We start from the raw sequence: 1,153,433 nt of genomic DNA, 5'->3' as shown, positions 1-1,153,433 counted from the left end.
AAGCCTGTAATGTTAATTTTTTCAAGGCGTCAGATGTTAAGAGTTAACTTCACGTGTTGTTCAGTCAAATATTGAAGGAAATTTCGTGGAAATAATTATTGTGCGAGTATAATTTAACGGAAATAAGTCTGATAGAGACATGTTTAACTAATATTTCTTACAAATAAATTTTTAAGTACAGTTCAATGGATCTCATGTTTGATGAATGAGACGATGTAATGTAAGATTATCCACGAGTAGGACGACGTGATTAAATACTTTTTGAGAAGATTTTGTAAAATAATGACGCCATAATTTATTTAATTTACTTAAAGAATTTAAAGTTTTATTTTGAAGGAGTGGATGTTATCATGAATGAACCTGATAGGCCTAATTTAAAATAAGGATCATTTACGAGCCAAATAGCTCAGTGAGATTTAAGTTTTGCAACCTGTAAATAATTATAGTATTATTAGGAGGAGGTCCTCCCAACGTAAAAAATTTATTTTGTTCGTTAAGCCAGAAGTAGGCTAATGTTAGTTTGTTATATTTGCAGCATAATTCAACTTCGGAAGGTTGGAGAACAATAATGCTGTATCTAAGGAAACTGGCTGAGAAGATTTTTAATTTTCGAATTACCATCAAGATTTAATTATCATAGTTTGTTATATGTGTTATCAAGTGCTAGTTTGTAAATAAATGTCAAAACCTGTTTTTTAAATCCTTTTTTGTATCATTGTCGCTAGCCCTTGTATCTTTCCCTGCCTTTAAAAGTAAGCGAAGCCAGACAGCGAAATATACACCCCTGGGACTCTCGCTCTCCAGCTGAGCATGTCGGGAATAATGGGGACAGTATATTAGCGCCACAAAACTGTAACTTTATACATGGCCCACTGGATCCCTCGCTGCGCTCCTTATACCGGCCTTGACAATCGCTTGTGAAGCCCAGCATAAAGCTGTAATTGGAAAGTTTCACCGTGATGCCGCTGGAGCGCTGGCCTACTACCCACTGACAGGAAGCTGTATATCGCAAATTGCCGCATTTCCAATTTTGCTTATATGGTTGGCAATATGTTTGCATTGAGGTGCGTGTTGGCTTGATATCGAGATCTGATAGTTATGCGCTAGTGAGTTTATTTTTTATTGTGTAGTGTAATGATTATATTTTTTAAATTGTGTTTACAAATCTTGGAATTTGTGACATTCCTGTGCACCTTTTCGTATTTCGAGCAGAAAGTTTATGGAAACAAGAACAAAGTGATTTCTCGCTGTAACTTCGTCCTGAACAAGGATTTTAATTTACGCGTTAATTCGTTTTTTAATGATGTGGTGATTTGCTTGTCTTTAACTGTGTTAGGAAATATTCGAATATACATTGCTGTGTGCCTTTTTTGTATTCCGAACAGGAAAAAAGAGCAAAGGGACACAAACATTTCACGAATTCTCTGTAGACCAGGACAAAACTACGGAGTGGCTAAAAGCAGGTAGCACTCTCATCTTAGTTTTCCGTTTCTATTTCGGGAATTTACCTTCGTTCTATCTTTGTTTCTTGTTCTGTTTACCCCTCCAGGGTTGGCTTTTCTCTCGGACTCAGTAAGGGATTCTACCTCTACCACCTCAAGGGCAGTGTCCTGGAGCGTGAAACTGCGGGTCGGGGATACAACTGGGAAGAATGGCCAGTACCTCGCCCAGGCGGCCGCAACTTCTATGCTGAACGGGGGCCTTGTGTAGGGGATGGGAAGATTGGAAGGCATAGACAAGGAAAAGGGAAGGAAGCAGCCGTGGCCTTAAGTTAGTTACCATCCCGGCATTTGCTTCGAGGAGAAGTGGGAATCTATAGAAAACCACTTCGAGGATATCTGAGGTGGGAATCTATACCCTTCTCTACACAGTTGACCTCCCAAGGCTGAGTGGACCCCGTTCCAGCCGTCGTACCACTTTTGAAATTTCGTGGCAGGGCCAGGAATCGATCCCGGGCCCCCGGGAGTGACAACTAATCGCGCTAATCAGGTATTTTTACCCATGGATTTTCTTTCATAGAATAATCCTTTAGACAGTGTCGTATTTGCCATATGACGGCAACACAACACTTTTTTATCCAAGATGATCTGAACTTTAACATTTGAACATTGATAAGTAAGAATCACTACTGAGATCGAACCCACTATCTCCTGGATGCAAGTTCACAGCTCACAGCTGCACGCCGCGCGGCCAACTTGTTCCACCCTACTGCATTTCAAGTAAAAATTATTGTCTGAATTTAGCACGGCCAACTTGCCCGGTATGTAATATTCTAGTGAAAGGTATGACTGGAATGTAATCTGAAACTATATATATTGAAATTAAAATTTAAACATGTTTGAGTCAAAATATTTATGTTATGCATACAACGAATATGGAAAAAGTAAGACTTTTATGTTTTGTCCAGCCCCCTACCTGAGAGGAGCGCTTGAAGAATTTTAAAACTCTAATTGAACACTGACTCTTAATCTCAGTATTAACATCAGAAGACAAAAGTATTGTAGTAAGTTCTGCAATGTATCTAAATGCCATGATAATAAAAACGATTACTATTATTCCTCACAATTAAGGAACGTCAGTTGGACTACTCCATCCTCCGCAGTTTCATTTCACGACGTTATTTTGGCACATATCAATGAAAGTAGCCTTTAGGATTAATCATTTTAACAGTATTAGTCAATATGACATACTATTTTGTTCCCTAAATTAAGATACATCGGCAATGAGAGACAATATCAGAACGTTAGCTGGACTAAGTCATCTGCCCGCAGTTTCATTTCACGACATCATTTTGACAAATATCAACGAAAGTAACCTTTAGGATTAATCATTTTAACAGTATTAACCTATGTAACATTCTCCATAACTCTAAATTACGATAAATCGGCAATCAAAGTCAATATATTTTCCATAAAGGAGTATGCATTTCTACCGCAAATAGGTCGGCCGCCAGCGCCACGTGTCGACCTGTGTAACTACTCCGATTACAGTGCGTGGACCCGATTGTCAAGGCCGGTAAGGAGCTAGCTAGAGCGACGCATCAAGTCGGCCGTGCTTTATACTACTACATCTTTTGTATCCCAGACTTGCGAGGGAAAGTAATAGGACGAGGTAAACCCTACCTAGCATACTTTGTGACATATTTTTCTTTACCAACTAACAAAATATATATACCCATAAACCTTACATTCTGTATAGGTATATATGGTATGTGTGTGTGTGTTTCTTCGCCGCATTCTTTGTATTAAATGTTACTTCTTTATAGCTTGTCACATGACCGTTATTACAATAAAATTATCATATTTATTCTAGACCAGAATATTGCATCTTTACTCAGGCAATTTATTCTTGCATTCATTTCGCTTGTATTCGGACTATATGAAATGCTGCAGTTATGTTGGGAAGGGAATAATGGATGAAGATAATGGCGTATTCAGAAGTGGTGAGGGGGGTAGTGCCCAAAGAGGAGGTATTCCATACCACCTAAACTCGGAAGTTTGGACACCCACCAAAATAAAATTCTGGCTACGCTACTGCATTACTTGCAGATAAATGATTATCACTAACAGGATCTGTAAGCATGTCAGATTACAGTAGTACAGTCGCTTTGAGTGTTCTCTGAAAGCAGCTCGCTCACTGAACATTATTACTCAACGTATTAAAAGGCGGGAAATGTGGCGAGGAGAAATGTTTCAGTGTTGTTCTGAGGCGAAGTGCGAGGTGCATGCGAGATAAACAACTCTGACATGTTTTTGGTGAGGTAGGTACTGTATTATGTAAATAGACATGTGTGCACTTAGACTATTATTATTTGTTCATTTTAAGTTCCCAAAGTAAAATGGTATGCAAATATGCCTCTATGTACTCCAATGATTACTATTTCTTCATTTTTATGCTCTAAATTCAACATATAAAATGTGATATCTGAAGATATATCTTTTTAGTTTCGAAACTAACTTTGAATAAATGCACTTACTAACTATCTGAAAAAGGAAACACGTGGTAACAGAATTAATTAAGTTGTTCCTTTTTTCAGCTATAATTTTTTATCATATGTTTTCTTTTTGAGATACCGTAGTTTATAAGGTTATTTGTTCAGTAAATAAGTTCGGCAGACGAAGAGCGTAACATATAAAATGGCATTTTTTGATTTGGGTTATTATTATTATTATTATTATTATTATTATTATTATTATTATTATTATTATCATCATCATCATTTTAGGAAGGCTCGGCTTGTGCCGGTAACATAATGGGCTGACTCGGCCTAAGCAAGGAGTCACCCTCTTGATTATGAAACTACAGGTACATATATGTACAAATATTTACAACAGAAATAATTACAACATATACATTTATACAATAAATACAAACAACTTCAGACTTCTTATGTCCCCGTTTTGAGAATCTGTTCTTCAGTATTACTGGAACTGCGGCCTGGATCTTCATGCTGTTTGGCGTGAGTCAGAGGAAAAGTCGTTCCTAGGAACTTCCTCACAATGTGGCAAGTGCTTAGGAGGGTGGGTTTCTGTAGTTCTACGTATGTGTGATGATGCAGGTTTAATGCGGCCAGAGAGCTGTGCAAGCATTTTGGAATAACACCGGTATATGATATTACTATTGGAAATGTGGTGACTGATTCTAGTTTCCACAGACGTTGTATTTCTATTGCCAGTTCTGTGTATTTTGATATATTTGTGGCTATTGTTGTTTGCAGATTGGAGGTATTTGGACAAGCAGTTTCTATAAGGGATGCGGATCCTTTTGATTTATCGATTAGAATAATATCTGGCCTATTGTTGCTGAGCGTGACATCGGTTATGACTTCTCGGTCCCATAGTAGTTTATATGAAGAGTTTTCGAGAATGGGTGGAGGTGTATATTTCCAATATGCAGTTGATGACTGAAGAAATCCACATTTTACAGAAAGTTTCAGGTGAATGATTTTTGCTACCTGATCATGTCGATGCTTATAATCGGTGTTGGCCAAGTGTGGGCAACCAGAGATGATGTGCTGTATGCTCTCTGTAGTTCTGGAACAGCGGCGGCAGTTGTCTGAGACAACTGTTGGATCCTTCATGATAAATCTACGGTAGTTCCGTGTAGCAATTACTTGATCTTGGATGGCCAGAACAAATCCTTCTGTTTCTGGGAAAAGACCGGAGTAGGTCAGCCAAGCGTGCGACGCAGGTTTGTCGATAGGAGGCTGATCCAGTTCATGGGGGTATTTCCCGTGAAGAGGTTTTTGCTTCCACATGGCCATATTCCTCTCTTTTGTAGGTGGGGTAGAAACAGGCATTTCTGGCGACGACAGATTGAGAGGTGTATAGTTTATATCAGCTCTGCAAACAGCATGATGAAGACACGATGTATCAGCTCTCGAGTGGAAATATTCTCTTAGACTTGATATCAGATTGCTATGTAAATTGACAATGGATAAGAAGCCCCTACCACCTTCTGATCTCGGGAGTGTAAGACGTTCGGTTGCAGATTTAGGATGGTGCATATGGTACCGGGTGAGTGAAACTGCTGTTTTCGTTTGTAACTGCTGAAGTTCTGTTTGGGTCCATTTTATGATACCAAAGGAGTATGTGAGCAGTGGTACGGCATACGTATTGACTGCTTTGGTAAGATGTTTAGCTGTCAGTTTTGATGATAGTACCTTGTTGAGACGTGTTATATATTGTTGCGTGACATTTCTCTTGATGTCGGCATGTTTCATACGAGTGCTCTGATGAAAACCGAGGTATTTGTACATTTCTTCTTCCTCCAGCTGTAGTATGGATTCGTCGCTTAAACTCGAAGGTGTCCCTTGTGCTGAGTAGGATCCTCTGATGACAGTTTGGGTTCTGCATTTGTCCAATCCAAACCGCATGCCTATATCTGAAGAAAACGTCTTGGTAATTGAGAAGAGATGTTGGAGATGGGGTTTGGTAGAGGCATACAGCTTAATGTCATCCATATAGAGTAGGTGGCTGATTTTTAATAGCTCTTCTCGCTTATTCTTAATGCTAAATCCATACCCACTTGTGTTCAGTAGGTAGGATAGTGGATTTAATGCCATGCAGAACCATAATGGACTCAGTGAGTCCCCTTGGAAGATCCCTCGTCGTATTGGTATGGGTCTCGTTGCAATACTACAGTTTCTTAGAGAAACGTGAAGTGAGGTGTTCCAGTCTGCCATTACCGTCTTGAGGAAGTGAATGATTGAGGGGTCAACTTTATATAGTTCCAGAACATGCATGAGCCAAGTGTGTGGTACTGAATCAAAGGCCTTTTGGTAGTCAATGAAGCGCGTGTATAGATTCCTGGATTTATGGTGTGCTTGTTCCAGGACCACAGTGTCGATAATCAGTTGCTCCTTGCTCCCCTTGGTATTCTTCTTGCAACCCTTTTGCTCCTCGGCAATGATGTGGTTTTCCTCGCAGTGTTTCAGAATTCTGTTGGCTATTATAGATGTAAATATCTTATATAGAGTAGATAGACATGTTATAGGCCGATACTTCGCTGGATTTTGCAGATTTTCATCCTTTGGTTTCAGATATGTGATGCCAGTGCACAGGAAAGCTGGGAATGTTGCCGGGTTGTCTAAAAATTTCTGGAAATGTTGAGTCAGAAGGAAATGAGTACATGTAAATTTCTTGTAGTAATAATTGTGTATTCGATCAATGCCTGGGGCCTTCCAGTTACGCAGTTTCTTGATGCTCTGTTGTATTTCTCCAATCTCAACAGCCTTGGTTGCCATATGCTTCACTTCATTAGTTCTATCTTTCAGTTCACTGATCCAATGGGCTTCCGCATTGTGCTCTATTGGGTTCGACCATACTCCCGACCAATAGCTGTGAATTTTTCCTTCGCTGGGCGTATTTCCATCTTGTGCTGCATCTTGCGTTCTCTCGTTCAGATTGTTGTAGAACTGTTTCTCATTTCTTTCGAACATTGCGTTCTGTGATTTTCTCTCTGTGGTGTTTTGGTATCTTTTGAGGCGCTTGGATAATGCGGCCAACTTTTGCTTCATGATTTCGAGGGTTTCTTGTAGTACTGTGCTTCCAGGTTCCTCCAGACTCTGCCTTGAACTGATTTTCAGAATTCGAATAATTTTGTTATTTAGGCGTTTCCCTCTTACTCCATTCTTGTATTGCTGCAGGCGATTGACGTCCTGGCGGATTTGGATGATGCGTTCTTTCAGGCGTTTTGCCCAAGGTGGTTCTCTCAATTTTTTCTTGACAGACTTATTGTTAGGCAAAAATGGCTTTCCATTGTTCAGTCGTACTGCGGCTAGTGCTGCACAGTATATAGCAGTATGTACTTCAGGGAACGTCTGATGCTCTTTCAGATATTCTGGCAAGACTTTCGAATTAAGATCTTCAATGATTTTTCCAAACTTTTTGGATGATTGCTGCCTTGACAGTATGGGTCGTTGTGTAGGATCGGTACCAGAATATTCTAGAAGGGCCTTGTAGAATTCAACTTGTGTCTTGTCATGGAGGTCAGAGTTATCTGAAAGTATCACTTCGGGAGTACGTGTATGTACTGTTATATCAGTATCAGGTGGACTATTAACCGTTGAGTCAGACTCGGTACTTTCAAGATGTGGAAAGAGTTCTTGTGTTACTTCTTGTCTGATTCTACTAAGAACAGGACCCGGGATCAAATTGTTCTTGATGATTGATCTTCGTTGATCTGCAATGCGCTGTTCAGTAACTTTCATTGTTGGGTACTGATTTGTAAAGGCTGTGTGTAGTTGTTGTCTATATCCTGCAATTTCAGTTTCAAGACGAGTTATTCGAAGATATGCCCGCATGATAAATTCATTCATATCATTGTTCCATTTAATGCGTTTTTTGGGCTTACTGGTACGAGTGGTCGTACTTGACACAAAAGCACTCGCACCAGGTGCGGTATGATAATCAGGTTCTTGTATTCCGCCATGATCGTCTTGAGCTACTGTAGCTTGTTCGGGTGACCCGATGGGAGGCCAGCAGCTTACGCTCCCACCACCACCGGCTCGCATGCTGTCATCTCTAGCGGTGGCTCCAGAGATGCCCTGGCGTACCCCAGGCAGCGGCATTTTCCGAGGCACAGTTTTAGAACTCTTCATAGTTGATTTTTGCTTTTTTATAACCTACAGCCAGGTGATGTGATGTTCAGCCGCTCCATTGGAGACAGACGCTGACCACTTTGCCGCTTGCTGCAAGTCAGACGCAAAGTGGATTTGTGTCGGTTCTTCCGCCCTCTCTGTCATTGGGATATGTCCTCTTCTGCCGTTGAAGCCGTTGACCATTTTTCCTGACACCTCAGTTGATCCGCGGGTGCTTATTTGGCGAAGCCTTATTCGCACCTGTCCTGCATATTTACAGGAGCTTCCCCTATCAGCCATTGGGACGCGCCGTGTCGGGGTTGAGGGCCCCCACCCCAGTGTCTTACGCAGGGTTATGCCTAGCTCTTACTAAATTCAGATCTAAACCCCCACGTAAGCTGACCGGGCACGGTTATTATTATTATTATTATTATTGTTGTTGTTGTTGTCATAGTCACCATCTATACATTTTTAAGTTCCAAAGGTAAAACATGATGAATATTCGTAATTCAGTGGACTCAAGACAATATCCTTGTATATAACAGGAAAACAACGAATGTAAGGGAATAAATGTGATATGAAATTGTAATGAATGTGTGTAAGTTCACTTGTTTAAACATTTTTGATTTAAGAAAGAAGATCAGATTTTGGATATTTTGTAATTACGGGCGTTGCAATAAATCTCCTCGTGTGTTTCGCATGTTTTTCCCCTGCAGCACCAGACATGACTACTCGATTCGAGGCTTTACTTCTCTCGTTTTCAGTGGTCGTTCCGTGTAGTATTTGGTGTACGTCAATGAGAGTAACACACCTATCTTCACTTCTTGTTATTCACTCTATGGTTTACAGCGGAATGCGTTTGTTGCAGGAGACAGACGTCGGAATTGCGAAGGCCTGTGTTTAATAAGAGAAGTTCACGTAATTATCAGCAAGATTCAGGTAAATGATCACACGCTATTTGATATTCAGTATGGAAGCACTTAAAAGATGTAACGAGCGTGTTTGTGAAATTATCAAGAGCGATATCATGAATGTATTAATGGTAACCGGGATAGCAACTGGTTTTATTATAGGAGTTGTAATGGGGAATATAAGGAAAACACCTTATTCATCGCGAGAGATTATGTATGTCTCATTTCCAGGAGAGCTATTTTTGCGCATGTTGAAGGGTGTAGCTGTTATTCTTATGACAGCATGTTTAGTAACAGCCATTGGAACCCTTGAAATACGATTGTCAAAACGAATCGGATTACAGTTCATGTTGTATGTTATTTTGACAAAATTATTGTCTGCATTACTTGCAATAATTTTGGCTCTCATTCTTCGCCCAGGTGTCTACGGAAGGTCTACAGATGACGACGATGGATTTGATTTTGCCTTGGAAAAGAGGAAGCTTACAGCTGAAGATACATTTATGGATATTGTGAGAAATATGTTTCCCCCAAATGTGGTGTTAATGTTCCTTAGTTCATACCAAACAAAGCTAATAGAACCAGAAAATGGTCCCATTAATATGAAAGACTGGGAGATACATCCAAGAGGTGAAATGACGGATGTCGCTAACATGCTTGGTATTGTATGCTGTTCCATCTTCTTGGGTATTGCTCTATCAGTTATGGCTGCAGAAGGGAAAGCTCTACTTGACTTATTTCGCTGTATAACTCAGGTTTTCATGAAAATAACGATATGGATTTTGTGGATATCGCCCGTTTTAGTTATTTTTCTCATAGCGGGACAGCTACTAAGTTCGAAAGGTCTTATTGCTCTCATAGGTAAAGTTGGTATGTACATAGTTTGCATGTTTATTGGTTTTGGTTTAGAAGGTTTGCTCATAATGCCCCTATTGCACTTTGTGCTTATTTGGAAAAATCCATTCCTCTTAATGAAATCTGTGGTAGGATGTTTAGTGACAGCTTTCGCTACGCAGTCGAGCTTGGCCGCCATACCGCTGGCGATTCGAGATTTAGAAAAAGCCGGCTATGATAAAAGAATTGTAAATTTTGTAATTCCTGTTGGTATCAACATCAATAAGGACGGTTCAGCTATGTATCAAGGCATAGCTGCTGTGTTTTTTGCTCAAATGTATGAACGAAAGCTAACCTTTTCAGACTTAATGACTATTCTGTTAATGGGAGTAGCAGTCAGCATGGCAACTGCAGGAATACCATTTGGTGCTCTCGTTATGCAAATAATGATCCTAGACGGTTTAAATATACCATATAAGGATGTTGGCCTTATAATAGCAGTGGACTGGCTCGTTGATCGCGTCGGAACAGTATTAAGTGTTTGGGGAAACTGCGTTCTGACTGTGATTTTAGCAGAGCGTAATAAACAGTTTCTCAGTGGCCCTGATGAAGAACAGAAAAGTGAAATTGAATCACCTGATACAGAAGACTAGCTGCAACTACTCTCTAGAGTAGACGTACCTATTAAACTTAGGTAGTGCGTTTCAATGGCCAAGATTACTTTTTATATCTTAATTCCTTACATCCATTGGTCACTACAATATTTTAGCCTGTAGTAAGATCATCCTTGTAATATTTTAGCATACACTCAGATTTTTGTTGTATTCCTTGGAAGATAAATTGTTGACGTTAATTTATTTGTAATGGTCTCGTCTGAATATTTCTTGGAGGGAGGGAATATGTTATGGACTCTTACCAGATGGAGTTACGTAAACGAATCGTATCCATGAAATTTCATTGCTTTTTTTTTTTTGCCCTAAATGGAGGATAATAATTGCTTTCACACAAATCAACAGTAAAATTAGCGGTAAATTAATAAATACCATTATTTCTAGAGAAATATAGATACGTAACTGCGGCGACTATTTCGCTGTAGACACGACTCTCTTCTGTGGCATTCCGTTTCATTGTACCGCCTTATGTTTCCTTCCTGAGGTCCTGGGCTAGCACCGATGAGTGGAAGTACTATATCTGTGAATTCTCAATTTCGTCCATCATGACTATCGCGGGCGGTTCAGGCGGGAAAATGGAGGTGAAGAGAATATCGTAAATAACAGAAAAGTGATTATTGAAAGAAAAATAGCATGATCCCTGGATCAGTAATTATATATGAGTAATGAGCACAAGTCAACAACTCGCCCCAGCAAGTAACAATAAGCAAAACAAAGAAGTTCAAAGAATTAATAAGAATTTTATTGCAGACAATGGCCATATAAGAAGGAAATACAAAATCTTTTCACTTACTGTCACCAAGTTTGTTTGCACTTTTGAGTATTGTCATGTCCATTATTCATTGGCAAGCTGGGCGATCGTTTGTTGCCTACGCTTGCACTGTAAGGCATGATATTTCTCGCAGTGTTGGTCACAGAGTCTGCACACGCAATCCGGGCCTGGTTCATGGTAATTCAAGGTCTGGCATACTTTATGGTGAAACCCATGTATGGCAAACCTCGTAACTGTATGCCGTAAGTCGTATCCTGTGCGTATCCATTCACTGTTGACCACGGCGTCTATCCCGTAGAAATCCATCCCAATATCTGCTCTTTTTTCTTTCCGTTCTTGTAAGAGTTTCCGATAACTTCTTGTGGATGGTAGCAGCAGGTGAAGTCTTACATCCTCCACTGAAAACATTTCCCTCGCCGAGATGGAGTGTATTTCGTGAAGCTTAAAACTCGCTTGAGGAACCTCACTTTCCGACTTTCCAATTCTTGTAGTTCTTTCTTCGAGAGAAACTCCCATATTAACTCCAGACCATATGTGGCTGTAGGCACAACCTTTTTTACGAAAAGTCGCATGGCTGTCTCCAGGGACAGGCATGGTAGCTGCTTGATGTCCTTGATGTTCCCAATTGCTGAGGCTATTCTTTCCCTCAGGTGTATCGAGAAAGACGTTCCAGTTATCTGAACTGTGATTCCGAGGTATTTGTAGGCGTTGCTATTTAAATGAGCATAGACTTCACACAAGAACATGTTACATGAACAAGTGACATACTGAAGCGCTGGGACGTAGTAGAATTCATAGTCGTAATGTAGCAAAGTATATATGTATTGTATATTTCTCTAGTAATATTGGTATTTATTAATTTACCGTTAACTTTAATCTTAATTTGCATAAAAGCAATTATTATCTTCCAAATAGGACAAAATCATAATGAAATTTCATGGATACGATTCGTTCACGTACCCCAGATGGTAGTGATTATGAAGGAAGATTTGGAGATCTTAATGGACCGAGAGACACATATAGTATTCTTGACCATTAGTTATCAATAGTGTCTTATTTACAGTGAGTATGCTTCATAGTAAATACAAATTATCATATGCTGAAAGACTCACATATTCTCCATAACGCAAGCGAAGTGTCGTTTCCATACATGGATGCTGGCGATCTGATCAGTATGCGCAGCTAACAAGGAAAGTATCAGGTAAGACAGGTCGAAACCTACCTTGACATTTTTTCTGGCACAAGAGGATATCTTGCGGAGAATTGGCCTCCAGATTTAACTGCAAGACTCCGAAATCCTGCCTGGAATGCTGGTACGCAAGCATGACGGTGGCGCAGCTGGACATCCCCGAGCCAGCTCGGAGTGATGTTGTGATGGAACGTATATGCATGCAGTCTCTGAAGCTGCATTGTTTCACTCACTTGCCAGTCACTGACTGGCCTAAACTGCATGATGGTAACTCACGTTCTTGTACACCAAGCACAAAAAATTAAAAATTCATTTTATTTTATTTTATTTTATCATAGCCTGAAATCGTGGAGATGAAAAGTGAAAATGTACATAGGACTGCAGTTTAAGGATTGTGTCTCTGTTTCTACTGGCAGAAGAAGAATTTGTCTAACGGTTGAATTATGCCCGTCGTGCCTGGAGGAATCTGAAGCAGCTCAATTATTTTGCGTGGAAGCATGTCTTTATGACAAGCCGTATCTCTGTATGTGGTCCACAAATCGAAAAGCAGGGCACAGTTGTCTTCAGAGAACGGGAAAAAAGCTTCTCTAAACCATATTTTCAGTTCTGTTTTACCCAGTTTTCCTGATATTGTGTCAATGACAACGATGTTATTTTCTTTAAACATGCTTTCTGAATCCAGAGAACCGAAGCTTCCGGTCGGCTCCTGCAGTACAATAAATAATTTATGGAATGAAGAACCGTCCATACTGATTTTATTGCTATTACGGTGTGCGGATGTATGAGTGAACTAACCGACTGAGCTATTGTGTGTGTATTCTTCTTCTTTATCTGCTTACCCTCCAGGGTTGGTTTTTCCCTCGGACTCAGCGAGGGATCCCACCTCTACCGCCTCAAGGGCAGTATCCTGGAGCTTGAGACTCTGGGTCGGGGAATACAACTGGGGAGGATGACTAGTGCCTCGCCCAGGCGGCCTCACCTGCTATGCTGAACAGGGGCCTTGCGGGGGGTTGGGGTGGAAAGATTGGAAGGACTAGCCAAGGAAAAGGGAAGTAAGAGGGAAGGAGGCGGCCATGGCCTTAAGTTAGGTACCAACCCCGGCATTTGCCTGGAGGAGAAGTGGGAACCCACGGAAAACCACTTCCAGGATGGCTGAGGTGGGAATCGAACCCACCTCTACTCAGTTGACCTCCCGAGGCTGAGTGGACCCTGTTCCAGCCCTCGTACCACTTTTCAAATTTCGTGGCAGAGCCGGGAATCGAATCTGGGCCTCCGGGGATGGCAGCTAATCACACCAACCGCTACACCACAGAGATAGACCTATTTGTTACCTACAAAAGATACTCCTTTTCGATCGCATTTCACAGCCGAACATGCTTTCATCTGTGTTGTAAATAGAGGACGGGGTGTAATGGAGAATCGTTCTCGAGCCGTCTCCAGAAATTCTTCTGCAGCCTCATTTCTTTGTTTTTTGTTCTGAATATGTGAACGGGACAAACTGCACGTTTCGTAACTTACTTACTCCCAGTTCTGTGTTGTTTCTTGAAAAGGCTGATTCAGGCATGAGAGGTGGAGAAATTATTATTTCGATACATAGTTCACGTGCAATTTCCAAAGCCCATGGTAATAAATCGTCTCACATTTCGCCTTCCACTTCTTGCCTCCTGGAAACAGGAATGGTGTTTTTCATACTGTACATACTTTTTTAATGTTCAATCAGACTCGCCGACATAGCCGTATTTTCGAACTGCTTCTTCTACAAGTAAAGATATAGCTCCGACTTCACTAAACAAAAATATTTGTGGACGTTTCAAAGTGATAATCGCTTTTTTTTTTTTTTTTTGACAAACGGAATCACTTGAGTCGCTTTTACTGTCTTCAATGTGGAGAAGCCAACTCAATATGTTGCACTCCTCTACGATTATTTTCCATCAAATCAATCAGATATTGTCCCATTTCTTCTTCTTTGGGCTAATTTTTCCTGAAAACAAAAACTTTTTTCGCAGAAATAACTCATTACAAACTCCACTGCGTTAATAGGATTTAAAACGTCATCCTCCGAGGAATTCATTTTCACTGTCTTGTTTTTTTTAAAAACAACCGTCAAAACCGGTACGTTACTGCTGTGTACAGTGTAAACTTAGGGTTTCCAGATTTCCGGGTGGTAAATAAGGAACAGTCGCTCGATTCCAGATAGCAAATAAGGAACACCTCGATCTCCTTGCCATATAGCGCTAAATTAAGGCACCATAGCCATGATTAAGAGAAGAGTCAAGGGTTATATTAACAAATAAATACGGTAATAACATAACAGCGACAGCGTGAAGTATGTAGGTACTTAATTTATTATGAACTAACATGCATTAGTCTTTACATTGAAATTAACATTTCACAAGTACTTGTAATTTGAGGAAGCAATTTGTAACAGTTTCGTATTCAACAATACTTTCTTGAGAAATTCTTTACAATTCTCATCATAGCTGAAGTACACAAGAAGTTGATTTTTTATTAAATCTACTGAGTATGTGTTTCTGTCGTCTCTCCATTTTATTGACATTACTGAAAAATGCTCTTTTAGTATATGCATTCGATAGAAATATGTTTAAGACAAACTTAAGTACCATCAAAATGTTCTTCAGTTTTTCTGGGCCAATTAAACCGGTGATATATACCCACCTATCTGGCATTGTTTAATTTAGGAGGGTTAGTTTTAGCTTTTTACCAGCACCACTCTCTCCAGAAAACAAATCGACTATGTCTACAACTTCTGAACACATGTCATCAATATTCAGCTTTTCCTGTAAACCTTGTGTCTCCACTAACTTTCAAATCTTACTGAACTGAGGTTAGTTTTATAGAGTTATGCAACTCATCAGTGAAAAAACTTTAGAATCTTTAGAATCATCACTAAAATGAATTATGAACAACATGGTGCACAAAAATTAGACTTAACTGCCTTTATGTGTGCATATACATAATTTTTTCCCAAAATTAGAATCTGTGTTGTCAGCAGTATAGCTTGAAATCTGGGACAACATTAAACCATGCTCCGAAATTCTGTTATAAATTTGTTGAGACATTTTTCTAGAACTTTCTTCCGCATCTTCATAGAAGTCTATAATTCTGTTACAAATACCTAGTTTTTCGTCGACATACCTCACAGCTATTGGGAAAAATTTTTGGTTTCCTTTATTTGAAGCATCAAAACCCACACCGAAAAAGACGTGTTCTCTTAATTCTATTGTTGCATATTCCACACTATATGGACCGAATACAGCTTTCACTAGAGCCTCACACTTGGTCTTCTCACATGATATTTTATTTGCTAGGGAATAATCCAGAATCAATTCTGACAGAAGTTTGACATTGCAGTCTGTGCTGACGTAACTTATGTGGTGTTTTACAGCATGGTATACAAGCGTAAGTTCCGATGCACTCTTCTGGAAAAAATAGGCCTATATTAGAGTCTTGTCGTTTAAAAAATGTACGCTGGCCCATCGCTTACAATAAAAATGTTGACTTAACTTTTCTGACTCGGAAGAATTTTTCTGAAAGTAGCTTTTCAATACAGTTGCATGCCGTGCTGAATTCTGCTTCTCAGTATGCGAAGCACTGTTGAAATGTTGCCGTACCGTACATCCGTTATTCCGCCATGACTAATAGATAAGCCTTCTTCAGCTATTCCAGTACACACTGCTTTGTTTTCATTACCCACGACGTCCTGTAATTCTGGGAAAACTTTTTCCCAGAGGGAACAATACTGCTACAACCTCCTTTCCTTCTTTGTGTCTTTCTTTTCAACTTCATAGATCTCTTCCCGTTCTAGTTTATTTATAAATTTATCCATTACGGTAATCATTCAAAATATCTCATGTGGTTAATGTAGCTGTCGTTTACATAACACACTATGGGAAAGCAATTTCTTGTTTACCGCACACGCCCTGCGTCCGCTCACAATGCACCTCAAGAATAAAATGGAGGAGACTCGTGCTCTACATGCCCGCTGTAGTACTTCTAGCACACTGCCAGAGGAGCTGTTCTCAACTGTGATTGGTCAGAAATCAGAATATTTTGATCATAACCGCACACTTTTTCGATACTATACTATTGTCTAAACCGTGATATTTTAAAAAACGGAACATTGGGCGTACGGTATAAAGGGTGCACCATACACGGAACAAATTGAGAAAAAACCGTATTGTTCCGGGCAAAACCGTACATCTGGCAATCCTAGTGTAAACACCCCACAGCTGACTAGCACGTTCGGCTCTGCTTATCACTGGCCTCGGGTTCATCGGCCACCCGGACTGTCCACTCCAGCCAACATGTAGCCTACATTTACAATACTCGCGTGACATCCCATTGATTTATGTAAGAGATTCACCACATGATTTCGGAGACTTGCAGTTAAATCTAGAAGCTGATTTTTCTGCGCGTTGGCCTCTTATAATACAACGATTGAAAAAAAAAAAAAAAAAAAAAAAAAAAAATCAAGGCAGGTATCATTTTTTTTTTTTTTTGCTATTTGCTTCACGTCGCACCGACACAGATAGGTCTTATGGCGACGATGGGACAGGAAATGCCTAGGAATGGGAAGGAAGCGGCCGTGGCCTTAATTAAGGTAAAGCCCCAGCATTTGCCTGATGTAAAAATGGGAAACCACGGAAAACTATCTTCAGGACAGTGGGGTTCGAACCCACCATCTCCCGGAGGCGAGTTCACAGCTGCGCGCCCCTAACCGCACGGCCAACTCGCCCGGTGTCTTACCTGATACTTCCCTTGTAAGCCAGTGAAGTATGTAGTAGACACCCTGAGCTGGAACTTAATTCTGGGGAAGCATCCAGTCCTACTTCCTTCTCTTCTTCCTACCAATAGCATGCGATGTACCAATAGAAGTGTTAAAACACGTCCAATGTCGCTTCTCGTGACATCCTGATGTTTCAATTGGGCTACGTCATTTGCTTTGCTTTTTTTTGATAGTTGCTTTACGTCGCACCGACACAGATAGGTCTTTTGGCGACGATGGGACAGGAAAGGCTAGGAGTGGGAAGGAAGCGGCCGTGGCCTTAATTAAGGTACAGCCCCAGCATTTGCCTGGCGTGAAAATGGGAAACCACGGAAAACCATTTTCAGGGCTGCCGACAGTGGGGTTCGAACCTACTATCTCCCGAATACTGGATACTGGCCACACTTAAGCGACTGCAGCTATCGAGCTCGGTACGTCATTTGCCTGGCTCTCTAGATACGTGTAGTACAGTCAGGAAGCAATGTATCTGGGGTCACACAAAATGGTTGCTAGTGGAAAGCGCTGGATACTCCTTAAAAGCCGATTTCGGCATTTACAAGCCTGCATACAATGTTTATTCTCATGTGGACCTTAGGGCAACATTTAGCGATTTCATATTCTTATCCTTGTCACAAAACTTACAGTCCTATTTTTTATAACGCTGTGTAAATAATATTAAATCAGGTTTTAAACAATATTAATTAACTGCGAGCCGGAATAACGAGACGAAGAAACTGCGAGATACTTCATTATGATCTTACAGGTCACAGAAACGAACTGGACCCCACATACTTTTTTTTTTTTTTTTTTTGCTATTTGTTTTACGTCGCACCGACACAGATAGGTCTTACGGCGACGATAGGACAGGAAAGGGCTAGGAGTGGGAAGGAAGCGGTCGTGGCCTTAATTAAGGTACAGCATTTGCCTGGTGTGAAAATGGGAAACCATGGAAAACCATTTTCAGGGCTGCTGACAGTGGGGTTCGAACCTACTATCTCCCGAATACTGGATACTGGCCGCACTTAAGCGACTGCAGCTATCGAGCTCGGTCCACATACTTTTGGTAACATAACATTTGTATACAACATTGAAAGTTTTCAGACTTTTTGGCCACAGTGTATTTTGTTATATATTTAAACAAAAACGCAACTGTGAAATGATTAACGCACCTCCTTTTTAATGACGCGAAGATCCACCTTATTTTACCCTCCTCCTTCTCGTGCGGACTTGCAACGAATGTAACGTGAGTAGTTACTTTTGGGGATTCCGGCAGCAACCTATAGGATCAGAATCCAGGATCGCTTGGCTAAGTTAAGCTATTCTAACATCAACCTCACATTATTGATTGATTGATTGATTGATTGATTGATTGATTGATTGATTGATTGATTGATTGATTGATTGATTTATCATCTTATGACGTCCCTTACAAGGGCCATTCCAAAAATACGTAATTTAGAGTGCGGAGTTAACCTCACTGGTTGCCCTATCTAGCTCCGGTTTTTACGCCTGACTGACCTTCCTGACGTCACCTACGAGGGTAATTCAAGAAGTAATTAACCTAGTTTAACCTTAGCTAAGAGTTCGTACTTAACTTCAGTGGCTGCCCTTCCGAGCTGCTGTTTTGACGCTTGGCTGCCCTTCCTGACGTCATCTACGAGGATCATTTGAAAAGTACTCAAACTAATTTAACGTTAGCTAGGAGTGGGTAGTTAACCTAATGGGATGTCCTTTCTAGCCGATGCTCTTACACTCAGTTGCCATTCCTGACGTCATCTACGAGGATCATTCGAAAAGTACCCAATTTAATGTTAGCTAAGAGTGCGGCGTTAACGTCACTGCCTGCCCTGCTATTTTTTTCCGCCCGGCTGCACTTCCTATGCGTCACCTACGAGGGTCGTTGCAGCTTGAGGTGCAAGTTGAGGTGCAAAGCTGAATTGAGGTGCAGGTTGAGGTGCAAGTTGTGGTGCAAGTCTGAATCGAGGTGGAATTTGAAGTGCAAATTGAGGTGCAAGTCTGGATTGAGGTGCAGGTTGAGGTGCAATTTGAGGTGTAAAGCTGAATTGAGTTGCAATTTGAAGTGCAAATTGAGGTGCTAGCCTGGCCTGAGGTGCAGGTTGAGGTGCAAGGCTGAATTGAGGTGCAATTTGGTGCAAGACTGGATTGAGGTTCAGGTTGAGGTGCAAGTTGAGGTGCAAGGCTGAATTGAGGTGCAATTTGAAGTGCAAATTGGGGTGCAAATCTGATTGTGGTGCAGGTTGAGGTGCAAGGCTGAATTGAGGTGCAATTTGAAGTGCAAATTGAGGTGCAAGTCTGGATTGAGGTGCAGGTTGAGGTGCAAGTTGAGGTGCAAGGCCGAATTGAGGTGCAATTTGAAGTGCAAATTGAGGTGCAAGGCTGGATTGAGGTGTAGGTCGAGGTGCAAATTGATTGCAAGGCTGAACTGAGGTAAAAATTGAGGTGCAAGAGTGTGCGCGTAACCTCAAGCTAACCTAACCGGCTGCTGTTTTTACGCTTGGTTGCCCTTCCTAACGCGACTTACGAGGGTTTACAGGGTCTTTTTCACACCTGACTACCCTTCCTAATGTCACGAGGGTCATTTGAAAAGTACCTATTGAGTGATCGGGCTCTCACATCACAAATGAGGGTCATTTTGAAAAGTAATTACTTTTCCTGGCTGTCCTTCCCTACATAAGTAAGGGCGTAACCTCACTAAGGCTGCGGCGGGGGCTAAGGCTGAGGCTAACGCTGACCTAACTGGCTCCCCTTCCCTACGCCAGGCTGCCCGTCCTTACACCAAGGTTTCCCTTCTCTACACAGTTTTATAGTTTTGAGGCAGAAATTACGTTTAGAGCAAAACATAGAATGAGGGTGAACTCTTAAAAATGTAATAACTCTTAAACCGATAGTCCTAGAAAATTGACTTTAACCAGTGTTATAGGTCAGCTTACCTATGACTGTTTCTCTCAAAAATGTTTGGGGTGCAAATGAACTCTATTGAGGATTACCTGCATCGTTTGAGGATCACCTACTTCTCTGAAGATCACTTGCTCCTCATTAGATCCTCACTAGAACCTCACTTACTCCTCTCTAGTGTACCCGCTCAAAGCCTGAGTCCCAACCAGCATTTATCTCAGGGAGTGTTACGGTCCGAATCTATCGCAACTAATAAACATACATACATACATACATACATACATACATACATACATACATACATACATACATACATACATACATACATACATACATACATACATACATACATACATACATACATACATACATACATACATACATTATCATTATAGACTGTTATGCCTTTCAGCGTTCAGTCTGCAAGCCTCTGAGAATTTACTAAACGTCGCCACAATCCTCGATTTGCAACCAGTGTTGTGGCCTCATTTAGTTCTATACCTCTTATCTTTAAATCGTTAGAAACAGAGTCTAACCATCGTCGTCTTGGTCTCCCTCTACTTCTCTTACCCTCCATAACAGAGTCCATTATTCTCCTAGGTAACCTATCCTCCTCCATTCGCCTCACATGACCCCACCACCGAAGCCGGTTTATGCGTACAGCTTCATCCATCGAGTTCATTCCTAAATTAGCCTTTATCTCCTCATTCCGAGTACCCTCCTGCCATTCTTCCCACCTGTTTGTACAAGCAATCATTCTTGCTACTTTCATGCCTGTTACTTCTAACTTATGAATAAGATATCCTGAGTCCACCCAGCGTTCGCTCCCGTAAAGCAAAGTTGGTCTGAAAACAGACCGATGTAAAGATAGTTTCGTCTGGGAGCTGACTTCCTTCTTACAGAATACTGCTGATCGCAACTGCGAGCTCACTGCATTAGCTTTACTACACCTTGATTCAATCTCGCTTACTATATTACCACCCTGGGAAAGAACACAACCTAAATACTTGAAATTATCGACCTGTTCTAGCTTTGTATCACCAATCTGACATTCAATTCTGTTGAATTTCTTACCTACTGACATCAATTTAGTCTTCGAGAGGCTAATTTTCATACCATACTCATTGCACCTATTTTCAAGTTCTAAGATGTTAGACTGCAGGCTTTCGGCACAGTCTGCCATTAAGACCAAGTCGTCAGCATAGGCCAAACTATTTACTACATTTCCACCTAACTGAATCCCTCCCTGCCATTTTATACCTTTCAGCATATGATCCATGTAAACTACAAACAGCAAAGGTGAAAGATTACAGCCTTGCCTAACTCCTGTAAGTACCCTGAACCAAGAACTCATTCTACCATCAATTCTCACTGAAGCCTAATTGTCAACATAAATGCCTTTGATTGATTTTAATAATCTACCTTTAATTCCATAGTCCCCCAGTATAGCGAACATCTTTTCCCTCGGTACCCTGTCGTATGCTTTCTGTAGATCTACGAAACATAAACACAACTGCCTATTCCTCTCGTAGTATTTTTCAATTACCTGGCGCATACTGAAAATCTGATCCTGACAGCCTCTCTGTGGTCTGAAACCACACTGGTTTTCATCCAACTTCCTCTCAACGACTGATCACACCCTCCCTTCCAAGATGCCTGTGAATACCTTGCCTGGTATACTAATCAATGAGATACCTCGATAGTTGTTGCAATCCTTCCTGTTCCCTTGCTTATAGATAGGTGCAATTACTGCTTTTGTCCAATCTGAAGTTACCTTACCAACACTCCACGCTAATTTTACTACTCTATGAAGCCATTTCATCCCTGCCTTCCCACTATACTTCACCATTTCAGGTCTAATTTCATCTATTCCTGCTGCCTTATGACAATGGAGTTTATTTACTATCCTTTCCACTTCCTCAAGCATAATTTCACCAACATCATTTTCCTCCTCCCCATGAGCTTGACTATTTACTACATTTCCACCTAACTGAATCCCTCCCTGCCATTTTATACCTTTCAGCATATGATCCATGTAAACTACAAACAGCAAAGGTGAAAGATTACAGCCTTGCCTAACTCCTGTAAGTACCCTGAACCAAGAACTCATTCTACCATCAATTCTCACTGAAGCCTAATTGTCAACATAAATGCCTTTGATTGATTTTAATAATCTACCTTTAATTCCATAGTCCCCCAGTATAGCGAACATCTTTTCCCTCGGTACCCTGTCGTATGCTTTCTGTAGATCTACGAAACATAAACACAACTGCCTATTCCTCTCGTAGTATTTTTCAATTACCTGGCGCATACTGAAAATCTGATCCTGACAGCCTCTCTGTGGTCTGAAACCACACTGGTTTTCATCCAACTTCCTCTCAACGACTGATCACACCCTCCCTTCCAAGATGCCTGTGAATACCTTGCCTGGTATACTAATCAATGAGATACCTCGATAGTTGTTGCAATCCTTCCTGTTCCCTTGCTTATAGATAGGTGCAATTACTGCTTTTGTCCAATCTGAAGTTACCTTACCAACACTCCACGCTAATTTTACTACTCTATGAAGCCATTTCATCCCTGCCTTCCCACTATACTTCACCATTTCAGGTCTAATTTCATCTATTCCTGCTGCCTTATGACAATGGAGTTTATTTACTATCCTTTCCACTTCCTCAAGCATAATTTCACCAACATCATTTTCCTCCTCCCCATGAGCTTGACTGTTTGCAACACCACCATGATGATGTCCTTTTACATTGAGAAGATGTTCAAAATATTCCCTCCACCTCTCCAGTGATTCCCTGAGATCTGTTATGAGTTCACCTGAATTACTCAAAAGACTGTTCATTTCCTTTTTCCCTCCCTTCCTAAGATTCTTTATTACTGTCCAGAAAGGTTTCCCTGATGCTTGACCTAGCCTTTCCAGGTTATTACCAAAATCTTCCCATGACTTCTTTTTGGATTCAACAACTATTTGTTTCGCTCTGTTTCTTTCATCTACGTACAAATCCCTGTCTGCCTCGGCCCTTGTTTGGAGCCATTTCTGATAAGCCTTCTTTTTACGTTTACAGGCTGCTCTCACTTCATCATTTCACCAAGATATTCGCCTTTTCCCATCTTCACACACAGCTGTTCCTAGGCATTCCCTTGCTGTTTCTACTACAGCATTCCTGTATGCCACCCATTCACTTTCTATATCCTGAACCTGCTTACTGTCTACTGTTCGAAACTTCTCACTAATCATATCCATGTACTTCTGTCTAATTTCCTCGTCCTGGAGATTTTCTACCCTTATTCGTTTGCAGACAGATTTCACTTTCTCTACCCTAGGCCTAGAGATACTTAGTTCACTACAGATCAGATAATGGTCTGTATCATCGAAAAATCCCCGAAAAACTCGTACATTCCTAAAAGATTTCCTGAATTCAAAGTCTGTTAAGATATAGTCTATTATGGATCTGGTACCCCTAGCCTCCCACGTGTAGTGGTGAATAGCCTTATGCTTGAAGAATGTATTCGTAACAGCTAAACCCATACTAGCACAGAAGTCCAGCAAATGCTTCCCATTCCCATTAGCTTCCATATCTTCCCCACATTTACCAATCACTTTTTCGTATCCTTTAGTTCTATTCCCAACTCTCGCATTGAAATCGCCCATTAGCACTATTCTATCCTTGCTGTTGACCCTGACCACGATGTCACTCAATGCTGCATAAAACTTGTCAACTTCATCCTCATCTGCACCCTCACATGGTGAATACACGGACACAATTCTTGTCCTAATTCGTCCCACTGACAAATCTACCCACATCATTCGCTCACTTACGTGCCTAACAGAAACTATGTGGCGTGCAATGGTATTCCAGATAAAGAGCCCTACCCCAGACTCTGCCCTTCCCTTTCTAACACCCGTCAAGTACACTTTATAATCTCCTATCTCTTCCTCCTTATCTCCCCTTACCCGAATATCACTTACTCCTAGCACATCCAGATGCATCCTCTTTGCTGACTCAGCCATAAGCCCCATTAATATTGATAGCTCCCCATCGAATTCCATTTTGTTCGCCAAGTTGTTTCCAAGGAGTCCCTCGCCTGTCAAATGGGAGTGGGACTCCATTACTCCCATAGGTCCGAGGCTTGCTTAAAGTGTTCTGAGCTCGGTAAATTCATGAAGCAGGATGCTGCCCTACTTGCACATAGTCCAAGTGAGGATCTCTCCTCTGACGGGTTATGGACCACCGGTGAATTGTGTAGTCCTAGCCGCCTGAGCACAAGGAGGGCCACGACTCAGAATATGTCTGAGATGCCCACTCCCATTCCATAGCAACTGGTATCCCGACTCTCAGGACCACTTACTAGGCCACTCAGCCGTTGCCCATGGTTCACGAACTAGGACGTGACTACAGTAACCCAAAAACATGAACCATAACTAATAAACTAATAAGTAATAAACAATAAAAAATATTTTGAGATGTAAGATCTCAAACTAAATGTAAGGGCGCCATCCAATCAGTACTACAGGGTTGAACGGGACACTCTAATCTTTAACTTTAAGGCTCATCATAAAACACACAAGTTATATATATATTCAGATCAAAGGGAAATTATGAAGGCTCCTTCCTAGGAATGGGGACGGATATTTAAACGGTCACCAAGGATTTACTATTCTGGAACCTGGAACTGTTTCCTTGTAAATGCCAAAGGAGCATTTTATTTAAGTAAACAAAATAATTTTTACACACAACAAAATCTGTTGACCCTTGATTTGCCGGTAATTTGGCAAATTATTTCTGAAAATGATTACATAATATTTATCACTTCTGACCACCCTTCCATTGGGGTGCTAGAACCGTTAATATCTGAAGGTATCAGATTTACCTTCGTTAACACCATGACCATAGTTGGTCGTGGACCAATTACCTGTTGGCTAAGTGGGCGCGATCACATGGACCATGTTATCGCCTCCACTTTAATTGAGATGAGACCAACCCGGGAAACTACAAACTCTCCCCGGGCTCCTAACCAAGATATGCTAATCGTTAGTTGAAGGAAACGACAAAGAAACTCTAACCTAATGGTCCAGATGTAGAGATTTACTTTCATTTTACAAATATTAACTTATTATTTACAATAACTTGACATTATTACGTTAATTCGCCAGCTGACTTCCCTATTATCATTCATCATCAGCATCCGAAATAATAAATAAAATAAAAATAATAACAAATATTATTATTATTATTATTATTATTATTATTATTATTATTATTATTATTATTATTATTATTATTATTATTATTATTATTATTGTTACCGTGTTTTAGCGGTAGGTAGAGGTGAAAGAAGGTGCGGGTGTGAATGGATCTCAAGCTACGAAATTATAGTGCCTGTAAAGTAAATTTAAAATTGAATACGGTTATATTTTCTTTTCAAAATAAATAAGTAACAAGCATGGCAGGTACAGAATAGCAAGTCAAAATAAGGTAGTTACAATATTTACAGAATTTGGGCTTCGCGCCCCGAGTTCACAATGCTTGGGCAATCAGCCCCGTTTTACCCCAAACACAAGTTTTAACAGAGGGGCAAAAAACCCCATTCATACCTAGGAGCCCTTGCTCCAAATTACACTGAAAAGCCTCCTCGAGGCATACAACATACCATTTTCAAAAGAGCCACTCGCTCTCAAATTTAAGCCTCTCCCAGGCCACACCAAACTCCACCTTCAAGCTGTCCTCAACGGACATAAACACAGGGGTAAAATACCCAATCTACTGAGGTCTATTAAACGAAAAGAATGTTAATTAAATGACCTCTAAAATAACAATTTGAGAGGAGGCGAACTTGCACTCCTAATACACTAGATTAAGACCTACTTGGCGCTAGGCCGTTAATACAAGGGCTAATCCCATGCTAAAGAGGTGACTTAAGAAGAGAACAATTTGTTTTACATTAACGAAGAATAGGTTGAGAAAAATAAGTTCACCTCAAAACAATATGAGTGGGAGCTCGAGAGGGTTAGCACTCTCTATCCCAGAATGTAGCTTTCCAAGAGAATAGATGAAAAGAGTAGTTACATTTACATTTTAGGAAAAGGTTACATGGTGGAACGCTTCGCACCCGCCCCGAGAGTTAAACTGCTGAGCTAGCAAAGAAAGAATATATTAATCGGCCATTACCTTATAGTTGACCGCAGCCGGAGAAAGAGGCGCTTCCCGCCTCCTGCTATGTACTTAATACACTGAAAGATGGAACAGAAGTGGCCCGGAGACCCAAAAATCAGCAGTTTATATCCTCTCGCGGAAGGTTCTAGGTGTTAGGGGAAAGAAAACACCCTCCCACAAACTTTTTATTGGCTAGGGTATAGAAACATATTCAAGTTGGGGGAAGATACCAATGATTGGTCAGAAATTAATAACAGAAATTCGGGATTGGTCAAATGCAAAACAAGGGGAAAGAGAGGGGTATACAGCCAACTTAAACAATAACAGAAAGAAATTTAACAAAGAACAAACTTTTGAAATAAAATTTTCTCCAAAGAACAGTTATTTTTCTTCCCACTAGGGTGCACTATTGTAGTTTTTCAGTGGTGTCCTCTAGAAGAGAAAGTTCACACTTCTTACTTCAAGCAAAACAAAAGTACGTCGAAAATGACACAGTTCACAAACTCAAAAATTTCCAGGTGGTGACATCTTCTGAGAAACTAGAAAATTAATAGGGTAAATAAAGTTCAGACTTCCTCCAGCAGAGGAGTTTCCACAGGCGCACATTTTAAATTAGCGGAGTGGAGGTGTACCGCCCGGTACAGACCTCCCCCCCCAAAAGTTCTTCGAGGGATGACACATGAAGTCAGTTTGAAACAAGTTCCAAGTTATGATGTGAATATGAAGATAGATTGCAGAAGCATTTATGAGATTTTCTTACTTTGGTTTGTTTCAGTTTCAAAATTTTGTTGTTGCAAGTGAAGTAAAGTCTTTCTGTTTGTAGTAGTTGAATTCTGAGGATAAACTTTTAATACTTAAAAGTGAAGAAAAATTTTGCAATGTCCACCAAATATTGCTGTTGAATTCCCATGAAACGGTATTAAGGTTGAACAGGAATGTCTATGTAGTTGATGTAGGCTAAGTTGGATGGCCAGACCGGCCGTTACAGCTTGCGTCCAAAGGAAGCCGCTCGGACCCCTCAAGTACCCTGAGATACCGCTCGCTCACACTATGAGGGGAGCAGAGGTGTTGAAGCACGCCGCACCCGCGGTGAACATATACAGGTTGCGGGCAAGTAGCAGGTCGTGCGCCGCACATCAGCCTTGGCCGGGCGGAGAGCTCCGGCTCGCCGTGCACATGTCGTCCTCGCTGGGGCCGAGGGGGCCCGTCCTCGAACCCAGCCGCGGCACAGCGCCGCGCGGCTGCGGGGGCACTGAAACATTAAAGCTAGGCGGCAGAATTGTGTTGGACCATCATTTTTCTTTTGAGGGCACAGGCATGTAGAGAGATTGAGGGGCCAGCGGCGTGCAGATATCCATGGCATTTCATCTAAGCCAGCCACTGTGTGTAGTGGAGCAGGAGACGGGAGCGTGGTAATGGCCGTGACAAGGACAGGATGGCAGTTTAACAATCGGGGGAGGTTTACAAGAAATGCTTACATATAAAATAAAATAGAAGGAGCAGAATGCCTTAAGAGTGGAACTCAAAAAAAAATATAACCATCATATTCCTATCAAATTATATGAAGCAAGTTGAAACAAATTTACACCGGTTTCACCTGGGACAGGTGAACCCTAGATATCCTCTCGGTGGCTGGATTGCTTACTAACAATGTAACCGGAGTAAGAAAATCGAGAATGATGCATGGCCCATGAAATCTGGGGGCAAGCTTGCCCGCGGGAACAAAATTCTTGACCATAACCTGGTCACCTACATTCAAAGGGGTGGGTCTCCGTCCACGATCATACCTTTCCCTAACCTTTTCATGAGACACTTTAAGATTGGCTTTAGCCTTCTTCCAAAGATCTTTAATGTTGTCCGGATCTATTGTCTCGGGTAGAATGTCACTCAGAGACCAGAGGTTAGAGAGCGGCGTGTTGGGAACAAACTTGAACATCAAAGAAGCTGGAGTAAATTTGTGAGATTCATGAACCGCCGAATTCAAAGCAAAAGCTATCCAATGCAGGGACGTGTCCCACCTGGAAGGATCTTCATGATGATAGGCAATAAGTGCGGACCTGAGATTACGGTTAACCCGTTCAGCCAGAGATGGTTGAGGGTAATAAGCCGAAGTAGTTACATGAGAGATGGACAAGTCAAAACAGAATTTACGAAATAAATTAGATGTAAAAGCCTTAGCATTATCAGATACCATATATTGGCACGGACCAAAAGAAGCAAAAATAGAATTTAAGCAAGTAATGGTGGACTGAGCGGTAGCCAGCTTAGTCGGAAATAACCAAGAAAATCTGGTAAAACCATCTACACACACAAAGATGAACTTGTTGGCATTACCCTTTGACTGGGGGAAGGGTCCTACATAATCAATATACAGGCGTTCCATGGGCGCGACGCTTGCTGAGAAGACAAGAGGCATACCTTGATGGACATGGTCGGTTTACTAAGCAAACAGGATTTACAAGCCTTTACTAGTTCACGGATTTCACCGTCCATACCTTTCCAGATGAACATATCACGAATTTTTTCACGAGTTTTAAAGATACCAAGATGCCCTCCTAATGGGGTCTCATGATAATACTTGAAGATCATAGGTACAAGAACAGCTGGAACAACAACTTTCATCATCTTATCATGCCTCGAAGGGCAACATAGAACCCCATTCCTCAGAACATAAGGGACAACATGTTCCCCAGAAGAAAGGATTTCCATTATCGGAGCCAGCGTCGGATCTTCACGTTGGTATTTCTCGATATCCCTAAAAAGCATGGGAGCATCTGTTAGGATGGCATTAACCTCAGATAGTATGGACTCGGAAGGTGATGAACTGCCGACCGGTTCGTGGGTCTCGACGTCGTTAGAAAACATACGGGTGAGTCCATCAGCAACAACATTTTCGATACCTCTGATATGTCTAACATCAAATTGGAAGGCAGAAATACGGATGGCCCAACGGGCTATACGACCAGTACGACGCGGTCTACCTAAGACCCAGCTTAAGGCTTGATTATCTGTCTCCAGGTCGAATTTGACGTGTTCCAGATAGAGACGGAACTTTTCTAAGGCAAATAAGACTGCCAAACCTTCAAGCTCATATATGGAGTACTTTGCTTCTTGAGCCGAGAGAGTCCTAGATGCATAGGCGATGGGGCGCCTCCCTAGTTCAGTCTCTTGGAGAAGGACTGCAGCTACCGCCGACGACGATGCGTCGGTTTGGACAATGAATTTCTTCGAGAAATCGGGCATAGCAAGTACAGGGGCATTACAATGTGCTAATTTAAGGTCTTCAAAAGCGGCTTGTTGAGAAGGTCCCCACTCGAATTTGATGCCTTTCCTACGAAGAAGGTTTAAGGGCGCCGCTCTATTAGCGAAGTTAGGAATAAACTTCCTGAAGAAATTCACCATACCAATGAACCTGGCGATACCTTTAATGTCCTTGGGAGGTTTAAAATCACGGATGGCCTGTGTTCTAGAATGATCGACTGCTACGCCATCGGGTGACACAATATGCCCTAGGAATGACATAGAGGGTTTAGCAAAGGCAACCTTGGACAACTTAACAGTTAACCCAGCCTTACGAAGGCGATCGAGAACTTCTCGCAGATGATCTAGATGTTCTTCAAAAGTCTCTGAAAATACGACGACATCATCTAAGTAGTGATATAAGTACTCGAATTTGATGTCGGAGAAGACCCTATCTAGTAGCCTAGTGAGCACAGCTGCCCCCGTGGGGAGCCCGAAAGGTACGCGGTTGTATTCATATAAATTCCAGTCCGTGGCAAACGCTGTAAGGTGTTTAGACTCTTCGGCAAGGGGAATTTGATTATAGGCCTGATTCAAGTCCAAGATGGTGAAGAACTTGGCCTTACGAAACCATGAAAAACAAGAATGTAGGTCAGGAAGGGGCACAGATTGCAACACCACCTTCCGATTGAGAGCCCTGTAATCAATGACAGGCCTGAAGCCTCCTTGGGGTTTCGGGACTAGAAAAATAGGCGATGAATACGCCGACTTAGAGGGCCTAATAATACCATCCTTCAACATCTGATCGATAATTTCTTTCAGAGCCTTCATTTTAGGTGGAGATAGCCTATAAGGTGGAAAACGGACAGGAATCGAATCCGTGACCTCAATTTTGTATTCAATAAGGTCAGTAACACCAAGAGAATCAGAGAACACCTCGGGAAACGACAGACACAGTTTGCGAATACTATCAGCCTGCTCCTCAGGTAGATGTCTAAGGTCTAACAACATCTCATCCTGGGTAGGCGAAATAGAAGAACATGACACAGAATTACACTTTAATAGTGGGATTTTACAATTAGAAGCAAATTTGAATGTGCACGACCTAGACTGGAGATCGAGCACAAGACCAGTGTGAGAAATAAAGTCAGCTCCCAATATAATGGGGCAAGACAATTGCTTGGCCACAAACAATTTAACTTTCCATGTAAACTTAAAAATACGAATTTTGACCAGTAAGGAACCTAGAATTTCTAATGGAGATGAATTAGCCGATACGTATTGAACAGGAGAAGAGACATATTCAGGAAGTTTACAAACCGTTTTCAATTTAGAATACCATTCAGCCGAAATAATCGAACAAACACTGCCTGAATCTAAGAGAGCTGTTATAGGCTCGTTATTTAACTCAATCTTAAGAAAAGGAACAGGTGCGGGGGTATCCGCCGCAATCCTAAGACATTCTTTAGGGCATTCAAAAGATGAATTTGAAGGCTGATCGTTCTCTGCATTTACAACCTGTTTACTAGGGGCTGAGTCTCGGGAAGATGGATTAGTCGACTCAGCCGAAGCCACTAGTCACTTTTTAGTATTGGCATAGGTGGAATTTGCACCAGAAGTTGAGCAGGAGGGGGTGCTATTTGAGTTTGGGCAATTCTTGGCGATATGTGAGAAGGCCCCACACTTAAAACAGCCTTGTGATGACCCGGCTCCATTCCTTGTCCCACTTGACTTGATCAGTGGACACTTGTTGCGCAGATTACCAGGCGACTCGCAAGCATAACATTTACGGGGATTGACTGGTCGGCGAGGTGGAGGCCGAGTGTTACTAAAGGAAGGCGGGGGTTCTTTCGCGACACGCAAAGAATCGGCGTATCTAACTCCTTCCGCTGAGACGGCCAACGCTTCAAGTTCAGAGAAAGTCTGCGGGCACGCCGCGCGAAACACAAATATGACCTGTAGGGTGGTGAAATCCCTTCCACAATAGCTTGTACAATCTGATCCTCAGGGAAATGAAGAGCAAACACCCTAGTATAAAACTTAATGTCCTGTATGAAATCAGCCAAGTTTTCATCCAAGCGTTGTACACGGTAATAGTACTTCTGAATAAGGGAGGACCTGGCCCTAGCCGGGATGAAGTTAGCTAGCAAATGGGCATGGAAATCCTCAATAGATGATTGCTCGGCAGTGGCTCTTACGATTTTATCTGAGAGAATACCAATAGCATACGGATAGATAATTTGCAAAATTTGACATGGAGAAAGAGAAAACACAAGGGCATGATCCTGAAATTCAACTAGAAATCTTAAAAAAGAAATTACATCACTGGTGGTATTAACGGAAAACTTAGATATACCTCTGAGCAACATTGCCAATGGATGAGGCAAGCTGCTAAACCCGGGTGACATAGTAGGTAAAGGTTTCAATGGCAAGGAAGTTAATTCAGAACGGATGTTACTCAAAGATGCACGACGTTCAGATTCGTTGTCCAATGGGGCAGGGATAGTTTGAGCAGCAACGGTTATCCTATTAACTTCTCCCTTGGGAGGCGCTTCCTCACTACCTGCATTCACTATGGTGGGTTGATCAGATTTAGGAGGAACTTCCCCAGTTAACAATTGAGTGACCTTACTAGATAATTCGGAAATATTTTCCAGGAGCGTACTAGCTTCCTTCCTCTGAACGTCATTCAGTTTTAGAGACAACAGATCGTTAACCCTATTCGAAAAATGATATAGCCTGCCTTGCACACGCTTAATTTGATTAGGAGACGGATCATTTTCATCAAAAAAACTAACTACAGAAGCTAGCCCAGTAATATTCTCGACGATCGTGGAAAGAGAGTCATCAATTTCTTTCTCTCCCAAATTGGGGATGGAAATGGGCAAATCAAGGGACTCTCTAAGCTTGTTAGTGTCTACTGCAACCGTGCCTCCAGATTGCACATTTCTGATAGTTAATTCATAGATCAACTCCTCCTTGCGCAAATAGTTAAGATGGAGAACATCGCGAGGGCCGGGCATGGTGACAGAACAATTTTGAAAAACTCAAAAAATTCCAGCAACTGGGAAAATAGTTAGAGTTCGGAACAAACAATGTTTAGCCGTCAAAAGGGGCTAAATTGAGACCCATTCAACCACGCTCTGCTACCACTTGTTACCGTGTTTTAGCGGTAGGTAGAGGTGAAAGAAGGTGCGGGTGTGAATGGATCTCAAGCTACGAAATTATAGTGCCTGTAAAGTAAATTTAAAATTTAATACGGTTATATTTTCTTTTCAAAATAAATAAGTAACAAGCATGGCAGGTACAGAATAGCAAGTCAAAATAAGGTAGTTACAATATTTACAGAATTTGGGCTTCGCGCCCCGAGTTCACAATGCTTGGGCAATCAGCCCCGTTTTACCCCAAACACAAGTTTTAACAGAGGGGCAAAAAACCCCATTCATACCTAGGAGCCCTTGCTCCAAATTACACTGAAAAGCCTCCTCGAGGCATACAACATACCATTTTCAAAAGAGCCACTCGCTCTCAAATTTAAGCCTCTCCCAGGCCACACCAAACTCCACCTTCAAGCTGTCCTCAACGGACATAAACACAGGGGTAAAATACCCAATCTACTGAGGTCTATTAAACGAAAAGAATGTTAATTAAATGACCTCTAAAATAACAATTTGAGAGGAGGCGAACTTGCACTCCTAATACACTAGATTAAGACCTACTTGGCGCTAGGCCGTTAATACAAGGGCTAATCCCATGCTAAAGAGGTGACTTAAGAAGAGAACAATTTGTTTTACATTAACGAAGAATAGGTTGAGAAAAATAAGTTCACCTCAAAACAATATGAGTGGGAGCTCGAGAGGGTTAGCACTCTCTATCCCAGAATGTAGCTTTCCAAGAGAATAGATGAAAAGAGTAGTTACATTTACATTTTAGGAAAAGGTTACATGGTGGAACGCTTCGCACCCGCCCCGAGAGTTAAACTGCTGAGCTAGCAAAGAAAGAATATATTAATCGGCCATTACCTTATAGTTGACCGCAGCCGGAGAAAGAGGCGCTTCCCGCCTCCTGCTATGTACTTAATACACTGAAAGATGGAACAGAAGTGGCCCGGAGACCCAAAAATCAGCAGTTTATATCCTCTCGCGGAAGGTTCTAGGTGTTAGGGGAAAGAAAACACCCTCCCACAAACTTTTTATTGGCTAGGGTATAGAAACATATTCAAGTTGGGGGAAGATACCAATGATTGGTCAGAAATTAATAACAGAAATTCGGGATTGGTCAAATGCAAAACAAGGGGAAAGAGAGGGGTATACAGCCAACTTAAACAATAACAGAAAGAAATTTAACAAAGAACAAACTTTTGAAATAAAATTTTCTCCAAAGAACAGTTATTTTTCTTCCCACTAGGGTGCACTATTGTAGTTTTTCAGTGGTGTCCTCTAGAAGAGAAAGTTCACACTTCTTACTTCAAGCAAAACAAAAGTACGTCGAAAATGACACAGTTCACAAACTCAAAAATTTCCAGGTGGTGACATCTTCTGAGAAACTAGAAAATTAATAGGGTAAATAAAGTTCAGACTTCCTCCAGCAGAGGAGTTTCCACAGGCGCACATTTTAAATTAGCGGAGTGGAGGTGTACCGCCCGGTACAATTATTATTATTATTATCAATAGTGGAGATCGTGATTATCGTAACCCGTAATCATGCTCGCTATAATACTTCAACTTCTCGCTCTTATTATTCTCATCTGAAATAAAAAAGTAGCTTCCTTTTTTTAATACTTCAAATATTATTATTATTAAATTGGTTTGAAAATTTCAATATTTTCAATTAAATTCCCACCATCATCATTGTGTTCATAAATAAAAATTTTAAACAAAATTCTTCTTCTGATTCTTCAAATACTATTATTATTATTATTATTATTATTATTATTATTATTATTATTATTATTATGATTATTATTAAATTAATTTCGCTTGTTACACGGTAGTTCACTCTATATATGTTTAACGCATAACCCCTTTTACAATTCCGATTTATTTTGGCACTAATCAATCCAGACATGATTTACTTGGAATATTATTATTATTATTATTATTATTATTATTATTATTATTATTATTATTATTATTATTATTATTATTAATATTATTATTCTCTCGAGAATTTTTATTTTTATTCCCCATCTTTATAATTTAGTCACATACGTTCTCTCCCAAACAGAAATCACCAAGATCCGAATTCACATCGGTCGGGACATAATAGTGTTCGAACCCGCAACCTTATTTTCGTACTGTCGTTAATTCATGGAGACCATATGCTCCTAAGACAATTCTCAAATCCCATAACACCTCGCAGTTGGGCAAATACCTCCAATCTCTGCAAGTGTTAAATTATTCCTTCCTTTTCCATTTTGAAGTCCATTTATCCATCGGAACTCTTCAAAACATTTTCATTAATTAACCCTCGGTGTGTGGACTCTCTTATGCCACTCATATCACCGGTATAGAAATACAACCTCTATGTAGGCCTTAAGATCCATCTATTTCTTCATCAACATCAGTACAATTCACTTTCATTTCGGGCCGGATTTCTGTCCCACAAAACTCCAAATCTCAACTTTTGGCTCAAATCACTCTGGGCCTCAAACATAGTGTGACCATATTATCAAAGTGCCTATCTCGGTTTCTACCAAAATTATTTATGATTATTATGGAGTCCAAAAACGTTAAATCAACAATTAGTTTTAAAATCGGATTCGCTGCCAAAATAAAATATTCATGCCACATAATATCTCCACATTTAAATTACTTTAATTTGCGATCATTCTATCCAACTAGGCCCGTGCCTTTATTCTCAAAGATTATTATTAAACACGCCTTTACACATTACCTAATATTAATTTATTACTCCGACACTTCTACCGATTATTAGTATTTTGTCCACTGGCGAACTTCGCGATATTTACAAACAAATCAGTGGACTTCATTCCGTCCCACAACAATTTAAATCACTTGGCAACCCTACCTCTGGATTATCTTAACAACATTCCTTAATATCTATAAAAGTTCCGATAACGGAAAAACACTTTGGAAGCACTTCTAAATGAATATTAACATTACGTGACACGTCCTCCATATCATATCAAACAACTCAAGCACTTGAATGAACAAATAAACCCTACTCTACTCTATTTAATAATCAAAATTATGATGAGTGCTTGATCTAATTATGTACATATTAATTCGTCCCTTTGTCTATCTATCTTTGAATTTATACGAGCTGGAAACGGCTCGTTTCACAATTAAGTTACATGATAAATTAATATGATTTCCTCCCCTTAACGATAGCAATCTACAAATATCTCAAAAGGTTACTCATCTCTGCCTTGTAGTCTGCTAAAACCGGACAAGGAGCCTAGCCCCACCGGTTTTTAGCACTGCATTCCACTGGTATTCATGCCAGCTTGAAGAATTAATCGTTGACCCTTTTCAACTTTACACATTTTGAATAAAAACAAATAAAATAACTGTTGCACTCTGGAATAATTTCCACCCAAAATTCTACTCACTAATTTTCTTGTATCTAGCCCACTTAATGTAGATATACATTCTTCATTCCTTTCCCGGACACTAGGAACATGGGATACCTCGGGATCCCCTTTACAACGGCCCGTGCGCGCACTTGAATTTCCGTCACGCATTCACACAGCTGACCAGGTATAAGTTTATAATCGACTATTACTAAAATACATCAAACACTTGTGACCGTTCTCATGTAACGCACTTCCTAATCTGTTGGTAGAATCTCACACTCCGTAAGTTATGCTTTACTGAGTCCTGTAACTATTTGTAACACTTCATACTAATATACTGCTCAAGACTGTAATATGAGCTACATCACGTCATGAATCACTGTACTATGTAACAATATAATAATTCGAACCCTACTCCTCGAGTAAGTACACACATGCTCCCTGTCGTAGTAACGGCACGGAATATTCACAAGTAAGTTACGCACCCCTTGCGTGGTATCAGCTCCGACACTTTGTCAGAAGTAGTTGTCAGTCCTTGTCCACGACCTCATATTTATACTTGTATCCACTCTCTTCCGAGTTCACGGGAGGTCATCTTAGGACGCGCAGTCCCGACATTCTCATATGACTATTTGCGCCTTTGCTAGTGGCTTAAATATGGGATTCAATGATGTAATTATGTTCTCAAAGGCTCTATACCAATTCTCAACTAATATCGTTCGCTGGTCAGTGATATATTTGCAAATTTAGCTGCCGTATCCCGGCCTGGGATTTCGCGCTATATTGTGGCGTCCTTTGCCACCAGCCAATCAGCGGATAGCATTCATTAATTCTCAGAATTTCGCCAATCAATCTCCCTCAGTTAGTGATTTTTAATAACTTTTATTACTTGGTTAGGCTTATAAATTCCACCTTATTCCGAATGTATAACTCACGTTTATAAATTTAATCCGTGGAGTTCAGGTTTCACGTGCTTCTTACAATACGAAGTTGGCGTATCTGCGACTGGTCGATGAATTTTACTATTGGTCCACATAAACCACGGGACCGGGAAAGCTCATATTTTTTTCTTCAAGTGCCAACCTCGCGTTCAACTCCCGCTAGTACATGGAGATACCCTACCATCATTTCTGAGAAATCTGCACCCGGCTCTTTGCGCTGTTGCCACTACCTATTCTGCCCAGGGCTATGAAAACTTTGGCAACAAATTATCCTCTCTCTTTCCTCGTCGTCACAATTTCTGAGAATTCTAATTCTGTCACTCATTGTGTTTCTTAATCTTATTGGAGACAACAGTCTGTGGCATGTTTCACCATACCATCTCGGCCTGGCCTGCTCTTACTGTATGTACAGTAAGATATTCTTTATTCTGAAAATGAAATATATATTCCTCCATAAATAATTACAATTGCATGACGCTTATCACACCCCCACCAGGGCGCATTAGATCTTCACCTTCTCCTCTTTATATCCTCACTTGCTCCTCACCAGATCTTCTGAGGATCACTTGTTTTTGAGCCACTTCTTTGAGGATCACCTGCTCCTGATCGCTTATGTTGTGAAAGGCCACGGCTACGTGCGCAGCTTAACCTCACGTGAGGGGAGTAGATTACTGTAACCTAAAAGGGCAATCAGGCTTAACCTAACTAGGCAAGATTGCTGCTAACTGGCATACAGGCTAGTGGGTATGAGCTTAATTTAGCGGTTTCATCTACCTAATCGGTTGCACTTCCTAACTTTTAGGGTATTAAAACTTTGTTTTGCAGGCGCGAGAGTAGTAAAAACATTAGCGTTTAAAAAGGTAGTCAAGTTTACCCTTACTGGGTAAGAAGACTGGTATACACACTGGTTATAAGAGACTAACTGGCTTATAAGCTAGTGTGTTTGAGCTTAATTCAGCGGCTTTATCTTTCTAACCGGCTGTGATTTCTACCGTTTAAAGTAATGAATGGCATTTACTTTTACTGCAAGTGAGAGAGTAGTAGAATGCTGGCGACCAGTTCTCTTGTTACATGCTATATCTTGCAAGAGAGAGATTTGAAGGTTACTTTTAAATTTGTTAACACTCCTATTTAGTTAGCAATCAGATTTTCTTATAACAGAAAGTCAGTTATCGCAGCTACCCCAGTCAGCAGAAACCTAAGCAACTTTATTAACTTGTGTTACTTGTGTTTCAGAAGCAGGGTACATCAGCAAACGCAAGATCCCATTGAACGTAAGGGCAAGAACTATAAGCCTATGAATATGTAAATATTGTACACACAATAGAATTTTTAACTCTACAAATACAGCAAACAAAATCTTATAACAACTGTACACATCACCATAACAGCAAAATTGTAAAAATTGTAAATTCATACTATACATAATGTCATCAAAAAACTTCAAATTGTACATACTGTAAAAACTGCAATAATCCTTTGTACATAATGTATTCAGCTCATATAATACACAAGTTAGTAACACTCATTGTAAATAGCCACATACTGTAAAAACTGTAAAAAAATCTTTGTACATAATGTATTCAGCTCATGTAATTCACAAGTTAGGAACACACATTGTAAATATCCTTATAACACCCCAATAAAAATAAAATAAAAACGGGGTTAAGGATATCCATTCGAATACAAATCCATCTTGTAACCAGCAATAACAAAAGCATTCAACAACTCAGAAAAAGAAGATGAAGACAAGAGCATGAAACAACCACCAATGTAAAAATCAAATGTAAAAATCCCAATATTGTAAAATACTGTAAATTACTGTATATACTGGAAGATCAATAAATACTTAGCCGAGAGGTCGAGACCCCCTCCCAACTCCTTCACCAATACAAAGCTCCGTCCCTCTTTTCCAACTCCAGCAATCCTCCAAACCCGCCGAATCTCCTAGCCAGAGAGAAGGCGTTACCTTCTAGGTGGCCCGCCCGTTCCCTTCGGGAAGGGGAATGGAAAGTTCCCCCTTGGTCCTTGGTCGCAGCTACACATCAGAACACAGGGCTGGTCCTCACGGCTTGTCCCAACCGTCGGCTGTTCTGAGAATGGTTTTCCATTCTCCTGCACTAAGGCGAATGCTGGGACAGTTCCTATAGGCCACGGCCACCAACCCCCTCGCCTTCTCCACCGCAACAAATCTACCGGCCTGAGAGACGGCGTAACCGTCTAAGAGGCCCGCCTCCCCCTTCAGGGGAGGAATTAAAACGTTTTAGTAGTAGTTGCAGCTACACATCAGAACTACCTAAAGTAAACGCTTTAATATTAAAACATATACAAATTGGGATTACTTGTGCCAGGCTCCTGACTTTCATCTATCCTATCCGACCTCCCTTGGTCAACTCTTGTTTTTCCGACCCCGATGGCATTAGAGCATTCGAGGCCTAAGGAGTCTTTCATTTTCACGTCCTTCGTGGCCTTTGTTTTCCTTTACCCGATACCTTCATTTTCGAAGTGTAGGATCCCTTGCAATCTTTTCCTCTGATTAGTGTTATACAGAGGATGGTTGCCTAGTTGTGCTTTCTCTTAAAACAATATATATATATATATATATATATATATATATATATATATATTGCTATTGGCTTTACGTCGCACCGACACAGATATGTCTTATGGCGACGATGGGACAGGAAAGGGCTAGGACTGGGAAGGTAGCGGCCATGGCCTTAATTAAGGTACAGCCTCAGCATTTACCTGGTGTGAAAATGGGAAACCACGGAAAACCATCTTCAGAGCTGCCGTCAGTGGGGTTCGAACCTACTATCTCCCGAATACTGAATACTGGCCGCACTTAGGCGACTGCAGCTATCGAGCTCGGTCTTAAAACAATAATCACCACCACCACTCTACAAATTGGGATAGGATAGGTAAATAAAATAACAGTGGCTAGCACATTTTTTTCAAATCGATTGCATATTAATATTTACATTGTACATTTACACACAAAGATAGACTCTTGTAAATCAGCGTCAATATTTACACACCCAAATGTAAACTTTTACGCAGTAAAGTAATACATATCAACACCGCTGTGCTCCGAAGCAAGTGTATCAGTAGAATTTGGAATGACAAACCGTTTGCGGTCTTCATTCTTAAGAGCTACTTTATTAATTTATTAATTATGTATACAACTGATGCTTTTTACTTACCGTAAAAGCTGTCAGATCTTCTTTTTTAGATAAGATTGAGAGAATGCACCTGCTGCTTTCTTACAAAATATGATCTTCTGCCCATCTGCATGCTGATATGAGCAAAGCACGCCTGCTTACTCGAGTAACACCAGACAATCCAACATTTTATTTTACTTGTCCGCTTAGAAAGCTTGCTATAAATCCGCACGTGTGATGACACGTGTGTGACGAGATAGATTATGTAACTGGTAAGGTCTTTGCTTTGAAGAGCTATTATTCGATAGTTCCCATACGACGCAGTTTTTCTTTATTTCTAGAAAGTCCGCTTTATACTCTGTGAAATCATCCACAAGCTTTACATAAGCAAATAGACTTCACATCAAGGTACCTTTTAGTACCGGTACACTTAAAAGCTTATCAGCTTTCTCACGCGAGTACGAAGCATCTCCATGGCCTTCACAATGATCACTCAACATCTGATACTGTTCACGCCCCCTTATATACCCTACTAGGCCTGGTAACAACAGTAAACACCACCACCACCCTGGCGGAAGTTCTACCTGCCACAGCGCTACTGTACAATAAGTTCCACACCCGCCGATGGTGTGTACGTGTGCGAAGTTACATTGACATCCGACCGTTTTTCTGGGCACTTCAAGTTTTTTGTCAGGCAGTGTAGAATCCATCAGGTTAGCTGCCGATAAATACTGAATATTGGAACTTTTAAAGCTTCCAATGAAAATGAATTAAATGTTTTTTAATTTCTTATTGGCATCATCATCATCATCATCATCATCTGTTTATACTCCAGGTTCGGTTTTTCCCTCGGACTTAGCGAGGGATCCCACCTCTACCGCCTCAAGGGCAGTGTCCTGGAGCTTCAGACTCTTGGTCGGGGATACAACTGGGGAGTATGACCAGTACCTCGCCCAGGCGGCCTCACCTGCTATGCTGAACAGGGGCCTTGTGGAGGGATGGGAAGATTGGAAGGGATAGGCAAGGAAGAGGGAAGGAAGCGGCCGTGGCCTTAAGTTAGGTACCATTCCGGCATTCGCCTGGAGGAGAAGTGGGAAACCACGGAAAACCACTTCCAGGATGGCTGAGGTGGGAATCGAACCCACCTCTACTCACTTGACCTCCCGAGGCTGAGTGGACCCCGTTCCAGCCCTCGTACCACTTTTCAAATTTCGTGGCAGAGCCGGGAATCGAACCCGGGTCTCCGGGGGTGGCAGCTAATCACGCTAACCACTACACCACAGAGGCGGTTCTTATTGTCCTTATGGATTTATCAGTAGACCGAATCTTTGTGGTTTCCCTATGTTTACAAATGTATATACTTTATACCACTTTGACTAGAGCCTCCGTGGCTCAGACAGTAGCGCGTCGGCCTTTCACCGCTGGATACCGTGATTCAAATCCCGGTCACTCCATGTGAGATTTGTGCTGGAAAAAGCGGAGGTGGGACAGGCTTTTCTCCGGGTACTCCGGTTTTCTCTGTCATCTTTCATTCCAGCCACACTCTCCATTCTCATTTCATATCATCTGTCAGTCATTAATAAATCACTTTGCGACTGGCGACCACATAGTACTAATAACTGCTTCATTCATTACATCCCTGACCCGTCAATGACTGGAAAACAGGTTGTAGGTTTTCATTTTCACCACTTTGACTCTATCTCGTGTGTGAATTGTTAACTTTCATTTAGATAGGCAGATATTTTTTGTCATAATGATACAACACACTGGGCATTGAACATGTAATGCGCTCATTTTCACCGCATCTTTTGGTCCTCCGAACCCGGATAATGAGGAAATCTCAAATTCCGCCAAGATGGATGCAAAAGCATGTACAATCGTGTAAAATAAGTCTTTATCATTTTGAGAAATAAGAAAATAATATACCGGTACTGTAAATAAAGCATCGCACGCAGGGAGTAAAGAATACAGGGAGCTGCCCGCTACACTGCTCTCTGTGGCTATCGCTTGAAGCCAACGGCCACGCCCCCCGTGGTTACAAAAACATGGCAATTCCTACGTTGAGGATAGAGACAAACTGAGACATTTTCTCGGGGGTAGGGAAACTTCGAATCGCTAAGCGAAGTACAATCGTTTTCAAAATAACACGGCGATTAACTGTAACAAAATTTTCTGGCAAACAGACCTATTAATGCTTTTTATACTGACCTCAAAGGAAGCGTTTCTCATGGACCGCAGCCTTAAATCTACCCTCTCGCTAGTTGACTATCGGTGCTATTAACCGAGTATATTAAAAACAGTAGATGCAAATCTTCACCAGATATCAGTAAAGATGAGGAGTAGGCTATTAATAATGGCATACCGCATTCTGAATGCTTTAGGCGAATGCGCAATAAATCACCAAACTGGGCTTAGCAACATTGCTTACTACATATTTTGGAGTAGTGGTGGCGATTATTGTTTTAATAGGAAGTAAAACCATTAAGTGAACCATCCTCTGCTACAAGTGGAAACAATGCAGGACTCAGCTAAGGGCCCCTTGGACGCCAACCCTCACTCCGAAGTTAAGAGCCCCTTAGGCCCTTAACCGCCTTTTACGACACGTGGTGGTGATCATTGTTTTAAGAGGAAATACAACTAGGCAACCATCCACTTTTAACACCACAGAGAAATTAAGATATCGGCCAAAGGAAGACAAGGACCATGAAGGGCGAGAAAATGAAAGACTCCCTAGCCCTCGAATCCTCTTACGCCTCAGGGTCGGAAAAGAACAAGAGTTGACCTCAGCTAAGGGCCCCGTGGTTGCCAACCCATGCTCCCAAACTGAGAGCTCCTGGAGCCCTTTTAAGTCGCCTCTTACGAAAAGCAGTGGTACCGTGGGTGTTGTCCTACTACACCCATCTCCCCAGGGACTTTTACGACAGGCAGGGGATACCGTGGGCCCTTATTCTACCGTACAGGAGGTACACTAGGCAATCATCCTCTATTAACACTAATTAGGAAGAAAAATGGCAGGGATCAGACACTTCGAAAAATGAAGGTACCGGCCAAAGGAAGACAAGGGCCCTGAAGGGCGTGCAAATGAAAAACTCTCTAGGCCTCGAGTGCTCTAATTCTGCAGGTAAGAAGGGAATGCTTCAAAAATAGTAGGTACAGCATTCTACTTCAGAACAACTCTCTTCATGGACCGATCAAATAATTGCGGTTTGAACTGTGCTGAACATATTCTGGTGTAAGGAGAAGGTATCCAATTTTCCCTTCTAATGGCCTTAATCCACTCTGCTCTCCTTTTTTCACGAACAGGAAACCTCAGGAAAAATTGACGATAAACAACAAGTCTACCCTAAAAATTCTCACAAAAAGTGGACGGTGCTTCTGAGGCTCCGAAATACAATGGAGGTAATATAATGCACTGTACTACACATTCCAAGCCATACTTATAATCTTACCTGTGAAATGTTATTCCAGGAATATTTCTGGATTTCCGATTCTTGCAACCGTATGCATAACAAGACATTTTAAGAGCTACAACTAAATATTAGTATCTCTTTTACATTTTAGCGTGTCGTACAGTGTTTGCATCTGAAAATTCCCGCAATTACAATTTTCGTACACCGTATTCACCTCAGTGAGCTGTGATAGATATGACTGTCAAAAAAAGAGCATGCTTTCTCGCGCCTATTTACGACCACGCCCCCTATGTAGACCACTGCCACCGGGAATCACTCTCAGAGCTCCAAGGCATCTCCCTGTATTCTTTACTGACGAGTAGACTGGATACTGCCTTCTCGATATCGCTCACTTCGCGCGTTCAATCTTGGTTCAAACAAGACCGTAATATTAAAAAAACCATGGCGGCCGAAGTAGCCGGATTGCTGGTATTGGCTAACACGAAAATATCACGTACATATTATATAAACGGCGGTAATTTAATATGATAAATGTAACATCTTAGGGAAAATCACTTTTACACGTATGAAAACGCTTCGCCAACAAGTACGCACCACATATAATCAACTAGAATCGCATATTATATTCTACTAGAAAAGAGACCAACAAGCTGATTATTTAGACATTTCAATTCGTCAAATAACGTTTTCTCTTAGATTTCAAATCGCTGGATAGATGAAAATACGTGATAAAACTGTTAAAATGGTATTTCTAACATCATTTTGAATGTTTCAAAATAAATTAAGGTGCGAAATTACTCGATTTATTCGCTCTCATGAGAACTGTGAAACATAACTTGTTGCCTTAGGTTTGAGTTAGTGGATAATTTCTTAAATTCACCACCCAATGAATGGGAAGTACACCTGAAATAATAATGTTATTGGCTTTACATCTCACTAACTACATTTTTTACGGGTTTCGGAAACGTCGAAATGCCGAAATTTAGTCTGCAGTAGTTCCTTTACGTGCCAGTAAATCTACCAACACGAGGCTGACGTGTTTGAGCACCTTCAAATACCACCGGACTGAGCCAGGATCGAATCTACCAACTTGGGATCAGAAGGCCAGCGCCTTAACCGTCTGAGTCACTCAGATCATTGCTAAGTTTTTGCAAGTTGCTTTACGTCGCACCGACACAGATAGGTCTTACGGCGACGATTGGACAGGAAAGGTCTAGGAGTGCGAAGGAAGCGGCCCAGCATTTGCCTGGTGTGAAAATGGGAAACCACGGAAAACCATCTTCAGGGCTGCCAACAGTTGGGTTCAAACCTACTATCTCCCGAATACTGGACACTGGCCGCACTTAAGCGACTGCAGTTATCGAGCTCGGTGTCACTCAGATCAAGTACACCCGAAATGATTATGTTAACCCAATGAACGGCCCTGGTAATGTTAATATAATGTTGACATATGACATACGGTAAATGACATACGGTAACAGCATTTCACACAATGATAGTAACCTTAGTAATGAAACGTTCAGGCACTAAAGATATAATAGGTTTTTACCCATTAAAGAACATGACTGCAAAAACTATATTGACTAAACATTGATATTTAACCACATGCACGAGCTTCAGTTCGGCGCAGTCTGCTTGATAACAGATAGCCACAGCATGAATTGGAAGGCGTTGGTAGTGTAAAACCCTACGTTACAAACCCGACTAATCCCTCCAAGTCACTATTTCTTTTGTGTAACAGTATACAGATTGTTCCATCTGTCACACTTATAAGTTTTGTTATACTCCAAGATCCAGCCAAACATTTCCGTTGGCAAAGCACAAATTATTGTAAAATACACTTGCATCTAAATAAATAGACACTTTGAAGCATATAGACACTGACGGAATAACACAATATCAATTATATTCTATCTAAGTTAATATTTTTCGAGGAACACGAATAGTTTGGAAGTAGAGAACTGGCTTCCCTAAACTCAAATTGATGTATGCACGCTACGGGTTTGCCATGAACTTTAAAATAATCACGATGTATGTTCCTAATCGATTTCTCTTCTAATGTTCTATTCCGTAGGAAACTTAAGAATAGTTGTATGAGAGGCATTGCCATAGTTTATGTTCTTTAATGGGTAAAAACACGATCAAAACAAGCACATACTCACATTACTGCGTATAATTACAGATCCTATGTATACACTCGCACACTTATATTTTACAAAGAAACTAACGTTTATCGTCAAATTTCATAAAATTACACCGACTACGTACGATAACAACAAACCAAAATAAACCCACATTTCCAACAATTCCGGCTACTCGATTCGCCATCTTTGAACGATCGAAAGTAGCATTAAGGTCTGAGGACTGGAGTCGGTCTTGGTTCAAACAAGGTAAATAAATCGCATTTCAATTGACTTAAGATGGCGCGTAGCAGTATCATTGTACATCATATTAATTCTTATTCATTACAATCTTCAAACTATGCGATCATATTACTAGATCAAGCAATTCTAAACCGGGACTAATGTTAATTAATAAAGAAGGATGAAGTAAACAAAAGGCAAGCGATTAAAAAAGGGGAATATTTAAAGCCGGTCTCAGCCGCATAGAAACTTTCGTCAACACAGAGTTACATGACTCGCAACCTACTTTAACACAGGCAAAATTAAATAGATTGCGATCGTTAAATGAACAATTCCAATCAGTCCAGTCCACTCTGGAACTAAATGATGATGTGGAAGATGCTCAGCATGATACGTATTAAGATGACAATTTAATGAGACTTTTACCATCCTATGAACACGTGATTATACTAGGCGACTTTAATACAAATTTGTTAACTCGGATTAGCGAAACAATACGTTTTCGAAATATTTTTCTCTCCTGTGACATGACAATATTGCTCTCGGAACAAACTAACCGCGTTCATATCTCCACCGTCTCTTGTGATACACTCATTGATCACATAATAACCACTAATCCACATAAGGTTCTTAAACACGGCGAAATACCTGTTCCTGAAATATCAAGTCACGACCTTATATAGTTAGCGTATTCACTAAGAGTTTCTAAATATAGGTCGAAATACAATACTTTTAGAGACTTTTAAAATGTATATGCATGTAAATGTCCTTGGGGTGTCATAATCTGAATGAATGATATAGATGAAAAACTGGAACATATCAATTCTCATATTCATGGACTTTACAAAAAGCATGCCCCTAAACGCTGTGTGAAAGTGACACGCCCGCCCTATCCGTGGCTGACAACTGAAATCAAACCTCTGATGGCTCAGCATGATTCGTTATATAGACGTTACAAACGAAATGTATTAACTGACACATTTGAACAATACCGTGTACTGCGAAATCGAATTAAACAAATTATCCGCAATAAGAAATTCGATTACTTCTGGCGTCTATCCAATAATATATATGCTGGTAGTACTTGGCGACAAGTTCGTTCATTAGGTATTGGAAGGCCTCCTGTGAACCATGCTAAACCAGAAATAGCGCTTGACGAGATTAATAGACACTTTTCAACAGATGCTTTTACTCCTAAACACGATATAGTGCATGTCACCATCAAGTCGATAATACGACAACAATCATTAGATCGCCCATGTCTCGAATTTCGAACTGTTTCAGAGTCTGAAGTGAGACGAGAACTGATTTCATTTAAATCCCCTTGCAACGGGGACTAATGAAATCCCTATTTTCTTTATTACTAACATTATGGATATAATATTGCCGTTTATTACAGACTTATTTAATGCATGCCTCTCCCGTGGTTATTTTCCGACAAAGTGGAAAGATGCACAAGTTGTCCCAGTTCCAAAAAGGTCGCCAGCTAATGTAGCATCTGACTTTCGGCCTGTATGCATTCTTTCAGCACTATCTCAAGCTCTAGAAAAATTGATCTATAGCCAACTCGAACAATACATGAAAAAATATTTTCTGCATGACCCCTTCCAACCTGGTTTCAAGAAAGGATATAGCACAGGGACGGCACTACTAGGAATTACAGACGACGTTAGACGAGCTATAGATGAGCAGAAAGTGACTATACTTATTTTACTTGACTTCAGTAGTGCGTTTGACGCAGTAAATATTTACATACAGTATTATTAGCGAAAATACAAAGATTTAATCTGAGTCCTCTGCTATTCAGCTCTTTGCTTCATACCTCACCGATCGGCGACAATGTGTTGTCATAAACGGCAAGACCACGGACTGGAGGACGAAGCAAACAGGTCTTCCACAGGGATCTGTGCTTGGACCTCTTCTGTTTATTCTATATATCAACGATGTATCTTCTCAGTTCAGTAACTGTAAGTATCATTTATATGCAGATGATATACAAATATATTATCACTCTCAAGCTGTTGATAATGAGTTTGGAATTCACCAGATGAATTCTATTTTAGATCTGATTAGCTCATATTCTAATAAGAACTGTTTATTAATTAATCCTAAAAAGACACAAGCTATTATAATAGGGCAAAAAGGCAGTTAAATATCCTTAAGTAATTGCCTTCACTTTTGCTTTGTGGTGTAGCTATACCATTTCAGAAGTCGATAAAAATCTTGGGATTATCATAAGTGACACACTAGATTGGAGTGAGCACATAACATGCATCTGTAGGAAAATTCACTCGTCACTTCCACCCTCTCAATACTCGCCAATCACTTTTTCCACTAAGCATGAAAATTAAACTTATCCAGACCCTCATATTTCCCATACTTTAATTATTTTGATATTGTAATGATAGATGCCACCATGAAACAAACATTAAAGTTAAAGAGGGCAATGAACTCATGCATTAGGTTTATATTTTCAATTGCATGTTCAACTCATATCTCCTCCTAATATGAAATTCTCTCCTGGTTAAAAATCGATAAACTACGACATCTTCACATTGCAACTCTCGTATTTCGTCTGTTGAATGAATCTAAACCCCAGTATTTATCCTCAAAGTTTAATTTACTCTCCTCCTCTCATAAACATAACACAAGATCGACTACTACACTCTCAATTCCTGTGCATCGCTCATCTTCATTTAACTGCTCCTTTCATGTGTCTGGTGCAAGGCTATGGAATTTCCTTCCAGTCAGTATTAGGAATTGCACTTCTTTAGCTTCTTTCAAGCGGTCTTGCCGAGATTACCTACTAAATGTATAACCAGCTTGTATGAATGGAAGAAGAATGAGGTTAGGATTTATATTTTGTTATATTATTTCATTATTCTGTTTTATAAAGTTTATTATGGATAATATGTGGTTAAGTGTAAGAGAGGACCGTGAGCCTTAACTTCGCCATAAATGAAGGCATGGAAATAAATAAATAAATAAATAAATAAATAAATAAATAAATAAATAAATAAATAAATAAATAAATAAATAAATAAATAAATAAATAAGAGAGCGAGCGCGATGAGAAGAAAGCAATAGAGTGGAAACGTCACATGCTTTATCTCATTGAACAATATCTGAAGGATGAAGAATATTTGGAAACAGTAAAATGTCTTCAGTCTGAAGCACAATTAAAGCACAATATTATGAAGTCTGTGATAACATTGATTTGGAGAACATTGTACAAGAATATGAAGCATATTAGTATTTACGATTCCAAAAATATTTTAAAATATGTAAGAAGGCAGTACAATCACAAGAAGATGAAAGCATCAGATCTAATCCAATATGTATGAAAATATTATCAACCAAGACTCTTACAAAAGGCAGTCTTCAAAACGCTCTCAGTAGTGTTAAGCCTGTACCCCTTGTTCAAAAAAGTAAAACTAAATAATATTAAGAGAGAACAGTCATCATTATGCAAATATGAAGTAAAGTTTGAATTGTGTGTGAATTTTCATTTATATAGGCAGAGATTTTTGTCATAATAATACAACCTGTGACAACAAAGTTCGGTGAATGAAGTCAGAACGGTCGATCCGGCAACACTGGCGACACACAACGCTTCACCTGCGTAGCAGCAGGTTTTGGCCACCTGTTCCCAATGTCTTTGAATGAAACTGCAAAACCTGTCATAGACCAGAGCGAAGATTTCCTACTCCGAAAGTCTCTGAAGCTTTTGTGTGGCTTCACTGGATTTCACGGAAAAGGGAAGGATTTTGTAGAAGCTATCACTAAGGAAAAATGCATGACAAATCCAAACATTCAAATTCATGGATTCTGTGATGCATTAGAAAAGGCAGTAGTATAATTGGACAGTTCAGCGGCCGCCTCCGCCTCAGGGCTCCCAGAGGCCCCCTAAGCCTCCGCCTCACGGGTGGCCCTCCCAGAGGCCTCCTCCGCCCCACAGGTGGCCCTCCCTGAGGCTTCCTCCGCCTCCCGCGGGAAATTTGAATTGGTAAACAAAGCCACGTGCTTTTTGACAGCTGTCATCGACAACAACGCATCGCTAACCTCACTGCTGCCATCTTGACGGGCCTAAACCTCAGTGGTAACAACTTAACCTAACTAGCGCGAGATTTGAATAGGTAAACAAAGCCACGTGCTTCTTGACAGACAACAACACATCGCTAACCTAAGTACTGCCATCTTTACGGGCCTAAACCTCAGTAGTACCAACTTAACCTAACTAGCGCGAGATTTGAATCGGTAAACAAAGCCACGTGCTTTTTGACAGACAACAACACATCGCTAACCTCAGTACTGCCATCTTGACGGGCCTAAACCTCAGTAGTACCAACTTAACCTAACTAGCGCGAGATTTGAATCGGTAAACAAAGTCAGTGCTTTTTTGACAACCACGTGCTTTTTGACAGACAACAACGCATCGCTAACTTCAGCGTTACCATCTTGACGGACCTAAACCTTAGTGGTACCAACTTAACCTAACTAGCGCGAGATTTGAATCGGTAAACAAATCCACGTGCTTTTTGACAGCTGACATCCGCCATCTTTTATCAACAGAGCACAGTGCTGGCCTCTTTAGCTACTTGCCTTTGAAATGTGGTGGCGGATAATTTGAAAAATGCTTTTTGATAGCAGCCATCCTTAATCGACCGAGCACCGTGCTGCACTCTGGTGACAGTCAATTCCACGTGACAGCAGCCATCTTTAATCAACAGAGCACAGGGCTGCACTCTATGTGGTGGCGGCAACTTGAAAAATTTCACATGCTCTTGTTTGGAAACAAAGCCACGTGCTTTTTTTGACAGCTACCATCCGTCATCTTTAATCAAGAGAGCATCGTGCTGCACTCTCTAGTTAAAATGTGGTGGCGGCGGCAATTTGAAAAATTCCACGTGCTCTTGTTTGGAAACAATGCCACATGCTTATTTCACAGCTGCCATCCGCCATCTTTAATCTATAGAGCACAGTGCTGCCCTCTTTATCTGAAATGTTTTGGCGGATAATTTGAAAAATGCTTTTTGACAGCAGCCATCTTTGAGCACCGTGCTGCCCTCTTCAGCTAGATACCTGTGGTGGCAGGCAATTCCACGTGACAGCAGCCATCTTTAATCCAGAGAGCACCGTGCTGCCCTCTTTGTGGCGGTGGCAAATTCCACGTGCTTTACAAACTCTCGTGCTTTTTTCTGACAGCCGTCATCCACCATCTTGCATCACAAACCTCAGTGCTGCACTCTTTTGCTAGATACCTTTGAAATGTGGTGGCGGCAATTTGAAAAATTCTATGTGCTCTTGTTTGGAAACAAAGCCACGTGCTTTTCTGACAGCTGTCATCCACTATCTTTAATCAGTAGAGCACCGTGCTGCTATCATGCGGGCAATTTCGTCAGCTGTCATCCGCCATCTTTAATCCACAGAGCACCGTGCTGCTCTCTGTAGTAGCGGGCAATTTGAAAAGTTCTGTTAGCTGTCATCCGCCATCTTAAATCAAGAGAGCACCGTGCTGCCATCTTTAGCTAGATACCTTTGAAATGTGGTGGCGGCAAATTGAAAAATTCCACGTGCTCTTGTTTAGTAAACAAACTCACGCGCTTTTTGTCAGCTGTCATCCGCCATCTTACATCGCAAACCTCAGTGCTACACTCTTTAGGTACATACCTTTGAAATATGGTGGCGGATAATTTAAAAAGAAAAATTCTACATCAGCCATCTCTCGACGCTAATTGCACAAGATGGTGGGACTCCTTAAAGATGCTTATGCAAGATGGCCGCTATACATAGGTTCTTATGAGACGCCCTTGGGATGCTTGCGCAAGATGGCGGTTATACAAGGCTCCTTATGAGACTCCCTAGGGATGCTTGCGCAAGATCGCGGTTGCTCTTATGAGGCAGCTTAAGGGTCCTTTGCACAAGATGGCTAGAGACGCCCTAAGGATGCTTGCGCAAGATGGCGGACGCAAGATGGCGGCTATACACGACTCCTTATGAGACGCTTTAAGGGTGCTTGCGCAAGATGGCTGCTGCTCTTATGAAGAAAGCTAGCTTAGGGGCTAACGTGTCATGCTAGTTCTATTCATTAAACTTGGGGCTTAAATGCGAAATGTTAAATATCTCGAAAACGGTGCATCGTAGAGCAAAACGGATAAAATGTTTCCACCTGATACCTAGGTTTGCAGTATCAGGAACACGATAGCATAAGAAAAACATAGTCTAATGATGAGATCGACGGTTCGATCCCTACTTAGGCCCTTTGGCATTGGCAGCTATCTAATTCTACAAGATGGCGGCTATACATAGCTTCTTATGAGGCAGCTTAAGAGCGCTTGCACAAGATGGCTGCTGCTCATATGAGACGCCCTAGGGATGCTTGCACAAGGTAGCAGCGACAAGACGGTGAATATACACAGCTCCTTATGATACGGCCTAGAGGTGCTCACACAAGATGGTGGCTGCTCTGATGAAGAAAGCTAGCTTTGCATCGTGCATGTATCTTTACAGCACTAAACCTCATACCTTTGAAATGTGGTGGCGGGTAATTAGAAAAATTCGACGTGCTTTTTCTTAACAGCAGCTGTCTTTAAACAATAGCGGCTATACGTAAGCTGTTAAGGCCTCCTCTTATGTCAAGGCATAGCTCTATCGAACAAGTTTAAACCTGCATCGGGATAGCTAGAGTAAGCACGTGCTGCAGTGATGACGTCATTATGCATGTTTAGACTTGCAAATCACTAAAGAAACATAACAAGACTAGAATCGAACACTGTACTCTATGCCGTTAACTTTATCATGTGATAGGAACATTGATTGAAGTGTTTAGAACACTAAATAAGTGATCAAGACTAAAATAGAACACTGTACTCGATACAACATGTGTTTAGAACATGTCAGGGGATACCTTTGTTCTAAGAAGATTAGATTACCGCACATTCCTTGTAGGGCTAATAGGCTAAAGGGCTAATGGGCAAAAGGGCTAAAGGGCTAAAGGGCTAGGGTGCCTCTCCTCTCTTTATCCGGGCTTGAGACCGGCTCTACAACTAGAGGCGTTAACACCCTAAGGAGGGGAGAATGTTGGGAAATAATCTATACGAATATAGCTACTCGATCGACTATATACTACAGATGGATGACTTAGGTGAGGGTAAGCGCTTACTTAATAATACCTACACGACGTAATTCATGCTCTATTCAAAAATATCTTCTTTGTACTGTGTGTAACCAGCATCATGATAGGCTCTTAGCAGTTATAAACGTTTTACGAGTACGTTGGGGTCTTTACAGTAGCTTATATCTACATAGGGTAACAGAGGTTTGTTGTGAATTTTGAGTCTATATGCAGACAGTTGATGTGTAGGGACTTGTTTTGATGTAATACGTGCTTCAGCAGTAGCGTTTCTAGGTACAAACTTAACTTGTTTCGATAGCGATGAAGCGTTGAAATTTCCTTCTTCTTTACCTTGCATCTCTTCTTGAGATGTTTGCACTGCGACAGAACGTGTAGTAGGCTTAGGAAATGAAGTAAAATCATCAAGCTGTAATGGCAATGAAACATTAAGATTTTCTTCTTCTTCTACTTTCCCTTTACTACTGTTTTGATCAACATCATTATCCTTATTATCATAATCATGATCTTGCCTCTCTTTATCTTGAAGTTTGTGCTTAGTAACAGAACTTGCAGCAGGCCTAGACAACAAGGGAGAATTAAAAATCTCTCGCAGAGGTGTACTTTTTAAACATAAATCAGTGTTCGCTGGAATATGGTTGAGCTCTTCGTATTTTGTTCCCGATGAAGCTACATTACACGCGGCTTCATGACGTTGAGCGTTGTATGCGTTCTTGAACTCTCTTCTACAATGTTTGCATTGAAAAATTGTCCTACATGATATCTCATGACGTCTCCTGTGATAGCTTCGGGAAAATGCTTTTCCACACTCTTCGCAAATATACCTAGAAATAGGTTTTTCCATGACGGACTTTTATCTTCTGCTAACCGATTCTTCTTTAAATCTACTTGACATTTGTTACTCTCTACTTCGATGATGCGAACAGCTTAGCGATTAACAGTAAACTGACACAAAAGCGTATAACCAAGGTAGCAACAGTAAGGTTTAAGCCCATCAAGATGGCAAGAGTGAGGTTAGCGACGTTCTGTTGTTGGATTTTAAATTCCGCGCTATAACATGCATAAGGTGGCAGCCTTGAGGTTTACCCCGAAAAGACGGCAGCAGTGAGGTTAGCGACGCTGTATTGTCCTTCAATGTGAGGTTAGGATCCGTCAAGAAGACAGCTGTCAAAAAAAGCACGTGGCTTAGTTTACTAAGCAAGAGCACGTGGCAGTGACGTCACGGTCACGTGGTATGCTGCGTCAGCATGTAAAGTTCAATGTCTACACCTACGTAGTTAACACTCTGCTATGTTCACAAGATTTTTTACACATAACTATTCTTTATGCTTTAAGTTTGTGTACATAGCTTATGTTAAGATAGCAGCACAAGTACAGGCGATGGTCGCACGCTCTCGTAGAGGTTGTTTAGTACGATAGTTGATGTATGCATTATCAAAAGGTGATATGTACACGCTTTTAAACCTTGCTATTCTTACTGCTACTATGTTCGCAAGATTTTCAAAGATCGCTATTCTTTGTGCTTTAAGTTCGTTCGCATAGGTCATGCTAAAGTAGCAGCGCAAACACATGCGAACGTTGTACATTCCAGCGGGATGTGTTTAGTACGATGGTTGATGCATGCAAAATCGATAGGTGTTGTGTACACACTTTGAGACTTAACTATTCTTCGTGCTTTAAATCCGTGCACATAGGTTATGCTAAGATAGCAGCACACTCTAGCGGGGGAAGTTTTGTGCTGTAGTTGATGCATATATAATCGATAGGCAATGTGTACACGCTTTTAAAACATTGCTATTCTTACTGCTGCTGCTATGTTCACAAGAATTTTATACATCAGTATTCTTTATGCTTTAAGTTCATGTGTATAAGTTATACTAAGTTAGCAGCATACTTATAAGGTTGTCGCACACACTAGTGGAAGAAGTATAATACGAAAGTCGATGCATGCAAAATCGATAGGTGATGTGTACACGCTTTGAACTTAGGTATTCTTTGTGCTTTAACTTCGTGCACATAGGTTATGTTAAGATTGCAGCACACACAAGCGATGATCGCACGCTGTTGTGGAAGAAGTTTAGTACGATAGTCGATGCATACATCATCGATAGGTGATGTGTACACGCTTTGGAACATAGCTCTTCCTTGTGCTTTAAGTTCGTGCACATAGGTTAGGGATACACAAAAGCGATTGCTACATGCTCTAGCGGAAGAAGCCTAGTACGATAGTCGACGCATGCATCATCGATACGTGATGTGTACACGCTATTCTTTATGCTTTAAATTCACGCACATACGTAGCAGCACACAATTGCAATCGTTGTACACTCTAGCGGGAGAAGTTTAATACGATAGTCGATGTATGCAAAATCGATAGGTTACGTGTACGCGCTTTGGAATATAGCTATTCTTTGTGCTTTAGCTTTATACACATACGTTAGCAATACACATATGCAATCGTTATACACTCTGGCGGTAAAAAATAGTCGATGCATGCAAAATCAATAGGTGATGTGCACACGCTGTTAAACATCGTTATTTTTTGTGCTTTAAGTTCGCGCGTATAGGTTATGCTAAGATAGTAGTACAATCTAGCGGAAGAAGTTCAGGGGGATGTGTACACGCTTTGAAACATGGCTATTCTTTGCATTTTAAGTTCATGCACATAGGTTATGCTAAGATAGCAGCATAATCTAGCGGAAGAAGTTTTAGTACGAGAGTCGATGCATGCGAAATCGATAGGTGATGTGTACACGCTATAGCTATTCTTTGCACTTTAAATTTATGGGTATAGGTTATGCTAAGATAGCAGCACAATCTAGCGGAAGAAGTTTAATACGAGATTCGATGCATGCAAAATCAATAAGTAATGTGTACACGCTTTGAAACATGGCTATTCTTTGTACTTTAAGTTCAAGCGTATAAGTTATGCTAAGATAGCAGCAGAATCTAGCGGATGAAGTTTAGTGCTATATTTGATGCATGCAAAATCGATAGGTAATGTGTACACGCTTTGAAACATGGCTATTATTTGTACTTTAAGGTCATGCGTATAGGTTATGCTAAGATAGCAGCACGATCTAGCGGAAGAAGTTTAGTACGAGGGTCGAGGCATGCAAAATCGGTAGGTGATGTGTACACGCTCTGAAACATGGCTATTCTTTGTTCATACGTATAGGTTATGCTAAGATAGCAGCAAGATCTAGCGGAAGAAGTTTAGTACGAGGGTCGATGCATGTAAATTCGGTAGGTGATGTGTACACGCTTTGAAACATGGCTATTCATACTGCTGCTCTTTTCCCAAGATGTTTAAACATAGCTAATCCTTATGCTGCTATTAACGACGTAGAGCTAAGGATTGATTACGTGACCGTGACGTCACAGCCACGTGATCTTGTTTAGTAAACCAAGCCACGTGCTTTTTTTGACAGCTGTCTTCTTGACGGACCCTAACCTCACATTGAAGGACAATACAGCGTCGCTAACCACACTGCTGCCATCTTTACGGCGGTAAACCTCAAGGCTGCCACCTTATGCATGTTATAGCGCGGAATTTAAAATCCAACAACAGAACGTCGCTAACCTCACTCTTGCCATCTTGATGGGCTTAAACCTTACTGTTGCTACCTTGGTTATACGCTTTTGTGTCAGTTTACTGTTAATCGCTAAGCTATTTGCATCATCGAAGTAGAGAGTAACAAATGTCAAGTAGATTTAAAGAAGAATCGGTTAGCAGAAGATAAAAGTCCGTCATGGAAAAACCTATTTCTAGGTATATTTGCGAAGAGTGTGGAAAAGCATTTTCCCGAAGCTATCACAGGAGACGTCATGAGAAACCATGTAGGACAACTTTTCAATGCAAACATTGTAGAAGAGAGTTCAAGAACGCATACAACGCTCAACGTCATGAAGCCGCGTGTAATGTAGCTTCATCGGGAACAAAATACAAAGATCTCAACCATATTCCAGCGAACACTGATTTATGTTTAAAACGTACACCTCTGCGAGAGATTTTTAATTCTCCCTTGTTGTCTAGGCCTGCTGCAAGTTCTGTTACTAAGCACAAACTTCAAGATAAAGAGAGGCAAGATCATGATTATGATAATAAGGATAATGATGTTGATCAAAACAGTAGTAAAGGGAAAGTAGAAGAAGAAGAAAATCTTAATGTTTCATTGCCATTACAGCTTGATGATTTTACTTCATTTCCTAAGCCTACTACACGTTCTGCCGCAGTGCAAACATCTCAAGAAGAGATGCAAGGTAAAGAAGAAGGAAATTTCAACGCTTCATCGCTATCGAAACAAGTTAAGTTTGTACCTAGAAACGCTACTGCTGAAGCACGTATTACATCAAAACAAGTCCCTACACATCAACTGTCTGCATATAGACTCAAAGTTCACAACAAGCCTCTGTTACCCTATGTAGATATAAGCTACTGTAAAGACCCCAACGTACTCGTAAAACGTTTATAACTACTAAGAGCCTATCATGATGCTGGTTACACACAGTACAAAGAAGATATTTTTGAATAGAGCATGAATTACGTCGTGTAGGTATTATTAAGTAAGCGCTTACCCTCACCTAAGTCATCCATCTGTAGTATATAGTCGATCGAGTAGCTATATTCGTATAGATTATTTCCCAACATTCTCCCCTCCTTAGGGTGTTAACGCCTCTAGTTGTAGAGCCGGTCTCAAGCCCGGATAAAGAGAGGAGAGGCACCCTAGCCCTTTAGCCCTTTAGCCCTTTTGCCCATTAGCCCTTTAGCCTATTAGCCCTACAAGGAATGTGCGGTAATCTAATCTTCTTAGAACAAAGGTATCCCCTGACATGTTCTAAACACATATTGTATCGAGTACAGTGTTCTATTTTAGTCTTGATCACTTATTTAGTGTTCTAAACACTTCAATCAATGTTCCTATCACATGATAAAGTTAACGGCATAGAGTACAGTGTTCGATTCTAGTCTTGTTATGTTTCTTTAGTGATTTGCAAGTCTAAACATGCATAATGACGTCATCACTGCAGCACGTGCTTACTCTAGCTATCCCGATGCAGGTTTAAACTTGTTCGATAGAGCTATGCCTTGACATAAGAGGAGGCCTTAACAGCTTACGTATAGCCGCTATTGTTTAAAGACAGCTGCTGTTAAGAAAAAGCACGTCGAATTTTTCTAATTACCCGCCACCACATTTCAAAGGTATGAGGTTTAGTGCTGTAAAGATACATGCACGATGCAAAGCTAGCTTTCTTCATCAGAGCAGCCACCATCTTGTGTGAGCACCTCTAGGCCGTATCATAAGGAGCTGTGTATATTCACTGTCTTGTCGCTGCTACCTTGTGCAAGCATCCCTAGGGCGTCTCATATGAGCAGCAGCCATCTTGTGCAAGCGCTCTTAAGCTGCCTCATAAGAAGCTATGTATAGCCGCCATCTTGTAGAATTAGATAGCTGCCAATGCCAAAGGGCCTAAGTAGGGATCGAACCGTCGATCTCATCATTAGACTATGTTTTTCTTATGCTATCATGTTCCTGATACTGCAAACCTAGGTATCAGGTTGAAACATTTTATCCGTTTTGCTCTACGATGCACCGTTTTCGAGATATTTAACATTTCGCATTTAAGCCCCAAGTTTAATGAATAGAACTAGCATGACACGTTAGCCCCTAAGCTAGCTTTCTTCATAAGAGCAGCAGCCATCTTGCGCAAGCACCCTTAAGGCGTCTCATAAGGAGTCGTGTATAGCCGCCATCTTGCGTCCGCCATCTTGCGCAAGCATCCTTAGGGCGTCTCTAGCCATCTTGTGCAAAGGACCCTTAAGCTGCCTCATAAGAGCAACCGCGATCTTGCGCAAGCATCCCTAGGGAGTCTCATGAGGAGCCTTGTATAACCGCCATCTTGCGCAAGCATCCCAAGGGCGTCTCATAAGAACCTATGTATAGCGGCCATCTTGCATAAGCATCTTTAAGGAGTCCCACCATCTTGTGCAATTAGCGTCGAGAGATGGCTGATGTAGAATTTTTCTTTTTAAATTATCCGCCACCATATTTCAAAGGTATGTACCTAAAGAGTGTAGCACTGAGGTTTGCGATGTAAGATGGCGGATGACAGCTGACAAAAAGCGCGTGAGTTTGTTTACTAAACAAGAGCACGTGGAATTTTTCAATTTGCCGCCACCACATTTCAAAGGTATCTAGCTAAAGATGGCAGCACGGTGCTCTCTTGATTTAAGATGGCGGATGACAGCTAACAGAACTTTTCAAATTGCCCGCTACTACAGAGAGCAGCACGGTGCTCTGTGGATTAAAGATGGCGGATGACAGCTGACGAAATTGCCCGCATGATAGCAGCACGGTGCTCTACTGATTAAAGATAGTGGATGACAGCTGTCAGAAAAGCACGTGGCTTTGTTTCCAAACAAGAGCACATAGAATTTTTCAAATTGCCGCCACCACATTTCAAAGGTATCTAGCAAAAGAGTGCAGCACTGAGGTTTGTGATGCAAGATGGTGGATGACGGCTGTCAGAAAAAAGCACGAGAGTTTGTAAAGCACGTGGAATTTGCCACCGCCACAAAGAGGGCAGCACGGTGCTCTCTGGATTAAAGATGGCTGCTGTCACGTGGAATTGCCTGCCACCACAGGTATCTAGCTGAAGAGGGCAGCACGGTGCTCAAAGATGGCTGCTGTCAAAAAGCATTTTTCAAATTATCCGCCAAAACATTTCAGCTAAAGAGGGCAGCACTGTGCTCTATAGATTAAAGATGGCGGATGGCAGCTGTGAAATAAGCATGTGGCATTGTTTCCAAACAAGAGCACGTGCAATTTTTCAAATTGCCGCCACCACATTTCAACTAGAGGGTGCAGCACGGTGCTCTCTTGATTAAACATGGCGGATGGTAGCTGTCAAATAAGCATGTAGCATTGTTTCCAAACAAGAGCACGTGGAATTTTTCAAATTGCCGCCGCCACCACATTTTAACTAGAGAGTGCAGCACGATGCTCTCTTGATTAAAGATGACGGATGGTAGCTGTCAAAAAAAGCACGTGGCTTTGTTTCCAAACAAGAGCATGTGAAATTTTTCAAGCTGCCGCCACCACATAGAGTGCAGCCCTGTGCTCTGTTGATTAAAGATGGCTGCTGTCACGTGGAATTGACTGTCACCAGAGTGCAGCACGGTGCTCGGTCGATTAAAGATGGCTGCTATCAAAAAGCATTTTTCAAATTATCCGCCACCACATTTCAAAGGCAAGTAGCTAAAGAGGCCAGCACTGTGCTCTGTTGATAAAAGATGGCGGATGTCAGCTGTCAAAAAGCACGTGGATTTGTTTACCGATTCAAATCTCGCGCTAGTTAGGTTAAGTTGGTACCACTAAGGTCTAGGTCCGTCAAGATGGTAACGCTGAAGTTAGCGATGCGTTGTTGTCTGTCAAAAAGCACGTGGTTGTCAAAAAAGCACTGACTTTGTTTACCGATTCAAATCTCGCGCTAGTTAGGTTAAGTTGGTACTACTGAGGTTTAGGCCCGTCAAGGTGGCAGTACTGAGGTTAGCGATGTGTTGTTGTCTGTCAAAAAGCACGTGGCTTTGTTTACCGATTCAAATCTCGCGCTAGTTAGGTTAAGTTGGTACTACTGAGGTTTAGGCCCGTCAAGATGGCAGTACTGAGGTTAGCGATGTGTTGTTGTCTGTCAAAAAGCACGTGGCTTTGTTTACCTATTCAAATCTCGCGCTAGTTAGGTTAAGTTGGTACCACTGAGGTTTAGGCCCGTCAAGATGGCAGCAGTGAGGTTAGCGATGCGTTGTTGTCGATGACAGCTGTCAAAAAGCACGTGGCTTTGTTTACCAATTCAAATTTTCCGCGGGAGGCGGAGGAGGCCTCTGGGAGGGCCACCCGTGAGGCGGAGGCGGAGGGGGCCTCTGGAAGCCCTGAGGTGGAGGCGGCCGCTGAACTGTCCAATTATACTACTAAGGGCATATGGTGCTTGTGTCTACCTGTACACCAGATCCACCAAGCATGAAGGGAAGACTGCTGTTAAGCTTCTTTGTGCTAAATCAAGGTAGCTTCTCTAATGTAAATCGCATTGCCTCGTCTAGAACTCTGCGGCGCTGTGCTCTTAACTCAGCTCGTGAGGAAAACCCTCAGCAGCTTAGCTCTCGATATCACCAATATTCACATGTGTACAGATTCCATGCTGGTATTAGCGTGGCTTTCTGTTTACACAACTTGATGGATGACCTTTGTCGCGAACCGGACAGCAGAGATACAGGACACTATCCCTGCAGGGACGTTATATCGTGTACCCCCTCAATCAGATCCTGCAGATCTAGTTTCACGAGGACAAGAACCAACATCTCTCATTAGCAATAACCTTTGGTGGTATGGACCTCATTGGTTAAAACAAGAACCCACTGCATGGCCTCAGACAGGAAATTCCACAATGGACAAGAACTTACCTGAACAAAGAAGTTGCACAACACTCAGAGTCATTGTTCATGAAGAGCTTCCTTTTCCTTTTCCTTCCGCTTTTTCCACACCTGTGGGATCGCGGGTACGAACTGTGTCGAACATGTGAATTTGGCCCTTCCTGATGCGAACTCTACATGGAGGGATGTAATCACTATTGCGTGTTCCCCCTGTGAGTAGGGGCGGTTGAATAACACCCACGGTATCCCCTGCCTGGCATAAGAGGTGACTGAAAGGAGCCCCAAGGGCCACGGGGCCCTTAGCTGAGTCCTGGCATTGCTTCCACTTATACGTGCCAGGCTCTTCACTTTCATCTATCCTGTCCGATCTCCCTTGGTCAACTTTTGTTCTTTTTCGATCCCGACGGTATTAGAGCACTCGAGGCCTAGGGAGTCTTTCATTTTCACGCCCTTCGTGGCCCTTGTCTTTCTTTAGCCGATACCTTCATTTTTCGAAGTGTCGGATCCCTTCCATTTTTTCTCTCTGATTAGTGTTATCGTGAGGATGGTTGCCTAGTTGTACTTCATCTTAAAACAATAATCACCACCACCACCACCACTATTGCTTGTTTCTATGGTGGTTGGTAGTGTAGTGTGTTGTTTGATATAAAGAGGAAACTGTTGGGACAAACACAAACACCCCGTCCCCTGGCCAGAAGAATTAATCAGAGGCGATTAAAATTCCAGACCCGGCCGGGAATCGAAACCGAAACCCTCTGAACCAAAGGCCCCAACGCTGACCATTCAGCCAATGAGTCGGACATTGATCATGAAGATCATTTCATTATGAAATTCTCAAGATTACTCAAGCTACAACGTGTAATTGGATACTGTATGTGATTCATATTGAATAGCCGCAAGGAGCCATCAGATCGCAACTCTGATCAATAATCAGCCAAGGAACTTGTCACAGCCTTGAAAAAATGCATCAAAATAACTCAGGAAGAATAATAAAGTGAGTTCTACGAATAGCATACAGAACCTGATTCCGATACTTGATCATGACGACTGCATTCGTGTAGGAGGAAGACTTTACAATGCTCCATTATCCTACGAATCTAAACATCAAATTTTATTGCCAGCTCACCACCATCTGATAAAACTGATATTAATAGCTGAACAGAGACATCTTTTACACGCCGGTCCTCAACTTCTAATAACATCACTACGTCAAAGATTCTGGATCCCAACCATAAGACAATTTATTAGGAAGTGCATCCACTCATGCTTCATATGCAAGGAACTAGTTGCAACAGCTGCACAACAGCTTATGGGTAATTTACCCAAGGAGCGTGTTACGCCTTCTCGTCACTTTACGAATGTTGGTATGAATTATGCTGGTCTCATCCTACCACAAACTGGCAACAAGCGCAGCAAGAGCACATCCAAATCATACATTGCATTGTTCATTTGTTAAAAGCTCTCCATCTTGAACTAGCGTCAGATCTTGCCACCAGTGCGTTTTTAGCAGCCTTACGCTGTTTTATATCCCGTAGAGGACATCCTTAAACATTTATAGTGACAACGGCACAAATTTCGTTGAAGCTAATCGTGCATTTCAAATATTCATCAAGGATCGCAGGCTGAGGCAAGAATTAATGAGCACTACAACATCGATGGGACTAACATGGCATTTCATTCCCCCTTCCGCGCCCCACTTCGGAGGAGTGTGTGAAGCAGCTGTAAAATCCGTCAAATACCATCTCAGAACAGTAATGAGCTCTAATTCACTCACTTTTGAAGAACTGACTACCTTGCTAACGCGAATTGAAGCTTGCCTGAACTCACGGCCACTGATCAAAATTAACGATAATCTTTCAGACCCTCCTTATCTCACAAATTTTCATTTTCTAATTAGTAAGCCCATCACATTCTTACCTGAGTTTGATGTCACGTCAACTATTATTAGCAGACTCTCCTGATGGCAATACATCCAGAAATTGAATCAACACTTCTGGGAAAGATAGCCGAAAGAATATTTGAATACACTACAACAACGCAACAAATGGACTAAAGGGCATCCAAATCTCTGCCCAAGCGACGTTGTTCTCGTCAATAATGACAACTTCGCCCCAGTCTGTTTGAGATGTGGAGTTGTTGAAGCGCCTCATCTTGGTGCCGATTGCCGACGGTCGATCCAGCAACACTGGCGACACACAACGTTTCACCTGCTCTCAATGTTGTTCAGTTAGGCATCGTGTGTGTGTGCCGTGTAAGGCCCGTTTGACACGGTGCGTGTTTAGTGCGTTGGTTCTGAACTGCGAACAGGTACACGAACGACCAAAAGATCAATGTACACTTTTGTTTTAAGGTTGGCAAGACACCGAAAGAAATGCATGCGATGCTGGTATGTGTTTATGAAGATCAAGCACTGTCCTTGAAGTTTGTGTACAAGTGGTTCGCCCGTTTGCGAGGAGGCCGGGAAAGTGTTTCTGACAACCCCCGTAGCGGAAGACCGGCGGCCGCCGTCAGTGACGAAAACATTGAGAAGGTGAGTACATTAATCACGAACGATCGGCGATTAACTGTGCGCATGATAGCGGATGAACTGCAGATTAACCGTGAATCCGTGCGACAAATTGTTACCCAGAAGTTAGGGAAGAGGAAAACATGTTCTCGTCTTGTGCCACATCACTTGACTGACGATCAGAAGCAGACACGTTTAGAGGCTTCACAGGATTTTGCCGAAACGGCGGATGCGACACCAAATTTCTTGAAATGTATCGTCACTGATGATGAAACTTGGTGTCTCAGGTACGGCTCTGGAACGAAACGGCAAAGCATGGAATGGCGTTCTGCGTGATTCCCTCGTCGGAAAAAGGTCAGAGCCGAAAAGTCACGCATCAAAACGATACTCATCACCTTTTTCGATAGTCAAGGCATTATCCACAAGGAATTTCTACCTGAGGGAACGACGTTTTGAACACCACCCCAAAGGAAGCCTTCTTGCAAAGTACAGGACTATTCACCGAACTTTATTGTCACAGGTTGTACAATATACCAGAGTAAAACATGTAATGTGGTTACGCTCATTTTCACCGCACACCCTAGTTTTAGGGCAGCTTTCCTTAGTGGGTTCTCTCTCTCTACACTTCTGAAGGTCTACCCATTAGTCCTGTTTCCTGATACGGAGTCAGGCCGATGTGAGATGAAATTATATGGTACGTTTTTATGGTTGCATTCTGTTGCAATCCTCAATTGAGGAGCTAATGAAGTTGAAGTGAATGATGGTGAATGGAATTGGAAGGAATCGATTATGACCTATGAATAGGAACTATCCCAGCATTTGCTTGGAAGTAAAAACGGGGAAACCACAGAAAATCATTATCAGGACAATGGACTGTGGGGTTCGAACCCATTCGTCCAGTTCCCCTGTCGGTGGGGGCGGTAGAATAACGCACACGGTATCCCCCGTCTGTCGTAAGAGATGACTAAAAGGGGCCCTAGGGGTTCTTAACTTGGGAGCGTGGGACTGTGGCAAGCATGGATCCCTTAACAAGGTCCTTTCATTCCTTCCTCTTACTTAGCTGGGTCCTGGCATTGTTTCCACTTACTCGTGCCAGGCTCGTCACTTTTATCTATCCTATCCGACCTCCCGTGGTCAACTCTTGTTCTTTTCTGATTCCAACAGTACTACGTATGGAGGCCTAGGGGGCCTTCCATTTTCCCGTCTTTCTTAGGCCGATACCTTCAGTTTTCCATTTTTCAAATCAAATCAAATCAAATCAAATCAAATCAAATCAAATCAAATCAAATCAAATCAAATCAAATCAAATCAAATCAAATCAAATCAAATCAAATCAAATCAAATCAAATCAAATCAAATCAAATCAAATCAAATCAAATCAAATCAAATCAAATCAAATCAAATCAAAATCTCTTTATTTGCAAATGAGGTGTCTACCTCGGTGGCAAATGGTACACTAAAATACATTATTGTCAAGCACTAAATTTTAAATTAACAAGAGAAGAATTTTTTTTCTAGAATACAATAATATACAATTTATGCTAACAATTTTTTTCTATTAAACAAACAGATCATCCTTAATAAATTTATACTGTTTACAAAATTCTACTTATAATATCTCCTGTACTTACAAACATAGTCAACTCATATACAGTGTGTGGAATTACTTCAAATAATACTTCTCTATGATGAGTGTTATATAGAGAATGGTTGCCTATTTGTACTTTCCCTTAAAACAATAATTACCACCACCACCACCACCACCACCACCACCACCACCACCACCACCACCACTCTCATCATAGTCGATACGGTAAAACTAAATAAGACATAAATGTACGGAAATTGTATTCTCTATAAGCTTTGTTACGTAGTATTTTTCGATAAAACCAATAAAATACGTATTTAAAAATGATATTTTAGCCCTCTTTCCCTAAACTACCATCTCATCCAGGGTGAATAAAATTATTTATAGTTTAGACTGTAGTTCCTTATTCCCCGAATTTACATACCGATTTTCATTAAATTCTGTTTACCCATTATCTCGTGGATCGGCGTTGATATGGACTTTGCAACAAAAATCCAAAGTCATAAATATCTTTGTTATCATAGCCGGTACGGTAAAAATATATAAAACACAAATGATCGGACATTTAATTCTATATAACTTCGGTTATGTACCAATTGTGGTACAAAAAATTAATATTTTGATCGGTAAAATTTTATATTTTATTTATATTACAATTAGCGTCCAGCAGTAGGGAGGATCCCTCTGTGGGTGGGAGCGGTAAATAACACCCACGGTATCCCCTGCCTGTCCTAACAGGCGACTTAAAGAGGCCTCAGGGGCTCTGAACTTTGGAGCGTAGGTTGGCGACCACGGGGCCCTCAGCTGAGTCCTGGCATTGCTTCCACTTACTTATGCCAGGCTCTTAACTTTCATCTATCCTATCGGATCTCCCTTGGTCAACTCTTGTTCTTTTCAGACCCCAACGGTATTAGGTATGGAGTCTTTCGTTTTCATGCCCTTCGTGGCCCTTGTCTTCCTTTGGCCGATACCTTAATTTTTCGAAGTGTCGGACCCCTTCCATATTTTCGCTCTGATTAGTGTTGGGTAGAGGATGGTTGCCTAGTTGTACTTCCTCTTAAAACTATAATCACCATCACCACCACCAGTGGGACGGATATTTTAGTAGATTACAGTACCAACCTAGCTTCAGTATTAGCACGTGTTTAACTCAATAGCGACATTGCAAATAGTGTTTGATTCAATGAGTATTGTAGTAAATTGGTTTACTGCTGTGTTCCGCTTTGTACAGCTCGTGAGTGAAAGTGTAAATCCATTTTGTTTCATACGTTTCCTGTTAACCCAGAATTAATAAATAAGTGGATTCAGCTTTTCTCGACAAAGTGATAAACTACGTACTGTGTGGACACTTTCGGGAAGGTCGAGGGTATGTAGTAGGCAATTTTAGAGAGGACAATAATAGTGAGAGCACAACTAGAAGGCTTCTTCTGCCTAATTCTGTTCCTTCAGTAATCACAGACTTTTCTCAGCACAAACAAGTGACAGCTACAGCTAGGAAACCTCCGAATTGACTACAACCTCGAACACCTTCTTGATGTAATATAAGCTTAAGAAGGACATACACATCACATGTGGGCAGGGGAGCTGTATACTAACAATTTTTAACATCTATTTGGGTGAATAGGAAGTTGTTGTCGATTGGGTTGGAAAATGGGTGAATCCGTTTCCCTTCCCAGATTGCGCCCAGCTCAGCCCTCCCCACCTACAACCTGTGAAAATAAAGTTCGGTACTATCAACATAGATGAACAATGCACGACAGTGACCTTACTGTCCTTCGAAATAGTCCCCTCCCATAACTATGCACTGCTGAGATCGGCAATACATGTCCTGGAAACTTTGCAAGAAGGCTTACTTTGGGATGGTGTTCAAAAGCCTCGTCACGTTCCGTTGGATGTCAGGAATATCGTTAAATCTCTTTCCTTTCAAAGCGAGTTTGATGCGTGACTTTTCGGCTCTGACCTTTTTCTGACGAAGTGATCCCGGAGAACGCCATTCCATGCTTTGCCATTTCGTTTCAGGGTCGTGCCTGAGAGACCAGGTTTCATCCTCAGTGACAATACATTTCAAGACATTTGGTGTCGCATCCGCCGTTTCGACAAATTCCTGTGAAGCCTCTAAACGTGCCTGCTTCTGATCGTCAGTCAAGTGATGTGGCACAAGACGAGAACACGTTTCCTTCTTCCCTAACTTCTGGGTAACGATTTGTCGCACGGATGCATGGTTAATCTGCAGTTCATCCGCTGTCATGTGCACAGTTAATCGCCGAAAGTTCATGATTAATGTCCTCACTTTCTCAATGTTTTCTTCACTGAAGGCAATCGCCGGTCTTCCGTTACGAGGGTTGTCATCAGAAACACTTTCCCAGCCTCCTCGAAAACGGGCGAACCACTCGTACACACACTTCAAGGACAGTGCTTGATCTCCATAAACACGTACCAGCATCGCATGCGTTTCTTTCAGTGTCTTGCCAAGCTTAAAACAAAAGTGTACATTGATCTTCTGGTCGTTCGTGTACCTGTTCGCAGTTCAGAACCAGCGCACTAAACACACACTGTATTAAACAGGTAATACACGGCACACACACGATGCTCAACTGCACAACGTTGGGAGCTGGTGGTAAAAACCTGCTGCTACGCAGGTGCAGCGTTGTGTGTCGCCAGTGTTGCTGGATCGACCGTTCTGACTTCAATCACCAAAGTTTATTGTCACAGGTTGTATTTTAGTTGATTTTTGTCTTTTTGAATTAGTTTTGTTTTAGACATAACAAGGTGCTATTTTGGGGTAGTTTTTTGAGAGGAGGAGAATTCAGTGCGGTTTCACTTGGGCAATGTTATGTAGCTGAGGATTTTCCTGGGGAGTGAGGTATCTTCAAATAATTAGTTTGCTTGGAGCAGGTATGTGGTGTATTTTTTTTTTTTTTTTTGCAAGTTGCCTTTCGTCGCGCCGACACAGATAGGTCTTATGGCGACGATGGGATAGGAAAGGCTTAGGAGTTGGAAGGAAGCGGCCGTGGCCTTAATTAAGGTACAGCCCCAGCATTTGCCTGGTGTGAAAATGGGAAACCACGGAAAACCATCCTCAGGGCTGCCCACAGTGGGATTCGAACTCACTATCTCCCGGATGGTATGTGGTGTCGGACAGGTGGAAGTTTGCTTTTATTGATTTAAGGTATATGGTATGTTTCAAGCTGTCACTGGTTGAGTTGGAGTGGAATGACGTAAGTAAAAGACTAAGCTGGAGTGGAGCTTATAAAAGTAGGAAAGAAAGTTGGAATTCAAGAAGACAGATTGGGGTAAATATGCATTTATATGACGAGGAGCAAGGTTGGAATAAAGTATCAAGAGATGTGTTTGATACATTTCCAAGTTTGTTGAAAATATTTAAGTAAAAGCTAGGGAAAGAATTGTAAATAAATATACAAATGTGGTAAACCATTGACAGGGAATCTTCCACCTGGGTGACAGCCCTAAATGCAGATGATTGATTGATTGATTGATTGATCGATTGATTGATTGATTGATTGATTGATTGATTGATTGATTGATTGATTGATTGATTGATTGATTGATTGATTGATTGATTGATTGATTGATTGATTGATTGATTGATTGATTGATTGATTGATTGATTGATTGATTGATTGAGCCCCGTTGAAGGTAAATTATTATCTTACGCAATTTTTAATTCCAGTGTGTTTTTATCTAAACACGAGTATTTTTAGCAAGTTGCTTTCGTTTCAGAATCTCTAGCTACTACATCCAACAGAACGGTAGCAGTGATAGCAGGCTATCTGGTGCGCGAAGCAGAAGAAAATAGCCTACTAGCTGTGAAGGTTGTTTAAAACCTATTTCTCCTCCTGTGAGAGAAAGCCCGGTCCTCAGCCACAGGCGTTTTTAAGATCATGGAGGGTTGAGGTACCCGAAATCATCATTATTGGAGGAAGTATCTGCCTCGGAAGAACTTGCTCACAAACTGTACAACTGATTTCAAACAATGAAGTTTGACAAGTGTATCAATTCTGAACTTCTGCAAAAATTCATGGAACCGCTCCTGGATAAACTAGCCTTTAATCGCACGAGCAAGAATCATCCAGCACCATCCAGCACAAAAACAAGGCATTCTCACGACACTTGCCAAGAGGGCGAGACGAATTTGTGAGCCATCAAATATCCAAGTGGAGATGGACACGCTCAAAGTTACGTTCAAGGGTAATGGTTACAGCGATGTGCAGATTCATAGAGCCCTGCATCCCAGAGAAACGATGAAGTAAAGCACACAGAAGGAAGAAGTGAAGGGAACCGCCTACTTGTCTTACATTCACAACACCACAGATCGACTTGCCAAGGTCTTCCGTAAACAAGATAAAAACTGTGTTTGGCACCGCCACTAAAATTGCTCACAGTCTGAGTGAAACCAAGGACAAATTGTCCCCACTTTTACATCCTGGCGTATACGAAATTCCCTGTACTTGCGGTAAGGTATTCATCGGCCAAACATGCCGGTCCATTGGTACCCGTATCAAGGAACATTAACGTAATATTTGTGTCAACCAACCAGACAAATCGGCAATAACTGAGCACGCTCTGTCGTCGGGTCATGATGTAATGTTCCAAGATTATCGAGCTCTTACCCACACTAGACACTACAGGTCCAGGATTATACGGGAAGCTGTGGAAATATGTAGAAATCCTAAACAATTTCAACAGGGACACTGGCTATCAATTCACTAATATCTGGTTGCCAGTCATTAACGATTTACGTAGGCAGTTCCCTTCCCTGTCCCTTCGCTATTGTTATTTCGTCTCGGTGTTTTCCAAATTCGTACGTTCCTTATCGCCAGATGTTTCATTCCAGGTTTGTGTCAATGTCATACACCTGTCAATATCATATGTTACGAACACATGTTATGTGACCCTCTTAGACTGATTCTGATGGTTCAGTCAGCTTCCGCTTCGAGCGCTAGCGCTGTGCCACGTACGGAGAGCCACCCAATTCTATCAAAACATCTAAATTTCAAAATGTCATTGTTTCAGAAGCCTTTCTCGTGGACAGTCGAGATTTTCTTCTGATAATGCAGAGCGAAACGTAAAGAATTTCACCTTATTACCTTGACACGGCATAAGCTCAAAAATCCTACACAGTATCATGTCTATAAGTACGGGCCATGAAAGCAACAATGGGAACAAGAATGAAAGTGTTTACAAATTTATCAATGCACACAATTTGTGCAGAATACAGTAAAATTACAAGTACACATCTCTATTAAATAAATAAATAATGTGCGAAACAAAAGATGCACTTCAGTTCATGCAGTAGTCTATCATAGGTTTTCCTCGATGCCTACACTTAAGAACGTCGTAACGTTCACAAATTCTGTCACACAGCTCACAGATATAAGTCGAGTTTGGATCGTGGTATAATTTTGTCTTGAACATTTTATAATGGAATCTGTACACAGTCAAAGTGGTCACAACGCCTGATTCGCGTCCATCCATGCTCTGTACTTTATGGCTTCGGACGAGTAGAACTCTAACCAAATTTCTCTTCTTTTCAATGTCCTTTATTCCAGCACTCTCTGCCAGTTGGTTGTAGAAGGCAAAACAAATCTGAATCTTAAGTCCTCCATTAACACGCCAGAGGTCGCATCCGTTTTAGAACGCGAGAGGTCGCGCGAAGGCAAATTGCTCATGCTTTATATTTTAATGAGCTGCTATTTTCCTTTGGCGGCGAATGCTCTGATAAAAATATTAATATGTACCCTGTGCAACTGCCTTTCGACTAGTACTAACATAATTACCCAGTAACAATATTTTCTCAATGTAAAAAAATTAATGAATTTTGTCGCAAAATCTGGCAAAGTTACGGGAGTTTTTAAAGAGCGCGAGAGGTCGCGCGTGAGCAAATTGCCGCAACGTTTCTATTTGTACATTTCAATGAATGATTTGGTCACAATTCAAGATAAAACTACAGCACCACATTTCACTGCAAGCCACCATAAACCTCATGAACTTTACTTAAGAAACTTTCTTGGAAATGCAGTCATGTAAGAATGCACTACGTGAGGGGTCGCACGAAGGCAATTTGCCGCGGCAGATGCGAGAGTGAAAGAAAACTTTAACTACTCCGGAACGCAGCAGGTAATACACTGACGATAATCAACGTCAGGCGGGAGAGAGGGAGGGGAGGAATGAAACGAGCGCCCTAAGCCCTACAGCGGCTGGCAACGAAATTATTAACAAATATTTAAAAGTGCGGCAAATTGCCGCGGGTGCGACCTCTCGCAGGGCTCTCGTGCGAGCTCATATACCAGTTTTGAGCGAGTGTACCGGTATATTTAGATACTGTACACCAGGGAGTAAAGAATACAGGGAGCTGCTCGCTACACTTCTCTCTGTGGCTATCGCTTGAAGCCAAAGGCCACGCCCCCCATGGTTACCAAGACATGGCAGTTCTTCCGTTGTGGATACATACACACTAAGACATTTTCTCCGAAGTAGGGAAACTTCGAATCGCTCAATTAAGTAGAATCGTTTCAAAATAACACGGCGATTAACTGTAACAAAATTTTCTGGCAAACACACTTATTAATGTTGGTTTTTTTTTACTAAACTCTAAGAAAGCGTTTCTCATGACCCGCAGCCTTAAATCTACCCTCTTGCTAGTTGACTATCGGTACTATAAATCCAATATATTAAAAACAGTAGATGCAACTCTTCACCAGATATCAGTAAAGATAAGGAGGTTATTAATAATGGCATACCGCAATCTGAATGTTTTAGGGGAATGCGCAATAAATCACCAAACTGGGCTTAGCAACATTGTTTTGGAGTGGTGGTGGAGGTGATTATTGTTTTAATAGGAAGTAAAACCATCAAGTAAACCATCTTCTGACACAAGTGGAAACAATGCAGGACTCAGCTAAGGGCCCCTTGGACGCCAACACACACTCCGAAGTTGAGAGACCTTTAGGCCCTTAATCGCCTTTTACGACACGTGGTGGTGATTATTGTTTTAAGAGGGAATACAACTAGGCAACCATCCTCTATTAACACTAATCAGAGAAAAATGAACATATCGGCCAGAGAAAGGCAAGAGCCATGAAGGGCGAGAAAATGAAAGACTCCGTAGCCCTCGAGTCCTTTTATAGCCTTGGGGTCGGAAAAGAACGAGAGTTGACCATCGGAGGTCGGACATGATAGATTAAAATTAGCCTGGCAAAAGTAAGTGGAAGTAATGCCAGGACTCAGCTAAGGACCCCGTGGTTGCCAACCCATGCTCCCAAACTGAGAGCTCCTGGGGCCCCTTCCAGTCGCCTCTTACGAGAAGCAGGGGATATCGTGGGTGTTGTCCTTCTACCCCCACCTCCCCAGGGATTTTTACAACAGGCAGGGGATACGTGGGCCTTATTCTACCGTACAGGAAGTACAACTGGGCAACCACCCTCTATTAACACTAATTAGGAGGAAAAATGGAAGGGATCTGACACTTAGAAAAATGAAGGTATCGGCCAAAGGAAGACAAGGGCCACAAACGGTGTGAAAATGAAAAAATCCTTAGGCCTCGAGTGCTCTAATTCTTCAAAAATAGAAGGTTCTGCATTCACCTTCCAAACAACTTTCTCCATGGAACGATGAAATAATTCCGGTTTGAAATTTGCTGAACATATTCTGGTGTAAGAAGGTATCCAATTTTCCCTTCAAATGGTCTTAATCCACTCCGCTCTCCTTTCTTCATGAACAGGAAATCTCAGGAATAATTGACGATAAACAACAAGTCTAACCTAAAAATTATTACAAAAAGTGGACGGTGCTTCCGAGACTCTGAAATACAATGGAGGTAGTATAATGTACTGTACTACATATTTAAAAAAAGCTATACTTAGAATCTTACCTGTGAAATGTTATTCCAGGAATAGTTTTGGATTTCCGATTCTTGCAACCGTATGCACAACACGACATAGTAAGAGCTACATCAACTAAATATTAGTATCCCTTTTACATTTTAGTGTGTCGTACAGTATTTGCATCTGAAAATTCCCGCAATTACAATTTGCGTACACCGTATTCACTTCCATGAGCTATGATAGATTTGACTATTAAAAAAAAGGGGAAGCATGCGTTCTCGCGCCTATTTACGACCACGCCCCCTATGTAGACCACTGTCACCGGGCTTCACTCTCAGAGCTCCAAGGCATTTCTCTGTATTCTTTACACCGAGAACAGCCTTCAAGTATCTAGCTATTACCTGCTCCATTGTTCGAAGATCTTCAGTGTTTATTATCTCAAATTATTTATGTGACATACGTGAGTACTGAAACGATTTTGGCGTCGAACAGGGCCATGGCAGACCTTAGGGACAATCTTGTAATGGCTCTAATATCAAATGTAGCCTTTGTAGCTGCTATTACTCGCTTTTTATATGGATACGGAACGAGTTCATTGTTTTTGTAAGGTTACACCCACATATTTAAAGCTATTAACAGTTTTTAGAGGAAAAATATTCTGTGTTCTGGAGAGACACATCCACCCTTCCTGAAAATCATGTGTTCACTCTTCTCTGCATTGACTTGCAAGTCATCGTTATCTGCCCATTTCTCCAGAGCGTGGGTTGCATTTTGTATCTCTGTAATGTCATGCGACCCCAGACCATATCGTCTGCGTAGATATATACCTTTGTTTCCTTTGAGTCTTCTCTAATTCCGTTAACAACATCGTGCGTGACGACATAGAACATCAGGGGGCTGAGGGGCATCCCTGGTGTACACCGTTCGTCTGTATGATATGTCCTGAAATAGTCACGTTGTCGGAAATTTGTTTGTTATTTCTGCTTAATATGTTGTGGATCCATATTGTGAGTGCTTTATTGTATTTTACTGTCGAATATAGTTTCGTGGAGATAATGGTCCTCCTTAGATTGCCGAGGGCTTTTGAGAAATCTATGAATTCTGCATGGAATTTTCCTTGACATTCTCTATGTCATCTTCGAGATTTCTGATTGCTTGTAGCATGTTTCATCCTCTTCTAAAACCAAATTGCTCTTCTGGGATTTCTTCGGTGAGTTTTTTGTCACAAGCTTTGTAAGTATATTTAACAGACTGTTTTCTAGGCCGATCCCTCTGTAGGAATTAGGATCACACATTATCTCCTTTTCCACTGTGGACCACCTTTATTGTTGAAGTTCTCCATGACATTGATAAATACATAGACACGTGTTTTAAATATTTTAAGAGCTTCCATACTGAATATGAAATGAAGTTCGATCATTTAGCAGAATCTTACATGGAAGTGTTTTGCAGCTTTTGCAGCCTCTCACCAGAAAAATACTGAAGTTTTTAATGACTGACTTCTTATGTTTCGGCGAGTTGTAGATGTGAATGAGAAACCTGGAATTTGTAAATATCTCTAAAATAAGTCGGCACATATCAAGGAAAAAGGAATCATTCGAAATGAATTATTCGGTTTTAGGAATGGCCACTCCGCCCGGCAACTGCTTACCCGGGTCCTAGAACAAGCGACCATCGGACTAAACAAGCGGAGGGACAGACACGGTATTCCTTGATATCCAGAAGGCATTCGATAAAGTGTGGCACGAAGGCTTATTAGCGAAATTAATAGACCACGAATTCCACCCAGGGTACATAAGATTAATTAAATCATACCTGGAAGGCCGAGAGTTCCAAGTAGATGTTCACAACACACTGTCAAGCACGCGACCGATTAGGGTGGGCGTAGCCCAAGGGTCACTAATACGCCCCCAATCCTGTTCATCCTATTTACGAACGACATGCCGACAGCGACACTGCCTACCACGCACCTCTACGCGGATGACACTGCTATCACAGTACAACACCCTCAGCTGGCATACACCCGAAAGAGACTACAAGTAGCACTGCGAACTCTCGAACCCTGGCTAACCAAATGGCGCATCAAGGTCAATGTTGACAAATGCCAAGCTGTGTTGTTCACTGGGAAGAACAGACGCACACATAGGTCAGCAAAAATCAAGCCGCTCAAACTATTTAATCAAGATATAGCATGGCACGACAAGGTCAAATATCTTGGAGTAGTCCTAGATAGGAAACTAACCATGCTACATCACATTAAAGACATCCAGCGGAAAACACACGCACGACTGACACAGCTCTATCCTATACTGAATAAAAGATCCAGTATTAACAAGAGAGTAGCAATTAACATGTACAAGGCCTTAATTAGGCCAATAATAACGTACGCAGCCCCCGCCTGGGGCCACACTGCTATGACGAACCTGAATAAGCTGGAATTAATCCAAAATAAATGCATCCGAGCAGCGGCTAGACTCCCGTCAGACACACCAATACGCCACCTACGCGAAATTGCGGAAGTCAGCTCGATAAGGCAACACATACGAAAACAAACACTCCGAATGTACACGAAATCATGGGTTAATAAGATCAACTCACTAGTCAGTGGAATCTATACACCAAATACCCCACGTCGAAACACAGGGTTAAGAGGCCGGAGGTCCGAAATCGCCCCCTCCTAAGCTGACACCAACTCACTACACCGCACCACTTAACAATACGCAGGCACACCACACTGCAAACACCTGTACAAATGTACATGACTATTTATCTGTGTCTTTATCCTACATTATGTTATGTTATGTTATGTTATGTTATGTTATGTTATGTTATGTTATGTTATGTTATGTTATGTTATGTTATGTTATGTTATGTTATGTTATGTTATGTTATGTTATGTTATGTTATGTTATGTTATGTTATGTTATGTTATGTTATGTTATGTTATGTTATGTTATGTTATGTTATGTTATGTTATGTTATGTTATGTTATGTTATGTTATGTTATGTTATGTTATGTTATGTTATGTTATGTTATGTTATGTTATGTTATGTTATGTTATGTTATGTTATGTTATGTTATGTTATGTTATGTTATGTTATGTTATGTTATGTTATGTTATGTTATGTTATGTTATGTTATGTTATGTTATGTTATGTTATGTTATGTTATGTTATGTTATGTTATGTTATGTTATGTTATGTTATGTTATGTTATGTTATGTTATGTTATGTTATGTTATGTTATGTTATGTTATGTTATGTTATGTTATGTTATGTTACAGATCTAGCCACCACAGGGAACAAGCGAGGAAGGATTGAGAGAAGAAACACACACTGGCGAAGGCAACACAGCCATAATAAGAGACGACCCAGTCCACCCCCGCCAGTGACAAGGGAGTGGACATGAACCTCACCCCTGCAGCTATTGTTTAATTTTTGTACTTATATTACAGGACATGAGAGAGGATGAGCGGCCCGCACTCTACTGAGAAACGTATAAATGTATATATGATGTATGTATATAATTACAGATTGCAGAGACAAGTGTGTGCCACCAACACCGCAAAGAAGGGACGTCACCAGGCGAGAAAGAAGAAGCCCCTTACCCTTACTCTACTTCCCTTCTCCTTAAAGGAGACTTGGCACCAGGGACCGCTGGCTGCTGGACCAAGGGACTAACCTGTGGCTCAAAGCCGAGACGCTAGCGGACCCGAGCCGTACCAGGTAGTGACAAGAAGGACTGATTCCCGTAATAATTGACAAAAGCAAGGAAAATGGTCATGACTGCAGGACACATACTCCTAACTAACACAACCTCTGGACTTTCCAGCCCACATCCTTGCATGTGCTATCAAAAGATGTTAGGTTTTACATGTAGGCTCTTTTTCTGCCTATGTGGTTTTTCCCTGACCTTTTGGGGGGGGGGGGCATTCGGGTCAAAGCCCACTCAGCCAGTGAATTATGAATGGGAGGGATTTTTAGGAACTTATGTTTTTATTTATTTACGGTATTTTATTTATTGCTCGGAGACAGGGGAGATGGATTCGTCTTATCATCATAAGGCCTTTGTAGTTCTGATAGGGTAAGTTCGATGCTAGGTGAAGGTCTTAGATTCGTAGTCCAATGTCAGAAAGAAATGCATATAGCTCAAAGTAAGCAGATTGGTCACTTTTGTGGAGAATTGACGAAAGAATAGGGGGTAATTGGTAACCCAATGCCAATAAATTTTGTAGTAAGCAGGTAGTACGAACAAAGTGGTGTGGACATCCAAAGAATATATGATTAAGATCGGCAACTGTATCAGCTGAACATGAACAGAAGGGAGATCGTAGTACTTGAATTTTGTGCAGATGCTGAGGGAAACAACCATGATGAAACTTCATTCTTGCGATTGCTCTGACGAATTGACGCGAATAGGGACGCTGATGGTACCAAAGAACGTTCGGAATGTCTGGATGGATAGTGGCATAGTGTTTTCCGCGTTGTTGGGAGGTATCATGCCACTCGTTGTTCCACGTCGTCAATTGCCGTCGACGAAGCAAGGAGGTGTAATCCTCCCTGACCCTTAATACCACACCTTAACATCATCCTACCAACACAAATTTGCATGGTAACGTGTCTAACATGCAAACAGGCAGATGATCTATACATACCAAAGACATTAATATTACTTATACAGCGTACAGGCTACACAGGTCTGGTCACACTCCCAGAATTCTTTGCCACAGCGGCCATTCTGGGACCAAAGCTCTCTACTTGTCGTCATCTACGTGTTATCCAGTCCAATGAGATTCAAGTTATAATGGGTTATTATGTCGCTCCAGATTTTAAAAGTCACTCTTCTAATGGGACCTGATTATTTAGATTCCCAAAAGATAAGAATAGGAGGGATAAATGGGTGCAGAATTGCCGACGTCAGAACATTCACAGCTATGTGAGGTTAGCACTATAAATTTTGCTAGAGAGAAATGAAGTAATAACCACCAAGTTTATTCTATTTGCTTTTGTAAAATGTTTGTCTATCAAAGTATTTTTTTACTGGATTTTTTTTTACTGACCGTGTCTTTTCCTGCAGCTTCCTTTTGAAGCTATGCTGAGCAGGGGCCTTGTGGGGGATGGGAAGAATGGAATAGACAATGAAGAGGGAAGGAAGCGGCCGTGGCCTTGAATTAGGTACCATCCCGGCATTTGCCTGGAGAAAAGTGGGAAACCACTAGAAATCCACTTCGAGGATGGCTGAGGTGGGAATAGACACCCCCACCCCCTCTACTCAGTTGACCTCCGGAGGTTGAGTGGACCACGTCTAGCCCTCGTACCACTTTTCAAATTTCGTAGCAGAGCTGGAATCGAACCGGGCCTCCGGGGGTGGCAGCTAATCATACTAACCACTACACCACAGAGGCAGACTATTGTAATAATTTTGATAATTCTGTAAATTCATGTAAATCAATGACCTCTCAGATTCTTTAACATTTAGACACGGTTTTCTTGATAATAGAAATGTAAAATTTACACAACTTATTCAATTATTGTTATTATCAATATAAATCTAGCCGGGCTGAGTAGCTCAGGCGGTTGAGGCGCTGGCCTGCTGACCTCAACTTGGCAGGTTCGATCCTAGCTCAGACCGTCAGCCTCGTGTCGGTAGATTTATTGGCACGTAAAAAAGACTCCTGCGGGACTAAATTCCGGCACCTTGGCGTCTCCGAAAACCTAAAAGTAGTTAGTGGGACGTAAAACAAATAACATTACTATTATTAATATAAACTCACGTCCTCATCCCGAGGTTGTGCAGCTCCGTTTCCAAGCAATGGAGATAAGCTGCATTTCATCCACATGCCACCCTTCTGCCATTCTTAAATTTCTTGCAGTACCGAGAATCGGACTCGGGTCCCGAGGACGGCATCTAATAACATTAACCGTTGCGGTACGGAGGCGGACACACTGTTGTAATGCATCGCAGTTTTCTACTATTTGCATGTTGTCCTGTTACTATAAATATTTATTGTAATGATGTTGTTTTAAGCCACCAAACGGGATATCAAGTGAGGTAATTTCTTATCAGTGGTTTACGGCCAGATTCCATACCCTTTTATTTCGGTTCCTCCCGTTCACAATTTTTTAAAATCATTAAATTACTTTGTTCATGCTCAGGCACCCTGAATTAGGTCTACTAGCTATTTCTTTCTTTCTTTCTTTCTTTCTTTCTTTCTTTCTTTCTTAATCTGTTTACCCTCCAGGGTTGGTTTTTTCCTCGGAATCAGCGAGGGATCCCACCTCCACCACCTACCTTAACGGCAGTGTCCTGGAGCGTGAGACTGTGGGTAGGGGATACAACTGGGAGGAGGACCAGTACCTCGCCCAGGCTGCCTCACCTGCTATGCTGAACAGGGGCCTTATCCGGTAATGGGAAGATTGGAAGGGATACACAAAGAAGAGGGAAGGAAGCGGCAGTACCAGTTAGGTACCATCGCGGCATTTGCCTGGAGGAGAAGTGGAAAACCACTGAAAACCGCTTCGATGATGGATAAGGTGAGAATCGAACCCCCCTGTACTCAGTTGATCTCCCGAGGCTGAGTGAACCCCGTTCCAGCCCTCGTATCACTTTTCAAATTTCGTGGCAGAGCCGTGAATCGAACCCGGGCCTCTGGGAGTGGCAGCTAATCATGCTAACCACTACACCACAGAGGCGGACATCTACTAACTCAAAGAATGTTATGATAATTTTGCCGTATAGTCTGTAACTATTCACAATTTATGAAACCCGAATTCTTATAGATGGCGAAATAGATAGGCCCTATCTTATCATTACATCACAATTCGCAGGTTGTAGGAAAACTATTAATTGCATGTAGTTCGAGGCAAATAAAACTCATGTTAACGGCTTTTGTGTTCTTAAGAACTTTTTAAAATCAGAAACTCGCCTACATGCAACATGGAAATGCTGTAGGGATTGCCCACATTGAGTCCTAAAATGGCGGCTCCATAAGTAACATTCGTGTCCTGACCTGTGAATATAGACCTTGGGCAAAATTCAACACACATATCGCCCTCACCTGTTGTTCTTTACTCTATGGTTCACAGTGTGATATACAGTATTTGTTGCAGTAGACAGGCGCCTGAGGTCTGTGGATATTAGAGAAGTTCATGTAATTATCAGTAAGATTCTGTTAAATGCTCGAACTTTATTTCATATTTAGTATGGAAGGTTTTGTAAGATTTAAGACACGTTTCTATGAAATTATCAAGCGCGATATTTTGAATGTTTTAATGGTAAGCGGGGTAGTACTAGGTTTTATTTTAGGAATAGTAATGTTGAGCATAAGAGAAACTTATTCATCGCGCGAGATTATGTACATTACATTTCCAGGAGAACTATTTTTGCGCTCGTTGAAGGGCGTAGCTGTTATTCTCATGACAGCATGTTTGGTAACAGCGATTGGATCCCTTGAAATACGACTGTCAAAACGAATCGGATTTCAGTTCGTGGTGTACGTACTTTTGACAAAATTACTATCTTCAGCTCTTGGAATAATTCTGAGTCTTACTCTTCGCCCAGGGGACTACGGAAGGTCAACAGATGCCCACGTCGGAGTTGGTGTTTCCGTGGAAAAGAAGCCTATTACGACTGAAGATACATTTTTGGATATTGTGAGAAATATGTTTCCCCCAAATTTGGTGTTAATGTTCCTCAGTACATACGAAACAATGCTAATAAAACCAGAAAACGGTTCAAGTAATATGCATGACTGGGAGATAGATGGAAATGGTGGAAGGGAGGATATCGTTAACATGCTCGGTATTGTATGCTGTTCCATCTTCTTGGGTATTGCTCTATCAGTTATGGGTACAGAAGGGAAACCTCTACTTGATTTATTTCGTTGTATAACACAAACGTTCATGAAATTGACGATATGGGTTTTGAGTATATCTCCCGTTCTAATTATTTTCCTTATAGCGGGGCAGCTACTAACTTCGAAAGGTTTTATCGCTATCTTAGGCAGACTTGGTATGTTTGTAGTTTGCATGCTCATTGGTTTTGGTTTACTAAGTTTACTCATAATGCCCCTATTGTACTTTGTGTTTGTTCGCAAAAATCCTTTTCTATTAATGAAAACTGTGTTGGGATGTTTAGTGACAGCTTTCGCTACTCAGTCTAGTCTGGCATCCATGCCGCTGGCAATGAAAGATTTAGAAAACGCCGGCTATGACAAAAGAATTGTACATTTTGTAGTTCCTGTTGGTATCAACCTCAATAAGGATGGAGCAGCTGTTTATCAAGGCATAGCAACAGTATTTTTTGCTCAAATGTATGAACGAAACCTAACTTTTTCAAACTTAATGACTATTCTGCTAATGGGAACAGCAGCCAGTATGGCAACTGCAGGAATACCATTCGGCGCTGCCGTTATGTTAGTAATGACTCTAGAAGGTATAGATTTACCATTTAAAGATGTTGGTCTTATAATAGCAGTGGACTGGTTCACTGATCGCGTCGCAACATTAGTAAGTGTTTGGGGAAACTGTGTTTTGACGGCGATTTTGGCGTATCGTAATAGACATCTTCTCAGTAGCACCGATGAAGAAAATGAATCATCTAATGTCGAAGACAACGAGTAACCGTATACGCATAACCTACTCTGTTGCTTGAAAGTGCCTCTTGAGGTCAGGAAATACATGTCAATTTCCATTATATATTTCCTACCCTTTATTTCTAATAGTCATTAGTTACTGGAATTGTAGCCTGTAATAGGATCTTCCTTTAATATGTATGCTCACTTGTTGAAAGGTATAATATGGGCATTTATTTGTGGCAGCTAATTGATGTTCAGTAGAACCTTGGAAATACGAACCACCACCAATCTGAAACTTCGGATAATCCAAACAGAATCCGTGATATAAAAAAGTGTGAAAATTCCCACTTGCAACTTAAAGAAGATGTAATCACAGTAACTGCTGTAGAATGATTATTGAAGTATAATATATACTCCAAATACAGTACAGTACATTGTCAATAAAATTATAGTAGTATATTCTTGTTCCTCTATTAGAGGTCAATATATAAATAGAAATGACAAATACTGTAATTGTGTATTAGGCTTATACGCTGAAGAAAATGGAGATCGCAACACCCAGAAGGAGTAGTGCTACATTGCTGCAATTGAACATGCAGAACGAGTGTTCGGTTTTGATTCGATGATTACACTTTCAGGTACCTCTGACCGCAAGTTTGGACAATAGTCAATACAGGATGTGCCCACCACGAGCTGCAAAACATCGATGAATTCGTCAAGGCATGGAGTCAATAAGGCCCTGGATCGCTTCCTGGGGAATTGTGGCCCATGCTTGCTGCACTGCATAGGTCAGTTGTTCCAGAGTTGTGGGTGGCAGAGGACGGTTGGTCAGTTGTCGACCTATCATGTCCCACACATGCTCAATAGGACTGAGGTCCGGGGATCTGGCGGGCCATTCTAAGGTTGTGATGCCGTGGAGAGCTTCTCTGGAGATGCGTGCAGTGTGAACCTGGGCATTGCCCTGCTAAAACATCCCATTAGCAATGTTCGCCATCATAGGGACAACCACTGGATTGAGTACCCTATCAACGTACTGTCGAGCAGTCATAGTGCCCTCAACAAGCACTAATTGCGATTTCACATTAAAGCCAATAGCTCCCCAGACCATAATGATTGGTGTTGGCCCTGTGTGCCTCTCGACAATAAGATCTGGGCGGCCCCTCTCCCCGGTACGTCGGCGCACACGATTCCGGCGATCACTGCAGGCAAGACAGAAGCGCGATTCATCACTAAAGACGACCCTATGCTATTCGTCGACCCACGTCGATCTTTCGACACCAGGCCAGCCTTACACGTCGCTGTTGTGGGGTCAATGGAACACCTTCTGCAGGGACATGGGCTCGTAAGCCAGCTGCACGCAGGCGATTACCAACTGTTTGTTGTGTAACGTGGGGGTGCCACAGCTGCTCGAATTTGTACTGCTGTTGCATGGGGTTCCACCCGGGCCATCCGAATGATGCGGCGATCCTCTCTCACAGTTGTCTGTCGCGCTGGTCCTGTACCAGGTCTACCAGTGTGGGTACCTTCATTTGACCACTGCTACCATACACGTTGTACTGTAGATGCCTGTCGGCCAACACGTGCAGCGACAGTCCTTAACGATAATCCAGTCTCACACAGCTCAATTATCCGAGCCATCTCAGGTGGTGGTGGTGGTGATTATTGTTTTAAGAGGAAGTACAACTAGGCAACCATCCTCTATCAGAGGGAAAAATGGAAGGGATCCGATACTTCGAAAAATGAAGATATCGGCCAAAAGAAGACAAGGGCACGAAGGGCGTGAAAATGAAAAACTCCCTAGCCCTCACAAACCTAATAGCGTCGGGGTTGGAAAAGAACAAGAGTTGACCAAGAGAGATCGGAGAGGACAGATGAAAGTGAGGAGCCTGGCACAAGTAAGTGGAAGCAATGCCAGGACTCAGCTAAGGGCCCCGTGGTCGCCAACCCACGCTCCAAAGTTCAGAGCCCCTGGGACCTCATTTAGTCGCCTCTTACGACAGGCAGGGAATACCGTGGGTTAGATATGAGCACTATCGACTAGTCGGGCGATAGTCCCTTCAAACTATCGACTGAATAGTCGAATGTTTTCAGTCGAACAAAAGTATTCATTACTTCCTGTTGAGAAGATTGAACAGTCGAATGATTTCAGTCGAAAGAAAGTATTCATATAACGCAAATAGTCAGTCCATGAAAAACATTCGAATGTTTCCAGTCGAAATTCTCCGTATCAAAAGTGGAGAATCGTACTTTTACGAATTCGACTGATTTTAACGCAATTTACCAATAATTAGAAATCACTTGAATAGACACCCATTAGAACAATATTAATGTTAAATTGAGTGACTTACAAATTTATTCAAAGGGACCCACGTTCGCAGCCGAGGAGTCCACACCACTCCCCATTAGGAATAAGAAGCTGCACCACCTGGATATCCCAGGTCCGTATTCCATTCACTGACAGCGGATACCATATCCTTAATGCAGTTTTCCATGGGGTTTTCTACATTCATTCCTGGCAAATGCCACAATAGTACTGTACCTTGGGCGCATACCCCAATCCCAAGACTTTTATAATCAACTATCGAGGAATTCACAGTTGCGCAGATTAAAATCCGATTTACGCATTCGTCCGTACACGGCGCTAATAAATAGGGAGATGCCCTTAATACGAATAAGCATCATAGGAATGGTCTTTCCTGGTGCTAAATGGACAGTGAAACGTAGAGAGACGACAATGAGGCTCTATTCCCGAACAGTGCTAACAATAATAATATGTAAAATTTGTTGCTGTAGTACACAATCAAGATATATATGAGACTAGCCAAACACACTACCACTGTATTTTCTAGATTATTATTATAGTTATGCAGATTTTTATAGTTATGCCTTATTTATGAATAACGTCATTAATATAAACAAATATGCAACGAAATAAAGAGCACATAAAACGACAAGAGAAAATCGCCACATTATATATTACATATCCGAAATGACCATAAACCGATAGTTCCATTCGCTTCCGCGTCGCTGTGACGGGAGTACGACTGAATTCAGTCGACTTGTTTTATGCTGACTGGACAGTGAAACGTGGAGAGATCCGTGACGGGAATGCGACTGAATTCAGTCGACTTGTTTTGTGCTGACTGGACAGTGAAACGTGGTGGTATCCGTGACGGGAATGCGACTGAATTCAGTCGACTTGTTTTGTGCTGACTGGACAGTGAAACGTGGTGGTATCCGTGACGGGAATGCGACTGAATTCAGTCGACTTGTTTTGTGCTGACTGGAGAGCAAAGCGTGGAGAGATCCGTGACGGGGACTGCGACTGAATTCAGTCGACTTGTTTTTTAAAGTAGTCGACTGTTACGAAAGTTTCAACTATCGACTAGTTCGATAGTTATCAGTCGATAGTGCCCATCTCTACCGTGGGTGTTATTCTACCACCCCCACCCACAGGGGGACGAGCCCTCTCAAACGGCAACAGTTGTTGATAGCGTGCTCTTCTCTGTCGTCGAGGAACACTTCACTGCACAGACTGCAAGTCAACTACGCTACACCAGAGTCCGTATACTGGAGTTGATTCCTCCGCGACCAATCACGTGGGGAGACCTGTGGCAACAATCCAATGGGTCTGAAACTTTGATCGTTTACATACCTACCATCGTTCCATATCTTGAAAATCAACACAAACGACCAATGCCTTCATGGTGTTGCAATTTCCATTTTCTTAAGTGTATTCTGTAATGTTGTTAACGAAACACGTTTGATACATAAACGCTTCATTACCATTACTATATTGTATTTTACTGTATTTGATAATGACCTGTTTAACAATATACGATATACAATACACGAAACAATATAAAATTAGATCTATTAGGCAGTACCATATGGCTGATAAAACGGGCATGAGGGAGCTTATACAAAGTAACTATGATCGGTGGAAAACGGTAAATAAAAATGTAAATGGACTCTGGGATGTGTTTAAAGCAATTGTTGAGGAATGATATGTGATTCTGTACAGAGTAATAAATACCGTAAGTTACAAGATTGTGAGCAACTGCAAAATGACCTCGATAATGTTGTGAGATGGACAGCAGGCAATGGTATGTTGATAAACGGGGTTAAAAGCCAGGTTGTGAGTTTCACAAGTAGGATAATTCCTCTCAGTTTTAATTACTGCGATGATGGGGTGAAGGTCATTTCGGATATGTAAAAGGCTAGGAAAACAACAGATAGGGAATCTGCCACCTGGGCGACTGCCCTAAATGCAGATCAGTAGTGATTGAATAGTGTAACTTTCAAATTAGTATGAAAAGTCAATAATTTTCACTTCACTATAAAACCGGTAATTTTATTTTGGCGTAAGGAACTAAATCTGCTACGTTGCTTCATGGGTGGCCCAGCAACCCCGTATTATTTACTAGGGTTGAGGATAAGTCAAGGTAACTACTCCTTTTCCTTACCAATGCAGGGTCTATCAGACAAATGGGAGTGGGGAGTGTAAGATGCTGTGAAATGTATGAATTTGTCAGCCATGGAATCCTTGAGCTATATGATGTTTATTCTCAAAGAGTGAAGTAACCTTTATGGTAAACCCTGCCCACAACACGTTGCCAACCATGCGCGCATTTTGCTGCCTCATGTCCCGAACCGTCTCCCACACAATGGTTCTTTCTCTTTGGGGATGAGGTGAAAATTGCACGGAGACAAATCCTGTGAGTATGGCAGGTGTTCCAGTATTTTCCTCGTCACGTTCAGTCTGCAGGGAGCCCAACTCACTACTACAGTCCCATCGCCCTGTGAGTGGTACCTGTCCAACGCGCCGCCATCTCGTGCTGTGTACATGTACTACTTTCCATGCTTTCGAATAAATATGACCATTGTATGGTAGCACAGTGCGAATGCAGTAGTGGGGAATAGGGCAGCGAGCGAGCAGTCAACCCTCACTTTGTGGAGAAATAATTCAATGTTTATTCCATTTTAGCCAACTAAAACTAAGAAGTATTTAAAAAAGAACAATTTATACAAACTATCGTATTCACAAAGACGCACACACGAGATGCTGCCCGTCGTGTACACTGTCTTATTACACACACACATTAATGAACCACCATCTTGAACTCACTTCCGTTTTGCTTGGTTTAACTCTAAGTTGTTGCACAAGAGCATGTCAGATGCAAGTCGTGCTGAGGAGCGTTCGCCTAAGGCTGTAGTTGCTTCTGCATGCTTTAACTCGAATCCTGAACAGATCTGTAGGATAGGGACCGTCAACAAAGAAGATAGCGCCTAACAAATTGCCTGCGTAAAGTTGCAAGCATGTGGATTTAGCTAGCACTTTGTTGATGGTCGCTGTAGAATTGCCTGCTACTACGAGTGCTGTGAAAATATCAACTTAATAGAATTTCAAATTACCACCACATATCTAAGGTATGCAGATTTGTGCTGTAAAGATAGCAGCTTAATATAATTTCAAATCGCCGCCACCACATTGCAAAGGTATGTAGCTAAAGATAACACCACGATACTTTGTTGATTAAAGATGATCGCAGCTGCATGTGGAATTGCCTGTTACTACGATAAAGACAGCGGATGACAGCTGACGGAATTTTTCAAATTGCCCGCTACTAAGATAAAGATAGCAAGCAGCACGGTGCTCTGTTGATTAAAGATGGCGGATGACAGTTGTCAAAAAAGCACGTGGGTTTGTTTCCAAAACAAGAGCACGTGGAATTTTTCAAATTGCCGCCACCACATTTGAAAGGTAGTAGCTAAAGATGGCAGCACTGTGCTCTGTTGATTAAAGGTGGCTGCTGTCAGCTTGTCAGCTGTCAAAAAGCATGTGGGTTTGTTTCCTACCGGGCGAGTTAACCGTACGGTCAGGGGCGCTCGGCTGTGAGCTTGCATCCGGGAGATAGTGGGTTCGAATCCCACTGTCGGCAGACTTGAAAATGGTTTTCCATGGTTTCCCATTTTCACACCAGACAAATGCTGGGGTTGTACCTTAATTAAGGCCACGGCCACTTCCTTCCAACTCCTAGACCTTTCCTAACCCATCGTCGCCATAAGACGTACCTGTGTCGGTGCGACGTAAAGACACTAGCAAAAAAAGTGTGTTTCCAAACAAGAGCACGTAGAATTTCTCAAATTATCCGCCACCACATTTCAAAGGTAGTAGCCAAAGATAGCAGCACTGAGGTTGGCGATGCAAGATGGTGGATGACAGCTAACGGAATTTTTCAAATTGCCCGCAGTGCCGTAAAGACAGCAGCACGGTGCTCTCTTGATTAAAGATGGCTGCTGTCAGCTGTCAAAAAAGCACGTGAGTATGTTTCCAAACAAGAGCACGTGGAAATTTTCAAATTTCCCGCAGTGCTGTAAAGAGGGCAGCACTGAGGTTAGCGATGCAAGATGGCGGATGACAACTGTCAAAAAAGCACGTGGAAATTGCCCGCCACCACGTGCCTGCAAGGTTTAATACCGTTACGATAGCAGCACTGAGGTTAGCGATGCGTTGTTGTTGAGATTTTGTGCTGTAAAGATGGCAGCACTGAGGTTAGTAATGCAAGATGGTGGATGACAGCTGTCAAAAAAGCACGTGGCTTTGTTTAGAAATTCAAATCTCGCGCTAGTGAGGTTTAGTGCCGTAAAGATGGTAGCACTGAGGTTTAGGCCCGTCAAGATAGCAGCACTGAGGTTAGCGATGCATTGTTGTTTAAAGATGGCGGATGACAGCTGTCAAAAAGCACGTGGCTTTGTTTACAAACAAGAGCACGTGGGCATGACGTCATGGTCACGTGAGCGGGGTGCTGACTCAGCAGAAAAATGCTGACGAGGTGGATTGGGACGCCCACTGCTCCCCTACTCGCATCGGGCCAAAGTACAGTACAATTCGAGCCCTTGATAATATAGTAAAATATTTCCCTTGTTAACATTTAAGATTAAAATTCCCGAATTTAATGGAACCTTGTGGGGGGCGTGCGCCTTAGCGCCTCCCAAACGAGCCGCCACTGACTGATTATGAATAGTTAGTAATAATTCAGTTGTCTCTTCATTCAGTATAAATACATTATTATTTTTCTCTTTCGAAAATGGTTTACATTGCAAACTGTGCAGCCTATTCGTGGGATACAATTGCGTAATTTGAACATTCATTCTGTTAACAATTATATGATTATAGCAACAACAACAACAGCAGGATATTAAATTATTATTATTATTATTATTATTATTATTATTATTATTATTATTATTATTATTATTATTATTAATGTGGCCTTATAATGTTCTGGCATTTACGTGAAATGGAAAACTACAGAAATCATTTCAGGAAGTGGTGGTGGTGATTATTGTTTTAAGAGGAAGTACAACTGGGCAACCATCTATATATATAGAATAAGAGTTTTGTCTGTACATTGCTCAAAATTTAAAGCGGATGGTATTTCTGTATCAGTCATGTCCATAGGGAGCGTGCACGGCCGCTCTTAGCGCCTCTAGCGGAAGAAATCGGTAACATTTTGGTGATCTTGTCTTAGCAGTCAGTCCAGGCTGTGCAACTGTGGGTGTGAAATTGTGGTGGCAGTAGTAGTGTATCAAAATGCCTAAATCAAATAGAAACTGTTGTGCAGTGAACTGCCACAACACACAAAGAAACACGTATGGAAAAGGAATTGCATTTCACACATTTCCTGGTCGTCCATGGGAATCGGGCAGATGGAGAAAGTGGATTTCGGCTGTGGGAAGGATAAAGGAAGTGCAGTAGGCTGCCTTATTTCATTTATGACGTAAATCACACATTTCATATCACACATTTCAAACATACCAGGTATGCCAAGTCAAGAACATGTTCATTTAAATACACTTTGAAATATGACATTTCATTTCAATTGTGCATTGCAGCAGGTTCGTATGTTTACATTCATTTCATTCCATGTGCGCGTGTCTTGAATACGCCGAATAATAATAATAATAATAATAATAATAATAATAATAATAATAATAATAATAATAATAAATGTTTTCCTGCTTTTCACTGCGGATGCAACTCCATCGGGACCCACCAAATGCTCCGTTATTTGCAGTAAACATTTTGTTGGAGGAAAACCAAGCAATATTGAAAATCATCCATCATATATACCATCTGTGTTTCATGAGAGCTATAAGAAGAAACCGAAAAGAGAATGTGATGTATCCCGGTTTTAAGAGCGAGTAAACGAATGAAATGCTCAAATATGCATACATCTTCTAATCCGGAAACTCATGAATTTATTGTTAAAAATGAGTGTGTGAAGAACTACACAAGTCGGTGCAAGCAGCATTTGAGATTGAAGCAACGACTTTCGAATTCACTTGTGTTTTTAGTGGGAATGATGTAGGAACACAGTGCTACTCAAGCACAGTACCTTCAAGTATTTCGGGAAAGGTGGATAAAAGTTGTGGTCCCTACACCCCCTGGACATATGCAGAGGATTTCTTGGATACCAGAGCATAAAAAGTGAGGCACAGTTGAAGGATTTAACAAGTGTTTCATTTGTAACATTCAGTTTTATACTTTCCTTATTTGTTTCTAAAGTGTCTATAAATCTACTCTCGGAGTAGTCAAGAAACTCACTTCTAATTTTATTTTCTGGCCTAGCAAACTATTTGTGCAAAATACTTTGCCTCGCGCTTTTAAAACATTTTATCCTGACGCACGAGTTATAATAGATTGCACAGAAATGAAATCAGAAACGCCAGCAAGAATAGATGAGAGATGTTACATGTATTTTTCGTACAAGTCATGTTATACATTTAAATTTTTATTAGCTGTGGCCCCAAACGGAACTATTGTTTTTATTTCCCCTTGTTACGGTGGAAGAACTAGTGATAATTTTATTGCTAACAATTCAGGCTTCCTAAATCTTTTGAGTGAAGGGGACGTTATATTAGCCGACAAGGGATTCCCAGGTTTTAAAACACAGTCACCTCATTCTTTACTTGTTATGCCACCTTTTTCTTCACAATGAGAGATTTACAGAAGAACGAACTGTTACAAACTCAAGAGTGTAGCAATTGTGCGAATTCATGTTGAAAGATGCATACAGAGGGTGAAATTTTTCAAAATCTTGAAAAATATTCCGTATACCAGCGACATTGTTTACGTAGCTTGTGCGCTAGCAAATTTCTTGCCACCAATAATAAAGAACAAAACCCACTGGTATAAATATATCTTATCAGAACTTGCCGTGTTATCTACTTATTCCAACTGAATTCCTGTTTATTTGCTTACTGGATGCTGCCTGTCAATAGCTTGTCAAAAGCACAGTCAATTTCACCGGAAATCTCACTCGCGAAATTTGAGTTTTCACAGATTCATAGATATGAGGTAGTTACAATGTTGTTATTAATTTCGCCCTGTGACAACATCATCAGGTTTAAATGTATTTTTATATGTACAGCATTACAATTGCCATAGTATTACTTCATATTTATCCTGACGACAAGATGCAACGATATTTTTTGCCGTAACTGTGAAGCAAGTCTTCCAGCGGAACGCACCCACACCGTATTAACTCTCGGAACTCCGCCAGAGCGCTCTGTAGTACCGTCGCGCTCCCTATAGTAACAAGAAAATGCATTTTTTAATATTCCGTAATTTCTGTCTGTCTGTCTGTCTGTCTGTCTGTCTGTCTGTCTGTCTGTCTGTCTGTCTGTCTGTCTGTCTGTCTGTCTGTCTGTCTGTCTGTCTGTCTGTCTGTCTGTCTGTCTGTACACGCATCACGAGAAAACGGCTGAAGAGAATTTAATGAAAATCGGTATGTAAAGTCCGGGAATAAGTCGCTACAATCTAGGCCGTAATTAATCTTTTTCACGCTGAGAGAAATGGTAGTTTAGGGTAAGGCCTAAAATTTAATTCTCAAATATTTATGTTATTAGTGGTCCTATCTTAATGAAAACCGATATATAAAGTTCTAAAATAAGTCGCTACAATATAAACTATAAATAATCTTATTCACACTGAAGGAAATGGTAGTTTAGGGGAAGGCCCAAAATTTAATTCTCGAATATTTGTGTTGTTAGTGGTCTTATTGACAATTACTATATAAATAAAGTGACATAGTATTAAATTTCCGATCAGTTATGTCTTATACATTTTGACCGTACCGGCTATGATAACGGAGATATTCATGAATATGGATTTTTGTTGCTAAGATCATATCAGCGCCGTCACGAGAAAATGGGTAAAAAGAATTTAATGAAAATCGGTATGTAAAGTCGGGGAATAAGGAACTACAGTCTACGCTATAATTAATTTTATAAGATGGACTTATATTACAGAATCGAAAGAAAACTGAATGTGAAGGCCTACAATACAGAAAGCTCATAACATTGATCAACAATAACATTACATTGACCATTGTTTGTTGTGATTTGCTTTGTGTCTCTGTTGCCATTCATCTCCGATAGATGGGATTACTGCTGTATACCAAGTTTTTTTAAAAAATTTGCTCTACGTCGCGCCGAAACAGATAGGAATCTTGGCGACGATGGGATACGAAAGGGCTAGGAGTGGGAAGAAAGCCGCCCCTACGTTAATTACGTTACAGTCCCAGCATTTTTCTGGTGTGAAAATTGGAGACCACGGAAAACCATCTTCAGGGCTGTCGACAATGGAGTTCGAACCCAATACCTCCCGGATCCAAGCTCACAGCTATGCACCCCTAACCGCACAGCCAGCTCACCCGGTCGTACCGAGTATAACAGCCTGCCTGAAAATTGGCGGGAAGTAGCTGGGGAGTTAGATAAATTTCTGATACTATTGATACATAACAAACTGGTTTATCATAGCATTCGAGCTATTCAATTCCTACTCTGAGGCACTGATTGGAATGAGCAGTGTGCATATTTAATGGAATAATGGCAGAGAAGTGTTCACGGCTGTCTGCGGTCTGGTCATTGCAGCACTGGAACTTTGGACTGTTAGATCGGCACCGTAGTACTGTTCGTTAAAACTGAGGAAATGTGCGGTTTATTAATTTGATCGAGTATTTTATATAACATTGCTTTTAATCACTATATTCCTTCTGACGACTTCAGGTAGGAAAACCACAAAGACAGTCTTTCTGGGAATCCCGTAGCGAAGCACGGGTACATTAGCTAGTCCTCTATATAACACTAATCAGAGAAAATAAATGGAAGGATCTGACATTTCGAAAATGAAGGTATCGGCCAAAGGAAGGAAGACAAGGGCCACGAAGGGCGTGAAAATGAAATACTCCCTAGACCTGCATACGTAACACCGTCGGGGTCGAAAAAGAACAAGAATTGACCAAGAGAGGTCGTATAGGATAGATGAAAGTGAGGGACATGGCACAAGTAAGTGGAAGCAATGCCAGGACTCAGCTGAGGGCCCTGTGGTCATCAACCCACGCTCCCAAGTTCAGAGACCCTGAAGCCCCTTTTAGTCGCCTCTTACAACAGGCAGGGGATACCGTGGGTATTATTCTGCTTCGCCATCCACAGGGGTATCATTTCAAGGACAGCCGGTAGTAGATATAGTCAGGGATTCGGCGGCCTCCTCCTCCTACGACCCTCCTCAGAGCCTCCTCCTCCCGCGGGAAATTTGAATTTTGGCGGGAGATTTGAATTTTGGCGCGAGATTTGAATTTGTAAACAAAGCCACGTGCTTTTTTACAGCTGTCATCGACAACAACGCATCGCTAACCTCACTGCTGCCATCTTGACAGGCCTAAACCTCATTGCTTCCAACTAAACATCACTAGCGCGAGATTTGAATTGGTAAACAAAGCCACGTGCTTTTTGACAGCCACGTTCTTTTTGACAGCTATCTTAAAACAACAACGCATCGCTAACCTCAGTGCTGCTATCTTGATGGGCCTAAACCTCATTACTGCCAACTAAACCTTACTAGCGCAAGATATGAATTGGTAAACACAGCCACGTGCTTTTGTGACAGCTGTTATCCAACATCTTGCATCGCAAACCTCAGTGCTGCACTCTTTAGCTACTTATCCTTGAAATGTGGTGGCGGTAATTTCCACGTAATCTTGTTTGGAAACAAACCTACGTGTTTTTTTGACAGCTGACAGCAGCCATCTTTAATCAACAGAGCATCGTGCTGCCCTCTTTAGCTACTTACCTTTGAAATGTGGTGGCGGACAATTTGAAAAATTCTACATGCATATTTGACAAGCTGCCATCTTTAATCAACAGAGCACCGTGCTGCTATCTTTAGCTACATACCTTTGAAATGTGGTGACGGTAATTGTTATGCGCCATCTTGCATCGCTTACCTTAGTACTGCTATCTTTACGGTATTTTCTTTGAAATGTGATCACGGCAATTTCTACGTGCTTTTTGACAAGCAGCCTTCTTTAATCAACAGAGCATCGTGCTGCTATCTTTATGACATTAAACCTTATTCTTTGACATGTGGTGGTGGTGGTGGGTAATTTAAATTCTATGTGGTTTTTGACAGCTGTCATCTGCCATCTTTAATCAACAGAGCACCGTGCTGCTACCTTTACCGTAGTAGCGGGCAATTTAAAAATATACCGTCAACTGTCATCCGCCATCTTTAATCAACAGAGCACCATGCTGCTATCTTTATCGTAGTAGCGGGCAATTTAAAAATATTCCGTCAGCTGTCATCCGACAACTTTAATCAACAGAGCACCGTGCTGCTATCTTTATCGTAGTAGATGATCGATGTGTTCAGTACACATAAGAGATGGAGACTAGAATAGAACACGATACTTGATACAACATGTGTTTAGAACATGTCAAGGAATACCTTTGCTCAAAGAAGATCACATTGCAAAAGAAGTGATTAAGAATAGAATCGAACACGGTACTCGATACAACATATGATCATAATATTGATTGATGTGTTTAGAACACGATACACGATACAACATGTCTGGGGTATACCTTTGTTCTAAGAAAAAACAAAATAAGACTAGAATTCTGAACAGCTTGCGCAAGATAGCAACTGTTATAACCTCCTTTTCCTCTACCTGCTTTATCAAGGCATAGCCTTTATCGAACATTCAACGCGATTTTATCAATAAGACAGTGCACATATCGCGTACCTGCAGTGATACATATTTAAACTTGAACACACTCTGCTGTTGAAAACATATTACAACTAGAATCGCATACTATAGTTGGATGTTGTCGAACACTGCATTGCAAGACAAACACGTTTAGAAAAAAATTCCTTCTCAACATACTTACTAAGCTGCTCTTTCTTCTCCTCTGTCAAGGTACATCTCTATCGAACATGCATTGCAAAAGCAAGAGTGTGCAGTAATAACATTATTGTGCATGTTTAGACTTGAACACATACTACCGTTCAAAAACATATGCATACTATAGTTCGATGTTGTAGAACACTGCATTGCAAGACTAGAATCAAACACTGTTCAGAAAACAATTCTCTTCTCAACTGAGCTACACTTCTAAGACGATAACATACTTACGATTTTGCTGAACTCCTTCTTTCTTGACATACTTACTCTTCTTTATCTTCGAGAGGAAGAAGCGGGAGAAGGAGAAGGAGAAGGTAATACCTAATCTAAAATAAAAGAATATGCCAATTCTACATTATTTATTTACAACTTGTATGTACAAGTTTTACCTTGAATCATTTTACCGTAGTGATGTTTGCGTACTTCTCCCTTCTCAACACAATTCTTGTATGTACATGCGTTATCTTACAATTTTTGTATGTACAAGTTTAAACTTGAATCATTTGCTGTACTACGCTCTCAGCGTACCTCTCCCTTCTTACTATCTTTATACAATATGTACAGAAAATTGTGATGTAAGACAGCTTAGCATATATATTACAAAGTACACACCTCTAGCATAATGTTTACACACACACACACACACGCACACACACACACATCTGCTTTATGTGAAGTAGTACCTATCAATACTACTATGCCCCCAGGCTAAAGTGTTGGTAGAATTTGGAATGACAAACCGTTGGCAATCATCATTATTAAGGGCTACCTTACTAATTAAATGAGTGTACAACTGATGATTCTTGCTTCTAATAACAGCCATTTGCTTATGTAAAATAGATGGACTACATTTAATAAAAATTTTATAATTATCTAAACTTAGCTGATTCTGAACTACATTCTTTTTAATTCCTTTTAATCTCTTTATTTGTAGTTGATTTAAGAGCATTATGCAATATGATTTGGATTTAGTACCTACAAATGTATCGATAATATTTCCAGTACATCCGTCTTTCATTTTACCTAGAACCTTTTTGTTTACTAGCGGTAGATTATATTGATTATTTTCAGGATAGTTACTAGTATCAAACCTACCCAAGTCTGGCTTTATATTATTGTAATAATCATCAGTTTTGACTTGGTAAATAAACGAATCGGTACCTGTGTAGAGCAATTGCGCATTATGAGCTTACTTCATCATATAATCGTAATGGAATTCATACATTAGTGTTTTAGCTAATTCAAATACTGCAAAGCCAACGTAGGTAGGTTTGTCGTACTTAACCTTAACACGATTCATCTGTATAATAACTAAATTTTCATGTATGATAGTACAGGTATGGAAATTCGGTTTATTTATTAAATAGTTAGCACCATACTTTTGCTTAATATTTTTCCAGTTTGTAATCAATTTTACATTAACGCGTTTGTCAACACTGTTATTCATGAGCTTGTAGAAATCTTTCTCAAACTCGTTAACTGCATTGGTTCTTAAATTATTGTTGAGATCGATATATGGCTTTAGCCACGGTGACTGATTAAATTCTAGTACGGGATGAATTTTGGTTAACTTCAAACCATGCTGCAAACACTGTTTTAAATTCCGATAATGAATGACATACTTAGATTTGTCTCAAATATTATTACAATATTTATAAGTCCACCTGTTCAATACAATACATACTTGTAATATACTTAGATTTGTCATACAAATTAGCAGTTAGCATCTTTGTTGTTGATGTGATGTACGGGGACTTCGTATTTTCAGGACAGAACGGTAAGTTATTATGAGAAGTGTGTAACTCTTTAGGATACTGTAAGTCAACTTCAAGGAAATAGCTTTTATTAGCTTCATCGTCTAGGGTGTGCAGCTGTAAATCATCAATTTCGCACTGTGGTAGCCAGCGGAAACTACTTAATGGTAGATGCTGACTCATTGCCCACCCATACTGATTGTTAGCATCGAGATAAACAATATACTGAGATTCCCGACTAGAGTCAAAACTCGACATGTACTTATTATTCGCCTTAGAATACCGCCCACAACACTGACTTAAACCACCTCGAATAGACGATTTTATAAAGTGCACTATATCAATATCGGTTAGCAGTTCCAAATTCACTTGCGTGTATTTTAACATGGCATCACAACTTAACCCAGGTGCTGTAAAATACTGACATGGATCAAGGCTGTAGGTTTTCTTGCAAACACAGCGAAAATTTTCGAAAACATCAGCTAACAAAAGTACATCCGTCTTTAAATATAAGTCAGAGTATTTACCTAGCGTTTGAATGTGGAACTGCCTCCAGATATGTCACGCATGTAAATAGTCATCATCACTAATATCCGCTGAATTTAGTGAGCTGTAAGATGATTGTTTTGATGGTAAGGCGCGTTCTTCGAGGCGTTCTAAGCAGTCAAGGTATTCATAACAGAAGACACCCTTACGCCGAATTAAATTAAACTGCTCTTCTTCGGGAAAAATCCGTCGAATTTCTGTAAATTGTTCTGGCTGCAAATCACTAGAACGTTTATCAAGGCTACTCGCCATAAAGCGAAACGAGTCAAGAAATCTCAATTCTATAGTATGCTCATCATCTACTTCTACGCACTTTGTAAATGCAATGTACCGCTCTTTGTACTGAGGGCTTATATCTATTTTTCATGTGAAGCTCCAAATTGTGAAACGATAAAATGTGAGTCGTAACCAGATAAGTTATGAAAAATTACAGGAATAAATTTTGGAACTCTGTACTTATAATTACAGCTATTATGAGCAGCAAATCTGTACAAGCCGGTTAAATGATCATGATCGAAAACTTAGGGTCATTTTCAGAAAATTCACCATCACAAATACTACATTTTGTAGCACGTTCATGTTCTTGTAACTGAATTTCGGTGAGTGGTTTCATAGGAATGTTAGTATTTAGAATACTACTAAGACGTACTGCATCAATTTCAAGTCTTTATAAAAATACTTTAGCAGTATCAGGTCCTCGATACAGCTCTAACTTGTTAAGCGTACTATCATAACTACACTTGATATAATACGCGAAGCTACATGGGACATGCATGTGTGTAGTATTAGTGAAAGAGTTGTCTGGATTAGGCGCGCATGTGCTGAATGGTGTGAGAATGGCTTCAAAGTCTGCGTAAATGACGAAAGGCACCCACATCTGCTTGTTATAATTCGTAAATTTTAAAACATTATTGTCTGTAGTAGGTATCTCTGTACATAGATGATTGCAGTCATTCCTGGAATGGTTTGTTAACTGATCTCCAGTTCTAAAATACTGCAAGGATCCGTCGCATAACCACTTTTTACACATTTCTTTTGACAACTGGCTACCAACAAGTCTACTTAAATTTTTAATCCAACAAAAGTGACTATTCTCACTGTTTTCGATATAGAGTAAGTTAACATGAGTACTCTTCTTATTACATGTATAATACAGAGGACCTACTACAGACTTTTTGTCTACACCATACAATTAATGCTAATATTATTTAGTTGTTCAAAGCGCTTAATGTCCTTTAACTTCATAGGAAATTCTATACCATCTAAATTGAGTTGTGTTGAATAGTGAGGATACGATGATGTTCTTTTAGCTACGTCTGATTTCGCACGATTTAAAGCTGAAACAACAGCCCATGCAAAACACGCCTCGTCATTGTTTTGGATGTTTACAACAGCTTCGTTTCGCTTAATCCATGTCGGCAGCTCGATGTACGAAGATCCTCGCAAGAGATTGTACTAATTGATGTTAACTTCTAGATACAAAATTTCAACTAAAGCCCACCCTGATTCCCTTTCCTGAAATTCCTCGCTTTTAGTTGAAATAATGTTCGAGATATCCCTAAATACATCACTAATTTTTTTGCTAGTTGCTTTACGTCGCACCGACACAGATAGGTCTTATGGCGACGATGGGACAGGGAAGGGCTAGGGTTGGGAAGGAAGCGGCCGTGGCCTTAATTAAGGTACAGCCCCAGCATTTGCCTGGTGTGAAAATGGGAACACGGAAAACAATTTTCAGGGCTGTCGACAGTGGGGTTCGAACCTACTATCTCCCGAATACTGGATACTGGACGCACTTAAGCGCCTGCAGCTATCGAGCTCGGTCACTAAAATTAGTCGACTCACTTACTACAAAATTCTTCGTATTAAATGATTTAATTTCAGTTATTTCTGATTCATCTGTGCTCTTAATATACAACGCAAAAAGTTCGAAATTAACTTTAAATAAATTATGATCAGACAAAGTTTTGTGAAGAAGCTGTTGTACATCCGGTTGAACGCAATTTAAAAAGTTTTCGGTACTTTGAACCTTCTGACTAGTACGAATTCTGCACCTAAAAATCCTACTTTTAAATGCAGTATTGATGTCCTCGATGTTTGTATTACTAGCACTTCTACACGCATTATTTTATGCGCATTACTTCGTAAGTGACCCTGAAAATGTGAAGATGGTACATTAGTGTTACAGTGTTCGCAGTGTATAGTTCGAAGTTTTTCATTTTCCTTTGGCTTTTGTTACTGCAGCTTTCTACATCTACATCCGTATTTACACGCTTTTCTCGCGCTACCTTAGGGTTATAGTCGCAAGTAGGTACCTGATGTACTTCTACTAAGTGAACATGGTATTGCTTCACATTAGCGAAATACACCCCACAAACTTCACATGAACCGGATATTATGCTAGGGTGTTTTGTTTTTATATGTCGTGCGAGGTTATCCTGTCTTGCGAAGGTCACCTTACACTGCTCGCAGGGGAACATTGTAGGGTTATAGTCGCAAGCAGATACCAGATGATGTTTTGTTTTTATTGGCGTGCGAGGTTATCCCGTCTTGTGAAGGTTGCTTTACACAACTCGCAGTGGAACATAGTGTCTTCTCTAAGTAAACAGTGTATGCAACAAGTTCTGAAAAGAGAATAACCATTTATCAATAGAGATTAGAGAAAAGTTGCGATGTTCGGAAGAAACCAAGTTTCAACCTATGGAGGTCAGACATTTTCGCGAGTTCGGAAGAAACTAAGTTTTTACCTCTAGAGGTTAGATACTATCGTAAATTTAAAGTTAGAAAAAGCAAACAGAGTGACTAATGTTCCATACTTAACAAAGTAGAAGCACTCTTGCAGATAACGTTCGATGAGGGTGTGTCCTTCCCTCGAGTCGCAAGGTTAAAAACTGGAGAAAACGAAAATTCAATTAATAACGGTTATATAAAATAACCAGCATGAGGACTGAAGAGAACAACTATTTATTAATAGAGATTAGACAAAAGTTGCTATGTTCGGAAGAAACCAAGTTTCAACCTATAGAGGTCAGACATTGTCGCGAGTTTGAAGTTACAAGATTAACCTCTTCCTTGTCTATACTTTCTAATCCTCCCATCCAAGAACACTATTTTTAAAAACAATGTAAACATATAAGATCAATTAAAAAGATCGAAACATACCTTAAAACTGTACACGTTGCAGACTGCAAACTGTTACTCGGATAAATAGCGATAATTCTTAAAATGTGCACGTTCAAGCCTTTCAAACTGTAACTCGAATAAATGTCGACGATAATTCTTGATGTACCTAGAAAAGAACAAAAATATATGAATGTAGCGTTAGCACTTGCATCGCACATAGTTATAGGAAAGGGCAAGTCGGTTCGTCAACAGCTAGCCTGTTATGAATATCGTCTAACTGCCTGAAAGTAGCGTTAGCACATACTTATGTTTGCACACACAGCACTTACGTCGCACATAGTGATGACAGGATATGAAAGGGCAAGTCGGCTAGCCTAGCTATCTTTACTGAGTTAAAAACATGCAACACGAAGATTTTATTACCTAGCGTAGAAGCACTTGGATCGCACATAGTGATGATAAGATATGAAAGGGTAAGTCGGTTTGTTAACAGCTAGCCTAGCCTTTTTACTAAGTTAAAAATACATGCAACTCGAAGATCTTTCTTAGCTAGCGTAGAAGCACTAGTGATAATAGGATATTAAAGGGTAAGTTAGTTTGATAACAGCTAACCTGTTATAAAAATCGTCTAACCGTCTAAAAGTAGCGTTAGCACATTCTCATGTTTACGTACACAGCACTTGCATCGCACATAGTGATGATAGATTATGAAAGGGCAAGTCGGTTCGTCAACAGCTAGCCTAGCTATCTTTAAAACATGCAACTCGAAGTTGTTTATTGCCAAGCGTACAAGCACTTGTGATGATAGGATAGGAAAGGGCTACAAAAGTTACTTGGTTTGTCAACAGCTACCCTGTTATGAATATTGTCTAACTCTCTGAAAGTAGCGTTAGCACATACTTATGTTTGCACACACAGCACTTGCATCGCACATAGTGATGATAGGATATGAAAGGGTAAATTGGTTTATTAACAGGAAGCCTAGCTATCTTTACTAAGTTAAAAATACATTCAACTCGAAGATATTGCCTAGCGTAGGAGCACTTGTGATGATGGGATAGGAAAGGGTAAATTAGTTTGTTAACAGCTAGCCTAGCTATCTTTACTGAGTTAAAATACCTGCAACTCGAAGATTTTTATTACCTAGCGTAGAAGCACTTGCGTCGCACATTGTGATGATAGGATATGAAAGAGCTACAAAAGTTACTTGGTTTGTTAACAGCTAACTTGTTATAAATATCATCTAACTGTCTGAAAGTAGCGTTGGTACATTCTCATGTTTACATACACAGCACTTGCATCGCACATAGTGATGATAGGATATGAAAGGGTAAGTCGGTTCGTTAACAGGAAGTTTAGCTATCTTTACAAACACGCAGCTCGCAGATTTTATTAGCTAGCATAGAAGTTGCTTTCGAACAAAAATGCAAACACTAACCAACAGTTTAGGCTTACTTTAAGTTGAAGGCTACAAACTGAAGAATGGTTACTGGGAAAATGTTCACAGCAGACGGTGATTTTATAAAAACAAAGAAAAGAGAAATCGTAAATAATAATAATAATAATAATCAAAGAATTAATCTTACCTTTTGGTTTACACTAGACGGTAGACGATAAAGTAGAGGAATTGTATATGCACACACACTTAACACACACGGAGAACTGCGTGCTCTTCGCACAGACTACAACCAGGAAAAATGCGAACTGTTACTAGGCGGGCTATGCAATATGCAGGAGTGCGCACTGCAGTTGTAACATCTGCACTACAGTTGTAACAAAAAGTTTATGCACCAAGAGTTCTCTGTAAATATACCGAGTACCTTTAGACTGAGCCAGGATCGAACCTGCTGATTTCGGAGACGCCGAGGTGCCGGAATTTAGGAGTTCTGCTAGTAAACGAGGTTGGCGTATTTAAGCACTCTCGGACTAAACCAGGATCGAACTTGGAGACGCCGAGGTGCTGGAATTTTGGAGTACTGCCACCAACACGAAGCTAACGTATTTGAGCACCACCAAACTAAGCCAGGATCGAACCTGCTGTTTTCAGAGACGCCGAGGTGTCGAGATTTAGGAGTTCTGTTAGTAAATCAGGCTGACGTATTTCAGCACCTTTAAATACTAGCGGGTCGAACCTGGGGTTAGAAGGCCAGCGCGCGATCCTCGACCTCTGAACTTAGGAAGCGTAGACGGGGCGCTGAGCTGAGGAAAAAGAGAGAAAGCCAACATCTACGGTATCCCCTGCCTGTAGGTCGACGGGGCGCTGAGCTGAGTTTTATGTAGAAGCGATCCTCGGGCACTGAGCTAAGAGCTCAAATCTACAGTATCCCCTGCCTGTTAGCGACCTTTGAGCTAGGGTGAGAACAACAAGAGACGCCGAGGTGCCGGAATTTAGAAGTTCTGCTAGTAAAACGAGGCAGACGTATTTGTGCACCTTCAGACTGTGCCGCGATCGAACCTGTTATGTCAGAAGGCTAGCGCCTCTGAGCTACTCAGCTTGGCCTGGCAAGAGAGAGCAGGCTGGCGCTGTTACTTTGATGTAGGCTGTAGGTAAGTAGTGAACTTTGTACTGACCGAAACTCGCTGAAGCATCACATTCCATCAGTGTCCATGTGCTGGCCGACTTAATGTAGCTTGTGTGTGGGTTTGCTTTCATGCTCACTCTAATACAACGTTTTAGTAAAACACCCCCCCCCCGATATTTTTCTTGCTCGGGAACTCTAGGGTCTGCTTATTCGAAACCCGGTGCTGGTACATACCTACTCGCAAGGCATAACGCCCGAACTACACTAGGGAGCAGCTAGCTGCTCCCACACTCTTAGTCTTATTTTACAGCCGGATGCCCTTCCTGACGCTAGGACTGGAGATTTTAAGTCGCAAGAACCTGTTTTACAGCCTGATGCCCTTCTTGACGCTAGGATTGGGATCTTAAATTGCAAGAATCCGTTTTACAGCTAGATATCTTTCTTGACGCCAGAACTGGGATTTTAAATCGCAGTATCTAGTGTCATACATCACGAACAGTTGTTTTACAGCCTGTTGCCTTCCTGACGCCAAAGGACCGGGATTTTAAGTCGCAAGAATCTGTTTTACAGCCGGTTGCCCTTCCTGACGTAAAGGACCGGGATTTATTTTTGCTAAGTCACATCCGTTTTGCTTGCACAAGAGCATGTTAGATGCAAGTCGTGCTGAGCAGCATTCGCCTAAGGCTGTAGTTGCTTCTGCATGCTTTAACTCGAATCCTAAAACAGATCCGTTGGATAAGGACCGTCAACAAAGAAAACAGCACAAAAAGTAGCACAGCAAAAGGGTGAGATTTTGGGAAGACAAGAAGAAACGTTGTGCTAAAAAAGTTCACATGCACTCGTTAGTTGGTAACGAATCAATAATAATTATAATAATAAAACACAAACAGAAACTTTATTATAAACTAAATTGCCTGCGTAAAGTTGCAAACATGTGGATTTAGCTAGCACTTTATTGATAGTCGCTATAAAATTACCCACCACCACATTTCAAAGGTGTATAGCTAAAGATAACAGCTTAATAGAATTTCAAATCGCCGCCACCACATATCAAAGGTATGTAACTAAAGATGCTTTGTTGATTAAAGATGGTTACAGCTGCATGTGGAATTGCCCGCTACTACGATAAAGATAGCAGCACGGTGCTCTGTTGATTAAAGATGGCAGCTTGTCAAAAATGCATGTAGAATTTTTCAAATTGTCCCCCACCACATTTCAAAGGTAAGTAGCTAAAGAGGGCAGCACGATGCTCTGTTGATTAAAGATGGCTATTGTCAGCTGTCAAAAAGCACGTAGGTTTGTTTCCAAACAAGAGCACGTGGAAATTACCGCCACCACATTTCAAGGATAAGTAGTTAAGAGTGCAGCACTGAGGTTTGCGATGCAAGATGGCGTATAACAGCTGTCAAAGAAGCACGTGGCTTTGTTTACCAATTCATATCTCGCGCTAGTAAAGTTTAATTGGCAGCAATGAGGTTTAGGCCCATCAAGATAGCAGCACTGAGGTTAGCGATGCGTTGTTGTTTTAAGATAACTTTCCAAAAAGCACGTGGCTGTCAAAAAAGCACGTGGCTTTGTTTACCAATTCAAATCTCGCGCTAGTGAAGTTTAGTTGGAAGCAATGAGGTTTAGGCCCGTCAAGATGGCAGCAGTGAGGTTAGCGATGCGTTGTTGTCGATGACAGCTGTAAAAAAGCACGTGGCTTTGTTTACAAATTCAAATCTCGCGCCAAAATTCAAATCTCCCGCCAAAATTCAAATTTTCCGCGGGAGGAGGAGGCTCTGAGGAGGGTCGTAGGAGGAGGAGGCCGCCGAATCCCTGACTATATCTACTGCCGGTGGGATTTGAACCCACGGCACCTCCCGATTTCGGGTTACTAGCCCGTCACACTATCACTGACATAGTCCAGTTTTATGCGTCGTTTTGAGTTTGCGTTTTAGTATTCCGGGGTCTCTCTTCGTTACTTCATAACCTACTTTAGATCGCCATGATACAATATTAACATTTTTTTTCATGTCTAAATTTCTGAGCTACAATAAGAATAAGAATAAGAATAAGAATAAGAATAAGAATAAGAATAAGAATAAGAATAAGAATAAGAATAAGAATAAGAATAAGAATAAGAATAAGAATGCCGGGCTGAGTGGCTCAGACGGTTAAGGCGCTGGCCTTCTAACCCCAACTTGGCACGTTCGATCCTGGCTCAGTCCGGTGGTATTTGAAGGTGCTCAAATACGACAGCCCCGTGTCGGTAGATTTACTGGCACGTAAAAGAACTCCTGCGGGACTAAATTCCGGCACCTCGGCGTCTCCGAAGACCTTAAAAAGTAGTTAGTGGGACGTAAAACAAATAACATTATTATTATTATTAAGAATAAGAATAATTTAGTTTACATCGGAAAAAAAGTCCATAAAAATTCCTGCTCTGGCTCTGAGGTAGACGATTTGGGAACTCTGATTACGGCTGTACGGCAGACGTAGTAAATCCTATTAGCCCCTAATAGACACCGGGCTGCCGCTGGAGGGTAGTGGTGTGAGATGAGGTCGTCATGTTTTGTCCCCAACTATACTCATTTTTGGTGTAGGCTGAGTGAACCTCAGGGCCTTGTGCACCCCCAGAAGTGATAATCTCGTTTCTTAAATTTTACGACTTCCTGTCGTGGATTCGAACCCACGTCCTTCCGGGCGATCTACTATCACAATACGTGTGTGAATTTAGGTAACTAAATTTAGTATTAGTCTGCCTCTGTGGTGTAGTGGTTAGTGTGATTAGCTGTCACCCCCGGAGGCCCGGGTTCGATTCCCGCCTCTGCCATGAAATTTGAAAAGTGGTACGAGGGCTGAAACGGGGTCCACTCAGCCTTGGGAGGTCAACTGAGTAGAGGTGGGTTCGATTCCCATCTCACTCACCCTGGACGTGTTTTTCCGTGGTTTTCCACTTCTCCTCCAGGCAAATGCCGGGATGGTACCTAACTGAAGGCCACGGCCGCTTATTTCCCTCTTTTTTGTCTATCCCTTCCTATCTTCCCATCCCCAGCAAGGCCCCTGTTCAACATAGCAGGTGAGGCCGCCTGGGCGAGGTACTGGTCATCCTCTCCAGTTGTATCCCCAGACCCGATGTCTGAAGCTCCAAGACACTGCCCTTGGGGCGGTACAGGCGGGATCCCTCGCTGAGTCCGAGGAAAAAGCCAAACCTGGAGGGAAAGCAGATGAAGAAAGAAAGAAAGAAAGAAAGAAAGAAAGAAAGAAAGAAAGAAATTTAGTATTTATTTCAAGAGTTTAGTGAACTGATTTTCTTTTGAGTTCTACGAATTCATAATCCACCCCATGGTGGATACTGAAATGTAATGATTATTATATTTATTTTTGTGGTGTAAAATGGCTCGAGATTGTAGTGTGTTTGTATATCTTTTTTTTTTTAATATTTGTTTTACGTCGCACCGACAGAGATATGTCTTATGGCGACGATGGGATAGGAAAGGCCTAGGAAGTGGAAGGAAGCGGCCGTGGCCTTAATTAAAGTACAGCCCCGGCATTTGCCTGGTGTGAAAATGGGAAACCACGGAAAACCATATTCAGGGCTGCCGACAGTGGGGCTAGAACCCACTATCTCCCGATTACTGGATACTGTCCGCACTTAAGCGACTGCAGCTATCGAGCTCGGTGTGTTTGTTTGTTTGTATATCGATCAAATCATAATAGAGACTCACAAAAATCTTCAGCATTTTCTTTGCTGAAAGATGAAGGAACTCTAAGGCCTAGCCTAGATATATTCCAACAGATCTTTCAAAAATAATTAAATATCTCTTGAGATTTAAAATTATCCGTGACTTGTCCGTCATCGCCTCCTCCAAAATTTAATTTATGGTTATTTGTCCAGCTTTCAATTAATTTGACTTTAAATTGCGAATTTTTAATTTTTTACAGTTGTGTACTTTCGTGGCACAACTGTGTATGGTAACGATTTACTGCACATTATCAGTTGTGTTTAGTAATTTATACGACTGTAATGTCTTCTCAAATCGAAATGTAGTGAGAAACTTACTCGTAGATTTGTTGTTACCTACGCAATAATTTAATTTTTGTTTAACTGAATGGTCAGTGACATGATTCCCCCATGAATTCGTTATAAAATGTGAATATTAGCATTATAGTTGAGAATTAAGCTCGTCATGTGCTAAGTCTATGTGGGTGTTGCGTAGCCATAACATATAAGACGATTAAGTTAGTACCGTCGCCATAAGGCCGCACATAAGCGGCTGACGGTGGGCGGCAAGCTAATAGTTTGACAATCACTCACCAGGTTCGTAGTAAAGCTACCTACTTTCTCAAGTTTTAAATGTGCATAGTTCGTATTAATGGAGTATTTTTATCTTAAATTCCCTCATACCTGACACTGTTTACAAATCTTCATTCTTACACCATCTTCTCAAACTGAACATGGAACTTCAGTGGGCCAAGGTTTTGAAAGAAGAACAAATTAACAGATGCCAAATTAAGGCTGCATATCTTTCATAGATAGAAATTACACTGATTTCTTGGTTTTGCCGCTAAGGTTTCCCGTGGAAAGTTTTCTTATTGAGTTTTATAAATTGAATAAAATGCATCGATTCATTCAAGTGTCCGAGTGAATCGATTCACTGAAACTGCGAGCTCACGGCACACGATTCAGTTGACTCGCAGCAGACAGTGCTGAGTGGCTCACTCACGGATCAGTGTGACAGAGAGACACAACACACACACGGTTCATTAGCACACTAGACATTGGCGGGAAGCCGAACTTCCGCTGCGGGCGAGACATACAGAACCATTGCACACTGAAAGAATCGTACGCAATCACGGCTCAGTGAGACACACACACACACGGTTTATATCAGCACAGTGGACATTGGCGGGGAGCCGAGACATAGGGTACAGAGCCGTGGCACACTGAAAGAATCGTACGCCACGACGGGCTCTCGCTCTCAGCTCATTTGTAAATAATACACACTTGCATTCACTGTCCTCTTCTTACAGGGAGGCTATTAGGTTCTTCTACTTATTAGTTTAATGAATCAGTATTATAATTTAGTTGGCATTCGACAATTAATTCAACTCAACTCTGAAGCCTACCTTATGACTACCGTATGTCACATCATTGCACAAGACTTTCATAAACGAATCATGAGATCACCGGTGTACGTGGACAGTGAGTATGTGAGCCGACTGATGCAGTAACTTGAATAAAAATATGTTGAATCAGAAAATCACAGAGCTACTCTGCATCTCGGGTAGCATACACAAAATATGACGATTTAAAAAATGCTCTACTGATAGAAAGAGATATATTTTCAAAGATGACCGAGCGAGTTGGCCATGCGGTTAGGGGCGCAGCTATGAGCTTGCATTCGCGGGGTGGTGGGTTCGAATCCTACCGTCAGCAGCCGTTAAGATGGTTTTCCGTTGTTTCCTATTTTCACACCCGGCAAATGCTGGTGTTGTATTTTAATTAAGCCCACGGTCACTTCCTTTCCACTCCAAGCCCACCGTTGCCATAAGGCCTGTCTGTGTCGGTGCGAGGTAAAGCAACTTATTTGATTTATATTTAATATATAGGCTCCTTATTGCGAACACAGGTATTTTTACATCTAATTCCATATATGTAATAGAGTTGTGACTTCCAGAGAAATGAGGGGAATCCGTAAGTTAGTGTATAAAATTTGAGTTATGTCAGTTCTTCTTCTGATTATTAATAATAATAATTACGTAAGTTTTGTATTGTAATATAACGAGCATGTATAGTACCGCACAAGTGACCTTTTTTCCCCTGCATTTCATTTTTTTTTGCTAGGGGCTTTACGTCGCACCGACACAGATAGGTCTTATGGCGACGATGGGATAGGAAAGGCCTAGGAGTTGGAAGGAAGCGGCCGTGGCCTTAATTAAGGTACAGCCCCAGCATTTGCCTGGTGTGAAAATGGGAAACCACGGAAAACCATCTTCAGGGCTGCCGATAGTGGGATTCGAACCTACTATCTCCCGGATGCAAGCTCACAGCCGCGCGCCTCTACGCGCACGGCCAACTCGCCCGGTCATTTCATTTTTAACGTATTTGTTTTGTATTGTGTACTTACCGTGAATACAATGAAATGTTCATGTTCTTTGAAATCATTTAAGAATTGACGAGGCAAACAACTGATAGGGAATCTCCAACCTGGGCGACGGCTCTAAATATAGATCACTGATGATTGTGCGCACAGATATTTTTTCATCTAATTATATATACTTATTTAATGGAGTTGTCACTGTGGGGTAAAGTCTTTGTAACACCACAATTTGATGCGAAGAGGTGGCTGCCAGGAGAAATTTGAAAGCTAGATGACGCATAGGAAATAGTGATGGGACATTCGATTCATTTTATTGAATCGATTCATTTGATTCCGTTCACGTTACTGAATCGATACAGTGATCCGATTCACGGCTCATTGGTCACCGCTCCTACTGCATCTGTGTAGTATGTGCTGGTAAGACAGCAGCAACAGCATTCAGTGCTCGCAGCTGCCATCTGGTCTTCATACTATGAACTCCTTTCTTATAAAAAATGCTAGTTACTCTAATACATCGAAGGTTTCCGGTGACGCAGGGTGGGAAAGGTTAGGATTAGGAAGGTAGCAGCCATGATCTGAATTAAGGTACAGTCCCAGTATTTCCTGGTGTGAAAATGGGGAAACTACGGAAAAACCATCTTAACGGCTGCCGACGGTGGGATTCGAACCCACCATCCCCCGAATGCAAGCGCATAGCCACGCGATATTAACCGCACGACAACTTGCTCAGTCATTTAAAAAAAAGTAGTTTTCTATCAGCTGAGGATTTTTTTAATAGTCATATTTTGTATAGGCTACCCGAGATGTACAGTAGCCCGCTGGTTTTCTGATTCAACATACTGTCGTTGCGTCTGTCCACATATGATTGAAGTCTTGTGCAACGATGTGACATATGAAATATAAAACAGGTACTTTTGAGTGGTCATGAGCATGACTCATAGTCATAGGGCAGGCTAGAGTCGAGTTTAATTGTCAAATGTCAACTAAGTTATAATACTAAGATTCATTAAACTAACAAATAGTATAACCTAATAGCCTACCTACTTACTAGCTACTTCAGAATTATGTTGTGACTACCTTTTTAACACTGCAAATAAATCCATCTATTCTGTAAGAAGAGGGCAGTGAATGCAAATGGGTATTCTTTTCAAATGAGCTGAGCTCGAGAGTCCATTATAGCATACGATTCTTTCAGTGTAGCATGGCTCACTGTATGTCTCGCTGCAGTGAGCCGATAAGGAGCCGTGTGTATCTTGTGTCTCACTGAGCCGCGCTCGTTCACGATTCTTTCGATGTGCCATGGCTCACTGTATGTCTCGCTGCAGCGGAAGCTCGGCTCTCCGCGTGTCCAGTGAGCCGATAAGGAGCCGTGTGTATCATGTGTCTCACTGAGCCGCGCTCGTTCACGATTCTTTCGATGTGCCATGATTCACTGATTCACTGTCTCGCTGCAGCGGAAGCTCGGCTCCCCGTCAACGTCCAGTGAGTGCGCCACTCAGCACTGTCCGCTAGGAGTAAGCTGAATCATGTGCCGTGAGCTCGCCGTTCCTGTGAATCGATTCACTCGGACACTTGAATGAATCGATACACTGCTTCGAATCATACATTCAGTAGCCAACACTAATAGGAAAGCAGTTCATAGAATGAAGACCAGATGGCAGCAGCAAGCACTGAATGTTGTTGTTGTTCCTGTCTCATCAGTAGACACTACACAGATGTAATCTGGACGGTGACTCTAATGTGCCCTGAATCGGATCACTGTATCGATTCAGTAACGTGAACCAAGGCCAACTACAATACCTCAGATCTTAAACGACATATCGAAACTGACCATAATGGCAGTAGCTGGAGTGCTAGCATCCGTTTGTTTTGATTTATGTAAGTCGTGTTTTTACCAAATATTTACTGAAATTTGAATATTATTAATCGTACATTAGATTTATTTAGAGTCTTAAGAAGGTTATAGATCCTCTTTCAGTGCCATAAGAATCTGTTTGTTCTCAAAGAGCTTATTTATTCCAACAATATCGATGGTGATGGGTTAATGTTGATTCTCATGTTCTTCTCTGAGAATATTTTCTTTATTTTTAGTTACCTATGCAATATGTTTATAGTTTAATGTGGTGTGTGCCTGGATGTAAGTAAGAGGTAGGGCACAAGCTTCAGTGTTCCCATTTCCAAAAGGCAAAATTGGGTTGAGAGCATTCGTAAGGAAAACTTCGAACCGAATAATAATAATAATAAAGCGTTAATCATTTTATCATTTTTAAATCAAATGTATTGTTAGGGAAGATATTAAATACCCATACAAGGTGGTGATCTAATTCGAGTGCCGTGAAAACTTCGGAAGTTAAAACTAATTACGGTATGCCTATTCTCGCATTTGCCATATAAGCCAACGTACCTTACTACAAAGAAAATCAAATCAGTACCTGAAAGATACGAAAAATCATGGCCAAGATTTATGAATTATAGACCAAATTAATCTTAAACGGTGGTGCAAGAATGATGTAATTAATTTTCAACGTTTTACAATGAACGTGCGTAAACTAAACCTAACCCTAATTCTCATGAGTGAACATGAGGATTATGTTCTTTTTTTATATAAAATACAATTGTGCCATCAATTCTGGTGAGTTTTAAGGTGACGAGTGCTTTAGATGGTCAAATGTATCATAGAAATATCGCTTGTAACTACTCAACAATACAGGTGGATTTTGGAGGGTTGAAATTTTGTTGGAAGAAATTTGTTTGCGTGTTTTACATAATGGGCTATGGTTAATGGTGGTGTTGCATAGTATTTCATATAAGGTTAATAATGTTCTTTGTTGACATCTATATATCTCACATACTGACCGGAGTTTCATATGTGAAATATTTGTATACTCTGTGTCTGTTTCAACATGACGTTGATACAATAATTCTCCCTTCGTTATTTTCCCCTCTGAAATTACATTTAGATTTGCAATACGCGATAACGCTTCTTCTGGTGTTTAATTATTCAACTTTTGAGTCAGTGAGTTGCATTTCATGACGTTCGACTTGTGATCTTTTCTTTAGGTGATTCGGAATAAACATGCATAACCTTCCTCCCCAACCTCTCGTATTGCCCACCGATGTCCGCCAGGTTTTTCGCTGGATTGCGTGAACCAAGACCAACTACAATATATCAAACCTTAATGTAACTATCGATATTAGCTAAAATGGGGCCGTGATCGGTTTGTTCAAATGTAAACATGAGCATGTACGAAGCATCAGTTTAGTCCTTTCTGTTGGTTTGGTTTGATTAGAAAACGTTAGTGTAATGAGGTATTTATTGAAATTTGGTTTTAATACGATTTTGATATATTAGGACGTGTCGACCGTATTGTGTGCCTGGATTCACATTACAGCAGATGCACTCACATTCAGATTAAGTGTACTTAACGCATTGTGATGATTTCGTAGTTACAAGTAATTTATTAGGGTGCATTAAACATTTGAGGATAAATTTGTGAATAGAGAGGGTGTTTCCCGTGTACTTGATGAGCTATTTTTTTCCGGATAAGACCAAAACTCTGTGTTGGTGCCTATCCTAGTACATTTCTCAATGACTATATCTTTTGAGGTTTTTAAAGGTGGGGTTATAAAAAGTGATAAAGCTATTTATTTTATCTGTCAAAGAAGACTATATTCTCTTTATTAAATTGGAGGACAAGGTATCAACTGATTTACTGTCACTTACAGTACGTAATTGCGTTACCACCGATTTGGGTGTTAAAGTGATTTATACGAAAATGCATATGCCCCCAGAGAACTTCAAATCGATTCCCCTATTGATTGTCTAAAGTGAAAGCGAAGTAGGATAGCAGGTTTGGTGAATCATTATCAGAATTATTGATATGAGAGAATTGAAATTTGTGACAATTATAAATTTCTTGATCGAGGTATGCTTTTATATTTAGAAGCATATGGTAATATAAAGGTCATTCAAATAAATGTATTTTAAAAACAAGTATTGATTTATAGGAAGAAGAATTATGGTCTGGAATAATATATCAAGGGTGCCCCCTACTATATCTACACCAATTCGATAAATGTCCAACTTATTTGAAATCATATAAGAAAAGACTTGGACGATAGCACTAAATCAGATCATTGGTGATTGATTGATTAATTGATTGATTGATTGATTGATCGATTGATTGATTGATTGATTGATTGATTGATTGATTGATTGATTGATTGATTGATTGATTGATTGATTGATTGATTGATTGATTGATTGATTGATTGATTGATTGACTGAATTGAAACTGATACACTTTGAAACACGTCAGATATTCCCCCAGGAGTGTTATTTTAGAATGCAATCCTATATTACCTATTTCCTGGACCATACTAGTTCATAAAAAGACTTACATTCTGAATTTTTGATATCTTGCTTATCTAAACATCGGCTAGTTCTAGATAGTGTTGGTCTATTACACAAACTGAAGTATTCTGTTTGTTATTGTTGACAACTTAGCAATTCAATACGATAATCAGAAGGTTATGTATCACAGGCTTGTTTACATTCAACCGATGCGTCGGCCATGTTGATTCTGTATTAAAGTCTGGTAACTATTGTAGACGGTCTTGCGTGAACAGAATCGAATGAATCGATTTAGTAAAATGAATCGAATATCCCATCACTATTATAAATCACTCGTACGTTTGTAAATAATTTTTGGCAACTTTCCTTAACAGTGGCTTTGGATTTTTTTCTGAAAGAAGGTGTGGAAGACCATCATCACAAATGTCAAACTTTAAATTTGTCTTTCAGGAGATTGGAGCAGTTCTTCAGTAATTTTCTTTGCGAAACGCAAAGCACAGCTCCAATAAACAAATCAGAGACAATTGTCAGAATTGATACAAACAATTACTTTGGATATGTTAAACCTCCCCGGACTTGAAATCTTATTATGCATAGCGCTGAGTTTTGAATTGCACGACTCGATATTTTGTCTAAACAACCATCAGAATTTGTTCTTTCTGTTATGGGGACCAAGTATCCTGCTACCATAGCAACTGAAATGTTGGCCATATTCGATGCAGATTCTAAAACAAAATAATAAGCGTTTATTGTAATGAAATTAAAGTAACTCAGGAAGCTGCTGAGAAATTCTGCTGTTACCTTTGCAACCTATTTCATGGGTGCACATGACCTTATTAACACCACGACACTGGACACAGCGTCTCACCTGGGCGAGTGACGATGCTAATGGACTCTGCCATTGCTTGAAGATTACGCCAATGAATAGTATAATGGGAGAGTTCTGCGGCCACCGCCGCCGCAGTGCTCCCAGATGCCTCCTCCACCGCACTGGGGGCCTCCCACTGCTGCCAACTTAACCTAACTACTGGGGGCCTCCCAGGGGCCTCTTCCGGTGCTGCCAACTTAACCTTACTAGCTCGAAATTTGAATTGGTAAACAAAGCCACGTGCTTTTTTGGACAGCCACGCGCTTTTTGACAGACAACAAAGCATCGCTAACCTCAGTACTGCCATCTTGACGGGCCTAAACCTTAGTGGTACCAACTTAACCTAACTAGTGCCAGATTTGAATCTGTAAATAAATCCACGTGCTTTTTGACAGACACGTGCTTTTTTGACAGCTATCATCGACAACAACGCATCGCTAACCTCAGTACTGCCATCTTGACGGGCCTAAACCTTACTGGCACCAACTTAACCTAACTAGCGCGAGATTTGAATCGGTAAACAAATCCACATGCTTTTTTGACAGCTGTCATCCGCCATCTTTAATCAACAGAGCACCATGCTGCCCTCTTTACCTACATATCTTTGAAATGTGGTGACGGATAATTTGAAAAATGCTTTTTGATAGCAGCCATCTTTTATCGACAGAGCACCGTGCTGCACTCTGGTGGCAGGCAATTCAACGTGACAGCAGCCATCTTTAATCAAGAGAGCACAGTGCTGCACACTTTAGTTGAAATGTGGTGGCGGAAATTTGAAAACTTCTACGTGCTCCGTTTGGAAACAATGTCACGTGCTTTTTTTGACAACTACCATCCGCCATCCTTAATCAAGGGAGCACCGTGCTGCACTCTTTAGTTGAAATGTGGTAGCGGCAATTTGAAAAATTCGACATGCTCTTGTTTGGAAACAATGCCACGTGCTTTTTTGACAGCTACCATCCGCCATCTTTAATCAAGAGAGCACCGTGCTGCACTCTTTAGTTGAAATGTGGTGGCGGCAATTTCGAAGTGCTTTACAAACTCACGTGCTTTTTCGACAGCTGTCATCCGCCATCTTTAATCAAGAGAGCACAGTGCTACACTTTTTAGCTACATACCTTTGAAATGTGGTGGCGGCAATTTGAAAAATTCTACTCGCTCTTGTTTGGAAACAAACCCACGTGCTTTTTTGACAGCTGTCATCCGCCATCTTTAATCAAGAGAGCACAGTGCCGCACTCTTTGGTTGAAATGTGGTGGTGGCAAATTCTACATTCTCTTGTTTGGAAACAATCTCACGTGCTTTTTGTCATCCACCATCTTTATTCAAGAGAGCGCTGTGCTGCACTCTTTAGTTGAAATGTGGTGGCGGCAAATTCGAAGTGCTTTACAAACTCACGTGCTTTTTTGACATCTACCATCCGCCATCTTTAATCAAGAGAGGACCGTGTTGCCCTCTTTGGTTGAAATGTGGTGGCGGCAAATTCGAAGTGCTTTACAAAAACACGTGCTTTTTTGACAGCTGTCATCCGCCATCTTTAATCAAGAGAGCACCGTGCTGCTCTCTAGCTACATACCTTTAACATGCGGTGACGGCAAATTCGAAGTGCTTTACAAACTCACGTGCTTTTTCGACAGCTGCCATCCGCCATCTTTAAACAAGGGAGCACAGTGCAGTACTCTTTAGCTACTTACCTTTGAGGCGCACAATTTGAAAAAATTTTACAGCAGCCATCTTTAATCAAGAGAGCACCGTGCTGCACTCTTTAGTTGAAATGTGGTGGCGGACAATTTGAAAAGCAGCCATCTTTAATCGACAGAGCACCGTGCTGCACTCTTTATCGTAGTAGTGGCCAATTTCTACGTCACAGCTGTCATCCGCCATCTTGCATCGCAAACCTTAGTGCTGCCCTCTTTAGCTACTTACCTTTGAGGCGGACTATTTGAAAAATTCTATTTGACAAGCTGTCATCCGCCATCTTGCATCGCAAACATCAGTGCTGCACTCTTTAGTTGAAATGTGGTGGCGGCCAATTTGACAGCAGCCATCTTTAACCAATAGAGCATCGTGCTGCACACTTTAGCTGAAATATGGTGGCGGTCAGTTCCACGTGACAGCTGTCATCCGCCATCTTGCATCGCTAACCTTAGTGCTACCCTCTTTAAGACACTGCTGGTAATTTAAAACCCACGTGACTTTTTTAACAGCTGTCACCCTCCTTCTTGCATCTCAAACCTCAGTGCTACCCTCTTTAGTTGAAATATAGTGGCGGATAATTTGAAAAATTCTATTTGACAAGCTGCCATCTTTAATCAACACAGCTACCGCTATCTTACATCGCTTACCTCGGTGCTGCACTCTTTAGATGAAACGTGGTGGCGGACAATTCTATTCGACAGCAGCCATCTTTATTCAACAGAGTACCGTGCTGCTATCATTACGGCTACTACATCTCTAATTAGCACTTAGAGCCTAATACACAAGATGGCGGTGGCTGTTATAGCCTCTTCCTGTGTTAAGGCATAGCTTTATCGAACAAGTTTAAACATGCATCGGGAAAGCTAGAGTAAGCACGTGCTGCAGTGATGACGTCATTGTGCATGTTTAGACTTGATCGTTTTCTTAAGAGTAAGTAGGTGAAAGGAATGCAATAAGTATACATCATAAAATCAAGAGTGTGCATGTGCTGCAGCGATGACGTTACTGTACGTGTGCATGCTTGAACCTGTTCATTGAATAAAAGCTTTAGTCTTCGAGAAACAGTGATAGAGAGTGGAGTGCAAACATGACGAAAACATTAATAGTTGATGTGCAAGGCTTTAAATTAACGGCAACAAATTTGTTTTTAAAGAGGAGGCTGTGTTAGATTGCAGTGTGTTGTGGGCACCAAAACTTGTTAATTTAGTATTTTGCCCGCCGTTCCCTTACTGTTTGCAAACAGATGAAGATAAAAAGCTGACTCAATGGATTGAAAACAATTTAGGTTTGAAGTGAGAAGAAAAAGGAATACCTTATCGTTTTCTACATTTAATGATGAATGCATACTTGTCAAAGCAGATCTTGTTCTTTTAAAGGGTTGTGAAAAGAAGGAATGGTTGCGTGATTATCTACCATCATCTTGTGAAATTATCGACATGCATGAATTGGGGTGTCCATTATTTAAAACTCTTCCGAAAGAGCATAGTAGAGAAACAAGTAAACAGTCCTTAGTAGTATAATAAGCGGGTTCTGCCGCCACCTCCGCCGCCCGCGGCGCGGGAAATTTGAATTTTGGCGGGAGATTTGAATTTGTAAACAAAGCCACGTGCTTTTTGACAGCTGTCATCGACAACAACGCATCGCTATCCTCACTGCTGCCATCTTGACTGGCCTAAACCTCACTAGTACCAACTTAACCTAACTAGCATGAGGTAAACAAAGCCACGTGTTTTTTGACAGCCACGTGCTTTCTGACAGACAACAACGCATCGCTAACCTCAGTACTGCCATCTTGACGGGCCTAAACCTCAGTAGTGCCAACTTAACCTAACTAGCGCGAGGTAAACAAAGCCACGTGCTTTTTGACAGCCACGTGCTTTTTTGACAGCTGTCACTTAACCTAACTAGTGCGAGGTAAACAAAGCCACGTGTTTTTCGACAGCCACGTGCTTTTTGACAGACAACAACGCATCGCTAACCTCAGTACTGCTATCTTGACGGGCCTAAACCTTAGTGGTACCAACTTAACCTAACTAGCGCGAGGTAAACAAAGCCACGTGCGTTTTTGACAGCTGTCATCCGCCATCTTTAAACTACAGAGCACTGTGCTGCCCTCTTTAGATGTAAAATTCGTCACCTGTCATCGGCAGTGCTGCCATCTTGGCGGGCCTAAACCTTAGTGCTACCAACTTAACCTCACTAGCGTGAGATAAACAAATCCACGTGCAGCTGTCATCCGCCATCTTAGAGCACCGTGCTGCGGGCAATTTCGTCAGCTGTCATCCGCAGAACACCGTGCTGCCCTCTTTATGGCTACTACTTTAAGCACGTAGTAGCGGGCAATTTGAAAATTTCTGTTAGCTATCATCCGCCATCTTTGAGTACCGTGCCGCCCTCTATGTGGTGGCGGCAAATTCCACGCGCTCTTGTTTGGAAACAAACTCACGTACTTTTTTGACAGCTACCATCCGCCCTGCTCTCTGTAGTAGCGGGTAATTTGAAAAGTTCTGTTAGCTGTCATACGCCATCTTTGAGCACCGTGCTGCCCGGTGGCGGCAAATTCCACGTGCTTTACAAACTCACACGCAGCTGTCATCCGCCATCTTGCATCGCAAACCTCAGTGCTACACTCTATGTGGTGGTGGATAATTTAAAAAGAAAAATTCTACAGCAGCCATCTCTCGACGCTAATTGCACAAGGTGGTGGCTATACATGACTCCTTAAAGGTTCTTATGCAAGATGATCGCTATACATAGACGCCCTTGGGATGCTTGCGCAAGATGGCGGTTATACAAGGCTCCTTATGAGACACCCTAGGGATGCTTGCGCAAGATGGTGGTTGCTCTTATGAGGCGGCTTAAGGATCCTTGGCTAGAGACTCCCTAAGAATGCTTGCGCAAGATGGCGGACGCAAGATGGCGGCTATACATAACTCCTTATGAGACAGCCAGTACTCGATACAACATGTGATCAGAACATTGATTGATGTGTTCAGAACACAAAATAAGTAGAATTGAACACTGTACTCGATACAACATGTGATTAAAACATTGTCTGGTGTGTTCAGAACACTACATAAGTAGAATCGAACGCTGTACAACATGTTAGGGGATACCTTTGTTCTAAGAAAATCAGATTGAAACATAACAAGACTAGAATTGAACACTGCACTCGATGTCGTTACATGTGATCAGAACAATGATTGATGTGTTCAGATCACTAAACAAGTAGAACCGAACACTGTACAACATGTTAGGGGATACTTTGTTCTAAGAAGATCAGATTGAAACATAACAAGACTAGAATTGAACACAGCACTCGATACAACATGTAATCAGAACATTGATTGATGTGTTCAGATCACTAAACAAGTAGAACCGAACACTGTACAACATGTTAGGGGATACCTTTGTTCTAAGAAGATCAGATTGAAACATAACAAGACTAGAATTGAACACTGCACTCGATACAACATGTAATCAGAACATTGATTGGTGTGTTCAGATCACTAAACAAGTAGAACCGAACACTGTACAACATGTTAGGGGATACCTTTGTTCTAAGAAAATTAGATTGAAACTAACAAGACTAGAATCGAACACTACACTCGATGTCGTTAACCTTAACATGTGATCCGATACAACATGTTAGGGGATACCTTTGTCCTAAGAACCGAACACTGTACAACATGTTAGGGGATATCTTTGTTTAGATTGAAACATAACAAGACTAGAATTGAACACTGCACTCGATACAACATGTAATCAGAACATTGATTGATGTGTTCAGATCACTAAACAAGTAGAACCGAACACTGTACAACATGTTAGGGGATACCTTTGTTCTAAGAAAATTAGATTGAAACTAACAAGACTAGAATCGAACACTGCACTCGATGTCGTTAACCTTAACATGTGATCCGATACAACATGTTAGGGGATACCTTTATCCTAAGAACCGAACACTGTACAACATGTTAGGGGATACCTTTGTTTAGATTGAAACTAACAAGACTAGAATCGAACACTGCACTCGATGTCGTTAACCTTAACATGTGATCCGATACAACATGTTAGGGGATACCTTTATCCTAAGAACCGAACACTGTACAACATGTTAGGGGATACCTTTGTTTAGATTGAAACTAACAAGACTAGAATCGAACACTGCACTCGATGTCGTTAACCTTAACATGTGATCCGATACAACATGTTAGGGGATACCTTTGTTCTAAGAAAATTAGATTGAAACATAGCAAGCCTAGAATCGAACACTGTAAGAACATTGTTTGATGTGTTCAGTACAACTTCAATGATTAACACACACTGTGCACATATCGCATAGCTAACACTTCAAATGATTTGCTTAGTACGAAAATAAAAAATCTATACCGCGTAGCTAACTCGTTCATCGCACTGCTCAGACGCTTAGTAATTGCGAATACACTCATACGAAAATCAAGAAAGCTCACTGCGTAGCCAACTCGCTCGGCTCATTCGCTTAGTAATTGCAACACTGATACACACACGGATAAGAATGTTCCGAGATACTACATACTTACATGTTTTTTAAGGGGGGTTAAAGATCATAAATTATATGTACAAATGTTGTCTCCTCCAAGTTGTAAGATGAAATAGACGCAGTACTGCGAGTTTCCGCTCTAGCTGGCGAACGGAAGTAGCATGATATCTCAGCAAAAAAAAACGCGTGAGCTCGCAAGTCAGACACAATGATGGATACCGCGATTCAAATCCTGGCAACTTATGCCGTCGGGAAGGGCATCCGGCGAGCATCTAGCTGTAAATCCCCGATTCTCGTGTTAGAAGTTGTAAAACATTCTTAATCCCAGTTCTTTGACGTCAGGAAGGGCAACCGTTCGAAAACAATAGTGTATGATGTAAGAGGCTAGATACTGCCAGTTTTGCGTCAGGAAGGGCAACTCAACAAATTCTTGCGATTAAAAATCTTAGTTTTGCGTCACGAAGGGCATCCGGCTGTAAAACAATAGTTCGTGATACAGCGATTTACAATCTAAGAAGAGCATCTAGCTGTAAATCCCCGATTCTCGAGTTGAAAAACAGATTCTTAATCCGAGTTCTTTGACGTCAGGAAGGGCAACCGGTCGAAAACAATAGTGTATGATGTAAGAGGCTAGATACTACCAATTTTGCGTCAGGAAGGGCGACTCAACAAATTCTTCTGATTTAAAATCTTAGTTTTGCGTCAGGAAGGGCATCCGGCTGTAAAACAATAGTTCGTGATACAGCGATTTACAATCTAAGAAGAGCATCTAGCTGTAAATCCCCGATTCTCAAGTTGAAAAACAGATTCTTAATCGGAGTTCTTTGACGTCAGGAAGGGCAACCGGTCGAAAACAATAGTGTATGATGTAAGAGGCTAGATACTGCCAATTTTGCGTCAGGAAGGGCAACTAGTCTTAAAACAAATTCTTGCGATGTAAAATCTTAGTTTTGCGTCAGGAAGCGCATCCGGCTGTAGTGATACAGAGATTTAAAATCTAAGAAGAGCATCTAGCTGCAAATCCCCGATTCTCGTGTTGGAAGTTGTAAAACAGATTCTTAATCCGAGTTCTTTGACGTCAGGAAGGGCAACCGGTCGAAAACAATTATCGAACACGCATCGCGAAGGCAAGAGTGTGCAGCGATATGCATGTTTAGACTTGCGGATTACGAAAGAAACATAACAAGACCTGAGTCTTAAAACAAATTCTTGCGATTTAAAATCTTAGTCAGGAAGGGCATCCGGCTGTAAAACAATAGTTCGTGATACAGCTATTTTAAATCTAAGAAGAGCATCTAGCTGTAAATCCCCGATTCTCGTGTTAGATTCTTAATCCGAGTTCTTTGACGTCAGGAAGGGCAACCGGTCGAAAACAATAGCGTATGATGTAAGAGCTTAGATACTACTAGTTTTGCGTCAGGAAGGACAACTAGTCTTAAAACAAAACAGATTCTTAATCCGAGTTCTTTGACGTCAGGGAGGGCAACCGGTCGAAAACTATAGTGTATGATGTAAGAGGTTAGATACTGCTAGTTTTGCGTCAGGAAGGGCAACTGAACAAATTCTTGCGATTTAAACTCTGTAAAACATATTTTTAACCCCAAGATAATCGAACCCGAGACTACCGGGTGAGAGGCATGCATACTGTAGGCTATGGGTTTGTTCTACAGTCTTTGAAGTTGTATCGACGTAGTCATTCTGAGCGAGTTGTGGAATGCATGTGTTAGCTGAAATTGTACACGTATCTTCCGGCTCGACTAACCTTGAATGAAGACACGGTGTGCTGATAAGCGACTTGTAACTCACGAACGTCTTCTTAGCTGAGTAGCATTCAGCTCTTAACATATTATGATTGTACGGAGAGGTTAAAACACAGTACCAATTAAGGTTGTAAAATATTCTGTTCTGTAAAACTGAAATAGTCCTCCTCTGTGGTGTAGTAGTTTGTGTGATTAGCTGCTACCCCCGGAGGTCCGAGTTCGATTCTAGCCTACTCCTACCGAAGAAGGCTGCACAAGGCTTATTACCACCATCCGACAAATGAATCACACTCAACGTCTTGTACTCAAAAATAATTTTTTCGAAGGAGCCTGCACAAGGTTTAACGCCCCCCATCAACAGCCCTTACTTATTGCTGGCTTTTTGCACACCCCGCCTCTTAGATCATACACCATAGTTTTACGACCGGTTGCCCTTCCTGACTAGGAGTTTAAATCGATAATTAGATATCCCGACATAGCCTACTCCTACCAAAGAAGCCTGCACAAGGCTTATTGGCTCCATCCGACAGATGAATCACCCTCAACGTCTTGTACTCAAAATCATTTTCGAAGGAGTCAGCACAAGGTTTAACACCCCCTATCAACAGCCCTTACTTATTGCTAGCTTTTTTTGCACACCCCGCCTCTTAGATCATACACCATAGTTTTATACGACCGGTTACCCTTCCTGACTAGGATTTTAAATCGATAACTAGATGTCCCGACATAGCCTACTCCTACCGAAGAAGCCTGCACACAGCTTAACGCCTCCATCCGACAAATGAATCACCCTCAAACACTCTTCAATCATTCTCACTACTTCGGATGATAGCGGGTTCGAACTGGAAGCTGTAAAAAATAGCAAATGCTAGGCGAGGGACCTGCGCGATCGTCATTACATGATCTAGCCGGGTGCCCTTCCCGACGGCATAAGTTGCCAGGATTTGAATCGCGGTATCCATCATTGTGTCTGACTTGCGAGCTCACGCGTTTTTTTTGCTGAGATATCATGCTACTTCCGTTCGCCAGCTAGAGCGGAAACTCGCAGTACTGCGTCTATTTCATCTTACAACTTGGAGGAGACAACATGTGTACATATAATTTATGATCTTTCACCCCCCTTAAAAAACATGTAAGTATGTAGTATCTCGGAACATTCTTATCCGTGTGTGTATCAGTGTTGCAATTACTAAGCGAGTGAGCCGAGCGAGTTGGCCACGCAGTGTGCTATCTTGATTTTCGTATGAGTGTATTCGCAATTACTAAGCGTCTGAGCAGTTCGATGAACGAGTTAGCTACGCGGTATAGATTTTTTATTTTCGTACTAAGCAAAACATTTGAAGTGTTAGCTATGCGATATGTGCACAGTGTGTGTTAATCATTGAAGTTGTACTGAACACATCAAACAATGTTCTTACAGTGTTCGATTCTAGGCTTGCTATGTTTCAATCTAATTTTCTTAGAACAAAGGTATCCCCTAACATGTTGTATCGGATCACATGTTAAGGTTAACGACATCGAGTGGAGTGTTCGATTCTAGTCTTGTTAGTTTCAATCTAAACAAAGGTATCCCCTAACATGTTGTACAGTGTTCGGTTCTTAGGATAAAGGTATCCCCTAACATGTTGTATCGGATCACATGTTAAGGTTAACGACATCGAGTGCAGTGTTCGATTCTAGTCTTGTTAGTTTCAATCTAAACAAAGGTATCCCCTAACATGTTGTACAGTGTTCGGTTCTTAGGATAAAGGCATCCCCTAACATGTTGTATCGGATCACATGTTAAGGTTAACGACATCGAGTGCAGTGTTCGATTCTAGTCTTGTTAGTTTCAATCTAATTTTCTTAGAACAAAGGTATCCCCTAACATGTTGTACAGTGTTCGGTTCTACTTGTTTAGTGATCTGAACACATCAATCAATGTTCTGATTACATGTTGTATCGAGTGCAGTGTTCAATTCTAGTCTTGTTATGTTTCAATCTAAACAAAGATATCCCCTAACATGTTGTACAGTGTTCGGTTCTTAGGACAAAGGTATCCCCTAACATGTTGTATCGGATCACATGTTAAGGTTAACGACATCGAGTGTAGTGTTCGATTCTAGTCTTGTTAGTTTCAATCTAATTTTCTTAGAACAAAGGTATCCCCTAACATGTTGTACAGTGTTCGGTTCTACTTGTTTAGTGATCTGAACACACCAATCAATGTTCTGATTACATGTTGTATCGAGTGCAGTGTTCAATTCTAGTCTTGTTATGTTTCAATCTGATCTTCTTAGAACAAAGGTATCCCCTAACATGTTGTACAGTGTTCGGTTCTACTTGTTTAGTGATCTGAACACATCAATCAATGTTCTGATTACATGTTGTATCGAGTGCTGTGTTCAATTCTAGTCTTGTTATGTTTCAATCTGATCTTCTTAGAACAAAGTATCCCCTAACATGTTGTACAGTGTTCGGTTCTACTTGTTTAGTGATCTGAACACATCAATCATTGTTCTGATCACATGTAACGACATCGAGTGCAGTGTTCAATTCTAGTCTTGTTATGTTTCAATCTGATTTTCTTAGAACAAAGGTATCCCCTAACATGTTGTACAGCGTTCGATTCTACTTATGTAGTGTTCTGAACACACCAGACAATGTTTTAATCACATGTTGTATCGAGTACAGTGTTCAATTCTACTTATTTTGTGTTCTGAACACATCAATCAATGTTCTGATCACATGTTGTATCGAGTACTGGCTGTCTCATAAGGAGTTATGTATAGCCGCCATCTTGCGTCCGCCATCTTGTGCAAGCATCCTTAGGGCGTCTCTAGCCAAGGATCCTTAAGCCGCCTCATAAGAGCAACCACCATCTTGCGCAAGCATCCCTAGGGTGTCTCAGAAGGAGCCTTGTATAACCGCCAACTTGCGCAAGCATCCCAAGGGCGTCTATGTATAGCGATCATCTTGCATAAGAACCTTTAAGGAGTCATGTATAGCCACCACCTTGTGCAATTAGCGTCGAGAGATGGCTGCTGTAGAATTTTTCTTTTTAAATTATCCACCACCACATAGAGTGTAGCACTGAGGTTTGCGATGTAAGATGGCGGATGACAGCTGCGCGTGAGTTTGTAAAGCACGTGGAATTTGCCGCCACCGGGCAGCACGGTGCTCAAAGATGGCGTATGACAGCTAACAGAACTTTTCAAATTACCCGCTACTACAGAGAGCAGGGCGGATGGTAGCTGTCAAAAAAGTACGTGAGTTTGTTTCCAAACAAGAGCGCGTGGAATTTGCCGCCACCACATAGAGGGCGGCACGGTGCTCAAAGATGGCGGATGATAGCTAACAGAAATTTTCAAATTGCCCGCTACTACGTGCTTAAAGTAGTAGCCATAAAGAGGGCAGCACGGTGTTCTGCGGATGACAGCTGACGAAATTGCCCGCAGCACGGTGCTCTAAGATGGCGGATGACAGCTGCACGTGGCTTTGTTTACTAAACAAGAGCACGTGGAATTTGCCGCCACCACAGGTATCTAGCTAAAGATGGCAGCACGGTGCTCTCTTGATTAAAGATGGCGGATGATAGCTAACAGAACTTTTCAAATTGCCCGCTACTACAGAGAGCAGCACGGTGTTCTGTAGATTAAAGATGGCGGATGACAGCTGACGAAATTACCTGCAGCACAGTGCTCTATTGATTAAAGATGGCGGACGACAGCTGCACGTGGCTTTGTTTACTAAACAAGAGCACGTGGAATTTGCCGCCACCACAGGTATCTAGCTATAGATGGCAGCACGGTGCTCTCTTGCGAATGACAGCTGTCAAAAAGCACGTAGATTTCGCCACCGGCATAAAGAGGACAGCACGGTGCTCTCTGGCGGTTGACAGCTGTCAGAAAAGCACATGGGTTTGTAAAGCGTGTAGAATTTACCACCACCACATAGAGGGCAGCACGGTGCTCTCTGGATTAAAGATGGTGGATGATAGCTGACAAAAAAGCGCATAGGTTTGTAAAGCACGTGGAATTTGCCGTCACTACATAGAGTGCAGCACTGAGGTTTGCGATGCAAGATGGCGGATGACAGCTGTGACGTACCACATTTCAAAGGTAAGTAGCTAAAGAGGGCAGCACGGTGATTAAAGATGGCGGATGACAGCTGCACGTAGCTTTGTTTCCAAACAAGAGCACGTGGAATTTGCCGCCACTACATAGAGTGCAGCACTGAGGTTTGCGATGCAAGATGGCGGATGACAGCTGTGACGTACCACATTTCAGAGGTAAGTAGCTAAAGACTGCAGCACGTTGATTAAAGATGGCGGATGACAGCTGCACGTGGATTTGTTTATCTCACGCTAGTGAGGTTAAGTTGGTAGCACTAAGGTTTAGGCCCGCCAAGATGGCAGCACTGCCGATGACAGGTGACGAATTTTACATCTAAAGAGGGCATTACAGTGCTCTGTAGTTTAAAGATGGCGGATGACAGCTGTCAAAAAAGCACGTGGCTTTGTTTACCTCGCGCTAGTTAGGTTAAGTTGGTACCACTAAGGTTTAGGCCCGTCAAGATAGCAGTACTGAGGTTAGCGATGCGTTGTTGTCTGTCAAAAAGCACGTGGCTGTCGATAAACACGTGGCTTTGTTTACCTCGCACTAGTTAGGTTAAGTGACAGCTGTCAAAAAAGCACGTGGCTGTCAAAAATCACGTGGCTTTGTTTACCTCGCGCTAGTTAGGTTAAGTTGGCACTACTGAGGTTTAGGCCCGTCAAGATGGCAGTACTGAGGTTAGCGATGCGTTGTTGTCTGTCAGAAAGCACGTGGCTGTCAAAAAACACGTGGCTTTGTTTACCTCATGCTAGTTAGGTTAAGTTGGTACTAGTGAGGTTTAGGCCAGTCAAGATGGCAGCAGTGAGGTTAGCGATGCGTTGTTGTCGATGACAGCTGTCAAAAAGCACGTGGCTTTGTTTACAAATTCAAATCTCCCGCCAAAATTCAAATTTCCCGCCAGAATTCAAATTTCCCGCCAAAATTCAAATTTCCCGCCAAAATTCAAATTTCCCGCGATGCGGGCGGCGGAGGAGGCGGCAGAACCCGCTTATTATACTACTGTCTTTACAACATGTATGTATGCTCTTTGATTGGTTGTGTTGCAGAGCATGCCGAGAAGTGAACAACATATGTAAACTGCAGTGTCGAAATAACCTTAGTGTAAAAGAAACATTTGTAAAGACATCATGTCATTTCTAACAGATACTAAGTGTAACGCACTTGGAAAGGCGATCGTAAAGTTTAATACAAGTAGTATAATTTGATGGTTCGGGCGCCGCCTCCTCTTCCGGGCTCCCAGGGCCCTCTACGCCTCCCGCGGGAAATTTGAATTTCGGCGGGAAATTTGAATTTTGGAAATTTGAATTTGTAAACAAAGCCACGTGCTTTTTGACAGCTGTCATCGACAACAACGCATCACTAACCTCACTGCTGCCATCTTGACGGCCCTAAACCTCAGTGGTACCAACTTAACCTAACTAGCGCGAGGTAAACAAATCCACGTGTTTTTGACAGCCACGTGCTTTTTGACAGAAAACAACGCATCGCTAACCTCAGTACTGCCACCTTGATGGGCCTAAACCTCAGTGGTACCAACTTAACCTAACTAGCGCGAGGTAAACAAATACACGTGTTTTTTGAAAGCCACGTGCTTTTTCACAGACAAGGCATCGCTAACCTCAGTACTGCCATCTTGACGGGCCTAAACCTCAGTGGTACCAACTTAACATAACTAGCGCGAGATAACCAATCCACGTGTTTTTTGACAGTCACGTGCTTTTTGAAAGACAACAAGGTATCGCTAACATCAGTACTGCCATCTTGACGGGCCTAAACCTCAGTGGTACCAACTTAACCTAACTAGCGCGAGATAAACAAAGCCACGTGTTTTTTGACAGCCACGTGCTTTTTGACAGACAACAACCCATCGCTAACCTCAGTACTGCCATCTTGATGGGCCTAAAACTCAGTGGTACCAACTTAACCTTACTAGCGCGAGATTTGAATTTGAAAACAAATCCGCGTGCTTTTTGATAGCCACGTGCTTTTTGACAGACAACTACGTATCGCAAACATCAGTACTACAATCTTGACGGGGCTAAACCTTAATGCTACCAACTTAACCTCACTGGCGCGAGATTTGAATCGGTAAACAAATCCACGTGCTTTTTGACAGCTGTCATCCGCCATCTTTAAACTACAGAGCACCGTGCTGCCCTCTTTATCGCAGTAGCTGCAAATTCGTCACCTGTCATCCGCAGTGCTGCCATCTTAACGGGCCTAAACCTTAGTGCGACCAACTTAACCTCACTAGCGCGAGATTTGAATCGGTAAACAAATCCACGTGCTTTTTTGACAGCTGGCATCCGCCATCTTTAATCCATAGAGAACAGTGCTGCTCTCTTTAGCTACTTACCTTTGAAATGTGGTGGCGGATAATTTGAAAAATGCTTTTTGACAGCAGCCATCTTTAATCTAGAGAGCACCGTGCTGCCCTCTTTAGCTAGATACCTTTGAAATGTGGTGGCAGGCAATTCCGCGTGACAGCAGCCATCTTTAAACAAGAGATCACCGTGCTGCCCTCTCTGTGGCGGTGGCAAATACCACGTGCTTTTGTTTGGAAACAAACTCACGTGCTTTTTTTCTGACAGCTGTCATCCGCCATCTTGCATCACAAACCTCAGTGCTGCACTCTTTAGCTAGATACCTTTGAAATGTGGTGGCGGCAATTTGAAAAATTCTATGTGCTCTTGTTTGGAAACAAAGCCACGTGCTTTTTTGAAAGCTATCATCCGCCATCTTTAATCAATAGAGCACTGTGCTGCTATCATGCGGGCAATTTCGTCAGCTGTCATCCGCCATCTTTAATCCACAGAGCACCGTGCTGCCCTCTTTATGACATGTAGTAGCGGGCAATTTGAAAAGTTCTGTTAGCTGTCATCTGCCATCTTTAATGAAGAGAGCACCGTGCTGCCATCTTTAGCTAGATACCTTTGAAATGTGGTGGCGGCAAATTGAAAAATTCCACGTGCTCTTGTTTAGTAAACAAACTCACGCGCTTTTTGTCAGCTGTCATCCGCCATCTTACATCGCAGACCTCAGTGCTACACTCTTTAGGTACATACCTTTGAAATATGGTGGCGGATAATTTAAAAAGAAAAATTCTACAGCAGCCATCTCTCGACGCTAATTGCACAAGATGGTGGCTATACATGACTCCTTAAAGGTGCTTATGCAAGATGGCCGCTATACATAGGTTCTTATGAGACTCCCTTGAGATGCTTGCGCAAGATGGCGGTTATACACGACTCCTTATGAGACGCCTTAAGGGTGCTTGCGCAAGATGGCTGCTGCTCTTATGAAGAAAGCTAGCTTAGAGGCTAACGTGTCGTGCTAGTCCGATTCATTAAATTTGGGGCTTAAATGCAAAATGTTAAATATCTCGAAACCGGTGCATCGTAGAGCAAAACGGACACAATTTTTTCTGACCAATGCCTCGGTTCGCAGTACGAGGAACATGATAGCATAAGAAAAACATTGTCTAATGATGAGATCAACGGTTCGGTTCCTACTTAGGCCCTTCGGCATTTGCAGCTATCTAATTCTACAAGATGGTGGCTATACATAGCTTCTTATGAGGCAGCTTAAGAGCGCTTGCACAAGATGGCTGCTGCTCTTATGAGACACCCAAGGGGTGCTTGCGCAAGGTAGCAGCGACAAGACGGTGACTATACACAGCTCCTTATGAAACGGCCTAGAGGTGCTCACACAAGATGGTGGCTGCTCTGATGAAGAAAGCTAGCTTTGCATCGTGCAGGTATCTTTACAGCACTAAACCTCATACCTTTGAAATGTGGTGGCGGGTAATTTGAAAAATTCTACGTGCTTTTCTCTTAACAGCAGCTACCTTTAAACAATAGCGGCTATACATCAGCTGTTAAGGCCTCCTCTTATATCAAGGCATAGCTCTATCGAACAAGTTTAAACCCGCATCGGGATAGCTAGAGTAAGCACGTGCTGCAGTGATGACGTCATTATGAATGTTTAGACTTGCAAATCACTAAAGAAACATAACACGACTAGAATCGAACACTGCACTATATGCCGTTGACTTTATCATGTGATCGGAACATTGATTGAATTGTTTAGAACACTAAATAAGTGATCAAGACAAAAATAGAATACTGTACTCGATACAACATGTGTTTAGAACATGTCAGGGGATACCTTTGTTCTAAGAAGATTAGGTTACCGCACATTCCTTGTAGGGCTAATAGGCTAAAGGGCTAATGGGCTAAAGGGCAAAAGGGCTAAGGGCTAATGGGCTAAAGGGCTAGGGTGCCTCTCCTCTCTTTATCCGGGCTTGAGACCGGCTCTACAACTAGAAGCGGAGTTAACACCCTAAGGAAGGAAGAATGTTGGGAAATAATCTATACGAATATAGCTACTCGATCGACTATAGCTACTCGATCGACTATAGCTACTCGATCGACTATATACTACAGATGGATGACTTAGGTGAGGGTAAGCACTTACTTACTAATACCTAACGACGTAATTCATGCTCTGTTTCAAAAATATCTTCTTTGTACTGTGTGTAACCAGCATCATGATAGGCTCTTAGCAGTTGTAAACGTTTTACGAGTACGTTGGTGTCTTTACAGTATCTTATATCTACATAGAGTAACAGAGGATTGTTGTGAGCTTTGAGTCTATATGCAGACAGTTAATGTGTAGGGACTTGTTTTGATGTAATACTTGCTTCAGCAGTAGCGTTTCTAGGTACAAACTTAACTTGTTTCGATAGCGATGAAGCGTTGAAATTTCCTTCTTCTTTACCTTGCATCTCTTCTTGAGATGTTTGCACTGCGACAGAACGTGTAGTAGGCTTAGGAAATGAAGTAAAATCATCAAGCTGTAATGGCAATGAAACATTAAGATTTTGTTCTTCTTCTACATTCCCTTTACTACTGTTTTGATCAACATCATTATCCTTATTATCATTGTTACCGTGTTTTTGCGGTAGTTAGAGGTGAAAGAAGGTGCGGGTGTGAACGGGTCTCAAGCTACGAAATTAGAGTTCATGTAAAATTAACAAGGTTATATTTTCGTTTCAAAATAAAGAAATAACAAGCATGGCAGGTACAGAGTAGCAAGGCAACAAAATTGTAGTTACAATATTTACCGGGTTTGGGATTCGCTCCCCGACTTCACAATTCTTGGGCAATCAGCCCAACCTTACTCCAAAATAAGTTTTAACAGAGGGGCAGAAAACCCCATTCATGCTCAGGAGCACTTGCTCCAAATTACACAGAAAAGCCTCCCCGAGGCATACAACACTCAATTTTCGAGAAAGAGCCACTCGCTCTCAACATTAAGCCTATTAAAGGCCATACCAAACTCCACCTTCAAGTTGTCCTCTAAGGACATAGATACAGGGGTAAAATACCCAACCTACTGAGGTCTATTAAGTAAGAAAAAAAGGTTAATTACATGACCTCTAATATAACCACTTGAGAGGAGGCGACCTGCACTCCTAATACATTTGTTTAAAACCTACTTGGCACTAGGCCATTAATGCAGGGGCTAATCCCATGCTAAAGAGGTGACTTTAGAAAGGAACAATTTACCTTACGTTAAAGAAGAATAGGTTGAGAAAAAAATAAGTTCACCTCAAAAAAATATGAGTGGGAGCTTGAGAGGGTTAAGCACTCTCTATCCCGATATGCAGTTTAAAGATAGAATAGATACCAAGGGTCTTTACATTCTAAGGAAGGTTACATTATGGAAAATCTTCGGACCCGCCCCGAGAGTTAAACTGCTGAGCTAGCAAAGAAAGAAGTTATTAATCGGCCATTACCTTGTTGTTGACCGCTGCCGAAGAAAGAGGCGCTTCCCGCCCCCTGCTATGTACTTTACGCACTAAAAGATGGAACAGAAGTGGCGCAGAGACCCAAAATTCAGCAGTTTATATAATTTCGCGGAAAGTTCGAGGCGTTTTTGGAATGAGAACACCCTCCCACCAAAACTTTATTGGTTAGGGATAAGCAGCATATTCAAGTTGGGGGAAGATACATCAGATTGGTCAGAAATTAATTAAAGAAATTCGGGATTGGCTAAATACAAAACAAGGGGAAAGAGAGGGGTATACAGCCAACTTAAACAATAACAGAAAATTTTTTTAACAAGAAACAAACTTTTGAAATAAAAATGTCTCCCAAAAACAGTTCTTTCACATCGCACTAGGGTGCACCATTGTAGTTTTTCAGTAGTGTCCTCTAGAAGAGAAAGTTCACACTTCTTACTACCGGTAAAACAAAAATACATCAAAAGTGGCACAGTTCAAAAACTCCAAACTTTCCAAGTAGTGACATCTTCTGAGAAACTTGAAAATTAATACCGTCGATAAAGTTCAGACTTACTCCAGCAGAGGAGTTTCAACTGGCGCACATTTTAAATTAGCGGCGTGGAGGTGTACCGCCCGGTACAGACCTCCCCCCCAAAAGTTCCTCCAGGGGTGACACATGCAATTTGTTTGGAAACAAGGACCAAGTTTTGATGTTGATATGGAGATTAATTGCAGAAGTATTTATAAGATTTTCTTAATTTGGTTTGATTCAGTTTCAACATTTTTGTTGTAACTGGTGAAGTAAAGTCTTTATGTTTGTAGAAGTTGAATTCAGAAGGAAAACTTTAGTTTTTAAAGTTGAGGAAAATTTTCTAAGTCCACCAAATATTGCAGTAGAATACCCAAGAAAAGGTAGTAAAGTTGAACTGGAATGTCCATATAGCTGGATATGTACTTCAAACGTTGATGATTTTAACGGCCAGACCAGCCGCCACTGCTTGCGTTCAGAGGAGGCCGCCCGGGCCCCTCAAGTACCCTGAGATACCGCTCGCCCGCACTATGAGGGGAGCAGAGGTGTAGAAACACGCCGTGCCCGCGGTGAACATATACAGGCTGCGGGCCAGTAGCAGGTCGTGCGCCGCACATCAGCCTTGGCCGGGAGGAGAGCTCCGGCTCGCCGTGCACATGTCGTCCTCGCTGGGGTCGAGGGGGCCCTTCCTCTATCCCAGTCGCGGCACAGTGCCGCGCGGCTGCGGGGGCACTGAAACATTAAAGCTAGGCGGCAGAATTTGTTGGACCATCATCTTTTTTTTGAGGGCACAGGCTTGTGGAGAGGTTGAGGGGCCAGCGGCGTGCAGATATCCATGGCATTAAATAAGCCACTGTGTAGAGTGGAGCAGGACGCGGGAGCGTGGTAATGGCCGTGGCAAGGACAGGATGGCAGTTTAACGGTTCGGGGCAGGTTTTACAAAAATGCTTACATATAAAACAAAATATTATAGAAGGGGCAGAAAGCCTTAAAAGTGAAACTCAAAAAAAAATATAACCTTCATATTCCTTTCAAGATAATATGAGGCAAGTTAGCACAGAAATTATACAGGTTTCACCTGCTACAGGTGAACCCTAAATATCCTCTCGGTGGCTGGATTGCTTAATAAAAACGTAACCGGCGTAAGGAAATCGAGAATGACACACGGCCCATGAAATCTGGGGGCAAGCTTGCCCGCGGGAACAAAATTCTTGACCATTACCTGGTCACCTACCTTCAAATGGGTGGGTCTCCGTCCACGATCATACCTTTCCCTAACCTTTTCATGAGACACTTTAAGATTGGCTTTAGCCTTCTTCCAAAGATCTTTAATTTTGTCCGGATCTATTGTCTCAGGTAGAATGTCACTCAGAGACCAGAGGTTAGAGAGCGGCGTGTTGGGAACAAACTTGAACATCAAAGAGGCTGGAGTAAATTTATGTGATTCATGAACCGCCGAATTCAAAGCAAAAGCTAACCAATGCAGGGACGTGTCCCACCTGGAATGATCTTCATGATGATAGGCAATAAGCGCGGACCTGAGATTACGGTTAACCCGTTCAGCCAGAGATGTTTGAGGGTAATAAGCAGAAGTAGTCACATGAGAGATGGACAGGTCAAAGCAGAATTTACGAAAAATATTTGATGTAAACGCCTTAGCATTATCAGACACAATATATTGGCACGGACCAAAAGAGGCAAAAATAGAATTTAAGCAAGTAATGGTGGACTGAGCGGTAGCCAGCTTAGTCGGAAATAACCAGGAAAATCTTGTAAAATCATCTACGCATACAAAGATGAACTTGTTGGCATTTCCCTTTGACTGGGGGAAGGTTCTACATAATCAATATACAGGCGTTCCATGGGGCGCGACGCTTGATGCGAAGACAACAGGCCTACCTTGGTGGACATGGTGGGTTTACTGAGCAAACAAGATTTACAAGATTTTACTAGTTCACGGATTTCACCGTCTATACCCTTCCAGATGAACCTTTCACGAATCTTTTCACGAGTTTTAAAGATTCCAAGATGCCCCCCTAATGGGGTCTCACGATAGTACTTGAAGATCATAGGCACAAGAACAGCTGGAACGACAACCTTCATCATCTTATCATGCCTCGAAGGGCAACATAGAACACCATTCCTCAGAACATAAGGGACAACATGTTCCCCAGAAGAAAGGGTTTCCATTATCGGAGCCAGCGTCGGATCTTCACGTTGGTATTTCTCGATATCCCTAAAGAGCATGGGAGCATCTCTTAAGATGGCATTAACACCAGATAGTATGGACTCGTGAGGTGATGAACTGTCGACCGGTTCGTGGGTCTCGACGTCGTTGGAAAACATACGGCTGAGTCCATCAGCAACAACATTTTCGGTACCTCTGATATGCCTGACATCGAATTGGAAGGCAGAAATTCGGATGGCCCAACGGGCTATACGACCAGTACGACGCGGCCTACCTAAGACCCAGCTTAAGGCTTGATTATCTGTCTCCAGGTCGAATTTGACATGTTCCAGATAGAGACGGAACTTTTCTAAGGCGAATAAGACTGCCAAACCTTCGAGCTCATAGATGGAATACTGGGCTTCTTGAGCCGACAAGGTCCTAGATGCATAGGCGATGGGTCGCCTCCCTAGTTCAGTCTCTTGAAGAAGGACTGCAGCTACTGCTGACGACGACGCGTCGGTTTGGATGATGAATTTCTTCGCGAAATCAGGCATAGCAAGTACAGGGGCATTACAGAGAGCTAATTTAAGATCTTCAAAAGCGGCTTGTTGAGAAGGTCCCCACTCGAATTTGATGCCTTTCCTACGAAGAAGGTTCAAGGGCGCCGCTCTATTAGCGAAGTTAGGAATGAACTTCCTGAAGAAATTCACCATACCAATGAACCTGGCGATACCTTTGATGTCCTTGGGAGGTTTAAAATCACGGATGGCCTGTGTTCTAGAATGATCGACTGCAACACCATCAGGTGACACAATATGCCCTAGGAACGACATAGAGGGCTTAGCAAAGGCAACCTTGGACAACTTGACAGTTAACCCAGCCTTACGAAGGCGATTGAGAACTTCTCGCAGATGATCTAGATGTTCTTCAAAGGTCTCCGAAAATACGACGACATCATCCAAGTAGTGATACAAGTACTCAAATTTGATGTCGGAGAAGACCCTATCTAGCAGCCTAGTGAGTACAGCTGCTTCCGTGGGGAGCCCGAAAGGCACGCGGTTGTATTCGTATAAATTCCAGTCCGTGGCAAACGCTGTAAGATGTTTAGACTCTTCCGCAAGGGGAATTTGATTGTAGGCTTGATTCAAATCCAAGATGGTGAAGAACTTGGCCTTACGGAACCATGAAAAACAAGAATGAAGGTCGGGAAGGGGCACAGATTGTAACACCACCTTCCGATTGAGAGCCCTATAATCAATGACAGGCCTGAAGCCCCCTTGGGGTTTCGGGACGAGAAAAATAGGTGACGAATACGCCGACTTAGAGGGGCTAATAATACCATCCTTCAACATCTGATCGATGATTTCTTTCAGAGCCTTCATTTTAGGTGGAGATAGCCTATAAGGTGGAAAACGGACAGGAATTGAATCCGTGACCTCAATCTTGTATTCAATAAGGTCAGTAACACCAAGAGTATCAGAGAACACCTCTGGAAATGACTGACATAATTTACGAATACTATCAGCCTGCTCCTCAGGTAGATGTCTAAGGTCTAACAACATCTCATCCTGGGTAGGCGAAATAGATGCACATGATACAGAATTACACCTTAACAAGGGAATTTTACAATTGGACTCAAATTTGAATGTGCACGACTTACTCTGAAGATCGAGCACAAGACCAGTGTGAGAAATGAAGTCAGCTCCCAATATGATGGGGTAAGACAGGTGCTTAGCCACAAACAATTTGATTTTCCATGTAAATTTAAAAATACGAATTTTGACATTTACAGAACCTAGGATTTCCAATGGAGATGAATTAGCCGAAACATATTGAACAGGAGATGAGACATAGTCAGGTAGTTTACAAACAGATTTCAATTTAGAATGCTATTCAGCCGAAATAATCGAACAAACACTGCCAGAATCCAAAAGAGCTGTTACAGGTTCATTATTTAACTCAAGTTTGAGAAAAGGGACCGGTGCGGGGGTATCCGCCGCAATCCTAAGACACTCTTTGGGGCATTCAAAAGATAGATTTGCAGATTGAACATTCCCTGAATTTACGACCTGTTTGCCAGGGGCTGAGCCTCGGGAAGATGGATTAGTCGACTCAGCCGAAGCCACTAGTCACTTTTGATTGTTGTTGGAAGTTGCACCTGAAGTTGAGCAGGAGGGGTGCTATTCGAATTGGGACAATTCTTGGCGATATGTGAGAAAGCCCCACATTTAAAACAGCCTTGTGATGAACCAGTTCCATTCCTTGTCCCACTAGACTTGAGCAATGGGCACTTGTTCCGAAGATGGTCGGGCGACCCGCAAGCATAGCATTTACGAGGTGTGACTGGTCGGCGAGGAGGAGGAGGCCGAGGATGACCAAAAGAAGGAGGGGGTTCTTTCGCGACACGCAAAGAATCGGCGTATCTAACTCCTTCCGCTGAGACGGCCAATGCTTCAAGTTCAGAGAAGGTTTGCGGGCACGCTGCGAAACACAAATATGACCTATAGGATGGTGAAATTCCTTCTACAATAGCCTGTACAATCTGATCTTCAGGAAAATGAAGGGCAAACACCCTAGTATAGAATTTAATATCTTGGATGAAGTCTGCTAAGTTTTTATCCAAACGCTGTACACGATAATAGTACTTCTGAATAAGGGAGGACCTGGCCCTAGCCGGGATGAAGTTAGCTAGCAAGTGGGTGTGGAAATCCTCAATAGATGATTGCTCGGCAATGGCTCTTACTATTTTGTCTGAGAGAATACCAATTGCATAGGGATAGATGATTTGCAAAATCTGACATGGGGAAAGAGAAAACACAAGGGCATGATCCTGAAATTCAACTAAAAATCTTAAAAATGAAATTACGTCACTGGTGGTATTAACGGAAAACTTAGAGATACCTCTGAGCAACATTGCCAATGGATGAGGCAAGCTGCTAAACCCGGGTGACATAGTAGGTAAAGGTTTCAGTGGCAAGGAAGTTAATTCAGAACGTATATTATTCAACGATGCACGGCGTTCAGACTCGTTGTCCAATGGGGCAGAGATAGTTTGAGCAGCAACGGTTATCCTATTGGCTTCTCCCTTAGGAGGCTCTTCCTCGCTACCTACATTCATCGTGGTGGGTTGATCAATTTTGGGAGGAACTTCCCCAGTTAACAATTGAGTGACCTTGCTAGATAATTCAGAAATACTTTCAAGCAACGTACTAGCTTCCTTCCTCTGAACGTCATTCAACTTCAGAGACAACAGATCGTTAACTCTATTTGAAAAATGATATAGCCTGGCTTGCACACGCTTAATTTGATTAGGAGAAGGATCATTTTCGTCAAAAAACTAACTACCGATGCTAGCCCAGTAGTATTCTCGGTGATCGTGGAAAGAGAGTCGTCAATTTCTTTCTCTCCAAAATTGGGGATGGAAATGGGCAAATCAAGGGACTCTCTAAGCTTGTTGGTGTCTATCGCAACCGTGCCTCCAGATTGCACATTTCTGATAGTTAACTCATAGATCAACTCCTCCTTGCGCAAATAGTTAAGATGGAGAACATCGCGATGGCCGGGCATGATGACAGAACAATTTTGAAACGGAAAAAATCAAAAAATTCCAGCAACAGAGAAAATTGTTAGAGTTCGAATCAAAACAATGTTTAGTCGTCAAAAGGGGCTAAATTGAGACCCATTCAACCACGCTCTGCTACCACTTGTTACCGTGTTTTGCGGTAGTTAGAGGTGAAAGAAGGTGCGGGTGTGAAATTAGAGTTCATGTAAAATTAATAAGGTTATATTTTCTTTTCAAAATAAAGAAATAACAAGCATGGCAGGTACAGAGTAGCAAAGCAACAAAATTGTAGTTACAATATTTACCGGGTTTGGGATTCGCGCCCCGACTTCACAATTCTTGGGCAATCAGCCCAACCTTACTCCAAAATAAGTTTTAACAGAGGGGCAGAAAACCCCATTCATGCTCAGGAGCACTTGCTCCAAATTACACAGAAAAGCCTCCCCGAGGCATACAACACTCAATTTTCGAGAAAGAGCCACTCGCTCTCAACATTAAGCCTATTAAAGGCCATACCAAACTCCACCTTCAAGTTGTCCTCTAAGGACATAGATACAGGGGTAAAATACCCAACCTACTGAGGTCTATTAAGTAAGAAAAAAAGGTGAATTACATGACCTCTAAAATAACCACTTGAGAGGAGGCGACCTGCACTCCTAATACATTTGTTTAAAACCTACTTGGCACTAGGCCATTAATTCAGGGGCTAATCCCATACTAAAGAGGTGACTTTAGAAAGGAACAATTTACCTTACGTTAAAGAAGAATAGGTTGAGAAAAAAATAAGTTCACCTCAAAACAATATGAGTGGGAGCTCGAGAGGGTTAAGCACTCTCTATCCCGATATGCAGTTTAAAGATAGAATAGATACCAAGGGTCTTTACATTCTAAGGAAGGTTACATTATGGAAAATCTTCGGACCCGCCCCGAGAGTTAAACTGCTGAGCTAGCAAAGAAAGAAGTTATTAATCGGCCATTACCTTGTTGTTGACCGCTGCCGAAGAAAGAGGCGCTTCCCGCCCCCTGCTATGTACTTTACACACTAAAAGATGGAACAGAAGTGGCGCAGAGACCCAAAAATCAGCAGTTTATATACTCTCGCGGAAAGTTCGAGGCGTTTTTGGAATGAGAACACCCTCCCACCAAAACTTTATTAGTTAGGGATAAGCAGCATATTCAAGTTGGGGGAAGATACATCAGATTGGTCAGAAATTAATTAAAGAAATTCGGGATTGGCTAAATACAAAACAAGGGGAAAGAGAGGGGTATACAGCCAACTTAAATAATAACAGAAAAAAATTTAATAAGAAACAAACTTTTGAAATAAAAATTTCTCCCGAAAACAGTTCTTTCACATCGCACTAGGGTGCACCATTGTAGTTTTTCAGTAGTGTCCTCTAGAAGAGAAAGTTCACACTTCTTACTACCGGTAAAACAAAAATACATCAAAAGTGGCACAGTTCAAAAACTCCAAACTTTCCAAGTAGTGACATCTTCTGAGAAACTTGAAAATTAATACCGTCGATAAAGTTCAGACTTCCTCCAGCAGAGGAGTTTCAACTGGCGCACATTTTAAATTAGCGGCGTGGAGGTGTACCGCCCGGTACAATCATAATCATGATCTTGCCTTTCTTTATCTTGAAGTTTGTGCTTAGTAACAGAACTTGCAGCAGGCCTAGACAACAAGGGAGAATTAAAAATCTCTCGCAGAGGTGTACTTTTTAAACATAAATCAGTGTTCGCTGGAATATGGTTGAGCTCTTTGTATTTTGTTCCCGATGAAGCTACATTACACGCGGCTTCATGACGTTGAGCGTTGTATGCGTTCTTGAACTCTCTTCTACAATGTTTGCATATACTATTTGTGAGCAACCAGCAGTAGTTCTTTATCATCCTCTGTGTCTAAAACACATTAGCAACATTACTCTTAGACTTGTAAATAAACATAATCAGCTTATTCATTTAGATAGGCACGCGTACGTAGCTTACAAACTAAATCTCAAACCAGTATGAAAAACATCTATAAAACACCGTGTACATTCCGAAGACATACTACATGTTTGCAGAGACTCATCGAGTTAACAGATACCCATAAGCAGATACACCAAGATTTAGGATATACGCTACTACAACAGAATGGAAGGAATGCTAGACATTACGAATACAGTAGAAACTCGTGAAGGTGTAGTACGAAGTGAGCTTCTTTCCTATCAACCTTTTATGTTTGGATTAAACAACAATGATGAAATTCATTTTATTATTAATCAGCAAGATGTATACACCTTACCACACTAAAGCTACCTCTATATTGAAGGACGACTAGAAAAGTCGGATGGAAGTGGACCTAGCACTCCACAACTAAACAAGCATGCTCTAGCTTTTCTCTTTTCTGAAGCGCGATATGAAGTAAATAATGTTGAAATAGAAATTTTTGGATTCGCAGAAGACTTTACACGTATTATAATCAACGCAAAAGAAGAGCTTATTCTAATCCGTGATCTAAGTGATTACAATTCTCTTAAAGCAGTAGAAACACCAGTAGAATCGAAAATTACACGTCATCGTATACTGTGGAGCATTCCACATGTAACCTTATCTGATCGTGAAAAACTTCGATTGCTCAAGATTGTTGAAAATGATACACTATTACCTATACGTTTTCGAAGTTGGGAACTGCATGAATATCCTGTGTTACCACCTACAAACAAGCATAGCTGGGCTGTTAAAACATCACGTTTTACTGAGAAGCCCTTGTATATTATTTTTGGATTTCAAACTAATCGTAAATTCAATTACGAAAAAGATAGCTCACTGTTTGATCACTGTAAATTAAGACACGTTAGACTATATCGCAACGGAATTACGTATCCCTACGAAAACATACACATTAACTTTGAGAAAAATAAGTTTGGGATGCTCTATGACATTTTTTGTAAATTTCATTCATCGTATTATCAGAAAGAAGATCGTCCGCTATTTACACCTCAAGAATTTAAAAATAAAGCACCGATTGTAGTTATAGACTGCTCTTATCATGAAGAATCTATAAAAGAATCTCCAGTTGATATTCGTTTAGAATTTGAAACATCTGAAAACATTCCTGCTAACACAACAGCCTATGGTCTTCTTATTCATATGAGTGATGTTACTTACCATCCGCTAACGAATATTGTTACGAGACTATAAATAAGAATAGCTCTTTATCATTTACATTAGTGTGTGCTCCGACATCGTACGCTATGGAACAAAACTGTAAATGTGCGTGCTGTTTGCATGCTCATACGCAACATCTTATTTATCTTACACGAGTGAGTGAGGCTAGTAAGATGTTCTATAAACATAGAACGTCGATGCCGAAACATCTTATTCAATACTTACCGCCAGGATTTTTATCTACGTACGCTGCCTCTTACGTACATAATTTTTGGGACATCCTTCCTCTATACAGTAAGATGTCGATCGAAGTAGCTTTATGCAGAACTTGTCAACGACATTACAAGCATCGAGGAGAAAATGGTGATGATGATTGGGATGGACCAAATCCGAGGATTGAACACTGTACACAGTGTATGAATGAACTTTCTCTAGTACCTCATGATGATGATGCTGATGACGATGATGATGATTCAGAAAAGGAATAACAACAAGGTAAGAAGTGTATGATCTTCTCTGTAAAGCATAACATACTTGGTATAATATATTTCCAAATGTTTTTGTTTAATTTTAATGTTGCAGGAGGCATACTGCAAAACGTTCTTAAGAAGCATACCAACCTTGTCAGCATCAAAACGAACACTGTTGTAGTACATTGTAAATAAATATTTGATCGCATTCAAAATGTTGTACTTATTGCATTCCTTTCACCTACTTACTCTTAAGAAAACGATCAGGTCTAAACATGCACAATGACGTCATCACTGCAGCACGTGCTTACTCTAGCTTTCCCGATGCATGTTTAAACTTGTTCGATAAAGCTATGCCTTAACACAGGAAGAGGCTATAACAGCCACCGCCATCTTGTGTAGTATGCTCTAAGTGCTAATTAGCGATGTAGTAGCCGTAATGATAGCAGCACGGTACTCTGTTGAATAAAGATGGCTGCTGTCGAATAGAATTGTCCGCCACCACGTTTCATCTAAAGAGTGCAGCACCGAGGTAAGCGATGCAAGATAGCGGTAGCTGTGTTGATTAAAGATGGCAGCTTGTCAAATAGAACTTTCAAATTATCCACCACTACATTTCAACTAAGGAGGGTAGCACTGAGGTTTGCGATGCAAGAAGGAGGGTGACAGCTGTTAAAAAAGTCACGTGGGTTTTAAATTACCAGCAGTGTCTTAAAGAGGGTAGCACTAAGGTTAGCGATGCAAGATGGCGGATGACAGCTGTCACGTGGAATTGCCCGCCACCACATTTCAACTAAAGAGTGCAGCACTGAGGTTTGCGATGCAAGATGGCGGATGACAGCTTGTCAAATAGAATTTTTCAAATAGTCCGCCTCAAAGGTAAGTAGCTAAAGAGGGCAGCACTAAGTTTTGCGAAGCAAGATGGCGGATGACAGCTGTGACGTAGAAATTGTCCACTACTACGATAAAGAGTGCAGCACGGTGCTCTGTCGATTAAAGATGGCTGCTTTTCAAATTGTCCGCCACCACATTTCAACTAAAGAGTGCAGCAAGGTGCTCTCTTGATTAAAGATGGCTGCTGTAGAATTTTTTCAAATTGTGCGCCTCAAAGGTAAGTAGCTAAAGAGTACTGCACTGCCTTCTCTTGTTTAAAGATGGCGGATGGCAGCTGTCGAAATAGCACGTGAGTTTGTTAAGCACTGAGAATTTGCCGTCACCACATGTTAAAGGTATGTAGCTAAAGAGGGCAGCGCGGTCCTCTCTTCCTGTGGGTTTTGAAATGTCACAGAAGTGATTTGGATAAGGTATACAAGAAAGAAGGGACGTTACGCTTATATAAGAATTATAAGATCTGTTCAGATCATTTCCAAGCCAGCGACTTTAAAAATCCTCGACTCTACAGCCAAGGGTATGTTACATTTTTACTCTAATTGTACGTAAATATTCCTCAAAGCATCACTATCGTCAACATTTTCATACTTTTCTTTATTTTATCCCTCTTCTCAAATTAAAGCCGGGATTTTATAGATTTTCTTTCTGTTAGTAGGCTTCATGTTAAGAGGAAAATTGTCCAGCTATTAAATGTTAATTCATTGCATCATATGTGTAAGGAATGTGCCGATATTTTTTGACAAGTGTCTTAATGTGATGATACAATGTTTTTAAATGAGAAAAAAGACAAATCCAACCGTAAGAGTTCAGATAGAAATGCTAAAGCTAAAAAAGTAATGCATAAATGAAAGATCAAGCCATTTCACAGCAGTCCATTTCACACCTTGTTTATATGTCTAATTCAGCCTTTGAATAATAACCTTTTAAATAATTTTTCATTCATTTATCCAGAATTGCTTTAGCAACTTCGAAGTTAATATCTCAATAACACTTTCTTTCTAGACGTAATTTATTTATCCATTTCCGTATATACATTTCCATTGATATTTGAATTTAGCACGATTTTTTCAGGTCAAGTCACTAGGAGCGCCAGCGTCGAAATGTCTCCCATTTTAGCAAGGCTAAATCCGTAAGTGTCGCGTATTGTCTCTATTGTATTTGGGCAAATCTTCAGGCAGTGGCAGAGTCCATTCGTGCCACCGCCAGCCATGATTATATATGAAAACCAAAGAGAAATAACAACATGTTGGAATAGTTCAGACGTAGCGATGCAGGAATTACGATTCTGAACACTGGAAAGCATAGATTGCGCCACTTATGCTTTAATATGAATAGGAAATGGAGGCCTAAAGTCGCGCGACTTATGATTGAATATTAACAAGAAATAAAAGCCTAAAGCCGCTTCGCGGCTTCTAATGTTCGTTTGTTCACAGACCAAAGTTTTTGTCACTAGCCAGACCTAACGTACCCAGACCAATCGCTTTGTCACTAGGCAAGTAGTAATTACGGATCTGAGCAGCATAAAGCATATATTGCGCCACCTATGTTTTAATATTAATAAGAAATAGAGGCCTAAAGCCGCTTCACGGCTTCTAACGTTTGCTTGTTCACAGACCAACCGCTTTGTCAATGGAGGTTAGGTTTGCTTGTTCACAGACCAATGATTTTGTCACTAGTCGGACCTAACCTGCCCAGACCAATCGCTTTGTCACTAGCCATGCACCAATTACGGATCTGAACACTGTAAAGCATAGATTACGGCACTTATGATTCGCTTTGAATAATGGCATGTTTAAACGGTTCAGAGGTAGCGGTACACACTGGTCCAGGGAAAAGAAATACTGAAAAATTATTTCATACATACACATAAAGAAGGATATAGAAAAAAAAGAAACATTTATACGGACATTGAACGTACCTTAATGGAGATCAGCAGCTGCCAGAAAGAGATTGTGCACTAACAGTGACATCCATTTTGAACAGTAACATGTTGATTACCATAGCAACGAAAAGAGTAATTCAACATCGCGTGCAATCAGTGTCCTCCCCTTCATCGTCCAAGTTGGTACCTGGTGCTACGTAGTGTTAGGAACTGAATTTAGTTGTTGGTACGTCATACTAGACGCTAATTAAAGTTGGTACCACGAACTATTTGAACTGACTTACGTCCTGAATGACAAATGAACATTAAACAGCGGTTCTGTGCCGGTCAGCCTTTACGGGAGTTGTACCCAGAAAAAATCCGAGGATACATTCCACAGAACTTATGTTTCAGGAAATACGACGGATTATTGATGCTTACTAATAAAGAAAATTGCCAAGAACTTGTAAGGTACTTCTCAGAACTTCTTAAATGTCCCGAACCCACTGAAAGACTTCTTGAAGAAGCATCCAGTTTCACTCACCCAGAATCACCTCCACCAAACCAGCAAGAAATTCAGAGCCACATTAAACAACTAATGAACAACAGAACCTCAGGGAGAGAAGGGATTGTTGTAGAATTCTTTAAGAAACTTGGTCCAAATTCACTCAAAAAACTTACAGAAGTCATACAGAAAAATCTGGAGAAACGAAAACTCCCCCAAGACTGGAAATGTGCTTTGATTCACCCACCTCACAAAAATGGAGACAAAACTGATGTCAACAACTATAGGTGTTAGTTTTACGTTACCCACGTATCAGTAAATCAAGGTTATTAAATGATGAAGTCGCATTACACTTATAACCAATATTTATTCAAACTATGTGAACAACACATCACTATAACAACATAAACATATGAAGCCATTTTTACTCTCTCGCATCATTATGCGGCTTGGCCACTGCTGCCTACCCCGTGCATCCACACTTCTCCCACCATAGCATATTGTACAATGAAAACACAACATCCTCCCACCTTGATTTGGTTGTATATACATACAAGTCAGAATTCATACAAAAATGAGGGATATATACAATACAATGAAAACCTACTGAACAATAAGATCAACAATTACAAATCTAATCTTTCAGGCACCTTTATCTGCCTGCCACTCTGGGTAGTCCTTGGTATTCCTTCACTCTCAGAAGGATCCTGGGATGCATCAGCTTTGTCTGATGTCCTAACTTCCTCTACCAAGTCAGACGAAACTTCCAGAGGTTATACCCTCTGAATGGGCAGATGTAGCAGTCTGCACCGTACTAAACGGGTGACATTGTCTTTACACGGCAACATTTCAATAACTCGTCCCAAGGGCCAATCTATACGCTTGACATTATCGCTCCCTACACGGACTATGTCTCCTAGTTTAATTTTTTCTCTTCTTTCTGTACTCCTGGTCTCAGGATTAAGAGACCGAAATACTCTGATCTAAATATTTTATGTAGATCTGCCTGTATTTTCTGTCGATATTTCAGCCTTCTGTTGAGAGACGTTTCTTCAATAAAATGACAATCCAGCATTTGAGTTTCTTTAGCATCCTATAAAAGCAGTGAGAGTGATAAGGGAAGAAGTTCACCATCATTCTCAGAAATATATGTTAAGGGTCTGGAATTCACAAGCGCTTCTGTGTCGCAGAGAACCGTAGACATTTCTTCATAAGAAAGCAGGCCTCTGCTTAGGACTTTTCGGAGAATCTGTTTCATCACACCAATCAACCGTTCCCAAAATTCCCCCCCCCCCCCACCAGGGGGCTGCTGCACAATTATATTCCAATCAACTGCACTGAGCTCATTCGAAGTTCCAGTAAAGTTCCGACCGTTATCAGAGTACATTATTACGGGTTTCCTTCGGCGTGCAATGAATCATCTGAACCCGTGCATAAAGTTCTCTGTTGACAATGCAGACAATAATTCAAGGTGTACTGCCCTATAGACGACACATGTGAATAAACAAATCCAGGCTTTGGTAGCACCTTTCAGATAGAGTGGCCCTGCAAGATCTACTCCTACCACTTCAAATACAGCTGAATCCTTAATTCGGTCCATTGGTGGCGATGCTGTAGGGGCATTTACATTATGTCCCACCTGCCTTAAACATATCACACATTTTGAGAGTACATTTCGGATGGTTTTCCTGGCTTTCGAGATCCAAAACTGTTCCCTGGACTCCGACATGCGAGTTCTTCTTGTGTTCACTCATAATTAACCAGTGAACCACTCGATGAGATCATGGGAGTACAAAAATATTCCTTATCTTGCCTATTAACTAGTTTTGTTTTAAGTCTCAGAATCCCTTCATCATCCTTAAATACCTTTAAAGCAGTGAGCATTTGTCATCCTCTGAGATGAACGACTCTTTTTGTGTCAGACGTATTACTACTTTTCCGCCATACGGATCTCTTCACCTGATAATTCTCCCCTCCTCATTGATCCGGTATTCTGTGAGTTATGGATGAACCTCCTCATCCACGCAATCATTCGTACGTTTCTATCGTACCTTGAAAAATATCTATAACACCAGCTAAAACAATGATATTTGCATTGATTGTTGTGTGTCTCCTTGGGTGCATGACACCATTCACAGACAACCAATTTCTTCATAAGACAGCTCACCACCTGTGTCGACTCGTCTATTTCTTGACGAATCACGTGCTCGTTCATAACTATCTCTCCCGAAGGCCAATCTCGTAGAGGTTCTTTCAGCCAATCTGGTCCCTCCCAACATTTTAAACTTAACAGTTTGTCTGCCCGGTACCCTCTCGAGACAATATCTGCAGGATTCTGATGACCAGGCACGTGTTTCCATGATTCGAGAGGAGTCAGACTTCGTATTTCTTTAACTCGGTTGTTTACAAACACTGTCCAATTGTCTTGTTTTTGGATCCAGGTCAAAACCGTGGAAGAATCTGTCCAGAAATAAAAGTCAATATCCTTCAATGTATGCCGATCTTGCACAATTTACATAATCTGGCTCCTACCACCGCAGCAACCAACTCCAATCGAGGAATGGAGACAGCTTTAATAGGAGCTACTCGTGCTTTGGCAGCTAGAAGACATACCTTCACTTCATCATTTTTCTGTATTCTTATAAATACAACCGCTCCGTAGGCTAGCCCACTGGCATCACAGAAGGTGTGGATACTTACTTTACTGTCCCTTCTTACATAAAAGAACCAGCGTGGTATCTTTAAGTTCCTAAGAAGTGAAAGATGTTGGTACCACGTCAAAAATTAAATTCGAGTACCAGCATCGGTCTCCTCGTCCCATGACACCCCATTCTTCCAAACTTTCTGCAACCATAGCCTAGGAATTGGTAATACAGGACTGGCTATACCAATTGGGTCGAAGATCTTTTGAGCAACAGAAAGAATAGTACGTTTTGTCACCTCACCTACTACAAATATTTCCATCCAGTCTAAATTTAAAGTCAGAGTATCCGAAACAGTGTCCCAAAACTTTCCTAATACCCCAATTTTTACAGTGGAATCAAAACTATAGTGATTGGACTGCCATTCCCTTAGATTAAATTTCCCAAGTTTCATAGTATCACTGGCTTCGCTGATGAACTGCTTTAATTCAGACTCACATTCAACATTAGTGACTACATTGTCAACATACAAGCTCTGTTTCAGTTTCAACATGATTCCATTGTTATAGTGAGGGTTTCGCATCGTTTCGTTAATGTGATAATTGAGAACCGCTCCCAAGATGAATGGGCTGCATCTCAATCCAAACACCACCCGTTTGTGTCGAATAACTCTAACCTTTTCTCGGTCTTCTTTATCCCATCAGAAGAAGCGGACATTATCTCTGTCTTCGTTTATAATACTTATTTGCAGGAAAGCTTTTTCTATATCTGCTTTTACGCCAAACTTTCTTTCTCGAAATTTGAGCAAGACAGAGGGAATGAGTTCAATGAGATTAGGTACACTTTCTAAACACTGATTGAGGGAGGGCGAGGTTCCCTTCCTGGCGGAGGCATCAAATACAGGACGCACCCTAGTGGTGCTGTTTTCCTTCTACAGCTCGGTGTGGTAAGTAGTACCCATAAACCATAGATACCTGAGGAGGAACTTCTTCGATTATTCCAAGCTGTTCCCACTCATTCAGGACATCATCGTAGGAATTAAATAAATCCTGGTCATGCAGTTTTCGAGTCGTAGACTCAAGTCTTTTCAATGCCAAATCTCGGTTACCTTCCAAAGCAAAGGTACTTTACAGCGTCCATTGTCAGTTTTGTCAATGCACGTTTGAAAACTTGTTCGGATCTCAAATTCTCTCTCTCTTCTTTGGACTTCTGTATGGCCGAAACCGAGATACCGATTGTGTCCAACTTCCAGAGGTCACTGACGTCATTGATGAGCAGCGAAATAACCTCTACTGCTAAGTTGCTCGCCGATTGGCACGGTACTTTTACCCATCACCGTCCATCCTAATTTGGTTTCTATAGCCACTTGTCCCGAGTCTAACATTTTGAGCCTCCCTGTCATTAATTTACCTGCTACATCTGCTCCGATTAGTAAGTCGACAGGTCTATCCCTACCTTCTACATAAATAAATATTATCTTCTGAAATCTCTGTCAACCAAGGCCCTTCTTCGACTGAAGGAATACCATCACATATGACTTTGTAATTCTACTTTATAACATAAATGTCCTTTCGCGTTAGATTTTACACCCCCAAAGAGGCTGTGTTTAATAGTTTCATTCCTCAGTGGTGTGTAACCCAATTTTTCCACAATCTCTTTCCTGACACAGGATATCTGCGATCCTGAATCAATCAGAGCTCGTGCTGAGACAGAAAATCTAGGACCCGTAATAATTACAACTAAGGTCTGCAACAGAACTTGGCGGTTAGTGGTACTGCTTAGGAAGGTTGTTTTCGATTGATCTTAATGCTTGTTGTCTGAACTATGTGAGTCTGAACAATTTTTAGAATCTTTCTTTCCGTTGGTAGGTACATCAGGATACATTAAAACATTGTGATTCTTGCTACAAACCAAACATCTCACAGCAATTTTACATCTGTTAATGCAATGAGCCTTCTTAAAACAACGAAAACAACCACCCTTATCTTTCAATAACCTTTGTTTATCTGGTAGGCTGAGCTTCTGGGCCTTAAAACAACTTGAAGCCTCATGTCGACCATCACAAAAAATGCAACCCTGTCTTTTATCTTCTACCCTGCTGTTTATTAGCAACTCAGTAGCAGTGGAAGGTTTATTACATGACAGTACTGTCTGAGCATTACTGTAACCATAGGGTTAGTAAATAATACACTAGATGTAGCATTGGCGCCACCGTCTACGAGAGAATCACTGTAGCGAGCGGAGCATGTTGCAATCGCAGCTGTTTGGCAAAAAGCTCATTCCGCTGTACTCATCAATGTATATAGGGAACTTTTAAAACTGTGTGGATATAGATAAGGTTTACAATTCTTACACATAAACATTCTCAGATACTACAGTATACTTGCGATGCTTCTCTCCAGTAAAAAAAAAGAAAGCTCTAAAACCATAAATACAGGAGAAATGCGTGATAAAATAGGACGGTGTTCAGGTGCAGTTAAGTACAACAAAATCAATTTACTGTTCATATTAAGTCTTCTAACAACATACGTTTAGAAGGAGGGCACATATATTTCACTATCTTTTGTGTAAATGACCGGGACTTGGCTATAATTCTGTCCAACGACAGAAAATGTCCTCTCTCATACGAAGCGGATGAGCGAGTTTTTAGGCCTAAAAGTGTTGGCGAGATTTTGGAGTAAAGTAGACAATATTTTATCATCGCCCGTTTAGACGCTGGCTTTCCGAGCCCAAGCTGGCAGGTTCGAACCTGGCTCAGTCCGGTGATACTTGAAGGTGCTAAAATATGTCAGCTTCTTGTAGATAGATTTACCGACACATGAAAGAACTCCCATGGGTAAAAATTCCGACATCTAGGCGCCTCCCGAAACCGTGTGAGTAGTTAGTGGGACGTAAAGCCATTATTTTCATTATTATTATTATTATTATTATTATTATTATTATTATTATTGTCGATGTTTTCTAAACGCGATTACAAATGGAAATATGACACTCGGTTGTGGTTTCAACCTATTATGGAGATTTTATTTAGCTTTACCTGAAATGTATGATTTGCTTTTAAGATTTTAATTTGTAGAATGATTTCCGTTAATGGAAAGGGAGAGTAGTAAATTATATGATTGAAGAGACTGAAAAAATACTTACAGTAATTTTTACAATTTGCATTACATCGCATCGACACAGATAGGCCTTATGGCGACGATGAGATAGAAGAGGACTAGGGGTGGGAAGGAAGCGCCTGTGGGCTTAATTGAGGTACATCTCCAACATTTCCCTGGTGTGAAAATGGGAAATCACGGAAAACCGTCTTCGGGACTGCCGACAGTGGGGTTTGAACCCTAACCGCACGGCCAACTCGCTCGGTCAATAATTTAGTATGCTCGTATACAGTCCTATGTGACATTTAAGGGAATAATATTGACGAAAGTAAAGGACTCACATGTTCACACGGTGTTGCACATCTAGTCTTTAAATTTTAAAATATGGTAAGGTACGAATGCTACACGTATTGTACGAAGGGAAAGCAACAAATTGCATATACAGAAAATTTATTCAGTAGCTTTTAGTACTGTGAAAAACGCAGCACAATTTCAGACTATTATGAACATTCTTACTTATTTTCTTTGTTGAACCAATTTGCGTTACGTCGAACCGACATACATAGGTCTTACGGCGACTGTGGGACAGGAAAGGGCTTGGACTGCAAAGGTACCGACTGCGGCCTTAATGTACAACCCCAGCATTTTTCTGATGTAAACATTGGAAACCATCTTCAGGGCTGTCGACAGTGCGGTTCAAACCCACTATCTCCTGACAGCTACGTGACCTAAAGCCTGCAGCCATTCGCTCAATATCATGCACATGATTTTTCTGGATATTCGCTTTCAAAGACATGGTCATTCAGTGAAAGGAAAATGTCATCGCTTCTATTTCCTAAAACATTAATTTCAGTCTTCAAGGAAAGATCCAAAGAATCTCATTCACGCCGACAGAGGAATCAGTCGCGAAGTCAGCCCAAGTAGGCCTATTCACATGACAATAAGTGTCACTCAATGTATTACTTTATAGGCACGAAAATGAACTTCAAGGAAAATACCTGTGAAATGATACGCCACTGCCCTTTATGAACTTCTCTATGCAGCCATAAGCTGCACAGGAGACTGGCATTTTCTTTCAGAGAATTATATACTTCAATGTATCGGGAAGCTCCAGTAGTGACAGTGCCAAACAATCCAGCGTTTGCCAAACAGCGCACTCGTTCAATTTCGCACGCGACTGCAGCGCCAGAATTACGTCTAGTGTATCATTTACTAACTCTATGATTGTAACCATTATCGTGAATAACAAAGCCTGCTACTGCTAACCTGATTCTTTCTTCAGATTAAACTTCGAGTTTCAGAAATTTCATAATGTTTTCTAACCTATATTTACCATCACCAGTGGTTACAGAGGTACTGCTTCTTTGCCATACCCTCAGCAGTTCCTCAGGTAAGCATGATTCAGCCAGAGGATATAGCATAGCAGCACACTTATCCGAAGTAACACCCAAAGTTTCAAGTGACCTAATTTGTAATTCTACAGTAGACTGTCATAGAGACTACACAATGAAGTGGAATTATTTACAGAGGAAGCATTCTTCAAAACTTCAAAAGTCTCTAACATACACTTATACAAGTAGATCATCTCTACCGAATCTATTTCTCAAGCTTTCTACAGCTTTAATATAATAATTTTCACCGGTAGGTTGAAAACTTTCGACCACTTCCCTATCACGAGAACCTTCAACACTAGCTTGTACTAAATACTGGAATTTATCCTCTGGTACAATGTCTGGGTCCTTATCTTTCTTTTCAAATTGTCCCCAGAACTGTAACCATTGTTTCACATCACCATCAAATTTCCGGAACTCCAGCTTCGGGAGTTTGAATTTTCGCCTGCTTGCGATATCAGCACCACTGTTGATACTTGAATCATCAAGTGTGTTCGCCGGGTGAGTTAATATTTCATTCACACTTACCTCGGCGTCAAAGAACAGTCGCTGGTAGTCGTCGGCCACACGGCATTCATCATCCAAGCCTTCGTGACCCGCCTCTATCTTCAAACATAAGATCTTACCGTCCAGCTTCAGAAGATCTTCGTTCTTCTTTTGAAGCAAGGGAAAGGAGATTCTGACTTTCCTCCTTCTTTCTTCGTGATCCAATTCTTCGTCGTTCAGTTCGTCTTTGAGAATGTTCAATTGCCGTGTAAACCCTGAACGTTTCCCCTTCCTCATTGTAATAGAGGATTCAAGAGCCATGTTTCACAATGTCTTCCTTCCGTTCCGAACGCAATATTTAAATATCAGGACCAGTAAATCCTGTCGCGGTCGCCACAATGTTAGTTTTGCGTTACCCACGTATCAGTAAATCAAGGTTATTAAATGATAAAGTTGCATTACACTTACAACCAATATTTATTCAAACTATGTGAACAACACATCACTATAACAACATAAACATAGGAAGCCATTTTTACTCTTCTGAATAATGATGCGGCTTGGGCACTGCTTCCAACCCCGTGCATTCACACTTCTCCCACCATAGCATATTTTACGTTGAAAACACAACAATAGAGGAATCGCCCTCCTTGAAGTCGGCTACAAATTTTTCTCTGCATGCCTGTTGAAAATAATACAAGAACAACTCGAGCATAAGATTGGTGAATATCAAGCTGGGTTCCGCCCTCACAGATCGTGCACTGAACAGATCTACAACCTCAAAACCGCTCTAAAATTCAGGGCACTCAGAAACCTTCCAATCATCTGTACCTTCGTAGATTTCAAGAAAGCTTATGATTCAATTGATCGTCAGCCTCTGTTCAGTATCCTGAAAGAACAGGGGCTAGACTCCAAAACGCTAAACTTGACCTAACAGACCCTCACTGACATGAAGTCAAGAGTGAAATTCACGGGAGAAATCTCAGACGAATTCCTGATAAAAACTGGTGTCCGGCAAGGAGATGGATTGTCACCCCTCCTCTTCAACCTCGTCCTAGATAAGGTGATGAGGGAATGGGAAAAAGAACTGAAAGCACAAAATATTTGGAACCCAGTAAACATTGGGACACAGACAAACAAGCTTGAAGTTCCATGCTTACCCTTCGCGTATGACCTGGCCCTTTTGTCCAGCGATGAAGTCACAGCGATAAAGCAAGTTGAAATTCTCCAAGAATGTGCCCGAAAGGTCGAACTTCATATCTCCTTCCAGAAAACTGAATTTTTCTGTTCAAAACTAGACATCCATAGACTCAATACAAAATACGGACAAATCAACAGTGTCCCTCACTTCAAATACCTGGGCGGAATCCTCGAACCAACCGAACAAAAAATAGCCCAAAACAACCGTGTCCAAAAACTCAGAAGAGCATGTGGGATGTCAATCTTGGGTAAACAATTTAAAATTCCGTCCTTCCTGAGGCATGACGGCAGAATGTGAGGCCGCTACTGATTCTACCGGCTGGCGTTTCCCTCATATTTCCACTGGCACGTTGAGATGACTTCTCTGGCCTGAATGTGTTGCCAAATCTGAAGTGGTAGTAGCAATATTTACCATCTTTGTCAAATTTCGGCTTACCCATACTCTGACTGCGAGAGCTTGGCGGTAGTATCTGTTTCTACTTGCGGGATTGTCTTGTACGTTTCAGGTCTCGTTCTAATTTTTCAATCCTGGCCAGTAGTTCTTGCATCATTACAGCTGAGTATATAGGTACGATTGATGTGTTTGCTCTTGAACGTTAGGTGTCTGGACTTCTTCAACATATTTCATCTCACAAATTCGATCTGCCATCTGTGCTACCTTTTCCAAATCCTCATTTGATATTACCAAACTATTACGTACATTTATTGGAAGTTTATCTAACCACAATATTGTTAAAGGTTTTTCTGAGATATTGGTGCAAGCTGGTCCTTTCATATTTCTGAGAAGCTGACTCGACTTCATGTCACCTAACTGTATTTCACTTACAAGCTTCCTTATCTGCTTCTCTTCACTCTCCTTAAATATGGTTAGCAATGGTTCCTTGGCTACGGTGTATTTATTTGAGTCCCTCCTTGCTACTAAATCCCAGATGTTCTCAACGAATCTTGGTTCCACTTGAACGAGTAGATAATTAAATCTTGATGACTCAGTAGTTATTTCGGCGATCTTAAACTCAGCTTCGGCTTGACAAAACCAAATGTCTGGTTTATCAGTCCAGGGTGGCAGCTTTACGCTAACTTTTCAACTTCATTTTTCTGTTGCATTTCCGTTTCCCTGCCGTCCTGCATCACGTCGGGGTCACTAATTATGTAGGTACGATCAAGATCAATTATTTACTTTTAATAATAACTCATTTTTATTACACCATACATTTTAATGAATCAAATAAGTACAAAGATTCACTTTATAGTAGATTCCCGAATCCAAGAGCATAATAAATCTGATTTCACTTACTCTAAAAAACTACTTTGAGACTTTGTATCTTGGTTCCTAAATAGCACGCCAGTCATTGTAAGTCTTACAGGGTGTCTTGGATGGCAGCCATCTTACGTCCAACAGGATCCTACATGCGCAAAAAGAAGCAGGCCCCTGAGGGACTGCAGCAAAGACTTAAACTTATAGTTTTCTATTAAGGATCTTGTACTCTCTTTGCATAATTGGATGCTGTATATTATTAATTAATTAATACCCTGGGCCGGACTTCAGTTCCTGAATGTTTGTTCACGTTTTACACAATTTTTTAAAGCAGCCATATTGCTAGGCGTGTGCTACAGCTGACAGTGGCTGCAGTTTCGGTCGCGGAAGATATATCTAGTCCTCTCCCCAGTGGTATTATTTACCTCAGGATGTTGAATTTCTTTGACAATAGGCAAACAAGCGATCTAGTGAGAAGTTCCGTAAGCTCTATTGTAACTTCCGGTAACTTCGCTACTTCCTAGGTCAGATCTTTATGTAGAGTGGTGGCAATGATTAGATCTTTTGGCTTCAGTCTAAGTAATCTAACCTATATTGAGTGATTAAGCGAGAATGTTTACGAACTCTGTTTATGCTACCCTGTCCTTACCCGACTTATTTAAGCAAAAATACTGTCGTCATTCAGGCATATTTTATACAGCTACGACACAGACATTACAGTTAGCAGAATGCAAGTATCATTTTCGTTGTGAAGTTTCTTAAGTAAAGTGTTATATAAGCATCGAAGCTTTACTTATACGGTAATTCTAGTGGCATTCTATTTCTGTGAATGATTAAGAACATGGATGTCATGAAACGGTGTTGTTCTACAACGAATAGGCTTCTTAAAGCTAATATAATGAATGTATTAATGGTGTCTGGAGTAATTGCTGGTTTCGTATTAGGGGTAGTAATGTTGGAAATTAAACCAACAGGGTATTCATCACGTGAAATTATGTACGTTGGATTTTTAGGAGGAATTTTCTTACAAATGTTAAAATTTGTTTCTATTATTCTAATGGTAGCATGTATAGTAACTTCAATTGGATCTCTCGACAGACAGCTATCGAAGAGACTTGGAGTTCAGTTTTTTCTATATGTTTTCTTGACAAAATTGATGTCTACATTCGTTGGAGTTCTGTTTGGAGTCATTCTTCGACCAGGTCGGTTTGGTACAATTGGGGAAGATGAAAATAACTCTATGAACATCGGTTTTACTACCAAGAAGACTATTACAACAGCGGATACTTTTCTAGATATTGTTAGAAATATATTTCCTTCAAATGTGGTGTATATGTTTCTCGGTTCATACCAAACAGTACTGGTGAAACCAGAGAATGGTTCAGATGATATTCATGAGTGGTACGTGAAGGAAGAAGGGTCTATGAACAATATTGTTAATATGCTTGGTATCGTGTTTTGTTCTGCCCTCTTGGGTGTCACTCTGTCAACGTTGGGAATAGAAGGCAAGCCTCTACTGGACTTATTTATTTGCACTGCAAAAACCGCCATGAAAATAACAGTTTGGGTCATATGGACATCACCCTTACTTATTATTTTCCTTATAGGAGGACAGTTACTGATAGTGAAAGGACTTGTCTCTCTTTTAGAAAAGCTTGGCTTTTATATTATTGTAATTCTTTTTGCCTATGCTTTTCTAGGTTTGGTGGTACTGCCCCTTATATTTTTTATTATTGTTTGGAAAAACCCTTTTCGAATACTCGGTGCTGTCTTAGGAGCCTTAATTACTGCATTTGCTACGTCATCTAGTTTCGCTGCCATGCCAACTGTGATGGCAAATTTAGAAGACATTGGCTATGACAGAAGACTTATACATTTTATCATTCCTATAGGTATCAACATCAACAAAGACGGGGCAGCTATGTTTGAAGGTCTAGCTCCTATATTTTTTGCTCAATTGTACAATCGTACACTGTCGTTTTCAGATGTTATGACAATATTATTATTAGGATCATCAGCAAGCATGGCAGCCGCATCAGTACCTTACAGTGCTACAATTCTCCTCATAATGGTGCTGGAAGGCATAAATTTACCGTATAAGGACGTTGGGCTCATTTTAGCAATGGACTGGCTGGTAGATCGTACTTCGACAGTGGTAAATGTTGTCGGAAACTGTATAGCAGTGGGAATTTTGGGACATTTTAACAGGAAATTTCTCAGTGGGGAAGGCGAAGAAGAAAAAGAGGAAGAATGAAGTGAAGCAATCTAATTAGCAGAAAATCGATGAACTTACTAACTTACTTTTCCGTCAGCGCTTCAGACTGCTCACCTTAGAAGCTTCTTAGAATTAATTGTGATACGAATGTACATTCTACTCCTCGTTTGTGTGCTAAACTTGAAACTTCTCATTATAAAACGTAAAATTACGAATCTTTATAATAACTTGAGAATACTTGATCGATACAGTGACAATGACCCGCTTTGCTATATGAAGTTGTAATAGTGAAGACAAACTGTAATAATTCCTAGCTGTTTTAGCTTTCAAGACCGGAAACGGCAGACCGTAGTTTTGAAAGTACACGAAGTTATTACTGCCTTCGCGCGTGTTTCTGATACTCATCACTCATAAAAAACGTGGAATTAACTCTTGTGCTCTTGTGAACTAACGTGCAACTGTAACTCTGAGATCTTCCAGGAACCACAACTTCCGAGACGTGGTTGATGACTAAGGAGGCTTAGCTAAATCTTCTATTGTTTATGTTTACTTGTGTTGCTTCCCCGTCACTTTTTCTTCCAAAAGTTCCCTTACCGAAACTTCTCTAGTCTGTGCTGATCTCATGGCTATAGGCTAGGTACACATTGAGCACCAAAGTATCGGTTTCCTTTGAGAAACCAACTCTCTATTTTTCTCCTTTAGCCCTCATGGGTTCCTAACATGGGAGAGTGGGTTGGCGAACACAGGGCCCTTATCTGAGTCTTGGATTTTTCCGCTTGCTTGTGCCAGGCTCCTCACTTTCATCTATCCAATCTGACCTCCCTTGGTCAACTCTTGTTCTTTTCCATCCTCGACGGTATTAAAGCATTAGAGGCCTAGGGAGTCTCATTTTCATGCCCTTCGTGTTCCTTGCCTTTTTTGGCCGATACCTTCATTTTTCGAGGTGTCGGATCCCTTTCATTTTTCCCTCTGATTAGTGCTAATAGAGGATGGTTGCCTAGTTGTGCTTCCTCTTAAAGCAATAATCACCACCACTACTTTCCTCCTTTAGGTCCGTCAACTAACATTATCTCAACATTTTCAACAGTCAAACATCAGTTAGCTCAAAATTAGATCCTAGAAGTGGTACAGAAGTCTTATATTTTGTATGTCACTCCTTTAGTCATCTGTCGGTGCTGGACAACCCTTGTTCTTTAGCAAACCCACTCAGTATTATTAGGATTGCCTAAAACAGTAATCACCATCCCCACTAGGGAACTTTTCCTGTCATTCCTGATCCTTCAGTATTTTAGCCGATAGCTCCCTTCTTCGAATGGCAGAACTAAGGAATGTTAATCTCGCTGAATATCCTCTTAAAACGAAAATCACCACAACGAGTCGGAACTATTCCTCCTTCAGTTGTACGAGGGCCATCCAGAAATTAAGTTCCCTGTTACTTTTTAGAATAATGCGGCATAGTTACATGAAAAAACCTCATTGGCACCAGATACAGAAATATCGGAACATGTTTTCAACATAATCACTATCAGAACTGAGACACTTGTCATATCGTGGGATCGACTTTTATATGCGGGTTTCGTAGCACTATGCCACCTAGGAATGGAACCAACGTGTGACATTCGTTTTCAGCTCTTCAGGAATTTCTTGAGGTGCAAGAAAGGTGAAAATCCCTGGGAGCAAGTTCAGGGCTGTGCGGTGGATAATGAAACACCTCCCAAGCGAACTCTTGCAAACAGTTGCTGAGCGCCGAGTCGTATGTGGATGAGCATTACCAGGGATTAGCACAACAACTGCATTGAACATTCCACGCCTCTAGTTTTGAATGGCCCGTCGAAATTTCCGTCGTGTTTCACACTAATGGTCCGCGTTCACTGTTTCATTTCTGGGCAGGAAATCAATGAGCAGAATGTCCTTCCTGTCCCAGAACACCATCTACATCACTTGCCACGCCGACACGACCAGACCGGAGATCCACTGTGTAGCCAGTGCACTGAATACTGCTTGGTTTCCGAGGTAAAGTGAGCAACACACTCTCATTGCCCGTGACGATTCTGTCGAGGAACTCGTCGCCGTCATCATGCTACCACTGCTCCTAAGCGCTGTATTTTGTGGACGGGTGTCAGTTGTTTCGGTACCCCCCTGGCACACATTTTCTTGAACAGCAGGTGCTTACTGGCAATTTCATGCAATTAGGATCGCGATATCTGCGGAAAATGGGTGCTGAGTTCCATAATAGTGAAGCGATTGTTCACAGGGATCCCGGGTTAATTGGTTAATGCCTCTGGCACGGGGGCTGGGTGTAAGTGTCGTCTTCATCATCATTTCATCCTCAACACGACGCGCAGGTCGCTAATGGGTGTCAAATCAAAATACCTGCATCTGGTGAGCCGAACTTGTCCTCGGACACTCCCGGCAATAAAAGTCGGCATTTCATTTCATATGTTTGCTCATGACCTTCGGACCGTAGAAGCTGACGATGAATTTCGATCTACGCTATATTTTTTGTGTAAAGAAACTTTATCGCAGACCGAATCTCGCAAGCGATGGTAGAAAACATACGACCCGCCATTTCGAGCCACTGCACTGTACTACAGACACTAGGAGGGGCTTATCCGGCCGGTATATGTTTGCTCCGCAATTCATCTGTCGCACATGCTAAATACATTTACTTTACAAGAAAAGAAATAGGGAATCTTAATTTCTGGATGGCCTACGTACCACCGCCTTCAGTTAATAATATAAAGATGTGTCTTGTCAATTAAAGCAAGTCACCACCAATCACGTTAAAACACAGGGAAGCTCGTACTGTTTTCAGTAAAACTATATATATTTTCTTGCCGTTAAATTGCCCGATAGACTAACTGCCAGGTATGATTTTATAAGTGTATGTTTAAAGGTTTCGAATGTAACCGTACAGATGCCAAACTAACTTTGTAACCATTTGTGAGGTAGCAATATTGACTGTATCTCTCAGTAAAGATTGGATGTAGGTAATAATTAGAAGCTGTATGTTCTTATTGAGTTTCGAGTATACTTCTTCTTGTCCTTCTTGTTCGTCGTCGTTGTCTTCTCCTAGTTACCTGCGGTAGACATGTAGTCAGCGGCGGCTGGTGTGCTGTAACCCATCCCCCCTCCAGAAATAAATTAGAAACCTATGCGATTTGCAAGAGACTCGCCACTAAGTTTTCCATACTGAACAAATACGCAAATAACCCCAACGCATATACAGGGTGAAGCGAAATTCGCGCACTCGGGCGTCGCAGCGCGGCTCCTCACATGCCAGCAATAAAAAAATGTCTCTCACAAAAGTTGGTCCTGCGAGTATATCCGGGAGAAAAAGAACGTTGAAGAGTGGCAATTTGGCAACACTGTAACCACATGTAGGGTAACTACCTCTGTCAGCACATGTTATTCGTGCAGTGGATAGAGTTTTGGGTTAGCATGCAGGAGGTCGAGGGGTCGATCCTGGGTTGAAGGGTATATCGTCGTTGCCGGGACAAAACCTCCTATGTGAAAATATTTTTGGAGATATACTGAACCGCAGCACATACGTTATGAAGAGCGAGAATGCCTTGACAATAATCACACAATATTGCACCTTAGATGATAGAACCTTACCGGCCAAAGTTCTAAGCTAAAATATTTCACATAGGAGGTTTTGTCCCGGCAGCGACGATATTCTTTATTTCGTAAATGTAGTCCAGGTGGTATGGTGTCTGGCATCTTAATCGGCAACAGCGATTGCCGCGGGTCCTCTAGACACCATTTGCACTTACATACTAAGATCCTAGAAATGGACGAACAATCGTTTTCATTGGTCAGCTTTGAAAGACGCCCTTTCCACGTCGTGGGCGTGAATTCATTCGCACCACTTCATCTACTAGATGCGAAACCTCTTTTCTTTGTACCCTCCTCCAATGGTCTCATAGATTAGGTACCAAATATTATTCTTGCCTCGTTCAGGTCCATTACATTTCGTTAGGGTTACGTTACCAGTTGGCCTAGCAAAGTATTTGTTGTGTTCAGCGTTACAAAATGTTGTAAATGTAGGATACATGTGACCTAAGGTACGGTGTGTTACTGTATTACAGTATGTAATGTCCGATGGAAATTAGCAAATAAAAAATGCGCCTCAACCCAGGATCGAACCCTCGACCTCCTGCATGCTAACCCAAAACTCTATCCACTGCACCAACTGTACAGCACGGATAATAATTGCTGACAGAGATACTTACCGTACATTTGGTTACAGTGTTGCCAAATTGCCACTCTTCAACGTTCTTTTCTGCCTGATATACTCGCAGGACCAACTTTTGTGAGAGACATTTTTTTTATTGTTGGCGTGTGAGGAGTCGCACTGCGACGCACGAGTGCGCGAATTTCGCTTCACCCTGTATACATTCCTCATACAAAACTAATTGTTCACATAATAACGCCTGCAATGACAAAAAATCACGAACCCAGAAACACTTGGAGTGAACGCGCAAAAACAGAACTTCTCATGTTACCAAAATCATTGAAATAAAACCAGCAACGTCGTAATGCAAAATTACAAGTTACGTTGTTATAGTGAAATTTATAAACTAGACGTTTGTAATTATTATTATTATGATTATATTAGCGTATGGCAAGGAAATTATATACATAATATGCAATATATACACAATAACAAAAAACATTGATTCACTTCAGGCATTAGTGTTATCTGTTATGTCTGAATGTCCAACTTTGCAATCCACTGTAGTGCTTCCGCTGTTGGAAATAGTAAGTCTTCCAATCTATCTGGATAAGCCCGTAGTTGACACTCGCTTACAATATGGGGAATAGTCTGGCGAGGGGCTCCACAGTCACATTCTGGCGATGGTACAAAGTTCCACTTGTAGAGAGAATCCCTGCACCTTCCATGACCTGTCCTGATCCTGTTCAGTTAGGACCAAGTTGCACGTGGCAGTTGGGATCCATTTGCAATTTATTGCCCTCTGAAGATGTTATACAGGTGCAAGTCAGGAGAGTTATTCCAGCGGCCTTTCCACTCCTCCAAAGCATTGAAGTTGGTGGACGTCTTCAGAGCAACATCACAAAGGGGTGGATGTCGTGATTTCAGTCTTTGGAGACTAAGAGCTGGTATGTCATTTAGAACAGGTAGCAGAGGATTCTTGCAGATCTTGTTGTACTCTCGAACAAGAGCACTGGATCTTCGTAAATCAGGTGGCATTATTCCAGAAAATCACAATATCATTTCCTTATTTTGACAACTTAAAAGTAGGCCTACAATTTTTATAGTTCATCGATTTACAAATGTGGCTATGGAATAGGCAGATTGGGAATATTAAAAACCAGCCGGGATCAGCTGATGGCTTCCTCTACAGTATTTCGTTTTCCCGTTTGTTTTCAGCGATCCCCTCTAAAAATACTACAACTGAGTCAAGAGGACGCCACCTGCCACGTTCTCATTTCGGTCGAAATGCAAGTGTGACAAGTGCTGCCTCTTTGTGGTCGAACGAATCGCTGTGAAATGATGTATTGGCTGTTGTTTCCACAGCACATCGGAGAAGTTGGGCACGCATGCGCAGAAGGCCGAGTTTCTGCTTTCTGGCAAAATGCTTAGAAACTGACATTTGGTAAATTGAGATCTCCCGCTACAATAACATTCCTTTCCATGTCGTTTCCTGTATAGCTGATTATCTTATCAAATTATTGAGAATCAGTGTCAGCGGTACCCTTTCCCAGTCTGTACACTCCAATGACATTAATTTGCCTATTATCTTTAGAAATGAGCCTTACACCTAGAATTTCATGTTTGTTATCTTTAACTTTTTCGTAGATTACAAATTCTTCTTTCGCCAGAAGGAATACTCCCCTCCTACCATTCCTATCCTATCTCTACGATACACACTCCAGTACCGTAAGAAAATGTCTGCATCCATTATATCATTTCTCAGCCATGGTTCAACTCCTATTGCAATATCTGGTAAGTATCTATTAAATTGCTTAATTCTATTCCTTTCTTTACAATACTTTTACAGTTCAGCACTAACATTTTTATGTCACCCCTACTTGACTTCCAGATCCCTGTGCCCTTATCACAGCTCCCTAGACCACGCCGTTTCCATGAATGTACCTCTCTATAACCCTTCTAAACATTTACAGGATCCCACACATCCCCCAACTATGTTGGTACTTATTTCTGCTTGCTTTAAGTTGTTGGTACCAACTACTACCTTCTCCTTTCCCTTATCTTCTACTTTCTTCAACATCTGCCTCAACCTAATTCCTGGATAACATTCTACCCTGGTTCCCTATCCTCCACTCACTTTCCCCAAATGTCTAACAGTGGAATGACCCATGACCAGAGCCTCAAAACCTTACCCAACTCATTTGATCCCCTCCCCTCTTAGCCAGCGCTATCTTTCCTGACAGCTGCAGAAGCTACTTCCTCCTCCCTTTTCTCCCCCCTCCCCATGACCCTGTTCTACCTGTCTTTTTATATCCTCTACTCTACATTTCCCTTTCCTACCTTTTCCCTTCCTCTTACTTCCACACTTCTCAGCAGCAATTCCCTATTCCTCATCTTCCTTCTGTTGTTCTACCTGCAGTAACTCGTACCGATTTCTCACAGACACCTGTCCTGAATTCTGATCCTGAAGAGAGCCCTTAGTCTTCAGTCTCCTTCCCCTTAGAACATTCGACCAGCTGTCTTCTACAGTTAAGTCTTCAAACAACGTAACTTAAGATTGGGGGTATGTATATTTCTCTATCTTTTGTGTAAATGACCAGGACTTCAGCATAATTCTATCCAACGACCGAAAACATTCTCTCTCGTACGAAGCGAATGAGCGAGTTCTTAGGCCTACAAGTAATCATGAGTATGTTTCTCCATAATGGTAGTGATTTCTTCCGAGTTAGGTAGTCATGAAAATGAAAACATAAACGCTAGTACCACTAGGTGATGTTCCCCCTCCATTAAGAAAGCCGGCTCCCAAAGATGTATGCAGGTCTCGGAACCTTTGTAAATATGCATGTGTCGATAGGTCAACATTTTTTTCAATAAGCGGAAGAGGGGCTTTTTTGTAACTTTTTAATTGTTGTTTTTTGTACTAGTGAGTTATTTATATTGTCAACGTCCCTCGAAATCGGGGTCTTACAAATTGAGATGAACGTCTACCTGTATTATTTCGGTACATTTTCGAGAACTTCACACTGATAGGACATGGAATAAAGCGTTTCCGCAGAGTTGGTGGACGGATTCACATGAGCTCAGCTGATACTTCCAGTATGCAATACGAATTTAGATTTGTCTATTACACTTAGGCCCCTACTGCAATGGACTGGACATCACAGAGCAGAACCACCAACATTATTCAGCACGAGCCGCCACTGGGTAGACGTTGTCTAAGGCTTAAAACTAGTCATCGTTTCTGCAATCAGCCCAATGAGATTTAATTTCCACCGAAAGTGATACTCTTATCTGTGGGCAAGTCATGCTCATACTTAGCCATATTTGAGTAATGTGTAGGAAGACAAACAGCTGACTGGCGTTCGGCGCGCGCACCGACGAATTTCATTGGTTGCGACAAGCAAAGAGTTGCATGAAAGATACTTCTATCTCCATTTTTTAACCAATACCAGCAGTTTCCCGCTGGCTCCACTCGCAATGTACAAAGTATGATGTTGTTCGTTACTATCCTCACGGTTGTATTTGCAAACTTTCGAGTTAATGAAATAAAGCACATGATCTGCTGTGGCAATAGAATGTAATATTATGTCAACGAAACACTTGAAAATACATCACACAAAGAAATTGATTTAACGTTCCTTGGAACAACACTACGCGCCGAACTGTTAAAAAGTCCTTCAAAGAGCCGGGCTGAGTGGTTCAGACGGTTGAGGCACTGGCCTTCTGACCCCAACTTGGCAGGTTCGATCCTGGTTCAGTCCGGTGGTATTTGAAGGTGCTCAAATACGTCAGCCTCGTGTCGGTAGATTTACTGGCACGTAAAAGAACTCCTGCGGTACTAAATTCCGGCACCTCGGCGTCTCCAAAAACCGTACAAGTAGTTAGTGGGACGTGAAGCAAATAACATTATTATCATTGTCCTTCAAAGATCTTCGTCATGGAGACAAATGTACTCATAACTTTTCTCAGAATCTACCAATTTAAGTAGTTATTACCTCAAAAGAAAGCACTTGATCCACTGAGTGTTTTTAGACCAAAACGAACTGCGTATCTCACTTAGAACGAAAGATATGATTACTTCAATGAGAAAAAATGTTGAAGAAATCAGACGTCAACTTGAATGTGCACTCATAACTTTCCTCAGAATCAACCCATTTGAATAGTTAAGAGCTGAAATGAAAGAGCTTGATTCACTGAGTGTTCTTAGACCGAAACGAACTCCGTACCTCAATTAGAACCAAATAAATGATTGGTTCAAAGAGACAAAAAATTGAAAAATCAAATAATTTGAGGAAGGGGGAAGTTAAGTGATTTATAGTACCTGATGACAAATCTGTGCATGAATACCTTTCAGTTAAAAAAAAGAATGAAGGAAATCGACCGGATAGAATGGCCGGACTCACTAACTTTAGTTTTCATAATTTTTTAAATATAGGCTATAGATTGAAATTGAAACGGTGTCTAGTTAAACAACAGCTGAACCAGTGGCGTACGCTGGTATCAAGACGTGGGCTACCACTACACTTAGGCTACCCCTTTTCGATAGTTGGTTTAGGGAACATCAAGCCATAAGCATTTTGAGCTGCATCCAACAGCCAACGGAGCTGCCCGCTGTGTGGTCAAGGCTGCTTCACAAGCTACTGCCCTGGCCTCTGCCACCGCCAATACTCAGCACCTGACCAATCGAGTTGGTAGCCCAAGGTTTAGCAAACTGAAGTCCAGCTTCGAGGCTAAATGGATAGAATGCTTGCCTTTGGTCCGACGGCCCCGGTTCAATTTTCAGAATCAACCCCCTCATACTGTTAATTCCCCTGGCTTGGGAACTGGGTGTTAATGACGTCTTCGCCATTCATTTTATCCTTATTAGGTCACCACCAAGCCTATGTAGATGCCATGCACTATTATTATTATTATTATTATTATTATTATTATTATTATTATTATTATTAACATCATCATAATCGTTAAATAACAATGTTGAATTTTACAGCGGTCGTACCCATCGTTCAATGGTTAATTATCTTCCTCGGAAGATCATTGGTGGTATCCGACCCATGATCACGGGTTCGATTCCAACCAACAAATGAGAATACTAAACCTGAAAAATTGCGTTTCATTTTAGCAGATCTACCAATAAAAAGAAAACTATTCTACTCCTATAACAGCAGCCCTGCAGTGTCTTCCTACAAGGATGTAGAAGTAAACTGGAGTGAAATACCAGCACTCCGTTATCTATATATTTAAGACAGAAGGATGAGGTGAGGAAGTATATACGATGAGTAACGCATGGTGATAGTAGTGCCGATCTGACGGACCGAAGCCTAGCACAGCTATCCTCGGCCGGTCCCCGCACCTGTAGGCAGACAGCAGCAAGCCGCGTGAGGCGAGTCGTTGGGAAGGGACGAGAGTCTGGGCTGCAATATCAGTCTCCGAAGCCTTGTTCTCAGAAATACGTGAGACGTGTTTTCTCATTGCTTTCAAGGTTTGCAAATGGAACAATGTGTCAGATGCTTACAATATAATGTGCTTTAGATTTCCATCGCTCGCATTTGAGGTTTGGGCTTCACTGATAGCCTTGGTAGCCCTCAGTATACGCCACTGAGCTGAACATTGTTTATGAAATGGAAGATCATGATCGATTTAGACATTGTTTAGGCAGACGTTGTCTAATAAGGCGGGTACTCACTAGGAGACTGCAACATGCAACGCAACGGTTGCTGCAACAATATTTTCCTAATGAGTACGCCTTGAGCTTCGTTGCTGCAGCCGTTCGCAGTGAGGCGCGCTGTGATCCATCTGGTTGTCGGTATTCCGGCGCGCAGTGTGTTCGTTGACGTGTTCCAGGCACATTTCGTAGTCAGGACGCGCAGAGGTTATGGAGTGGACTGGGGAATCCTGTCTAAATTATATCGCAATTCTACATTATTATGGGACCATTCAGTTAAGTGCCAAATGATTTCAATATCAATGACGTCTTATACAAAAAAGATATGTTTAATGAAATTAAAAGAACCTTACCTCTACGCAATTTTTTTAATTCGCTGATGATTGCTTGAGACATTTGTGGTACAAATTTACTTATGACTACCGGGCGAGTTGGCCGTGCGGTTAGGGGCGAGCAGCTGTGTACTTGCATCCGGTAGATAGTGGGTTTGAACCCTGCTGTCGGCAGCACTGAAGATATTTTTCCGTGTTTTTTCCATTTTCACACCAGGCAAATGCTGGGGCTGTACCTCAATTAAGGCCATGGTCGCTTCCTTCCCAGTCCTAGCCCTCCCCTATACCATCGTCGCCATAAGAGCTATCTGTGTCGGTGCGACGTAAAGCAAATACAAAAAATACTAATGACTTGGTTGGATATTCTGAAGAGATACTGCAAGCTGGTGAAGCTGTCACCGGTGGCTGAAAATCCCAAAGTAAGTGCCAATTTAGCTTTTTTCTAAATTTCGTGTCCCTTGTTTATTTTTCGGTTCAACCAAATTTAATAAATACTCGAAATCGGTCGGTGATATACGAGTGAAATTCTTAAAATATCCACTTATTTCTTGTGATTTCAAATCCAGAAGCAAACTGGAATTAGGTTTACCTTTGTAAAACTCATCTTGCCGGGCTGAGTAGCTCAGACGGTTAAGGCGATGGTCTCCTAACCCCAACTTGGCAGGTTCGATCCTGGCTCAGTCCGGTGGTATTTGAAGGTGCTCAAATACGACAGCCCCGTGTCGGTAGATTTACTGGCACGTAAAAGAACTCCTGCGGGACTAAATTCCGGCACCTCGGCGTCTCCGAAGACCGTAAAAGTTGTTAGTGGGACGTAAATCAAATAACATTATTATTATTATTATTAAAACTCATCTTGCCACCAACGACGGGGATGTTTATAGTCCTTGATTAGGTAATGCAGCAGAATATTTTTTTTTTGCTAGGGGCTTTACGTCGCATCGACACAGATAGGTCTTATGGCGACGATGGGATCGGAAAGGCCTAGGAGTTGGAAGGAAGCGGCCGTGGCCTTAATTAAGGTACAGCCCCAGCATTTGCCTGGTGTGAAAATGGGAAACCACGGAAAACCATTTTCAGGGCTGCCGATAGTGGGATTCGAACCTACTATCTCCCGGATGCAAGCTCACAGCCGCGCGCCTCTACGCGCACGGCCAACTCGCCCGGTGCAGCAGAATATACACAGCACTTATGACGAGTATACTGGACGACATTGTTGCATGTGTCACAACGAACGCTGCGGAACTACTGGTGTTCGCATTGAGGTTTGACGAACGTACACATTATACAAGCTTGCAGCAACCGTTGCGTCGCATGTTGCAGCCTCCTATACTGAAATTCAAGTCAAGAGCTTAGGAAAAGTATCCTTCCGCACGTGAGCACGTCCCCTGTTCCCCCTTCCCGTCTCCGTTCTCCAACTCCGCCACAACCAGCTTATCATTAACGCCGTGAGTCTATCTGACAAGTACTTCATTCTGAAATAGTGAAGCATCAAACGAAATCACATCCTTTCACATAGCTGTACTTTGATTACGTACCATACCTATTTATTCCTTTATTGGCAATGAAAATCCTACAGATTACTGACGAATACGGAGGCAAGAGAAACAAGGTTTATTTTTATTTCATAATGCAATTTGTTTGAGGCACATGGAGACTTACAACATTAAGTATACGATTCCGCTCTCGTGCAACGACTGCCAGTGGCAGTTTCTCATAGTTCAAAAAGCTGAAAGCCCCACCCGTGAGTGGGCTTGCAAAATACAATGTTTCCAGGAATGTTGTAAATATTGTAGTCCCGTCATTCGGAAGGTAAAAACGAACTCATGATCCCCTCATGACAACATTTCTGCAGGTAGAGGGCGGTTACGAATATAAAGCAAAATACAAATTATTAGCCTATTATTATCATCGAATACGCCAAGTATCATATTCCCATACCGTGTTAAGGCCCTTCCTGTTTTATTTACGGCGAGCGCTGAGCTGACACATCGGCCTTTCGCTGGAGACATGGATTTTCCGTGGAGTTTAAATTCCACGCGAGCGGCGTAAACAATGTACACATAAACGCCGGTCAGCTGCGTCACCACGTCTTCCACAGTCCACAGCGGATTCTCATCTCCTAGGCTACTGTAAACGTTTAAAACAATTTGGTGTAGATTTCCTACCTAATTTTCTCCACTTTTGTTAGCTTTAAAGTATTTCACAAGGGACTCAAGCGTCACAGCATCACACACGTCTTGCTCACAGATGGCAGCCATTACGAATTCTGAACATGCTGTTGCAGCCAGTATTGCCAACAGTTTTCTTGGATCCATCTTCAACGTCGCACATACTGTGCGAACTTATCAGCAATGGAATGAACTCGAACAAAGCTTACTAAGTACACTGTGCAATAAGATATCAATATCATTAAGAAATAATTATTATTTTGCTACATACACCACTGAGAACAATAAGTGTGTGGAGGAAAGGGAACCAGGGTAGAATGTTATCCAGGAATTAGGTTGAGGCAGATGTTGAGGAAAGTAGAAGAGAGGGAGGAGGGGAAGGAGAAGGTGGTAGTGTTTCACCACGGGTGGCCCAGATTGGTTGCGCAGTAGATGTTAGTTTTCCCTCGTCCTGCTCGTGACGTCATCACAGGAGCACCGTGACTGTGTAGCATACAACCGCACGTGTATCTCATTTCGTTGTTTATATATGTCTGTCTTATAAAGAAAGGATTTCCACGTAATAATTATACGTAATTTCTTTCCGTATATTGCTGTTGGTTTATATAGTGGCCTACTGTATTTTGCGTAGTGTGTGTGTCGCAGTTCGTTTCTGTGAGATCTCTGTTAAGTTGTTGTGTTTCGTGCAGTGAGGTGCACTTATTTTCTTTTCGTTAGTTGCGTGAACAGTGTAATAGTAGCTGGAGTGAAATTTATGTGTTCATTGTACAGTACCATTGCGATAGAAAACTGTGCCATTAATGATTCACCGACCGAGCTCGATAGCTGCAGTCGCTTAAGTGCGGCCAGTATCCAGTAGATAGTGGGTTCGAACCCCACTGTCGGCAGCCCTGAAGATGGTTAGTAGTATAATTGGATGGTTCGGCCGCCACCTCCACCTCAGGCTCCCAGAGGCCACCTCCACCTCCACCTCAGCCAGAGGCCTCCCAGATGCCTCCTCCACCTCCACCTCAGCCAGAGGCCTCCCAGAGGTCTCCTCCACCTCCCGCGGGAAATTTGAATTTGTAAACAAAGCCACGTGCTTTTTGACAGCTGTCATCGACAACAACGCATCGCTAACCTCAGTACTGCCATCTTGACGGGCCTAAACCTCAGTAGTGCCAACTTAACCTAACTAGCGCGAGGTAAACAAAGCCACGTGCTTTTTGACAGCCACGTGCTTTTTGACAGTTTTGTAAACAAAGCCACGTGCTTTTTGACAGCTCTCATCAACAACAACGCATCGCAAACCTCAGTACTGCCATCTTGACGGGCCTAAACCTCAGTAGTGCCAACTTAACCTAACTAGCGCGAGGTAAACAAAGCCACGTGTTTTTTTTGACAGCCACGTGCTTTTTGACAGATTTGTAAACAAAGCCACGTGCTTTTTGACAGCTCTCATCAACAACAACGCATCGCAAACCTCAGTACTACCATCTTGACGGGCCTAAACCTTAGTGGTACCAACTTAACCTAACTAGCATGAGGTAAACAAAGCCACGTGTTTTTTTGACAGCCACGTGCTTTTCGACAGATTTGTAAACAAAGCCACGTGCTTTTTGACAGCTGTCATCGACAACAACGCATCGCTAACCCCAGTACTGCCATCTTGACGGGCCTAAACCTCAGTAGTACCAACTTAACCTAACTAGCGCGAGATAAACAAAGCCACGTGCTTTTTGACAGCCACGTGCTTTTTGACAGCTGTCATCCGCCATCTTTAAACTACAGAGCACCGTGCTGCCCTCTTTCGTCACCTGTCATCGGCAGTGCTGCCATCTTGACGGGCCTAAACCTTAGTGCTACCAACTTAACCTCACTAGCTCGAGATAAACAAATCCACGTGCTTTTTGACAGCTACGTGCTTTTTTGATAGCTGTCATCCGCCATCTTTAATCTATAGAGCACAGTGCTGCCCTCTTTAGCTACTTACCTTTGAAATGTGGTGGCGGATAATTTGAAAAATGCTTTTCGACAAGCAGCCATCTTTAATCCAGAGAGAACAGTGCTGCCCTCTATGTGGTGGCGGCAAATTGAAAAATTCCACATGCTCTTGTTTGAAAACAAACTCACGTGCTTTTTTGACGGCTGTCATCTGCCATCTTTAATCTATAGAGCACCGTGCTGCCCTCTTTAGTTTGAAATGTGGTGGTGGTAAATTCCACGTGCTCTTGTTTGGAAACAAAGCCACGTGCAGCTGTCATCCGCCATCTTTAATCAACAGAGCACTGTGCTACTATCATGCGGGCAATTTCATCACCTGTCATCCGCCATCTTTAATCCACAGAACACCGTGCTGCCCTCTTTATGGCTACTACCTTAAGCACGTAGTAGCGGACAATTTGAAAAGTTCTGTTAGCTATCATCCGCCATCTTTAATCAAGAGAGCACCGTGCTGCCATCTTTAGCTAGATACCTTTGAAATGTGGTGGCGGCAAATTGAAAAATTCCACGTGCTCTTGTTTGGAAACAAACTCACGTGCTTTTTCGACAGCTACCATCCGCCATCTTTAATCAACAGAGCATAGTGCTGCCCTCTTTAGTTTGAAATGTGATGGCGGCAAATTCCACGTGCTCTTGTTTGGTAAACATAGCCATGTGCTTTTTTGACAGCTGTCATCCGCCATCTTTAATACAGAGAGCACCGTGCTGCCCTCTTTATCGTAGTAGATGTAAATTCGTCACCTGTCATCCGCGGTGCTGCCATCTTTAGCTAGATACCTTTGAAAAGCGGTGGCGGATAATTTAAAAAGAAAAATTCTACAGCAGCCCTCTCTCGACGCTAATTGCATAAGATGGTGGCTATACATGACTCCTTAAGGGTGCTTACGCAAGATGGCTGCTATACACAGGTTCTTATGAGACGCCCTTGGGATGCTTGCGCAAGATGACAGTTATACATGGCTCCTTATGAGATACCCTAGGGATGCTTGCGCAAGATAGCGGCTGATCTTATGGGACGGCTTAAGGGTCCTTGGACAAGATGGCTTGAGACGCCCTAAGGATGCTTGCGCAAGATGGCGGACACAAGATGGCAGCTATACATAACTCCTTATGAGACGCTTTAAGGGTGCTTGCGCAAGATAGTTGCTACTCTTAGCTTAGAGGCTAACGTGTCGTGATAGTTCGATTCATTAAATTTAGGGCTTAAATGCAAAATGTTAAATATATCGAAAACGGTGCACCGTAGAGCAAAACGGACAAAATTTTTCTGCCTAATACCTAGGTTCGCAGTATGAGGAACAAGAAAATCATAGTCTAATGATGGGATCAACGGTTCGGTTCCTACTTAGGCCCTTTGGCATTTGCTCTGTTTTAGCTTGTATTGAAGCGAGTCTTCGTAACATGATCAGGTCTAGCTATGGTAGAGAGTATAACGTACCGTGCAGGTTCGATTCATTAAATTTGGAGGCTTAAATGCAAAATGTTAAATATCTCGAAAACGATGCATCGTAGAGCAAAACGGACAAAATTTTTCCGCCTAATACGTAGGTTCGTAGTATCAGGAACAAGAAAAAACATAGTCTAATGATGAGATCAACGGTTCGATTCCTACTTAAGCCCTTTGGCATTCGCAGCTATCTATTTCTACAAGATGGTGGCTGCTCTTATGAGAAACAAGATGCCTTGAGACGTCCTAGGGATGCTTACGCAAGATGGCAGACACACAATGGTGACTATACATAGCTCCTTATGAGACGGCCTAGGGGTGCTCGCACAAGATGGCGGCTACTCTTATGAAGAAAGCTAGCTTAGAGGCTACTGCGCAAGATAACAGCTGCTGTTATGCATGTGGTGGAGGGCAATTTGAAATTCTATGTGCTTAATCAACAGAGCACCCTGCTGCCCTCTTTAGCTGAAATGTGGTGGTGGATAATTTGAAAAATTCTTTTGACAGCTATCATCTTTAAAAACAATGGCGACTATACATAGGCTGTTAAGGTCTTATCATTCTCCTCCTCCTCCTCCTCCTCCTCCCCTCCTCCTTCTCTACCTCCTCCTCCGCCTCTTATGTCAAGGCATAGCTTTATATCGAACAAGTTTAAACCTGCATCGCGAAGGCAAGCGTGTGCAGCGATAACATTATTGTGCATGTTTAGACTTTCGAAACATAAGAAGAGTAGAATCAAACGCTGTACTCGATACGACATGTGATCAGAACATTGATTGATGCGTTCAGAAAAACAAAATAAGTGATCAAGACTAGAATCGAACAATGTACTCAATACATCATGTGTTTAGAATATGTCAGGGGATACGCTTGTTCTAAGAAGATCAGATTGAAACATAACAAGACTAGAATAGAACACTGTAATCGATGTTGTTAACTTCAACATGTGATCAGAACATTGATTGATGTGTTCAGAACACAAAATAAGTGATCATGACTAGAATCGAACACTGTACTCGATACAACATGTGATCAGAACATTGATCGATGTGTTCAGAACACGAAATAAGTGATCAAGACTAGAATCGAACACTGTACTCAATACAACATGTGTTTAGAACATGTTAGGGGGTACCCTTGTTCTAAGAAGATCAGAATGAAACATAACAAGACTAGAATCGAACACTGTAATCGATGTTGTTAACCTCAACATATGATCAGAACATTGTTTGATGTGTTCAGAGCAAAAGTACAATTTTGATGATTTGCTTAGTGTAAAATCAAAAACTATGGAAACACACTGTGCACATATCGCGTAGCTAACTCGCTCAGTAAGCAATATTGCAAAACTACAACTTCAATGATTTCCATAGTGTAAAAATCAAAAACACACTGTACCCATACTGCGCAGCTAACTCGCTCGGTAAACGATATAGCCAAAGTATAACTTCAAATTATTTACCTTCCATCATTCGTCTTGTGTGTAAAAATCAGTCGAACAAGTTATCGCATAAACATGGCTGAAAAAAAAATCGTGATAGGGTATGGAACCCAGGGGTTACATCTTATCAGAAGGGCAAAAAGGATGAAAGGACTCTTCCTCCTCCTTACCGCACATTCCTTGAAGGGGTAATTGGCTGAAGGGCTAATGGGCTAAAGGGCTAAAGGGCTAATGGGCTAAAGGGCTAATGGGCTAAAGGGCTAAAGGAGCAACAACCTCGTCGATCGCTATCAGCAAGAACGCTTGTACTTTGTTAAGTGTAGAAAATTAATCTTTATTTGTAAATGGTTTCATGTTCAGAACAAGGAATGGAAAATCCCCGAGGTGCGATGAGTTACGTTTTTCGAACTAGTGTTTGGAACACTGAACTTTTCAAGATGATAGCAGAGAGTTTAGCAATGTTCTGTTGTTGGATTTTAAATTCCGCGCTACAACATGCATAAGGTGGTAGCCTTGAGGTTTACCGCCGTAAAGATGGCAAGAGTGAGGTTAACAATGTTCTGTTGTTGGATTTTAAATTCCGCGCTACAACATGCATAAGGTGGCAACCTTGAGGTTTACCGCCGTAAAGATGGCAAGAGTGAGGTTAACAATGTTCTGCTGTTGGATTTTAAATTCCGCGCTATAACATGCATAAGGTGGCAGCCTTGAGGTTTACCGCCGTAAAGATGGCAGCAGTGAGGTTAGCGACGCTCTATTGTCCTTCAAAGTGAGGTTAGGGTTCGTCAAGAAGACAGCTGTCAAAAAAGCACGTGGCTATGTTTACCAAACAAGAGCACGTGGTCGTGACGTCACGGTCACGTAATCAATCCTTAGCTCGACGTCGTTAAGAGCAGTATTAGGGTTAGCTATGCTTAAAAGTCTTGGGAACAGAGCAGCAGTATGAATTGCTATGTTTCAAAGCGTGTACACATGACCTATCGATTTTACATGCATCGACCATCGAACTAAACTTCATCCGCTAGATCGTGCTGCTATCTTAGCATAACCTATACCCATAAAATTAAAGTACAATGAATAGCCATGTTTCAAAGCGTGTACACATCACCTATCGATTTTCACACATCGACTCTCGTACTAAACTTCTTCCGCTAGATTGTGCTGCTATCTTAGCATAACCTATACGCGTGACCTTAAGGTACAAAGAATAGCCATGTTTCAAAGCGTGTACACATTACCTATCGACTTTGCATGCAAGAAATATCGTACTAAACTTCTTCCGCTAGGTTGTGCTGAAATCTTAGCATAACTTATACACATGAACTTAAAGTACAAAGAATAGCCATGTTTCAAAGCGTGTACACATTACTTATTGATTTTGCATGCATCAAATATCGTACTAAATTTCTTCCGCTAGATTGTGCTGCTATCTTAGCATAACCTATACCCATGAACTTAAAGTACAATGAATAGTCATGTTTCAAAGCGTGTACACATCAACTATCGAATTTGCATGTATCGACTCTCATACTAAACTTCTGCAGGTAGATTGTGCTGCTATCTCAGCATAACTAAGACGCATGAACTTAAAGAACAAAGAATAGCTATGTCTCAAAACGTGTACGCATTACCTATCGATTTTGCAAGCATCGACTCTCGTACTAAACTTCTTCCGCTAGATTGTGCTGCTATCTTAGCGTAACCTATACGCATGACCTTAAGGTACAAAGAATAGCCATGTTTCAAAGCGTGTACACATTACCTATCGACTTTGCATGCAACAAATATCGTACTAAACTTCTTCCGCAAGGTTGTGCTGCTATCTTAGCATAACTTATACACATGAACTTAAAGTACGAAGAATAGCCATGTTTCAAACGTGTACACATTACTTATTGATTTTGCATTCATCGAATCTCGTACTAAATTTCTTCCGCTAGATTGTGCTGCTATCTTAGCATAAGCTATACCCATGAACTTAAAGTACAATGAATAGTCATGTTTTAAAGCGTGTACGCATCAACTATCGATTTTGCATGTATCGACTCTCGTGCAAAACTTCTTCAGGTAGATTGTGCTGCTATCTTAGCATAACTAAGACGCATGAACTTAAAGTACAAAGAATAGCCTTGTTTCAAAGCGTGTACACATTACCTAATGATTTTGCAAGCATCGACTCTCGTACTAAACTTCTTCCACTAGATTGTGCTAAAATCGTGTAAGTGTGCTGCTATCTTAGCATAACCTATCGATTTTACATGCATCGACTATCGCAAGCATAACTAAGACGCATGAACTTAAAGTACAAAGAATAGCCTTGTTTCAAAGCGTGTACAGATCACCCTGAACTTCTTCCGCCAGATTGTGCTGCTATCTTAGCATAACCTATACGTATGACTTTAAGGTACAAAGAATAGCCATGCTTCAAAGCGTGTACACATTACCTATCGACTTTGCATGTATCGACTCTCGTACAAAACTTCTTCCGATAGGTTGTGCTGCTATCTTAGCATAACTCATACACATGAACTTAAAGTACAAAGAATAGCCTTGTTTCAAAGCGTTTACACATTACCTAATGATTTTGCACGAAACGACTATCATACTAAACTTTTTCCACTAGATTGTGCTAAAATCATGTAAGTGTGCTGCTATCTTAGCATAACCTATCGATTTTACATGCATCGACTATCGTACTAGACTTCTTCCGCTAGAGCATGTAGCAATCGCTTTTGTGTATCCCAAACCCCTGTGCACGAACTTAAAGCATAAAGATGAGCTATGTTCTAAAGCGTGTACACATCACCTATCGATAATGTATGTATCGAATATCGTACTAAACTTCTCCTGCTAGAGCGTACGAGTATCGCTTGTGCGTGCACGAACTTAAAGCATAAAGAATAGCAATGTATAAAAATCTTGTAAACAAAACAGCAGCATTACGTATAGTCAAGATTAAATGCGTGCACACATCATGTATCCATGATGCACACAGTACTAAACTTATTCCATTAGAATGTACAAAGTTCGCATGTGTTTGTACTGCTATCTTAGCATAGCCTATGTGCATGAACTTAAAGCATAAAGAATAGTTATGTGTAAAAAATCTTGTGAACATAGCAGAGTGTTAACTACGTAGGTGTAGACATTGAACTTTACATGCTGAGGCAACATACTACGTGACCGTGACGTCACGACCACGTGCTCTTGTTTGGTAAACATAGCCACGTGCTTTTTTGACAGCTGTCTTCTTGACGAACTCTAACCTCACTTTGAAGGACAATAGAGCGTCGCTAACCTCACTGCTGCCATCTTTACGGCGGTAAACCTCAAGGCTGCCACCTTATGCATGTTATAGCGCGGAATTTAAAATCCAACAGCAGAACATTGTTAACCTCACTCTTGCCATCTTTACGGCGGTAAACATCAAGGCTGCCACCTTATGCATGTTGTAGCGCGGAATTTAAAATCCAACAACAGAACATTGTTAACCTCACTCTTGCCATCTTTACAGCGGTAAACCTCAAGGCTACCACCTTATGCATGTTGTAGCGCGGAATTTAAAATCCAACAACAGAACATTGCTAAACTCTCTGCTATCATCTTGAAAAGTTCAGTGTTCCAAACACTAGTTCGAAAAACGTAACTCATCGCACCTCGGGGATTTTCCATTCCTTGTTCTGAACATGAAACCATTTACAAATAAAGATTAATTTTCTACACTTAACAAAGTACAAGCGTTCTTGCTGATAGCGATCGACGAGGTTGTTGCTCCTTTAGCCCTTTAGCCCATTAGCCCTTTAGCCCATTAGCCCTTTAGCCCTTTAGCCCATTAGCCCTTCAGCCAATTAGCCCTTCAAGGAATGTGCGGTAAGGAGGAGGAAGAGTCCTTTCATCCTTTTTGCCCTTCTGATAAGATGTAACCCCTGGGTTCCATACCCTATCACGATTTTTTTTCAGCCATGTTTATGCGATAACTTGTTCGACTGATTTTTACACACAAGACGAATGATGGAAGGTAAATAATTTGAAGTTATACTTTGGCTATATCGTTTACCGAGCGAGTTAGCTGCGCAGTATGGGTACAGTGTGTTTTTGATTTTTACACTATGCAAATCATTGAAGTTGTAGTTTTGCAATATTGCTTACTGAGCGAGTTAGCTACGCGATGTGTACACAGTGTGTTTCCATAGTTTTTGATTTTACACTAAGCAAATCATCAAAATTGTACTTTTGCTCTGAACACATCAAACAATGTTCTGATCATATGTTGAGGTTAACAACATCGATTACAGTGTTCGATTCTAGTCTTGTTATGTTTCATTCTGATCTTCTTAGAACAAGGGTACCCCCTAACATGTTCTAAACACATGTTGTATTGAGTACAGTGTTCGATTCTAGTCTTGATCACTTATTTCGTGTTCTGAACACATCGATCAATGTTCTGATCACATGTTGTATCGAGTACAGTGTTCGATTCTAGTCATGATCACTTATTTTGTGTTCTGAACACATCAATCAATGTTCTGATCACATGTTGAAGTTAACAACATCGATTACAGTGTTCTATTCTAGTCTTGTTATGTTTCAATCTGATCTTCTTAGAACAAGCGTATCCCCTGACATATTCTAAACACATGATGTATTGAGTACATTGTTCGATTCTAGTCTTGATCACTTATTTTGTTTTTCTGAACGCATCAATCAATGTTCTGATCACATGTCGTATCGAGTACAGCGTTTGATTCTACTCTTCTTATGTTTCGAAAGTCTAAACATGCACAATAATGTTATCGCTGCACACGCTTGCCTTCGCGATGCAGGTTTAAACTTGTTCGATATAAAGCTATGCCTTGACATAAGAGGCGGAGGAGGAGGTAGAGAAGGAGGAGGGGAGGAGGAGGAGGAGGAGGAGGAGAATGATAAGACCTTAACAGCCTATGTATAGTCGCCATTGTTTTTAAAGATGATAGCTGTCAAAAGAATTTTTCAAATTATCCACCACCACATTTCAGCTAAAGAGGGCAGCAGGGTGCTCTGTTGATTAAGCACATAGAATTTCAAATTGCCCTCCACCACATGCATAACAGCAGCTGTTATCTTGCGCAGTAGCCTCTAAGCTAGCTTTCTTCATAAGAGTAGCCGCCATCTTGTGCGAGCACCCCTAGGCCGTCTCATAAGGAGCTATGTATAGTCACCATTGTGTGTCTGCCATCTTGCGTAAGCATCCCTAGGACGTCTCAAGGCATCTTGTTTCTCATAAGAGCAGCCACCATCTTGTAGAAATAGATAGCTGCGAATGCCAAAGGGCTTAAGTAGGAATCGAACCGTTGATCTCATCATTAGACTATGTTTTTTCTTGTTCCTGATACTACGAACCTACGTATTAGGCGGAAAAATTTTGTCCGTTTTGCTCTACGATGCATCGTTTTCGAGATATTTAACATTTTGCATTTAAGCCTCCAAATTTAATGAATCGAACCTGCACGGTACGTTATACTCTCTACCATAGCTAGACCTGATCATGTTACGAAGACTCGCTTCAATACAAGCTAAAACAGAGCAAATGCCAAAGGGCCTAAGTAGGAACCGAACCGTTGATCCCATCATTAGACTATGATTTTCTTGTTCCTCATACTGCGAACCTAGGTATTAGGCAGAAAAATTTTGTCCGTTTTGCTCTACGGTGCACCGTTTTCGATATATTTAACATTTTGCATTTAAGCCCTAAATTTAATGAATCGAACTATCACGACACGTTAGCCTCTAAGCTAAGAGTAGCAACTATCTTGCGCAAGCACCCTTAAAGCGTCTCATAAGGAGTTATGTATAGCTGCCATCTTGTGTCCGCCATCTTGCGCAAGCATCCTTAGGGCGTCTCAAGCCATCTTGTCCAAGGACCCTTAAGCCGTCCCATAAGATCAGCCGCTATCTTGCGCAAGCATCCCTAGGGTATCTCATAAGGAGCCATGTATAACTGTCATCTTGCGCAAGCATCCCAAGGGCGTCTCATAAGAACCTGTGTATAGCAGCCATCTTGCGTAAGCACCCTTAAGGAGTCATGTATAGCCACCATCTTATGCAATTAGCGTCGAGAGAGGGCTGCTGTAGAATTTTTCTTTTTAAATTATCCGCCACCGCTTTTCAAAGGTATCTAGCTAAAGATGGCAGCACCGCGGATGACAGGTGACGAATTTACATCTACTACGATAAAGAGGGCAGCACGGTGCTCTCTGTATTAAAGATGGCGGATGACAGCTGTCAAAAAAGCACATGGCTATGTTTACCAAACAAGAGCACGTGGAATTTGCCGCCATCACATTTCAAACTAAAGAGGGCAGCACTATGCTCTGTTGATTAAAGATGGCGGATGGTAGCTGTCGAAAAAGCACGTGAGTTTGTTTCCAAACAAGAGCACGTGGAATTTTTCAATTTGCCGCCACCACATTTCAAAGGTATCTAGCTAAAGATGGCAGCACGGTGCTCTCTTGATTAAAGATGGCGGATGATAGCTAACAGAACTTTTCAAATTGTCCGCTACTACGTGCTTAAGGTAGTAGCCATAAAGAGGGCAGCACGGTGTTCTGTGGATTAAAGATGGCGGATGACAGGTGATGAAATTGCCCGCATGATAGTAGCACAGTGCTCTGTTGATTAAAGATGGCGGATGACAGCTGCACGTGGCTTTGTTTCCAAACAAGAGCACGTGGAATTTACCACCACCACATTTCAAACTAAAGAGGGCAGCACTGTGCTCTATAGATTAAAGATGGCAGATGACAGCTGTCAAAAAAGCACGTGAGTTTGTTTTCAAACAAGAGCATGTGGAATTTTTCAATTTGCCGCCACCACATAGAGGGCAGCACTGTTCTCTCTGGATTAAAGATGGCTGCTTGTCGAAAAGCATTTTTCAAATTATCCGCCACCACATTTCAAAGGTAAGTAGCTAAAGAGGGCAGCACTGTGCTCTATAGATTAAAGATGGCGGATGACAGCTATCAAAAAAGCACGTAGCTGTCAAAAAGCACGTGGATTTGTTTATCTCGAGCTAGTGAGGTTAAGTTGGTAGCACTAAGGTTTAGGCCCGTCAAGATGGCAGCACTGCCGATGACAGGTGACGAAAGAGGGCAGCACGGTGCTCTGTAGTTTAAAGATGGCGGATGACAGCTGTCAAAAAAGCACGTGGCTGTCAAAAAGCACGTGGCTTTGTTTATCTCGCGCTAGTTAGGTTAAGTTGGTACTACTGAGGTTTAGGCCCGTCAAGATGGCAGTACTGGGGTTAGCGATGCGTTGTTGTCGATGACAGCTGTCAAAAAGCACGTGGCTTTGTTTACAAATCTGTCGAAAAGCACGTGGCTGTCAAAAAAACACGTGGCTTTGTTTACCTCATGCTAGTTAGGTTACGTTGGTACCACTAAGGTTTAGGCCCGTCAAGATGGTAGTACTGAGGTTTGCGATGCGTTGTTGTTGATGAGAGCTGTCAAAAAGCACGTGGCTTTGTTTACAAATCTGTCAAAAAGCACGTGGCTGTCAAAAAAAACACGTGGCTTTGTTTACCTCATGCTAGTTAGGTTAAGTTGGTACCACTAAGGTTTAGGCCCGTCAAGATGGTAGTACTGAGGTTTGCGATGCGTTGTTGTTGATGAGAGCTGTCAAAAAGCACGTGGCTTTGTTTACAAATCTGTCAAAAAGCACGTGGCTGTCAAAAAGCACGTGGCTTTGTTTACCTCGCGCTAGTTAGGTTAAGTTGGCACTACTGAGGTTTAGGCCCGTCAAGATGGCAGTACTGAGGTTAGCGATGCGTTGTTGTCGATGACAGCTGTCAAAAAGCACGTGGCTTTGTTTACAAATTCAAATTTCCCGCGGGAGGTGGAGGAGACCTCTGGGAGGCCTCTGGCTGAGGTGGAGGTGGAGGAGGCATCTGGGAGGCCTCTGGCTGAGGTGGAGGTGGAGGTGGCCTCTGGGAGCCTGAGGTGGAGGTGGCGGCCGAACCATCCAATTATACTACTATGGTTTTCCGTGGTTTCCCATTTTCACACCAGGCAAATGCTGGGGCTGTACCTTAATTAAGGCCACGGACTCTTCCTTCCCATTCCTTTCTTGTCCCATCGTCGCCATAAGACCTATCTGTGTCGGTGCGACGTAAAGCAAATAGAAAAAAAAAATTCACCGCAATCTACAGCGACACCTGATTGTTCAGCAGAAGGATTTCGGTACCTCGCCGGCTACATCGCCGACCGTGAAAGAAAATATGACAGGTCAATGCGAAGAACTGAAAAATCCATAGCAGCTCATCGGCGAAAGGCACGACAGTGGATTTCATCTTCAAAAAGCAACCACTTCATGGCATCTAATCTCACAGGTAGGACTGTGTTCTAATGACGTGTTTTTCCTGTTCTTTCGTATTGTTTAATTTAAAAAAAGTAGACTATCTAAGCGGAGCCTCCATGGCTCAGACGGCAGCGTATCGGCTTCTCACCACTGGATACCGTGGTTCAAATCCCGGTCACTCCATGTGAGATTTCTGCTGGTCAAAGCGGAGGCGGGACAGGCTTTTCTCCAGGTACTCCGGTTTTCCCTATCATCTTTCATTCCAGCAACACTCTCCATTATAATTTCATAGCATTTATCGGTCATTAATAAATCACTTTGGGAGTGGCGACCCCGTTGTAATAATAGCCTATATATGGTTCATTCGTTACATCCCTGACCCGGTCAAAGACTGGAAAACAGGTTGTAGGTTTTTCAGGACTATCTATGCATGGTTTCGAATATGAAATTACTTCTGCTGCTGTTATAATATATGTTAAGCTTTAAATCGATACCTGCGGAAGTGAGTCAGTATATCGTATGTTAACATACGGTAGTTCCATCACGGAATTTCTGCTGTAAAGATTTAATATGACAAAGATTTCATATCTCTAAATATTTATGTTTACAGATTTGAAATCGCGTAACCTTCCTCAAACTAAATAGAGGAATTTGGAAATGTTAATAAATTTCAAGCGTTGGTCAGTGTGCCGTCACGTTACATTTACGCCTTATTCGTAATGGAAATAATGAAAAGTTACTATGCTGTGCTCTTTTTCAATCTCATAACAGCAGTAATCTTTATGTCTGGTCTGCAATTAGTTCTGAGAAACTGTAATGTTTGCTGATATTATGAGATTCCTACTGATTTGCGCGCTCTGGGCTCGGCTGCTTTGCTCCTACTGTGACGTCATTTCGTTAACCAATAGCAGCTCGGCTCGCGTTGGGCCCAACCTTTAGTAGTGTTTAAAGAACCTTGGTGTTTCACGTTGGTACCAACAACGTAAGGCAAGCTGATATAAGTACCAACATAGTTGGAGATGTGTGGGATCTGGTAAATGCAGCACGGGTGAAGTTTAAGAAAGCGGAGATTGTTATTAGTGGAATACTGTGTAGGAGGGATACTGACTGGAGGGTGACTGGGGATTTAAATGAGACTATGGAGTGGGTATGTGGGAAACTGGGAGTGAAATTTCTAGATCCTAATGGGTGGGTAGGAGATAGGGATCTGCGCTCGGATGGCCTTCATTTAAACCGCAGTGGTACGTATAAGTTGGGAAATTTGTTTGGAAGGGTAATAGGGAGGTACATTCAGGGAAACGGGATGGCCTAGGGAGCGGTGATAAGGGAACAGGGAACTGGAAATCAAGTAGGGATGACATAAAATTGTTAGTGCTGAACTGTAGAAGTATTGTAAAGAAAGGAATAGAATTAAGTAATTTAATAGATATATATTTACCAGATATTGTAATAGGAGTTGAATCATGGCTGAGAAATGATATAATGGATGTAGAAATTGTCTCACAGCATTGGAGTGTGTATCGTAGAGATAGGATAGGAAAGGTGGGAGGGGGAGTTTTCATTCTGGTGAAAGAAGAATTTGTAAGCTACGAAAAAGTTAAAGATGAGACACATGAAATTCTAGGTGTAAGGCTCATTTCTAAAGATAATAGGCAACTTGATATATTTGGAGTGTACAGATCGGGAAAGGGTAGCACTGATGCGGATTCGGAATTATTTGATAGGATAGTCAGCTATGTGGGAAACGACATGGAAAGAAATGTGATTGTAGCGGGAGATCTGAATTTGCCAGATGTAAATTGGGAAGGAAATGCGAACGACAGGAAGCATGACCAACAAATGGCAAATAAGTTAATATGGGAAGGACAGCTGATTCAGAAAGTGATGGAACCAACCAGAGGGAAAAATATCCTGGATGTGGTGCTGATAAAACCAGATGAGCTCTATAGGGAAACTGAAGTAATAGATGGTATTAGTGATCATGAAGCTGTTTTTGTAGTAGTTAAAAATAAATGCGATAGAAAGGAAGGTCTTAAAAGTAGGACTGTTAGGCAGTACCATATGCCTGATAAAGCAGGTATGAGGCAGTTTCTAAAAAGTAACTATGATCGGTGGAAAACGGTAAATAAAAATGTAAACAGACTCTGGGATGGGTTTAAAGAAATTGTTGAGGAATGCGAAAACAGGTTTGTACCTTTAAGGGTGGTAAGGAATGGTAAAGACCCACCTTATTATAATAGAGAAATAAAGAGACTAAGAAGGAGGTGCAGACTGGAAAGAAATAGAGTTAGAAATGGCTGTGGAAGTAAGGAGAAATTTAAGGAACTTACTAGAAAATTGAATCTAGCAAAGAAGACAGCTAAGGATAACATGATGGCAAGCATAATTGGCAGTCATACACATTTTAGTGAAAAATGGAAGGGTATGTACAGGTATTTTAAGGCAGAAACAGGTTCCAAGAAGGACATTCCAGGAATAATTAATGAACAAGGGGAGTGTGTATGTGAGGATCTTTAAAAGGCAGAAGTATTCAGTCAGCAGTATGTAAAGATTGTTGGTTACAAGGATAATGTCGAGATAGAGGAAGAGACTAAGGCCAAAGAAGTAATAAAATTTACATATGATAACAATGACATTTACAATAAGATACAAAAGTTGAAAACTAGAAAAGCGGCTGGAATTGATCAGATTTCTGGGGATATACTAAAGACAATGGGTTGGAATGTAGTACCATATCTGAAGTACTTATTTGATTATTGTTTGGTCAAAGGAGCTATACCAGATGAATGGAGAGTTGCTATAGTAGCCCCTGTGTATAAAGGAAAGGGTGATAGACATAAAGCTGAAAATTACAGGCCAGTAAGTTTGACATGCATTGTATGTAAGCTTTGGGAAGGCATTCTTTCTGATTATATTAGACATGTTTGTGAAATTAATAACTGGTTCGATAGAAGGCAATTCGGTTTTAGGAAAGGTTATTCCACTGAAGCTCAACTTGTAGGATTCCAGCAAGATATAGCAGATATCTTGGATTCTGGAGGTCAAATGGACTGTATCGCGATTGACATGTCTAAAGCATTTGATAGGGTGGATCATGGGAGACTACTGGCAAAAATGAGTGCAATTGGACTAGACAAAAGAGTGACTGAATGGGTTGCTATATTTCTAGAAAATAGATCTCAGAGAGTTAGAGTAGGTGAAGCTTTGTCTGACCCTGTAATAGTTGAGAGGGGAGTTCCTCAGGGCAGTGTTATCGGACCTTTATGTTTTCTTATATATATAAATGATATGAGTAAAGGAGTGGAATCGGAGGTAAGGCTTTTTGCGGATGATGTTATTCTCTATAGAGTGATAAATAAGTTACAAGATTGTGAGCAACTGCAACGTGACCTCGAAAATGTTGTGAGATGGACAGCAGGCAATGGTATGTTGATAAACGGGGCTAAAAGTCAGGTTGTGAGTTTCACAAATAGGAAAAGTCCTCTCAGTTTTAATTACTGCGTTGATGGGGTGAAAGTTCCTTTTGGGGATCATTGTAAGTATCTAGGTGTTAATATAAGGAAAGATCTTCACTGGGGTAATCACATAAATGGGATTGTAAATAAAGGGTACCGATCTCTACACATGGTTATGAGGGTGTTTAGGGGTTGTAGTAAGGATGTAAAGGAGAGGGTATATAAGTCTCTGGTAAGACCCCAAGTAGAGTATAGTTCCAGTGTATGGGACCCTCACCAGGATTATCTGATTCAAGAACTGGAAAAAATCCAAAGAAAAGCAGCTCGATTTGTTCTGGGTGATTTCCGACAAAAGAGTAGCGTTACAAAAATGTTGCAATGTTTGGGTTGGGAAGAATTGAGAGAAAGAAGAAGAGCTGCTCGACTAAGTGGTATGTTCCGAGCTGTCAGCGGAGAGATGGCGTGGAATGACATTAGTAGACGAATAGGTTTGAATGGCGTTTATAAAAGTAGGAAAGATCACGATATGAAGATAAATTTGGAATTCAAGAGGACAAACTGGGGCAAATATTCATTTATAGGAAGGGGAGTTAGGGATTGGAATAACTTACCAAGGGAGATGTTCAATAAATTTCAAATAAATTTCCAATTACTTTGAAATCATTTCGGAAAAGGCTAGGAAAGCAACAGATAGGGAATCTGCCACCTGGGCGACTGCCCTAAATGCGGATCAGTATTGACTGATAAGTATCCATAGCCATCTACGTATGAAATATAAGCGTTGGTAACGAACCCGAATAACATACAACCTGTGATATATTTTTCATATTTATACAGGGCAAAATTTTTTAATTCGTCAAGTCAGTTCACCAGAATATTTAACCAAACTGAAGAAAGCTCCTGACTTCAGGAACAAGTTACAAACCTAGGGAACTAATTGGCGCTGCGGAAGCCTTTTCACCGACCAGAAGTCTGACTAACATCAAAAAGACCGCCAAGGTCTTGAGTTGACTCTCAGTGCGTACCCACCTTAAGGCTTAAAATTAGTCATCGTTTCTGTAATCGGCCACATGAGAATTCACCAACAAGCTCGTTGGAATTCACATACATAGCACTCCCATTTGTCGGTGCTAGTCCTGGACCTCAAGAAAAAACAAAACACGACACGAGCAGCGGAATGCAACATAAGGGAGTTCTGTCTACAGCCCGTAAGTACGTATACCGTAGATATTTATAGTAACGACGGTATTTCTTAATTTACCGCAGATTTTACACTTTATTTGAGTAAAAGCAACTATTACCTTCCATTTGGGACAAAACATACAGTGAAATTTCCTGGAAACGATCCGTTTACGTAACCCACCAGGGGCTCTCAACTTGGGAGCGTGGGTTGGCGACCACGGGGACCTTAGCTGAGTCCTGGAATTGCTCCCACTTACTTGTGGCTCCTCACTTTCATATATCTTATCTGACCTCCCTTGGACACACTTTTTCGACTTCGACTTCGACGCTATTAGGTTCCCGAGGTCTAGTTAGTCTCATGTTCACGCCCTTCGTGTCCCTTGCCTTCCTTTAGCCGATGTCTTCATTTCTCGCAGTGTCGGGTCCCTTCCATTTCTTTTTCCTCTGATTAGTGATTAGGTTGCCCAATTGTACTTCCTTTTTTTTTTTTTTTTGCTAATGGCTTTACGTGGCACCGACACAGATAGGTCTTATGGCGACGATGGGATAGGAAAAGCCTAGAAGTTGGAGGGAAGCGGCCGTGGCCTTAATTAAGGTACAGGCCCAGCATTTGCCTGGTGCGAAAATGGGATATCACGGAAAACCATCTTCAGGGATGCCGACAGTGGGATTCGAACCCACTATCTCCCGGATGCAAGCTCACAGCCGGGCGCCTCTAACCGCACGGCTAACTCGCCCGGTATTGTACTTCCTCTTAAAACAATTATCACCACCATCACCACAACTTACGGCGAATCATATGTTCAGATTACAGTCCAAAACCCAACTTTTGAGGCTTCATAGAAAATAGATTCAAGAGGTCTGTTGGTTTTACAATTATGTCTGTGAATGTTCAAAAGAGCCAACCCATTGAGTCGACTTTCACTTGTTTATTGTCAATTTCCGTTTATTTTCTTGTAAAACTGCCTAACCCCCAGTAACCCCCATTGGCTACGCCCCTGTCTTCTGCATACCTCGATTGCTTGCCGTTGAACTACTACTGGTGTGGGGAAGGAGAAACTGGAGCGACGGGAGGAGAGGAAGTAACTTGTTGACGCGGCTCTTCGTCTGCAGATGATTGCTAATATTTGTCACTTCTTCAACTAATACATTGTTTCTTTGTGTAATTTCATTAATATAATATATATATATACAGTTATGCTTTTGGTCAAGGTGTATGTACAGATTTTCAAGGATGCTCAGGTGTTATCATTTATTGGCTATTTGGATCATTTGTATGTCTTGATTTATGGTAGAGATCTTGTGATTGCTTTAATTCATATGTTAATTGTTGAAAATCTGGTATGTCTATCAGTATTTACGTGTTCCTCGTAGCGTACGGCGAAGTTCCTACTGGTTTGTGCTCTGTAAGTTGTCACATTCGGCACACTTTAATTTGTAAACACCGGGTTGCATGTATTTTATTATTATTATTACTATTATTATTATTATTATTATTATTATTATTGAAAATATGGGTGTTAAAGAATGTTTTTTGTTTGTGTTATTAGTTTTGAAAGCAATATTGAAACTATATTTCTTTAAAATGTTTGTACTACCCGCCCAAGGCGAGTGGACAGCGCCAGTTGTAACGAGCAAGACGATCGTCGCAGTACAGTCAGTCAAGGAGAACACATGTATAGGTTGTACGCGATCGCGGTTACGAGTTTAAAGTAAAAATGGCGAAATAATTATTTCGAGTCTGCTTCTGATCGTACTTCGTTATTTTCAATATTGATAGAAACGTATTTGAGGTATATGAGTCAGTAGTATAATTGGACAGTTCTGCCGCCTCCTCCTCCTCCTCCGGCTCCCAGGGGCTTCCTCCACCTCCGCCGCACGGGAGTCCTTCCCAGGGGCCCGCTCCTCCTCCTCCCGAGGGGCCTTCCCAGGGGAGCGCTCATCCGCCGCCACCCAGCAGGCTTCCCAGGGGCCCGTTCCTCCTCCCGCGGGAAATTTGAATTGGTAAACAAAGCCACGTGCTTTTTGACAGACAACAACGCATCGCTAACCCCAGTACTGCCATCCTGACGGGCCTAAATATCAATGCTGCCAACTTAACCTCACTAGCGCGAAATTTGAATCGGTAAACAAATCCACGTGATCTTTTGACAGCCACGTGCTTTTTGACAGACAACAACGCATCGCTAACGTCAGTACAGACATCTTAACGGGCCTAAACCTCAGTGCTGCCAACTTAACCTCACTAGCGCGATATTTGAATTGGTAAACAAAGCTACAAGCTCTTTTGACAGCTGTCATCCGCCATCTTTATACAACAGAGCACCGTGCTCCCCTCTTTATCTATATATCTTTGAAATGTGGCGACGGATAATTTGAAAAATGCTTTCTTGACAGCAGCCATCTGTAATCGACAGAGCACCGTGCTGCACTCTGGTGGCAGGCAATTCCACGTGACACAGCCATCTTTAATCAAGACAGCACCGTCTTGCCCTCCTTAGTTGGAATGTGGTGGCGGCAATTTGAAAAATTTCACGTGCTCTTGTTTGGAAACAAAGCCACGTGCTTTTTTGACATCTACCATCCGCCATCTTTAATCAAGAGAGCACAGTGCTGCACCCTTTAGCTACTTACCTTTGAAATGTGGTGGCGGCAAATTCGAAGTGCTTTACAAACTCACGTGCTTTTTTGACAGCTACCATCCGCCATCTTTAATCAAGAGAGCACTGTGCTGCACTCTTTAGCTACTAACCTTTGAAATGAGGTGGCGGCAAATTCGAAGTGCTTTACAAACTCACGTGCCCTTTCGACAGCTACCATCCTCCATCTTTAATCAAGAGAGCACTGTGCTACACTCCTTAGTTGAAATGTGGTGGCGGCAAATTCGAAGTGCTTTACAAACTCACGTGCTTTTTTGACAACTACCATCCACCATCTTTAATCAAGAGAGCACATTGCTGCACGCTTTAGCTACATACCTTTGAAATGTGGTGGCGCCAAATTCCACGTGCTCTTGTTTGGAAACAAACCCACGTGCTTTTCTGACAGATGTTATCCGCCATCTTTAATCAACAGAGCACCGTGCTGCACTCTTTAGTTGAAATGTGGTGGTGGACAATTTGACAAGCTGCCATCTTTAATCAAGAGAGTGGCGTGCTGCCCTCTTTAGCTACATACCTTTAACATGTGGTGGCGGAATATCTGAAAAATGCTATTTGACAAGCTGCCATCTTTAATCAAGAGAGCACCGTGCTGCACTCTTTCGTTGAAATGTAGTGGCGGCAAATTCCACGTTCTCTTGTTTGGAAACAAATCCACGTGATTTTTTGACAGCTGTCATCCGCCATCTTTAATCAACAGAGCACCGTGCTGTGAGGTTAGCGATGCTCTATTGTCCTTCAAAATGAGGTTAGGGTCCTACAAGATGACAGCTGTCAAAACAGCACGTGGCTTTGTTTACCTACAAGAGCACATGGCTGTGACGTCACGGTTACGCGGAATGCTACATCACCGTGCGAAGTTCTATGTCTACACCTACGTAGTTAACACTCTGCTATATTCGCAAGACTTTTACACATAGATTCTTTATGCTTTAAGTTCGTACACATAGGTTCTGTTAAGATAGCAGCAGATACAAACAATAGTCGCACGCTCTAGTAGAAGATGCATACGTCATCGATAGGTGATGTGTACATGCTGTTAAGCATCGTTATTCTTTGTGCTTTAAGTTCGTACGTATAGGTTATGCTAAGATAGCAGCACACTTATACGATTTTAGCACAATCTAGTGAAAAAAGTTTAGTATGATAGTCGATTCATGCAAAATCAATAGGTAATGTGTACACGCTTGGAAACATGGCTATTTTTGTACTTTAAGTTCATCCGAATAGGTTATGCTAAGATAGCAGTGCAATCTAGCGGAAGAAGTTTAGTACGATAGTTGATGCATGCAAAATCGATAGGTGATGTGTATATGCTTTGAAACATAACTATTCTTTGCGCTTTAAGTTCGTGCACATAGGTTATGCTAAGATAGCAGCACAATCTGGGGGAAGAAGTTTAGTACGATAGTTGATGCATGTAAAATCGATAGGTGATGTGTACATGCTATTCTGTGTGCTTTAATTTTATGCGCATAGGTTAGTAGCACACAATTGCGACCGTTGTACACTCTAGCGGAAAAAATAATCTATGCATGGAAAATCGATAGGTGATGCGTACACGCTGTTAAACATCGTTATTTTTCATGCTTTGAGTTCGTACGTATAGGTTATGCTAAGATAGCAGCACAATCTAGTGTAAAAACTTTAGTATGATAGTCGTGTAACTATTTGATGATTATAATAAATAAAATCATGAATAAAAATATATAAATAAAATTACTCAAAAACTTAATAAAATTAATAAGCATAATTAACCGAAATGTCCGTAGTATGGGCGCCAGAGTTCACCAGAATGGATCCCTCGAATTTAGATAAGAGCATGATAAACTTTATATCCCAGGGCGTGTACATAATGCTGCGTACTGGTACATCTGCTGCAGGCCTTACCTAACCTCCTGAAAACGACTAATTAGGTACGAACTGCACCTAGGTTCATCAATAACACTGATTCTAAAATAGCTAACTATATTCTTAACAAATTCCGTGCATGAGCACCTCATCAACATACAACATTATACATATAATACACACATAAAAAATTGCTGGAAGACTCCATATTTACAACAACAACAATAATAATGAAAATCGTGGGAAAACGAAAGCGAGAACTGAGCTACCATTTGTAGATAGTCCGATGAACAATGTACATGTATGAAGATAAATACCCTTCACTGTCTCTATATCAATTCGACTTACCGATTCTCATAATCGGCAGTTATCACATCACACAGATACTGTACCTTGTACTACTGTGTTCACATATTTTAACACTTGTTGTAAAGATATATACACACGTCGGTCGATCCTCAACATAAATTTATGGAAAGTCTGAGATAGCTTTCACCAACATATAATGCTAGGCCGCAACAAGTGCTACACTACTTAATGCGCAAGCACTCTCCACAATCAGCCACTTTCCACAAACATAACAAGACTATGCTCCACGAACGTTTGAAGTCCAGTCCATTGCAGCCGTGTCACTCCAGTACCGTGTATCAGCACCACTTCCTTCCCGTACAGTGCGTCAGTTGTAGTTGTAGTTGTAGTTATCTTCCTTCTCGTTCCTTTACAATCACCTCTACAATCACCCTTACAATGTTCCTTACAATGTCTCTGGTTGCCGCCGTATGATCAACCTTTATAGACATCAACATCCCCCTCCTCTCAGATGAGACGTCTGGATTGGTGCTTGCCAGCCAATCATGGGTGGTCCTCTTCTCAAGCCCAAGCCCTGAACTACTTCTTCCTCCCAAGACAATAACAAACTCTGGGGAGTTTTACATGAATCATCAAATTTCCCTGGTACAACAACAAGCTCATCTCATCAGGCTGGGATATATACATGACTCATGAATTTCCCGACACAAGTACATCACAACAGACACTGGGGTAGCCATATGACTCATTCAAATTACCAGAGTTATTAAAGCAATGTTTTCCCACTCGTGCAAAACAAATTACTCATACCTACATATGTGGATATCTTCCAGCTTACCAATATAAATGGCAAAATATATAAATGAAATACTAATAATAATAATAATAATAATAAAAATAATAATAATAATTGTTACTGTGTTTTTGCGGTAGGTAGAGGTGAAAGAAGGTGCGGGCTTGAACGAGTCTCAAACTACGGAATCAAAGTTAATGTAAAATTTAACAAGGTTATATTTTCTTTTCAAAATAAAGAAATAACAAGCATGGCAGGTACAGAGTAGCAAGTCAACAAAATGTAGTTACAATATTTACCGGATTTGGGCTTCGCGCCCCGGCTTCACAATTCCTGGGCAATCAGCCCAACCTTACTCCAAAATAAGTTTTAACAGAGGGGCAGAAAACCCCATTCATGCTCAGGAGCACTTGCTCCAAATTACACAGAAAATCCTCCTCGAGGCATACAACACTCAGTTTTCAAGAAAGAGCCACTCGCTCTCAAACTTTAAGCCTCTCAAAGGCCACACCAAACTCCACCTTCAAGTTGTCCTCCCAGGACATAGACACAGGGGTAAAATACCCAACCTACTGAGGTCTATTAAGTGAGAAAAAGATTAATTACATGACCTCTAAAATAACAATTTGAGAGGAGGCGAACTTGCGCTCCTAATACACTTTGTTTAAAACCTACTTGGCACTAGGCCGTTAATACAAGGGCTAATCCCATACTAAAGAGGTGACTTAAGAAAGAAACAATTTACATTACTTTAAAGAAGAATATGTTGAGAAAAAAAATAAGTTCACCTCAAAACAATATGAGTGGGAGCTCGAGAGGGTTAAGCACTCTCTATCCCGATATGCAGTTTAAAGATAGAATAGATACCAAGGGTTTTTACATTTTAAGGAAGGTTACATTATGAAAAAACTTCGGACCCGCCCCGAGAGTTAAACTGCTGAGCTAGCAAAGAAAGAAGTTATTAATCGGCCATTACCTTGTTGTTGACCGCTGCCGAAGAAAGAGGCGCTTCCCGCCCCCTGCTATGTACTTTACACACTAAAAGATGGAACAGAAGTGGCGCAGAGACCCAAAAATCAGCAGTTTATATACTCTCGCGGAAAGTTCGAGGCGTTTTAGGGAAGAAAACACCCGCCCACAATCACTTTATTGGTTAGGGATAAGCAGCATATTCAAGTTGGGGGAAGATACATCAGATTGGTCAGAAATTAATTTAAGAAATTCGGGATTGGCTAAATACAAAACAAGGGGAAAGAGAGGGGTATACAGCCAACTTAAACAATAACAGAAATAAATTTAACAAGAAACAAACTTTTGAAATAAAAATTTCTCCAAAAAACAGTTCTTTCACATCGCACTAGGGTGCACCATTGTAGTTTTTCAGTAGTGTCCTCTAGAAGAGAAAGTTCACACTTCTTACTACCGGTAAAACAAAAATACATCAAAAGTGGCACAGTTCAAAAACTCCAAACTTTCCAAGTAGTGACATCTTCTGAGAAACTTGAAAATTAATACCCTCGATAAAGTTCAGACTTCCTCCAGCAGAGGAGTTTCAACTGGCGCACATTTTAAATTAGCGGCGTGGAGGTGTACCGCCCGGTACAATAATAATAATAAATCGAATACTGACAATAATATCTCTAACTTCTACATATAATTCGGGGGTGTGATATATGTACTATCACAGTCGATTCATGCAGAATAAATAGGTAATGTGTACACGCTTTGAAACATGGCTCTACTTTGTACTTTAAATTCATGCGTATAGGTTATGCTAAAACAGCAGTACAATCTAGCGGAAGAAGTTTAGTGCGATAGTCGATGCTTGCAAAATCAATAGGTGATGTGTATATGCTCTTAAACATAGCTATTCTTACTGCTGTTCTGTTCCCAAGATTTTTAAACATAGCTAATCCTAATGCTGCTCTTAACGACGTAGAGTTAAGAATTGATTACGTGACCGTGACGTCACAACCACGTGCTCTTTTTGGTAAACAAAGCCACGTGCTGTTTTGACAGCTGTCATCTTGTCGGACCCTAACCTCATTTTGAAGGACAATAGAGCATCGCTAACCTCACTGTTGCCATCTTTACGGCACTAAACCTCAAGGATGCCACCTTATACATGTTGTAGCGCGGAATTTAAAATCCAACAACAGAACATCGCTAACCTCACTGCTGTCATCTTTACAGCGCTAAACCTCAAGGCTGTCACCTCATGCATGTCGTAGCGCGGAATTTAAAATCCAACAACAGAACATCGCTAACCTCACTGCTGCCATCTTGAAAACTTCAGTGTTCCGAACACTTAAAACAATCAAGCAGATACTGATTTCTGTTAGGAAAACGCAACTCATCGTACTTCGGGGATTTTATGTTAAAATGTACCAAATTCAGCTAACTCCTTCCTGGAGGAGGAGGATGTGGTGAGGTAGTAGAGGAGCCCTTTAGCCCATTAGCTCTTTAGCACGTTACCCTTCAGACCATTAGCCCTTTAGCACTAGGTGAAGGAGGAGGAGGAGGAGGTAGAAGAAGAGTCCTTTTGCTCTTATGATAAGACGTAACCCCTGGGTTCCATTCCCTATCACGATTATTTTTTTCGGTTCAGCATTTTGCATGGTAGTCCTCTCGTACACAGGCTACATGATTGTAACCCATGCTAACAGATTGAAACAATATGTTTCCGAACCCATATTCCATGGTACATGTTTATGTGATAACTTCTTCAATAGCTAGGGACTTAAATGTAAGCAGTGTATTTCTTATAGCACTAGCGTTCTGTTTAATTTTACTTTCCGCATCAACTACATACTTGTAACCCATGCTAACAGATTGACATATTTTATGTTTATGCGATAACTTGTTCGACTGATTTTCGCACAAGACGAATGATAGAAGGTAAATCATTTGAAGTTGTACATTGCTCTATCGTTTACCGAGCGAGTTTGCTACGCAGTATGTGCACAGTGTGTTTTTGATTTTTTACACTAGGCAAATCATTGAAGTTGTAGTTTTGCAATGTCGTTTACTGAGCGAGTTAGCTACGCGATATGTGCACAGTGTGTTTCCACAGTTTTTGATTTTAAACCAAGCAAATCATTGAAATTGCACTTTGGCTCTGAACATATCAAACAATGTTCTGATCATTTGTTGAAGTTAACAACATCGATTACAGTGTTCGATTCTAGTCTTGTTATGTTTCAATCTGATCTTCTTAGAACAAAGGTACCCCCTAACATGTACTAAACACATGTTGTATCGAGTACAGTGTTCGATTCTAGTCTTGATCACTTATTTTGTGTTCTGAACACATCAATCAATGTTCTGATCACATGTTGAAGTTAACGACATCGAGTACAGTGTTCGATTCCAGTCTTGTTATGTTTCAATCACTTCTTTTGTAATCTGATCTTCAGGTATCGCCTGGCATGTTCTAAACACATGTTGTATCGAGTACAGTGTTCTATTCTAGTCTTGATCACTTATTTAGTGTTCTGATCACATCAAGCAATGTTCTGAACACATGTTGTATCGAGTACAGCGTTTGATTCTAGTCTTGTTATGTTTCTTTTGTGATCTGCAAGTCTAAACATGCACAATAATGTTATCGCTGCACACTCTTGCCTTCGCGATGCAGTTTTCAACTTGTTCGATAGAGCAATGTCTTGACATAGGAAAAGGCCTTAACAGCTTATGTATAACCGCTATTGTTTAAAGATGGCCGCTGATAGCTGTCAAAAGAGCACGAAGAATTTTTTTAATTATCCGCCACCACATTTCAGTGTTGTAAAGATAGCAGCACGATGCTCTGTTGATTAAAGATGAGAGCTGTCAGAAATTGCGTGGTAGCACATTTCAAAGGTAGTAGCTAAAGGTAGCAGCATGATGCTGTATTGATTAAAGATGGCCGCTGTCAAAAAAAGCACGTATAATTTTTCAAATTACCCGCTACTACGTACCTAAGGTAGTAGCTAAAGATGGCAGCACGGTGCTCTGTTAATTAAAGAAAGCAGCTTTACGTAGCCATTGCCACCATCACATTTCAAAGGTAGTAGCTAAAGATAGCAGCACGGTGTTCTGTTGATTAAGGATGGCCGCAAGCACATGGAATTTCAAATTGCCCTCCACCGCATGCATAACAGCAGCCGCCATCTTGCGCAGTAGCCTCTAAGCTAGCTTTCTTCATAATAGCCACCATCTTGTCCTAGCTCCCCTAGGCTTTCATAAGGAGCTATGTATAGTCACCATCTTGTCGCTGCTATATTGCGCAAGCACCTCTAGGGCGTCTCATAAGAGCAGCATCCATCTTGTAAAGCGCTCTTAAACCGTCTCATAAGGAGCTATGTATAGCCGCCATCTTGTGTCCGTCATCTTGCGCAAGCATCCCTTGGGAGTCTCCAGCCATCTTGTGCAAGCACCCTTAAGCTGTCTCATAAGAAGTTATGTATAGCCGCCATCATGTAGAATTAGATAGCCGTTAATGCCAAAGGGCCTAAGTAGGAACCGAACCGTTGATCTCATCATTAAACTATGTTTTTCTTATGATATCATATTCCTGATACTGCGAACCTAGGTATTTGGCAGAAAATTTTTGTCCGTTTAGCTCTACGACGTACCGTTTTCAAGATATTTAACATTTTGCATTTAAGCCCCAAATTTAATGAATCGAACCAGCATGGTACGTTATACTCTCTACCATAGCTAGACCTTGTGATGTTACAAAAACTTGCTTCAATACAAGCTAAATCAGAGCAAATGTCAAAGGACCTAAGTAGGAACCGAATCGTTGATCTCATCATTATACTATGTTTTTCTTATGCTATCATGAGCCTCATACTGCGAACCTGGGCATTAGGCAGAAAAAGTTTGTCCGTTTTGCTCTACGACGCACCGTTTTCGGATATTTAACATTTTGCATTTAACCCCCAAATTTAATGAATCGAACTAGCACGACACGTTAGCCTCTAAGCTAGCTTTCTTGATAAGGGCAGCAGCCATCTCGCGCAAGCACCCTTAAGGAGTCTCATAAGGAGTCGTGTATAGCCGCCATCTTGTGTCCGCCATCTTGCGCAAGCTTCCTTAGGGAGTCTCCAGCTATCTTGTGCAAGGACCCTTAAGCCGTCTCATAAGAGCAGTCGCCATCTTGAGCAAGCATCCCTAGGGCGTCTCATAAGGATCCATGTGTAACTGCCATCTTGCACATCATCCCAAGGAAATCTCATAAGAACCATTGTATAGCAGCCATCTTGCATGAGCACCCTTAAGGGGTTATGTATAGCCACCATCTTGTGCAATTAGCGTCGAGAGATGGTTGCTGTAGAATTTTTTAAATTATCCACCACCATATTTCAAAGGTAGTAGCTAAAGAGTGCAGCACTGAGGTTTGCGATGCAAGATGGCGGATGACAGCTGTGACGTAGAAATTGCCCACCACTACGATGAAAATAGCAGCACGGTGCTCTGTTGATTAAAGATGGCTGCTGTCAAAAAAGAATTTTTCAAATTGTCCGCCACCATATGTTAAAGATATCTAGCTAAAGAGGACAGCACGTTGCTCTCTTGATTAAAGATGGCAGCTTGTCAAATAGCATTTTTCAAATTGTCCGCCACCACATGTTAAAGGTATGTAGCTAAAGAGGGCAGCACGATACTCTCTTGATTAAAGATGGCAGTTTGTCAAATTGTCCACCACCACATTTCAACTAAAGAGTGCAGCACGGTGCTCTGTTGATTGAAGATGGTGGATGACAGCTGTCAAGAAAGCACGTGGGTTTGTTTCCAAACAAGAACACGTTGCATTTGCCGCCACCACATTTCAAAGATATCTAGCTAAAGAGTGCAGCACTGCACTCTCTTGATTAAAGATGGCGGATGGTAGTTGTCAAAAAAGCACGTGAGTTTGTAAAGCACTTCGAATTTGCCGCCACCACATTTGAAATGTAAGTAGCTAAAGAGTGCAGCACAGTGCTCTCTTGATTACAGATGGCGGATGGTAGCTGTCAAAAAAGCACGTGGCTTTGTTTCCAAAAAAAAGAACGTTGAATTTGTCAAATTGCCGCCACCATATTTCAACCAAAGAGAGCAGCACGGTGCTCTGTTGATTAAAGATGGCTGCTGTAACGTGGAATTGCCTGTCATCAGATTGCAGCATGGTGCTCTGTCGATTAAAGATGGCTGCTGTCAAAAAAAGCATTTTTCAAATTATCCGCCACCACATTTCAAAGATATGTAGCTAAGGAGGGCAGCACGGTGCTCTGTTGATTAAAGATGGCGGATGACAGCTGTCAAAAAAGCATGTAGCTTTGTTTACCAATTCAAATCTCGAGCTAGTGAGGTTAAGTTGGCAGCACTGAAGTCTAGGTCCATTAGGGTGGCTGCAATGACGTTAGCGATGCGTTGTTGTCTGTCAAAAAGCACGTGGCTGTCAAAAAATCACGTGGATTTGTTTACCGATTCAAATCTCGCGCTAGTGAGGTTAAGTTGGCAGCATTGAGGTTTAGGACCGTCAAGATGGCAGTACTGATGTTGTGACGTACCCACTCGGCCCACAGATGTTGGCAAAATATAAAGTGGCGGGTCACATTAATATTAAAATAAATAAATGATATCTCATTGTTTCTCCATAAACAATATCCTATGGGCGCCAGCCTTCAATGTTTTGGCTTGAAAACGAAAGTTGACAAATAATAATAATAATAATAATAATAATAATAATAATAATAATAATAATAATAATAATAATAATAATAATAATAATAATAATAATAATAATAATAATAATAATAATAATAATAATACGTAATGAAACTCAAAAAACTCCCAGGGGTGAGGTTACGAAACACAAATCATTAAGTACACTAACTTGGCATTTAAGGATCATTAATAATAATAATTTCAGAACATATAAATTAAAACAGCTATTTATTAGGATGAAAAACGTGACGTAACGGCGTATTAACGAAATCTGAACTTACGGAAGCGAAAGAAAAATTGAATGAAATTAACTCTAAGAAAATGAACTGTTCGCGAATACTTGCAGTAACTTATGCCATAAGCTCACCATATGTAGACTCTGTTGTCTTGAAGCCCATGATCGATGGATCTCTCGTACCGGCTGCCTCATCTGTTGTTGGATTCCAGTCCTACTTATGCTTTTCCTGCCTTTAACACATCCTACTGTACTCCTTACATAAAGTCGTAATGAGTCCTAATTTTAAATACAAAACCACCATGGGTTATGTTCATGGAGTGAATACACATGTATTCTTCCGTATTACAGAACAGTAGCGTAACTAAATTCATTTCTCCTTCCCTGTACTAGTCAAAACCAGTCTCCCGTTGACTATACCTCTCGTCATTGAGATAAGAAGTCCCAATGAGAGTAACTTTTGAGTAGTATCCTACGGTACTATTCAGATGCGAAGTGAACTAAGTTAAAATCTTCTCCGATGTGCAGACGTAGAATCGTAGTAAGAGTGTCTGCCAAGAGTATCTCAGTGTCTAAGAGTGAGAATTAGAAAGTCCGAATACGAGTAACAATCTGCTTACGAGTAAGAATAAGAATGTCCTCTCCAGCTCTTGTCTTCGACGTATATAGGTTCAAAAGTCTTCTTCCATCATCCATATCACATGGTCCAGTAAGATTCGAGGTCTTATACCTTCTCCTATGTATTGCTGTGAATCCATCACGTTGCTTCATTACGTTCATTCACATAGGCTGAACTTTCCCGCTGAAATAAAGTGTCAGGTAGCGAAGTTCGAAAAGTGGGCGTTCATAATGTTTCAACTGTCTCTTCTCTCGTAACCTTGATGACGTACATTTCCTGGAAATGGGCAGAAATTAGCCTACTGACTCTAGTCACCTCACAACGGCTATTGGAGAATTTACTGCAAGCTATTAATATGAATGATGTTGAAATACTTTACCCAATTATTTGTTCGTTCAGAATACGTTAAATAATAATAATAATCGTATGGCCTCAGCTACCGTGTGCAGACATTTCAATTTGACGCCATCTGGCTGTCTGCTCATCAATTTCGACGTTCCGTTTTACTCTAGGCCCACTAGATGGCAGATAGAGTAAACCGAAACTCTCTTGGGCGTCTATGGCTGAGATTTAATGAATTTTGTCGGGTAAACGCCAAATGTGTCACCAGAGATCTTTTACATGCCGACATCGTACGACATGGAGTGTCGAATGGACTTTTTTCCGCCCTTCAAAAATCCGACTACCTCTGATCCGGAGGCCGACACTCTACCACTGATCCACAGAGGCAGCACAGAATACGTTAGAGCCGCGATACAAAGAAATGAAATGAAGATTGAAATGGATGATAAAAATCCTATGTATATGTATGTATGTTTAGTCCTCAGCCCGAAGGCTGGTTGGATCCTCAACAGTTCCGCCATCAGCTGTCATAGATGGCCTAGGCATCACTGAAGAGGCGTACTAGGGAAATGAGGAGTGAGGTAGTTTCCCGTTGCTTTCCTCACCAAGCCAGAAGTTGCTATTACACATCAGTCTGCCAAGCCCACTGAAATGCATGCACCAACTGACCCTATGAGCAATATTTTCACACCATTCATAGCAGGGACTGGCTGCAGAAGGAATGGCATTACTAGCATTACTCATACCTCAGTCACTTTCATTTTGTCAAAGCTAAGGATAAAGCTGAGACAGATCAATGAAAATAACAAAATTGCTCTAGCCCATACCAGAAGACATAGTGCACTGTAAACACTACATCCTGCCAGCAAAGGCACATCCTATGTATATATACATATTAATTTTAAAATGACCTATCAGTGATTAAATATATACAATTATACATCTTATCAATTGATTATATAATTCAATAATTGAAAACATGCAGTGATGTCCCAAACATCACAATGTTAGCGATGCGTTGTTGTCGATGATAGCTGTCAAAAAGCACGTGGCTTTGTTTACCAATTCAAATTTCCCGCGGGAGGAGGAGCGGGCCCCTGGTAAGGCCTCCCGGGTGGCGGCGGTGGAGCGGGCCTCTGGGAAGGCCCCCGGGAGGAGGAGGAGGAGGAGGAGCGGGCCCCTGGGAAGGCCTCCCGTGCTGCGGCGGAGGAGGAGGCCCTGGGAGCCGGAGGAGGAGGAGGCGGCAGAACTGTCCAATTATACTACATGAGTCACTCTCTAGGTGCTTTTACGTGGAGCCTCAAAATACCCGGAGTTTAATTTTTGTTTGTTTATCATTGTGTTTGAGTGGTGTTATTATAGAATGTAGTCAGCATGGATCGATCGCGTTGTGTACCTATTTGTAAATAAAAAATGGGTTGCGGATATTTCTGCCCTCATGGAAGGACGAAGCTTTCGAGAGAAATAGATTTGGTGCATTCATCGCAAGAATTTTACTGTAGATAATGAAAATGTCGTATCTTCGACTCATCGCTGCTGTTGTCGAATTCAGGCTTATTATGCACTCGATTTCTTCTTGCAGCAGTACATCCCGTTTCCAGTGCATTTGTTGTATTTCTTTCACCTTTAGAACTGGTTGTTTCCGGTCATCCACTGTTATAGATTCAATCATTTCTCTTCTCAATGCTTTCAGCGTACTCAGAGAAACGTGGTAGACATTTATATAAGCAATTTTACCTTTTATCCTGTTCCAGATTAGTTCGATGGGATTTAGGTCCGCATGATAAGCTGGTAATCTCAGGGGTGTGAAGCCAGATCCTTCAAATATCTTGTCAATACAGTCTGTTATTTTCGGTCTGAATTGCTTTGCATCAATTAGAAGTTCTGCTTTAGTCATTTCTTGGTCAAATGGTAGTAGCATAAGTGGGGGATTCGGGCGCCTCCACCTCCACCGGCCCTCCGCAGAGGCCTCCTCCTCCACCTCCTCTTCTCGCTCTCCGGAGAACCCCTCTCCACCACCGCCAACGCACACTCTCGGGAGAGGCCTCCTCTTCACGCTGGCTAAGAGCACGACTCTAACCTCACATTCGCCATCTTGGAGGGCCTTAACCTAACATTTTATGCGTAAGAGAGCTATCCTAACCTCATGGAAGGGCCTAACCTCAGTTTTACAGCCGGATGCCCTTCCTGACGCCTAAGAGCGCGACCCTAATCTCACATATGCTATCTTGGAGGGGCTTAACCTAACTTTTTATGCGGAAGAGAGCTAGCCTAACCTCACGGAAGGGCCTAACCTCAGTTTTACGGCCAGATGCCCTTCCTAACGCCTAAGAGAGTGAGCTGAACCTTACATCTGCAATCTTGGAGGGACTTAACCTAACTTTTGACGCACAAGACAGCAAGCCTAACATTATGAAAGGGCCTAACCTCAGTTTACGGCCTGATGCCCTTCCCGACGCCAATTGCACGAGATGGCGGCTTTCCATAGCTCCTTATGAAACACCGCCTAACCTCACATCCGCTATCGTAGAGAGGCTTAACCTAACTTTTAACGCACAAGACAGCAAGCCTAACCTCATGGAAGGGCCTAACTTCAGTTTTACGGCCAGATGCCCTTCCCGACGTCAATTGCACAAGATTGCGGCTATACATGACTCTTTATGAGACGCCTTAAGGGTGCTACGCAAGAACTTTTGACGCGCAAGACAGCAAGCCTAATCTTATAGAAGGACCTAACCTCAGTTTTACGACCGGATGCCCAATTGCATAAGATGACGGCTATAAATGACTCCTTATGAGACGCCTTAAGGGTGCTTACGCAAGATGGTGGCTGCGAGATGGCTGCTATACATAGGCTCTTATAAGACCCCCTTGGGATGCTTGCGCAAGATGGCAGCTATACACGGCTCCTTATGAGACGCCTTAAGGGTGCTTGGGCAAGATGGCTGCTGATCTTATCAAGAAAGCTAGCTTAGAGGGTAACGTGCCGTGCTGGTTCGATTCATTAAATTTGGGGCTTAAATGCAAAATGTTAAATATCTCGAAAACGGTGCGTCGTAGAGCAAAACGGACAAAATTTTTCTTCCCAATACTTAGGTTCGCAGTATCAGAAACACGATAGCATAAGAAAAAAGTAGTCTAATGATGAGATCAACGGTTCGATTCTTACTTAGGACCTTTGGCATTTCGTCTGTTTTAGCTTGTATTGAAGCAAGTCTTCGTAACTTGATTAGCTATCGCTATGGTAGAGAGTATAACGTACCGTGCTGGTTCGATTAATTAAGTTTAGGGCTCAAATGCAAAATGTTAAATATCTCGAAAACGGTGCGTCGTAGAGCAAAACGGACAAAATTTTTCTGCCCAATACGTAGGTTCGCAGTATCAGAAACATAATAGCATAAGAAAAAAGTAGTCTAAGGATGAGATCAACGGTTCGATTCTTACTTAGGCCCTTTGGCATTTCGTCTGTTTTAGCTTGTATTGAAGCAAGTCTTCGTAACTTGATTAGCTATCGCTATGGTAGAGAGTACAACGTACCGTGCTGGTTCGATTCATTAAATTTGGGGCTCAAATGCAAAATGTTAAATATCTCGAAAACAGTGCATCGTAGAGCAAAAGAGACAACATTTTTCTGCCTAGTACCTAGGTTCGCAGTATAAGGAACATGATAACATAAGAAAAAAGTAGTCTAATGATGAGATCAACGGTTCGGTTCCTACTTAGGCCCTTTGGAATTTAGTCCCTTTTAGCTTGTATCGAATCAAGTTTTCGTAACTTGATTAGGTCCTGCTATGGTAGAGATTATAATATGCCGTGCTGGTTCGATTCATTAAATTTGGGGCTTAAATGAAAAATGTTAAATATCTCGAAAACGGTGCGTCGTAGAGCAAAATGGACAAAATTTTTCTGTCTAATACCCAGGTTCGCAGTATAAGGAACATGATAGCATAAGAAGAAAGAAATCTAATGATCAGATCAACGGTTCGGTTCCTACTTAGCCCCTTTGGGATTTTGGTCACTTTTAGCTTGTATTGAAGCAAATTTTCGTAACTTGATTAAGTCCTGCTATGGTAGAGATTATAATATGCCGTGATGGTTCGATTCATTAAATTTGGGGCTTAAATGCAAAATATCTCGAAAACGGTGCGTCGTAGAGCAAAACGGACAAAATGAATCTGCCCAATACGTAGGTTCGCGGTATCAGAAACATGATAGCATAAGAAAAAAGTAGTCTAATGATGAGATCAACGGTTCGATTCTTACTTAGGACCTTTGGCATTTCGTCTGTTTTAGCTTGTATTGAAGCAAGTCTTCGTAACTTGATTAGCTATCGCTATGGTAGTGAATATAACGTAGCGTGCTGGTTCGATTCATTAAATTTGGGGCTCAAATGCAAAATGTTAAATATCTCGAAAACGGTGCGTCGTAGGGCAAAACGGACACCATTTTTCTGCCTACTAGATAGGTTCGCAGTATCAGGAACATCATAGCATGAGAAAAATGTAGTCTAATGATGAGATCAACGGTTCGGCTAGGCCCTTTGGCATTGGCAGGTATCTAATTCTACAAGATGGCGGCTATACATAGCTTATTATGAGACAGCTTTAGAGCGCTTATGGCTGCTGCCATTTTGAGACGCCCTATGGATGCTTGCGCAAGATGGCGGACACAAATTGTGGCTATACATAGCTCCTTATGAGACGGCTTAAGAGCGCTTGTACTAGATGGTTGCTATACATAGGATCTTATGAGACTCGCTAGGGATGCTTGAGCAAGATAGCAGCGGCAAGATGGTGACACGGCCTAGGGGTGCTCGTACAAGATGCTGGCTGCTCTTATGAAGAAAGCTAGCTTAGAGGCTACTGCGCAAGATGGTGGCTGCTGTTATGCATGCGGTGGAGGGCAATTTGAAATTCCACGTGCTCTTGTTTGTAAAATTCCACGTGCTTTTTTGACAGCTCTCATCTTTAATCAACAGAGCGCCGTGCTGGTATCTTTACAGCACTAAACCTTATGCCTTTGAAATGTGGTGGCGGGTAATTACAAAAATTCTACCTGTTTTTTTGACAGCAGCCATCTTTACACAATATCGGCTGTTAAGGCCTCATCCTTCTCCTCCTCCTCCACCTCCTCCACCTCCTAAGCCAAAGCATAGCTTTATATCTCTATCGAACAAGTTTAAACCTGCATCGCGAAGGCAAGAGTGTGCAGCGATAACATCATTATGCATGTTTAGACTTGCAGATGACAAAAGAAGCGATTGAAACATAATAAGACTAGAATCAAACGCTGTACTTGATACATGTGTTCAGAACATTGTTTGATGTGTTCAGATTACTAAATAAGTGGTCAAAACTAGAATCGAACACTGTACTCGATACAACATTTGTTCAGAACATGTCAGGGGGTACCTTTGTTCTAAGAAGATTATATCGCAAAAGAAGTGATTGAAACATAACAAGACTAGAATCGAGCACTGTACTCGATGTCGTTAACCTCAACATGTGATTAGAACATTGATTGATGTGTTCAGAACACTTAAATAAGTGATAAAGACTAGAGCAGAACCCGACACACGATACAACATGTGTTCAGAACATGTTAGGGGATACATTTGTTCTAAGAAGATAGATTCGAACAGAGAAAAGAAATAAGACTAGAATTCTGAACAGCTTGTGCAAGATGGCAGCTGTTATAACGTCCTCTTCCCGCTCGGTTAAGTCATATCTCTATCGAACATAAAACGCGATCTTATGAATAAGGCAGTGCACATACTGCGTAGCCAACTCGCTCGGTAAACGATAATATGAATACAACAAAAGTACAACTTCAAATTATTTGCCTTCTATCATTTGTCTTGTGCAAAAAGCAGTCAAGGCTGAAGCACTTCTCAGTGCTCATATTATCTTCCAGGACTTTCATTTCAGGAGGACCAGGATGACTACGGTGGACAACTGGATGGAGTGGGAACCCTACAGGGTCGGGTGTGACCCCCCTGATGCCTTCGAGTTCCGGGAGACCAAGGCGACTTCGAATAATTAGGCTCTCCTCGTGTACTATTGGGAGGGGCACCCTGAAAACATAGAAAGGAACATAGTCCTCCATATGATGCACAACCCCTCTACTGGGGTACCAAGGGTGTCCATTTCTGTGTACATCGAGAGCTTTCTCCCGGGGGCCTCATCGTCCGGCACCACAGCGGGAAGCACCTGGGAAGCTTGGCGAAGGAGCTTTCTACCCGGTATGAGGTCATCCGACTACCAGGGAGGACCGGCGCACCAGGGATGAACGCTGGCGCCCTCAGAATGGAGACCTGCTCAACTGCCACCCAGACGGTTAGGAAGGACCGATGGACGAGGAATAAGGCGGTTCATACCGGCTTAGTTATCCCGTCCACGTCGGGGACCAGCGACCCCACCACGGAGGTGGAGCATGCCGCCCCCTGGTACCGCGACTGTGCGATCCACGCCGAACGGCTCGGCACTGCGAAGTGGACGCAGACCACTCCTCCAAGGACCACCTCTGCGAGGTGGACGCAGACCAAGGCCCACCAGGGCGCAATCCAGAAAGGCCCTCCAGACGGCAGCACGGCAGTAGAGGATGGGGGTGGGTCATGACGCCAGAACTCCTTCCTCTCTGCCCACGCCATGGCCCCGTAAACAGGGCAACTGCGATGGGAGGCTGTCGTTCGGATGCTGCTACACAGGGGTGGCCTGCCAGCGTGTCTATCATGTTGCAGACATCGATGTGCGCCCCACAGGACAGGGAATGCAATCAGGTGTCGGCAACTACCGACGCCGTCTCAACCAGCCAGGAGGAGGGAGAAGCCGGCGCTGCAGAGTGGCCACCCGAAACCCCAGGGTCACCAGGTCGGGAGGAGGGCCACCAGGACGAGGCTTCTTCCCCAGCCGAGAAGAGACCGACCCAGCCATAAAGCAGGCTCCGCCCCCGCAACAGCAAGAAGAAGTCTCCGGCCCACCAGAAGAGGGCCACCCGGTCGCAGCCCAGGACTGCTCCCAGGACAGCAGTCGACTGAGGAGCCAATCGGGAGAGGACATCAGCGGGTAGCGGCAATCAGGTGTGACCGAAACGTCCCCTTCGGCAGCTCTTGCAGTGTTTCCGCTGCCTGAGGTGGGGCCACCGGTAGGAGAGGTGTGGGCTCTTAGTGAGGTGAAACCATTGTGGGGGTAATCACCACTACACGGCCTGCGCAGCACATAAAGAGGCATCGGTGTGCGCCAACTGCACGGGGGGCCACTCGGCCTCCCATCGCAGTTGTCCTGTTTACGGGGCCATGGCGTGGGCAGAGAGGAAGGAGTTCTGGCGTCATGACCCACCCCCATCCAGAAGGCCCCCACCCAGGCGGGCTTGACCTCATTCTCCGGAATCGGAGACTGGGTACGAGGGCCCCCAATGGGGCGGCGCTGTGCGGCGGGCACTAGTGGCTCTTGATGCATGGCTCCGCAACCGGCAAGGCCCGCGCTAGTCACGGCAGTGCCCAGACGGACTGATCTCTTGATAAATGGATTGGCGAGAATATGGATCATGGATGGTGCATGATACCTTTTCTCTACTATCACAAACACCTGGACCTATCCAGAAACCACAACCTTGCATGTGCTGTCAAAATTTGTCAGGTTTACATGTAGGCTATTTCTTTTTCTGCCTATGTAGTTTTTCCTGACACTTAATACCACGCCTCAACACCACATTCCTAACACGAACTCTGGCCTTGGTAGCATGTTTGACATGGAAACGGGCAGATACTCCTTGTATCGCTTCCCACGCTTCTCTGTTATCTCTTTTCTTCTTAGAAATAATAGCATGTCGGAGGCAATATAGATTGAGTCGATTGCCACGCAGGGGAGCAGGCCTCCCACCCCCACCCGAATAAAAATTAAGCTGTGACACATTGCCGTACGCCGACTTATCTACACCGTACTCCAGTCACGTAGGATTTCCCCTATTTGAAAAATGTCGTCTGGACAGGTGGACTGACACAGGTCGTGAGGTTTCACCTCTGCACGCGCAATCAGTCATTCCCTTTCTACCTCTCGCAGTAGTAGTGGTGGTGGTGATTATTGTTCCTCTCACAGTAGTCTTCTTTGCTTTCCGCATACTCGTGACATATTCTATGTCCCATTATACATTGCACAGAAGGGCTTCATTCTTTATTTCATGTGCTGGGCGAGTTGACCGTGCGGTGTCCGGCTCCATGGCTAGATGGTTAGGGTGCTGGCCTTTGGTCACAGGGGTCCCGGGTTCGATTCCCAGCAGGGTCGGGAACTTTAACCATCATTGATTAATTTCGCTGGCACGGGGGCTGGGTGTATGTGTTGTTTCATCATCATTTCATCCTCATCACGACGCGCAGTTCGCCTACGGGAGTCAAATCAAAAGACCTGCACCTGGCGAACCGAACCCGTCCTGGGATCTCCCGGCGCTAAAAGCCATACGCCATTTCATTACCGTGCGGTTAGGGGCGCGCAGCTGTGAGCTTGCATACAGGAGATAGTGGGTTCGAGCCCCACTATCGGCAGCCCTGAAGTTGTTTTTTCGTGGTTTCCCATTTTCACACTAGGCAAATACTAGGGCTGTACCATAGTTTAGGCCATGCCCGCTTCCTTCCCACTCCTAGGCCTTTCCTATCCCATCGTCGCCATAAGACCTATCTGTGTCGCTGTGGCGTTAAGCCAATTGTAAAAAGAAGACTATTATTGTGACTTAAAGAACACTCGGGAACTGACAACAGTCATTCCCACTAATCAGCATCATTTTGAAAAAAATTTACATAGTTAATTTTCATGATCGCTAGCGAGAACCACCTTTAGTTTCAGTGCAATTTAAAGTAAATGGATACTTGTAAACGGGTGAATCAATAAAAAAGTTCGTGTTTGTACAAGTGTTTGCTTTTGTACTCAACACACATGGAAACGTGTGTGCCGATAAATTTTGTCAAAAGCCTGGATAAGTACTGCATGTTCAACTAGTTCCTCTTAATGCCATTAATGAAAGTGAAAACAGAATGTCAGTATCTTAAACTGTTCATGACTTATTTCAGGTAGACATCTTAGCTGAATAACCCTGTATAATTTGTGAATAACTGTAGATAGGATGTACATCTCCCTGGATAGCAGAGGCGTCACTGATCTCTATACATGGATCGCTGATGGCAGGTCTCCGCTGCAGGAGAAAGTACGCCAAGTTGAACGCGCGGTTCGCCATGTTGGCGTACCCAACCTCGAGCTCTCCTTATGGGGAAGCAATGATAATATAGTCAATTTTAAGTCGCAATTAATGACGCATTGGAATAATTAAAAATATAGAGACGTGTTCACTCAAAGCATAAGGACATTGGGATCACTGACACGTCATTCCGAGGTCAGTAAATCTCCGGGATAGCAATAAACATGAGTGTATAATAACGGCCGGCAAATATTAACTTAGGTGCTGAATACATGCAATTAGCGATCGGTAACATAATACGAGTGAAAACCAGTTTCTGCAAACATTGCTGTAAATTGTATACATGTATGCCACGAAATTATGCATTCTTAAAATGATGTACCTATAAACGTAGCTCAATATACAGGCCTAGATTCGACATATCGTAATCGGTGCTTGATAATGAATTTCTGTTTCCTGTTTCCAAGAAATAACGCTAATATTATCAAATTAAAATATCATTGAAGCAAATGTACACATTTATAAAACCAGCAAATATTCAAAACTAGTCAATATATCACATTACCTGCAGCTTAATGTACTATTACAGACCTCTTTAATAAAATTCAGCTAGCAAAGCGATATTGATAGTCATCATCAGAAATATGTAACACCAGTTAAAAGAGTCCCAAATACCACGAATAGTATAATGGAATAGCCCCAAACACCCACCACACTTTTCCTTCTCCCACCATTCCAGTGTCTGAAACCCATAATTATTACTGATGTAAATAAGGTCTAGAATTCCTCCAGACTTCATTTTCTAAGATTGTTATAAGGTCACGTCAATTATTTCATCGAAACCGTCAGTTTAATTATGAGAAAAAAATATATAAGTAAATCTTTACTTGCAGTTAATGTTCAGTAAAATTGAAAACAGTTGGCTGTACATCACTTCTAAGTTTGTCCATTTCTATCAAAACAGTCTTCCTCTAAGTGATCCGAGCAGAGAACAGCTGTTTTAGAAGGCTCCCAATTCTCCCGCCTGATACTCCTAATCGATGATCTTAGATGTTCGGGTCTCGAGAAAGGAAACTTACAAAAATTAATTGCCATTTTGCTCCCGGAATATGCGAAATAAGATACAATAAACCTAAAACTCAAAACACTACCCTAGGAAGACAGTAAAAACAGTATAAAACTCCCCGAGCCGGGCTGAGTGGCTCAGACGGTTAAGGCGCTGGCCTTCTAACCCCAACTTGGTAGGTTCGATCCTGGCTCAGTCCGGTGGTATTTGAAGGTGCTCAAATACGACAGCCCCGTGTCGGTAGATTTACTGGCACGTAAAAGAACTCCTGCGGGACTAAATTCCGGCACCTCGGCGTCTCCGAAGACCTTAAAAAAGTAGTTAGTGGGACGTAAAGCAAATAACATTATTATTAAAACTCCCCGATGAAATGATTTCTCCTTCTGCTGATCGGTTCTGTTTGTACATCCATAAGCTGAATACTGCGGTATGTTAATACCCCGTAGAATGTTTCTTCATTCATATTTCAGATAAACACATACATATTTAAATTTAATCTTGTAATTCACAAGCATACTACAAGGCAACGAACCTAAATTCGTAAAATACACTACTATTTACTTTGCAATAACACAGCACAGAACACTCGTGAAACTACAATCAAGAGGCCTGGCGGCACTGAACTAAGCATAAACAAATCAAGCGCGCTCCTCGTGGTCTATTGCACCATGCGCTCGCTGCCATCTTACGACGCCAGTCATCTTCTATTCGGCTTACTGCTACCCAAGCTACCACCCATCCAGGTATAGAGATCAGTGGGAGGCGTGCATTATTCGAACTTGAGACGGGGCAAGATGCACTTTGCTGCATATGCAACCACCATTACGTATAAGTGGAACGTGTAATCTAAAATGTCGGAGTTTGCTCCAATTCTTTCGACAGGGTAGTGAAGGACAATACTCTCGAGATCTATTATTCTGTGCTGCGATCTGTGGAACTTCCCAGTCACTACGAACGTAAGCTTGATAGTATATCATCAGCAGTTCAGATATGGAAACGTGTGTGCTGATAATTTTTGCCAAGAGCCTAGAAAAGTACTGCATGTTCAACTGCGAGCCCCTCAATACCGTTAATGAAAATGAAAATAGAATGTCAGTAACTTCACGATTCACGAGTTATTTGAGTTGGACATCTTATATGAATAACCCTGTATAATTTGTGAATAACTGTAGACAGGACGTACACCTACCTTGATATCTCGCAATTGTTGTCGACAGAATAGCTCCTTGTTACGCAGGTGCTCTCTGTGACGATATTCGGCGATATTATGTGTTTTTAAGTCCCGGATCATCCCGGAAGTATTTCTGCTGGCGTATTCGTCTTCTTTTGAATAACCAAAACAGCGGGCTGTGCTATGTGGCATCTCTTCAAAATAACCCACATCCATGACTTACCTTGGTTTCGGACATATAGTACCGGTACGTTTACATGGGGACTGAGATCGATTTGAGTACACTTACCGTATTGAATACGATCCCCGTTTACATGTGGTAGGCTATTTGAGTATCGTATTGAATCCGCCAGGCAACATCGACGTACCGGTATACGAACGATGCAGAATTATAGTAAAATCGATATCACCTCTTAGAATTTAAAAACGCCAAATGTAGTAGAAGCCCAGGATATAACTTTCAGTTTTGAAAGTATGTGTTGTATTCCAAATGTAATTGATGCAATAGATGGAACGCACATTCCAATTTTACCCCCAACAGAAGGTTATCGTGATTTTGTTAATCGCAAGGCCTGGCCGTCTTATAATATGACTGCAGTTGCTGATCATTTATACAGGTAAATATATTTACTTGGCTTATTATATTTGTTATTTCGACAGAACTTTGATGATGATGATTTCGTGTGAACAAACATGGAGTGTGTGCGCAGTCGTTTTCAGTACGATCTCGGTACGATCCGCGTTTACATGGAACTCAATTCGAACAGACTAAGATACGATCCCAGATTTTACCGTATCGACCTTGAGACTCAATCCGAACTGAGTCCCCGTTTACATGGCGTTTTCAATACGGGAAGTGTACTCAAATCGATCTGAATCCTGCATGTAAACGTACTAAGTCTTAAAGTTGTCGCGTACAATTAGACACAGTTACACATTGCACCGTCATATACCGAAGTACCTAATTATGGCGCGAATACTCTATAAGATTGTAAGGAATTATTTTCTTCGACACCAAAATATCTGTAAATACAATCACTGGTCATGTGGATATGGAATGTGGGATCTGATAACGATGTACACCTACCTGTCAAAGGAAATGGAGCAAATTGGTCAAAGTGGTGATCCTTGAAAGAACTTGCTCTTTATGTTTACCAGTTTTGTTTCCTTGTGGTGAACTTCTACATTTGTTATGTTCCTGTAGATTCAGTGTTACAATTGCTAGTTTATCAGGCAGGGCTAGGCTCTCTAGTGTTTTATAAAGATCCAAGTGACCTATACCATCAAACGCCTTTCAAATATCAGGAAAGGCAATCGTAGCATAGATTCTTCAGCATTTTGCACTTGCTAACAAAGATCTGATAACTGAAATATTGATTATTGTGCCTGGTGAGTTGGAGAATCCTCTCTGGTGTTGACTAAAATTTAAAGTTCTTTCAAATGTCAACCTAGAACACATTCAATTATTCTTCCAATAATGGAACAAATGGTTACAGGCTACCAATTCTTATACCATTCTTCATTAGCTCTTAAAACTGAGTACAATTCTGGCCATCAAAAAGCAAAGTGGTACATGACCTGTGAGTAGCACTCGTATGGCAATAAGAGCAATTATTTCTATTGTAGGATCACTTTTTGCCCCATGCACGATAACATGATTAGGGCTTGGTGCAATATCAACATCCTGACAATGGCAGAACTAACTTCTTGTTTAATTACGGTAATCAGATAAATGCCATTCAGCCTTTCTACATACTCAGGTCTAATGTAGTCATGTGGCATGAAGAAAAAAGAAAAGGCCTTGTAGACATGTTCCTCACGTATCTTTCAAATTGTCCTTTTGCAATCAAGCACAGATTCGTACGGCTCTGGTTGTAAAAATTATACTGTGTTTGCTGGTAAACATATTTATTTGTTTGCTCTTCTCTGTCATGTTCTGTACCTCTTTCAGGATTATTTGACTTATGATATCTCTTTTGTGTATCAATATCTTTCTTTTTTGCTCCTCGCTTCATAGTACTTCCTATCAGGGGTGCAACACATTCAGGCAAAAGGTTTATCCTATCCAACAAGAACTATAGAAATGTTTCTGAAAACTCTGCAAACTCAGCTTCACTCGAATTGCCATTAAATTTTACTTTCCAGATGATTAATTATTGTTTCTAATTTGAAATTAAACTATTTATATCATTGGAATTACACTCTGTATCATCATGATTGGAAGCAGGAATAGGGATTGCATAATTCTGGATTCTTTGTGAACTTGGGAATTTGTTGTGCAACCAATGTTTCTCTATGGACAGTTGCTGGATGTGTTCTGCTGATAAGTATGGCATTGCATCCCTGGTGTACAAAAAATTTACCGCAATGTGGGCAGGCAGTTTCATGTTCGATATCTGACTGACCATTAACTGCAATATTATTATTGTTCGGATTATCATTTTGGTTACTGAACAGCACAGATGCATTAGGTAGTGCTACATCAATCGTGACAATCTCAGTTGTTGAGTCCTAGCCTATATTAAATCAGCTGTTATTTAAATATCCCCCTTATTTGCACACAGTATAAAACATGTTTATAGTATAACCCATAATAACTCCCATAGTAACCGATTCATATATAATAAAAATATCTACAAATGAAACTCAACCTAACGTAAATGCTGTAAGCACACATATAGTATATTATTAGAAAAATTCCTCCACATCACTAATTAAATCACAATATTATTCATTTGAAGCAAAATAAGTTTTTAAAAGTGGCAAAATATAAAGATCACCAAATCACTTCATTTACTCTTAGTCACTGCCTTCTAGTATCTATAAAACATTTCTGCTTCTGAAGGTGTAAAATTATTTCACATGAAGAAATGCCTGGCTGGAAACTTGGTTATTTCTTTAGGCTAAATTTTAGACTATGAATGCCAGAGGTACCTTTCCAAAGCATGTTGCAAACAACATCCTGAGTTACAGTTAAACTTCCTACTTTTACTGATATGACGGACTTCTGTGCAGCAGTTCTATTCTTTCACTTTAGATAGCCTAATATTCAACATAATTACCCAATGAATTGTCAGGCCCTTAAAAACCATCTGTTTGATGATATGAAAGCATCTGTGTTTGAGTATTATGACACTGTTTCTTATATAGCATACGAATATTATTACAGCATTCCTTATGCAGCTAACCCCCGTCATGAGTGGTATGGAAGTGTTACTCATAAGGTCATCTGATGTATTCATTTCAGTGGGCTTGGCAGACCGATATGTATCAGCGCCTTCTGGCTCAGTGAGGGACAGCAACAGGAAACCACTTTAGTCCTCATTCAGCTATATACCTCTTCAGTAACGCACAGGCCACCTATGACAGCTCATGATGGATGTGTTGAGGATCCAGCAGTCTTTGGGTGGAGGACATTACACACAAACAGTCAAAGAGAGGCTTTCACAGAGTTGATAATCCACTACTCCATTTCCATAATCCTTGTGAGATTTTGTCAGATCATACAGGTTAGAAAGTAGGGTAATTTTTATCCTGTGTGTGTGCAGAAAGTTCAACAGAAATGACTTATCATTGAATTGAAAAAGGTGACAAATTCTTAAGTCACAAGTGATGACATTTGGGTCTTCCATGTAACTTTTGAACCAAAGTAGTAACTGTTGACAACAAATTTCAACTATGAGGTTCTAACCACAAATGGTATAAATCTGTGGATACAACAACTAATAGTTTTCTTATTCTTCTTCCTCCCATTCATACAAGGTCGAGATTTCTGACAAGTCATTTCCATTTCCCTCGGTCCCAAATGTTAACTACTTCTCCCCGAGATGTTCACGCATGCATTCCATCCGTCTGTCTCCCTCCTGCCTTCCACATCCATGTCAAGCATTCTTCTCCCCACATAGATTTCATCCCCGCTCTTAATGTGGCCGTACCAGAGCAATTGTCTTTCTTCGACCTTTCTAGATGATGGCCAGGCAGGCTTCAATTTTTGGTAATGAGACTAAGTCTCTCATAGTGCATTGGCACTGCCGGTGGCTCCAAGTAGCCTACGCAGTGGCCTCCACAGTATGCACTAGCCATGCGTCTTGGTAGGTGTGCTATTTATCAACTGATGAGCCCAACTTAGCAGACTGGTGTGAAACGCTGGCAACCAGGAATGAGTTAGCTGGAAAATTTATAATGTCCAATAACGGACCATTTATATTGGTATTAAGTGGTATGTTCCGACTGTCAGTGGAGAGATGGTGTATGTCTTTAAAAGTAGGAAAGATCACAATATGAAGATAAAGTTGGAAATAAAGAGGACAAATTGGGGCAAATATTAATTTATAGGAAGGGAAGTTAGGGACTGGAATAACTTACCAAAGGAGATGTTCAATAAATTTCTGATTTCTTTGCAATCATTTAAGAAAAGCCTAAGAAAACAACGTATAGGGAATCTGCCACCTGGGTGACTATCCTAAATGCAGAGCAGTAATGACTGATTATGATTGAGAAAGTTATTTTCGAGGTTACTCTGATGAGATAACAGCATAAATTATGAATGTGGCAACAGGCTTAAATGGGTCTGAAGATGATGATGAGGAAAACTTGAATAAGTGGCTGAAGATGAGACACATGTGAACCCAGCTTCCAATGGCAGTGGTGGTGGTGGTGATAATTGTTTTAAGAGAAAGTACAACTGGGCAACTGGAAGTGATCCAGCACTTGGAAAAATGAAGGTATCAAGCCAAAGATAGATGAAGGGCGTGAAAATGAAAGAATCTTTAAGCCTTCAAGATCAGAAAAGAACAAGAGTTGACCAAGGGAGATCAGATAGGAAAGACGTAGGCGAGGAGCCTGACACGCGTAAGTCGAAGCAATGCCAGGCTCAGTTAAGGGAACCATAGATACCTGAGTGATGCCAAAATTGTGACTCTACTAGGCAGCAGAACAAAGAAGAGGACATGAATATGAAAGTGCGGATGAAGACGGCGACCTTATCAGCCATAGTACCACCTTGCAGTGCGTTTATACTCTTCTAGGCTGTATGGGCCAGAGGAGGTTAAAATACAATGACATTATTGCAGCAAGGAAAATTCATAGTGCCACGTAAAATCGTGTCAACTCCTCTCAGAAGCAGACCCGCATCACAGACTATTTTAAGAAACAAGTACAGCATGCTAATGTATAGTAACCTACCAGTACTGCATCATCATCATCATAGGTTGTTCTGTCATCCGGCAGGTCCAATTATGGCTGTGACCTCCATATCTCTCGATATTGTGCCCTTTTCTGCACTTCTGCATAATCTTTCTTTCTTTTTGTAATGCTGTCTAATAATATTGTCTCCTTTCCCTTCCTCATTTTCCTTTTATCATCCCTATGCCCTATCCAATTTTTCTTCCTTTTTTGGATTACGGTCAGCATGCTCTTCACTTCTCCCACTCTCTTCAGAACTCCCTCGTTTGATATTCTATCTTTCCAGCTTACTCCTTCAATTCTTCCCCAAATCCACATTTCAAACATCTCTATTCTTCTCTGTCCTCCCTTTCTTAATGTCTATGTTTCAGCGCCATACAGAGTCATACTCCATATGTAACAGATCTTTCTCTAGCAGATCACAAAATAGTATTTTCTTCTTGTTGAAGCTTTCCTTGGCTAAGGCAATTCGAGCTTTTATGCCTGTTATAGAGTGAAGGTCTTCAGTCACAATACTTCCAAGATACTTAAACTTATTCACCTGTTCAATAATTTCTCACCCTATCTTCATTGTCACTTTTTGACCTTTACCTCCAAGAATTACAAATTTAGTTTTCTTTTTGTTTATGCTCATTCCATACTCTTCACACTTTTTGTTTAATTTTCTCAACATTCTGCAGAGGTCCTTCACATTTTCAGCTACTACTGCCATATCATCAGCAAATCTTATGCATTCAATTCTCTTACCTCCAATGTTGACACCACTTTTACCATCCAAACATTCACAATAATTTTCTCCAAATAAAGGTTAAACAAAGTTGGTGATAAGCAGCAACCCTGTCTAACACCTCTCCCCAGTCTGATTCCTTCTGTTAATTTTCCTCTTATTCTCACTCTTGCTGTTTGGTTGTAATATAATTCCTTGATCAGTCTTCTCTCTCTCCATACCACTCCATGTCTTTTAAGTATCTCCAAGAGCTTATCCCACCTCACTTTGTCAAATACCAGCAGAGTAGGTACTTCAAAAAACTTTTGAACCAAATATACACGTTTGAAAGAAAGGAGTTTATATGTAATTTACTATTTATAGTCTTAAGTTATAAAATACAGTATTCCCGATTATTTGTGTTTCTCGATTATTCGTGCACCTTCTGTCCCCTATTACATTGGATACAAGAGTTTATTGTATTTCTTTTCAGCAATCCAAAATATGCCAATTATTCCCAACCTAGGTGGGAGAGGTTTAAAAGGCTGACAAAAGTATGTCATTAAGGCAGGAAGGAGGTGAGCCAGTCTAGGGAGTTTTGACCAGTTTGAAGGTCATTCATTACACTTTAACGGGATTAAAAGGAGGAAGAGATTACAGCTGAACTTGTGAGACTCCTAGGAGAAGACTTTGTCAATATCAGCACTAATCCATTCATATGTGTACAACATGGGCAGGGGCAATGATTGTAGGTTTAGGAAGGTGAAGCCCTTAAATTATTTTTAAAGTTTCTATAATACCTGGTAATTCTTTTAATATGTTTATTGTAAGGAAATGTTTTTGAATGGTTCTCAAAATACAACAGTTTATTTTCCATTTCTCATAATATTTCATAGAATTTACTTTTCTTTTTCTTTTTTTTTTTCACTATTATATATTTCTTAGCCACTGAATTATTTTTATTCTTTAAGATTTCTGTGGGTCCTCCTCATATATGAAATTTAGTAAAGAGCTTGTAATCAAAGCTGTATTAAGTTTGGAATTGTAAGGCTTCCATCACTATAGGAACTTGCTTTGCCCACCAAAACCTCATCATAAACTCAAAAAATTCTATTTCATTCTTGTACTGGACAAATGGAAGAAAGAAGTAAAATTAACTTAACTTAAAACCATAAATGAGAACTTCAGTGCAAGACAAAGTAACCTCTGAATTTTAAATCTAGTTTCTAACTTCCAACAGCTTTTACTTTCTAATCTTGTCTTCTTAACTTTAAAGATAAATTCATTGAAGTTGTTCTTCAGAGTTAACAATAATGATGATATTTAGGTATTTTACTACAGTTAATTTTATTCTTCCACATATGCCAAATTTTACAGTGCTTTACACTCGAGTTCTCAATTACTATTTTCCTGTATACTATCTTAAATTAACAAGCTTATGATGAAAATAATTTCTCAACTCCTAATTTCAACAAAACATTAGAGATATTCAGTTAACTGAGTGCTGATATAGTGGAAGGGATTGCCTTATTATCTTATATTAACTACATTATGCTCTAGCAATGGGCAGTACGTAATTGGTTCATCTGAAATATCTATGAGGTTGCCTTTAAAATGTGAAGAGTTATTGCACACCATTATTTCTTCTTAATTTATTATTGTACTGCAGTCTAGGACTTTAATTTTTATTAGAGTTGCTACTCGGTGTCTCCAAGTCTCAATTTGCACACAAATGAGATAAAACTATTCTATTGATCTTTTTTCTTCCCCAGTTTCTTCTTAATATGTATCGTTACTTGTAAGACAGGTATTTAATTATTGTGTACTATCAGAATGAATATAATGTCTTTAAATTTCTCTCCATGAGAGAATCTGAAGTCAGTACACAAAAAATGACACCTAATTTTGAAATAGATGTACACGTTTCTTTCAGAATGAGCAAACTGAATTTATGAAAGAAAAGAAATATAAGGCAATGGCAGTTGTTTAAACTGCCCATTTTATGTTCTTCGCTTTAAGTACGGACTGAAGATTTTACATAACCATATAATTTCACTCATTCTCATAGTAGGTACTTCAGCATGTTGGTAGTTGAAGATGGTGTCCAATTGTTTTGACGAGAAGAAAGTTTCAAAGGCTAAAAAATTGCTTTTTTGTGTGCATGTATTTTACATGAATCATATAAATTGGAAATGGATAATATCCCCCCCCCCTTTCGTAAAAATTCTGTAGTATTTCATTATGTATTTGCCTATCTATTTGTTATTTTTCTGTATTTTGTTTTCGATTAATCAGTTCAGAAGTGATGTAACCGAAGATTTAAAGTAGGCCTACTTATTTCTCAAACTTTTCAATAATACTTTTTTTCATTTACTGAAGAGCATGGTGAACTATTTCATTTCCATGAATGCATACGAACAGAAATAAAAAATTAAACAAAAGTAAAATACAATAAATTTTTTTAAAAAGAGTATAGAAAACATGAGTTGTCACTTTCTTAACAATGCATAGATATAAATCTTAAAAATTAACCTAAGTTTTAACTATTCAGGTATAGGTCCTATAAACAAAGAGGCAAAGAATATTATGTACACTTCCACAAACAAAATATGGCACATGTAAAGATCATTTATGTATGTCCATGGCTATAATCAGTGCTGTACAGTTGGCATTACTCCATCCTACCTTTTCTCTCATTCTCTCTGCATCTATCACTTCCCCTATCACAAAAATCAAAATGTGATCTTTTTATTCTGTGTTTAGAAGTATCACATCATAGAAACAGTCTGACAAAATTCACTTAAGCATTGACATTTTGATGAAAGAGGCTACATCAGAAAAAATGAAGTTAAATAAAATGTGCCAAGAGAAGTAAGTTTAAAAGTAGGAATATTTCAAGTGAACTCCCTATTGCTCTAGTTTAGCAAGAAACATTATAACAGAGATTAATAATGGCTTTGTTTCTGAATTCATATAGCCTATTTGTGTAATATGCCATCTATTTGACATTTTTCTATATTCTTCTGTACAAATGGACATGGAAAACTACAATGACAATCAAACTTCTAATAAAAAATTTCTTGCAAGAATTTGTAGTGTAGCACTATAGGGAAAGAAAAGATACAGAATATAAACAGAACATAGAACTTTTTCATATGCCATGTATGATTGCACAAGTGTACATTTTCTGCTGTAACACAATTACCACTATGAATATCAAAACTACACAGCAAAAGAGCAACTATTTCTACATTTCCACTGGGCCATTTTTTTTTTCAATCATAGCCATGATGAACTGGTAGTGAAAAATTACAATATGACCTTTATAAATTGCAATTTTGACCATAATTAACACAACCAAATTTATATCAATAGAATGACTACCCTCTGAGAAATGATTGGATGTAATCAATGTTATTTTCCACTATTAGTGTCACAAATGAGTTAAAACAACAATTTTAATGACTTCGTAGGTATAATGAATAGATTCGGGTCAGTCTAATGATATCCAACAGTCTTGTGCACCAATAATCCTTTAAGTTCAGTTGTTTTGTTTAACTCCATTCTATAAGTACAGTTAGTAAAGTCATTCCTCCACTTATTGCTGAAGTTTTCAATACAAATTAATACTAGGACACTAAAAACTTTTCCATGTGCTGTTTATGACTGCAGAAGTGTACATTGTCTGCTATATTTCTGAAGGAAATTAGGACTATATAGTTTTGATCTACATTAAAAAATTCTCCTACCAGGCGACTTGGCCGTGCGGTTGGGGACGCACAGTTGTGAGCTTGCATCCAGGAGATAGTGGGTTCGAAGCCCACTGTCGGCAACCCTGAAGATGGTTGCGTGGTTTCCCACTTTCACACCAGGCAAATGCTGGGGCTGTACCTTAATTAAGGCCACGGCTGCTTCCTTCCCATTCCTAGGCTTTCCTATCCCATCATCACCATAAGACCTATCTGTGCCTGTGTGATGTATAACAAATAGCAAAAAAAAAAAAACCTCCCACTTTGTTCCATGTTACACATTACGAGGAAAGCAAACTGTATTCCTTATTTCAGTTGTTTACCTCTACAATGAACAATTTTCGTCAGTGTTTTCTTAACAAAAAGCTTTACAGACATCATATCTGAATTATCTGAGATTCATTTGCATACAGTTAGCCTCTTTCCACTAATTACAAATATAAAAGCAATCAACAATACAGTCTGAAACAAATTTTGAAGAGAATATCATCAGAAAAGCCCATTCCTGCAACCTATTCTGAAATTCTGATTAAGGTCTACTCCAAAAAGAGAAATACTTTTCTGTCATGAAAATAATTTATACAGGTACTTAGAACATACATTTCATTTTGTACTTCCCAACTCCCCATTCAGCCCCTGTAGACCCTAAACATAACATTTTATTTGTATCAAAAATGGGTTAAAACAGTCATTTTTAACTCTCCGATAAAATGAACAACTTCCAGTCAACTCTAAAGACCTACAGACTCACTGCATATCTTCAAGAAATCTCAATGAAAGTAAAGCAGTTACTCTGAAGAAATTATAGCTGATTTTCTTAACAAACTGTTGTCAACTTTAAAACAAACAAAAAATTACACCGGGTGAGTTCGCTGTGCGGTTAGGGATGCACAGCTGTGAGCTTGCATTCAGGAGACAGTGGGTTCAAACCCCACTGTCAGCAGCCTTGAAGATGGCTTTCCGTAGTTTCCCTTTTTCACACCAGGCAAATGCTGGGGTACACCCTAATGAAGGTTACAATTGCTTCATTACCACTCCTAGCCCTTTCCTATCCCATCATTGCCGTAAGACCTATCTGTGTCGGTGCGAGGTAAAACAAATTGTAAAAAAAAATTACAACCTGCATTTCAAAAGAAATATATGGACTAAATATAAAATACTGGAACCTCGTTTATCTGGCCCTCATTAATCTGGAACTCCGGTTTATCCAGATCTTGGGTTTATCAGGATCGAAAATAATAAAAATTTATTTTTACTTGTACAGTATTTCTTTTACGGCGTCGACTCTTCTTTAATGTCTTTTCCACCAAGGATAGTTAAGGACAGGAATTGGAAGTAATAAGGCCATGGTCTATCAAAGGTATCGTCCCAGCGTTCGCCTGGAACTGAGAATGGGAAACGAGGAAAACCATTCACAGGACAGCCGATGTGGGATTCGAATCCACGCTCTTCTGAATGCAACACTATTAATTCGAAAACAAAATTTGAAAACGAAACCGGCGCTCCATCAGAAGAAACAATGACTTATGGAGAGACAACAATGCAGCTGGACAAACTGATGGCGTATTTAGAAACGTTGACTGAAATCACACCAGCAGAACTGTTGTTACTAAAATGTCTTCGTGATCATGCTGCGGGCAAACACTATACAAATGTAAAACAGAAAAAACTAACACAGTATTTTAGTGCATAAAACAGAGCCATAAATGTACGAAAAGTGTTCTGATATTTTTTTGTACAACTGGAAAAAGGTATTACTGTATAACTTATGTTAATAGATTATGAACCATGTACTGTATTTGTTTTCTTTTTGTTTTTTCCAGATTATCTGGCTTTTCAATAATCCAGATCAGTTCTGTTCCCACTTAATCCAGATAAACAAGGTCCTTGTGTATATTAATTAAGAATAAGACCAGTGGAGAATGATACTGATTCAGTTTTATAAAATGAAGTTGTTGTTATTAAAACTTCAATCGATAAAAAACTTATCTAAAGAAAGGAAGTTGCTGAAAATTGGGTACCAGGAAATTTATAACCACTCTGTATTTCAGCAAGTTGAATTTACAAGCTTTACAATCAAATAAAGAATGAAACAAGAAACAACACATTCAATATAAAAGCCACATTATTTCACCCCTCCAGTGTTGATTAAGGAAATATTGATGGTCCTCTTCTGTACTTGTAACATCCTCATCATCATCACTTTCATTTTTTTTCTTTTCTTTTTTTTCTCTCTCTCTCTTTTTTTTTTTGGCAAGTTGAAAGACACACTCGAGACTTCTTGATAATATTGATATAATGAAAATTTCTTTTTAATGTAATATTAACAATGCATTATGTAACTATATACAGTTAATTATATACAAATAATATCTTTCAGCCCTTCAGTCTTTTTATATTTATAAAGTAGCGTGGAGATGAATCTAATAGAACAATACGTAATAGAGAATCTTAGCTCTAATTTGTACAGGCCGGATTAAACTATCAGCACATAAAACAATACTGGAAGTATGGGTGGGTTAACATTTGTTCCATCTCTTACTTACAGTCGGCAATATAATGCAATCAACATTCTATAAAATATAAAGGAGAAGTATGCAAGATAAACCTTTTAAGTGTGATAAATGCAGAATATTGTAGTTTATAATAAATCTAGCATTCTATTATTAATTGAAAATTGCTCATTTAATACAATGTGGGTTGTTACTTTCAGTGCAACCTAAATGGGTCTTATTTATGTTGATGTTTATATATCCGACTGTAAAGGAGCGATGTTTTAACATCCTCTCTTACTCTCCTATCATTCTTCATTCTCTTAAACACATGCGCGCACGGACATACATTCTTGAGTGCATTCCTTGTATGCATATATATGGATGTATGTGTGTATGTATATATATATTTATATTCAATTATTCTTTCATGTTTCTATACAATGAACTTGATCCTGACATGTCCTGTTTCCTAACACACTTTTTTGTTGTTGCACTTTTTGTGATGTCAGCACTGCATGCAAGCATAGCAAGCCCGGCTTCATGATAGAATCGCTGTCTTATACAAGCCTTATTCTTCAATCTGGAATGTGACATTGATGCTCCTTGTACCAGTAGCTATTCACAATTAAACAGGAAGAATATGAACTTTAAAATAATTATAGATAGCTGCCTCTCTTCATTTCTTACAATAGGTTGTTGAGTGTCTGCACTGAAAATTCTGAGTGCTACTACCCATTGCTAAAAACTACTGTAACTTTGTAGTTTAATAAGAAATAATAAGTTTTCCGAGAACCACTTCCAATCATCATCGGCACTAAGAAAACACAATAATAACTTGATCACAGAACCACTAATTTGCAATGCATGGTCACATTTTTTTAAGCTAAATTTGGTCTTTGCTTTTCCACTGTTATAAAACCAAGACACTTTTACATCTTCTTCACTTTCTTCAACACGTTTCTCAGGAGAGTTTTTGTGACTCGTGTGATGTGGGTCTGCATCAATACAGATACCAAAGATTTCTGCTAAATATATGTCTTCTTCACCTTCTGGATTGGTTTGTTCTCAGCAGATGAATTTGCATTTTTCCCATTGGCATTCTTTGGTGGAACATTGAGCACTAAATTTATGGCAGCCTTATTATTCGCACAGGGAGGAAGATACGATGAGTCTGCATTCAAACCACCCTCAGTCAACCTGGAAACACACATACATTTCATTATAACAATTAATAAAGAAATAAACATGAACATTAATTAATTCTGAAGTGACTAATGCATATCTGCTGTACTAATTTATGAATGATAAATATTATTTTAAAATTTAATAATTTTTTAGATAGCTTAGTAACTAGATTTTCAAAAAAACAGTTCAGGAATCTGTATATTTTTGAAAATTAAAAATTTGGAAATTCATAGTATATTTTTTTAAACCAAAATTTGGAAATTCATAATAATATATTATATGACCTGAGGTACTAAAAATAAAAGATGAAATTCAGCAGATTCAGATCATAGCCAATGGTCTATTTATATAGTTACACAAGTTCACTTCAAGGAAATATATAGATTGCAACTGAGAGCTCAAAGCAGATATCTGTACTCCTTCACAAAAGAAAAGATTAATAAAATTACTAAATTGTGGTGATGACTAGGTCTAAGCCACTTAAACAACACAATCAAACCCATCAACACAATAGAGTAAACTGACTGTAATCTCCCTTATTTCTGTAATAGAATTATATAAAAGGTTATTTCCAACATGCAGTTCGTTACTGGTACATGGACACATTCATGTATCGCTCTATACTCATGCGCTGACTTCGTATTGGTTACGGGATTGATACACAACTGGGTTGTGCTGGAATGGATTCTGATCATGTTATGAACTGGCATGGAGTAATAACTTCTTTCTCCGTGGAACTGGAGTAGCACAGTCCAATGGAAGCTGAAATATAAACGAGAGGAGAAGGAAGTATACAAAATTTCCTTGATATTAGCCCCCAGTAATAATGCAATATTTTATTTAAATATTAAATAATGCAATATTTCTATAATTACACAATTATAGTTTTGTAATTTAGAACAGTTTTGTAATTTAGAACATATTAATGCAAAATTTAGATGCTGAGACCTATAAACAAGTTTTTATATATAGCGATTTAACCTATACTTTATCTTAGTATGTTTCAAAATTGTCCGAATTCTTCATATTGCATGCTTTCTTTCTTTAAGTCCTTTTCATCATAATGAGGAACAGTTTCTTCTGAAAAATGCACCGCATTTCAATTATATCGTGTTTATCAACCTGGTTGGGACCTTTATACAGGCCTAGTGTAACACAATACGTAAATAATTAAAGAAAGATAAGACATTAATTAACGGTACTTAAATAATTGTCATTTATTTTTATTTCTGTGAAAAATAGCAGCTCTTCTTCATATTCACTAGATGAAGATAAAGATTGTAAAAAATCGTTGTCACTCTCTATAATAACCTCTGTCGGCAGCCCTTCCGTGGTTTCCTATTTTCACACCAAGCAAATGCTCGGGCTGTACCTTAATTAAGGCCACGGCTGCTCCCTTTCCACTCCTAGCTCCGTCCTTTCCCATCGTCGCCAAATGAAAGGAAGAATATGAACTGTATATAGTTACATAATGCATTGTTAATATTACATTAAAAAGAAATTTTCATTATATCAATATTATCAAGAAGTCTCGAGTGTGTCTTTCAACTTGCCAAAAAAAAAAGAGAGAGAGAGAAAAATGACCTATCTGTGTCGGTGCAACGTAAAAAGAAAAATAATAGTAACCTCAATAAACGAACATCCAATTAAGGTATCGTAAGGAAGAAAGAAAGAAAGAAGTGTAGGGTACATCAGAAGCAATCATTCAGAGTTTCTGCGCATGTCACAGAAATACGGATCAGTACATGCTCTAGACCGCGGACTCCGACCGTTACGAACTGATGCGAAGAGTACACGGACTAATACATGAACGCAATTTTAACTGTGTTGGAAAGGATTTTTCATGCTGCGCACGAGCAAAGCGACCATGTACAGTACTGGTACAGGGACTGTGTTGGAAAGAACCTATTGTATGATAGGAGGCTCTAAAAACTAGAATTCAAATCCTGCTGGTTGAATTGAAAATGAAAAGATGTGCACTATTTGTAAAGAAGTAGTTCTAGTAATGCTCATCACTCTCATCTACAGACCATCAGGATTTAGCTCATAGTCCCACTAATTGAAAAGGAGGTTCAACCTATTCAATACTTAAAAGAAGGAGATGCAGTAATCACATTCCTATTTAAATGGGACCGGTTTCGACCTTAGTCCAGGTCATCATCAGCCGTAAAAAGATGTACAATGTTTATGAATATTGGAGGTCAGTTTCACACTTTGATAGGCACAAAGACACGACACCACATTCTGTATGCACAAAGTCACAACACTTTGTGGAAAGGATTTTTCATGCTGCGCACGAGCAAAGCGACCATGTACAGTACTGGTACAGGGACTGTGTTGGAAAGAACCTATTGTATGATAGGAGTCACAACACTTTGTGCATACAGAATGTGGTGTCGTGTCTTTGTGCCTATCAAAGTGTGAAACTGACCTCCAATATTCATAAACATTGTACATCTTTTTACGGCTGATGATGACCTGGACTAAGGTCGAAACCGGTCCCATTTAAATAGGAATGTGATTACTGCATCTCATAGTCCCACTGATGAAAATATCTGACTCAATTCTATTTCATTACAGGTTTTAGTATAAACTCATACAATGAAACATACAAGTGGAAACAGTGAGTACAATGTCTTCAATATTATCTGTCTGTACATATGAGGCGCGCTTTTTAGTAACAGCCGTTTGAAAATAACTACACAATGAAAAACGATTTTCATACACCACATTTATTTGCAGATTCTACATACTTTACTCCATTTTTCAACATAGCCGCCAAGTTTGTTTAAACACTTATCATACTTTACAACTAAGTTTTGAACACCCTCTTCATAGAAACCTGCCGCCTGCTCCGAAAACTATGATCTTGTGCTGGTACAGAGTCTGTTTGGCCTTCACCTTTACAGGCGAATGTGTGTGCCCCCATTCCATGCTCTGTTGCTTTGATTTGAAACCCATTTTTCATCTCCAATTATGATCTGACTCAACATGTCCTCACCTTCTTTGGCATAACGAGTCAACGTCATCGAACACTTAAATCTTTTGTTTTTAAGGTCCTCCGTTAGGAGTTTAGGGACCCAATGGGAGCACAGTTTCCTAAAATTTAGGTTTTAGAAACAACGGGGTGGGCGAGTCAATAATCTTGAACATTTGAGCAAGCACAGAACAGAACCGTACAGGTTAGCAACAGAGCTGCAAACGAGCACCGTTGTTCCTAAGGCATGCTGGCACGCGACGCACACGCTCGTTGCAATGTGCGCGCAAACTACTAGTGTCTACAACAAAACGGCCCTTACTTAAAAAACACGCCTCGTAAAATCCTTTAAGCTCTTCACAATGAGCAAATAATAATTATTTTGCTATCTTCTTTTAAGCCCTCAGCTGCATTCAAGCAAATTATTAACTTTCATATTTCTAAACTAGTTAACAAAGAAATTAAATAAAAAAACAAAGAAAAGCTTAGAAATTAAATACAATAATTGCTGTGACAACAACAATAGATTATCAAATAGGTATACACAATAAACTTTTGTTCATTCATGATGGCCAGTGCACTGGGGTGATTTATAAAAGGTGCAAATATGTAATTTGAATAGCAGGAGATATATTTTGTCAGAATATGTCAGTGGCATCAGTGAGATTTATATTAACTTTTCAACCAATGCAGCTTTTACCATCATTAGTTGAAAAAAGGAAAAAAAAATACATTTTTAATTTACTTTTGTCTAAATCTGCCCTGCCTGAATATATATTGAATCTTACCCTAATAGAATCTTACAAATACTGTCTGAAAAGGCTACATAGAAGCTTAATAAATTTACAGGGCAGAATGTAATTTGAGTTGTTAGTTAGCAAGCAATTGCAAAACTGTCTCTTGTTATAACCACCATAGCAGTGTCAAAGCGAGTGGATGATCTATGAAGTATGGTTTTACTCAACCTCCAACCTTGCATGCCCACCCTTTAAGTAACGCAGGCGAGCTTCCTCAAAATAAGCGTTACAACCAAATACTGTATCTCTCTTCCTCCACAATGATTTTAGAGTATCCTGATATCTAAAGCAGAACGCACGTGTTTATAGCTCTCTCTTTTACATAACTGCAAGTTTATTGTTGAAGGAGATTTCTTAAACTGTGCCTCTACCTTTCTGTGGAAGGGAGCAGTTAAGGGCCAGCTTGGCAACAACCTACTCTTAGAAACTCAGGCATGTGTTGTTAATATGAGGGCTATTTTTTTAAAAAGTAAGTACTGTTTTGTAATAAAATAAAATCCACCAAACAATGTCAGCAATTTATGTTTCATTTAATTCTACATACATTCAACTACTTTTCCACATAGTCTCCCATTTTTGTTCATTTTTGTAAACCCTTGCCATAGAAGCGTGCTGCCTGCGTTAAGAGCCAAGTCTGAACTGCTGTTTTACCGAGCTCGATAGCTGTAGTCGCTTAAGTGCGGCCAGTATCCAGTAATCGGGAGATAGTGGGTTCGAGCCCCACTGTCAGCAGCGCTGAAGATGGTTTTCCGTGGTTTCCCATTTTCACACCAGGCAAATTCCAGGGCTGTACCTTAATTAAGGCCACGACCGCTTCCTTCCAATTCCTAGGCCTTTCCTATCCCATCGTCGCCATAAGACATATCTGTGTCGGTGCGAGACATAAAGCAAAAAAATAATAATAACCTGCTGTTTTCACTTACTTATTGGTGTGGAAATGGTGACTGGCAAGGAATCTTTTCATATGAAGGAAGACTAGGTGCAGGGTATGGGGGAAGGGATCGAATTTCTGCCAGCCAAACGATTCAATGTGAGCCAGCATTCAAGCTGCAGAATGAGACAAAGCAACAATCCAGCAGACAGAAGGTCACAAAATTTATTCTGAATTGCACAATGAAGTTTCATTAAGGTTGCACGATACGTAGCTGCATTAACTGTTGTCCCTGGTGGCATGGAGTCCACTAGCAGAAAACCACATATGCCCCAAAATATGGTAACCATAATCTTGAGAGTTCAGAAAGTGAGCTTAAATTTCACTTTTGTCGGAGATGATGAGTGTGTCACCATTCGATTGATTGCTGCTTGGATTCAGTGGTTATGTGATGATGTGGTCCAATAACATGTCACCTTCTTCATGGTACTGGATCATAAATGTCAAAGCACTGGTACATTTCTTCATTTTGTGTTCCTCAGTCAGCATATCAGAACCTTCCGATTGACCAATTATTCTGACACAATTTTGTAGAGATCTGGCTTTGAAAGATGTGGAAAGTGATATGACAAGAGCTGCCTGCTTGCATGAAGAGTGGTGTCAACCTCACGCACAATATCATCGCTGATCAGAGATGGCTGACCAGAGCATGAACATTCTCCCAACCGTCCTCGAGTAACCTTACCCACTTACGGACTTTTCCATCACTAATAGCATAGGGGCCAGATCTGGTGATGTATCTCTGTTGATGGCACATTCCTTGCTGTCAAGAATCAGATAACTGACTGTGTCTTATACACGGTGAGCCACTTGATCGTCATAAGTTCCACTGCACACTACAAAACACAGTACCAAGTAGAACAGGGACAGATACAACGCAACCGTTCTATCGCAACCGTTCCCGCAACACAACTGTTGTTGAATGAAACCATCGCAAAAAAATACCAATTGCAGTGGCGCTCTGCTGTTGCATTCTTCGCCAGCACTGATAAAGTGGCGTTTCACATTTCACAACCGGTACATATACAAAAGTGCTGTTGGCAATTGTACATTTCTTGTCACTAGGGTTTTCCAATGTGACTCGCAGGTAAGGTAGGCCATTCCGGAGAGCTGCCCTGTTATTTACTGAAGTGCCTGACGTTACCGAGATCGAGAAAAGACAATGCTATGCCAGATTCAATGGCTTGATTGTTGTAAGGTACTGTTAGTTGAGTATTTTTTGAGTTAATTTTGTTAGTTATTCTAATTACCCTCCACTCAGTCATAAAATACAGAACTAATGGATCTTTAGATGCTGTAACATTTATCATTTAAAACAAATACGAAAACATATGACTACAAATCCGACACTCACAAAGGTGATCGTGAAGCTGAGAATCAGCCTTTTACGAACAACTAAGAACATAGGTATTAATCACCACTTAATAATGTCACAGTTTAAAGAAGGAAGAGAAATACAAGCATTACTCCACTTTTATATTTTTTGTGCCAGGTGGAACGCATGAAGTTTTTAAACGTGTTTCAACCATACATCAAGTTTAAGAAAATATTGATCAAAAACACATCATCTGATCTAATCCAGATTTTAACATGATATACAATGGAATGTTTTATACATTGTTTATAAATTTCAGAATTTGATGTTGCCAAGAAAAAAAGCTGTTATCAATTTTGTAAGACAACTTTTTCTCGGCTCAGGGTGGTTGGAAAATTGCATTTTTGGTCGCGTTGTATTCTTTATATATCCAACGGTTATGCTGTACGACTGTGAAATATGTAAACGAATTCAATTCCTTTATATCAGTTTGTATTTATATTGGATAGAATGATATGCATCACTGGCTGGCCGGTACAAGAAAAGACACGAGACATTGCCCAGGCGGCTGAAGCACTACCTCATTTGTATACACATTATTTTGCAACCATTTTATACAATGGCTGTCTGCACACAACAGTTTCGGCGACAACCATTGTCTAAAAGCGAATGTTTTGCCCAGCACTAGTACCGAGGTGGCAACGGGTATGTCTTTGTATGCAAAGGATGATGGGAGTCGGTGCTCATGCATGCAAAAACGAACATGTGGGATTTTAAGAGATATGGACAACCTGTGCCTAATTACAAAATAGTCTTTGTAGCTTTCAAGGGTGTTCAGAAACAAGTGTTCTGTTAGAACTCAAAGGCTGCCAGATCAGAAATTTTAATCACGTCTGGTTAATTCCTATGACTTCTCAGGGCCTAGGTATATGTGTTTATCCCAACACTCTCCTCTTCATACAACACACAACACTACTAATCACCACTCAATAGAGAATACTTTTCTCCACATGGGGCTGGAAGGGTATCAACTGTAAAACACGACCATGGTCACAGGTACGACACAGTTTACACCCGCAGCCACACCTATGTGTGGGAAAAGCAGAAGCAGAAGAAGAATGCGTTCCTTCCTTTTGGTTGTGCTTGTAGTTGGGGACTTTGAAATTCTCAGCTGATCACTTTTTGTGACACTCAGGAGCAACTGAAATAGAGATAGCTGCCGTAGTCTGGAAGTGGCGCTCTGTTCAGCCTGGTGAATGTAATAAGTGAGCAGGGCATGTAACAACAAGAATGTCAGACCTCGTACGGGCTGTAACAGTTGATTACAGGATGCGTAAGAAGACACTAGAGCTCGATTGCAGCCAGGTTGTTGGTGCTGGACAAATGGGCCACTCCATATCTGGTCCTGCAGATACTGGATTTTCCAAGGGCCACCATATCAAAACTATGCCACCAGCGTCAACTGTCATGGTGTACGACGCACTGATGACAGGGGTCGCCGTCGACTAGTGGCAATAAATGCCGGAAGAATTCAATTTTTAAAGAAAGCAAATCATGATGGATGCAGAAAATGACAGTTATTCACTTCCTTTTTTTTCTTTTTTTCCTTAAATGTATTTAATGCATTTACTCTCATGTTCCACATTCATTAGAATGGCTTCAGTCTTTCTATACCAATGATTATTATTATTATTATTATTATTATTATTATTATTATTATTATTTATACATTTTTACACTAGAGTAAGGTCTTATGAATGTAGGGACATTTTGAGTGGTCTGTAGGGACGTAATAAAATGTGAGATGGCAAAAAATAATAAATAATCTGATCTGAGGAATGAAAATGTCAGTTATTTTAGTTGCAATTGCCCAGCTGAGTGGCTCAGATGGTTGAGATTCTGGCCTTCTGACCCCAACTTGGCAAGTTCGATCCTGGCTCAGTCCGGTGATATTTGAAGGTGTTCAAATACGTCAGCCTCGTGTCGATAGATATACGGGCACGTTATAGAAATCCCGTCGGACTAAATACCAGCACTTCGGCATCTCCGAAAATTGTAAAAAGTAGTTAGTTGGACTTGAAGCCAATAATTTTTTTTGTCTTTTTTGTTTTTTAGTTGCTGGTTGTTTGACATAAGAAGACAAAATTCAATTGTAATTTTGGATCAAGCAAAGAAGCCTGCAGTCTCAATAACAAATATCTTCCACACACGAAGCACAGTACCAAGAAATGTCCATGAACGATTTAGATTTTAAAACTAACATGAAAACTTTACATGATTCCGGCTAAAAGAAATACAGTCCAGTAAAATGTTCACGCTCTTCAATTTCGTTCAATGATATAATTAATCTCTACTAATTATACCTTCTGTGGAAATAAATTATCCAATTATAATCATGCCACATTAACACAGACCAGTAATCAGACATCATTGCATGTATGTCCGCCTCCGTAGCGTAACGGTTAGTGTTATTAGCTGCCGTCCTCGGGGGCCCGGGTTCGATTCCCGGTACTGCCAGGAATTTAAGAATGGCAGGAGGGCTGGTATGTGGTTAAAATGGTACATGCAGCTCACCTCCAATGGGGGTGTGCCTAAAAAGAGCTGCACAACCTCAGGATGAGGACACGAGTTTGTTAGTGTGATTAGCTGCCGTCCTCGGGGGCCCGGGTTCGATTCCCGGTACTGCCAGAAATTTAAGAATGGCAGAAGGGCTGGTACGTGATTGAAATGGTACATGCAGCTCACCTCCAAAGGGGGTGTGCCTGAAAAGAGCTGCACCACCTCGAGATGAGGACACGAGTTTACTTACTATTGCATGTATGAAAGCTGGGTGGCTTATTGACACACCATCATAAATATTAAAACCAATGGTTGAGATAAACAGAGGTACTAAGCCAGGAAAAACACTCTACATATAAAAATTTAAAGAAGAAGAAGAAGAAGAAGAAGAAGAAGAAGAAGGGGGTTAAATGGAGTGAATTGTTGGACGAAGATAGAGGTTAAATTTATACAATCTCTGTGTGTTGACCATTATTTATTTACCTACACACCAATAGGTAGTATCTCTTTCTCTACAGGCTTCTCAACATGGACTCTTAGTGTATCACCTGATGGTGTCATGAGATAGTCCATCCATCCTCGCATGCAGTTACTGCTAAGTGTATGATGTTGAAATGAAATGACGTTTGGCTTTTAGTGCCGGGAGTGTCTGAGGACAAGTTTGGTTCGCCAGATGTAGGTCTTTTGATTTGACACCCGTGGGCGACCCGCGCGTCCTCATGAGGATGAAATGATGATGAAGACGGCATATACACCCAGCCCCCGTGCTGGCCGAAATTAACCAATTATGGTTTAAATTCCCGACCCTGCCGGGAATCGAACCCGGGACCCCTGTGACCAAAGGCCAACTTAGCCATGGAGCTGGACAAAATTCGTGTCCTTATCCTTAGTTGGTGCATCCCTTTTCAGGGACACCCCCAATGGAGGTGAGCTGCATGTACCATTTTAACCACATAACAGCCCTCCTGCCATTCTTAAGTTTCTGGGAGTACTAGGAATCGAACCCAGGCCACCGAGGATAGCAGCTAATAGTGCTGTTATGCTATGGAGGCAGACTGTATGATGTTGATAGCATATCTTATCGCATCCTACACATTTTCAAACAGGAAGAGATCGGGTGATGCAGCAGGCCAAGGAATGATGTCTAAGTCTCGAAGACAAACTCTGGACATTACAATAGTGTGTTGTTAAGCATTATCATGTTGAAAATTGCACACAACAGAGAGTTCAAGTAAGTAGGATAACAGTTTGAAGGACCGGCTGAATGTATCGTTGGGAGGTTCAATTGCCCGTGAAGAATACTCGAGGTCATTTGGCACTGTAAGCAATCAGGACTTCTAAGTTGTGACTCTCAAAACTAAACCACCAGTCTTGGTACTGGCGAGCGTGCCTGCACATATGGATTCACTGGTCATATCCACTAAGACCGAAGTGGGACTTGTTAATGAATACCACTCCTGCCTCCTTGGCACAACATCATTACAATCTTTGCTAATGATGATAAGATATTAAAGGAAATTACCAACGATCAGCATGAACGAGTCCTTCATCACGCAGTCATTGTCTGGCAACGGTGCAAGAAGACATAGGATTAACCACATTAGCCATAGAGGATGTCACGACCCTTCAGATGTCCAAAAGTGTGTATGTTCGCTCATTTCAAGTCTGGTGGAGGATCTTTCAATCCTCTCTTCTTACCATGCGTTTACTTTATCTTTCAGAACCTTCCTATCGACAGCAAGTGCCTCTTGGAACCACTAAGGTTGCAACATTTTGCAGTGGTAACATTAACACAATGATATGCTGAGCAATGAGCCAGCTTCATGGAGGCCTACAATGTCCACATGCTCACACTGTCTGTGAACTTTCCTCTGAGGTCTATCCAGTTCCAAAGAATCACTTGATAGATGAGTGACAGTGACAAGTCCACACCACGGACGCCCTTACACAACCGGAAAGCTGCCGAGATATGGGTATGCCCTGGTGGCAAATTATGCGTAGTGGGGTGTGAAATATGAATCATTGGCACGTCCAACGATGTAGGACTTACCCACCGAGTCTGAATCCGTTCAAAACATTAATTTGGGTGCGACTATTTTTTAATTTTTGGTCTCAGAGAGTCCGGTATACTCACTAATTCCTTTTTTGTCTGGCCCGGCGGTGTTGGGGGCAACGCGTCCGCCTGGCACCCGGCAGCCCCGGGTTCGATTCCCGGCCCGGTCAGGGGTTTTTAATTGTAAATGATTAATATCCCTGGCCTGGGGACTGGGTGTTTGTGTCGTCCTTAACGTTCCTTTCCTCACATTCTACACTTTACACCTCCACCATTTACATAACACACGCAGGTTCCTCACATATGGTGCAAGTAGGGGCAAAAGATCTTCATAGGTCGACACCCCGAACAAATAGCATTAAAAAAAATACTTTTTTCTCTCTGATCATTCACAACGTGAATACGACAGTTTTCTGTGATTGTTACATTTTCCAGAATTAATATTAATTTCCAGTTAGAACACCAATACACAGTACAAGATCAAAGAATGAGATTCCCCTGAACATTCATATTTTAAAAGATAAGAAATAAAAATAAAAGCTTGGAGTTATACGAGATTCTTAAATTAAGTTTCAAACCACAGAACCTAACTGGAATCTGAGCCACTGAAACATGAATTTCTATTTCAATATAATTTTGCCTGCTTTGGCCTGGCTACCTGGGCATGAAGCTAGTGATGAAGTCACTCAGTTACCACGCCCATCCAGTAATTAATCTCTCTATCTCGGAGGTTAGTGTGCCTATCTACAAATCTAACGTCTCAGGTTTCAGTACTACAGAACGGAATGTTTTCAGTTCAATCTGTTCTGAATATTTCAAGAGTATAACAAACTGCGGTACTCCCAAAATACAATCTCAAATTTATGAAATAATGCTCCATTCATTCAATGAAGCCAACGGCCGTAGCCGTGTTGAAACACCGGATCCCGTGAGATCCCTGAAGTTAAGCAACACTGGGCGTGGTCAAGATATGGATGGGTTGCCATGCGCTGTTGATTGGGGGTAAGGGAATGGAGGAGCGGAAAGGAACTGGCCACCCTACCGCACGGAAACTCCAGCTCAGGCACACCTCTGCGGAGGTTCAGACCTGCCTTCGGGCAGAATACACCCTTATCTTACCATTCAATGAACATATATACCATACAATGCAAAACTCTACACAAACATGCCAGGTACAGAAATACAAATACACAGTATTGAAATAAAATCATTCCATAAAAAATCATAACAGTAAAGTAACAACAATTGTATAAAAATCAAAATATTACAAAACTAGTTGCTGTGCATTATAGACAACCTCTTCAAAATATCAAGAAAGAACTGTAATTGTCCAAAATGTACAGTACATGCAACACTGATAGTGTCAAGCTGTTTAAAAGAATATTAACTGCATGCAGTGTTTTGTTGAAGTATCCACTACCAAATTCAATATTAATGATTTCTAAGAGCTTAAATTAGGCTCACACCTAATCTATATATATTTCAAAATGTCTGAGTTGCATGCTACTACACAGTAAGTTAATAGGATTTTACATCTTGTCATGATAGACTTTTATTTCTGCATAGTTAAAATACTACCATACTTATGTGGCTGATTGAGAATACTATTTCATCATAAAAATGAATACACTGTACATGTATTTGAATGATGTTTGTAATCATTTCATTTCTGAAGTACAACAAAATCTTCAACTACTATCCTACACACACTATTTTTTAAACATTCTGTTTTATCCAATATAGCCAGAAGTATCCTTTAGAAATGAGTGAAACTCAAGAACTGCAATAAATACTCGTATAAAGATTTACAATTCTAATAATGAACTGTAGTGAGAATAAGGCAACTAGTTCAGAACCTCAAGCCTAACTTTATGAAACTTTCAGTACAATGTATCAACAGTTAAAGGAAGTTACTAGTATGATTTTGTGTTGTTTCCTAAACTGTTAAGAAACCATAATCTTACACTGAAGAAACATTATGTCATTTCTGACTGGAATGAAAGGCATATCCCTAATTACTAACATCAGGAGAACAGGATGGCTTAAAAGCAGTAATGTCAATGCATCGGTTGCTTCCTCTGTTGGAGAGACTGCGCACATCTTCATAGACACTATAACCTTGACCTCTCAAAGCGTGAGCTATTACTGATCTTGCTATGGTATGGCATGAGGTGCGTAGTAAAACACCATGTGGACAGGCTCCCAGAACGTGTGAAAGAGTTTCAAACTCTCTGTGGCAATGCTGACAGAAGCTGTTGTCCTGGGATTTGCCAGGTACAGTACGCACAGCAGACACATTGGCATTCATTTTTATTGCCTCACACCATTCATTGCAGGACAGGCCTTCATGATTATGAATCCATGTATTTGCTGGGATATACTGTTAAATAGGACTAGACTTTTGCCCTTATGCTCTTTCTTGTTCCAGTTGTCGAAAGCTCTTCTTCTCAGTTTGAGTTGAACTTTCCTTGTATCTACAATACCAGGCCTTTTGTCTCAAACAGATAGAGTTTCTGCTATATACTCAATGCAGCGAGGCTCATGCTGATTTCTTAATGGAAGTTCTCGATTAGCATAAAAAAGACGTAATTGAAAATGGGTAAAATTATGCATGCATTAATATGTTGCATATAGTGTATATTTCCCATGATGCACAGTTCAAACCCAGATCATTAAATTTTATTTCAGAGTATATCATATCATTCAGGACATCCATGGGAAGTTTCAAAATTTCCTTTAATGCTCCCCTAACCATAATATCGGCATCATTTATAAATTTAATTGGAATCTTTTGTGGTGTCCACTGCCTGAAATTTGTGTACTAAACTGCGACAGATTGAAGTGTTCATGATTACAAATTTTGAATTGGACTGCAAAAGCGATGAAGAAATTAGAAGCTCTAAGGTGGATTTTTTTAGCTTATTTAGGACCTTGACAAACAGAAAGTAATTTAACTTGAGAAACTGACACCAAAATATTTTTCCCTTCAGCCATCTTTCATCTCCTGAACAGTTGTTCTTCTTGTAGGTGACCATGTTTGATACATGTTCCTTTACATTTTCCAATATTGAGGTTAGTCCAATTTCTTGTAAGTGATGTATGGCAGCATGAACAAGTAATAAAACTGACTCAGAATCTTTTCCAATAATAACTTCATCATCGGAAAAATTTAATACTGTTAGGGATTCATGATCTGGACTCAACTGAAAGCCATGTTGGGCAGATATCAATGTTTCACTCAGGTCATCTCCAGAATATGATTGATGGTGAGATTAAACAGGGTCGGCAACAAAGGAGAACCTTGCATAACTCCCCTAGTTATCAAGAGAGGTCTTGTTTTGCTTCCCTGTGTCTCAATTTGTATGATATTTCTTGTTTGCAGATTCATGATTAAATTTGCAAGTTTGGTTGATATTGGTATTGCCTTTAGTGTCTCTTTTAAATAAGCATGACCAATGTTGTGAAAGACTTTCTGTTTATCTAAGAATATAGTAGTCATATTGGTTTGTTAGTTTTTGGCTTCCAGTATAATAATTTTGTGTAGCTATTTCTAGCCGGGTTCAGCCCTAGTAAGGAAGACCCTCAAATGAGGGTGGGTGGCATCAGCCATGTGTTATTGTGGTGGAGGATAGTGTTCTGTGTGGTGTGTGAGTTGCAGGGATGTTGGGGACAGCACAAACATCCAGCCTCCGAGCCAAGGGAAGTAACCATTTAAGGTTAAAATCTCCAACCCAGCCGGGAATCAAACCCAGGACTCCTGTGATCAAATGCCAGCATGCTAACTACTTAGTCATGGAGCCGGACGGCTTCACAGTGAAGAGAGTGGAGTATGGCATGTTGATATGCATGCCAGAGGAGTTGGTAAATCCTCTTGGATTGGGGTCCTGGATTGGGGTACAATAGGGCTCTGGTAATTTGAGTTAATTGGGACTGGCACCACCTCAAATTACAAAAACTCTGATTACATAGAAATAGGACCAAATCAAAGGGTAATACATGAATATCACATTTGGGAGATAGTGGCTTCGAACTCACTATGGTGGGTTTTCCATGGTTTCCCATTTTAATTAAGGCCACGGTCGCTTCTTTCCCACTCCTAGCCTATTTCTATCCCCTCATCGCCATAAGACCTATCTGTGTTGGTACAACGTAAAACAAATTGTAAGAAAAGAAAGATTCATGAATAAATGTTTAATAATTACAAAATGGTTAAACAATTGCATACCTGCCAACCCTTCTGATTTACCTGGAAACTTTCTGTTTTTTAACTAGTCTTCCGGTTTTCTGATTTAATTTTACTTCTTCCTATTTTTGAACAATATAACCTCCAGTACAGTCAATACTCTTTGCCTAGGATAAATTCTTATATGCTTGTGCAATTTACACAACCTAATTTTCAAGCGTATTTATTTGATGCTTTATTTGGTGAGTGTATAGCCCGTCCGCCGGCGTGTATCGTGTTTCCCTCTCACTGCAGCAGCGCGTTTGCCCTACAGCTGGGAGTTCGGGACAGCAATCATTCTACAAGCAAGAGAGATGACCGACTCCGCTGTTTAACATCGTTCTGTGTGTAGTTTCGTTGGAGGTGTAGGCCAAACGTTTTTCCTTGCAGTTCTGTGTTTTTCCCCCTGTCGAAGTTGTAATAATGTACGAGACATATTGATGTGTTTTGTATGTGGTACTTTTGTGTATTTCAGTGCATTAATGTTCATTCTTACTTCATAATTTTATTGACTTGAATGTATTTCAGGGAGTTGTGTCAGTGACATTTTCTCTTCACGTTATGGCCATAAATCATAAACGTTATCTCCAACTGTTCAGAAATACCTATAAAATTGAATTTCCATTCATTTTACAGTCTAATAAAGGAAACTTATGTATTTTATTCCGTATGTCGGTGTGATACTGTATAAATATTATTCATAGATGTATGTCATAAATGAGAATGTTTAGGTAAAATTTCTTGTATATAAAATAAAATACAAAGTTTATTCCACCTACTCAATACTATACAGTAATTGCAATGTTTATAAATACATTACAATATATTAACAAGGTACTAGTTTCGACCCTATATGGGTCATCATCAGCCTAACTAAGATACTTATGGATATGCCGAAGTCCTAAGACAGAATTACAATGTGGAAATGGGATTTAAAAGAATGAACTGTGTATGTGATGCGATGATGTACATATAAGATGGTGGAATGATGAGCTGTTATAGGTGAAATAATGTTGTGCTTATCAGTGACAAATAAAAAAAAGCACAACATTATTTCATCTATAACAGCTCATCATTCCACCATCTTATATGTACATCATCGCATCACATACACAGTTCATTCTTTTAAATCTCATATTCACAATGTAATTGTGTCTTAGCACTTCGACATATCCATAAATATCTTAGTTAGGCTGATGATGACCCATATAGGGTCGAAACTAGTACCTTGTTAATATATTTTATTGTATTTATAAACATTGCAATTACTGTATAGTATTGAGTAGGTGGAATAAACTTTGTATTTTATTTTATTTTATATGTAATCTTAATTCAATACAGAACCAATAATGAAGTTTAAAACCTTGAAAAATTTCTTGTAACCATTTTTTATGTTTTCTTAGTTTAAGATTTTAAATTTAATGGTGAAGTCGCACTGTAACAGTAAATATGTAGGCCTTTTATCTTGTCCTTTTTTCATCGAGATTGTGGCGCAATGTACCCTATGTACATGATGAAATCCAAGAATTTTAAAAAATCTTCCTATTTTTGATTTTTAAAAGTTGGCAGGTACGAATATGGTACACACCTGTGTTAGATATGGGCTAACAGTATCAAATTTAAAAGAAATACAAATTTAAATTTTAAAGAAATTGTCCAGAATCTTTTGTTTTAAAATAGAACCTTGTTTTTGAGCGGCAGTGTCATGTCATCTTCTAAGAAGCATAAGAGCACAGTATCAGTTGCTGTGTCTAGTACTGCCAAACCCTTGGTTGGTGGAGTCTCTTCAGGCACTTCTTTGCCACCACTGTCTTCAGCAGAGTCACTCACCATTTCAACAATTGAAACATTGTTCAAGGTTCCTAGTAAAGTACAGGTACACACACTACTGATTGTAATAACAGTCAGCCGGCCTCAAATTTATTTTTAGCGACACCTGTCGCTCGGTGGAGGTTATTTTTCTGACAGGAAATCACACCCAAGTCATGGAGGGATGAACAAAGAAGCAAGCACATGGACTCCACAAAAATCAGCGTAAATATATCTGACAGTCTGTAGCAGTGGAGTGGGTGCAAGGTTCTATTGTAAATATAAAACCCACTTGTGAGAAAGGCACAGTCGGGGTTCTACTGTATTTTGTTGAAGTTTAATTTTCGTAAGACTGGCCTGAATTACATGGAACCTTGAACTACTGGGGCTCTACTGATACTACCACTGTTATTACCTTGTCGTTGCTTGAAAATGTCTTATCTTCTTCTGTTACATTTCTTGTATTTGATCTTACCCCAAAATTTCTCAACTACACTCACCAGTGACTGTGTATGAATGTAAATCCCTAGAACTTTCAAAGCCTGCAATGCCTGATAGGATAATGGCTGCACAATGGCAGTCTTCACCTTCTCGATCTTCACAATGCGTTACTACATTTAGGTTGTCATCATCTGAGGAGTGTTCAACAGCAATGCACATTACCCCTGTGGGTTGAGCAGTGGAAGAATATACACACGGTACCTCCTGCCAGGTCGTAAGAGGCAATTAAAAGAGGACCCAGGGGCACACAAGGGTTGGTGACCACAGGGTCCGATATTTCTTCCACTTACTTATGGCAAGCTCCTCACTTTTATCTTTCCTATCCGACCTCCCTTGGTCGACTCTTGTTTTCTTCTGACTTTATGGTATTACTTTAAGAAAGAAATACAATTCTTTAAAAGAATAAATTTTGATATGTCCACTTGTTCACAGCAACGTTGATACAAGCCACTTACAACTGAATGGAATTTACACTCACAGAAACTAGTAGGACTAGCACAGGTTTCAATACTTTATGGGTCATCTTCAGATAGTATACATGAAACAAAGACAGACTGTGAGACCCCATTCTATGGTTTCAGGCTAAATATCTTCCAAACACATTTTCAGAATATGGATCAGATTTAGAAGATTCATATTAATCACAAATTTACCCATTTCAATACCCATAATGATCCTGGTGAAAGCTTCTTTCCAATATTAATGTTTTAAATTTCTTATCACAGCTCGGTCCATGGGCTGTAGTTCTGATGTGATGTAGAAGGCAGGTAGACAAGTTTTACTGGTTTTAGATTGTAGACAAAGGTGAGCAGGTCAGTACTCAAGAAAAAAGAGAAAAGTTAGACTTTTGTATTTTCCTGGTTGACTGTGGTAGCAATTTTTGGAATACAGGATTAAAAAACAGAAATGGAAAACAGCTTTCTCTTTGGAGCCAGGGGTGGCATAACTGACTTTGTCCACAAGATACTAATGGAACTAGGTCTCCCATCAATGTCCTCAGCAACATGATCTTAGTTATGATAAAGGACTCTTTAAGCTTGTTTCTTCATCATCATGTCTATTACTAGCTCCCACCTAGCATTGGGACTTCCAGATTACCTTATCTGAAACACCAACCACTGTACATTGTATCAGCTATAACACATAGTCTGGTAATCTGGATCCTTGCAGTCACCTGCAGATTTATTTCTCTCTCCAAGATCTTTTGTTGTCTTCATATAAAATAAACAAGTATTCAACACCTAATAATTTGATTTAGCTTATTCAGCATGTATTTTACTACCAGCACCTGTCATGTTTGCTGCTACCATTACTGTAATTCTTTACCTTTTCTCCACCTCGGCACTTATTAACTTTAATAACCAGGGTTTTAACCAGCAACCATTTAAAAAAAGAGTCCATTTCGTCCATATTGAAGATGTCTTCTGGTGTAGCCTCCTAATAGATCAGGAAGAACATGTTTTCTATACTTCTTGCATGCAATTTCAGAAAATGTAATTCTTCCTCTCTAGCAAATTTTTTGGATTGCTTCTGAATATCTGTAGATACAGGAATATTTTTATTCTGGACATTCTGCTATCACTGTACCTTGATGAGCTCCAGCTGTGGATGGATAGCTTTATGATTAGTCTTTTTCACTGCAGCAGACACCAGATTCATTAACTGCCTTCAAAAGCTTGTTCTTGCCTTTTACACACATCAACAGAATGCTATTTTGAACATTGTATCTTCTTACTTTTAATTAATGTCTCTACTTCAAACATAAAATTCACTTTACCACACAGTCACAACATGATTAATTTTCCCTTTTGTTCATCCATCTTTGAAAGAACTGGTTCTGTAGATTTATCTCACACTACTTATCAATATGATGGACAACAGTTGTGAATGAAAGAAACTGTCACTCGAACAACTCTGTGTATGTGTGGTGGGGGGGCGGGAGACCAAGTCCTGTCAATGTGACTGACAAGGAAGAACTACCGTAAGCTACACTAACTGAATTTCACTGACATTATTAAGCCATACATAATATTGCTTTGTATAAAACTACGCACTGTATTTGAAGAACAAAATAAATGTAGTAACTGGGAACATAACTTAAGCTCCAAGATACTGAAAAATTTGAGTTAAAGAAATTTGTAAAGTACAATAACTGAAGTTCATTAATTAAAGTTCATTTAGGAAGTAAAACATTATTTTGATATAAAGTATCAAAAAATTGAGTACCAACTAGAAGTTCAGCTTATCAAGGTTCTACTGTACATTAACATTTCTAATACAACCATTAAGTTCAATCTGTTGAAAAAGAATTACAAAATTGATGAAATCATTATAACATACCTGTAAAAAAGAACTATTAATATTCTATTTCCAATATTTTCTTTTACAGGTATGTTACAGTGTTTTCATAAATTTTGGAATAATATTTTATTAATGCTTTCTTTTATTTTGATATAAAGTATCAAAAAATTGAGTACCAACTAGAAGTTCAGCTTATCAAGGTTCTACTGTACATTAACATTTCTAATACAACCATTAAGTTCAATCTGTTGAAAAAGAATTACAAAATTGATGAAATCATTATAACATACCTGTAAAAAAGAACTATTAATATTCTATTTCCAATATTTTCTTTTACAGGTATGTTACAGTGTTTTCATAAATTTTGGAATAATATTTTATTAATGCTTTCTTTTACAGGTATGTAACAATGTTACAGGTACATAATTCATGTTCCAACAAGCTGAAAAACTTAATGGTTATATTAACTAAGAATGGATTTAATCTTAACAGATTAAAACTGTGACATAACAGAAAATTACAAGAAGGGCAAATACAGAAGAAATTTTTCACTCTTACAGGCCATATTCCAATTCACTACTGAACTTTCAAGACAGCAGACCATTGAAAATGCCAAGAAGAGTTTCCAATAAAACCCAACTGGACCATGCCAGACAAGCCTGGATAATCTCTCCGATATATATTCATCATGATGCTGGTCATGTTACAAAAAGGGTGTTTAGTTTCTCCAAGTTCAATTCTTTCTCCTTTATTTTATCTTGAAAATCAGCTTATTATTAGAATGTGAAACAGTTACATTTTGAAGCTGTGGCAATAAAATGGATTCTCTGCTATCTCCCATTATACTATAATACATAGAAGTACTTAGTATTTATAAATAAAGCTACAGAAGAAGTTACTCTGCTTTGATCCCCACCCTCATTAATTGCCATGCAAGGGAGGCCTTAGATATCTTCAAAAGGCATCTAGTTTTTATCACTAGGATAACATGAAAGACTTTTCTGGGCAGCTGATATAGAAATCAAATCCACAATTTTCCCATTATTTGAGATAATAGCCAGAGGTACCGAGATTTTTACTACTGATTATATACAGTACTTTGATGTTATTGTAATAGTGAGAAGTGATTCTTCAGAATGCAGCACATTACCGGTAATTCAAATTGTAATTTAGTAATAATTAAGAAAACTTATAACTCTGTGCTTTGTCAAAACGTTGTTTATTCAAGTCATTAGGAACGAACCTTAATATATAGAAATAAAACCTAATTATTTTGCTTAACTAAACCTCTGTGAGTAAACAACTTGGATATAATCCACTTTGAATCATCATATATTGTTCTGATCCACACATGGTGATTTGAGGTAATTAATTCGTCGGATAGTGATGTAAAGCCTTGAGCAGACTCCTTGGGGCTATTCGACAGAAGTAGACTATGTACCAGCATCGGGTTTCACCCTCTCCCTTCCTATCATATATCACATCATTCACTTCATATCATGAACCACTCTGATGAGGTTGACGCCAGGAAGGGCATCTGGTTGTAAAAACTCGCTTTCGAAGATTCATCTAACATCATACTCAATCCCATAAAGAAATGGGACAAGGGTTGGACATACATACATACATACATACATACATACATACATACATACATACATACATACATACATGCATACATACATACATACATACATACGAAGGGGTACCCAAAAATAACCAGAATAACATTGCCGTGGATGAAGCTTGTGTAGTATGCATTTCTGCCACTAGGCGTGTATAGAGCAACTCATTGCCAGTTCAGTGCCACCTGTGTTGTCGACCTAGCTTGTTCTGTTGATGTGCAGTTATTGTTTTTGCTAGCACTGTTTTGTTCTTGTTTCGTTTTCTATGATGGCAAGTTTAAGTGAACAATGTGCAGCTGTGAAATTTGGAAGTTTTTAGAAGATTGTGCAACAGTGTTCGTAAAAAAAGACCCAATTTGGGGCAGACAGGAAACCGGTTCTTCCACCATGACAACACATCTGCACACACAGCCATCTCTGTTAGACAGTTTTTGGCTAAAAATGGCATGGTTCTGCTGCCCCACGCACCTTACTCATCTCACCTGGCTCCATGCGACTTTTTCTTATTTCCGTGCATGAAAAGGGGCATGAAAGGTCACCAATTTGACAACATTGAAGAGGTCAAGAAGAAAATGAGGAAGGGGCTGTCAGCCATTTCTAAAGATGACTACAAAAAATGTTACAGCTTTAATTTTTTTATTTTTTTTACCCCCTCGTACACTGCCCTGATCCATCAATACTGTCATAGCTTCTTGCCTTTGTCAGCCGCACTAATAAACTTTCTTTTGAATCCAATGGATCTTGCAAGGTGGCAAATGTTTAGGTCAATGAATACAAGTTTTACACTGCTTGCAGTCCTAACTTATATGTATCAATAAAGATAAGAATGATACTCAAGAGTGCTTATCTGTACTGTCATCTTCAGAAAGAGCAGGCATATTCATATTTCACTTTGAACCAAAATATTGTATTTCAACTTTCCAGGGTTTCAGTCATGCTGCATCTATAATATCTGGGCCTCTGCCAAAATAAATAAAAGGCCCCCATACACTTATTAAATAAAGGAAAAAATTATTGCTAGTGAAAAGGGTGCTGTTACCACTATCACTGAAAATCCACAGCCTGTTTCCAGTCATTCAACCGGGTCAGGAATGGAAAGAATGAAGCCCCATCTAGTGGCGACGATAGGAATTGTGCCAGCTGACGAAGCCTGTCACACTCATCTGGGGCAATGATTAATGACTGACAAATGAAAAGAAATTATATTGGGGAGTGTTGCTGGAATGAAAGATGACAGAGAAATCGGAGTACCCGGAGAAAACCCTGCACCGCCTCTACCTTGCCCAGCACAAATCTCACATGGAGTGACCAGGATTTAAACCATGGAATCCAGAGGCAAGAGGCCGGTACACTGCCGCCTGAGTCATGGAGGCTCCTGTTACCACTATCATTACCATCACAAACGAGGTTGTTTCCATAGAATTGAGTTAGATTTTGAGTGTTTTGATAATCTGGTGATTTCATTTTTGATGATTATTTATTTCCCTTGCGGTTTGATTTCAAGGATGTGAATCCACAATCATCTTCATTGGGTACATAAACATTGCTTTTAGAAGGCACTAAACAATTAGTTATTTTCTTGTTGGACCTGTTGATTTCTGAACCCTGCAATCACCTTTTACGTCTTTTAGCTGCCCTACTTGTTTCACTAATGTTGCCTTACTTATAACAAATACTACATGAAATGTCATTGAAAGAGGAACAAAAGAAACTACACAACAGAGAAGTTTACTTCAGAACCAGAATAGCCAACACATCCAGGAAGAAGGTCAAAACTACCGCAAAAACAACCCATATCAACTTCAGAAGGACAAGCCTACCACCTGACATCTGGAAGAAAAGGCACTAAAAACCAGAAAATAAAAAAACTGTAGCCAGCTCCCAAGTGTTTGGGTCCCTTAAGTATCCCCCCCCTCATACACAAGGGTTTTTTCCCCCCGGTGGCTTTACGTCACTCCGACACAGATAGGTCTTATGGCGATGATGGGATAAGAAAGGCCTAGGAGTTGGAAGGAAGCGGCCATGGCTTTCATTAAGGTACAGCCCCAGCATTTGCCTGGTGTGAAAATGGGAAACCACGGAAAACCAACTTCAGGGCTGCCGACAGTGGGATTCGAAGCCACTATCTCCCGCATGCAAGCTCACAGCCGTACGCCTCTAACTGCACAGCCAACTCGTTCGGTACACGAGGTTCCACAGTGCACACCGCCTTCAGCAAGTGCCTTATTACCCTTGGAATTTAAATCAATACGGTAATGTAAGAGGTATGTTGTGGAAGAGGAAACATTGAATGATCTGTATCTTCACTTCTGACTGAAATAGACTTGCTGCAGTTTGAATCACCACTTCACAATACTGCCTCCTATAAATAACAGAAATTATTAATTTATGCAATTTCTTTCTGATAATTTTTCAATAATCTACAAAGATTATTTCTATTATATATGGTAATTTTATTTTCAGTTTAAGTAAATGTCAATATCTAAAGTTAAGACCCTATTTTATGCAATTGATTACATGGGTTATCCAGGCCCCAACACAATACTTTAACTTAAGAAAAATCAAATGAAATAAATTAAATTAACAAATAAGCATACATTTACTTGATACCACTGAATAAACTGATTTCTAAGAAATGAATTCAATGTTTTTGGAAGATGTTGTTAAGCTTACATTGAAATATGATTAATTGGAAAAATCCAGATTATTTAACCAGCACCATGCCCAGCCATCTTTCATTCCCTATGGCTTTCAAAACTGTTTGCATCTTAGGGGAGGACTTGGATGGAATCTGATATTAATAAAGGGTTGTGATTTAGAAGTAATCATACCTTCAACCCTTAGCAATGTAGCCACTATCTTTATGACTAAGCTACTAGATCCACCCATCTCCAATGATAATAAGGAACAATGTACACAAGATAGCCCTGTGACTTTCTCTGCAGCCAGTGTGTATACATTATTTGTTCTGTGCCTACTGTTTGCATTAGCATCACCTTACATGTAGTATGCTGTACAGAGTCCGTGGCCTTCATTCTCATTCGCTTCATCCTCTTCCTGTGCCTCTTAGTCTCATCTGTAAGGTCTTCGTATTGGGGAAGGGCTGAAAGCAGCACATGACCTGAAGGTGGTAGCAAACATTTCACCCCAGTGCATGGTCCACCCACATCAACAAGTCACCAAAACCGAAGTAAAAGTTACAAAACATATCCTCAATTTAGTAGATTAGATTTTCCAAAAATACTCAATTCTCTAATGACTAAAAATTTATTTGATGTCACAACAAATAAACCAGAAATTGATAAAAATTTCTTATTCAATTTTCTAATTCAAGAAAGATGGATGTATATACAGAAAATAATCCAAAATAATCATATCACCACTGAGGTTCGGAAAGAATGAGAAGAAAGGCTATGTAGCAATTCACTCCATAAGTGCAGAATTTAAATAATGAAGTTTTTCCAGCATGAAACATTATAAATACACATACAAAATTGATTCTTTCTGTAAATCACATCATTCTTATGCTAGAAATTGATGGATTTGGTGACTTTTGCTGAGTAGGAATCAGATTAATTGGATGATAGCTGATGGCAAAACTGGACATTCACTGGGGCAAAGATATTTTCACATTATTGGTGGGTGATGATGGTTCATCATCTTTTATGTGGTATCAGCCTGTTCCTGGTAGTGTAGCCATTTCAGTGGTTATCATTTACATTTTTACTAACATCTACTTACACAGGGGACTTTCATACCCCACCAGAGACAAGCAGACAGCATACAAGAGATGATGTACTGATGTTACAGCATTATAATTGCCAAGAGCATACAGGTTATTACCATCATCATGCAATGAAGATGATAGCTGCTCAGCAAAATGTGTCATTCATTAAGTATAGAGAGTTTTTACACAGAAAGACATGGCAAACTAAAAGATTCAATGGTATATGTTAATTTTATCCAGCTTGACACTTTATGAGTAGCTAACTATTGAGATTCTTTTTGAACTGATGTGTGTATGATTCCTATTAGAACTAGTTATGTTATCATGCACTTAATGTGTAAGCTGTTACTTATTTTCTTTCTAATCCACCCTTAGTATAACAATAAGAAGCAAAAGCAACACACAATTGGCCACTTAACCATGCTAATAATGCAATGCTAAAATGCAACCAGCATCCAATAACAAAGAGACCATGGCTTTGGCCTCACAGGTTGGCAGTGTGGGTGGTTTTCCTTGTTCCTTGAGACAAACAACTAGATGAAATCAGGCTTTGAGATTCATGGTACCAATAGCTCCATCATTTTTATTATTATTATCATCTTATTTGCGAGCCAATGCCACAGTGTACATTTATAGAGTGACATATGACTAATTTGGGTCTAATCCTGTCTATTTTCATATCAGCTTACACAGTTGGGAAGCTTCTAGAAACTAATACATGAATACTTAGCACATAACTGATTGTGCATTTATTAGGGTGGGTTAACAAATATAGAACATGTGGAAGGATCGAAAGTTATTAGATGGTTTCAGAGCTACAAAAGATTCTTAATTTCACATATGAATTTTAGCGTTTCTGTGCTGATCTATGGAATGGGAGATTTGTATCCTAGCCCTTTAAAAAAAAAAAAAAAACCACAAAACACAAAACTTCCTGAGTGAAACAGTTGGTAAGAAATCATAAAAACAATAAGATGGAACAGGAGGAAGAGAGAGGGAGTAAGCACTAACTTACCTTGGAGAGATACAAGGAATTAGGAACAAGAGAGTTCAGAAATAGAATAAAATGAAATGTACTCAATTTGAACCCTAGTACAAGTATACCAGTAATGAGTTTTTCACAGAAATGGCCACCATGCAGAGGGAAATGAATCATCGATTCAAGATAGCATAGCTGTGAATGAAGTGCTCCTATGCAGTGTGAAGTATCAAGCTCTTTTCTGATTATACTATTGCAATGAACCTTCTGTCTTTACCTAAGAATTAGCATTAGAGAATAGCCTCTCCTTTGTTGATATAATAAAAATGACTTGTGCTGAAAATGGTGCATGCAGTCAGGACTTGAATCTGAATCCTTTCTGTTTCTAGGCACTAATGACAACAATTCTACTGCAGCAACCACTATGCTAATTATGCACCTCTTAGATGCAAGATGGTATAACAGAGATATCGAACGAGAGCACACTTAGTAACTCCAACGTTACTGTTCTCTGTCAGCCAATCAGAACTGTGGCTATGTATTTATAGCTCATTCCACATCGAAAAAACAGTATTGCTCTTATGGAGCTACAAGGAGTGAACACACCCCATCTGAGACACCCATAATTCCTCGTGATTAAGGGAAATTATACTGTACTTTGCAATGTATTATGAAAGATAGATAAAAAGGATGAGGCACTTTTGCCTGTGAATTATTCAAATAACTACATAACATTTTCTTTTTTCATAAATACAGTTGTAGGGAGGAAGCACAATGGCAGGAACAGCCATTACTTCGTGGCCTTCTTTCCTTTTCCTTTTTTGTGTTGCTCTGGTACAAGTCTTGTGTAGTCCCTCACTCTGTGAACCGCCGGCAGCTCACTTCTGTAGTAAAGTAATCTACAGTATTTATTTGCTGCGCGCGCGCGTGCGTGTGTGTGTGTGTTTTTAGGCTTTAAATGAGTGTGTGATTGTCTTGTTTAGAGTGAGAGTTATGCGATAAGCCTACGTGTGTGATTTATTTCTTTAACATTAATCTGTGATCTTTTGTAGAGTCATCTACAGTATTTATTTGTTGCGTCTATTTTCTAGCTTTCATTGCCTGGAAAAATGTTATTACATGCAATTAAATCCATCCCTCACCCCTTGAGCCCATAACAATTATTTGTCTATTTTCACCCCAATTTGCCTTACACTTCAATGTTGAAGTTTTTGATGTGTTGTAGTTTACCTCTGATTCTATACAAACCAACAATAGCCCCTGTAAACCCTTTAGTTCATAAAAATATTTTGTAGCTTAGTTTTTTCTGCTTTTTGTCTTGAACTTAATACTGAATTTCACAAATTTATATGCTGCCTTTTTCCCGTGATGACGTTGAATAGAGCCGTTTGATATGGCAACCTTCTTGTCATAAGAGCAATACTGTTTTCTTAACATGGAATGAGCTATAAAGTATATTAGAAATGGTTATAGGGAAGAGCTTCTGTTTAAGTGCAGGTATGGTGATAATAACTACATTAGCTTTAAGGAGTCAAACAGTCAAACATAAAAGATCATTGGTCCTCTGTGCATGTTTCTAATCAGAAGTAGGCTATGACGTTAACACTGATAACTCTGAAGAGCATATGCATTTAGTCTTGCTTAAAAATGCTTTATTGTACCAGTATTTTAGCTCTGTTTAGACTCAAGACTTTGACAGCCTTCATCAGATCCTCCTGTTTTAAGCCATGTGAGCACTAAGGATCTCTCTTTGGGAGACCAGCACTAGCAATTTTTCAAAGTTTCAAAACAAGTAAGTCTGAAACAACAAATATTCATAATTTAAACTAATTTTATATTCATCTGTACATATACACCAAGTTTCATTCCTAATACTGCATATGAAATTTGAATCTCAGTTAGACACAAATATTTCAAGCCAAACAAAATTTGGTTTAAGCCATAGGCCTACTGATTTTTTTAACATTAAAAAAAGATCACTGACCCTGTTTAATGTCACCTTAAGCCAAAGTTTCCTTAATATTCAACGGCTTGTTCCTTCTCTGTACCAAAATTATATGTGGCCATGTTTTTATTTATTGTCCAGCTTAAATAATCCAGATAATTCACAGGATACCGTGCTTCTGCATCAGCTGATATAACAGGATGCTGATGATGTTCAAATTTCTGGTACAACGATTTGTTAGAGAAAATCCCATATCAGTTCAAAGCTCATAGAGAAGGGAGTTATATCTAGTATCTACAAGTCATCTAACTATTATAAGAGATGGCACATTTAGAATTATTTATTTCATGTTGGGGTGAAGTAATAATAATAATAATAATAATAATAATAATAATAATAATAATAATAATAATAATAATAATAATAATAATAATGGTGTGTGGCCTCCAAAGAGGCCTAGTGCAGGTCTTCTGAGTTGATGCCGTGTAGGCGACCTGCGCGTCTATGAGAATGGGGCCCTACCTAGGATGATTCTATTGATGAAGACATAACATACACTCAGCCCCCGAGCCATTGGAATTAACCAATTAAGGATAAAATCCCCGAACCAACCGGGAATTGAACCCGGGACCCCTTTGGCCAAACGCCAGTACGCTAACCATTTAGCCATGGACCCAGACTTGGGGTGAAGTGAGAACATTCTATTTTATGCCTCTCATGAAAGTGAACCTTCAGTTTCACACTCAGTTGGAAAAGGAAGCTGTTTCATGAGCTGAATCTATGCCAATTCCTACATCTCTTTTGGATTAAATGTGAGCATATTGTTCTTTTTCTATCTGCCTATCTTCAAACCCTTTTATTTTACACAGTCTTCATTATTTCTCAGCGAGACAATTTAATTTCATTCCACTTCTTTTCTAGAGCTGACAAACAAACTGTTAATGATGTTCTATTTTTTTAAAAATCAATCCATTAAATCAAAGTCTACATAACTATATGCATTTTATGAAATTAAAAGTATTTTATAATTATATTAGTATTATTGAAGACTGCTACAACCATAAAATAAGAGATTTTAACAATTGTACCTTAAACTTTCTCTCTCTTTCTTACAAGCCAAGAAAATATGCTAGTAACTGAAAAAGACCACTACCAAGTGGAACTGTGTACTTTTAGATGATAAATATAATCTTATTTCTCCCACTTCATTTTGCTGTATTCTATCATACATGTACATAAATTTTTCACGTGAAATAATTATCCATCACCTAAGAGTAATTTAGATACCTGTCCCAGTCATAACAAAATGAAAAATCCATCAAATACTGACATGATGTTTGTCTTTCTTTTGTTTTTGTTTCAAATTAATATCTAAGCAAAAGCACTGCAAGGTAAGTGTAAGGAAGTACTAAGGAAGTAAGTAAGACATCAATGTGCAATTAGAGAAGAAAGCCCAAGGAAGTCCAACCTGGGAATCCAACATGTCATCTCTTCATTACTGGATACTCGGTGATGTAACGATGTTGCTTCACTGAAGCTTTACTGCAACTAAATTGGTTAAGGATGTATATTCTATAGTGAACAGCAATCTAGTTCAATAATGTGCTATTAACAAAGTGAGTATTCATTCATTAACCCAGTAACCTTTGCAAATAGTTCACATACACTAAAATATCAATTTATGATGGTTAAATAAAAAAAAATAAAAAAACAAGACCAAACATATTATCTACAGCTCATGTTTACTTCAGTGAAATAAAAATTCAGCTATCATGACACACTTGAAATAACCATCCTCAGTGTTGGAGAAAAAGTACATAATAATACCTGTTAAGTTGATGACGCTGGTCTGGAAATGGCATATCACTATAGTCTTCTCCCCGGCACCGCCGAGAAAAAAGAAATCCTGACACAAAGCCAACTGCCAGAGCAGCTAGACATGATGTAGCAACAGCAATACTTAAGGTTTCAGCTGTGTAGATGGGTAGCTTCTCCTGAGATGATGGCAGTTTAGAACCTATGAGGCAAAGAAGAAAGCAATGATTAGAAGATAAATAAATGAAAATAACAATAACCACAAAATGATGATAATGTGGTGATTATTTCATTACACATCATTTTTTTAAACTAGTTATCTCATTGAATCACTTTCTACCATGAAGATGGCTATCATATGATAGCTCAAGGAGGTACCATACATTTGAACAGTTCCGTGATACTACTAAGCAAAGGGCAATGTTCTTCAGTTCATAGCATTTTAGCCCCTGAATTTCTGATTTCTCAAAAGGCTAATGGGAACACCTCACCTGAACAAGAAAGTATACTGTATTTCACCGGGCGAGTTGAGCGTGCGGTTAGAGGCGCGCAGCTGTTAGCTTGCATCCGGGAGATAGTGGTTTGAATCCCACTGTTGGCAGCCCTGAAGATGGTTTTCCGTGGTTTCCCATTTTCACACCAGGCAAATGCTGGGGCTGTACCTTAATTAAGGCCACGGCCGGTTCCTTCCAACTCCTAGGCCTTTCCTATCCCATAGTCGCCATAAGACCTATCTGTGTCGGTGCGACGTAAAGCCACTAGCAAAAGTATACTTTATTTCAAAATAAGAGATTTCTCAGGTATTTTTCAGAGCATTAGCCATTCCCAAATTAACTTTTACGACATACTGTGGTGTATTATCATCCCTAGTGTTCAACTACTAAGAAAAGTGCCTTTCACAAAAATATTTTCAGAAATATTTTATCACTGATCTCAAAAGTATTGTGAGTTGACAAATACAAGCCTGAGTTGGGTGGTTTGATTCCAACTAAGGAATGTTTCAATACTGTGTGCTCACTTCTAGGATGTGCTGGAATAGTATCTTGTTTCAAGTTCTGAATGACTTTCTCAATACTAACCAAATAGCAACACAGGAACTGATATTCCAAAGTCATAGGTGGTGATGCACAAAATTAAAATTTTCCAATAGGCAAAATTCAACTAAACAGTTAAAACAGTTAAAAAATACCTCTGAATTATTTTTCAATACAAACTCTGTTTCATTATGGAAGCTATGTTTCCTGCCCTCATGCTGGTACATCCTACCAACTGTAAGAATGAGCATTGAAGGTATTTTCCTCTATAAAAGATTTCAGCAGTATAACAGTATAACACTCACTATTTCACTGTAAGAACAAACACTGAAGGGATTTTCCTCTATAGAAGGACTGAACTGACCAGTAAAACATTTTATTTTCTGCTTCTTCAAATATCACTTTTGCCTTAAAGTAAGATAAAATTGGTAAAATGCGAAGGATAATTTGATTGTGATATTAATACAACTTTTTATTTATTTATTTTTTGATCTTTTCAATTTTGCTCCACATTCTCCTGTCCTGTTTTTATATAATTTTGTTTAGTTCCATCTAGCAACACAGTATTCACTCGGGAATAGCATTTATTAACAGCTCATTACTAGTGCATGCATTTGTACTTATTTGGGACAGGATAAGAGACGTGGCAGTCTTAAAAATTAAGGAGGTGAATTTCTGAGAATGACCAAAGTTCAATCACTGTTAGTTGTAGACCTTTTTACGTTGACCGTTTCTAACCAAGTAGCTCCTGGTACATCCTACTGACTGTTAGAACAATACTGAAGGGATTTTCCTGTATAGAAGATTTCATCAAAAGTAAAGGCCAGTTAGGTACAGTATAACACTCACTATTTCTACCTCTTTTCCTGTACTAGAAATCAGAAAAGTACAGAGCTTTACTGTACTCTAAGCGAATGTTGAAAACCAGGAGTGGCTATGAGGAATTTCCACGGCCTGAATAAAATCACTCGAGTTTAGCTTCAAATTCTGAACATCTTACATCAATTTACACACATGAAGACTAATGAAATTTAAGCAACACTGGAAAATTCTCTGTTCTTTTTCTCCTTCTTCTGATGCCTTCTCTGTTCAACAAAGGTTGGCGGTCATCCTGGCTATTATAAATTTGTCTCAACTGCCTCATGAAAGAGGTATCAATCTCAAATTACACAACCAAAGCATCCTCCTTCTCCTAGTTTGCATCTATCATCAATTATCCCTTGCAGAATAGGTTACTAAAGTCTATACTTCTTGCCACGCATGATGTATCCAAAGTAGTCTTACTGCTGTTTCTTAATTGTCAGCAGAACTTCTGTCTGTGTATTCACATACTCACACACTTCAAACGGTATTTGTAATCCTATTTATCCATGAGATACAAAATAGGTCCACATTTCAAATGCCTCTAATTGTTTGCACCAAGTTTGAAGCGAGAATCCATCCTTCCATACCACAGAAGTATGAAAAATGCACATCAATGCAACGTGCAAAGCTAGAGCCCAATGCTGAGGTATTTATTGGTCAATAAGTTCTTCAGTTTGTTGAAGGTGTTCCTGGAACAGACTTCTTGTGAGAACTCCCACTGAGAATTTAGAAGACATCCAAGGTGTAGGTTTTAACATATTCATGGTTTTCATCAGACAGTTCTAGTTGTGTGTGAATATATTGATCTTTGCTGACTACCAGTAGTTCAGTCTTTTTAGTGTCTATTTTTAGACCATGCCTGGTATGGTCTTAAAAAAAAAACTACCAGCTACCTTCAATGTGATCCACAAACAGAATGGCACCACGAAGGTTAACACATTGCAGGCCGGGTGCTCATCACACTGCTTAATCCCTGTGCCCAGCCATTTTCTGTGTGACTGATTACTGCAGCGTATGCATATAAACAACCTTGTACTGATAATGGTGAAATTTACTGGAGACCTTTAGTATGAGTCCTAATAATGTTTTCTGGTGTGGCAGACTGTGTAGTCAATGCCAAGTGGGAGGACATAGAGAAACAGAAACCACACTTTGACAGGAAGAAGCGGTGAGCGCTTGTACACCAAACTCGGGAAACTAGAGGTGGAAAATGATGATGATGATGGTGATTCTGATGAATGTTGTTTCAGTCATAGCCAAATACAACTGGTATCTTAACATAATGCAACACATCTTGGGGTGCAACAGTTAGAGCTTGCTTGACAAAGATTTTGCAACCCCATGGAAAACTGTAACTTGAATGGTATTTAATTTTATTTATTTATTTATTTATTTATTTATTTATTTATTTATTTATTTATTTATTTATTTATTTATTTATTTATTTATTTATTTATTTATTTATTTATTTATTTATTTATTTATTTATTTATTTATTTATTTGCATGTCAGATTGCCTTTATTATAGTGAAATCTACATTAATTTTAAGATCTGCACTTTGCATAAGTCTTTTGGTATGACTGTCTCAGAACATGGAATAAAGTATATCCCAGTATTTACACAAACAAACAGAATAACTCCCAAATGTCACCATACCCAATCAACTTTGCTTCTTGTTTTATCATGGCAGACGGTCAGCATGTATAAATATAAATAATCATTGGTAGAAAATCTACAAAGAAATCAGGGACTTTATGATTGTGATGGAGTATCATACCTCCCCAGGCCCCTTCCTGAATAAAAATGAATAACAAGTTTCTGACTCAAAGACCACAGAAGATGATGGCTAATGGATAGCTTCTGTAAGACACGTCAGACGAAACAACAACAACAACAACAATGACAACAACAACAAATCTGTATTAAGTGACTAAAATTTAAGGGGAACTAGACATCAGCACAGCAGATATATCTCATAAGGCCAATGTTTGTAATATGACTATGGAAATGACAATGTAGTCAGAGTGTGAAGAAAGGCCTTTTTTATAATGGCTAACTTTAGAGAAGAATTTTATTGGCTACAACATTATCAAAATGTTGTTCTACTTATGGGACTTGAAGAGCAAGTTGCTGCACATCCTGCATTGCATTTTCCACAAGTATAAAATACTTCATAGCAGCAAAGTATGTTATATTAGAGAAAGGGTAATACTGAATATCTTTAAAGTGCTGTATACTTGGATAGACAGAAGTGTTTACATGAAAGTTTCTCTCTGTAAAAAAGATCTTCGATGATCAACTTTGATCTTTCCATGATCACCAACCTGCTTCTCATATATTCAGGAAGATAAACAGATTAATTCCTATCAACTTAGCTCAAAAATGAATTCCTAAAGAACTGCTAAACATTGTGTTAAACACATTGTAAATGGCATTTACTTTTTGTGTGTGAGTAATATATGGTACTTCAATTTATACATGAAAAAAAACAAAAAAACATTTTGTTCACATGAAAATTCATAATGATTAAACCGTTATTAAACTACTTCTCTTTCATAATACAAAAACAGCAGTCAATTACTTCAAACACCATAATCAACAGAGTATTGTAATTTTATGATTAACTTTCCTAGCATAAAATAAACTTATAATCAAATTGTAACAATTCCTATTTTACTCTTGAGGAAAAGTTTAATTTTCAGTATTTTGAAACTTTCTAAATAATTCAATATAACAAATTTTTTAAAAATTCACCCATTAGGGTCTAATATGATAAATTTATACCAATAATATGTCTGTAAGATACATAAGTTTTAAATTAAATCGTTTCTGAAAAAAAAGAAAAGGCACCTGCAGCTATCAATATTCATTACAAAAAGGCAACCAAAATATTCTGCTTGATAATACAGAAATAGTATTGATATATTATGAAAATGAAGTTATAATCATTAACAGAACTAAGATAAGATTAGCAAGAAAATCTTAGCCAGGATCTTGTACTGTATTGACATCCAGGTCCCCTTATAGGAAGGTGAAAGTTCATTCTCATGCACTTAGAAAATTTTTGTAGAAGAGTAGGATGAGGTGCATTCTGGAAGTGGATACATTGTAACAAAAAGTTTTATGTGATTTAAAAGCCATGCTCCCATTGTGTAATGTTCATATCATGAAATGAAACTCATGTATGCAACTTGTACAGGAAGAAAAAATGAGATAATGGCTATATGCATTTTAACATCCATAATTGATAGTTTGCTATGACATATAGGGGTTTCAAATGAAAACACTACCGGCCACTGAGACCTCTTAGTGAGCAAGCTGTTCCCCGTCAACACAGCAAGTGGCCTCAGGATACAGACTGTTCTAGAAATGTCATTAGTCAATAGACTGGGAGCTCACTACGAGGTCTCTGCAGACAGCAGGTATTTAATTTTAAAACCATGTATATTAAAACATTAAAATGATATAGAGGTAATATGATATTAACAAATGAAACAAATATTGCTAGTCAACAGTAATATTACAGGCTTAACCACACTACCTGTTTGATGCAGTGTTAACAACTGTGTTTTGAATATGCTCTACCATTACCTTACCTGCATGATTTATTTCAGCCAGCGTGTTATGGAACAAGTTGCTTTCGTCCACCTCAATCACAATCTCGTTGTTGACAATATCAGGTTCACTATCGCTGCCCGGGTGGTTTGAATGAACGGGATCGCCTGCCAGAGGTCAACACGCAGGTTAACAAACAAGCCGTTAAGACTGGGATACTGGTCTTCAAATTACAAGCGTCTTACTTATATAAATCTTATTTTCTACCCTTGAAAGAAACTCTTCTCTGCCATGAAATGCAATTCCACATAGGGTATTGAGAAAGTCAAGCAAAATCAGTAACCTATTCAACAACAATTGCATTTTTAAGAAGCTTTTGTGCAATAAAATTAATATTATTAATTTTATGATTACTTATGCTAATGAAAAAAAGAATAAAAAGGCTGTGTTCAATTAATCACAAACATTTTTAACATTTCTGAAAGAATGATGGACCAAGATTCTAAATTTTAAAGTATAAAGGAACAAAAATTGTAAATAAATATATTTGAACAAGAGTAATACTTCAATTGATAGATACCATGTATGACTGAAGTGTCAAATTTCCATAACAATCTATACTTGCATTATACATACTGCAATAATTTTAAAAACGGTAGTCAGTACCGTAATGGAAAAAATAAAATGAGACAAAACTATATAAAAAATGAAACAAAGAGAAATATTTATGACTAAGCTTTTAACATAAATTTCATGCCATATATTTTAACGTAAACTCATATAGATATATATGCTTTGGATGAAATATAGCTTTATGCTTTTCTCATTCTAATTTTTTTTTTTTTTTTAAATATGTATGTATTGGTGAGATCAAAACTGTGAGAATTTTCTTTCAAGGCAGGGCAGAGAATATTTATAATCAGCAAACATTAAGAAAACAACTGCTGTATTACTGCATATACTATATGTGACCAGTTATCCCACATCTTAAACTGAACTACAATGTTCAAGCCACTAAATTGACTGATACAGAAAGAGCATACTGTTAATGAGCTGAGCTAGAAAGCCTATAACCAAATGCCATTATAGCACAAGATAAGAAATAACTCCACCAAATGATAACAAAATGAAAATGATTGGGAATATATTAAAATTAAAACAGGTACCATATGCTAAAAAGTGGTCATTTCATTTAATTAAAAAAATAAAGCCAAAAATAATAATGGAACCACCACTTGCTTTACACTTTCAGTGCTAGTAAATTCCATCATTTTCATTATTATAGTACCATTCATGCATTAAAGTCAAAATCAGTAGATAGGGTTAGTATATGTACATGGTTGTGCAGCTATTCCAACATTTAAGATCCACACTGGATGTGCAGTTCAGTATAATTCATTACAAAGTTACTGTACGTAAATGTTGCTTGAATTATGTATGCTAATCATTGCTATTCAGTTAAATGTTCTGTATACTTAAAAGCCTTGGAAAATTAGATGTTCACATAGAGTGTTTTAAAAGATGGACAGAACAAATTTTCAACACACAATATATGGTCATGGCTACCTGAAGGATGAGTCATGGCTTGTCATCTACAAGTTAATCAGTTGAACTCAAGTTCATATTTACTTATGAACTGTGATTAGAAACTGGATCCTACACTTCATTTTTATAACTAGGAAATAATTTCATAAGCAAACCACAAACTGTCTGGTAATAGGATAATGCATTACATACCACTCACAAAATACAAATGGATCACAAAATACAAAGTATCTTGTATGTGGAAAACTAATACAGTATACTGAGGACTTCCTGTCACAGGAAAGTCCAGTTTAAATAGACATTTTTAACATGTAAACAAAAATATCAATGCAACTACATTACAAGCAATGATATTTTAGTACTCTAGTTAATGCAAACTACAGTATAGAATTTCTCCACATCTAGAGATTAAAGAGAACAAAAAATCTCTAATTAAAAATGAAGAAAATGTATCTTTGTTCTACTGTTACTGCACAACTGCACTAATGTGATCTGTAGTTACATAAATATATAAGAACAGAACTCATGCGCATACAATTTATCAAACCAGTATACACCAGCATTCAGCAAAGACAACTACCACATGCCCAGACTACCAGTACAGAAGAAATAATTGTTAGTGAGAAGAGACATATTGTTAATTGAGAGCATCAGTGAAGAGATACGGCTGGCAATCCCGTTCCAAGGGCAAGGTTGCAGGTAGGAAGAAGGAGATACTTCAATTGTGATGAGGACTTTACTCGGTATTATTAAAACTAAGATGTAAAAAAAAAAAAAAAAAAAAAAAAAAAAATTGTATCGTGCAGAACTGGAGTATACTACTGGCTGACTACTATCTCCTTCAGAAATCATAAATATCCAATGTAAAAATGTTCATGTATTTATCAGCTTCCAGATTTGTTGCAAAATTTGCATATAATAACCTAACTTGTAATTGATGCTATTCTAAATATAATTTGCACATATTAAATATTATATTGAATACCATTTTTACTAATTAAGACAACAAATTATGGATGATGTGCGTGTTCTAATAATTTATTTTCTTTGCATATCATATACGTATTTCTGAGAAGTAAACTCAAGGTAAAGCAAGGAATGTTCATAATAAGCCATGTTAACTGTCAGGAAAAAAAAAATTAGAGTAATTTTACATTTTTGACTTTAATGGTTCTATTGTTGCAAATAAATCTGATATAATTATATCAATTGCACAAACAATGGTGATTCATCATACTGAGTCAGCTTTTCATTTATGAAAATATTATTAATTATAAAATAGTAATGCTGGGAGACCTTAAAAGCATTTCAACTAGACTGGATTGTCTGGCTACAATCTTATGGATGACTGACCCTCCAGCTTATATTTTTATAAGTAGCTTACTGATCTGCTCTTTATCAGCTTGTTTTAATGTGAATCATCAGAATCAAAAGGATCTGAAAAAGGATATTCAGAGGATCGTTGGAGAAATATGACAATCAACATCACTATTCTTCACAACAGATGATGATGATAATGAAGTAACATCATTGCACACATCTAAGATCAAGAAATGATATTCATTATGAAAAGTTGAGTGGAGGCTTACAGGAAATCAGCAGAATTCTATAGATCCAAAACACCACAAGAGATCATTGGTGAAAGAAGGGAATTCTTAGTCCCATACTCATTTAATGATGAAGATCAATCACAGCAGAAAATCTGTACATCTGAAAAATGTCTACTCCCTTCAGCCTAGGATTTCTAAGAATTTTAACTAGGGATAATTGGTCCAATGTAAAATTGCTCTCAGGAAATTAGGTTTCCTAAAATGATGATAATACTCCATAATACCAACATATTTTGGATCAATCTAGTTCCTTTCCATTACTTATATTTTGAAACAATGCTGAAGGGCTAAATTTATACAAATAATTAATATTCCAATTTAAGTCATGATTATCATATGTGTCACTGAACTATAACACACCACAGTGACTCAAATTTCAAGAAATAATTTAGCTATTTAATTAAGAAAATGAATCAAATGATTTCAAAACATGACTATACAGAAAATAAAAGAAACTTGCTTCTGATGTTCAGTTTCTTAATTATGTAAAGGAAGGGAACTTTTAGTGTTACATGACACGTTATGATTATAGCCATGGGACAACCTGTTTTAGGTGAATACCTACTGGCAGAAGTATGACTTTTAATACAAAAATTCCATATGCAATGGCCAGTAGTTCAAACAATGGTCATTTAGGTGAGAAGCCAGTGAAAATATCACATCTCCTGTCAATAATAACTTTCTCATAAACAGAGAAAGGCTAAAATTAAAGAAGAATCTGAACAAGTCTAACAGGAGGAAAATTAAATACCAAATACCGTAGACTTTCTTTTCACCAGTGGCAATATACTATCATATTAAAAATGAATGAATACCTGAGTATTAAGGTTATTCTTTAAGGTTTTCTTAAATAACAATTCTGATAGCATTAGTTTCATGATATTTATGCAGAGGAATTCAATCATCAAGAATTAATAAAAATATCCCTTCCCAAATGTTGAAGGATAAAGACATGAATGTACTGACATAAAGGCTACTACAGAACCAACAATGAACTTCCTGAGCCGCACTGCACCAAGTACTGGGCAACCTGTAACCTTTCCTCATGACCACCAATCAGCCTGAACCTCTGTGGACCTCGTAATTGTCATGCACAACAAAGCTATTGCCATGACAGATGATTTGCTATCTCATAAACTTGAAGCAAGTGACAGTTCATTCACATAAAAGTAATAACTTAAATAATTCTTGCAACGTTGCTACTACTTAGTGATATAACATGTTTTTTTGCACAGAAAGTGTGGTATTTTCCTTCTAATGAATTGTGAAAATTTTATGGCAAATACACTGAGTAAATGGTTAGAGAATTAACTGTGTTTTGCTTGCTGAGGTTCAATTCATGTTGCTGTTGATTCAGATACGGGACTTGGAACATGTTGACCCACAATCCTGCATACTTCCCAATCTCCACTGATCTGCAATTAGGGCTGTCGCCCAGATGGCAGACTTCCTATCAGTGTATTTGAAGTAATTTTGATAATCTGTGTAACTTTGGCATCTACATTGGAGGTTCAGTAAATGGCAATAAATTGGATGAGATGGCCTATCAAGATTCAATCACTTAGCTACGTAAGCTTATAGTCGAACTTGGAATTCCCAATACAATTTCAAGGCTAAAAGAGGCGTGTTAAAAACCGTAACTTGTAAATCCAATGGAAAGAGGGCCACTGATATTGAAGATCAGTACAGAACTAATGTCTTTAGATATCTCAAGTACACTTGAAGTGACCAGCTGCCAATGTGTTAGATAATATAGGTATTTTGAAACATCCCAGAAACCTACAAATGAAAACATTATGACTTCTCATATTTTTTAATTATTCCATTTCAATATATCCTTTTTATATTTTAAGGAATATTTATAATATACTCTGAAGATGAATTTCTTTGATTCAGAGACCACAGAAAACTCTGAAAATGATAGCTTACAGAGAATCCCGATGTCAGTGCAAAGATAAAGCATGAAAATACTTACAAAATTGAATGAATTCTTGAACATTATTACAATTAACATGGCTGTAACGATAAACAGGCTTGTTTAAATGTGGTTGACAATACAATTTTTTATGTTATATGGTTAACAAGGTTGGTGCACAACCACTACACCATGGTGTTTATGAGCCGGTTATTCCCCCTGGGTAAACCCGGCCACCTGCTAAAAGCAAATGCAAGTTAGTTGGCAATGGAAACTGCAGACTGACTGACCCGTAGCTGCACTGTTGCTGCTGGGAGAGGGGCACACACACGCGCAGGGGGAACAAGTAGCCGTAACAACAGCCTCATCTACTGGACGGAGCAATCAAAAAATATTAGCTCTATGCTGCCACACAATAACACTATGGCTACACACTTATCTATTGTAATGCTTTAAAAATAAAAGGTGCTAATGCCATTCATTGACACTTTTATACAAACTAAAAATGTGTCAAAGGTATCCTGAGTGTCACATTCTACAAGAAAGTTCAAGAGACTCAAACAAATAAGGAATAGCTACTCTGATTAATGAACTGGAAACAATTTATACCAAATCTTTCATACTTGCTGAAAATATTGTCAAAATAATGTGTTCAAGACTTAGTAACTCACTATAAGCATTATATTACATGTAAACAATCGAGTCACTAAGAATTTCTTGAACATCATATAACAACATTAACAACAATGCCTTCAGCAAGCTTTGTTGTGAGGAAATTTGATGCAAGGAAGTTGAACAAAAGAGCAATTCTGATGTGGGGATGAGTAGAAGTTAAATTATATATGAGGACAAGACCAATTTCTGACATTTTGAAGCTTTATGCGCCATTATGTGCACAATGAAGAATTCTTTGGTTATATTTTATTACTCATAAGCAAAACCCACTATTTTATGTTATAAATGCATGTAGAAATTTGCAGTTTCAAGCAAGAACCGCCAAGTCCACAGGAGCCAATGAAACTGCTCATCCGTCTCACGTGACATAGTTCATAGGTTTCATTTCACAGATGTTTATCAGGTCGTAAGATCACATACATTTGTTTAAATTATCAAAAAATGTATTAATAATATGGAAGATTGTTCTGCTAAAATAATGTCTGTCAAAACAAGAGAATACTACTGAGAAAAACAAGCAGTGGAGTTACAGTTCAGGGTGAAGCACATTACCGCACTGATCTGTTTATCCCTAAAAGTATTCTCAAGAAGGGAGAGTGATTAGGAAACACTACTCTTAATATTCTTCCAAATGGTGCCCATTTGAAAAACAAAAGCTCACGGACATAGACAAACTACTGAAAAAGCAATGGAATGGAATAACAAGAAATGGAGAGCCTCAAATTCTACAAGGACCTCATCGATGCTTCTAATGAAAATCTACCAGAATCTCCCTATGAAGTGAATGGGAGTGAATGTGTGCCTGATCTGAGAGTTTAAAACAATGTGAATGTTTTTCGATTGTCATTTGGCGAACCATAACTAATTCAATTAAACTTTATACTTGAATTTACACTTGTAAAGAAGCTTTTAATTATTGAAATATTTCACTGTTAATGCAAAATACTTGATTGCAGAGACTTAGCTTCTCATTCATCTACATGACAGAATTTTGAATTAATGATTACTACTATGTTCCAAACAAAACCCTCCAAGTCCAAAATAAAATCCACATTTACAGCAAAAATAATAGGTATATGTTGATTTTTCTTTGCTCATATTATTCCCACACCCCTTACACATCTTTTGTCCAATACTCACATAATAAGAACAAATTGTAAAAGAGAGGCACGTTTTTCTCAATTTCTGAAAATTTTGTAAATGTGGACTTGGCAGCTTTTGCATCTTATGTCCTCATATGTTAGTTCAAAACAATATTTGAAATATGAAATGTTCATTCATTCTAGAGAATAATGAAACAATTTCTAACCAACACTGGCACAATCCATGTTAACAATTCTTCTCCATTCATGTTTTATGAATGAGATCAGTCAATGTATAACAGCAAAATCTATGGCAGTATTTTTCTATATTGCATGCTAAGTTATTATAATCATTTACTCTAAAGTTCACTGAACTGCACATCAAATAAACACTCAAAAAGAAAAAAGAAATTAATGAATGGAAGGGACTAGCAACATTTTTCATTCTTATAACTGATTTATTTTAAGGAACATTTCATCGCATTCCCATACAACAAAATAATACTACTTCTACAAAACAAACTACCATAACAGATTTAAAAGCATCCTTCTAGATATAGCTACACAAGTATAGTATGCTGTTTGTCTTTTATGAAGTTGTATGCAATAAAAGCAAGAAATCATAAAATTACAGATATTAGCATATTATGACGTTAATGAATCAACTGTTGTAAATTAAATATTCATATTTTTATGGGCTGAAGTGATTGAGAAGTAAAATTGGGAGCTGCAACCAAGCATCACTCCATTAATGGCTACACAATGTGACAAACTACTAATAACCTTTGTTGTGAGGTTTTTCTCTTCCATATTCGAACACCCAATAAATAATATTCCATGCTACTTAATGTATATGGCTTAACAGAACTATGTTTTCTAAAGTTAGCTCCATACATTTGGTTTGGACATTTCAATGATGGGTCTCTTTTTAAAGGAACTTAAATAATACCAGCACACAGCCATATACAAAGTGTGTTCAAAAAAAGACCGAACTTTGTAAATTGCGCGCAAACCGCAACAGTGAGCGAGTTGTGACTGTGGCAGCGCCTAGCGGCAACTTCTGACAACAGACCGCTGCTTTCCGCATTCCATTGCCTGCATTATCAGTTGAGTTACAGCCTCTGAAGTGATTGCGTGTGTCACATGTTCGTCGAATTCTATAATGAAACAGCTTGAGGAACAACGCGTGTGCGTGAAGTTCTGCTTCAAAGTTGGGAAAACGTTTGTGGAGATGAGACGTGGGTGTACGGTTACGATATCGAAACCAAAAGGCAATCATCACAGTGGGTGGGGAAAGGTTCTCCTCGACCAAAAAAAGCACGAATGAGTCGTTCAAACATCAAGGTGATGCTGATTGTGTTTTTTTATTGGAAAGGCATTGTCCATCACGAGTTTGTACCCCGAGGCCAGACAGTGAACAAAGAACTGTACCAGAATGTTTTAACGCATTTGAGAGATGCTGTGCGCAGGAAGAGGCCTGAACTGTGGGAAAACAAATCCTGGATGTTGCACCATGACAATGCGCAGCACATGCCTCTCTCTCGGTCCGCAGTTATCTGGCAAAACACCAAATTCCTGTTGTACCCCATCCGCCCTATTCTCCTGACTTGGCTCCAGCAGACTTTTTCTTAGTCCCCAAATTGAAAACCACCTTGAAAGGACATCATTTCCAAGACATTGAAGAGATCAAGGAGAATGCGACGAGGCAACTTCGCGCCATCAAAGAAAGTGCATTCCAGGAAGCATTCCAGGAAGCATTCCAAAAGTGGAAGAAACATTGGCAACACACTGTTGATAGTGCAGGGGACTATTTTGAAGGGGACAGTCTGTGAAATGATGTAAACTACATAATAAAGTTTTTCTAGCCACAGTTCGGTCTTCTTTGAACACCCCTCGTACTTTAAATGAGAAGACTAGAAGGTTTATTTTGCAAACCATCTGTGCATGTACAACAACATTACCGCAAGATATTTTGTGGCTAAGTTGCATAATGTTATTAACCCTACTATTCTACATGTTTAACACATTAAAAAGGATAACCTAATTAAGAGAGAAATGATTAAATAATTTCAATTAAAAGAAAATTATGAACTATTCAATAAGGCAGAAAAAGAAGCAACATATCTGTCTACATTTAAGAATCCACTTCTAAAACTAAACCAAACAACATCAATCAGACTCCTCACTTTCATCTATCCTATCTGACTTCCCTTGGTCAACTCTTATTCACTTCTGACCCTGGCGATATTAGGTAGGGAGTCTTTTCATTTTCCTGCCCTTCGTCCCCTAGTCTGCCTTTGGCCGCTACCTTCATTTCCCCTTCCATATTTTCCCATTGATTAATCTCAGTAGAGGATGGTTGCCCAGTTCTACTTCCTCATAAAACAATAATCACCACTATCACTATGTAAATAAATAAATAAATAAATAAATAAATAAATAAATAAATAAATAAATAAATAAATAAATAAATAAATAAATCATTTGCATATAGGACAGTCACCCAGGTGTCAGATTCCCTAGCAATTGTTTACCTAGTCTTTTCTTAAAGGTTTTCAAAGAATATGGAAATTTATTGAACATTTCTCTTGATAAATTATTCTATAAAAGAGTATTTGCCCAATTTCCCCTCTTTAATTCCAATGTTATCTTCATATTATTATTCCTACCTTTAAAAGCTCCACTACTTTGCCTACTAATGTCATTCCACATCATTTTTCCACTAACAGCTCAGAACATCCTGCTAAGTCAAGTCTTCTCAGCCCAAAGTTTGCAAAATTTTTGTAACACTATTCTTTTTGTGCAAATCACCCAGGACAAATTGTGCTGCTTTTTATTGAATCTTTTCTAGTTCTTGTAAGCTTACCAGACAAAACATTAGTCGCCCTAGTGCGCTCGCACAGATGGATCATTAAGTCTGTACAGATGGCGCAGCGAATGAGTCCTGCGTTCAACCGCATGCGCACATGAGCTTACAGCAGTAGCCATCAGTGAGACATTGATGTTTCAAGCGGACACTTCATCAGCTTCAATTCTGCCTGCTTATGCTTCCACCTGCTCCACTAAATGCCTATCAGAGTTTTACATCCATTCTACTTCAACTCTGGAATGGCCTCTTACCCCCCTGCAGATGTCAAATGGTCTATTTACCGGGCGAGTTGGCCGTGCGGTTATGGGCATGCAGATGCATCCGGGAGATAGTGGGTTCAAACCCCACTGTCAGCAGCCCTGAAGATGGATTTCCATGGTTTCCAGTTTTCACACCAGGCAAATGCAGGGGCTGTACCTTAATTAAGGCCAAGGCCACTTCCTTCCTACTCCTAGGCCTTTCTTATCCCATCATTGTCATAAGACCTAGCTATGTCAGTGCAACGTAAAGCCAACTAAAAAAATGGTCTATTAGAAAAGTTAAAAAATAACCTATATGCCGCCTTATTTCAAATGCATTCGTTTGTTTGCCTGTGTTGAGGTATACAAAGGGCACTAGGAAAGTTTTGTAATGTGAGTGAACGCTATAGACTTTTTCAAAATAATTTCCACTACACTCAATACACTTCTCCATATATCGAAACCAGTCACTGAACCAACTCTGCCACTTTTATTTGGTTACATTTTCACACTCTTGATCCCATGCTGCCAGAAGCTCCTCGTCAGATGAAAAACATCGCCCTTTCAGCTTCATCTTCACTTGTGGGAAGAGTGCGAAGTCACACGGGGCAAGATCAGGACTGTATGGAGGGTGATCAAGCACAGTCAACCCTGATCTGGCAAGAAAATCCATTGTTACATTAGCACGATGTGCTGGAGCATTGTCGTGACACAAAAGCCAAGTGTTGAGCTGTGACCTTGGACGGAGCTCCTTGAGAGCCTGGATGACCTGAGGCAGACAAGTTCCACTGTACCTCTTCGCAGTAACTGTCCTTTGTGTTTCTAGCATAACCCGAGTCAGGATGCCCCGTTTACTTAAGAATACTGCAATCATCCTTTTCTTCACTGACCTGTCACAGGAGTACTCTCATCTTCAAACAGCCACACCTTGTTCTGGGATTTTGTTGGGACATCGTAATAATAAAGCCAAGTTTCGTCACCTGTAACGATGCTATTGACATTACGTGAAATCCCATTTTCAAACTGTTCTAGCATTTTTCGGTACCATTTCACTCGATGTGCCCTTTGTTCCTCTGAATGGGGCACCCAAAGGGAACAAACCTTTCTAACATGGAGATGGTCGTGTAGAATTGAATGAATAGCTGGTGCAGGGATGTGGAGGGTCTCTTCTACCTTCCGATATGTCAACTGCCTCTCTTGCTGCAACATTTTCCTCACTGCTTCAATGTTTTCCTTAGTCACTGATTCAGACGGTCGCCCAGAACAAGGATCGTCCTCAACCCCAAAATTTCCCCTCTGAAACTCTTTGTACCAGCGAAAAATTGCTGTCCGATGTGGACAGTCTTTCCCCAGCACAGGAGTCATTTCCTCCAGGCACTGGTCAACAGTTAATCCACAAGCAAAATTGTAGCGGATAATTGCGCGATATTCACCTTTAGACCACACTGACATCTTAACTTGCTTTCAATCCCACTGCTTGGTAACAACTGGTGTGAAGGTCGCGCCCTGCTGTCTCCTAGACCGGTTTTCACCCCTCTTTTCATCCCTCACCATAACAGCGGTGTCCAGCCAACCGTTTTTGCGTATTGCAAAACTTTCCTAGTGCCCTTTGTATGCAATATCAATCTTTTTTTTTTTTTTTTTTTTTTTTTTTTTTTTTTTTTTTTTTTTTTTTTTTTTGCTATGGGCTTTACGTCGCACCGACACAGATAGGTCTTATGGCGACGATGGGATAGGAAAGGCCTAGGAGTTGGAAGGAAGCGGCCGTGGCCTTAATTAAGGTACAGCCCCAGCATTTGCCTGGTGTGAAAATGGGAAACCACGGAAAACCATTTTCAGGGCTGCCGATAGTGGGATTCGAACCTACTATCTCCCGGATGCAAGCTCACAGCCGCGCGCCTCTACGCGCACGGCCAACTCGCCCGGTAATATCAATCTTAATAAGCCATGTACAGTACTAGTATACAGTACAAACCTTCCAGCCCAGTGTGCCGATTTGGGCCCATAAGTTGGTAACTAGCACACCTACAAGTACCAAGACGTATGGCTAGTGCAATATCAGCCAACAGGGGTGAAATGGTGGCAGCCAAGAAAGAGTTAGCAAATTTATAACGTCCAATAACGGACCATGTATATTGGAATTATGAATTTATCTATTCAGGACAAATATTTCAGGTTCCTTATGAGAATCAATATTTATATGAGTGGCAAGTCAGTTTTTACCAACAACAACAAAAAAAAAGTTAAAGATTCACCAATCAATTTGTAACAGGTTCCCTCCTTGAAGTGCTTTGATACAGTCGAGAGTGAAGTATGCACACCAAGAGCCATGTTCTGGATTTTTTGTGCCTGACTCAAGGTAACACCCTTAAAAGCATTTTAAGGTAATGATGAAACTCTCCAGTTAGGTCATACTTTATTGATGGTGATAAAAATATGGATTTTTCTCTTTTTTTAAAAATTTTTATTAGAATGGCGTCAACTAAATAAGGGAAAATATCGTCAAAGGGACTTGGTGAGATTGGTGAGCCAAATACATTTTTTTATGGAGTCATGTGCATTGCAGTAAAAACATTATTTTGTGAATGAGGATTCAGCTTCGTTAACAGGATAAAAAGGAAGCAGGGACTTACTTCCCCCTTTCATTTTTTAAGTCAACATTATTCAATCTACAACAAAATATTTTTTTGACTCCCCCCACCATGCATGTTCTGGTGAGTGAGAAATACAAACAATTTTCGAGGGCTGCTTGTAAATGTTGTGATTATAACTATCGGACCTCCAGTTTTATAATGAATACATATCACAAGGATGTGACTTTCATCTAAAAAATTCCATATTTTTTGGCTGAGATCCAGTGCCTGTGCTACCTGGTTATCCCTTCCTGCAGAAACACCACACATTTTATAAAAGACGCATGTGTTAAATTTCCTTCTCTCAATTTTCTATTCAGTGATGCTAAGGTTATTACGAGGCGAGCTTTTTAAGTAAGGGTCATTTAGTTGTAGACACTAGTAGTTCCAGTGCGTTGCAAAGAGCGTGTGCGTCATGTGCCGGCATGTGTCAGGAACAACTGTGTTCGGTTGCAGCTCTGTTGCTAACCTGTACGGTTCTGTTCTGTGCTTGCTCAAATGTTCAAGATTAACGACTCGCCTGCCCCGTGTGAGGTTCAGTCAGTGATATTGTTTCTGTCGGCAAGGAACCTGTCTGCTACGGACATTCACCGACAGATTTTCAAAGTGTACGGTGTATGAGTGAAGGCAAAGTGCGTAAGTGGATACGAGACTTCAAAGATGGCTGTGACAATGTCTGTGATGAGGCCCGCTCCAGTCGCCCATCTCTGATCATAGTCGATTTAGTGGCTTCACTTGAAACGAAGATTCGCGAGGACAGATGCTTCACAATAACAGCTCTCTCAAACACCTTTCCTGACGTGTCTAGGTCAGTGCTTTACAAAACTGTTTCTGAAAACCTAAACTTTAGGAAACTGTGCTCCTGTTGGGCTCCTAAACTCTAACGGAGAACCACAGAAACAAAAGATTTGAGTGTTGGATGATGTTTTTGAATCGTTATGCCAAAGAAGGTGATGGCATGTTGAGTCAGATCATTACGGGAGATGAAACATAGGTTTTGCATATCACGCTCAAATCAAAGCAACAGAGCATGCATGGAATGGAGACACACACATTCGCCTGTAAAGGTGAAGGCCAAACAGACTCTGTCCCAGCACAAGATCGAGATCAAGAACTCTTGCTCTTATCAGAGCAGGCAGCAAGTTTCTTTGAAGAGGGTATTCAAAACTTAGTTGTAAGCTATGATAAGGTTTAAACTAACTTGGCGGCTATGTTGAAAAATGGAGTAAAGTATGTAGAATCTGCAAATAAATGTGGTGTTTGAAAATCGTCTTTCATTTTGCAGTTATTTTCAAACGGCCCTTACTTAAAAAATACATGCCTCATATTTGTAATTTCTGTCCTATGTCATAATAATCAGCATCATCTCCATTTTCCACAATTGTCTCCATTACAAATGTTTACTTTCTTGAAATCGGTCTCCTTTTGGTCATTTGTATTTTTGGTGAGATATCCCACTTACATAAACAATGAATTTGTTCTGTCCACCAACTTGCTGTCACAATAGTAGACTGCAACTCTTTCTATTAAATAACTTAGGTATCATTTCAATTTAGGTCCACTGTTAGGTAATTCTGTGCACTGTCAGCCTATTTTGTTCAAAACATAAGAGTAAGACCACTGTGTCATTGCAAGCAGCCCTTACCTTGTGTTGTTCCTCAAAAGAGCAGCAGAATGAAAAGTTTCAGGTCACTGTGATTTAAGTTTTTTTCTTTTAAATTAAGGATGCTAGACTAGATGAAGTTAAATAAAAATAACCAAATTATGAAGATAGAATATACCACATAACCTACATCTCCTTAAACTAGAATAGTTACTGGCCTTCCAAACACTATGGCATTATTCATTAACAATACCTAATAATTACACCGTACAAACTGCATGAGAATTCTTTTTCCAAAAACTAAAAGAGGCCTAGAAGTAGAATTGTTTTCTCAAATGAACAAATACCCAATATCCCTATGCCGGTAAAATTAATAAGCCTACGAGAAAATTTTCAATACATAGTTTAAAATATGTACAACTAAGCTTCTAACATTAAATGAGATCAAGAAGTTGATACAGTACTATACAATCATTTACTTCAAGATTTCTCACTCTGACCACTTCTCTATACCCTAAAATATGCATACTTACAAATAAATACCCTCTAAACTGCTTCTCAATAAATACTCAGTCTTAGGAACATGCAATCTGCCATGCTTTGATGTCCTATGTGATCTAACTTAATTGCACAATACAACTAGGAGAGGATAAGTTAAAGCGTGACTCAACTCACCGTTTTCTTTTGTAGCCTGCTGACTGGGAACTGCTGGAACTACCTCCTCTGTAAGGAAGAGTGGGTATGCAAGCTTCAAAAGTCAGCGCACAGAAAGCAATGCACTACTCGACAATTTATTTACATTATTCATGCAAGATAAATCTAATCAGATACCAGCAAAGGCAACCTTTCATTCTGATGAAGTGTTTTATTCAATAATTTTGTATTCATTCACTAATTTCTTAACTGCAAACAATAGCAATATGTACGCTACATGCGCAATCTGTTCCTCTTTATCACTCATTTTATTCTAACGCACTCTACCGAGGATTTTCTAGGCTGTGCTACAGTCTTATTCAACACTAAACAAACACTATATAGGCCTACCTATTCAGAAGATATGTCAAGCAATCAATAACTTAATCAGTAATTGTATTTTATCCTGTCACTGGAAGCCATTACAAAGCCAGTCAATCTATTTTCTAACAAGACAGATGCATACTGTGGGGGCAGTTTTCTTTCCTTTTTTATTCACTGAAATTTGGATATGCAGCATTAACCAACACTTACCATAACAATGATGAAATTTAATAACCCGCAATTAAAAATTTAAATTCTTGAATAGCATTCATATAAGCTCATGAAAGAATTGTCTCGTAGAAATCCACCTTTTAAAGCGGTAGGTGCTGCAGTGTGTTGATCTGGCTGTGGCCAAGGCAGCACCTAGGCTGTCAGCAGCAAAGTGTGGACGACAAGTGGACTATTCTCCCACCACAACCGGAATTTCTTTTGCACTGAACATAATATCGAGCCACAGGAAGAACTTTCTCTCGAAGTCCCCTCTTCTACTCTGTCTTAACTGATTAAAGGAAGCACGTCACTGTAAACAACTAAAACTACTAACAACTAACAACTAAAACAATTAAAGGAAGCACGTCACTGTAAACAACTTCCACTTTCACAACCCGCATCTCACCATCAACTCAATCTTAGCATAAATTAGAAGTTTTATGCATATACATCACGAAGTCTCACATCGAAAACTATTTTATATAATATTCATGTCACTTCAGACCATTACACCACCAATAAATGAACACGGTGATCACACAACATACAGTAGTGTATATACAATACGCCACAAGAACCAACTTGCACCAAAATGTTTTATCTATTTAGTTAAAAGTTTTAATGTAGAAAAATAGATACTTCAAACATATTGTACATCCAATAATACTACTAAGTTTTAAATTTTATACTGATTGGAAACATTTGTAAAATGATAATGTCTTCCCATATTATATGACATATCTATAATCCAAAAATGTACTTTTAACATATGTTAAGTTTTTTAAACTATATCAATCACTATAGACGGTTTGTCAAAACCAAAACAATGTAATGACTATGTAACATTCCTATGTGATGTTTTTAAACTGCATGTTGTGATCGTCAGCTGAGGATGACCCTCAGAGGGGCGAAACCGGTACTGTGAGTGATAGTGTGTAATAAATGTATTGATAAGGTGGAGACTTTCAGACTTTATATTGTGAATAAAATCAATACGGAGATGAAACTTATATATTATAAAGGTGGACTTCTACGAGACAATTCTTTCATGAACTTATACGTAGTTCAATCGGACCCCAATATGAAGTTTATAACTTGTAGTAGCATTCATATAGAACTCAAGCTGTAGATTCAAGTTTCTGAATATCTATTATAAAAACTTGAACATGGTTTTCTTCCAAAACATCCTTACTGTAAATAACTACCATCTTGAAATAAGCAGGTCCTCATAAATTGTTTTTAAAAAGAAAAAACAAATCACCAGAAATGTATAATGGAATATAAATTGCAACATCTTACACCAGTGTACAAAAAAATATTTTTCACATCAATTACTTTTTCCCCTTTCTGAACATACAGAACATAAAGGAATTAAATTGGTTAACTGTTGACAGTTAAAATGGTACACATATAAACTATTAACAACATAAATCAAGCATTTTCAGAAGAGTGACTTAACTACCCTTCACTGAATATTCTGGTTCTTAAAATCCAAGTTAAAATGACAAGTTAAAAATACCTCAAAAAGGAACAATGAATTACTTACTACCTTAATACCTTGTACATTGGCTGAAATTCTCAAGAAAAAGTCCCACTGCAGTCACTCACAATGCTGCAACTCATTTACTACTCTTTACAATATATCATCATCTTGTCCGAGGTTCTAGTTCTTTACTCTCATAGGTCCAATAATAATGCCCTGCGGACCACCCCTTAACTATATCAGGATCAGATAACGCTTTAACTACTCTAATTCTCTTTCCATTTTCTAGAAATGTAGCCACCCATTTAGCCACTGTTTTGTCTAGTCCAATAGCCCTCATTTTCATCAGTAATCTCTCATGTTCTGCCCTATCAAAAGCCTTGGATAGTTCAATAGCGATACAGTACACTTGACCTCTGAATCTAAAATATCTGCTATTTCTTGCTGGAATCCTACAAGTTGAGCTTCACTGGAACAACCTTTCCTTAAATCAAAAATGTCTTCTATCAAACCAGTTAGTAATTTTACAAACATGTTTAATATAATCAGAAAGAATGCTTTCCCAGGTCTTACAGACAACACATGTCAAGCTGATTGGTCAGTAATTATCCACTTTATGTTTGTCACCCTTTCCCTTGTACAATGAGGATAGTATTGCAACTCTCCATTCATTTAGTACTGCTCTTTCATGCAAACAGTAATCAACACGTACTACATGTACATAACACGACCTAATACGTTGAAAATCAAGTAAGTATTTTAGACATGGCACTATATCCCAAACTGTAGTATTTAATACATCCCCAGCAATCTTACCAATCCCAGCTGCCTTTCTAGCTATTCAACGTTTGTTTCTTTTTATAAAAGTCTTTATTATGATAGGTAAATTTCAGTATTTCGCCGGTATTAGTCACCTCTGCTATGTACTACTACGGTACCTATACAGTACATAGGGGTGACTGAATACTTCTGCTTTCTTTAAGTCCTTGCATACATACTCCTCTTGTCCAATAATGATCTCTGGAATTTCCTTCCTGGAACTTGTTTCTGCCTTAAAGTATCTGTACATATCCTTCCATTACTCCCTAAAATTTGTATACCTGCCAATTAGGTTTGCCATCATGTTACCCTTAGCTGAATTTTTTAGTGAATTAAATTTCCCAGTAAGCTCCTTCAATCTCTCCATACTCTTGCCACCATTCCTAACTCTACTTCTTTTTAATCTATTTTCCATATTTACCTGATCTTAAATTGGACCTGCAAGGGATGCAAGTGAAAATATAAATGGGACTTCAAAGGGTTAAGAGAAGAAGACCAAACAAAATGTATCCAGCACAGAAGTGATGAGAAGAAACAACTCTGCAGTTTTGTTAATGACCAAACCAGATTCTAAAACTTATGTATAATGAAGCTTTCAGAAGTTGAATATTGGGAGTTCAGCATATCAGATGTCTTTTTCTTCTGATAGGCAGAGTTTTTTGGATGATTTTTGGCTTCTTTCTCAGTTTCATTCCAGGACTGCTCCACAATTACTTGATCAGTCCACTTGATGGTAACAAATGTCACATCTGTTCCCCATCAGTGCAGGCAACCACTATCTCATATCTTAAAGAAGCACTCCCTTTATCTCATCCTTATCCTTTCCCGATTTCCTTGCCGCAGTATTTTGATGTCCTGGAACGTTGTTAAAGACTCCCTGCAGATTTAGAGTGGTTCTTCTCAGAATATACCTGGCATCAGACCCAACACCAAGCTGGATACAATGTGGAAAAATAGGTACAGAACTGAGAACATTAAATTTCAAACCCTCTCCTTCTTCTTCTTTTATGACCGCAGTCAGTCCATCGTTCAGGTTTCTTTGAAGGGATTGTTCAGGCTTTGCAGTCCTCCCAGTACTTCTTCAGATGCTCTGATCTTTGTGCCCTTTCCTCGATTGAAAATATGCGTGTTGTTGGTTCGTTTCATGTAAGAGTAAAGTGGAGGTTTGTATTCTTGAGATTTGTATTCAATTTTATCTTATTTGTGGTGTCTTCTGTTGTAAGGCTTATTTCCTTCAGATCGTCCCTTACTTCTCTGATCCAACATCCAGTTGTGGTATTTTTTGAGACGAAATTGTGTTGTACTAGTTTTTTCAGAAGTCTGGAATCCTGCATCCTCATGATATGTCCAAAGAATCCCAGTCTCCTCTTATGCATAATATCTGTAATGGGTTCTAGCTCTTTGTAAATGACTTTGTTAGGTATTGTCTGCCACTGTCCATCTTTCTGATATTTTTTGTTGATGCTGTTTCTTCCAATCCTCCTTCCAATTTTCTGAAGTCTGTCAGTCTTTGATTGTTCATTCAGGTGAAAAAGTGTTTCTGCTGTATATGTAGATTCTGGTTTTATAACTGTGTTGTAGTGTTTTATTTTTGCATTTATTGATAAACATTTCTTTTTGTAAATATCCCATGTTAATTTTTGTGCTTTAGCTAATCTATTTGTTCTTGTTTAGACTGAAACTTTTTCATTTAGGTTATGTGTTATTACTTCTCCAAGATATTTAAAATGAGTTACTATTTTGATTTTATTACCATTTATGGTAACTTCTTTTAAATGTGAAAGAACTGTGTAATGGTAGCATTAACTAATCAAGAGCATCATGAGAAGAAAATAATTCCCTCATTAAGGAAGCTGTATTCAAAGGGTTAAATGCACTGTATCTATTTAAAATTAGAAACTGTACCAACCAGGACCTTGTAACGTGCTACTGCCATAACCTCTCCATCGATGTTCTACGAATTTCTGCAAACTTCGTCGCATATATATCTCCACATACTCTACAATTTTATGTTTCTACAAGACTATAATGCTATTATTATTATCTGCTCTGGTTATCAATACTTCTTCCTATCATCGGAATTACCTTACCTTGCTCACCTGTCGTTACCCTCCGACATTTCTCGACACACTGACTGCTGTCTTTCTGTCTGCCTCGCACCTACTACGTCATCTGCCACGTCACATGATCTTTCTCGAATGAACTGGTCTTCGCTTCCGGGCGTGTATATATTGGACTGCTTGGCCCGTCTTGGGCAGACTGGCATCATCTTCTGTAAATAGTGTGTGTGAGTGTGTGTGTGGAGGGACTACGGACCTCGCACGGCTTCCCGTGTGCTGCGCCATTTTCTCCCCTACCAGCTGATGGAGTTATTCTGAAAGGACTTTGGTGAGCTAAACATATCATTTACTAAACTTGTTTTGGAAACTTAAAACTCGGCCTGTTTCGGCATTTTGAGTGATGGCATGCTATGAAAACTTTCAAGGCTTTGGTTTCGAGTCTAACTCCTTGCCACCTTCAAACTGATTAAGATTAATTGATTTTTAGTGCTGAACACTTAGTGATGTGGACTGAGCCTAAACATCGTCAAACGGAACTTTCACAACCTTAGACGATTCTGAAAAAAATCTATTCGCAGATCAAACATTCTCCAGCATTACGCAGTCGGAGTTTCCTTTCTTTTCATCCTCACTTATCCTTATTGTATTGATCCTCCTTTTTACCCTACCCTTTTCTCTTTTATTAGGTGTATATGCTTTTAATATTAGGGCGCCCTGGAGGCGTATTCGTTTTTTTTTTTTTTGTTTTTTTTTTGTTTTTGTTTTTTGTGTGTGTGGCCAAATATTTCTTGATCTTCATGGTAAAAGTGTACTTGTTCCCTCCAAATTTGATCAGATAATAATATTAATAATTATCACTTGAGGTGATTGTGTGTGTGACACCTCTCTTTCAAAATAATAATAATAATAATAATAATAATAATAATAATAATAATAATAATAATAATAATAATAATAATTGAGAAAACTGGTTTTGTGATCTAGTTCCATTATATGGTCGAGATTCACGCTGACACAGTGTTCTATGTACCGATTTTTGTAATTTTGTCCAAACTTATCTGTGGGTTAGTCCCCTTTCGAAAACGTTTCCTCTAAACGGGGACCCGAGCTATTTTGTCTTTGTAATCAATGCCTGGGATTTTTGCTCGGACTATATCTTCTTGGTTAACAAGGTGTATATTGTGATAAACTTTTTCACCAATTTTATTGAAAAAAAAAAAAAGAGTTATTCTTTCAAAGGTTTTAAAACTCTACATAACAAATATATCATCTGAGATGATTATCTGTATAACTTTGGAAAAACTGTTAAAGCACGGACCTTGCATGGCAGTTCCTTTTTAATCTCTTGTATATATATTGGTCAATTTAATTCTGTAGGTTTAGCATAATTATCCCTTTGATACTTTCCTAAAATGTCGAGGATATATTTGAGGATCTATTTTCTCCAAAAATGTTGGTGTGTACTGTATTCTCGTTAAAGCTGCTGTTTCCAATACACTTGGTCATCTAAAATTTTTTTGTAACGTGGTGTTCTTTTTTGATGTTTGGTACCTACCACGGTAAACCTCTCCTACTATCCCCCCCCCAGTACTGCTTCCGCTCACTCTGCTCCTTTCTTGTTTGATGTGATCGACTCCTCGGTGCAGTGTTGCCTATGCACAGACATCGTTTGGTAGTTTTTTCTTTCAACCGGGATGAAAATATTAGTTTTGGAGAAAGCTCTCAAGATATCTTAACTATGTTGCACAGAACGTCACAACCTACACAATGTAAAAGCACTGTTTACTCCAACAACTAAAAACCCAGCCCATATTGCCTATGAAATATATGTTTTATGGCAAATTTTCTATAATGAAACACTAGAATATAAAATTATAGATAGACTCATCTTATTCTGACAAGGAAATCACTGTAGAACTCACTGAGAAGTGACCAAGCAACGTATGAGAAAGTAAATTCAAGTACCATATGCAATTTAGAAAGGAGAAAAAATGTAGATACCACTTTTTTTTTATTGTTCTAATTTACTACCAAGAAAGTCTCTTGCATTATTCCTTACTTCACCTCAAATCACTCTTCCTTTCTATACTGTTTCTTATCCAGCTTGATTTATGAAGTCTAAACTCTTTTGCTGCATTGTATCTGGAAATATAAATTTCTCACCTATATCTTAAATGAGTCCTTCACAATAAATGAAAGTAATACCTTAAATAATAAAAATAATGAAATAAACAACTAACTGACATGAGAAGCCTATGACGACACTCTGTGCTAAACGAAGAGTGCCCCAGAGTGGTAGAAAGCATTTGTAGTAATAAGCAGCTCATAAAATATATCAACTATGCTGCAGCAAAAGAGTTTAAAATATAACATTCAGAGAACACTTTAGGAGATTACTTACCTGTCTGCACATGTCCACAGGCCTTGTGTTCACCACGAGCAATGTTCTGGATGAATCTCTTCTTGCCTGCACTCCAATCAGGTGATCCTACAGCAGTGCAGATCTGCTCAGTGTTATCCCAAGCACAATATGGATCTTGTAATGCTACACATTCACTGAAACACAATAAGAAAGGCATAGTGACACAGAACAGTTATTTCACAAGAATTAATTATACACTTTTTACTATTATATGTTTCATTTAATGGAAGGTCATCATCACAAGTTAACCTACTGAACACTCTGCTAATGGGTAATATTAATTAATACCCAATTAATACTTAGACAATTCATGGGTTACAACCACTTCTCGCCAGATAATTTTTTGTGGAAAAATCTTTTAACACTGAGCCTCTATGTACAGAAGAAATTTAAAGTGAAACAAACAAACAAACGTACCGACAGCTTGTTATCTTATCAGAGCTGCACCGATGAAGCTTAATAGCTTGGATCTCATCATCTGACACAACAACGAGTTTACTGTCATCTCCAGGCATTCGTACAACATACAAGTTCTTGATTGGAACCCCTGGCGGCAGCACTTGCAGTTCTTCAATGACGACACTATTCACATCGTCACTCGAGTCAAACGAAGCTGCATTCAAGGCCTTGATGACTTTACCATCATCTTAAAAATAAAAATAAAATTTTCAATTAGATAAAGAACTTGATAACATAAATATTCAACAAAACTTATTTCCTGTACTTCCAGTAAGCATCATGTTTAGGACTATGAAAACTATAGAAACAATCCTTCTATTTTTAAGTGCCCTATTTAGCTTGCTTTATCATTTTTCCTTGATTCAGGGAAAGAAATATGATCCTACCATTTTAGAAACCACAAAATTACATTTAAAAATACTGAAAATGAAAACCTACAACCTGTTTTCCAGTCATTGACCGGGTCAGGGATGTAATGAACGAAGCAGATATAGGCTGTTAGTACGATGGGGTCGCCACTCCCAAAGTGATTTATTAATGAATGATAGATGCTATGAAATGAGAATGGAGAGTGTTGCTGGAATGAAAGATGACAGGGAAAACTGGAGTACCCGGAGAAAAACCTGTCACGCCTCCGCTTTGTCCAGCACAAATCTCACATGGAGTGACTGGGATTTGAACCACAGTATCCAGTGGTGAGAGGTCGACGCGCTGCCGTCTGAGCCACGGAGGCTCCGTAAAAAATACTGATAATACAAAATTTAAAATTACTGAAATATGAAGGAAGGATATTCAGTAGCATAATTAGATAGAGGCTTTTAACAATAAAATTTACAGAATATATACCCCGATAACTAGATTTACCAACTGACCACCACGCTCACCATGCAAAAGGGAAGGTGCCTCTGCGCTCTAGATCAAATGGGTTGCGCTACTCACCTAGGTCCAAATACCTTCTACCAATGGACACAATAACAGAGAGACTGATGTTATCTCGACTAGTGTTTATGCAAGTTTGGCATCGGCAAATGGGGTTAAACATCATAGAGGGGCAACAAGAGCACCACAGATTACGCAGAATTTGACACCAAAATATCTAAGAAACAATGTTAGGTTTTGGTTCACCCAATCAATACACATCAATTTACAAGTGAACTATTTAATTAAAAACATATTTAAAACATTAGGGACATGTCAAGGACTGTTAGAGAAACGCAAAAGATATAAAGACTCTCAAATAGTCCTTAAAAAGGCATTTGGATTCTTCCTTATTTTTTTTCTTTTCAGTTTCTGAATTTTGAGTTTTGAAATCTACCACATGATTTATGGCTGATGAAGTCTCAAATAGATCAACAAATCAACAAATTAATCTAAAAAGCCACCTAATCGATACTTTATTTCTTTCGCCTTAGGCAAAATTAAAAATGCATTAGCACACACAGAACATGTTTCAACCACTTAGTGGTCATCTTCAGCTGTTTATAAATATCTTAGATGAAAACATTTGGAAAGTAAGCACATTAGATCTTGAAACTATGTCCCATGGGATCCTAAAAAAAAAAACCTATTGTTCTAGGTGCTTTAAATGAAAAGGGAGGGGGAGGGGAGGTTGGGGGTAAGGAAGTATGTGTGAATGATACTTAAATTACAATTCGCGTCCACAATTGTGTTTAAAAACTTACATACTAAAGTACATATTTAAAAGCGTCTATGGTGAAATACTTTTGTAATAACACTAGGTGGCATGAATAAAACGCCAGTATTTGTAATAATCTTCAGGCATTTGTGAGAAGAACACTTGATTAAAATTGGAGTCTGCAGTGATGTTAAAAACCTTGTTTTCTAATAAACATACTTTAAAATATCCTAAAGTGTCTATGGTGAGGCACTTATTTTTGTAAAACACACTTGTGCTTGAATAAAAGTCTATGTCATTGTATATCAGTCTTCAGGTATTTGTTGTTTATAATTTGTATTAAATATCTCCCTTAATTGTTGCTCTTATGGTTATGGTAAAAGGCCGTGTTGACTGTTTAACTTCTGAGAGTTGCTCTTTGGAATGTGGTAAAAGAATGTGTTGGTCGTTTGACCTGCTAAAATCCTATGGTAGCTTCTGTTATATAAAATGACTGTCTTCTGATTTGGTTAGCTTGCCACATGATCTGCAAACAGCAGGAGATCGTAATATGACATATAATAAATAAAAAGCACCGAATTCTAAATAGATCGCGGGAAGAAAAATGTCTCAAATAGAGACGAAACATGTCCCTAATAATTTTAATATGTTTTTAATTAAATTGTTCACTTGTTAAGTGATGTGTATTGATTGGGTGGACCAAAACCTAACATTGTTTCTTAGTTTTAACTGTATCAACATGGATCTATATGATGAAGTTCGTAAATTCTACAAAAATGTCTGTCGTTATAATGAGACATTTCAACACTGATCCTCACCACAATCAAAAACGGTTGAGTCTAATAAATAAAGAATTCAATTTAGGTCTCATCTCCACTCAGACACAGACTACACTGGGCATTCATAGACCTTACCTTCGCTCGCAACACGTCAACCGAAATTATGTTTTATGAGAGTTACTTTTCATCCCATCGGTCTGTCATCAACAACATTTCTCTTCATCCTATGCTCATTACTATCTACTCAATACTAGATTAATCCATAATCATTGTAATTTTAAAATTATACAGTATTCAATAAATATTTTAATTTCTAAAGTTTACTTTGAAAATGGTTTAATGTAGCTCAATTTCTTAAGTACTCATGCTGGAATTAACAAAGTAAATTTGAAGACAAAGGCTAGTGAACATGTAGGCTACATTGGTAGTGCTCAAACTGATAATCCTGCTGTTTTACCTCTTCAAACAGCAATCACCACCACCTGTTATTGTATGAGCATCATCATCTACCATACAATGAACCCCCTCTCCCGGATGCACTTATCAGATTGTTCCTCTACTAATGGGGCTTCTGAAAAAATTACCTGCATACACCCCAGCATCATTAGGTGGGCCTCACACATCCCAATCTGATTGGTTCAGTGTCAGGCCTAAGATGAAATGATGGTCTTATAGAGCAAATATCTGAAAAGCATTACCGGTACTTCTCATTTTTTTAATGCTCTACTCACATGAAAAATCTAATTCCCTCATTGAAAACTTAGATTTTCCATTATATATTGTGAAAATCAATGATTTGCTGATATTCAATAGGAGTTTCTAGAATTACTCAATAAAAAGTAGTAAAACTATATTCTTGTTTACCATAAGAAATATGATTCTTACCTGTTCCAATAAATAGAACATCATATGCTTTCCCATCAGGTGTCTTAACTTGTTGATCCACAGCAACCTTCGTGAATCTATACCTACAATATACACATAAACCACCATTAGGAGGACAAAATAAAACTTTTAGTATGGAGAATGATTGATGGTACAGGTGAAAACAATTGCAGAAGGTCAATAATGAACAGAGAGAAAGAGTGAGAAAGATCACATAAGGAATAGAACTTTGAATGAAGTTGTCTATATGCACAGTCTAGATGGTGAATCCATATGAAGAAACTGACTGCAGGTAGGTTAACAAAGAGACTTATGAACTCTGTCAGAAAGAGAATAAGAAGGGACTTATATGACTATAAGATCCATTATATAATGACTACATATGTGAGAAGCATGACGCAGAATTCTGGGAACACAGGTTGGTAAGGCAACTTATTTAATTCATAGAAGCTTTCATATTAGATATTAATTGGCCCTAGGGACTTGGATCCTCCCAGTTTCTAAATAGACGTCAAAGTCATTTTAATGGATTGATCATCAATCATACACTAGGCCAAATTTTGTATACCAATAATAGTAAAAGCAGCTGGAATATTCCTTCATGAAGCATGAGTAACACTACTACAATAGTAATATAACATGTGCTTTCTTATCAATTTTCTGAAGAACTTGTAGGAAGTATGACTTTTGTACCACTGGTAAGTGAAAAGTATTGCAGTATCAAATACTTCTTTAAAACTTCTATTACTGTAGTATAATATATTAAGTCTCATCTTACATTCCTCAGCTCTATGTGAACATTATTAACATAACTGAAATATTCTTGGGAAATTGAAACATTTCCCTGATCACGAAATAGTACACTGAAATCTTCTATGTCATACCAAGATGTCACTATTTTGTTTCATCTGACAGGATTGAATGTGCGTGTGTTACGTTGACCACATGGATATATCACACCAGTTTTTATCATTTTGGCAGTAGGTTCAAATGGAGTGATTCCGGAATGATTACAGCTATGTTAAATATACACTGATGAGTAATTGAATTAGAGATATCTAGCTAGTACCAGGTAGCCCTCTCTTTTGCCTGATAATGGCAGTGATGTGGCATCATATGGACTCCACAAGATGAAGAAGGCACTAGGGACCCATACTAAACCATGACTGCTGCACAACCTCCCATCACACATGGAGATTGGTCGGAGCAGGGTCCGTGAAGGTCCATCTCGATAACGCCTCCAATGTGCTCACTAGAATTAAGGTCAGGTGACCTTCAGGACTAGGCAAGCATCCTCATGTCTGGGGAGTGTTCACTGAAACTATTGGCCACAATTCAGCAGCATTGCTTTGGAGCTTTGTCTTATTACTGCAAGGTGCTGGAAGTGACAAATGGGTGGACATGATCAGACAGGATGTTCCAGTAACACTAGTCGGTGAGGGACTGTGTGCTGGGTGATGCACTCGTACCATGCCATCGTTGTGTACCAACTGGTACCTTGACTCGTCTGATGAGGCAACCTTTTTCCATGCTTGAAAAGGCAGTGTTCCCTTGCCCACAGACGTGCAGTGAGCAGAGGTGACTCCTGTACCCTATTGCGAGGAGATTGTTCCGGATGGCACAGCTGCTCATAATTTGTTTTATCCAGCATTGAATTCGCTATTGACCTTCTGCACTCTAGGCCCATTTATCACCTCTTACCACCCGAGCAAGCAGACTGTGAACTTTGTCATCAACACACTGTACTCCGTGGCAATTGACGCAGATGGTGGTGGTGTTCCTCGAATCCATGTACTCTTGAAACACTCTTGACACTGTAGCCTTTGGAACGCACAATACCTGCACAACTTCAGATAAGGAATGACCCATACACCTGGCACCGACAATCTGGCCACAGTCAAATGCGCATCCTGTGGTGAAATGTCTGACAACATTGCAGTCACGCTATGCCATACTGTTACATTTTGCAAAAATGACAGCTGTTTCTAATTCAATTGCTCATCAATGTAAAAATCATTGTTTTTTAATCATACCTATACACATTTGTAAGAATCTATAGTTCTAATTAGCACTAAAATTTACTTCTTGCAGTGTGGTGAGCAAAATCAGTAAATATTATAGAACTGAAAACTGATCAAGAACAATTTTGTGAAAGCATATCTTAGTACTCAGACAAGCTTTTTAAGCGTCAAGTACAATTTATTACATGACCAGGGTCAATGATCATGCTGTTAGGCCTCAAACAACAAATAGTATTACATGAGCTGGTGTTCCTCAGAGATTTGGATTATTTGTTTGCTATGAGCCAATTTTGAAAACAGCCGGGATAGAAATGTCTTTTAACGAATAAACCATTAACTTAGTTCATTTTACAGAGAATATAAAATAAAATACATAGGGAGCACTTACTGTAAACTTATCCTGATTATAATGGGTCGAGTGAAGAACGCAGGAACAGCCTCATCCATAAGAGTGTGAGATTTAACAAAATTGACCGATACATCAGGAAGCGTGCGGCTGTCATTGACACACTGACCAGGTCTTGGTTCAGGCACCTTCAGAATTGGCACTGAAAGCCAGTTGGCATTCATTGTCTCTTGTTCCTTGAATGGCCCCTCAAATGTTTCCAGAATTGACCGAAGACTGAACGCACAGACCGCTGAACCCCCAATAGAATTGACAGGAGTTGTAAACACTCCATAAATCAGCTTTTCCGCTCGTTGGTTATATGTGCCTTCAATTATTTCACTTGTTGACTCTGTAGAGATTTAAAAAGAAAATAATTAGTCATAAAGTGTAAAGTTTTGACAAACTCTTAAGCTGTTTAATCTCAGTGAGGACCATCTACCACTAGTTGTGGAATATTTAATTATTCATAACCTAATTTACTTGTAAAACTGAAATTACATATAAATGGACAAACAAAATTTATGAAAATCTACAATGGTAAGATCAGAGTCTAAAAAATATATGCATCTCTTATTACCTCATATATAAATTTCAGAATGTGACTGAATAGTATAAATTTCACAATATGACTAAATAGCAAATTCTACTGACCGGTAAACCTTAACAGAGGAAGATATTTCCATAAGATTTCCTCACTACACAAATATAACTAGGATGTTCTCACAATTAGAATGTTCTCATTCTACAAAATATATACTTATGCACTACCATAAACATTTGTCAAATGGTTCTTATTTCATAATATTTTTCACATTATAAACAATGCACAAACTTCATGAATTCTAATCTAACCAGACCATCCAAATTCTAGGAAATCTAAATGCTTCAGATCAAAGCAATGCAATTTCCTTGAATGAATCCAAATCATTTCAGCATAGTAACACAATTGCTGAAAGTGTGTAGTTCCTGAAAGGGACACCACATTACCTAAGTTTCCAATAAAATATTGAAGTTGAAAACTTCCACATTATGTCTTCTATCAATGTTTCATTGTCGAGAGAAAAACAGCATATTACGAGTCTATGTTATATAGAGAATATGTATATTATAAATTTATAAAGTTTAAGACATAAAAATCTAAACTATTACTAAGATTTTGTTCATGATACTGAAACAAATTTTTAATAGATGCTCATTAATATATTTCTAATTTTCTTCCCATACCGCATTATCTCATACGACAAGGAGAATATTAATATGTGCAAAGTGACTACAAAACATGTTTGAACTTATATGATAGCAAGGATTTTGAAGATACACCTGAGACCACTGACTGTATTGACAGTGGCATGGTTGAAGCAGTAGAAATTGAAAATAGTGGTTATGAGAGGAACCAACAAAAAATGGGGGAATTCCTGCGCACTCTATATTGATCCTACCTTCTATGCAATCTGCTGTTCATTCTGCCACTATGTTAGAACCGCATGCTTCATGGAATTTGATTTTCAGTATTTAAATGTTGGACAAAAAATAATTCCAACCCATACTGAAACAAACTCAGAGGCACTAATACAACAGGAATTAATTATTTTTTAGGTCTATTGGTATACTCCACAGTGCTGAAATGTTTCTCTTTGCTACCAATTGCACTGGCTGAGAAATTTTCTGAAATGTGATGTCTCATGATCTTCAAAAACTAGGAAAATTAAACTCTGAAGTATCTTCACTGAATGTATGTCTTTGCAAAATTATTTTAAATTTAATTTGAAGAGCCTTAAATCATTTTGTGATTATGTAATTAGAGAATTTGTTTAAAAAATCATATCAAATTAAATGTGCATATATACAGAATGCTTACTTTAAAAATTTAAATAACTACTTTGTAAAGTTATTTTTAAATGACCACAAGACAACATAAATCAAGTGATGACAGTCCAACTTTCTTTTTAAGAACTTGAAAATGTATACAGCTTGAAGTCTGTGCAGTCCTAGGGACCTCACAATGCCAGTTGTGTCCCAAACATGTTTTGATGCTCGTTAAGGGTTAAACAGCAGAGGGTTAATTTTAAATTACAAGGGCTCTAATGAACCACCACCATGATTCAGAATAACTATTAATAAACTTACGAATTTCATTGAAGTAGAAAGGATAATCCCCAGGGACGGAACAGTTGAGACGGGACTTAAGGAAAGATGTCCATCGATCTCCAAACTGGTGTGGACCTCCTTTATCGTGTTTGCACACTCTAGCAACTCGGGAGTACACAGCCTGTAAAAATAAAGACATCTTGCAGTGAAATAACATATACTTCTTTCCGTATCATTTGCTTAGATCATTTAAGGAGAGTTTAAAAATGATATGTAACAATCATTTCTCCAATTTTTAATCATCATGAGTGCGATGACAATATCGTAATGCTGTGTATGTGGAATACATTTTTTAAGTCTCCTGTAAGGTCCTCATTATGAAAATAAAGCAATTACAAATAAGTTAATCTTGAAGTAATCAATGAAACACATGAGATTTGTCCAAATCTGATTCAAGTACATTATTTATATTACCTTGCCACAGTTTATATATTCCACAGCAGTCTCTCGAAAAAAGAAGAAAATGAAGTCATCATAGGGCATCGAGCTAACAAAGTTAGGTGCTGCAAAACAAAGCAAGTAAGCAATATTTAAGTGTTAAGCCACCACAAAAGAGAAATGTACAAAAGTAATTCTGAAGATAAATATCTTACCATTCAGTTGTTTGAGATCTGATCGTTCAGTCCGCAATGGTTCTCTATATATAAGGGGATCAGTGCCAGAAAAGTCAGCAACTGTGGCAGAGTACAGCATAGATTCTAGAAGAAAGAAATTCATGAAATGATGTTTACAAAAGGATTTATCCAAGAATAGATTTCAGTGTTCAAAGTAAACTGACAACAATTAAAGTGCCTTACTAATTAAAAAAAAAAAGACAAAATTTGGTGACAGTAGCATTCAAAAAATGTAAGAAATGAACAAAGTAAGGATAAAAGCCAAAATCTGGTTCCATAAATCCTGGGATAAGGATATATGAATTTATAATGACATGTATTACCAGTACATTAAATCCTACATACAACACATTATTTTTCAATGGGATTTTAATTTATAATATAAATACAGATGGTATTCCTTTTACTGACAGTAAAGAGACAAAACAACCTTTATGCAAACAGTGTACACAAATTTTAATGTATGTGAAAAGGATTTCTGGACACTGCTGTTCTAAATAAAAATGTAAGCATTTCAAATCATCTTTCTAAAATTTCAAACTTAAATTATGTTAGAAGGAATATTTACTGTCTGTTTAATTGTTCCCATGCCTGTCACATATGAGTAACTTTGTAAAAGATACCTTAGGCTACTCTATTCATGGATATCATTCATGTGAATTACATAGGCACAGATATAAAATGCACACATCTGTCAGTATAAGTGATGACATAACATTTAATTTTTTGTATTCCTAATTTACTAAGGGTTTGTGTGCCTTTTGCATATGGAGGATGGTTGCCTAGTTCTACTTCTTCTTAAAAGAATAATCACCACCACTACCACCAGCCTTTTGCATCATTGTTGTTGTTTTCATATTATCCTCATCCATATTTATTAATTGTCTGTTATTATGAATTAGTTGGACAATAGTTATGAGTTTATACAACAATCAAACCCATATGAAACAAAATTTTAAAATATTGAATGTTTTCCACAAAATGTGAAAGGAATTCAATTAAAGAAAGAAAGAAAGAAAGAAAGAAAGAAAGAAAGAAAGAAAGAAAGAAAGAAAGAAAGAAAGAAAGGTTCAATAGGAAATATGAAGAGGAAGACACACTACTACACCACATTTAGTAAAATCCTAAACAAACACACTTATCCAAGCTTTATAATTTACCTTCAAAACAAAATTAATTTAACTGGTACTTACCACTATATACTGCTGTGCTATTATGATCTGGATCGAAGGGACAGCGACCTGGGCCTTCATACTCCTTTTCTACCAGGTAGTCCCCATCCTACAATTAAAACATCAAATCATGTAAGAATTCTATGTAGAAACATTGTTGTCATCCATTCTTACAAAAAAGATGAACAGGGTAACCATAAATGTTATTAAAAAGATATTGAGTTCAACTTCACTGCTCATACTTTTTGCTGTAGATATCTTCAGGAACGATCAGCAACTCATACCAATTGCCAATTCTTAAACTAGAGTAGCTATCCCCCCACCAGCCTTTAAAAAAATTACGACAAATCTTTCACCGGAAGTTACATTACAATAGTTCCTGATTAGGGAATTATATCTGGAAATCAAACCAGAAACATATATTAGCGAAAGAGACCAGATTCTGTGTCACCAGTAATGCTAATACTTCGTAGCTCAGCTTCTCAACAGAGGATCTTAATTTAAGTTGATGAGAACCAGTTTTATCGTTATAGTTTCACCGTAATTCCCAATAACGGTGATTGTTAACCCTTGGGTTGAATTCACTTCTAAAATAACCGACAAAAGAAGTCTCTGGATTTAAGTACTTCCCAACATAAATCGATTACGTCGGAATTCGATCTTGCAAACCTTGGGGATTAGGAAGAGCGCCCTAAAACACCTTCACTATGCGGCCAGGCAACAACATAAGACAGCGACAACAGAAATAAGGAATTTCGCAATTAATTGCAATAGTACTCCATCTGACACGCACCTAAGACGACATTCCAAAAACAGAAAGAATACTGAAAGTATAAGAGTTTAAAGGTGCACAGTCTGTTCCAAAAATTTCAATTATTGATCGATGGCTAAAATACTTAGGCTATATTGGTTAGCTGTGACAGTGCCTAAATAAAACACGACTTCAGGAATACAAGTGATACAAAATCGATGAATAATGAATATAAATGTCATCAGTATACAGTGAGATTACCGGGAAATCCGACTCTCTGTCGTCCATCTCCTATCCCGTTTATATTCAAGCTTTTTCACATATCGTGTGATCGAATATGAACTCGCCCGCCAAACATAAGCTCCCTCCCATTCGGTTATGTTTGTGTAACTGAACTCATTGGCAGGTACACTAAGGGTACACGAAAGGTAGTGATTTATAGTTATTTTCTTACTGTTGGGTTAGACTCAGTGTCGTTAACCATACAGTTTACGGACCCTACTTGCCGATACGACGTCTTACAGTTACCGGTACTGTTGATCTGGCACGTTGGCACGATACAGTCATTGTTTTCAAGGGCGCCCATACCCGGGGGCAAGGTTCGGCCGCCCCCCCCCCCCCAGCTCTCAGGGAAAGGCAAAAATCTAGTGTAGTCAGGTGCATGGGCGCCCGCAAGGGGGGGGGGGGGGCAAGGGGGGCACTTGCCCCCCCCCCCTGGAATTCTAGAAATGTTGATGTTCAATTGTTTAATATCATACCAGATTATTTCATAAACTGAACTTACTGACAGTCATCTAGCATCTGTTATAACTGGAAATTTCTGTAAACAATTTAATGTTGCTGACGTTATATTGGTTTTATATTCAAGAAAATTGTTAATGTGCCCCCCCCCCCTGGAAAGGATCTTGCGGGCGCCCATGGTCAGGTGTTTTCCTTTCAAGAAAATGATTTATCAGTATTATCTAGAAGCGGTAGTACCGTCCCCCACCAACAGGCAGGGGATACCGTGGGTTATTCTACCGCAGAATACAAGTCGCCATTTATCTTCCAAAATATAAAAAATATTACGTGCCCCCAGGTCTGCCCCCCCCCCCCTCCCCAACAAACTGTCAGATGGGCACCCATGTTTGTGTTACATTTGTGGGTATAATTAAAGCATTTTTTCTGTGGATTGTAAATCTATTTGGGGAATACCAGAAATGTACAGTTGAGGCATGTTGGAATAATGCATTTAATAACTTCCAATAGTTGGTGTGAAATTACGGTCTTATTTCGTCCAATACTTACGTACAGAATTCGATTAGGATGTCTAACAAAGCAAGAAAAATGTGCAAGAACTCCTCCGAGAAGCAAAGCAACGTTACTTCCACTATAAAAGATCAGTTCAGTTCAAATGGAACGAAATTTCGTTATCAACTTAGCCTAACCTGGTCTTGTCACGACTTTTGTACAATTTGCAGGGATTGTATGTAGGCGAAAGGTCAAAGACATCATGAAAGCAACTGAAAACTCTCCTGCCATCTGTTGAGATTGCTGTAAAACATTTTTCCAAATACATTACAATACCTGAGAAAATGCCGGGCGATCGCAAAATGAACACCGCAGCAGAACGAGAATTTCTCGGGCGGTCACTGAAGAGATTTATGAGTAATTCCGATTTGAACTTCAGAAATTACATAGCATGAAATAGTTGTGCTTTCTACTGATTTTTTGTGTATTGTGTTCAATAAATATTCTATTTTCAGGCATAATGATATTATTCGTTCCACTTTTTGAAAACTATCGATTACTATCGATAGTAGAGTTCATAATATCGGAAAATATCGATGGCGATTACTATCGATAGTTTGCCGCCTCTACTTTGTGTATTCTTATAGTAATATATTTGCGTGTGTATAATAGCCTGATTTCTATTTGGTCCGACAAGTAATAGCAAATTTGAAGAGGGGAGCTGAATTATTTACACAAGGCAAACACCTAAGGATACGGTTATAGTCATGCGTATATCAAAATAAAGCAGAAATATATAAGATTAAAATGAGTGAGGATGAGAGAGAGTACTTCCTTAATTTCTCACTAAGCTTGAAAACCGACTTATTCATGAACATCTTGATTGATCATTTGTTATCATTTCACTTAGGTAAGGGAACTTTCATTATTGATACTTACATTGAGGCTAGTTTGTTGATGGTTATGTCTCGTGATTTCAATATGTTGCTAGTCAAGTTGGCAGCAGTGATGAGCCAAAAAAAAAAAAAAAAGAGAGAATAGGGCGGCGATATTTGACCACTGAACTATAGGTATAGTTCAATGTATTTGACTTACGTATCGAGTACTATAACAAGAGATGCATTAACATTAATCATTCTTTCTCAGTGAGTCTACAGCGATACAATCAGCCTTCAAAGACAAAACGAGATGTTAAGCCCAAAACTGTAACAGTGAGTGTATGAAACTGCGCCGATCAGAAATTCGAGATTCGAATCCTCATATTGTTAACTGCTTTACCTAGAGATAAGATTTCCTTTGGTTTTCCCAGCTTTAAATACAAAAACTTACAGTAACAACAATAACATAGACTTCAAAAACACACGTTATGACACAAATTTCACGAACATAACATAATGTAAGTATTCCAGGATCATGTTGTTCTTACTCCGTCCAACGCTTAAACAGTAAAAAAAATTAAAAAAATAAAAAATCAAACCACATGTTCGTTCTTACACACCGCCGGGGCGTTTCGAATTACACATTATATCTATTGCTGTAAGTTCCATCAAAGGGCTTCACACACTCTTAGTCGTCAATTCCGCAGGTAGGTAGAATGGGTTCTATCAGCGAACTTCCCTAAAATAACAAAGGTTGCGGAATAGTGATTGGCTACGCCTAGATTCGAAGTCCAGATCTCCGAATTGTTCAACTAACCAATCCTACCATGGCGTGCAAGTAAATGTGCTCAACTAAGAAGATGGAGGATTGTAATAACCACTATACCATCACCACCACCATTATCATCTACAACAAAATGATCAAGATTCAGGAAAAATAATCTACATTGTGGTAATTTTTCAATCGAACTACCAGACGAGTTAGCCGCGCGGTTATGGACGCGCAGCTCTAAGCTTGCGTCCAGGAGATAATGGGTTCGAATCCCACTGTCGGCAGCCCTGAAGATGGTTTCCCGTGGTTTTCAATTTTCCCACCAGGCAAACGCTGGGGCTGTACCTTAATTAAGGCCACGGCCGCTTCCTCTCCACTTCTAAGCCTTTCCTATCCCATCGTCACCATCAGACCTATCTGTGTCGGTGTGACGTAAAACAAATTATTTTCTTTATAAAAAATCAATCGAACTAACACATTACCCCTAAGTTACTGGCCCAGATCGGGCAATTGCTGTATTACAAATAGGAGGACCATTTTCTGGTACTTTCTGAAGGACCCAAACATTCTTAAAGTTGATGACATCATGAGCATACTGAATTTTTCGACACTTAGCCCACTCATTCTACAATTTACATCGGTATCCTTAGGCCACCGAACACAGAAAAGAGCTGGAAGAGGAACTCCTGGTTTCGAGCCGATTCGATTTTCGACCAATTTTAGTCATGTTTCAGTCGTTGCCGACGTTGGCATTTAACATCTTACTATGCTATTGTATATGTAGTGACAATGGATTAATTCTCAAGTTGAAGTAAAAACAAGGACATGAACTAAGTGCAAGATAAAGTACAAAAAATATGTAGGTCAATGAGAAGAATTACAATACCCGATAGAAATCGGATAAATTATGATTCGTCGATAACCAACAGAGCGCGAGTGGAAACAACCAGAAACTACATTTTGCTCCTGAGCGCTTTCGAAGGTTGTATGACAACAATCCTCGTGTTGACAGGCACTGCCTTCCTAAAGAGACACGAAGCACGGTTTGAAAACCTCTGCTTTAGAGCATTAGTCTAGATGAGACAGTAGTCGTTGAGAACCTCTGTCAAGAAATGTCCCTCATTTGATGGGCGCTCCGTTTCCAGGCGCACTTTAGCCATTTCACCGACGTCAGGCCATCACATCACCTAGCCATGATCCATTTTATTTGCTGTGAGTGGATAGCTGCTGTCTTTCGCCATGGCCACGGGTACTAAAACGCTATGATTAAACGAAACTGCCCAAGTCATGTGGTATAGGCGTACCCGAAGGCGATCGTCCGTGGTGAGTGTCATGACAATACAAAAGGAGCCAGATTGCAAATTAATCACACTGCACGGTTTGGTTCGTGGCATCAAGCCAATTATGAATGCTCTTAGAATTTATAAACGCAGTGTTCTCTCTCTCTCTCTCTTTCTCTCGTCAAATTTGGTGGCATGCCAGCTAAAATGTGTGAAACGACAAAACAAATATAGAGCAATACTGTATAGTCTATTACTATTTGTCATCACAGCCGCACACTGAAAGACTGTTACCTGTTATGTTAACTGGTGCTCGCGCCACATTAATCAATGGGTGTACAGCATTCTATCACGCAGACCGTCAATTTAACAATAACCTGTGTTTCCGGCAGTCGTATCTATGCAATATATCTAGTCGTATACATTTCAGGTGTGCAATATAAATAAATGTTGAAGTTTGAAAGGAAAAGGATTTTTGTTTCTTCACCAAGCGAGTTGGTTGCGCGGTTCGCAGCGTGTGGCTGTTAGCTTGCATTCGGGAAATAGTGAGTTCGAACTGTACTGTTAGCAGCCCTAAAAGTGTTTTCCCAAGGTTTACCATTTTTACACGAGGAAAATTCTGGTGTTTAATTACAGTCGCTTCCTTCCTTGTCTTGTCCCATCGTCGCCATGAGAGCTGTCTGAATCGGTGCAACGTAAGACAAAATAGCAACAACAACAACAAGAGTTATTTTTCTGAAACAACTGATATAAGATGTATATATTTTCTAAAACGTATTTAGTAAAATATTAACGTTTCTCTGAATTGCACAGCTTTATTAAAATACTGTCTTACAGTGGCCTTCCTCTGTAAGTTAACGAATAGCCTAAGTTGCGTAGTTCAAATCCTAGACAAAAAACATTGGTCAGAAAAGCGAAATTATTCTGCGGTTGTTTTCCCGTACCCAAAAGAATATCTATCTTATGCGCACGAAGAAACAAATTACATATCACACAGACCTCTTCCAAGCCAGGACTGAAAACTGTTTCATGCAGCAGAATGTAACAATCTGGGATATAATAATAATAATAATAATAATAATAATAATAATAATAATAATAATAATAATAATAAATTATAACTGTATGATGATGAGAGAAATTTATTTCTCTATTCTCAAAGTTTTAGTATGAGTTTATCAGAAAAGAAAGGAAGATGACGAAGCAGTTTCTCCAAAAACTGAAGATACCCAAAAACTAAAGGAATGATAGACAGGAAAAATAACTTAATAGTAAATAAGAGGAGAACAATATACAAAGGAGGGCGGGACAGGAAGGTGAAGGACAGGAGCTCAAGTAAATGGAAAAAATATCACTTTCAGCTCGAGGGTCTCTTGTTATTTTACAGTTTCAAGACTTATGGATGCCTGGATATGTAAGTAAATACGCCCTGAATTTCTTCTCCACCAAGTTGAAATAAGTCTAACATGTTCGCTACACTCCGTCAGAAACATACTTTCTTAACTGCTGAACATTGGAACTTTGCAAGCAAACTCTCCTTTTAAACGAGTCGGACTTGCGTACTATAGAAAATTATTCACTCAAATACGAATGAGGATCGGATTTATTACGGAAGGAGTTTTAGGGTTCACGGAGTAACATACATTTCTAATACATTTTTGTACTCGCAACTGCTTCTCGAACTTCGTTCTTTTTTGTTGCAGTACCCATGGTTCCGCCAGTTATTTGTTGTGGCCCCAGTGTTTTCAACCTGTTTTTCACAGAAGAGTGTAGGAGTAGTGTGCCTGCACCTTCCCCGGAGGCCCTGAATTCGATTCCCAACCAGGTCAGAGATCTTTACCTGGACCTGAAGGCTGGTTAGAGGTCCACTCAGCCTACGTGATTACAACTGAGGAGCTATCTAACGACGAGATAGAGGCCCCGGTCTAGGAAGCCAAAAATAACGGCTGAGAGGATTCGTCGTGCTGACCACACGACACCTCACAATCTGCAGGCCTTCGGGCTGAGCAGCGGTCGCTTGGAAGGCCATGACCCTTCAAGACTGTTGCACCATGGGGTTTGTTTTTTGTTTTTGTTTTTTTTTTCTTCCATAGAAGGTTCTGAGGTAAGAGTGGCGCTGCATAATGACATTCGGAAACCGATGAGTGCGGTCTGGAATGGTATGACAGGTGCTTCTCGAAGAGCTAGCTGTACTGCAATGACACACTCTGGTAGGTGGTGGTTCTTGAATAGTACGGTAAACATTTCATTAACTCGAATAACTTTCAGAACTTGTAAACATCTTCGCTTCAATAACCCTCATTTCAGTAAATATCTTGTTCATTTTCTTCTTAAAAGAACACCAGATTGTGGCGTCGTGGCAATAAATCTCCTGACACGGAGAAAGCTTTTAAACGTCAACAGACTGAGCCAAAATTCGATCTCGCAACCTTCAGTATCTAACGCAGCCTCAGAATAAATAATTATAATAACACTACTCTGCGTATTTATTTTTACTCGATCGTTATTCTGGATGTCAAAATTACAACAAGCAGTCTTCAATCGACTGGCGAAAACTCACCACGTATCAACTTCGGAATGATACGCATTATCGGCCAGATGGAAATACACAGGCGACGTGCTGCGGATAAAAAGCGGACTACTCGACTGGATAAATGAAAACAGATGAAGGTTAGTGTCCTCTTACAGATGAAGAAGAGTACGACGGCCTCGCAAGGGAGATGGAGAGAGAGTGTGTGTGTGTGTGAGAGAGAGAGAGAGAGAAAGAAATACAACCAATAAAATGACAGGCTACGATAAATGCGACCAAACGGCCGGAAAGGAGGAGCGTGTGCCAAGTGTGCAGTGCCTGGGGCAATGCGGCCAACATGAACATAATTAAGATTCTTCTTGTAATTCACTCCACTTAGAGGTGCGGCGAAGTACGTTGGAATCTCGTTCTTTGCCTTTCACTGTCGGACTGCAATCTACTCTAGAGTATATAAAAGCGGGTGTAAAATTGCTTACCGAGACACAGCAAGAACCATCAAAGGTAATGATACAAGACTCGTAAATAGATGAAAATACTCAACAGTTAGGCTATTATGTAAGAAGCTTTATTTTACATTGCACTGACACAGATAGGTATTATGACGACGATGGGATAAGAAAGAGCTAGGTGTAGGAAGGAAGTGATTGTGGTCTTAATTAAGGTTCAGCCTGGTGTGAAAATGGGAAACCACGGAAAACCATCTTCAGGGCCACCGTCAGTGGGGTTCGAACCCATTATCTCCCGAATACAAGCGAATAGCTACGTGACCCAAACCGCGCAGCTAAGTGTTCGGTGAAGTTTAAAATTCATCAGCTTTTTTAACTTCACGGTTGTCGAGACATCAAAGTGAGATTTTAAGTGGAAATTCCCCAAAATGCTGTTGAAGTTCGACCCCGCCCCTCCCCCCGGAACTCTAGAAAACTTCCAAATTTTAGAGGACCGTTCCTCATCTGTTCAGCGAAACTAAGCCACGGTCTCAAACACTGCTCTATATCACACAGTTTTTCCGTCCTACTAAGTCTAGAAGTACTGCTGTTCATTATATCCCGTGTTTCGAAAGAAATCGTTAACTACAGCAGTACGATGTGTACAGCCTAGCGACCAGCGAGTCTCGTCAGTGTGTGATATTTCTTCTACTTAAAAGAGCAAGGCGCTTCGTACATTCGTTCATTTCGATCTCGATAGTAGGAAGGTATCCATTGCATTCGGAAGATTCAAAGCCAATCGTCGGCAGCCATGAAGACGGTTTTCCGCGGTATCCTACTTTTACATCAGACTAGCTGCACCCCTAAGAGAGAAAAAGTCTGGATTGTCAGCATTCATCTCAGTGACCCCGAAAACTGTGGATTTGACACTATTTTCGATTATTTTTATATCTCACTCCTCCTCACCCCCAACCCAACGTTGACTTCAAAAATTTCGGAGTGTCACTGTTCATCACGCGATCCCGAAAACTATGGATTCGACACTAATTTAAATTATTTTTATACCTTATCCCCCTCCTCTCTCTCTCTCTCTCTCTACAATAGTAGAATTACACGAACCACTACCAATCAGAATGTCAACCTTGCTCGCCACAGTGCACACCGCTACACAGATTTTTTTTAAAAGAATACTGGCCTCTCCATGAACGTTTCTCACATTACCTCGTCAACAGCAAGAACTTATTTATTGTGTACATTTGATGTGTTCTGTATTTGTTATGTTCATTTTCAGTATATTTTACTGCATTTTAGAAAATGTATCTGAGTTGCCTGTATGGCAATTCATAGACCGATGATCATAAATAAATTGTTATTCCTTTTATCAGATAATAATCCTATGCTAAGAAAAATGTCCGACAACAGCACTAACAGAGGTCTTTGACACTCAACAAGTACTTCATACATAAATAACCGTTAAGAACATGAACCGGACTGTACCTTCTTCTTGCACACCTGTTGGTCAAGTACTAACACAGGAAGAGGAGGGCGAGATGATTGTCGCTTGTCAAGCAGCCACGCCCTCCGGTTACGCAGGTTGACTAGCATGTCCACTTGGAATGACCCCGAACATGCTTTATCCTTGACCCGTTCAGTACCTTCAAACATGTCGGTGATTGGCAATAACACAAACACACAGCTTGCAACAGAAGAGACCACAGGCGTAGTTACATGGCACACAACACGGAGACGCACGTCTTCCCAGAGCAATGACACGAAGCAGCAGTTTGAATTCGACGCTTAACAGTTCCGCCAGACGGCAATGCGGCCGATCGTACCTGCGCTCTAACAGCGACCAGTTCAAAAGGAGATCAGTAAATTAATAATAATAATAATAATAATAATAATAATAATAATAATAATAATAATAATAATAATCACGGAGTCCACCTCCGTAGCATAACGGTTAGTAACGCCGTCGTCAGAGGTCCGTGTTCGATTCCCGGTACTGCCTGAAATTTAAGAATGACAAGAGGACTGGTATGTGGAGCTCACCTCCATTGGGGGTGTGCCTGAAAAAAGCTGCACCACCTCGGGACAAGGACACGGGTTTACTTTATCACCACGGAAATGCCTTTTGTTTTTCAATGTTGCACACACAATCATTTAGAGTTGGTGATTGTTCATAAAAGTGGTATTACGGCAAGTGATTATAAAGGCCTGTATTTTTGTACTTCCATTTCTTCGACTTTTTAATGTTTTTTTGAAAAAAAACTATTAAATTTTATTGTTATACGAAAATGCAATATAAATGCGAAAGATGATTTATTTTTCAAATAAAACTTTTCTTTTTATTCGTCTTCTGGAAACTTAAACTGATGAGCCTGTCCAAGCTTGGACTGCCCGCAAAGTTTGCTGGATGTTACTCTCAAATATTCAGAGTTTAAACTCTGGAATGTGTCTTACCAAAATTGTAGATACTGAAAGATGTTTCACTAAATGCAATATTTTATTATATGTGATACGAGAGTACAAATAACAGAACAAAATATTTAGGTATATTCTACGATTTACTTCAACAGTGTCTCTAATTCATGAACATAACTAAGTTAATTTTGTACTTCTTCTTGTTATTATATTTGCTTTTTTGTTATGCTTTAGCCTATAACAATTTAAAATAAATGTACAATTTAATTACACTTTATGCATTTTAATTTTGCTACTTAATTCTATTGCAAATGCTATTTACATTTCACATTAATATTAATAAAATATATTATCTATCAGAACTGAAATTCTATGTTTTTCAAAAAGCTATAAAACGCTAAATTATGAATGTATAAAAGCTACAATTTCTGATTTCAAAACGCTGAAATTACCACCCCTAACCATGTTTATCAGAGTGCTCACGGCGATGAATACTAGGGATATTTCTTTTCGTAGGCTGGCTAATTTGCTCGCAGCTTGAGTAGCTTCCCCACAACAGTTCAACTTATACAGTGGCAATCGCTTCGCGGTTCACCTCAAACCGTGTGGCAGGTAATTGGATGTATTTCAAGAGTGGAAATATTATACGTAATGTATTTATGTGAATTTTTCAGGCTGAATGCGTATTATGTTCAGATTAGCTGTGGCACATCTGAAGCAATGTTGGAGAAATATGTAATGTGAGAGAAATCCAAGGAAAAAGAAATTTTGGTAACCAGTGAGAGTGTAACATTCGTTATTATAAATTTATATGTTTTAGTCCACAATGCAACTGCTTCCATATGACTTGGTGATACTAACACTTATTCTCTCGTATTTAGTGTACCTTGTACAGGATGGAAACAAGTTCTGAATTCAGTTGTCGGAACGATTACACATGGAAGAAAAACTATAAACAGTTCTAAATTCCAATAATTTCTTACGCAGTTTAGAAATTTTGAGACTAAAAGCAGTATTTAATAATACATTAATCAAAGTTACGCACATAAAGGATCTGAATAAGTGATAAACACAAAAACTCGCTATAAAGTCATACCTTGAAGGTACGAAACGACCCAACGCGACTAGTAACGTTATCATTTCCCGAGAGAATAGTTAAAGGATTATCAATCAAAAATAAATGCTGCCACTTCTGAAGGCTTTGAAAAATGTAATTATTTACCTGTTAGTTGCCCTAATAAAGAAACTGTCAACAATTCTCTCTTACTAACAGTTATCTCCATCCGTTGTTTACACTCTAAAGTACAATTGTCTTATCCCTGTATTTTTTTCAATTATTACAGAGACTAACGATCATTTTTAAACAAGAAGTGTTTACCAGAACAAGTTCTAGAACATTGTACTTATCTAACTCAATACTGAATGTGAACTCATACCCATTACGACCGAACAACCGCTCTCGCATCACCAGGGGATCAATTTAACCGGTGCAAATGTTAGCTTAGAGAGTAAAAGAAAGTAGAACAGTCGAGTAATCTTATGGTCGAGTAACGGAGGCTTTCCAGCAGCACTTACCTTGTAATGGTAATGTCGGCAGAGAGGCTTGTAGGCGTTAGTACCGCAGATCAGAAGGCGGTTATCTGCTATCTTAGCCAGCACACGGATGTAGTTCTGGCAGTCATCCTGTGAACAAGAAAACAACACAATTAACTCGCTACCAAGGTCAACATGAATAACATAATTCCAACCAAAAGATGCATTGCAAAGTCATTTATTCACTGTATTGCTCGCAGAAGATAACATATTTCACAGCAGAGTAAGGGAACAGCCGGCAGAGTGAAGATAGAGCACTGGCTATCTGAGCCCCAGGGTTCGATTACGACTCAATCCAGTGATATTTCAAATATACCAGCCTTGTGTTGATAGATTTATTGGCATATGAAAGATTCCCTGAGGGACAAAATGTTCAGCACCTCTGGGACTGCTGAAACCGTAAGATTAGTCAGTGGGACATAAAACTAATATCGTTGTTATTATTATTAATAATAACGGAATATGAATGAATTAATTAACTAATTAATTAATAGAATAGTATACTGTTCTCTCCCAGTCACGGATGGCCACCAACAGGGGAGAGAGTATTAATTTATTTTAATCATAATAATTAGGCCTACAGTTAGATTTATAATAAAAAATACCGTACCAAAGATAATCATCTAAGAAAATTAAATATAATTTACCAAAATACTGTACATTGCATCAATACTTCTTAGACGTATAAACTTAGCCTCAGAGTTATTTCCTAGATTTTACGTACGTCATAGAGTCTAGCATACCTCCTCCTTACTACTAGCTACATGTCCGCCTCTGCAGCGTAACGGTTAGCACTATTAGCTGCCGTCTTCGGAGGTCCGCGTTCGGTTCCCGGTACTGCCAGAAATTTAAGAATGGCAGGCTGGCATGTGGTTAAAATGGTATATACAGCTCACCTCCATCGGGAGTGTGCCTAAAAAGAGCTGCACTACCTCGGGATGAGCTACTTGCTACGTGCATCTTCTCCATTTTCACCTTCTTAGATTGCTTTTCCACATTCCTCTTACACTATTACATATTTTCGCTGTTTTCCCTGGAGTCTTCCATTCTCTGTTTAATAAAAATGGGGTATGGCCGGGAGTGCCCGAGGACAAGTTCGGCTCGCCAGATGCAGGTCTTTTGATTTGACTCCCGTAAACGACCTGCGCGTTGTGATGGGGATGAAATGATAATGAAGACGACAGATACATACAGCCCCCGCGCCAGCGGAATTAACTAATTATGGTCAAAATTCCCGACCCTGCCGGGAATCGAACCCGAGACCCCTATGGCAAAAGGCCAGAGCGTTAATAACTTAACAAGAGTATAAATAATCTTCATTTCGATTGTATCAATCTCCTTCCCATCCACATATTTCTCTGTGAACTTTCTTCTTTCTTAATAGTCTCTTAGCAGGTGCGCCACTACCATATCTTTACTGCATAAAATATATCGATTTTCCCCGTCTTTTTTTCTTTTTTCTTCTTGTCTTGTGGCTTTATTCTTACATACTTCCATCAGCCACCGAAATTTCCTTCTCGTTTCTTTTTTCGTAACATTTCAATTCTTATTAAGGGCCTATATTCGTGTATTTAACCGCTGTAGAGCTCTCAGAATCTCATTAAGAGATTTTCACTCGAATGAATAAATGCATCAGTTATGTAGCCAGCTCATTTTAGGTAACGGCCGTGAAGTCGACTCAATATAGCTGGGCCTGACAAGGATTACCTAACACATGACCAATCTATCTCGTACATGAAGTAGAATTGCGAACAGGTATTGTGCAGGCCCTTCAGCGTCATGTTATGATTAGGAACCTAGGGGCAACTTGATCATCATCCTGTATAATAACTAACTTAATGGTAGTGACCGGAACAGCTTTAACAGTTATTTGCAATTATGTGGGGCAAGGAGTGCTATGGATTGAGTACATTTACTTTTATTCTGTATTTTTGTGTTGGTTTTTAGTGCCTGAAGTGTCCAAGGACAAGTTCAGCTCGCCAGACGCAGGTCTTTTCGTTTGACTCCCGTAGGCGACCTGCGCGTCGTGATGAGGATCAAACGATGATGAAAACGAAACATACACCCAGCCCCCAAGCCAGCGGAATTAACCAATTATGATTAAAATTAGCCACCCTGCCGGGGATAGAGTCAGGGGCCACTGTGACCAAAGGCCAGCACGCTAACCATTTAGCCATGGAGCCGGATATTTTGATCAACTTTTGAACTGTCCTGAACCAAGTCATAAATTAGAATTTCAAGATATTGATGAAAATTTGGAAGAAGACATACCACCAACTATAAAAGAAATTGAAGAAGTAATTAAAACCCTCAAAAACAACAAAGCTAGCGGAGAAGATTCTATTACAGCGGAACTTTTGAAGTGGTCCTTGCCAAATATAGCAAATGAGCTACAATTACTCTTTGAAGAAATCTGGAAAACTGAAAAAATTCCTGAGGAATGGAAAGTAGCCTTGATACATCCACTCCACAAAAAAGGTAATAAACAGGACGTTAATAACTACAGAGGAATATCTTTATTAGCAGTGGCATATAAAATATTTTCCAAAATTTTATTAAACAGAGTAGAAACAACACTAGACAATCATTTAGGTGAATATCAAGGTGGTTTCAGGAAAGGAAGATCATGCTCAGAACAAATATTTAATCTTAAGTCAGTAATTCGCCACAGGTTACTTAATTCAAAGGACATTGTAGTCATGTTTGTAGATTTCAAAAAGGCTTTTGATTCTGTTGACAGAGAAACTATATATAAAATAATTCGAGAATTTGGCATAAAGTCTAAACTGGCAAATCTAATCCGTGAAACACTTACAGACACAGTCTCTAAAGTGAAATTTCTGGGAGAGATATCACAGCCTTTCAAAATAAAAACTGGTGTACGACAAGGCGACGGACTATCCCCAATTCTTTTTAATTGTGTCCTAGAGAAAATAGTGAGAATTTGGAACGAAAAACTTATTGAACTCAACATTTCACCGATAAGGTTAGGAAGAGGAAACAAAAGGATTGAAATAAATTGTCTTGCATTTGCAGATGACTTTGCAATACTTTCTGAAAATGTGACATCTGCTGTAACCCAAGTAAATGTCTTGGAAAGAATCGCCAGCAGAACTGGCTTAAGAATTTCTGCAGAAAAAACAAAATTTTTAACAAATATTTGGGATGCACCAAAATTTCTGAAAACAGATATTGGCCAAATAGAGAGGGTAAAAAAATTCAAATATCTAGGGGAAATAATCCAAGAAAATGGTTTAGAAAAATCTGCAGTAGAGGAGAGGGTACATAAAATGGAGAGAGCTTATGGTGTCACCAAAGATATCTACAATAAAAGATGCCTATCCAAAAATGCAAAAATAAGGCATTACAACACAGTAGTGAAGCCAGAATGCCTATATGCAAGCGAGTGTCTGGCATTAAACTATAATTTAGATAAGCTAGAAATACTAGAAAGGCGAATCATGAGGAAAATATTAGGCCCACAAAACACAGCAGAAGGTTGGAAATTACGAAGTAATGCTGAAATATATAAAAAAATAGAAAATATATCAGATGTAATGAGGAAAAGGAGACTTATGTTTTTTGGACATTTATATCGAATGCAAGATAGTAGATTAACCAGTAAGATTTTCAGATATTTGTGGAGTAAGAAATCAACGACAAGCTGGGTCAACGAAGTAAGAAAGGATTTAGAAAAAAACAATATAACAACAGAAGAAATAAATAATAGAGAAGGCTTTCGGTTAAAAGTATTGAAAATAGAAGGATTCCAAGGTAGGAAAGTAAAAACGACTGGTTCAAAGTGGTCTGAAGACAGAAAGAAGAAACATAGTGAACAGATGAAAGCGTACTGGAAGAAAAGGAAAGAACAAAGAAGAAGGAATTGAAATTGGCACGTGGTCCTCCGGTGGCCCATTCGAAAGAATAATAATAATAATAATAATAATAATAATAATAATAATAATAATAATAATAATAATAATAATAATAACCCTTTACTGCAATCGGTCTGAAGAGTGTCCGAATTTTGTCCTGAAAAGGAGTCATTGGATTTAGCATTAAATCTACGCCCCAAATGGCAACCGACAACGCTGGAATTCGATCGCGTAAGCTATGATGATAGAATGTGAGTGCCTAACCAGTGCACTCAAATGATCGCAATTCAGGAAAATATTGAGTTGAATAGAATGAATATTTAATTTAATTTAACATCAACTACAACTTTGGGGTGTAAGCCGATGTTTGTACACAATATTTCCTTCTAGTAGAAATAAATTACCGGAAGTGCCTAGAAAGCCATCATTTTTGGAGATTCATTAGTACGGTTCATGTTTTTTGTATCTCGCCAGTAAGCATAACAATATTAGACTAAGTTAATACAGTTTTATTATCTTCTAACGTGCTGTGTAGAATTTAAGCGATAGTTTATTTCCATCGCCTACCATTCCATACATCGCGCCGAATCGGGCAAGTATATTGAAGTACATAAACGTATCATATTACGGTAGCAAACACTATTAACGATTAGTTTTATTTTAGCGAGTCCCCTACCAAGAAGAGTTTATTATGAATCAGTCACTAGGCCGAGAATAACAGGGGAAGATATATATAAGAAGGCAGAATAAAGGCAAACTTTGGTAATTCCAAGTTCTAAGAGTTATAAAAGCAAGTCCCAGACGAAAAAAACAATTTCGTTACAAAGAAAAGGGATGCTAGGAAACATTTCCAACGGCATAAAAAACTAATTTATTGAAAGCTTCAGAACACCACCCCATTTACCACATATAAGAACTGTTCTTCAGTTCTTAAAAAGGGATTTATACATTTTCCAAAGTTCAACTCTCACTAGTCCTCGAGTCAGGCCAGTTTATTTCTTACGGACGAGTCACAAATTGTTTTTATCAGCCCTTTTCATGGCGGTTATGGACTTTCGACGGTTGACTCGAACTTCTTAGGTACAATATAACAGAGCTCAAGGACATTGCCCAGTTGTCAAACTGTGATTTCCTGTCACGTTAACATGTGATGCAAAATATTGTTTCATAGCACCATTTTTTTTTAGTGGGAAGACTGTCGCAGAGATTAGTTAGAGTAAACCGTGAAGGACCGTAACCCGTTATTAGTAGAAAGATGTCCGCCTCCGTAGCGTAACGGTTAGTGTTTTTAGCTGCCGTCCTCGGGGGCCCGGGTTCGATTCCCGGTACTCCCAGAAATTTAAGAATGGCAGCAGGGCTGGTATGCGGTTGAAGTGGTACATTCAGCTCTCCTCCATTGGGGGTGTGCTTGAAAAGAGCTGCAACACCTCGCGTGAGGACACGAGTTTACTAGTAGAAAGATGCATGCAGCAGTAGCATACTGAGCTGAATCTGGCAGTTTGGCAGGTCCAACGTTACTCTGGGACCTCAGATTTTTTTCCGGGACTGTAGGCTGGAGAAGGAAACTTATTCAGAATTATCGTAGATGAGACTTTGGGTTATACTTTCACCTCTATTATCTTCGTCATTACAAAGTTAAAGCAATCCTTGGTGCAGTCGTTCGCTGCGTGGGGTATTAATGCTCCACTCCGAAACACAAGTGAACTAGGATGTCAGCTTCGCAAATCCTTTAAAGCTAAAGTCGGGCATTTCTTACAAAATTTATGAAACACATTCAGTGCAACTGCCTTCTCGCCACATTTCAAAGGTTTCCCTTTGCGATGCTTAACGAACTCAACTCGGTGATCTACATTGCACAAAAACAAGTAATGTCTCACTCACTTACTCACGCGCTGTACTGCTTGCTTCCCAAGCTCACAGCTTAACAAAATAGCGGGTCAAGCATGAGCGAATGCGTCCCTTGTGCTCTTCTATTTGAAATGCTTGTTTATATTAAATAACATTGAATACAAATAGTTTTTTGTATATTTCTCTGACTTAAATTATTTGAGGAATTATATTTCGGACATTTTGCATCTAGGATCGCATTAGCTATGATGTGGCTAACGAACTAGTTTCATGTCTCCGCGTAGGTGTCCCGCGGCAGCACTAACCAATAAACGTTAACCCAAGCACATGCTTATGTTTACATCACGACTGGTTCTCTGGGTGAAATCTGTATAACGGTAGTAAAGACTCCTTACTTTGGTATCTGTGAACCAAGACACGTCAATTAGTTCCACCTTTAACCCTCCTGGATCAGTCTAATAATCTTCGCCTTTCACGGCTCATAACAGTGTTTTAAACACATCATCATAATCCTCCGGGAAGCCAGGTATTACATATTTTCTTATGAATGTAGCCTAATCTATGGACTTGTGGTTAAATTCTTTAATGAGCTAGAATCGCAAATAAGGAAATAAATAAGAAAGCAGCGTTATAATTTTACAGAACTGTGTATTTTGTGGTCATAGACCGCGGGGCCCACAGTTCTAAGTAAGTGACAAGGTCTTTCATTTTGAAAACGTTGTATGAAATTCTCGGGATCTAAATTGCAGCCACCGTACGGAGGAGCTAGCAACTATGCTGAGTGCCACTGGGCTATTTATGGGCGCAAACATGCAATCAATCAATCAATCAATCAATACTGATCTGCATTTAGGGCAGTCGCCCAGGTGGCAGATTCCCTATCTGTTGCTTTCCTAGCCTTTTCCGAAATGATTTCAAAGAAATTGGAAATTTATTGAACATCTCCCTTGGTAAGTTATTCCAATCCCTAACTCCCCTTCCTATAAATGAATATTTGCCCCAGTTTGTCCTCTTGAATTCCAACTTTATCTTCATATTGTGATCTTTCCTACTTTTATAGACGCCATTCAAACCTATTCGTCTACTAATGTCATGCAGACTATGTCGTCATTAATACTATATGCATACATGGTTACATTAATAGCAGTATCAATTAAATGACAATTATACCATTAGTTCAGAAATCCGAAACACCAGATCCAGTGATATTTTCGAGAAAAAAGTCACTGTCACAACCTGAAAGTAACTGCACACAGTTCGCGAATAGGTAAAAGAGCTTACCTTACCGCTCTCGGGCTAAGGCAATGAAAACATGCCCGGAGATGAATAATGAATTTCAAACATTACACAGTTTACGAAACTTGAAAAACTCAGATCTGAGCGTGTTCTCAAAAAGTGGAGAGATTTGCAAATTGTATTAATTCGGTTTCTGGAACGTGAATGAAATTAACGCATTGTTCTATACATTAATATTACACAGAAGTTGTAGACTGTTCCATAACTGAGTTAGTGTGTGATAGCACGCCAGAGGCTAATGCTAGGAGACCGCTCCAAACAAGTATCTTTAATCTGTTATGCTTCCCGCTTAACCTGACTGTGATTACCAACTTCGTGTTCATATTAGAAGAGCTTTACAGCACCTCGTTGAAGTGTGAACTACCAGCGAGAAAGTGCCCAGAATTTCACAACACGCGACCCCCCAAGGTGTAGTGATAACATGCATGTCTCTTACCTACAGGCGTCGGTTTCGATTCCCGGACAGTCCATGTATTTTAATTTAGACAGGATTTGAACGTGAGATCAGCTGAGGAGCTGTTGATACAAGAGGCAACGGACCCGGTCACTACAGCCAAACAATATGGCTAAAGGTGTCATTGGGCAGATCACGTGGTATTCCAGTATTTACAGATCATATGGCTGGGAAGCAGTCGTCTTGGCAGCCCAAGTTCCTCAATGGCTGTTGTGCCACAAGTTTGTTCATTTGTTAGTTATTAGAACACAAGTGTCTCTGAAATACATTGGTAATCTGGGGTAAGTATTATTCAAACCCAAGCATACACTCGTACACATAAAGATGGAGGTTATCACTGCTCTGAGTTAAACTAATACTGTCAATGCTCCTCTAAAACCTGATTTTTTTAAAAAGGTATCTTAAAAAAGGAACAGTCCCCAGCATGCAGAAGTTATTCAAACGAGCGAGCTGGCTAAGCGGTTTCAGTCAAGTAGCTGTGAGCTCGGATTATAGGGAGAAAGGGTTCGAACCTCAGTGTCGGCAGCACTGAAAATGGTTTTCCATTTTCACGCGAGGCAAATGCTGAATGGGACTATACCTTAACTAAGGCCAGAGATGCTTCCTTCTCAGTCCTAGTCCTGTCCTATTCCATCATCCGCGTAAGAACTGCCTGGGTCGGTGGGGCGTGAAACAAATAGTAAAAAAGTTAAGATGTTATCAACATTAAATTTTGAACAAGCTAACACATTGGTAAGTACGTTCTGAAGTCAGTTTTACTGATATTTAAAAAAGACCTAACCCAAATATTTTTTTACAAATGAATATCAAATATTTCACATCCTTCACAACTTGTAGTTACAAATAATTTAAAGTTGAAAAACTAAGCCAACAAGATTGAGATTTTAAAAAATAATATTGATGATTGTTATTTTAAGGAACCTAAGAATGAGGTCATCAGCCCCCTGCGGCTCACAATCGAGTTGGGAATTTTTCATTATAATGTCAAGCCCACTTGCCTACTGCCAGTCACAATCATTTTGGGAAGTTTTCACTGCAATGTCAAGCCCATTTGCCTACTGCCGCTCACAGTACATTTGGGGAGTTTTCACTATAATGTCAGGCCCACCTGCCTACTGCCAGTCGGAATACAGTGGGGGAGTTTTCATTATAATGACAGACCCACTTGCCTACTGCCATTCACAATCAAGAAGGGTAGTATTAATCTTAATTTCACGCTCACTTGCCCACTGAGGGTCACAATCGAGTTGGCAGTTTTCATTCTAATGACAGGCCCAGTTGCCTACTGACGGTGACCATGGAGTTGGATAATTTTCATTAAAATGTAAGGCACACTTTCCCACTGCCGGTCACATCCAGTAGGGGAGTTCGATTTATGTCAGACAGTCTTGCCTCCTGCGTGTCGCAAACGAGTTTTCATCATAATGACAGGGTCTGCCTGGCCTACTGAAGGTCAAAATCGAGTTGGCGGTTTATCATTACAATGACAGGCCCTCTAGTCTACTGACAGGCAGACAAACTTGCCTACTGACCGTCACAATGAAAAGAGATGGCTAATCGTGTATTCTTTCCGAATTATTTGAGGTCAGCACTGCATGTGGATTAAGGCTAGGTTTATATGACCGGATGTCTTTTCCAGACAACAGCTCTATGTGGAAGACTATCGCGCGTTTCTGTGGTGGTTGTTAGTGTTCTGTGTTGTGTGTAAAGGAAGAAGACGAACACTCAATCCCCGTGACCGAGGAATTAATATGCGGCTGAAATCCCCCGTCGAGCAGGTGGAGCCGAACCCGGGGCCGGTCAGAACCGATGACCGCTGCATTCAGCCAAGGAGCTGAACACATCGTGATTCGTACAACCATCACTTGAAGTCATTCAGTCCGTGACATGCAAAATAGGGTTATTTAATACAAATTATTTATTTATGAATAGTGGCCGCGTGTTGACGCGCTACGGTTATGGAGCCAAGTTCTGCATACGGGAGACGAGTGGGTTCGAACCCCGCCGTCGGCTGTCCTGATAATGATTATCTGTGGTTTCATATTTTCACGTCCAGGCTAATGCCGGTACAGTTACTATTCATAGACTACATCCGATTCATTCCACCTCCTTACCCAATTTCACTCACCATTATTCATTTCATCTTCTTTAACTTCCCAACTGAGCTTGGCGTCGGGAAAAATTTCCCCGTCGATGACATTTTCTGTTTCTTTTAACTCTTGGCACAACGATCAATATGCCTCGACGATGGTTAAGTTCCCATTCTGAACCAGACTGACTCGATCTAGAGTAGACCGAAAATGGGAGGGGGGTGCGGAGAGAGAGTAGGGGAGAAAATCTCTTTTCAGTAAGAAGGATCGAACCTTGTTCTTTCTGCCAGAACAGAAACGCTTTAACTGCATCTCAAACGTGCAAAAAGGCGAGAGATGCATTACCCGCTAGTTAGCTGTATGTTCCGGGTTGCATACCCTTCGTTTGGCACGGCGAACTCTATATTTACAGTAGACATAACGAACAGCAGAACCGAACATGCGCTGCGCCTACTCACATTCTGTGCAGACGGAAGAACTGAATTTGTCAGTTACTTCCGTATATAATGTTCACCACCACAACCACCGTATTAAAAAAATGAATGATTTCCTCTGAAGGGAAAAGGATTTGTTTCGATGATGATGCTGATAAGTCTTGGGAGCATTATGGTTATCATCATCTTACCCTATCAAGTTAAAAAGTGTCTTATTTACCTACATATTTACGGTGTCATTTAGTTTATTGTGCGGGGTGGACATACGGGACTAGAAAGATGTTGTTCCAGTATTTCCCACGAGCGTAAAAGGAGAAAATACTCTCAGGATAGCCGAAGAAAACTGCCACGACCCAAGATGAAACTGCGGTGTCCCACCATTATTTTCTATCAAATGAGTCTTACAGCGCCCAGATAAAATGGCAGACGTTTTCTTCACATAACTAATGGGTAGTTGAATTTTAATTACTTCCTGAAACGAAACTCTTCCACATCGGCAAGTTTGATAAAATTGTTTTGTTTCTACAACACTCGGCTTCTTTTTTCTTGTTGGTTTAACAGACGACGACGTTTTTACGTTAAAACTTGTGCTTTAAATACCAACAGATAAACGTTTTTATTCATTTCTTTCGCTATAGAAGTCCATTTGGTTTCACACACACACACACAAAAAAGTCGTCAGATTCATAATAAAGTATTTCTTGACACTATTGCTTTAGAAAACACTAATCTGTGACCATGAGCCGCGAGACAGTTTTTGGTACAATCCAAACAACAGAGATATGGTGCGACTTTCTATTTCAAAAAATCTCCCTTGGTTTGACAGGGATTCGAATCGCTACCATCTTGGTAAAAAGAAAAGTTAGCAATGATATTTAGCCAATACACCCCCATTCCACAACATCAATATATTTAAGGGCTAAACGCTGAAATCTAAATCTAAATCAAAATAGATTTCTAGTTGTTGTAAACGGCAAGTGATTACCCAACTACAAGCGAGAACGATACGAGACCCTTCAGCGTAGGCCAATTATTCTGGCTGCAATAATCAAACCTACGGCCCCATTTATCACTTGCGTTGCTATCTATGCAACAACAACGAAATTAAAAACTTGGGATAATTAATCGATTGTTGTCACGGTATATCATGTTTCGGCCGGCTAACGCCAGCACTCTTCGCCGCTCGCTTGCGAATTGTAATTAGGAAATAATATCACAACAGTGCAGTCGTTGTAACATGTGGTTTTCATGCAAGTCCAAAGAAGACGCACCTCCCCCCCCCCCACACACACACATGCAGAGAGAGAGAGAGAGAGAGAGAGAGAGAGAGAGAACGAAATCATTCTTGCTTGCACGAATACTAACCACTAAACGCGTTATTAATTCCACTACCTTTGTCTCTTGTCTCTTTTTCTGGTGGTGACGGTATTTGGTTTACAAGGCGACATAACGATGAGTACATAAGCTACACAATTTGGACCGCTATGAAAGATTCGTGTATTAATAGTCCATCCTAATGAACAATATTCATTTGTTCGAACCTAATAGTTTCGCATGAGTGAGTTTTGATAAAGTTCAATGACTATGAATGCAACACTTTCATAGCTAAGCTTTGAAACTGGTGGTACTAAGTTAAAACTGAATAATAATTTACTGCTTATTTTCTCAAGTGTAGGATATCTTCATAGTTTAGCACTTTCCGTACACAGATACCGCCAGTTTAAAGAATTTATAATAGAGTTCGTTAGCCTCAAGTTAAGTCTCTTAGTGAAACAAGACAGTGCAAAATTCAACACACTGGTTACAGCTTATGTTTCCTTTAGCTCTAGCACTTCAATATTTCGAAATGTTAACGAATATTTTCTAAGGATCTTGGTCAAAATAAATGTATATTTAAATTAAATGCCACGCGTTCGTTGTGTTCAGAATATTTTAGAAGGCCATAATAAACAAGGTTTCTTTCGTACACTTCGTTCTTCCATTCTAGGTTAAGGAAAGTCAAGATACTGTACCTGCACAGTCCCGAGTACACACAATACCAACAAAATCATAGCAAACATGACATAGCCCATTAGGTTTACTTCTCAATGTAGAATCAGTTTCTTGGAGGACCTGCTTGGTCAAATGTGACACACGGACACCTGTACAGGGCATGCGTGTTCTCTGTCACGGTCATGTACTCTGTAAAAGTTTATGGTGATAAATAGTTTTAATTCACATTAATTTTATTAAATGGTAGTATTTTGTGCTGAAAATTTTGCTACAAAATTCTCATTAATTTCGCACTGGTTTTCATTGTTCATTGTTCTTCTGTCTGTTACAACTAAACTATACAGACAGAGAAATCTCTCGCTAACAGCATTAGATACAGGAAACCAGGGGCATTAAAGGAACATTTCACAGAAAACATGGTAAGACTCACCTTTTGCTTTCAGTGCTAACCGTACTGTTACGATATTAAATTTGCCATCTTTGTCATGGCTTAACTGTTCAGTTTCTAGCCAAAATACAATAACAAAGCTTTCTTATTCATCGCCAGGAAACATAATATTCTCTACAAAAAAAAGGTAGAATAGTGGAAAAAAATAATAACATACACCACTTCAGAACTGTGCCAACTGCACACAAAAATAAACATTTGAAAATGAATAAACAATCTTCTTATTTTTCGCTAATAACAACAACTCTTGTCTTTGGTTATTATGAACCATTGTTAAATATAACTTCAGAGTATGAAAAATAAGTGTATTTTCAACACTGTTAAGACAAGTAATGAATTTTCTATTAGAATAAAATAGTAATATCAGTAATAACTACAAACAAAGTGTTAACAGTCATGTCTAGGGATCTAGAGGGTGCGAACCTCACTGTTTGCATTCCTGAATAATGTTTTCCGTGGTTTTCCATTTCACACCAGGCGAATAGTGGGGGTGAACCTCAATCAAGGCCACACCTAGCCCTTTCCTATGCCATCGTCGCCATAAGAACTGTATATGTCGGTGCGACGTAAAACGAATTGTAAATATAAGTACTAACTCTCGTTTCGTGTCGGTTAGGAAGTAAGATGAATCTTCGTAGCGGTTTTTTACGATCGGATGCCCTTCCTGAAGTCAATCTGAGATAAAATGAATTATGTAACATGTGATAGAAGGAAGGGAGACGGTGAAACCAGGTGCCGGCACATAGCCTACTCCTGTCCAATAGCACCAAGGCGTCTGCTCAAGGCTTTACGTCCCCATCCGACGGACGAATCACTATCAAGAGCGCCATATGCCCTCACTCCGTATGAGCACTGCGGAGAGGTTTGGAATTTAATCCAGGCTTTTGGCACGCAATCTAGTGATTAGAAATTGTATACCACCACCAGCCGACATTCTGACGGTGAACATTTTTTAGACCAACGGGACTCGAACCGGATAACCGCGATGTCAGAGCATAGAGACTCGACGTAATAATAAAAGAATAACGTCCGAACTTAATCCTTGGCAGTTGATACTTGGGACTGGTGAAGGTTTATCTAAAAGGGAATAAGTAAAGTCGGATGATAAAATATTATCAATAAAAATGTAATTTACTTGTTTGATTGGTTTCATTGCTATAAAAAACGTTTTCTAGACATGATGTTTCATGAAATCTGTTTATTAACAAGTTTGACTTTAATCATCTCCTACTTACCGAAAATAAAAGGTATATAACAGATTAAAATAAACTTGAAAAATGAGTTTCATACACCTGTAGATGGTTCACTTGCCAACATTAACCAAAATATAAGTGTAACAATACAGTTAATGCTAAGATTCTTTAGGTCTGAAAGTATTGTGTGTTGTTGAAACATTACACTATCGGTTCCCTAACACTTAAGCATCAATCATTTAGCTGAACGAGTAGGCAAGGGAAGCCAGTCAACTATCACAGCGCTGTTCTCCGAGGAAGTGGGTCATTAGATGGAACATATGTCATTCGGACAGCCCACATCAAAGCAGAGCTAATGAGCATTTCTTGTTAGGAAGAGCCAGCCATGCTCTATCACTATTATTACTATTATTATTTCTTCACGCTTGACGTTCGTATGCCTGGGAATATTCGTCTGGGAGGTCATTCAGGCGACATTAGTGCCACACAATTCGTGCCCGTGTCTTGAAAATGAGCCATATCTAAGAAGCAAGTGTATCACAGGATTTATTTTAGATTAGTACAATGAATGCAACGTTGTTGGCACGGGTTTAAAAAATTCCCCTTCGCATCGAGCTATATCTACACATCTCATTCATATCAATTCAATTACCATTTGAGTTAATTTATCACCATAGCATCACATCATTGGGCAAGTTCAAATCGTGTGCCGAATGTATTCAATGCGAGAGAAATACATTTGGTCCTTTCAGGAGTTGGTGAGCCCTTCAGTCCCTACTTCGAACACCGTTCATCCGCAGATCCGTAGCAGGTTCTACCTGAAGCTATGGCGTATGGGCTAGCAATACAGCCTCTCTCTAAGTTGAGTCCTACTTCCATTCACCTCTCCGTCACAGAATACTTCAATCTTGATATTTTAAAAAAAAATATATGCGTATGCCAACGCACAATGTGGACAGGAAGAATCATTATCATCCTCCAGTGTATTCGTTAAGGGAAAATGTGCGCGCGCATTTTTTGTTTTGTTTTCTTGATTTTTGTACGATTTTTAAAGAAACCTGCACATTTTATATTGTATAGTTGACATCTGAAGTTATCGTCTGATAATATAATGTCCACTAATCGCGCAGATTTTCCCATGAGAACCGTAGACAACAGCCTCGAATAAATACCTCGTAGCTGGAAGTTGGATTGGTTTTGTTTTGAGAGCTAAACCTTTGAGGTCATTGGTTACGTTATGAAAATGTTACAAACTTGGGACTGGGAAGATTTGGGAGACGAACAGCTCGACTACAAGGTGTCAGTGGAGAGATGATTTGGAATGACATGAGCAGACAAATAAGCTTGAGTGGCATTTTCAGAAGTAGGAAAGATCACAATATGAAGATAAAGTTGGAATTTAAGAGGACAAATTGGGATACGTAAATACTTGTTTATATGAAGAGAAATTAGGGATTGGAATAATTTCCCTAGGAGGATGTTTGATGAATTTTCGAGTTCTTTTAAATCATTAAATAAAAGACTAGGTAAACAACAGATAGGGAATCTGTCACTTTGGCAGATCAGCGGTAACCGATCGACTGATGATGGACGTAGTTTAATTGATGACATGTTTTAAAGTGGAAACATAGCCTATGGCCATCTCATGTAGTGGAGCTTCTTTAAAACACAGGATTTTCTTTACGTTATTTGCGAAAACCCAATAAAAGATTCCTGGGCATGTCTACCCAGTGGATAGGAAGAATCATTGTACCATGTTTGATCTACCAGCTGGAAATGGGGATGGCATGAACACGCGACATTTTTTTTATTTCGAACGAAACACCTTAGAAACTGACATTATTTTTGTAATGGATCCCACATTGTCTATTACTGGGGGCTTACAATTAAGTCACCTTACGAGCGAGCTTCCTTGTCCATTATATTTTAATTAAGAAGAAAGATTCGTATCAACTGCATCATGTGTACCTTAATACTTGTAAATATTAACTTCGAATCACAATAACGTACGCATAACATCTCGACAAAATAGCAACCTTGCTACGTACACACTTTTCTATTTAAGAAGGAACACAGTAACTCCCACTAAATTTCAAGATGCATTTAAGTGTGTGTTAAAAAGATGTCGTAAAAATATGTTCTGTTAAGATCTATACTGTGTCCCGCTATAAACAGGTTTTATTATTGTGATTTGGGTTTTAAAATGAGGCGTTGCCCGTGTGTGTGTTTTTATGATGATTACTTAAGATTAATTAAAAGATGAAGCACGTTGTGTGGTTTACAAACTTTATAAAGTTAAAAACTAAGCGCTGGGCGTGGTTTATTATATTTTGTAATTATAAAGCTTCCCCTTTATGGCAGTCCACAGCAGTATTAGTGTTCAAATGATAATTAACATTAGCACCGGTAAAGTGAGATAGAAGACATCATATTATCATACAAAACAATGTTCTGAAATTAAACCGCGACAAGCTGCCCCTTTAATGAACGAAACAGCCGCCTCTGACTGTATTAAGTCCACGAAGAATGAATTGAACAGGCATTTTTTTTAATTGCTACAACATGCATCAACACAGTTAAGTATTTTTAAGATGATTTCGTGAAAAATTGTAATATGATTGAGAAAGACTTCTCTTATTTTTTAAGGACTTGACTGGGCACTTAATGGATGTTTTGTGCATGTAATATGAATTTTCTAGATGGACTGTATGCGTGATCTGTAAGCAGACTTTCTAGATGTTTTACTCTGACCATACTGACCCCATACTTCAGGCAAACGGTAGTTTAATATATGAAATTTTGCACTATTTTTCTCAGTTCTAGTTCTAAAGAAACTTTCCATAGAAAACAAATCTATCAGTAACATGACACAACTTTCAAATACATTGAAGTGCAGTTCCTGTACTATGGTCATAGTCTGTAACAAGAAAGACACAGCTTCGCAGCATAGTAAAGATACTGGGATGACGACTCATTTCTTTTGGAAGAAAAAGTAAAAATAATGTAATATTTTCTAAATAGTTCACGCAATATAAATCACACAATTTGCTTTCATACAAATTCTCTACGAAACTCAAATGAAAATAATAATTCTTGTGCAAAAATAGAGTAAGTTATCAATGTTTGTATTTTGGATGGTTTCATGCTATAACATTGCATTGATTCAGTTTTGCTTCTTTCTTACTTTATTTATGTATTCCATGTCACCTACAAATAGGATAATTATAAACACTATATACCAATTATGCTTGCATTTGCAATTTTAGGTAGGCCTATTCAATCAGCAACCAGCAGTTTGCAATCGGTAGCATACATCCCTGAAACCGTAAAAAATATAGAAAATTCACGCAGTTCTAGCCATTCATTCAAACAATAAAACACAAAAGTTGGTATGAATGCGTTCTACAATGACATTAAAAGCGTCAACAAAACTACACAATAAAACAGGGCTTCTAGACTAAAGCCACAATTTATCACTCCACTTTGATTTTGATTCTGTGTTTTGTAAGCGAATCTAGATGGACCATCAGTGTTTGATGTTTTAATTTAACCAATCAACTGATATTTCAAATTTAATATATTTAACCTGTTATCTCAGTAGAAACACAGCGTAGGAAGAAAAGGGGAAAGTTCAATTTTCCACATCAGTGTGTTTGAAACCATATGATTAAAATCGTGTCAATTATTTGTTTGTGGAATGCTATAAAGCAGATAAAAGAGTGTCCGTCAAAGCAATCCTCAGCTGCTGTATCAGCTCCTCGTTCATCCTTCGATATTTACAACCTACTCATGGAGGATGATACTAATTTTGACAATCACCTTAAGAAATTATGTTGTAAAAGAATGAAAATATACAACAATTCGGGAGTTTCAAACTAAAAAATCTAATGTATCTTTATATGCGTAGTTTGAGGAAAAAACTTGATGATATTCTGGAAATGAAATCTCAGTTGGATAATATCAATGTGCTATTTAATTTTTATCAGTAAATTTTGCTAGACGATGAATATACTAAAATGATGAATGAAATTTTAAAATTCGAACTTTTTCATGGAGGTAAAAATGGAAGAAATGGTGGTAAAATCGTCATTTATAATCATATATCTTGGTGTATTAAAATGAAATGTTGAATAGAAATTGAGCATGCAATCTTATGTTGAAGTTAGTAAACAAATTATGAAATATAATATTTTTGGATGTTTTTAAAGCTAAAGAAGGAAATGCAAAACCCTTTTCCATTTAACTTAGGTAAAGTTATCGCTGTAGAAACTAGACGTAACTTACCTCAGACTTTCCCTTGAGGTAGCAAAGCTCCCGATGAGCGCCTGAAGAATGCCATTCAATCCTCTGGAACAAAAGAAAACAAAATGTAGTAATATATGTATAAAGATACATCCTCAACATGTTATTAAATCTCAAACAAGTACAATCACTCACGTGTACAACAGGTACTATTGCAAACATTCAAATGCCGAAGACCTCCCGAGCGGTTTAAGATCAACGAGGTATAATCACTTACAGTATTCAAATAGGCCTACATGTAAATTTTAAAATCTCAATACTACCGATAAATTTTAAATTTCTTTAATATTCCTCCTCAACATTCCATCGCTATCTACGAGCGGCGTACTATATTGTTTTACACTTCATTTTTGTACGTCCGGGTATGGTTCACATTTCACTTCAGAAGGCGGTGACATGTAACTAGTGGCTTGTTCCACCGTTTGGTAGCAGCACACGCACAGGAGCCAACGAATGCACTCGTCACAGCCATTTCATAACAACCCTGTCAGCGTAGGAGCAGACAACATGGAAAACAACCGTCAGGTACAGCGCTATACGACTTGGTTCCTATGGAAAAAGGCGTGACCACTGCAGAAATTCACCGGCGCTCGGTGGCTGTCTGTGCAGAACGAGCACCATCACGGAAAACAGTTTAAAACTGGGTGGAAGGTTGGAAAACAGGGCGGACATCGGTGGACAAGGGAATCTATTCTACAAGGAATGTGACAGTGTCAACACCAGCCAACATTGCCCGGGTCGTACAGGCCACGCAAGAAAACAAATGCATCACATTTACGGAAATGGAGGCAGCCACGGGAATTAGCCGAAACACCCCGCAGCGGATCGTGTACGGCCACTTACAGTTCGGGAAGGTGTCATCCACGTGGGTGCCTAGACTCTTGTCTGCGAACGAAAAGCAGAGGAGTTTGGACGTGTGCAGAGAACTTTTGTAACGCCATGATCAGGATCCAGCCGACTTCATAGCTGGTGATGAGACGTGGCTCCATTACCATGAGCCACAAACGAAACCATAATCGATGCAATGGAAGCATAGGGGCCGTCCACCGCCAACGAAATGTCGAACAGTGCCATCAGTTGGATTTCTGCACTGGTCACGCTTTCTTTCCATAGGAACCTAGTCGTATAGCGCTGTCCCTACCGGTTGCTTTCCATGTTGTCTGCTCCTACGCTGACAGTGTTGTTATGAAATGACTAAGACGAGTGCATTTGTTGGCCCCTGTGCGTGTGCTGCTACCAAACGGTGGAACAAGGCACTAGTTACACGTCACCACCTTCAAAAGTGAAATGTAAACCATACCCGGCCGTACAAAAAAGAAAGTGTATAACAATATAGTACGCCCCTTCATAACAGTTACAGTAGTTCTAGTTTAGTCAAGATTTCTCGTGAGGACGTAAAGCAGAGCTCTTTTACAAAACGTCAAGCATCTGGAGAGACAAACAGATATGACTTCATCGACGAAGTTACTTCTCTCACACTAAACAACGCATGTCTAAATACAATAACAATGTTCTACGTTCAGAGTTTCTTCAATTGCCAAAAATTATATGAAATGCAGCAGTGTTGGAATTGTGTCCAGAAAAGGGTTTCTTTAACGTGTCAGTAAACCTACTCTGGTGTTACTTTCCAGTACAAGTACTTACCCCTAGAATGGAGAGTGTCGGTATACAGTTATCTAAATGAAATCATCCCTACAGGTGAAAAACTGAAAAGACATGAGCAGCTGGTGGATGACAGATGCTCTCTCAGTGATTCTACAGACACCTTGGTTCACCGGATTACTGCGTGCTTAATGCTACTGTCATATGGAAATGGACGTTGAAAGTTACCAAAATAATACAGGGTGCAGAGTCTGATAATTCTCTCCAACAAGCGATTCTGCAATTTGACGTACCGCAACGATCGAGCAAGAAAAGGAACGCAGTCCTATGGTTTCTAGCCGCTGCCATTCATTATAACCTTTCTGGCTATAAGCAACCAATGTTCCTCACACTCGCCGGCTTTCTGGATCATTTGAGGAAGGAACGATGCAGACTTTCCCGACATCAACAGCCTGATGCAGCCTTTGGTCGCCATCTATATCACTTTTAATCTTTGATCAACATAATGGATGCCCTTCGGTCTTGGTTCATTTGGTACACATGTTTCAGTTGGCTAACTAGGATGCTAGCGACTTATAAAGTCACATCAGTGAGGGAACGTTCCAGCTATCAGGTGACCAAATTCCTCAGACAAAGTCTCCTTTGCCACCGAACTGTATGGCAAACTTGTAATTATGAGTGTTTTAGATACGTCTGTAAGTTTTTGTTTCCAAACTATTTGGTTGAACTTATGTTTATACATATAAATCCAATTATATAACAAGGAAAAAAAAACCTAAAATTGTATGAACGTTTCAGAAAATTGGTATAATGGTAATTCTGTACTAAATGTAACCAATTGTAACATTAAAAATTCAAAATAAATTATTTAGTTAAAAAAGTACTTCTGTTAGAAAAATAAGACGAACGTTTGATTGGTTAATGTAGGTTTCCTTACCATAGGTATTTGAGGAAAACTGGCGACGAATTTCATGGCAGCCATTTCACTGTTTTAATTTATCATAAAAGTAAATCAGGCGACAAAGTCTTTGCGCAGTACAAGATTTAATTTCTGGCTTGCTAATTTTCAGGTCAGCATTTGTACCGAACTTCCACTTGTAGACAAGGGATTTGTACTTTAATGAAAAGGAAGTAACTCAGGGTGTGCTACTTTATAAACCATTTTATCTTAATCCTAAACGAGGTCGAATGAGAATGAAATTAGCATTAGTTTCTGTATATGACGGCTTCTGGGGTGATAGTAACGGAATATGTAAATTGGTTGTGTATGCAGGAGATAAGGCCAAAGGACATCTGAACTGAGAAGACGGCGTCCTTTGCTTCTTATATGTACCTTAAGCTTGGCACGAGGAGATCTGACAAAGCACGATATGCTAATCAAAGAGTGGGGGAAGGGGTGGAGGAGACGACTACGTAATCTCCCGACCTGTCAACGGCCGTAGGCTAAACAAACTAGAGGAAACTTGCCACCATTATCTGATAACCCACACACAGACGCTTTTAACAAGCAAAAATATCTGCATAGCATTTAAGCTAACGAAACATTTTAAAAGATATCTACATGATATCATTTATGCAAACGAAAATAATAGAATATCTTCTCCTGCGTCCGCTTATAATTTTCGAGACTATACCCCTCTTCCTCCATTCACCATTGTCACAAAGAGGAAGAAAAAACAACCAGCAACTTTCATTAAAATTTTATAATCTCATGTTGAAATTAAAACAAGGACGACGAACTTGTAGTGTATAAATGCCTCTTTTTTTAACATCGGCTACAAAATTTCAGCCAGCGTACCTTAATGACAATACTCTTCGCCTATATTATTTCTGTTAAGTTGTACTAAGTAGTCATATACACGAAAAAATAACCTGCCTATGCTGCAAATAGTTGTTTTTTAATACACTTAAGAAAATGGAAATTGCAATACCATGAAGGCAATGGTCGTTTGTGTTGATTTTTCAAGATATGGAACGATGCCATGTAGGTATGTAAACGATCAAAGTTTCAGACCCATTGGATTGTTGCTACAGGTCTCCCCACGTGACTGGTCTCGGAGGAATCAACTCCATTATACATACTCTGGTGTAGCGTAGTTGACTTGCACTCTGTGCAGTGAAGTGTTCCCCGTCAAACATGCCTCGACGACAGAGAAGAGCACGCTATCAACAACTGTCGCCGTTTGAGAGGGCTCGGATAATTGGCCTGTGTGAGACTGGATTATCGCTAAGGACTGTCGCTGCACGTGTTGGACGAAAGGCATCTACGGTACAACGTGTATGGCAGCAGTGGTCAAATGAAGGTACCCACACTCGTAGACCTGGCACAGGCCCAGCGTGACAGACAACTGAGAGAGAGGATCGCCGCATCATTCGGATGGCCCGGATGGAACCCCATGCAACAGCAGCGCAAATTCGAGCAGCTGTGGCACCCCCACGTTACACAACAAACAGTTGGTAATCGCCTGCGTGCAGCTGGCTTACGAGCCCGTGTCCCTGCAGAAGGTGTTCCATTGACCCCACAACAGCGACGTGTAAGGCTGGCCTGGTGTCGAGAAAGATCGACGTGGGTCGACGAATGGCATAGGGTCGTCTTTAGTGATGAATCGCACTTCTGTCTTACCCGCAGTGATCGCTGGAATCGTGTGCGCCGACGTACCGGGGAGAGGGGCCACCCAGATCTTATTGTCGAGAGGCACACAGGGCCAACACCCAGCATTATGGTCTGGGGAGCTATTGGCTTTAATGATTTCAATTAGTGCTTCTTGAGGGCACTATGACTGCTCGACAGTACGTTGATAGGGTACTCAATCCAGTGGTTGTCCCTATGATGGCGAACATTGCTAATGGGATGTTTCAGCAGGACAATGCCCGGGTTCACACTGCACGCATCTCCAGAGAAGCTCTCCACGACATCACAACCTTACAATGGCCCGCCAGATCCCCGGATCGCAGTCCTATTGAGCATGTGTGGGACAGGATGGGTCGACAACTGGCCAACCGTCCTCAGCCACCCACAACTTTGGATTAACTGACCCGTGCAGTGCAGCAAGAATGGGCCACAATTCCTCAGGAAGCGATCCAGGGCCTTATTGACCCCATGCCTCGACGAATTCATCAATGTATTGCAGCTCGTGGCGAGCACATCCTGTATTGATTGTTGTCCAAACTTGCGGTCAGAGGGACCTGAAAGTGTAATCATCGAATCACAACCGAACACTCGTCCTGCATGTTCAATTGCAGCAATGTAGCGCCACTCCTTCTGGGTGTTGCAATTTCCATTTTCTTCAGTGTATTTCGGGGAACATTAGTTTCGTAAGGTAAGTACTGAACTATTTCTTACTTGAAATTAATTAGTTCTACGGTGTCCTTATACTTATTCAATCATGTAACTAATTAACTCTTGAATGTAAATTAGTAGTAGTATTTGTTTTTATGTTATCAATAAATGAAACTGCGTATGGCTTTTACTGCCGGGAGTGTCCGAGGACAAGTTCGGCTCGCCAGATGCAGGTCTTTTTATCTGACGCTCGTTGGCGACTTGCGCGTCGTGACGAGGATGAAATGATGATGAAGACGACACATACACCCAGCCTCCGTGCCAGCGAAATAACCAATTATGGTTAAAATTCCCGACCCAGCCGGGAACCGAACCCGGGACCCCTGTGACCAAAGGCCAGCACGCTAACCATTTAGCCATGGAGCCGGATATTTTATCAGTACCATTGCTACATTCAATCTCGCATCAAACGTTAATAAGATAATGAGAAAATAGCACGTGAAAATCGAGTAATTTTAAAGTACGTATTGGTGATGGGACAGTGGTTAAAATTTTAGAATGTTATTTTTTTCACCCACTGACACGAATGAAATACAGGGTGGTCGTAAACAACGTGAACCGGGAATGTGAGCGTTAGAGAGTTGGTCATACTGATCAATAATTTGGATTTAAAAAACAACTAGATATTTCGCGCCGTTGTGATTTTATCAGCTCTTGAATTTAATCAATCAGAACGCTTCGCGCGCGAATTCAAATGGGCTTTGCGAGGCGGTATTGCTAAATCTACCCGTGGCTTAAGATAAAGCTGAGTTGTTCTTAACTGCTCTTATTATTCATAATATACCTTATGACAACCATGGGAGAGGACAGGGCTAGGATTGGGAAGGAAGCGGCCGTCGCCTTAATTAAGGTACAGCCCCAGCATTTGTCTAGTATGAAAATGCAAAACCACAGAAAACCATCTTCAGGGCTGCCGACAGTGGGATTCGATCCCAATGTACCTTAATTAAGGCCACGGCCACTTCCTTCCCACTCCTAGCCCTTTCTTATCCCATCGTCGCCGTAAGACCTATCTGTGTCGGTGCGACCAAAAGCAACTTGTAAACAAACAGAAACAAAAAAAACAATGCTTGTAGAAAAAGCACGAAGTAATCACGATCACAAAAATTTTGCTTAGGATGTTGAAAACGATTCTAATAATAATAAAAAATACAATTGTTGAACAGATTATTTTATACATTATGAATAATAAGAGCAGTTAAGAACAACTCAATCGGAAAGCTCTATCTTGAAAGTGGAAGTCTCTACATATAAATACATTTGCTAAACTGACTTATCAGGACGTGTGTGCGTAGTGTTTTGTCCCAGTCGTGTCATTTGGGTTCGTCAGTTGAACTGCCACGTCTATCCAGTACGCTACTGTACTTGGCACTACTACTAGTACGACGCAAGTTTCCATTCTGTACCCTGAAGGGGTACGGCGGGCCTCTTAGATGTTGCGCCGTCTCTCAGGCCAACGACATTTGGATGGTGAAGGTAAGGAGGTTGGCGGCCGTGGCCTATGCTAGGAACTGTCCTAGCATTCGCCTTAGTGCAGGAGAATGGAACACACGAAAAATCATTCTCGGTACAGTCGACGTTGAGGACCAGCTCCTCTTTGTCTCCCGAATGCAGCGCTGTAGACCCACGTAGTGAACATTTCGCATTTCAGTATATCTATTTGGTAGCCTCCTTTCGTAAGTTGTGAAAATTACGCCACTGTGTGCAGAAAGAAGTTAGGGAGTGCGATATGCTAATGTGTGGAGCGGTGTACGCAATGCTTGCTATCGCCCTATTTGCCCCGTGAATTATTAGGCGCGATTGTGCGCGCAGGTCGCGTGACGTCACTTAGTCACGTGATGTCAACAGAGCACGCGTGGCGTGGCGTGGCGTGGCTTATCTGACATTAATTGTGAGAAGTGACCGTAAGTTCGTAAGACGTTGTTAGCTTACATGAGTAAACCTAACTACTCAGCTAAGTTCGTTATCACACTCGGAATAAATGTTTACCACAAAACACGTCGCTCAACTAGATAATGTGATGAAAAGTCCCATTTGTAGGCACTGCAGTATTTCCTACGGTGGTGATGACAAACATGCCGTGTCTTCAACCATACGAGTACTACCTTCACGCTTGAATGAAAAGTTGTCTGTCAACAATCATACACATGTTTCAAGCTTGAGAACTCCGAATGCTGAAAGTACTGTACTACAGTAGAACCTCGATATCTCGAATCAGGTCGGGAGCTAATTTTTATTTCGAGTTATCGAATTTTCGAGATATAGAGAATACCATTTTTGAGCATGTATAGCACATAACTGAATAAAAGGGATGTACGGGCTTATACTGAAAACATTATTTATAACAGTATTTAAAAATATACAAACTCTATTTTACGGCATCACTTTCATTATAACCCTTATGACAGTAACTTTTTAGAAGACTGGATAGAGTAGTGAAACCAGAAACATACCTCCGTTAACACCTTTGGGGAAAATCCGTTAGTCTCTCATGTTTGTTAATGTTAACCCTTCCTTCCTTCAGGTTGAAACTTCTCGTCAATATCACGCAGCCAAGATGGAGCTTGTCATCCGCGACTTCGGGGGTTGCTTTCGTACGTTACCGGTCATTAATTCACACCCGAGAAACAGCGAGGCTTCGCCGATTTTCCCATCACTAGAAATTTTAGATTTTCCTTTCCCGTCCATCACTGCGACCCTGTCTTTACTTGTTAACTGTTCCTCACAGACCACAAATGCCGCATTACACAATTAATGTTGCACAAAATTCGAGTTATAGATAATTTTTTGCTTCAAGGGAGGAAATGTTTGTTTCGAGAAATCGAGAAATAAATACTCGTGAAGAATAGAACAAATGGCCGGGAAATTTATTTCCAGAGGCTGAAAATTCGAGTAATGGAGGTTCGAGATATCGAGGTTCGACTGTATATACTGTAAATTAGTACAATGCTAATTCCTCGGATTTAAGAGGCAGGAAAAAAATGTTCTCGTATTATTGTTATTATTATTACTACTAAAACTCATTCGAGAAAAATGGTTTCCTGCACATATTTAGTTTCAAGATTACAAAACACTGACATCACAGTTACTGCTATTACCGAGAGGTGAGATGCACTCGAATTTAAGGACGATGAACCACGTCAACATGCAAGATTTGTTTCTTCCTTTGCTGGGTTCCATGTTGCCCACAAGAAGGGTTCTACCGGCTATGGGCTCGGGAAACACAGAGAAACTAATTACGGTGGACAAGTAGCAGAGAGCGTATTGCTACGGCTGCTAAAGAAATTAAGTTCCTCGACATTAATCTCGTAGGCTCACGTTAATCAGTAATTATGTGGCCAACATTCCCTAGCGTTAGTTAACTTGCGTATTCCTCTTTGCCCTGTAGGTCGACAAAAGTAAGGCACTTGATTTAGGTCCAGAATCTCCATGAACCGGAGTACAGATGCGAAACGAAAGACATCACCAACTTAATATTGGTCCGAGATCTATTAAATGAACAGTATTCTCTCTCTTTCGCTAATTTCGTCTCTTCCTGTAAATATTGGGAAATGTGTTGCCAAGTTGAGGCAGTAAATACGCAATTGATTCACTGAGGGCTGAGTGAGGATGTTGAGAAATTAAAAAAACGACACTTCAATACCTAGAGATGGACGTATTCCCGGACATACACTGCCTGAAGAAAAAAATGAAGCACCCAGAAGAAATGGTCGGATGTCGATGTAATGTCATTCGCGTACATACCATCGGCGGGTATGTAAATCATTACAGTTACAATTCTCTGTAACAGATAGAATGGCCACCAGAGTGTAGTAGTGTTGTTTGTACTTAGTGTTGTTATAGTACGCGAAACTTTTAGTGATACTTCGGCTCTCTAGTGCTGAATCGGTAGACCTCGGTTATCTTCCAGATTCGTATTGGCAACCTCTGACACAAAAAATATGACACCATTATGCATCGCCGCGACACATCTGGCGGTATAATTGCAACACGTTAAATACTGTTTTAATTACACAGCAAAGTCAAAATATAGGTTAAGCTTGAACATGAGTCAGGAAAATCAAGGTACATCGCACGAACAATCTACAATTCCTACACGGAAACGACGGTTTAGAAAATTCATATCGATCGTTCATGCCATCGATTCAATTCAGTTTTCATTTCCATTCAGTTGGCAGTATTACCGGAACCGGGGTAGCCCACTCCTTACTCCTCGTCCCGTAAAACCAAGTGTCACTAAAAGTTTCGCGGACTATACCAAGCCTGGTAGGGTATAAAAGGGGCGTGAGCAGCGCCAACATCAGGTCATATTCTAACCAACCATGATTTTATTTCAACAGACCAGCTAATCAACAAAACAATCCAGCCGCTAACCTATAGTCCCATTCATGAATTAGCTCTCAACGCATCATATACGCCGAAAGGCAATCATTCTCACGGTTCAGGCCTGCCTGAGGCAATAAAAAAATGGCGTATGGCTTTTAGTGCCGGGGGTGTCCGAGGACAAGTTCGGCTCGCCAGAGGCAAGTCTTTTGATTTGACTCCCGCAGGCGACCTGCGCGTCATGATGAGGATGAAATGATGATGAAGACGACACATACACCCAGTCCCCGTACCAGCGAAATTAACCAATTAAGGTTAAAATTCCCGTCCCTGCCTGGGATCGAATCCAGGACCCCTGTGACCAAAGGCCAGCACGCTAACCATTTAGCCATGGAGCCGGACAATATGACGGTGCTAGAGAGATGTCGAGTCACCACAGCCCGGCTCCATGGCTAAATTGTCAGCGCTTGGCCTTTGGTCACCGAGGTTCCGGGTCCCAAGCAGAATGTCACATATTTCTTCTTACAAATTACATGTCTGTTAATTTACGTTATTATAACACAACAACTTTGCATTTTGAATCGAGCATTACCTACTCACCACAAATTCACAATAAGCAATCAACCCTATGGAGTAGTGTGTGCTGTATTCACGGTAGGAGGACTGGCTGATGACTGTCCCATCATTTTCACCCTGAGCATCTGGTTGCAGGCATGCTGTAAGGGCGGTATGTGATAAGCGTCCTCCCCAACAGCAACTAATTACAGATAGAGGAAGGATTATAATTTCTACCTAAATTCCACAAACAAATGATAATCGATATGACTCAATGGCAATTACCGTACGGATAAGACTGGTGGTGATGATTATTGTTTTAAGAGGTACTACAACTAGGCAACCATCCCCTATATAACACTAATCAGAAAGAAAATTCGAGGGGGTCCGACACTTCAAAAAATGAAGGTATCGGCCAAAGGAAGACAAGGGCCACGAAGGACATGAAAATGAAAGATTCCCTAGGCCTCCATACGCAATACCGTCGGGTTCGGAAAATAACAAGAGTTGACCAAGGGAGGTCGGATAGGATAGATGAAAGTGAGGAGCCTGGCACAAGTGGAAGCAATGCCACGACTCAGCTAAGGGCCCCGTGGCCGCCAACCCACGCTCCCCAGTTAAGAGCCCCTGGGGCCCCTTGTAGTCGACTCTTATGACAGGCAGGGGATACCGTGGGTGTTATTCTACCGCCCCCATCCACAGGGGAACGTACGGATAAGATCGTAATAATGTAAGGTCACTGAATATGAATGATATATAAATGCATTTATTTATTTATTTATTTATTTATTTATTTATTTATTTATTTATTTATTTATTTATTTATTTATTTATTTTGCCAATGTAAGAAGCACAATTATTTATTCTGCACTCTGTGCCTCGCTATTGCCTTGTTACTACTGTACTACTTTTAGACGCGCAATCCAGCGACGGTGGTTGAGCGACAGAACGCGAAACAAACGGTTGAAGGCTACCCCTGGCGTCCTTATACTCTGACTGTATAACGTGTGACACACCTAAGAGTCGTCAGACGCCTTTACTCTGATGTTTCGGAAGATATGTTCAATTTCTTTTTTGTAATGTGTAGGTAGAGTTAACTCAAACAATAACTGATCCATCAGGCAGGCCTACATCTTAACGGAAAACGTGTTCTGGCTCTCACTGCAAACAAAATGTAGTTTAAAGTGTAATTTTATGTGGCCAATCGATAGAGCAGCCTCAGATTAGTCTTATTTTCAAAAATATTTATTGACGGGGGCAAAACAAGAGTGGCGGTTGAGTGAGTTGCTGTATGGCAGTAGTATGGAGACAAGAACCAAGAAAGCTGGACTGTCATCGTCCATAAATATTCTTGAACGGAATACCGTACGAGACTAATTTGAGGCTGCCCTATCAATTGGGCACACAGAATTACACTTTTTTTTAAAAAAAAACGCTTTGCAGTGAGAACCTAAAGGACGTTTTCTAATGACACTGGACATCATATGACATATAGGATGAGTGAAAATGAAAATCGACAACCTGTTTCCAGTCATTCGACCGGGTCAAGAATGGAATGATTGAAGCCCCCATCTAGCGGCGAGGCTAGGAATTGTGTCGGCTATCGAAGCATGTCGCACTCCTCTAGAGCAATGATTAATTACTGACAGATGAAATGATATTGGAGAGTGTTGCTGGAATGAAAAATGACAGGGAAAACCGCAGTACCCGGCGAAAAACCTGTCCCGCCTCCGCTTTGTCCAGCACAAATCTCACATGGAGTAACCGGGATTTGAACCACGGAAACCAGCGGCGAGAGGCCGGCGCGCTGCCGCCTGAACCACGGAAGCTAAATAGGATAAGTATTTTTTTATTTTGTTTTTTCCTGACTACCTACATATTCCGAAAACGGAATTTAAAATATCTTCCGAAACACCAGAGAAAAGGGACCTGACGACACATGGTATAAGAGACCAGGAAAAAGAAAAACTTGGGAATCATTTTGCCAACAAGAAACCTAAGCCCCATAGCGCAACATCCCCGGAGGGTCATAGTCTACCAAGTGACAGCTGTTCAGCCCGAAGGCGAGGTGTCGTGTGGTCGGCAAGACGAATCCTTTCGGCCGTTATTCTTGGCTTTCTAGACCAGGGTCACTACTTCACCAACTCCTCACGTAGGCTGAGTGGACCAACCATCAGAACCAGGTAAAAATCCCTGACCTGGTCGGAAATCGAACCCGGGGTCTCGGGTGAGATGCAGGCACGCTACCCCTACACCACGGGGCCAGACTTTACCACCTCTATATACACTATAATTTTACTGAGTGTTAATTCTGAGTTATATGACGTGTTAACGATTTTGTTTCAAATCGCAATAAATTCTGCAAACCAGCACAAATACTGCATCACTCGTAAACTAGACAGCGAATTAAGGCCCTCGAACTTGCCAAAACGCCGCTCTCAATATAGTCGAGTGCACTGCCCCCTGCCGTATGAGATAGTTTGAATATTGCCCCACCAGGCTAAGTGGGCCTTGTTACAGTCCTCAAAGCCCATTAAAATGCTTACGGTTGAATTAGTCTGGAATTGAGCCCGGGTCTCCGGGCAAGGGACAGAGACACTATTCGTAAACCACCTCGGGGATGACTGTTGTACAATATGCTAAAGGTTGCACAAATTAATCATATGATTATGGGAAATCACAAAACCCCACTGCCATTATAAAGAGGCACAATAAACCAGGAGTCAAATGTCCGACTCCTTGGCCGCGGGTTCGACTCCCGGCCGGGTCGGGGATTTTAATCACCTCTGATTAATTTTTCTGGCTCGGGGACTGTCATATTCACACAACAAACTACACTACTAACCACCAAAGAAACACGTAATAGTGATTACATCATTCCACATAGGGTTGGCGTCAGGAAGGGCATTCGGCCGTAAAACGGGGCCGAATCCACATATGTGAGACACCGTTCGCACCCACGACCCCACAGGTGTGGGAAAAGTGGTAGCAAAAAAAAAAAAAAAAAGAAGAAGTATATACATACAGTAAAATATACTTGTAAGGACAGTGGTACGCTGATCGCGTGATTTCCTGTGACACACAATTCCGACAACGTCAGACTAAGTCAGGCCTCGGTTATAATATTAAGTTATACAATGTAAACCGCTTCATTTGTTTAAGTAAGGACTATTTAATATATATATCCCTGCAAGATCTCACAGTTAAGAACCAAGTTCTTTCGTGTTTTAAGCGGCCCAGCAATGTGTGGTCAACAGTTGCTATTAATTTCCCTCGTCAGTAAGCCCAAAGTAATTTACGAGATGACCACAGTATTAAGTGTACACTAGCTTAGGGAAGAAAGTAATGAATACAAGCGAGAAGGGGTCGCTGAACGAATTGCCTAGCAAGACGGGGCTGGCGTGGCCAACATTAGATAACAACGGCCCACTCGATGGGACTTGGGAGTACCGAGATAACGGGACAAAGCCAGCAGGAATGACTAACTCTTCGCGGGTGACTCAACATCCGTAGGTAAGCCAAGGTTCATTCACAGAGTAATCTAAAAATAAATAGTTGAAATCACCAGCCTGCACAGTTCGAAGATAATTAGTGTTATGATAATAATTTTTTTATATTATGGTCATATTTCCGCGGAAAATTTCGTGTTTTTGTCGTTTTTCTTATTCCATTTTCGCAAACCTGGTTACAGTCGTCGTTAAGGATTATTATTATTATTATTATTATTATTATTATTATTATTATTATTATTATATTATTCTTTCGAATGGGCCACCAGAGGACCACGTGCCAATTTCAATTCCTTCTTCTTTATTCTTTCCTTTTCTTCCAGTACGCTTTCATCTGTTCACTATGTTTCTTCTTTCTGTCTTCAGACCATTTTGAACCAGTCTTTTTTACTTTCCTACCTTGGAATCCTTCTATTTTCAATACTTTTTCCCGAAAGCCTTCTCTATTATTTATTTATTCTGTTGTTATATTGTTTTTTTCTAAATCCTTTCTTACTTCATTGGCCCAGCTTGTCGTTGATTTCTTACCCCACAAATATCTGAAAATCTTACTGGTTAATCTACTATCTTGCATTCGATATAAATGTCCAAAAAACATAAGTCTCCTTTTCCTCATTACATCTGATATATTTTCTATTTTTTGATATATTTCAGCATTACTTCGTAATTTCCAACCTTCTGCTGTGTTTTGTGGGCCTAATATTTTCCTCATGATTCGCCTTTCTAGTATTTCTAGTTTATCTAAATTATAGTTTAATGCCAGACATTCTCTTGCATATAGGCATTCTGGCTTCACTACTGTGTTGTAATGCCTTATTTTTGCATTTTTGGATAGGCATCTTTTATTGTAGATATCTTTGGTGACACCATAAGCTCTCTCCATTTTATGTACCCTCTCCTCTACTGCAGATTTTTCTAAACCATTTTCTTGGATTATTTCCCCTAGATATTTGAATTTTTTTACCCTCTCTATTTGGCCAATATCTGTTTTCAGAAATTTTGGTGCATCCCAAATATTTGTTAAAAATTTTGTATTTTCTGCAGAAATTCTTAAGGCAGTTCTGCTGGCGATTCTTTCCAAGACATTTACTTGGGTTATAGCAGATGTCACATTTTCAGAAAGTATTGCAAAGTCATCTGCAAATGCAAGACAATTTATTTCGATATTATAATTATTATTAGGTACCGGATGTTTTTGACATGTCATATTTTATTTGTTTATATTATTTCCATGGAAAATACAAGCTAAGCATGATTTTATCTACGGTGACAAATTATGCAATTTTCACGGATCAGATAAAGTCATATTTTGGCTCTTTTAACATTTTTTAAAGTCATTTTCCGGTAATTGTTTTATATTATGGTCATATTTCCGCGGGAGTTTTCGTGTTTTTGTCGTTTTTTAAATTCCATTTTCGCATACCTACTTACAGTCGTTAAGGATTTTTCACATCTTCTAATTGTTGTCTGTATGTTAATTTCTTACAATAATGTTTCTTAGAAATATTTATGTGAATTAGGAGGGTGAGCTGTACAGAAAGAGATAGGTGCGTATAAAGCGACAGAAAAGTGAGCCCCAAATGAACTCTATAATGATTTGACGTATTTCAAATATGCCCCAATAACATCCTGGGATTTTGAGCGGTCTTTATTCCCGTTAAAAGTCAATGTTGCGTTAAAATAGATGATCTCTATCTGATCTTCCGTCAAAATGTGACATTTATTTCATTCTGTGCAGAGTCGAGAGTTGCCTCTGCATTGAGTAATTAAATAAAATCAAAATAAAATAATACAATTAATATCATTACTTATTTATTATTAATGAATGTTCTAGATTTTCAAAGTATATTTTCAATATAATGTTAATTTAAACAGCGGCAATATTTTGAAAATTTCGAAAATGTAACCAAAAAACTTTTAAGTCACATTTATTGTCATATTTTAATACATTTTAGGTTATGAATGCTTGCATTTATAAAACATCCGGGCCCTAATTATTATTAACTTATAGAAATGTTTCTGTACTTATCTAAGGTGCTAATCAATCATTCGTTACCTTCAGCAATAGCGTCTGGACTGAAATGAACAAGATACAGAGGCACATCAAGAAGAGGAAAGTATTTATAAGTATTTATGAGTCCACGGTAAATCTCTTCAAAGATAAATTTCACGGAGTCAATCGAGGTCGATGGTCTTTTACTCCTGAGAGTTCGACGTGCTATACAAAGGTTTTTTGAAAAATTTAGAAAGGGATTCGGTTTACCATCATGTCTTGTAGATGAGATTGTAGTGACGATGCTGAAGAAATCCTGCCAAATCTTAAACAATCTTCTCAGTCCAAATATTTGAGTACGACTTGCTATAGCTGTTATGTGAAATTTCTGTTTGTGAGTATACCGACTCCTATGCGGGCTACCTTAGTTGGAAGACACTTTTATAAACAAATACAAATGAAATAAAATTACTATTGTAGGACAGTACTGCCTCATATACAATCACCGTATTTACATAATTATTCACAGGTTCTGTTGTGTATATTCAATAAATTCTACTTACATGTGGTCCCCATATATGTGCTTCTTCCTGGAATTTCCCCCAATTTTATTCAGGTCGGAACTGGGTGTGGATCTGGCCCAGTTTAGGCCGGATGCCCTTTATAATGTCAACCCTATGTGGATGGATGCATTCGCTACTGAGTGTTTCTGTGGTGGTTTTTTAGGGTGGTGTGTTGTATGTAGATGAAAAGAAGTGTACCAAGATGAATAAAGACACCCAGTCCCAGACCATAAGGAATTAACCACACGCAGTTAAACTCCCTGGCCCGGCCGGGAATCGAACTCAGAGTCCTCTGAACCACAGGGCAGTATGTTGACCATTCAACAAATGAACCGGACTTCACAGCTCGAAGACGTCTATTAAAACATACGAAGAAAAACTCGTGAAAAAAGTTAAGTTCTATGATAAGCCGTGACTTGCTTGACTTGGAGTGATGATTTGATCCTCCTTATCAACAGCACGGCAAATAAAACGATTTATGACACAAAAGAAACAATGAAATAGTCATGTCTAAGTTATGAAGTAGGTAATTTGACTTAGTTGTGGTGGTGGTGATGATTATTGTTTTAAGAGGAAGTACAACTAGGCAACCATCCTCTATATAACACTAATCAGAGAGAGAAATAAAATGGAAGGAGATCGACACTTAGAAAAATGAAAGTACCGGCCAAAGATAGACAAGGGTCACGACGGGCATCAAAATGAAAGACTCCCCAGACCTCAACTGCTCTAGTACAGTCTGAGTTCGGAAAAGACCATGAGTTGACCAAGGGAAGTAGGGTAGAATAGACGAAAGTGAGGAGCCTGGCACAATTATGTGGAAACAATACCGGAACTCAGCTCAGAGCCCCGTGGTCGACAACCCACGCACGCAAGGTGAGTCCCTTTTAGTCGCCTCTTACGAAAAGCAGTGGATCTCTGCCTCCACCCCCAGAGGGTCAACTGCCCTAGTAGTTAGTTCCGAGTCCTCACGGTCTCTGTAAGTGGTGGAGCTCTATGCAAGAACACTGAAAGGGAGGAGGACGGTACGTACTTCATCAATCAAACTGTACGTCTCTTATCAATCTTGTACCAGCAGGGCCGGGTATCAACTCCGAATCTCTGAGCCAATAGCGTTAACCGTTACAGTAAGGACGTGGATATACAGTATTATTGGCTTGTAATCAGTGAGTTCCAGAATCGCAGAATAAGATAATTAAGTGGAGGCCGACAGCCTACCTTTAAAGAATATCGTCATCCCTGAGAGATCCCATTTCTGTTAACATGTTTGCATTTCCTCACTTGTTGATAGGCGACTTTTTTTTTACAACTGGCTTTACATCGCATCGACACAGATAGGTCTTATGACGACGATGAGATAGGAAAGGGCTGGGAGTGGGATTGAAGCCGCCGTGGCCTTAAGGAACAGCCCCAGTATTTGCCTGATGTGAAAATAGGAAACCACGGAAAACCACCTTCAGGGCTGCCAACTCACTATCTCCCGAATGCGAGCTCACAGTTGCGGGCATCCGTGACCCTAATTAATAATCATCAATGACAGGATACAAACACCTCAAAGGACAGGGTATTAGAATTGCGAGGCCTCTTAGTAAACAGCAGTTTGTGATTCACACAACTGCTGCAATTGTGTCGTATTAAACAACAAGATATCTAGAATTAATAGTATATTCTGGTCAGATATCTCGCCAAGTATAGTATAAAAATTTCTCGCGTGAATAGGATATGAAAGAATAACTTGTCCGACGTCCTCGGTCCCGCCTCCGTAAGTCACCACTCAAAACTACTCCTCTCCCTGCGACCGCAATTTCGCTCTGGTACAGTAAAATAGCCATACTTCAGTTGCAAGATAAAACAACAAAACAAGAGATCCATTTCTTAAACCACAGGTTGTGCTCCAGTAAGATAATGTAATGCATTCCCTGGTTGATGGGTAGGGGAGGTAATCGTCAAGAAAGCTAGCGTGCATATATTTCGGTAGCAAGAAAGAGGGCCAACAACCCAAACGATACAAGCCTCACCACTCCATCTCTGTCCGATGTGAAGATCCCGGCCGTAAGTTGTCGTCATCACATTCTAACAGCTCCATCCAGCAGCCTGCAAGCTTCCTTTTAATGGCTTTGTTTTCCAAGACGGGAACTTTATAAAACATCACAACGAGTACGTTTTATGACCCACCGTGGTAATCACCGCTTCAAAATTGTTCACAAAGATAGAGCGGACTGACATCCAGTTTACAAGTATGGCTTTTTATATAGGACTACCACAAAATAAAATGCGTTACAGTGCAAACGTAATATTCCTAACATGGAAGAAACCCGTCCAGTATTTTCCAGCTACTTATAATACTTCTCTAGGGAAGTAAATGAACTGGTTTTTTTTAATCCCGCAATTAAAAGTCTCAGTTCAGCGCAAATTACAATAATACACTAGCGAAAGTAATTTGTAACCGGGTAGTTGGCTGGGCGGTTAGGGGCGCGCAACTGCAAACTTGCATCCGGGAGATAGTGGGTTCGAACCCCACTGTCGGCAGTCCTGAAGATGGTTTTCTCTTGGTTTCCAATTTCTATACCGGACAAATGCTGGGGCTGTACCTTAAGGCCACGACCGCTTCCTTCCCACTCCTAGCCCCTCCCTGTCCCATCGTCGCCATAAGACATATCTGTGTCGGTGCGACGTAAAGCAAATGGAACACAAATTATGAAGCAGTGATAACTGTTTTTAAGGGAAGGGCCATGAACGGCAGGAAAAGGACAGATCCCCTGGGCTTCGCAAAATTATATCGTGGGGATCGGAAAGGACAAACGTTGACTGGCAGAGGCCAGAGGTCGGAAAGTGTTCATCAAAATGATCATAAATAAAAGTGACGACTTTTTCGCTTCCGTCCAATAGAGCAATGGTCCGCTGTCGATATGAAACTGCCACAATTACCAGTAAACTGTGATGATGGGGAAACACGGACTGAATGGAAGAGAATATCAAGCACAGAAATTGACAATTTGATCGAAGCGATGAATGTTTTATATTTTAATTCTAATTTTGATGCAGAGTTTTGACATCTTGGTGAGTTTGTTTGATATATTACTATCATCCTATACAATTACAGAAAGTATACTGGTCTTGTAGCAAGGCATACTTCTTCACACTGTCATCAAGTGATGGTAACGTGTATGCCGTTTATCACTTATGTAGCTGTGCAACTCCAAACATGATAGAAAACGAGCTTTCACTACATGCTGTAACGTAGGGTTAAGCTGCAAAGTGAGATGTTCAATGAAACCAGTTAATATTGAATAGGAATTTCTAAACCAGTTAATGCCGAACTAGAACCCACCTATTACATTTGCGAGAACAAACTACTGAGAACAATTATTAACCTCATACACTAATCGATCACTGAGTAAACAATCTGAAACGCTAGGCACGCTGAGAGATTAAAACAGAGAGGGCCATGCGCTTAAGCCCGGCGCAATCAGCAAATTGTTCTGGCTCATGAGTGACCGCCAACTCAGCCGTAGTGGCACTGGCGAGAGTTGCAAAATCCCTTCACTTAATCAGCTACAACACTGGCGTTGTGGACAAACCTTTAATTGAAAAACTTTGTATTTTTGTGTGACAGATTTTCTTGTTTGTAATTTGCATTTAAAATGGGTCGAGCTTTAACAAAAACAAAACAAAATGAAACGGTAAATGCGATAGCAAGAGGGTTAAAACACCATTTAGCCCTTGGTATGAGGGCATGATCCTCATTCCCAGCTAAGTGGCGCTGGTTTAAAGTAAGTGGGATCAGCTGTGTAACACATCATCTCGTTGGGAATTAAAATGAAACAATCATAGATGAGAATGCGATTGTTGATGTAGAATCTAAAGATACGCATACCCAGAAGCAAGTCTCACTACTTCTGGTTTCTATCAAACATGTACATACATCGGGTTTCACAGACTTCTTGAATTTGAGACCCTCGTTGAACATAATAGATGGATCCCTTAACTACAGAACAAAGTACATGAGGTGTATTCTCGTTTGAATTTTGTTCAAGATAAATTGACTAATAGTTACAATTATCTGGATCCGGAAGCTTATTTAAGTAAATTAACTGATACAGAGACTGGACCAATGTGACAGACCAACGAAATCTTGAGACTGGGCACTTTAGGTCTGCGCGGTCATTCGAAGATCAGACTCTACAAGAGATCTTTATAACAGCGTGGATCGAAAAATATATCTCAGCCGGGGAGTTATGAAAGTCTTCGCAGAAGAGTAGCAAGATATTTCGGCTAGCTAATCCTCCTCGGTATAAGATGGTTTTTTAAGTTTCCAAGAAGTTAAAACACAATATTCAGAGTTGAGCCCGCGACACATTCGATACATCATCATCTTTTTTGTTGTTGCTAAGGGGTCTCTCTCTCTCTCTCTCTCTCTCTCTCTCGCCTACAATTATTCAAAAGTATTTAGTTTTAAACAACAGGTTGTATGCTTGTCAATAACCCCAGTCGCGGTGTAGGGTAATCCTTCAGCAGCCACATGTAAAGCAAAGCAAAGCCATTAGCTGTCGAGTACATCGACGCAGGTTCATACTGAAGTTCTTCTATGTAGCCTGTATGGGAAGAATCAAAGTGATCAAAGTTGTCAATACTCCAAGTAGCTTTAATATTAACATTGGTCTTGACTACATAACTCTCACTTTATGAATCCCTTATGACTATCCCATCTAGGAGATTTTTGCACGTTGCTTTACGCCGCATCGACACAGATAGGTCTTAAGGCGACGATGGGATAGGAAAGGACTAGGAGTGGGAAGGAATCGTCCGTGGCCTTAATTAAGGTACAGCCCCAGCATTTGCCTGGTGTGAAAATGGGAATCCACGGAAAACCATCTTCAGGGCTGCGGACAGTGGGGTTCGAACACACTCTCCCGAATACTGGATACTGGAAGCACTTAAGCGGCTGCAGCTATCGAGCTCGGTCCATCTAGGAGAAAATGGAATAATGGTATCTTTATAAAGGCTTAGGACTTGCGTGACTCACACGGCTCAATATATTACGTATACACCGCAGTTTTAGAAGAACACTTGGGTGTAACTAAAAAAATAATATCGAACAGTAGGGGAGTCAGTTTGAGCTTATGAAATAAAGAGGTAAATATTAACACTTAGCACAGTATCACAGTTCTTGTTTCTGTAAGTTTATACTCACATAAGAAGTTGGAGAGGTACTTTATAACAGGAGTCAACAAAGCGAAAAATGTTCGTGTTCACCTGTGTGAACCTAATATAGAAAGCGGTAATTCAGTATCTAAAATTTTCTTCTCACCGTCGAGGTAACTGTTCAATTCACATTAGTGGTCTGCACGCAAAATTATAGGTGTCGGCACCTTTATAAAAGTTACAAGTCATATCCTAGATGAAGGTCTTTCAGCAACGTGCCACAGCTGCTCTGGTTCACTTCGAAGTTCGGCCAATGTAAGTTACAGACGTTAAGTGCGATAGATGTAGACAGAGATGATAAGACCAAAGTTGGATTAGGCACACCATCGTATTATAATGGAAGGGAACTATAGCTCGAAGGATTTCTTTTAGTCAGATGATTTTCATTCACTTTCATAGCCTAGCGCACTAACATGTGTTAGATAAGAATATACCTGAAAATTCGAAGATAGGTGGGTTAATCGTATGCTACTGCATGGTAGTAGAGCAACAAGTTCGAAACATATTCTGTGTAGCCTATATAGAAACACGGAAATTCACAAAGACAATTAAAACAATATTAAGATGGAACAAAAGTGTCCCTTAAAATTCGACATCCACTGACAAAAAGTCAATCCAACGCAGAGGGTATTCAATCAATAATGTCTACAAGTATTAATGCTTTCCTAAAACAACGTCGTCTTGTTCTTCTATCGAAGGTTGACGATCATCATGGATATTTGAGTCTGCCACATGGAAAAGCGGCATCGTTCTCATCTCGAACCAGTCCCTCAGGTTCTTCAGCCAGGATATTCTTCTCTGGTCAGGTCTCCGTTGTCCTGAGATCTTCCCCTGCATCTTGGACATTATTTTTTACAGCTCGCTGGCACGTCCCTATACCCCGACCCAGAGAGTTGAAGGCTACAACGCTGGAGATTTTGTATTTGCACATCAGAGCATCAGGCCTACATTTAGCGTGACCTGTGCTGCTTCTGTCGAATCTTGTATTCATCCTGTAAGGCCAAATCTCGATGGAAGTTGAGTCTGGCACATCACGGTGTTTTAATGGAGTAATAATTGTCACAATTCGTCCACCTGATGCTGTTTCTGATGGATTTTTTTCACCTCTCTCTTGGCAGAGACCAGAGAAAAATGTACAGTAGCTTCCGCCGAATTCTCAGACCAATTTATGGCTGTGACTGTACGGAAACTGATAAGCTATGGAAGGTGCTGAGAAATGTCATTCGGAACACAACTAATGCATCCGAATGTTATGAAGAGTGCTATTCATGGAGTCAATTATGCTGAAATAGCATTTTCTGGACAGATGAGGAAAACAATGGCAATCGCACTCATCTTGCCTAGTACACCTCATTTTGGCGCCGTCATAGGTTTTTGTGGTTTCCCTATAACTGAATAACATTTGGTGGTGCTATTTGAGGGTCCAACCAGCCTTCGGGATGACTTACCAGTCACAATTATCCAAATATAATTTATTTCGTAGTTTCACTGTGTATTTTCGATTCGAGGCGGTTCGATGAATTAATTTCTTGTTGTTCTTTTAAAATTTATATGATAGCTTTAAATCAGAAATGGAAGCCCATTTACCTTAGAACTCTAGATTTTTTAAAATAATTAGTACATACTTTGCATCTAACCGTTATAGAATTCAGTATTTGAACTGTTTGAAGAAAGTCAAGATTTCCATTGGAAAGCCGAGGTATCATTCAATGCGAATGGCCATTTATCTTAACATTTTGCTTCAGTTCTCACAAATTATAGGGCGAAACGGAATATGTTGCGGTTTAAACCTCACTCGCTCTGTTATGTGATTCACATATGATGTCCCAATTCTCGCAGTGGAATTAGTTCTCATGACTATTGGGGGTCCAGCACGTGGAAATAGAGCAAACAGTAGATAAGGAAGCGAGAACTGGCTTACGTAATATCCCGTCCACTAATGGTTCGCTTCGCACCAATGACCCTACCCGCCCAACCGCCGAGGGATCAAATGAATGTAGTTTCATACGGAATAAACACAAACGGCCCTACTCAAGGCCACGACCTTGATGACGATAATAAACATGGTCATTCTGGCGTCCTCTGTTTACAATTATTCCAGTTGAGGATAATATGGTCCATTTTATGTATCATAACAAAACAGGGGAGTATTGAGAGATGGATTTCTAAGAATTTCAGAGTTTTTCGGTAAGTGTTTCTAAACACAATAGTTCAACCTTCAAGAATTTATAACTTGTTAGAAATGGCGACGATAGATTCTGAAGTTCGGCATCATTACTCGCCTCCTTTCCCCCGTCTTAAACATGTGTCAGGCCACTATATCTGAAGTTTTCTCTCAGACTTCGATTGGGTCTTTCTCGTTTGACTTAGACAGTATTACAATACAAGGCCCCTTATATGAAAAACACAGACAATACAAACACAAGATGAGAAAAATGTGGCTGCATTTTCAATATCGATCAATGCATGTGATATTTAAAACATTAAAATCTGTCGTTTGGAATCCACGTAAATGTGTAGCTACTGTGGCTATGATCACCCGATATCACTATGACCTTGCTTAATTATTTGTCTTTATTTTGTTTCAAAAGGTACTAACGTAAGTTTACCTTGTTTGTTTGTTTGATCAATGGATTCATTAAATCCGAATTCTAACTTTCGAAATAGGGTGAAGGAATAGTGTGTTGTCACACTATGAATAATGTATGTATTATTTAATTGAACCATTATTTATATTAACTTACAGACGAATACAAAAGTGTTATGGAGAGTGGTGGAATATATTCATGCGAAGTTCTGATTTTTAAAAATGGGGAGGAGGGGAAAGACTCGTCTCAAAGTAGCCAAGATTGTTTAATATTCGATGATTTACTCTCCGTGAATGTTTAATATTCGATGATTTACTCTCCGTGAACTGAACCCCTAACGTTGTCACAAGGAGCTAGATAAGGCCGGTTGTAAGGATGCGGTGACAATGATTGACTATGATGACAGTAATGGAATTTCCATTACGGAGATCGAAGCTGTTTTGATGAACATGGTTGGTATCTGGTGAAGACGCGATCCCCAGCTTGACACACAACTTATTGGCTCCTTGCCCTCCCCGCCCTGATTGATAGTGCTCCTACCACTATAAGGGCGATAGAGAAGAATTGATTCACTAAGTGTGGAGTTAACCAGAGCATGCAGATAAATGCGGCTCCTTTAGGGTTTGTACATGCCGCTAACACTCAATCACGGCGAGGAGAGCAAGTTTCCCCTCGTAAACAAAAACAAATTAAGTGTCTTGTCACTTCAAACTGAACAGCCACCATTGTATGTTGGAAATTAGAGATCATAAGAAGAAAGCGAGCAACCGTGTCAAGTTACCTTTCCCTATTCACGGGATACACTTTGAATTCAAGAGATGAATAAGTGTCTTAAGCGACAGATCTTTAAGGGCAAAATTATAATATGGAACTTGTATAAATAAAACTACGCCTTCGTTTAGAGAAGAGCCTGCAGCAAAAGTGCTACAGAACACAACGTGAAGAGCACAGTACCCATGCGACATGCAAACAATTATCTAAATACACTGTTCATAAGCTCGGCTACTTGTTGGATAAAGATGCATCGCTGCATAGCTCGACGAATTTCTTTTAGGCAGATGATTTTCATTCACTTTCATAGCCTAGCGCACTAGCATGTGTTAGATAAGAATATATCTGAAAACTCGAAGACAGGTGGGTCAATCGTACGCTACTGCATGGTAGTACAGTAACAAGTTCAAAAACATAATCTACGTGGCCTATATAGAAACACGGAAATTCACAAAGACAATTAAAATAATACGTAAAATGGAACGAAAATGTCCCTTACATTCACTGACAGACAGTCAATCCAACGCAGAGGGTATTTAATCAATAGTGTCGACAAATGGGTATTAATACTTTCTTAAAATAACTTCTTGTTCTTGGCGTGCCGTCTTCTATCGAAGGTTGACGATCATCGTGGACATTCTATCTTTGAGTCTGTCACATGGAAAAGCGGCATCGTGCTCATCTATAACCAATCCCTCAGGTTCTTCTGCCAGGAGATTCTTCTTCGGCCAGGTCTCCGTTGTCCTGAGATCTTCCCCTGTATCTTGGACATTAGTTTTTACAGCTCGCTGGCACGTCCCTGTAGCCCGATCCAGATAGTTAAAGGCTACACCATTTGTATTTGCACTACATTAGCATTACATCTAGCGTGCCGTGCCCTGAGCTTCTCATGTCGAATCTTGCAGAGATTCACCTCGATGGAAGTTGGGTCTGGCACACAACGGTGTTTTATTGGAACAATAATTGTCACAATTCTTCCGCCTGTTGCTATTTCTGATGGATTTTTTTTCATAACTCTTTTGGCACAGGCCAGAGAAAAATGTACACTAGATTCCAACGCTGTATCATATTACTGTAGTTTGCGCAAACCAGGAATAAAAACAGGTTGGAACACAAGCTCTCTGTCGCTGATAATTGAAGAGGAAGGCTACCTGACTAATAACAGATCTCAATCGACAGGTAGAGAATCTGCCCACAAAATTAATGTGTATGGAGACCACCTATCAGGGTAACTCAGTGCGAAAATGGAAGAATATTGGAAAACCACTTTATTATGTGAAACATCGCGATCACCTAACACCGTGCCTCCTATTTGGTTCACTCGAGGGTTGTAATCTTCTACCCCAGGGTTCTCGTGTGAAGTGAGGTTTACTTTCGCTAATTCTTCTTCTTCTTGTTCTTAATCTTTTGTCCAATATGTTGGCGTCGGCAATCCATCTGGATTTGGCCCAGTTGTCTTTTTTTCTACGGCCGGATGACCTTCCTGACGCCAACACTATGGTGAGGGATGTGTGTATTTACTATTACGTATTTTTATGGTGGTTGATAATGCGCTATGTTGTGCGCACATGAAGAGAAGTGTATAAAGACGAACACAAATACCCCGTCCCCGAACGAGAGGAATCAATCATACGCAATTAAAAATCGCCGGTCCGGTCGAAAATCGAACCCAAGCTCCTCTAAACTGAAGGCCAATACGCTGGATATTCAGCCAAGGAGCCAGACATGCAGGTTAAAAATACAGCAGTTTTCAAATAAATGCTTAGCATCCCCCCTCCCACATTTCGTTAATGATCATTACAAACCAGTAAGATCCTTAAAACCGGGCGAGTTGGCCGTGCTGTTAAAGGCGCGCAGCTGTGAGCTTGCATCCGGGAGATAGTGGATTCGAACCCCACTGTCGGCAGCCCTGAAGATGGCTTTCCGTGGTTTCCCCATTTCCACATCAGGCAAATGCTGGGACTGTTCCTTAATTAAGGCCACGGCCGCTTCCTTCCCATTCCTAGGCCTTACCTATCCCATCGTCGCCATAAGACCTATCTGTGTCGGTGCGACGTAAAGCAAATAGCAAAAATTAAAAAAAAGATCCTTAAAGAACAGGCTTGTAACTAGATTATACGAAGCCATGGAGTTTTCTAGGTTAGAAATGAAAGATGTTTGCGAAAATGAAATAAAATGCGATTTACATCCTACTAACTACTTTTACGGTTTTCGGAGATGCCGAGGTGCCGGAATGTTGTCCTGCAGGAGTTCTTTTACGTGCCAGTAAATCTGCCGACATGAGGCTGACGTATCTGAGCACCTTCAAATACCACCGGACTGAGCCAAGATTTAACCTGCCAAGTTGGGGTCAGAAGGCCAGCGCCTCAACCGTCTGAGCCACTCAGGCCGGATCGTTTGCGAAACAAAGGAACTCTAATATCTCTCTCTCTCTCTTCCGTCGCAGCCGAGAATATGCGGGTGTCTATTATGTTCTACCTTCTTTTAATTATGCGTGAGAACTTCATAACATCTATTTCAAAGGCTCTTTATCGTCTAACATGAACTACCCCAATAGGTAGTGGTGTTGTCTGGAGGTCAAAACGACAAAGCATTTTACGCCTTACATTCGAAAATTATAACATGGCAAAAGATCGGTCAAAAATGTGAAGATTTTTGAAAAATCGTCGATTTGACCGTCTAGATATCAATTACCACCAGTCATGTGGCGGTAGTTAGGGCATAGTCCAGACAGGTACTTGAAGTGAAAATGGGAAACCACGGAAAACCATATTTAAAGCTGCCAACGATGGGGTTCGAATTTTACGAATGTAAGCTTCCAGTTGCACGAACTGCCCTCATATAAAGAGTGATTTCAATGATACACCTCCCTCTTATTTATAAACAATTTCAGAGTCTGCTTCTTTACGGAACATGTACGGAGACACGGGACGGCAGCTGAGTCTGCCATTTACTAGCGCTGTTTTCGAGCTCCATGAAGATGGTACTGATGTAGCTGCTCGATTGACTTGTGATTGATTTTACGCCCTGTTAAGTTCTTTTATGGTTTTCAGAGACGACCAGGTGCCGGAATCTCGTCCCGTAGTTCTTTACGTGACAGGCTATTTGAACACTAAGCTAAGATCGAAAAAATCTGGGTTCAAAACATGACTTTATAACTGTTTCCAGGACTAGAATGAGATGCGTCTAACCTCAAGTAACATAATGATGTGTCGGACTGAGTGGCTCAGACGGTTAAGGCGCTGGCCTTCTAACCAAAACTTGGCAGGTTCGATCCTGGTTCAGTCCAGTGGTATTTGAAGGTGCTCAAATACGACAGCCTCGTGTCGGTAGATTTACTGGCACGTAAAGCAAATAACATCATTATTAATTTAATGATGTTTTTTCCCTTGGTTTCCTACCTCAACTCCGGTTTCTTTTTAACATACCTAAGGTCGTAATACTTAAAGAAGCATCCTGACATTTCTTAGGTGGCTGCCTCGGTGGGAATAATAGAGTAGGGGGGTTTGGTTGCCAGGAAACGGGGGCGGATCCACAGCGGTTGCCATGGAGATAAGCCTGCTGACCATCTCGTGTTGCTTGGAGTTGCCAAACTTCCCACTTCTGAGTTGTATACAACACAACACAGCGGTCTGAACGAACGCACAAGTGAGCCGAAAGCGAGGGGAAACACAAAGAAGTGTGGCAACACCGTGCAATGCACCACCCTCCAGGCCTATCTGTCAGAATGGTTCTTCCAATATTACGGTTATACTCCAGGGCAGTGTTCCATCTAATTCGTTCCAACTAACTATAAATACCAGTGTACACACCGGCACACCGGGCTATACAAACCGAGTTTAATAGGACTTCAAGAGAACTGAACAACTGGTGGTGTTGATCCTAATGCAACGAGCTAAATAATAAATAATAATAATAATAATAATAATAATAATAATAATAATAATAAAACATTTATTTGCAAAGATTAAATCATCCTAAAAGAAAATTAGACCTATTAGCGACAGAATTCAGGACCAGTAATTTCGTGTCGAGTTAAGCCATCCATTCTTGAAGGTAGATAAAGGAAACCGTTATCGGTAAAACAATCTCACAATACACAAGGGCATATACTTGGCATTCCAACCGCGTAGCGACCATAGCTCTGTCTGCTTTATGGTTTAATCCTCGTACAAGCCGCTGTAAGGCTTCTCCGATACTGAACGCTCGAGGTCGAACTCAATAATGTGGCTGGTAAATAATGCTGCAACTTAATCCTTGCACACACTAAGTGGCTACTAGACACTACTCTCCGAAAATAACAACCGCTAATTAAATTTTAAACAGGATACATTGCTACAGACGGAGTGGTCGCACGTGTTAACGCGCTATGGCTGTGAAGCAAAGCTCTGCATTTGGGAGGGCGAGTGGGTTCAGAATCGCTTTTCGTATTTTACCATTTTCACTTCCACGCAAACAGTTCTTATTCAGAGGTCACAGACGATTCCTTCCATCTCTGTCAACTTCGTCAGCTCCTCGCCTGAGGTTTGCGTCAGAAAGGGTATCCGGCCGTAAAACCGTGCCATATAATTTTATCTCACCTTATCGCTGAGCCCGTATCAGAAACCGGAATATCGTTATATGGAATTATTGACCTATTGACCTACTGTCTGGATCCATGGCTAAATGGTTAGCGTGCTGGCGTTTGGTCACAGGGGTCCCGGGTTCGATTCCCGGCAGGGTTGGGAATTTTTACCATAATTGGTTTATTCCCCTGGCACGGAGACTGGGTGTGTGTGTCTTCTACATCATTTCATCCGCACCACGACGCGCAGGTCACCTACGGGAGTCAAATAAAAAGACCTGCACCTGGCGAGCCGAAGTTCTCGGACACAATCCAGGCACTAAAAGCCATACGTCATTTCATTTCAATATTTTTATTTTCTAGATCCTAAAGTAATTGTAATAATGTTTTAGTTTTCAACTTCGTGAATAATGTATGTTCTAATCAAAGTTGGGTTGACAGCACAAGCACAATGTTAATATGAAAATGAAAATCCACAGCCTGTTTCCAGTCATTCGACCGGGTCAGGAATGCAATGAATGAAGTCCCCATCTAGCGGAGAGGATAGGAATTGTGCCGGCTGCCGAAGCCTGTCGCACTCCTCTGGGGCAATGATTAATGGCTGACACATAAAATGAAATGATATTGGAGTGTGTTGCTGGAATGAAAGATGACAGGGAAAACCGGAGTACCCGGAGAAAAACTTGTCCCACCTCTGCTTTGTCCAGCACAAATCTCACATAGAGTGACCGAGATTTGAACCACTGAACCCAGCGGTGAAAGGCCGGCGTGCTGTCGCCTGAGCCACGGAGGCTACAATGTTAATAAAAACATATCTTAAGTTTAAATTTAAATTTAGTTAGTATTACGTATATTAATTTAGTAAATAATGGACTTAGACCTGTATTTTACCGTATGTGGACTTTGCACGAACAGACTCTTCAGCCTTTGAGGCATGTACATTATCAATTCAATTAGACTGAATTCTTTCCTAGCTTTTATATCCCGGGATGGAGCAGAGTCTACTTGTCTGTTGAGGGCATCAGCCCAGTGGCTGGTTGGCATCACCAAAGGCTATGCAATTATAAGAAACCCACAAAAACCAATCACAGCACCAGCATGAGGCGTACTAGGCAAGACTCGGAGTGAGGTAGCTTGCCACTGCTTTCCTCAAGAGTCTACTTATGGATGTGAAATTTGGGTTTTAATTATAAGAATCACATCGAAGTATTATTATTATTATTATTATTATTATTATTATTATTATTATTATTATTATTATTATTATTATTATTATTATTATTATCCGATTCACCCACTTTGGGGTACGATAAATCAATCAATGGTTAGTGAGTCGTGCTTTCCTGTCCTCTCAATACTTTTTCGTCCTTTCAGATCTTGCCTTCCTCTCTTCTTCAGAAATTCTGTATAGTCGTTTGGGCTTCACCCTGTCCTGAAACCTCTTTATTTTATCTTTGGTTATTTTCTTTGCGAATCCATCTGCAAGCATCTCTTCTGCAATTTGGAAGTCTCGTATGTCCTTCTTAGTTTGCTTAAACCAGTTCGGCTTAGTTTTCCTATTGCGGAAATAGTCGAAGATTCTGTTAGTTAACCTTTTCGGGTCCATTCTTAGGATGTGGCCATAGAAGTCAATTGTCGTTTTCCTTATTGTGTCGGTGATCCTTTCTGTTTTCCTATACAGTGTTTCATTGCTGATGTGTGAAAGTTCGTTATTATGCAATTTGTGGCCTAGAATTTTTCGTAGTATTTTCCTTTCCTTGATCTCTAACTTTTCCATTGGACCATATGTAGTTATAGCCCAATTCCTGGGGGCTTTAAAATACTGGGACACCCTCTCTCCAGGACTCATAAATATGGAGGGCCCTTAGCCTGGATTATGGATGAAGTCCTCAACGGCGTCTACGGCGGAGAATATGACATTCGGTACGATGGAGATGGCAATAACCCTTGCCTAGGGTTACTAGGTGAAAACTGGCCAACGGTCTCAGTGGCGGATGAAGAGAAAAATCTCCCAACGGCAGAGAGGGCGGATGAGCTACCTCCAAGAATCAAATCTTGGTTGAAGAACATACAATTTCCCAGGAGTCGGTTCCTAGATTGGGCGGCCTTAGGTCAGCGTCTGCACTCCAGGTTAGGGGTGGCTGGAAGAAACCTCCGGGGCTCACAATCTTGGTTGTAAACTGGTGATTCAAGTAGTTATCCCAAACTCATGTTTATATCGTTCATGGGAAAGTGTAATGTGGAACTTATTATTATTATTATTATTATTATTATTATTATTATTATTATTATTATTATTATTATTGCGTGTGCACGCTGGTAACTGATACCTACAATGGTCTAAAACTACCAATACGCTGCTCTACAAGACCTTAACCAATACATTTAACTTCGATGCTATCCAGCATCGAAAACCCGGAAGATCAAAATTTCCAACCTAGACAATTATATTTTCGTATCTGTAGCAACACATGGATACGGTCGAATATCCCCAAAAATCAAATGTAAGTGTTTCCAGTCTAGGAAGCAGTTTAAAAATTAATTCAGTGTCAAAATTCCCCTTCCTTCCATGTACATTCTTCGCTAATCAATCGTAGCCTTGGAAACGTTTACTCTTTATTAAGCGCTACGAATTTGCTAATTTATACCCTTCACATTGTGATTCGTAACACAATCGACATGCAAATTAAGAAAGTAAGCCAATTAAAGGATTCTTTTATTAAATCACAAAATACAACTTCACCAGCCTCAAATATCGAACTATGTGTTTAAGATTTCTAATTAACGCTAGGAAAACGTGATTTATAGAAGGACATTTGATTATAACGCCTAATGAAGCCTTCTAAATGCTGGCAAACGTATTTCAGTCGTTTGCCACAAAACAAAAGAACTGTGCAAATATATATGGCATATATTTACAGACTGGCAGACCGAAAAGAACACCAACTCCAAAACAAACAGGGTAAGAATTTATAAACAGAGGAGAGAAAACTGCTTTACTAGGTCTCGCAAGGCAAGACTTCTGTCGTTGGAACCGACACTTTAACAAGGCTAATACACTGCCTGAAAAAAAAAAAAAAAAGTTCAAAACACCCAGAAGAAATGGTCGGATGTCAATATAATTTCGTACACGTACACACCATCGATGGGTAGTTGAATTTCTCTGTGACAGGTAGAATGGCCACCAGAGCGCATTACTGTTGTTCGTGTTTAGTGCTGTTACCAGGCATGTAGGGTATATAAGGGACGTGAACAGCAATCCACCCCACCCACCTCTCCGACCCATCAGCCGAAATCAATCCACTACCTCCCCCTCCACCTCTCACCTCATCCGTTACCACACATCAAACCCACCCCCCTCTACCGCCTCCCATCTGCCCCACGCAACCAGAAGTTAGGACTACAAGTGAACTTCCTCCGAAATCAGCCCAATACCCGACAACTCCACACAGACTAGGAGAAAGCCTAACAACCCTGCCCGAAAGTCAAGACACCATACATCACGCCAAAGCCACCCTGGAACTCTAAACTACCCACCCTCCTGCCCCACCCTTGTCATCCAATGCTATAACAGCCTCAAACGTCATCATTCTGCTGCTGACTGTACAGATTCCACCCGCTGCAACGGATGTGGAGATTCCCACCACCACCACTCTGTTTGCAAGGTACCACGGAGCCAGCCGAAGTGTACCAACTGCAGAGGCAGCCATGCCGCTTCGTTTCTGGTTGCTCTTATATCAAGCAGGCAATAAAGAGGCATTATAAACAACAACGTCACCTTACCCGAACAAACTTCCATCCTCCCTCCCTCCCTCCTACACCTCAACATCCCCCATCCCCCCAACCGAAACCAAGACCTCCAACAAGAACCCCACCCATCCAAAGTCAGTATCCCAACAACCTACCCCAGTTGTTTCCTCGCAACCCAGAATCTGGTTATCCCCAACCCCACCCATTAGATACCAATTTAAGCCCTAAACAGCCACGCCTCCCCCAACCCCGACGTCAAGTCGCCTTGCAAACTCTCTTTCCCAACTTACAGCTAGACACGGTCGACCACGTCTGAACACCACAAGGGAGGATCACCGTATTGTGCACCAAGCACATCGTAACCTGTTCACATCTGCGCCTGCAACATTCTGTCATCCCGTACCACTGGTCGGAAAATAGGAGCACCCGCATTAGAGCTGCGTTTGGAGTGGTGCTGTGACCGGGAAGCATGGACTGTGATTGTGTTCAGCGATGAATCGTGTTTCAGCACTACATCGTCTGCGAGTATGGCGGCGAGGTCTCATTCTCCCAATGTTTTGGAGAGGCACAGTGGGGTTATCCCTGGCGTCATGGTGAGAGGTGCCATCGGGTATGACTTCTGGTAGTGATTGAGGGAACTCTGACAACACATCGGTAGGTCATGTACATCCTGCGTCCTCATGTGTTCCCTCTCATGCGACAGTATCGCGGTGCCATTTTTCAACAGGATAATGCTCGTTCACACACGACACGTGTCTCTATGAATTGTACGAGGGTCGAGTCATAAGTCATGGCAACTATTTTTTTTCTCGCGAACAGGAGACAACACGGAAAATCTAAGATATGCATTTGGAAATATAGGGCATGTACTTACACATAGTGCCTGAAGACAAATTCTGACTTAAGAATATTCTCGTAGGAAAGTGACAGAACTCAGGCCATTGGTAAACATTGTATAGACAGCAAATACACAAGACTACGTACAAAGGACAGGTCTCCACTGGTTACAGACCTTCGAAATAATCACCCAAGGTTTCCACTGTGCGTTGCCAGCGGTGGGGCACGCGCTGAATACCGTTCGTTGCATGTGTATAGCTAACGTGTGACACCTCTCTCCCAAATGCTGTTACGATGTCCTCTTTGTTAGCAAACCGTTGTCCACGTAATGGCTTCTTGACTTTGGGGATTAGATCATAGTCACATGGGCTCACATCAGGCGAATAAGGCGGGTGTGGAAGAACATCCCATCCCCACCGTTGTAAGCGACGCTGAACGATGCTTGTTGACGCTCTCACTCACACACTGACCTTGTGGACATGCTTAAACCCACACTGTTGTTTGCAGACACCATTTAGTGACATCATACGCAAGTACATACCGTACGTTTCCAAATGCATATCTTAGATTTTCCGTGTTGTCTCCTGTTAGCGAGAAAAAAATAGTTGCCATGACTTATGACTCTACCTACGTACTAAAATGGAAAGTCACGTCCCTAGCCGAATTTCTTTTCAAATCGCTCTTTTTCATATTCCACAGAATAGTTTAGAAAATATGCTCCATAGAGTTTAATTTTGTAAATGAGAATTTGATTTTGTCAATCCATCTCTCCACTATGCCTTGTGGAATGAGTTTGAACAAGTATTGTTCGTTACTTCCATCGATCTATATCAGTCTCATCTTCTACGCCTTCGTGTGAGCATGACAGGTATGATGGATGCTAGTAATGTCGTTTATTTGTTTATTTATTTATTTATTTATTTATTTATTTATTTATTTATTTATTTATTGCATACTACAGTATTTCTTTACCACACTTACAGTGTGTTACTCTTCGTTTACACCACTATTGTTAGACTACGTTGTATTTAATATTACCATATATAGCAATAATATAGTAAAATAACAGTACTAATAACTAAACTATAAATATGTTTTACACTTGTATATACAGTTGTGGCAGAAATAATAAGAACGACGACATGAAGTAGATTTTGTAACTGTTACAAAGAAATTTGTGAACAACTGCAAATTGATGATTTATTAAAAATAAGTCTACTTTGTTCTTCATACTTAAGAACTACAAAATCATGGGTTTTCACAGAAAGTGCCCCTCAGAAAAAAATAAAAAAACACTGTCACAAGCATTATGAAAAACAAAAATAAATTTGACCACAACTGTTTCATTTTGTTTCAAGTCATTATTTTGCAGTATTTCCCTTCTTTATTAGCATTCTCTTGCATCGTCGATTCACGGAGTCCATGGAAAGTTCGCATATTACCTTCGAAATATTGTTCCAAGCTTTCTTGACTTCTTGTCACAACTGATTTTTATTTTTATTGGTAACTTCTTCCATCGGTGTAGCGTATTTCACTTCTCTCCATAGATTTCCAATAGGTTTAAGTCAGGCGACTGTAGCGGCCAAGGCATAAAAGACACCTGGTTGTCTTTAATCCACTTGTTTACCAATTTCTAGGAGTCTATAAGTGCGGGCCGTGAAAGCATCGATGACAAATTTCCAGGAGTGTTTCGGATCGTTATCCTGCTGAAGAACAGAATTGGCTGTCATGGTTTCCTTCACATATGGTAGCATGGTATCATATAAAATGTCTCCACAAGACAGGCTGTTCAATAGCACTTAGCTCGATGAGGAAAACAGTCGGAAACTAAACCACAGTTCTTTTTTTCCAGTCAGCCTCTTCGGTGACAATCAGGCTTCTGTGATAGCAGAGGACGGAATAGTTTGGGATCCAACCTGAATTCGGGTAAAGGACTCTGTCGAAACATACATTTTCAGGCTCTTAATCAACAAATTTGAGAGTGGGGATTGCAATGAAACATGCAATAATGTGATATTATTTTGAATATTTTTGCGTTTCCTTAATAATGATGTTTTCAATAGAATCGTGTGCTCTTATGAAATGCAAAGTACATGTGTGTGCGGTATTAGTGTTTTAAAGTGTCGCCTGTTTTATGTAAAAAGCCTGTAAAAGTGTGATACGAAGCGGGTGCTTTACGCCATGTATACGAACAAATTACTAGTCTCGATATTGATTCTAAAGAGCAAAGGGCTCGAGGCGATTCCATATGAGAGTGAATATTCGATGACAAAAACATCTCCGCAATTAAAGCGAAAGTGAATAGTGTTTCCATCCATTGTAGCAAGGTAACTCACACACGATTCTGCTCACCAACAATGAATATTCATGAACATTCTGAACACGTTCATATTTATAAATTGCTACAGCTGGAAACGATCACATGTACGGTACCTTCCACTCATGAACTTAACTCTGCCAGCGCGTCACTTGTTACCTGAGAAGAAAGAAGTCCATACTAGTTTCAACAAATAATCCGCACCAGAAGAATAATCCGAAAACAGCCCTGGTAAGCCAAATGACAATAAAATAATAGGTAAATCTAGAACAGTGAGAACAGACACGAAATGCTTAAGTTACGAGCCTTTACTAGCAGAGTGAAACACAAAGTTCCCTCTCACCACCAACGAGAAGGACTGGTAAGAAGTAAAGCGAGAGGTAGGCCTATAATTTGCCCCGCTGGTCATCCGTATGAGCCACCTGAGATAGGAGGTACAGGAGTTACCGATACCGGTGCGCTTCGTCGCGCTCCTCTGTCGGCCATTATTCCTCGACTTCAGACATCTATGCTCATCTCTCTTCACCATCGTTACACTCAGTCTCACTCTAATTCTGTGTACACTACCCTACTTGCTTTTCAGAATATTTTTATTACCTAGAGAATTCAAAAAAGTATAACGTATAATTAGATAGACATTGTATACAACAAAGCACTTAAAATAACTAAAATTCACAATTGCAGAAATCCCCGTTATATTCGTCGCAGGAAATGTCTAAGGAGAAAATAGGAAATTAATTTTCTGCACTTTTGTTTAAACAATATTTGTTAAGACTAATCTGACATGGGTATCAAGAATTTTCTCTGAACTATCACATAATATACAGCTGTATTTTTGAATTAAGGAATAAACAATTAAAATAGAGACGACTATAACAATCCGCCCTTTACTGATCATGTTACTAACTCGTACTTGGCCTGGTCATGATAAAGAACATTTTCGCAGCTGCGTGTTGCTTTACGGCGACTAGGAAGAGTAGAGATGGCTGTCGCGGGAGTCATAAGTGGATGGCGGCAGATGACCGGCTCTGATATCGGAGCCAGTCAGGTTAACAAGGTAAGAGAATAAAAAGCTGCACAAATCCATTTCAGACGGCTGGCACGGGTTATAGTCCTCGCGAGATTTCGGGCCGCTGCTGTGCTAAGCAAGACATTCCCTTTCCCTTCCCCTGAGTGTGTCCCATTGTAGAAGGGGAACCCCGGTGTAAAACACGGCCAGCAGCCTTTACACATTCATGTGCCGGCCCACAATCACAAGGCAGTGCAGGGAGACACGTGTCCATTGTGGCGAGTAATATCCCCTCCGAGACACAGCCGGGGGTTTTTACTGCGCCGGATCGAAGGGTGGGGTCGCCCGTACCATAAAGCGATGCTGCTTCTACTTCTTATTCTTATTCTACTGTGAAAACATCGACCGCAACGGCATTACTCTTTAATTCAACCCCGTGACCACCAGCATATTTCTCTTCAAACTCTTTCTTCTTTCCTTCATAGAAACTTGCCTACCGTATTCATGTAACTTCTCTATCTTAATGGAACTTTATACGCTGTTTTGCTATACTAGCACGATTTGGTTGATAGTTTTTTTTTTTTTTATGAACACGATGGCTGTTTAAAAAGTTGAATTTTCCATACCTAGCTGGAGTAAAAATAATTAACATTGAAGTCATTTCAAGAGTACAGTATCGCACTAACATAAGCGTTTTGGAGCAAGCTAATACATTCAGCATTGAGGCTCTCGTAATAGAACACCAACTTCGATGGACAGGTCATGTAATTTGCATGCCTGAGTCACGTCTCCCTAAACTAATCATGTACTGTCAGTTGAAGGACGGACAGAAAAAACAGGGTGGGCAACAAAAACGCTATAAAGACGTTCTGAAGGCGAATCTAAAGAAATGTCAAATCAACCCTGAAAATAGAATGGCGACGCGTCGTCCGCCAAGGACATCTATCCTTTCAACTACAACGCAGCAAATTCCGGCCGACAAACGCAATGCTAGGAAAGAGCGTATGTATAGCAGAAGTATCAACCCTCAAGGACCAGTGGCTGCCCAAGACACCAAGTGCCAACATTGTGGAAGAGTCTGTGGTTCCAGAATTGGATTTTACAGCCATCAAACTTACCTTTGGAAGTCAATCATATTCGTTAACGAGTGATAGCCTAATACAGTATACCCGTAATATTGAAAGAAGCATTCTGGCAGATAGGGCTGGAGGGAGGAGCATTGCACGGTGTTGCCACATTCCTGCATTCCTTTCTCCTTCCCCTCGCTTGCGGCTCAATAGTTCGTTCGTTCAGACCGCTCTGTTCTGTTGTACACAACACAGAAGTGAGAGGTTTGACAACTCCAAGCAACACGAGATGGTCAGTAGGTTTATCTCCATGACAACCACTGTGGACCCGCTCCCGTTTCGATGGGAACCATACCCCCTACTCCCTTATTTCCACCCAAGTAGGTAGTAAACGGACCTCCCCATAAGAAATGTCAGAATGCCCCTTTAAGTATTACGACCTTAGTTAACTTAGTTAACTTAGTTAACTCAAAAAATTGGTTGCGTTACATTTTTATTTCCTCCCATCACGCGGTGAACGGCTGAACAAAACCTGTTGTTCCTTTCCTTTGTGGTTTAATGTCACACTAACACATGGAAGGTTTCCGGCGACGCAATGATGGGGAAGCGTAGGATTGGGAAGGCAGCGGACGTGGCCTTAACCCTGGGTGAGTAACGTGTAGTTGTTACAGCACTGTGAGTAAAGTATACGAACCCCACACAATGAAGTTTAAATATAATGAGCCGAAACATTTTGAACTTTCTTTTAACATACTGAAGATACTAACGTAACATTATGTTATCAATTTAATGCAAAGAAAACTATATTCTTTAAAAATTATAGACAGTATATAAAATGTCAAAAAATGGTCACAAAAGAAGGTTTTAAAATGTACTTTTCAGAAATAATGTGGTTTTTTTTTTTCAGATTTTTCAGCCAATGCACCTATTGTAAGTGTGTTCTTGACATGCCGGTCTATTCCGAACACCACAGAAAACTTTGGTTTTGTATTCTTTACTTCTCGAACAGGCATAGCATCTTCCTTGAGATCCAGAAGACCTTTGAATTGGAGCTCTGACTGGAACTTTATAGGAATAGTTTTAATCAGAAGTCGTTTCTCCATCCATGGAACCATCAACTGCTCCCCTAATGTCAATAAAAACACGTCTAGGTTTGGTGAACTTTTTTTTTTCTTTTGCTATTTGCTTTACGTCGCACCGACACAGATATATCTTATGGCGACGATGGGATAGGAAAGGCCTAGGAATTGGAAGGAAGCGGCCGTGGCCTTAATTAAGGTACAGCCCCGGCATTTGCCTGGTGTGAAAATGGGAAACCACGGAAAACCATCTTCAGGGCTGCCGACAGTCGGGCTCGAACCCACTATCTCCCGATTACTGGATACTGGCCGCACTTAAGCGACTGCAGCTATCGAGCTCGGTTTGTTGAACTTTGGCCTGCTGATGTTAGGTTATGGCGAAGGATGATGAAGCCATTTAGACTAGCTCCATTCAGCAGAAAGTTTCTTTTTAGAAATCTTTGTCATCACTGTCTTACAATTAAATCTGAAATGAAGGTGAGGTGAGAAGATACCCCAACGTCAGTGTCCAGACAACTGATAAACACGCAGACCGAATGTCACAGTGGCACTGACAACCTGCTAGAGAGACAAACAAAGTCATGTAAGATGAAAAAATTCAATGCTACCATCCCAGAATAACAGAATAAAAATGTTCTAGGGTGTGGCAGCACCCCACTTTACACATCCAGAGTTAATTAAGGAACAGTCCCAGCATGTACCTGGTACGGAAATGGGGGAAACCACAGAAAACCTTTCTCGGGACAGCCACAGTGCGGTTCTAACCCGGTCATCTTCCGAATACAGAGCTTGGCCCCATAGCGGTAGCGCGTAAACACGTAGCTTTTTTGAAATTGCTGGCAGCACCAATAGAATAATCACCAGCCGACACTGATGATAACTATCCTCACATAGAATGTCCATAACGATAGAAATGAAAGCATTACAGCAACGACAAAATACAGTATATTCCAAAACTGGCTGAGAGGATTCTTCCGCATGGTGTAGTGTGTATATAGATCTACGGTTTCCAAGGGGTGCTGTGGAGGCGAGGCGGACTGTCAGCTCCAGATGATTATGACAGGTTAGCAACACAACTTGCATTAACTCATAATTTACTTCATCAGCCCGAGATTTTCTAAGTTAAGGCACTTTATTCGCTTTCTGTGTAGGAATGTGCCTTCAGAAACAGGCTCCGAGAAATTTAAAAAGTAAAGTTGTGCAAGCATGGAAATTATTTATACTCGAGAGCAAGACAAACTAAATTCCAATTTCTCATGCGAAGTTAATACTTTTATTTTAAATACCATTAGAGCCAGATATGCGCCCGGTAAGATATAGTGTTTACAGGGCACTTCTTTTTCCGGTATGTGCTAGAACAAGATTGTTAACTTTTAGCGATTAGCTAAGGTCTCGTCTCGGTGAGGGAAACGACGGTAAACTATTTCATTCCTGATTTTGCCTACTACACCTCTTTGGTAATGCCCGAAACTTCTATAAAGAGCTGATGGTGGAACTGTTGGAGATCCGACCAGCCTTGGCTGAAGATTCAGCATACACCACAAAGTAGAATACGGTTTTGCGGAGAACAGTCGTATAGCGTATGCACGTACTCTCCTGTTACCACAAACCACTGTGCATTCTATGCATCATGTTTTCATAAAAACTGTGTAATTTAAAAAAAAGTCTACGATCAATATCGACTAACATTAAACTCCAGTGTGATCCTCAGTATCTGTTCAAAAGTTGAGTGTCTTTTCTTCTTCTTTTTTCCGCCCTTCGAACACATATGATTCTCATAATGTTGTACTTCCGAAACACAATTAACTGTGCCATGTTTTCGAAAGCATATTACTTATACTGGTCTCATTATGTGACTGTTATACTAGTTTCACATTACTACACAAGTTGACTCAAATTGAGATGCGAAATGTATTAACTTGGTGAGAGTTTGTATAGGCAGACCCTGTGGAATAGTAAATGTGTGCAATGGAGTGTATACTGAAATTGTTTCACAGTTTTAATCAGTAGCTCTCATTGTGAAACAGAGTCAACTCAATTATTTGCAACCCATTGTTCTAGGTCCAAGATTTGATCTCTTACCTGGCCGCTTTTGTGTTCCCTTAGCTTACAAGGATAATGGGAATTAATTTTCTGATGAATAACCACCCGCTCAGACAGACAGAGGGAGGGAAGTTTGTACATGTTTGTGTTAGGACCACTAGTTAGCACAATACCAGCTAACTTGCTCCACGGTTCCATTGTGCTTGTCAGTAATGCCCGTTCAACAGACCTTAAGAGACTTACGCTTCGAAGATGGTCACAATGTTGTACTATGCAGATATCAGGCTAACGTAGGTAATGTTCAGGGAAGACAGCCAGCCAGAGATTTCGCCTCAATTCCTTGTTCTTTGTCGATGCCCTCATTTTTCGATGCCCTTCTACTGTGATCAGAGTTAGGACGGAATAATTGTCTCGTTATATTTATCTTTAAAATAACAATCACTTCGTATGTATGTGATCTCTGTGGAGAACAAAATTGGAATCCAAACACATTAGAAACTGAACAACTAATTACACATTAGGAAAACAATCGTATGTATATTTTAATGATTGTTTACCAATACGAGTAATGTTTGGACATGACACTAATAGCCTCTGATGCGGAACCGGAAGGAGGAATATTGAATGGAATTTGTAATGTGTGTACTTGCGTGTTTGATTGTGATTAATGCGGACGTTCACGATCCGCTGGTTCGGGCTGGACCGAGTAATATTACCCCTCGGTGCGAGTATTGAATAGCGAAGAAGACCAGATGAATGTGTAACCGGAGCTCTCAGTGAGGGTTAGCAGGCTGGCGGCGCCGTGGGAAACCTTACTTCAAGCTTGCAAAGTAGCTCACTTCAAGATGAATTTTACACAACGGATAATTTGCACTAGCAGGATGAGAGCTGCAAGAAATAGAGTAAATTTCTGTGTTTTTCAGACAGAAGAAAAGAGTTAAGAAAAGGAAAACTCCATATTTTTGAGACAGAAGAAAATGGTTTGTCTGTTTCTTCGTAGTACACATTTTATTATGTACCCTAATGTTATGCCTTTCAAATTCCTGTTACCAAGCCTCTAAGGGTCCCCCCAACATCTGGCTGTAGTTACCCCTTTGGCGTTTCTGTTTTCACTCCTCTTGCTTGGGAGTTTTATCTTTATCTTCTGCTTCTCTTACCATTTACTATATATCATATTAGTATCCTAGGTAACCTCTACCGGCATAACTTGACTCACCATATAAGCTTAATTCATACGCCTAGTTTCATTCAAAGTGTTTTCTGGTTCCGTGGCTAAATGATCAGCGTGCCCAGATTCGATTCCCGGCCTGGTCGGGGGCTTTTAAGCTTCACTGGTTAATTCCGATGACACGGGGGCTAGGTGTGTGTGGAGTCTGCAGCATTAGAATCCGTCATAGGTAGGGCCGCATCTCCACAGACGCGCACGTCACCTATAATGCGCAACTTGAAAGACCTGCATCAGGCCTCTCCGGAGGCTATAAGCAATCATTATTATAATTATTATTATTACCGAGCGAGTTGGCCGTACGGTTAGGGGCGTGCAGCTGTGAGCTTCCATTCGGGAGATAGTGAGTTCGAATCCCACTGTCGGCACCACTGAAGATAGTTTTCCGTTGTTCCCCATTTTCACACCAGGCACATGTTGGGGCTATGCCTTAATTAAGGCCACGGCTGCTTCCTCTCCACTCCTAGCCCTTTTCTATCCCATCGTCGCCATAAGACACCCCCCCCCCTCTCTCTCTCTCTCCAGTCGTTCTACTCATGACTGAGTATCGTGACCCAAGGACTTTGTTGTTTCTTTTATAAGCTGATGCCATTCTGTACGAACTTGCGTTTTCCGGACAGTAATTCTCCAGAGTAAGTCCATGATCTCTTTTACTTGATCAACACATCTTTTTGCGACCCGTCCTCGTGACCTTGTGTCAGAAACTTTTCCTTGGACAATAAATTTTTCCAGGTTGTCATCCTCTCTTCTCGTAATGTGACCAAAGAATTGCAGAATTCTCTGATAGGTACACAACTTGGCATAGACTTTTTTGTATTCCAATTTCCCGAATGAAAGAATCATTTGTTCGCCCGGCTGTCCACGGTACTCGCAACATCCTTCTCCAACACCACATTTCAAAGGCGTTGATTTGGTTCCTGTCTTTAGCTTTTAAGGTCGAAGTTTCGCATCCATACAGGAAGATCGAGAACACAAGCGAATGGACTAATTTGTTCTTCCTATTCATAGATATTGCTCTAGTTCGCTGTACTTCTCCTTAAAACAATAAGCACTTCTACTACCACCTATCAATTTGTGTTCGATCTCTATGGAGAACAAAACTGAAATCCAAACATATTAATACTGTAACACAACTATATACGTTAGAAAATCAATCGTGTAGGCATATTTTAATGGTTGTTTATCAATACGGGTGTAAGTCAATGTCGTCATCTACTCCTACTGCCAATTCTTCTCGATGCTTTTATACCTCCACCTTAAGAATAAGATGACTATCTGAGTCAACCCAGCTCAGCTCCTGCACAGAGGGATGTAGGGGTAATCTGATTCGTGAACTATCATCACTGATACGCTGGTCTTTGTTCGCACGCCTATGAAAGAAAGTGAAAGTAATATTAGACCCAGTCCAGTACCCCGCGGCCTCTATTCACCTTCCTTGATATTCGCAGTCTATTAATAATAATAATAATAATAATAATAATAATAATAATAATAATAATAATAATAATAATAATAATAATAATTCCGTGTGACTATTGTTAGCCTGGTTCAGCCCTTGTAAGGTGGACCCTCCAATGGTGGGCAGCTGTGTTTGCCGTGTATACGGAAATGCGTATTATTGTGGAGGAGGGTAGTGTTGTGTGAGAGTTGCAGGAATGTTAAGAAATTAATCATTCCGTACTCAAACATCACGACACAGTTCGGCACCGAATCCAGGACCCTGATTAAGACGCTGGAGCCATAACCGAACTACTTTTTCAGAATAATAAGGATTGGTTCTTCAGGAGATCTAAAGTGAGTAACACAAAGGAATTCATATAAATGGTAAATTTTACCAACCGCTATAAAGATTCAGATGCAAAACTGAGTAGGAATCTACAGCCACGTTAATAAGGGGACAAGACAAAGGAACTTCTAAGAGCACTAGAGATACAGTATATTCGATTCTAATTAACCAAATAAGGGTAACATAATAGTCCTAGAAGTATTTCTTCTTCGAACAGAGTCCGATGGGAACCAAGCAGAAAATATATGCTGTACGTGGAAAAGAACAAGCACTACATATATTTTATTTCTCCTGCCATGGCTTGTATGCATAGGAGCACGCTGTTTTATAACATATCAGAGAGCGCAATCTCGATAGAGAACACGAAGAAGGATTTCTACTTCAGATGGAATCTTTTAAAACACACACACAGACACAAACACAGAGTGGCCCGGAGAAGACATGCCAAACACCGCGCATACAGATTTAGTTACTACACATGGGAGGTCATGTTGATCCTTAACCTTGTACAAGTTTCTCATGACATGACCTCAGTTAAGAGACAGGGATGGTGCTCACAAGATCTATACACATTTTAAAATATTATTTCAAATCTATAGTAAATAAAGCCATTTCTACAAGTGCTGGATGAAACACAACGTCGCGAATAAGTACCACGAGCTTCTACTTCGAAAACGGCATTACATTTGTAATTATTTAAAAAGTTGTTAGTTTCCTCGCTTCCGAGATCTGAATTTCGGCACGATTCTTGATAAACATAACGATACAACTGCACTCTCGATATCATCTTTGAGGAATTAGGAAGAGAGTGAAATAAAGCAAATTTATGACAAGAACTCTTACAAGAATATTCAATATTTTTTAACATCCCCTTTCATTATTCTCCTATGTGCGGCATGAATATTTCGCCAATTATTTATAGATATCGTATTTCAATTGGTGCCGACGCTCGTGGTCGAGTAGTAAACTAGCTTCTTGTTCCAAAAATCATGAGTTCAATTTCGGCCGATGTCGGTGGAGTTTTGAAGATGAAAAGAAACAACACGTCGTGTCGTCCGCATTGACATGTAAAAAAATTACAAAAATAGTAGCGACAAACAACACTAAACATGACTTATTTTCGCTTAAACCACTTACTATTCTGCGAAATCATCTGCAAAGTGCCATAGCAACAATCAAACTATCCGGACATTTCAAACAGTGCGAAGTTACGAAGCATAGCTGAGATAGAATAGAGATATCCATATACACATTCCTCGTGATATACGATGTAAGTACTCTATTAAGCTCTTCCCACCCCATCAACTCCGACGTCGGACAGAACTACCAACTAAGTTTGGACAAAGAGATTCTCCCCTTCCAATTCCAGTAATGGACTATGACGTCCATTGTATGTGATCGAGGTAGAATGTTGTGAAACAACCATAGGCTTTTGTGGCATCGATAAGGCTTGTTGTTATGAAAGCAGACAGTATTTTGAAGTTTTGGTAAAGATAAGGTAGGGACATCGTGCTTCTACATTCGTGTGAAATGAAGACTGGATCTGACAGCAGAGAATCCAGCAAATGCGGAAGGTTTCAGACGCCACCACCCTCTCTACATTACAACAATACGTAACCAACTCCACTGCTGCTAGAGTACTCTTTAATCGATACAGTCCCTACTGAGAAAAACATATTTTCAAAACCAAGTACGCTGTGGGTCTCCACGACATTTTCTCTGAAGTGTTTCCAACTACAGATTATGTAGCTACAATGGAAGTACAAACGGACGCCCATACCGCAAGTGTAGTAGTAGTAGTAGTAGTAGTAGTAGTAGTAATAATAATAATAATAATAATAATAATAATAATAATAATAATAATAATCCATAGAAGAAGTCATCTATTATGAGCGTGTTCTAAAAGTCATTACAGTCGAGAACAGTTCTACGAAATAATGGATGGGAGAAGCAAAATTGTGATACAACTTATTGGTATGGACAGAGCATAATTTAGAAATAAAGGTAAGGATAGTGTGCAATAAATATAAAATAAACAAAATGAACCCATTTTTGTAATTTACCTGACGTAGTTTGGTGTCAACCGAAAGTTACCTCACGAACGTACATTTAGTATCCAGCCCGAAGACCGGCTGGATCCTACAGATAGTCTACGCGCCAATGAAGAAGCATACTAGGAAAGGAGTGAGGTAGTTTTCCCTCACTGCCTTCGTCATCGAACCAGAAGGTATAATTACATCTCAGTCTGACAAGCCCACTGAAACACAAACACCAATGAATGCTACGAACAATACTTTCACTCTATTCATCAGAGCGGCTGGCTGTATAAGGAATGGTGCTACTAGCACAGGTCGTACCTCAGTCATTTGCTCAGGTTAAAGCGATTGCAGTACTTTGCAGTACAGTAATTTTCGATTAAGATAATACGAAAGTGACTGCTTCATCTGCACGTGACTGAAGAACGGCTTGCTTTTACCGAGCTCGATAGTAGTGATGGGATAATCGAATACAAATAATCGTTTATTCGATTATTTTTCGATTATTCATTCGAATGAATGAGGCAATCGAATAGTGAATATTTTTCCATCCGATTATTATTTTCGATTATTGATTTGAAACCCCATTCGAACGAACGAGGCGATCGAACAGTGAATATATTTTCCATCCGATTATTTTTTCGATTATTCATTCGAAACCCCATTCGAATGAATGAGGCAATCGAACAGTGAAATTCTCCATTCAATTATTTTTTCGATTATTAATTCTGAACTGCATTCGAATCAATGAGGCAATCGAATAGTGAACTTTTCCATTCGATTACTTTTTCGATTATTCTTTCGGAACTACATTCGAATGAATGAGGCAGTAGAGTAGTGAATGCTTTCAAAATAACCGAACGAAAAGTGATGTTTTTAAGACAGTTCATTCACTCATTTAGTTTCAACATTTGGACATACGTTTGGAAAAAGGTGTATTTCTATTTTCCATAAGAGTTCATCTGTTCGCTTATTTCCGTGGTTCAAATCCAGGCCACTCCATGTGAGTTTTGTGCTGGACAAAGCGGAGGCGGGACAGGTTTCTCTCCGGGTACTCCGGTTTTCCCTGTCATTCCAGCAATACTTTCCAATATAATTTCATTTCATCTGCCATTCATTAATCATTGCCCCAGAGGAGTGCGACAGGCTTCGGCAGCCGGCACAGTTCCTATCCTCGCTGCTAGATGGGGGCTTCATTCATTCCATTCCTGACCCGGCCGAATGACTGGAAACAGGCTGTGGATTTTCATTTTCACTACGATACTTGATTTTAATAACAGGATTTTCCCTCCTTTGGATTGAATTATAACCTAGATTGACTGCCATCCGTTTGGACAGTTCTTTCGAGTAAGTAGTAACAGTTTAGACTATTCAATTTATTAAAATATAAAAGCACGTTAATTATAAGATGTAATATCATAATAGGAATTCGATCTCAACTGGGAAATTTCTGGAGGGAGAGGAGATGGTAAGTAAGGTAAATTAACACACTTTCGGTATAATACAATCTACAGAAAGAAATGTTAAATTGGAGTTAGTAGAAACCATAATTAGGCCCTATTTATTAAGGAACAAATTCCCAAAATGTTATAAATATAAGGTGGAAAGGCTGGGTATAGTTCAGTTCTTATGAGTTTCGACTTGACTTTTGAGCACTGCCTTTTGGCGGAGGCTAAGTGAATTAATAAACAGCCAATCATAGGCAGCCGATCGCTCCGATAGAGCGCGAAAGAACTCGGTCCTTCTTGACAAAGCACCAACACTGGCGACTACAAATAATGAGTTAATTGAGTGGTTGAAAGAGCACAATATTTGGGTTCGCGATAACATAAGGAAGGAGGGACTCGTGCACCTTGTGAAACAAGAAGCCCTAGTACTCAGTTTACGTGGTGGATGAAACAGCCAGGAGAGTGAAACCTCAACAGACGATGACAATGCCAATAGTGACTCAGATATTAGTGGTGTATTCCCTTTGAAGGATTTTCTCCTTCCTCAGGAGAAACTGAACCTATCAGACACGCGAGCTCTTCTAGATGCTGAGTAGAAATATCATTTCATTTTCACGCGTTTTATCTGTTCGAGCATTGATTTTTTTTAAATCTTATAGCCTTATTTTCAATTTGTTATGTGTTATTGTTCATCCTATGTGAGTTATGCATTTTGCTGCAAAGACTAATTGATTCTGTGCGTATATTCGAGTATGTACATTTCCGTTCGTGTTGTGTGTTTGGCAACATGTCTGACTTCCGGTTAACTGTCAAGTCGAAACTCATAGAAACAGAACTAAGTTAAATGTCCACTACTGCTAACCATTGTGAAAGTGCCATAATAGCAGAATATTCAATGAAAATAGAAAAAAAAATATGTACTTAAAAAACGAAACCGGTCTCAAGAGCACTCGGTGCAGTCAGAGGTATATCAGTAATTTGAAATTTCTAATGAAATATGTAGAAAAATTCTAAAATACTGAGTGACATGCCATCTCCTGCAGGCGGGTGGGCGGTAAAACTCACGAAGTCCACGGAAGGGCAGGCAGTAGTGAGCGATGGGGGCAAGCTGCGTGCTATGCCTACATCACTCAGCACTTCCTACCGCCTGGCTTGCTTACGCTCCCCACCAGCTTCACCTCTACCTGCTGCTACTTCGATCACTGCCCAACGCCTCACAGCTGACTTCACAAGCTGTACTGTGACCAACATTAAGCAGGCCAAGTACGTAATGTATATACTATTGACTGTTAACATCGGCTTATGAATTTTGGCTCATCAGTGTCGAATCCCGTATTGTAAGTTTCTGGAGAAAATGCGTGTGAAGATGTCGTAATGTTTTAGAAATTAATTATCTTATTTCGGGAATGAATGGTATTGAACTGCTGAATGGTATATGTCCAGTTATCACTGAAGCTTTTCAATATATAAGACTTTTCACACGTTAAAAAAGTGGCACCCATTAAGAGTCTTGGGTTGCCAAGACGACTGCTACCTAGACAGATAGTCTGCAGATACGACAGTGTCACGTGGTCAGCGTGACATCTTCAGCTGGATTGACTGTCCTTCGTGATCGGTTCGCTGCCTCGCATGGCAAACAGCTCGTCAGTTGAACTCACGAAGCTGAGCGAACTCCGTTCCAGATCAGAATTAAAATCCTCGGACTGGTTGAGAATGAACCCGGATCCCATGGATCCCAATCTGGAATGAATTAAGAATCCGTGATGCTGTATCGAGGAACAAATTCTTTTGGACGAGTATCTGTTCTGTAACAGAGCTACTACCCCTGGAGTAACTAGTTCAGACAGGTGCCTTGAGGTATCAAAAGAAGGTGTTAATGAATTTCTGTACTTACAATAAATGGCGAGAAACCGAAGCAATAGTCTTCCTCACGACTACAAATCTGCGCTAACTAGGATTTAACCAATCAACTTTAGGTTCCAGTCCTCTCATGGTACGTGGATGGAGGTATGTCAAAATATATTACAGCGCGAGGTACAAGGGAAAACGGCAGCTGCAATGTTAATACAATCAGGATTGTAAGAGAAAATGGACGCAAACTCAATATCCATCAAGTTAATCGAATGTGTCGTCTAAGTAACATGGTGCGAGTGGATTTTTACCGTGTTCACGATATGCATTAAACATGACGCCTATAAAATGACGTGGCACTTAGTGTAGCCCTATATTTAGCCTCTAAGTACACCGTTCAAGCTTATTTATGAACCTAAATGATGGAATCGACCCGAGCAACGCATTTTCACGCCATAATGTGCTATTTTTATATGCGTTTTCTCGCCATAAAAACCACAGTTACGATCGCCTGGCGTGCTTGTAAGAGAGAAGAACAACAATATCAAGAAAATAATTACACTTTTAGATGACTGTTCCAGAAATGATTACGTTCGTACGTACAGAACTTGTTGGTTGTCAACACGTTGCCAACACCCGTATCAAACATAGATAATTAGTTAAGGACTGGGGAAGTAAATAAAAAGAGGAAGTGTGATTTTTAAAGTACGGTGATCACCACCTCGTTGTACCAACAGAAGATGTATGAATACGGTACGGAGGTAATGATTGTTGTTTTAAAGGAAAGGGTATTTGGGGGTCGTAATAAAGACGCAAAGGAGAGCGCATATAAGTTTCTTGTAAGACCCCCCACTAGAGTATGGTTCCAGTATACGGGACCCTCACTAGAATTACTTGGTTCAAGAACTGGAAAAAATCCAAAGAAAAACAGCTCGATTTGTTCTGAGTGATTTCCGACAAAAGAGTAGAGTTACAAAAATGTGGCAAAGTTTGGGCTGGGAAGACTTATTTGCCTGGTGTTAAAATGGGAAACCACGGAAAACCATTTTCAGGGCTGCCGACAGTGGGGTTCGAACCTACTATCTTCCGAATACTGGATACTGGCCGCACTTAAGCGACTGCAGCTATCGAGCTCAGTCGGTGAAGAGGTGGAGTGGAATGGCATTAGTAGACGAACAAGTTTGGATGGTGATTTTAAAAGTTGGAAAGATCACAATATGAACATAAAGTTGGAATTAAAGACGACAAATTGGGGGATATATTCGTTTATAGGAAGAGGAGTTAGGGATTGAAATAAATTTCCAAATTCTTCGCAAGACTAGGTAAATATTGGATAGGGAATCTACCACCTGGACGACTGTCCTAAACGCAGAACAGTGGTGAATGATTGATTGATTGATTGATTGATTGATTGATTGATTGATTGATTGATTGATTGATTGATTGATTGAAAGCTCCTACTAAGAAAAATAGACAGACCCATCCACGAATGAGAGTGTCGGGCGAAGAATGAGACGACCAGCATAGGCGAGTAAACAGAAAATTTCCAACACCACGCAAATCTTATGCAGTTGGTTCGGAACGGACAGAAGACAGAGAGTTTGACACAAGTAAGTAGAAGCTGGAGCCCCCTGGTCGCTACACACGTCTCACGAACTGTGGAAGGACCAGATTACTTTATTATTAATTGAAGTAGGTACGAAATCACTGGGAAATAGAGTGTCAAACGGAGAATTATTTATAGGTAATTTTTTGTTGTTGTTTCCTTACTACACACTGTAATAAAATGGTAACAACGGCGATATGGCAGTTCATTGATTCCTCACTCTTCTTCTTCTTAGCCTTTTCCCTAATTTGTTGGAGTCGACACTTAGTGTGGATTTAGTCCAATTTTACGGCCGAATGCCCTTCTTGACGCCAACCCAATGTGGAACGATGTCTTCACTATCGTGTGTTCCTGTGGTAGTTGTTAAACAAACGCCTTCGCCGGGAATCAGTCAGTCACATTCAATGAAAAAGATGAAAGATTGCGTCCTTGTGGATCGAGTTACATTATGACTGAACTATTCAAAGTCTTTTAAAACAACAAATTTGCTTGCCGTGTCAGACTTTTTATTTTTGTTAGTGAATTTACGTCGCACTAACTCAAGCAGGCCTTACGGCGACGATGAAGGGAATTTGCACTACGTTTAAACTTGAATGCACAATAGAAATTAAACTTCTGTTTGATACTGTTATTAAAGTGTCTGAATCTCCTCATTTTTAACTGGTAGGGCTGCACCCCCCCCCCCCTGGACAAGAAAACCTCTTTCCGGCGATGAACACTGGTTTCAATACAATGATGTGAACGCTGTTAACCTTGTAAACAGTGCGTAGGAGAAAAGCGCTCGTGTAGAAGATGAACAGATTTAGAGATCCTGTGTATTGATGTGCCGTTTATTAGTGAGAGTTAGAACCCGAGCTGACCGCTTGGTCGTTGAGTTTCCGTGATCTATGGCGTGCGAGACCTCCGGAGCAGAGAGAGGGGGAAAGAAAAACACGAGTTGGAAGAGGCATTGAGGAAAGGCACAAGTGTTATTGCTTCAAATTACAAAACAATTTATTTGACACCGGGTAAAGTGTTGGTGTCGGTCCTAATTGAATTGGTGCAGGCAGTACATTACTCCTCGCGGCCAGAACTTCATACATATAAAGATGCTATTTTCCAGTGGTTCTGCTGCTCTATTATATTTCACTCGACGCACACTCTTAGCAAGTATGTAATACAGACTATAAAAAATTAAATTTCAGTCGTACAAGCCCTTATTTAAACTTACATTGGGATTTAAGTTATAAAACAGCAATTGATGATGATGATGATGAGGATTGCTGTTTAAAGGGGCCTAATATCTAGGTCATCGGTCCCTAATGGGAAAAAATCTAATGACAATTTAAAAGACCAAAATCATCAAATGACCACAATTCAAAACGTGATGATGATGAATGCATGGATAAATATGAATTTAAGACAATCAGTGGATGTGACGCGCAATGCCTCACCTTCCCAGGGACTGCTTCTAAGCCACACTCTTGAAACGATGATGCTCGATGTCTAAAGGGGTCCAAAATCCTGGTCAAGGCCCCTCATAATGCTACTTATCGCTAGTAAAGTAGAACCATGGTATTCTCATGCTGCGGTACTAATCAACAGTAGCGTAGACTCACGGTGGTCCACGCATTATGGCACTACTCACAGGTAATGTAATACGCGCATGTAACGCAGACCTATGGTCTTTCTCATATAATGGCGCCACTCATAGGCAACGCAAACCAATCGTGTTCCTCACATAGTGGGTATTAATCACAGACAACGCAGACACAAAAATGCCGTTCTTCTTAAATTGTGAGCAATGTACAGACAATATATATAGTATTCATAGCTCGGTGTTAATAAAAACTTCCAACGGGGTAAAGCATCACAATGCACGGGAATACCGACGTCCATGATTAGTGGATCTATGTGAGGAACACCACTGGTTTGTGTCGGAGCAAGCGGCACCAAGTGAATACAGTTCAATATAGACTGACAATGACTGATCTGTTCCTCACATCACCACTCTTGAGTTTCCAAAATATTTGTAGGTCTCTTGCGACCAAGGCAACTGTCGTAATATGGTGTACAAATTCTGCGAGAGACCGGGCGAGTTGGCCGTGCGGTTAGGGCCGCGTAGCTATGAGCTTGCATGCGGGAGATAGTGGATTCGAACCCCACTGTCAGCAGACCTGAAGATGGTTTGCCGTGGTTTACCATTTTCACACCAGGCAAATGCTGGGGCTGTACTTCATTTAAGGCCGCGGACGCTTCCTTTCCACTCATACCCCTTTCCTATCCCATCGCCACCGTAACACCTGTCTGTGTGAAGCAAATTATAAAAGAAAAAGAAAATTCTGCGAGTAGCACAAACTACGCTCAACCGCTAGGTTTGGGTTCAAAACCAAAGCGTGATACCAAGAAACAGAATGCGACTTAATACAAGGGAGAGAATGAAAGAAGTTCGCAGGATAACGAAGTGTTAAACAAAAAAAAAAAAAAAAAAAAAAAAAAAACAATACCTTATCAAGTACAGAGATTACTAGGAAGGTACGTAACAAATCCTGCCACAAAACGTTTTATATCCACCCTAGTTCATCAACCAAGTGCTCCCTCAGCGACGACCAAAACAACAGCAGCAAAAGAACAACACAGACAAGCTCGCGTAATAACTCGTGACCCTTCTATTTTTGTGTTTTGTCCTCGCGGCGGGAGAGCGACTAGATTATTTCTGTTTGCTGATTCATTAGCGAGTTGTATGTGTGGCCATCCATTCAACCCACCTGAGCCGAAAAACACAAAACTCTCCCGTACTTTAAATAATCGCCTTCGTAAGCATTCCGATGTGATGTTGCAGCGCATCTTTCATTAAGCACCGAACAGTGAAAGCGTCCACGTTAACTAAATCGCGTATGTTTGTGCTGAGAATAGGACTGAGTTAAACGTCAAAGTCAAGGATGAACTCCTAAATGCGAAAGGAGTAAGGAGTAGAAGTAGAAAACGGAAAGTTTCCGGGTAAATCGGAAGGGTTGGCAGGCATCTCTGGAGCAGAAGAAGAGGAGGAGTGTCTGGGATCTAATATACCAGCTGTATACACTTCAATTCGTCATTTGAAGAGACGATTCGTTCTGATACAGTTTAACCCTTAAATGCACAGTATCGCATATGTGCAAAGGAGAATTTACTTGCTTGTTATATTTGCTTTACGATTTTACAAGTGAGCATTTACTTCTACTTTGCAGACGAACTCGATAGAGGTCATTAGTGTATTAAAAAGTGAACAATCTTTTATTATATGACTTTTTTTGTTTCTAATCACCTGGAGTGAATTGTAAACTTCATTAAGGTAAAACAAATAAAATTTCGTTTACCTCAGAGAATTCATGGGCATGGACATCCCTAAGATTGAAGTGTGGTAGCAGCTACTGTAGCTTTGCATGTATCGGTACGCAAAACATTCAAAATTTAACATTTTGACTGATCCAGATAAATAAATACGGTAAACAAATAAATTAAATAAATACAGAATTATTTTGAAACATATTTTTTAAATATTTTTCTGATAAAAAATACTCTTTTGGATTGAGACAACCATCATATTTAAAAGAAATAATAAAATGCGCATTTAAAACTGGGACAAATAATGACATATACAGTATTGTATATACAACAATCTTCAGTTTCTTCCAGTAATAGGAGGGTTTCCACCAACAGGACTACAGGAAGTGAGATGGTTTGTTCTTATTGAGGATATCTTGGAAAAAAAAGACCGAAATTCATAACATGCGCTTGTTAAGATCTATTTAAAAAGGCGTCATCAGATCAGTAGTACGGAAAACATATTCTCGTATGGCAGAAATGAGAAGAAACAGCTATTCTTCGACATGCTACCAATTCGAAACCAAGTTATCAGTGTTTATTACAGTAAAGTGTACTTTTTATATCCATGAAGTCATGGCTAAATAGTCAAGCTCTCACAAAAAAAAAATTAAAATAAAGTACGAAATGTACCTGTCACTGTTGATAATTCTAATGTATTGTATCAGAGACCAGTTGCCCTCTAAAGGAAAGTAGGAGAACATGAGTAAGTATCCCTGCAGAACTTATAGACTATTTATAGCCTCCCATTGTGGAGAATGTTCAAACCATTTTTCAGAAGAAATAAAAAAACTAAATTACAAGTAAGAAAAAATTTCTGAAATTTCTACAGGAAGTTAGATGGTTTGTTCTAATTGAGGGAAGCGTAAAAGGGCCCAAATTCACAAGCGCTTGTTATGATCTACTTGAAAGGGCATCACGATCATAATACAGACAAATATTGGTCGTAATTAGAAATTATAACTCACAGTCAGCGGTAACCTTTAAATACCAGCCATGCAGCTCTGTTCATACCTGTAAAGAAAGGACAACACGATTAACATTTAAGAAAGTCAGAAATGGGTTACAAAAATTTACATTCATTTATGCAAATTCGTGTCCTCATCCCGAGGTGGTGCAGCTCTTTTCAGGCACACCCCCATTGGAGGTGAGCTGTACGTACCATTTCAACCACTTATCAGCCCTCCTGCCATTCTTAAATTTCTGGCAGTACCGGGAATCGAACCCAGGCTCCCGAGGACGGCAGCTAATAAGACTAACCGTTACGCTACGGAGGCGGACACATTCATTTATAAAAATATATACATTAAACAACGGCGAAAGTTTTGGGAATTGCGTTAGAACTTTCAGATCTATATCCGCCACAAATGATTAGTGGTGGGCATTCTGGGGAAATACATGGCGCTGATCATAAATACTGGGAGAATTCTGAGGGCAGGGCGAGTGGATACATCATTCGCCCTACTGAGGGTGATTAGATCACACTTTCTTTATGCTAATCCAGAAAATATTAGTATCATTGAAATCAACTTGCGAAGATAAATCCACTCTTATCATGATTGCGTACTTGCTAAAGAAGGAGAATGCGCATGAAAACGGTACAATGAAAGAGTATCTAGGCCTCACATACGTGCGAGATGAAAGAGAAGTGTCCGACACTAGCAGGAGGAAGCAATGCCTCGTGGTAGTCACTTAACGCTGACAGAGTGAGGGCTGAGGGACTTGGAGAAAAGTTACACTCAAGATTACAGTGTTGGGATTCGAATCTAGAATCACTAAATGCTAACGCTTCCCAATTCTATAGTGGAGTGTCAGTTTTAGTACTCAACTACATCGTGCGTATTATACAACGGGAGACAGATATGACTGCTTGGACTTCCACAGGAATTGAACTTAAAATTCCCAGAACAGAGCAACTGTTCGACTAACGAGTTTTGTCCTGTTTCACGAAATATATACCCTATTGTATTTTCTTTTCCAGACCTCCCTTCACAAGGTGGAAACTTGTACAGACTATTTAACTACTGTCAGGGAGATAAATAATGTGAACATGGTATATCAAATCGAAGCAACGACTCCTGGACTGGGGATTGAACACGCTTTCCGTTCACTTTTATTGTTTAATAACATGCCAACGGTTGTTGTAGTCGGACGGACCAGCTATCATGCCGTGTTCGAGACAAGGCGATTAAAGCTGACAAATTAGTTCATGAGCGATGCTGAATTCATCATCACGAATGACTCATATTACTATTACTTTTACACACGCACTTCTTTCATCAATTAATCAAAGTCCACATACAAATCAGATTGAACATACAAAACCTAGGTCCTGTTTGTATCATAGGAGTACCTACAGATCCCATTACGTTGAGTTACAGGAGAGAATTTATGTAATAATAATAATTGTTTTGTCAAGTGACATTTCAATCATGCTAACAAGTTGAAGATAGTCGGTCTCAGGGATACAATTAAGGTAATGAGCATTAGAGGTTGCCTCAGGAAAATTCTAAGAGCCTAAATACGAAAATGGTATTTGGACGAAAAGGAAATCACAGGAAATCTATCATGTAACAAAGAAAATCAGATACCATTAGAAAAAAGAAGATTAAAATTCTATGGTCACCTGATCAGGATGGATAACAACTGGCTAACAAAGAAATTACTAAATCTCGCAGTATCTCTAAAAAAATCACAACTGGCTTACAGAAATAAACAAAGATCTTCAGGAAATTGGTATAAATGAAGAAATCTTGCAAGACAGAAAAATTCAGAAATCTCATAAACAAACACAAATTTGCTGATCAACCTAAAAGACAAGCTACATGATGGACGGAAGAACACAAAAAGGAGTACAACGAAAGGATGAAGAGATTTTGGGAAGACAAGAAGAAACGTTGTGTTCAATAAGTTCACACGCACTCCCTAGTTGGTCATAACGAATTAAAATAATAATAATAATAATAATAATAATAATAAAGTTGATTCACGTCGCACCGACACAGACAGGTCTTATAGCAACAATGGGCTAGGAGTGGAAAGGAAGCGGCTGTGGCCTTAATTCAGATTCAGCCTCATCATTTGCCTGGTGTGAAAATGGGAAACCAATGAAAACTATCTCCAGGGCTGCCGACAGTGGGGCTCGAACCCACTATCTCCCGAATGCAGGTTCACAGCTGCGCGCCCCTAACCGCACGGCCAACTCACTCGGTGAACCGCAATCTCCACTAAAATGAAAGGGCGATGGAAATCTAGAAAGGCCAAATGCTAACTGTGGTCCTAAGTGGCCGATACTGTACGTTAAATAATAACAATACACAATAAGGATACGCTGTCCAGTATACGCTATCAATGCTGTTTACGAGAAGATGAGCGGAATTTCAGATTACAATAAAAGTCACATAGTGATCTTCCTAAGTAACATTTGCGAGAAATCTGGAGTGAAAGCGACCTTCCTTACGAAGCGAAACCTTTTGGTAGCCCCCTTAGTAGGCGGTCGTGATCGTTCCAACTGCTCTAATAGTGTATATAAATAATATCGTTATTTAAAACTGATTCAAGGAGATAGTGAGTGTCCCCTGCAGTCCAGTGCCGGATCTCCCGCAGGGATCTCGGCGGTAGACCAAGCCGGCTGAAACTCCACAGTTATAAAGAGTTGCGCTGCTTATTAATAACAGCAGCAGCAGGCCACGGTCGCAGCTCAGTCCTCTGTATTATTTATCAGACTGATATACACGACATTCTGCATTTTATGATGTGCGATGGGTAGCTTGTGAACACAGCTCGGAGTTACTATCTTACGACTAATTGCGCCGGCAATATTTCTCCGTCACTTTATCATGAAAAGGTTTCAGCCTCAAGAATGGAGCACATTCGCTAATATTAGCGCTACAGTTAATTACCTACGTTAAAAGTAGATCGACTTTCAAACGGCGCTGTTTCTAACGTTCATTTCCTCCACGAACCAAACTCAAACCTTAATTTATAACTTTTATAAAACTACTTGTTCCCCTCTCTCTCTCTCTCTCTTCTATGATTCAGAGCTATTGTCACCCTTCACCGATTTCTTGGCTATGTAGACCTTCCAGAGGAAATTAGACACACGCTACCTAACTTATATGTAAGATGATAATAATAATAATAATAATAATAATAATAATAATAATAATAATAATAATACATTCATTTTAACTGAGCGAGTTGAATGTGTAGTAGAGGCCATGTAGCTATAAGGCTGCAGTGACGAGATGGTGAGTTCGAAGCCCAGTCTAATGATGATTTTCCGTGGGTTCCCATTTTCATAGCACATGTTGAGGCTGTACCTCAATTAAGGTCTCTTCCTTCCCAGTTCTAACCCTCTCCTAACACGTCATCGCCTAAAACCTGTGTATTTACGTTGGTGTAACGTAAAACCACTAGCAAAAACATTTTTGGAATTCTATAAGCTGTTATATTACCTTTATTGTTATCTTTCAAATGGAATCCTAATAAGAAACGAGTGAGAAATCTGTCTTAGGCTTTCTCATGGAAGTAAGTTGTTACTAGCTGATGTTATAAAATGCTCCAGTCTTTATAAGAAGACAAGTTGCTTTGCGTCGCACCGATACAGTTAGGTCTTCTGGCGACGATGCGATAGAAAAGGGGTAGGAGTGGGAAGGAAGCGGTCGTGACCTTAATTAAAGTAAAGCCTAGTGTGAAAATGGGATACCACGGAAAACCATTTTCAGGGCTGCCAACAGTAGGGTTTGAACCCACTGTCTTTCGAATACTGGATACTTGCCGCAGTTAAGCGATTGCAGCTATCGAGCTCGGTTTTGTAAGAAGATCGAGCACATAATTGCACCGAAAATAATCAAAATAATAATATACAGTAGGAAAACTATGAACTGAAAGGAGATACCTATCAAGGGCAGGAACTTCTAACGGGATTGCATGGCAGCCATTAGCAGGAGAAATGAGAATTCTTAATGAAGAAGAAAAGGTCAACAAGTTAAATCTTGCCGATGAGAGGCAATATCTGACCGAGATTGAAGACGAGATGTTCACGTGACGACATTAAATTAAACAGAATGTAATCTAACCAGTAAAATAAAGTGAAGTAAGTGAAAGCATTCCAGAAACAGGCGCAAAGGTGAGACGAGAAATCCTACAGCAATATGAGGAAGAACTGCTGCTCGAATCAAGATAGAAAGAAACAGTATTCGATACATGTGGCATTAGTAAAAACTTAAAATTGTATTTATACCGCTTAACTAACCGGCTGCTTGGCACAGCACGCATGTGCCCAGGTCGATGATTCTAATCCAGGCACAAGCCAGATAAATTTACTGACACATTAAAACACCCTTAAGGTAAAATTCTGGCAACAAGGAGTCTTACAGAAAATTTAAACAACGTCAGAACAACCTTTCTTCTTTAAAGCTGCACTTGATTCACAACTGTTCAGATTACATTCGACATGTCTGCAAAGGATAATTTCTCCATGGCAAGGAAATACTATACTTCCCTTCCGTGTAAGAAAATTCCCTGTTACGGAAAAATAATGCTCTTGATTTCAGCACAAACATAACAATATTTTTAACAGAATTCATGACAGCAAGAAAGGCCATGTAATTGATCCCACAGTCAGAATGGAGCATCACACAGTTAATGTCCTAATAATTAATACATTCTTTTTTAAATATATTATTTGTTTCCAAATGTTTATGTTGTAGACTGTATACTGTTTATTAATTGTGATACTTCTATTTATTCAGTTAAACTTTGTTCTTACGGCAATACAGAATGTCTAGAAAGAGTAAAAAGGATTAGATTAAGTACCTTAGAATAGTTTTAAATTAGGCTAGCTAATATTGAGTAATAATTATTTGTACATTCTCTGTGTATCACAAACAATGCTGCTGTAATTGGGGTGAAAATCCTGTGACAAGCAATAAGTTAAATTAAAATTAAATTAAGTATGTATTCCAACATCTCTTTTGTTCATTTTTGTAAATTTCATTTTTTTTCTCGGGGCTTCTGTTTTCTCAGCGCCTACGGTAGCCTAAGTATTTTGGTTTTGCTAGTGTTTTAACATCTCTAACACATCGAAGGTTTCTGGTGACGCAATGATAGGAAAGGGATTTGGAACGTAGCGGCCGTGGCCTTCAGTGCTGCCTGCGGTAGGATTAGTATCCTCCACCTCCCAAATGCAAGCTCACAACTCCGAGACCCTAACCGCACGGCTGTGTGTGTGTGTATGAGAAAGAGAGAGAGATATCTGTAATTTGGGTATATGGTTTTGTATAGATACTCCGGGACTACTGCAGTATGAGCCGGCCACGAATCGATTCCCGGCTAGTGTATTCGGTATTTTTGGTGAAAAGACAATCTCTGCGCGATTTTTTTGTTTATTTACTGTCGCAATATATGTCTGGACTATGAGTGGACCGAGACAAAATCCAGGGAAGACTACACCCGGAGTACCCGCCCTCAATACTCTGCACCTCCGGTATCCAAAATATGCAACTTCCTTACCCAACGGCAGAGCGCGAGTTAAAAGCAACTACAATTTTTTTCTTGTTGCACCGAAACAGATAGGTCTTATGGCGACGATGGGATACGAAAGGGCTAGAAGTGTGAAGGAAGCGACCGTGGCCTTAATTAAGGTACAGTCCTGGCATTTGCCTGGTGTGAAAATGGGAAACTACGGAAAACCAGCGCTGTCGACAGTGGGATTAGAACCCACTAATATCGCGAATGTAAGCCACGCTACCACTTGCTGGATGCGAGTTAAAAGACCGGACTATGAAGATGGATAAAATCTATGGCCTACAAAACATTACCTATTCATGGTCTTGACTGCATGAAGAAAAGAATCACAATTGTTTGTGCCCTAATATCTTCAAAATGGCATACAAGTACCATTCCACTTGATACTCGACACACTGTATCATGTTCCGTTCTATGAGTTTTCTTATCAACCGCAACTGTAGCTCCCAATAAAGTAGGCCTACTTGATGAGTATAAATAGCAAGAGAATGGCAGAGAGTCCATTCAAAAAGGCTGTGGATTATAGTGGTTGTTATTCAATTAGAACAGCATTATGCCATGTCCTCTCAAGCCACAGTTTCATCATACATACTTTGTTGTGCTTCGCAAGATCTCTTATCAACAACCAAAGACGAACGAGTCTCTCTTTTCAACACATCGTAACGTTTCTTCATGATTTTTACAGTTTTTAATATTCTGCTCAATATGAATCACATTAACAGAAAATAGAAACACACTCTCACTGGCGAAAAATGAAATTCAAAAGACACTGTCCTACTGCAGAACTTGTCAGTTACTTCAAGGTTGAACCGCTCGAAATTCACAATCATGTTCTTTTCAACTGAAGCCCGCCTGGTGGCCATCATCGAAGGCGTTGAAGTCCAAACGGCCTGACACCGTGGTTAGCCGGTTCGAGTCCCGTTGCTCGAAAAAATTTCACCTCAGAATGTTGACCGGCAATCACTATAGTCTAAATACTTAGTAAACGTCCTTCTGAGTGACCGACAGGGCGTGGTCATGCAGGTAGTGTGGGAGGTCTGATTAGCACCTTTCCTCTCTTCCCGGTTCGCTCTCTCTTAACTCGCTTGTTGACAACTTGTGTTCAGACACTGCGTACAGAGCTCAGCACGATGTGCAGAAGAAGACTGGACAGCGAGTGGAATGGGAGACGAGGCAGTCCCCTTTAATTGCCCTCCCATCATGCGCGGCCGATTCCTGCGCAGAACATTTACAAAGTATCTGGACTATAGATTGCGTGGATTAAATTCCAACCCTCTCCTCAGTGCTCAAATGGAATGAGGGCATATGACGCTGTTATAGCGATTCGTCCGTCGGATGGCGATGTTAAGCCTTGAGCGGACCCCTTGTTGCTATTCGAAAAGAGTAAGCTATGAGCCGACACCGCGTTTCACTCTCCCATTTCTTACTATCATATATCACGTCTGTGGTGTAGTGGTTAGTGTGACTAGCTGCCCAGAGGCCCGGGTTCGATTCCCGGCTCTGCCATAAAAATTGAAAAGTGGTACGATGGCTGGAACGGGGTCTACTCAGCCTCTGGAGATCAACTAAGTAGAGGTGGGTTCGATTCCCACCTCGGCCATCCTCGAAGTGGTTTTCCGTGGTTTCCCACTTCTCCTCCAGGCAAATGCCGGGATGGTACCCAACTTCAGGCCATGGCCGCTTCCTTCCCTCTTCCTTGTCTATCCCTTCCAATCTCCACATCCTCCACAAGGCCCCTGTTCAGCATAGCAGGTGAGGCCGCCTGGGCGAGGTACTGGTCATCCTTATCATTTGTATCCCCTGACCCAAAGTCTCACACTCCAGGACAATGCCCTTGAGGCGGTAGAGGTGGGATCCCTCGCTGAGTCCGAGGGAAAAACCAACCCTGGAGGGTAAACAGATTAAAAAGAAAAAAAGAAAGAAAGAAAAAAAGAAAGAAAGCAGTTGGCATGCATTTTGCGACTAATATTCTCAACAATCTGGTAATTTGAGAGAACTGCTGGTCAGGACTAACTGAAGTAGTGGTACAGCTCCTTCAATGTTCATGAACACTGGTCCTTGATATAAAACTTCTCAAACTGAAAGTCTTCAATCTCCGTTACTCGACCCTGTTGTAAGCCTGGACAGCAATATTAAGTTCTCTCTCAGGAAAATGAGTTGAGTACTCCTCAAACTAAGAAGACTTCCAATAGTTTTGCTGCCTCTGAGGAGTCGTGTTTATTGAGCAGGGGAAATAAGCAAGTCGCCACGTCTTGGCTGTGATTCGGGTGGCACAACGTGTGATTTTACCGACATATCGCACACATACCATGTTTACACGCAGTGTTTGTATTCATGCTTTACATGTCAGTACGCCGTAACGCAGCAACTTCCTAGTGAGACGAATACAAGAGATTTCCGTCAGTTTCTTTACGTCCTATCAATCGGCGTACAGAGCGAAGATAATAAAATGTTGTTACATATGATAAGTGAGTATGAGAATGGCTATAGAATGATTAGGGTGATAAGCAAAGAATGGTATAAGCCTAGTAATCTTAGTAAGTTATTAATTGTAATTAGAAATGTATATAGAAGAAAGTTACAAGATCGTCTAATGTGGGTAGAGCAGATTACGGATAGATGTTTGAGTTATGAATCGGTTAGTTAAGAATCTGTCAATTGTCGTAATTAGTATAGTGAGTATTAGTATTAGTATGATTGTATTGTCGTTGTTGTGAGTACTCCATAATGTAATTCATTGTTAAATTGCGTGTAATGGGTCAGGATCCAATAGATGGAATGTTTCTTCTTCAGCTGCTGGTGTTCCGTAGCTGTGGGATGAGCACATTCATTCACTCATTACCCCATCAATTCACTCATTCATTCATTTATTCAATAATGAGGGTTTTCTTTGCAGTTATTGGTTATCCGTTACTGGGAGTGAAGAGTTTCCTTTGCTTTTCATTCATGCATGAATGCCATTCATTCATTCATTCCGCGTAGCTGCTGGTGGTTCGTAGCTGCAGGCCAAGTGCATTTAATTCATCCATTCGTACATTCATTCATAAATCCATCCATGCATTCATCCATCGACTCATTCAATTGGGAATGCTCTCTCCTCAGTTTGTGGTTATCCGTGACTGGGAGAGCTCATTGATTCAGTCACGTAATCATTCATTCTTTATTTCATTCATTCATTCGTGGAGCCATTTAGTTATTCAGTTCATGCATAGCGTCTGTTGGATCTGGAGGAGAACTCTGTACAGACAAATAAATAATGAAATGTTGTTCTGTAAGATACAATTAAAAAGCAAAGTCTTCTCCGTATAGGCCATGAAGGCCTTGGGAGCGGTGGAAGGTAAAGGCTTCCACTGCTGGTAACCTCGGCACTTGATGGGGAAGAGTGGTTAGCTCTACGCCCGGCCGCCTTTGCCCCCAGGAATTCACCTGGTACTCATTTTTGGTGTAGGCTGAGTGAACCTCAGGGCCATATGCACCTCCGGAAGTGGAAATCTCATTTCTTAAATTTTACGACTTCCTGACGGGGATTCGAACCCACGTCCTTCCGGGCGAACCGAGCACGCCTTTACCGCCTCGGACAGACAGCCCCTGTAAGATACAATTAGTACATACGAAATAGCCGCCGTTGTATACATCACTGTTCGCTGTTCTATCGTGAATATATTCCGGCTGAACTCAATTTACATGGTTGAGTGTAGCACGAAATACGAAAAGTTACTCCTTGCTATGAACGATACCTAACGAATAATAATTATTAAACTTCCTCACCACTGAAACATGCAAAATATTCAGTTTAAAAATGCATTTTAACGATTTATTAGGCAATACGAGGTAGAATATAAACTGTCAGTAGACCAGCAACAACACAAAGTATTGCACACGCCACACTCATGGTGCTGTATTGTGTTCATGGAGCTCTGATACAAAGGCTTCACTGTAATACCACAGGCGTCACTGCTTTCATAACTGCCCTTTTGACTCTAATGACATTTTAAAAACACAAAGCATTTATTCCTTTATATGCTGATAATTATTCTTTGGCGTTTAATGGCACTTGTATAAAATTAAATGCGATGATTCACACATTCACAAAAAAAAACATCACAGTTTTAAATGGCACTACAATACCCTGTCCTGATTCAGTTATTAACGACAGTTATAAAATAACAAATGAGAATTGATACAATATAAATCCATTTAATACGAAAATACAAAAATTATAAAATCCATAAGCCGATGAGTATTTGTACGAAGTTTAAACAATTTAAAACGAGGCAAGTGCAACAATTCTTTCAGAAAACTGAAACCAAATTAACCAAGGAATCGTGCGAGTTAAAGCAATAAATCTCGGTGACAAACTACGCACTGATGATCCTCTCAACAGATAACGCGATACAAACCTATCATGTGGAGCAATCGTAATGACACTGTGTTCTATTCAAACTGATTGTTCCCAAATATAAGTCATTATATGGTTTCTTCCGCAATCTTCCCCTTCCTAGAAATTATAATTAAGATATCCTATATCGTCACTTTCAAAGAGCTATTTGTTAGGTGGAAGAGGTTTTCCGTGGTGTAAAAGGAATGTGATGAAGTAGATTTTAGACAGGAGGATAGGTTAACAACTACACTACCTCAGCCAGGGGTCGCTTTAAAGAATACGTTAACAAACGATTCACGCTCCGATAATTCAACTTTATTTTCCTTTCAAATAAAACTAATTAAAAAAGATAATTGAATGATATCACGAATAAAGTAACTGTGCCCAAATTATCTGGTACGATACGCTGGCAAATAGTAATATCTTTGAGTGGTCGGGATGAAATGTAATGAAAAGCTTGAGGGATAAATCAGAATGAATGGATTTCAACCATCCTGTATGCGGCTGAAACATCATGATAAACTGGGATTCGCTGTCCTCCTCCATCACACGACTTGAATATCACGAACGACCACTGTGGAATATTTGGATATTTCTCGCATGGCTCAGCAATGCCAAACCAATGGGAACGATTATTTATATTGATGAATGAATACTATCTGTTACAATCGATCACTGTCATTTTACAAATAGCACAAGTTTACCGGTACAAGCTGACCAATAAGTTACATTACTCTAGAGTTAGTAACGCATTATAAAGTGAAAATAATCCATTCTTATCTTACGAGTGTTAACCTAAGGATTATAATTAACCATCGGTTTTGATGACACGATAAAGCGGGGGCTGGGTGTTTGTGCTGTCTCCAACACGCCTGCAACTCACACACTACACACAATACTATCCTCCACCACAATAGCAAGCAGTTGCTAACACATGGCAGATGCCGCCCACCTTCATCGGAGGGTCTACCTTACAAAGACTGTATCCGGCTAGAAATAGCCACACGAAATTTATTATTATTAATATTATTATTTTCGTTTCGCCTACCCAGGACCACAGGGCTCATTTTGACTACTTATATGGGTCTTCTGCTTCTTCTTGGCCCAGAAAGCTTTCATTTTTCTGGCTGTGTGCTGACATCTTCTCCCCTGTTCACTTCGGTCATGTGGTCCCTCTGTTCTTCTTGCTGGTGAGGGACACTGGGAAAACACCCTGCGTGGTAATCCGTCGGAAATGAAATGGCGTATGGTTTTTACTGCCGGGAGTGTCCGAGGACATGTTCGGCTCGCCAGGTTCAGGTCTTTCGATTTGATGCCCGTAGGCGACTTGTGCGTCGTTATGAGGATGAAATGATGATAAAGACGACACATACACCCAGCCCCAGTGCCAGCAAAATTAACCAATGGCGGTTAAAATTCCTGACCCTGCCGGGAATCGAACCCTAAACCCCTGTAACCAAAGGCAGCGCGATAACCATTTAGCCATGCAGCCGGACAATCCGTCAGAATTGGGAGCAGTGGCCATAAAACACCTTTTACTCATGGATGTCATTATGTCTTCCTGATGATCATAGAGCTCATTGTTGTGACTGATCCTGTAAGTGCCATCCTCTTATGAGTCCTAATATACTCCTTAAGATTTTCCGTTCCTTGAGCTTTTTCCTAAGTGGGTCCTTCCTGCCCATCAAGACGGATTCAGAGAGGTCTTATTTAGGTCTTATTTCTGAGTTGTAATGTTCTAAGTTTAAGATTCTTGGAAATATATTTCGATGTATAAATACTCATTCAGGAGTGACAAACCTTGTCCAACTTTGTATAGCTGATGCCTATTGCTAATATTTCACTGTCATTGGCTGATATCCACTCTCCTAGGTACTTGACTGCCAATGACTTTACGAATGGTGGTGCCCTCTATTATTATTATTATTATTATTATTATTATTATTATTATTATTATTATTATTATTATTATTATTATTATTATTATTATTATTATTATTATTATTTTATAACAGGATTCTGAGTATACACATTTAAATACAGTCTATTTTCGTATGTCCATATATCGAAGAGATTAAGTATTATCTGAGTGCATAAGATAGGTCTACGTTTGACGTAAGTTCTGTAAGGAAGCGACGTAACATTCTAAAAGTCAAAATATATTTTCATATTGTCGAAAATTTAATATTTCTCAGTAGATATCTAATACATCTCTAACCAATGTCTGAGTTTCCCCACCTCTCTTCTGTTCGTATATCCATTTTAGAAGTATAGTACCGTGTATTACACTGACCGACGTGTCTTGAATAAGGGAATTGCTTTTTCAGGCCGGAACGTAGAAAATAATGATGCGTGGTATCTATTTATATCTATTTATATATATATTTATCTTTTCCTACTTACTACTATGAATGCACGGCTGCATCAGCCATCAAATACCCAAATACGAATAAATATGATCAAAAATGCTCAAAATATAGCCTAATGTCAAAACAAGACCTAAATATGTATTTATATGACAAGCAGAAATCACTTAATTGTGACGGGAATCATCAGATTTGCATTAAAAACCAGTTAGTCATGGAAATAAAGGCAGGGAACAAACTATGACTTATCAATAAGTCCCTGAAATGTATGGTGTAAGTACTTTAACTAGGATGAAACCTGTTTTCTTGGGAAAAGGATGAAGACTAAACGAATGCACGACCGAGGTCGGCAGTGATACAACAAGCCCGTTATCATATGTATCCGCATTATGTATACTCTCTCTCTCTCTCTCTCTCTCTCTCTCTCTCTCTCTCTCTCTCTGTGTGTGTGTGTGTGTGTGTGTGTGTGTGTGTGTGTGTGTGAGAGAGAGAGACAGACTCATGTTTGTATAACAGGCACTGACTACAAAAAGAAGTTGAGGTGAGGCAGTAATGCGATCGTTGAACCTGTCTCTCAAGAAACATGCTGCTTGCAGATAATCAAGTACGGAGCAAACACACAGCCGATGTGATGCAAGATGCTTTTAACATATAAATGGTTTTATATTGACATGGGCTCATTAATATGTTGACTAACAAGATGCACCTAAAATTGGATGCTTTTAATTACCTTGGTGGTAATGGTGATTTTCTTCTTTCTGGTTTTCCCTCGGACTCAGCGACGGGTCCCACCTCTACCACCTCAAGGGCAGTGTCCTGGAACTTCAGACTCTGGGTCGGGGGATACAACTGGGGAGGATAACCACTACCTCGCCCAGGCGCCCTCACCTGCTATGCTGAACAGGGGCCTTCTGGGGGGATGGGAAGATTGGAAGGGATAAACAAGGAAGAGGGAAGGCAGCGGCCGTAGCCTTAAGTTAGGTACCATCCCAGCATTTTCCTGGAGAAGTGGGAAACCACGGAAAACCGAAACGAACCCACGTCTACTCAGCTGACCTCCCGAGGCTCAGTGGACCACCTTCCAGCCCTCGTACCACTTTTCAAATTTTGTGGCAGAGCCGGGAATCGAACCCGGGCCTGCGGGGGTGGTGAGGATGGTTGCCTAGTTGTACTTCCTCTTAAAACAATAATTACCACCACCGTCCGGCTCCATGGCTAAATGGTTAGCGTGCTGGCCTCTGGTCACAGGAGTCCCAGGTTCGATTCCCGGCAGGGTCGGGAATTTTAACCTTAATTGGTTAATTTCGCTGGCATAGTGGCCACACTGCTGGATGAAAATGACCAGAAGAAGAAGAAGAAGAAGAAGAAGTGTGAAGCTAAATGAGGCCACAAAGCTAGGTGCAAATAAAGGATTGTGATCGATGCTTAGTTGTGTCTGATAAATCACCCGTAATATAAGATTTAAACAACTTTTATTTTATTGTTTAAGCTTTACAAGACCCTCCCTCCGCACGCCAATATTCCGTGACTAAGAACAGGCTGAACCAAAGCGTAAAAATTATCTCGTAACAGTTTCATGCTGGCTATATATTTTTAAATAATAATAAATAATTTCGTATGGCTATTTCTAGGCGAGTGCAGCCCTTCTAAGGCAGACTTTCCGATGAGGGTGGGCGGCATCTGCCATGTGTAGGTAACTGCGTGTTTTTGTCATGGAGGATAGTGTTATGTATGGTGTGTGCGTTGCAGTGATGTTGAGGACAGCACGAACACCCAGACTCGGGCCATTGGAATTAACCCGGCCGGGAAACTAACCTGGGACCCTCTGAACCGAAGGCCAGTACGCTGATCATTCAGCCAACGAGTCGGACATATTTTAAAATGATATATATAAACATTTCTCCCGATAATGGAAGCTAAAATTGATGATGATGATGCTTGTTTTTTTTTTGCTTTACGTCGCACCGACACAGATAGGTCTTACGGCGACGATGGGATAGGAAAGACCTAGGAGTTGGAAGGAAGCGGCCGTGGCCTTAATTAAGGTACAGCCCCAGCATTTGCCTGGTGTGAAAATGGGAAACCAAGGAAAAACATTTTCAGGGCTGCCGACAGTGGGGTTCGAACCTACTATCTCCCGAATACTAGATACTGGCCGCACTTAAGCGACTGCAGCTATCGAGCTCGGTATGCTTGTTGTTTAAAGGGGCCTAACATCTAGGTTATCGGCCCCTAGTGGTACGAGATGAGACGAACTGAAACAATAATTAAAACTTTATAATCACCCACTGAAGCCTCCGTGGCTCAGACGGCAGCGCGCGGCCTCTCGCCGCTGGATACCGTGATTCAAATCCCGGTCACTCCATGTGAGATTTGTGCTGGACAAAGCGGAGGCGGAACAGGTTTTTCTCCGGGTATTCCGGTTTTCTCTGTCATCTTTCACTCCAGCAACACTCTCCATTATCATTTCATAGCATTTATCACTCATTAATAAATCACCTTGGGAGTGGCGACCCCATTGTAATAACAGCCTATATCTGCTTCATTCATTACATCCCTGACCCGGTCAATGACTGGAAAACAGGTTGTAGGTTTTCATTTTCAATCACCCACTGACTAGGATTTAAAATATTAGGATGATGGAAATGAAGATTAACTTAAAATAAATCAGTGGATGTAATTCGCAATGCCTTATATTCCTACAAAATGATTTAAAAGATTAAAACGTAATAAAATAGAAAAAAAGGCACTGCCTTTGAAGTTACATTATATTTCATTCAAATTCGAAGCTGAAAACTATATTATTATTATTGTTATTAACGTTACTGGCCACACTGGACCACTTGAATCTTCCATGTACAATTTTTCTTTGAAGGTTGTACTGTTTGACTCTTCTTATCTGCCCAGTACTTCTTCATTCCTTCTGATCGCAGTGTTTTTAATTCGTCTGAAATCTCTACAGGTCTTCTGTGCATCATTTCAGTTGAAAATGTGTGATTCTTAAGAAGGGTGGTTATTTTATTTTTGTTCTCTGCATCTGTAATTTTGAGTCCAAATCTTTGATATCCTCTTGAATTACTTTGATCCAATGCCCTCCTGTCTTCTTTCCCAGATTTCTCGTCACTAGTTGTCGTAAAATCTTGTTTTCTGGTAATCGTAAGAAGTGAAAGAAATAAGAGATTCTTTTCTTCCTTCATCGTGCTGGTAACTGGGTCACCCTCTCGATAGACAGTTCACTGGGGAGGGTTCCCCAGACTTCTTCAACCTGGTACTTTTTATTTATGCAAGTTCTGATAATTGTTATTTCATTTTTGAGGAACTGATCAGTTCATCTTTCATTTTTAATTTGGAACAAGGTTTCGCAAGCGTAAGTAGTTTCGGGCAACGTTACTGTTTCGTAGTGTTGGATCTTAGTGTCTACTGACAAGCACTTTTTGTTGATCAGGTTAAAAATTGTGCTTTTTTTCATTTTGTTGGTTCTATTTATCCATGTTGCTTTCTCGCTTAAGTTGTGCATAATGATTTCTCTAAAGTATTTAAATTGTAGGACTATGTTAATTTTTTATTTTAATACATATTAATACATAAAGATAGATAAAAGCATAGTCAACAGAATAAAAAGTTAACAGTAAAATAAAATTAAAACAAATAGAAATCACTTTTAAACACGGTAAAATAGGCCACTATCCCTCATAAAATGGGTGATTACCGAGCTCGATAGCTGCAGTCGCTTAAGTGCGGCCAGTATCCAGTATTCGGGAGATAGTAGGTTCGAACCCCACTGTCGGCAGCCCTGAAGATGGTTTTCCGTGGTTTCCCATTTTCACACCAGGCAAATGCTGGGGCTGTTCCTTAATTAAGGCCACGGCCGCTTCCTTCCCAGTCCTAGCCCTTTCCTGTCCCATCGTCGCTATAAGACATATCTGTGTCGGTGCGACGTAAAGCCAATAGCAAAAAAAATGGGTGATTAGGTCTATTGTTTTTTGCTAGGGGGTTTACGTCACACCCACACAGATAGGTCTTTTGGCGATAACTAGGTGTATTGACAGCTTGTCTTCTCGTAGAACTAGACGGATGGGGAAGCTAAAATATTAAATTACACAATCTTTACATATACCACGTGCGCGCTATTAATATAATCATTTAATCTATTAGCAAAAACGTGTAAAATTGCCGGATTCCTAGTCAAAATCAATCATTTCGTCATTTGGGTGCCTAACTATCAATGACAGGTGTGCATTTAAGTTCTGATGTTTTCATGATAATCCTACCAATTCCACTTCGGTACACCATGTCGCATTTAGAACTGCAGCAATAAATTACTGTTGTTTAAGAAAATAAATATTAGTTTGTGGCAGAATTCAGTTTATGATTTCTTCATTGATCATGTTATCGAGTTTCACTGACACGGTCAATGACCTCGTCTTCCGACGGTAAGATTGTTCGCTTCGTAAATACCAGGCTCTGGGCTAGTAATACGAATTGTGTATGTCGAAATGTTTGCAAAAAGTAATTCATTTGATCAAGAGAACACGTTTTTTAAACCGTATTGTACTTGCAGACAATGATAAAAACTTGCCTGAATAAATAAAAGGTGCACTTGAATATTTTACGCGGCGTTTAGTCAGACCGCGGACATCAAGACGTATGTGTCTACATTAGTCTGCCCATATTTATCCCAGCTACATGTGTACAAGGCCACCAGGCGCACAGTACAACGCTTGTGACGGCGGACGACCAACATTAGTAATTCATTACATCCATTCAGTTCGCTACTATTCTGTATACTTCAGTCAACAAATATTTCTAAAGGCCTGGTTCCGCGAAAAACGCCACCACACTCATTCAAGTGATTTTTTTTAAAGGAGCAGTAGTAAAATGTTGGTACTCTTGCACTCAGCCAGATGTTAAAATGCGAGACATGTTTATATGCAATAACTGTTCCTTTGACTTTTTTTCTGTTAGCTAGGAACAGATAATATCTGAACTGCATACGTAAGTATGTGTACAGAGTAAGCTCAAAAATAGAAAATATAGACCAAAGCTACAAACAAGTAATCGAATTATCTGTCTTTTAGTTCTTTCTAAGGGGCTGGAGAGAGTGTCTTTGAAAAACTGCAACACCCAACTCAAAACAGTACCACAAATCCTTACATTTATGATCTACTTCAAGAGATTCAAGAAGCTAAAACATCCGGTAGTCAAATACACTTTCTGTGGATCAAAGGACACAGTGGAATAAGAGACAATGAAGTTGCAGACCACCTTGCAAAAATGAGTGTATATAATCAAGTGGTATGTTTCAAGGGATACAGCTTCTATATACTGCCTTTATTCCGCTAGTTAAAAGAAGACTCAGGAAAGATGAATGGGCAAGAACTGGTCACCAACGAGGAACACATTACGCAACACTGCAAACAACAATACCGAAAAAACCCTGGTTCTGGAAATACAATATTGCAAGGAGACATCTAACAACCATCATCAGGATGGGGCTTGGACACGGATGCGACCCTCACTACCTCCACCACATCGGAGTGACCACCTCTAAAGGTTGCCCACATGACGATTACGATGATGCGGATCTGAAATCATATAGCATTTTCTTGTTCCACGTATGAGCGACAACGAACAAAGTTACTCCAACAGCTACATATTCCATTCCCCACAAATGTAAACATTATTCTTCAAGACCACGATAACAAAATCTCCAAGACAGCAATCTAACTGTATAAATCCTGATGCAGAAGCCACCAACTGTTACACCCCATTAACTACTACCTTCCTACCATGGCCTTCCCATTCTGTAGCAATGCCATGACTAGCCTAGACATAGCATCATCCCTATTCTTATCACTACCAGCTGGCCAAATGGTGTATAATCAAAGGCCATTATTGTAAGAAAATAAGGAGGGGCTGGAGACAGGTTTTCATCGAGCGAACTGACCGCGTGGCTTGAGGTCGCGGAGCTGTGAGCTTGCATTCGGGAAGTGGTGGGTTCGGATTACACCGTCGGCAGCCCTGAAGATAAATTTCTGTGCCACGGTCACTACCTTCCCAATCGTATCTCTTTCCCATCCCTTTTCGGAGGAAACATTGCAAGGTTAGTGCGACGTTATACTACTAACAATAAACAGGTTTTCAGCGATGCTGACAAACGAAACGGCCAGGATTAGGATAGTAGCCAAGGAGCCGGATGCTAATTGTAACTAAGTGTAACTGTAATAATGACTATGGTGTGGATACACAGTGCGCTACTCCAATGTAATGAAAACTGTGGCAGCAAGCTTCCTTGAAGAAAAATATCCACGGAGAAGACCTAGAAATACTTTCTTTTTTCTTTTCCTTTAAAATCTGCTTTATGTCGCATCGAGAGAGAGAGGTTTTATGGCGACGATCGGACAGAAAAGGGCTAGGAGTGGGAAGGAAGCGACCGTGGCCTTAATTAAAGTACATTCCCAGCATTTGCCTGGTGTGAAAATGGGGAAACAACGGAAGAAACTATCTTAAGGAATGCCAACACAGAGATTCGAACCCACTATCTGATGGCTACGTGACCCAAACAGCGCGTCCACTTGCTCGGTAAAATACTTTCTTTAAAAAATTCTAAGTAACATCCACGCACAGAATTATGTATCAGTGAAGGATTCCGGAAATGACTCCATGATCTGGAAATATTTTATGGCACCTGATCAGAACGAATCCATTTGCAGACGTTCCTCAAGGAGACAAACTCTTGCGCATGTTCTGGGATCTTGTCCTCATGGCGAACTTTTTAAGGAACACGCGCCATCATAACATCCCACGTTAATTGCGACAACGCTGAAAGAACACTGTTTGCAAGTATTTGAAGAGGTACATGGCTTGCCGGATAAGGGAAGCCACAGAGGGATCGACACCATTCCCTTCAAAAAATAAGAAGATAAGTTACATCATTGATCCAACTGTCCGCTTTGAACGCCATAAGTCGCAGCCCGCAGATATCAGCCTCGAGAAGAGGACTATTTTACTGACCAACAATTCCTTACTACTAGTTAGAGGAAATCGACATAGTGGATCTGATGACTGGAGCGAGGACAAAAATTCCCGCTTTTGCCGCAAATTTTTGGAAACAGATGTCTTTACCAATGGCAAAATTAGGGAAAATTGTTATCATTGACTTAAGGGATCCATTAATCATTCTGAAAGAACATTGTTACAATTAGGTCACCATCCAAATGTCTCAAGATTGCATCTATTTCTTATAAAAATTATTGTAAAATTTACTTTGTCGCAAGGCAGCCCTTGCATAATAAATAAATAAATAAATAAATAAATAAATAAATAAATAAATAAATAAATAAATAAATAAATAAATAAATGACGATGATGTAAATACTTGAAATATTCTCACCTTGCCACAGCACGGCTTCTAGTTTTAAGAAACTAATGAACATTTTTAATAAATCAGGCTAGACAAAATCATGCCCGGGATATAAATACAAAGAACAATTAGTTATTTTAACTCTCATGGGCCGTGCCTGCGAGCCAAGAAGAAAGAGTGAATGTCTTCAGCCGAACGAGTGAGGAACAAATGTGGGCTATTTGTCTTGGGAAAGTCTTTTGTTTGAGCTGTCTCCAAGAATAGCCCAAGATTGCTAGAACTCTATTCATGAAATGAAGATGTGCTGCAAGAGAACTACGTATATCCTCATTATATATTCTGACGATGGTGATGTGGGAAAAGAGGATATCGTGTATTATCATACCTCACAGAGAAGAGAAACCCCCGGTGAATTATACTCGTAAGGATGACTTTCTCAATCCATATCTGAAGCAGAGTTATTTATACACAAGTGAATGCTCTCTGTTTTATATTTGGTCAAGCGGTTCTGGATTCGTCTCAAATAAACAAACTATAAAACAAAGGAAGTGAAAACTAGATGTTTCATTCTCAGTTACATATAACAGACATGAAAATAGCGAGAATGATAGCCGGTACTAATAGATGAGAACAAAGACAGGAGGGTACTCGGAATGAGGAGATAAATACTAATCTGGGTACGAACAAAATGGGCGAAGTTACGGTTTCGGTCATGCGAGGCGAATGAAATTGGGTAAGGAGGCGAAAGGAATCGGCTGTTTTTCATATGATAATGCTATCTTAGTGAGGGACTTCATGAAAGGACATTGTAAAACAGGGTCTGTCAGAGTGCATGCACCGGTGCATTGCGCAGCGCAAGGTGCAAAAGATGACTTTCCTAGATTGACCCCCACTCCTCGATTTTGAGCAATAGCGCTGTCTCTCTCTTTCCCTATGCCTTTCTCGTTCCCTGTTTCCCCCTCCCTCACTTGCTCTTCAGCGCTCCACCACCCGAGCAGAGTTGAGCCGAGTTGAACCGAAATTAGCCGAGTCACCCCTAGACATAACGCTGGTCCGTACAGAGCCGAGTCGGAGCGATGCACTGTGCACAAAACCTCTGCGCGTCGGTTTACACGCGTGGAGATTTTGGGCGTTTGAGAGGTCCTGTTGCAAACAGAGGGACAAAGATATAAATAGCGCTATTGGTCCCAAATGTCATAAAGGGACTTGAAATGCATTTCTGATTTTTAATCAAAATACAAAGTAGGTACTTCAATATTTTACATAGGCTGGGTTTTTTTTTCGCCAAGAGAGAGAGCGGGTATGTTTTATGTGCCCTTTTATTTTCACTACACTGTCATAATAGTAATATTTTACTGACTTAACTAAAAGGAATACAAAGTTATGATACTCTCAGTTCGAATATATAATGCTGTACTCGAAATAGACTTTCGACGTATTAGGTCGTGTTCAGTACATATAGTACAGAAGTACAGAACAACAATGGGTTCGGATCTTACTGGTGTCCGGTTGGTCACTTTTCTTCTATATTTAACACCTCTTATGTTATGTGTCATGTACAGAAATGGAAATTATAGGCACGAAAAGGTCAAAATGCAAACGTCTTTAATCAAAGCGCAAGTGTTTTCTACCTGCAAGACGGTTCTGCAGTGAGAGTTCATAAATATTAGCGATCTGATCTACTAGAACCCCTACATGGTATGCAACTCGCCTACATAACTGTAGAGCGGCTAGCTTACACTTGCGCCTTGTTTAAATATGTCCACATTCTAACCTATTATTTGTGCCTATAATTCCCATCTCCAGCTGAATACGACCTAAGAGGGTATAAGTCTATTTCGAGTACAATGCGGTCTTGAAAATTCAATATTAATTATAATGCCGTACTTCACGCCGGAGTTCTCAAAAATCACTGGAATAGATACACACGTCACATAATCCAAAACTACATGTTGCTTAATTTATTGCAAAATATTAAGCTGAAGCAGGAATGAAAAAATCCATTCGAGATGCATTATATTTATTGCTAAATTAATAACAAAAGGATAATCGATTTCACTTGGAAATCTGAATGAATCTGATCTGTATGCTGAACGTCGCCGAGTCTACAAACGTTCTGCTCTCAGAGAGGACGACATTCCAGAAGAGAGAAGGAAACTTTTGGCGCGGACCACAAGTGCGAAGACGGCGAGGTTCTTCAGCTCTCGACAGGCGGTCATTTTTTGAAATAAGAATACCTGAAATTTAAGCACTTCTGTTGCAATCCATATGAATCTGCTAAGCATTTCTCTAACATGTTTACGTACCAGAAGTATCGTAACTCATCCAAATACATAGAAACATCGAAAATTGACTCTAAGACTACTTCCATACTTCCATACGTTTCAACAGTTCTATTTACATTAGTAGCGATGTTTGAAAGTCAACTGATAGTAAAAGTGACTTGTATATAGGCAACAGTAATGGGCACAACTCCGCCACTTGAGGAATGTCACTCCTTATAGGTAGTAAAATAGAGTAGAGTTCTTACAAAACATTGTGTTAAGAACATGACAGGTCGTAGTTTTTTCCGTTTAAAATCTTCATCACTCTCATTAATTACGAACCAGTGTTTACTAGAGTAGGATGTTATGTTCCTTTTCGTTTTCACACAGCTATTAACCATGTTGTCAGGCAAGCCTTATGTGCCGAATATACAATGATTTCGAGTTACACCCTCCAACATGAAATATATTCCCTGCAGGGCAAAATTCATAGAAGTTGTAAAATCAGTTGTTCTAGCAATTAGTATGTTGCCGCATGCTTCGAACAAAACAGTAGAACATAGATCCAGTTTCTGGTGGATTAGCGACGAAGGCGATCTCTTGTTGCCGTATGTATCAACCATCTCGAGTTTGTGTCTAACCAGTTGTATACTGTCACTGCGGATTCAGCGAAGAATTACATACAGAGGGGTCCGATGAGCTAGGGTCTGAGCAGCGCTCCTTGCCATTTTCGGGTATCGTAGAATGCCACTGACAACCATTCAATAAATTCCGTAACCATTTCAAGAGATTTTACTTACCAATTTTATGGATAGGGGTACAGAAACTGGCCACCGTCGTTGCCGAGACATTTTTGGCAACTCTAACTATCCGTCACTCAGTGTAGTTCATGTTAAGTAATGCTATTTTCTGGTAGATATTGTGTTTCAGTTTTCCATATGTGGGTTTGTCTTCTATACGTTTTCCTTTAATTTACCCCAGATATAAAATATATTATAAAGATTACGGATTGTTGTACAGACTGGAACTTTTACATTCCGGAATCTTTCTGCAAATCGTCTTTCAACTTGACGAGTCGACTGATTTAACACGTTGTGCAGTAGAAAACATTTCACATCGCGACTAAATACAGAAAAAAAATATCACCACGTGTAAGAACTGAACCACTTTCAGATCAGCTATTGTAGCCTTGTCAGCTGGACCAACATGCATTCAGTGGAAAAACATATCCAGCCAGTTCACATAGTTCACTGGATCTCTCTCTGCAATGTTGCTGCCATTGATAACAAAATACCGAGGATATCATTATCAAGAGAATCGCGTACATACTGTGTGTATGAAGTCTGATAATGCGTGTGACCTGACGTGTGTATTTGTACTTGACTGGAGGTGATTTTGGTCTATATATCTCTTCACGTTGCGTATGGAAATCACGGAAAAATGTCTCTACTAAGACAACAAGCGGATTAACGCCTTTCTCTTGTCAGTTATGTTCCTAAAACTGAGTACAACCTCTTCCACAACATCAAGACCGTCGTGACACAGCCGGAAATCAAATTCGGGCAAAATTTCTCATTTTCTATTTTGAAAATTTCACAGGTACTGATCAGAATTCGATCCGCGGACGCCTTGGTGCTGCTATGAAGGCTGGAGGACGTTAAAATAATGAGCTCCCAGTGCATTATGAACGCTCGGTACTGGTGAACCAATCGCCGCAGGTTGTGTAACTTTGCCATGGTGCTGCAAGAGCCGATTCTTGTTATCATGTTGACCGGCATTGTTCTGTGGCCCTGGTCCACAAACTAGGTAGTTAGCACAACTAATTATTCTTGCCAGATAACGTCATCTCCACGTGATATCTCTATCTGAGCAGCGCTCGGCTAGGGCTGGGCATGCCTCTCTATCGCAACAAGTGTCAAAGCTATACTTCCACAACAAAAGTACCTGATTATCATTAGCTCGTTTCGCCTCATCATTAATCAACTCCACATAAATATAGTGTCTCTCTTCTCTTATTATATTTAACCTCCTCAGTCCTGGTGTCCAGTCGGCTGGACACTTTTCAAAAACATATAACACACTTCCTGCTACTTGAATTCTCCTTGTAGCCATATATAGGTATTCCATGACTTTCCCTGTTAATGGGAAAAAAACATTTCAACTTAATTTTGGTTTCAAGAGTTGCCACCCCTGTCGAAATCAACATGGCTACAGCAGAGAGGATGGTGAAGGCGGGTAAGTACATAAACATGCACATTAGACAATTATTTATTATTATTTGAATTACTTATGTAGTTAAATATCATTCTTAAGACCTCTAGCTACACTTTCATGTATTTTTAAATTCGAATTTCGTTGAAATTATCTGAAATATATACTTTGAAAGTTCCTGTTCAGCCGGCTGGACATCAGGTTTTAACTTGGTCCCATGATCATTACAGGCTTAAAATCTGTTGTTACACATGTGGCATTCTGCTGGTTCTGCTGGTTTGATATGCTACCTGTGTTTTAAAATATCAATTGTTGCCTTATTTTTGACATCAGTAAACTCTAATAATAAGATAAACAATCGACTTTTCATTGTAATGTGCATGTGAGACATAACCTTAGTTACAAATATTATTCTTTTTCTTAGGCGTGTGCCATGAGACACCACTTACGGAAGAGGGGATTTTACAAGCACTGGACAACAGTGATCTTGAAGGTGCATCATCTGATGACAATGAAGATGAATCCCAACCTATGTCATCAGACAGTGATTCGGAAAGTTCAGATTCAAGTCCCCATTCAGAACGCGACGCTATTCCTTGTGAGGTAAATTATTTACTGTATTGATCAGTATATTGAACATATGAGTAATTATGATGGAGGACTTTTGAGACTAATTAGGCATTCTACTTTATTTCAGAATCAGAATAAACCAATCAAAAAATCCAGGGAACTAAAATGGAAAGCACAAGATTTCAATCCCACTCCTAACTGCGCAGAGGACCTTGACTGGGAAGTAAATGGACGGGACTATTGGACACCTCTTGATTATTTTAATGAGTATTTTGATGATGATTTCTGGAACCTTGTAGCAGATCAGAGCAACAGAAGAGCCCTTCAGGACAATGTTTCCAAGCCTTTGAGAGCAATAGCAGGAGAGTACAAAATGCTAGTAGGAGCTCATATCATTACTGGTGTCTTGAAGCTGCCACGACTTAGACTGTATTATCGTCCAAATTTGAGAATTCCTGCTGTAGTACAAATACCCAGGGATAGATTCTACAGACTAAGAAATTATTTGCATTTTGTGGACAATCTTGCTGTTACAGATGAAGTGAGAAAAGAAAACAGACTCTGGAAAGTTCAGCCAGTTATTGATATAGTGAAAAATGTCTGTAACAAATTACCCCGTTGCATGAACCTAAGTATTGACGAGCAAATGATTCCGTTTAGTGGCACAACAAAGTTGAAACAGTACGTTAAAGGCAAACCTAACCCTGTAGGACTGAAGAACTATGTTTTAGCATCACCGCAGGGTCTTGTGCTTGATTTCTTTATTTATCAAGGAGCAAATACCTGGCCAGATGGGAAGCCTAATCAGGAATACGGAATAGGAGGCTCTGTTGTACTTAAGCTCACAGAGAATTTAAATAGAGGGCACGTATTGTATTTTGATAGGTACTTCACTTCAGTTCATATTCTTGAACATCTATTAAACCGAGGCATTTATGCTACAGGTACAATTCAAGCAAATAGACTCCAAAAGGACCTGAAGCTGAAGTTATCCTCTGATCAAGCCCTGCAGAAAAGAGGAAGGGGAAGCTATGATGAATTTGTACGTGAAGACGGCAGTATTAGTATTTTGAAATGGATGGACAATAGATCTGTTCTGATGGCTTCCTCTGCGACTGGAGCAAAGCCTCTGCAGTATATCCGGAGGTGGGACAAGAGAGAAAAGAAGTACATCCTTGTTCCATGTCCCAAAACAGTACCAAGTTATAATCATAGTATGGGCGGAGTGGATCTCTGTGATCGGATGATCGCTTTCTATAGGATCATTATGAGAACACGCAAGTGGCCAGTTAGGGTGTTCTGGCATTTCATAGATCTTGCCATAGTCAATTCATGGATTCTTTATAAAATGGATCAAGAAGCAATGGGAACAAGGCGCTGCGATATCATGGATCTGCTCCATTTTAAGATTTACATCGGTGAATCACTGTCAACCGATTCTACTGGCCAAGTTGAACACCGGAAACGTGATAACCCACGGCATTTTCCTCTTCCTGAGAGCTCCAGCGATGAAGATGAGCGTCCGGTAGAAAAGAAAACTTCCCAGATGTATCCCAACGAAAGACAGCCGACTGACAGGAAACAAGCACCTTCCAATATGTGCTGTAGAAAATAGTCAACAATTCATGAGGTGCCGCAATTACAATTGCACAGGTAAAACCCGTTTCAAATGTGTAGCCTGTGATATATTCCTTTGCATAAACAAAGAACGTCAGTGCTTCTTGGAGTTTCACACCTAGAAAGAACTGGACGGCTGAAGTCAACGATACTAGAATATCAAACGTATTTTTTATGATTTGCTGTAAATGAAAAATCATTATAACTCATTTTTACATTTTTACTTAAATTTTACTTTTAATTTTAAATTAATTTTACTCTTTAATTTTTACTTAAATGAGTAGCTGAGGCTGTAATCTGTACTTAATAAATTTGATGGCAATGTAATTATAATGGTTTTTTCTGTGATGTTCCACAAGCAATCCCCATGTTGACCAAAGTAGGTCCTGATGTCCAGCCTACTGGACAGTCCCCCCTTCCCCAACTGATATTTGTAACATTTTGGTAAGCATATTCTCAATATTCTGTGATTATTTTAACCTCAAAAATTCATGAAAATCAGTATCTTACAAAAAAATGGTAACGCGGGACTCAGGAGGTTAACTCTCGTCATAAGTACACATGGAATGATCATTTTTTAGAGCCTACATACTCGTCTTGCAAATAATGGCTTGTTTACGCTCAGTATGAGTTATGCACCAAAACATTTGTCCGAAAAATTGAACTCTGATGTGAATCTTAGTTTGGGCGAAACCGTAAGAAACTAGTATTTTCGTCGTGTGAACAGTATTATGTCCGCCAACGTATCGTAACGGTTAGCACTACTTACTGCCGTCTCAGTGGTCCGGGTTCGATTCCTGGTACTGCCAGATATTTAACAGTGGTAGGAAGGCTGGTATGTGGTTAAATTGATACACGCAGCTCAATTCTGTTGGGAGTGTGCCCCAAAAGAGTTGCACCACCTCGTTACGTGGTCACGAATTTAGTTTAGTAGGATTCAGGGGCTGCCTGGCCGAGGCGGTAAAGACGTGTTCGGTTCACCCGGAAGGACGTGGGTTCGATTCCCATTCAGGAAGTCGAAAATTTAAGAAACGAGATTTCCACTTCCGGAAGTTCACTCAGCCTACACCAAAAATGAGTACCCAGTTAATTCCTGGGGGCAAAGATGGCCGGGCGTCAAGCTAACCATTCTACCCCCATCAAGTGCCGAGGTTGCGGATAGTGGAAGCCTTTACCTTCCATCCCTCCAGGGGCCTTCGTGGCCTGTACGGAGATGACTATGCTTTTACTAGGATTCTGTGTAGTTGGAATTATTTGAATCTAGGACTGATTCAATTCCACGATTTTCTTACAGTAAAAAACATATAGCTTGCCAAAGATGACAGGTTCGGTGGTAATGATCTCGAATCCAATTTAAAAAAGGCACTAAAAAGGATCAAGATGCACGTTTAGGAATCTGGGATGAAGACTGGACACTATGAGCCTTTAATGTTACATCCAGACGTTGCGCCTACGAAAACCGCTATGTGATAACATTTTTCGAGAATTACTGACCCGCAGCACATTTATTATGAAGGGCGAGAATTCCTTGACAATATTCGCACAATATTAGATGACAGAACCTTACCGGCCAAAGTTATAAGGTAAAATATTTCACATAGCGGGTTTTTCAGGCGTAACGATGACATGTAGGAAAGTCTTATATCTAAGGCGATAGCAAGCTCTGAAAAGAAGTTGCCCAGTATCGTCCAAATCCATTTCGCACTTAACCAGCTTTAAGTGCTGTCAATGGGGTGCGACTCTTGGTCCATCGGTTATTAATCATTGGCTTACGTGTTCTATCTAGAGATGCCTATTGTAGAGCATTAAGTACTGCGAAGACTATAGCCTGTAATACACTTCTTTTCATCAATGGAGAAATAACCTATACGGTTTCTCAGTGCAGAGTTGATGCATACACAGTTCATACACGATGTGTGTTCACGATACAGAATAAGCACAAGAAGTATCTTCAGAGCTTAGTGATCGTTGAACGTTCAGGGACACCCCATGCCAGTATACACAGTAGAAACTGTTTTAGGTTATTCACACACTTTGGCAACTTATACCACTGTTACCTTCCATTGAAACCAACCACTTTTCCACTTTTCTGTGTATACTTAATTCTTGACACCGGCTGATTTGGCACACACTAAGGGTGTAGAAAGCCGGGCTGAGTAGCTCGGACAGTAGAGCGTTGGCCTTCTGAGCCCAATTTGGCAGGTTCGATCCTGGCTCAGTCCGGTGGTATTTGAAAGTGCGCTAATACGCCAGTCTCGTGTCGGTAGATTTACTGGTACGTAAAAGAACTCCTAGGGACAAAATTCCGGCCTCGGCGTCTCCGAAAACCATAAAAGTAGCCAGTGGAACCTAAAATTATTATTATTATTATTATTATTATTCGAGTGTAAAAGAATCCACAGTGCCAGTTGCAATTAAGAGATGAGGAGGGGCATAATTAATTTGTAGAGGCACTGATTAGTGAAAGGCGAAACCGTTTATTATGACGGTTTAAAAAGGGGTCAGAATTAAATCTGCACCTAATTGGGGACGGAAAAGTAGGTTTTCCCATTGTTGAGTCGTAATATAAGCCACTTTACCGGGTAGAACATATCATTGATACACTTATATACAATGTTTCTTTTTTTTAAATATAACTTGCTTTACGTCGCATCGACAAGATAGGTTTTATGGCGATGATGGGATAGGAAAGGCCTAGCAGTGGGAAGGAAGCGGTCGTGGCCTTAATTAAGGCACAGCCCCCGCATTTGTCTGGTGTTAACATGGGAAACCACGGAAAACCATCTTCAGGACTGTCGACAATGGGGTTCGAACCCACTATCTCCCGGATGCAAGTCAGAGCTGCGCGCCCCTAACCGCACGGCCAACTCGCCCGGTATCTATATACAAATATAAGCATATAGTTTTTATTTTGAAAAATGAAATACTGTTTTCTTAATTTTAATTAAATTCTAAAGATAGCCACAAAGGCAGTGTCCAGGAGCGTGAGACATTGGGTCGGGGGTTACAACTGCGGAGGATGACTAATACCTCGCCCAGGCGGCCTCACCTGCTATGCTGAACAGAGGCCTTGGTAGGAGATGGGAAGATTGGAAGGGATAGACAACGAAGAGGGAAGGAAGCGGCCATGGCCTTTAGTTAGGTACCATCCCGACATTTTCCTGAAGGAGAAGTGGGAAACAACGGAAAACCACTTCCAGGATGGCTGAGGTGGGAATCGAACCCACCTCTACTCAGTTGACCTCCCGAGGCTGAGTGGACCCCGTTTCAGCTCTAGTACCACTTTTCAAATTTTGTGGCAGTGCCGGGAATCGAACCCGGGCCTCCAGGGGTGGCAGCTAATCACACTAACCACTACGCCACAGAGGCGGACAGTTCCCTACTTTCCGAGTTTATTCGTCATTTATGATTTCGAATACCCTAAAATAACTTACCCATTTACCTATCCACTGTATCATAATTAAAATGCACATACACTGACTGACAGTTACAATGCAACACCAAGGAGGAGTGGTTCGAAAGGGATGAAAGTTGGGAAAAAAACAGAGACGGCACGGACGAATAATTGATGTTTATTTCAAACCGATATGCAGGTTACACAGTGCGCACGGCATCGACTCAGTAGGATGTAGGACCACCGCGAGCGGCGATGCACGCAGAAACACGTCGAGGTACAGAGTCAATAAGAGTGCGGATGGTGTCCTGAGGGATGGTTCTCCATTCTCTGTCAACCATTTGCCACAGTTGGTCGTCCGTACGAGGCTGGGGCAGAGTTTGCAAACGGCGTCCAATGGGATCCCACACGTGTTCGATTGGTGAGAGATCCGGAGAGTACGCTGGCCACGGAAGCATCTGTACACCTCGTAGAGCCTGTTGGGAGATGCGAGCAGTGTGTGTGCGGGCATTATCCTGCTGAAACAGAGCATTGGGCAGCCCCTCAAGGTACGGCAGTGCCACCGGCCGCAGCACATGCTGCACGTAGCGGTGGGCATTTAACGTGCCTTGAATACGCACTAGAGGTGACGTGGAATCATACGCAATAGCGCCCCAAACCATGATGCCGCGTTGTCTAGCGGTAGGGCGCTCCACAGTTACTGCCGGATTTGACCTTTCTCCACGCCGACGCCACACTCGTCTGCGGTGACTATCACTGACAGAACAGAAGCGTGACTCATCGGAGAACACGACGTTCCGCCATTCCCTCATCCAAGTCGCTCTAGCCCGGCACCATGCCAGGCGTGCACGTCTATGCTGTGGAGTCAATGGTAGTCTTCTGAGCGGACGCCGGGAGTGCAGGCCTCCTTCAACCAATCGACGGGAAATTGTTCTGGTCGATATTGGAACAGCCAGGGTGTCTTGCACATGCTGAAGAATGGCGGTTGACGTGGCGTGCAGGGCTGCCACCGCTTGGCGGCGGATGCGCCGATCCTCGCGTGCTGACGTCACTCGGGCTGCGCCTGGACCCCTCGCACGTGCCACATGTCCCTGCGCCAACCATCTTCGCCACAGGCGCTGCACCGTGGACACATCCCTATGGGTATCGGCTGCGATTTGACGAAGCGACCAACCTGCCCTTCTCAGCCCGATCAACATACCCCTCGTAAAGTCGTCTGTCTGCTGGAAATGCCTCCGTTGACGGCGGCCTGGCATTCTTAGCTATACACGTGTCCTGTGGCACACGACAACACGTTCTACAATGACTGTCGGCTGAGAAATCACGGTACGAAGTGGGCCATTCGCCAACGCCGTGTCCCATTTATCGTTCGCTACGTGCGCAGCACAGCGGCGCATTTCACATCATGAGCATACCTCAGTGACGTCAGTCCACCCTGCAATTGGCATAAAGTTCTGACCACTCCTTCTTGGTGTTGCATTTGCTCTGTCAGTCAGTGAACATCGCACTGTATATACTTCACAATAATACTATGTTTCCATAATTGTGACAAAGCTACACATTTTTTGCTAATAAATGAGGAAGTACATCACCAGACATTGTACAGAGGAGAAGTAACTCAGAGACATCGTAGTAATTACGATGGCTAATGTAATGAGTCGTTAAGAGTTCACTTAGTAGTAATGGTTTCGGAGAATCGTGATGAGCTCCTTGATTGCTATTAATGCACTATCATTTATTAAACATGTTTTTTTTATTTATTTTTTTACAGAACACGAGCCTTCTGTGTAAAGAGTGCATTTGTATTATTGTATGACGGGTTCCAGTGCACCTGGAAACGCTAACGTCACTACAATACAGCACAGTAACATCCCAAAACTGTCTGCATTTCTTCACTAATTACACAGTACTTTGTCTCTATGCCTAGAGGACCTGACCGATAAATTTATACGCAAATGGTGCACCCTAATTTACCACAGTGGTAAAGGAAGTGTTCTACACGTCCTATAATATTTAAAGTACTCTATCGTTAAAAAGTATTGTGTTGACGAGGAAAGGAATTGATCGCTCTACGTCATACATCTGACAGATGTCCGACTCGTTGGCTGAATGGTCAGCGTACTAACCTTTGGTTCAAAGTGTCACGGGTTCGATTCCCGGCCGGGTTGGGGTAAAACCTTCATTGGTGAATTCCAATGGCTCCGGGGCTGGGTGTTTGTGCTGTGCCCAACATCCCTGCAACTCATACACCACACGTAACACTATCCTTCACCACAATAACACGCACTTACCTACACATGCCAGTTCACCCTCACAGGAGGGTCTGCCTTACAAGGGCTGCAATCAGCTAGAAATAGCCACAGGCAAAATTGTCAGCAATTTTTCATCATTTAGGGGCTAAGTGGAAAAGATGCACATGCCACATGGCTTGTGATTTTATGATATTTGTATCAATACGCAGCCCATACCATCGTCTGTTATGATCATGAACTACGAACTTGTACCACGTATCCATTTGCTGTGAATAAGCCGAATAATATGCGTGGCTCAGACGGCAGCGCATTGCCTCTCGCCGCTGGGTTCCGTGGTTCAAATCCCAGTCACTCCATGTGAGATTTGTGCTGGACAAAGCGGAGACAGGACAGGTTTTTCTTCGGGTACTCCGGTTTTCCCTGTCATCTTTCATTCCAGCAACACTCTCCAATATCATTTCATTCCATCTGTCAGTCATTAATCATTGCCCCAGAGGAGTGCGACAGGCTTCGGCAGCCGGCACAATTCTTATCCTCGCCGCACGATGGGGGCTTCATTCATTCCATCCCTGATCCGGTCACTGACTGGAAAACAGGTTGTAGATTTTCATTTTCTAGCTGAATAAAATGTCTTGTTAATGATCATCGAACATCTGGTGTAGAAAAGAGGTCCTTGCCAAATGTGTCGCTTCCCCTAATAGTCAACGTTTCTCATTGAATTGAAATTTGTCTCTCAGAACGAGCTGCTCTAACTGTTTACATAGTTCCCAAGATAGAGGCAACAGGCAGTGAGGTTCATGAGAACAAAGTACGACACAAAACAGTAAAGGGAAGATAGGATACAAAGGACAGTGGAACGATAATAAAAGAACGAAAGAGCAAAAACGTGTGTAGAAATAATGCATACGTTCCACAGTATTACAAGACTGCAAACTTTACCGATTTGCAAAGACTACTGCAGTTTGTACTCCCTATTTCTCTGGTTCTTGTAATAATATAAGTCTTAAGTGTCATCAATAAAACGTTAACTACTCCCTACTCGATTACCACCCGCACCTTACTTAAAACCAGAAACTAGTTCCCACTCCAATCCCAAACATCTTATTTAAAATGAAATCTTTCCTCTCCCAAACGAAATATTATGTAGGCCTACCATACCTAATGAGGACATACCACAGATTCAATCCTCTTATTTTCACTAAAGTGTGTAGTATGTGATTATTATAATTCAGTTAATACGTTGTGTGTCCAGCTCCTTGGATGAATGGTCAGAGTGGTTTCCGGTTCTGAGGCCCCGAGTTCGATTCTCAGTCGGGTCGGAGTAGTAACTACATTTGGTTAAAGTCTTCTAGCTCGGGGACTGGGTAATTGTGATCAGCTTGATACATATCTTCATATACTGTACACACAACATATCACACAAACACCGAGCGAGTTGGCCGCAGCTGAGAGTTTGCATTCAGTAGATGGTACGTTCGAATCCCACTACCGACAGCCCTGAAGATATTCCGTGGTATCCCATTTCCAAACCAGGTAAATGCTGGTCATGGTTGCTTTCTTTTCAGCCCAAGCCCTATCCTATCCCATCGTCTCCATACGATATGCCTGTATTGGTGCCGTGTTAAACAAACAGTAGATACAATAACTCATGCAGGACAAAATTCCGGCACCTCGGCGTCTCCGAAAACAGTAAAGAAAAGTAGTTAGTGGGAAGTAAAAAACCAATAGCATTATTATTAACAGAGAATAGAAGAAAAAATATCTCTCTCACTCTCTCTCTCTCTCTCTCTCTCTCTCTCTCTCTCAAACTAAGAAAGAATATACACTGACTGACAGAGCAAATGCAACACCAAGAAGGAGTGGTTCGAAAGGGATGAAAGTTGGGGAAAAACAGAGACGGCATGGACGAATAATTGATGTTTATTTCAAACCGATATCCAGGTTACACAATGCGCACGGCATCGACTCAGTAGGATGTAGGACCACCGCGAGCGGCGATGCACGCAGAAACACGTCGAGGTACAGAGTCAATAAGAGTGCGGATGGTGTCCTGAGGGATGGTTCTCCATTCTCTGTCAACCATTTGCCACAGTTGGTCGTCCGTACGAGGCTGGGGCAGAGTTTGCAAACGGCGTCCAATGAGATCCCACACGTGTTCGATTGGTGAGAGATCCGGAGAGTACGCTGGCCACGGAAGCATCTGTACACCTCGTAGAGCCTGTTGGGAGATGCGAGCAGTGTGTGGGCGGGCATTATCCTGCTGAAACAGAGCATTGGGTAGCCCCTGAAGGTACGGGAGTGCCACCGGCCGCAGCACATGCTGCACGTAGCAGTGGGCATTTAACGTGCCTTGAATACGCACTAGAGGTGACGTGGAATCATACGCAATAGCGCCCCAAACCATGATGCCGCGTTGTCTAGCGGTAGGGCGCTCCACAATTACTGCCGGATTTGACCTTTCTCCACGCCGACGCCACACTCGTCTGCGGTGACTATCACTGACAGAACAGAAGCGTGACTCATCGGAGAACACGACGTTCCGCCATTCCCTCATCCAAGTCGCTCTAGCCCGGCACCATGCCAGGCGTGCACGTCTATGCTGTGGAGTCAATGGTAGTCTTCTGAGCGGACGCCGGGAGTGCAGGCCTCCTTCAACCAATCGACGGGAAATTGTTCTGGTCGATATTGGAACAGCCAGGGTGTCTTGCACATGCTGAAGAATGGCGGTTGACGTGGCGTGCGGGGCTGCCACCGCTTGGCGGCGGATGCGCCGATCCTCGCGTGCTGACGTCACTCGGGCTGCGCCTGGACCCCTCGCACATGCCACATGTCCCTGCGCCAACCATCTTCGCCACAGGCGCTGCACCGTGGACACATCCCTATGGGTATCGGCTGCGATTTGACGAAGCGACCAACCTGCCCTTCTCAGCCCGATCACCATACCCCTCGTAAAGTCGTCTGTCTGCTGGAAATGCCTCCGTTGACGGCGGCCTGGCATTCTTAGCTATACACGTGTCCTGTGGCACACGACAACAAGTTCTACAATGACTGTCGGCTGAGAAATCACGGTACGAAGTGGGCCATTCGCCAACGCCGTGTCCCATTTATCGTTCGCTACGTGCGCAGCACAGCGGCGCATTTCACATCATGAGCATACCTCAGTGACGTCAGTCTACCCTGCAATTGGCATAAAGTTCTGACCACTCCTTCTTGGTGTTGCATTTGCTCTGTCAGTCAGTGTATAAGAATTAGAAAATGAACGTATCCGAAGGTCAGTCAACTCAATGAATAACAATGTTGTAATGGGAAGGAAAGTATCAGAAAGACATCAGCGGGCCCCGTGGTTGCTGAGTGCGTCTTACCGGTCTGAATGCCCTCCACACAATAACAGTCTAACCGGCCAATTTTCCAGCCTTATTTCTCGTTCACATTTCAAGGCGGTACTTGTGTACATTACGAAGAGTTGGATAGAACGACAATCTATTTGGGAACAATAATCTGTTTACCATCCTTATTACCGTGTCTTGAAACGTGCTTGCTGGTTAATTGCTTGGTTAGTAATTGTCAACTGCTCAGCCTGGAGTAATTGCTCGCGAGATTGGTCCGCGTTCGATCTCCTGCCAGCCCTACCCACCGGCCAATAAATTGTCCTGGCATGTGCGGCAGACGACACGCTGAGAACAGACCGTGTTATCAGCGACAGCATGCCCTCTCTGCCATACCGTAAATGACGAGGATTCTTTAAGATGAAAGTGAGAAAAAAGATCAAGATACTAGCGTGTATCTTTACCTCTCGCAATAAATCTGTCATGTATATAAGAACAGATACATACGAACAGATTTTCCTGTCACTAAATGTGTAATAATCTGAAACGGTTATTTTATTTACAAAACTGTCTCCCAATGCAAGTAGCCTTTAAGATAGGGCGTCTCAGGGTGCATGCACCAATGCATTGCGCGGTGCACAGTGCAAAAGACGACTTCGCATGGTTGACCAGAGTGCAGACCCCCACTCCTCGATTTGGAGCAATAGCACTCTCTCTCTCTCTCTCTTTCCCTACGCCTGTCTCGCTCACTCCGCCTGTCTCCCTCTTCCTCACTTGCTCCGTAGCCCCCCAAATCCGAGCCGAGTTGAGCCGAGCTTAGCCGAGTCGCCTCGAGACGACGCGCTGGTCCGAGCCTAGCCGAGTGGGACCGATGCACTGGGTACAGGACCTCAGTTAGCACGCGTAAGATTGAGAGGCCCTGCCTTAAGGGCTCAGTATACCTACATGATAATAATTAATATGAAGATTATAATTACAATATTAAAATATAATAATATGATATAAATTTAAAACAACACCTAGAGGTTTGGATTAAGATGGTGATTCAGAATTTGACAACTCTTCTTTAGTACTATGGTGACTATCTCATCTCTTACGGAAGTTGGAACGTTGTATTTTTTTAGAAATTCCTTAAAAAAAACGAGGTATAGCACCTCGTGCTTCGATCAGTAGACCTACTGCATTACATAAATGCATTTGAGGTTATATCTGTCGTCGAAATAATTAACAGTAGGTTCCTAGATAGCTTTCTTTTCTGTATCCGCCCCCTCAGCTTGCTGAAGACGAACGTCGAATCGGGCAGAAGGGTCAATAATTATGGCATGCTTAGAAGTGTCAGAATATGCAATAATATTAACTCTTCTGGCAGACCCATGCGAGGAAACGCATGGGACTTCTTCGTCACTTGCCACCCTTTCTGTCGCAAATTAATAATAATAATAATAATAATAATAATTGTACCAGGCGGTACACCTCTACACCGTTTATTTAAAAGTTGCGCCAGTTGAAACTCCTCTTCTGGAGGAAGGTTGAACTTTATCTATTCTATTAATTCTCTACTTTCTCAGAAGATGTCACCACATGGAAAATTTTGAGTTTTTGAACTGTGTCACTTTTGATGTGTTTTTGTTTCGCTTGAAGTAAGAAGTGTGAACTTTCTCTTCTAGAGGACACTACTGAAGATCAACAATAGTGCGACCTAGTGCGAAATCAAAGAACTATTTTGTTGGAGAAATTTTTATTTCAAGAGTTTGTTCTTTGTTAAATTTCTTTCTGTCATGGTTTAAGTTGGCTGTATACCCCTCTTTTTCCCCTTATTTTGGATCTAGCCAATCCCGAATTTCTTTAATTAATTTTCCTCCAATAATGTGTTTCTTTTTCCTCTATGTAGGGGTTTCTTTTCCCGAACCAATAAAAACTTTGAGGGAGGGTGTTTTATTTCCCCTAACGCCTAGAATCTTCCGCGAGAGGTTATAAACTGCTGATTTTGGGGTCTCCGGGCCACTTCTGTTCCATCTTTCAGTGTATTAAGTACATAGCAGGAGGCGGGAAGCGCCTCTTTCCTCGGCAGCGATCTACTACCAGGTAATGGCCTATTAATATCTTCTTTTCTTGCTAGGTCGGCAGTTTAACTCTCGCGGCGGGTTCGAAGCGTTTTCCATCATGTAACCTTTTCCTAAAATGTAACTACTCTTTTCTTCTATTCTCTTGTAAAGCTACATTATGGGATAGAGAGTGCTAACCCTCTCGAGTTCCCACTCACATCGTCTTGAGGTGACCTTATTTTTCTCAACCAATTCTCCCGTAATGTAATGTAAATTGCCATTAAGTCACCTCTGTAGTATGGGGTTAGCCCTTGTATTAACGGCCTAGTGCCAAGTAGGTCTTAAGCAAAGTGTATTAGGAGTGCAAGTTCGCCTCCTCTCAAGTTGTATTTTAGAGGTCATGTATTAATCTTTTCTCACCTAATAGACCTCAGTAGGTTGGGTATTTTACCCCTGTGTATATGTCCTTTGAGGACAACTTGAAAGTTGAGTTTGGTGTGGCCTGGGAGAGGCTTAACTTTAAGAGCGAGTGGCTCTTTTCTAAGACTGAGAGTTGTATGCCTCGAGGAGGCTTTGCTGTGTAATTTGGAGCAAGGGCTCCAGGGTTTGATTGGGGTCTTCTGCCCCTTTTGTTGAAATTGGTATATCGTAAAGTTGAGCTAGTTGCTCAAGAATTGTGTTTTCAGGGCTCGAAGCCCAAATTCTTTAATCCCTGTAATTGTACATTTCAAGTTGTATTTCGGATACTAAGTACCTGTTCTATTTGTTGTTACCTAATTTTGAAAAGAAAATATAACCTTGTTAAATTTTAAAATTTAATTTCTCTTTAGTAGCTTGAGACCTATTCACCACCCAGCACCTTCTTTCATGCTTAACTACCACAAAAACACGGTAACAATAATAATAATAAATAGTATCAAAGAACAGAAGGAATGGTTGAACTGATGAAGAAGAGAAGGTTACAGTTCTATGGACACTTGTTGAGGATGGACAGTAACAGACTAACGAAGAGAATCTTTTAATTCTTCAGGAGGAGGAAGACAGAGCTGAAATGATTTCGAGAAGTGAGGTTGGACTTGACGAAGATGGGGGTTCTGAAAAATTGCGTTATGGACAGAAATCGATTAAAAAACTCGTCAAAAAGTTCCATGGTTTCCAGGAGACTGCGGAAAGGCTAGTGAGAAAAAGGGAGGTCCTGTACAGAAGAAGGAAGAGGAGAAAGAATGAAAAGATACCGGCTGAGTGTGAAGACAGGGAAAGCTAAAGATTGTCAAACGTGGTTCATAGACGGCTGAACCGAAGGGGAGTTTAATAATAATAATAATAATAATAATAATAATAATAATAATAATAATAAGAAGAAGAAGAAGAAGAAGAAGAAGAAGAACAGTTACCGTTGTACGGACATTTTGATTTGAACGTTCAGTTTTACTCTAGCGGAATGGAGAGTAAACCAGATCTCCATTGGGCCATGGCTGGGTTTTAATTAGTTTTGTCAGGTAAAAATCAAATGTGTCATCAGATATCTTTTACACTGACTGACAGAGCAAATGCAACACCAAGAAGGAGTGGTTCGAAAGGGATGAAAGTTGGGGAAAAAACAGAGACGGCACGGACGAATAATTGATGTTTATTTCAAACCGATATGCAGGTTACACAATGCGCACGGCATCGACTCAGTAGGATGTAGGACCACCGCGAGCGGCGATGCACGCAGAAACACGTCGAGGTACAGAGTCAATAAGAGTGCGGATGGTGTCCTGAGGGATGGTTCTCCATTCTCTGTCAACCATTTGCCACAGTTGGTCGTCCGTGCGAGGCTGGGGCAGAGTTTGCAAACGGCGTCCAATGAGATCCCACACGTGTTCGATTGGTGAGAGATCCGGAGAGTACGCTGGCCACGGAAGCATCTGTATACCTCGTAGAGCCTGTTGGGAGATGCGAGCAGTGTGTGGGCGAGCATTATCCTGCTGAAACAGAGCATTGGGCAGCCCCTGAAGGTATGGGAGTGCCACCGGCCGCAGCACATGCTGCACGTAGCGGTGGGCATTTAACGTGCCTTGAATACGCACTAGAGGTGACGTGGAATCATACGCAATAGCGCCCCAAACCATGATGCCGCGTTGTCTACCGGTAGGGCGCTCCACAGTTACTGCCGGATTTGACCTTTCTCCACGCCTACGCCACACTCGTCTGCGGTGACTATCACTGACAGAACAGAAGCGTGACTCATCGGAGAACACGACGTTCCGCCATTCCCTCATCCGGCACCATGCCAGGCGTGCACGTCTATGCTGTGGAGTCAATGGTAGTCTTCTGAGCGGACGCCGGGAGTGCAGGCCTCCTTCAACCAATCGACGGGAAATTGTTCTGGTCGATATTGGAACAGCCAGGGTGTCTTGCACATGCTGAAGAATGGCGGTTGACGTGGCGTGCGGGGCTGCCACCGCTTGGCGGCGGACGCGCCGATCCTCGCGTGCTGACGTCACTCGGGCTGCGCCTGGACCCCTCGCACGTGCCACATGTCCCTGCGCCAACCATCTTCGCCACAGGCGCTGCACCGTGGACACATCCCTATGGGTATCGGCTGCGATTTGACGAAGCGACCAACCTGCCCTTCTCAGCCCGATCACCATACCCCTCGTAAAGTCGTCTGTCTGCTGGAAATGCCTCCGTTGACGGCGGCCTGGCATTCTTAGCTATACACGTGTCCTGTGGCACACGACAACACGTTCTACAATGACTGTCGGCTGAGAAATCACGGTACGAAGTGGGCCATTCGCCAACGCCGTGTCCCATTTATCGTTCGCTACGTGCGCAGCACAGCGGCGCATTTCACATCATGAGCATACCTCAGTGACGTCAGTCTACCCTGCAATTGGCATAAAGTTCTGACCATTCCTTCTTGGTGTTGTATTTGCCCTATCAGTCAGTGTACATGCCGACATCGTAAGACGCCGGGCTTTTTTTGCATTCTCCAAAAATGCGACTACCTCTGCCAAGTTTGAACCAGCAGTTTTGAAATCCGGAGGCCAACATTCTCCACCGATACACAGAAGGAGCTACAGAGAAAGGCAACATCATTAGCCTGAAATAAACACTTCACTATTCTGGCAGATGAATGTCAATACATGTGACCATTAATTGAGCTTGTTATTGATAAGCTATTATTCTGATTATATATTTTTAAAATTCCCGGTTTTCTTTAAGCATTTCCCCCGAAGGAGAAACGACCAGGCAACTATACATTTTTTAAAAAATATGAAAACTAAAGTCAGTCAGTCCGGTCATTCTATCCGGTCGATTTCCTTTATTTTTTTAAACTGAAAGGTATTCATGCACAGATTTGTCTCTTTGAAGCAATCATATCTTTGGTTCTAATTGAGGTACGGAGTTCGTTTTGGCCTAAGAACACTCAGTGGATCAAGCTCTTTCATTTCAGCTCTTGACTATTCAAATGGGTTGATTCTGAGAAAAGTTATGAGTACATTTGTCTCCATGACGAAGATCTTTGAAGGACTTTTTAACAGTTCGGCACGTAGTGTTGTTCCAAGGAACGTTTAATTCAATTTCTTTGTGTGATGTATTTTCAAGTGTTTTGTTGACGTAATGTTACATTCTATTACCACACTAGATCATGTGCTTTATTTCATTACTCGAAACTTTGTAAATACACCCGTGAGGATAGTAACGAATAACACCATACTTTGTACATTGCGGGCGGAGCCAGCGGGAAACTGTTAGCAGATTAATTTAAATGGAAGAACAGTCCGACATACATTAATATACAAACGTGATAGATTGTATGATGAAGAGCTGGCAAATTTACAAAAGTGAGTATCAGTACTGATAGGGGTACTTTAACATTGTTTGACTCCTTTACAAGGCCCATATGTCTTTATCCAGATTAATCAGGACGGCTTCATTTAATCTTAATGGAGTAATTTATGAACAAGGGGAGAAGAAAGATGCTGGACACAGCTGATACCCCATACGTCTTGTTGTGATGCTGTGGCAGCAGCTCTGTCTAAATCGCTGTGGCTAGAAAACTAATAATAATAATGTCATTTGTTTTACGTCCCACTAACTACTTCTTAAGGTCTTCGAAGACGCCGAGGTGCCGGAATTTAGTCCCGCAGGAGTTCTTTTACGTGCCAGTAAATCTACCGACACGGGGCTGTCGTATTTGAGCACCTGCAAATACCACCGGACTGAGCCAGGATCGAACCTGCCAACTTGGGGTCAGAAGGCCAGCGCCTTAACCGTCTGAGCCACTCAGCCCGGCTGGGTAGAAAACTAAATGGGAATATATTTAGAGGCAAACGCTAGAAATTACTATAAAACAAGACTGTTTACGAGACTGTTAATAATAATAATAATAATAATAATAATAATAATAATAATAATAATAAGTCCGGCTTCTTGACGCAGTGACTTTCGATTCAGTGGGCCTTCGGTTCGATTCCCGGTCGGGCCAGGGATTTTAGGCGCATCTAGTTCATTCCTCTAGCTGGGTGCTTGTGGTCGTCTTAATAAATATCTCCATTTACACGACTCTACTAAACAGGAAGAAGAAAAAAAGAAACAACACAATAGTGGATATATCCCTCGACATAGGATTGGGGTCAGGAAGGGAATCCGGCCGTAAAACCGGCCTTAAGCAATACGTAATAACAACGTTAGTATTGTGATGAAAGGGAAGGGACGCCTTTTCTTACAAAGAATGCGAACGGGAAGGATGAGACTTTTCATATCCAAACTTCCACATGCATAGGCCTGGAATCGAATAGTGGCCGCTTTCGTGCGAAGCCAGACGCGATGTCACTGGACTATAATGCCAATCACTAGAAATTCCAACCAATGTCATAGTCACATGTCTTTTATCATCATTCACTCTCATGAATATGTAGGCCTAATATTAGACCATCATTTCGAAATTAAAGTTCTTGTTAATTCTACGAGCGAAAAATTCAAAATTGAGAGTTTTGGCCTTTTTCTAAAGATATTTACAATGTAGAGAACACAAATATCATCTCATTATAAAGACAAAACAGTATTTAAGGTGAATTTAGTCACGAACGTGCACTCTGGATTCTGGAAGAACACCTCACCTTTACAAAGTTTTACATTTAAACCTATAATTCACTTCCTTTCTACTCAGTTAGGATTTTTTTTTTTTTTTTTGCAAGTGGCTTAACGTCGCATCGACACAAGATAGGTCTTATGGCGACGATGGGATAGGAAAGGCCGAGGAGTTGAAAGGAAGCGGCCGTAGCCTTAATTAAGGTACAGCCCCAGCATTTTGCTGGTGTGAAAATGGGAAACAACGGAAAACGATTTTCAGGGCTGCCGACAGTGTGATTCAAACCCACTATTTCCCGAATGCAAGTTCACAGCCGCGCGCCTCTAACCGCACGGCCAACTCGCCCGGTAGGCAAAATCTTTATGCTGGTAATTACGAAAAGTTCTGATACTATTTGTTTGCATTCATAAAATTTTTATTTGATGTCGTGGCGTTGTAATGATGCATTTTGCTACAATACAATGGCTTGATCGAAAGCATCTGGTAAGAGAAAGAAAAAGGGACATTTATACATGGAAATTGCGCCGTGTAAATTCTCGACTAAGCTGTATGTTCCAAGCTCTCAGTGGAGAGATCGTGTGGATGACAGTAGATGAAGAAGCTTGAGCGGAGCTTTCAAAGGTAGGAAAGGTAATAATATGAAGATAACGTTGGAATTCAAGAGGACAAATTGGGGAAAATATTAATTTATAGGACTAGGAGTAAGGGATTGGAATAATTTATCAAGAGAAATCTTCGGTCCGCCTCTGTGGTGTAGTGGTTAGTGTGATCAGCTGTCACCCCCGGAGGCTTAGGTTCGATTCACGGCTCTGCCACGAAATTTGAAGAGTGGTATGAGGGCTGAAACGGGGTCCACTCAGCCTCGGGAGGTCCACTGAGTAGAGGGGCGTTCGATTTCCTCCTCAGCCATCCTGGAAGTGGTTTTCCGTGGTTTCCCACTTCTCCTGCAGGCAAATGCCGGGATGGTAAGGCCACGGCCACTTCCTTCCCTCTTCCTTGTCTATCCCTTCCAAACTTCCCATCCCCCCACAAGGCCTTTGTTCAGCATAGCAGGTGAGGCCGCCTGGGTGAGGTACTGGTCATCCCCCAGTTGTATCCCCCGACCCAGAGTCTGAAGCACCAGGACACTGTCCTTGAGGCGGTAGAGGTGGGATCCCTCGCTGAGTCCGAGGGAAAAACCGACCCTGGAGGGTAAACAATAAAGAAGAAGACATTCTATTTGTTAATGTATATTTGAGTCACAGATCCATTTGCAGCTCATTTTACTAGACATTTCGAGCGTGACAAGATAGTTAACTAAAACACTACGCTAGAAATATCCCATCGCATCTTCTGCCACTTGCATCAAAGGTCGAGGCGAAGGGAATTCGTTAATGTTCTACGGACGAACGAATGTGATATCAGCCGGTAGATAACCAGCTGTCTACAGGAGAAAATTCAATTAAGACAAATAGGTTACGTTTTTCTCTGCAAGAGCTTTCAAATGAGACCGCCAGCCGCTATCTTCTGGAAGTTCTTTTTGACAAACGTCTCTAGCTTTGAGGTTAAGAGCTTTCGTTATCGACGCCCCATAAAGTGTAACAAGTCTAAGTCTTGGCCCAGCTCATTACCACAGTTTTAAAACCTCTACTGAATGACAACAGAAGAAGGGCGAGCTAATGAAAATAAGCTCCTTCCCCACCTCTTCTCTGACAACTAATACCACAGTTGGCTGCCTTGACTGCTCCATAGTTTGTTAATTCAGCGGCAGGGCTGTAGCTTTATTTTCTGCTGCTCTCTTGCGCCGAGGAGGAAGAAGTGAGCTTTCTAATGAACATGTAGAATCTACTTTCCGTTTGCAAACTGATCATTCTGTTGGTACTGTCAATACATTGCGGAATAGAACTCGGAATGTTAGTATAACTATAGACAGAAATTTATCTACTAAATATCCAAAGGCTTCACAGGTTGTCTCCTAATCTTTAAATTCACATAATGTTGTAAAGGCAGTATGAATGTAAATATACTGTTAGGCTACATTTCATATTGTTCTGAGCACTAATAGATTATATACAGGATGAATCTAAATACGTAGGACCCACGGCACAGGCGAATTCCTTAGAGGGGTTATCGTTGCGCCCTAGTACTGCCGGACGTTGGCATGTGGTGAAGAAGTGAGGTTTGCTCTAAGGCGAACAGGCAAGCGCGCTATGCACATCTCATTATAATGTGTGAGCTCTTGGCTAAACACACAATATAGTCTATGGATTTCCAGATTGTACGCATACGGCGTTCTGTGTGACAATTGATCGGACCCGTTTTTCTTGATGGATGATTATCAGGACAATCCTACACACATTTATTACGAAACTAACGGCCGTAAATATGATATAGATGTCGATTCCCATAGGGAATCTGAAATATTTGTCCCGAATGAGCAAAATTTATAATACTAATATAAATGGTCCGTTATTGGACATTATTAATTTTCCAGCTAACTCATTCCTAGTTGCCAGCGTTTCGCCGTCCGACTCGTTGGCTGAATGGTCAGCGTACTTGCCTTCGGTTCAAAGTATCCCGGGTTCGATTCCCGGCCGCGTCGGGGATTTTAACCTTCATTGGTTAATTCCAATGGCCCGGGGACTGGGTGTTCGTGCTGTCCCCAACATCCCTGAAACTCACACACAACACATAACACTATCCTCCACCACAATAACACGCAGTTAACTTACCTACACATGGCAGATGCCGCCTACCCTCATCGAAGGGTCTGCCTTAGAAGGGCTGCACTCGGCTAGAAATAGCCACACGAAATAAAAAATAGCGTTTCGCCCCCGTGTGCTAGGCTGGGCTCATCAGTTGGTATATAGCACACCCACCAAGACGCATGGCTAGTGCATACAGTGGAGGCCACTCCGTAGGCTACATGGAGCCAGCGGCAGTGCCAATGCACTATGAGAGACTTTGTCTTATTACTTAAAACTGATGCCTGCTTGGTCATCAGATGATATAGATAGGAATATAGATGATATAGATGTTGATACTGGTATTATAAATTTACTCATTCGGGACAAATATTTCATACTCCCTATGGCGAGGATGGGACAGGAAGCGGCCGTGGCCTAACGTGAAAATGGGAAACCAAGAAAAAAACATCTTCAGGCCTGTCGACAGTGGGGTTCGATCCCACTATCTCCCGAATACTGGATACTGGCCGCACTTAAGCGACTGCAGCTATCGAGCTCGGTCAAAAAGAAATGAGAGAGAGGTGGGATGACTAGTGGTTTTGGTTAATGGGACCATGAAAGTATAAGGGCCGGAGGAATTAGCGCGAACCAAATAAATGTGAAGAAATGGGGGAGGTACATTTGATAAAGCCTTCCAAAGAGACAGAGGCATTTAAGGTTAGATTTATAGGTGGAGAAGAAGACGACGAGACAGGGAAAAGGAGCGAGATAGGCGTATTACGTTGCTGAACAGAGACTGAAAGAATGTTGAAAGGCTGTGTGGAATAAGAAACACAGAGAAAAGAGATTTAAGAATGAATACTTGTTCAATAACAGAGCACAAAGACTAGAATAATAAGATAAACACTTTCAAACCACTGCAGCTCTATACATTATTGTAAGAGAAAGGTTTTAATAATAAATGACCACGTGCCAGACACAGCAATTAGTTTTCAGAGATTGTGAGACGTTAATGTTTTGATCCAAAGAAGTCCTACCAGTTCTAGCTTAAATCATATAAGATTTGGCCAGGAATTAATAAATTAGCGTCGAGGTACAGTATAACCTCGGTCCGACTCATTGGCTGAATGGTCAGCGTTGAGGCCTTCGGTTCAAAGGGTTCCGGTTTCGATTCCCGGCCAGGTCGCGGATTTAATCACCTTTGATTGTTTCGTCTGACCCGGGACTGGGTGTCTGTGTTTATCCCAATATTCCCTTCTTCATATTCAGACGACAAACTACACTACCAACCACCACAGGAACACGCAATAGTGATTACATCCCTCCATATAGGGTTGCCGACAGGAAGGGCATCATGCCGTAAAACAGGGCCAAATCTGCTCGCAAGACACAATTCGCATCCGCGATCCCACAGATGTAACAAGAGCGGTAGAAAAAGAAAAAGTACAGTATAATCTCTGATATCCGGATTAATATGGTACCGGGTAGTCTGGATAACACACAATCCGGATATAAGAGAGTATAATTAAAATACAGTCAATGTCATACAAACATTCTGTTTTGTAATTAATTAGGTCTATAATAACTGTACACACTATGTACTAAAATACAGTAGTCTATAAAACAGAAGTAAAATATAAAAGAAGAAAACATAGATATCACATCAAATATAAACTCAAGGTCGGGTTTCTTTTTTTTTTTTTTTTTTTTTTTTGCTAGGGGCTTTACGTCGCACCGACACAGATAGGTCTTATGGAGACGATGGGATAGGCAAGGCCTAGGAGTTGGAAGGAAGCAGCCGTGGCGTTAATTAAGGTACAGCCCCAGCATTTGCCTGGTGTGAAAATGGGAAACCACGGAAAACCATCTTCAGGGCTGCCGATAGTGGGATTCGAACCTACTATCTCCCGGATGCGAGCTCACAGCAGCGCGCCTCTCCGCGCACGGCCAACTCGCCCGGTCGGGTTTCTTTTACTCAGTTTTCTTTCTTAAGAATGTTGTTATCGTAGCCTTTTTAACGCGCTGCAGTCTTTATTTATTTTTCCGGTCATGCCTTGATTGTAACACTCATTAAAATGGCACAAACTATGTAGGCTACTTCAAGTTTGCCTCAAAATCACTACCACAATAAAAATCTTGTACTGTAACGCTCATGACTGACTAACACAGATTAAGGCATAATAGTAGATGCACGATATTACCGAGTACGGAGTCAACAACCTCTCCATCCCTCGCAGTCCCAGTGTGCATTTTCCTCTTGCATTCCTCCTACACTACAACTCAGTAATTACCTTGTCATTATATATTTTAAAAAATATATCCAGAAACCAGGTCGGATATCACAGGGCCGAATATGAGAGGTTATACTGTATATCTTACTAACGTACGGTCTGGATCCGAAAGGAATGCATGGTTATGGAGTGTTGCTCGAATTATTGAGGGATATCACAGATTTAGAGAAAACTCTAACTTTGTCCAGCATAAATTCTACAAAAGTAACCTATATCTGAACTCGGGACGCACTGGTGAGAGACCGACATCTAACACCCGGATGTGCTACAGTGAAGGCCACTTCTTCTAGGAGGTGAAGCTATAGGCTTATAGTTTTATTTCTGACATGGTCTTCTTTGGCGCAAGTCATCGTTAAAAGACGATTCTAAGCTATTTTACTGCTGTAGTACTGATAAACATCTAAGTAAAGGAAACGATGATTCGAAAAAATCCCTTCAACGACCTTTCAATCACACTGTTTTATGAAGTATGATGTTTGAATTTCTGATGGAATTTCACGGTCGACAGCGAAGACTATAAAATAATATAATGTGCTGAATTACAATGGAGAAAAAATGAGTCAGTCCGGTATCGCCAAAAGTAGAATGGAAAATGAGAGACATCCGTGAGCGAAAATGGAGACTATATTTGCTTATCACATACACGCCAGCTCCCACCCCCTACCTCTTAGGATGAAATCTGGGTGCAGCGGATAGAAGCGAGAGCCAATTACGAAGCAATCATCTCCAGATAATTAGATAAACGTTGTCGGGCGATAAACTAAGTAAGCTGCTTCTTCAAGCTCGAACACCTTTAAAGTACACAGATCTCCATCCAAATTTTTAAAATAAAGATGAGTACTCAGATAATGCCATACGTACGTTGGGTATCATGACTGTAGTCAGTTCAATGGATCAAATCTGCGACAACTTTTGGAAGGCGTCCGGGCGTTAGTTGGGCACATATTACGCAAACGTCACACTCCAATCAGCTTGGAGACGCTTTCCCTTCCTGATCGAATTACTAAAAAGATCAATTCGACAGACAGTGGGTTCGAACATAACCGTAAGCAGCCCTGAAGATCGTTTTCCATGGTCTCCCATCGTTAAAACGCCGGTGCTTATTTCTCTCAACGTTACGGCAAAATTCTTCCTAGTTCTAGGACTTTCACTGACAATCTGCCTGTGGCAAACTTGAAAAAGAAGACAAATAAATTCAATTAGTTTATAAACATCTGCCATCAACATCATCTTCATCATCATCATCATCATCATCCGCTCGCTGGAGAGTACAGTATATCTTCAGAGTACATCCGGGTTCTAAAATGGTTCAAGTGCTGGGTTTAGTAGCTTAGCCAATAAAGCGCTAACGGTCTGAGTCCAAGTTAGGGGGCACGATCCTGGCTCAGGCCGGTATTATTTGAAGGTGTCAATAACGTCAGCCTCATGTCGGTACATGCACCGACAGGTAAAAGAATCCATGCGGAACAAAATTCCAGCACCTCGGCGTTACCGTAGTTAGTGGGACGTGAAATTATTATTATTATTATTATTATTATTATTATTATTATTATTATTATTATTATTATTATTATTATCGTTCCCCTTCCCTAACAGTTTCCCTCATACTTTGAGAGGTTGTTCCTTCTGCTAATCGTTTGATATGGCTGATTATCTTTTAGTTTTTCTCCTTAAAAACAATCATCCCCAGCATCACCACTACCGCGTTATGATCCTCTCTTGTTACCCAAAATGAAGTTTAGAAAACGCCAGCTAGTAGTTTTACGGGATTTGAATTCGTAATTATAGACATGGAACCTCTAGTTTTAAGTGGACCTAAGTCTACGTTTTAAAAATCTCACAAACACCGTCTGTATGACAAGAGGGTGACTAAATAATATTCAACCGCGGCTATCTTGCTGACAAACCGGTGACGATCTAAGCTGACATTCAATCACGGCCATCTGTCTGACAAGCAGGTGACTATATGATATTTAACCATGGTCGTCTGCCTAATAAGCCGGTGACTATGTAATATTCAACCATGGTCGTCTTGCTAACAAGCGAGTGACGATCTAGGCTCATATTCAACCAAGGCCATCTGTCTGACAAGCGGGTGACTTTTAAGGCAGACCCTCCGACGAGGGTGGGCGGCATCTGCCATGTGTAGGTAACTGCGTGTTATTGTGGTGGAGGATAGTGTTATGTGTGGTGAGTGAGTTGCAGGGATGTTGGGGACAACACAAACACCCAGCCCCCGAGCCACTGGAATTAACCAATGAAGGTTAAAATCCCCGACCCGGCCGGGAATCGAACCCGGGACCCTCTGAACCGAAGGCCAGTACGCTGACCATTCAGCCAACGAGTCGGTCTAACAAGCCGGCGACTATATGATATTCAACCATGGTCGTCTGCCTAACAAGCCGGTGACTATGTAATATTCAACCATGGTCGTCTGCCTAACAAGCCGGTGACTATATGATATTCAACCATGGTCGTCTGCCTAACAAGCCGGTGACTATGTAATATTCAACCATGGTCGTCTGCCTAACAAGCCGGTGACTATATGATATTCAACCATGGTCGTCTGCCTAACAAGCCGGTGACTATGTAATATTCAACCATGGTCGTCTTGCTAACAAGCGGGTGACGATCTAGGCTCATATTCAACCAAGGCCATCTGTCTGACAAGCGGGTGACTATATGATATTCAACCATGGTCGTCTGCCTAACAAGCCGGTGACTATATGATATTCAACCATGATCGTCTGCCTAACAAGCCGGTGACTATGTAATATTCAACCATGGTCGTCTTGCTAACAAGCGGGTGACGATCTAGGCTCATATTCAACCAAGGCCATCTGTCTGACAAGCGGGTGACTATATGATATTCAACCATGGTCGTCTTGCTGACAAGCTGGTGATGATCTAGGCTCACATTCAACCACGGCTATCTGTCTGACAAGCGGGTGACTGACTATATGATATTCAACCGCGGCCTTCTTACTGACAAGCCAATGACTATCTAATATTCAACCACGGCCATCTGCCTGACAAGCCGGAGACGATATGATATTAAGCCGCGGCCATCTTGCCGACAAGCCTGTGCTGATGTGGTATTGAATCTATAGCCTGGGTCTGTAATGATGACACTCTGTCACTGTATTACACCTTCCCTAATTAAAGAAAACATCGAACGTACGAAGAAGTGATGACACTTCAGCAATTCTAACGACTATAACAAGTGAGCAGATGACCGTATCGAAATAAGTTTTCTTCAGATACTTCTTAACCCTCCAGCAAGACTGGGAAGTTTATATCCAATCTGATCAGTACACACGCTCTAATTGAGATTTTCAACAGAACAAGAGGAAGATCGGAACAGTTCAAACTGGACGCATCAAGGCTACGAACTTCGTGCCAAAGTCCTACTACAGAAGATTACTTACCAGAAATCAACTGAAAAAACTCTAAGTCTTCCGCACGATTGTGTTCGGGGTATGTTATCGCAACACTGCTACGTGTGTTAAGTTCCTACTGAGCAAGTGATCGGATATTGATGAAAATGTAACGCATGAATAGACAGTAACATGCTCCCTTCTCCACGCTGCTAGAAAAGAGCCGTGCTGTCATGTGCTAGAGAGTGCAAGTCATTCAGCATGGCGTTGAACAGCACAATCGGGTGCGAGGAACTCCATTGGGTAAATTTTCTATTGATCTGGGTAATAATAATAATTTCCTATCATCATAATCCTGGAAAAAGCCAAAGCAATGCCCTACCAATAAAATGGCGTATGGCTTTTAGTGCCGGGAGTATCCGAGGACAAGTTCGGCTCGCCAGATGCAGGTCTTTCGAGTTGACTCCCGTAGGTGACCTGCGCGTCGTGATGAGGATGAAATGATGATGAAGATGACACATACACCCAGTCCCCGAGCCAGCGAAATTAACCAATTAAGGTTAAAATGTCCGACCCTGTCGGAAATCGAACCCGGGAACTCTGTGGCCAAAGGCCAGCACGCTAACCATTTAGTCATGGAGCCGGACGCCTTACCAATAGGAATACGAAACACGGGAAGATCCCATGGGTGTGACAGGATATGTCAAGTTAGGTATACATTTCCTTTACCACACATTCATAGAGTTTTATTATTTCATTTCGCTACAGTTTCCTTTCAACCACTTTCCCGAAATATGTTTTCATTTTCTAAAAAATTAAGTCTAAGACAGAAATTCCAAACTGCTGTAATCATATTTATAAAAGGTAAACAAATACAATTTTTAAGTTTATATATTTCGATGTGAATTTTTAGAATTCAAAAGACAAATGATGTTTGGGTTTAAGGTAGAACGGAACCGATCAATCAATCAATCAATCAATCAATCAATCAATCAATCAATCAATCAATCAAATGAGTTATGTTTTCATGTAATTATTGCCATTATATTATCCCACCAGGAAAGCACGTGATACGCTATACTCTGGAGGTTAGCATAAAACATACTCACTTGGCTAGTCCGGTTCGATTCCTGTGCTGCTACAAATTTAAAACTGGTTTGATGAACTGGAATATATTTCTCTCAACTTCAGGTAAGAGCTGAATAGGAGAGCGTATTAAAATCCCGTTTCTCGTTCACTCTCTAAGAGATCTGCGTCATTTTCCAGGTGAATGCCAAGACAGTCATTCGACTCCCAGAGGGTAGTCTCTGAACAGTAGCGGAACACTTGCTTTTTGTTCCAAAACACCTTTGAAAGTAATTAACAATGCATGCCTGGCTTCTATAGGCAGGTTGTGGCCGAGATAGCCTTTAACTGCTCACTTTCGCAGAAAGGTGTCTGCTTATACAAGCCTTTTTAAGAAATCGACTACAACAATAAAGATAGTTACATAAAAGCAGGGAAGGGAACTAAAACATCCACATACTGCTTTTTTTCTTTACAATTTGTTTTATGTGCACCGACACAGGCAGGTCTTATGGCAATGATGGGATAGGAAAGGGCTGGGAGTGAGAAGGAAGCAGCCGTGGCCTTAATTAAGGTACAGCCCGGCATTTGCCTGGTGTGAAAATGAGAAACCACGGTAAACCATTTTCAGGGCTGCCGACAGTGGGGTTCGAACTGCAAGTGCGGGTGGATAACAACCGTATTTCAAACACCTTCTGCTCGCTTTGATGCCGGATGGCGACTTGACATAATAGACCAGGGCCGCTTTCTTCCCAATCCTAACCTTGGTTACAACTACAAGAAGAAGAAGAAGAAGAAGAAGAAGAAGAAGAAGAAGAAGAAGAAGAAGAAGAAGAAATCACAGACTCCGGAAGTTCAGTCTTAGAACACGAATCTGCTCCATGTAGGGTTGCCATAAGGTTCAAGATGAAATTCAGAACACCAACATCGATAACTTCCAAACATATGTGCCGACTTCACGGGAGCACTTGCCCCCACCCCATGAATATAGTGGTACGGGGAACGCAATCGTGATTTGCTCCCGTAAAAATATTTGATATATTTATCCTTGCACCCATGCTCAAGAACAAAAGTTGGCGCCTATGGTCCAACGAGTGTATTTGGGTAATTCCATGTGAACTATCCCATCCATTACCAAAAGACACACTTGTTATATGATGTCAATATTAAAATCAAATGGAGAAATAATAAGAAATCATAATTTAGTAAAATACCTACTTTACAGACCACTCCGAAATCAATATTATTTGCACAGATTTTTAAGTAACAGCATTTGAGAATTTTTAAAATAATTTGCTCTGATTTTTAAAATTCAGGACATTAAGGGATTTTTTAAAATTCAGTCAGGACGTAGGGACGCATGCTCAAAATCAAGACAAAGCCGCCTTTTCAGGACGTATGGCAACCCTACTCTATGAGAACTCGTCCAACCGCACCTCCTGAGCTCGGTATGTGCGTAAAGCTTGAATGAAACAGGCTGCGAAAATTGAGTCATGGTCGAAATAACGTGAGGTTTGAATCCACTCGCTTTTATATTATGTAACAGAGAACATGAGTGCTACGAAATAAAAGAGAGCTTATTTTATGCTTGTAGCAAGTTAATTCATGCCTGTCTCTTTTACGTGATGTTCTTTGTCAGCTAACGTCAGAAGTGAATGTTATGAACTAGAATTGGTATAAAATTCAACATTTTAATTTAAGTGTACAAAAGCACTCTCGCTTCCATCTTCTTCCTTCATTATAAACAACTTTTAAGATAGATTCAAAACGTGAAATGAAAAGAAGAAAAAAAAAAAAGTAATCACCCGAGACTTGAAACTCCGAGGAGAGTTGCTTGCTTGGGTTACCTGCGTACTTTAACCTAGCTTGAAATTAACACTACACACATTACAAAAAGCTCACTGGAATGGTTTGCTGGTGGGGAGGATGGGATGACAGAAGGAGGGGAAAGTCGACCGTCAAGTGTAACTTGGCCCCGGGGCAGAATCAGGGAATGGATTCTCTCAGGCGTGACGCGTATGCTGGTGTGTGTGTCTGTCACTACCAACAGGACTTGGAAAATTATTACGTTACATCTAGAAAAGCGGAAGAGATGGACTTCCGAAACAGACTTTGTTTATAAATAACTAACATATATTCGTTGAAGAAACATTAAGTGTTTGTATATTCCGATGCCTAGGTAGTTACTTTGTTCTGCATACAAACTCGTAAATGATTCAACATTACTTTTTACATGGGCAATAAATTAAATTTGGTGGGATACTCCCGGCGCGGCGTGAAGGATGTTTCCCGTAGACATCTTCCTGTGATTCCGGTTTGCGTTTATACCTGCAACCACACGGTTTCAACCGTGTTACTCAGCCAAGAGGCCCAAAACACCCAACCACCTCCTTCACCGATTCAAACCTCCCCCTCCCAACTCCATTAAATCTCCAAACCCACCGAATCTCCTGGCCAGAGGGAAGGGAGGGTAATGAAAACCCTTCCTAGGTCCTAGGTTAACAAAGAACAAAGTTTTATTCTTTTTGTCTGTACAACGTAGTGGTGGTGATCACTGTTTTAAGAGGAAATGCAACTGGGCAATCATCCTCTATTAACGCTAATCAGAGAGAAAAAATGGAAGGGAACCGACACTTGGAAAAATGAAGGTATCGGCAAAAAGAGAGACGATTGCAATGCAAGTTGCTATACGTCGCACCGACACAGATAGGTCTTATGGCGACGAGACAGGAAAGGGCTAGCAGTGGGAAGGAAGCGTCTGTGGCCTTAATGAAGGTACAGGTCCAGCATTTGCATGGTGAGAAAATGGAAAATCACTTAAGAACATCTTCAGTGCTGCCGACAGTGGGATTCTAACCCACTATCTCCCGAATACTGGATACTAGCCGCATTTAAGCGACTGCAGCTATCGGGCTCGGTAAAGAGAGACAAGAGCCACGAAGGGCGTGAAAATGTGAAAATGAAAGACCTCGAGTGCTCTAATACCATCGCGGTCAGAAAAAACAAGAGCTGACCAAGAGAGTGTCCACCTCTGTGGTGTACCGGTTAGTGTGATTAGCTGCCACCCCCGGCGGCCCGGGTTCGATTCCTGGACCTGCCACGAAATTTAAAAAGTCGTACGAGGGCTGGAACGGGATCCCCTCAGCCTCGAGGTCAACTGATTAGAGGTGGGTTCGATTTCCACCTCAGCCATCCTCGAAGTGGTTTTCCGTGGTTTCCCACTTCTCCTCCAGGCAAGTGCCGGAATGGTACCTAACTTAAGGCCACGACAGCATCCTTCCCTCTTCCTTGTCTAACCCTTCCAATCTTCCCATCCCCCGCAAGGTCCCTGTTCAGCATAGCAGGTGAGGCCGCCTGGGCGAGGTACTGGTCATTCTCCCCAGTTGTATCCCCAACCCAGAGTCTGAAGCTCCAAGACACTGCCCTTGAGGCGGTAGAGGTGGGATCCCTCGCTGAGTCCGAGGCAAAAACCGACCCTGGAGGGTAAACGGAATAAAGTAGAAGTAGAAGAAGATCAAGAGATGTCGGATAGGATAGATGAAAGTGACCTGGCACAAGTAAGTGGAAGCAATGTCAGTCTTCAACTAAGGGTCCCTTCGTCACTAACCTACGCTCCCAAGTTAAGAGCCACTGAGGTTTTACTCACTTCTTATGACAGGTAAGGGTTACCGTGGATATTATTCTACCACCACCTGCCTCAATCTTATAGCTGAAGTAAGTATTTCAGCGCGACATATGTTCGTGCAGATTATACCATCCAATATGCGTATACTACCCGCACTAAACAATAATAAAATACCAACCATTCCTAGTACTAAAATGTGGTCAAAAATGAATTTGGACCTGTTGAAGTCAATCGACTTGGGCTGTCCATAGCTGTAGCTGAGGGGTTGTTAGTTAATTTAATTGTACACGATGGGGCAGCAAGGATAGTTTTTCGTCATAATTAGCACAGAAGTTCTAAAACAATACTAGAGTGAAAACTCTAAGAGTATCATATTCACAGAATCTACGCATTTCTTGGATTTCTGAATTAGTCCGGCTCCTGGTCTTCGGTTCACAAGGACCTGGGTTCGATTCCCGGTCGGACAAGGGAATTTAACTGCGTATTGTTAATTCCTCTGGCTCGAGACTGGGTGATTATTTTCATCTCAATATTTATCTCTTCATCTACACAACACACCACAATAAGTTTAATATAGGGTTCGTTTCGGGAAGGGCACCTGATCGTAAAACTGGGTCAAATCCTCATTAAGTGCTAACCTCAATAAATTGGAAATGAGAAGAGACCGAGATTTCTGCATTTTCTTTATTTTCCTCTCGAAAGTGGTTCCTTACTAACATGGGTCTTTCACATTTAACAACCCTTTAAATGTCAACCTACTGCTCTGGGATTGATCCCGTCGCCTTCAACAAAGAAAGCGAGCGCAAGGTTGCGTAGAAGTTTTGTCTAAGGAAATGCAGCAATGGTCGATACGAGTTAAAGCCATCTTAGAATGACTTACACTGTACTTGTTGTTTGAAGAGATATTAATCAACATGACAACGGATGTCGTTGTAACACTACAAACAGTTATCTCTTTGTTGGTACGGGAGTGAGTAATCACTAAGCTGCTCGATAGCGTACGAACTTCTTCACGGAGTGTACAAGCTACGATGGACCTCTGTTAAATGGCCACCACATGCTTATAAAAGATCAATGTAGCCACTCACACTAGAGGGTACATTTAAGCACCCAGTAACACATTCTAACACAACACGCACGGACTGTTCCAACTTGTGTGTGATTGGGGGGATGTTCATTTCCAATGGGGTGGTTCCGTTTTGCTAACTACGGTTAGCTGAGTATCTGATAAGGTAAGTATAGGGAGTGAGAAGCCAGGGGGTGTGGCTGCAGCTATAGTTTATGGTGCCTCAATCTGATAGCTAAAGTAAGTGTTTCAGCGCCACGTGTATCCGTGCAGATTACACCATCCAATACCGTATGCGTATATTACCCGCACTAAAACTCAGCACTTTCAAATATTTTTAAAGAACTAATACATGCAATTTTACACATGACACAGTTTATTTCTTTATTCATGAGCAGCAAAGCCTTTGAAAATCGTAAAAGAGTAGGTGGAGGACCACGTCCACGCTGTTTGACAACATTTCTTTTTGATTCTTCATAGTGTACCTGATTGTAAACTTACCGTTAGTGGGAGCTCAGAGAACTAGCACATGCCAGAATGAACCTTTCTTCACGGCTGAGTGTGATAAATCATACACCACGATAGAACAGGGAAAGCCGACATTATTGGGGCTATCCGTTAGTCGTCGTTCTTTTGGTCCCAAGATAATGGGATCGATACCAGTTCAGGTCGGTGGCGTTTAAGGTTGTTAAAATGCGACAACTCGTATTGTTGGTTCCGGAATATCAATACACCGATGAGGAACAAAATTCCGACAGATCGGTATCTCTTAAATAAACCTATGGTAATTGAAAGGAAGACAATCAACTTCTTTTTCTTCTTCTTCTTCTTCTTCTTCTTATTATTATTATCAGAGCCTCCGTGGATCAGGCGACTGCGCGCCCTCTCACCGCTGGGTTCCGTGGTTCAAATCCCGGTCACTCCATGTGAGATTTGCGCTGGACAAAGCGGAGGCAGGGCAGGATTTCTCCGGGTACTCCGGTTATTCCTGTCATATTTCATTCCAGCAACACTCTTCAATATCACTTCATTTCATCAATCATTCATTAATCATTGTCCCAGAGGAGTGCGACAGGCTTCGGCAGTCGGCATAATTACTATCCTCGCCGCTAGATGGGGGCTTCATTCATTCCATTCCTGACCCGGTCGAATGGCTGGAAACAGGCTGTGGATTCTCATTATTATTATTATTATTATTATTATTATTATTCATTATTATTATTATTATTATTATTATTATTATTATTATTATTACTGGGAATTTTCATAGTATGGAGATCCGGAGTCCGAATTAATATATTCACAACTGAAAAGTTATTTTCTCCAGCATATATTTCAATTCTAAACGTAAATATTTTGACTGTTACCCGATCACTGTAACAGAGTTTGTCAGGCAGTGGCTGTGCAGTTGCTGAAATCGAAAAAGTTCTCATTTTCTGAAAGGAACCAATAACAATCTTCCAAAGTCATAAGTCAGCGAGCTCGATAGCTGCAGTCGCTTAAGTGCGCCCAGTATCCAGTAATCAGGAGACAGTGGGTTCGAACCCCACTGTCGGCAGCCCTGAAGATGGTTTTCCGTGGTGTCCCATTTTAACACCAGACAAATGCTGGGGCTGTACCTTAATTAAGACCGCTTCCTTCCCATTCCTAGGCCTTTCCTGTCCCATCGTCACCATAAGACCTATCTGTGTCGCTGCGACGTAAAGCAAAAAAAGGCTCGGGGGAGGGGACCAGATCGCCTATACCCGTAGAATCGCTGATGGTAATGATGCTTGTTGTTATGTCATCGGCCCCTAATGGTACGAATGTAATGACAATTTAAAAGTTCAAAATCATCCACTGACCGGAATAAAAAAATGTGATGAAGAATGAATGGATGGATATGAATATAAAACAATCAGTGGATCTGACTCAGAAACTATCATAAACAATAGTATTACTGACCAAGGGACTGCTTCTAAAGGACAATGCTGAATCGAGGATGCTTGTTGTCTAAAGGGGTCGAAAATCCAAGTCAACGTCCCCTCATGGCGCCACTCATAGGCAACGCAAACCCATGGTGTTCCTCACCTAGGTGTAACCAATCACGGGCCCGGTATTCCCGTGGTTTTACTCATATGGTGGGTACTAATCACAGGCGACGCTAGTAAAGTAGAACCATGGTATTTGTCATGTTGCAGTACTAATCAAAAGTAGCGTAGACTCAAGGTGTTCCACACATTATGGTACTACTCGCAAGTATTGTACGTGGCACAGGTAACGCAGACCTATGGTGTTTCTCACATTATGGCGCCACTCATAGGCGACGCAAGCCCATGGTGTTTCTCACATAGGTGTACTAATCACAGGGACTCGTACTATCCCGTGTTGTTCCTCACATACTATATACTAATCACAGGCAGCGCAGACCCTCTGTGTCGTTGAAATGAAATGTCGTATGGCTTTTTAGTGCCGGATATCCCAGGACGGGTTCGGCTCGCCAGGTGCAGGTCTTTCTATTTGACACCCGTAGGCGATCTGCGCATCGTGATGAGGATGAAATGATGATGAAGACAACACATAGACCCAGTCCCCGTGCAGTAGGAATTAACCAATTAAGGTTAAAATCCCCGACCCGGCCGAGAATCGAACCCGGGGCCCTCTGAACCGAAGGCCAGTACGCTGACCATTCAGCCAACGAGTCGGACCACAGTATCGTTCGTATAGTGGTACTAATCACAGGCAACGTAATACCGTGGTGCTCATCACGGGTACTCTAAACCCATAGTGACCCACCCACTATTGCTACTAATCACAAACCTATTGTGCACCTAACATAGTGGTATTACTCCCAAGTAAAGGCGACCCATGGTGTTCCCCGAGTGATGGTACTAATCACAAGTAGTTTCATGGTTCTAATACCATCATGCCTTGGTCGCCCCTTTTAGTCGCCTCTTGCGACAGCCTGGGAATACCGTGGGTGCCCGTAGAATCGACAAAACTGCAACAGGCCTCTCCGGAGGCCACACACCATTATTTATATATATCTGAACAAGGTGACAATTATTCCAGATTTTACGGGAAAGGTTAACACCCAAATTTTACAACCTCTTAACATCAGTCGCTCCTTAGACAAACAAATCAGTCCTTCACGCCTATGCTAAGATAAGCAATCAAAAAGATACCTGATCCATTAAATAAAATCCACTAGGGAAATATTTTGAGAGGTACAAGCCCAATGCTAATAATGTAGACAAAAAAAAAAAAAAAAAAAACCGATTCCATCTCAGGCTATTGCAGGAAACAGAAGAAAAGGAGGAAAAAGTGAATATATAAGCCCGACAGACTGTTACTCCTCGAGAACAAGCTAAAGAAAGTGGGTCGCTGGGAAAGGAATGAATATAATATTAAAAGGTAGAAAAAAGTTTTACCCAAATAAAACTACAAAGTGTATTAAAATTTTTCAGAGTTAACCAGTAAAGAAAGACTCATAAAATAACGCAGAAACGGCAGCCAGTTCAGTGTTCTTAAATAGCTTCTCTCTTTTCTTTCTTTGTTCCAGGCAGAAGAATACGGGGCGCAATTGCTGCGTATGTCTTCATAACAAGGCTGTAATGTTAAAAGATGAGTTCAGGTGCAATGCAGGTAGAAAGAAAAATTTGTATTACTTCATTCTCTCTGCTTTAATTTGTAATATTGTCATAGTTGTCATCCTGTATGCTGGTCTTCTTTAACTGTACGTTTGGTATAATAATAATAATAATAATAATAATAATAATAATAATAATAATAATAATAATAATAATAATAATAATAGTTTTAATTCCTACTAACTACATCTACGGTTTCCAGAGAGGCTGAAGTGCGGACATTTTGTCCCGCAGGAGTTCTTTTACGTGACAGTAAATACCGACACGAGAATGGAGTATATGAGACCTTCATATACCATTGGACTAAGCGGGATTCAAACCCGCCACCTTGAGCTCAAAAGGTCAGCGTTCTAACATCTGAACTACTCCGGCCGGCAGAGGCCATCGAATTATGTGTCAAGCTGAGAAGCTCAGACGGAAGAGCGCTGTCTTTCTGAGCTCAAGTTGGTGTGTTCGATCCCGGCTCACTCCGGTGGTTTTCGGAGGTGCTTGAATACTTCAGTCTCGTCTAGATAGATTTATTGTCACGTAAAGGAATTCCTGAGAGACAACATTCAAGCACCTCGGCGTCTCCAGTCAGTCAGTCGGTGGGATGAAAGGCAAATAACATTATTATTACGAAATACAAGTAGACACACTGAAGCTGAAGGAATATAAACGTAAGTGCAAAGTGCAAACTACGTCAGTTTTTAGGTTCATTTTTAATTGCACGATCTCAGTTCCTCGCCGTGGTCTACGGGTGAGGAGAGTACCTTCTATCCGGTGTATCTGGGATTTATTCACGGTTCTGCACAAATTCAAGACTGATTTGTATTGACTGCACTCACAGTCACATCAGAGAACTTAATAGAGAAGTGGGTTAAAATCCTATTGTTAGTTATCTTATAAGAGGTTGGCTAAGGTTTTGCACTTCGACTCCAAGTGCATGTCGTTATGATATAGAACAGATACAGACATTAACCGTTTACAACACAATCCTAGCCTCAGTTGCTTATACAATAGCACGCAGCAGCAGACACGCCTCATTGACCCAGGTATCATGCAAACCTCCACACACATTAAACTGCAGCAAAAGCAAAGCAAAAAAGCAAAGTACAGGCCATGAAGGCCCTTGGAGGAGTGGAAGGTAAAGGCTTCCACCATTGTTAACCTCGGCACGTGATGGAGTAGAGTGGTTAGCTCTACGCCCGGCTGCCTTTGCCTCCAGGAATTAACCTGGTACTCATTTTTGGTGTAGGCTGAGTGAACCTCAGGGCCATATGCACCTTCGGAACTGGAAATCTCGTTTCTTAAATTTTACGACTTCCTGACGGGGATTCGAATCCACGTCCTTCCGAGCGAACCGAGCACGCCTTTACCGCCTCGGCCGGGCAGCCCATACCTGAAGCAGCACCTCTTGCAATTACCACCTCCGATGGTGGTAGTGACAACCCCTCACTTTTCATAAAAAAATCTTGGAACGGGAGATCACAGCATCTCTACTGTAACAGGTGCATTTTGCTGTGACAGGCACGCTGAGAGCAGAGCGAGGTCAATGTTCTATCCAAGTAAACTCGTCTCAAGAAAACCTGTTCCTTGGGAGCAAAGTTAGTAAATAGTAGAGTGCTTGCTAGCGTAAGAGAACCCCGCCATCCCGCTTAATGACACGTAAATCTAAAGAATGACAACAGTATACAGTACTAGTTTCGTGTTGTTCGCTAATACATCTCTTGTATTTTAAATACCGTACGGCGACATTATACAGAGTGTTCCCACAACTGTGGGAAGTAATGGAGTCGTGGAGAGTAAACCCCAAAACAACACAAAACGTCCACATGAACATAATTATGCCCTATGGTCAATCGTTAACATGCTATGTCCATTTACAATGGAACCTCGATATCTCGAATCATTGCTCGATTAAATGGTATGTTCCGAGCTGTCAGTGGAGAGATGGCGTGGAATGAAATCAGTAGACGAATAAGTTCGAGTGGTGTATTTAAAAGTACGAAAGATCACAATATGAAGATAAAGCTGTAATTTAAGAAGACAAATTTGGGTAAATATTCGTTTTTAGGAAGGGGAGTTTCTTTGCAATCGTTTAAGAAAAAGCTAGGAATACAACAGGTAGGGAATCTGCCACGCGGGTGACTGCCCTAAATGCAGATAACATACAGTCGAACTTCGATATCTCGAACCTCCATTACTCGAATGGAGGGGGTATCACCGGACGAGTTGGCCGTGCGGTTAGGGACGCGTAGCTGTGAGCCTGAATCCGGGAGATAGTGGGTTCCAACCCCAATGTCGACAGCTCTGAAGATGGATTTCTGTGGTTTCCCATTTTTTCGCCAGGCAAATGCTAGGGCTGTACCTTAATTGAGGCCACGGCCGCTTCCTACCCATTCCTAGGCCTTTCCTCTCCCATCGTCGCCATAAGACCTATCTGTGTCGGTGCGACGTAAAACAAATTTGTTTGTCATTAGCGATAGGCGAAACATAATGCGAAGTTATTGTGGAACCGTTGCACTATTGTTCACAAGGAAGTCTTCTTCAATAATGAGGGTTTGAATTTAAGAATGCTTTACCGTTGTAGAGCTGTAGTGGTGCTCTCGTTCGTCACCAGGTGGCTCGCTGTATGCTGGCACAGCGCTCCAAGCGGGAGCTACGACAACAATAAGCTCCAAACACGGCCGACTTGATACGACGCAGCGAGGGATCCAGTCGGCCGTGCTTCAAATGAGATGTTCTATCACACCGTGCGTGCTTGAGAAGTAAACATCAGACGAATCAGGGACGAATGTGGTAGAAGAAAATAGAAACTAATAAAACAAATGCAACGAAAGAGACCAGTATATAATAGAACAGAGCCGAAGAACGGAGAGAAAGTTATGTGGAGAAAACCAGCGGATGATGATGATGATGATGATGTGAGACGGTGTGAGGAGGTCATACCCGGCGTACACGCGTATGAAAATATGACATTAACACATAACTTGGAATGAACCAACTGGTCATGACAAACGTAGGTATGTAGCCTACCGCAGAGGAACTCAAATCTACCTTGTTTCAAGGCGAAGCAAAGTGTAGCAATTAGCAATATACAAAAAAGTTTGAAGTAACAACCTTAGCCACCAAAATTCCCTTGTACCTGTAATCCTGGAACTGGACTTTCTGACCGCACGGGTGCAATGCTTCAACACTAGGAATGGAAGAAGAATGGAGGTAATGTCGTATACGGGTTTATCAGGAGGTTAAGGGTGAAATGCTATGAACACTCCTCCCTTCTGTAGCCAGGAACATCCTCATGAAACTAAGCACACATGAGCAGAGAAGAGAAGCATCATCACTTCCACCTGGACATAGCCCGGAGCCTTGAGGGAGCCACATTTCTGTTTGTCTGCGAGCACAAGGAGGTTCAAGTGCAAACAGACATGTCGGAGGGTAAAGAGAAAATGAAGTCTGGGGCGGGAGGAAGGGCTGCCCACTATATATTGAAGCAAGCTTCTTCTTTGTGTTGAATCTCAGTGGGATATTACAACGCAGTACAAATAACGTAAGAAGTACTCAATTTGGGAAGGGATTCAAACAAGGAACAAATCTCCATAATACCGCTGCAACTTGCCAAGAATGATAAAAATGAATATAACAGCGCTTTGAAATACAACGAAAATACATCACGGCACTTTACTATCTATTCCGTATAACAGGTAGTGTTAAAACTTGGCAAAAGCTGTTGAAATGTTTTATACAGTTGGCCGCTGTTTAACAGGTATTTAGAAACAGAAAATATCTAGAAAACATGGGCTGTTTTTGACATAACACACTGGAAGTTACGGAGTATAAGCATGACCGAAAATTTGTATTAAAAAAAAAAACTCATGGGCTACCAAGCGACCGCTGCTCAGCCCGAAGGCCTGCAGATTGCGAGGTGTCGTGTGGTCAGTACGACGAATCCGCTCGGCCATTATTCTTGGCTTTCTTGACTGGGGCCGCTATCTCACCGTCAGATAGCTACTCAATTCTAATCACGTAGGATGAGTGGACCTTGAACCAGCCCTCATCTCCAGATAAAAATCCGTGACCTGGCCGGGAATCGAACCCGGGGCCTCCGTATAAGAGGCAGGCACGCTACCCCTACACCACGGGGTCGGCAAAAATGTGTATATACCGGGCGAGTTGGCCGTGCGGTTAGAGGCGCGCTGCTATGCGCTCACATCTGGAAGATAGTGGATTCGAATCGCACTGTCGGCAGCTCTGAAGATGGTTTTCCGTGGTTTCCCATTATCACACCAGGCAAATGCTGGAGATGTACGTTAATTAAGGCCACGACCGCTTCCTTCCCATTCCTAGGCCTTTCCTATCCCATCGTCGCCATAAGACATATCTGTGTCGGTGCGACGTAAAGCAAAATAGCAACAACAAAATTTGTATAAGTTTGCATATTGAATAATACTTCGATCTCTACTTTTATCTTCATCTTGTTATTTTTATTTCCTATGCTGTGTGTTAGTAATTAATGTTTGTAATGCCATTCGCTAAATAAATAAATAAATAAATAAATAAATAAATAAATAAATAAATAAATAAATAAAAACATAAATAAATTACTTTAATGATAATTTCTAGCATTCACTTTCAATGTAATGTGTGTCTGTATCTCGAAAAATTACAAAACTAATAATATCCAAGTGTTTAGAGAAGTATTGAAATATTTAAGAGAAACAATGAACTAAAATCATAGAAAACATTCGAACGGTGCTGTGTCCGAAGAAGTCTTGCCATAAAATACGTACCTCATACGTATTGTCGAAATGGTACCAAGTTAGCACGAGTTTGAAATGTTATTGTTATTGTTGACATTTTATTACTTAATTCTAAACAAATTAGCATTTTAATATCACCACTGGGGCTGTAAAATGTGTCGAGTGAGGCGGCAGCTGAACAGCACTCACCTCTCTACGGTTGGCCAACTCAACTCTGGGACACTCCCGTAAGTCTTTTGATGCCCGACATCCTGTGACTTTGGACCTACTGAAATCCGAATAAGGCCGTTCTATTCTACTGTATATATTTTCTGATAATTTTGAAGCCATTTATTGTCCATTTATCACGACATTTAATGAAGGAAGTAACTTTATCACACTTCTCCGCACCAAAATTCTCAATTTATTCATCGTCGTATATATGTAGAACCCAATGAGACGAACTGAACGACACCTTACATGACGTGCAACCACGCAGGAGCTCAGAGCAACACTGTATATGAATTGTATGATGGCGATGATGCTGAATTTAGAAAGTTAAACTAATAGTATTTATTGTACTGTAGTATTTTCTTTCCATGGGATTGCTTCTTGTACTCTTGTTGTTTGTTTGTTTTTTCTTGTTGTTGGGTAATTATGTTAACTTTACCTTATTATTACATTACGGTAAGTGACCATTGCCACCGGGATATTTTCCATCTGCGATGTATATAATAATAATAATAATAATAATAATAATAATAATAATAATAATAATAATAATAATAATAATAATAATAATAATAATAATAATAGTAATAATAATAATAATAATAATAGTAATAATAATAATAACAACTGTTAGCCGCGTGGCACGGTGTTTTTACTACCTCAAGATGGCACTCTCGATGACGTGATACAAGTTCAGACTCCTGTGGCTAGATACACTGGTCTCTCCTCGTTAAAATAAAGTTGCCGAACATTGTCGTCGCACGCATTATCTAAAAATTCCTTCGATTGGAAAACTGTCAGGTGTTTTGTAACACTCACCGGGCAAAGTATGGTTTCAAAACTACCACTTCTTGAATATATCTTCTTTTTCTTCTTCTTCGTCTTCTTCTTATTTTTCTCCTCCTGCCGCTTTTCCCATACCTTGCGGGGTCGCGGGTGCGAACTGTGTCGCGCATGTGGATTTGTCCCTGTTTTACGGCCGGATGCCTTTCATGACGCCAATCCTATATGGAGGGATGTAATGATTATTGCGTGTTCCTGTGGTGAATGGTAGTGTGGAGTGTTGTCTGAATATGAAGAGGAGAGTGTTGGAACAAACACCAACAACCAGTCCCCGAGCCAGAAGAAATAATCACAAGCGATTAAAATCGAACTCGGAACCCTCTGAACCGAAGATCTCAACGCTGAACGTTCAGCCAAGGTGTCAGACACTTCTTGAAAATACTGTATACACTTTCATAATACTTTTGTTCCTAAATAAGTAAAAATGTCAACTTTAATTTTACTTTAAATAAACTTCGCACAATTTCAGTTCAGTAAGCTTAGAACAAAGGCAAAAAGCAGCTCTAAGAATTTCAAAATTTTACCTACAAGGATTTAAGCGATATAGGGACATAAACTTGATAATTTCAACATTTACGAGGTTGGAGATTCCATCTCCTCTTAAAATAGGTAGTACTGTACTATATTACTTAAGGTCATAGCAAGACCGTAGTTTGATGCTGATTGTTCCGGTAAACACTCCACTGAGTGAAATGTGCAGTACAGACAACTCGCCAAACTCAATGTACTATCAACTATTGGCCTCCAGTTCCCAGCACAGAGGGCGAGATTCGTGGTATTTAGTGGTATGCAAATGGGACAAGTACATGATTTTGGTTTCCGGTACGACAAATAACTCATATAAGCCATACTGCGCAGTTGATTCAAGACCCTTAGCAGTCAATATGAACGTGAAACGAAATCTCATATCTCTGGCTCCTTGGCTAAATGGTCAGCGTAGTAGCCTTAGGTTCAGAGGGTCCCGGGTTCGATTCCCGCCCACGTTGGGGATAACTGCGTTTAGTTAATTCTTCTAGCTCAGGGGCTGGATATTTGTGTTCGTCTTAATAATCTTCATTTACATACAACACAGTACAAACCACCACAGAAAACAACAGTAACACAGGGTTGGCGTCAGGGAGGGCATCCAGCCGAAAAACAAGGCTAAATCCATACAAAGTCCCGACCACAGATAAAATGAGAAAAAGCAAAGAATAAGACTTTATTCCTATGACTGCGTGACTGAGTCGACACACACTGTGGAGGATGGGTAGCGTCTGCCGTGTGAGGTACTGCGTATAGGTGTGGACGAGGAACATTTTATGTGTGCATTGCAGAGAAGTGCGAGACAGCACTAACATCCGGTCATTTACTGCGGTTACAATCCCACTGCCCGATCGGGAATCAAACCTGAAACCCCTCTGACCAAAAGCCAACGCGGTGCCACTGAGCCGGACATAACAATTTACACCACGGATGTCATATGTATGGCGCCCTTGATCCTAGTAGGCAAACCAAGAATGTTTCTCAAACAGATTAGAACGTCGCCATTAGGAATTTTGCAGGGTGGACTCTAAATGCGGCCACAAGAATTTTTCCACGTCTCAACGTGAATAACACCGAGAATTACGAATTTTTAGTCTTCAGAAATCCACACAGCCAAGCAGGAATCGAACCCCTAATCTTCAACACAAACTTTGCCTCTATTTATGAAAGCACTAATTGTGTACGGTCTCATTTCCTAGCTTCTAAAGGTGAAGAATGAGTGGCGCTTTTTAAAAGGAACAACCGGAGTGCTTGTGTTATCGAGTACAGCATCGCTCTTCGTCACGGTCTAATAAAAGTCACGGGAGAAGCCTCTGTGTTATGCCCCTTCTTGCCCACACCCCAAAGACCATCTTTCTTCTGTTTACGAACTGGACACAAGAACAACAAAATAACCGCAGTGAGGTCGGAGGGCACTTGTTATTACACTCCGGGACTACGGACTTGCTGGTCCAAATCTTCACCGCCTTAATTCTAACCCAGTAGTGGCATCTTCATGGAAGAACCTGGGTAATTAAAGATGGCCCACTATGATTTTGCAAATAAAAGCACATTTAAATTAACATATTTTATGTTTTTTATCATATCACAGTGTATTTTGGCTCCTTATCTGAATGGTAAGTGTAGTGACCTTCGATTTAAAGCATTCTGGGTTCGATTACAGGCCGAGTAGGGAATTTAAACTCTGAATGGGGCTGTCAGACTGGGTGTATGAGTTGGTGTTTTATCTCAATACATATCTTTTGATGTGGAAACAACAGAGCACACTACCAATCACCACTACGGATGCGAAATTTTATCGTTCGAGCTTCTCGAGACAGACTGCGAAAATCTCGAGAACCTTGTAATACCTCTCAAGTCAAAGTGAGCAGTGCTGCTATCAGTGCGCGCGTGAAGCGTGGGAAACTAGCAGTTTTTATCAAATCTTCCCACTTTAAAAGCTGCCGAATCCCGTCTTCCAGGAACACAATCACAATATAACACGTTCAAAGAATAAAGTAGGGACTGGACGTAGCGCTGTGCCAAGTCCAAAAAAGTACAAAGAAGGAAAATATTATATTTCCTTTTAATCCGTTATAATACATGGACAATAAATACCATTTTACGAACTTTTACCTCCATAATGGGTAGCCTATATCGGATCTTCTCCGTTATTAATATGCGGTAAGTGCTCATTAATACAAAAGAAATTAAATAGAACAAAACGCAGCTTAGGAATTCTACAAAAATATAGGCTAACCCTATTTCTATGTAGGTCTTGTTGTCCGTGACTGTCTCTGAAAGGACTGAATAATTTACAACAACTTGTGGCTGGCAACATTTTTTTATTATTTCATAAAGATGAAATATTGTCTGCAATTAGGTCTAAATAAAAACTGTGTGCTGCTACGACTTTGAATAATTATTTTCTCTCGTTCTTTTACGGAAATCACCCAGAAAAATAGAGCTGCTTTCCTTCGGAACTTTTCCAGTTCTCGAATCACGTAATGCTGGCGACCCTCATTTTAAATGGAGTCTTACCCCATGAAGTACATTCATTTCATGAACGAAGTAATTAAATTTGAGAAGACTTTTCCTCAAGGGGAAACTTATACTATACTGTCTATCTTATCATATAATAAGTTGCCTTGTCATCTTAGTACTTAACACGTATTATTTTGGAATGTCAATTATCGTTCTCTGCTGACCATTTCCTTGCGATATTCGTCGAGTCACCACAAATATCCTTTGTCAGAATCTATCAGACTGTCGTCCTGATACGTGGAAAGGTAATCAGGACCACATGAACCTGTCAGTATTCTTTGAGGGTAGAAAAAGATGAAGCAATATTTGAGTAAGATAGGAATAAATGACATCGGGGGTCTTCGTTAATGGAAAGAGAAATAAAGTTAACAATCAGCTCGGGACCACAGGATCACCAACAACGTGTCATAACATAAAAGCTCTCCATCCCACGGAAGCGTAATTTTGTGGCGAGGAAACTGGTTCTACTCAAATTACAAGGAAGCAAGTGTGAATAGGGCGTTGCTATAATGGTACCAATTATGGATGTTGACCTTTCCATAATCCAATAATGGGGAAACTGTTTACGTATGAAGCAAGCAAAAGTTGGACGAGCGGTCGATTAATAAATTGATTCGCTAGTATGCTAATTGGGGAAGTAGAATTCAACAATATGATTTCAACATGCAGAAACTGTTTAGTGATATTTTTTAAGAGTAGAGCAGAATGTGCTTAATTCTAAACTGAAGGGTACAGAAAAAAACGAATTACTACGAATTCCATTAAACAATATCACACACCACACTTACACGAATTTCTTACTCTAAACATCCCTATTTTTTCACTGATTCCTAGACTTACAATAACAGTAAATGTGATGAAACAATCACTTTTTTAAAGTGATGGGAAAACTTGCAAACTGTTTTGAACATAACACAATATACTTTACAATATAAGTGAACTAGGCTGGACTCAAAGCTGCACTAATTTCATATGCTGACACCTGACAATCAACTCAACGTGAAGTTCTTTTTCTTTCTTTTTTTTTTTTTTTTTTTTTTTTTTACAATTTGTTTTACGTCGCCCCGACTCAGAGAGGTCTTAAGACGACGATGGGACTGTAAAGGGATAGGACTGGGAAGGAAGCGGCCGTGGCCTTAATTAAGGTACAGCCCCAGTATTTGCCTGATGTGAAAATGGGAAACCACGGAAAACAATTTTCAGGGCTGCCGACAGTGAGGTTCGAACCCACTATCTCCCGATTACTGGATACTGGCCGCACTTAAGCGACTGCAGCTATCGAGCTCGGTGGTCCAAGATACCACTCACAATTTGGTAGTTGTAATAATATAATTTCGAACTTTTTGAAGAAGTTTTAGATATAAAAGGGAAATAAACATCAAGTAAGAAAACATAAAATGACAAACTATCGCTTTTAATTCACCTTCAAAAATATTTTGAAATTAGTCTGGAAAAAAAATTGGATGCAAACTACAGTACTTGAAAAACTCTACATTGTACTGTAATGAAAAAAAAAAAAAACTCCCACAAAATTATCACTTCTGTGCTTTCCCAATAAACAAATAATTCATAAAATAACGCCATTTTGAAATAAAACTGAAATACGTCGGAAAGTGCAATCTTGAAATTTAGCGTTCTCAGTTTAAGTTTCAAAAGTTTTCACCGCATTGTTTGCTATATGCAGACTAGTTTTTTTTAAAAGCTGTTTTACGTCGGACCGACACAGATAGGTCTTATGGCGACGATGGGATAGGAAAGGGCTAGGAGTGGTAAGGAAGTGGTCGTGGCCTCAATTAAGGTACAGTCCCAGCATTTGCTTAGTGTGAAAATGGGGGAACCACGGAAAGCCATCTTCAGAGCAGCCGCCAGTAGGGTTCGAACCCGCTATCTCCCGAATGCAAGCTCACAGCTGCGCGCCCTTAACCGCACAGCCAACTCGCTCGGTGCCTACTAGTTTCTTGTAGACAAAGCATGCATAAAAATGTCCTCTTTTTTTACTTGCCAGAGAATCATGCACGTTTGCTAGCTAACCACCTTTGCTTCTTCGGATGGAGGGTCAGGTCCGAGAATGAGACGAATTGTGACCCTAAATTCTGCACAAGTCTTGCATTCTGAGCCTGTCTTTCCAACGAGCTAACTCCTCGGACATCGGGTGTCACGGTCACTCAGAGGAGGAAGAAAGTCTTCAGAGCAGATGACACAATCACTAGAACATTATTCATCGCCAAAGCTTTTTTCAAAATTCAATTTTTTCCTATCTCTCGAGATAGAATGATCGGTTTATATACTGAGAGAAATATTTCAGTTTGGAAGTTCGTGGGCTGTACACACTGTCAAGATAAAACCCTTAACAGAAAGGAAAACGAAAACATAGGAGCGGTCGAGAAATAACACTGAAAAAAAAAAATCCGCTGATCGAACTTACGTCGCAGGAGCTACTTTTAGTGATGGGATAATCGAATACTTATAATAATCGAATAACCTCCATCCGATTATTTAAATTATCGATTAAAATAATCGAATGTTTCAAATATCGTTCAATTGTATCGCATAGCATATTCCGATGCGTCATAAATCAATTTTGTCGGATGGATAATCGATTGAAATAAGCTAATAGGTGAACTCTTCGTAAAAATAAATAAATAGATATATGCCTTTTCCAAACGTATTTCAAAGTGTTGAAACTAAATGCATGAATTAACTGTCTTAATAACATCACTTTTCATTCGATTATATCGAAAGCACTCACTATTCGATTGCCTCATAAATTCGAATGAATAATCAAAAAATAATCGAATAGAAAAAACTATTCACTATTCGATTGATTGATTGATTGATTGATTGATTGATTCATTCATTCATTCGAATAGAGTTTCGAATTAATAATCGAAAAAATAATCGGATGGAACAAATATTCACTATTCGATTGCTTCATTCATTCGAATGAATAATCGAAAAATAATCGAATGGAACAAATATTCACTGTTCGATTGCCTCATTCATTCGAATGAATCATCGAAAAATAATCGGATGGAACAAATATTCACTATTCGATTGCCTCATTCATTCGAATGAATCATCGAAAAATAATCGGATGGAACAAATATTCACTATTCGATTGCCTCATTCACTCGAATGAATAATCGAAAAATAATCGGATGGAACAAATATTTACTATTCGATTCCTCATTCATTCGAATGAATCATCGGAAAATAATCGAATGCAACAAATATTCACTATCCGATTCCTCATTCATTCGAATAGTTTCGAGTGAATAATCGAAAAAATAATCGAATGGGAAATATAATCGAATAAATCGAATAAGCGGTTATTTTGTATTCGATTATCCCATCACTAGCTGCTTTACAGCTTTTACATGGTCGGTCAGAACACAACTACACTCGAAGGTAATGGAATGCTGGCCCCAGTAACAGGCAGGGAAAGGCGTAAGTAGTAACAATGCGAAACACTGCGCGGTCTTTTTACATTGAAGGTTAAACATAACTTTTTTAAAATACAAGAGTTTGAATATGCTATATTTTATTTCGAATTAAACACAAATGTTTAACATCGTGACGTATAGGAATGTAAATGCTTGCGAGAAAAGTTCGAATTATTCCCGAATTCGCATTAAAAGCTTTCCAATTTACCAAGTTCGATAGCAGTTAGTGGCCGATTAGAGCGAGGGAAGTTCATACATAACGGGATGAACATACGCGTTCAACCTTCGTAACTGTACTTTACGTTTTTGAAAGCATTTGTATGTATACAGAGAGTATTAAAAAATCAAATTAATTTTAACATCTCTCTCCGTCTCTTTTCCCAGGGCCGCAACGAAGATAATGCACCGCCCGTTCTGTACAGCTAGATTGCCAACCACATGCAAAGGCTTTCGCTAATTCGTTTGTACATAGAGCCACGGTACATATGACCGCAGTAAAAAAGAATAAAATATTACATATATTTGAAGCCAATTTCTGTATGGAGATATCTAAAAATCTCGACGGGATTAATACTTGAGCCGTTCTTTGTTAAGCGCTTTATCGTGGTTTATGACATTAGTTTTGTTATTGCGATTGAGACACACGATATATACTTCTCTCATTTGATGTTAGCTGGAGCACAGTGATGGAGGCAGATTACAGAATATAAAATGTGTTTTTCATTTAATAGTACCTCAAGTTTGTGAGCGTAAATATTTCAAAGCAAATCGTCCAATTAACGACACAATGGCTTTAAAAAAACATGCGTATTCGTTCGGATGTTCTACATCTTATAAAACATTTAAAATACCGAGTCTCCCCTTACCTTAGCTAGTTATGTTTTTAAACTCTTAAGTTCAAGGTTCCAGGACCGAATCTCGGACCATATTTACTGGCATGTTTAGAACCCTTCTCCTTGGTAAAATTCCAGCACCCCGGTGTCTCTTAAGACCAGTAGTGGTTGAAGGGACGATGATGCATTATTATTATTATTATTATTATTATTATTATTATTATTATTATTAATACATCGAGTTGAGCCTCTATGGATTGTGTGGTAACAACCAACTTCATTTCAGTGTCTAGGACTTGTTCTTGTTCCGGCTTTGACTTCCTGCCAGTATCTACTGAGCCCAGCGACGCGTGCCTGTTTATGCTCATCAGACAAAGGTCCTTTCCGTCTTCTGGAAGTTGATGCCATTTGGAAACCTTGATAGTTGTTCACCGGTCTTCTGAATCATGAATTTCTTGGTCTGAAATACCAATCTGCCTCAGATCGTATTCCTGGAACCTTTTTTTTTTTTGCTAGTTGTTTTACGTCGCACCGACACAGATAGGTCTTATGGCGACTATGGGACAGGGAAGGCCTAGGAATGGGAAGGAAGCGGCCGTGGCCTTAATTAAGGTACAGTCCCAGCATTTGCCTGGTGTGAAAATGGGAAACCACGGAAAACCATTTTCAGGGCTGCCGACAGTGGGGTTCGAACCTACTATCTCCCGAACATTCCTGGAACCATCTCGGCCTTGTTGCCTTAGATTGAATAAAATTCCATATTCTTTTTGTTAGCTATTATTATTATTATTATTATTATTATTATTATTATTATTATTATTTGCCCGATCCTTGCCCCGTTTCTCTACGTGGTCGGGTATGAGGTGAGATGAATCTGTCGCGGCGGGTTTTTATGATAGTAAGAAGGGAGAGTGTGAAACTCGGTGCCGGCACATAGCCTACTCCTGTCGAAGAGCACCAAGGGGTCTGCTGGAAGCTTAGCGCCCCCATCCGACGGACGAATCACCATCAACAGCGCCATATGCCCTCGCTCCATATGAGCACTGCGGAGAGGTTTGGAATTCAATCCAGGCATTTGGCACGCAATCTAGTGATTAGAAATTGTATACCACCACTTTCCCTACCTTGCCAGCCAACATCGTGATGGTGAATTTTTTTCCGACCAATGGGACTCGAATCGGTTAACCTCGGTGTCAGGCCGTTTAGGACTTCAGCGCCTTAACGATCACGGCAACCAGGCGGGCTTATTATTATTATTATTATTATTATTATTATTATTATTATTATTATTATTATTATTATTAGTAGTAGTAGTAGTAGTAGTAGTAGTAGTAATGTATTGGCTTTACGTCCAACTAACTACCTTTACGGTTTTCGGAGACGCCGAGGTGCCGGAATTTAGTCCCGTAGGAGTTCTTTTACGTGCCTGTAAATCTACCTTCACGAAGCTGACGTATCTGACCACCGGACTGAACCAATATCGAACGTGCCATATTGGGGTCAGAAGGCCACTGCGCTAACCGTCTGAGCCACTCAGGGTACCTTTGCTCAACACTCGTCACAAGGCACAACGACTGATATGGGGAAAATGTCGTCTGGACAGATGAGTTGAGGTACCAGTTGGGAAACGCCGATGGCCAGGTGCAAGTGCAGGGTACATTTCAGTCTGGTGGTGGTATCGGTATCTTCGTATGGGGACTGTTCACGTGAGATGAAATGGGATCCCTCACCGGCGAACGTTATAAGAACCTGCTGGCAGATCATGTTCACTCCACTGTTCTTCTCCAGCACCCTCCAGGTGACCTGGACCTACAACAAGATATCGCTCCCGAATTGTGTCTGACTGCTTGAATGAGCACTAGAGTTATGACTTTTTTGTAACTCCATGTTTCTGTGCCATTGATCGATTAGCTTTTGCTCACAAGTAAAGAAAAGAACATGATTTCTAATTAACTTTTTAAAAAGGTCTCCCCAAAACCAAAAATTGGTTTTACCATATTCAGATACACATATAAGATAACAAAATCGAGATAATTTTTGGCAGTGATATATTTAAATTATAATGATATAATTGTACAACACGTAATTTTAAAGCATTTAACAATTTATTGTTATAGAATAACACAAAATTACTAAGAGTCACAAAAACCAAAAACTAATGCAGGGTGTATCCATGATGATGTTACAAACTTTCACGGATGATGGAGGACAGCAAATAGATCAATTTGAGATAAGAAACAATATTCCGGAAACGATCGCGTCAAAGTTAAGCAAAATTCTACTAATTTAAGTCCTTTTACCTGCATATGTTTCCCAAGCTGTCCCATTTGCAACAAATGTTCGAAATGGCTCCCCCTCTGCGTCAATGCAGGCATGGCATCGTAGCACAAAGTTCTGACACCCCGGCGTCTATTAAGAACGGACGGACGTTAAACACCTTGAATTATTAATAACTAAAGCCCGTTTTTTTTAATGCAGTAACAGGTTAGATTGCAAACTAATTTGGTTAGCAGAAAGTGTCGGCCACCCGCTCCTTCATAATGTAGCAAGGGTAACATAAATTATAGGGGTTCTGAAGGGTAATACCCCTAATGTTTATTCAATCCCCATAGCAGAGTTGTTGTGAAGGTAGACTATACTTACTGCTTGCTTCTGTAACTTTGCATTCTAACCTATTAATGCATGAAAGTCCGGACTCTATTAACAACTTTTGACTCGATCGTTTTCGGACTACGGTTCCTTATGTCAAATCGATCCATTTGCCGTCCTCCATCATTCCTGGAAGTTTGTTAACATCATCACGGATACACTCTGTATATCGATTCAACAAGTACGAATAGTTGTACTGAGTTGTAATAGCTAAAAATGAGTATTTAGCATAAAGTTATTTTCTTTGTTAGACAAAGTGATTCTAAACTGTAGCTTTTTTTTTTTTTTTTACAGATATCATAAATATATTGAAGACATTTGACTGTCCGTTCTGCACAATGATTTGATCTGGAAATCCAAAACTTTTCACACTATTTAACACATTTTCATGACCCTGCAAGGTGCTGCATTGCTTCTGATAATCATCTGAATTGTACATTTTGTCAATAAATCAATGGTATGCCCAAGTGTAAGGCATAAATCTATAAATTTTAAGTAGTGAGGTTCCTCTTTCTGGTAACAGAATAAATGATAAAAAGAGCTAGTATTGCTCGGGAATTCCACCTTGAATTACGTAAGTTAGGTAATAAAGTGACTTATTCAGTTATTCTAGCGATTTATTACATTGCACAATTATTCAGCTTATACTGCTGTATACTTTTAAAATTAGTGATTGTTGTAGAAATGTCTGGGCACTTGTATTAAATTACGGAAAGTTCAATACTGTCGTAGGAGGTTCCAGAGCGTTTTACAAACATCCAGAATACTCTATAAAATTCCAAAACATTTGAGGTTTTTGAAGAAAGTTTGACAAGACTCAAGAAAGTAACAGGGATATAATCTTGTATATATAACTGAAACACGATTTTTGAATTTTCATGTTGGGGATAACTTTTTTAAAAAGATAAAGGAAATTAAGGTCTTTTTCAGCACTCTTGAACAAAAGTTCATCTCTTAATGATGCAGGAAATCAATTTTCTTACAAAAAGTCAAAAAGCCATAACCCTAATAAGCACTCGAGTGCCTGGCCCCAAAGAAGCTCGGACCTCAATCCCATTGAGCACATCTGGGATGCTGTTGAAAGGATTACGCGGGCCCTGGACCCTGTTGCGACCAATCTTCGTGGATTAGGGAGGCTGTGCAGCGGCTTCCCAATGCTCCCGGTGTGTTGTGGAGTCCATGTCAGGTTGCATCACCGCCGTCATCAAGGCGAAAGTGGGTGCTATTAGCCAGGTATCTCTAATTCAGCTGCTCATGAGTGTACAGTCTATACGTAACTGAAAAGGAAACCACTCTTATCTCCCTCGAAATGATGTACGCACTCTAAAAGATAAAAAGTACCACACAGAATAATGTATTCTTCATGCATTAGCCATGATGTTACATAAAGCAATAGCAGAACACATTTTTCAAACGTATCCGTATGATAAAATTGTAATACAATCTCGACCGAAATCTAATCAGGACTCAACCAACGCAACCAGCATGCTAATGTTGTCCAAGTAAATGAAGTTATTGTCAGCATTGTGTGGATTATCCAAACTAATATAATACGAATCAGTGCAGGTAAGCCGAACATAACTGCGCAGTGTAAGTGGGTGGAAAACATAACGAATAACGAACATTCAATGTTGTAATATAACAAGGCTGAAAATTCACACATTTTAAACATTTACATAGACCGTGGAAACAAAGCAAACTAATTGGAACAACATTATGACAGGAGCCTGTGGGATAGAAAGCGAGAGCTCTATGTTCCGGCAGTCTGTGGTTCGATGCCAACACTAAAAACATCAATGGAGAGAGCGTTTTTTTCCACATAACCCCTAGAGATAAGCAGAAATCATCCTTTTATTTCAAGTTTTAGGGGTTGTTTGGCATGTTAACTTGCGAGAATCATGGAACCATATACCAATGGTTCGATCTACGTTCAAAAAGCATGCGTTTTTCCGTTTTTCACTACTACGAGGTCCGGCTACATGACTAAACGGTTAGCGTCACAGGGGTCCCGGGTTCGATTGCTGGCAGGGTCGGGAATTTTAACTATAATTGGTTATTTCTCCTGGCACGGGGACTAGGTGTATGTGTCGTCTTTATCATCATTTCATCTTCATCATGACGTGCAGATCGCCTACGGGCGTCAAATCAAAAACCTGCACCTGGCGAGCCGAAGTCCTCGGGACACATCTCGACACTAAAAGCCATACGCCTCTTTTTTTTTTACTACTACGAGCATGGTCCTTGGTCCCCCACAAGAAACCGATATAAAATTTTGAAAATAGGACTACTGAAGTATTATTCCTCTCACCAAATTCCTATGCAGTGTTTTACTTTCTTAGAAAAGGAAGAATAAGAAGATTCGTACATTTCCACACCGTAGAGGCTTTAATTCTAAATTTACATACTTATCACGAATTCGAGCAGCCATATCTATGTTTGACCGAGTGAGTTGGCCGTGCGGCTAGGGGCGCGCAGCTGTGAGCTTGAATTCGAATTGGGTTCGAACTCCACTGTCGGCAGCCCTAAATATGGTTTTCGGTGGTTCCCCATTTTCACACGAGGCAACGAGCACTTCTTTCCAATTCCTAGCCCTTGCCTATTCCATGTCGCCATAAGACCTATCTGTGTCGGCGCGACGTAAAGCCAACTGTAGAAATAAAAATAAAAAGGAAAAAAATTCTGGCTGCGCTGAGGAGTCGCAAAGAAGGAGAAACTGTGTCCTTGTACTTTCGTTGTTTCTATTGTTAATGGCAAATACGGTTAGACCCTCTTTACAACTAAATTCTAAAGAAAACATCGTATATCGGAATAGAAGCTGTCGAATTTTATAAGGCAACTGAATCACCGGACCTCAAATGATCCCTGAGTTTCAACAACATTGGGCGTTATCAGTAAATGAGTTGGTAGATCACGTGCTGTAGGCAGACATAAGATTAGAAGAGAACTGGTCATCTCAATGCACATAAACTCCGGGTCAGAGTGTATGATCAAGTATGCTCCTGGCTTAGCTAGAGGCAGTGACAAACGTCCGGTGTCAGATAAGGCAATAAGCCAAGCACATTTAAGGTTGCAAATATGGGTAGGAGCTCCGAATTCGGACCAAAGTGATTCGCATCTTAACAGTTATCTATATAAATTCTTCTTTGCCGGGCTGAGTGGCTCAGACAGTTAAGGCGCTGGCCTTCTAACCCCAACTTGGCAGGTTCGATCCTGGCTCAGTTCGGTGGTATTTGAAGGTGCTCAAATACGACAGCCCCGTGTCGGCAGATTTACTGGCACGTAAAAGAACTCCTGCGGGACTAAATTCCGGCACCTCGGCGTCTCCGAAGACCTTAAAAAGTAGTTAGTGGTACGTAAAGCAAATATTTAAAAAAAATCTTCTTTAGAATGAAAGTGTTTCAATGCCGTTTGGCCTTGGAGAATGATTACGTATTCTCTTGAAAATTTTAATTCGCACATATATCAGCATATAATAATAATAATAATAATAATAATAATAATAATAATAATAATAATAATAATAATAATAATAATAATAATGGTTTTACGTCCCATAATATGTATTCTTCACTGAAACACAGCCAATATTTCATTTAAATTTTCTTGTACTTATATGCATGACAGATGGACTGCAAATTTCGTTCACTTAGAACAAGAACCACTTTCCATGGCCTCTTAAAACAAACCAGTGTAACGTGTTAAATATGAGTGTCAGTAATTCAATAGGCTGCACCTGTCGTGCTTCACGGATATCTTAATGTAATAGATCTCATCAGCCAGTATGATCTTCTGGGAGTGTTCATCAGGAAGTAGAAAGCTACTAAACCTGTTTCGATATGGTAACGAGCAGTGGAGGATGAGTTCACATAGGAAGGTGACGTCACTTCTTTCGTCCAGTCCACACTAGTTCATAATAATATTTGTATGAAAGCACTAAAAATCAATGTACGACGTATTCTTTATTTCTTATTTATATTCCTGTTTTCGTTCTAGTTTTACTACCGTTTCATTCTTTATTAGCCCATTCCAACTAGTCTGTTGTGAGGCGAGTTCTCAGGCCGGCAGGAGGCAGACTGGATCCCAAACACTTCCACCACCAGGTGTTACTGAATCCGAGGTAATCAGTGTCCCTGCGAAGACGATTTTAGCTACCTGAAAAGGCGTCCTACCTCCAATCCCCTCAGTGGCGTAACGGTTAATCACTATTAGCTGCTGTTCACGGAGACCCAAGTTCGATTCCCAGTACTGCCACAAGTTTAAAATTGGCAGGAAGGCCATGCAACTCATCTCCATTTACATTCTTGTCTACCTTCGTAGTGTAACGGTTAGTGCTATTAGCTGCCGTCCTCGGAAGCCTAGGCTCGATTCCCGGTACTGCCCGAAATTTACAACACGCTGGAAGACCTGGAGCCTCCGTGGCTCAGGCGGCAGCGCGCCGGCCTCTCACCTCTGAGTTCCGTGGTTCAAATCCAGGGCACTCCATGTGAGATTTGTGCTGGACAACGCGGAGGCGGGACAGGTTTTTCTCCAGGTACTCCGATTTTCCCTGTCATCTTTCATTCCAGCAACACTCTCAACTATCATTTCATTTCATCTGTCATTCATTAATCATTGCCTCAGAGGAGTGCGACAGGCTTCGGCAGCCGGCACGGTGGCGTGCCAGATGCGACCGTGCCGCATGCGACCCGTGCCACTAGCGACCGCATAATCTGTAACCGTGCCAGATGCGACCGGCGTTGACAAGCGAATTGTAATTTGATAAGTTGTGTCATCACTCAAGATAAGGTAAGCTAAACGAAGTGCAATGGCATTTCAATTAGTCCTATAAGCAGCTACTGCCCCTACTTTACATAACACTTCTGGGGGAAACTCGTTTTACAATACGAAACATGGTGGTGCGTTTACGTCCTTTCCCACCGGGCGAGTTGGCCATGCGGTTAGAGGCGCGCAGCCCTGAGCTTGCATCCGGGAGACAGTGGGTTCGAATGCCACTGTCGCCAGCCCCGAAGATGGTTTATCGTGGTTTCCCATTTTCACACCAGGCAAATGCTGGAGCTGTACTTTATTTAAGACCAGGACAGCTTCCTTCCCATTCCTAGCCCTTTCCTATCCCACCGTCGCCTTAAGACCTGTCTGTGTCGGTGTGACGTAATGCCACTAGCAATAAAAAAGATCCTAATTCTCTGAAATTATTTACGACTTAGACCTATTTATTTATCGTGTCCTATTAATACCAGGAGTGTCCGAGGACGTGTTAGGCTTGCCTGGTGCAGGTCTTTCTACCTGACACCCTTGGGCGGCCTGCGCGTCTGGATGTGGGATTATGATAATGAAGTAGGGAGAGATGAAACCCGATTTCGGCACGTAGCCTACTCCTCTCGAATAATACCAAGGGGTCTGCTCAATGCTTTACGTCGCCATCCGACGGCCGAATCACCATAAACAGCATCATATCCCCTCACTCCATTTGAACACTGCGAAAAGGTTTGGATTTGAATCCCGGCTTTTGGCCTGCAATCTAGTGATTAGAAACTGTCTACCACCAACTTTCCTACCCTGCCGGCCAACATTCTGATGGTAATTTTTTTTTTCATCCAGGCTAAGTGGCTCAGACAGTTGAGATGCTGGTCTTCCGACTCCAACTTGGCAGGTTCGATCCTGGCTCAGTCCGGTGGTATTTGAACGTGCTCAATTACGTCAGCTTTGTGTCGGTGGATTTACTGGCACGTAAAATAAGCCCTGTTGGACTAAATTCCGGCACCTCGGCGTCTCTTTAAACCATAAAAGTAGTTACTGGGACGTAAAGCCAGCAACATTATTATATTTTTCTTTCGACCATTGGCACTCGAACCTGCTAACAACGGTGTCAGACCTTTATTTTAGAAAAGACCAAGTTAGCTACTTATAAGCAATCTCCCACTTGGTGACAGCCCTTAATGCAGATCAATTGTAAGTGATTGATGGGTCGCATGCGGCACGATGCTTAACCGCTCGGTCGCTATTGGCACGATAATGGCCGGGTCGCATCCGGCACGGTCGCATCTGGCACGTAACCGCCGGCACAATTCCTATCCTCATCGCTAGATGGGGGCTTCATTCATTCCATTCCTGACCCGGTCGAATGACTGGAAACAAGCTGTGGATTTTCATTTTTCATTTTCTTCGAGGACCTGCTTAAAAAGGTGCGTGCAGCTCATCTCCATGGGAAATGTGCCTGAAAAGAGCTACAACTCCTAGGCACGAGGACGCTAATTTCTGTCCAGCTCAGTGACCAACTAGTTAGCATGCTGGTCTCTACTCCAACGGGTGCCTGGTTCGATTCTCGGCCGGGTCCGTGGATTTTAACCTCCACTGATTATTTTCTCTGGCTGGAGCACTGGATGTTTGTGCTGTCTTCAATATTACATTTCATCATAGCTAAGGCTCCAGACGCGCAGGTCTCGTATAGGCGTCAAACCGAAAGACCTGCACTACGCCTCATTATTATTATTATTATTATTATTATTATTATTATTATTATTATTATTATTATTATTATTACTCGAATCGAGTAGGGGTTCATCAGTCTCTCTGATAAAATATACAGTCGAGCGAGTTGACTGCGCGGTTGGGGTCACGAAGCTGTGAGCTTGCATTCGGGAGATCATGGGTTCGAACCCCACCATCGGCAGTCCTGAAGATGTTTTCCGTGGTTTCTCATTTTACAGTATGAAAATGCTGGGGATGTACCTTAATTAAGGCCACATCCGCTTCTTATTCAGTTCAGGTCCTTGCCCATCCTTGCGTCGCTGAATAGTTTCCATGTGTTAGCGCGACGTTGAACCACTAGCAAGTAACACATTCGAACCGTACCAACAAGTACACAAGCGTAGAAAAGACAAGAACCAAACCCGCGCGTAAAACGTTGTAGCAGTTCCACAAACCGTAGAAGTGTCAACTCTAAATTTACATTTATGTCACCAAGCGGAGCTGCCATCTTGATTCCTGTGCTGAGGGGTCGTTAAGACGGAGAAACTGCCCCCCTTGTGTTTTTTATCGTTAATGGTGAATATGGGTAAACTCTATTCTAACTAACATTCCAAAGAAAATACTAAATGTCGGAATAGAAGGCGACGAATTTTATTGGGCAATAATTCGGCGATCGGAACGGACGTACAGTACATCATGTATAATTCACCATTTATTAAATTACTGATTTTGATTAAAAATTAAGCTGAATAAATACATTTGTAACGCAGGTTGTTAATTACATGACTTAATGATGCATGAATGAGTAACTACAAATACATCACTCGGAATACTGCAGTTTCAATAAAATTATTGCAGGCTCATTTGTTCAACTATCTGCCGAGCTGAATGCGGTTTACTCACCCTCTCCCCCAGAGAAATTAACCAAAGATAAAATCCCCGACCCGACCTGGAAACGAACCCGGGACCCTTTGCACCAAAGACCTCTCGCTGACCGTTCAGCGAAGGAATCGGAACAAAAAAGGGAATTCCTTTATATTAGCCTAAAATATTACTTTTACAAGCAAGTTGTTTTACGTCGCACTGACCCAGATAGGTCCTATGGCGACGATGGGATGGGAAAGGGATAGGAGTTGGAAGGAAACGGCCGCGATCTTAATTAAGGTACAACCCCAGCATTTGCTTGGTGTAAAAATGGGGGGAAACCACGGAAAACCATCTTCAGGCCAGCCGACTGTGGGGTTCGAACCCACTATCTCCCGATACTGAATAATAGCATAATAGAATATACGGTAGGCCTATCGTTAATCATAGAAGAGGAGTTATAACATTAAAACACTCCATTTTCGATAGTCTTTTCGCATTTCATAATTCACTGCTCTTAACGAGATCACCTCTCCGCAGAAAATATATTTCATATAATCTTTTTAAACCTCTGCCGTATTATACGAGGATAAATCTCTTTCACAAATTCGAGCGGACTCTGCGACGTGACAGGTCATAGGGAATCCTGGTTTCCACACAAGTGAGAGGGTGAAGATTAGAGGATGACGAAATGCTGTTCATTTTAATACCCGAAAACCTAATAAAGTAGGGACGGATATAGTTTCAGATTCTCTGGTGCTGCATTATAGGCGGGATATTCATTTCATGGCGGTATCAAATGGGTGTTACTCTAATACACGTACAGTATTACATGAAATACGAACCGCCCAGCAGATTAAGAGTAGAGGTAATGTAACAGAATGAAAGAAGGTCGTTTGCAGCTGCAACAGTCTGCTACTTACGGATCAAGAGGCGTTCGCTATTGTTGTGGACAAATCTCACGACGGTCTCACAGACACATTCATCAACAAGTAATGTTAGAAACAGTGTTGCCAGATCCTATGAAATTTCGGAATAACTTCCGTTGTTTGAAAATATTGCAGAAAATATGAAATTAATGGAAACCTAACGACTTTTTCCGTCTTCATTTTATAGACACAATCTACAAGACATCAATACAGTATTGAGCGTTTAACTTCCCTTCATCTGCAATCAGTTTTAAGAGAATTTGGGGTGCGAGGATGAGTTGTTTAACGTGCGAATGGTACAAGTCTACCGCATATTAACGTTCTAATATGACAGGTGGGTTGTCAAAGCATAACCTACCACATATCTTCGAGAGGAAATCGAAGAGTGAAATTCAGCTAAAATTTCGAACTTGGTATAGTATTTCTGTGTCTAACGAAGAATCAAATCAACGAGAGCAAGAAGAAAGAGGTATGGGACGTCATCTAGATGTTCGGTCCATTTTAATAATAATAATAATAATAATAATAATAATAATAATCAGCACAGAGAGGAAGATCCTCAGATGAATGAATGAATTATCCCCGAATGTTAACTGTATAACCATTTAATTTTCAGTAAAATAATAAAAATTGACATTTTTTAACATCTTCCGAAATTTTGACTATATCTCCCGAAATTTTCGAGCCCCGAAATATTATTTTTAAATCTGGCAACATCGATTCGAGATCCAAATATTTGCCGGATTTCTTCTCAGTCGTAAAGTTCTTAAACCAAGACAAGTAAAGCTTTCAAAGTGATAAATCCACGAGGTTTTCCAACGAGTTGCCTCTTTCGAACTGTCCACCTTGTTTCTTAGGACCTCACTCTTTGTAAGGTTTTCTTGGATACTTCCTCAACACAGAATATGGTGACAATGAGATTCCTTTCAGATAACCATTGTCATTTTAATTTGGTTCAATACAAACGTGCACCAAACCAATTGTCTTTTTTTAGATGCAAAAATCTGACCATGTCATGGGATTCGCTAGAAGATTCATAGTTCTCAAACTGAAGAAAATAAGACCTTGATCTGGGATCGAATCCGCCAACTTGAGTTTAGAAAGTCAGAGGTCTATCGTCAGAACCTCTCAGCCCGGCTTGCAGCATAGAACACAGATGAACTGGTTGGATTCACGACGACCACACTGAAACTATGACGTGAAGAGACAGTCACGTAGCATGCGGAGTACCCTTCTGTATTTCTGTGTATTGTAAACACACACACACTCTCTCTCTCTCTCTCTCTCTCTCTCTCTCTCTCTCTGTTAAAAATATACAGAACTGTACAGCCTCCTGCACGACGGGTATGCTAGGAGATTTGCATAAAGTGTAGGGGATTTGGTCTATCAGAACATCTAGAATTTATGTTATTTTCTCTACATTATGGAATAACGGCCTAGACGACGCGTTCTAACCTGGGCCGGTGACCTTAGATGTTAGGCTTCTTTAAACAACAATCATCATCATCATGGTTATTGCCTCAAAATACGGGGTCTAGACATAACTCAAGTTGACTAGTACATTCCGGCACTGAGGCAGAGTGTGTTATAAACACGAAATACAAAATGTTCGCTTTATGTCATTGTTTCAAAGTTGTAAATCCCAGCTGGTAATACCTGTAAAAAAAAGGTTTGTCAAGAAACGACACCAGCCATATTAAAATCTAAATGATATGCTATAACAGGAGAGAGAAAAATAAATGCTTATTCTGAACAGCTATCTGAAAATGAAAATTGAATTCGTTCGTGGCAGCTGTGGTATATCTTCCAGAGACAATCGTAGAGGGGCGATCACAAAATAAGCCTGTTATAATCCTCGGCTCAAATCCAGTCATCATTCGGACCCGTCTCTTCCGAACAATACATGTCAACTCGACCAGCTTATACCCCGGAAGAATGCTTTCCGGGCTTGTAGCCTGGATTAGGATGTCTACATGACAGAACTCACCCTGCCCGGAAAGCTGTTCCGAAGAACCATGCGTATTTCCTGTTAACGCATTGTATCCTGTAATTGTCATGTTCGTAATTATCAAAGATTTTAGCCAGCTGAAGCATCCGTGGCTCAGACGGCAGCGCGTCGACCTGTCACCGCTGGGTTCCGAGGTTGAAACCGCGGTCACTCAATATGAGATTTGTGCTGGACAAAGCGGAGGTGGGACAGGTTTTTCTCCACGTACTCCGGTTTTCCCTATCATCTTTCATCCCAGCAACACTCTCCAATGTCATTTCATTTCATCTGTCGTTCACTAATACTCCAGAGGAGTGCGACAGGCTTCGGCAGCCGGCACAATTCCTATCCTCGCCACTAGAAGGGAGCTTCATTCATTCCATTCATGACCCGGTCGAATGACTGGAAACAGGCTGTGGATTTTCATTTTTCATTTATTTCCATATTACAATTTTTCTTCGTTTTTCCCTCTGAAGGCTGCTTGCGTACCTGCTAAAATTCTCAGGCGTATCCCTAGGGACCGAGCTCGAAGCTGCAATCGCTTCAAGTGCGGCCAGTATCCAGTATTCGGGAGATAGTGGGTTCGAACCCAAATGTCGGCAGCCCTGAAAATGGTTTTCCGTAGTTTCCCATTTTCACACCAGGTAAATGCTGCGGCTGTACCTTAATTAAGGCACGGCCACTTCCTTCCCATTCCTAGCCCTTTTCTGCCCCATCGTCTCCATAAGACCTATCTGTGTCGATGCGACGTAAAGCAACTTGTAAAAAAAAATACTCCTCGGGGTACGCGTACCATATTTTGAGAACCACTGGTATGGTGTATTTTATGTATTTTACTGGCATGGCTTGACCATGGTAAATTGATTTTTGACAAATATGTCTTAAATCGGAAAATGTGTGTAACGAAAGTGTCACGTAACAAAATGTGTGGCGTGATGTTACCTGGCAACAGTACCTTGAGTGCTGCACATGCCATGGATCTGTATAAAGAGAGCTGCACTGGCTGTGGATCTCTGAGTCATGGGCATCCATGGCTAGTCATCACAGCAATCAATGTTAAAATATCACTAAAATTCAACCCCTTAAAATTAAATTCTAACTTTATGCCTTTCACTTAGGCAGTAGCATTTCCTTCAGGGATCAAACTTACCTTGCCTCTCACAGTAACAGGCTATCTCTCTTACAGTACGTACTGTCAAGGTCAGTACAATTACAATTTAAAATGAATGCAGTCTATCTTGCGAATGTAGGCTGCATTACTCCGTGTGTGTTCCGAGTGTCGAGCAAAGCTATTTGTCACTTGGCTAAGTTCCTGTGCCGATAAGGCCACCCATCAAACTGCAGTATTTGCCAACATTTAAGCTGGGAAGTCTTGCAACTTGCGTGCAGCCGAGCCCAGACACGCCACTTTAATAAGTAAGACTGACCTCAAATGACGCATCAGAGACTCCATTGTGGGTCTTAAACATTATGTAAATTCTCTCGAGAGCGGGCACCTTGACTTACTAAAACAGTGAAATGAATACTTCAAAGTTCGTGAGTCGAACCCTAGGAGATTGGCATGATTCCTCAAATATTTCCCTACCGAATTCCAGAAAACTCACTCACTAAAAGCATGTGTCTTCATTCTGAATTCCCTTTCAGCTCTGAAAATACTCCTCTATCCCTGTTATCCAGTGTCTATTAGGTGAAGTTCGTAATACTGTTATTTTGCTCCTTAAAACACCACCACCACCGTCTATATACACCATGAAGGAAGTCCCAATTTATTTCCAATCCACGATCTAAGCCAACGGCCGTAGCCGTGTTGAAACACCGGACCCCGTGAGATCTCCGAAGTTAAGCAACATTGGGCGTGCCACGCGCTGTTGGTGGGGGGTAAGGGAATGGAGAAGTTGAAAGGAACTGGCCACCCTACCGTACGTAATACTCTGGGGAGGTTCGGATCTCCCTTCGGGCAGAATACTCCCTTACCTTACCTTTAATGGACTCCAGCTACTTGTGAGAGCCGCTTACGCCTATCTATCGAATGTTGGATATTGGCCACCGTGGTTGGGCTTCACATTAGGAATTTCAGATGCTCTGGTCGATAGTGCACTGGGTTGCACAATACATCTAATTTGTTCAGAATAACTGTCTAAGGGTTTGAATAGTTGGTAACGCAGAATCATACGTTTCATGTAATAACTGGCTTTCTTATAACCAAAATCACTTCCTTTCACACTTTAATTAAGAATATTAATCACAACACAAGACTACATAACACTGAAGCAATGGAATGCACATTCACTATCCTAATAAGGAATCTGTTAACAGTCTTGACTGAGAACCTATTACATGAAGAAAGTACCTGCTGGAAGGAATGCGGAGAAAGTATGAGAAGACTAATTTCCTGCTCCTTATTCATTAATGCACATTCACTCACCCACGGATACAGAAGACCTAATGACCGATTCATTGCTAAGATATTACGAGGAGATTAAAGGAATAGGTTTTAAGTATTATTTTCCGATAAGATTCTGTTCTCTACTACCTTTTGAGGAAAACTGATAAGGAACGTGTTTACACAAGGGAGATCTCAGAAATCAATCCAATTAATTGAAGAATTCGCCTGAGAACATTATTTCGAAATAAAATTGTAATTTTGCCTTTTTATATAAAGTTGAATTTATCATGTGCTCCAATGTGCCAGAACATAACGATATTTAAGCTGCATTTTAAAGACTGCAATAATACGCCTTTATTATTCACCACACCCATTTTCTGATAGTTTTTGTCTTTCTGTATTTTCTACGAGGACGTGAACACATTCAAAATCCTTTGACCACACTTACTAAATTCACATCAGTAGTGATTGATTGATTGTTACTGTTTCTTGGCAATGATACGAGGAATATATGAAATTTAATGCAGTTTTTAAGATAATCTTAACGCACAAGTAAAAAAAGTGATAAAGAGAATCCAAATTAAAAAATAACGTCCTAGGAAGAAGAAGTAAACAGAGGAGAATTAGGTTTACATTTGACGGTCAATTATATGTGACCAAGGACCAATGAACCCGAGAGAGCTGATCTCGAATCCCTACTTGGTCACACTGATAACGGTTTCCTTATTTCAATTTCTGGAAAATTCAGAATTGGTAATGATGCTTGTTGTTTAAAGCACAGTTTAAAGGTTGTCGGCCCTTAAGTCAGAATTGGTACTTGCCTCAGAAAAACCAGCTGGTTTCTTAGCAATTCTAGTCCATATTGCTACGACCACACAAGGACAGGTGTATAAATGCAAGTTAACAAACAGAACACTCACAGGGTATATAAATGGATATAAAAACGAACTCTTATTAGTACTGTTGGTATGTATTAACGTTACAAGAACATTAACGTACACTTGTGCTTGAGCAGTGCTTCCAAGTACGTTTTTATGTATGTTATGTAAGTTCCATTGAGAGTATGCCCCTGTGTGTACAGGCCACATGTAAAGGATGCGAATGTGACGGGGAAGTCAACCTCTCAGTTTATGGAAAGATTCGCATACTACGATTTCGCGGGGTATATGCTACGGCACATCGAACATTCGCATCTTGTCATTTCTTTATGGATGCAGTATTTTTGCACAGCCCAGAGTAAAATGTAACTTCCAGTAAAGTCCCACTCTCATTTAAGACTGGGACACAGTTTGGAAACTGCTGAGGTGTGAATGGACTGAGTAATGACATTCGGAGCATGACTATGCTTTTGAGTGTTGTGAGAGGTGTTACTTCCATAACGACATAACTTTTGGTAATACTGTCTGGGTATCCAACCAGTATCTGGGCTGAAAAACAGAGACAGACAGACAGACCTCACATACGTTTACAGTATGCACTGTAGATCAATGTCTGCGACACAGTCATGATAAATCCTGATTAGGTGCGATATTTCTCTGATAGGAGGCATTTGTCGTGTCTGTTAGTTTAACATCGCTTGCAGGGTCGGTGCTGTATAGACTACACGTGCAGACTGAGGTAAACATGGATTCTTCTTGTCAGCAGAGCACAGTTCAGGCCGAAGGTGGTTGATCATTGCATGGAAGTTGTTCACTGAGACGAAATGGGACTCCTGGTACATCTGACGTGCCTCACCGACGAACGAGATAGAAACCTGCTGTGACAACATGTCCACCCAATTTGTTCATCTCCAGTACATTGCAAGAGACTGGTACACACAGTAACACAATGCACCGTCCGAATTGTGGTTGACTGGTTCGATGAACACTCCATGGACATGATAATGCTAGCCAACTTCAACTCTATGCAGCCGAGAAAGAAATGCGCGCCACTGACACTTCTCCGAATTGCTTCCCAGGCTTCCGATATCTTGTTGAGTCCCTGTCACGCCGTACTGCCATCGTCGTCAGGGCGAAGCGGGTTGCTACATGCAACTAGCGACGTATCTCTCATTTAAATGCTCATCGGAGTAGCGTCCAGAGACGACCCGGTGGGAGATGGAGCGAGCCCTTAGCAGCAAGGGGTTTCCGTCAAATTTAGTCGGAATACGCTTCTAATTCCTCTCCAGGGTAACGTGGCTGGTCTGATATACAGGGACAACATCTTTCCACCGGAAGTTACAGGATCTGCACCCTCTGTGGGCGAAGTCTTTACACTAGCGGATAAATAATAATTTCGTGTGGCTATTTCTAGCCGAGTGCAGCCCTTGTAAGGCAGACCCTCCGATGAGGGTGGGCGGCATCTGCCATGTGTAGGTAACTGCGTGTTATTGTGGTGGAGGATAGTGTTATGTGTGGTGTGTGAGATGCAGGAATGTTGGGGACATCACAAACACCCAGCCCCCGGGCCACTGGAATTAACCAATTAAGGTTAAAATCCCCGACCCGGCCGGGAATCGAACCCGGGACCCTCTGAACCTAAGGCCAGTACGCTGACCATTCAGCCAACGAGTCGGACACTAGCGGATGATAATGTTAGAACCCATCGATCTAGAGTGAACAATCAATTCCTCGGAACTTATGGCATACAGCGAATGGTGTGGCCGGCATATTCTGCGGACATGACCTGAGTTCGACATGGATGAGGTGAAGTGAAGAGAGGGACTACCCAACGTTCTAATTCTCCTATTAACATTCAACAACTGACTGGAACTTGCTATCCAAGAGTGGGATAATCTGCCCCAAAACAAGTTGGATTACTTGGTGATGAGTATGCCCTGTCGTGTTCAAATATGCTTCAGGGCCCGAGGTGCCTTGATCTGCCACACAATGGAAATTTCTTGTTCGAAGTTCCACATTACCAACTTTTTCCGTTGTCGCTGTTTTGGTGCACTTGCATAGCTGACTTCAAGTTTTTCTTTGCATGTACTCTTCGCAACCCACCACAATGTATGTACATACAGATGGTAGTAAGAAAAAAAGTGCACTGAACCAGCATATTCAAAACTTTTTTTCTAAGCACTATGCATCATCTCTTTTTATCACCGAACATTATTTCATGAAGGACAAAAATCCGGCACCACGGCGTATCCGAAAACGGTAAAAATAGTTAGTGGGACATAGAAATAATAACACTGTTATGTCTTTAACAGGCTAATAAGTTGTTGTTGGTTTGTTGAACTGAGGAAACATGGGACATGACAGAACTCCGTTCCAGTAGTCTAAGCAGTAGGGGGTACGGTTGACATGGAAAGGGGGCGGGTCCATAGCGGTAGTCATGGAGATAAGCCTGCTGGCCGGCTGGTGTTGCCTGCAGTTGTCAAACCTCTCACTTCTGAGTTGTGTACAACAGAATACAGCTGTCTGAACGAACGAACTAGTGATCCACAAGCAAGGGGAAGGAGAAAGGAATGCAAGAATGTGGAAACACCGTGCAATGTTCACCATCCAGCCGCATCTGCCAGAATGCTTCTTTAAATACTACGGGCTTAGTCAGATGAAATTTAAGACCATACTTAAATATATGTTAAGAGCGAGTAAGGTAGCAATAAATCCTACCAGAAGAATATTTCTTATTATAATTTCTATGTCATGTTGATGACGTGAAGGGAGATTATTAGAAAGGAGGGAGGCCGTTTTATCACTCTCTCGACAGTAACACCCAAAATGTAAACAAGGAATGGCAAAGAATGAGTAGTCTATCGACCTTTATCAGAGAGGCGGGGCGAGGGGGAAGGGAGGGAGGAGAAGGAAATTACAGTGAACTATATCCATTTAAAAAAATAAAATTCATGCTGAGAGTCAGTGCAATAACATTCAACAATCAGCCAAGAAATGCGACGAATTATTTATGTACCTACTGGAGGAGGGAAATAGGAAAATAAATTGAAAACTAAAGTGCTTACATTTCACTCCTCTCGAATATATATTCTTCTTGGTTGTTTGCTCAGCAGCTTGGGTTAGAAATTTGTGCCAAGTGACCTATCAGGGTAGTTCGCAAGGTCTTGCATGCCCATATCTCATTACTGCAACTTTTACAATGGCTCTGGGAATTGCGCCTTAACACACACTCATGACGTGGCCAGTTTCACACACCGCTGATAATACGACATAATATATTAATAAAAAGTTCTTGCACAACATAAAGGAGCATTACGTAAGAGATTTATATAGCGCACCAGTTAGTTTCCCATTCTAGCATCAACTTCGCTGACGAAACTGCTAAAGAGAGGCAAGTCTAAGCAGCGAATACTGATTTGGTAACTGCTCGCCCGCTCGTTAAATTACAAAATACTGAGAATGTACTTTTAAATATTGTAAACAAAGATGAGTTCTCGCGTTGCAGCCATATATTTAATTAATGTATTTGAAAAGTACACCAAGCACTTCTCGCCTGCACTGTCAACAGACGAATTAATGAACGTAAATTTTCGTAATAAAACATACCAAACGTAACTTATGAGTAGAGGTGGTGAAAATTAATACCTAATTTTGTCATTTATGAAAAGTTCCTTCGGTATATTTTTCGCTATTTTATTTCGTCAAATATTTTGCTAAATTTTATTTCCACTATTCAGCAATAAAAGCTAAACCAACATATAGTTGATGCCATATTTGCAGTAAAACATCAGATAATATTTTTACCCATGTACAAGAAACATGAGAGTTATTTTTCTGCTGAAAATATCAAAGCATGGATGTCCGAAAAAAAAAATGCATCCTGCCACTTTAACAAGTTAAGTTAATCATAGCTTCAGGTCGTTTGTTGTGAGATCTTCAACCAACTTCTGTATCTCTAAAATAAGACTAAAAATAATAATGAATAGTAGATCATAGCATTCTCTAGCAGAAAGAAGTCTTACCTGTTCCGTGAATTCTGACAGGTCCCGTAGGCTAATATTGTACACGATGTTCCTGAAACAAAGTAAAACATACTCATTTAATGACAACTAAGACTCCTGGAAACAAAATAATACAGAACATTTCTTGAACTCATTATATCTTTCAGTAAATGCACATGTGTTAGTTTTAACTAAGAATAGTAGCATCCATAAACGAAGTGTAAATCAACCCAACTAATGTTGAAAGTAGAAGACATTAATTCATTAATTTGAACAGCTACTTTTGAATTCAGAGTATATATATTGTTGTAGCTGTTGATTCATATCAACGAATTGGAATTGGGAAATCATTAATTACGTCCTAGACCCCCTACCTACAACACCTTTCGTGTTCTTTAACTTAAAATATTAATTTTTTGATCTTGATTAATGATTTTTAAATGAACGTTCCAGTAACTACTACGGCTTTCAAAGACACCGAGATGTCAGAATTTCGTCCCATAGGAACTCCCATACGTTCCAATAAATATCCAGTGAATATCTTTCGATGATTTGTATTATTGTGGGATAGGTCACAGTGCGTGGAAATGTAAAATCAAAGTCTTTGCAAACAATCACGCAAATCCATATGAGAACGGTGGCGATTAACGATTGATTTTTGTAAAAGATCAATTGAAAAGATAAGTAGACCCTATAAGAAACGAATGGAAAAGGCGCCCATATTTTGGGTTAAGCAAGGTAAGGTCAGAGTCGGAATGAATAGTTCAGATGGTGGAGGACCGGCTGTCCCCGATTGGGGGAAAAACGGGGTGGGTTCGATCCCAGCTTAGTCACACGGTATTTGAAGGTACTCAGTTATGCCACCCTCATGTTTTTTAGATTTACTGGCACGTAGGAGATTTTCTATGGGACAAAATTCTGGCATCTCGGCGTCTTTGAAAACAGTAAAAAGTAGTTACTGGAAAATTTAAAAATCATTAATCAAGGTCAAAACATTAATATTTAAAGTTAAATTACACGAAGGGTGTTGGAGGTAGGGGGTCTATATTGCAGAGACAGGGTCATAAGTAGTGGAAAATGATTAATGAACTTCAGTAGCGACGTGAATTCAGAAGAATCCTCCGACAACACGCGGCATTCATGGCCACGTTAAGAAACGGGAAACAGCCAGAAGGACATTATTATTATTATTATTATTATTATTATTATTATTATTATTATTATTATTATTATTATTATCATCGAAAAACGTTTACAAGCACTTCCGTATAATAATATACAATGTATACATACAAGGTAAAATACAAGGTGAACCGAAATTATGAAATTATCAGCGTTAGAGGGTTGGTCATACTGATAAATAATTAAGCAATTCGATATCTCACACCGTTGTTATTTTATCAGCTGCTGTAGTTAGCCAATCATATCACTTCGCGGGCGAATTCAAATGGGCTCTGCGCGGCGGTGTTGCTAAATCGGCGCGTGTCCTAAGAACGGCTTGGGAGTCATGCTGAGAAATCAGCATCAAACACAAAGACACCGGTGGTTTCAACCAGTGTCACCGTAGCGTAGTGATGGGATAGTCGAATTAAAAATAATCGATTATTTGATCGTTTCATTTTATTCGATTATATTTCCCATTCGATTATTTTTCGATTATTCATACGAATGAATGAGGCAATCGAATAGTGAATATTTTTTCCAACCGATTATGTTTTCGATTATTCATTCGGAACTGCACTGGAATGAATGAGGAAATTGAACAGTGAATACTTTCAAAATAATGGAATGAAAAGTGATGTTATTAAGACAGTTTATCCACTCATTTAGTTTCAACATTTGGACATATGTTTGGAAAAAGGCGTATTTCTATTTTTCATTAGAGTTCATCTATTCGCTTATTTCAATCGATTATCCATCCGACGCACTTAAACCGAAAAACTGATTCATGACGCATCCGAATATTCTATGCGATACAACTGAATGATATTTGAAACTCATTCGATTATTTTATTCGATTATGTGTATGGGCGCCCTTGATGTCCAGGAAGATGGAAACCTGGTACTTTCTTTTTGGGGTCCTTGATCGGGAAGGTGTCGGCCGGTGGACTTTGTTCCGATCGCTGTCTCCTTTCTGCGGATACAATGATTGTTTCAAGCAGTGTTGCCAGGTCTCCCGAAATTTCAGGAGATCTCCCGATATTTTGCAACACATCAGACAACCGAGAAAAAATCTCCCGAATTTCCCTCTAACCCAAAGTTGACGAAAATGAATAATAATTATTAATGGTACATACGACAGCTACTACAACGCATCAGACGGGTTCGGCCTGAACTGTACTGGAGTGGACAGTGGACGCTCCTCCACGACAATGCCCGTCCGCACACCGCGATCCGCGTGACTCAGTTTCCCGCTGAGCGCCAAGTGACTGTTCTTCCACACATTCCGTATTTTCCGGATTTGGCGCCGGAAGATTTTTTTTAATTTTCTCCGTCTTAAATTAACCCTGAAAGGCCACCGGTTCGACAGTGTAGCAGGTATCCAATAACGCGTGACAAGGGTTCTCCGGGAGATTCCAAAAGAAGCGTTTGCTGCCAGCTTCCAGCAGCAGCTTTACAGTCGCAGTCAAAAGTGTGTTGTAGCTAACGAAGGTTACTTTGAAGGCCAGTAAAGGAGTTTTTTGTATAACTTACGTTGTCTTTATTTAATAAGACCATTTACCAACTTTTCAGACACAGGTTGTAATATAATTGTGCCTAAAAACTCTTTCCTTGTCTCACTGCATGACGTTTTGTCGATAACACCACTGGTTAGGTACTTCCCCGAATTAATGTTAGGCTAGAATTACGTGATCTCTCCCCTGCTACTGAACTCAAAACTCACGCTTAACAGCATCACTCGAAGGGAAATCCCCGACCCGCGTATAGAATATAAAATCTACATCCCGCAACAACTTTAAAATTAGCGCAGAATTTCTACGCATGATGAATAACTACATCTACAAGAACAATGGGGAGAAAGAGAAGGAGAAGAAGAAAAAAAGAAGAAGTAGAAGAAGAAGAGGAAGAAGAAGAAGAAGAAGAAGGAGAAGAAGAAGAAGAAGAAGTAGGCTACGGAGTGACCAGAGAGTACGGGTGAGTGAAATTGTATATTTTTCTCATAATAACTTCACATGACTATTGGATTCTTTAATTTAGTTACAATATAACATTTCAGTGCTCGAGAAACTACCGAAATTTTCATCAAAACTCCCGAAATGTTTACGTACAACCTACCGATTTTTTATTTGTAGACTTGGCAACACTGCTTTCAAGTACATGTAGATTAGTCCAGAGTGGGCTTCGGGGAATTTAACCGCGTTGCTGGTGGATCCCGCAAGGCGGTGTACGAGGGTGAATTCCTGTGGGCTAAGGTCTTCTTGAGCAACTGTGCTTTCGCTGGGCTTCTCGTCAGATCTGGAGGAGCAATGTTTGTTCGAGTAGGCGGCCAGTGAGTAGGTGTGGAGCTCACTACGCCACTGGCAACTATTCACTAAGCTACACGTCAATCTTGATCGAATGCACGCTGTTTTGCTATGAAGGAGCACAGTACTCACCAGCCGAGTATGCGCGAAAGTGAAGCAGTGCAAAGAGTGTTGACATATGCACGTGCGGTTAGGAGCGCGCGGCTGTGAGCTCGCATCCGAGAGATAGTGGGTTCGAATCCCACTGTCGGCAGCCCTGAAGATGGTTTTACGTGGTTTCCCATTTTCACACCAGGCGAATGCTGGGGCTGTACCTTAATTAAGGCCACGACCGCTTCCTTCCCATTCCTAGGCCTTTCCTGTCTCCTCGTCGCCATAAGACCTATCTGTGTCGGTGCGACGTAAAGCAAAAAAAAACATATGCACGCCATTTGTTCCCTGCTAGTTAATGCAGAATAAGATTTACACTTTTAGTCTCAGATTCTTTGAAAGATTCAGGCGATGCTGTTTGAATGATAAGGATCGGTCCAGTTTGACACCCAGATATTTGGGAAAGAAGTTGTATGGGATTTAAGTTCGCTAATTTCGACAGCTGCAGTCGCTTAAGTGCGGCCAGTATCCAGTATTCGAGAGAAAGTGGGCAGTATTCGGGATATAGTGGGTTCGAACCTCACTGTCGGCAGCCCTGAAGATGGTTTTCCGTGGTTTCCCATTTTCACAGCAAGCAAATGCTGGGTCTGTACCTTAATATTAGGGTCACGGCCCATCACAACATGTCTTGAAGAAAATCTGAAAATGAACTATATGAATACGAACATTTTACGGACAGCCAAGCGGCCATTAAGGCACTAGAAGCAGTCCGGATAATATCCAGAATTGTCTGGTATTGCCATTCACTTCTCCTGAAGCTCTCAAAGTACAACATTGTCAAAATAATATGGGTACCAGGGCATGCAGGTATAGAAGGAAATGAAAAGGCAGATAAACTGGCCAGGAAAGGGGCAGAAACACAATTTGTAGACCCAGAACCTGTATGCTGGATTTCCTACGTACAAGCCCGACACTACATAGGAAAATGGGTACAAAAAGAAACAAATGGAGAACAGGAAAAATACTCCAGGATGCAGGCTTGCAAAGAAACTGATAAAAGGACCAAACAAGAAGCATACTAAAGAACTGTTGAAACTCAGCAGAGAAAATATAAGATGGGTAGTAGGACTGTTGACAGGGCACTGCCATCTGAAGAAACATCTACAAAGAATTGGAGTAATAAGAGACAACATATGAAGAAAATGCAATGAAGCAGAGGAATCAGCTGAACACATACTTTTCGAATGTGGGGTGCTGGGTTGAATCAGTCTCTCCACTCTAGGACTACCACGTGAAGAGAGAGAAAAAACCCAAGAAGACCCAATAAGAATAACCTGCAGCTTTGCGAAGGGAGCAGGTATATCTAGGTGCTAATGAAGGAAAAACATGGTAGCAAAAGATCTTAGAGGTCGAGGCTGGGAACAAATAGTTATAGGCCCGCACGAAGAGGAAGAAGAAGAGGACGACGAAGACGAAGAAGAAGAAGAAGAAGAAGGGCCACGGCCGCTTCCTTCCCATTCCTAGCCCTTTCTTCTCCCATGGTTGCGATAAGATCTATCTGTGCCCGTACGACGTAAAGAAACTTGTAAAAAAAAATTTAAATATAACTTTCTATTAACAACAGAGGAGTTGATACACATTAAATGATTGAGTATCGCGAATCCTATAAAGTTCATCGAATAGACACGTCATGGTACAAGAACAGGTAAGACCATTCCAAAATCATCATGCTTAATAACTGCTCGTCCCTGAAAGAACGCACCTTGTCTCTGTCATGTATATAAATCACGATATAGTGGGTGAAGAAACCTTGAAAGAAAAGAAAAAAGAATGAGCTCTCGATGGCTCATTGTGCTGATATTTAAATAAATGAGACACCTCAAGGCAGTCAAATCGCTCCCGCATACATGATGTCACGAGCAGCCTTCAAGAATGATTCGAAATGAAATAGCGCCGTGTCATAACTAGCAAAATTTAAGTAAACAGGTAATAAAAAGGAAAACAACGCCAAACTGTGTGAAGTATTGAAATGACAACGATAAATAGCAACTAAAAGAAGTGGCTACCTTGGCAGCATAATGTGCACCAACAAGGAGGGACCGCTTTCAGGACGTCAGTAGCGAATGGTGAAGGGAGAGAACGTCAACCCCTTTTTCTACTAGCGAAATACGAGGTTTGGGGCATAAGTCGTGACAACTATTTTGAACATTTCCACTGTGCTACCATACATTGGTCATATGTTGTGGAAACCACGACAATCATAGTTAGTACATGGACACAGCAAGAGATGGTGGCGATAAGCGCTCAAGACATTGGTAGGTGGTGACACGTCCGGCAAGATGAACGCGATCACATTATTGGCTCCAAACAATAATTATAAGTACCGAGCAAGTGGTTGTGCGGTTTGGTCACGTAGCTATCAGCTTGCATTCGAGAAATAGTGGGTTCGAACCCAACTGTCGACAGCCCTGAAGATCGTTTTCCGTGATTTCCCATTAATTGAGGCCACGGTCGCTTCCTTCGCACTCCCAGCCCTTTCCTATCCCACCGTCGCCAAAACACCTACCTTTGTCGGTGCGACATAAAAGCAAACGGTAAAAATAAAATGTAAAATTTATTCTAAGCCCCTGGATTACAGTATAACAACAACAACAACAGCAACGCTATCCAGGTGCCATATCTCTCTTATTTCATTTGATAGAGGCAGGTACTTGAACTTCTTTTGGATGTTCTCAGGGAATGGGATTGCAACATCAATCAAATAAGTGACCTTCAACACCTTGTTTTTTTCATTATAATATCAAGCAGGTTGTGACTCGTTGCTCTGGTCATTATTATTATTATTATTATTATTATTATTTATTAACAACAAGAATCAACCACATGGTGTAGGGGTAGCGAGCCTGCCTCTTACTCGGGAGCCCCCTGTGCGATTCTCGGCAAATCTATGAATTTTAATTCTGAAGTTAGTGCTGTAACTGGATTTACTTGGCCTCGTGAGACCGACCGTGGAGCTGTTGATATGAGAGTCAGCGGGCCCGGCCAAAAAACTAAAGAAACACAGCTGAGGATGTCATCGCGCTCATCACGCGACACTCCAGTACCTACAGGCCATCTCGGTGGGTAGAAATCTTTTTGACAGGCCAAGGCCCTAATGAGTTGTTACAATAAGAGATTATTATTATTATTATTGCGATGATGATGATGAACGAGTTAAGACTTGTCAATGTGCCCCATGATCTACAAAAACGAATGTAGGAAATTTCGGGAAAATACACACCCAGAACAACCGCCGAAGTGGATTTTCTCATAAACTTTTCGCCTAAATTTCAAGAGAATTTCGCATACTCATTACGAAATCTATTTATAAATATCACTGATGTCTGATGAGATATGAAGCAGTGAAGTCGTGAGGTTTCCCTTCATACTTTGAAGGGATCCATACGGATAATGCGAAACCATCTTTATGGTCTTTGAACAAAGGAGATATCCACAATCTGGACAGTTATACATTTGGAGATAAAGTCATAGCCTCATATTTACTGGTTTTCTTTTTATGTCTATTATTATGTGCATGAGGGGATCTTTGTAATGCACAGTTATTTGTCTCTGGTATTCTTTGTCTTGTGGCAATCTGCAATGGTAGAAAGGAAAAATATATACAAAATAATACTAGAACAAATCCTCTTACTTTAAACAAAATTCACATTACGGAAGGATTTAGGTACACATTTTTTAGAAAATGTGTCCTCAAGCAGTGGCGCATTTCATTATTTATGATATTTATTCAGTTTTCGCCCTTTCACTTTTATTGATTTACAATCATAATAAAGACAAAAATAATTAAAATATTTAATACCAAAGTACTATTGCAAATTTCTGTGGAATTATTGGCAGTAGACTATAATTCAGTATTTTCAGAGAAATCAATTAATTTTAGTTCAGGACCCGGAAATACGTGTTACGTTATTGGAAACACTTTGACACCTAAATGCATTTTAGTTTGGAAAATAATAATAATAATAATAATAATAATAATAATAATAATAATAATAATAATAATAATAATAATGTATGGCCTTCGGAGAGGCCTAGTGAGGTATTTTAAGTTGACGCCTTATAGGCGACCTGCTCGTCTGTGACGATGGCGTCTTACCTGTTATGAATTCTAATACTGCAGACGGCACTCACATCTGGACCCCGAAACATCGGGATTAACCAGTGAAGGTTAAAATCCCCAACCCTATCCGGGAATCGAACCCGGGACCCTAAAGACTTTCAGTGATCATCGGATTTTCTCGTCACATGATATTTACCTCCTCAATGAGGTTTGCTTTCTCTATACGGTTCGCAGAGGTTATTGAAAAAAAAATCGAAAATTATCAACAATAAAGGAAGGTGATATAAAAGAAATTTTACTCTCAGCATTTTTATTGAGCACTATAAGAATATGTAGGATCATCTGGGTGTAATTTCCATAGTATATTTCAATAGACATGAAATTAGAACACCTGCATCCTATCATTCCCAGTAATTTGGATCATTCAAATTACCAAGTTGATTGAAATACATGGGAAATGAGCATTTGCCGATCTCTTTTTTTATTTTCTCTTTCGTTCAATACACAGATGATAGATATGAGCCTGTAACATCACAGATTTCACACTGCTTATTTATGCTGAATTCGGATATGAGAGTAGTAAGTTCTACATAGTTGCATTCATTAACATATCGAAATAAAAAACTCACTTTTATGACTACCAACACTGTTAAGAGTGCGATTAAAATATCGATATAACCATTCGTCCCCTGTGGCCACTCGGCTGATTGATAGACGTGGGAAATGTGCAGTTGTCCATCTATACGCTGTTTGTCCGCTTATGCACTGCCATACAGATCCTCGATAGCTGCAACAGAACTAGATCTATGATAGCAAAATGCATGTTCAGTGCAGAGTCATTAAAGGAGAACCATCCCGCGTATAACACCGTCTTCCAATAGACATAAAAAAGAAAACCAATAAATATGAGGCTATGACTTTATCTCCAAATGTATAACTGTTCAGATTGTGGATATCTCCTTTGTTCAAAGACCATAAAGATGGTTTCTCAATATCCGTATGGATCCCTTCAAAGTAAGAAGGGCAACCTCACGACCTCGCTGCTTCATATCTCATCGGTAGGTCCCGGATTCATATGCACTAAAAACTCCAAAAATATGCATGCACATATGCACTAAAATGTTGAAAATATGCACGAAAATATGCACTAAAAATAAAACAAAATACACTTACAAACGCATTATTTAATTTTAACTCAGTGCTAAAATGATAAACATTTTAATTACTTGCAAACTGATGTATGCCAGTAGGTTATCAACTATTTTCCAATGTTTTCAGGGGTCAGTAACTTTTTGTTGTAGGACAGAATTAATTTATACGATGAAAATGATCGTTCTACGTCGACGGACGTAACTGGGCAACACTTGTACACTGGCACTGACTGCTGGGAAAATTATTCTGGCAAAGATTGTCTGATTCCACTTATGCAGTTGCTTAACATTTCTAGTCCCGGGTTTGAGTCCAACACTGCACTGAGTTTCCTTTTAACTTTTTCTCCAGTTTCACCAGGGACGCAATTTAAAGAACTAATGGTGTGTTGAATTAACTGAAGGGATTTATGTAGGGGTGCACCGTGAGTTTCTAGGTCCTTAATCGTCATCTAAAGTGATGAATAATGCACATAGATGAAACTCATATCTTTATAGGCCTATACAGTTTCAGATTCAAATGCGCACTTTGCTTCAAGACACACGCAGTATGACTATCATCAATAATTTTAACTATATCTTTTACTTTATTAAAGGTCTCCTGGTATAATGACACTGCGGATAACCAAGTTACCCGTCTTGCGAGAACAAGTTCCGGTGGAAATAGCTGTTGTGAAAAGGGTCAATACCCGTCTACCTGCTTGTATTGCGACACTGAAAGCACTTTCCTTGACCGGGAAAGGCTTCTCGTGTTGCCAGTGGATGCACAACATATAGAGTTTGTTAGATTTGTCATTTGTCATTTCGTTCAGAAATCTTGGATAATTGATCACAACATAAAAGAAAAATATATCTGTATATGCACTTACATTCAAAATATGCACTAACCTTCAAAATATGCATTTGCATATGCATTTCTTTAAATCCGGGCCCTACTCATCAGACATCAGTGATATTTATAAATAGATTTCGTACTGAGTACGCGAAATTTTCTTGAAATCCAGGCGAAAAGATTATGAGAAAATCCACTTCAAAGTAGGCCTGTGGTGAAAACTGAACGGAAAATATCAGTTCCTAAATATTTTTTTATGGTGTCAAGGTAAATCTATTTGAAATAATGTGATAATTTTAAAATGAATCATAACAGTTTCAACGCCAGCGGCTTTCTGTCAACTCTGAGAACATAGAATTTGGCTGGTAAGTAAGAGTCCTTGCCAATTGATACGCTCCTACAGTTCAATACTAACTGGATCACAGCAGATGAAAGACTGTTCGTAATTAAATATACTTTAACATACTCTAATCATGTAGCCGCTTAGGGTTCATGCCAGTCTAGAAAGCAAAGTTTAAACATACCATGTTTGGCAGAATTTTAATAATAAGAGGGTTACTTAAGGTTTGAATAAAGTAACTCGTTCTGAAAAGATTTTGAGCTAGTACGGCACGAGAAAATAATGTGGTACTTTTTGTGAAAAATTCCATTGGGTATTCAAGACACCTACCTGTGTTATGATTGGGCGATACCTGTTCTCGGTGGTGTTGTAAAACAACGATTGGGACGTTTATCACAGTGGGAGGCGTTAGAATATATAAATCTTTGTAGAAGAGCGCTAAATCGAGATATGTGGGCGGAAGACGCGGGCAGCTCATTAAGAAAGGTTTGTTGTGCGCCCACGTGATCTACTCTTTTCTTTCTCTGATCTTATTCCGAACAGTGAACATGAATTGAATTGGACTACTTCCCTTCCAGGATGTGGTCATTAATCCTGAGGGCACACCTAATCTGAACGCATTGACGTAATGAATTTCCCAGAGATGAAATATGGCATGTACTGACTTCAATAACCATAAAAGTCCCGAGGCTGACCGCATACAAGAGTTATAGACAGCACCAGTCTTCATCATGGGAGCTGCCGGTAGAACAAACTCTACGAGGCTCGAGAGCATTCACAAACCAACTATAAGGGTACCTGGGCGTGTGAACCTAATCAAACTTAAATTACTTTCGAAAGTGGACTTGCTCGAAATATTTTCACTTTAGAATTTTCATACACTTAATAAAAATATATTTACTACCTTCCTGTAAAATATTATCCCGATCTAAACCAAAGAATGCTTTTGCTGGATGGAGAAATATTAACGGCCTTCGCAAAATTTCAGATTTATCCAAGATTTTTAGGTGCATATTTTCCAGAAGGAATTTCATAAAACTGCAATAAATTTCAACATTTATGCTATAATTCGGAAATAATTAAAACAGTGTGTTATTGCAGCCAATGTCTTTCAATAAAATGTGTGATGCAGTGTGATGTGAAGTATTGATGGATGGCCATAACAAACATCCACGGCCTGTGCAGCACTCAAGGTGCTGTTGCTAGGTAACATCGCGACTCACAGTTTGTTAGATGATACTATTTTGTTACACAAATATTGGGATGCCCCCAGGAAATAGGACATATTTATGTCAATAATGCCTTTAAACTACTTCTCGTAATGACACAGTCGTGCAAAAGATGAGCAGGATGCTCAATGGATTGTATACTTTACATTCAATGCAAACTCCGCTGAATGTCAACGATTTCTTCACAAATGGCTGTCCACTGGGAAGAGGCAGAAAGCCTGGCGACTTGAGAAATTTCGTTGCCTGCAAATTCGAAGTCATTAGGTTGAAGAGCAGAATTTCACAAGTGTGGTATGTCCATTTTATTTTATTTTTTTACAATTTTCTTTGCGACGCACCGACACAGATAGATCTCATGGTGGCAAGGAAGCGGCTGTGGTCTTAATTAAGGTACAGACCCGGCATTTGCCTGGTGTGAAAATGGGAAACCACGGAAATAATCCATCTTCAGGGACTGTAAAGTTAATTGAGAAAAGTTTAAACATTTAAAAACCAAAGATATAAAAATATTTACATTTTATTTCAATCCTTACAAAATATTTTATTTTCAAAATAAAATATACTAATAAATTAAATAGTTTGTAATAGTTTCTTCGTGTACATTAAATGGATATAGAATGCATTAAAGTTACGCTTGTATCTGCTGTAGTTACATTTATGTGTTATTCATGGATTTGTTTATAATTTGAGGGGCCCAACTATGATTCCAGCAAGTGGGCCCCATCATATTCGTCACCCCTCTGCTGCGGAGTCAGTGTTGGGCCTGGAAACTCGTATCTTCGAGAGATGCAACTCACAGATCTCACTGTTTCAGCTGAGGTTGAGTGTGATGCAAATAGATTGGACGCCACCTGAGCAGAAATTCAACACAATTGCGAGTGATAATGAGGCGGCTACAGTCACGCGAGCCAGCCACGTGGGAACGAGCTGGTAGGGAGGACATGCACTTGTAAGGGCTGACTTCAGCTCAACTTACAATGTTGACCTCTCGGCCGCGTTCGACAGCTGACAGATAGCACTTTAAACGCTTTACCAACGTATGAATTCCCCCCAGCAAGGCCAAGTGATCAGTTTAACTTAAAACTCTTATTCTGAAGTAGTCTTTGGTGAGGAACATGAGGAATTAACGTACTGGTAATAAAAAAATATATCCTATTCTTCCATTATGTAGAACAAATTTAGCAATGAATCGTGGAAATGGAGAAACGGGTTCCAAAGTATATTTTCATACTAGAATAACAGTTCAATCAAAATTCTGGGTGGTAAAATGATACTTCCTTGACGATCCTTGGTAGTTAACCCAGTTTGGTGTCCCTCGTAAACTACACTTCAGGGTGAAAGCCATGCGTCGGATGATTTACAACATTTAAGAACGCATGCAGGGCGAAATGTAAAGCTATTTCGCGTCATAACTGTCGTAAGAACACAAAACAAGAAAGACTCATCTAACCACTTCCCCCATTTCCCTCTCTGGCTACGTCCTTGGTCTAATTTTAAAGGCGAGGGAGGTGTTATCGACTTTCAAATTTTAAGGAGAGTGAGAATAGGGACTTGTTAATTCAACAGAAAATACTCCAGAATGCTGACATCCATAGACCTTGTGAAAAAAAGACAAAGAGTGGAAGTTTATAATTGCCGTCTACGACACTACCAAACAGTATGAAAAAGCGTATTTTACATGGTAAAATTAGATAAAATGAAATTTAAGTTATAATCTCACTAAATATGAATCCACCGAGCTCCATAGCTGCAGTCGCTCAAGTGCGGCTAGTATCCGGTATTTGGGATATAGTGTGTTCGAACCTTGCTATTAACTATAGTTTACTTATTAAGCCATATTCATTATCATCGGCATCGTTTTAAATATTCCGTGTTTCCATCTTTTAAATGTCCGACTCGTTGGCTGAATGGCCAGCGTACTGGCCGTCGGTTCAGAGGGTCCCGGGTTCGATTCCCGGCCGGGAACCTTAATTGGTTAATTCCTATGGCTCGGGAGCTGGATGTGGGTGGCGTATTCAACATCACCCTAGGTAGGGCCCTTATCTTCACAGACATGCAGGTCGCCTAATAGGTCGTCTACTAGGGAAGACCTGCACCAGGCCTCTCCGGAGGCCATACGCCATTGTTATTGTTATAATTATTATTATTATTATTATTATTATTATTATTATTATTATTATTATCTTTTAAATATTGTGTAAGGTAAACGGAGGTATATTCGTGATAAACAGAGCTAGGATTTGGCGACGTGTCATCTTTTAATTGGTTCACAACAGACGTTGCTAACCTGTATAGAATTCCTGGTCATAGTTCCTACATTGTAGAAATGCTAATTTATTAGGGCATTTTTGCCATTTTGTATTTTTAGGTCATTTTCTAAAATTATACTTCATTATTTGGCCATTGCCAACGGCCGTAGTCGTGTTAAAACACCGGATCCCGTGGGATCTCCAAAGTTAAGCATCCTTGGACGTGGTCAAGATTTGGATGGGTTGCCATGCGCTGTTGGTGGGGGGTAAGGGAATGGAGGAGCGGAAAGGAACTGGCCACCCTACCGCACGTAAACTCCGCTTCAGGCAAACCTTAGCGGAGGTACGTACCTGCCTTCGGGCAGAATACACCCTTACCTTACCTTATTTGGTCATTTATGGAATTTATGACTGTTTGAGTCATTTTATTACATGTTTGCGGATTCTGAAGCATTTACGCGTGTGGATTTGGATATTAACACAACTTTAAATGAGGATGACTTAGCAGATTTGAGAATCCGTACAATGCGTTTTCAATCTTGGGACTAAAGACTTCGTTCACCACTTACTTCTTGGAAATGTTCACATTCTAAGAGAGACGGAAGTCGTCCTAACGAACTGTCGAGATTTTCTTCTGAAGACGCAGAGCAAAGTTCTCCGCGAAATGTAAAGAGTTTCACCTTGTTTTCTTAACACGGCATAAGCCCAAAAGGTTATTATAATGTATATAACATAAATATAGGCTATACCAACTCCACTAGTAAATTAATTGTAATATTTCATTTAAAATTTGTCATTTTTTTAAGTTTCCGTATCATTTTATTGTTTTGGACGTCATTTTAGAGATCACTTTTAAGCATCTTTAGGTCATCAAAATCCTGACCCTCGTAATTAATCTTTAAATACATATCATTTCAAGTTTAATACTAGTTCCCTGAGTTATCAACAGATATCTAGCTACTTGCTACTTGCGGACACATGATACTAATTCAAAACTTACCTGTATCACGAACATATCTCCCTTTACCCTACATAGGTTGAAAAAAGTAAATCCACAACCTGTTTCCAGTCATTCCACCGGGTCAGGAATGGAATGAATGAAGTTCCCATCTAGCAGCGAGGATAGGAATTGTGCCTGTTGCCGAAACCTGTCGCACTCCTCTGGGGCAATGATCAATGACTGACAGGTGAAATGAAATGATATTGCAGAGTGTTGCTGGAATGAAATATGACAGAGAAAACCGGAGTACCCGGAGAAAAATCTGACCAGCCTCCGCTCTGTCCAGCACAAGTCTCACATGGAGTGACCGGGATTTGAACCACGGAACCCGCTGCCGCCTGAGCCACGGAGGCTTCCCTACATAGGTTGAGGATTCACATGTAGTGAGATTTTTATTACAATTTGCTTCACGTCGCAACGATACAGGTAGGTGCTATGGCGACGATGTGATAGGAAACGCCTTGGAGTTGAAAGGAAGCGGCCATGATGTTATTTAAGGTACAGCCCCAACATTTGCCTAGTGTGAAAATTGGAATACATGGAAAACCATCTTCTGCCGACAGAGGGGTTTGAAATCACTGTCTCCCGGATGCAAGCTCACAGCTGCGCGGCCCTAACAGCACGGCCACCTCGCCCGGTAAAAATGTTTTTCGTTTGCATCTGAAACCCTCTCCAGTCCATACTAAACCACAAACTTTGTGTTTTAGACACAATGTTGTTATGTACTTGCACACATGGTTATTAAGCAGAATGAATTTAATCTTAATATACATTTCAGCGTGTATGAAGTCCTTTACAAAGCAGAACAACCCCTTTTATGACTTGTGAAAATTAACCAGCAGACAGCGTACATTAATCTTTATATTTGCCGTTTCATCTCACATGAACATAATTTTCTCTTTCCGGGCGTTTTAATAAAGCTGTCGTCACTCGGAACACCAAGACGCTTATCACGACGGCACGATGTTCAGACAAACATAAAGCAAGCATCTTTAAAAAATGAGAACTCATTTAGCTTTTTAGTATTTTCTTTGCTTTGACTTGCAGAGACATTATGTATTCAGTATGGCGCACATTAGTCTTTGCAAAGCACAGTCTACAGCTTAACCAAATACTGTACTTCTCATGGGTTATCACAATAATAATAATAATAATAATAATAATAATAATAATAATAATAATAATAATAATAATAATAATAATAGTACCATTAGTAAGGCCTCTTTCTATTGTTAAGCAACACCTTATGCGCCTGAGGGCGGTAAACTCTTAAGGAAATATGCTGAACTTTTTGAAAAGTACTTGATTTTCAAGTTTATAACAGATGTCACTTCTTTTAATTTTGGAGTGCCAGCTACTGTAGGGGTTTGGATTGTATACGATTTAGTAGAGTATTGTAACTGTTTAGGGAATGGCACAAGAAAACTTCCGTCGTCTCTTTCTAAGTTGCCTCTATTGATCTTCCAAATTAAGCCAGCCAATTATCACCCAGCTCGGACCAAGAAAAAGGGGTAATCTTGGACTTTGTGTGGCTATCTGAACGTTGATCAGTGCAGCGACAAGTGAGGTTCTCCTCAATACAGCATCTAAGATATGCTCCAAGACTTTTCTCTATCACGTGAACTTAATCGAGTTTGGCGATGGGAAGATACCAGCGTTCCCCTCTAGCATGTAACAGTTAGGGTGTAGCGCGTTTACCTTTATTTTAATGCAGGATATTTCCACTTTACTTAATTTTGTATCTTCGGACGGAGTGTAGCCACCCTAATGGGCGCCACATTATTTCTGAAGAATGTACGAATGAGGGCCCTTATTTCGCTTTTTAGTATTTTCTTCTACATTTTCTATGCGCATTTCGGTGTAGTCACCAACGTAGTATGGCTTATCATCTGTGTCACCGGGCCTACTGCCCCATTAGGTTTTATGGCAAGTCATGTCGCGGTATTGCCTGAGTGGGTTCTGCATCCCATTCTAGTTTGTTCTCGGCCTTACTATTAACCTTTTATATTTTTTCTTTCTTGGCCGCCTAGTATGAACTTCGGCTCCTGTTTCATCTGGATCTTTCTGATCCATATTTTGTGTTGTGACTACCCTCTAAATTAGAGGCAGCATGTGTGACGTGGTATAAAAGCTGGTAAGATTTTAGTGCACTGAGATACCTGCATGTGGATTCTAAGCACGTTCGGCCATTGAAAATACTGAGAGATAAAAGTTAAAGCTCAGGCTTCTAAATTATATCATCAAAATTGTATAAAGAATAGCAAGTCTTGTGAAATGGTAGCTCCTTCTCCCCAGTTATTTATGAAGCTCTACAGATCATATTGTTGATATTGCTGGTATACCCTCCTCTAGATATTTATTACTGTTAATATTAATTGTGTTGGTTGAAATGAAAATTGAAATGGAAAAGAAAAGATCCTTTAGGAAATATCTTCTGAATTTAAAATGTTTCTGTGCTCATTTGTCCAGTTTCTTAAGTATTAAGAACAATGCTTGGTCCAAAACGAAAATGAAAGGAGGAAAAGGGACAATAAATGAATTTTAGTGTTGTTCTTGAGCTGATGGGAGTTTTCCAGATGGTAATGAAATGGCGTATGGATTTTAGTGCCGGGAGTGCCCGAGGACATGTTCGACTCGCCAGGTGCAGGTCTTTCGATTTGACGGCCGTAGGTATGTCATGATGAGGATGAAATGATGATGAAGACACATACCCAGCCCCAATACCAGAGAAATTAACCAATGGTGTGTAAAATTCTCGACCCTGCCGGGACCCCTGTGACCACAGACCAGTACGTTAAACATTTAGCCATGGAGCCGGACTTCCAGATGGTACCGACTTTTAAGATTTCAACAATATTTTAATGTTACGTATGTTGAAAATGAAAACAGGTTTACTATGTACTTGGCGAGCAAAGAAATTACGCAGTGAACCACGTAGGCTGAACTATTATGATATATTCTCGCGGTATAATGTTTATATATGCAATATCATTATCAGTGGAAAGTCGTAACACAAGCTACATATAAAGATTTTATAAATTTACGCATCAGCCTTTTATTTCTAATTCACATAAACGAGCACTGTCTGTCTGATTTAATTTGCTTCTGACATCTGATTCGTTTATATTTTACGGGTCTATTTTGTTCCAATCCTAAGGAAAGTTTGTCTACCAGCTGTCACTAATTAAATAATACACAGCGTTTATATACAGTTAATTCTATTCTGATTTCCATAATTCTGTTAACATTAGTATAGGAGTTTTTAAAGCGAGATAAGGAATCTGGTGCTTCAATTGACATTACAAGATTTTCAACGTCTATTTAGTTGGTTACAACTAAGGAGTTGAAACCTCTCCTGATATGAGGAAATGTTCATTTTCTTTCAGTCGTATTGTGTGTGCAATTACACGTAATGTCTACCAACGTGCCTTCATAATCACTTTGCCGTTTTACGATCGCTCAGTTAGTTATACATGAACTATTTCGTAGTACAGAATGCTATGCGTACACCGATGTTACACTCAATACCACTTAACTCGTCTGTGGTGTAAGCAGATAGAATGCAATATTTAACCGTGTAGGAGATTCGAAATTAAATTATTTACCATACCTAGTCATGGTCATTCAATTCCCAGAACATTAAAGAATAATAACAACAGGAGAAATCCGACAAACAATTATGTTACGCAACCGTTGGTTTCAGGTGAGCGGTAGCAATGAATAAGTAAAGGACGTGTGCTGGACTTTATATGGCCACGGACACGCGGGGTGACGCTTTATGGGGCTGTGGACGCAAGGGTTGGAAGTTTATGTGGCCATGAGCATGTGGCGTGGGGGTTTTCTATGGTCGTTGACGTCAGGGCCGAAGTTTTACAGGGTCCAGATAGCATTAAATCAATCACAAGTGCAGTGCGCCGCATTCTGTCCATTCCACACTCCCGAAAGTGTCGTCCCACACCTTAAAAGAAGACTTGGGGTTAGACTGATACAGCAGTTCTTTGGAAGGTAATGTAAAAGAACTGCAGTTACATGAACTCCTTTATAAATTACTTTTCTCTACAAGAAACCTGTAAATGTCTACAAGCACGACAATAAACATACTCACTAACACGTTAAGTCCATCGTTAACATTTACCCGGCGGCTCGATTATATAACACAAAAAAATCAGTCCAACAAGCCCAAGAATGTCACACTTAATAAAATAAAATTGTCTATCTATTTTCCATTTAATCTGACATTTGAAATAATAATGTTTTATTAAGTTGGTGAACGTGGAGAGAAAAAGATGAATAACTAAACTACTGAAATTATTATCTCGGTCATGAATAGTTGAAGTGGAGCCCTTGTGCACGATCTTGTACAAATATCCTTAATGATAATCCAGTCAGACTGTGTCTCAGAGAGTGGAGCACTGGCATTCTGAGTCCAAGTTCATGAATTCGTTCCGGGCTTTACATGAAGGTCCTCAAGCACGCCAGCGTCGTGTCGGTATTTTATTAGCATGTAAAGGATATATATGGGACAAAATTCCGGTACCTCGGTGTCACAGAAAACCGTAAAAGTAGTTAGCAGGACGCAAAATTATGATTATTATTCTTGTTATCAACAATAATAACAATGTTATTTCATTTATGTACCACTAACTACTTTTACGGTTTTCGGAAACGCCGAGGTGCCGGAATTTAGTCCCGCAGGAGTTCTTTTACGTGCCAGTAAATCCACCGACACGAGGCTGACGTATTTGAGCACCTTTGAATACCACAGGACTGAACCAGGATCGAAGTTGCCAAGTTGTGGTCAGAGGGCCAGCTCCTCAACCGTCCGAGCTACTAAGACTGGCATTATATTATTATTATTATTATTATTATTATTATTATTATTATTATTATTATTATTATTATTATTATTACATAATACAATACATAGTACGTACCTGGAATTAAAAACAGAGCTTGTTCCTCACTTTAAAGTATTGTAACAGGTGCCGCTAACGGAGCGGCGTCTGACAGAAGATGCGGTAAGAAGTGTAAGGGTACTCTATTACTTTCATGTGGTAATATTAGTAAAACTCCTGCAATTACGATTAATTTTCGCCGATGCGAACAATCAAGTTCGGGAAATTGATGTACCAGTAGTTACGGCGCAAGTTTCAAATTAGCGGTTGTACCATATGTTAAATGCAGAAGTGTGTGTTGTGTTTGAGTCATCAGTCCATAGACTGGTTTGATTCAGCCCTCCATGCCACCCTATCCTGTGCTAACCTTTTCATTTCTACGTAACTATTGCATCCTACATCTGTTCTAATCTGTTTGTCATATTCATACCTTGGTCTACCCCTACCGTTCTTACCACCTACACCTCCTTAAAAAACCAACTGAACAAGTCCTGGGTGTCTTAAGATGTGTCCTATCATTCTATCTCTTCTTCTCGTCAAATTTAGCCAAATCGATCTTCTCTCACCAATTCGATTCAGTATCTCTTCATTCGTGATTCGATCTATCCATCTCACCTTCAGCATTCTTCTGTAACACCACATTTCAAAAGCTTCTATTCTCTTTCTTTCTGAGCTAGTTATCGTCCATGTTTCACTTCCATACAATGCCACGCTCCACACAAAAGTCTTCAAAAACATCTTTCTAATTCCGATATCAATGTTTGAAGTGAAAATGCAGAAGTAACAGGGAGATCGATAGTGGAAGATGCAGATCAGACCAATGGTTCTTGAAGATTTTAACTCTGAGCCCTCCTCTCAAGAGAAAATAGTGTCAATGCACCTTCCCTTGCTCAAAACACAAGTCATGTTTAAACTAATATTCCGTTTATTTTGCGCGTTTGTTCATACTACTTTTGCCTTTGCTGGCAGGACCTAGTGTTTACAGTACACTATGTCTTCTGGTATAGGCTAGAGCAATTTTGTTACTTTCATACATCTGTCTCTGTCTTATCCTTGGCTTTGACAATATGAAGGTGAATGAGGTATGAGCGATGCTAGTAATGCCAATCCTTATGCAGCCAGTCCCTGCTATGAATGGTGTGGAAATGTTGCTCATAGGGTCGGTTGGTGTGTGCGTTTCAGTGGGCTTGGCAGACTGATACGTAATAGCAAATCTGGCTCGGTGAGGAAAGCAACGGGAAACTACCTCACTCCTCATTTCCCTAGTACGCCTCCTCAGTGATGCCTAGGCCATCTATGACAGCCGAAAGCAGAGCTGTTGAGGATCCCACCAGCGGCATCGCTGACGGAGTGTACATACATACATCATAATACTTAGATATTTGTTCTCGAGTTCCAGTTATCACAATATTACATCTACAAAAATAATTACTTGTAACACTTTTAGTGACTACTATAATTGTATTCAAATGAAACATCATTCCATCATCATCATCATCATCATCATCATCTGCTAAAGGCAATGCCTTGTCGCTGCAGCCACATCTGACGATCTGCTAGCCTCTTCATATTGCTATATGAGCCGCTTGTCAGTTCACCGACGAAGTTCTTGATGTATGACATGCTTGGCCGTCCCCTGGGTCTCTTTCCCAGTACTTTACCTCCAATGATGGTTTGGCGAAGACAGTCATGTCTCAGTACGTGTCCAAGGAACTTTGGTTTCCTCTTCTTTATCGTATTTAATAAACATCGATCCTCTTTTGCGTTCCTTATAACAAGGACATTTGTTCTTTCATCCATCCAACTTGTTTTTGTAATTCTTCTCCAAAACCACATTTCATCAGACTCAAGTTTTGTTCTTCCCTTTTCCCTAATGTCCAGGTTTCACACTCATACAGCAGCACACTCCAAACGAAGGTCTTGAGAAATGATTTTCTGGTCTCCAAACTGAGAGACCACTACCACTGCTACCACTATTCTTTTCTTGATTTCTGAAAGGGATCTGCTATCAGAGGTAATTACACTGCTCAAATATGAGAATTCTGTGACTTGTTCTATCGGTGTGTTATTTAATTTTAAGTGTTTTCTACCTGTAGGCCTCTTTTTGTCTACTATCATGAATTTTGTTTTCTTTATATTTATTTTTAGTTAAACTAAAAACTAAACTAGAAAACAATATTTAAAGAACACGTAAATAATTTTTTCTTTAACGAACATCAACCATTTAAAGTATCATAGTTAAATGTAGCGGGTGTGCCTGGTTTTTGAGAACGAAGTTTAGCAAAAGTGGTACAATGTCGCAATAATAATTTCAAGTTATTTTACAAAGAATAGAAGCCCTTGAAATGTGGTGTTACAAAAGAATGCTGAAGGTGAGATGCGTAGATCGACTTACGAATGAAGATATACTGAACAGAACTGGTGGAGAGGTAGAGAATCGAATTGGTGAAGAAGGATTTGGCAAAACAGAATGATACGACACATCTTAAGACGCCCAGAACTCGTTTAGTTAGTTTTTGAGAGAAGTGTAAGAGGTAAGAACGGTAAGGGTTAGACCACCAAGGCATAGATATGACAAACAGATTATATTAGTTGTAGGATAAATTAATTACGTAGAAATGAGAAGGTTAGCAAAGGATAGGGTGGCATGAAGAGCTACATCAAACCAGAATATGTACTGACGACCTAAATAACAGCAGTAATCATTTCCGTAGAGTGGGGAAATTGGGATGTGTGGTAACTTGGCGGTATGAGTCAATCGGTTTTCATTAAAATAAAGTATTATAATTTTTTCTGCTATTTTGTTTTACGTCGCACCGACACAGATATGTCTTATGGCGACGATGGGATAGGAAAGGCCTAGGAAGTGGAAGGGAGCGGCCGTGGCCTTAATTAAGGTACAGTCCCGGCATTTGCCTGGTGTGAGAATGGGAAACCACGGAAAACCATCTTCAGGGCTGCCGACAGTGGGGCTCGAACCCACTATCTCCCGATTACTGGATACTAGCCGCACTTAAGCGACTGCAGCTATCGAGCTCGGTATTATTATTCTCATTTTCAGCGATGTTGTGGTTGTGTTTATTTTTATACGGAGGGAGTCCGTAAGTTCACCAGATTTTCAAAGAGGCCCGTGAAACACAGAAAAAGTCAAGAAACTCTGTACTAAACCATGAATGCAAATTAAATATTGTAAAGAGCATTTTCTCCCAAATGCAGCAGTATATTAGGAAATAGAAACTATAACGGATTTCGTAAGAAAGAAGAGAATATCATTCTTTGTTCATCGGTCGAGAACACCTCAAGACTGGTTAATATGCATAATTTTGGAGAAGCTTTAGAAACAAAAACAACAACCTTTCTGGATAAAAGATATAAAATAATTAGATACACCAATAGAGGATATAAAGGATAATTCAAACTAAGTAAATAAATTGAAAAATAGTAAAATTAGATTCCTACCAAAAATGGTTAAAAGGTGAACTAAAAGAAGAACTAGAAGAAGAGAACAAAAACGAATGAATGAACAGTGGAAGAACAGAAAGGAAAAAAAAAACACATAAAATATCATAGAAGACCGGACAGAAATTTACTACAGTGGTCCAATGCGGCCGTAAAAGAATAATAATAATAATAATAATAATAATAATAATAATAATAATAATAATAATAATAATAATAAAAATAAAAATAAAGAGCATTTTATTCTTAATAAGGTTACTGAGGTGAATAAAAAATAGTTTTTTTAAGAATTTCATTATCAATCTCAAAATAATACAGTTTCTGTGTAACGTTGACATTAACCCTTAAACTATAACACATAAACGCTTACTGAGGGCTGCCTTTTACAGATACGTACAGTACGTTTTTGAAGAGCTGTCTATACTCAACATTTTTTGTTTTTTTTGGCATGTGGTTCAACCTAGCACTAATACACTGAAGGTTTCCGGCGCCTCAAGAATGGAAAAAGGGCTAGGATTGGGAAGGAAGCGACACAGCATTTGTCTGCTGTGAAAATGGGAAACCACGGAAAACTACCTTCAGGGCTGACAACAGTGCGATTCAAATCGAATGCAAGCTCACAGCTACGCGACCCTCACAACACGGCCAACTCGCTCGGTCAATAATATTCTTCCATACATACTTGAAGACGGTTTAGGCAACATAAGCGAGGAAAGCGCTCGGATGAGAGTTATTTCTTAAGATTTCCTTCCCTAAAATCACACTGTTCGGTCACCTTTTGCCATGGATTAATGTTTTATACACCTAAACATCCCTCGATTAAGGTGTTATCTCTTTAACCGTATGTATTTCTGAAAGATTCATATGTTGAACTGTTTTGGTGTCCGTCAGTGTTCCAAAATAAAGTGGATGCTTGCTGCAGTTAGCCCAAGAACCGAACTTTTAACCGCGGCTGGGATTAAAGCACATACTATATTGAGGAGCTGATATTCTTAGACTGTATTTTGCAACATTCTTCTATTTTTTTATCAGAATTATACTAAATAATCGTATTTTCCGCTGTATTTTACAAATTTGTTGTACTTTTCAGCAGTAACTGACAAAATTGCTGTAGTTTTAATGAGTATTTTACTAAATTCCTTCACTTTTGAGCGGTATTTTCCTAAATTCAAACTTTTCAAAAGTTCACAGTCTCCTTCAAATTGTCAGTGTTACCAGAGAAGGTCAAGATAACCTATCGTTGCGACGTGAGGCCGTACATCCCGCCTCCTATGCGGTGCTATCATGCCAGAGATTTGGACACACGGCATCTCGTTGTTCGAATCCATCTGTGTGCGGTACGTGCGGAAGAGAAACTCATGGCGCAAAACTCCATATACGTGCGCTAACTGTCTTGGTCTTCATTCTCCTCGAGATCGGAACTGTGCGGTATGTCTGAGTGAGAAGAAGATCCAAGAGCTCAAGAAAGAAGCTCTGCACTACGACTGCCTGAGTTTGGAATAACCCCCTGTACTACAAATAATACTGTGTTTTGTGCTGTAGCTTTATCAATATGCAAAACGGCATGAGAATCCGTTCAGTGATTGTCGACCAAGGACCAAGGGGGATGTTTTCATTCTCCTTCCCGAAGGGAAGGGGCGGGCCACCTAGAAGGTAACGCCTTCTCTCTGGCCAGGAGATTCGGCGGGTTTGGGGGATTGCTGGAGTTGGAAAAGAGGGACGGAGCTTTGTAATTGGTGAAGGAGTTGGGAGGGGGTCTCGACCTCTCAGCTAAGTATTTATTGATCTTCCAGTGTATATACAATATTTTACAATTTACGATTGACTCCACGATGTCCAATAAATATATTTCCTGATTATATACGAGTGTTATTACTATTGTAGCTATATTATGATGCTATACCGTAATGAAATGCGACTGATGAATTGTAATTCTGTAGTGCTTTCGAAATACCGTGAAAGAAATCTGTTAGTACGTCCTCCCGCAGTTTCTTCTTTCTCTTTTTATGCCTTCTTTCGGCCCAATTCTAACAGTAAATCTTCCTTCTTTTTTTTGTCCCATTACGGTAATCTTTCTGGTTTGCGTTACTTGACAAAAAGCTATCTTTTACTTTTACATACGCAATCAGATCCTTTTGCTTTCAATCACTAAAAAAGCCAACCCTCACCGTGACTGATCCATGTGATCTTCAGGTAGTAAAGAAAATTGTAGATCGGAGGGTTTAGTCTATTGATAACCATAGAGGGAGTTGAAAAGCCTGCTGCTTTATAACAACACGAAATGAATTTCTTTGGTGAAGGTTTATACAACACAAGCGAGCGGCAAGATCGAATCGAATCCATTAATTGGTATTTGTCCGTGTAGACGGGAGAACTGCTGTATGAATTCTCGTCAGCCGTAACCATTCATTACGCTCACAAACGCTTATTACAAGTCTTGGAAAACTGGCTAAAGAGATATTTCAGATTGAAAAAAAAAGTCAAACCACCGAAACCTGTTTTTAATGTGATAAAAACTGAATAAATGCAGTAATCCAGTCATTGTCGCCAATACAGAGAGATTTTGTACAACGGACGAATGGATATTTCCGAAAACATAAGCTGATGAGATGGGTGTGCTCGTATCAGTTTACTGATGTATAACACTCTTCGGCATAACAGAAAATCAAAGGAAGAGGGTCTACGTGGCAGGATAGAGGATTTAGGAGTCCACTGATAGCAGTAAAATCTGCTGAAGGAATTAGAGAAAGGCGCCCGATAGGTACAGCCCTGCGCGGATAAACAAAATATTATCCGCTTCCGCTTTCCATCAGCTTCATCCGCATCCGCGAATAATTATCTGCATATGCAAATGGTTATCCGCAGATATTGTAAATATTTAACTACAGTATATTAGATCAAGGTATTGAAACCGACAGATCTATTAACACAATACAATGGGCCTGATACCTGGCACTAGTGATGGAATAATCGAATACAAAATAATCGCTTATTCGATTATTTCAATTTATTCGATTATATTTCTCATTCGATTATTTTTCGATTAATGTATTCATTCCAATGAAATGGCGTATGGCTTTTAGTGCCAGGAGTGTCCGAGGACAAGTTCAGCTCGCCAGATGCAGGTCTTTTGATTTGACTCCTGTAGGCGACCTGCGCGTCATGATGAGGATGAAATTATGATGAAGACGGCACATACACCCAGCCACCGTGCCGGCGAAATTAACCAATTAAGGTTAAAATTCCCGACCCTGCCGGGAATCGAACCCGGGACCCCTGTGGCCAAAAGCCAGCACGCTAACCATTTAGCCATGGAGCCGGACATTCCACTGAATAAGGCAATCGAACAGTGAATTTTACCATTCGATTATTTTTTCAATTATTCATTCGGAAGTGCACTCGAATGACTGAGACAACTGAATAGTGAATGCTTTTGGAATAATGGAATGAAAAGTGATGACATTAAGACAGTTAATTCACTCATTTAGTTTCAACATTTGGGGATACGTTTGGAAAAAGGCGTATTTCTATTTTTCGTAAGACTTCATATATTCGTTTATTTCAATCGATTATCAATCCGACACACTTAAATCGAAAAATTGTTTCATGACGCATCCGAATATTCTATGCTGAATGATATTTGAAACTCAATCGATTATTTATTCGATTATCTAAATAATCGGATGGAAGTTATTCGATTATTAAAAGTATTCGATTATGCCATCACTACCTGGCACCAAAACCTTTACAGTCACATGTTTATGAGGGATTTTCTCTTGCGACATCTACCGACATATTGACCTTCCTTCGTTCCTTTCTTCCTTCCTTGCTTCCTTTCTTCCATTAATTGCGGACAGGAGCCAGTTAAGCTTAGGTCAGATTTATGGCTTCATGTCTCAAGGCTCTTTATATATCACCACTCTCCCATACCAATGTCAAGGGTCGCCTAACCACAAGCAAAAGATAAGAGTATACCTGAGTGAAAATCAATAATTTTTATTTTATTTTCAGCAAAATTATCCGCGCTACCATACAGTTTGCATCCGCCAAGACACCAACTTCGCGGATATCCACATCCGTGTACGGCTCTACCGACAGGAGTAAGAGTAGTGGAAGAAAGAATGAATGAAACTAAATTTGAACTGAAGAAAAGATATAAGATATATCTTCCAAGCAACTGGGATACTCATTCCCGATTTGCATGGACAAAACAGTTCCTTAAATATTAGTTCTACCCATTATTACTTTCTTAAAATCAGAGGCCGCTAACTACGTAGTCATCATCAGCAACAACAACCTTCTGAATAGAACTACTGCGTAGTGTAATATTATACATATTACTCAAACTCTGATTGATGCCAGACCAAGTTTTATGAACTACGAGTCTGTCAAACTCCTGAATCTGATTGAAGTTCCAAGTTACCCTGCTTTCTTTTGACATAAATATATCTTAGAGCTGGAGATATCGGCAAATGTATGTAACGAAATAGTGTACGTAACACAAAGTGTGACCAAAGTGTGACCTGGGAACAAGTATAGATGGAATGGATGGATGGCCAGACAATGTTACCTAGCAACCGTGCAAGCTAAGTCATCTGAAATCAACTAGAAAACGACCTCCTGCACCAGGGCTCTCAGGAGGCCATACGCCATTATTATCTGGAATTTGCAACCGTTGATAGACGGCCATGAGCGACAGACATATAAGACTTGATTTTCTCATAACGAAATTTGTCACCATTTTTATTCCAATAATTCTTGTTACCTTACTGACCCTAATTTGCCAATTATTTTCACAACTCAAACCCTTTGAATGGCAGACTTACACGTAAGCAGCCTAAATGGCGTCACAAAATCCCAGCAGACGGTAGCTGATGCCATTCGATTATTATTATTATTATTACTATTATTATTATTATTATTATTATTATTATTATTATTATTATTTGAGAAGACCTATTGGGGCAAATAGGGTCCGACTCATTGGCTGAATGGTCAGCGTACTGGCCTTTGATTCAGAGGGTCCCGGGTTCGATTCCCGGCCGGGTCGGGGATTTTAATCGCATCTGATTAATTCTTCTGACCCGGGAACTGGACGTTTGTACTTGTCCCAACACTTTCCTCTTCATATTCAGACAACAAAACACACCACCAACTACCACAGAAACACGCAACATTGATTATATCCCCCCCCCCCCCCATATAGGGTTGGCATCTGGAAGGCATGCAGCCGTAAAACAAAGCCAAATCCACGTGTTCGACACAGTTCGCACCCTCTACCCCACAGATGTGGGCTGGTAGAAGAAGAAGAAGAAGAAGAAGAATTTTCAATGGCCTCCTCCTAGTATTAATGCCTATCCATTTACGAGAAGTGACCATGTTCCTTGTTCCCCTGCAATATATCTGACGAGCTATTTAAAACAACTTTTATTGTTTCTTTTACTCATTAAGCCGCAAAGGAAAACACTGCTGCTACTACTACTACTACTAAAAATTTTCATTCCTCCCCTGAAGGGGGAGGCGGGCCTCTTAGATGGTAACGCCGTCTCTCAGACCGGTAGATTTTGTTACGGTGAAGGAGATGCTCGGAGATGGTGAGAGGGTTGGCGGACGTGGTCTATACTAGGAACTATCGCGGCATTCGCCTTAGTGCAGGAGAATGGAAAACCACGGAAAACCATTAGCAGGACAGCCGACGGTTGGGGCCAGCCATGAGGTCCAGCCCTGTCTCGTCTCCCGAATGCAGAGGCGTAGAGCCCCGGTGGAGCCGTGGCCACCCCTCCTCAAGGAAAACACGAGGGACGAAGTTACATGAGCGCAATGACTGTTCATTCAATAAAGCAGTTAAAACGCCTCCCGCACCAGATACAATATTCATTGAGATTACCTCACACAGAGAAATGCAATACATATGCGGTGGGAACAGGAATCTTAATTACGGATATCAAAAACGGCCTGCACCATTGGAATTGGAGGATAATGGTTGGTGTGAGTATAACCACCTACATTAGCACAAGTACCTCCACTTCATACTAAAAATGGATAGCTTTTAATTAAAATGGAATAATGAGTATGTAACAACTACACAATTTCCACCACACACAAGGAATGTTAAAAGCTTCACTCAGTTGATTTTTAATTACCGTTAAACTAATTTAATCCGTCATTAAGTAGCGACTATGTCCGCTTATCGACATGTAACCGGCAGTTAGCAGGTCATGGCCCAATAAATTCAAGCGGCAGGTTCGGATCAGTCACAGCCATCCGCTCTTTTTTTCTATTTGCTCACTGTCGGAATGTGGGCACCATTTCGTTCGTTCATTCTAACGTCCACCAGCCAGCCGTAGAATGGTGTTGAATTTATTGAAGTCACAAACAGCAATGTGACTTTTGTACATTTTTTAAACATTCACCTCGTGGTGTGAGGGGGGCGGGAGGCAAGGATGGGTGACATTCCGGTATCAAAGAGAACTTCTCCACAATAGAACTGGGTTGAAATGATCATGGTGTTCCATGCATTTGGTGTTACTCTGACAAAAGGAAGAGAGGGTTTTATTTTATTATCTAGGAGGAGTAATACCAAACTAGAAACATACATATATACCCGGCATGTTTACTGCTCAATGAAAGATAAGCTTTGGGGAACAAACACATTTAAACCTTGTAAATTTTACAGGAAAAGAGGAAAGGTATCCATATGTGACGTACGTGCTTGAAGATCAGTGTTTCGTATTTCAATTATTTATTTATTTAGGATCGTTTCAACCTCCTATGGGTTACGATTACACAACTTCCTTGACTGTTGATGTTCTTTCCTTTTGCGCCAATACTCCTTCATTCTCTGGTTCGCTTTTGCTCGTTCCTCATCCGTGAACAACCTTCTTGTTCTCCTGGGTTTCTCTACGAACAGATCTGTCACCTCCGCAATTTTCCTTCTGAACACTGTTCTGTTTGTGATATATCCCTCCCCAACGCCACATTTCTTAAGATCCTGACGAACTTCTTCCAGCCATGGTACTTGGGTCTTTCTTCTTTCCTGGAAGATCATCTTATTTGCAAGGCGTTCCGGTCCCATTCTTCTCAGGTGTCCATAGAAAGTCAGTCATTATCGAGGTTGAAATGTTCTCGCATTTTTCATACAGCTCTTGATTTGATCTCAAACGGAAGGTAAACTCATTTCCTGCTGATATTTTCAATTGAGCCAATTCAACAATAAACATACTGCAGCAAAAGTAATCTTCATAACACCTGCGTTCACTGAAATCTTCCACGCAACGGGAAACTTTCCTTATTTTAATGAATTATCTTAATAACTACAAATAAAACGCCATACCTTAAGTGTAACAGCCCCAGTGCGGAAAATAAAAGGAATGTTGAATAGATTTTACATAATAAAAGTTTTTATTTCCACAAACGTTACCTACGAATTGTCGGTCTGAGATCCCTGTCTGCCTATGCCCTATGGATACAGGCCGGAACTCTTTTCTGGTGTAGAATAAATAAACCTGAAGGTCACGTCTCTCTCCAGAAGTGGGGGTCACGTTTTTTATTTTTCGGCTTCCTAGCGGGGATTTCAATCTACATCCTTTACCTCGTCGGTTATCCGGCTGCTTGGCTGAATGGTCAGCGCAGTGCTGTTCGGTTCAGAAGGCCCCGGGTTCAGATTCCCGGCCGGGTCGGAGATTTTAACCTTAAATGGTTAATTCCCTTGGCTCGGAGAATGGGTATTTGTGCTGTCCAGAATATCCCTGCAACTCAAACACCACACATGAAATTATCCTCACACAGTTTCCTCTCTACGGCAGATGCCGCCCACCCTCCTCGGAGGGGCTGCCTTCCAAGGGCTGCACCCAGCTAGAAATAGCCACACGAAATTATCATTACCACGTCGGCTAAGCAGGAAGGACATAAAAATAAATATGTATGATATATCACAGGTCTTTCAGACCTCACGTATGCTATAATTATCTTTAACTTCTGAGGTTTGCATCATAGGGTGTTGCATCACCTCAGTTCTCACCGTGGGATTGCTTATGCTTTAAAATACACTCCTCCAGAGATATTTTGTAAAATTAAGTATCTAACACCGACGCAGTCGATTTGGTAAGTTTTAATTTATCACGTCAAAACAAAACAAAAGGGACCATGAAATTCTTTACTCAAGAACCTTCCGTGTTTAAGAATCGGACTGGCCGTGTGTGAACCAGAAGTCACGTGGCAGCAGAAAAACACAGGCAAGCAACCTGTTAGGATGACCGGCCTGCCAGTAAGTCTATGACCGCTGTTTGCCTCGCTTCGCGTCACGAGCGGTGATAAATGAAACTTGCTCAGGCTGTTTACTACTCGCGTACTCAAGCGGCCAACACTCAAACCTAAGTCATAACGAGACAGAACCACTATATAAATTACTTGTAGTGGTGGATTGTCCAATGCTGGCTGGCGGGGAGCCCAGGTCATTGTACAAATCTATCGCCTTTCTCGAAGAAATATAAGCAAAGTTGCACTTTTTGCGGGATTATATAGTAGTTATCTTGATTTGTCAATCACTTAGATCAAGGTGCAAGGAAACAAAAAAAAAAAAACCCGAGAACTACTTCTAAACACTCTGGTAGTGATTTATGGTAGTTTGTGGAAAACATTCTGGATATATTTTGTGTTTTATTAGAAGGTAACAAAAAGTAGTAGTAGTTAACATTTTCTTGCATCATTCGGTAGAAAATTTCAAGTAAGTGATGCAGGCCCCACTGTTACTGCGCGGTCACAGAGTAGGTTACAAATAGAGGATTGCGCCGGAGTTTCGTAAAATCACAAAGGTTTGCAGACTGAAGGGCATAATAGTCTATTTCTTTCAATTTGCTTTCCGTCGCACCGACACAGATAGGTCTTACGGCGACGATGGGATAGGAAAGGCCTAGGAGTGGGAAGGAAGCGGCCGTGGGATTAACTAAGGTACAGCCGCAGCATTTGCCTGGTGTGAAAATGGGAAACCACGGAAATCTTCATAGGTTCAAACAACCATCCTTTTCTGCTATGATTAGAGTTAATAAGAGGAAATGGTTATCTCATAACATTTCCTCTTGATAATAATAATAATAATAGAAAATGACGATTTCTCTGGTGCTGAAGGAAGGTCATTTCTGAGCGTACCATGGGACAGGTCGTAACATTAAAAATAAAATATTATCTTCGGGAGATACAGGCTACCCCCCCCCCCCCCAAAGAAAACCACACCGACGACGCTTAATATGTTGTACGGGAAGGCAAACAGACGTCTTTTCAAGAAGGAACCCATTACAGAAACGCACGGCTTGGACACTGCAGCGCATCGAAGTGTGAGATGGGTGTGCGTTCCGCATGTCGTCAATAAACCCCACTTGAGTAGCACATCGGGCTCATTACAGACGGGGTTCGAACTGTGTACCTCCTACGTCATTGCAGAGCCTACATCGACGGTGCTGAGCCTCACGCACATGACCCAATACGTGCGGTTGTCTTGGAAGAATTTCACTCGCTCCGTGGACTCGAGCAATAAGGTACTCCGCTGACGTTACAGGAGTGTCATACACCACACTCTTCATACTAGCTACGTGGAACTGTCAGGCTTCTCTTAGTCTTCTCTCGATGGCCGCGAACGTGGAATCATGTGGGATACGTCGGTTTGGAAAATGTTCCGCATACAATCTTGCAGCAGCTTCTACCATTGCAATCCGCTTTGTCGTATGCAAGCACCATGTCGGTCATTTCCACAGCTGTGTACTGGTAAGTGTCGCACTGGCAGACTACAGTACACAAGTAACGCAGTAGGATGCGCATCAAGGACTGTGTGGAGGAATGTAGCGCATGCGCAGGAATGTTATTAGGCTGAAGTCATCCATCCGCAGTACCCAGATGACTAAAGGGTTGCGTACGTTCCGTATTAAGATACCAAATCGGAACAAATTGTCACAACCGTTCTCAGACTTCGACGCTCTCCAGCGCCCAAACCGTGCATTTTCGAACAAGGGCTCCTTCTTAAAAAACGATCAGTCCGCCATCCCGCACAACATACTAAGCCTTTGTTTCTTGGAGACACCCTGTATAGCACGATATTAATACTCTGAGTTTAACGCATGCCCTTCAGTGTTCAGAGAATGGAGGCACATTTGTCTGCCAGTCATATCAGTGGCAAGTACCCGAGATTGATGAGCGCAATGATATTATGTGATAAGAATTTAAAACAGTAATGTAGGCAAATGGAACGAGGTCGTATGCATCACACCGACAATAATAATAATAAAGAAGTAGCTAATGATAGTAATCGCTTTGAATTATGAAACTTGATAAACGTGCATTGTGAATATGATGTATGGAAGTGAGACGTAATTCTGCGGGTGATAATCTAATGAGAATCGCGAGGGAATATGAGAGACCTCCATTTAGAAACCAAGTTTACATCTGATAAGTATAAAATGTATGTATGTCTACCTGTTTTACACGTGAATAAGGCTACACACGCACGGTGTCAAGTCCTCGTTGGCTTATAATGACGTGGCAGTGGGTCAATTGTCTTTCATCTCAGGTACAGCCCCACACAAAGTGTCTGACTTAGTATCGCAGAGCAAAAGCAGCAACGAACTAAAGGAACAATCAATATAATAAGAATTAATTTTCTAAGCATTTTAAAATTCAAAATTAAAACCCCATGGCGCAACAGCCCTGAAGGGATTTGGCCTACCAAGCGACCGCTGCTCAGCCGGAAGGTCTGCAGATTACGAGGTGTTGTGTGGTCAGCACGACGGATCCTCTCTGCCGTTATTCTTGGCTTTCTAGACCGGGTCCGCTATCTCACCGTCAGATAACTCCTCAGATGTAATCACGTAGGCTGAGTAGACCTCGAACCAGCCCTCATATACAGGTAAAAATCTCTGATCTGGCCGGGAATAGAACCCGGGGCCTCCGGGTAAGAGGCACGCACGCTACCCCTACACCGCGTAGCCGGTTAAATTCAAAATTAGGCATTGTATTTTTAGCATTTCCTTGTGTCTAAAAATGTTCCCAGTTTAGCATTTCATAGCAATTTTTTTTTAAAGACTTGGATATTTGAAACTCTTGATTAGATAAACAACAAGTTCGTAAATAATTTGCTTAAAAGAAATGTACTTCTACGGTTAATTATGTTATGTAATTCGTACGTGTACACGAATTCTGAACTATTGCTGAATACAGAGAGTTTTTGCACGTCAAGTCTGAGATGAAGCGTACTCATCCCAGACGCACTCCGTAGCCAATGCGATGAGATTGCTCCGTCGAGCAGTCGTGCCTCAGGCAGTCTTCAACCAGAGCTCCGGAGTACGTAAATCAAAACACGCAAAAAGTAATTGGATGGCAGCGAGTATCTTACGGGAAACAAACATTTACATCAAGTTTATTTTCCCTTTCCATTCTTTAACATATCTAAAGAGGTAGAACACAATTTACAACACAAGACTACGGCCCATACTATGGATCCCTCCAGGGGTTCACAATTTATGGGATGTGTGGAAAAATCACGTGGCCTCAGGTAAGTGTTTTATTGCTTCCCCTTACTCCTCCTGGCATCTTTCGGGTTCGACCTGCCTTGGTCCCGACCCGATGGTATTAGATCAGCTAAGTATGCGGACTATTTCATTTTACCGCTTTTCCTAGGAGTCTTTCTTTTAACCCCAGAGCCTCAAGTTCTTCAAGGTGTCGGATATTTTTAAATTCTTTATCTGATTAAAATTATGAAGGGTTTTAAATATATTTCTTTTCTACCTAAAACAACATTCTCTGCTATTATCAAACAATGGATATGAGTCCTCTTTGCACTGAAACTAATTCTGAAACCCCAAATCCTGACTAAATAATTTCCGAATATACATCACAAGTCCAGTAGGACTGTCTTACCACTACCTGTTGTAATGGATGACTAAGTAAAAGTAAGGCAGGTTTGCTATATTATTTCTCAAATTCCAAAACACATTGTATGATAAAATTCTTTGCGTATCTTTTTTATGTGTGCAGGAAATCCCAAAAGCAAATCGTTTAAGCTATATCAAATTAAATAATACGAGCTTGGTAAAATGACTGCTACAGTTGTTATGACCACCATGGTTTAAAAAAAACGTAATTTTATATCAAATTATCAGCCCAGTGGCTGGTTGGATCCTCAAAGGGCACCCCTTGATTCGTTTCCAGGTTTTACCTTGACAGTTTGTTATCGAAATAAACATCCTAATCCATGTGTGATGACCTTACTGCTGAACGACCCAACATGAAGTAAATGTTGACATGGAAGTTCAATATTCCCTCCTTTATTGTACTGGGGAAAAAGCTTTTAATTCTGATACAAATTTAGAGTGGTAGCTAACTTCACTTCAATTCCAGCCCTATTCCAGGATGGTACCATCACAATGTTCAACACATTAAAAATACAGATACTCAAGAGCAAACTTTTTTGGATTTGTCAAATGCATATCTCAGTATCACTTATAAACTACTTTAAGAAGAACAATGACTGATATTTTATTAGGTCATTTAATAACACTCCATCCCAGTGGTTGTGCTTTTGTCTAAGATTTTCCAGAATTCTTCTCTCAATTATTGGGGAACGATACTTACTTAAGCCTCTTAAAATAAAAATCCTTAAATTGTATCCCTATTCTTCGTCTCCAAAAACCACCATTATCATCATCATCATCATCATCATCATCATCATAATAATCATCTTCATCATCATCATCATCATCATCCCGAACTTGTGGCGTAGAAGTACAATGTCACTTATCCGGAGGCCCCGAGTTCAATTCTCGGTTCTTCGAAGGTCAAATTTGGAACGGCATTCTTTCAGCCTCGCAAGGAAAATTGAGGAGCTGTCTCAGGCAATAATCCACGAAACATGACAGAAAAAGTCGTCATACTCATCAAATAACATTTCTATCATTCACATCCCATTTGCGTGAGTGGAAGTTTTCTAGGAAGAAACAAGAACCCGGATGGATTATATGAACCAAGAATTTGGTTCCTATTTCTTTTATAATACAATATATAATTACAGGTCCGATCAGTAATCAATCACGTCTTCTCACAGTGTGGTACCGCTGTTTGATATTTACTGGAGTAAATAAACAGGATTTTCTAGTCGAAATAGGTGACCTGCTCTCGCACGTACGTGAAATTCAAATAAAGTTTTCAAAACAAGCTTCCTTCGCTTGCTCTGCACATAAGGATACTCTCCTCATTAAACCTTTCCCCACCCTCAGCAACATTACAGGTGTTATAGCTGAACTTGCTGCCCGAATAATGTTTACTCGCCAGGATAGCAAGTCTTTCGACTGCTTAGTATGTAACTCCATAGCCGGAGCTTATGTTCGAATGAGAGCCCCTGGAGCGCAACGGTATAGGCCACCTGATTCACTTTACAATTATTGACACATGATATTAGTACACACACCTGTACTTGGCGACAGATCAGGGCAATTTACTTCAGTATAATCATGAAGTACTGGCCGAGCCCTAGTTAGAGCGGATTTATTTATTTATTTATTTATTTATTTATTTATTTATTTATTTATTTATTTATTTATTTATTTATTTATTTATTTATTCATTCATTCATTATCGTCGCCATAAGACCTATCTGTTTCGGTGCGATGTAAAGCCCCTAGCAAAAAATTTATTTATTTATTTATTTATTTATTTATTTATTTATTTATTTACTTATTTATTTATTTATTTATTTATTTGTGGTAATAAAGACGTGTCTGCTGTATGTAACAAATAACTAAGCAATTAGATATTTAAATGGAATGACTATACGCAAATATACACATGCATTCTTAAAGCGGAAATGCCGCAGAGTTGAAAAGTTTTGCCCCTCAATGTCACTGTCGCAATGATTGAATCGCTCAATATTTTGCTTTTTAGTCCTTTCAGGTCTATGAATTGGTGAAGATCTATTACGAGATTAGGTTTAACAAAACCATGATATACAAAATTTTAACGTCAAGATTCATTTAATGTTAAGTCGTTCAACAATTAGATCATACATGAATTACGATGTTTATTATGAATCTGCGGTACGACCCAGAAACGAATTAGTGGATCTCCCTGACCAGGAAATTCTCAAACTACCAAGCTATCGTGATTGGCCATCCCGTATGCTGCAATGAAACTGACGCTACGTTCAACACAGCCATAGACTTCTGCTTATAGAGCCATTGAAGGCCAATTCAATGTATGTTGAATTTTCACATAACACATTTATATTTCAGCTATGTCTCTTGTAGTGTACGTTGAGTGCTTATATGACACATAGATACCACAACAATATTTAGAACAGAGCTGGTCATTCTGCACCATTTTAGTTTTGCATGATCTCATACTCCTGACTTTATACACTTAACACAAAACATTTATTTTTTAAATTCTGTTTCAAATGGAATACAAAACGTTTTTCTGCCACCGTGGTGTATTAGCTAGCAAATTGGCTTTACATTTGGTTGACCCCGGTTCGGTTTTCGGCTTTGCCATTACTTATTTAAGGGTCCGAGCGGGAGTGCTATGAGCCTTAGGATCACAGCTGAGAATAGATGACCGGGCGAGTTGGCCGTGCGGTTAGAGGCGTGTAGCTATGAGCTTGAATACAGGAGATAGTGGGTTCGAGCCCCAATGTCGGCATCCCTGAAGATGGTTTTCCGTGGTTTCCCATTTTCACACCAGGCAAATGCTGGGGATGTACCTTCATTAAGGCAACGGCCACTTCCTTCCCACTCCAAGTCTTCCCTATCCCATCGTCGCCATAAGCCCTATCTGTGTCGGTGCGACGTAAAACAAATTGTTGAGAAAAGATGAGTGTTAGGATCTTTCTGTGGTAACTTACTTCAACTTCATCCACATTTCAGGATGATTCAATCATGGCCTACATTATATCACAACTACAGAATACGAGAAAGAATAAGAACACGGTGAGGGTGTCCCAACAATTGAGTAATTCTTTTGCAGGTCGCTTAACTGCCTCCCGCGAATTAAACAGAGAAAAGGGTCTGTATTCTGGTTATCTAACACGGTACAAATAAGTCTAACAGCGTCTTAAAATACTAACATGTTGCTGAGTGTCACAATTTAATATCAGATTCCTAATACCTAGACACTGAGTCAACATCCGACTTGTATTATGAAACAAGTAGGAGTAATTAGTTAAGGCATAAGCGAACTTACAAAAGCTTCTGGTATTCTGTCCACTGAACGCTTCGGTAATCCTGTCGCGTTATAGAATTACTAGAATTGCTTCCCCTTCTAACCGCAGCCAAGGTGATAGTATGACAAGCATGTATCTAAGGCCACACTTTTTCTCGTAATACCGAGGGTATATGGCACGAGTCGGCACAACCACGTATTAGCGTACTGTGAATCTGGAGTCCATGAGTCGAACATCCAATTCATATTACAGAGAGGTAGCTGATGTCTGCAATAACTCAAGATGGACGTCTTTAATATTACGGCCTTAGATGTCACCATAATGAGAGGGTTAAGGATTCAGTAAAAACAAAATACTGTCATATTTCCCTATGGGAAAATCAAATGATCGTAAATATGTCTTATATTTCTCTCGGTCATGGCCATCCATCAATGATTGCTAATTTCAAAAGACCGCCAGCCATGACAGCCCGCACTGTTGCTAGGTAACACTGTCTGGCCATCCATTCATACGTTACATCACAGAGTGCGCGGTTGCTAGGTTGCCATGACCGAGACACATGTAAGATATAATGATGACGGTTTAATATTTCTATATGGAAATTAGACATAATTATTTTATGCGAATGTAAAGTGTCAAATGCTCTATCATTGGACGTCATAACCACCTTTGTATGCCTTAATTTCCGAGTTATTAACTGCAAACTATACCATATACCCGAATATCGCACTTTCTCTAAAATTCGCCCCCAACCCTTGTATTTAAGAGGCCCATCGTGCATTTTCTCTCATATGCTATATTCCCAATGAAGGAGTACACCAATCATTCGGATCGGATCGGATCGAATCGGATCGAATCTTTAGTTCCTCAGCCATACATCCGAACGTGAGCCCATAACGTGTTTCACTAAGGTGTCACGTTTATGCTAAAGAACCGGCCTCCCCGAGAACATTAGTAGCAAGCTTAAGAACGAGGTGGGAGGGGGGTATTCTAATGCTTTATGGTACTGAGAAATATAACCCATTCCTAACTCTCCGAGCACGCTATTGTCTCATTTGAAGAGCCAGGACTGAATTAGGCTGTGTGTATGCAGAAGAAGAAGAGGCTACCTTCATACATTTACAACTGAAGTTGCTCAGTCATTATGTCTCAAGACAGAGGCCTGTAATTCCAGGGACAAGCACCTGTTAATAAAGCTTTTCGCATGTACACAACAGGTAAGTATTGTGACATCAGAGTCACACAAACACCAGCAATCCATCACCTCAATCTCTGTGACGTAACTGCGACAATGAACAGTGACAAGAGGGTACTTTAATGACTTTCGGCTTTTAGTTAAATACCACATTCGCTTCTTCTGCCCTTGGCGTACTTTCTCTACAGCATCGACTGTAAGTTTAATGTATAAGGAAGTCAAATTATCCCAAGGCTACTACTTATCATTTGCCTCACAATAAAAGAACACAAGATGTTTCCAAGCACAGAAGTGGGTTGCCAAGGTAGAACGCGACAATGGCTCAGCAGCTTCGCTTCTTCGACTCAGTAATCGAGGGTACGATATTCTACAAACATAATCCCTCGATCTTTGTCTACAGGAAAGTAACCGCCAGAACTATGATTTGTTTTAAAGTAAGATGGAAGTTTCCTGTGACTGTTGGTATTGCGATCAAAAGCAGCGGGACATAAAATTTTACTTGGAACACGAACTTCAGGAACATGTCCTTCGATTTGAAAATCACACAATCAATGACCCAATAACCGGAATTCGAAATCGATAAGAAACAAACGACGATTTCATCGAGACATCACGCCCACTCTTTAATATAATTATTCAGCGCCTGATAAATACTACCAATAATAATAATAATAATAATAATAATAATAATAATAATAATAATAATAATAATAATAATAATAGTCTTTGTGCCGGGCTGAGTTGCACTGGCCTTCTGACCCCAAAATTTAGGTTCGATCCTAGCTCAGTCCGATTTTATTTGAAGGTGCTCAAATAGGTCAGCTTCGTGTCGGCAGGTTTACTGGCACGTAAAAGAACTCCTGCGGGACTAAATTCTGGCACCTCGGCGTCTCCGAAAACCGTAAAAGTAGTGATTGGAACGTAAAGCAAGTAACATAATCAAACAATCGTATTTGTCATGTGAACTGGCGGAATTTCGCGCTGAAGGAGGGTTCTGTACCATACAGGAAAATCTACTTACGCGAATCTCTTACATCTATACACACTTAATTACCAATCAGCTGCGCCGGGAGTCGATTCTTCTACTTTTAACCAACTAAGCAATGTAACCATTCACAGAAAATTTCGACAATATATTACTTAGGCCTATATGTTACATGATAAAGCAGTTTTCCAATCGTCCTCAAAAAATTACGATCCGTGGGATACCAAGTGGTCCGCCTCTGTGGTGTAGTGGTTAGTGTGATTAGCGGCCACTCGCGGAGGCCCAGGTTCGATTCCCGGCTCTGCCACGAAATTTGAAAAGTGGTATGAGTGCTGGAACGGGATCCACTCAGCCTCGGGAGGTCAACTGAGTAGAGGTGGGTTTGATTCCCACCTCAGCCATCCTGGAAGTGGTTTTGCGTGGTTTCCCACTTCTCCTCCAGGCAAATGGTACTTAAGGCCACGGCCGCTTTCTTCCCTCTTCCTTGTCTATCCCTTCCAATCTTCTCATCCCCCGCAAGGCCTCTGCTCAACATAGCAGGTGAGGACGCCTGGGCGAGGTACTGGCCATTCTCTCCAGTTGTATACCTCACCCAATGTCTCACGCTTCAGGACACTGCCCTTGAGGCGGTAGAGGTGGGATCCCTCGCTGAGTCCGAGGAAAAAACCAACCCTGTAGGGTAAGCTGATTAAGAAAGGAGAAAGGATACCAAGTAATTTTTGGGTCTTGCAAGTGGCACAGTATCAGCCTTTAAATTCCGCTTTTACCTACTCAAAGGCAATTTAAATTATTTGCACAGCGATGCATCGAACTCGAGAGTTAATTTAATGTTCTACTACTGTAAGTACGAAAGGTATACTCTTCACAGATACACATACTTCCGTCATTCTTATTCAACCATTACCAAAGAGCTTGTAGATACAACATTTGACTCACTAAGCAATGTTCCTTTCTCGTGTTGTCCAGTTCCTAAACAATTCCCAAAAATATGGGGATCTAAACAGAAATCCAAGACCAAGGAAATGCTTGCTTTCTACCGCGTGAATTATTTCCCGAAGAAGAAACAGCTCCCTTATATCCAGCACATTATATCTCCAACAGAACTTAGCACTCAGAAGAATATTACTTTTAGTACCAAACAACTTCTTTGATTATTTATCATTGCCTTAAGTCGAAAATTTATATGACTTGCCAAGCAGGGGAAGCTGTCCGGAGAATACTGTGGAAATAAACAGGGGAATGAGAAAAAAAGACGCAGGCGTCGACTCGAGACGATGTCCGGTCACTGCGATGTTGTGCTCGCCACACACCAACGCGCAATGGCTTGTGATAGGAATACGACTGAACTGTAGGAGGAACGTAGTGTACACAAAAGGAATATAATGATGTTCATTAGGAGAGACTGCATAAAATTCTACCATTTTTTAAATTTATTCTGGACATAAGACAGTGTACCTAAAAATTATATCCGTTTGCTATTAAGAGTGAATTACTCTCTTTCTTCTCGTTTTCTTTACGAAGTATAGCTAACTTGGAGAAAATACTTCTCTTTAACGCTAACTTTCCACGTTTATGTGGGGTCGACAGAGCACACAGGTTCAATTTCAAGACTTGACCTGGGTTTAAGACCGGATGCCCTTTCTGATGCCATGCGGCAGCCCAAGAAAAAATCCCATCATAAACCGCCGAGTGATGGTGGTACAGAGAAAGTGCAGCTGAGCAATCACTCTAATCAAAGGAAAATTTTGAGAATCGAATGGGGAACACCAGCAGGCCTAACAATCATTACTCAACAACGAAGGCCTAGAGTTGGAACTTTTTGCACTGAACAGCTACAAGTGCTTCATGTGATTCAGAGTTTGAAAGCATTTGATGAGGATTTCCTAACGACAAATTCGAATTAAATTTGAAGAATAATCCAGATGCGGAAACCTTTGCAACTTTGACTGAACTCCTTTTACGAGTGCTGACAAGTAGATGTCGGGCGGAGTTCCTCTCTCTACTGAGCTCAAACCGCCAGCGACTCATTGTCAAAAACATTGAAACGTTATGTGTAATCCAATATCACAAGCTTATTAATTAATAGAACCCAGTAAATGGGGTAAGGAAAGCTTATCTATATACGGCCTATTTTTTTAAAAAAATAATATGAAAACTAAAGTCAGTCATTCCGGCCATTCTATCCTGTCGATTTCCTTCATTTTTTAACTGAAAGGTATTTATGCACAGATCTGACATCAGGCACTATAAATCACTTAACTTTCGCCTTCCTCAAATTATTTTATTTTTTCAATCTTTGTCTCTTTGAAGCAATCATATCTTTCGTTCTAACTGAGGTACGCAGTTCGTTTTGGTCTAAAAACACTCAGTAGATCAATCGCTTTCTTTTGAGGTAATAACTAATAGGTTCTGAGAAAAGTTATGAGTACATCTGTCTCCATGACGAAGATCTTTGAAGGACTTTTTAACAGTTCGTCGCGAATTGTTGTTCCAAGGAACGTTTAATTCAATTTCTTTGTGTGATGTATTTTCAAGTGTTACCACAGCAGATCATGTGCTTTATTTCATTAACTCGAAACCTTGCAAATACATCCGTGAGGATAGTAACGAACAACACCATACTTTGTACACTGCGGGCGGAGCCAGCGGGAAACTGCTAGTGTAACCTGCACCTTCTTGTATGCATGTCCAGAACCATTTCCCCCCTTTTCTGACCGTACTTTCCACATTAAAATACTTTCAACCGGGCGAGTTGGGCGTGCGTGTAGAGGCGCGCGGCTGTGAGCTTGCATGCGGGAGATAGTAGGTTCGAATCCCACTATCGGCAGCCCTGAAAATGGTTTTCCGTGGTTTCCCATTTTCACACCAGGCAAATGCTGGGGCTGTACCTTAATTAAGGCCACGGCCGCTTCCTTCCAACTCCTAGGCCTTTCCTATCCCATCGTCGCCATAAGACCTATCTGTGTCGGTGCGACGTAAAGCCCCTAGCAAAAAAAAAAAAAAACTTTCCCTACTAATAACCTTTATCTTTTTAAGATATTACGGTTACATCTGTGAGTCTTTCTTCTTTCGGTCTCTCATGGATTCTGGAAAACAAATATTCTTCTAAAAACAAAAGATAGATAGAACACTTAACAAAAGAAGCGCTGTGTGTTCCCGCGTGTCTTCCTAAGCATGGCCCTATGATCTGTCGTCATTTCTCAAAGTGCGCCGCCAAAGTGACAGCGAGAGTTTGCAGTATAAATCCCTGCAATCCATCGCATGTAAAGAGTTTGCTAAAACTTGGCGGGCGGGGAAGGAACGAAGGAATGATTCAGTAATTTTGAAATTGCTCGCTGCTAGGCTCGCTGGCTGACGCGCTGGCGGGCACGAGTTGTCTGGCCTCACGCCAGCTCATCGGCAGCCATCGGAGTCCCTCGGCACCCCTCGGCACTCCTCGAGCCTACCGGTCACAAAGAACGCCGCATGATGGACGCACCCCCACACCCGGCCCTCCTCCTCCTCCTCCTCCTCCGCACGATAAATCTTCTATCGAGAAGAATATATCCGACACAACGAGCCAAGGAAATCTTAAGGCGTACCACAAGAAGAAAAGAGAAAGGATACTGCAAGAAAAGTGCGGTAAAAAGATCCAGATAAAAGAGGCAGTGTGCGAAAATATATGCAGAGAGGTTAGAGGAAGACAAATAATAATGAAGCCTAGGAAACTGCAAGTTTTAAGAGAAAAAGAAGAAAAAGGTGGAAAGTATCGTTAAACGCAGACCATGAAGGAAAATGGAAAACGGAGATAGAGAAACACCGGGAGAAACGAAATACAGAACAAAGAATATACATTTTATCTCTCAGGGGTCCAATAATCTTCCCTGGTGAGAAAAATGAAAGAAGGATGTATTTCTCTTTCCAGGAGTTTTGCATTAAACAGAATCATCAATGGTAGTAGGAAGGAGGAAGAAAAAGAGAGTGTCCGCTCTCCCAATTGGACTGATTACTAGAACCGTCGCCAGATACGATCGCTGTGTTACTGCAAGGACTTGCCAGAAGAATGACCTTTAACGTAGTTACTATCCCTTATGTCCAAGAGACATCTGCTGTATGACTTAGCACTTTTTCGCGTGTCGTGTCACCAAGCCTTCTAATTAAGGTGAAGTGTCTCGAACATCAAGCAAAATGACAAGGAACAGGTGAAGGAGAATCTATCGACCATCTCCAACGATCATTCATGTATTTCTCTTTTTAAAGACGTCACTCCGGATGAAAATATACCTTCATTTTGTTCTTAAGCAGTTAAACATATACTTCTGTTTTAGTCTCTATTTGTGTAGTTTTAATATATTTCTTAAAACTTTTAATTTGTGTAAATATATTTAATTTCAGAGACAATGCCTTATTTTAATTCAATGTTAAATCATTTTAAAAGAGAATAAGACATTGCAAATTAGATCAATTTAAATTCATAATAATTTTTCTTCATCATCTTTTAAATTCTAATCACTGGGTAAGTTATACATTTTAATTATCATTACATGAAAGTTTAGAATAATTATATTTTGCCTTTGCTGGCGCGACCTAGTGTTTACAGTGCACTATGTCTTCTGGTAAAAGCTAGAGCAATTTTGTTACTTTAATTGATCTGTCACAGTCTCATCCTTGGCTTTGACGATATGAAAGTGACTGAGGTATGAGCGATGCTAGTAATGCTATTCCTTATGCAGCCAGTCCCTGCTATGAATGGTGTGAAAATATCGCTCATAGGGTCGGTTGTTGCATTCATTTCAGTGGACTTGGCAGACTGAAATGCAATAGCAACGTCTCGCTCAGTGAGGAAAGCAACAGGAAACTACCTCACTCCTCATTTCCCTAGCACGCCTCTTCAGTGATGCCTAGGCCATTTATGGCAGCTGATGGCAGAGCTGTTGAGGATCCACTCATACCTCAGTCACTTTCATATTGTCAAAGCCAAGGATAAGACGGAGACAGATCAATGAAAGGAACAAAATTGCTCTAGCCTACTCCAGAAGACACAGTGCACTGTAAACACTAGCTCTCGCCAGCACATACATGCAAAATACATATACTTCATCTTCTTCTTCTCCGACGTAAATTGAAGTAGTATTGATTGTCACTTAGTTCTTTGCTACTGAAGTTCAACTTTCTTCTTCTTCTTGACCTGTTTACCCTCCAGGGTCGGTTTTTCCTTCGGTTTCAGCGAGGGATCCCACCTCTACCGCCTCAAGGGCATTGTTCTGGAACTTCAGACTCTGGGTCGAGGGATACAACTGGGGAGGATGACCAGTACCTCGCCCAGGCCGCCTCACCTGCTATGCTGAACAGGGGCCTTGTGGGGCGGATGGGAAGACTGGAAGCGATAGACAATGAAGAGGGAAGGAAGCGGACGTGGCCTTAAGTTACGTACCATCCTGGCATTTGCCTGGTAGAGAAGTGGGAAACCACGGAAAACCACTTCCAGGATCTACTCAGTTGACCTCACGAGGCTGAGTGGCCCCGTTCCAGCCTTCGTACCACTTTTCAAAATTTCGTGACAGAGCCGGGAATCGAACCCGGGCCTCCTGGGGTGGCAGCTAATCACACTTAACTACTACACCACAGAGGCGGACGCAAAGTACATATAAGAAATGAAAACCAAATCGTCCACATTCTTCAAGTACATAACACCACACCGAATCGCTCTTCCGGGAGGAGAAGGGGAGAACAAAAAGCACTGGCAACAATGCGATGAAAACAAAGTCAAATTCTAATATCCGCGATTCTCAAAAAGTTCATCACAGCATTGAGAACTGAATTGTTTTCACCTAGCAACACCAAGGCAGCGCTGGTCAGGAACGGCACTTAGCCTATAGATAATATAGTTCAGCTAGAAAACGGCTTCGAGAGTCTTCATAAAGGCCACACTTAAACAAAATGTGGTTGAGATCTCCATCCTCCGCATACTGACATCGACAGCGCGGTGAACCTAAAACCCCTATGCGATGTAGATGTGAAGGGAATGATCCATGATTTAGCCTCATTCGGATGACTGAAACTGTTAGACCTCATGACCGATGAAACTTATAAGGGATATCGGATTGTACGAGAGCATAAGCTCTACCTTTATGCAGTTGAGATGTTTCCCATTACGTAGACCATTTGTGACGAATCTGCTGTCGAATAGTGCGAATAAAGTCCATCCATGGGAGTTGCAGCCTCTCTAAGGCTCATATACCCAGTTCACGTTATTTACGATCAACCTGTATGTGTTGTTACTGAAGACAATGGACGTCTTAAACGCAGTAGCGGTATCTTGAACCCGACTTAGAAATTCCCACGTACTTCATTAATAAATGCTGTAACCTGATTAAGGTCTCCAGCGCCTTATCTCTGGAACGGGGTACGCCTCTCTTCTTGAATAAAGCAGGTGTTTTTAAGGTAGCTAAGCACCTCATGAGCTCACGCGTGTTCACGCACCAGGGGGTGTGCGTGATGCGTGCACAGTAGTGTGACCTTAGGCACTTTAGTTCGGTCGGCATTGTTATTTCAATCTACAGGAAATGTGACGCTATAAACCAGTCTCGGCGACGGCGAGGTTGGTACCGCTAACGTCTTCCCTGCCACATAACAATGATACATGGGCAACACTGAAGCAGACTAAACCTGACGTGAATACATATACACATATCTCATTTGCTTGTTCTTGGTTGATGCATACACAGCTTTTCTTTTAGTTTCTTGTTATATAAAAAAACTACTAACTCTCTCAACAACTGAAGGTTTCTAATGTCTGTTTATCGCAGAAACCAAATGTATTCACATGAAACGGGGAGAAATATAGAAATTTCCATTAACTGTTTGGATATTCCTAGTGTAATAAAATTAAAAACAGTTCGATTCCCTCTCCGTCATATTCTCTTGGCGGTCAACACTTGATGTTAATTTGGCGCTAATTTACGACCGTATGCCTTTCATGTATTCACTGTTGCGTGTTTCCGTGATTTTTTGTAGGGTGATGTGTTTTATGCAGACGAAGAGAACCGTATCATGAAGAATACAAGCACCCAGTCCCCGAGCCAGAGGAATTAACCATACGCAGTTAAAAACATCGGTCCGGTCGGGAATCGAACCCGGGGCCCTCTGAACAAAAGGACAGTACGCTGACTGTTCAGGCTAGGAGCCGGCTCATACTCTAACTGAACAAAAATGAAATGAACCCCATCCATCCAGCAACCACAGTGAAGATATGAAATTACACACTGTGGCGTAAAGTTAACAATTAGATGGCACAGCATGCTCAGTGTGATGTATGGCAAAGGAACGCACCGGGAAGTCGGTAGACGTGATTGCTACGAGTGACCATGGATTCGAAATACATAAAAAATAACTCAAAATAAACGCGAAAGTGCTGATTACTGCATCCAAAGTCTCTAAAAAGACTCAACACCGCTGGCAAATTATTATTATTATTATTATTATTATTATTATTATTATTATTATTATTATTATTATTATTATAATTATTATTTATCTGTTTACCCTCCAGGGTCGGTTTTTCCCTCGGATTCAGCGGGGGATCCCACCTCTACCGCCTCAAAGGCAGTGCCCTGGACCTTCAGGTTCTGGGTCGGGGATAAAACTGGGGAGGATGACCAGTACCTCGCCCAGGCGTACTCACCTGCTATGCTAAACAGGGACCTTGCGGGGGGATGGGAAGATTGGAAGGGATAGACAAGGTAGGGGAAAGAAAGCGGCCGTGGAAATAAGTTAGGTACCATCCCGACATTTGTCTGGAGAAGTGAGAAACCACGGAAAACCACTTCCAGGATGGCTGAGGTGGGGATCGAGCCCACATCTACTCAGTTGACCTCCCGAGGCTGAGTGGACACCGTTCCAGCCCTAGTATCACTTTTCAAATGTCGTGGCAGAGCCGGGAAAAACTCGGGCCTCCGGGGGTAGCACTAATCACACTAACCACCACACCACAGAGGCGGACTATTATTATTATTATTATTATTATTATTATTATTATTATTATTATTATTATATTAGCGTGGTAGTTGAGTTCCATCGTTACCAGATTCCGAGCAAAGTGGCCGCGATTCGAACTGCGACCAATGCATGTTGAACTTTCTATTTGCAATGCCGCTTCCTTGTGGTTTGGATTGCACGAAACATTGTAAATTCTGCATTTTAATAAGAAGAGCTACATGCTTTTATTATTATTATTATTATTATTATTATTATTATTATTATTATTATTATTATTATTATTATGTCCGCCTACGCAGCGCAACGGTTAGTGTTATTAGCTGCCGTCTTTGGGGGGCCTGGTTTGATTCCCGGTACTGCCAGAAATTTAAGAATGGCATGAGGGTTGTTATGTGGTTGAAATGGTACATGCAGCTCATCTCCATTGGTGGTGTGCCTGAAAAGAGCTGCGCCACCTCGGGATGAGGACACGAAAGAGTCGGACTCGTTAGCTGAATAGTCAGCGTACTGGTCTTTAGTTGAGTTCCCTGGTTCGATTCACGGCCGGGTCGGAGATTTTAACCTTCATTGGTTAATTCCAATGGCTCGGGGGGTGGGTGTTTGTGCTGTCCCCAACATCCCTGCAACTCACACACCACACATAACACTATCTTCCACCACAATAACACACAGTTACCTACACATGGCAGATGCCACCCACCCTCATCGAAGGGTCTGCCTTACAAGGGCTGCGCCCGGCTAAAAATAGCCACACAAAATTATTATTATTATTATTATTATTATTATTATTATTATTATTGTCAATCCGTAAGGATATGTAGCCAGAATCTGCAGTACTGCATTTGCCTCTTTCTCGGATACCCTGGGTTCGACACCTGGTAGTCCAAGTATTTAAATTCTGGATTGAATACTAGAAAGGCATTCGCTCAGCCTCGTGAGACCAAGTAGTGAGCTGTCTGATATGAGAGAAAGCGAACGTGGTGAAGAAGACCAACCAATACGGCCATCTGGTGGACTGTAGTCTTCTTGGCAGGCCTTATCCCTTAATAGGCTGCCGCGTCAAGGATCTGTTTTGTTCTTCGATATCACCACCATCAACATCATCACAGACGAAGAAGAAAACATGTTGCATCTTCAGCATGATTAAAGTTAAGAGTTTTCAAATCTCCTTAAATTCGATTTCATTGAAGATATAAGACATTTGTCTATATAAAGATAAATTGATCAAATCACGCAAAATCCGATTGTGATCGTAATTTAATAACAATTAATATTAACATCATTGGCTATGTGTGGAGTACATTTCTAAATATCTGTGCTAATGTGAAAGGTAGATATAAATACACTACTTTAAGTTTTGATATTATATATTATAGATCGTGAGCTTTCCATTTTTATTTACATAAACAGCAAATCATGTAAGTGTATGAAGTCTGAGAAATTTTCGTGGGTACGCAATGTACACTGGGGATATCACTAGGACAACCATTCACCTTTTGTTAAACATTTCAAATGTTTAGTTACTGTGAATATCAAACAATATTTCGGAAACTCAAGCATTTAACATTCGCACTCTTTAAAATGCATTAACTAGGTAGGCCTACATAGCTTTTGGGGTCACTAACGTTAATTACTGACCAACAACAGCCAGAGTGCAGTCATGATATTTTATAACTCATAATAACGCATATCTACATATCAATTTAAATAACCCGGTGTTTCACTCCTAACTCCATCATGGGCATTCTAAAGGTACTGTCCATAACTAATGCAACAAAAGCGTTTTGTGTGATGCAGACAAGTATTAGAATGTGTCAGAGAATAAGCTTTTCGAGGACGAATCACTGTAGAAAAATCGTAATACTGAGAACTTCTCCGAGGAAAGAACCAGATACTTGTCAAATGTATTTCATATCCAAGGTGAACGTGTGTCGCCTAGTGTTGGTTGCTGTATTTGACTAAGGAACGACTCTCAATTCGTGGATCAAAAATTTCAATTACGGCATGCAATGACAACGCCCAAATTCACGCCAACAATCGTGGTTTCGCCCCTTGACTTCTGCATCCCTCTTTGCTCTCTGCTAGGTGGACTAGTATAATACCAGGCGCACTGAATAAATAATAATGGAAGATGAGTCCTGATTCATAACTGTGTCCCCCTCTGAGGCCAGGGGAGTGCTATATTGTGAATGGTCATGCTAGCCCAGGAAGTGGGGTAAGTCATCCCAGACGTCTTGCGAGTATAAATTAACCTTAATTTATACAGTCTCCAAAGACGTGGTAAAATACACGTTGATAAACTGTGCTAAGACAGCAGTAATTCTACAACCGTGACAAAACAAGGGGATAGCTATTTTTTATATTCATCACAGGGTCTAGGAAGGTGCACTTTTTAGAGTGTTGTCAACGACGGACCTTTCGTGTCATTTTCGTACTCAGCAAGAATGAATGAGTTTATACGAGCCTATTTTGGGCACGTTATTAAGGAAAATAAAATCTGTCAAGTGAATAATTTTGTACGATAACAAGAGGATATTTAAAGTACGTTACAGCAAGATACTCGTCCAGATGTGTTACGCTGGCCAAAGTGATGGATCCTAGAATGAAAAAGCGCTAACTCAAGGACGGATTAGTTACAAAATCCTGAAGACGGGTAAGATGTTCATCAATACCTTTACACACATAGAAGTACACAAATTTGAGTTAAGATGAATGACAACCTCTACAACGACGGTCACCTCAGGAGATAAAATCGGAAGTATTTCCATTGAACTGAAAACTGTCTTTATTCTGAAGACAGATATAACATTCTACTGATGGTAACTTTTGGGATTCGGAATACTAGACATATGGCTGGTTTCGAATACTCTAACGAAGCAAGAAGCAAAGCACATGTTTTCTATGTCCTCTACAATCCATTCCACCTAACCTATTCAATTCGCATTAAAGATTTTTTTGAGGATTATATTAAGATATACATGGTGCAAGTATTTTCATAAAATCTGGTACTCCCCCATCTCCCAACTCCAACAAATTACCAAACCCGCAGAATCTCTTCGCCAAAGAGAAGGCGTTACCTTCTAGTTGGCCCGTCCCTCCCCTTCGGGGAGGAGAACGAAAACCCTTCCAAAAATAAAATCTGGAGTTCTCATATTACACGCTTTATAAACTGGCTGGACTGTAGTAATTTTTTCTAGAAATTTAGCGACGCGCTTACGGAAGTAAGTTTTGGCGTCGCTGAGATGGGAAAGGAAAGAACATAGTGTATAAATGGGAAACCTAGGAAAACTATCTTCAGGGCTGCCAACCCCGACGAAATACTACACGACAAGAACCCAGTAACCTCTGTTATTTTGCTTGACACAAATCGAAAACGGCTCAATGGTGTCAATTACCATTATTGTTATTGTAATGGGATTTATGGAAGAGAATATTATACTTATTATGCAGTGTGACCCATCTGTTATCGAACCCAGCATTTCCTCAACAAATCTAACACCAATTAAGATACTGCAACGAAGCATAGGTGATTAACTGCTCGGCCATATCCTCTGATATAATAATAATAATAATAATAATAATAATAATAATAATAATAATAATAATAATAATAATAATAATAATAATAGTAATAATAATAATAATAATAATAATAATAATAATAATAGCATAAGAGAAAAGTGTCTTCTTTTTTCCAATATGATCGTTAGGAGAGAAAAGAAGAGGTTGCGCAGAATGTCACAGGTAATCAGATCCAGCGGAAGAGTCTCTTAAGGTCATCGAGTCTCGAAACAACTTGCTGTGAGCCCTTATACTCATCTACGATGCATCACACGGAGGTGAACTACAAGCAGCCTGATGACACAGTGATATGACTGAAACTCTACCCACGAAATTGACTGGCTGGCTGGGGGAGGTGAGAGAACACGTGATCGCGAGGGAGGATGAGAAACTCACAAATTTAGTGCTCTAATTGCATCAGACACATGAATACAATATTCACTCGCTAGCATAACAAGCAGTGTCAAATTAAGTAACATGATACAGTATATCTGGGATGAAGTTAAATTTATTGTTTGTTAAACACAATGATTAGCATTTTAAGGAAACTCTTCGTAACGCTTCCTGAATGGACCACCATCGAGGTGAGACTTTTGTCGTGTCTAATCCTAGAGCTGTACATATGCAATTGACGGCTGTATGTGATCTGCCTAAGGGGTTCAAATATAAACTGGCATTTGAATGTGCGTCAATAAAGAACTCCAATAAATGAAAAAGAAGCTTGGCGAACTCTTAAGTTTACAACACTTCAGGGACTCGGCCTGAAATACAATGAGCTTATCGGTGTCGGAATTTCGTCCCGCAGGAATTCTTTTACGTGACAGTAAATCTACAGACACGAGGCTGACGTATTTGAGCACCTTGAAATACCACCAGAATGAGCCAGGATCGAAACTGCCAAGTTGGGGTCAGAAGGCCAGCGCCTCAACCATCTGAGCCACTCAGCCTGGTGCCGTCATTCGACGCTGCAGTCTTGAGTATATATGAAGAGTGTTTAACGAACTTACAACACGCAGCCGGCCAGATACCGGAAGCCTTTATATTTCCGTCACCTTTCAAGTGCGCTCCCTTACCTAAGCCCATAAAACTCGTCCTTCGAGAGGTTAGGATTCCTTCTTCCATCAGTGTTTATAAAGAAGAAACATATTTCAACACTACTGCCCTGAGAACCATTTTTCAGCTCGAAGGCCTGCAGACTCCGAGGTGAGGCATTGTTAGTGCGACTAGTCCTGTCGGTCGGTATTCTTGGGTTGCAAGACCGGGGCCACTATGTCACATTCATATAACTCCTCAACTCGCGTAGGCTGAAGGGACCTCGAACAAGTTCTCAGATCTAGCTAAAAATTCCTAACCTGGCAAGGAATAGAACCCAGCGCCTTCGGACGAGGCAGACTCGCTATGCCTACACCGCTGGGCGGGCTATCAATATTTAGAGGAATTGACAAACTCCTGGAGATTTTATAGGAATTGATTACAAAATTAGCCAATATAAAGTGAAGTGCAATCTGAAGACGACTCAGTCCTGAAAATCCTATTCACCAGAGTAATAATACCATGTCTCACATTCCTTGCACAAACAGTACAGTGGCAAGCAGCAATTACAACAGTGAGCTTCATACAAATGTTTCACCGCATGATAAAGTCACACTAAGTAAACAACATTAAGAACTTAGTGAGGCGGGTATAATCTAGTATAACCGTAATTTATATAGCCTTGCTCATTTAGCTCAGGCTGTGCTAGTTCCTGTTCTGAACCCATACATTTCACACTGAGCCATAGGAGGTCGGATTGTAGACTACAGCCTGCTGTAGCAGTCACACTGCCATCTTCCCAGTGTGTAATGTAATCAACAGAACAGCTTTATGCAACTGTACTTTCTTGTTATAGAGCTGGTTTCTTACTATCTTCAAGTATCATTTCTAAGTAAAATCTCTCTTCACTGAACGAACTTCCAGGACAAATGGGGATAACACTGCCAGTTTTAGCAAAATGTTCCTATCTTATTGGACATTTATTTATTTATTTATTTATTTATTTATTTATTTATTTATTTATTTATTTATTTATTTGCTCATTTAATTAATTCTCTATCATCGTTTTTCTCATACCTTGGTGAGGTTTAGGTTATGATCTGTGCCATACTTATGAACTTGGCCCTGTTTTACGTCCAGATGCCCTTCTGGACGCCAACCTACCCTATGTGGAGGAATGCATTCACTATTGCATCATTCAGTGGTGTTTGGTTGTGTGTGTGTAAAAGGAGGTATGTATTCCGACGTTCACGAACATCCAGTCCACGAGCCACAGGAATTAAGGTTAATCCCCAGCATGCGATCGGGAATCGAACCCAGAACCCTCTGAAACGAAGTTCTCAATACTGACCTTTCAGCCAAGGAGTCCGACTAATGATTTATGTATATAGAATTATGTAGCTTACTTCGCAACAAACTAATAAAACCAATAACTGCTGAATAATTAAGTACTATGTAATAGAATTTGGCAAGAAATTATCCACAGAAAAATGTCCATGTGATCTATGATAAATTTCCGTTTTCTGAGGGGGAGGGGGCAAATGATCGAGACTTTCAGCCCAACGTATTATTGTGCATATTTATAGTGTCCAGAAGGTCCCCATAAATATGAATGGCTCCATTCTTAGAGAAAATTGATTCTTCAACAATTATTTTATAAATACATACATAAGGAAGTTTTTTTTTTTGCTATTTGTTTTACGTCGCACCGACACAGATAGGTCTTATGGAGACGATGGGAGAGGAAAGGCCTAGGAATGGGAAGGAAGCAGCCGTGGCCTTAATTCAGATACAGTCCCAGCATTTGCCTGGAATGAAAATGGGAAACCATGGAAGACAATCTTCATGGCTGCTGACAGTGGGGTTCGAACCCCCTATCTGCCATATGCAAGCTCACAGCTGCGCGCCCATAATAGGATTTTGGCTTAGATTGTTACCTCTCCATCTTTAGAAACCACTGGGCAGCTGTTAAAGGAACTTATGCCATATTAAGGCTACCGGTATAATATCTAAATTAATATCTCTTAAGTAAGTTTATGTAACAAGGCACCGTTATACCGCACCTGACGAACCAGAACAATCTCGTAGCGAGAAAGTGAATATTCATGACCTAAGTCGGCGTTTGTAGAAAGACAAGAGCCGAATTCAGTGATAACAACGTTCATTGTGTTTTCCCTTCGCTTCTCGCTGGATTATTATTATTATTATTATTATTATTATTATTATTATTATTATTATTATTATTATTATTATTATTATTATGTCCGGTTCCATGGTTAAATGGTTAGCGTTCTGGCCTTTGGTCAGAGAGATCCCGTAATCGATTCCTGGTAGGGTCGGGAATTTTAACCATCCTTGGTTAATTTCGCTGGCACGAGGGCTGGGTGTGTTTTCTTCATCATCATTCCATCCTCATCCCGATGCGCAGGTCACATACGAGTGTCAAATAAAAGTACCTGCACCTGGGGAGCCGAACATGTCTTTGGACACTCCCGTCACTAAGACATACGCCATTTCATTTCACTGCTATTATTATTATTTACAGTGAGCGGCAAAAAGTAGTACTGGCTTTACAAACACGCTTCGAACATCAAGATAAGTCATTGTAACATTCAAGATGATGACGGCAACACATATCGAACTGTGTTGGTACAGCATGTGTTCAAACTGTGCAACCACGCGTCTCACACATTGTACATAACGGTCCTGCAGATTGTCGAACATGTTGATGAACACACGCTACAGCAAGAACACAGAAACGACTGTATCTTCTCTTGTAATTCCAGAGTATTTCTAGGTGGGTCATCTAATCAATTCTTTCAGTAAAGTGTCGTGGTTTTTAAAGTAGGAAAGATTCCGGTATCGGCCCCGAGTAGATATCGGAAAGCCCAAAAACCTCCTAACTCTCCCATGTTTGATTCTCGGCTCTTCTATGATTTTAAGACTGGTTTAAGATACTAGAACGGAACAGAAACAGGCTAAGTAGATATAATTTAGAAATCTGGTCTTCGGCCATTCTAGAAGTGGTTTCGCATGAGGAGAATACTGGGATCGTACGTAGCAAAGAACACGGTCGCTTCCTTAGGAACCTTACTCTTTTGCACTTCAACGCACACAAAACACACATACATTGCGGACACCACAACAATAGGGTTTGACAGGACTTCTTGCACGGTGCTGATGATCAAGATGTCCAAGGCCTCTCAGATAGAATTCTTGATTCTCATGATGCTCACAAAACTGCTGTCTGAATAAGCGAACCTCGGTTATACGATGCACTGGATTAACTATGACTGGATAACGTAACTTACCCGGTAGAGCGAAGGAAAAAGGAATAGTATAAAGTCATAGGAAGAATACTGCCTTCACTACTTCACAGAATGATTGCATCCTTGTTATAAGTTCCCAGTACCATATCGTAATGCGAAGAAGTGTCCAACCAAGCACGCATTCTTGTTGAGCTCCAAGTAGAGTTCAAGAAAGCACATTCTGAAAGTTAAAATGTACACAAAACTTAAACTATTAGGAAGCAAGAAAGTCACAACTTCACCCTTAGCTCTCGCAATGCAACTTCGTACTTTCCTTTCTGTTTCGTATTCCACTAAACCAGAACAAAGATTTCTCCCTCTTTAATATTCAGTGATTCTGAATAAGTTTACTTCAAGACTGTCTCTGAAGTCTGCCGACGAAATAATGAAGGGAATGGTTTACATATAGACTAGTATATCCAAGTGCTTCACTGGGCCGTCAATCAATGTGAATTAAAGGCGTAGGTTTACTGTTGTTGTTACTTGTTTAACGACGCAATAACAACGCGGGTTTTGGGGACGGAGAGATGGGAAAGGGCTAGGATTGAGAATGCAGCGTTCGTTATTAAGGTAGAGCCTGGTGTGAAAATGAGAAACCACGGAAAGCCATCTTCAGGGCTGCCGACGGTGGGATTCGAATCCACTATCTCCCGAATGTAAGCTTCCAACTACAAGAACAGTATCGCGCAGTCAACTCTCTTGGTCGGGGCAATGTACCTGCCTCTTACCCGGACACCCAAGGTTTGATTCTCGCACAGTCCACGGACTTAAATTCTTGACTGAGTGCTGGATGGGGGTTCACCTCTGTCCCGTGAGACCAACTGAGGAGCTGTTGATAAGAGAAGCAGCGGACCGGGTCAAGAAAGCCAAGCAATACATCTGAGGATGGCATCACCCTGACCACGTGGAACTCATCCGTAGACCATACGACTATGCAGCAATTATCTTGGCTGACTGAAGCCCTAATGGACTATTGCGTCACGGGTTTGGTTTACGATTATTATTATTATTCCAGGCTGCTTGGCTGAATGGTCAGCGTCGTGACCCTCGCTTCAGAGGACCCCAGGTTCGATTCCCAGCCGGGTCGGGAATTTTAATCCTAAGTGGTTAATTCCCCTTCTCCTTCCTTGGGCAACGGATGTTTGTGCTGCCCCCAACATCCCTGCAAGTCTTACTATCCTCCACAACAATAACTTGCAGATTGCCACACACGGCAGATGCCACCTACCTCATCGCAGGGTCTGCCTTACTAGAGTTGCACCTAGCTAGAGATAGCCACATAAAATCATTATTATTATTATTATTATTATTATTATTATTATTGTCGATAATGATCTTGAAAACGCCAGTGCGTCTTGCTTGGATTCAATACTGCAACCCTGATGCTGTAAAAGTAAGAAACTGAAGTAAATGGTCGGTCATATAAAATAAAATTAAGAAAACAAGCCGTAGTGAGCGGGCGATTGTAATGTGCACAATGATAGGGATAATACAAGAATGTAGTTCGTTACTGTAATGGTGCCCGTTATAAATACCACACCAACAGTTGTAAGTAATATAACCTTCAAGCGAATTGAGAACACTTTCTTCCCGCCCGCCAGGGCTTCCTGTGCTGTCTGCATTCCATCGTTGGGACTGGACAATCAAGTGTTCTGTACAACGCTACGTTCTTATTGACCTGACCCCGAGACTGTGGCAGTAGGCAACACGCGTGTCTTGCCAGCTGGGAGTGGCACATAATTAGTCAGAAGTGCGAACTTCATCGGAGACTACAACCTCCCTCCTCACAAGGAGAGGATTTCAACGAGTCATAAGGAAAAAAGTAAACTTCTGCAGTATTTTATGCCATTCAAAAAGTTTGTCCTTCAGTGTCCAGTCTGCAAACCGCTGTGTGCTAACTAAGCGCCTCCACAATCCTATGTAACAATCTTCCCTCCCTCTACTCCTTTTACTTTCCAAGGCCGAGTCCATGATTCTCCCGGTAGCGTGTCACCATTCGCCTCACATGACCCCACCGACTTACGTTTATGTGTACAGCCGTTTGTATCAGCAAGCATTCTTGCCACTTTCATGTATTTTACTTCAGACTTATGAACCTGAGTCCAGCCAGTTTTCACTAAAAAGAGAACGATTTAAAGGCAAGTTCATCCAGGAGCTGAGTTCCTTCTTTCAGAATACCGTTGTTCTGCTTCCAAATTTCGCACCTTCTTTATGCATTTAGGTGCGTTAAGTTATTACTTTCTTTACTTTGGAAAGGTGATTCTTCGGGAACAATTTGTGGATAATACTATAACCTAACTACTCTGACAAAACTCGTACCACATTTCTTGTCCAGAAATACGTGCCTTCTTACTTTGGGTCGTAACATGGAGTAACTAACATCCACATATTGAGCAAAATAGGGAACTAAGCCACTTGAAAACAATCGTGCTATACGAAATATCTCATCATGCTGTGGTGCTGATCGCTGTAGGCATGGATGAAAGACTTGAATGATACCGTTTGGTCCACAGTTCACAGTTTATATTTTCTTCCTCAATGGTCAATTCTAAGTTCGCTGGTTGATCCAACCTTATCCTCATCTTTGGAAGGCCCTCGTTCTGTTGCAGTGAGTGAGGCTGTCCGGTTGTTGCACTGTTCCTTCTCCAGCCACATTTCGTATCGCAAGTGTTACCTGCCCAATAAAAGCAATGCCCACACATGCAGTCCTAGTACAAAGGCAGGTAAAGCACTAATAAATAAATAAATAAATAAATAAATAAATAAATAAATAAATAAATAAATAAATAAATAAATAAATAAATAAATAAATAAATAAATAAAGCAAGAAAGAATGTAATTGTTACTTCTGTGAATTAGAGAGATTATAGTCATCATCTTTGTATGCTAAATGTGTTCCAGCGAGTGTATTTTAATTAAAAGCAAACAACAACTGGATGTAAGTACGCGTGTCCTGAGAATGGCATCATTCGAGGATTTACTGAAAGTTATTTTGGAAAAAAATATTGTACATCTCGAACCAATGTGATCCCAGTGGATTAGCATTAGATGACGTGTTTTTTATTTATTCAAGTATTGAACTAAGATGGTAGGAATAGAAAAATACACGAATTTTACGAAAAGTCATGGATGTTCCCCTGAACAATATGTTCGCATTTATAGCAGGTAACCTAATTTTATATTTGAAAAATCAAACGTACATTACTTAAAAAACAAAACGAAAAACATGAGAAAATCGACAGGTGGTTTTACTTTATTTCTATATAAACTAATGTCTAATATTATTTTTAATATTATCTTAAGCTACAGTGAGAAATACTGTATATGTTACTTTAAATAAACACTTACATTGTTTCGATTTATTTCTAGCATCGTTCAGGTCCTTACTAAAATTTTAAGATTCACTTACACACCTTAACTTGAAAGGAAAGTGTATTGCATGAGATGTGTGCCACTTTACACATTGCGACACCACAACCATGATCAACAACATTAAGCACCTGAGAGCGATTAGCAGAGATCTCGGGGAGTTCTCGTCACAGTCTACTGAGCCGTGTCAAGGTACTGCTGCAAGTAACTCAGAGTGATAATTACATTCGTCAACACAAGGAGTAGTATTTACGTAAGTCATACAGTAGCCTGGAGTACGGTATCTTTGCGATAGGTTTTCCAAAAGACCGGCCCAATCCTACTTTCTAAACCAAATACATTCACTCTTATCCGCATTAGAATAAAATCACTCTCAATTGATTTACTTCTATTATAGGACGTAAAATAATCAAATATAAAATTTAATTTATTGTCTTCTAAGTAAAATAATCCTCTCAAAAGTACTGTAATTAAATCAAGTTACAGGAAGCATTATTGAATTATTTATTTAGTGAAGAATAATCTTCGATTTGCATTTATAGCCTCTTTAAACTTTAATCATGCTTAGCATAAGGATGTTATAGACATTATGGGGTCGAACATACATTAACCATTTCGGAAAATCGTGAACGTCATTACTTATGGGACATCCCATTAACTGTTAGAAATGAAGACCTTATCAACTATCCCATGATTCTTACCGTCAGAGCGTAACTGAAGAACAGAAGGACTGTCCAGTGTGTTTACGAATCCACGCCCGTAATTTGTAACTCTGTAAGCATGTTTGGAAATCACGACACACTGCAAAGGTAATCAGCTACATTCAAAGACATATTTCTCTGTAACAATCCTGTAGACAGCTGTAAAACGTGTATGTACTCTCATGTGCAAGAAGCAGCTGAAGAGAAGACAGAGAAATTTGATGCTGCCTTGCCGTGACTTACGAGCTTCAAAGGTAAGCCGATTCCATGTGTGCTAGGCTGGGAAGTTCCTTTAAAAAGAGCTTACAGATCTTGTGACTGCCACAAGCACACGCATATATTCCTACTGTACGCTCAAGAGAAGATTTTTACGTACCAGTGGACCACTATAACGACGAGTGGATCGTATTACCTATCTCGTATGTTCAGATATAGAGCACCTTTCCCCTTAGTTAGACCTCAGTTAAGTACCACTATCAGACGTACAAAGCCGCACAGATTTCTTGTTTCCCACTAACAAGTACAGTAGAGTCTCGATGATCCAATGTTCTGTATAATCCCAATTACAAAAGAAAGAGTACATAACTATATTTTAGCATTTGTTAACTAGCTATCACAAGAGACCGAATTGTTATGCGTTGACAATTGTTTGAAACCAAACCCCATGACACTACAGCCCTAGTGGGTCTTGGCCTAGGATGAGTGGACCTCGAACGACCCATCAGGTCCAGGTGGAAGTCCCAGACCTGGATGGGAATCGAACCCAAGACCTCCGCGTAAGAGGCAAGCTCGCTACCCCTAAACCGCGCGGTCGGCTGAAATTATAGGCTAGAACGCAAACTTATTTAAGCAGGTAGGAAGTATCTTCTCGCCCACATGATGGCTGTGCAATGAGATCTGTATGAACATCAGGGGTACGAGCTATCACCGAGTCCTTTAAGAGTTAGCTATACAGAGGCGATCTGCTAATATGGGTACTTAGTACGTGAAGTACACGATGTAAAATGCGGATGATAGGAAGTAATCGTTACATTTTTGCTGCTTCATGTAATGGGCTTTGGAAAACCTCGTTGTCAGTTCTTAGTGTGTATTGTGTGAATATTTTGTCTGATAACCTGTGTCCATGTACTCGTGCCTGCTGGAAGTACAGGGAAGGAAGCTATTGATATCGGGATAAGAGCCATGGGACCTTCCATTTCACTGGAGTCTGAACCACAAGAATGTGAATGTTCATTTCAAAAATCCCACATGCATTGGCAGGGAATCGAACCGCGACCGCCTTGACTGTCACGTCCCTGGAAGGAAGCAGGTACTATTCCAATATATGTCTCGACTTTAGACGAGATTTCAACCCTCTTCTTACTCTTTTTTATTCTGGACTGAGTAGCTCTACTTGGCAGGTTCGAACATGGCTCAGTTCGATGGTATTTGAAGGTGCTAAAACACGTCGGTAGATTTAGTGTCCGTAAAAGAACTCCTGCGGGATAACATTCTGACACATCTGTGTCCCCAAAAAACGTAAATGTACTGTAGTTAGTGTAATTACTGTCCGGATCCATGGCTAAAGAGTTAGCAGGTTCGGAAATTTTAACCATCATTGGTTAATTCCGCTGCCACGGGGGCTGATTGTATGTGTCGTCTTCATCATAATGTTATCCTCATCACGACGCGCAGGCCGCCTATGGGAGTCAAAGCAAAAGACCTGCATCCGGCGAGCCTAACTTGTCCTCGAACACTCCCGGCGCTAAAAGCCATGTGCCATTTCATTTTTTATGCACGTTACATTAAATGTGAAGACTTTCCTGAAAGTAATATGCGTCAGGCATTCAACTACAACTATTCTTCTAAAGAACGTAAGGGTGCCAGACACTGATTTCTAATATACGAGAAGTCACTTTGAAATCAGCCTAATGTTTCCCTAGTCTTCAATTTTCTTCTGATAAAGGCTATGTTTAAAATTGTTGGATACTATCTACGTTAGTGGTTGCAGACAGCAGATTACACACGATTCTTTCAGATCACTGATGAAGAGAAGGACGCCTGATGGATGACATCCGTGGACGTGACGCTGCCTATGAAGTTCCATTGTCTGGCATGGAAACTAAATTAGAGACGTCGTTGTGAGTGAGATTCCGGGTCGGCCGAAAATTGCAGCCAATTCCTTACTACAATGAGGAACCCAAATTGATAGCGACTTTAATTGAATCACCTGTCGCCCCGCCTCCCCTCACTTCGCAGTCAAAAGCTCCACCTTTGTGCATTGTAATTGGAGACTAGTGGCAAGAGGTGCAAAGAAGCCAGCCAGCGGCAGCCTAACACACACGGCTCCTCGAATTGAAATCCACATTCAACTTCGCTCGCTCACATGCTCGGAATTGGGACAACGATTCTCCATGCACGCACTGGGTGATGTCCTCAGCCGAGTTTGACTCCACATTCACTTACCGTTTCCCTCGCACACAGAAAATGGGACCCATTACTGTAGATCAAAACAGCGTGTTTTCCTCCGTCCGGTTTCTATATTTACCTAACACCTGACTCCACGTAGCCGTTACTGCTTCTCTCCACGACTGTCGTTAAGTAAACAACAAAAATAAACCAATGAACGATGTTATATCCTGGTGTGAAATGAAGAAGGGGTCAGAAATAGCCTCCTTCAATGATATTTGCTACGATTGCTATGATATTATTAGAGACTCCAGTTTGTAGAGGGAACGGTGTGAAGTGCTTATCCATTGGGGGAGACACGTAAAAATCATGTCGCTGGAAGTACAGAAGAGGGCTCAGTAGGTTGACACTGAAGAGAACGGCGCTGTTGGACATTTCATTACCACCCTACATCGGTGTTCATAAATGGGCCACATTCTCTGAATGCAAGTGTACATTTTCCAAACCAAAATCTCTTGTAAAGACTGATCCCTATATTATTAGGTCCCTGAAATATAGATAATTCTTCAACATAGCCACTAGTTTCTTATAATGGTGATCATAGTTCGAAATCCCGACCAATGAAACTGGTATGCATGAAATGCAAAGGTAGATCTCTATGGATTTTAATGACAAAATTAATATTCACGCAAATGAAGATTGCATTTTCTTTGGGTCTTCCTTTATGTTTCATTTTTTATACGTCGCATCGACACAGACAGGTTTTATGGCGACGACGGAATAGGAAAGGGCTAGGAGTGGGAAGGAAGAGGTCGTGGCCCTTATTAAGGTACAGATCTAGCATTTGCCTAGTCTGAAAATGGGAAACCACGGAATACCATCTTCAGGGCTACTGACAGTAGAGTTCGAACCCATTACCTCCCGGATGCAAGCTCTGAGCTGTGGGACCCTAACCGCACGGCCAACTCGCCCGGTGGTTTCATCTTCGTCCTAGCTTGAACGGGAAGAAAATATAGAGCAATGTCTTCGAATGATAAAATGGAGTTGTTTTATTTTTGCAAGGCAAGTTATTCAGAAATCTGCTCACTTGCATATTGACCATTCAAAAATACATCAATTCTCAATCTTATTGTCAAACATGGATAATCGTCAGACGCTTCTGACAAAAGCTTCTTGGTTGCAACACACTAACGAGTAAATGCTCCGTATGGTTTGTTTTTTCGTCACCACTAAAAGTACAATTATTCAGCTGCCTATACGACATGTGTACTTGGCACTCCTTTATATTTGGCCTCGCTGACACCATGATGGCATGCAATAGGATAGACGCAGGTTATTTTTTTTACAAGTTATTTTACGTCGCACCGGCACAGATAAGTCTTATGATGACGATGGGACAGGAAAGGGCTAGGAGTGGGAAGGAAGCGGCCGTGGCCTTAATTAAGGTACAGCCCCAGCATGTTCCGCTATTAGATAAAGTATGGCCTCCGGCGAGGCCTGGTGCGGGTCTTTTTCTCGTAGACGGCCTATTAGGCGAGCTGCATGTCTGTGAAGATGAGGGCCCTCCCTAGGATGATTTCTAATGCTGAATACGTCACATACACCCAGCCCCCGAGCCATTGGAATTAACCAATTAAGGTTAAAATCCCCGACCCAGCCGGGAATCGAACCCGGGACCCTTTGGACCAAAGGCCAGCACGCTAACCATTTAGCTATGCAGCATTTTCCCGGTGTCAAAATGTGAAACCACGGAAAACCATCTTCAGTGCTGCCGACAGAGGAGTTCAAACCCCGAGTACTGGATATTGGCCGCACTTAAGAGACTGCAGCTATCGAGTTCGGTAGACGCAGGTTCAACTTTCAAAGAGTCTAATCTGACGGTAACTTCTTTTAATTATTCTGTACAATAACATTATATTTGTATAACCAACACTCAAATACTTGCCTTCGAATTCTTTTTTTCAAATTTAACCAATTGGTGTCACACACATCATGGAGTTAAGCAGATAATTATTATTTCCTTTATATGGGAGGAACTTACCTTGCACCCACGAGCAGTGAACCTTGGTCCTTCTCCAACAATTTGAAATGGTCCTTGTGGGATTCGTTTCCCAGAAACCTCTGCGCCTTCTCTTCACCTACAACACAGAGATAATAGCATTTTAGGTCCAGATCACAACACACTTCACCTTCAAGATTTAATTTACTAAACTATGAGTAAATATTTTAAGGAATATTTGAATCCTTGTACTGTGGTTAGCTGATCTGACAAAATCTGTTCGTCTGATGTGAAATTGCATAGTTTAAAATCGGTGATTCAGTAAAAGAAAAAAAGAAAAAGAAGCAACAGGTGATTTTTCCTTTCGGCGGCAATGACAAGTTCCTGAGCTACTGAGCAAGAATACCATATTTCTCAGAAGGAACGCTGAACTTTGTAAAATAAGATGGGCACAGTCCCCGAAACCCAAATACTAGGGAAACTGATATGTAAAGAAAACTGGTAAGTATCCAACTCTAATGATGATGATTCGGTTTAGTTTCTTCAAAACTTAATTAATAAATGAATGAATAAATGAATCAATGAATAAATGAATGGAATACTCTTCTCTCTCAATCACGGATGACCACTAACCAGAATTAGTGTTCGTTTGTTGTATTCATAACTAGTACACGCTGTTAGTTTTTTTTGTAATAATACTTCTCAAGATATTCCAACGTGACAAAATGTTACGAAAAATAATTAAAATATAATTTACTAATATATGGTACAGTAGTACTTCTTCGACTTAAGACTTGTGAGGTACTTCCTAGACTAACTCACAGTGTCTACGATATCTCCTCATGCCCTACTACTTGCTAGATGCATCTTCTCTGTTTTCACTTTCGTTAAATTTATTTTTCCACCTTTCTATGTCTATTTTTAATAGTTTTTATATTCTTTCTAGTTTCTTCTTTTCTCTGTTGTTAAGCAACTCAACAAGAACGTAAAGTTGAGGTTCATTTTTAGTTTCACCTAACTCTTTCATATATTTTTTCCCCTGACTTTTCTTGTTTCTCCACAGCTTTTTAGTTTGAGCAACACTCTATTTTTATTTTATAAAATGCACTGATTTTCTTTACCTTTTTTGTCTTATAGCCTTATTCTTATATGGTTCCATCATCCGCCAAATTATCTGCATATTTCTATCCTTTAAAATCATTTTACAGGTGAAGTGTAACACGGAAATCTAATAGGAGTAGAAGAAATTTAGCTTGAATGTCATTAATTTTTTCTTATTGTGGGCAACTTTATTAGGGCGAAGCGTCCCGAGGCAAGCAAGCTGCGAGGAGATGAATGAAACATCACTTCCGGTCAGCTGGAAGTGTGCCTTGTCGCCGGAAATGATAGTCTTGTAATCAGATCACTAGGCGAGCAAAAGCAGAGTTGTTAAACGTGCCTGCGTCTTCCGCCACATTGTTAAAGGGTAATGGAAAAGTTGAACAAAATAAAAACATAACCTTTTTCATCCTCCGGAAGAGGATAATTTTAATAGGAGAGGAGGGAAAGACTTGGAATTTTATTTAAAAAAGTAAATAAATAAACTACAACGGGCATCGGGATGCACACTACGTATATATGTCGTCTGTATACGCACCTTCGGAAGGATTACAAATAACCGACAATACTGAAATTAGGAATTATTATTATTATTATTATTATTATTATTATTATTCACGCCTGACAGCTCTTCCGATTTAGGCGGGGGACTTGCGATTTTTTATATTGCTTTCCGATCTCCCAACAGTTCGTTGTTTCTGCCGATTATTTTTTTGATAGTGGCTTTACGTCGCACCGACACAGATAGGTCCTATGGCGACCATGTCCTGATTAAATCAATGACCGTGGAACATAAGATATGTTTATAAATTCTCGTTCTTTCAGCATGAAGTTTTAGTGGCTGAACATGCTTCTCTTGTTGGTCGCTGTGAATGACTAAAGTCCCCATCTTAAGGGTCGCTATGACCGATTGAAGGTGCGTCCTATTCAGTGCTGCCAACTCTTAGAATGAGAAAGTCGCTAGACGTACCCTCGAATGACGCCACACGTCACTAAAGTACAGTTTATTTTTTTAAATAGTCGCATTCCGTTTTGTTGATTAAGATTATACCTAACAATTTAAAATATTTTACATTTACTAATAATGATTTTTTTTAAGAGCTGTTAATTCTCTGTATAACTGAGGACCAAACACCTCCCTAACAATTTATGTGGGATGCAGTCTTAAATTACTCGCTGCTTGGGAATCAGAGAATACAGTCTTAAGTGGTCTGTTGTTAGAAATGAACAATGTTCAGCAACGGACAGTGATAACATTCTTTTGACTACTCCTGGTGATAAATCTTCAGCGTAAATCTTAAAATAGAGCTTCTGTTGTGTTGAATTAGTCGATTTAGCATAGGTATGTAGGCCTACCTGCACGACAGAATTTCCAAAAGGCTTTTGTTGAGTCGCCTGCTACGCTAGTAAGCCATGATCCACAATTTCGGTCGGATTACAATTCGTTTCGGAAACTATAAAACAACTTTGAACACCATCACTCTCAAGAAACTACAAATCACAATGCCCCTTGCACCGACTGACTGCAGTGTGGCGTTTGCTGAAATGGAAATGGCGTTTTTTCGATTATTCATTCGAAACTGCATTCGAATAGTGAATGCTTTCCAAATTATCGAACGAAAAGTGATGTTATTAAGACAGTTAATTCACGCATTTAGTTTCAACATTTGGAGATAATTTTGGGGGAAAGAGGCGTATTTTTCTTTTTCATAAGAGTTCACCTATTCGCTTATTTCAATAGATTATCCATCCGACACACTTAAACCGAAAAATTAATTCATAATGCATCCGAATATTCGATACGATAAAACTGAATGATATATGAAACTCATTCGATTATTAAAAGTATTCAATTATCCCATCACTAGTCTGTATACCACACCGTACACACAACGGAAATCTATATGGCTTACGAAATATTTTATATAAACCACTCGGGGGTATTTCATGAGATTTTGGACAAACATGAATACAATAAACATTGCTATAATGGACTGCATATCCATATGTGGCTGGGAGGCGTGAACAGTCTTAAGGAAAATAATGGATAAGAAGAGCATTGTGACGTACGAGGTTTTGTTTCTTCACTGACGATTTAAGAGTGCTTATATGTGAGAGACCTATACCATTGGCAGACATTCTCAACGTAACATTATATATTATATCCTATTATCTGCATCGCACCCAAAATTCCTTTAAGATTGATACCAACTGAAGGGGAGTTAAACACATAATACTGTATTGATGTGCAAAATACTTCTGCCTAGTAGCTAGTGTCTAGAAAATGAGAACAAAAAAAATCCGGAGGGATTTCCATCTAATTTCGTATTTTCTGGAATAAAATTCGAAAGTATCTACTGACATTTCGGATAATCTGGCAACGCTGTGACAGAGCGTGAGGCGCGCTGTGCGGGTCGTGCAGCTGTAAGCTTGTGTTCGAAAGATGGCAGCCCTGAAAATAGTTTTTTTAACGTTTTCATTTTCTGTATCACGCAAATTTTGAATTATCCATTAAGTAAAGCCACGTCCCTACCTTTACAGTCCAAGCCGTTTTCTTTCCCAGAGTCGCGGAAAATCTACCAGATGTAGAACAATGTGATTGAAAACACAGCAAAATATAATAATAATAATAATAATAATAATAATAATAATAATAATAATAATAATAATAATAATAATAATAATAATTCAATTCTAATTCGAGAGATGGTGGGCTCAAACATCATTATCGGCAGAAATGAAGATGGTTTTCCGTGGTTTCCCATTTTCACACCAGGCAAATACTGGGGCTGTATCCTAATTAAGGGCACGGTTACTTTCTTCCCAGTCCTAGCCTTTTCCTACGCCATCATAGCCGAAAGACCTGTCTGTGTCAATGAGACATAAAACAAAAAGGTAATAATAACAATAACAATAATAATAATATTAATAATAATACGGAGAATTTCTATGAACAAAGATCTCGGTTAACGCCCATATCTATTAGAAACAATACCGTCGAAGTATTATCGTAGCCGTCTCGCCGAGTACCGTGTAGAAGCAAATTACTTGGAAAGCGCTCTGTTCGTACGTACCGACCGCCCCCCGCACGATGACAAATGACGACCATTCCGCGATACACCGTCGTAAATACAACGCCCTCGTCTGACCCCACTATCATTCCACACACCACAATAGAGTTGTTGTTGTGTATGTATTATCTGTGGCATCGTGTCTCCAAGGAAACGTTGCTTTATGGCAGATTCCAACATTTATAATAGTCTCCTAGGTATTTTTAACATTATCAGCGACGAATTATAAAAAGCAGAACGCACAGAATGAGCTATCAAACAATTAAGGTATAATAAACAAATTGATACGCTATCCGAGAGTGAAAATGAAAATCCACAGCCTGTTTCCAGTCATTTCACCGAGTCAGGGATGGAATGTATGAAGCCCCCATCTAGCGGTGAGGATAGGAATTGTGCCGGCTGCCGAAGCCTGTCGCTCTACTCTGGGGCAATGATTAATGAATGACAGACGAAATGATATTGGAGAGCGTTTCTGGAGTGAAATATGTCAGGGAAAACCGGAGTACCCGCAGAAAAACCTGTCCCGCCTCCGCTTTGTCCAGCACAAATTCACATGGAGTGACCGGGATTTGAACCATGGAACCCAGCGGTGAGAGACCGGCGCGCTTCCGCCTGAGCCACGGAGGCTCTATGCAATCCAACCGTATCAGTGCATCGACCGTGTGGCTTTACTGGCCTGGATGAAAGCCAACCAGCACTCAGCATCTTCGAAATGTATGCTTACGTCCCTCTTATACACTAAATATAACCGTCAGATGCAAGCAAGGTCCATGTTTTATTTTATTTTTTATTCACGCCAAGATCTCAAGCACCTTCGATTCTGGATATCAGAATAAATCGATAGGCTATGGTAATACAAAGAGGGAGTAGAGGAGGCAGATAGAAAGACATACATAAGAAGAAGGAAGAAAACAAGAAAAACCTGCTAACTCTAAAGTAAAGGCAGAGGTGGATGACGTCACGTTATTAATGGCAGCATGGTGTGCAATTGTGGGAGAGAGGGGTGTGAACCACAGCTAGTACAGCCTACAGTCTTGACGTGACCAATACACATAATTACAAGCCAGAGCAGGTCATTTGCCGTAAGAAAGCCGTCATAATACACAACCTCACATAGCCACAAGGGAAAAAAAAAACATACTCTGCGTAAAATCGAGATCGATCTTTCGAAAAGAAAATAAGAATGAGGAACCAGTGTAACACGACGCTGAACATTGCCTTGCAAAGACAATAACTGCTGGATATTTTCAAAATACATTATACATCAGTGGTTCTCTAATTGTGGGACGCGTACCCCTAGGGGTACTTTTCGTGGGGTACGCGAGCAGCCTTCAGGGGGAAAATGAAGAAAAAATTGAAATATGGAAATAGATAAGAAGAAAGTTAAATATGTATAGATGATGATGATGCTTGTTTAAAGGGGCCTAACATCGAGGTCATCGGCCCCTAATGGTACGAAATGAGACGAAATGGAATGACAAATTAAAAGTCCAAAATTCTCCACTGACCAGAATTCAAAACGCGTGGAAGAAGAATGAATGGATCTACGTGTGTATGTTTAGTCCTCAGCCCGAAGGCTGGTTGGATCCTCAACAGCTCCACCATCAGCTGTCATAGATGGCCTGGGCATCACTGAAGAGGCGTACTAGAGAAATGAGGAGTGAGGTAGTTTCCCGTTGCTTTCCTCACCGAGCCAGATGTTGCTATTACATATCAGTCTGCCAAGCCCACTGAAATGCATGCACCAACCGACCCTATGAGCAATATTTTCACACCATTCATAGCAGGGACCGGCTGCAGAAGGAATGGCATTACTAGCATCACTCAGTCACTTTCATTTTGTCAAAGCCAAGGATAAAGCTGAGACAGATCAATGAAAGTAACAAAATTGCTCTAGCCCATACCAAGACAAGTGCACTGTAAACACTACATCTTGTCAGCAAAGGCACAATGGATGGACATGAATTTAAAACGATCAGTGGATGCGACCCGCAATGCCTTACATTCACAGAAGCTGACGTAAAACAATAGTATTACTGACCAAGGGACTGCTGCTATAGCATAACAATGAATCGATGATGCATGCAGTCTAAAGGGGGTCCAAAATCCAAGTTATCGGCCCCTCATAACAGTACTTATCGCTAGGAGAGTAGAACCATGGTATTTGTCATGTTGCGGTACGAATCAAAAGTAGCAGAGACTCGAGGTATTCCACACATTATTGTACTACTCAAAGGTTATGAAATACAGACCTATGTTTTTCTCACTTTGCGGCGCCATTTACAGGCAACCCAAACCTATGGTGTTCATCACATAAGAGTACTAACCACAGGGACCTTCCCCTATCCCGTGGTGTTCCTCATATAGTGGGTACTAATCATAGGCAAGGCAGAACCATGGTAGCTATCATCCCATGGTCCTGCTCATATGGTGGTACTAATCACAGGTACTGCAAAAACCGACCGCATGGTGCTCCTGTGTGCTACTAATCACAAACCTATTTGGTACCTAATATAGTGGTACTACGCGCAAGTAAAAGCGACCCATGATGTTCTCCGCGTGGTGGTACTATAATCACAAGTAGTTTCATGGTTCCAAGACAATCATCCCTTGGTTGCCCCTTTTAGTCGCCTCTTACGACAGGCAGGGGATACCGTGGGTGTATTCTTCGTCTGCATCCCCCAGCCATAGGGGGTTGTGTGTTTGGTCCGCGAGAGTTATTTTATTTCCCTCAAGTCCGCCGGCAAGCCGGTTAGGATCCTCCTATCCGCCACCTGGGACGCGCCACGTGCGAGTTCACCTGGACACATCAGAACTTTGATGGTTCGCAATGTCTGAATTCCAAAATTAATAAAGAAAATAGAAAATGGTTCATCCTTATTTATTAATTTGATACCGAGGCTAAAATTGAGAGTTTTGTGAAACTTTCATACAAACGGGGTACCCTGTGTTACTTTATACTTCATACAGACACACATTATTATTATTATTATTATTATTATTATTATTATTATTATTATTATTATTATTATTAGGATTATTATTATTATATTTCTTGTGATGCGTTATAAAAATGCACTTAATTTCACAATCTCGTTTTATTACGGTATTTAAAATAATGATTTATAATCAGTGTTGCCAACTTAGCGGATTTGGATTTGAATTAGAAGACTGTCGGCGGAGAAATATATCATTTAGCGGACAGCGGATATTTTGGCAGATTTCTAGATTTATTATAGCGGAATTTAGTGTTTTATACATTTTACGTTTTTTTTTAATTTGTACTCCAGTCTGTCTCCGAGCTATTCCGTATTTCTTGTCAGGAGCTAGCAGTGACATGAGGAAAACATGTTATTTGGATTTGATGTTATAAGATCATGGTATCATAAATCTGTAATGCGCGGAGAAAGGTTACTTATCTCTTGGTTGACAGATAATGAAACTGTGAGAGAGTACCATTTATATCAGGGCCTCTCAGGGTGCATGCGCATGGTGCATGCACTATGCACGGTGCAAAAGACGACTTGGCTTGGTTGACCAGAGTGCAGACCCCCCACTCCTCGATTTGGAGCAATAGCGCTTACTCTCTCTTTCCTCACGCCTGTCTCGCTCGCTCCGCCTGTCTCCCTCCGCCCCACTTGCGCCGTAGCGCTCCAAATCCGGGCTGAGTTTAGCCGAGTATAGCCGAGTTTAGCCGAGTATAGCCGAGTAGAGCCGAGCTTACCCGAGTAGCCCAGAGACGAAGCGTTGATCCGACTCATGCCGAGCGACACCGATGCACAGTGCACGGAGCTCTTGCACCTCGCTCTGCACGCGTGAGATTTTGGGCGTTTGAGAGGCCCTGATTTATATCATTATGCTATGAAGGAAGACCGTTTAATGAACTGGCCACTTCTGTGTGTGGCCCTTGAGGTAGGGGATTCACCTAGTTTGCACCCGGCAGTAAAACACCTACAAGTTTTAGCTCGCTGGCTCGCAGGCAGGGAGTTAATCCCAGTGAAACTCAAATATCAGGTGAGTACAGACATTATTATTATTATTATTATTTCTTTCTTAATTTGCTTACCCTCCAGGGTTGTTTTTGCCTCGGACTCAGCGAGGGATTCCACCTCTACCGCCTCAAGGGCAGTGTCCTGGAGCTTCAGACTCTGGGTCGGGGGATACAACTGGCGAGGATGACCAGTACCTCGCCCAGGCGGCCTCACCTGCTATGCTGAACAGGGGCCTTGGTGGAGGATGGAAAGATTGGAACGGATAGACAAGGAAACGGCCGTGGCCTTAAGTCAGGTACCATCTCGGCATTTGTCTGGAGAAGTGGGAAGCTATGGAAAACCACTACCAGGATGGCTGAGGTGGGAATCGAACCCACCTCTACTCAGTTCATCTCCCGAGGCTGAGTGGACCCCGTGCCATCCCTAGTACCACTTTCCATATTTCGTGGCAGAGGCGGGAATCGAACCCGGGCCTCCGGGGGTGGCAGCTAATCACACTAACCACTACACCACAGAGGCGGACTGTTATTATTACTGCTCGTTTTTATGCTCATTATTTCAGATCGGATTTCTTAGCGGAATTTTAGCGGATTTTTAGTAGTATTTAGCGGATCTTGAAAATATAAGTTGGCAACACTGTTTAGAATCAATTAAAATGCCGTTATACCTGGTGCTTAATGCGGTTATTCCATCGGCTGATAACCGCTCGGTAGAGTTCTATGCCTATTACCATTTCGCTTACGCAACAAGCACTCAGCACTCCTGCACACACGTCTGCTTCGTTTGCAGTGACTCCAATCGACTGAGAAATGCCTTAATAAATAGCCAGTTACTCTTAAACCTGCCAGTTACTCTTAAACCTATCATTTAGGGATTTTTTCGTGGGGTACGTTGAACTTTTAGCTATGAGTGCGGTGTACGAAACCAAATCCCATAGCGCAACAGCCTCGAAGAGCCATGGCCTGCCAACCGACCGCTGCTCATCCTGAAGGCCTGCAGATCAGGAGGTGCCGTACGGTCAGCACAACGAATACCCTCCGCCGTTATTCTTGGCTTTCTAGGCCGGATGAATGAGGGGTACAATCTCATCTTAGTTCGAGAACCTCTGTTATAGGCTGTTATGCCTTACGTATTTAGCCCGTAAGCCTCTGTTAATTAACTAAATGCCTCCCCAATATACAGTATATTTGCAACTAGCTCTGTGGGCTCGCTTAAGTCCACATCACTTTATAATTAAATCATTTAAAACCGAGTCTACTCATCACCACCTTGCTCTGCTTCTGTGCCTCTCACCTTCCAACATAAACTATCCTCTTCTATTCGCCCCATATGACCGATTTACCCGTACAGCCAAATCCATCGAGATTATTTCTAACTTTACCCTTATATACCCTCTTGCCACCACAAAAACACGCAATAGTCCCTCCATATAGGGTTGACGTCAGGAAGGGCATCCGGTCGTAAAACATGGCCAAATCCACATGTGCGACACAGTTCGCACCCGCGACTCTACATATGTGGCAAAAGTGGAGGAAGAAGAAGAATATTACGAGTACCCTCCTGCCATTCTCTCTAGCTGGATGCACGACTGTCAAGTCTGTTAGTTCCAACTTATGAATAAGTTAACCCGGGTATACCCAGCTCTCACCCCCGTACAGCAGTCTGCCTGAAAGCGGACCGGTGTAAAGATAGTTTCTAATAGGATACCACTGACCGCAACTGCCAGCTCGCTGCTTAGGTTTGTTGCAGTTTGATTCAATCTCACTTACTATACTACCATCCTGGGAGAATACACATCCCGAGCACTTGACATGTTTTATGGCCTTAAGTAAGGTACAGCTCCATCTTGTGTCTGGTGTGAAAATAGGAAACCGCGGAAAACCATCTTCAGGGCAGCCGACAGTGGGGTTCGAACCCACTATCTTCCGAGTGCAAGCTCACAGCTACGCACCTCTCCAGTTTTATATTCCTGACCTGACATTCAATTCTCTTAGGTCTCTTCCCTACTGACATCACTTTGATCCTAGATGACATTTTCAGGATCCTTTTAAGGTTTCCTCAAAATTTCGTTCCGAGATAATCAATACAGCTTAGCCAAAAATAGTTTGCAAATACTTCCACAGGGGTTTGAGGAGTCTATTTGGAAAGCTTGTTGATCACTTGGTCAAACGCAAGGTGTACAGGCCATGTATTAATAATGCTGCTTCACAGTCCTGAACCACTGTTGGGTTTAGGAGACCATGGAATACCGAAATTTGCTCGTAAAACAGGTTCTTTAACATGGCAATACATATTGACAAGATTATCTAAAATTTAGTAATACTAGTATACATTACGAGGAGCAATATAAAATGAAGTGGTCGCACACATTAACACGCTTTCTATTAACAAAATTTCTCTGATGACCCATTCGAAATCTGTAGGGGTAGTTAGGGGCTCTTAAATGCCAACCAATGGCGCAGAGATTTCATCAGCCCATTTTAAAAAAGAAAACAAGGTCAGAGGTTTATACGCTCTCAGTTTTTGCGACTTTACGTATTTAAATAATTCCTCCCTTCCCATTCCACGGAACGACTAAGTATAAACACGTGTCTCAGCTTTCTAATATAATGTTTTTAAAATGAGCATGGCAGGTAAGCAAGACAACTTTCCTGAAGCGTTCTCAGAACAGCTCAGAGGACATACATGTACCGACATGAGAAAGTACGTTTCTGTTCTGTCAGAAAAAGGTCAGCCACAACATTTCTACAAAGTAGACATGCACGTACTTTCATTGCATCAATTATAAATTACCGTAATAAAGGTGTACAGCCGCAGTACAAAGACGCGACTGTGCGCCCAACTGCAGTCTTTGTCCAGCTCACTTCCCAGAACGCACAAAGGTCACAGCTCGGCTTCATGTTTAATCTAATCTCATTCTTACTATTCCAAATTGCAGAGCACAGAGACGACTATAGTTTTCTAAAAGTACCTAAGAATAAAACAATATGACCTTATTCCTTTTCTTACAACGGTATGTATGTATGTATGTATGTATGTATGTATGTATGTATGTATGTATGTATGTATGTATGTACGATTATGTATGCATAATACTCTGCCCGAAGGCTGGTAGTAACTTCAATAGCTCCATCGTCAATTGTGATAGATCGCCTCTAGGCATCAATGAATAGGTGTACTAGGGAATTAAAAGTGAGGAGTGGTGGTGGTGGTGGTGGTTATTGTTTTAAGAGGAAGAACAACTGGGCAACCATCCTCTATGAATACTAATCAGAGGGAAAATAAGGAAGGAATTCGACACTTTAATAAATGAAGGTATCGGCCAAAGAAAGAAAAAGGCAATGAAGGGGGTAAACATCAAAGACTCCCTAGGCCTCCAAACGTAATACCGTGGGCGTCGGAAAAGAACAAGAACTGCCCAAGTGAAGTCAGATAGGGTAGATGAAAGCGAGGAGACTGACACAATTCCAGGACTCAGCTAAGAGCCCCGTGGTCGCCAACCCACAGTTCAAAGTTAAGAACGCCTGTGGCCCTTTTAGTCGCCTTTTAAGACAGGCACGGTATACAGACAGCGGAAGCCGCGCGGAAGGTACACAACTAATAACGAGCACGCCATATGCTATGGTAACAATGTGGTACTACCCACATAATAAACATAACCCGACTGTTCAAAAGCAACACCCTGTACGTCAGACTAAATTCCAACACGATGTCTTACGAACAGAGTGTAGTCACGCTGCCCTTCTCTCTCCGCGGGAAATGGTTTGATCTTTCTAGCACGGCTGCAGAACCCAGCAACTGCCAGTAATTTGAATGCACAATATTACATTTTAATTTAAAAAGTTCACAAGAGTACGTGGAACATTTACCTTTATAGAGAAAATAATATTTTTATAAATAGGATGATGATTGATAAGAGGTAGCAGTTGCATTTCACAAAGTGGCTATCGATACAGTTCGTGACATCTCAATCATGAATCATGAATATTGAATGAAGAATGCGAGTCAGGGGGTGAGCAGATATGTAACCATGATTGAGGAACACGTATTGCATCTTCGCACTACACGAACGATTGTTCTTCAAAAGATAATACTTTTTCTGGAGTGTTCATAACCTAGATTTAGTGCGCGAACTGAGTGTTTAATGTTATGCTGTATTTACAACTTGACCTTCGTTCCGCATCAGAACAAGGCTAGGTGCTGACAGCTGATCAAGTTTTCCTTGTCTTATTTGTGTATTCAATGTCAAAACAATCGAAACCACAGTTAACTTTTATGTCACCGCCTTCTATAACACGACCCCACAATTTCGCAAGTCGTCCCAGTTAATTTCACAGTCGATTGATTACCGATCGAGAGCAGATTGAATTCAACACCGTTCACCTTGAAGTTTCTAAGTAAGGAAAGAAAACAAAGCTGAACCGGAAATATCAACATTCTTTAAGAAGGAACAAGTATTAACGAGGCAGCCGCGTTCTCGAGTGCTGAAACACTAATGCTCATAAGCGATGTGGTAATAAGATGCAGATGGGAAGGTACAAGAAAAAAGAAGTTTGCCTTCCTTTTTTTTTTCCACGCACTCTTTTCTTCTCTTCTTTCTTTCCTCACATGATTGATCAGTGTCTCTTCAATCCTAACCTCCTGTAAGCAGTGTGGTGTTCAATGTGATATAGACCGATCTTCTTCATGATTCCCTACTTGCTTTATCAGATCAGGCATTGTTCTTCAACATTTACTGGTATTCTGGCTAATCGACCTTGTTGAAACTCTTCCTCGTGGCCTCTGCCCCTTGACTTTTCTCTGAATGATCAACTACCCCATATTTTCTGGCCCTCTCCACATAACACGGCCAAAGTATTTCAGCTGACGGAGCTGAGCCCAGCCTTGAGACCCTCCTTCATTTTAGGATGGAGTTATTTGTGCGGTGATCGGTCTATCCTTTTCCAGCAAAATATTTCTATTATTATTATTATTATTATTATTATTATTATTATTATTATTATTATTATTATTATTTGCTTTACGTCGCACGGAAACAGATAGGTCTTAAGGAGACGATGGTATAGGAAAGGAATAGGAGTGGCATGGAAGCGGCCGTTGCCTTAATTAGGTAAAGCCCCAGCATTTGCCTGGTGTGAAAATGGAAAACCAAGGGAAACCATCTTGGAGGCTGCCGACAGTGTGGTTCGAACCCACTATCTCCTGAATGCAAGCTCAAAGCTGGGCGACCCTAACGGCACGGCCAACTCGTTCGGTACGATAATAAATGAGAAAATAATGATACAATATTGAATCACGCATTATTTTTTCTTTCTACCCTATAAAATTACGCATTTGTGAGATAGTTTACTTTTGAGGTAGACCTACTGATTTTAAGATCACCGTATGTAATGATGAATCTTCATTACACACGTTGTCAATTGAATACTATAAATTTAATGCAGTTTCATGAACTTTGTGAACACTTCGATATTATATTTCTTAGATATATTATTCGGTTGTATCGATGACACGACGCAAGGTGGTTCCTGTTTAAGAAACGTCTTTCTTTTCAGTCTGGTTTCTTGAAAAGCGCTGTTACGAAGTATTACTCTACTTGAAATATCACTGAATTAAATCACAAACAGTGCAGATTGATGAACGGCTACTCATGCGAGAAAAGTGAATTAAGTAGATTCTAAACAGATACTTTCCTTTTACGAATAAAATGGATTATTTTAGAGTCATTTTCCACGACTGTCCGCTATATTACTCCTCACTCTACAGTTCACATACCGTGGTTAAGTTATAAAGCAGGGATGAAGTACATGCGCCGACAACGATGTTAAGTGGAGCTTCTACTGGGCATGTTAAGTCTGTTGCAGTCAGAAATGGCCCGTGACCAAGTTCCAGGTTGTGTTCGCTCGTTAAGTACTGGAACTATCAAATGTTGGGAGATGAAGACTTCCAAGTCTTCGGACATTTGCATACTATAACCATATTTTCAGCCACCGCACTTCTGTAAACCCAGGGCTCACAAGAGAAAGAGAGTGAGAGATGTTTCTTCTCTGAAAGGGCCAAAGAGCTCAGTCCCTTTCCTCTCGTTTCTCATTCGTTTTATCGTCCGTGTTCTTGTCCCCTTATCCGAGCGATAAATCGGTCATAAAAACTAGTCAAGCCAACTCTAATCAGACAAAGAACTTTTTTATTACAATCCAAATTCTTCTCGCATAAAAACTGTTTGGGTTTATAATCTCAAACGGGGAGCCCGAGATATGGATGAAATCTCTTTTTGTTCGTCCAAGGGTTGGAATTCAATTCAGCTCTTACATGAGACCCAGAGTGGTAGCCAGAAACTAATATAAAATAATATTCAAGGGCCGAATGGAACGCTCCTCTTTCATTAAACATGACAAAAATATAGAAATGTAAATAAGGAATTCACAATCCTGGAGTAATTTATTTTATTTTTCTAATGTCTGCAACAAAATGGAATGCGGTCTTTGTTATTCAGCCAGCAAATAAAATAATAGGAATAGCTGCTATAACAATGACTTTCCTGCGTTGTTTGAAGGCATCAAGTCGCTGTGGAGAGATGGTTGTAGTGGCAAACAAAATGTTTCGGAATATCAGAATCTATCCCTTCCATCACCTTGGTTTTATACTTCAACTTATAAACAACTTAAATATGTAACACAGTATAAAGGAAAGGGCACCGAAGAGTTTGAGGTAATTTTAAATTTTGAATCAAAATGCACGAGACTTTCTTGGAATCTAAACATCTTTTGGACTGCCCCGGATTCAAACAGTAACCGCATTGGTGGAAAGGTATGATTATGCCACTGAGCAATTATGTCCGCAATAGCGATTACATTTCACTAACACGTTTTGCCCTAACATGAACTTTCGCATAGCTACCTTACATTTCAGAACTTTTCAGCAGGGCATATGAAAGACAGATCATCAGTAAATGCGATTTTTTGTTTTTAAGAATTGCCTTTACGTCGCACCGACACAAATAGGTCTTCTGGTGACGATGCGATAGGAAAGGGATGGGAGTTGGAAGGAAGCGGCCGTGGCCTTAATTAAGGTACAGCCTGGTGTGAAAATGGGAAACCACGGAAAACCCACTATCTCCCGGATTCAAGCTCACAGCGGCACGCCCGTAACCGCATGGGCAAATCCGCCGGTCGAATATTCTTTCCTTCTTTCTTTCTTTCTTTCTTTCTTTCTTTCTTAATCTGTTTACCCTCCAGGGTTGGTTTTTCCCTCAGACTCAGCGAGGGATCCCACCTCTACCTCCTCAAGGGCAGTGTCCTGGAGCGTGATACAACTGGGGAGAATGAACAGTACCTCGCCCAGGCGGCCTCACCTGCTATGCTGAACGGGACCTTGGTGGAGGATGGGAAGACTGGAAGGAATAGACAAGAAAGAGGGAAGGAAGCGGCCGTGGCCTTAAGTTAGGTCCCATCCCGGCATTTGCCAGGAGAAGTGGGAAACCACGGAAAACCACTTCGACGATGGCTGAGGTGGGAATCGAACCCAGCTCTACTCGGTTGACCTCCCGAGGCTGAGTGGACCCCGTTCCAGCCCTCATACCACTTTTCAAATTTCGTGGCAGAGCCGGAAATCGAACCCGGGCCTCCGGGGGTGGCAGCTGATCACACCAACCACTACACCATAGAGGCGGACCGGTCGAATATTATTAAAGCAAATTATAAGCTTGTAACGTACGCCCCTGAGATTATTATTATTATTATTATTATTATTTATTATTATTATTAGCTCCATCTGCGGATCAGTGGTAGATTGTCGACCTCGGATTTCAAGATCGTAGGTTCAAAAACTGGCAGAGATAGTCGTATTTTTGAAGGGCGAAAAGAAGTGGCCTACATGTACGTCGGCATGAAGATGTCTGGTGATACATTTGGTTCTTATCCTTAATAATTAAAACCCTGCCATAAATCGCCCAAGTGAGATACAATTTACCTTGCCATCTGGTAGTATAAAACGGAACGTCGAAAGTAACTCGCAGGCAGCACAGATGGCATCAGATCAAAAATACCTTCACACAGTAGCCAAGGTCATACGATTATCATCATCACCATCATCTAGCTCCTAGCCTGAATAGTCAGCGTCGAGATCTTCGGTTCAGAGAGTACGAGTTCGATTCTTGGTTAGGCACGGGGATTTCGGTCCTGTCTTCGTATTGCTTTTGTATAAAGTCTGTGGAATACTTGCGTTAATCTACCACTGTATAAACTACCTCAGAAACACGCAAATTATGATTAATAATTCAAAACATAGGTGGACTAACAAAGTCAGGAAACTGAAGTTCTGAGAATATCACGATCAATGTGTTAAAAACTATGCCAATTGAACACACATATTAATACAAATATTGGATATTATTTTTAGCAAATATGATAATGTTTTCATAGAGATTTACTTTAACTCGAAACGCGATTTTCTCAGAAATTCTTTTTTGACTTAAGTCGTTAGTCTACCCATGTCCTCAATTAGTAATGAATAATTATTTCCTCTCAGATAATTCATATGGGCTACGGGAAGCCTGTTTTATTCATGTGCCACATTACTTTCAGATGCAGACGTACTTTAACATTAAATACAAGATCACAGGTCTGTTCACTTTGAAGGGAGTTCGAATCATTCGTTAGCGAGCAAGCAAGTTTCCCTTTCAAAGGGAAGGTGGTATATTGATAAGACAGCAGCCCGCATGTCAAGGCTTGGGAGTATCTGTTTCAAGTCGTCACGTTTTACAATGGATGGTCGGACGGTTCGGTGAGATGGATGCCCTTTCTCCTAGCTCATCTTCCTTGCGCAACATGCAGTACAGCACAAATGTCAGTTAGAAACAGTTTGACCCCAGACGTGAAATAGCAATCGTTGAGATCACATAATAATGATTCGTGTCAAGTCTTTCCTTCATGATGCTGAACGGCATTTAAATATTAGATGAAATCCGCCATTTCAAATATTTTATTATAATCTCTCATGGATATGTTGATAAGAATTATGATGCTATAGACATATTTACAGCAGTAAACATTAATACGCTTTTAAACAATTATAATTATGTTTTGCAGATTATTCTTCCTGGTTTTTAACGAACAACTTGGGATCGGCATTATACGAGGATTAAGCTCAGTTTTGCAGCCTTATGACTTTCCTGACGATAACACCATGTGGATGGTTGTATCCGCTTTTGTGAGTTTTTTGATGGTTGATGGTTGAGATCCGGACATTATTATTATTATTATTATTATTATTATTATTATTATTATTATTATTATTATTATTATTATTATAAAACCCGCTGAAAACTGCTTTATTTATGACCGTTTAATGCATCGTATTGGAATTTGCTAAACAATGATGGAAAAGGGGATTATTTTCTCACCTCTTGATATCAAGAAGGCGATTTTCATTTGAAGACTATTTACTGGAAATATTAACTCCATTGGAAGGAGGAAACTGCACTTCATCAAAATATATCTTTACAAGCAATATGTTTTTAAATATCTTCTCCCTTCAAAAAAAATTTCGAACTTCACTCTGGCGAATGCAACATGTACCGTACCGTACAGCAGATTTCCAAGGGAAAATTCCACACTGTTGTAGGATTACTCATGAGCCTCAGTGATAGTAGAAACTTAAGCTGGGATGCTATCGTATCTTGTATTTGAAAGGTAAAAAAACATTAGATAGCGTACGGCTTTTAGTGCCGGGAGTGTCCGAGGACATGTTCGGCTCACCTGGTGCAGGTTTTTTAATTTGACGCCTGTAGGCGAGCTGCGCGTCGTGATGAGGATGAAATAATGATGACGACACATACACCCAGCCCCCGTGCCAGCGAAATTCATCAATGATGTTTAAAATTCCCGGCTCTGCCGGGAATCGAACTCGGGACCCCTGTGACCAAAGGCCAGCACGCTAACCATTTAGCCATGGAGCCGGACACGTGAAAGATAAGTCAGTGTGACAATAGAAAGAACTGTTTTTGCAATTTCAGAATGATTCAGTAAATGCACCTTCCACTGCAATCCCCGTGGAAATTTTTCGTCATCAAGTATTCCTGCTCCTTTGTGGATTATCGCATGTATACTTGCAGCTTTCTAGGCTTTCAAATCATCGATACATTTTTGTTTGAATAGGAGAAATGGCTTTTGCTGATACGCACACTTCGCAATTGATAATAATATTAAATTTTGTACTATCTCCGTCACTTCTGTATTTATTAGGATGCTTAAAGGTACATGGTTGTTTAATTTCAAAGCCTCAACGCGTTTTGCGGAATAATTTTTAACAACTGTCATATTCAAACAAACATAGAAGTACAGTGGAATATTATCATAAAATTCGTGAGAGTGCCACAGTAAAGTAATAATTTGGTCCTAAGATAGGCATAGGAAATTGGAAACAACTTGTACCAGGCTTTATTCCAGCATTTCCCTAAAATTAATAAACTCTCACTCGACAGCCCATGATAATGATGGGATTCAAACTTCGAATCTGTCACCGGTACAGTTTCGCATAGCCTACATGTTCGGCCAGTCGTAATTTAACGAGTTCAGTTGCGAAAACTCATCTCTATTAGTGTCCAGCATAATTTCAATTCACCGCATGTTTATGATGGACAGGCAATAGATAAAAAAAGGGCAATGAATAAACAGTATTGGCATAAAATCGAAGCTCCTAATAATAACGTCTTGAGACACTCTGAAGGAGGCGAATTTTTTTATTTCCGGCAGCAAAACAACTGGTGACAAAACGAGAAACAGCCAGCCAATCCCAGCGTGCGCTACGCACTCCGGCTGTCAAGAATACATTGAGACAAATCTTCACGTGCAGAGTTCATCACTCTTGAGGGATTAGGGCTCGCGGGGTGCGAACCCGTGCACATATCTCCACCAAACTAATTTCCTGATGTACCGCTGGGAGGCTTACATACTCTCCCAGCTACCTTCCTTCGGAAATGATAAAGGACAAGGCTTATGCGACCACAAAATACACTTTAGCCTTAATGAAACCATTATTTACAGCATTTTTCATCCTCTAGTAGGTCACACACAACTCTGTGAGGTTAAGTTAAGCCAACAGCATGTTAGGATGTACTTAGAGCATGGAACATGCATGTTACACTCTTGACACATTGATGAAAGAAAACTTGAGAAGAATACACATTAACACGAAGAAGGTCAATTTATTAAAACTATTCGCCCCTTTAATAACAATATGCGCCCCTACTTCCACCTGTAATTCATTCTCACATATAGGCAATAATAATAATAATAATAATAATAATAATAATAATAATAATAATAATAATAATAATAATAATAATAATAATTTCTTTGCTAGTGTTTTAACTTCGCACTAACACACAGGTTTCTCGGCGAAGCGAAGATGACATAAGGCAAGGATTGTGAAGTTAGCGGTCCTGGTCTTAGTTACGGTATAGACCCAGCAATTGCTAGGCGTGGAAATGGGAAACTACGGAAAATCAACTTCAAGGCTGCCGACGGGATTGGAGCCCACTATCCCCCGAACGCATGCCCACAGGTACGGAATCAGAACTGCGCAGCTAACTCGGAATGATCATTAAATAATAATAATAATAATAATAATAATAATAATAATAATAATAATAATAATAATTTCTTTTTTTCTAGTCCTCAGCCCGAAGGCTGGTTGGATCCTCAACAGTTCCGCCATCAGCTGTTATAGATGGCCTAGGCATCACTGAAGAGGCGTACTAGGGAAATGAGGAGTGAGGTAGTTTCCCGTTGCTTTCTTCACCGAGCCAGAAGTTGCTATTACATATCTGTCTGTCAATCCCACTAAAATGCATGCACCAAGTGACCCTATGAGCAATATTTTCACACCATTCATAGCAGGGACTGGCTGCAGAAGGAATGGCATTACTAGCATCACTCACACCTCAGTCACTTTAATTTTGTCAAAGCCAAGGATAAAGCTGGGACAGTTCAATGAAAGTAACAAAATTGATCTAGCCCATACCAGAAGACATAGTGCACTGTAAACACTAGGTCCCGTTAGCAAAGGCATAATAATAATAATAATAATAATAATAATAATAATAATAATAATAATAATAATAATAAATTAAAAATACGCATTAAAATGCATCAGAACAGAAATGTTTAATTAGTATAAATTCAACGTGAAAATTTCGAAGTGTATTTGGATGAATTTCTTAACGTTATTTTAACGAAGGTGATTTTTCTTCTTATTCTCCTCAGTTTTACGCACACCTTGGTGGGGTCGCGGGTCCGAACTATGCCGGACATGTGGAGGAAAGTGTTCACTACTTGTATTACGTGTTTTCTGTGGAAATTCGTAGAATACGTTGCATGTAAAGAGAAAAGTATTGAGACGTACAGAAATACCCACTCCCAGGGAGAGAGTAATGAACTATACGTGACGAAATCCCCGACCCCGTCAGGAATCCGAACCCCGGATCCCTTTGGACCGAAGACCTCGGACGATGACCATTCAGCCAAGGAGCAGGACAAACACAGTGATGGTTTGAAAAAAAATATGGTGTCAAATTTACCTATAAGAAAATGAAATGGTTAAAAATAGTCTTATATGTCTATCGGTCATGCCCATCCATGCATAGTAGCGAATTTCAGATGATTGCCAGCCAATTCACATAGCCCGCACGGTTGCTAGGCAACAATGTCTGACTATCCATCCATACTTTACACCACAGCCTGCAAGGTTGCTAAGTGACCCTGACTATCCGTCCATACTTTACACCACAGCCTGCACGGTTGCTAGGTAACACTGTCTGGCTATCCGTCCATACTTTACACCACAACCTGCACGGTTGCTAGGTAACACTGTCTGACTATCCATCCATACTTTACACCACAGCCTGCAAGGTTGCTAAGTGACCCTGGCTATCCGTCCGTACTTTACACCACAGCCTGCACGGTTGCTAGGTAACACTGTCTGGCTATCCGTCCATATTTTACATCATAGCCTGCACGGTTGCTAGGTAATACTGTCTGGCTATCCGTCCATACTTTACACCACAGCCTGCACGGTTACTAGGTAACACTGTCTGGCTATCCGTCCATACTTTCCACCACAGCCTGCACGGTTACTAGGTAACACTGTCTGGCTATCCGTCCATACTTTACACCAAAGCCTGCACGGTTACTAGGTAACACTGTCTGGCTATCCGTCCATACTTTACACCACAGCCTGCACGGTTACTAGGTAACACTGTCTGGCTATCCATCCATACTTTACACCACAACCTGCATGGTTGCAAGGTTACACATTTTGTGACATGACACTGTTCTGGTACACAAATTTTCGGACGACCCCCAGCAATAATACGTATTTGTGTCAATAATTGTTTCTGCTCGGAACTAGAATTATACTTTCATCGGTAATGTTTTTAACGAGCCCTGCAAGACTGACGTATTCCGGTGAACTCTTCGTTTGCGGCCGAACAGCAGTGGCAAGCAAGCCAGCCAGTGCTTCATATGCAAATGCAGCCTGGGTGGGCCTGGCTGGCCGCTGAACAAGATCCCTCGCCGTTGCCAAACACTGCAGCACGATCGTTACTATGCACGCGAACAATTTTACCAGAAACGCTAAAAAAAGGAAGGCTTAGTTACAGTTACATATTTTTATACCTCTAAAAATATTCATCTCTACTTGTACAAGGCTCTGAAAAAAAAACCCCTACGATTTAACTTTATAAAAACCTAGGACGAGGTTTCCTTTTCAAAAGCAACGGTCAAATAAGGATATTTATCTGTTTACTGCCAGATTATTTGAGGAATAACTGTTGCGATGTTCCATAAATTCTCACTAAAATAGCATAATTTATTATTCATTTACTTTTATAATTAGTCCTGATTCATAAAATTAGACTGAACAATACTTTCCTGGCTAAGGGAATTGACATCAGGGTATTCAGCACCAAACCATTATTCTAATTTCTTCAACCTATGATAGTGGAGAGGAAGATAAGGGTAAACACCACCAATGTAATATTACCAGTTTAATAATAATAATAATAATAATAATAATAATAATAATAATAATAATAATAATAATAATAATAATAATATGTTATCTAATTTAAACTCAGCGCTAGACCAAAACAGGATGCCAAGTGTCGAACTGGGACTATGATAGTTGGCGAAGTTTGCATCATATCTACGGGACGATGGTAAATAAATGATTATGGAGCATTGCAGAGTAAAGATCATACGGGAGACAGGAAAACGCCTAGGTACCATCCGGAAGTATTTCGCATACAGTCGCTGATGTATGCGCGATTCGATGGTGAAAGGCAGCATTAAACCGACTAGTCAATCCATATAACTCACCCATCATGACGACAGACATTAGAATAACACGCCTGTCAGACAGTTTCCAATGCTCATCCACGGCACGCTTATTGACATGACTCTGAAGGAGAACTAAGCGATTGCTTTGTATTGCGTTAGGGGCTACCGATTATTCACACCAGAACCTGGTACTCGCGTGACACGATGCCCGATGACGTAGGCATTTATGTGCAAAAGTTGTAATTAGATCCGTCAGGTGATTGGGATACAGAAATATTATGATTTGCATTAAGTGAGAATGATAAAAGACCGATAAGAAACCAGTGGTAGAAAGAAAATCGTAGATAAGATAGCCATTGCCCTGAAAACTGTCACCCTGATTTAGGACCTCCTCAGTCGTCTTCTTTGCAATTCACACCCAGATTCTCAGGTTCTGATATCAACCGGATCCTCAAATGTACTAGTGAGGCCGAGTGAAATCCACAACAACACTGAAGCTTAATTACATTCCCTGGACATTTTTTCGTTTTTTTTTTTACAAATTGCTGTACGTTGCACGGACACAGATAGGTCTTATAGCGACTATGGGATAGGAAAGGGACAGGAGTGGGAATGAAGTGGCCGTCGTCATAATTAAGGTACAGCCTGATGTGAAAATGGGAAACCACGAAAACCATTTTCAGGGCTGCCGACAGTGAGGTTTGAACCCACTATCTCCCGAATACCGGATACTGGCCGTACTTGAGCGACTGAAGGTATGGAACTCGGTCATTTCTTGGACTGGCTTATAATAGAAACTTCTACAGTCTCTAATCGTGAGCAAAACGCTAAAATAGTATACCTATTCAAGGAGCCTTTTCTTAAGATTACTACTTGTCCAAAGTAAACACATAACAGAATAACACTTCATCTATGTATATTTCATTGTCTAAATCAGTTACCGAATTAATAAATATTTTGTGACTAACTATGAAAACTGCATTACTGCGATTTTTCAAGTTAATAAGTTACATCCTGTTTTCAGTAGATACCCGAATATAACCGACTGAAAACTCTTCAGTGTAGTAATATATACATTATTATTCTCCTTGACCTCTTCACCAATTTACTAGAGTCGGCATTTCGTCTGGACATGGTCCAGTTTCACGGTCATATACCCTTCCTGACACCAAACCTATCCGGAAAGATGTATTCACTATTGCATGTATCTGTCGTGTTTGGTAGTGTATAGACGACGAGATATGTATTTAAACGAACACAAAAGTCATAGTCCCCGACATAGAGGAATTAACCACACGCAGTTAAAATCCCCGTCGTAGCCGGGAATCGATCCCGATGCCCTCAGACAATTCAGCCAACGAGCCGGACAATCTGGTCATAAATTTACAGGACTAAAAACTACAGGGTCTCTCTTATAAATCCAGAGCAAACGCATGGTGTTTGTACTGCCTCAGCCAAACTTATGTCGCGCGCGGCCGCCCTGCTTTAAGCGTGTCCAGTGTTGCCAACTTATATTTTCAAGATCCGCTAAATACTACTAAAAATACGCTTAAATTCCACCAAGTAATCCGATCTCAAATAACGAGCAAAAAAATTAGTAATAATAATAAATAACAAAAAAAGTAAATGCCTGCACTCAACTGATCTGTGGGTTTCACTGGGATTAACCCCATGCTTGCGAGCCGTCGAGCTAAAACTTTTAGGCAATTTACTGCCGGGTGCAAATTAGGTGAATCCCCTACCTCAAGGGCCACACACAGAACAGGCAAGTTCATCTTCCTTTGTACCATAAATTAATATAAATGCTGCTCTCTCACAGTTTCATTATCTGTCGTCATTCGTCAACATTTCCCCACGCATTACAAATTTATGATACCATATCATAACATCATATCCAAATAACAGGTCTTCCTCATGCTACTACTAGCTCCTGACAAAAAATACGGAATAACTCGGAGACAGACTGGAGTACAAATTTAGAAAAAAATGTAAAATTGTTAAAACACTACATTCCGCTATAATAAATCTAGAATTCCTCCAAAAAATCCGCTGTCCGCTAAATGACATATTTCTCCGCCGACAGTCTTCTAATTCCGCCAAATTTAGCGGAAAATCCGCTATGTTGGCAACACTGAGCGTGTCTACAATCTTATATGAAACCTTACCTTATAAAAGGTGCTGGAAATGTCGTCCTCCCTGGGTTATACAGGCACTGTATCTGGTATCCACATTCTGGCTAACGCGAGTGAGTTCTACCACTGTAATGTTTTCTTTTGTTCCTCCAATGTGTGAGGATTTTTTCGATAGACTTTTCCTTTCAGTTTACCCCACACGTAAACATCACACACTGTTAGATCTGGAGAACGAGGGGGAAATAGCCCAACACTGATCACTCTGTCTGCAAACACTTCCTAGATTGTAAGAAGGGAATTTTGTGCTGTATGATCTTGTTGAAATCACGCGACGTTTCTTCATCCGTTAAATGATGGAAGAACGGAGCCAAAATGTCATCTTGGTACACTCTGCATTTACTGTCGTTTCGAAAAAAATAGACCCAATAATTCTTCTTGCACTAATAGAACAGCACACACCAATCTTCCTGTCATACCGAGGGACTTCGTAAATACCATTAGGATTTTCTACACACCAATAGCGAGAGTTATAACTAGAGCCCGGATTTTGATTCATTAATAGGTTAGAATGCAAACTTATGGAAGTGAGTAGCACGCATGGTCTACCTTCACAAAGATTGTGCCATAGGGTTTGCATAAACTTTAGGGGTACGGCCCATCAGAACCCCTATAATTTATGTTACTCATACTACATTATGGAAGAGCGGGTGCCCGACACTTCCTACTAACCAAATTTGCTAGCAATCTAACTTGTTACTGCATAAAAATCCGGGCTTTAGTTATGACTGTTCACATGACCATTAAAATGAAACCAGAACTTCCACATGCAAAAATACGGTGTTGCAATGGTAACTGTCTCACTATGTTAACAGCTGAGATTCAAAGTGGCGACTCATGCTTTCCAGGTCGAACACGTGCAGGTTGCTTGCAAGGTCAAGAGCTATGCGCGCGCCTCTCATACTGCAGCTGTCGTAGCGCAGAGTACACAGACCGTTCCTTCGGTCTGAATTTATAAGAGAGACCCTGCATAGAGAAAGTATGATCATTCATTGCCGAATATCATAGCAGCGTTCAGCTTCAGGGCTGTTATCATATTACAATTCGTGATTGTAGAGAAATAATGTTAAAGGAATTAAATAATCATTAGAGAAACTCATCATAATCAGGTAGTTAATACGCACCAATGCCAGGAACAGCAAGGAAGGATTGAACTCGCCACGCACACGCGCTGATGAAGAGCGATCGAGCAAACATTCGGCTGTCAAGACCTGCGAGTCGGTCGGTGTTCGTTACGCAGGTTAACGTCTCAGAGGTAAGAAACCTCATTTCCGTATTTGCATTAAAAATTGCGCCCTGCCCCACCTGACACTTGCAAATGAATCATGGAGCAAGTAAAAGAGGGCGTGGTCCTACATCCACCTGTCCTTGATACTTGAACACCTGGCTTGAGGATGCCATAAAGAGGACGCCCAGTGGCACGCTGCCATCTTCCTCGCAAACAGCCAGGCCGGTTTCTTTCAAAATAATATTTGTAACCTCGTCCATTCATCCCAGCTTTATACCTTGACGGAAACAGTAAAATAGTCCACGGCACACCCGTCCGTTCATTCTTAGAGTGTATCATAAATCTACACGCACACAGCTGCTTCCAACTAATTGTGATTTAACATTTAACATTCTCCCGCATTTACATAATCTCTTCTCAAATCTGCTCATACGCTAGCCGAGAGCTTCACGTGGAACTACTTAGCTTCCTTTTGTACATGCGATGTATGTCGCACTTTATAACGGGAAGGCCAAGGATCTAATTCCCTAATGTGCGGTTTCTTTTCTAGTAACTTTGACGCCATTTCTTGTAGCCTTCCAATATAAGATCCATGAGCGAATCGGTTGCGCAGTTCGGGCCGTGTAGCTGTTAGCTTGCATTAGGGTGATGGTGAGGTCGAGCCTCACTATCGGCAGACCTGAAGAGTACCGGTCGCTTCGTAGGCCTAAGTCCATTCGGGACTGTAGCTCCATGGACTTTGTTTATTTGTTTGTTTCTTTGTTGTTTTGCGGATGTGTTGCCTATCCTGGCGTGAGTAACAAATTTAAAACTTACTGGGGCTACGACTGTGTTTTTGTGTTAATGCTTTCATTACTCACCCTGAAGTGGTGAGGCGGACCCAGAGGGCAACATGTTAAAGGAGGAAAGAAATATAAGTGAATGGGGTGGAAGGGTATGGTGATATCTTAGAGGTAGTTTTAATTGGTTTTGTGAGTAAGGGGGCGTTATATAAGGGTATATTTTATTTATTTGTTTGCTGACTACTGGTGGTAGGGGGGGGGGGTCAACATATTTTCTTTCTTTTCTTTTTCTTACGACTGTGGAAGAAGTGAAGTAGGCACGTGTTGGGTAGCATACTAGCATTCACGAGTGATTAATTCTTAAAAATAACTGATATATTCGCTTAAAATATTTCTGTTCTGATAATTTTCCTTGATTATAGTGGTGACTTATCGTATCTCCAACAGCCGACTGCAGCTTGTGCGAGTGCAGCGTAACAGGGAAAATAAACTCATTCAATATTTACGAGGGGCAGCTCTCCGAGGAAAATGAAAGAGTTTATGCACTTTTGAGAATACAGTAACCTGGGAGGGTAGCGCTGACCACGTCCGAAGTAATCCTCTTACAGGTCCCAGTTCTCCAGGACCTTAAACTCGCAGTGACCCGGAATGTCGGCGTCTACAATATATACTAAACACATCTTTACGCAACAATCTAGGCACTATACCCTCATTATTCAACACTTTCTCAATCATCTCACTGGCAAAATTGCATCCCTCCCAAATATATCTGCTTCGTTTGATGGACATTGGGATCATACGCTTCGTGAACTTACTATACGAGACCTGTTGAAAAACTATTCAATTTTGAAAATATTTTTAAGGGTGCTTACTTGCAGAATAATTAGCTTTGTCTTCTCCGAAGCCTCTTTTCTATTAACACAACGCTCGTAACGCCGTTTCCTCTAATAGAAACTGTTCTGGTAATGGAATATGAAGAATCGCGCACGGTATCGCTTGCGAGTTCAGTTTTATCTCTACAGTTGTCTGAAATCCACTTCAGTTCGGTGAACAGAAAAATAAAAAACTCTGACGGTGCTAGACCAGGTGAGTAGGGTGGATACGGAAGTACAGCTGTCTTCGTGCTCCTCATATTATTTTCCCTTTTAGTCCATCCCATCCTCAGTAAAACTATATTCACGAGTAACAAAAATTATAGCAATTTGAAGATGGTTATTGTATTAATATGTCAAAACAGCTGAATCTTTTAGAAAACGTCAACCAAACAATCAAAAACCACTAGATTTCTAAATTTACCGCTATCACACTCTTCGAACAATTTATTTTACGCCGCAGATAGGTCTTACGGCGGCGATGGGATAGAAAAGGGCTAGGAATGGGAAGAAACCGATCATGGCATTAATTAAGGTTCAGCTCTTGCCTGGTGTGAAAATGGAAAACCATGGAAAACTATCTACAGGGCTGCCGACAGTGGAGTTCGAACCCACTATCTCCCGGATGCAAGCTCACAGCTGCGCGCGCCTAACCTCTCGGTCAACTCGTCCAATGAAAACCTGTCTTACAATAACAATACTGTGATATGAACAAATGCAATTAAACAATATTAATATGCAACTAACTGTGTCAGGATTCAATCCTACAGTACAGGATGCGAGTGCAAAGTCCACCGAATTTCGAACTGTGGAATAATCTTTGGAAGAAGGAATGAAACATAACTTCCATCCCTACGTTGGTTTTATCTACTGCTGTAGATAATAAGACGTGTAGAACATATTATTCTCTAGCAATTTCCTGGATTACTAGCGGGAATTTCGATACTCTTACCCGCCGTAGTCCAGACTAGAGCTAGTAGACTGACTGAAGAGCTCACAGTATGCACAAATATGAAATATTATCACGTTCAGTACCACATCTCACGAACTGTGGGTGTTATATTAGTTAAAAGTACCGAGATGAAACCCCTGGCTTGAAATGGAGATGGAAGTAATCGAATTGCGCGCCATTCAAACTTCAGCAGAACATTACAGGATCATCTAACACCCCATATTCCCCCACAATGAGGCAGAGTAAAACCGAAGCCGATTACTCCATCAAACAGGCTACAATATAGAACATTAGACGGTGGCGATTACGACTTTCAAATCGTTTTTTACCGCGCGGCAATTTCCATCAGAATACAATTTCCGCTAGCCTCTCTAATTACCTCTAAGCTATTCAGTTCCTTTGATGTCACACAGGGAAATCATATTGTGGCGATAACGGAAATTATGTTCTTTGCCACAGCCGCGCCTGTTACGTAATCTTGTCCTTCAAACTTTTCCACACTTTACCAACTAGCTCGGGGTGAATCGAGTTGCCGAAACTAATAATTGTGCGTGAAGTTAGCTATGAACTCACCTGCAAAGGAGCAATGAAAGTATGTTGTATCTAATCGACTACCAGTGAATTAAGTACCAAGCTACTGCCAATGAGGTACTGGTTTGATTCCCGCATCTACTACGATCTTAAGGCTGGTTTTAAGGTAACGATTGGATATACTTACCCTCGTCAAGGAAATTGAGGACTTTTCTACTTCGAAACCGTACGGCGCCGACTAAATCAACTGAAGTGATTCGAGCACGGTCCTCTATGCAGTAATCTTTATCTGCTTCCTATACTGCCACCGAAGGCATCTGTTATTCGGCTGACCGGGTGTAGCTCAGTTGGGTAGGGGCTTGCCTTATATGTTCAAAGTTGCAGTATCAAAACCCGACGCAGTGGTTGGTGTTCAAATGCGAGAAACTTATGGTAGTAGATCAAACGCTAGTTTAAAAAAAGCACTTTCAGATCGAAATTCCGACACTCCAACCTTTCTAAAGAAGATACAGTGGAACCCCAGACCAAATGGAATTGAGTCAAATTAACGGAAAGTCTGCATAATCCGGAAAATTTGTCGAATTTTACACAAGGTGCGTCTAAAATGTTCGGTGAATGATACCATAACACAAAGAAAACAGAAGTTAAAACAAAATACATTTAGTCGCATTCACAGTTCTCTCCAGTGGGCACGATATAACCTGCTTCAGCTCCGTGTATTCGGCGCAACGTGGCGCTTCTCGAGATGTCTCTCTATTCACATACGCATGCACTCAATGTTACTACACGTTACCCATTGCGATGTCGGTCCATTCTACACACGTTTTAGACAGACCTCGTAGAAGTTCCAACTTTAGAGCAATGATCTTCACGGGTTGGCTATTACCGACTGTACAGAGCACTTCCAGTTTATTTTCGTAACAACCACATTCTTTATTTTAGACGTCATTTTAACAGTGCTTACAAAAAGTATATATAATGAAAATGACAAACTCAGGGCGAAAAGTAACTAATCAGAGCTGCACGCAACAGCAGTAGGGAAGGGGAGCTCTTGCCCACACTACAGGAATATTTGCGCTAGTACTCTGATCTCTGATACACTTTCCATAAATCGCCTTCTTCTACCGCTGTTCCCACATATGCGGGTGCGAACTGTGTAGAACATGTGAATTTGGTCCTGATTTACGACCGGATGCCCTTCCTAACGCCAACCCCATGTGGCGGGATGTAGTCATAATTGCGTGTTTCTGTGGTGATTGGTAGTGTAGTGCGCTGTCTGAATCTGAAGAGGAAAGCGTTGGGACAAACAAAAACACCCAGTCCCCGAACCAGAAGAATTAATCAGACGTGATTAAAATCCCCGACCCGGCCGTAAATCGAACCCGGACACTCTGACCATTCAACCAATGACTCGGACATACAGTTTCCATAAATGAATATTTTTAAAGAGTTCAACATGCTGGCCATTAAAAGGCGGAAGCTGGAATAATTCGGCCATATAATGCGGAATGATAAGTACAGAATCCTGCAGCTTGTTATACAAGGAAGAATAGAAGGACGTAGGAGTTCTGGTAGACGATGGATGAAGAACCTCGTAGACTGGTATGGGTTAGACACGATGGCTATGTTCCGTGTCGCTGCATCCAAATTCAAGATCGCCATGTTGACCGCCAACCATCGTTAGAAGATAGCACATTAAGAAGAAGAAGGCGACGATGGAATAGGAAAGACCTAGGGGTGGGAAATAAGCGATCGTGGCCTTAATTAAGGGATAGTGCTAAAACGGGAAACCACGGAAAACCACCTCCGGGGCTGCCAACAGTGGGGTTCGAACGTATTATCTCTATCTCTCGGATGTAAGCTAACAGCTACGCGCTTCTAACCGCACGGCTAACTGGCCGGTACAACAATTATTTTAAAGAGTATGTTTAATGTAGAAACATTATCTACATAACCAGGTAAACTAGATATCCGGATACATGGGGTTCTATTGTAATATATCTTGAATAACTGTTGCGACGCTGGTCACGTCATTACAACAGCTGTAGCTTGTAAGCTTGCATTCGGGAGATTAGAACCTCACCAAGGGCAGCCAATGCAACGGTTTCTCCCATTTTTGCACCGAACCAATACGTAAGATAAATCTAGATTGTGATCACGGCTGGTACCTGTCAAAAAAAAGTTTCAAGTACGGTGTGACATGTAAGAGCTAAGAAGAAAAAAAAGTACGGTTTCATACTGTGAACGTCACAGATAGTAGCAAAGAAAGAGTGAAATGGCAGTAAACAGCCTTCACCGAGAGTACATAATATTCATGACAACAATAGAATGCGCTGTCACAGAGTAACAACTTCGTATTTTGCACGATCGGGTGATGAGAAATAGACTGCCGCCATATCTCCTGTCCAAATGACCAACGCCCCCACACGTTGGAAATGTTATCTGTCAATGGGATCACATCAGTTAAATTCGGGTCAGAAGCAAAGCCGCATGTCATGAACAATCAGAGTTGATGAAGGGAACTTTTATAACGACTTAAAGGGAAACATGCTGAACTAAAAAATGGTTTCGAAAATAACTATCCCGAGACTTTCAAATTTTTAGCCATATAATACTGTAACGTAGCGCTCTGTTTGCAGTTGTTAGAACACGTGAAAAGTGTAATTTACTTTGCCAAATGTTTCTCGTATTTAACCAATCTAAAATCTCAATCGACTACCCCACGATTCTATAGTCTAATTTTGTGCGAGGTTTGTGATTTAACAGCCAATTATTATTATTATTATTATTATTATTATTATTATTATTATTATTATTATTATTATTATTATTCGATTTTGGCCATCGAAGGACGACGGAAAGTAACCCTGTGCATTAATATTAATCCTTATTTTCTTGACTTTCAATAGTTTTTCATCCTTTCACTTTGCGGTTTCCTCTTCTCTTGTGTCCAGATATTATTCTCTTTTCCTTCTGCTGGAAACCGCTGAATTTTTGTATCAATCCTCGGAAAGTTGCTCTCTCTCTTGTATTACATCGTCTGTTATTCCAATCTCTGTCATATCTTACTTTACCCCTTGGATCCTCTGGTTGCCAATCTTGCTCATGTAAACATGGTTAAACACTCGTTTTGTCAATCTACTGTTATCCACCCTCAAAAAATTGAATTTTCCTCGTTCTGGTCGTGTCTAAAAGTCTTTCATTTTATTCATCCCTGTATAAATCTATATTCCTCCTATATATAAACTCTCCGTTCGTTTTCGATGTTCCCCAAATTTTCCTCAATATTTTCCTTTCTTTTCTCTCTATCTCTTCTATTTCATCAGATTTCATACAGAACAAATATTCTGTAGCATAAAGACTCTCTGGTGTGATTACTAAGTTGTAGTGTTTGATTTTACTTTTCCTTGCGGGATTCTTCTTATTGTAGGTATAGTTAGTGAGTTGGTATGCTAGTTTCAGTTTTCTTGCCCTTGATCCGATTATTATTATTATTATTATTATTATTATTATTATTATTATTATTATTATTATTATTATTATTATTATTATTATTATTATTATTATTGTTGGAGAGAGGTAGATTATTGGAAAGGAATCAAATCAATCCTAACCAATGAAAAGCAACGTGATCGTAGCAAGGGATCTCCACTCTTACGTGGAATTCGAAGCACAGGGACGTGGCTTTTCATTACAAAAATCTCCACATGTATTGGCCAAGATTCGAGTCGCGGCCGCCTTGGTAAGAAGCCAATGACTGTTGCCGTCGGCTATCACGCCCCTTTCCAATGCAATAAATGCTGAAGATAATGACGAGTAAATTCCTCTAAACTTCAGATTTATCAAGCATTTATTCATTAGCACAAAGGTTGAGTGGTCCAAGACTGAAGGAATGTGTTATTGTTGTTGTTGTTTCGGTCACAGACTGGTTTGATGCAGCTCTGCGTGCCACCCCATCCTGTTATAACCTTTTCATTACTACGTACCTACTACATCCTACATCTTTGAAAGTATTTCTTTTAAGTAATGAATAAAGACAGTTCTCTAAAAATAGCTGCATTCATCACTATAACAAAAGGCACAAACAAAATATTCTTCTTATATACAAATACAAGTACATACGAAAAAGGAACATTTCACATAGGAATCAAAATATACAATAAACTTACCACAGGACATCACATTTGCCTCCAAAATAAAAACATATGAAAGATTATGAAAGGCATATCTGGTATACCATTGTTTTTATTCTGTGGAGGAATATCTTAATAGGACGTAAAGTTTATTCAAATGCTGTAATTACAAGATTAGAATATAAAATATACATAGCGATTTTTCATACGGAATTATTTACTTGTTGTAGATAACGATTTGTTTTATAACATATATTAAGACGTATCCAATATCAATATGCACTCTGTACAGATGTATTTGATTTGATGGAAGAATAAAACTAGAATCTGTTTGTCATATTCATGCCTTTATCTACCTCTAACGTTTACACCACCTACATTTCCCTGAAAACTAGCTGAACAAGTCTTGGGTGTCTTAAGATGTGTCCTGTCATTCCATTCCTTCTTCTAGTCAAATTTCGCCAAATCGATTCTCAGACTGGAAAATAGGGAGATTTGTTTAGGAGGCTACTCTTAAAAGAAAGCAACGGACGTTGAGAGTTGAAGCTTGAGGATGGAACGGGCAATAATAAGAACTGCAAGAGGAACGCGCCGTCTCGCTTACGGAGCGACGAAGGGCAATTAAGGTGTGTGTGTAACAGCGATAAAACGGGAGCGAACGAGTTATTTCTCGCAACCTGCGAGATTATTATTGACAGTGGTGACTAAAGAAACAGTGGGCCATAAAAATTTGAATGTTACATCCTGAAAGGAATGATAAAAGTGTTCGGCACGCTTTCCTTCGAGGCCAACTTACGAAACAGAGCTCGCCACAGTTTTACGAGAGGATTCATAACTTCAGTGAAAGGATGAGTCGCTGATGCAGTAGAAGGTGATGTAATATTCACGATTAACCAGTCCTAGTTTCTAGATGAGGCAGACAACTTTATTAACTTAACCAATGGCTTCAATAACTTACACATAAATTTCCTCGGTCTCGTATGTAAGTCTCTCATATCAAACTGATTCTCAACTGAGCCTTCCCTGATAAAATTAATATTACGAGCTGGGAATATAACCCAGAGACTCTGTGTAAGAGGCAGGGAATCAACCTCTACACCACAGTGGCACTAAAGTATATGAGACGTCGAACGATTTATTTTCGATGTTAACTTCTCGAATGATTGTTAAAGGTTTGGTTAGACGACAAGGTTGCGATAGCACTGACAGTCTAATATAGATAGATCCCTAAACCTATAAGCAGCAATTTATTTGTTGCGTGTATGCCATACTGGAAGAAAATTCAAACTCGTGGTTTCCCATTTTCATACCAGGCAAATGCTGGGGGCTGTACCTTAATTAAGGCCACGGCTACTTCCTTCCAACTCCTAGGCCTTTCCTGTCCCTTCGTCGCCGTAAGACCTATCTGTGCCGGTTGCGACGTGTGCCGGTGTGAAAATGGGAAACCACGGAAAACCATCTTCAGGGCTACCCACAACGGGATTCGAACCCACTATCTCCCGGATGCAAAAAATATTATTTTACTGAAATATTACAGTAAAATAATGCCTGTAATTGTTTTGGAAATCCAATTATTTCGGTTTAACAGAATTTTCGCTCAAGCGAAGCACCATCGGAACCAATAATTAATGAATTAATAATATGGCCTCACCTATCGTGTGTAGGCACTGTGACACCATTAGACTGCCTGCGTGTCAATATCGACGTTCCGTTTTACTCTACCAGACGGAAGAGAAACTAGAACTCTATTGGGCGATCCACGGCTGAGTCTTTAATTGCTATTTTTTCCCCCGGGCAAAATATCAACTGTGTTACCAGAGATTTCACACAGGTCGATATCGTACGACTTGGAGTGGAGGTACCGTACCCAGTAGTTCTACCCAACGCTAGTGCAAGGTTTCCATCACACAACCTTGAGCATAAATGACGAGTGCCCGTACAACCAGCCAAAAACTAGAACATTTACGTGGAGTGATTATCGAGCTATTAATGTGGGATACTCTGATATAAAGAACACATCAATAAAAGCTAATGAAGACGTTATTTTATAGGATACAACTAGAAGATTAAGTGGCCTAGCGATTAACAGATTTATTATTAAAGAAGTTGTAACAATTTATTAACTCTTCTGTGCTGACTGCTTTACCGTAAGTAGACGAAATTACGTTATTTGTCACCAAGTAAAAGCAACTTACATATTGACAGACAAGTACATCTATGAATATATCTTGTGTCACTTATTCTACATGAACAGAACGAACAATATCACTAATGTCTTTGTCAATATACAATGGTGGCAGAGTGGAAGTAACCCGCACGTAAACTATTTTATCACTTCACGTATAGCACAAAGCTAGAAAATCCATATTAATGACAGAAAGAATATGCGATCTCATTATCGCACCGACTTTAACGATGCAGTATTACTGCCGATAATAGGATTAATGTCGGAATATAGGCCATCGGGATATGTTTCATAACGAGCTCGGGGTTTGAACACCTGAAACGGGCAGACGAGGTGGCATCTACGATAAAACTGACTCAATACGTAAGATTTTCACAGATGCCACATACGACGTTTGTGGTTTGTCTTAGGTTGTTGGAAAAACAGTCGATCCATGTACATTGTAGTCCATTGTTCAGAGGTTTATTAGCTTCAGTTAAAATTTGGTCCTATCTTTGCGAATTGTGATGTTTCGTGTGATCTGCAACTTACTTTTCACCGAGCTCGACAGCTGCAGTCGCTTAAGTGCGGCCAGTATCCAGTATTCGGGAGATAGTGGGTTCGAACCCCACTGTCGGCAGCCCTGAAGATGGTTTTCCGTGGTTTTCCATTTTCACACCAGGCAAATGCTGGGGCTGTACCTTAACAAAGGCCACAGACGCTTCCTTTCCATTCCTAGGCCTTTCCTGTCCCACCGTCGCCATAAGACATGTCTGTGTCGGTGCGACGTAAAACAAATATTTTTTAAAAAACTTATTTCATTTCCCATATTTGTCCATATTCCATTATGCCACGTTTTATTTTAAATATCTTCCATATTTTACGGTTTCAAAGTTATTCTTGCGAGAAAATAATTTGAAATTTATTTTCCTAGCATCATCTAAATCCAACCATCCCTTACTACAAGTCAAAGTATCAGCTTGACAACATTAAAGGTCATCGATTTAATAGTCGGTGCGAGAGGTACGATCCTAAGCCTCTTCCCAAATTTTGCAAGGATTTTAATCTCGACAATGCCTTTGCTCTAAGAATTGCAATTACTGCTCTCAAAGGTTCAATTTCAATATTACGCAATCATATCAATAGATCATAAACAACCAAAGTCTTTTTTAATGATTTTCCAAACTCTCTTACTTTTAATTATGAAATCACAGTGTTTAATAGGCTTTGTCTTATGGCAATTCCTGAATGGGGAAAACACACAAATAACAACAATTCAAAGCTGGTATTTCTATGGAATATGGAAAAAAGTTCTGTTCCACGCACATTCTTTCTTGTTGTCTTTAGCTGTGCCACTCAATCCGCTGTAACCAATATCAAAAAGGTTAAACTGTGACAACATTTCATTTTTCTTTTTTGTGATTGTTTATGTGTACTCTTTTTATTAGTATTAAAATTGACACAACACAGATTCTTTACACTATTTTTCATAACTTTTATTTTTAAAATGTACATATTTCAATCCATATGATGAAAATGTTTAGTCCATATGAAAATTCGCAGCCTGTTTCCAGTCATTCTACCGGGTCAGGAATGGAATGAATGAAGCCCCCATCTAGCGGCGAGGATAGGAACTGTACCGGCCGCCACAGCCTGTCGCACTCCTCTGGGGCAATGATTAATGAATGACAGATGAAATTAAAGGATATTGGAGAGTGTTTTTTTTTGCTAGGGGCTTTACGTCGCACCGACACAGATAGGTCTTATGGCGACGATGGGATAGGAAAGGCCTAGGAGTTGGAAGGAAGCGGCCGTGGCCTTAATTAAGGTACAGCCCCAGCATTTGCCTGGTGTGAAAATGGGAAACCACGGAAAACCATTTTCAGGGCTGCCGATAGTGGGATTCGAACCTACTATCTCCCGGATGCAAGCTCACAGCCGCGCGCCTCTACACGCACGGCCAACTCGCCCGGTATTGGAGAGTGTTGCTGGAATGATATATAATAGGGAAAACCGGAGTACCCGGAGAAAAACCTGCCCGCCTCCGCTTTGTCCAGCACAAATTTCACATGGAGTGACAGGGATTTGTAACCAGGGAATCCAGCGGCGAGAGGCCGGTGCGCTGCTGCCTGAGCCACGGAGGCTCTTTAGTCCATATACACGTTCGTATTTAACAATTTCTATTAACATATAAACCATAGCCCGGAACAACAAATTCATCCATTAAATGATGTGGGCTCCTAAAGTCTGTGAACAAGGTGATTACAGTTATCTCCAGGCAGTGTGGTCTTGGGCAATAGTCTGCCAATATACTCCAATAGTTCTCCGCAAGTCCTTGTCTCAACTGTTAGGTGATCTTCCTCTTGGCTTTCTGATATTCTGTAGGGCTCTATTCAAGAACAAGTTTTGTCCACAGGCAGTCATTTCTACAAGCCACACGTGCAAGTCCACCGACATTTCAGTGTTGCCACCCTTTGAACGATATCGGTAATCTAAGTAATTGACCGTATGTGATATGATCTCTTACTGCCTCTTCGCGAGAAACTCAGTATTGATATTTCTGTGTCCTTCTTTCACACCCATAAGATAGTACAGGGACGATACAATGACCAAGCACTATTCTCTTCTAGTATACAGGTATTTTTGATTCATGCAAGTACCTCCCATACGCTTTTCAGCCCAGCTTGATGCAGTGATATATTTTTGGCCTTAAATCGTCCTTGACCAAGATGGGTGTATTCGCTGATATATTCTAGTAGGATTTTTCAACATGTGCAGTTGTTGCTAGGACCCATTTATTACTCATAATTTTCGTTTTGGAAAGGTTATGGCACTTCTCGGCCTTTCGATGTGAGGTCTCCGTCTCAGGACTAGGGTAATCAAATTAATGAACTCGTAAATATAGATATGAGGGTATTTCACAAAACTGAAGAACTTCTGCACAATTCTGTCATTGATTCTTTTGTAAGCGTAAAGAAGTTTCTAAAGCAGGGTGAGCCAGTTTTTAAGCAAAATACCTTTTCCACCACACTACAGCTAAGAAAAGTTAACTAACATGGCATTCAAAAGCGGTAAGTAGAATGCAAAAAACTGCAGGTATCGCTGAAACCTTGGACTAATAAGCAAGTCTGATACGGTAGTTTCTTACACTGGTGACATACTATGTGACTTACTGGGACAGGCTCTACGACGGATCTGGAATTAAATACCATAGTATTTAAGGAAGGCTGTTCTTCGAATCCGCACAATTTATTTTACGAATAATGTGCAACACAGAATGTACAATACCGATAACAACACAACTTGGTCTCACACACTACTACAGTGACAGTACTTTTTATCACTGTTCACATCACAGTATAATAGGACTGGGGGTGTCGATTGACCCCTCATCCTCGTCAGACAGAGAAGGATGTTGTCTGTCCCCCGCTAATCACGGGGTAAACAGGGAGACGTTAACAATACAGTGGAGATCATGATACTATTATTACATGTAACCCGAGGTCTAGCACCTACGAATGGATTCAAACCTGTCATTATAGCCACTGAGACGACAGAGATGTTTGGTGGAAGCCATATTTTTCTTTTGTTGGTAGAATGTCGCCCACCGTGCAAGAATGTGGAGTGGGTACTAATTGGTATCCGAGATTAGTGGGGGTACAGCGAGCTCTGATCATTATTTCAGGGAGCGATACGTGACGCTAATAGAAATGGAGCAAATCAGCACAGCTCATTAGTAATGTTGTGTTCTAGTCACGATTTGACTCACACAGTCTCCGTGCTGCAGATTCACTGTGCAACTGCTGGCCTTGTACGATGAGATGGTCACACGTCTATCACTAACTACATGTACCACCTACTCATCTTACGCCGTTTGTGACGCGGTGACACTTAACATTTTCCCCTACATGACCTTACACAGGTCAGCATATTTTCAGGAACAGTTTTATTTTTGCTATTTAATGTCGCACTAACGACGGTACGTTTCCAGCGAAGCCGGAGAGGAAACGAGAGACAGAGACTAAAGGCTTAATTAAAAGACAGTCCCAGCATTTGCCAGCAGTAAAAATGGCAAGCCACAAAATACTACCTTCAAGACTGTCGGCAATGGGGTTCGATCACCCCCCTTTCAACTTTCCGCACTGATGAATGTAAGCTTACAGCTTCACGATCCGTACCATGTAGCCCACTGCCGACAGCGGGGTTCGAACTCTATCTCCCCACTGCAAGTTGACAACTAAGTGACTCAAACCCCGCAGCCACTCGCTCGGTTTATTCAGAATAACATGATTTGTTAAGTTATCTCAAAATCGCTTCAAAATATTTTAATCTCAAATGCGAAAAAATCACGGCCTTACTTGTAGTTAAAGCCCGGATTTTTATGCAGTAACAGGTTAGATTGAAAACTAATTTGGTTAGTAGAAAGTTCGGCTAACAGCTCTTTCATAATGTAGCAAAGGTAACAAACTATAGACGTTCTGATGGGCCGTACCCCTATGTTTATGCAATCCCCACAGCATGATCGTTGTGAAGGTAGACTATACTTGCTGCTCGCTTCAGCAACTTTGCATTCTAATCTATTAAATGCATGGAAGTCCGGACTCTACTTATAGTATTACCGCATTTTAAACTTGACTTTTATTTACTGTTCTATTACAGGTATTTTACCCGAGTTCGCGTGGAAAGGTCGAGGATCTAATCAGCAACAGCCAATTACTGCAACCCTAGATAAAATGCACATGTTAGCATACAGATCAACCTCCGAGTATACAGCTAACAGGCAGGCCAGTACTCAGTTCTGGATGAATGATAGGTACTTTGATCTGATTTAAGGTAGCTGAGTAAAATTGTTTGAGCAAAGTGAACTCTGCACCGAGTTTAACATCTTCGACCCAGAGGTCATAGACAATAATGGCCACTTTTCCGCAATACAAACAAGGCAGTTCTGACAACTGGTCCGTTTAGAACGAAATACTGTACGTCAGGCAGATCCTGAACCAGGCGAACACGTAAGCCCACGAACTGGGCGTAAAACGATGAATGAATGAATTAATGAACGAACAAATGGAAATGCAAGCAAATATCATCACGATTGGCACACGTGCTCACATCCGTGACTGGATACTGTTGCCTAGCTAGAATATTCCGACATCCTCACTTGATATTACCATGATTAATTAACGCGGTATCGATTAACACACTGTAATATTTTAAGTTACTCATAAATAAAATGAAATACCTGGAATCCTCGGGAATAACATGCACACAAAATGTTATCGAGAGCTCCATAATGCGCTTATGTTATTCAAAATATGCACAGTACTTCAAACGCGCCATAAGACTGCCATTATGTGCAAGCTTCAGTACTTTTAAATTCCCGATAACCTGGCTTAGATCGGATATTGGCCAGAGGTTTAAAATCCTATGTCATTCCTGTCAGTATGTAATTTCTCAGGAAAAATATTATTCCTCAATCGAATCTCGATCGTTAGGGTGGAAAACCAGCAGCTAGAACATCGACATAATTGCCCCCATCCGATGAGGAAATAATAATAATAATAAAATAATAATAATAATAATAATAATAATAATAATAATAATAATAATAATAATAATAATAATAATGAGAAGATGAAGATCGAGAGAGTCCGCCTCTGTGGTGTAGTGGTTAGTGTGATTAGCTGCCACCCCTGGAGGCCCGGGTTCGATTCCCGGCTCTGACACGAAATTTTAAAAATGGTACGAGGGCTGGAATGGGGCCCACTCAGAGGTGGGTTCGATTCCCATCTCAGCCATCCTGGAAGTGATTTTCCGTGGTTTCCCACTTCTCCACGTAAATACTGGGATGGTACCTAACTTAAGGCTACGGACGTTTCCTTGTCTATCTCTTCCAAATTTCCCGTCTCCCCACAAGGCCCCCGTTCTGCATAGCAGGTGAGGCCGCCTGGGCGAGATACTGGTCATCCTCCCCAGTTTCATCCCCGACCCAGAGTCTGAAAAGCTCCAGGACACTGCCCTTGAGGCGGTAGAGGTGGGATCCCTCGCTGAGTCCGAGGGAAAAACCGACACTGGAGGGTAAACAGACGTAGAAGAAGAAGAAGAAGATCGAGATAATCAAAAATTATACCGTTATGATATGGTGTGTTGAAGGTTTTCAATAATTTCCTGAGACGTTCATTTTCAAACTGAATAACAACTAGTACAATACAAGCAGAGTAATGAAATGACAAGATTTAAATGAATATAATAAAATATAGACGTACAGTACTGAATTTTATATCAGTCTACATTAAATGTATGTATCTTACCATTACCGATTTCATCAAAGGTTGGTGCTGATAACTGATACGTATTCAAGAATGTTTTTCTATAGATAGAAATCAAAATTAAATATATTTTTTCAGCACAAAGATTGTGGGTTACACTATACTATCGTCACGAGATACGTTTCATGTCCGCACAGTTTCTGATAAAAATATCTGACAGAATGCTGTTTCATACCAACATCGCCTTGAAGAACAAATAAAAAATAGCGAAATCAAATGTAAAACGTTGGCCTCACAAAGCTTGACATTTTTCACGTTCACAGCCTTTTTAAAATTAAAAATATAAAACTGGGAGAGCAGAGAAAAGGGAATTATTAGGACATCACAGTGTTCCGGACGCGACAGAATGTCAGATAAACAGCTAAAATTAATTACAGCGGCCAGCGCTTGGCTAGTATGACAATACAATAAATGTGTCCTTCCTTGCTGCCTGGCTTCCTGACATCTCTCACGCCTCCTTCGAGGAACCGCAAAAACAAAAAAATAAGCTCAGAAGTGCAGTTCATTTGTTTGAACAAGCTCTCTTCTGTATTATTATTTTTATTATTATTATTATGATTATTATGATTATTATTATTATTATTATTATTATTATTATTATTATTATTCGTTTCGACCAACTGTGGACCACGTTATTTCAACCGTTAGGATCCTTGAGCTTTAATTCTTTGCCGGTATTCCCGCATTCGCTTTCTGCGCTTCTCCTTTGTCCTTTCTTTCATCAGTCCACTTCTTTCCTGTTTTCAACTTCGGCTTTTCTTGGAATCACTGGTATGCTCGAACTTTCTTCTGGAGAGGAACACGTTCCTGGATGTCTTCATGTGTGATCCCTATTTCTTGGAGGTCTTTTTCAACTTCGGTGAACCAGGGTCCCTTGATTTTCATGTTTACAAAGTAGGATAAGGTCCGGTTGGTCAATCTCTACGAGCTCATGTGTTATGTGGCCATTAAAATGAATCCTCCGTTTCCGAATGGTGTCCGTTATCCTTTCCACTTGCAGGTACAATTCGTTGTTATGCCGTCTCCTGCACTCACCATTTTCTCTGATTGGTCCTAGCATCTTTCTCAGGATTGTTCTTTCTTGGCTCCTAACTTTTCAATTAAAAAAATCCTGGTCAATACAAGGCATGCTGCTGCATAAAGGGCCTCTGGACGAATGACTGAACAATAATGCCTACGCTTGGCCTTGAGGGACACTGATCTTTTGTTGTAGATATTTCTAGTTAGTTGGTATGCCACTTCCATCTTGTTGTTTCTAGATGTGATTGCTAGTTTCTCAGAGTTGTTAGGTGCTATCACTCACCTAAGTATTGAAACTTTTCTGCTCGTTTTATTTTCCCCTGTTCTAAAATTAATTCTCTAGGAGCTGGCTTGATATTCGTTATAAACTATGTTTTTTCAATGGAGATCTGGAGGCCAGCCGTTGCTGCTTGGGTTTTATTATTATTATTATTATTATTATTATTATTATTATTATTATTATTATTATTATTATTATTATTATTATTATTTGCTGTATCGCGACTGCCGTCGGAGGTTTAACACCCGGTCTGACAAGTGAGAAGCCAGCTAAGGAGATAAGAGTTTAAGGGATATTTGATAGAGTGAGGCAGAATCTCGTACGGCGATGGCATGCTTGCGGTGATGCTGGTGGCCGTCATTTTAGTAACTGCTGAGTGGTTCAAAGTGCTTGCTGCTTGTTTAAAGGGGCCTAACTTCGACGCGGTGCAATATGGTATGTAAACTCAGATTTGTTAACAATATGACATTAAACTACAGTAATAGTGTAATTGTAAGTAATAACAAAACTAAAGGTCCATCAAATACGTGTACACTTTAGCTGTAAATAATCCAGTAATACTGATAGACATGTTTACGGCCATGTCTCCTTAAGCTGGCTTCTTAATCCCTAGGCTCCCTATCTCCAAATATTCAGTAAAGCTTCCCCTATTTCCTGTATACTTTTTCACGCTTTTCCTGAAACACCGTGTATATTTAGTGTTAATTTAGAAAGACGCAAAGATATCCCACCCATGACAATCACCGACCTTCAGTTTACTCCACGAGTGTAAATTACATCTTTCTGTCAGGAGCCGATGACTTAGATGTTCTGTCCTTTGATACAACAATCATATCATCTCTCTTTTCAAATCTGTATAATTGGGAACTAAAATTCATAATCACTTCAATATATTTTATTACCAATATGGAAGTGCAATGGAATACACTTCTTCTGTCTTGCCTTTCTTTACCAATCTATCGGGATCGGCACTTGACATTGATTTTTCTCAATTTTACAGTTGGATGCTCTTCCCAATGACAACCCTATCTGGAGGGAAGTATTCACCATTGCGCCTTCCACTGGCACTGGGTAGTGTGACGTATTGCATACAGATGAGAAGGGGAAGTGTATTAAGACGATATAAAATACCTAGCTCCCCCGGAATCACAGGAATTACACACACACAGTTCAATCTCCCACGTGGCCGGGAATCGAATCTAGGATCTTAATGTCAATCATTCAGTCAAGGAGCGAAACAGTACGTTTAAACCCTTCATACAACAAAATAATATAATACGACATGATGCAAATAATAAAGTAGGCCCTACGAGTACAAAGAAACGAGCAATGATTGTGGGCGATGGTAAATTTTATTATACAGCATGAAAAAATCGAAAAATGAAGTTAGGTCAGAGAATATCAAGTGTCCTACCTCATTCAGAAGTATTAATGTTTGCTGAGGACAAGAATCGTGCAGAGTTCCACTGGCTCGATTTAATATCCCACATCATAGCGTATAAATGTCCCTGCATTATTTCATATTAGCAACAAAAGCCGGTTAACATCATCCCTTAAACTTTATGATACTAAATGAAGTCTCCTCTCAATTTACACAACCACTGGATCCAACAAACTAGTTGGCCTTTTTGTTGAGGAAATTTTACATAGCTAGTAAATTACTTTTCTACGAGACTAAAAGCACTCCACGTCCCGAACCTCTAAAAGTAGATTATTATTACGACTGTTTTAAAGGGAATAACATCTAGGTTATAGGCCCTCTAAAAAGGATGGCGAAGACAAGGTACAATACTTGTAATTGTTATTTGACCGACACAAGCACGATTAGATCCTTAACCTTAATTGGGACACTTGTTTTACTAAGAGTTGATGACAGAGATAAAGTAACGCCAATGCAAGCATGTGAAAACACAAACAGCTAGTCTGAGGGAAATCTAAGCCTTGTTCTTCAAATGCACTACCAATGTAAACTTCCTGAAACTACTTAGTGTGTGGGCAGTCCGATCAATTGGTTTTGTAAAGTAAAATGAAAATGTTGGAAAGTGTAAGGCTTAATATTACCTGCCTTACATTACTAGTATGAAATAACACAATAGCGATTACGTACCGTGGTTAAGATATAAAACTAAATCAACCGACATAAGATAAAAAGAAATACAACTTACTCTAGGGTCATTTACTAAAACCAGCAATATACTGAAAACTATAATTTCTTCCTTCTCTGGTGAATTAGTGAATATGTATTTGAGGATGAATGCAATTGTTATAACATAAATAGTAGGCTTACCAGGTATTAACTCCCTGTAAAGCAAATCCTTAGAAAAATTTAAACTAAATATAAATAAAAGAAAATTCATGATAGTAGACAAAAAGAAGCCTACAGGTAGAAAACACTTAAAATTAAATAACACACCAATAGAACAAGTCACAGAATTCTCCTATTTGAGCAGTGTAATTACCTCTGATAATAGATCCCTTTCAGAAATCAAGAAAAGAATAGTGGTAGCAAAACAAGACTTTCAAAATAAGAAAAAAAAATATTGCTAAGCAACCATCTCAGTTTGGAGACCAGACAATCATTTCTGAAGACCTTTGTTTGGAGTGTGCAGTTCTTTATAAAATACTCGGGAAAAGAAGGATCCGGTACTGTGTATCGTTGCGTACCGGCAGAAAACAATCACTGGTATATATATATATGAAATAACGAATATTACAAATACAAGAGGTCGAACGGAGTGGCTCAGACGGATGAGGCGCTGGCCTTGTGACCCCAACTTGGCAGGTTCGATCCTGGCTCACTACGGTGGTATTTGAAGGTGCTCAAAAACGTCCGCCTCGTGTCAGTAGATTTACTGGCACGTAAAAGAACTCCTATGGGACAAAATTCAGGCACCTCGGCGTCTCCGAAAACCATAAAAGTAGTTAGTGGGACGTAAAGCAAATAACATTATGATTATTATTATTATATTATTATCATTATTATTATTATTATTATTATTATTATTATTATTATTATTATTATTATTACAAATATAAGATGGCTAAATGGTGAAAGCTAAACTTTTTATTTAAAAACGAAGAATATTTCCTATAATCTGAGGGAGGAAAATTTTACATGCTCCTTCCTGGCCTTTACTCCAATTTCTCGGGATCGGCACACGGTATGGGTATGGCGCATTTTTACGGTCGGATGCCCTTTCTGACACTAATCTTATATTGCGTGTTTCTGTGGTGGTTTGTAGTGTGATGTGCTGTGCGTTTATGAAGATGAGTATATCGGGACAAACACCCAGTTTCTGAGTCATAGGAATGAACCATATGCAGTAAAATCCTCGGCCCGATCGGAAATCGAACCCAGGGCCCTCTGATCCGAAGGCTAGTACGTGGACCATTCAGCCAAGACGTTGGACTAAGGAGGGAAATTTTATATAGCTGCATTAAAATACAGGCTATCTGAATGAAGGAAAGCCACGCTGTTATGAAGCTCAAGCGGCAGGACCTGGCACAAACAAAATATGTATTCTCCCCTCGTTGAAAATATGAAATTTTAGAACGTCGCTGTCGCTGTTCTAAAGAGCTCCCGGCTGCTATCCAATAATCATTATTTTTGCTTTGAATAAATTAAGGCACATTTACTCCATTTGAATTGCATTGCACTTTAGTTTATGTTCGACAAACCGAATGGTAAATATACGTGGGAGCTAAGCTTTCAACTCGACTACGAGGGGAATCAATGGAAAGATGGAAATGAGCAGCAAGAGCGGAGGAAACGTACACAGTATTTTCGCTCCCGTTTAAATTTATGAAGGCGGAACTCAGCACAAACCATTTTGAGCTGTTCAATGAAATACCGTCCTCAATTCATGGTTGAAGAGAGAACCTCACTTACGATGATATCGAAAAGGGAAGGTATTTTATCTTATAGGAAATATCACATTGACTCTGAGGTAGGCTAAGATAGTTGCAAGCTCAGACAAAATACACCTGGACCACAAATTCTGTGCCAGAGGTATTTCTTAAACTAAATTTAATCATTTTTTTGCTATGTGTTTTACGTCGCACTGACGCATGGCGACGATGTCCGACTCGTTGGCTGAACGGTCAGCGTACTGGCCTTCGGTTCAGAGGGTCCCGGGTTCGATTCCCGGCCGGGTCGGGGATTTTAACCTTAATTGGTTAATTCCAATGGCCCGGGAGCTGGGTGTTTGTGCCGTCCCCAACATCCCTGCAACTCACACACCACACATAACACTATCCTCCACCACAATAACACGCAGTTACCTACAAATGGCAGATGCCGCCCACCCTCATCGGAGGGTCTGCCTTACAAGGGCTGCACTCGGCTAGAAATAGCCACACGAAATTATTATGGCGACGATGGGATAGGAAACGCCCAGGAGTTGGAAGGAAGCGGCCGTGGCCTTCATTAAGGTACAGCCCCAACATTTGCCTGGTGTGAAAATGGGAAACTATGGAAAACCATCTTCAGGGCTGCAGACAGTGAGGTTCGAACCCACTATCTTCCGAATACTGGATACTGGCCGCACTTAAGCGACTGCAGCTATCGAATTCGGTGTATATAAGAGTAACCTTCGTGATAATCTATGGATAGTAGGTTCGAATCCCACTGTCGGCAGCCCTGAAAATGGTTTTCCGTGGTTTCCCATTTTCACACCAGGCAAATGCTAGGGCTGTACCTTAATTAAGGCCACGGCCGCTTCCTTCCAACTCCTAGGCCTTTCCTATCCCATCGTCGCCATAAGACCTATCTGTGTCGGTGCGACGTAAAGCCCCTAGCTTTCTTTCTTTCTTTCTTTTAGTGCCTGTGGGGGTAGTGAGTATAATCCATTTATGCAGAAGGGTGGTTCAGCATTCGCCTCCTCATGAGGTTGGATTAACCTGCACCGTACCATACTCAATCTTTGACGTTCTAGGCACAACTGGGAATGAAAAATGAAGGCTCACGATCGTTAGTATATTACTTAGTCATGAGTTCAATGAAGTGATCATTCTCTAAGACAGAAACTCGCACATTCTATTTCCTGAAGACGAAGCTGACATGTATCATTCTGCCTGAGAGAAAGACTACCCTTCGTTGTAGAATAAAAACATTTGATTTCCAAAGGGACGCACAGTCAAAATTCGTGTCCTCCTCCTGACGTGGTACAGCTCTTTTCAGACGGGTACTTACAGAGATCCCAGTATACCAGTAACAGTTGTCACAGCCCGGACACGAACCAATGAATTTTGGTTTCCCAGCCTCTTTGTACTGCATAAGATAACACAAGACGATCAACGCTCCTTTCTGGAGATTTGTTAACACGCCAAGCTCATACTGAAACTTAGCAACTTAAATAAAAACTGCACGTTTCAAACAAAGAAAGGAAGGCAGTAAGTATTATCTGCCCAATTGCTTCTGGAATTTCAACGTCTTCTGCACTGTCGAGTGTAACATCGTTTGTATAGCCTTGCAATCCAATGTATGGTGTCAGCCTGGTGATCTAACTCAGCAATTCCAAGGTCCTCTGAAGTACTACGAGTTACACATTATGGATCAGTTGTCTGAGAACAACCTTCCCCAGAATAGATATTGCGCATTTGCGAGGGGGGGGGGGGGGGTTAAAATGTATTTATGGTCTTCGTCGTCCGACTCGTTGGCTGAATGGTCAGCGTACTGCCCTTCAGTTCAGAGGGTTCCGGGTTCGATCTCCGGCCGGGTCGGAGATTTCAGTCGCTTTTGATTAATACTTCTGACTCGGGGACTGGGTGTTTGTGTATGTCCCGAGACTCTATTCTTCATATTCAGACAACACACCACAGTACCAACCACCACAGAAACACGCAATAATGATTACATCCCTCCATATAGGCTTGGCGTCAGGAAGGGCATCCGGTCATAAAACAAGGCTAAATCTACATGTGCGACGCAGTTCGTACCCTCGACCCCACAGGTGTGGGAAAAGCGATAGACAAAGAAAGAAGACAAAGAAGATTCATGGTCTTCATCCAGTAAGTCCGACAAAGCTTTCGTACAGGTAGACCTACTTGCTATATTCCAGTTTCACTACACAACTGTCCGGCTCCATGGCTAAATGGTTAGCGTGCTGGCCTTTGCTCCAGAGGGTGCCGGGTTCGATTCCCGGCTGGGTCGGGGATTTTAACCTTAACTGGTTAATTCCAATGGCTCGGGGGCTGGGTATGTGTGACGTATTCAGCATTAGAAATCATCCTAGGTAGGGCCCTCATCTTCACAGACATGCAGGTCGCCTAATAGGCCCGTTTTCCTACGCCTGTGCAGTCGCGGGTGCGAACTGTGTCGCACGTGTGGATTTGTCCCTTTTTACGGCCGGATGCCCTTCCTGACGCCAACCCTATAAGGAGGGATGTAATCACTATTGCGTGTTTCTGTGGTGGTTGGTAGTATGGTATGTTGTCTGAATATGATGAGGAGAGTGTTGGGACGGACACATACACCCAGTCTCCGAGCCAGAAGAATTAATCAGAAGCGTTTAAAATCCCCGACCCAGCTGGGAGTCGAACCCTATACCCTCTGAACCGAAGGCCAGTAAGCTGACCAATCAGCCAACGAGTCGGACTTTCGTTACATGACTATCGCCTCTGAATTACAAATTTCTCAAAAATAAACCACTAAATGGAAAACCTGTAGAGATTAAATCAACGAGTAGTGCTGTGTGGTAACGAAAGAGGTATTATACTACACGATAATATGGGTAAGTTAATGTAATTTTACGACTGACAATGAATGCGCGATCAACAATTACACAGAGTGGCAAGGTTTCTTGAGGGTCATTCGAAATTATGAACATCTCAGCCCAAGGTACGTAGAATACCTCTAACTACTCTAACTACCTTGATCTCAGCCGAGGACAAACTCGAGAACTTGACACACTACCTCTGATCCACCCAGTCAGTTGCTGAATACGTAATATTTTAGGAAGCTAACAGTCACTGCAATAAAATAGTGACTTCAAAACATGTGTGTAATGTTCAATAGTGTTCTAAGACGTAAGGCGTCCATGCGGAGAAGTGACGATTTCAGTCTGATTCTCACTTGCCTTGAGTCATAGTATACATGAAGTCAAGATGTAAACTAAATTATCGAAACGCTACATATGCATATAATCGTTACATAATGGTAGAGAAATGTCGTTAAAGTTGTTCGTGTATGCAGTGTTAAGATAAAAGCCAGACATAAAGAGAGGCACTGAAGTATGAATATGCCAGTAGTAGAGAAGTCGTCTGGCTTTGTGGCACGGGTTATACCAGCTGTTTACTACAGTAATAGAAGATGTTTTCGCGACGTGGAAGTACATTGTGCTTTAGCGTGCTCAAGATATAGCAGTCAACACATCTGGAAGGTGGGTGTGAAAAGAAAGAGAGAGAAAACCTCAACAAGAAATGCATTCAGGGATTATGGTGGGAGATAGAGAGTTGGGGGGTGAATTGCTCAAGCAATTGATGATAAGGAAGAGTAAGGGCGCACATAAAGATACAGGGAGAGAGAAGAATGGCTAGAGCAGAGTGACGTATGACTGTAGTGGTGGGGCGATACTCTCTACCATATGGCCAACAAGGCTTTTAGGTTGATATCATCCACTATGTCACTCTTTATTAACTCTGCTTCTAAGGGCATAGCCCTGTATTAGGCAGATGGCAAGCTTCAAGGTTCTTTTTTTTTACCCTTCCTCACGTAATTCATATAATCGTATTTGCAGCCACAGTGACCTGTCCTTTTAGTAATGAAGCCTTTGTTGCATTACGCCTTGGGCTGATATGCAAAAACCACATTATTCAACACGACATGTACTACCGTACATCGAAATGTTAATTACTTAATCCAGGAAAGAAAGAGGAAAACGAACAATCAAAGTAAGTCAAAGAAAAGCAAAGACGGACTCTGAAGGAGTAAACGGTTCCAGTTTGGGCAAACTTGGAAAGAAGGAAGATAATAGCTCTCTATTGTTTGCCTCAAGATATCTGTTCTAGGCTAAATTATTCCTACGTTTGTTCCACTGCCCGCCTGGTGGCCTTGATCGTTAAGGCGTTAAGTCTACATGGACCTAGGAAAGGTTGTCATTCCCCTCCCTAAGGGAGGGGGGCGGGCTACCTAAAAGGTAAGTATATCTGGTCTCACACCGTAGTTAACCGGTTCGAGTCCTGTTGGTCGAAAGCATTTCACCATCAGAATGTTGGTCAGCAGGGTAGGAGAGTAGGTGATATACAACGTTTAATCACTAGATTGCGTGCTAAAAGACTCGATTAAATTCCAAACCTCTTCGTAGTATTCATATGCAGTGCGGGCATATGAGGCTCTTGATGCTGATTCGTCCGTCGGATGGGGACGTTAAGCCTTGAGCAGTCCCCTCGATGCTATTCGACAGGGGTAGACTATGTGCCGGCAGCGGATTTCACCATTTCCCCTCCTACTATCATATAGGCCTAGCACGTCATTCATTTCATCTCTAACTTTTCTGATGGGACTGAAGGCAGGAAGGGCATCCGGGCGTAAACACTCGTTACGAAGACTCATCTCACTTCACACCAGATCCCGTAGAGACACGAGGCACGGGTTATTACATACATAATATACTACGTTTGCTTTATTATAGGAGAAATCTAGATACTTTCGTTGAGCAAACAGAAGATCAGACATGGAATCCATTACCGTACTTTTCTGGAAAGCATGATCAGCTGTAGGTTACATTCGAAACAATCTGAAAGTAGATAATTCGTCACGCCGTTTTTGATATCAACATTTAATAATACAACGAAAAAAATTAAATGACGTGTGGCTTTTAGTGCCGGGAGTGTCCGAGGACAAGTTCGGCTCACCAGGTGCAGGTCTTTTGAATTGACGTCCATAGGCGACCCTCGCGCCGTCGCGATGAAGATGAAATTATGATGGAGACACACACACCGAGTCTCCGTGCCACCGGAATTAACCAATTATGGTTAAAATTCTCGACCCCGCCGGGAATCGAACCCGGGACCGCTGTGCCCATAGCCCAGCACGCTAACTATTTAGCCATTGAACTGGTCATAATATATGAGGACACCACAGCTAAGGGCAACAGGCACCGTTTTTGAATGTTAGGCTTAATTGTATGCATTTCTTAACACAGCAAAGTGATCGGTTGAAAAATTGCCAAGTCCCCAAGTACGAGTGAAAGGACGTAGAACATTATTTTTACCATAAAAACAAACTTTCTCGACGCTACTAATTTAGCGTCGCGACGCAAGGATGGGGCAGGGCTAGAGCATTGGGAAGGAAGCGTGCTTGGCCTTAATTAAGGTAGTTCCAATTTGCTTGGTGCGAAAATAGGAAACCACGGAATACCATCTCCAGGGCTGCCGACGGCGTGATTCCTCGACGCTATAAAAACTACACACACTTCTTTTTTTAAAAGGAATATAACCTAACCAACAAGTGAGTTCGAAACGACGGAAAACTAACTAAGAGTGAATGGCGTGACGAACTTAAGTTGGTAGGCAACGTAGCAACAGTACGAATTATTCCAGACAGGTCCAATGACGGTAACCGTTGTTGACACTGTCAGGAGACTGAAACTCTCCCTCGCGTCTTAGGACACTGCATGCACAATGACACTAATTAATGCCAGAGAGCATAGCATCCGTTTCATCATGGACAAGAGCCTGAAAGATTCTGGCATGGTCGTCCATGAAGTTCACAGCATCTCCACTATCGTCAGTACACGTCTAATAGACATAATCGCCTTCTACGACAAAACAAAAAGCAGGTATATAAATTACCCAGCCCTTTCATTCGAGACAGATGCAACAAAGCCAGCAGAATTCTACAAATAAAAATAATATCTACAAGTCCGTGTACCCCCTAATATCTTCATAAATACCATGTCCAAAATCTCGGGGAATTACAGTCGGAGCTAGCGGTACGATGACGTCCTTCTTTGTTGACTTCCGCAACGAACTCAGAATCAACGAAGATGCCATCAACACAGTTTTCCTCACAACGCTAAAGGGACAGTAGTTCGGACAAGCAACCCTCTCGATATTCCGCGCAGCTTACAGTAAAAATGTGACAGCCAGAATGATCGAAAGTCCGACGACGGATATGGAAGAAGTAGTAGTTCGAATATTACACCCAGTTATTCCTTAGGTATTTTTCTGTAGTTTCCATACTTCAACTCCAGGTGAATGTTTCGATAACATAGCCTTTTTCATGACTGTCCGAATTATCTCTCCAATCTTAGCTGAAAAATCTCACTCATATAAATTGGTGTGTATGAAGACGCATGTTTAGGGCATTATTACGTTTATTGCACATGTTCTCATACAGTCCCTGAAGGGGACGGCGGGCCTCCTAGACAGTAACACCGTCTCTCAGGCCTGGGAGATTTGATTCCTTGAATGAGATTTTCAGATAAGGTGAGGGGGTTGACAGCCGTGGCCTGTACTAGGAAATGTCCCGGAATTAGCTTTAATACAGGAAAATGTAAAACGACGGAATATAATCCCCAGGACAGCCGATTACGGCGACCAGTTCCTCTCCGTCTCCCGAATGCAGAGTTATTGTAGAGCCACAGTAGACCCGCGGCCACCGACCCTTACGGCCGACCTTCACTTACAGAAGATTTGAAGAATATTTGGCAGGCAAAGCGGTGAAATTATTACAGCTACAGCGAGGAAGGGGACGCAATGTCTAGTACATAGCTGCATTTTTGCAAATGCCAAGTTATGAACCTAAGATTTCCCTCCCGCACTGCAAATGAAGGGAAGAGGCAGCAGCAGTGAAGGGGAAGGGTGGAAATGGGAGGGCATATTTGGGTGTACTTGTCAGTCAACACATCAGGGTGAGCGTGAAGAAAATGGGAGGAGAATCCACTGTGTGAAGAAAAGAGGGACGTATACAGGGATTATAGGTTGCGAGGGAGACGGTTCAAGCAATGGATGATAAGGAAGATGAGGGGGGAGGGAAGATAAAGACCGTGAGAAGAAGAATGAAAGGAAGAGCGATGGCTGGTCGGATTTACGAGAACAGGGGTGGGGGGTGGCAAGGCGAAGCCCATTTGGTGATTAGGAATTAGGAAACAGTCAGGAAATGGGGAGAGAGGAATGGATGGGATAAAACAGGGCTGTCAGCGATACGTCACCTTAATGCACGGATCCTTCACTGCATCTCATGCGCAATTAACGCGTCGCTTTAGCCGCAAATTGCTGCTGTCCTATAATAATATAGGGGAAGAAAAACTCTGATTGGGCAGCTCGTTTAGGTACTGATTGCCTTAAATATATAACTCGTTTAGAATTTACGAGGAAAAAACATAATAATTTCACAATCACAAAGCTTCGTCTCAACAATATCATGATAACAGGAGTAGGTGGGGGCCATATTACTACTCTATAAACGATTAACTATTAATTATCGAAAACGTTCTCTCTATTAAAACCAAATTACATACCAAAAGCCAATTTAATGGGCCTCCATTTCTATTTTGCAGTTGTAATACCGTTCCATTACAGCAATTATATACCATTTAAATCTCGAGAAAGTACCTAGTAGTATGCTGTTAATCGTAGCTCATCTACGCACGAGGGCGACAAAACAATGTTGAGAACAGGAGTCTTTATCAGCAACTGGACTGAACTTTATAGACCAGCATTTTATAAAACCCTTTATAGGAGTAGGATAGGGGTGTCAAACACGGAATTGTAAGTGGATCGCTGAAAAGTACATTTCTAATAAGTGTGGTCGTAATCTGTTAAGGGGACCGGAATATGTTACTTCTTCATTATCATCATCATCATCATCATCATCATCATCATCATCATCTGTTTACCCTCAAGGTCGGTTTTTCCCTCCGACTCAGCGCGGGATCACACCTCTACCAACTGAAGGGCAGTGTCCTGGAGCTTCAGGCCCTGGGTAGGGAGATACAACTGGAGAGGATGACCAGTACCTCGCGCAGGCGGCCTCACCTGCTATGCTGAACAAGGGCCTTGTGGGGGTTGGGAATATCGGAAGGGATAGACAAAGAAGAGGTAAGAAAGCGGTCATGGCCTGAAGTTAGGTACCATCCCGGCATTTGCCTGGAGTAGTGGCAAACCATGGAAAACCACTTCCAGGATGGCTGAGGAGGGAATCGAATCCACTTCTCCTGTTGACCTCCCGAGACTAAGTGGACCCCGTTCCATCCCTCGTACCACTTTTCAAATTTCGTGGCAGGGCCGGGAATCGTACCCGGGCCTCCGGGTGTGGCAGCTAATCACACCAACTACTCCACAGAGGTGGACGGAATATGTTACAGCCTTCAAAAATCTATTTTTCAAACTGGTTTCTACATACGCTACATTCGGGTGAAATAATCTTTAAAATACCTGCATTGGTTTTGATATTATTAATTTGAAAACAAGATGATGCATTTTAGCAATCAGTGAATGTGTCAGAGCATGTCTTATCAATCTTGGTCGCTCAAGGTCCGAATCCGTAGCGTAACAGTTAACACCATTAGCTGATGTCCTCGGGAGCCCGGGTTCGATTCCTGGTACTGCCAGAAGTTTAAGAATGTCAGGAGGGATGGTATGTGGTTATTATTGTACATGCAGCTCACCTCCATTGGGGGTGTGCCTGAAAAAAGCCGCACGACACAGGACTTACGTCTCGAAAACTAATTTTTTTCAATTAAATTCTAAACTATGATTTCTTGTATTCTTAGGCATAATGTCTACAAAACTAATCAGAATCATGTGCCTGGCATGATAGTCGTTTGGACAAAAAGTCATCTGCATGCAAAAAAATGACCAAGATATATTACAATATTGACTAATTTTCGAAATATATTTCTAGGAGTGGTCAATTTTATTTTTTTGGCTATAAACGGCAAAATTAGAAAAGAAGAATGCAAATTTCTTACTAAATGGCGTAGCGATGAAGGAAGTGGGGAATGCAGACACATATACAGGTGTGAATAAGTAATTACCGAGTTTGATAAAGGGTATGTAAGTTCCGAAATATACGGTTCTATTTTAAACATATATTTCATTCTAATACAACTTAAATGCTTTTCAGGCTGTCGAACACACAAGTTCAATATAAATATTTCACTATAACATACCTTAAAAAACCCACGATTAAACAAGGAATAGAAATAGTGAGTGCAAACTAGCTTACCTGGTAGGAACTGCAGTCTACCCGCTCTTCGGTAGGGTAGCGAGAGTAACATACGCTTTAGGGGTGCTAATATGCCGCGACCCTACTCTTTATTGCAACTCTCATAGCAGAGCGGTTGTCCGGGTAGAGTATACTTGTAATTTGTTTTAGAATGTTTGCATTCTAACCTATTACAGGTCCGGCCACGCGGTGTAGGGGGCAACGCGTCCGCCTGTCACCCAGCGGCCCCGGGTTCGATTCCCGGCCGGGACAGGTGTTTTTAGTTGTAAATGATTAACATGTCGTCTTTAACGTTCCTTTCCTCATATTCAACACTTTACACTACCACAATTTCCAAATACACGCAGGTTCATAACATATGGTGCAAGTGGGGACAAAAGATCTTTCTAGGTCGACGCCCCGAACAAAGAGCGTTTTAAAAAAAACCTTAACATCTGGGCTCTAGTCATGAGGATATTTAGGGGTTGTAGTCAAGATGTGACGGATGGGCATATAAATCTCTGGTAGGAACCCCAACTAGAGTATGCTTCCGGGATTACTTGATTCGAGAGCTGAAAAATCCAAACAAAAGCAGCTCGGTTTGTTCTGGGTGATTTCTGACAAAATAGTAGCATTACAAAAAATTTGCAAAGTTTGGGCTGGGAAGATTTGGGAGAAAGGACACGAGCTACTGGACTAAGTGATATGCTCCGAGCTGTCAGTGGAATGCTATTAGTAGACGAATAATTTGGAGTGGTCCTTTTAAAAGTAGGAAAGATTACAATATGATTAAGTTGGAATTCAAGGGGACAAATGGGGACAAATATCCGTTTATAGCGAGGGCTTGGAATAATTTACCAAGGGAGAAGTTCAATAACTTTCTATTTTTTCGCAGTTATTTATGAAAAGACCAGGTACTGCAGAGAGGGAATCTGCCATCTGGGCGACTGTTCCCTAAATGCACATCAGAGGTGACTGAAACTGAAAAAGAATTGCTTATCACTATTTTTTCTTCCTATTGTTTTAACGTTACACGAAGCCGTGGAAAGTTTCTGGCGAACTAAGGACAGAAAAGGGCTAGTTATGAGGAAGGTATCCGCCGTGCCCTTAATTAAGGGATAGCCCACAGTATTTGCCTGGTGTGAAAATGAGAAAGTAAGGAAAATTTTCTTCAGGGCTGTCGACGGTGCGATTTAAATTCAAGCCAGAGTTATGTAACCCGCATCGCGCAGCCAAATCGCCTGTTGTATCGCCATTCTGTTCCGCTGCATTCACTATAACATACCCCGGACTAGCAGACACATCATTGGCAGAGATGGCTATACGAGCGCCCGCCATACGAATCAATAACAATGGTGGCTCAGTAGGACTAAAGTGGGTTTGAATTTCATCACTGGTTGAGATGCTTTCTCTAGTTTGGGCAGTAAAATTCTCGAGAAATCGATAACTGTATTTCAAAATACATCCACAACTCACAAGACATTAACAAAGGGCTCTTTAAGAATTTGAGAAATTCTGAGGGACGACTACCAATTCTGATGAATCTCATGCTGGTGGGGTTCACTGAGCCTACTGTACAAATACGTTCCGGGTAATGAATACCGTATTGTAGCCTCGGTGCAACCCTCCGTGCAGGATAGGCACCATCTGCCATGTGAGGTATTCCGTGTAACTGAAGTGGAGGAGTATGTTACACGTCAGTAGTAGACGTACAGACAGTAAACACCCATTCTCCGAGCCAGTCGAATTAACCATTCACGTTTAAATACCATAGCCTGGCCTGGGATCAAACCCGGGCTTCCTCGGACCGAACGCTAGCGTGTTACCACCCAGCCAAGTAAGTGGACAGCTCCAGGTTAATTCCTGAGAACTAACCACTCCACTACACTTAGTGCTGAGGTTAAGAATGATGTGAAATCCTGATCATTCATTACTAAAGCCCGTTTTTTTTTTAAATGCAGTAACAGGTTAGATTGCAAACTAATTTGGTTAGCTGAAAGTGTCGGCCACCCGCTCCTTCACAATGTAGTAAGGGTAACATAAATTATAGGGGTTCTGAAGGGTAATACCCCTAATGTTTATGCAATCCCCATAGCATAGTTGTTGTGATGGTAGACTATACTTCCTGCTTGCTTCAGTAACTGTGCATTCTAACCTATTAATGAGTGAAAGTCCGGACTCTGTATCATTACTCTAGGGATATTCGTGGCCTTTTAGGAGTGAGGATTGCTTTTATGTATTATAATTAGACAACTATATTTAATTTCTATGTATGTATCGTTTGAACGCAGTAATGAAGGCATTCAATGACTTCCAAAAGTAGCCTTGATATTAACATAGGAGCTTTCCACCCGGTTGACACTGGTTCGAATTCTAAGTTCTGTTGGTCTGTGGGCTTCAAACGAGTTGCGCATAAATCGACGTGCCGTGTAGTAATTTAAAGTCGAAAAACCATCTTAACATTGCTGTTTTACCAAGGTTTCCCCATTATTTACCGAGCGAGTTGCCCATGCGGTTAGGGTCACGTAGCTGTGATCTTGCGTTCTGGAGATGGTGTGTTCGAATCCTACTGTCGGCAGCCCTGAAGATGGTTTTGCTTGGTTTCCCGTATTTTACACCAGGCTGTACCTTAATTAAGGCTACGATCGCTACTTTCTCAAGCCTTGTCCTTTTCCACCTTTGCATTGGAGAAGACTTTCAGTATGTTTGCCCATTAGAACTTTAAGTTGCTGCCTAGTACATGCCTGTCCTTTCCCCATATTAAAAATACACACACTACTAGAGACACCATAGTAATGCGGTTTATTTGACAAACTTCGCACTCAGAAAGTATTAAGACCGCGCAAAGCATGCAACAACGTTAGCGCCTCTGGACCTTGAAGTCCGAGGCTTGGCCACTGCGCGGCGTAGTTTCTGACGAGGGCACAGGATGGCGTGTCGGTAGACATGGCGGCGGCTCGACCTGCTTCCCCGCTCTGGCCTTGAGCCACCAGGTTATCCGACATGAATTAAACATACTCACGCCAACTGTAGCAGGGACGATTACACGATTCATTTATCATGCTTACAGGCTCTATCCGCGGGCCTAACTCAATGGCAACCCGCAGTTTACAACGCAATTATTTAATAACTCCTCTAAATCTGTTAACGAGCTCAGTTCGACATATCGAAAAAGGAATAGGAAAAACATGTACAGTATGCCATACGACCTGATACACTGCCCGTAACTGAAATGTACGTTCGTGATTTTCTTGAGCAGTCAACTCACGACATACTGTATTTCACGAACCGAATATTAAAACAGTAAAAACAAGCCCTTGTTAAAAAAAAGGCAAGTTGGCAGTTTTTACGAGACTGCGGATATCATCACCTTAGCATCAAGTTTTATGTGAAATCCGAACCACAGTCATGTGACTTTTCATTTCTATAATAATAATAATAATAATAATAATAATAATAATAATAATAATAATAATAATAATAATAATAATAATAATAATAATAATAATAATGCATTGTGGAGTTATCTGGAGATAGCTGATATAAATTATCAATTTATCGTAACCATCATAGTAATCATAACCTTCGTAACATTATTTTATAACTGTCGGAGGCAAAACTTCACATGCCCTGATGAAGGCCAATGCAATTTGGCTGAATGTTTGGATTTATTATTAAATAAATATATAGTGGCTTTAATCCAGTTCATTTATTTCTTTATGTTAATACAATGAGCTACGAAAACCTGCTTTCATTAATATAAGTTTATGATTATCATCTCCTTCACTAACATTGCTACTTAGAAGTAGTTTAGTGGAAAGCGGTGCAGGTACTGGTTGAATATTTAATAATTGATTATTATCATTATTATTATTATTATTATTATTATTATTATTATTATTATTATTATTATTATTGAAAATGAAAACCTACAACCTGTTTTCCAGTCACTGACCGGGTCAGGGATGGAATGAATGAAGCAGATATAGGCTATTAGTACGATGGGGTCGCCATTCCCAAAGTGATTATTAATGACTGATAGATGCTATGAAATGAGAATGGAGAGTGTTGCTGGAATGAAAGATGACAGGAAAAACCGGAGTACCCGGAGAAAAACCTGTCCCGCCTCCGCTTTGTCCAGCACAAATCTCACATGGAGTGACCGGGATTTGAACCACGGTATCCAGCGGTGAGAGGCCGACGCCCTGCCGTCTGAGCTACGGAGGATTCTAATTATTATTATTATTATTATTATTATTATTATTATTATTATTATTATTATTAGTATTATTCTTATTATTATTATTATTATTATTATTATTATTATTATTATTATTATTATTATTATTGTTCAAAGTCCTTTAAATTTTTATCGAGTTTAAGGGACTCCAGGCAGTTGGTGGGGGAGGGGAGAAGGGCAAAAACTGCCCGCGTTGTAACTTTTTTGGTGCAAAATGCGCAATTTATTTTCTGGAAAAGCAATATTCTTAGGTAGTTGTCATTTTAATATGTCTGCTCACATAGTAATTATTTACATTTCTATTATTATTATTATTATTATTATTATTATTATTATTATTATTAAGTTACTATAATACACATACGTAGAGAGGGCCATTTTTACCCCTCTCAGACTTGCATGCAACAGATTTTCTCTCGGGCGGAAATTTTTTCAACATTATAATTTTAAAGCATAATTACGTGCTAACATCATCGTCCTAAACCAGTACAGACACACGTTATCTTACATGAAGCACGAAACATTAATTTTTTTTAAGTCTCCCGTGCCCTTGTGCTATCAGAAGACTTGAAAGCCAAAAGCGGATTTTTGCATGTCCCAAGTCACGACAAATTTTGGCGACCAATTTGAAAGCATTTGAATTCCCATTCTTCCGCGGTGCCTCGATACAAATACTGATCAGCTGCAAATTCAACTGATTATACAACTATCCTGTCAAACAATAGTTATACAAAGAAGGTGTCCGGGAGTGATGGCCTCATGAGGAAACAAAAAAAAAAAAAAACAAATATAATTCAGCGGCCATCAACCTGATCTATATTTCTCACGGGAGCGATCACAACTGAATTTCACATTACCAGCTGATAAAAAGTGAATCCTGAAGGAGATTTGTATCAGATGGCAAGAGAAAGGTCTGCATTGTATTTCCAATTATGGCTGGAGCGATGCCATGAGCAGATAACATCTAGATCTTCAAGATTTCTTCTACTGCGTGTCCACTCACATAAATACCACCACTTTCCCAGTACAGAGTCACATGGGCGATATTGAGGGATGTTTTATGGGTTAAGCTAGATGTGAACACAGGCATCTCATAGAACGATTATCAACAACGGTTGCATTCACAACTAAAACTCTGTAATTCTAAGTTATACTTGTGTTGTTGTTTTACGGCGCACTGATACACACAGGTCTTATGGAGACGATGGGAAGGGAAAGGGCTAGCAATGGAGAGGAAGCGGTCGTAGCCTTAGTTAAGGTACAGCCTGCTGTGAAAATGGGGAACCACGAAAACTCATATACAGGGCTGTCGTCAGCAGGGTTCGAACACACTATCTCTCGAATGCAAGCTAATATCTGGGAGATCCAAACCCCGAAGCCAATTCGCTTGGTTTCTGGTTCTGTGCTGGTTCGCCAGAAATAATCAAATATCAACAGACCCCACGTCACTGCAAGCGCTGGATAAAACTGAAAGCAAATTTCACTTTGGAAAGACAAAGATTAACCTGGAGTAATATTTAAACGCTTGGTCCTAGACCTATATGGCCAGCAACCATTTGTGGTAGACCTTGGGTTCTCTTCACGTACCTCCTATGGCAGAGACCAGCTCGGTGACGTCATGACCACTCTTGTGCCATAAAATTAAGAGCAATCTTCAAGGGCGGAACAAGTGTATGTGTGTGTGTCACTGATGGACACTTCCTCATTTGAAACACAAAGCAAGTACACAAAGACAATGAGCACTGACTTGAGCGGACTTGACTTGAACCTGATTCCTGCCTTAAGCCAACTAATGTTTTCTTAAAATTGACCATCGCATGTAACATATACGCGAGTTATTCACTCGAAATAAACTTCCAATGTATTAAGTCGTATTCACTACACGTTACGTACAAAGCAACAATGACCAAACGGACTAATCCCACTAATGTCCCAGTTGGCCTTTTTGTTCTGTTTTTAACATCTCTTCTATATGTAGTATTTGTACTGAACCCGACCCAATACGTTGGAAGTTTGTTCCGAGTACAATGCGGTAATGAAAATTAGGTAACCATTAAGTTATTCTCATATCTGCAATCGAGTCTAGTCTCTGACTCAGGCGTTTCCAATTTGTAAGGGCTCGAGGAGCACACTGGAAACCTTAGGCATAATCGCGGGACACACTTTAATAATAGGTCAATTTTCGAAAAATTCTGCAAATAGAACAGGGATACGCTATGAAATATGTATAGTTCAATTGAGAAAAAAGGTTAAATAATTTTAATTGATGCTTTCACGGTCCGTACTTATAGACATGATGTGGTGTTTTTGGGCTTATGCCGTGTCGAGAAAATAAGGTGAAATTCTTTACGTTTTGCAGAAAAGTTTGCTCTGCGTCTTCAGAAGAAAATCTCGACTGTTCACGAGAAAGGCTTCTCAAGGAATGACGTTTGAATTTAGACGTAATAATAGAAGTGGAAGTGGTACATTCATTCGTCACTAGATGGCTCCCCGGACGCGGTACAGCGCTAGCGTTCGAAGCGGAAGCTGACGAAACCATCAGAACCAATCTGAGAGGTAATGACATAACAGATGTACACACATATCAAAGTATGATAGTATGACTGTGTTAGACATCTTCGCGATTTTTGAAGGTGCTCTAATGATAGAAAATCAAAGAGGAATGCTTATTCCTCCAATACAACTGCTAATTGCGTCGAGTGCAATGCGATAATGAAAATTAAGTAACAATTAAGTTATTCTCATATCTGTAATCGAGATATAGTCTCCCGAACATATTCAAAATCTTCCACAAACTGAATTATGTTTAGAATATCCGCCATTGTATTATCAGACATGCCAACTTCCAAAAGTAAAAAAATCAGGAGAAATATGGCAGCGAATCGCGACGTATTATGACACATCACTGATGGCAGAACTTGTACTAATTCACTATAATTCAAAACATTAATAACTGTATTTGGCCTACATATATATTTCATTATTTATGTGTGAATACTAAATACTGGACATACCTGAACTTTAGGAACATGTGACATCTCATCCTTCAACATGCTGAACACATAACGACTAATTGTTGTTCAACACACCCGTAGCTGACTTAGCACTCTTAAGAAACTCGGAACGAAATTTTTGCTTAAAGCACTTGATTTGCTGAACTGATAAGGTTAAAAGTTTCTCCACAGTTTGTTCAGACAGGAAGGATGTGAACTGTGTTTTTGTCTTTGTGACTCTGCTAAAAATGCTTTCACATTCTGCATTGCTATAATTATGGGATTGATAAAATAGCCAGCATCACCTTACAGAGTCTATCATATTTAAGTACACCATCAGCTGTTTTCATCTGACCTACCAATGCCCACTGAACATCAATTCTTCCTTTTGCCAGGTCTGTTTCTTTATCCTCTGTGTGAAGTCAAAGTGCGGACGATTGGCAAAGTCTCGGCCAAAGTCTACTTTCCGCAAAGTCTTGAGAGTGAGACTAGCGAATGAGATGCAAATTTCTTGTGTCAGTAGTGAATACTAAGCCTAAGTAGTGCTAAGCTTCAGTGATCGGAGGACATACCATTAGTGTCACCAACATGATTTCCGCTTACGGATGACTCAAAACACACTAGCTTTGCCTTTGCCATATTGTCCTGCCGTTGAAAGATGAATAGCAAATGACAATGTCCAGAAGTAGTTAAGTGATGATCAGATGGGCAATGAATACAATGAGCAGAAGGGTAATTGTTAGCCGAGCGCAAGTCCGTGCAGAAATCAAATGAGATTTACCGTGCATAAGACGTGGGGTGTTATGTGACTGGGAAGTGTAAAGTTGTACTATTAAATTCTCACCTTCCCACGTGCTTAGTCACGGCAGGATCAATAACCTGGGTGCTGGAACTTTCTACTCGTTAGGGGCACAGCTGACGGATCATCATAGACCCACACCATAAGAAAGAAAATGCAATTAGGTCGTACGTCTTCTGCAAGACTAGAATCCTTAATCTTTTTATTATTACCATACCTTACCATAGTGATTCATCATTACTGAAAATTATGCATCCTATGCAACAGAATCATCAAAATCAAATTATATCTCACGACTTCCCTATCTAGTGACTTCATCACAGACAGAGAAGTGATATACCGGGCGAGTTGGCCGTGCGCGTAGAGGCGCGCGGCTGTGAGCTTGCATCCGGGAGATAGTAGGTTCGATCCCACTATCGGCAGCCCTGAAAATGGTTTTCCGTGGTTTCCCATTTTCACACCAGGCAAATGCTGGGGCTGTACCTTAATTAAGGCCACGGCCGCTTCCTTCCAACTCCTAGGCCTTTCCTATCCCATCGTCGCCATAAGACCTATCTGTGTCGGTGCGACGTAAAGCCTCTAGCAAAAAAAAAAAAAAAAAGAGAAGTGATATGGTCTTCTGAAAGAATCGACGCTAAAGTAAATATTAACAATAACATTCTTATTGCTACAGATTTTAGGGGACGCAGGAATATCGGAATTTAGACCCGTAGGATTCATTTAACTTGCTGGAAGGCGTTATTGTTGTCAGGGTCGTTATTCCAGAGACTAGTTTGATTCAACCCTCCCGTGCCCCCAATGCCACCCTATCCTTGGCTAACCTTTTCAAGTCAGCGTAATAAACCTGTTCTGATCTGTTTGTCAATCTCCGCTTTTTTCTTTTTAAATTTCGCCAAATCGCTCTTTTCTTATCAACTTGAATCAGAATATCTTAATTTGTGACCCGATTTCAACTCTACATTAATCTGCAACGCCACATTTCAAAGGCTGCAACTCTCCCGCTTTCTGCGCCAGTCATTGTCAACAATTTACGTCCACACCAAGCTCTTTACAAACCTAATATGCATATCAGTGTCACGCAAAGACATGGAATTGTCGCTTTTAAGCATCCTCAAACGCCATCGACCTCAGTCGGGATCGAGTCGCTATCTTGGGAATAGAGGGATAACGAGTAACCAAGTCTGTCATCGGGGCTGGCAACAGCGTGTGTAAGTTCACGACAAAAATTATATAAATGATGGTAGGCTGTCGCAAGAGAAGAGAATCTTACAACCTTCTACAGTGGCAGAAATTAATGTCAATGTTTCAGGGCCACGTTCCGGTAGTATCAGGTATGCTACACTGAAGCTTCCATGAAGCCTGAGGCAATAATAATCATATAAGCAAGCACATAGTATTTTCGTTCGTTCGTAATCTGTTTACCCTCCAGGGTCGGTTTTTCCCTCGGACTCAGCGAGGGATCCCACCTCTACCGCCTCAAGGGCAGTGTCCTGGAGATTCAGACTCTTGGTCGGGGATACAACTGGGCAGAATGACCAGTAACTCGCCCAGGCGGCCTCACCTGCTATGCTGAACAGGGGGCTAGTGGAGGGATGGGAAGGTTGGATGGGACAGGCAAGGAAGAGGGTAGGAAGTGGCCGTGGCCTTAAGTTAGGTACCATCCCGGCATTTGCCTGGAGGAGAAGTTGGAAACCACGGAAAACCACTTCCAGGATGGCTGAGGTGGGAATCGAACCCACCTCTGCTCAGTTGACCTCCCGAGGCTGAGTGGACCCCGTTCCAGCCCTCGTACCACTTTTCAAATTTCGTGGCAGAGCCGGGTATCGAACCCGGACCTCCAGGGGTGGCAGCTAATCACGCTAACCACTACACCACAGAGGCGGACATATAGTATTTTAAAAATTTAAAATAGAATCGAATCGGATTTCTCAACACAAAAGGAGCTATAGACTAGTTAAATGATAGACTATGAGGTATCTTTTTCAAAAAAAAAAAAGAGTAGAAAGGTTATTGTTATTACTGGTTCATACAGACATTGTAATCAACAGTTCTGAACAATTAGGGAGTGAGTTTTTCTTTAATGGTGTCTGGAATGTAGAGAGTAGTTTTTGCGATTTGGATAGGCGAACAAAGCGGCCATGGCTTGTAGCTTAAGTATAATTCCTACATTCAGCCGAAGTGAGGAAACCGCGGAGAACCGCTAAAAGGATAGCCGAGAACGGTATATTAACACTTCGTTTGCTCGTAATAATAGAGTTTATCCGGTCTCAGAATTCAAAAGACTACTATATTCGAGATACAGCCAGGCATAGAACTGAGGTCGCTTCAATGCTATTGTACAATATATTTACTAAAGCGCGTTGTACGTCTTCAATGCCTTATATTTGTAAGGGTGAGTACCTTCGGAACAAATTTGACCTTTTTTAACGAAAATATCACGCTGGATGCATTGTAAATTTCCTTTGGTTCACCATACGGCTCTCTCTCTCTCTCTCTCTCTCTCTCTCTCTCTCTCTCTCTCTCTCTCTCTCTCACACACACACACACACACACACACACACGCGCAGTTTTCACAGCGGGATATGATAACAAAAAAGTGCGTTCATTACAGCGAAACGATAAACCATAGAAAAAGCTCATCCCGTTACAATCGATACGCACGGGGATGAGTACACAGTGCGAGGAGATTAGCGCCTGGAAACTTAGGATTGCATGCAACAGAGAGAGCGTAGCGAGTATCTTGTACACTTCTATTTTTAGTAATCAGGATGGTGCAGAACAGTGCGTTAGAGCAGTGGTCCCCCTTATGGAACACGACATTACTCGGGCCCCCTTTATACTTCCTTCCTACTACTCGTGCTTTGCACAAAATCCGCCTCACGATATCCTCCGTTTGGCCCGTAAGCATTATTATTATTATTATTATTATTATTATTATTATTATTATTATTATTATTATTATTATTATTATTAAGCCTCCGTGGCTCAGGCGGTGCGCCGGCCTCTCACCGCTGGGTTCCGTGGTTCAAATCCCGGTCACTACATGTGAGAATTGTGCTTAACAAAGCGGAGGCGGGACAGGTTTTTTGCCGGGAACTCCGGTTTCCCTTCCAATATCATTTAATTTGTTATTCATTAATAATTGCCCCAGGAGTGCGACAGGCTTCGGCAGCCGGCACAATTCCTATCCTCGCCGCTAGATGTGGGCTTCCTTCATTCCATTCCTGACACGGTTGAATGACTGGAAACTGGCTGTGGATTATTATTATTATTATTATTATTATTATTATTATTATTATTATTATTATTATTATTATTATTTAGTTTGTTTCGACCCATAAAGGATCACATAAAGCCAATTATGATCTTTTGTTGTTATTTTTCCTGTTCATCCAGAATTCTTTCACCATGTCGCTATGTTTAGCTCGACGTTCGTCAGTCCATTTCCCCGTAGATCTGCTGAGATTATCTTCTGAAGCAACTTCCCAAGTGCAGATCTTATGCCTGAAAGTTTTGCGATCTTAGATATCTGTAGGTGTGATGTTAGCGTTGTTGAGATCAGTCTGGACTTGTTTGATCCAAACCGTTGTCGTCTTTAATGTTTGTGAGTACATCAATATTTTCTTTGTTAGTCGGTTGTCATCTGGTCATGTGTCCATAAAATTTCAATCGTCGTTTACAGAAATCTGTTTCAATATTTGAGTATTTTTCTGTGAACTTGTGCGATTGTACACGATATTCTTCTTCTGTAAGTTTTGGGTCAAGGATTTTTCGGGTGATTTTCCTTTCAGCGTACGTGATATTTTCAGGATCCCCTTTATAATTGAGGTTTAAGGTCTCGCTGGCATATTGTTTTCCAGGTTTGACGACCGTCGTGTAATGTCGAATTTTGTGTTTATTATTATTGTTAATTATTATTAATAATTTATTGAATATGCATTTATACATGATCACGAAACAAACGATGCATTCGACGGAGAAAAGAGCAAAATCAGAACTTACACTAAAACTGAATAACATCCTCAAAACACATCACATTTCAACAGATTTATGTAAAATGTGTACTTATGTCTACCCTTAGTTCCGTTTCTAAATGCTGGATCGGGGGTGAGGCAAAATTAAATTATATACCTAGCGTACTTCTTACGGTCGGATGACCTTTCTGTCGCCAAAATCAATTGAGAGCCTGATGAAGATTAAATGAATGATGGTGAATGAAACCAAGTAAGGGAGAGCAAGGAGTCGGCTGTGGCCTATGAGGTGAATATGGGAAACTACGGAAAACTACTCTCAGGGCAGCCGACGCTAAGGTTGGAACCCATTCGTCCCCCGAATGCAGAGCTATGCTCCATAGCCGTAGTGCGTGTTACCACTCTGCTCGATACTTCTACGCAAAATAATTCTGTATTCATATTGCACACAAGTATCGAAGATTTAATACTACAAATAGCTCGGAAATATTAATGGTTGCATAAACAGTAATCTAGGGATGAACAAATAGCTTCATTTCATTTTAGAAACGTTTTCTCTTATTAGTTCGTACCAGTTTGTACCTATACTTATTTCTTTTTCCGGGTTGAACCGTGTTGTTATCTGTACATCACGTACAGTTTGCCGACGTTTCGAATACATTGCGGTATTCTCTGTCAAGGCGACTGAAATCACACCGTGGAAGCTTCACTTCTGAGATAGTTTGTACCTATGTTGCTTAGGTCAGATTTTTTTTTTTTTTTTTACATTTGAACGTTCATGCCTTATAAATGACAACACTGTTATCAAAACACAAAATAATATATGTCTATACAATTTAAAAAGTTGAAAAATCCGGTACCTAGTTTTAGTGTGATGCGTACCGCGCCCCCTTGCATTACTCTTTGTGCCCTCCTAGGGAGGGTACGGCTCCACCCCTCCCCCACCTTGCCGACAACTGCGTTAAAGCATACACTAGTGTGGCAAAGTGAGGAGACAGATGGGTATCTAATTCCTTTTGCACTGAGCTCGATAGCTGCGGTCGCTTAAGTGCGGCCAGTATCCAGTATTCGGTAAATAGTGAGTTCGAACCCCAATGTCGGAAGCCCGGGAAATGGTTTTCCGTGGTTTCCCATTTTGACACCAGGCAAATGCTGCGGCTGTACTTTAATTAAGGCCACGGCCGCTCCCTTCTCACTCCTAGTTCTTTCCTAGACCATCGGTGCGACGTACAGCAACTTGCAAAAAAAAAAAAAAAAAAAAAAAAAACTTTCGGGTGTCACAAGTACAACAAGATTTCTACCGCGCTTGGTTTGGAAAAGTCTAGGTCTGCAAACAACCCTGGTCTTAAGGTACAGCACACTGTTTGAAAATGGAAAACCACGAAAGACTTTCCAAGCTCTCAGCTACCGCCGTAGCAGATCCTGATACGGAGTTCTTGAACACGTATCTACATTTCATATAGGAATCGCAACAATGTTGCAAGGAATATACTCTAATATTTACAATTCACACTTTAGTGTACCTTTGTGGGAGGAAAAGACGTACGTATTGGGACAAAATGTTTCGAGCGTAACTCATCCATCCATAGTCCATGTCACGTAAAGCCATTGTCGAGACACAAAGAGTAGGATCAAAACAAAACCAGCATCCTATATATCGATATATCATAAATCGGATTGTGAAAGATTGGCCAGACTTTAATTTATATTAATAAGTTTCTCCCATGGCTGACCAGTGGAATTATTTAATAACTGGTTATTGCCAAACATCAAGAACGGTTGGAGTTTGTCACTTGGTGTAGGTACACACAATTACCCTATAATTTATGTTTATCCAGTTTGACCTTAAGCCTGGAAGTGGGGGTAATTGCTACGGGTATTCTGGGCACGTATAGCACTTCTCTCTCCTCTGTTATTAGCCGTGGAGTGGCTGGCTGGCTTTACGCGCAAGCCAAAATACAACTCACCTTCAGAGCTCGACCACCCAAAGCTCGCTGTAGTCCATATTCAACTCCCGTGCGCAACAAACTCCCATGAAATAGCACTTTATGCTAACTCCGATAACCGGAAATACAGTATATATAAAGCAGGAGCTCCTGCACGGCTGGCTCGGGTTCGATTCTCTTTCATTTTTCGTTACTAATACTGGTTTGAATGACTGGAGTACTAGCCCCATGGTCTAGGGTTAGCGAGACCCTAAACTGTTAGTGCATATTAATTAGATGAACAACAATAATAATAATAATGATGTCCGCCTCTGTGGTGTTGTGGTTAGTGTGATTAGCTGCCACCCCCGGAGGCCCGGGTTCGATTCCCGGCTCTGCTAGAAATTTGAAAAGAGGTACGACGGCTGGAACGGGATCCACTCAGTCTCGGAAGGTCAAATGAGTAGAGGCGGGTTCGATTACCATCTCAGCCATCCTGGAAATGGTTTTCTGTGGTTTCCCACTTCTCCTCCAGGCAAATGCCGGGATGGTACCTAACTTAAGGCCATAGCCGCTTCCTTCCCTCTTCCTTGTCTACCCCTTCCAATCATCCCATCCGCCATCAAGGCCCCTGTTCATCATAGCAGGTGAGGCCGCCTGGGCAAGATACTGGTCATCCTCTCCAGTTGTATACCCCGACCCAATGTCTCACGCTCCAGGACATTGCCCTTGAGGTGGTAGAGGTGGGATCCCTCACTGAGTCCGAGGAAGAAACCAACCCTGGAGGGTAAGCAGACTAAGAAAGAAAGAAAGAAAGAAAGAAAGAAAGAAAGAGAATAATAGTAGTTTTTAAATAAATTAGAAGAAATATACTTCGCCTATGCAGTATTTGTTGCGTCGATCTGATCTCTTATCACTATGCTTTCTATATTTCGATAAAGAAGTTAACCTAAATTATTATTACTAGAGTCCGGACTTTCATACATTAATAGGTTAGAATGCAAAGTTACTGAAGCAAGCAGTAAGTATAGTCTACTTTCACAACAGCTGTGCTATGTGGATTGCATAAACATTAGGGGTATTACCCTCCAGAACCCTATAATTTATGTTATCCTTGCTACATTATGAAAGAGCGGGTGGCCGACACTTTCTGCTAACCAAAGTAGTTTGCAATCTAACCTGTTACTGCATAAAAATTCGGGCTTTAATTATTATTATTATTATTATTATTATTATTATTATTATTATTATTATTATTATTATTCAGTGTTACCTGTTCCTGCATGATTTAATCATGTTGTTTGTTTCCGTCTAAAACTGTAATTACCGACTCCCGTGCTTCCATGTGATCACTCATTTATACTTTCCGCAGTAAGAGCATACATTTGTCTGTAGGATGAACGTGTCATTAGTCATTCAATATTTCAACCCTACAGCGCCATTAAACGTGCTTCTGCTGGTGGTTAATGCAGACCACTTTACAATCACAGGATGACAGTATTAGAGGTTAATCTATTTAAAAAATAGACGTAGTGCTTTATATAGTTTCGTCCAGTCGCCATATAGTGGTTAGCATAGTACCTTCCCGCTCCTCTGACAATGGTTCCAGTCCCGACTGAGTCAAGGATTTAAGACTGGCGAAGTACATGGATATTCGATTCCCCGTGAGGAGACGAGATCTATATTAACACGAGCACTACATCTGAAGAGGCGCACCTTCCAGAGGTTCACTTAGCCAAGAAAAGAAGTGAGTACCACAATAAATCGTGACAGTAGAAGCTCAGGGTATCCGACTCACTGGCTGAATGGTCAGCGTTGGCGCCTTCAGTTCGGAGGATCCCGGGTTCGATTCCCGGTCGGGGCGGGGATTTTATTCGCGTCCGATTAATTCTTCTGGCTCGGGGACTGGGGTTTGTGTTTGTCATAACACTTTCCTCTCCATATTCAGACAACACACTACACTACCATCTACCACAGAAACACGCAGTAGTGATTACATCCCGCCATATGGGGTTTAAAGTCGTGAAGGGCATCCGGTCGTAAAACAAGGACAAATCCAAATGTGCTATGCAGTTCGCACCCGCGACTCCGATATGTGGGAAAAGCTGTAGACGAAGAAGTAAAAGCTCAGGGCGAACTACTGTAAATTAAGCATATTGGAAACTGTTGCCTTATATAGTCACTCAAAGAAAGAATGAGTGCATGGTATTGCATCTTCTTCGCATTTAATATTGTATCAGTCTTAAATTGAATTATTTATCAAAATATAATTCACCTCCCATGTAGTGTGATCACTTATTTATATAATAAAATATGAATAAATTATCACAAAGTGGCGCCCAACGTGGGGAATATTGTATGTGGAAACCCGGGAGTAAGCACGAAGTGGCACCACAAAGTGCGGCGAGTAAGTATTTTATTTTATTCATAATTTACTATAAGTATATAATAATAATAATTTTCACAATGCGGTGCAAATACGGAGGAATATTTATAACGGGATTTGAACTGTTAAAGTGGATACAAACCCTCTGAATACCTATAATAAAAATATCTATAAGTTCAATTGTTTCTGGGAAAAGTCTACCTGCGAGGAACGCTGAGACAGCCTTGTTTTGATTTTATTTGTTTTGCCCCCCTTTGTACTGAACGTTATGAGCAGGAATCCGCTTAGTTTTATCGATCTCGGATTACATTCTAAAAGTTTTAATAAAAAGCAAGTAAATTGTATTCATTTTGCTTTTAAACGAATAACTCCACCTGATAAGCACTGTTTTAAACTATAATTATACATGCTACCTATCTCGACCGATAATCCTGTTCTCTTTGATCAATAATGCTACTCGCCCAGACGCGGTCTGCTATCGAGTTGAACACTGAACCTCAATACGGATGGCACATGTCCGTCCAAGCTACTCAAGTTTTTATGCAGCCTGCAAAGTTCAGGGTCGTCGGAACGCAACATTTAGTACCTATCAATACAAAAGACGGAATACCAACTGATAAAAAGGAATTATTTCTGCCAATGTTCGCAGTTTCGATAACATATACTAATCTGTATAATATGAAAATGTATACATTTTGAGTTTTTCCCCATGCATCGTTTTTTGTCCCGGATTGAGAATACAATCAATTGTCAAACATAGGTTCAGCTGTATTTTTGTCTGCTTCCAGCGACTCCAGAAATACTTGCAATAAGCTGAAGAAAAGTTTTGAAATCATGTGAAATAATGACGGTAGTATTTAATCCTTGAGCTACCAGTGTATATACAGTATGTGTGTGCAGGACAACAGTAACATTTGCACATATAACTAAACATTCTATGTATGATACTGATTTTCATTTTGTTACTGATAATACTGAGCGTGAGGAAAGCAATGGCAAACTACCTCACTCCTCGTCTTGTCCAGTACGCCTCATTTGGGCTCTGCCATTGGTTTTTGCTGTTTCCCTATAACTGCATAGCCTTTGGTGGTGCTATTTGAGGATCCAACCAGCCTCTGGGCTAATGACCTATCAGACAGACAATACTGAGCGTGTATGTATGTATGTATGTATGTATGTATGTATGTATGTATGTATGTATGTATGTATGTATGTATGTATGTATGTATGTAGAAAAACTACGTTTCGATGAGTGAATATGAGAGAGCACCGAGATTGAGGAAAGGTTGTTTTAGTTTCAAACGTTATTTTATTGTTACTTCGCCCTTCAAGACTGCTTTAGGATCTCGATTTCATGACAAAGTAATAACAATAATATTTTGGAACAAGTCAACATATCATCGATAGCTAGTGCCCAACGAAACATCTGGAGTGAACAGGAACTGAATTGAGCATGAACAGTATGCAAATAGTACAACTACCCAGTAATCGGGAATTCTCCGCTTTGACTCCAGAGCGAGGCAGACATTTTCAACGTACTGAATTCGGGAACGTTTTGTATGAAATTTTATTCAGGAAGAATTTATCTTGGATTTGAATTGTGTTGATATTTAAATGAGGTTAGGTTGTAAACTTTGAATTCGTTTTGAGGAAGAATATGCAAGTCATTTACGATTTTTAAAATACGAAGCATATAGTGGTTTACTACTTTGCGATATCAACCTCTCTGAGTGGTATGGATAGTTTCATTTAAAACAGCAGCTTACAATTCCATAAGGAGGTGTAAAATAAAAAAATTACGAATTTTCATTTTCTTTAACCCCTGGGTAATAAGATAACTGCCCTAGGCAACGAAAATTAATGTACTTTTAAAATAGGTGACTTTTCTGTCTAGTAGACCCCAATTATAAGTTGATCAAAGAAATCACCAGTGATCTCACATTATTCATTCATTACATGTCCGACTGTACATGACTAAAGCATGACACTGTTACAGAATAAAGCATACATATGTATGTAAATGAATTGATCGCTTTAATAATTTACTTATAATAAAATTAACTTTCAATTTTAGAATGACAGCAGTGGAACTGATTTGCCTTTTGTTTACATTATATTTTTAATACTAAATTATTTCATTCTATGCAAGATTTTGAAGGTTTTAATAATAATAATAATAATAATAATAATAATAATAATAATAATAATAATAATAATAATAATATGTCCTACGAAGTGGAATGAGATGTCAATTAAGCTGCCTGTGCGTCATTTCTAATGATATGTTTTACTTTACGAAAAGGCAGAGGAAACGGAACTCTGTTGGGCGATGTATGGGTGAGTTTTAATAAACTTTGTCACGTTAACACCAAATCTGTCGTTAAGAGATTTTTGCATGCAGATATGGTATAGCAATGGGCGTCAAAAGAACTTCAATCCGCTTTTCAAAATAACACGATTCTGGGACCTGGCCATCGGTATTCTACCACTGATCTACAAAGGCAGCTTGTTTTCATACTGAAGGAGCCGGAATTTGAAGGAGAGATTTTTATCTAGTTTGTATACCAACATGAGTAAGAGTGGCGCAAATCAGTAGGGATATGTTGTGGTTCCGGATTTAGAAAATGAATAAACATGGGAAAACTCGGAAAAACCTCTGGTACATACTTGGGATAGATCCACTCAACTATGCAAGGGGCTTTTCCTGTCATGAAATATACTATCCTAACACGGTCGATTATACAGGTGAAAAATCCACAGCCTGTTTCCAGTCATTTGACTGGGTCAAGAATGGAATGAATGAAGTCCCCCATCTAGCGGCGGGGATAGGAATTGTGCCGGCTGCCGAAGCCTGTCGCACTCTGGAGCAACGATTAATGACTCCCAGATCAAATGAAATGATATTGGAGACTGTCCCTGGAGTGAAAGGTGACAGGAAAAACCGGAGTACCTGGAGAAAAACCTGCTCCGACTCCACTGTCCATCACAAATCTCACATGGAGAGACCGGGATTTGAACCTCGGAGGCTTCGCTATAAAGGTAAGTTTATTAAATTACAGTCAGCAGCTCAGCATCTAAGAACATTTCAAAACTGTAAATATCATTTACAGAACTATTTTAAAATTTTCCTCTTGGGTAGTATTATATCATTTTGTGCTGAGATTCAGTGTAATGCCTGTAGTTCCATGACCTGTAAAATGGTTTCTGTTGTTTGACTGATCCTCTAGTCCAAGGTATTTCCAAAAAGGTTAAATGCTATTGAATAGATTCTATAGTTCCAAGGTCTCGTTTCTAAAATACATTGAATTAAGTCCAGTTCCATAGCCGCCTGCGTAAATGCAAGTGCTTCTATGTAGAAGTCCATGGTCTTCTGATGAAAGTTATGTGCTGACGTACAGACACAGAACAATACACTATTCACACAGCGTATACTGGGAGAACAAAGATACAATATAGAGCAATTATGATATCAGCAGTGGGACAGGAAGTTTGGAAACTACAATACGGGAGGATCTGGCAGTTAATTAAATCACTAATAGTTCTCACTGTCTGTTGTAACCAGGTAGAGTTGCAATGTGCTCGCGTCTCGACGTCTAGCGCCGACTTTGCGGTACTGAGCGACCTCACTAACTTGCGGCCAAACTTTACCAACACTTGTCAACAGCGACACGAGAAGCCACTCAAAATTTTGGGGCGGGGTAGTTGGAGGAGTGTGACAACTTTTTAGTAAGTCACTGTCCTCAAGGGGGTCGTTAGCGTACAAGACACAAAGGACACGGCCGGAAATAAAAACGACCAACCCCCACGACAAACTTATTATGATAGTGGCAAAGACATTGGCAACGAAACACGAACCAAATTACCATAACAACAGACTTACATCTTCCTACAAACTACTATACACCGCAGTACAACAACACTTTGATATTACTAACTTTAAGGGGGAAGCAAGCTTACAGTTTGCAACACAATAGAACAAACCGCATCGAGAAGAATCCTTTGACGACGATAATAATAATAATAATAATAATAATAATAATAATAATAATAATAAATTGCATACAAGGTATTCTCAAAAATATTGCTGAATAGAGTAGAAAGATGTGAGTATCAAGCTGGATTTCGAAAAGGTAGATCTTGTTCAGAACAAATATTTAACTTAAAATTCATAATTCGCCATAGGATATTGAATTAAAAAGACACTGTTGTGACTTTTGTAGATTTCAAAAAGGCCTTTGACACGGTTGATAGAGAAACCATTGATAAAACAATTCGTGAATTTGGAGTGAAAACTAAATTGGCACACCTAATACATGAAACACTTACTGACACAATTTCAAAGGTGAAATTTATGGGTGAGATATCAAAACCTATTAAGATAAATACAGGGGTACCGCATGGTGATGGTTTGTCACCACTTCTATTCAAATGTATTCTAGAGAAAATTGTAAAAATTTGGAATGTAAAGCTTAAAAAACATAACATTTTGCCGATAAGTTTGGGGAGAAGTAGCAAAGGCAGACGACTTTGCTATATTGTCAGAAAACCTAACAAGTGCAACAACACAAATCAATCTCTTGGAAGAAATAGCCAACAAGACAGGTTTAAGAATCTGCGTAGAAATTTTTTTTAATACAAACATCAAGAATGCTCTAAAATTTTTGGCAACAGATATTGGTCCAGTGGAAAGAGTAACGAAATTCAAATATCTGGGATAAATAATTCAAGAAAATGGTTTAGATAAATCTGCAGTAGAAGAAAGAGTACACAAGATGGAAAGAGCATAAATGTTATCACAGAGAATTTTTATAACAAAAAGTGTCTATCTAAAAATCTTAAAATAAGGCACTACACTACAGAGGGTGAACCCGGAATGCCTATATACAAGTGAATGCCTGGTACTAAACTATACATTAGATAAACTTGAGGTACTAGAAAGGAGATTCATGTGAAAAATCTCAGGCCCTGTGGAAACGACAGAAGTATGGAAATTAAGATCTAATGATGAAACATTCAGGAACATAGAAAACATAACAGAAACCATAAGAAAACGGAGATTGCAATTTTTCGGACATGTTTACAGAACGGATGATTCCAGATTAAAAAGGATTTTCAAGTACCTTTGGGACAAAAACGCAACAGCTAGCTGGATTGAAGAAGTAAAGAAAGATTTAGAAAGAAATAATATAAAAGAAGAAGAAACTATGGACAGAGAAATTTTTAGAAAGAGGGTAGTATGTATGGAAGGATGGATTACAAGGAAGGTTGAACAAGAAACCTGGTGCGAAGTGGTCCGAGAACAGAAAGAAACAGCACAGTCAAAGGATGAAAGAATATTGGAAGAGAAAACAACAAAGTATGAAAAACTGAATTGAACTTGGCTCGTGGTTCTTAACAGGCCTGATCGGAAAGAAGATGAATAATAATAGATCAACACAAAATGCGTTGCTTTCGCTGACGACCTAGCAATAATTACCCGAACTCCTGAGGAAGCCAGATATGCGATCGAGAAGCTTCATGAGATTGCTGTCAAAACTGGCCTCCTCATCTCTTACGAAACATACATACATTACACATACATTATCATTATAGACTGTTATGCCTTTCAGCGTTCAGTCTACAAGCCTCTGAGAATTTACTAAACGTCGCCACAATCCTCGATTTGCAACTAGTGTTGTGGCCTCATTTAGTTCTATACCTCTTATCTTTAAATCGTTAGAAACCGAGTCTAACCATCGCCGTCTTGGTCTCCCTCTACTTCTCTTACCCTCCATTACGAAAAAGAACCTGCATGGACTCCAAGAAGTCAAACCTGGTGATACTTGTGACCCAATATGACAGCGACACACAAGTAAAGCAGTTTAAGTACTTAGGTGAAGTTGTCGGGAGTACTGGCAACGAAAGAGAAGCCAACAAGAACCGCGCTGAAAAATTACGTAAAGCCTATACAATCAACTGGAACATTTACAAAAAGAAATCACTTTCCACCAAGGCCAAACTCCGACACTACAACACTGCTGTTCTCCCAGAGGCACTCTACGCAATTGAAACATCATCATTAAACATCAACATCAGAGACATTGAGAAAATGGCACGACAGATACTGAGGAAAATATTCGCACCCAAGTTTGAAGGTGACATTTGGATGCGAAAAAGCTCGTAGGAACTCTATTCATTGACTGAGCGATTCACTTCACTTGCACGCAAAAGACGCATGAAATTCTATGGACATTTAGCACGAATGGATGACTCGCGCTTGACCAAGAAAATATTTTTCGTTATCAATGGAACACGACAAACCAAAGTGCGCTGGCTAGCAGATACCCAAAAAGATCTCGCAGAAGTCGACATTGGCCCACTGGAAAGCACAAGGACTTCATTTAGACAAAAGATCAACACCCACAAATTTGTGCCCAAGAAACCGACGGCAAGAAATTTGAAAATAAAAAACGCGTGGACACAACAAAAACGACAGGCCCATAGTGAAAGGATGAGGAAGTTTTGGGAAGATAAGAAGAACAAGAAGATGAAGAACACCTATGCTAAATAATGGTTCTACGTGCTCCTTATAAGGCCAAACGCATGTATATATATAATAATAATTCGTGGATTATTTTAAAAAACGTTAGGCGAGCTTTCTTCCTGTAATTTCATTTAGGAACTAAGGATGCAGAGAGAGAGTCTCTCTCTCTCTCATTGCGGGGTGCTGTTCAGACGTAAGACTCCATGCCCCCCCCCCCCCCCCTCCCTGACAAATAAAGTTATACACTGTTGTACTTTCCTTCAGACCCATGGCTTCTCAAGTGATCCGGTCTACAATTTGGTACACTTAAAATACATTCTTTCTGAGTCAAAACAATGTGTAAAGGAAAGGCATGTTTTTGGAAATCTTACACGAGAGAAAAATATGATGTTGAGAGCTTAACACGGTAGTCAACGGAAATATTTCCGCGTACCTGTAATAAATGGTCGGTTTAGTAAACACTTCCAAGAGGTGAAAGTGCCCAGCATATCTGCTAGATAATAGGCTACGGTAGAGAAAGTGCCCAAAACAACATTACTGACCTCGTAAGTATACCCCCGGGCTTCCTTAAAACACACAGTATGTGATACTTTCACGCGGTTGTTATGTCAATAAAATACCTGACTAACTACTGCTAGTAAGTTACTAGCAAAACAAAACACGAAATGTAAGTTTTCCCTTTGTAACCGGACAGTCGGATCGGTCTTTCGTATGGATGCCATTCAATACATGTTCCTTTAACAAATTACAGATGGATTTGTTTTATCCACTTCCATATCAGAATGGATAAGTATGCTTCACAATTGAAGTTGCAGAGTTGTCAGATGTTACTATGCAGACAGCTATCCTGATTACAGGTGTTCTTTATAACACGTGCCCCTGGAAGAATTCTGGAATATTGCTACATAAGAAGTCCTGGGAACCTATCCCATTCCAAATAATCAATTACACACTATCTTAGACTGCAACCATGTCAAGTTGACATCTATTCTACCCGCAAGGTCAAATTTCAGCAAATGCAGCAGCATATACCAAACTTTAGTAGGAAGTAGCCAACCTTGTGCAGAGAGCCCTCTAAAATCGTTAGTATTTCTCACCCGCCAGGACAAGAGAGGGGGAAGAGGAGGAGGAGGAGGGAAAGAGAATCAAAAATTATATATTTTTAATGTTCAGCATAAACCAAAATGTATTGCATTGCTCAATTATCTATTAGGCCTACCAGGATTTCATCTAAAAAGACATTAGTGGGTTAAACAAGCCATAACAGAGTAAATGCCATGTTACATTAGTGGGGACTTCGGGATTCTCCTCCCTGTGACTGTGAAACTCCTACCCAGAGTGTGAAGCACACAGTGAACGAATGTCAGCTAAAGAAGTAGGATGGACCATTCCAGGATATTATTGACGCTGCACTTCCTTCCCTAGTTGCTCTGTGAATGTGAATGCTACGAACATTTTTGTCTCTGTATATACTGTTTATTTTTTGGGTGTATATTCTGTGTATTTTTGTATTCCTGTTTGTAGTTGCTTTGCAATGCGCTAAATAATAATAAGTAATAATAAGGCTAATTTGCGTTATCTTTACTTCCATTATCAAGTTGTAGATTGAATAATTCTGAGTTAAAGATATCACTTAGTACGCTTATCTCTTGCACGTTGCCTAGCAGGATTTGGAGTGCCTTACTGCCAGCTATACGACGTTTCGTAGTGTACTGATGTCTAGGAAACGTCCCTGCTTCCTTTTTGTCCTGTTAACAAAGCTGAGTCCTCATTTTAAATAAATACTGTTGCTACTGCGATGCATGTGACTCAGTAAAACATTTTCTTCGGCTCACCTAAGCGCTCAGGAAACTTGTGTCGAGATTTTAATAGCTCGCTTAACCCCATTCACGATATTTGCCCCTCTTCAACCATATTCTTTAGTTGCATTTGCAATTTGCTTTACATAGCACCGACACAGACAAGTCTTATGGCGACGATGTTGGACAAAAGTGCTGGGAATGAGAAGGAAGTGGCCATGGCCTTAATGAAGGTACAGCCATTTGCCTGGTGTGAAAATGGGAAACCACGGAATACGATTTTCAGGGCTGCCAGCAGTGGGATTCGAACCCATTATCTCACAGCGGCGATTCTTTAGTTGGAGCTATTCTTGTGGCAAAAATCTGCTCATTTATAAAACCATCAATAAAAAAGGCGCTAACAAGAATTTCCACATTATCATAAAATGCTGCGAGGGTGTTATCTAGGGGCAGGCACTATATAAATCAAGAATGTGCGCTTAATGGATACTTCATTCTCGACTGTACCAAGACGGCACCTCGAGAAGTGCTATCCTCAACAGTATCTGAATGGAAGGGATGTGTCTTTCTATTTCGAAAATCTCCCTTGCACTCATCAGGGTTTGAACATAACCGCCTTGGTCAATTAATTAATTTCGTGTGGCTATTTCTAGCCGGGTGTAGCCCTTGTAAGGCAGACCGTCCGATGAGGGTGGGCGGCATCTGCCATATGTAGGTAACTGCGTGTAATTGTGGAGGAGGGTAGTGTTATGTGTGGTGTGTGAGTTGCAGGGATGTAGGTGACAGAACAAACACCCAGTTCCAGAGCCAAGGGAATTAACCATTTGAGGTTAAAATCCCCGACCCGACCGCGAATTGAACCCGGGACCCCTGTGACCAAAGGCCAGCACGCTAACCATTTAGCCATGGAGCAGGACACCGCCTTGGTAAGAACTTGTTTACCACGCCCGGGCTTGGAGAGCTAAGCATCAACAACTAATATCTAAAAAGCAATCCCAAAGCATGGATAGCACTCCTCAGGCCGTCAGGTCAAGAAACTCATCACTAATGACGTAGTGTATTATTAGCACTCTTCAAACACGGAAGCGGTATTTTCTCTCCATGTTGTAGCAGTGAGGGATTTGAGCAAGGCTTTATGGGTGCCATATAAATCACCTATTCATCGCCTTACTAGAGGTTTCCATTAAATATAAATCACTCCGCCAAACCCCAGACCGACATCGGTCCGCCTCCTTTTTTCTTGGATTTAGGTACACATCGTGAATAAGGTTCACTAGGCGGCCTCTGGACACAATACACCCTACAGGGTTGAGCAAAATGATTCTGGTACCACCAAGGCCAGTCTTTATTCTATGGGGTTTTCTGTTTTCTTTCTCTCGAAACTTTAACCTTGTATTCTTATTGTATATCTTGACAAGGGTTAGTTTTCCTTACATTTCCGCAAGGAGTGAAAGCTGAGTCTTGTAGAAATGAGGCCCTCTATTTTATCTACTGTATTAAAAAAAACAAATTCACGGTTTTCGTTATTTTTTATATCATAGCCACGGAATATTCATATGATACTGTCACTGGCTTTCAGCAGCCGGCCGTGTTTCGGACCCCGGCCAGTGCTTTATTATTATTATTTATTTTTCCGTTAGAGTTTTCTATGTACCACACGACAATTTCAAAGCTTCGCCCTTTCTTGTTCCTTCTTCTTCCTCCAATACTCCATCTGCACCTTCCCCTCTTCGGGGACCAATTTGAACCTGTTTTCTCTCCCTCTCGACCTTGGAATCCTTCCATTTTTAACACTTTCTTCCTAAAAATCTCTTTCTCTGTCGCTGCTTCTTCTCTTTTACCGTGTCTTTCCAAATCTTTCTTGACTTCATGAATCCAAGTTGTAGTTGACTTCTTGTTCCAAGGATATTTGAAGATCTGTTGGGTTAACCTGTCGTCATCCATTCTGTATAAATGTTCAAAATATTAGCCGCCTCTTCCGCATTGTTTCTATTATGTTTTCTATGTTCCGGTATATTTCAACATTACTTCTTGATTTCCAGAGTTCTGTAGTTATTAGCGGGCTGAGTATTTTCCGTCTAATTTTCCTTTCCAGTTCTTCTAATTTATTCAGCTTGTAATTCAGCACTAGACATTCACTGGTGCATAGGCATTCCGATTTGATTATTGTGTTGTATTGCTGTATTTTGAGGTTCGTTGACAAAGACATTTTGTTGTACATATTCCTAGTTATACCGTATGCTCTTTCATCCATATTATATATTTTTTTGAAATTGGAAACTCATGTCCTTGTGGTCCACGATAAACAGGAGTACACTGGTATGATTGTGACATCATCACTACGTACAAAGTTACTTGGTTTTTCTCGTAGGACCGACTTTAGCAGCTCGATAATTTGTACGGATTGAAATATTTTATTACTGCACAATTATTTCTTCCGTGGTGTAGGAGTAGCGTGCCTGTCTCTTACCTGGAGGTCCCGGGTTCGATTACCGGCCAGACCAGGGATTTTGACCTGTACCTGAGGGTTGTTTCGAGGTCCACTACTCAGCCCACGTGCTTAGAATTGAGGAGCTATCTAACGGTGCGATTAGCGGTCCCGGTCTAGAAAGCCAAGAATAACGGCCGAGAGGATACGTCGTGCCGACCACACGACACCTCGTAATCTGCAGACCATCGGGTTGAGCAGGCGTCGCTTGATAGGCCATGGCCCTTCGGGGTTGTTGCGCCATGGGGTTTGGGTTGGTTTTTATAGTTATTTCTTAGCGGCTGACTCGCCGAGGCCTGCTCGGTTAACCCGGAAGGACGCAGGTTCGATTCTACATCAGGAAGTTAAAAGTTTAGAAACGAGATTCCCACTTCTGGAGAGGCACGTGGTCCTGAGGTTCACCCAAACTGCACCAAAACTGAGAACCAGGTTAATTTCTCAGAGCAAAGGTGGCCAGACACTACCCCACACAGTGCGGAGGTTATTGATAGTGGAAGTCTGCACCTTCCACATCTCCAAGGCACTTCGGGACCTGTATTGAGCTGGCTTTGTTTCCTTTTTCTTTTCTGTAATTTTTTTTTACTATTTTTTGGTGTATTTGAGTCAAGACGATTCGTCACGCTGACCACGCATCGCCTCCTCTCTCTCGTAATTAGCAGCGGTCGCTTGGTAGGCTAAAGACCGTCAGAGCTGTAGTATCACAGGGTTTAGGTTTGAGTTGTTTATGTATTTGCTGTATTCTGTGAAAAATAATAATGGCGTGTGGCCTCCGGAGAGGTCTAGTGCAGGTCTTTCGAGTTGACGCCTGATAGGCGACCTGCGCGTCTATGAGAATGGAGCCCTACCGATTATGATATCTAATGCTGAAAAGGACACACACACACACAGCCCCCGAATCATCGGAATTAACCAATTAATGTTAAAATCTCTGACCCGGCCGGGAATCGGACCCGGGACCCCTTGGACCAGAAGCCAGCACGCTAACCAAACAGCCATGGACCCGGACTGTACTCTGTGATGATATTATCTTTACCGATGTATTTTTAAATAATTTATTTACATTCATTCATTCATTCATTCATTCATTCATTCATTCATTCATTCATTTATGCTTGACGTCGGCTAGCAGATAGCTTCTTGTGACGCTGGAACAGGAAAGCAATAGAATAGGAAGGCAACGGCCATGGCCATAATTAAGGTTCAGCTCCGGAATTTGTCTTGTATGAAAATGGGAAATCCCGAATGTGAGCTTACATCTATGCAACCCACACTGCATAGTCAGCACGCTCGGTAGCATTCCAGTAATGTATACGAGTAAGAATGTTATTTCGTAAACCAAAAGAATGACAAAACATGTGCTGAACATGTAACTCCTACGCTCCGGCCAGCTGTTTGCTTACCCCTGTCGTAGCATATTGGTGGTAGAAATCGATAAAAATATTTAGAGCGAAGGTCGCTTTAGGCTAGAGAGAAGGCTTCTGTTGTATCCCGCGGCGACACGGCCGTTAAAGTAGTTGGCGTTCGGCTGTCTTTCCCCACATTCCACCCCACATGATGGAACGACAGACTGGACTGAACTCGCTTGTCCTACTGATGGTCCATCTCCATTACTGCCAAAAGAGAGTTTTACTTGAATTTTTCAGAGATTCAGAGTTGTTATAGTCTAGGGTATTTTAGACAGTTCAGAAACCGTGGTCAACACGGTCGTGTGTGAAGTTGATGTGATAGCTTGCCACCTTCTATAGGACTGGGATTGAGGTTTCAATTCACTTCACTTCTCAGATATACTCAATTGCAAATTGACTAATTCGATGCAGAATCAGGGAATCGAATCAATCCAACGCAAACGAATGGGGTCATCGACCACTAAGACTATGTAAGGATTGTAATACCGTGAGCCTTTTAAACAAACATCAACAAGCACACATGGATATATAACCACGGGGTGGCCTTAAAGACGGGAGAAACTCCAACTGTGCCACCACTGTGTTATTCTGAAAACGGCACAAAACTAAAGCTGACGGAGGAAAAATTAAGAGTGGATCGAAAGGAAAACAGAGTATTGCAAGGCCTTTAGTAACAGACTATGCACCTATGATGGTGCACCTCTTTATAAGACCTACCAGGGCCAAGGCTAATTTAGTTGGCGATGTTCAGTTCTGATGATGACTTCATGTGTTGTCGCGCTATCCTTGAAAAAAAAAAACACAGAAAGGACGATTTCATCAGGATCAATAATCCGGTCTTCATTTTCTCTGACAATCCTCTTTGCCCTTCGTGGTTTATGAGAGAGAAACGTATGGTCCACATTACCAAAGAAATGAAAGATTACTATCAAATTTCGTCATGCTGATGTACAGAATATGACTATACAGAGGGTATCAGAAATAGGCCTACTAGGACAAACGATGGGGCGGGTTTCTCAAGAAAAATGTCCTATAAACTTACACCGGAATTACTGAAAGAACATTTTATAATGACTGATTACCTGTTTGATACTGGCAGCTCACACGAAGTGTTCAACTCAGAGAAAGTGTTCAAAATGACCTCGTGCACGTGATTCCAGCCGTCACCTAATGTAGGCAGAAGCACAGTGGCGACAGTTGGAGGCGGGTGTTGGTGCCAGCACGAATTAAAGGTTGTCGAGTGGGAACGGCGTACTTCTCTTTTACCATTTACGACATGGCACGTTATGTCTTTGCCACAGCGCAAACATCACAGATCACGGCCGGGATCGAACTCGAGATCATGTGATTATGTATTCAACGCGCTAATTACGCACCTACAAGCGCCTGCTATTGCTAACATCACTTGATTAGCGGAGAAAATGAATTGTTGGAGTTTACCTCTAACATTAACTTCCAATAATAATAATAATAATAATAATAATAATAATAATAATAATAATAATAATAATAATAATAATAATAATAATAATAATAATAATAATAATAATAATAATGAAATGAAATGAAATGGCGTATGGCTTTTAGTGCCGGGAGTGTTCGAGGACAAGTTCGGCTCGCCAGGTGCAGGTCCTTCGATTTGACACCCATAGGCGACCTGCGCGTCGTGATGAGGATGAAATGATGATGAAGACGACACATACACCCAGCCCCCGTGCCAGCGAAATTAACCAATGATGGTTAAAATTACCGACCCTGCCGGGAATCGTACCCGGGATCCCTGTGACTAACGGCCAGCAAGCTAACCATTTAGCCAAGGAGCCGGACAGCACTGCTAGGCAATATCACGTCACACATTGTGTTACATGCCACAATTTCGTTACACAAATTTTCGCATGACCCCCAGTTTTGAGGCATATTTATGCCAAAAATAAATCATTAACTGAGTACTAATATCTACATAATTACAGTTACAGTATAGCCACTAATATAGAGATCAAAATAATACGGGTTATCACACATTTACTCGTTCTCAGAGAGTACAATGCCGTATGTCCTTAATGTGAATGGTCTCATTAAAAAAAAAAAAAGACTCGCACAAATATTAAACTAGGATTATTGTAACTCACGGTGAACTGTCTGCAGCCAGGCACCACCAGTACTCACCTGTAAAAGGAAGATGAATGTTATTAACACAACAGAACAGATCCTGGTATACAGTATCTATCCAAATGCAGTTGAAAATTCCTCTCGAGACTTAATCTCGAGAGTCAAAGATTTCAAGCTAAAATTCTGTAGAACAGACTGGTTTAAATAATATTATTCGTATATAAAATAAGTTATTTAAAGAAGGTAAGTACAAGTTGCTAAGGCACAACAATGAACTGTACCAACAATTAGAGAGCATTACAACATCTATGAGGAAGAGGAGACTGAACTTCTATGGTCATGCCATGAGAATGGACAATCAGAGGCTCACCTCCAGAATCTTCCACACCATCGCTAGAGGGAAAATGACTAATGCCAAGTGGGCAAGACTCGTCAGAAAAGACCTTCAACAATCAATTGGACATTGCTCCCAGTAAAATATATGAAAGGAATAGGTACAGAACGTTGATCAGAACATCAAACTCTTCCCAGACACTTAAAAAAAAGAAAAGAAAAACCAGTGCGTCCGGGAGGAGGTATGAAATGGACTCAGAAGCGGACAGACGTTCACCGTGCAAGAATGAAGGAGTACTGGTCTAAGAAGAAAGTGATAAGGACCACGTGGGCCATAGCATGTCCAAACGGAACTTCAAAAAAATACACGTTATTTGACTGTCTGATCTACGTTTCCTTAGTTAGGTACTGATGAATTCGTTTTAACTCTCACCAAAGAGAAACTTCACTGCAAGATATGGTCAAGAAGCTACCTATTTTGGAAGACAATTACGGATAAGACACGAATGGATAACAAAAAAGTTCACTCTAGATCTGCCAACTGGAGTGTTCGACTAACTCGAATTATCTTACTGGGACGAATTACTAAGTGTTATGAAATAAACCCAGAATATTATTAGTGGTTTTATCATTCAACAACTCGACGTAATATACTAGCAGCATCTAATAAATCCAAGCTATTGTCGCAAATGAAATATTGTAGTAACTTTAACTCTTCAAGCTTCGTTCTTCACTTAAGTAGATCTGGGTTGAATGTGAGAAGGGTTTTATTTCGTAATGAAGATTCAGTCTCTCCACCATTTTGTTCGATATAGAGATGTCACTCTTTACATATTTGGACCCCTAATGTGATGTCGCATGGACAGCAGGGGTATTTCACGAAAAACTCACGAGAATGTACACTTAAGTGTGAACATTCAAACAACACATTCGCACTGGGGGTATTTCACGAAAAACTCACGAGAATGTACACTTAAGTGTGAACATTCAAACAACACATTCGCACTGAACAGTCTCACGTAATATTAGTGTGTCCTCTTTATAGTGAGGAAGTTGCTCTCATACGAATGAAGTTATCAAGATAATACACATTAATTACCTTTTAATATGCCTCAATATCTGCTCATGTGAATCAATTTATTATCACTAATTAGGGTGACTTCCTCCTGTAAGTTGTAAAGCCGTGGGACAAATGTGTGGGAACGAAATATTCTAGCAAGATATACGCCAATGTCATAAGTAGTTCACCTTTATTTCCTCTCCGGATAAATAGGCATCCTACTCGTCAGGTGACAGTTTGGTCTTTCTGACATTCGATATGATCACTAAATGGTTAAGTGCTGGCCTTTGGTCATAGGGGTAGCCGGTTCGATTTCCGACAGTGTCGGGAATTTTAGCCATAATTGGTTAACTTCCCTGGCACGGGGACTGGGTGTATGTGCCGTTTTCATCATCATCATCTCATCCTCATCACGACGCGCAGGTCGCCTACGGGTGTCAAATCAAAAGACCTGCACCAGGTCTCTCCAGAGGCCACACGCCATTTCATATAGGACTGCTTTAGAGCAGAACGAAGTTGTATACCCCCATTGAGACCAATCAGTTTACATTACTTAAAACATCTATTCTCATTCAAGTATACATCACTGCTGTCTACGGCCGGATTTAACTAGTGAAAATACCAGTTATATTCCATCATTTGAAAATGGTAATCTTCTGACTCCTGGGGCGGATCGCCGAGTGCCTTCTCGCCAAGGCATAGTCTCATCCTAAGTAAAATATTGGGCTCACTCAGTTATGATCACGATAAACGTCACGTACACGCTTCTGCCGAGGTACTGATGTAGAACTCAACCAACAAGGATTTTGTCCTCAAAATGACTGACATTAATTTACGCCCACTCTGTATAGGTCTGTATAATGGCAAATGAGCAAAGCACGTCTCACCAGCGAACGAAATCTTTCTTGAAGCGAACGAGGAAGAAATGAATATCCTACTTTAAAGGCTTGTATATGCAAAGCAGTGGGGTAAAGCGGATTCTTTCTCCCACGTACTTGTTGAGAATGACTTAGTCAGATGCATGTTAAATAAGAGAAATCGGGGAATAATCGGCGTCTTCCTGCGAAGTCATTGTCGTAGTACCTATTTACGTAGGTGAAACGTTGGTAAGTAGTTCGAGCGGAAACACGACATACGAAAGTTTAGTTGCAAAAGATTACAAATAAGAAGAGAAATTAAGGTAAATCTAATTCCATAAAATCAAAAGTTAGTTAGTTTATTTGTTATATAAACCTATGCGCCTCCATTGACTAGTACCAAACTTTAAACCAAGACGCATCGGGCAATCGGTAGTTATTATCTTAGATATTATTTCGATGGTATAGATCCCTTTTGCGGCGCTCACAAGCAACCGATTGTGACAAATGAGCACTCAAAAGAAAGAGAATAGACATTAGCAGTGAGGAATTACAGTACTCTCTCATTTCATAAATATCGATAACGTCTTTAAAAATGAGTTTAAAAATTGTACGAAGTGTGCGATTTGCAAATACTGTTGCTGTAGGAAAATATTCGCCATCATTGCTGTTCACTTCACATTTTGACCTCCAGGACGCCTGTTTTATTTCATTATAATATTCTGTAATTATAAATTAAGAAAAGCATGATAGCAAAACCAAAAAAACTTCCGGAAAATCCGCCAGTATAATAATGCACTTGCATTTGCTTCCGTTCAAGTGGATACCATAAATGTTACGAAATCATTTAGTGGTAAGTAAGACTGTCCAATATTGTACTGATTTGTGTATTCCTTAGTTCACCCGTAGTTCACCAGGGGGGTACTCCCTTACATACTTTATGAACATGCAAGATTTCTCGCACGGATCCCCTAGTATTCTCAAATTCAAATTTGAACTCAATGTAGTAAGGCACACAAAAGAAAAATCCAGAAAAGCGGCAAAATATCGAATTTATCGTAGAAGGGCAGGGCACTGCTCATTTTACACTACTTACTGCAGTAAACAATACTTGGCAAGTCGCAAAGGGACCCCCAAAAATAAAATGTGAAGGCTCTAAAATCAACCATCTCCGAGATGTTTCCAAACAACTCTCCACTTTTGGAAACTGACCAAGGAATGGCCAGTCGTAACTATGGTAACACCGGCTCAAGACGGCTCATTCGGTTCTCTCTCTAGCTCTGTTAGAGGCAGTCCTAACTTCAATAACTGCATATTTTGTGGTGCCATCTCTCAACGTCCTCAAAAGTCATTTCCTTAATTTTTCAAGGCCTGCTGTGATACCTTACTTTACAGCTGGATTTTGGTCTATGATAAAATTGAGTAAATCACTAGCTGATATACCCGTGCTTCGCTACGGGATTCTCAGAAAGATTTCCTTTGTGGTTTCCCTAACTGAAATCAACATGACCAAAAGTTACCATATTGCAGAAAAAAACCGCAATTCAATTTCTATTTCTGATATACAGTCGAACCTCGATATCTCAAACCTGGATTACTCGAATTTTCAGGGGTATCTCGAAGTAACTTCCATTTCCCGGTCGTTTGTCCTATTCTTCCTGTGTATTCATTTCTCTATTACTCGAAATTCGGTTACACGAATTTCTCGATTTCTTGAAGCAAACGTTTCCTCCCTTGAAGCAAAAAATACTCTGTAAAATTAAGTGTGCAATGCAGAATTTGTGGTTTGTGAGGAACAGTTAACAAGTAAAGAAAGGGTTTCAGTGATGGTGGGAGCTAATATGACGGGAACCGTAAAACAAATTTCTAGTGATAGAAAAATCGGCGAAGCCCGGTTGTCTTTCGGTTGTAAATTCATTACTGGTCCACGTACGAAAGCAACCCCGGAAGTCGTGGATGATAAGCTCCTTTTACGAACCTTGGCTGAGTGATTTCGAACCTACATACAGAGTCAGTCGAATATAAAAGACAGTGTTTCTCACAGTAATAAATGTTGTTGAAAAGTATGTGGAAGGAAAGAAGGTTAATAGTAAAAAACAGAAGAGACTAACGATTTTTTCCAAAGGTGTAAATGGAGATATGTTCCTTGTTACACTACTGTATGTACTGTATTCTATCTTCTAAAACGTTACTTTAATAAGGGTTACAATTAGAGCGATGCCGTAAAATACGAGTTTGTTAGTATATTTTTAAATACTGTAAAAAATACTGTGTTCAGTATGAGGCCATAGATACATATGATTCAATTATGTGGTATATATACTCAAAACGGTATTCTCTATATTTCAAAATTTCGATAACTCGAAATAAAATTTAGCTGCTCCGGAGATGATTCCAGATATCGAGGTTCCACTGTATTTTCAAGTGTTTGTTGATATAATACACTAAATTACCACAACAGTTCCAAGTTATTCATGAAATGTCCCCGCGGATGTATTACAGGCGGTGCCCGCGGATAACTTGCAGCACTCTATACAAATCCTCCTTTGTTTCTCATCGTGATGACATTCCTCAAAGCAAATTATGTTTTTCACGAGTAGAGTGAAGTGCTCAATTCAGACTTCTTGAATGATTAGTCATTCGATTTCTGTTGGCAGAACTTTGCCGGCTAACCACATCTGTTCTCATCAGTGACAATGACGAACATGTCTCATGTTGATGGATGATCTCTGCGCGTGTCACTTTTTAACCACTTGCGAATTGATGGCATCATTTCCGTAAGCTACCTGTTGGACGGATATCATATTTGCTCCATACACAATTAGTTCACGAACATCGACAGACTCGGGTCGTCAGCTCATAGAAAATGGATATCTGCGGCCACATCTTTAATGCCTTTCCCACTTACCTACTCGCGTCTCTACTAACTTCAACAATACTGGCCAAACCAACTGAGCGTTATGTGGTAGTACTGAAATATACCCCTTTGTTGCTCAGGAATATAGGAGTAACCTTAATGAAGAGATATTTTTGTCATTGTTACGCCTGTGTATTTAACGTCGTTTAACTACTACCTAGTCCGTCTCGTTGGCTGAATGGTCAGCGTACTGGCCTTCGGTTCAGAGGGTCCCGGGTTCGATTCCCGGACGGGTCGGGGATTTTAACCTTCATTGGTTCATTCCATTGGCCTGGGGGCTGGGCGTTTGTGCTGTCCCCAACATCCCTGCAACTCACACACCACACACAACACTATCCTCCACCACAATAACACGCAGTTACCTACACACGGCAGATGCCGCCCACCCTCATCGGAGGGTCTGCCTTACAAGGGCTGCGCTCGGCTAGAAATAGCCACACGAAATTATTATTACTACTACGTAAAGCTAGATCCATTTATCGTAAGACATGGTGTTTAAAGAACACTATGTCTTATGGTATGGGCAAGAAGAAACTGTGTTACTTTCATTGAACTGTCCCAGTATCATCCTTTACTTCGATAATATGAAAGTGACTGACTTACGAGCGAAGCTCGGAACATGATTCCTGATGTAGTCAGTCCCTGTGGTGTGACGGTGTGCATATGTCGCTCGTAGTGTCAGTGTGTATATATAAGTGGGCTTGGGAGACATATGTAATAGCACCTTCTGGTTCGGCGAGGAAAACAACAGGAAACTACCTCACTCATTTCCCCTGTAGGCCTCTTCGATTACACATTGGCTATCTTTGACAGCTGCCGGTTCGACTGCCGGGAATCCAACCAGCCTTCGGACTGGCGATTAAATACATACATACATTGGTATTGGTAGTGATAGTAAGTAAACTCGTGTCCTCATCCCGAGGTGGTGCAGCTCTTCTCAGGCACACCCATTTTGGAGGTGAGCTGCATGTACCATTTCAACCACATACCAGCCCTATTCTTAAATTTCTGGCAGTACCGGAAATCGAACCCGGGCCTCCAAGGACGGCAGTTAATAGTGCCAACCGTTGCGCTACGGAGGCGAACATTGGTAGTGATATTCCGCAATAGCGATAATATTCGAGATACTTATAAAAACGTGTAATTTTGAGCTGTCCTTTTTCACGATATGTACTGTACACCACTTTGAAAATGCGAAATAAAAGATGCAATAAAACTGATATACTTTACAAATGTGAAACCAACCGAAGGAATGGCTGCGGGTTTTGGGTCACGTAGCTGTAAGCTTGTATTCGTGAGATGGTGTTTTTATTTACAACCCCCCCCCCCCCCATGGAACTACAGCCCTAGAAGGACCTTGGCCTAACAAGTGACCGCTGCTCATCCCGAAGGCCTGCAGATCACGAGGTGTCGTGTGATCAGCACGACGAATCCTCTCGGCCGTTATTCTTAACTTACTAGACCGGGGCCGCTATCTCACCGTCAGATAGCTCCTCAATTCTAATCACGTAGGCTGAGTGGACCTCGAACCAGTCGTCAGGTTCAGGTAAAAATCCCTGACCTGGCCGGGAATCGAACCCGGGGCCTCCGGGTAAGAGGCAGACACGCTACCCCTACACTACGGAGCCGGCGTTTTTATTTACAGAGGATGTGATTTCTGGTGCAAGGAGTGTCCAGCGATATGTTCAGCTTAACTGGAGCAAGGCTGTACTGTGAAATAATGATGATGATGATGATGTAGAAAGAGAGTGAAAACCGGTGCCGGCATATAGCCTACTCCTGTCAAATAACACCAAGGAGTCTGCTCAAGGCTTAACGTTTCCATCGAAGGAACGAATCATCATCAACAGCGTCATATACTCTCACTCCATACGAACAATGTGGAGAGGTTTGTAACTGAATCCAGGCTTTTGACAAGCAACCTAGTGATTAGAAAGCGTATACCAAACCAGCTATCTAAGGTGTCAAACGATGCTGTACAAACTTGATGCCCTTCCGATTATGACCACCAGAGGGGGTTCTTTCGCCTCTGTCGGCAACTCTGAATATGGTTTCCCGTGGTTCCCCTCTCTCACAGCAGGAAAATGTTGGAGCTGTACCTAAATTAAGGCCACGGCCGCCATATCCCAAAAACCAGTCTGTGTCAATGCGACGTTAGAAGACCAGTACTCGCGACAACCAGTAGAGCAGAATTTAATTACGCAACCATGAGTACAACCAACTGAGCTATGCAGTCGGTCAAGACGATTTAAGCCATCATGCAATCTAGAGAGCATTCAGTTAACTAATAATGACGTCATGTGAAATCACATCATGGGACTAGGTATCGCGGCCTTTGACGTGCTAGACAGCCGTAATTAACCGAGAATACAGACCCACAGACAAGTTGGCTGGCCTCTATCCCAGACTATGACTACACTTAGCTATGTAAAAATAACTTGTTGGGTGCTCGCCCAGGAAATGCAGACACGTAGGTATGCGTTCTGACTTGGCCAATAACACAAGTTTATCGTAAGGGTTGACTCAGGTACTTGGGGGAGTTGTAATTCGTCCAATACAGATTAATTATTATCATCAACATAAAAATTCCCACGTCTGAAGGAAATCGCTAAATAAAGGGAAAATTGGTACAAGGAGGACAAAATCGATGGAGGAAGAATGTATCCCGTGTGGCATTAATAAAATTGTGTATTTGAAATTAAATGTGAATTTCCAGGAAGCGACTTCGACCTTGACACTGTACTGTCTGACAATATGAAGTAAAGCCTTGATCCGGGAGAGGGAGGGGGGGGGGGGATTAGCGCTGGTTATTCGACAGAGTGGGAGCACTAGACTATCATCAAGCATGGTCGTCCGTCTTGTAAGAAAGGCCTCCCACACTAAGTGCGGCCAAAGTCCGTTTTACTGCTTTTCAAAGGAACAATCCTCTAGCAGGACTACGCGCTGACTGAAGAAAACTGTCAATTTGTTGATTCCTGTGTTTTAGGAAGAGGAAGTGCAGCGTATATTGTCTTACTGGCTACTTTCGTACATCACCTTTTCGCAGAAGTACGGTATTGGAGCCATCACATCCGCACATTAGCACAAAAAAATATCAAGTTGTGGATTTACTAGTTTCGATCGCCGCTAAATCTTCAGTGAAACAGGCACTAACTCATGCCCAACAAACTTTTTTTTTACAATCTGCTTTACGTCCCACCGACGCAGATAGGTCTTATGACGACGATGGGATAGGAAAGCTCTAGGAGTGCGAAGGAAGCGGTCATTGCCTTAATTAAAATACCTGGTGTGAAAGCGCCTGTTGTGAAAATGGGAAACCACGGAAAACCATTAAAGGCCTGCCAACAGTGGGGTTCGAACCCACTATCTCCTGGATGCAAGTTCACAGCTGCGCGGCCCTAACCGCACGGCCAACTCGCCCGGTGCACAACAATGTTATTTACACAGCAATGTTACTAATGTCCTATCAAACTAAAATGATGGGTCTGTCCATGTAACAGTGAGGAGCGGTACAGAAACAAAGAAGAACCAAATAATTAAAGAAGACGAAGCTAACGGGTGAAGTACTGCACACCTGAATAACGTGTTTAACCAGTTCTAGGATATTCATTACAACTTGCTGTACGTTGCTCCGACACAGATGGGTCTTGCGATGACAATGGAATAGAAAAGGGCTAGGAGTGGGAAGGAAGCAGCCGTGACCTTAATTAAAGTTTGAAAATGGGAAAACCCGGAGAACCTTTTTGACGGCTGTCGACAGTGGAATACGAACTCACTATCCCCCATACAGCTACTCGTTCCGTCCAGTTCTACGTATTGTAGACAGTAGAAAGTGTGCTAAACTGGGAAGAAAAATGCAGATGCAGTGGAGGTCATAGCTTTGCTTCAGAGCCAGCTCCGATCTAACCCAGGAGCCAATTCGAAGACAGTCGAGGGGAGAGGTTTATGTAACTCTTATATCTGCCGGTGTTTCGGACAAACTTGTCACGCTATTTCATCCTAAGCCCACTCGAGGCTTATGCCTAGAAGTCCCTACCCCCTTACATGAAGAAGCAGCAAGTACTTTTATTGCTAGTGCATTTACTCCGTACTGACCCACTCCGTTTCTGGTGGAGATGTGACATGTACGACGTAGGACAGGAAAGCAAGCGACTCTGGCCTTAATTACGGTTCAGCTGCATCATTTGCCAGAGGTGACGGTAAGTCGCCGCCGGTGTATATCTGTAGTACACCTGAGTTGCGGCCCACGTGGCTGGAGAAGAGACTACTGACACTCGTTCTCTCACACAAAGTGACGGCGTTAGGAAGGGCTACGGACGTAAAACTGGGTTAAATCCACATAAAATACCTATCACCGGGCGAGTTGGCCGTGCGGTGAGAGACGCGAGGCTGTGAGCTTGCATCCGGGAGATAGTTGCTTCGAATCCCACTGTTGGCAGCCCTGAAAATGGTTTTCCGTGGTTTCCCATTTTCACACCAGGTAAATCCTGGGACTGCATCTTAATTAAGGACGCTTCCTTCCAACTCCTATCCCATTGTCGCCATAAGACCTATCTGTGTCGGTGCGACGTAAAGCCACTAGCAAAAAAAAAAAAATTAAAATCCCAAACCTTCGTGAAAAATCCCAAACCTTCGGGGGAAAGGCCACGAAGAAGAAGAATCAGTCACTGCAATCGTACACCCCGCAAGCGCAGCTATATAGCACCTGATTAGATCCGGTCCCCAACTCAAGTACTCGAAAACGACGAGATACCCGCTCGGACCGCAACTTGTATCGCCCCTTTGTCCAGTGTGAAAATGGAGAAACTACGAAAAACAAATATTCAGAACTGCCGATGGTGGGGTTCGAAATCGCAATGTTCCAAATTAAACCTTACGACTGTACCATACCGCGCAACCAACTTACTTGATGCAGGTAGTAAGAAGATGTCTGAAAGAAAATGAAGCGCCCCTAGAAGACAAGAAAAATATATACATGTTAGAATCACCCAATCGGCCTACTTTGATATGGCTTGCTTAATTATTATCGTGGTCAGTCTATACTGCCTTCGAAGAGAAATGTACAGTAAATCATACGGAATTTTCTAGCTCCACCCCACACTTTGCGCTATGAACACCTTAAAGTAACCTGTTATCAGACTTCTCGCCAAACAGCGAGCTCAGTTTTGTTTTACCTCCACCAAACTGTCGGCTCTAATCGATTTTCTTACATTAAAATTGACGAATGGTCTGGGGCACCACGTCTGAAGCCGCAACAAGCCTGCTCGGTTTGGTGGCTGAGAAATATTGCAATCATCCATCACTTGAATGGTGCACCCCAACACGGTGAGTCTCAACGGCAAAGAGACATACGTAACGTACGTAATTACTCAACAAATTAAACAGATGTCTTTCTAACCTACAATATATTCTTTATGAGGACCCACTTGGTCAGAAGCGACACAAGGATAGCGGCATCAACAGCCATACAGGGCATGCGCGCAATTTGTCGGCTGAGCCCCGGATCCTGGAGTCCTGGGTTGTGACTTTCAATTGAAGAAATCATATGGTGTGAAGAAGAGCTAGAATCCAAAGTGGGCCACGGTATCTCCTGCGATCCCGGAAATAACTAGAACAGGCTGGAGTGATCTGGCCGGTAGACTCTCAACCAGTGTGTCCCAGGTTCAAATCCCGGCGACTTCGGATGGGTTTTTCAATGGAATCAGCACCAGGCCTTTAACACCTGACGATAACACACCAACGCGGGATGTGGTGACGTTGAAATAAAAATCAATTAAGAGCACGACTGATGAACATAGACGAACTTTCAACTGCATATGCTTTCCTTGAAGTTAATTCCATTACAAGATTTTAATACAATGTGGGCTTTTCAGGTGCTCAACTCGCAACAAATTTACAAATTTGTTTCGGCGAGTGATCGATCTAAACAATGTAAAAGAACTGGCTAGTTAGAAGTATAACAAATTAATAATGTCGTTACTAGGATATACCTCGTAGTCTTATAGGAACCTTCAGTGGCCGCTGCGACAGTGATTGTTCAACGAAAAGGATGGCTATGAAAATGATTGTTCGACGAAAATGGTGATTCAGTGACATCATTCAAAGAAAGAATTGGCTTAGTGATAATTCGATGAGAGTCATGGCTCAGTTATACTGACATTTCAATTAATGTGATGGTTCAGTGGTAACAGTACTTTTGCAACACTGTTTGGCCATATACTGGGTCAGAGATTGCTAACCTCCCTACCAACTAGTGATGGGATAATCGAATACAAAATAATCGCTTATTCGATTATTTCATTTTATTCGATTATATTTGCCAATCGATTATTTTCCGATTATTCAATCGAATGAATGAGGCAATCGAACAGTGAATTTCTCCAATCGATTTTCTCGATTATTCATTCGAAACTACATTTGGACATACGTTTGGAAAAAGGCGTATTTTATTTTCTATCAGAGTTCATCTATTCGCTTATTTCAATCGATTATCATCCGACACACTTAAATCGAAGAACTGACTCATTACGCATCCGAATATTCTATGCGATACAACTGAATTATATTTGAAACTCATTCAATTATTTTATTCGATTACTTATTCGATTATCTAAATAATCGGGTGGAGGTTATTCGATTATTAAAAGTATTCGGTTATCCCATCTCTACTACCAACCATCCAGGTATATAAACGTGATGGCTGACAAGGCCTGTAACGGTTAATTTAGGGGTATTGCTGGAACTGAATAAACAGATCCTATGAAAACTTCTCTCAGCTCCTTTTTGTCCACTACAAATTTCATTCGCAGTCACCAAGTGGAAATTCGACGTCTTTTTATCCAATTCTAATATGAAAATATCAGTCACCTTCTTGTATAGGGAAGTTCTGTTAACACATTCCAGTCCTCATTCCGGACACTGGTTGTACAGAAGCGCAATAAGGAATTGTATAGCAAAACGAAAGACCGAAAGAATGAAGCAAGGCGGTATTGGGGGAAAAACAAGAGAAATGGAAAGTATTCAAATACAATTTACTAAATATCTGGTTTCGACAGCTCAATTATATTGGAAGATTTTTCTTAGTCATATTACTCCTGACAACTCGGCTCGGCTTCAGCATGGATACACATATGTTCTCTGTGTTGTAATGATTTAAAGCTTTCCTTCAGCAAGCAGTTGTATAATTTACTCTAAAAGGCACAATTTGATAAATGTGATATGCCAAATGTTGCAATAAATCATTCATTCAAGTTTAAGAGATTTCATTTTTTTTTTTTTTTCCAGCTCATGAGATCGTGTTCAATTGTTCCTCTCACTTGACATTCCTCGATAGCTCGATACACGACCTTGGTGACCTTATCTGAACCATTCAGTCGGGACAAATATAGCACTCTCCAATTGTATCTGCAAGTTAACCTTAACTCCCCGGTTCATTCTGGCGTCAGGAATGCCGCCCTATTTTAGCCCTATGGTTTCATATACACTCTGCGCATATTTTTAGAAGTGTGAGACTGCGGTCTCTGTAGTCATAATTGCATTTGAAACGATTTGATTACGCTTGGGAAGAAAGTGGGATCATCTTATCCATGACACATACAGCTCGTTACTGTCCTGCTGCCCAGCCTATCTATGTATGTATGTTCAGTCCGTCAGCGATTCCGCTGGTGGGATCCTCAACAGCTCTGCCATCGGCTGTCATAGATGGCCTGGGCATCACTGAGGAGGCATACTAGGGAAATGAGGAGTGAGGTAGTTTCCCGTTGCTTTCCTCACCGAGCCGGAGTTGCTATTACAGATCAGTCTGCCAAGCCCACTGAAATTCATACACCAACCGACCCTATGAGCAACATTTTCACACCATTCATAGCAGAGACTGGCTACATAAGGATTGGCATTACTAGCATCGCTCATACCTCAGTCACTTTCATATTGTCAAAGCCAAGTGTAAGACAGAGACAGATCTATGAAAGTAACCAAATTGCTCTAGCCTATACCAGAAGACATAGTGCACTGTAAACACTAGGTCCTGCCAGCAAAGGCATGCCCAGCCTATAGCCAGCAGATTTTCAGTGTTACGTTTTTGGCGTGACTTCTTCAATCGTACTGCTTGGTTTATTTGGCCAGAGGTCCATTGCCTCTCATATCAACAGTTCCTCAATTGAGTAACGAGGCTGAATTAACCCCTATCCAAACCCTCAGGAATCATATGTTTATAGGAAGGGGAGTTAGGAATTGGAGTAACTTACCAAGGGAGATGTTCAATACAGTTCCAATTTATTTGTGCAATAATTTAAGAAAAGGCTAGGAAAACAACACATAAGAAACCTGCCACCTGAATGACTACAGATCAGTAGTGATTGATTGATTTTATATTGAATCTCCTTCGACGAACTGGGAATCGAACCCAGGGTCTGCAGATTAGACGCAGACATGTTATCCCATGTGGCTGGCGGGAACATATTAATATTTGACCAAAATGCATCGTTTAATGAAAATTTGTATGGAATCTGAAGACATCACAGAAGTAGCACTTCGAGTGGTGACACCACAGACAATATTAGCATGTACATTGATACATAAACTGTATTCAAACACATAGTTAAGCAATAGTCAAAATGGTCACCAATGGACTGATGGACTGATGAGCCGCGCGCACAATAAAACAAGTGCAATGACGATAATAAGCCTCCAAGCAGGTATTAGACCAAGAGATTCGTTTTTTTTTTTTGCTAGTTACTTTAAGTCGCATCGGCACAGATAGGTCTTATGGCGACGATGGGACAGGAAAGGGCTAGGAGTGGGAAGGAAGCGGCCCCGTGGCTTTAATTAAGGTACAGACCCATTTTTAGGGCTGCCGATAGCGGGGTTCGAACCTACTATCTCCCGAATACTGGACACTGGCCGCACTTAAGCGACTGCAACTATCGAGCTCGGTCAAGAGATTCGTTATGGTCTCCACCTGCCTCTTAACTATACTCATAAAAACAAAAGAAGCGTTTTGACAGACAGGGCTGGAGGGTGGAACATTGCACGGTGTTGCCACATTCCTGCATTCCTTTCTCCTTCGCTTCGCTTACGCCTCACTTGTTCGTTCGTTCATACCGCTGTGTTCTGTTGTATGCTCAGAAGTGAGAGGTTTGGCAACTCCAAGTAACATGAGCCGGCCAGCAGGCTTATCTCCATGACAACCGCAGTGGATCCACCATCGTTTCCATGGCAACTATACCCCCTACTCCCTTATTCCCCCCTAGGCAGGCAGTAAACGACCTGCCTCTAAGAACTGTCAAAACGCATCTTTCAATATTACGACTACACGCGTCCAATACAGGGACTTCCTCTGAGGTGCTATCGTTAAGATCTACTTTTGGGTTCTTTCTCTTGTCAACACGCTGACATGGCCAAATCAGTACTTCCTGTGCGTATTTTAACACGGGTTCTACTTTCAGTTCTCCAATCGCTTCCCTATTTCTCCTATGGTCACATCACGTGTATCCTGCTGTACGGCTCATAAATCTCGTCTCTACAGCGGTAATTATGGTTTGCCCTTTCCTGTCAGTCCATGCTTCACTGCTCTATATGAGAACTGGTCTGTAAATGTGTAGTCTCTTGTGTTTCTCTGGACCAAAGACGGTATCATAATTAGGTTTATAGCGCCCGTGGTTTTGATTTTACAATAATGTAAGTATCTGTATTCAAACATATTACAGAAATACCGAATAAGGTTACCCGAAGGCTGACCAAACATACAAACACGAGAAGCTCCGTTTCAATGCGTTCTACTACGCTACCGTGATACAGGAGTTGCGCCTCTAAAAGGAATGCTGCCGGTCGGAAATGTCCCCACGATACCCATTAGTATAGCAGGGTGAAACGTCCAAGAGCCGCCTGAAAGGTGATTTGTTCTATATACAGCATTTACAGTAGTATTCCTACACTACATGCCTTTGCTGGCAGGACCTAGTGTTTACAGTGCACTATGTCTTCTGGTATGGGCTTATATCAAATTTGTTACTTTCATTGACCTGTCTCAGTCTCATCCTTGGCTTTGACAATATGAAAGTGACTGAGGTATGAGTGATGCTAGTAATACCATTCCTTCTGCAGCCAGTTCCTGCTATGAATGGTGTGAAAATATCGCTCATAGGGTCGGTTGGTGCATGCATTTCAGTGGGCTTGGCAGACTGATATGTAATAGCAACGGCTGGCTCGGTGAGGAAAGCAACGGGAAACTACCTCACTCCTCATTTCGCTAGTACACCTCTTCAGTAACGCCTACGCTATTAATGACAGCTGTTGACGGAGCTGCAGAGGATCAAACCAGCCTTCGGGCTGAATACCCAACATACATACATACATACATCCTACACTAGACCGAACAAGCGAAGATCTTGAGGTGTATATACTTGATCTACTTACTGGAATATTATTTCCATGTCCGTGAACCATCCCACCTGAACAAGTGTTCTAAATTACCAACAAACTGAGCTACGATTTAATTCTACATCATTGGAAATGCCCGGTAAGGCAGGGTTCACCATGCACTATATCTTCTAACAGGGGATGAAACATGTTAATATCATCAACTGTCTCAGATTCATCCTTGGCATTGACAATATAAAAGTGATATCAGCAAGAATTAAAAGTTTTCAAGCTTGAATACACATTTTATTCGCAGTCAGAGAAATTAAATGACGGTTCCCTATTGGTAACTTAATTTCTGAAATATGAAAGTGGCTGAGTATGAGCCAGTCTCTGTGATAAATGGTGTGAGGTTGTCGCTCATACGGTCGCTTAGGGTATGGGATGTGTAATTCTGGATTGGTGGGTAAAGCAACGAGAAACTATTTTGCTAATTTCCCTAGACTGTATCTTCAATGGCCACTGAGCTTTCCATGACTGCTTATGATAGAACTGATGGGGATCCAACCAGTCTTCAGGCTGAGTACTCAGCATAGGCCTACAAGGACTGAACATAGACGACGGACGACGACAGCCAAACCAACGCACCACCCCGCAGGCTGTTCGAGGGTGTAACAGTTCTAGTCATTGTCCGAAATCGAACGTCGATCTTTGCGGAAGCTCATTCCTTATGCACTGTGTTTCTTCTTTCAAAGTAACACATTCCTTAATATAGAAACTTTACGTAACTCTGCAAGGCAAAACGCACACAGTCAGGTGGAAATAAATCTTTGACAGGTTCGACTCTTTGTCACACTTTTGAGATTAGGATTAAAAACGGACTGCGAAGAAAATGAGAGAAATGGGCTGTTATAGACAGCGGACACAATACTGCTATGATATCTGCTCGTTTGATTTCGACCGATACTGGCCAGCCTTTGTTCACATTCCGTGATCCGATAATCAACGAGCCACATATAACTGTCAGTATGTGTGCGTTCCCTTAGCCATGAAAGTTTCATTTCATTTCATTTCATTTGAAATCACTGACCGTTGTTTCCAGATAGAGTACAGTAGAACACCGGAAATTCAAAAGTAACAAGTTATATATTCGTTTTTTCTATCTTGTTGTTCTAGCAGTTGTGATCTCCAATACCATGGTGGAGCTCTTTCTGCTGACGCACCGTGTAACATCACTGGTGCCACACTCTGAAGGCCTGCACATTACGAGGTGATACGTGGTCAGCGTAGCAAAATCTCTCGCCCGTTATTTTTGGTTTTCTAGACCGGGGACACTATCCCCGTCAGATAGTTCCTCAAATGTTTTAACATAGGTTGAGAGGACCTCGGACCAGTTCTTAGTAAAAATCCCTGATCTGATATGTAATCGATCCCGGAGCCTCTGGGTACGATGCAGGTTCGCTACCCCTGGACCACAGGGACGGCTTTAACATTCAAGAGACTTTGGAATTCAAGGTCAGTGATACAGTTAAGGAATAGTGGGGGAGGGGGGGGGAGGACTCTGACAGCTACGGAAGCATGTTATGGTCCCGTGAACTTTACGCTACAGTACTTCAAAAACTACCTGTATTAAGTATCTGAAATTCATACACTGTCTGACTGTGTGTAACTGAAAACACATTACAATTTCAACAATGCTATCTCCTGCTTTATCTTCAAGAAACTAGCTCTAACATACTGAAGGGTGTTCCAACCTTGAGATTTGGAAGAGGTAGTGTTCATAGAACTTCAACTGCCCACTCGTGAATGTCTATTTGTATGACAGATCACTTACTCCGAAAATGCCAGCCGTACTTCATGAGGAAAAGTTAGGGGAACTTTTAAAAAATGACACGCCCTAATAACTATAAAATCTGCTCTTGCTGACCAAGAAGCCTGCATCAGTACGAGGTTGTATTGTTCAAAATCACAGTAAGGAAACAACTTTTGACAATTTTTCACAAGAAAGGTAAAGAGGAAATCACCTTTAAGGCACACAGTTCTGAAAGTAAATTTATGTATATAAGAAATGTTACATTATATTCCATTCGTAATATCATTTGCCAGCAATTATAGGCCTACCCTCTTCACCGAAACTTCCGCGTCCGGTTTGAGTGGGCAACGCTATAGTCACGCTGGCATCTATTAATTTATACACATATATCTTCTCTCCATCCTAAGGCTTTCAAGTGAGCTTATTAACACTGCAAAGGATATTTGATCTTCGTTCTACCCGTCAAAACTACTTCTCGCTAGCAAAGTGTTGTGGCAGACGCAATATACTCACACATAATACATCATCCTTCCATCAGAATAATTAGTGTCATTAACACGACGTCATCAAGAACTATCTCTTCTGCGCAGGCGCACCCAAGTCGCTATTAATTAGCCCAGCTGAAGATAAAACTGTAAGCGACATGTCTTGTGTAGGAGGATGTCTTTGGCACAGAAGCGCCTGTTGCGTCATCAAGAGAATGCCGGAAATATACAATTTTACAAAGGAGCAATTGCAAAGCTCATGAAGAATGTGATCCACTCCAGACGTCTCGTCGCCGAGTCAAATTCCACAAGTAGATAGCGTACATTCTTTTAAGAAAATTATGTAATTTGAGGAACCAGAACTGCCCAAGTCACTCATTTTATCTTCAAAATGTACACTGACTGAGCAAATGTCATGGGATAGCGGAGCACTGATGCGCAGGTGTGTTTTCTGCGCACCACACGCCCCCTGTGCCAGCGGCAGTTGTATATGAGACCTCTTGAGCAGTGGCTGTGCATGTGACAGGTGTAACATGGAATGTCATCGTGAGTTGACACCGTTCGAACGGGGTATGGTGGTCGGTGCCCGACGGATGGGAAGTGCGATTTCGGAAGTAGTACGGGAATTTGGCTTCACACGATCAACCGTGTCCAGGGTGTATCGTGAATGGTTGAATGCGGATGTCACCGTCCACAACAGACGAACGACCGGGCCACTCCTGGCGAGACGTACTGTTTACAATGGACTATTATTTCTGATATGGGCTAGAACAAATTTGGTACGTGTCTCAGGCTCATCCTTCCCTTTGACAACATGAAGGTGACTATGGCTAGTAATACTATTCATTATGAAGAACCCATAGGGTCAGTTAGTGTGCACATTTCAGTGGGCTTAGCAGACTGGTATGTATTAGAAATTTCTGGTCCAGTGAGGAAAGCAACGGGGAAAAACCGCACTAATTTCCCTTGTGTGTCCTTTTAGAGACGCCTAGGCTATCTACAACAACCAATGGTGAAGTTACTGGGTGTCAAACCAGCATTCGAACCGAGTACATTATATTCAAATATACCGTTATCTCTACAACGGGTGTTATGCTAGTCACTACAGTAAAGAATTAAATTAAATTAAATGTATTGGTTAGAATTTGCTACTTTGCTAATTTGCTCCTTTCTGTAGCATCTTCACTGAAAACAATACATAAAATAATTATTACCAAAAAAAAAAAGGAGACAATTAAACTAAAATCTGAAGTTTGAAATCTGAAGAACATACACTTACATTATACTGTAAACATTAAACATATGAAAATAATACACAGTTGTTAACATTAAATTTGCATATATTTAAAATGGGTAATTTGGTAACAACAAGGAGCTATGTTGATGGTTGCTATGCCAAAAGAAAGCAATCAATTTGCAGGAGAATGAAATCCGAGTACAATGTAGAATGCCATAGCGAAACACGGGTACTTTTGTTAGTAAATAATAATAACAGCGACTGATAGAAAATGAGATCATTTAGCATAATATGTAAACGAATTCTTCATTAACTCATGTGTTTTGTTATATTTATCCAGCAATCCGGTCGTTAAGAATATTTTGAGAGACAGGATGTTGGCAGAATCATAAATCGGAGAAGATTAAAAGTATTAAAAAAGCCATGATGCTGTGCAGAGGAGAGATTTATTCAATTTTACAGTACGCTGTATGATAATCTTTAGTGTAGATTTTATGTGTGTGTTATTTATGGTGTTCATTAATCGAAATAGGTTATAAAAATAACATGGGATCTTAGCATACAATATATTGTGCGTCGGCTCCATAGCTAAATGGTTAGCGTGTTGCCATTTGTCAAAGGGGTCCCGGGATCGATTCCCGGCAGGGTCGGGAATTTTAACCATAATTGGTCAATTCCCCTGGCTCGAAGACTGTCATCATTTCATCCTCATTACAACGCGCAGGTCACCTAAGGACGTCAAATCAAAAGACATGCACCTGGCGAGCTGAAGTCCTCAGACACATCCCAGCACTAAAAGCCATATGTCATTTCATTACATCTTGTGCGTAAGTAGCGCAATAGAGAAGAGAGAGATGACGTCTGATAAACCAGTGTCATCTCACCTGTCCCAACATATCCCCGGTAAATTGGCCGGCCAAGTGAACCCACAAAGCGGTCTTTGCTGCAGAACCAGTTTCTTTGCCCTGACAAGTGAAGTACATGGACATAAACAAAATTTTCGCCGAAATGACTTGGATGTGTTTAACCTCGACCGTGGATTCCAAAACAAACAATGTAGCTACTTGTATTCGCGAGTTTTACGCGGAAAAAAACCCTGACATAAGTGATGCAAGTTTCACGCTGAAGATAACATCCGTTAGGTAACGTAAACAGTCTAGCGATGTTTGTAGACTCAAGCCAACACGTTCTTACATGTGTGTATTATTTTATATGTGCGCACATTAATTTACAAGTCTAAATTTAAACTAAGAACATCGGTCTCTGTTTGCGGGCGTGGATCCCACAGACACGTACAACTCTACTCCGCGAGTACTGTCATTCTACAGGAATAATAATAATAATAATAATAATAATAATAATAATAATAATAATAATAATAATAATAGAAATAGAGAACCTAAAAGACAAGCTAAAGGATGGACGGAAGAACGCAAAAAGAAGCACAGCGGAAGGATGAAGAGATTTTGAGAAGACAAGAAGAAACGTTGTGCTAAATAAGTTCACACACACTCCTTAGTTGGGCATAAAGAATTTTAAAAAAAATAGACAACAAATAGTTGCCAGTAGATAACAGTTTGCTTGGCTTTAGTTAGATTCTCAGTTTTGCCATGAGGATACGACTTCGTTAAAAGTCTGGAGCGGGGAGCAATCAACATTTGCAGTCAGTACAACTAAGATGGTAACAGCGTTAAAAATTCACTTTTATTTTACTGGAAGTGATTTTCTGCAGTTTTCTCTCTTCAACCTCATGTTAATGCTGCGGTGATGTCTTAAATATATGCTGCTTATTTTCCAATCGTAATCGCAAAACTTTAAAAATACAGCAATGCAGATACTACAACCACACAGGTTATCAGATAAACTTAACAAGCACCGAGTAAAGAGGCTTCTTAAACACGATGCCCCAAACTTGTCCCACGAATCAACATTCATCACTGTAACAACAAACAGTCATTAATGTTGACAGTTCGGTTAGAGACTTAAGAAACTTCCGTCCTCGACAAATCATGGACAAATCTACAGTATTAAGCAGCTTATGTTTCGTTTTCGTTATACACATTTCTGAACATCAACCTCGACTGCGTGAGTCGGTACAAGCTGTAGAATACTCCCATAAGTTCATCTTTTCAAGGCTGAAAGTTCCCTAAGAAGAGCAGCAAGCTCGTCTCTTGCTTAAAGGCAACCTTCTTGTGGCGTTGAGTCTGAACATCCCCAGCACAACCAGCGTAAGATTTCTCACCATAAAGCAGGCGCCATCTAAAGTAGATAAATGTCAGTCGCAGAACAGTTCCAGCACGCCTCTAACTTCAAACCTCTCGTTCCCAAACCACTGTTGGTTCACTTTCTGTGGCGGCCATTCAAGGTACTACACGAGAACGATTTCTACTTGAATTATTTTTCAAAACTCGCGACATGTTATGTCACTCATATTCTACACATTATGAAATGAAAGGGGATGTTTTTAATGTATTGCTTGTGTCTGTACATCACATTTCTACGACAGAAAGAAAACAAGATTTTATGAGATTTCAATAAATAATGAAAATACGTATGCATATATTATGTTATTTTCGTCTCGTTCATATACTATTTTACTGTCATTTTAATACACATTAAAACAGAGCTTTCCAAACATTATTAGTTAGTAAGTTACAAGGATTACATGCAAATATGTAGACCGTGTTTGTATTTTACTTCACATGTAGAAAAACCACTCGGACGTTCTTAACCCGCTTGATTAATTCAGGCATTTTAAATATTACTTATGCCTAAATGAGATGGAAAAATACATCAGAGAAACACTGCTTTCTTCAAATATTCCTAAATATTATTTTGGAGACGTAGGCATCAGATGAATTACATATTAACAAAAATACTTCTTTACGCGTCCAGGAGGACGCCTGAAATATCCTGTGAACAGTACCGAGCGAGCTGGCCGTGCGGTTAGGGTCGCGCAGCTGTCAGCTTGCATTCGAAAGAGGCTGGGTTCGAATCCCACCGTCGGCAGCCTTGAAAATGTTTTCCCATTTTCACACAAGGCAAATGCTGGGCCTGTACATTAATTAAGGCCACAGGCCCAGCATTTACCTTGTGTGAAAAAGGGAAACCACTTAAAACCATCGTCAGGGCTACCGACAGTGGGGTTCGAACCCACTATCTCCCGGATCCAAGCTCACAGCTGCGTGCCCCTAACCGCACGGCCAACTCGCCCGGTCTTTACCCCATCAATGTAGTGGATACACCCTAGTGAACATGTGATACACAAATCCTAAAACAACTACTTTTCAAGTGTATATACGCATTCGCAACAAAATAATCTAATAAAATGTCTTATACGTGGTTAACATTAGCTAGCGTGCGGCATCGTTTTTCTACTTACATCTAATAATAACACAGTGTATTCAGTCATTTAGAACTGTCCTAAAGAAACTCATCTTCAAATATGGGTGATTTATATTTGTATTATTACTAGTCTATATAACGTATAAATATTCTCTGCGCCTGTTATCACCTAGCTGGCTGTCAGGTCTGCTAATGATCTAAGGCCAAATACAATAATTTAAAAAAAGACCCATATGCATCCATAAGAGGTCAGTGTTTTTTATTTGTTGGTATTTTTTGCTAGTGGCTTTACGTCGCACCGACACTGATAGGATTTATGGCGACGATGCGATAGGAGAGGCCTAGGAGTTGGAAGGAAGCGGCCGCGGCCTTAATTAAGGTACAACCCCAGCATTTGCCTGGTGTGAAAATGTGAAACCACGGAAAACCATATTTAGGGCTGCCAACAGTGAGATTCGAACGCACTATCTCCTGGATGGAAGCACACAGCCGCGCGCCCCTAACCGCACGGCCAACTCGCCCGATGGTCAGTGTTTTAACACGTGTGTAGTTGTGGTGTTTGTACAGCCATACTGATCATTGAATCTTTCAACAGTCTTCATCGATGATTAGTATTGGTGGAAAGTACAAGTAAGACCTATTATTATTATTATTATTATTATTATTATTATTATTATTATTATTATTATTATTACTCTTTGATATTAAGAATCAAATTTATAACTGCATATGCCCTACCGTGTGTATGTAAACACAAGTGTTAATGGAAGGTTTTATTTAGTTGCATAAAAATTACTACTTAGGAAGTATCTGTCCTTCACTTACATCTAAAATGTTAGCCTTTGTTGTAATTATTCGCTGGGCTAATGAGCTCAAACCTTATTCTATTCCTTTCATATGGCTGTCAAGACCGACATCCAAAATTCCGGACATTTTCATGATTTTTCACGAGGCAACACTCCATTTTTCATTAGTAAACTGAGAAATCAAAGTTGTAGTTCTAATTGTTTGAAATCTCTCAAGTAGTTTCGGGCTTAACATGTTGTTCTAAGTCTTCTAAAAGGAAGATAACGTGGCCTAACGGTGAACGCACAATTTCCTTTGGGGACGGATCATCCACCGAGCGCTGCTTTTATAAAAACCCATCTGGGAATTGGTAACGTTACGGTAAGATGAAGTAAACAACTCAATAGCAATGCAAACAGACCGACACAACAACAAACAAACAAATTGTGTAATTGAGGGAGCTCAAATAACAAGAAATCAAACAATCATTTCCTACCCTCGCGTTCTTTCATCTTGTCTTCGAGAAAACTCACGTCGCTTCCCTGGCTATGTTCATGAATAGAAAGGTAAGGATGTTCCATGTATTGCAGTTTCCCTGAAAACATTACGTTCGGCAAAATCAAGCTTGTTTTCTAGCAAATCCAGGCCTTCTTAGTTGGCAAGCGGCTTAAGAGTTACATTTTCTTCCACAAATCATGATAAAAAGAACAATACAATCTATGGATGCACCAAGCATTTTACAGTGCTTTATAAGACATGTTAATTAATTAGGATGTTGTTTGTTACGCTCAAGAACCCAAAGTTTTATTAGCATTTTCAGCTTTTCAAACTGAGATGTTTCATATAACTGACTGCCTTTGAACTCAGAAATGTTCCTATTTAACGGTTTAATTCATTTTCGACAGTTCACAACTGCCTTCAGTTTGATCTTTTTGGTTTTCTATTTTGCTTTATGTGTATGGTGTGGTATGAGAAACAGGTAGCTCATGGGTGTCAAACAGAAAGATCCGCACCCGGTCTCCCCGGAGGCCACATGACATCAAATGCGTCCATTTCGTCTATTGCAGTCGTAACATGGTCAGTTAAACACCCGCTCATATGTTCAAAGTTGGAGAATCGAACCCTGGTGTAACTTAGAATTTGTGAGATATGTACGATGGTCTGTGAGATGGTGGTGTTAGCATTGTTGTATGTATGCAATGGGAATTAGCTGGCATGGAGGCTGCTATCCTATAGGCACCATCGTAAAGTTGCAGAGGTGATGTAGGATGGCTGAGAATAAGATTTTAATATAACTTCCCTTTTCAGCTGTCCTCTGAAGGCTGAATTCAGATCCCTGAAAGCATTTAAAATTCTTCCCAAAACTGAAAATCGAACAACTACCAACAGGGTGGGAAGCTTTTATACTAGCCTCTAATCCATGGATGACCAGAAAAGAAATATAGTGCGTAATTGGCTTAACACGTAACTCCGAAAATTTGCTTAGAAATCACATCCCTTCTTTGGTACGCTGATAACATTCAACATGACAAAATCGATTCTTATTCCATTTCTTCCCTGTAATTTACAGATTTTTTCAGTATAAAATTGGTATTGTGCGGCTTGACGAATTCACGCTTCAAACATCCGCTAAGAACACTATTAGCTTTCCTGGATCTTAGAATCTATCTTCACAGAACCTACACCTTCAGGACGTGTAGAATGTATATCATGTCAGCTTGGTTCAGTGATTTGTGTCTTTTTGAACGTTAGGCCATACTATCAAGTACCTTACCCAGGATGATGAGTCAACAAATTGTCAGGGTCGTGGCCCACACGTCTGACTTCCTGGACAACTCCTGGGTGTACTGTCCAAGACGTGCTCTTGCGACTGAGCTACTTACGTGGGTAACGCATCACTAATTGCAACTTTCTAAATGCTACCTGTCGAAAAAAGCTGTTTATGTATTCGGAAGTGGTACGGGCTTCTGAACGCCAAGTACTACAAAATCACTTTAATTGGAAGGCCAATTTGCCAGAGACAAGTAGCAGGGTCTAATGAGAAGGCACATCTATTAAAATTTAATTGTTCGCCGTTCTCGAGCGGATAGGCTTAACATTGTCAATGGATTATTCAGAAGTTCAGAATTAACTCCAAATCATATACTAGTAGCTAAATATCCTCTGTAACTTGTTATGCACTCCAGACTCCAGAGAGTCGGGGATGGTTAAACGTTAAAGAGTCCCACTGCTCCTGGCAAGATGCTAATAATATAAAGCTCTCGAGTTGCAATGTTATGCTCAATGGCCTGCATCTCTTCAAGACGGGTCTGCTAGTTGATAATACAGCCTACTGCCCATTAGTACTTGACAGGTGTTTTTGCTCGCTTCATTCAGGTGATTGATGTGACATGCAGCCTGGCCACTTAGAAACAAAAGCCATTCAACTTCCGTCATAAAGATACATCCAGTGACTTTATGCAGCCAGAGGGAAGTCGCACGAACAGCATGTCATGAAACGACAGAAAATACTTTTATCAAAGTTACTAGTTTTTTTTTGTTATGGGCTTTACGTCGCACCGACACAGATAGGTCTTATGGCGACGATGGGATAGAAAAGGCCTAGGAATGGGAAGAAATCAGCCCTGGCCTTAATTAAGATATAGCCCCAGCATGTGCCTGGTGAGAAAATGGGAAACCACGAAAAACCATCTTCAGGGCTGCCGACAGTTGGGTTCAAACCCGCTATCTCCCGGATGCGAGCTCACAGATGTGCGCTCCTAACCGCACGGCCAACTCGCCCGGTGGATGGTTATTTTGTAGGTAAGTTCATTCATAGTCAAACTTGTGAATAACCTCGAAACACTGCTTGAGCGAGACACAATTGGGCCATTTTCGAAGATTACTTTTCGTTCTAAGAGAATTGTTCACTGCACTGCACTAAGGATGCACTGTTGTCTTCGTCATCACAAGGATGACAACCAACAAGAAACGTTGCAGGAAGTAGATCATAAGCATGTTATTATTATTATTATTATTATTATTATTATTATTATTATTATTATTATTATTATTATTATTATTATTATTATTATTATTATTATTATTTGAAATTCTTTAAAATTCCTGTGCTATACTGTACGTTAATTTTAGCGATTCGGAACAGAACGGCAATGTACCACATGAATTTTCATTATGCAGAATTCTAATATAAGTTACTACGTTGTACGATACTGTATAATCTGGCAGGCGTAATTATTTGGGGCAGGACGCTGTAAGCATGTAATATAGCAGGGATTTAGGCGATTATTAGCTCGCTACGACCGGTTAACACAGAGGCATCTAGTCAAGACGTAGTCATCGGATGGTATTTGAAATTGGTAAAAATCGGGAGATCCATGTCATTTATCGACTGGAACTTTCGGACTGGAACATTTAAAGAAACCTATTCAGGACGAAAAATTAATTAATAAATAAATAAATAAATAAATAAATAAATAAATAATAATAACAATAATAATAATAATTTTGCGTCTTACGAGTCGAAATATTATCGGAATTGAGTCCCGGTGACGTGAGATTAAACGATACTCTTACACGTCAACACCCTCAAATCGGGAAAGTCAAGATTCGATCCCACGGCCTTTGGTAGAGGAGACAAGCGCCCCATCCATTACGGTGTGCAGCCGACCGACAGCAATATTTACAAGTGAATACAGGGGGTCAATTACCACGCTGGAATAGACTCTAATATTTCACAGAAGGGAAAGAAAAAGCAAGAGAACTGAACTGCTCTAGCACCAGTTTCGTTTTATTTTACATGCGTTATGGAAGGTGAAGTACAATATTATTGTGAGGCCAGTTGAGGTTCAGTTGATTTGCGTATGACAGTGAGATCGCCTACGGAGATAAGGTGGGTTCAATACAACGGTCAGCTCGTGACAGCCCACGCCGAGTGGAAACGAAACAGCATCTGTCACTGCGAGGAAGTCGCCTATAAAACTTTTCCTCTAGCTTACCAGATCCACTTGACTCTCCACTTCCTGTCAAGGTCCAGTCCAGTTTGGGACATGCTTTCACCTGTTAGAACTCGTGTGCACGGCATGCTATTCGAGAATCCGTTAACTTCGATCTCGAATGCACAGTCGTCCAAGAAAATGTAGAACAGGTTACGTTCGATACTCGCTGCTATGAAAAAGGAGAATTCTTGTACTTTCAACAAACATCAAAGGCATACTCTCATTTGATGCAAGCAAAAGCAAATAAAACTTGTAGTTTTACGTGTCTGTTCTACTAATGTCATAACCACAGGACCTCCAGTTTGACGTAGAATCTAAACCATCATTCGTCAGGATGTAAATCGCGGCTTATTAATAAAAGGATGTATCCATAGTGTATAGAAACTATAGCGGTCTGCACAGTCACGAAACACGAATTCTGGGAAGCCAAATTACATTATGTGATCCGGCCAATACGTATTCTGGCGTCGTTTCCGATCGCTTTTATCGTTATTCTTGTTTCAATCGAAAGATGGAGGTTCGAGCCCTAATATCGGCAGCCTTACAGATGATGATGATGATGATGATGACGTGTGGCCTATAGAGTCCTGCTACAGATCATTCGAAATGATTCCCATGGTCGATATATGAGGACGAGGCCGTACCTAGGATGGCACGAACACCAGTACCCAAGTCGGTGAAAATAACAATTAAAGCTTAAAATCCCCGATCCGGCCAGGGACCGAATCCCAGGACCCTTTGGAATAAAGGCCAGCATGCTAACCAGTTAACCACGAAGATTGTAATATTAGTTCCACTTAAAACGATTGTAAATATTTTATATACCTATCTCATAAATTTTTACTGTACGAAAGAATAAAATGGATAAAATCAGGAATTTAAATGTTTGTCCTACATATTCCATTTGAGCATATTACAGGAGATTACATGTCTACAGAGTAAGCTTCTTCCGCTAATCCATTGCTTATGAATTGTTCAGTAACTCAGCAGCGACGGCTTTTACAGCTAGTAAGTTATAAACCAATTATTTGTTAATGCCAAATATCTACTGACAACAGAATTTTATTGTTTTCGGACCTTAATCTAGAGCGACCAAAAAACGAGAAATCAGAGTTGAAAAGGAAGAAAGAGAACAACTTGTAAGAAAATACGTGTTCCATCCGCAAGCAAAGTCTATGGGGCAGAAAATTCAGTGGTGCATATGTCGTACGTTAACTCTATTAGAAATGGGCTGGAACGAGACTAGAATCGATACTTTCTCCACATAGCAGACAGACAAAAGGAAGAAGACGAGCCAAAACAAGAAACATGGAGATAACATGACTAGACATGTATTTATTAATCCCCTCTGTAGCACAGACGGTTAAACATTCATCACCCACTGCTGCATTGGATGTCGGGTTCAAATCTCGATGACTCCGGGCGAAACTTATCCTACACAAAGCGGAGATAAGAACGGCTTTCTTCAAATACCTCATCTTTCTACTGCCAATTTCATTTCATAAATACTGTTTTGTATAGTAATTAATTTGTCACCCCTCTGGTGAATAGTGGCAGAACTCCCCCAGCCGCACTTCCCTGTACCTTGCCATTAGGCAAGCCTTCTTCACACGCTAGGTAATTTGATATTAGACTGTAATTATTAATTTAATTTAATTAAATAATTAAACAATATATCTTTCGTGCCAGTCTGAAGAGCATAAGTTACAAGTAGCTGCATTTCAGGGCATAAGTTTGAAGTTTAAAAACCAGACACAGTTTTAAATTGTACAGGGTTTGAAATTAATGGGCCTATATCGTCATATTTCAGAAAATTGTATTTTCACTTTTTCACTGTTGAAAATGAAATCAGTGACGCGTACTAATATACAAGCAGACACCCTCTTATCTAACAGATTCTTTCCAGTTGTTCTTAATAAAGCTTTTTGCTTCACGTCCCACTAACTACTTTTACGCTTTTCGGAGACGCATAGGTGCCGGAATTTAGTCCTGCAGGAGTTCTTTTACGTGCCGGTAAATCTACCGACACGAGGCTGACGTATTTGAGCACCTTTAAATACCACCGGACTGAGCCAGGATCGAACCTGCCAAGTTGGGGTCAGAAGGCCAGATCCTCAACCGTCTGAGCCACTCAGCCCGACTCCAGTTGTTCTCAAACACTCATAACATCTCGACCAGAGGTCCAGCTAACCTAACTCTCAAAATACCAAATCACAGATCCACCCTCTCGAAAAATTATTTTGTTGTCAGTACAATTCGAACATGGAATTCGTGCTCAATGACCTAAGAGACACCCTGTCTGAACCGGTATTTAAACAGAAATGTTGGAAGCGGTACTTGGACGGATCAAGTTGAATGTAAATACACGAATTCTGATTTCATGTTCCCTTATTTCATTGCGGGTGTCACTATGTTTTACTAAATTTGTTTTTATTGATGTATTAGAAGAATTGTATTTATTCTGGATTATTTCAGATTAGTTTTTTTCCTTTAATGTGTTTTATAACGATGTGTACAGATTGGCATTATAAGTGTGTGCGTGTGTGTTTGTGTGTGTGTGTGTGTAATATATATTCTGAACTGTATGTACATTATAAGACGGCCTGAGAGAATAGCAGGCTTCATGCCCTGATTCACGCCAGGTAAATAAATAAATAAATAAATAAATAAATAAATAAATAAATAAATAAATAAATAAATAAATAATTCTAAGAGGACATAACATGATTTATACTCTTACTCCCTGGCTCGGAAGATATCGTTGATTCATGCAGAAGTCGCCACAAGCACAAGGTCTAAAAGATAATTAAGGCATACGCAGTTACCTTTGAAAAAAAAAAGACATAACATTCAGTATTCTAACAACAAATTTTAAGAATCAAATCGTGTTCATGGAAACATTCATAGAATACATTTTTACTACAATGGAACAACATAAACATGAACAACTGATTTATATCTTTTTTTTTTACATCGCACCGACACAGATAGGTCTCATGGCAACGATGGCACGGGAAAGAGCTTGAAGTGGTAAAGAATATACCATGTCCTTGATTAAGGTACAGCCCCAGGATTTGCCAGGTGTGGAAATGGGAAACCACCGCAAATCATCTTCAGGGCTGCGGACGGTGGGGTTCGAACCTAATATCTCCTGAATGCAAGCTGACAGCTACTTGACCCAAATCGCGCTACCGCTCGCTCGGTTTCATATTATTTTACTGTCCGACTAAACTCATTCCTTTTTTGAAGAACTACAGCAACCGAAGTATCAACTACCAAGCTAAAACGTTGGTGTGTTATTAATATTACATAACAATTTACGCTGAAGCCTCCGTAGCTCAGGCCGCAGCACGCCGGCCTCTCACCGCTGGGTTCCATGGTTCAAATCCCGGTCACTCCATGTGAAATTTGTGCTGGACAAAGCGGAGGCGGGATAGGTTTTCCTCCAGGTACCCCGGTTTTTCCTGTCATAATTCATTCCAGCAACACTCTCCAGTTTCATTTCATCTGTCAGCCATTAGTCATTGCCCCAGAGGAGCGCGACAAGCTTCGGCAGCCGGCACAATTCCTATGCTCGCTGCTAGATGAGGGCTTCATTCATTCCATTCATGACCCGGTCGAATGACTGGAAACAGGCTGTGGTTTTTCATTTTTCAACAATTTACGATTTTTATAATTATTGCTTCCATTTGATTTTAACAAAATTTCATGTTTGTCCTAACAGGGTTAAAAATGCACAAATACGTAGGTCGAGTCATAAGTCGGCAACTATTTTTTTTCTCGCGAACAGGAGACAACACGGAATATCTAGGATATGCATTCGGAAACGTACGATATGATGCCACTAGATGGCGTATGTAAACAATAGTGTGGATCTAAGCATGCCCGCAAGTTCAACGAGTGAGGGAGGGCGTCACAAAATGGAAGTCAACTCGCAGGAGCAACGATCGTATATTAAAATAGCACACAGTCAATGCAGTTTATTACAATTCTTTTTTGTTGTACCAATTGCGCAGTGCAGTGCGAACCAAACGTCCATATCTTTTGGACAACGCCATAATCCTACAGCCAACGGCCGTAGCCGTGTTGAAACACCGGATCCCGTGAGATCTCCGAAGTTAAGCAACATTGGGCGTGGTCAGGAGCTGGATGGGTTGCCACGCGCTGTTGGTGGGTGGTAAGGGAATGGAGGAGCGGAAAGGAACTGGCCACCCTACCGCACGTAAATTCCGGCTCAGGAACACCTCTGCGGAGGTTCGGACCTGCCTTCGGGCAGAATAACCCTTACCTATAATCCTACACCATAACGCGACAGCTCATACAGCAGACATCGTTCAGCGTCGTTTACAACAGTGGGGATGGGAGGTTCTTCCACACCCACCTTATTCGCCTGATCTGAGCCCATGCGACTATGATCTAACCCCCAAAGTCAAAAGGCCATTACGTGGAGAATGGTTTGCTAACAAAGAGAACATCGTAACAGCATTTCAGAGAGGGGTGTCACATGTTAGCGATACACATGCAGCGCATGCCTCACCGCTGGCAACGCACAGTGGAAACCTTGGGTGATTATTTCGATGGTCTGTAATCAGTGGAGACCTGTCCTTTGTACGTAGTCTTGTGTATTTGCTGTCTATACCATAATAAAACAATGTTTACCAATGGCCTGTGTTCTGTCACTTTCCTACGAGAATCTCCTGCAGTCAGAATTTGTCTTCAGGCACTATACACAAGTACATGCCCTATATTTCCAAATGCATATCTTAGATTTTTCCGTGTTGTCTCCTGTACGAGAGAAAAAATAAAACAGTTGACATGGCTTATGACTCGACCCTCGCAGATTTTAAAGCACCGAGTTCTATAGTTGGAGTCGCTTAAGTGCGGCTAGTATGCAGTATTCGGGAGATAGTGGGTTCGAACCGCACATCAGCCGCCGTGGATTCCCATTTTCGCACAAGGCAAATGCTGGGGCTGTACCTTAGTTAAGGCCATGGCCGCTTCCTTTCCATTCCTAGCCCTTTCCTGTCCTATCGTCGCCATTAGACCTGTGTCTGTGCGACGTAAAGAAAATTGTAAAAAAATTATTTTAAAACTGTTCATTTATACAATAGCTTATCTTTCACACTCTGAAGTTATACTTAACAATGGTTTATAGGAACTCAGACCACGGCAGAGTACTCGCATGCCCTTTACGACTGTTTATAACTCTGTCAGTGTGTCACGATTCACCGAGCAGATCCTCACATTAAACGTATTCTACGTAAAAGGGAAAGGAAAACTAATCTACATGACTGTTTGTTTCAAACATCTCACGAGCACCGACGATGATGTGACTCAGCAATACTTTCCAGCTTTGTCGCACAGTGGATTTATCATGGACGTGAGGGTAGATCTCTCTTCAAACTGGAAACTAGGTCGTCTGTGAAGGAATCTGAATGAACTATGAACAAGGACAAGTGTGGCCGTGACCTAATAGCGACTGATATGAGTTTCCAATATTTACAGCGCTTGATTATGCAAAGTGGTGTCCGTAATATTTTTACGATATCCACAGTACCTCGGGTTGCGGTGTCTTACCTCCACCGTCGGCTCTTTTACGAGGCTCATTTGAAAATATAAAAAGTGCACATAAAAATTCCATTACGTCATCACGTGTGTGAGTATGCAACCTGCAACCCTCCCCACGGTACACGGTGAAAGTCTACAGCCACGCACCCCTGTGTGTGATGTGGGCAATGGTAGATCTAGGGGGTCGCGGCTATTCGCTTTGGATCACCTACCTCACTGAGACCGATTATATAGATTCATAATAATCCCTTAAACTATTACAAAAATAAATATTAACTCGACAATATCTCTGTTCATGGACTCACGAACGGTGCTCGAGGCACAATCCCTACATTTCTTGTACAGCTATGGGATTCTCTAGGTCTCAACCAGACATGATTTCACGACATCGCTATCGCCACAATACGAGGTCCAATAACCATACTCTGCATTTGAGGAGCTGTACATCATGCTATATTTCCAAATTTGTTTCTGAGCCTTCCGATTGTTGCTATTTCTATCTAGCACACTGTATCAAATTCACTGTCCGTGTAAATGGTTAGCGTACTGGCCTTTGGTCACAGGAGTCCCGGTTTCGATTCCCGGAAGGGTCGTGAATTTAAACCATCACTGACAAATTCCCCTGGCACGGGAGCTAGGTGTATGTTGTCGCCTTCATCATCATTCCATCCTCATCACGAAGCGCAGGTCGCCTACGGGTAACAAATCAAAAGACCTGCACCTGGCGAGCCGAACATGTCCTCGGACACTCCCGGCACTAAAAGCCACACGCCATTTCATAACAAATTCACTAATAACTTGGAAGATATAATACACTTTGTCCTTGTGGTAGCCTTCTCATCGGGGAAGTTGTATTATTATGGAGGTATTAAAATATAATAATAATAATAATAATAATAATAATAATAATAATAATAATAATAATAATAATAATAATAATAATAATGAATGATCGGATTTTTATGCTATAATAGGTTAGAATGTAAACTTACTAAAGAGAGTAACAATTATAGTCTAATCTGCACAGCGGTTATGCTATGAAATTTGCATAATCATTAGGGGTACGGCCCATAAAAACCCCTAGAATGTATATTATTCTCGCTACATAATGGAGGAACGGGCAGCCCACACTTCCTAATAACCAAATTAGTTTTCATTCTATGCTATTACTGTGTAGCCTCCGTGGCTCAGGCGGCAGCGCGTCGGCCTCTCATCGCTGGGTTCCGTGGTTCAAATCCTGGTCACTCCATATGAGATTTGTGCTAGACAAAGCGGAGGCGGGACAGGTTTTCCTCCGGGTACTCCGGTTTTCTCTGTCATCTTTCATTCCAGCAACACTCTCCACTATCATTTAATTTCATCTGTCAGTCATTAATCATTGCCCCAGAGGAGTGCGACAGGCTTCGGCAACCGGCACAATTCCTATCCTCGCAACAAGATGGGGGCTTCGTTCATTCCTTCCCTGACCCGGTCACTGACTGGAAAACAGTTTTTAGGTTTTCATTTTTTCATTTTTCTATGTTATTACTGTCTGGGCAACCGGGCTCTAATAATAATAATAATAATAATAATAATAATAATAATAATAATAATAATAATAATAATAATAATAATAATAATAATAATACCTGTTCAATATTCCTTCATTTTTACTAACCTATGAAAACGAAGAGAAGCTACACTACTACAGAGTCTATGTATGGACGGAAGTATCTCACATTTTGGTACTTTTAAATGTCGCCTGATTTTGCGGTACTCGATTCTGCAACCATGAGCGCCGAAGGCGAGCCTAACCAGCTGCTCTACTCAACCAGTTAAGTAATTCAAAAATGACAATAATTACCAGGATAGCAGAGTCCTGACAAACGTCCAGCCGAACAGAAATGTTTACGACTTAACGTAAAGTATATTCTGTGCTAAGAAGTGATTTTCCGAATTTAATACATCTTATGTGGAAACGTGACCTCGTTGCGTTGTGTTTCCGTGTTGTATTACGATGTCGGAGTATGGACACTAAAGACTTTGCCATGAAATGCATGGCTATGAAGTGTGAATGTATAGGAGAAGGTTGAAGGTACCACTGGTAGACCGCGTCACGAAGAGAAGGTACTCTGTCGTACCAGGAAATCGTGCGAATCCTTAACCCTTGCAAAATGCAGGAGAGCAGACTACTTCGGTCTGATCTTCGAAAATTTCAAATGCACCCTGATCTCCGAAGGCAAGATAGAAGGGAGACATAGACGTCGGCGAAGAAGTTAATATTGTACTCTGAACCTCCGCCAGTGATTCGACATGCATAATACAGCAACTCTGATATGGGAAACTCCGGATAGGACAAAAAACTACTCCAAGGTGCTAAGACTAGTGTTATCAAGTATAAGGAAACATCATTTAAATTTGTTACGACTAATATTAAATAAGATTACTAGAGGTAAAAAGTATGCACGTCTACCCCTTCGTCTCGCTTTTCCGCTATGGGGTCGGGGATGAGGTGAGATGAAAACAGATGGCATATTTGTACGGACGGATGCCCTGCCTGACGCCATCTCCTCAGTTGAGGAACTGATGATAATGATGATGATGATGATGATGATGATGCTTGTTGTTTAGAGGGGCCTAATATCTAAGTTTATCGGCCCCTAATGGCTCGAGATGGATGAGATGATTTAAAATGCATCCACTGATCAGAATTTAAAACAAATGATAATGAATAATGATTGCGAGTTTAAAACAATCAGCGGATCTAATCTGCAATGCTTTATTTTCGGTAAAATGATAGACGATATATTATGGTAGAATAAGACATTGCCTTAAAATGCAATAATGCATCATGCAAACTACTCTTTTTAAAAACACATTAAAGTATACAAACACAAACTAAAAGAGAGTCTATTTAATAAAACACAGCAAACAATAATATAAAGACTAATGCGAAACACTACGTTCATATGCGATTAAACTAACCACTATCCCTCATAAAACGGATGAGGAGGTCTGCTGACTGGATGTCATCTCGCAGGATGAGGGAGATGGTACTCGGGAATTTTAGACTACGGCGCAGATCGATCAGGTCCACGCACTCCGTAAGGATGTGTACCATGGTAAGATGAGATCGCCGCAAGTAGGTCGACTCATCGGAGGGGGTTCTCCTTTCAGTAAGTTACTATACCGTGGTTGATCCGAAGACGATATAATACCACTACTTCCCTCCGAGAAGCCCGAAGGAAAGTCCTCCATACCTTCGTTGTTCCTTTTATCGCTCTCAGCTTATTTGGAAGTGCTATCTCCCTATGGGACATAACCAAATGTCTCAGCTGAGAGTGAATATCACTTGCTGGAACCTTGTAAACAACGGGGGCCTAATGAAGATGCTACTTTTTTGCTATTTTGCTTTACGTCGCACCGACACAGATAGGTCTTATGGCGACGATGGGATAGGAAAGGGCTAGGACTGGGAAGAAAGCGGCCATAGATTTAAAAGTACTTACCCAAATTATCTTAGAAGTCCTATGAGAATTTCTCGGTGATTTCCGATTACGAGTATTACGAATAAATGGGCAAAAGGCTAATTACTAAATTTCTCCTGCAGTTTTCTCAATGACTTCCATGACATGCTCAATGACTGTCTACCTTTATCATTATCATTATGCGTTCCAAATCACGAAATTCTCACAATATTATTTGCCTTGATAATCGTAGGGTTCATATAAACTCTTCAACTGCCATTCCTCAGTTCTCCCGCGACCTTGTTGTAATCGGGACAAACCCGCCAGGCTAACTTCCAGCCATGTATCGATTTCAAATATTAATTACAAGCGAGAAGAAAACGCATGTGCTCTAATAAACAGTGCAAGTAAATGGGAACTGGCTTTATTTTTCTTTTCATAAAAAAGCAGGGATCGATAAGCTCACTGGAATTCTGATAAAATGTATTCGATGAAATACGACAACTTGCCTTTACGTCAATATTCTCATTTACATTTATTTTATTGACCTTATCTTCTTGATGTAGTGAATGACGCCCAGATATCGATTGTATCGCTATGGTTAGTAATTTTCAATGAAAAGGGCATTGGTCAATGTGTGTAAATTTGAGTCTAAGAAGATAGAAGAATGCTAGAGACACGGCACGATGCAACAGTAAACATTGAAATGTAACCTTAAAATAACCACAGGTTTTTCTTTGCTTTACGTCAGATCGACTCAGATAGGTCTTATGGCGACGGAAGGACAGGAAAGGGCTGGAAGTGGGAAGGGAGCGGCCGTGGCCTTAATAAGGTACAACCCCATCCTTTGCTGGGTGTGAAAATGGGAAACCACAGGAAACCATTTTCAGCGCTGCCGACACTGGGGTTCGAACCCACTTTCTCCCAAATACTGGATACTGTCCGCACAATAACCGTAGTATAATCCTTATGAAATATTGATATATTACTTGAAACTCGTGCATCGTGCGCCACAGTACTCGGATCAGCCTACGATCTACTTCCTCTGCCAGGCAAGTCACGTAAGGGAGTAAAATTAATTAAATATCAAGAATGTATTTATATTTCTGCAAAATAGTTGTTTATACCCGGGCGTGAAAAGTAAATCTGGCCCAGGAACTATTTACAATTGGACTGACGGGAGATTGTCTCCTGTTAATGAAATGGCCTCATCTGAAGAAATGAAACACTGAGGATCAGAAAGTCCTGACTCCACTTCACACAGAAAGCACCGGCGAAGGTTCGTCTGGACACTTCAACTCCCGCACAACAGTAAATTTGCAAGGATACAGACGCAGGACTTTTCTGATCATGTTTCCACACGATGATCTCGTAATTCTTACTTGCACAGATAAACGGCGTTTAGATTTCGTTCAGGGCTTTCTTCCACTCGAGCAATGTTTTCTGGTGTTTGAATTCTTTTCGGATAGTTACCGTTTTTATTCACTACAGAGTCCATTTCACGCCATTTTGCCACTATGTTTTGCATTACAGACTTTGCTAAAACACTTCCAGTCTTGTGCAAAACAGTTCAGTACAGGTTTTCCACGAAACGTGCTTCGCATAACATTCGACAATGAACACGCGCTGTTTTTTCCGTGAGCACCATTTTGCGTTGCATTGAGCCGGTCACTAAACACGTCTGCTCGTCTCACTCACTCGAACGTAATGACGTAGCGACGTACTCGGGAGATGCGCAAGCGCAGACATATGACAGCAACCGATTGGTGCATCGAAATCACGGTTTACAGCATTTATTGTGATGGGCAGAAGCCTCCGTGGCTCAGACGGCAGCGCGTCGACCTCTCACCGCTGGATACCGAGGTTACAATCCTGGTCACTCCATGTGAGATCTGTGCTGGACAAAGCGGAGGCGGGACAGGTTTTTCTCCGGGTTCTCCGGTTTTCCCTGTCATCTTTGATTCCAGCAACACTCTCCATTCTCATTTCATAGCATTTATCAGTCATTAATATATATCACTTTGGGAGTGGCGACCCCATCGTACCAACAGCTTATATGCTTCATTCATTCATTATATGCTTCATTCATTATATCCATGACCCGGTCAATGACTGGAAAACAGGTTGTAGGTTTTCATTTTCACTGTGATGGGAAGTTCTCCTGTTCAATTCCGCGTCGTCTTATAAATATTACCCAGACCACTTTTATTTTGCCCACCCTGTAGTTTGTATTAACTCTCAATTGGTATCATTTTCGGAACGAAACTGATATCATGGCGTCTGCCAGATCAAGATATACAGTAATTTTGCCTTAATTTTGTAGCTAGTGTTCATACTGGGGCTGCACGATTATGTAGCCCAGCATGGGGTGTTGGAGCTTATGAGACTCAGGGCCACAAGGCACGAATGCAAAACGCGTCAGTCTGGCAGAGGGAAGTGATTCGTGCATCTCGTGTTACACTACATAGAGTCATCCCAGGAGCTGCTAAAAGTTTTAAAGGTAAGAGTGAAACACTCCTTAGCTCGTCATTCATCGTAATAAGAGATATCGAGGTATGTGATACGTGCTCTTAAATATCAGAGCACCGAGCTCGATAGCTGCAGTCGCTTAAGTGCGGCCAGTATCCAGTAATCGGGATATAGTGGGTTCGAGCCCCGCTGTCGGCAGCCCTGAAGATGGTTTTCCGTGGTTTCCCCATTTTCACACCAGGCAAATGCCGGGGCTGTACCTTAATTACGGCCACGGCCGCTTCCTTCCACTTCCTAGGCCTTTCCTATCCCATCGTCGAGATAAGACCTATCTGTGTCGGTGCGACGTAAAGCAAATACCAACACAAAAAAAAAAAAATCACAGCTTTCATTTGGAGAAATACGCGAGTCCCGCCTCTCATGCATTAATAGGTAGCGAGCAACAAGTATAGTCTACCTTCACAACGATACTGCTATGAGGATTGCATAAACAGTAGGGGTTCGGCCCATCAGAAACCCTACAGTTACTGTTACTCTTGCTACATTATGGAAGAGTGGGTGGTCGACACTTTCTACTAGCCAAATTAGTTTGCAATCTAACCTGTTACTGCATAAAACTCCGGGCTTTAGTTATAACTGTAGACCACCACAATTTCCCAAACATCATTGACGTATTGGTATAAATATGGGCTACCGTACGTGGTCCGAATATGGACTAGTAGCCAAACTCGGAACGTATTTAACACCAGTGAGGGAGGTGGTTTATGGACGTTATTTTTTGTTACAGGATGCGTACATCAAGGCCGATGTATTGCCAAAGGGTGTTAGAGAGTTATGGGATGAGGAAGTCTCGACTGTCCCGAGTCAGGTGGGAAGCTGATAGCCAAACCTAGCGGAACAAGAGCAGCAGGACGCTGGAGTTTGATCTAGGATAGAAGATAAAGGAAGAAAATTGAAGGTCTAAACGACAACAAGGAGGAAGGCAGGGAAAAGCATTCCTGGAAAGGGTGGAGATAAATTCCAAGGAAAAGTAAAACAGAAAATTAGAGAACGGAGTTTCAGATTCTGATTCCGAAGAGTCTGTAGGCACATCGATAAAATTGGATAATGATGGAGATAGTGATATAGATTATCCTCTTGGAGATGCAAGGCCGCGAGAAGAAATGAAATGGCGTATGGCTGTTGGGGCAAGAGTGTCCGAGGACATGTTCGGCTCGCCAGGTCAGGCCTTTTGATTTGTTGCCCGAAGGCGACCCGCGCGTTGTGATGAGGATCAAATGATGATGAAGACGACACATACACCCGGTCCCCGTGCCAGCGAAATTAACCAATGGTGGTTAAAATTCTCGACCCTGCCGGGAATCGAACGCGGGACCCCTGTGATCATAGGCCAGCACGCTAACCATTTAGCTATGGAGCCGGACGGCCTCGAGATGATGATGTTTTACGAGGGAAAATTTTCCGAAGACTCTTCCGGTGAATTGTGGATAGTGTGTTTTATGTGGGCTCGCAGTGACTGTGCGGGTGCAGAAAAGGAACAATACATTTGTCATTTTCGTAAATACTGTACGCAGTATTACTCGTATGTTTTATGCGTATTTATTATTCGTCTTCAGTATCATTACTGTGATTTTTCATTTTTTGTGCTTACTGCCTTGATTTCATGTTGTCTTAAATAATTATAAAGGTAGCCCATATTTGGACCACTGAATGAAAAAGTGACACATTTTATTAAATCTTGATTTCTACATAGATCATCGCTGCATTTGAAATGTTCGTGTTTGTATGCTCTGGCTAATAGATTCAGTTAACATTTGCAGTTATTTCTTCATTTCTGTCTACAATGATTTTCCAGTAATATTACAGAAAGAAAGTGGTAGCCCATATTTCGATCTTCACCTCTAATAAAAAGAGTTACAAACCTATAAGAAAACTCAAAAAACTTATATGAAATGTAAATTCATTCTTAGCCTTCCTTCTAAGAGAGAAAGACAGCCACGAACAAATACCACAAGTAGGCACCTCAGTAAAGAAAGGAATGCATGGGATTATTTCAAAATACACGCATGTAAAGAGGGTAATGATGAGCTGAAGTAATCCGTTCACATTCCCATGGTGAAGAATATTACAGGCAAGTGACGGAAGGCAAGGTGACAGTGTCAAACGGGGAAGCCTAATTACCAGGGGCCATAATGGCGGAAGGCTGGAAAGCAGCCAACGCGGGTGCTCTAAGATACAGAGATAAAACCGTGCGCTTCTGATGGACACACCACGAACAAAAGAAGACGTTACGAGAAGGAGACTTCACTAGAGGAGAAGAACGAAAGAAAGAGGAGATAAAAAAAAGAGAGAAGACGATGTCACCGGATCGGAATCTCCCGGAACAGACGAGCAAGAGTTACGACCGCTGGACTACCTGGCACCCGGAAACATGCCGCAGATAATGAGGGAAGACAGTATGTGAATTTATGGATCTGGACTGGCTCACAGGAGCAGCTAAGAACTCGTTTGGTTTATGACAATTCACAGTGAACATAACCTTTCTTCCACATACTGCAATGCTGTACCCAACAAGAACTTTTACTTTTAAATGGGGCATCACTGAAAAAGAAATAAGAATAAAATAAAAATGGTATGATAAATATACATGTTTACTTTTCTACGGTTTAATCATCGTACAGCTGAATGGCAACGGTTTAAAAGCGGTGACGTAGGCCTATAGAAATGAGAGGGACCACAAAGCCATTTTGGATGATATTCCTGGACATCCCCTTGTTTGTCACATAAGAAGCAACTTCTATGAGGCGATCTTTAAAACGAAGGAAATAACAGGCTTCAGAAAATTAACTCGGAAGAAAAAAGACAAATGAATCTGCCATCACACAACGATATGAACAGTGAAAATGATCAAATAGTTAAATTTCTAAGGTACTTTATTTTGTTAGGATTTAAGTAGTATTTCTCTTAGATGACAACGGAAAATATTAAATAATATCACTGGCAACATAGATAAATTACTCTATGCGGGGATTAAGAATGAGAATTCGCTCTTTTCGAGTTCTGATTCGTGGATATTTTTTATAGTCTAAACGTTGCTGGAAATTAACGCTGTATCCGTTTTCTACGGATAGTGATTTATTACCAAATTCATTTATTAAACATAATAATAGCAAAAAGGGAATTAAGCATATTACGTAAAATTCTAGGCAAGAGATGGGTTGATGAGTATGTACGTTCGAATTCGAGATCCAGTGAAGAAATTTACAGCAAGATACAACCAACAGAACTATAAATTAAAAATAAAATATCACCGTTCCATGGATACATCTTCCGTTGCCGAATGACCGACAATTTAAGAAAATCTGGAATTTCGTAAAACCAAAAGCAACACACTTCTGCTGGTTCCAGGAATATGAGGAAAAACCTGAGACAGATCGGTACCCAGTACACATCATGTGGCTACTCCAACCACTACTCTTATACCTTCATATCTTCCACACAATATAAATAACATTTGTTTGAGCGCCAGTTGCTTTTTTAATAAAAACAACAAAATTCGGTAGAGCATACCTCTTATATCAATTATCTCAAGGCGTGAGGTGATAAACTCACATATCTGGCAATATACAGGGATATGGATCAGGAAAATATTAAATTACTGTTGCATTTCCACAATTGAGGATTGTACATGGAACTGGAATCACTTATTATAATTAAAATAAAACTGAGTTGATGACTATAATTTACGTCACAATGAACAATCATTGACGTCTTATAATTTAACAAAAGAAATATATCGTGAGATTTGCTGTACTAATAAAAGGAAAATTTAATCTAAACAAAAAAGCTATTGGCATGAACTTGAAGTGAGATGTGATATCGCCGCTGATTACATTCTTCTTCATGTTATGAATGCATAACATGTCTGATGCTTTAATTACCTGATGTCGGCATACACCGCTGTTGAACTTGAAATTCTTGGGAAAACCTCTGAGCTGAAGTCGGGAGCCGTCTGCTGTTATCTTCTTATATAACAAGGAGTTGGCCTACATACCATGTACGTGTGTAGGGAGCTCCAATGTAATTACGTCCACTCAATATATTATAAGAAATTGGAAAATATTATTGAAACATCTTGTGAAGTCCATCCTCACAAGAACATGATGTTTCTTTATCAGCATAGTACCCGTCTCTGCTCGGATACAACCACCACTTGTAGACCTCCTCGATTATTACCAGACCTCTTGAAAACACAACTCTTAGCTCTGACCATCACACTAAGACCACTTCTTCCATTTGATACATCTGACTGTTACATATGATCTGAACGATATGAACTGAACGATATGATCTGAATAATATGAACTGAATACCTCTCCCCACTGTTGCATCAACTTATATAACCTCGCGATGACGACTCATCTCCCTACTCACTGTTCATCCCTTCCACTTCCACATACAGTAGCTGGCGAATACTGACACTTGGTCGCAATCACGTGCTCACGCACTGATGTCATCAGTCATGTGTCGTCTAAGCGTACCCAAGCGGATTGAGAATGACTATGCTGAATGCGTCACCGGGAAATCTACTTGCACAGTTAAACATAGCCTCGATTGCAAAATACTATGCCAGCTCATCTAGCCAGAGTTACAAGCCACAGCATGACAATATGAAACCAACAAATCTCACTTACTACAATACAGAATAATTACAAACAAATTTCACTTAACCTATAATTAAATACAATAATATACGTGATACCTAATTATTACAGTCTAAATAATGAGAAACAGAATACATAAAATCTAATGAATCGGGTTAATAATAATAATAATAATAATAATAATAATAATAATAATAATAAATACTGAATGGAATCTGTAACCCTGTTGTACGGTTACAATCATCAGCGACAGGGCTGAATTTAGACGAGTGGTCAAAGTTTTTAAAGTGGAATCCGAGTCCAGATGACTAAGAGAATATTTGTGTGAATAACATAAAGGACACTAATCTATGGGTTCAAGAGATATTGGCCGGATGTCGGAGCCGGCAGACGAACAATATCTAAACGCTGAAAATGAGATTGGTTGTTAATACACAGTCCATAGAAACTCAACTCGTCCCTCGACTTGCTGTAGATTTAACAAGAAGCGAGAGTAAATTATTTACTTAAATATGCCTCTGACATTTACCTAATCTCAAATGGCAAACAACTGTAGGGGGATTTGAGCCTACAGCTTTGAATATTGGAGACGACCGTCTAACCAACTACGATTAGCAACCGTTCACATCATACAAGAATGAAGTAAAATAAACTGACAGTTCTCAAGCTAGGCCTAGTACACAGATGTAATTTACCTTCCTACTTTAATTCGAAAATAAAAGGACAGTCTATTCCACTTCAAAAGTGCTCTGATACACAGCTGTCAAAATGCAGAAGAGTAATGGCTGTCTGGAAAGAAACGTCTTCCATGTTGAAGCTCCAGGTTTGAACTCGTCGGTTAGCCAAACGTATTTTCAGGAAGTTCTACAGTAATTACTGCTCAGTTTAAATATCTCCAAGTAGTCCCCTTTTCAACATTGTTAATATCCCATGAGTTGCGAATCAGCTATTTTACTTGACTGCCTACAAAAGACCATTTAAATGTGTGGAGCTATCGTATGTCCTGTATGTCCACTATAAATGTCAATTCATTCTAGTACGTGGACCATAGGAGAGAGAGAGAGAGAGAGAGAGAGAGAGAGAGAGAGAGAGAGCGTAGTGGTCTCTCAGTGGTGACTAGTGCAAAAGATCGAAGCCGGACAGGCCCAGGAGATAAAAGTCGTTCCCGGAAAGAAAGGTCCTGCCAGCTCCCAGGGGAGGGAGCCTCGGAGAGTTACGAGCGACCCGACATGCGTGTCCCTCTCTACCCACTGCTGATAATTGCATTGTGTCATGCGTGGCTGGCCACACACACTCACGCACCTAATCTTTTCAAGGGGAACAACACCCACGGAATATTCAACGACTAGTAAACATCTCCCTGTCTGCCTGCCAAAAATTCGTCCTCACAGAGGTCATTGCTTGGAATACCTAGCAAGGCTATTCTATTAGCTCAGAACTCATGTATGTATGTATGTATGTATGTATGTATGTATGTATGTATGTATGTATGTATGTATCTATGTATGTTTCGCTGTCAACGAGATAATATCCACAAGAAATACTTCAATAAATACAGCAAATCTGCCTTTAACGGAACCTTTATGAACCAGGAAACTGTCTATATCGGAAAATTTTCCTGGTCCCGTGAATTATGGTTCAATATTCATGTAAATTTACCTTACCGCATAGTGGCCATCGTCGTTAAGGCGTTGAAGTCTAAACGGTCTGACACCGAGGTTAGCCAGTTCGAGTCCCGTTGGTCGAACACCAACAGAATGTTGGCCAGCAAGATAGGGGAGATGGTGGTATACAATTTCTAATCACTAGATTGCGTGCCAAAAGCCTGGATTAAATTCCAAATCTCTCCTCAGTACTCATATGGAGTGAGGGCATATGGGATGGGGACGTAAAGCCTTGAGCAGACCTCTTGGTGCTATTTGACAGGAGAAGGATATGTGCCGGCACCGGGTTTCACCCTCTCCCTCCCTACTGTCATATATCACCTCATTCATTTCCTGTCATGAACTCCTCTGATGAGGTGGACGTCAGGAAGGGCATCCGGTCATAAACATCTCACTTCATACCCGACCCCGTAGAGCAACGGGACAAGGTTTGGACAAACAAACAAACAGAACAAACCTGCTTTCAGCGGAACCTGTCTGACGCGGAAACGGAAGAAAATTTTGCTACTATAACGGGAAAAAAATGTAAATTTCCTTTCTAACTCTTTTCAGTACATGTGTATTCCGAATGGGTCTGAAATGGACAACACAGCAATCAGCCAGGAAATGTCTGTCTCTGTGCTCGGTGCTGTAATTTGGATTGCAGAAGCAGTGACAGGAGTGTCGCCAAATACGGTGCATCAGTGATTTCACAAAGCTAAGTTTGTCTCACTCCCTGACGAAGGAAACATAATAAACGAAAATACTGATCTGCTGCAACAAACTCTCGAACAGCGTAATTATGGCAATGTCAGTGCAGAAGATTGGGTGGCCCGCGTAGTGCAGGCTAGAAGACGGGCAGAAATGTATTGGCCACCCTACCGCAACCAACTCCGGCTGAGTATGCATAATAATAATAATAATAATAATAATAATAATAATAATAATAATAATAACGTTTTTACGTCCTAATAACTACTTCTGGCAATTTTCTGAGACACCGAGGTGCCGGAACTTTGTCCCACAGGAGTTCTTTTACGTGCCAGTAAATCTACCGACACGACGCTGACGTATTTGAGCACCTTCAAATACCACCAGACTGAGCCAGGATCGAACGTGCCAAGTTGCGGTCAGAAGGCTAACGCAGACGTGCTAACTTTCAAAAGTAAGAAATCAGGAGTTTTTTTTTTTTTTTTTTTTTTTTTGCAGCATATCCCGATATGTTACGACACATCATTGACAACGTAACTTTGAAGAATAATTATTACATTTTACTAATCAATTATGTAATTACTCTTATTAACAAGTAATTCGTTAATCTATAAAAACTGAAATATTGCCTGTATTTCATAAATACTGAAATAATACATGTATCTGGGCTTTAGAACACGACTCTCCATTGTAACTGCCTTAGGCCTCTTCATGAACTAGATTTATGCTCAAAGTACTGGCCAGATTTATTTCGTGACGCTTTTATCTGAATTGAGTTTTCTGTCTTTGTAAATATGCTAAAAAATAGTCTCACAGTTGGCATTGCTATTGAACCCATAATTCTATTATGGGTTCACTATGTGGAAATGATAAAATAAAAAGCATTACGTTTAGAGATTCTGTCATATTTAAGAACACCACTAGCTGACTGCATCTATCTTGCCAGTACCCAGTGAACATCAATTCTCTACAGCTACTTAAAGAACGAGGAAAGGCCTGGGATTTAAAAAAATACAGGAATACTGAATCTGTTCTCAAAATCGGGAGATAAGTCTCTGCGGTCAGCAGAGAGGGAGGAAGGATCAAAAATAGGGAGTCTCCCGCTTAAATCGGGAGAGATGGCACCTCTGCTAACGACTCAACCTTTTGAGCCACTCAGCCGGCTGAGTGTATCTTATAACCCCCTGGCCTAGCTAGAGTGCCAACGTCCAGGTTTGGATTATACACTAGCTTTGCTCTGTTCTTTAAATAGTGAAGTAGAAATAAATTTGTTACTACAGGTAGATCTTCTTCTTCTTCTTCTTCTTCTTCTTCTTCGTTTTGCCTCATGACTGAGGCGTCGTGACTATCATAATATTCAGCCCTCTAGCCGATGAACCATACTCCGCCATTCTTCCCTACCTAAAGCATTCAATGTGGTTACTCTGAGAGAACACTGTAGGGGGCCTTTCACCATGTCAATCCATCGCGTTTGTATTCGTCCTCGTTGTCTGGTTCCCTGGACTTAGCCCTCAACAATCAGATTTTGAAGACTACCATCTCGGCGCATTATATGTCCAAAGTAGCGTACAATCCGCTGAGAGACCTTACACGATAGACGTTTTATCTGAAGTTGGTTCAGGATTGATGTGTTCGTGCGATGAGCTGTCCAAGGAATCCTTAACATTTTCCTCCAGCACCACATTTCAAAGCTTTCTATCCGTTCACGATCACGTTTGAGGATGGTCCACGTCTCTGCGCCATACAAGAAGACTGAGAAGACTAGAGATTCAACGAGCTCTACAGGTAGATAGATGAGCATAAAAGGCTGCATCAAGCCAGACTGTAGATTGACAAACAAACAAACAAACAAACAAACAAACAAACAAACAAACATCTCTTTATATCACAATGAAATATCGCGTAAACTTAAGTCTCAACCACAGGAAATCTAAAGGATTGTTGTGGTGAACTTATTATAAAGTCAGTTGAATTTACATCCTAGTAGTAACAACACCGATTGTAATTATTCCAGGCTGCGCGTTACAGAGTAAGAGAGACTACATCGTGTTGTTACTGCTATATCCTCTTTAACAGGAAGTAACATCCTCTTCTATTTTACTCTCGGTCACATTTATTTCCTCTTTCCCTAGTCACAAGTTAGTTTAGTTCACCACATTTCTCAGGGGGAGCAAGAGCGGGAAAAAATCCATGCATTCCCAAATGAATTTGCTTCTGCATTCTCTTTCCCATGTAAGATACCTTCTTGTTAAAACAGAACCATTACTCCGGCGCATGCACTCTCACTTGCTTTCGATTCATGCTTACGTTCTTGGTTTATTTTTACTCTATAAAAGAAGCGTTATTTTTTAAAAGCAGGTACGGCCTCTCCTTCTACACTGTTTTGATACGTGAAGGGACACTTGAGATATAGAAGCGAGATTAATACTTTAGAAAGCGTAGGATGAAAGAGGCTACTAATTTTTCACTGCACACAGACTCATCCTATTCTACAGAACATGTTCGTGGTTTATCTCTACAAGCCATTAAAATAACAAAGCTTCCATTTAAATATTAACGTTAATTAATTCACCAAGTACTTACTTTTTCGACAACTGATTTTCATATTTAAAATAGATAATTAACCTGCCCTTCTTGCAAACTAAATTAGACTGGTGCGGAAGTCCGCAACAAAATATCAGTGAGATCATTCCGAAAGGTATTTTTGCAACTGGCACCAAAGCAAACTGAAGCTTCCACAGGCGTCTCTGTCTTCTTTCTGGCTGCAATAATGTGAGGGTGAGTAATGGCATTCAGCGAGCAAGTGGATACGAGGTTTGGGTCACGTAGCTATGAGTTTGCACTCGAGAGATAGTGGGTTCTCCCACTGTCGGCAGCTCTGAAGATGGCTTTCCGTGGTTTCCCCATTTTTACACCAGGCAATTAAAGCCACGGTCGCTTCCATCCCACTCCTATCCCATAGTCGTCGTAAGACCTACCTATGCAGGTGCGATGTAAAGCAAATCGTAAAAAAAAAAATAATAAATAAAAATAAAAAAAATAGGAAAGTAATGACATTCAGAGTAGACCAGTGTTTGCAAAAGTCACCTTACTCATGCAAATATCTAAGTCAATGCTTTAAACAAGATGAAGTCTATTAGTATTATTATTATTATTATTATTATTATTATTATTATTATTATTATTATTACTAGTTAGTGAAGAGGTAGCAGCGTGTCTGCCTCTTCTCCACAGTCTCTAGGTTCGACCCCCCGACCAGTCGAAGGATTTCGATTTTGGATCGAGGGCTGGAACGGCAGTAACTCAGCCTCGTGAAGCCAACAGAGGAGCTGTCTGATATGAAGGGCAGCGAAGTCGGTTGCGAAAGTCAAGTAATACGGCTGAATATTCCGTCGCAATGACCACGCAGCACTCCAGTATGTGAAGGTCATCTGCCTGGGCAGCAGTTATCTTGGCAGACCGACGCCCCTTCACAGGTTGTGGTTCTTCTTCTTCCTCTTATTATTATTATTATTATTATTATTATTATTATTATTATTATTATTATTATTATTATTATTATTTATCTGTTTACCCTCCAGGGTTGGTTTTTCCCTCGGACTAAGCGAGGGATCCCACCTCTACCGCCTCAAGGACAGTGTCCTGGAGCTTCAGACTCTGGGTCGGGGGATACAACTAGGGAGGGTGACCAGTACCTAGCCAAGGCTGCCTCACCATATATGATGAACAGGGGCCTTGGTGGGGGAATGGGAATATTGGAAGGGATAGACAAGGAAGAGGGAAGGAAGCGGCCGTGGCCGTAAGTAAGATACCATCCCGGCATTTGACTGGAGGAGAAGTGGGAAACCACTAAAAACCACTTCCAGGATGGCTGAGGTGGGAATCGAACCCACCTCTACTCAGTTGACCTCGCGAGGCTGAGTGGATCCCGTTCCAGCCCTCGTGCCACTTTTCAAATTTCGTAGCAGAGCCGGGAATAGAACCCGGGCCTCCGGGGGGTGGTAGCTAATCACACTAACCGCGGACATCTTCTTCTTCTTCTTCTTCTTCTTATTATTATTATTATTATTATTATTATTATTATTATTATTATTATTATTATTATTATTAAAAACTGCTCTTCAGAAGTAGACATCTGTGGTAAAGTTCCTTTTGTGGTCTGGCTAAAGTTCTCACGTGCCTGCATACATGGTTACACAGGAATTTACATCGAAATATTCTTGTTCCATAGCCTACTGTTTCCACTTTACTTGCGTACGAGACATCTCAGTAACGTCCACAAACATACAGGAGAACTAGCACTCAAAGATTCAGTGAACGTTCGCTAAGTTGAAAGCATGCATGGCAAGAACACTTTGTAAAGCAGAGTTCGTCTTCCTTTCTTATTTATGAATACGTGAAGATTGCATTAGCTGTTTAAAAAAAGCTTAGAGCAGATTTCCAGCGATCTAGTACATTTGCACTGGGAAGGGGAGGGGGAGGATTTGCTAAAACAGATTCAATAAAAACACTTTTCCTGTCTCTTAAATATTTGAATAAGGCACTGTACTCTGTAAGTAAACCGCTGCGTATGCGAGTAACTCCCGATCCTCGGATTGATCTGACAATGTCTGCTTGGATCTATGGGGACTGAGGTAGCTGCCTGTAATTCCCTACGGACTCGGGCTTCAATATCCGCTAGTGCACGAACAAACCTCCCTACACACGGCAGGGTCCGCTATTAGCCAACCTGAGCGCACAAAATTGTATATCAAATTTTATTTAGAGGATTATAATAAACTCCTTCGTTCTTTCTGAAACTAATAGCCTACCAAATATTTTTGGGATAACTGGAGCTACCGTGGTTCATCTGATTTTGGGGAGGTGGTTAAAACTATATGTGCTTCCTGATACGTGATATTTCAGGAGAAAATTCCAGCCCGGTAACGACGAGGAATCTAACCTCAGGACGCCAGTAGATAAAAGCGAGGAAGGTGCCAAATGTTGAATATAAACTGCATAAAATATTTTAATACGACTCTAAAATCCAGATCATGATATGGGACATTGAAGTAGATAGCAATAAGTTTCAAAAAAATCTGCAAATTAATAATGGGTCTATCAGGATATACAGCTAATAGTGGAGTTAGAATGTTGAGTGAGGATGTAAAGTATAGAATTACACGTAACTAGAAAGGTAATGAAATATTGGTTAAAATTAAGAAGCGGCTACAGGAGAGAAATATTGAATTTATCTTGGCGACATCAGATAAAATATTTAAATGATAATACTCGCTAATGAAAGTAAAAAAATGATGCTAGACAGAATAGGAATGGAGACTGTTGTGATTAAGGGATTCAGAATAAAGATAAGTGGAGTGAAACATACTGAGAACAGTTATGGAAAAATGTAAGACCAAGAGAACATTATTAGAACTCTGAGAAACTATCCAAAAGTTGACAAGAAAGAAATGCTTAGGAGTAGAGAAGTAAGAAGTGTATGGTGTGGTGGGCTTTAGGTATATACAAGAACAGGAGTCAAAGAAACACGAAGAAAATAGTTTAATCTTTGGAGAAACAATGGAAAAGACGCATCTATTGAGAGTATGTAGGAAGACTCACTTAGGGTTAAATATCTGGATAGTGAATATTAAACTAAAACAGAAAGAGAGAATGAAATCCATGATACGTATGTTCTAGCACAGGGATGGCAAATATTTTCCGACTAGCTTGTAAGTTACGGTCTTGTATACTACTTTTAACTGTCTAGTGTGTCACCGGTTATTTTCCTTTAAAAAATCGTGCAATCCTCTCATTTGACTTCGTTTAGGCATTAGATTGCATTACATATAAATACATTCGAGTGAACATTTCAGGGATTTATTTTCAAACATCATTGATAATAAAATTTCAGAACCAGGTAAATTTTATGAATAAGATATATTTTTGCCATAACCTCAAAAAACTTATAAAAAATGGACGAAGGATTAATTGTGACACACTTCTTTATTGTCCGGCTCCATGGCTAAATGGTTGGCGTGCTGGCCTTTGGTCACAGGGGTCCCGAGTTCGATTCCCGGCAGAGTCGGGAATTTTAACCGTCGTTGGTTAATTTCGCTGGCACGGGGGCTGAGTCGGTATATGTCCTCTTCATCATCATTTCGTCCTCATCATGACGCGTAGACCTGCATCTGGCGAGCCGAATATGTCCTCTTACACTCCCGGCACTAAAAGCCATACGCCATTTCATTTCTTTATTAAAGCGTAATGCTGAAATATGCTATGTTTCAAGATTTTCGACCTATTTATTACATATTAAAAATATTGTAATATGTTAGTGCGTTGTGTGGCGTGCCATAGAACTTGTGCTCGCGTGTCACCATCCTTGGCCTAAAATATAACAGGATAGTATCTACGACCAAAAAAAGGTGAGTATTTGTAGAAGGGATATAAGAACTATAATATTTTAATGCCGTAATAGAAAAAATACTCGTAACAAGGAAAATGTAATGCATGTATCAAACAAATGGATTCTATTCAGTAGTTAAATCACTGCGGTAATCACGCCCCACTTAGACGATTCAGAGTCCTTGCCCGACCGAGGTAGTGCAGCTCTCTTTTTTCAGATATGCCCCAGCGGAGGTGAGCTGCATATAAATTTCTGAGCAATGGAAAACCCAAGAAAACCTAAATAATAATAATAATAATAATAATAATAATAATAATAATAATAATAATAATAATAATAATAGACCCTATCTCTCTCTGCTCAAGGTTGCTGGATCGAATACTAGCACAGTTGACTGATCTTCCCGGTAGACAAAACCAAGCAATACAGCTGAGAATATCATCGCTGCACCTCATCTGACTAGACAGCAGTCCCCTTGGGGTCCTAACGGGCTGGTGCACCACAGGTGTGTTTGTTGTTTTAGTTAAGACTGGTATTTAAGGGAGTGTAACTTCGAAAGATCAATTTCATAATATTTATTCGCACGTTAACGAACTACTTTTCAGATTACGTTATTGCAGATCCGCGCAACCACGGCGAGTACATTATACTTGCCTTGGCGTCACCGAAAGTAACTGAATGGATGGTAAATATTTTTGTTGTTGTTATGTATGTATGCATGTAACTTATTTATTTTTTCAGTTATTTAAGGGCAGAAGTACGTGAGCATGTTACATGTCGTCATGTTGGTACACATTACTACTGAAGTATTGGTACCGCTGCTTCCAAATTATCGCCACGCATTCATAGATGCATGAAGGTCTTGCAACTCTAGAATTTTAACATTTGATAAATATTTATGTCTTCAGTTATAAATTAAAATTGAATTTTAAAATATTGTAACTTTCAGCAAAAAAGTTTATAAAAAAACACAATTTAGAAGCAACATAAAAAATTCTATAGTTTTAGTATCGCTGTACAGTCATACATGAGTGTGCAAAATTTCATATCTCTAGATAGAATAGTTTAGGAGCAATGTGTACCAACATGACGACATGTTTCAATAAGACCTTGAACAAATTCTCATATTCAAAAAAATCCTTACAAGAAACTACAAGTCTAAATACTATAAATTGCGATCCATTAGAATCAGAAGGGCTTTGACTTGACATGGTAAAATTGGTGCATTTCTATCTTTCATGTTATAATAGATATTGTGAGAAATATTATGGTAAGTTTCAGCATTATTTCAGTGGGCGCTCATGTACTTCTGCCCTTAAGTGTATGACAATGTAGTCACTGACTAAGGAGAATATATGACTATATATTCAGGGATTTGTCACGCTCGAACGTCGCTCAACTTTCTATTTACAAACATGAACGGAAATAATCTTACCAGAAGTGTAAAACGAGATACCTACAATCAAATACACACACATAATACAGGAATTTCAATAAACTGACGTTCTGCAATGACATTATAGGATACTGTGAATCAACTGAATTCGTAACGTCAAAACCAGTACACGAACACATTGCGTGCTCGAAAGACAACAGGAATACAAACAAGTACAAAAACCGAAGTTTACAGCATCGTATAACCACTGACTGGCGACTCTCAAGACTCATAAAATGAACGGTTGTAAAAGTCGTCCCGCTGTTCATTGAGAACGTTTGCACAAAGAGAAGACGATCAGACAGCAATCAACATCTTAGTAAAGTGGATAGAATATATTGGGTTATTTCTGGTCACTGAAAAAGTAAGTTACATTTATTTCGATATATTTTACTTTATTCCGCCACCTATTACCTTAACAGCAAAAAACATGTACCTGGTTCACCTCGAATGATGTGGGTTCTATAACGAAAAGAGTTTAGTACTTTCAAAAGGAGAATTGTCCTGGGTTTTACAACATATGAAAAGAAGAATATCGATACTTCGGGGAATATACGGAGAAGTTCAGGTTCACTTATTATAAGTAGGCTTGTATATTAGAAGTGATGCCGAACTTTATGGCGGGCACCAATCATGTAATAAATACTCTGCTTATACCTGGTTTAGGTTCTTGCCTGTACAACTAGAAATCACCAGTTGAACTCTTGTTTCCGATGAAAACGAAACGAATCGACTTCCCGTTTTCGCTTAGGACGCTCAAAAGACTAAACTGAAAGATATTCGTACTTTCGAGAATTAAATATGTCGAAGTCGTGAGAGAACAAACAGCCGCTGAAATAACCTTACTTGAAGTGTAAATCGAGATACCTACAGCCAAATACACACACATAATACAGGACTTTCAATAAACTGACGTTCTGAAACAATGACGTTATAGAGCACTGTGAATTAACTGAATTCGTAACGACAAAACCAGTACATGAACACACTGCGTGCTCAGAAGACAATATGAATACAAAAGAGCACAAAAACCGAAGTTTAGAACATCGTATAACCATTGACTGGTGACATAAAAACGAAGAAAGGCACAAATAAGTGAACGTGGAGCCAGCACGGAAGATTTTTGCTACCTGTTTCGAAGACGCAACAATAGGAGAGGATTAGTAGCAGCTGTGATAGTAAATCATGTTTTTGGTGTGAAAAAGGGAAAACACGGGAAACCATCTTTTCAGATTTTCCACCACTTCTCGAATGCAAGATTACAGCGGAGCTAAGAGTTCAGAATGTCCAAAGTAGTCTATAGTTGTATGTCTGTACTATAATTTTAATTTAGAAATATACCTGTCCATGGTCTTATGGCTATCTGTTTATCGTACCGAAATATTCTAGAAATAGAAGGAAATCAAGTTGCTAGGTTTCTTTAATTTTCTGATGTTCGCCCACCTGGAGATCTCGGATAGTTCTCAACAGCTTTAGCGCACCACTAACAGATGACGTTACATGTATGACAGACTGCTAACAGGGACAGAATATGCAAATAGCGACATAGACAGTGACACACGCCAGGTGACTTTGACCACAATCGGCAGATGGAGCTACGAGCGGAGACCAGGTGAAGGGTGCGGATGGCGTTACAGGCCAGGGCAGATGCTAAATTGGTGACTGTACCTCCTACACATGTTTTAACTTTACACTAAACTTGTGAAACGATGGCGTACGTGCGCACTTGTGGCTAGCCAACAGTATGAGGAAATGAAAGAAGTCAGCGCGCCAGCAATGAAGAGAAGCACCACCTGAAGACATATTATCAGGGCCCGGATTTTGTAGATATAAAAAACATGCCAAAGAAGACCTAAAGTATTACCTCAAAATTATCAAATAATAACCTAAAAACAAACAAAAAAGGGCCTAAAATACCAACTGGCTATCGTTATAAACTAAACTGGGGGCCGATGACCTCGATGTTAGGCCCCTTAAAACAACAAGCATCATCATCATCAAACTAAACTGCACAATGCTTTTAAAAAAAGGGCGTGTGGCCTCCGGAGAGGCCTGGTGCAGGTCTTTCCATTTGACTCCCGTAGGCGACCTGCGCGCCCCCTGCCAATTATGGTTAAAATTCCCGACCCTGTCGCGAATCAAACCTGGGACCCCTGTGGCCAAACGCCAGCACGCTAACCGTTTAGACTTGGAGTCGGACCTCATAAGTTACATATTAAATATTTCAGTTCTTTGTTTTGGAATCTCGGTTTACCTTGGAAAAAAATGGGAGACGATTTGTAAGTCGTAATTATTTTGACACCATCTACTCCGTAAAGAGAAAAGATTTGAAAAGAAAAATAACTTTCCTATAAAGATAATCGTACTCCAGACTTGCGAAGACGAACACTCACGTTAACTTTTTAATGTGTAGATAGAGAAAGTAGTTGGATGGTGACGTAAAAAGATGGGATAAGTACTTAGAAATACCTCGTAACACTTGCTGGAGACACCAACCCCTTGATGCGCCAGGCTCTTATTGATTTCAAGTAAATTCCGGCACAAGAACGAAATTCTGCTCTAGGTAAGATGTGAAAGGGGCGGAGTAGAGAAAAGCGAACCTGGGTCCTTGAAACGGACTGCACTGTAACTTGATCGTTTAGCTATCTTGACCTCGGTACACGCTGAGAACCAAGGGTAAGGGTAGGCTGTCAATCATTACAAGGTAGTTGCTAGAATCAGATAAGAGTACGGCAGAGGCGTTGTAACATTCCATTACCAACATAAATCACAGTTTCTATATCGGAAAGATTCCGTACACTCGGTTGTGAACGCACTAGAGCTAGCTCAGTCTACACAAGAAAAGGCGACCTGGAATTAATTATATTCCGTTCCATTTTTTTAATTTGCTCTACATCACACCGTCTTATGGCGACGATGGGATAGGAAAGGACTAGGAGTGGGAAGGAAGCGGCCGTGGCGTTAATTAGGCACAGCCCCAGAATTTGCCTGGTGTGAAATTGGAAGCCATGGAAAACTACCTTCATGACTGCCGACAATGGGGTTCGAACCCACAACCTCCCGAATGCAAACTCGTAGCTGCGCGACCCTAACCGCACGGCCACCTCGTTCGGTGAATTTCGTTCCAGGGGTCTCCATGGACGTTTTAATGGAGAAGCAATTCGCACTCACCAACCATACAAGTCAGATCAGCACGATCTCCCGTCGAAACTCATAATTCATCCCAACAATGAATGCAAGGTGCAGTACACTGACGACGAGAAATAGCGCACATTAAAGGACGAATATACCTAGTCGATCAGTTAAGATATCGATGCTGTATCGTCCATTGTCTCGACTGAACTGAAGCGTATCCTTCTGCTTATTTCCATAGTCCGCTCCGAGGAAATAGCAGGCTGGTGATGAAAGTACAGTGGGTGTTTAATGGCGGTGGCGAGAAGACTGAGCAGGGTGTCATGGTGGGCCCCTCCCTCCACCGAGTGCTCGTACATCTCCAACACAACAGCTTCTTAGCTCCAAGTCTTACTTCACCTCCATTTCTTATCCTCGTCTGAAGTCTGCCGTCAATTCCAGGCTCTGCAAAGAACTTATGGATGGCTTGGAAGGATACTGATAATGATGAGCACGGCCCGCATGTTTATGGCATGTCATACTTTATTTATTTATATTATTTCCATATAAAATACAAGTTAAGCGGATTTTATCTACGGTGACTAAAATTGTGCAATTTTCACGGGTCAAATAGAGGTATATTTTGGCTATTTTTAACGTGTTTTGTCATTTTCCAGTAATTATTCACATTGCTTGTGTCATTTTTATCTTTTTATTCCATTTTCGCGTACCTGCTTTCAGTCGTCTCAAAGACGTATTTTTCACATCTCTTAATTGTTGTCTGTAATTTTTTACAATTATCTTTCTCAGATATATATCTTCTTCTTTTCCTGCCGCTTTTCCCACACCTGTGGGGTCGCGGGTGCGAACTGCGTCGCACATGTAGATTTGGCCCTGTTTTACGGCCGGATGCCCTTCCTGACGCCAACCCTCTATGGAGGGATGTAAGCACTATTGCGTGTTTCTGTGGTGGTTGGTAGTGTAGTATGTTGTCTGAATATGATTAGGAGAGTGTTGGGACGGACATATACACCCAGTCCCCGAGCCAGAAGAATTAATCAGAAGCGATTAAAATCCCCGACCCGGCCGGGAATCGAACCCGGGACCCTCTGAACCGAAGGCCAGTACGCTGACCATTCAGCCAACGAGTCGGACCTTTCTCAGATATATATATGTGTGTGTGAATTAGTAGGGTAAGCTGTATACAAAGAGACAGATAAGTTGAAACTCTAATAATTTGACCTATTTCAAATATGGACCAATGAGCGGTCTTTTCCCCGTTACAAGTCAATTTTGCGTGAAAATAGAAGATCGTTCCTATTCGAAAACTTTAAGATATATGTAATTTGTTATTGCAATTCTTTCCGATCGCCCATCAAAATGTGACATTTATTTCATTCTATGCAGAGTCTAGAGTTACCTCCGAATTGAGTGAATAAATCAATTAAAAACATAATATTAAAATTAATATTATTACGTATATATTATTATTATTGAATGCTCCAGATTTTAAAGGTTTCGAAAATATGACCAAAATACTTATAAGTCATATTTTAATACATTTTTAAGTCATAAATGCTTGCATATTTCTAACATGTTTAGATCATAAACATTCGGGCCCTAATGATGCTTTTTTTATTGGTTAGTGGCTTTACATCGCACCGACACAGATAGCTCTTATGGCGGCGGTGGGATACGAAAGGTCTAGGAGATGGAAAGAAGCGGCCGTAGCCTTAATTAAGGTACAGCCCCGCCATTTGCCTGGTGTGAAAATGGGAAACCATCTTCAGGGCTGCCGACAGTGGGATTCGAACCCAATATCTCCCGGATGGAAGCTCACAGCCGCGCACCCCTAATCGTACGACCAACTCGCCCGGTCTAATGATGATGAGGATGATGCCATTACCTTTCGGAGACGCCCAAGTTGACCCGCACAGGTTCTATTACATGCTGATAAATTTACAGCCACAAGGCAGGTGCACTTGAGCAATTTCAAATACCATTAGAGTGATCGAACACACCAACACGGCTGGGATAGGGAGAGAAGTGTTAGGCCGCATCCCTCAGTCTGTACCTTCTGTACGCAAGGTTGAGAGATCGATTCCCAGCGCAGTTCTGTGTCGACAGATTTACTGGTATATAACAGAATTTCTTTCTAGAGCAAAATTTCGGCATCAAAGCTCTTCTACAAGAGTTAAAGGTACGTTAAATATACCATTATCAGTTTGTGCACCAAATAAAATCAAGACTCAATCAAACGATGTTCAGTGAAATTGCGATTATTTGTTCATCTCTTTGCATTATCCGAATGCATTGGTGAACTTTCATCATCTCAATTAGACCATTACTAACCGAAGATTGGAATATCTACGGTGCCAAAGAGTACTTTTCTTTACCGAAAATTGACAAATTATTTTTATTTTATAAGCTCTACGTCCATAATCAGTATCTGAGCCAATTGGATCTGGGAAAACGTGCAATCTAGTAGGCAATGCGACTTCCGAGTACAGGTACAGTCATAGTAAAAAGTATTCGTACACTTAATACTGAAACAGAAATACTTTACTTAGTACAATTATTGTCATGTACATTGTATAACATCAATAGTTTAGCTTTGTGTACACTATGTAAAGATATGTACATCATAAAACATACAATTGATAGACATCTCTGTCATTAATACATAAATAAATGAAAATACCATGATTTCATACTCATAAAAAGTATTCGTACAGTCCGGTTTTACTTTCATTCCCCGCTGATTTTTGTGCACGTTTAGTATTTTGCTGGAAATCCTTTTGATTTTACAATGGCCTCAAGCCGCCTAGGCATTGAATGAGCTATCTTGGAGGTGAAGGTGGGCTCAATCTCACCCCATTCTTCCAAAAGAGTCATTTTAAAAACTGGCTTTGATGAAATATTTCTTTTGCTCAGTCTATCTTTAAGATAAGCCCACATATGTTCCATCGGATTCAGATGCGGGGATTGGTGGGGGGGGGGGGTGTTACCACATATTTGAGTGTGTTGTATAAAATCCACAATCGTGTATCAAGGGCCGTATGCTTTGGATCATTATCCTGTATCAATACATAATTACCCAGACGTCCCATTTTTTCGACACTAGATGCTAGATGTTTCTTCAAAACTTCAATAGGCCTATAGTATTTACGGTCCATCTTTCCATCTATGAATTCTAAGGAACCTACTTCAGTTGAGCTAATGCACACCCAAACCATTAAACAATCTCCACCATGCTTCACTGAAGGAAGCAGATTTTTTCTTCGAGTTCTGTGTTCGTTTTCCTCCACACATTTTTGCCATATTATTGAAAAACAGTTAATTTACTTTCATCCGTAAATATAACTCGATCCCAGAATTCTAGAGAAGCATGTTTATAGTCTGTAGCATATTGTAGTATTTTCTTCCTATTTGCTGGGGTAATTCAAGGTTTTTGCCTGGCATTCCTACAATGATGCCCATTCGTATTTAAAGACTTTTGAATTGTAGAAGCACAGATATTAAGTTTTAAATCATTTCCTAGTTCAGACCTCAGTTTTGCAGCACTGGTTCTATGGTTATTCTTAACTTTCTTGAGGATTAGTCTTGTAGTTCGATCGTCTATATTGCATGGACGTCCACATCTACGTGCATTTTTGATAGATTTTCTCTCACCATACCTGTCAATAATTTCCTGAATTGTAGATCTTGTTCTCTTCACAAGTTTCGATATTTCCGAGGGCGATTTACAGGAATTATTAGCCCGGATTACAATTCTTCTCTCTTCTTCTGTTGTTTCTTTCATTTTACCACCCATCTTATTGATTCACTGTATCACTTGTTGTTTAGAACGGCTGAAGCACAACTGACTTGATACAAGACGTGACGTTTTTCTGCTTACCTGCGTTGCAAGGGATGTTATCAATGATTTTGATGTGAGATAAACCATCTGTACGAATACTTTTTATGCATCTATATTTCGAACTTATTGGATGACACGTTTGTTAAAACAAATATTTCTAAGGTACTATTGTTATTTCCGGTACGTAGTCATATTCATCTTTCGCGAAATACCGAAATATAGAACAGTAGTGAAATTTCTAGCAGCCTATGGGCAATGCGTCAACTACAAACGACAACATTGCTTAATGTTTAAGGTGTACGTATACTTTTTCCTATGACTGTAACTACGAACTATAAAGATAAGATGTATGTAAGTTTTAGTCAACGTCTCAGAGAAGTAAAAAAAACTCTGGCTTTCACAGCCACCGTTTTGATAAATATAGAAGAAATTATTTACCAAGCCTGTAAGATACTACTAACCCTATTCAACCATAACGACGACTGCTACTAACCTAATTCAATCACAGCCTAGAAGTCCAGAAAATAATACCACTTGTATTCTCGGAGCTGTGGTTTTTAACATTAGCCCTATGGCAAGTTATCAATTGCACTTCAAACTTCCTTACACGGTATTCACCGAGTCCAGACACAGAAAGAAAACAGTTCGAACTATTTTAGGTTCCTACGAACATTGCGTGCGACAATAATAATAAGAAATGCATCTCTTATAGAAATTCAAGTTTGTCCATATTTTCAGAATAAACTGCTCGTCAATAGATATACGAGGTTGTACACTATATGCATGGACTTGAGTAGCTACACTAAGCTCTTGTCGTAGGCGCCCCTCTAGATCAAACATTTCTCACATCACTAAACAAGGAGATATCCTAGTATCCTGTCGATGAACAGATAGCATGCTCGCTGATTAACCGACCATTTGGATTTACTACACATATTACATGCATCACGACTTCTAAGTAAACAAGCAGAATTTCCAGAGGACACGTTTGACGGAAACAAGCGATATAAACTTACAAAGATGACAAATTTTCTTTAAAAAATGAACATGATATACTGAGTGTATTGACAGGGGAACTTGGTTATACCGACATGCAGCGGAACGTAAAATTTGTGTCGTCGTAACTAAGAATAAGCTATCAGGAGAGTGCGGTGGAAAGTGATAAACATATAACAATACTTAATTAGGCTCATTTTAGATCGTACATGTTTACTTTCAAGCCTGACGTTGAAGTGCAAAATTGAAGTTCTTCACCATAAAATAATTACATTTCATAAAAGAGCTTTACCTCGTATAATACAGTAGGCTGTGTACATCACTAACCAAGCTTCTTCATTTTGGAATAATGAGAATTTTTTGTGTGTGTTCCTGCTTGCGCAATACACACTTTCTGAATTGCGTTCTGTGTTGATAAGCTCACGATTTCACTGCACCTTCTCCTAGCTTCGTACAAAATGCCCATAACTCTGGTGGTTACTAAAGTATCACTCACTGCTGGGATAGAATATTCTACTTATTGGACACTATGGCCTTTATCCTTCACTTCCCTCTGCGTCCGTTTGCGCCTCCGTTGCAATTGGGTATCGTCGATTGTTTCATAGTCACAATGACTCAGAATACCACAGTCTAGTTTTCACAGCAATTGTGATAACGGTTAATCATCACCACCTTCAGATTTGGCTGCATTTCCTTCAGCAGTTGATCAAATTTCCATATAGCGAAAATCATAATTCAAATTGAGGTTTGAAATGACGTTATATACGGGTAGATAGATATATTATTACGTGGTAATGCGATTGTTAGCCCTCTTGAAACTCCTTTTTTATTTCCTGAATGAGATGAGTTAGGCTGGGAACTACCCGCCGGCCTGAGGGCACGTGACGGCCTTGGCTTCTACTGTCCGTTTCGTCTGGCGTCTCCGTGAAGTTTCTGGAAGGCGAAACTAGAACACTCTTATCCTGGCCACAACCCGAAGATACTAGAACTTCATCACCAGGTACATAAAAGCCTGGGCGCCTCGAAGAGTTGGTGTTTTGTTGTTGTCATCTTGAAAAACAAAGTGCGGTTAGGCCACGGCAGCTTCCTTCCCACCCCTAGCCCTTTCCAATCCCATCGTCGCCATAAGACCTATCTGTGTCGGTGCGACGTAAAGAAGCTTGTAAAAAAACAATAAAATATAACTTTGTTTGTGTGTAGGTTTCGTTCTAGACTGCAGTGTCAAATTCTTTCAGATAATAAGTCCCTTTAATCTAGGTTGCCTGTTTACTGAGGTATTCCCTTTTTTCAACCACAACTAGACTTTCGAACGTCATCCCCTCAATTACAAATCTGATACTTTGACAGCACCACTCCGGGGGTGCAACTTTCTGAGCTTCGATGACTCAAACCTTGACATGAATTGTCTCTCACCTTCCACTTAAGATCAAATGTGACACACACCGAGTTACCGTACTAGTTAACTACCAGCGCAAGGAAATAGGAACATAATAACATTCCATCCAAGTAATTCAGAGGTTGATTCCATTTGCTCCCTGACGGAATTTGTACTACATCTAAAATAGCCCGAGGCATTACGCAACTGGAATACCGCGTTTGGCTACACCATAGCATTGTACATACCAACAACATCGTTCTCTACGAACAGACACTTTTCATTTGGATGACAGCGAGAGAAATTTGTAAGACTTAGGGAGAAATCTATTCATCTCCCATATATTCAGAAGAATTCACCAATAAATTAATAAATTCTGCAGTTTGTAGTATAGTAATATTCTTAAAAACCTACCTCCTAGCCATCTCTGGGCATTATTTGACATTAAGGTTCTATTAGATCAATGAATACTACCGGGTGAGTTGGCCGTGCGGTCAGAGGCACGCGGCTGTGAGTTTGCATCCGGGAGATAGTGGGTTCGAATCCCACTGTCGGCAGCCCTGAAGATGGTTTTCCGTGGTTTCCCATTTTCACACCAGACAAATGCTGTGGCTGTATCTTAATTAAGGCCACGGCCGCTTCCTTCCAACTCTTAGGCCTTTCCTATCCCATCGTCGACCTATCTGTGTCGGTGCGACTTAAACCACTAGCATCAATGAATACTTACACAATATTGCACTGTTTTTTCAGGTTCCACTTACTCACTAGCTTGCAAAACGAATTTCAAACCTGAACGCGTATCAGGTTCTTCGGCAGGAATCTGAAATGCACTTCCCTTAAAAGAAAGGAAACTGTACTGTGTGCTTAAAATGTACGAGAGGTTTTAGCAAGAAGAAAATACGATTTATGGTCTAAGAAAGAACATCAATCAAGGCATCAAAGTGAAAAACAAATTATTTTGCCTAACACACTCCAAAGTAACAATGTATTCACGGTTGTGCTACCTGTTTGTTTGTTTGTTTGTTTGTGTGTTTGTTTGTTTGTTTGTTTGTTTGTTTTAAAACTAACTTGAGGATTGAATTTTCTAATAAGTCAGATAATCACATGACCAATTCACTAATGTCTAAAAGACTGATAAATCAAGTAACTGACGATTGTAAGACTTTTATATTATTGTGTAGTTTATGGAATGGTTTCCTGCAACTATGTCCAGTTCTAGGACCACGAACAACGGTTGAATGGCCGATGCAGCGGTTGCAAAGGAAATTCCGTGGGGATTTTGGCAATATTTTGAGTGTAGACAGTGGTGTACCTGTCCCGTGGTGAAGAGGTAGCGTGTTTATCTCTTACCAGGCGGTACCATGTTCGATTCCGTCTAGGGCAAGGACTTCAATCCTGAACTAAAGGATGGAACGGGATTGACTCAGCATCGAGAATTAAACTGAGAGCTTTCTAATGCGAGATAAACAGTACCTCATTAAGAAATCCTAGCGACGGTTGAAGATATCACTCCAATATCTCCTTGCCACCAGGGCAGTAATCGCCCTTATTGGTCTGTATTTGTCACAGTGTTTGATGTCTTTTCTTTCGTTGCTTTTGTACGTCGCACCATCGCATACAAGTCTTATGAGGACGATAAGAAAGGAAAGGACTAGGACTGGGAGGGAAGTGGCCGTGGTTTCAAGGTACAGCCCCAGCACTGCCTGGTCTGACAGTGCGAAACCACGGAAAAGAACCATCTTCAGGGCTGCCCTGGTGAGGTTCGAACCCACCAACTCCCGAATGCAAACTCATAGCTACGTGTAATCCGAACCGCGTAGCTAACTCATTCGGTTTCTTCTTTTCTTTCTTTGGCACTCAATGTATCAAGCGGCTAAGACCATTTAATCCAATGATGGTTATAATTTCAATGGTAAATGAAATTCTGTCACGTATCAGAAACTGAAGTTTCAGTACGTCACTAATACCGTATGTCCCCGAGCATTACTTGATCATATATTCACGGACAAAGAAACATAAATCTTACTTTACCTCGCATTTTCACTAACCATCCACGATATGAAGGCGAGTAACTTACCTGAAAACAGAGAGAGAACAATATTAGAGTTGAACAATAAAGAAACGAACATAATATTTGCATTTTTAAGCTATATAATGAAGGCAATATATTGGAAGGGTGAGAGTCAGTCAAATGAAGGGTAAAGGGAACAGAGGGAGACAAAGACGACGATGGTTAGATTCAATCCATATCAGGAACGTGCTTGGTCACATTCGTGCATTGAGGTTAGTAGAACTGACTGACATTCAGCAGGGCGAGGAATTATTTATTTCAACTTATGATTCGCACAGGTGTGGCAGGATTGGGAATAAGGTACAGTAAAGCATCGATTATCCAAATACTGATCAATAGAAACATCAGTTAACCAAAGGCGTTGCAGTCGGCAAATTGTGCCGTTCGCAAAGGCGACTAAAATTAAACCCGTTGTTCTCAATGTCTCCGATATAGTTAAAATAATAGATCAGTTGAATGGTGCTAGTGGATCAACCTTAGTTCGGGAATATGGAGTTGGAAACGCACAATATGGGACATTAAAAAGAATGGTGCCATTACAAAATTTGGGAGTGCACTTGACAATGAATATGGAAGTTTTTTATCCAGTGAGGAAGCTTTTAACTGCATTGAGACGGCTATGAAGTGATTAGAACAACAAGAAGAACGTGATGCCGTCTTTAAAACGTTTGCGAGATTTAGCGGCAAAAATTTAAAAAAAAGTCTCAGTTCTGAAGCAAAATCAAATTTTGGACTTCATTTCCTAAATTGTAGGTCTGTTGTAATGCATAACTTTATGTACGGTTATTTGTAAGGTTTGTGATGCAAAATGTAGACAGTTTTGTGTTTAACATGCATTTATTTTCGAAAATGATTGGTTATTCGAAAAATTATTTGTCCGAACACCCCTAGTCCCCGACTGTTTCAACACCGCATGTTTCTGGAGTTCAGGTAGAAATGGAGACAGAAAGAAAAGACTTAGAACTCTAGATGTTAAGAGGTAGGACTGGATTTAGGAACATGAAACATCAACTGATGTGCTCAGTTATGATTTGCACCAGTAATTTCATACAAGAACATGTTATAATGTAAACAAGTAACACATATCCTCTTGTCCGGATGACGGATTTGCTAAGAAATTTGCATGTATGTTTGGAGTACAAACTGTTATAACCCATGCTGTATAATTATGTAACTCTTTCCAGCTCGAGAGAGACTCATCCAGTTCTGCTGTATGGCTGGCTACAGACTATTATTTACTACTAATACTACGCACTATTAGTATTATTTACTAACCGCAACAACAGGATTACAGAAATGAAAGGTTAAGTGAAAGAGAATTGGCTCCACGAACATACCTAATATTACTCATTGGTCTAAGAAATAATGTGTCAAATATGTGTATACATAATTTCTCACTGCTCATCCAATTCTCTCAATAAATCATACTACTAATCAATTCCAATGAGCCATTCATTCACTCACTTGTGTGCTCACATAATTCCTTTCAGTTTATCAGTCATCTATTAACTCGTTCTTTCGCGCAATCACAGACACATGCGGCAGTATCTTTGAGTTATGATTTCCCTTATGTGCAATTTGCATTTTTGGAAGAGGCAAGTCCTTGGCATTCCCTGACAGCGAGTTCCATAGCTGTCCAATGTTGGTAAGTTGCAAATCAGGTAGCAAATACATCGTCCCGCCACGTGCCTTTACTAGGTCTTCAGCATAAGAGGATTGGATGCCCTGTGGTTCACGGTCATCTTGTATTTATTTGACAAGCCCCATTCATGAACCGAAAACTCCATTTGGCTGATGTTTACAATCCTACCAACGCAATCGACTTCTGTTTATCTACCGTAATGCCAAGGTAAAGCTACAGATTAGGAGTCATCTAAGAAACAGGAATGGATTCAAGGCTGGGATAAGTAGTCTGCCGAGCCATTACGGAGGAAAGGTCCGACATATTCTAAAAATATGTTTATTTACATCAATATAGCCGATTATTATTAGAATGTATACATCCTTACTTTTCAGTTCGAGTCGTATATTATATAATAATAATAATAATAATAATAATAATAATAATAATAATATAATAAATTCTGATCAGACGTCATATGTGTTGTGTACGTGTCAATTTCCGACGTTCCAGTTTACTCTACGAGATGTTATATAAACCGAAACTTTATCGGGGCTGCCTTGAGTTGCATTTTACCCCAAATATCACCAGAGATCTATTAAATGCCAATATCGTATAACATGAAGTAAAAGAATTGGTTTCTTTCAACCCTTCAAATATCTGATTATCGCTCTCTGGTTTGGAAAGCTGACGGTCTACCACTGAGCCACAGAGGGAAGAATATTACTACTAGAAATCAAGTTTCACGAGCGCGAGTTAAACTTACGTTCAGAGCAAATATGCTTAAAAGAAATCTATAAAATTATCACATACGGCAATAGAACATGGGGGAGGATGCACTTAACCCTCTAATTCCCCAGTGGTGAAGAAATTTAAACTTTTTATGCTATCAGCGGACCACTGGTGATTATTAACCGGAATCTAAAAAGAGCAATGGTGGTAAGTTTGCACACACATATTTCTAAAGGAAACCTATCTTGCCATTCTACAACACACCCACCAAATGCTTTTAAGGCCGTAATTTTAAAATGTCCATAGCACTAATAAATAAATACCACGATAAAAACAATATTTATACAAGCGAGCTGATTCACTTTACATGAAAATGGATATCGAGATCAAAGTCATGGTACTTACAAAATCCCACCGTTGGCATCGCCTTTTCTTCTCCACGTCAACCACGACAGCCGGTTAAATGTCACCCTGAATTTGTTTACGTGGAAGGGTAGAAAATGTTGGTCACCAACAGACACAAATCCCCTAACAACTAAAAAAAAAATTACGCTAATCAGCTGTGACTTTTAGCCTTCGTAAGTACCAAATTTCAGACCTACAACAGTGAAAACCGAGCAAGTAGCTGCGCGGTTTGAGTCAAGTAGCTATCAGTTTGCATTCGGGAGATAGTGGGTTCGAATCCCACTGTTGACAGCCCTGAAGATAGTTTTCCGTGGTTTCCCACTTTCACACCAAGCAAATGCTGGGGCTGAACCTTAATTAAAACCACGGTCGATTCCTTCCCCACGCCTAACCCTTTTCTAACCCATCGTGCCCTAAGACCTATCTGTCTCAGTGCAGGGTAAAAAAATATATAAAAAAGTGACAGGAATTTTTCAAGAAAATTGTATACAATACAGAAGTATCAGTCCTCTAAACACGTAGTTCAAAGCGGAATCTAAATCCCGTTCTGGAATTCTGTTCATGGCAAATCCAGTAGTCATCTTAAGGAAGAGTGAAGTTTCTACGTGTGGAGAATCAGAAAGCACATTTCAAAAATTCTCTTTTCTCATCTTTTACTTGGTTTATTTACTGTAAAAGCTTATTAACAAACATGGCACACACTTGCTGAGAGAAGATTTTCAAAGTTTGACGCACTGTCACTGAGACTTGAACTGGATCTTTTAATAAATTTAGTGGGTTAGTGCTTTCAGAGTTTCTTGTTCCCTCTCCTCTGCTCTCCTCTCTGGAAGATCAAGGACAGGTTGCGCGCAAGTATTTCTCAAAGAAAAACTTCTCGACCGGAGGAAACGAACAACTGTGCTCTCTCTTCTTTAGGAACTTTCTTAATGTTACTTGGGAGAGATTTACGAAATCTATAGCACGACTCGGTTCCTATGTCCTAACATAAGTTGTTCCCGCGAGAAGATATGGGAATTAAGTTTGTACAAGTTTAATCGTCTTCGATAAATGAAAACCTTGCTTTAATAGGAAGTTTGCGGTGGATGGAGAAATTTTACTTTATTTCATTTCTGCCTGTGGATATTGAACAAACGAGCCGTTCTTTCTTCTTCAGTATCATATCATACATAACATGTTCGTGGACTGAGGTAAATCATTCTTTTAAAATGTCACATGTAAGCATTACTTAGTGCCTGCGAGCTGTGTAACACATACCAAAGATCACACTTCGTCTCGTCAGATTTATTCCGAAGAACTTATATTAATTAGGAACCGTAGGAATGAACTGGAAAGAACAGAACTGTTACGACAGAACTACATCTTTCTTGAACTGATTACAAATACGACCGGCAAAATCATTTAGGATACAGGCAAAAGACACCACGGTCTGGACTCGAATAAAGAATTATGACCCCCAAACCCATTGCACTACAGCCCTGAAGGGCCTTGGCCTACCAAGCGACCGCTGCCCAGCCTGAAGGCCTGCAGATTACGAGGTCTCTTGTGGTCAGCACGAAAAATCGGTCGTTATTCTTTGCTTTCTAGACCGGGGTCGCTCTCTCACCGTCAGACAGCTACTCAATTCTAATCACGTAGGATGAGAGGACCTCGAACCAGGCCTCATATCCAGGTAAAAGTCCCTGACCTGGTCCGGAATTGAAGCCGGGGCCTGCAGGTAAGAGGCAGGTACGCCCGGCAAAGAATTATGACTTGAATATTTTTACGGTAAAGTGATATTTTGCTCAAACATTTCGGTTCATACACTCACATGGATATTACGTTCATTATATGCGGTCCCTTCTACTCTTCCATATGATTCTATGCAGTCACTGCGAATGTCTGTGTACCGTTTGATTTCTCGTTTGTTTTGGAGTCTGTGTTGTCTACTTGTGAGTTTAAGGCCTAGAATTTTCGCCGTGATTTTGCGCTCAATTTTCTCAATGCTTTCGACGTCTGCTCCATTCTCGAATAACGTTTGGAGTCCATAGATCGTACTGTCTTAGTTTGGTGTGTTTCGAATAATTATTATTATTATTATTATTATTATTATTATTATTTTATTTTGTAGAGTGGGAAATTTAGCACTTTACTTCTGAGAACCTCTTCTTCACTTCTTCAAGGCCTACGACAGAGTCCTCTAATTCACACTCCAGTATATATTCGGAATGAAAATCCTTCTCCTATCTTGAAGTGATTAGGAAGGCTGCGGTTAATATTCCAGTCGCACTGTCGCTGTTGATATCACCGCAGTTGATCGTCCCTCGTTGGAAGTCCTCGTACGCGGCTGCATTTCTTGGACGCACACGTCAACGGGCGATGCAATAGTACAAAGAATCTTGAAGAAACCAGCGAGGAAATCTTGAATGCGCAGGTGTTCACGACAGCCTTGCATATTAAGCACATTCTCATTTATATTGCGAAATTCTATTCAAGCGAATCGTTCTTTGGCTTGCAAGTGCTAGCCAGAGGAATAACATCGTGACATGCATAGAAGGGAAAGAATTAATTTATCTGAATTTTAAGAATAATCCAATGCAGCATGTTAATAAGGTAACTTGGAGTACGCAACCGGGGACACCTAATATGGAGATCATTATGGTGCATTCCAACATCTACGGGCAGAAAAGTAATTTTTGACACCCCAATTATATTAATCCCCATCTCTCATACTCGACATCAAGTGAATATAACGTAGCTTATTAGTTTTCCGGCAAAGTTCTATGCAAACTTCCTTGCGATTCAGTAATGCAAGTACAGTCGAACCTCGATATCTCGAACCACGATTATTCGAATTTTCAGTATCTCGAAGTAACTTAAATTTCCCGGCCGTCTGTCCTATTCTTCAATCTTCGCGAGTTCAGAGGACGTAAAACAATTTTTATTATTCTTTTGAATTAGCCAACTAAACACCACGGAGTTCAATTTTTTCTCCGTGAGCGGGCCTTGATGTTTGCCCGGTAATCTCGTATTCTCTGGCTCTGTTGTTACTTTCTCTCCAGTCTTCTTTCGTGATGGTTTGTCCTGCAACCCATGTTGTCGTTGTATCCTTATCACCTTATCTGTTTAATATCTTCATATAATTCGCTATTAGAACAGTAAATGAAAAAAACCCAAAGGGATACATTTTAATGGTAAACAAATTCATAGAATTCGATTTGCAGATGATATTGCATTGATAGCTGATCCAGAGCACAAAATGACTAGGATGCTCTGTATACTAAACAACACGTTAGAGAAGTTCAGGCTAAAAATAAACACAAAGAAAATGAAAATGATGGTCATTCAAAAGAAGAAGACTGAATTGAAAACAAACATTAAATTAGGCTGTGAAAAAATAGATCAGGTTAAAAGAATTTTGTTATCTGGGTAGTGCGTGACAGAAGTCAAACGAAGAATTGCTATGGCAAAACAAGTGTTTCAAAGCAGGAAAAATCTATTGGTAAATAAGCGGATATGAATTGAAACCAGGAAGAAATTTGTTAAAACCCTTGTCTGGAGTGTGCTAACTTACGGTTGTGAGACCTGGACTTTGGGAAAACAAGCACAATCAATACTAGAAGCTGCGGAAATGTGGTTCTGGAGAAGACTGACAGGGACGATATGGACAGAAAAAAGACTAATATGCAAATCTTGAATGACGTTAATGAGGAAAGCTAAATTTCTTGGACACGTCATACGACATGACACCTTTCTCTAGAATGTCATCGAAGGCAAGGTCCTAGGGAAGAAGTCAAGAGGAAGACCACGTCTCTCATACCTTAGGAACATAATCACTCAGCTGGGTTTTGCTTCCAAAGTCACAATGAAAAGGACTGCTGAAGACCGTGGGATGTGGCTGCACCGACATTATCCTTTAGATAATGGATGGATACTTCCCAGAAGTACCGGTCTTTCAGGTCCCCTTCTGTAACTCCTAGTTCCTGCATGTCTTTGGTTATTTCTATTAGCCATGGTTTCTGTTGTTCCAGCCGGTTGGTCAGTCTTGATATAGGCTACGATCGTAGAAGGTTAGACGTCTCTTCCTGGCCACGTCTGTGGTTTTTTCAGTGCACCCGTACAACTCCTGGTTCTGTATTCGGCCTCTTCTTTGATTGGTACCAGCATCTTCCTCTCCTAGACCTCCAGTTTGTCCGTCTTTCCTTTTATGTTGAGTATCAGACACTCAGTCGCGTACAGGGCTTCTGGACGGTTTATTGCATGATAGTGCCCGAGTTCGGTATTGCGGGAGAGTCATTTCATAGTGTAAGTGTTCTTGGTTAGTTGGTATACCAACTCTAGTTTGTTCGTCCGGGTTGTTAGCGCTGCTCCCGAGAGACTGGCTTCCAGCTATTTTCCTACGTACTTGAATTAATAATAATAATAATAATAATAATAATAATAATAATAATAATAATAATAATTGTATGGCCTCAACTACCGTGTGGAGACATTTCAGTTTGAGGCCATCTGGCTCTCTGCTCGTGAATTTCGACGTTTCGTTTTAGTCTAGGCCTACTGTACTTGAATTTACCGACTTTCTCAATTTTGCCCGGTTCCGGTTGTAGCACACGGAGGGGGGGGGGGGTGAAATCAGTGATTCTGTTGATGCATTTTGTTTTATCTAGTGACAATTGTAATCCCACCATGGCAGCCTGAGGTCTGATTGTATTGAGCTACTCACTGGTATTCCTGTTGAGCTCGCCAGAAGTGACAAGTCGTCTCTGAATACCAGACAATCCAGTGTTAAACCCTCTCGTTTGTGTCAGAAGTAAATCCCACTGGATACTTCCTGTTTATCCAGATATTTCTACGAATCACTGGTGACCTCCAATGCACAGTTGAAGAGAGGGGAAAACTCGTCTCCACTTCTAACTCCTGTCCTTATCTCAAAACTTTATTATAATATTTATAATATTATTATCATCATCATATAATATTATTATTATCATCATCATCATCATCATCATCATCATAATCATTTTTAAGTCTTGAAAACCCCATTAGTCATATATGCAGAAAATGTTGTATGATTTAGATTATTGGGAAACAATTAATTAAATAATTTAAACTACAGACCGATTAACATCGAACTGTCTAGTCTCTAATATTACGCCAGTAACTGTGAGTACATCGTATCGGCTAAACGGGTAATGAACTGCAGTCCCGTCCACTTTCCTCTCGAATCAGTTTCAGTTTAGATGTAGACAGCGTAGGCTTCATGAGATCAAGTAGAGGATTACATGTCTTTGTTGCGGTTAAAGTGTCGTGTCGTCTAATAGGCCTCTTTATTCAATTTGCTGTAAGGCAGTGTGAAACAGCCATTTAAGGCGAGCTCCCGCCATTTCCTTCCCCACATAGCGAGAGCAGTTAAATAACAAATCCACTTGCCATACAAGAACATCTCTGCCACGTACTGACATTGACACTGACATACTGTACCATCGATTATATTCCATGATATATGGTTCAGCATTACAGCTCACCTAGTAGCTCCGAGTTCGATGCCTGGATAGCACAAAAATTTAAGGCGCAGTTTGTGCCACAGAAATGGGGCTCAGGTAACGTAATTTACGAGAGAAGGAGGCTAAAATCGCATTTCAATTCCAGGCGAATGTTCTGGATTGTGTAGTTATGGCCACTGTCTTCCTGTTTTTAGTCCCACTTAATTACAAGTACAAACACTGCATTTGCACAGGTTACCAGGAATACTTTTTTAACACATTAAATGCGCGGAATTGTTGACCTGAATGCTTCAAACCCCCATGTATGAGGCAAGAACTACCAAACTTTTGGTCAGGATGGGTTCTTAACGTCGAAACCACAGCCACTTCTCTCTGTCGCACTTCAGATTTCAAACACACACACCAATGAACACCAAGCCATGCAGGTTATCAGCCTTTAGAATGCACTTTTATCGCCCTTACTGCCCCAAGATCAATCTTCTTATTATTATTATTATTCTATACCCTGAGGGGGTCGCAAGGGAGTACGGTGTTGTAAAAGGTGATCTGGCCCGGTTTTACGACTCGATGCCCTTCCTCACACTATTCCTATGCATGTGTAATGGTGTTGTTCATATTTGAAGGGTGTAAAAAAAGCAAAGTCATCTCCGTACAGGCCATGAAGGCCTTTGGAGGACTGGAAGGTAAAGGCTTCCACTATTCTTAACCTCAGCACGTGATGGGGTAGAGTGGTCAGCTTTTGCCCCCATGAATTAACCTGGTACTCATTTTTGGTGTGGGCTGAGATTTGAAGGGTGTACTGAGACAAATATCCAGTACCCGAATCAGAGGAATTAACTAAATTCGGAGAAGGAATGAAAGCGGTTAGTTGTGGTAGTAGAAAATGCAGACAGTGAGACTTTCCTTTACCCGTGAACACTAGTCTCACCACGCACAGATACCCTGGTCAGTTCCCTGCATTACAGAGTTACCCTCCGTCGAGGGGAATCCAGTGATATCCTATCGTTTCCCTATCTCATTCACTGGAATAAATGATTTTATCCTGAACAAAAGTCCGTCTCGTTTCGTCTACCCGATAATTAGCACCTCGCGTGAGCAAGCGGCTTAAGGGTGTTAATTTATAGAGAATTAACAGCTCCACTCAGTGTTTAATTTCAGCAACAAATCGAAAGTTCTCACTGTACAGAAACCATTATTGGCCGGCTTCATAGCACTATTTATTGGATCAACTAACTCTCGTCCTCTGCACCTCAGGTGTTGGATCAAATCTCGCCAAAATCTAGCCAAATATGCAACATATTTCGACCTTAAATGACATATTCCGGAGAAAATTTCTGGCAGTCTGGTGTCTCTTCGGACAATGATATTCAATCTGTAGTACGCGTCTATGGAACTGTACCATTTGAAAGCAATAGATAATATATTTATAACAGCAAAATGTACACTTGGAAGACAAATTCTTATGATACCAAGGCAGTTACACCGCTCCAACTCGGAATAAAATAGAATCAGCTGAAATGTCCATAGACATATTGTCTGAAAATAAACCGAACAGTGAAATTTGAACTTCAGCAGCAAAGAAGTAAGTGGCAATCAATATTACTACAATTTATGTCGAAATATCTGTGTGAACAAGGCTTCACTGTGCTGTTGACTGTAAGAAATTGGATCTAGAATCAAGCTTCATCCTTGCAGTCATCAACACTCGCACACACATGGTTTCAAAGTAACTCACTAACTAGGTATTGTATGTACACGCTACCAAAGGCAAACAAAATTACTGTGAAGAGGCACGTCTGTAAACTGGAGACGAAAATCTTTGAAATATATTTACAGTGAATTTTCATAATATTTTCATATATTGGTCGATAGTTTAACAACAACTAAAATAACATTTCCTATCGAACATAAAGAGAGCAAAGTTTATTCTAACAGTAACGAAGTGGATTTTTTCTTTCTATTTGTTTTACGTCGCACCGACACAGGTAGGTCTTATGACGACGATGGGATAGGAAAGGCCTAGAAATGGGAAGGAAGCGGCTGTGGCCTTAATTAAGTTACAGCCCCAGCATTTGCCTGGTGTGAAAATGGGAAACCATCTTCAGGCTGCCGACAGTGGGGCTCGAACCCACTATCTCCCGGATGCAAGCTCACAACTGCGCGCCCCTAACCGCACGGCCAACTCGCCCGGTGAGTGGAAATTAAAAGAAAACAAGTTTGTAGTTTAAATTGACCGTTAATATCGTGATCGCAGCCACACGACCTCCAGCATTACGTGGAATCCGAACCACATGGACATTCGGAGCGAGGTTGCCTTGGTGAATAGTGAAAATGTCGCTTGGCTGTCATGTTCTCGACGGAATTAAAGGAACACTGGGAATCCTTTCTAAGTCATTTTCTGTATTAATTTCGTATTAATTTCTAAGTGATTGTTTCCATTATGTTTATTATTTGTAAGTAATGTTTGTTTGTCATGTATTTTTGTTGTATATTTGTTCTTTCGTCAGCGTAACATGTTTTGTTTTGATTTTATTTCCTATAATATTCTGCTTTCATTACATTTTTCACTGTACAGTATTTCTTTGTGTTATGTTACTTTTATTTCAATCGCACATGGTTATGAGGGTATTTAGCGGTTGTGGTAAGGATGTAAAGGAGAGAGCATATTTGCCTCTGGTAAGACTCCAACTAGAGTATGGTTCCCGTGTATGGGACCCTCACCACGTTTACTTGATTCAGGAACTAGAAAAAATCCACAGGAAAGCAGCTCGATTTGTTGTGGGCGATTTCCGACAAAAGAGTAGCGTTTCAAAAATATTGCAAAGTTTGGGCTGGGAAGACTTGGGAGAAAGGAGACGAGCTGCTCGACTAAGTGCTATGTTCCGAGCTGTCAGTGGAGAGATGGCGTGGGAGGACATCAGTAGACGAATAAGTTTGAGTGGTGTCTTTATAAGTAGGAAAGATCACAATATGAAGATAAAGTTGGAATTCAAGAGGACAAATGGGGGCAAATATTCGTTTATAGGAAGGGGAGTTAGGGATTGGAATAACTTACCAAGGGAGATGTTCAATAAATTTCCAATATCTTTGCAATAATTTGAGAAAAGGCTAGGAAAACAACAGATAGGGAATCTGCCACCTGGGCGACTGCCCTAAATCCAGATCAGTAGTGATTGATTTCGTTGCTATATCACAGTACCCAGCTATTGCTGCCGGTGGCTCTGGGAAGTACAAATGTTGATAATGGAGAATCATTTCTCCTCTAGCAGGTTAACAATCTCTATTTTCTAACTAGATAGGACTGTGTAGACATTCTGATTCTCCTTCATCCTTTGCATCACCACAGAGCAACACGCATCTCGTGGCCGAAGATATGACGTAATCCGTTATGTGGCTTAAAAGAGTGAGGACGAAAGCTTACAATTTCAGTTTTTAATGGTCTGCCACTGCTAGGCACTGTCCTGGAATGAAGTGCCGGTCCAACTAAGGTAAGGTAAGGGTTATTCTGCCCGAAGGCAGGTCCGAACCTCCGCAGAGGCGTTCCTGAGCCGGAGTTTACGTGCGGTAGGGTGGCCAGTTCCTTTCCGCTCCTCCATTCCCTTCCCCCCCGCCCACCAACAGCGCGTGGCAACCCATCCAACTCCTGACCACGCCCAATGTTGCTTAACTTCGGAGATCTCACGGGATCCGGTGTTTCAACATGGTGGTCCAACTAAAGTCCAATATAAAAAACAACATAACCGGCAATGGAAGTCTTTTAGTTTTCTTTTACTGTTTGTTCAAGAAGATCAATGACAAATTATGATCCTGAAGGACGGTAATTAGAAACGTGCATAGTTCTTCTCAAGTGAATACTGAATAGCTATTATGTTACATGGAACTTCAGTTTGTTTTAAATGGAAGAATGCCATGTTACTGATACCCCCGTTGTGTATTTAGACGCGTGTTATCACGAGGTCAAAGTACTGTACCACAACACAGCAGAAAGGGAGGGTAACTTGATGGCACAAGCCCGACTCAGGTCTGACTCAGGTTCTCGCTATACGGCAGATATAATTAATCAGCTGGCAGCGCTGAGTTGGCGCAAGGGGAAGCAGACCACTCCTACGTGGTGACAGGCACATACCGAATAATAAGCCCAAGCAAAATGAGTCTTCTCTGATATGGTTATTTTCCTTGAATGGAGCCTACGACTCATACAAAGTAAAGATTTCTACATTATTCTCGACAGGGAATGTGTCATGGTTTACTAAATCATCAATTCTCTTCTCAAAAGCACTCGAGCACAGTACTATAAGTTTTAATTCCTTTAATTTTGTTTTACTGACTGTTACAAGTTGAACGTATGCCTAGTCTGTTCGTACGGGTTCCTAATTCATGGACTATGATCGAACTAGGGACATCTAATATCGTAGCAAAGTAACAAAGCCATTCAGTAACCTATGCATAACACTAGGAGGTCATAAAACTAGGGTTTCATGCAGTGTTTTATAACTTCTAAACACTAGTAGGCTGCAGTACAGTATACGTTCGATAATCCGCGCGTGGATTATCCGATTTACGGATTAACCGTGCACGTTTCCGCCACACGCAAAATACATCTCAAGGTAAGGAAGTATTTGAACAACCAATAGCAGAGAAACCTTGCTGATTTATTCAGAGCACAATAATGCGGGTGAGTTATCTTTATAACTGCATATAGCCTACTTTATGTGGTACTGTATTTTAAAAAAAATAGAAGGCATTTTTCTTGCAATAAACACATGCTTTTGTGTTATCCGTGTTTTCCGATTGTCCGTGCCATTCACCCCGGTCATTAGCCCGGATAATCGAGAGTATAGTGTATTTCAATAAGGAGAGGCAACACAATATAGCAACTGACATGTTACTTTGCACTTATAGCTCCAATTGCTTCCAGAGCAAATCGTGAATCGTCGATATAAAGTATGTAACTTACATTTTGATGATGATGATGATGATGATGATGATGATGATGATGCTTGTTGTTTAAAGGGGCCTAACATCGAGGTCATCGGCCCCTAATGGTACGAAATAGAATGACAAATTAAAAGTCCAAAATCCTCCAATGACCAGAATTCAAAACGTGAGGACAAAGAATGAATGGGTGGATATGAATTTAAAACAATCAGTAGATCCGACCCGCAATGCCTCGCATTCACAGAAACTGACGTGAAACAATAGTATTACTGACCAAGGGACTGCGTCTATAGCATAATACTGAATCGATGATGCTTTTAGTCTAAAGGGGTCCATAATCCTAGCCATCGGCCCCTCATAGTGGTACTTATCGTTAGGAAAGTAGAACCATGGTATTTGTCAAGCTGCGGTACTAATCAAAAGTAGCGTAGACTCGCGGCATTCCACACAGTATGGTACTATTCACAGGTAATGAAATTCGCACATGGAATAAAGTCCTATGGTGTTAGGCACACTGCGGCGTTATTTACAGGCAACGCAAACCTACGACGTTCCTCACAAAAGTGGACTAACCACAGGGACCCGCACTATCCCGGGGTGTTCCTCACATAGTGGGTACTAAGCACAGGCATGGCAGAACAATGGTGTCGCTAATCCCATGGTGTTGCTCATATAGGGGTACGAATCACAGGTACTGTAGAAGCTGGCATCGTACTCTATTGCTACTAACCACAAACCTATTTGGTACCCAACATAGTGGTATTACCCGCAAGTAAAAGCGACCCATGGTGTTCCCCGCGTGGTGGTACTAATCACAAGGAATCTCATGGTTCTAATTTGATCGTCCCTTGGTCGCCCCTTTTAGTCGCCTCTTACGAAAGGCAGGGGATACCATGGGTGTATTCTTCGTCTGCGTCCCCCACCCACAGGGGGTAAACTTACATTTTAATGACGCTATCTTGTAGGAACTGTACTAAGATTGTATAGAAGTTCTGGTTTCAGTAGGAGAGTAACACTGGTACACTTGTTGGTAGTGGAGTTCGTAACTTTTTGATCTTCAAGTACATCACTTTGCGCGCTAAGTGGTATTTTGCACATTCTAGCATTATATAAGTCTGCAACACATGCCGGGTTTTATATGCATACGGTTGCAGTTCTTTCACTGAACCAATAGCACGCTTAACAATCCCCCTGCCGTGCTGAAATTGTTGAAATTTTCATGTAAGTTCAGTAGCTCCGTCAGATCTCCTGAGATCATCTTTCAGAATTTTCACAACAAATTCCTTTAGGAGTTATTGTCCACACAAAACAGAACTTAGTTTTTAATCTAATCCTGAGTAATGTGGCGAATAAGATTATCATGATTCTCAGAACAGAACTTAGCTTAACAGTTTATCCTGAGTAATGTGGCGATTTTTATTTAAGGCGATCAATATTTACATAAAATTCATTTCCGTAACGGATCGACATAAAATCGAAGAATTCTTAAAAAAAAAACATTAATATAAAAATACGGTTTTTTTCATTAGGAATTACTAGGACCTCACTACAAAGATGTTCAAAACGGTGATCTGTTCCAAATCCGAACATAATGCTTATAGGAAATTTCAAGTGAACTCCTTCGATAGCTATTCTAACCTGGAATACTCTCCGATGTATTCCATAATTCACTAATTCATTTATAGTAACAAGCAATACGTAGATTTGTGAATTTTGTGAATTTAGATAAAAGATCTTGACAAGAAGTGAGGAATAAGCCAACATACGAAAGCTATCCATGTAGCAAATCATTCGAATGAGAAGCACTATAGCCGAGCCTAACGCTGCATGCCAACAGATGATATCGGAACTACTGGAGCAAAGCAGCAAATGACACATAAGGAAACAAGTAGACTTCAGAAGATTCTCAAGATAAGCAAGCACTATTATTGAGAAGTTCGTACTTTGGCCAAAAACGAGAGAGAAAGGTGTCGGAAAGCTCCTATTACCTCTGTTCTAATTAGGGAAATTAATTATTATTCATTCAATCAGGGCTGTTTGTTCTGATCATGTTCCTTAGTATTACATAACAGGGTAGGAATAGCGATGGGTCGAACCAGTTCATTCGTATGAACTACTTCAGTGAATCGTTCAAATGAAGTAGTTCGTTCATGAAGGTAATGAAGCCTAACGAATCTGCTCACTGAGTCATTCAGCAGCGACTTCGTTCTCAGTGTCTCACTCACTCAATAAAGCTTCTTAATACTTAATAGTATTACCAACAGACGGCAGAGCTCTGTAATTATGAACAACCAATGGCGCACCCGCTTACAGTATGTAGATTTCCAGATGATGGGTGATAGGGGCACGGAAGAGATAAACAGAGAAACCAGTCTCATACAGGCAGGAAATCGTGTAAAAACACAGTTGACGGGTAGGATGGGCCTGGGAGTAAAGGGCTAATGAATGACGCAGATAATAGGATGGGGAAGAGAACGAGTGAACGAGCGACAGACGAAACGAATGAGTTGGAATGTTATGAAGTGTGGTAACGGTGAAGTGGTTTGAAGTACTTCACTGAAACTGAGTGGTTAATTCACACTTCATAGGAGTGAAGCGTTCATTTTGAACGACTCATTCACGAGCTACCCATCACATCCACGCCAAACGTTCATCGTATTTCTTCGTCTTCTTACTCTACCACTTTTCCCCCACCTTGTGGGGTCGCGCGTGCGAACCGTGTCGCACATATGAATTTGGTCCAGTTTTACGTTCGGATGCTCTTCATGACGCCAACCCTATGTGGAAGGATGTAATCACTATTGCGTGTTCCTGTGGTTGGTTGGTAGTGTGGTGTATTGTGTGAATATGAAGAGGAGAGTGTTGGGACAAACACAAACAACCAGTCCCCGAGCCAGAAGAATTAATCACACGTGTTGAGGATTGTAAATAGACAGTGCCCCGCCATCTACCGGGGAGTTTAGGTACTATTCATGTATCGACATATCTGTATCGATTCCGACATTTCTGTATCGAGTTGAGTGAATAACAAATAAATGTACTGAAGGTGTGCTTGGTGTGTCGTGTTGTATTCCCTAACATTTTGATGCCGAAACCCGGAATGACTTACAATACGTGATACGGCTGTATGAGAAGACGAACGACAACCTCCAGGAATTCGAAACGACCAAACGGTGCCTGAGAAAAGTGTTGGAACGGTTGCAGGTTGACGAAGAGACACAACTTTACTGGTGGAAATAGAAGCCGCCCTAAACTCTCGACCTATTATTCAAGATGGCGCCGAGACACTGACACAAGCCATTTTTTAAATGGGGAAAAATTGACGACGTTGCCCACTGGTCCAGAGCCCAGTATCCTCAGAGACCTCAGGAGAGAAGTGAGACTTAGACAAAAGCTGCGTGAGGACTTCCTGAAGAAATGGAAGAAGAAAGGAATATCTTCTAGAACTCATGAACTACCATGACGTCCAGAGCCCGAAAGGTAGATTGACGGAGTGCAGAGTAGGAGACGTTGTCCTTCTTCAAGACGACGTGAGACCAAGACATATGTGGCGGATAGCTTGGATCACAGAGAGAAGACCCGGACGAGACGGGAAGGTGCGGACACTCATCTTACGGACAGCTGACGGGACCACTATCTGCAGGCCCATACAACTGGTCATCCACCTCGAGATCGACCAGGGTGGGGAGGATGCTGAGGATGGTAAATAGACAGTGCCTCGCCATCTACCGGGGAGTTTAGATACTATTCATGTATCGATTCCGACATTTCTGTATCGAGTTGAGTGAATAACAAATATATGTATTGAAGGTGTGCTTGGTGTATCGTGTTGTATTCCCTAACAACACGCGATTAAAATTCCCGACCCGGCTGGGAATCGAACCCGGAACCCTCTGAACCGAAGGCTTCAGCGCTGACCGGTCAGCCAGAAGTCAGACAAACGTTCATCGCATTTGGCGAGTGTAAAATGTATCTAGTGAAGGAAGGTGACTAAGAAATGAATGGGATTCGAACGTACTTCGTAATTTATTGTTCTCACACGTTTCATACCATCGTCGTTTACTGGGAGTACATTCTGGACCTACTGGTGTGGAAGCGTGGATGGCATTGCCCATAACTTGCAAGGCTTGATGAAAAGTCATTGTTACAGTCCAGTCACGATATAATTATGAACCTGCAGCAATCGGAGATGAGAAGTTTGAATCTCAGAAATAAAAGCTGTTACTTTAATAACTCACGTCCCATGGTTTCTCTAGCAAAACCAGCCCCTAATAATAATTACTGACCACGAATCATAGAATAACCCAGATGATCAAATGGTTTATATACGCGTGGTTTATATACGCACAATTTCAATGGACTGATAGCAACGATGTATTCCAAGCCCCTGAATGATCAATAAGACCATACTTGATGCAAGGGAGAGGTCCAAGACAAACTGCGTAGCAGTGGCGGGCACTGAACCCCACTACCCCAGCGCTGCTGGGGCGCAGAATTGTGTATTTACATTGTCGTATTCTTCTCTTATAACACTTTTTATGAAGTTTAAAAAACTGCTAACAGCCAAGTCAAGAAAGTACAGCTTTCTCGACAATCCGCTCGCTCTTCAGCAGTTCAGCTGGATTTCTTTGCCGGAGCGAAAGTGTTACCCCGGCGAAATTCAAGTCACTGTGGTGCATGCCCTTGAAACCTCCTTGTCCTGGGAAGCCGCGGTGTTGGACCACCCTCAGGATTTAAAGCGTCTCACGGCGAGAGACGGCTAGCTTGGGAAACGTATGTTAGTTGTAATTGTTAACACTCCAAGTGTTCAGCGCCACGCATCAGACGCTACAAGAAAAATATCAATATGTTAACAGTACAGCCGCAAGCACATCGTTTTGCTAATAAAAATAAAGCTGTTATATGAGGTCAATTGTAATAAAAGTATATATATTTTATTTTTGGATTTCGGCATGTATAACGTTTTTGAGATTACTCATCGATGGCACGGGTAGAGGATTTTTTCTGTACGCTCGGGAAAACATTTAGGTTGCCCAGCATGAACACAGACAAGCGCGTAGAAGAATTTTGTATTTTGTTGATGTATACCCGTGGGTTTGCCTGTAATGGTGATACGAACTGTGAATTTTTGTAGTGTAGTTCTTGTGTTATGGGTGAAGTTTTCACGAGTTCTGTGGCATTCTTTGTGAATATAACAGTGTTATTCACCGTGAGGAATACTTTCCCATGTCTGTCGTCGCTCACTCAGTTTAGGTTAGGATTTTAAGTTGAAAAACAAAACGCCCCAGTATGTTTCTGTGAAAACCACAACTGTGCCTTTACTGAAAGTACATTGTTTAAAATTTGCTGTAGCTTGTGGTATGATGCTGCCGTGAGTACCAATTTGGAAATGGTGGGGCTGTGAATGTTTTTTTTTTCTTTCTTTTTTCAGCTGGGGTAACGAACGTGTTCACCGCATGCCACTGCTGCGTAGATCTTGAGATGAAAGAAGATGAAACTTGAATGCTGCGAAGGATTATAACAAGAGATACAGTGTACATCCGAGGACTAAAACACTTAGGGAAAATCGGCAAGGATTCCTTTACAAACAGAATCTGGTGTACGTCTTGACAGAGTAGAAGGAAGGAAAGCCGAAACACAAAGCAAACCATGATTAAGACAAGTGAAGGCGCAGGCAGCGCTGCTATCATCACGTTTCCACGGCGAAACGTAAGCCGAGGAAGGATTACTTTTGAGAGTTGTGACATTTCAGCAGATGAAGTTGCAAACAAAGCTTGACTGTTAAAGTTAACAAGCTAGCTAGTCAACGTTTCCCCAGCATCAATTACACGAGACGAAATGTAAAATTCTATAAAAAATAATTAGCATAAAGTCCCATGTCAATTAGTAAGATGAAAACCAACCATAAATATCTCTGCTTTTCTCATTCTGTGTCGAGCGTACAATTTACCATGTTTATGATGAATGTATTGTGAATAATAATAATAATAATAATAATAATAATAATAATAATAATAATAATAATAATAATGTTATTGGCTTTACGTCCCACTAACGACGTTTACGGTTTTCGGAGAGGCAGAGGTGCTGGAATTTAGTCCCGGAGTTCTTTTAAGTGCCAGTAAATCGACCGACACGAGGTTGACGTATTTGAGCACCTTCAAATACCACCGGACTGCTCCAGGATCGAACCTGCCAAGCTGGAGTCAGAACGCCAGCGGCTGAATCGTCTGAGACAATCAGTACAGAAGGAAATAATGCCAGAATCAGCTGGGTCCCAATTACCACATCCTTCTCTCGAAACGTTCTGGTTTATAAATTGTAAAACTGACAGGAGCATGAGAGAGTGTGATAGTTAGAACATGGCATGTCCTTGAAATAGAGAGTAAAGAATGTAAGAAAACTCAATGATTAATTTGCTCTTAAAGATACGATATCAGTAGTGCTTCACAGGTGGAACATTAAATAATTACTGACACTGTCACATCTATGTACCCGCTTGCCACAAATATAATTCAAATGAACAGTGGATGATGCATACCTGGCATTTGGTGTATAACCAGGAACGTCTATAATTAGATCCACACTCCATCATATAACCGCCTGAAAATACGGGTGTGGTGCAATTTATAATTGTATTTAATTTATGAAAAACACGTTCAAATTACTCGTGCTACAGATACTACATTGAAATAGCTACAAAGCTAGTGCGAAACTGTACCACAATCCAGCAAGTTGCTTGCACCTTCATACCAGGTGTATGCATAAGTTTTTGCCGGTTTTTGTAGTAAAGAAAACACGCAATTTTCAAAGGAAATTCATTTTTTGTCTATTCAAAATATTGGCCATCGGCTTCTAAACATTTCGCGCATCTTTCAGGTAAGTTATCAATATGATGCCAGAAAAACTGCTTTGTCTTTTGCGGCAAGCCATTCGTAGAGCCATTTTCCAACTTCCTCGAAATTGCTGAAGTGCTGCTCTGCAAGCGCGTACCACAATGATGCGAAGAAGTGATAGATGGTGCCAGGTCGGGCGAGTACGGCGGGTGCGGAAGGAAGCGATTTCAAGGTGTCTTTCACTGGTTTTGCTGCGTGAGATGGGGCATTGCCATGTCTTCTGGCCCATTCCGGTCGTCTTTCGATCAATGCTTCATTTAATTTAATAATTTGTTGGTGATAGCGCTGTGCATTAACGGTTTCGCCGGGCTTCAAGAGTTCATAATACACAATACCGCTCTGGTCCCTTCACACACAAAGCATGCTCTTCACCACGTTTAAATTGTCGAAACTATGTCTGGCATGTTCTAATCGATGGAGCGTTCTCCATATGTTTCTACCAGCAAACGATGATTTTCCACAGCCTTTTTCTTTTGATTAAGTAAGGAAAACAATGCGTGTCGGAAATGTTCTTTTTCAGGTACAAACGTCGACATGATCACTGAACGATACAACACAACGCTAGTGTTTGGCAGACTCAACTTGTGTGTGTTGCTGCGTTAATGTCAGGCGAACAAATGTCAAATGCATACGCTGCGTACTGTTCGCTGGCGCCATTTATCAGTGAAATCGGAAAAGACTTATACATACACCTGGTAAACTTAGCTTCACCCAACGGACTTCTTTACTTCATCACGATATTGTAACACCTGTAAGTACCACTTTATTTCTGTTACTTCCACCGTAAAGATATTCTAACGATAAACCTCTCCCGCAGCCTGTTGCCATTTCTTGATGGATGCAGTATTTTTCTATCCGTCTCTTGGCACAGGCCAGAGCAAAGTGTAGCTTCCACCAAAGTCCCAGTCTCATCCATGGCTGTGACAATATGGAAGCTGCTGGGGTATGAGTGGTGCTGAGTAATGACATTTGGCGCACAACTGGTGTCTGAGTGTTATGAAAGGTGTTGCTCATAGGATCAGTCGTGCTGCAGTAGCACCTTCTGGTCCAGTGAGGAAAGCAATGGCAAACTACCTCACTCCTCATCTTGCCTCATCTGCCATTGGGTTTTGTGGTTTTCCTATAACTGCACAGCCTTTGGTGGTGCTATTTGAGGATCCAACCACCCTCTGGGCTGAAGACCTAACAGACAGACAGACAAACCTCTCCCGCTTGGAGGACGATCATTTCTGTACAGTGTAGAATTAAATATACACTCTTCAAGAGAGTTTCCTCATATGATGGTCCTGATTCACTCATCACACCGAAGAAGTCCACTTTTGGTTTAGATGAAGTGAACGTGTGTAATCATTACAGTGTCTAGTTCTTCATTCGCTGCTCATTGTTATAGTTAAAAGTCTGCTTTAATCGTTTTCTGATATCTGACAACGAATTTGTGAAGTGCAACACCTATCTTTAATAGATCAGCTTCCCATTTAGAGACATATACTTTTCACGCCACCCAAATGTAAACTTTCCGTCGTTTACTTTGGGAAAATAATTCCCTTACAGGATAATACTGCGCACGCGCGCGCGCGTGTGTTTGACTGGGACATTTAAGTCGTTCACGATCACCGCCACGAGCTGGTGGAATGAACTCCCCAGTGACATCAGGGAAGCTAAATCAAAGACAAAGTTTAAAATCCTCTGCTAGCGTCATCATATAAGCACTTCCAGTCTTTCTTCAGTGTGAATGGGATGCATGAATCAGAGTGAATATGGTTGTTTATTGTAACGTGTTTCAGTTTATACTTTAGTTATGCTAGTTGCTTTACGTCGCACCGACACAGATAGGTTTTATGGCGACGATGGGACAGGAAAGGCCTAGGAGTTGGAAGGAAGCGGCCGTGGCCTTAATTAAGGTACAGCCCCAGCATTTGTCTGGCGTGAAAATGGCAAACCATGGAAAACCATCTTCAGGGCTGTCGACAGTAGGATTCGAACCCACACTCTCCCCGATGCAAGCTCACAGCCGCGCGCCTCTAACCGCACGGCCAACTCGCCCGGTGCTTTAGTTATGCTTTACTTACTTTAGTTAGTATAGTTAATTTAGTATATACTTTAGATTGTAAAAGTTGAATATCTTTAAATTAGGTCATTTCAATTTTTATGCTGTTACCATATATTCAAATGAAAATTGTTGAAATTCTTACATTGTAAAACTGTAAAAATTATATTGCAAATTAGTACTCGTTTATATACATGAAGATGTTAAGTGTAAGAAAGGGCCGGAAGCCCTAACTTCACCACAATAAAGTCGCTTTAATAACAATAATAATGAAACTCACAGTGATTAATTATTATTATTATTATTATTATTATTATTATTATTATTATTATTACCGGATCCATGGCTAACTGGTTAGTAGCATGCTGGTCTTTGGCCCAAAGGGTCCTAGGCTCGATTCCCGGCTGTGCCGTGGATTTTAAACTTCACTGGTTAACTCCTCTGACACGTAGGCTGTGTTTGTTTGTTTGTCATCTTCAGCATTATAATTTACTCTAGGTACGGATCCTTTCTGATAGGCATGGAGGTCGTCTACAGGCGCCAACTCGAAATACCTGCACCAGCTCTTTCCGGACATCACAGGCCTACACCATTTTCTTCATCATCACCATCATTATCATCATCATCATCATCATAATACTATCACCGAAATAAAAGTAAATAAATATGGGTAAATGTATTAATACAAAGCATTGTAATTAGAGTGGTGCATAAATAATGGCGGTTGTGCGTTCACTCATTTGCAAGCAACATGAACTTCAGTCATAATGACCACGTTACCGCAGCCAACAAAAACAAGTTAACTCTACGAAAGTGACAAAATCAATGTGAAAAATACACACGCAGACTGAATGATCGAAGGGACATGGTACATATAGGGAAAAAATTACACAGTAAACAAAACAGTTCGACACAGGGTAATTTTTCCACGAAAAACAACTTTCAATTGGCACAGCAATACTATTTTATGAGGAGCAATCTCACATTAAAACCAAACGCTCGCCCCCTCACCGGTTTGCTTTGGAGAAAGGTAAATAACTCGAAGACAGATCCAGACATGAAAATATCGGGATGTTATTTCAGAAAAATATAGTCAGAAAGGCACACAGCTGTACCTCTAAAGCTAGGAATAAATTCATCCCCCCGTGGGTAGGGGCGGTAGAATTTATCCACGGTATCCCCTGCCTGTCGTAAAAAAGCAACTAAAAGGTGACACAAGGGCTTTCATTTTTGGAGCGTGGATGGCGACCATGGGTTCCCTAGCTGAGTCTGACTTTGCTTCCACTTTTCTGTGTCAGGCTCCTGTTATTAAGCGAGTGTTGAAATACCGGATCCCGTGGGATCTCCGAAGTTAAGCAACACTGGGCGTGGTCAAGATGTAGATGGATTTCCACGCGCTGTTTGTGGAGGGGATAAGGGAATGGAGGAGCAGAAAGGAACTGGTCACTCTGCCGTACGTAAACTGCGGCTCAAGCACACCTCTGCGGAGGTTCGGACCTGCCTTTAGGTAGAATACACCCTTACCTTACCTACTTTAGTACTCTGTCTTCTACTTTACACAGGCTGTAGGATAAATACCATCCAGTAATAACTGGCAGTGATAAACCAGAAGTGGACAATTAAAATGAGGGAAGAAACTAACCCTCTAGCTCGCAATTTTCACCCGGAGTGTCGAAAACAAATAAATTGAGATTCTTGGAGTGTTTTCATGCTAGCTTTCTTCTTATGATTCAACACAATCACAAGGCACACACATTCCTATTGTGTGACCGAACTGGCGGCGAAGGACAAGGAACAAAAATAGAGCATATCAAACAGTGGCTGTCTTGAAAGAAGCTTGTAGTACATCATTCAAATCTCGTGACATGGGTAATAATAACCGTTTGAGGCCTCATTACTTACCAGCACAATGACGCAACAATTCTTCAACATCCTTACAAGACACCCATTGCGTGGTAGCCCAATGAACAATAAACATTGTCCTAGAATGCCCATACTGGTGGAACTAAAATTAAGCTTGATAAAGGATTATAGAATGTGTAGGAGAGGCAGGCGTGGTTGAACTTCTTGGTCTGTGCCCAATATTAATGAACTTCGTTTCGGTAATAACATTTAACGTTCCCGTTTGAACTAGTTGAAGTAAAGTAGAGATACTGACCTCCATTCAACAACAAGCGATGAGCGTTTCCTAGTGGGGGCACGATAGCCAAGTGGCATAATTACTGGCTACTCACTAAGGCGGCTGCAATTCGACGCATGTGGGATTTTTGGAATAAGAAATCGTGCCTGCGTGGTTCGGATTCCACGTAAAATTTGAGGTCCCGTTCGAATGATCACGATATCAACAGTCATTAAAACTTCAAGCTTGCTTGCTTAGATTTCCTTGCAGCATACTCGCTCATTTTTCACTGGCAGTCGCAGATGATGTATTTAATTCTGTTTCATATCAGTTTCTCTTCGTCCTCCACCATTTACATCAAATTATGTCCTATTTGCGCCCTAACAAGCGCAATCTTAGCAAAATGACTAAACTGGCAAAATGTTTACGCAAATATATATAAAGGTATGCCGAAGGATGTCAGTCCTCAGCAAGTCACGTTTTCATTCCCCAACATGAAGGGTGGAGCGGGCCACCTATTGTGTGACCCCCTGAGCAACCTGGAAACATCTTTTATTTTCCGGCCTCCTCTAACTTCTCCACAAGATATCTTTATTCGTAATCACCATTATTGCTGAAAGAGGCCTGATGGCCCTGCATTATCTTCTACCAAGGAGATGTTATTTTTGTCTTCTCCTTTTCATTAGGGGTTGATTGTCCCTAAAACAACATTGGTCAATTCTGTCAAAGACTTGGCACGTCGAGCAAGCATCTCCGTACATGCCATGAAGGTATATTTCCAATTTCTGCACTAATTGGAATACAGTGGTTATCATTATGCTTGGGAGCCTCTGATGCCAGACTGAGTGAACCTCAGACCCACGTAGCTCTAAAGTAGGATCTCTCAAACGCCCAAAATCTCACGCGTGCAAACCCAGGCGCAGAGGTTATGTGCACTGTGCATCGGCCCGACTCGGCTCGGTTCGGATCAGCGTTTTGTCTCGGGGCGACTCTGCTAAGCTCGGCTCGGATGGTGGAGGGCTGCATAGCAAGCGAGGTGGGGGGGGGGGACAGGCGGAGCGAGCGAGACAGGCGTAGGGAAAGAGAGAGACAGCGCTATTGCTTAAAATCCCGGAGTGGGGGTCTGCACTCTGGTCAAACTAGCGAAGTCGTCTTTTGCACTTTGCGCCGTGTATGCACCCTGAGAGGCCATGGTATAAATTCTTGATCTCCTGACAGCGAACATGTTCTAATTCACTTTAAAGTCTCTAGAAGATTTCTCAAGACTTGTCAAGTATTGAAAGTGATCTGACAAGCAAACTTGTGAAGTCTTGTTAAGTCTTGAAATTGATCGTGTACAACAGGCTTTAGTTTTATACTTGGAAGTGACTAACGTATGAGCGATGCTACACCCGTAATATTTAAAGAAGCATTCTGGCAGATAGGGCTGGAGGGAGGAGCATTGCACGGTGTTGTCACATTCCTGTATTCCTTTCTCCTTCCCCTCGCTTCCCGCTCACTTGCTCGTTCGTTCAGACCGCTCTGTCCTGTTGTACACAACTCGAAGTGAGAGGTTTGACAACGCTAAGCAGCACGATATGGTCAGCAGGCTTATCTCCATGACAACCGCTGTGGACCCGCTCCCGTTTCCATGGCAACCATACCCCCTACTCCCTTATTCCCACCCAGACAGGCAGTAAATGGACCTCCCCATAAGAAATGTCAGAAAATTTCTTTAAGTATTACGACCTTAGTAGGGCTATTCCTTATGCACCCAGTCCCTGTTACAAGCTGTGTGAAAATGTTGCTCAGTGAGTCGTACTGGTGCGTGCATTTCAGTGGACTTGACAGACCGATATGTAACGGAAAATTCTGGTACGGTGAGGAAAGCAATAGGGAAGTTACCTCACTCCTCAATACCCTTGTACACGTATTCAGTGTTGCGTAGGCCAGGTTACAACCAGTCTTCGTGCTGAGAATTCAACATTTACAGTATGCCATACGTTAGTGGAACTCTACAAGTAACACAACAGTTCCACTGACAGCTGGCCGTATCAGGTGTCTGGTCCACGAGTGTACTTATCACTGCGCTTCCTTTCATAACAAGCTGAGCCCGAGAGAGGACTTGCATCTGGTTCCAGCCGGAAGTTAGTATCCCGTTTGGCCCCTCCCATATCCAACCACAAGGTCCCCTCTGGGGAGGGATGATAGGCTAGAGCTGATAAGTGCGTATGTTAAGAAGACACAATCAAATGAAATCTATTAATGCCCCTCCCTCCTACAATGACGTACGAGCATGCCCCACCCCCTTCACCTAATCCAGCTGTAAAACTCTGAAATGGATAATTAGAAAGAGACATCTGGGGAGGTTGCGGTATAGTGGGGCTGTATTTTATTAGGGTAGTGGAAGGGTGAAGGTCTAGTAATAACCGGCCTCACATGCGAGCATGCTTTACTGCCCATATTACGTGGTTTTACACATTTCATAATGCTGTAGGGTATGAGGATTTTTAACTCGTGCAATTCATTTCGGAGTCCTTCCCTCTCTCACACATATTTTATAGGTACTATATCTTGGACCTTCAGTTCACCTAATTAAAAATACGAAAAATACGCCCAGCCAGAACAAGTTCTTCGCATGCGTGAAATTATGGTCAATTATAAATGGATACGCTTATTCATATGTTTCATTGATCAAACCTAAAGGAGGTTAGTCCATTCCATTAATGAATGTTGAAGTCGATATTGAATGTCTGCTTAGGAGCAGGTAGAAAGGAAACTGTTCATGGGACATATTCTTGTTTTCAAAAGGGTAAAGCGACAAGAGGATAATTGGAGTGGATCAGGAATTGATAGATGAAGTGAAACAGTGCATAATGGTGGCTCTTCAACTCATGAGGTGAGAAAAAAATAAATGTTGTAGCGATGTATGTGGAGAGTCAATTTTTAAAATGATGTAACAATTTTAAAAAAACTCGTAAAGCTACAGACCTGATGGGACTGCCCCACCAAGCGACTGCTCAATCCGAAGACCTGCAGATTACGAGGTAACGCATGGTCAGCGCAACTAATCCTTTCAGCCGTTATTCTTGGTTTTAAAGGTCGGGACCGATATTTCACCGTTAGATAGCTCTTCAATTGTTCTCACGTCAGCTGAGAGGACCTTGAGCTTGCCCAAAGATCCAGATAAAAATACCTGACCTTGCAGAAAATCGAACATTTCCATTAGAGGAAGACTGACTAACCATAGACAGCAGGGCGGGCAATGTAACAGTTATGAAAAAGAAAACTGGTGATATGGAAGTGCATTTGTAATACTTCTACTCGCCTGAAAGAGAAAAGACAGAAAAGTAAAAAATATAAATAAATTAAATAAATAGGTCTTACAGCGACGATAAGACAGGAAAGGGCTAGGAGCGGGAAGAAGGCGACCGTGACCTTAATCAAGGTACAGCCCCAGCATTTGCCTGGTGTGAACATGGGAAACCACGGAAAACCATATTCTGATACGGGTTTGAATCTCAAGGAAGTTACATTTTTTATTTCTAATGTCATATACAAGAATATCTAAAACAAGCTTTTATTTTTACTTAAAGGTTCCATCATTTTCAAAAGAATGTTTTCAAAAAAGTTGCCTCTTCAGTAATAACAATGCATGCGAATGAAACAAATTAGCGGTGATTAATTTAGGCAGAGAGGTGAATTGAAATTGTGATGCTTCACACGCCTCCTCCGCCTTGCTGAATATGATAGAAGAGAAGTGCCAGACGAGAAGTGAAAGCGGAAAGAAATTTCCCAGGGTAGATAGGGAAAAAGGAAGACGAAATAAAAAAGAGAAGAGCTGAGAAAAGTTGCATAACATTACTTCACTTAAAATGATAGATGGGATAAAGATGTTAAAACTTGTGTGTGAGAGTGAAAGAAAGGCCCAAAGCTACGGGTCTCTCTGGATATAGGCCTTTTTTCTACCTACTAGTCCAGGCTTTCACCCTCTTTTAGAGCAAATGACAAGCAACATCTTACTTCCTTCTACAGTTCTAGCTGTCTCATACAACATATCGTGTGATTTCAAAATCAGAGGAAAGTCGTAACTTCGTTAATCGTTTCACCAGATATTTCTATATTCATGACTTACGTAGATAACGTAAAGCGTTAGGAAATTCCGGAGCTACGTTCTTATGAGAGGCTGTCAACAGGATGTGGAAAATGCTGCTTTAATCTATATGTAGATGGGCATGGGTTCGATTCATCAACAGGAAATCTACATATCATCAATTTTGATAACATATGGCTAGCCATGAGAACGAGAAATTAATAGAAGGCTAATAATTGGACGTAAAGAAAGCCATTCACTGTTACTATCGCTCCGTGTCGAGGCTATTAAAATGTACAAACTTTTAACATCTACTACTTCCTAGACCACTAAAGCCTTTACGAGTGTAGATTACTTTTGATATTTATTTTCATGCATCAATTTTTACTTTCAAATAATTTGCCATATTATTACAGTTACGAAATACCATTAATAATAATAATAATAATAATAATAATAATAATAATAATAATAATAATGTACAGTCTCAGCTACAGAGTTGTAGACCATCTGAAGTGGTGTGATCTATGTAGCGTGCCTAACCATTTCTCCTTTCCGACTGTGCTACTATCTAGCAACGAAAACGGAATTCTACTGGACACTAACTACGCCAACACGCAAACAACGACATGGAGTGTCACGATTTTTGACCGTTCTTCAAAATTAGACTACCTCAGCTAGAATCGAACCCGCGGAGTAGGGCTCATGAGACACACACTCTAACGATAATCCACGAACACAAGAATGGCAAGACGACAACCATCCAATAAGCCTAGTGGACTTATTATCAAGTCGGACTAACTCAGGTTTTCACGGGAGTGGGAGTGGAAAGGAGCAGAACTGGGAAGAAAGCTGCCAGCGGCCATGTTCTAAATTAAGGTACACCAGTGACATTTCTCTGTTGTGAAAATGGGAAACCATGTAAACCATCATCTAGGCTGCCAGTGGTGGAAAGCTAACTAAGTACGTCCGAATTCCCCCTGTCGGTGCGGGCGGTAGAATAACACCCAGGGTATCCCCAGCCTGTCGTAAGAGGCGACTAAAAGGGGCCCCAGTGGCTCTCAACTTGGGAGCGTGGGTTAGCGACCACGGGGCCTTCAGCTGAGTCCCGGCTTTGCTTCCACTTACTTGTGCTAGGCTCTTCACTTTCATCTATACTATCCCACCTCCCTTGGTCAACTCGTGTTCTTTTCCGACCCCGACGGTATTAGAGCACTCGAGGCCTAGGGATTCTTTCATTATTACGCCCTTCGTGGCCCTTGTCTTTCTTTGGCCGATACCTTCATTTTTCGAAGTGTCGGATCCCTTCCATTTTTTTCTCTCTGATTAGTGTTATATAGACGATGGTTGCCTAGTTGTACTTCCTGTTAAATGAACAATCACCACCATCAGCACTACTATGTCCGAATCCATGCTTACAACTACGTCACCCATATCACGTAGACAACTCACACGGTATAGTCATATTACTACCTCCAATAATGAACTGACCGTAGAGCTAGTAATTTTATTTCTGCAAGGTCACTACTAGTACGGAGAACTAGAAGCCGTAGAGCAGAAGCTTAAGACACCGGTATATCAGAAGATCCAGTACACTGTGCAATTATCGAGGGTCAGTCGGATAAGGGATAGAGGTTAACAGGCAGTCAAATGTAGGTTCCTCCTCTCGCTGAGGACAATTCTTTCGAAGAAGAAGAATGGTAAAATTCATTGTGAGATATGTAATTCTCGTTAGCTGATCACGTCAAGTAGTAAGAGAAGGCTACATCATTCTGTATTGTATCAAGTTTATCTTTGCGCTCACTCTATTTTAACAGACACATCGTGCTTTAAAATTAACCCCCTGCAACATACACTTTCGTTTCCTAGCATTGTTTTCCTAACAAATTCCAATACGCGTGGGTATAAAGCTCTACACAATGAATAAAGTTTGGTTGCAGAAAGTCAAATTATATACACCATGTGCGTTTCATATCCCTGCAATTGTTACAGACTTTAAGAAACGCAAGAGAGAAGAAACTTAATCTTTATCATCATCATCATCATCATCATCATCATCATCATCATCATAATCGTCTTCTTCTTCTTCTTCTTCTTCTTCTTCTTCTTCAATTATTTAAGGTAGGCACTATATGTGGATTTGTCTCACATTTACGACCGGACGCCCTGCCTGACGCCAACCTTATCTGGAGGGAGGTATTCACTATTGCGTTTCTCCGTCATAATTAGTTCTGAACTGTGATGTGATGTAATTTGTGTGTGTATGAAGAGATGTGTATTAAGACAAACAAAGCAACCTGTCCCCATACCAGAGGAATTGACCAGACGTGTCTAACATTCTCAACCGAACATGGAATCGAACCCGTGACCCTCTTACAGAAAGCGGCGACGACGACCATTAAGCAAAGAAGCCAGGCTATAATAATTAATGACATGTGGCCTCCGGGGAAGCCGGGTGCAGGTCTTCTGATTTGACGCCCGTAAGCGACCTACGTGTCTTGATGAGGATGAAATGATGATGAAGACGGCACACATATCCAGTCCCCGTGCCAGGAGAATTAACTAATTACAGTTTAAATTCCCGACCCTTCCGGGAATCGAACCCGGGACCCCTGTGACCAAAGGCCAGCACGCTAACCATTTAACCATAGAGCCGGACAGCACCGAAAATATGTTTTTAAACGTACAGAATTCGAAAGTTAAATACAGAAAGACAAAAGGTATTTATGACACAAAAAAGGAGGTATACTGTAAGCCTTTAAGGCTGAATGAACACAATTACAGACCCATGCTAAATTCGTGGTAGGCAGGAATCGAATCATGGAATTAAAGATCAAGAGTCTGCAACGCCAAACCTATTATGTGGTCGAAACTGCGGGAAGAGGAAGAAAATACCCAACATAGCTTTAAAATGAATTGACAATAAAGCGAAAAATGATCGAACTATTCAACGATGGCTTCTCATTCTCTACTGATACGAGTATCCAACACACCCAGTTATGAAGGATACGTTCCTGAAAGGAAACTGCCGATCTGAAGTGTGACAATTTAAAGATATCATCTCAAGCAGATATCGGTGACAGAAATATAACTCCAGTGTTTGAAGTTTCAACAGCCCGGTGCACTTTCTAAGATAACCTTGAATATTATTGCAACTTAATCCGTGAACTTAAGAACCAGTACGTATATTGCAACACGGAGAGAGAGCGTGGGCCTGGTTATTTCTCATGCTGAATGGCCACGTTTCATCAGATAACAGCACGAGTGAAAGGGAACGGCACAACAGGTGGAAAAAACACAGGACTTTCATTTCATAGAGCAATTATCATGACGACTGGTCATTGTCAACTTTATTTACTACTGTATTTATCAAACACTCTCAAGTTACCAAGTAGCTTTCTAACCAGAAAGTGGTTTCAAGCTGACCTCAGAAATTTAGTTCAATGTTCAACCATCTTCTTAGTCGATAACATTAACTTACAACTCACGAACGGACTGTAAATAGTTCGATTAAAGGCTAATTTTCTATATGTAGTCGTATACCCTAAATGCGATAAAAATGTGAAATTAACTATGTTTCCGAATAAAACTTTATGTTTGTCTTCCTCTTCTGTAAACCTAAACCGAGGAGTTTGTGCCTACTTGAACTGACTGCAAATGATGTTGACAGTTAAACTCAAATACCCTAGTTTGCCCAAGCAGCTCTGTAATGTATGTAGGGTCCTACCAACAGTGTGACGCTGTTTCAATAAATACCATTTAACTGTAAGTGACAGGAGAACAGGATTGATAGAACAAAATGTTCAGGTATATTCAGTAATTTCCTTCAACAGTGTTACCGATTCACGGACATGGGCTAATTTTGTACAATTTATTTTTATAATTGTGATTTTGTATCAATATTTATTTGTTTCTTTCTTACTCTACATAAATTTAAATTAAATGGAGGCTACAGTTTTATTGTACTTCATGTACTTTTATTTTACTATCAGCTCTATATAAATGCAATATTAATTTCACATTAAAATTATTAAGAGATGTTATCTATTTTTCAAAATTAACTGAAATTCTACGTTTTTGTACAAAACGACATACAGCACTAAATTACAAATGTATAAACACTACAAAATGTTGAATGTAAAAATGCTGAAATTCACCACTCCTAATTATAGTATATTATATGACATATGACCTGTATCTGTAGTACTGACACAGCTAATGGTGAATAAACAAATAAAATAAAATAAAATCGAATCAAGTCGAGGGTGTCTTGAAGCTAATATGTTATCCCAATCCTACGGTCAATAAATTATTTCTGTACAAAACTCTGCGGAATACATATCGATGTATTCATTGATGGGAAGAGTACGTGGACAGTAATTAGGCTACATTAAAGTTACCTGCGAAATATTTTAAGGCAATTACAATTACAAGCGAATTGTTCAACAAGTAATCAGCAAAACTACCTACAATTAGGTTACACAACGCTAGACTTAAGTAAATCACTAACATATTTTGCTCGCATAACATAACGAAGGAAAATATATTCAGAGGGAGAGAGGGAGGAGGGGCAATCATCACTAGGCGAGGCTTGGGGAAGTTTCAGACAATTTGCCATTTAATCTGCAAATAAATTCATTGGTTCTTAACATCCTCATCGCTAAACTTCAACGTCTTTCGAGGAAAGTACATCTTTGCATTTACTGAAAAGACTCCCTATAGAGACACTTTAAAGAAATAACTCTGGTTAAGTTTGGTATAAGAATGGTGTCCTTGGTGGTATTGCACAGTAAGAAAGAACCTCATCCAGAATTAAAGTTACTGGTTCAGCTGTAATAGAAGTGAAAAAATATATTCATCATTGTTTTCCGTTTCTGCTTCCATGTGATGTATATCAATTATTAGAATGTAACGATTACAATTTTATGTCAAGAAGTAAATTACAAGCAAATAATTACATTTTGTAAACAGTAACGATCACAAGTACAAATTACTAAGAATGTAATCGTTACAAGCAAATCACTACATTTTGTAAACAGTAACGATCACAAGTACAAATTACAACTTACATGTAATTCGATTACATTTGCTCAAGTAATTTCCAACTCTGGATGTATTGCGGATAATCATATTTCCGTCACATTTGCTGTTAGAAACGTCAGGGACAAGGTATTCCGATGAAAGAAACCTCGTCTCTGACATTGGGAAACTACTACAGGACATCACAGATGATTCCCGTGCTACAGAATATCTAATGCAGTTATCGCTACTCAGAGAGGGAACGCAGCAAGTGTCATGGGGACGTTTAATCACTCTCCTTTCTGGGAGTGAATATTTTACTGATTATTATTTTAAAATCAGTGTATTCAATATTGTTTGTTTTGTCTAGATCAATGAAACTACTATTAAAATGTGTTCATTCCTCCCCTGAAGGTGGAGGCGGGTCTCTTGGACGGTGATGCCGTCTCTTAGGCCGGGAGATTTGTTACAGTGAAAGAGATGTGCGGAGAAGGTGAGGGGTTCGGCGGCCGTGGCCTATACTAGGAAATGTCCCGACATTCGCCTTAGTGCAGGAGAATGGAAAACCACGGAAAGCCAATCTCAGGACAGCCGACGGTTGGGGCCAGCCGTGAGGTCCAGCCCTATCCCGTTTCCCGAATGCAGAGGCGTAAAGCCACGGTAGAGCCGTGACCACCCCTCCTATGCTCGGAATGCAGAGCTGTTGGATCACGGACCAACCGTGGCCACTTGTGGGCCGAGACTCGCTGTGCATCTACCCGCCATCAATAAAACTATGCAGCGAGGTTGATAACCAAGGACTGCTAAAGCCGTAATGTCAAAATGAGTGCACTTCCTTCGATTACGACAATGCCTTCTGGTTACGTGTGATCACGTACGCAAATTATTTTTTATTCCTTCTTTGAAGTGTACCGTCCGTGAAACACTATGAAAATCCACAGACCGTTTCTAGTCGCCAGGCGGTCAGGAATGGAATGAGTGAAGCCACATCTAGCGACGAGGATGGGAATTGTGCCGGCTGCCGAAGCCTGTCGCACTCCTCTGGGGCAATGATTAATGACTGACAGATGAAATGAAATTATATTGGAGACCGTTATTAGAATGAAAGATGACATGGAAAACCGGAGTAGCCGGTGAAAAACCTGTCCCACTTCCGCTTTGTCCAGCACAACTCTCATATGAAGTGACTGGGATTTGAACCACGGAACCCAGCGGTGAGAGGCTGGCGCGCTGCCACCTGAGGCTCTTGTGATGCACTATCCTTAGAAGTAAATTAACCTACAGATTATAAGATGCACCATTACACGACCTTGAGAATGTTTCTTAATCAAAGGAGCCAGAGGAGATCTTTAGAACGGGCAATGAATCACTCCTTGGTTCCCGATGAGTGGTCTCAGGCCATCACGTATATCACGACTCCGATGTTCACTGCAATGACGAGTTTAACCTCGGAGAATCACACAATCCAGCCCTAGAATTGGACAGGCCAGAATTGTGCAAGAGGAAGTGGTCACATTCTTGTACCGTGACTATCCTAATAAAGAATCTGTGTGTGAACCATCCTTTTCCGAGCTAGCTCCACCCAAATGACATACAGAGGAACAGGAGTTTGCCAGTTATAGTTTCATGTCGTCTCCTCCCTCTACGCATACAGCACGTTGTAACTAACAATGGTATACTAGACTTTAAACAGTATTGTCCGTAAACAGTTATACTGCTAATTTTAAATGGTGTTCGCTAATCATTCTAGTCTAAGGCATACGAATATGTTATCATTTACATGTGCGGAATGTATGTATTTATGGTGTATGAAGTACTTTTAGCATAGGTCTGAGAGAAAAGGGAGCTGATGCCATAGAAAAATCACTGTTCGACGTCTTCATTGATATTAGAATGCTCCAATGGTAAAGCACTATACGTAATATGACATTTTTATTTATCATCATCAAAAAAATATTATCAATAAGAGATAAACCCTTGGCACTACATATCTTGGCCTACCAAATGACCACTGCTCAGCCGGAAGGCGTGCAGATGACGAGGTAAAGCGTAGTCAGCGTACCGAATCCTCTCTGCCGCTGTCTTACAGTCAGATTGCTCCTGAATTGTTCTCTTAGTCTGAGTAGAGCTGGAACCAGCCCTCAGATCTAAGTAAAAATCCCGGATTTGGTCACGAATGGAACTCGGGGCTTCCATATAAGAGGCAGGCTCGCTAACCGTATACCGTGGGGCCGGTAATCGATAATAATAATAATAATAATAATAATAATAATAATAATAATAATAATAATAATAATAATAATAATAATAATAATAATCGCATGACCTCATCTACTGTGTATAATTTGATTTGTCGCCATCTAGGTCGCTGCATGTTAATTTCGACGTTCCGTTTTACACTACCACAAGGCGGAAAAATCGAAACACTGTCGAGCGACCTACGGCTTTGCCAGACGAACACCAAATACGACACCAGAGATCTTTTAGATGCCGAATGAACATTTACCCGCACTTCAAAAATCCAACTCTATCCCTGTCGGGTTTGAACCCGTAATCTTGGGGACGGGAGGCCGTCACTCGACCACTGATGCACAGAGGGAGATAAATGACGAGATAGGGTTTTTACGTGGTCGACGATGGGATAGGAAAGGGTTAGGAGTGGGAAGGAAGTGGCCTGGTGTGAAAATGGGAAAACCACGGAAATCAGAGCTGCCGACAGTGGGGGTTCGAACCTACTATTTCCTGAATGCACGCCGATAGCTACGTGACTCAAACCACGCAGCTACTTACTCGGTAGGACGAGTAAGGTACAAGGAAAATGGAATTGATATCATATTCGGTAGAAGTTGAATTGCTCTCTTAGTCAAAGTAGAGCTGGAACCAGCCCTCAGATCCAGGTAAAAATCCCGGATTGGCCGGAAACGGGGCCCGGGGCCTCCACACAAGAAGCTAACCGTAGACAGAGAGCTCAGGGAAGCAAAAGTGTAATGTTTTCTATAATAATGTACACGTACGATGGTGGATCGGGAAATAAGATTATCAGCCTAATGAAATATCGCAGGAGTAGGGTTGAGGATCTCGTTTAGCCTTTAATATCATATTCACCACGACACCGCTGGAGGGACAGAAATACAGCAAAACAATCAAATAAAATCAGAAAACATGCGGAGATAACTTAGGGAAATGATCAATATTACAACTAAATATTGAACATTATAACACAAGTCTGTAATAAATTAGGACCCAATCAGCACCTGATAAAGAATTCTCAGTAAGAAGAAAACAATCAGAAAGAAGTACTGTAATCACAATTTTATAAGCTTTTTTAAAATCATATATGCCGTTTACGTAAATCTTCCTGGTGCAACAGAGACACAGAAGAGTGTGTATGTTTGTGTTGTGATAGCTGGCTGGCGAACAGGCCGTCTGGAATGCGCGGGCAGACCACAGCACAGCACAGCACTTGGACTCAATACGAGATTTCCTGTCCACACTGGCTTCCGTCCAACACTCGTACACACGGACAGACGGACGGATCAAGCCCACAACCGGGACTTCTCTTGTTCGGTCATAACTGTTAGAAACACGTCACCTTTCTTTTATGGCATACACGGTATTTAAAATGGAACGTTCACGTCCCAAATATTTACTAACCGCAATTTTCCTGTAAGCTGACTCGATTTGACACGTCGTGCTCGATAGTGCAGCATGCTGAATAATAATAATAATAATAATAATAATAATAATAATAATAATAATAATAATAATAATAATAATAATAATAATAATAATAATAATCCTTTATTGCTATAGATTTAGAGGCACTGGATTTTCATTATTCTGCTCTGGCAGATAATCCTTTACGTGCCATTAAATCTACGAACAGGGGTCTCTCACATTTAAGCACTGTGACTGCGCTGGATTCGATGTTACAGTCTTCATAATATGAATTTTATACAAATACTCCAGTCCCTGTGCTAACGTCCAAGATGCATGTTAAAATCTGGTATAAAAGTGTTACGTGCTAAAATTAAATGATTTTTGGTGGGAATAAATGAACTCTGATACTAAGAGGTTCCTTTTAACAAGCCATTTTAAACTAAAAATTATGTTAATATCTTGACATTTTTTGAGGCATACATTTGCAATACTTCTATTTTCAATTTCATCTATAATCTAATGAGAATGACGCCATTCGATGAGGTCTTCAATTTAAGAAGCAATAATACTATCCTTCACGAAGAAACAGGTACAAAGCTAGAAGTCCAAATGAAAATATTTTTAATTTGAAAATTCTCACAAGCAAACTTTGGCATAAAACGTGGGCAGAGTTCAATCCCAGTTGATTCTGGTGGTATTTGAAGTTGCTCAAATATGTCAGCCTCGTGTCGGTAGATTTACTGGGACGGAGAAGCACACCTGCAGGACACAAGTCCGGCACCTATGTATTATTATTATTATTATTATTATTATTATTATTATTATTATTATTATTAAGAAATGAACCTTTCAGTTTTAATTAAAATCTGAACCACCAGGAATTTATTTTCAATATCCTACTTGCTCCACGATTGGACCGTGGCGATCTTAAGTACAGCACTGAACTTTGTAGGCAATGGTCGTGGCCTTCAACAACGTAAAACTCCGACAGTCTTTGAGTGTGAAAATAGGAAACACAGAAAATTATTTTCGGAGCTGCATACTGCAGAGATTGAGCCCACTATCTTCGGAATGCAAGCTCAAAGTCATACGTCCTTTGATGAGAAGATGCTGGCATCATAAATCCCATCCGTTGAGATTAACAGCTAGTATTTAAGTGTAGCAATTTCATTTGCACAATATCACCATGAAAAACAACAAAGTACGACATTAAAGATAACCTTCATATAGAGTGCTCGTACGGAGTCGACCAGTAATTACGACACCAGCCAGAGGATTTACCTCTTGACCCTGATGACATTAAAAAGTTTTTGTTGCTTCATTACGATCACCTAGATTCTCGTTGAAAAGACTTATTGAGCGACAGCATCATTAGTAGTCCGGTAAGATTTTGGTCATTATAATCTTCCAACTTTTCTCACCATAAGAAAAGAGAGAAAATAATAAGACGAAGAAGGAAATAAAGGAAAGAAAGGACGAAATCTCAGGCTTACTAATTGTCGTACATGACGATCTCTGCGCATGGAGCGAATACTGAGAGACAGAGAGAACTTCCTCGGAAATACCTAGAAGAAGGAAATGTTCAGAAATAAGGTGTCGCAGTGTTCCGGAACGAAATGTGAGAAGGGCAGGCCGGACTAAGTAGATACGGAGAGAGATTGAGTGGAACAGTATGAAGATGAGAAACAGCTTGAGTGTGATGACAGCCCACAGACACAATGCATTTATTAGAGATTGTTAGAGAAAGGCACTGTAGTAAACAGAATTCTTATTCAGTAGTAGGTTAATACGTAAACTTATGCGAGCAGCATGTTTCTAATCCGTATGACGGTTTTGTAATGAGAACTGCTTAAACATTACATTTTGCTTTACGTCGCACCGGCACACATAGGTCTTATGGCGACGATTGGATAGGAAAGGGCAAGATGTGTGAAGGAAGTGGCGGTGATCTTAATTAAGGTACAGCCCCAGCATTTGCCTGGTGTTAGAATGGGAAACCACCGAAAACCCTCTTCAGAGCTGTCGACAGTTGGGTTCGAACCCACTGTTTCATGAATGCAAGGTCACAGCTGCACGCCCCTAACCGCACAGCGAGCTCGATCGGTAACGTAAGTCTACAGCTATATAAACCGTCCAAGGAGTCGACCCACCCGGTATATCAACAGTCGACTATGACTAACAACCGTTACGCAAAAGTTGAGTTACGACAAATATCTTTGTCAGTAGCTAGTTTTACTTCACTTGGGAAATTGTATACACGCCGAGATATTTGAACTGTTACAAATGGCACTAGATTCGATCGTTTTATGAAATGCTAACTACTATTTAGATAACGGTGCTGCTGAAAAGTACACATCAGTGCCTTCGTCGCAAACACTATATGGGGCACTGCTTAACAGATTCTCCTGTCATCTGGTAGTCGAAAACGGGACGTTGAATCTGAGGGAAAACTCGTCCCGCTGCGAAAGGAAGCCTGCACTTTATACAGGCTTAGGGCTGGCAGCTTTTAATGAAAACTACATTCTTCCGTCGGTACACTTGCCACTTCGGTTAGTAGCACTTTCGTCGGCCTAACGAATATGTTCATTAGAGTTTTCCGTTTAATGAGTAGGCCTTTGCGTAAAATCCTTCGACGCAGGCATGCTCTACTATCGCCTCCAGTTTTATATACACTGCCTGGACATTTAGAATTGGCCCTACAATTCTATTGTTTCTCTACAGGATAACTTTGAATTTCTCTACAGGATAACTTTGAATGAAAATACTAATTGTTATAATCATCACTATCATTTGACGAGTTTACAGACTGTAAACAAGTACCTCACCTTCGAAACGCGATGCATTCATCGGTTTTCGGACGAGTTTACATGCCTCTGAATTTGAAACGCGGGTAGCCTAAACTGCGTCAAATCAAAATGCCTGCAGAAGGTTGCTGAGGTTATATTATTATTATTATTATTATTATTATTATTATTATTATTATTATTATTATTATTATTATTATTATTATTATTATTATTATATCCTGCCGATTACTAAATGTCGAAGACGAGACCCCCATCAATATACCGAGTGGACTGGCTAAGTTGTTAAGGTCTTAAGCTTGCATTCGGGAGATGGTGGACTCGAGCCCCTCCATAGGCGGGCCTGCATATTATCCAATTTTAGGACAGGAAAATACTGAACAGCAGCGTAAATGAGGATTTACCTTCCAAATCATAGCTCTTTCCTATCCCAATATCACACCAAAGTCCGGCTCCTTGGCTAAATGGTTAGCGTGCTGGCCTTTGGTCACAGGGGTCCTTGGTTCGATTCCCGGCAGGGTCGGGGATTTTAACCCTCATCGGTTCATTTCGCTGACACGGGGGCTCGGTGTATGTGTCGTCTTCATCATCATTTCATCCTCATCACGACGCGCAGGTCGCCTACGGGGGTTAAATCAAAAGATCTGCATCTGGCGAGCCGAACATGACCTCGAACACTCCCGGCACTAAAAGCCATACGCCACTTCATTTATCACACCAAATGCCTACGTATACAAATGGAATGTATGTGTCTCAATTAGAAAGAAAAGTGAAAAGATCTAGACGCAGTATTGGCGAGACAATATAAAACGTTTATGTAAAGAGAAGAAAATACAATACAATGTAATTTACGTCGCACCGACACACATAGGTCTTACGGCGACGATGGGATAGGAAAGGCCTAGGAGTGGGAAGGAAGCGGCCGTGGCCTTAATTAATGCACAGCCGCAGCATTTGGCTGATGTGAAAATGGGAAACCACGGAGAACCATCTTCAGGGCTGCCGAAAGTGGGTTTCGAACCCACTCTCTCCCGGATGCAAGAGAAGAAAATACAACAACAACAATAATAATAATAATAATAATAATAATAATAATAATAATAATAATAATTTTATGTCCAAGTAGCTACTTTTACTGTTTTCAAAGACGCCTAGATGAATACCTGCACCTTCCCGTCTCGATGCGTACTTCCTAAGAGGCCTATTTTCAGATAGGCCTACTTCGAAAGAGGTAAAATTCGGGGGTACTTACACAGCCCAACAACACCAGTACGCTTTTATTAATTTATTTCTAGGTACTCAGTCACGAAACCTACCAATAAGGAGAAATCTTAACCAAGGACAGACGATTAAAATGAAAATTTGAAACGAATCACGTTTACCTTGGTGACAAGTCGAGGAGTTATATGGCACTGAATACGTAGTATTTTACACAATGAGGTCAATATATTGCCATACACTGGTCGATGATGGGTTAACAAGAAAAAGTAAGAAATTATTTAAATGTATACATTGCATTCGCACGAATTCCAAAAGCCTTTTTGTATTTAAAAAAAATTTAAAAAAACGTTAACAGGCAAACAGAGATAAAACTTGTAATAAAAATGAAAGAGATTGTTAGTGCAAAATTTATATGGTTTTCGCTTACCTCATTGGAAATACAATGGACAACCGAGCCAGCTCCTCTGTTTGTGTGTGGATCAAGGAGAACCACAGCGAACATAATTTGAAACTATAAAACATCCAGGCCTCCGGGCGACAACACTTGATACATTAGAGATCCCCTTTTCATAGTTTATTTTCAGAGGAAAAGAAGAGGGGGGAAAAGGCCAATCTCATTTCTCCATTTTCCTTTTCTGGGCTTAAAGCAACCGCAGCCGCAGGCTGGATGGGGTGGGAACTTGAAGGCGGGCGGTTCAAGCCCGGTCGTGCTCGCTTCGGGCAACACGCCCGCTCATACTCTCTTAGATGTACGTATTTCATTTTATTTTAAGCAATTTATTTCGCTAGTAACATGAATGGTGCGGCTGGAAAATATACTGCAGTTTACAGGAGGTTTTCAAAGTAGGCAAACTCTCGGAATGTTCAAGCAGGATAACTCCAGGGAGAAAACATGCTTCAAAATGAGGTAAGATTAGAATATTTATAGGTTTAAAAATTTTCTCTACTGTCTGGATTTGTTAACAGGTATTACGAGTTCAAAATTCTTTGTACGTTACACCAGTCTTTGAGTTCTTAAAGAAGTATCACTAATCTACTTACTTAATATACAGTACATTAGACCTACATATAGCATCAAAAACGTTAACATAGTGTGAGCAACTCTGCAACCTAGAAAGGACCTATTTAATACCCCATTGTTGACCGTTCTCGAAATGATTCCCGTATCGTCCTTTACTGCCACAATCAATCAATCAATCAATCAATCAATCAATCAATCAATCAATCAATCAATCAATCAATCAATCAATCAATCAATCAATCACTTCTGATCTGCATTTAGGGCAGTCGCCCAGGTGGCAGATTCCTTATCTGTTGTTTTCCTAGACTTTTCTTTCCTACTTTTAAAAGGCACCACTCAAACTTATTCGTCTACTAATGTACTCCCACGTCATCTCTCCGCTGACCGCTCGGAACATACCACTTAGTCGAGCAGCTCGTCTCCTTTCCCCCAAGTCTTCCCAGCCCTAACTTCGCAACATTTTTGTAATGCTACTCTTTTGTCAAAAATCACCCAGAACAAATCGAGCTCCTTTTCTTTGGATTTTTTTGTCCAATTCTTGAATCAAGTAATCCTGGTGAGGGTCCCATACTCTGGACTCATACTCTAATTGGGATCTTACCACAGACTTTTATGCCCTCTCCTTTACATCCTTACAACATCCTAAATGCCCTCATAACCATAGGCAGAGATCTGTACCCTTTATTTACAATCATATTTATGTGATTACCCCAATGAAGATCTTTCATTCTATCTCGCTTAGCGCCGAGGTTCGAACTGTTCTTTCCATTCGAGCTGAAAATTCTACAAGGTCTACCGTATAACTGTGACTATACCTGCGTTGAAATGTGGGCGGAGCTGTCACGGAAAGAGACATATCTATATTGTATTATACACGCAAGTTCTGACTTAATAAAAAATACTCAGCCTTATGACGATGAAAAACAGCTAAAACACGCACGTGGCTATCGAGAACACACATGAAATTTGGACGAGTTAAAAAACAAGTAACCAACTTATAACAGAAGTACAAGGGAAAATAACAAGATTTCCGAGGCTTTAATGATAATGATGACGCGATTGAAGTTTCTCTCGCAGCTTAATCTGAGCCCCACCAGTATCGAAAATGGGAAAAGCCGCACTGTAATATATTTTCTAATAAGGAGATCTTGCGGGGTACCATGACAGCAGACATCCAAGAGACTGTCTACAAGTGGGAATACAATTTTGAAAAGACATAACGGTGCTACATCTAGAAGAACGTAACCGAAGGTACTTAATGTTTCACCACAATTAACTAGGGAACTTCGTTAAGTGGTGGCATCCGAAGTCAAGACAAGTCTGGCTTATGTCAGACTTTTCCAACTTTCCAAAGAAAAATATGAAGATTGTCGTTAATTTAAGACTTGGGAATCGTCTACTGAAAGGCCTTCACACACACAAAAAAAAAACCTTTCAGGGACTAACAATTTATGTGACTCAGATCCATTCGGTGACCAGGAACCCCCGGGCAGTCAACAAAATAATAATAATAATAATAATAATAATAATAATAATAATAATAATAATGTCACCTGGTCAGGATGGATAACAATAAGCTAATAAAAAACATACTAAATCTCGCAGTATCTATAAAAAAGGAAACAACTGGCTTACGGAAATAAACAAAGATCTTCAGGAACTGGTATAGGCTAAATGAAGAAATCTTACAAGCCAGAAAAAAAAATCAGAAATCTCATAAACAAACACAAATTTGCTGATCAATTTAAAAGACAAACTACAGGATGGACGGAAGAACGCCAAAAGAAGCACAGCGAAAGGATGAAGAGATTTTGGGAAGACAAGGGGAAACGTTGTGCTAAATAAGTTCACACGCGCTCCTTGGTTAATAATAATAATAATAATAATAATAATAATAATAATAATAATAATAACATTACATACATATGTAATAATAATAATAATAATAATAATAATAATAATAATAATAATAATAATAATAATAATAATAATAATGCATATGTATGTAATAATAATAATAATAATAATAATAATAATAATACATCCTTAGCCATGTTGTTGTTGGTCCTAATATTGAAGACCCTAATACATGATCGTCAATTGCAAGCAAACTATTCTGGTGAGCAAACACACCTATCATTTTTAAAAAGTAACCGAAATAGTAAAATTATTTCTAATAAGATGCATCGAACTAAAAATGAAAACCAATTATACGAAAAGAACAGCATTGCCCGTAAGAATATGAGCCCTGTCCTTGAGAATGAAAACATGTTTTACATCGGAGTCAGAAGAAACTAACTAGTCCATGGTATTTGTGTCCTGGGGCATGAGAAAGACGGAGTGGGTGGTGGAGGAGGAGGAGGTGTATGAGATGACTCCACCCTACACTGCCTGCGAAATTACATGGACAAGAGCGGGGTCGGTCACGACTGTCCCCGGGCGCGGAGAAGCACATCCCAATTCCAGCACAACACAGATAAAAACCGAACTACTCAAAATTATACAACAACAATACATTGTCAGTGTGATTACAGAAATATACATACCTCGCTAAAAGCTATTCAAATGTGAATCGTTGCTAAAAAATCCTAAACTGATACGTAAAAAACAGCCCTTTCATTTAATCAGCTTCAGGCGAATTGTTATAAAGGATGGCAATTTGCGTAGTGAAGCCATTAATGGTCCACTGATGAAACCAGTCATCCATTCAACTGCTGGACGGAGGAAAACATTGTCATGCAACGGTGACCACAAACCGACTGACTTACTTGACAGAAGAATCAACCGAAATGCAGGGAGTATAGAAGGGAGAACAAAAATAAATATATTACCCGCAAAAGCCTCGTCTGCTCTCAATAAAGACGACCTGCGAATACGGTGCTGAGAGGCACATAGCTCAAAAATCTCCACAACGAGCATTTCTCGTAGGGATGTGGTGGCCTGAGTACTTGCAGACGATTTAAAATAAATTAAAAACCGGAGCCTCTAAAGCACTATCAGATAGCTCCTAAATTGTTCTCGCCTAGGCTGAGTGGATACAGAAACAAGCCCCTTGTCAAGGTAAAAATCCCTGACCTGACGGGGAATCGAACCGGGGGCCTTCCAATAAGAAACAGGCTCATTACCCATAGACTGAAGGGAAAGCAAATTACGGAGAAAGAGAAATAAATGTTTCTCAAATCAAGTACAATACAAGCTTTCATTTACTTTAGCTGAGATGAAGTTATTTATAATGAGAAATAAATAAATAAATAAATAAATAAATAAATAAATAAATAAATAATAATAATAATAATAATAATAATAATAATAATAATAATAATAATAATAATAATAATAATAATAATAATAATAAGTCAGGTAAGGAAAGGGTGTATTCTGCCCGAAAGCAGGTCCGAACCTCCGCAGAGGTGTGCCTGAGCCGGAGTTTACGTACGGTAGGGTGGGCAGTTCCTTTTCCGCTCCTCCGTTCCCTTGCCCACCACCAACAGCGCGTGGCAACCAATCCAAATCTTGACCACGCCCAATGTTGCTTAATTTCGGAGATCTCACGGGATCCGGTGTTTCAATACGGCCACTATTATAATACTACAATAATACTATTGTTTTATACGTTCCACAAACTACGTTTTAACGGTTTTCGCAGACGCCGAGGTGCCGGAATTTCGTCCCGCAGGAGTTCATGTACGTGCCGGTAAATGTACCGACGACACGAGACTGGCGTATCTGAGGACCACTGAACTGAGCCGGGATCGAACCTGCCAAGCTGGGGTCAGTAGGCCAGCGCCTCAACCTGAGCCACTCGAGCCGGCATGAGAAATACATTTAAAGTGATGATATAATTATATTAACTTTGCCCTGTACCTGTGACGTGCTATTAGTGGTGCTCATGGTAAATAAATAAATAAATAAATAAATAAATAATGATAAGTACGATAAGACAAGAGATTAGATATGGAAGAGATTTCTGCGTGAGAAAACAAATTTCTAGTTTCCCTTCTTCGTTTAAGGAAAAAAACCACGTTTCATTCTTTTTCTACTTGGGTTGGTCGTCGCTCTTCCCCTAAAAAATCTCTCTTCTTTCTATCGAGATGGCTACAATAATTGAACGTTTACTTTCCAATTTCTGGTCGAGCCTCCCTTTGCCAACACAACGCTACACAATATAATTCTGATTCCAAACATGGACACATCATGAACATCCGCCGGAAGTAACCTCAAACCCGCCACAGGGCAACCAATTGTGAGAATGCACTGACCATGGGAAAATTTAAATTACAAATGTTTAAGTCACAAAATCCCAAATAAGATAGGAGCTGAAATATTAATATTATAATTTTACGTACATGGAGGGTGAAACAGTACCTTTTAATAAACGGAATAATAATAATAATAATAATAATAATAATAATAATAATAATAATAATAATAATAATAATAATAATAATAATAATAATAATAATACATATTGTTTCCGCTTCCTAAAATATTGGCGATATTTAAACAAAAGGTGATGTGATGATTCCCCCGATAGAATGCTGTCCTATTCAAATTCTGCATTGAATAGATCAGATTAAATCCGTATACAGAACATGACTGTAGACTGAAAGAACATTTAGCCGCATTTTATGCTTGCTACTTTGGTTTAGATAACAACGTAACGTTCCACCATCACTGTCCAAAGTTTACATGGATCATTTACAGAAATACCATCCTTGCGCCTCGAAATACCGTTATGTGACAATGTTGAGGGGAGAAATATTGACATATTTACATATCATAATAAGAGATACGCAAGAACTCTTAAAAGAAGATCACACTGAGAAAACATAATTTTCTAAAGAGACTTTCTCATACAAGTGATTTTATATTTAAATTTTCAAAAAAAAATGTCTAAATGTTGGATAATTATGTATTAATTTTAAAGCTTGTTAACACTGTGCATTGAACAAGGTGAATTAAATCCCATTTTTAACTGGAACTAGTCAATACGGACCAAAAGATGATTTTCATCACATGTAATAATGAAACAGTGTACGTAACAAAATGTGTGACGAAAGCGTAACCTAGCAACCGTGCAGGTTGTGATGTAAAGTGTGGATGGATGGCCAGACAATGTTACCTAGCAACCGTGCAGGTTGTGATGTAAAGTATGGATGGATGGCCAGACAATCTTACCTAGCAACCGTGCAGGTTGTCATGTAAAGTATGGATGGATGGTTAGACAATGTTACCTAGCAACCGTGCAGGTTATGATGTAAAGTGTGGATGGATGGTCAGACAATGTTACCTAGCAACCATGCAGGTTGTGATGTGAAGTGTGGATGGATGGTCAGACAATGTTACCTAGCAACCGTGCAGGTTGTGATGTAAAGTGTGGATGGATGGTCAGACAATGTTACCTAGCAACCGTGCAGGTTGTGATGTAAAGTGTGGATGGATGGTCAGACAATGTTACCTAGCAACCGTGCAGGTTGTGATGTGAAGTGTGGATGAACGGCCAGAAAATGTTACCTAGCAACCGTGCTGGCGGTCATCTGAAATTAGCAACCGTTAATAAATGGCCGTGACCGAGAGACATCCAAGACACATTTATGATCATTTGAGTTTCCCATGAGGAAATTTGCCCCCATGTTTCTTTTCTGATTGCCAAGAATTTTGTTCTCCCAGAGTTTAATTTTATACATTGTAGTTTTTGTTGATAACGTGACGGTAGGTAATGCAGTACAAGTAATTGTCAGGTGTTGGTGATTATTATTACTTTATTCAAACTTTTTTCTTACCACAGAAATCGTCGTCGTAGATTTCAAACTTTAAGCTTTTGTATGTTGTAAAGTGCTTGCTGCTTGTTGTTTTAAGTGGCCTAACATCGAAGGTCATCGGCCCTGTTGTCAAGTAATGCAATTTCTACGTAGGTACGTTGGATTATATCGGTGTAAAATTCTATAAGGAATATGTCCTTGAAATGAGGTACAGAGGCTCAAATAACAACGAGCGCATTGTATTGCAGACCTACAGTCCTGTATGCTCCTCGCATTTAATATCTTATCAGAATTTTAACTGTTATCAAAATATCATTCACAGACACTGTGGATGCCCACAACAAACGTTGTATTTATAGGTTCAATTGTTTATGAGCAAAGCGTACCTGTGAAGGACTTAGTCGATATCATACACTCATTCATTTTTTGTTTGAGCCACTGAACATTAAGTTACGACCACTCTGTTTGTGATTTTCTTTTTTCTTTTCTTTTTTTACGTCGCACCGACGCAGATAGGTCTTACGGCGACGATGGGATAGGAAATGCCTAGGAATGGGAAGGAAGCGGGCGTGGCCGTAATTGAGGTACAACCCCAGCATTTTCTTGGTGTGAAAATGGGAAACCACGGAAAGCCATCTTCAGGGCTGCCGCCAGTGGGATTCGAACCCACTATCTATCGGATGCGAGCTCACAGCTGCGCGCCCCTAACCGCACGGCTAACTCGCCCGGTTGTTTGTGAAATACGTAATCATTAATTCAAAGGTTGAAATGATAGTTTTATTTTCTAGGAACCCAATATGACTCATTGGTTATCGTTCCGACGTGTTGACTTGATCAAGAGGCTCCCTTGAATTCAGACGAGTTCTCTCGTCACGGAGCGCGGTACTTCTCAAATAGTGCGTATAAATGCAGCAGCGTTTCGTTGCGCGTGCGTCTAATTCACGCAAAGCTGAGAGCTAGGGGTGTGTAATGATACGTGGGCTGAATCAGCTCTTCTGCTACCCCCTCCTCGGTCACACGCGCGACCATTACTACTACTTTTTTTTTACAGGGGGTAAAAGGGGATGAAAAGGACAAGCGGGACACTTTAGCTTGTTTCCTTTGAGCTGACAAAAATACTCCTGCAGGGGAAACAATCCCCTTCTTGGTAGCCACTGAGCCAGCAGACCATTACTCGCAGAGCATGATAACTCTCCGCCACAACTCTAGTCGGTGGTAGATGAAACACACGACATGGCACTTCCCCGCAAAGTGGACTTCAGGAGAAGATCTATTCAATAAGACTTCGTGGTTTCAACACAAACACTTGTTATTCACATCATTTTATGTTCGCAAAACTTTCCTTGTACTGATAACCCCTACCACACAGGAGTGGAATCAGCTAGGGTTTTTAGCATGGCAGGTTCTGATTTCGACTCCAAGTGGTTACCGTGATTAAGTAATTTTTTCTATTTAATCGTTGCTAAGATAATTTGTTCAGGAGTAATCAAGTAGGCCTCATCACCAAAGCGACCACCTTGCATTTGCGAACACTTCGCCACTCGCTGGAGCATACTTTGCCGGACCCTACGCAACACACCCTCATCTACCATAGCCGATGCAGCATGCGAAGCGCTGCAGCGGCCATATTTAAAATCGGCACTTACTTAAAAAAAAAAACACGCTTCATATTATTATTATTGTACCGGGCGGTACACCTCTACACCGTTTATTTAAAAGTTGCGCCAGTTGAAACTCCTCTTCTGGAGGAAGGTTGAACTTTATCTATTCTATTAATTCTCTACTTTCTCAGAAGATGTCACCACGTGGAAAATTTTTGAGTTTGTGAACTGTGTCATTTTTGATGTGTCTTTGTTTCGCTTGAAGTAAGAAGTGTGAACTTTCTCTTCTAGAGGACACTACTGAAGATCAACAATAGTGCGACCTAGTGCGGAGTTAAAGAACTATTTTGTTGGAGAAATTTTTATTTCAAGAGTTTGTTCTTTGTTAAATTTCCTTCTGTCATTGTTTAAGTTGGCTGTATACCCCTCTTTTTCCCCTTAGTTTGGATCTAGCCAATCCCGAATTTCTTTAATTAATGTTCCACCAATAATGTGTTTCTTTTTCCTCTATGTAGGGGTTTCCTTTCCCGAACCAATAAAAACTTTGAGGGAGGGTGTTTTATTTCCCCTAACGCCTAGAATCTTCCGCGAGAGGATATAAACTGCTGATTTTGGGGTCTCCGGGCCACTTCTGTTCCATCTTTCAGTGTATTAAGTACATAGCAGGAGGCGGGAAGCGCCTCTTTCCTCGGCAGCGATCTACTACCAGGTAATGGCCTATTAATATCTTCTGTTTTTTGCTAGGTCGGCAGTTTAAATCTCGCGGCGGGTTCGAAGCGTTTTCCATCATGTAACCTTTTCCTAAAATGTAACTACTCTTTTCTTCTATTCTCTTGTAAAGCTATATTATGGGATAGAGAGTGCTAACCCTCTCGAGTTCCCACTCACATCGTCTTGAGGTGAACTTATTTTTCTCAACCAATTCTCCCGTAATGTAATGTAAATTGCCTTTAAGTCATCTCTGTAGTATGGGATTAGCCCTTGTATTAACGGCCTAGTGCCAAGTAGGTCTTAAGCAAAGTGTATTAGGAGTGCAAGTTCGCCTCCTCTCAAGTTGTATTTTAGAGGTCATGTATTAATCTTTTCTCACCTAATAGACCTCAGTAGGTTGGGTATTTTACCCCTGTGTATATGTCCTTTGAGGACAGCTTGAAAGTTGAGTTTGGTGTGGCCTGGGAGAGGCTTAACTTTAAGAGCGAGTGGCTCTTTTTTTTAAAACTGAGAGTTGTATGCCTCGAGGAGGCTTTGCTGTGTAATTTGGAGCAAGGGCTCCAGGGTTTGAGTGGGGTCTTCTGCCCCTTTGGTTGAAATTGGTATATCGTAAAGGTGAGCTAGTTGCTCAAGAATTGTGTTTTCAGGGCTCGAAGCCCAAATTCTTTAATCCCGGTAATTGTACATTTCAAGTTGTATTTCGGCTACTAAGTACCTGTTCTATTTGTTGTTACCTAATTTTGAAAAGAAAATATAACCTTGTTAAATTTTAAAATTTAATTTTTCGTTAGTAGCTTGAGACCTATTCACCACCCAGCACCTTCTTTCATGCTTAACTACCACAAAAACTCGGTAACAAGTGGTAGCAGAGCGTGGTTGAATGGGTCTCAATGTAGCCCCTTTTGACGGCTAAACATTGCTTTGATTCGAACTCTAACAATTTTCTCAGTTGCTGGAATTTTTTGAGTTTTTCAAAATTGTTCTATCATCATGCCCGGCCCTCGCGATGTTCTCCTCCTTAACTACTTGCGTAAAGAGGAGTTGATATATGAGTTAACTATCAGAAACGTTCAATCTGGAGGCACGGTTGCAATAGATACTAACAAGCTTAGAGAGTCCCTTGATTTGCCCATTTCCATCCCCAATTTGGGAGAGAAAGAAATTGATGACTCTCTTTCCACGATTGTCGAGAATATTACTGGGCTAGCATCGGTAGTCAGCTTTTTTGATGAAAACGATCCGTCTCCTAATCAAATTAAGCGTGTGCAAGGCAGGCTGTATCACTTTGCAAATAGAGTTAATGATCTGTTGTCTCTAAAGGTGAATGACGTCCAGAGGAAGGACGCTAATACGCTCCTTGAAACTATTTCTGAATTGTCTAATAAGGTCACTCAATTGCTAACCGGCGAAGTTCCTCCCAAAACTGATCAACCCGCCACAGTGAACGTAGGTAGTGATGAAGAGCCTCCTCAGGGAGAAGTCAATAGGATAACCGTTGCTGCTCAAACTATCTCTGCCCCATCGAACAACGAATCTGAACGCCGTGCGTCATTGAGTAACATCCGCTCTGAATTAACTTCTTTGCCATTGAAACCTTTAACGACTATGTCACCTGGGTTCAGCAGCTTGCCTCATCCGTTGGCAATGTTGCTTAGAGGTATCTCTAAGTTTTCCGTCAACACCACCAGTGACGTAATTTCATTTTTAAGATTTCTAGTGGAATTTCAGGATCATGCCCTTGTGTTTTCTCTTTCCCCATGTCAAATTTTGCAAATTATCTATCCTTATGCTATTGGTATTCTCTCTGATAAAATCGTAAGAGCCATTGCCGAGCAATCATCTATTGAGGATTTCCATGCCCATTTGCTAGCTAACCTCATCCCGGCTAGGGCCAGGTCCTCCCTGATTCAGAAGTACTATTACCGTGTACAGCGCTTGGATGAAAACTTGGCTGATTTCATTCAAGATATCAAATTCTACACTAGGGTGTTTGCTCTGCACTTTCCTGAAGATCAGATTGTGCAGGCTATTGTAGAAGGTATTTCGCCATCCTACAGGTCATATTTGTGTTTCGCGGCGTGTCCGCAAACCTTCTCTGAACTTGAAGCATTGGCCGTCTCAGCGGAAGGAGTTAGATACGCCGATTCTTTGCGTGTCGCGAAAGAACCCCCGCCTTCCTTTAGTAACACTCGGCCTCCACCTCGCCGACCAGTCAATCCCCGTAAATGTTATGCTTGTGGGTCGCCTGACCATCTGCGGAATAAGTGTCCTCTGATCAAGTCAAGTGGGACAAGGAATGGAGTAGGGTCATCACAAGGCTGTTTTAAGTGTGGGGCCTTCTCACATATCGCCAAGAATTGCCCAAACTCAAATAGCACCCCCTCCTGCTCAACTTCTGGTGCAAATGCCAGCTATTCCAATAATAAAAAGTGACTAGTGGCGTCGGCTGAGCCGACTAATCCATCTTCCCGAGACTTAGCCCCTAGTAAACAGGTTGTAAATGCAGAGGACGACCAGCCTTCAAATTCATCTTTTGAATGCCCTAAAGAGTGTCTTAGGATTGCGGCGGATACCCCCGCACCTGTTCCTTTTCTTAAGATTGAGTTAAATAACGAGCCTATAACAGCTCTCTTAGATTCAGGCAGTGTTTGTTCCATTATTTCGGCTGATTGGTATTCTAAATTGAAATCTGTTTGTAAACTCCCTGACTATGACTCATCTCCTGTTAAATATGTTTCGGCTAATTCATCTCCATTAGAAATTCTAGGTTCCTTACATGTCAAAATTCGGGTTTTAAAATTTACATGGAAGATCAAATTGTTTGTGGCCAAGCGTTTGTCTTGCCCCATCATATTGGGAGCGGACTTCATTTCTCACACTGGTCTTGTGCTCGATCTCCAGAGTAGGTCGTGCACATTCAAATTTGCGTCCAATTGTAGAATTCCCTTGTTAAAGTGTAATTCTGTATCATGTTCATCTATTTCGCCTACCCAGGATGAGATGTTGTTAGACCTTAGACATCTACCTGAGGAGCAGGCTGATAGTATTCGGAAACTGTGTCAGTCGTTTCCCGAGGTGTTCTCTGATACTCTTGGTGTTACTGACCTTATTGAATACAAAATTGAGGTCACGGATTCAATTCCTGTCCGTTTTCCACCGTATAGGCTATCTCCACCTAAAATGAAGGCTCTGAAAGAAATCATCGATCAGATGTTGAAGGATGGTATTATTAGGCCCTCTAAGTCAGCGTATTCTTCGCCTATTTTTCTAGTCCCGAAACCCCAAGGAGGCTTCAGGCCTGTCATTGATTACAGGGCTCTCAATCGGAAGGTGGTGTTGCAATCTGTGCCCCTTCCCGACCTTCATTCTTGCTTTTCATGGTTTCGTAAGGCCAAGTTCTTCACCATCTTGGACTTGAATCAGGCCTATAATCAAATTCCCCTTGCCGAAGAGTCTAAACATCTTACTGCGTTTGCCACGGACTGGAATTTATATGAATACAACCGCGTGCCTTTCGGGCTCCCCACGGGGGCAGCTGTGCTCACTAGGCTACTAGATAGGGTCTTTTCCGACATCAAATTTGAGTACTTATATCACTACTTGGATGATGTCGTCGTATTTTCCGAGACTTTTGAAGAACATCTAGATCATCTGCGAGAAGTTCTCGATCGCCTTCGTAAGGCTGGGTTAACTGTTAAGTTGTCCAAGGTTGCCTTTGCTAAGCCCTCTATGTCATTCCTAGGGCATATTGTGTCACCTGATGGTGTAGCAGTCGATCATTCTAGAACACAGGCCATCCGTGATTTTAAACCTCCTAAGGACATCAAAGGTATCGCCAGGTTCATTGGCATGGTGAATTTCTTCAGGAAGTTCATTCCTAATTTTGCTAATAGAGCGGCGCCCTTAAACCTTCTCCGTAGGAAAGGCATCAAATTCGAGTGGGGACCGTCTCAACAAGCCGCTTTTGAAGACCTTAAATTAGCTCTCTGTAATGCCCCTGTACTTGCTATGCCTGATTTCTCGAAGAAATTCATCGTCCAAACGGACGCGTCGTCGTCAGCTGTAGCTGCAGTCCTTCTTCAAGAGACTGAACTAGGGAGGCGTCCCATCGCCTATGCATCTAGGACTCTATCGGCTCAAGAAGCCAAGTATTCCATCTATGAGCTCGAAGGGTTGGCAGTCTTATTCGCCTTAGAAAAGTTCCGTCTCTATCTGGAACATGTCAAATTCGACCTGGAGACAGATAATCAAGCCTTAAGCTGGGTCATAGGTAGGCCGCGTCGTACAGGTCGTATAGCCCGTTGGGCCATCCGTATTTCTGCCTTCCAATTCGATGTCAGGCATATCAGAGGTACCGAAAATGTTGTTGCTGATGGACTCAGCCGTATGTTTCATAACGACGTCGAAACCCACGAACCGGTCGACAGTTCATCACCTTCCGAGTCCATACTATCCGAGGTTAATGCCATCCTAACTGATGCTCCCATGCTTTTTAGGGATATTGTGAAATACCAACGTGAAGATCCGACGCTGGCTCCTATAATGGAAACCCTTTCTTCTGGGGAACATGCTGTCCCTTATGTTCTGAGGAATGGTGTTTTATGTTGCCCTTCGAGGCATGACAAGATGATGAAAGTTGTCGTTCCAGCTGTTCTTGTGCCTATGATCTTCAAATACTATCATGAGACCCCATTGGGGGGGCATCTTGGAATCTTTAAAACTCGTGAAAAGATTCGTGAAATGTTCATATGGAAAGGTATGGACGGTGAAATTCGGGAACTTGTAAAAGCTTGTAAATCTTGTTTGATCAGTAAACCCACCATGTCCACTAAAGTAGGCCTTTTGTCTTCTCATCAAGCGTCGCGCCCCATGGAACGCCTGTATATCGATTATGTGGGACCCTTCCCCCAGTCAAAGGGTAATGCCAACAAGTTCATCTTTGTGTGTGTAGATGGTTTTACAAGATTTTCCTGGTTATTTCCGACTAAGCTGGCTACCGCTCAGTCCACCATTACTTGCCTAAATTCTATTTTTGCTTCTTTTGGTCCGTGCCAATACATTGTATCTGATAATGCTAAAGCTTTTACATCAAATCTGTTTCGTAAATTCTGTTTTGACTTGTCCATCTCTCATGTAACTACATCTGCTTATTACCCTCAACCATCTCTGGCTGAACGGGTTAACCGTAATCTCAGGTCCGCACTTATTGCCTATCATCATGAAGATCATTCTAGGTGGGACACGTCCCTGCATTGGTTAGCTTTTGCTTTGAATTCGGCGGTTCATGAATCTCACAAATTTACTCCAGCTTCTTTGATGTTTAAGTTCGTTTCCAACACGCCGCTCTCTAACCTCTGGTCTTTGAATGACATTCTACCCGAGACAATAGATCCGGATAACATTAAAGATCTTTGGAAGAAGGCTAAAGCCAATCTTAAAGTGTCTCATGAAAAGGTTAGGGAAAGGTATGATCGTGGACGGAGACCCACCACTTTGAAGGTAGGTGACCAGGTTATGGTCAAAAATTTTGTTCCCGCGGGCAAGCTTGCCCCCAGATTTCATGGGCCTTGTATCATTCTCGATTTTCTTACGCCGGTTACCTTATTGCTAAGTAATCCAGCCACCGAGAGGATATTTAGAGTTCACCTGTCCCAGGTGAAACCGGTGTAATTTCTGTGTTAACTTGCTCCATATTATTTTGAAAGGATATGAAGGTTATATTTTTTTTTTTGAGTTTCACTTTTAAGGCATTCTGCCCCTTCTGTAATATTTTGGTTTTAGATGTAAGCCTTATGTAAAACCTGCCCCGACCCGTTAAACTGCCATCCTGTTCTTGCCACGGCCATTACCACGCTCCCGTCTCCTGCTCCACCTTACACTGTGGCTTCATAATAGTAAATGCCATGGATATCTACACGCCGCTGGCCCCTCAACCTCTCCACAAGCCTGTACCCTCAAAGAAAATAATTGTCCAACACTATTCTGCCGCCTAGCTTTAATGTTTCAGCGCCCCCGCAGCCGCGCAGCGCCGTGCAGCGACTGGGGAGGGGGATGGGCCCCCTCCTCTCCAGCGAGGACGACATGTGCACGGCGAGCCGGAGCTCACCTCCCGGCCAAGGCTGATGTGCGGCGCACGACCTGCTACATGCCCGCAGCCTGTATCTGTTCACCGCGGGCGCGGCGTACTTCAACACCTCTGCTCCCCTCATAGTGCGGGCGAGCGGTATCTCAGGGTACTTAAGGGGTCCGAGCGGCCTCCGTTGGACGCAAGCTGCAACGGCCGGTCTGGCCATCCGACTCAATCTACATCAACTACATGGACAGTTACTATAAGAGATAACTACACTTGGGCATTCAACTACAATATTTGGTGGACATTGCAAAATTTTTCTTCACCTTTAAGTATTAAAAGTTTATCTTCAGAAATTCAAATTCTACAAACATAAAGACTTTCATTCACCTGCAACAACAACATTTTGAAACTGAATTAAGAAATCTCGTAAATGCTTCTGCTATCTATCTTCGTATCAACATCATTACTTGGACTTTGTTTCAAACTGATTTCATGTGTCACCCCTGGAGGAACTTTTGGGGGGGGAGGTCTGTACCGGGCGGTACACCTCTACACCGTTTATTTAAAAGTTGCGCCAGTTGAAACTCCTCTTCTGGAGGAAGGTTGAACTTTATCTATTCTATTAATTCTCTACTTTCTCAGAAGATGTCACCACGTGGAAAATTTTTGAGTTTGTGAACTGTGTCATTTTTGATGTGTCTTTGTTTCGCTTGAAGTAAGAAGTGTGAACTTTCTCTTCTAGAGGACACTACTGAAGATCAACAATAGTGCGACCTAGTGCGGAGTTAAAGAACTATTTTGTTGGAGAAATTTTTATTTCAAGAGTTTGTTCTTTGTTAAATTTCCTTCTGTCATTGTTTAAGTTGGCTGTATACCCCTCTTTTTCCCCTTAGTTTGGATCTAGCCAATCCCGAATTTCTTTAATTAATGTTCCACCAATAATGTGTTTCTTTTTCCTCTATGTAGGGGTTTCCTTTCCCGAACCAATAAAAACTTTGAGGGAGGGTGTTTTATTTCCCCTAACGCCTAGAATCTTCCGCGAGAGGATATAAACTGCTGATTTTGGGGTCTCCGGGCCACTTCTGTTCCATCTTTCAGTGTATTAAGTACATAGCAGGAGGCGGGAAGCGCCTCTTTCCTCGGCAGCGATCTACTACCAGGTAATGGCCTATTAATATCTTCTGTTTTTTGCTAGGTCGGCAGTTTAAATCTCGCGGCGGGTTCGAAGCGTTTTCCATCATGTAACCTTTTCCTAAAATGTAACTACTCTTTTCTTCTATTCTCTTGTAAAGCTATATTATGGGATAGAGAGTGCTAACCCTCTCGAGTTCCCACTCACATCGTCTTGAGGTGAACTTATTTTTCTCAACCAATTCTCCCGTAATGTAATGTAAATTGCCTTTAAGTCATCTCTGTAGTATGGGATTAGCCCTTGTATTAACGGCCTAGTGCCAAGTAGGTCTTAAGCAAAGTGTATTAGGAGTGCAAGTTCGCCTCCTCTCAAGTTGTATTTTAGAGGTCATGTATTAATCTTTTCTCACCTAATAGACCTCAGTAGGTTGGGTATTTTACCCCTGTGTATATGTCCTTTGAGGACAGCTTGAAAGTTGAGTTTGGTGTGGCCTGGGAGAGGCTTAACTTTAAGAGCGAGTGGCTCTTTTTTTTAAAACTGAGAGTTGTATGCCTCGAGGAGGCTTTGCTGTGTAATTTGGAGCAAGGGCTCCAGGGTTTGAGTGGGGTCTTCTGCCCCTTTGGTTGAAATTGGTATATCGTAAAGGTGAGCTAGTTGCTCAAGAATTGTGTTTTCAGGGCTCGAAGCCCAAATTCTTTAATCCCGGTAATTGTACATTTCAAGTTGTATTTCGGCTACTAAGTACCTGTTCTATTTGTTGTTACCTAATTTTGAAAAGAAAATATAACCTTGTTAAATTTTAAAATTTAATTTTTCGTTAGTAGCTTGAGACCTATTCACCACCCAGCACCTTCTTTCATGCTTAACTACCACAAAAACTCGGTAACAATTATTATTATTATTATTATTATTATTATTATTACTATTATTATTATTATATATTCACATAAACTCACTGATATCGCTGTTACGGTACTACATTCCGCCAGCAAAATTACACTGTATAAAAAATTGTCGTCAATATTTTAGCATCAGAATTTTTTCCAGAATTAATGGAAATCAGCATCAATTTTGCGTAGCATGTTATCTTCTCGTGATGATTATAACGATGATGATGCGTTGAATGGCTCAGACGGTAGAGTATTCGCCATTTGAGCCCAAGATGACGGGTTCGATCCCAGCTCAGTCCTGTGGTACTTCATGGTGCTCAAATAATGAGCCTCGCGTTGGTACATGTGCTAGTAGTCTACGTAAAAGAACTCACGTGGGCCAAAATTCCGGCAGCTTGGAGTCTCCGAAAACCGTAAAATTAATTACCTGGACAAAATACCATTTATTATTTATAATGTCTTGCTTACAGAAGTAGAAGTCTACCGCATCGCAGGCAATTAATGAAAGGTTTCCCATCCTACACCAAGAAACAGCTGTGAATAAAGGCCTGTTTTATAATACTTAGGGTGCTGTATCTCTCCGGGAATAAGCCATTCTGTTCCACATTTCGCTCAAGTCATCGGAGCATAACACTCGTGGAGAAGAGGGAAGAAGCAATTCTGGACTTAGTAGCAGCAAAGAGGCGGTGCAAAACGGGAAGAAGCAGTCTTCCCCAATGCACGCGCGGGCACACTCAACCCTCCCCTAGCAATGATCATATCACCACCCCATTGTTAAAACCACCAAAACAATGGCCGCCATGAAAATAATCATCTTGTAGCGTGCGAATAGCAACAAGCTACGGCAAGTACAAGTGTTTCTGGAGCATCTCAACCCTTCCCCCAAGTCGATATGATTACTGCAAGCAGTCAGACCGTTAATGAAATTAAAATTTCACACCAGTGCAGCAGAGATAATTCCTGAACAATGTTCCGTTTCCGCCTCTCCATAGGTCACTGTCGCATCAGATTTATTGATGAACAGCATTCCGCTGTCAAGTTAAACGGACTCCGTTGTGGACATTAAAGGAGAAGTACCATTTCCTAGTTCGGACAAAATGGAAAGGAGCGATGGATGGCTTTTGTTGTTTCAAATACGGAACCTGGGGCATCACCGTTAACAGCTCTGTGCACTTAGCGTGTCTGATAACCTGCATTTGAGTGGTTTCCGTTCTAGTGTACCTGCGCATTCCTGAGAGTTATGAACAGGAAGGAAGTGTCAGTGTTGGATAGTTTAGGTACCTACACCATTCGGGACTTAGCTAGACTCCTCGAGTTCACAAATGCAGACACAACAACAGCACAGGTTGCTCGGTTCCTACCTAAGCCAAGAGTGCCCCTGGGGAGCTTTACGCTGCTCGACCCCACCACCTCGGAATAAAATGTCCTACAAGAGTTCGCCAAGAAGGTTAGATAGACAACAGCTTAGCACACATCATGCCTAGACTCAGCTAAGGACCCCGCGTTGGCTAACCCATGCTCTATCATGTCAGGTACCCCATTTAGTCGTCTCTTACAACAGTATTCCATTAAATAACAACATCCTATTGTACGAAGGTGTCAGAGGTCGTAGCGCGTAGCTAGATGTGGAATGCGCGTGGCGGCCATCTTGCGCAGTAGCCCCTGGGCCAGCTCCGGCCTTTTTTCCCTCATTCACTCAGTTTTCGAGGCCAAGTGTACCCAATAGCAGTCTCACAAATGTCCTCAATTCCACGAGAGTGACACTTAAGCGAACACGGACGGACGGATGTAATCATACTGTAACAAATACTATCTGCTAAAAGTGATTCACAAAATATTCAACTTCATGATCAAGCGGTATTGTTGTTACTGCAGATCACAAATAATTTTACGATCTGTTGACATTACCTCCAAGAAATGTTATCCTTAAAACTTGTCCGATGACATGAGCTACTGACCATCGCAGCTCTGAATCGGGTGTCCATGTTTGTTTTTTCAATTTCTGAAAATGCTAAAAATCTTTCTCGAAAGGCTGGCATGAAATGATCCACACATTTTATTTTATTTTTCAACTTCTCGGACAAGAGTAAAGTGCAGTGGGCCCAATGCAGTTCCTCGACTAGTCATTGAACCAGCAGAGGAAAACCGTGAATTGAAAAAATTCGCTAATTCATTTGGACTGCTGGCTGAGTCCATCGCAAACCTGCGATCACAGAGGATTGAACCTAGGTTCTCCCAGTGAAAAAGGACACTATTGCGCACTACGTCGGTCTATAATCATATTGATGCAGGCCAAACACGTCCAATATCTGACACACGCGTACCAGTCCATCAAACGATGTATACACGATTAATCGACCCAGTTGTTTAGTGTCAAATAGAGCCTTTGTTATTTTAAGCATCAAAACTTCCGCATTGAATGCACGGGAAATTTCAGTGTGCCAATATGTAACACGATGAAGCGAGATACATCAGCAAATTTCCTGGAAACATGACACAGCTCCTTCCGGATCTCACAACAAGCCAGTAATCAGGGTTAACACTGGATCACAAGTTTCCTGTCGATATCCCCGTTCTTCGGACATATCTCAACGAACAGACTGATGGAGCACAGACTGACCAATGAAATAACTGATTTTCCTGGGAATATTGCTAAGAATAGAATATGGTTAAGGAAATTCCCACCAACCGTTCTGATGAGGTCTACAACTGACAGATCTAGGCAAAGGATGTATTGGCTGGATTTGTGATAACGATGACACATTGATATTATCTTAAGGATGTTTGTATTCTTTCATTAATTACGGCTTTGGGAATTGTTTTCTAAAGACATCAATCGATAATCCCATGGAAATATTTTGAGAGATATATTTATCCAAAAATTTTCCACTTTAAACAGATTAGACGTAATGTCATTTTAATGATGAGTACGGCACAAATAATGTTCCATAATGAGTATTAGATATGATGATATGCACATAGCCCTGTGGTTCACTCAACCTTCACCAGTAATGGGTATCAGGTAGATCCATCGGGGCAAAGATGGTCAGCCATAGAGATAGCTACTGCATATAATTTAGGACTAGATTACTGTTAGTGGAAAACTTAACCTTCCATTCTTCCAAGAGTCTTGATGACCAGTAAGAAGATGACTTTGCTTTGATATCGTATACGTTATGGTTGGAGAAAGTTATAATATTCTTCCTTCTAAATTATTAGGTCATGAGTATAATTAGGACATCTGTATACATTAAAACTACAAAATTTGCAGCAACCACACAGTACGTACTTGCTTACAACGAACGAATGTAACTTTTCTTTTTTTTATGTATTTTAAAATAAATAAAAAGGAGCATTATATCTAGCGTGAAATAAATACTATATCCGAAATTCTAGAACTTCTTCAAAGTTAAATAACATGGAGAAAATGGGTAACTATGTGCTACTGACATGTGGGGTAACAGAAAATGTCTGGTACCATACACTGGCTACCGATGGGAGTAACAGGCGTATTAACATGACAGCCTTTTAATCAACTAGCAAGCAAGGGCTGAAATTAGATCCCAGAGTAGGCTTCGAGTCGCGCATTGGCCAGCCTGAAGAGGTGGACGCTGAGAAGAAGTTGAATTACCAACCATCATGATCAGTGCTCGAGGCACAATCCCTAAATTTCTTGTACAACTATCTGATTCTCTTGTTCTCAACCGGACACGACTTCACGACATCGCTATCGCCGTAGTAAGAGGTTCAATAACCATACTCCGCAATAATCTACATAGCATCTGATGAGCTGTACATCATGGTATATTCCAAATTTAATTTTGAGCCTTGTGACTGTTGTTATCTCTATATGGCACATTCTAGCAAATTCACCATTGACTTGGAAGACATAGTATTTTGTAGCTGATATACTTTGTTCTGGCAGTCTCCCCATAGGAGAAGTTTTATTAATAGTAAATAAATAAATAAATAAATAAATAAATAAATAAATACATAAACAAATAAATACATAAATAATGCCTCGTCAGTGATCTCTCGACTTAGCTGGAGGCAGTGATCGTTTTCACCCCCAATCTAGCTTTATAATAGAGTATATATATACAATTAATTGGAGCTTAGATAAGACACAGTGCTCCGAAGTTAAAACCAAGAACAGTCCATCCCGTCATCTTTACGTAAGGTGCGAGGGAGGAAAATGCCGTGGTTCAACACCATCTCAGCCAAAAGTCACCATCACCAGGAATCTAATAATGCCAGTTTGCAAAAATAAAATCTTTTTCTGAAATATCATTCTGCTAATTCCACAGAGGGAAACACGTGTTGTAAATTTGAGGTTACACTGAGACTTATCTCAACAAAGGCAATGCCCAGTCTAGCATACGATGACCTTGCGGGATATAGGTCATGGAGTGCTGTCACATTATCATGACTGAGCAGTATAAAAAAAAGTTTCGTAAAATTATGACGAAGATATAAAGATTTTATGTGGCGTGAGGTACCCGATTCATGTTTCTCGGTGAAGGTGAAAAGTGTCCGGCACACATACGTTCACGCAATTACCAGACACTGGCCGATAACCGGTAGAAACAATAGCTGTTGTAACAGCTGTGTTCTCATAAGCTGTGATAAGAACTTCTTCATTAAACAATACCGTGTTATAAAAATGTATTCTGTTTCATCAAACATATTCACCAGTAATTTCATTCTTTTGACTCGAGGCAACCAAAAGTGTACGGGGACACGAGTGTTAAGATGAGAGAATTAATGTCTGTTTCACATTAAAACGCATGTACATACCAATGGACTCCAGTAAGATTCGAACCCACAACCTTGAATACAGTAGGTAAACAACTTTAGCTAGTCTATCTTACGAAACATGGATCTCAGAGGTTGTCATCACTACCGTATGAAGTATCTGGCGACGACATAATTTAACTAATATACTCCCTGTGGTCTTGGAGATTGCGTTACAAACTCTTGTGAGTTAGATCTTTGTTTTGGTTCTTGGGCCTACAATAAACAGAACATCTAGTCTTGATTGTGTTTCACGCAGCCTAGGGAGGACAATTCAGAAGCAATGCGATGTGAGAGATGGTGGTTCTATTGCATTGGCTTTAGTAGTAATGGGAATTTGTCGTGATGTCCAGCATAAGTTATGTTGCCCTACACGCAAATGAATTATTTTTTTTTAATATTCCATGGGAGAATGACCTTACTGACTGTTGTTTAGGCTTAAGAGCGTCCATTTTCTCTATTAGTAAAGAAGATTAAAGGTCTAATTAGAATTATACAACTAGGCAGGCTGAGTATGAAATAAATTCAGACCTCCTGGGAGGTAATTCGAAACTTTTTCTCTTAGAAAATGCAGTTATTTTCAAATTTGAGCAGTAGGTTAACACCACAGCAATAGGAAGTTGTTAATACATTTAGGGAGTATAAGTTGAGTTATATCGTCGCCTGTAAGTCAACTGCCACAAAACTTAAACAATATAATTGAGCTGATAAAATTTCCGAACATCACCTCAAGACGGCTTGAAATCGACAGCACAGCGCAACGAACCGACGAAATTCAACAAGCAGCTAGAAAAATCTACAAACATGGGTAATTATTGCAGAACGCCATCTAATATATAATTTCTTGATTCTTCAGTAAACACTTCATAGCTTCTCCAGATCCGGTAGTCGTAACCGTCGAAAATGGAAATATTTTTTTAAATAGGTCTTTTTAATATTCCGTGGCTCCTCAGGTAGTGGTGGTGTTTGTTTTAAGAGGAAGTACGACTAGATAACCACCCTATGGTGAGCGCCGCAGCGTAGGCAGTCATTGATATAAATCTATTATTGACAGAAAGAAAACTGCTTTCATATGGAACGATTTCTTAACAGGAATGTTTAAAATATATCGGATTTTTTTTCTCTAAACCCACTGCTCAAATTTGAAAATAACTGTACAATTTGTAAGAGAAAAAGATTGGAATTACCTCCTAGGAGGTCTGAATTTATTTTATACTCAGCCTGCCTAGTTGTATAATTCTAATCAGACCTTTTATTTTCTTTACTAATAGAGCAAGTGAACTAGATGCTACGCTCTTAAGCCTAAACAACAATCAGTAAGGCCTTTCTCCCACTGAATATTAAAACATCATCATCATAATCATGTAAGGGCAATGCCTTGTCGCTGTAGACACACCTGACGTCATCTGCTAGCCTCTTCATGTTGCTATATGAACCACATGCCAGTTCACTGACGGAGTTCTTGATGTATGACATCACTGGTCGTCCTCTGGGTCTCTTTCCCAGTACTTTACCTGCAATGGTTGTTTGGAGAAGAGAGTCATGTCTCAGTACGTGTCCAAGGAACTTTGCGTTCATCTTCTTTATTGTATTTAATAAACACCGATCCCCTTTTACGTTCTTTAAAACAAAGTCATTTGTTTTTTATCTGTCCAACTTGTTTCTGTAATTTTTCTCCAAAACCACATTTCAGCAGCCTCAAGTTTTGTTTCTTCCTGTTTCTCTGAAACCCAGGTTTCGCACCCATACAGTAGCACACTCCAAACAAAGGTCTTGAGAAATTATTTTCTGGTCTCCAAACTGAAGTGGTTGTTTAGCAATTTTTCTTATTTTGGAAGGCTTGTTTTGCTATCACCATTATTTTCTTCATTTCTGAAAGGGATCTGTTATGAGAGGTAATTACGCTACCCAAATAGAGAAATTCTGTGACATGTTCTATCGGTGTGTTATTTAATTGTAAGTGTTTTTACCTGTAAGCTTCTTTTGTCTACTATCACGAATTTTGGTTTTATTAATATTTATTTTTAGTTTAATTTTTTAAAGTATTTATTGAATGCTTAAATGAGCAATATCATCCGCAAAGCGGGTACTGTGCACCTGAATACCATACATTACAACAACACCTTTTAATATGTTTATTTTCGATGGTTATCATATGTTACGATTAGTGGATCTCTTTTGATGAACGGAAGGGACAGCAAGGAAGCAGTACCTGGCCAGTGCTGATGTCTGGTATTTTAGCGGCCTGCGATCGCGTAGAGGTCTTACGGTATTACACATCAGAGCTTCCTAAGTAACAAGCTTACCAGTAATCCGGCTGACAATTAGAACGACGGTATCACTGCAGCTCCAGAGAGGAAACATTATCTTTTGAGCGCACACAGACACAGACACTTCACACTGCTGTGAAGACATATCTCGTTAGAGGTGTTTCGCCTCCGATTAATACATGCGGATTATGGAGCACCTTGTTTTGTGATAAAATAAGCCACCCTCCTGTTATTGATTCGAATTAACGTAGCTCCAGCTGTTACTCATCCCACTGAAAGCAGCCATTCAACATGCTCCACCTGTCTTCATAGCAGATGTATAAGTCTTACCTGATGGCTGTCGTTAAGTGCAAGAATTCTGTAACTCTTTCCTGATTCAATGAACAAAGTGCTGAATAATATATATACATACATCATCATTATAGACCGTTATGACTTTCAGCGTTCAGTCTGCAAGCCTCCGTGAATTGACTAAACGTCGCCACAACCCTCCATTTGCAACTACTGCTGTAGCCTCATTTAGTTCTATACCTCTTATCTTTAAATAATTAGGAACTGAGTCGTTTTGGTCTCCCTCTACTTCTCTTACTCTCCATAACAGCCCATAATTCTCCTATTTCCCTCCATTCGCCTCATACGACACCACCACCGAAGACTGTTTATGCGTACAGATTCATCCATTGAGTTAATTCCTAACTTAGCCTGTATCTCCTGATTCCGAGTACCCTTCTCTCCCCTGTTTCTACCAGCAAACATTCTCGCTACTTTCATGTCTGAAATAACATATGAATAAGATATCCTGAGTCCACCCAGCTTTCGCTCCCGTAAAGCAAAGTTGGTCTGAAAACAGACCGATGTAAAGATAGTATCGTCCGGGGGCTGACTTCCTACTGTTTATCGCAAATGCGAGCTCACTGCATTAGCTTTACTACACCTTTATTCAATCTCACTTACTACATTACCATCCCGGGATAACACACATCTCTCGGGGATCCCACCTCTACCACCTAAGGACAGTGTCCTGGAGCTTCAGACTCTGGGTCGGGGGATACAACCGAAAAGGATGACCGGTACCTCGCCCACGCGGCCTCACCTGCTTCGCTGAACAGAGGCCTTGCGGGGGGGGGGATATTGGAAGGGATAGACAAGGAAGAGGGAAGGAAGCGGCCATGGCCTTAAGTTAGGTACCATCCCGGCGTTTGCCTGGAGAAGTGGAAAACCACGGGAAACCACTTCCCGGATGGCTTAGGTGGGAATCGAACCCACCTCAACTCAGTTGACCTCCCGAGGCTGAGTGGACCCCGTTCCAGCCCTCGTACCACTTTACAAATTTCGTGGCAGAGCCGGGAATCGAACCCGGGCCCCCGGGGGTGGCAGCTAATCACACTAACCACCACATCACAGAGGCAGACTACGCTTTTACAACGCACCTAATGATTGGGGAAATTATGTTTTCTTTTTATCACAAAGAGATCGATCTCGCCTAGTACGCAAAATATGAATTGTAATCAGTATTAGGACCACTGGGCATACACACAAGTTGGTTAGGATTGCAGATTCGATTCCTGTCGCAGTCGACTGGTCTTTAAGATTGCTTAATATTGAGAGACCGGAGTAAGATGATTTACTAACCGTATTCACAACAAAATTTCAGTACCCTGGCATCTCGTAAACATACAGCAAGTGAAGGGATGACACAAACATTATTATTATTATTATTATTATTATTATTATTATTATTATTATTATTATTTACGGGGCCACGATTTATCATTATACTGATCCAATTCCACAGCAGAAGAAATTGCACGCTGGTAAGATGATAAAAGGAAGAGATCATTTCACGTTTCCACTGCCTGTCATGGAACATCGGGACACGAGGAAGCGGCTTTGCTCTTGTTCTCCCGCAGTCGCCCTGGAGCTGGTGCTGTCAGCGTAACGAATCCTGAGAGAGTACACATACTATTTCCCTATTATACAGGAACGACGGGCTGATTACAAAGGCCACAATGGAGATCAGGAACCAACGAATTTCCTTCAGAAGTGCTTCCTACCCTCCGGAGGTTGCATGGGTGGACTCGCACTAAAGATGGGTGGGTCGGGGTGCGGGTGTGTGTGTGTGGGGAGGGAAGTATAATTAACTTCAGCTCCTCTTTGTTATTATTCGAGTGTTCAGATGAATGGCGATCCTACTGGCCTTCGGTTCAGAGGTCCCTGGGTTCGATTCCCGGGCTGATCGGAGATTTTAACCGTGTGTGGTCAATTTCTCTGGCCCGGGGGACTCGATGTTTGGGTTTCATTCGCCTTGAGTCACTTATTTTCATCTACATTCAACACACCAGACTACTAATTCCCATAGAAACACCTAACAGTGAATACATCCGTAAAACTGAGTTAAATCCACAGCAAGTGCCGACCCGAACAAACTTGGAAACCGGCCACGATTATTATTATTATTATTACTATTATTATCTTCACCTTTGTTTGAATTATGTTACCTTCTGTTTTGTAGATAGAATTAGATTGAAGAACTTTCAGGACTTAAATTTTGACTAGCTTGCGTACAATAACTATATGCTATAATTATTGTTGTGACCGGGCGAGTTGGCCGTGCGCGTAGAGGCGCGCGGCTGTGAGCTTGCATCCGGGAGACAGTAGGTTCGAATCCCACTATCGGCAGCCCTGAAGATGGTTTTCCGTGGTTTCCCATTTTCACACCAGGCAAATGCTGGGGCTGTACCTTAATTAAAGCCACGGCCGCTTCCTTCCAACTCCTAGGCCTTTCCCATCCGATCGTCGCCATAAGACCTATCTGTGTCGGTGCGACGTAAAGCCCATAGCAAAAAAAATATATTGTTGTAATCTTTTGAATTTCTCCCTGGTCTTTTTTTTTAAGTCCTGAGAGAATTGTGCCGCAGCGCGTCTGTATGCACCTAGAAATACTGCAGGGCGTGTCATGACTTTCGATCAATGCTTGCGTCGAGAAGAAAGAGAATACATTACTTGACAAAAGGATATCGCTTTCTTCTTGAGTCAACAGTGATGTGCTACAAGTAAGCCGGCTTGCGCTTTCTGACGTCTTTTAGAGTCAGTCACTTCTCAAGCGTACTGCTTATCCTGTCAACTTATGTTTGTACTGAAGCGTGTTCGACAAAGCAGTGCTGGACAGCCCATTTGTGTCGTGCCACTGTCAAGTCTAACAGCGCACTAATTACTCTAAATTACTGTCCTTGGTAGGAGTCAATTTTTCTCTTTATTGCCAGCCAAAGAAAGAATGTAATAACGCAGCGAGGAAGTGGTGTATTCGATTGAAGTTTATTTTTAGAGTCTGAACAACAACGCTCAATTAAAACGTCTTCTTACAAAATTAACGATTCGCTGTGAAAATATAAAGCCACGACTGACAGGAGAAAATAGCAATAATTTCACAGTTGGAAGAAGACCAGTGATTATCGTGGAACTGCAGTATATAGGAGAGAATGAGTGGCGAGGTACTTGGCTGGAGGAAAGTGGAAAATGTTAGATTGAGATCAGGTTCCTCAATTGCCGTCTACATGTAACCATTAGTATGCCCAGCCGGTTAAAAGTATGTATACCGGGCGAGTTGGCCGTGCGCGGCTGTGAGCTTGCATCCGGGAGATAGTAGGTTCGAGTCCCACTATCGGCAGCCCTGAAGATGGTTTTCCGTGGTTTCCCATTTTCACACCAGGCAAATGCTGGGGCTGTACCTTAATTAAGGCCACGGCCGCTTCCTTCCAACTCCTAGGCCTTTCCTCTCCCATCGTCGCCATAAGACCTATCTGTATCGATGGGACGTAAAGCCCCTAGCAAAAAAAAAGTATGTATGCCAAATGGAACAAGGGCTGGGTGTAATTCATTGCACGGGGCAAAAATAAAATCAGTGTTTGATGCATGACTTACTGTCGTGGAAAATACTATAGACACCCGACCTAATACGTTAATAAAAAGGTCATCGTTTGTCCTACATAGAAACAAGCTACTCCAACATTCAGCTTATTACGTTTGATTATGTGGAGTCGAAATTTTTATCGTACCCAGTTAAAATTTTAACGCAGGTTGAACAAAAAAAAGCCGGTATTTTTTCCATTTCCAACTGAACGCTCAATTTGAAAATCCATGGCTTTAAAAGTATTGATCTCATCATTACCAAACTTTAATACATCTTAAAGTAACTTATTGTTGATCGGTATGCCAAGTTTTTTTTATTTTTTATATTTCATTTGATATTTGTGAAATGGGTTATTGTAATTTTTGTGAAACATTTTCTCATTACTGGGTTATTATAGCCGTAAAAATTTCGGCTTATTATGAAGCTCATGAGAATGTCAGGCTAAAAATTGAAACTGCTTTTTACATGCATGTAATTGTAGTGCCCAAACACGAGTGAAATAATTGTTTAAGAATACAAATTAGTAAGAAAAGATGAAAGGGTCTTATAGAATGTGTACATGTTCTTCGTCTTAGGATGATATATGTGTGGTGCGTAGTGTTGTATGGTAGTGAAATCTGGACTCTTAGCTTGGCTGATAAGAAACGTACAGTAGCCTTTGAAATATGGTGCTAAAATACTGAAAATTCCATGGGTGGACAAAATCACTAATGAAGAAACGCTGAAAAGGATTGGAGAGAAGCCATGTTTATGGAATATAATTACTCACCGAAGAGACAGTAGGATTGGACATACCTTGAGGCATGAAAGTCTTCTGCATACCAATATGGAGGGAAATAACTGTAGAGGTAGAGCACGGCGAGGATATATAAAACAAATCATTCACTACTAAGGTTTGATAATTACTTGGACTTGAAGAGACTAGCCACAGACCGGAGTTCATGGAAAGCCGCTACAAACCAATCTTCGGATTGAACACCATAGAAGAAGACATGTTCACATTTTTTTCATGAACATCATGAAAAACGTACAACATTTAAAAGTTACGAGCCCAGTGTGCACTGTTGGGACTAGTACAGAATTCGGCCTACAAATAAAGCTTCTCCGCCTTTACCCAATTACCTGGAATTGGCACTTTCTATGGTTTTAGCCCAGTTTTATGACCGAATGCCTTTCCTGACGCCTGCAATGTATGAAGGGATGTTTTCACGATTGTGTGTTAACGTGGTGGTTTGTAGTGTGATGTGTTCCGTGTAATTGAAGGTAATTATTAAGACGAACCCAAACACCTAGAGCCCGAGCTAGAGAAATTAACTATATGCAAGTTAAAATTTCCGACCCATGTCGGGAATCGAACTCGAAGCCCTCTGAACTGAAGACGACTACACTGACTATTTAGCCAAGGAGCCGAACATAACCCAATTACAATTAAATTAGGTATATTATTTCTAAAAGTTTCGTTAGTAAAACACTAATATTGATTCTTCGTGTACAGTATTCAAAACCCTCGGGGGAAGAACCAATAGAAGAGGATGAAGAACCCATTTTTTTTAATGTGAGAAGCTTAACTGTAGAAGGGGCGGGGTTTGAATTGGGGCTGTGTAATGCAGACACGTGCCTTTCCATGTGGCTTGCGTTCGTCATCTGTCTGTGTCGCGGGGGATGCTGGGAGGAGCTGAGCGATGATTAGGAATAAAACAGCTGACACGCGAGTTAGTACCCGCTCGCACGTGGACTGCTGATACCCTTCAAAACGCGCAAGCAATTAGTGACGAGACCCCACCCTCCACGCCTTTCCTGTCAAGTAGCACCAAACCCACTCAACGGCGGAGTTTTAATTGGAACATGATAAGAACTGCAGGGCGAAATCATAATTATCATTATTTATTTGAATGTCTTCAAATTATATCGATAGTTTTCATACATAGACTAAATATCCTCATTATTTAGTTTTTAAGAACATTTCGTTCGATGCGAAATTTCCAAATGGAAGAAGCCGTTGCTTGGCAAACACTTTGCCAAAAGAGATAACACGCACCGAACCTCATGCAGTCGATGTTATCTTGAGACTTCCTCATCGATCGTACCGAACTATGGACAACCTAGGAGATTATTTTTAAGGAGGTTAAACATCTTGTACAATACGTACAGATCATTGCATACAGATTGTACCAGAATGAATCAAACGAAACAATGATTACGAAATGTCATGCTTGTCCTTGTACCTTACCAGAGATTCCTGCACCCCTACCCCATGTGGTATCGCCTTTAAAAATTCTTTGTCGTACACTTTAAAGTGTAATTAGTACCTTTCCTGTGTACGAGCTTTTTCTAGAGAAAAATAAAATAGTTGCAAATGATTTCTAAATGAACCCTTGTATTATAATACTGCAGATTAGAAACATAACTAAGCGCAAATTAACTCACATATTAATTAAGCAACCCGTATACGACCGTAGCCGTGTTGAAACACCGGATCCCGTGAGATCTCCTAAGTTAAGCAACATTGGGCGTGGTCAAGATTTGGATGGGTTGCCACGCGCTGTTGTGGGGGGGGGGGGAGGGGTAAGGGAATGGAGGAGTGCAAAGGAACTGGCAACCCTACCGCACGTAAACTCCGGCTCAGGCACACCTCTGCGGAGGTTTGGACCTGCCTTCGGGCAGAATACACCCTTATTATACTGATATGTGTGGAAATTATTATTATTATTATTATTATTATTATTATTATTATTATTATTTGAAGTCCCAGTAATTACCTTTACGGTTTTAGCAGGCAGTATGATGGGGAACCGTGCAAGAAGCACTCATCACACTTTGTTTTAATTACATTTGGAGAATAACATCTCTCTGATAGTGAATCGTGTATCAAAAACATTCAAATCGATGCGAATAAGTTTTTACCAGGCACTTTTAAATGCATACCAATGCTGTAATAGTTCGAGCGCGGGGAGATCACGAGCAAGATTCTAACTCAGAACGAGGGTCAGAATGCAGAGACAGATGATTAGGTTTGTTAAGAAGGAAGTAATTATTTTTCAGTGTGGATTTAGTTAATATAACTTGTAGTGCCTATAAGTAGATAACAGATAGTGAAGACTCACCCAGCATCTAAACCGAACCGAACACTACAGCAAACTAAGTATGTCTTGCTAATGTTATTTTTAACGAACTTTGTTCCCTAAAATATTTTTAAAGAGCCAGTGTATGTAGCTATCGCATCATATCCAGACTTATTTGTACGTTAAAGAGGCTTACCTAAATATACCTACCACAACTTATACCGGTATAGCTTCATGGGATAAGAGACATGGAGGACTTTCAACTTCGAAGAATAGGTTTTACATACGACGATCAGAGAGCACAGCGCCAACAAACGACATTGGCTGAATGTTTACAGAACTAACATGTGAATAGCTCCAGGAGTGTTTATAGAATGAACAAATAGCGTACAGTTCATTTGTCGTACGATACGTGTCATAAGCATGAAAATCAATAAGTACAGAGTGATCGACATTACTCATAGACAGCAAGGAAAGCTGGCCACTATTGAAATATATTACAATTCTACGCTCGAAATCAATGTGTATGGAACAGGTATGGATATTCAAATTTGAAGACAAAGATTACGTTGTTAAATGTTCTGTCCGAACAACCCTCAAAGAAATTAATTAAAATGGAAATAGTCTACACACAACACTTCAGCATCGGATGATATTTGTGTACCTGTCATAGAATTGTCTGTATCCGAATATTTGATCGTTTGACTTTTTTTCGTAACAATATAAATGCTGGTGATCTACTCTAACCAGTTAAGAGATTGCTTACATCAAGTTCTTTACCATTCGGGACGAAAAAACCGAGTGAGATTGTAACTAGCTTCTCAAAAAGTCAACAGCGGTTCGAACCTCGGACAATGGATGTGAGACTTTTGAAACGGTAAGTCACGACCCAATGGTTTTGATTCCAAGTAAAACTGAAGGGCATGTGGTTAGGATCTTGGTATCAAAAGTCACGTAAAACTACAAGCTTGTGGTTTGCTTCTTCTTTTTTTTCTAGTAGCTTTACGTCGCACCGACACAGAAAGGTCTTATGGCGACGATGGGATAGGAAAGGCCTAGGAGTGGGAAGGAAGCTGCCGTGGCCTTAATTAAGGTACAGCTCCAACATTTGCCTGGTGTGAAAATGGGAAACCACGGAAAACCATCTGCAGGGCTGCCTACAGTGGGATTCGAACCCACTATCTCCCGGATGCAATCTCTCAGCCGCGCTCCGCTGACCGCACGGCCAGCTCACCCGGAACTTGTGGTTTGGACATTGTAACTGGCTCTCACCAAGGTAACCCCGGTTCGAATCCTGACCAATGCATGTAGGATTTCTGAAATGAAGAGAATGAATTCTACGTAAAAGAGGTTTCGTGGCTGTGATTACGATATCGTCAATACCATGAAACTGCACAATTACTTTCTTATTCACAATATATATACCTTATGATTAGCACGGCATGTTAAATGAAAAATTAATGAATAACAACATTTTAATACAGTTATTCAACAGAGTAATTTGTTTCGAAGATTCTATATGCTATCAAAATAAGGTATTAATAAATTCTTCGATACAACGCGCTGCCGGGTTTCATGGGACACCATTCGGTTAAATGTTGATACAAGGTTTCCATGTTGGCATGGTATTGTTCCAAAATCTCCCCCAAATGCGAGCAAGCCCGAAATCTTGATTGACACGTTTAGTGACAGTCATGAGCTCTGAGATAATTTCATATCAGCAGCTCACAGTTGGGACGGAAATTCTGCTGGACAACCCATGGTAGTCTCCCAACAAGGGAGGTCGATCTCGTGGACCTACTAATTCGTCTGAATGACCTTAACTGGCGCGGATGTGTAGGGCAAAATGTTGAACTTTAAAACTTAAAATGTCGCAGCACAAACATGACGGTGCGGGATTCCAGAACTCACGGACACAAAAAATCTAATTTAACAGCAAATTCTAGGGTGGAATATTTGATGTTCAAGCTAATGAAAAATCATTGCCCCTCCCTCGTCTAAAAAAACTTGGCAAGCAAGGCCAGGCTGTTTCCCCTCGAAAATTAATTTCGCTCATTTAGTAGCCTGCGCCAGCGCAGTACAATTCTCTAACGCTATCTAGAGGATTTAGGAATGGATGATTCCAGTTCAACATTTAACAAACTACACCAAAATAGAGATGTATAATCAAGGTATATTTAGACCTCTAGTAATCTACAATAATGAAAAGTAAATTACATGCTAATAATAATTATAATTTCGTGTGGCTATTTCTAGCCGTGTGCAGCCCTCGTAAGGCAGACCCTCCGATGAGGATGGGCGGCATCTGCCATGTGTAGGTAACTGCGAGTTATTGTGGTGGAGGATAGTGTTATATGGAGTGTGTGAGTTGCAGGGATGTTGGAGACAGCACAAACACCCAGCCCCCGAGCCACTGGAATTAACGAATGAAGGTTAAAATCCCCGACACGGCTGGGAATCGAACCCAGGATCCCTTAAACCGAAGGCCAGTACGCTGAACATTCAACCAACGAGTCGGACAATTATATGCTGAATACCGCTAATAATCACACAAATGCTACATAAATCTAAACATGGTAACTTGTTTGCAAGCGTGGTTTTAAACATAAAACATGCTTCGAAACACAATCTAAAACATAATACATTATGTTATTTGTTTAACGTTCATTCAAAGACGCGAGCTGCCGCAATTTCGTCCTTCACGAGAGCAATCAACGAAATGAAGTTGTTTCATTTTTAACATCCTCAAATACCATCGACTTCAGCTGGGTTCAAACACTTTCAAAATCATTGTATTGCCAAAGTTTCTCTTTTTTGACCAAGAGTATTCTTACTGAAGTAATAACCTAGAAAAATACATTTCATACATCTTTATTGTGCACTTTCTTTTCCAATCTGTGGGCCCTTCATCTACGAGATATACTGACCGACTTCTTCCAAAGTTTACGAAATGTCTTGTGGACATTACTTCGATCAGGAGATAAGTATGGCCTGTTGGTTTCCCCACCTTGCATTATACGCACATACGCGCTTAATTTTCCCTTGTGCCTTCTCGGGTTTAAATGATTAATTTCTCTTTTGTGACGAAGTAGAAGTGCAGTCATCACTATCCGACGTCGAATCCATTTCAATAATCACAAAAACTTAAAGGAAAACATCAATTAATACAAAACGTCTATATTGATGCGCTTCGTGCTACAGAACGGCCACACATACACACCCCGCCACAGAATAACGGAAACTCTTAAGGTACAGTACATGCGGAACACTTCTCCAAAGATGCTATAACATGGTTCTTTGCACTTTCAATGACGGTTACGCTACGTGAAGTTGAAGCTACAACAGATAGCAGGACAACTGCGTATTGTAAAAATTCGTACCGATGATAATAACACGAAAATTAGTTCAAACGGAAAACGAAACAATTGCGGGACATTTACAAAAACAGCTTAAAATACTGGACGTACCGCAACGTGCGCACACGGTTGGCTACCCTACGCGGAACCCAGCGGCGAGAGGCTGACACCCTGCTGCCTGAGTTACGGAGACTTAGATGGAATATAGAGAATGGATCTAAATTTCCGTTCGAAATAATCAAGACTCATTAAATAATGGAGATTCTTTAAATGGAGGGTAATAAGGTGGAATGTGTCTTTGTTGTGGAGTGGAGGCAGTAGTCAGAACCCCCCCCCCCCCTCTCACAACCACCAGTGTGCTAATCACGTACGCAGTCTGCTCTGACTTGCTGCTTCATTAGTCTCCAAGGCCATAAAAACAACGGCAACAATCTTGACCGTTCCCCCTTGGATATAATTTGACACGAAACCCAGGGCTTCAAATAAAACTATAATGACGTGGAAACGTTCTGTTTTCTAGATACAATAAGATTCATTTATGGCTTCCAAGAAATTCTTCTCTGCTTCTAAAAAAATAAAAATCCATTCTTTCCTAGGAAATCTTTTTATTTATGGAGTGATAAAATTGTGTTTAATAAAAAGTAGAGGTGACACTTTTATGAGTGGGTGAGTTTTTAATATATAAGTTAGAATCTTGTGGCGATGGCAGTTTAGGTAAAGCGTGGTGTGAAGCCTTTGACAAAAATCACTAAACCTTGTCTTCTCCCTTTTGAAAATTCGTTTGTGTAGTAAAGCCGAGGGTATAAGCCAGGTTTATTTAAGTCTTTTGTCCTCCCAAGCTAATGCCATGTCAATGTCGCTGAGCGGGTGTGCGTGTGTGTGGCCTATATCGTGGGAACACAAGGGAGAGTGAGTGGGTCACTACAATAGGACAGGGCAGTCCCTGCTACTGCTAGGCACCTGCTACGTATCAAACACCCTCTCTTACTTTTCCTCCAATGAACCTTCCTCCATTAGTGATTATGACACCCATTTATAGTTTAAGAAAATAGATACCACAATTTATTTAAAGCATTGTTAATATGTTAAGGGAACAGATAAGAGGATGGTATGAAAATATAAGAGAAGACTACATCTGAGGTTTCGTTCATTTGTTAACAGCAACCACAACCACAGCATTAATTTTCTTCTTGTTCTCGTTGAAAATCTGTCCAATTTATTTTGGTCGGCATTCTGATTTGGCACAGTTTTACAGTCGGAAGCTCTTCCCGGCCCCAACCTTATGTGCACGGATATATTCAATATTGGGTGTTTCTACGGTGGTTATTAGTTGATGTGTTTTATGCAGATGGAGGGTAGCGTCGTGTTAAGACGAACACAAATTCCCAGCCCCCGATCCTGAGGCCCTCATTCAGCCAAGGAGTAGGACACCCACAAAAATCACAATGTTGCTCTAAATTTGATGAAGTACCAAAAAAATAATTAAGCAAAAAATATTTCTGACAGGACTAACAGAAAGTTAATGCTACCATTTCATTACCATTATGTTCGGCTCCATGGCTAAATGGTTAGCGTGCTGGCCTTTGGTCACAGGGGACCCGGGTTCGATGCCCAGCACGATCGGGAATTTTAACCATTACTGGTTAATTTCGCTGCCACTCGGGCTGGGTGTATGTGTCGTCTTCTTCATCATCATCATCATCATCATCATCGCATCCTCATCACGACGCGCAGGTCGCCTACGGGTGTCAAATCAAAGGACTTACACCTGGCGAGCCGAACATGTCCTCGGACACTTCCGGCACAAAAAGCCATACGCCATTTCATTACCATTATTATACTCTGTTTAATTTTCATCCAGTTTACGATATGCATTTATATGCAATTATTAAAACAAGACAAATGCTTAATATCACATAATATGTCTAGTAGGAAAGGCATTTTAGTGTCATGTTTGATTTGCACTCATTAACATCTTGTAGGAACTATATCCATTAACGACTTTGACGTCAATATATTTATTAAACATTATTATGCACATGAAAAGAAAAGTAGGCTGCATAACGAACGCCCAAAATCGCCATGCCAACATACTGTTAGATGCTGAAATCTTTGGTCGCGCACAAAGGTAAGAAGTCTTGTAGAACGTTTGATTTCTTTCTAATAGCATCAATCATCAAAAATATTGTTTTTCAAGAGTTTTCAGGACAAATGTTTCAATGTTATTAACGAGAGAAACATTTCCTTCATTCAAATTATGTTTAAAAGTTACCTCTTGTGAACATAGACATCCAGCAGATGAATTTGAAGTTTGTAAATGAGGTGCAATTAAAAGAAAAGGAATATTCTTTAATGATTCTGTGTTCGTTATTCCAAGATTAAGCTAACCTCTTACTCTGTATATTATTATTATTTCGTAACCTAAATTTAAATGCTACATATTTTGAAATCTCAAATATACTGAGTGCATGAATAAATAAATACATAAATAAATAAATAAATAAATAAATAAATAAATAAATAAATAAATAAATAAATAAATACGTAAGTGTTGGAAGAATGATACACCGTATGACGTAATAACAATAGAAATATTGGACAAGGTTCCACGTCTGTAAATTTCCCGCCAGGTAAATTCTAGCGTGTCCAGTAACTTGTTCTATATCATATCTGAAAAGGCAAATTCGTGACTAATTTACAAATAAATTAATTACATTTTTTATTAATCTTCGGAGTGAAGGAATACCATGTAAGGCGCCTCCCATGGCCTTTCCCACCCGCACCAGAACAAGCATACAGTGTTAAAAGGAGACGTTTTAATGAGAAAGGGAGCTCTGGCCTCCATTAATTGCCCGGAGGAAATTGTGAATCACGACAAGACTCAAGGCCAAACAGAAGCACAGGAGTTCAACAATAAAAGATCTTGGTCGAAATAGCAGCCTTTACAATAGAACCATATTAGATAATGAGCTCCACCCACACTGTGGTGAGTTAAGTAGCCTGAAACCAACTGCAAGTTTGTACGGAAAATTTACCGAACAAATAACTTAAATAAATTGTCTACGATTGCAAGATATTTGCCCCAGCTTAAAGAACCTGTTGTACTGCAAGGCTACAATTCTGCACCATTATTGCTCATAGTACTGTATTCTCAAATGAGTCATTTAGAGTGGGCCATGGGAGGGAGCTTACGTGGTATTCCCTCACTCCGTAGTTTACAGGTGAGTTTTAATACAGGCTGGATAACGGACGCGAAAAGCCGCCACGCCAACATACTTTTAGATGCTGGAATCTTTGGACACGCACAAAGGTAAATAAACACTGAATAGGTTCAAGATTGGAAGGATTTTTTTTTTGATCTGTCAGAAGAGGTGTATTTCAGTGAACAGATGCTAAATCACACATGAATCTACAGATTTTGCTTCGACATTCAGTACTAAACTTTACTTAATGAAGTGATGGGCTGCTCGAGTGAGCAGTATGTTCCGAGCTGTCAGTGGAGAAACGGCGTGGAATGACACTAGTGGACAAGTAAGTTATACCAAACCCCATGGTGCAAAATCTGCGAAGGACCATGGCCTACTAAGCGACTGCGGCTCAGCCCGAAAGCCTGCAGATTATGAGGTGCGTGTGGTCAGCATGACGAATCCTCTCGGTCGTTATTCTTGGCTTCCTAAATCGGTGCCGCTACCTCACCGCCAGATAGCTCCTCACTTGTAATCACGTAGACTGAGTGGACCTCGAAGTAGCCCTCAGAACCAGGTAAAAAGCCCTGACATGACCGGGAATCGAACCCGCGGCCTTCGGGTAAGAGGCAGGCACGCTACCGCTACACTTAGGGGCCGGCAAATTATAGTTGTGTTTCTAAAGTAGAAAAGATCGCAATATGAAGATAAAGGTGAAATTTAAGTGTAACAAATTTGGACAAATATTCGTTTATAAGAAGAGGAGTTAAGGATCGAATAATCTACCAAGGGGAATGTTCAGTAAATTTCCAATCTCTTTAAAAATATTTAGAAGGTAAACAACTGATAGGTAATCTGCCACCTGGGCGACTGCTCTAAATGCGGATCAATTGTGATTGACCGACTGATGATTGATTAACGGTCAAAAAATATCTAGACGTCTTGGAATGGCTTCAAGGTGAATCTACTGTCCGTTAACTACATTTCACCACACGCAACTTCTCATCCAGACTTCTGAAATATGTCGTAGTACGTCGTCTACCGAACTATGGACCGATAACTTGCTACTTTTTTCTTCGTTAATGGACCGTAGAGATTAAATAGCAAAAGACGTTGAGGATCATGGAAAAAGTAATCTATTCTAAGTTATATTCACGTAAAGTACACGAGGGTGCTCTGGTTGATGCAACCCTCGCTTAAAACCTTCCTCTCAACGCCCCATTAGACCACATAACATAAAACTAGATTACAACTTGTGTTCGTGTATCATGTTGAGATGTAACTTACTGTACAATTTCCTCCCTCGATCCACGCATAAAAAAACATTAGGGGGTCTTCAATAGACTGCTCCCTGTAGCGCAGTGTCATGTCATTAGGTACCAAATCGAGGTAACATTACCTAGTGAAAGCGCCCTTATGGCCCTATCCCCCTAAATGAGGCCGTATCACGGCCTATTGAGAGTTCCTGGTGACATGGGGACAAGGAGAAATGTACAATAGAGGGTGCTCGTGCGACTAAAAAAAACTCTGGGAGACTTTAAACACGTACCGTCATTCTGTTCCTTACGTCAACTGTTAACAGCAGAAGAGAACATTGCGCATGCAGCTGTCACAACTGTGACGTCACGGAGCTCTGAATTACAATCTCAGCTTAAAAATAGACCCTGTGCTGACTTCAAGCGAACCAGGTCAAACTGCTAGCTTTCTGCCGAGGTGTTCTCCATTAGATTACCGCCGAGTTCGAAACGAAACCCAGGTTTGCTCGTTCAGTCCCGCAGCAGCTGAACTGACTTCTCGATAACCTTTCTACGAATCGTGAGGTGTTCGACAGTATCATCTCGAATCAACTGGCAATATGCCTCCAACCAATGCTATACCAATTAACACAGCCTACCATACTGGTATGACGTCGTGGATATTATTATTGTATGTGAAACGGCGTATACTGCCAATAATGAAATGAATGAAGCCCCCAATCTAGCGGCGAGGATAGGAATTGTGCCGGGTGCCGAAGCCTGTCGCACTCCTCTAAGGCAATAATTAATTACTGACAGATGAAATGAAATGATATTGGAGAGTCTTGCTGGAATGAAAGATGACAGGGAAAACCGAAGTACCCGAAAAAACCTGTTCCGCTTCCGCTTTGTCCAGGACAAATCTCACATGGAGTGACCAGGATATGAATCACGGAACTCAGCGGTGAGAGGCCGGCGCACTGCCGCCTGAGCCACGGAGGCTTCACACTGTCAATAATAAAGATATTAAAACATCATCAGGTGATATTAGACTACAAACTAAATGTGAACCAAACAAAAATCAAGGGCGCTATAGCATTAACGGATTTGCGAAGGTGCCCAGATTACGAGGTGACGCGTGTTCAGCGCAACGAATTCTCTCGTCGGTTATTATCGAACCTTAAAGGCCGGGGACACTACTTCACCATCAGTAGCTCTTCATTTGTTCTCAAGGGAGCAAAGTAGATCTCAACCAGCCCGAAGATTATGGTTAATTCCGTGGCGTGGCCGGAAAACGAACGCTGGAGCCTTCGAGTGAGCAGTAGGCTCACTATCCCCAGATTACGGAGCCGCCTAACGAAGTACGACAGTCAGGACATAAAATAAATCGATCTTCAGTTCGTAAGTGTAATAATAATAATAATAATAATAATAATAATAATAATAATAATAATATTGTTGGCTGTGCAGATAGGGTTGCGTAGCTGTGAGCTTGCTCTTCGGGAGCTGGTGGGTCCGAATCCCACCGTCGGCTGCCCTGAAAATGGTTGTCTGTGGCTTTCCATTTTCACACCATGAAAATGCTTGGGTCGAACCTTAATTAAGGCCAACGGCGCTACCTCCTCAATCTTAGCCCTTTTCCATCCTTGCGTCGTTGTAAACCTTCGGTGTGTTAGTACGTTAAACCACTAGCAAAAAAACAAAACAATTTTTCTCTCTCTCTTCAAAGAAAAAGTAAATATTCTGAACATTCTTTTAGTAAAAAGGGCATAATTCCTCAAGAAACGATGACAATATAACCACTCAATCGCGTGTTTTGTAAGTCCAGATTTTCAGGACTCTTCTGAAATACTCAGTGTTACAAGTCTTATGCAATACGGACAACGATAACTCCACTGTACCTCTCAAATTTCGATTTATGATGGCAGAGCTCTGCTAACTCACATTTCATGTAGAGATAACAGCGTTTCAAACTGATCCATGAGTAGTATAATAGACGGGTTCGGCCGCCTCCTCCTCCTCCGGCTCTCGGAAGAGGCCTCCTCCTCAGCCAGTGGCCTCCTCCTCCTCCTCAGCCAGTGGCCTCCCAGTGGCCACCTCCTCCTCCTCCTCAGCCAGTGGCCTCCCAGTGGCCACCTCCTCCTCCTCCTCAGCCAGTGGCCTCCCAGTGGCCTCCTCCACCTCAGCCAGAGGCCTCTTCCAGTGCTGCCAACTTAACCTAACTAGCGCGAGATAAACAAAGCCACGTGCTTTTTGACAGACAACAACGCACCGCTAACCTCAGTACTGCCATCTTGACGGGCCTAAACCTCAGTAGTGCCAACTTAACCTCACAAGCGCGAGGTAAACAAAGCCACGTGCTTTTTGACAGCCACGTGCTTTTTGACAGATTTGTAAACAAAGCCACGTGCTTTTTGACAGACAACAACGCATCGCAAACCTCAGTACTGCCATCTTGACGGGCCTAAACCTCAGTAGTGCCAACTTAACCTAACTAGCATGAGGTAAACAAAGCCACGTGTTTTTTGACAGCCCCTTCCTTTTTGACAGATTTGTAAACAAAGCCACGTGCTTTTTGACAGACAACAACGCATCGCTAACCTCAGTACTGCCATCTTGACGGACCTAAACCTTAGTGGTACCAACTTAACCTAACTAGCGAGAGGTAAACAAAGCCACGTGCTTTTTGACAGCCACATGCTTTTTGACAGCTGCCATCCGCCATCTTTGAGCACCGTGCTGCCCTCTTTCGTCACCTGTCATCGGCAGTGCTGCCATCTTGACGGGTCTAAACCTTAGTGCTACCAACTTAACCTAACTAGCGCGAGGTAAACAAAGCCACGTGCAGCCGTCATCCGCCATCTTTGAGCACAGTGCTGCCCTCTTTAGCTACTTACCTTTGAAATGTGGTGGCGGATAATTTGAAAAATGCTTTTTGACAGCAGCCATATTGCATCGCAAACCTCAGTGCTGCCCTCTTTAGCTAGATACCTGTGGTAGCAGACAATTCCACGTGACAGCAGCCATCTTTATTCAAGAGAGCACCGTGCTGCCCTCTATGTGGTGGCGGCAAATTGAAAAATTCCACGTGCTCTTGTTTGGAAACAAACTCACGTGCTTTTTTGACAGCTACCATCCACCATCTTTAATCAACAGAGCACAGTGCTGTACTCTTTAGCTAGATACCTTTGAAATGTGGTGGCGGCAATTTGAAAAATTCTATGTGCTCTTGTTGGGGAACAAAGCTACGTGCTTTTTCTGACAGCTGTCATCCGCCATCTTTAATCAATAGAGCACTGTGCTGCTATCATGCGGGCAATTTCGTTAGCTGTCATCCGCCATCTTTAATCCAGAGAGAACAGTGCTGCCCTCTATGTGGTGGCGGCAAATTGAAAAATTCCACGTGCTCTTGTTTGAAAACATACTCACGTGCTTTTTTGACAGCTGTCATCCGCCATCTTTAATCCAGAGAGAACAGTGCTGCACTCTATGTGGTGGCGGTAAATTCCATGTGCTTTACAAACCTATGTGCTTTTCTGACAGCTGTCATCCGCCATCTTTAATCTAGAGAGAACAGTGCTGCACTCTATGTGGTGGCGGCAAATTCCACGTGCTTTACAAATCTATGCGCTTTTCTGTCATCCACCATCTTTAATCTAGAGAGAACAGTGCTGCACTCTATGCGGTGGCGGCAAATTCTACGTGCTTTACAAACCTATGCGCTTTTCTGTCATCCACCATCTTTAATCTAGAGAGAACAGTGCTGCACTCTATGTGGTGGCGGCAAATTCTACGTGCTCTTATTTGGAAACAAATTCTACTCGCTCTTCAGCTGTCATCTACCATCTTTAATCAAGAGAGCACCGTGCTGCCCTCTTTGTGGTGGCGGATAATTTGAAAAAAATTCAGCAGCCATCTTTAATCCAGAGAGAACAGTGCTGCCCTCTTTAGCTACTTACCTTTGAGGTGGTTAATTTGAAAAATTCTTTTCGACAAGCTGCCATCTTTAATCCAGAGAGAACAGTGCTGCCCTCTTTAGCTACTTACCTTTGAGGCGGTTAATTTGAAAAATTCTAGCTGCCATCTTTAATGAAAAGGGCATCGTGGTGCTATCTTGCGGGTAATATTTTACGTCACAGCTGTCATCCACCATCTTGCATTGCTAACCTTAGTGCTGCCCTCTTTAGCTACTTACCTTTGACAAGCTGTCACCCGCCATATTGCATCGCAAACCTCAGTGCTGCACTCTATGTGGTGGCGGATAACTTGAAAAAATCTTTTTGACAAGCAGCCATCTTTAATCAACAGAGCACCGTGCTGCCATCTTTAGCTACCACCATCTTACATCGCTTACCTCGCTGCTGCACTCTATGTGATGGCGGTTAATTCGAACAAGTTTAATCACGCATCGGGTAAGCTAGAGTAAGCACGTGCTGCAGTGATGACGTTATCATGCATGTTTAAACCCGTTCGTTGACTAAAAGCTTTAGTCTTCGGGAAACAGTGATAGAGTGTGGAGTGCAAACATGACGAAAACATTAATAGTTGATGTGCAAGGCTTTAAAGTAAACGGAAACAAGTTTGTGTTTAAAGAGGTGGCTGTGTTAGATTGCTGTGTGTTGTGGGCACCAAAACTTGTTAGTTTAGTATTTAGTCCACCGTTCCCTTACTGTTTGCAAACAGATGAAGATAAAAAGCAGACTCAGTGGATTGAAAACAATTTAGGTTTGAAGTGGGAAGAAAAAGGAATACCTTATCGTTTTCTACCTTTAATGATGAATGCACATTTGTCAAGAGCAGATCTTGTTCTTTTAAAGGGTTGTGAAAAGAAAGAATGGTTGCGTGATTTTCTACCATCATCATGTGAAGTTATCGACATGCATGAATTGGGGTGCCCATCATTTAAAACTCTTCCGAAAGAGCATAGTAGAGAAACAACTAAACAGTCTTTACAACATGTATGCATGCTCTTTGATTGGTTGTGTCGCAGTGCATGTCGGGAAGTGAACAACATATGTAAAGTGCAGTGTCGAAATAACCTTAGTGTAAAAGAAACATTTGTAGAGTAAAGACATCATGTCATTTCTAACAGATACTAAGTGTAACGCAGTTGAAAAGGCGATCGTAAAGTTTTATGCATGCAAAAAGAAACTAAACACTTTTACTGAAGAAGAGTTAAATGCATTACCAAAGGCATTTTTGGTCAATGTAGCTGCGAATGCTGTAAAGAAGATTTGGGATAAGGTGCCTCGTGAGTGGACTCAAGATCCTGTTTTGTCAGAGCTTCAAACGTGTAGTTTACATCATGAACACGTGAGTTTAGCTAGAAGACCTTCTGTGAGACAGTGCCGTACATGTCAACTAATTAAACTGTATCACGGACCTAAAACTAACGAGTTGTCTTCGCTTATAAACACTTATCATGGCTGTGGAGAGAGTAAACAAGGAAAAGGTGAAGAAACGTGCTGGGAGAAAGATGAGGAAGCATGTTGGGCGTGGACTCATCAATAGAGTGATTGATCTTCTTTTCTTCGTGCTTCATCTCCCCTGCGGCCCTAGAACACGTTCGCCTGATACGTAGTTACATGCTGCCTGCATAGAGTGTAGCTGTTAAAATCTGCTTCGTAAAGTTATGCTGTGTATGTGTGTGTATGTGTTATTACCTAGTGCTTTAGCTGCTCAGAAGAATATAGCAGCACTTGTCGTTGTTGGTGCAATAAAACGAAAAACTGAGTGACAAAGACCGTAACATGAACAAAGGATAAAAATGTATGTATATAGTCTAAAATAAATATGAATTGTCAAAACATATTACAGGTGTTGTTTAATCCTACAGCATGTCCTAGTGACTTAGAAGAAAGGAAACGTAGAGGATTAAAAGAAAACACACATAAGATTTAAAGTACATCCTCTTTATTAATCCATGAATTAAAGCTGTTATTAAAACCAAGCCATTTAACATACAGTTTATTACCACGACGTCGAATAACACGTTCAACTAAATAGTGATCAGGATATTTTGTTTTCTGCAGTTCTTCGATGTAGAATCCTCCTTCAATAGGCTGTCCTCTGAGATCGCGAAGTAAATACGTAACTGGATTAGTAAGCTTAACACTTCTGATTTGAAAAATTTCAGTGCTCCAGTTAGGTGTGTATCCTTTTGCAAAGATAGACTTGTGTTTGCTGATGCGAACGAAATCACCTTCTTTAAAGCGATAGCGACGTGGATCAGCTGTTTTGATTACAAGATGAATAGCATCTAGACGAGGTGTATTCTTTGTAACAAGACGTGGCTTTGTTCCGATAGTGCGATGAGGTGTATCGTTGTAGGTAGATAAAAGTCTAGGTAGCAGATCAATCCAACGATATGAACCTTGCGCTGTAAATTCTCGCCACATCATTGTTTTGAGTGTACGATTAAAGCGTTCTACAACACTTGCCTTGAGATTACTGAACGTAGAGTAGTGTTGAATGCCAAGTAACTTGAGGTAAGAAGAAAAATCCTTGTTGTAAAACTCTTTACCTTGATCAGTTTGAAGAAGCCTTGGGCAGCGTTTCGATTCTTCAACAATATGTTTAAATGCTTCTTTAACTTGAGCTGCTGTTTTAGAACGCACGGGTTGTGCAAAAGCAAACTTTGAGTACACATCGATAACAGTAAGTAGATACTTATAGCCCTTATTACTAGAAGCATATGGAATCATTTCTACTAAGTCTGCTTGCCAGAGATCATCTTTTCCTCGTGTAATAACGCGTCTGCGACAGTAGGTGCGACGTGCTGGTTTATGTAACTCATGTGCGATGTTTACCTTTACAGGTGAGATCTTCTCTTGACGAGCCATTATAAAATAATACCGGCATAACGTAGTTCTCTTTCTATTTCTAGAATTTCTGATCCGTGACCAGTGTGACCAGCCTCTTGCGATGCTCTTAAAAGTTGTAATCGTTCAACGAGTAAGTTTGGGTCATTCCAGTATCTTACATCCACATACGGCAACAAAGGCTTGTAGATAACGTCTAGACTACGTGCAGTCGGAAACAGCTTAGAAATAAACTCACGATACTTGTAACTCTTATTCGCATTTACAGCTTCTGTTCTCTTGTAATTACGTCGTGTTGCATCGGTAGCAAAAAGTATTGCTTTATACTTTTTAAGATCATCTTGTAAAATTATATCCTTGTCAGGTATTCGTGAGAAAAGAAGTTCTAAGAGTCCTTTCGTAGGTTTATAGGTAACACCTTTTACAATGAGTTTGTTGCTATTAATCTTAACATTTGAATTTCCTATCCGGAAACAGTCATCTTCGTAGCGAATACCATAGGTAGTGTCAGTTTGTCCTGTAAAAAGTTTTTCTATATAAGGTGCAAAGAGAGATCCATAGGTATCTTGAATAAAAGTTCTAAACTGATTGCGATATTCTGGTGTAATCATAACCTCAGACAAAGATGGTAGATTTTGCGTCGATGTAGTAGGTGTTTCTGCAATAACATCTGTAGTTAAAAACTCAACACGCTTAGATGGTGATGCATCATTAAGTTCTTCTTCTTCTTTATCTTCCTCTTCTTGATCTACATCCTGCTTCTTCTCTTCCGTATCTTCTTCATGCTTTTCTTCTTCATGCTTCTCTTTATGATATGATGTTTGCATAGAAGCAAAACTTGAAGTAGACTGCGGTAATGAAGTAGAATTAAAAATTTCTTTGAGTGGTGTACTTAGTTGTGTTTTTAAAAATAAATCCGTGTCTGCTTGAATACGTTTAAGCTCTTTAAATTTCCGTCGAATATTGTTTCGAGCTTGGATGATATGTTTTGTGATCTCCTTGCTAGATGCTAACATGATGGTGGTTTTTAATCAAGTAGTTACTGTAATTCTGTGTTAATGCATATAAAATGATCGAAACCCATGCGATATCGTCCATGCTGTACATCACTTTCTTTATCAATAACTAAAAAGCTGTAACGGTGTAATGACCAACATTTAGCACACATACGTTTAAAGTCATCGAATGTCATATCAGTGTTAACATGATCGTTATACACATGTCGCATGTTGCGCTCATCTTGCCGAAAAAGCACAATAACATTTGCGTTGTCGCGTATCAACTGCTTGGGCACACGAGAATAGGTTTGGCACAAATAGATGCAATCAACATATTTATGTCGACCCATACTAAAGAATGCACGAATAACGTTTTGCTGTTCTGTTGCGACATCATCAAAGATCATTAGAGAATTAGGAAGCACATCGTCTGGTGATGGTACTTGCTCATGTGAATTAAATTTAAAATATCTTATTCCATCTTTAACTAGATCGTGCATTACAGTTTGTAGAATAGTATATAGCGGCTGATAGAGTGACTTTGCGAAAACGTAAATATTCTCGAAGCGTATACCATTTACAGAAGTAATAAGTGTGAGTAAAAGATTTGTTTTACCGCATCCCGACGGACCTGATATAATACATCGCACAGTAAAAGGAAACAACGTTCCATGACGTTTTCTTGTAGTTGTACTAGAACTAGGTAAGAGATGTGGTACAATGTCGGTAACAGGTAGCGTGTCTTGCTGCTTTATAATCTTCATGATAACTGAATCATAAAGTACGTAATAGTAATATATATATATTAAACGAAACAAGAGGCAACGGTTAGTTTATGATTTGCTCTTGACTAGTAAAGTCGTGTCCAGCATGGTGAAACAACGATATCCAAACGACATGAAGAAGAAGAAGAAAGTAAAAACTGTTGGATGGAAAGATGTTATAAAGGCTGCGCAAAAAGCTATTCGAGGGGAATACAATCCTCGTGTAGCTATTACTAAGGCGTTACGCGCAGCAAGAGCGAGAATTTCTCCAAAGTGCAGAGCAATATTTAGTAAACGTGCGCGAATTATTCCTGTACCAAAACGAGGAGGATTTCTTCCTGCGCTGTTTGCTGGCTTAGCAGCTTTAGGGTCATTGCTAGGTGGTGCTAGTGCTGTAGCGAGAACTGTCAAAGCTGTAGAAGAAGCGAAACAACAGTTGAAAGAGAGTGAACGTCATAACAAGACGATGGAGGCAATTGCGTTACGAGGCAAAGGTGTGAACATGAAGCTAGCGCCATACAAGAAAGGGCTTGGTATCTACATTTCTCCAAAAAACGTCTACTGAATGCACTGCCATATCGAGCTCTAACGCATGATGAAGTTTTTACGTTTGCTAAACAACTAGGAATTCATTATTTTCGAGGAGTGTATATGCGTGATCAACTACCAGCACGTCCACGTGAACGTGAAAGTGCCGTAATTAACTTGGACGACAGCCGTGGACCTGGAACTCATTACGTTGCTTATGTAAAACGTAAATCTAAAGTATGGTATTTTGATAGCTATGGAGATTTACCTCCTCCTTTTGAGCTCATACGTTATTTCGGAAGCAGTGCAGACATTGTTTACAATAAAAACCGTGTGCAAAACTTTAATACACGCATGTGCGGACGATTATGTCTTATGTTCTTATATCAAACCCGGACAGTAGAGAAAGTGCATTAGTGTATGCGTGATGACGAACAGTGAAAGAACGTTTGCTGTACGTGGAGAAGGACCTGAAACAACCGTCTATTTTAATCCACCAATCGAACTTGGTTATCAGCCGCATAGTCTTGGACTAGTATCGTTTGAAAGCTACAATAAAATCTATAATGTGCGTGATGGTTTAAACAAGTTCTATTACGATGAGTATGTGCTAACACTACCCTCAGGTAGTTATACAGTAGATGATATTCACGACTATATTGAAAGTACGTTAATTGATCAGTTTGGGGAAGATAGTTTTAGTAATCATAATTGCAAGTTCTCAATCACTATAAGCAACATTACGCACAAATGTGTTATTGAATCATCATTTAAGATTGACTTCAAATCACAACCTGATTCGATTGGACCACTGCTTGGATTTTCATCGAGGGAGCTCCTACCGAACGTACGTTACGAGTCTGATCAACCTATAAAACTCTTCGATGATTATAATGTGAACATTACTTGTAATATTATTACAGACTTGAATAGTAATCTACAACCTTCGCACGTCCTGCACGACTTTATTGTTACAGAGGAACGTGGATATACTATTTGTGAGAAACCAGCAGTAGTTCTTTATCATCCTGTGTCTGTAAAACACATTAGCAACATTACTCTTAGACTTGTAAATAAACATAATCAGCTTATTCATTTAGATCAGCACGCGTACGTAGCTTACAAACTACATCTTAAACCAGTATGAAAACCATCTATAAAACACGGTGTACATTCCGAAGGCATACTACATGTGTGCAGAGACTCATCGAGTTAACAGATACCCATAAGCAGATACTCCAAGATTTAGGATATACACTACTACAACAGAATGGAAGAAATGCTAGACATTACGAATACAGTAGAAAGTCGTGAAGGTGTAGTACGAAGTGAGCTTCATTCTTATCAACCTTTTACGTTTGGATTAAATAACAATGATGAAATTCATTTTATTATTAATCAACAAGATGTTTACACCTTACCACACGAAAGCTACCTCTATATTGAAGGACGATTAGAAAAGTCTGATGGAAGTGGACCAAGCACTTCACAACTAAACAACCATGCTCTAGCTTTTCTCTTTTCTGAAGCGCGATATGAAGTAAATAATGTTGAAATAGATCGAACGAAGAATGTTGGTATTACAAGCGCAATGAAACTCTACCCTTCTTTCTGTGATGAAGAAAGTAATCTTTTGCGGATGGCTGGATGGTGTCCAAAATCTACTAACAACTGGATGATTAATGAGGATGGAACTTTTACGGGTATGTTATCACTGAAACATATTTTTGGATTCGCAGAAGACTTTACACGTATTATAATCAACGTAAAACAAGAGCTTATTCTAATCCGTGATCGAAGTGATTACAATTCTCTTAAAGCAGTAGAAACACCTGTAGAATCGAAAATAACACTGCATCGTATACTGTGGCGGATCCCACATGTAACCTTATCTGATCGTGAAAAACTTCGATTGCTCAAGATTGTAGAAAATGATACACCATTACCTATACGTTTTAGAAGTTGGGAGCTGCATGAATATCCTGTGTTACCACCTACAAACAAGCATAGCTGGGCAGTTAAAACATCACGTTTTACTGAGAAGCCCTTGTACATTATTTTTGGATTTCAAACTAATCGTAAATTCAATCACGAAAAAGATAGCTCACTGTTTGATCACTGCAAATTAAGACACGTTAGACTATATCTCAATGGAATTACGTATCCCTACGAAAACATCGACATTAACTTTGAGAAAAATAAGTTTGGGATGCTCTATGACATGTTTTGTAAATTTCAATCATCGTATTATCAGAAAGAAGATCGTCCGCTATTTACACCTCAAGAATTTAAAAATAAAGCACCGATTGTAGTTATAGACTGCTCTTATCATGAAGAATCTATAAAAGAATCTCCAGTTGATATTCGTTTAGAATTTGAAACATCTGAAAACATTCCTGCTAACACAGCAGCCTATTGTCTTATTATTCATATGAGTGATGTTACTTACCATCCGCTAACGAATATTGTTACGAGACTATAAATAAGAATAGATCTTTATCATTTTCATTAGTGTGTGCTTCGACATCGTACGCTATGGAACAAAACTGTAAATGTGCATGCTGTTTGCATGCTCATACGCAACATCTTATTTATGTTTCACGAGTGAGTGAGGCTATTAAGATGTTCTATAAACGTAGATCATCGATGCCGAAACATCTTATTCAATACTTACCACCAGGATTTTTATATACGTACGCTGCCTCTTACGTACATAATTTTTGGGACATCCTTCCTCTACACAGTAAGATGTCAATCGAAGTAGCTTTATGCAGAACTTGTGAGCGACATTACAAGCATCGAGGAGAAAATGGTGATGATGATTGGGATGGACCAAATCCGAGGATTGAACACTGTACACAGTGTATGAATGAACTTTCTCTAGTACTTCATGATGATGATGATGATTCCGAAAAGGAATAACAGCAAGGTAAGAAGTACATGATCTTCTCTGTAAAGCATAACATACTTAGTATAATATATTTCTAAATGCTTTGTTTAATTTGAATGTTGCAGGAGGCATTTCGGAAGCATACGTTGTTAAGAAGCACACCAACCTTGTCAGCAGCAAAAACGAACACTGTTGTAGTACATTTGTAAATAAATATTTGATCGCATTCAAAAAATGTTGTACTTATTGCATTGCTTTACACCGACTTACTCTTAAGAAAAACGATCAGGTCTAAACATGCACAATGACGTCATCACAACAGCACTTGCTTACTCTAGCTTTCCCGATGCATGTTTAAAGTCGTTCGAATTTACCGCTACCACATTCCTTTACATCGACTTACTCTTAAGAAAACGGACAAGTCTAAACATGTATGATGATGTCATCACAACAGCACGTGCTTACTCTAGCTTACCCGATGCGTGATTAAACTTGTTCGAATTAACCGCCATCACATAGAGTGCAGCAGCGAGGTAAGCGATGTAAGATGGTGGTAGCTAAAGATGGCAGCACGGTGCTCTGTTGATTAAAGATGGCTGCTTGTCAAAAAGATTTTTTCAAGTTATCCGCCACCACATAGAGTGCAGCACTGAGGTTTGCGATGCAATATGGCGGGTGACAGCTTGTCAAAGGTAAGTAGCTAAAGAGGGCAGCACTAAGGTTAGCAATGCAAGATGGTGGATGACAGCTGTGACGTAAAATATTACCCGCAAGATAGCACCACGATGCCCTTTTCATTAAAGATGGCAGCTAGAATTTTTCAAATTAACCGCCTCAAAGGTAAGTAGCTAAAGAGGGCAGCACTGTTCTCTCTGGATTAAAGATGGCAGCTTGTCGAAAAGAATTTTTCAAATTAACCACCTCAAAGGTAAGTAGCTAAAGAGGGCAGCACTGTTCTCTCTGGATTAAAGATGGCTGCTGAATTTTTTTCAAATTATCCGCCACCACAAAGAGGGCAGCACGGTGCTCTCTTGATTAAAGATGGTAGATGACAGCTGAAGAGCGAGTAGAATTTGTTTCCAAATAAGAGCACGTAGAATTTGCCGCCACCACATAGAGTGCAGCACTGTTCTCTCTAGATTAAAGATGGTGGATGACAGAAAAGCGCATAGGTTTGTAAAGCACGTAGAATTTGCCGCCACCGCATAGAGTGCAGCACTGTTCTCTCTAGATTAAAGATGGTGGATGACAGAAAAGCGCATAGGTTTGTAAAGCACGTGGAATTTGCCGCCACCACATAGAGTGCAGCACTGTTCTCTCTAGATTAAAGATGGCGGATGACAGCTGTCAGAAAAGCACATAGGTTTGTAAAGCACATGGAATTTACCGCCACCACATAGAGTGCAGCACTGTTCTCTCTGGATTAAAGATGGCGGATGACAGCTGTCAAAAAAGCACGTGAGTATGTTTTCAAACAAGAGCACGTGGAATTTTTCAATTTGCCGCCACCACATAGAGGGCAGCACTGTTCTCTCTGGATTAAAGATGGCGGATGACAGCTAACGAAATTGCCCGCATGATAGCAGCACAGTGCTCTATTGATTAAAGATGGCGGATGACAGCTGTCAGAAAAAGCACGTAGCTTTGTTCCCCAACAAGAGCACATAGAATTTTTCAAATTGCCGCCACCACATTTCAAAGGTATCTAGCTAAAGAGTACAGCACTGTGCTCTGTTGATTAAAGATGGTGGATGGTAGCTGTCAAAAAAGCACGTGAGTTTGTTTCCAAACAAGAGCACGTGGAATTTTTCAATTTGCCGCCACCACATAGAGGGCAGCACGGTGCTCTCTTGAATAAAGATGGCTGCTGTCACGTGGAATTGTCTGCTACCACAGGTATCTAGCTAAAGAGGGCAGCACTGAGGTTTGCGATGCAATATGGCTGCTGTCAAAAAGCATTTTTCAAATTATCCGCCACCACATTTCAAAGGTAAGTAGCTAAAGAGGGCAGCACTGTGCTCAAAGATGGCGGATGACGGCTGCACGTGGCTTTGTTTACCTCGCGCTAGTTAGGTTAAGTTGGTAGCACTAAGGTTTAGACCCGTCAAGATGGCAGCACTGCCGATGACAGGTGACGAAAGAGGGCAGCACGGTGCTCAAAGATGGCGGATGGCAGCTGTCAAAAAGCATGTGGCTGTCAAAAAGCACGTGGCTTTGTTTACCTCTCGCTAGTTAGGTTAAGTTGGTACCACTAAGGTTTAGGTCCGTCAAGATGGCAGTACTGAGGTTAGCGATGCGTTGTTGTCTGTCAAAAAGCACGTGGCTTTGTTTACAAATCTGTCAAAAAGGAAGGGGCTGTCAAAAAACACGTGGCTTTGTTTACCTCATGCTAGTTAGGTTAAGTTGGCACTACTGAGGTTTAGGCCCGTCAAGATGGCAGTACTGAGGTTTGCGATGCGTTGTTGTCTGTCAAAAAGCACGTGGCTTTGTTTACAAATCTGTCAAAAAGCACGTGGCTGTCAAAAAGCACGTGGCTTTGTTTACCTCGCGCTTGTGAGGTTAAGTTGGCACTACTGAGGTTTAGGCCCGTCAAGATGGCAGTACTGAGGTTAGCGGTGCGTTGTTGTCTGTCAAAAAGCACGTGGCTTTGTTTATCTCGCGCTAGTTAGGTTAAGTTGGCAGCACTGGAAGAGGCCTCTGGCTGAGGTGGAGGAGGCCACTGGGAGGCCACTGGCTGAGGAGGAGGAGGAGGTGGCCACTGGGAGGCCACTGGCTGAGGAGGAGGAGGAGGTGGCCACTGGGAGGCCACTGGCTGAGGAGGAGGAGGAGGCCACTGGCTGAGGAGGAGGCCTCTTCCGAGAGCCGGAGGAGGAGGAGGCGGCCGAACCCGTCTATTATACTACTTCCATGATTATTCTTTTAACCATATGAGTGAACAGACTGGCATATCAGTTCACACACCACCACCCAACATTATCCTATCACTAAAACAATATCACATCATGTGACACCTCTCTGGAATTCATCTGTAGTCGCGACTAACTGCTAATGAATATACTGTAGATTAAGCACCTAATGACCACAATAACAATTTGTGTCCCTTTTACGTAATATGATTATATTTTTTTATCATTCTAGAACTAATATCGCCAGGTAAGTCAATCAACATTCCGCTCCAATGAGCTGTTCTCGGTTTACTCCAAGCAACTTGGACGTGATACGCTGGTAGACGGAATACCAGGCGCACACTACGATAATAATCCATGTGCGTCCAACAAAAGTGTGTCTTTGTATATAGAAGCAACCCCCCAGAACTATGCTATCTGCAGTTCTTCATTGTGTAGTGGGCTGTTGTTGGGTATGTTTTAACAAGTGGGTTTTATTTCGTTAATTTATAGACTTCAGTAACCAATTCTTTGTTCAGATCCATCTCGGGTGAGATGCACCGCCAGCAGAGAGAGACTGAATATCTAAATAAAATGTAAATTATTATTGGATAAAAGTTAATTACTTTCAATGATCTGTCACTGTCTCATTTATGGTTTTGAGTGTATAAAAGCAACAGGTAGGAGGTGATTATTAAAGCGTGTTCCTCAAACCAGGGAAATCAACTTATATAAATATATCAAAGGATGAGATTGCGAGTGCAAGATAGCATATAACCTGATAATAGATACGACACTGGAAATCACTAAAGTCATGACTTCTTCACACGGATTACTCAAACTGATGTTTACGGAAAATATGTGATGATGGAGTGATTCCCTTCATCAAAACATGTTAATATATATTGTTAATTTCACTACAACGCACCTATGGACAAGCGAGGCCATATGATTTATATTCTTCATATACAGTAAATCTAATTTATTGGTTGAGTATTGCTGTTGTTTGTAAACCTAGCCCTGAAACGGCGAAGTCTTCGTCTAGGTTCGAAACACGATTCTATCAACGTTTAAAAATCCCAGTTTGGAACTGGAGAGTGAAAAAAAACATCCTTAGTTATGAGGAGTTGCGTGGGGGTTGGCGAAGGGAGGAGGGTTCTTACTGACTTAAAAGTAAGCTCTCCTACTGTAGTTAGAATATTGAAAAGGATGCCGTTGTCACTGTGAAGTTATTCCAGCTTATGATTTCGATATTTAGTCCCTTAAAATAGCAACAATCATTTACATCAGGGATTCTTCGTGTGTGACAAGGACCCCTTTGAAAATCTGGTAAAACAGACACCTTCCTTACAAATGAACACTAGCACATAACCACAACTTTGCAGGCAATGAATATACTTTATTTGATTGAAAATTGATTGCCTCATAAAGTAAACAATCCTAACAATAATCACGTTTATCATACAATAATTAATTACCGCTCCATGAAAAATGAAATATAGTCATCAGATGCAAATTGAATGAAACGAAACAATGTTTAATTAAGTTTTAAAGTTCACAGAGAATGGGTTTTTTTTTTTTTTGGCAACATGCTTATTATTTTTGCCATCCAATTGATTTCGAACTTTTTTTTTTCCTCATAGAACCAAGTATTGAAAACCACGTCTCATAAAGATATCTAGTGGCGAACGGAATCTGAAGACCTGTAACCATAAGTTCGATGCTTTAAAATTATTGCCATTCTACATGTTAAAATTACAGTTAATAGAAATGTTAAATTTTCAATTGACTTTTCGAACCCCCCGAAACCCATTCACGGATCCCCAAGGGGTCTATGGATTCCAGGTTAAGAACCTCTCATCCAAATCATCGTGTTGTTAAATAACAACATGTTTATGAATACGGAACGGTTTCAACCCGTGAACCAGCTGATGTTCACTGATGTAATATTCGGTGTTTCAGCTGGTACTGAAGTCACATTTATGTTGCCTACATAACAATACACCCTTTAGCCAAAATCAACCCATCAATTACCACACATCACTCGTGACTCCATTCATGCTGACTTAGCACTTCATTCGCCTTGGCCTGATCATAAAGTACTACTGCAATCTTGTTTCTGTGGTCATGCCTCACATGAATATCATTTGCAGTTTATAAGCCTAAAAGCAGAGCCTGTGTATGAAGTCATGACTATGATTGTAACACATGGGCGAGTTAGAGAAGAAAAGCGATCTAATTCAATATGCAACAAAGTAAGATTGTAATCTTATGCGACTTCTAATATCGTCATAATAGACATGGGACGTCCAGTTTAGGTGGAAACTGAGCCAGAAAGACGGAACTAAAAACCTACTTCGAAAATCCCGCATTCATTGTCCGAATCGTGGAAGAGCCTCCGTGGCTCAGGTAGGAGCGCACCGGCCTCTCACCGCTGAGTTCATGGTTCAAATCCCGGTCACTCCATGTGAGATTTGTGCTGGACAAAGCGGGGCCAGTTTTCCCTGCCATAATTCATGACAGCAACACCCTCCAATATCATTTCATTTAATCTGTCATTCATTAATCACTGCCCCAGAGGAGTGCGACAGGCTCCAGCAGCCAACTCAACTGCTATCCTCGCCGCTAGATGGGGACTTCATTCATTCCATTCCGAACCTGGTCGAATGACTGGAAACAGGCTGTGGATTTTCACTGTCCGAGTCGTGGGAGCCTTCCTGAGAAACCAGGGACAATGCAGTCTATCACCTTCCGAGACTTCATTCTGTAGAATAGGACGGGAAGTTTCAGATAAACATAGAATTATAGTTGTTGTTAATAATAATAATAATAATAATAATAATAATAATAATAATAATAATAATAATAATAATAATTCAGAGTTAATTTTTCAGGGAGGATAAATAAATAATTTCCGTTTTAATCTTAGTCCTTGCAGAGAAGGATACAATATCGTGCTCATGTGCAATTGCTCTAGATTTAGAACGAGGTCATTTAAGCTCAAGCACTATTATTATCCGCTAATCCATCAGTGGCTTGACGACTTCATGTAGAGACCGAGCAAGCAGCCCTGCAATTAGGTTCGCGCAGCTGTGAGCCTGCATTCGGGAGACAGTGGGTTCGAGCCCGGCTGTTGGCAGCCCTGAGGATGGGTTTCCGTGATTCCCCATTTTCACACCAGGCAAATGCTGGAGATGTACCTTAATTAAGGCCACGACCACTTCCCACTCCTAGGCCTTTCCTATCCCATCTGCGCCGTAACACCCATCTGTGCCGGCGCGACGTAACTCAAATTGTAAAACAAGGCAAAAACTGCATGTACTTTGTGTGCAATTTGTGACAAAGAATATTGGGATAATGTGGAAGAAAATAAGACTTTTTAGAATACAGTGGTGGTGGTGATGGTGATGGCGGTGGTAATCGTACAGAAGTGGGCGACATCTGAGAATGCTCAACTATTCATTATTACGCACCTGGCAAACAGCAATGGCGGACTCTTTTCTCGGTATCAATTACAGTACGATTATGTAGATTTCGTCCAGATTGATAATAAAATGGTTATAGATTAATTAAAAATAATAAGGCCCTCCTAATACTATATTCTTAAGAACGCCGAGTTCTAAAATGTTACTCAGTAAAGTGGCAGTTTCAACGTGCCCGCAAATCTACTTACAGCCTATGGGTCTCAAATTTACGCACTCTCACATTTGAACCACCTGAATCGGGATGCGATCTCACAATCCCGAACATAAGACGGGAGTGTCTAACGAACTGAGCTAGACAGTGTGTCTTTAAATCTCATAAATGCGGATTAAAAGAAGGGCATTAAAAAAACGTTCATAATTCACCTCCGGAAAAGACACGGTCTTCAAATGATCACTTAAAGAGCTCCGACAGGTTTTGCCATCACACCAAGATGTAAATAAAAATATTGAGTTTTATAGAAAATAATTCGCCATTTAAGAATATTATAATTAAATAACACTATGTTATCGAAGTCGTTGAACGTGCGAGGCAGAAGTTCACATGCGAAGAATGTATCTAACATGGGAACATAGCATGGGTAAACTCTTACCCGGAAACTCATTGCTGACTTGCGGAGTACGTCGGGTTATAGAGACGACGGTGACATCAGTAAATTGTATTTACTCTATTTGTCTGTTCTGTGCAACCGTGGAAACCATTTCCATGTCCGCCAAGCTGGTAAAGACGCGCAATGTGCGGGAAGTTGGTATTGCTAGGAGCTAAACGTGTGAAATATACATTCACTCCTATCACATATTCAGAAACAACAAAAATTATAATTATAAGGAGAAAGTTGAACAAAAGGATCTACGAATCTTATGCAATTACATAATGAGTCATACAATGAGTTCGTGGTTTTAATTATCCTAATTAAGGCTTGTATTCTCCGCGAAAACAATTCCATTCACATTTCTTCACAGAAATGAAACGCACGACACAATAGTGCTGACAATAATTAAAAGTCAGCAGAAATACAACTGGGATAGCAGCAGTTCATGGCTGGTAGAGCTCGCGCCACTATAATCACTGTTACAAATTTTGCTATTTATATATATTTCAGTGTTATTAAAGAACCGCATCATTAGTCATTGGAGTTGCCTATAACTGACATAGTGTAACGATGATTAATAATGCCAGTTTTACTAGGGATGGAGCTCGATAGCTGCAGTCCTTAAGTGCGGCCAGTATCCAGTATTCGGGAGATAGTGGGTTCGAACCCCACTGTCGGCAGCCCTGTAGATGGTTTTCCGTGGTTTTGTATTTTCACACCAGGCAAATGCAGGGAATGTACCTTAAATTAAGGCCACGACCACTTCCTTCCCTCTCCTAGATCTTTCCTGTCCCATCGTCGCCGTAAGACCTATCTGTGTCGGGGCGACGTAAAGCAACTTGCATTTTACGGGACGCCGCGATGCCGTAATTTAGACTTGAAAAAGGTTCTTAACATGCCAAGAACCCGGCAGCGGTAGTCGGAATTTTGACGGGCGGTAAAAACTCCAGTCGACATTAGATGTATAATATCGGCACATAAAAAGCTATAGTGAAGTACTTGGTGTTCATCCGATAAAATGTCCGCCTCCGTAGCGTAGCTGCCGTCCTTGGGGCCCGGGTTCGATTCCCGGTACTGCCAGAAATTTAAGAATGGCAGGAGGGCTGGTATGTGGTTGAAATGGTACACGCAGCTCACCTCCAATGGGGGTGTGCCTGAAAAGAGCTGCACCACCTTGTGATGAGGACATGAGTTTACTTTTACCCGATAAAATAAATTAAAACTCAGAAATTTAGCAACAGATCACCCAACAGACTTTCCTGAAGGAGAGAGGGAGTTTTGTTTGTTTGTTTCTGTTTTTTTTTAATGGTTGCTTTACGTCGCACCGACACAGGTAGGTGCTATGGCGAAGATGGGACAGGAATGGCCTAGGAGTGGGAAGGAAGCGGCCGTGCTCTTAATTAAGGTACATCCCGAGCATTTATCTGGTGTGAAAATGGGAAACCACGGAAAACCATTTTCAGGGCAGCCCACTATCTCGCGAATGCAAGATCACAGCTGCGCGCCCCTAACCACACGGCCAACTCTCTCGGTGAGAGAGAGATATGGCGTAACATCTCCTAATTTGCTATGTATTATTTTCCTTCCACTTATACGCCCCACTGAATTGGGTTTTCGGTGACACTGGAGTTGGAAAACACGACCATGACCGAGTACAGGGATGCTGGAGGAAAGTTGGAGACACCGGACACCCAAAAACCTAGTCCTTGACCTAAGGGAATTAAACCGTTTGAGCCAAGACGCTGACCACTCTTTCATGGAGCCGAAAATTTGCTAAGTATAGATCAATAATAATAATAATAATAATAATAATAATAATAATAATAATAATAATAATAATAATAATAATAATAATGTTTTTAAGTCCTACCAACTATCTTTACCGTTTTGGGAGACGCCAAAGTACCAGAATTTTGTGGCGTACGAGTTTTACGAGCCGGTAAATCTCCCGAACAGATGCTGGCGTATTTGAGCACCTTCAAACATCACCGGACCGAGTCAGGATCGATAATTATATAGGTCACTACTTGTTTGAATTCAGTTTTGAAGCCATAATCTGTAAAACTGACTTCTTAACAGTTTTAATTATAGGTACAGAAAATTACTTTCAAACCATATGTTTAGTTATAATTTTCCCTAGCCGACATCAAAGGATGTCAAACCCGAACTTTATATCAGTCAAGTGCTCCCATTTACAAAGAGTATTTTCATTAAAGAAGGTGAAAAAACAACGAAGTACTTTGAATATAGCATAGGAACTGTTGATGTAATTTATCTTGGAATTTAGTTTGCAAGACCATAGTAATAAAAACTGTGAGCTTTTCTCTCAAATATCAAGTCCACTCTGCACTAGACTGTTAAAAAAACCACAAACTAATCGGAGAGCTGCTCAGAAAGGAGGATCAACAGAATGCATACTTCCGAGAACACTAACTTCAATATCTAACTTATCTTCGAGGCAAAACAGAGCAGAGCTATTATAATTAATTCCTATCGCGCCCAAATGAATGTGGATTAACGGAGCCTCAATCTCAATTGTTAACTTAAGTGAGCTCTAATCCCAAGTACTTAATTTTGGAAAAAATATAATTAATACGTTATAAATTAAATATAGAGCGAGGAAGTCGTGGTGGGAAATAATGCGTGCGAGACTAATAAGCTGGTTAATTAATTCGAGAGAAGAAGATTGAGTTACATGTCTGCGTCACTAATTAATGGAAACAGTCATTAGCGGCAAAGCCGAATAATTGTTATGTTTGTTTAGGTAAATAGCTTAAAACCTCTCATCTCGCATTCCATTCCGCTAAATTTGTTATTAACTTTGAATCACATCATTTGAGCTTCCAGTACTTAAAAGGCCTCCCAGAAGACAAACATTAGCAGATGGCTTGAAAACTCTCCCTTAGTTGTTCTGGGATGGCATTAGACTCAAATCAGATTTCAACTATATAAACTCCTCCAAAGACAGAATTCCCTACTGCTATAGGCACACAGACCAATGCAATAAAGTGGGAGAATATCTGATGGCAAATTTTCTTCCTGAAAGAAAGTCTCCATCGAAAATCTTAATTAGCTATTCTCAACATTTCACAATCGCTAATCTCTACTATTTTTTTTTTTCTCGCAAGAATTTCAATATTGCATTTCCTTCAAATTTTAGCCACAATTGCAAGCAAGGTTGTAGATTTACGTGACTACTGATATCGTAATATCCACGAGGATCTCTAGCTTTAAGTAGAACCCGAACCACGGGAATGTGACTAATGTAATTAGGCCATCAAGAAATATAAGAGACCGCGAGAGTTGGCCGAGCGGTTAGGATAGCGCAGATGTGAGCTTGTATCCGGGAGATAGTGGGTTCGAACCCCAGCCCTGAAGATGGTTTTCAGTGGTTTTCACACCAGGAAAATGCTGGGGCTGCACCTTAATTAAGGCTACGGCCGCTTCCTTCCCACTCCTAGGCCTTTCCTATCCCTTCGTCTCCATAAGACCTCTCTGTGTCGGTGCGACGTAAAAGCAAAAAGAGTTGTAAATCTTTATCTTGAAACTTTACCAACATTTTTGAACTTATTTGTACGGCAATAACTTCACATGCCATTTAAAATAGAAGAATACCTCTGTGATTCGCACAGAGACATGAGAAAGCTTACTCCCTTACAATGGATGTTAAAAACATCTTATGAAAACTGAATCTAAATTTCTTTCAGTATTGATTTAGTGCCGGCCCCGTGGTGTAGGGGTAACGTGCCTACCTCTTACCCGGAGGCCCCCGGTTCGATTCCCGGCCAGGTCAAGGATTTTTACCTGGACCTGAGGGCTTGTCCGAGGTCCACTCAGCCTACGTGATTAGAATTGAGGAGCTATCTGACGGTGAAATAGCGACCGCGGTCCAGAAAACCAAGAAAAACGGCCGAGAGGATGCGTCGTGCTGACCACACGACACCTCGTATTCTGCAGGCCTTCGGGCTGAGCAGCGGTCGCTTGGCAGGCCAAGGCCCTTCAAGGGCTGTAGTGCCATGGGTTATTTTTTAATTGGTTTAGCAACGTGCCTCAGGTCCGTGGATCTTATTTCGTTCATGGCTTCACTATTTCTGAGTAATTGTTACAATAATTGTTCAAACATAGGTCTATCCTCGGGTGCTCAGTTCCGTGATGAACATGATACTATTGGAATGGTTTCTTTTCAGTCTGCTAAGCACGTTCTTCTCTCCCTCGATTAACGATAACTCATAGCTGAGCGAAATTCCAAAATAAATAGATCCAAATGAAAGGTTCCCCGCCAACAGATGTCACCAGCCTCCTGCGTCATCAAGGAATGTGTACCAACATGTGCGACCGGCAGCGAGATAAATATAACCAGGATTTAGTTTTTTTCGCTTGCCACAGTTGTAAAGGGGAAGCAAGTCTATGTTGATGTACGGAAGGAAACTTTATCTCATAGAGGCAGATACATTTCCATTCCTAGCCCATTTCTTCGGCTGGAAACAAATTAAATTATAACCTTTTCTGAAAATAACGCAATTCCGCGAAGAAAAGTAGATTTTTGCAAAAAATTATTTCTTGGATCACTCTGAATTTAAGAGACAAAGTGAGCAGCAGTAAACTTACGAAATGTCTTCTTTCATATCTTGCTACCGCAATGTATACAAGGCTATAAATAGATAGGTACGGGTTATTTTGCCCGAAGGCAGGTCCGAACCTCCGCAGAGGTGTTCCTGAGCCGGAGTTAACGTGCGGTAGGGTGGCCAGTTCCTTTCCGCTCCTCCATTCCCTTACCCCCCACTAACAGCGCGTGGCAACCCATCCAACTCCTGACCACGCCCAATGTTGCTTAACTTCGGAGATCTCACGGGATCCGGTGTTTCAACACGGCTACGGCCGTTGGCAAGCTATAAATAAAGATTTAAAAATGTGTTTAAGCCTTAGTAGTTTTTCTACTCCTTTATAATTGCAGTCTAACGTCTTCATTGACTATACAGCCTTGTAGGAGACAAAGTTCTCCTAGTTAACTTAAAACCTGAAAGCATAGTGTAGGCGACAGAGCTGAAAGGTCATCCCACGGTTGATATGCCTTATGATTCGTTGGGAAAATTAACTGTTGCGGTAGGGTGGCTGAGGTTATAGGCGGTAAACTGTAAATTTATTTATGAGAACTTTCTCTCCTACCAGGCTTTATAGTCAATGATGACGTTAGACTGTATATCGTGAAGCCGAGACCAAAGGTACCCAGAAATGGACGGAAATACTTACAAATGTCGTCCATTTCTGATTACAAGAAGGGTCATACACAGCCTTTGCATGGTGTCAAATACTGTCCCGCGAAACATGCCTTTTACGGCCGAATTCATAGTCAGCACTTATACATAAGTGGAACCCTTAGGTAATAAGGGATCACGTATAATAACTATTCACTTATATGAGTTTACATTTCATAGACAGCACTTAAAGAGCACACTCATTGATACAGTAAGTATTCACTGGAGATGTGGCAATACTGTATATTATGCCCATGCTTCCTGGATCGTGTAGTTCTGGCTAGCGAATATCTATTGTGTGTTGTTTATCGAAGGACATCGCGCGACCGTGCGCGACATTTTTGAGGTTAAAAGATCGTCTATATTGTATTTGGTTATCAGAATGGATAACAAAACAGCGAGCTGAGATGACACCTGCAAGAACATGCACATAATATAGAACAAGCAGACCGACAGAGTTTCTCATCAGAATATGAATGACGTGGGAAAAACTTGTTGTGTACAATGCAAACAACGAAAATGACCAGAGTCTAATTTCCTTCTTATAATATGTTTATAGTTATCCAGGTACTCGAACCTATACAAATATTCATCCAAATGTAGAATATCTAGCCTTACAACGCTTTTAATGATTTGACAAATATGTCCGCAGCCGTTACGTTGTAATAAGCCTAATTACTTCCCCAAAAAATGTAAATAGTAGGCCTATGTTTTGATGTGCAATGCCATAATTTCAGAAACTTCTGATATAATCCGGTTGACTCTGATATAATTAGCACAAATCGCTCTTAAAATAAACGGTGGTATTGCAAAATGTTCTTTTTCTTATAACTCAGTATAGTTCTTACTATTCTATAGGCCTATAGTCTTGATAACTAATCAACTTTTAACACAATTCTAATTAATCAAGCAAAATACCGGTAATAATGGTGGTGATGATAATAATAACCTAAAATTAAGAGGTGGCATAAAATCTCAAAATAATATCTTCATTAAAGGTGGAGTCCTCTCGAGGTTATGATGTTTACTCTCTCACACAAAGGAACAAGAATATTCATAACTCTAAAACGAAACCTTCTTTACATTGTTCGTCACATTACATTTCGACAAGATTTTCCATCTCTACTGTGTGAACGAAAAGCATTCTGTGATCAAATGCAACATATTCAGCAAAATCATAATCCTCCACCTTACTGCAACATAAGTGAGTCACTTAAGTGTGCGTGGGAGGTCCACTTATAGCAATAAGTGGGACACTTAAGTAGGTAATATGAAATGAAACCTGGCTTATAAGGGGCACTTATGTATAACTGCCGTGTATGAATTCGGGCCTTAGACTGAAAATCAAACCGAAAAATACGCTGCTCGTTAGTATCCTTATGCCACGAAGGCAACTGATAGTACATGTGCGATTTAGATAAGAAAGACTGTGGATAAGAATGGGTATTTAAACAAATCTGAAGTAAGGCGTGTAGAATAAGTTTAGGTTGCCCCATTAATTGCAAAGAGGGATTTGTGGAAATATGTAATTCACTTGCCGAGACTTGAACACAGCACGCTGAAATGCACATTTCGATTGAGACACAGTTGGCACGCTCATTATTAGTAGAGAAAGGGATCTCTAACTAATGCTAACGCAGGCCAGGATCTCCTGTAGAGAATTACAACTTCGATATTAAGCTGGAGCTCAAAACATTAATGAAATGGCATATGACTTTTAGTACCGGGAGTGTGTCCGAGGATATGTTCGCCTCGCCAGGTGCAGGTATTTCTATTTGACTCCCGTAGACGACCTGCGCGTCGTGATGAGGATGAAATGACGACAACATATACACTCAGCCCCCGTGCCAGCGAAATTAACCAATGATGGTTAAAATTTCCTACCCTGCCGAGAATCGAACTCGGGACCCCTGTGACCACTGGCCAGCACGCTAACCATTTAGCCATGGAGCCGTACAAAACATTAATTAATCAATATCAATTGACTTCCAAACAACGCTGTTATGGTTTCCTAGGTACAGAAAGCCATATAACTCCATGCCGTAATACGACTACCACACTCTAACAACTACTTTGTGTAAGTGACTTGAGACATGCAGGTCAATTTTTATTTGTATTGGTGTTTAATGTGCCACTAACGTATCGAAGGATTGGGATGGTGGTGGCCGTGGCCTGCACTTGCCTGGTGTAAAAATGGGGAAAACACAGAAAACCATCTTCAGGAACGCTGACAATGGGACGAGATCCCGCCATGTCCCGAATGCGAGCCAACACCTACGCGACCCAAACCGCACGACCAACTCGATCAGTTGTTGGTCAATTGTCCCGTGTATTTCGTCAGTCCAGTTCCTTCGTTAACCTGTACTGCTCTTCAACAGTGTAATTCGAGATGGAGTGCATCCCGTTCTGGTAGCTCAAACTAGTCTTGAATTAGTCATAGTGCCAGGACTCGAACCCTGGATGGGAAGCTACTACGATAAATTATAGACCACAGTGACAGAAACGAAAGAAATGATTGACACACAGTTGACGGGGATGACGAACTAATTTTTCAGGACAGTACGTACTTGGAGTATATTTTTGGAACGCTGGTTTGAACTTCCCTTCGCTTACCATCTGGCAAATGTAATCCTCATGAGCTATACGAAGGAAGATGTGTTGGCATTCCAGGTTAGACTTCTTTTTCTGGAGGTGTGTATCACGATAAGAATGATTGTCCTGGTCGTGAAATACGACAGAGCTTCTAGACAAGAATGATGTACTTCGAGACTAAGTATCCCTTCACGAGGGCTATTAGGGAGTAGTCACACAGTCTCTCGCTTGCCAGACTGCTATAGAAACCTTTCAAGTACAACAACATATGCTCATTAGCATTTTTAATTATTTTCAAGTTTAACTAGGGAAGATGAAGGCGCGCGCTTCTTGTGTTTTAAACATTTAATGCCTCTATTATCTCAATGGTAAGGCGAGGCGAGACACAGGAGGAAACAGCTGCAGAATGCCGCACGGGGGTAGCTTTTACAGTGAAGTCACCTGCCCTTGGCTCAACCCTGTCCAACCATCTGCTCCCTTCTAACAATACATGACTGGCACGGACACGTACACTCCGTTCAAATCGTCTAAAACTGCGGAACAAATCGACCACAAAAGACGCTGAAACCTACCAGCCCGGGGTAATTAACTTACAACAAGATTAAAGTTATTTTATTGCACGGCAATGCTCCTTTGTGATTCTCTAGGACAGACTTCAAAATTAGGATCATATAAGAGTTGGTGATATTTTAAAAAGCGTTGTAAAACCGTTTGACAACGCTATGCAGAAGTGGAAGGAAAGAATTCACAGCTGAGGGATAACAGAGGACAAGCTGGCCATGGTGGGACTTAACAACCTAATTGAAAGCAAACCAAAAATTACCTTATACAATACCCGTGACTTAAGATACCTTCAGCTTTACGAGCAATCTAAACAAGGGGGATATAATGACACAATTAGGAAATGTATTAATTTCTTTCATCAACTCTTAGTGTTTTTTTTATATTTTAGAATGTAAATAAATAAATAAAATAAATATTTGCTTTACGTCTCACTAACTACAATTTTATGGTTACGTATCCTAACTACAATTTTATGATTTTTGGAGACGCCCAGGAGCCGGAATGTTGTCCCGCATGAATTATTTTACGTGCCAGTACAGTCAAATCTCGATATCTCGAACCTCCATTACTCGAATTTTCAGTATCTCGAAGTTACCGTACTTCAATTTCCTGGCCCGTTTGTCCTATTCTTCACGTGCATGGAGTTACATGGCTTTCTGTACCTAGGAAACCATAACAGCAAAAACTACTCTATAATTCGAATTTTGTGCAACATTAACTGTGCAATACGGCATTTGTGGTCTGTGAGGAACAGTTAACAAGTAAAGTAAGGGTTACAGTGATGCTGGGAACTAATATGACGGGGACCAAAAAACTAAAACTTCTAGTTATCGGAAAATCGGCAAAGCCTCGCTGTTTCTCGGGTGTGAATTGATTACCGGTCACGTACGAAACCAACCCCCGACGTCGCGGATGACAAGCTCCATTTACGAATCTGGGCTGCGTTGTATTGACGAGAAATGTCAACGTGAAGGGAGGAAAGTTTAACAGTAACAAACAGAAGAGACTAACGGATTTTTTCTTAAGGTGTTAACGGAGGTATGTTTCTTGTTTCGCTACTGCATGTACTGTATCCTGTCTTCTAAAAAGTTACTACAATAAGTGTTATAATTAAAGTGATCCCGTAAAACAGAGCTAGTTTGTACATTTTTAAGTACTGTTAAAAATAATGTATTCATTATAAGCCCGTAGATACATATGATTCAAATATGTGCTACACATGCTCAAAAACGATATTCTCTATATCTCGAAATTTCGATAACTCGAAATAAAATTTAGCTCCCGATGCGATTCGAGATATCGAGGTCCTACCTCATATGTAGACACCAGGCTGACGTACCTGAGAACATTCAAATACCACCGGACTGAGCCAGGAACGAACCTGCCAAGTTGAGGTCACAAGGCCAGCGCCTCAACCGTCTGAGATACTCAGCCCGGCAGAAGAAAGTTCATACTGGTCATAATAATTATTCTGAACCAGGCAGTAATGCCGTACCTGTATCTTAGATTCTTTACAACAGAACAAGTATGACCTAGGCCACTATATCTCAACTGGTAAGAGCATCCGTAGCTAAATCGAAAGGTTGTGGGTGTCCGGGTGACCATTTTTTGTTCTGTACTTAACATGTCTTCGGTATGTACTGAACATGATCTAATACGCTGAAAAAACTTTATTTATCCGTATTCCAATACTCCTTAACTCTTTATCTTCTGACAGGAACTTGGACGTTTTTCTTCGTATGCCTCCTTTAATCGATTCTTCCATAACTTAACCTTTTTTCTCTTCTCATTACTGTCCTCTCTATGTACATAATGTAATTTTTTTAACTGTACTACACCGTTACTTATGGGTCATATCTGTATTTTCCTTACTGTGTCTAGCTAATAGCCGGCCCCGGTGTAGAGGGAGCGTGCCTGCCTCTTACCCGGAGGCCCCGGGTTCGATTCCCGCCCAGGCCAGGGATCTTTACCTGGATCTGAGGGCTGCTTCGAGGTCCACTCAGCCTACGCGATTACAATTGAGGAGCTATCTGACGGTTCTGTAACTTTCCTCCTTCTTTTCATTTGCCTAACTGTTAACAGTTTTCTTGTTAGTGTTTAATTTCCTTCCTCTACTTTTGTCATTAGGTGATTTTTCTTAATTGTTCTTTCATTTATTTTTTAAAGTTTGCATTGTACTACTCCACTGTAAATATATTTTTCATTGCGGAACTCTGTAATTCGGCATCTCGCTGTTGTGGTTTCCAAAATAAATAAATAAATAAATAAATAAATAAATAAATAAATAAATAAATAAATATGAAGTTTATTTCGCGTATAATGCGCTCGCGAAAATGTAATATTCATCTTCATCATCATCATCATCATCATCATCAACAACAACAACAACATCAGGTTGTATGGACCTTCTGCCTGTTTTACTTGCACACTGGAACAGCTGTTGGTAGACCACACGCTAAACAACAATGTACAACACGTTATAAAGAAATTAAGGCGTAGAGAAAATGTGTAGCGAGGTTTTCTCACCCGCACCAAGCCCAGATGTAGATCCATTGCAAGTATAATCCCTGCCTCAGGATGTATAGAGGATATCTAAATATCGAGACAATGATGGATGTAAATGAGAGCTACAGTAACTATAATTGAAAGAGACTTAATTTCTGAATGTATTATTAAAACGGGTCCCTAAGGCTTGATTCATACGGATCAGTTACTGTATTCAGTAGACTTGTTATGGCAGGCGGTGCGAACCCTTCATCCCAATTGTCCGGTATGAATAGCTCTATGATGTTCATACTTACCCTTTCCTTATTAATACACTAGTGTGTAAATAACACACAAGGGATCATCCTAAATTCACCACAATTGTTCTCCAGTTCAGACCAGATGGTGCGGTCGCGTGCAGGGCCACTCATATCAGCTGGCTTATCGTCAGACCCCACCCACCGTCAGGTAACACCAGTCCTTGGCTGTAGCAATAATGGAAACTCTGATTATGACGTTGGGGCGTCTTACGAAATCTAGCTCAGTGATAAGAAAAAAGATAGTAAAATAACAGCAACATAGTTCGAGGTTTTCTACTTTTAAAATCACCATCTTTTTCTTGTTCTTCTTCTAGTGCCGAATCGCCACAGACAGTCGGTGACCATCATAGATTTTATTTCTCCCAATCTTAGTTTTAAATATCGGAATTGTTATATCTGATTGTCGAACCACCGTCTGACGTCCCGCATCCAGTATAATTTTCTCCGTTCACGTCCATGTTTCCCTTCTATCTTGCTTTCTATTATCAGTTGCAACAGGCTGAATTTGTCGTTTCCGAAAGTGTAACATAGGCTGCTTTTCTTCGTTTTGCGATGGTGACGTTGTCTTCACATGGAACCTTTAACATTCTTTAACATTTTAAAAGCTACAAACGTGTTCTGTTTAGAAAAGGATTTTTACCTTCTGACTTTATTCCCCAAAATCTACTGGGAGTTAAAATTAGATTGTAACACAATTTCACGATCAGTTTATAACAGTATCCATTTAAGTAGCAATGGCATGGAAAATAAAATTTCAATAGAAATAATAATTTCGTGTGGCTATCTCTAGCCTTGTGCAGGCCTTGTAAGGCAGACCCTCCGATGAGAGTGGGTGGTATCTACCATGTGTAGGTATCTGCTTGTTAGGTGGATGATAGTGTTGTGAGTGGTGTGTGAGTTGCAGGGATGTTGGAGACAGCATAAACACCCAGCCCCCGAGCCACTGGAATTAACCAATGAATGTTAAAAAACCCCACCTGGCCAAGTTTCGAACGCGGAACCCACTGATCCGAAGGCCAGTGTGCTGACCATTCAGCCAACGAATCGGACTTTCAATAGAAATAATATTACGTGTTAACATCAAAAGCGGGACATTCTGTCCTCTGTTATTTTTGTTGAAACCCAGAGCCATTCTAATCCTACCCAATAATACAGAACTGAAACACCTCATAACTTTAAAAAATAACTTTTTGAAGATCATCAGTAACTGCGGCACGTTAAACGCAATATTAAGACTATCACTTTTAGCTGTATCACAATCACATGATGACACACGAAACGTAAAGTTCGCATAATTATCTCACGCTACAGTCGTGGTGGAACGTCCTTGTGAAAGCACATGACCGTCAAGTGACTGTGCGGTTTTGGTCAAAACGATCAGAAACCAGGGCATTCATTCCTTGGTTATTTTTTAGGAAACCAGAGCCACTTTTAGTTTTCAGCATTTCGATCCGAGTTTTAATGCCTTCCTATATAGAATGCCGTGTAGATTTTCCGGTAACATTTCCACTTTACAGTGAGTGCTACCGGAACAAAACCGAGAGAACAGAAAGTCAGCTCCAGATTAAATACGGTACACACATCCCTTCACATGCTGTAGTCTTGATTAGGGCCCGGATGTATATGACGTCATATTTTTTCTTTATATTCCTTGCATGGAAAATACAACTTAAGCATGATTTTATGTACGGTGACTAAAATTATGCAATTTTCACGGGTCTTATAAAGTAATTTTTAGTTTTTTTTTAAGTTTTTGTCATTTCCCGGTAATTCTTCATATTAGGTCATATTTTCCCGTGAATGTTCGTATTTTTGTCATATTTTTTTACTTTTTTATTCTATTTTCGCAAACCTGCTTGCACTCGTCTCAAAGACGGATTTTTCACATCTCCTAATTGTTGTCTGTAATTTCGTACAATTATCTTTCTTAGAAATATATAATGCATGTGAATTAGAAGAGTAAGCTGTATAGAAAGCGACAGGAAGGTGAGCCTCGATTGAACTGTAATGATTTGACTTATTTCAAGTATGCCCCAATAACATCCTGCGATGTTCAGCGGTGTTTTCCCCGTTACAAGTCAATGTTGCGTGAAAACAGAACATCGTTCATATTTGAAAACCTTAAAACATATGTAATTTGCTATGTTAATTCTTTCTGATCGTCCATCAACATGTGACATTTATTTCATTCTGTGCAGAGTCGAGAGTTAGCGCTGGATTAAGTAATTAAATAAATTCAAAATACCGTATAATAATAAAAATGGATATTATTACTTATATATTATTATTGAACGTGCTAGATTTTGAGGGTTTCGAAAATGTTACCAGACAAGTTTGAAGTCATAATTATTGTCATATTTTAATACATTTTTAGGTCATAAATGCTTACATATTTCTAACATTTTTAGGTCATAAACATCCGGGCCATAGTCATGATATCCCGGAAGCATTTACATGAAGAAACAAAAATCTCGTTGAACTCTTAAGCTTTTCAATTACAGCTTCAATTTGTCAAATGAAATATTTTCACAACTATGTCTTAGAGCTGGAGGTCATCAGGATATTATATGTGTAACGGCATAGTGGCATGTAACAAAATGTTACCTAGCAACAGTACCTTGAGAGTTGGACAGACGGTAGATCAGTATGTCATGGCCATCCATCAATACTTCACATCACCGACACCACGGTTGCTAGGTAACATCACGTCACACATTTTATAATACAGTAGTAAATTAAGCTTTTAATGACAATAATTAAGATACGAGTGTCTTAATATACCATTGGCGAGTTGCATACGACTGTTTATGCTCGACGATAATTATAACTATTTTTTAATATTCATAAATTTCTGTCGAGATGTCGCTTGACAGTTGAGTTTACTGAACAGAGTGCAGAGCGCATGCGCTGGGTTATTCATTTTCCGTGAGTGGATCTGAGACCTTGACAATGTCATATGTTTAAAAACTTTGATAGAAGGTTATCATAACCTATCTTTATTTCAAATACGAATTGTTTATTGTACAGTTGGTGAAGTGAATTTGCGGGAATCTGCCATGTGGCTGTGGAATATTGGAAGTAAAAGGTACATTGATGTTAATATGTGTGTCCGACATGTTTGATTTTGGAAACGAGTGCGAAGCTAGTGCGTTGACCGCAGGTGCGATACTATCCTTACCTAACTGGTCAAGTTGTACCATAATTAAAATTTGAACTCTGATTGGTGGAGAACCTGTATCATAATGACCATCTGAACTCCGATTGGTGGAGAACCTGTATCATAAGGAAGCTTGAACTATAATGAACCTCATTAAAATTCAGTTTTCTGGCATTTTATATTTCGGCATCGTCGAGCATAAAAAACATGTTTATGGTCACTTGATTTTCTCAAAGGGAACATTGCAGTGAATATTAATTTTGGTTTGGATACAATTTTTGCCCTCGGCTATCTAGCTACTGTATCTGCGTCTAAGTACGATTGTCAACAAATCCAAGAAGGAATTCTGAGGTAAAGACAATAACAGTTTTGAGAAGCTATATTCAAATGTTTCGCAGATATGTCCAGAGGTTAAATGAACACATAATTTACTTCGAATGATTTGAGTAAATTCAAGGGAAACATACGGTTCTCGGAGATATATTTCATCGAGCCTGAAACTTCCATGCTTTTCATGTCTCAGTAACCCTGTCAAATAAATGATACAGTTCTATAGGGCTTTCAAGAGCGGTCCCTATGTTAGTTTTCCAAGTCTTAGTGCTCCACAACAGCGGTGGATATTAAGGCTTAGAATGGCTTCTTAGACGATGCACACCATTAGGTAGCTCCATTATGGACATTCCCGTCCAACAAGGACTCAGTGCCTTAAACGGAGATAGGAAATATACGCAAACAACGAGTGAAATGTTAATTGAAGTGTGACGCGGTACTTTTGTGTTCAAGACTGGTTTTTGTGGGGTCAAAGAATAGAACGGGCGGAACGTAGGTATAAACAAGCCTTGAAATATTCTCTCCCCTCTTCTCACTAGGGGCTCAACAAAAGAGCACGCCAGTCCATAGGCAGCGCAAAAAGTGCAGGATCGACAATGGATCCGCCTCTGGTCGATTCACTTCCCTCAGGGCCTGGTCGTAGAGAAAGGTCAACAATAAGCTTATTCTACTCACAGATATGAATACTTCTGAATGCGTCTTGCAGCTCACACACGTGGCCGATACATACACACATCCTGGATCATATTCTGATATAGTTATACGGAACATCCAATAGTAGACGTCGATACGGAGGGGAGGTTCAAGAGGTTATAGATTCCCCCAACAGGCTTTTCGAAGCGAAAAATGTGTCAAATGTTCGTTGCGTCCAGGGAGTAAACCCTACTTAATAAAGCACGTCCAGCAGTTCAAACGCTTTTTAGAAAATACAGTTGTTGCAATTCAAAAACAGAGAGGCACAGGGAATTTTGCATCAAAAGAGAAAGCTCTATCTACTAACAATTCCCATCACCCAGACCTAGTTGAAGAATCCTGTGAACTGAACGTCGAAACTGACACGCTGGCATTATTGCGTCAAAGGCAGTACGGCCATTGTTATTGTTATTGTTATATTACCATTAATTTGTATTTATTAATTGATAATGCGCACAAACTGTGCATAATGTAGAACTGGATAGTTTCAATTAGAGCAGCAATTTACGATGGAACTCGCATGTTTCTCACAATTCACTACACGATATCGACCTGTCTCGGTCGCACAGTTCAGGTCGGTAGATGCAAAGTGGGTCTCGGCCCGTAAGTGGCACCGGCCAACCGAGCAGAGGAAGGGTGGTCACGGCCCTACCGTGGCTGTACGCCTCTGCATGCGGGAGACTGGACAGGGCTGCACCTCACGGCTGGCCCCAACCGTCGGCTGTCCTGAGAATGGTTTTCCGTGGTTTTTTCCACTCTTCTGCACTAAGGCGAATGCCGGGACAGTTCCTAGTATAGGCCACGGCCGCCAGTCCCCTCATCTTCTCCGTGCATCTCCTTCGCCGGCACAAATCTCCCGACCTGAGAGACGGCGTCACCATCTACGAGGTGCGCCTCCCCCTTCAGGGGAGGAATGAAACCACTTTTAGTAGTAGTAGTAGTAGCAGCACAATTCACATACAAATTCTGCCGGGTTATACATCGTAGTAAGACTTCGTCTTGCATGTTTTGTGATGATAACCGTGCACTGCAACGGAATTCGTGGAGTAGCGAAGCTCTTGGTTTGTGCTGGTCCAAGTTTTCAAGTCACATCACTTTCCATTTTTCTCTCCATTTCTTCCAGCTGTCCGTAGATGGCAGATGAAATATATGTTAGGTTCTCAATTAGGAGGGAGTCAACAGACTAGATCGTGGAATTTAAAAACCCCGAGAACAGCCTTCGAGAAGCGCGCTTTGACATTTCCTAGGCAGAGGAGGTGCCTTGTGGTTAGCCTGTCCTAAGTTATTTCTATCCGATAGTACGTTATCACATCCGCCACTATAAAATTGTCCGTAACTTCTCATAAATCTCAGTCCAAAGCACCATAATCTAATGGGAACACGTCAAACGACTAAGCTGCAAGCAGAATTACCCCATGTAAATAAATCATGTACTGGAAACAACTGAAATGAGAGCGAGTAAAAAATACGTCGTTAGCGTCAATACAATGTAGGTCACAAGTTCGAGACGAAGTGCAAACTAGTACAAAATGCAACTGGCAATGGCCACGCGATGGAAAACTAATCGCTTAAATTGCTTCTAGGCAAATGTTACCAGACGCTGGTCAAGGAGAACAAAACGTGTTAATTCCTCGTTTACTAGATACACTGTTTTCATGCAAAGAAAACGTTCATGAGTACGAAAACAAACGTAGATGTTCGTAGCTTAATCTCTGTTTAACTAAATATGTACAAAATGATCAGTTATGCACATTGAAAGAGCCTTCAAAACATGCCGAGCAATTTTAGAAGAAACCACCATTCTGTAAAGATAAAAGAGCACTTTTTTTATTTATATTTTACGGGTTTTTGTGCTGTAACTAACATTTTTCTCTAAATAATCCTCGTTCTTCTTCTTCTATACCTATATATATTAAATGCTATTTGTTCAGGGCGTCGACCCATGTGGATCTTTTGCCCCTACTGGCACTATATTATATGAACCTGCGTGTAATTGGAATGGCGGTATTGTGGAATGTTGTGTGTGAGGAAAGGAACATTAAGGACGTCAAAAACACCCAGTCCCCAGGCTAGGAATATTACAATTAAAAATTTATCACCCGGCTGGGAATCGAACCCGGGGCCGCCGAGACGCGTTGCCCCCTACACCGCGGGGCCGGACTTATTTACATACTTTAATTACTTGGGCACTTAATCTGATATCGAAGTGGAAATGAACCTCTAGAAATGCCTTTCTATCTAGTGATCTGTCGAACTACAGGGAGAGGCAGCGAAAAATTACCGCACTATTCAGGGGACGCCGGGGGAACAGACTGACCGCAATCCATTGTTCGACTCACCGGCTGGCAGTAACAACGCATGCGGACGTTCAGTTTCATTGTGGTACACGTAAATTATTAGTTAAGAGTTAATCATGAATGAAGTTGGAAACTATTGTAGAATAAAACCCGTAATCAAAGCAGCTGTTAAGAGAACAACATATGTAGGATATGCAATGAAGCAGAGGAATCAGGTGAAGAGAGAGAAAAAATCCAAGAAGACCCAATAAGAACAACCTGCAGCATTGTGAAGGGAGCCAGTATATCTAGCTGGGAATGAAGGAAAAACATGGTAGCAAGAGATCTTAAGAGGTCAACGCTAATAAGGAACTAATATTTATAGGCCCCATGAAGGAAAGAAGAAGAAGATGCTGTTAAGAGCGATGTCCACTATTCTCGCAAGGATGTATCCACTGGGGGGGAGGGTTCCAAGGGGTCCAGACCCCTTCCGAAATTTGCGCAGCCTTTTGAGAAATTTGGCACAGACCTATTTATGAATAACTTACGTTCCAGGCTGGAGTCGCTAGCTGATGAACCTCCACTGGAATTGTCGTCGTTTATAAAGTCAAATACAGCCGAACTTCGATATCTCGAAGTAACTTAAACTTCCAGGACGTTTGTCCTATTCTTCACGTGTATTTATTTCTCTATTATTCGAAATTCGGTTACACCATATCTCGAAGCAAACATTTCCTCCTTGAAGCAAAAAATACTCTGTAACTCGAATTTTGTGCAATATTAACTGTGCAATACGGCATTTGTGGTTTGTGAGGAACAGTTAACAAGTAAATAAAGGGTTACAGTGATGCTCGGAGCTAATATGACGGGAACAGAAAACTAAGACATCGACTGATCGGAAAAATCGGCGAAACCTCTCTGTTTCTCGGGTGTGAATTAATTACCGGTCACGTACGAAAGCAACCCCCGAAATCGCGGATTACAAGCCCCATTTACGAATCTCGGCTGCGTGGCATTGACGAGAAGTTTCAACGTGAAAGGAGGATAAGTTAACCGTAACAAACAGAAGAGACTGAGGGATTTTTTTCCAAAGGTGTTAGCGGAGGTATGTTTCTTGCTTCACTACTGTATGTACTGTATCTTGTCTTCTAAAAAGTTACTATAATAAGTGTTATAATTAAAGCGATGCCGTAAAACAGAGTTAGTTTGTATAATAATACTGTTAAAAAATAATGTATTCAGTACAAGCCCGTAGTTACATATGATTCAATTATACATGCTCAAAAACGATATTCTCTATATCTCGAAATTTCGATAACTCGAAATAAAATTTAGCTCCCGAAGTGATTCAAGATATCGAGGTTCCTCTGTAATACATAAATCATAGAACATATAAAAATATTTAATTCCCTTGTCGCAAATATATAATTATAAATAAAAAATTCTTCTTCTTCTTCTTCTTCTTAATCTGCTTACCCTCCAGGGTCAGTTTTTCCCTCGGACTCAGCGAGAAATACCACCTCTACCGCCTCAAGGGTAGTGTGCTGGAGCGTGAGACATTGGGTCGGGGGATACAACTGGGGATGATAAGCAGTACCTCGCCCATGCGGACTCACCTGCTTTGCTGAACAGGGGCCTTGCGGAGGGATGGGAAGATTGGAAGGGATAGACAAGGAAGACGGAAGGAAGCGGCCGTGGCCTTAGTTAGGTACCATCTTAGCATTTCCCTGGTGGAGAAGTGGGAAACCACGGAAAACCACTTCCAGGATGGCTGAGGTGGGAATAGAACCCAGCTCTACTCATTCGACCTCCCGAGGCCGAGTGGACCCCGTTCCAGCCCTCGTACCACTTTTCAAATTTCGTGGCAGAGCCGGCAATCGAACCCGGGCTTCCGAGGGTGGCAGCTTATCACACTAACCACTACACCGCAGAGGCGGATAATAATTATTTCGTTCCGCTAAACATGCTCTCATGCCTTTGCTGGCAGGACATAGTGTTTACAGTGCACTATGTCTTCTGGTATAGGCTAGAGCAATTTTGTTACTTTCATAGATCTGTCTCTGTCTTATCCTTGGCTCTGACAATATGAAAGTGACTGAGGAATGACCGATGCTAGTAATGCCAATCCTTATGCAGCCAGTCCCTGCTATGAATGGTGTGAAAATGTTGCTCATAGGGTCGGCTGGTGAATGCATTTCAGTGGGCTTGGCAACTCTGACTCAGTGAGGAAAGCAACGGGAAACTACCTCACTCCTCATTTCTCTAGTACGCCTCTTCAGTGATGCCTAGGCCATCTATGACAGCTGATGGCAGAGCTGTTGAGGATCCCACCAGCGGAATCGCTGACGGACTGAACATACATACAGACATGCTCTCACGCTGCCTGACCGCACACTCTGTCCCTGCCACTCGGGAACAAAATAGGCGTTTCTCCAGCCCACTTGCGCGGCAACATCTGTTAATGTGTAGGTAACTTTTCACTGTCTCTCCCCACCTAACCTAAAAATCCGTGATTATTTCAGAAATATGATTAAATATCATCTATTTGTTTACTTGTTTAACTGCAGTTTTCGGGCAACGAAGAGGAAGGGAAAGGGCTAGGACTGGAAGGTAGTCTCCGTAGTCTTAAATGTGGGACAAGTATTATCCTGGTGGGAAAATGGAAAACTACAGAAAACCGTCTTCAGAAATGCGTGATCAAAAAGTTTCCGTTTGAGGACGTTGCTGCAGCGGACATGCAACGTAGCGCGACTGCAATGAAGGTATACAAGCACTGACATGTAGAGAAAAGGATTCATGTGGTAGTCGTGTCGTGCCGAGGTGAATGCGTAAAATGCGGCCACATGAATTATGGCGACGTCCAAACAGGACCAACGTGCTGTTAATCTGTTCTTGGCTGTCGAAGGACAAGCACCGGTGGACATCCATCGGAAAATGAAGACTGTATGCGGCAGCATGTCTGTCGAAAATCACCGTTGTGTGTGCTGGGTTTTACCGGAAGTAATGCACGAATGTCATTATGTAACAAATTTCATACTGTAGGATATTATTGTATAAGGGAGATTTTATTAATCGGTTAAGAGTGTCTGGCTGTTGTATGGGTGGTACTGAGTTCAATTACGAGCCCTTTACAGGGTTCTTCTCGGCTAAGGTGGTTGCCTGCTGTGCAGGACTCACACAGCCCAGAATGAAATAATTGAGGTACTACTTGATACAATCGATACAGAGCTCCAAGGGCGAACAGTGTAGAAGGGTTATACATTTATTTGGGGCTGATGACTTAGATGTTAGGCCCCTTTAAACAATCATTATCATCATCATCATCATCATCATCATCATCATGAAAAATACCGGCGAATGATAGCAGCAGTGCAGCGGAGATCAGCTTTAAGAATTACAGAAGCTGGCTTACGGCAAACAAATGGAACGATGGCAGCAAAGATGGCAGAAGATCCACGAGGGAAATGGACTAAGCGGCTGATACCACGTTTAGCGAACTGGGTAGCACGAGCACACGGTGAAGTTAATTATTACCTTACGCAGCTCTTGACAGGCCACGGATACTTTAGAAAATTCCTACATAGAACAGGCAGAGCGAGCAATCCATTGTGTGTTTACTGTAAAGATGCTGACGATGTACTTCATACCTATTTTTTGTACGTGTGCATTGGTCTACACGAAGAAGATGTTTAGAAGTTGTGCAAAGAGAACTGACACCAGAATCTATTTTCCTAGTGATGTTACGGAACGAGGAATGTTGGGAGATAGCTGCGTATGCAGAAAGTATCCTGGAGGAGCGGGGTGGTGCTTTCCCAGCCACACAACACTCAAAGGTTTTGTGAGTGCTTTGCTCTCAATTTGTATTCCAAGGAAATCTGTTGCTATTTAAAAAAGAAGGCCAATCTACTGCTGTACTAAAGTATGAGGTGTCACACAGATCTCAGAAGACTTAAACCAAATGTAATATTCTCAATCTAATTGTATTTTGCATGTTTTACATTATGACAATAAAATTGATTTTATAACTTTAACAAAATGTATTTCTATTTTGTGCGTAACACATTTGTGTGTAATTAATTAGTACAGAGAAGATCACATTTACAGTTTAAATAAGGTGGTTGCTGACACACAATATCGATGGCTTACTTCTAATAAGTATCTGAGAATGCAATTCCTATCCTTCATTTTTTTTAAACTCTTCACGCTTCCCAGCCATATATGCAGTCTATCAGAACAATTTTCGTTGTGTTTCTTTTTATCCGCACACGTGTTAATTGTTGAAATCGTACAAGTTGTAAACCAAAAATCTATAGCAATCGAAGTAGAAACAGGCATAGTTCAGGGTTCCGTTTTAGGACATTTTCTCTTCGTCGTGTATTTAAATGATATTGTAATTTACCCTGCAGGTCAGCATTCTATGCAGATGATATCGCTGCCATAACAAGTGGTAAGGAGTTAACAAATGTGGAAAATAACAGGTTAGAGATGCTACAGAAATCATCCAACTGATTGCAGGCTGATACACTATTTTAAAATAGTAACAAGACAGAAGTTATTTCTTTTCACTTAAATGAACTTTAGATGAGAATGAACACAGTTCTGTCAAGTTATTGGGAATACATTTGGATTGTGAAGTTTACCTGGTATGTCACGACCTCGTGTCGCGACGCCCCCATTCATGTCTTAGTGCCGAGCGAACGGACTCGAGCGAGTCTCGACTCCGCGACCTCCGAGACTAAGGATATTGAGTACTGATCTTCAGTTTTTATGATCATGTAACAGTGGCAAGGAATTATAGTGTTTCAAATATCGAATGATAATTTTAGTAAGTGAAGGAGAGTTATAGGTATCAAAGCATAAGACTTCATACAAGTTTTACTTGAAGCAAGGTGGTGCAACTCAAGTTACTATTAAAAACGTATTAAAACACTCAAAATAGGTAAAACACAGTGTAAAGAATAAAAAACTTGGATTACAATAAAATAACGCCAAAAACATATAACTGCAATTTAAAAAACTCCGTTAAAAACGATAAAACAAGCCATAATCGCCCTGGAGTGACTAACCAACTACAGTTTTCAGTTGGCTGGTGGACACTTCATTGTTACGATGCTGAGCTCAAGGAAACAGCTAGTCTGTCAGGAAACGCGCAGGAAATTATTTTAACTGAACATAATGAAGTAAATATTAATGACTGACGCAGCCTCACCACACTGGGGAGCGAAAACCAGTAACAGATCACCACACGTCTACCACTGATAAAGTGAAGGTGCGAATTTTAAAAGCTATCTCTGGTTGACGCGCCATTCCTGTCACTCATTTGACAAGCGTTAAAATCCCGGGGTTTCGTGACATGCATATAGATACACACAACCCCACAAGAGTTTAAAATGACATTATATGACAGCCAGCAGACATACAGGCAGTTCCACTACACTACTATCATTTCAAATTATGTTATGTCTGTGATAAGTACTCCGCAAACAAAACTGCATATACTGGCCTTAAAATCAGTCTGTGTAACCAGGAGGCATAAAATAAAGGTCATATTTCGCTCCATTTCAGAACAATCGGCTGTTCGTACTTTCTATCTCTATTTCACGATGAGAGGGAGAGAGAAAGATAGATAGATAGATAGATAGATAGAGATATATATAAACAACATAAGCTAAAGCTGCACACTCCTGGCAACCAAAATATTCAAAACAGAAGGCGGAATTCATCAAGAAATAATTAAGTGCTGTAATAATATACAGTCAAACTTCCGTACTCGAATGCCTATACCTCGAATTTTCGTTTCCCGATGGAATGTTGTATATTTTCTATAATATGAAGTTTTATTACCTGTACTCGAAGTTTTTGATATCTCGAAGCATATTTGAAACCCAGATGTAAAATATGTTTCCGTAACTCGGACTTATGCAGAGTATGACGCTTGGGCGTACTCGATTATTCCCACATAACACTATTTCCTGTAGTAGAAACCTGAACTTATGTGGTCTCCTTATACTAGAATAAGCATCTCTACATTTCAGAGTGTATTGCTTGACTAGCAAAAAAACGGGGAGTTGGCTCTGCGGTCAGCGTCGCGCAGCTGTTAGCTTGTGTCGGTGCGACGTAAAGCAAGTTGTAGAAAAGAAAGTTTCAGGAACATCATACAAGTAGTAGACAAGATTTAGTCACCTATAAGGACATAAAACTCAATTATATATATAAAATCTAATACAGGCTGTATTTCGGCCCCGTCGTTCGATTCCTGACCAGGTAAGGGATTTTTACCTGGATCTGAGGGCTGGTTCTAGGTCCACTCAACCTACGTGATTACAATTGAGGAGCTATCTCACGGTGAGATAGCGACCCCAGTCTAGAAAGCTAAGAATAACGAGCGAGAGGATTCGTCGTGCTGACCACACGACACCTCGTAATCTGCAGGCCTTCGGGCTGAGCAGCGGTCGTTTGGTAGGCCAAGGTCCTTCAGGGCTCTAGTGCCATGAGGGTAGTTAATACAGATTGTATATTTTTAATCATGCTTGTTAGGCACGGATTATTCACACTCAAAATGGAATTCCTCCGAAAATCCAACACTGTACTTCAGAGCGTGCATGACGCTGGAATGTATTCGAATATACATTTGACGTAAGGTCCAACAATTCATTTTTTTCTCCACTAATGTCGCAGCATATTCACACCTGATACTAATGTAAACTTGAAGGCGGCACATACACGCATATGGGATCGATTTCCTCCGCGCTGCGTCTCTGGAAATTGAATATTGACGTAAAGGTGTTTAACGGACAAGGCAAGGAGAGGAGTTCCCCGAGTAGAGTGATAAGGAGGGACCGTTCATCAGCCATTTCCACAAACTCTGAAAACAAGAGAGCTTTGCAACGTTTACCTCATAGGAATCAAACCGTATGTTGGACAAATTTAAATGTCTCGGACGTAATATGTTCCTTTACTGGGAAAAAAAAAAAAAAAACCACACCATGATCTTCAAGCATCGAGAAAGAAGTAAATGAAATTCTGCACTTGAATCACTGTAGACAAAATTATATATTTAAGTATACAGCGGTACGAGGGAGGGCTGGAACGGGATCCACTCAGCCTAGGAAGGTCAACTAAGTAGAGGTGGGTTCGATACCCACCTCAGCCATCCTCGAAGTGGTTTTCCGTGGTTTCCTACTTCTCCTCCAAACACATGCCGGGAGGGTACCGAACTTAAGGCCACGGCCACTTACTTCCCTCATCCTTGCTTGTCCCTTCCAATCCTCCCACCCCTCCACAAGGCCCCTGTTCAGCACAGCAGGTGAGGCAGTTTGGGCGAGGTACTGGTCCTCCTCTCCAGTATCATCCACTGACCCAAAGTCTCGCGCTTCAGGACACTGCCCTTGAGGCAGTAGAGGTGGAATTCCTCGCTGAGTCTGAGGGAAAAACCGACTTTGTAGGGTAAAGAATTTAGGAAAGAAAGAAAGAAAGAAAGAAAGAAAGAAAGAAAGAAGAAAAGCATGCGCGAAAGAAGTCTCGTCCCGAAACGTGCATTCTGATCGGATGAATTCTCACCCTCAGTAAATCTAAGCTTACTTCGTCTGGGACTGGACTTAAAGCAAGGGTGTAGACCTATGCCTTACATCACTACTGTAATGAACTAGCATTCAGATATCTGTTTCCGGTTATCCCATCTCTGGCGTTCCTGGCGAACTGAACATTACATTTCAAGATTCCTTTTCAAAAATAAATGTTGAGTGAAACTGTTTTAATTTTACGAGGAATATCAGAAAGTCTGGGAAGTTCCGCAGTACACCTAGTGCATCAAGAGGAGGTGTCGCGCCACAATTGTCTGAGACCGTAAGAGCTCACTACTATATATATATATATATATATATATATATATATATATATATTAGCGAATTATGAAGGATTTTCTCTCAGCACTATCATAGTCAAATTAAAGCGAACATTTATTTTCCAGAAGGAAATTTTTAAAAATATTCTAAAACAGCTACTTCATTTTCACGAGCCAATATATTGAATAAACATTACGTATAAACATCAAAATGCGCTGATATAACAATATGTTAATGAATCCCGTAATAGGAAAAGGGAAACACATGAAACCGAACGTGGGGCAGGCTGATTAGAAATCGAGTAATGTCAGTTTTCACACAGTACTATGTGAACACGACCAGCTGCTAAGCGACTATTGACTTTTTCCCCTCCAACGAACATTAAAAGACGAATATGATGCCAAATTGAAAGGCTCGTTCGTTAATAGGCTCCAGCAACCAACTACAGATAGAAGCTAATGGATTTCAACACTGCATAGTCACCAGTGTAATATGGCACTTCGTTCTAATATAATTCTAATTGTGGCCTCCGTGGCTCAGGCGGCAGTGCGCCGGCCTCTCACCGCTGGGTCCCGTGGTTCAAATCCCGGTCACTCCATGCGAGATTTGTGCTGGACAACGCGGAAGCGGGACAGGTTTTTTTCCGGGTACTCCGGTTTTCCCTGTCATCTTTCATTCCAGCAACACCCTCCAATATCATTTCATTTCATCTGCAATTCATTAATCATTGCCCCAGACGAGTGTGACAGGCTTCGGCAGCCGGCACAATTCCTATCCTCGCCGCTAGATGGGGGCTTCATTCATTCCATTCCTGACCTGGTCGAATGACTAGAAATAGGCTGTGGATTTTCATTTTTCATTTTTACAATGTAATTCTGAATACAGAAAATGACATTATTAAGTGCCCCCTCTGCGCTGATTAATATTGCTGAAACTAGGATTTATAAGGAAATACGATCAGAAATACCCATGTTCAATCAATATAACTCAGGACAAATAAAAACCTGATGAATGGATATTTAAACTGTAGATTTTATAGATTCACAGCACCTAATTTCTTCGCAATAAAATACATTTCAGCGAATTTTCTCCATTATATTCATTTTTCTGTCCACCTCTATAGTGTACTGATTAGTGTGAGTAGCTGTTACCCCCGGCTCCCGGCTCAGCCACGAAATTTGAAAAGTGGAATCAGGGCGGGTACGGGGTTCACTCAGTCTCGGGAAGTAGAGATTATAACCTGTTATCTATAATATCAATATGGAAAGTTAGCATACTAATTTATTTATGGTAGAAGAAAAATTATACGAGTGAAACTTATAATAATATTATAATGTAGGTAACCTTGCTCGATGTCTCAGTCAACGATTACCCCTGAGCAGTTGAATATGTCGTAACAGTTTACACTTTAGTTACCAGATGACAGCAGCAACTTAAACAAATACACTATATAGTATTTTATACTATATTATTATTATATTACACATTATATAATGTCTTTGTCTTAAAGCAATCCCCTACGAAAACGCTGTCACTTGGAAGGTCACATTCTCTGTCTGTAAGCTGCTACTAGTGAGTGACAGTTCCCACTTCTCAGTTACTGTTTTCACTAGTATGTTATTGTTATCGTTACTCAGTAACCTGTTACTTTTTGTCCTCATTACATTTGTAACAGTGGCAGGCATGTAACTGTGACAAAGTAACTGCTACGTTATTTTCCAGCCATCTCTAACGGGAGGTCAACTGAGTAGAGGGGTTCGATTCCCACCTCAAACATCCTCGAAAGGCTTTTCCGTGGTTTCCCACTTCTCCTCGCAAATGCAGGAATGGTACCTAACAAAATGCCCCTTCCCTGTTCCTTGTCTATCCTTTCCAATCTTCCCATCACCCCACAAGGCCCCTGTTCAGCATAGCAGATGAGGCCGCCTGGGCGAGGTACTGGTCATTCTCCCCAGCTGTATCCCCCGACCCAGTGTCTCATACTCCAGGACACTGCCCTTGAGGTGGTAGAGGTGGGATCCCTCGCTGAGTCCGAGAGAAAAACAAACCCTGAGCGGTAAATGGATTAAGAAGGAAAGAAAGAAAGAAAGAATATTAATTTTTCTTCCATTTTTGCACGTATTCTGTGCTGGACTTCTTGGTAAGTTACTACTAATGCCGTCTCTACTGCAAAGGAACTATTTATGGTTGATAATTGGACGACGACAACAACAACAGCAACAACAACGAATGGTTTGAAAAACAAACTCAAAAAAGCTGATCTTACGTACGGTCACTAAGAACGGAGACCTGCATTCATGACAACTTGACAAAGATTTTACTTTATACTGCAAATCTCTTCCCTTCCTTTGGTAATCTCACCATAATGCAATTTTTCTCGTCGCCTTGATATTTCACTTACCTGGAACAGAAAGAAAAGAGGACAAAATATTAGTCAAGAAAGAGTTTAAGTAGAACATCTGGAGAAAAATACAAATATAAGTATCCATACTGTTTTTATATTTAAAAAATAATTATTTCATTTATTTCAAGTGCTAATACAGTATGTTCCAAAATAGATACATTTTTTTATACATTTATCATCACTGAATTTACAGGGAGGGATCCTTGGGATTTATATGCACTGTAGCTCAGATTTATTCCCGGTAATTGGCTAGAACAAATGTGTTACTTTAATTGACGTGTGTCAGTTCTATTCTTGGTCGTGACAAGATGCAGCCAGTTATGGTGTAGTATTTAAGTATTGCTCGTAGGTTCGGTCTGTGTAAACATTTCAGTGGGATTTGTAGACATATGTAACAGCACATTCTGGCTCAGTAGGGAAAGCAACTTCCTTCCCGAGTACGCCTCTTCAGTGAAGTGTAGGCTGCTGAAGATCCAACCAGCTTTCGGGCAAAGGACTCAACATGACCATCTAAACGAACGAAGGAGAGCAAATGCGTGTAGGTCATGAAGGTCCTTGAAGCCTCCGAAGAGGCCTGATGCAGGTCTTTCTAGCTGACTCCCATGTGCGACCTGCGCTTAGTGATGGTGGTGACGGTGATAATGTAGGGAGAAGATAAAGCCCGGTGTCGATATATATCCTGTTAAATAACCCCTTCACCAAGGGATCTGCTCAAGGTTTAACGTCTCCATCCGACAGACGAATCACCATCAACACTGCCATATGCCTTGATTGCATATGAACATTGCAGAGAGGTTTGGAATTATATCCAATCTTTTGGCACGCTATCTAGTGATTATAAATAATATACCACCACCTGCCCTGCCAGTCATTCTCATGATGAACATTTTCTCCACCCGGGGACTCGAACCAGTTCACCACGGTGTCAGACTACACGCCTAAACTATCATGGCCACCAGGCGGGCTAAGACTTCCACTATACATAACCTCGGAACTAAATGGGACAGAGCGATTAACTCTATTCTTTGCCAACTTTGTCTCCAGGAATTAACATCGTATCGTCGAAGAAGGAAAGAAAACTCACGCGGAGTCATAGTTCGTCTATTCATCATACTGAGTTGCCAACTCTTTCGTAATGAGGCCTTGAGTATGCACAATGATTGGATTGGATGAAACAGAACATAGAGTACCACATCATCTACCGTCTGTTCAACGTTCTATTTCTTCCAAATAATAATAATAATAATAATACGACGGTCGAGTCATAAGTCATGGTAAATATTTCTTTCTCTCGCGAACAGGAGACAACACGGAAAATCTAAGGTATGCATTCGGAAATATAGGGCATGTAACTTACTTATGCATAGTGCCTGAAGACAAATTCTGATTTCAAGAGATTCTCGTAGGAAAGTAACAGAACACAGCAAATACACAAGACTCCGTACAAAGAACAGGTCTCCACTGGTTACAGACCTTCGATATAATCACCCGAAGTTTCCACTGTGCGTTGCCAGCGGTGGGGCACGCGCTGAATACCGTTCGTTGCATGTGTATCGCTAACGTGTGACACCTCTCTCCGAAATGCTGTTACGATGTCCACTTTGTGGAACGTCCCCACCCACCTCGCCACTGTTCTTCAGGGCATGGCATGCACACCTAATGCTTCCCGCAGCTCTGCATGACATTGGCGTGCATTTCTGCCGTGGAAAACTGCTATTTTAATATACGATCGTTGCTCCTACTTGCTGACTTCTATTTTGTGACGCTCTCACTCACACAATGAAATTGGGGGCATGCTTAGACCTACACTGCTGTTTACATACACCATCTAGTGACATCATAAGCAAGTACATACCGTACGTTTCCAAATGCATATCTTAGATTTTCCGTGTTGTCTCCTGTTCGCGAGAAAAAAAAATTGTTGCCATGACTTATTACTCGACCTACGTCGTAATAATAATAATAATAATAATAATAATAATAATAATAATAATAATAATAATAATAATAATAATAATATTGATGATGGTGATAACATCATAAAGTCATATTTAATTTAAAATAAAGTTTTACCCAGTTCAATATGTGTTAACGCTCAAAATGTATTCTTAACTTTGCTCAGCATGTTAAGCCGTTACAGGAACAAATAAGCAATTGCTCGTAAGTCACAAAGGTGCCTTCCAGCTAAACCTACCGATTATAATGTTAAATAGACTGGTCGACATCTGGAGTTCATTAGTAAGCCCATGACGGGGTACAGCGGAGAGGATTTTCGGCTCCCTATTCCTGTATTTACACAGCATTCATTCTCCACTGGTATTTGTTTCACGCTCACTGAATTTTTAAAAGGTTTAAGTAAAAACAAACACCTCTTGGTTTTATGGAGTGGTTTTATTTTAAATAGGAAACCAAATCATGATGGATCGTAATTCGTGCAGGTGTAAATCCACGCGCGATCTGGAGAGCCTCGCCCCTTCCCCCCAGACCCGGTAAGTACTAAAATATAAAAGTATTATATTCACATATACACCTGTTACACTTGATTAAAAGTTGAAATATGAACTAACGCAATTCTGTCCAACCCACATAAATTCAAACGAATTTCACAGCTAGGCTTCATGAGAACCTTTATCAACACGGTTTGGAATATGAAAGGGTTTAACAGAATCTTGATAAAATGTATGAACATTTTGGGAAGAAGAGAATCATTTCCAAACGGAAACAAGTTGAAACACACGCAGTATGAATTCGACATTCATTCCCTCATTTTCAACAAGTGCGATGTCATTTCTCCTGGACAGCCATCCCAATAATAATAATAATAATAATAATAATAATAATAATAATAATAATAATAATAATAATAATAATAATAACGCAAAACATTTACAACAATAAATGCCACTCAATCTTCACCAAAATTCGACATCAAACCTAGACTACTATACGCGAGTGAAACACTGGATCTCCACAGAAAAACAGTACTTGAAGACATCCTGAAAGAGGAACGTAAAATTATCAGAAAAATTCTCGGCTCAAAACTGACTGACGAAGAATACCAACTGCAATCTCGTACAAAATCCGAGGAGTTCTCAAACCTCGCGTCCGACATCAGAAAAAGACGCCTGCAATTTTACGGACACATCAAAAGCCTTCCACTATATGTAATGCAATCTAATACCTAAACGAACTCAAGTGAGGGCACATCAAAAGCCTTCCAGTATATGTAATGCAATCTAATACCTAAACAAACTCACGTGAGGGGTGTTTCCTGATTATTTTAAAGGGTAATAACTGGTGACACGCTAGTCGGAAAATATTTGCCATCCCTGGCCTAGGACACATTTCTTACTACCTGCCTGGGTGGGAATAAGGGAGTAGGGGGTATGGTTGCCATGGAAACGAGGGCGGGTCCACAGCAGTTGCCATGGAGATAAGCCTGCTGACCATCTCGTGTTGCTTGAAGTTGTCAAACCTCTCACATCTGAGCGGCCTGAACGAACGAACAAGTGAGCTGGAAGCGACGGGAAAGAGAAAGGAATACAGGAATGTGGCAACACCGAGCAATGTTCCTCCCTCTAGTTCTATCTGTCAGAATGCTTCTTTCAATATTACAGGTCTAGGAAGAGTATATGAAGATAATGTGTCACAAAGAATTCCAATTTCTTTCCATTCTTCCTTCCAGACAACAACATTTCTTACTCTCATCTAAGTACTGATTATTCCGTGGTTTCCCATTTTCACACCAGGCAAATGCTGGGGCTGTACCTTAGATAAGGCCGCGGACGCTTCCTTCCTACTCCTAGCCCCTTCCTATCCCATCGTCGCCATAAGACCTGCCTGTGTCGGTGCGACGTAAAGCAACTTGCAAAGAAAAAAAAGTACTGATTATTTAACTTCAGACGTCTCATGACAACGGCCGTTTCAATGCGGCCGTTTTTAGGTTATTTTGAGAAATGCTAACTTAAGAAATGATAATGTCCATCCTAAAGAGTCAGAGGACAATATATGGAAAACGAACAAAAGGAAAATGTGTAAGTTACTTCTTTTCTTCCTTTTTTCCTTCTCTTTGAAGTCTTGGAACGCTCACACAGGTGCAGTGTCGCGGCAAGACATTTCCAGGAAGGAGTGGCAGCGAAGTTGTCGGTCGAACGTGTTCTTTCTAGAAGTCATGAGTACTGACAAACATACAATGCTATTCCAATACCCAGACGCCATAGCAAATCTACTCTGTAAATTCACATTCCTGGAGGACAAATAGTTTTGGGCATTTGTATAGAAACATCAGATCAAGGATTCGCAATGGTTCGGGAAACGTGACATGTCAACAGTATTTTAGATTATAGAGGCTGGTTAAAGAACAATGCCCGCCTACCTGTTGTCATTGTTCGACTCACGAACAGAGGGAGGATTGTATTGACACTCACCTATCGCGACGTGCTGCAGCATCTTTAGGACGACAAACAGCCGGCTGAATCACTCACAAAGAAGTTCCCTACTGTTCTTCGCCGTGACTTCGTAGCAACAGGACTCTACTTAACGTCTGACGAATTGCGAGCGTAATGAGCGTACCGGCCATACGAGGCTTCGGAGCAAATCGAAAATCGGGAGTAGTTTCTTATTTTTTAGTGCCACAGTGTAGGTTTTAGTCCTACTGCTATGACAGATCAACAGAACAAACGAATCTCACTAAGGGCCGGTATTATAATAGAGGTTTAAACTGTTGTTTCAGTTTAAACTTCGGTTTATCTGTTAGTCGCGTATTATAAAACTTAATGTTAAGTTTAACTAGAGATTAATTTTACTGTCACTCAACTACCGCTTAAACTGAAGTTCAAGGATACATAACCTTACATAACATGGCAGAACGAATGGATCTCGAAGATATTTTTGAGGTGTTTGAAGAAATACTAATCGATGACGAAGAAGTGGTTCAAATTATTGAACGACCACGGGCACTACGAGTTTTTAAATAGGGTTAGGCTTACAAAACAGACTGTCATAACCCTATTTCAGCAAAGTGGTGCTAGAATAAAACATGCAACGAAAAGGTAAGAATATAGAAATGATTTTTTGAACTGTATGAATGTCAAAAGTGTAATTCTTAGGAAATAAAGTAACTTCCTTCTATTTCAGAAATCGTGCATAGAACCCCTCAGTCAGCTACTCATAGCATTGGGTTTAATGCCACCGGTAGTATGTTTATTACACTGGGAGATTTAGGAGGAATTCATAAGGCCACTGTTCACGGACTATATTGCGTGTGACAGATGTTATAGCTTCTCTTGCTCCAGAGTAAATAAAATTACCAACATAGGAAAGTGACATGTCAGTAAGTAACAAACAGTTTTACAAAATTGCTAAGTTTCCCAGAGTGTTTGATGCCACTGATCGTACCCACATCAGAATACAGTCCCCTGGAGGAGATTCTGCAGAGCAATACGGAAACAGGAAGGGGTTATTTTTAATTAAACGTGCAGGTTGTAGCTGATGCAAATCTTTGTAGACTTCTTCAAATTTTCGCACTTCACTCTCAAATTTTTAGCTGTTCTGGGTATGCCGCCACTATAAGAATTGAATTCTCCCAGGACAATTCATTTTCTTTCCATGTCGTATCGTCTGTCTTTTTGCACTCAATAATCCCACTCTATTTCTGCCCTAATTGCACAAGCAATTCTATTTCCTTACAAGTAAAATTAGGACAAGGTTTATTGTTTTTATCCACCATTTTCCCTACAAGAAGTAAACAAAACATTATCGATAGTGATCTTTTCTCGCGATTCACTGCTACGAAGATCGCATATTTCCTTCTTCAGCTCAGCTTAACTTAGGCCGGTCATTATAAGACTCAACATAGGTTTAAACTCTAGTTACAGTTTAACTCAATCTTTAGTTTAAACCTTTATTATAATACCGGCCCTAAGGGAATGAAGTAACCCATCGTAGTATGTATTGCCATACGTACATGAAATTAATTGAATTTTCTCATGTTTATTGCGTACAGTAGGTCTATGTGGCCTAAATCTCATCAATCAGGAGTACACTTATGTCCAACTGAAAATATAGAATGTAAAACATACATGGTTGGAATGAGTAAATAAAATTCGATCTATAAATATATATATATTTTTTAAAATCCACGTGACACTTTGCAAAAATCAAATGATAATAAAAATGTCTCTCGACCATGGCCATCCATCAACGGCTGCACGATTGCTAGGTAACATTGTCTGGCCATTTATCTTACATCACAGCCTGCACGGCAGTTACGGTTACCCTTCCGTCACGCTGATTTGCAAATGACCCCAGCCATAAGACATATTTATGTCAACAAAGAAAACTAAAGCCCTCTCCGTGCAGGAACCGAAGGGCCCCTAACAAACAGAAGATAATCTTCCATTGTTCATAATCTCGACACGAAGTTTGAGTGGGCAGCTCTATGCTCGGCAACCTTCGTCCAGAGAAATCAAACTACTACTCATTTCTGGCGTAGCTGCGTGCATTCCAGGGCCATTTAATCGACAGATGTGGCCGTCTCTTTTCTAGATTTCCCGACCTTCTGACTGGGAATCAAACCCACTTCCTTCAAGGTGAACCGAACATTGCTTCGGCTAGACAGCCTCTACGCAGTTTCAACTTAAGAGTCTCCCAATGGTGGGCTCCAGTATCTCTAAGAGCTCTACTGTTTGATACGGTGTCAGAAAGAAAGAAAGAAAGAAAAATTGCGACATACTGCGCTCAGCAGAAATGACAGAATATTGCACAAATATCCGTGAAGGTTTTCTAAACATACGCTGACAATGTTTGGGTCGACCAATGCACAAAGTACGACTTTGATATTTCAAATGCGCACACTACATTTTATTTTAAAAGAAGGTAACTGAAGTAAGCAAGAACAACAATAGACCTACTCGATGAAAGGACAGAGAAGCGCGTTGTTTTGTTCTTTAAAACAACTGCTGCCACTTACTTAACGAGATATCTACGGCAAAATTCCCTTTATGAAGATATAGGAGACAGTCTGGAACCCTGCGCCTGTAACAAACTGTAAACTTTTCGAATCGTGTAGGGGTCCGTAAGTCCCGAACGAATTCGGATAACGAGACTATGAAAATTATGTCAAATAAATAAATAAATAAATAATAGAGTGCAGATTAAGTTACTTTAACTGCTAACGGCGACTGTCTCAGACTGGTTAAGAGAAAACACTCCGAAATAAGCCGTCCTTGCTGTGCCACTTAGCCCGGCAAAAAATCGCACAAAATCAATTGCTGAATCTAATTATATTCATTACAAATAACAGTCTTACAATAAAGAAAAAATGATCAAAGGTCAGAAAAAAATAATTATTCATATTAACGGAAATGAACTGCCAAAATATATTTCAGGTACGAGGTCAAGACAGCAGTCCTTGGACACTTCTTCATCATGGGATGAATTTAATTAAGAACTACTCCAGTGCCTTAAACAAGGAACTTCTCAAATTATTTGCAATTGATTTGATGAAAATTATAAGAGAAATAAACCGAAAAAAGAAATATAGAGTATGTGTGCCACAGTGTGCGATAGCAACCCGTTAACGAGCTTCGCTAGTGCAAGCGCTCAAGAAGCACGATTCTAGAAGTGATGTAACGAGGAAATTGGCCGAAGTACGTGCCCATTAATTGCCTGTCAATGTGCCAGTTTTAAACGCAAGCCGTAACTACGGCCGACTATGACTGAGGTCTCACGATTTTCTATAATGCCAATCGATTATTACGACTCTGATAAATAGGTCCCGTCTCCATTTAGTAAGGCCTCTAGCTGCGAGGTCCAACTATTCGAAGTAACATGCATGATCTTCAACTAAATGACAAAATTGCACCAACTAAATATTCTAGCTAAAGCCTCTTGTCAAATTCAAGGCTTCACAAGAATTTTCAATTCTTCACAAAGTTATTTGTAAAATCGCTTGCAATACCTGGTAAGTCTTGAAAAGTCTTCAGAAGTCCTGAAAGTGAATTGGAACATGTTCTAACTGATCAGAGAACTGCCAAGTCTTGGCAGAATTCACCAATTACATTAGAGTATTAAAAATGTTTTATCAGAGGGTAGGAGCAGCCCGATCTAGTCCCTTAAACGGGGAATTAAAACCAAGACAATCCACAACACAAATAGTTAAGTTCCTGGCTGTCAGTCCTCTGTTCAAGAAGGGAGAACTTTCTAAAAAACGTGTAGTTCTGAGTGTTAATATCGTGATTATAGCCAGTATAACGGATATTTTAGGTGGAAGTGGAGCTACAGAGGCGCAACTTTGCATTTCAAAAATACCACATGCAATCATCGGGATTTGAACTCCAGCCGCCGTGGTTAGAGACCACTGATGGTGTCACTCTGCTGTGACGATCCCTAGTTAATTCAAAAAGCTAGAGAGGACTTGGGAATGTGAATTTCATGAACTTACAGAAAACGTCTACAAATTTCATTGACAAATTCGAGTTTATTCATTTCATGGTTCATCACGGAAATGCAGTACGAGCGCCGACAATTTTAGTTGAGGCTCTCAATAATGGTGAAGTTCTATTTTACAAAGCCGGACATCTCACGCCGTTACTCACGGTGCGCCAGGCTGCCTACATTATTGCTCTGAGGCGTTAAATTATTTCACTGACACAGTATAAAAACCCCGTGTATTGATTTATATTTCCTATATTCACAAATTAATTGGAATGGATTTACCACGAAATAAAGAGCTCGCTCGTAGGTTGATAAATGTTTTTAGAAGAAACTCAACAAAAAACTGGTTATATACATCCATCTCTATTATCAGCCATTCATCTCGGCTATCGTTCGTCACGCTGTACTTTTCTCTACAGTTTCTGCGAGTAATTCATATTGAAATTAGAGGCTTTAAAAATAACTCTAAATGACTCCAAAATGAACACAATAAACTCTCCAGAGGAACAGCTAATCATTCGTACATAAATGTTTGCTTGCTCTGATTCTAACGTTGCGAAAGAACATCTTAAGATCGTAGGTCGAAGTAAGAGAGGATGAATCGCTAATATCCCTATGTAACACCGAACGTATATATTTAGGTATGATTATAACTCAAGAACCGCTGGCTGACATTTGGAATCGTGTGCATCATATATGTGACGATGATGATGATGATGATGATGATGATGAAGATGCTTGTTGTTTAAAGCGGCCTAACATCTAAGTCATCGCCCCTAATGGTACGAAATGAGACGAAATGCAACGGCAATTTAAAAGATCAAAATCATCCACTGATAATTCAAAACGTGATGACGAAGAATGAATGAATAAATGAATGAATGAATGAATTAATTAATATGAATTTAAAACAATCATTGGATCCGATCTGCAATGCCCAACATTCCCAGAAACTATCGTAAAACAATAGTATTACTGACCAAGCGAATGCTTCTAAAGCACAATCCTGAATCGATGATGCTTGTTGTCTACAGGGGTCCAAAAAACATGTCATCGGCCCCTCATAATGGTACTTATCGCTAGTAAAGTAGAACCATGGTATTTATGTTGCGGTACTAATCAAAAGTAGCGTAGACTCGCGGTATTCCACACATTATGGTACTACTCACAGGTAATGTAATACGCAAATGTAAGGCAGACACATATAGGTGTAGTATTCACAGGGACTCGTACTATCCCGTGGTACGTCGCACAGGTAACGCAGGCCTATGGTGTTTCTCACATAATGGCGCCACTCATAGGCAACGCAAACCCATGGTGTTCCTCGCCTAGGTGTACTAATCACGGGCGCCGGTATTCCCGTAGCGTTACTCATATACTGGGTACTAATCACAGGCAATGCAGACCCAAGGAGTCGCTCATATAGTTGTACTAATCACAGGCAACGCACAGACCCATGGTGTGTCTCACATAGTGGTACTAATCACAGGTAACGTAAGCTCGTGGTGTTCCGCATATAGTGGTACTAATCACAGGTACTGTAAACCCACAGTGAACCCACTCTGCTGCAACTAATCACAAAATTACTGAGTACCTAACATAGTGGTACTACTCGCAAGTAAAGGCGGATCATGGTGTTCCCAGCGTGATGGTAATAATCACAAGTAGTTTTATAGTTCTAATTCAATCATCCCTTGGTCGCCCGTTTCATTCGCCTCTTACGACGGGCAGGGGATACCGGGGGTGTATCTTTCATCTGCGGGCCCCGCCCACATGGGCTGGAACTGACAATAGTCTTTGAAGTTGCTCCAGTGCCTTGAAGGAGATATTTAAGAAATTTGAACGGGCATCTATTACTGGCAACAAATTTGCCTTCTACAGTAGATCGGTCTCTGTTGCATCCGGCTAGACCTCGTGAATACATTCCCTCGTAGAGACCTTACTCGGTAACCGATAATGAGAGGTTAGGGGATAGAGATCATTAGGAACGACGTGAATCCAGAGTAGAAAGCGGACGAGTACATTATAACTGATCAGTAAAGGGAGTAGTTGCAGGTGTAAACGTGTCAGATGAACACATTATGTATTTAACATATAAGCATCATGTGCCATGGCAACAAGAGGCTAATCCAACGTCACATAGCCCCCAGGTGATGGATGAATGGATAGAACGTCATGGCCCCTTAATCAGCCAACAAAGCTGTTAATCCTTCCAGTAACACAACACGTAATACGTTTTGATTTTTGCTATTTGATCTGCATCGAGTGCATTCTGCCTGTCCACCCAGAAGCGAAAATACGGGTTTCAAAATGTGTATAACCTAGCAAGCTTCATAATTCCATGTCGGTCATAGTCATATAATGGTGTTGCAATATGAGTTGATCATATTACTACAATACGGGAGATATTACATTTTCAAAAACAGTTCATGTCCGATTTTTTTTTTTACCAAACAGAACATTCTCTCTTCAGTACAGTACATACAGAATGCACATCAACTACCCAAATACGTTATAAAACCAAAAGCAACTAGCAATTACATTTTACGCTCGAGTGATGAAAATGTCACGAGCACTTACATATTTCGGTCAGAATTTCAGAGCAGTCGTAGTAATTCTAGCGAGCATTCACGAGGTGAACAAAATAATGATAAAATATATATTTTTTCCACTGATCCTGAATATGATTGCCCTACTCGTTTAGAAAGATAAATCTCACTTGAATGATGCGCATTTGGACATTCATAGAGAATCAACTATCAGTGGTCTGTGAAAAAAAAAATTCTTATTACTACTCTTCCTATTTCTATAGCCATTGTCCACCAATAAGCGCATCCTATGGAGGGAAATAATTTGGAAAACGACTGTCTTGACCCTAGAGAACAATGTTTCGAGGAAGGAGTTTGCCCGTGTGCATTTGTCTTGTTTAAAACTGCACCTCTGGCATGAATGTAATACGAGATACAAGTCAAACTCTGAAGTCACTGTTCACAATGGACATTTCATTTCTTGTTAGGATTTTAAAAATGTATTTATCGCTTTTCTATCTTATTCATGAAACTTAGCGTGCCTTTAGATATCGTAGATCTGGATTTAACAAAGACTGTAGGGTATGTTTGCTTTTGGAGGTGTGGTGATTTTTTTTTAAGAGGGAGTACAGCTGGGTAAGCATCCCATATGTTTCTATGTTTCTTTTTTTTTTTGAAGGATTATATCGCGTGATCTCGTTTTTCGAAAGAAGTTATTTGAGTTTATTTTATCGTACTGGGCAATATGTGCGTAAGTTTCGACTTTCCGAGTTCAGCTACGGCTCGCGATGGTACTACAAGTCACATAACCCGTGATCCTCAGACGTACAGTAGCAGTAAAAGCAAAGTCATCTTCGTACAGGACATGAAGACCCTTGGAGGGGTGGAAGGTATACCTCATCACACGGTGGAGAGTTAGCTCTACTCCCGGCTGCCTTTGCCCCAGGAATTAACCTGGTACTCATTTTTTGTGTAGGCTGAGTGAACCTCAGGGCCATGTGCACCTCCGGAATTGGAAATCTCGTTTCTGAAATTTTACGACTTCCTGATGGGGATTCGAACCCACATCCTTACGAGCAAACCGAACACGCCTCGATCAGGCAGCCCCTCACAGTAGCGGTACCTGAATAATATTTCATGATTCTTCGATGGCGCTGTTTGCTTGTAGAAACTCAGCCGGCACGTAACCTAGAATGCTTATGTTGACGGACAACTCTTGCGTGTGTGATGTATTGCATATTATCTATGTTCATGGGCCAGACAAATACCAGTTACTGTCATTTAAATACCAATACAAGTCCTATTCCCTGACATATAGTACGTGAGAAGTAACAGATTCTGTCATACATTATATTCAGGGTGGATCTGGCTACACCTTTGCAGCTCTTTGAGTCCCACGTCAAACAGCCCACTCGGAGTTACAGTGAGCAGAAAACGTGCCAAGACCTTGCTTGTAAAAAGTAAAATGAATTAAACATGGCGCTAACTAGTTGTGTTCATTTATATGTTAAACTCTTCCTATATGGCAAAATGTACGTCTTGTTAGCATACAATGTGACATTGAACTTCTCAAACTTGCTTTGTCTATGGATTAGACAACCATAACATCCTGGGAAATATTACATTGTATTTCAAGATATACCTACCTCGGGTACCTCAACAGAACTACAGTGTATTTCAAATGTTCCCTTCACATTACATATAATTTAAGGGTCACCCAAATGAAACAAACTTTGGTTCGAGGATCATTGTATGAGGAAAGGCAACACTGCACATGCGCCGTTAAAAGGCTATTATGTACGGAAAAAATCTGGTATCGTTGGAAAGTGTTAGTATGCTGTTTGTACGTGCAGAAACAAAGTCACTACGTATGGTTCTGCATCAATTCGTCCAGAATTGCTCAGCTTCTGTTATTCAGTTTCCGGTGGCGGATTATGTTAGCGGAGCCGACATTTACCGTCGTATGAAGGATGTGTATGGGAATGGATGTATATCGCGCTGTAGAGTGCTCAGATGGTGTTGCAAATTTAATCACGGACGGGTGAGGACGTCCCAGAAACAGGTGACACACCCCAGGAATAAAAGGGAAAAAATACTGAAGGGATGCTGGTTAGCAAGCAATAGTAAGTCGGAGACGACGTTGAAGAATGGTTCCGCAGCCAACCACGAATGTTGTTCACTCGGGGTATCCGCCAGAAAGTGGCTCGCTGGGATACTTGATTGAACCGGTGTTCAGACATTTCGTACCAGCGACATTCCGTACAACTGGATTGTTCTGAATATTTCGTGCCACGCAAGTCGTTAACTACCTGCGACGATATTTCCCGTAATCTCTCAATACTTATTTATTTATTTATTTATTTATTTATTTATTTATTTATTTATTTTACAATTTTGCTTTAAGTCGTACCGACTCAAAAAGGTCTTACGGCGATGATGGGATAGGAAAGATCTACGAGTGGGAAGGAAGCGGCCGTGGCCTTAATTAATATACAGCCCCAGAATTTGCCTGGTGTGAAAATGGGAAACCACGGAAAACTATCTTCAGTTCTGCCGACAGTGGAGTTCGAACCCACTATCTCCCGGATACAAGCTCATAATCACGCGCCCCTAACCGTATGGCCGACTTGCCCGGTCCAAATATTTACGCCAGGTCATTCCGTACCACTTGATGTCCGATAATTAATATCAAACGTAAGATTGGAATTTTTCTCCCCGAATCAGCGTCTTGTATTTGCGTCACAGTACTTTGTTTTAGAGGAGTTAATTCTGAAAAAAAAATCAATTTCTTCCATGTTCAGCTCACCATAAGCAGCTATTTTAACGTTTATTAACGCCTTGTCCAGATGTTTATTTTTTAACAAGTTAACTATTCAAAAACGTAATCCATATGGACCTTCCAAATCACCCACACCATTGTCATGCAAAATTTAACAACAGTGTCAACAGATTTTACCACTGTTGATGCCACGGAAAGATTACAATACAAGAGTATCGCTAACGCTCACCTCAAATACAGCAGTATTTCTGTCCGTCTCCGGGACATCTGCAATAGCAAATCCAAATTGCATTTTCTATATCCCCCTATGGTGTATGCTATACGGCACTTTATGTATTTATTTATTTATTTATTTATTTATTTATTTATTTATTTATTTATTTATTTTACTTGGGAAACCAGAACAACGAGAAGCCGAATGAATTACAGAGTTCCGCAATAAAATATATTTACAATGGAGTAGCATAATACGAACACAGAAAAATAAGTGGAAGAACAATGAGGAAAAATCATCTAATGATAAAAATAGAGGAAAAAATTAAAAACTAACAAAATAACTGTAGAAACACAACAATTAACAACAAAACATAAATGCAAAAGAAACAACGAGGAAAATTAAAGACTGAAAGTAAAACGAAGGGAAGAACTTATAGCTAGGCACAGTAAGATAAACACAGACATAACACATAAGTAACGCTATAGTACAGTAAAAAAACAAATAAATATCACATTATGTACAATAGAGGGGACAGCAACGAAAAGAGAAAAAAAGGAATGAAGAAAATGAACTAGGTTAAGTTAAGGAAGAATCGATTAAAGGAGGCATACGAAGAAAAATCGTCCCAAGTTTCTGTCAGAAGATAAAAAGTTAAGGAGGATTGGCATGCGGATAAAGTTTTTTGAACAAGAGAGAGGTGGGAATACGGAACATGAAGGGGTTTTGTAAGTTGGAACATGAAAGGGTTTTGTGAGTTGGAACATGTAGGGAGCTCGTATAAATGACTAAATATTGTGTAAGCGTATATTTAAGACGTAAATACGGCTCTAAAGCACCCAGAATACTTTCCATTCTTGCAAGTGGTACGGACTGTCCTATCCTAAATATTTAAGTCATTAGCTGACCACTTCGCAGGTAGCCAGCCAGTCAAGTGGTACCTAATTTCCCTGGTATGAATTGTCCGGTATTCGCTTGAACCAACAAGGTCACCATATATAGGCAGATATAACACCCGTACATCACACTTTACTTTCAGAATGCCCACGTATTCCGAGCAACAAATCATTACAGAAACCAACAGAAGTCTTAGTTTCACTTGGGCAAGCCCTATACAGAGTGACCCAAAAGTCCACTAACATTTGACGAGGCAGTAGAAAGAATAAGAATATCGCAGCTCGTAGACAACTGGAATATTTAACTGTAAAGATAAAATCACAGCGACGAGTAGTATGACCAAGATTATGCAATAAAACAACCTAGGTGTAGGCGTGATTCGTGTATGGTACACGATTGGGTATGATTTTTAATGAAGAACTATTGCCTTATTTTTTGAGTGAAATATGCAACGTGTACCGTAGCTATAATTTGTTTTCTTATTCTGTATTATGTTAATGCTTTCTGCCGCCAAATTCAATAACAATTCCTTCTCTTGGAACGTCATATTCGGCTTTTTCTTCGTTTCTGGTTCAATAGCGGATATAATTATTTATGATAAATTATTTGCAGAGACCGAATGTAATTAAGAACTTGTTTGCATTTCGATAGTGACTGCAGCACGTAGTCATTTGTTTTCCACACGTCAGTATAAAAAAAAAAAAATAGAGCTTCAAATCAGACTGAAACAAAAACTTAGCTTGGGTAAACCGAGATAATAATCTAAGATAACAGAAAAAGTAAGTGATGTTTATGAATACGGGCCTAAAAGAAATAGACGTAGACGAAGCAAGGTTACTTTCTACTTTAAATCATTTAAGGGGAGATTGTACCTGACAGTGTTAAATTTGTCTCATTTACCTACATTTATCTTAAGAACTATGCACGTAAGAAAATACAATTTTAGTGGCTGGTAGAGCACGATTGTCTCTTCCAAATGATATTTTTGTAGGTAGACAGTTTGCATCACTTGGTTTTTAGAAATCATTTCGTAAGTTATTAAAAAATCCATATTTTTCAATTTAATTATCTGAAAATTACCACTTTCTCAGAAACTAACTAATATATAGTCTATATTACAAAAGATAAGCATAAGGCCATTTATGCATTTTTTTAAGCATTTGTGTGAAATGGTTTGGTCAGTATTAATTAAGTTGAAAAAATATTGATTTTTGTGTAACTTCCAAAATTATTTTAAAAAACACTTTATGCAAGTTATCTAGCTGAAAAAATGGCGTTTGGAAGAAACAATCATGCTCTATCAGCCACTAAAATTTTACTTTCTTATCCTGCATACTTCTTGAGATAAATGTATTTAAATGAGACAAATTTAATATTGTCAGTATACAAGGTACAATCTCCCCTTAGTGAGTGATCCTTGAAAACAGAAAACTATAGTACTGAGGCTTTGCGTACTGAACATTGAACGTCATATGTTCAGTACGTTACTCGAGGAAGGGTGAAAAGTCTAGGAAATATCCAAAAAGGTGTAAGCATGCAATGAAATGGTATTACCTTGCCAGCATACAAATACGAAATAAGCCGAGTTTAGAAGTTCAAGACCACTTGAGACGACAAGGGGATATTCCGCTCTTCCCAGTGAAGTTTCGCAAACAAAGAGGATTGCTTCAACTCAAGTAAGATACCGGAAAAGCACAAAGCCAATTATACACAAAAGTAAGACGCAGAGAATACAGCTCTCACTTCTTTCAATTTGCTCTCACATCGATACTTATTCGCAGGAGTTTACAGAACTGTTCATATACATAAAACTGGCTTTAATTATTAATTTTACGTTCATCTGGACTACAAATGTTCTTTTCTTTAATGTTTGGGAACCTTTTTAAAACAAAGCTATTAGGAACTATGGAATCGGCTATTAACCGAGCTAATAGGATCGTTTCTCGGAGCTTTATGATCTCCTAGGTCGGCCAGATTTTTTGAAAAATAATGGCGCAGACTACTGGCAATAACGTTGATGGGAACAATAAACAATAATAACAATACATTAACTTCGTACTTATACATCTCTCGGAGTTATTAAGGGTTGTTTGTCTTAATAGAATTACATTCGAAACAAAGCCAGCATCATATCCATTAATTTTCTACACTTAAATCTCTGGCAAAAAGCAGATATCGACGCGAAGATAAATAAGGGGAGTGAAATATGCTTTTCATGATTGCTTCGGTCCGCAATATTACGAGTTTCCAGCTTCATTTGCTTCCGGAATGGCTCGTAATCTTGTCATGCACGCTGCGTTGATTAAAATAATATAAATTGTAGCCCGCAATGATAGTAGAGCTTTCGGAAACCACGAGGTAAAAGCTATCTATAGTCAGAAGTTAAACACCGGAACAAACAAATAAACACGCATAAACAAACAAACAAAAGATACACAAATATACGCACTGATTTCAATTCAACAGAGGGTATCTATGACATCATCAACGTATCCATTTTATGTACTTATTTTTTAAATTATTTTTCCTCCCGTATAGTGATCTAAGGGTTAGGTTAATACTAGAGTGCCGGTTCAATGCCCGGAAAATTGAGACAGGTGAACGTCTGGTTGCACAGTTTTTGACAAAAGAGAGTGTGTGTTTCCCCCAAGCCCTCACTCCAGTTCTCCAGGTTGAAATTTGTAAAAGAACAGTGATTCCGAACCCCTGCACTGTGAAAACGAAAAGATGTTTAGACAACGGACTGGTGAATTAAGGAATGATGCCTGCAGCAGTTTTCGTTTAACGCCGAACAACTTTATCATATGGTGAGTAGCATATTAATTATCCTGTTCTTAACTCCTGCAACTTATCACAATTGTTTTTGTTCATTTTTGTTTACTATACGTTTTCCGTCGCACCGACTTCGACATGTCATGACGACGATAGGACAGGACGGAACTAGGACTGGGAAGGAAACGACTGTAGCCTTAATTTATTTGTCTAGTGATAAAATGAGAAACCACGTAAAACCATCTTCAGGGCTGCCAGCAATAGGGTTCGAACCCACTATCTCCCGGATGCAAGCTCACAGCTGCGCGCTTCTAACCGCACGGCAAGCAGATTTCGAACACAACGCACCCCAACTCGTCCACTACGTCATTTCTCTTCTACAAGATCACGCGGCTTGCGGGAATAGGCTTTTGGAATACTACTCAGAATCAATGGGGCGAATCCTCTCACGTAGCAGGTCAATTTAAACGAATCGGCATGGCATTACTTTCCTCTATGAAACACAGAGTGAGCCATGATTTCAAGAAACAAGAAACAAAGAAGGAAGCGGGAATCACCATAACTCATTGAAGACCACGCCTCTGTCCAGAAATAGCCTGAGGACACCCTAAGTTGGGGGACCAAGTCCAAAGTGAATTATAGGTAGCCCGCCCTTATTGCAGATATTTGCCCTCAGGCACCATAAACAGGCCCTATAATTAGCTAGCAAGTGTCGCGGTGGTAGTAAGCTGGGATAAGGCAACTTGGCTCAGGGAGACACATGGGGTACGCCTCTCGCCCCGCCCTGCCTTGCCGTACTTTCCACTAAACTCCATACACAAATTCTACCTTCTTAGAACTCTATTTATAAACCAGAAAGCTATCGTGGTCAGCTGCAAGATGAATAGCAAACATCCCAGGAATGATGAGGAAAGGAGGGTTCTAAGATAGTATGTTTAAAAACTCTCTAATTTTAAACGCGCAGCGAGCGGTCGGAGTTACTGCGAACTAAGTCTATTACTGGAATCTTCTGTCCAGTTACACTATAATTGGGCTCACGAGAGTTGGAGCGGCGAAAGGAGTAACTACGCAGTACGCTGCGTTGTCATAGTTACCTCCATCTGCAGCATATCAGCCTTTCATACAGGTTGAGTGTTTAATAAAACATGCAGGCCTAATGCAACTCAAGAAACTTTGACCTGTTCCTAAGCTCGTGCTAATAATTCCAGCATTAAGGACAGACCACGTCATTGCCTATAAATATGAGATTTCATAATCACCAAAATCATCAGTTTCTGACAATAACCTCAACAAATTCATATGTTAAATGCGGAATGGAACTGTACAACTAGCCACTGATTAACTTTCAAGAAAAATAATATTCTTAAAACAAACACGTAAATACATAACGCAGCAACAACGAACACAGCTAACACAGTACCACTCCGAATGAAATAACAAAAGCGACTGAGAACAAGCCAACCCACGTGGCGAACGTTTCCTTAAATATGGCATCACTCTTATCGTTGCCATAGCAGCGTTAGTTAACTTTTTTCTCGCCGGTGGCGCTGAACGTCAGACTCCAACTCTCAAAGTAGAAATCAGTTGTACACAATCAAACTTTCGGCAATATAAACATAAACTCTGTTTATACTCTTACTCAAATCCTAATCAACTGGAAATTCGATTCCAGACAGTTGCCTGTAGATGAAAATTTATTTAAATCCATCGTGTGTAAAATAGCTCTTTCCTAAAATATTTTAGTCCGAGTAATGTAATATTTCAGAACAAAAAGTTTGTCAAAATCAAGAATGCATGATTCATGTTGTTGTAATCTGAAGGAATTGCCTACACTGATGGATTTTCTCTAGAGCTCAAGAGCAATCGTGGCGCATTGCTAATCGCACAGCACATACGAAACTTTAAAGCGTAGAGTCGATACCTTCATATATATATATATACAGGGTGTTAGGTGTATACGTGCAGATATTAAGCTAGTCGGCTAAGAAAAATACATCTCATAATATATGCTATGTACTTTTTACCTTGTCCTATTAGTTTGCCCATAACTGAGCCAAATATTTCAGGACCTAATGTGTTTTGAACGGCCGTAGCAGGATACGCCGGTGATGTCATTCTGTCCACGCGTAGCGGAAGTACAGTAGCCGAGTATAGGGCTTGTTGAACCTGTTTCTTATCGCAGGCCAGCACATGTTGTTGTGCACTTCCCCTAAAGGCTTGGCAAGTAGAAGAGGATGACTCACGTGCCAGGTCACTTGCTGTACTCGAAAACCGGTGTAGGGTACTCTGTGTGAAAAAGTACACAGAATCCTTACAGTGACGTCGAAGATCCGTACAAGCACATACGTGCGAATCAAGTGTTGTGTATTTGTGTACGATTTTTAAGACGTCAATGGCATTACTCAGTGATCCAAGCTGACAAAATGAAAGGAAATGGTTAATAAGTAAATGAAATATGGGCGCAACATTTCTGTGCTGTTATTGCGACAGTCTACGATGGATTTCTGACAATAGACAATGCGGGTTGTCTATGCTTATTCATAAACTTTTTAGGTCATTGAAAGGACGGTGGACACTGAAAGAAAAGGCTATAAGTATTCAGTGAAATTGTTATTAATGAGACAAATTTCAAAAACCGTAGTTGCATCCATCGTGAACATTGCTCGAAGGAAAAAGACCTACTGTGGAATTGCCGCCGGGCATTTCTAATAGAAGGCTTATTCTTCCTTTTCCTAATCTGTTTACCCTCCAGGGTTGGTTTTTCATGGGACTCAGCAAGGGATCCCACCTCTACCGCCTCAAGGGTAGTGTCCTGGAGCGTGAGACATTGGATCGGGGATACAACTGGGGAGAATGACCAGTACCTCACCCAGGCGGCCTCACCTGCTATGCTGAACAGGGGCCTTGCGGGGGTATGGGAAGATTGGAAAGTATAGACAAGGAAGAGGGAAGGAAGCGGCCGTGGCCTTAAATTAGGTACCATCCCGGCATTTGCCTGGAGAAGGGGGAACTACGGGAAACAACTTTCAGGATGGCTGAGTTGGGAATCGGACCACCTCTACTCATTTGACCTCCCGAGGCTAAGTGGACCCCGTTCCAGCCCTCGTACCACTTTTCAAATTTCTTGTCAGAGCTGGAAATCGAACCCTAGCTTCGGGGGTGGCAGCTAATCACACTAACCACTGCACCAGAGAGGCGGACGGAAGGCTTATTACTGAACAGTAAGTACCGATAGGTAAAATGATGACTGTAATGGACCCGTTTAATTAGAACTTCCGTAAAAATAATATTACTACTACTACTACTAATAATAATAATAATAATAATAATAATAATAATAATATCTTTACGTTCCACTAACTAATTTGCACGGTTGTCGGAGACGCTGAAATGCCAGAATTTTTTATCGCAGTATTTTTTAATGCAAATAAATCTACAGACACGAGACTGACGTATTTGAGCACCTTCAAATACCACCGGACTGAGCCAAGACCAAGCCTCCCAAGTTGGGTTCAGAAGGCCAGCACTTTACGCAGTGCTGCACCAATCATCTTGCCGGGCTGAGTGGCTCAGACGGTTGAGGCACTGGCCTTCTGAGTCCAGTCTTGACAAGGTGCTCAAATACGTCAGCCTTGTGTCAGTAGATTTACTGGTACGTGAAGAACTCCTATGGTACTAAATTCCTGCAAATCCGCGTCTCCGAAAACCGTGAAAAGTAGTTAGTGGGACGTAAAGCCAATGACATTATTATCATCATCTTACCTGCACAGTTCATAGGGGTATCTTACCTGGAGTTCCTCATAGGTACGTTATTAGAGCTTTCAGAGGACGCTCCGTTTCGACTACGCCGAAACATGTGGTTTTTACACGATGGTCCACCACCTGATATAAGCCGCTTACTGCGTGATCATTTGGATCAGTCCTTTGGTCTATGGCGAATAGGACGACATGGACCCATCAATTGGCCCGCCAGATCTCCAATGGATATTACGGAAGACTGGATTCGGAGAAGTGATTTTCTTTTGTTAGTTGCTTTACGTCGCACCAACACAGAGAGGTCTTATGGCGACAATCGGACAAGAAAGGCCTAGGAATGGTAAGAAAGTGGTCGTGGCCTTAATTAAGGTTCAACCCCCGCAATGCCTGGTGTGAACTTGGGAAACCACGGAAAACCATCTTCAGGGCTGCCGACATTGGGGTTCGAAGCCCCAATCTCCCGGATGCGAGCTCACAGCTGTGCGCTCCTAACTGTATGGCCAACTCGCCGGGTACGGAGAAGTGAAGCCTGCAGAGTAGTCCAGGGAGGTCACTTGAACAATTGATACGTGTTTCACATTGGTATGTCAGATGTTACACCATTTCTGCAGCGTATTGAGTTGGGAGTTCAGTTCTCAATCGATGTAGTATTTTGAGTCTCGATAGTTCGATATTCTCATAAATCCGAGCAGAAAAATTGAAGTACCGGTAACAAAAATTATAAATCTAGCGTTTCAGTTCGCGATTGCCTTGTACGTGGCGCAAGCTGAACACAACACACGGAAGACGTGCTTGTTAAAACGCTAGATATTGACCTTGAACACAGCATGGCAGTTCTTTATTCTACACTGTACTGGTTTGGGTACATTGCGTGTGTGTGTCTGTCGATGTGCATGTTTGATGTTTATACACAAAACCTGTTTGTCACACTTTGTCCTCTAGTGCTAACCACAATACGAAGATACACCTGACTCATCGCAAAGAGACCTGGTTCTGGTCTTACGCATACTATCCTGTAGTAAACTACTGCGAGCGATGTAGGCACGGGTGAAGTACATTTCATCTTGTTTCCTCCTACACCACGCATATTTTACTATTTTCTTCCCTGCCTTTCAGCTCCTAATGACTTGTTAATAATAATACCGGTAATGTTATTTGCTTTACGTCCCACTAACTACTCTTACTGTTTCTGGAGGCGCTGAGGTGCTGTAATTTAGTCTCGCAGGAGTTCTTTTTACGCGCCAGTAAATCTACCGACACGAGGCTGACTTATTTGAGCATCTTCGAATACCATCGGACTGAGCCAAGATCGAGCCTGCCAAGTTGGGGTCAGAAGGCCAGCGCCTCAACCGTATGAGCCACTCTGCCCGGCAGCAAAAAATATTATTATTATTATTATTATTATTATTATTATTATTATTATTATTACCGGGCGAGTTGGCCGTGCGGTTAGAGACGCATGGCTGAGAGCTTGCATCCCGGAGATAATGGGTTCGAATCCCACTCTCGGCAGCCCAGAAGATGGTTTTCCGTGGTTTCCCATTTTCACACCAGGCAAATGCTAGGGCTGTACGTAAATTAAGGCCACGGCCGCCTCCTTCCAACTCCTAGGCCTTTGCTATCCCATCGTCCTATAAGACCTATCTGTATCGGTGCGTCGCACCGACACAGATAGGTTTTATGGCGACAGATATAACTAAGGACTAGGATCGGGAAGGAAGCAACCGTGGTCTTAATTAAGGTACAGCCCTAGCATTTTCCTGGTGTGAACACGAAAAACCACGGAAAATCATCTTTAAAGCTGCCGACAGAGGAATTCGAAGCCAGTACATCCCGAATATTGGATACTGTTCGAACTTTGGCGACTGCTACTATCAAGCTCGGTGATGATTTAAGAGTGGATTTCTGCCGCTGGTTAATTGATCAAGCTCTCAATCCAGAATTTCTGTCAAGTGTATTAGTGACACATGAGGCAATTTTTATAGAAGGAGTGTTTAATATTTAGTATACCAAGGCAACCTCTAGCACCGGCTCTCAATTAATATCTGGATGGATGCAGTGGGAAGTCTGTCTCTTTGACCAATCGTCTTTTTATTAGCGTTATTTTGCTTTACGTCCCACATACTATTTATACCGTTTTCTGAGACGCTGAGGTGACGAAATTTCATATCGCAGGAGTTCATTTACGTGCCAGTATTTCTACGACACGAGACTGACGTATGTGTGCCCCATCAAATATCATCAGACTGAGCCAAGATTGAACCTGCCAAGTTGGAGGTCGGAAGATAAGGACCTCAACGGTCTCAGACACTCAGACCGGTACCAATCACCTTACTTACATAAATTTGATCGGTGTAGCTTTCCTTATGGTGACGATGGGACGGGAAAGGAAGCGATCGTGGCATTCATGACGTTACAGCCCCAGCATTTGCCTGGTGTGAACATGGAAAACCACGGTAAACCACCTTTAGGGCTGCCGACAGAGGGGTTGGAACCCACTATATCCCACTCATGAGCTGTGGAATATCCCCATTCAATAGGACAAGGCAGTTTCCAGCACCGGTTCTAATTAATATCAGGATGGGTGTAGTTGGAGGTCGGTTACATCTTTTTATTAATGTTATCTTGCTCCTGTACAGTAGATACAGTACGTTACTGGAGCTTTCAGAGGACGTGTCGCTTCGACTACGCCGAACCACGTGGATTTTACACGATGGTGCAGACATTTCCTCAACGGTAGACAGGACGATGTGGAACTCTCAATTGGCCAGCCTTTATTTTATTTTATTTTTTGCTATTTGTTTTACGTCGCACCGACACAGATAGGTCTTTTGGCGACGATGGGATAGGAAAGGCCTAGGAAGTAGAAGGAAGCGGCCGTGGCCTTAATTAAGGTACAGCCCCGGCATTTGCCTGGTGTGAAAATGGGAAACCACGGAAAACCATTTTCAGGGCTGCCGACAGTGGGGCTCGAACCCACTATCTCCCGATTACTGGATACTGGCCGCAATTAAGCGACTGCAGCTATCGAGCTCGGTCAGCCTTTATTCCAGTGGATTGTTATGCCTGGGGGGACATGAGAAACAAAGTATACCGAACTGAGGTAACCACTTCGGATGACCTCCGTGAACGTATGTTTAAGCACCAGAGGATATTCTGAACCACAGTGGTGTCTTGGCTCGAATGACAAGTTGCTTTACGTCGCACCGACACAGATAGGTATTATAGCGATGACGGGGCAGGTAAGGGTTAGGAGTGGGAAGGAAGCAACCATGGCCTTAATTAAGGTACAGCCCCAGCATTTGCCTCGTGTGAAAATGGGAAACCACGGAAAACCCTCTTCAGGGCTACCGACAGTGGGGTACGAACCCACTATCTCCCGAATACTGGATACTGGTAGCACTTAAGCGACTGCAGCTATCGAGCTCGGTGTACCAGTAAATATACCGACACGAGGCTGACGTATTTGAGCACCTTCAAATACCACTGCACGGGGCCAGGTTCAAACATGCGAAGTTGGAGTCAAAAGGCTGGCACCTCAACCGTTTTAGCCACTCAACCAGGCAGGAAGCACGAAATGTAGGTACGTTTAATTTACTTAGTTGTATAATATGTCCATTTTTCGTTTGAAACAAAACGTTCGATGTGCTTCGATAATTCAATTCTGATTCTACTCATATGGATATCCTATGCCATGCATTTGTTCGTTGGCGCAAGGAACTGTCTTCCTTCTTCTACCTTTACGCAATGCACAACGGGGATCGTACCGCATTTCACGTCCCGGCGTGCGTATCCCAACCAATAATTATATCAAACTCTCGTACAGGTCGCGCACCGGCACAGGTTTTCAGGTCATTTCCATACTCACTAGACCACAGGGCTGACGACCACAGATATCCCTATCCCCTAAAGGACGTAACAGCAAATGAACCAGTATTAACGCTGAGAATTCAATACATCTCCAGGGTCCGAAACCGATAACTAGTGTTGTCTGAAACCCCTAAGACGGAAACTAAATACTAACAACAAAAAAACCAGTCTGGCGATAATGTAACGTAACATGTTGTAGACTGGTAGCCTTCAGCTGTTACCGTAGGTCAGTTGCTCGTAAACATAAAACCAGTTTGGCAAGTATATTACGTAACATCTCGTGGCATGGAATAGGGAGCGCTCAGCTGTCACAGTAGCACATTTGCTCTTAAACATAAACAGAACAGAAACCAGTTTGGCAGGGATGGCGCGTGACTTGCCTGTTATCAAAGGAAAGCTATTCATTCACCAGAACAAGGCATACTACCTATTCTAAAAACATCGTACCCCTTTGCTCTCGAAAATAACTGCCGAGGATTACTAAAAGTTTGATATATAGCGGTTCGTCACATCGTTCTCTATTGCTACAATAAATATCTGCACGTATACACCTAACACCCTGTATATATACCTTGATATATGGTTCTACATTACCAAAATGCAAAAGATGTCGATGAACATGTACGGTCCATTTAAAAAGTTGTGAATTCAGATTAGAAAATAAATACAAAAAGCAATGTACATCGAATGGGTTAACGTGCTCGCCACTGCAGTCTAGGGGTTGGTTAAGCATAGTACGTTCCAGACAGGTCGACCACGATTACTTCAGTGCGTAATTCGTTAGCAGTCGGGTTTCTGCTTTCAGGATAGTGGGCTCGATTCCGGCTGAGGATGTTCAATGAGACAAACACCGAGCCGCTGGCTTCCGTCACGTTAAATAACTCTAGCGAGACTAAATTCCGATACCTAGGTGTCCCATAAACAGCGATTGACGGGATGTAATAATAATAATAATAATAATAATAATAATAATAATAATAATAATAATAATAATTGGGGGACCTGCATGTTCATAAAATGTGTGATGAAGTAGCCACCTGGTGAACTGCTGGTGAATTAAGGAATACTCAGATCAGTATAATATTGAACAGTCTTACCACTAAATGTAGCATACTCTTTGATTTTTTAACGTTTATGGTATCCACTCGAACGGAAGCAAACGCAAGTGCATTATTATACTAACGAATGTTCCGGAAGTAGTTTTTGGTTTTAGTATCATTCTTTTCTTAAATGATAATTACACCATATTATAATGACATAAAGCAGGCGTCCCAACGGTCAAAATGTGAAGTGGATAGCAATGGTAGCGCGTATTTTCCTACAGCAACAATATTTGCAAATCGCACACTTCGTACAATTTTTTGAACTCTTTTTTTAAAAAGAAATTATCGATATTTATGAAATGAGAGTGCAATTCGTCACTACTAATGTATATTCTATTTCTTTTGAATGCTCATTTGTCACGATCGGTTACTTGTGAGCACCGCAAAAGGCATCTATACTACTGAAATAATATATATGATGATAATGGTAGGTTTGATGGACTGCACTGATCACGAAGGCCAAGTGATAGAGCCGAAGCTGTCGTTACGCTGACCATGTGGTACCCACTGCAAGATATGCAGGTCGCCTGACCGAGTAGTAGTCTGAGAAAGCCGAAGTTCGTAATAGACTGTATGTTCCAAAGTTTGGTGTTTTTTTTTTTTTTTTTAGGGATAGCAGTAAGGTGCATTCATTCTCAAACAATATGGGAGGTGGAAAGCCACAAATCTATCAAACCAAACTCAACACCAAAGCTGGTGAGAAGGAAGCTGTTAACTCTTACCCCAGTGGTCAGAGCTCGCTACAAGCACAAGCTGTTAATATAACTTCACTAGTGAAAGTGCGAATTAAGCTCTACTCACGCTAATGCATTACTGTAAAATGGGGAGATGCCTGAAAATCGTTAACAGTAACACAGCATAATCGTTTATTAAAATCCAACAAATGAACTGCAACCGCGCCCATAGGAAGGGGCGAAGGGAAGGAAGCTTCGCCAAGTCAAACATCCGTCACAGCCCAGGAGGAAGCGCGTCGAGTTGATACAATAGGTGCCCGGCCCGTTATGTTTACCTTAGAGTCTTGCCAACCTTCTGAGGAAGTACTTCCCTACACTGCGTAGATGCCTTGCCGAAATGAGTTTCAGCACATTCATATACGAACCAACGGCGCTGAAAACACCGGAACACTCATACACACACCTGTCAAACACAACTATCCTGGTAGCTCAGTATTAACAACAGATTAACGAAATGTCCATACAAACAGAAATAAATTTTATATTAATAATAACATCTCTGAAGGGTCTTCTAGCGTAAAAGTACCACGTTCTGAAATTTGCGTTTTAACAAGCCGAATCTACTCTCAGAAGTTGAGAACAGATTTAGACAAAATGTTTTACAAGATTTTTTACCATTCGAAAAATTGTAAACGCGCTGGGTTCCGTGGCTCAAATTCCGGTCACTCCATGTGAGATTTGTGCTGGACAAAGCGCAGACGGGACAGGTTTTTCGCCGGGTACTCCGGTTTTCCCTGCCGTATTTCATACCAGCAACACTCTCCAACATAATTTCATTTCATCTGTCATTCATTAATCACTGCAACAGGCTTCGCCAGCCGGCACAATTCCTGTCCTCACCGCTAGATGGGAGCTTCATTCATTCCATTCCTGACCCGGTCGAATGACTGGAAACAGGTTGTGGATTTTCACTTACGGGCAATATCTTCACTGGTGTTCGTTCCAACATTTGCTTTGGAAATAATTTTCAGGATAATAATGTAAAGAGGGTGTGCTTGTAAGACGTCGAAAAGTACTGCTGATACGAAGAGATGGGAACATAAAGAGTTACTCGTGATTAAGAGACGCGTGCAAAGTTCGGAATAAATATTGACTGGGACTGAGGTGTTTCTACTATTAGCCACTATATTTTTTTGGGTAGTGGTTTTAACGTCGCACAAAGACATCTAAGGTTTCCGGCGACGCAAGGGCAGGAAAGGTAGAGGCCGTGAACTTGATTAAGATACAGCCCGAGCATTTGCTTGGTGTGAAAACGGTAAATCGCGGAAAGCCATCTTCAGAGCTGCCGACTGTGGGATTCGAACCCACCATCTTCCGAATGCAAGCTCACAGCTACGCAATCTTAACAACACGGCCAACTCGCTTGGTGTAGTCATTATAATGGGCATAGTAATGTATATTGTTAGGTATATTCCCAATTTAAGAGTTGTCTCTGTAAAAACAAACAGGAATTAAATGGCCTACATGAAGCTGATTATGGTCGTGCTTCTACTTCGTAACTCAAATCGGGTATATGAGTTTTGGAGGGTTGGTCATACTGATTAAAAAATTGAAAGAAATAATTCGATATACCGCATCAATTTTATTTTTCAAGTTATTCATCAGTATGACCACCCTCTAACTCGCATATACCGAATTCATGTTGTTTTCGACCACCCTGTACATTACGGTTGAAGTTGTGTTAACCTGCGATCACTCGCCATCGCTCCCGAGTTAGATTTTGTCTAACACACTGTCTTCGGAATTATTTTTGTTTGAGTGAGATGAACAAATGTATGGAGCGTTTTGGATGTACTATATGGAGCATCTGAATTGCTCTCATTGCCTTTGACATTATTTCCTAACCAGGTCAATATAACATTATTTCCAACATAACACTGTGACAGGCACCACTGTATTACTTATTTTCGCCATCAGGGTCGTACACAGAGGGGTATTTGGGGATATATTCCCCCGAAGTATCTGATTTGTCACCCCCTCCCCTCCAGGTATGGGTGGTCCTGGAGCAAGGCAATCTATACTTACATCTGTCATGCCCCCAAATTATTTTCTCAGTACGCACCTGATCGCCAGCATCATAATCATTGTCATTGTGTAAGGATGGAAACAACGCAGCATTTGAAACACAAGTATGTAGACTTACCCATCATACACAACACACATCAGAAGCTACAGTCAATGCAACACAGCCATAGATAAACAATTTATATCACTCTTATTTGGAAAGAAACTAACTAAAAACTGATTTTACACAGCACAGACTAACTTCAATTGACGCCAGACTGTGATTGTTGCAATCTTAGCAGAGTGAGCGGATCCTGACGCCATCGCTCCCGTAGTAGATTTCATCTAACGAGCCGTGCACGTGATCGGAAATCTACCTGTTGACAGCCTAATTACTTCCTGATACGTCTTGAACCAATAACACACGCTAACATAAAGGAAAGCATATAAATATAATTCATAAAGGAGGTGTTTGCATAAATACACCAGTTATTACTAAACATATACCATTGTTAGATTTTTTCTAACGGCGCGAGCCATGGAGCGTTGGCTTTTATTGATGCGGAACATCGCAGAACAAACCAGAGATACCACGGTCGCTGTTGACTGAGAAATAAAGCTAGGGGACGAATGGAGCAGTCGGATACGAATAACATCGGATATGGTTTTCGCAGAGTACATTAAACGATTCCACTCAACTAGATGTGAACGTGATAGCGAATGCGACAAATTTCTATGGACTCAGAGGTCCTAAGAGTTTACGTTTCCATATTTCAGAAGACTCAGTAACTCCAAACTGTTCTGCTTCTTTAAACACCATTCCTCTAAAACCAGTAAATTTACCTCACTTCAATCATTGCGCCCTATTACCCTGCTATGTTGTTTATCTACAAATTACTGGAAAAAGGCAGAAAGAGGTGCAACCAAATTTACTGAGCAACGAAATTCTCGCAACCTCCAAACTGCTCGACTTCTATATGAGTAATTTCAATCCCAAGAACGTGATTTCTTGCAGTAATAAGATCTCCAAAGTGATAGACGCAGGGAGAGGCAAATAACCGTAGCAATTCGATTCCAATTACATTTCCCATTGCATTAGATTTTGTAAGGAGAGTAATTTGTAATTGGGCACTTGAATGACGAGTTTTGCGACTTCAATCTACTGCTTCAAAGACTAGCTTCAACCTCTGAAAGTTTAACCTTTCAATTCAAGGCTTCCTGTGGTTACGACTCGGTTTATAATGGCGAGTGAGAGATTGAACAGCACGGCAAACGGCGAAAGGAGGTGCAGCAACTAACAGAACCAATACTGAAAGGAATATTATCTTCACTTATGATAATGACGACTTTGAGGATGAAATTTATATTTCTACAAGCACATCTGTTCTGTTAAAAACAAAGTTCTATAAAGATTGACTTTCGAAGATCTAAGGTATAGTTCAGTTCTTACGAATTTCGACTTGACATTTTAACGCTGCCTTTTAGCGGAGGCTAAGTGAATCAATAAACAGCCAATCATAGGCAGCTGATCGCTCCGATAGAGCGCGTTAAACTCTAGTTCCGGTTACCAGTGTTGTCGATCTGTTGTTTTCTGTAACCACGTGTTATCAGCTGTGTATTTTATTGTGCTCAGTTCTTTCCGCAGTCTTTGTCAGTTCACTAGGTCATTCTCGACAAAGCACCAACACTGGCGGCTAGAAATAACTAATTGATTGAGCGGTTGAAGGAGCACAATATTTCGATTCGCGATAACAAGGAAGGGGGGAACTTGTGCACCTTGCGAAACAAAAAGGCCTAGTACCCAGTTTAAGTGGTGGATGAAACAGCCAGGACAGTGAAACCTCAACAGACGATGACAATGCCGATAGCGACTCAGAAATCAGTGGTGTATTCCCTTTGAAGGATCTTCTCCTTCCTTAGGAGAAACTGAACCTATCAGACACGCGAGCTCTTCTAGATGGTGAGTAGAAATTTCATTTCATTTTCTCGCGTTTTATCTGTTCGAGCATTGGTATTTTGTAGCCTTATCCTAAATATTTTATGTGTTATTGTTCATCTTACGTGAGTTATGCATTTGGTACAAAGAATAATTGATTCTGGACTTATATTCGAGTATGTACATTTCCGTTCGTGTTATGTGTTGGGAATCAACTGTTTGTACTCGTAGCAATTTGGCACCAATGTCTGACTTCCGGTTAACTGTCAAGTCGAAACTCATAGAAACGGAACAGTAACTAAAGAATCGAAAAGCATACTTGGAAGGCGAACTATGCTCAGCGTGGAGCTGAGGTGCTAACAGCCCATCACTTGTCCCATGCTTTTCCAACTCAGTACAGATGTTCCTCAAGAACTCAAAATTTAAATTAGAGATTCAGAAACTTGTGAGCTTTTGGATTGCGTAGAATAAAGAGTGTGCTGCTGAAAAGTGAACCATGAAAACACAATCGTATTTAACCTGAACCAAAAAGAAGGCGTAAGAAATAAAATCATGTTCTATGTGACTTGACAAGAAGTACTTATCATCTGATTAGAAATGCTCTGTTTTAGGCGTGACTTATTCTGTAGCCGAGTATGGTACACCGGTCGTCATGTAGGATTAATGGATGAGCAACTGAACAACACCATGCGCGGGATTACAGGAACAATTATATCAATTCCTACGCACTGGTTTCCTATCCTTAAGCACCTTATTTGCGGGGATTCAACACTAGGATAAGAGAATAACTCAAGATCCAGACCAACAAACAATTACCTATTTATAGTGACGTTAACTATCTACACGTGCAACAATTACCCGTGGTGTAGGGGTAGTAGAGGCGGTAAACTATCGATAGTAATCGCCATCGATATTTTCCGATATTATGAGCTCTACTATCGATAGTAATCGATAGTTTTCAAAAAGTGGAACGAATATCATTATGCCTGAAAATAGAATATATTTTATTGAACACAATACACAAAAAATCAATAGAAAGCACAACTATTTCATGCTATGTAATTTCTGAAATTCAAATGGGAATTACTCATAAATCTCTTCAGTGACCGCCCGAAAAATTCTCGTTCTGCTGCAGTGTTCATTTTGCGATCGCCCGGCATTTTCTCAGATATTGTAATATATTTGGAAAAATGTTTTACAGCAATCTCAACAGATGGCAGGAGAGTTTTCAGTTGCTTTCATGATGCCCTCGACCTAAAATGTGCCTTATCTTCTCTCGCCTACATACAATCTCTGACAACATATAAATCTTATTTTTTGTCCCGTATTGGCATCAACTCAACTAAGGTTAGGTTGCATGGAGAATCCTACCTTCCAAAATGCTAAATAGTATTTCTGCCGGCACTGAAGTCGCAGGTACACAGAGATTCTTAAATGCACACCTATGAATTGGAACAAACTCCTCACCAGTTAACTGCAAACATCTGCACAATTTCTGTTAGCGCGAAAAATAAGCCAATGAGGAAAAGAAAAAAAAACTATCGTTGACTATCGATAGTAGGCAACTGACTATCGATGCCAGACGATAGTGATAGCGATCGATAACTATCGATAGTTTTCCGCCTCTAAGGGGTAGCGTGCCTGCCTCTTACTCCGCAGGCACTGGCTTCGATTCCCGGCCAGATCAGGGATTTGTACCTGCATCTGAGAGCTGGTTCGAGGTTCACTCAACCTACGTGATTACAATTGAGGAGCTATCTGACGGTGAGATAGCGACCCCGGCCTAGACAGCCAAGAATAACGGATGAGAGGATCCATCGTGCTGACCACACGACACGTCGTGATCTGCAAGCGTTCAGGCTGAGCAGCAGTTGCTTGGTACACCACGGTCCCTCCGAGCTGTTGCACCATGGGGTTTGGAATTTGGTTTACATCCATTAAGCTCAAGACATCCACTTATTTGTACAGCGAAGAACCTTATATTCAACCTCGCTGAGAGATGATCTTAGGAATGAAAACTGTGCACCTTTCCAGAAAGTTCAGAAATGCCATACATAACAAAAACTGTACCTGGGTTTGTTCAGCCTAGAAAGATCTGGTCGAAACCACACCTAATTCGGCCCAACCACGGTGTATGCGGGATATTAAATAAATACCTTCACCATGCTGCACTGAAAAGCAGACTGTCAGGCATATGGTTCAAGAATGCTCACTAATGTCTTACAATGGCGAACTAAGAGGCTTAATTCTCGAGGCCCCACAAGTACTCTAATACATCTCTTATCTCGATGTACAACTATGTACAATTTGCATGCATGCCATACGATAAATAAACCAACCGACTGCGCTAATCTCTGCTTAACACAAGTAGATACCCAATAACATATACAGTGATTCATGTTGTGAATCTAGAATGCCGTAAAAGGTCAAAGACATCAGCAGATGGAGAACTTAATGATATTGGTGCAAACGAAACTGGGGACGCCCTGACAGAACGTGGAAAATATATTTTATAACATGGGGGCGGGGTACGAAGGGTGGAGTTTAAAACGTGACTACTGCCTCCACCGGACAATCTTGGGTATCGTGGGGTCAATAAAGTGAATCCTGTTGTTGTTAATCTCTATTTTTCACATTAGTCTCTGTGAAATTGGAAGCTGTTTCAGTTGTGGTCATTTATATGAAGTAAGAAATATTTTGGCCGTACGCAAGAGATATTTAACGCAGTAATTTTTCCGCGGACCGGAACTAAAAGGGCGACAACATACCAGCTGCCCGCTTAGGCAGTTCTGAGTAGCCTCGCGTGAATAAGACAATATTGATTATGATGATACGACAGGACTAAATTATAAACAAAGTCCAGATTCGAACCCAGGGCCAGTGAGGTCCAACAACGCTAATCGCCTGGCGACAATGGAAGTCGGGCTATTGCCTTATATTCGGAGTTTATGTAGTTTCCTACTGTATTAATTCTTTTTATGCGGCTGTGAGCTTGCATCCGGGAGATAGTAGGTTCGAATCCCACTATCGGCAGCCCTGAGGATGGTTTTCCGTGGTTTCCCATTTTCACACCAGGCAAATGCTGGGGCTGTACCTTAATTAAGGCCACGGCCGCTTCCTTCCAACTCCTAGGCCTTTCCTATCCCATCGTCGCCATAAGACCTATCTGTGTCGGTGCGACGTAAAGCTCCTAGCAAAAAAAATTCTTTTTATTCGGGGGAGTATGTCCTGGAAATTCACACATCACACAGGAGTCGAATGACAGACTCCTGAAACTTATAACTCCTCACTTTTAAATTATTTACAAGTAAGTTCTCATCCGAACTAACCCTAATATCTGAGGTGGTCTGATATCGCCAAAAGTTTGCCAAAGAACATAATTCAAGTTCGACTTAATTATCTCTTGCTAATATTAGTGTTAATATTGCATAAGCGGGAGACTAGGAAACTGCAATCGTTGCCGAACCGGTTTCTTACAACACGATGTAGAAAGTTTTTAACAGTAAAAGCGAATGAGTACAGCCTGTATCTAGTAGGCCGTGACGACTCGGCCAGCTAACGGTTCAGTCCCCTGCCATATCATGCAGGAGATTGGCAGTGCACATAGCTGGTCAAGCTGCAAGCAACGCATGGATTTACCACTACCACCGCGGAAAAAATAATGCCGAGATTCCATATTAAAGCAGGTACGATAGTGGAGCGAATTAAATGAACCTCAGGTTTATACAGGTAGGAATAATGAATATTATTCTACTGGTGGGAGATTGTGAGTCTCCAACCAGAGGTAATTTATCAAGTTGGACAGGTGGCACCAGTTCTTCAGAGTTATACTTACTTCTTTATTATAGACTGCTATGCCTTTCAGCGTTCAGTCTGCAAGCCTCTGTCAATTTACTAGATATCTTTGTAACTAGCCGTGTGGCCTCCAGAGAAGGCTGGTGCAGGTCTTTTGATTTGACTCCCGTAGATGATTTGCGCGTCGTGATGAGGATGAAATTATGATGAAGACAGCACATACACCTAGTCCCCGAGTTACAAAAATTAACCAATTTTGGTTAAAATTCCCGACCCTGCCGGGAATCGAACCGAGGATCCCTGTAACCAAATGCCAGCACGCTAGCCATTTAGCCACGGAGCCGAACTCTTTTAGAAACCGAGTCCAAACATCGTCGTCTTTATCTCCCTTTACTTCTCTTACCATCCATGGCCAAGTCCATTATTCACCCTGCTAACTTATCCTCCTCCAATCGCCCCACACGACCCACCACTGAAGCCGGTTTACGCGTACAGCTACACTGATCCAGTTCATTCCTAACTTAACCATTATTTCCTCATTCTGAGTAACCTCCTGGCATTGTTCCCACCGGTTTGTTCCAGCGATCATTCTCGCTTCCTTCATGTCTCTTACTTCTAACTTATGAAAAAGATATCCTGAATCCACCTAAAATATCAATGTTATTAACGTGAGTGTAGGATGTAATTCTGAATAAGTATTCTTAGTGTTGTAACTTTTCATGATTAACAATTGAAGTTAATAATATAAAGTTACAATATCAAGAATTCTCATTCAAAATTCCACTGATATACCATTGAGGAGTGAACAATTTATAGACCATGTCTCCCATATCTTTCAGCCAAATATAATATTCCTCTTGGTCAATGGGTTGTCAGAGACCTCCTGCTTGGATCCAGAGGTATCTGCCGAAGAACACAGTAACCATCCTTCAAAATTTAAACACTCCTTTTTACGACATACAGACAATTTTATTGCACATCATAAGAGATTATCTGCAAATTACGCAGCTGCATTTAACCTGAAATCGTAATCTCCTTACGATGAATTTTCCAGAAATAAATATTTCATTATTATAATTGCATATGCCTTTGCTGGCGGGACTTAGTGTTTACAGTGTACTGTGTCTTTTGGTATAAACTAGAGCTATTTTGTTAAATTGATCTGCCTCAGTCTCGTCGTTGGCTTTAAACAACATATAAGTGACTGAGGTATGAGCGATGCTAGTAATGCCATTCCTTATGCAGCCAGTCGAAAATATTGCTCATAGGGTCAGTTGGTGCACGCATTTCAGTGGACTTGGCAGACTGATATGTAATAGCAACTTCTGGCTCGGTGAGGAAAGCAACGGGAAACTACCTCACTCCTCATTTCCCTAGTACGCCTCTTCAGTGATGCCTAGGACATCTATGACAGCTGATGGCGGAGCTGTGAAGGATCCAACCAGCCATAGGGCTGATGATTGAACATACAATTTTCATACTGTAAGTTACGTATTCCGGACCTTCCGCTAGATGGGGCTTCATTCATTCCATTCCTGACCCGGTCGAATGACTGGAAACAGGCTGTGAATTTTCATTTTCATAATAATGACCTTTTTTTGTTTTTTTAGATCAGTTGATCTTGACCAAACTTGTTGACCGCGATGTACCAAATCCCTCAGCTCAAATTGCTGCAGCCGGAAGAAGTGAAGACAAGTGATTTGAGAATTTCGCCGAGAGATTCAAACTAAAGCTGTTAGACGGTGGTTCATGAGAAATGCGCAAGCCTTTAGACCTCGAAGAGGACATAAATTACCTCTCCAGTAGTGTATATCGGTATCTGCTGGCCGCACAGCGTTACATTATGGTAGCATGATTTACACCGCTCTTGGTTTTGTGTTTCCACGACATTAAGGCATATTTAATATCGTAAAATTTATTATGCGTATCCTCGTTATACAGTAATTATAAAACGGTGAGTGCGGGGCACAATTAGTGCGCGCAGCTACAGACTAATGCAATTCTTAGAACTTTGTTATTTTAACACGTGCATCAGCTAGTAATGAAACGGGAGGTGAATTGCGAAATGTTGGTTCTCTTCAGTACAGTATATAGAAAAATTACTTTCGTCATGGCTTTTACATCACATTATTACCACTCAGACAAGAGGCTACCTAAGCAAGAATGACACATTTTCATTATAGGCTGCTGTGTCTTTCAGTGTTCAGGCTGCAACTTTCATAATCCTCTGTTCATCGACATTACCTCCTTCGGCGTCCAGCTCCATGGCTAAATAGTTAGCGTGCTGGCGTTTGGTCGCAGGGGCCCCGGGTTCGATTCCCATTACCATAATTGGTTTATTTCGCTGGTACGGGGGGCTGGGTGTATGTGACGTCTTCATCATCATTTCATCTTCATCACGACGCGCAGGTTGTCTACCGGCGTCAAATCAAAATACCTGCATTTGGCGAGTCGAACTTGTCCTCGGACACTCCCGGCACTAAAAGCCATACGCCATTTCCATTTTACCTCTTTCGGCACAAACAAGTAGTTAGATATTGAGTTTAAACATAGCCCCCCCCCCCGCCGGGCTGAGTGGCTCAGACGGTTGAGGCGCTGGCCTTCTGACCCCAACGTGGCAGGTTCGATCCTGGCTCAGTCCGGTGGTATTTGAAGGTGCTCAAATACGTCAGCCTCGTGTCGGTAGATTTACTGGCACGTAAAAGAACTCCCGCGGGACTAAATCCCGGCACCTCGGCGTCTCCGTAAACCGAAAAGTAGTTAGTGGGACGTAAAGCAAATAACATCATTATTAAACATAGTCCCGTGGATCCCCCTCCGCTTCTCTTGCCCGCCACTGTGGAGTCCGTTATTATCCTACGAAACCTCTCTTCCTCATATTATGATTCAGGGACCCTAGCTTATTCATATGCACAGTTATACAGGTACGGAAACACTTTGAAGTGACCTTGCATCATTTGGTTTCTAACGAAGGTTCATACCTTCGTTTTTAATTTTTAGAAGTAATCAAGTTTATTTCAATTAAACTTTCTAATAATCTGGAATGCAATCATAAGGTTATATTACGTACAACCAGGGTGCGCAGTTTAGCTTATGCAAGCAGAGACAGCGGATGTGCTGAGCGGTTAGTGTCGAGACATGGGCATTTCAGTGGATCAATATCGAGCGGTAATTAGAAGATGGCAGAGGAGTATGAAGAGAAAAATAATAAGGAGAATGGAGAGCAAGGGCGATATGGAAAGTATGAGGGAAATGGCACTAGCTGGAGTTCTACTAATCATTGGGGGTGTGGAATTGAATCCAAACCCTAGTCCAAGTGATGTCAGGGATCAAACTGAGGCGATTAAGAAGGTGGTTAAAGATGCTTGCCAAAATGGACCAAGTTAAGGAAATGATAATGCAACAGTCGAAGGTGATAATTGATATGAAGACGTGGATTCAAGAAAAAATGGGCGAGACAACGTCCAAAGTGGAAAGTAATGCGGAAGAAATAGTGCTACTGAGGAAGAAGGTGAAGAAAGATGAAGCAATTAGTAGTCAGGAACATACAAGGCAATGCATATTTAAATGTTCAAGAGGGAGCGAAAGAGAATATAATTGATTTAGTGTATAAGGTGGTGAGGTGATCCAAAATAAAATGAAGATTAACTTCAGCGAAGTGGGTAGGTAAAGTGTGAGGACATAGGCCAATAAAGGCCAGGTTATTATCTATCTACAATCAGGGTGCGGATTCGCAAGTGGGGCTGGGGGAGGGTTTTCCCTCCCACCGACGATTTTATCTCGAAGGTTTTCCCCACTAAAAGTGCCCCTCCCCCGGAGGTCATTCTTTCACTATAAAATAATAAGAAAGATGTAAAACACACATAATTTTTACTGATATTTATTATTTTTACTGTGCATAATTTGATTAAAAACACCAATAATACACATAATTTGAAATAATAGAATGACTGTCAGACCTTGATAAATGTAACAACGTAGCAGTGGCAATCCACACCTGCGGCCTGTTGTTCATGTTTCACTCTGCAAGTCCAAATGAAACCCGGGTAAAAATGAAGCCTACCTCCTTTGTCATCGCTCTAAGTAGCTCGAGCTTTCACCACTCCTGTACTTCTTGGAAAGGGTGTGTTTCCGATAGATAGCCAATAGGACGATATTCACTTAAGGAGTGTACAAAAATGACAAATTTGTTCAATCAGCACATAGCCCTGGCAGAGGAAGGGTCCAATAATAAAGCAATAAATCTGGACAAACCGCGCCTCGTCTGGCCTTTCTTTTTTATTTTGGCTTTCGGTCTTAACGACCATTTTGAATGTTTCTGATTATTAAGTATTAATATTATTGACTTGATGAATTGAACTTATACATTTGAGGCGAACAGAAATACCCAGCCCCCGAGCCGGAGGAATTAACTAGACGACGATAAAATCCCAGACCCGGCCAAGGGAGCCCAGTGACCAAAAGCGAGCACGCTAACTATTTAGCCATGGAGCCGGACAATGGCCCTTCTGAAGAAAGGGACAGTCGCTCATAAACTTCTCAGCGTATTGGAATAGCTTTCCAATGTTTATCAATCTTGTTATAACAACAGAATTAAAAAAGATGTGAATACATTTTTCTAGGGGGGGATTTACTTACAGGGGAATTATATATACCCCTACCCCGCCGGATACTGTCTAAAATAACCACTAGTAGTTAAGCCCTATGATTCTTCTCCCCCCCCCCCCAATTTTTTTCTGATTCCATACCCTGCGTACAACTGCTACATCATCAATCAAAATCAGTCAATCAATAATAATTTCTAGCCGAGTGCAGCCCTTGTAATGCAGACCCTCCAATGAGGGTGGGCGGCATCTGCCATGTGTAGGTAACTGCGTGTTATGTGTGGTGTGTGAGTTGCAGGGATGTTGGGGACAGCACAAACACTCAGCCCCCGAGCCATTGGAATTAACCAATGAAGGTTAAAATCTCCGACCCGGCCGGGAATCGAACCCGGGACTCTTTGGACTAAAGGCCAGCACGCTAACCATTTAGCCATGGAGCCGGACAGTGACTGAGGTATGAGCGATGCTAGTAATGCCAATCCTTATGCAGCCAGTCCCTGCTATGAATGGTGTGAAAATGTTGCTCATAGGGTCGGTTGGTGCATGCATTTCAGTGGGCTTGGCAGACTGATACGCGATAGCAACTTCTGGCTCGGTGAGGAAAGCAACGGGGAACTAACTCACTCATTTGCTTAGTACGGCTCTTCAGTGATGCCTAGGCCATCTATGACATATGATGGCGGAGCTGTTGAGGATCCAACCAGCCTTCGGGCTGCGGACTAACCAACCAACCAACCAACCAACCAACCAACCAACCAACCATACAATATCGAAAAACAATTCCAATAATGGTTGTTTTTGCTGCTGTTGTTCAACAAGTAGTTCTGCGGACAACCTGAAGTAAGAAGTCAATTATTACTATACCCACGGCACAGTACCTTTGGCTAAATGTCATCAAATAACATCCTTTAATTTTATTATTAATCTGAGGTAAGCTGAAAGTTGAATGTGGATGAATACCAGACTCTGATTACGAAGTGATGATCTCTCGATAGCTATCCAGCCAGAGCGCGGTTTTTCAAACTCACTAAAATCCTAAAAATTGACACTGTAAACTTATAAGCTCAATACACAACTTGAGGTACTGGAGACCCTAAAAAAAGACTTCCACAGCTCAACTTGTCGAAGTTTCTTCAGAGTGATCCAGCATATCTCTTGTATATACCTCCAGTAAGACATCTCGTGAATCGCTCACAGTTAACTCGTTAAATTTCATGCACTGCTTTCCGGCTTTCACGAAGATTCGCATTTGAAATACCGATGTGAATGAGAACCGCGGAACGGCATATAGTTTCTAAAAGTTGAGACAAAATATTGTAATTTATTTCAAATTCTTTTCACGATATCTCGAGGGAATAAGAATTCTGGGAGAATACGTCGGTCGGTCCAGTTTACCTACCGTGGCGATCATTTGAAGGGAATTTCAATATAGAGCATACAAGCGAGATACAGCACAGAGAGCCGTGTTTCCTGCAGATTTGTTCACGGTATTTCAGTGGAACTCTTTATATTTTATGTAGGTTATTTGTTGGAAGGAAATCAATGTACTTTGTTACAGCCAGAATACAGGAAGAAGGTGGATGGGTAGGCTCTTTATGTTGGTGCAGCAATATAGCGACGGGGAGGCCATTCTGGTGAATGCCTCTGCTGGACCTCTACCTGCTTCGTATATTCACAATCCATCAACTCAGGTGCGTCCATACACTCGGTGAACATAGAAAATGTATCCTTGTGAAGTCTACGCGAGAATGGGTACAATGTTTTATGTCTTTAAAAATATGGTCAGTCAGTTGATAACCACACATCAAATACCATTTTCATACAGTTTGAAGTCCATGTTATGTTCTACTTTTATCCTTAAACACCGAGTTATACAAAGATCGGGTCGTGGTAGACCTGACTGCTTTGCAATTAATCGGTAGCCTACTCGTAATTTTGAGTTCTAGTTTGTAAATGTCTCACCTTTTTCTTTTCACTTACTGTAACACAAACCACACACACAAAACAAGTGAATATTTACGATTTTCTTCTAAAACGCGTTGAATAGCGACATGCACCGTTAACACCACAATTAACCATATGTTTACTTTCCGGTTATCACTTGTGTTTGCTTCAGCCTGGCATGGAAAACCGACGAGCAAGAAACGGAAATCTGTTAAATTCCTTTATTATAAATTAAAATAAATGTTCGCAGACCGCTAGAAGTAGTTTGATGATGATGATGATGATGATGATGATGATGATGATGATGCTTGTTGTTTAAAGTGGCCTAACATCTAGGTCATCGGCCCCTAATGGTACGAAATGAGACGAAGTGCAATGACAATTTAAAAATCCAAAATTCATCCATTGACGAGAATCGAAAACGTGGTGACGAAGAATGAATGGATGAATATGAATTTAAACAATCAGTAGGCCTTCCCAGAAACTATATTACAGATCAAGGGATTGCTTCCAAAGCACAATCCTGAATCGATTATGTTTCTTGTCTAAAGGGGTTCAAAATCCAGGTCGGTCCCTCATAATGGTACTTATCGCTAGTAAAGTAGAACCGTGGTGTTTGACAAGTTGCGGTACTAATCAAAAGTAGCGTAAACTCACGGTGTTCCAAACATTATGGCAGTACTCACAAGTACTGTATGTTGCGCGGGTAACGCAAACCTATAGTGCACCTCACATAAATCACAGGGACTCGTATTATCCCGTGGTGTTCGTCACATAGTTGATACTAATGACAGGCAACGGAGACCAACGCTGTAGCTCATATAGTGGTACTAATCACAGGTACTGGAAACCCACAATGAATCGTTCTCTGCTGCTACTAAACACAAACCTATCGTGTACCAAACATAGTGGTGCTACTCGCAAGTAAAGGCGACCCATGGTATTCACCGCGTGATGGTACTAATCACAAGTAGTTTCATGGTTCTAATTCAATCATCTCTTAGTCGACCCTTTTAGTAGCCTCTTTAGACAGGTAGGGGATACCGTGGGTGTATTCTTCGTCTGCGTTCCCCACCCACAGAGGGTAGAAGAAGTTTAAATACAAACTAAATCACTACATGAAGATGCATTTATTTTAAATTCCCTCTACCAAAGAACATCTCAAATCAACTAGGTTTATTGGAAAATTGCACCACTCGTTTGGTTCACTAAAACAGTTCGTAGTAAATTTCTAATTTCCGTTTATATCTTTACACACATTTGTGTTTCTAGTTTCATACATTTTCTATCACAAGAAAGCTTCTCTTCGTTCCTTCGATCTACCTGACTGCTGTAACAAAACTCTTCCACAGAAAGTGAACAGCACCGATGTGTCCAGTCTCAACACTTTTGTGATTTCAACGTACCCTCACTCCCTCCTCTTGCGGCCATAAGTGAGGGTATGGTGCTGGCGAATGAAATACATTCTCTATAACTAGAATGTGACCATTGCTATGTTGCCAAATTCTTCCGACATACGAGAAAGGAGCGTATCGCGTGAACGCCAAGAAATATTTTAAAAGTGAAATAACGTAATAAAAACCTGTTCTCTTTAATGTTTCACTGATGGTAAAGACGTGACCTTGTGGCCAAAGGGTAGAACCATGCCAGCCCGAAATGCAACTAAAATTCTTATTGGTACACTTCCTCCAACAACGTGTGCAGACGAGGCCAGGTGTCACTATGATCTTCAAAGGTTAAAACAGCTAAACCACCACAGGAAGTGGGAGAATTTGTAGCTCTGTGGGAGTTGAAGAGTGAGCGTGGAAGACAGGATGGACGACCTGATGTATGAATTACAGGGGAAGAGGAAAATCATATTGTTATCAGTTCAGTATTATTGCGATCGCGATAAAAAAAAAGGTGACGTTATCTGCAGTATCAGCAGTGATGAAAGAGATAGAAGTCGACTGGCTAAACGAACGAGGCGTTGGCGCCTGCTTGCTCTACATATCGCTGCTAACCTTCAGCTTTGTACAATCACTTCCAATGAGGACCAGCCACCCTCCCGCCTTATCGCAATGAACTCCGAACTTTATTACAGAAAACTGGTTCTAGTAGAGCGAAGGTCCCGTCACTAGTTCCAGTCTCCTTCACTAGTCAAGCAACTTAATCACTGAATTAGAATAACAATATCACCGAAAACAGCAGGAGTTGTCTATCCGAAGTTCATTGGTAGTGTATGTACTGGACAATTGTAAAGAGTAAGGCAAGAAAATATTTTATTGTGAAAGATCAGGTATGCGACGAGGTATACGAAGATAGACGCTATTCTTCCATTTATTTTTTTTATTTTCTGTGTTCGTGAACGAAAGTTTTCGGCGACACAAGGATAGAATTGGGATGGTAATGACCTTGGCCTTAATTAACGAGTGAAAATGGGAAGCTAGGGAAAACCATCATCAGGGTTAATGACGGTGGGATTCGAACCCACCATCTCCCGAACGCAAGCTCCTGCTACGCGACCGAAACCACACGGGCGATTCTGTCAGTGTCGTTCAATTTTACTATCAAGAAGAGTACATATATTTCGAAAGTAATCCTGTCTTTCACGTCAAGAAAGGATCACGTCAAAAAGTGGTAAACCCTTATAAAACTCATTTTTACGTGCGTGGTGATTCTTGATTATGTGGCACATAATTCATCTTTGGATGCCAACAATTACGTGATTTAGAAGGTCATTGCCAGTTACCTCTAAAAAAAAAAAAAAGTGATCACCGTACAGGCTCCCACTATCCGTAACCTCGGCACTTGATGGGGTAGTGGTTAGCTCTACGCCCGGCCGCCTTTGCCCCCAGGAATTAACCTGGTACTCATTTTTGGTGTAGGCTGAGTGAACCTCAGGGCCATGTGCACCTCCGGAAGTGGAAATCTCGTTTCTTAAATTTTACGACTTCGTGACGTGTATTCGAACCCACGTCCTTCCAGGTGAACCGAGCACGCCTTTACCGCCCCTGCCAGTTACCTGAGCAGCGTGTTAACGTTATGATAAACTTTTAATGTTTATAGACGTATCCCCACCAAGTGCGGCTGGAATCTTCAGAGTTGAAGAAGCAATGAAGCATAAAATAGGCGGCAGTAGCAGTAAGTCCATATGCTTCAGATAAAATTTCTAGTGCGGGCTAGAATTGTTATGCTGCCTGCGCTTTTCTTTTAATGCTATTTGTTCGCGGCGTCGACCTAGAAAAGTCTTTTGTCCCTGCGTGTATTTTGTAAATGGCGGAAGTGTAAAGTGTTGAATGTGAGGAAAGGAACGTTAAGGACGACACAAACACCAAGTCCGCAGGCCAGGGATATTAATCATTTACAATTAAAAACCCCTGACCCGGCCGGGAATCGAATTGGGGCGCCCGGTGACAGGCGGACGCGTTGCCCCCTACACCGCGGGTCCGGACTGCCTACGCTTAAATACAATAAAAATACAAGTAATTATTCGTGGCGCCTGTACTGGTGAACAAAGAACCAAGTATTACTGAAGGAGAGTTCTTCCCTCTACTGAAATCAACCAGATGTTTATTGAATTTTGCTACGGGCTTTACGTCACTCCGACACAGATAGGTCTTACGGCGACGATGGGATAGGAAAAGCCTAGGAGTTGGAAGGAAGCGGCCTAGTGTGAAAATGGGAAACCACGGAAAACCATCTTCAGGGCTGCCGACATCTCCCGGATGCGAGCTCATAGCTGCGCGCCTCTACGCGCACGGCCAATTCGCCCGGTTTATACAATTTTAATGGCTTCTCTATGATGTCTAGTATGATTAATGTCCTGGCCACTGCTTTAGTCTTTTGGACTAATACCAAAAACTGATTAATATGATGAAAGAAAAGGAAGTAATAAAAACGATGAATGATGATTAATAATGTTAACGGAGAACCACGGATAGCCAGATACTTGTATAAACTCTTCCCGGCTATATGAAGGTTCAATGCTTTATAAAGATAAGGCGATATGTTGGAAAGAACTCGTAAAACGGAGAGGAGAAATGCAGAAGCTGAAGCGTCTACTAAACTGGGTGATAAAACAAAGGTTATTGTTATCCAACTGCCAAGACTATAGGTTTGAACCCGGTCCAAGAGCAATAAGCTGCAGAATACCAACAGAGAGAAGTCACTGAGAAGTGTCTAGAGAGCAATACTAAACTGACGTGTTCGTGAGATAAATTTTTAGCGCTTTTCTTATTTTTTTAAAACTTGTTTAAATTCATCTCCTCTATCTAATTACTCTCGAATAAGATCTTTTGTATCATGCCATTATATAAACACTATGTCCAGCTTCCGATTACGGTAAAGGTATATTCACCAGTATATGTTGTCGGGGATGGCATGAGCTACACATACTTGAAGAAATAGTTTTTTTTTTTACAGTGTAGATTTGTGGCAATTCTCTGGGTGGTTGTTCTGAACTAACATGTAATCTTCATCTTTCAGAATACCGATTGTCCTAATACCTGCCTTATGGCAATACTAAATTTGCCGACGATGGTAGGTACTGGAGAGGGTTAGGACTACGAACGAAGAGGTCATAACCTTAATCAAGGTACAGCCCCAGCATTTCCTTGAGATGAAAATGGGAAACCACAGAAAACCATTCTCTTGGTGCCGACAATAAGGTTCGAACCCACCATATCCAGAATGCAAACTAATAGCTACACGGCCAGAACCGCCCAGCCAACGTGCTCTGTTTAGTATTTTTTTCTCTTGCAAGCCCACAACACATTCAGAATGTGAAGATCCCCACGAGTGAGTAGTTGCTAATAATCCCAGAAGCTCCCCTTGTTGCATGCCACACGATAGGGCTGGAGCTGCTAATTAGAACACACGCCCATTTCACTGTTTCCTGCACAGGAATTTATTTGATTATATGTTGGCATTCATGGTTTACGTTATTACCATGAGAAACTCCCTTTTTTTTATTACTGGCTTTCGGGCAGTCATTAATATTAGTTCAAACAAATACTGGAAGGCCCCAAGATACCAGGAAAACACTTCGCTGGCCGTACCACCTCCCTCTGACTGCGATCTTATGGCAAACGTATTGGTGAATGACATGAGAACAGATTTCGTAACCACATTACTCATACACTTCAGTTTTCCAAATTTCGTTTTTTGTAATCTGTTTATCGTTCCACCACAGGTAGAATTTTAGCGACGCTATCATAGAAAATGGATCGAAGATAGCGTCTGCGGCCTAAATTGCGGTACAACTCCAGCATTTGCGTTGTGTGAAATGGCAAACCATGAAAAATTAACCTTAGGGTCGCCGACGGCGGGGTTCGAACACACCCTGTCCCTTACAGGTACGCCAATTCGCTAGGTACTAACCAAACCCCAACCCGCATGGCCATGGCCTACCAAGCGACCGTTGCTCAGATCGAAGGCCTGCAGATTATGAGGTGTCGTGTGATCGACAGACGAATCCTCTCGACCGTTATTCTTGGCTTTCTAGACCGGGGCCGCTATCTCACCGTCAGATAGCTCCTCAACTGTAATCACGTACGCTTAGTGGAACCAGTCCTCACACCCATGTAAAATCCCTGACTTGGCTGGGAATTGAACCCGGAGACTCTGGGTATGAGGCATGCATGCTACACCTACACCGCGGGACCGCTAGGTACTCGCGAAGCTGATTTAATGTTAAGAAAGGCGGAATTACAAATACAGGCTACTCATGTCTGATTTTTTTTTTTTTTTTTTTTGCAAGTTGCTTTACATCGCATCGACACAGATAGGTCTTATGGCGACGATGGGATAGGAAAGGGCTAGGAATGGGAAAGAAGCGGCCGTGGCCTTAATTAATGTACAGCCCCAGCATTTGCCTGGTGTGAAAATGGGGAAACCACGGAAAACCACTTGTCTGAAGATAAAGTAATTTTACTTTGTCTTACAGCAGAGCGAATTTCTTAATTTTTCTACCTTTAAATTCCCCAATGATCCCCTTTCTTCCACTCGGTTCGTGATATCTGAGTTTCCTATAGTTACATTAATGCCTGACATTCAGGACACCAGCTACTATAAAACAGTAAGGGACATCTCGAATATATTCCGAGTCGACGTCATCCTTGTGGTAAATCCATCGGTGGTCAATACAATTTAAAACGTATGATAATATATTATGTGTTTAATGTCCCTTCATCTGCTAATATTTTATGAGGTGCTGAGCTGTTAGAAGGTTGTCACTTAGGAGGCTTCTAACGAGGTTGAATCAAATGAAACGGAGTTGTCGCATTTGAACACTTGCAAATGTCATCGACCCCAGCAGGGTTCGAACCTGCCTGGGAACAGACTAATGACGAACAACCGATTACGCCACTGAAATACGCATACCGTACGTGCGATCACGATTTTTTTTTTTGCTAGGGGCTTTACGTCGCACCGACACAGATAGGTCTTATGGCGACGATGGGATAGGAAAGGCCTAGGAGTTGGAAGGAAGCGGCCGTGGCCTTAATTAAGGTACAGCCCCAGCATTTGCCTGGTGTGAAAATGGGAAACCACGGAAAACTATTTTCAGGGCTGCTGATAGTGGGATTCGAACCTACTATCTCCCGGATGCAAGCTCACAGCCGCGCGCCTCTACACGCACGGCCAACTCGCCCGGTGCGATCACGAATTATTATTATTATTATTATTTTTTTTTTTTTTTTTGTATTTTGTTATTTGTTTTACGACGCAACGACACAAGCATGGCTTATAGTGACGATGGGATAGGAAAGGGCTAGAACTGGGAAGGAAGCGACCGTGGCCGTAGGGTACAGCCCTACATTTGCCCGGTGTGAAAATGGGAAACCACGGAAAATTCATCTTCAGGGCTGCCGACAGCGGAGTTCGAGCCCACCAACTCTCGAATGAATGCTCACAGCTACGCGAAGCCAACTGGCTCGGTCTAGCCAGTTGTGCCACATAACCAAACAAACAGAAAATTTAACTTAAATCATGACGACGGTTCCCTTAAATACCCGTTAATTACCTAGGTCTGTCGGAAAATAAACCATTCACGAAACTCCCCAGGTCTATTTAAAATGCTCGGAATGGAGTTAACGGCGGGCTTCCGAGCATATATGTACTCTAAACCCACGGCTACGGCCAGAAGGACGAGTTGACTGCCGTAGGGGAAGCACGTACGTGCCTCTCGCTGCGCTCTCTCTCTCCTTTCACCGAGAACTTCGAGAGAATACACTACCTGTCCCAGCCGGTTACCGCCTCTCGGTACCTAGGGTTAGATAGGGAATCTGTAGGCCAGGGACCCGCTTAACAACGGATCATCCCGCGTCTACTAGCTCGAATTCGTATGTCCCAACAGCTACACACACGGAACCAGGCTTGTTATTCAGAAAAGAGCAATGTCACGCTTCGGAAAGAGCAATTTGTCGGCAAGCCTGGAACCACACAGACAAAACTCCGAGAACTTCTAGAAATGCCGGAGAGTGAGGAGCTGCCGTTATTACGGCACTCTGACCACTCTACGGCCGTCAGTACATCAGCGGAGGGCATAGCGCAGTTATCACAGCGCCGCCCCCCGCCAAATACCCCAACCGGCAATATATTGTTTAATAATAATATATTGCACTTGTCTGCAGGGTGGAATGCTACAAGCGCGCATAGCTTGTCGCTACCAGTCCTCGCTCGGGTCAATGACCCGGCCGAGCGGGAGCTGGAGGTGACTCAGCGCCTAGCGTGCTCCGAGAGCAGGAAACGAAATGTGCAGGAGCTGGGAGCAGACTTTACCCCTGACTCCCAGCAAATAAACCTGACGGGAAACGTTTACCTGACGGGGCAAGCTGTGCGTAACTATGCGTGCGCCACCACCACCACTACTACATACACCACGACACCTCCGATTACCACCCCGTCAGTACAAGCCAGCTCGCACATACCAGTGCAGCCGCTCCCCAATCGGCCGGCCAGCCACAGGGCTGACCCCCGAAATAAGAGCAGGCGAAGCCTGGAAGCTGAGCTGGAGTGCGTGACGTTGTGCTCGGGCGACCGGGAACCGGGGCTAGCCCCTGATGTGCCGGAACCCGAACACGGGAAGGAACAGTCGTATGGCTCCACTGAGCTAGCGGCTGAGGAGGAACACGAAAACAAAATGGAGGCTACTCCTCCCCCCAACACGAACCGAACCCTCGAACCCAACCCAGTGGTCAGCCAGTCGGACGCCGGGAAAGCGGGACCCAGTTCCGCAAACCCGAGCGCGAAGACAACAGCGCACAAGGGAAGGAATAAGAGGGGGAAACGGACTCGGCAGATGGCGCCAACTACAGTCCAACCCCCACCCGGGCGAGCGGGAAACTCGGACTCGGAGTCGGACGAGGCCCCACTGGTGATCGACCTTTCAGGCGCATCCCGGGAGGCCGAATCTGAGAGCTCCGAGGGAGAGGGACCCAGCCAGCACGGGGTGACCGAACCCGAGGTCCCAGCCACCCAGCCGGGAAACCAGGGTGACGGCTTCAGGGAGGCAAAAGGGAGGAAGAGGGGGAAGGGAAAGGGGAAAGGAAAAGTAACCCAGCCCCTGAGCCGCAAGGCCCAGGCAGGCGGGAGAAATAAGCCAAGTACCCGAGTCGATAGTAGCACCGAAACATCTATCGGCTCAACCCAACCCCAGCACTCCACACACAAGAGGCAGACTCGTCAGAGCCCACCTCCACCACCACAACAAAAGAAACAGATCACCCGTAAGGGGTCAACCCCCCCACCCCTTACGGTATACACCACCAACACCAAGACACTCGAAACGGAGCTCCTCAAAAAGCTGCCGCATGAAGAGAGAAAATATTATTTCTCTAGGCCGAGAGTAGACGCACATTTAGCGATTCGGCTGCACATGACGAGCTTTGAGAGCTACGAAACCGCTATCGAGGTGCTAAAACGGCTGAATATTACATTTGTAAGAATATTGCCCAATAGCACTATGAAGCGGTTCGTAGTGAGGACCCCCGTTAACGGAAGTAATGCGGACGAAATCCAGCTTGCATTGAAAGCTCAGGATATCCCCGCATTCTCCGTTGTGCGGATGCGGGCAGGGAATAGGCCAGCCAAGGGCAACCTATTCCTAGTTGCAGTGGCGGACACCCCAGACGCGGACAATCTGCGGAAAATGCGGATGCTCGCGAACATGCTGGTGTCGGTCGAGCCATACCGCCCCCCAGCCACTGGCCCCCAATGTGGAGTGTGTCAGAGGCATGGCCATCCAGGGGCGGCGTGCCGACTGGAGCCCAGATGCCGCAGATGCGCCGCCTCCCACTTGTCCCGCGACTGCCCCCACGGCAACGACCCCGCGTACTCTAAGTGCGCTAACTGCGGGGGAAAACACGCGGCCAACTTTAAAGACTGTCCTAGCCGCAAGGACTACGAAGCCGCCCATCAAGGCAAAGGGCCAAAGGGTAATAAGCGTGGCAACCCTAAGGCCCAAGCAGGCCCCTCAGGCACAGGCGCTTCACGCAAGAAGAACCCAGGCCCATCAGGTACAAAGGACCCTTCAGGTCTCGCAGGCCCGTCAGGCACAAAGGGCCAAAAGCAAGGTCCTTCAGACAACCAGCGCCCATCAGGCGGAGGCATTTTAAATTTCAAGCCCGTACGGACGGTAGGCAAGCAAAACCACGGGCCCTCAGCCCAACCAGCCCCCACCACCGTCCGAGCTAAGACCTCAAGTAAGAACAACAAGAAGGCCCAGCCCCAAGAAACCAAACAAAGGCAGGTAAAGTCCACGCCAGCACTTCCCGAGCTACTAGAAGGCCCACCCCAGGCCAGCTCCACCCCCCGCAGAGAACCTGCCGATAGTCAGCCGGCATCCGCACCACCACCCCCCTCGCCCTCACCTCTCACCACACCAATCTCACCAACAACACAGCTACAGGCACAACAGCCAGCGGGGAACATGGCAGTAAAGGCGTTCAGGGAAAGGATAGAAGAAATCCTGAAAACCTTCTTTCCGAACCTGAACCTGTCGGTAGCCATAACCACTGGGGTTATGATGGCCAACATGCTCCCCTACCCCTGGCTAAGGGACCTGGCTAATGCAATCTCCGAACTCCTAACCCTGGATGGCTGAACAACCCAACAAAGATAATAATAATAATAATAATAATAATAACAATAACACGCAGGAGCTTCGAGTTCTAATATGGAATTGCCAGGGCGTCAGGTCCAGGAAATATGAACTCGAAGCCTTCCTAGCCGCGAACACAATACACGTAGCTCTCCTAACAGAGACCTTCCTCCCTCCGGGGAGGAAGTTCACTATAAGAGGCTACAAAATGCACAGAAGCGATAAGGCTAACAAAGTTGGAGGAGTGGCAGTCCTGGTAAGGAAGGACATCAAGCACATGGAGGTAGACATACCAGAGCTGGTCACGCTAGAGGCATGTGGAATAGCCCTACCAGTGCAGGGAACACTCATAAATGTAATAGCAGCATACTCCAGACCGACAAGCCTTAACACTCAGGACATAGAAACAGTACTAGGGCTAAATCGAAACACAGTGCTAGGAGGCGACTTAAACTCGAAACACGCCACCTGGGGATGCCTGAAACCAAACCCAGCAGGCACAAGGCTGTATGACCACATGCTGTCCCAGGACTATGTGGTAACAGCCCCCAGTGAGCCCACGTTCCTAGCACCGAACGATCACGTATCCGACATACTTGACATAGCCCTATTGCGACATATTCCTCAAAGGCATAGCATTAAGGTAGTGAACGACCTGGGGTCGAGGCACCAACCAGTGATATTTACACTAGATGCGAACCCAGAGGAATATGAGAAAAACCCCAGACGCCGGCTCAACTATAAAGCAGCCAACTGGGGCAAATTCGAACGCAAGCTAGACACACTCCTACAGGGAAGCGAAGGCATGCTAATAGACAGCACAGCCCAAATTGACGAAGCAGTCAAAACCCTCGTAGAAGCAATTCAAACAGCCACAACTGCGAGCATACCGCTAAGCAAACACAGAGAAACACCTCTTTTCGAGATTCCAGCGCACATTAAAGAGTTAATACGCAGGCGCAACAGTCACAGGCGTAACTGGGCTCGACATCACAGAGACGAAGACCGCGAGATGAAAAACGAATTAAACACGGAAATACAAAAGCAACTACTCGAATACAGGTCGGAAAAGTGGAACAACCACCTCAAACTTTTCGACACCAACACCAGGCCAGTGTGGAACTTAGCGAGACACTTCACGCGAGAACCACACAACATCCCTACCATCAAGGGACCTAACGGCCCGGTATACGAGAACCGTGACAAAGCCGAAATCATAGCGGACTCCATAGAGGCGGCTTTCACCCCAAACGAAATACCATCCGACCCAGCCTTCATCAGGCAAACTGAGGCAAAGGTAGCAGAATTCCTTGAAAACGCACCTAAGCCGGAGGTTAAGAGGACAAATATACACGAAATTAAGTGGATTATAGGTCATCTTAACTCCAAGAAGGCGCCAGGCCCAGACGAGATCCAGAACATAATAATTAAGAAATTAACTCACAAAGCCCTAACACTACTTACCAGCATCTTCAATGCAATGTTCAGACTACAATACTACCCTGAACAATGGAAAAGGGCTAGGATCCTCGTATTTGGAAAACCAGGCAAAGACAAGTCAGACCCCAACAACTACAGACCCATCAGCCTTCTGGACGCCCTCAGTAAAGTATTCGAGAAAATACTACTGAAAAGGTTAATAGGGCATATCAAGGAAAAAGGCATAATTCGCAACGAGCAGTTTGGCTTTAGGAACGCACATTCTGCCCCACAACTGCTCACTCGATTCATAGAACAAGCCACCATAGGTCTCAACAAACGAAGAGACACAGGAACGGTTTTCCTTGATATCCAGAAAGCATTTGACAAAGTCTGGCACGAAGGCCTACTAGCGAAACTAATAGACCACGAATTCCACCCAGGCTATATAAGACTTATTAAATCTTATCTGGAGGGCCGAGAGTTCAAAGTAGACGTACATAACACGCTGTCAAGTACTCGCAGGATTAGAGCGGGCGTAGCCCAAGGGTCCCTTATCGGCCCAATCCTCTTCGTCCTGTATACAAACGACATGCCTACGACAGAACTCACTACCACACACCTCTACGCTGATGACACCGCTATCTCAGTTCAACATCCACAGCTAGCGTGCGCTCGAAAGAGGCTCCAAGTAGCACTAAGAACTCTCGAGCCTTGGCTAACGAAATGGCGCATCAAGGTCAATGTTGACAAGTGCCAAGCAGTGCTGTTCACTAAGAAGAACAGACTCACACGCAAACCAGTCAACATAAAAGCGCTAAAGCTTTTCAACGAAGATATAGTGTGGCATGACAAAGTCAAATACCTAGGAGTAATCCTAGACAGAAAGCTCACCATGCTACACCACATCAATGATATTCAAAGAAAAGCACACATACGACTTAACCAGCTATATCCTATACTGAACAAAAAGTCCAGTATTAAAACGGAAGTAGCCATAAACATGTATAAGGCCTTAATCAGACCAATAATCATGTACGCGGCCCCAGCGTGGGGGTACACTGCAATGACGAACCTGGATAAGCTGGAATTAATACAAAATAAATGCCTACGAGCAGCGACCAGACTCCCTTTCGACACGCCAATACGCCAACTACGCAGTATTGCGAAAGTCAGCTCGATAAGGCACCAAATACGTAAACAGACACTAAACATGTACAGAAAGTCATGGAGTAATAAGATCAACCCGTTAATAAGCGGGATCGGACGCTACGACGTTGATCTGTACAAAAAGTATCCTACACCGAAGCACATTCTGTTCAGCCACAGGGTTGGGTGGGCGAGGGGCCGATAGCCAACCCACTCCCGCCAAGCTGACACCTATATAACACATACACCCACACACTGCAGACTCCTATGTAAATATGTAAATATGTTTCAGCTGTCCTAGACCCAGGGACCAGGCGAGGAAGATTGACAAAAAGTACAACTTAAGAAGACGACGGCAACGCAGCCAGACGGCCAAGGACGTGTCAATCCACCCCCGCCCCCCTACAGAGACATGGGAGCGGAACACCAGCCCGCGCCCTATAAACAGCACTAATATCTATCTGTTATCTCTTTCCTATCTAGGTTGTAAGCTGGACATGAGAGCAGGCAAACAGCCGGTACTCCAATGAGAACTTGTATATACATATGTTATTAATAATCTTAGTTTTAGATCTGCAGTGACAAGTGTGTTCAAACAACACCGCATAGAGGGACATCGACAGGAGGAAGAAGATAGCCCCTTGCATGCAAGGCTTGGCTCTAATTCCCCCCTCTCCAAAAGGAGACTTGGCACCAGGGACTGCTGGCTGCTGGACAATGGGACGAACCTGTGGCCCAAAGCCCAGACGCTAGCAGACCCGAGCCGACCCGGCAGTGACAAGAAGGACTGATCCCCATAATAACAAAAATAGCAAGGAATTGGTTTATGTTTGTGCATGTTACCTGTTCCTAACTAACATAACCTCTGGTCTTTTTCCAGCCCACATCCTTGCATGTGCTATCAAAAGATGTCAGGTTTTACATGTAGGCTCTTTCTTCTTTCTGCCTATGTGGTTTTTCCCTGACCCTTCAATACCATACCTTAACACTATCCAACCAATACAAACTTTGCCGTGGTAGCGAGTCTGACTCGGAAACCGGCAGATACTCCTTGTATCACTTCCCACTCTTCCCTGCTATCTCTTTCTTCTTCTTAGAAATAATAGCATGTCGGAGGCCATGTAGATTGAGTCGATGGTCACGCGGGGGGAGCGGGCTTCGGGGGCCCCCCCGAAAAAAAAAAAAAAAAAAAAAAAAAAAAAAAAAAAAAAAAAAAAAAGGCTACGGCCAGTGAGATCAGCAACACGCATGTTAAACGTGCATGGCTCATCCACAGATGACGCTTCCGCATCATGAAGCATAGGAGGCAATTACTCAGGCGAGACTGGTTTGTATCCTCACACGATCAATAACCTGAAAAAAAAAAAAAACCTTTCAGTTCTTCGGCTTACATTACCTACCACAGTCTTCACCATGTAGAGAGCTATTTCTGTAATTTATTCTAGACTCCAGTTTCTATGTAGACAGCTACTCGGCAAAATCTAACGCGCAGAAGCGAGGCATGAAATTTACGTGAGGTTCGACGACCAACGAATGTCATTCATTCATTCATTCATTCATTCATTCATTCATTCATTAGAGCAGTTAATCTGAGGGATCCGAAAACATATTCTGATATCACCCATAGATAATAAATCGAAAACGAAAACTTTGAAGGGCAGTCCATCAAAACTTTCATCTGTAGTAAGCATTTCTACGTCCATTCGCGACCTTGAGACCATAGCCCTTGTATTTTTTTTATTTTTTTGTTGTATGACTTTTAGTGCAGGGAGTGTCCGTGGACGGCTTGTGCCGTGTATGGGATCTGCGTGTTTTTGTAGTGGAGGATAGTGCTGTGTGTGGTGTGTGAGTTGCAGGAATGTTGGGGGCAGTACAAACACCCAGTCCCCGAGCCAGTGGAAAATAATTTAAGGTTAAACTCTCCGACCCGGCCGGCAATCGAACCCGAGGCCCTCTGAACTAAAAGAGACTACACTGACCATTCAGCCAACTACGTTTAATGTCTTCCTTACAGATTTCTGCAGGACAATTGATGGTATGGCATCTAATTTCCAAACATCTAGATGCCCTTTTAAATCCGAATATCTTTCAGGTATGCATGTTCAAGACAGCGGGCGATGAGTCCTCGGAACCCACATTTACAGTTACCTCGTGCTACGATTTAGTGTCAATTTCATACCAAGAAATTAATTACCGAGCGAGTTGGCCGTGTGGTTAGAATGCCATAGCTGTGAGCTTGCATTCGGGAGATGGTGGGTTCGAATACGACGGTAGACTTTCATACCCTTGTGTCGCCGAAAACCTTCGCTCTATTAGTGCGATGTTAAACCATTAACAAGAAAAAAAAGATTTACGTATATATTACAATTTAAATGAGGCATCAGTACGTTTAGGTAACAGGACAAAGGACATCTCGAATATAGTCCGGTCGAGGTCATCCTTGTGATAAATCCACCGGTGGCCCGGCTCCGTGGCTGAATGGTTAGTGTGCTGGCCTTTGGTTACAGGGGTCCTGGGTTCGTTTCTCGGCAGGGTCGGGAATTTTAACCATCACTGGTTAATTCCGCTGGCGCCGGGGCTGTGTGTGTATGCGTCGCCTTCATCGTCACATAACGACGCACAGGTCGCCTACGGAAGTCAAATCAAAAGACCTGCACCTGTAGAGTAGAACAGGTCCTCGGACACTCCCGGCACTGAAAGCCATAGGCCTACGCCATTTACATGACATATATCAATATCTTAGAAGATTTCTTTCCATATTTCAATTTCTTTTAATAAATAGACTAAACAATGAATTTGTACGGGTAGCGTGTCTGCTTCCTACTCGGTGGCCCCGGGTTCGATTCCCGGCCAGGTCAGCGATTTTAACTTGGATATGAGGGCTGGTTCGAGGTCCACTCACCTATGCGATTACAATTGACGAGCTATCTGAAGTGAGATGGCGGCCCCGGTCTAGAAAGCCAAGAATAACGGCCGAGAGGATTCGTCGTGACGACCACACGATACCTGGTAATCTGCAGGCCTTCGGGCTGAGGAGCGGTCGCTTCGTAGGCCATGACCCTTCGGGGCTGTTGCACCATGGGATCTGTGTGTGTGTGGTTGTTTGTGTGTGTAAAAAAGCAATTCATAAACAACGTTCTATACTTTGCTAAATGCCGATGAAAACGTCACTTTTATCAAAAGGAGAGGGATAGTAGAGTGAAACAGCCACTAGCGTGTTATCAAGACTACCGTGGTTCAAACCTCAGCCTGTGGGTCTGCGATTTAAAAGTGAAAAATAAACTTGTAGTTCGCACTCCGAAATGTCGTGGCTAATGATCTCAAGATTAACAATCACGCCAAACCGTCCTAGTTCTGTTTGCTTCTTTTACATCGTATCTAAATGGTTAATGTTTAACCACGGCCGACTTGATGCGTCGCTCTAGCGCAGCGAGGGATCCATTCGGCCGTGGTTTAACAAATGCAGGGTACAAGGCATATGCCTCCTCCATCAGCGAGTTGATGAAAGGGATTATCTCCAACGATGCGACGCTTACCCTCTCATTATATACATCAAGTTTAAACGGCGAAATATTTAAAGCTAATCCCAGTACAGAGCGGCTCAAGTGCACACGTGGGACGACGAGCCCACAACTTAACCTCAACTAAATTCAATAATCGAACTAACCGTGTGTTCGATAAATTTCTGCCGGAATCACGAAACCATCTGACCACAATGTTATAATATACCGTTGAGCTGGACGTCGACTACTGTTACGTAACTGCAACTAATTCACTTACGATGCTCATGAAGGATACTTTACTCACGGATTCTTCCAGGTACCGTACTGTCGTGCGGAATTCCTCGTTTTATTTGGTATCCTCTTTTCTAACAGGGAATTATTCTTCTTATTATTTTATTATTCTTTTATTATTATTATTATTATTATTATTATTATTATTATTATTATTATTATTATTATTATAAAAATGTTCTCCATACTGGGGGACTATGGAATTAAAGGTAGATTATTAAAATCAATCAAAGGCATTTATGTTGACAATTGGGCTTCAGTGAGAATTGATGGTAGAATGAGTTCTTGGTTCGTGGTACTTACAGGGGTGTGACAAGGCTGTAATCTTTCACCTTTGCTGTTCGTAGTTTACATGGATCATCTGCTGGAAGGTATAAAATGGCAGGGAGGAATTCAGTTGGGTGGAAATGTAGTAAGCAGTTTGGCCTATGCTGACGACTTGGTCTTAATGGCAGACTGTGCCGAAAGCCTGCAGTCTAATATTTTGGAACTTGAAAATAGGTGCAATGAGTATGGTATGAAAATTAGCCTTTCGAAGACTAAATTGATGTCAGTAGGTAAGAAATTCAACAGAATTGAATGTCGGATTGGTGATACAAAGCTAGAACAGGTTGTGTGTTCTCCCAGGATGGTAATATAGTAAGTGAGATTGAATCAAGGTGTAGCAAAGCTAATGCAGTGAGCTCGCAGTTGCGATCAGCAGTATTCTGTAAGAAGGAAGTCAGCTCCCAGACGAAACTATATTTACATCGGTCTGTTTTCAGACCAACTTTGCTTTATGGGAGCGAAAGCTGGGTGGACCCAGGATATCTTATTCATAAGTTAGAAGTAACAGACATGAAAGTAGCAAGAATGATTGCTGGTACAAACAGGTGGGAACAATGGCAGGAAGGTACTCGTAAAGAGGAAATAAAGGCTAATTTAGGAATGAACTCGATGGATGAAGCTGTACGCATGAACCGGCTTCGGTGGTGCGGTCATGTGAGGCGAATGGAGGATAGGTTACCTAGGAGAATAATGGACTCTGCTATGGAGGTAAGAGAAGTAGAGGGAGACCAAGACGACTATGGTTAGACTCTGTTTCTAACGATTTAAAGATAAGAGGTATAGAACTAAATGAGGCCACAACACTAGTTACAAATCGAGGATTGTGGCGACATTTAGTAAATTCTCAGAGGCTTTCAGACTGAACGCTGAAAGGCATAAGAGTCTATAATGATAATGTATATTTATTATTATTATTATTATTATTATTATTATTATTATTATTATTATTATTATTATTATTATTATTATTATTATTATACTGCTTCTCCCACTCCTTTGTGGGTTCACGGGTTCGAAAAGAGGCACACAGGTTAATTTGGCCAAATTTTACACTGGATAATTTTCCTGACACTAACTGTTTGTGGAGAAATTTATTCACGTTTGCATGTGTTTCTTTGGTGGTGGTTGACAGTGTAGTTGTGTTTATCTGAAGAGGAAGACCCAGTACCCTCAATTAAAATCCACGACCCAGCCGAAAATCGAACCCGGAACCTTTTGAACCGAAGGCCTCAACGCTGACCATTTGTTTAGTGTACATTAGTACATTGATAACCTTTCAGAGATATTTCTGGGTGTCGATAATTTGTCTCGCGGAAAATCTTCAACGTGCCAGAATTCAACGACCCACAAATGCCTCTGAACTCAGCCGAGATAGAAACTACTATCTTGGGAACAGAAAGCCAACAATAATGGAATGCACACTAAGGCTAACACATCAAATTATAAAATAATTTTTTTGTATACTCTCTGCGAAGAAGAGCCTAAGGGAAAAAGGAAAGGTCTTGAAAAAAGTCCAGTAAATATGTGTCGTGGAGTTGTAGTAACCTGTGTAACTAATATCTGACTACTTTGGTTGGGTTAGAATGTGAGAAAGGAACGTAAGAAGCACAGTATGTTAGTTAATGGTTTTCCATCCTGATTGCCTAGATTCAGATCTTGGATAACGGTGTGATTCAAATCTTCACACAGGAATCATATTGTATCAGCGCCTTCAACCTCCATCAAAACCCAAATAGAGCAATTGTAACCCAGAAACCAGCAAGGCTGAGTGGATACCAAACCCCACTCATAAACAGTCGACAAAAGATCCTACAGTACACTGCATTGCCAGAGAGTCGAACTTCCCTTCTGCAGACACCGTCGGTTCCGAGGAGAAATGTCCGTTACGAGAGGTGTCCGCTAAAACAAGTTTGTAAAAATCGGACATTTTAACGGCAAAGAACATCCACCTTAAATATAAGCATACATATCTTTATTATTCTAATTCATTTCTGTGTTAGTATTTTATAGAGAGTTATTGTAAGTGATTTTACATCATTTACAGACATTACAGCTTCGTGATGTAATCCATTGTTACTCATGTTTAACAGGCAACTGAAATGCTACAGTATTTCTGTCTCACTAATTATCGCCTGTACTGTCTTTTCCTTCTCAAGTTGACTACCTGAGCTCGACCTTATCGGCGACAATCCGAGTTATGAATAGAATGGTGCAAGAAGGGAAGAAAATCCCCAGGTAACTTGTGGGTCAACAGTCTCTGGCAGCATTTCTGGGCAATTAGAATTCTCGGAATAGGTCTGTACACCACTAGGTAGAACTGCATTCCGATGTACCTCCTCGCACCTTGCTCGCGAAATAGTACAAACATTCAAAAGGTTTTTCCTTATGTCTGAAGAATGGTTTTAAAAGAAAGGATGGCATGTAGTCCGGCGTAATAAATTGTCCGGCAACGTGTGAAGTGTCCGCTTAAGTCAAGTGGACGGGACAAATTACGATGTCCTCTGTCCGGAGTTCGAGATGTTCGCTAAAATGAGGCCAATTTAACACTTGTCTTATGTAAAATAAAATCGGTTCCGAGGAAAATTGTCCGTATAGGGAGGTGTCCGCTGAATAAGGGTGTCCGTTAGGGCAGGTTCGACTGTATATTACTTTGCACATTAAACCAAGGAAACTCCGACAAGCGGTGAATACGTGCTTTCCAGTGAAATTCCCGAAACAGATCACTCTCAATTATGGTTAAGTCAGTAATACAACCACTATCACACGAACTTAAATCAATAGGACAAGTCTCGGTAGGTAGCGTGGGAGTATTGCTCGAATCTGACCCAAATGATAATGGTTTGAATCCTAGTCAAAGCAAGAGATATGTTCGAAATGGAAAGTTCCGTTCCAGTGTTTCAGATTCCAGGTTGAGTGTAAGTCTCAGTGGCTTATGTCTTGCGATTAAGTACAAATAGTATTGAGTATTTCTGTAGTGATGGGTAGTATGATGCGTATATGTAAACGCAGATGAGTATTAAGACCATCATAAACACCCAGCCCCCGAGCTAGAGTAATTAACCAAACACGGTTTAAATAAGCGACAAGGGCGGTAATCGAACCCAGGGCACTGTGAACCAGTGGCCATTACGCAAACCATTCAGCTACGAAGCCAGATTATTATTATTATTATTATTATTATTATTATTATTATTATTATTATTATTATTATTATTATTATTATTAAAATAATAATGCTATTTCCTTCTCTTCAATGTGTATCTCAAAAAAATTTCATATTATTGCTAACGATCTAATGCTCTTTGATTTCCTTAAGGCTTATTTGATTAATTAATTAATAATTAATTAATTAAGAATATCGTTTTAAAATAGGTAATGAGAACAAAAGTAGATCTGCTGCAAATTCACGTGATTCAAATGCGCTTTCTTGTGCCAGAAAAGAGAGGCACGAGCCTGTCACTGCAAGATGAAAGAGATTTTGATCAATTTAAGATCTGACCTGGATATGCAACTTCATTCCGAGGAGATGGATCGCAGATCATCTTCGTGATTTCATTCTCTTCGAGCGCCATTTGTCACTACTGTTACAATCTGACATCTGGCATCAGGAATCGAAGCAACTCAGTTTTTCTCTCTTTCTATTACGCCTTTCTAATTTCATGTAGCTCCACTCAACGAGATGGATGACTTTTTTCTTCTCCGTCCTCTGTATTCGCACGCGAACAGCTGGACGAATCTGTGACCTCATGCGTGCTCAATATTCCATTTCAACAGGGTATTACAATAACATTTGTAAACAAGATTAAATCTGAAGGAAAATAAGCATCCGTTTCGCGAAGAAAATCATTAATAATTTCAGTCAGATTATTTTGGACATATGGCGTAGCGAATGATGATAAAGGTGCTATAACCTTGTTCCTGTCATGTCTAATCAATACTATTGTATTACAAGTCGAATCCAGTCCGCTAACACTAGTTAAGGGCTCGCCGAATCTTCAGATATCAGCTTCGTCTGATAAAGTGAAAAGGACCGGTCGAAAACTCGTAGCTTCAAGTTATGGTACAGTTGAAATCATCCATAACTGATCCTCAAAATAGCAAATATGACAGACGAGAGTAAGGTCTGTTATTGCTATCAACTTGAACAGTTACTTATGAAAATCACCAACCATTACAAAGAAGGAACAGTATGTCGATGTATGTATGAATAAAAAACCTCCCATGGCACTACAGCCCTGAAGGGTCTTGGTGTACCAAGCGAACGCTGCTTAGCCCGAATGCCTTCAGGTTACGAGGTGTCAAGTGGTCAGCACGACGAATCCCCTCGGCCGTTATTCTTGGCTTTCTCGATCGGGGCCGCCATCTCACCGTCAGATAGCTTCTCAATTCTAATCACGTAGGCTGAGTGGACCTCGAACCAGCCCTCAGATCAAGGTAAAAATCCCTGACCTGTCCGGGAATCGAACCCCGAGCATCCGGGTAAGAGGCAGGCACGCTACCCCTGCACCACGGGGCCGGTGCATGTAGGAATAATTAATATTAATTTACCTGAGTACAGATCATTCATGAAGCTGCTAATTTTTCCGCTCTTTACGTAATCGGCTACCTTAGCGGGGTTTCAACCCCCGATCTCGGGATTAGAAGGACGACACTCAACAACTGATTCACGGACGGAACATGGAAAGTTGACAGAAAAACTTGGACAATCGCAACGATTGTTCACCATGCTAGTAATCCAGTTTGTACAAAGGATGACATAATATCTGACCTACAGAAGGAACGTGTCGTACTCAGTAGGAAGCAGTAACAGCAGGGTTGGTGAGCAGCTGGTGAGCAATCATGGCAGCCTAGGTGGATGTCGAGCAGGTTTTGCAGGCTAGTCTCTCGCATATTGCGGCCTGTTAATTGTGTCCTAGGGTCAGGACTTGGCGTCGGGCCAGCTGGCAACCCCACGTGCCTCACACATCGCCCTTTTCTTCTTCTTAACACAAACCCTCCCTCCCGGAAGGGGCTGCGCAAGCGCACTAATTATAATGATAATGTTCATACAATAATCAGTACTATACAGTTACGCTCTCTAACCCTTCAGCCTTAATGCTACTTCGTTCGGATGTTACCAGGGTATATTTATGTAAAGTATCTCACTTGATGACGTCCTTGTTAGATGGAAATAATGTAGTACTTTAAATGCAATCAAGGGCTTGCCCTTTTTAAACTCTTCTAATGTTAATGATTGTGATGAAGAAGGCTAGTCACGTACTCATACGTTTTGTATATCGAATCTCATTGACCAAACAAGACACAGTCTATAGCAGTCAATTAAATCCAGAAGAAGGTAACAGTTAACATCGAAACAGTGGATCATCTTTGTCCTATTAAGAAGCGTTACTGTAACGTGTTCATCATCTGGTCCATCTGTTGATCTGGTCTATCCGTCGCAGTGGTGCATGTCTTCGGGGATCAACTGTATCCTCCATAGTAAGAATTCTTCCATCGCGTGTGGTCTCCTGAGATTGTGGTCAAAGCACCCGAGATGTCTTTCGTACCGACTAGTAATTGAGTTGGAATTATTTTCCTCTTACTTTCACTATAATGGAAGGGAGTGCATATGCTTGTCTTGATATCTGTATGAAAAGACAAATTCGTGAGTCAATCCAAATTATTACTCTTGCGACATTCATTAAAACAAAAACTTTCTGCCGAATTTGTTGCAGGTCTACTTTATTTCTTTATTAGAGTGTGTCCTGATTTCCTTCCCTCATTCACACGTTTCAAAGCACACTGCAGATCCGGTACACAATTTGTTTACATTTGAATTTTGCCATCTTTTATTGGATAATCATTATACAAACACTTCGATTCGATAAAACGGTTTAAGCGCAACTACCACCGAAGTAATTTGTTGAGTGGAATTACGCTACTACTATACGTAATGAGGGCGTTGCTTCCACCAGTCTTCCTTTCCCTTTCCCCTCAACCCCTATTAGCTCTAACGTCTCGTCGAGGTTAATGAAACTTCCCTTCATTGTCCAACAAAGAAATACAGTTTTATGCAAGGAACCTACGTGAATCAATCCCAGAAACCTTCCTCGTGTGGAAAGAACTGGTACAAAATATCCCAAGGATGCCACTTGCACAAGTTCCATAAATTAGCTGGCTCCCCAGATTAAATCATCTTAGAAAGTTAATTACATCACGTACCAAGTTTCTGTCTAGATCTGTTAAGTTGTGAGTTTAAGATTGCATTAAATGGGGCTTACAATATTTAAATGCTTTCGTTTACTGTGTGCTGCACAATTATTTAAGTTGTAATTAAGTTTAAAGTAAATAGTTTAATGCGATGATAAACGAGCTATGCAATGGCGAGGTTTAACGGGCAGAAACTCACTTGCTCTAGAAGATAATTTGTACGAGCAGGCAGAAGTCAGTCGGTGGAAAGTCTACCGCACAAGAACACTGAAGGGCGTGCTCGGAAAGGAATCAAGATGACAGCTGAGGAAAGGAGATGTTAAAAAAAAAACATTGAGGGCAAAATAGTATTAAAAAAGAGGCTACGACCTTTCAGAAGCTCACGTCAGTTCCACGGTAACTAAGTTAAGAATGGAAAAATAAAAGAAGAAACGTTTCATATGGGCAGTATCTTACACTCAGCACGGCAGCGTTTTGTTGGAGTATCCATCACTGGTGTCCGCCTCTGTGGTGTAGTGGTTAGTGTGATTAGCTGCCACCCCCGGAGGCCCGGGTTCGATTCCCGGCTCTGCCACGAAATTTGAAAAGAGGTACGAGGGATGGAACGGTATCCACTCAGCCTCAGGAGGTCAACTGAGTAGAGGTGGGTTCGATTCCCAGCTCAGGCATCCTGGAAGTGGTTTTCTGTGGTTTTCCACTTCTCCTCCAGACAAATGCCGGGATGGTACCTAACTTAAGGACACGGCCGCTTCCTTCCCTCTTCCTTGTATATCCCTTCCACTCTTCCCATTCCCCGCAAGGCCCCTGTTCAGCATAGCAGGTGAGGCCGCCTGGGCGAGGTACTGGTCATCCTCCCCAGTTGTATCCCCGACCCAGAGTCTGAAGCTCTAGGACACTGCCCTTGAGGCGGTACAGGTGGGATCCCTCGCTGAGTCCGAGGGAAAAACCAACCCTGGAGGGTAAACAGATTAAAACAAGGCAGACATCCAACAATGGTTAAACAGTAAATAAATTACCACATTGAGCACTTTCAAACGTCATAAAACGGCAGTTCTCAATATCCACGGTCAATACCTCACTCCGGACACAGGAACACTAATTCATATCTTGTATGTGTAGGAAATATTGTAGTTAGAAAGCTATTTTGTGTATCCAAGCAAGCAAACTTGTGGTTTTACGCTACTGTTAATATGGTGATCATACTCAATTTTACGCGAAATTCGGACCATAGGGATTTCAAAATTCCAACACGCACCGGTTAGGATTCAGATTCCTTGGTGAGAACCTACTAACACTGCTATGACGTCTTCATTTCTGTATGGTGCGGCTCCATTGCTAAATGGCTAGCGTGCTCGCTTGTTACTTCTATGGCCCTATCTCAGTAAGATCTTTCGTTCTGACGACTGTGACTAAGGTATAAATAATGCTGCTAATAACACCATATCTTTTACAGCCAGTCCCTGTGGTTGGATGGCGTGAATGCCTTGTAATATCGGCTGACGTGTATATTTTAATGGGCTTGGTAGACTGATATGTAATTGTACCGGAACCTTACGACCGACGATAGCAACGTCAAACTGTTCACTCTCCATTTCTGTAGCGAACTGCTTTAGAACAGCTGCAGGTAAACAAGCTTATTGATCAGTAACAGCTGATGACTTAATATGCGTACGTAAGCCTACATGGCGAATGTAATTACGTTTACTCATTGAGAATATTGAAGCCGTTGTGGCTCAGACCGCAGCGCGCTGGCCTCTCACCACTAGATACCGTGGTTCAAATCCCGGTCACTCCATGTGAGATTTGTGCTGGACAAAGCGGAAGCAGCGCAGGTTTTCCTCCCGGTTACTTCGGTTTTCCCTGTCATCTTTCATTCCAGCAACACTCTCCATTAACATTTCATTTCATCTGTCAGTCATTTATCATTGCCCTAGAGGAGTGCGACAGGCTTCGGCAATCGGCACAATTCCTATCCTCGCCGCTAAATGAGGCTTCATTCACTCCATTTCTGACCCGGTCAGATTTTCATTTCAACTGAGAATATTGAGAGAGAGAGAGAGAGACACGTCGAGTTACCGAAATTTAGCCCCGCAGTGTTGTTTATGTGCCAGAAAATCTACCGTCACGAGGCTGACGTATTTGAACACCTTCGAATACCACCAGGCTGAGCCAGGATTGAACCTTCCAAGTTAGGGTTAGAAGGCAAGTGTGTGTGTGTGTGATCGGCACTTGGCTAAATGGCCAGTGAAGTGACATCAGGTTCGGAGGGCCGCAGGTTCGATTCCCGGTCTACTCGGGGATTTTATTGGGGTCTGGTTAATTCCTGTAGCTCACGGGACATGTCACACTATCAACCATCAGGAAAATACCCAAGGCGCAAGGAAGGGTGCCCGGCCGTGAAATTGAGCTTAACAATTTCCCACAAAAACAACAAACATACAAACAAAAAAGCATAATGCCGATTCCAAGTACTTGAGTTTCAGTGGTTCAGTATGTTTGGTAACCGTGAGTGCGAAACACCCTTTGTTGCAGTGTCATAAAACGATAAATGCCGTACTACAGGGTGATCCAAAAGTCGATTAACATTTGACGAGGCAATACTTCACGGAATATTGGAGGTAGAGAGGTAATAACTGACAAATATGATTGGCATGACACCAAAATCAAGTAAATAAAGCTTTTGTATATGCCGCAATTGTAGGCGCATCTGACGCCCTCTCTCACGACAGCTCCTTTTATACCGTACGGGGTCTCATGCGACGTAACTGACGTGTTGCTGTCCAGCGCCATCTGTTGGCCTGTTTGTGCATTCGTTGTTGGCGTCTATAAACCCCGTCATGTCAAGCATGTGTGGCCATTTGTACATGACGTGTTGCTGTCCAGCGCCATCTGTTAGTCATTTTGTGTACTTTATTTTGGTATCAATAAAACTCCATGTCATGCCTTTTGGGTCATTCTGTAGTTTGGAAGCAATACGCAATGCCTTATCTAAAGTGAAGAACGATGTTGATGAGAGGAAATGATGTCGGCATGAGTAAACGGAGTAAATGTGTGTTAATCTGGAAAACTCAGAAATGACCGATAAACAAACTCAAGTAATTTGTACAATGAAACCAATTTTGTATTGTACCCATAGACTACATGAGATTAAAGAAGAAAGTACACGTGGATCAAATACTGTAGCTGACAGTACAATATATCACAATAATTTCCTTATCTCCTTTCGCTAGTGAATGTTCCCAGAAAAATGCGGCTAGCCCCTCCTTTCCCGCCAGTGGTGAACTACAGTATATGATGGTGTGACCTCCACGGGCTGGCTAACCTCATCTTTTATGTGCTACCCCTCAACGTCTGCCTCTCGTCAAGGCGCGAGGGAAGGAAAACCGGAGAATGTCACCTCCCTAATGTACACAGCAGAGGAGACATCTTATCTTCCTCGACCGTGTGCCTACCAAATTCACGAGAAATGAAATAATGTTAGGGTTTCCATTTAACAGCTATCGGATTTTGACAGACACCAGAAGACCTAAAACTTGTCCTGCATAGGAGTACGCTAAGATGTCATCAGTAAATCAACATGGTAAGCAACAGCGCTGAGATTCGTTCTCAAAACGTTGAATATATGATACAAGTCGACCTTCAAAATTCAAGCAGTATCTTTGATATCCCACAACTTGGATAGATAGATAGATAGATAGATAGATAGATAGATAGATAGATAGATAGATAAATGCAGGTATGATGTACACAAATCAATCGTTAATTGTCTTTTTATTTTTGAATTTCCCAAGAAATCAATTTGATTTTACAAAGAAAATCAGATAATATTTAAAATTTGAAGAACAAATTCCCTACACGTATTTCACATTTAATTCTTGTGCACTAATACACATATTTTATATCACCATAAATGTTATTTTAATATTGTCTGGCCCCTTTGTTGAATGGTCAGCGTATTGGCCTTTTGTTCAGAAAGATCCGGGTTCGATTCCATTCCAGGCGGATGTTTCAGCCGCTTCTGCTTAGTTCATCTAATTCTGAGACTGGGTGTTTTTATTCGTCTAAATACACACAATAAATACATCACACAACCAACCACCACAAGAACGCGCAATAGGGGTAATACATCAATTTAAGCAGGGTTGGCGACAGAAAGGGCATCTGCCCATAAAACTGGGTTTCAGTCCCGACTTCAAGGCCAGGAATAAGAAATAATAGTTTAATCTTCTGCATCAACAATAAAGTTTTAAAAGTAGCATATAAATATACCTACAATAATTCTATTAAAAGTAGGATCATTTGTGAAACGCAAAGTTTGTAAACCTTCCACGAACTCTATCCACAAGCAAGGAAGCTAAGACATTTCGGAATTTTTGTTTTTGTTTTTGCTAGTGGCTTTACGTCACACCTACACAGATAGGTCTTATGGCGACGATAGGATAGGAAAGGACTAGGAGTTGGAAGGAAGCGGCCGTGGCCTTAATTAAGGTACAGCTTCAGCATTTGCCTGATATGAAAATGGGAAACCACGGAAAACCAGCTTCAGGGCTGCCGACAGTGGGATTCGAACCCGCTGTTTCCCGGATGCAAGCTCACAGCAACGCGCCCCTAACCGCACAGCCAACTTGCCCGGTTTTCGAAAAATTACCTGATGCACTGTATCGAGAAGATCATCCCCTTTAACCTAACAGATAACAGATGTCAGGGAGCGGATCAATATTTAATGTAGGGTAATATAATATTATCAACGACAAAGGAGTGTTCAAATTTCAATTAAATCCAGGGCCTTCTCTCCATTACATTAGTGATACCACACTATCATACAAGATTTTCTGCGATTTATTTTATCCATAGGGGAAAAAATCAGTAAATTGAGGTAGTTAACATTTTACAGCACCGTCCGACTCGTTGGCTGAAAGCGTACTGGTCTTCGGTTCAGAGGGTCCCGGGTTCAATTTCCGTCCGGGTGGGGGATTTTAATCGCTTCTGACTAATTGACTAATTCTCCTAGCTTGGAGACTGGGTGTTTGTGTCCGTTCCAACACTCTCCGCTTCATATTCAGACAGGATACCACACTACCAACTACAACAGAAACGCGCAATAGTGATTCCATCCCTCCATATAGGGTTGGCGTCAGGAAGGGCATCCGGCCGTAAAACAGGGCCAAATCCACAAGTTCGACGCAGTTCGCACCCGCGACCCCACAGGTGTGGGAAAAAGCGATAGGAAAAGGAGAAGAAAAAGATTTTTACAGCACCATGAAAAAATTCCCAGCGGTCGTGTGTTTATCACCCTCGTAATGAAAAACCGGTCGAGATTTCCATATTTACTGCAAATCCAAAGTGAACTTAAATTATATCACCTCTTATCCAATAGAATCACAAGGCTGAACTGTCGAAATACAATAAAATAATAATAATTATAACAACAGGAGCATGTAAAAAAAATTGGACATTGGACAATTGTTTCATTATAAAAATCGATGAGAACAATGAAAAGAGATTACTCGAAATGGAAAGATTCAGGTACAGATGGGACAGTTGACGGGCTCACGTAATCCGTGACCAAATGTATTAGATGCCCTGAAGTTACCACAAAATATAAATGAATATTAATTAATTGCCCTGAAGTTGATAAGAAACCAGTCGATGACAAGAGCCTTGTTAAGGAAATGCCACCATATGACCATATACTTGTATACAAAATAAAACGGCTTCAGTTCCTGGAAGCGAGTTAACGAGTTCTAAGGGATGCTTGTTTAGTGCGAAGATGTTGCCAAACCACTTCTTTCCTCACTCTCTCCAGTCTTCACAAAGTTTTACGATTATGAATTAGTGACAGAGTACGAAACAAATTGACAATATTGGACAATAACTGGACTTAACAGAGTCTGATAATTTCGGAACCTTATCGTGTACGTTTTAGGGTCATTGATCAGATCAAAGGATTATTCGGCAATTAGGCCAATGTGTCATCATAAGATAGACGAAGTTCGTAATCCAGAACTAGATATTTTTTTAAATAACGAAAGGTAATACATTCCTCAGTGAAATTCAGTCTGAAGTCCCCACACCAATACAGTTCACTGTACACAGAGAACGAAAAAAGCAAAAATGGAGCATGAAATGTGGAAACTCCGTCATGTTATGTTAAAGAGGCTTGCAGCATATTGGTGAAGAGCATAGCTACTTTGTAAAGTCTGCTTCATAGGGCATATTTCCAATACATTTCGTTAGAAAGGAAGCCGCTGTAACCTATATATTAGGTACCATGGTAACATTCGCCTTGACTGGGGAAGAAAAGAAAAACACAACTGAAATGACTAAGAATGAGATTTTTTTCCTTGCTTGTGTTTCCGAAGCTTAGTGCACATAGTTCAGTTCCAGCCTCAATCCAGTCGGAAAATGAAAAGCAAGCAAGCTCGTAGATGAGCATGAGTGTTGATATCGTGATCATGGCCACGGGACCTTCGTAGTTTACGTCGGATCCGAACGACAGAGACATGACTTTTCATTTTAAAAATCTAACGTACCCTGTCTGGGATTCTAACCATGGCCACTTTGTTGAGAAACCAGTGGCAAAGCCAATCGGTTAGTACGCCCCAGCCTAGAAATGGCTGGAAAGATACCATCGAAAACGAACTTCTGCATTATGGCTAGTCTACCGGGGGGAAATTTTACACTTGGCACACACAATGATGAACTGTGCATTCAGTCGGAAAGAAATTAATTAATTTAGGATCGAACTCAGAATCAAACGACGCCGGCAATGATGCCGATGATCCCGACAATTTAAATCTACCAAGGAGAAAATGTCAATAAGAATTAAAGATCATAGATCTGGTAAGAGATAAGACTGGTGTAGTTAGTTTATCAAGCACAATATTGTTTTTCCGTATAATAAATTTCACTTTCTGACAAGAGAATTGAAGAAGAGGGGAGGAAGATTTTATGATAATAACTATGCGGGCCAGGTCGGTAATTACTAGGATGAATCCTTCAAGAGTGCGTGTGAGCTCACTACCTCCAAGAGGGCAGAGGAGTGCCTCGGGTGAGAAATGTTACCCACCGTTCACTTTTACGCCTTACCAGCATCAACCCTTCGTTCAGCCCAACGGTTTATTAATAGTCTCGAGGAACATCCAGCATTTTTTTTAAAGTGAGTTTAAAACCTTTAAGTCATAACAACAACAACAACAAAAGTTTTCATAAGAGCATATTTAATAATAATAATAATAATAATAATAATAATAATAATAATAATTCTTTTCTTGCGTTTTTCCCAATAATCTAGGGTCGGCATCAATGTAAATTAAGCCCAGGTCCGGATGTCCTTACTAAAGCCAACCTTCGTAGAGAGATCCACAGTATCTACTATTGTTAGGGCTGGTGATTATTCGCGAAATGCTTAGAAAGTCTTGCGTTTCCGCATTTTCATTCTTTATGACCTGTGAACCAATTTTTAACATATACTGTATATGTTTTATTACTACTAATGGCGTTCGGCATTTTCATATCTTTGAAGACTCGATATAAATGCAAAATAGACTATTTCTTTTCAAATAAAACTTTTTTTGGAAACTTGAACTGAGGAGTCTGTGCCTGCAATGTTGTTGACTGTTCATCTAAAATACCGAGAGTTTAAACTGTAATATATTAGTTTGGGGTCTGCTTAAGGCAAGTCTTACGTTTGTTTTCCTTGGTCAATGTTATACTTTGGGGGTGTCATTCGCTTCCTAGGGCACTTTTACTTATACTGGCTCATTGACGGTACCAGGCCAGTACATGATGAATAATATGAATTTTAAAAACATTGACGGTACCAAGCCGGTACATGACGAATAATGAATGGATGAATATGAATTTTAAAAACAATCATTGGAACCGACCTGCAATGTCCCACATTCCCAGAAACTAGCGTTGAACAATAGTACTACTGACCAAGGGGACTGCTTCTAAAGCACAATCCCGAACTGATGATGCTTGTTGTCCTAAGAGGTCCAATATCCAGGTCATCAACCCCTCATAATAGTACTTGTCGCTAGTAAAGTAGAACGATGGTGTTTGTCATGTTGCGGTACTAATCTAAAGTATCGTGGACTCGCGGTATTCCACATATTATGGTACTACTCACAGGTGATGTAATGCGCACATGTAACACAGATCTATGGTGTTTCTCACATAGTGGGTACTAAACAGAGGCAAGGCAGACCCCATGGTGTCGCTCATATAGTGGTATGAAAAACCCATCCTGATTCACACTGTCGCTACTAATCACAAACCTATTGTGTACCTAACATAATGGTACTACTCGCAGATAAAGGCGAGCAATGGTGTTCCCTGCGTGATGGTACTAATTACAAGTAGAGTCGTGGCTCGTGGTTCTAGCGTGATCATCCTTTGTACGAGAACCAACTTCATTGCATGGTTATAACTAAGAAGAAATACTAACTTCAAAATCAGAATCGATTACGCATTAGTGAACTCGTTAGAGAGATAAGTAAGAAATTTCGATTAATAGATAACTGGAACATGACGACAGGGCACAAAGTGTTGCCTAATTCTAGGTAGTATCTACCATCCATCAAGCATAAAAATTATAATGTGGACTGCATATAAGTCTCTGTTAAGACCACACTTCCAATATGGCTCCAATGCATGGGATCAGGATTACAATATTAGAGAACTGGGGAAAAGTATAAGGAAAAGCACCAAGGTTTGTTCTGGATGATTTCCGGAAAAGAGCAGCGTTACGAAAATGTTTCTAAATTTAGACTGGGAAGACTTGGGAGAAAGGAGACGAGTTGCTTGACTAAGCGGTATGTTCCGAGCTGTCAGTGGAGAGAATTCAAGACAAATTGGGGCAAATATTCGTTTATAGGAAGAGGAGTTAATTTACCACGGGTGATGTTCGATACATTTTCAAATGTTTGAAATAACAGATAGGTAATGTGCCATCTGGACGACTGCCCTAAATGCAGATCAGTGGTCACTGATTCATTGCTGTCACTTAATAAATGACCTAAATGAATGCATGTGGACACTTTTAAATGAACGAAAATGATCTGTACATCCTCTTCACCAACGAAGTCCGTGTTCTGGGGATATGGTCATTCAGGTGGAATAGTATTAAAGTGAAGCAAGATGTCCATTCCATTCACAACATCCACCTGTAACTTCTGTTAAAAGGTTTCTCATTCCCTTCTCAGCCTTGACTAAAGAATAGCTTTCATCAGATCTTTGTTTTCGTTTTTCTTCGCTGCTGGAGAAGAGCTAGGCTGTGTAACTTCACGTCCTTAATCGACGAAAAGTGGCTTAATCATGGTTCCAGTCAGCCAGAGTTCTCCATACTTCACACGTAGTTGGACAGACGCACCTGCACCTGTCTTATAATGACGTGGCAGAGACGTGACTTACTCCTCAGTTAACACATCTCCTACCTGTACCCCCACACCTCCTTGGCTGGCGGCGAAAGCGCCACCGAGTTTACAGTATATCAAAATCTGTCTACCTACCAGCCCACAATATCACCGACAATGCAGCACATTTTATCTTTACACAACCGAACAGCAGTTGAAATGAATAATAAAGATAGGTTAACGGTGGGTCGGGGCTTTGCCTCAAGGTTAACGTCGAGGACTTAGGTTCAGGGTATCGGGGTGGATTTCCGGCCGGATCGGGGATTTTAGCCGCGTCTGGTTAATGCATATAACTCGGTGACTGAGTGTTTATATTTATATAAATACACAATTGTCAATATACATATATCAAATTACCAACCACGACACAATAGTGAATAACCCCCCTGGCCGTAAAACAGGGTGAAGTCCACGTGAGTGACACTGTTTCTCACCAGGCTGTCGAAGATTTTTTTTTTATTTTGCTAGTGGCTTTACTTCGCACCGACATAGATAGCTCTTATGGCGACGATGGGGTAGGAAAAGCCTAGGAGTGGGAAGGAAGCGCCCGCGGCCTTAATTAAGGTACAGCCCCAGCATTTGCCTGGTGTGAAAATGGAAAACCATGGAAAACCATCTTCGGGGCTGCCGACAGTGGGATTCTAACCCACTATCTCCCGGGTGCAAACGCACAGCCGCGCGCCCCTAACCGCACGGCCATCTCGCCCGGTTGTCGAAGAGAAGAAGAAGTAGAAGAAGAAGAAGAAGAAGAGAGGCTAATTGTGTTTCAGTGCGAAATACACCGTCGTTAAGGGTTCACGTCAATTGTTTCTTCACATTACATGTGATACATCAAAGTTAACAAAACACTCGTTAAAAAAAAGGGATATAGGGTAAGAAAATGTGTCGTTGCAGAAATTGAGAAAAGACCCTGTCTAGTTTCTGTTTTACGATCGTCACTACAAAAAACACACAGTACATCCAGGTTAGAGTGAATTGATCGGTGTTGTTGGTTTGCGAAGTTTTCATGTATAAATATTCGTTTCTGGTACTCTTACTCCATCTGCGTGCAACGGCAGATTACTGCGGGTTATCGGTTTTTTCTTTTTTTCTTTTTTTTTTTTTTTTTTTTGCTGTTTAACGTCGCATTAACACATCGAGATTTTCAAGGATAAGGGATCTGATAGCAATAGGATCGTAGGGGCCGTGGCCTTAATTAAGCCGCGTGTGAAAATGGTAAACCACGGAAAACCATGTTAAGGGCTGGCGACGGTGAGATTCGAACCCACGATCTTCCGAATACAAGGTCACTGTTACGTGACCCAAACCTAACGGCCAGCTCACTCGCTGCGACTTCTCTAACTGATCAAGTTGTGTTATTAAGCTCTCCAAATTTAGAGTTAAGTATACCACTTTAGCCCAGCATAATCGAAACAGAAACCTCACACAAATTGTATGCGTCATGCAGAACGAGACAACGGGACATCCAGAACAGAACCAAGATCGGGATGGTACCGCAGTACCCGGCGTAACAAAAGCGGCACATGCTTACTGTCCATGAAGACGGCCTGTAGATACTGGAGTATCACGTGATCAGTGTAGTGACGTCCTCAGCCTGGGTTTAGCTTCCTGGATAATGGTACAGATAATTCTTCAGCTGATCTCAGGAGGCTGCGTGAAAACAGCTGCAAGCCTACGGGATTAAAACCCTTGGAATTAAAACCCTTGGACCGGTTGGGTATCGAATCCGTGACCTTTGGAATGAGGCACTCATGCATGCAGTATCTGACTAGTTTTCTTAAGATATAATAATAATAATAATAATAATAATAATAATAATAATAATAATAATAATAATAATAAACGGTCGCTGAACGACTCGTATTCACGAATGAAGTAATAGTAGGGTAGAATAAATTGGTTTACGAGGTTGTAAATAGCAGATCTCTCCAATTAGGTTGATAAATATGAAAGATATATAGCCTAAGGTGATTCTTCTTCCTCTGTGTATCCTCAACCCGAAGGTTGGTGGGCAGCATGATCTTCTCCCAATGACTTCCGCTCTTGCGCCAGGTGTTTAATTAGCTGGTAGGGGCACCTTCTTTTTATGTCATCTAGAATTTCTGTTTTTGTCTCCCTTCCACTTTTCCTTCGATCAGTGAGATGCACCAGGATTAATGACGCAATAGATGACCAACCCAGCTGTGTCGATTTTCAATAGTTGGTAACAATGAGCGTTTCTCTTTCACTCTATTCAAACTTCATAATTTGTTACCTTACTCGCCCATGGTATTCGTAGGATTCGACGCCAACACCACATTTCAAAAGCTCTTATTCTTACCTTGTCTCTCTTCAACAGAGTCCAGGTTTCTGAGGCGTAGGTTGCAATGCTCCAAACAAAGCTTTTAGTAAAATATAATGTTTCCTCACTGAAAGTGAGGTAGCCTTTGACGTTAGTAGACTTCTCTTCTTTCTGAATGCTTCTTTGGCCTGAGCAATACGAGATCGAACATCATTTTATATCTTAACATTATTATTATTATATGATTACTGAATTAACACACAGTTTTTATCTTCTCTGGGGGTAAATAACAGGGTTTTTTTTCTTCCAGGAAGTAGGCGTAATTATTCTCGTGAATTTCACATGAAACAATGCACATTCTCTTGTGGGAGTTCCATTTTCTTGGCGACCGAGCCTGGTCCGGTCAGGCTCTGCGCTGACCTCTCACAGCAGCAGACAGCAGTTAAAAAGACAACAAGCGACAAAAGAAAAAAAAAAGCACTGTCTGCACTCTGTTCTTTCAACAGGGTGTGACAGTGTCGCACACAAACACATCTTCCTGGTGGGGCAAAGTGAGGGACAGATGAGCGTTGAGTTAATGGGCAATGAGACACATGTTGCGACGAGTGCAATAGTTTAATTTGGATATCGTTACTACTACTACCACTACCACTACTACTACTACTACTACTACTACTAATACTACTACTACCATCAATAATCAAGTCACCGAGCTCGATATCTGCAGTCGCTTAAGTGCGGCCAGTATCCAGTATTCGGGAGATAGTGGTTTCCAACCCCAATGTAGGCAGCCCTGAAGATGGTTTTCCGTGGATTCCCATTTTCACACCAGGCAAATACTGGGGCTGTACCTTAATTAAGGCCACGGCCGCTTCCTTCCCAGTCCTAGCCCTTTCCTCCCCCATCGTCGCCATAACACCTCTCTGTGTCGGTACGACGTAAAACCAATTGAAAAAAAAATCAACTCTGAAAACACAATCAAACATTAAAATTGGGAATAATACAAATTCACAAGTTCTGTTGTCTGTGTCCTATGATCACAATAGGCATTCATTAAAAAAGGTGCCAACATTTCCATATGGGAAAATCAAACGATCATAAATATGTATTACGTATTTCTCGGTCATGGCCATCCACTAACGGTTGCTAATGTCTTCTTCTTCTTCTTCTTCTTCTTCTTCTTCTTCTTCTTCTTCTTCTTCTTCGAATTTGCTTACGTCGCACCGACACATATAGGTCTTATGGGGTCCATGGGATAGGGAAGGCCTAGGAGTGGGAAGGAAGTGGCCGTGGCCTTAATTAAGTTACAGCCCCAGCATTTGCCTGGTGTGAAAATGGGAAAACACGGAAATCCATCTTCAGAGCTGCCGACAGTTGGTTCGAACCCACTATCTCTCGGATGCAAGCTCACAGCTGCGTGCCCCTAACTGTGACCGTTCATGACCTCGTCATACGTATATGGAGACATCCTGTAGAAAGAATATGCCGTTTTCCGCGCGGTTCTACGTCAAATAGCCGCCGAACGGGGATAATCTTGTCGGTTCCGGGATGCGAGCCGCCCCCCGTAGAGTCACGCGCCTCTCCTCTCGTTGCGCGTAATTGAGAAAACAGGGAGTACAGGCGCCCGTAAGTGGAATTCTTTCTCTCTCTGAGCGAGGGAGCTGGAGCAAGCGGGATGTCACATGACTGAGAGGTGAGGTCACGAAGCAGCCCCAAGGAAGTCGTCCCAACATTCTAGACGATATCACCCCACGTATTCCCCTAAATATCTGGTGGTACCAGTGTATCGCTTTCAACTGTTACGAGGCTATCAATATTAATTACTCGGAAATGCTCGATAGATAATTTCAAGTTACAGCTTCAATGAATGAGGGGATTTTATGGGGATTTATCATGTAGAGAACCATTCTACATGATAAGGTTAATGGGAATTGCGCAGGCAGCGAATATCTTGAAGTGAGAAAGACCAGATGCCCGGCTCTGACAGGACCAGGAAATCTAAAAAATCCCCGGAGTCAAGCTCCACCTACTTTAAATTGGTAATGATGCTTTCATAATTACAGGCGAGCCCGTGAAAAATTCGCAATGAAAAATGATCAACGAAAAGCGGGATGTACACGCTTTAATTTGATACTAAATTCAAAGTGTAAATACACCTGCCACCGGAGTGAGGTGTGACAAGGGGGCGTGGACTGATTCCCCCTCCAGAAATAATTCGTTCCACCATATAGGCGAGAGGCAAGAGATCAGGGTAACCCAGTATATTCTGTGTCTTTGGTGTGATCGACATGTCTATTCGTGAGTGAACAGTTATTAGGGATAATTAGTGTTTTACATTGTGGAAATTCTTCATCGAACAGTGATATGTAATAGTCAGTGACAACCTATAGTGAGCGACAGTGCGTTGCAAGCCAGATATTGATCATGCTTCTAATGCAGCCTGTAATGAGCTGGATGTGAATTTTTTTTTCTTTAATTCGGATTATGTGTCAGAAAGGCGCGTGGTGCCCAGGATATAGTTCGATCACAGTGTTGTAGTGAGATTCGAACCGACGACATTAGTGATTGGCATTCAGCCATTGGTTTATAGACCGGGCAGTGTCCGCCGTATTCGCTCTAACGCAGTGAGTTGCACATTGGATTAAATATCAGTGAAGTGGAGTGGGTCGATTGATGACCGATATAAAAAGATATAGTAACACGTATGTTCAAACCCTGTGAGTGCGTCCGTCTAGCGCGTGGTGCTCCTAGAGTCAACTAAAATATTTATGGAGAACTAGTGTGTGCAAGGGAAGGCAATGGTGTCGAGCTGCAGGACAGACTAATAATCTAGGGCTAGGATACTTAAATATACATACGAGTATCTTTAGCCGAGACAGGTTTAAATGCACGACAAACTTAGTGCATTCATAACGCAATAATCCTTCCTCATTGCATGTATGACCTACGAGAACTTCAGGGCTGGTGAGAGGTCGGCTGTATAGTAACTTCAAAACGTCAGGTATACTCTGGACCTTCCAACGACATCTGAGGATCCAGTCGGCATGCGGACGAACCAGAATATGAAGACCATGGACAACCCTGCCGATCTCAACGCCCCGATGACGGCCTAAGCTGATGGATGTATTCCCTGAGGGCAGCGAGTCGCAGTAGTGATAAGTACTCTTTCATTTATCTCGATAGCTAGTCACTTGTAGGGAAATAAAATTCATTTGCATGTAAATACCTTGAGTATAACGCAGGTTTCAGGGATTATAGTTGATAAGATTTTCCTGTGAGATTTTCTTCGTGGCCGGAGCCACTCATTTTATTAATTAGGGGATATAATGCATGATAATTAATAAGGCCCTAGTATAATTTACAGGTGACGTAATGTAAATAACGGGAATAAAGTTTCATTAGGTGATCCGATCGTCAAAGGCTGAGTGTAACTGCGACGAATCCTCACAAATTTCCTGATTAGTAATTTAGGATGATACGTCACCTAATGATAGAAGTTCCTCCTGTATATATATTAAGGCGGCATACTACAAGACGGCAGTAAACAAAGTGTGGGGTGTACTTGAATTTATAGATGCGATTAACCATGAATCATTTTTATTGTATTTATTTTTATTCTGAAGGCTAGAGTCCTCTGGTTAAATGTGCACTGTTTCGGGAAATGAGGGGAGAAGGGACGGTATGTGATTTGTGAGTTCGTTTGAAAGTACAGTGGTGTGTACATATATGTGTTCTCCGATAGAAGAGACATTTGGAAAATGCCGGCACAGGGATAAGATGGCTGAAGGCATATGTAAGGTGTGTGTCAATGAACTGCAGCAAGAAGGGTTTTTTTTTGCGATAATACGAGAATTTGAATATAGCAAGTAAGGGGATAGCCTTGCTATGTGGGTGAAGGAAAAGAAAATAAAAGACAAGCGAGCCGAACCCTTGACAGGTTTATGGCCGGGGGGAATGAGAGGGTCTCGCTAGCCACTGCATGAAATGTGATGTCCAACTCTCCCTTCTTTATATAGTGGAACGAAACGTGCACAATTCAAGATAAAGACACCGTCGTGCATATCCTAGGTATGACAAATGAATGAACTCCTTCCACCTTTGTTATTATTATTATTATTAAGATAAAAACCAGGATAGGGTTTTAGATTCTTTTTTTGTACACCCCACATATGGAAGTCCTGGGCTCGAAGCCCAGGGTTCGAAGAAGAATGTTGCCCACATGTGGTAACAAATCATGGAAGTCCTGGGCTCGAGACCCCAGGGTTCGAAGAAGACTGTTACCCGCATGTGGTAACAAATCGGAGCTGTATCAAGACCCTGTGTTGTTGTTGTTTTTTTTCTCTTCTCTGGCATGGAGAAGCAAATGCAAGGTGTTATGTCATTTCTTCCAGTGTGTATATTACGTTAGGTGATGCAATTCATTGGTTATTGGTTGATATGCCTGTTGTTTTTAGGAACGCCGTTGAAATGAAATGTCACTTGTTGTATTAACGCCTAGGTAAATCCCTATGAAACAGGCGTTATAAGGGGTAAATACTCCGTGTAATAAATCAGACGAGGTCATTAGCATAGAGACTGTGACATAGCTATCATGTATTTCGAAGGGTACTCGCACATTTAAACAAGCTCAATTAACATGATTCGAATGAATTGGGCGATATAACTCGCGCCGTAAGAAGATATGCCCTTGTAAATAACATATGTGTAAAATGCTTAATATAATAAGATTTTCGTGTGTTAAATAATTCAAAGGGGACGCCCTTTTTTTTTTCAGTGTGTTTAATGATTTAAATGTTATGAAATGATGAATGCCGGTCTGATAAAAGGACAGAAAAGGACATTCGAGTTCAGACATGATTAATAATTAATGTAGTGTGTTAATAAATATTTCGGCATATCTGTATGTAATGAAATTTCAAGTGTTTTCCTTAGCTAATTAAAGGTGTTTTTACAAAATAGACGGTATTCCTTCTCATTAGTAATGTGTTCGTATTCCTCTGATAATCCGAGACTCTTTCCCCTTACTTAGAATTAAATATTTTAAGCCCCCTTCCGGACATACCACGAACCCAAGCTCTCGAGCAAGCCGAAGGAAACTCAAGTAGGGGTGATGGCTTTCGATTCCAGGGAATGTCCAAGGGTCTCGTCGAATAAATCCTTACAGCCACTGTATAAGCCAATTAATATAAATTGTTATGCACTAGAGCCCTGGACAGGTCCATAACCGCACGGCCAACTGCCAACTCGCTCGGTATTATTATTATTATTATTATTATTATTATTATTATTATTATTATTATTATTAGTTAGCGAATGGCATTACACATGAAATAAAATGTTAAGTACCGAGAAATAACAAACTATTAGAATTTAAAGGTGGATTGCTCAATCCACTAAAGTGTGGATGAAGCAGTCAAAAAAGTCATTCTTTATCTCCATGGTACAAACGCTGAGGGCACTGCTGGCTAGACTGTCGAGCCGCACCACAATATTCCACTTTGCCCCACTTGTGGACAAGTTAGTCACATCTCCCATGGTTGGTCCATAAGACGTAGCCTGTACGGTTGCTAGGTAACATTGTCTGACCATCCGTCCATACTTTACATCACAACCTGCGCGGTTGCTAGGTTACACTTCCGTCACGCATTTTGTTACATGACACTACAGTATTTCGTTACACAAGTTTTCAGATGAGCCCTAGCTCTAGGACATATTTATGTAAAAAGAGTGTGTTCCAAGAAAGGCACTCAATTTTATTTCGATTTATCGAAATTTCGAGATATAGAGAATGCCGTTTTTGAGCATGTATAATTGAATCATATGTATCTACGTGCTTACACTGAATACATTATTTTTAACAGTATTTAAAAGTATACAAACTCTATTTTACGGCATCGTTTTAATTATAAACCTTTTCATAGTCACTTTCAGAAGACTGGATACAGTACATACAGTAGTGAAACAAGAAACATACATCCGTTAACACCTTTGGAAAACTTCCGTTAGTCTCTTCTGTTTGCAATCCTTAACCTTTCCTCCCATCACAATGAAACTTGTCGTCAATACCACGCAACCAAGATTCGTAAACATTTTTATAATTGCAATATTATTATTATTACCATTATTCTGTAATCATATGTAAGAGTCGCGATAAGACCTTGGAGTTAAAGCGACTATAAACAACCCTAATAAAAATAAAAAAATAAAGAAAAGATTCGTAAAGGGAGCTTGTCATCCACGACTTCCGGGGTTGTTTTCGTACGTGACCGGTAATGAATTCGCACCCGAAAAACAGCGAGGCTTCGCCATTTTTCTGATCACTAGAAGTTTGTTTTTCGGTTCCCGTCATATTAGTTCCCAGCATAATTGTAACCCTTTCCTTACTTGTCAACTGTTCTTCACGAACTACAAATGCTGTATTGTACAGTCGATGCTGAAAAAAATTCGAGTAACAGCGTATTTCTTGCTTCAAGGGAGGAATTCGTGTAACCGAATTTCGAGTAACAGAGAAATAAATAGGCCTACACTTGAAGAATAGGACAAACGGACGGAAAATTGAAGTTACTTCGAGATATTGAAAATTCGACTAATTGAGGTTCGAGATATCGAGGTTCGTCTGTATAAGGAAACGTTCCTTACCTCATTATTGTTTCGTATAAACTCAACGACGAAGGCGATTCCTAGGTCTACAAATAATCCAGTCAGGCCTATAATACCCCATGTGCTTAGAATACATGATTGACAACCTATATAATTATCCATGCAGGATAATCGATTGAACTGTCTCAAACAAGCTGTCATACACAGTAGGGTGGTTGAAGAGGGGGCGGAGTTCAGTGCCGATATCTCCCATCCAGACCTCAAGATGCGTTAATGTTAATAAGCAAGAGAATAAACAAACGTGTTTTGAAATCGAAAAAAATCAAAAATATTTAGATTGATGTTCAAGGCACGTAGTTGTAGACATGATAATAACCTTTCGGGCGTATCGGAAAACAAGGCGAAATTCTTTACGTTTCGCCGAGAACTTTGCTCCACATTTTCAGAAGAAAATTTCGTCTGTCAATCAATCAATACTGATCTGCATTTAGGACAGTCACAAAAGTGGCAGATTACCAATCTGCTGTTTTCCTAGCCTTTTCTTAAATTATTTTAAAGAAATTGGAAATTTATTGAACATCTCCCCTGGTAAGTTATTCTAATCCTTAACTCCACTTCCTATAAATGAATATTTGCCCCAATTTGTCCTCTTGAATTCAAACTTTATTTTCATATTGTGATCTTTCCTACTTTTAAAGACACCACTCAAACTTATTCGTCTACTGATGTCATTCCTCGCCATCTCTCCACTGAGAGCTCGGAACATACCGCTTAGTCGAGCAGCTCCTCATCTTTCTCCCAAGTCTTGCCAACCCAAACTTTGCAACATTTGTACAACGCTACTCTTTCGTCGGAAATCACCCAGAACAAATCGAGCTGCTTTTCTTTGGATTTTTTCCAGTTCTGGAATCAAGTAATCCTGGTGAGAGCCCCATACACTAGAACCATACTCTAGTTGGTGTCTTATATGCCCTCTCCTTTACATCCTTACTACAACCCCTAAGTACCCTCATATCCATGTGCAGAGATCTGTATCCTTTATTTACAATCCCATTTATGTGATTACCCCAATGAAGATCTTTCCTTATATTAACACTTATGTACTTACAATGATCCCTATAAGGAACTTTCACCCCATCAAGGCAGTAATTAAAACTGAGAGCACTTTTCCATTTGTGAAACTAACAACCTGACTTTTAACCCCGTTTATCACCATACCATTGCCTACTGTCCGTCTCACAACATTACGACGGTCATTTTGCAGTTGCTCATAATCTTGTAACTTATTTATTACTCTATACAGAATAACATCATCTGCAAAAACCCTTATCTCTGATTCCACTTCTTTTTCATGAGAAAGACTTGTCTAATAATATCAAATATAAAAAAATTCCGAGGACATAGTTTTAATGGTAGACTGAACTGAAAGACTGCAATCTAATATCTTGGGAACTTAAAAGGATACAGGGAATATGTTATGTCGGTAGGGAAGAAACCACAGGACTGAATGTCAAGTACGGAACACGAAAATAGAACAGGAGGATCAGTTCAAGAATTTTGAATGTGCTTTTTCCCAGGATGGTAGTTTTGTTAAGGGAACCAGGTAGTGTGAAATGACCAAAAAATGGCTATTATTGTTTTTAGGCTAAAAAATGTCTCCTCTCTTTCCCGATTACGGCAAAATACTGTATGACACATTGTTATTAGGTGCATTTCTGAGGTCATTATGGATTTTTTAATGTAACCATTGATATGCCTACGTCTTGTGGTGCCACGCGTTGTTTTTTGTTTTCCCGTAATATTTCATGTTATAGTTCGTGTATTTGAGTATAACTCTGTGTCATCTAGATCACAAGAAAAAGGTACACAAAAAGCCGTGTTTTTTCGTTTTCAATAATTCTGTAAATTTCCTCCACTGCTCACTGGATCACTTAATCCCTACTAAATTCAAAAGATGTATACCCACAAGTCATTGCAACAATACTTCCAAATCTTACAAAGATTTTGCGAGTAGTTTGGATTTATCGCTGACCCGTGTTTACACTACTCGGTCCCCTTAAGAGAAATTGAATCGAAGTGCAGCAAAGTTGCCATCACCGGTATTTTGTAAGGAAAAATATCAGCTCTAGACAAAACTATCTTCTACCCCGGTCAGTAGCTGAGATCAAGATGCAGGGAGGACCATTGTTGAGCTTCCCACCCACTTAAAACGGAGCTTGGGAATCCGTCTCCATGGCAGCGAAACGGAAGAGAAATGATGCTTCAAATCATCCTGACGGTCGATTAAACCTACCAGAGGAAGCTTATAAAGGTAAGTGTATCATTGCCTTCATGGTGTAATTCTCATCTGCATTTAATTACCCCCAAAACGGTCAATGAAATATAATACAATGCGTTTCTTCCCCAGGAGCGTTGTCCATATCTACCGAGAATGTATTTGCAACAGTTAACGAGATTCTGTGGTGATGAGGCAAGGGATTATTTCTCAAAAATTCCTCAGGAATGATGAACTGTAAACTATGTTACGGGATGTGATGGACGTAATAGTTACTTAAGTAATTGGTAAATTAATATAAATATTGTAAACTGTGATTCTTTGCATGTCAAAGGCTTGAAAAATGTTTATAGTTTATTATATAGCTCGTATTATTTTACTAACTTTACTAATTTTACTAACGATAATGAAAATAATACGGAGGCTTAAGATAATAGTTCAGTGCAATGAGTTCCTTCTTTCTCCAAACATACACGTAGTTACTTTTTTTTCCTTACTGTATTTTAAAATTCCATAATGAAAATAAGTTACACACTTATGATGCAACCGGGCGAGTTCGCCGTGCGGTTAGGAGCGCGCAGCTGTGAGCTCGCATCCGAGAGATAGTGGGTTCGAATCCCACTGTCGGCAGCCCTGAAGATGGTTTTCCGTGGTTTCCCATTTTCACACCAGGCAAATGCTGGGGATGTACCTTAATTAAGGCCACGGCCGCTTCCTTCCCATTCCTAGACCTTTCCCGCCCCATCGTCGCCATAAGACATATCTGCGTCGGCCCGACGTAAAGCAAAATAGCAGCAAAAAACATATGATGCATGTTCCAAAATCTGTGAATTTCTGGACTAAAAAAAAAAAAAAAAAAAAAAAAAAAACAGGTTCTACAACGTTCTGAAGTTTAAAATGCTTCAAATGAAAAGTTGGTAAAATGTTGATAAACCCCTTCTTTCCCTGTACCCTTCAGATATGTACATTTAAGTTGCACCCATAACTTCTTGTCATGTAGAAATGTCTCTCTATGGATGTATGTATGTTCCGTCCGTCAGCGATGCCGCTGGTGGGATCCTCAAGAGCTCTGCCTTGAGCTGTTATAGATGGAATAGGCATCACTGAAGAGGCGTACTAGGGAAATAAGGAGTGAGGTAGTTTCCCGTTGTTTTCCTCACCGAGCCAGAGTTGCTATTACATATCAGTCTGTCAAGCCCACTGAAATGCATGCACCAACCGACCCTATGAGCAACATTTTCCCACCATTCATAGCAGGGACTGGCTGCATAGGGAATTACATTACTAGCATCGCTCATACCTGTCACTTTCATATTGTCAGAGCCAAGGAAAAGACAGAGACAGATCAATGAAAGTAACAAAATTGCTCCAGCCTGTACCAGAAGACATAGTGCACTGTAAACACTACATCTCGCCAGCAAAGGCATTCTCTATGGATACAAAAGCATATATACAGACCTCGCCGAAACCAATTAAGAAATGTTGATGGTTGTAGAAAAAAAAAAGAGTGAAGTGAAATATGGATGGAATTTGGAGCAAGAATGAAAGTGAATATGTTAGCGGTTTCTTTGACCGTGTATCCTTCATAGTTTGATAGTGCATGGATGAAGGCAAGGAAAAACAAAAAAATAACTTTTCTTCCAAGAACTGCTGGAAATGATCTGAAAATATCCCACGAATAGGGGATATAAAGTAAATGATAAATTTACAACTTACATCACGTTGTACCGAAACAGACAGGTCTTGCGGCGACGATGGGAAAGGAAAGGGCTAGGAGTGGGAAGGAATCGGCCGTGGCCTTAATTAAGGTACAAGCCCAGCATTTGCCTGGTATGAAAATGGGAAACCACGGAAAACCATCTTCAGGGCTGCCGTCAGTGGAATTCGAACCCACTATCTTCCGGATGCAAGCTCACAAATGCGCGCCCCTAACCGCACGGCTTTATATATGAAAGGTGTAATGAGCTGAGAAGAACTTGTATTATGCGGGATAAACAGGCGCATTATTATCGAGGTTTCGCTGAAGTTTATAAATGTTTTGTTTAGGGGAGGAGGTCCTATAGACAGATATTGTTTCAAATGCCACTCACTTTGAGCTGAAATTCGTCTGACATTAAACTTACAAGACACACTGATGGGCCCAAAACTAATTTGTAAGTCCACGTAGAGCTTGTAATTGTGTTTGAGCATGCTGGTTTTGGCACCGTGGACCTCCCACAATTAAGACCAATTCACTGAAGGAGGTAGAAGAAGATCAAATTAAAGAAGCCAGCCTTGCCCGGTCTTGTCTGAAAGGATTTCTAACCTCATTCTTCACCAACCTGTTTCTAATTAAGCTCACCGGGATTGGCTCTCTCTATTACTTCTATTTGATTTGGCTCCGCAAAATAATCTCGTTCCGAATTCGATTTCTATCTTCCTCAGCTCGAGACAAAAGCTTTTACGATAACATATTTGACCACTTTCCAACATAGCACAAGGAAAAGAGCAACGTATCTCTCCAGACAGAATATTACGATGTTAGGTGTTAGAGAAGACATAAATACCAAAATATTGTAATTATTTACTCAGTGGTCCGCCTCTGTGGTGTAGTGGTAAGCGTGATTAGCTGCCGCCCCCGGAGGCCCGAATTCGATTCCCGGCTCTACCACGAAATTTGAAAAGTGGTACGGATGCCCTTTCTGCCGCCCCGTGATTCTTGAGATGAAAATATCGATCTAGGAACGACCGGGATTCGATCCTTAGACGTCATGTTTTATTCTACCGGATGGCAAAGAAACCACAACTTCAGGCGGGGGACGTACTGAATAATCTAATTATTGTATCCAGAAGCCTATATATATCAAACGTCAGCAGAGAATGTCGAATAAGAAATATGTCATTAAAAACAAAAACAAAAAACCCAAATATTTGTTATATGTAGCAGTTATAATTGAAATACATCAAATTTACGTGTGAAGTGCAATTATTAATTAACAGAACAGTATTACTCGTAAATCTAAATACACTTTAGTAATCAATTGCTTTTAACTTTCCTTTAGGGAAAGGGCTTTAATTTTACTTTACTGAAGTTCAAATTTCATTATTTAGTCTTCGATACTACGAGCGGTTCGGTAACTGCGTCGGGACACCAAACAAACAATCAATCAATCAAACAAACAAACAAACAAACAAACAAACAAACAAACAAACAAACAAACCTTACCCTTTAAATAAGATACGGATAACATAAATGAAGTCCACAAACTATCTGGACGTTAGCGACAGTATCACCATTAACTGATTAGTAAATGCTTTTTTTTTCTTTCAGTCGTGGTCGTGTTTCTAATGACAAATATGCATGTACAGCACAATACAGGAAGGATAGAGATTTCAAAGTTGTGTAAGTTCAAATCGATAAACAATCGTAACGATATTTCATGGAAAAAGTAATGAAACATGACACACACACCAAACAAACTAAAACAAAAAACAAAAACTGTGCGAATGTGCTATTTTCAAGAGGTCATCCATAAAAATTGTGCCAAAATTGCAGTGTTAAACACGTTGACTAGAAAGAATATCCTATATGCGATACAACGCGAACAGCCTTCACAACTACAGAGACTAAAATGCAAATAAATTTATTGCGTGATGTGTGGTATGAATTGTAAGTATGACGGTGCTCTTTTGTAATTGAACTGACACTATTATACGAATTAACCGCAATGAAAGAGCTCACAAGTTTGTCTGCTACAAATATACATCGACAGCTCCTGCCAACACGATGGTCGTTGGGATGCATGGTTGAATACTCACATGAACTGCAAATGTGGACGTATTGTAATTGAAACTGCATCAACACAGCCGATATATATGTACACGAGTGAAGGTATGTGAGTAAAATGCAAACGAGACTTCAAAAATAACATCATTTCCTCGACAATAAATCAAGTATCGCTTACAAAGGATAAGGGAATATGAAGGCAGAAACTTTCATTTTCATCATTTCAACTTACATTTTATGGCAAGATTTAAATAAGAGGTGCTCATAGTTTAAACCATGAAAAAATTGAGTTAAAAATGTATTTACAAAGAACATGCGGTAAAGGAAATCAAAACCCTGAAACGAACATTCCTTGACCTTGGCTGGACAGAAGGCCCATCAAGCTACCGAGATCGTTTGTATATTACATTGTAGTGGGATATTCAAACTACAACGTAACACACAAACGACTTCGGTAGCTTCAGAGTCTCCTGTTTATTAAATATGTACGTGTCCTTAAACTTTTGGTAGTACCTGTAATAGAAACTTCTGGCTCGGTGAGGAAAACACCGGGAAATTACCTGTCTCATTTCTCTACAATTTCTCTAGGCCATCTGTTGCAGCTGATGGGGGAGCTGTTGAGGATCTGGCCAGCCTTCGGGCTAACTACTCAACATACAATACATATTATTACCCCGTCACCAAAATAGACAGCTGTCCATTCACTTCAAAAGCGAAGCGGAGCAAACTTGTTAGCTCGAGAAAACTGTGATAATTAGGGATCGGAAGTTCAGGACCTATAAATTGCCTAAAACAAGGACGTAAAAATGGGATACGAATTAATTCATAATTTTAGTTTCAATTACATACTTCATGAAGGAATATAATGTTTTAGTAAATATGCAACATCCTGGTGGTATGCAACATATAGTGCAAAAAAGACTGAAATACTTTTTTCAGACATTTTTAGAATGGCATAATTAAAAAAAGGAATTCCGTGTTAGTTAAAAAAAGTACTTGCAGAATTTAGAATGATATGCTTTTTCTACGTAGACCGAATTCAGCGAACCCGCAATGGACACCCTGGAGAAAAAATTGAAGTTAGTATAACTGGAATCATATCTGCTTAACCACACTAGGGTTTCAGAAATAGGAATTCGTAAACCTTACCTCAATTGCCTTTGCTGTATATCACGATAGTCATCCCCAGGTTCCTGGGTGTAAGCGAAACGTCCGTTTTACGACAGCACGTTGCAAAACATGGCGAAACTTCCCTCCCCATCATGAACAGATGCCAAGGGTTCACACTTGAAGCACGTGGGATTTTTCTCCTCGGAAACACTCACATCAATTTTTAATTTTTTTTTTTTTTTTTTTTTTTTTTTGCTAGTTGCTTTACGTCGCACCGACACAGATAGGTCTTATGGCGACGATATCAAAAAAAATCTCCTTTCAATATTTCACTCATCTTGCACATAATTTGATACCCCAGGTTTTTTCAAGCACTATTTATATAGTTTTTCCATTTCATTTCAGTTTCATTTAATTTTCTCTCTTACTACTGAAAAGGCGTTCCAAGATTTAAAAATCCAAGAGTATGCGACGTGTCGGTGTGGCGAAGAAACGCGAAGTGTGGCCACATCCTATATGAGTGTGAATTATTAAAACACGAAAGGATAAACCTGAAGACCAATGTAATCAACTCAGGAGGCCACTGACCTACAAGCAAGAATGAACTTATAGATAAACACTTAAGTTCGTTAAACTATTTGTGAAGTGCATCAATTTTGATAATCTGATGTACGGGCATAATTATGTCAAGAAAAAACACTATCACTTAAAGAACTGTAACATGCTGTATCATAATACACTAAAATCAAACACGTAGGTACAGGTAACATAACGAAAAGAAAAAATGTAATCACTACTACAAAAAGAACACTAATGTATGTAGTATTACTTAAATTGTAATGGAGCATGTAGTTAATAAATATGTTAATTTTAAAAAAAATGGGTGAACTAACGATGAACTGAACTGAGAATGAGCTGTACAAGTGTAGTCAAAAGAACGCAAAATTGAAAAAGAAAAATGGGGTGAAAACCTGTTAAAAGGGTTAGAAAGGACGTACAAGCAAAAAAAAAAAAAAGACAAATAAAACCCACCATTATCTGGCCTAAAATGACCCAGAATGAGCATATATTAGGTTCGGACTCGTCTTCGAACAGCCGAAAAAAAAAAAAAAAAAAAAAGACTTTTCATCAACTTCGGAGCCCTAGTGATGATTATCCATTCTGCTGTACTCATTTGTGAGACGAAGCACTCCCGATTTAGCTTAAAGTGGTAGTATATGTGCGCCATCCATATACGGTAACTCAATGATAAAGAGGGGCAGGCCACTTTACGAGCAGAAGGCACGGGATTACAGAGAAAGAAATCAACGGTTCGTATTCTGGTTCCGTTGTCATAAATTGGTTAAGAGCTGAACGGTTTGAAAATATCGTTAGCTCTCTCAGGAAATAGAGCAATTTCATCCAACGACTGGTAGACAGGACACGACTACTTCGTCCTTAATGACCATCACACTGCAGAAGATTCGTAAACAAATAGCTCAGAACCTCTCCATCCAAGGAAATCGTATTTCTAAAATGTTCTTCTCATTCTTCTACCTGGGGCCGATGACCTCGATGTTAGGCCCTTTTAAACAACAAGCATCATCATCATCATCATCATCATCATCATCATCATTCTTCTACCACTCGTCCCACACCTGTGGGGTCGCGGGTGCGAACTGTGTCAAACTTGTGGATCTGGTCCTATTTTACAACCGGATGCCCTTCCTGACGCCAACCTTATATGAAAGGACGTTACCACTATTGCGTGCTTCTGTGGTGGTTGGTAGTGTGGTGTGTTGTATGCATATGAGGAGGACAATGTTGGAACAAACACAAACACCCAGTCCCCTAGCCAGAAGAATTAATCAAACACGAATAAAATCCCCGACTCGGCCGGAAATCGAACCCGGGACCTTCTGAACCGAAAGTCTCAACGCTGACCATTCAGCCAACGAGTCGGACGTATTTTTAAAATTGCAATTATATAATAATGAAATTATTAACTCAATGTGGATAAAGGCTAAATATTATGCATCACAAACCTTACTTTATTCAGAACATTTTGATTAAAATTACTTAACCATCGAAACTGACCAACAAGGATAAAAAAAAAGTAACTGTCAATTAATTATTGATATATTCGCATTTAGAGGTGTAAGAAAGCTGTAATCGACAAATAATATTGAAATAATTGCAAATGTACCTGATAACTTGTTACGAACGTCCTTCCTGACATTATATACCTCAAAAGTGTGGGAAGCCAGTAGTTAAACCACCAAGCTCCATTTAGTAACATCTAGATGTAACATCACTTTTAGACAGACCATTCTATCTCTAAACTAAAACATTTTGTTGGTGGTTTCCTCTTAAATTAGAGTTATCATACTGATCTACTGGTCCTAAACCCTGCTCGACTGTCATACATCTGCCAGTCACTTCCCGTTTGGCAGCCTATCAGTTAAGAAAAAAATATTCCCTCCCCCATTCCGCCCTTTTTAGAACGTGGTACCAAGCAGAGGGTGCCTCCCCTGCTGACCTGGCGGATCCCTCGTGATATAGATCTTAAACGACGTATTAAAAGTATATTAAGGAGAACCGCACGCTTTTTAGAGCTACAATCAGGTGTTCTTCCTTCCTTTTTACAAGAATATTAATACCATAGCCTCTCGTTAGGCCTTCGTATTCATTGCGGGGTTCTTGCGCTATGTGATCACGTTGACTAACAGTTCTTCCGGAAATTCCAAAGTGCTCTTATTAAATATTGCCTCGTCACGAAATCTGACATCAAAGGCAGCATGTCGACTGCGGAACACACACAACTATCACTTAACAACCAGGAGCTATCCAAATGCTCTGCAACGCCGCACTTGGGTAGGTTACCAATGCGTTCGGCTTGTTACTGAGCTTTCTGTTATTCTCGAGTTCGATCTACGGCATGGATGCGTGTACTGCCATTAGTGTCGAACATACGGTGGGTGGGCGCGGTAGAAGACATTCGCGGTAGACCCTGCTTCTCACAAGAGGCGACTAAAAGGTGTCCCAAGGGTCTCAACCTGGGTTTGGCATTAATTATATTTATTATGCCAGTCACCACATTTTTATTTTTACTATCTAACTTCAACTTTTGTTCATTTCCGACAGTATTAGGTTTACGAGACCTAGGGAGTATCTTTTCTTCATGATTTTTTGGTCCTATCCTTTCATTTTTTCGAAGGATTGGACGTCTTCCTTGTTTCGCTTCTGATTAATATAATAGAGAGGATGGTCGCCCAGTTATACTTCCTCTCAAAACAGTAACCACCACCACCACCACCACCACCACCACCACCACTGAGAAAGTGGGCAGAGAATGATCTGTAACAATTTAAATATAGAATTGGCTGCAGCTACTAATGGCATTTTCTGTCCTTCAGATATCACATTAACATTTGGATACATTCTTTCTTTCTTTCTTAATCTGTTTACTCTCCAGAGTTGGTTTTTTCCCTCGGATTGAGTGAGGGATCCCACGAGAGGCATTTGGTCGGGGGATACAACTGGAGAGGAAGACCAGTACCTCGACTAGGCGGCCTCACCTGCTATGCTGAACAGGGGCCTTGTGGGGGATGGGAAGATTGGAAGGGATAGACAAGGAAGAGGGAAGGAAGTGACCGTGGCCTTAAGTTAGGCCTAGGTACCATCCTGGCATTTGCCTGGAGGAGAAGTGGGAAACCACGGAAAACCACTTCCAGGATGGCTGAGATGGAAATCGAACCCACCTGTATTCAGTTGACCTCCCGAGGCTAAGTGGACCCCCTTCCAACCCTCGTACCACTTTCCAAGTTTCGTGGCCGAGCTAGGAATCGAACCCGGGCCTCAGGGGGTGGCAGCTAATCACACTAACCACTGCACCAAAGAGGCGGACGACAAGTTAATTCAATTATAGCCGAGGTAACATCGAATCTCTCTTCTCCACAAAACAGCACGTCTGTTTTCTTCACCGTAATTACTACCGGGAGATTAGGAAAATACACTTCTATCATTTTGATGATGATGATGCTCGCTGTTTAAAGGGGCGTAAAAGCTAGGTCATCGGCGCCTAAATGTACGAAATGTAACGACAATTTAAAAGTCAAAAATGCATCCACTGACCAGAATTCAAAACATGACGATGATGAATGAATAGATGAATATGAATTTAAAATATAATCAGCGGATCCAACTCACAGTAAGTTACTGAAAGATTTAAAAAATCCTAAATCGATCCACTGACTAGAATTCAAAAAGACAACGTGAACAATGATTATGAACTCAAAACACTCAGTGGATCCGACCTTCCCAGAAACTATCTGAAAACAATGGCATTACTGACCAAGGGGCTGCTTCCAAAGCACAATCTTGAATCGATGATGTTTTTTGTCTAAAGGTGTCCAAAATCCAGGTCATCGGCCCCTCATTATCGCTAGTAAAGTAGAAGTAGTTCGCCTCTGTGGTGTAGTGGTTAGCATGATTAGCTGCCACCCCCGGAGGTCCGGGTTCGATTCCCGGCTCTGGCACGAAATTTGAAAAGTTGTACGAGGGCTGGAACGGGGTTTACTCAGCCTCGGGAGGTCAACTGAGTGGAGGTGGGTTCGATTCCCACCTCAGCCATCCTGGAAGTGGTTTCCCCACTTCTCCTCCAGGCAAATACCGGGATGGTACCTAACTTAAGGCCACGGCCGCTTCCTTCCCACTTCCTTGCCTGTCCCATCCAATCTTCCCGTCCCTCCACAAGGCCCCTGATCAGCATAGCAGGTGAGGCCGCCTGGGCGAGGTACTGGTCATTCTTCCCGGTTGTATTCCCCGACCCAAAAGTCTGAAGCTCCAGGACACTGCCCTCGAGGCGGTAGAGGTGGGATCCCTCGCTGAGTCCGAGGGAAAAACCGACCCTGGAGGGTAAACAGATTAAGAAGAAGAAGAAGAAAGTAGAACCATGGTATTTCTTATGTTGCAGTACTACTTAAAATTAGCCTAGACTCACGGTGTTCCACATATGATGGTACTCCTCACATGTAATGTAATACGCACAGGTAACGCAGACCTATGGTGTTTCTCACATAATGGCGCCACTCACAGGCAACGCAAACCCATGGTGTTCCTCACCTAGGTGTACTAATCGCGGGCGCCGGTATTCTCGTGGTGTTTCTGGCGTAGTGGGTACTAATCACAGGCAACTTTTGTCATTTTACTCACTGGAGAGTCAAGAGAACTGCCTTCGATTTATATTCATACATAACAGGTAGCGTGTGCCACACTGGGAAGCAGGCAGCACTTTTAATTCCATTTCAGTAACTTAAAAGTCGGGAAGAGTTACGTCAGTAACAAGATTCCAGATTCTTGTAGGGGTTCTCTCCAGCCCAGCTAAGAGAAAACTTGTTTAGTAAAGACAGTATTAACAGGAAATATTTGCATGCAATGTCCTTTTTCTGCATCTCCATGTAATGTATGTGTCACGCTTAATGCCTGAGGTGAAACATCTGTATTTCACCCGAGTCGTGTTCCTTCACGTGCAAACTGAAGGCATGACTGTTTCAAGTGAATTTAGAAATACCTCAAAAAAAGGAATGTATACAGACATATGGATTATTTTACACAACCTTTAGAAAACACTTCATCATCCTCATCATCGTATTATTATTATTATTATTATTATTATTATTATTATTATTATTATTATTATTATTATTATTATTATTATTATTATTACCTTAAAGATGTTTTAAATAATATCTAACAGTATTTTGGAGCATGGTTAACACTGATTGAAGCTGAGGCCGGACATGACAAGTGATTACAGCTAAAGCCCCTCTGTAGGAAAGAGAGACGTTCCCCTACAGTGACAATGTAAGTACAGTACCCTTTGAGCAGTCGAGCGGACGAGACGCGTGTTAAATACGTCGAGCGCTCAAAGCGACTCCCGTTAGCTCATTACTAATTAGTCCACAGCCGATTAAAATAGCATCGAAATATTTACATGGAATTTGACGGTATTCAAAAGGAATCTATAATCATTTTTGTAACATCCGTCAGAGGGAGAGAAACAGAGACTGGAAAAGTTCATAATGTTCCCCACGATGACATACAACTTGTGGGAAGTGGTAGGCGATCACGAGGTTCCGATCTCAGCCCGGGTTTTTGTTTTAACTCCCTTGTACTTCTTTTTGTATTCCTCTCCACAATTCAGGGCTTCTTCTGGCTTACATTTCCAATCTCAGATACCTTTCATTTCTCCGTGTTTCATGGTTCTTCACACCCTCGCTCACTGAAGGGTAAGATCTACGTTTTATCCTTCTATCATTTTAGGCGAGCGTTCGATTGTACAGGTAACAATTATTTGTGAAATTTGGTGCAATAATTTGTCTCAAAAATAACGTAAATACGTATTCCTAAGCTATGTTCCAAAAGAACAGATGATTTTGGAAATACATTTTGGGTCTGGGAGAACCGCTAGTCAACACCTATGGAAAAGTTACTCTAAACTTTGTACAGTACCCTGACCATTTTAGATTATATCTAAAGAAATGTGGGCAAAAGTTAGTTGTAGCATGATGAATGTTTTCTATTATTTACAAAACTTGAAATGTTGATTGTCTCACTGTACTACTAGTATTTAATTATACGTCTTTTGTCCTTGAATTCATCTTAATGATATGTTATATGCCATAATTTCAAAATCATTTGCATATCAATGTTATACTTGTTCAAAACAATGGTAACGATTTATTCGGCTTTAACACTTGGATTGTTATACAGACATCAGACTGCTCCTTTCGAAGGATTTTATCATTCATATCTACATTTTTAGATGTTAACCGGAGAAAATGCTTCGTAACACTTCCCTAGCTGCGCGTGAGGTATTGCTAATCAAACTTTTATTCTGTCTCGAATCGGGAAACCATTAATAAAATACCCCTTTATCACCAGTGTATCTTCTGGGCAATAATTATATTCTCTTTAAGTATTTCTACTTCAAGACATATTAACATGTAAGTTGAAAACGTTTCGCATTTGACCGAATTGAAAATGAACTTGTATTCTTCCCTTTTACAAAGCAGCCGCCGACACATTCATTTCAATTTTTAAATATTAAAACTGTCTAAAAGCTACCACTGGAAGAAAGTGTGAAGCATGAATATGACTAACAATTTTTGTTTTCAATTACAAATTCAGCATAAAATTACGTCAAAATGACAGACTGTAGAGCATCACGAAGTAAAGCGTTTTAGCTACTATCTTGATTTACGAGGAAGAAAACTAACGAGAAACTTTAGAACAGCTGAACCGTAAATCTAATCAACAAAACCTTTCAGCTCGGGAAAGATATGCCGCTCAAAAAAAGGGAACAAGAATTTGGATGAATGGAGGAGGAAAAAGGAGCATTTTGGACATTTAAGGTACTGTACGTGGGAAAATTAATTAATTCTACTGTGAACCAACAAGGTCCTTCCAACGGATAACTGAACGAGGAATAAAAACGTAGAGCGATGCCTCCCTCGGTAATTCTGACCGAGACCAAGCGGAACGAACAGGGCTCACCAAACTAGATGACAAATTCTTGCTTTCGTCATGTTGACGAACTCAGGACGCATTTCAGGGCTTGCAAAGGACGCATTCATACACTTAAGTAGGAGATTAAAACCCTACTCTAAATCATCCGAGAATGTTTACAATATATACAGGAATATGTGTAGTAAGGATCACTTAGATATTTTCAAAATGAAATTCGAAACTAATCTTTGCACACAACTTGCTTCCCACAGCAATTCTCTGTTAGTAGCTGTACTATAGAATGGAATAACTACAACACACTATTACAGAAAATTAAGATACCAGTCGTGTTAGTTGTATCTAACATGAACCTTGGACACGCTATTAGGCCGACAACCTTACAACCTTATTGTTACTGCTTAGTCTGTAAAACATAGGAAGACAGTATCGTTACTTCTTTGTTTTAAAAAACGGTGTTATCTTCATATCGACTCAGTTAACTCTTCTGGAGACGAAAGGACTGGGAAGGAAGAGGTCATGACCTTAATTCAGGTACAACCTAGCATTCTCCTAGTGTGCAAATGGCAAATAACGGAAAAATCATCTTCAGGGCTGTCGACGATGGGGTTCGAAGAACCCACCATCTCCCGAATGCAAACTTACAACTACATGTTCCTTCAAAAACTTAAACATTAATGGATATAATCAGAACGTGTGCGTCATCATACTTTATAGTTCTACTTTAGGTTCCCTCAACCGTAAACAACTGAAGGAGAGTTCTTGAGGAGGTTAGATTCAAGAAATGCCACCCCCGGCCTTAAATTCAAAAGGACACGTCATCTGCAATAATGTGATCATCATATGTGTGGTAGTCCCACTGGGTTTGCCGGGCTGAGTGGCTCAGACGATTGAGGCGCTGGCCTTCTGACCCCAGCTTGGCAGGTTCCATCCTGGCTCAGTCCGGTGTTATTTGAAGGTGCTCAACTATGTCAGTATCGTGACGAAAGATTTACTAGCACGCAAAAGAACTCCTGCGGGACAAAATTCCGGCACCTCAGTGTCTCCGAAAACCGTAATAAAAGTAATTAGTGGGACGTAAAAACAATAACATTAATTAATGTATTTAATTAATTTACGAAAATAAATTAAAAGCAAGCCGCGCAGCCCCAGCATTTGCCTGGTGTGAAAATGGAAAACCACGGAAAACCATCTTCAGGGCTGCCGATAGTGGGATTCGAACCTATCTCCCGGATGCAAGCTCACAGGAGGATATTTTTACGAGACATAGGCCTATATCTCTTGTTTTTTTAGTTTTACAGTGCAATAAACATATCAAAGGAATAATAATGTGTTATCAGCAATGCAATGCCGTTTCCATTCCGCAGATTGTACTTTTTTTTAAAATCTACAATTCAGTGATTCTTGTAAATTATGTGCAGTTCAAATTTTATCTCGTGGCAAGGTTTGTTTTTGCAAACAACTGTTTACAAATTACAACATAAAAATAAACTCTAGCAAATAAATTAAAATTCTGAAGCACAAAATATTTATTGCTGGAAATGACAGTCCGCCATAGTGATTACTGCAGATCAGATAACCACAACAGAAGTACTTTGAATGGCGTATTGTATTGTACTAATGTCAGCGACTGTGATCTAAGGGTTCTAGACACCTCGAGTTCTAACCCGATAATTAGTCAAGATATAATAATGTCAGGTGGGCTAGACCAAGCCTCCCTACGACAACTGCATGGAATGAAAAGTATTTTCTTTAGACTGAAAACAATGTTGAAAGTTTGATATCACTATCAACGTATTCCTTATAAGGCTCCTTTTGTTTTTTTACAAGTTGCTTTACGTCGCACCGATACAGATAGGTCTTATAGTGACGATAGGACGGCAATGGGCTAGGAGTGAGAAGAAAGCGGCCGTGGCCTTAATTATGGTGCAGCCTGCTGTGAAAATGGGAAACCACGGACAACCATCTTGAGGGCTACCGACTGTGCGGTTTGAACCCATCCCCCGAAGAATACTGGGTACTGGCCGCATTTAAGCGACTGCATCTGTCGAGCTCTGTCATAATGCTCTAACCATGATTTGTACTGTAGTCACATTGGGATCTTCTGAGTCTAAAATTACATTAACGGAGTTATCCCTGGGATATCTGCAAGCGATTTTCTTTTTGGACTATTAGTATCCTGAACGGAATCACTGAAAATTACGCTATATAATAATAATAATAATAATAATAATAGTAATAATAATAATAATAATAATAATAAATAACATTATCAAACAATGGCCCGGCCAGATATTTTACATGCAGCAAAACCTCTAAAACTTACAAGATTTGTAGATCTTGAAAAATGAGAAAATGCTGAAAGAAGAATTTTGAGAAAAATACTGGGACCTATAAGAAACAACAATCCCGAATTTAGACTACGATCAAACAGAGAGCTATATTTAAAAGTTGAAAAACTGACAACTGTAATGAGGAAAAGAAGACTCGTGTTTTTTGGACATATTTCTAGAATGAATAACAATATACTAACTAAACAAACCTTCAACTTGTTGAACAGTTCAAATCCAAGCCAACGTGGTTCATTGAAAGTGAGTAGGAAATGAAAAACGCTGGAATTAAAATAGACACAATAGAAAACAGAACACGTTGTAGAGAAGTAACACGAAAGGCAGGATTTCAAGAGAGAGAATTTTTTTTTTTTGCTAGGGGCTTTACGTCGCACCGACACAGATAGGTCTTATGGCGACGATGGGATAGGGAAGGCCTAGGAGTTGGAAGGAAGCGGCCGTGGCCTTAATTAAGGTACAATCCCAGCATTTGCCTGGTGTGAAAATGGGAAACCACGGAAAACCATCTTCAGGGCTGCCGATAGTGGGATTCGAACCTACTATCTCCCGGATGCAAGCTCACAGCCGCGCGCCTCTACGCGCACGGCCAACTCGCCCGGTGAGAGAAAAATTAACAACTGGAAGAAAATTGACTGAAGACGAAAAGGAACAACATTCTCAGAAAATGAAGGAAGTTTGTAAACGAAGAAAGTTAAATGCAAAGAAATTTAACCAAAATTGATTTATCGTACCCTCAAAAGCATTATTCGAATAATAATAATAATAATAATAATAATAATAATAATAATAATAATAAACCACGAACCTTTTAGTGCCGGAAGTGTCTTTTGGTTTGACTCCCGTAAGCGACCTGCGCGTCGTGGTGGTGGTGGTGGTGGTGGTGGTGGTGGTGGTGGTGGTGGTGATGATGAAGACGACACATACACCCAGTCCCCGTGCCAGCGAAATTAACCAACGATGGTTATAATTCCCGACCCTGCCGGGAATCGAACCCGGGGGCCCTGTGACCAAAGGCCAGCACGCTAACCACTTAGCCATGGAACAGGACAGAAGGTCTGATGATGAGAAATGAAAGAAATACCACTGTGGTAAAAGCAGCAAAGAAAAACTACACACATGCGGTCTGTATGATGAGCCAGCAGGAATGTTTGTCCTTATCTGCAGAATATTAAGAAAGTATATACTTCGTAACTTCTCCAGTCTTATCTCAGAGGTACCTAACGGGGTGTTGATAAATTACTACTAGATTGTTGACGGATTAGAATGTGTCATAAACATCAGTTGAAGTCAGACAGGTCATCTGTGTGTTTATGTGATGGAAAACATGTCTTGACCTTTGGGTGCTGCCTTTTGGCGGAGGATAAGCGAATTAATAAACAGCCAATCATAGGCAGCCGATCGCTCCGAAATAACGAGTTAGACTCTATTTATTGTGACCAGTGTTGTCGATCTGTTGTGTACAATAACCACGTGCTATCAGCTGTGTGTTGTATTGTGCTCAGTTCTTTTCGCGGTCTTTGTAAGTTCACTCGGTCATTCTCGACAAATTACCAACAATGACGACTAGAAATAATGAGTTGATTGAGTGGTTGAAGGGGCACAATATTCGGATCGCGATGACATGAGAAGGGGGATCTCGTGCATCTTGTGAAACAAAACAAGCCCTAGTGCCCAGTTTACGTGGTGGATAAAATAGCCAGGAGGCGCGGGCATACAGTTGTTCGCTTTCCATCATACCATTGCCATTTTTAGCGCCACAGAATTGATTTGGGCCCAACTGAAGAATTATGTAGCTGCGAATAATCGACTCTTCACAGTTTCGGAAGTTGAAAGACTTCTTTGGGAAGCCGTAGGCCGTGTAAGTGCAGGCTGTGAGAGACGGTCCGAGATAAGTAAAGCTTGGGAGAGGGAAAGTATCACAGGCGATTATGTTGAAGACGTGATTATCTCGTTACGGTCAAGCGAGAGTGAAACCTCAACAGACGATGACAATGCCGATAGTGACTCAGAAATGAGTGGTGTATTCCCTTTGTAGGATTTTTCCTTTCTTAGCAGGAACTGAATCCGTTAGCAATACGAGCTGTTCTAGATGATGAGTAGAAATTTCATTCTCTTGCGTTTTGTCTGTTGAGCATTGATCTTAGCTTTATTCTAAATATGCCATGTGTTATTGTTAATTTGATGTGAGTTATGCATGTTGCTACAAAGAATAATTGATTCTGAACTTATTTTCCAGTATATACATTCCCGTTCGTGTTGTGTGCTGTGAATCAGCTGTTTGTACTCGTAACAATTTGGACCAATGTCTGACTTACGGTTAACTGTCAAGTCGAAACTCATAGAAACAAAACTATAATGTACTACTGTAGCTGGATACAGTGGAAAATGAACAATGGTGCTGTTTTATAGATTTCTTGAAGTGCACAAGGAATCTGGAGTGTCAATCCCAGCAACTGGCAATCCGAATAGGGGAATTAAGACAAACTTTTCTACGTACACACAGATCAGAAATTGTTTTTGAGAACAAAACAACGTAATATGAAGGTGAAAATCATCAACATATGGGAAATTAAACTTCAAACAGTAGAAGAATCTGGAGAGAGTTCATGCATGCGGTGATTGTGGGTGGAGAAAAGGCGAAACTGGTGCTTGGGAACAGTTCCTCTTCCTTGAACACTGAATAACAGTACGTTACGAAGAGTGGTAATAATCAAGAATGAGATCTCATCGCTGTGAATGAAAACAGTTATAATAATCTCCTAACAGAACTTGCTTATGAAACAGAATTCACCGTTATGGCATTGTTGTATCATACATTACATACTGTGCATACATATACATGGTGATTTCTTCCACCGTGTACAAACTCTACGGACTGATCGCGGAGAGGATACGGAACAAAAATGGTCTAATGAACGGATGTCCGGAAATGCATGGTGTCCATGCTAGCGACCATGTATTCAATCATACGTTGTTTCAGAATCTGCACGCCAACACGCACTGTACCATGCCGCAAAAGTTAGGCCGGCCGCGCAAAATGAGACGCAGGTCCGTGAGGTGACGCAGGGTGACTCACGTCGAATTCTTCACGGCAGAGTGAGTCACGGCGACAATCGTCGCAAGTTGGATCGCAGTTTCAGTACGCAGTTTATGACCTATCTGTGTCGGTGCGACGTAAAGCAACTTGTAAAAAAAAAAAAAAAAAAAAAAAAAAAAAAAACTCATAATTAGGGCTCGGATGTTTAGGAAAAGTCATATTTTTTCTTTGCCTCTATTTTCTTGCCTGATTGAATGTTGGTACAAATCAGATGGTTATCGTCGCAATTAAGTGATTTTTATTTGTCATATAAATGCATATTTTGCCTATTTTTGTAATAAGGTCATATTTTGAGCTATTTTCGTAGAAGCGTTATATTCCGGTCATATTTTGGCGGCTTAACGACAGCTGTAGCTGTGCAAAATTATCATTATCTTACCGAATGCGAACTAGTGCTCACAAAACTGCTTCTCGGTATCACATCTGCAGTTAATACAAGTGGAATACTCTGCCTCTTTTATCAAGATTGGACAGGAATTGTTTTCCAACAGTTTGTTAGAAAGTCTGGCATATATTTATACGGTATATAGTCGAACTTTGGAATTATATCGAGCGCGATTAGTCGTTTATAAATTGCTAGCTCAGAAATTCATGCAAGTATTGAAATCCAGTACAACAATCATATGGAATAGTTGGCGAGAATGTAAAACGGAATCTTCAAAACACTCTCGCCAACTATTTTCGAGTCATATTTTGTCATTTTTACGTCATATTTCATCACTTTTGAGGTCATATTTGCTTGCTTATTTGGGCTATTTTTAGGTCTTAAACATCCGAGCCCTACTCATAATAATTACTTCCTTCCCTCATACCCCCTCGTCAGAACTTCGTCACATTAGTTGTTACTTATTTTTCTCACTAAGATTCACATTTTGTTTATGGAAATAAGTTGTTTTCAATTTGTATATCTCAGTTTAGACAATACAAATAATTTGTATTTGTCACATGAGTTTATTTTTGGAATTTCTCATTTCAAAACAATTATTTTTGCATTCATCACTAGATAAAACATTTAACTGCAATAAAATGGTATTTTGTTGCTTTATATTGTACATTATTCCTTCCTCAAATCACAATATATAGTTTATGGTGGTTTTGACAAAAATACATCTATATATATAAAATAAGAGTTTTGTCTGTACATTGCTCAGAATTTGAAAATAATGGTATTTCTGTATCGGTCATGTCCATAGTAACATGAAAATGCACTTTTTACTTTTCCGTAATTTCTGTCTGTCTGTCTGTCTGTCTGTCTGTCTGTCTGTCTGTCTGTATGTATGTATGTACACGCATCACGAGAAAACGGTTGAAGAGAATTTAATGAAAATCGGTATGTGAAGTCGGGGGATGAGCCTCTACAATCTAGGCTATAAATCATTTTGCTCACGCTGAGTGAAATGGTAGTTTAGGGGAAGGCCTAAAATTGAATTCTCAACTATTTCTGTTATTAGTGGTCTAATGAAAATCGGTACGTGAAGTCCGGGGATGAGCCTCTACAATCTAGGCTATGAATCATTTTACTCACGCTGAGTGAAATGGTAGTTTAGGGGAAGGCCTAAAATTGAATTCTCAACTATTTATGTTATTAGTGGTCGTATTTTAAAGAAAATGGGTATGCAAAGTTGGGGAATAAGTTGCTACAATCTAGGCTATCAATAATTGTATTCACGCTGAGAAAAATGGTAGTTTAGGGGAAGGCGTAAAATTCAATTCTCAAATATTGTTGTTATTAGTAGTCCTATCTTGATGAAAATCGGTATGCAAAGTCAGGAAATAAGTCACTATAGTCTAGGCTGTAAATTATTTTATTCACGCTGAGTGAAATGGTAGTTTAGGGGAAGGCCTAAAATGTAATTCTCAAATATTTCTTATTAGAGGTGTAATCGATGAATGCTACATAACTAAGGTTATATAGTATTAAATTTCCTATTATTCATGTCTTATACATTGTTACCGTACTGGCTATGATCACAAAGATATTCATGAATTTGGATTTTTGTTACTAAGTACATATCAGCGCCGAGTAACGAGAAAATGGGTAAACAGTATTTAATGAAAATCGGCATGTAAAGTCGGTGAATAAGAAACTACAGTTTATGGTATAAAATATCTAACAAATCACAGAGTCGAAAGAAAACTAAATGTGAAGGCCTACAATATAGAAAGCTCATAACATTGATCAACAATAACATTACATTGACCATTGTTTGTCGTAATGTGCTTTGTGTCTTCTGTTGCCCTTCATCTCCGATAGATAGGATTACTGCTGCGTACAGAGTATTTTTTATTTGATTTATGTTGCACCGACATAGATAGGTTTTATGGCGACGATGGGATAGGAAAGGGCTAGGAGTGCCTTAGGCCTTAATGAAGGTACAGGCCCAGCATTTGACTGGTGTGAAAGTGGGAAACCACGGAATACCATCTTTAGCGCTGCCAACAATGGGGTTCGAATCCACTATCTCTCGGATGCAAGCCCACAGCTGCGCACCGCTAACCACACGGTCAACTCGCCCAGTCGGACAGAGTGTAACAGCCTGTCTGAATATTGATGGGAAGTAGCTGGGGAGTTAGATAACTTTCTTCTTTAGCATGCCATTCCCCTGGTTTATAAATTTTCTGATACTACTGGTACGTAACACACTGGATCATCATAGCATTCGGGCTATTCAATCCCTACTCTGAGGCACTGATTGGAATGAACAGTGTGCATATTTAGCGGAATAATGGCAGATGAGTGTTCATGGCAATCTGCGGCCTGGTCATCCCAGCTCTGGAACTTTGGACTATTAGATTGGCACCGCAATCTAACCGCAGCACTGTTCGTGAAAAGTGATAAAACGCACGGCTTTCCATTTGATCGAGTATTTTATATGATAGCATTGCTTTTAATCGCTACATTCATACTTACGTTTTTGTAATGACCTATGTTGATTTCAGTTAGGAAAACCACAAAGTCAGTCTTTCTGAGAATCCCGTAGCGAAGCACGGGTACATCAACTAGTTTAATATAATTTTTCAAAAATAAGTCCTGAGTCAGTAAAATGGTTTAGCAACAATATGAACAACCAAAATCGCCGTGAGTCCTGCAGGAAACTGCGGAAGAGAGACTGCGGTCCGCAAGGACACCACGGGCAGCAACTGCGTCACGTCACCCTGCGCCGTAACATGCGCGGTTCCAGTCAGTTCTGTGCTTCGCAGAAACTCACCGTGAGCCACCCTGAGTCACCTCTAGGACCTGCGGCTCATTTTGCAGCCGGCCTTACAGTTTGTGTGGTTTCTTTCTAGAGGGTGGTACTGTTCCTCCCACGTCATGCCACAGCACCCTCCCCTGCCATAGTCATTGGTAGCGTTGTATCCGAGTCATTCTCGTGATGACTCACCAGGTAGTGGATGTGTTACAGCGTTCTACACAATGGTACCGTATTCGAATCGAGAGCTTGCCGACATGGTGTTTACTTACGGCAAGGCAAATGGCAACGGGCGGCGGGCAGCACGGTTGTATCGAGAAACTTATCCCCGCCGACAACAACCACAGCAAAGTAAAATCGTACTCTTGCTGCACTAGACACGATGTCTGGCATATACTCATTAATTCTCTTCTAATGATATCTTCGCGCTATTAGGGATACGTCAAGGACTTGCTCACGACCATATGGTTTGGTCGAGGGCTGACCTTGCTTGCAACAGTAGGCATCAATTCAAGAGCAGGTCAGAAAGAAGCCTTGTATATAAGACCGCTATCGGACCTTGATATACCCGCCGCTAATGGCCAGACCATTTACGGCGCGACAAGTTCATAATCTCCAGTCTTACGAGAAACAAAAATGTTCTGAACACAGAGCAAAGATATGAATTAACTCTGTTTCACAGAACACGATAGAAGAAAATGAAGAAGGAGGTCCATTCTGAATCGATTGTAGTGGGATATATGATGGTTTTAACGCATAATTTATTACTTCAACGACAAGATGTAGCACAATCAGGCAGTTGTTTACAGCATCAATGTAAAATGTATCCAAAAGTTAGGAACATTATCGCACATGGGGTACCAAAGACGAAGTTTCTCAATCATACCTTGTTTCTACTACGACTCTCTTTTTGCTGGCAGTTCCCTTCAATCCTTGATATTCCTTGGTAAGTGACAACCTTGTCTCTGCCAACCACCTTCATAATTTAGAGTACTCAGACAATATTAACGATTAAGGCAATGCCGGTCATGAAACCTCAACCAAGTCTAGCAATATGTTGGCTACTTTTCTCAATTCCCTTTTAGGGACCGACCATTCCTTGGATTGCTGAGGCTTTCGTGTCTTCTTCCCTAGCCTTTTCCCATTTATATGCGGTCGCCACTAAAGTGTGTTAACCCTAGTTTTACGGCCAAATGCCCTTCCTGACGCAACCCTATTGCTGAGGGATTTACTCGCTGCTGAGCGTTTCTGTAGTAGTTGATAAGTGTGATGTGTTTTACGTAAATGAATAGTGAAAATCCCTGGCCCGACCAGGAATCGAATATAGAGCCCTTCGAGCCGAAGGATATTAAATTGACCATTCAACCAACGAGCCAAACCCTCTTCCTTAACCAATATGATAAGTCATTATACTCTTCTATTAAACTTTCATACGTCAGCTTGACGACTACATCCACCGCAAATACGGAATGCTGTGAAAGATTAAATAATTGTCTACAGAAAAGAATAGATGGGCCGAAGTTAACAAACAGTCACGATAGAGGCTGCTAAAACCTAACTGCCTTCCTAATAATCAGTCAATAACAGCAATGAACTTGAATAGATGAAAGCCTAATAATAATAATAATAATAATAATAATAATAATAATAATAATAATAATAATAATAATAATAATAATAATAATAAATGCTTAGTGAGCCTCCAGATACAGCACATTTATATAACTTTTGTGTGCAGATCTATGTGCATGGTACATAATATAAAATATCGAGGAAGCATGCTCACAGTGAAGTTTATTAAATTGTAAAACACAATCAATTGACTATGTTTTTAAATAAATAAGGTTATTACCGCGACTAACGTTGGTCTCGAACCAGGGACAGGCGCAGTAAGTGGTTACAAAATCTCTTCAGCTATACCTAAGATATAACAGTCGGCAGTGCGCCATCTGCCTTTGCATTTTAACAGTAAAATGAAGATTACAATAGATTATGTCACGACTTTATTATTATTATTATTATTATTATTATTATTATTATTATTATTATTATTATTATTATTATAGTAGTATTTCGACAAGAGGCACATGATAAAACTACATGTAAGAAGGAAGAAGCTTTGAGTTGAAATCCTGATTATGAAGCAAGAGCAAGAGAGAAGGCAGAAGTTGAACAAGCTACTTTGAGTGTCCTGGAACATGCGAACTTTATGCTCACTAACTTGCAGTAATATAAATCACAATACAACTCGCTGATAACATTGAGAAGATAGGAAGTTAGTTCTTCTGAACTTAGTAGAAATTATCTCCCGCAACAACAAAGAGCTTTTAAATATTCATCTCCAGCTGAACAGTGCGAAACATTATCACCTTCCTCCGGGCACATTATATAATGGTAAATATATCTAAGGATGTACCTTATATTCCGGCTTTAAATACACCTGTTGCCTGGCCATCCAAGGAGAACTTACCTGAAACAAGAACAGAAATAACAAATGTTAGAGGGGGCTCTTTGAACAAGGAATTGTTCTGTAAAAGAAGCAGATCGTAGGTACAGCATGGACATCAGAGGTAGAGTGGTCATTAGCCTTTTTTATTTACAAAAACTTCCCCTCAGTTGAAACTGTGAAATGTATAATTTCGGCTTACAATGATAAGTTTGTTAATTACATTATTCTTATGTCGTTAGAGTAGAAGAATTATATCACAAAGCAATGATTTCTAAGCAATGAAACTGAACATCGTAAAGCTAACAATGATATAGTTGGCAATTCTAGGAATTTTAAATTAAACTGTTTCCAAAAAAATTATCATGAATCGGTTAATAGTCTCTCGTGCTCCTACCCTTAATCCTGTCACTTCAATGCCCTTCAACACAAATTTATCTTTATAATAAGGTACTATCAGTTCATGGCTCAGCTTCTTCCCCCTATCTACATCTTCTGTCTGGCCTGTGGATATTTCGAAACGAAGTGAAGGGGTCTATGATATATCCCACACCGTCGATTCCTCGTAGACTGTGCCGTCAATTCTCCTACTGTTACCATTATCGGCAAGTTCGGATACTTCTTCGGCGACTTGTAACTTTTCTTTCTGAGGGAATTTACTATAAAGGAGCGAATTTTCTAATGCATGGCGTTCCGCAGCGTCTCTTCATGAGGACAAGATCCCAAAATATAAGCAACGTCTCTCTCTCTCTCCGACAATGCTGACAGATGTTTCCGTTCTAGGAATTGATCGAAAGGTGCCCTCATTAGCAGTCATTTTTATTCCCTCATGCCAATATGGTCTAAGGTCATAATTCCGCAAGTTTTATAGATAATTAACCGAATTTGGCATGTAAATAAACACGTGTTAGAAGAATATTTCCTACTACTGCAAAACTAAAAGGTGCGTATTTTTCTATTTATGCAAATTCAAAATTTTAAGCTATTTTCTGAAGTCAGCTAGGAAGAATCCATAACTCAAGGCAATGGGAAAAAAATTTCAGGCTCGACTCACTAGCATGCATTAATGAATGATCCACATCATCATCATCATCATCATCATCATCATCATCATCATCATCATCATCAATGTCCCACTCCAGTCGCCCGGGTGTGGTTATCAAGCCGCCTCTACTCCTTTCTATCCTACGTTTCCTGCTCCATTACTTCCGCCACATCCAATCCAGTTTAATGTCCTTCCATCGTTGCCGTAAGACCTATCTGTGTCGGTGCGACGTAAAACAACTAGCAAAAAAAAAATAATGTCCTTCCAAATCTGATCCATCCACTTTCTTCTCGGTCTTCCAACTGGTCTCTTTCCCTTAACTTCTCTTTCCAATTCCCTTCTTGCTACCCGTTCCTTTCTCATTCTTTTTACATGTCCGAACCATCTCGTTATTGTTTTCTGTATGTTCTGTACCAACGGTTCTATATTTAGCTCTTCTATGGTTTTAATATTTTGAATTCTATCTCTTCTTGTTTTTTAACCGATGTTCTTAAACATTTCATTTCTACAGCTTGGATCTTACTTGTCTCTTATTAGTTACCGGCCTTTCTAATCCGTATGTTACAATGGGTATGAAATACTGTTTATATAATGTTAATTTCGTTCTCTTGGATACTTTGTCATCCCATAAAAGCTCTCCGAGTTGATGATAAAATGTTGTACTTTTACTTAGTCTGTTATTAATTTCAAGGTTGATTTCATTACTTCCATTGATAATGCTACCCAGATATGTAAATTGTTCTACATTCTCTAACCGTTCTCCGTATTTGTTCACTTGGCTTCTCTTTTTATGTTTTCCACAGTGCATGACTACAGTTTAATTACCACTCCAAACTCTTTCAGATTTTCATTCCAAATGTCCAGTCTCCTTTGTACTTCCTTTTCTCCATTTCCCCAAATCACCACATCATCTGCAAATACCAAAGCATTCACTTCATCACTACTGATACTCTGTTTTACACCTCTTATGATTTCATCCATCAATATGATAAACAATAATGGCAACAGTGTACTTCCTTGCTCGAGCCCTTTTTTTGTATAAAATGTTTCAGTCACCACTCCCCACTTGTACACTGCTTTTACTCTCATGATACAACACTTTTATCTTGTTAATTAATTATTTTGGTACATTCCTTTTCAGCAGGCAATCCCATACATGTTTTCTCTTAACTGTATCATAAGCTTTTCCCAAATCCAAAAATACTAAGATAAACTGTTAATTCATGACGAATAGAACTGTTAAGAGAAAAGTAGTGAAGCATCGTGGTGCTGGGAATGGAACTGTAATTGCTGAGAAGAGTTAACTGACAGCTGTCAATAGATCAAATGAGGTATTCTACTGGCTACTGAAGGCAACAAGGTGGAGCATGGGGACTCTTCGAAAACATCTGTCGTTAATTGCCGACAGATTAAGCAACGACTGGGCTTTAGCAAGTAAGTAAGCAAGCAAGTAATTCGTCTTTATTCGTGGCGAAATTAGGGCTCAAGGCCCTCTTTTATACTTACTACTTACTACTCGTACTACCGACCCAAAACTTATAAGGAAATTCACGCGACTTGTATATATAGTAGAGTACTTGCAGTACAGTAGCGATCGTTTTGGATTTGAGATTTGGGGTCCGGGTCCGATTCGTTGTCAGGTCGGGGAATTTTACCTGGATTTAGGGATGGTTCGAGGTCCACTCAGCCTAACGGCGAAGAGGATTCGTCGTGCTGACCACACGACACCGCGTGATCTACAGGCTTTCGGGCTGAGCAGCGGTCGCTGATGCGGCATGGCAGGTAGAAGAATCCCTGATACTAGGATGGCCGAGACTTATCTTAACCCTCTACTCTAGTTAACTGTTTTATATGGGACTGGGTGAGCGCTGTTCCAGATTCTTAAAGCTTTTAGTTCATGGTGAAGCAAGGAATACGACATGAAACCTGCAAAAAGAAGAAAACATTGCGCTTTCTTCCAAAATATTGGACACGACGAGGTACGAGAGGGGGATACCAGTTTGCAGACAACGCGCGTGTCTGTGATCAGAGCCGTCCAATTCCCTTAGACTATTGTTCTCACGAACTGGCCTCCAGAGTGGTGCCAGGCGCCCCAAAGTGCGTGCGAGCGTGCACTCGTGCGTGCGTTCCGCTTGCGTAACGAATAAAGGTAGAGGGAGCCGAACGGATGCACTTGCAGCAGCAATTGATCTGTCATCGGATGAAGTATCCTCCACGAGGCCATCAAAACCAAACTTCCGCTTTAACTAGAAATGTTACGTGCAAGAGTGATACAAAGAATGATGGTAAAAGCGTGCTGTAGAACAGAGTTTCCAAAGAGGAGCCTGGTTTAGACTTTCCTTTTTTGTACCCCTTTATGATTAATTTGTAATCTGACTCGGAATGGCGTGCTATAATTAGAGTGAGCTGACTAAAGACTTTAATGTTACTTATCTAGACTCACAGAGCGCGCTGATGCTATGAGGAATATTGAACACTGTCGCGCATCGCCATGTTGTGGGCGCTTCAGCTTCGAATGCATGGCTGGCACGTGGTAATGTTTACAGTCCCTTGCATGTTTTTGAGTTGAATCATGTCTGTTTGTGGACCAGTTTTAGTATTATATGTGACGGAGTGATAACATATCCTCAAATAATTTCAAGGAATGTGGGAGCTTATAACATTACGGTAGTTAAATTGATCGGCAATGTTAAAGGGAAGTAAGTTAGGCCTTACGTGTGGAATGGAAAGATACAGTATTCACGAGGGTGAATTCGTATGCAGCCTTTATTTGTACAGATCACTATCAGAAGGGATTTGGTATTTCTTTTCACATGTGAGTAGAAATTGAACGAGTATAAAATAACTTTCAATTACTATAATCGAGAAATAAACAGGTTATAGGGTGGTTGATTCAGAGAATGCATTGACATGAAATTTAGAATGTTTAGACTTTTTCTTATTTGCCTTTTTCCAATTCATCGGGAATAACTGTTTAGAACTAAACAGCTGTTCCAAAAAAGACTACAAATTTCTCCCCACAAATCATATGAGCAATCCTGAGCTTTCTCATATAATTACCTCATATTCTAGCATAGCCACAACACACAGTACTCTTTGAATGCCACCACTTATAATGTAAATTTATAATCATATTCTTACGAGAAAAAAGTATGCGTTACACAATCTCGACCAGAGAACGGTCATTAAAGCATTTTCTTGACGTGTTATACAATGGCGCGAAATTAACTCCATATTTGTTCTGAATTACGAAACCCGTTTGAAAATTAACGGTGAAGGGCACAGACAGCACGATCCTCAAGGAAGTAGAACTTCTGGATAACAACTTAATGTCTGCCAATGTAAGTCAGGTTTGCAAAACAGATGTGAGCAATTCTGAGCATTTCTATATAATGACGTTATACTCTAGTATAGTCACAACAAGCAGTGCTCTGCTCTTAGAATGCCCCCACCTACAATGTAAATTCTTATGTATTGTCATAACAATGATTTTCTTTAAGGAACTGGGTACGATATTCTCTGCTTTGTACACAACATATGTTAGGCAGCTCACATCTTTTTAATATTATTCAGATCTTTGCACGATCTGATGCGATTGTGTCTCCTAATTCCTGAGTTACAGACAACTATATAGCCAAGCATTCAGTCTGAAAACTGATGCAAACTAAAATAATATTTAAAACAACAATCTACGATTGCAATTACGGTCTCATCTACCGAAACAACCGTACGTCACATACATACATACATACATACATACATACATACATACATACATACATACATACATACATACATACATTACATACATAAGTAGTATAATTGGACAGTTCTGGCGCCACCGCCACCTCCGGCTCCCAGTGGCCGCCTCCTCCTCAGCCAGTGGCCTCCTCCTCCTCCTCAGCCAGTGGCCTCCCAGTGGCCACCTCCTCCTCCTCCTCAGCCAGTGGCCTCCCAGTGGCCACCTCCTCCTCCTCCTCAGCCAGTGGCCTCCCAGTGGCCTCCTCCACCTCAGCCAGAGGCCTCTTCCAGTGCTGCCAACTTAACCTAACTAGCGCGAGATAAACAAAGCCACGTGCTTTTTGACAGACAACAACGCACCGCTAACCTCAGTACTGCCATCTTGACGGGCCTAAACCTCAGTAGTGCCAACTTAACCTCACAAGCGCGAGGTAAACAAAGCCACGTGCTTTTTGACAGCCACGTGCTTTTTGACAGATTTGTAAACAAAGCCACGTGCTTTTTGACAGACAACAACGCATCGCAAACCTCAGTACTGCCATCTTGACGGGCCTAAACCTCAGTAGTGCCAACTTAACCTAACTAGCATGAGGTAAACAAAGCCACGTGTTTTTTGACAGCCACGTGCTTTTTGACAGATTTGTAAACAAAGCCACGTGCTTTTTGACAGACAACAACGCATCGCTAACCTCAGTACTGCCATCTTGACGGACCTAAACCTTAGTGGTACCAACTTAACCTAACTAGCGAGAGGTAAACAAAGCCACGTGCTTTTTGACAGCCACATGCTTTTTGACAGCTGCCATCCGCCATCTTTGAGCACCGTGCTGCCCTCTTTCGTCACCTGTCATCGGCAGTGCTGCCATCTTGACGGGTCTAAACCTTAGTGCTACCAACTTAACCTAACTAGCGCGAGGTAAACAAAGCCACGTGCAGCCGTCATCCGCCATCTTTGAGCACAGTGCTGCCCTCTTTAGCTACTTACCTTTGAAATGTGGTGGCGGATAATTTGAAAAATGCTTTTTGACAGCAGCCATATTGCATCGCAAACCTCAGTGCTGCCCTCTTTAGCTAGATACCTGTGGTAGCAGACAATTCCACGTGACAGCAGCCATCTTTATTCAAGAGAGCACCGTGCTGCCCTCTATGTGGTGGCGGCAAATTGAAAAATTCCACGTGCTCTTGTTTGGAAACAAACTCACGTGCTTTTTTGACAGCTACCATCCACCATCTTTAATCAACAGAGCACAGTGCTGTACTCTTTAGCTAGATACCTTTGAAATGTGGTGGCGGCAATTTGAAAAATTCTATGTGCTCTTGTTGGGGAACAAAGCTACGTGCTTTTTCTGACAGCTGTCATCCGCCATCTTTAATCAATAGAGCACTGTGCTGCTATCATGCGGGCAATTTCGTTAGCTGTCATCCGCCATCTTTAATCCAGAGAGAACAGTGCTGCCCTCTATGTGGTGGCGGCAAATTGAAAAATTCCACGTGCTCTTGTTTGAAAACATACTCACGTGCTTTTTTGACAGCTGTCATCCGCCATCTTTAATCCAGAGAGAACAGTGCTGCCCTCTATGTGGTGGCGGCAAATTGAAAAATTCCACGTGCTCTTGTTTGAAAACATACTCACGTGCTTTTTTGACAGCTGTCATCCGCCATCTTTAATCCAGAGAGAACAGTGCTGCACTCTATGTGGTGGCGGTAAATTCCATGTGCTTTACAAACCTATGTGCTTTTCTGACAGCTGTCATCCGCCATCTTTAATCTAGAGAGAACAGTGCTGCACTCTATGTGGTGGCGGCAAATTCCACGTGCTTTACAAACCTATGCGCTTTTCTGTCATCCACCATCTTTAATCTAGAGAGAACAGTGCTGCACTCTATGCGGTGGCGGCAAATTCTACGTGCTTTACAAACCTATGCGCTTTTCTGTCATCCACCATCTTTAATCTAGAGAGAACAGTGCTGCACTCTATGTGGTGGCGGCAAATTCTACGTGCTCTTATTTGGAAACAAATTCTACTCGCTCTTCAGCTGTCATCTACCATCTTTAATCAAGAGAGCACCGTGCTGCCCTCTTTGTGGTGGCGGATAATTTGAAAAAAATTCAGCAGCCATCTTTAATCCAGAGAGAACAGTGCTGCCCTCTTTAGCTACTTACCTTTGAGGTGGTTAATTTGAAAAATTCTTTTCGACAAGCTGCCATCTTTAATCCAGAGAGAACAGTGCTGCCCTCTTTAGCTACTTACCTTTGAGGCGGTTAATTTGAAAAATTCTAGCTGCCATCTTTAATGAAAAGGGCATCGTGGTGCTATCTTGCGGGTAATATTTTACGTCACAGCTGTCATCCACCATCTTGCATTGCTAACCTTAGTGCTGCCCTCTTTAGCTACTTACCTTTGACAAGCTGTCACCCGCCATATTGCATCGCAAACCTCAGTGCTGCACTCTATGTGGTGGCGGATAACTTGAAAAAATCTTTTTGACAAGCAGCCATCTTTAATCAACAGAGCACCGTGCTGCCATCTTTAGCTACCACCATCTTACATCGCTTACCTCGCTGCTGCACTCTATGTGATGGCGGTTAATTCGAACAAGTTTAATCACGCATCGGGTAAGCTAGAGTAAGCACGTGCTGCAGTGATGACGTTATCATGCATGTTTAAACCCGTTCGTTGACTAAAAGCTTTAGTCTTCGGGAAACAGTGATAGAGTGTGGAGTGCAAACATGACGAAAACATTAATAGTTGATGTGCAAGGCTTTAAAGTAAACGGAAACAAGTTTGTGTTTAAAGAGGTGGCTGTGTTAGATTGCTGTGTGTTGTGGGCACCAAAACTTGTTAGTTTAGTATTTAGTCCACCGTTCCCTTACTGTTTGCAAACAGATGAAGATAAAAAGCAGACTCAGTGGATTGAAAACAATTTAGGTTTGAAGTGGGAAGAAAAAGGAATACCTTATCGTTTTCTACCTTTAATGATGAATGCACATTTGTCAAGAGCAGATCTTGTTCTTTTAAAGGGTTGTGAAAAGAAAGAATGGTTGCGTGATTTTCTACCATCATCATGTGAAGTTATCGACATGCATGAATTGGGGTGCCCATCATTTAAAACTCTTCCGAAAGAGCATAGTAGAGAAACAACTAAACAGTCTTTACAACATGTATGCATGCTCTTTGATTGGTTGTGTCGCAGTGCATGTCGGGAAGTGAACAACATATGTAAAGTGCAGTGTCGAAATAACCTTAGTGTAAAAGAAACATTTGTAGAGTAAAGACATCATGTCATTTCTAACAGATACTAAGTGTAACGCAGTTGAAAAGGCGATCGTAAAGTTTTATGCATGCAAAAAGAAACTAAACACTTTTACTGAAGAAGAGTTAAATGCATTACCAAAGGCATTTTTGGTCAATGTAGCTGCGAATGCTGTAAAGAAGATTTGGGATAAGGTGCCTCGTGAGTGGACTCAAGATCCTGTTTTGTCAGAGCTTCAAACGTGTAGTTTACATCATGAACACGTGAGTTTAGCTAGAAGACCTTCTGTGAGACAGTGCCGTACATGTCAACTAATTAAACTGTATCACGGACCTAAAACTAACGAGTTGTCTTCGCTTATAAACACTTATCATGGCTGTGGAGAGAGTAAACAAGGAAAAGGTGAAGAAACGTGCTGGGAGAAAGATGAGGAAGCATGTTGGGCGTGGACTCATCAATAGAGTGATTGATCTTCTTTTCTTCGTGCTTCATCTCCCCTGCGGCCCTAGAACACGTTCGCCTGATACGTAGTTACATGCTGCCTGCATAGAGTGTAGCTGTTAAAATCTGCTTCGTAAAGTTATGCTGTGTATGTGTGTGTATGTGTTATTACCTAGTGCTTTAGCTGCTCAGAAGAATATAGCAGCACTTGTCGTTGTTGGTGCAATAAAACGAAAAACTGAGTGACAAAGACCGTAACATGAACAAAGGATAAAAATGTATGTATATAGTCTAAAATAAATATGAATTGTCAAAACATATTACAGGTGTTGTTTAATCCTACAGCATGTCCTAGTGACTTAGAAGAAAGGAAACGTAGAGGATTAAAAGAAAACACACATAAGATTTAAAGTACATCCTCTTTATTAATCCATGAATTAAAGCTGTTATTAAAACCAAGCCATTTAACATACAGTTTATTACCACGACGTCGAATAACACGTTCAACTAAATAGTGATCAGGATATTTTGTTTTCTGCAGTTCTTCGATGTAGAATCCTCCTTCAATAGGCTGTCCTCTGAGATCGCGAAGTAAATACGTAACTGGATTAGTAAGCTTAACACTTCTGATTTGAAAAATTTCAGTGCTCCAGTTAGGTGTGTATCCTTTTGCAAAGATAGACTTGTGTTTGCTGATGCGAACGAAATCACCTTCTTTAAAGCGATAGCGACGTGGATCAGCTGTTTTGATTACAAGATGAATAGCATCTAGACGAGGTGTATTCTTTGTAACAAGACGTGGCTTTGTTCCGATAGTGCGATGAGGTGTATCGTTGTAGGTAGATAAAAGTCTAAGTAGCAGATCAATCCAACGATATGAACCTTGCGCTGTAAATTCTCGCCACATCATTGTTTTGAGTGTACGATTAAAGCGTTCTACAACACTTGCCTTGAGATTACTGAACGTAGAGTAGTGTTGAATGCCAAGTAACTTGAGGTAAGAAGAAAAATCCTTGTTGTAAAACTCTTTACCTTGATCAGTTTGAAGAAGCCTTGGGCAGCGTTTCGATTCTTCAACAATATGTTTAAATGCTTCTTTAACTTGAGCTGCTGTTTTAGAACGCACGGGTTGTGCAAAAGCAAACTTTGAGTACACATCGATAACAGTAAGTAGATACTTATAGCCCTTATTACTAGAAGCATATGGAATCATTTCTACTAAGTCTGCTTGCCAGAGATCATCTTTTCCTCGTGTAATAACGCGTCTGCGACAGTAGGTGCGACGTGCTGGTTTATGTAACTCATGTGCGATGTTTACCTTTACAGGTGAGATCTTCTCTTGACGAGCCATTATAAAATAATACCGGCATAACGTAGTTCTCTTTCTATTTCTAGAATTTCTGATCCGTGACCAGTGTGACCAGCCTCTTGCGATGCTCTTAAAAGTTGTAATCGTTCAACGAGTAAGTTTGGGTCATTCCAGTATCTTACATCCACATACGGCAACAAAGGCTTGTAGATAACGTCTAGACTACGTGCAGTCGGAAACAGCTTAGAAATAAACTCACGATACTTGTAACTCTTATTCGCATTTACAGCTTCTGTTCTCTTGTAATTACGTCGTGTTGCATCGGTAGCAAAAAGTATTGCTTTATACTTTTTAAGATCATCTTGTAAAATTATATCCTTGTCAGGTATTCGTGAGAAAAGAAGTTCTAAGAGTCCTTTCGTAGGTTTATAGGTAACACCTTTTACAATGAGTTTGTTGCTATTAATCTTAACATTTGAATTTCCTATCCGGAAACAGTCATCTTCGTAGCGAATACCATAGGTAGTGTCAGTTTGTCCTGTAAAAAGTTTTTCTATATAAGGTGCAAAGAGAGATCCATAGGTATCTTGAATAAAAGTTCTAAACTGATTGCGATATTCTGGTGTAATCATAACCTCAGACAAAGATGGTAGATTTTGCGTCGATGTAGTAGGTGTTTCTGCAATAACATCTGTAGTTAAAAACTCAACACGCTTAGATGGTGATGCATCATTAAGTTCTTCTTCTTCTTTATCTTCCTCTTCTTGATCTACATCCTGCTTCTTCTCTTCCGTATCTTCTTCATGCTTTTCTTCTTCATGCTTCTCTTTATGATATGATGTTTGCATAGAAGCAAAACTTGAAGTAGACTGCGGTAATGAAGTAGAATTAAAAATTTCTTTGAGTGGTGTACTTAGTTGTGTTTTTAAAAATAAATCCGTGTCTGCTTGAATACGTTTAAGCTCTTTAAATTTCCGTCGAATATTGTTTCGAGCTTGGATGATATGTTTTGTGATCTCCTTGCTAGATGTTAACATGATGGTGGTTTTTAATCAAGTAGTTACTGTAATTCTGTGTTAATGCATATAAAATGATCGAAACCCATGCGATATCGTCCATGCTGTACATCACTTTCTTTATCAATAACTAAAAAGCTGTAACGGTGTAATGACCAACATTTAGCACACATACGTTTAAAGTCATCGAATGTCATATCAGTGTTAACATGATCGTTATACACATGTCGCATATTGCGCTCATCTTGCCGAAAAAGCACAATAACATTTGCGTTGTCGCGTATCAACTGCTTGGGCACACGAGAATAGGTTTGGCACAAATAGATGCAATCAACATATTTATGTCGACCCATACTAAAGAATGCACGAATAACGTTTTGCTGTTCTGTTGCGACATCATCAAAGATCATTAGAGAATTAGGAAGCACATCGTCTGGTGATGGTACTTGCTCATGTGAATTAAATTTAAAATATCTTATTCCATCTTTAACTAGATCGTGCATTACAGTTTGTAGAATAGTATATAGCGGCTGATAGAGTGACTTTGCGAAAACGTAAATATTCTCGAAGCGTATACCATTTACAGAAGTAATAAGTGTGAGTAAAAGATTTGTTTTACCGCATCCCGACGGACCTGATATAATACATCGCACAGTAAAAGGAAACAACGTTCCATGACGTTTTCTTGTAGTTGTACTAGAACTAGGTAAGAGATGTGGTACAATGTCGGTAACAGGTAGCGTGTCTTGCTGCTTTATAATCTTCATGATAACTGAATCATAAAGTACGTAATAGTAATATATATATATTAAACGAAACAAGAGGCAACGGTTAGTTTATGATTTGCTCTTGACTAGTAAAGTCGTGTCCAGCATGGTGAAACAACGATATCCAAACGACATGAAGAAGAAGAAGAAAGTAAAAACTGTTGGATGGAAAGATGTTATAAAGGCTGCGCAAAAAGCTATTCGAGGGGAATACAATCCTCGTGTAGCTATTACTAAGGCGTTACGCGCAGCAAGAGCGAGAATTTCTCCAAAGTGCAGAGCAATATTTAGTAAACGTGCGCGAATTATTCCTGTACCAAAACGAGGAGGATTTCTTCCTGCGCTGTTTGCTGGCTTAGCAGCTTTAGGGTCATTGCTAGGTGGTGCTAGTGCTGTAGCGAGAACTGTCAAAGCTGTAGAAGAAGCGAAACAACAGTTGAAAGAGAGTGAACGTCATAACAAGACGATGGAGGCAATTGCGTTACGAGGCAAAGGTGTGAACATGAAGCTAGCGCCATACAAGAAAGGGCTTGGTATCTACATTTCTCCAAAAAACGTCTACTGAATGCACTGCCATATCGAGCTCTAACGCATGATGAAGTTTTTACGTTTGCTAAACAACTAGGAATTCATTATTTTCGAGGAGTGTATATGCGTGATCAACTACCAGCACGTCCACGTGAACGTGAAAGTGCCGTAATTAACTTGGACGACAGCCGTGGACCTGGAACTCATTACGTTGCTTATGTAAAACGTAAATCTAAAGTATGGTATTTTGATAGCTATGGAGATTTACCTCCTCCTTTTGAGCTCATACGTTATTTCGGAAGCAGTGCAGACATTGTTTACAATAAAAACCGTGTGCAAAACTTTAATACACGCATGTGCGGACGATTATGTCTTATGTTCTTATATCAAACCCGGACAGTAGAGAAAGTGCATTAGTGTATGCGTGATGACGAACAGTGAAAGAACGTTTGCTGTACGTGGAGAAGGACCTGAAACAACCGTCTATTTTAATCCACCAATCGAACTTGGTTATCAGCCGCATAGTCTTGGACTAGTATCGTTTGAAAGCTACAATAAAATCTATAATGTGCGTGATGGTTTAAACAAGTTCTATTACGATGAGTATGTGCTAACACTACCCTCAGGTAGTTATACAGTAGATGATATTCACGACTATATTGAAAGTACGTTAATTGATCAGTTTGGGGAAGATAGTTTTAGTAATCATAATTGCAAGTTCTCAATCACTATAAGCAACATTACGCACAAATGTGTTATTGAATCATCATTTAAGATTGACTTCAAATCACAACCTGATTCGATTGGACCACTGCTTGGATTTTCATCGAGGGAGCTCCTACCGAACGTACGTTACGAGTCTGATCAACCTATAAAACTCTTCGATGATTATAATGTGAACATTACTTGTAATATTATTACAGACTTGAATAGTAATCTACAACCTTCGCACGTCCTGCACGACTTTATTGTTACAGAGGAACGTGGATATACTATTTGTGAGAAACCAGCAGTAGTTCTTTATCATCCTGTGTCTGTAAAACACATTAGCAACATTACTCTTAGACTTGTAAATAAACATAATCAGCTTATTCATTTAGATCAGCACGCGTACGTAGCTTACAAACTACATCTTAAACCAGTATGAAAACCATCTATAAAACACGGTGTACATTCCGAAGGCATACTACATGTGTGCAGAGACTCATCGAGTTAACAGATACCCATAAGCAGATACTCCAAGATTTAGGATATACACTACTACAACAGAATGGAAGAAATGCTAGACATTACGAATACAGTAGAAAGTCGTGAAGGTGTAGTACGAAGTGAGCTTCATTCTTATCAACCTTTTACGTTTGGATTAAATAACAATGATGAAATTCATTTTATTATTAATCAACAAGATGTTTACACCTTACCACACGAAAGCTACCTCTATATTGAAGGACGATTAGAAAAGTCTGATGGAAGTGGACCAAGCACTTCACAACTAAACAACCATGCTCTAGCTTTTCTCTTTTCTGAAGCGCGATATGAAGTAAATAATGTTGAAATAGATCGAACGAAGAATGTTGGTATTACAAGCGCAATGAAACTCTACCCTTCTTTCTGTGATGAAGAAAGTAATCTTTTGCGGATGGCTGGATGGTGTCCAAAATCTACTAACAACTGGATGATTAATGAGGATGGAACTTTTACGGGTATGTTATCACTGAAACATATTTTTGGATTCGCAGAAGACTTTACACGTATTATAATCAACGTAAAACAAGAGCTTATTCTAATCCGTGATCGAAGTGATTACAATTCTCTTAAAGCAGTAGAAACACCTGTAGAATCGAAAATAACACTGCATCGTATACTGTGGCGGATCCCACATGTAACCTTATCTGATCGTGAAAAACTTCGATTGCTCAAGATTGTAGAAAATGATACACCATTACCTGTACGTTTTAGAAGTTGGGAGCTGCATGAATATCCTGTGTTACCACCTACAAACAAGCATAGCTGGGCAGTTAAAACATCACGTTTTACTGAGAAGCCCTTGTACATTATTTTTGGATTTCAAACTAATCGAAAATTCAATCACGAAAAAGATAGCTCACTGTTTGATCACTGCAAATTAAGACACGTTAGACTATATCTCAATGGAATTACGTATCCCTACGAAAACATCGACATTAACTTTGAGAAAAATAAGTTTGGGATGCTCTATGACATGTTTTGTAAATTTCAATCATCGTATTATCAGAAAGAAGATCGTCCGCTATTTACACCTCAAGAATTTAAAAATAAAGCACCGATTGTAGTTATAGACTGCTCTTATCATGAAGAATCTATAAAAGAATCTCCAGTTGATATTCGTTTAGAATTTGAAACATCTGAAAACATTCCTGCTAACACAGCAGCCTATTGTCTTATTATTCATATGAGTGATGTTACTTACCATCCGCTAACGAATATTGTTACGAGACTATAAATAAGAATAGATCTTTATCATTTTCATTAGTGTGTGCTTCGACATCGTACGCTATGGAACAAAACTGTAAATGTGCATGCTGTTTGCATGCTCATACGCAACATCTTATTTATGTTTCACGAGTGAGTGAGGCTATTAAGATGTTCTATAAACGTAGATCATCGATGCCGAAACATCTTATTCAATACTTACCACCAGGATTTTTATATACGTACGCTGCCTCTTACGTACATAATTTTTGGGACATCCTTCCTCTACACAGTAAGATGTCAATCGAAGTAGCTTTATGCAGAACTTGTGAGCGACATTACAAGCATCGAGGAGAAAATGGTGATGATGATTGGGATGGACCAAATCCGAGGATTGAACACTGTACACAGTGTATGAATGAACTTTCTCTAGTACTTCATGATGATGATTCCGAAAAGGAATAACAGCAAGGTAAGAAGTACATGATCTTCTCTGTAAAGCATAACATACTTAGTATAATATATTTCTAAATGCTTTGTTTAATTTGAATGTTGCAGGAGGCATTTCGGAAGCATACGTTGTTAAGAAGCACACCAACCTTGTCAGCAGCAAAAACGAACACTGTTGTAGTACATTTGTAAATAAATATTTGATCGCATTCAAAAAATGTTGTACTTATTGCATTGCTTTACACCGACTTACTCTTAAGAAAAACGATCAGGTCTAAACATGCACAATGACGTCATCACAACAGCACTTGCTTACTCTAGCTTTCCCGATGCATGTTTAAACTCGTTCGAATTTACCGCTACCACATTCCTTTACATCGACTTACTCTTAAGAAAACGGACAAGTCTAAACATGTATGATGATGTCATCACAACAGCACGTGCTTACTCTAGCTTACCCGATGCGTGATTAAACTTGTTCGAATTAACCGCCATCACATAGAGTGCAGCAGCGAGGTAAGCGATGTAAGATGGTGGTAGCTAAAGATGGCAGCACGGTGCTCTGTTGATTAAAGATGGCTGCTTGTCAAAAAGATTTTTTCAAGTTATCCGCCACCACATAGAGTGCAGCACTGAGGTTTGCGATGCAATATGGCGGGTGACAGCTTGTCAAAGGTAAGTAGCTAAAGAGGGCAGCACTAAGGTTAGCAATGCAAGATGGTGGATGACAGCTGTGACGTAAAATATTACCCGCAAGATAGCACCACGATGCCCTTTTCATTAAAGATGGCAGCTAGAATTTTTCAAATTAACCGCCTCAAAGGTAAGTAGCTAAAGAGGGCAGCACTGTTCTCTCTGGATTAAAGATGGCAGCTTGTCGAAAAGAATTTTTCAAATTAACCACCTCAAAGGTAAGTAGCTAAAGAGGGCAGCACTGTTCTCTCTGGATTAAAGATGGCTGCTGAATTTTTTTCAAATTATCCGCCACCACAAAGAGGGCAGCACGGTGCTCTCTTGATTAAAGATGGTAGATGACAGCTGAAGAGCGAGTAGAATTTGTTTCCAAATAAGAGCACGTAGAATTTGCCGCCACCACATAGAGTGCAGCACTGTTCTCTCTAGATTAAAGATGGTGGATGACAGAAAAGCGCATAGGTTTGTAAAGTACGTAGAATTTGCCGCCACCGCATAGAGTGCAGCACTGTTCTCTCTAGATTAAAGATGGTGGATGACAGAAAAGCGCATAGGTTTGTAAAGCACGTGGAATTTGCCGCCACCACATAGAGTGCAGCACTGTTCTCTCTAGATTAAAGATGGCGGATGACAGCTGTCAGAAAAGCACATAGGTTTGTAAAGCACATGGAATTTACCGCCACCACATAGAGTGCAGCACTGTTCTCTCTGGATTAAAGATGGCGGATGACAGCTGTCAAAAAAGCACGTGAGTATGTTTTCAAACAAGAGCACGTGGAATTTTTCAATTTGCCGCCACCACATAGAGGGCAGCACTGTTCTCTCTGGATTAAAGATGGCGGATGACAGCTGTCAAAAAAGCACGTGAGTATGTTTTCAAACAAGAGCACGTGGAATTTTTCAATTTGCCGCCACCACATAGAGGGCAGCACTGTTCTCTCTGGATTAAAGATGGCGGATGACAGCTAACGAAATTGCCCGCATGATAGCAGCACAGTGCTCTATTGATTAAAGATGGCGGATGACAGCTGTCAGAAAAAGCACGTAGCTTTGTTCCCCAACAAGAGCACATAGAATTTTTCAAATTGCCGCCACCACATTTCAAAGGTATCTAGCTAAAGAGTACAGCACTGTGCTCTGTTGATTAAAGATGGTGGATGGTAGCTGTCAAAAAAGCACGTGAGTTTGTTTCCAAACAAGAGCACGTGGAATTTTTCAATTTGCCGCCACCACATAGAGGGCAGCACGGTGCTCTCTTGAATAAAGATGGCTGCTGTCACGTGGAATTGTCTGCTACCACAGGTATCTAGCTAAAGAGGGCAGCACTGAGGTTTGCGATGCAATATGGCTGCTGTCAAAAAGCATTTTTCAAATTATCCGCCACCACATTTCAAAGGTAAGTAGCTAAAGAGGGCAGCACTGTGCTCAAAGATGGCGGATGACGGCTGCACGTGGCTTTGTTTACCTCGCGCTAGTTAGGTTAAGTTGGTAGCACTAAGGTTTAGACCCGTCAAGATGGCAGCACTGCCGATGACAGGTGACGAAAGAGGGCAGCACGGTGCTCAAAGATGGCGGATGGCAGCTGTCAAAAAGCATGTGGCTGTCAAAAAGCACGTGGCTTTGTTTACCTCTCGCTAGTTAGGTTAAGTTGGTACCACTAAGGTTTAGGTCCGTCAAGATGGCAGTACTGAGGTTAGCGATGCGTTGTTGTCTGTCAAAAAGCACGTGGCTTTGTTTACAAATCTGTCAAAAAGCACGTGGCTGTCAAAAAACACGTGCCTTTGTTTACCTCATGCTAGTTAGGTTAAGTTGGCACTACTGAGGTTTAGGCCCGTCAAGATGGCAGTACTGAGGTTTGCGATGCGTTGTTGTCTGTCAAAAAGCACGTGGCTTTGTTTACAAATCTGTCAAAAAGCACGTGGCTGTCAAAAAGCACGTGGCTTTGTTTACCTCGCGCTTGTGAGGTTAAGTTGGCACTACTGAGGTTTAGGCCCGTCAAGATGGCAGTACTGAGGTTAGCGGTGCGTTGTTGTCTGTCAAAAAGCACGTGGCTTTGTTTATCTCGCGCTAGTTAGGTTAAGTTGGCAGCACTGGAAGAGGCCTCTGGCTGAGGTGGAGGAGGCCACTGGGAGGCCACTGGCTGAGGAGGAGGAGGAGGTGGCCACTGGGAGGCCACTGGCTGAGGAGGAGGAGGAGGTGGCCACTGGGAGGCCACTGGCTGAGGAGGAGGAGGAGGCCACTGGCTGAGGAGGAGGCGGCCACTGGGAGCCGGAGGTGGCGGTGGCGCCAGAACTGTCCAATTATACTACTTACATACATACATACATACATACATACATATAAGACTAAGAAGATAACAACCTGTCCCACGAAATCAATGTCCTTATCTACACACTGTCTGTTAGGTCATCAGCCCAGCAGTGAAGTGGCGTGGGATTTTACAGTGTCTTGCCGGTTCGAAACTGATATGGTCGAGGAGAGGACGAAGTTCTTTCCAGAGTTCTACTAAAGTTTTCCGGGAAAAAACATAAAAATCGTTCTCCAAATACAATACCCAATGTATAGAATTATACGAAGAATAATATAATTATGCATGCATTTGTCATTTTAGAAGATGTGTCCCAAATATACACATGGCCACTGTGATTCTGTAAACCATGATACAATAAAATGCCTTTCGAAACCTCCGTGCGATTTAGTTTTCAAATCTCTTAATTTTGGTCTGCCATTCGAAATATTTGAAATATTTCTTTTCCCACTGAATGTAAGTGGATCCTAAGGAACGGCTTAAGGATCCTCTATAACTGGGTAATTAGAATTAAATAAACGTAGTATAAGATTACTGTTTTAAAAACAGAATTATAGTGTATTATTTCTTAGAAATTCATAGTAATTACATCTTTCCTTTGGCATAACACACTGCGTTTTAACTCATTTGAATACAGGGAACACGAATAGAACACCTCAGAGATTGCGACATGCCTGTGATTTACTCCACCAATCCTATGCGTAAATGTTTGTCTAATGAGTCCCAATGCTATTACGGCACTTGCTTGTCTCCGAACTGTTCTGTTCCCGTGCGATGGGAATATCCTTTCCCTTCCTTCTCTTCTCCGCTTTCACACAAGTCCCAAGTTGTGCAGTTGAGCAGATGGGATATTCGTGGCTTGCTGTGAGATGTAGTTGTTAGCGTATCGGATTTTCATTCCGGCAATTTCTATATTCAGAAGAGAGTCGCTACCGCGGTAGCAGGGCGATGAAGATCACCTATTCTGTAACAAGATCTTAAACTCATAAATATATTCCTATAGATTTTCAATGCCGCGTAAAACGCCTATTTCGTACATCTGCATTTCTAAAGCTCTCTCGATAAGATATTAGCAGCTCATCATACCGAAGAGTGCCGATTTTATCTGTTACTCTTTCTACATTGAGCTTAAGTCCTGACAATCAGTACCTGATTTACTTCATTAACTCCAATTTGCAGTCTTCATTTATCCTCATCTGGAACTGATGCCTGACAGTGCTAAAATAGACTGTAAACGTTCGTTTCCCCTCCAGTTATGAAAGGGTATAATGAGGTTTGTCTATTAAAAGGCTCGCGGATTCCCGCCGACTAATATCATGACCTTCAGTACAGTTGACCATGAGAATGAGTGACGTTAAATTGTCGGCATGAGGTAGTCATGAATTCTGAGATAACCTGATGGTCTTTTAATTTTCCAGTCAAATAAACACAAGGTAGATGTCGCCGAGATCAAGAACAGCTGCCGCCACCTTCCCAAATCTGTGCTCACGCGCGTCGAATCATCCTGATTGTGAAGGGTTAAAAAGACAGACAATAATCGTTACCTTGAAAATAATACAACCTGATAACGGAAGCAGTGCCCTCGGACGGGCATCTCATAGATGAAAAACTATGTTTGAAACCTGCTCCTCTCATCCTTAGATGGTAATTGTTATCAAGGTAATTGCAAATACATTTTTGATGTAGTTTAAGAAAGAAGCACCAAACAATACGAGATTTTTTTAAAAATTTGCTTCACGTCGCACCAACAAAGATAGGTCTTATGGCAACGATGGGATACGAAAGGGCTAAGAGTGGCCGTGGCTTTAAAAGTACAGCACCAGCATTTGCGTGGTGTGAAAATGGGAAACCACGGAAAATAACAGATTTAACCAGATTCTAGTTAAGTATCCGGTCAAGAGATGAAAGCTCCAATCAACACCGTTGAATACGAACTTGTTGGCTCATGATGCCTGTAGCACACCACCTATGCGATGACAAATGTACTGTGCTGTTTCATAGGCCTGAAACACAGGAGAAACTAAGATTTTAAAGAAAATCTTTCTCACATGCGCATCATCCATATAAAACACACGTGGATATGAACCGGAAATATGGAAGGAAATATTCTGGTCGCGAACATGTTTATAACTTATTTCGTTAAAATTTATTTGCGTTCGAAATTGAAGTTTGAATCCTTAAACGAGTTGACTGCAGGCACTACTGAATGACACGAGCAACGCGACTTTAATTTATTCTCCACTAGCTGTCGTACCGGCTTCACCTGGTATAACAATTACAAAGATTCCAAGGTTCCTCAAGTACCTCGCCATATAAAATAGCACACACATCTTGTTAAATCCGTGAATCTAGTATTATGGTCCCCACTTCCTTTCCACTCTTATGAAGGAAATCACATACTCGCGGCATATACACAGTTCGTTTTTATTTTTACTATTTGCTTTACGTCGCAGTGACACAGATAGGTCGTATGGGGACGATGCGATAGGAAAGGCCTAGGAGTCCGAAGGAAGCGGTCGTGGCCTTAATTTACGTACAGCCTCAGCATTTCCGTGGTGTGAAAATGGGAAACCACGGAAAACCATCTTCAGGGCTGCCGACAGAGCGGTTCGAACCTACTATCTCCCGGATGCAATCACAGTTCTCATAGCTTCCAAAGCCTATCAATGAAATACCACCTGGATTTTATATCTATAAAACACGGCTGTCTTCGGCGAAGAGTAACAAATTTATTTCTGGTTTTGAGCTACTGGAATGGTATCGTTGACGTGCAAGTCACCCATGTGTTGTCAATTTTGAAGATTTGCACCAGGATAGTTAGACTAAGCGAGTTTATTTTTATTTATATTGAAGGTATTTGGGTGTTTCAAAATTTATATTGCCTCTCGAATTATTCTGGTGCTAGGTGTGGAATGATGTAACAGAGAAAAGAAGATCAATTTAGTTTACTATTTGCTTTACGTCGCAGCGACACACATGCCAAGAAATCAAACACAAAGACAGCGTGCGTTTCAGCCGGTATCACTGTAGCGTACGTACTTGCTGTGGCGCGATCCTTTCAGTTGGAAGGTCCATGTTCATATCCTTCCCCTGGCGAAGTTGTTTCTTCGAGTGATGCTCTCAAGTCATTCTTAAACCACGTGAAGATTTAGCAATACCGCCTCGCAAAGCCCATTTACGCTCTGATCGACTAACTTCAGCAGGTGACAAAATAACATCGGAGTGAGACATCGAATTACTTTTTTTTTTCAAATTATGTGGCCAACTATTGATGGGATAATCGAATACTTTTAATAATCGAATAACCTCCATCGGATTATTTAATTAATCGAATAGAATAATCGAATGAGTTTCAAATACCATTCAGCTGTATCGTATAGAATATTCGGATGCGTCATTAATTAATTTTTCGGTTTAAGTGTGTCGGATGGATAATCGATTGAAATAAGAGAATAGATCAACAGTACCGTAATGAAAAACAGAAATACGCTTTTTTGCAAACGTATCTTAAAATGTTGAAATTAAATGAATTAACTGTTTTAATAACATCACTTTTCATACGATTATTTCGAAAGTATTCACTATTCAACTGCCCCATTCATTCTAATGGAGTTTCGGATTGATAATCAAAAAAATAATCGAATGGAGAAAATACTAGTGCGCCTCAGTGGAGTAGTGGTTCGTGTGATTAGCTACCACCCCCGGAGGCCCGGGTTCGATTCCCGGCTCTACCACGAAATTTGAAAAGTGGTACTAGGAGTGGAACGGGGTCCACTCAGCCTCGGGAGGTCAACTGAGTAGAGGTGGGTTCGATTCCCTCCTCAGCCATCCTGGAAGTGGTTTTCCGTGGTTTCCCACTTCTCCTCCAGGCAAATGCCGGGATGGTACCTAACTAAAGGCCACGGCCGCCTCCTTCCCTCTTTCTTTTCTATCCCTTCCAATCTTCCCATCCCCCCGCAAGGTCCCTGTTCAGCATAAAAGGTGAGGCCGCCTGGGCGAGGTACTGGTCATATGAAAGCAAAAAATATTAAAACGTTTTACAGTAAACAGGAATATAACAACGGACAACTGAAAACAGAACTAAAATTTCACACGAGAAATATCTTGGGCACATAAGGGTAAATAGCCATGCCAACTTCCTTAAATGACGGAATAGGTCTACGCGTGTAACACCAGCCAGACAATTTCTGCACTTATTGGCACTCCTGCATTTTCTTATTATTTTCCACAGAATTTCCTACCACGAAGTATTTTAATTAATAAAACTATTGCATGTTATTCCGATAAAATACTACAACCAAAGCATTCCACATCACAGATCTGAACACAAGGAACGCTTCTCAGATGCACGATATTGTTTTAAGAGGTTTACTTTAACACCCTACCAGTAAAAAGTTCGTGTTTGGAGCCGAATACAAAAGGTCACATAAGAACAAAGTAGTGCGTAACGGAAAGACGATGCACGGTAACTTACACCACTTTTACTCTAACAGACTCAATTTCGTTATCCCCACAGCCATTTATATCCTCCAGCAGAGAAGTGGGGGAGAACATAAACAGACTCACGCATGAACTTAAAGTGCAGTTTTGACGTGAATCAAATGTTTTCTTCCTGGTGGTTCCGTTCGATCGCGTTAGAACCTGGCCCCGTGTCAACTTTCCGTCCGAGTGAAGGGTGAGAAGATGAAATATTGACCGACCGACTGAACAGAACGGGGCGATCAAGGCCTTCTAAACTCGTGTTTATTGCAGCACCACGCCCAACAAGACAATGCAAAGGAAACTAATAACTCTATTATAATACCGTCAACAATGAAGGTCTTTCTAGAAAGCATTTAACCAAATCCTCTATCTCATATTGAAATCAAATGGAAAGAAAAGAAAACTGATGGAGTTCAGAGTGCTTGATTTTAAGGCCAGAAAAACAAGATTCAACTACAACAACAAAACCCTCAAGGATGAATGAGAATACAAAATTCAATTTAGTTTGCGGTTCCTTACGATCAGATATCCGTGTCTGATTATGCCATTAGAGCCTTGAGTAAATTGTTTAAGACTTTTCAAAAATATTGAATGCCTTGCTCTTACCAATCGATGCAACTGAATTGCGTGACTACGCGCCTATTGTTATGCACTCTGTCACCGTGCCAAAGTCGCGTGATTCGATCTCCGACCGAGAAGATTCAAAGTAGTTATTTTGAATTTGATATCCGACCGACTTCGCCCCCTTCTCACTACCACCCCAGGAAGTCACCCGGGACATCCATCCCATCCTAGAGCCTTTAATTTCATGCATACGTACCTCTGCAGAACGCGGGAAAGATCACAATATTTCTATCCTTTAAAATCAAACTACTTACAATCTCATTCCTAGCAAATATTAGGATGTATTGCGTAGTTGGTTAGGTACTCGCCTTCTAGTCCAAGGCTGTGGCATCGATTCCCCGTGTGTGCACCCTATTGGCATTTAAGAGCACTTATGCCAGAGATTCATGTTAGTAGTAGCAAGCTTGTAGTTGATATAGTGATAATAGCCATGATGTCAGTGGATTTACCGGTACGGTACAGAACACCTTCGGGAGCAGAAATTCAACATTTATTATTAGTATTATCATTATTATTATTATTATTATTATTAGTATTATTTTCTTATTATTATTATTAGAATTAACCAGTCATGAAATTGTCAGAGGGGATACAACTGGGGAGAATGACCAGTACATCGCCCAGACGGCCTCACCTGCTATGCTGAGCAGGGGCCTTGAGGGAGGATGGGAAGATTGGAAGGGATAGACAAGGAAGAGGGGAGGAAGCGGCCGTACCCTTCAAGTTAGGTACCATCCAGTATTTCCTTGGAGGAGAAGTGGGAAACCACGGAGAACCACTTTCAGGATGGCTGAGGTGGGAATCGAACACACCTCTACTCATTTGACCTCCCGTGGCTGAGTGGACCTTGTTCCAGCCCTCGTACCACTTTTCAAATTTCGTGGCAGAGCCGGGAATCAAACCCGGACCTCCATGGGTGGCAGCTAATCACACTAACCACTACACCACAGAGGCGGACATGTAGGATTTTAGTTCACAAAAAATATATTTTCTTCGGCTATCTGGCCAAAAATATTTGTCAGGGAGTAGGTTCGAAGATTCCTGGTGCCTCAGCTGAATGGTCAGCATTGTGGTCTTCGTGTAAGAGGGCCCCTGATTCGATTCCCGGACGAGTCGAGAATATTAAATGAACTCCTGTTGCTCGGGGCTGGGTGTTTCTGTTCGTTTTAGTACACATCCTCATTATATACAACACTACAAACTACAACAGAAACACACAATAGTGAATATATCTCTCCACACAAAGTCAGCGTCAGGAAAGACATCCAGCCTTCAAACTGACTAAATCCGAACAAAGTTCCGACTCCAGGAAATTCGGAAAATGGCCAGGAAGACGAGATTCAAGGAGTCGACTTCGCACATTGGGTACTGCCTCTTTCTACAGCAGGCAGAGAAGATCCACAAGATGGAGTGGAGCATTTGAAAATGATCGAACTCAAACACCTTGGCTCCCATTAAAACCAATTCCAGTGGAACATGCCAAGCAAAAGAGAATAGCAGTTTCGCATAAAGCTATTTACAATATTGTTACGCCTTATTAGATAACGACGGCTTTATGAGAAGCCACCCTTCAAAGTCTTTTGTTCGATTTTAAGTGTACCAGAAACTATGCAAACTCCGACTTTCCGTGGTTTCTCACTTTTAGAACAGGCATACGCTATCATCATCACCGTAAGACTTGTTGAGCCGGTGCTACGTAAACACACAAACATATAATAATAATAATAATAATAATAATAATAATAATAATAATAATAATAATAATAATAATAAATAGTAATAATAATTGAGCGAGTGCTAGTGAGGAAAGTGTGAGAGTGTGAGATAAGTTTAGGAAACGTTGACTTGTTCTCTCATTTCAAAACCTCTCCAGAGCTCCTTTCATCGGGCTGAAAACCTGAGAAGATAGGCCTAATATAAGTGTGCGAGGTTTTATCTCCGCTCCGCTGTGCTATGTGACAAGTCAAAAGAGAAAAGTTGATATCACAGAGGCGCGCAGCTTTGTGTCAACTAGCGCCAGGCAGCCAGGGGCGACGTCACACGAGTCCTTGGCATTTGCTTTGAACACTGCTCCACTTTTACAATCTCGGAGCCCGTTATGGAGAGATGTTAGAACAAGATTGTAGTCCTGTGACTGTTGTCACGAGGTTATATCAATTAACATGAACAGTAATTATTAAATACTAGCACGAGCAGGAGAATACTGAGGACCGAATGTCAAGCTGTTTTTCTTCTTCTTCTTCTTCTTCTGCTTATTTTTATTTTTATTATTATAAAACAAAAGTAACAACGGCAACCTGAGTTTGTCGTCTCTTCAACCCTATAGTTCATATTATGAAACATAGAAGCGCCAAATTTTGTTCTGAAAACCGTACTTGCAAGTAAATAATAAAATAATAAAACTAAATGTCAGTGAACCACGCGGAGATATGAACAAGGTACAATGAGTGTAGGAGGTAAACGCCCACCTAATAAAGCTATTCATCCGATTGTGTATTATAAATTCACTGATGGAATATGTCTTCTATGTTCAAAATATCCGGTTGCATGGCTAAATTGTTAGCGTGGTGGCCTTTGGTCCAGAGGGCACCGGGTTCGATTCGCGACCGGGTAGAAGGTTTTAACCTTAAATGGTTAATTCCTTTGGCTCGGGAACTGGGTATTTATTCTGTCCCCAACATCCCTGCAACACACACACCACACGTAACACTATCCTCCACCACAATAACACGCAGTTGCCTACACATGACAGATGCCACCCATCCTCATCGGAGAGTCTGCCTTACAAGGGCTGCACTCGGCTAGAAATAGCCACACGAAATTATTATTATTATTATTATTACTATTATATTCAAAATAACGGGTACTTCTTAAGGTTTTTCATCAATATAATGATATGGAATAAACGTATCTGACTGTCTAAGCTTTTTTGATAAAAATAATAATGTTACTTTAATTTACAGTATGTGTGTCTGCAGTTGGCCTTAACATACTCTAAAGCGTCGAGATGTTGTCCCTCAAGAGTGCTTTGACGTACGGAACACAAACGACTCGAAATTATAAAACGTAAACTTACTTACATGGTACATACCTCAGCTGGGGTAAAACCTGCTACCTTGGAAACAACTGACAGACTGCACTCCTAACGCTAACCGAAGCTTTGTAATGATTAGCAAGTTTCAGGTTATTTCACTGAATGTATAGAATAAAATTCTTTGCGAAGAGCAAAGTTCATCGAGATCAAGAGATATGCCAAATTATCGAGGTTTCTATCACTACAAGGATCAATAAAGCAGTTTGCTAGTCTTAAGACACTATACTAGTTTACTGCAAAAATATCCTACGTTTTTCTTCGTCTGCCATTTCACTTTTCTGTCGACATCCTACATGAGTGATTTCAAGCTTCTTCGCTTTCGATTCCTCGCGAGTGCAAGAGGCATTTTCACTTTCTTCACTAAACGAGAACTCTCGTTAGTGTAATTCTCACAGGTTCGGTGTACCCTATAACAAATGGGTAACCATCAAGTTTGCTGTTCTCGATTTTTTATAGCTATATATTTTCTTAAGTTTGATGACCACTAATCGATCCAAACATTATGATGAATCACCCTCAAGGATCGATGGTTTACTTCTATTATTTTCGCAGCGTCGTTTCTATACACTAATTTAATACGGAAAGAAATATCTGATGATACGCGAGTTTCAAAATACGATTGGTTCCACTCGTGTAATATCATTACTGACGGCAGAAAATTCAAAATTGGAATAACTTAACATTGGAGAACGTCTTCTTATCTATCTTAATCTGTTTACCCTCCAGGGTTGGCTTTTCCCTCGGACTCGGCGAGGGATCCCACCTCTACCGCCTCAAGGGCAGTGTCCTGGAGTTTCAGACTTTGGGTCGTGGATACAACTGGGGAGAATGACCAGTACCTCGCCCAGGCGGCCTCACCTGCTATGCTGAACAGGGGCCTTGTGGAGGGATGGGAAGATTGGAAGGGATAGACAAGGAAGAGGGAAGGAAGCGGCCGTGGCCTTAAGTGAGGGACCATCCCGGCATTTGCCTGGAGGAGAAGTGGGAAACCACGGAAAACCACTTCCAGGATGGCTGAGGTGGGAATCGAACCCACCTCTACTCAGTTGACCTCCCGAGGCTGAGTGGACCCCGTTCCAGCCCTCGTACCACTTTTCAAATTTCGTGGCAGAGCCGGGAATCGAACCCGGACCTCCTGGGGTGGCAGCTAATCACGCTAACCACTACACCACAGAGGCGGACATTGGAGAACGTACTGTACAAAAATGTTAATACGTCAGATGTAAATCAAAATATTTTCTATGAATTACAGGAAATCTTACGCAAACCATATGCAGAACTAGCAAATAAAAGAAGTAATATCATTATTTAAAAACTATCGACACAAAAATGGAAGTGGATGTATAGGTACTTTATGGCAGAAACGGGTTCAAGGAAGGACTTTCCGGGAATTACAAAATGTTATTACATTTCTCTTTGGCAAAATCAAATGATTATACATATGTCTTCCAGTAAAATGTGTGACGCAGGCTGTGATGTGAAGTACTGATGGATGGCCATGACATGCGGGTCCACGGCCTGTGCAGCTCTCAAAGTACTGTTGCTAGGAAACATCGCGTTATACATTTTTATGACCCTATTTCGTTTCACAAATTCTCGGATGACCCCAGCTCAAAGGTATAGTTATGTCAAAATCATATTCCGAAACAGTGCATCGTAACTGCTTGTTAACCTAACACAAAGTCGTAGGGATCAAATTTCCAGATAAAATGAAATTTAACTTCCGTGAATTAAACGTCCTCAACTCGACGTCTGATTATTACTCGCGAAACTTTTAGTAATACTTCTTTGTCCGGGGTTGAGGAGTAAGGAGAGAGCTAGCACGGTTCCGGTAATACTGCCAAATGAATGGAAATGAAATCTGAAATCTGACTGAATTTTCTAAACCGTTATTATTTTAAGCAAACAACTGTGGCACACACACATTATATAACATTTCTCGATCAGACAGACAGGGGAAACCATGTATGTCAGATACATAGAGTGCAGTGCCATTTTCTTTATAAATTTACAGTATAGTAGGCACTCCTCCTGTAACAGACTATCGTTTCGTTTGGTGGATTGTGATATGGAATGGGGATGGTGGGGCTATCGGCCTCCTGACGCAATAATGAGTGCCATAGGAGCTATCATTATAATCGTTTCCCTTCACAAAAGGAACTAACCCTCAAGGAGTTAAGTGCTGCGGGTATCCTGTGCTATTAGTTGACATGTTACGCCCAGCATATTCTTTATGACAGTTCTAGCCGGACAATCCTCTGTACGTTAATATTTAACTTGGAAGCTGTCATATTCGCAGTATTGCTCGTATTACAGGTAGGCCCTGCCCATTACTGCAGTGGCCTCTTTGATAAATCACCTCAATAAGATCAGTTACAAGCGACCATTAATCAAGAGGCGAGGTAATAGGCCACTCTTAACGATATATCGTTGCAGTTCAGCTGTATCGTGGCGACTTCCATTTTATGGCTTCTATTTCCTCAAACAGAACTTTCACACCAATACCAGATTTCTTCTACAAAACCCCTTACCTAAACAATAATCATAATTACGAGTAGATTTCACATCTAAACAAAAGGTTTGTATAAATAACCATCAACCCAGAATTGTGTAAATAGTTTTCAACAATATTTCAATGAAAAATGAGAGACAGGGGAGCCAGAATCGTTTGCTTTAATATTCCACCAAGGCAACGAAAAGTTTTAGTCTTAATTTGAGTTTTCCCTGGTTTTCCATATTATTATTATTATTATTATTATTATTATTATTATTATTATTATTATGTTACTCTACTTCTCTTCAGTTGTCAGAGATTTTAAAATACATCAGTGTAAAGATAATTCTTAGGAATGAAATACAATACAATTTTCCACCTATTCAATACAATTTCAAATGGTATGCCTACAGCATTACATTGTAACAGAACATTTTCGACCTTACTAGAGGCCATCTTCAGCTTAAAGATTATTAAGAAACAAGATATACATATAAATGCATAAATGCATAAATGCATAAATAACAAGATAAAAATAAAAATCACACAGGCACTGTACCTCCTGGATGTCGTAAGAGGCTACTAAGTGGGGAAATAATCTCTAGTTGCTCTGTCGTCTTCAAAGCCCAGAAACATGTCCACGAGTCGATGATTTTCGCTGAGATCCCCCAGTCCTATATTTGAAAGGTCTCACTTTAAAAGTTCTGATGAAATCTGCATCTGAAAGGTGTAGGTCCCATTCTTCTTCCCTACTTTTTGAGGTTATACGTGTAGGTAAAACCCCTGAACACTGCATCTTATTGTCACCATTTGTATCCTATAGAAAGGCGACAGACGTGACATGATATGAAATACCCCGAGAAGGACAGCGGTGGTAATACACAGTAAAATTTGCTATCTGCCCAAAGATAGGATCTTCCTTCCTTTGACGTATGCAGCTTCCCAATCCTATTGTTCAGCGTGAGTTAGCGCGCTCAGTTACAAAGGTTGGGCAGTTGGGCGCTTTAAGGCCCGGTTGTATGAAGACATCTGACCGGAGATCAATTTAGAACCTAGCTCTGAAAATGAACTGAGATTACCTTTTCGTGGCGTTGTACAAAACTGAACTCGGTTTACATATATGTGTAGTTCAAATGTAATCTGAGTTCAGAAAAGTGGACTTCGTAACACCGCAAAACAAATGAAATACGAAATGGCTTTGCCCGTTGGATAATACTTAAACAGTGGGATTGACCTGGCCGTGATTGTCAACAAATGAAATACGAATTTGGTTTACCCCTTGGATAATACTTACATGGTGAACTGAGCTGGCCATGACTGTTGACAAAAGAAATACGAAGTTGTTTTGCCGCGTGACTCTCGATAACAGTGTGACTCCGAGAAGTAAACATGATATAAACATGATATGTTTTGTAAACTTGAAAAATGATTAAAATAATTAATTAATGAAGTAGTATTTATAAAACTAAGCATTAGCAACGTGTTTGTATTGCAGTAGGCTACCGGTATTGTTTTTATAGTATTTATACAACCTCACTTGTGAAAACAAAATATTCAGCGATCTTTAGCAATACTATTATTTAACTACTAGCATATTTATAACTCACCTCGATATTATTAAGGTACGTATTCTTAAGCAGATAAGATGCAAGGAAACACTTCTTCAAGGTTTCAGGTCTAGTTCAATGTTTAATATGAATGATGATGATCTAGGTGCAAAGAGATTAACCGACGAATATTTGGCAGTCAAATCTGAACTTAGATTAAGAAGAGATCTTAGATTAGTGTTTATACAACGAAAAATCGAAGTTCAACTTGACTGGCGGCCATTTTTTCCTGGTTAAACTCAGATCAAATGTTTTAAAAGATTTAACAATCTTCAGTCCAGGCGATGCTGATTTCGTAACTTGCAGGCGTTTTAATTTTGGCGTCGAGAAACAAAGAGTACTCATAGGTAAATGGGCATTGAATGAAGTGAGCTTGTCTTTGTTCTGGAGATGAAAGAGGGTCTTTGTTGTCATCCGAGAATGACGTCATTATTACATTCTTTCCAGAGCGTGTGCAAATATTTGAAAGATGTGGCGCATTAGCGCTAGTAAGGACACGCACGCAAGGTACACATAGTTTAATGAGCTTCCAGGAATGTCTCCTCGTATGCTGACTTTCAGGCCACTTGACTAAATACCACATTCTCTTTTAATAATAGTGCTTGGTCTTGGTGATTGGTGACGAATTACAAGTGGGCACTTCTACACATTCATTCTGAAGGAATTTGCCGGGAAATGTTGGAGGAAAAATGTTCCCCGACTTTCAACATCGAGTCAGGCTTGGATACTAGCAACGTCTTTAAACAGCTGCTACATTTTACCTGCATTTTATTTCAGATGTTTTATTTTTTCAATTGGCTTTACGTCACACCGACAGAGATAGGTCTTATAGCGACGATGGGATAGAAAAGGGATACGAGTGGGAAGGAAGCGGCCGTGGCCTTAATTAAGGTTTACTTGGTGTGAAAATGCGAGACACGGAAAACCATCTTTAGGGCTGCCGACAGTCGGGTTCGAACCCACTATCTCCCGAATGCAAGCTCACAGCTGCGCGCCTCTAACCGCACGGTCAACTCGCTCCGTATATTAATGTTAAAAGTAGCAATCTAGATTGTAGGCCTATTTACTGTGTGCACTAATTGTGGATGACGACGTGTGTTACTCATATACTGGCGAACGAAAGTTAAAAAAAAAAAAAAAACAACATTATTTGTAGTGATTAGGGTATGAGCTTGAGTCGAGAGGAGTACCATCGAAACGTTCACAGGGAGCTGAAATGAGAAACCACGGGAAACCATTCGCAGGATGGCTGAAACTTTGTCTCCTATCCGAACTCCCTAGGTCAAAATCTTATTTACAACAACAACAACAACAATGTTTACGTATCGCAAACTATTACAACGGTTTACGAATCATCGAGGTGCCGGAGTTTTGTCGCATATGATGTTTTTTACATGCTATAAAATCGATCAGCGGTATTCTGTAAGAAGGAAGTCAGCTCCCGGACGAAACTATCTTTACATCAGTCTGTTTTCACACCAACTTTGCTTTACGGGAGCGAAAGCTGGGTGGACTCAATATCTTATGCATAAGTTAAAAGTAACAGACATGAAAGTAGCGATAATGATTGCTGCTACAGATGGGTGAGAATAATAATAGGAGGGTTCTCGGAATGAGGAGATAAAGGCTAAGATAGGAATGAACTCGATGGATGAAGCTGTATGCATAAACCGGCTTCGGTGGTGGGGTCATGTGAGACGAATGGAGGAGGATAGGTTACCTAGGAGAATAATGCACTCTGTTATGGAGGGTAAGAGAAGTAGAGGGGGATGGTTTAGTAAATTCACAGAGGCTTGCAGACTGAACATTGGAAGGCATAGTGGTCTGTAATGATAAGTACGTATGTATAAAATCGACTGGCAAGAGGCTGGCGTGATTGAGCAACTTCATAATATACAACCGCACTAAGTCGGGGTCGAACCCACCCACATGGGTTCAAGTGGCCACCGTTCTACAGTCTGAACCGCTCAAGTCTTGTTTTCTAAGTTTCGAGACCTAGAAACATTTCACTTTTAGGTCGTAATAATAATTATCCTATGGGCTCAGCTACCGCGTGCAGGCATTTTAATTTAACGCCATCTGGCTGTCTGCTCGTTAATTTCGACGTTCTATTACTCTAGGCTTAATAGATGGCAGAGTAAACCAAATTTAGTCCAGCCCCGAGTTCGATTCCAGGCCGGGTTAGGGGTTCTTAATTGTAAATGATTAATATCTCTGGCGTGGGGACTGGGTGTTTGTATCGACCTTAACGTTCCTTTCCTCACATTCAACACTTTAACTTCCGCCATTTACAAAATACACGCAGGTTCCTCACACATGGTGCAAGTAGGGGCAAAAGATCTTTCTAGGTCGTCGCCCCGAACAAATAGCATTAAAAAAAAAGAATATGGCTGAATTGTAATGAATTCGTGATCATATTTTTCTTTTTCAAGAACATTTTTATTCAGACCTCTTACTTTTCCTCTTCTAGTTTGAATTATTTTTTAGATCACGCGAACTCGGATAGGTTTTTCCACGACGATGAAATAGGAAAGGACTTTAACTGAGTAGTCGTGGATACATTAGCCTGGGGGTGAAAATGGGAAGCTAAGGAAACCTTTATATGTAGACTTTCACGAACACTAAATTACATTATACTACTTAATTTTGAAGATATTAGGTCGTGTAAAGCTACAGTATGCTGACGTGATATAAACTGCTAAACACTCGAATAATTTTAAGAACATATTTCTCTCCGACTCTCGAGGGCCTGGAATGAACTACATTTCTGACAGGGGGTCTCTATCTTGAGTCTAGTTACTATGGAGTGACAGTTGCCAATACAATCTTTGTTATTGCTCTGAAGACAATCCTGGTCGCAGGTTCGAAACACGTCAGCATATTATAGCTTTACACGACCTAATATCCCCAACATTAAGTACATGTAAACCCCGTTATACGCGGATTCGTTTTCCGCATATACGCGATTTAGGTTTAACGCTTAGTGCTGCCATCTGTTAACATTATGTGGAAGCTGTAATGCCTTAAGGCGGGTACAGACATCCGTGCCGAACGCTGTAACGTACACTACATCGCGCGCTAAGGTTTTAAACGGGGCAAGCGCATTTCTACGCGCATCTTCTGTCGTGTTTGTCGAGACGCGAATCGTCAGTTCTGGTCAGTAGAGCTGTGAAGTTGCACTTGACAGGTTTTGTATTTAAAACGTCGGGTAAAAATAAAGAATGTGTGCCTGTCGAAGGAAAGAAGCGTGTACCAAAGTCGTATTCGTTAGAAACAAAGAAGTTTTGGATCGCTATGAGAAAGGTGAGCGTAATGTTGACATTCAGCGTTTTTTGGAACTTAGTGAATCCAAAGTAAGAACTATTCGTGGCAATAAGGAATCAATTCGAAAAACTGCTCAATCTTCGACTAAATTAAGTGTGACTAGAGTGACCAAATCTCGCTCGGAAGCGATGGAAATAATGAATTGGACTGAGCATGATAAGGCATACTCATAACCAACAACACATAGCTGCTATTCAAACTAAAGCCAAGAGCTTGTATGAGAGTTTAGTTTATTATTGTGTGCTCCAGTCTTAAGTTTTTAAGTGTAAAAAGTTTACATTAAAATGAGTTTCAGAAACATGATAATGGTTATTTTTTTGTAAATATACTACGAATTTCTGCTATTTCAAACGCATATGTGAGTAAACGGAAACCTAACCCTATATTTAACATATAAAATGACTCTCGATTTACGCGAATTCTGTACGCGCGGCAATTCCGCGGAACTTGTGTATAGTACGGTCTACCTGCATTATAAGGAAACATTTGTTCAGAATGGTGGGATTCGAACCTAGCATCTCCCGAATCCAAGTTTACGGCTACACAGCTCATACTTTACAGTCAACTCGCTCGGTCGATTACTGTTTAAAACAATGATCAGCAGAGTAGACCGATAATGACTGCCGTCATCAAGGAAAGTTAAACTGTATACACGAAGCTCTCAGTAGTGTTCATAACCTAAAGATCGTAAATTTAAAGCTGCAGGTCAATACGAACGCACATTTACTCGCTTCAAACGGAAACTTGCATGACGTACATATGTATTCAATGTCCTCCTTTATTTTTCATAATGACCTTTACACTCCAGTTTCCTAAGAGGCAACCTATCAGAACACGGTTGAGCTTAGGAAGTTGAGAATGCCAAGTTACTTTGAAAGGGGGAACGCCTCAAACAAGATGTCCGCCTCCCTATCTCTATTGAGTTCTCAAAGAGTGAACGAAAAACACTCAATGCATCACACATAAAGAATGATGGGTGGAGCGACTGTCAGACAGCGAACGGCTATTTAGCAAGAGAAGGGTTAACGATGTAATACAGCATACGAATTGAGATAAACCTCTTCAGGTGGGCCAGGTAAGTGACTGCTCGCCGGAGGTTTGACGATGCACTGTTCGGCATTCGAATACAGATCAGGAAAAGTATCTGCATTCAACGCTACTCCTTACACTTGAAATAGAGTCGAACCTTGAAATCTCGAACCTTCATTTTCAGTATCTCGAAGTAAGTTAAATTTTCCGCCGTTTGTGCTATTCTTTATGTGCATTTATTACTCTATCACACGAATTTCTTGATTTCTCGAAGCAAACATTTCCTCCCTGGAAGCAAAAAATATTCTGTAACTTGAATTTTGTGCAACATTAACTGTGCAATTTGGCATTTGTGGCTTGTGAGGAACAGTTAACAAGTAAAAGAAAGGGTTACAGTGATGCTCGGAGCTAATGTGACGCGAACCGAAAAACTAAAACATCTAATGATCGAAAAATCGGCGAAGCCTCGCTGTTTCTCGGGTGTGAATTAATTACCAGTCACGTACGAAAGCATCCCCCGAAATCGCGGATGACAAGCTCCATTTACGAATCCCGGCTGCGTGGTATTGACGAGAAGTTTCAATGTCAAAGGAGGAGAGGTTAACAGTAACAGAAAGAAGAGACTAACGGATTTTTTTCCAACGGTGTTAACCGAGGTATGTTTCTTGTTTCACTACTGTATGTACTGTGCCCTGTCTTTAAAAAAGTTACTATAATAAGGGTTATAATTAAAGTGATGCCGTAAAATAGAGTTTGTTTGTATATTTTTAAATACTGTTATAAATTAATGTGTTCATCATAAGCCCGTAGATACATATGATTCAATTACGTGCTGTACATGCTGAAAAACGGTATTCTCTATAACTCGAAATAAAATGTAGCTCCCGAGGTGATCCGAGATATCGAGGTTAAATTGTATGCATGGAATACGTAGATAAGTAAAGGCAAAATATTCACTATCGAAGGACGCGGATTAGTAAAGTGGTTTAACTGTTGTTTTCCATCCTCACAACCGATGTTCGAAACCTTGTAAATCATAGGGTGGAATTTTCAACTAAGAAATGACGTAGTATCAGGAAGGTCATTAAATCAAAACTCAAAAATGAGTCAGTGACCTCAAAAATAATTGGGACAAGCTAGAGATTTTTCTTTTCTTGAAAATACCTGATATTCAATACAGGGCAGAAGAACTGACCAGGGCAGGCGTATTTATCTAACCACAAGTGCATATATTAAAAAAAAAGTATAACAATGCATTTCGATTCTATTTTGTGACTAGTCTACAGTTACGAGTAAATAGAGAAGATTTGAGGACCGATCGCACCGATCTCTGCACAATGATATAGATCAGCAATGACGGATTTGGGCCTGCTCTTGGCGACTGCTAAATACGAGTAAAATATATCGCAGGTCATTAGTTTCACTACAACTTTAGAAAACATCCTTCAACGAAAACCGACAGTGGTTTATAATGATGATTGAATTTTTAAGGTATTAAACATACAGCTTATCGGCCCCTAGCAGTGGCTGAAGGTAGATAAATATATATAATGGGCATTATTATTATTATTATTATTATTATTATTATTATTATTATTATTAACTCTGACTTAGGAACTGTCTAGAAGAACTCTGCTTCAGTTGCTAAACAGTCGTCATCAGAGATCTATAATATTCCAATAATAATGCCGTGAGGAGCCTAGATTTTTCACCGCTCTTCGAAAGTCGACCTCGGCAGGGATCGAAGATGCAAACTTGGGATCAAGATTAGGACACACTACCATTCATCCACCGAAAAAACTAACCCGGAGATAAACTTGCCCTACCCGCATGGATGGACGTACGTCTAAAAAAAATAATTAAAAAGTAATTTCACCAAATAATGCGCTTCACTTTGAAAAGATCGCTACAGGCAGAAAACCCTGTGGATTAAATTTACAAATGGAATATTCTCCACATAACAGACTTCGCACACAATAAATTATTATGTATATTAAGCCAATAATTTAAAAGTTAATTGATTCAGGTCATTTCTAGTCTGTGTTATAGTGTACTTGTGTAATCCCAGTGTAGTGAGGCGTGGACTAGGAGTTCGCTAGCTGCTCCTTTACGTCGCACCGATACAGATAGGTCTTATGGCGACGATGGAATAGGAAAGGGCTAGGAGTGGGAAGGAAGCGTCCGTGGCCTTAAGTAAGGTTCAGCCCCAGCATTTGCCTGGTGTGAAAAAGGGAAACCACGGAAAACCATCTTCAAGGCTGTCGCAGTGAGGTTTGAACCCTATATCTCCCGAATACTGGATACTGGCCGCACTTAAGCGACTGCAGCCACAGAGCTCGGTGACTAGGAGTTCAGACACGCAGGTGAAATATGGAAAGAGCACACAGTTCAAGTTTAACTAAGGTCAGGTGAATAGAATATGAAATACAAATAATAATAATAATAATAATAATAATAATAATAATAATAATAATAATAATAATAATACATACAAATCACCAAGTATCCCTGCAGGGGAAAGAAAGGACATGGCGAGAGAAGACCCTCCACGGAAAATACTACAGCAATCTAAACCAACAGAGCATAGACAAGAATGCGTCATGTATGTGGTTACAAAGTGGGCGTTTATTTGGGGAGACAGAGGGATTTGCAGTTGCTATACAAGACCAAGTAATAGCTACAAACAATTACAAAAAGTACATCATCAAAGACACCAGTGTACTCTCCGACAAATGCAGACGATGCTCCATTCATCTCGAGACCATCGACCATATCACTGCGGGCTGCCCAGTACTTGCCCCCGTAGAATATACGAGACGACACAATCATGTCTCGGGAATCATACACCAGGCACTTGCTCAGGAAAACCAATTAATTCAGGAGCGTATCCCTTATTACAAGTACCATCCAAGATCATTCCTGGAGAACGAGTCGATTAAGCTTTATTGGGACACTGCTGTAGTGACAGACAAAACAGTCAACCATAACAGGCCAGACATCATACTGGTAAACAAGAAAACTGGGACGACTTTCATTATTGACATCGCTATCCCCAATGACACCAACATTGACAGGAAGTACAGTGAAAAAATCTCCAAGTACAAAGAACTTGCAGAAGAGATAAAGAGGATCTGGAAGATGAAACTGGTACGAATAGTTCCTGTGATTCTGTCAGTCAACGGCCTCATTCCACACACACTTCACAAGAGTCTGCGAGAACTGGGTCTTCCACCGAACATCTACAAAATTATGCAACATTCTGTCCTCCTGTCAACATGCAACATTGTGCGATCATTCCTCTCGCAAGAATGAAGATCCCGTGATCTACAGTTTTGTATATACCTGTACATCAACGTTTGTATTATAATGTGTAAATAGTTTAATTATGTAAGGCACTTGGTGCATCCCGTGCCCCATTACTACCCATATTTCCTGTGGAGAAGTGTATGAATAATAATAATAAATAAAAGTAATTTATTGTGGCTATGGTTAGCCTGGTGCAGCCTCCGACAAGTGTGGGTGGTGTCTGTCGTGTATGGGAAACTGCGTGTTACATAGTGTGGTTGAGGATAGATAGATAGACAGATAGAGAGAGAGAGAGAGAGAGAGAGAGAGAGAGTGTGTGTGTATTTTTTTTCAGGGATGTAGGGGAAAGCAAAAGCACCCAGTCCCAGATCGAACGGAATTAACCATTTAAGATTGCTTGTTGCTTGTTGTTTAAAGTGGACTGACATCTAGGTCATCGGCCCCGTTTACGATAAAAACCCTCGACTCGGTCGAGAACCCAGCTCGTAGCCCCGACGACTAAGAGAGTGACCACTCAGCCATGGAGGCGGAAATAATAATAATAATAATAATAATAATAATAATAATAATAATAATAATAATAATAATAATAATAATAATAATAATAACAGGCTGATAATAGTAACAGTCATCTGGTCTGATTTCCTCGCTACGGTAATAGGAGTAGACGTACAATTAATACCTCAACGCCAAGTGTCGGCGGTAAAACAACTCCGACTCCCTAAGAGACCAACGGCTTTGACTGGATGAGCCCCTTTAGATGGGGTGATAGTCCCCTGGGTAAAGAAAATGCCACTGGAATCCATAAAGCAGGTCTGTCTCCATGTTAGGGGCGTCTACGGTTCCTACACACGCTAGCAACAGTATAGGAGAATGTATGAGGCGGATGACCAGTGGGCGACACTCGCGCAGGAGAGGGTAATGGGTTAATGGTAAATCACTCCTGTATGAACTTCCCGAAGGCGGAAGAGGAGGAGAGTATACCAACGACGGAAGGGACAGAAGACCTCGTCAACCTAAATGAAGTCCAGGATAGGCAAAGCTCTGCAAGCCGTAGGGAAAGCAGTTTGCCTAGGAGAAGGTCATTACCCATAATTGGTTCTAACTTTCTGGCTGGGAGCTTACGTAGATCGGCCGGCAAAGATACTCATGAGGACATTTGAAAAATGATGAGATGAGGGATACTTGATAAGAAAGGCACTAAAACAATCTTAAATAGAGCCTGAAATGCTCAAGTGTGGTGTTCGCCCTTTAAGTCGATGCTGCTTGCATTGTTGAGCAAACAGGGGCACGCTAAGGCTAAAAGGGTCGGAGGTAAAGCGAAGCTTACCGGCTGCTTGGAGCAAACAACAAACACTCAGTGGTGTCCAACATATGTCCCTGGATAAATCGTACTTTCAATGTGAGTGCAAGAAGGGAGGTGCACTGTCGGGTGAGAGGAAGATTACGGGTTAAAACCCAGCGGTCTGCCACCGTCATTTCCTAAATCACAATAGTAATATTATTAGTTTTAAGTCATACGAACTACGTTTACGGTTTTCAGAGACGCCGACATACAAGAATTCTGTCTCGTAGGATTCTTTTACGAGCTGGTAAATTTACTGATACGAGGCAACGTATCGAACTCGCTACCTTGAGGTCACAAAGCTAGCGCTCCTTCGTCTGAGCTGCTCATTACGGCTCCTAATTCACACACCACGTAAATGTTTATCACCACCACCACCGTCCGGCTCCATGGCTAAATGGTTAGCGTGCTGGCCTTTTGTCACAGGGGTCCCGGATTCGATTCCCGGTAGGGTCGGGAACTTGAATCATAATTGGTTAATTTCGCTGGCACGGGGGCTGGGTGTATGTGTCGTCTTCACCATTATTTCATTCTCATCACGACGCGCAAGTCGCCCACGGGAGTCAAATCAAAAGACCTGCATCTGGCGAGCCGAACTTGTCCTCGGACACTCCCGACACTAAAAAAGCCATACGCCATTTCATTTTACCACCACCACGTAGCATATAAGACATAATAATTTCCTTTCCGATCCTAGCCCTATATATATAAAATAGCATGTTCTGACTGACTGACTGACTGACTGACTGACTGACTGATCATCGCCGAGCCAAAACTACCGGACATAAAGAAATTAAATTTTGGGGATACACTTATAGTAGATTGGAGGTGTTCAAAGGGAGGATATTTGGATATTCCTTCGCTAAGGGGGCGAAGAGGCGCATGAATTCTTTAAATGAGTGTATCTATATCTCAAAAACTTAAACGTTTACAGACATAAAAATTGGTATTTGGAATCTCCTTTAAAAATAAAAAAACAATTACTTTTTTTTTTTGGAAAATCCAATTAATAGGGGGTGAACAGGAGTGACAAAGGGGGTGAATTAAAAAAAATACTAGCTACAGTATATCTCAGAAACGTAACATGTTACAGACGTGAAAATTGGTATTTCCTTTAAACATAAAGAAACAGGCTTTTTTTTTTGTGCCGGAGAGAGATCAACTTAACGGGGAGGAAGGGTGAAACAAGAGTTACATTCTTTTTATGAGGATACTTATCTCTCAAATTCTGAAGATGTTACAGACGTATAAATTGGTACTTGGAATCTCCTTTAAAAATAAAGAAACATGTTTTTTTTGTTTGACTTGAGAGAAGACTGTTCCTCACATGTACAGTTCTATGTCACACGGTCATCTTAGCCCCAAAAGGCAATGCCACAAACGTCGTTTAAAGAGAGTTTCTGGGGTAAATGAAACTGAATTTTTCAGTGATTTTTAATACTGTAGGAATTTTAAGGTAATGGCTTAGTGCAGTGCCGAGGAATTATTACTTTTATCAAATTACGAAATCCACGCGAGCGAGGCCGCGGGTAACTGCTAGTTGCATATATTCTTACAATGGCGCTATATAGTTACAGTTCATTCAACTACAGCAAGCATTAAGAGACGCCAGAGTGTCGAAATTTGGCCATGAAAAAGGGATTCTTTAATTTGCCATACAATAGTCCAACATGGGTCTCTCATGTTTTCCGAAAGCTCGAGTAAAAAAACGAGGATCTAACTTCCTGCGCAGGATCCACAACATTTTTTTTTTTTTTTTTTGCTAGTTGCTTTACGTCGCACCGACACAGATAGGTCTTATGGCGACGATGGGACAGGGAAGGACTAGGAGTGGGAAGGAAGCGGCCGTGGCCTTAATTAAGGTACAGCCCCAGCATTTGCCTGGTGTGAAAATGGGAAACCACGGAAAACCATTTTCAGGGCTGCCGACAGTGGGGTTCGAACCTACTATCTCCCGAATACTGGACACTGGCCGCACTTAAGCGACTGCAGCTATCGAGCTCGGTCAACATTTTCTTCACCGCCTCAGAGGCGAGTTTCGATAGTAATTTTCCCTCGTAGTTCATCACACCCGGCAGTTTGGCTCTTTAGACTTGATGTTTACTGTGATTTACTTCGAACTTAAATATGCTATTAACAAATTCGTGTACTGATATTCGATCCCATCACGGCGGCTCAGACCCGCCTGCACTGCAGATCCTGCAGGCCTTAATATTACGCTCCTGATCTTGTACGTCGTTACCCCTAAATTGTCCGACTCGTTTGGCCGAATTGGCCTTCGGTTCAGAGGGCTCCGGTTTCAACTCCCGGCCGAGTCAGGGATTTTGACCTTCATTGGTTAATTCCAATGGCTCGGGGGCTAGGTGTTTATGCTATTCCCAATACCCCTGCAACTCACACACCACACATAACACTATCCTCCACTAAAATAACACGCAGTTACCTACACATGGCAGATGCCACCCACCCTCTACGGAGGGTCTGCCTTACAAGGGCTGCACCCAGCTACAAATAGTCACACGAAATTATTATTATTATTATTATTATTATTATTATTATTATTATTATTATTATTATTATTACCCTTAAATGTCCACATTCTGTCTTAATAACTAAGAACGACTGCCTTGTATTAGGGCCCGGAGTACTTATTTCCGTCCCTGTACAAGATAACCATGGAATTTTAACGAGGCTCGGAATTCAACTTACGATTGTATAATCGGGGCGGTCAAGGCGTGCTTGGTTTAATCAGAAGGATGACGGTTCGTTTCCTAGTCAGCTAATCTAAGGTAATCTAAGAATTTAAACACGAGGCTGCCACTTCTGGAGTGGTGCAGGGCCCTGACATATATTCGGCAGAGTTCAGCACTCTAGTGACGAGGTTATGATTACTGGAAGCAGTTACACTTCATTCCTGCAGTGGCCTCCATGGCCAGCAGCGGAGATAATATAACTTTGCTTTCTTGATGTCACTATTCAGCTATGACTCGTGGCTGAACTACCGTACACTTTGGGCTCTGAAGAAAAGTCATTCTTTAATGAAATTCCAAGTAAACTCGTATGTTCACGTGACTGTTGATATCTTGTCATAGCCATATGCATACTAGAAATCCGAACCAAAAGGATGGGACTACTCTTTCAAATTTCACACACAGATTGGCCAGGATTCGAAGCGTGGCCACTCTGGAAGTCAATAAAAATGCCACTCGGCGTTTAATTACATTACCTTATAACCATCAACAAGTCACTGTAATTCGACCCTTCCCTCTCTCCCAGAGTTCTGTCGAGGTGGTGATGGTGGCTAGTGGTTTTACTTCGCAACGACACAGATAGGTCTCCTTATGACGACGATGGGACAGGAAAGGTGTAGGAGTTAGAAGGAAGCGGCCGTGGCTTTAATTAAGTACAGCCCCAGCATTTGACTGGTGTGAAAATGGGAAACCATGGAAAACCACCTTTAGGAAACACCAATCAGAGGGAAAAAATGGAAGGGATCCGACACTTCGAATAATGAAGATATTGGCCAAAGAAAGACAAGGGCATGAAAATGAAGGACTCCCTAGGCCTCGAATGCTCTTATACCGTCGGAATCGGAAAAGAACAAGAGTTGAGCAAGGGAGGTCGGATAGGACAGATGAATGTGAGAAGCCTGGCACAAGTAAGTGGAAGCAATTCCAGGATTCAGCTGAGGGCCCCGTGGTCGCCAACCCACTCTCCAAAGTTGAGAGCCCCTGGGGGACCCTTTTAGTCGCCTCTTACGACAGGTGGGGGATGTCATGGGTGTTATTCTACCGCCCCCACCCCTAAAATTATGAATTAAAATTATTAAAAAATCCTTTCGATAGGACAGCAAGCAGATCAGTGAATATTGAGGCCATCAGAACATGAATTTACTTGGATAATACTGAGCGTGTGGGTCTGTTTACGCACGCGTGAAGCAATGAAAGAAAAACAAAGAAAAAAAAGCAGACGAATCCTCTTGTCCTAAACAAACTCCACTTCTCCACGGTGCTGTGCAACCGTACACAGGTAAAAATATTTCAAATTTAGAATTCTTCTCACACACACGTGCGCTTCTAAACCAAACAACGCAGGCCTCTCAGCTTTGTGAACATAGAGCTCATACTAATCGTCACAATTAAACCGTGTGTTGGGCTGCGCGTGTCTTCATTTGCTCATTGCTCAAGAAGCCCCTGTTCTTAGCACGAAACAATTCTCATAATGAACGTCAAAATAGTAAAAAGAGTTTTTATTATGAAATACACCGCTCATTTCAACAGACCAGTGTGAGAAGAACGGGGGAAAAGTAAAAACGCTAGTGGCTTAAATATTCATTAGATGGCAGAGTAACAACACAAATTGAAATCAAGGAGATAGGTTATTCCTACAAAGAAGCACTAGGAGTGGGAAGGAAGCGACCTTGGCCTTGATTAAGGTGCAGCCCCAGCATTTGCCCGGTGTGAAAAATGGGAAACCACGGAAAACTATCTTCAGTGCTGTTGACAGTGGGGTTCGAACCCACTATCTCCCAAATGCAAGCTGACAGCTATGTGACCCAAACCGCATAGCCATCCGCTGTTTTCTAATTCCTATATCAATGTTCGAAGTTACCGAATTTATTTTCTTAAGAAAAGTCTTCTTTGCTTGTGCTAGTCTGCACTTCATGTCCTCCATATTTTTGCCATCGTTAGTTATTTTAATACCCACCTAACAATATTCATCTACTTCCTTTAGGACTTCATTTCCTAATCTAATATTTCCTGCATCACCTGACTTCGTTCGAGTGCACTCCATTCACTATTTTTGTTTTGGACTTATTTATTTTCACCTTGTACCCATCCAAGATTCTGTACATACCAATCAGCAATTTCTCCAGATTATCTGCAGACTCAGATATAATAACAATATAATCGGCGTTTAGATTTCCTCTCACTGAATTACGACTCCCCTTCCAAATTCCTCTTTGAATTTCTTTACCAACTGTTCTAAATAAAAACTGAAAAGGAGAGCGGACAAACAGCAGCCTTGCCTCACTCCTTTCTGGATTGCTGCTTCGTTTTTACAGACCTTCATTCTTATAACTGCAGACCGATTTTTTGTACAAGGTAAAGTAAGAATGTATTCCGCCCGAAGGCAGGTCCGAACCTCCACAGAGGTGTGCCTGAGCCGGAGTTTACGTACTGTAGGGTGGCCAGTTCCTTTACGCTCCTGCATTCCCCTATTCCCCCAACTAAGAGCGCGTGGCAACCCATCTGAATCTTAACAACGCCCAATGTTGCTTAACTTCGGAAATCTCACGGGACCCGGTGTTTCAACACAGCTACAGCCGTTGACGATTTCTGTACAGATTGTAGATAATTCTTGTTTCTCGGTATCTGATCCCGATCAACTTCATCCATGATTTAAACGTTGTTCAACTTTCATATCAGTTGGCTTACGCGGCCGTACTTGGTATTCCAATTTATAAACAGCGCTTATAGTTGTGAAAAGTAATGCATCTGTGTCAACGGTTTTATAAGATTAGTCCATGAAAAATCTGAATGAGCACGGTCTTAAGAAGCAATTCTCCTAAGCAGAAAATCTAAAATCATAACCATTCACTAACCTAAGAATTACATGTGTCAATTTCTTTATTTATGCATTTTCTGATCCCAAAACCTCTCGAACTACGTCAAGGCCTATCTTAAAACTCGTGGTATGATATAAGCGGTGTGTATCTCAGACCTTCAAATTAATATCATGTGAAGAATACCACAACTAAAAAAACAAACAATTAAATATTAATTGCCACCGGCGAAAGAAACTCAATCGATCGCTCAAGGATGAAAGAATTATTAATTAGTTACCACATTTTTTTACACTATCAGACGAGGATCTGGTTATATTCATTTAAGAGATAAACAAATTACACGGATGTAGATAATACCAAGATGAAGTGGGAAACCTGAATACGTAATGTCCTTTTATTTATATCGAAGGTTTCTTCATCAGTCTCCCCTCCCCACCTGAAAGGAAATATCATAATTACACACTTGTATTCTCTGTTCAAACAACTGCATCAGATAAACAACAGTCAAACAAAATTTGATGACTATAATTACATGTTTCGCGTGTCGATATTGAAGAAAGACAATTTAGACGGAGGTTTCAGATAACAAGACGTGTTAAATATGCACCTAACAGGAACTCAAGAGTCTGCATCAAGGAATACCTGAACTCGTCCATGAAACTTGTAACATAAGAGATCTTCAGATCTCTATCAGGCTGGAAAATGAAAACCGAAACGTATGTAGGTAATATTTTACTGCTTTAGAAACTTTTGACCACAACTTATTTCATATGATGCTACGCAAAAGTATATCATGGCAACTGAGAATTGCAGCGCCTGCGATATTTTCTCAATGAAATGTCCTTTAAAGACGCAGTTACTATTCTTTGATCAAGAGTGAAAATGGACATTGTAAAATTCGTTATGTCTAAACTCAAATTACACAAATCTCCATAATGTAAATGATTTGTTCTTGAAATGATAATGCACTGCCTGTTTACAGTCATTCGACAGGGTCAGGAATGGAATGAATGAAACCCCCATCTAGCGGCGTGAACAGGAATTGTGCCGGCTGCCGAAGCCTGTCGCACTCCTCTGGGGCAATGATTGATGAATGACAGGCGAAATGAAATTATATTGTAGAGTTTTGTTGGAATGGAATATGACAGGGAAAATCGGAGTAGGTGGAGAAAAACCTGTCCCGCCTCCGCTTTGTCCAGCACAAATCTCACCTGGAGTGACCGGGATTTGAACCAGGGAACCTACCGGTGAGAGGCCGGCGCGCTGCCACCTGAGCCCCGGAGGGTCTCATGATATGTTCTTGCAACTATGAAACAACAGATCCGTTTAATCTAATAAAGTTTATGGGTTCAATATTACTTCAAGCAAATATGTATCAAATTGCCTCTCTGTAAATATAAATCTACCTTCAGAAGTAGTACGTATTTGCCCAACTGAAAGCTGTGTATTTTAATATGAATATTATACTTCACCTTATTAAGCATCCAATTTAAGAGGATATTTTCAAACAAAACCTCAATAAAATAACTATTACAAAGTGCCCAGTTAAACGAGGATGTCATTTTTATTTACGAATATTATGAGGAAAAATGCCTTTACTGGCAGGACCTAGTGTTTACAGTGCACTATGTCTTCTGGTATGGGCTAGAGCAATTTTGTTACTTTCATTGATCTGTCTCTGTCTTATCCTTGGCTTTGACAATATGAAAGTGACTGAGGTATGAGCGATGCTAGTAATTCCATTCCTTCTGCAGCCAGTCCCTGCTATGAATGGTGTGAAAATGTTGCTCATAGGGTCAGTTGGTGCGTGCATTTCAGTGGGCTTGGCAGACTGATATGTAACAGCAACTTCTGGCTCAGTGAGGAAAGCAACGGGAAACTACATCACTCCTCATTTCCCTAGTATGCCTCTTCAGTGATGCATAGGCCATCTATGACAGCTGATGGCAGAGCTGTTGAGGATCCAACCAGCCTTAGGGCTGAAGACTGAACATACATACCTGAGGAAAAAACAGATATCTTCAACGATACTGACCACAAATTAATGTGATATTTTGAAAATGTATAAAGTTATGAGTGGGAACTAATGCGAATTCTCAGATGAGTTTAAGCCTAAGTTTTAAACTTTCTCCTCTTTCTACATCGTTGAAAGATAATCGACGTGACTTTTGAAGTGGCACGTATAGTTTAGCCAAGGAATTGCTAAACTCTGGTAAATTTTATTTCAACTAGAAACCGAATGCTTTACACACTTCACTGCTATATTATCTTTACCATATTTGACCAGGATGATCCTCAATAGTGATCCTCTTTAAAACAGAAATTAATGAGGTATTCTAGCCTGATCTTTCTTTCTTTATTTATTTAGTTACTTGTATTAGGAAAAATCTTTGATATTTTTCTTAAAACAGGCGCTCTATCAAATATGTGACGTGCATATACTATGCAATATAAGCTGTAGTTTTACAAGACTGTTAATCCTGTGATCATAGCCATGGGGCCTACTGTTTTACTCATAAACTAAACCACAGTGACGCAACTTCTCATTTCAAAAATCTCGCATATTGTAATGGCTGGGATATGAAACGCGGCCACCTTGTGGAAAACCAGTGAAGATGTCACTCGACTATCACGCACCAATGTTCATGTCTAATCCAAAAGCATTCTCAAAGGAGTACTTCGTTTCAATTTGATCTTAAATGGGAGAAACACTGAGATAAAATAAGACGAATACAACTAAATACAGCTCACACTTGATTTAGAAACACGCTCACGGCATTAAAACTTGCAAATATATGAAGAGCAAACACTCTTCTGGGAGTGGAGAAGGGGAAAGGATTAAATTAATGTGATATCTGGAAATGAAAGATAAAGTTGCTTTCATGTGTTGTAGCAATATGGAGCATTCAGTGCATATTATACAGAGCTCAGTAAGAGAAGTTGCTGACAGTGCAAATAGGCGTGGTCTTCACTTCGATCATTTAACAAATTACTCATGCAAAGTACCAAGCTTTGTTGGCATATAAACCAGCATCAGATTTCAATTTGGTTTCAACAACAGGATAAGTTCTCATGATTGTGCTTTGCTAATGAAAGGCATCAAACTGTGACACCCCAGGAGATACAACCACCATTTGTCATCAGCCTTATGGTGTATCATGTCATATCTGCACACCATTCCATCTCTATTTACTCGACAGCGACATTAAGACATGATCTCTCACAATTACAGCACATCAATCAGTATTGGCTTTTCAATATACATGGCGGAAAGTAGTTTCTATCACAAACGATTTGAGAGAAAAGTGAGTAGGCTGATTAGAAATACACCGTTCGAAAACCTATAAATATAGTATTGTGATGGAGAAAATATAAAATATTCTTACGAGCAATATATTAATAATAAACGAAAATTTAAAGAACAAGGTTCTCGTTCACCTGCATCATACACAACCATAATGGACAAGACGCGAAGCTGCTAGAATAATATTTTATACTTCTCTGTGGAGCAGTGGTAAAATGTTGACCATCGAATCTCTAGGTCACGGGTTTGACCAAGCACCAATTGGAGACCCGGAATATTTTCTATTACAAATTTCTTTACGTCGCATCGACACAGACAGGTCTTATGGCGACGACGGGATAGGAAAGGCCTAGGAGTGAGAAGGAAGCGGCCGTGGTCTTAAGGTACAGCCCCAGCATTTGCCTGGTGTGAAAATGGAAAACCACGGAAAACCATATTCAAGGCTGTCGACAGTGGGTCGATTTATAAGGCTGGAAAAAAGTTTATCCGGTATGTCGTAAGATGTCGTTGCATAAAAGATATCAGTGCACTAAACATTCCTTAAAACTCTGCAACAGGTTGCCCGACAAGTTCCAGTTCCTCTTTAATCTGCTAGAGTAAGGTCGAACGTCGAAACTGACAAGCAGGTAGTCTAAATTCCGTAAATCAAAATGTTTGCCCACTGCAGCTGAGACCGTAGAATTACACTGACTTTCCAAAACTCATGGGATATGGGTCTAGTATAGTGTTAGCTATCATCTAACTCGGCCAAGTACAGCAAATCGTTGTGCCGTCGATTCCACAAGTAGAAGAAGTACCTGTGGAGAGATGCCATACCTAGCTACCCAGTGCCCGAAGCCACAGGAATGAGCCTATAACCATACACAAGTGAAATCCTCGACCCGGGGTCTTCTGAACCGAAGGTCAGGACGTTGATATGGAGCTTTTAGCTGGCATGTAGGTAATACAAACAACAGCTACACATTCTGTAATCAGAAACGTATTATTATGTACTGCATAGTCATATTTTAATACTGGATGAATTGTTTCTTTTACAGTAGGCCCTGCGTATATTGAAGTTACAATAAAATAAGGTAACAAAAATTAATCACTTCAAACTTCCTAATAAAAGCTCTTTAGAGTGTTTTGTTTGTTTCATAGGGGTACCGTACCTTATTTATTTGCCACAAATATATATATGTGCGGCACCGCATTCATGTCAAAAGAATGATGCAGTTAAAAATGTAATGTACCGTTTCAGACTTACAAGTATGTCTCGGATGATACGGAGATTCATTTGTCGGATCTTGGATAATCCGAGTTCTACTGTGTGTTAAGAGAATGGTGATACATCTCGTATCTTTCACCTTCACCATCAACATAGAAAACGAACATTTAGCTACATAACACAAACTATGACAACTTGTTTTATAGGGTGTAAACGAAGATAATTGTAGTTACACGTAAGCTGTAAGTCACCCCGAATAAAAAAGGACCAAATAAGAACCAGTAGAGATCATTTTCGATCAATGAAAATATAAATGTTATTACTATTAGTCAGTATTTATTGTGCAAGAAAATCTATGTGCACTTTTCATACAAGTGCATCACGCGAATTACTAAATCCCTGAAAGCTAATGCGACTTACAGATATTTTTGGTCACGCTAAACGGTATTCTGGGAAGAGTTTTAATGCCGTATTCAATCCAGCGAGCGCTCATTCGAAGACAGTTCATGAAGTGACTTTTCTCTTTTTGCATTGCAGAGTTTATCTTGTTGTTAATAGTTACCATGGCTGCAGTCCAAATGTAATTTCACTTTTATGTGCATTGTTTTGCTGCGAAATCTAACTTGGCCAGTAACAACAGTAGTTTGCATGTATGTTAACAGTCTCTGCATATGTTTCTTGACTTTTTATTTTCTTTACTTTTAGTTTCGACTTCTCAGTTTCACAACAGCTTGCTAACTGTAATGGCACGACATTCACAAATACTTTGGCTTAACAAAGTCCATTTTATTATGCTGATAATGCTATCCCGTAGGAACTCCAGAAAGACCCCAATAAACAGTATCTCTTCAGCTCACTAAAGTGTTTTTTTTAATTTCGTGTGGGTGCAGCCTTTGTAATGCAGTCTCTCCGATGAGGGTGGGTGGCATCTGGCAGGTGTAGGTAATTGCGTGTTATTGTTGTGGAGGATAGTGTTATGTGTGGTGTGTGAGTTGGAGGGATTTGGTGACAGCTCAAACACCCAGCCCCCAAGCCACTGAAATTAACCAATGAAGGTTAAAATCTCCGAACCGGCTGGGAATCGAACCCGGGACCCTCTGGACCAAAGGCCAGCATGCTAACCATTTAGCCATGGAACCGGACACTAAACTGTTGATAAATCAGCATTTTATAAATAAATTGAATAATTTCAGTGGACTCTTTTAAATTCGAACCCCAAGGGAAATCAGAAAAAAATCGAATTATCCAAAAGTACAATAAACCAAGAATGACTGTTTTGACTAAAATATAGTAATTTATAAATACATAAAATAAATTCATCACGTTTCTACCGGAAAGCCTCCATGGCTCAGGCGGCAGCGTGTCTTCCTCTCACTACTGGGTTCCGTGGTTCTAGTCCCGGTCACTCGATGTGAGATTTGTGCTAGACAAAGCGGAGGCGGGACGGGTTTTTCTCCGGGTATTCCGGTTTTCCCTGTCATCTTTATTTCAAGCAACACTCTCCAATATCATTTCAATTCATCTGTCAGTCATTCATCATTGCCCCAGAGGAGTGCGACAGGCTTCGGCAGCCGGCACAATTCCTATCCTAGCGGCTAGGTGGGGGCTTCATTCACTCCATTCCTAACCCGATCAAGTGACTGGAAAACAGGTTGTGGATTTTCATTTTCATGTATCCTACCGCCCCTGAATAGTTACCATATTGTCCTGACTGTAGATTAAACTTTTCACACGTATTATACTGTATAAACACTAGTAAAACAACAGCATTTACAATATTTACACCAATCTGGCACATGTAACAATACATTCATTGACAGCTGCAGAGACTTCTGTTACAATAGCGACTAACCAAAACCAAAACCAAACCCCATGGCACTACAGCCCTTGAAGGGCCTTGGCCTACCAAGCGACCGCTGCTCAGCCCGAAGGTCTGCAGATTACGAGGTGTCGTGTGGTCAGCACGACGAATCCTCTCGGCCGTTGTTCTTGGCTTTCTAGACCGGGGTCGCTATCTCACCGTCAGATAGCTCCTCAATTCTAATCACGTAGGCTGAGTGGACCTCGAACCAGCCCTCACGTACAGGTAAAAATCCCTGACCTGGCCGGGAATCGAACCCGGGGCCTCCGGGTAAGAGGCAGGCACGCTACCCCTATAGCACGGGGCACAATAGCGACTACCTTACCATAACTAGGAAGCTACAATAAAAAAGAATTCTTGGGAATTATTAAAAATTTTCAATTCGAGGAACCGCTACAAAATTAACTTGCGATACAATCCTGACTTCGAATTATCCAAATTTAAGCTTCAAAAATTCGAATTATATACGACTCTGCATTAATTAGAATATTAATTTCTAGGGGAATAATTCGAATTATCCAACTTTTGAGTTGTCCAATGTCGAATTAACCAGACTCCATTGTATTTGATATATCGTATGCGGCAAAACGACAGATACTGAAATGAATAAATACTCCCATGCTACAGAAACGCGGACCGCAAATGAGCACTAACATCAGTGTCGTTTGTTTTGCCACATAATATACCGTGCACACATGCTAGAATGATCCCTGAGGAGCTTATCTTTAGGTGTTTAACACTCCTTGCTTAGTTTTATTGATGCTTTTAGAGCACTAAGCATTACTGTATTTTGACTCTGTCCCGTGAAGCGAAACAAACTGCAGGAATATTTGTTCCGTGAAGATAACACTTTGCTTCCTCGAAAGTAACCTATGACGGTCTAAAAATGCCGAAAGGTTTGAATTAAATTCGATCGACGCTATATTGCATGTGTATTTCCCCCGCTGTAAGGCAAATAGATAATTACAAGGTCATTCGACTCAAAAATGCGGGAATATTTCATGAACTACAAAATCAAAACCAACGAGGTAAGAATAAGAAGAAACTGATCGGGATGGGAATGATGGGGGTTAAACGTTTATAAGAGGAGAAAGAAAGAAAGAAAGAAAAGAAAGAAAGAAAGAAAGAAAGAAAGAAAGAAAGAAAGAAAGAAAGAAAGAAAGAATACTATGTGTTAGAAAAAGAAGTCCTAGAAGACAGAAAAAAAAGAAATTCTGTTGGTTTTACGAAAGGTACTCCTGAAATCTTTGAGTGAAAGAGTCATTTCAGAAGGGATTAAGTACATACAAATAACATAAAACTTCAAAAATAAAAAAGGGGTACTCTGATACTAATGGACTTCGCCATGTTTTAACATTTTTCATCTTCCCTAGGATTTTTCTAGCCATCAAACAACTTTGAGATTTATTATTTTTCTTCATAATTCACTTAGCAGATATGCATCTTTGGCACAAGGAAACAGGATGATGATATTAGACTATGTAAAACTGCATAATGTTATATTCTTTGGAGAATATTTATTTAACTGACTGGCCAGGCTGAGTAGCTCAGACGGTTGAGGCGCTGGCCTTGTGACCCCAACATGGCAGGTTCGTTCCTGGCTCAGTCCGGTGGTATTTGAAAGTGCTCAAATACGTCAGCCTCGTGTCGGTAGATTTACTGGCACATAACAGAAGTCCTGCGGGACTAAATTCCGGCAACTCGGCGTCTCCGAAAACCGTAAAAGTAGTTAGTGGGACGTAAAGTAAAATAACATTATTATTATTATTATTATTATTATTATTATTATTTAACTGACTGTACAGGATAACGTGGATTTCAATTATGCACTGAATTAATTATGCACTCATGCATTAGAATTGTATATATGTTTAAGGAATGCGAAATAAAATATATGTGAAGAATGAAGGCCACAATTGTTCATGTGAAGCAGTTTGAGTTAATGTTCAGGAATACAATGCAGCTCCTCAAAAGGTCACACTTCGCAAGCACTAGAGTATTGCATTGAAAGACAGGATAATCACTCTTGTTTCAATGTCAGTCTGCGGTAGTTCAATAGGTCATTGAAAGAACTGTCAGTGACATTTTTTAATATATGGCAATATTGTTTTCGCCGTGGGATATCGAATAAAATACAAATTATTTTCTATTTAACGTATATCATTTGACATATTAATTTTCTCTCTTTTTTCTCTGATTGGGCATCAGCCTATCAGTTCCTGGTTCGTCAGTTCGTAAAAGCGATAAGAGCAAGTTTATACCATTTTTATAATTAATTCATAATATTGCTGAATTTATCGTGACAAATTGGAGGCTACTTACCGAAATAAGAGCTAGTTTATGCCGGCAAAAGTAATTATTGAAGTATTCCTTTCTAACAAAGCCCGTAGTTTAAAACTGTATATCAATACAGTGGCACCTCCATATCTCGTACTGAATACATTATTTTTAACAGTATTTAAAAATATACAAACTCTATTTTACGTCATCACTTTAATTATAGCCATTATTATAGTAACATTTTAGAAGACAGGATACAGTAGTGAAACAAGAAACATACCTCGGCTAACACCTTCGGAAAAAAATCCGTTGTCTCTTCTGTTTGTTTCTGTAAACCTTTCCTCCTTTCACTCTGAAACTTCTCCTCAATAACACGCAGCCGGGATTCGTAAATGGAGCTTGTCATCCGCGACTTCGGGGGTTGCTTTCGTACGTGACCGGTAATTAGTTCACACCCGAGAAACAGCGAGTCGTCGCCGATTTTCCAATCACTTGAAGTTTTAGTTTTTCGGTTCCCGTCATATTAGCTCCCATCCTCACAAACCACAAATGCCGTATTGCACAGTTAATGTTGCACAAAATTCGAGTTACAGAGTATTTTTTTTTTTCTTCAAAGGAGAAAATGTTTGCTTCGAAAAATCGAGAAATACGTGTAACTGAATTTCGAGCAATAGAGAAATAAATACACGTGAAGAATATGACAAAAGGCCGGGAAATGGAAGTTACTTCGAGATACTGAAAATTCGAGTAATGGAGGTTCGAGATATCGAGGTTCGACTGTAGTTATAATTTACCAGACAAAGTACCTAAACACGAGCACGATACAGCAGACATAATATTAGCTTCGACAAGTGATTTGGGGAAGTAATCGCGCTTTTTGCATTTTGAAAATCGTTAACACAAGTACAGTACTATTATTAGAATTTTAATTCACGTTTTGAGATAGACTAGCATTCTCTGAAGTCTCTTTCGAGAGTATATCATTCGCGTTCGTAAAATATGAGCGGAAATGTATTCAATGATGCCTCAATATTTTTCGGGCATCAACCCAGCCGAGAGCTTTCTGATCTTTGAAGGACCAAACTGACCCTGATGACAAGACGACCTGTAGCAACTAGTAGTGCTCAACCATGCACAACAAGAACTGGCAAATGTAATTGTATCCATCGGCATTATACTAGTTACAAGGTTATCCTCCACTGAATGCTGTAATGAGCGTGCTGCAGTGTGCTTAGATTATTGTCATGATTGCGGGTAGGTGGTTAACATTCGAAACAGACTGTCTCTAATTTACTGGTATCAGTCGGTCCGAACAGGGTCACGAGAGCGAAAGTACTGTGTAACTCGTGGATACGATCTATTTCAAAGTTAATGTCGTTCTGTTACTATTAAGAAAACTGTAAGGCGATCATTAATGTGATCTTCGTACACTTATACAGACCAGAAAAAGAATATTTCGTTACAGCAGTTAAATACGGTAATGGTAACACCATGGCCTCTGCTCCTGAAGGATTTCCGGTTTCTGAAGGGTATGAAGTAAAAGAAAACTGACTCTCCTTTCTCTTCCTTTGCACCAAAAATTATATACAAACATAACATTGTGGGTCTCTTGTCGGACTGAGTGAATGATTCAGTTGGCTAAGAGTTGTTTCCGTACATCGATGACTGTTCATACGATTCCTGTTTAGGGTGATGAGATACGGCTCTTTAAGAAAACCAGGAAACGCGATTGAAATAATGAAACAGCTTCTTATATTCCTTTCTTCCGAATTTACTTTTCGTCGCCCCTACAGAGATAGAGCTTATGACGACCATGGGATGGGAAAGGGCTAGGAGTGGAAAGGAAGCGACCGTCGCCTTAATTAAGGTAGTCCCAGTATTTGTCTGGTGTGAAAACGGGAACCTACGGAAAACCATCTTCAGGGCTGCCGACAACGGGGTTGGAACCCACTATCTCCCGAATGCAAGCTGACAGCTGCGTGACCCAAACCTCGCAGGGACTTGCTCAGTCTTATATTTTATTCAGTTTAATATTCATACATTTTCATACAATTTTTACCATTGAGATTTTGAATATTTTCATGTAGGCCAAGCATTTCCTGATAAACCACTTGAAATGTATGATTTATTTTTTAAAATGTTCCTTTGGTAATGTTTTACCGACGAACTGTACCCTCTGGTTTTCTTTCCAAGGCTTGTGAGGTCGATATTATTAACATTCAGTGCACCTTCTGGTGTGGACCATGTGAACTTATTAAAAGCATTTACATAAAGATGATTACTGCAATATTCTGGCACCTAACGAAACAAGGTTATAAAATGGGTCCTTTGATGCTCGGCAGGTTTTTTCAAAAATTTAGGTATTTTTCTGAAATCTTCAGCGCAAAGCTGGATGATCACAGGTATCTCAAATTCTAAGTTAAATGAATAATCATCTTGAAGATATTAGAACATCTATATTAGCTAGGGTGAATATTGACCAGGAAAACAAGGAATGTTATTATCAGAATGTACCTCTTGTGACGCCAGAACTTCACATTTCAGAGTCGTGATTTTGTTAACAAAGTAGCCAAAGGTCATCTTTAATGCACAGAAAGCCTTGGAGATAGTTTCATTTGAGCCTAGCTAATGTTTCTTTTACAACGTGTGCAAGGTACATAAATAATGGTATGGTGAACTTTAAGGCCCCTGTTCAGCATAGCAGGTGAGGCCGCCTGGGAGAGGCACTGGTCATCCTCCCCAGTTGTATCCCCCGACCCAGAGTCTGAAGCTCCAGGACACTGCCCTTGAGGCGGTAGAGGTGGGATTCCTCGCTGAGTCCGAGGGAAAAGCCAACCCTGGAGGGAAAACAGATTAAGAAAGAAAGAAAGAAAGAAAGAAAGGGAAAGAAAGAAAGAAAGAATGGTGAACTTTAAGATTACACCGTATCAGATACTTTTCAGAACTCGCATTAAGGTAGGAATGTGCTTTAAAATTTTTAACTTACCAGACTCATTCCCTAGCAGAATATTTCAGACAAGCGGTTCTTCACACCCTTGGTAAATTGTTAAGAGCACATTTGCTCTCTATGTTGAAATCTTCATGAGTTTTCTCTAGAAAAATTATGAAGGTAATTGTTCTTTTACTTCTAAAAATTATTCATCATTTTTAAGGAAGAGTCGTCGTTGTTCCGTGGAAAAGTCACCATGAACCGTGGTATTCATATCCAAGTCCTTACAGTGGCTGAAGTCCTCCCCCCCACCCCCCTTTTAACTTGTGTAAAGATAATGTCGCTCAAGGAATTTGTAATTTTAATTAGGTTTGGGAAGACAATTAAAACCTTACAGCTATACGATGAAACTAACCTATCGGAAACTCAGACGACATTCTGAAGACTTACACCTCTTTAAGGCGAGTTAAACACACACTACCATGCCAACATAAGTAGAAAGGTCAAACATATAAATCACACATAATCTTGAAAAGTCTAGGATTTTTCGCAATCATCTGATTCATTGAGACTTCCTCACTCCCATGACCAACCATGCTGTCAAGCCAATATATCGCAAGACCTGGAATTCAACCAATTTTTAGTTGCGTAAAACAGTAAGTTGATGTGAAGGGGGTGGGGGATAGATTTACTTTAAAGGACATCAAAGCGAAACGAGTGTTCAAAACGCTTTCGTTCCAACATTCATAATAATTTGAATGTCAAGAGACGACAGTATTCGACTTAGCGACAAAGTAGACCCTCTCCCGTGATGCTGGAATGCAGAACGAAGACGCGGAACGGCATAAATATTTTATGAGACCACTTACAGAACACGGACTGTCGTCTGATCGATCGAGGACACATTGTAACACTATCTCCATTCTCATTACCACGGCTGTTAACGAGCTCCCCGCTTCATATGTGGCACTTCAAAAAGAAGCTTCAGGTCACCGGTTCTCCTTTAAGAACAATAATTGGAGAGTAATGCCGTGTTTCTTTTCCCAAGCCCTGCAATCCATCACTTTGAATACCTGTCAATACACGATCAAGAAACCCCAAGAGCGCAGTATTACAAAATAATTCGATACTAATACACTTATTGCTCCATTATCGGTATCGATAAAGAATACAGCTCTCTCCTCTTTAAAGAAATGGGTGAAAGGTGTCTGAGAAACAGGATATATCTCGATGGGAGGGTCAAACACAGTTTTTGATCGCAGCCACTGTGGAAACACCTTAAGTTTATTATGATTTATTTAACATCTCTTCAACTACTGTATGTAAAGGCAAATCGCACATCGAAGTGCTAGAATATCGCTTTGCTCTTTGACAAACAGTAAATATGGACGGTGTCACTAAACTAAGGGGCCTCGCACATTTTAGCAGCCGAAATGTTGATCTAGCTCAGTGGGATTCGATCCTGCAATCCTGAGAACCGAAGGCAGGTGCCTAACCAACGACATTACTAAGTTGTTCTGAAAACAATACACTGCACATAAATGAGGAGAAGAGATAAAGCCATCGGAACTGATGCGAATCTTCATGTTTCTGAGGAGGGTGTAATGTACTAATCTTAAGTAGAACTCAAGCGAAGCCCTCTCTTAAATTCGTTACCACCAATTTAAAATGCAACGTGTCCTCGCAGGAGCGAAAAAAAAAAAAAAAACCTCAAGTGTCCAGCTCCCAGCCGCTTGTGATATAGACCTACTTTGAATGTATAATTACTCATCTCAAACTAAGTGTTGATCATACGCTAATGACGAGGGTGAAATTTTTAGCAAAATTTTGTAAATTGTAAAACCTTGGTCATTTGAACAAACAATAAAACAGAATAAAATACAGTGTGTTTCAATTTTGCCCTTCTCAACAATTTGGAAATCGTAAATTCAATTAGGGCGAATCTTCCCGCCACCCTGGACATCCTGCGTATATAAATAAATAAATAAATAAATAAATAAATAAATAAATAAATAAATAAATAAATAAATAAATAAATAAACGGCATTACATCACTTTAAAGCTTGCAATCATAAACCATCGAATACCTAACTTTGCTTAGAAAAGAAATCGAAGAGTTTATAAATAGAAAATTTGGATTTTAAACCCAGATAGTAACCGTCTTAAACGTCCGAATCCTTGGCTGAATGGTCAACGTTGAGGCCTTCGGTCCAGAGGCTCCCGGGTTCGATTTCCGGCCGGGCCGAGGATTTTAATAGCATCTGATTAATTCTTCTGGCTCGGGAACAGGGTGTTTGTTTTTGTCTCAACACCTTCCTCTTCATATTTAGACACTACACTACACTACCAGACACCAAAGAAACACGCGATAGTGATTATATCCCTACATATAAGATTGGCTTCAGGAAGGACAACCGGCCGTAAAACAGGTCCAAATCAACACTCGCGACCCCACAGATGTGGGAGAAGCCGTAGAATAGTAAGAAGAAGAAGATAGTAACTGTCTCAAATAATATCTGATAGCATACTGTACCTGCATATTTGATGAAGTATTAGAGAAATAAAACTACTTTCTAACATAATTAAATCAGTTTTCCAAGTCTTTGTAATCATCCGGCTTCCACTCTAGCGATTTTTTGGTGGTATTTCATTAATAAATCACATGATGTCGAAATCTAATTTGGAATGTGGCTAGTAAATTCTGCTTAGCGAGGACATGTATAATTCAAGTTGATTTGATTTGACGGCGCTGTGAACAGCGCTGACTAAACAGCACAACAGGGGTCTATCTTTGTATTGGCAATGAGATTACGGGTAAGGGGTGCAAGACGCGCGGTTCTGGCCAAGGAAACTACCCCAGGGCATTTCAGTGGGAGAACGAGTGAGAAAAGGTTTATAGGATGCTGACAACGAAGCTAGTTAGATACACGGAGGCAAGAAGGTGGTGGTTAGGAACACACAAAAACTAGTCCCTCTCCCAAGATTGCCACAGGGTGAATACCACGGAGCCAAGCCAGGAAGCGGTGAAGTTCAAACCCGGTCAAATTCGTTCCATACACAAGATATCTGTACCATACTAGGAAAAGGTGGCGTTTATCGAGAACGGTAAAACCACTGCAGTCATGCCATAATAGAGACAATGTTCCTAATCTTAATCTACGTAATTACTGTTATCACTGTTCGGCCCCATGGCTAAATGGTTAGCGTGTTGGCCTTTGCTCATAGGGGTCCCGGGTTCGATTCCCGGCAGGGTCGGGTATTTTAACGATAATTGGTTAATTTCGCTGGCACGGGTCTGGATGTATGTGTCGTCTTCATCATAATTTCATCCTCATCACGACGCGCGTCAAATCAAAAGACCTGCATCTTTTGAGCCGAACTTGTCCTCGGACACTCCCGGCACTAAAAGCCATACGCCATTTCATTTACTGTTATCACTGACAAAACTACAGACAGAATAACACCCACGGTCGTAAGAGGCGACTAAAAGGGACTCCAGGGGATCTGAACATGGGAGCGTGGGGTGGTGATCACAAGGCCCTAAGCCGAGTCCTGGCACTGCTTACACTTAGTTGTGCCAGGCTCGTCACTTTCATCTATCCTATCCGACCTCCCTTGTTCTTTTCTGACCCCGACGGTATTAGGTATCGAGGCCTAGGTAGTCTTTCTTTTTCACGCCCTTCGTGGCCGTTGTATTTCTTTGGCTGATAGCTTCATTTTTCGAAGTGTCGGATCCCTTTAATTTTGTCTATTATTAGTGTTATGTAGAGGAGCCTCCGTGGCTCAGGCGGCAGCACGTCGGCCTCTCACTGCTGGATACCGTGGTTCAAATCCCGGTCACTTTATGTGAGATTTGTGCTGGACAAAGCGGATGTACGACAGGTTTTTCTCCGGGTACTCCGGTTTTCCCTGTCATATTTCATTACAGCAACACCTCTGCAATAACATTGAGACATTTATCATTGCCCTAGAGGAGTGCGACAGGCTTCGGCAGCTGGCACATTTCCTATCCTCGCCGCTAGATAGGGGCTCCATTCATTCCATTCCTGACCCGGTCGAATGATTGGAAACAGGCTGTGGATTTTCATTTCAGTGCTATATAGAGGATGGTTGCCTTGTTGTACTTCCTCTTAAAGTAATAATCACCACCACCACCATCACTCAACTCCTATTCGGGAAGCACTTTCCTAGATCACAGCGTCGTTCAATGCCCATAATTAGAAGAAACCTAATTGAGTGCAATGTGTGAAAGTTTAAAACTGATACCCCTACATTAATAAATATTAAACACAGTAGAAACACAATTATATGGAGTAATGCGAACCGTTGCAATCTCGGCTGTTGATTATGGATATAATTTATGAATGCATTTAAGCGATGTCGCTGTTTATTTTGATACAGTTTTACTTTTGCACTTGGTTTGTTCACTGTTGTGAAGGGTATATACGACACTGTGACTCGGAAGGCATAGGGGTAAAAAGTCAGTCGTATTTATCACATCCTGTACGAGGAAACTGTTTGAGTTGACTGTACCAGTACCACCATTGCAGTATATTATCTCCAATGTGTCGTGCACACGCAGTTGCTCAGAATTATACGCACTCTGAGCAGATCTTGTGTTTACGCACTCGAAGCAGTAAGAGCTTTGTCAGGAAAGTTTAATGCGAACTGAAAGCAAAGTAGTGCACCACGCTTGCAGTTTAGCTCCTGCACTAGGCTAGAAATAGCCACACGAAATAATTCGGAAACTCTGTTTATCAGGGCTCGGATAAGCTGTACTCTACTCTCTACGCTCTTATTTTTGTACAGACTGCGAGGATCTTGCCTTCACCTTCTACATCATTAATAAGATTTTTCTAGCTGCAATGCTTCAAGTCCCGGCGCAGACAAAAAGCCATCTGAGCTGTGTTCCACCTGCGCGGTATCTTCATTCTGGAATAATACCTTGTTCTCGATTCTCGCGTCGCCTGTTTCGTGGCACAAATAATAATAAAGGTTTCCACGCCGAGCGAAAGCCTCTGTGGCTCAGGCGGCAGCGCGTCGACCTCTCACCGCTGGGTTCCGTGGTTCAAATCCCGATCACTCCATGTGAGATTTGTGCTGGACAAAGCGGAGGCAGGGCAGGTTTTTCTCCGGTTACTCCGAAGTTCCCTGTCATCTTTCATTCCAGCAACACTCTACAATATCATTTAATTTCATCTGTCAGGCATTAATCATTGCTCCAGAGGAGTGCAACAGGCTTCGGCAGCCGGCACAATTTCAATCCTTGCCACAAGATGGGGGCTTAATTCCTTCCATCCCTGACCCGGTCAATGACTGGATAACAGGTTGTAGGTTTTCATTTTTCACGCCAAGCGAGTTGACGGATTGGGTCACGCAGCTGTTAGCCTTCATTCGGGAGATGGTGAGTTTGAACCCCATTGTCAGTAGCCCTGAAGAGAGTTTTCTGTGGTTCCCCATAAGGCAGTTTAATTAAGGCCACGGTTGCTTCCTTCCTAAACATAGCCCTGTCTTCGCTCATCGTCGTCATAAGATCTGTCTGTGTCAATGCGATGTTAAAAAGTAAAGAAAAGAATAAATAAAACGTATCCAAACATTAATAAGGGCACCTATTAAAGACAGATTAATAGACATAAGTAGCCGATACTTAAGGCTTCTATGTCCCAGTCTCCCAAAATAAACCAGCAGCAAGCGAGCCAAGAAAGAGTAAGAAAGCTCTTCAGAGTCTCTGTTCCGTTATACGAACAACAGTGATTCTCCGTTCTAGATGAAGTGAACACTCTCTCCATTCAGCGATAAAGTTTTCTCTCTCCTTCAGACGCACACACATCACGATATCGGCAAAGCAATTAGTCTATAATGCCATTTCCTACGTGACATTAAATCATTTCTTTTTAAGGTCTCCGAGACATTTTGTCAAAAGAAACTATTAAACTTTGAGTTGAGTGGAAGATTTCCTGGCATGAAGACTAAATGTAACTCAGCATAAAGTAAGGCAGAGGCAATGAGGGAAAAGGCCCGACCGGAGTTATACTCATTACAAAGGGAGGAAGAGAGGCAGAGAGAGAACATGCGCGCGCTAAAGTAAAGTTTTAAATGAGACGGTATGAGAGAAAGAAAGATGAGATAAGCAGATACAGGCATGCAGCCAATTCCTGAGAAAATAAAATTTTAAAAATAGAAAAGTCAGAGATGGATGTTCATGAAATATAAATCTCTATCGCCACTCTCAGAGGAGACTTCTTTACGTGTTCCACCCAAGGAAGCTATAAACCTTCTCTTTTAGGGCAGCCTTAACGACTTACATGAAATATCCTTCTTTATACGTATGTTACAATTGCACGTTAACTTCTGAAGAAAAACTGTAAGTGGGTCTTAGATAATATCCTTGAGATGTCTCAGGTTTGATCACGGAGCACTGCATGGAACATATTGGGTAATAAAACAATTGGGATTTTCTCTCGCGCAGGATAACTTCTTAAGATATTGTTCCTTATAAGAGAATGAATGCAATTCTTCTTCTCGATTAAAATCCCCGACCCGACCGGGAATCGAACCCGGGACCCTCTGAACCGAAAGCCTCAGTACTGACCATTCAGCCAATGAGACGGGCAAGAGAATGAATGCAATAACAATTAATTAAAAGCAACTCGATTTGAGTTATGAAAATTTTACTATACTGTCTCAGGGTTGCTTTGTCTGTTTGTTTGTTTGTTTGTTTGTTTGTTTGTTTGAGACAATACGATTTTATCAACTAAGTTATTCCTTAAAAAGTATAGTGAAAAACTGGCGAATTTGTCATTTTAAAACGCACCTCAGAAGCATGGTGAATATTCGAAAAGTACGATAGCCAAAAATCATCAGAGTCGTACACCATTTTTTGGGATAATTTTTTATTTAATTATTCTTCGTCAAACTCTCGAGGTTTCCGAAAATTACAAAAAATACAATAAAGTTCTCTGCCCAAAGTGCTCCGAAAACGAAAAGAAAGAAATTCATAATTGACTGCGTTACAAGTATATACAGCCAATGCTCAAATACAGTATAAAATGAATATAGAACAATTGGGCTGTTGAGAGATTTCTAACTGGTGAAATACAAGTGATGCAGGTGAGAAAGAAATAGCATATATTGGCATTAACTCTCCTCAGGAAGAGAAGATTTCCTCCGCAAAAATGTGGCCTGTAAATAAGTTTATGAAATCTAATATACACCATCTATGACAACACAGGTGTACATTCGTTAACATAAACAGTGACTTAAATCAAGATCCATCATCTTTTTTCATCGTGGTGGGGTCGCGGGTGCGAAGGCCTCAACGCCGAGCGTTCAACCAAGGATCCGAAGTCCAGAACCATCCGTGGAAAGGTACAGTGCTTACAGTCCCTGTCATGATTGGTGTGAAAAAAAAATGGCCAGTTGGATCGATCGGTGTGTACAGTTTGGAGGCCTGGTTTACCGGAATGTAATAACACCTTCTGACTCGGCGAAGAAAGCAACAACAAACTAGCTCACTGCTCAATTCCGCAGTGTGCCTCTTCTGTAAGCGCTGACGGTGAAAATGCTGGGATCGAAACAGCTTTTGGGATGGGAAGTAAGAAGACAAAACACACACACGTATAGTAGCGGCGCTAAGAAACTCGGGGCTCCCCGTAATAATTGAAAATAAGCCCCTCGCGTTTCCTGATAAGGAAAGTTACGAGTTTATTTCGTAGTACAGGGTTGTATACTATTACAATGAACAAGAACGACAGTAATAATAACAACATAATTTAGTTTTCAAATCCGAAGGAATCAAAATGACACACACACACGCGCGCACGCACATATTCCATTTATAGTAACCAAAACACGCTGACCGTCACATTATTCAGAAATAATCTCGTTCCTAGGACCAAATAATTTACAACTTAACCGTCCAACGTAGGCCTACTTAGCTACACTGACTGCCGACTTATAAACAGGCTCGAAACTTCAGTATTTAGAGTTTAGATAAGGAGGATGTCTTTGTTATCGCATCTTCTCTGACTACTGGGTTCTCAAAACGGGGTAATTATTTCAAAAGCCTTGTTGATTGTTGTGAGTGGCAGCAAGGGATGGTTATTATTGGAATAGATTGGCAAATTCACATTCTTTCAGAAAAATAACTACCGTTCTCCCATTGATGAAAGAAGTTCTGCACTACGACGACCTAAGTTTGGAATAACCCACTTTAATACAAATAATACTGTGTTTTCTGCTGTAGCTTTATCAATATGTAAAATCAGTCTTCATCTACTGAATTAAGAAACAGTCATGAGTCGCTCACAAGCCATGGCCACCACCGCCCCGCGGGGTCAGCGGGGTCCTTATCACCACCATTGCACACGTACCTAATGTAGGATCAGGTGGAGTTTTCTTCCTGCTTTACCACAATTACTTGGGGTCGGCATTATGTTTGGATTTTTTACGTTGCACCGACACAGAGAGGTCTTATGGCGATGATGTGGTAGGAAAGGCTTAGGACTGGGAAGGAAGCGGCCGTGGCCTTAAGGTGGGAAAATATGGTTCACATTTTCTAGCCTCTGTTTTCAAAACACTCTGTACCTTTTTCTTCAAGAGATGAGAGTATCCTTTATCTATTTATGTGAGAAATTAATAACCATGATGGATTTTCTCCCTCCTTTGCTGCAGGATTGTGCAGAGGGGGATGGGAAGGGGCGCGTGTGAGCAAGAATATTCTGCTTAGACTTGCAGTTCGTAATTACTGGATAATCAAGAAGGCAGGCATCGTAGGTAAATCAAGTCGTTTCTAGGGGAACCATTTGATATCCCCCACCAAATAATGCAATACCGCTGGCTGACGAGCTGACAACAATATGCCTGTACAATCATTCAAATCACTTTATAGAGTAGCTGAATTGATTATTGTCCCCTTCCACCAGAGTACAGGCCTGCCGAAAGAATGTCAAAACCGACATCTCATGGTTGGATCAGACCGACATAACAAAATTTGGTGGGATCATCAATTAAGACAGGAGCCGACAACCTAGATGGGTCGGTGAAGTACGGAAAAATTCTCATCCCCAAGTGATTTATGCTTTATGAAATTTCGCCTGTACATTTTTTTTAGAAAATGTCAATTAATGTAGCAGTAAACAAGACGTAGATCATGAAATTAATATATGCATATTAAAAAATATTCAACCTGGCAGGAACATTTTCCAACAACTTTTCTGTTGGATGAAAAACTGGCTGCACCGAGTTGAATGCACGATTACAAATCATCAGTTAACCTAGTTCTTACTTAATTTTGATGATGCTGATATGTGAAAATAACGATTTACAAAGGAACGTTGAGGCAAACAAGGTTTTGAAACGCAATGAACCGTCAAAGGATACTTCCCTTGCAGAATCACAGACTGATATCTATTAGGCTCAGCAATACGTTTCCCACACATAATGGATACATATGAGAATCTGGATTCAGCAGAATCTCACTATATCATACACACAGAGGAGAACTGAGGAAAGCAACGGCAAACGACATGACTTTTTCATCTTGCCTAGTCTGTCTCATTTTGTGCTATTTGAGGATCCAACCAGCCTCTGGGCTGAGAACCTATAAACAGACGAGCAAGATAATATTTTCGAATATTTTCGAATTTTCAAAACGAACTTCTCCTGGCGTTTCCATGGAAATTTAGCGTGGGAGATTTGAATCTTTACTGGAAATACTTTTTCCTCTCCTCGAAGCTCACCATCTACTAATTCTGTTCTCAGATCTACTGGTAGATTGCAATCGGCGTTTTTCCGACCCCAGAGTTACGACGACGTTAGAACATCGCTGCACGTCCAACTTTGTTTTTTGGTTCAGAGGGCCCTGAGTTCGATACCCAACCGGCCCATGCATTTTGACGGTCTTAAATTCCTCCATTTCTCGAGTTGGGTGTTCGCCCTAACACACACATTTATTTGCATACATCACATTACACTATAAACCACGACGCACATGCATTATTGAGTACCGTACATACCTCCACATAAGTTTGACATCAGCAAAGGCATCCGGGCCTTAAAGCTGAGCTTAATTAATCCACGTTTGTGCTGACCCTTTGTAACTAAGAAAAGGGCAATTAAGAAGAAGAATACAAATCCGGCCTCGTTAGCTGTACGATCAGCTAGAGACCTTTACAGAAAGTCCCAGGTTCGATTTCCGCTCGGGTCAGGGATGTGTTTGTGTTAGTCATAATGCGCAGTTTCATTTACGTCCAATCCTTCACGCTACCAACCACCACAGAAATACGCAATAGTGAATACATCCCTCCATATAGGGCTGTCGTCAGGAAGGACATCCGGCCGTAAACATGGGCTAAATCCGTACATCGAGCCGACCCCCCAGATAACTGTAAAGAGACCAGGAAGAAAAGAGAATAGATATCAGGCAAAATACGATTCAGGTCCCGAAAATCCCCAGAACTCAGAGACCGATCTTTTGTAAAAAAAAAAGTTCTTATTATTACAAAACATTTAAGACTATTCTCAATAACCGATGGCCCGTAGGGTTTTTGTAACGACTTGTAGAGGAGATGTGCGGCAAAATTAGTTTCTTTAGTCTGGTACCTTAAATTTTTCACAGTTTAGCGGTAGCAATATTCCAGAATCAGATGTATTGCAGGAATTAAGGCAGTGTCTAGTTACCAATAAACATCAATATCGCCAAAGGATCATTCTGGCGAAACAGCCAACACCGCCAGAGAATAACTTGGAGGAGGTTGAGCGCTAAAATTATTTCCATCCACTTATGAATTGGAAACTCTCAAGGCCATTTCTTCCATAAGGATTAGTTGACCTTTAAACAAACTGAACTTTTATTTCTAACTTTTCTTTATCGTAAAGAGAAAGGTGGTTTTGAAACAAGATCACTACCTTAATGTCATGCGGAATAATTCTCAGAAAAAATACAGTAATCTGCAACCACAACAAGTAACTGCCACCCAGTGAGTGCTCCACAAAGTCAGTGAACCATACGAAAGGAAATAAGCGTAATCGTTGTCTAATTTTGCGACATAAAACAAGGGAGCGGTTCACCAGAGACATTTACTGCAGTTCTATTTAAATTGTCGCTCTGTAACTCTTGTTTTTACTGGTTGAAGTCTAAGCGTTCTGAAATAGATAAGAAGCAGAAGAAATACAAGTCGATTAACCATGCTTTTTGTCCTTTCAATGCCCTATTTGTAGCCCACATTGTTGAAAAAGGAAGTGATTGAATTCCGGAAATTGCACGTCATCGAAAGAAAAGAAGTTGGCGAAGAGTTCAGAATAAAAGCAATAACTTCCCTTGTTTCCCTGTGAAACAAAGAAACCCTGGACGTCAAATAAGTTGTGAGACAGTAAGGGAAAGAAAAAAAACTAGAAACAGAACGACAGCATGTAGCCAGAAGATGAACGTTGCGCGTTACAGAGGAACCCATTAATAGCAAGTTCGGTAGGCGAGTGACATATGTAAGCAATGTATCAATTCTGTCAGAAAGAGTTAACAGTTAACACATTTTATTGCATCTTCTCCCGACGTATACACAATGCCATATGTTTCAAAGAAGTTACACATGACATAATGCAATAGCAACACATCTGATTTTCGTAACGACATGTAGAGGAGATGTGCAGCAAATTTAGTTTTTTTTTTAACCAGGTACCGTAAATGTTTTACAGTTTTGCGGTAGAAGTATTCTAGAATGAGATGTATTAGATATGGAATATACAAATGTAAAAGCATGTAAATTTTTTTTTGCTGAACTAGACAGAAGAGAAAGATTTTTTATTGGGATCCCAGGTTTCTCCTGACATTGAAATTCTGAATCAACAAAGATGTCATCAACACCGTTGCTCTAACAGCAATTTTTTCTTCTCTTTAACGATCTTTTTTACGTTCTGCCGACAGAGAGAAGTCTTGTGGCAACTGTGGGATAGGAAAGGACTATGTGTGTGAAAGAAGGGGCCGTGGCCTTAATTAAGGTACAAACCCAGCATATAACGTGTACTATCGAATACAGGACAGATTCCTCTGAAAAGACTAAAACACCGCCAAATTCTTTGAATTTCAAGAACTTAGCTCTTAACACTCAAGAAAAACCTTTACATTTGAAATATTAGGGTATCTAATCCTAATAATGATACTACACTAACCAATATAGCAAATTAGCTCTTTTTAATTCGGGAAAAGTATAATCTCTTATTTCAATATCAATAAACCCTGATACACAAGATACAATATTAATTTACTTTCCTACAAATCCGTTTTCAAAATTTTTCAATTTTCTTTCAAAATACTACTTAACTATAAACGAATAAATTTGTTATATTCGCCTACTAAAACAAAAAAATGTTATTTTAATGAAATAAATCTTTACCTCACTAAATTAAATTTGTACTTTGAAAATAATTCGAATCGCACGAACCTCCTGTCAGTGTAAATTTGCCTGGTGTGAAAATAGGAAACCACAGAAAACCATCTTCAGGGCTGCCGACAGTGGGGTTCGAACCCACTATCTCCCGAATGCAAATTGACAGCTACGTGACCCAAACCGCGCACCCACTCGTTCGGTCAGAGCATTAAAGAGGTCAATCAGGATACTGAGACAATCATCACCTACATGCATCCTCATGGTAAAGCGCTCAAAGTGCAACTAATCACAAATCCTTCTCTTTTGATATGTCTATTTCTCTTCCTTTATTCATAACACCAATAGGCTATTAATTTACACACTTACTATAGCATTATGGTTCTTTGTAACTACCTGTAATTTCAGGCTAATTAATAAATAAAAAGTACATTCATTCTTCATTGATCTACCTAAAATTACAAGAAACCACAAGGTTTCAGAATGCTACAACTAAATTATACTGCTACGAACAAAACACTGTTTTATTGATGTAATTATTCTAGGATGACCCAATTAGTACACACACAATTATATTCAGCTATGTATGGGCACAGTCCACTAATTTCCGTCTATTTACAAGTCTCTCACAGCAGGACTCTACCTGGAACGGGCTATAATCTTTTCCTTTCACTCCGCTAGTTCTAGGTGCCTCACTCAACAGCTGCACACAGACAGGTTTGAACACAGGGCTGCTGACCACCACAACAAACGACGACTGTTCCTTGGATCGTCTGCAGAGGAAGTCCGCAACTCACACAGTCAACAACAGTGAATTCACGTAGCCGCTCCACATAGTGAACTACTCAGCAATGTCAACTAACAGTGGTCACATAACAACAACATGACTATATCCTGTTCCAGGTAGAGATTGACCAGCTGGAGATCTGAAGTGAGTGAGGGACTCTTAAACAGACAGCATTTAGTGGAGTGTGATCATTCATGATTAGCACAGATTATTTACTGCCTGAATTCCCACGAGGATTACTTTAGGGCTAGATCATCGCTTTAATCTGATCTATAGAGCGAGGCGTGGGTGTTAGTCGCGGACATGTCACTACGTTTACAGAAAAGATACTCAGGCACGTTCTTTCAGGGATTTATAAATATTTGTTTAATGTTATTAGTTAGACGTTCAATTAACTACTTTTATGGTTATGGGAGACGTCGAGGAGCTGGCAGATCTATCGCCATGAGAACCTTCAAATACCATCGCACTGAATCAAGATCGAAACTGCCAACTTCGTATTCCAATGCTAGCTCATCGATCGTCCTCCAAAGAGTGAAGTTTATTGCCAACTTTATTTATTTCCTTCTTAAGGCATGAATGAGTGACTGCATCAAAAGGAGTCTTCACATGGCAAAATGCAAATGAAATTTACTGCGGACAGTTCATTTTTTTAAATTTACTCCATGAAGATTGAGAAATTGTAATGGAGGAATTGCTGCTTTGTTGCTGATTTAAGGAGTAACTGGCGCAAAACAATTCAAGTAAAAAAGAAAAAAATACAACCTGAGAACAGCATTCTTCCTTCAAAATTCCAGTGTTCTATGATATGTATTCTACACATTGGTTTCCAACAGTATTGGATGAGGGAGTTCCGTACAGTAATGTTATTCTGAGCCCCGTTAGCTATTTTCTTTCAATAAGAAAATTAGGGCAATATGCTTGTAGAAAATTTTAAATCGTGTATTGTAGGATTTCGTATGCTACAAACGGAGAGATGGTAAATTGCAGGCACGAAGTTGTCCGTAGAGATACAACAGGCCGGATATTACCAAGCCAACAAGAAGACGGAAACTATTACATTGATACTATCAGAGTTCCCATTGACAGAGACCTACACTGAACATCCTGTGTGAGAATTAGGAAGTACAATGACCCAATCTCCTAAAGCACACAAAGTAAATGACTTCCCACAGCATTTCAAGAGCAGGCGTGGAATAAATTCACGCTTCACTGAAATATACGACTTGGACGAACATACGTGGAATAAAACAATCTCTTCCGTAATTTTCTACGAAACCTGAAAAAAATATTTTCCAGTAATATGTATATTTTTAAATATGACTTAACTTAGAAACAACGTAACACAATAAGAAATCTGAGAGGAAAGAATGAGAGAACGAGATCTTGCAGACTTCGTAAGTCCCGCCACATTGGGCAGTTACAGACATAATGGAGTAATTCTGATCGAATTTTAGTACGACGACTCAGGAATTTAAAATCAACGTACAATCGTGTAAGCTATTTTTCAATCCATTTCGAATGGAATGGAATGGCTTCGAGCAACATCCAAATGGCATTTATTACGTCCAGTGCATTACAAAAATACTGGATGAAAATCGGGAAATAAAAATTGAGAAATTGTCCTTCTGATGTTCACTTAAGGAGTTATTTCCGAGTTAACTGATTTAACACCTGAAAGCGACAATTTAGATAAAAATTTGCTTTGCTAGTGGCTTTACGTCGCACCGACACAGATAGGTTTTATGGCGACGATGGGACAGGAAAGGGTTAGGACTGGGAAGGAAGCGGCCGTAGCCTTTGGTGTGAAAATGGGAAACCATGGAAAACCATCTTCAGGGCTGCCGACAGTGGGGTTCGAACACTCTCTCCCGGATGCAAGCTCACAGCTGTGCGTCCCTAACCGCACGGCCAACTCGCCCGGTAATTTAGATAAAAATGAACACTGTTAAGTTGCTTCTAGAACTCAAGAATATCACTATGTTTTGTATTGTTTATTTACGTTGCAAATTAAATAGATACAAGATTATATGTGGAATATATGAATAAATAGCACAATTAACAACGTGTAAAAAATATGAAAAAATCCAAAACAATCTACTGTTTTCAGAGAAATAATATGAGAATTTTAAGTACGCTGATATAACACTAAGCCAGCCCCGTGGTCCAGGGCAACGTTTTTGTCATTTATCTGTAAATCGCGGTTCGATTCCAGGCACGGAATTCACTCAACTTTCTGAAGAGAGCCGAGAAGCTGTCGGATATGACACTGGGTCCAGTCAAGAAAAACATACGGCTGAAGAAGATCACGCGACACTCTAAAAGTGGGCAGAAGACGTCTTGGCAGATCAACACCCACGGGTATGTGCCTCCAGATAAGTATTTAGATGTAACACAAACCTGACGTAACAAGTAATTAATTAATAAAATGTATTCTTCCCAGATAATATTTATTATTTCCTTCTTTAACACTTGTTCATTTATTTTTACTTTCGTGTGGCAACTACCGGGCGAGTAGGCCGTGCGGTTAGAGGCGCGCGGCTGTGAGCTTGCATGCGGGAGATAGTGGGTTCGAATCCCACTGTCGGCAGCCCTGAATATGGTTTTCCGTGGTTTCCCATTTTCACACCAGGCAAATGCTGGGGCTGTACCTTGATTAAGGCCACGGCCGCTTCCTTCCAACTCCTAGGCCTTTCCTATCCCATCCTCGCCATAAGACCTATCTGTGTCGGTGCGACGTAAAGCCACCAGCAAAAAATAGCTAGCATTTGGCAACTACACATTTTATAAACCCTATCTTTTTATGCTTACTCCCAATTTTCATTTCGTTATAACAGCGATGAACAATGCCATTAAGGTAGAGAGATAACTCGATAGATGTGAGTGACACAACTTCCTGTTAGTAATACCCAATCAAAGGATCTCTATCATGATTAAACAGAGAGTTAATCGAAGCAAGGGATAATCGGATACGCAATCGTTCAACCGGGTATTAATGTGATTGTTGCTTTTTTATCCTATCCTACATCGTGATGTGGTAAAACTAGATTAGCTTGTTTAGTATGGAGATACACCACCACTCAGCTCATCCACGTGTTCTGCTTGCAATTAAACATAGGAACATCCGTGCGAGTTGATGGCAATGAGAATGAATTTGAAACCTGTACTTGTCAATACGACACGTTCACACTGCTCACCATCTAATTCCCTTCAATTGAAATCTCATCCCTCAGTATATGAGAAATCAAAAATCAATCACGTCAACAGTTTATCTGAAACATCGTGATATCTAATCCAATATTCACCTTTCCGTCGATTCACTTTAAATAAGCCCCAACTATATATATACTTTATCGCATGAAAATAGAGAGAGGAAAATTACAAGGAATATACTATATATAAGCTGAGTGAGCCTCCGTGGCTCAGGGGGCAGCGCGCCGGTCTCTCACCGCTAGGTTCCGTGGTTCAAATCCCGGTCACTCCATGTGAGGTTTGTGCTGGACAAAGCGGAGGCGGGACAGGATTTTCTCTGCCATCTTTCATTCCAGCGACACTCTACAATATCATTTCATTTCATCTGTCAGTCATTAATCACTGCCCCAGAGGAGTGCGACAGGCTTCGGCAGCCGGCACAATTCCTATCCTCGCCGCTAGATGGGGTTTCGTTTATTCCATCCCTGACCCGGTCGAATGACTGGAAACAGGCCGTGGATACTATTTGTAAGCTGTACTGCAGATAAAGTGTTTAGGAACTAACAAAATATTAAAGAAGTGAATTAAAAATCTAAAGAGTTTGTTGAGAGAGTAATTCCAGAAACTGTAGAAGCTGGTTACTTTTTACCAGGTGTAATAAGCCTACCTCTTACGCGTAGGCCCTGGGTTCGATTTCCGAACAGACCAAGGATTTTTACCTGGTTCTGATGGCTGGTTCGAGGTTTACTCAGCCCATGTGAGAAAAAGTGAGGAGCTATTTGATGGTGAGATACCAGCCCCGGTCAAGAAAGTCAAGAAGATTCGTCTCGCTCACCACACATCACCTCGTAATCTGCAGGCCTTCGGACTGAAAAGCAGCCGCTTGGTAGGCCAAAGCCCATCTGAGCTGTAGTATCAAGGGGTTTGCTGCTTTTGGTAATTTTGTGGAGGAGTTAATTTTCTGAGTTCAAAGAGGAAGGGAAGGGTTCTAAATTATAAGCTAAAAACTATGAGGGTGGGGAAAATTTGCGAGTAAATACAGCAAATGTCTGGATCCAGGACGCGAACCTCGTACCTCCGAAAGTCGCATATTTTCCAAGTATCTCAGCTGGGAATCTTAGGTAATATAATAGAAAAATAGGAACTTTTTAAAACAACATGATTAATTTTTTAAACTATTTTACTATCAAAAGTTGTGTGCGCAATTTTAAATCCAAGTGAATGCTTGAATTGTAGCCTAATTTCCTTAAAATCAGAACGGTTTTCTTCCTCATTGTAACATAAATTAATTACATATTACAAACACCAGAACAAAATCCAGAGAAAACCTAACGCAGTTTACCAACCAAAATAGGCTACATATACGCAGTGCGTGCAAGGACTGTCGGTCATAATATTCTCGTCTCTTCTTGACTGCTTTCTACACGTAGCTGTCAACTTGGATTCGGGAGGTGGCGGGATCGAACTTCACTGTCGGCTGGTCTGAAGATGGTTTCCCGCAGCTTCCCGTTTTCGCAACAGGTAATCTTAATTAAGGCCACGGTCGCTTCCTTCTTAGTCCTAGCCCTTTCCTATCCCACCGTCGCCATTCGCTGTGACGTAAAACAAATAGTTACTACCTTAGTGACTCTTCCATGCATGTGTGTGTCTTTCGATAGACGCATTATTTCTACTTCCGAGGAACTCGGGCAAGGTGGTATACTTTTACAATATTCCTCAACTTTATCTACCATCACCAACACTTTCATAACATCAGATGTAAACAGCCATTGCTTGAAATCCTCACCAATGTTAGTTCATTCCTTCAAGAGTTCCCAAACATGTTACGCCATCGTTCATTATGTAAGACTCACTGTACAGTACACTTGTCATGAGTAGAGTTACACAGAAATTTGCACTGGTTGAATAGCATGCCCCTTGCAAACTGGAAGAGAATTGCGGAATGAGCTTCCAGTAGGATACAGAATGCTCAGCATTTTTGCCAGTGCGATTATCATCCTCTGTTAAAAAAGAAAAGAAAAGCACTGTAAAGTGTTATTCAGATGCAACACGTTAGTATAGTACGATAAAGACTGTCTTTTTACGATGAATATATCCTTCTCATCACACAAATAAAACAACACGTGTATATAAAAAAGCGAATTGGCCACGCGGTACGACTCGTTTATTTGCGTAAGCTTGCATACGCTGAATTCGAGAGTTCGAACCCCACAATTAACAGCCCTGAGAATGGTTTTCAGTGGTTTCCTATTATCACATCAGAACCTCAGAATATATATTCCGTCCCATCCCATCGCCGCCGAAACCCTACCTGAGTTAGTGAGAACATAAAAGGAAATAAATATACAAACGCATGTTCCGAAAGTGAAAACTCATATTCCCGGATACTAAGCGAACGTGTACTGCTTTAAGAGATCACTTTCCGGAAAGTTTACGAGAGAAATTTCACAGGCGAGAATTTTTCAAATAGCTCACGGAAATGTGTCCGAAGAGTCTAAGTTGGTGGTGTGAAAGCAATTGGCAATGAGAACTGTCAGATAACCCACTCGACAATATATCACCCCCTCGCGCCCCGTGTATCTTCCTACCCCTAATTGTACGCCTAGTGCCATGTTGCGCTTGATTTACACGCCTAGCCCCGTTACATGATTCACCAAACCGATAGGGTAATTTACCTGCCTTTAATTAGGGCTATGCAAGGAAATGGACCGCAGACCGCGCGCCACCAAAGTAAAATGTAAGGAACAATTAGAGCTTTGAATACATAATGCAGTAATTTACTAAATTTCATCGACGCTGCGAGAGGTTACTGCTCCGTTTATTCAGAATGAAATCTGCTTATGAATTGGTGACCGGTTCTCAGTACAGTAGTTAGTGAGTAAATAGAACATGCCCCGCATGGATCCAGCTACTCGATAGATCCCTCTACACTGACTAGTGCTTCTTCTGCTGAAATGTCAATAGGCGTGAGATAAAGTCGGGTAGAAAATGTGATTACGTCTATTCATAAATTGAGTTCACTCACAAGACGTTTTAGCGGATTGTTGCCTGCTTGTACTTCCTCTTGAAAAAATAATCACCGCCACCAGCATCTCAAGGGAAACTGCAAGTGTTGGATTAGAAACCACAGCTTAATCTCTTTGAAATTTATACCTACAATGTTGTGTATCTGAGCATGTAATTAATGTTAATGCAGATATGTAACTACAGTATTAGGTATCTATGGTAGTCATATAGGCCCTACTGCTTATGGTGACCTTAGTGGCACGGTCGGTCAGTCATTGTCCTTCTGTTCGCAAGATAGCGGGTTCGATTCACACCTAGATTAGTGGCATTTGAGGGTGAGTTAGCAAATCACGTCCTTCGAAACATGGTGCTCGACGCATATTCTGTATCATTACAATATATGGGATGTTATTTCGACCTGTACCCTGTCAACTTGAAACAATATTCTTAGTTCCGTATTCCAAATTTCTTCGCACCTTGTTTTACCATTCTCCGAACGTACTCCTCTAGAAATCCAAATTTTTGACTATATGATAGGAGATGGGCAACGTCTAGAGTATAGTCCTCTCCGTGTAAGGACGTACACTAAGGGTGCAACCTTACCCTTTCTCCCCTGTAATATTAAGGTATTGGTTTATAGTGACTTTTCTTGCTGTTGGGTCTTTTTCAGTGTCGGTAACCATACAGTTTAGGGACCCTACTTGCCGATACGACGTCTTACTGTTACCGTTAATCTGGCACGTTGGCAACGTTCAGTCACTGTTCTAGCGTGAATTGTGTGTTGCCACCGCATTGCCTCTAAAGTCACTAGCGATACATTTGCGAGAATATTTAAAGCATATTTTCTTTTTCTGTGGGATTGTAAATCTATTTGGCTAATACCAGGTAAGTAGAATTGTGGCATGTTCGGATAATGCATTTAATAACATAGTTTGTGTGAAATGATGAGCACATCATTTTATTAATTACGTTCCTATTTCGTCCCATACTTATACGAACAGAATTCGATTGGGATGTCTAAGAAGGAAGAAAAATCTGCAAAAACTCCTCCGAAAAGGAAACCAAGGTTACGTCCTTTACAAGCTTCAGGTCAAGAAATGCTTGTACATTGCTACGAGCAATTGAAACAGGAAGACGACGAAGAAGGTATCAGTCGTAGTGATACGAAGCTAATGGCAAGAGTTTCATTATTAACTGGGGTAAGTGTTCGTTTTTATCTTGTTTCTATGATAAGTTTCTGGCATAATGACAATCAGTTGAAAAGGAGCAGTATTTCATTCTGAACCTAACCTAACCTAACCTGATCATGTAGGCCTAGGCCTATACCGGTACCATGTCTTGTGTCGACTTCGATACGGTTCGTAGACTTAACCTTTGTGTATTCATGTTGACTTATGGTATATGTGTATGTAATATATTTCTGTGTGTGTATTCTTACAGTGTAGTTTCGGTTTAGTCCGAAAAGTAATAGGAAATTTCAAGAAGGGAGTTGAATTTTCTACACCAGGTAAACGCCGAAAGCGTGAACATCCAGTGACCGGCATAGACAGTTTTTCTAAGGAAGCGATAGCAAGGTTTATTTATGATAAATTACATAAAGGTAAGGTGACTTCATAAGGAATCTATTGCAACATTATTTATAGAAATTGGCACGCAGGTGAGATAAGCTCCCAGAAATGTTTTGTGCATGTATTGTCATACAGCTCTTTTGAGTCCCTTGTAACTCTCTTTTTTCTTCCCACAGGAGAAGTCGTAACTGTAAGAAAGGTTTTCGACCACATGAAAGCAAATTATGACACTTATTTGTACAAGGGCTCCGAAACATCATTAAGAAGAATTTTGAAGGCCATGGGGTTTGTGTGGAGTAAAGGTGATCCCTATGCGTATGTTAGAGAAAATGAAGACATTTGTTTTAAGAGATCCTGTTTTCTGAGGGAATACATGCGTAATAAGGACAGTGAGAAACCAAAACCTGTTGTCTTCTTGGATGAGACTTGGATTTTTATGAATGGTGAATATATATGTTATATATTACATTTTATATTTAAAAAATCTTGGAATAATTTATCTTCATCAGGTGTCTTTGGTTTCAATTGTGCATTTGTCTTTCAGGGTCACCCACATACTCCTGGAATAAACCACACAAATCTGGACATGATGTTCAAGGAGTAATTCGTCGACCTGTGTCTGAGGGAGGAAGACTGGTTATTGTTCATGCTGGAACGAAGGATGGCTTTGTACCTGGTATGTTCTTAATTTATTTTACTTCATTTTATTGTAGTGAGGTGATCTCTCTTTACATAGTTATGAGGGTATTTAGGGTTTGTAGTACGGATGCAGGGGGGGGCACATAAGTCTCTGATAAGACCCCAACTTAAGTACAGTTCCTGTGTATGAGACCCTCACTGGGATTACTTGGTTTGAGAATTGGAAAAGTTCAAAAGACAGAAGCACGATTTGTTGTGGGTGATTTCTGACAAAAGAGTAGCGTTACAAAAATTTTGTCGGGTTTGGGCTGGGAAGACTTGGGTGAAAGGAGACAAGTTGCTGGACTAAGTGGTATATTCCGAGCTGTCGGTGGATAGGTGGTGTGGAATGACATTGGTAGACGAATACGTTTCAGTGGTATTTTAAAAGTAGGTAAGATCACAGTACAGTGCTAAAGTTGATGAAAAGTGGGGCAAATATTTGTTTTTTTTTTTAAGAAGGGAGTTAGGGATTGGAATAATTTACCAAGGGAAATGTTCAATAAATTTCCAAATTCTTTGCAATTATTGAAGAAAATACTAGGCCTATCCCTGAAACTACATCTTCTGTCCTAAGTGCAGATCAGTGGTGACTGATTGATTGAAATTGACTGGCACTAGGTCGGAAGTGGCATTATAACTTACCGCTCATTGAGCTCTGTACGTGGTTTTTGATTTTGACTTCTCCACTGTTATTAAAAAGACTTGCAGGTATTCACTTTAGGCCAATGATTAACCTTAGAGAGGTATTTCAATCAAAACTTACTCAGTGTATTTTCATATAATATTACTGGATATTTGTATCAGTAAATTACTTGTATTGTAGGCCTATTTATTATGTTTATTCTGCATTCGACAATCTCCACCTGAATCAGTGCTTGATACCTGACTGTTGAACACCTTCCAAGCTTCTTATTTCTTACTGCCTGATATAGGTTCAGTGTTCGCAGCAATTACATTTGTTCTAAGGTATTGAAATGGGTGTTTATACTTATATCTTTTATGCAAGTGATCGTGGACTTCTAATCCAGATATAGGCCTACTAATGGAGATACATTCATGAGAGATGTTACGATAAAGTAGTGTAAGTAGTAATTAATTGACTTCATCATCAGGTGACTTTGCTACACAGTAGTTGGTTTTACTTAAAATCAGACAGCTTTTTGTATCATTCAACAGAAATCACATTTTTTATTAATAGGCCTATACTTTTTTTAGAACAAATAACTTCATACTAAAACTTAAAATTCTTACAGGTGCTGATTTGATATTTGCTACAAACTTGAAGAGAAATCAGGATTACCATGGTGCTATGAACAGCGAGAAATTTCAGATGTGGGTGAAGACGCAATTAATCGTAGGATTAAGAAATATAGGACCCTGTGTTATTGTAATGGATAATGCACCATATCACTGTAAGCTTGTTGAGCATCAACCAACAACGAAATGGAGGAAGGATCAATTAGTGGTAATTATACTTAATTGAATATTTCCTTCTACTGAATGATGTTTAATGATGTTACAGAAATTAATTTTTATTTTTCCTTTAATTTACAGTCATGGTTAAGGCAGAATGGAGTTTCTCCACCAGAAAATGCCACAAAAGATGAGCTGCAAAGGTTGTGTAATATGAATCGAAGTCACTTAAAGAGGTACAGAAGCACGTAAACATAAGTTTAGATAATGTTGTTTACACTCGTGTATTTGACTTTCATGTATGCATAACAATATTTCTCTGTTTCTTTAAAACCAGGTACATTGTTGACGAGATGCTGCACAGTGAAGGCCATACTGTCTTACGACTTCCTCCATACCACTCATTTTTCAATGCCATCGAATTTGTATGGTCTGTGGCAAAACAGTATTATAACAAAACAGTGGCTTCAAGACCTGGTCACGGATTGGACAGAGCTACAGCTGTGTGGAAAGAATCTCTTGATCAGGTAGGCCAAGTGGAAATGTTATTTATTGGATATATGCAAGTGGAGTTTATAATATATTTGTCAGGTTGTGATACTTCAATATATCTTATAGGTGACAGCAGAGATGTGGAGAAATGAAGTAAAACACACTGAGAAGAAGATTGTCGAGTTCTACAATAATGAGGTGAGAGGTCTTCCTGAAGTGGAGGAACTAGTCATTCATCATGGAAGCAGTGAATCGGAGGAGGAAGATGAAGAAGATGAAGAAGAAGAAGAAGAAGAAAGAAGAGAAGCCGAGGAGTTAGCTGTACCATTGTAAGAGCCATTCCATGAGATTAAGAATGTTATAACTTTGCTGGGAAATAATACATTTCTGATTGCCCCGTCCTTTCTGATATAACGAAGTTACATTTCAAAATTGTGGGAATTGTGTATCTACAAGTTACAGGGCGGTATAGATGTGCAGGTGGGGATCAGTGTCCAATCGGAGTGGAATTATCTAGAACTGCTGTGGCGCAATGTGATGAGGAGCGGGCAAGGGGGGGAGAGAGAGAGGGAGACAGCACTCTGTCACCAATACACGATGTAAACATTGTACGCCTGTTAAAATACTGACATAACTTAAATTTTATACACTATCTAATGGTTTTCCACAGTTCTCTGAAAGTCACAACTCACGTATACTGTATATATATAGAGAGAATTACATATAAAAATACCTGTGTACACAATAAGTAGCCCACATATTAAATATAAATCAATTTGCTTTACGTCGCACCAACACAGATAGGTCTTATGGCGACAAAGAGGATAGAAGAGATAGGAAAGGGCTAGAAGTGGGAAGGAAGCGGCCGTGGTCTTAATTAAGGTACAGCACAAGCATGTGTCTGGTGTGAAAATGGGAAACCACCGAAAACCATTTTAACGGCTGCCGACGGTAGGATTTGAACCCACCATTCCCCGAATGCAAGCTCATAGCTACGCGACCCTAAACGCACGGCCAGCTAACTCGGTCATCTTTGAAAATGTCTTTTTCTATCAGCAGAGGCTTTTTTAAAATCGTCATATTTTGTATAGGCTACAGGAGATGTACAGTAGCCCACTGGTTTTCTGATTAAACATCATTTATTTAATCTATTGCATCAGTCTACTTACATACTCACTGTCCACGTACATCGGTAACCTCGTGATTCGATTATTGAAGTATTGTGCAATGATGCGACATACAAACTAAGAGAATACCGAGTGGTTCTTCCAAATATAAAACAGACAATTTCGAGTGGTCATGAGCATGACTCATAGTCATAGGGTAGGCTAAATAATAATGTTATTGGCTTTATGTCCCACTATCAACTTTTAGGTTTTTTTTGAGACGTCGAGGTGCTGGAATTTAGTCCTGCAGGAGCTCTTTTATGTGTCAGTAAATCTACTGACATGAGGCTGAGCACCTTCAAATACCACCGCACTGAGCTCGGCCCTGCCAAGTTGGGTTCAGAAGGCCAGCGCCTCGACCGTTTGAGCCACTCAGCCAGGTGTGGAGGCTAGAGAGCTGAGTTTAAGTAATTGTCGAACATCAACTAGTTATAAAGATACTGATTGATTAAACTAATACAGTAATTAGAATAACCTAATTGACTACCTACTTACAACCTAGGTACTTTGGAATTGTGTTCTATCTTTTTAACACTGCAAATAAATCCATGTATTGTTTAAAACTCCCTGTAAGAAGAGGACAGTGGATGCGAATAGGTATTATTTTCAAATGAGCTGAGCTCGAGAGTCCATTATAGCATACGATTTTTTCAGTGTACCATGACTCTGTATGTATTGCTTCAGAGGAAGTTCGGCTCCCCGCCAATGTCCAGTGTACCGATAATGAACCATGTGTGTGTTGTGTCTCACTGATCCATGACTGCGTACGATTCTTTCAGTGTGCCATGATTCACTGTGGCTCACTGCAGCGAAAGCTCGACTCCCCGCCAGTGTCCAGTGTGCCTATAAGGAGCCGTGTGTGTCGTGTGGCTCACTGAGCCGTGATTGTGCATGATTTGTGTGCCATGAGCTTGCCGTTCCTGTGAATCGATTCACTCGGACACTGAATGAATCGATACACTGCTTCGAATCAAGCACTCAGTAGCCTACACTAGTAGAGGTACATAGTACATTACCATTAAGATAGATAGCATTGCAAAGTAATTTGTCTTTACCATAATAACAATAATAATAATAATAATAATAATAATAATAATAATAATAATAATCGTATGGCCTCAGCTACCATGTGCAGACATTTCAAGTTGACGCCATCTGGCTGTCTGCTCGTCAATTTTGACGTTCCGTTATACTCTAGGCCCACTAGATGGCAGACCGAGTAAACCGAAACTCTCTTGGGCGTCTGTGGCTGAGATTTAATGAATTTTGTCGGGTAAACACCAAATGCGTCACCAGAGATCTTTTACATGCCGACATCGTACGACATGAAGTGTCGAATGGACTTTTTTCTGCCCTTCAAAAATCCGACTACCTCTGCCGGGTTTGAACCCGCTATATTGGGATTCGGAGGCCGTCACTCTACCACTGATCCACAGAGGCAGCTGTCTTTACCATGAAATACATCGTCGTCGTACATGACTGAATTACTATCAATATATCTTAGAGAAACTGTAATGTACATGAAACCGAAATTGAGTTAATTTCCACGATACATTCTTCCTATATAAAGGAGACCATGTAGCTTATCCACCTTCATTTCAGCCACATAAATATTCAGCAAAAATTGCAAAATCACATTAAAGGACAAATACAATTTTTTAAGTAGAAATAGTCTGGAACATAGATTAGTGAGGTTGGACATCCTGCGCGTCATCATTCAGGAGTCGCTGTTGAACATACTGTACTTGTCAAAACTAGTAAGTTTCTATTTTACACAATAATAGTGAAATGTTGATGAAGACGACATACGCCCAGCCCCCGTGCCAGAGAAATTAACCAACGGTGGTTCAAATTCCCCACCCTGTCGAGAATCAAACCCACACCCTGTGACCAAAGGCCAGCACGCTAACCATTTAGCCATGGGGCCAGACAATAATAGTGAAAAAGCATGTTCACTGCAGCTATTGTTGACAGGATATTTCTTCTCTTTAAAGAACAATGAGTACCACGAATTAATATCCTGTTTTGTTGATTCCTGTAAACTTTGTATGTACGGTTTTGGTTCGCCAGTTCCTAGCGTATCTACTGAATGAAAACTTTGTAGACCAATGGATTCAGTTTTATGTTTATTGCCTTCAGTCGTCACGACAGTTTTTTCAATGACAACAGTCGCTCAATTACAAATCCTGTCAAACCTAACCTAACCCTGCGACAATCAGTGGTTTTCGATGGATCACTACCTAACCGGTCATTATAATTTGTTTTCGGTGGATCACAACCAAACCTGTCCCTATCAGTGGTTTTCGGAAGAATACAGTGGTTTTGTCACAAGTCAATACAGACTCTTGAATCAATGTGTGAAAATGGGAAAGTGTAGAAAACCCTCTTCAGGAATGCCAATCTCTAAGTCCATAGTCTTTTCAGCATTGTCACACAGCTGAAATTCACTTTAGAAGTAATTGTAAAAAGTCGTATATAGGCTCTACAGATACATAGTACATTACCAATTCCATCTCGATTGCTATGATACGCACACTGCATAGCGGTTTTGCTCTATAGATAAATCATATTATAGTGAAAAAAAATTTGTTTAAAAAAAAAAATCTGTCTGGCATGAAGGTCCAGAAGGAAAATACTTTCATTGAATTCTTATTTATGTGCTCACCACCCTAGTAGGTTTAAATAAACCTTATAAATACGTTGTAAGACCCATTCTCGAATATGGATCTGCATGTTGGTTTAATAAATTCCCTAGAGAAAGTTCAAAGAAGAGCGATGCGTTTCGTAACTGGGAATAGAAGGAATACCATTAATTGGGAAAGTCTTGAATCTAGAAGAACTAGAGCTCGCCTGTGTGGTCTTTATAAGAGCTATACGGGAAGGGCTGCTTGGAGTTGTATTAGGAATAGGTTATAACCTCCCTCATTGTATCACTATTTGCAGCGATAGCCAGGAAGCGTTAAAAGCACTATGTGCAGTTAAAACAACATCAAAAATGGTATGGGAATGCCAAAGGATGTTAGATCAGCTGTGTGAATTTAGCTCAGTTACCCTATTACGGGTCCCTGGGCACACAGGTATCAGTGGAAATGAAGAAGCTGACAAACTAGCGAAACAAGGCTCAAAAGGTCCTTTTATAGGACCAGAGCCCTTCCTGGGAGTGTCACTCCGAAGCGTGAAACTGGTAATATCCCAGTGGACAAACCAGTCTCACTTAAGACATTTGGAAGAGGTTAACTATAGCAAGGCAGGCACGTGAACTTATCAAAGGGCCTAGCCAAAGTTATAAAAAGGTCCTGATAAATTTGAATAGGACCAGAATGCGAATGGTAGTTGGACTGTTGACAGGCCACAATACCTTACAGAGACACCTACACATCATGAAAATCAGTCAGGATCCGATGTGTAGAAGATGCGGTAGGGAGGAGGAGACCTCCGCGCATGTGTTATGTCAGTGTGAGGCTCTTGCAAGCACTAGACATCGATACCTTGGCTCACATTTCGTGAGCCTGGAAGACATCAGGAATGCCAACATCCGGGCACTGGTATCCTTTATAGGAGCACTAGGTCTGGACTAGGCAAACCCGTTTAAGGGACACAAAGGGTCTTCACAGACCTACGTGTGGAGCCCTGCGAAGGCAGGGTTCACCCATTCTTTATCTATCTATCTATCTATCTATCTAACCTCCCTCATACTTATCGAGAAATTATCATAAGCATAAAATTAGGGCCAGAAACCAGCATACGGATGTATTGGAAATAATTAAATTGTGTATGAAACTGTACATGATGCTGGATTTAGAATGACTAGTAGTATTTCTTGTAATATTTTTTTCCATGGAATTCCTTTTTGTACTTGAGTTGTTGTAGTTGTTGGGTAGTATGATTTAACTTTATTATCACTTGTAGTGTTAAGCTAGTAGTAAGTTCAATCTATAGTATTGTAATTTGTAGTGTTAAGTACTGGAAATACTTAAGTTGTGTGTGAATATGTATATAATGACACTGGATTTAGAAAGTTTAATTAGTAGTATTTCTTGCTTGTTGTAATGTTGTTGTTGTTGTTGTTGTTGTAGGGTAATTACGGTTTAACTTCACTTTATTATCACTTATAATGTTAAGCTAGTAGTAAGGTCAACCTATAATATTGTAAGCCAAATTGTTAAGCACTGTAAATACTTAAGTTGTGTGTGAATTTGTATATGATGTTGCTCGATTTAGAATATTAAACTAGCAGTAATTCTTGTTATATTTTCCTTCCATATATCTGCTTCTTGTACTCTTGTTGTTTGTTTGTTTGTTTGTTTGTTTCTTTGTTGTAGTTGGGTAATTATGTTAACTTTATTATCACATTACTGTAAGTGACCGTTGCCACCGGGGTATTTCCCATTTGCAATTTATTAATAATAATAATAATAATAATGAGTGACAGAGGTTTAACGTAATTTGGAAGGAATGTTTTGCGTATGATAAATGAGTACCAGTTAACTATTGGGGGCAAAGGCGGTCATGCGTTGAGCTAACCACTCCACCCCACCCCACCAAGTGCCAACGTCATGGATAGTGGAAGCCTTCACCTTCCCCCTTTCCAATGGCTTTCATGGTTTGTACGGAGATGACTTTGCTTTTTGCTTTTTAAATATTAGTATTCATGTTTATTATGTTTGTTTATTCATACCCCTGCTTTGTAATTCAGTGACCATGGAATGGCTCTAAATGTTGTAAATTATATTTATATTTACTTGTATTTATTTCCTTTTTCCTTATTGCACACGTTTGTTGTTGTTATTGTTATTACTACTACATATCGCTTAACATGTAAATAAAGTAATATTTAATGCAGTAAATAATGCTTATCTCTTCGGATTCATTTCTTCGTTGCGTATTCGTTTTGCTATGACAACATGACTTCTTTATGATATAAATAAATATAAAATAAAAGTATTTCTTCCCAAACATATTTGTTATACGTGCACCAATCAGAGAACCAACTAGGGAAGTACCTCTTACTAAGGTGCATAATGTTTTTGCATACATGTATAATTGAAGAATTGAAGATCCATATACAGGTAAGTGGGTCGCCCATGTGGTAGGCCTATTACGCGTCATAGGAAACTGAGTGAACTGGCTGTGCAGTTTGATCACATTGCTGTTAGCTTGGTTTCAGGAGATGGTGATGTATTCGAACCCCACAGTTGGCAGGTCTGAAGTTTTTTTTTGCCCGTCATTTTCATTTCAGGCTAGTGCTGTGTCTGTACGCTTATTTACATCTTAAATCCTAGCCCTCTTTCCTATCCAATTCTTGCATCACAACCTGTCTTCATGTGATTTAAGCCAATATATATGTAAAAATCTGGTAATGTTGTAAGCTTGAGATACACCAACTTGTAAGCTGAAAATATGTTTAAAATGCCAAATGCCGAAAACCGTAAAAGTTCTTAGTGGGATGTAAAGCTGTTAGCATTATTATTAAAAGGAAGGACATATGTCTTATGTGGTAAGTCCTTGAACTTGCAGAAACCGCAATGAATTATTCAATCTATATTCCCTCCCCCCTTTCTTTAAGAATGCAGTTATAGTAATGCATACATCAGAATCAGAATAAAGGCAGGAAATGTTTAACATTATTTTAAGCGAGTGAAGGAGAGAATGTATGACTAGGTCATGTTGGCGGATTCGAGTTCGGCGGTATTTGAAAGTGCTCAAATACTCCAGCCTCATGTCTAGATCTACTGGTACATAAAGAACTCTTGCGGGACGAAATACTGGCACCTCGGTGTATGTGAAAACGATAGAAGTAGATAGTAGAACTAATATTCAATTCTGCAGTGAGCTTGAAGCTGACCTAATTTCCGTTCACGTAGCTTGGCACATTAGTATTCCTATATGTTTCCTGATAACCGTGAAGATATAACCAGCCTGCAGGCTGAAAATATGCCCAATCTCTCTCCTTAGGCTACGGGTTACCGGTATTGAAGAGAGAAGGAAATGTTCGCGCAAAAGAAAGGGAAGTCATTGGACTTTCGAAAATCACACTGCAAAGACTTATTAAACAAATTGCATCGTTTAACACGCCCCTATTTTCAAGAATATGGTTATAGTACGCCTACTGCATATCAAAATAAAGACAGATATATGTAACATTAATTTGAGTGAGAAAGGGTGTTTATTTCCTAAATTTCTCATTGAGCGTGGAAACCGACTTAATTATGAATATCTTGATTTATTTCATCTTAACTTTTATCATTTACTAGGGTAGGGAAACATTTATTATCGGTGTTTACATTGAGGTTAGTTTGTTTGGTTATGTCTGGTGATTTTAATATGTAACCAGGCAGGTTGGCAGCAGTGATCAGCCATTACAAAATAGAGAAAAGAAGAGCATCGGGCGGCGATATTTATTTTCTGGGGTATTTCGTTACGTGGCTATTACTATAGGTCACTACGAAGATGAACGATGGAATCCTAATCCATGGGAAAGCCCAGGCTGTTGTGAAGGTCCAACAAAGACTCAAGACAGGTTAACGGGGTTCTGGTGAGTTTGTGACAGGCCCAGCAAGCTGGTAGTCAGTGTGATATTAGTTTCCAAAGCAACACAGTCCTCAAATTGCAAATTAAAACAGCAATTAGCAATATTCCTGTCATGAAGATCAGATAAATGAAGGAAATCTCACAAAATCGCAATGTAAGAAATGATCTCTATATAACCTTCCTGGATGAATTTTTCGAGCTTGTCAGACAACATGCACAGCGCCAGAAATGTTGGACAGACTTGAGAACCCAATGAGGCGACGGACTGAGGCCAACATTCAGACAAGGGTGCTTATTTTGAATATTCAATTCTTACCTTACACATGTAGATATTACGTTCTACTTGCTATCTTTTTCGGAGATGCCGAGAAGCAGGAATTTTATCCAGTAGGGGTTCCTTTACGCGGCACTAGATATAGCTACACGAGGCTGACGTATTTGATACCTTCAAATATCACCAACGTGAGCCGGCGTCGAATCCGCCAACTTCAGCTATTGTGCCGCTTTACGTTTGACCTATTCAGTCCGGCTGTAGAAATGTATATATTTTATTCACGAGATATGAATAACAAACATGAACATATCTGGAATAAAAGTGACAGTCCAGGAGGACAATGATTAAACTCGTTATCAATACTCCTTTTTTCTAAGAACTCGAACGTCTTCATAAACTGGATCTCACACTTTGTTCATATCTCCAGATATACCGTTATTTACCTTTTCCACTCCCACTCTGAAGAAATTTTCACCCCCATCAGTTTTTCTGGTCCTAAACTTGTAAAATATTGGCACACCTTACAAGCCAGCATTTTATATTTTCGCATGAAGCCAGTTGTTTCTTTGGAAGACATATTTTTTCTGAGTTAATGTCCAACAATCGGGTCCATCATGGTCAGGATCGTTTCCCCTCTTGAACCGCAGTGAATCTATCGGTACTTGCGATGCTTTCCTCACATCCGCTTTATTCAGAAGATACTTCAAAAGAATAGTCATGCTTTCTTTTATTGCAGACCGGTACAATATAATTCGTTATTTTATTAATTCCACTTCTCTAACTTGTGAAACACGTGCACCTCTTGCTCCTACTGAATAACTATGAACTCGCTTGCCTCGGCAGCAAGGAAAGAAAAAAAGTGTTTTATACTTTTCAAATGATTTATAAACAACGAAAGCAGAGAAATTTATACATACATTAACCCCAGATTAAACATGAGGGTTAGCTATTTACTTATTTGTTGCTATGTTGATATTAACAGCACTTGGTGCAATACGGACACCGTTAGATTGTCTCCCCCTGTAGGTGGGGGCGATATAGCACCTACGGTATCCCTCGCCTGTAGTAAGGGGCCCCAGGGGCTCTGAACTTTGGATTGACAACTACGGGACTCTTAGCGCGGAGTCCTGGCATTGCTTCCACTTACTTGTGCCAGGCTCCTGTCCGACATCCCTTGGTCAACTATTGTTCTTTTCCGACCCCAACGGTTGCGAGGCCTAGGGAGTCTTTCATTTTCATACCCTTCGTGACCGTTGTCCTTTTTTTGGCCGATATCTTCATTTTTCGAAATGTCGGATGCCTTCCATTCTTTCCCTCAGATTAGTGTTATATAGGGGATGGTTGCCTAGTTGTACTTCCTCTTGAAACAATAATCACCACCACCACGTTAGATTGTCCTTGACAAGAGCAGTTTGTTTGCTGAAGGGTGAGAATACCAACCTCCTATTGTCTTTAATTTAATTTATTTGGCTTTAGATCAGTTACAGACCAAACAGCCACCTGGATATTACAGTACGCTGGTTTGAACTTTACAATTCATTACAAGTAATTGTCACAGTGTGAAATATATACATATACATATAAATGACATAGACATTGCACATCATTACACTGAAATCACATAATTTCACAAAAAAATCAATCAAATTTGTAGACAAGTTGTTGTTACATAGTTCCCAATAATAGTATACACTTTTCTGTTTTTGGTCGCCAGTAGTGTATTTACACAGGTTGGTAACTGTTGCTTAGTGTGAAGCAGAGCTGTAAGAAACACATTTTGTTGTTGGTGGTAATGAGCACATGCGAAAAAGAGATGGTTTAGGTCCTGAATCGACTGACCATCACAGGAACAGTATGGTGTGTCCACTACGTTGATGCGATAAAGGTGACTTCTAAAACTTCCGTGGTTGAAGCGCATTCGGGTGATAGTCGAGATGAATCGTCGTTGAGTGTTCCATTGTGCAAACCAAGGACGTCGCGGGGGATTCTGTTCAATCGTTGAGTAAAATTTACCATTGTGGCTCTTTGTTTCTTCCCACTTCTGTGACCACTGACTATAGGCTCGTTGGAACATAATCACTGTATAATCCATGAAGTTGCTGGGAGTATTCAAGACCTGTCCACTGACACATGCTTTCTTCGCTAAGTCATCTACATATTCATTATGTGGTATCCCGATGTGGGCTGGGACCCATACGAAGTTTACTCTAGAACCGCGTCTTTGGAGTTCATATGTTTTTTGAATAATACTGATATGGTAGATATTGGGTTTCTGGAGGATAAGCGGTGTAGATAGTGTGGAAAGGACGCTCAGTGAATCTGTAAGGATAGTGATACTCTTACGGTAGAATCGTCTGGCATATTTGAGCGCTTCTATAATGGCAATAGCTTCTGCTGCATAGATAGAAATATGTTCTGGCAAACGAAAACCTTGAGCTTCATGTTGATCAGGACAATAGAATGCACATCCTACGCCACTTATTGGTATTTTTGAGCCATCAGTATAAATTTTAACAGACGAAGGATACCGGAGAGTCAAATCCTCTTGACATAACTGCGCCAATCTGTGATCCTTTTGTAGATATGTTAGTGATCTGTCCACTTCCATAGGGCATATGCAGTGTTCAAATGGAATATCATATACGTCTGCCACACTCTTCTGACAGTTTTGGGTCAGTAGTGAATCTATATATGTGACACTTTGAAGCAGGAGATATCTTTGATTCAAAGAAAGCCGGTCTTGATCGTCTGCTAAATGTTGTAATCTGCGAAGAGGTATTAGAACTGTTGAATTTTTAGTGTGAGTTTGCTTTAGTATGAACTTATCTGAAAGAAACTGTGCACGGATAGTCAAGGGCATCTCTGCGGCTTCCAAGAGTAGAGCATTAGTTGGTGTGGTTTTCATAGCTCCAAGGCAAATGCGAATGCACTGAAATTGAATACTATCTAGTTTATTTAGTAGGCGTTTATTGCCACTGTAATAAAACATGCTTCCATATTCCATCTTCGATCGGATCAGCGTGCGATATAGCACTAAGAGTACAGATGGATGTGCTCCCCACCAAGTTCGAGTTAATGTGCGTAGGATATTGATCCCTTGTTCCAATTTTGGAATAATATGCTGCATATGAGCAGTCCACGTGAGACGGGAATCATACACAAGTCCGAGGAATTTGGTTTGTGGTTGAACTAAGATGCTATGTGATCCCAGGATGAAGTTGTAAATTGGTGGTTCAATTCTTCTTTTTGTGAATATTACTGCCGAGGATTTACTTGCAGAGAGGTCTAACCCATGTTGATGTAACCACTGATTTACATGCTGCATAGCATCTGCAAGACGACACTTGGCAGCAGGTACTGTCGTCGCTGAGGTAAACATACATACGTCATCAGCATACTGAAGAAGGCTAACTCTAGGAGGCAGAATATTTTCCAAATCTCGGGTATAAATGGTATACAGTAGGGGACTAAGTACTGCACCTTGAGGTAGTCCTTGGGTCGATCGTCGTGGCCCGAGAAGTCTATGGTTATGACGAAAATAAAGCCATCTAACATGTATAAATTGATATATACCAGACACAAAAGTTGGAGGCAATCCAAGAGCAATCAGTTTGTCCATCAGTATTGGTATTCGTACATTGTCATACGCAGCGGATATGTCCAAAAAGAGAGCACAAAGGTAGTGTTTATTTAGAAAAGCTGTATGAATCGCTGCGGTTAATATGGCATGGTTATCATACGTGCCACGACCCTTGCGGAATCCATTTTGTGTAGAAGGTAGCAGAGATTGTGATTCTAGCCACCAATCCAAGCGATTTTTAATCATTCTTTCCACCGTTTTACCAATGCAGGAAGAAAGAACAATAGCTCGATATCCTGCTGGATCTCCTGGCTCTTTTCCTGGCTTGAGGATGGGAACTACAATTTGTGTCTTCCATGACTCAGGTATGCATTTTTGAAACCAAAGTTCATTGACAATTCGGAGGAAAAGCTGCAATGTTTCGTCAGGAAGGTGTTGTAACATGGGGTATCGGATTTCATCGATGCCCGGTGCTGTATTGGCGGAGTTCTTAATGGCCACACGGAGCTCGTTGATTGTAAATGGCGAACAGAGAAAGTGTTCGGAGTGCTCTTCATTAAATGTACACGGTGGATAACTAGGTGATGGTGGCGTAATTCTATCAGCAAAATCTTCTAACCAAGAGGTATCAGGTGACGAATCCTGAGTACTATGATTTCTGTTGCGCAAATGGCGTATGCGATGCCAGATATCTGCTATTGGGGTTTCCTTATTTAATGTGGAGCAGTATTTTTGCCAACTCTGTTTCTTGGTTTGCTTGAGAAATCGCTTGGTTCGAGCAGAAATCTTCTGATATTGTAGGTATGTTTCTTGGGTAGGGTGTGTTCGGAATTCCCGGAGAGCCATCCGCCGGAGAGCAATGGCACGGGAACAATCAGCGTTCCACCATACTGTTGGAGTGTTTTTCTGACCAGGAGGTTTTCTCAGGGGGATAGATATATGAGCAGCACGTTCCATCATCTCGACAAAGGTATTATAATTGTCCATGGCGGATGTTTGGATCCGGAAACAGCGTGTTTCCTCAAGTATTTTAGCCGTAAAAAGCGTCCAGTCTGCACCATGCATATTCCACTTGCTTGATGGATATGGTGAGGGGTTACTTGTAGGAGAAATATCAATATTTATAAGTATTGGATAGTGATTTGAACCAAGCGAGTCTTTAAGTGCATTCCAGTGTGTGATTGTGGCAATGGCGGGAGAGCACATTGTTATATCAACTGCCGATGGACGGTGATATAAGGACGGAACTAGTGTTGGTGAGCCGTCATTCAATATAGATAGATTGAAAGTGTCGACTGTCTCTAAAATATTGCAACCCTGTCGGTCGGTGAAGGCACACCCCCAGGTAGTACTGTGTGCGTTGAGGTCTCCGCATATAAGGTACGGTGGTGCCAAAGCAGATAAAATTTGATTCCAAACTGCCGGTGTTATAATTCTGCCTGGTTTACAATATATTGAAAGACATGTGAACTCAAGCGCAGGTAAATGGATACGTGCTGCAACGAGTTGTATACCAGGATCTACCCCCACTGTGACAGGCAGTACCTTAAAAGGAACTGCATTATGTATGAAAAGTGCTGTACCTCCTTTGCCATCGAACCGATCGTCTCGTAGAATATTATAATTTCGATATCTTATAAGTTTTGATGCGTTGAACCACGTCTCGGAAATCGCTGCCACCTTGATATCTCTGCAACCAAGTTCGTGCTCTAAACTTTCCTTATTAGCAATGGCAGATCTAGCATTCCACTGCAGGACCTTAAAACCCATTGAATTTATTTATTAAACTAGATATTAAATCCCGAATGACAAGGGGATTTTCTATGGGTGTTGTCTGAGACGAGGTGATTATATGCATGATAAGTTTGACTAATTCTTCTATAATGAAGGTATTTCGATTGATGGAATGATCAGGAATGTTATGTGGACGAGGAGGATATGGGTTTTGTCTAATAGGTGTAATTGGTAATTGTTGAGGAGCAAACACTCGTTGGTGTGGGGGAGGGTAAGTTGGGGAGGGAGGGGGAGCTTCTTGGCGGCGAGTAGGACGTTGAGTGGAGAGGGAGGGAAGTTGTCGTTGCATAGGCGCGGCATGATGCGGTGAGAGTAGCCCTTGTTCCTGTTGTCCTTGATATTGTGGATGGGATAACTGTTGTGGTGATTGCATTGATGGCAATGCTGTATGATACTGAGTGTTTATTATAGATGAATTTTGTAGTGGTTGTATTGGTAGAGGAGGAAATTCTTCGCGGCTACTGTATTGTGGTACAGTAGCAACCACCTGAGCGTATCCCTGACTTTGCTGCTCTGTTGATGTATGCATAGGAGGTGTGTTATAAGCAGTTGCCCTTTTCATGTCCCGCTGTCTGACGTACACCGGACAGTTCTTATCTGAAGCAAAATGTTGACCTTGACAGAGTGCACACCGAACTTCCGTGGTATTGTCACAGTTTTCTGTTAAGTGTGGACCCGCACATCTATTACAGCGCGCTACTCTTGACTTACATTGTACTTGCCTGTGGCCCAGGCGTAAACATATTTCACACTGCACTACCGGAGCAACATACGGTTCCACAGCACAGCGAGTTCCCAATATAGCTATATGAGTGGGGAGGGACTGCGATCGAAAAGTTACGAAACACACTGGGATTGCTATAACTTGATCTGGGTTCGTGGGCGATCTTTTGGTAAATCTCTTAATACGCACAACTGGATATGGAGAGTCAATTTCTTCTAAAATTTCCTGCTCGCTTAACGTGGTGTCGACATTTCTGATTATACCCTGTTTATGGATAAGAAAGTTGGGAATGTAAGCTTCTAAATTCCTTTGTTTAAAAACATCACATTGCACAATTAAATTAGCAGATCCTGCCGTGCGAGCTACAATTTTTAAACGATTTTTTCCAATAGGTCGTATGTCGACAACTTCCTTTTTAAAGGCATTGTTATGTTGAAAAAGCAGTTTACCTATCGACATAGGGTGTAGATGACCAACTTTACTGTCCAAACTTTCTACGAAAATACAGTACGGGCCTATGTCTGTGCGACTATATCTATTGTCTTTACTTTGATAGGTAGGCGCTGTCTTAGCAGAACTAAGCTTATTTGAACTTGAGTTAGTATTTACTGGCACGTCTTGGACGGAGGATTTACTAGATGTTGAAGTACTGGCGTCTGACATATCCATGTCTATCAACTTTTCGACTTCGTTTATGGTTCCATTTGACTGTCCTACCATTTGTCCGCAAAACCGTTTAGCTGGTTGATTAGGTACATCTACACTATTATCTAGTACGTCATTACCGTGATGAGGAGTACATAGATTATTACCTGCAGGTGTGATGCTCTCTTGTAGTGAGAGGGTATGAGGGCCCGTGTTCTGAGCGGCGTTATGTTGCTGGTGCTGGTCCTGCTGCTGCTGTTGATGTTGGTGTGGCTGATGAGAATAGCTTGCTAACTGTTGATGATCATAACTGGCAGGTGCTGGTTGAAATTGTGATGTTCCGTTCAATAGAGTAGGCCTATGGTTCACTGAGTCTAATTGAGGTAGCGAGTCGTGCATATAACAAGTCTCTAATGCCAACTTAATGGACTGCCCCGTATCTAGGGGGTCAGCCATTGTATAGTATTAACTAACTGATACTAAACTTGTCCACAATTCACTGTATTAAACGGTAAACTATGATAAGTTTACTAATGAAATGTTTATGTCTGAAGATGGTTTCACTGCCGCACTGACAAGTCTCACTAGCTATAGTGGAGTCGAGCTATGTTACAACCTGCCTGTCCGGCTGCTCGCCACGAACTGAACCTCCTATTCTACTGTATTCCAATAGGAAAAAAGCGTGGAAGGATAAGAAAGAGCAAAACAAAGATTAACTCTTCTTTTTCCTTAATTCCGAGCTCACGACACGAAATGGTTAACAGGACAAGCATGATAATTTCAGAATGGCAGTTTAGGAAACTTCAATCATAAACTTGTAGGGTACGCATTATATCTATAGAAACTAAACAAAAGTGGACAAACAACCTTGATGTTAAGCCATACACCAACACTTCATAGGAAATGTTACTGGACATTCCGAATTATATCCAATTTATTCTTTTCTTTCGAGAAATAGGTGTCGCTACTGCGTACCGCCACAAAAAAGCACTGCTCATTATTATATTGGAATTTTAAGAGGCTTAACCATGGCAGGCTACAATGACGGGAAGGTATCAAGTTCAACCACTGAGACTTGTGTAGACTGGCAGACATGATAGGCTCATAATGACAATGTTTACACAGTACAGGAAGAAAAAAAAGGGGGGGGGGGAAACACAGGGAGAGGGTTGATAATTATCATTGCCTAGGGGAGTCACTCTACCTCAGTCTGGGCCTGCACATGTTCACTCTATCAAGTGTAATGATTTGGAAAATGTCAAACTGACAAATAAGACCATTAAAATGTGCAATTTCCCGAAGAAATGAAACTGTATACATGCTTGATTACCGACTGCTGAAGCGAACGAAATACATCTCGCATTATGCTGAAATCTAAATAGTACGCCATGCAGAGAGAAACCCTTGTTAAGGCAGACAAACAAATGTTCAGATATTAAAATCAATCGCAGAGAGGGCGCATGTTTCTGGCAGGGCCCCCTCCAGAGCGGGACGACCACCACGGGTGGCTTAGAACGATATAAACATTTCTATGTTTGTGACCTTTTTTAAAGACTTAAATGATTTATGAAATGCAATAATAAATTTGTGTGTTAGCATGGATTACATTTAAACGCCACAACCAGGGGCAGTATCGTGTAATTTATCGGCTTATGGGATAACTTGGGATGTACTTTTTTTTACACCATCTGTTTGCTTTGCTGTGTAAGTATATGGTAGTTACAGGAGTGAGAATGCTTCCTAAAGAATGCAAAATTATCCACTGAAATACACCGTTGACCATTAAAACTGCAACGCTGACACGGATGCAACAAACAGAATAGACTTGTGCACAACGCGAACATCAAAGGACAGTAACATAGTTAGAGATGCACTGCTTATCTACATACGACATCGAAAAGCAAAATAACAGATGAGACCATGATAGTAGGGACATTCTGGTCTATCGAGTCAGCGGTTTATTATTTCAAAACGTTGTCGAGATGTTGGATGATGTGTTGAGGAGGGAATAACTCACCGAATTCTAAACGGTCCCATCACCCCACCGAACACGGGGATAGGAATTATATAGTACATGATCGTAATACGTATCGTATAACTATTTCACAAGTATTCGCTCATGAATTTGGGTATATTACAAAACAAACAATCTCTGCACAGGCAGCTTGAAGTCTTCAGCATTGTCGGACACTTTTTCAAGGCGCCGTTTGCGTCGGCAATTATTACCCGTACACAAGCTTCTCCGCAAGTAGAGTGGCCTAGAATGTGCTGGAGGAAGCGGCAAATGGCACCACATCGTCTCTTCCGACGAGTGCCATTTCTTCCCACAGTACCAAGATGGTAGTGATGAGATAATCGAATGAGTTTCAAATATCATTCAGTTATATCGCATAGAATATTCGGATGCGCCAGGAATCAGTTTTTTCGGTTTAAGTGTGTCGGATGGATAATCGACTGAAAGAAGGCGAATAGATGAACTCTTACTTTTGCCTTTTTTCAAAAATTATCTCCCAATACTGAAACTAAATGACTGAATTAACTGTCTTAATAACATCACTTTTCATTCGATTCTTTCAAAAGCATTCACTGTTCAATTACCTCATTCATTCGAGTGCAGTTCCGAATGAATAATCGAAAAAATAATCGAATCGAAAAGTTCGCTATTCCATCGCCTCATTGTTTCGAATCGAGTTTTGGATCGATAATCAAAAATAATCGACAAATAATCGAATGGAAAAGTTCACTATTCCATCGCCTCATTGTTTCGAATGGATAATCCAAAATAATTGAAAAATAATCGAATGGAAAAAATATTCCCTAATCGAATGCCGGGGAAATATTAACGATTAATTGAATAAAATGAAATTATCGAATAAGCAATTATTTTGTATTCGATTATCCCATCACCACATGACTGGCAATCGCATCCGTGGTTACACCGGAGCGACAGTCGAGGCGAGTCCATCATTAACCATCGCCACTCTTTGTGCACAGTGTATATTCTTGGTATGATGACCAGTCTGAGTCTGTACTAGACCCTCAAATCCCGGGCCAGTTCCGAGGCTATTTGCCAAAGAACACTGTGCAAGTTCAGGTGTCACGAACCGTACAAAAATTCCCAGATGACCACCAAATTACATTTCTTCTTTGACTCATGTGTTCACCGAAACTGCCACTTGCTGAAAACATCTGAACGATGATCGCAAAACGTGTAACACTACAGCTGGCGCCATCGTCTGGATCACTGCACTTAAGAGTATTCCACCGCTTTTTAAGTGTTACTTAATGATAGCCAAGCCATTTGTTAGAAACAAAACCTCTCATTCACGGATGAATTCAGAGGTTCGAACATGGAGAACATTTACGATGTAATCCTATTAAATAATAATAATTACAACAAGTAGATATTTTTTCACATCGTTGTGCTCAACTGAGGAGCACATTGAGCTTATTTAGCTGATGACTTTGCTTTCTTCTCCTCCCAAAATCTCTTCATCCTCTCACCGAAATTCTTCTTACGTTCTTCTGTCCATGTTTTATTAGGTCCAGCTTTTGGCTCCGCGAAACAATGATTATTTAATCAGTGTTCTGAAAGCAGATCGGTTCTTCACAGTTTCCTGGTTGATGTTGATTTCCTGAAGATCTGATTCTGATCATAGAATTTCAACCTCCTTTTCATCCATACTCCCTCTGCGCAGAGTGGGCCGAAAATTTTCCGTAAACTTTTTCTTTCTTGCTTTTCTGTATCTTTTATGAGTGATCTACCGCCAATGATTAAGGTTTCCGATGCGTATAATGCTACAGGTTTTATTACTGTATTATAATGTCTTAGTTCTGTTTCCCGAGATAATGATTTTTTTGTTATATGTGCTCCAAGTGTTTCGATACGCCTTCTGTAATTTAGTGATTCCCTCCGTATTTGCTTCGCGATTTAATTCGTAAGGTTGAATGATTTCTGCAAGGTATTTGAATTTATTTACTTGTAGTTATCAAATACTATTAGTATTATTATTTAGCAGCAGTAGTAAGTAGGAGTAGCAGTAGTAATGACATTGTCCACACTCAGGTGGTGGTACAGGTGCGACCTTTGTCCTATGTGTTGACTTGGTACTCTTTTATATCTGTATGGCCGTTCTCACTCCACCCCTATGTGGAGGGATTTATTCACCTATTTCGTGTTTCTGCGGTGGACGGTAGTGCGTACTGAAGACATCTATATTAAGACAAACAACCAGTCCCTTATGTATTCTCTAAATCAGCGTACAAAATATTAATACAGACCGTCGATAACGACCAAAAACTACATAGGATACAGTACTGTACATACGATATATAAAGTCACGGTTAGTGCAAGCTCTCGATTGGAATTTCAGTGATCCATGGCAAAAACAAGGAGAATGGGGTGAGGGTAATATCTTCAAAAGAAGGGAGCAAGTTTCAGACAACATGCCGGCTTCTTGGGCCAGATTCTCCTTCATATTCACCCCCACATCCTCACCCCTCTAACAAATCCCATCAGCTCTGAGCTTGGACACCATTATCTGTTTCCTTTGCGATATTTCGACACTGACTCTTTCTCTTACGGATGGCTTCTCACACAAAGCGAAGACGATGCGTACGTTTGATATGGAGGAGGCTAGAGTGAGACATGGTAATGCTGAGAATTGGACTGGCTTGTAAGATTGGATTAAATGAGATCGGATTTGGAAGGGAGTAGGAAGGAGGGCCAGGCTACTGTTGAGCTGAAAATGGCCGAGAAGTTGGGGGAAACAGAGAAGGGGAAGAGAAGGGATGAGACGAATTGCAGTGCACCACTCGCACCCTACAACGGTTGCTGTTTTGAGTTGCAAATCTAAACAAATGAACCTTGCAAATACACGTCGCGAATTAGATACAGTACAGTACAGTACAGCTCCAAAAACCTATTTCAGTTCCCCCTGCTGACAGGGGAAAGCAGGAAAGCTCCGCGTCCTTAAAATCCAGGATAAAGAATAGCATGCCATTCATTACAGCATAATTGAGTGGAACATTACTTCTCATGATTGCTGCTTTCGCATGAATTCGTTTCTTTACTTTTTTAATGAGAAACTAACAGGCGTGAAAGACTGGTGTCCTCCACAGTAACACATAAAATGATTAAATTGATTTCAATTGTTTGCCATTCCACCAATGCAATACGACCTATATTTCTATCGATCTCAGATTTTAAATTTTTTAACGCTCGTCGATGCCGAAATATATGTCAGAAAACCGAGTCTTAATGAGACTCATTATACAGTAGTTCATGTTTCATTATGATACAGGTTCTCCACCAATAAGAGTTGAGATTTTCATTATGATACAACTGTTTGACCAATTAGGTGCGGGTAGCATGGTCGGTTCATGGATTGGAAAACAATAAAAAACATCCAGAAGTTTGCAACACTCCATCCTTCTTTATAAATTACCAACATGGAAAGTGCACCGTCCAAAATGTTGGCATAAATAAACTGGGGAATATGGGAAAAGAAATACACTCCTATTTCATTGCTTTCGTAGGTTACTTTGTCATTATTACGTGCATAATTTTTATGGAACGTTTTAAAATACTGTACTAACAATTAATGAAACGATTTTCACCATTTGTACACTAGTTTAATTATACTTGGGACTACAAAGTACTCCAATATTTCCGTGGGGTATTCTGCTTTACACGCAGAAGGTCCCGGGCGGAACCAGTTTTGTGATTTTTATTGTGTGTTAATAACGGCATACCAGTACAAACGTTATCCAGATGAAGTTTTGAACTTTGTTTTTTCTAAAATGTCCAGTAATTTTTTTTTAAATTTTAATATTGTGCTCTGTTCAGTAAACTCAACTGTCAAGTGACATCTCGACAGAAATGTATGAATATTTAAATAATAGAGTTATAATTATCGTCGAGCATAAACAGTCGTATGCAACTCGCCTATAATGGTAATTAAGACACTGGTGTAGTGGTTAGTGTGATTAGCTGCCACCCCTCCCCCCCCCCCCGGAGGCCCGGGTTCGATTCCGGGCTCTGCCACAAAATTTGAAAAGAGGTACGAGGGCTGGAACGCGGTTCACTCAGCCTCGGGAGGTCAACAGAATAGAGGAGTGTTCGATTCCCTCCTCATCCATCCTCGAAGTGGTTTTCGTGGTTTCCCACTTCTCCTCCAGGCAAATGCTCAGATGGCACCTATCTTAAGGCCACGGCCGCTTCCTTCCCGCTCTTCCTTGTCTATATCTCTTCCTGTCTTCCCCTGTTCAGCATAGCACGTGAGGCCGCCTGGGCGAGGAACTGGTCATCCTCCCCGGTTGTATCCGCCGACCCAAAGTCTCACGCTCCAGGACACTGCCCTTGAGGCGGTAGAGGTGGGAGATCCGAGGGAAAAGCCGACCCTGGAGGGTAGGCAGATTAAGAAAAAAAGTATGGAAATTATAAAACGAGCGAAACTCGTGTCTTAATTATTGCCATTATAGGCTTGTTGCCCAATGTAAATTAATTTCCTTTCCACCGAGCTCGATAGCTGCAGTCGCTTAAGTGCGGTCAGTATCCACTATTCGGGAGATAATTGGTTCGAACGCCACTGTCGGCAGCCCTGAAGATGGTTTTCCGTGGTTTCCCATTTTCACACCAGGCAAATGCTAGGGCTATACTTAGTTAGGGCCATGGCAGCTTCCTTCCCATTACTAGTCCTTTCCTGTTACATCGTTGCCATAAGTCCTATCTGTGTCGGTGCGAGGTAAAACAACCTGAAAAGAAAATGTGTGGTACATTTCAAGCTTCTTTGAAAACAGCTGCTAGGGAATCTGTCATCTGGGCAGATCAACTTTAAAAAAGCATAAGGTGAAGATTTGTTTAGTGCATAAAGCCCCATAAAAGAAGAATAAAATACCTTGCCGCGCGTCTCTTACCGAGATTAGTTGAGGATAAACTAATGTCAACGCTGTTTTGGGCAGTAGAAAAAAGATAGTCCATTTTCTCGGGTTCACGGGCTAGTAATTGAACTGAGCATAGGGGTCTGCCCTGTGTAGCCAGACTGTCCACTTATCTCGCACGGAGATTTATGTTCGGTTTATGGTTTTTGTATTATCGAGACGCTGAATCTCATACACACACAATTAGTCCTTGTTTTATTATGTCTGCAAGCAGACAGCGGAGCAGAATGACCTCTGCTATCACAGCTTGTCGTGTGAAACAGTCACCATGCACTGTTCCGTGTTTGCTAACAACTTGCGAACTCAACTTAACTTATGGGACACGCACTTGCTCACTTTACAAGCAGACGAAAAGCAGTAATTCATAAGTTCAAGTCCGCCACTCCACTATAGTTTAGGGGTTGGCATTATGCTTTCCTGAACGGATGGCTTGACTTCGATTCACCACTTGGTCATGAACTGAGGAGTTCGAAGCAAAAACCCTATAAATGTAATTTCTTTTGAACATTAAAACATATATAAGAACTATTTTGTTGCTTTAAAATGTGTATGAGTTAATTTCTATGTTGAGTAAACCTAATATGTTGTTGTTGTTGTTGTTGTTGTTTGAGTCATCAGTCCGTAGACTGGTTTGATGCAGCTCTCCATGCCACCCTATCCTGTGCTAACCTTTTCATTTCTACGTAACTACCGCATCCTACATCTGCTCTAATCTGCTTGTCAAATTCATACCTTGGTCTACCCCTACCGTTCTTACCACCTACACTTCCTTCAAAAACCAACTGAACAAGTCCTGGGTATCTTAAGATGTGTCCTATCATTCTCTCTCTTCTTCTCGTCAAATTTAGCCAAATCGATCTCCTCTCACCAATTCGATTCAGTATCTCTTCATTTGTGATTCGATCTATCTATCTCACCTTCAGCATTTTTCTGAAACACCACATTTCAAAAGCTTCTATTCTCTTTCTTTCTGAGCTAGTTATCGCCCATGTTTCACTTCCATACAATGCCACGCTCCACACGAAAGTCTTCAAAAACATCTTTCTAATTCCTATATCAATGTTTGAAGTAAGCAAATTTCTTTTCTTAAGAAAGCTCTTCCTTGCTTGAGCTAATCTGCATTTTATGTCCTCCTTACTTCTGCCATCGTTAGTTATTTTACTACCCAAGTAACAATATTCATCCACTTCCTTTAAGACTTCATTTCCTAATTTAATATTTCCTGCACTCCATTACTTTTGTTTTGGACTTATTTATTTTCATCTTGTACTCCTTACCCAAGACTTCGTCCTAATATAAAAACATAAAACATATGTTTGGAATGATTACTTAACTGAATTCTACAGATGCATATGCAAGAAACTCTTGAATCTCCCATTCCAATTCATTAGTTACAAATAAATAAAAATCCGTTTGCGGCATTATATATATATATATATATACAGTATATATATATATATCTGATATGAGGAAAAAAATCGAATCAGATATTAGGCCTTTACAGATGATATACTCTATAGAGTAACAAGATTGTGAGCGACTACAAAAAGACGTCGACAGCGCTGTGAGATGGACAACAGGCAATGGTATGATAAACGGGCTGAAAAGTCAGGTTGCGAGTTTCACAAATAGGAAAAGTCCTCTCAGTTTTAATTAATGCGATGATGGGATAAAAGTTTCTCACGAGTATCATCTTAAGTACCTAGGGGTCAATATAAAGAAATGCCTTCAATGGGGTAATCACATAAACGAGATTGTAAATAAAAGTTACATATCTCTTCACATGATTATGACGGTATTTAGGGGTTGTAGTAAGGATGAAAAGGTGATGATGCTTGTTGTTTAAAGGGCCTTAACATCTAGGTCATCGGTCCCTAATGGTACGAAATGAGACGAAATGTAATAACAATTTAAAAGTCCAAAATCATCCACTGACCAGAATTCAGAAACGTGATGACGAAGAATGAATGGATGAATATGAATTTAAAACAATCTGTGGACCAGACCCGCAATGCGCCACATTCCCAGAAACTATCATAAACAACTAGCAGTTTCCCGCTGGCTCCGCCCGCAATGTACAAAGTATGGTGTAGTTAGTTACTATCCACACGGATGTATTTGCAAAGTTTCGAGTTAATGAAACAAAGCACATGATCTGCTGTGGTAATAGAATGTAATATTATGTCAACAAAACACTTGAAAGTACATCACACAAAGAAACTGAATTAAATGTTCATTGGAACAACACTACGCGCCGAACTGTTAAAAAGTCCTTCAAAGATCTTCATCATGAAGAAAAATGTACTCATAACTTTTCTTAGAATCTACCAATTTAAGTAGTTATAATCTCAAAAGAAAGCGCTTGATCCACTGAGTGTTTCTAGACCAAAATGAATTGCGTACCTCAATTAGAACGAAAGATATGCTTGCTTCAGTGAGAAAAAATGTTGAAGAAATGAGACGTCAAATTGAATGTGCACTCATAACTTTCCTCAGAATCAACCAATGTGAATAGTTAAAGAGGTGAAATGAAAGAGCTTGATCCACTGAGTGTTCTTAGGCCAAAACGAACTCCGTACCTCAATCAGAACCAAAGATATGATTGCTTCAAAGAGACAAAAAATTGAAAAAATAAAATAATTTGAGGAAGGCGGAAGTTAAGTGATTTATAGTAGGCTACCCGATGACAAATCCGTGCATGAATTCCTTTCAGTTAAAACAAAACTGAAGGAATTTTTAAAAATATTTTTTTAATATATAGATAATATTACTGACCAAGGGACTGCTTCTAAAGCACAATCCTGAATCGAAGATGCTTGTTGTCTAAAGGCGTCCAAAATCCAGGTCATCCGCCCCTCGTAATGGTACTTATCGGTAGTAAAGTAGAACCATGGTATTTGTCATGTTGAGGTACTAATCATAATCAAAAGTAGCGAAGACTCGTGGTATTCCACACATTGTGGTAATACTCACAGGTAACGTAATACGCGCATGTAACGCAGACCTATGGCGTTTCTCACATTGCGGCGCCATTTATAGGCAACGCAAATCTATGGTGTTCCTCACATAGGTGTGCTAATGACGGAGACTTGTACTATCCCGTGGTGTTCCTCACATAGTGGGTACTAATCACAGGCAACATAAGCCCGTGGTGTTCCGCATGTAGTGGTACTAATCACGCGAACTTTAAGCTACATCCCGATTCACACTCTCTTACTACTTAACACAAACCTATTGTGTACCTAACATAGTGGTACTACTCGCAAGTAAAGGCGGCCAATGGTGTCCCCTGCGTGATAGCACTAATTACAAGCAACGTAAGCCCGTGGTGCTCTGCATGTAGTGGTACTAATCACGGGTACTGTAAATCCCACCCTGATTCACACTCTGTTGCTACTAATCGCAAACATATTGTGTACCTAACATAATGGTACTACTCTCAAGTAAAGGCAGCCAATGGTGTTCCCTGCATGATTGTACTAATTGCATGTAGTCTCATGGTTCTAATTCGATCATCCCTTGTTGCTCCCTTTTAGTCGCCTCTTACAACAGGCAAGGAATACAGTGGGTGTACTCTTCGTGTGCGTCTCCCGCCCACACGGGTATTTATTTTTTTTTTTTTTTTGCTAGGGGCTTTGCGTCGCGCCGATACAGATAGGTCTTATGGCTACGATGGGATAGGAAAGGCCTAGGATTTGGAAGGAAGCGGCCGTGGCCTTAATTAAGGTACAGCCCCAGCATTTGCCTGGTATGAAAAATGGGAAACCACGGAAAACCATTTTCAGGGCTGCCGATAGTGGGATTCGAACCTACTATCTCCCGGATGCAAGCTCACAGCCGCGCGCCTCTACGCGCACGGCCAACTCGCCCGATCACACGGGTATGATGAAAAGGAGAGGGCATATAAGTATGTGGTAAGACTACAATTATAATGCGGTTCCAGTGTATAGGTCCCTCACCAGGATTACTTGATTCGAGAACTGGGGGAAAATCCAAATAAAAGCACTTCAATTTGTTCTGGGTGGCATCCGTCAAAAGAGTAATGTTAAGGAAACGTTGCAAACTTTGGGTTGGGAAGCCTTGGGAGTAAGGTGAGGAGCTGCTCCGCTAAGCGCTATGTTACGAGCTGTCAGTGGAGAGATGGCATGGAATGACATTAGTAAACGAATACTTGGAGTATCATTATCACCATTATAACAGTTCAAGCAACGTGTAGACGCCGCAACTAACCAACGAGCAAAACAGAGTGGAAAAGAAGCACACACCTCTGTTTACATCAATATCTGAGTTGATCTTTATACTGACTGAATATGAATATTTATTAGTTCCGTCAGCTGGCGTGTCGTTCGGACAGCTTAGAGCCGTGCTGCGGTGAAAGTGACCTTTCTTTCCGCAGTCGCTGGCTCAAAGCCAGACGATAGTATTTCACAGTGTTTCTCGGTGAAAAGTTATTCTGCAATCTTGCCCCCACATGCCGCTTTCATCACTACCGGCTCCTTGGCACCCTGAAGTCGGAAGACATCGCGTTCGATTCCAAGATGGGCCGGGGATTTGAACTGCGCCTGATTTAATCGATCTAGCCCGGGGTTGGGTGTTTTTGCTCGTCTTAATGAAAATCCACGGCCTGTTTCCAGTTATTCGACCGGATCAGGAATGGAATGAATGAAGCCCCGATCAAGCGGCGAGGATAAGAATTGTGCCGGCTGCCGAAGCCTGTCGCATTCGCCTGGGCAATGATAAATGAATGAGAGATGAAATGAAATATTGTAGAGTGTTGCTGGAATGAATTATGATAGCGAAAACCTGAACTTCTTTGGAACTGACGGTTATGATAAGCAATTTGTTAACAGTTTATTTAGTAGTTAGGGGCATAACGGCCAACAATCCCATGGAGGTTTGTGTTGTGTTCGATCGTCGGTACGTCACAGAGAGTAGCCATGTGGTATATCCGTAGGTGATCAAGTCCTTGTTAAGACTTACCCCTATAGCAAAAAAATTGCCAAGTTTGCGGCTCCTCGTTTCTACGGTCCTTGCACCGTCTTACATTTTTTTTTTTTGCTATTTGTTTTACGTCGCACCAACACAGATAGGTCTTTGGCGACGATGGGATAGTAAAGGCCTAGGAAGTGGAAGGAAGCGGCCGTGGCCTTAATTAAGGTACAGCCTCGGCATACAGTGGGTGTATTCTTCGTGTGCGTCTCCCGCCCAACGGGTATTTTTTTTTTTTTGCTAGGGGCTTTACGTCGCGCCGATACAGATAGGTCTTATGGCGACGATGGGATAGGAAAGGCCTAGGATTTGGAAGGAAGCGGCCGTGGCCTTAATTAAGGTACAGCCCCAGCATTTGCCTGGTGTGAAGAATGGGAAACCACGGAAAACCATCTTCAGGGCTGCCGACAGTGGGGCTCGAACCCGCTATCTCCCGATTACTCCTACAATTTTAGACCCCCTGGTGTCCTTATTCAGGTGGGGAGGAATGTGACGTAACTAACGTTGTGAACCTGCTTATTGGAACTTAAATTTTCTATGAATAAGCTAGGTACTGTATTCAGTTTATGTCTCTAGACGGCAAATCAAGATGTATTTGGACACTGATTTAATTTCACACTACTCGAATAAAGCTACCTCTTTTCCTTCTGGGTAAGTTCATTTCTGTATTTGGTACGTGTTCTCATATTTTGTTTGTTTACCCTGACCGTCCTTCCTGCTCGTAATCCCTATGGCGTTTGGTGAGCGTAGCGCTATGGCTGAAATGTGGGGTTACGTTGCAGTGTGAGTCCTTCTTCTTGATAATCAGTTTATTGTGGTATCTGTATTGATCAATCACGGATTGAGTGTCCGGCTTCTCGGCTGAATGCTCAGCTTAGTCCCCTTCGCTTCACAAGGCCCGAGGTTCGATACCCGGCCGGGTCGGGGAATTAAATATCAAATAGTTAATTCCAATGGCTCGGGGGCTGGATATTTGTGCTGTCCCTAACCTTCCTGCAACTCATACACCATACGCTATATTATCCTCCACCAAAATAACACGCAGTTTCTCCATACTCGGAAGATGCCGCCCACCCCCGACGGAGGGTCTGCCTTACAAAGGCCGTACCAGGCTAGCAATAGCCATACGAGATTATGATTACAGATTAAGTGAGGAAATTAGGAAGGGGCTATAATGACCTATCAGGCAGCCATAGTTTCACCAAGAGTTGCCCATTATAAACAATTTTACACAACGGAACAATATTTCAAGGATGGCTGACAAAGGATTTGATCTCATCTGTCTAATTCTGCGATCTTACCCCACATGGCGACTCCATTAAAAGTTGGGATGGTTACGTTTAAATGATCGTACAAAAACCCACCAAATGACCTTCGTCTATTAGTTGATTTCTACAATGTAAGATTGAATGGGATGCGAATGAAACCAAAAATTACGTACTAGATTTAAGATCTTAAGCTATCCCATTTACGTTCTTAATCCTCTCATTTAAAGCTATGTACTGTTCCTAGAAATAGATTACATAGTAACATCGATTTTAGTATACTCAGATTGTAACATAGTAATATTCAGTAAATTTATTTTTGCCTTATATTAGAATAAGTTTTCCTTTAAGTTAGTTAGTAGATATATTCTTCAGGTATTAAGTTGATATCTTTTTGTTATTATCCACTCTTTATTTATCCCATAATTTTTCATCAACAGTACTCTTAATTAATTGTATTATTTTTTATTCCTTATTTAACTTATATTATCTCAATAACTGTAATTGATTACAATGATATTTTAAATTAATGCTGTCAAAATAAAAATAAATAAATAAATAAATAAATAAATAAATAAATAAATAAATAAATAAATAAATAAATAAATAAATAAATAAATAAATAAATAAATAAATAAATAAATACTACTATGATCAATCGTATTAGGCGTACTGAAGTCTCGACACAATTCATGTCCACATACAGACGGCAACTGTAGTGAGAAAAATTTATCTTTTCATCTCAACTCATTACTGAATAAAACACTATGTATTAAACACTCCTTACATTGCTACAGGCAGAGATCTCGGAAGAAGAAAAAAAAAAAAAAAAAAAGGCTTAGACTTTTAGTGCCGGAAGTGACCGAGGACAAGTTCGGCTCGCCAGAGGCAAGACTTTTGACTGCGCTTCGTGATGAGGATGAAATGATGAAGACGACACATACACCCAGCCCCTGTGCCATTGGAATTAACCAATTAAGGTTAAAATCCCCGACCCGGCCGGGAATCGAACCCGCGATCCTCTGAACCGAAAGCCAGTACGCTGACCGTTCAGCCAACGAGTCAGACTACGGTAATGAATCAGCCATATCAATTAAACATAAGACTGACTCTGGCACAATATATTTATAGTGTGTGAAGTGGTGAAAAGAAACGAAGGTTGACTAGTTGTCTTAAGATTCATAAAGAAAACAGAACTTTAAAAATCGATTTTATGGAAACGGAAATTGCACATAAATTGTTGGAGCGCCAATGCTTATGGCAGGCAGTCAGATAAGATTGAGCTAATTCTTGGCAAGCGAGCACCGTAAGGGCCAAGTTTTGCGCCATCAATCATTATATGATGCTAAGCCAGGTCAGAGCCTCAAGCAATCACCGCCCAGCCCTAGCTGCTATATAACCCTCCCTACTTTTATGGCTAATGTTTTCTAAGTATTGGTATGGTGAGCCGAATTACTTGAAAGATAAGTGGACCGTATAGAGAAAAAAAAAACACTTGTCCCTGCAGCTAGATATTCAACAGGGATATTACAGTTTCGACCCCTGTTTTAAGAGAGTCATAATAATGCGAATGGTTGATGTATGCTCGAGGCTGGTAGTTCCCACCATTACTGAAGCGAATGGTAGCTCTGACTATGCCCTCCATGCATGTGCCCTGCCCTGCCTGCGAGTTTGAAGGGGACTAAAAAACGGTGTGTGTATGTGAGGGGGATGAGGAGATAGATAGAGCAAGGGTCTAAAGATCTTCTTCTTTATTTCTTTCTCTTGTTCCCTTCATCAATCATAATCATCCACCTTCTCACACCCTCCCCTCCCACGACGAACGGAGCGTATCTTCTTTGCTTGACCACTTATGACAGGGGTGAGAAAAATACCATGACAGGAAACAAATTGCCTATCTCATAGCACGCAGTGCCCATAATTCTGCTGCTTTTTGCTTCCTCAAGGCGATAGTTTTGAATCTGTCGGAGAGTTATTTAGACCTCATGAAGACTATCGCAACGAGAATGAAAGACCTCAGGCTATATAGCTGCTATGTCAAACTGTAGCAAATATACCATCGTATATATTCCACACTACTGCTAGTATGTAAGCCTGTAATTACTAAGTGAAAAGTAATTTAAAAGGATATGTGTCTTATGAACAAAACAAAATCGACAGTCTTAATACTAAGGCTAGGATTCTGATGATTTTGCATTTTTTTACTGGTAAGCCTAATGCATTGCAGAGTTAAATATAAATCTGTTTCACAGTAAAAGACGCTGAACAAAGCATAGGATTTTTGGATTTTTCTAGAATTGTGACATAAGGTACTTTAAGGGTTGAAATAATGTTAGTCCGCCTCTGTGGTGTAGTGGTTAGTGTGATTAGCTGCTACCTCCGAAGGTCAGGGTTCGATTCCCGGCTCTACCGCGAAATTCGAAAAGTGGTAGGAGAGCTGGAACGCGGGCCACTCAGCCTCGGGAGGTCAACTGAGTAGAGGTTGGGTTCGAATCCCACCTCAGACATCCTGGAAGTGGTTTTCCGTGGTTTTCCACTTCTCCAGGCAAATGTCGGGTTGGTACCTAACTGAAGTCCACGGCTGCTTTTCCCCTCTTCCTTGTCTATCCCTTCCAATCTTCCCATCCCCCCCCCCCCGCAAGGCCGCTGTTCAGCCTAGCAGGTGAGGCCACCTGGGCGAGGTACTGGTCATTCTCTCCAGTTGTATCCCCCGACCCAGAGTCTGAGGCTCCAGAACACTGCCCTTGAGGCGGTAGAGTTGGGATCCCTCGCTGTCCGAGGGAAAAACCGACCCTGGAGGGTAAACAGGTAAAAAAGAAGAAGAAAAATAATGTTATTAGCTTTACGTCCCACTTCAGCCCGGCTTTTACGGAGTTTTCATTATGTGCACTTTCAATAAATTCTTAGATATGGTTTGGGTTTTCTTTATGTTTCCAAGGTTATAGGAGAAGTGTCTGAAGTAGGTGTAGGTGTAGCGTGCCTGCTTCTTACCCGGAGGCCTCAGGTTCGATTCTCGGCCATATTAGGGATTTCTTTTACCAGCTCCCTCCTTGGATCAGTAGTAGTGTCGGCCTCCGGATCCCAAGATTGTCTGTTCAAACCCGGCAAAGGCAGAGGAATTTTTGAATGGCGGACAAAAGTCGATTCAATACACAATGTCGTACGATTTGGTGTTCACCCGACAAAATTTAAATCTCGGTCATATACGCCCAAGAGAGATTCGGTCTACTCTGCCATCTTGTGGGCCTAGAGTAAAACGGAAGGACGAATTGACTAGCATGCAGCCAGATGGCGCCATATAAAATGCCTGTACACGGCAGCTGAGGCCATCAGATTATTATAATTGTCCACATCTGTGGAATAGTGGTTAGCATGATTAGCTGCCACCCCCGGAGGTCCGGGTTCGATTCCCGGCTCTGCCACGAAATTTGAAAAGTGGTACGAGGGCTGGAGCGGTGTCCACTCAGTCTCGGGAGGTCAACTGAGTAGATGGGGATTCGATTCCCTCCTCATCCATGTTCGAAGTGGTTTTCCGTGGTTTCCCACTTCTCCTCCAGCAAATGCCAGGATGGTACCAAACTTAAGACCACAGGCACTTCCTTCCCTCTTCCTTGTCTGTCCCTTCCAATCTTCCCATCCCCCACAAGGCCCCTGTTCAGCATAGCAGGTGAGGCCGCCTGGGCGAGGTACTGGCCCTCCCCCAGTTGTATCCTCCTGACACAATGTCTCCCGCTCCAGGACACTGCGCTTGAGGCGGTAGAGGTGGAATCCCTCGCAGAGTCCGAGGGAAAAGCCAACCCTGGATGGTAAACAGATTAAGAAAGAAAGAAAGAAAGAAAGAAAGAAAGAAAGAAAGAAAATGAAAATCCATAGTCTGTTTACAGGAATGTAATGAATGAAGCCCCTATCTAGCGGCGAGGATAGAAATTGTGCCGGCTGCCGAAGCCTGTCGCACTCCTCTGGGGCAATGAGTAATGACTAAGAGATGAAATGAAATTATACTGGAGAGTGTTGCTGGAATAAATGATGACCTGTCTCGCCTCCGCTTTGTCTATCACAAATCTCACATGGAGTAACCGGGATTTGAACCACAGGACCCAGCAGTGAGAGGCCGGCGCGCTGCCACCGGAGCCATTATTATTATTATTATTATTATTATTATTATTATTATTATTATTATTATTAGGCCATGGCTCTTCAGTCTATTGCGCCATTTATTTAATTTTTTATTTCTTTCTTTCTGAAATGGGCGTGGTGAGGGAGAAACTGAGGTAATCACGGACAGGATGACCCATATTAGCTCCAATGTTGATCCTGCTGACCTGTCACATCTGCAGGTCACCAGATCAGCATACTTCGGTACATCAGTCATATCGATGGTATACTGAGTATCTGATTACATGTCAGAGAAGAAGAAATACTTGGGCAGAAATTCCGCAGATAATATTCTCCAGCACAATGTAACATTATGTCATGTCAACAAGATTCTTACTATGAATAACTCCAGCGCCAAAGTAAAGAGGAGTGACAAAGAGAATTTCCAAAATGTTTATCGTTGTTCTTCTTCATCTGTTCCTGGAAACAAGAGCATGTGAAAATACCGCCGATAAACATAGTGCATTATTCCTCTCTCGTTAATGAACGCCATACAAGCCGGAGGGCAGAAACCACACAGCATTAACCAGCTGAACTTAATTCTCGGGGAAATGTAGATCAGCACTTTCCTCGAAATGTTGATATCGGTCTGATTCCAGCAGAGTAGCCATCCACGAGCAGTACAAACCAGTAGTCGACTGACATCCATAAGATCCCACGAATAGCATACGAAACTACAATACACCCAGTTCGGAGATCCCGACACTAACAAAGTAGATCTCTCCGACTTATAATAATTTCAAGTCCGTATCTCGTGAGGCATGCGTAGCAATCACGGGGCCATGGCTGAATACGGTGTTATTGCTGTTCTTATGTAGCCGGTCTGGATAGGTTTCGGACGGTACGGCAGTGGTCTTATAACCCAAGTTTACGGCGGATCCTGACTCAATCCGGTGGTATATGAGGTGCACAAATACTCCTACCATGTGTTGGTAGATTTACCGGTGAGAAAAAAAAAAGAACACCTGTGGGACAAAATTCTAGCACTCAGGGTCTCCGAAAACCGTAAAATAGTTATTGAAACGTAAAACCTGAAACATAATTATTTCAAAAATGAAGTTCCCAGAAGGGAACCATAATTTAATTTCGCCTACTGCGAATATAATAATAATAATAATAATAATAATAATAATAATAATAATAATAATAATAATAATAATAATAATAATAATAATAATGCTTTTTCATTTCTACAAAATTTGACTTTGGAATATCGGAATTCTTTTCTGCGCGAGTTCTTTAACAATCGGAAGCCAACGCCACAGAGTTGTCGTCAAAGGCCATGGACCTCAGCTGGGATAGAATAAGAACAATTAACCAACTGAGCCATTGAGGCCAGCCCAACCTCCTCACTTTCGGAGAGATCAAACTCCTCTTCGTTCTTCTCCCCTTATTCGCAAGAGGCACGTAAGTTCGTTGATTTCTCCCTTAAAACAACAATCACAACTACTATTTAAGTTTTAAGACTGTGATTACGACGATCACCATAGAAAAACGACGAGAAGACGATGTCCGTGCTAACAGTAAACAAATAAGGCTCCAAGTACAAGAGAAATTTACTCAATTCTGAACACAGATGTATCAGGAATACATTTCTGAAGACGTATGTGTGGGGTGTAGCACTGTATGGAAGTGGGACACGGTCAGTAACTGGTGCGACACACGTGATGTAACAGAAAAATGTAAAAAAGGAGATCGATGCATTGTTACTTTCATTGATCAGATCAGTCTCAGCCTTGGCTTTGACAATATGAAAGTGACCGAGGTATGAGCGATGCTAATAATACCATTCCTTATGCAGCCAGTTCCTGTTATGGATGGTGTGAAAATATCGCTCACACGGACAGCTGGTGTATACATTTCAGTTGGCTTGGCAGACTGATACGTAATAGCAACTTCTGGCTCGGTGAGGAAAGCAACGGGAAACCACCTCACTCCTCATTTCCCTACGCCTCTTCAGTGACGCCTAGACTATCTATCACAGCTGTTGGCGGAACTGTGGAGGATCAAACCCCAGCCTTCGGACTGAATATCCAACATATACATCTCGAAAAGGTATGCAAAAAATTGCAGATAGGAGAACGTTTTGGCGGAAACACAGAGATGAATAGAACACGTCTGGGACATCGAGGCTTCGTTCCGTAAGAGAAAAAATGAGGGGGATGGCCGACACTATGACAAGAATAATTTGTCACACCACTTCCTGACAAATTTAATAACATTCCCACTAAAAAGAGATTTCTTTCAAAACCACCGTTCTCCTTCCGCTCAGGGTTTAACATATTCCCATATTGATATTTCCTGTCCGTTTCTTAAGAACGTAAGTGGAAGACCAAAATATGAAAATAACAGATCAGCTGAGTACAAGGGTGTAAGAGATGGTAATTGTCCTCCTGGTCTGACTTTATCATTAACAAGCGATTACAGAGTATGCAAAGGAGTGAAAAGTGAACCCGTTTTTGATCAGTTTTTATCACTTTCAATAGCCATTAGTTTTGGTTCATGGCAGTCGTACCTACAAAGATGAGGAGACTGAAATGTGAAATGTGGTTTAAGAATCTAGGTGGTTGTATTTGCACAGCATTTTCCTAAAAGAAGTATAAAAAAAGTATCCGTCGTCAAGAGTCGAACCGCTCAATCCTGATTATTTATGGGCAGCGCTTAACTAGACGGAAAATTAAAACGTACGCCAATGTACGCAAGAAACAAAGAAGGAAGAACTCGTTAGTTAGAATATTTTGTTCATCCCTAGCTTATCACCCACGCATACGCTATCATCATACTCCCTCGCACTACTGTGAACCACGGCTCAGGGGGCAGAGGAAGAGGGTAGGTGGGGATAATCAAATAAGAGGGGAAACAGTGACAGTTTCTACAAATGGCTGGTCGAGCCCTTCAAGACGACATTGGAATAATAATAAACGTTAAATGTTGTTGTGGGTGAGGACACTCACGTCCCCGGCACATCCATCCGTCCCTCTGGCCGACACTATGACAAGAATAATTTGTCACACCACTTCCTGACAAATTTAATAACATTCCCACTAAAAAGAGATTTCTTTCAAAACCACCGTTCTCCTTCCGCTCAGGGTTTAACATATTCCCATATTGATATTTCCTGTCCGTTTCTTATGTACTCTATGATACATATAACCTATGTCTGCCAAGACAACTTCTGCCCAGCCAGACGACCTGCTGATGTGCGTAAAGACTTCATAAGACGTATAGCAGGGCCTCCCAAACGCCCAAAAATCAACAGCGGCGCAGAGTTCCTAGTGCACAGTGCATCGGTCCCGCTCGGCTCGGACCAACGCTTCGTCTCTGGGCTACTCGGGTAAGCTCCGCTCAAGTCGGCTCGGATTTGGAGCGCTACGGAGCAAGTAAGAAAGAGGGAGACAGGGGGAGCGAGCGAGAGAGGCGTGGAGAAAGAGAGAGACAACGCTATTGCTCCAAATCGAGGAGTGGGGGTCTGCACTCTGGTCAACCAAGCGAAGTCGTCTTTTGCACCGTGCACAGTACATGCACTAGGCGCATGCACCACCCTGAGAGGCCCTGCCGTATAGCTTAGCTTTCTTGACTGTTTGCAGCCTTTCACATCAGATATATCTGCATGTGCACTCACGAGGTTGGGTTAGGGTTACCATATTATCCGTTTTTACCGGGAACCACCCGTTTCTGAGACCCACCCCGTTCAGTTTTGCTAGATCCCCGATCTTTTTCTTCTACCGTCAAATTATTTCATATATTTATCATTTAAATTTACATTGCTCACTGGCAGTCAATATGACCATCTAGCCTTCCAAATAATTCTTCATAGTTTTTAATTTTATTGTATTTTATGTTTATAGATTTGGGTAATTTGCTATCATGTCTGCCTTCTAGCAAGTTTGCTGAACTCAGTTTAAAGCTGACAACACTGAGCGATATAAGCTCACAGATGAAAATTGTTGTTAACTGTACTGTAAAACATGAAAAATGTAACTTGTGTTCAGTATTATTTTTCTTCTATGTACGTCGCATGAACACGGATAGGTTTTATGGCGACGATGGGACAGGAAAGGGCCAGGGATGGGAAGAAAACGATCGTAGCCTTAATTAAGGACAAAATGAGCGGAGTTCAACAGTACTTTCTTTCAGAGCTATAGGAGAAGTTTGGTCACCACTGATACAGGACTCGGTACTGACGGCTTAATTGTCTTTGACGGGAAGACATGGCATTTGAAGAATTACACAATATGCTTTTTCTCTACATTGCATTACAGTTCTCTGATGTTGCGAGGCCCGTAAGTAATGTGTGACCAGCGATCTAGGCCATTTAACTACAGTATAAGGATTCCGAAGTCTATTCGCACTGTAAGAACAAAGTAGAGATTCTCTCACTCTTAGAGAGAGAGAGAGAGAGAGAGAGAGAGAGAGAGAGAGGTGGGAGGGGAGAATATGCACGATTACTTTCTGTGCTAACTTAATATCGCTGGTCGGCGAGGCTGGGCCTGAACTGGATACATTAATGTAACTGGGCCAAGCGCTGTAATGTAGATAACGATATATTATATCCCGCCGGTACCGTACACACTACACTGGGCACACTTTCCTTCCTTCGCTACAACAGGCCCAGCCAGCACAAGCCAAGCACTTCACTTTCTGCTCTGATTGATTTTAAGATAAGAAGACTCGTCGCAGGCGCCGTGTTCTCAAACCGGAAATTACGTATTTAAGAAAAGTAGATGATGAATTTATGTGTCAGTGCACAAGAATTGTGGTAAAGAGACCCGCCAACAGAGGGGTGCCAAAAGACAAATTGAATGAGGCAGCCTTATCACTCTGTAGGAGAAAAACCTATCTCACAAATACAATGTAATAAAACGTTTATAGCTGAGTGGGATTTTAAATTCAAAGACCAGTTTGACTGACACCTATCCCTAACATTCAACGTAGACAAATTAAGCTTTGCTCAGCCTCAGGGTCGTCAGACAGCCTTGTCCGATGGGAGAAGGGATTAGAATTAGTGCTACGAAGACGGCAGACGAGTGATTTAACAGTTTAAAGCAATTTTTTATACCAGTTACTTCCTTTGAACAAAGTTTAACAGCCATGTTAAACGAGAAATGTAGGTACACATAGAAACTACTTCATTACAGTATTTTCCAACAAGTATCAGATATCTGGAGACGAATCTTGGCCTCGGTATCCAATTTTAGTGCGGGCCTTCCATCAAATAGGGACTGCCTGGCCGAGGCCTTAAAGGCGTGCTCAGTTCGCCCGGAATGACGTGGGTTCCAATCCCCGTCAGGAAGTCGTAAAATTTAAGAAATGAGATTTCCACTTCCGGAGGTGCATATGGTCCTGAGGTTCGCTCATCCTACACCAAAAATGAGTACCAGGTTAATTCCTGGCGGCAAAGGCGGCCGGGCGTAGAGCTAACTACTCTACCCCATTAAGTGCCGAGGTTACGAATAGTGGAAGCCTTTACCTTCCGCCCATTCAAGGGTCTTCATGACCTGTACGTAGAAGACTGATTTTTGCTTCCATCAAATGCCATTTTCTGCGCACGATTTCCTTCATGTCTTCATTCGATCGTCCAGAAACTTTCTATTTCTTCAAGGCGATGATTCAAGGAGACAGATCCATACTACTGTATAAGGTCGGTGTGTTAAAGCACCTCCCAACCTAATTGCACCGTTTTTCCTCAAATACATCCAACTGCACGGGTGCGACCATTATCAAGGAGGAATCAGACATTTGATGGATCTTAAAAGCATTCATTATGATAGACAGGGGCGTAACTTGGTGTATTTATTACCGTAATTCGTGTTAACCATTATCGTCGCAGTAGAACGTAAAAGCACAAAAGTTTGTAGTTTTACGTGAAATCCGCATCCGACATACATCGGCTTGGATTCGAACCATGGCCCCTTTGGTGGGAACCCAGTGATGATACCAATCGGCTATTACGACACCCCCCCCCCTCTCTCTCTCTCTCTCCGCGATTTGGAAGTACTTTCTCTGCATGTCCCTGAATAACATCACTAGGAGTTTTACAGAATGAATGATTTTGAGTGACACAGACGGTTAAGGCGCTGGCTTTCTGAACCCAAGTGGGCAGGTTCGATCCTTGCGTGGTATTTCAAGGATCTCAAATACGTCATCCCCGTGTCCGTAGATTTAACGGCATGTAAAATAACTCCCTCGGGACAAAATTCCGGCACTTCGGCGTCTTCGATAACCTTAAAATTAGTTAGTACGACGTAAATCCATCATTATTATTATTATTATTATTATTATTATTATTATTATTATTATTATTATTATTATCACGAAGGTTCAATCACTCTTTAATTAATTTAAAAGGACGTGAGAAGCAACTCTTTCTCTTAATAATATTCTGCTCCACACATGACAGTGTGGGCTGTAAGTACGACGACAAACTACATATGATGTCACTTCCTATTTACGTAAAGTAAACTTTCGTACTTTAGGTCTAACCCAGTCTGAATTGAAGTGAGCAATTTTCTACAAACTCTTCATTTTTACTCCCCTCACCTTCTTTGAATGTAATTTTCCTTTTAACTTGGGACTTCGCTAATTTTTAGTCCCTTCATTCCAAAGAAACGTTTATTTAATAACTGTGGAATGAATTAAGTGGGTTTATAGAGAAAAGGCGATGTCTGTTATATTTCGAATAAAGGAGGAATAATTTTTTATGCAAATCGAAAGAAATGCCATATAAAGTCTTTAGAAACAAGGAAGGAAGACGCGAATATATCGTACATTTTTGATTAGTTGAATATTTGCTCGTTCTGGAGGTGGCAGGACTACTGCAGCTAACTTTAAGACATTCAAAAGATAGCTTAATTGTGTGGCTGAGACAAAGAGAATCAAGGAAATATCACTCCTTCAAAAGGAATAGCGGGTGATATAAATTGACAGGCTATTTGAGTTGTTTAACAAAGGCTGTGAGAATGCCATTCATATAAAGATGTTAATGATCATAACTTTATGACTGTGAATCTCGTGTCTGTGGTCACTATAACACATTTAAGCTACCTCAAGTGGTGTCGCCTTGTAAAGGCTTTATAGAAACACCCCACTGGTATTTTTAACAGCTATTAGCCTATTACTAAATTACCATTCACTACGTTTAAAATGAAAATTTGAACACATTCCTTCCAGTCACAGTGACTGGCTTCTCACAAAGAGGGCTACGGTTCGAATTCCGACTGATGCATGTGTGTTTTGAAGTAAAAAAAATATCATGTCCCTGTGGTTCGTATACTGTAACACATGGTCCTAACATCAGGAGAACCGGGCGAGTTGGCCGTGCGCGTAGAGGCGCGCGGCTGTGAGCTTGCATCCGGGAGATAGTAGGTTCGAATCCCACTATCGGCAGCCCTGAAAATTGTTTTCCGCGGTTTCCCATTTTCACACCAGGCAAATGCTGGGGCTGTACCTTTATTAAGGCCACGGCCGTTTCCTTCAACTCCTAGGCCTTTCCTATCTCATCGTCGCCATAAGACCTATCTGTGTCGGCGCGACGTAAAGCCCCTAGCAAAAAAAACATCAGGAGTCACGTAAAACTTCAGATGTTCTATTTTGTAAATAAACCTGTAGAAAAAAACATTGAAAAAGCTCACTGACTGGCATCTGGAGCGAGAACAATATTCTGCCGGGTTGCCAAAACTTACTGATACATTTTTACTTTTGTACTAGGTAATCGGACAAATCTTCAGTGCCGATGTAATCTGTGAACAAGTTGTTATAATTTCAATCGGAGTACATAATTCCCTTCCACTCATCAAGACGGCTAATAACCAGCAGCACCTAGTGCGGAGTAGATTCAGCGACTGTCGCGCGCCAACATTCTAACACTTCGCTTTGATCACGTAACATCGGTGTAAAATGTGCAAGATAGCTCGTGAAGCTCAACTGATGCCATTTACTATATTCCATCAAATATGTAGGTGTCGAAAACGTGAGTGTTCCACCTAAATCGACAAGATGCGTGTTTTCATAACTGTTCTCAAAAACACTGAATACCGAGCTCGATAGCTGCAGTCGCTTAAATTCGGCCAGTATCCAGTATTCGGGAGATAGTAGGTTCGAACCCCACTGTCGGCAGCCCTGAAAATGGTTTTCCGTGGTTTCCCATTTTCACACCAGGCAAATGCTGGGGCTGTACCTTAATTAAGGCCACGGCCGCTTCCTTCCCACTCCTAGCCCTTCCCTGTTCCATCGTCGCCATAAGACCTATCTGTGTCGGTGCGACGTAAAGCAACTGGCAAAAAAAAAAAAACTGAATATGAACTTTGTTGCGCTTGGAAATTGTCATCGCAGGCATTCACTGGCTGGCGAGTATAACTATTTTTTTCCGAGTGCTAAATATTGTCGTTTATGAGTTCGTAAATGCCGAAGAGGATAATTCTAGAACCACAAGCTCTGGCGCAATGCTGGCACATCAAATCTGCGAAAACGCCTTTCTGTCATCGTAAAGACCGGCGTTTATTTATGCGCTGTACATTAGGAAAATGGTATATACAGTAGAAGTCCGATAGTCCGGCACGTTCGGGACCGGCCCGGTGCCGGATTACCGAAAATGCCGGACTATCGGGCGGTACTTCTTACTACGATATAGGTTAAAGCGTACAGCGAAAACAGCTGTAACACGGCGTAAAATGTTGATCAGCAGAATCTTTAGTTTAATAACTTTAGCTCAAAATTAGGGCAGCACCAAATCTTGGTTTTCTGAAAGTGTATCTCCGGTTACATCAAGTCTTCGAATTCCATGCCGAAACTTAAAGTTTATGAGCCAACCATCTGAAAAATTGCATTCACTTTCTTTGCCTTTTCAATACCCACTGGCCCCGTTACCGGCTTTCCTTCGGAGCGTACTGCACTGAACCATTTGTACAATAAGCTATCTTATTGTTCCAGTTTGTTTATGTTTGTCTGGAAGCTAATTTTTCGGTTGTTACCGATTGAGAAGCAAATTTCATTAGTTCATTTTTTTGTTTTTTTATGCCGTAAATTGTTGAACAAAATGGTTCAACAAAATATTTTTATTCTCACGTTTCTCCTGGCGTCACAAACGTAAAAGAAAGGTAACATAAAAAATCCTGGAATGATGCCGGACCATCGAGCGTTCCGGACTGTTGGATGCCGGACTAATGGAATTGTACTGTACAATTCTGCGATCAGCATAGAAGGGAGCTACATCTCATGCAGAATAAATTTCATATCAGGGCATGGACCAAAGTGAACGACACCTAGTGTAGGATCGGGCACACAGAATTGCCGAGCATTCAAACCATCGCACCGACACCATCATTACATTACAAGTTTACAAACACGTTTGTTAATGAGACGCGCGGGAGCTTCACAACAAAGTGGCTTAGGATTCCTTATCCCTTTCGCTCTCAGCAAGAAAGCACAATGAGCATTAATGACGGGCTGAGATACAATGAGCATTATACAGGTGGAGATGGCGAACCCGCGAGAAAGTGAAGCAAGAACCTATGTTACACAGGAGAGAATGGAGCGGTGAAAAACGGAACGCTTTGGCGATATCATCGTACTCCACACGGTGATTGGTCGGCTGCGTTGAACAGTAATTTAAAACATGGATTTCTGTGCTGAAGATTGTGGCATCGTATCCAAACCCAACCGTTCGTCATTTTTGAGTTATGTCGCGTTAAATACCCCCGTTTTCAGGACAAAATTACAGCACTCTAAATGTAAATACATTCTAGAAGCATGGTGTGGCATATCAGCAAGATGTGCGTCTCTAGAGCGAATTTCGTGAATCCTAGAAGTGTGCTAGACAGAGTATCTTTGCTATTAGTTACTAATTGGTTAGAAGGATTGGAAACTCACCCGTTAGCGAGTGGAAAACTGTTACAACATTTTACACTGAGCTGAAGATTAGAATTCGATGTACATTTTTAACAGATAAAGCCTTTGTGGCTCAAGCGGCAGCGCGTCGGCCTCTCACCGCTGGGTTCCGTGGTTCAAATCCCCGTCACTCCCTGTGAGATTTGTGCTGGACAAAGCGGAGGCGCGACAGGTTTTTCTCCGGGTACTCCGGTTTACCCTCTCATCTTTCATTCCAGCGACACTCTTCATTATCGTTTAATTTCATCTGTTAGTCATTAATCATTGCCCCAGGGGACTGCGACAGGCTTCGGCAGCCGGCACAATTCCTACCCTCACCCGCTAGATGGGGGTTTTATTCGTCCCAATCCTGACTGTCAAATGACTGGAAACAGCAGCGGATTGTTAAAAGATACTTTACTGTCCGGCCCCACGGTGTTGGGGGCAGCGCGTCCGCCTGTCATGCGGCGGCCCCGGGTTCGATTCCCGGCCGGGTCAGGGTTTTTAATTGTACATGATTAATATCCCTAGTCTGGGGACTGGGTGTTTGTGTCGTCCTTAATGTTCCTTTCCTCACATTCAACACTTTACACTTCCGCAATTTCCAAATACACGCAGGTTCATAAAACATGGTGCAAAGTAGGAGCAAAAGATCTTATTAAGTCGACGCCCCGAATAAATAGCATTAAAACATACTGTACTAGCTCATTTTTTAAACCCACATGTTTACCCATAATGTAGCATTTGTGCACAGAACAAAGGAAACAGCCTTATTTTAAAATACTGCGGCGTTAAAAATCGTTTTTTAAATACTAGGATTCCGCTAGAGAATGAGTTGAAATTCTTGGCGTTGTAATTTGAATACACGGGAGTTCTCGGTGTTGCTACCAAGAGGTGGCCATAGCGATCTGGTTATTGGAAAGGCAAGTCACTCAAGTGCTATCAAATCAAGAGGCTTACAATCGACAGCCGAGTCCAGTCTAAATTTGTATTTTTATTTTTAATATTATTATTATCCTTATTAAATTATTATTATTATTATTATTATTATTATTATTATTATTATTATTATTAAATTCCTTGCTTAAATTCCATGACAAATTTCACTGCCACTCAAATCAGACAGCTCTTTAATTTACCCCACGAGGCTCTGTGAACCCTGTTTCTGTCTTCATATCGGGATTAAAATCCTTGAACGAGGTAGAAATGGAACCCAGAACCTGCACCACATTACGACATAACAATTATAAATTTATGAGTCGTTTAAATCGGAAGGAAAAGTTTTCAGGTTAGAATGTGAAATCCGTGAAGGTTTCCAATAATTCAGAGCACCAGAGGAAAAAAGAAGACCCTTCCAACATATGTTGTAGGAAATAACTTTCAGATAAATGCTTGCGGATATGCCGACTTTGAAACACGATTGACTGCGTAAAATACAAAACCAACATTGGGGGAGCAATCTTGCTCAATTCTGTGCCTGTCCCAAGCCCAGGAAAATGGTGAGGCTGAATGGCTGGTTATTGAGTCACAATGGAGGTGGCTGTGCCAAGCAGGTGCCTCTGGAAAATACTGGGAAATGCTCTAGTTGGCAGGTTTACCTGCCAACGTAACCAGCAAATCCTACCCCGTGTGGGGATGGATGAAGGCGAATGCCCGGCACCTTAAAACGGGGCCTACTTGGCTAAAGTGTGGTAACCCCAACACAAGGTTCCCTGGTCCTCCAGGCTTGGGGTTGGGCGTGGGGTTATCAGCCATACCCCGTAAAAAAAGGAATTGTTACGAATCCTCAACAAACAGAAGCCGGATGGATTTAATATATACGACCCTGCAAGGATAAATGGCTAAGTGGAGAAGGATCTAAGGGGAGCTGGAGTCAGAGGATGGAGGACGAAAGGAGAGGATCGGAACACCTGGAGGCATGTTGTTGAGGCGGTCAAGGCTGGAACCCGGCTGTAGAACCAGATAAGAAGATTAAGGGCAGTGGTTGCTGTAAGGAGATTTCCACTCCAGCTGAATTTTAGGAGCAGACTATACTGACGATCTTCGCTCCAGTAAAGCGAGCGGTTATTGGGTCTTCAAACTTACGAGCTGTTAAACATGTCGCTTTCATACGTGTAAATACGATACTGTTGTTGGGCCGCCCACTTTCCGAGTAAAGTAGTGGTAATTAAGCTATAGTTTGTCGTTATTCTGTGAGGTACATGATTGTGTGCAACAGAATAGCTCAACAGATTTATAGATAATTTACATCAACGTAAATTCTGCACGAGTTACAAAACTGATCTCATATCAATAACAGTGGAAATACGATACCTCGATATCCATTACATGTTTAATTTTCAAACCTTCACGGGATAATTTAAACCTGATTTATACTGTATCACTGAATATTACATTGCCGAGTCCTGTTTATAATAACTTCCAATTTTTTGTACATTTCAGCGGAAAAGCAATTACAAAGCTAATATCCGAACGAAAATCTTTAGGAAGTCAGCTATCGTATTCTCTTCAAATCAGCACGCAATATGAAAAGAATTACTATGTAGTGGGAGTTCCAAACTTCTCCAGCTCAATAAAACTTTTAATTCAGCATGAAGCACCCTCTTCGCCAGTCCATACGCCACAAAAATAAAAGAGAATACAGCAATATTAATAAAATATTAAATGCGAAAGAAATATACTGCCCACGGAACATTCCAAGTTCTCAAATGTTCTGCGAATACGGAGAATTGAAAGTTAAAATGTTATAATGAATAAAATACTATGTTATAATAATCGAGAAATACCAGACTCCTATAGGTAATTCCTATCCTTACTTGTCATAGCAGTAAAAATTAAGTGGATATCTTCACAGATACTAATCAGAATTTCGGTATGAGATCTGCCCTTTGTTAAACGCTAAGAAGGATGAGATTTTCCAACAGATGGACACGTGTTCAATATAGAATACTGTCACATGATTACACGAAACCGAGCAAGTTAGCTAAGCGGTTTGGGTCAGGTAGCAGTTAGCTTGCATTCGGGAGACTGTGGGTTGAAAGCCCTAAAGGCCATAGTCACTTGCTTCCTAATCCTAGCCCTTTCCTATCCCATCATCGCCCTAAGGCCTGTCTGTATCGGTGCGAAATAAAACATTTCTTGCAAGTTATTTTACGTCTTCTTATGGCAATGAAGGGATAGGAAAGGGCTAGGAGTGGAAAGGAGCGACCGTCACCTTAATTAAGGTGCAGCCCCGCATTTGAGTGGTGAGAAAATGGGGAAACCACGGAACAACATCTTCAGGGCTGCCGACAGTGGGATTGGAACCCACTATCTCCCGAATACTGGATACTGGGCGCACTTAAGCGACTGCAGCTATCGAGCTCGGTTAAAAAAGAAAAAAAAGTACAAGTCTTACTATGCATTCAGCGAAAATTAATATATTTGCACCATTCAACAGTTTGCTGCTTGATTCTGCACAGTGCTGTAGTGTTGTGCCACTTTCCATGTTCACTGAATTTCTCAAAATAGTATTTAAAACTAATCAGGGGTCCAATGATAATAGCTAGCTCGTAAATGGCTTGGGAATTTAATCACGGGTGAGGGAATAGATGTTTGCTATCGAAGATTAAAGTGCAACAACAATATAAACTTATCTACCAAATAGATGTACAGTATGCCTTCAAATAAATAACCTAACTGATGTTATTCCCGCCAAGCATGATTGGATGAGTTTACCAAAAATGTAAACCCAAGCAACCACAATTAACTTAACTCCGTATTATATTTCATTTCTTTCATTATTTTTCTGTCTGCATTTCAAGCTCGGACATTTTCGCAGCGATCGAGAGTGACTGTAAGAGCTTCGCCCAACGTGTACGGCCTGTGACGTAAGCAGAACGTCACTGTGACGGAATAGCATACGCTCATGGCCTGCCTACCCGTCCCCCTGCAGTGCTGTGCGCCCGCGGTACGAAATGCCCAGCGTGAGCACCTCTGCTATAGAATAACAAGAGTCTGACCTCGGTATGACGTCATCGGGTGACTCAACAGCGCTACCATCTTATGCTACTAAAATTACCGCGCCTCGTGACCAACATTTTTTTTTTTTTTTTTTTGCTAGGGGCTTTACGTCGCACCGACACAGATAGGTCTTATGGCGACGATTGACTAACAATTAGTGTAGCTCTGGATTCCGGAGTGACCACAAGTCACGTTAGGTTTCATTTGATTCATCTGAGTAAGCGGCAAAAACTAGTCAAATAGTGCGTATTTCAGAAAACTGTGGAGCGAGGAAGTGTGAAAAAAATCTCTCTTTCGCAAAATGTCGCGACGCATGGACAATAAATGGCTTCAAAATGATGGAAACGATAGAGCGACTGAGTGTCGTGGGGAGAGTCCCAGTCGAGCATATCTACAGCTGCAATGGTGGACATATTTCGGGGTAGCGTGCCTGCCAGTGACTCAAAGGCCACGAGTTCGATTCCCGGCCAGGTTAGGGACTTTTACTTGGATCTGTGGACTCGTTCGAGGTCCACTCAGCCCACGTGATTACAATTGAGGAGCTACCTGACGATGAAATAGCGGTCCAGTTCTACAAAGCCAGGAATAACGGCCGAGAGAATTCGTCGTGCCGGCCGCACGACACCTCCTAATATGCAGGCTTTGGGGCTGAGCAGCGGTCGCTGGGTAGGCCATGACCCTTCGGGGCATTTTAAGGGCCAATATAACGCGATTATTCTCACGATCAAACTCAACTTTGAAAAGCCAGTATTTTTCCTCCTCGACAATTTTACACTACTAGGCGGAGATGTTACAATAATTAATTAAAGAAAAAAAAGATAAGTATAAGTAATGTTATGTTGCAGGGGCTTCAAACTGTCAGATACAAATGATGTAATTCAAAATTACGGAAGAAAGTCACAAGCACTTCTAGGGTATCAAGATCATTTAAATACGCTTCATAGTCATTGCCCGTCCTTATATATTCCTATGTGTCGCGTTTCGAGTAACGAGTTACATTTAAAAGAAGATACGATGTTTTCCATATCAAAGTGAAATTTAAAAGGGAATTATGATCACACAATCCACATACCTCAGTATAATCTAATCCAAGAATTCCCTTTTCTTACAGTAATTTGGAATCAGATTACTGCCCTCTACATATAACGTTCTAATGGCAAGAGGGAAGATAAGGTTGAAGGGAAGAGGCAGTGAATATCCGGCGTAGAAATTCCAAGGAATCCAATCGGCAAAATATCTAAACGCCCAAGGGAACTACAATCTACGTTTCCTATGCTATTTTGGTAAAATTATCTGGGAATTCCTTTCCCCTCATACAAACTCTCCACTTGCACTGTGAGTGAAATAAAATTATGATGCAAATATATTCTGCTCGCATTTTCTTTACGATGGGACGGAGAAAGGGTTCGAAATCGTTGCGTATTTACGAAAGTGAGTCACCATAAAAAAGGGACTCGTCAACATCATTGCACCAGTTCAGTCTGCACGGTTCGCGCTTTTGAAAAATACTCAGACCTAAATTTACTTCACTAATCCTGCATCTCTTCCTCAACACCGATAGAATTCTCATAGCCCCCTATCTCGGAAATGGAAAGGAGTTGGATGGGGGTGGTTAAAAACGTAGCAATCAACTCCGGGCTTTAATATAACCAACCCTCTTAGCGGTAATGACATTCCTAGAGGGAGCATTTCAGAACAGACTGTATCGAAATTGCGAAACATTAGGACAGCATCCCACCATTCCTTCACAAATGGAGTAATTTTAAAGACGAACTTGCCTTATGCTGAAAATCTATAGGGATTATACAAATCGTACATTAGTTGGAACTAAAATAATAAAAGATGAAATGAGTTGCTTTAACGGAGGAGAGCCTTAGGAGCTTTAGCATTGAGCTCGCAGTTCAAATAAAATTATCATTCGCAGCTGAGAGGTTTCAGCACAAAAATATTTCAGGATGCAAACTAACTTCAGAAACGTGAAACAATAAATGAAATGACTAGATTTTAAAGCACAGTCCTATTACAAGATGATCTTAATAATGCTCGATACTGTACATCAACCTCCACATAGAAACCAAGTCCGGGAATATTATTTTAGATTATAAAATCCATATACCGAATACTAACTCGCATGGAGTCAAACTTGATCGCTGTATAAAATACATAGGCCATATCAGATTATTGTGGGATAGTAACTGCAAAATGAGTAATAGACAATAAAATCGGTCGACCATTAGCCTTTCTGCAAAAAAATAAAAAAATAAACCCAGAGAAAATATAAAATCGTAAACCCTATAGGCCTAAACAAATATTTGAAATAAAAAGTTACAAGAACAATTTTCTCTGCCTTTTAAATCGCCAGTTTTTGCAGAAAAATCTTCCTCCGAAAATAGCACCCATTTCAAACTGTGTATCAGGGAAATAGTATTTTACAGTATTTGATTTTTGTAGAGTTGCCGGGTTGAAGCTCGGGCTTTCTGACTCCAATTTAGCAGGTTCGATCCTGATTCAGTCCAGTGGAATTTTAAGGTGCTCAAATACGTCAGCCTCGTGTCAGTAGATTTACTGGCACGTAAAAGAACTCCTGAGGGACAAAATACCGGCACCTTAGTGTCTCCGGAAACCGTCAGGAGTAGTTAGCAGGACATGAAACCAATAACATTATTATTCATTGAATAAACACCCTCTGTAACAGCAAGCTTCCACTGAAATGCCAGCAGTGATAGAAATGATAGAGCGCTATTTGTCAATGACCCTACCTCATCAGCCAGACCGCACCAAGACCCCAAAGCAATTTGACCCTATCCTTCCCTGAGAACCCATCCCAAATCTTCCTCAAATAATTGCACACACAACGGCAGTCACCTGTAGCAAAGGTTGACTATACAAGTTGATCAGTGGAGTTGTTGACAAACTATGTCATATTATTCATAAGAAGCAATAAGGAATAACAGCTACGCACAACAGAATGAACACTACAGTAATAGGAAATTTCGGACGACATTCATATACATTTAGTCCGCAGTCCCTGTCAGTATTGGCGATTAGGAATTAGATGTGTGTGTGGGGGGGGGGAGGGGGGAACAGATACACAGTAGCTACAAAACTGTACGTTTCTTATGCTGTCTGAGCGAATTTCGACGGATAAATAAAAGTTGAGAGTTTACCAACTTAAATGTAGCAGTAATAGTTTTTGAGATTTTTATTCAATACTAAAAAATAAAACTTTCACCAAAGGTACAATTGAGGAGTGTCTGTATTTCCACTTCCAAGAAATAAATCAGTATTGCGTGCACATTCATTGCAGTAATTGTATACTATCGAATGCCACGAACAATCCTGATCAGGAAGATGTTACTCCTTAAACGTAGTACCATACCCGATCATGGGTACGCTCCATGCGCCTTTTATTTTTACGTTGTTTTTTTTGGAAACGGCATCTTTTTAACAGACACTCCTCAGTTACACATGTGCGCAACTAAGATTTTGTGCTGTCAAATAGTAATCGCTCTGCTACACGCTGCTGCGCGTGTCTCCACCACTTGCTGTGGCGCTGAAAAATCGGTTAGCTGCGTCGAATGATATTGTGTGCGTATTTCCGCTGATTATTCTCTTAATATTAAAAAGAAATTAAAGGAAAGAAATAGGTATTAAACAACAAGGTTTGTATAAATTGTACTTTTTTTAATTATTCCTAGTTTTAGGTGGCTAAAATGGAATAAAAATTTCATCCCCCCCCCCCTCCGCGCACTTATCACCACTACTGGTCCCTGTAATAACTCACCAACATATGTGGTAAAACTTGTAGTGCTCCACTATGAAAGCTCAACCGCATATCTCATACAAGGTACGGTATCTTCTCTTACTTACCTGCAACAAAAATGAGAGAGAAAAATCGTTAGTTTAAAATTGGCAACATAACATGCAAAACAGTGCAAATTACAAAACTGAAAACAACATTTTCGAATATTACCACAATGAAATATTGTACTATAGACTAAGCCTTGTTGCCTACTCATTAAATTAAAAATAAAACATTCATTAATATGATTATAGGTTATGTACAAGTATTTTATGATTATCCTTTTCTTACAATTTCAGAACATTTTGCTTCGTATCTCGAAAACGCTCATGAATAAATGAACTAATAATAATGATAATCGTTATGGTCTTAGCTTCCGTGTGCAGACGTTTTAATTTGACACCATTTATGCTTCCTGCGTATGAATTTTGACGGTCTGAGTAAACAAGTTCATGGGCAAGTTTTTCATTAATTTTATTGGGTAAACAACAAATCTGTCACCCGAGTACTTTTACAATGAGTGTCGAAATGACTTTTTTTCCACTCTTTGAAACATCCCAATCCTGTCGATCTCCAGACCCCGAGATCACGGTTTTCCCTATCCCATCGTCACCATAAGAACTATCTGTGTCGGTGCGACGTAAAGCCACTAACAAAAGAAAAAATAATTGAAGAGTAAGAACTCCCAGACACAAGAAAATAGAATCTGAATCAAGAAAAGAACTGCAGAACTCTATTACACGACAGGATCACGCATGAGACGTTTGAAATTTTATGGACAAACAGACTGTACAACAGACTCACCAAAGGATTATTTAAAATCCTCAGAATTCTAAGAAGATGAACTGACTAGAAAAAACAAAGGCAAACCTGCAAGAAATGCTATTGGCTTTACGTCGCACCGACACAGATAGGTCTTATGGCGACGATGGGACAGGAAAGGGCTAGGACTTGGAAGCAAACGGCCGTGGCCTTGATTAAGGTACAGCCCCAGCATTTGCCTGGTGTGAAATTGGGAAATCACGGAAAACCATCTTCAGGGCTTCGGACAGTGGGATTCGATCCCACTATCTCCCGAATACTGGATACTGGCCGCACTTAACCGACTGCAGCTATCGAGCTCGGTCTGCAGGAAATGAGCATCACAGAAGAAACGGCAGAGCATTAGTAACAAAGCACTAATTTAGAGAGAAACCTAGAGAAGAAAACTGGTAAAAGGTTAATTCGTGTCCTCATCCCGAGGTGGTGCAGGCCCTTTTCACCAATGGAGGTGAGCTGCATGTACCATTTCAACCACATACCAGCCCTCCTGCCATTCTTAAATTTCTGGCAGTACCGGGAATCGAACTCGGGCCCCCAAGGACGGCAACAAATAACACTAACCGTTACGATACGGAGGCGGACAAGAAAGCCGGTAAAAAATGGCCAGAAGAACGCTATAAACAACCCAGCGAATTAATGAAGAGATTTTGAGTGGATAAGAACACCCAGAACGAATACGAAATAATAATAATAATAATAATAATAATAATAATAATAATAATAATAATAATAATAATAATAATAATAATAATAATAATAATGTAGCCTTTCATATCGGGTTACAGTCCTTCTAAAGCAATAGTATTTAAAGGACTGAATTTTACAGGACGGTTCCTAAGGCTGAGTTAGTATGGGTGAATATAGAGTGTGCTACCAGAGGTCTTCAGTATGCCAACAATTATCACATGGAGTCTCAATATTTTAGCCCGTTCTTCAAACATTGGCTGCTTCGACTGCTATCGACCATTCGAACACGACACTAAGAGGTAGCTAACCTAATGAAAAAAAGGAATCAAAGGATGTGCTATCCGAACACGGCGATCGTGGTTCGAATCCCGACGAATGCATTTTTGAAATGAAAACTCAGGACCCTATGGTTTAGATTCCACATAAAACTTGCCAAATAATTCTGTAGTATTATGAATTATTAACATCAGCAAATTTTGACTCGCGTATCTGCAAGAAATCCCACGGTGAACCTTCAAGAAAAAAAAAAAAAAAAAAAATACGCCGTCTATAATAAGTTATGGATGAGACTGAAACATTTTGGTCTAATCTAGAGTAGTATCAACCCACAAGTTTATGAATAAATAAATTTGCTTCTTTAGAAATATAATTCGAAAAGAAATCACGGCAATGCTATCCAGAAGATTCGTGCTCAAACCAACTAGGTGAGTAGAGCTAACGATCTTGGCTGACATCTGTGTTGTTACATTCCACACACTTGGAGCGCAATGCGGTATTTCACACACTGCTGCCCATAAAGAGATTAAAAGCACGCAGCCCAACGTATCCTCCAGGCATAGAATACCTCGAGCGGACCTGGGTTTTGGAGCGGCACCATTCAAAGCGAGTGAGCTCACATGAGAAATGAACTGAGGTCTCCATGTTCACGTCATTACTACTGCTAGTAAGAGACTCGGAACATCTTGATCAACAGTTCCGTGTACTTGGTAGAAATCTCTATACTGGTCGAATACTGGGCGAGTTCTTTTATTAGTTAGCGTTAGGATCGGAAAGAAACGGAACGCCGCCAATATTTTAGTTGACATCCCAACATTCGCCTGGCTTTGAAGTGAAAGTGAATACGACGAGAATTGGGAACATGCATCATTTTCAAAAATATTTTTTTTGAAAAGTACACCAATGAAATAGTACGTAAACGTATTGCATTGTGGTATGTTGCCTTGTTTTCTACCATTAAAAAAATATTTAATAGTGCCTATCCGCAAGGCGAGTGAAACGGCCTCTGACGTAAGCGGCGCGCTGTGACGTCACGATCCAGTACCGCATGGAGCTCTGCCAGCCGTTGTGCATCAGCCGTTGCTAAAAGCCGATTGTTTATTATTCATGATCGCGAATAACTTCGAAATGACAGAAGAAAGGTTCAAAACAGCACAGTCAGACAATCTACCATGTGTAGATGTCATCATTCTTGAAAAATGTGACTTTTGTGGCCGCAGAAATTAGCGGATAACAAGCAAGTTTGTAAGTGGCGTCCTTTATATACGTGCAATGTACTGTAAACCATAGTATTAGGATAACAAAGAACCTGGATAGATATCACATCACTTTCAACATTTCCTTCTAGACTGATTCCCCTATTAAAGAATAACATTACATTTTCGGGCTTTCAGCATTAGTTAAGTAAGAAATCGGATTTCAGCACTAACATAAACATATAGGTAGCATTATAGTACTAGTCCGCTTCTGTGGTGTAGTGGTTAATGTGTGCCACTCCCCGAGGCCCGGTTTCGATTCCCGGCTCTGCCATGAAAGTTGAAAACAAATAGTACGAGGGCTGGAACGGGGTCTACTCAGCCTCGGGAGGTCAACTGAGTATAAGGGTTTCGAATCCCACCTCAGCCATCCTCGAAGTGGTTTTTCGTATTTTCCTACTTCTCCTCCAGGCACCTAAGGCCACGGCCGTTTCCTTCCTTCTTCCTTGTCTATCCCTTCCGATCCTCCCATCCTCCCACAAGGCCCCTGTTGAGCATCACAGGTGAGGCCGCCTGGGCGAGGTAATGGCCCTCCTCACCAGTTTCATCACCATACTCAAAGTCTCACGTTCCAGGACACTGCCCTTGAAGTGGTAGAGATGAAATCCCTCGCTGAGTCCGAGAGAAAACCAACCCTGAAGGATAAACTGATTAAGAAAGAAAGAAAGATCATAGTACTGAACCCTTTTGGTCCATATTGAGGGATACCTACCTTCCTTACCTATCAGCAAAGCTCATGAGATCTGTCTCTTGGGTCGTTTCGGGTTCTTCGTCACTTGCTGAGGTAAAGGTAGGGTTCATTAATTCTAATCTATCTACTGGAATGAAAGGTCTATTTAAACGATTCCTATTTATTCAGGGAAATGAAGTATGTTACTATGTCAACGATGTCATAGTCATTTGTGTCCACTGGACACCACAATCATTTTTACATAAATGTCAGAACACTGGTGTGAGACTTTAACGTACCGGTAACTGCCTGAGGGGCAATTTTACTAGAAACCATTATCTCAATTATTAATCATTTAAGAAAGGAAAGTCTGGAAATCCTTAAATTCGGCTTCCATGTGAGACCACATGTACCATCATAGTGATTCGTTATGGTCCAGCACTCGTAACACGAACTCTGGACTCTGGTTATAATTAAGGCCGTCCAATCGGTGTGTGCCACACAGTGGTTCTACGGCATGGACCCTTAATTGAATCGATGTGACCTGCGTCTATGTCATGGACCGACATCTAATCTTCTAAGTTACTTTAAAGTCATTGTGGATGATGACCGCAAGGAAAGGATGCTACAATGGCATATGGCCCTAATCTAAGTCACTGAGGTTGATGACCCCCTGACCATCCAAGTTTCTAGGCTGAAGGCTAAACACAATTAAGTTACATCGGTTGATGACCAAAGTTCCACTTTACTATCCCCAGCACATTCACTGCTCAATCAATCAAAGTTCAATAATTACACCAACAACAATGCTCACAAACTTTGTGGCATAAAATCCATTTCCTTCGGATATGTCCCTTTTATCTTTACTTTATTTTTTAATATTCCCCAGACAACAAATTAAAATTTCCAGAATGCATCTCCAAGTTATTCGCTTGATTAAAGCTATTTCAAAATGCGGTTTCACTGAATTTAATAATTTAATAAATTTAAATGATTTAACGAAATTTAACAAACAACAAATTTTATCTCCGCGGACTCTGGTCTCCTCACAAATTTCTACGCAGCTGTGATGTGAATTCAATATTGCGATGTTTATCTGGCTGGAAAAGAATTTGTTACATCATTCAGGTCCAGCTATATATCTCATCTCGTGATATTATGCTCAAAATCTAATCTAGTCCTAACCGTTATTAACACTTGGATATCCTAATAATCTACGTACAAACCAAACAACTCGCCATATAATTACGATGTCATATCTCGTCATCACTGAATTTTGCACACCCCTCGCAGACAAATCGATCATCACGACCATCGCTCTATATTTTAGACAACCCTGAAATTTGGTTACTCTGTTCCTTATACTCAAAGTTCATGGTTTCAAATGTTCATTCCGTCCCCAATTACAGTATTTCACAATACTTAGATCATTACCGGCTATGAATTTTCAACTAAATCCAGCATTTTAACGTTTTCCCTGGTCGAGAATTGCAGTACAATCTCGACTCCACTCCTATTCCCGTTATTATCCCCGCTGTCCGCTTAGGTCTCTCACCCCCCTCGCTCGCTTGGCAGTTACAGGAACCACCTGGTTTATTCACAGATGACTGACTTCTCAAATGTTCCCTTTAAACTCTGCCGACATAATTAAACAAATACGATATTCTAACCAACAAAATGCACAGATATGCTTCAAGATGCCCACACTAATTATACGCGTTGCCAATTATACTGCTATGGATTTCTATGAATTTCTTTCCATTCTCAACATTATAAAATATTCCTCGGGTTATCATATCCCGGCTTCAATGACAGGACTCTAACCTGATTCGCACATCTCATCTCAACTCATATAAAACACTCCTCGGGCTCTGTATCCCGGCTTCAATGACAGGTCCAACCTGATTCACAAAACTAACCTCTGTTTCCCAGCTCCACAATTATCATCGACCAAGAACTGGAATAAAATCCCCACTAGAAATCCCAACATCTAATATCGCACAATGCATTACTCATGAATAACTTCGCATAAATGATATCGTATTTAATAACTTGATTTTTACGAGAAATGACTGAAACATTCTACTAGATCTTTTATTGTCAGTCAGACACAGTTTAAAATGGACATTAAAAAAGAACGTTTCTCTCCGTGACCAAATTCATCTCCCTTGGCTCTCACCCGACAGCGCTCTTCCTCTCGATTGAAAATGAGTAACCATGGATTATTATTATTAACGTCAAATTACAGTCAGAAGAATTTTACGTCGAATGAACATCTTACTTTGACATCACAAAATACAGGCAGTACACTCACACGGATGACGATCTACATTGGACGTGATATCACTTCGGAATCCTATTCAATAACTTTTTACAACATTATACGGCCCTCGCAAGACTTCAAAAATTTATCCAAGTGGAAAATAAAACAAATGACTCTTTTAGTCGTACTCTCACATTTACCAAACTTAGTAGGGCGACCACTGCGTCGTATATCCCCATGCAAATACACTTTTAGAAATCACGAGATGAGATATAAGAGGTAGTAAGATGGAAAGTCACATTACCTTATGTAGTCACACCATTGTTCGTCATAGGGCCAGTACACTCACACGGATGACGATCTACATTGGACGTGATATCACTTCGGAATCCTATTCAATAACTTTTTACAACATTATACGGCCCTCGCAAGACTTCAAAAATTTATCCAAGTGGAAAATAAAACAAATGACTCTTTTAGTCGTACTCTCACATTTACCAAACTTAGTAGGGCGACCACTGCGTCGTATATCCCCATGCAAATACACTTTTAGAAATCACGAGATGAGATATAAGAGGTAGTAAGATGGAAAGTCACATTACCTTATGTAGTCACACCATTGTTCGTCATAGGGCTCACCTGCGACCCTGGCATTTTATTTAGCCATTTTTACATTCATGGCTGTACATATCATTGTGTTTCTTCAGGTTTCCTGGAATAAAGCATAAAAAAAAAAAAAGAAAATACCCTTCACTTGTTTGCTGAGCGCACACGATGGATTGCAATTATTCCCGCACACGAATTACTTAAATCACATTAGAATATTTCAGTACTTTGACCGTCCTATCTGATACACTTATTTCTCTCAAGAAAACTATCTCCCCATGGAGTCAAGACTTAGCCGCAATGGCTAAAATCTGCAGTCGAACTCAGTCTACTTTCGTTGATTTGATTTCGCAGAGCAGCTCAACAATTTCGTCCGCTTTGTATCACAAATGCCGGAGAAGGAAACTTCGTCATGGCGTCCCTTCATATTTATAGCAGTTACCCCCTCTCTTCGGATCTCTCCCTTTGCCGCCAAGAAAATTTCTCTAAATTTTCTGACTTACCTAAACTGTAATTTCAAGAGTTTTGAAAGTGACTACATGCTTGCTACATTTCTGGCGGTAGTGTTCATGGACATTTAAAAATTTTACGGGTTCGATTTGTGAGATTGATTGACCTCCTTTGATAGGCACTATATTTTTTGACTTGGCGTTGTCACGCCGTGTACACGCGCTTCGAAATAGTTCATAAAAATGACTTGAGATTCTTCCGCCGTCGACACGTGTGGCTGACGTCACGTACCCCAGAGCGTGGGACCGAAGGTAATCACCCCCTCGTCACGTGTCAAATCCATGCTATCAAGAATCCAACTTTTAATTATTTTGTTACATTATGCATAATGTTCTTAGGGCACAAAGGTCATGGGTTCAGTACTGTAGGTCTATAACCTATCATTTCTGAAAAAAATATATATGGTTGGGGCAATTGGCCTACCCACTTCCGGGGCCCATGAAAGAGAATTAAATATCTTTGTGGAGGGAAAAAGTTAAACATGATAAAGATAAATATGACTTCATCTAGTTTTCACAAGTTGGGCTGAGTGGTTCAGACGGTTGAGGTGCTGGCCTTCTGACCCCAACTTGGCAGGTTCGATCCTGGTTCAGTCCGGTGGTAGTTGAAGGTGCTCAAATACGTCAGCCTCGTGTCGGTAGATTTACTGGCACGTAAAAGAACTCCTGCAGGACTAAATTCCTGCACATCGGCGTCTCCGAAAATCGTAGAAGTAGTTAGCGGGGCGTGAAGCCAATAACATTAATTACATTTGGCTTTTAACAAGCTGAGCATATCAGGAAAGAAAAGTGTCCTGGTGACATTTTAGTCGCTCAATACAGGAATGTCTTTGGGTGCAGTGACTTTTAGTTTCTTTTTGTTTTTTGTTTTTTTTCTGTTTGCTTTACGTCACACCGTCACATATAGGTCTTATGGCGACGATGGGACAGGAAAGGCCTAGGAATTGGAACAAAGCGGCCATGGCCTTAGGTACAACCTCAGCATTTGCCTGGTGTGAAAATGGGAAACCACGGAAAACCATCTTCAGAGCTGCCGGCAGTGGGGTTCAAAACCTTCTATCTCCCGGATGCGAGCTCACAGCTGCGCGCTCCTAACCGCACGGGCAACTCGCGCGGTATTTTTACCCTTCGGTTTATTGACTTGGCTTGTATAACCTAAAACTTAGGCTAAGTTGGATAATATTTTAAACACCTACATCACTATTTTCACCTGTGTGCAATTATGTTATTTATTTCATTAATATTATGATAATTATTATAATTGAGCATTGTTAACTTATAAGACCCCAACAGACAAGCATTGGTTTTGTGTAGAGTTATACATTTGTTAAATTCACGTTGTTTCCTTTCATGATGTACACTCCTATTCTTTGTTACATTATAGAGTATTTAGATATAGCCTAAATTTACCAATTAAGCTCTTCAATAAAGACATACATAACTGTCCCATGCCAAGATATATTGGTAGAATTAGAGCTGTCAAAATGGTTCATAACCCCTTTGATTTATTATCTTGACATGGATCACCCAAAACATAGGTTAGGTTTGGAGAATACTTTAATAATCAGCATTATTTAATGCACTGTTTATTACTTTCATATTCCAAGATGTAATTGAAGCATTTAAATAAAGCATCATATATTAAAATTTAAAGTTTTACCACTAGAACAGCTGACATGGAAAAGTGATTTGAAAATTCAAACAAATTCATCTTACGTTAAAATCTTCAAAAAAGTAAACTGTAGACTTTTCCGATATATCACCAGCATTTCTCCGGCTCGCCAAAATCCATTTCTCCCTAGTTTTAGCGTCTTTGAAACATGTATAAACAATTTGTTTGGTATGGTATGCGATGTGCTATTGCACATCGGATCTCTACACCATTTACAAGTTTTCTGCCTCACTGCCTGCGCAGGATTCATTTTAAGTCTAAAATATACCACTCAGATTATTATCCAATGTATAGACCTCGAATTTAACCATACTGGACACTAACGTAAAGTAGAAATACGCGAAGTGTATCCTGCTTCTCACAGCACACTATGTGTTATTTCGTCTGCTAATTCAGTCAACCTGTACGATGACGTCAGACCAATGAGATCGCGTACTTGCGTGACGTGACATTTTCGTAGATTTTTATCATGTTTGGAGTTATTATTTGTACATTCTGATCAAATTTTTGAATTCTGCATGAAATTTTGAATCAGATTAGCATATTTTTAATTAAAACCCCGGATCATGCATGTTCCCTATTCTAGGATGACCAAAACAAGTTTCCTCTGTCTTGAATCGGAGGAAATCCGTTATGGTACTGCTGGGAATCGAATTCGGACGAAATGGGCGATTTGTTAATTCTTTTTTCTTCTCAAGAGCTCAACAGATGATGATACTTGTCGTCTTAAGAGGCCAAATGTCAAGGTCACAAGCCCCTGCAGAAATAAAATTAAGGCTTAAAAATTTATCCACTGGTTAAGGCGAGTATAGATGGTCGTCTTAAGAGGCCAAATGTCAAGGTCACAAGCCCCTGCAGAAATAAAATTAAGGCTTAAAAATTTATCCACTGGTTAAGGCGAGTATAGATGAGAACACTGAAGTAGTCAGTGGGGTCTTAAAACTCTGCGTCATGTTATATTTAAAAACAAAGAACGTTAATATAAACACAAGCAACGAGTTATTATAATAATTACAAATTTGAAAACCACCCTCATACGCAAAGCTCGAAAAAGTGTATTCTGACCTAGACACCAATTCTGAAAACCGCCCACAGAATAACACAAATTCAATGTGATTCATAGGCCTAAATATTTTTGCATCAAATTATAGTTACTGGCGTAAAAAGTGCATATACTATCCTCGAAGATTAAGCAAATGAAGGCAATATCAGTGAAGTTTTACAACGCAGTATTTTGTGTGCTTTAATTGTCCATGCACATGTCTTGTAGTTCGAGCAATGAAATATCAATTTTTTACTGTTCTGGATGGATAAAACTTCTCTAATGACGGGACACTCATGTTCATAAACATTAAATTACTGAGGCTGTCAGATCTGACTGATGGCCTCAAATTGTTATGCATTAGGTTCATGAAACTGAAAAATCTCTCACAAGAAACACTTAAATGTGATACTGACACGAGACAACTTGCCTAAAATCAGAAATCTGTCTTTCACTGACACAACTTTACTCAAAAGCCAAGCACCATAAATTCATACCATTCTTGTGTACTGCTTTACTTTTTCGAAGTCCGTGATGGAAACAACAAGCTAGTTCTTAAACCGCTGCGCCAAAATTCTCTAGTTCCTTCCCTTCTACCTGGGTAAAAGTATCAAATACTCTGGTGCACATTTCAATGCTATGTTCACACTTGGGAAATAATTCATCTAGGTATTTTTCTCCATCCTGCACCAAACGGTCTTTGTCAGCTTGAAGAGAAGAAGTATTTTTTCTCCCCTTGTAATTGAATATTCGTAACTCAACGGAATTAAATTCATAAAGATGCGTACATAAAAATCAGAGAGATAAAAATTGGAAATACTAGCGTCAGAAAGACCTAGGCACCAGACTCGTATTTCCAATTACCATGGCGACCTGGCGTCCGGGATCTTTCGAGCCCTGCTTATGCGTTATGCTTATAAAAAGGAAAATATAAAACCTGCATTTAATGACATTTTATTTAAAATAGCAAAGTAATATGTAAACATATTAAAAGTTCTTATGAGAAAAATAATTTTTTATCTAATTTAAAACCGATAAAATAATCAACTGTCCCTCATAAAATACACTGACCGCGAAAATTAATGGATCACTTGAATTTAAAAAAAGACGTTACATTTTGAAACACGTGTTTTTTCTTCTTCTTCTTCTTCTTCTTCTTCTTCTTCTTCTTCTTCTGCTTCTTGCGTTAAGACCTACTAGGGACCACGTTCCAATTTCAATTCTTCATCCTTTGTTGTTGTTGTTGTTGTTGCTTCTTCCTTTTCTTCCAATATTCCTTCATTGTTTCACTATGTTTTTTTTCTTTCTTCAGACCACTTTGTGCGGGTTTTCTTTGCCTCCCTCCCTTGGAATCCTTCCATCTTTAAAACTTTCTTCCGGAAAATTTCTCTTTCCTTTACTTCTTCTTCTCTGATGTTTCTTTCTAAATCTTTTTTGACCTCTTGAATCCAGGTGGTGGTTGACTTTTTCTTCCAAAGATACGTGAAGATATTTTTTGTTAGTCCACTGTCGTCCACTCTGTAAATATGTCCAAAAAATAGCAGTCTCTTCTTCCGTACTGTTATAGATATGTTTTCTATGTTCTGATAAATTTCGTTATTACTTATTTATTTCCAAAATTCTGTATTTTTAGAGGGCCTAATATTTTTCTTATAATTCTTCTTTCTAGTACTTCCAATCTTTCAAGTATGTTATTGCTACCCTTAGTTACATAGATATTATTTTCCATGAGAATAATCAATATAAATAATAAAACAAATGTTTCACAATTTAGCACGCTTTTTCCTTTGAAAATTCAACTGATCCATTCATTTTGCTGGTCAGTGTAAATAACGAGGCCTGCTGACTGCTTGTCAACCCAGACCATAAGGGACATGGTGCTAGAAAATTTTAAATTGCAGCATAAGTCGGCTAGGTGACGCACTCTGAGTATTCTCAACTCTCACCAAAAGCCGAAAGTGTTCCTTTCTTGTCTCATACACCACCCTTAAAAATATATCGAAGAGCCAGCCATCATCACTGCGGTGGGAGTGTTAAAAGTTCAACAGACTTGAGAAAAAACCCACAGATTATTAAAAAGTTTTAACAGAAAAGGAATCCAAGGTCGGTGATTGGACCGACAGGATCGGGATTAAAGCATATTCACCGAACTATCATTTGATTTATATAGTGAACGCCCTACGAACTCAAAATCTTCCTGATTTGTGTGCAGAAAGGACACAACTACAGTCGGGGGACTTTAAATCAGTAGGGAAACACGTCTGTATAAGCGTGAGGAAGACCTTGGTGGAATCTTATGACCTCCTTGACTAACCGCGATTAAGAAAAATGGCCTTAGAGAGCTGTTTCTCTTCTGTTAAAGCGGTCGTTTCGTTGCAGAAATTTGTTGAATATGGCTGAACACTTCATCTGTCTGGCGTGAAAGCGGGCAACTGTCTTCGAGACTGTCCAAGGTGATGTTCGAACCTATCACTCCTCGGATGGAAGCTTACACGTATGCAATTAATATTCATCACACGGGCTACATCCTTCAACTTTGGAAATTGTTCCTTACACCGTGATACAGCGACGTGACCAGAGCTTTCTCCCTCTCCTACGTTGTTACCCCAGGGCACTAGCTAACTAGCCAACCAACCTTGACAGACGGGGTCTATTAGACCTAAGCACGAGGACGGGACAAAATAATTATATCTGTGAACGTATGGTAACTAGCGACCTATAACGAAGGGGTGCCCTGGGCAGTTAGGGTAGCATGACCAACTTCAGCCCTGCACGGCTAAGATCCATTTTTAACATAAAGATGTTGCAAGGCTTTTCCCCGAAACATAAACAGTTTGATCCTTTGCAGAGCCTTCATAATCAATATTTATTAATCTGATACCGTTAGGCTCTATGAATAAATGGTTAGCGTGCTGGCCCTTGGTCACAGGGGTCCCGAGTTCGATTCCAGGCAGGGTAGGGAATTTTGATCATAATTGGTTAATTTCGCTGGAATGGGGCCTGGGTGTATGTGTTGTCTTCATCATCACTGCATCCTTATCACGACGCGCAGGTCGCCTACGGGAGTCAAATCAAAAACCTGCATCTGGCGAGCCATAGGCCATTTCATTTCATTTTGATACCTAGAAATGTGAAACTTCGAAAGGAAATGCAGAAACGCATTTTATTTATTTATTTATTTGCATTGTTTTCTTGGCGTAGTTATGACTATGAAGCCTTCTCCTACTGTAAAGAGAAATGAATAATTATGTGAAAGAAATTAAACACAATTTAAAGTAAGTGGGAAGTAATTACAACTGTATTAAGAGTTTGATATTATTATTATTATTATTATTATTATTATTATTATTATTATTATTATTTACAGTTCTGAATCAAGTTCTAACATGGTTTCCGAGATGTTACATGGGTCAGAATGGGTTTTTTGGCTAGTTTTTTTACGTCGCATCGACACAGATAGGTCTTATGGCGACGATGGGACAGGGAAGGGCTAGGAGTGGGAAGGAAGCGGACATGGCCTTAATAAGGTACAGCCCCAGCATTTGCCTGATGTGAAAATGAGAAACCACGGAAAACCATCTTCAGGGCTGCCGACAGTGGGGTTCGAACCCACCATCTCCCGAATACTGGATACTGGCCGCACTTAAGCGACTGCAGCTATCGAGCTCGGTTCAGAATGTTTGCAAATCTGCAGATCATCAGGATGAATTAATCGTAATGTGGTAACTAGAGTTTTTCAATGTAATGAAAATATCGTTGATGAAAAGGGAATTTAATAATGGGGCCAGCATACACCACTGAGAAATTTTTCATAACAAAATGGCCTTCCCAAGAGACGGATAACAATATTAATTTATTCCATTGGTTGCAAATTCTCTTCCTTCAACTATTACTTTGTCAAGAAAACTCATCTAAGTTGGTTGTAACGTGCGGGGGGGGGGGGTGTTGCAACCAACAGAAGAGACGTTCGCCTTCAAACTTGAAGGATTGACTTAGGTAAATTTGCCCTCCAGGCGGCTCTTAGTCGACTAGCTGAAGCTTCTCCACTGGGAATCATAACCAGCGAATGTGTATTTGCTGGCCACTCGCCCTTATCACTGCAGGGCATAAGCAAGCAACCGTAACTTTGAAGTATGAATAGAGGTAGGTTTCCTTTCTTTGGAGCTATGACACCGAAGAGCCCGCATCACCAGAGAAATGTATACGCCTTAAAAACAAATGCATAGCAGACTACTACTTGTAGCTTATTCAGTTTAAAGAGCACTGGCATACCGTACAGATAATGAGTTACACTTCTGAAGAAGAAAGAAAAGCCTTACTCCTGGAAAATAAAAGTATCATATGTAGAAATAAAGAAGAAATATTGAGATACTAAAGTAGTCTCAGAAACCTATTACTAACAGGACTGGAAAAAGTACAATCCGTGAGTGGAAACTAGTCGACACATGGAACATGCTGCCAGCTTTTAAATCCACTAATATTCGTATCGTAGTCAGTTTACCCTCCAGGGTTGGCTTCTCCCTCGGACTCAGCGAGGGATCCCGCCTCTACCGCCTCAAGGCCAGTGTCCTGGAGCTTCAGACTTTCGGTCGGGGGATACAACTGGGCAGGTGGACCAGTACCACGCCCAGGCGGCCTCACCTGCTATGCTGAACAGGGGCCTTGCGGTGGATGGGAAGATTGGAAGGGATAGACAAGAAAGAGGGAAGGAAGCGGCCGTGGCCTTAAGTTAGGGACCATCCCGGCATGTGCCTGGAGGAGAAGTGGGAAACCACGGAAAACCACTTCCAGGATGGTCGAGGTTGGAATCGAACCCACCTCTACTCAGTTGACCTCCCGAGGCTGAGTGGACCCCGTTCCAGCCCTCATACCACTTTTCAAATTTCGTGGCAGAGCCGGGAATCGAACTCGGGCCTCCGGGGGTGTCAGCTAATCACACTAACCACTACACCACAGAGCCGGACAAGTCCACTAATAAATCATCCTAATATAGCACTCACACACTTTTCGTTTTATTCCACAGATTTCAACACACCCACTAGCCGCACAGTTACATCCAGAATCCACTTGAACTTCTCTTCAGGCTTACACGGAATAACTTCAAAAAGCTTCACAAGATAAAAACGAAATACAGAATGTTTATACGGAGATGCAACAATCCGTTATTTAATGAAACTCGATCAAGCTCTCTACCAGTATTCTTGCCATCCAACTGGCACTCCACTTTAATATTAATTCTCATTCTTTTTCTTCTTTTTTGCTAGGGGCTTTACGTCGCACCGACACAGATAGGTCTTATGGCGACGATGGGATAGGAAAGGCCTAGGAGTTGGAAGGAAGCGGCCGTGGCCTTAATTAAGGTACAGCCTCAGCATTTGCCTGGTGTGAAAATGGGAAACCACGGAAAACCATTTTCAGGGCTGCCGATAGTGGGATTCGAACCTACTATCTCCCGGATGCAAGCTCACAGCCACGCGCCTCTACGCGCACGGCCAACTCGCCCGGTAATTCTCATTCTTCAAGGAAGTGATGCTGATCTATAGAATATTTAGGCCATCCCAAACCATGTAAGCTGAACGTGTTTGATCTCCTACAAATGTAAAAAGAAATGTTTAAATGTTATCATTCCAACAGGCTATAACTGCCATCTCAGTATCGGCATTATCTCCATTCGACGTGGACACGAGTAGGACGTCCCATTGGAACTTTAAGACAAGATCGACCAGTTCATTTCCAAATTGAACCATATGTTATATATATTAGTGTAAATTGTGTAAAAAGTAGTTTTTAAGAATAGTTCTAGTACAAGTTAATCTAATAGGTTGTAAAAATGTACAGATGTTTTAAACCCACTTGTATCATGGCGTTCATAAGTTGGACGTCACATTAGAACTTTAAGACATGAACGGCTTGTTCGCTCCAATATGACCTAATGTCTTGTACTTCAGTACAAATTGTTATATAAAAAAATATTGATTTATGAATAATACTACTAAAGCATCCACTCAGAGCTCTGACTTGGAGATAGATTTCATGGCTGATGATGCCTGCAATGACAGGCGAAACATGTACCATACTCAAACTTAATATAATGACAGTGTTATAGTCCTAAAGACTTAACCAGTATCGAATAGGTGGTTTCAATAAATAAATCGTTTAACATTGAATAACTAGAATTATGCCTGAACGCTGAGATCCCTGGAAGATCACTTAGTTTCTCGTAAACATAACTGTGTGTGTGATTATTTATTGACATTTGCTCGCTGGGAAGAATCCAAAACCATTCCAACTGAGCTCTTGGAACGTAGTTTACACACCCACTGACTGCGAGATTTTATCTTTTCTGATTGCTGTTCCACGGAGATCTTTGAATTTTATTCGTCCTCGGCAATGTACAGTGTTTAGAGAGGGTTGTCTCTTCTGGCATGAACTGGATCAACTTAGTTACTTTCACTTGTCTGCCTTGATCTCACCCTTGCCTTTGAAAATGTAACAGGTACGTACGAAACGAATCATAATCTAGCACCTAACAGTTTGTAACAGTTTAACCTACCTGCAAAATAAATTGTAAGAGAACTTCCCTTACTCTAAGTCATAAATGCAAATCAGAATCACTACCAAATATGGTAAAACCGCACAAGCTGAGTGGAATAGGATAAAGGACTGTTTAATAACCTCCCGGCTTGATCCCACTCCCCTGCCTTTTTCATTCCCCTGTGACGCGTTTTCATATTCCAGCTTTCAAAATCAAATGGGATTTAGATACGTATAACGCAGGAAGTAAATTCAATAAAAACCATTAGCAAAGACAGGTTGTTTTATTTTCAAAGCTGTCTTACATTACAATTTGTTTCGAATCATAAAATACATTTTTTTAAGAGTCACGTTCAAAACAAACTTTGTTGCTAGGCGAGTGATGTTTTATAGTGTCAACAGGCTGCTAGATTCTTGCATGCTGGAATGTACTCGAGATCGTAAATACAAAATATATGGAAGTGACAGGAAAGAAAACTCATGAGATTCTATAATAATAATAATAATAATAATAATAATAATAATAATAATAATAATAATAATAATAATAATAATAATAATAAACAAAGCCACAGAGAGCTAGTTGCAAATAGGTGTTGTGGAGCCCCACAGTTAATTCACAGATGTTTGCAGACTTAATGCTAAAAGGAGGCTTTGGTAGGTATTATGATGAAATTTTTACATGAAAAATTCTGTACGTTTACGTGAGTAGTTTTATATATTATAAACTGCTCCTTGGCTAAGTGATTAGCATATTGACCTCCGGTTTAGAGAGTCCAGGGCTCGATTCTGGGCCGGGCCAGGAATTTTGACTGCATATGGACTCGGTGACTGAGTATTTGTGTACTTCTTAACAGACTTCTCTTCATCTACATACGCCAACGGCCGTAGGCGTGTTGAAACAACGGATCCCGCGAGATCTCCGAAGTTAAGCAACATTGGGCGTGGTCAAGATTTGGATGGGTTACCACGCGCTGTTGGTGGGGGTAAGGGAATGGAGGAGTGGAAAGGACCTGGCCACCCTACGGTACGTAAACTCCGGCTCAGACACACCCCTGCGGAGGTTCGGAACTGCCTTCGGGCAGAATACACCATTACCTTACCATCTATATACAACACACCACACTACCAACCAACACAGAGACATGCAATGGTGTTAATACAACTCTCCACACAGGATTGGCACCAGGAAGGGTATCCGACAGTAAAACTGGATCGAATACCCATCCAGTGCCAGCCCCAGTAAACTGACAAAAAGCACTCATTAAAACGTGATGAAAAACCTACAACCTGTTTTCCAATCAGTGACCGGGTCAGATGGAATGAATGAAGCCCCCATTTTGCGGCGGGGATAGGAACTGTGCCGGCTGCCGAGGCCTGTCGCACTCCACTGGGGCAAGGATTGATGACTGACAGATGAAATGAAATGATATTGGAGAGTGTTGCTGAAATATGACAGGGAAAACCGGAGTACCCGGAGAAAAACCTGTCCAGCACAAATCTCACATGGAGTGACCGGAATTTGAAGCACAGAAACAGCTGTGAGAGGCCGACGCGCTGCCGCATGAGCCACGGAGGCTACTCATTAATACGTGATAAAGTGTAAAACGTTTGAGCGCTCACATCAATGAGATACTCCGTGTTCTGTAACTACACAGTATATGTATCAAATTATACCGAGCATTATTCAGGGACCATCGAGTAATTCATGTCAACATGACTCAGGTTTATTTATAATCTATATGAGCTCTATGACTAGTGAAAAGAACACTGCTTGTCAGCCAGTGCGTGTTTATTACCTCCCATCACCCGTATTTTTGAATTATATTTAACCGTAACGGGCGAGGTGTTTTTATACTGCAGTAGTAGCTAATATGATTCTGCTCGTAGGCCTCTCTGTAGAAGCACGCGATGTCTGGAGAAGTGTAAATGAGATCATGCTAGTTGTAGCACCAAGATTAGTAACAATTATGCCCATGTGTATTTTTATTCCTCTCTCCCTTTCAGTGTTTATACAGAACAGGTGGTACAGAACTCAAGGTGGAATTTGGAAAAGTAATCACAATCTAAGGAGAGGAGAGATGAGCATTATATGGGGCAAAATTATGGGGACTCGATCGGGAAAAGGATACATTAAACCAAATTATTTATAAATTTAGCAAGGTTATTATGGGTCTACCTCAGTGTACAGCGAATATCGGGGCGTTGCTATTATGCGGGGAATACAGTACATAAAAGTAGAGTGCGTCAGAAGAGTGTGGAACTACTGGATGAGACTGAAACGAGGGGAAGGTGGCAGAGTGGTACAGGAGGCATATAAACAGCAAGAAAAATGTATATAGAGAGTTGGCTGGCAAAAATCAACAACTATCTTCAAAATGTAGGAATGGGTTATATCTGGTTTGAGACATGGAAAGGGAAAGGAGGCAGCACTCAGAGAGCGCTGATAGCTAGAATAAAGGATATACAAAGGCAAGGATGGTTGGAAGAATGTAGGAAAAGAGCTTCTCTGAGGTAGTCCAGGTTTCCAATATTAGCATAAGATTTGGTGACTCGGAGATTTCCCGATGATACCGTTATTTTATCTGAGCCTGCAGAAGACCTATAAAAATGCTGAAATTGACAGTGTTGGAGAAGGAGCACACGATGCAAAACAAATGACATAGAGTGCAGTTCAATTAAGTCAGGTGATGCAGGAAATATTAGATTAGGAAATGAAGTCTTAAAGGAAGTAGATGAATACTGTTACTTGGATTGCACAATAAATAATTATAGCAGAGGTAAGGGGAAATAAAATGCAGATTAACACACGCAAGGAAGGCCTTCTTTAAGAAAAGAAATTTTCTCACTTTGAACATTGATATAGGAATTAGAAATACATTTTTGAACACTTCCGTCGGGTGCGTCGCATTGTATGGAAGTGAAACATGGACGACAACTAGCTCAGAAAGAAAGAGAATCCAAACTTTTGAAATGTGGTGTTACAGAAGAATGCTGAAGGTAAAATGGGTAGATTGAATTACGAATGAAGAGATAATGAACTGAATTGGTGGGAGGAGAAGAGATAGAAATGATAGGACACGCCTTATGACATGCGGGACTTGTACAGTTAGTTTTCGAAGGAAGTATAGGTGGTAAAAACGGCAGGAATAGACCGAAGTATGAATATGGCAAGGATATTTGAGTAGATGTAGGATGTAGTAGTTACGTAAACATGAAAAGTTTAGCACAGCATAGGGTGGCATGGAGGGCAGCATCAAACCAGTCTATGGACTACTGATAACCCAAACAACAACATGAAATATGTTTCTGAAGGGAGAGACTCGTGTTAAATTTTACGATCACTATCAATCGTATTAGTTGCATCGAGCCATATATAATTTTATGTTGGAATGTATGTTTTTCTTAAAATATGGTAATAACCTAATATCCTATTAACTGTAGTGGCTTTGTAAATCTCTGAAACCGGTTTGTGCAAGAACGGCCGGACGGACTGAACAAAGACTTATGATAATTTTAGGTTTGTTTTAAGTCTCACTCACTACTTCAACGGTTTTCAGAAACGCCGAGGTGCCGGATTTTTTTTCACAAGGCTAGCGTATATAAGTACCTTGAAATAACAAGGGAGTGAGCCGGGATTGAATCCGCCAACTTTGGCTCAGAAAACTAGTGTTCTAACGTCTGAGCTACTCCGCTACTAGACGTGGGCAGTGATGAGATAATCGAATACTCTCATCCGATTATTTACATAATCGAATATTTTTAATGTTCGAATAACCTCCATCCGATTATTTAGATAATCCAATAAAAGATCGAATAAAATAATCGAATGAGTTTTAAATATCATTCAGTTTTATCGCACAGAATATTCGGATGCGTCATGAATCAGTTTTTTGATTTAAGTGCGTCGGATGGATAATCGATTGAAATAAGTGAATAGACGAACTCTTATGGAAAATAGAAATACTTTTTTTTCCAAACGTATGTCCAAATGTTGAAACTAAATGAGTGAATTAACTGTCTTAATAACATCACTTTTCATTTGAGTATTTCGAAAGTATTCACTATTCAACTGCCTCATTCATTCGAATGCAGTTCCAAATGAATAATCGAATGGGAAAATTCACTATTCGATTGCCTCTTTGACTAGAATGGAGTTTCGAATGAATAATCGAAAAAATAATCGGATGGCATGCTAAAGATTAGCTGGACAGAATAAAATAACGAATGGTGAAGTGTTTAAGAAGGTGGATGAACATTATACCTTATGGATAAGTATAAAGAGGAGGACTAGACTGACAGGACATATTTTGAGACACGACAGCCTGTTGAAGAGGAGAATTGGAGGGAATGGTTGAAGGCAAAAGATGTCCAGGAAGACCATGTACAGCAAATCATGTCTGATGTAGGATGCAGAAGCTATGTCCGACTCGCTGGCTGAATGGTCAGCGTACTGGCCTTAGGTTCAGAGGGTCCCGGGTTCGATTCCCGGGATTTTAATCGCCTCTGATTAATTTATCAGGTTCGGGGACTGGGTATATATGTCCGTCCCAACACTCTCCTCATCATATTCAGACAACATACAACACTACCAACCACCACAGAAACATGCAGTAGTGATAACCTCCCTCCATACAGGGTTGGCATCAGCAAGGGCATCCGGCCGTAAAACAGGGTCAAATCCACATGTGCGGCGCAGTTCGCACCCGCGACCCCACAGTTGTGGGAAAAACGACAGGAAAAGAAGAAGAAGTAGGATGCAGAAGCTATGAAGAGATGAAGAAGAAAGCTATGAATAGAGCCGACTGGAGAACTGCCTCAGAATAATCCATGGATTAAATACTTAAGAAGAAGAGTCGGATGGAGAAAATATTCACTATTCGATTGCCTCATTCATTTGAATGAATAATCGAAAAATAATCGAATGGGAAATATAACTGAAACAAAACCAAACCAAACCCCATGGCACTACAGCCCTTGAAGGGCCTTGGCCTACCAAGCGACCTCTGCTCAACCCGAAGGCATGCAGATTACGAGGTGTCGCGTGGTCAGCACGACGAATCCTCTCGGCTGTTATTCTTGGCTCTCTAGACTGGGGCCGCTATCTCACCGTCAGATAGCTCCTCAATTCTAATCACGTAGGCTGAGTGGACCCGATACGGCCCTCAGGTCCACGTAAAAATCCCTGACCAGGCCGGGAATCGAAACCGGGGCCTCCGGATAAGACCACGGAGCCGGCTCAAATATAACTGAATAAACAAATAAAATGACATAACCGAACAAGCTGTTATTTTGTATCCGATTACCGCATCACTAGATGTGGGTACAGACGAGATAATGATTTCATTCCTAGGCCGATACTGATTTACGTATCATTAACTGGTTTCCAGCAAACTCGACGAAGTGGAATCAGGCACTACTGGGGAGAGTATCGCATAATTCCCAACCACAGAAGTTTACGAACTAATTTTGGGAATCTCAACATACAGTAAATACATTTTCATTTACCACCATACAATACCAGCAGCCAAACTTACTACTTTAACTACCAACTTTTAACGAAACACGTGTCAATATATACACGAATTTATAAAAAACACACAGGAAGCTATCCAAGGCAAGTAAGTCTTGCTAGGAAAATGTTTTGTACATTCTTACTGCAGTCTAAAATATTACGCAGGTGCTATTAATATTTTATGGTTTGTACTACAAAATTTGTATGCGTTATGCCTTCGTTGTACGGAGGAAAGCAACATGATGCATGTGCAAAAGTTTTACAGCAAGGAAAAAGGTTTACTAATTACAGTGTTTATAGCATGAAATGCCTCCCATATACATCTTATTTCCAATTTGGTGCCGGCTATTTAGCATTCATGAGAGGAGTCTGCCTCGCGCTTCTGCTCATTTGCTTCGCACAGCCCAAACTTGGTTCGAGTCTGACTATCTCCACCCGCACCTTACCCCCACCCAGAGTACGGAAGTAAAGCGTATCTGAAGTGACTCTACCACTCCTAGAAAGGTACATACTGCGTTCAGAAAGATATTCCGTAAAAAACTCGTACTTACAAGAAAATTCTACCTCTGAGAAAGCTCTCCAGGAAATTCTAGTTTTTTTGTTATAATTTATATAACTTGTAAGGTTTTTTAGCAACTGGATTTACGTCGCACTGACACAGATAGGTCTTATGGCGACGATAGGATAGGAAAGACCTGGGAGTGGGAAGGAAACGGTCGTGGCCTTAATTAAGGTACAGCCCCAGCATTTGCCTGGTGTGAAAATTGAAAACCACAGAAAACCAATTTCAGGGCTGCCGACAGTGGGGTTCGAACCCACTATCTCCCGGATGCAAGCTCATAGCTGCGCGCCCCTAACCGCACGGTCAACTTGTAAGTTTTCAAGATTTTACAGGTGTTTCAATAAACCGGAAAACTTACAAGTTATATTGACTAAGTCGACAATGAAAAATGACTTTCTTCTTCTTCTTAGTAATAATAATAATAATAATAATAATAATAATAATAATAATAATAATATCACCAGATCTTGAATTAGATGACTGTTGATAAGTGTTCAGGAACTTCTGGTACATACTAAAATTAGTTTTAGTTTTTCTAATCATTACTCGTTAACTATTATTACAAAAAGGGTAAATGATACTCTACAAGTTCATCTGTTGGAATTAACGCTTTCCCTCCACCGTATTCATCATTTAAAAAAATCCTCGGTACCGCAAGGGCGACTTCCTTACACTTCATTTCTTCTTATGAGATGATATTGACTTTCTTTTTTTGGCTTTCTCCTTTTTAAATCTAAATTAACTTTCCGAGGATATATACTTTCCGCCTTCTTAGCGTTGAGCCTCACATAACATAATATCGTCATGGATTATGAATGAGTAAGATTAATTCACTATCCAATAATTTAACTGGTTATAAATCTGGACGCCAGAGGAAAACTATCTGAGTGGAAGCAATCCTCCTCTGTCTAACTCGTGACGTTCACGCGTAAAACTTTTGGAGCTATAGAATACTTCATCCTAGTGCCTTCTCAACAATAACCGTAACTTCATCATAACAGAAATAAACTGAGTCCAACTTGACGGACTGTTGTGATTTCTTAAGAGTCGACCATTTTTTTATATACCTAGAGTCTTATTTTTCCCCTACAACGGACGAAAAATACGGACGAAACCAGCAAGATCATAAATCACCGGACCACGTCCTGCAGAGAAAATAATGTATTTTTTTAACATCAACACGGTCATATACTGTAGTGAATATCCCATCCGGTAGTGGAAGGAAAAAAAGGGTTGTGGCTGACACATACACACAAAAAATTAAAACCTTCGCTGGCCCTTGCGGGGTGCGTCTAAACACAAACACCAACTACTCAAGCGGGTGGTCATATATTTCACTTCCCGAACACATAAAGAAGTGTGCGCTACAAGAGAAGGACGTCACGTTGTGTGTGAGGGAAATACGAGACAGGAAACAGGAAATGTGGTGAAAATCCATTGTATACCTCCTGGTTCATGTTAATGCTAGACAGCAACGATCAGATCTCACCATAATGAGGAATTTTAAAAAGTTTCAAAATAACTGCAATTAACAACTCTTCTACGAAACAAAACAGTTTGGGGTTTAACGCAATTAAGCCCATTCTAGTTCTTCCCACGAGCTGGGTGTTTCTGTTTCCGGTACCGATAATCTCTACTATGTGATTGTCATGTAATTTGGGTGCAATTGATTCTAGGCTGATAAAGTACGGTGTTCCGGAAATGCTTGTCAACTACCGAACAGCTACTTCTAAATAAAAATCAGTAGACCAGTTAAATAAGTGGACGAGAGATCCACCAACTGGGGTCTCGCTGGAATAACATGACAGATGGCTCTTTCCTTCAGTGTAATTCTTGAAAGGGTATTTTTTTTAAAATATTTCTCTATACGATCATACGCGTACCGTGCTAGTATCAGCTTCTGAAAATAAGTAGCCTACATAAAAAAATGACAGGTTATATAGCTGAGCAGCATTCGACTTGATAAATTGTGAGTGGTGTAAAGAAAGAAAGAAAGAAAGAAAGAAAGAAAGAAAGAAAGAAAGAAAGAAAGTAGATGGAATAAGGAAATATTTATGGCCAAATTAAAATAAAAATGAATATAAATAAAACAACGAGAGAAAAGAGAGGAACAGCGACGAAGTGAACTATCAAACTGAATAAGTGGAAAACAGGTTGGTTCAGCAAACACTACTATAGAGGATGGTTGCCCAGTTGTACTTCCTCTTAAAACAATAATCACCACCACCACCACCTCAGCTAACACTAGCGTATTCAAATAATTTTAGGGAAAGCTAAAATGCTTAGATGGGCTGTTAACTGAAATTCAGTTTCTGTATACCAAACATTACCATTAACCAACATAATTTCACCAAGCATGTGGCTGCGTGGTATGGAATCATGTAGCCGTTAGTTTGCATTAGGGAGATAGTTGGTTCGAACCCCACTTTCGGCATCTCGAATGTGACATTCCGTGGTTTCCTATTTTCACCCCTGGCAAATTCTGGGGCTGTGCCTTAATTAAGTCCACGGTCTCCTCCTTCCCCATCCCATTCCTATCCCAACGTCGTCATAAGACGTATCTGTATCGGTGCGACGGAAAGCAAAATTGTGCCTATCACGCAAATTCACAGACTGAAATACACGGTCAAACATAACTTTTAAATGCCATAAATTTAACCCACTATGTAACATAACAGTTTCCAAAATAGTACTGAACGATTACTTGAAATAACAGCTACCTTATCCTCCAATAGTCTTCAAAGGAGATACCAAGTTGTAAATCTACTCCGTCAACGAATTAATCTGTATTCTTGGTAACCTCCGAGTTAAGCCCACACACGATAAGCCATGCTTTTAATCTCTTCGTCATCACAGTTCATAAATTTTAGAATAACTTTTATTAAATGCATGCAGTAATAATATAAGTTATATATGTAGAGCAAGAACCATGTATATCAATATGTTCGAAATAAATGCATACACTTTTAATTAACACAATATATTACACAATAAGCCTCAGAAGAAAATAAACGTTTTCATTTTCTCTGTAGACTAAGGTAATTATTATGACATATAACTCTTAATAAATGACCGACTAACCAAATTCAAGCCCCCATCCTGGCGTAGAGAATTAATAATTAAAATGTAGCGAGACAAATGTTCCACACATACCCTCTATAATATTCCGGACGAGAAAGTAGAGCCTGTGTTCATGAATGACCAACCTGATTACATTTCATCAATCCTACTCTTACCATAGTATCAATTTGATAGTGTCACTAAATACGATTCTCCGAGCTAATCAACATTTTCCCAGAAATAAAATTCACATTAGTAGTAGTTATACCTTAAAAATACTGTGAAGCAGAACAGAAATTGTGCAGTAAATTCACATTATGAGCAGAAATTGCCACTGGGATAACTTCTAAAATCATGATAATGATGATGACGATATATATGAAATGGCGTATGGATTTTAGTGCCAGGAGTGTCCGAGGACAAGTTCGGCTTGCCAGGTGCAGGTATTTTGAAGTGATGCCCGTAGGCGACCTGAGTGTTGTGATGACGATGGAATAATGATGAAGACGACACATTCACCCAACAGCCGTGCCAGTGAAATTAACCAATTATGGTTAAAATTCCCAACCCTGGAAGGAATAGAACCGGGACCCCTGTGACCAAAGGCCAGCACGCTAACCATTCAGCCATGGAGCCGGACGATGATGATGATGATGCCTTTGTTTCGATATATCATTCATGTTTTGCAGTTTGCTTATTTCTCTCTTTGGTCCGAGTTGTTGATCTACTTGTCATTTGTGAACTTTGGATCTTGTGTGTTCCCTGTCAATTTAAGGCCATTTTAATTTTAATTTCGCCCAACTATTTCGTAGTCTATTTTCACATAATTCGAATTCGACTACTGTACTTATTGTTTGAATCTGTCCGGGATCATTCCCTTGGTATGCCCGTAATATTTTATTCTACTTTTCCCTCATGTCCTGACCGAGCGAGTTGGTCATGCGGTTAGGGGCGCGCAGCTGTGAGCTTCCATCCGAGATGTACTGGGTTCGAACACCGCTGTCAGCAGCCCTGAAGATAGTTTTCCGTGATTTCCCGTTTTCAAATCCGGCAAATGCTGGCTGGGGCTGTACCTTAATTAAGGCGACGGCCGCTTCCTTCCCACTCCTAGGCCTTTCCTATCCCATTATCGCCATAAGACCTATCTGTGTCTGTGCGACGTAAAAAGCAAATTGAAACTCCTTAGGACAAAATTCCGACAATCCAGCATCTCCTCAAATAATCTTTTGTTATTATTTTTGTTATCATCATCATAATCATCATCGTCATCATCATCTTGCGGCTCCTTGGCTGAATGTCCAGTGTCGTAGTACACACGAAATACCGCACTGCATTAACAACCACCATAGAAACATCCAATAGTGAATACAGCCTTCCAGATGAGGTTGGCATCAGGAAGGGCATCCGGCCGAAAAACAGGGCTACGTTTACATGTGCGACGTAGTTCGCACTCACGGCCTCACCAGAGTATGGGAGAAATCATCAGAAGAAGACAATATTATTATTATTATTATTATTATTATTATTATTATTATTATTATTATTATTAGTAGTAGTAGTAGTAGTAATATTTATTTCAAAATAAATGATATTCTTAACGAACAGCTCTGTTTCTAATAATAATAATAATAATAATAATAATAATAATAATAATAATAATAATAATAATAATAATATTGTTACTTTGCTTTACGTCCCATTAACTACTTTTACGGTTTTCGGAGAAGCCGAGGTGCCGAAATTTAGTCCAGCAGAAGTTCTTTTACGTGCCTATACATCTACCGACACGAGGCTGCCGTATTTGAGCAACTTCAATACCAGCGGACAGAGCCAGAATCGAACCTACCAAGTTGGGGTCAGAAGGCCAGCGCCTCAACCGTCTGAGCCACTTAGCCTGGCTGTTTCTAAGCCGACAACGAGCATATTTTAAACTGTATCAATTGTTTAATTCTTGTCCAAAATGTTATCTGACAATATTAATGTAACTTTTTAATTTTATAAAGCCAAGTACTTAATATAGTATCTTAATTTCAATTAAATTACGAATAGACTGGAAAAGCAACGTTATGGAAGTTCAACTCAAATCCGAAGGAACATACATAGAGTTTCTGTCAATTTTAATCCAACTCTCAAGCCCACAGTCGGTTGTCGGGGGGCGTAGCTCAGATGGTAGAGCGCTCGCTTAGCATGCGAGAGGTACCGGGATCGATACCCGGCGCCTCCAGCGATTTTTACTCTTCTGTTCTTGTACAGGCATGGAGAGCAATACCTCTTCCGTTAATAAACTTACATTTTGTTATTTCCGTCTGAAGTGTGGCATTTCTGAGGAATATTTCAGCCCGCATTATTTCGGTTAACAGAGGTTGCACTCTTCGCACTACTGAGACGCGGAGTTGAGAATATCGGTGCTTTATTTACTACAATTGAGAATGACATTAAATGATTTATGCTCTCGTGTATGATGCCTAGTGTTCGCCGGGGTTAATGTATACATCATCGCCCGGCGCATCCTCGCTCGAGTCTTGGGTCGCAGCCAAAGAAGCTGAGGCACTTGAGCAGCACGCCTTTGATTTGCCTGCGAACAACAGACCCTCTGAGTTATACCATCTGGAGAATATTTCTATCCCTAGACTATACAACTGGAAACACAACATAAGCTCAGCTTATATTTGTTGAAAGAATGGGATGCTTTAATCCGTCTCGTGCTCTGGTCTAGTACGCCACCAAGTACTTAACCCATTTCTAGGACATTTCGTACCACTTGAACGGCTGATTACCTGCGAAGTGTCAGTTAAATATTTAGGAGAGGACATTCCGTACCACTTGAAAGAGAATGGAAGTATTGCGAAGTAAAGACGATTTCCTAATTAATGTATTCATTTGTACATCCATTGTCCACCAGTGGCGCAGAAGCCTCCGCACGGTGTGACCACTGCTGACGTTAAACTTCCGTCGGGCGCAAATGACCTGATTGGTGCACGTGTTAGTTTTTATCTCATATTTGCCATTCGTAGGGACCTAGCTACTAATACCCTTCAGCAGGTTTCCTGTTTCCGCGTCACCTTCAAGCCCATATCGGCCAATTCATCAGAACCTTTTATTTTACTTACTTGATAATGAAATAATGCAGTCGTTTATAAATATTCACAGTAATAGTAATATTATCCATCCTTGTGTGAGCCGGTCAGGCACATTGCGTCCGAACACGGTGTATATATCTATTGTGTTGTTTTGTTTCAGGCTTCATACTTCAAAAAATCGACTTTCTTATGATATCCACGTAAAGATAGGTGATAAGTAGAGCCCGGATTTTTAGGTTCTGATAGGTTAGACTGCAAACTTATTTAAGCCAATAAGAAGTGTACCCTACCGTGTACAACAGTTATGCTATGAGGTTTGCATAGACATTAGGAGTACGGCCTATAGAACTCCTAGAATTTATGCTACTCTTGGTACAGTATGGAAGAGTGGGTTGTGCTACACTTCTTATTAACCAAATCCGTTTGAATTCTAACCTATTACCACCTAAAAATCCGAAGTCTAGTGATAAGTATAGTTTAAACGGCAATTATTAAAATAATATAGAAGTTTTCTTTAGCAAATGTTATAAATTATTTTTGTTTCTGATTTCTAAAGTGTGCTTGCTAGGCTCATTACTCCCGCTGGCGTGGAAATAGAATTCCAATTTGACATCAAGTGGTACAGATTGCCCTGGCGTAAATATTTGGGGATTGCGGGTAAAAACCGTTCACAGGTAGTTAACGGCCTAGGTGGTATGAAATGTCCTCAAAAATCAAGTGGTGCGGAATGTCCGTGGTACGAAATGTCCGGACACGGCTTAACCCTGCAGTGACCACGTGGGGGTCTCACACACTCCCACGCTTACTAACTTTTGTGTATTGCCGTTCAAAAGCTGGTAGCAGAGCTGTGACTCTAGGTAGCTTCCTGAAATAGCGTGACTCAACAGTCCTTGACTTGCCATTGTCCATCGTTGAAGTGCTCAAAGCGCATTGGCAATAAATTCCAGCTGGGGGTCTAGTAGATCCCCACGTCGTAACAGACGCAACATTTCTCACTCAGCACATCATATTAGTACGTATTAGGTAAGAAATAGCGATACTTACAGAAGTCATATTGCACCCGTTATGCGAACAGCCTATGGATAATTCATATTAATTCATCAAATTTTAAACATGAAAACTGTGTAGTGAACATTTCGCAGTAGAGACTTCCAGGCGTTGCAAAAAAGAGATATAAGGAGTCAAAGTACCTCTATGCTTGCTTTTAGTCACGAAACGGATGGACCCATAGCTATAAAACGGTCAAATAAATCCTAGTTCGCCGCCTGGGAAATTTGCAGCGAAGACCTTCTACCAGATAACGGAAACGTAGGACAATAGGCGACCGCGCCTTTATTTAGAGAGACAAGGACCGCCGAACATGTGAAAGAATATGACAGACACCCCTTCAGAGAAGTGGTTTAGTCCTTGTTACTATAGCCGCAGGAAGGTATAACTGTACTAGCATTGTATGCAAGATAAATCACGAAGGGAGAAACTAGTGAAGGCAATTATGTTTATTGACAAGTAGAGATGAGGCATTTTGGTCATGAGCAAGCTCATCGTTAATTCGCAGACGGCAATATTAAATAAGAAAAAGGAGGTAATAAGTTCCGAATTGAGAGCCTAGAATAGGTGATCACGAATATAAAGTTATCCCAGGGAATAAATGGATAATGAATTTCGTCTCATATGATAGGAGACGGCTGATATGATATAGATATAAAGGAGTTAAGAGTTTTTTTTTTTTGCTAGGGGCTTTACGTCGCACCGACACAGATAGGTCTTATGGCGACGACGGGATAGGAAAGGCCTAGGAGTTGGAAGGAAGCGGCCGTGGCCTTAATTAAGGTACAGCCCCAGCATTTGCCTGGTGTGAAAATGGGAAACCACGGAAAACCATCTTCAGGGCTGCCGACAGTGGGATTCGAACCTACTATCTCCCAGATGCAAGCTCACAGCCGCGCGCCTCTACGCGCACGGCCAACTCGCCCGGTGGAGTTAAGAGTAGAGTATGAATAATGGACATACTGTACGCGTGTATAAGAATCATGAGGAATATGATAGGAGTCGAGAGATTTGGACCAAATAAATGATGTGAACCTACGATAAAATGGAGATGTTACAGAGGAAAATAATGATTCGGGATAATAAGGAAATAAGTGATAACGCACTCATTGAAGAATAATAATGAGTAACAGCGGAACAGTATGAAATGTGGTGTGCGAAGTAACGATGAGAAGGATTAGGACTTGCTGTTGAGACATAAACTAATTAATTGTGGTAAATTTTGGTTCGAATGTGACAAGTAGGGGAAGTGATTGCCGACAATAGTAACGCTACAGTTTCTGGTAAGGATAATAATAATTGTGTCACCGCTTACGTATACTGCTGATAATGATGAGGATAAAATGAGTATTTAAATTAACTAGGGTAACCCATATTGTTGAAAATAAATTAAGGTGGAAAATGAATTTTGTGGACCTAAACATATAATGAACTATTTTCAATTTATTAAAATAGTGTAACGTAACGTAAATTTCGCACAGGTAAATTTTGTGCCACTTAGATTTGGTTTAGAATTTTATTTTGGAGTTGATTATTAAAGTCAGGTAGGAAGGTCGTGAATTTCAAGTTTTGTAAATAAAGTTTCATTGCATATATTTTATTTTTCCTGTTTTTCTTGTTGGGTTTAGTTGCTCTGTTTGGCGAACACTATTCTGAGTGTTATGTAAATATTTGTAAATACCATTTTTGAAGAGCGTTCTATTCTGGTAGATGTTAGGGTAAGATAAAGGACAACCTCATGTTCACAGTCTAATAAATGTCAGCATTTTTCTTTACAGAAGGCTAAGGCCGTGGCAACGCAAAACATATATGATTTGTAAATTTGGTTTAAACGTCACAGTCAAACATTTGTAATGTGAAGGTAAATCATGTCAACTGATCGATTCTCTATTATATTAATAGTGTAAGTAAAGGCCATAAATATAACTAGAGAGTGTGAGAGGTAATACCAGTGTGAAGGACACTATATGTGGCAGAGGTAATCAGGAATATTCAATGTAATTTTCCCGTATAGGAAATTTTCAGTTGACCTCTGACAATGAATTTAATTTCTTTTCGATAAAATTTAAGTCCAGTGAGATCACAGTGTATTTTGAAGTAGGCTTTTATCGTGGTAGATAATTTGGTCTATAACATTATTGTGTTGTTAAAATATAGAATGCCACTTATAGCCATTTAAATGTTGAGTGTAGTTATAGGTAGATAAACGATATTTATGTCGTAGTGTGTGTTCATGGTAATTTACAAATTTAGGGCCCACTTTTAGTCTCGTTTAAATTACTAATATCCAGGAGGACTATACTGGAGTCCTGAGTTCATTTGTAACTTGCATTTGTATCCCACTTCATTGGAGTTTCATTATTTAGTTTGTTGTTCCACCTGTATTTTGAGCTCGCTTAAGACAACTAGATATTGTGCTGAGATGTAAATGTAATTTTAATGTTCAGTTTTGATAAGTTAGATTTTATGAGTGTAGTTATTTTGAGTTTCATATTTTTTGTATCAGTTTATAATATCATAGTCCTGTACTGTTTTATTTCAACGTAAATTTTTTGCATTTTTTAATTATCCTAAATTCAACTTCATTTTATTTAATAAACCTTTTTGTTCAAATTTTAAATCGGTCTTTGGGTTACGTCATTTTTTTTACTAGCTAGCTTGATCCTTAGTTGGTTGTTTTTGCACCCCTGTATACCTGTTGTACGAGGAACTGTCGGACGGTCCATCCTGAGAAGAGAGTCTACGTATAAGTTATTTCTTTTTCAGCTGCCGGAGCCCAAGTCAACGAGTGAATCTTCCACACGTGCTCAGGTGAAAAGGGCACAATATTGCCTATTGGTTCTGCTTTTTACAAGATATCCTGTTATGAGTTATTTCAATTAGACTCTGTTTATAAATACTTGTATATCAGCTTACACTTAGCAGTGAAACAGCTGGGATCGTTTAAAAAAAAGAAATTGTTTCTAAATCAAGATGCAATGTTTGCCCAAGAATGAAAGATGTAAAAAACAAGACATGTCGTTTGAAATGTTACAGAAAATGTGCCTGAAGCACATGTAACCAATATGTGTTTGTTTGAAAGCCAGCCATGAGATGAAAAGTGATAGAGAATGAATGTGCATTTTTCTGAACTGAAGAGTGGAAATGTCAAACGTTCTAAGTTCCAGTTTTTAAAAAAAGTTTTATTTCACAAGTACGTTCTATGTACCCAGTAGCATATACCTGGCCGGGTTCCAAGAGCCAATACACGGAGTAAGTAGTTCAAAGAATCTGTACAAAATAACGCTGTTCTAAGAGCCATGCTGTGCTGCCATCTCTTGTCCAAAGTGCCATGCTCCTTTTTACGAGTGTTTTGTTCTGTATGTTGAGAGCGGGAAATTGCATGTGGTTAGAAAGAACCTTAATAAATGGAATAAAACATTGTTTATAATGGAAGGGGAAAAGTTGAAATCGGGAAAGGTAAAACATAACTGGAGAAGAGAACAAACGAAGGAACGAATATCGGGAAAATGTAATGAGAAGAGAAATACAAAGGCTGTTGTTCCAAATAAACAACTGCCCACGAATGAGGTTAGTAATCCGTATCAACTATACAGGACAATAATAAAAATGTTGAAATGGATATCAAGATTAAACTTTGAATTCTCTGATCAATATTTTATGTATTATCTGTCCTAGCGTACTTTTCAATGCTGCTTCTACAATAAAGGAATTTTATGTGCATGTTGTTTTAGGTGTCCGGTAGGTGCAGTTACAAGTGTGCAGATGTACACTTTCATTGGAAGCTGAAACTTTTCAATGATTATCATTAATTAAAGAGTGAAAGAGAACAAGGAACGTACTTGTTGGGTTTAATGCAGATCACTGTCAGTTGTCAGGAGAGAATGTGAAGATTGATAGGCATTTTTTCTTAAATAAAATACATTTTTGTACTTTTCTCCTTAATAGGATGCGGTATTTTGTGCATAACGCAATTATATATGTTCCTGCAAATCATTTATGTTATTGCTATTATTATATCCTTCTAAACCCTTAAACAACAGGTTGAATGGCACTTCTAACTGACTCGATCATCATATGGCACATAGAACGTTCTTATTGTTATTGCTTTGTTTCTCCTAAACCATTGTATTATTGGTAAAGTTTTCTAATGCAAAAGATTTCTGTGGTAGGAACCTGCCTACATACATATTTTTGATGTAATAAGTTAAATGCAAACAGGGATAGACAGTTTTTCCCCCTCTCCTGTAAAATTTAGAAAATGCCCCCTAGAACGGTTGACATTTCCACTCTTCAACTATGTTATGTTGTTCTGGTATTGTGGGGTGATAACTGCATTGTTTAGTAATCGGGAGATAGTGGGTTCGAGCCCCACTGTCGGCAGCCCTGAAGATGGTTTTCCATGGTTTCCCATTTTCACACCAGGCAAATGCCGGGGCTGTACCTTAATTACGGCCACGGCCGCTTCCTTCCAATTCCTAGGCCTTTCCTATCCCTTCGTCGCCGTAAGACATATCTGTGTCGGTGCAATGTAAAGCAAATAGCAAAAAATGCATTTTTTAAAATTTTGTAGTAGAATGTAAGTGATATTAAGAATATAATATATTTGCACAAGTCTACGTTTCATTTTAGAGTCTTAAATACCAGGAAAGTATGGGGGTCTGTCAACACCCCACGTGGTAACTCACGTTCCCTATTTTGACGTGGCTACTGGAGGGTTAAAGAAATTGCTGCGCGTTCTACGAACTAACAAGGTAAAAGCAAAGCAAAGCAAAGCAAAGCAAAGTCATCTCCGTACAGGCTATTAAGGCCCTTGGAGGGGTGGAAGGTAAAGGCTTCCACTATCCGTAACCTCGGCACTTGATGGGGTAGAGTGGTTAGCTCTACGCCCGACCGCCTTTGCCCCGAGGAATTAACCTGGTACTCATTTTTTGTGTAGGCTGAGTGAACCTCAGGGCCATATGCACCTCCGGAAGTGGAAATCTCATTTCTTAAATTTTTGCGACTTCCTGACGGGGATTCGAACCCACGTCCTTCCGGGCGAACCGAGCACGCCTTTACCGCCTCGGCCAGGCAGCCCCTGAACTAACAAGGTAATATCCAAAAAGGTGTACTTTATTGCTCAGTACCTGACTTGACCTAAACAACGAGGAAATCCCTACACCATTATCCACCCAGTTATTCCGAACGTACTTTGGCATCTTAAGCGCCCCTACTCGCACCAATTTTCCGAACAATTGCAATTAAGAGTTATTAGATGCAAAATATGGACCGTAGAGCCCACCACATTTCAAAAACACGTTTCCAAGGAAGAATTCTGCGACCCCGGCATCTCTTTTGCCGTTTCATTGACAACTGTTACAGTCTGAGTCCGGTAATGAGCTTGGTATTGTGTTAATACGAATAATAAGTTTGAGAATAATAGCTGTTATATCGTAATAATACTAATATTAATAATAAGAATAGACCGGTAAGGAAAATTCTAGAACCAGAACTCAAAGACGAACAATGACTCAAACAGTGAAAACATCAAACCGTGCACAGACATTACCTGTGACATAAGGAAACTTGTATGTCTAACCCTTAGTCCTATTTCCTGCTAGGAGGCGGGGCTAGCCCTTTTTTGTGTCTTGAGATTAAATTTATACCAGATTACAAAATGCATGTTAAAACACTTATCGACATAGAGAGGCCTAAAACAGACTAATTTAGTGTCACAGAGCAGAAATAAGCGTGCTTTAAACTCGCTAAGGAAATACTGCAGCGAATATTTCAGACAACGTAAACACTATCCTCAAAAAATTAGTAGTGCAGGAAGTAAATTCTACTGTATGTATCGGATACCAGAATTCACATCAAAATCTCTATCAGGTACGGACTACAATGACTAAATGACAGTGTATGTCCTGAAATCAGAACTCTAAACAATCCGGGAAAAAAGGGGGATTAGGTGAGGTCGGGCAGCCAGCTGCCCTCCAATCAGAAGAAATCTCTGACACCACCATAAAAGAGATACATCGTTGATTGATGAAAGTTGGGATGAGGCCAAGCAAGGAACCGGCTTCTTAGCTGGCCTACTCTGATCTATCTAAAACAAACCATTAGCATTTGGAGAGCACGCAAAGTTAATTGCATGGTACTAATAGGTGAAATTTAATTCCCAAAAAGACTTAAAATAACACGGATATTGTCTTAATATTAAAAGCAGAAGAGAGAGACAGAGTGCACTACAAAGCACTATACCTCATCAGAGAGGAATCTATTGTAGTAGGCCTATAACAGATTCACTGGTCTTGGTCGAACACCCCACATCGACCGTCATACACTGGATGGCAAGATAATTTTTTTTACAATTTGCTTTACGTCGCACCGACACAGATAGGTCTTACGGCGACGATGGGACAGGAAAGGGCTAGGAGTGGGAAGGAAGCGGCCGCGGCCTTAATTAAGGTACAGCCTCCGCATTTTCCTGGTGTAAAAATGGGAAACCAATGAAAACCATTTTCAAGGCTGCCGACAGTGGGGTTCGAACTGACTATCTCCCGAATACTGGATACTGGCCACACTTAAGCGACTTTAGCTATCGAGCTCGGTACGGCAAGATTACGCTGTAAACATTGCGTCACTGATTCTTCCTGAAAGGTGTTTCTGGTTTAAGGGAAAAGTGGGCTTAACTTGGCGTAACGCAACTGACACCTTTGACGTATCCGTTCGTTCAGAAAGTCCTTCTAATACGGGTCTCAATCAATGGGAAGTCCACTGAGGAGCAGTTTTCATAACGTCATAAGATTCTTTAGCTGACTCCTACTTCTTAATGTCGATGGATATAGCACCAATATCTACAAAACTTGCTCGTCTGTTTCTGACAAAGAACACAAAAAGTTCATTTTTTTTTTGCTAGGTGCTTTACGTCGCACCGACACAGATAGGTCTTATGGCGACGATGGGACAGGAAATGTTTAGGAGTGAGAAGGAAGCGGCCGTGGCCTTAATTAAGGTACAGCCCCAGCATTTGCCTGGTGTGAAAATGGGAAACCACGGAAAACCATTTTCAGAGCTGCCGACAGTGGAGTTCGAACCTACTATCTCCCGAATACTGGATACTGGCCGCACGTAAGCGACTTCAGCTATCGAGCTCGGTAAGTTCACTTCTAATCAGTTAGCTAGCAGTTTTCAGGAGAGATATGAAATTATAAAGATGTGAGTTAGCGTGTTAATTAAATTAAAAATAACATTCACAAAATACTAAATGACATTTCAGATACTTCATTTATACCAAAAGCATGTGTGTCACGCCGATGAGTACAGTTGCATGTATTATAGTTTTTCGTAACTAAGCAATTGGCTTTCGCAACCTGTCGTATAAGCATGGCGGTACGGTGTCAATTACGATAACTGTTTTTCTACTTGGAAACTTGTGGGATACTCAAAGAATGTGATTAAACACCGCATACAGTTCGCTGTTTCGTCACCAGTCAGAATTAGGAAATTCTAGTCAGTATATACTTGGTTTAAAGCTAACATGACTGGACAGTCTGGCTAGCAACAGAGTAGCCTCGGATCAGAGATCACAGCAGGTCTACAATTCAGGTGTGACAAACTCTTCATTATCTTGTTTATTTTCAGAAACTAGAAGAATAGTTATGCAATTCTGCCTGTACTTTTCAATGTCTGAGCACGAAACTCAGTTTTATTCGCAAATAGAGAACTCAAGTAGGCGGAAATGGAAGGAATATAGCTTGCATTCGGGAAATAGTGGGTTAGAATCCCACTGTTGGCAGCCCTGAAGATGGTTTACCGTGGTTTTCCCCATTTCCACACCAGGAAAATGCTGGGGCTGTACCTTAATAAAGGCCACGGCCGCTTCCTTCACACTCTTAGCCCTTTCCTATCCCATCGTCGACGTAAAATCAATTGCTGCTGGAAGGAATATTTCTTAAAATTTTTGTATTTTGATACCCCATACAGGTGAACTTGCCCTGCAGAGTTCCAAGCACCTATTTACAGAATATTAGGACAGAGCGACCTGCTGTGGCGGTCCTGACAACATACGGGGCGGGCAGACTGGAAGTGAATCACCTACTATGAACAGAGAGAGTCGCCCATTGTCTGGAGATGAGCAACCTGTACAGCACGTAGGTCTGGGGTGTGGCCGCTCCAGTCAGCCTCCTACTCGCTGGGCCAACCTGTTTGCACCTTGGAGAACGAGTGAGTGATTCAGCCAAGTGTCCTCGGCTCGGTTCCTGCATATCGGGTGTCCGTATTGCTACAGACACGCCCTCGCCTTCAACCAGGTTAAGCACAGAAAAGGTTACAGAGTGTGGACTACTTTAAATACACAACTAATTTCATTTCTTCTTTCACTACTTGAAAGCCGCACCAAGAAAGTGTACTGGCACCGTAAGCGAACAACGCCAATTCGAATCCCTCTAACTTCAATCAGCTGCTAGGAAACCTTCAAAAATTGCCAAAAGTCTCTCAAAAATGAGTGGGGAAATAAGAATGAGCGATCGAAAGGCAAAGGAAACATTCAGAAGACGATGAAAGAGGGGCGTTAATGATGATACCTAGGGCGCGGAAGTTTATGTCATATTTTTCTTTATTTTATTTCCATGGAAAATACAACCTGAACATGATTTTATACACGATGACTAAAATTATGCAATTTTTACGGGTCATATAAAGTCATATTTTGGCTTTTTTAACATTTTGTCATTATCCGGTAATTATTCGTATTATGGTCGTATTTCCCCTGAATGTTCGTATTTTTGTCATAGTTTTATCTTTTTATATTCCATTTTCGCACACCTGTTTGCAGTCGTGTCAAAGACGAATTTTTCACATCTCCTAATTGTTGTCTGTTTTTTTTTTTTTGCTTTACGTCGCAACGACACAGATAGGTCTTATGGCGACGATGGGACAGAAAAGGGCTACAAGTGAGAAGGAAGCGACCGTGGCCTTAATTAAGGTACAGCCCCGGCATTTGCCTGGTGTGAAAATGGGAAACCACGGAAAACCATCTTCAGGGCTGCCGACAGTCGGGTTCGAACACGCTATCTCCGGAATACTGGATACTGGCCGCACTTAAGCGACTGCAACTATCGAGCTAGCAACTAGCATAATAATAATAATAATAATAATAATAATAATAATAATAATAATAATAATAATAATAACAATCGGCTAGGATGCAACTGACCCTACAATCCTCAAGTCACTACGTAGCGGGATCCCAAAGGAACCTAATGTGAGCCTGGGATTATTTACTCTAATACCTGGCACCTCTCTTCTCCCTACCCCAGTCAAACTTTATTTCAAACAAGAGCCGTCGAAGATTTCTAGCGCCAATGTGCGAACCACTGAATTTACTCCAGCCAATCTGTCAAGTCAAATTCTTGTGTGTATTATTGCTAAGTCTTCCCTGCCGGACTGACTAGCTCAGGCGGTAGAGCGCCAGCCTTCTGAGCTCAGCTGGCGGGTTCAATCCCGGCTTGGCTCGGTGGTATTTGAAAGAACTCAAATACGCCAGTCTAGTGTCAACAGATACAAAAGCCTTCCTAAAAACCAAAACCAAATCTCATGGCGCAACAGCCCCGAAGGATCATGGCCTACCGAACGACCGCTGCTCGGCTCGAAGGCCTGCAGGTTACGAGATGTCGTGTGGTCTGCACCACAAATCTTCCCGGCCGTTATTCTTAGCTTTCTAGACCGGGGCCGCTATCTCACCGTCAGATAGCTCCTTAACTCTAACCTCGTAGGCTGAGTGAACCTCGAACCAATTCTCAATCCACGTGAAGATCCCTTATCTGGTCGGGAATCAAATCCGGGACCTCGGGGTAAGAGGCAGGGACACTTTCCCTACACCGCGGAAGAGGCGGAACTCTAGCAGAACAAACTTCTGGCACCTCAGCGCCTCCGAAAGCCGTAAAAATATTTAGTGGAACCAATAATATTTTCAATTAACATCTCCAGATCCGTGGCAAACCTAAGTGAAAAGTTTTCAGTTACCAATTAGTTTTCTTCCATGATATATGTGTATTCCGTGTGCTTTTATTTCCTTCATATTATTCATGCTTCCAAGGTCTAGCCATTAGATTGTGTTCTACTTGCCGGCTCCATGGCTAAATGGTTTCCGTGCTGGCCTTGGTCGGGTTCGATTCCCGGCCGGGTCGAGGATTTTAACCTTAATTGTTTATTTCCACTGGCCCGAAGACCGGCTGTATGTGTCGTCTTTAAACAGAAAATACAAGAAACACAAAGATAGAATTAGAAAATAAGAAAAATTAAAAAGCACAGTAATTTTTTCTACGGCTGGTCTGGATTCGATAGGCAGTTCTGACACAGAATTAAGACAAAACTTCAATGGGATACAGTTAGACTCAGGTAGAAGCGAGCCAAGTTAAAATTCTACCCTCAGCCGTCCTAGAGGCGGGTTTTCACACACAGCATTAATAGGAATGTATGGTCAACTACCCCACACCTTTTGTGTGGCGGGACATTCTGAGCTCAACGGAAGCAGCGACATAAAATAAAGCGTAGGCTATATCCTAGGAGAAAACTGTCTCACTTCAAGAAGAATGAACAACGTTGTGTAGAACGAGAATCAACTTGACGTCCCCTAAAGAAACGAAGTGACGTGATGGATACTTGCAGTTTGTGTAGAAACACGCGAAAAGTACATTTGCAATTAAGTACTTAGGCGAGTGGTTTGTAAATTCGATGATAAGACTTAACTTTTAGAAAACTGTACAGGGAATATATCAAAATAATTAATCATGGGAGTATGCTTTCTTTACGTGCTTAAGCTCCATGTACGTGACAGGAAACGTTTGTCACTTGCTGTGACATTTAGAACAAAATCACATCAACGTTGAAGTTTACACTGTTAAGCAGCTGAATACGTCGATATCTACTTTAAAGATAAATGAATATGTCCTGAAGAGACAGCGGCGTATTTGCACTAGGTTAGCAAAGCAAAGCATAAAAAAATTATAGGCTATCGATAGAAGCCGTGAAGACCCTTGGAGCAGTGAATGGTAATACCATCCACAAACTTGGGACAGAGCGGTTACCTCTACACCCAGTCTCCTTTTCCAACAGTGATAACCATATTAAACATCAACAATCAAAATAGGGAAATCTTAACCTCCTATTTGGGGGCGGGTGGGTAAAGCGATGCAAAACGACGTGCAGTCTCATTTGAAGTCTAGACTTTTTCAAATCTCTACTAGCACTCTTGATCTAAGAGTGTTTGAGGGGAAAAAGCTTTAAGAAGAGACTCAAATTCACGGAACAAATGTGTCCAGCGAATTGTCCATTCTGCCTCAATAACTGTGCACTGTTGCTTCCGGTACATCCTCATTATACCGCCTTCTTCAGTACATCCGAACGGCAACAGTTAATACGTACAAGAAACAATCGGGTACCCTCCAGCTACCTGCAGTTTGTTTACATCAGGGCCTCTCAGGGTGCATGCACCTGTGCGTTGCACGGCGTAAGGTGCAAAAGACGAATTTACTAGGTTGACCAGAGTGCAGACCCCCCACTCATCGATTTAAGCAATAGCGCTGTCTCTCTCTTTCCCTACGCCTGTCTCGCTCGCTCCGCCTGTCTCCGTCTTCCTCACTTGCTGTGCAGCGCTCCAACATCCGAGCCGAGCTTAGCCAAGTCGCCCCGAGTCAAAACGCCGAGTCGGACCGATGCACGGTGTACGGAACCTCTGCGCCTCGGTTTGCACGCGGGAGAGTTTGGACGTTTGAGAGGCCCTGGTTTACATATTGACTGCCGTCGCAGGTTATTTGGTTACATTACAGTAGCTTTCAAGTTTGTATGGTTATTAAAAAATACACATCATGACTGGTGCTTAGAAAACAGAACTTAATAATAATATCACTCCAAATTCAATTGATACACATAGAAAAATTTGGAAACATAAACGTATCTTTATTATTTCCAGGCCATTATGGAAATACATATTTAGATTTCACTTCATACTGAATGGAAGTCATTTATTATAGTTTTAAACAAGTAATATCCTGATTCTGTATCCAGATTAAATAAATACCAACATTAAAAACATTTAAAACACAAAACTGTCTACTTCAGAGCAGGAACAAATCTAAATCACGGAAAACTCAACATTTACAGCGGAGAAAGGACGACTTTTCTATACATCATGACTCACTTCTACGTTACAGTTGTTTCAGCCGATAGTGGCAGAGATATTCCAATACGAGCTTGCCCGACTCCATCGCGAAATGATTAAGCTTGCTGGCTTTGATCCAGAAGGTCCTGGGTTCGATCCCTAGCCGGGTCGAGGACTTTGACCTTCACTGGTTAACTCCGATGGATCGGGGGCTGGGTGTGTGTGCCGTTTTCATCATTAGAATAATTCATCACAGGTAGGGCCCCATCTTGATAGACGCGCAGGTCGCCTACACGGCGTCAGCTCCGAAAACCTCCACCTGGCCACACGCCATTACTATTACTATTATTATTATTATTATTATTATTATTATTATTATTATTATTATTATTATTATTATTATTATTATTAGGACCTTCAGTAGGTTACTTTCTTTTTTATCCCCACAGTTTGCTGTACGTCGCACCGACACAGATAGGTCCTACGGCGACGATGAGACAGGAAAGGGCTAGGAGTTGGAAGGAAGCGACCGTGGCCTTAATTAAGGTACAGCCCCAGCATTTGCCTGGTGTGAAAATGGGAAGCCACAGAAAACGATCTTCAGGGCTGCTGTCAGTGGGTTTCGAACCCACTATCTCCTGAATGCAAGCTCACAGCTGCGCGCCCCTAACCGCACGGTTAACTCGCTCGGTCAGTAGGTTACTCTCATCGTATTTGCATATATACCCTTTTAAGTGTTTTGAACCAGCCCCTTTTAAAAATCGAAGCAGCACTACTTTGCACAAATCAATCGATACATATGTAACATAGATTTAAGAATATTTACCTATCCCAATGGATACTTTCTCTCGCACATAATTTCTGTCTATCATTTTTTTTCTACATTGCATATCCCATCACGGATTCTTTCCTGGATGAATTCATTTAAGTTACTTGCAATTCTTTGCACTATAACTGCATGTAACACTCGTAATGCATAAATATAAAGCAGAACAAGAATTAGCAGTTTGAATACATACTGAGTAAATGAACAACTAAGAGGACTGGGGTACTGAGCTTGTTGTTGATCGAATTTCTCGTTTATGTTGACACACACAGTTTACAGATCAAACAGCGCCCACTTCGACTGAGTTCGAGTCTGTCTAGACTCATTTATTTATGAGTCCCTCTGTGCTCGTTTAGCAACAGGCTCGTTCTGTGACCAAGCTAGCCGAGTAGTAGAAGTGGCGAGCTACAATTTGACGGAACGAACGCAGACTCCCTCATTATAAGGCTCCAGTGCTCGGTTCATCCAGAAGCACATGGGTCAGATCCTCCATCGTCCACTTTCTATTCTAAAATTTTGGTTTGACTAGCGACACACAGTCCCAGATCACACAGTGAATCAATGTTCTACGGAGATGCCTTTGGAGTATCCTGACTTGCAGAATCGATCAATCAACATTATAAACTCTCTTGAATGAGTATTGGTAGAATCATTTTCCATTTTCTTGTGCAGTTTCCCTCCTTTTGAACAAACTACTGATAAGTGGACATAACTGTTTCACAACAAACAATACTGTCCTCAAAAGAACTCCAGAAAACCCTGCATAACTGCTTTCTGGACCCCCATAAGTTATTCTTTAGAGCTCTCCCCAAGCAGTGTGATGGCCTCCGTTCCATAAAACTACCAATATACCTTGAGCTGCACCACCCACCGAAGGAAATATATGGGCAATGTCAATCTCCAAGCAAAAACCAACTCCGGACGTAAGTGTCGTTTTCACCAGGGTTTAAAGACGGATGATGATACTTGAGAGGAAGAAAGGTGGTCAACTCACGGTCTCGCACTGAAGGATAAGCACACATTACTCGCCCGTTATGCTGGCGCCAGTACCTGAGCGGAGCCAAATACGGGGAAAACACTTGACATTAAAACAATGGAGCCTTTAACTGGCAGCAGGATGCAGAAGAAAAAGCCTGCCTCATATGTCAATAATGAGTAAGCCTTGCACTTCGATCTTTTTCCCTTTGCGAACCCTTGTGGTAGCCCATTTCTTTCCTTTCCATCGACACCCCTCCATTCACCAAGAGCAGGTTGGTTGCATCATTAGGCGTTAATGACCTCGATACATTTTCATTCGAGGACCTCGTCATCAAGCTACAAGGGCTGTGGTGCAACGATCGTCAGCATTTGAGCAATTCCCTCTCATAAACCCTTGTACCATAACTTGTCTCATTAACCGAGGTAAGTACTACGATACACGTAGCCGTCTTCCATCGCACTTGGTGCCCTAAATTATATTTCTGAATTAGAATTCCATGACTGGTGTTGTAATTCCTACGTGCATATGGAAGCCATCAGAGGATGGGTCAATTTTCTTTATTAGCGAAAAATATGAAATGTGACGTATAGATGTACCAAGAAGTAGGCTATATCCTGGTTTTATCAAAACACGGCTGTTTGAATTTTCCGCTTATTTTCGCAAAAATCACCTATTTCTGTGTTAAAATCGGAAGAAGATAATGAAAATATTATGTAACTTCCTAAGGGATACATAACGATAAGTGTGATCTCAATTAACAAAAATTTTAGGAGCAGTGAAAGCAAAATGCGATAAATTTATAGGTAGGCCCTATATAGAATCAGCAAAGTGCAAAGTGTGATTTAACTCATAAATATATAGAACCACTGTGGTGGGTTATTTTTAAAAACACATTCTTGAACAAATGAAAAGAATTATGAGCGAAGAAAGTATTATCACTGCCCGAGTAATGATGTTTGATGAATGAAAATAAATGGTAAGGTATTTTTAACATTGTATACAGTTTCATATTTTAAATTCTGCTTTTGTATACAAGTGAACAATGAGAGAGATAGGGCTTATTCTCATCGGGCAAAAGAATGAACGGCTTTATTTCGGAGCAGGGTGCTACGTCTCGAAAGAAAAACTACAGCACCGACTAATTGTGAAATCATTTGTGCATTTTAAACCATAAACGCGAATTTTACCGATTTGTTCATGATAAATTGGAGGCGTTCTTACCAACATATACAGACTCTGATAAACCATGTAATTATCACAAGTTCTAGTGAGATTATCTACAGAGAAAATTAAGATTTCACCGTTATTTCAAGTGTACCGGGCGAGTTGGCTGTGCGGTTAGGGGCGCGCGCAGCTGTGAGTTTACGTCTGGGAGATAGTGGGTTCGATCCACGCTGTCGGCAGCCCTGAAGATGGTTTTCCATGGTTTCCCATTTCACACCAGGCAAGTACTGGGGCTGTACCTTAATTAAGGCCATGACCGCTTCCTTCCAACTCTTAGCCCTTTCCTATCCCATCGTCGCCACAAGACCTATCTGTGTCGGTGTGACGTAAAGCAAATTGTAAAAAAATGTATTTCAAGTGTTTCTTCCATTTATAAAAAATAGTGTTGACTTAATTCCCTGTCGATCAATCTGGAAAATGTTAAATGGTAGCATTACGCACCAGATGCTTATTCACGTATAAACACTGACTGTACTTTTTTTTTCTAGGGGCTTTACGTCGCACCGACACAGATAGGTCTTATGGCGACGATGGGATAGGAAAGGCCTAGGAGTTGGAAGGAAGCGGCCGTGGCCTTAATTAAGGTACAGCCCTAGCATTTGCCTGGTGTGAAAATGGGAAACCACGGAAAACCATCTTCAGGGCTGCCGATAGTGGGATTCGAACCTACTATCTCCCGGATGCAAGCTCACAGCCGCGCGCCTCTACGAGCACGGCCAACTCGCCCGGTTCTGACTGTACTGTAACAAGTTCATGCTGAGCTGTTTTCTCCACGGAAGACAGTTTCCTTATTGGCGTTAAGAAATCGGATCAATACGACATATTTTTGGCCTATGTTGCCACAAATAAACAAAATAACAATAAGTAAATATATATCTCAGCCTTGATCTGTTTTCTTTCTTCAAGTGTCGTTACTGTAAGAACATTTACTGTTCTACTTCTAAGAAATGTTTCTTTCAACCTGTCGGAGCCTTCAACTAGAAGCAAGCGTAGTTCTCAAACTCTGGTATTAGAGCGTCTTCAAAGGAATAGGATACAAATTAAAACTCCTAACGTTCATAATAACAAGAGACCGCACCTTTCACCGCCACTCTGGTTTTAATGGCGGACGCTGACATTCTCGGAAAGTACACAGTTCTGATAAAAACCGCATGCTACACAATAGGGACTTACGGAACAAAGATTACAATAGGTTGCTACTACCTTCACTTCTGTACAAACAAAGACACGTAACATTTGACGATCTGAGAGCGTAATCTGGGTGGGTGCGATTCAATAGCCCATGATACATTTAAGTCAGTTTATAGGATTGCCTGTAAATTGTAATTTTTAAACCTTTAAGGGATTAGTATTAGTCGACTGTGGTGTAGTGGTTAGTGTGATAAGCTGACACCACCGGAGGCCCGGGTTTGATTCCCAGCTCTGTCTCGAAATTAGAAAAGTGGTACGAGGTACGAAAACGTGAGGACGAAGAATGAATGGATGGATATGAAGTTAAAACAATCAGTGGATCCGACCTGCAATGCCCCACATTCCCAGAAACTAGCGTTATATAAATTACTGACCAAGGGACTGCGACTAAAGCACAATACTGAATCGATGATGCTTGGAGTCGAAACGGGTCCAAAATCCAGGTCATCGGCCCTTTATAATGGTACTTATCGCTAGGAAAACAGAACCATGCTATTTGTCATGTTGCGGTACTAGTCAAAAGTACCGTAGTGTCGCGGTGTTCCACACATTATGGTGCTATTCACAGGTAATGAAATTCGCACATGTAACACAGACCTATGGTGTTTCGCACACTGCGGCGCTATTTTTTTTTTTTTTTTTTTTTGCTATTTTGCTTTGCGTCGCACCGACACAGATAGGTCTTATGGCGACGATGGGACAGGAAAATCCATGGAATGGGAAGGAAGCGGCCGTGGCCTTGATTAAGGTACAGCCCCAGCATTTGCCTGGTGTGAAAATGGGAAACCACGTAAAACCATATTCAGGGCTGCCGACAGTGGGATTCGATCCCACTGTCTCCCGGATGCAAGCTCACAGCTGCGCGGCCCTAACCGCACGACCAACTTGCCCGGTCACGGCGCTATTTACAGGCAACGCAAACCTATGGCGTTCCTCAATTTAGCGAACTAACCACCGGGATCCGCAGTATCCCGGGGTGTTCCTCAAATAATGGGTACTAAGCATAGGCAAGGCAGAACTAATGTGTCGCTCATCCCGTGGTGTTGCTCAAAAAGGGGCACGAATCACAGGTAGGCCCTACTGTAGAAGCCGGCAACGTACTCTATTGCTACTAATCACAAACCTATTTGGTACCTAACCTAGTGCTACTACGCGCAAGTAAAAGCGACTAATCATAAGTAGTCTCATGGTTCTAATTTGATCATCCCTTGGTCGCCCCTTTTAGTCGCCTCTTGCAACAGGCAGGCGATACCGTGGGTGTATTCGTCTGCCTCCCCCACCCACGGGGGCTAGGGGGTAGTGGAAGCCTTTACCTTCCACCCCTCCAACGGCCTTCATGGCCTGTATGGAGATCACTTTGCTTTGATATAAGTCACTGTACACCTTAAAGTTTGAATTCTCCTTTAATTGTACGATTATACCCTCTTGAATGATCAGTTGATCAAATATACAGTAGTTTCAGTAATCCCTATACGTTTGATTTTCAGCGATTGCTATGATTTTTTACACGTAAGCCCCTTATAAATCGTAATCTCTAGCGCCCATATGCCCGGTTCACGTCATTTCTGACTATCCTGTATTTCTTTACTTAATTTATTGATAAGAAAGACATCGTGGAATTGTATTCCTTTTACTCAGTACCTGGCACCTGTTTATTTTTGGTTTGCAGTTTTATATTTTAGCCATGCACCGTAGTTTTACTTCATTAGTGAAAAGACTTGAATACGGAGAGCGAATTTAATTAAATCAAATCAATCCTGAAGCTGCCTGGCAAAAGAATTGAAGACAAAAGCATTCCAAGAGTGGCAGTCAGTAGGCACTGTGTACCAGTTCTAAAACTTGTCTTATAGCATTACTGAAATACCAGTTCGCAACATTCCAGCTGCTGTACATAGAGGGAAGGTGAACCGCTCATTAGAGGCGCTGAGCCACCATACATCACATAACTTCTTAACTCCAGCGCTTTGCGCTGACACGCAAGCGATTCGTCAAAGGGCAAGCGTTCCATCACGCAGATTAGCGAACCGCGCGACAGTGCTTCCCGCCTTAGCCGAGTCCTCAGCTCGGCTTTAGTGTTTCTATTGCCTAAAATGAATCTCACTCAGCCAGCCTACACACTGACATATCATTGACTTAACCATAAAGACAAACAGAAAAAAAAATATCCAGTCGAGACAAAACAATTGACGGATACAAATCTAAACAAAAGGAATACAGATCGAAACGACACAGCTGTCCGAAACCGCTATAACAAGAGATAGGCGGTAATTATATCCAAGCTCCAATATATTCAAAATTAGATAAAGGAAAATTAGCTGAAGATAAATAAACATCTGCCTCATTATTAGAGGCGACGAAAATCAGGACCAACAGCCTGATGTTCTAACTGTGAATGGTTAACCAGGTGCCTAAACAAATGGAAATGCCATTTATTGGAGGTGTGATTCAGAACAATACGGTCCAGACCTTGAGAACGATACCTGCCAGCTTTTCACTGGAGTAGAAATTAGGACATAGCGAAAGTCTACCTTAATACCAACGAGGTACTGAAATCAACAGCCTGGCGAGTCCAGAGATTGAAACGCTGAGGAAACCGTGAAAACAAGTCGAAATACGGGACTCGCGCGCAGGCACTCTCAACTCCAATCGTGAATATACTGGCAGTGCCCTCGAGTTTTCCATGTTTAGCGAGGATTACAGAAAATGATTCTTCCATTTATTAAAGTGCCGGTATAGCCAGGATGTCCTCTTTCCTCCAGCCCTATGCTTGTGTAGATCAGGTTGGGTCGGTGTTGACCTCGACTATGTGTATACTTGTATTCTTCGTGATGCAATATAACGGACTTTTCAAAAACTTCACTCCGTTTCCAGAAACATGACAAAGTAGAACATCATCTGTCTTCATAATTCGTCAAGTATTTCCTCCAGCTAACCAATATTGCATTAAATACGGTTGAACCTACACTTACAACTAAATTCGTCCAAGTTTGAATCCATGTACATTTTTAACAGATTTCCATTGTATTTGTTGATGGTGTGTTTAATATTGAAGCTATGCACATTTTAAACATAAACTCCCATTGCATTTGTTGATTGTATTTTATCTAGGATTGTTTATGTATCACTGTTTTTATTATGTGTCTTCTTTCTTTACGTTATTTTAGCTAATAATGACCTCTAGGCTAGGTCGAAACACGTCCTTTTTAAACATAACATTTATTAAATGGCAGAAGTGTATCGAGCAGGTAGACTTTATATAATTAAATTCTTTTAGAATTTCATCTTTGAAGTCAATGCGAAATTGGAAAGAAGTTCATTACTTGTAATTCATAGAAAGCTTTCGAAGAAGGCATTTGCATGATTTATCACCTCCGTAAAAAAATCTGAAGACGTGTATGGCCTGACGAGTTCACAGAGACGGACAGAGCCTGAAAATCGCAACGCTGAGGAGGAGAGCACAGTAAAATCCTACTGATTACAATTAAATTCTACATAACGTGAAAAGCCACAATATGCACATCTTCAACAACTGGCCAAAAATATAAACTTCGCAGTAGATTGAAAGGTATTGATAAAGTTACTCCTCACTAACTCGTGAGGTCAAATGAGGAACAGCCTGATTTGTGAGGCAGTGGACGCGGTCGAGGGAGCCAAGAATTAGGCAGATCGCACGTTGTGACGCAAGTAAGGCCGGCGAGTCAAGACAGAGTTTTGTGGCCACCTGAAATGAATACAATATAGCACAATTTGAATCGCACTATGACCTGACGTCACACACAGTAGGTTCAGTGCTACGCGGGTGGCAATCATTGTGCTGCAGTTTCGTGCGAGTGACCGGTGAAAACTGTACACAACATGGAAGGCATGCTTACTGAGGCTGAGTGTTGGTTATTCCTTCCTTATTATTATTATTATTATTATTATTATTATTATTATTATTATTATTATTATTATTATTATTATTATCATTATCATTATTATTATTATTATTATCATTATCATTATTATTATTATTATTATTATTATTATTATTATTATTATTATTATTATTATACAATCTTCCTGCAACAACATGAGATAGTATGAGGTTAAGGGTAGGCAAAAGAGTGAGACACGTCAAACATTTATCTGAGGTCCGCAAGCATGGTTCTTGAGGATCATGATGGACTTCTTGAGAGCAGTAATGGCGATGTTATAGGTGAAATATCTATTCAGTCCAAAGGTATTACAAAAGTTGACAAAAAACTTAGGTATGGTTCCTTGAGCACCTAACATCAAGTCGGTTACAGAGATGGATGAGAGCTTATACTTTTGCTTATAGAAGTCCAAAGTTTCTTCATAAATTATTCTTTTCTCCGCATCGACGTTCTTGGCCTTCCCCCCCCCCCCCATTTATAGGGTTAGACACCTGAAGTGTATTTGGACCAGTTTTACGTCAAGACTGTCTGACTGAACCCGCCCTATGTGGACGGATGTAATCAATATTGCTTGTCTTTGTAGCGGTTGGTAGTGTGCTGTGTTGTATGTAGATGAGGATGTGTTCTGAGACGAACACAAACACCCAGAGAGGAATTTACCATACGTAGTTAGAATCCTCGGCCCGGGCGGGAATCATATCCGGCCCTCTCAGAACCGGAAGCCAGTACGCTAAGCAACCAGCCAAGGAACCGGATTCTTGTTTCCTTCATTAAGAATAGTAAAATGTGACACGAGATGTAGCCTGCAAAGGAACTGAACCCTTGCAAGCTTCCCAATGCGATGTTAATCATAAAAATACTGATTACCGTAATAACGAGGCAGTTTCGACAACATTTTACTATGTCCTATAAACTTATATTAAAAAAATCTCCGAAGAAATGAGGTTTACAAATTGAGTATTTTCGAATCAAAATCAATCTTGTTAAAGGTAAGATCTTCATAAACAATGCGAAATTTCATGACAGAAGAATGCAGAGACGATATCCAATCTTGGCGGTCCTTCTCTGTTTGACATGTTGACTGGTAATATCAACCAAAGTAGCTAGAAGGGTGCTTCTTCTTTCATATGAACTTTGCTTTTTTTCTTTTCTTTCATCCCTTTCCTTACGATGCCAGCGATGGCACGCAAGCAGGCCTGCGCCAAGACAAGTCAAGCGTATGCTATTGAGAGAACTTCATATGCCTCACGCTTGTACAAAATGTGACAAGATCGATCTTCTGCAGTACAGAGGGCTGCTTGCCTTGGGAGTGCCCATGTGCATCGGATGAAGATCACACTAGCAACATATCGATGTATGGCCCTGAATTAAGTGTTTAGAAAATCAAGAGATCTACTAGCTGCTTTACGTCGCACCGACACAGATAGGTCTTATGGCGACGATGGGAGAGGAAAAGGGCTAGGAGTGGGAAGGAAGCGGCCGTGGCCTTAATTAAGGTACAGCCCCAGCATTTGCCTGGTGTGAAAATTGGAAACCACAGAAAACCATTTTCAGGGCTGCCGACAGTGGGGTTCGAACCTACTATCTCCCGAATACTGGATACTGGCCGCACTTAAGCGACTGCAGCTATCGAGCTCGGTAATCAAGAGATCAAAACACGGCTAAATAAGCTGCACGACTTTACAATAGTACCGATCGCAAGGCAGAGGAATTTGATGATGATGCTTGTTGTTTAAAGGGGTCTAACATCTAGGTCATCGGCCCCTAATAGTACGAAATGAGACGAAATGGAATGACAAATTAAAAGTCCAAAATTTTCCACTGACCAGAATTCAAAACGTGAGGACGAAGAATGCATGGGTGGATATGGATGGATATTCACAGAAATTGACGTGAAATAATAGTATTACTGACCAAGGGACTGCGTCTATAGCATAATACTGAATCGATGATGCTTTTAGTCCAAAGGGGTCCAAAATCCAAGTCATCGGCCCCTCATAATGGTACTTATCTCTAGGAAAATTGAATCATGCTATTCGTCATGTTGCGGTACTAATCAAAATTAGCGTAGACTCGCGGTATTCCACACATTATGGTACTACTCACAGGTAATGAAATTCGCACATGTAATACAGACCTATGGGGTTTCGCACATTGCGGCGCCATTTACAGGCAACGCAAATCTATGGTGTTCATCACGTAAGTGTACTAACTACAGAAACTCGCGCTATCCCTTAGTGTTCCTCATATAGGCCTAGTGGGTACTAATCACAGGCAAGCCAGAACCATGGTGTCGCTCATCCCATGGTATCGCTCATATAGTGCTACCAATCAGAGGTACTGTAAAAGCCGGCAACGTACTCTTTTGCTACTAATCACAAACCAACTGGGTACTGAACGTAGTGGTACTACGCGCAAGTAAAAGGGACCCATGGTATTCCCCGTGTGGTGCTACTAATCACAAGCAGTTTCACGGTTCTAATACAATCATCCCTTGGTCGCCCCTTTTGGTCGCCTCTTACGACAGGCAGGGGATACCGTGTGTGTATTCCTCGTCTGAGTCCCCCACCGGTTAGGACCCCCCTATCCGCCACCTGGGACGCGCCACGTGGGTGTATCACCTCTCCCCCTGCTACGCCAGCGTAGTAGGTTCGTGGCAGCAGAGGAATTTACCATACGTAGTTAAAATCCTCAGCCCGGCCGGGAATCAAACCCGGCCCTCTCAGAAATCTCTAGTTTCTTTTGTCAATGACGCACACGTATATCAGAGTCATGATGTGAGGCCATCGTATTATGCAACGAGCCTGTATGCAAACCAAAAACAATCTAGCAGTTTACGTTCGTGATCATAGCCACAAGATCTCCAGTTTAACGCAGAATCCGAACCACTGGAACATGACTTTTCATTTTAAATGTCTCACAAGCCTAGTCTACAAACCACTTAGAGACATAGATGTGTTTTATCTTTAGTTACGAGTTCATTTTTTTCATTGTCTCTATATCACTGATTAGCCAGAAATACCAGATTCCGTACCGTATCTTCTAAGGACAGCCATGAATACGGGACTATGGTAGGTTTCAAACTGCTAACTTATAGAAAACTATACTGAAGAAAGACAACTTCGTTTTATTTGGAGAGTGGAACGGTTTGGATGATGAATACACAATGAGTATCACGCAATGTCGAGGTCTATTCTCAATAAAGTCGTGTTCACGATTAGTTGAGTGCAAGATATTTATTTAAAAAAGGAAGAAGAAACATAGAATGCACCAGGACAATGCTTCAGCTGCCGGTCCACTGGAAACAGAGATCAGATCTTTAAGATCACGACGAATTGCCCAGACAAGACAGCACCCAATCTTTTTATCAACGGGAGCAGAGGCAGCCTTGTGCTTCAAGTGCCTTTGTGGTGTGTGTAAGAAGCTCCGAAGCAAAATTGGGCAGCAGCCTCATCTCTTCCTTCTGCTCTCATGGAGAAAGGATGAGAGAAGAAGAGCGAGTGAGGAGGGAGGAATTAGGCAATTCTCCGAGTACAATAACACGTCCTGCCAGTCGTAGCCAAAGCTTAACGATCAAACACTGCCATCTAATCTAATCTAATCCATCCACTGCCAGCGAAGCTTGTACTGAGTCCACTTCAGCAGCCAGTCAGAAGACTAACCATCACAAAGTAAACTGAGGTTTACACAGATCCACAACTTTACTGTCCGCCTTCTTTACACTCTAAAGAGTTTAGCGATCATGACGATGTTATGGTTAATCACAAAGGAAGTCTTTTTTTCCCTCCACTTTTCCCCTTCCTTTCTTATTCTATTTTCTCCAGAGAGAACAACGTCTCTCCTTTGTGATACTAAGTTTGTAATCTCGGTGATGCCAACCATTAAAGGGATTACTTGCTTGCATACATCTCATCAAGACAATGGAGAAATTCATTAAACCCCCACCATACAAGAGACTTCGTTCTAATTTCAGCCACTTCGTTTATCTTTCACTTAAAACAGATTATTTGATATTTAAATAAGATAAACAGCAGGTACAACACAGTGGAAATACGAAACCAAAAACCGTAAAGTGATGTTAACTTTCTCAGGTGCAGGTTGATGATATCTCATAAAGAATACACTGATGGAGGTACTAATTAAGGCTTCCTCTCGCCACGAATCTAAAAATAGCCTGATCTGACTCTTCTGTGGGCTTCTCATACAATTGTGTTTGTAGTAATTACAGCGGAACTCTCTCAAAAAGACCAAACAGATTCTAGTTTACGCAACGGCTGTTTCTGGCCACATAAGACATTTTATCAATGCATACAATTCATTATGACCAACAGCAAGATCCATTTTCCAGATAGTACTTTGATGGTGGTGATTACCGGCATCGTTAGGAATTAAATACTGAGGGGGACATCGTAAATGAAACATCTGCAAGTTATTTCGTGACTACGAGTATAGTTTTGTTTTGGATAAACAAATAAGGAACTATCGTAACTTACGTGCTGGAACAAGGTATTATTCATAAGTACAGCATGCAAGAACATTGTGCAAGCCTACCATACCGGTTCTTCAAACCTGACTGTTCCGTCTTAAGACAAACAATATATTGATTTACTTCAATACGTTTGACTGAAAAAACAAAAAAATAATGCTTTTATTACTATCTAAGATAGTGGATTCAGAACCTGCACAGGTAGAAGGATTTTTGAAGGGCGGAATGAAGTCCTTTCGACACTCCATATCATACAGTGTCAGTATGTAAAAGATCCAGATTGAAGACCTTCTTCCATATTCCTTACTCTCGGCTTTCTCTTACTCAAAGGTCCATCTCTATACGTAGGCCTATTCCAACAACGTTCAATACCTTATTTATCAACATGAACCTAGATTTCTTCCTGTTGTATCCTTCTATCATGAGATATTTGTCAGCTAACTTAAATGAATGTTCCTTATTTCCTGTCTGTTTTCTTGTATTTAAGTGAATTTTCTTTGTTTATGTAAATAAGTAAAATATAGGACTGTATAAGTTTTGTTGTGCATATTTGTGTCCTTCGTAAACGTTTTTACATTTTTCATTTAGATTAATAACAATTTTACATATCACGGGTGTTTGTAATTCGGTGTTACGCTTTTCCTGATCCTAAATAAATAAAAGAAAACAAATAAATACAAGTAAAAAAGGACGGTTGATAGCTCATGTAAAACCAAACTAAACCAAACCCCATGGCACTACAGCCCTTGAACAGTCTTGGCCTACCAAGCGACCGCTGCTTAGCCCGTAGGCCTGCAGATTACGAGGTGTCGTGTGGTCAGCACGACGAATACTCTCGGCCGTTATTCTTGGCTTTCTCGACCGGGGCCACTATCTCACCGTCAGATAGCTCCTCAATTCTAATCACGTAGGCTGAGTGGACCTCGAACCAGCCCTCAGGTCCAGGTAAAAATCCCTGACATGGCCAGAAATCGAATCCGGGGCCTCCGGGTAAGAGGCAGGCACGCTACCCCTACACCACGGGGCCGGCTGATAGCTCATGTAGCCACTGAAACTTGCTCCAGTTTTAGAAGCTGACACAGGTATGTCATACCGGCTAGTTTCCTAACTTTCCGACGCGTACCCGGCTCTTACCGGCCCACTCTACGCACTTATCATAAGAATAGTGCCCCCAATGAAACCGACAAAACTCGGTACATACAGGCCGAAATGGAGAAGGTAAATACTTTATAACTGATGTACAGTATTATAAATCCGTGATATAGCCGTTAATTATATTTTGTAATCGGTTCTACGAGGTAAAGCAGAATGCATGTCAGGAACTACCATACCGATCCCAACAGACGGCAGACGAGGAGCCAACAGGCAACCTTTCAATAAAACGTGTCAATATTTACATGTCGACAGATTATCGCCTACAGTTGTGGCAAAATCAAACTAAACCTTGTCACTAAAACGCGCCGACTTGTATTTTAATAGCTGCAACTGAAGGGAGAGAGGAGTTAATAAAACAGGCCGCAGACGGTAACTAGACTTCCAGTCTGTCATGAACACTGACATGTATCGGCATTATTGAAATGAATACATAAGTGTTATTTTGACAACGTCAACATTTAAGCGACGGACTGCGGAGAAATGTACACTTTAGATATCAGGTAGAATTTAACTGTCAAAATGTGTTGGTAGTCACTGGCTTAGCATGACCAAAATTAAGGTGGAGTACAATCAAATCCACTTAACTCAGAATTCTCCTAGTCGGACGTTACGATGATAACAGAGCTGTAGTTTTAGCGGACATAACTACACTTTTACGTAGGCAGCGAACAAGGAATCGAGACAAAATAAAGACTAGCCCAAAAAAGTATAGTTTTTTTGGAGAATTCGCATTTTCTCATCTTCACATAAATGTTTACCTTCAAGGGTGGCTGTGTGTAGTGCCATGGTCTGCTGCAGATAAGAGAAGGTTGTATTCAACCGAAAAACGTGTGAAATAACATTCAGCCCGTAAAGTAACATCAACTCGTGTCCTCATCCCGAGGTGCCGCAGCTCTTATCGGGCACACCCCCAATGGAGGTGTGCTGCATGTACCATCTTAACCACATACCAGCCCTACTGCCATTCTTACATTTCTGGTAATACCAGGAATCGAACACGGGCCCTCGATTACACTAACTGTTACACTACGGAAGCGGACATTCAGCCCGTATAACAGCGGTAGTAAAAACAAACGAGAGCGCTTCGTTGTTTCTGTTGCAAGTTGATTTACGTCGCACCAACATATAGGTCTTACGGCGACGATGGGACAGGAAAGGGCTAGGAGTGGTTAGGAAGCGGTAATGGTCTTAATTAAGGTCCACCCCAGCATTTGCCTGCTGTGAAAATGGAAAACCACAGAAAACCATCTTCAGGGCTACCGACAGTGGGGTTCGAACCCATTATCTCCCGAATACTGGATACTGGCCGCACTTAAGCAACTGCAGCTATCGAGCTCGGTCCACGGCTTCGTGACCAGTATTGTATACACAAATGGCTTTTGTTTAGACGTGTATGATAACCAAAGAGTCCAGATGAATTGCACTTAACGATTCGATTTCAATTGGTATGGATCTCCTTTACTTCTTAAGGGCATATTATATCTTGAAACAAAAAGAACGTGCATATATGCCAAAATCCGCTCTCTAGTAGTAAGTAATGCCGGCCCCGCGGTGTAGGAGTAGCGTTCCTACGTCTTACCGGGAGGCCCTGGGTTCGATTCCCGGTCAGGACAGGAATTTTTACCAGGATCTGAGGGCTGGTTCGACGTCCACTCAGCCTAAGTGATTACAACTGAGGACCTAGCTGACGGTGAGATGGCAGCCCCGGTCAAGAAAGCCAAGAATAACGGCCGAGAGGATCATAATCTGCAAGCCTTTGGGCTGAGCAGCGGTTGCTTGGTAGGCCACGACCCTTCGGGGCTGCTGCGCCATTGGTTTTGGTAGTAATAAGTAATGCACATTTACACATAAACAATGTATTTTTAAAATGCAAAACAAATTATACTTCATTGGAGTCGCAACCACCTGTCAGTGTTTTGTCAAATTAATGTTAATGGTCGTTGAAATTCCGCTTTCAATGAGTCACTGAAATGACGCAAATTTTAGAAACCATGATGGAATGCTGCAGTACTGTTAATGTTTTTACATCTTTACACTTTCACGCTCAAATTCAAAGTAAGTAATTTCACAGTGACAGCCTCTTTGTTGTCATGCCTTTCCCCCTCCCCAATAGAGGATCATTAATATGTGTCTTATTCAATGCCCCCTTTAGAACTTCCTTTTAAGAATGCATGCGCACTTCACGTAAAGAGCCGGCTGGAGGGAGGAATAGCTGACTGCTACTCGTACTACCTCGCTCGCCGTTCCTTGGACGTATCGCAATTCAGAGCAGCTATTTTCCAACAATCTGCAATCCACATTAATATAATTTCATATTAATTTTGACTACATTTCGGGGTGTATTAGTTTATTATAGAAATCGGGGTCACATTTAGCGATGGATGCGGGAAACATTGCGGTGGCTGTTTGTACTACTACTGCTTTACTCGTGTCGCACGTACTGTATGTAACTAACAGGTAGAAAATACGTTTTTATAGTAGAAATATGTGTTATTTCCAATTATATCACCTTCATTCAAAATCATGCGTTCAATGTATTATCATTATTTCCTTGAAAGATGTTGAGGCCTTTACAATTTTTAAAGAAACTGGACCAGTACCTATTTTTATTGGAATGTACTTTGTAAATTATCAATGAATAGAAATAATGAAAAAATGCCTTTAGCTTCGAAATGAAAATGCTTGCTGGAGTGGGTTATACATTAATAATACTGTAGTAATAATAATAATAATAATAATAATAATAATAATAATAATAATAATAATAATAATAATAATAATACCGAGCTCGATAGCTGCAGTCGTTTAAGTGCGGCCAGTATCCGGTATTCGGGAGATAGTAGGTTCGAATCCCACTGTCGGCAGCCCTGAAAATGGTTTTCCGTAGTTTCCCATTTTCCCACCAGGCAAATGCTGGGGCTGTACCTTAATTAAGGCCACGGCCGTTTCCTTCCCACTCCTAGCCCTTTCCTGTCCCATCGTCGCCGTAAGACCTATCTGTGTCGGTGCGACGTAAAACAACTAGCCAAAAAAAATAAAAAAATAATAATAATAATAATAATAATAATAATAATAATAATAATAACATACCTGCTAACTTTACAAAACCGTAGGTCAGGATATTTTGATATGAAAATCAGGAAAATCCGGGTATACAATTGGCCAAAACTGCTCATTCTACATGTCTTGCACAACACAGGAGTACTATAGTATGTATTATAACACTTCCGACTGTTGCTACACGAGACTACAAGGCTAAAAATTGCACATCTCTAATCCCTCACAGGAAGTATGTGGGTGAGATGATCGGTCTCTGATAAGCCATCCGAAAATACTGTAGTATGAACTCGTGCCACACACGTGTGAATCAGTCCTCCACTTAGATGCCATTACTTAGCAAATGCATAGTTTAATATACTGCATACCCGGCTCCATGGCTAAATGATTAGCGAGCTGGACTTTGGTCCAGAGGGTCACGGGTGTGATTACCGACCGGGTCGGAGATTTTAACCTTCATTGGTTAATTCCAATGGCTCGAGGCTGGGTGTTTGTGCTGAACCCAACATTCCTACAACTCACACACCACACATAACACTATCCTCCACCACAATAACACGCAGTTACGTACACAAGGCTAATGCCACCCACCCTCATCGGAGGGTCTGCCTTACTTGGGCCGCACTCGGCTAGAAATAGCCACAAGAAATTATAATTATAATATATTGCATCACGCGCCGGCGCGATTATGCGAAGCGTAATGCTATTTTTATCAAGTAATAAATTTAAATTCACCAGAATGTTCTCCAAATGACTCCTAAAATCTCTGTAAAAGTCACTAGCCGCTATCTTCGAAATTTTGTCACTAAATTACTAAAAAAACAAAACAAATGTAGCGACTACTCTCTAGTATCGATTAGACTAATGTGAACGACACGAACATAGTATGCTTGAACGAGAGATTGACAATCGATATGCCCGTCTCGATGTACAGGTTTCAATAAAACACTAGTCGCTATCTTTGAAATTGTCACTAAATTACTAAAAAAACAAACAAATGTAGCGACTAGTCTCTAGAATCGATTAGACTAATGTGAACGACACGAACATAGCATGCGAGAACGAGAGATTGACAATCGATATATGCCTCACGATGTAAAGGTTTCAATAAAACACTAGTCGCTATCTTTGAAATTATGTCACTAAATTACTAAAAATAAAAACCAAATGTAGCGACTAGTCTCTAGAATCGATTAGACTAATGTGAACGACACGAACATAGCATGCTTGAACGAGAGATTGACAATCGATATACGCGTCACGATGTACAGGTTTCAATAAAACACTAGTCGCTATCTTTGAAATTATGTCACTAAATTACTAAAAAAGACCCCATATCTAGCGACTGGTCTCTAGAATCGATTAGACTAATGTGAACGACACGAACATAGCATGCGTGAACGACAGATTGACAATCGATATATGCGTCACGATGTACAGGTTTCAATAAACATTGCACATTCACGCGCATTTATAGCATTAATAAACGTCGATATTTCATTTGAAAGCGGCCAATCAGCGAAGGACTTTCGGCCACTGGTGTACAAATCTGGAATGGCGGTATTAGAAAACAAATGTTTAAAAAAAGAAGCTAAAATTGGAAGGAATAATGGAATAATCGGGAAAGTTGGCAGGTATGTAATAATAATAATAATAATAATAATAATAATAATAATAATAATAATAATAATAATAATAATAATAATAATAATAATAATAATAATAATAATAATAATAATAATAATAATAATAATAATAATAATAATTAGTATAATGATTATATAATTATATTATTATTATTATTATTATTATTATTATTATTATTATTATTATTATTTTGGTTTTACGTCCCACTAAGTGCTTTTGCGGTTTTCGGAGACGCCCAGGTGCCGAAATGTTGTCCCGCGAGAGTTCTTGTACGTGCCGGTAAATCTACCGACGGGAGTAAGTATTTGAGTTCCTTCAAATACCACCGGACTGAGCCAGTATCGAACCTGCCAACTTGGGCTTAGAAAACCAGTGCCGTATGTCTTAACCGTCTGAGCCACAATGCCCGACAAACCTCTGTTCTCTTCCGATCCGAAAGGTAGGCCTATTACTCGTAGGTCTGCAATACTTGGCCTTTCACATCCCTTTTCATCCTCTATCTGATACATTTCTCAAAAACTCCAACCCTCGCTTTTTTCACTAATGCTGAGTGTGCTCCTTAGAACAAACTGCACCTAAGCAGGCGCCTCTAATAAAGACCAGTTCCCACACGAAGCAAGACGCCACGGAAGAGAAACAAAACAAGCACGAAACAATTCACTACAGTCATTTATTTTCCTTCGGAGTACGTTCATGTAAGTGGTACCAACATGCGAAGCAGGTTGTGTAGACGAGGCAAGCTTCACATGATTGTGCTGATAGTAAACATATAAAACACATATATAACTCGTAATATTAGCATATGAACCTCTCTTCAATTCCAGTCACGATACCAAGCATATTATTTTTGATTGACCCACGAGATAGCACAGCGTAGCGTGAGTAACGGTGTAGTTCTAACACCTGGATGGCTGTAGTGTGGTTGACCATCCAATGAGCCAACCGGTTGATGGATGCATTCACGATAGATGGTGATGATACACCGCAGGCACGTGCTCGAGACTTGAACCCAGAATGTGCTCTAACAAGCCGCAGAACGGACGAGAAACACGGCTGCCCCCCTTTCGAAATGTACGGGAAACACGTCAGGCAGGAGGGAACAGGTGTTTGGATAATACAGCACACGAGGTGGAACCAAGCTTGGAGTAGTAAGCCTACACAGAGTGAACATCAAGTCTACCGATGAACTTCCACAGAGCAATGATGTTCAACCTTATGAACTCAAGCCAGTTTTAAAAATTAGGTATGAATGAACGAGCACGTTAGTAAGCTTTATTATCGTCACCAAACTTATGTAATATTTTCTTCAATGACAATACTGTGCGATAATAATAATAATAATAATAATAATAATAATAATAATAATAATAATAATTAAAAGGCGAACTGCATACCTCTATAGGTACTGTACGGAGAAGTTTGAAAATTTTTCGATACATTTTTAGGATGAATAATAATAGACTCACAAAGAGGTTATTCACTGTAATAAATTCCCAAAACAGGAGAATGAATTGACTGGAGGATATAAGAGGGGACCTGAATGAATTGAACATCAGGAAAGACATCATGAAAAATTGCGATGTCTTCAGGATCTCAGTAAACAAACACACATTTGTGGTCAAAACTAGCAGCAGGACAGGTACAAGGTGGTCACAAGAACGGAAGAGGCAACACAGTGAGTTCATGAAGAGATTTTGGAACAATAGGAAGGCGAAAGTCATCAAACCAATGAACAAGTTCCAACGCGCTCTATGAAAGGGCATAACGAAACAACACCTGTGTGGTTGTGGGTGCGAACGTTGTCGCACATGTGGATTTGGCCCCGTCTTACGGTCGGATGCCCTTCCTGACACAACCCTACTTGGAGGGATGTAATCACTATTCTGTATTTCTGTGATGGTGGGTAGTGTAGTATGTTGTCTGAATATGAAGAGGAGAGTGTAGGGATAAACACAAACACCCAGTCCCCAAGTCAGAAGAATTAATCACACGAGATGAAATACTTGAATACTTATGTCGCTTTTGTCGACAATGAAAAAGCTTTTGATAGGGTAAATAGAGAACAGTTACGGAATATAATGGGAAGAAATGGATATCCTTAACCTCTTATTCAAGTTATCTAAAGTCTGTACAAAAGGACGGAAGAAATATTAATTAACCAAGGTGTACGTCAGGGATGCAGCCTCTCTCCAACACTATTCAATATAGTATATATAGATGAAGTAATCGGAAACTGGAAACGAATTGTGGACTCTGGAATAAAATTGAACACAGACACACGCACATAAACACTATACTCTTTGCAGATGATCAATTTATCCTGCAGGATGATGAAGATAAACTCCAGGAATCAATACATCAGTTAAACACCATTTGTAAAAGTTATAATCTTCGGCTATCCAGAACGAAAACCAATGTTATGGCATGGCAAAGGAAGTATCCTAACAGAGCGAAGATAGTAACTGACAATCAACAAGTAACACAAGTCTCAAATTTTAAGTACTTTGGTTGTGAAATATCTGTTAATGATGATGACGAGGTGAAGAAAAAGCTTCATCGATTTCAACATGTGTGGGACAATTCGCCGAACATTGAAGGGAAAAGTAAGAAAATATACTCAACTTAAATTCTATAAGACTATGGCTATACCAACTTTGTTATAAAGAAGTGAGACATGGGTGGATAAAACAAGCCATGGAAATAAAATAGACCAAATTTAATTAGAATTCTATTAGGATGAGATGGACTGGGACTTGTATCATCTGAAATGAGATTCCTAAGATCAGTGAAAGGTTATTCCCTAAAAGATGAAATACGAAATGAAGAGAAAAGACAACAATTAAATATATTCTCAGTGAATGAAAGAATATTCCAAAACAGGATAAATTGGGAAAACCACGTTCGGAGGATGGATAACAACAGCATCCCAAAACTTGCCCTGATATATCATCCTATGGGAAGAAGAGATATTGGTCGTCCTATGAAGAGATGGAATGAAATATGAGATCGGAACAGCCTATTAGCCTAATTCATGAAGAGGAAATAAGTAAGATTAAAATCCCCGACCCGGCCGGGAATCGAACCCAGGACCGAAGGCCTCAACGCTGACCATTCAGTCAATGAATCGGACATGTATACCCATAATATGCAAGAATAATACAGGTATATGTTGTAATACTGGACGCTAGTGTTAAAGAGCAGTAACCCGGACATCTGGCAACACTGGAAGTTCACGTTTTAACAGAGCTGATATAATATTCAATCTCCCAGCCCAAGCGCCTTCCTCCAAATAAGGTTTAAATAAGTGATAATACTAAATGCAGGGCTGTATACGAATATTACTAGGAACTGTCTTGAGGCTGTAGAAGAAAGGAGCTTTGCACAGTCTCTAATGGGAGGCTGTGTATTACACACAATAACAAAACCTCTCCTTAACGAGGAAATTTAAAATTCTTTTTTTAAGGACATTCAACACTTTCACAATGAAAGGGATGAGCTACACAAAGCACGTTCAAAGAGGGCATACACCTATGAGTCCTTAGAAAAATGATAAAAATTGGTTTCTTTCCCTTGTCGATGAAGGAAAGCACCTTGTAGTTACGTGCGACTATTGCTTCCACGGTCATCGTAATTACAATTTACGTCCAATCCAAACAACAGAGACGTTACTTTTTGAAAATCCCACTCTCCTATCACACTCAGACCCCCCTCGTCGGTGAAATGGACCACTAAAATACAAATGGACACTGTATGAAGATTATAATTTGCAAACATGAAAATATTTAATCAATGAGAATCATCTATCGTTAGTTTCTTACATACATTCTCGATTCATAAGCGTGTGCTTATCTCTGTCAAACTGGACGGCGGCATTTTGGGAAAACGTTTCTAAAATTGTACGATTCGATGCAAAATTAAACAAACATTTGCATAGGTGCGATATGAATCTACTGAAATGATAAGCAAGTTAGAGTAACGTAATATGGCGTGTAAACAATTATTTTCACAAATCATGAGCATGTACCGTTCCAAAATCAGTGACTTCCAGAATACTTAGTCACTAGACGAGTAGAAATCCCATCCCGAGTTTTCACTGCAGTCAAGCAATTTACTTCGCTATTCTAACGCTTAATGCACATGTTTACCCTCCTCAATTTCCACAAAAAATTCGTTACACTGCTGCTTTGTTGAGACTATTCCTTTTATTTCCTTCTTGCGGAACCTGTTAGCCATTATTCAGCGTGTCTCATCCGCTGCTGAAGAAGGAATATTGTTACAAGGTTGATACCTAAGTTATTCTCACATCCAGGGCATATGCATTGCGTCATGTATGCTGTTCATTCTTTTCTCTGGGAGTTACCAAGCATCTGCTTGTACGAATATCGCCATCCATATAATTGGATTCTAGTGCCTCTCTCGAATATCTACGTCTATGTGTCTCAACTTACACCTTAATTCTTATCGCCAATACTAGAGTTATATATATATGTTACACTATCCATCCAAAAAAAAAAAAGTAGCAGCCTACGTAAAGAATAGGGCAATGTATTCAGAGCATCGGTAAGATGTACACAAGCTGCATAAAACAAGAAAACGGTTTAATCCGGAAGAACAAAATAACAGACCGTAGAAGTTGCACATCTAAGAAAGTGCATAGGTGTTTAATGCACCATTTTAAAGACAGTCCAAGATAGAAAATACAGGACAGAAGGAGACGGGCAATGAACAGTTGTTTCCTTTCAAATCAGATCGCATAAACTGGGAATATTAATTTATAAACAAATATTACTCCTAGATGTTGAGTAAGAATCACGCTATTTAAGGATGAGTTGGAATATTCCCCTTGCTTGTTATGAGGGGTACAGATACTCCGATGGCACAATGGTTCCAGTCTACGGTCGTGCAATGTTAAATGGATATACACCGAGAGAGTTGGCCATGCAGTTAGGGGCACGCAACTGTGACCTTGCAATTGGGAGATAGCGGGTTCGAACCACACTGTCGGCAGCCCTGAAGATGGTTTCCCTTTTTACACCAGGCAAATGCTGGGGCTGGACCTTAATTAAGGCCACGGCCGCTTCCTTCCCACGCCTAGCCCTTTCCTCTCCATTTGTCGCAATAAGACGTATCTGTATCGGAAAGCAACTTGTAAAAAAATAAAATAATAATGGATACATATACAGTCAAAGATTCATTTTATAGTTTTCAATATTAACGCCTTGAACATTAACTTTTAGGCACCTGTAAGAAAACTGCCGTAGTGGGTGTGATAACCAATATGAACCTGAAGATGTGACTCAGTACATTCTGTTGACGGGTAGCAGTGAGCTATAAACTTGCTGACTGGATACAAGCAAGTAAATAAGCCCCATCAGGGCGGGAGCACGACTTACCGAATTGGACGTACATCTTGGGGGGGACATCTTGCACCCAGGCGGCGGTCTGCAGAGTGGCTAGCAGCAGCGCCAAGACGCCCAGGCCGCGCTGCACAGCGGAGTGACAGTCCTTCAACATGGCGCCGCTGCGCACTCACTCCATGCCGCGTGCCCTGCCCCTCGTCAGCGACCCCTGAAACACATCAGAAACATGACAATTAAAACGACAGCCGCAAGGAGAAACTCACATTTCTATGAGGAACAAATTCAACTGATTGCAGTAAATCTTAGCTTAGCAATCTGAATGTTAACAGAGAAACTCACTCCACAACTTCACAAAGTTTCGTGATGACGCTTAGTCTAACTTACTTTCATTAGCTGCTGGTACTAAGAGACGCAGGAAAATATGTTAATTAATGAGCATATCGTTGTTGCCGGGACAGAACCTCCTATGTGATAATATTTTTGGAGATATACTGACCCGCAGCACATACGTTATGAAGAGCGAGAATGCCTTGACAATATTCACACGTTATTGCACCTTAGATGACAGAACATTGCCGGCCAAAGTTCTAAGCTAAACTATTTCACATAGGAGGTTTTGTACCGGCAGCGACGATATATTAAATACACAGTACTGACACGGGTTTCTCGCATTAAAGGAGAAAGGTACACTTTTATGGGTACAATAATATAACTGCCTTCTTCCCGTACTCAAAAGAGTATGGAAAATGATACTTTACCGTACTGTAATTCCTTTCCGGACCGTTTTATAATAGATCGCGTTGAACTTCGCTTCAGAGTAAAGTAAACACGGATAATCAGAGCACGGCCGACTGGATTCCTCGCTGCGCTCCCAAGTAGCTAGCTAGAGCGACGCATCAAGTCGGCCGTGGTCAGAGAGGTCACGAATCAAGGAACACAAAACTTAACCTTGTTGATTTGTTTCACCGCCTGATGGAAGTCTGTCTGTCTGTTGGGTATTCAGCCCGGAGGCTGGTTTAATCCTACACAGTTCCACCGAAAGCTATCAATAGATAGCCTGGGCGTCACTGAAGATGTGTACTAGGGAAATGAGGAATGAAGTAGTTTTCCGTTGCTTTCCTCACCGAGCCAGTAGTTGCTATTGCATATCAGCCTGTCAATCCTACTGAAATGCATGCACCAACCGACCCTATGAACAATATTTTCACACCATTCATAGCAGGGACTGGGTGCAGAAGGAATGGCATTACTAGCATCGCTCATACCTCAGTCACTTTCATATTGTAAAAGCTAAGGATGAGATTGAGAGAGGTCAATGAAAATAACAAATTTCTCTAGCCCATACCAGAAGACATAGTGCAGTGTAAACACTGCCTGCCTCTTACCCGGAGGCCCCGCGTTCGATTCCCGGCCAGGTCAGAGATATTTACTTGCCTCTGAGGGCTGGTTCGAGGTCTATTCAGCCGACGTGATTACAACTGTGGAACTATCTGACGGTGAAATGGCACACCAGGTCTAGAAAGCCAAGAATAACAGCCGAGAGGATCCGTCGTACTGACCACACGACACCTCGAATCCGCAGTTCTTCGGGCTGAGCAGCATTCGCTTGATAGGCCAAGGCCCTTCGGGGCTGTTGCGCCATGGGGTTTCGTTTTGAATTATTCCTAGTTTGGTGCAGCCCTTGTCAGGCAGACCCTCCAACGAGGGTGAGATCCATGCAGGTCACTTTCTACTTCTAATTGTTACATGATTTTTGTTTGTTTGTGTTCATTTTTCGTAACTTTCTTTTCCACACATTGTTTTGATCATAATTCAAAATGTACTCAAGGCAATTTGCATGGTAGTGTATTGTAATTATATAAACAACGTATGCAAAAGGCGTAACTCCTCGTACAAATACATTTCGGCCTTCCCATAGACTTATTAGTTTGCCCCCTATCCTCCCTTTTCTTCTCCATACACGCGCTGATAAACCGGCAGGCTGCATTATGCAGCTATAGCATGTGTATATGTTCAATCCTCTACCGGGTCGGGTATGAAATGTGATGAATCTTCGTAGCGGCATTTTACGACCGGATGCCCTTCCTGACGTCAACCTCCTCAGAGGAGCTAATGAGATGAAATGAATGACTTGTTATATGACAGTACGAAGGGAGGACAGAGCAAGTGCCTGAGCTACTGGGTCACGTAGCTGTCAGCTTGAATTCCGGAGATAGTGGTTTCGAACCCCACTGTCGGCAACCCTGAAAATGGTTTTTCGCGGTTTCCAGTTTTCACACCAGATAAATGCTGGGGTTCTAGCTTAATTAAGGCAACGTCTGCTTCCTTCCTACTCCCAGCCCTTTCATATCCCATCGTAGCCATAATATCTACCTGTGTCGGTGCGAGCGCAAAATAAATTGAAAATATAAAGGGAGAGGGTGAAGCAGAATCACGCCACAAGTTTCAAAATACTACGCTCTTAAAAATGACACACAGCACGAAATATTACTAAAAGAAGACACAGAACTGATAGTTTTTTTTTTTTTTTTGCTAGGGGCTTTACGTCGCACCGACACAGAGAGGTCTTATGGCGACGATGGGATGGGAAAGGCCTAGGAGTTGGAAGGAAGCGGCCGTGGCCTTAATTAAGGTACAGCCCCAGCATTTGCCTGGTGTGAAAATGGGAAACCACGGAAAATCATCTTCAGGGCTGCCGATAGTGGGATTCGAACCTACTATCTCCCGGATGCAAGCTCACAGCCGCGCGCACTGATAGTATTTCTACAGTCCACAGTGTAAGACGAATGGGAGGGTTGCTGTCCAATAGCACCAACAGATCTTAAGGCTTAATATCTCCATCCGACGGACCATCGTCTTCTTCCTCCACTGCATACGAACGGTGCGGAGAAGTAGCCATCCGTACTTTCTTCTGTTCCTTTCTGAAACTGCTACGTACATTGTTGATCTTTTTCAACACAGTTTGTTCATTAGTTTAGGGATCAATTGTTAATTTTGTTTCCGTCATTGCAGAACAGGCATTCTCTTTCATCTCACTGTTGTTGTATTCTTTACTCTTGACCTTGTAAATAAAAAGTAAACTCGTGCCCTCATCCCGGGGTGGTGCAGTCCTTTTCAGGCACATCCCCGATGGAGGTGAGCTGCATGTACCATTTCAACCACATACCAGCCCTCCTGCCATTCCTAGATTTCTGGCAGTACCGGGAATCGAATTCGGGCCCCCGAAGACGGCAGCTAATAACACTAACCGTTAAGCTACAGAGGCGCACACCTTGTAAATAGAAGGACGACAATGAAATTCGTCCGCCTCTGTGATGTAGTGGTTAGTGTGATTAGCTGCCACCCCCGGAGGCCCGGGTTCGATTCCCGGCTCTGCCACGAAATTTGATAAGTGGTACAAGGGCTGGAATGGGGTTTACTCAGCCACGGGAGGTGAACTGAGTAGATGTGGGTTCGATTCCCACCTCAACCATCCAGGAAGTGGTTTTCCGTGGTTTCCCACTTCCCCTCCAGGCAAATGCCGGGATGGTACTTAAATTAAGGCCACGGCCGCTTCCTTCCCTCTTCCTCCTCTATCCCTTCCAATCTCCCCCCCCCCTCCCCGGTAAAGCCCCTTTTTAGCATAGCAGGTGAGACAGCCTGGGCGAGGTACTGGTCATACTTCCCAGTTGTATCCCCCGACCCAGAGTCTGAAGCACCGAGCTCGATAGCTGCAGTCGCTTAATTGCGGCCAGTATCCAGTATTCGGGAGATAGTAGGTTCGAATCCCACTGTCGGCAGCCCTGAAGATGGTTTTCCGTGGTTTCCCATTTTCACACCAGGCAAATGCTGGGGCTGTACCTTAATTAAGGCCACGGCCGCTTCCTTCCGACTCCTAGCCCTTCCCTGTCCCATCGTCGCCATAAGACCTATCCGTGTCGGTGCGACGTAAAGCCAATAGCAAAAAAAACCCTAAGTTCTTTAAAAAATGACACAACGGGAAAATTTACAAAAAGAAGAGGGGACAGAACTGACGGATTCCCTTGCGGTTAGGAGCGTGCAGCTGTGAGCTCGCATCCGGGAGATAGTGGGTTCGAACCCCACTGTCGGCAGCCCTGAAGATGGTTTTGCGTGGTTTCCAATTTTTACACCAGGCAAATGCTGGGGCTGTACCTAAATTAAGCCACGACCGCTCCTTCCCACTCCTAGGCCTTTCCTCTCCCATCGTCGCTATAAGACCTATCTGTGTCGGTGCGACGTAAAGCAACTAGCAAAAAGAAAAAAGAAACGGGGGCCCAACTACTGTATGAGTACGGGGAGCGGGTGTATTGGCGTGTATGCTAAACGCTCAATTTAGAAGTTTTTTAAATAGGTTGACTGAGTCCATCCCACTTATACCCTATCCTCTCAAACACCACAATCACTGGAAAACTTGACAAACCAGCATTGTAAACTTTCACCAACTTTATCTGTTACTGACCCAACTGTGACCTGTTTATTCCTGTGACATGTAATAGATGCCGTGCGGATAACAGGTATATATTTCACCATGTTCCTGTCGGCCAATGAATTTAGGTGGGATCGTTACACATTCGTAGACCGTGAGCAGATCGTTAATATGCAAAAACTAGTACACAAGATTACTTCCTGTAGACTAACTCACAACCCCTATTTCACCCTCCTTGCAGTAAGTTTCCAGTCAAAATTGTAATTAGAGAAACACAGGAGGTATATAAACTTAGTGTACACACAAGATAATGTTATGTAACTTAATTCCTTAATAATAAATCATCATCTGTTTATTACTAACATAAAATTAATCTCTAAACTTTGTCAAATTAGATAATACATCACACGTAATTGTTAACTCCGAGGAAACACGCAAAGCAGAGTGCTTGCGCGTTGTTTCCGAGATAAAATTTACCTACAATTTGCTGGCGCATTACTCTCTTCAGAGATAAAAGTCCTGCTACCCACTCCAGTCTCCCCAAACCACACATGTCTATATTTCCGCCAGCTTCATACTAAATGGCAGAACGAGAACTGCCTCTTGAATATTACATCTCACTGTTATCTTCCCTTCAAGCTACAAGTTCTGTAATAACAAAAATGTAAAACGTATCCTATGCATTGCGCTGTAGAGCCGTCAATATCCTGAAGCTGAACGGCGGTTAGTTCCCTACAAATACACATTTTTAAAAGCTGCAAATTCTAAAATGGGGAGAGAAGTGGTGTGCATCACTTTGCGAGAAAACAACGTGGAATACAATATAGAGAAGTACTCGTATATGTATCATTCCCATTAATCTTCTTCACTAGTTTCCTCAATACTAAGGATAGTGACTTCCTGAATCTGCGATACTGATCGACTAGCGTACAGGGCTCGTCTACGATCTCAGTGACGTAAATCGTGACGAGTGTCCCCAGGCCCACCTCTTCACGCTGGGCTATATCACTGAAGAATTCTCGGTCTGTATATCATCTACAGTCAGTTTTGATACTTGTTAGTACAGAATACTATCCAAGATACACTAGGGACTCTTCTACAATACTACATTTCAAAGGAAACAATTTTCTACCTTTTCTACAATGTATAGTAGCCTACATTAAAACCGTGAATACATACGTCTAACCACCCTCATTATGGTTATGTCTTTCCATGTGGAATTGTAGTGCCATAACTAGTGCTAAAATGTTCAAGATACGCACACGTTACGCACTCGAAATCGCCCAAATACATGCATACATGTATATGTAGTTATATTGTCTTGAACACTGACAAATATCGAATATTATAAAGTAACAAAAGACTGTATAAGCTTAATCACCAAAAACTGCATTTTATTTCTTTTCGATCACATATTCGTGCGTTGAAACCAAACTGACACTTTTCATAATTTGAAAAAACTTAGAACATCAATTTTTAATGTGAGGATAGTAGATACAGGTTAGTTTGGCATTTTGAAGGTACCAAGCTCATGGGATATAAATTCAAGTTAAAGCCATATAATTTTAAAACTCTCTTTGCGTTCTTGAATACTTCAAGATCAGAAACTATTTTTATATTACATTAAATATTGCTTGCATTGCCATACTTTCTGTCATTGAAGAAAAAGTTCTGGCTGTCTTTACCACAGAAGAAAAATGTGTATGAATATTTTCCATATTGTTAGGTGCCAACCCCTGAAATATGGAAAAATATGCAAAATAAATTGGCAAAATTTGTATTACGAATGAAATGGATAAAGTTAAGAAAATGAATATTTTTGTAATAAAGAAATTCGTATTTACATAAAAATTCTATCTCTGGTCTTAACGCGCTCGGCTACGGTAATCGTTTCCTTTTTGTCGCAGACAGGTTGTACCTCGATTATCTACAGTACAAGAAAATATGGTACTGAACTTACTGTGATATGGCTTTCAGTTAATAACAGACTGAACAGAAACAAATTAATAAATAAAGCTCTAACCCTGAAAATCCGCAACAATTGGTTAGCAGAAATTCATGAAGATCTACAAGAAATGGGTATTGAGGACGAAACCATTCAAGATAGAATGAAATTTAGAAGCTTAGTAAACAAACAAATGTGCAGAGAAACCAACAAGAAAAAATACAGGCTGGACAGAAACACGTAGAAAGGAACACAGTGAAAAAATGAAGAGATATTGGGAAGAAAAGAAGAAGAAACATTGTGCAAAATAAGTTCAAACGTGCTCCACAGATGGGCACAACGAATAAAAAGAAAGCCATTATTATGGTAGAATAACAAGCTAAACCAGACGTAACTAGAAGAATCAGTGAGTGATACAGATGCTCATTATAAGGTGATGTCCTAGCATTTACTTGCAACGAGTGTGAAAAGTTGCCAAGACCATGGATCGATCGATCGGTGGTTACCTCAGTCTGATATTTAAAGAGAACTTCGAACGTTTCCCCGCGCATCTTATTCTTGACGAACTACAGGAATACTTTCCAGAAGAATGAACTTCTTATGTTGATTTTGATTAATTTTATCCCAAATGGTTGGAAACTCTGCCAACGGTGGACAAAGGAAAGGCACTATCATCACAAACCGACAGGATGAATGAAAGGCATTTTCCTCAATTCCAATCGTCCTTGGCTGGCAGCCACGATCTTTGAATAGCGAAAGATGGCTGTGCTCACATTTTTTAACACATCCCAAGGCGATGAGATTTATTCTACTGGCCGCACATTGACACTCAGTTCCTTCTCCCGAGCACACACCTGCTGTTTGTGACATTACCTAGAATAAATAAAATAGTGACAGGAATGTCTCTCCAGATCATTGCCAGACTGCTGATTTTTGAATGACGGGCACCAAACGAATACGTTACACACTAAAAAAATACATGTCCATACACGTCCACAGTCATAGCAGCTTCCCATCAGGTTGGCCCGACTTCCATACCCAGTTTTGTTTAATTTATAATAATAATAATAATAATAATAATAATAATAATAATAATAATAATAATAATAATAATAATAATAATAATAATGTTTTGATTTTATGTCCCAATAATTACTTGTACGGTTTTCGGAGACGCCGAGGTGTCGGAATTTAGCCACGCAAGAGTTCTTTCACGAGCCAGTAAATCTACCGATCCGAGACTGACGTATTTGAGCACCTGAAATTACCACAGAACTGAGCCATGATCGAACCTGCCAAGTTGGGGTCAGAAGGCCATCGCCTCAACTGTCTGAACCACTCATCCCGGCCGTATAGTTTATAAGACTATGTTTGTGAATGGAATAGGATGAGCTCAGTCTCCGGTAACAAAAATGAGAAGAATAATTGGTCTAATCGCCATTTTGGTAACTCTAGGAAAGACTTCCCGCAGTCTTAAAAATGCAATTCCAGGCCATTGCTGAGTTGGTACCTAAAAGCATAAGCTACGACCATTCCCCTCTCGATCCTAGCCACAAGTGATTACGAACACGCAAATGCACACATCTGAATCACAAATATTATCAGACCATTTACAGCACTTTAAGTGCACGGGGATGATAATCATGATCTCCAAAATTGCTCACATGAAGCAAGACACATTTTCGGTTTGAATTAAGAAAAGTACTCCACGAATCATGGGAGGTTGATCAGCTTATATGATTTATTTCTTGGGAAGCTGAAGCCACCACAATTCATTATTCGAGGATTTAGTCTCAACAGACACCACGCGATATTTATGGAGAAAAATCAAGCCACCACAATTCATTATTCGAGGATTTAGTCTCAACAGACACCACGCGATATTTATGGAGAAAAATCAACCCTGGAGGTACTGGAATATCAAAATCGGTCGACAGGATAGACAGCTACTAGCTGAGCTACCGTGCCAATCACGGCCCGCCAACTCAAGATTACTAGCGCGATAAAAGAAATAGTGGAGACCTTCTTTATGATCCAATGGTCATAGAACAGAGGTACTTGAATGCTGCCTTCGGTTTTTTATTTTAAACTAGAGATAGTAATTTGAAAGGGACTTGATACTAATTACAGTAAACAAATCGCAGCTCCGTCAAGGGAGCAGAGGAAAGTCAGGACTATCAACACTAGGGAGCGTGATTTTAAAAAATCCGTGGCGTAATACCCCGCTAGGACTTCGGCCTGCCAAAGCCTGCCTACCAGGTTGTCTGCCGATAATGGAGTATCACGTGATCAGGATGATGACCTCCTCAGATGGCCCTACGAAGCTCAGTGAACCCGATTCCAGATCCCAGTCCGGAAATAAAATTCCTGGACTCGCCGAAAATCGAACCTATGACCTCCAGACACGCTACCCCTGCACCACGAGGGTGGCCCAGAAGGAGAGTGTCTTAAAATAATGTGCCATTTACCTGATATACTGCACTTAAGTATGCTGTTTTATACAAGAGCGTAATGTAATTAATACTGTGTCAAATCACAATAAAGGTTACTTACTACCTCAGAGAGAGAGGAGGGAGGAAGGGAGAGAGGTGATACAAAGACTTGACATAGTAATGAAGGCATTCACAACCTGTTCAACACCCACCAAGAGAAAAGGAGCAAGCCAAGATATTCCCACAGTGAATAGAGAAAGAGCAACTTTACAACTCCAGAAATCAGAACACACAACCAGCGTAAGGACATTATCCACGGCGAAGTCAGAGAGAAGCGAAAAGGCTGGATGAGGGAGAGGAACAGAGGTAAAGTCTGCAGTCGATATCGGCTGTCAAGGCAGTGGCGAATCGTAATGACATTTCCGATATTTCAATACTTAAACCTGAAGAGTGAAGGTAATGGCAGACAGAAAGTCACGTACAATTTAAAATGAAGACGCTACCACCAGTTCGCTTTTACCACAAAGACTTTTAATGATCCTACATAAAAGGAAGGCGGTGTGAGGCGAGCAGAAGTATGGCACACAGTGGTTATTGAGCACAGCACCTGCATCAACAGCCACAACTCTCTGGTTGGCAAACACCGTCCTGTGAGACCGCTGCGGTCCGCCTGCATGTACTGTATAGTGCAGTACCTCCACTATACGCACACTAGCACTGTGTGTGCACAGAAAACACAACGGTAGAATCACAGGTATTAGTGGGCTGATTACTACAGACAAGGACGTACAGGTATGGTAATGGATTAAAGCGAGTAATAATTTAAAGGCAAGTGTCATTCAGGAAATTAATAATCTCCCGCCGGTTTGGCACCACAATCCCGATGAGCCTCGGCTAACCAGGCGGCCGCTGCTCAGCCCGAAGGTCTGAAGATTATAAGGTGATGTGAGGTCAGCGCGGCGAACTCCCTCAGTCGTTACCGTACTCTTGGCTTTTCCAGGGCCGCAAACTCACCGTGAGATAGCTCCTTAACTGTTCTCAAGCACGCTGAACGGACCTCGAAGAAGTCATCACATCCCTAACCAGGTCAGTAATCGAACCCAGGGCATTCTGGTTAGAGGCACGCTCTCTATCCGTAGACCACGGGACCAGCAAATTTATAATTCACAACTACAATATCCATGTACAGAAACTATGGATCCAGAGGAGTAAGCCAGGCTAACTGGTTTAGATGGTAGAGTGCTGACTTTTTGAGCTCAGGATGGCTGGTTCGATCGCAGTTCAGTCCGGTGGTATTTCAAAGTGCTCAAATATACCAGCCTGCATGTTACAGAATACTGCGAAACAAAAAATAAAATTCTCCTACCTCGGCGTCTCCGAACTATAAAAGCAGTCAGTGGGACGTCAAATTATTGTTATATTATTATTATTATTATTATTATTATTATTATTATTATTATTATTATTATTATTATTATTATTATCATCATCATCACCATCATCATCATCATTATTTAGAGGAGTAGCCAGCCAGCCTGGTGGCCATGATCGTGAAGGGGTCAAAAGTCTGTATGGTCTGACACTGTGGTTCGCCGGTTCGAGTCCCGTTGGTCGAAAAATGCTCATCAGTATGTTGGTCGGCAGGGTAGGAACATAATTAAGACATCCCAGAATCGCTTTAGATCAACAGCACGGTAAACCAAGCTCGTGGGTTGCGTGCCTGCCTCTTATCCGGAGGCCCCGGGTTCGATTCCCGGCCAGGTTAGGGATTTTTACGTGGATCTGACGGTGAGATGGCGTCCCCGGTCTAGAAAGTCAAGAATAATGGCCGTGAGGATTCGTCCTGCCAACCACACGACACCTCGTAATCTGCAGGCTTTCGGTCTGAGCCCCTTCGGGGCTGTTGTGCCACGGGGTTTGTGTTTTTTTTTTGGGGGGGGGGGATATATTTGCTATGATGAGCAAAACAAGAATACTCGAAGGAACTTTCAAGAAATTACAGCAGTCTTAATTACTGAGAAGCATATGGAACTGGGACTTGCCATCGTACCGCACGTAAACTGGGACTCAAGATGCCTGACCTGGCCCCTGACTTAGCCGAGGGAAGCTGACTAGGTCCCTAACACCCAGGTTGGGATAAGGCACTTTGACTGGGTGGGTTTGGGACAGATGACTTCGACGTTTGCACCCGGTAAACAGAAGACATGTTCAGTTTAAACCCTCGAAGAATCGAAGAAAGAAAGGGAAAGGCCATGAGAAGTTGTTGTTGTTGTAGTGATGGTGGTGGTAGTTTCAAGGGGCTAAACAATCCTCTAAGCCTGTTAGTTGCCTCTCACGACTGGCAACGGAAACCGTGAATGTTCGTACACAGAGTGGGTGAGAGACAGGAAAAGGAGAGCCTCTCTAGGCCTTGCTAACCTAACACCGGCAGCGTTGGATGAAGACAATCTGTGACCAAGCGAGGTCGCACGAGAGAAGTGAACCTATGACGCAGTACCAGTCCCTATGTTTGCCACACAACTAAATTAAGACAAACATTTCAAAATACATTAAAATAGGTGGTTTATAACAATAATAATCTCTAATATGTTTGTATCACGTCCGCGAAGGTGGCGGAGGAAATAAACAGGATCCTCCTATATTGGTTCAGTTACTAGCACTTCTCAGAAAGAAAGCCGGTAGCATGCTCTCTACAGACACGATGAGGTGTCACGGCAGTTTCTTCCCGCACTTGCAGCTATGACACATTAGGATTTACCAGCACAGCAGTAGTAGTGGTAGTAGCCGCAGGATTGTTCCAGTGTCCCTGCCATGGCGGGTTCGCGTGTGGTCGGTCGCTCCAACCTTGGACACAGAATACAACCTTTTCCGCTCAGCAACCTACCAGACCGTGAAATACATACAGTGGGCCATGCAGGAACCAGACTTTCTGTGGGGGAGAACTATAAGCCAATGGCATAAGCACGTACCATGACAAGGGACAATACTAATGAATACACTTCCATCAAACTGAACATTCTTGCTCCTAAAATTACAATCGCTAACAATTTCATGTTTTTTTTTTTTTTTTTTGCTATTTGCTTTGCGTCGCAACGGCACAGATAGGTCTTATGGCGACGATGGGATAGGAAAGGCCTTGGAATGGAAAGGAAGCGGCCGTGGCCTTAAGGTACAGCCCCAGCATTTGCCTGGTGTGAAAATGGGAAACCATTTTCAGGGCTGCCGACAGTGGGATTCGAACCCACTATCTCCCGGATGCAAGCTCACCGCTGCGTGCTCCTAACCGCACGGCAACTCGGCCGGTAACAATTTAATTACGATTTGAAAAAGGCAAAGAAAAATTTATTAAAAAGCATCAGATACTGCTTCCACGCAGACAGCATTTTAATTTATTAAACTATATCTCTACTTTTTAACCGTTTTAGTTCCCAGAACATATTTCATATTTATATTACTAGATAACCTACGCAGAAAAGAAAGCAACAAGAAATTGTCAGAGGATACTGTCAGACACGTTAAGGATCCCTTTTCGACACGAAATTATAGCATGTTAAACAGATTGTATCATTATCAATATTTCTGAAACAAACGTGTGAGCTTCAAAATACAGAAACTGAATGTTTTTCTTCCTCAAAATGGACTGCCTTCGCAGTCAAGCCTATTGCTAGGAATCAGGAACGACAGAGAGAAAAAAAAATATGGATTCCGATATCCGCAGTACCGAATATCAGATATCTCCTGTGTTTATTAGGCCAATGCATTTTTGTTTGAAATTTATCTTCGTCCTGAAGGGGTTTTGAACTATGTAGGTACCCTACTGCATAGCCGCCACAATCCAGTATCAATACAGGGAGGAACCTTGTCATATCAATTCCATAGGGTGACATTTATCATATCACGCTGGTGGGGAGGAACTGTTAGGAGGACATAAATTCAATACAGGATGAACTAACAACTCACTCCAAGCCGTGCCAGGTTGTTGACAGAGCACGCCTTACTCCTGAAGACGTATCATTAAGCAAGCCATTGAAAGCTTCGGTCCTAGGTACGTTACTTACGGTGGACTGGCTAGTTCCTACCCAAGCCACCAGCCAGTATCTCGTAAGTAAATCACAAATCAGGTTATGTTTTGACCAGAAAAAATGAAATTACGCAATATCAAAAATAAGAAGAAGCGATGAAGAGATAGAAGAAAGTTATCTGTGAGTCCGAAATATTGTAACCGTGCAGAATTACGAAAGAGCAGGTAGGCTGTTAAATTGTTATGTTACCATGACAGAAAAGTCTTTTCATGCAGAAGCTATTCCATGTTTTCCAAAGGAATTCAGAGTAGAGATTCAAATAACACGATTCTATTTTCAAACTCCAGATTTAGGTTAGACATATTCATCTAGATGTAACCTTGCATGGCAAACTAAGTTACGAGCCCATCTTTACAGTAAGGGCACTAACATACATTCCAGTGTAGAAGGCAAAGTTCAGTGTTTTGATCCCAGGCCACGACGTTCAGCGACTATTCCAAGTATGTTTCTTCCCGTAGTTATTATAGACCTCTTTATTATTTTAACAAGTTCTGGAGCATCATCCTTATAAAAGATAATAACCGTGCAGTTTACACGCGGCACAACAAAAGAAAAATGTAGCTTTTAGGACATGTTCGAAATACATACAAGCACATGGAGCCAGCGACCAAAATCGTTCCTTGTACCTAAAATAAACTAACAATCTTCTTCTGTGAATCTGTCTTAAGACAGGTATGAACTGGACATCTTCCATGATTCTCTGTCTTGAGCATCTTGTTTCAGTTGTCCATAGATTCTCCATTGTGTGACATCTGTTAAAATTCCAAATCTTCTTCTTCCTCTATCTATTTTTCCCTCCATCACCCTCTGTTCAATGAAGACAGTTTCTACGTAATATGGTGACCGAACCAGAATATTTTCCTCTTCCTTATCGTTCTCATGAGGTCCCTCTTCTCTCCTACCTTTCTTAGCACTTCATAATTTCTCACTTTATCTGTCCACTTCACTTTTCCATTCTTCTCCACAACCATATTTCAAAACTTTCCAAATACAGTACTTCCTTTCTTAATGTCCATGTTTCAGCTCCATATGACACTTCACTCCACACAAAATACTTTGCGACCTATTTCTTAAATCAATAGGGATTGCCTTAGATATAAAAAGCCCTCTTGCCTTTCCGAAAGCTTCTTTTCCCATAGATATTCTGCTTCTTAATTCTTCTGTACAGCTTCCGTTCCATGTTAACAAACTTCCCAAATAACTGAATGATTTTACTTGTTCCAATTAAATTAATAATAAAACCCAGTAATGTGTAAGCCAGAAACCTGAATAATGTCGCCAATTTATCTGCTAGGCGACAGCAGATCGATTAGTGATGGGATAATGGAATACTTTTAATAATCGAATAACCTCCATCCGATTATTTAGATAATCGAATAAAATTATCGAATGAGTTTCAAATATCATTTAGTTGTATTACATAGAATATTCGGATGCGTCATGGGTCAATTTATCGATGTAAGTGCGTCGGATGGATAATCGGTTGAAATAAGCGAATAGATGAACTCTTATGGAAAATAGATATACGCCTTTTCCCAAACGTATCTCCAAATGTTGAAATTAAATGAGTGAATCAAATGTCTCAAGAATATTACTTTTCATTTGATTACTTCGAAAGCACTCACTATTCAATTGCCTCCTTCATTAGAATGCAGTTCCGAATGAATAATCGAAAAATAATCGAATGAAAAAACTCACTATTCGATTGCCTCACTGATTCGAATTGAGTTTCGAATGAATAATCGAAAAAATAATCGGATGGAAAAAATATTCACTCTTCGATTGCCTTATCCATTCGAATGAATAATCGAAAATAATGGAATGGGAAATAAAGTGCAGTAATCGAATAAGCGATTATTTTGTATTCGATTATCCCATCACTAAGATCGAATGCTTTTCCAAGCATGTGCGATTTCCAAAGTGGAAAGTCATAAGGCAGAGTGTCGGACTCCGCATACAATTGTACTACTGGTGATAGTCGGACGAACCGTGACGTTTGCTAGCTTTTCCACCCCTTAGCAATTTTAGTTGTACGCGCCGGCCGGATTGGCGCTGTCAATCCCAATTTAGGTGGATAATTTGGAAGTTTCTAATTCCTAAGTGTCTACAGTTAGTTCCGCTTATCGCCGGTTCGATTTCTGGCTCCAGCATCGAGAAATTATGACTTAAAACCTCGATGGTAGATCTAGGAACGGAAACGGTGCTAACATTCGCGGAATCCTCTCCTATCATCATCTAGAGTAGCTGCCTCTATGGATCAGTGGTAGAGTATCGGCCTCCGGATCCCAATGCAGCAGTTCAAACCCGGCAGAAGTGGTCGTATTTTTGAAGGGCAGAAAAAAGTCCATTCGACACTCCCTGTTGTACGATGTCGGCAATGTAAAAGATCTCTGGTGACTCATTTGGTGTTTACCCGACAAAATTAATTAAATCTCAGTCATAGACGCCCAAGAGAGTTTCGGTTTACTCGGTCTGCCATCTAGTATGCCTAGAATAAAACAGGACGTCGAAATTGACGAGCAGACAGCCAGATGGCGTCAAATTGAAATGTCTGCACACGGTAGCTGAGGCCATATTATTATTATTATTATTATTATTATTATTATTATTATTATTATTATTATTTCTTTCTTAATCGGTTTACCCTCCAGGGTTGGTTTTTCCCTCGGAATTAGCGAGGGATCCCACCTCTACCGCCTCAAGGACAGTGTCCTGAGCTTCAGGCTCTGTGTCATGGAATACAACTGGGAAGAATGACCAGTACCTCGTCCAGGCGGCCTCACCTGCTATGTCGAACAGGGGCCTTGTGGGGTGATGAGAAGATTGGAAAGGATAGACATGGAAGAGGGAAGGAAGCGGCCGTGGCCTTCAGTTAGGTACCATCGCGGCATTTGCCTGCAGGAGAAGTGGGAAACCACGGAAAACCACTTCCAGGATGGCTGAGGTGGGAATCGAACACACCTCTACTTAGTTGACCTCCCAAGGCTGAGTGGACCGCGTTCCAACCCTCGTACCAACTTTTCAAATTTCGTGGGAGAGCCGGGAATCGAACCCGGGCCTCCGGGGGTTGCAGCTAATGACGCTAATCATTACACCACAGTGGCGGACCTCCCTCGACCTCACAAACTTAATATTGCCGGGGTAGGAAAAGAATAAGAGTTGACCACGGGAGGTCAGACAGATAATCTGAGAGCGAGGAGCCTGGTACAAGTAGGGCTAATTATAGGCAATGCCACACTCTGTTAGGGTAACCATGGTTGCCAACCCCTAGTCCTCCTTTTAGTCAACTCTTACGACAGGCAAGAGATAGCGTGTATGTATTCTACTACCTCAACCCACAGAAGGATTCCTCTATTGACTCTTCATTCCTAGCCGCTTGAGGTTTGCGTGATACAGCATTTGCTACACTACAGTACACCTTAAATCAATGTAACCTTAATTTATTTCTTCCGTGGTAGAAATATCTATACAAAACAAGTTACTGCAGAACGCAGAGTAAACAAGCCAATTTGCGTGCTCTCATAAATAACGGATGTTTGCTAGAAACGTTCAGGTATGTACCAAGGAGCGAAGTCTACTTTACCGTTACAAAAGGCAGCTCTCCAACCTTCGTTGTGTAAAAGTGAATGCTGTATAAAATTCCCTTTCCCAGCAGATGATTATAGCCTAAGTAACGAACTGGTTTCCCCAAGAAAATATCATTGCAATTGACTTATAATATCTTGCGAAGCGTGGATAATAGGTAGCAATTTAAGTAGTAAAGATCAAGGAAATCATGCTGACATGCATTTAGTACGCGTTTGAGTACTGCCAAGTACAAGCACCCTTAACGGCAGCACGTCCTAACATCCTCGCCTCGTCTCTTATTAATTTGTATTGCCTGACCTTTTAGGAAACCAGACAGCAGCCCACAAATGTCAACATGAATGTCAAAAATTATTGTTTTAATCAAGCCCAGATATGCTTCTAACACATTAAAAAGAACAAGGACGAACTAGCAATTCGCATACAAAGCTAGGCAAAATGTGATGCTCATTTAAAACATTCTTTTTATTCAGGAGAAAAAAAAAATGTATGGCTTTTAGTGTCGGGATATCCCAGGACGGGTTCGGCTCGCCAGGTGCAGGTATTTCTATTTGACTCCCGTAGGCAACCTGCGCGTCGTGATGAGGATGAAACTATGATGAAGACAACACATACACCCAGCCCCCGTGCCATTGGAATTAACCAATTAAGGTTAAAATCCCCGTCCCGGCCGGGAATCGAACTCGGGACCCTCTGAACCGAAGGCCAGTGCGCTGACCGCTCAGCCAACGAGTCGGACATTCAGGAGATGAGTTGAATTATTTATAAGGAAGTAGAGTATATTTACGTGACACAGTCGCCGAGTCTTGCATGTATTGTAACTCGCAAAGTAGTTTGGGAAAGGGATACGTCTTGATATGATTTTAGCTTCATTGGGCAGTTCCAATACTGTTCCTTATGCAATAATAGCTCCAGAATACGAAGGAACACGGAGGAATGGAAGGTAAAGGTTTCCGATATTCATAACAGAGTCCTGCAAACACTTGTTTAGACTCAGTTCGGGTTCGACCGGTCAGCGAACACAATGCGACGGCTGTACCTAGGAGAATATTTTATAGCGAGCCGCGTGGCTAGCTGAGAGCATCCAAAAGCACCTCTTCAATATCGTGTAACTAACATGGACAAATATGTGCAGAAATTATTATTTTCCTCTTACTTACAAATAAGTTGACTATTTCATCGAATGAAATGCATTCCAAAGACCATCGTTGCAGTTTTATGCACTTCTTTCCTTCTGGCATAAAATGTTCTTCGTGTGTGGTTTGTCCGACTGTCAGGCCATCAGCCCAAAGACTGCATGGATAATAATAATAATAATAATAATGGTTTTATGTCCCACTAACTACTTCTGCGGTTGTCGGAGACGTCAAGGTGCCGGATGTTTTTCCCGCAGGAATTCCTGAACGTGCCAGTGAATCTATCAACGCGAGGTTGACGTATTTGAACACCTGAAAACACCACCGTACTGAGCCGGGATCGAACCAGTCAACTTAAGCTCAGAAGGTCAGCGTACTACCGCCTGAGCTACCCAGTCCGTCTGTTGGATCCTGAATGAGCGCCACAAAAGGTTATACGGTTATAAGGAAACTGCAAAAACTTCTGGTGTCGTCAAAACGAGGCATACTAGGAGAGATGAACGAGTTTGCCATTGCTTTCCTGGCTGGGCCAGAAAGTGTTACAACAGCACGTCTTTTCATAACACTCAGGCGCACTAGCCGTCCTCTGAATGTTGTTACTCAGGACCACCCATTCTTCAACAGTTTCCATACCGTCACAGCCATGAATGGAACTCCGACTTCGGTGGAAGCTACATTTTCACTCTGGCTTTTGCCAAGAGGCAGATGAAAACGTACTGCATCCATCAGGAAATAGCAACAGGTGGCTCTTACGTGGTACTGGGTCCTAAGCGACCAGATAGTGTCCACAGGAATTTTACAATCCTAACTCTAAGATTGGTGTTATAACCTGGGGATATCCATCCTTGTTCTAAATAATTTAAATAATGTACTTCTTGTATTCTCACTGCGTAAAAAGTTATATTAATTAATGGCTAATGTATAATAATTGAAACTAGGATGTCCAGACTAACTCTCTTCTGGAGTATTATACTCTTTTGGAGGTTCAAATACTCTCATACATTTCAGCCCCCACATAAGACCTCATTCATACTCATTGTGTTAAATTCCTAATAGAAATGTCACTTAAGTATTGTTGTTGTTTGAGTCATCAGTCCATAGGCTGATTTGATGCAGCTCTCCATGCCATCGTATCTATCCTGTGCCAACCTTTTCATTTCTACATAACTGCAGCATCCTACATCTGCCCTAATCTGCTTGTCATATTCATACCTTGGTCTACCCCTACCGTTCTTACACCCTACACTTCCCACATAAACCAACTGCACAAGTCTTGGGTGTCTTAATATGTGTCCTATCATTCTATCACCTCTTCTCGTCAAATTTAGCCACAACGATCTCCTTTCACCAATTCGATTCAGTATATCTTCATTCGTGATTCGATCTATGCATCTCACTTTCAGAATTCTTCTGTAACACCACATTTCAAAGGCTTCTATTCCCTTTCTTTCTGAGCGAGTTATCGTCCATGTTTCACTTCCATACAATGCCACGCTCCAAACGAAAGTGTTCAAACACATTTCTAATTCCTATATCAATGGTCGAAGTAAACCGTGAGCAATTTTGTTTTCTTAAGAAAGACCTTCCTTGCTTGTGCTAGTCTGCATTTTATGTACTCCTTACTCCTACCGTCGTTAGTTATTTTTAATACCCAAGTAACAATATTCATCCACTTTCTTTAGACTTCATTTCCTAATTTAATATTTCCCGTATCACCTGACTTCGTACGACTGCACTCCATTACTTTTGTTTTGGACTTATTTATTTTCATCTTGTACTCCTCACCTAAGACTCCGTCCATACCATTCAGCAATCTCTTCAGATCTTCTGCAGTCTCAGATAAAATGACATCATCATCAGCAAATCTCAGGGTTTTGATTTCCTCTCCTTGAACTGTAATTTCCTTTAGTGCCTGTTCTATATAAACATTGAATAGGACGGGGCTATAAAGGTAGCAATTTTTATTTCGTTTCGGTAATCTTACAAAATGTTATACATGCATAATATATTACGCTCTTTTGCGAGAAAAAATATGGTCATCTTATGAAATCGAATTATTCACTCATAGTAAGAATTAAAACGGAAAACATCACCCCGTATTACTACACTGTTGTTTGAACGATTCCAAGATAAACGAATTACTGAAGGAACAAATTTGACACGAACAGAAAGGGCAGTATATAACAGGATTCAGCCGGATCTTTCATCTTTTACTCTGCTGTAGTATACAACACCGCTTTGTGGAAGCGTTTGGTGGTTTGCCGATACAACCGGGCGCCGGACAGCTTCATGTAACCTGGTCTCTGAGAGACGCGCTAATGAAATTAAAACTGCGGTATTAATCACCCCCACTGCTTTCCTCATCAAACTACAGTCGAAAATCGATATCTCGAACCTCCATCACTCGAATTTTCAGTATCTCGAAGTAACTTAAATTTGCCGGCCATTTGTCCTAATCTTCACGCGTATTTATTTCTCTATTACTCGAAAATCGGTTACACGAATTTCTCGAAGCAAACATTTCCTCCCTTGATGCAAAAGAATACTCTGTAACTCGAATTTTGTGCAATATTAACTGTACAATACGGCATTTATGGTTTGTGAGGAATAGTTAACAAGTAAAGAAAGGTTTACAGTGATTCTGGGAGCTAATATGACGGGAACCGAAAAACTAAAACTTCTAATGACCGAAAAATAGGCGAAGCCTCGCTGTTTCTCGGTTGTGAATTAATTACTGGTCACGTACGAAAGCAACCCCGGAGTGAAAGGAGGAAATGTTAACAGTAACAAACAGAAGAGACTAAAACGGATTTTTTCCAAAGGTGTTAAACTAGGTATGTTTCTTGTTTCACAACTGTATTTGATCTATACTGGCTTCTAAAACGTTATTACAATAAGGGTTATAATTTAAGTGATGTAAAATAGTGTTTTTTTATATTTTAAATACTTTTAAAATGATGTATTCAGGATAAGCCTGTAAATACATACGATTCAATTGTGTGCTATACATGCAATAGCATCACAGCACGGGAAATTCGTTTTCGTTTATATCTCCGCCATCCTCATACTGTGGAAACCAAAGATTACGCTGAGACATATCGATACATGGTAGCTTACAGTGTACTGTAAAAACTGCACTTCATCAGAGATGGATCTCGACTTTCTAACAATATAACCTACATAACACTGGTCTGATTACACTTCAAGAAGATGTTCCGATCAGAACTTAAAAAAAGAAAACAGTCGAGAGAAATCCCACGTGGAAATGTTTTGCACTAGATTCTTATTTATTTAGCAAGCCCGGCCAAGCAAGATACACAAGTTAGCTGCTCGCTACCTTTAATCGTATTCGTGAGAGGCGCTCTCAGGAAAGAAGTAGCGGGCTGAGCTTAAGAGAAACCCGTCGTGCTCGACCGACTTTACCGGAGTGGAGTGAGTGGTTGTTGCTTGGATTGCTGGCTGGATAAACCTGACCGCAAAGACCGGACCAGGGGTGACCACATAAACCTACAGCAGTATTCGAGTTCAGAATGACTAACAAACTAATGTAGAATGTTGCTGAAGCTTAGCCGAACTGTTTCTATGGCAAACATACTCAAAACGTCCTGGATTACTCTCATGATCAACACTGACCGTTTTTGTTCACACAAACATAAACTTAAATTATTTCCACGTATGAGAGAGGCGTTTGTACATGAGAGTTGGAAGATGTGCAACTTTGACTGTTATCATCTATTTAACGCACTTTAGCAGCTATAGATTTTAATAAACTTTATATAGGAATTTCGCTTCACAAAAAAGACTTTGAAGTGCCGTTCGCTTGTAAGAAAAGCTTTGAAAACCAATATATTACAAAAGTATAAACTACTCATGTTTATTAAGAACACCGTACATATTCATAATACCTACTTGCACAAAAGGAGATCTTTCATAATCTGTGAAGTATTAAAAGTACAATATGGTATCAATAATAGTTTATTCGGAAATAGATCATTCAGCGTACCTCATATACTTTTTCTTAAATTCCAGTGTCAGAGGAAAAGTGATGGTAAGTAATAACAACAAAAAAACAGGTGCCATACATACTCTACGGCATATTCACCGGTTTGGAACTACCAACATAAGCATTCACTGTCGTTAAGAGAAAAAAATATTCTGCCTATTTACGTTTTCTCATCTACGAACTTCCTTTCTTATCACAACTAAATGATGAAGTGCTTATAAAACAGGGTAATATGCAATTTAAGAGGTAGGCCGACTGGAATTCTTACAAAGAAAAGTAAGTTTCTGCAATGTAACTTCTTATTCTCATCTAATAAAGGCTTACCCCTCAGGAATTTCGAATCTGATGCTTGTAGTGTATCCAGTTTTCAACCTTTTTTGTTATTGGCCAGAAATAGCTTCCATTGCTATATCTCTGTTCGAAAGCAGATCCGTATTCCTTTTTTCTTTTATACAGTCTCTCCCCCTCCTGTCTATTTCTATATGAATTATTGAATTCGTCATTAGATTATTTATTAAGGCGAAACTCCGGAGACAAAACTATATTTTTACCTAATGCATAGATTTTCACGAAACTTTGTGGGAATGTCACCTACGTAAAAGTGGAGATACCACGAACATTTTTTTAATGTACAATTAATAATTTTTTCCAAAATAATGTTTTTTGAAATTTTTAATTCCATTTTTCATTAAATTTAATTAACATGTTAATGTAAATTCGTAATTAGGCAGATAATACTTCTTCTAAAACACTACGTATCGATTTTTCTGTACAAAATTTATACAAGGAGATATATCGTACTAAAGTTTGTGTAATTTTTACGTTCTAAAATTTTGGACTTAAAAATCCGTACCACTTCAAAAATACTGCAATCAAAAATTCCATAGGCCCTACGCAAGTTCCTAAATATAGCTGTGATACATATACCATACAAATTTTGTTACATTTGGCAGAATATTATGGAAAAAATGGGATTTAAATATAAAATTACAACTGGCAAACAAAATATCATTACAGTGATAAATTGTTTGAATTCAGCGGAATAACTTCGTGACAAGAAAAAAGAAAAATACTTTCAATTTCAGTGATTTAAAACATTTCAGCAAAATGACTAGCCTAATATATCAATTTTTATCTCCGGAGTGTCGCCTTAAGTACAGTAAGCTCTCCATCACCGGAGATCTTTGGTTCTGATTATAGATTTCTTTCCTTCGATGTTACACGAGCTTAACAGCGTTTAACAACCATCAGTCTACAGACCCGCCAGTGTACTGGAATTTAGAACCGATATGGGATTTTGAAAATAGCAGTAAACCTGCTGACATGGATATCTTGCACAGCAAGTAGTACAGATTCGATGCAACATTTCTACAGACAGGATGCGAACGCCAAAGGAAGTATGGTAAGCAGTACCTGGTGTCCCCAAGCTCATGCTATAAACGAGTATATGGCTTGTGTCAGGCTTCATTGTCATATGATGTAATCCGTCTAAAAGCGCTTGGTATAATAAAACAGGAGACCTTCACAACTCCTGTCAGACTGACAACAGAGGTAACGATAAAAGGAAATTCGATCAATGGCAACCTACGTTCTTTCCTCGGCATATGGCTGATAAAGCAGAGCCAAATATTTGCTGAGCCACCACATTCCTTGATGACTCACTAATATAGCTCAACTTAAACGCACTGGAAACTTTTAACAAATCAAGAGGAAGTCTGTAAGTTCTAAGAATCAGAGTTTACATTATAACATCGTTATTATAATTAATAAATAATATATTCGCCTCCCATACAAGAATTACGTCAACGAAAATAACATCAATCACTTACTGTTACGGTAAACAAGATCACTCGATAAAAAACGTTTTGTCTGCGCAAATCAAATTTAATCTCCTGAATCAATTTTTATATCGGAATACATTAGCCTATACAGAATTCTACAGTAGTTTCGGCTCATTTTTTTCTGCTGGTCTGTTTGTTTGTTTATCTAAACACAACACGTAATTAAGAAACGTAACTTTGATTCGTATGCAGTGGTCTGGCAATATTACGGGAACCAAAACAGGAAATGAAAAGTTACTTCGTCAATATTGGTTGCATCTAACACGTCAATAGTAATATCACAAAGGTTGTATCGACCTCTTACATAGGATGGATGAGCGATTATATCCGTTCACATAGTATTGGCGTCAGGAAGAGCATTCGACCGCATAACTGGCCAAATCATCACACGTTCCGACCACAAGAAATTGGGAATAAGGCCAAGAAGCAGAAGAGAAGGAAGAAGAAGAAGAATATGAAGAAGCTTGTTCGTTTGTAACATTATGAGAAAACCTTTAAAAAGAATATCTCGAAAATCGGTAGTTTTAGGGGTTTTAAGTTCACTGACAACCAGGTTGCCTCTCTTTTCTTTCAGTAAATCTGTCCTTAGAGAGGTATCAACTGGATGTCCTCCATTTCTCTCTGTCCTGAGCATCTTCCTTCATTTGCTTCACATCTGTCAGCATTCCAAACTTTCTTCTTCCTCTCCCTCTTTTTCCTTCGACTTTCCCCTCCATGGTTCTCTGTAGTAGACAATTTCTACGTAATATATGACCAATCCAAGATGTTTTCCTCTTCTGTACCATAATTATCATCATGAAGTTCCCCTCCTCTCCTTCCCTGCTCAGCACCTCCTCATTTCTTTCCCTATCGGTTCATTTCACTTTCTCCATTCTTTTCCATAACCACATTTCAAAACTTCCGAAATATTTTTGTTCTTTCTGTCTGTCTGTCCACGTTTCAGAACCATAAGACACCACACTCCAAACAAACATTTCTGCAAACCTCTTCTAAAATTTAATTGGTATGCTTCTAGCTGTCGGCAAACCTTTCACTCTCCCGAAAGCCGTGGATATTCTGCGTCTCACTTCCTCTGTACAACATCCCAAATACTGGAATGACTGAACCTGCTCTAATACTATTCCATCTATTGATATATTAATTGTGTCGTCTTCTCTTCCTATTTTCATAACTTTGGTCTTGCTAATATTCAGTTTCATTCCAAATTCTTTACAAATTCTTCGTTTATATAAGCTGTACACGGCATAACAAATATTCAGGGGACCGAAATAGGAGAAGTCAAGTTTCTCCGTTAAAACTGGTTGTATCTGTAACACTTCCGTAAGACTGATATCGCTCGCGCAGGAGCAAACTACACTGGAATGACTAAACTTGTGTACACCTGTACGATAACGACATCTGTCGGAAGATCCGTGTATTAAGAGTTACTCCGCCAGTCTCTACGCTTAGTAGCGTACCATATTCCAAGCAAAGCACAAGTACAACAGTGATGTAAACAAGGCTGAAGACAGCATTCTTAATTTCCTTCACTAGTACTGTTGGAAAAACACGGAACGGAGTGCCAAGCTCTGCGTCTCGAGACGCGAGGGTTCGAAACCTAGAGTCGGCTGTCCAGAGAATATTCTTCTGTAGTTTCCCATTTTTAGTTCCACGCAAATGGCAGGGCAGTTTGAATTAATAGGAAACTGCCGATTCTTTCTCCCAATTTCATTAATCATCATTCACCTTCATCAGATCTTCAACAGAGTTTGACGTCAGGAAGGGCATCCGCCGTAAAATCCTGCCATATACATTCATCTCACCTCATTCCCAACCCCATATAAAGGAACGGGACTTATATAAACATTACTGCATAATTTTTTAAAAATTTTAATGGAATTACAAACAGGTTTGGCCTGGAAGACTATTGAAGTGGAATTCAATATAATCAATTACGTTAATTACATATTACGGATGCACCCAATACTTTCTTCTCTTTTCTTGGTTCTTTAAACACCAATACCTAGCAGCAATAACATCTTTGCTTGAAGAACTCATTTTTAGGGCCCGGATGTTTATAACATGTCATATTATATTTCCTTATATCATTTCCATGGAAAACACAAGTTAAGGATGATTTTATCTACGGGGACTAAAATTATGCAAATTTCACAGGTCATATAAAGTCAAATTTTGGCTCTTCTAAAGTTTTTTTTGTCATTTTCCGGTATTTTTTCATATTATGGTCATATTTCTACGTGAAGTGTCATGTTTTTGTCATATTTTAATCTTTTTATTCCATTTTCACATATCTTTCAGTCGTCTCAAAGACGGATTTTTCACATCTCCTAATTGTTGTCTGTAACCTCTTACTATTATTTCTCTTAGAAATTTATGTGAATTAGGAGGGTAAACTGTATAGAAAGAGACAGATGCGTATGAAGCGACAGAAAGATGAGCCCCAATTGAACTCTAATGGTTTGACCTATTTCAAATATGTCGCAATAATATCCTGCGATGTTGAGCGGTCTTTTTTCTATTACAAGTCAATGTTGCGTGAAAAACAGAGGATCGTTCCTATTTGAAAACTTCAAAATATATGTAATTTGCTACTGTAATTCTTTCTGATTGGCCATAAAAATGTGACATTTATGTCATTCTGTGCAGAGTCGAGAGATACCTCTGGAATAAGTAATTAAATAAACTGAAAATATTATTATTTACCGATACGGCCACCAGTGGACCATGTTTACACAATCTTCCCTCTGTCACGCAGACTGATACCATTCTCTTTACACTCTCGCCAAAGATTCTTGAGTCTTTGACTTCTTGCTCGCTCTTCCACCGAGATGTTCCATGGCTTCGCATGTTGCTCTTCAGACGCATCCCTCATTCCCGCAACCTTCTTCCTAAATGATGTCCTTTCTTTTATATCCTTTCCATGTACTTCCTTGTGAAAGTTCAAGTATAATCTACAAAATGCAATTTCCGATCTTTTATATTTCATGCGCTTTTTATGGAATTAAAAACGTACAGATTACAGTAAAGCCACGCTTTGGCCTGGAAGACTATTGGAGTGGAAAATATAATATTAATACTATTATTTATCATTATTGAATGTTCTAGATATTAAAAGTATATTTTCAATATAATATTAATTTGAACAGTGGCAAGATTTTGAAGATTTCGAAAAAGTGACCATAAAACTAAAAAGTCATATTTATTGTCATATTTTAATACATTTCTGGTCAAAAATGCTTGCATATTTTTAACATTTTAGGTGATAAACATCCGGGACCTACTCATTACTGAAACTGACCGGAAAGTTTCTATTATAGCAGATGCCGTATCGCTTTGGTGCGCAGCTATCTTAAGATAATTTTCGCTTACCGCTTACAACTTAAGCGCATCGTATTCGCGGGCAGACGGCTTAACAATCATGCAAAATACAATTTCCGATCTTTTATATTTCATACGGATTTACTGTATGATAAACAATAATAGGAGATAATTAACTTCTATAAAATACTTGTACATAAAATAAGTTGTAGCAAATGCAAGTTTCAATATTCTGCCTCAATAAATGTTTTTACCGTATGAGCTGCGATACCGGAGATATGACGAAACTTACTTATTGCCAAATGCATCAACAGAGAGTATCGATGGTATCGAAATATCAATTATCCGTCAGCGACTGTAACTAGTAGTTATATACAATAAATCCCATCAAAATATACGTAGGCTACTTAACAGATATTGCCGTGCGTTCAAATGAAATATCCGCGAGGCTAATAATCTAACTTACTTGAAAATATAAGTCTCGTTCTTTCTCCAAGTTCTCATCCTTTCCATGTACTTTCTTGTTAAAGTTCTAGGAAGTATAATCTACAAAATACAATTTCCGATCTTTTATATTTCATGCGCTTTTTATGGAATTAAAAACTTACAGATTACAGTAAAGCCGCGGTGACAGATTTGCCCTGGAAGACTATTGCAGTGGAATTTAATTTAATTAATTACGTTTGTTACATAATACGGATGCACCCAATTTTACTATAATGTAGCGATTATAATTAGAAACGGTGTCATGACAGAGATGCGTTCCGTCAGTTTAAAAAATCTTCGAAAACTTATTTAGCCCAGGTCACTAAATTTCAAGATTGGCTATGAAGGTGAAAAAATAAGAGGTACACACCAGAAAACGTTTATTAACATTCAAGAAGAAGGTTTGTATATATTTGTTTAATCTCCTAACTTTGACAGAAAAGATACGTAACGAACTTGTGTTATCGTGAATTTTATAATATAGCATATAAGCTACTGACAAATGTTCACAAAATTAGATATACGAATAACTGAATACTATACCGAATTTGTCTGTTTAGTATCAAACATTAATAGTAAAACATTTGAGAAACGACCCTTTTATTGCGGATCTAATTTAAGAATTACGATTTTGAAAAGATACTGGGTACACAAAAAAGAAATAGCAGGGAAAAACGACAAAGAACTATAAATGTATTTTGCGAGGAAATCAGTGTAGGGTTTAATCAAATTCGATTACAAAAACCCTTTATTTGAGTAGAAATTTAACTACAAACAGGGAGCGTTTTAACTCTCCGAAATACCAGTTCTATATCGTAGCCTTACATTCTCCTATCAATTTAGTGGATTTTAAAAAATCAGACACGAATTCTGTTCGAAATAGAAGAAATACGCCTGCTGAACGACGGAACATTACTGTACACTTGAAATTGCGGATACGGATAAACATAAAAACTATTTCTCAACTTTACGAGTCTGTACATTATTTTCTAAACGCTGAATAGTAAGAATTTTGGTATAATCTTAGCTCCATCGTACTATCGCACTAGTTTTACATATTAAAAATGACTTCAACAGAAGACAGAAGCACGTCCGATTACTGCGGGATCTTTCGGAATTCGTAGCCATTTCCAATTTAATTGTTCGAAATCTCTATGTACACTTCTTAGAAAAATAGAAAAAAAAACCAATTTCTCAAGTTCCTTTCTAGTTATAGCCAGTAACTTTCAGAGGAAGAAAGAAACTGAACCATCGTATATACAGTTATCTTGGTTCTAGGTCCTACTTATAGTAAGACAAACAGTAAGTAGAAAGATGACAAGTAAATGTAATTATGCAAAATGTTTAGAATATAAATTCCTTCCCCCACTAAGTACGTAAACCGTAGGTACGAAGTCGCTCCACACGCGGAACGTGTAGATATTGACTTTGTATCTATAAATCGCTCGCATAACAAACCTTAGAACCTTCATCTAAACAATAAATGAGGGAAAGTGTATATGCATTATATAGCATCAAATTCTGGGAACTTACACGAAATGCTTTCCCTTCAACGCCGCTACTTCCTGGTCAGCAACGCCCGCGCGCAGCGAGAAGGCGATAACTTTTACAACTCGAAAAAGTGTAGGTTAGAGTAAAATCGTGACAAAACAGTGTAAAATTCACTCGGAACAAATTATCAATTACAGTAGTTAAGAAAAAGGGTAGTCATAATCACGAGAATATCTTCTGTGAGTCATGAGCAAGAAATGTCAACTGGGAACATTTTTTATGGATTTCACATAAATGTAAACATGAAAAAGAAAGTGAATTAAATGTTAATGAAAGTTTTAAAACTTACACAACTGAAGTCGGACTGGATAGATGAAGATTCTTGGTTATCCACATAGCGTTTATTACCACACCACACTTCATCACTATGAACGGTAATTCTTAACATAAATTCAGATTGGAAAACACCACAGAATCACTGCTTCACTCTTGTATATCCAACGAAGTATTATAAATGAACTCAATTTCTTTATCACAACGCATGGCTGAGAACTACAACAGCAAACAACACGTTCATTATTGTATGTGCGTAACAGCTCAGAGTATATGCATTAATAACACTCTTCATGTAATAAAGTGCGACAGGAAAACAACACAGAATAGCACTTCCACTGGTATAAATCCAAACACAGAATTTGGGAAGCGACAGCGTCACACACAATGACGACGACTGCTGCTCTCAACACCGGATGGGGCCTCAGAGCGTGGCTTCGTCTCAACAGCTCGCTGGCCTCGAAGGGACTGAGCTCTGAGCAGGTAGAAGGAAAAGTGCTTCACTAATACAGAGGGGGGGACGCGAGCAGTGTTGCCAATTGAACACAACAGTTCGTTCCACCTCACATGGGGTCAAATCATCTATTTTTATATATATACAAAGTTATACTTTTACACTCTATTTCTGTTAACGTTCAGCTCAATCACGTGTGAAACTGGTGTGAAGCACAGTTAAATGTCCAATGCTGCAACGTACTTCTCCCCACCACTTCACTTCAGAGGCTCGCCAGAGCTGGAAAGTGCACTGTGACCACAAGCGTCGAGATGAATCTGAAACTGCTTCCACTTCCCTATCTCTCCTTTCATCTTCATTAGGTGAACTCTCGTTCTCTTCTCAGTACCAAGACATTTACTCTCTTAAAGTTCGCGGTAACTCCAATAACAATATTAACAACGATTTTTTACTCGGAGGAAAAATATATCAAGACCGTGATGAACAGTAAACGATTCTACCACAAAAGGAGAAAGTTGACGATTTACAAATTTTAATACTCTTTACTGTTTTGTACCCATCATCTTCTTTTTGTCCGCGTAACGGTTAGTGTTATAAGCTGTCATCCTCGGGGGCTCGGGTTCGATTCCCGGTACTGCCAGAAATTTAAGAATGGCAGGAGGGCTGGTATGTGATTGAAATGGTACATGTAACTCACCTCTATTGGGGTGAAAAGAGCTGCACCACCTCAGGATGAGGACACGAGTTTACTTTACTTTTTTTCCTTCCTTTTAACTTCTAACTTGTTATGAATTGTCACATTCTCTTGAAAAGAAGCCGTCAACAATGCCACTCATTTCAGCACCCGATGATGGGACCGGTTACCGGTCCACACGGTTGATTTTGGGTGTGTACATTAAGAAAGATAATAAATATCACACATAAAGGGACAGTAGAACAATAAATGTCCTTGATTGTCGAAAATTAACGATGTATGGATTTTGAAAAATGTTAAGAGATTCAGATCTCAGAGGAAAGGGCCCTCCCGAAGACACTAAAATAAAATTAATTCAGTTCCTGGAGCTCCAGCTGTTAGTTCCAGCGGGAGCAGTTCTAATCAAGGATCATCTGAAGAAATAATAATAATAATGATAATTTTTCTGCCTGTACGCAGTACCGGAACCTTCTTTTCCCAGGTTTTTTAATAGAACTGTTATTTATTGACAGCCATTTATTATAAATATTCCAGGAGATGATAGGGTAGTGTGTTCACGAAATGAATTTTCAGTTTTTGTTTCTCGCAAGTTGGTACCATGCTTGTCCGACTCATTGGCTGAATGGTCAGCGTTGAGGCCTTCGGTTCAGAGGATCCCGCGTTCGATTCCCGGACGTGTCGAGGATTCTAATAGCCTCTGATAAATTCTCCTTGCCCGGGAACTGGGTGCTTGTGTTGTCCCAACACGTTCCTCTTAATATTCAGACAACACACAAAAACACGCAAAAGTGATTACAACCCTCTATATAGGGTTGGAATCAAGAAGGGCATTCGGTCGTAAAATGGGGTCAAATCCACATGTGCGACACCGGTGTGGAAAAGGGTGTAGAAAGAGAAGAAGAAGAAGACGTTGGTATCATGCTTACATATTTCATAGGCAGCCGGGAACAGGCAGTTGTGTTCACTTTCCTATTATTTCCAGTGTTAGTTCTATATCCGCTCTGCAATATGCGAGTGTTCAAGTGAGTTCTGAATAAATTTCGTTTGCTACTTGCTTTACGTCGCACCGACACAGATAGGTCTTATGGCGACGATGGGATAGGAAAAGCCTAGAAGCCGGGAAGGAACGGCCGTAGCCTTAATTAAGGTACAGCCCCAGCATTTGCCTGGTGTGAAAATGGGAAACCACGGAAAACCATCTTCAGGTCTACCGACAGTGGGGCTCGAACCCACTATCTCCCGATTACTGGATACTGGCCGCACTTAAGCGACTGCAGCTATCGAGCTCGGTGTACTCTAAGTTAAATCAGTACAATCATTGTTCAAAGTGAGTAAAATTAGCATAACAATAAACAAAATAAGGAAGGCTGAAGAAGCAAAAATTGTCCAATCTACTTACAATTCTGTTACAACACAAAACTAATACCGAAAATACATGTGGTGAAGAGGATCACAAAAACCAAGACCGAATATTCGCGCAGTCAAAAGGAAACCAATTCTGGTAATGACTGGCCACACCGTTGGACACTTTCGCAAAGAAAAAAATGGCTTCTGCGAGAGAAAGGAGTGGATGGTGACGGCAAGGGTAGAATATAATGCAGTGGCGGCGCGTTCTAATGTTCAGTGGTTCAGTAATATATAATTTTGTGTGGCTATTTCCAGCCGAATGCAACCCTTGTAAGGCAGACCCTCCGATGAGGGTGGGCGGCATGTGCCATGTGTAGGTAACTGCGTGTTATTGTGGTGGAGGATAGTGTTATGTGTGGTGTGTGAGTTGCATGGATGTTGGGGACGGCATAAACATCCAGCCCCCGAGCTAATGGAATTAACCAAATGAAGGTTAAAATCTCCGACCTGTACGGGAATCGAACCCGGGACTCTCTGAACCGAAGGCCAGTACGCTGACCATTCAGCCAACGAGTCGGACAGTGGTCCAATAACCCCCTAGAAATAAATGGTTTATCAAGAGCATATTCCTTTAGTTAGCTTTGTATATTTGTGCACGTAGTGATAGTTTGACATTAACACTCGTTGCTCTCCGGAACCGGTGAAGAGGTTCAATTTCAGGACTTGGAGCGCGAGGCCGTGAGACGTAAGGAGGGTGGGCTATGAGGAGCGGGAAAACATAGCCCAGGAATCGCCGGGAACTGGACCAGTGATAGACACGAGTTACATCGAGCAGTCCCGAAATTAGCCGAAGCACTGTCAGAGCGCGCGGTTAAAATTTGCCGTACGTGTTAGGTTTTGAAGGGATTTTAATTTCACGGGTTTGCGATTCTGATGCAATTAACGGCAATGAGCCAGAATATTTTGGTATCTAGTGTTTGTATGGCATCAACAGGCGTACGTAGTCTAAGTTTATGTAATTAATGAAAATGTTCATTAGTAATACGTGTTTTAGGAAAAGTAAACAGCAAAATACGTCAACACATAAATAAAAGTTGTCTACCTAACACGTCGTTGTAGCAGTTATTCCTAGGTAAGCAACGTCTTCCAAATCAGAGGAAATTGGATCAGCTTTAAAGTAATTGCTTCTCTTATTCTCTGTCATTCATTCCTCATTGTTTTGGTATTTTTTTCGAGCTGCGGCCGTGTGCCTTCAAAGGAAAGTCGCGTTGCTAATCAAGCAATGTCTCTATTTTACACTTATGTAAATACCAAGTAAAAACACATCTGAACACGGTATTTACCACAGCAGTGAACCTCCAGACGTTTTATCCACGCGCCGCCAATGATAAAATGTAATTTTATTGACGTCCCACTAACTAATTTTACGGTTTACGGAGACGCCGAGGTGCCGGAATTTAACCCCATAGTAATTATTTTACGTGCCAGTAAATCTACCGACACAAGGCTGCCGTATTTGAGTACCTTTAAATACTAGCGGACTGAGCCAGGATCGAATCTGCCAAGTTGGGGTCAGAAGACCAGCGCCTCAACCGTCTGATCCACTCAACGCGGCTGTGCCATGTTAGAAGTGTGAAGTTGCTCAAATAGGCACCTACATGGCGAGTACCGGCAACTTTTCTCCCATAATAATAATAATAATAATAATAATAATAATAATAATAATAATAATAATAATAATAATAATAATAAAGCCTCCGTGGCTCAGGCGGCAGCGCACCGGCCGCTCACCCCTGGGTTCCGTGGGTCAAATCCCGGCCACTCCATGTGAGATTTGTGCTGGACAAAGCGGAGGCGGAACAGGTTTTTCTCCGGGTACTCCTGTTTTCCCTGTCATCTTTCATTCCAGCAACACTCTCCAATATCACTTAAGTTCATCTGTCAGTCGTTAATCATTGTCCCAGAGGAGTGCGACAGGATTCAGCAGCCGGCACAATTCCTATCCTCGCCACTAGATGGGGTCAAATGACTGAAAATAGGCTGTGGAATTTTAATAATAATAATAATAATAATAATAATAATAATAATAATAATAATAATAATAATAATAATAATATTAATAATAATGATGTGGACTGTAGTTCTTCTTCGCATTAATTTAATGAAGCCAATGACTAACTTAACTGGCGAGGATAGCCTCAGGCACAAAACTCCGGTCTCCTCACAGAAGGCGTGGCTTCTCATTAGTTCAATGAACCTCTTATCACTGCCTTTCCTGATTATTATTTTCCTACACGTAAAATCAGGAATGATAGTGCTGGTTATTCGGCTTTCTGGCATGAGAGCATAAGGAAAATGCAGCCTGCCCAACTGATTCATTCTACCGAGTGAAGCAGTAAAAGGTGACGGGCGGTGCGTCATTAAGGGCTAAAGGGGCTTAGCTCCACCAGATTTTCGGCCAGAAGAGTTTAGAAATGTTATATTATTTACATTGTAGATAATTAATTTAATGAGAAGTGCATCAGTGGCTCGGGCGGCAGCGCACCGGCCCCTCACCGCTGGGTTCCGTGGTTCAAATCCCGGTCAATCCATGTGAGATTTGTGCTGGACAAAGTGGAGGCGGGACAGGTTTTTCTCCGGGTACTCTGGTTTTCCTTGATATCTTTCATTCCAACAACACTCTCCAATACCATTTCATTCCATGTCATTCATTAATCATTGCCCCAGAGGAGTGCGACACAGTTCGGTAGCCGGCACAATTCCTATCCTCGCTGCTAGATGGGGGCTTCATTCATTCCACTCCTGACCCCGTCAAATGACTGGAAACAGGCTTTGGATTTTCAATTTCAATTTAATGAGACCAAATTGA

General features: G+C 40.7%; 1 protein-coding gene and 1 non-coding gene across 10 annotated transcripts; one reads left to right on the top strand and one right to left on the bottom strand.

Moving 5' to 3' along the window:
• Window positions 1–224,619: 224,619 nt before the first annotated feature.
• Window positions 224,620–1,148,523, bottom strand: LOC136873840 (semaphorin-1A). 9 transcript variants are annotated; one of them, XR_010860177.2, is made up of 20 exons: window positions 1,148,086–1,148,523; window positions 1,119,025–1,119,199; window positions 536,772–536,868; window positions 472,214–472,265; window positions 323,363–323,425; window positions 305,431–305,538; window positions 293,587–293,674; window positions 292,373–292,477; window positions 292,194–292,282; window positions 291,759–291,900; window positions 289,632–289,980; window positions 287,223–287,305; window positions 283,881–284,109; window positions 283,443–283,597; window positions 276,128–276,175; window positions 266,642–266,722; window positions 261,323–261,448; window positions 255,840–256,029; window positions 250,363–250,482; window positions 226,152–226,283 (listed from the first exon to the last, which is right to left on the bottom strand). XR_010860177.2 is itself a non-coding variant. In XM_067147113.2 (20 exons), exons 2-19 carry the CDS (start codon window positions 1,119,143–1,119,145, stop codon window positions 255,497–255,499), a joined length of 2,190 nt encoding a protein of 729 aa, XP_067003214.2. In that variant the 5' UTR covers window positions 1,119,146–1,119,199; window positions 1,148,086–1,148,523; the 3' UTR covers window positions 226,155–226,283; window positions 255,481–255,496. The 9 variants fall into 9 exon arrangements, 7 of the variants coding, with proteins under 7 accessions (XP_067003210.2, XP_067003212.2, XP_067003213.2 ...); XR_010860178.2 differs by having other exon boundaries at window positions 250,363–250,464; XM_067147113.2 differs by lacking the exon at window positions 250,363–250,482 and adding an exon at window positions 255,481–255,560 and having other exon boundaries at window positions 226,155–226,283.
• Window positions 1,081,029–1,081,101, top strand: TRNAA-AGC (transfer RNA alanine (anticodon AGC)). Its single transcript has one exon. It is a non-coding gene; the product is annotated as a tRNA-Ala (tRNA).
• Window positions 1,148,524–1,153,433: the final 4,910 nt, after the last annotated feature.

This window comes from Anabrus simplex, chromosome 5 (genome assembly GCF_040414725.1).
Source record: "Anabrus simplex isolate iqAnaSimp1 chromosome 5, ASM4041472v1, whole genome shotgun sequence".
Classification (NCBI taxonomy): domain Eukaryota; kingdom Metazoa; phylum Arthropoda; class Insecta; order Orthoptera; family Tettigoniidae; genus Anabrus; species Anabrus simplex.
This window is presented reverse-complemented; position numbering and strand designations above follow the sequence as displayed.

What these genes read in the sequence shown, in the direction of transcription:
- LOC136873840 (XM_067147109.2), bottom strand. Translation starts at nt 1,119,145, where the DNA reads ATGTTGAAGGACTGTCACTCCGCTGTGCAGCGCGGCCTGGGCGTCTTG. An exon ending in CAAGATGTACGTCCAATTCG is followed by an intron (nt 536,869 to 1,119,024) that starts GTAAGTCGTGCT and finishes TCTGTGTTGTAG; the next exon opens with GTGAAGAGAAGGCGCAGAGG. An exon ending in AATATATAAACTGTGGCAAG is followed by an intron (nt 291,901 to 292,193) that starts GTAATATAAATA and finishes TTATTTTTACAG; the next exon opens with GCTGTGTACTCCCGAGTTGC.